Here is a 1146014-nt window from a genome sequence, read left to right on the forward strand (position 1 = left end):
TGCATGGCTGACCACGCCTATGCTATCGTTTGTCACTGACACCGCATGTCACGGACATCATCCCCGTTGCCATTAGTTGGCACACCTGCACCTTTGGTTTTGCACTCTGCCGACACAGGCCTGCTTGCTCGCCTCAGCACCTCAGCGACCTGCCAGTAGCTGCCACCTAGTGGCCTACTGGAGGTACTGCCTGCAGCCTACTGACAGCAGCTGACCCCGCCCGAGCAACAGCCCGAGTGGTCTCAAGCAATGACACAGTCAGCCGCATCCCCCTCCCACTCCACATCACCTCGCCTCCAAGCTTACCCACTATACTGGTACCATGCCAATTATGGGGACACTGCTAACTGCCATGTGTCTTGCGCGTACCCAAACAATTCCGACGGGCATATTTAGGCGCCATGCCCTGACATGATCCTTCACAGTGTCTACCATCCGACATCGCACCACTTGCTCCAATGGCACGTTGCCTCTACATCATGGACTTGTCATCGGGCACTCACTTTCTCCTTGACACCAGTGCTGTCATTAGCATTATCCAGGCCAAGCATGCAGGCAACATGCTTTCTCCTGCTGACCTCACTTCGATCACTGCAAATCACTCTCCTATCATGGTCCTTGACTCCATCAAGATGTCGATTCACCTATCGCCAGTTGCCACCTTCCCTTGGATTTTACACGTAAAGCGCCATATCTTTGGAGTCGATCATCTGTGATTTATCTTTGTCTATGCTTTCTCGGCACGCTACATTTGTACAACGTTATATTCGCTTTCTTCTGTGCTAAATAAATGTAGATTCAACGTCTGCCATACGACACATAATAGCCACATGCTACTATTGCATTCTAAACCTCAGGCACGCAGTCTTCAAAAGATTCAGTGATGTCGGCCTGATCACTAACATTATGTGTATGTTTCCTCTTCCTTTCCCGTCTCCTTTCTGTTCCTGCATCTGTGTAAATACATGCATCTATACCACTACATCTGCAACATATGCAACACATCATCAACAGCTTGCTGTGTATTATGGGTAGTATCTACAAGGAGTGCTGAAAAGTAACACCTCCAATTTTTTATGGGTAAACTATTAAAGTTTTTTAAATAAAACAAACTGTATTAACATTCAAGATATTTTCTCTTGCTGTCTATATATTTATTTCTCAACATAGTCACTGTGGCAATGAACACATTTCTCCCAATGAGAGACCAGTTTGTTGATACTATCACTGGAGAATGTTTGACTTTATGACGGAGCCACAACCTCACCTCTGCTTGCACCGTTTCACTGCTATCAAAGTGGTGTCCTCGAAGGTATTCTTTATGTTCTGGGAACAGATGAAAATTGGACTGAGCCAAGTTGATACTGTATGGAGGATGATCGATGACAGTGAACCCAAGGCACTGGATTGATGAAGATGTTGCAGCACTTGTGTGTGGTCTGGCATTGGCATGTTGAGGAGGGAGTGCTCCACATGTGGACAAACTCTTCAAATTCGTGCTTTTTCTGCAGTTAGAAACTTGATTACACATCACTGTTTTAGATGTGCTGACATAGTTACATTAGCGAAGCCTGACATTGTCAGGAAGGAGACAGCTAACTTGAATTAATTTAGTGAATAAAAAAATGTTTAATATAAAAACTTTTACTGCCTAGACCAATTGTGGTTTTTTATATTCAAAACTTTTTATTCAATAAAATAGTTATGTTACACACCACCATGTTACACACTACAGTTTGGAGCACTCTAGTGGCAACCTGCCTCAGCATAGTGGGTAAGTCACCCAAGTAAATACCTCACCCAACAGGGAGAACAGAATAAAAAATTCAGAGGCATTACAACTCAGCACTACCTCATGCAACAACATCACACTCTGGATGACACAACAGTCAGTTGCACACTGTACTTCTCAGAACACCTGGCAAAGGCTCCAAAGCCTGTAAACAACACCAATTATCATCCAATGGGTTAAAAATGACCGCACTTGAATCTCCAGTGTTGCTATCCACACTCTTATTCACTTTGTTACAGCCCACACTTATTCCATCTGGCACTACAGCTACCTCAGCCTGCACAATTCCACATGATATTGGAGCTGATACTTTTGTGTTAGTCCTTCTAACATCAACAACATTAGTACTCTGGTGCATTGAGCCAACTCTGCACAGTGTTATTGCCCTCTTCACCAATTATCTTAAATTTCCCATTCATAGAGTGTCCCACCAGATGTCAGAGTCTGGTCTACTCTTCACAGGTTTGACAGGCTTAACAACATCAATGGCAGCTGAACATACTGCAGGAATAGCTAAACTTGACAGAAGCTGTTACTCTCCCTTTCGGCTTTCTCTTTCTCTGATAACTCCATTTTCCTTCTTTCAATCCTCTCCAAAATCTTCCTACTTCTCACCTCCCAAAGCCTGTTTCCAGTCCACCAGTCACCCAGTCGTCTCTGTCTCTCCTCCACGTATTCTGCAGGGTTGTGTAAAGCTATTTTCTTCTCTCTAGCATGAAGTATGTCCAGTCTCTTAGACAGCTTTGCATTGTCCACTTGCATCTTACCTACTTTGACTGCTATAATTTTTAATAACTTCTCCGTGGTAGCCCTTTGCATTACCAAAAACCTCGTTCCTAATGGTACTGACCATGGCATGATTCTACTCTGTTGTTGTTGTGGTCTTCAGTCCTGAGACTGGTTTGATGCAGCTCTCCATGCTACTCTATCCTGTGAAAGCTTCATCATCTCCCAGTACCTACTGCAACCTACATCCTTCTGAATCTGCTTAGTGTATTGATCTCTTGGTCTCCCTCTACGATTTTTACCCTCCACGCTGCCCTCCAAAGCTAAATTTGTGATCCCTTGATGCCTCAAAACATGTCCTACCAACCGATCCCTTCTTCTAGTCAAGTTGTGCCACAAACTTGTCTTCTCCCCAATCCTATTCAACACCTCCTCATTAGTTATGTGATCTACCCATCTAATCTTCAGCATTCTTCTGTAGCACAACATTTCGAAAGCTTCTATTCTCTTCTTGTCCAAACTGGTTATCATCCATGTTTCACTTCCATACATGGCTACACTCCATACAAATACTTTCAGAAACGACTTCCTGACACTTAAATCTATACTCGATGTTAACAAATTTCTCTTCTTCAGAAACGATTTCCTTGCCATTGCCAGTCTACATTTTATATCCTCTCTACTTCGACCATCATCAGTTATTTTACTCCCTAAATAGCAACACTCCTTTACTACTTTAAGTGTCTCATTTCCTAATCTTATACCCTCAGCATCACCCAATTTAATTTGACTACATTCCATTATCCTCGTTTTGCTTTTGTTGATGTTCATCTTATATCCTCCTTTCAAGACACTGTCCATTCCGTTCAACTGCTCTTCCAAGTCCTTTGCTGTCTCTGACAGAATTACAATGTCATCGGCGAACCTCAAAGTTTTTACTTCTTCTCCATGAATTTTAATACCTACTCCGAATTTTTCTTTTGTTTCCTTTACTGCTTGCTCAATATACAGATTGAATAACATCGGGGAGAGGCTACAACCCTGTCTCACTCCTTTCCCAACCACTGCTTCCCTTTCATGCCCCTCGACTCTTATAACTGCCATCTGGTTTCTGTACAAATTGTAAATAGCCCTTCGCTCCCTGTATTTTACCCCTGCCACCTTCAGAATTTGAAAGAGAGTATTCCAGTTAACGTTGTCAAAAGCTTTCGCTAAGTCTACAAATGCCAGAAACGTAGGTTTGCCTTTTCTTAATCTTTCTTCTAAGATAAGTCGTAAGGTTAGTATTGCCTCACGTGTTCCAACATTTCTACGGAATCCAAACTGATCTTCACCGAGGTCCGCTTCTACCAGTTTTTCCATTCGTCTGTAAAGAATTCGCGTTAGTATTTTGCAGCTGCGACTTATTAAACTGATAGTTCGGTAATTTTCACATCTGGCAACACCTGCTTTCTTTGGGATTGGAATTATTATATTCTTCTTGAAGTCTGAGGGTATTTCGCCTGTCTCATACATCTTGCTCACCGGATGGTAGAGTTTTGTCATGACTGGCTCTCCCAAGGCCATCAGTAGTTCTAATGGAATGTTGTCTACTCCCGGGGCCTTGTTTCGACTCAGGTCTTTCAGTGCTCTGTCAAACTCTTCACGCAGTATCTTATCTCCCATTTCATCTTCATCTACATTCTCTTCCATTTCCATAATATTGTCCTCAAGTACATCGTCCTTGTATAAACCCTCTATATACTCCTTCCACCTTTCTGCCTTCCCTTCTTTGCTAAGAACTGGGTTGCCATCTGAGCTCTTGATATTCATGAAAGTGGTTCTCTTCTCTCCAAAGGTCTCTTTAATTTTCCTGTAGGCAGTGTCTATCTTACCCCTAGTGAGACAAGCCTCTACATCCTTACATTTGTCCTCTAGCCATCCCTGCTTAGCCATTTTGCACTTCCTGTCGATCTCATTTTTGAGACGTTTGTATTCCTTTTTGCCTGCTTCATTTACTGCATTTTTATATTTTCTCCTTTCATCAATTAAATTCAATATTTCTTCTGTTACCCAAGGATTTCTATTAGCCCTCGTCTTTTTACCTACTTGATCCTCTGCTGCCTTCACTACTTCATCCCTCAGAGCTAACCATTCTTCTTCTACTGTATTTCTTTCCCCCATTCCTGTCAATTGTTCCCTTATGCTCTCCCTGAAACTCTCTACAACCTCTCGTTCTTTCAGTTTATCCAGGTCCCATCTACTTAAATTCCCACCTTTTTGCAGTTTCTTCAGTTTCAATCTGCAGTTCATAACCAATAGATTGTGGTCAGAATCCACATCTGCCCCTGGAAATGTCTTACAACTTAAAACCTGGTTCCTAAATCTCTGTCTTACCATTATATAATCTATCTTATACCTTTTAGTATCTCCAGGATTCTTCCAGGTATACAACCTTCTTTTATGATTCTTGACCAAGTATTGGCTATGATTAAGTTATGCTCTGTGCAAAATTCTACAAGGCGGCTTTCTCTTTCATTTCTTCCCCCGAATCCATATTCACCTACAATGCTTCCTTCTCTCCCTTTTCCTACTGACGAATTCCAGTCACCCATGACTATTAAATTTTCGTCTCCCTTCACTACCTGAATAATTTCTTTTATCTCGTCATACATTTCATCAATTTCTTCATCATCTGCAGAGCTAGTTGGCATATAAACTTGTACTACTGTAGTAGGCATGGGCTTTGTGTCTATCTTGGCCACAATAATTCGTTCACTATGCTGTTTGTAGTAGCTAACCCGCACTCCTATTTTTTTATTCATTATTAAACCTACTCCTGCATTACCCCTATTTGATTTTGTATTTATAACCCTGTTATCACCTGACCTAAAGTCTTGTTCCTCCTGCCACCGAACTTCACTAATTCCCACTATATCTAACTTTAACCTATCCATTTCCCTTTTTAAATTTTCTAACCTACCTGCCCGATTAAGGGATCTGACATTCCACGCTCCGATCCGTAGAATGCCAGTTTTCTTTCTCCTGATGACGACGTCCTCTTGAGTAGTCCCCGCCCGGAGATCCGAATGGGGGACTATTTTACCTCCGGAATATTTTACCCAAGAGGACGCCATCATCATTTAATCATACAGTAAAGCTGCATGTCCTCAGGAAAAATTACGGCTGTAGTTTCCCCTTGCTTTCAGCCGTTCGCAGTACCAGCACAGCAAGGCCGTTTTGGTTAATGTTACAAGGCCAGATCAGTCAATCATCCAGACTGTTGCCACTGCAACTACTGAAAAGGCTGCTGCCCCTCTTCAGGAACCACATGTTTGTCTGGCCTCTCAACAGATACCCCTCCGTTGTGGTTGCACCTACGGTACGGCCATCTGTATCACTAATTCTGTAGCTATTCCCGCCATTGTCAAAACCTATTCTCTGGCGAACTTCACTAACCCTGCCAGAATCACTGGTTCAGTTATCCCACATTTATTCTCTGGATAGGCATTAAATTTAATTTTCTTTGATACAGTGAGAAGATTAATATGTAATCTTTCTTACCTGTTATTCCTGTTCGTTGTTTATTTCCGCTCTGGTAGTCTTAATCTATGGATTTTGCTAATAATTATAAGAATTCTGATCATTTGCACACCAGATTAACCATATAAATAAACAGCAATTGGCATTCACCCATTTGGGTTTGTTCAGCTTGTATGATGTACTTTTTGCATTTATACTTTTATTTTTTCGTTTTCTTCAAAGGCAAAGTGAAAATGTGAAGTGGTAGCCCAGCATACAGCTTGCACCTACCGTCATGTATTTTTTATTTTCAAATGTTAAAAAAAACAGATGATGTTTTTCCTGTAGGTAGACGCGCATTATTTTAGAGTGTAATTGGCTGTAGCTATTTTCGTTGTGAGAATAAGTAAAAAGTCTGCATTTTTGATGTGCATCGAAGGGAGAATATAGTATTATTTTACTGGTGGAATGTTGTGTTAGTCATTATTCCAAGTAGTACTACAATATATAGAAGATCAAGAAACCTACCTGTGTACTTCAGAGTTATCACGAAGATCCAACTACAACAACATGAAGGACATGGTCAAGATTTTGTAGGTGGATACGGTGATCAGACATATTATTATTAACTGGTAAGCATAAATCTACAACAAGAGAAAGACTATTTCGTTTATGTGGAACTAATATGAAAAGATTTTTTACACATTTACAGGGATACCTCAGCTTATTGTGCTTGTCTGACACACCAGAAAATTTCATAAGAGACAGTAATCAAGAGATTCTTCTAGCATTGACATCATCTGCACTATGTACGCATTCAAAAATCAGCTTAGGAGTTGTTCAGAAATCAACTTAGAATATGTTAAAAATGTTCAAGAGGCCAACATAGATGCATTTCAAAATCATATGAATAATCGATAGACCAACGTGCGCTGAATGCTAGGCACTTTGTGAAACAAGATTTTTTTTCTTCAAGAATGTGAATTTGGCACTCCCTGACTGGGGAAGATTCCCCAGTTTGTCACCCCCTAGAACAGGGCCTGACTATTTCTAACATCAAAAAACACGCCAGTGCCAACTTATTTAGTGTGTCCTTTCTGAACGGAGTTAGGTTGAACCTATCTCTGGCTTTAGCCAGGCTTTAGTGCCTATAATGATTTGAGCATCAGTGCTTTCTATCAGCACTTGGACCTCTAGTACTTTCCCAACATAGCTACAACAGTTTACAACTACTAGACCAATGGTTCCTAGATCTGCATTCTTCCTGTGTTTGACCTGCACCCTTTGCGACTGAAGCTCTTTTTGTCCTCCCTGAGACCCTATAATGCAAGAACCACCCAGTCCATGCCACATAGCTCCTGCTATTCTTGTAGCTGTCTCCTACTTATTAAGGGCTCCTGACCTATTTAGCAGGACTCAAAACCCCACCACCCTACAGTGCAAGTCAAGGAATCTGCAGCCTACATGGTTGCAGAACTGTCTGAGCTTCTGATTCAGACCATGCACTCGGCTGTGAACCAGAGGTCTGCAATCAGTCCTCTTCCTGTCAACTATGCTGCAAAGGGTGAGCTCTGATTTCATCTAGCAAGCATGGCATTTCAGATAGCTGCTCAAAACCAGAGAGATTTTCTTCCAGTCCAAAGTGACACATTACATTGTTATCAACTTGAGCCACCAGCTGCATTTGGCTGTGTCCTGTGCTCTTCATGGCATCTGGAAGGACCCTTTCCTCTTCTAGAATGACTCCACTTGGTTTGCTGATGGAGTGTACACTGGCTCCACGGCAGCCATATCCCCAAGGGGTCCCATAACACACCTAACAGTGGAGCTCCCTACCACCAATAATCCCACTGTTTGTGACTTCCCGTATTTTGCAGGCTGAGAGGTTTCCTCTGAAACAGGACAAGCAACTTCATCTGGCTGAGGGACATTGTCAGCCACAGATAGCACGTGGAACTTGTTTGTCAGACTAACCAGGGAGGCCTTACATTTGCCCCATACTAAAGACAGAGAAAAAGTACACTCCACAGACAGACGAAAAACAATCAACACGTGCAGCGGAGCTCTACTGTAGACACTAACAAAAATGCATGGACTGTGTCTAGTAAATTAAATTGACATGCAGAGATTCAAAAACTTGAACTATCAAAGCACACAGGTGAGACTAAATAATTCACTCCTGGTTAACAGCCTGTAAAATGTCACAAAATTGGTTACTTTATGACACAAACGAAAGCACTAGATCTTTGTCTAGTACGAAGGTATTTCGGAAAGTAAAGATACACCGTATGCCAGAGGAACAGAAGTGTTTTGGCGAGCAAGATCGCAACACTGGTGTTAATCTTGAACCGTTAGCTTTCTTCTCGCGGTCGTTTGGCAATTGAATGTTGCCTCTGGTTGGAGTAGGTCATGTTTAAAATGGCTGCGCCGATTCAGAATCCCGCTAAATGCAAAGTCCGCTCTGTCATATGTTTTCTTCATGCAAAAGGTCAGCGACCAGTGGATATTCACAACAAAATTGTTTCTGTTTATGGGAACATTATGAATCGACAAAATGAAACGAAATGGTGTCGTCATTTCTCTGAAGGTAGGACCGATGTTCATGACGAACAAAGAACAGGTCAGCCATCTGCGATCTTTGATGCCCTTCTTCGGAGAATGGAGGAATCAATTAGTGTGAATAGACATCTCACATTGAAAGAATTGCATCAGATCATACTGGACATGTCAATGACAACTCTTTATGACGTTGTGACTGTCAAGTTAGGGTACAGGAAATTGTGTGCGTGCTGGGTTCCAAAACTGTTAACGGAAGAACACAAAAAGAAAAGGATGGGCTTTGCACTCGACTTCCTCACACGCTATGCTGAAGCAGGTGATGAGTTACTTGATCACATTGTGATAGGTGACGAGACGTGGGTTTATCACCGTACACCTGAATCCAAGCAACAATCAATGCTATGGCACCATTCGAATTCACCAAAAGCCAAGAAATGCAAAACGTCGATTTCAGCACAGAAAATCATGGCTTCTGTTCTTTGGGACAGACAAGACATTCTTCTGTTGGAATTTATGCCTCCTGGAATGACAATTAATGCTGCTGCATATTGCCAGACTTTGAAATGTCTTTGAAGGGCAATTCAAAACAAACGCAGGGGAATGCTGACAAGTGAAGTCCGCTTATTTCATGACAATGCTCGGCCTCACAAAGCGCTCGTAACCAAAGCACCACTCAAACAATTCAAATGGGACGTATTGGACCACCTGCCATACAGGCCGGACATTGCACACACCAACTTCCATGTCTTCCATTACCTGCAGTCACATCTTGGTGGAAAATCTTTCCACGATGATGAAGTAGTCAAAGATGAAGTTGAAATGTGGTTCCGACAACAGGCGGCAACCTGCTGTGACTGTGGGATACAAAAGCTTATGCACCGACTTAACAAATGTTTGGATAACGGGGGTGATTATGTCGAAAAATAACAAATAATCCAGTTAATAAGATGTAACTGACATTTTCAAAATAAATGTTCTATTTAAGGACTGCAAGCCATTGTATCTTTACTTTTCGAAATGCCCTCGTAAATATTAAATTACCATGGAAAAATTCAAAATTGAAACTGCCAAAACACACACATGAAACTATATAATTTGATCTTGGATAGGAACTCATAAAATGTCACAAAATTGGTTACTCCCCTGTTGCTCAGTTGGAAGCTGCTGCCTGACTTATCAGTTGTATTTGTGGAACAGGATGGATGGATGAAGGAGTGAATGAATCCCATATACTTCAATCATTCAGCAATCTCTCTTTTCTTTGTTCTGTCACCCCCTTGCAGTCTATCACTCCACATCAATGAGTGCTACTATCAATTTCCCATACCAGTACTGAGCTGAGCTGCCACGTTCATATCCCATCCCGTGTGCTTGCTGCCTGCCCCTTCCAGCCATCAACCACCTTTTTCTCTTCCTCCCCACCTCCTTTCTCCCCCCTCTCAATCTACCTGATTCAGCTTTTCATCCCAGGTGAACTGCAATGCTGGTACAAAGTAGTTGGCTGGGACAATCCAGTCGCAGGGAGATGTATGTGTAATGTGTATGTGTTTTCTGAACAGCTTAGCTCTGAAGAATAGTATTGTTCAAATATTTAGCAACTTGTTCATGTGCCTTTCAACCACTGAATGCCACAACTATATGATGGGTGTTAACCTTTAACTTTTTTTTTGTTCATGCTTTTATCATTTTATAATAAATTATGTGTAAAAGAGACTAGTCCAATAAATAATAAAGAAATATTATCCACTTGTTACGCAGCCAGATGTGATTCTTTTGATCATCTGTGAAGTACATCCAAATGCTACTACATGTGGGACACAGGACAAGGATAAAAAGAAAATACAGTTCACAGTATTGAAGAATGGAGTTGAGTTTACAGTATTCACACATATATTTCATCTTTATGTACACAAACATAGATTTTCTTTTACATAGTAATGTGGTAACTGTGTAAAGGTAATTTAAAAACAATTATTACACATATACTCAAATTTTTTGGGGTGTTATGGCACTAAGTTGCAGTTACATGTGTTCTAAATCTGAACAATCTTGTTTATGGCTTATCCAGATACTGTACGTTTTTGTTCTCTTGTCTTGATATGTTGCTTTATATGCTTTTATGAGCACTAATAATTGCTAACAAACCAAACATGACCACATTATTTGCATTTACTTTTCATGTAAATTTAATGAGTTCTCAGAACAACTTAGTTGTTATAATTACTGTAATACTTCATTAGGAAGGCAGTATGCTACATTTATACTTAGTAGTTCAGTCTTTCAGAGTGTGTTCACTGCCAGTAACATGAAATTTGCATTTCAGGATGTAATAGTATTAGATAACAAAATAAAATGTTTTCCTATTGTAAATATGGAAAATAAAAAAGAAACAAAGCAACAGCATTCTATACAAATTATATGTTATTAACAAAAACTATTACTATTGTCATTATTTATGTTGTCAACAGTATCTTCCATTTTTTTTGTTTAAATTGGTTATCATGTAGAGTACTGATTGATTTGAGCACCTTACTTTTCCTAACTGTTTTTCTAATTTGCAGCATAACATAAACTGGCACATACATGGGTCTAATCATTTATTAGTGGCCAACAGGATATGGAATAAATTATATACTGATATTTATGGATAAATCATATGACCATAAGAATGCAAAATTTCAGTTTAAATAGATGTATGAGTAACTGAATTGTTCTACTCTGAATTCCCCATTTATGTCTTACATTTAACACAACAGCTGTGAAATGGATTTAACATTTAGTAGGATGTGTGACAGTTCTTGTAAGGGAAGTGTGTGTAATATAGAAAAAAAGGACAACAGAACTGGCAATTTATTTTACTAATACTATGTTGTTGAACAATAGGCTAAATATGAGAGAAAGTAACAAAAATTTGTTTCTCTTGCAACTACAGGAAAGAACAGATTCTGACAGATTTATTGATTCTGTGACAGCCTTCATTGTTTGCTTGCATCATTCTTTAATTTTTATGATCTTGAACTTGAAGAAATTCCTCTTATATTCTCATGAGCTAAATAGCAGGGGTTTGATCCTGTAAAATATTCCTTTCGAGAATACTCATGACACAGACTCAAAACACAATGTAATTCCTATTTCTATAGGACAGCATTTTATTTTTAGACAACAAATGTAATCAGTAACTATGTTATATTCTTAATTACAGCTCTGGAGGTCTGCACTAAGTACATATGTTTTCTGTTGTGACTTCTATTGGTGGCAAACAATAAAAAAATGAAAGAAAAAAACATTAATAATAATGGAAGAGCATGCTAGTAAGTTAACTGCAACCTTGTTTATGGCTCTGTAACAGCACACAACAGGATTTTGAGGATAAAAAAAATCAAATTAAAAAAATTGAATAAATTCAAATCTTTCATAAAATTTTGGTTCACTTATGTTTGGCACACTGCTAGATGGTTATAAGCATATATACACTACTGTTGTGACAACCAAATTAAGAGTACTTATTGTAGTGTACAGTGTTAAATAGCGGGAAAGGATGTGAAATTGGTGACTTTGATTGTGTTAAGAGCTGTATGTTGTTATTGTACTTGCACAACTGATCAGATACAGTTTCTGTCCAATTTTGACTTTAACTTGCTGACCACTGACTTACACAACTATACATGTATGGCAAATTATAAATACAAAGCTCTTTGTAAAATAATGATATGCAATTCTTATGATAGCTGTACTGGCACCAAAAGTAAAAAGTCAAAGATTGGTAACCACAGAGCAGTGGTGGTCACTGAACCATTACAGATACGACAGTCTGTTGCATGTATAGGTGTAATGTGAATTGTAGATGAGTTGCAGTTTAACTTCAAGTATTTAAGTAACTCTGAATGGATGAAGCTGTACAAAATATTACAATGAATTATGGAAATGAACAACTAGTGTTCTAGTAATATTGTATCAGGAAAGTTATGAGAATGCAGAAACAGTTCAAAAGAGACAACAGAGCAATGAATCTATTTGCCAAAAAATGCGATGTGTGAAATATTCATCTAAATCTATTGTTATGTTGTGATGGAAATTGTTTCAGAAAAACAAAAAATGCCATTTGTATAATATGCAATAACAGTTTTACCTGAAATTGTGTACACAAAGCATTATGTAATCTGGATGTTTAGATGTTGTGTCATGTTGCATTGTTGTTCAGAGCTATTCGTATGCTTCTCCTGTTATACTGCAAATAACTAAGAGCTTAGGCGCCTATTTGATTTCAGCATATGTTTTGCTTTATAAATTATAGAGTGCAGCAATCATTTGTCCCTTTTTTTGCAGGTTTTATTTGGAAAATCCAGATTTCAGCTAGTGCCTAGCCATTATGAATGCACTATTTTCTAGTACGGATGCATGTCAGTTCCCTGTTGTTTGGGCGTCAATACTGAGTATTCACAGAAATGTGACTGTCGCCTGAACAACAGGGAACTGCCTTGCATCAAGAATAGAAAATAGTGCATTGATAATGGCTAGACACTAGCCAAAATCTTGATTTGCCAAATAAAACCTGGAAAAAAAAGGATGACTCATTGCTGCGTTCTATAATTTATAAATCATATCACTGTCACTGGTTGCGCTCACTTTCCTAATGGTAGGTAATGTGATTTGTTTTGCTGCTTTAGTCTGACCAAAAAGCTCAGAATCAGAGGTTTCTTTACCTAGATGAAGAGGAAAGGTTTGTAGGAAATTAGGGCTAGTACCCAGATGAAGGAACTTTTGGTTTCAAATTCTAGCATTTGAATAATTTTTTGTCTCTGTTAGCTGTACACAGTATGCTAAAAATACCTATACCTTAGTTCATTAAAGTGTCATTTGAGGATCCTTTCCTTCATGAAAACAACTGACGGGTAGAGGCAACATCAAAGAAACTTATTTCTATCATTTACATTTTATTTTTCAAGTTGTTAGACCAATGTGTACACCTTTTACTATGCTGTATTGCTCTATCACATATTAATGATAATTAATTATAGATGCTGTTTCTAATATCTGTTTTAACTATGTTGCTGTGTACCTGATTTGTTCCACATTCTGTAAGGTTCTCCTTCATGATGCAATCTATGGGACATGACAGTTGAATAAATAGCTTGCCCCAGAAGATAATTTGGAGATTTACTCGAAACTAGTTATGGCAGTAGATAGAGATTTTCTCAAGCAGCTGGAAGTAAGTGGCCACAGCTTAATTACATCTTTTGGTTTTCAAAACTTTTTCTGATCAGACATTGGTAATGTACAACTGACAGTCCATTTTTCTTAACTTGCTGGGTAATTCCGTATAAGTCTCTCAAGCCTAATATCCTTGAATATCACAATTGTAAACGCTTCATTTCTCAACAACTAAAGATGTATCTTTTTTTAATGTTGTGTGTGTGTGTGTGTATTATTCTTTTTTATTTTTTATACAGAGATTTGTGATCTGAATGATAATGTATGCTAGGGACATCATCTCAAATAAAATTTTCTAACTAAATATTATTTGCCACAAATAGGTCTGCTTGAAAATTGTACTAACACTGAGTTACTGATTAGCATGCAACTCTGTCAAGAAACAACTCAGTATTCAGTAAAGAAATGCAGTTATTAGATATATTTTCGTTTGTCCTTTATTTATGCTGCCTGCCTGCCAGTCTTCACAATAACTTTTATAACACATAAGACCTCACTAAAGTCATGAATTCTGTCTTCACATTTTTACATACAAGGAAAAAAAATGTTAGTGTGACCTTCAAGCTGAAAATGCATTCATTTATGATGTATACACTTATCTACATTCAAAAATTTTTGATCCTGATAGTGACATTGTCCATTTATTTATTACTGTTACCAATTCACAACATGTAAGCTGGAATAAGAAGCAATAAAGGAAATAAATCTCTTGTAGCATACATATAGTCCATGAGTATAAAAAGGGTAACAACAGCAATAATAACACATTTATCACAGTTAGACAATTGTAGAAGTGCTATGGCTGAAAGAATTTGATGTTGTCATGATATTTGACTTGAAACATAATGGAGGGGAACAGACATTAGGTTTAGTCAGTTCATAAAGAGAGCAGTATTAATATTTTCTTGCTTAGTTCAGTTCTCTAAAAGTTCAACAGATCATAACATTTACAGTACATATAGTTGTCTTAATACTTTCAATACCAGATACAGCTTGTTCTCTCTCAGCATCATCATAGTATTTTGAATTATACAATGGTAAGGATTCAATGGTAAAAATAAATTTATTAACTGGGAGTATGTACAGATCTCATAAAAAGTCAGGTTTCTTCTTATCAAATGATGTACACCTCATTTAAATGGAAAACTATACATTGTCCTTTTAAATGATTATCAGTCACTGAGCTGACATAGTTTGAACATGCTTTACAAAACAGATACAGTATGACATAGTAGTTTATGTGCCATGACTGTTGTGATTTCCAGGTTCACTTTGAGATGACTGGTGATACACTGATTGATACTGTCCATGCCTAGTGACTGGTGCATAGGCAGGATAAGGCACCGCAAAGCTGGACAGACTGTGAGCATTATAATTATTTGTTGCATGTGGCAAGTCTTTAATTATTTGTGACCCTTTGTATGGGTCTGTGTTGGGCACTGAAGTTAATAACAACATTGGCTTCACCCCACACGTTGTGTGTCCTTTCCATGATGGCTGCATCTGGTTGCTATTGTTTGTTTGTTGTGAAGGAGGTGTGATGACATCTGGAGGTGGTTCAGAAAAGCACTGACTTTCCCTTAGACCATTGCTCTGAGCTTGATTCGCATATTCTTGATGCTCAGGTCTTGGAATGGACTTCTAAAATTTAAAGAAATAAATTTACTGAATATATGAATAACTGGCGATACAAAAAACTGAATTTTCCGGAGTATTTGAAGCTATGCTGGTAATATCACAGAATTAAATTTTCATACTCTGTCAAACACATTAGAAGTAGTTATGCATACAAATTTAGAAAAATTGAATATTAATAAGAGAGCAATAGTATGATACATATATACAAAATCATCAGTATCATCATCAGCAATAACAACAACACAAATCATGACCACATAGTACCATATTAAAGACAAACATAGAAATTTTTAAGGGCAAAATAAAACAAGTGCAAAGGGCTTCATAAGACACTGTATGAATTGGAGAGGCATCAAGATACGTGACTGCTCGACTACCAGCCACAACTCACAGAGACTGGTTGGAACTGTGACCAAGCTGCATATATTTCAGTCAGTAGTGTCCATGATGCACTCAATGTCTCACAAAAACAAATGCATAACACTTGGTATTAAAAAGTCCTTCCAAACCCTTAAGTATCTCAGTTTAATGAAAAAGAGTCATAATGAGCCAGAGTTTTTAAATTCATAGCTGCAAAAAGATTTATAGGAAGGTGCTGACTGCTGCAAAAAAGTAATTTAATGACAAAATAATATACAATGTAGAGAATAAAAACAAAACAGTCTGGGTGTCATCAAAAAGGAAATGGTGAGAGAGGCAAACAAAGGCATAATAACATACTGATCAAGGAGGGGATGAAGTAATAAATGATCCACAGAAGCAAACTATATGAATGAGCATTTTTATCAAGTATTGCAGAGAAGTCACCACAAAAATTTCCAAAATATTACATAACCCCTTTAAAGAATTAGGCAGAAAGTACAATGATGTTATTAATGACCACTGGACAGAAAGTCAGTAGAGCTGTACAAACACTAAAACATCAGTAAGCTTAGATGAACTATGAGTATGTGTACTGAAACAATGGACAGAGAACATACAGTACAAGCTACCTTAACAAATATAATAAATGAATCCTCCACATCAGGAAATTTCCAGAGAATTTGTACCTCTGCTGTCACTATCTTCAAAAACAGTAGAATCAATTGCGAAAGACAGCTTAATGAATTATTTGAATAAATACAACCTTTTAAGTGAACTGCAGTTTGGTTTCCAAAGTAGCAGAAATATGGAATCAGTCATAGTAGAAGTCACAAAAGTGGTACTTAATGTTCTTGATAAAGATGAGTGTGTTAGAGGCATATTTCTAGATGTTTCTAATGCCTTTGATACTGTTGACCATAAGATTCTATTAAATAAGCCAGAAGCAGTAGGAACAAGAAGGGTACCTAAGGACCGGTTCCAGTAATACCTAGCAGATAGGGTAGAAAGAGTAGAAATAACACATACCTCAAATAAGTCTAAACTTTTAGTAAACCACTTATCATAACCAAAATACATTAACATAGGAGATTTTCAAGTACCATTTTAGGACCAACCGTGTTAGTGATGAACATAAGTGAATTTCCCAATCTAGTTCGTCATGGGGTAAAATACTTTCTGCTGATGTTAGTCACTGAGAAAATAAGAGAACTCATTGCAGAGAAAACAGGTGAAACTCTCAGTGATGTCTGCATTCAGTCAATAAGCAATAAAGTGTCATTGAACATAAAGAAAACAAATGACATGAATTTGAGTTTGAAGAGGGAAAATGACACTGTTAAATTAAACAATGGAAACTCCAGGTAGGAATCCTCAGCATTTCAAACAGGTCTACATAGTGAGCACAGCTGCTATTTTTGGTTATAATTCTTATGGTCCTTTTCTGCAGTTTGAAAACTGTGTTCACATTTTGTGCATTTGTTCCCCAGAAATAATATCATAGTTAAAAACAGAGTGTACATATGAACAGCACATAGCAAACTGTTAAATTAAATGCATATGTCACCTCAATAGATTGTGAATGTTAAAAATGTATTACTTATTTTGTAATTATATAATATATGTAAAATGATGACCCTACCTAAACCCTACCTAAAACCTCTTTCCTCATCACCTTAGCCAGCTTCATCCTGACCCACAACTTCTTCACTTTTGAGGGCCAGACATACCAACAATTAAAGGGAACAGCCATGGGCACCAGGATGGCCCCCTCGTACGCCAACCTATTCATGGGTCGCTTAGAGGAAGCCTTCTTGGTTACCCAAGTCTGCCAACCCAAAGTTTGGTACAGATTTATTGATGACATCTTCATGATCTGGACTCACAGTGAAGAAGAACTCCAGAATTTCCTCTCCAACCTCAACTCCTTTGGTTCCATCAGTTTCACCTGGTCCTACTCCAAATCCCATGCCACTTTCCTTGACGTTGACCTCCACCTGTCCAATGGCCAACTTCACACGTCCGTCCACATCAAACCCACCAACAAGCAACAGTACCTCCATTATGACAGCTGCCACCCATTCCACATCAAACGGTCCCTTCCCTACAGCCTAGGTCTTCGTGGCAAACGAATCTGCTCCAGTCCGGAATCCCTGAATCATTACACCAACAACCTGAAAACAGCTTTCGCATCCCGCAACTACCCTCCCGACCTGGTACAGAAGCAAATAACCAGAGCCACTTCCTTGTCCCCTCAAACCCAGAATCCCCCACAGAAGAACCACAAAAGTGCCCCACTTGTGACAGGATACTTTCCGGGACTGGACCAGACTCTGAATGTGGCTCTCCAGCAGGGATACGACTTCCTCAAATCCTGCCCTGAAATGAGATCCATCCTTCATGAAATCCTCCCCACTCCGCCAAGAGTGTCTTTCCGCCGTCCACCTAACCTTCGTAACCTGTTAGTTCATCCCTATGAAATCCCCAAACCACCTTCCCTACCCTCTGGCTCCTATCCTTGTAACCGCCCCCGATGCAAAACCTGTCCCATGCACCCTCCCACCACCACCTACTCCAGTCCTGTAACCCGGAAGGTGTACACGATCAGAGGCAGAGCCACGTGTGAAAGCACCCACATGATTTACCAACTGACCTGCCTACACTGTGATGCATTCTATGTGGGAATGACCAGCAACAAACTGTCCATTCGCATGAATGGACACAGGCAGACAGTGTTTGTTGGTAATGAGGATCACCCTGTGGCTAAACATGCCTTGGTGCACAGCCAGCACATCTTGGCACAGTGTTACACCGTCCGGGTTATCTGGATACTTCCCACCAACACCAACCTATCCGAACTCCGGAGATGGGAACTTGCCCTTCAGTATATCCTCTCTTCTCGTCATCTGCCAGGCCTCAATCTCTGCTAATTTCAAGTTGCCGCCACTCATACCTCACCTGTCTTTCAACAACTTCTTTCCCTCTACACTTCTGCCTCGACTGACATCTCTGCCCAAACTCTTTGTCTTTAAATATGTCTGCTTGTGTCTGTATGTGTGGATGGATATGTGCGTGTGTGCGAGTGTATACCTGTCCTTTTTTCCCCCTAAGGTAAGTCTTTCCGCTCCCGGGATTGGAATGACTCCTTACCCTCTCCCTTAAAACCCACTTCCTGTCGTCTTCCCCTCTCCTTCCCTCTTTCCTGATGAGGCAACAGTTCGTTGCGAAAGCTTGAATTTTGTGTGTATGTTTGTGTTTGTTTGTGTGTCTATTGACCTGCCAGCGCTTTTGTTCGGTAAGTCACCTCATCTTTGTTTTTATATATAATTTTTCCCACGTGGAATGTTTCCTTCCATTATAAATGATGACATCAGTTGCATGAAAAATGCTTAAAGATGGATCAATAAATCAATCAATCAATAGATTGTGTAACTAATGCAAAATTTATAGGCATGAATATTGATTTTCATCTGAGTGATGTGAACACACAGAGATATGGTACTTGCAAAGAAAATATCATCAGCATATTATGTCCTTAGAGTCTTACCATCATTTTATAATAGCCAATGTCTCTTAATTACAAACTAGTCATACGTACACTCAATTTTTAACTATGGCATTATTTTTGGGGAACAAATGCACAAAATATGAACACAATTTTCAAACTGCAGAAAAGGGCCATTAGAACAATAACCAAAAATAATGGCCAAGCTCACTATAAAGATCTGTTCAAAACACTGGGGATTCTGATAGCACCATGTAAATACATTTACCAATCAGTTGAACACAAAAAATAACATTGACAATTACTGCACAAAGAACTCTGATCATGACCATGGAACAAGATCTAGAATGAACTTACATTTACTGAGAAAGAATAAACATAAAACTGAAAACAGCACTTTCTACCAAGAAATAAAACAGTACAACACATTATCCAAAGAGATTGAAGAAGCTGTTAAAACAAATTTATTTAAAAAGGCAGTTAAAAAGTAGCTGTTAAACAATACAGTATATATATTGAAGGATTAGATAACACAGAGTAGGGGTTTGGTAAAAAAATGTGACACACATAAATAATAATAATAATGATAACGAAACACTTAACATTCCACATGAAACTTCCACACTATATTTTTTTCTCCTTTTCTCCAACTTTCTCCCAAAACTATGCAATGCCCTCCACATCTTCTTTCTGAGCTCGACATCTCTCTTGGTGTAGAGACATACTGATTCAGTTTTCCAGATTAGCAAATGGTAAGTTGCAGTGCACAAAATGGTCCTGACATGAATTGATAGCGTGTGTAGTTTTAAGAAACAATATATGTGTGTGTATAATCTGTGTAGTGTGTCCAGTGACTGGGAGTGAGAAGTGAATGAAAAATGTAGCATTAGCTGTTTTCATTATTATATAACAGTATCATACACTAGAGGTAAACTGAATGAAGTAGCACTGTTTTAAACAGAATTGCCTTGTATTCAGGAGGGTGGAGGCTCCAGTTTTCCTCTAATTGTCCTGATTTAGGTTTACCGTGGTGTCCCTACATTATTTCAGGTAAATGATGGTATGGTTCTTACTATAAGGCCACGCCCAACTACGTAGCCTTCCCTTGTCATACTAGATCTGTAACTCTGTAAATGTCCATATATGTGAAATACTTTAATTTTGTTGTTCTTAGATTGTAATACCAAGACGTGACTAATATCCTTGTAAAAGAGATTGACAGAGGAATAAAACTGCTGCTGCTGCTGCTACTACTACTACTACTACTACTACTACTACTAAATGCAGGTGATTTGACAGTAGGTTAGATAATGACAGATGTATCATGTACACCATTTCATCCACTGTAAACATCCCCCACATTTTAATACCTCCACCACCTGTGCAAGCAGTGCCTAGCTGGTCAGTGGGACACACTGCCTCGTGAGTTTTTCAGTATACTGTACTTTTACTCTGTCATCAACTAGTAACAATATGTAACATCACTAATAAGTGCAGTTCATTTATTCACATATCATGATGGTCTTTTTTTCAGATTTTGAGCATATGTGGTGAGTGGAAGAACACATTGGGGTTATGCCTTCTGTATCCTGTACAGAGGGAGATGGTTGTAGACTGTAGCACTGTTAAATGGTGACTGCTGCACGACATTGGATTTTTATGTGATTTACAGCATTTTGTGCACATATCTGCTGCTACAACCCATAACAGTCAGTGGTGACCTCAGGCCTCATCGTGTTGTTATCCCTGGTAGCTGACTCTGGAGGTGCCAGTTATACACACTTTGTGAGGTAGCATATGTGGAACCCAGTGTTTGCGTGGCCACAAAGATACAATCTCCCATATGTTGGGCAGCCAAGCTCTGGTAACAATGAAATGCACTTACAAAGTACATCTTTTCCAATCTGTACTTCCAGTCAGTCTGACCGCCAATGTAAGGTCTGGTGATATCACAGTCATGGAGTACACTGAACTGTTCCATTTGTTGTGGCAATACGAGCATTTTCTGTCCACGACAATTCAGCTGCTCATGAGTGTGTTATAGGCATTTGCATATTTTATCCAGTAAAATTTATTTGTTTTGCACTAGGGAGAAGGATGACTGATGCTAAATATGTGAATGAGAGGCAGGGAAGAAATTAATAGATTTTTCATAAAAACCATTCCTGCAGTTGGCTGTGGAAGGGCCACATTAAAATACATTTAATTATTCAGCAAATATAGTCTGTGGTGACCACAATACTGGCTAATCGATTAACTCCAGTGAAATGACTGTGTAAAACTTCTTCAACGTGAGTTGAGTGTATAGGTATCTGTGCTCCTCATAAGTGTTTTGATGCTTAATAAATTATTTGCTGTGCTCTGTGACAGTGTTGAGTTGTTCATTCGTAGTTGAGATAACTCAAAAATTCCTTTCATTATCTCCAATATTGGTGACCCTGACTAGAACATGGATAGACTGATGTCAACTGAGTCAGATCCATCACTGTTGCGTCTTACTTCAGAGCCGTTTTCAGCATCAATCAAGCAGTAACAGACACCAGTTTCTACACCAACGGCTTCTACTTTGGCCACAGCTGAGCAAATAACTCATTATGCCAATCTGGACCCGCATATGTTTCATCTCCACCCAACATTGGTAATGCAAGACTGCCGCCATTTTAGTCAACAAACAGTTGTTGATTGGTTGGTTGATTTGATGGAGGGGACCAAACAGCAAGATCATTGGTCCCATCAGACTAGGGAAGGATGGGTAGGAAGCCAGCTGTGCCCTTTCAAAGGAACTACCCCAGCATTTTCCTGAAGCGATTTAGAGAAATCACAGGAAACCTTAATCAGGATGGCGGGTTTGAACTGTCATCCTCCCAAATGTGAGTCCAGTGTGCTAACCACTGCACCACCTCAACCGATCAACAAGCAGTAAATTATGGTTTATTCAAGTGGAAGAAATATTTTACAAACACGGAGTGCACCATGACTTTGACAAACATGAATTAGTGTTAGCATGACTAGACTCTGATCACATCAAAAATGTGGAACATGTGCTGCATGAACAATCACATGCCAACCTGCCACAGGCTCTAATTGAACATTATTGTCTACCACTCTGTGAAAGTTTTAAAAACTTATGCTCATCCCAAACCTGTGTGCGTTTAAAGCCTTCAGAGCTGCTGTGTAAATTACTTTCATTTGCATACAAAGACCTGTTAATTGAGACTGCTTTACACCTTACATGACTCAACAAGCTTCAGGCAAAGTTACAATCTGTGTTAGCTGCTCACACTAATTTGCCACTCACAAATTTAGCTAATAAGGTGGATATTATGGCTAGTTATTTTGAAGACTGTGTTTGTTGTGATCAATTATCATGTGCATCTGAGAGACATCCTGGACTGCACTTATCCTACAATGTAATGACTAGTGGCCCTATAACATGCATGACTACAACACACAAAGCTAGCTCTGACGCATGCTACATCACAACATGTATACAATAAGCAAATCATATCAGTGCTGAAATTCAATGTCATTTCGCAACCCCCAACAAATCTCTAGATGCAAAAAGCCAAATTTCACCAGTAACACAAGTGACTCTTCCACTTGATGTTGGTTCCAAAGAAGGTTTGGTGCTAATGCGAAAAAAGTTCTACACCCTGTGCATACCCAAATGTGAATGATGAGCATTAGTGGGCATTCCTGCTTGTCATCCAAATGACACACACCCAACCACAACCAGTGCCCTAGACTGCAGCAACATGACAACTGCAGCACTACAAGACTCCAATGGGCTGTTTAACAAGAACAGGAACACTGGTTACAAATTTCCAGCTGACTCTGGCATGGAAATTAATGTTTTGCTATAGCATATGTGCTCTGAACCATCTTCAGCCACACCCCCATACTAAATTTCTGCCCTTCCTTCTGCCCATTGTGGGAGTTCATTATTGCTAAGGTTAGTGGTCTGATCATTGGAACTGATTTCCTATTTTTTCAAAGTGATGTTGGACTTAGTAGGTGTTTAGTGAGAGTGCACACTGATAATCTCCCACCTCTCATATTGCCCACACCAGTTCATGATGAGTGTGCTGAGCTCACTTTCGTTCGCATGAAGATCTCCGCGCCATACTGCACTAAATGCGGATTGCACACATGTGTGGAACATGAGAAGCAACCTGTTCCTTGCTGTACTGTATCGATGACAGGCAATGAACTCTAAGCCACCTCCAGTGAAACTATTGGTGCTCAATTATTGCATGAATTTCCCACTCTGACAGACCCCACAACAACAGGTAAAAAACATTTACACACCACACAGCATCACTTCAAAACAACTCCTGGACAGCCTATCTTCTCCCATGCATGTCACCTACCTCCAGATAAATTCAAAGCAGCACAACAGTTCATGAACAAAATGTTAACAGAGGGCATTTTGTCTGGGTCAGACAGTGACTGGCTGTCACCACTCCAGATGACAAAAAAGAAAGATGGTGCATGGAGGCTACGTGGCTACATTATAATAACTCATACCTTACCAGACCCCCCCCCCCCCGCCCCCCCCATGAACCATGGACCTTGCCGTTGGTGGGGAGGCTTGCGTGCTTCAGCGATACAGATAGCCGTATCGTAGGTGCAACCACAACGGAGGGGTATCTGTTGAGAGGCCAGACAAACGTGTGGTTCCTGAAGAGGGGCAGCAGCCTTTTCAGTAGTTGCAAGGGCAACAGTCTGGATGATTGACTGATCTGGCCTTGTAACAATAACCAAAACGGCCTTGCTGTGCTGGTACTGCGAACGGCTGAAAGCAAGGGGAAACTACAGCCGTAATTTTTCCCGAGGGCATGCAGCTTTACTGTATGATTACATGATGATGGCGTCCTCTTGGGTAAAATATTCCGGAGGTAAAATAGTCCCCCATTCGGATCTCCGGGCGGGGACTACTCAAGAGGATGTTGTTATCAGGAGAAAGAAAACTGGCTTTCTACGGATCGGAGCGTGGAATGTCAGATCCCTTAATCGGGCAGGTAGATTAGAAAATTTAAAAAGGGAAATGGATAGGTTGAAGTTAGATATAGTGGGAATTAGTGAAGTTTGGTGGCAGGAGGAACAAGACTTCTGGTCAGGTGACTACAGGGTTATAAACACAAAATCAAATAGGGGTAATGCAGGAGTAGGTTTAATAATGAATAGGAAAATAGGAATGCGGGTAATCTACTACAAACAGCATAGTGAACGCATTATTGTGGCCAAGATAGATACGAAGCCCACACCTACTACAGTAGTACAAGTTTATATGCCAACTAGCTCTGCAGATGACGAAGAAATTGAAGAAATGTATGATGAAATAAAAGAAATTATTCAGATTGTGAAGGGAGACGAAAATTTAATAGTCATGGGTGACTGGAATTCGAGTGTAGGAAAAGGGAGAGAAGGAAAGATAGTAGGTGAATATGGATTGGGGGACAGAAATGAAAGAGGAAGCCGCCTGGTAGAATTTTGCACAGAGCACAACATAATCATAACTAACACTTGGTTTAAGAATCATGAAAGAAGGTTGTATACATGGAAGAACCCTGGAGATACTAAAAGGTATCAGATAGATTATATAATGGTAAGACAGAGATTTAGGAACCAGGTTTTAAATTGTAAGACATTTCCAGGGGCAGATGTGGACTCTGACCACAATCTATTGGTTATGACCTGTAGATTAAAACTGAAGAAACTGCAAAAAGGTGGGAATTTAAGGAGATGGGACCTGGATAAACTAAAAGAACCAGAGGTTGTACAGAGATTCAGGGAGAGCATAAGGGAGCAATTGACAGGAATGGTGGAAATAAATACAGTAGAAGAAGAATGGGTAGCTTTGAGGGATGAAGTAGTGAAGGCAGCAGAGGATCAAGTAGGTAAAAAGACGAGGGCTAGTAGAAATCCTTGGGTAACAGAAGAAATATTGAATTTAATTGATGAAAGGAAAAAATATAAAAATGCAGTAAGTGAAACAGGCAAAAAGGAATACAAACGTCTCAAAGATGAGATCAACAGGAAGTGCAAAATGGCTAAGCAGGGATGGCTAGAGGACAAATGTAAGGATGTGGAGGCCTATCTCACTAGGGGTAAGATAGATACCGCCTACAGGAAAATTAAAGAGACCTTTGGAGATAAGAGAACGACTTGTATGAATATCAAGAGCTCAGATGGAAACCCAGTTCTAAGCAAAGAAGGGAAAGCAGAAAGGTGGAAGGAGTATATAGAGGGTCTATACAAGGGCGATGTACTTGAGGACAATATTATGGAAATGGAAGAGGATGTAGATGAAGATGAAATGGGAAATACGATACTGCGTGAAGAGTTTGACAGAGCACTGAAAGACCTGAGTCAAAACAAGGCCCCTGGAGTAGACAATATTCCATTGGAACTACTGACGGCCGTGGGAGAGCCAGTCCTGACAAAACTCTACCATCTGGTGAGCAAGATGTATGAAACAGGCGAAATACCCTCAGACTTCAAGAAGAATATAATAATTCCAATCCCAAAGAAAGCAGGTGTTGACAGATGTGAAAATTACCGAACTATCAATTTAATAAGTCGCAGCTGCAAAATACTAACGCGAATTCTTTACAGACGAATGGAAAAACTAGTAGAAGCCAACCTCAGGGAAGATCAGTTTGGATTCCGTAGAAACACTGGAACAAGTGAGGCAATACTTACCTTACGACTTATCTTAGAAGAAAGATTAAGGAAAGGCAAACCTACGTTTCTAGCATTTGTAGACTTAGAGAAAGCTTTTGACAATGTTGACTGGAATACTCTCTTTCAAATTCTAAAGGTGGCAGGGGTAAAATACAGGGAGCGAAAGGCTATTTACAATTTGTACAGAAACCAGATGGCAGTTATAAGAGTCGAGGGGCACGAAAGGGAAGCAGTGGGTGGGAAGGGAGTGAGACAGGGTTGTAGCCTCTCCCCGATGTTGTTCAATCTGTATATTGAGCAAGCAGTAAAGGAAACAAAAGAAAAATTCGGAGTAGGTATTAAAATTCATGGAGAAGAAGTAAAAACTTTGAGGTTCGCCGATGACATTGTAATTCTGTCAGAGACAGCAAAGGACTTGGAAGAGCAGCTGAACGGAATGGACAGTGTCTTGAAAGGAGGATATAAGATGAACATCAACAAAAGCAAAACAAGGATAATGGAATGTAGTCTAATTAAGTCGGGTGATGCTGAGGGAATTAGATTAGGAAATGAGGCACTTAAAGTAATAAAGGAGTTTTGCTATTTGGGGAGCAAAATAACTGATGATGGTCGAAGTAGAGAGGATATAAAATGTAGTGTGGCAATGACAAGGAAAGCGTTTCTGAAGAAGAGAAATTTGTTAACATCCAGTATTGATTTAAGTGTCAGGAGGTCATTTCTGAAAGTATTCGTATGGAGTGTAGCCATGTATGGAAGTGAAACATGGACGATAAATAGTTTTGACAAGAAGAGAATAGAAGCTTTCGAAATGTGGTGCTACAGAAGAATGCTGAAGATTAGATGGGTAGATCACATAACTAATGAGGAAGTATTGAATAGGATTGGGGAGAAGAGAAGTTTGTGGCACAACTTGACCAGAAGAAGGGATCGGTTGGTAGGACATGTTCTGAGGCACCAAGGGATCACCAATTTAGTATGGAGGGCAGCGTGGAGGGTAAAAATCGTAGAGGGAGACCAAGAGATGAATACACTAAGCAGATTCAGAAGGATGTAGGTTGCAGTAGGTACTGGGAGATGAAAAAGCTTGCACAGGATAGAGTAGCATGGAGAGCTGCATCAAACCAGTCTCAGGACTGAAGACCACAACAACAACAACAACCTTACCAGACAGTTACCTGATCCCCAGTACTGCAGACTTCAGCCACACACTTTGTGTATCCAGTGCCATTGATTCTGTTAAGGTATTGTCCCAAATTCCTATGGCCAAAGAGGATATCAAAAAATGGCTCAAATGGCTCTAAGCACCATGGGACTTAAAATCTGAGGTCATCAGCCCCTTAGACTTAGAGCTACTAAAACCTAACTAACCTAAGGACACCACACAAATCCATGCTGAGGCAGGATTCGAACCTGCGACCATAGCAGCAGTGCGGTTCCGGACTGAAGTGCCTAGAACTGCTCGGCCACAGTGGCAGGCTATCAAAAAGTGGCCATCATAACAGTGTTTGGACTATACCAGTACAGCTTTATGCCTTATAGATTATGTAACACCACAAAAACATGCAGTCATTTATACATGGTGTTTTGCATGATCCCTCATTTGTCTTCTGCTATGTTGATGACATTTTGATCTTCTCCAAATCCCTGAAAGATTATTTTCAACATCTTTGTCGGCTCTTTCAGTGTCTTGAGGATTGTGGTATTGTCATCAATCCTGAGAAGTGTGTGTTCACCAAACCTGAAGTTTCCTTTTTGGGCTACGAAGTTTCCCATCCTGGCTTAGCTCCACTGCAGGAAAAGGTTTCTGCCATTCAAGATATGCCACACCATACAACATACAAAGAACTCTGATGATTCATTGGATTGATAAATTATTATCATTGTTATCTACAAAATGTAACAGTGACACAATAGCCTCTTGATTGACTCCTCTTGGGCAAAAATATCTCCAGCAATAGGAAGGTCCCATGAAATGCACAAGTAGCTGTAGCATTCAAAACTCCAAAAACAGCACTATCTGAGGCTACAATGCTTGCACATCCAAAGCCTGAGGCACCAATTGGGCTCTTTCTTGAAACTATTCAGGTAGAGGTGGTGCAGCCTTACAACAACAAGTACATGGTTCGTGGCAACCTGGAGCATTCTTCTCCAGGCATCTGAAAGAAGCACAAACAAAATTGGGTGACATCAAATGAGAACTGCTGGCCATGTACCTTGCCATCAAACATTTCCAGCCTATACTAGAAGATCAAAACTTTCTCAAATGGCTAATGGAACATGCCTCACCACGTCAAGCCAGACATGCAGACTCCAGGGCTCAATTTACAACCAACATTCACCATTCACCATATCAAACGCAAAGACGACACTGTTGCTGATTACCTCTCATGATTGGTTGCAAGTGTTACTATGGTGTGCTGGATAAAGATTGCAGATAGCCAGTGCACAAACACCTTCATTCAAGAGTATGTCCACCGTGCAAACTCTGTTTCAGTTTGCCTGGCGTGTGTACTGGTTGATGGTTCCTCATATGAAATATGGTGTGACAGTGGTGGCAACTGATTAACGTTTGCTCATCCCACAAAAACTCAACACAATCCACAACATGTCACATCCCAGTATTGTCAATGATCAAATTGGTGATGAGCAAGGTCATCTGGTCTGGGGTCAAATAGAACAGTCACACATTGACCCGTTTCTGCCTTGCATGTCAGGTGAAAGAAAATCTCATGGCATGTACATGCCACTACTCAGGACTTTCCTCTACCAGTGGCATGCTTTGTCCACATCCATTTCAATCTGGTTGGCCCACTACCATGCATTGATGGACAACCGTAGCTCCTAACAATTGTTGTTTGTTACACAGGTGGCCTGAGGCCACACCTCTCACTATCATCACCGCTAAATCTGTTGCTACTTTTCTCGCCATGGCATTCCTCTCACCATCACAATTGACTGCAGTCATCAGTTTGATCCATCACTATTGAACTACTCACTCAACTTGTATGGTATCCATCACCTTCATACCATGAGCTATCACCTTGGTAGCGATGGCATTGTTGAATGCATGCATCAGTCACTCAAATCTATCATCATGTGCCACAAAGAGTCATGGACTGATACACTGCTCTGGGCGCTGTTTGGCCCCTAGACAACACTAAAAGAGGACTTGATCTGCTCTCCACCACAACCAGTCTTCAGTGAACAACTGCGGGTACTGGGTGACCTCATCATGCCTTCACCAGCACAGACACCTGGGGACCAGCTGAACTTCCATAAAAAATTGGAACAATGCATCAGTTGTCTACACCCATGCAACCAACAATGCTATGGTCAATGTGATCAGTTAATCTTCAAAGATCTACTCACATCAACACATGTATGGCTGCACGATGATCAGCCACCTCTCACTTCCCTATACTCTCCATACGGAGTGCTCTCGAGGGACCTAACACTCATCATCCACAAGGGAAGAGCCACTGAGACAGTATTAATAGAAAGTCTCAAACCTGCCTTCATTATTCCTCCCCAAAATGAACTACTGTGCAACCAAACTGTGCCACTAACCTCTGTCGCAACACCCCTCTGAACTTTGTCTCAAGCGACACCCTTATTGGGGAACGCAGACACCCCTGTCCCACCACCTGCTACACCACTATTCACTTGCACTGGCAGACAAATAAAATGCAAATATTCAGAAATTCCTGTTGCACCAGGCTATCATATGCACAATAAAGGAGGGGGTGAGATGGCTTCACTCTCTGAAACTTAAAACACACTGCCTCCCAGTGTGCCAACTTATGCCGAGGTGTTCACTATAGCTCCTGCTGTTTCCACCTCTGTCAAGAATTGGCCCGGCCACAGGCATGGGTAGGTCACCTCCCCCAAAGTCCTTGGGGAGGATATAAGTCAGATGAGGCACAATATGCCATCAGTTCAAGCTGTGTAGTCTCTAAAGCTTTTCAAGTGAGGGGAGCCCCTTTGGTCACCACAATATTGACTGATCAATTAACTCCAGTGAAATGACTGAGTATGATCTTTTTTGAGATGTAATGATGGCTTCTTCAATGTGTGTTAAGTGTGGGTTCACATTATACTGAATGTAAAAGGTTTATTATTATTATTATTATTATTATTATTATTATTATTATTATTATTATTTTTTTTTTTTTTTTTTTTTTTTTTTTTTTTTTTTTTTTTTTTTTTTTTTGCGCAGTGGAAGTACAAGGTCTGCCAGAAGAAGATATTCAAACTACTAGGGAGCTATTTGTCATACTGTCTTTACACCTTGAACTATTGCCTTACAATGTGTCAAGTTACAGCTTATTATTTATTTTGAACTAGATCCTTATACAAGCCATGTAAATAATAATGTGTGGGAGCACCTTTTGCTACTATTTTAGTCTTGCTAGAAGGCTTTTAACTAGATTCTGTTACACTAACGGTAAAATTTGGTTGCCTTCTTTCTGAGGCAGTTCAGATACAATCTTTCATCATGCCACTCCAGCAGATCCAATCATTTTTCTTTGAACTGTGATACAATAAAATTTACATTGTGAATGGAGTTAGTAATGAATATTATATGCTGCTACTCTGCATAACAAGCTACAGTTTATGATAATAACAGCTGTAATTTTAACAATAATGACTATGTTAAAGTAACTGATGCAGCATGACAACAAGAAGTATAAGCCAGCATGCTGGCAGTTAGACAATGCTTGATGATGTGTGTAAACATTCTGGCTTCTTATGTGTTGATGACACTGCCATCATCAGTAAAAGTAAGGAAGAATTGTACAGTGCCTGTTGAATGACATGAACAATCTTATGAGCACATAATATGGCTTGATAGTAAACCAAAGGGAGACAAATGTACAGTAATGAGGAGCAGCAGAAATGAGAGTAACAATAAATTTAAAATAAAAATTGGGGACAATGTATCAGTTCAAGTTAAGGAATTCTGCCATATTGGAAGCAAAATAACACATGGGAGATGAAGCACTGATAATATAAGAGGCAGAACAACACAATAAAAGAGGGCATTCTTCACTAAAAGAAGTCTGCTAGTACCCAACATAGGCTGTAAACTGAAGAAGAAATTCCTTATAATGTACGTATGAACACAGCATTGTAAGGAAGAGAATCATGGAATGTGGAAAAATCAGAAAGAAAGAAAACCAAAGTTCTTTTATTTTTATTTCCTTCCCCTGAACCGTGGACCTTACCAAGTTGGGGTGGCTTGTGGTTCTCCGTGATACAGGTAGCTTTACCGTAGGTGCAGCCGCAATGGAGGGGCATCTGTGGTGAGGCCAGACTAATCCATGTTTCATGAAGAGGGGCACAGCAGCCATTTCAGTAGTTCCAGGAGCATGGATGACTGACTAATCTGATCTCATAACATTTGCCAACATGACATTGGTGTGTCTGTGTTATTGCAAACAGCTGAAAGAACAGGAATTCTACAGCCGTTATTTTTTCCCCAAGTGCATGCAGATAGACTGTATGGCTTAATGATGATAGGCTCCTCTTGCGTAAAATATTCCAATGGTAAAATATTCCCCCATTTGGATATCTGGGCAGGGACTAATCAGGAGGATGTGTCTTCAGAAAAAAAAAAAAAAAAAAATCAAGATTGGCATTTTATGGATCAGAATTTGGAATGCTAGATCCCTATTGAAAGAATTTATGGTGAGATGATGGAGAGTATTCAAACAGTTAAAGGAGATGAAAATTTAATTATGATGGGTAACTGGAATTTGGTCGTAGCAAAAGAAAGAAAAGGAAAAATAGTAGGAGAACATGGACTGTGAAAAGGGAATGAAAGAGGATGCTGTCTGGTATAATTTTGCTCAGAGCATAATATAATCATCAATAATACTTGGTTTAAGAATCATGAATGAAAGCTGTATATGTGGACAAGGCTTGAGGACAGTGGACAGTTTCTGGCTGATTACATGATGGTAAGAGAGAGATTTAAAAACCAGATTTTAAACTGTAAGGCATTTCCAGAGGCAGATGTAGATTATGAACTGGAGACTAAAACTGAAGAAATTGCAAAGAGCAGGAAATTATAGTGATGGGGCCCAGGCAAATACAAGGAAATATAGATTGTGGAGGGATTTAGAGGGAACACCAGACTGAAATGGGAGGAAAGGAATACAACAGAAGATGAATTGGTTGCTTTGGGAGATGAAATAGGAAAGGCACCAGATGGTCACATATGTAAAAAGACAAGGATGACTCAGGTGGTACTGACCTATATCTGACAACATCTGAAATTACAAATAAAGATTTGTTTAGATTTTTTTTTAAAAGTTTTGTGTTATCCTGCCTCTCCCCCCCATGGTGAATTTATCATCAAGTTTTAGTCCCAGAATTTTACCAAGTCAATCTTTTCTACCTGCCTATCATCATCTTTTAGAGATATGCTGGGTCAAAACCTCTTCAAACTCTGAACTTCATGAGTCTTTGCAGTGTTTTGTGACAAATAACTGACCAGGAAGTCTATCAACAGCACAAAAGATTTTGCCTTCTCTAAATAAGTAATGGCAAGCAATTCTGCCTCATAATTCCAGTTTCCTCAAATGTTTTTTCTTTCTGATACTATTAAATATTTACATTTATTTTTCTTTCACTGCATATTTTACATACTTGTGGACAGCTTTCTCTGTGTGTGTCAGCAATTTTATCCAACCAGAGGTGACCTCTGATGATGCAGAAAAAGTATGTATCCATGCTTCCAAAATGTGGTAAGCATGGAACAGAATGTGGCAGCACACTCAAGAACTGTGATGGTATTATCTCATAAAAATTTGGCTATTAATGAAATTAACTATTTTCAAACAGATTGGGATCATGTTCTAATGATCCATGCTTACCTGTGATCTCCGATGTATCCTTCGAAGTGTACTTGTTGGCGTAGGTGATGGAGTGGGACCATTACTTGGACCCATTTCTGACATTGCCTTTCTTCCTGTAACGTTGTTGTGTGTGCTTGGCAGTCCTGCATCAATAAAAGAGCACTAATTTGAAAAAAAGATGAAAATTAAAAAAAAAGTAAATGACCTGAAGTTCTTTCTAGTGCAAGAACAGGTACCACATTTTTCAATAAACATTAAATAATAGAATTTTTAAAATAATGATTGAGAGGACAGACCTCTACCCACTTTAAATATGAAATTATGATTGGTGGACAGGTACATAAAAAAGAAATGTGAATTTTACAGTTTCCTTTCTGCTCAGAAGAACAAATGTTTAGTTGCTCAACATTAATTGCTTCTTTTTTATGTACATTTTTCACTCTTCATCAGTCACCACATCATCTTTAATACAAGTTACTGGTTTAATTGATTGTAAGCGATTTTTTTGTCTCTCCCCTCCCCCCCCCCCCCCCCTCCCCCTGCAAATTCGTCATTCAAAAAATTTTTGCAGATTAAACTATTGCTTAGAGATCAATATTTTTACATTGTTTAATTGATTAATGTAGGGGTCACCTTCCATTTACAGATGAAACTTTGGCTATTGTCATCACTTGCAAATTTATTTTGAAGGTGTCAGAAGGGTAGGGATGGGCAAGTAATACTCACATTTGAACAGGCTCAAGATTTCCCAATACACCAAAGCATTCAATACAATATCAACTTTGCGCAATCAATCACATAACATTTGACTTGTGAGGCCCTAGTGCAAGCGATAAGTGAAAAACTGTGAACAAGCCACTACAATAGTCTATTGTTCTGTTCAAAATTTGAAAATTCTATCATATTACAAGCTCTTGTTGTATTTGAACAGGTTTGGAATAAATGTTGTCATAATGTATGGATACCATGTATAAATATTTATGCTACTTTTTAAATAAAGGTAACATTCAAATGTAATAATGTTGTCCTTCAAAAAAGACTTGGTTCTGGGCCCAAGTCAATATTTTATTTGGTTATGAGAGACTATAATGCTTTATCAGGTGGGCTGCAAATAACAAATTTGGTTGCTGTTTCCTAGAGTACCGGGTAATCAGCTTTAGAAAAAGATGGTGACATTCAGATGAAACAAGAAAGAGAATTAATTCAAAGTTAAATGTCTAAAAATGATCTAAAAAATGAAATAAACCATATTTACTGGCTATAATTGGTATCAGGAGATTAAATTACAGCAGGAAGACCCATTGTGGAGATAATACGAACAGGCGTCACTAGATCGTGGAACAAGTGAAAGTACTAGAATAGGACTGAATTGTGATTGCAATCTTTTATTTATGTATTAATTGCTTTTTTTTTTTTACATACAACCTGCACTATAGAAGATATTGCAGTCCGTGTTTCACTTGTATTCGAGCACAGCACCTTGGAACGGTTGGAGGGGGAACAGTGACACCAGCTTGGCTGAAAACTAAGATTAAGGTAGGGAATGGAGTAGTGAGTGGACAGCAAATTTTATCATGCTGCCACCAATGGGAATATACAGAGGATACTTTGAATTTTTATGAACATTTAAACTGCAGTTTGTAGTTGGAATCAAATTGACTTTAAAACTTGGCAAATACTCAGTCGTGCAGGAGATGGTAAATGTCTAGATAGGTGCCAGTAGCGTACTTAGACATTACTTGCAGCAATGTTGTCGATGCTCACTGTGAGGTATGCTGGGAATAAAAAGGGGTGTGTCAGTTGCCAGTTCAATGCGACCAATGAGAGACTGGTGGGCAGATGATATGTTTGACAGCAAGACAGACTGCAACATTCTCCCATCAGTATAGAAGCAAAATCCGCTGTGTATTTGTAAAAAACACCTGTTTTCTCAGTTGCACCATAACAATCACTTTAGAAATTAGAACATATTTGGAAAAGAAAACCAAATATTTGTGACAATGGAAATATACAGTTCACCGCTGTGCTGTTAGAATGATGATGACAATGATGATTATAGTGATAATGATTAAAAATACTGATTACACAGGTGACAGTTGTAGTAGGCCTAAACAAAAATTGTTGTGAAGATAAAAATTAATGCATACGATCAGTAAATAGCATAAGCTCTGGATAGTTATAATGCTAACTTCTTAGGCAGATAATTTATGCCAGTACAACTGTTTGTAATTACGATTAGTCAGAATACATGTAAAACAAATTTTTCTCAAGAAGCCTTTTAAAAGGAGAGCGTAATCTTACATTCAGGATCATCTTGTACTTGAGTAAATATGGTACGTTAGGTCCTCTCGGTTATGTTTGTATTCAGTCAGAATTTTTACTATGAATTTCATATACGTTATCAGACACCATATTTCATAATACAGAGTGAACTAGGTATTATAAACATGACATTAAATCTCATTTCCTGCTATATAATTTGTGTAAGTTTTCATATTACAGCTTTTTCAACATATACCTGCCCATATGCTACTTTTTCTCTCCATCTTCACATCTTCTAACTCTGTGCACTGTTTGAGAACAGCTTATCTTATAAGAATGCACATACACCTATCATTTTGTCTCCTGGCACTGTACTTCATTTCTAAGGACCTCACTGTTGGTGGCTGTTAAACTCTATTGTATAGTTTCTTTGTTACTTCATCTTACAGCTTTTCTTTCTCATTTTCTCAACTCCATTGCATCTCTGGAAGGCTTGAAGTACAACCAGTGTTTGTTCTCTCTTGTATGCCTTAACATTCTGTCATAAATCACAATTCTTTTAAACTGAAATGCTTTTATGTAATTTTGATTGCTGTGGGAAGGTTGTGGCAAATGAATCTATTTCTTTCTAAGTTTTGCTGTCTGCATATCCATGGTTTAGCACTAACATTGGAAATGTAGATTTAGTTTTCTTTTGTCTCTTCTCTCAGTTATTGAATGAATAATTTCTCACTGCAAAATTTTGCAGACATTGTTACTGTTATTTCAGTTGTTTTGCCATTAGCTAGTATGTCTCTAAGGGCACTGTAGACAAAGATAAAAAGTTTTGGTCATTTATACCAAGAAATTGCACTCAGAAGGAGGAATTTCAAAATCCCTGACAGACTGAATTTTTATGGTTGCCCTAAATCAATTATGGCAAGCTCTGGGGTGGTTCTTTTCAAAATTAACTGTGCACTCCTAGAGAAATCTGAGCTTGTGATCTGTTTTTAATTATCTTGACATCAGGAGGAGTAAACTCTAGCATTCCTTTTTCTGGGACAAAATAAGCAGACATCAACCATGTTAGGTTATTTCTAACAAAAGCTTGCATAAATAAGTGCTCTATAATTTCATGATGCACACCCCTTGAAAATTGATTTTTTTTTTTTTTTTTTACAAGTACCAGAACATTTTTTTCACAAGTACCAGAACAATATAGTCAGCTGGCACAACATATAATTAAAGGTAATATGTGTGTGTATTTGCATGCTATAGCTCTGTAATAGGATTTGTCCAGAAGCTTGCAATATCCTCAGTTTAGTTTGTGTGCCTATCAACAATTCAGCATCTCTAATATTCAGTGAGTACTGCTTCCATTATTTACTTTTCTGTGTCATATTTTCTGTTATAGGATCAGCAAGTATTTATTTAGTGTATTAGGAGGAACTAGAATGCTGCAATCTTTCTTTTGACAATTTATTTGAGTTTTGATAACTTCCCTTGCTGCTTTACATTTATTTGAAGAGTTAAGAATGAATCCATCATTGGCCTTGCATTTTGCTGTTTTGATTGCAGTTCTGTAGTGCTTTTTTATAATCTTGGATTTATCCCTATCTGCTTTATTGTGTTGTGATCTGTTGTAATCCAGGAGCATCAAGATTTTAAAGTTATTTAGTTGTGGTGTATACCAGTGTTTTAAACTTCCTGGCTTAGAATGGGTGTTATGGTTATAATCTTTCTTATAAAATCTAGGGCATACTTCTTCAGAGGTATCAGTTACCACTTCTAAATCTTTTGGCTGACTCAGTAACATGCATTTCATGAGTAAGTATTTCATTCCACTGTATTAATGTTAATCTACATTTTAGAGTTCATTAATAGGTCTGATTATTCTTTCCTGGCACCTATCTTTTTCATAATCTAGGGGAATTCTTAGCCACAATCCTTCATTGTCAGATATACCTAATTTGATTGTATTGAATTGACATCCACTTGTGTGAAAATTACAGATAATGTTATCCAAACCTGCATTCAGTATAGTGGGCTTATCATTAATACAGCAAAAATTTAGTGACCTTAGTATGTTGAGTAATTGCTTACAGTTCTACTCCTGATCCTAATGTCTATGTAAATGTCACCAAATATTAAAACTCTGCAAATTTTATTCTTAAGTAACATGATTACAAGTTTCTGAAGACTTCCAATTTTGGCAATAGTACTGCTGCAAGTCCGAAGTTAGATTCTACACAATGTACATTTACATCTATAATTTCATAGTGTAGTTTTAGAGTTTTATTAATATAGATATACACACCACAATGTTTTATATTTATTCTGTAACTAATTCATAGCCATTTGATACACTTAACACTAGTTCTCTACATGAGAACCAATGTTCATTTATCATGAATGTGCTACAGATTAACTTTTCCAACCAGTACTGGAGTTCCAGAAGTTTATTTTATATATGGAAGAACATTAGGCTTCTTTCAGTGCAAGCTGTTAATAAGTCTACTCCAAAATTATCCAGTGCACTTACTATACTTGTCAGTTCTAGTTATTCTATTATTATTTTCTTTTAACACAGACGGATACCTATTTGTAGATGTCACCTTATTTTTTATTGTAGTTTTGTTGCTGAAACACTGCTGTAGTATTTCTCTTCTCTAAAAAAGCATCATGACTGTAATGTAGGGCAGCTGGTTATTTCTTCTTGCAAATCAGGGTACAGAGACTTTTAATTTGTTCACTGATCTTAATTTACCTTTCATGTTCATGTGAAATCCATGCTGTGAGTCTTCATCCCCTTTCAGTTTGCTGACATCTAACAAGTGTGCATAGCTGAAGTTTTTACATAATGTCTGTAACACTGTATTGTGAGCCTCTATTTCCCCATTTACACAAGACCACTCTAGAAGATTGTACTGTACCGGTAGAGTTATCAAAACATTGGAGTGGTGCAGTTGTGGCAATAACTTCCTGTAATTTTGCAGTGTGGATTTGCTTCCATTTTTGTATACGTCGTTGGTGCCCCATTTGATCACAATACAGTCATCTTTGTTCAGTTTCTTTGTTTCAATGGTTAAGTTTTCTACAACAGACTTAAACAGAGCACCACAGAGCAAACACAGAATAATCAAAGTTTATGTTTTCACTAAGTGAAACCAAGAATCCTTTTCCATGGGTATCAGCATAAATTATGAGGTTTTCTGTTTTTCTCAACATTTTCACATTTCAGTTTGGAACTTTATTGGATGCCTCATTATGTACTATTTTGTCTGTTCTGGCAGATTTTTCACCACCTAAATCTTGAAGTGAAGAATTGGGTAACACTGGTAAAGGAGCAAGACTTACTTGTTCTGCTAGCTTGTGCATTTTCTTTGGCAAACTGTATTTATGCTGTGATGACTGAACACCTTTGGCTACACTGTCTTGAGAATAACTGATGAATAAATTTCTTGCACATCTCCTGTTATCCTTCTTGCTGTCTAAAAGTGACCCAGCTCTCTTTGCAGGCAATCTGTGGCACTCATTAGTTGTTTCTCCACTGCTACTAATCAGAGATGGCAAAAATTTAGGTTTGCATTCACAACATTTTCAGTCCAGAGCCAGTTTTTTGCCATCCCTCACTAAAGGATCTACTTTGCTGCATCGAAAATGAAACTTTTTATTGCATTGGTTAAAAGTAACACCAGTTCTCACTGTTTTGATACACTTCTTACACAGTCCATCTTCTACAGTACATTAGTCTTCCATTGATCTATGATCACAATCAGTGTTTCCACTTCTGCTTAGCTGTGTAGTATATAGTTTGACTTATATGTGTCTGCACTTCTTATATTCTTGATTTTAATATTTTATTATGTAATTAATAAAAATATTACACTACACTATAAATTCCGAAGTGAAATAGTCTATTAGCAAGCACATAAAAAAACGGAGGCAAATTTTGACGCTAATGCAGAAAATAAAAAATTAAATTTTATTTTCAAATATTTCATTATCATCTCTTTTTGGTGCATCCATATTTAAATTGAACATTGAGTGTAAGGTAAACAACAAAAACTTTTTATTTTCACTACAGAAAGAAGTAAAGTTGATTTAACATTAATTTTTCACCTGTTTGAAGTGCATATCCATTTGCACACTGTGCACTAAAAAAATATGAATCAGAATATACATTTCTTCCAAAGAAGCCATTGGAATTCTGAGGATAGGCCGTTTCATCTGTATCTACTGGGTGACAAGTTGGATGCCAGCCCTGAAATTACATACAAAAAAAAATTGTGAAGCATAGAAAGGAAACATACTATGTCAAAAGTGTATAAAGATGTGTATAATTTGTTAGTATTCATTACTGTGTTAAAAAATTTGTGTCTTAGGCTTAAGCACCAGACTTGTCAGCTAAAGGTGATTAGTTGCTATTACTCAACACTGTTTATAGTTTCTCTTGTAGCCTTGCTGGGGTTTTTCAAAGGAAGACCTAGAACTACTGACAAATGTCATTACATCTGTACCCAGTGAAAGTACTGCCAGAAAGCAAAACATGGCATCTCTAGCCAACTGATCAAACAAAACCAGCTAGCTGGCCGATTTAAGTCTGAGAGGCCATGAGCTTGGAATAATTTTTTCACTTTTAAATGGGTCTATTGGTAGTTCTGACATTTTCAACTCCAGAATGTACATGCTAGCAGGCCGTTCTGTCTTATGGATCTTTTAACAAATTTTAGTTAGGATTACATCTTTCTTTCGAAATGTCATGACAACTGATATGGGAAACAAAGAAGGCTTACCACATTTCCAATATTGTGCCGTGAGCTGCCAACCAAGGTAGTTGTTGCATAAGGAGCTGGACTTTCATCACCACTTCTGTAACCTTGGAAAGTGCTTAATGTGGTATGTGCAGCATCTACCTCAGCATAAGCTGGCATGTGCTCATTTTCAGCTTGTGTGTCTCCTGCTTCATAAGATGGTGTTGACCGAATCCCAGTTTCTGCATATGCTGGAGTGGGTTCAAGCATTCCATTATCTATACATTCTTTCATTGTTGGTGTTACAGAGCCACCAGTAGTTATGGTGCGTGTTTCTGATGATCTCCAACAGCTAGGGGTTGGGCGATTTTCTATCCAGAGCGAAGAGTCATGGGAACTGGGTGTCAAACCGACTGCTGCTTTTAGATTTAAAGGAGCAGGAAGCACACTGGTATTTGGCCGTGAATCTGAAACATATTGAAATAAGACACATTATGTAATACACTTCAATCCAAAACAAAATTAAGATAGTGGAAACGACCTGCCAGCTTAGATGAAAACTCAGTTTGTACATTAATATAATATTGCAAGATAAGATTATTTTCTAATAATTATATTACTCACTGATTAAACAGGAGATGATATGTGTGGATGACTTTATAATACAAAAGCAACATGTAATAAAGTTCTTATTTACAGTAAGATGAAGCACAAATATTTACCACCTGCCTCAAGCAGAAGGACTGGCACAGTTGCTATAGCTACATTAAATAGTTGACAACAAATAACAGCTCAGACTTTTGTGGCTATGAGTTTCTTTCTCAAGTATAAGATATAGCACTGGAAGTAGGATTTAGAGATGACTTTTAAATCCACGTCAATAGATGCATTTGCTGAGCATCAGGCGAGCATCAAAATTAACAATGGTAAAAATAAATTCTTTGTCAGGAGAAAGAGAGAAAACAAATTTTTGTTTGACTTTCCAGCAGAGCTTCTAATTGATCTACAATCTGCTCTGGTATAAATATATTTATATTTATTACTTTCGTTCTATAGTTGGGACATTTGGTTCCAAAAATCTGCTGAGAAGTTTGTGTTGAGTATTTTAGTTTTGGTACTTGTCAGTCTAGCTGCAGTGTTTGCTTTTTGTCATTGCAAGCTTTTTGTTCTGAAACATTTTTATGTTTTTGGACTGAAATATCCCATCTACAAATAACAGACAGCACAATGAAAGTGATGAAAACAGCACTGCAAAAAAATAATAGGCACTAATTTCATTTGTGGGACTTGGAAAAAAAAAAGGAAAATTTGCAATGACATGATGAAAAGCAGAAGAAGTAAACTCAGGGTGTGGTTACAAGATAATCAGCTTCATTTTTATTTTTGTTTTTATTCCAAAATTATTCCAACCTTCAGATATTTCCTATTCCTTATTGTTCTTGCCTCTCGTTTTCTCTTTACCTCCAATACAGAATGATTTTTTCCACCACATACAAACTCTAGGGATGATCGATGAGAGGATACAGAACAAAGAAGGTCTAATGAACTTGTGTCCAGAAATGTACAGTTTTCGCACTAGAGAACACTTATTCAATCATACATTGTCACAGAGACTGTGATCTAATACATGCTGTAACATACGGTTACAGTATGTGATGAAAATAGTTTCCATGTGCCTCAATGCATGCGTGTATGTGCCATAGCATGTTCTGTCTCATATGTTCACATCGGCCAGGCTGCATCCGAACAGTCTCAAAGACAGCATGAGTATGCTCCTCCAGTGTCTCCACATCTGGAATGGACTCTGTATACATGATAATTTTGCGATGGCCCCATTACCATAAATTTCATGTGTTAGGATCCGGTGAACAAGCAAGCCATGCAACTGGACCCCCTCGTGTGATCCATCAATCAGTAAGTCACGATTGAGATGTGTCCAGATTTTAATGGCAAAGTGGGCTGGATCACCATCATGTAGCAGCTACATAACTCATTGAATCATCAATGGCACTTCTTCCAGCAGGGGAGGCAAAGTCACCTACAAGAAATGCCAATAATTCCATCCTGTTAGTTGATGTGGAAGGAAGATATGCCCCAAAATATGGTCACCAATTATCCTGGCCCACACATTCCAACTGCAATGATGCTGATGATTTGCGGTCACCACACCATAGGACTCTGCTAACTATCCCACAGATGACTGTTATGAAAGTTGAAGATACCACTCCACATAAAGGTGACCTCATTTGTGAATAGGGTGGATGATACAAATTCCAGAATCGTTGTTGCCTGGCAAAGAAACCAGTGACAAAACTGCTCCTGATATGGAAAGTCTGTCTCTAGTAAGCCCTTCACATGATAAGGGAAGTAACAAATGTCATGGAGAATGTTCTACATGGTTGTCTGGCTTAGCCTGTACTGGCAGCCCAACTACTTGGTACTGACACAGCAGTCACCTTCCACAGTGTTAATCACAGTTTCCTGCAAGTCTGGTGTCCGAACATTCCAGGTACGTCCTTCATGATTTCCTGCATCCTGAAATGACCATGTCACATACAAATGGTGAAACACATTCGCAAACATTGAATGTTGTGGTGGTTGTTGTTGGTGGGGATAGGTCTTCCGCTGCCTGTTGCCATTTGTCTTTCCATAGGTAAACACCATCTCGGGAATCTCACGATTTGAATAAGGAGCCATTGTGTATAATGCTGTATCCCATTCACTGCAAGGTAAGTCAGCAAGAGAAGTGAATCGGGCACAACATTACCAGTTACTATGGCAGGAGAGGGCGCTAGGGCATGACGAATGAGGAACAGCACCACCCTCTAGGAGGAAACCATACACACTGTGACTGTGGCTGTGTGGACTGGGCATATTAGACTGCAGTCTCTGTAACAAAGAATGATTGAATAAATGTTCTCTAGCATGGAAACCATGCACTTCTGGGCATAAGTTCATTATACCTTTCTTGTTCCATATCTTCTCATTGATTGATCCCTAGAGTTTGTATATGGTAGAAAAATCACTCTGTATTTGTAGGAGAGCAGGTAATCTAATGGTCAACAAGCACTCAAGATTTATTGCTAAGCTAAAAAAAAAAAAAAAAAATAAAGATGTTGTATGGAAAGTAAGTTGTAATGAAATGTAAAAATATCAAGATTTGTCTCTATTTATGAGACATTTATCACAGTGTGGGACCAGCTTTTGTTTATCCTAATTGTAAAAATGTGCCACCTGTGATGAAAGACAGTTGATGTCTCTGTGAAGACATCCACTGTGATACACATCACTGATATACTACATCTGGAATATCTGTGACTTTATCAAAGACTGCAGTGTGTTCTGAGATATGTTTGGCTTAAGATATGTCTTTGTCTATCATGATTTAATGAAGTATAACACCTCATATATGTTACTGGTGCACCCACTGTTATCAACATAGTGACATTGTCTACAACAGTTTATTTCATTTTTATGACCAACATGTCTGTTCTCTGTAACTGCTGTATCATATATGTCTACAGCAGTTTATTTCATTTTTATTACTAACATGGAAACTTGTCATCATTATGAAATGTTTGTTCTCTGTAACAGCTGTATCAAAAACTTCTACTAATTCTTCCATTTATCATGGTGGTCATTTGCATTGGTATCACATCTACATCTAGGTCTATGTGATTAATCTGCTATTCACAATTAAGTGTCTGGCAGAGGGTTCAATGAACCACCTTCAAGCGGTCTCTACCGTTCCACTCTCAAACAACGAGTGGGAAAAACGAGCACTTAAATTTTTCTGTGCGAGCCCTGATTTCTTTTATTTTATCGTGATGATCATTTCTCCCTGTGTGGGTGGGTGTCAACAGAATGTTTTTGCAATTGGAGGAGAAAACTGTTAATTGAAATATCATGAGAAGATCCCGTCACAATGAAAAACACCTTTGTTTTAATGATTGCCACCCCAATTCACCAATCATGTCTGTGGTGCTATCTCCCCTATTTCACGAAAATACAAAACGAGTCACTCTTCTTCCATCAATCCCACCTGATGCGGATCCCACACCACACAGCAGTACTCCAGAACAGGGCGGACAAGTGTGGTGTAAGCAGTCTCTTTAGTAGATCTGTTGCACCTTCTAAGTGTTCTGCCAATGAATCACAGCCTTTGATTTGCTCTACCCACAACATTACCTATGTGATCATTCCAATTTAGGTTACTTGTAATTGTAATCCCTAAGTATTTTGCTGAATTTACAGCCTTCAGGTTTGTGTGACTTATCACGTAATCGAAATTTAGCGGATTTCTTTTAGTACTCATGTGAATAACTTCACACTTTTCTTCATTCAAGGTCAATTGCCAATTTTTGCACCACACAGATATCTTATCTAAATTATTCTGCATTTCGGTTTGGTCATCTGATGACTTTGCAAGGTAGTAAATGACAGCATCATCTACAAATAATCTAAGAGGGCTACTCAGATTGTCTCCTATGCCGTTAACATCTCTTTGGGTTTTCTGCCAGGTTCTGAGACAGAGTTTTGTTGTGGAAATTATTAAAAGCATCTCACATTGATGTGCGTGCTATATTTCAAACTTCTGAAAAACTTTGCCAATCTTGGGGACTTTGCATTCTTTTAAATTTGGCATGCTTTTTTCGTTGCTTCTGCAACAGCAATCTCACCCATTTTGCGTACCATGGGGGTCAGTACCATCACTTATTAATTTATGTGGTATATATCTCTCAATTGCCATTGATACTATCTCTTTGAAATTATTCCACATCTTTTCTATGCTTACATGATCAGATCAGAAGGAGTGGAGTCTGTCTCTTAAAAAAGGCACTGAGAGCATTTTTATCAGCTCTTTTTAAATAGGTGTACTTTGCGTTTCTTTTTGATGGTCGTGGGTGTTAACGGTATTCAGTGTAGCAGCAACTGCCTTGTGGTCACTAATCCCTGTGTTAATCGTGATACTCCCTATCTGTTCAGGATTATTTGTTGCTGGGAGGTCAATTATGCTTTCGCAACCATTTATGCTTCAAGTGGGCTCATCAGCTAATTGTTCAAAATAATTTTCTGAGAAAGCATTCAGTACAATTTCGGATGATGTTTTATGCCGGCTTTAAGCGTATAATTTTTCCAGCATATCGATGGTAGATTGAAGTTGCCACTGACTATAAATCTATGAGTGGAGTACCTGTTTGAAATGAGACTTAAGTTTTCTTTGAACTGTTCAGCTACTGTATCTTCTGAGTCAGAGGGTTGGTAAAATGATCCAACTAATAGTTTAGTCCGATTGTCAAGTATAACCTCTACCCATACTATTTTGCAGGAACTATCTAATTCAATTTCACTACAAGGTAAAGTACTTCTGACAGCAACAAATACTCCACCACCAACTGTGGATCCTTTCTGAACACTGTTAGGTCGTTTGAAAAATTTTTGGATGAACTTATTCCTGGCTTAAGCCAGCTTTCCATACCTATAACTATTTGAGCTTCAGTGCTTTCTATTAGGGCTTGGAGCTCTGGTTCTTTCCGAACACAATTTACAAGTACAATCCCAATCATTTCTACAACTACCTTACTGTGTTTTACCTGCCCCCTCTTTTAGACGGACACCCTTTATGTGGTTTCCTGAGACCCTCTAACCTAAAAAAAAACATCCAGTCCCTTCCACGCAGCCCCCACTACCCATGTAGCTGCTTCCTGTGTGTAACCCAAGTAGCTGCTTCCTGGTGTGTAACCCAAGTAGCTGCTTCCTGGTGTGTAACCCAAGTAGCTGCTTCCTGGTGTGTAATGGACTCCTGACCTATTATGCGGAACCTGGAAACCCACAACCTGATAGCGCAAGTGAAAGAATCTGCAGCCTACGTGCTCACAGAACTGCCCGAGCCTCTGATTCAGACCCTATTAATTGTGAACATTTTCATTTCCTGAGTTATGCATACACTCTCACTCATCTGATTCACTCATTGCCTTACACATAAAAAAGAATCAAAGATCTGATGGTTAGCATATGCTGTTGTCATCTTGTGCACTCTAAAATGTCAAAAGATCTGCCTTCTACATTTCAGTTTTCATATCCCCTCTGCATTTCTGAGCATCCAAAGATGACAATGGCCATATGTGTGTAAGTTGCATTTATGTGAATGCATGCTAGTTTCCTACATCTGATGAAGGTCTTAGTCAACTAGCTGAATACATCTAATAATATTTTTCATTGTACCAATCTGCGACTCAATGCCTCCTTTATGTGGTGAGTAGCAAACTACCATTTCCATATTGTACATATGCCTAATATGAGTATATTTTGTTATAGAAATAAGGGGCAATGGTTGTAAATAAAAACTGCCAAGAGTTCAACTGAATGTCATATTCAGATAATCATCAGTTTGTTCCAACTGTTGAATTATTGTAAAAAAGGTGAAAAAAACACTACATGAACATTTGCATATTGAAAACTACAAAAATTGACATTTTATTATGAAAAGGAAAGTTGCTACTCACCTTACAGTGGAGATGCTGAGACGCAGATAGGCGCAACAAAAAGGCTGTCACAATTTGAGCTTCTGGCCAGCAAGGTCTTTGTTGAAAAACAGACAAAACACACACACACACACACACACACACACACACACACACACACACACACACACACACACACAAATGCAACTCACACATACATACTATCTTTCTGAAATTGTTCCACATCTTTTCTATGCTTACATGATCAGATCAGAAGGAGTGGAGTCTCTTAAAAAAGGCACTGAGAGCATTTTTATCAGCTCTTTTTAAATAGGCGTGTGTGTGCGTGTGTGTGTGTGTGTGTGTGAGACTCAGCATCTCTGCTATATGGTGAGTAGCTACTTTCCTTTTCTTAATATTGTTACATTCCATCCTGGATTTTCCACTGTTTGAAAACTGACATTTTCATTCAGTGCCTAACAGAAGGTGTATAGTAAGTGCATAGCTTGTTCAAACAATAATTAAGCTGTTTGATATCCTTCACAGTTTACTGTCTGTTACTTTGGCAATGATATTTAAGCACCTGCAGAGATTATACACATAAAGATATGAAATATTTCATTCACAAATGGGTGTTACCGTGCAAAGTGGTTTTCTTTGCCATGAGTTGTCTGCGTCTCACAAGGAACATGGAAGCAAAAAGCAATGCCATTACTGCAACCATGCTTCCCAGCAAAGCAATGAACCAGGTCTCTGTGAGGAAGTCATTTCCACTAATTCCAGGGCTTAGGCTTGGATCATTTCCTACAGGTTGCCTGAAAAATAAAATGATGGTATGTGAATCACAAATGGACGCAAAAGACTTACAATGAGATACAAATAACTGCGTACAGAAATATGGGAATTAGTGCTGGTGTCTTGAGATTTCTATAATTTAGCTAGGGGGTTCTATAATTTAGCTAGGGAAAATGTTTGTGAGTCAGACATATAAATGAAAAGTCACAACAAAAAAAAAGAAATATTACATTCAGTGTTAAATTATTACAGGTATAAAAGGCGAAACCAAGAGGATAGTTTTTTCCTCACTGAGCTTGCACTATATTGATGAATGAAAATAATCAATTTTTAAAAATGTAATGTAATTGCATAGATAAAAAAATCCACTCATTAAGCAGCAGCAGGAGAACACTCTTATGAAGGTGTTTAAAGCTTTTGGAGTCAGTGGCTCCTTTTCCTTCAACCATTCTGCCAGAAAAAGGAGCCATTGCTATATATACTTTCACTAATGAAATATTAAATGCTCTGAGTGACCGGAAGTCACCTGTTGGGATTTTTTTGTGATCTATCAAAGGCTTTTGATTGTGTAAATCATTGAATACTTCTAGATAAGCTCAAGTACTGTGGTATGAATGGGGCAGTGCTCAAATGGTTTAAATCATACCTAACTGGAAGAGTGCAGAAAGTTGAAATAAACAGTTCACATAATATGCAAAAAACTGGTGATTTCTCAAACTGGGAAACAATCAAGAATGGGGTGCTGCAAGGTTCGGTCGTGGGTCCTCTGCTGTTCTTAATATATATTAATGACTTGCCATACTATATTCATGAAGATGCAAAGCTGGTACTTTTTGCCGTGATACAAGTATAGCTATCACACCCAACAGACAAGAACTAACTGGTGAAACTGTAAATGATGTTTTTCAGAAAATCATTAAGTGGTTCTCTGCAAATGGGCTCTCATTAAACTTTGACAAAACACAGTATATACAGTTACACACAGTACATGGAATGACACCATTAATAAATATAGACTTCGATCAGAAATCGGTAGCTAAGGTAGAATATTCGAAATTTCTCGGTGTATGCATTGATGAGGGCTTGAACTGGAAAAAACACACTGAGGATCTGCTGAAACATTTGAGTTCAGCTACTTATGCTATTAGGGTCATTGCAAATTTTGGAGATATACATCTGAGTAAATTAGCTTACCACGCCTATTTTCATTCTCTGCTTTTGTATGGCATCATATTCTGGGGTAACTCATCATTGAGTAAAAGAGTATTCATTGCACAAAAGCATGCAATCAGAATAATTGCTGTAGCCTTACAATATATATATTTACTTATGAAATTTGTTATTAACAATCCGAATGAATTCAAAAGTAATAGCAGTGTACATGGCTACAACACTAGGAGAAAGGATGGTCTTCACTACTCAAGGTTAAATCTAGCTTTGGCGCAGAAGGGGCTAAATTATGCTGCCACAAAAGTCTTTGGGAACTTACCTAATAGCATCAAAAGTCTGGCAGATAGCCATATAGCATTTAAAAGGAAATTAAAAGAATTTCTTAATGGCAACTCCTTCTACTCATTAGATGCATTTTTGGATATAGTAAGTGGGTAATTTCCCCAACACCCACAAAATAAATAAATAAATAAATAAATACTGAGTGTCATGTAATATTTTGTCTAATGTAATATCTTGTATAGACACCTTTTATTAACCTGACACGTTCCACATCATTACGAAGTGTCGTATTCATGATCCATGGAACAAGTACTAATCTAATCATTGGCTCTGAGAGCTTCCAAATGTAAATACCTTTATATACCCCCCCCCCCCCCCCCTCCCCCCATCATCCATGGCTGGCAAAATTAAATAGGCCTTTGAAGAAGAGAGAAGCAGCCGTATGAATAGCAATAGCTCAGATGGGAAACCAGTCCTAAGCAAGCTAAAAGGTGGAAGGAGTATATACAAGCTTTATAATGAGAGAGATAAACTTGATAGCAATATTACAGAAATGGAAGAGGATGTAGATGAAGAAGAGATGGGAAAACATGATACTGCTAGAAGAAATGGACAGAGCACTGAAAGATCTAAGTTGGAACAACACGCCAGGGATAATGCAAGACATATGCGACGGGCAAAATACCCTCATCCTTCAAGAAGGATGTAATTGTTACAATTCCAAAGAAAACATATGCTGACTGGAGTGAATATTATCAAACTATCAGCATAACAAGTTGTGGTTGCAAAATACTAACACAAATTCTGTACAGAAGAATGAAAACAACAGTAGAAGCTGACCTCAGGAAAGATCAGTTTAGATTCTGGAGAAATGTAGGAACACAAAAGGCAGCACTGACCCTATGACTTACCTTACAATATAGGTTAAGGAAAGGTCAACCTACATATGCAGCTTTTGTAGTCTTAGAGGAAGCTTTTGAAAATGTTGACTGGAATATTCTCTTTGAACTTTTAACCCTTTTAGTGCCAAATACGATCTGATCGTGATCCAGATTTTCGGCGAAAAATGCCAGTAACGATCTGTTCGTGATGCCCCTCTCATTCATTTTTTCCGCGCTTGAAGGCAAAGTTGTTAGTATTTCCTAGCCAAGACGCAGAAGGAAGGTCGAAGGCACAGCATATCAATCTTCTTTTCGATTGTCAGTGCGATATTTTGAGTAAAATAAACTTCTCTGGTGGTGTTTATTTACTGACTATTTCGCGGCAGCATGGCGTCATCAAGTAAGAAGTTGCGGTTCGATACAAGTGATTTAGACAATAATATGATAAGTAGTGGAAGTGAAGATGAATTTGCAGGATTTGCAGAAAGTGAATCAGATTATGAGATGTCAGGTGGAGAAGAGGACTCGTCGTTTTCTTCTTCAAGTGACAATTGTGCGTCAGCAAATGACGACGACGACGACCAAACACAACTAAATTGCAGTGCAAATACTTTTGTTGAAGTAATGGATGAGGCATCAGATAATCCACTTCCTCCAAGCTTTGTGTATGCAGAAGTACCAGGCCCTTATACCAGCAAACGCCACACCAATTGATTTTTTCAATTTGTTCTTCTCGCTGCAGTTTTTTACGATTATGGTGACAGAGACTAACAGATACGCTCACCAGGTGATTCAGTCAATGCATTTATCGCCAAATTTGAGAATCAAACAGTGGCAACCAACAACTGTAGCAGAAATGAGGGCTTTTATAGCAGTAATTTTGAATATGGGACTGATAAAAAAACCGACGATTTTTAGTTATTGGTCAACTGATGCAAACCTGTTGACACCGTGGTTTTCGCAAATGTTTTCACGCAACAGGTTTCAGTTGTTGCTGCGGTTTTTCCATTTTGTAGACAATTCGAAACTTCACCCTCCTGGTCACCCATTATATGATCCAACAGCCAAATTTCAAGTGTTGGTGGATATTGCCAACAATGTTTTCTGTCGCTACTACACTCCACACCAGCAACTGAGTGTCGATGAAAGTCTTGTTGGGACAAAGGCGCACTCACAGCTAATCCAGTACCTTCCCAATAAACATCATCACAGATGGGGAGTCAAATTTTGGATGCTGTGTGATTCAGTCGTAAATTCCTGCTTAGGATTTTATGCATACCGTGGTGCAAAAAGTGATGATGACAAAAACGAAATAAAAGAGAATGGCCTGGGATATGTAGTTGTCATGAAACTACTAGCTCTTGGGAGCTACATGCAAAAAGGTTACCACGTGTTTTGCGATAACTTTTTTACATCTATTCCTCTGGCAGAAAAGCTGTATTCAGTTGGCACTTATCTAATGGGAACAATTAGAAGAAACAGAAAATTCCTGCCACGTGGTCTTCTGTCGAATTATGCTGTAGGTCAGCTAAAGTTTTTCAAGAAATCTTTTATACTTCTCTGTGGCTTCAGACAGAAGAAATCACAGAGAAATCCAGTCCTCCTTGTGAGTACATCGTCCTCTGCTACATCATCAGAAAAGACAATTCGCAATAGACAGTCGGTCAAGAAACCAGATGTTATTTTTGAATATAATAAGTATATGGGTGGCATTGACTCATCTGATATGATGGCATACTGCTATTTAGATGAGAGGAGGACTGTCAAGATGTGGAAGAAGGTAGTGTTCAGCATAATTGCCAGGATGTTGCTGAATGCATATGTTTTGTATACGGAAAGCCTAAACCCCAACGACAAACCACTGACACGGCTGAAGTTTAACAGCATAATCATTTGCAAACTTTCTAAACAGTGGTTTCAGGCAAGGACTGCAACCACAAGTGCAATAGATATAAATGTACCTGCTCCAACAGTATATGGTGTAGAGACTCTTCCAGGGAGAAAGGAACGCTACTGTAGTGTTTGTTCTGCGAAGGATAAGAAGCGGCGTTCACGAACAGTATGTGTTTGTTGCAAGAAAGGACTGCATCCTTCATGTGTTGGTCAGCATGTGTGCAAGTAGTTGTCATAACTGCAACCTCACATTTGTCAGTGATTTATGACTGAAGAACTGAGAACACGTTCAGAGCAAAACAATTTTTTTGTAATGTTATGTTCTTTTTGATTTTTTCCTTAGTGAAATAAAAAAAAATTGTATTCCTTTATGGTGTTTTTGTTAAGGAAACTACAGAGATTCTATATATACCTGAAATTTTTGAGTATATCATCATTTGATGGGTCTCAGAGTAAACTGAAATCAAAGTTTTAATTTTTTTTTGATAAACCCCATCATGAAAATAATTTTTTTCTCTGAAAATATGCTCTTTGACAATGTGTATTGCACATATTACTGTAGCCAGCAGCATTCCCTAAAAATAAAAAAAAAATTACATTCCTTTATGTATTAGTTTAGATTTTATTGCAAGTATGGCAGAGGTCTGCATTTTACTGTAAAATCGCATGGCACTTTTAACATGATCTTTTGAGAAACGTCTGGCACTAAAAGGGTTAAGGTAGCAGGAGTACAATACAGGCAGTGAAAGGCGCTTTACAACTTGAACTGAAACTAGGCAGCAGTTATACAAGTAAGAGTCGAGGGGCATTAAAAGGAAGCAGTGGCTGAAAAGGGAAATGTTATTCAATCAGTACACTCAACAAGCAGGAAAGGGAACTGAAGAATGATTTGGAGTAAGAATTAAAGTTCAGGGAGGAGAAATAAACACTTTGAAATTTGCCAATGATACTGTAATTCTGTCAGAGACAGCAGGAACATGGAAGAGTAATTGAATGAAATTGAAAGTGTCTTGAAGGGATGATGTATGATGGAAGATCAACCAAAGCAGAATAAGGCTAATGGAATGTAGCCACATTAAATCAGGTGATGGTGATGGAATTAGATTATGAAACAAGACATGTCAAATAGCAGATGTGATTTAACAATATTACGAAAAGGAAAGTTGTTACTCACCATACAGCAGAGCTGCTGAGTCACTGATAGGCACAACGAAAAGACTGTCACAAATGTAGCTTCAGTAAGGCCGTCATCAAAAATAGTTTGCGTGACTGTGTGTGTGTGTGTGTGTGTGTGTGTGTGTGTGTGTGTGTGTGTGTGTGTGTGTGTGTCTGTCTGTCATCTATTTTTGATGAAGGCCTTACTGGCCAAAAGTTTTATTTGTGACAGTCTTTTTGTTGTGCCTATCTGCAACTCAGCATCTCCGCTATATGGTGAGTAGCAACTTTTCTTTTCATAATATTGTTACATTCCATCCTGGAGTCTCCATTAGTAGATGAGTAGTTAGTCCTTTTCGGTATGGGTACTATACACTTGAGCCGTATTCTAGAACCAGTCTCACAATTGATTTGTAAGCAATCTTGTTTGTAGACTGATTGCACTTCCCCAGTATTCTACCAATAAACTGAAGTCTACCACTTGCTGCACCCACAACTGAGCCTATGTGATCATTACATTTCATATCCCCACAAAGTGTGACTCCTGGATATTTGTATAAGTTGATCAATTCCAACAGTGAGCCATTGATAGTCATAGGATTCTACATTTTTGCGTTTTGTGAAGTGCACAAGTTTACATTTTTGAACATTTAAAATAAATTGCCAATCTTTGCACCACTTTGAAAACTTATCAGGGTCTGAGTGAATATTTATGCAGCTTCTTTCAGATAGTACTTATAGACAACTGCATCACCTGCAAGAAGTCTGAAGTTACTATTAATATTGCCTGCAAGGTCATTAACATACAACATGAATAGCAAAGGTTGTAACACACTTCCCAGGGGCACACCTCAAGTTACTTTTACAACTGGTGATGATTCTCCATCCAAGATAGCATGCTGCATCCTCCCTGACAAAAAGTCCTTAATCCAGTCACAAATTTCACTTGAGACCTGATATGATTGTACTTTTGACTATAAGCATAGGTGTGGTACTGAGTGTAAAAGTCTATCTTGTATCTTGTCAAAAAAGCACAAATTTTGCTGCTAAAAAGAAAGTGTGTGTACAATAGAAACGTGAAATATCGAAACTAAATGACTGTGTCTCTAAATTACAACTCATGATCAGTGAACTGAAAGTGGATATTAGTAAACTTACATTAGAAAAACGTGAGCTGATGTTGAAGCAGGAAATGATGACAGAAAACTCGACTTATTCAGATAAGTTGACAAAAGATATGTGCATAAACAGTTCACAGAGTGTTGGAAATCAAAAAAAGTGTGAAAGCAGTGTAAATTTAGTGCACAACAATGGCTATGATGTGTTATCTACGATAAATTACAAAAACTCCAAAAGTAAACAAAGTGCTCTTGCATCATCAAGAAGTAGTGTGTTTACTAACTCCTGTAAAATAAATAACGACAGCTACAAGAAAGTTTTAAGTACTGGAAAGCATGCAGATACAAGACATAAGATTTTATTTCTATCTGACAGTCATGGACAACACTGCACTACTTTATTTAATCAGACACTTCCACCAAGATACTTGCAACATCCATTCTCAAATCAAATGCACAGTTGAGTTGTTATTAATAACATTGAAGAAAAGGTAAAGGACTTCAATAAATTTGACTGTGTTACTGTTCTGGCTTGACCAAGTGATGTAGTATCAGATATCAAGGATTACCAGTGCACTGTGAACACATTGCTCACAAAATCTACTTTGACAGGGGGGACTGGAATGACAGAATATACAAAATGAACACGTCCTTGATGGAATATGTTGCCCAGTACAGCCACGCTAAGGTACTGGGTATAAATCTGTTTTTAAAGAGGACTGATTATACAAAGTGTGGGCTACATTTGGTGCTGAAAGGAAAGGAAAAACTATGCAGGAACCTCCATTATTCAGTCATGATTCAGTCCACAACACCATCACTGATCTCTGTTAACTGCTTGCAACAGGTAGATCAGTCACTCAACAAAACTTTATGCTTACAATATGGGAAAATAACAGAAGACAAAACCAAAAAAATTAACAGTAAATACGCATACTACGGAATGAACAAGTGACAAGGAAGCAACACAGAAGACAGTATCACCACAGTATATGAAAATAACAGAAGAAGAAACCAAAAAGTTAATAGTAAATGTGCCTTCAGAGGAATGAAAAATGGCAGGGAACCAGCACAGAAGACAATATCACCATGTAAAAAGACTGAGGAGGAAGCTGTACCAGAGTGGACAGAAGTTAAAAACAACAGATCATGACAAAGCCCCAGGCAGAAGTTAGTGTCCAAACAACATACGAACGATTTTTTATGGCCCAATCCACTGCAGAAGAAAACAACCAAGAAGTAGTCCAGGACCCCCAGGAGGTGAAAATCAGGTCAGAAATGAAAAGACTAGAGCCTACTCTTCAAAGAACTAACCAAGCAAGAAACATACCTCTCTTAGAACTGAATAATTCTTTAACTCTCCTATATCATAATGTACAGGGCTTAACCAGTAAGCTACATGAGCTAGAGGTCCTTTCAAATGGTTCATTGAAGGAGATTTCTATCTTGTGTAGAACTGAACACTGGCTACAAGAAATACAAAAATGTGCAGTTGAGATTTCAGACTTCCAGGTGGTCAGTAGCTTTTGCAGGGAAACATGCAGAGGGGGTGGAACATGTGTATATGTAAGAATAGGTATTAAATCAAAGGAAATTAGGTTTAAAATGTCTGCTGTATTGAAAAAGATTTTGAATATTGCTTATGTGAACTAACAGGTAGTAAAATTATAATTGCATGTGTATATAGGTCCCCATGTGGCAATTTTGAATTATTCTCTGAAAATTTGGAAAATCTTCTGAACTATGTAAACAGTCAGTCAAAATACATAATAGTGCTTGGGGATTTCAAAATTAATTTCAAGGACAACTGTAAAAAATGGAAAAAGCATGTTAATCCACTAAAAACATACAATATGGACATGTGTGTAGAAGATACCACCAGATACAGCAGCAAAAGTGAAAGTATTACAGACCAAATATTCATCGACAAATCAAAATGTGGCTCTAAATCTGAGGTATTGGATACAGGTTTCTCTGACCATCAGTCAGTTAAATTGACTTTAGAGAAATCTCATGAGAAAAGTGACAACAGGAGACATATTGAGAGATGATTAGTTAATGATGACAGCATTAGGATCTTTAAGCTAATGTTAAAAAATGTAAACTGGGACATGGAAAGCAATAGTTCTGTAGATATAAAATTCAACAAGTTCTTGCCAAATTATAAATACTACTATGATATTTCGTTCCCTCTGAAGAGAATTAAAATAAACAAAAAATCAAATTCATGGATAACAAGTGAACTCAAAGAGTCATCAGAATGTCTTCAAATGCTATATAAGTGTTCAAAGCAAAATACTATCTTGAAACCATTTGTCAAGTGTTATAGGAAAAAGCACAGGGAAGCTATAGTTGCTGCAAAAAGGAAGCACAATGATTCATATATCAGAAAGGATAACAACAAAATGAAATCTACGTAGAAAGTTATTAATAATCATACAGGCAAACATGAAAGTGCAAGTAATAAAATCACCATATAACACAAAAATGAAATTATCGATGATCCACTTCTAATAGCAAATATATTTAATGATCATTATATTAATGTAGCCCAAAACCTGATCACCGCTAAATATAAAAATAAAGAGGTAACAACTCCAATAAATGAAAGGACAATGTACCTGTATCCCATAACACCCAAAGAAGTACAAATGGCTATTAGCAAACTAAAGACTGGTATCCCTGACAAAACTATTAAATATGGTACCGATAATGTTGTCTCTCAACTTGTGGACATAATGACTCCTTTGAAACTGGTGTGTTTCCAAGTAAACTTAAGGAGTCAACAGTAATACCAGTTTATAAGAATGGTGACAAGTTTGACATTAAAAATTTCAGACCTCTATCATTATTATCTGTATTTCCAAAAATAATTGAAAGAATAATGTATGACAGATTGCTAGACTTCCTAAACAAAAATAAAATTCTTGTAAATGCACAGAATGGTTTAAGAAAAGGCAAATCTACACAAACAGCTCTCTTCAGTTTCCTAAAACTTGTTTAAAAAGCTATTGAGGACAAAGAACTGATCTGTGGGTTGTTTTTGGACCTTTCCAAAGCATTTGATCTTATAAATCATAATCTACTGCTGTTAAAACTGTATAATTATGGTGTCTGTGGTATTTCCTATGATTCGTTCAATTCATATTTAACTGATAGGAAACAAAGAGTACAAATTTCTCAGGATGGAAATGTGTACCATTCTGAATATAAAGAAACTATGGGGTGCCACAAGGCTCAGTATTGGGGCCATTGTTATTCTTGATTTTTATTAGTGACCTACCTCAACAGTTTTCAACAGCTGATACCATATTACTTACTGATGATACCAGCTTTAATATAAAAGGGAAGAATGATTATGAGATGCCGCAAAAAATCAACAAAACAGCAGAAGTGGCATAAAAATGGTTTAAAGGTAACTGTCTAGTGGTCAGTGACAAGAAAACTATATGGATGAACTTCAATCATATAAGGAAATAAATTCACATTATCGAATAGCCAAATTCAGCAAAAGAATCACATAAAATTTTTAGGTTTATGGGTGGATGAGCATCTAAGATGGGAAAAACATGTATAAATGCTTAAAAAAATTAAGCAAGTACTGTTACATATTAAGAGTGCTTAAAGATTGCTGCAATACCGAAACAGTGTTAAGTGCTTATTATGCATACATGCATAGTCTACTGAAGTATGGAATAGTGATCTGGGGAAATAACTCTTTTGCAAAGCAGTCTTTTAAGCTCCAAAAGAAAGCTTTAAGATTAATAAGAGATGATGTGTATAGAACACAATGTAGAAGTATCTTTAAGGAATTAAAAATCATGACTTTACCATCTATATTTATATTTGAAAGCATATGCTTCGTTAAAAACCATCACATTTCAGCTTTGAATAGTGAAATCCACCATTATCAAACAAGGAACAGGGATGATTATCATAGGTATGTGCACAGAAAATCAATATATCAGGGCAGTGCTGTTTACAAACCAAAAATTCTGTACAGTGTATTGCCAGATAGCATCAAAAAAATACCAAACAGTAATACATTTAAAAAAATAACCAAACAATCTACTAATAAACAACAGCTTCTACAGTATTAACGAATACCTGGAATTTTGCTCAAACCTGTAGGTATACTTCATACCTCTGTAAACAAAAATTCATAATTATCAACCATTCCTAGTTAAAACTGAACTTCTTTCATCCATGTATGCACATAATCATGCACCTAGCTTTTGTGCTGTATGTTACTATGCCTAGTTAGGTAAAGTGCTGGTATTTAATAGTTTTAGTAAAATCAACCAAGGGGTTCAAGTTTTCTTCTATCTGTATGTACATAAGCAAAATAATGTTTTTGTCATACAGAAATGTTGATAGCAATGATAAGATTTTTCTATGCTGTAAATATGTAATATTTTATACTGTTCCATACTTTGACAAGTCTAGTATGATCAATGTGATAATATGGACACTAAATAAATAAATAAATAAAAAATAAATAAATAAAAGCTTTTTGGAAATCAGTAAATATTGCATCTGTATGACTGCCCTGTTCCAAAGCTTTGATGTTTTTGGAACCCATCCTGTTTGGCAATGAGGAGGTCATTCTGTTCAAGTTACCAGTACCTCATTATGTTTGAGCCTGGAATATGTTCTAAGATTGTACAACAAATCAGTTTCATGGATATTGGACGGTACTTATTTGGATCACTTCTTCTACCCTTCCTGCAGATGGGTATGACCTGTGTGTTTTTCCTTGAACTAGGTATGGGCTTTTGTTTGGGGAATCTATGATACGTTACAGTTAGAAGAGGGGCTAACTCAGCCGCAACTTGCAGCCTCTTCACCAGCAAGACGACAACAAAATGTACTCTGCTTACCCTAATTGCATTATTATTAAAAAATCAAATTCAAGAACATAAGATTTTGTCATTGCTGTACTGAATACATTAACTATTAATATGGAATGTAAATGTGAGTGAAGTATGACTACCTCCACTTTACTCTATGTTTGAAAAAAGAAATTGTACAAAAGAAAGATATGATGTAGAAAGTAACCTGTTATGGTGGTCTCTGAGCAGTAACCGTGAGGCAGGATCAAGTCTGAGAGTGGCTGGAGCACTGGCAGGCCCTGGACCAGCTCGGGTGACAGCGGATGCCTGGACAATGTACGTCACACCGGCAGTTAGGTTGGTCAGCAGCAGGGTGGGGCTTGTTGCACTCACTGTCACATTGCTGAGTACCCTTGAAGTATTGCTTTCAGCAGTTCCTCCTGTGCGTACCACAACCTGGAAGCAATTTTAAGTGTTTACTAGGAATAGAAAGGAAAATTCATTTGCACCAAATTGTCTTTTTAGTTCTGAAGTAACAACACACATAAATAAAATAAAAAAATACACGAGACTGTCTTCATCATACTAAGAAACACATTTTTTTGCTCATTATCAACTTCCATGAGATAGCCTGAACATGATCAAGAAATGTGTCATCACAAATGCAGTGCAAAAAAGCTGAGGGCTTGAAAAAGAAAGAGATTTATCAATTTCATTATTTTTATCATGGCAGTGACAACAGCAACTGTTACGAAATTGTCTTGACTGAAACACAGCCCACAGTTGCAACTGTGGGCTGTTTTTCATTCGAGACAATTTATCAGTTTATTTGCATGTGAGATCTACATTATTATTTCCAGTGAGTTATGTTTTTAAATGAATTATTTATCTGTAAATTTTAATTTGCATTCAGTTGCCTGAAATACTATCCGTAAAATTCTTTTACATTGTGTTCTGAACTAAGGTAATTTCATTTGATGTGTAAAACCCATCCTTTAACACAATATACGTGATGTACCTGATAGCTTCTCAGAACACCATTGTGTGAGCTTGCAGGTGGTGGTTTCCATTTCAGGTACACTGCAGTGGCATTTAGCAGAGTAGCTTCTATTTGTGTTGGTGGTTCAGATGGAACTGTAAAGAGATTTTTTCATTTAGCATAGTGAATTTGATTAACAGGCCAGCAATAAATAACATCGTATCTGTGCAATAATTACAAGGAAAACTTGTACTACTGGGTTTGCCAGGATACATAGTTAAGCAGCAAGTTGATACTTTACTTGTACTTGTTAGGGATTATACTCCAAATTCTTCCGATATTTATTTTTTTCTACCTGACTTTACACACAACACTGATGACCAATAGAGTTATGTGAGAATGACTCTAATTCCAGCAATTCAAGTTTCCTAAGCATCTCTATTACACCTTTGTTTCTGTTCATACCCTCCCATTATGATCACAGCAGTGAATCTCTGAATTCTTTGATATCCCTTCCAGCTTATTTGATAAGAACCCAAAACACTGCAGCACATTACACCAGGCTCAAGTATGTGGCTCTTGTTATAGGTAAAGATAATCTGATTTTATAGCATTCTTTCTCCTTTCTGTATGTTTATACATGTGTTCCTAGTAGTATAAAAATCAAAGTCATTCTGTCTATTTCTACGATTGTTCAGTTGTGATATTTCCTTTGTAGTTAGAAGCCACAGATGAGGTCTGTTCAAAAAATTCCAGCACATTCGTAATTTTGCGCCAGGACCCATGCCTCCATCTTTGCTACCCTCCCTGTTTACCTTTCCCCTGTTGCTTCATAACCTGGGTTGTGAGTAACTAAATCCACTTTCCCTTCTTCCTCTTTTTTCCCCTCTCTCCTACCTGACGAAGGAATAAAGTACCGAAAGCTAGCATAAAACTTTTCTGTTCTGTTTTGTGTATCTATCGGCTGTACTGAGCTGAGGTAAGTACTGGCCAGCCCCTCTATCTCTTTGTTAGTATTTATATATATTTCTGCCAAACATCTGATTGATAATGGATAAGTTTTATGTGACTGAAAACACAAATTTTACATTTGAATAAGGCTGCTTTTCCTTTATAATGCATGACACTGGTTGAGCAAAATGGAATCTTGGATAAAATATCCTGGAAATTGCTTAACACTAACCAAAATTCATTAGGTTACCTCTTATAACAAAGCAAATGAAAATATTGGAATGTATGTATGCATACATGGTAGTCTAACATACCTAAAACAATTATCTTACCATCTTCCAGAGTGCGTACAGTTCTCGAGTTAGAAGGACGGCCATCAACAGTCTTGTAGAAGGGCACAAGGAAGAACTCATAGCGTGTGTACTTTGCTAGGCCGGACACTTGGAAACCTGATGCTTCTCCAGCATGCAGCACTGTCAGCACATTGTAGGCTCCTGGCATGCGAACTCCATCCAGTGGTCTTGAGTATATGTAGAAGCCCTCAACAAACTCTGCACTCAAGATCTGTGAGTAAAGAATTTCAGCAATACTGATTAAATGCATATAATTGTTTAACTAGACAATAGGATGATTAAAAAGGAAAAACATGGATTAGCGATAAAACTGCACAAATAATCAGAATGAACAATATTATCTGGCTTGGATACTAAAAAATCTGCCTATTGGAAAAAGAATGCTGAAGTGCTTCATTTGTATCATTGTACAGTAGCAACACACTATCTCTATGCTGAAACTGCACATATTCTACCAGGAGTTGTACATTTTCTGATACTGGCATTTCATTCCACTTCTTTTTGTGATTCATTGCCCCTATAAATGGATTACTACACAAAGGAGTCACAAACCAGCAGCTTTAGCCAGTAGGTTTGTATCATAGTAGACACACACACTTTGGCAAACATGAAGGAGCTACATACTAACTGATGATGTAATCTTGTAGAATGAACATGGCACTCAGCTGAAACAGGAAGCTGTTAATTTTCTGGGAATTGCATACTTTACACCTCCTGCCGCCTTGATCCCCCCTCACCCCCTGGTTGCTCCACTCCTCTCCCATTCCCGCCCCCTGCCACGCCTTCACTGTTGTGTCCCCCCTACCATCCACCTCTACACCCTACATCTCATTTCCCAAGGTGGCTTCCATCAACTCCCCCTCCTGGATGAGGCCCTCTCTCCCTCCATTTATCCCTCCTATCGACTCTGATCCTCACCCCCCCTCCTTTCCTCCATCCTTTTCCTGGGCTCCCTCTCTCCCCCCTTCGATCCTCTTTTTTTTCCCCACCTACCCTCTCTCTGCCCCCTTCTCTCCCCTGAGTCCTTTTGTATTTCCCTCCTGTGCCTTTTCCCATTCGCTCTCGTGTCCGCCCTGCCCCCCCCCCCCCCCCCCCCACCCTTATGAGTGCTCTTCCTCCTTTGGTTCCCCCCCTTTCGTTTTTCTTCTCCTCCCTCCTTATTCCCCCCCCCCCCCCCCATCTGTCCAGGTCCCCCCCCCCCCCCCATCGGCCCTTGGCTATGGTCATTTTAGTGCAGTGTTTACAGTGAGTGTTCAGTGTTCTGTGTCTTTTCCGAAGTGTTGGGAACGGACATCGTGCTGTCGCTGGGTGTGATTTTATACCTCTTGCGAACAGAAACCAGACTGTCGCCATGTTTTTTTTTAATTGTCTGTCTACTATGTTACCTGTCTGCTTCCTGTGTATTTTATTAGCTTTGCCAACGCTTTGCTTTATGTTTTAACTTTCCACAATTTTCCGCGGTTTTACAATTTCAGTCACCGTTTTATCGCCTGCTTTTATTGTTTCTTATCTTCTTCTTACGTTTTAAACAGTCTGTAGGCTGCAGAGCAGCGTAATAAGTTGCTGCCAGCCCGCCCCCTTCGGGGGGAATCGAAATTCAATAAAGGAAAAAAAAAAGTCTTCTGGAAGTGTGAGGGGTGTTTGGCAGTGGGAGAAGCGGCGCGCTCACCTCCCACACGAGCTTGACGGCGGTGGAGGCGACGGGCTGCGCGTCGGCCAGCTCCACGATGTGGCCGGCCAGCAGGCTGGCGGTCGCCCGGGCCAGCAGCCGCTCCTCGTCCGCCCTGCCGGCTGTGCCCGCGGCGCCCGCGGGGACCGTCACCGGCTCGGACATGGGGCTGGGCGGCGACAGGCCGTGCGAGTTCTCGGCGCGCACCAGGAAGGTGTAGGTGACGCCGGCCGCCAGGTGGTGCTGCGTGTAGCTGGGGCCCGGCACGCGGCGCGCCGACACCACCCAGCCTCCGCCGCCGCCGCCGCCCGCGGATTCGTCGCGCCCGAACAGCTCCACCTGGCCGCACAAGAGCACGCGCGGCGGTTAGCGCACTGGGCTCGCGTTCGTGACGACGGCGGTTCGAACCCGCGTCCCGCCGTAGCGGGACTTTGAATTTCGCCGCGCTACACTCGTTCCCTCACATGTAAATTACACCGTCGCAGCGGTATGAGCGCTCGACGGCAGAGAAAATACACGAGGGCTATCCACAAAGTACATTACGTTTTGGAATTAAAAATAAATAAAGTATTGGGAAATTTTGTTATTATATACAGATGAAAGCCACACTTAAATACTACTTTTCTACATACACTGCTGGCCACCGTAAATGCAACACCAAGAAAGACAAGAGGTAGCACAACAAAATTTATTTCGTAGATGACATATTGACCAAGTATCAAATGATTACGTTTACAGACGTCTGTGACATGTGGTTCCTGCCAGAATCAGTAGCCAGAGTAGCCGCCATTGTTGGAGATCACCGCTGCCACACGTCTCGGCATTGAGTCAAAGAGACGTTGGATGTGTTCCTGAGGTACAGCAGCCCAAGCAGCTTCCACACGTTGCCAAAGATCATCTGGTGTGGCAGCTGGGGATGTAATCTGGGTCACTCGTTGAGCAAACATGGACCACATGTTTTCTATCGGCGAAAGATCCGGAGAGCGAGCCGGCCAGGGAAGCAAGTCAATCTGGTTATTGACGAAGAACCTTTGGACAATGCGTGCCACGTGTGGTCGCGCATTATCCTGTTCAAATATGGCTGTGGCCGAGCCCTGAAGGTAAGGAAGGACAGCTGGCTCCAGCACCTCGGATATGTAGCGCCCGCTATTTAAAGTACCGGCAATGCATACTAGAGGCGTGCGAGAGTAATATCCAATACCGCCCCATACCATAATACCCGGTGCAAGACCAGTGTGACGGTGCATAATGCAGCTGTCCAGCATCCTCTCTCCACGGTGTCTCCACACTCGAATCCGACCATCGTGGTGCTGCAGACAGAAGCGTGCCTCGTCAGTAAAGACAACGTCATTCCATTCTGCCATCCACATCCCTCTGTCATCACACCATTGGCGACGGAGACGTCTGTGGTTCTGCGTCAATGGTAGACGAAGCAATGGACGTCTTGCGGACAGACCACTCTGCTGTAAACGGCGTCGAATGGTACACGCAGACACTGGATGATGCGTTACAGACGCAATGTGCTGTGCTATGGTTCGGGATGTCACTGAGCGATCCGTCACTGCCATGCGCACAATTTGCCTATCAGCACGTGCAGTGGTGCACCGAGGTGAATGCGATCTACCACGTCGGTCCGTCGTACCCTCCTCCATCCAACGGTCACATATCCGCATTACAGTTGTTTGGTTTCGTCCAACACGACTAGCGATTTCTCTGTATGATAATCCACAATCTCGGTAAGCCACTATCCTTCCTCTGTCGAACTCGGATACTTGATCAAACGATGTTCGCTGTTGTCCACGAGGCATAACTGATCGTCTTGTGAAACAACCACAAGGTAAACACACGTGCCGAACGTACACTCGTCGAAATCGCCAAGCCTTAAATGGCGCTATGAGGTGGCGCCACAGGCGCGCGTGATGTGCGTCTGCGCTGAAATTCTAATCAGTTGCATATCTCATCGCTGCAAACCCATGGTGTAAATTTCACTTGATTCGGATGCTTCCTTCAGGGTGCTGCATTTACGGTGGCCAGCAGTGTAGTTGCCATTTAAATTAAGGCACTTATCGTAGCGATGGGCGAGCTTGGAAATTCCTTCGTCGTAAAATTCGGCCGCCTGCGCCTTCAACCACGTGGTTACCTCTTCTTGAAGCTGTGCGTCGTCATCAAAACGCTGCATAGCCAACCACTTCTTCATAGCTGGGAATAAGTGGAAGTCGCTCGGTGCCAGGTCGGGACTGTACGGCGGATGAGGAAACAACTCCCACTTAAAAGATTCGAGAACTTCACGAGTGGCATTTGCCGTGTGGGCCCGGGCGTTGTCGTGAATCAGCAAGATCTTTGAGCCTAACTTTCCCCTGCGATTGTTTTGTATTGCTCTTCTGAGGTTGTGCAGAGTTTGGCAATACCTTTGAGAGTTTATTGTAGTGCCTCTTCCCAGGAAATCCACAAAAATCACACCTTTTCTGTCCCAAAAGACAGTCGCCATCACCTTCCTTGCCGACATTGTCCGCATGCATTTCTTGGGTTTTGGGGGGGGGGGGGGGGGGAATTTGTGTGCCCCCACTGCATTGACTGCAATTTTGTCTCGCAGTTCACATGCTTAACCCATGTTTCGTCACCAGTAACGATGTGATAGAGTAATGAGTCGCCATCTTTCTCGTAAGCGTCTAAAAACGTTAACGGTGCAGCCATTCGCTGATTTTTGTGAATCTCTGTCAAGATTTTTGGTATCCATCTTGCACAAAACTTGTGGTAACCAAGCTTTTCGGTAATGATTTCGTGCAACAAACTTCGTGAAATTTGTGGAAAACTCATAGAGAGTTCCGTTATTGTGAAATTACGGTTTTCACGGACCGCGACATCGACTTTTTCGACAAGTTCGGCAGTCACTATGCTGGGTCTTCCACTTCGCTCTTCGTCGTGAACGTTAGTTGGGCCATTTTTAAATTTTATGACCCATTGACGCAATCCACCTTCAGTGATTATGTTGTCTCCATACACTTCACAAAGCTGCCGATAGATTTCTATCGGTGTACAGTTTTTTGCAGTCAGAAACCTTATTACAGCACGCACTTCACACTTCGCGGCATTTTCAATTAACGCTGACATTTCAAACTGTCACAGTAACTCAACGCTGTACAGCACAAACCTCTCACTAGCACGGCAGGATGCCGATTGGGCGGGGGAATGCCATGACACCAAGATGGCCGCGCTAGCCCCGCCCCTGATGGACACAAACGAAAACGTAATGTACTTTGTGGATAGCCCTCGTATAAGAAAATGAAGGTACAAAAATTGTAACTCTTTTTGTTTTCTACCCGCTCTTGTCTCTTGAGAGCGGAAGCTTAACTTACTTATTAGCTAGTCTTGGTCGGATTAATACAAAAAAAAACGTATTAATGTGCAGACGTATTGTGGAAGTTCGTATGAAATTTGGAGGATGGAAGCAGCAACGTAAAATACATTGCATTCAGTATCAAGATGCATTTAATTTGTATACATTAGTAATTCCTTGACAATCAAATTTATTGCAAGATTTCGGAGCAGCTACGACTTTTCGTGCGGAAATTAAGCAGGAGATTTTTGAAGAACAAGTCCTGGACGCCGCACAAGAGAAGACATGTTAACGTGGTAAAGGATGAACTCTTATCTACGCCATTTCCCCCTGTTAATCACATTTTATTATCCTCTGTTCTCTTTCAAATAATTTTTTTAATGGAAATTGGTTTGACTTTTGCTCAGAAACGCCACAAGGTCACCCCAACAATAGCTTTTCCGAATCACGAAGTCCGATAGCTTTTCTGTAATACGAAGTCCGATTTCCATTTCATTCTTTCCCTTTTTCACGGTTATTAACGATTTTAAAACCCTCTTTTTATTCACCATTTCTTCCCACATTTTCAACCTTTTCTTTTCTTCTCTTTTTTGTTTTTTTATTAACCACTACAACTGGCGACCGTGACAGGACGCGAACCTGCAACCTTCACCTGGACGCAGAAATACACACAGCAATGTCACTGAGCGAGGTGGCGCAGTGGTTAGCGCTCTGGACCCGCATTCGTGAGGACGGCGGTTCGAACCTGCGTCGGGCCATCCTGCTTTAGGTTTTGCGTGATTTCCCTAGATCGCTACAGGCAAATCCCAGGATGATTTCTTTGAGATTGTAAGCTTATCAGTCCGTCGCTGACATAGAAGACTGCAAACCTTCTTTCCTTCCCGTTTGGGCAAACTGTGCAGTGACTAGAGTACATGTAAGGCTTACTGGGACAGGGTAAATGCTAGCTACAATGAAAATAATTCGATCGTAATATTGGCATTTTAATTTGATATTCCCCACAACTGACAAAATTAAAAAAAAAAAAAAAAATGTGAATCTCTTTGTCGACCCACACACTCCTGAGAATGGCACATTAACAATTTGCAATTACGCGCCCCTATTACCGGCAGCTGCGTTGATAAATACTCGGCACCTCGCAAGGATAACTCCTAGATCGAGAATATTAGGTACGTTGTTGGAAGTGGTTAGGCGTTGGTGAAAATCTCGCTTCTGAGCACACAAAGAGCTGTAGCCGCAGAACTCTGCACGGAACACGCGATGGTGCAATGCTGCGATACAGACCGTATATCTCCCTTCGAAGACGATGGCCAAGACGCCGTCTCCAAGTCCGTACCGCTCGATGGCTGAAGGCGAAGTCCTTCCACAATTCTCTCGTCTCCCACGCGTACGAAAACGCGGCGGAAGAATACTCAGTTTCGGCCGATGTGGAACGCTCTATCATCGCCGAAATCCCTCCACTGAGATCTACCCAATGATCGAGTAGGTCATAACGCCCCTAGGCAAACGAAATTCCCGTCTTCGCCACGTGTTGCCCAGCACAGGTGGCTCCGAATGCCGGGCTACCCACAAAGGCGCCGTATTGTCCCACGTTTACGGTGAGCGCTACCTGCCGCCCACGGCGGCCCGGCGAGCTACGGCCATCTGCAGACTTTACATTGCACAATTCTCAACTTCCGACGCTTTTCACCAACGCTTCAAGTTAGTGGCTCAATCCTGCAGACATGCAGGGAGTACTGCACGAGAGTGCCTCATATTTGTCATAATTCAGTAGAGTCATGATCTGATGCCCTTGCCAGTCCCTTTATTATTAATACTAATGTTGGTAAGCTAACGAGTAAGTGCCCATGTCCTGGCACCTTACAAGATGGCATGGCCGATTTCCTTCCCCATCCTTCCATAAACCGATGGGAGCAATGACTTCGCTGTTTGGTTCAAAATGGTTCAAATGGCTCTGAGCACTATGGGACTTAACTTCTGAGGTCATCAGTCCCCTAGAACTTAGAACTACTTAAACCTAACTGACCTAAGGACATCACATACATCTATGCCCGAGGCAGGATTCGAACCTGCGACCGTAGCTGTCGCGCGGTTCCAGACTGTAGCTGTTTGGTTGGTTGGTTGGTTTGGGGGAAGAGACCAAACGGCGAGGTCATCGGTCTCATCGGGTTAGGGAAGGACGGAGAAGGAAGTCGGCCGTGCCCTTTCAAAGGAACCATCCCGGCATTTGCCTGGAGTGATTTAGGGAAATCACGGAAAACCTAAATCAGGATGGCCGATGGGCGAGCTTGGAAATTCCTTCGTCGTAAAATTCGGCCGCCTGCGCCTTCAACCACGTGGTTACCTCTTCTTGAAGCTGTGCGTCGTCATCAAAACGCTGCATAGCCAACCACTTCTTCATTGCTGGGAATAAGTGGAAGTCGCTCGGTGCCAGGTCGGGACTGTACGGCGGATGAGGAAACAACTCCCACTTAAAAGATTCGAGAACTTCACGAGTGGCATTTGCCGTGTGGGCCCGGGCGTTGTCGTGAATCAGCAAGATCTTTGAGCCTAACTTTCCCCTGCGATTGTTTTGTATTGCTCTTCTGAGGTTGTGCAGAGTTTGGCAATACCTTTGAGAGTTTATTGTAGTGCCTCTTTCTAGGAAATCCACAAAAATCACACCTTTTCTGTCCCCGCTACGGTCGCAGGTTCGAATCCTGCCTCGGGCATGGATGTTTGTGATGTCCTTAGGTTAGTTAGGTTTAACTAGTTCTAAGTTCTAGGGGACTAATGACCTCAGCAGTTGAGTCCCATAGTGCTCAGAGCCATTTGAACCATTTTTTTTCTGTCCCAAAAGACAGTCGCCATCACCTTCCTTGCCGACATTGTCTGCATGCATTTCTTGGGTTTTTGGGGGGAATTTGTGTGCCCCCACTGCATTGACTGCAATTTTGTCTCGCAGTTCACATGCTTAACCCATGTTTCGTCACCAGTAACGATGCGATCGAGTAATCAGTCGCCATCTTTCTCGTAAGCGTCTAAAAACGTTAACGGTGCAGCCATTCGCTGATTTTTGTGAATCTCTGTCAAGATTTTTGGTATCCATCTTGCACAAAACTTGTGGTAACCAAGCTTTTCGGTAATGATTTCGTGCAACAAACTTCGTGAAATTTGTGGAAAACTCATAGAGAGTTCCGTTATTGTGAAATTACGGTTTTCACGGACCGCGGCATCGACTTTTTCGACAAGTTCGGCAGTCACTATGCTGGGTCTTCCACTTCGCTCTTCGTCGTGAACGTTAGTTGGGCCATTTTTAAATTTTATGACCCATTGACGCACTCCACCTTCAGTGATTATGTTGTCTCCATACACTTCACAAAGCTGCCGATAGATTTCTATCGGTGTACAGTTTTTTGCAGTCTTCGCTGTTTGGTTCAAAATGGTTCAAATGGCTCTGAGCACTATGGGACTTAACTTCTGAGGTCATCAGTCCCCTAGAACTTAGAACTACTTAAACCTAACTGACCTAAGGACATCACATACATCTATGCCCGAGGCAGGATTCGAACCTGCGACCGTAGCTGTCGCGCGGTTCCAGACTGTAGCTGTTTGGTTGGTTGGTTGGTTTGGGGGAAGAGACCAAACGGCGAGGTCATCGGTCTCATCGGGTTAGGGAAGGACGGAGAAGGAAGTCGGCCGTGCCCTTTCAAAGGAACCATCCCGGCATTTGCCTGGAGCGATTTAGGGAAATCACGGAAAACCTAAATCAGGATGGCCGGACGCGGGATTGAACCGTCGTCCTCCCGAATGCGAGTCCAGTGTGCTAGCCACTGCGCCACCTCGCTCGGTAGCTGTTTGGTCCCCTCCCTCATATCAACCACTCGACAGCATTGTCAGGGCGAGGTGTGACTTGTGGGCGAAGGCTCCGAGATGGGGCCGCTCCGTAAGGCAGAACAAAACACACCTCTCAGTTATTCAACTAACTGGAGCCCTGTTGCACGTTCGACACTCTTATGTCAACTGACTACTCCAGACAAATGAGTCTATTACAGCCTCCCTGTCGTTTTGTTCCTATACTGGCGAGGAGAACACAGCAAGTGGCGTAACCCGATTTCCCAGAAATTCCACTCAGGGGAAGAGGAGGCAAAAATAAGAGAAAGTCTCTCTGGGCTTACCCGCAGACACTACATCGTTTCTGAGAAAACGACGGACAGTGTTTTCTACATCTACATCTACATGGATACTCTGCAAATATCATTTAAGTGCCTGGCAGAGGGTTCATCGAACCACCTTCACAACTCTCTATTATTCCAATCTCGTATAGCGCGCGGAAAGAATGAACACCTATATCTTTCCGTGCGAGCTCTGATTTCCCTTATTTTATCGTGGTGATCGTTCCGCGCTATGTAGGTCGGTGTCAACAAAATATTTTCGCATTCGGAGGAGAAAGTTGGTGAGTGGGGTTTGGTGAGAAGATTCCGTCGCAACGAAAAACGCCTTTCTTTTAATGATTTCCAGCCCAAATCCTGTGTCATTTCTGTGACACACTCTCCCATATTTCGCGATAATACAAAACGTACTGTCTTTCTTTGAACTTTTTCGATGTACTCCGTCAGTCCTATCTGGTAAGGATCCCACACCGCGCAGCAGTATTCTAAAAGAGGACGGACAAGCGTAGTGTAGGCAGTCTCCTTAGTAGGTCTGTTACATTTTCTAAGTGTCCTGCCAATAAAACGCAGTCTTTGGAAGCCTTCCCCACAACTATTTCTATGTGTTCTTTCCAATTTAAGTTGTTCGTAATTGTAATACCTAGGTATTTAGACCGAGCGAGATGGCGCAGTGGTTAGCACTCTGGACTCGCATTCGGGAGGACGACGGTTCAATCCCGCGTCCGGCCATCCTGATTTAGGTTTTCCGTGATTTCCCTAAATCGCTTCAGGCAAATGCCGGGATGGTTCCTTAGAAAGGGCACGGCCGATTTCCTTCCCCATCCTTCCACAATCCGAGCTTGTGCTCCGTCTCTAATGACCTCGTTGTCGACCGGACGTTAAACAGTAATCCTCCTCCTCCTAGGTATTTAGTTGAATTTACGGCTTTTAGATCAGACTGATCTATCGTGTAACCGAAGTTAACGAGTTCCTTTTAGCACTCTTGTGGATGACCTCACACTTTTCGTTGTTTAAGGTCAACTGCCAATTTTCGCACCATTCAGATATCTTTTCTAAATCGTGTTGCAGTTTGTTCTGATCTTCTGATCACTTTATTAGTCGATAAACGACAGCGTCATCTGCAAACAACCGAAGACGGCTGGTCAGTGTGTCTCCAAAATCGTTTATATAGATAAGGAACAGCAAAGGGCCTATAACACTACCTTTGGGAACGCCAGAAATCACTTCTGTTTTACTCCATGACTTTCCTTCAATTACTACGAACTGTGACCTATCTGACAGGAAATCACAAATCCAGTCGCATAACTGAGACGATATTCCATAAGAACGCAATTTCACTACGAGCCGCTTGTGTGGTACAGTGTCGAAAGCCTTCCGGAAATCCAGAAATACGGAATCAATCTGAAATCCATTGTCAATAGCACTCAACACTTCATGTGAATAAAAAGATAGTTGTGTTTCACAGGAACGATGTTTTCTAAACCCATGTTGACTGTGTGTCAGTAGACCGTTTTCTTCGAGGTAATTCATAATGTTCGAACACAATATATGTTCTAAAATCCTGCGGCATATACAGGGTGTTACAAAAAGGTACGGCCAAACTTTCAGGCAACATTCCTCACACACAAATAAAGAAATGATGTTATGTGGACATGTGTCCGGAAACGCTTAATTTCCATGTTAGAGCTCATTTTAGTTTCGTCATCGATTCACCGCCATGATTTCATACAGGATACTCTACCTGTGCTGCTAGAACATGTGCCTTTACAAGTACGACACAACATGTGGTTCATGCACGATGGAGCTCCTGCACATTTCAGTCGAAGTGTTCGTACGCTTCTCAACAACAGATTCGGTGACCGATGGATTGGTAGAGGCGGACCAATTCCATGGCCTCCACGCTCTCCTGACCTCAACCCTCTTGACTTTCATTTATGGGGGCATTTGATAGCTCTTGTCTACCCAACCCCGGTACCAAATGTAGAGACTCTTCGTGCTCGTATTGTGGACAGCTGTGATACAACACGCCATTCTCCAGGACTGCATCAGCGCATCAGGGATTCCTAGCGACGGAGGGTGGATGCATGTATCCTCGCTAACGGAGGACATTTTGAACATTTCCTGTAACAAAGTGTTTGAAGTCACGCTGGTACGTTCTGTTGCTGTGTGTTTCCATTCCATTATTAATGTGTTTTTGAAGAGAAGTAATAAAATGAGCTCTAACATGGAAAGTAAGCGTTTCCGGTCACATGTCCACATAACATATTTTCTTTCTTTGTGTGTGAGGAATGTTTCCTGAAAGTTTGGCCGTACCTTTTTGTAACACCCTGCAGACGTCAACGATATGGGCCTGTAATTTAGTGGATTGCTCCTACTACCTTTCTTGAATATTGGTGTGACCCGTGCAACTTTCCAGTCTTTGGGTACGGATCTTTCGTCGAGCGAACGGTTGCGTATGACTGTTAAGTATGGAACTAATGCATCAGCATTCTCCGAAAGGAATGTAACCTAATTTATCTTGTATAAAATGGATCAGAGAATTTCTATTGAATTTTGCATTAGGAACGCAATTAAGGGGCTCCGGAAAGGCTCAAAATCATGAAAAGTTCAATTTTTACTTTTTTGCGTTTTCTGAATCTGCAGACTATTACCTTTTAATAGATATATAATTTATTCAATTCCGAAGACTACAAGTATTTTTAAATTTTTTTGAAATGTGTTCTACATGGGCGTGACCCACTGTGGCGCTGTTAAACTGCTGTCAAATGGTGTTATTATTAACGTCGGTGTTCATCAGGTACATTTTAGTCTGCCTCATGCAATAATGGAGGTGATAAAACCTATTTTCAGAGACTTAGCAGCACCTGAACTGTTGAAAAAGTGTATTCACGGAAAAACTCAAAACCCCAATGAAAGTGTAAATAGTGTTATGTGGTCGAGAATCGTCAAGACTGTATTTGTTGGAATAGAAACACTTCACTTTGGTGTGTATGATGCTGTTGCGACTTTCAATGATGGCAACATTGTAAGGTGCAAGGTATTTAGAAATATGGGAATGAAGATAGGTTCTAACATGGTACGAGCGATGCTTGCTTTCGACAAGGAACGCCTTCGGGCTGCAGACAGGGCTGTAAAGAGTCTAGAAATACAAGCAAGAGTAAACAGGAGGAGGAACAAGAGGAAGCTGTAGGAGGAGTTTGCAGAGGATGAAGATAATCCATCCTATGGACCTGGAATGCACTAAAAAGTTAATCCAATCTTTGTCGCTCGATTCCCAAAACTTTTATTTTCTCATACTAATTACATGTTTTCCAAGGATCTTCCAAACATATTTGTTTCAAACTTTCAGTAAATGTTACACAGTACCTTCTGCATAATTTAACACAGCCTTTTCCCAAAAAACTGTATATTTTTGAATATATAAATAAAAAATTGCAAAAAAATGTTGTGAATTTTCATTACAATTGAAAAAAAATCATCTTTAATAACTGAACTAAAATTTTGTAAAATCCCTGTGTTAAGTTGTAGCCCATATTCCAATAAATAATCTGTAAAAAGTTCAACTTCCTACCTCAAATACTTTGTGAGGAAAGATGTAATTTATAAGCGTTATTTTAACATTGCAAGTATAGGGCGTTCCGGAGCCCCTTAAGTGCTACAGTGATGGACGCTGGTAATGATGCAAGTGTAAGACATACCTGGTAGCCGAGCAGGGACGAGGAGCCGATCTTGTTGTTGCGCGTCCACTGGATGGTGACGCTGGAGGCGGTGACGTTGACGACGTGCGGGCGGCTCGGCGGACCGGGGAACGTCGACGGCTCCGGCGCGCGGAAGAAGTGGATGTTGGGGTTGGTGGGAAGCTCGAGGCGCAGGCTGGCGCTCCACGTGGCCTTCCCGCTGCGCGAAGACGCCACGCACGTGTACAGGCCGCTGTCTCGCTTCTCCAGGTCTGCAGGGGAGACAGCCACTCAAGCTGCTTCAGGAGGGATGTACAGGCGGTGGTAAAAAAACGTGGAAACAATCAGTACATTAGCACGCCCAGTACGGTGTAGAAAACCATCTGGCATTCAAAACAGCTTCCCGTCGTCTCAAAATGGTTTAACACAGGTGTGGTGTGGTTTTCAAGGGAAATGCAGGAGGATCTGCAGCGAATTGACGCATGGTGCAGGGAATGGCAATTGAATCTCAATGTAGACAAGTGTAATGTGCTGCGAATACATAGAAAGAAAGATCCCTTATCATTTAGCTACAATATAGCAGGTCAGCAACTGGAAGCAGTTAATTCCATAAAGTATCTCGGAGTACGCATTAGGAATGATCTGAAATGGAATGATCATATAAGGTTGATCGTCGGTAAAGCAGATGCCAGACTGAGATTCATTGGAAGAATCCTAAGGAAATGCAATCCGAAAACAAAGGAAGTAGGTTACAGTACGCTTGTTCGCCCACTGCTTGAATACTGCTCAGCAGTGTGGGGTTCGTACCAGACAGGGTTGATGCAAGAGATAGAGAAGATGCAACGGAGCGCAGCGCGCTTCGTTACAGGATCATTTAGTAATCGCGTAAGCGTTACGGAGATGATAGATAAACTCCAGTGGAAGACTCTGCAGGAGAGACGCTCAGTAGCTCGGTACGGGCTTTTGTTGAAGTTTCGAGAACATACCTTCAACGAGGAGTCAAGCAGTATATTGCTCCCTCCTACGTATATCTCACGAAGAGACCATGAAGATAAAATCAGAGAGATTAGAGCCCACACAGAGGCATACCGACAATCTTTCTTTCCACGAACAATACGAGACTGGAATAGAAGGGAGAACCGATAGAGGTACTCAAGGTACCAACCGCCACACACCGTCAGGTGGCTTGCGGAGTATGGATGTAGATGTAGATGTAGAATCTTATACCGTTCTTCTTGCAAAATATGCCAAGTTCAGGTAACGATGACGGAATTGGATAGTGATCATAGAACCTTCTCCCAAAGTAGACCTTATAGGTTCAACAACATCGATATCTGAAGGTAGGGTATTGAATTGCCGAAACTGGTTGTGAAAACAAAATAAAATCTCAAATCGCACGGTTTGTTTGGTGACTTTCCTTGTTAAATATTTGACCAGCAGCTGTCCCGCGTCAACAGTGGATCAACAGCGACATTAAGATCTGGTCAGGGTAGATGTGAAAGTTCATGCTCCCAAAACCAGTCCAGGACTATGTGATCTGTGGTGGTGGTAAGTGCCTGTGGGACCAACCTGCTGTGGTCATCGGTCCCTAGGCTTACGCACTACTTAATCTAACTTAAACTAACTTACGCTAAGGACAATACACACGCGTCTGACATGGGGGAACCGAGCGAGCCGTGGCAAGGCGCCCCAGAGCGTGTGGCTACCCCGTGTGGCTATGTGACCAGTCTTAACATGGACCCTGACGTCTTGGAACACAGCACTGGTAACAACCACTGTACTATGGGATGGTCCTGATGAGCCAGTAAGGTCACATTGTCCATGGCAGTAATGCGATCTTGCAGAGTAACCAACGAACCCACGGAATATGACGATATGGCTGCCCAAATCATCTCCGAATTCCTGCCACATTTCTCTATATGAACGTAAACTCGATCAGAGGTTGCAAATAGTGTGAAACAAGACTCATCTGACAAAACGATATTCTTCCATAGTCCACGTTTTATGGCAGCACGTTTTCTAGTTACGGGCATTTGCTTCATTGAGGAGTGGTTTTGGGTTCCAGCACGCCCTGCAATTCCATGCTTAAGGAGCTCCCTCTGTTTTTTATGGTCTTGCCAGGGCTCGCGAGTGCGGCATTCAGCTCTGCAGTGACTGTTGCAGACGTCGTCCGTCGGCCGCTGTGGCCGAGCGGTTCTAGGCACTTCAGTCCGGAACCGCGCTGCTGCTACGGTCTTAGGTTCGAATCCTGCCTCGAGCGTGGATATGTGTGATGTCCTTAGGTTAGTTTGTTTTAAGTAGTTCTAAGTCTAGGGGACTGTTGACCTGAGCTGTCAAGTCCCATAGTGCTCAGAGTCAACTGAACCATCAGATGTTGTCCTCTTATTTTTCGTCACAATCTTCTTCAATGACCACATGTCACGGTCACTCAACATACACTGTCGTCCACTCTGTGACTTAGAGGTTGATGTTTTAGTTCACTAAGTAGGGTAGTAAGTACTCTCACGGATGTACGAGGATCACTCCAAAAGTAATGCATAATTTTTTTTAAATCCAACCTTTGTTGCACATATTTGTTATTTACGCGGGTCAAAGAAACATTCTTCCCACGAGTATTCAAATTTAATTCAACCTGTTTCCGCACTTGGCACTGTCGTTGCATTCCGTTGCTGCTGCACTTGACGTTCATGTGAAGCAACGTGCCGTTGTATGGTTCCTGTGTTGTGAGAACGAGACAGTGGCAGACACTGGCAGGAGTCTGAAGAAGGCGTTTGGAGAGGATGCTGTTGATCGGAGCACAGCTAATCGTAGAACAAGCAGGTTGTCTGGTGAAAGTGGACAGGCAAATACTCGGGACCTCCTGCAGAGCGAGCACTGCACAGACTTCTGACAACGTGCATCACATTTGTAATCTGATTTTAACCGACAAACGCGTAACTGTGAACGAACTTTCAGTACGAGTGAGAGTAAGAGGTACGAGTGTGCGCAGAATATTGAGACACTTGAAATCGAAAAATGTTTGCCCAGCTGGATTACGCGAATATTGTGGGATGTCGACGAAGGTACACACAAGACAGTGTGCGAAAAACTTTTTCGAGTAATATGAGAATTCTGGAGATGATTTACTTGCAAGAATTGTGAATGGAGATGAAACCTAGTTCCATCATTTTGAAGACAAGAGGTAATCGATGGAATGGCACCATGTAAACTCGCCAGAGAACGTGAAATTCAAAACTGAGCCTTCTGCAGGAAAAGTGACAGCTATTGTTTTTTGAAAAAAAGTGAGTTATGTATGTAGACAGTTCATCGATTCTGGGACTCTAGAATCTCGACGATTTTTGCTTGTTATTAATAGGCATTTGAGATGGGGCGCTACAGATGAATGTTGAAAGTTAGGTGGACTGATAAGGTAAGGAATGAGGAAGTTCTGCGCAGGATCGGAGAGGAAACGAATATGTGGAAAACACTGACAAGGAGAAGGGAAATGTGACAGGACGTCTATTAAGACGTCAGGAAATGACTTCCGTGTTACTAGAAGCAGCTGTAGAGGGCAAAAACTGTACGACTGTACGGGGAGACAGAGAGAAGAATATATCGAGCAAATAATTGAGGATGCAGGTTGCAAGTGTTACTCTGGGAGGAAGAGGTTAGCACAGGAAAGGAATTCGTGGTGGGTCGCGTCAAACTAGTCAGAAGACTGATGACAAATAAACATAGAGAGAGAGAAAAAAACGGGGACAGGTTAAAATGTGTGTCCCAACCGGGCCTCGAATCTGGGATATCCTGCTTACATGGCAGACACTCTATCTTTTTCTTCTTCTTCTTCTTCTTCATTTTGTTCGATATAGTTCGTTGCGTTTGGTCTGGGCGGACGTCACAAGACATCCGTTTAAGTTGATTCCTTGACTCAGTTTTTTTATTACAAAGAGCACGCAGCCCTCTGACCGAACACGCTTTTTTTTTTTTTGCATTTTGTTCGTTATTGATCGTTGTGTTTGGTCGTTGCGGACGTCGCAAGACATCCTGTTCAAGTTCGGTGGTTGATCCTTCCACTCAGTTTTTTATTACAGAGGCCAACCGGCTCTCTGATCGAACACGCTGAGCTACCGTGCCGGTTCAAAAGGTTCAAATGGCTCTGAGCACTATGGGACTTAACTGCTGAGGTCATCAGTCCCCTAGAACTTAGAACTACTTAAACCTAACTAACCTAAGGACATCACACACATCCATGCCCGAGGCAGGATTCGAACCTGCGACCGTAGCGGTCGCGCAGTTCCAGACTGTAGCGCCTAGAACCGCTCGGCCACTACCGTGCCTGCAATCCATCTGAGCCACCGAGGGCACAGGGGATAGTGCGACTGCAGGAATTATATCGCGCACGCCCCTCGCGAGACCCACATTCTCACCTCGTATGTCCACACACTACATTCGTAGTGTCCCTAGCCAACACACTCATTACTCGTGGAAGACATTCTTATCAAGTGCCATAAGAGTTCGGGTAATATGTGTGCATCCGCACACATATTATATACGAGGGTCACTCCAAAAGAAGTGCACACTATTTTTGTAAAAATACAGATTTCATTCTGCATGTGCGAAAGTTTTACAGTGTGTAGATACATCCTTTCCTGCTTGTTTTCAAACTTAGTTCAACCTGTTCCCGTGAGTGGCGCCGTCACAGCACGTCTTCAAGATGGCTGCTACACTTGACGTTCGTCAGAAGCAACGTGCTGTTATAGAATTCCTGTGCTGTGAAAACGAGACAGTGGGAAACATCCACAAGAGCTTGAAAAAGGTGTATGGAAATGCTGCTGTCGATCGCAGCACAATTAGTCGGTGGGCAAGCAGGTTACGTGATGAAAGCGGGCACGGCAATATTGAGTATTGTCCTCGCAACGGCAGGCCTCGTACTGCACACACTCCAGACAATGTGCAGAGAGTTAACGATTTGGTGACTGCTGACAGACGCATCACAGTGAACGGATTGTCACGCTACGTTGGGATAAGGGAAGGAAGTGTTTGCAGAATACTTAAAGTATTGGCGTTAAAAAATGTTTGTGCCAGGTGGGTTCCCAGGATGTTGACAGTGGCTCACAAAAAAAAAAAACAAGGAAAACGGTATGCAGCGAACTTTTGGAACGGTACGAGAATGGTGGAGATGAATTTCTTGGAAGAATTGTGACAGGTGATGAAACATGGCTCCATCATTTTTCACCAGAGACGAAGAGGCAATCAATGGAGTGGAATAATGCAAATTCACCCAAGAAAAAAAAACATTCAAAACCATACCTCCTGCTGGAAAAGTTATTACTACGGTGTTTTTCGATTCCGAAGGACTCTTACTTGTGGACATCATGCCAAGTGGAACCACCATAAATTCTGATGCATATGTGACGACACTGAAGAAACTTCTACATCTACATTTATACTCCGCAAGCCACCCAACGGTGTGTGGCGGAGGGCACTTTACGTGCCACTGTCGTTACCTCGCTTTCATGTTCCAGTCGCGTATGGTTGGCGGGAAGAACGACTGCCGAAAAGACTTCGTGCGCGCTCGAATCTCTCTAATTTTACATTCGTGATCTCCTCGGGAGGTATAAGTAGGGGGAAGCAATATATGCGATACCTCATCCAGAAACGCACCCTCTCGAAACCTGGACAGCAAGCTACACCGCGATGCAGAGCACCTCTCTTGCAGAGTCTGCCACTTGAGTTTGCTAAATATCTCCGTAACCCTATCACGCTTACCAGATAACCCTGTGACGAAACGTGCCGCTCTTCTTTGGATCTTCTCTATCTCCTCTGTCAACCCGACCTGGTACAGATCCCACACTGATGAGCAATACTCAAGTATAGGTCGAACGAGTGTTTTGTAAGCCACCTACTTTGTTGATGGACTACATTTTCTAAGGACTCTCCCAATAAATCTCAACCTGGCACCCATCTTACCAACAATTAATTTTATATGATCATTCCACTTCAAATCGTTCCGTACGCATACTCCCAGATATTTTACAGAAGTAACTGCTTCCAGTGTTTGTTTCGTTATCATATAGTCATACAATAAAGGATCCTTCTTTCTATGTATTCGCAATACATTACATTTGTCTATGTTAAGGGTCAGTTGCCACTCCCTGCACCAAGCGCCTATCCGCTGCAGATCTTCCTGCATTTTCTAATGCTGCAACGTTTCTGTATTCTACAGCACCATCCGCGAAAAGCCGCATGGAACTTCCGACACTGTCTACTAGGTCGTTTATATATATTGTGAAAAGAAATGGTCCCATAACACTCCCCTGTGGAACGCCAGAGGTTACTTTAACGTCTCTCCATTGAGAACAACATGCTGTGTTCTGTTTGCTAAAAACTCTTCAATCCAGCCACACAGCTGGTCTGATATTCCGCAGGCTCTTACTTTGTGTATCAGGCGACAGTGCGGAACTGTATCGAACGCCTACCGGAAGTCAAGGAAAATGGCATCTACCTGGGAGCCTGTATCTAATATTTTCTGGGTCTCATGAACAAATAAAGCGAGTTGGATCTCACACCATCGCTGTTTCCGGAATCCATGTTGATTCAAGCTCGACTGAGTCGTGTTCGACCACATCGGCAAAAGCGGGATGTCTTGCTGTTGCACGACAATGCACGGCCACATGTCAGTCAAAAAACCATGGAAGCGATTACAAAACTCGGATGGACAACACTGAAACATCCGCCTTACAATCCTGACCTGGCTCCATGTGACGTATCATCTCTTTGGGAAACTGAAAGACTCTCTTCGCGGAACAAGGTTTTAAGATGATGACTCCCTTGTGCACGCTGCCAAACAGTGGTTCCAACAGGTCGGTCCAGAATTTTACCGTGCGGGTATACAGGCGCTGGTTCCAAGATGGCGTAAGGCAGTTGAGAGGGATGGAAATTATGTGGAAAAATGAAAAAACTGTGCCTAAAGGACGTATCTACACACTGAAAAACTTTCAAACATGTAGAATAAAAGATGTATTTAAAAAATAGTGTGCATTTCTTTTGGAGTGACCCTCGTACTTATATGTCCGAAAGAACGGACACCATATCCATATATGTATAAATGGAGGTAACGTTGAAATTAAGCTGAAAACTTGTTGAGAGTCAGATGTATAGATTATTATCCAATGCTAGGCCATCATACTCTGTTTCGCAATGGATAAGATGCCTAATGGAAACGTTAGACAGTAAATTACATAACACACACACAGACACACACACACACACTCAATGGTCATACCTGACTCGAGAGTCCATTACCGCAGCAACGTATTTTCGCCATCTGTCCCTGTCATGGGGTATTTCCTTCCATTCGCCTTCAATACCTAGGCTCCTCAAATCAGCCTTCACATTGTCCTCCCATCTACGCCTCGGTCTCCCCACAGGACGTTTTCCCTCTAAGTGCCCTACCAGTACTCTGCGCGCTGCCCTGCCCTCATCCATTCGAGCCACGTGACCCGCTCATCGCAGCCTACGTGGTTTAATAATACTGATTATGTTAGGGCTCGAATAGAGTTCGTGAACCTCTTCGTTATGCAGTTTTTGCCACTCTCCGCTAATTTCATCCCTTTTTGTTCCTCAAAATTTTGTTTTCAAATACTCGAAACGGCTTTTCATTTTGCACAATAAGAGACCAAGTCTCACACCCATACAGCATAACTGGTAGAATAATAGGTTTGGATGTTTTAGTCTTTAAATTCCTAGACAATATCCGTGATGAAAGTAATCTATTCAGTGAGAAATAGCACGCATTTCCCGACCGTAATCTCTTCTTCAGTTCGGATTAAATCTCATTTCTCGAAGCAATATCCACGCCTAGATACTTAAATGTGTTCACCTTTTCAAACTGCATGTCTCCAACTCTTAACATTTCCTGATCTACTGCTGTTGGCATTCTAGTAGTAACCAGGTATTTAGTTTTGTCTTCACTTATCCTTAGACCTACATCTTCACTAGCCTTGATTAACGCATTCGCATTTGCTGTTACAGATTCTTTCCTATCGCTAATGATGTTTAGATCATCTGCATACCCTAATACCTTAATATTTCCATTTAACTCCACACCCTCTGAATTATCTACTGCCATTCGTACGATATTTTCTAGGACTGAACTAAAAAGTAGTGGAGACAGGGCATCTCCCTGCTTAAGTCCGTTCTTTATTACAAATTCTTCTGACTCTAATTTCCCCACGCGTACTCTACGTTTTGTGTTTTTCAAACTCGCTTCTATAAGTGTAACATACTTCTTTGGTATTCCAAGTTCCAAAAGAATTCTGTACAATTTTGATTGCAATTCTGAATCATATGCTTTTGTAAAATCTATGAAAAGATTATGAACTGGTTTATTGTAGTCCCATTTCTTTTCCAAAATTTGACTCAGGGTGAATATTTGGTCTATAGTTGATCTGTTCCTCCGAAAGCCAGCTTGGTAATCCCCCACAATTTCATCTGCATATGGTGTAAGCCTGCTTAGCAGAATATTCGAGAAAATTTTGGAACATACTGGTAATAGCGATATCCCTCTATAATTACTACAATCCATTTTGTCGCCCTTCTTAAAAATTGGGATCGGAATCGACTGCTGCCACTCTTCAGGTATCATCTCTGAGTTCCGTACTTTAGTTATCACTTTGTGAACTACTTCCACCCATTTCTGTCCTCCATTTTTAACTAATTCTGCAGTTACGCAACCTGATCCTGGTGCTTTATGGTTTTTCAATTTGTTGATTGCATCTCTTACTTCCTTTAACGTTGCCTCACAAGGGAACCTCCCCATCGCACCCCCCTCAGATTTAGTTATAAGTTGGCACAGTGGATAGGCCTTGATAAACTGAACACAGATCAATTGAGAAAACAGGAAGAAGTTGTGTGGAACTGTGAAAAAATAAGCAAAATATACAAACTGAGTAGTCCATGAGTCACATAAGCAATAACATGGACAAAGTGAGCTCAGGAGCGCCGTGGTCTGGTGGTAGCGTGAGCGGCTGCAGAACGAGAGGTCCTTGGTTCAAGTCTTCCCTCGAGTTAAAATTTTACTTTCTTTATTTTTGCATAGTTATTATCTGTCCGTTCGTTCATTGACGTCTCTGTTCACTGTAATAAGTTTAGTGTATGTGTTTTGCGACCGCACTGCAAAACCGTGCGATTAGTAGACGAAAGGACGTGCCTCTCCAATGGGAACCGAAAACATTTGATCGCAAGGTCATAGGTCAACCGATTCCTCCACAGGAAAACAGATCTGATATATTCTATACGACACTGGTGACGGCATGTGCGTCACATGACAGGAATATGTTGTCGACCCACCTAACTCGTACACTTGGCGAATGGGTAAAAAGATTCTTCTACCTTGCCCGATTTAGGTTTTCTTGTGCATGTGATAATCACTCCCAAAAAAGTGATGAAAACATAAGAGGTAGTCACATAAACTGAAAAAAAGTTAAACTTTTCACTCGATGGAGGATTTGAACCAAGGATCTTTCCTTCCGCAGCTGCTCACGTTACCACGAGACCACGGCGCTCCGGCGTTCTCAGCGTCCTTTATGTTGCCCATCTTGCACTGAACTACTCAGTTTGTATATTTTGTTTATTTTTTCACAGTTCCACACAACTTCTTCCTGTTTTCTCAATTGCTCTGTGTTCAGTTTTTCAAGGCCTATCCACTGTGCCAACTTATAACTAAATCCGAGGGGGGTGCGATGGGGAGGTTCCCTTGTCAGATACGTGGGGTTCAGCTGTATGTATTTCGTACGCCTGCTCATTTCCTGCTTCCTGGTGTACATTTAAATGTAAATGTAAATTACACAACAGAAGAACATAAATGAGAGTTGAAGGCAGATCTGGCACGAATGGAAGAAAAAAGAACGCCGAACACCGCCTTACAGTTCAAACGCAAAGGAAAGAGGGACAAAGGACGGCCAGTCAAAAGATGGAACAGGTTGATAGGCCTGATCTGTAGAGGTAGAAGGAGAAGAAGAGGAAGAACTTGCGTGAGTAGGCAAGTGAAAAGTTGACAAGATAGGGAGTGAAGGAAAGTGCAGCGAGGAGGGATACGTTTGCGCAGCGGCGAGGTTGACGCACCGTTGATCTGGAGCGTGCCGGAGGCGGAGACGTTGACGCGCGGGCCGGGCAGCACTGGCGCGCCGTCGCGGTACCACGTGATGACGGGCGGCGGGCTGCCGGCGGCGCGGCAGGGCAGCAGCGCCACCGACTGCACGGGCAGCGTCTGGTTGGCGGGGCCGAGCGCGATCACCGGCGGCGGCAGGTCCTCCGGCGCCACGACGCGCAGCCGCGCGCGCGCCACCGCCGACCCGGCCGCGTTCACCGCCGAGCACGTCACCCAGCTGCGGGAGTCGTTGCGCGTCGCACCCTGCCGGCAGCGCACCACACCACACCACTCAGCGCTGCAGTACAGCTGGCAAACGGTGACTTAGCTGGGACAAATTACCTGCTGCTGGCGAAGGAAACTACCCATCGCGACCCCCTCAGATTTAGTGGTAAAATGGCCCACTGCATAACCCGTCAAAAACTGAACACAGATCAAGCATCAAAATACACTACTGCCCATTAAAACTGCTACACAAAAAAGAAGCGGGTATTCATTGGACAAATATATTACACTGGAACTGACATGTGATTACATTTTTACGCAATTTGGGTGCATAGATCCTGAAAAATCAGTACCCAGAACAACCACCTCTGGCCGTAATAACGGCCTTCATACGCCTGGGAATTGAGTCAAACAGAGTTTGGATGGCGTGTGCAGGTACAACTCCCCATGCACCTTCAACACGATATACCACAGTTCATCAAGAGAGTGACTGGCGTATTGTGACGAGCCAGTTGCTCGGCCGCCATTGGCCAGAAATGTTCAGTTGGTGAGAGATCCGGAGAATATGCTGGCCGGGGCAGCAGTCGAACATTTTCTGTATCCAGAAAGGCCCGTACAGGACCTGCAACATGCGGTCGTGCATTATCCTGCTGAAATGTAGGGTTTCGCTGAGATCGAATGAAGGGTAGAGCCACGGCTCGCAACACATCTGAAATGTAACGTCCTCTGTTCAAAGTGCCGTCAATGCGAACAAGAGGTGACCGAGACGTGTAACCAACAGCACCCCATACCATCGCGCTGGGTGATACGCCAGTATGGCGAAGACGAATACGCGCTTCCAGTGTACGTTCACCGCGATGTCGCCAAACACGGATGCGACCTTCACGATGCTATAAACAGAACCTGGATTCATCCGAAAAAATGACGTTTTGCCATTCGTGCACCCAGGTTTGTCGTTCAGTACACCATCGCAGGCGCTCCTGTATGTGATGCAGCGTCAAGGGTAACCGCAGCCATGGTCTCTGAGCTGCAAACGTCGTCGAACTATTCGTGCAGATGGTTGTTGTCTTGCAAACGTCCCCATCTGTTGACCCAGGGATCGAGATGTGGCTGCGCGATCCGTTACAGCCATGCGGATAAGATGGCTGTCATCTCAACTGCTAGTGATTCGAGGCCGTTGGGATCCAGCACGGCGTTCCGTATTACCCTCCTGAACCCACCGATTCTATATTCTGCCGACAGTCATTGGATCTTGACCAACCCGAGCAGCAATGTCGCGATACGATAAACCGCAATCGCGATAGCCTACAATCCGAGCTTTATCAAAGTCGGAAACGTGATGGTACACATTTCTCCTCCTTACACGAGGCATCACAACAACGTTTCACCAGGCAACGCCGGTCAACTGCTGTTTGTGTATGAGAAATCGGTTGGAAACTTTCCTCATGTCAGCACCTTGTGTGAATGCTCTGAAAAGCTAATCATTTGCATATCACAGCATCTTCTTCGTGTTGGTTAAATTTCGCTTCTGTAGCACGTCATCTTCGTGGTGTAGCAATTTTAATGGCCAGTAGTGTACATACATTGGTTATAGAATATGAGTCATATGGTAAGAAATGTGAGTGTATGGGTTTTAGTTTGTCAAGTTGTGCAATGGATTGATCCAACAAGTACCCTTTCTGCCTGCGTCGCTCGCTGCTGACAAATAACACAACTATCTCTATCTGGATTGATCTTCGCCAATCGAACTCTCCCTACGCCTTGATGAATCAAGGACTCATATCCACCCCTAGGCTAACCAATCCACCGCAATGCCACTCAATATTCGCTTGCAGGCATTTCACTAGTAATCTGTCTGTGTTCGTACTGCACAATAAGTGTGGTGGCCAACACAGTGAACAATGCTAAATCGCGAGCGACTCAGTATAGAGTATCACTCTCATTTGCTAACAAGAGAGGTGCTCTCCAAGTGAAGTACTGAGGAGAGACTTTGTTCCTCGCTCTTTGTGTACAGGTATGAGTGCACTCGCTCTCGTTACTGTTCCTGCTCCAAGAGCGACAACGGAACGGCCCCATTTCTGGAAAAGTTGCAAGGGTATATCATTCGCTGTCTTCCCTCACTCCTCTGGTTCTTTGTGTCAGAAATATTCCGCAAATCAGCGTTGCTCTTTTAAATTGGAGAATGACGTTTCGTTTAATTCGACCAGTGCAGAAAGATGTTGCATCTCCGTTAGGCATATACTGTCCTCCTGTGAGAACTCTGTAACTACGCAGTTGGTCCGTCAAAAAATGCGTCTTTCGGCGCTCCCACACAGTGTAGCGGAATTTACTTTTAAGTCGAACGTGGCTGTTGTTATCCTTTCGCTCTGGCAAAAGCTGTCCTCTGTCTGAGCGGTCATTCCAACCGAAGTAGGTGTGTGCCGACCCACCCCTCTGAAGGGACAGGCTTCTCAGTGGGCCAGCCGCCTCCCTAGAACGAAAATTCCTGTAGCTGTCATGTTGTGTACACCAGCCTCGACTTTTTCCACCTCTGTGCGCACTTGCAATTTACTTATTAGGTTTGCATATTGCTTACATGAATTCATACAAAATTGACTCTACCTTATCGAGTTTGGGTTCGAATGAAGCATCTCGAAGTGCAGAATACGATTGCGAGTACAGAATATGTAAGAAATGAAGGTCAGGAAACCATGCCACCTTACAGAATATATCACCGTTCCAAGTGAATGTGATGAATAGTGAGAGCAGGCGTGATACCGCATAGACCTCTCACAGAAATGAAAACAACAAATGAACTTGTGTAGAAAAAATAGGAGATGCTTATGTCTGGACGTCCTTTCCTTACATCTCGCTGTTGCGAACAGATGATACACCATGACACAGACATAAATTTGAATACAGCTAACAGGCACGCCAATGACCAGATGGACAGTTCATAATTTTATAAAAGAAAGGGCTCGATGCAGACTTGAACCCGGATCTTCCCCTTCATAGTTCAACACCGTGATCACATAACCACGAAGCCGTTGCTGTTCATTTTTGCTCTATGATGTACATCTTGAGCTTGGATCTTTCACTGTTTCTACTTTGCTTCTTTTTTTTACTGTTCAGTACACATTCTTCCTCTTTTAATGCTTGATCCATGTTCAGTTTTTTATGGGCTGTCCACTGGGACATCTTACGACTAAATATGAGAGGAGTGCGATGGCGTGTTCCCCTTGTGAGGATTCACAATTATCAGTAGCAGGCAGTAACTACCTATATCGCACGTCATCTGTTAGCCAACGTGCGTACGTCGCACTTCACTACTGCCCCTTCGGTCTCGCTCTGTCTCACTACTAATTATGAATGCACTGAGCATGTGACGTTCGTACTACCATGGAAATAGCTGATGAGTAACTGCTAATATTACGTGCCTTTTTACCTATAAATTTGCTTCTATAATTCTGTCACGCTCTATCTGGCCACGGATAAATCACAATGACCTTATCAAATTCGTACTTCCAAGGAAATGGAATAACCCATTATTTCCAAAGATATAAAAATACTAGAGATTACTGCTGACTGGAGCATTGGAAAACGGGAGTCCATTTTTGTTTCGTTTGTCGAAGACGGTACGAGGATACTTCCCGTTCGCTTTCGCTACCGATGATGTACCGACATGAAGAAATCCAGGACCTACCGTAGTTTACTGTTTTAGATAGTAGATAAGGAGGTTGTGAAGTGTGATTTGTGATTTGCACCGTATGAAATTATCGTACAAGTTCTGCATGACGAACTAAAAAAATAAAACTTCATAAATACAGACGTAACAATGAATTTATCGGCTCCAAGAACTGTGGGCTCCATATTTAAGGAAGTAATGAAAAATCATAGGCAGTAAGATGGAGTTGCTTCAAGGTACGTGTAATTATTTTTCGTTGCGAGAAAAAAATGAGACGAGAGCATTCTACCCTGGTGTACGATTCGAAAAAGTTGGTTCTCGTATAATTTCATCAGTTTTCTGTCCAAAGACTTTCAGATGTACAATAGTCAAGAGTCTGATTTCCGCCACTGATCATTTACAACAAAATATACTTCGCCACACACACGTAGTTACACATATATAGAGCACACGTTGAATTTTAATATCTTGTTAACATTACATAAATCACAGAATTCTGTTGTATTTTAAAATGTGTCTATTATGTTGAGATTCTGGCATATTTCAGCAGGTATTGTTGCCAGTTACTAATAACAGCAGTAACTGTGACTGCTACACTGATTAATAACTGCATCCGCAGTAATTTACACCAGATGCGTGGGGATACAGTTGGTACATCTGACAGTACGAATAATTACTTTTAGCAGTTGTTTATAAACGTTATAAGTGACCATTACCGAAAAATAACTTATCCGCGAGAATTGATATCGTAAGCTACATGTGTAGCCCACTTCGAGATGACTCGAACTACTTGAACTGTTCACGTCACAAGTCGAGAAATTTCGGGTTCTCCTCGATCTTGCGATCAGACTGCGATCTACCGACTTTTCATGGGACTATCTCCACGACCAGTCTTAACGTTGTTGATTCACTACGGATTTCAATTATGAAAATATCTGTGACATATGGACTATGATATCTACAAGGGTGTAGGTCACATGTAACAACGGCAACTAAAAAATACATAAAACACTGCAATCGTGATTTTGTTAAATGTTCCGAGATTTCGCTCGTCCCGCGATCTAGTGACGTCTGATGGTACTACGTTGTTCTGCAAATCTTAACGGACGAGACAGTTACAGTAACAGTCATATTAACAACTAGGTGGAAACGAAGGGAAGGGCGGGGACTTGTTACTAGATGTCTCCCTGTCGTCCACATAAAGCTGGACGTCGCATGCCATGAGGTCAGCTTAATTATAGCGCCACATGGGGCTGGCTATGCAACACGAGGCCCTTGAAGGAACGGAAAGTGTGTGTGTCAATCAGCCAGCACATAACGGTGCACTGTGTTCGTGTTCTCATGACACTGCCTTCCTTGCCCTCGCCCCCACCCTGCAATGCTCCCAGTACCTTCTCCAATCCCATGTTGATAGATTCACCACCTGGTGTAACCAGTGGCTGCTCAAGGTTAATCCTTCCAAAACCCAGGCAATCATTGTAGGCAAAACCACCCCTTCCTTCCGCCTCCTTGATTTTTATATCACCATCTATGGCCGTCCCATTCACCTCACCCCAACCCTCAAGTACCTTGGTGTCACTCTTGACCGTCGCCTTTCCTGGAACCCCCATCTCCGGATGATCCAAGCCAAGGCACGTTCCCGACTCCACCTCCTCATACTCCTTTCTGGCCGCACATGGGATCTGGACCCCACCACCATCCTCCACGCTTATAAATCCCTCATTCGCCCCGTCCTCTGCTATGCCCATCCCGCCTGGATCTCCGCCCCTCCCGCCTACTATAAGTCCCTCCAAATCATTGAACACCACACGCTCTGCCTTGCCTATCGCATCCATCTCTCATCCCCCACGCGGATCCTATATGACTTGATTCCCTTCCCACACCTTCTCCTTTGCCTCGAATGGATACGGATCTTTTACACCTCCCGCAAGCTCGATCCCCCACACCCGCTTGTCTCTCCCATCCTCGCCCATCCCCACCTGTTGCCACGCCTATATTCTTGAATCCCACCTGCTCTCCATCTCACACCCTCCATACGCTTTCCCAAGGTGGCTCCTGCCAACTCACCCTCCCGGATGATGTCCTTATTCCGTCCATCTACTCCTCCTACCAGCTCTGACTCTCCCCTCCCATTCCCCCTCTTTTTCCCCCAGGGCTCCATCTCTCCCTCCTCACCTTCCTTCCCCCCTCCTCTCTCCCACCCATCTCCTCGGGCTTCCAACCCCCCCCTCTCTCCTCCCCCACTCTCCCTTCTTTCTCCACTGGCTCCACCCCCCCTCCATTCCCGCCCTCCTACCTCTCTCTTTGACCTGGAGGCAGGCCCACCCCTTCGTCAGTGTGAATGCTTCGCCAATGATCGTCGCCAGGGTTTCCCGTGCGTCAGTGTCTCTCCTTTTGTGTACAGTGTCTTCATTAGTTTTTTCTCCAACGTTCGTGTCTCCACCTGGACGTCTTAATCTGTTTTCAACTGGTGCCACCCTTCATTACAGTGTCTTCCGTCAAACGACTTCTGATCTCTTGTGCAGTGTTCATCTCGTGTTTACCATGTTTTTTTTTATGTTTTCTATGCCTTCCGAGTATTTATGTTGTGTCTTTTGGCCGAAGAGCGGCGTATGTAGGCCGCTGCCAGCCCGCTTCTGCTGAAGCATGAAATTACAACAAAGGAAAAAAAATCGTGTTCTCAGTAATATATGGCCAAGAGGCAACGTCTGGATGGCTTCACATCGGGATGAATCATCGGGAAGCTGATAGAAAGCCAAAGTGTGACGGATGTAGCCCAGGAAATTGGCATTGCTCACAGTATTCCCTCACATTCATGGAGAGCGTTCCAAAGCACAGGCACTGCTGCCCGAAAGAGCGGTTGTGGTCGATCAGGGTCAACTACAGCAGCAGTGACAGCTGTATTGTGCAACAGACAAGAAGGGACCTGCGTCAGAATTACAATCGCATTTAACAAGAGTGCAAGACAATCAGACGCTCCACAGTGGGATAGTGACTGCATTGTGGAGGTCTCACTCTGCCCGATGAGCAGTACATAGTGTTCTGTTGACACCGCACGTCGGCGACACTGTTTGCGAAGGTGGCCAGAGCTTAGGGACTGGATCAACGCAGTCGCGGGCTCTTCTCGAGTGAGAGCAGGTTCAGTGCGAGCAGTGATTCTCGATTTATTACCGTGTGGCGAGAGGTTAGAAAACGTCATGCACCGTTGGAACATAGTCGAATGTGATCGATTTGGTGGTCCAGGTGTTCCAACTCTTGGAACCAGATCAACATTATTGTGCTTAGTGCTCTTCCCCATTTGAGTCTTTTCGGGGGACCGAGGGCCCTGATTTAATTCGTATGGATGACAACGCGCGACCGCTTTGAACAGTACAGGTGGAGGAGCTCTTGAATGAGAGGATTTTTGACGAATGGACTGGCCTCTTCTTTCACCCGAAAAAAATCCCCTCGAGTACGTTTGGGAAGCCCTGGGGAGACACATTGTACGAGGGTAATCGCAAAAGTAAGGTCTCCTATTTTTTTGCAAGTACAGAACTCTATTTGTGTGGCAGTTGGTCACAATGTTATGAAGAGTGCTTCACGCGCTGTGCGTAAACATGTGTACGCCGCGCTGAGGCGCTCAGTCTTGGCTTGGCAGCCGTTGAGAATGGAGCTCCTGTTGGATGTTACCGCCAAGTGCGAATTGCGCGCAGTTATTCGGTTTTTGAACGCAAAGGGCACCGCGCCGATTGAAATCCATCGCCAATTGACGGAAGTGTATGGTGAGTCGTGCATGGATGTCAAAAATGTTCATAAGTGGTGTAGAGAGTTTGCAGCTGATCGGACCGAAATTCACGACGAACAAAGCAGCGGGAGACCGTCAATTTCTGAGGAGACAGTGTTGAAGGTTGAGCAAAGCATGCGTGAAGACCGGCGGATCACTCTGGATGATCTCTGCACGTTGGTTCCTGAGGTTTCCCGAAGCACCGCTCACAGAATTTTAACGGAAACATTGAACTACTGGAAGGTGTGCGCAAGATGGGTGCCACGCATGCTGACTGAGGACCACATGCGGCAACGAGTTGATGCTTCCCGCGCATTTCTTCACCGCCTTGCAGCCGAACAGGACAACTTTCTGGACTCAATTGTCACGGGTGACGAAACCTGGCCATACCACGTCACACCTGAGACCAAACAACAATCACGCCAGTGGCGGCATCCTTCTTCGCCAAAGCCGCGGAAATTCAAACAAACACAGTCTGCCGGTAAAGTCATGACAACCGTATTTTGGGATCGGAAAGGGGTATTATTGGTCGACTTTATTCCCACTGGGAGCACAATTAACGCTGACAGGTACTGTGAGACTCTGAAAAAACTCAAACGGGCAATTCAGAAACGGAGAAGAGGAATGATGAGCAAGGGCGTATACATTCTCCATGACAACGCTCGCCCACACATCGCTCGGCAAACCGTTGCTCTTCTGCAAGAGTTTCAGTGGAACATAGTCACCCACCCACTCTATAGTCCTGACTTGGCGGCCAGTGGCTGTCACCTGTTCCCTAAGTTAACAGAACATTTGGCCGGAAAGCGATTCAGTTCCGACGACGAGGTGAAAGAAGAGGTTCATAACTTCTGAACAGCATGGCGGCGAGCTGGTATGACATGGGCATACAAAAACTGCCACAGCATCTACAAAAATGCATCGATATAAATGGTGATAATGTTGAAAAATAGCTAAATGTTCAAGCTGTAAACTGATGTAAACCATTGTAGAAATAAACAGGTCTATGTACTCATTAAAAAATAGGAGACCTTACTTTTGGGATTATCCTCGTAGTATGTCTGCAAGGACCAATTTCCATCCAGCAGTTGTCATCCGTGCTGATGGTGGAGTAGATCGCCCTACCACATGAACCCCTTACCTATCTGGTACCCAGCATGGAAGCGCGTTGGAGTGCAAGCAAGGCCGTTCGTGGTGATCACACACCCTATTAAGAAACATCTTACTCCTTTTGTAATGTCCTGGGGGTCATTTTAAATCGCAGCGGCTTCCGTGTAATTATCAGACCGTCCTTACAGCGAGTTTTCTTCCGTTCACATTTGTTGGCTGCGTTAGCTCACAACCAGACTGTAACACTTCCACCTAACCTAGACTCTGGAAGCGCTGCAGGGCAATCCACCCCACATCTACTTTTGTTGCCGTATATAGATCAATGGTTTCTACCTGACACATCTTTCGAAAGAGGCGCCATTTCTTTAGGTTTGCGGCGGTGTTGTTGTTGTTGTGGTCTTCAGTCCTGAGACTGGTTTGATGCAGCTCTCCATGCTACTCTATCCTGTGCAAGCTTCTTCATCTCCCAGTACCTACTGCAGCCTACATCCTTCTGAATCTGCTTAGTGTATTCATCTCTTGGTCTCACGCTGCCCTCCAATACTAAATTGGTGATCCCTTGATGCCTCAGAAAATGTCCTACCAACCGATCCCTTCTTCTCCACAATTCTGTTCAATACCTCCTCATTAGTTATGTGATCTACCCATCTAATCTTATTATTCTTCTGTAGCACTACATTTCGAAAGCTCCTATTCTCTTCTTGTCTAAACTATTTATCGTCCACGTTTCACTTCCATACATGGCTACACTCCATACAATTGCTTTCAGAACCGACTTCCTGACACTTAAATCAATACTCGATGTTAACAAATTTCTCTTCTTCAGAAACGCTTTCCTTGCCATTGCCAGTTTACATTTTATATCCTCTCTACTTCGACCATCATCAGTTATTTTACTCCCTAAATAGCAAAACTCCTTTACTACTTTAAGTGTTTCATTTCCTAATCTAATTCCCTCAGCATCACCCGATTTAATTTGACTACATTCCATTATCCTCGTTTTGCTTCTGTTGATTTTCATCTTATATCCTCCTTTCAAGACACTGTCCATTCCGTTCAACAGCTCTTCCAAGTCCTTTGCAGTCTCTGACAGAATTACAATGTCATCGGCGAACCTCAAAGTTTTTATTTGTTCTCCATGGATTTTAATACCTACTCCGAATTTTTCTTTTGTTTCCTTTACTGCTTGCTCAATATACAGATTGAACAACATTGGGGAGAGGCTACAACCCTGTCTCACTCCCTTCCCAATCGATGCTTCCCTTTCATGCCCCTCGACTCTTATAACTGCCATCTGGTTTCTGTACACATTGTAAATAGCCTTTCGCTCCCAGTATTTTACCCCTGCCACCTTCGGAATTTGAGAGACACTAGTTCGTATATAATCCGGAAGAGGCGTTAGTAGCTGCCGCCAGTTATCATTGCTGACTTTCCCTCGGTCCAAGCTGCAGCAGGGGGCAGTTGCAAGCGTAGCATGCACAGTAGCTGTGAAGCTTCGTAGTGTAATGGTGGCCTCACCTGCAGGGTGAGGACCGCGCTGCCCTCGGGAGAGGTGGAGGCGGCCCAGCGGCCGTTGGAGGCTCCGGAGAAGAGCAGCGCCTTGCCTCCGGACACGGACCAGAAGACGGACGGCCGGGGATTCCCCGACGCCGAACACTCGAAGACGGCGTCGCGGCGCTGCTCCACCGTCAGCTCAGCTGGCCGCAGCGTCAGAGACGGTGGCGCTGGGGGCACAACGACACACGCTTCCAGTGCTCGGGAAGCCACATCGAAAAAGGAAGTAAAGGCACGCATTGATAGAGAATGGCAAGAAATCTGGGGCAGGGAGGAGAACCGACTGGTTCCTCTTCCTAACACGAAAGAAAGATCGAGAATGGTGTCCTTCTCCACGACCAAGAGAACAGGACGAAGTCCATAACACAAGTAGTTAGGGGATACCGTTGTATCTTTTCACATTTCCGCCACTAGCCAGCCCTGTATTCCATTTTTAAATGTTTACATTGACTTTTTAACTGCTGCAGTCTTCTTCTGAACTTATAAAAATTACTGCGGAGTTTTAAGTCTTTTCCGAATGTGAATAACATCTTCCAAGGTGCAACATGGTCACGCACCTAGGAAGAAATATTCCATTCACGTTTAAAAGCGTTACAATCCGGAAAATTTTGACAGCATTGTATTTTTTTTTTTTTTAAATGGGCCTCCTACCTCCCCTTATAGCCCTACCTTTTCCTCTCCAAAAATGCCGCCATCCACTTGTGTCGACGCAGCACGCTAAATTGGGTGCTTCCAGAGGCAAGACTTATCGCCAAAAAAATGAAAGAAAAAGAATAAGCATACTCTGCTGTGCCTAATGGGGGCGACGACACACACATTGGAAAAACACACCTCCTCTGCAGGTGTGAAGCAAGATAAGAATTTAGGAACTAAACGGAAAGAAGTAAATAAAGACAGAAATGAAAACAAAATAAAACGTATTTCGTAGTCTGTCTGTTGCCTTATGACTCTGCTACACGCCAATAATCAGTCAGTGAAATCAAGTGAAGCATTACGCAAAAGTATTTTATTAATATTAGGATTAACTATTAAATAAATTACAAGTGAAATACATTTTGAAATAGAAGCCACTGGAAACTAACACAATTTTCCATTTTCAAGAAAGGTAAAATCGTTAAGATGCATATATACATATATTGCTTGATTTGTAAAATAAGATGTTCCGCTATTGTGACCTTCTGTGTGTGGGAAGGGGGGAATTTTTTCTGAAATTGAGACTTCTTAAAACGTTATCTTAACGCCTTTCTGTGCATTTAGAAAGTGCGAATACAATATTTGTATTGGTAGAAAATAAAGTTCCATCGTACCAAATTTCAAAATCTGAGGTTCTGATTTTGTTCGCCGCAGGAGCACAAATAAAGCAATATATAACACCGTCATATATATAGTGTTTCAGAAGTGGTTGTCAATAACTCACACATGGAAAGCACAGGCCAAAAGTAGCTCCAATAAACATGGATCCGCAAATCAGCCGTTGCCAAGATATCGCACTAATTCGAGCTGGGAACCAAGTCTAAACGCCCCTGGATACCGCTGTACTTACGTTGGTATCTCAAAGTTTGGGATCGAGTATCTGTTTGTTTACGCACGCGCAACTACTAGCCTTTCTGCCTCCGTGCACTGTGCCGCGCCGTCCTTACGATCAGTCACGAACGTGAAAGCACCTTGGACGGAGTTTACTCCAACGAAGAGCACGCTGACATGCACTTCATGTATGGAAAAACGAATGGCAGTGCCCCTGAGGCGGTACGATTGTGTGAAGAAGCTTTTCCTCTCTGCAGGCAGCCCGACAGGCATATATTCCGCCGGTTACGTTAGCGCCTTAGAGAAACCGGAAGTTTCGTCCACCATGTATGAGAAGGTCGACCCAGACCCGCAACACCCGATGTGGGGGACAGGGTGTTACGCATTGTACACGAACGTCCGAGTATTTCAACAAGAGAATGATACCCAAGAGCGTGTCCTGAGTCATAGCAGTCTGCGACGGATTCTATATCGGCAAGTACTCAATCCATACCATCTTTAGCGAGTGCGAGTCCTCAACAATGCAGACTTCCCTCGAAGAGAGAATTTCTGCCAATGGATGCAACAATAGTGTACCCTGAATCTCCTGTTTGCAACCTGTATCTGTCCACGCATGAGGCTGGATTTACCCGTGACGGTATTTTTAACTGCCATAAATGACACATTTGGGCCGATGTCAATGCTAATGCAAAACATGTAGCACATCAGCAGCGTTATTCGTTGAACGTCTGGGCAGGACTGCTCAGATACCACATAACTTGACCACCTCCCTACCACAGAGATTAACTGGACAGCAATACGTGCGGTTTTGAGGATGTACTTCCAGATGAACATGATGATGTCCCACTGAGCCAAGGCATGAGCATGTTGTTCATACTTGACGGTGCTCCAGTACATTTTCATTTACGAGTGCGCCAGCTTCTAAGTCGGACTGTGGTCAAAATTGGTTAGGTAGGTGATGGACTGTACCATGGCCTTCAAGGTCTCCGGATTTAAATCCCATGGATTTCTGTGTGTGGGGTCATGCCAAAAGCCTGGTCTACGATACCGATGTCAACGCTCTTCAGAAATTACGCTTGCGGATTGAAGCAGCCTTCCAGCATTTACAGAATTCCCTAGGTTTGCCTGAGAGGATTCGCAACTCATTTCAGAGACGAGTTCAGTGTCGCATTCAGACGCGTGGACAACATTTCGAGTACCTGCTTCAACTTTGACACTGATGAACCGCTACAGAAAATGTGTTCGATTTGTGGACCCACGTTTATTGGAATATTTTAGACCCCCCAGGTTAGCAGAGAGCGCTAATGCGCTGCTTCCTGGACTCGGGTAGGTGCTCCGGGCCCGGATCGAATCCGCCCGGCGGATTAACGACGTGGGCCGGTGTGTCGGCCAGCCTGGATGTGGTTTTTAGGCGGTTTTCCACATCCTGTTAGGTGAATACCGGGCTGGTCCCCACATCCCGCCTCACTTACACGACACGCAGGTATTTGTAACACTTCCACACTATTTCACGGTTTACACTAGATGCAGGCAGTTGGGGTACACTGATTCCGTCCTGGGGGGTATGGGGTGGCGGCGGGAAGCGCATCCGGCCACCCCTTTAAATTAACCTTGCCAAATCAGTTGTAACCACAACGACCCTGCGCACATTGCGGGACACAGGCGCAAGTGAAAGCAGAAAGAAGAAGAAGTTTATTGGAACTTTTTAGCTACTTTTGGCCTGCACTTTCCGTGTGTGAATACGAAATGAGATGTAGCACGGGGTGTGCCAGACAGGCAGAGCTGCGGCTACTCACAGTGCACGGTGAGGGTGGCGGAGGCGGTGACGGAGCCGACGGCGTTGTCGGCCTCGCAGCTGTACTCGCCCTCGTCCTCGGGCGTGATGTCCTGCACGCGCAGGCTGCGGTCCTCCAGGATGTGCACGCGGCCCAGCGGCATGGAGCCGCCGCCCGCCGTGCGCCGCCACAGCACCTCCGGGGGCGGGTCTCCGCCCACGCGGCACGTGAACTGCACCGCGCCGCCCGCCAGAGACACCGCGTCCTCCGGGCCGCGCACCAGGAACGGCCGCACTGCGCACGCGCAAACGCGGAACCGTAGTAATGCTACTTTTGTAAGATGGCAAGAACTATGCCCCTTACATGAAGTCATTAAAGATCACCTAACTCACGTTGAGCGAGCATTAGGGCTGAACAAAATGACTGTCAAGGCACAATGCATCTTGTAGAGGGTATCAAATGGATGTATTGGAATAATTAATGTTGGGTGATGGTTTTCAAGTAATTCACACGACATGAAAACTTTGTGGAAACGAGTCGATTTACTGGACGCTAGTTTACCCCAGGGAAGTATTTAGAACTGACCGTGGCCGGATGGGTAACGGCGAAGGGAAGTGATAATAGGCAGCTTAGGGCGGCTCGAGCTCTGAGAAAGCGGTAACGCGGCGTGGCCTCCAGCCGCCTTAAGATGAGTGACAGTGAGTGGGTGGTTGACCCCGACTTCATGCTGGTGTACCAGGAAACAGACAGAGAACTTGTACGCCTGTTGATAAATGTCCGTCGTCCCGTTTTCTGTGAAACATGCGAGAAAGCCGCGCAAAGCTACGGTGGAGCGGTCAACAGAGGTCAAAATATGCATGTTCGTGACTATAGCAACTTCACAGTGAATTCACGGTCCGCAGAGCCTGAAGTAAATCAGGTGATGAGCGACAGCATGAAATACGGCGGCCTCCGACGGGAACGTAGGACCGAGGAATTTGAAGTACTCTCCTGGGAGTCAGAATTCCGGAAAACTTGGTGTTTGTGCAGACACTAACCTTGATGGGTAGCCTGGGAGGAGCTATACAGCAGAAGTTGAGAAGAAGGGAAATTTTGTGGGAATTTGTTCACTTCCCAGAGCAGGCATTGATCGGCGCTGGGAAGCGATGGATAATTAACGCGACTTGTGCTGCAATTGGCGTAAGTGATTTTGCAGGAGGGGAAACCGAGGCGAAGAGCGGACTGGGAGAAGTCTCCGCAGAGGTCTTCCGTTCCGAGCTTGCCTAGAGTGCGGACGTGGCGTTCTTTACTCAACTTGCCTGAGAAAGAGTGAGCGTCTCTGCAGTTTAGGACTTAGCAAATGGAACGATTGAGCTTGGAGATAGAAAGTTTTGGTTCAGCTATGTACTGAGCAAGATAGCTAGGATTGAATAGACGAGCGCAGCCTTGCAGCACCACGAGGTCGGCCGACGTCCACGCAAAGATGCCGGTCCGCCACGCTGTATTCAGTGATATTGCGCCCGCTCCGGCCACTGATTAATTTGTAGGATCACGTCGGCAAAGTTTCCACAAGGCTTTCATGGCCCGTGTACTGTAGAATTCTTCTCGCACTTCGCATTACGCCTGGGTCAGTCGATAGGAATTACTTTTGAGTTATCGAGCTTTACTCCATGCAAACGCAATTTATTACCACTGCCTGGTAGGAGAGTCATGTAATTTGATGATTGAAGGTCGTGAGTTAAAATAAATTTGTGCTAATCGACTGCATCTGTTTTCAATCGAGTAGTTGAAATCCAAAGTCACTTTCTTAATTAATTTTATGTTCAACATTTGCATCTGGTGTTCAATAGCTGCATATAACATCTATATGCACCCCTTTTTAATTAAAAGTGATCAATTCTGAATCAATTAATGTCAACACTGCCACCGCAATTCAATCAGGAGTCACAGGGCCTTGTTACTTTCTTTGCGTTATCCGATACTGCGGCAGTTTTTGCACTCTCTGTTGATCTGTAAGTCAATTAGCTGGGGTGAACACACGCCAAAACGAGGTAAGTGACGGGTGGGGTGTTACACTTTTATCGTGAGAGCTATCTGCCACATCCGCACATCAGTAGCAGACAAATTGCGCTAGAATCGGGAATCTCAAAAACGTCGGTGTTGAGAATGCTACATCGACATCGATTGCACCCGTACCATATTTCTATGCACCAGGAATTGCATGGCGACGACTCTGAACGTCGTGTACATTTCTGCCACTGGGCACAAGAGAAATTACGGAACGATGACAGACTTTTTGCACGCGTTCTATTTAGCGACGAAGCGTCATTCACCGACAGTGGTAACATAAACCGGCATAATATGCACTATTGGGCAACGGAAAATCCACGATGGCTGCGACAAGTGGAACATCAGCGACCTTGGTGGGTTAATGTATGGTGCGGCATTATAGGAGGAAGGATAATTGGCCCCCATTTTATCGATGGCAATCTAAATGGTGCAATGTATGCTGATTTCCTACTTAATGTTCTACCGATGTTTCTACAAGATGTTTCACTACATGACAGAATGGCGATGTACTTCCAACATGATGGATGTCCGGCACATAGCTCGAGTGCGGTTGAAACGGTATTGAATAGCATATTTCATGACAGGTGGATTGGTCGTCGAAGCACCATACCGTGGCCCGCACGTTCACCGGATCTGACGTCCCCGGACTTCTTTCTGTGGGGAAAGTTGAAGGATATTTGCTATCGTGATCCACCGACAACGCCTGACAACATGCGTCAGCGCATTGTCAATGCATGTGCGAACATTGCGGAAGGCGAACTACTCGCTCTTGAGAGGAATGTCGTTACACGCATTGACAAATGTATTGAGGTTGACGGACATCGTTTGGAGCATTTACTGCATTAATGTGGTATTTACAGGTAATCACACTGTAACAGCATGCGTTCTCAGAAATGATACATTCACGAAGGTACATGTATCACATTGGAACAACCGAAATAAAATGTTGAAACATACTTATGTTCTGTATTTTAATTAAAAAAAAAAATAACCAGGGCCGCCCGCGATGGCCGTGCGGTTCTAGGCACTGCAGTCCGGAACCGCACGAGTGCTACGGTCGCAGGTTCGAATTCTGCCTCGGACATGGATGTGTGTGATGTCCTTAGGTTAGTTTAAGTAGTTCTAAGTTCTAGGGGACTGATGACCTAAGATGTTAAGTGCCATAGTGCTCAGAGCCATTTGAACCATTTTTTAAAAAAACCAATCTGTTACCAACTGTTCGTCTAAAACTGGGAGCCATATGTTTGTGACTATTACAGCGCTATCTATCACAAAGCGAAAAAAATCATATTTCTTTACGTACTACACGAATATGTAATAAAAATGGGGGTTCCTATTTAAAAAACGCAGTTGATATCCGTTTGACCTATGGCAGCGCCATCTAGCGGGCCAACCATAGCGCCATGTGGTTTCCCCCTTCAAGCTAGACGAGTTTTGTTCTTTGTAGTTTTTTCGTTTGATGCTTATTTCATGAGATATTTGAGATATTTGGCCCGGTCACTATCAATGGACCACCCTGAATATATACTCCGTTGTACCACTACATAACAGTCGTGACTCTACGTCTGGGCCGGCCGATGTGGCCGAGCGGTTCTAGGCGCTTCAGTCTGGTACCGCGTGACTGCTACGGTAGCAGGTTCGAATCCTGACTCGGGCATGGATGTAGGTGATGTCCTTAGGCTAGTTAGGTTTAAAAAGTTCTAAGTTCTAGGGGACTGATGACCTCAGCAGTTAAGTCCCACAGTGCTCAGAGCCATTTGAACCATTTGATTCTACGTCTGGTTTTAGTTACCCAATACGTTGGCAGCGTGCCAAGCGGGCAGCATGTGACACTTCTGAACAGGAAATCGGATGAATGCTAATTGATTATCACTTGATATGTAACTTAGGTTCTACTCTGGTGAGGGTATAAAGCACCATTAAAATGGACAATAACTAAAAAGTGACAATACATTTGCGAATATTTGGTTTCCTAAGAGCCGTGGGAGGTATGAAACGGGATATTACTGGACAGTTTATTTACGATTCTCACATAACTTACAGGTATTCACTGAAGAATGTCGTCTTCCTTCAATAGGAAAAAATTGGTAATAAATACCAGAATATCCGACCTTTTGCAGAAAGGCGTCTTACATCGACCCAACAACACGAAGTGTTGTTCGTTGCACTTCCAGCGAAAAGAGTCAAAGTGGAGCCTAAGAAACCTAAATGGAATGTAATACCTACGTTATTTCACGAGCCAAATAAGCCACCATGCCTTTAGCTAAAGGGAAAAGCTCGCAGACTTGATAATAAAACGTCAAAAGCAAGAAAACTGTTTCCCAACACAGAAGATATCAGATCCACAACTGCAGCTACAGCAGAGCCACACACTCGATTTTGAAGCAAAAGTACTTACATTTACCAAAATTTTCACTTATTAAGATGTCGATTGAAGTATATGAATGGGCGAAAGATTGCACTCCATTAAAATCTTTTACCTGTCAAGGAAAGTACCTGTCATAATAAGAACTGCTAACAGAAAAGACGCTTCTGATCCATGAAATAAGTGTTAGCATTCTGTTCTATCAGCGAAGTGAGACGCAGATATCCACGTAATCGAAAGTATTTCTTGATAAATAACTTGTGTCTCACGTCACTGAATCAGTGAGACTCGGTTGCTTTTATGCACTGAAGGGCAAAGAAACTGGTACGGGCATGAGTATTCAAATACAGAGATGTACAAAAAGGCAGAATACGGTACTGCGGTCGAAACGCCTATACAAGTGTCTGGCGCAGTTGTTAGAACGATTACTGCTGCTGCAATGGCAGGTTATCAAGATTTAAGTGAGTTTGAACGTGGTGTTATAGTTTTCACACGAGCGACAGGACACAGCATCTCCGAGGCAGCGATGAAGTGAGTTCAAATGGCTCTGAGCACTATGGGACTTAACATCTGAGGTCATCAGTCCCCTAGAACTTAGAACTACTTAAACCTAACTAACCTAAAGACATCACACACATCCATGCCCGAGGCAGGATTCGAACCTGCTACCGTAGCAGCCGCGCGGTTCCGGACTGAAGCGCCTAGAACCGCGTGGCCACTACGGCCGGCGATGAAGTGGGGATTTTCCCGTACGACCATTTCACGAGTGTACTATGATTGTCAGGAATCCTATGAAACATCAGATCTCCGACACGCTGCGGCCGGAAAAAGATCCTGCAAGAACGGGACCAACGACGACTGAAGAGAATCGTTCAGCGTGCAGCCCTTCCACAGACTGCTGCAGATTTCAATGCGGGACCATCAATAAGTGTCGGCGAGCGAACCTCCAATGAAAAATTACCGATATGGGCTTTTGGAGCCGAAGGCCCACTCGTGTACCCTTGATGACTGCACGACACTAAGCTTTACGCCTCGCCTGTGTCCGTGAACATCAACATTGGACTGTTGGTGACTGTAAGCATGTTCCCTGGTCAGACGAGTCTCGTTTCAAACTGCTTAGAACGGATGGACGTGTAGGGGTATGGAGACAACCTCATGAATCCATGGACCCTACATGTCAGCAGCGGACTGTCCAAGCTGGTGGAGGCCCTGTAATGGTGTAGGGCGCGTACAGCTGGAGCGATATGGGTCCCCTGACACGTCTAGATACGACTCTGACAGGTGACGTGTACTTAAGCATCCTGTCTGATCGCCTGCATCTATTCATGTCCATTGTGCATTCCGACGGACTTGGGCAACTCCAGCAGGACAATGCGGCACCCCGCACGTCCAGAATTGCTACAGAGTGGCTTCTGAGTTTCAACACAACCGCTGGCCACCAAACCCCCCTAGACATGAACGTTATTGAGCATATCTGGTTCAAATGGCTCTGAGCACTATGCGACTTAACTGCTGAGGTCATCAGTCGCCTAGTACTTAGAACTAATTAAACCTGACTAACCTAAGGACATCACACACATCCATGCCCGAGGCAGGATTCGAACCTGCGACCGTAGCGGTCGCTCGGTTCCAGATTGTAGCGCCTAGAACCGCACGGCCACCTCGGCCGACTGAGCATATCTGGGATGCCTTGCAACGTGCTGTTCAGAAGAGATTACCATCCCCTCGTACTCGTACGGATTTCTGGACAGCCCTGCAGGATTCATGGTGTCGGTTCCCTGCAGCACTACTTCAGACATTAGTCGAGTCCACGCCACGTCGTGTTGCGACACTTCTGCGCGCTCGCTGGGGCCCTAGACGATATTAGGCAGGTGTACCAATTTCTTTGGCTATTCAGTATACTTATTTCACTATAATTCAGGTCTCGTGTTAATTTCCTAATTTATGGAGCGCAAAAATATAACAATGATTTCGTTAATTGTTAGTTTTGTTTCTTCCCGCCGTAAAATTTGTCAACACAATTTCTCTGCCTCTTGTTGTGAAGATAAAACTTCATTTCAGTATGAGAGATGCCATTAGATTCCAGTTTTACTGATAGAATTTTATAATCTACACAATAAATGGCCTTAAGAGATCACATGATAGATTAATTTAATACTTTTTGTTGTGAAGCTCTGACCCAATTATATTCGTAAGATCCAGACATTGCTTTGTTGTTGTTGTTGTTGTTGTTGTGGTCTTCAGTCCTGAGACTGGTTTGATGCAGCTCTCCATGCTGCTCTATCCTGTGCAAGCTTCTTCATCTCCCAGTACCTACTGCAACCTACATCCTTCTGAATCTGCTTAGTGTATTCATCTCTTCGTCTCCCTCTACGATTTTTATCCTCCACGCTGCCCATCAATACTAAATTGGTGATGCCTTGATGCCTCAGAACATGTCCTACCAACCGATCCCTTCTTCTAGTCAAGTTGTGCCACAAATTTCTCTTCTCCCCAATTCTATTCAGTAACTCCTCATTAGTTATGTGATCTACCCATCTAATCTTGAGCATTCTTATTCGCGTTAGTATTTTGCAACTGTGACTTATTAAACTGATGGTTCATCTACATTTACATCTACATTTGCACTCCGAAAGCCACCCAACGGTGTGTGGCAGAGGGCACTTTACGTGCCACTGTCATTACCTCTCTTTCCTGTTCCAATCGCGTATGGTTCGCGGGAAGAACGACTGCCGGAAAGCCTTCGAATCTCTCTGATTTTACATTCGTGATCTCCTCGGGAGGTATAAGTAGGGGGAAGCAATATATTCGATACCTCATCCAGAAACGCACCCTCTCGAAACCTGGACAGCAAGCTACACCGCGATGCAGAGCGCCTCTCTTGCAGAGTCTGCCACTTGATTTTGCTAAGCATCTCCGTAATGGTATCACGCTTACCAGATAACCCTGTGACGAAACGCGCCGCTTTTCTTTGGATCTTCTCTATCCCCTCTGTCAACCCGACCTGGTACGGATCCCACACTGATGAGCAATACTCAAGTATAGGTCGAACGAGTGTTTTGTAAGCCACCTCCTTTGTTGATGGAGTACATTTTCTAAGGACTCTCCCAATGAATCTAACAATTAATTTTATATGATCATTCCACTTCAAATCGTTCCGTACGCATGCTCCCAGATATTTTACAGAAGTAACTGCTACCAGTGTTTGTTCCGCTATCATATAATCATACAATGGTTCGGTGATTTTCACATCTGTCAACACCTGCTGTCTTTGGGATTGGAGTTAAGTAGATAAAACAAGCATTATCCTTACGAAAGATTTTAATGTTTGCTTTCTCACCGCCAGAGGTGCTGGTGTCGCTCCATCTGTCAAATGGTAGCAGCTTTTGCACCGAAGAGTGTCGCGGCTGTATGTATCAGACTGTGGTGACACAAATACAAACACTCTCACTGTACGATGATGGACGTAGATGTATCTGTTACATCCTCGCAATGCAGTCACTTGTGAGGGACGAAGCGACGTGACGTGCCTTCGGTGCGCACACAGCGGTACCGGCTGCGGCCCTCGTCCCTGCTGATCCGCGCCCTCTGAGGGACAAAGCTTGTCGGCCGGCATAATCGCGTCACGCTGCCGGCTTTTAAAAGCGCGCCACCCCCCTAATTACCTGCAGAGCCGTCATTTACACGCGCGCTCCCCCCCACTCGTGGTCCTCGACGGCCCGGCTGGACAGCCTGTGGTGACGGCGCCACTGGATTTGCGGCTTGCTGGGGCCACGACGTGTGACGGCGGGGCTTTTGCATCGGCACGTCCAGACGCGAACAGTCCCACCCCGCGCGAGGCTTGTTCACCCTCCCTCCTAAATCAGGCTTCTGACGCTACGGGACTACGCTGCAGGCGCGTATTAGCTCTCGCGTTACGTACACTACTGGCCATTAAAATTGCTACACTAAGAAGAAATGCAGATGATAAACTGGTATTCATTGGACAATTATATTATACTAGAACTGATATGTGATTACACTTTCACGCAATTTGTGTGCATAGATCCTGAGAAATCAGTACTCAGAACAACCCCCTCTGGCCGTAATAACGGCCTTGATACGCCTGGGCGTTGAGTCAAACAGAGCTTGGATGGCGTGTACAGGTACAGCTGCCCATGCTGCTTCAACACGATGCCACAGTTCATCCAGAGTAGTGACTGGCGTATTGTGACGAGCCAGTTGCTCGGCCACCATTGACCAGACGTTTTCAATTGGTGAGAGATCTGGAGAATGTGCTGGCCAGGGCAGCAGTCGAATATTTTCTGTACCCAGAAAGGCCCGTACAGGACCTGCAACATGCGGTCGTACATTATCCTACTGAAATGTAGGGTTTCGCAGGGATCGAATGAAGGGTAGGGGTTGCGGTTGGGTTGTTTGGGGAAGGAGACCAGACACCGAGGTCATCGGTCTCATCGGATTAGGGCCGTGCCCTTTGACAGGAACCATCCTGGCATTTGCCTGGAGCGATTTAGGGACATCACGGAAAACCTAAATCAGGATGGCCGGACGTGGAATTGAACCGTCGTCTTCCCGAATGCGAGTCCAGTGTCTAACCACTGCGCCACCTCGCTCGGTGAATGAAGGGTAGAGTCACGGGTCGTAACAAATCTGAAATGTAACGTCCACTGTTCAAAGTGCCATCAGTGCGAACAAGAGGCGACCGAGACGTGTAACCAATTGCACCACATACCATCACGCCGGGTGATCCGCCAGTATGGAGATGGCAAATACACGCTTCCGATGTCCGTTCACTGCGATGTCGCCAAACACGGATGCGACCATCATGATGCTGTAAACAGAACGTCGATTCATCCGAAAAAATGACGTTTTGCGATTCGTGCACCCAGCTTCGTCGTTGAGTACACCATCGCATGCGCTCCTGTCTGTGATGCGCCGTCAAGGGTAACCGCAGCCATGGTCTCCGAGCTGATAGTCCATGCTGCTGCAAATGTCGTCGAACTGTTCGTGCAGATGGTTGTTGTCTTGCAAACGTCCCCATTTGTTGACTCAGTGATCGAGACGTGGCTGCACGATCCGTTACAGCCATGCGGATAAGATGCCTGTCATCTCGACTGCTAGTGATACGAGGCCGTTGGGATCCATATTCTGCTAACAGTCAATGGATCTCGATCAACGCGAGTAGCAATGTTGCGATACGAAAAAACCGCAATCGCGGTAGGCTACAATCCGACCTTTATCAAAGTCGGAAACGTGATGGTATGCATTTCTCCTCCTTACACGAGGCATCACAACAACGTTTCACCAGGCAACGCCGGTCAAGTGCTGTTTGTATATGAGAAATCGGTTGGAAACCTTCCTCATGTTAGCACGTTGTAGGTGTCGCCACCGGCGCCAACCTTGTGTGAATGCTCTGAAAAGCTAATCATTTGCATATCACAGCATCTTCTCCGTCGGTTAAGTTTCGCGTCTGTAGCACGTCATCTTCGTGGTGTAGCAATTTTAATGGCCAGTGGTGTATAATAATTATTACTTGTGGTTCAATGACCGAGTGCAAGTCTTTCAGTTTGACGCCACTTACGAGACTTGCGTGTCCCTAAGCTACCAGTCTACACAAAACCAACGTCATAATCTAACGCTACAACACTCCAGTTCTTGAAAAAAGTAACATACACAAATAAAATAAAATGCAGAATGAAATTTTCACTCTGCAGTGGAGTGTGGGCTGATACGAAACTTTCCGGCGGACCGAGAGTCGAGAGGTAGGAGACGAGGTACTGGCAGAATTACGGTTGTGAGGAGGTCTCGTGAATCATGCTAGGGTAGCTAAGTCGGTAGAGCAATCGCCCGCGAAAGGCAAAGTTCGCGAGTTCGAGTCTCGGCCCGGCACACAGATTTAATCTGTCAGGAAATTCGAAATAAAATGCACTGTAAAGTAATTCCCAAGAGAAGCGACAACGCCAGACATTTCATTAAACAGGTTCAAGATGTCGAAGCAGTGCTCCGAACAAGGAGTAGTTCTCAAAGGACATTTTTTTTTGCTGTATAATGTAAAGTATCAGCTCGAGACAAGCTAAGTAACGTATGCGATACACATATTTAATTTACTACCTCATCCAGCTGTTACTATGTACGAAAATATGCAATATTTAGGCCTTTATTTTCACTGATCTTAGTAACTGTTCATTATATTATTCGCAATCATTAGAGGTGTCACAATTATGTGAAAGTTTTGTTTGTTTGGTACGTAAATAAGAAGGTAATCCCAAAAGTAAGGTCTCCTATTTTTTGTTAAGTACAGAACTCTGTTTGTGTGGCAGTTGGTCACACTGTTATGAAGAGTGCTTCACGCGCTGTGTGTAAACATGAGCAGGCCGCGCTGAGGCGCTCAGTCTTGGTTTGGCAGCCGTTGAGAATGGAGCTCCAGTTGGATGTTAACGCCAAGTGCGAATTGTGCGCAGTAATTCGGTTATTGAACGCAAAGAGCACTGCGCCGATTGAAATCCATCGCCAATTGACGGAAGTGTATAGTGAGTCGTGCATGGATGTCAAAAATGTTCGTAAGTGGTGTAGAGAGTTTGCAGCTGGTCGGACCAAAACTCACGACGAACAAAGGAGCGGGAGACAGTCAGTTTCTGAGGAGACAGTGTTGAAGGTTGTCACGACAGCTGAACATTCCATGATGCACCATTCGAAAAGTGCTGCGAAGAATTGTGAAATGGAATCCCTAGTCCGATTCCAGGTTGTCACACTGAGCAACGTTTGTAACGTGTGACGTGAACATGGTATGCAATTAACAAATCTTACCTACTCATGTGGAAATTAAAATGTGTTTCTTTCAATGCTTCAATCTTTATTTCTTTTCCGCATGTTCTCAGAAATGCCAAAGGTCTTGCCGCAGTGGTAACATCCGTTCGCTTCAGATCACCGAAGTTAAGCGCTGTGGGGGTGGGCTAGCACTTGGATGGGTGACCATCCGGTCTGCCGAGCGCTGTTGTCAAGCGGGTTGCACTCAGCCCTTGTGAGGCAAACCGAGGAGCTGTATCACTGAGAAGTAGCGGCTCCGGTCTCGGAAACTAACATACGGCCGGGAGAGCGGTGTTCTCACCACATTCCCATCCATTTCTTCATCCAGTGACGCCTATGGGCTGAGGATGATACGGCGGCCGGTCGGTACCGTTGGGCCTTCATGGCCTGTTCGGACGAAGTTTAGTTTAGTTTAGTTTAGTTTAGTTTATGTCCATGGAAATGTTTCCACAAAGTTTCATTGTCATTCATTTTCCATTGGGGTCCTCCCAAGCAGCGAAAATTTGTATATAACCAGTCTGTAATTTATTAATAACAACTGACCTGATGGATTTAGTTTACAGTTGTTTGTGTAAAACACGTCTTTTGTTGAAACTTCCTAGCAGATTAAAACGCCGGCCACGCACGCTCACCGTCGGGGAAGATGCGGTCACCGTCGGGAAAGACATGAAGAATGACTGGATGCAAATGGTTGGCAGTGAAGTTCACGCAGTCCACATCTATCAATGCACTTCCACTGTGTAACGTATAAATTCGCGACATCAACTACTGTGAAAATTTATAACGTTTGACAGTCGCATTAACGCCCTTAAAGGCAAGAAAACTATTCATTTGTCGTCATATATGCCATAAAATTAGTGTTTATTTTCAACTCTTTTTCTCTTAATTTACAAAATAGTTGAAACTTCCTGGCAGATTAAAACTGTGTGCCGGACCGAGACTCGAACTCGGGACCTTTGCCTTTCGCGGGCAAGCGCTCTACCGACTGAGCTACCCAAGCACGACTCACGCCACGTCCTCACAGCTTTAATTCCGCCAGTACCTCGTCTCCTACCTTCCAAACTTCACAGCAGCTCTCCTGCGAACCTTGCAGAACTAGCACTCCTGGAAGAAAGGATATTACGGAGACATGGCTTAGCCACAGCCTGGGGGATGTTTCTAGAAATGTCTTTTGTTGCCTAGCATTAGTATTCAAAAGGGTCGTTTAACAGTATTGTGATATTGCACCATAACGCCTCTCCTTCCACTTGACACAATTTTGGGATTAGCCAACGGACTAGGTGGCCCATGAATCTTATCATCTTAATAGGGTCTTTAGTCGTTATAGACACTAAATTCACGGTAGCAAAATATGGGGTGCTGAATTTAAGTGGTAACAACATTCGAAATGTGGACTTCTTACATGAAGTTGATAACACATTTGTGGGATCAGCAGGTGATTAGCAATTTAGTGTTGTTGTTATAAGCATATCTTCTGTATAAAATTATTGAAATTATGCATTATCAATATAGGTTGCGGCCAAAGGTTTTGTTGCTAAGTAATCGATAGTCGGCTATTAAATAGTATTACTTTACTGAGCTATGGAGGAGCACATTTACAGAAAATGACCGGAGTATACTGCGATGGGTGGAACAACAGTGCACAGGAACGAGTGGATGAAGAAAGGAGATGTGGTTTTAACGTATAGTCGACAGAGCACAAGGTGAGATTGGGGCGGAAACCGTACATGCCCTTTCAAAGAAACCATCTGGCCAGTTGCGTTAAATCAGCGGTTGGCAGCCTTTCTTAGACTATTACCTCTCAATACAATTAGATATTAGCTAGTAGCCCGGACCCCCCCCCCACCCTTCCCCCGAGATCGTTAGCATTAGCGCCAAACTAAACCTTAGGAATGGAACAGAATTTTCTCTTTGAAAACTTTTATTTTTAAAATGACGAAAGATAAGTGATATTAGTGTTTCATTAAATAACGACGTAATGAGTCGTTTCTAACAGCATTTTTATAGAATGAAGATGCAATTCTCAGTGCATCGCGAGTACTACCTACAGCTCCTACTCACATTAAGGATAGCCACTTCTTACAAAACAAGCTTCTTCTGCACCATTCCTCTCCCTAGCGACACGTGCTTTATCGGCACTTTTGCAAACCCCGCTTAATATCAACCAAATTAAAACGTATGTATTATAGTTAATGTTCGTAAACCACTTGATTGCTGGGATCTTTATTTCTGAACTGGCAGAAATTGGAATACTTCAGGCTGCCAATGCTTTGTGTATGACCAATACCACCACCACTAATAATAATAATAATAATAATAATGTGTAGGATCTACAGGTTAGTTACTGCTGTGTTCCGCTGCCAATTACTTCGTGTCTCTCTTCCAAAGTTAATAACGGAGCAATTTCTGGTCTACTGCGGGAACTACCAGTAACTCGGAAAAGGCATTTTCATGATTGTTAAATGAACACACCGCCATTTGATTGTATTGTTGTTTATTTAATTACGACCAAGGTTTTGGCCTTTTATGCCATTTTCAAGTGATCGAGTTTATGTCATTAACAAGTATTGCATGACATATGTTAATGACATTAACTCAGTCACTTGAAAATGGCATAAAAGGCCGAACCTGGGTTGTAATTAAATAGACAACAGTACAGTCAAATGGCGGTGTGTTCATTGAAAAATTATTGTATGAGTGTTGCTCAGCAGCATCAAAAGCTTTTCATGAGATGTTTGAACTTACGTGATGCATATCTCAACATTTTAGCGCCATAGATGCATGGTACAAAGTACAAAGAATGTCTAAGTGGGGCACTATGAGAGAAAGACGACGTTCCACTATACTGTGTGTAACGGGTCACCCTCTTCTAGCATCGCCTTTCTTTATACAGGGCGAGTCACTTAACATTACCGCTGGAATTATTTCGTAAACCACATCAAATTCTGACGAATCGATTCCACAGACCGAACGTGAGGAGAGGGGCTAGTGTAACTGGTTACTACAAACAATAAAAAAATGCACGGAAGTATGTTTTTTAACACAAACCTACGTTTTTTTAAATGGAACCCCGTTAGTTTTGTTAGCACATCTGAACATATAAACAAATACGTAATCAGTGCCGTTTGTTGTATTGCAAAATGTTAATTACATCCGGAGATATTGTAACCTAAAGTTGACGCTTGAGTACCACTCCTCCGCTGTTCGATCGTGTGTATCGGAGAGCACCGAATTACGTAGGGATCCAAAGGGAACGGTTATGGTCCTTAGGTACAAAAGAGACTGGAACAGCACATTACGTCCACATGCTAACACCTTTTTATTGGTCTTTTTCACTGACACACATGTACATTACCATGAGGGGTGAGGTACACGTACACACGTGGTTTCCGTTTTCAATTACGGAGTGGAATAGAGTGTGTCCCGACATGTCAGGCCAATAGACGTTCAATGTGGTGGCCATCATTTGTCTGCACACAATTGCAATCTCTGGCGTAATGAATGTCGTACACACCGCAGTACATCTGGTGTAATGTCGCCGCAGGCTGCCACAATACGTTGTTTCATATCCTCTGGGGTTGTAGGCACATCACGGTACACATTCTCCTTTAACGTACCCCACAGAAAGAAGTCCAGAGGTGTAAGATCAGGAGAACGGGCTGGCCAGTTTATGCGTCCTCCACGTCCTATGAAACGCCCGTCGAACATCCTGTCAAGGGTCAGCCTAGTGTTAATTGCGGAATGTGCAGGTGCACCATCATGCTGATACCACATACGTCGACGCGTTTCCAGTGGGACATTTTCGAGCAACGTTGGCAGATCATTCTGTAGAAACGCGATGTATGTTGCAGCTGTTTGGGCCCCTGCAATGAAGTGAGGACAATGTTTCAAGCGTCAATTTTAGGTTACAATATCTCCGGATGTAATTAACATTTTACAATGCAACAAACGGCACTGTTTACGTATTTCTTTATATGTTCAGATGTGCTCACAAAACTAACGTGGTACCATTTAAAACAACGTAGGTTTGTGTTAAAAAACATACTTCCGTTCATTTTTGTATGGTTCGTATTAAACAATTACACTAGCCCCTCTTCTCAGGTTCGGTCTGTGGAATCGGTACGTCAGTATTTGATGTGGTTTACGAAATATATCCAGCGGTAACGTTAGGTGACTCACCCTGTAGAAATAGGCGATACCATAGAAGTATTTCCGAATGTTGTATAGGTTAAATTTATCTCAGCTGTTTCACTAAAAGAATTTCATTTGATTTTGTACACGATGTATTATATTTCAGGTTATATTGTATAAAAAGAAATTAATTTGTTACACTCTGTATGTACGTTTAAAATTATTCTTCTTTTAGAAATATTTACAATTACGAAATATCTGGCATATTTAAAATCATATTATTATTTGCACAATCCAACGCTAATTATTAAATTTATTTCTGGATTCATTTATAAAATAATGTTATAACTTGGCGCTGATTCTTCTTTTGTAAAGAAAGTACGCAAATTCTTTCGCTTTGTTAACTCTCTGGAATATTGTGAGTACCGCGGAATGTAAGTAGTAGTCGCCATGTTTCTGATGGAATCAGACGTGCATTTGACTGTGTCACTAATAATATAATATGCGGAGTGATAGAAGTGTAAAGTGTAAAGACGATGTGATATTGAAAAATGTGACAAAGAATAAAATTCAAGAATAATACAGGCAAATCTTCATCAGTTATTTAGTCATCAGGAATGCACAACTTTATAAATCAAAATTTCAGCCGCAAGAATGTACCCCTAGACGCAGTAACTGCAGCCAACAACACGATCAGAAAAATAAGATAAGTAAAATGGTTTTCTTATGTATATCTTACGCTTCACGAAGACTTCAGAAGTTGTGCAGAGACAGATAATTTTAATAGTGATGTATGCAAGGGTGAGATTGCATGTGTCACAGTTTGTGATTACGAAGGCTTTCCCGGCGTAATAATTGATAATATTCTTCTCGAATCTGCAGCCGGATCATAATGTCATCTTGACACAATATTTCAGCGGTCCAACTGGCCCCCAACTTCAGGTGAGAGTGCTGGTGCACGATCTTGCCGGAACTGATTTTTTTTTCTTTATTGTTATTTTGAAACCTGTAGTACAGGCAGGCCGGAACTGATTTTTTTGTTTCCTTTATTGTAATTTTAAACACCTATACAGGCGGGCTGTCAGCAGCATAGTACGCTGCTCTTCAGCCTTAAGTGGAACAATAAACATGACAGAGAGGTGATATATACAATACAAAAAACGGCGGCCAAAAAATGGAGATACAAAAAAAAACAAGAAACAAGAAGCCGTTCACGTTGGACGAAAAAAACACTAACACTTGGAGACACGGCGCACAAAACACGGAGAACGGCGACGGCACATGTGAACAGCTGAGTTGTAACTGCACGAAACACAAAACGATGCACACACACTAAACACTGATGGCGATGATCTCCGGCGCGCGAATGTTCACTGAGCGTGTACGAGTCCGGGGACCTGCCAAGAGAGGAGGTGGTGGAGGAGGAAGGGGAAATGGGAGAGGGGAGAGCAGAGATGCCATGGGCAAAGGAGGGAGGAAGGGGGAGGGGAAGCCCGGGGGAGAGGGTAGGAGGGAGGGGGGAAAGGAAAGAGAAGGGAAGGGAAAGGGGGGGATGGAGGGTGCCTAAAGGAAAGGACACAGGAGGTGGGGGGGGGTGAGGATCAAAGTTGATGGGAGGGGTAGATGCAGGGGAGGAGGACATCATCAGGGAGGGGGAGCTGGCGGAAGCCACCTTGGGAGAGGGTAAGGAGGGTTGAGAGATGGAGACCGGGTGGGACATGGGGATACAGGCGCGGCAGAGGGCGGGGGTGGGTGAGGATCGGGGAGACGAGGGGGTGAGGAGGGTCGAGTTTACGGGAGGTGTACAGGATCCGTATCCTTTCAAGGAAAAGGAGGAGGTGGGGGAAGGGGATGAGATCACCGGAACTGACTTCTCAGCGGCCCTATATAGGCCGCAGAAGGCCCACAACGCGTGCGCGAGAAGGTGCCGTAACTGCCCTCTAGCGCAAGTAAACATACCGCGCCGCCAGTGGTGGAAACAGGCGAAGTCGAGATATCGCTATCAAAAGGTCATCAGTCCCCTAGAACTTAGAACTACGTAAACCTAACTAAGCTAAGGACATCACACACATCTATGCCCGAGGCAGGATTCGAACCTGCGTCCGTAGCGGTCGCGCGGTTTCAGACTGTAGCGCCTAGAACCGTTTGGCCACTCCGGCCGGCCAGACCGTAGTTTTTTAATGTCTGATAACACCAGGTTCCAAGTCTTACTTAAAAGGTAACCCTTGTCTCTATTAACAAGATTCAGATATACGAATCTCTATGGATTCTTTTAAAACACAGTCCCAATAGCGAGATGCAAGGGCAAACCATTCGTGTCTCGTCATACAGCATTCTATGTCCCTCGGTGAGACAGTGCTCCACCACTGCAGATTTCTCAGGCTAAAGCAATCGTATGTGCCGCTTGGTGCTCAACACATCGGTCCTGAATGTTTCGGATTGTGTGGCCAATATAAGCCTTCCCACAGTGGCAAGGGATCTTGTACACACCGGACTTCCTCAAACCCAACTCAACCTTAAGAGAGCCAACAACCGCTTGGCTGGCGGACGAAAAATACTTTTGATATGATATCTTTTTTAGAATTCTTTCTATATTCGAGGAAATGTCACAGTTTAATGCTGTTTTAATTATTGGTAACTTATGTAATCAGTATTACAGTACAGTTTTGAGACCGAAACACAATGGAACTCTTTTATTTTTACCCCCACAAAAAATTTTAATTTTACCCCTCAGGGGGTAATTAGCCTCAGTTGGACACCGCTGCCTTCAACGATATCGGGGAAAAAGCAGAGGACGAGCAGGAGAGGTGAGCAGAGAACTTACCGTGCACCCGGAGCTGTGCTATGGCGGACTCGCGGACGCCGGCCGAGTTCCTGGCGACGCACTGGTAGCGTCCGTCGTCGCTCTGACGCACGTCCGTGATGGCCAGGTTGCCGCCGTCCACCAGCCGAAGCCTGCAACACGCCACGAGCGCCTCGCTACACCTCACTGGAAAATAATCTCTTCCATTCATCCTCGAGTAATCACTTTGTGGCGACTTAAAAACGCCTGCCAGACCAGAACACCCGCACTAGCGCTCTTCTAGCTGAGCCTTCCACACGTTCCACCAATTGGCATCAAGCTTCAACCTGATTCCTGTCCACCGATCGAGCATCTATTTGATTCCTTCGAAGCGAAAGCTATTGTATGCGCTGTTCTGTTGTTACTGCAGTAAACACAGTAACCACTCACGGCTAATTACTTCACTAAAAATTGGGCTATTATTGGTTTGGAATAAACATATTTGTCTCCAGACGTCTGAATACTTCCATTTTATGTCTTTACAAAGAGCTGAAATGGTATGCCAGCGCTTCCTAGCTGTGCAATAGGTTTCTTAGTGTTCATGCCGTCGAACACCCTAGGCTGTTTCTGAAGAAAGAAGTCCGGTGTCTAAATAATAAGGTATACATATAGTATCTACACCTACATTTATACTCCGCAAGCCACCCAACGGCGTGTGGCGGAGGGCACTTTACGTGTCACTGTCATTACCTCCCTTTCCTGTTCCAGTCGCGTATGGTTCGCGGGATGAACGACTGCCGGAAAGCCTCCGTGCGCGCTCGAATCTCTCCAATTTTACACTCGTGATCTCCTCGGGAGGTATAAGTAGGGGGAAGCAATATATTTGATACCTCATCCAGAAACGCACCCTCTCGAAACCTGGACAGCAAGCTACACCGCGATGCAGAGCGCCTCTCTTGCACAGTCTGCCACTTGAGTTTGTTAAACATCTCCGTAACGCTATCACGCTTACCAAATAACCCTGTGACGAAACACGCCGCTCTTCTTTGGATCTTCTCTATCTCCTCTGTCAACCCGACCTGGTACGGATCCCGCACTGATGAGCAGTACTCAAGTATAGGTCGAACGAGTGTTTTGTAAGCCACCTCCTTTGTTGATGGACTACATTTTCTAAGCACTCTCCCAATGAATCTCAACCTGGTACCCGCCTTACCAACAATTAACTTTATATGATCATTCCACTTCAAATCGTTCCGCACGCATACTCCCAGATATTTTACAGAAGTAACTGCTACCAGTGTTTGTTCCGCTATCATATAATCATACAATAAAGACTCCTTCTTTCTATGTAGTCGCAATACATTACATTTGTCTATGTTAAGAGTCAGTTGCCACTCCCTGCACCAAGTGCCTATCCGCTGCAAATCTTCCTGCATTTCGCTACAATTTTCTAATGCTGCAACTTCTCTGTATACTACAGCATCATTCGCGAAAAGCCGCATGGAACTTCCGACACTATCTACTAGGTCATTTATATATATTGTGTAAAGCAATGATCCCATAACACTCCCCTGAGGCACACCAGACGTTACTTTAACGTCTGTAGATGTCTCTCCATTGAGAACAACATGCTGTGTTCTGTTTGCTAATAAATCTTCAATCCAGCCACACAGCTGATATTCCCTAGGCTCTTACTTTGTTTATCAGGCCAAAGTGCGGAACTGTATCGAACGCCTTCCGGAAGTCAAGGAAAATGGCATCTACCTGGGAGCCTGTATCTAATATTTTCTGGGTCTCATGAACGAATAAAGCGAGTTGGGTCTCACACGATCGCTGTTTCGGGAATCCGTGTTGATTCCTACAGGGTAGATTCTGGGTTTCCAGAAATGACATGATACGCGAGCAAAAACCATGTTCTAAAATTCTACAATAGATCGGTCAGAGATATAGGCCTATAGTTGCGCATCTGCTCGACGACCCTTCTTGAAAACTGGAACTGCCTGTGCTCTTTTCCAATCATTTGGAACCTTCTGTTCCTCTAGAGACCTGCGGTACACGGCTGTTAGAAGGAGGGCAAGTTCTTTCGCGTACTCTGTGTAGAATCGAATTGGTATCCCGTCAGGTCCAGTGGACTTTCCTCTGTTGAGTGATTTCAGTTGCTTTTCTGTTCCTTTTGACACTTATTTAGATGTCAGCCATTTTTTCGTTCGTGCGAGGATTTAGAGAAGGAACTGCAGTGCGGTCTTCCTCTGTGAAACAGCTTTGGTAAAAGGTGTTTAGTATTTCAGCTTTACGCGTGTCATCCTGTGTTTCAATGTCATTATCATCCAAGAGTGTCTGGATATGCTGTTTCGATCCACTTACTGATTTAACGTAAGACCAGAACTTCCTAGGATTTTCTGTCAAGTCGGTACATAGAGTTTTACTTTCGAATTCACTGAACGCTTCACCCATAGCCCTCCTTACGCTAACTTTGACATCGTTTAGCTTTGTTTGTCTGAGAGGTTTTGGCTGCGTTTAAATTTGCAGTGAAGCTCTCTTTGCTTTCGCAGTATTTTCCAAACTTGTTTTTGAACCACGGTGGGTTTTTCCCGTCCCTCACAGTTTTACTCGGCACGTACCTGTCTAAAACGCATTTTACAATTGCCTTGAACTTTTTCCACAAACACTCAACATTGTCAGTGTCGGAACAGAAATTTTCGTTTTGATCTGTTTGGCAGTCTGAAATCTGTCTCATATTACTCTTGCTAAACAGATAAACTTCCTCCCTTTTTTATATTCCTATTTACTTCCATAGTCAGGGATGCTGCAACGGCCTTACGATCACTGATTCCCTGTTCTGCGCTTACAGAGTCGAAAAGTTCGGGTCTGTTTGTTATCAGTAGGTCCAAGATGTTATCTCCACGAGTCGGTTCTTTGTTTATCTCGACGAGTCGGTTCTCTGTTTAATTGCTCGAGGTAATTTTCGGATAGTGCACTCAGTATAATGTCACTCGATGCTCTGTCCATACCTTGTGTGTATTGGTGTAAACCCTGTATTCAGAAGAATGATCCAAAATTTCTGCGTATTAAAACGGGGTTAATTAAGCTTTTAATTCTTTTTTCTTTTTGTATCTTTTCACTCTCGACCCGAGGAAGTGGAGCGGACTTTCCCCACATCCGGCCCATTGTACAGCCCCGGTTCTATTCAGCCAATTATCAGACTAGCTGATAGTGGGGCGAATGGGGATCCTTACCAGTTTCGGCTGACACCATGCAACTATGGACAACTCCTCACAAAAACTTTGGTGGGAACCGGGGTATAGAACTGAGGAAATCCAGCCTTATTTGAGAATGTCCCAATCGAATACGTTTTATTCACTTCACAGAATATTGGGTTTACACAAACAATTCCTCTAGTTACTGACAGTATGAAATGTAACGTCAAAATTTTTTATTGACTGCGAGAGCGCCTGTGACTAGCGCTTCTCATTGGAGACTGGATCTGGGTAAAGCTCGTTTCACAACAGTTTCCGCAAACGTGACATTATTTCGGCGTCACGTGCAATATCGACGCCCGCATGATCGGCTATCGACTTTGTGACGAGAAAGAACATGAATATAATTGTTCTTTGATTTACTCGTAGCAATTGAAGCTGTCTTCTTACAAGGGAACCTCCCCATCGCACCCCCCTCAGATTTAGTTATAAGTTGGCACTTTGGATAGGCCTTGAAAAACTGGACACAGGTCAATCGAGAAAACAGGAAGAAGTTGTGTGGAACTATGAAAAAAATTAGTTAAATATACAAACTGACTAGCCCATGTGTAACATATGCAACATCGAGGAAATTGCGGCAAAGGGAGCGCCGTGGTCCCGTGGTTAGCGTGAGTAGCTGCGCAATGAGAGGTCCTTGGTTCAAGTCTTGCCTCGACTGAAAATTTTACTTTCTTTATTTTCGCAAAGTTATGATCTGTCCGTTCGTTCATTGACGTCTCTGTTCACTGTAATAAGTTTAGTGTCCGTGTTTTGCGACCGCACCGCAAAACCGTGCGATTAATAGACGAAAGGACGTGCCTCTCCAATAAGAACCGAAAACATTTGATCGCAAGGTCATAGTTCAACCGAATCCTCCACAGGAAAACATGTTATATTCTATACGACACTGGTGATGGTATGTGCGTCACATGACAGGAATATGTTGTCGACCCACCTAACTTGTACACTTAGCGAATGGGTAAAAAGATTCTTCTACCTTGCCCGATTTAGGTTTTCTTGTGGATGTGATAACCACTCCGAAAAAAGTGATGAAAACATAAGAGTTTGTCACATAAACTGAAAATAAAAATTTAAACTTTTCAGTCGAGGGAAGACTTGAACCTAGGACCTCTCTTTTGGTAGCTGCTCTCGCTAACCACGGGACCACGGCGCTCCGTGACAGCTATTGTCCTTGATATTGCATATCTTCGCATGGACTACTCAGTTTGTATATTTTACTAATTTTTTTCATAGTTCTACACAACTTCTTCCGGTTTTCTCGATTGATCTGTGTTCAGTTTTTCAAGGCCTGTCCACTGTGCCAACTTATAACTAAATCTGTGGCGGGTGCGACGGGGAGGTTCCCTTGTTAGGTTCCTGTCTAACCACACAGTCGGAATATTTGTGAGAAGAAAAAAATACAAATTTTATTGCAGATCGTCTTAGTTGCAGCATTTAAAGCTGTACTCCTAAGTTCCAAACAATCCACACACATAGGAAATCGCCACGTTTTCGGAAATGAAGAGCGAAGTATTAGTGGAAAGGCAGAATATGAATTTTATTGTTGCTCGGTTTCGACGCAGCAATCAAAGCTGTCACATAGGTTCCTGCCTAACCATATCCTCGGAAAACTCCACACATTCGTAAATAAACGGCGAAATATTTGTGACAAGGGAGAATATGAATGTTAATGCTCCCCGCTTCACTCCCAGCAATTCAAGTTGTCTAAGCACTCCAAAGGCGGCACAAATTCAGAAATAAAAAGCAAATATGTATCAGAAGGAAGAATATGAATTTTATTACTGCTCGCTTCAGCAACAGCAATGTAAGCGATCCTCTTAGGTTTCTGCCTAACCACATACTCGGAAATCGCTATATATTAATTCATCCTTCGTTCTTAGATCAGACTGAGTGTAAGTAACATCCAGTATTGCTGAACACGCTTCTATTACATTCATAAGGAAGTAATAGGACACGTTAACAACGCTAACATGTAAAAAAGAAATTCCCATGTAATGGGAAGCGAACCAACAACTTTCGATTCCAGAAATGACGACGTTATTCATTACGCTAGCACGTACCTATGCGATGTTTAAGTCCGCTCTCGGTTATCATGTTTCATCTTGAAGGCTTTTGTCGTTGATGTGTTATTAAGTGACATTTAATGACAATGGTGATGTGTCTGTAAGTTTTCAGTTCTCTGTTACCTTGAAACGACACAGGCCTACTGCAAATTATAACGCAAGTGTGTTTCATTCTTAATTTGTAAATTACTGACGATAATAACTCACTCCTTAGAGAGCACTCTTACACGAAGGCATTAACTGTCGATTAATCATTACGTGACACTTTATTACAGAAATAATTATAATAAACCGTTCCAACTATGTGTTTTTGTATATCTCCGCCCGCCTGATTAGCTGGGTGGTTAAGTGCTTCCCTCCCATTCAGCGGGCCGAGGTTCGATTCCCGGTTGGGTTGGGAATTTTCTCCACTCGTGGACTGGGTGTTGTGTTGTCCTCATCATCATTTCATCCTCATCACCGACACGCAAGTCACAAAATGTGGCGTCGACTGAAATAAGACTTGCACTCGGCGGCCGAACTTCCCCGGATGGGGCCTGCCGGCCAACAATGTCATAAGCTCATTTCATTTCATTTGTATATCTCCGGTATCCGCGCATAAAATATTGTGAAAGGCCCATATCGAATGCTAACAAAAGTCAATAGCCGATCATGCGGTCGTCGATATTGTGCGTGACCAGGAATTGTAAAACGAGCTTTACCCACCGAATCTCGTTAACAAGGGAGGCTCATTTAGTACGGACGCGTATAGGGATCTGTATCAATTTTGTGAAATACGTATATTATTGTTGGCCGCCATCACGGTTTATAATAATTTAAAGTCATTTGTTCTACAAAAATGAAGTCTGATCAATTTCATTTCGATTTCTTCTTTTTCAAGAGAACAGAATTTCTGAATTTCAAGGTATATAGCATTTTTATTTATCCTGAAGTCACTAGTATGAGTTTGTGCCTACTGAGCATTGCCACAGGCTTTACGAACATTGATTTCTCAATCGGCGAATCTGCTATCACGGTCAGTTCATCGGGAGAATTATTAATCCGTTGTAATGTTTGTGAAAATCTACGCGTCCAGCAAGGACATCCATGGGTCAGCTGAATATTATAGTCGCAGTAGTGCGGTCTCCGAGGCTTCTGTATGTGAAAGTAAACCCAAGATAATGTTTTCAGTCCACCGAATGTTATTTAGCGGAGTTGCAGCGGACCGACTAAATCTTCAGAGACCAGCGCAGGGGACTTCTAAAAGTTCCCTGGAATTTTGTGAACTCTTCAAAAATATTTCGAACTCAGGACATCATTGAATAATTAAATGTCCATAAAAAAATAAAAAAGAGGTCTAATTAATAATACAAAACTAATAATATAAACATTTAAGTAAAAACACAGCTTTCTGAATTTTAAATAAAATCCTACAGTTGTCCGTCAAAATAACAATAACTAATAATTTTCAGCCTTTTGACATTTTACGCATTTTAGAGCCTATGTACATCGGACTTTTTTTCTTGTTTTGGTCCACAGCTGAAAGTGCCTATCCTACAATAGTAGCAACAATAGCACCGGTACTATGTAGATGTAGATGTCAGAGGTATCAGAAAGATGTGCGCTCAGAACTTTCGACTCTGTTGTTTCCGGACAGGGGTTGTAACACCGTAACTTAGACACTACATACCTTTTGTTGATTCATTTAGCTTTCTGTTTTGTTCAACATCCCATCGTTGAACTTCTGTAATTAGTGTATGATTGATTCGATACTGTAATGAAGTGTAATCTCTGTAATATGCACAATATGAGCAAACGATATGTTTTGTCTTTCTCACATAATCTCTTTGGTTACCTTTGAGGTTGAATATTTTTGTTTGAATAATTTTTTTTTAGAAATGTCAATATGTGCAAATGTTCTGTTTTATTTAAAATGTTTGTTTGCTGTTATGTAAACTGCTGACCTTCACTTAGGGTTCTTAGTTATTTTGTACGTAAAAGGTGTTGCGGTTTCCCTCAGGAACTGAACTGGATAGCGCGCGCAAATTGTGGTTGGCCTAGGTAGAAAAGGTGGAACAAAGATTCAGTCGGAGACGAGCTACCAAATTGTCAACTGCCCATGCAAAAGATGTATATTGTTTTAATATAATCCATTATGGAGTCGAGGTAGCAGTTGTCGTTATACTGGTTATCACTGTTAGCGTTCAACCACGGTTCTTATACATATATTTTAACAACGCGTTTCAAGAGACAATGCTCTCATCATCAGGTTGTAAAGCCTATGTCATGAAATTAAACGGACTAAAAAGGCAAAATACCATCACAAATAGTTGGGAAGTCCATAGAGTAAAACAGAATTAAAAGTATATTGGACTGTGGGTCCTCGTCTTACGTTGAAGTTGTTGACACAAGTCGATGGCCGTCCCATAGCTACCAAGTATGCTGTCGCACTGTGCCGGCTCGGGAGCTGTTGTGGACTGACGTGCCTAGGTGTTGTGGCATGGTTACAGCCGAGACGAGGACCCACAGTCCAATATACTTTTAATTCTGTTTTACTCTATGGACTTCCCAACTATTTGTGATGGTATTTTGTCTTTTTAGTCTGTTTAATTTCATGACATAGACTTTACAACCTGATGATGTGAGCACTGTCTCTTGAAACGCGTTGTTAAAATATATGTATAAGAATCGCGGTTGAATGCTAACAGTGACAACCAGTAACTTGTATATTGTGCTGGTGCCGAGAGAGGCTTTCCGTGCCGCTTTCCAATGCCTCGGATGGATGGATAAAGAGCTGGAACTATTCTGGAATTGATGTCTATCATCGCCACCAAGAAATGACAGAGTCCAGCAATTCTACCTGCAAATCCACCTACCAACATGTAGTCGCCACCACATTGTGCAATCACTGAAAAGGAACCAAGGAATAGTAGAAATGTATGGTGAAGGATCAACTCACCGGATGTTTTAGTGTGCGCAAATATAAGATAACTTATACTCGAACTCTTATACCTACCTTGATTTTTTATCCTTCTGTCACATTTCCACTTAGGGTCCTTCCCATCCTAAAGTGATTACCGAGTGTCCTTATTGAAAGAACATTAAATCCCAATGTTTTACTAATTAATGCCTCTTGAACATAGAAAAAAGAAAGTTAAAGTTAATGTGGCAAGAGAGTGAGTTAAAGTAAATGATGCTTGCTGAAAATAATTTTTCTATTAAAACTGCTTATTAATATGTTGTTGCCAACTTCAAAATTAAAAGTTCTTAAAACTGAGGCTTATAAAGCGTGCTTAGTAAATGATCACAGTGCAACCTGTTGAAAATCAATCAAAGGTGAGCTATTATCTTCTAACCACATGAAGTTGTGTTCTGCTGCGGTAAGAGTTGAAAACTGCAATTGTGGAAAGTAATATCTTCACGCTTGCTAAGCACTTGTTTCTCTTATGTATTGAAAGTGCATATTAATAGTGTAATAGGATCCACAGGTTAACCTTTGTGGTCTTGATAAATAACAATTAATAGAAAGACCACTATCTATGGAAACAGTAACTTCTTTTATTCAAAATTCAGTGAGAATATTGTTTTTTAGTGAAATAAATTTAACTTTCACTCTAAATAGAAAAGTATTTAGTTGAGAGAGACTTAACCTACGACCAGTTCATAATTTTGCTTTGAACTATATTTACAATTTTTTGTCAGATAGGAAGATGATTGAAAAGTAATATTGAACCTATGCCTATTATATGAATCTACAGTGAATATTGATAGTAATATTATTGAGACTATTCAGTTTGACCAAGCTTTGAAGGCAAAAGTATATGTCATTTTCTGTTACCATTATGCAAATAGCCATGTTCTCTTATAACTGTTAGCACTTTCTTTAACGTGAACATATGCAGGTGCCAGAGTTCATTGCACTCTCGTGTGACAAAGTATAGGCTGTCATTGCCCACTGAAGTTACTTATTTTCAGTTTCTTGAATAAGAATGTTACTTATTCTTACACCTTATTAGGCTAGCGACCGTTGTTATTATCATTTGGACACTGTGGATAGGCAAATTATTGTTTGTTACTGTTTAAATATTTACGTAATTCTGACTTTCACTTCCGATAAACTACCTCCGTTAGGTATTTCACGGTCAACATAAACAAAATTCCTTTCAGAGGGTAACACTACTCTGTTGCTTTATACCATAATTGCTTTAACAAGATAGTTTTATTTCACAACGTGCCTCCAACTCTAACAAGGGAACCTCCCCATCGCACCCCCTCAGATTTAGTTATAAGTTGGCATAGTGAATAGGCCTTGAGAAACTGAACACAGATCAGTCGAGAAAACAGGAAGAAGTTGTGTGGAACTATGAAAAAACTAAGCAAAATATACAAACCGAGTACTCCATGTGCAAGATATGCAACATCTAGGGGAGTTCGAGTTCAGGAGCGCCGTGGTCCCGTGGTTAGCGTGAGCAACTGCGGAGCGAGAGGTCCTTAGTTCAAATCTTCCCTGGAATGAAAAGTTTACTTTCTTTATTTTTGCAAAGTTATGATCTGTCCGTTCGTTCATTGACGTCTCTGTTCAGTGTAATAAGTTTAGTGTCTGTGTTTTGCGACCACACCGCAAAACCGTGCGATTAGTAGCTGAAAGGACGTGCCTGCCCAATGGAAACCGAAAACATTTGATCGCAAAGTCATAGGTCAACCGATTCCTCCACAGGAAAACACATCTGATATATTCTATACGACACTGGTGACGGCATGTGCGTCACATAACATGAATATGTTGTCAACCCACCTAACTTGTACACTTGGTGAATGGGTAAAAAGATTCTTCTACCTTGCCCAACTTAGGTTTTCTTGTGGATGTGATAATCACTCCCAAAAAAGTGTGAAGACATAAGAGTTTGTCACATAAACTGCAACAAATGAATGCAACAGTTTCACAGACGCACAGTTTTGTCTGTGCTCTGTCAAAATGTGTTTTTAACCTTTTCAAATTTTTCCGTGTGTAGACCGTCAAATCCTGCGTATGTCCAAGCAAATCTGAACATGTCCTGGAATTTGGAGAGCGAAGTTGATTTTATGTGAGTCCCTGAACTTTGATAATTGTCTGAAAATAAAAAATTAAAAATTTCTCCCGAGGGAAGACTTGAACCAAGGACCTATCGTTCCGCTGCTGGACATGCTAACCACAGGACCACGAAGCTCATGGGTTTACGTCCACCTGGATGTTGCCTATCTTGCACATGGACTACTCAGTTTGTATATTTTGCTTATTTTTTCATAGTTCCACACAACTTCTTCCTGTTCGATCTGTGTTCAGTTTTTCAAGGCCTATCCACTGTGCCAACTTATAACTAAATCTGAGGGGGGTGCGATGGGGAGGCTCCCTTGTAAGGTTATGGTATAACAGACGGTAGTATTATAGGGTCCCTTACCTTAAATACACTCCTGGAAATGGAAAAAAGAACACATTGACACCGGTGTGTCAGACCCACCATACTTGCTCCGGACACTGCGAGAGGGCTGTACATGCAATGATCACACGCACGGCACAGCGGACACACCAGGAACCGCGGTGTTGGCCGTCGAATGGCGCTAGCTGCGCAGCATTTGTGCACCGCCGCCGTCAGTGTCAGCCAGTTTGCCGTAGCATACGGAGCTCCATCGCAGTCTTTAACACTGGTAGCATGCCGCGACAGCGTGGACGTGAACCGTATGTGCAGTTGACGGACTTTGAGCGAGGGCGTATAGTGGGCATGCGGGAGGCCGGGTGGACGTACCGCCGAATTGCTCAACACGTGGGGCGTGAGGTCTCCACAGTACATCGATGTTGTCGCCAGTGGTCGGCGGAAGGTGCACGTGCCCGTCGACCTGGGACCGGACCGCAGCGACGCACGGATGCACGCCAAGACCGTAGGATCCTACGGAGTGCCGTAGGGGACCGCACCGCCACTTCCCAGCAAATTAGGGACACTGTTGCTCCTGGGGTATCGGCGAGGACCATTCGCAACCGTCTCCATGAAGCTGGGCTACGGTCCCGCACACCGTTAGGCCGTCTTCCGCTCACGCCCCAACATCGTGCAGCCCGCCTCCAGTGGTGTCGCGACAGGCGTGAATGGAGGGACGAATGGAGACGTGTCGTCTTCAGCGATGAGAGTCGCTTCTGCCTTGGTGCCAATGATGGTCGTATGCGTGTTTGGCGCCGTGCAGGTGAGCGCGACAATCAGGACTGCATACGACCGAGGCACGCAGGGTCAACACCCGGCATCATGGTGTGGGGAGCGATCTCCTACACTGGCCGTACACCACTGGTGATCGTCGAGGGGACACTGAATAGTGCACGGTACATCCAAACCGTCATCGAACCCATCGTTCTACCATTCCTAGACCGGCAAGGGAACTTGCTGTTCCAACAGGACAATGCACGTCCGCATGTATCCCGTGCCACCCAACGTGCCCTAGAAGGTGTAAGTGAACTAACCTGGCCAGCAAGATCTCCGGATCTGTCCCCCATTGAGCATGTTTGGGACTGGATGAAGCGTCGTCTCACGCGGTCTGCACGTCCAGCACGAACGCTGGTCCAACTGAGGCGCCAGGTGGAAATGGCATGGCAAGCCGTTCCACAGGACTACATCCAGCATCTCTACGATCGTCTCCATGGGAGAATAGCAGCCTGCATTGCTGCGAAAGGTGGATATACACTGTACTAGTGCCGACATTGTGCATGCTCTGTTGCCTGTGTCTATGTGCCTGTGGTTCTGTCAGTGTGATCATGTGATATATCTGACCCCAGGAATGTGTCAATAAAGTTTCCCCTTCCTGGAACAATGAATTCACGGTGTTCTTATTTCAATTTCCAGGAGTGTATGTTTACCCTTGCCCATCATACTTGTAAGTTTGTAACATCACCACGGACGCGCAGGTCGCCGAAGTGGCGTCAAATCGAAAGACCTGCACCAGGCGAACGGTCTACCCGACGGGAGGCCCTAGCCACACGACATTTCCATTTTTATCACCACGGAATTGCTGTGTATAAGAGTTTGTGAAAATTTATTTCTTTAGGTCATAAGGGAAGAGTTTTTTTTTTATTAGTAACTAACAGCTCATCAAGAACTTGGTGCCGCTGCTAAAGGAGTGATCACAAGAAGACGCGGATGGGTTTGAGTTCGAACAATTAGCGCCTCGCCAGTGAGTGCGGCTTACCTCTTGTTGGAGTCGAGGTCCAGCGGGTGGCCGTTCTTGCGCCACGTGACTGAGGGCTCGGGATGACCCCGTGGGGGGCCGCACTCCAGCAGAGCCGTGTCCCCCTGCGCGACGCGCGTGTTCTTTGGCTCCGCACGGAATTCGTCGCGCAGCACTGCAACACGCAAATACGTCCTCATCAGCGACGAGAGTCGTGACAAAGTACCATTTATGATGCTAAAATTCTATAGCCTCAAAATGAAAATTAACTTGACATTGCACCTTTGTACACTACACACACACACACACACACTGGTCACATTGCTTCTGTCGGTTCTTATACACCACTAAACTCCGATTCTTTAAAAAATCGAACTCCCATATATAACACAACTCCAAACGTCAATTTCTTTGCAAATGAGTTACATTTTTAAATACACTACTGGTCATTAGAATTGCTACACCAAGAAGACATGCAGATGATGAACGGGTATTCAATGGACAAATATTTATACTAGAACTGACATGTGATTACATTTTCAAGCAATTTGGGTGCATAGATCCTGAGAAATCAGTACCCAGAGCAACCACCTCTGGCCGCAATAACGGCCTTGATACGCCTGGACATTGAGTCAAACAGAGCTTGGATGGCGTCTACAGTACAGCTGCCCATGCAGCTTCAACACGATTCCACAGTTCATTAAGAGTAGTGACTGGCGTATTGTGACGAGCCAGTTGCTCGGCCACCATTTACCAGATGTTTTCAATTGGTGAGAGATCAGCAGATGTGCTGGCCAGGGCAGCAGTAGAACATTTTCTGTATCCAGAAAGGCCCGTACAGGACCTGCAACATGCGGGTCGTGCATTATCCTGCTGAAATGTAGGGTTTCGCAGGGATCGAATGAAGGGTAGAGCCACGGTTCGTAACACATCTGAAATGTAACGTCCACTGTTCAAAGTGCCGTCGATGCGAACAAGAGGTGACCGAGACGTGTAACCAATGGCACCCCATACCATCACGCCGGATGATACGCCAGTATGGCGATGACGAATACACGCTTCCAATGTGCGTTCACAGCGATGTCGCCGAACACGGATACGACCATCATGATGCTGTAAACAGAACCTGGATTCATCCGAGAAAATGACGTTTTGCCATTCGTGCACCCAGATTCGTCGTTGAGTACACCATCGTTTGCATTGTGCGTTCACCGCGATGTCGCCGAACACGGATGCGACCATCATGATGCTGTAAACAGAACCTGGATTCATCCGAAAAAATGACGTTTTGCCATTCGTGCACCCAGGTTCGTCGTTGAGTACACCGTCGCAGCCGCTCCTGTGTGTGATGCAGCGTCAAGGGTAACCGCAGCCACAGTCTCCGAGCTGATTGTCCATGCTGCTGCAAACGTCATCGAACTGTTCGTGCAGATGGTTGTTGTCTTGCAAACGTCCCCATCTGTTGACTCGGGGATCGAGACGTGGCTGCACGATCCGTTACAGCCGTGCGGATAAGATGCCTGTCATCTCGACTGCTAGTGATACGAGGCCGTTGGGATCCAGCACGGCGTCCCGTATTACCCTCCTGAACCCACCGATTCCGTGTTCTGCTAACAGTCATTGGGTCTCGACCAATGCGAGCAGCAATGTCGCGATACGATAAACCGCAATCGCGATAGGCTACAATCCGACCTTTATCACAGTCGGAAACGTGATGGTTTGCATCTCTCTTCCTTACACGAGGCGTCACAACAACGTTTCACCAGGCAACGCCGGTCAGCTGCTGTTTGTGTATGAGAAATCGGTTGCAAACTTTCCTCATTTCAGCACGTTGTATGTGTCGCCACCGGCGCCAACCTCGTGTGAATGCTCTGAAAAGCTAATCATTTGCATATCACAGCATCTTCTCCCTGTCGGTTAAATTTCGCGTCTGTAGCACGTCATCTTCGTGGTGTAGCAATTTTAATGGCCAGTAGTGTAATTGTCTTTATGCAAGTAACCGAGAAAAAGTTTACGAAATTTTTTATGTTTACAGTTTCCTCAAAGTCACCTCTAAAATAATGTATCGTGCAATGATATAATCTGGCAGGAATATTCAGGGGTACACGTGGATGCTGGTTGCAAAATGTGTTGCGAATTCAGTCGGTAGCAAAGAGGTAATAAATTAACACGTCCTACCTCGTGCTAAAGGTTTACTGCATGAAAACCGAAAAAGTAGTAAGCGATAATTTATTTCCTTTATTTAACTGATCCAGTCATTTAATTTTTTAACAATGGTTTTCTCAGATCTATGAATTTTTAAACCATGTATCATTAATACTACGGACGTTGACGCCATACTGAAGCTCCTGGACCCTGGGGGGGGGGGGGGGGGGGTGGCTTCCTGAGAAGCTCAAGTACTGTGGTATGACTGGGACAGCACTCAGATGGTTTAAATCATACCTAACTGGAAGAGTGCAGAAAGTTGAAATAAGCAGTTCACATAAAATGCAAAAAACTGGTGACTTCTCAAACTGGGGAACAATCAAGAATGGGGTGCCGCAAGATTCGGTCTTGGGGTCCTTTGCAGTTCTTAATATATATTAATGACTTGCCATTCTGTTCTCACGAAGATGCAAAGCTGGTACTTTTTGCCGATGATACAAGTATAGCTATCACACCCAACAGACAAGAATTAACTGGTGAAATTATAAACGATGTTTTTCACAAAATAATTAAGTGGTTCTCTGCAAATGGGCTCTCATTAAACTTGGACAAAACATAGTACATACAGTTCCACAATGTAAATGGAATGACACCATTAGTAAATATAGACTTCGATCAGAAATCGGTACCTAAGGTAGAATATTCAAAATTTCTAGGTGTATTCGTTGATGAGGGGTTGAACTGGAAAAAAAACACACTGAAGATCTACTGAAACGTTTGAGTTCAGCTACTTATGCTATTAGGGTTATTGCAAATTTTGGCGACATACATTTCAGTAAGTTAGCCTATTTTCATTCTCTGCTTTCGTATGGCATCATATTCTGGGGTAACTCATCACTGAGTAAAAGAGTGTTCATAGCACAAAAGCGTGTAATCAGAATAATTGCTGGAGCTCATCCTGCAGACACTTATTTAAAGAGCTAGAGATCTTCACTGTAACCTCACAAAATATATATATATATATATATATATATATATATATATATATATATATATATATATATTCACTTATGAAATTTGTTATTAACAATCCGAACAAATTCAAAAGTAATAGCAGTGTACATGGCTGCAACACTAGGAGAAAGGTTAAATCTAACTTTGACTCAGAAGGGGGTAAATTATGCTGCCACAAAAGTCTTTGGTCACTTGCCTAATAGCATCAAAAGTCTGACAGATAGCCATATAGCATTTAAAAGGAAATTAAAAGAATTTCTTAGTAGCAATTCATCTACTTATTAGATGAATTTTTGGATATAGTAAGTGGGTAATTTCCCCAACACCCACGGAAAAAAAAATTAAAAATATGAAGTGTCATGAAATATTTTGTGTAATGTAATATCTTGTATAGACACCTTTTATTAACCTGACACGTTCCACATCACTACGAAGTGTCGTATTCATGATCTGTGGAACAAGTACTAATCTAATCTAATCGAACCAGTAGGCAAGAGGTTTGGGTAACAGACACAGTTAGCAGAGAGTCACGTTTTATTGATGATTTAATTTCTTAATTAGAAACAAACGGTCTGTAGTAGGATATAGACTGCAGATTGTTCTAAGCGTGATGGTATGCAATAGATAGTACCCATCAAAACAAGAAAATGCATGTCGAATAAACGTCAGTCCGCAAAACACCCAGTTTCTAAGACTGAAAACTGGTTGCATTGGGGCTCCCGTCAACATGGTCAACAGAGTATTTTCATGTCTTTCTGCATCCTAGTGCTCTAGGTACACTGAGCATTGGTTAACCTGCACTCAGCTGTGTTATTCTAGTTGTGAGGTACTGTAGTGTTTATTTCCAGAAACTACTTGCAGCCTTGGGTATTTACCGTGGTGTCTTACCTGCTTGCACAATATTTATCTTCACTGTTGTACTATTTGTATGTATAAATAGTTCTTTTCTCATTTCCACTACTACTACTCGATAAGCGATATGGCAATAATTTCTGGTATAGAAGTATCCAGCAAACCCGTGCTCCCAATGTAGAAAATTATCCTGGTTGCTGAGAAACACTCGTTAAGCAGTTCGGCAGGCTTTTCCAGGCTCCTAGTCATAACTGCTAATAAAGTAGACTGGCAGAAGCTCAGTTCCTTGATATTTTAGGCAGTTTCGCCAAAAGTTTCACGCCCTTAAACGTCAGTTCCATAGACAGTTTCAAACTTTGTATGCGTAGATTCATTTACTAACAAGACTTGTCACTGTAATGTTTTGGCAGCATTCTCAAGATTTTATTGTTCCACTTTCCACGGCGAGATAGCTGCAGAATACTCGCTGTGGACTTTAATTTACTTCAGGAAGAGTGCCAGATTTGCTGCGAAGGCCGCAATATGGCGCTGATGCACCGCACTGGCGCCCCGTGACAAATGATGCTTCTCTGGGGAAACAAATGCCTGCGAAGAGCACTGCAGCAATAAAGAAGGCAGAGGCGGCTGCAGGAACGGACTCCCTTGGCGATAAGGGCGGCGGTGGACGGAAACGGGAAGTGCTGCCCGTTTGCCCAGGCACCATCTGAAGCAGCTCTTGGTGCAACGGCTTCATTGCATATTCCGGTATTGATTTCTGATACTACTAATACCTTCAAACAGCTCATGGGATGTACTGTACTCATATTTCAGCATTATACTTAATGTTAAATATCTAGTATGAGCAATACTTACAAAACTAATTCAAAACTACGAACAGCCAGTCTCTTCTTAATCGGTGAGAGTTTTAGATTATGTGATCGAAGCAACTGTATATTTCTTTTGCCGAAAATACCGGAATGTTTATTTTGTTTCTTTTCCCTTACACAGGTAAGCTGTCGAAAACAGACAAACCTTCGCTTTTTCATTGCCGATATTTCCGTATAATTTGTTAAATTTACACGGTTATTTCTCATGTCGTCCGTATTTCACCAAACATTTTTCTTGTATTTATTCAACTACTGTGAAACAATGCACGGGATTTGAATTTAAAGCTTTTTACTAGCATCTGAAACAACTAATTGAAAAATGTATTAACATTTATAAACCTAGAAAAGGTGTATGATACTGTAACATAAATAAGTTGTGACTGTGGTTAGGAATAATGATGTGTAGTAGTACAGCTTGCGTCATATACTGTGAGTGAACCTGTTCAGTGAAAATGGGTAATGTGTAATCACATGAGTTACAGATCAACAGAAGACTTCGAGAGAGTTTTCCACTGGCAAGTCTGTTTAAAATGTATGTGAAAGAAGCGTTAAAGATATCCGGAAGTAAATGTAGTCCTGTGGGAATGTTAGTGGCAGATGATTAGCTATACTCTCTCCTACTTGCTGATGATCATTGCCAAAGACAGTGGAGACTCTAGTTATATACTGGGGAATCTGTTGAACAACATTATGAGTGGAGTTTGAAAATAACACAAATAAAACCGAGAATAAGACAGTAACCAGTAAAACCAGCATGATAAAAAAATGATGGAAATTTTAATATTAAATGTTGTTCTTCTGTTTATATGTCTAGGTATAACTGCGAATGGCAAGAGTGTGGAAGATATTAAAGACAAGATTGGACAAGGCAAAAACGTTACTGGGCAAAATTAAACTCAGTATGCATATGCAGTGTTATCAACGACGTGATCATGTCTACACGACTATAAGCATTGTGACGAATATTCGTGAGCCCACCACGTTAAACAGGTATCTTATAACAAGCGTGCTTTTTAGGAGCACTGTCACAGGAAACAATGAAAGCTTTTTTTATAAATCACTTTGTATTGTCCAGTGGTTATATTTTCGATTCCCCATCCCCCTCTGGTATTCTGAAGAGGATGAAACAGTACACAATCGAAAATAGCTTTGCCTTTGTCCAGTGATTAATTTCAATATTTCGCGTGGTCACTAAATTTTAAATCCATCTTCTTGTGTTTACAGTTGCGGATGTTACAGATGAAATGTTTGCAGATTGACAGAAGGCAATGTACCAGCGATATCGCATTTGCGTAGCAATTCATGTACGTATCAACAACAGAACGTGACGTGAAATCAATATCTGTATGTGATTGTTTTCTGTTTCTGTACGTCGACGTGAAACTAGTAATATAGGAGTATATATATATGGGATCCCAGATATCAACGAGGAGAAGATTACACATGAAAGGATCGTGATTACATTTCGCTGTTTCGTTAATCCTCAGATTAACGAGCTTGTAATTTCCGCGAAATATTTTCGAGTGACGATCTTCGCTCTTCAGTCGTAATCTTGCAACTTTATTAATAACAGGGAAACAGCAAATACTTTGTAGCAGTAGATATCAAACAGCGACAAAAGTTTCGTTAAAAATAATTTCATAAAATTCAGTAGATGGATAAGTAAGCATTTTCTTTAATTAACAAAGAAGCTGTCTTTGTTACGAATGTCAATGTATGGAGACGCTGGCTGATTCAAAGTCCTAAATGGTTTCAGAAATTGATATTAACCACATTCAGTAAACGAATAGATTGAATCAAGCTTTGAACATCTTATTGATCGCGAAATGTGTTAGCACCCTCCATCATCGTGGTATATTAGTCTTTCATAAGAGTTCTTATGAAACGATAACGTTCAAAACGGTATTGAAATTACGACCGTTTGTTGTCTCTGTCCGATTACATTTGTAAACCAACGAGTAATCACTGATGATTCTCAGCGATCAAACTTTTCAGTTCAGCAAAATAAACATGCAGTCCATTTTCGTTACAGTTTGAAGGTAGTGTTAACAAGAGGGGGGATCCAATAGTATAATCACAATTTAAGAGCGCTTTGGAGGACTTAGGATCAAATAAAGCAGAAGGAATGGATAAGATTCCACCGGAATTTCTAAAATCACTAGGGGAAAGGTCTATTCACGTTGGTGTCTAGAATGTATGAGTCTGGCAATATGCCGTCTGACTTTCGGAAAAAAACATGCACATAATTCCGAAGACTGCAGAAACTGATAAATGCGAGAATTATCGCACAATCAGCTTAACACCTCATGCACCCTAGTTGCTGACAAGAATAATATACAGAGGAATGGAAAAGGAAACTGAGGATGTGTTAGATGACGATCAGTTTGGCTTTAGGAAAGGTAAAGGTACCAGAGAGGCAATTCTGACGTGCGGTTAATAATGGAGGCAAGACTAAAGGAAAATCAAGACTCTTCACAGGCTTTGTCGACCTGGAAAAAGCGTCCGATAATATCAAATGGTGCAAGATGTTCGAAATTACGAGAAAAATAGGAGAGAGACGGGTAATATACAATATGTACAAGAGCCAAGAGGGAATGATAAGAGTGGACGACCAAGAACGAAGAGCTCGGATTAAAAAGGGTGTAAAACAAGGATGTAGTCTTTCTTCCCTATTCTTCAATCTGTACAACGAAGAAGCAATGATGGAAATAAAAGAAAGGCTTGCGAGTGGGATTAAAATTCAAAGTGAAAGGATATCAATGATACGATTCGCTGATGACACTGCTGTCTTGAGTGAGAGTTAAGAAGTCTGAACATTCTAAGGAATACAGAATGTGGATTGAGAGTAAATCAAAGAAAGACGAAAGTAATGAGAAGTAGCAAAAATGGGAACAGCGAGAAACTTAACATAATGATTGATGGTCAAGAAGTAGATGAAATTAAGGAATTCTCCTACGTAGGCAGCAAAATAATCAATGGCGGGCGGAGCAAGGAGTACATCAAAAGCAGACTAGTAATGGCAAAAGCGGCATTCCTGGCCAAGAGAAGTCTATTACTATCAAACGTAGGCCTTAATTTGAGGAAGAAATTTCTGAGAATGTACGTTAGGAGCACAGCATTCTATAGTAGTGAAACATAGACAGTGGGAAAACCAGAAAAGAAGAAAATCGACACATTTGTGATGTGGGGCTTCAGACGAATGTTGAAAATTCGGTGGACAGATAAGAATCTGAAAGGAAAGAAATATGTGGAAAACACTGACAAGGAGAATGGACAGGATGATGACTTCCGTGGTACTAGAGCGAGCTGTAGAGGGTAAAAACTGTAGAGGAAGACAGAATTAGAATACATCCAGCAAATAATTGAGGACGTAGGTTGGAAGTGCTACTCTGAGATGAAGAGGTTGGCACAGGATATGAATTCGTGGCGGGCCGCATCACGCCAGTCATAAGATTGATGACTCATAAAAAAAATTAACAACGGTCATCAGAGTGATTGCCCCATGAGCTTTCCGTGAGTGATTTGTTTTTTTTTCCTGTTTGTAACATGTTTCGTTTTTTCCCCATACGTTATTTAGTGTACTTTCAGCTTATTTTTATTTTTATTTTTTAAATCTTGAAAATATGCAGTTCGTAAAAGACCTATGTTGACAGACACATAATTTTCTTAGAAGGTTTGCGTGTTGGTGCCAGTGACTTAAGAATAAGAAAAGAGCTCTCACGTTTGCTTACCTACTAAAATTTGGATAAATTCGAAAGCATAGTAGTTTTCCATCTTTGAATATGGTTCCAAGATAATGTTGACTACCCTTACATTAAATAAGGCGACATGATATAATGATTTTCTGTCTGAAATGGATGAGGAACAGAAAAACGGAAAACATTTTTTTGTTTGCTGGTGACAAGCTGTGAAGTTATAGTAGACAAAGAAACCTGCCTATCCAAATTAACAAGTATCGTCTATGAGATTTCTGAGCAACTTGTTTTCCAAATTGGTATTCTAGGCCTTATTTGTAGCATAGCATAAACGTACAATGTTTCATGGCTCAACTGTGTAACATGTCTCTTTAGTTACATCTGTAAACCAACATCAAGTTTAAGGCCTAATCGTCAATACTGTACTTTGTATATGTAAACAGCTTTAAGCCAAAATTCAAGTAACCTACACGAGATGTTATCAGGTATTATAATTTTTCGATATAATACACATGAACCCAATAAAGATAGCACAGAAAGTGCTGAAACATATCTGCGTAAGGCAAAAAGAAAACAAACTGTATCTTGCATAAGGTGGAATTCCTCTCCAAGATAGATGGTTGGTATGTCTATTTGCTGCTCTGTCGGTACCAAGATAATCTGCTTCACTGCAGTTCTTCCAAAATGGAGATGACTCTCGAATTTCGTAACTTTCGTCTGTTATTTGAGCGGGCGGAAGAAGGGGAAGGAGGGAATGTAGGGGAAAGAGAGGGGTGAGGACAAATAGAGGGAGAAGCAGCAGACGAAGAAGAACTGTTATCTGTTCGAATGCGGAGGCAGGGGAGCGATCAATATAGGAAAACGCAGTCCAATTAAATTTGTTCTCAACTCTCATTAATCACGAACGGTTATTGAACGGGCGACGCTATAAAAACCAACCACCGGATTCGGTGATAAATGGAATTTTAGACAAAGGCATAACGCTTATTCGGGACGAATTCGCTAGGCCCCGCCCGCGGAACTTTGCTGATTGCAGCGGCGGGCCGTTATTTCCGGGACGTTTTTAGCGTTATGTGCGCGCAGCGCCGCCTTGCCAATTTTGTTAGTGACGTCATATTCGCTCCCGGACTGGCACTGAGGCGTTCGTAGCAAGAAAGCGCGAGAACTTGAGCACCTTCAGCGGTGATATCGCGCAAGTGACTATGAGTGGTTCCTTACTAGTGTGATCCATATGCTTCAGAACAGTTCTGCGTGTTTTTTAGTTACGGCATGTATACCACTGTCGATTGCCCCTTTTCCTGTTCCAGTCACGAACGGTGTACGGAGGGAGCAACTGTTTGCACGTCTCTGCGTGAGTGCTAATGTCTCTTCTTTTGCCTTCGTCGTCTTTCTGTGAGGTATTCGTAGGAGGAAGCAATATGTTGGTTTTCGCCTCTGGGAATGTACGCTCTAGGAGTTTTGAAAGTGACCTACACTGTGATGCACAACCCTTCTCTTGTTGAATCTATCGCCGGAACTGGATGGGCGTGGTGCTTTCGCGCATACTCAAAGACCCTGTGGCGAAATGCGCTGCTCTTCTTTGTATCTCAAGTTCCTCTACCAGTCCCACCTGAAAAGGGGCCCACACTGACTAGCAATATTCATGTATTGGTAGGACGACGGTTTTGTAAGAGTGGATTAGATACTTTGTTGGTTTCGTCGATTCATAGCGGGAAATCCTCGAGGATTTGGAAACATGTCAGGAAAACAAAAATACATTACATGTATTCTCAAAACAACTGATATATAAGTATACAGAAATTTTTAACAAAATATTTCAATAGTGAAAATCGGAAGCAAGTAGTATTAAGAAACGACTAGTTTCAGCTGATTATTTAGTCATCTTCAGATATATTATGAAAACCTGTGTACTGAGAGCTCCTAAAATGAGGCTAACCCACAACGTCTGCATTACAATGGGCGCTCATGTAGGAGATGTACCTCAATAAAATAGTGGAATATACTACTGAGATAAAATATTACGTATTTACGAACCGTCTTTGAAGTCCGCATTGATATGCAGTATTTTGCATACAGTATCGTTACACCAGTAACCTGTCAACATAGTCATGATAAGTACAGAAATGGTGGTAGTATGTGGCCCATTAAGAATTGTCATAAGACTCGAGAAGGCCATACACTACTAGCGTTTCTGTACGTATCATGGCTTGGTTGACAAGTTACTGGTGTAACGATACTGTATGCAAAATACTGTATACCAATGCAGACTTGAAAGACGTGTCACGAATAAGTACTATTTTACACCAATAGTGTATGCCATTACTTTGTTGAGATCCGTGTCTTACATGAGCGTCCCCTGTGAAGTAGATGTGTTTTGCACTTATTTTCCGAGCAGACACCAAACGTGTTTCTTATAGTCGATCTGAAATGCTAGGATAACCAGCTGAAAATAGTCATCAATGTTATTTACTTCGGATCTCGACTCTTCAGAGATGTTATTAGATTTTTGTTAACTTTATGTTCTGGGTTCACAGAAGTTCCTTGCTTGTTGTGTGGATGAGATAGGTGGGCAAATGAAAATCATCGGTGGATAAAGGTTCTGTGAAATCATTTTCTGGCTAGGCCTATATGGATAATTATATGGCTACATGCTAACAATAAAAAAAAAAGAATTTTTATTTCTTCCTATTTCTACCGAGTATAATGATTTGTTCATTATTACACTTCACTATATTTTCCAACACAAAGATAAATGATTTTATTTACTCTAATTACTTCATTTTCAAAATGCATCTGCGTACAAAATTCTGATGTTTGTGGTTCTGATGTTTCTGGCTGTATTGTAGCAACAACTGTGGAAGTGGTTTCTTCTTCGTAGGACAACAGTTTTATGGGATTTGAATTATCATTATCACTGCTGTGTGCCAGTTTCCCATCAGTGACAATTTGGTAGCTTGTTCGGTACTTTAACTAACGTAGGTACCCCATTCGTACCAATCTTGCTCGTTTATAAACAGGCGGAACCAGTAAACCACAGGAAGTTAAGAAAGGCAAGGCAGACAGGTAAAGACCGTCCATCCACTAAATGGAAAAAAAAGTCCAGAAAAACTGACTTCCTGAATGTAGGCGGAAACGACTGAAAGAAAAAGTGTTCTCCTCATTTACACTCCCGTACGCCCATAGTTTTGCGGAATTGTATTCACAGTCGCAGTGCTTAGTGAAATACTGATTTTCAATTGTGAGTACACATTTCGATTTTATATAGTGTGAATTATGAGGATATCAAGTTTCTAGAGTTAGTTGATATTATAATTTTTAAATTAATTATGTACTTCTAAAATTGGCAGACGTACGCCTTTCAGAGGCCTTCCTGAATTGTTTCTTGGACGTTAATGGTTCAAATGGCTCTGAGCACTATGGGACTTAACATCTGAGGTCATCAGTCCCCTATAACTTAGAACTACTTAAACCTAACTAACCTAAGGACATCACACACACCCATGTCCGAGGCAGGATTCGAACCTGCGACCGTAGCGGTCGCGCGGTTCCGGACTGAAGCGCCTAGAACCGCATGGCCACACCGGCCGGCCTTGGACGTTAATTGTAGTATTAGGATAAGTCCACAAATTATAGATACTACAAAAATATTTTATACACCGACGGAAGGAAATCGCAACTCCAAAAAAATAACCTGCATTAATGAAATTCCGGCAACACATTTGTCTAGGTAACAAAAAATGGTTGAAATGGCTCTGAGCAGTATGGGACTTAACTTCTGAGGTCATCAGTCCCCTAGAACTTAGAACTACTTAAACCTAACTAACCTAAGGACATCACACACATCCATGCCCGAGGCAGGATTCGAACCTGCGACCGTGGCGGTCGCGCGGTTCCAGACTGTAGCGCCTAGAACCGCTCGGCCACCCCAGCCGGCTGTCTAGGTAACATATTTAAGTGATTAACATTGCGTGGTCACAGGTTAATGTAAACGCAAGACAAGTGATTGCAAATGTGAAATTCTGGTGCAGTGAAATAACCAGCGCAACCGCCAGAATGACGAATGCAAGCATGCAAACGTGCATGCGTTGTGTTGTACAGATGCCGGGTGTCAGTTTGAGTGATGGAATTCCATGCCTGCTGCACTTGGTCGGTCAGTACAGGGGCGGTTAATTCTGTTCGTGGAGTTGTTGCTTGATGATGTCCCATAGGTGCACGATTGGACTCAGACATGGTGGTCGAGGGGGCCAAGGCAACATGTCGATACTCACAGGGGAACCTCCCCATCGCACCCCCCTCAGATTTAGTTATAAGTTGGCACAGTGGATAGGCCTTGAAAAACTGAACACAGATCAATCGAGAAAACAGGAAGAAGTTGTGTGGAACTATGAAAAAAATAAGCAAAATACACAAACTGAGTAGTCCATGCGCAAGATAGGCAACATCAAGGATGGTGTGAGCTTAGGAGCGCCGTGGTCCTGGTCCCGTAGTTAGCGTGAGCAGCTGCGGAACGAGAGGTCCTTAGTTCGAGTAAAAAGTTTACTTTTTTTATTTTCACAAAGTTATGATCTGTCCGTTCGTTGATTGACGTCTCTGTTCACTGTAATACGTTTAGTGTCTGTGTTTTGCGACCGCACCGCAAAACCGTGCGATTAATAGACGAAAGGACGTGCCTCTCCAATGGGAACCGAAAACATTTGATCGCAAGGTCATAGGTCAACCGATTCCTTCTCAGGAAAACATCTGATATATTCTATACGACACTGGTGACGGCATGTGCTTCACATGACAGGAATATGTTGTTGACCCACCTAACTTGTACACTTGGCGAATGGGTGAAAAGATTCTTCTACCTTGCCCGATTTAGGTTTTCTTGTGGATGTAATAATCATTCCCAAACCAGTGATGAAAACATAAGAGTTCGTCAGGTAATAATTGTCTGAAAATAAAAAATTAAACTTTTCACTCAAGGGAAGACTTGAACCAAGGATCTCTCGTTTCGTAGCTGCTCACACTAACCACGGGACCACGGCGCTCCTGAGCTCAGACTATCCTTGATGTTGCATATCTTACGCATGGACTACTCAGTTTGTATATTTTACTCATTTTTTTCATAGTTGCACACAACTTCTTCCTGTTTCCTCGATTAATCTGTGTTCAGTTTTTCAAGGCCTATCCACTGTGCCAACTTATAACTAAATCTGAGGGGGGTGCGATGGGGAGGTTCCCTTGTCAGTAGAGGATGTTAGGTTACAACATTGGTATGGTATGTGGGTGTCTTTCAGGTTCAAATGGTTCAAATGGCTCAGAGCACTATGCGACTTAACTTCTGTGGTCATCAGTCGCCTAGAACTTAGAACTAATTAAACCTAACTAACCTAAGGACACCACACACATCCATGCCTGAAGCAGGATTCGAACCTGCGACCGTAGCGGTCGCTCGGCTCCAGACTGTAGCGCCTAGAATCGCACGGCCACTCCGGCCGGCCGTCTAACAGGAGTAGATGCACGTCTACCAACTTTCGTTTATGCAGCACAAGTCCTTCTCGGTATTCCGATCTTTTTCCGTCAGTGTATATCGTATTATAATTAAGTAGTTTATTATTATCATATTAAAAAATTTTACATATTTTGTTTTGTTGTTATTAAAATCATACACATCTGTGGCGTGTTAAATGTGAGGGTGACGGCAAGTTATATTTCGAAGAAGGGGGTTGGAGGGGAGGGGGGGTGAAGACAAGAGAGATAGTGTCAGTAGCATCGCCACACACCAGAAACGAACCTCGGGTCTGCGCCTGACTCAACTGTAGTGAACAAAACTGCACCTCATCTTGTAGATATGTGAAGTTTTCCGGAAAAAGGTCTTGTCTTTTGCTGTTTACTAGCCATTTTATGCTATTAAAAAGAAACGATGATTTTCGCTGATTATCTACAGCCAACAATAAAGTCTTAACGAAACACTTATGTAAAAAAATATTGGTATAAACAATACCGTTCGCATTCTTCCAATACAGTATTCAACGATGCAGCAAGTGGTCGCTAGACGTCCTGCTGCCACAGTGTCAATAAAAGTTGACCACTATGTAAGATAGAACCGCCTGACAAAAGATTGGAGGCGACGGAAGCTGGCATACACAGTGACGACAGCTTGCGGGGGGATCCACCCGCGGCGCTGAAGGCAGGTGACGGGCAGCCCGCGGTAGCCGGCGGCCTCGGGCATCCCCCGGACGACGGCAGCGCACCTGGCGGCGGGACGCTCAGGTGACGTGCAGCTAATCCCGGCAGCGCGCCGCCGCCGCTAACGACCAACCGCGCCGCCCTGCGCCCTGGTCGGCGCCCACGACTGGGCAGCGCTCGTTACCCGCCCTGCTTGTTAACAGCCCTGTCCTCCTGTGGCGTCCTTGAGGCGCACCTGTGCAGCCGACTCTCCGCCATCTCGCTAGTTTCTGTTACCTTCCTCGTGTAACACCTCTACTATGCAAGCCGTGTTACGGTCACTCGCGAGATGTAGACACGCGTAGTTGAGGCCTGTAAGAGGGGAGAGAGAGGTGGGCAAGGCGTGGGCTTGGGTTGCTGCCCCCTCTGCAATCAGGATTTTTATTCATTACAGAGTTCTCGTAAGCACATTTTCTGTGGTTCTGCAAATGCTCTCATTTAGCTCACTGTAGCTTGTATGAGGGCTGTTCTATAAAGAATGATCATATTTTTTTATGGTACGATTTCTCACGCTAGAATTTAATACACTGCTGGCCATTAAAATTGCTACACCAAGAAGAAATGCAGACGATAAACTGGTATTCATTGGACAAATATATTATAGTAGAACTGACATGTGATTAAATTTTCATGCAATTTGGGTGCATAGATACTGAGAAATCAGTACCCTGAATAACCACCTCTGGCCGTAATAACAGCCTTGATACGCCTGGGCATTGAGTCAGAGCTTGGATGGCGTGTACAGGTACAGCAGCCCACACAGCTTCAGCACGATACCACAGTTCATCAAGAGTAGTGACTGGCGTATTGTGACGAGCCACCATTGACCAGACGTTTTCAGTTGGTGAGAGATCTGGTGAATGTGCTGGCCAGGGCAGCAGTCGAACATTTTCTGTATCCAGAAAGGCCCGTACAGGACCTGCAACATGCACTCGTGAATTTTTTTTTTTGATGCAGCCCGCAACAAATTCCTTTCCTGTGCTAACCTCTTCATCTCAGAGTAGCACTTGCAACCTACGTCCTCAATTATTTGCTTGACGTATTCCAATCTCTGTCTTACTCTACAGTTTTTGCCTTCTACAGCTCCCTCTAGAACCATGGAAGTCCTTCCCTCATGTCTTTGCAGATGTCCTGTCATCCTGTCCCTTCTCCTTATCAGTGTTTTCCACATATCCCTTTCCTCTCCGATTCTGCATAGAACCTCCTCATTCCTTACCTTATCAGTCCACCTAATTTTCAACATTCGTCTATAGCACCACATCTCAAATGCTTCGATTCTCTTCTGTTCCGGTTTTCCCACAGTCCATGTTTCACTGCCATACAATGCTGTACTCCAGGCGTACATCCTCAGAAATTTCTTCCTCAAATTAAGGCCGGTATGTGATATTAGTAGACTTCTCTTGGCCAGAAATGCCTTTTTTGCCATAGCGAGTCTGCTTTTGATGTCCTCCTTGCTCCGTCCGTCATTGATTATTTTACTGCCTAGATAGCAGAATTCCTTAACTTCATTGACTTCGTGACCATCAATCCTGATGTTAAGTTTCTCGCTGTTCTCATTTCTACTACTTCTCATTACCTTCGTCTTTCTCCGATTTACTCTCAAACCGTACTGTGTACTCAGTAGACTGTTCATTCCGTTCAGCAGATCATTTAATTCTTCTTCACTTTCACTCTGGATAGCAATGTCATCAGCGAATCGTATCAATGATATCCTTTCACCTTGTATTTTAATTCAACTCCTGAACCTTTCTTTTATTTCCATCATTGCTTCCTCGATGTACAGATTGAAGAGTAGCGGCGAAAGGCTACAGCCTTGTCTTACACCCTTCTTAATACGAGCACTTCGTTCTTGATCGTCCACTCTTATTATTCCCTCTTGGGTGTTGTACATATTGTATATGACCCGTCTCTCCCTATACCTTACCCCTACTTTTTTCAGAATCTCGAACAGTTTGCACCATTTTATATCGTCGAACGCTTTTTCCAGGTCGACAAATCCTATGAAAGTGTCTTGATTTTTCTTTAGCCTTGCTTCCATTATTAGCCGTAACGTCAGAATTGCCTCTCTCGTCCCTTTACTTTTCCTAAAGCCAAACTGATCGTCACCTAGCGCATTCTGAATTTTCTTTTCCATTCTTCTGTATATTATTCTTGTAAGCAGCTTCGATGCATGAGCTGTTAAGCTGATTATGCGATAATTCTCGCACTTGTCAGCTCTTGCCGTCTTCGGAATTGTGTGGATGATGTTTTTCCGAAAGTCAGATGGTATGTCGCCAGACTCATATATTCTACACACCAACGTGAATAGTCGTTTTGTTGCCACTTCCCCCAATGATTTTAGAAATTCTGATGGAATGTTATCTATCCCTTCTGCCTTATTTGACCGTAAGTCCTCCAAAGCTCTTTTAAATTCCGATTCTAATACTGGATCCCCTATCTCTTCTAAATCGACTCCTGTTTCTTCTTCTATCACATCAGACAAATCTTCACCCTCATAGAGGCTTTCAATCTATTCCTTCCACCTATCTGCTCTCTCCTCTGCATTTAACAGTGGAATTCCCGTTGCACTCTTAATGTTACCACCGTTGCTTTTAATGTCACCAAAGGTTGTTTTGACTTTCCTGTATGCTGAGTCTGTCCTTCCGACAATCATATCTTTTTCGATGTCTTCACATTTTTCCTGCAGGCATTTCGTCTTAGCTTCCCTGCACTTCCTATTTATTTCATTCCTTAGCGACTTGTATTTCTGTATTCCTGATTTTCCCGGAACATGTTTGTACTTCCTCCTTTCATCAATCAACTGAAGTATTTCTTCTGTTACCCGTGGTTTCGTGCATTATCCTGCTGAAATGTAGGGTTTCGCAGGGATTGAATGAAGGACTGAAGGGTAGAGCCACAGGTCGTAACACATCTGAAATGTAACGTCCACTGTTGAAAGTGCGGTCAATGCGAACAAGAGGTGACCGAGACGTGTAACCAATGGCACCCCATACCATCATGCCGGGTGGTACGCCAGTATGGCGATGACGAATACACGCTTCCAATATGCGTTCACCGCGATGTCGCCAAACACGGATGCGACCATCATGATGCTGTAAACAGAACCTGGATTCATCCGAAAAAATGACGTTTTGCCATTCTTGCACCCAGGTTCGTAGTTGAGTACACCATCGCAGGCGCTCCTATCTGTGATGCAGCGTCAAGGGTAACCGCAGCCACGGTCTCCGAGCTGATAGTCCGTGCTGCTGCCAACGTCGTCGAACTGTTCGTGCAGATGGTTGTTGTCTTGCAAACGTCACCGTCTGTTGACTCAGGGATCGAGACGTGGCTGCACGATCCGTTACAGCCATGCGGATAAGATGCCTGTCATCTCGACTGCCAGTAATACGAGGCCGTTGGGATCCACCATGGCTTCCGTATTACCCTCCTCAACCCACCGATTCCATATTCTGCTAACAGTCATTGGATCTCGACCAACGCGAGCAGCAATGTTGCGATACGATAAACCGCAATCGCGATAGGCTACAATCCGATCTTTATCAAAGTTGGAAACGTGATGGTACGCATTACTCCTCCTTACACGAGGTATCACAACAACGTTTTACCAGGCAACGCCGGTCAACTGCTGTTTGTGTACGAGAAATCGGTTGGAAACTCCCCTCGTGTCAGCACGTTGTAGGTGTCTCCACCGGCACCAACCTTGTGTGAATGCTCTTAAAAGCTCATTTGCGTATCACAGCATCTTCTTCCTGTCAGTTAAATTCCGCGTCTGTATCACGTCATCTTCGTGGTGTAGCAATTTTAATGGCCAGTAGTGTATTATGATGTTCTGTTAGTTTAACGTTTAAAAAATTTAATGTGTAAAAATTTCGTGGTACTTGTTTGATTGTAAGCACACGTTCCCTCTTGTGAGTGGCGGGCAAACAGAGACTGGTTCTGCTTCACCTACCACAACAATGGAGGCAATGCGTGGCGAACAATATTTGGCTTTGAAATTCTACTTTCGTTGCAACAAATCTTCAGCGGAGGCCTGTACCATGTTGCAGAGCGTCTAAGGAGAGTCTGTTCTTCCCTACAGGACACCTCGAAGACGGTTTAAATTGTTTAAAGACGAGAGACAATCAGTTTCAAAGAACGGTGGATTTGGCACTTCAGTTACCGCTCTTACGGAAGAAAACAGGAATACCGCTGCTGTAATTGTGAAGAGGGTCGACGAACTTCCTTATGAAAACTTGTTGACGTACTGAAACTTTCCTTGGGTGCTACCTACAAGTTGATAGTAGAAAATTTACACACGAGACGTGTTTGTACAAGCTGGCTTCCAAGTCAGCTGATTCCCGATCAAAAGGACATACGGAATGTTGTTAGAAGGGAGACAGGAAAAGTAACCACTGGGGTAAGTAGTATTACTGTTAAAGAGAATGGGACCATCTTAATCAACAATACACAGTCAGCCAATGTATTTAACAATCACTTGTTAAGTATAGGAGAAAAAAGCCAGGCAGTACATGGAAGAGTCAGTTTTGAAAAATTTTAGTCAGATTAAGTTTCATCGAGCAACCTCTTGTGAAATAAGGGAAAAAAATAAATGTTCTGTTGGAGTAGATGACATCTCTAACAAGTTATTAAAACAATGTGGAGCAATTACAGCTGATCTTTTGAGTCACATATATAATGCATCACTGACACAGGGTATTTTTCCAGACAGGTTGAAATATGCCTTTCTACAAAAAGGGGGAAACCACAGATGTCAATAATTACCGGTAAGTATACTTGCGTACAGCATTTTCAAAAATCTTTGAGAAAGTAATGTACTCAAAAGTGGTTAGCCATCTCAACAGTAATGGGATACTTAGTAAATGACAGTTCGGATTTCAGAACTGCTGTTCCACTGAGACAGTAATATACAATTTCACTGCACACATAACAGAGTCTTTAAATAGTAACATGTCACCGGTAGGAATATTCTGTGACTTGTCCAAAGCATTTGATTGTGTGAAACATGACATTATGTTAGAGAAATTACAATTCTGTGGTATAAATGGAACAGCATATGAGTGGTTTAAGTCATATCTACAGAACAGGAAGCAAAAAGTCTCTTTATATGCTTCAAGTGATTCAAAGGAGTTTGCCACTTCATCTAACTGCGGTGAAATTACTGTAGGTGTTCCACAAGGCTCGATCATGGGTCCCCTCCTGTTTTTGATATATGTGAATGACCTCCCTTCTTATGTGAAACAAGATGCTGAACTGACACTGTTTGCTGAAGATACAAGCATAATTATTAATCCAGTAAAATAAAGTCCGATAGAAAATGATACAAATAAGGTCTTTGGAAAAGTTATTAATTGGTTTTCTGCGAATGGGCTTGCTCTGAACTTTGAAAAAACAGAGTACATCCAATTTTCTGCTGCAAAAAGTATAATTCCTTCAATAAACATAACACATCAAAAGAAGTCAGTAGCCAGGGTAGAGCATACTAAGTTTCTGGTTGTACATATAGGTGAGAAACTTAATTGGAAAATTCATATTTTGGATCTCCTAAAGCGACTAGGTTCAGCAACTTTTGCAATCAGAATAATTGCCAATTCTGAGCCTGTAGAAATTAGTAAGCTAACATACTTTGCATACTTCCACTCTCTGATGTCATATGGAATAATATTCTGGGACAACTCAACACTTAGGCAAAAGATATTCACTGCTCAAAAGAAAGTAGTTAGAATAATGTGTGGGGTTCACAGTAGCCATCTGTTTAAAAGGTTACTTCTTCACAGTACAGTTACTTCTTCACAGTACATTTACTCAGTAATGAATTTTTTTCTCAACAACATGGCCCAGTTTAAAATCAACAGCGACATTCATGATTACAAAACCAGAAAAAAGAAAGACCTACACTGTCCTTTACTTAACCTATCTTTGGCACAGAAAGGGGTAAAATATGCTGCTATAAAACTTTTTGATAAATTACCAGATGAAATAAAATGTCTGACAGACAGAAGTAATAGTTTCAAAAACAAATTGAAATCATACCTCCTTGACAACTCCTTCTATACCATAGATGAATTCTTGAATATGAGTAAATAAATCTGGATATATAATATATGCATTTTGTGCCATTTAAGGGCATGGGATGGATAGTAGAAATATTTAGGTATAACACTATAATGCAAACAAAAAAAGAAAGAAAAAAGAAAAAAAACTTGTTTCCTGTGCGCATTTTTTGTGCATTTCACACGTTACACATCATACCGGATTTCCGTGGTATTGATCAATGGAACACGTAACTAACTAACTAACTAACTTAGCGCACATGTTTGCATGCAGTTGAAGTCGATGTTAGAGCAAGATCCAGAGATTCTTTCAAAGGTAATCTCTAATGATGAAACTTGGCTACATCATTTCGATCCTGAGAGCAAATCCCAGTGTGAGAATCAACTTTATCACCAAGTCGCAAAAAAGCGAAAGTAGTTGTTTCAATCGAGAAAGTTATCATTCTCTCAATTTTTTTTAATCCATGTAAAGTAGTTCCAACACTTTGCTGGAAAAAGACCAGCAACGTAGATTTGCTAATTCTTGATTTAAAATTTCTGCCACAGTTGCATGTATTTTATACTAATGACTGGTTTCGAACGTAGCTGTTTATTTTCACAGACCTGTCTGAAGTGCTTATCGAAGCAAAACCTCAGTGACATACTCCGGCAACATAACATAATTTTACAACAAATACTGTGGTAATCATATTACAGCGTGATACTTTCAACAGATGAAACAGTACTGACTGCATGTACTACAAACAAGTTCACATCAAGTCAATACGTGTCGCTAGTTTTATGTCGTTTATAGCTGAGCACGAGACTTCGGAGGTGCGAAATTTATTTTTAAATTATAAAGCTTCAATGTATGCAACGTCTTAAATAGTATAGGAGCTTGTTTGGTTCACTAACACGAGGGTAGACACATAGAGCTGACCTTGAAAGAAGCAACTGACACCATGGTCCATGCCGACAACACGCAATGTACGACCTTATGCTTTGTTTATCGTCATGGCATAACAAAGCTCACCGGGAATGAAATATGTTTATAGCAAAACGGTAAATTATTAGGAATAAGCATGATTCACGGTACAAAAACTCACTCGCCTGTGCCACTTTCAGTCTAAATTTGCACATCTATGAAGTTTCGTTGAAGATAAGTTACTTTAAGCTTTTGTGAATGAAGAGCTCTGAGGAGCGAGATGACATATGACACTCTCGGTCACTATTATTGCGCAACTCGCTTTTGGAAGGAGTTTCCAAACAGCTGCAGCAAGTCTCATCCTCCATTGGATTCTTGAGACGACATATTCCTCAGTCTTCTAGGTCCTGTGGTGTATTCAGAAAGACTTGACCATTTTCTAGTCATTTTCATTGTTAAACTAAACGAAATCGAAATGTAATGAATAGGCATACAAATCACAAAAGCAAACAATAAGTTTGTTTTTCTAGCGAAGAACATAAACAAAACCTATCGAAAGAAGGAAAACCAAGTCGTTAAGTTTTTATTACACAAAGCAAAATCAGTATATTCGTATATCCTACTCAAGGAAATTCGCTGTTAATTTGTATTCGTATAGATAAGAGTGCGACGCTTAATTGTGTCACTGATGTAAACTTCTGAAAACTCTGATTTAAATAAACTAACAGTGACATATATTGGCTCTTCAGTAAACGACGAAACTAAAAGCGCCATCTCTTGGTTTCTTGGTGTATTACACTGTGAGTAGATGATTTGATACAAAACTTTAAATTACAATTTTTTCCCCATGGTCCAGTTTTGAAGCAATAAAGCTTATTTGTTGCCCCAAGCTACGCTCAAATTACCACTGAAATCCCCATCAAAATTCGTCAAGTAGGTTTTGGAAACTAGTTATTTTCAAGTAGACAGAAGCGGTTTTAAATAAAAATTTAAATTACGATATCTTTTTTCCCGTGAACAGATTTTGATAAAATAAAGCTTAAATGTTGCCCCAAGCCATGCTAAAGTTGCCTGTGAAAATCCCATGAAAATTCGCCCATTAGTGTTCAAAAGGCGAACAGACAAACAAGACAGTTTTACAGATTTCTTATTATTGTAGATGTAAAAGATGTAGATGTAGAAAAATTTTATTTAAGCGAGAATCAGAAATAAAGGATTACTTTATCCGAAGATGAACACGTAATTATTTATATCTGATCCCGAAAAATAAATCGGAAATTGTTAGTATTTTTTTAAAAAGTACAATGGCTAATCGAGTACAGCTTGTTGGGAGTGGCTAATAAGAAATGGAATCTCGCTTTTCCTTTCCTTGCGAAAAAAGGAAAGTTTTCCTTCCGTTACACAGCGAAATACAATGTCAACACAAGGAGGCTAACAAACTGTGGAAGTATGCCACCGACTCTTTAACCCGGTGCTGACGCGACCGCTCAGTCATAAAACCCCTTCTCATTAGCCAGCCGGGCAACACAATTACAGACAGAATCAACGCTCCGTTTGTTTCTACAACTAGAACTATCTAATTAAAAGGGCGTATTTGTCGAGCGGCAATCTAAACGCGGGATCTGCTGAAAGCGGTGTTTCATTCCGCCCATAAAGCAAGACGCGTTATCGCCCGTGGGGTTGGCACGGCTGCACGGCACCTGAGCCCGGGGAAGGGGGATTGCTAGGGGGGCGGGGGGGTAGGAGAGTGGGGAGGAGTTGGGGAAGGTGGCGGGACTGGCATATCGTGTCAGCTCGCTGCACGCAGTCCTGCCACCAAGGCTAGGGCGTTCTGCAGCAGGTGCGCATGCGCAGACGAGGCGGCAGCAACAGTGCTGCCAGCTGTAACCTCGCAAGTGTTTGATTAACCTGTAGCATCGTTCACTTCACTCGTAAACGGGTGACTTGCTTTGTAAGATTAATACCAATTTCTCGTTTTTGAGGCTACAGGCATCACGATGCATTCCGACAGCACGCCAGCTGCCCACGATTATGAAGTATGTGTGACAAGCCTACATTTCTCACAATACAGTAGCTAAATTTGGCAGGAAAAGTTGTAAACTTTGTTAAGGGTCGTGGCTGTTTCTAAGGTTGGTTCAAGTAAAGGGGGTAGTTTAAACTTCGAACAGCTCGAATATGCAAATATTTCCTCACGGCTTACGTGAGAGTAATCGTGAGTTTACTAAAGTGCGCGTCATTTACGACGGCGGCCGAGTTTAGGTTCGTTCTGCGCATCTGACGTCACAAGACTCAGTCAGCCAATGAACAGAGAACGGCGTTGCCAGAGCTCGACTGCAATGCAGAGCACGGACGAGTGTCTTCAGTTTTAGAAACGTTCAGTCATAAATAAAGTAATTGAACCAAAGCAATGTCTTGATAGCAGATGTCTTGATAGCAATGTCTTGGTATAGAAAGTTTGGAGAAAGCATTCTTTATACCAGTTGCTTCATATTCTATTAATTAATTAAACCAAACAAGCAATAAGCCTCCTAATTTATGCGATAGCAAGGAGAGGTGTTTTTTCGCAATAAAGAACAGTGGTAATTGTTTATTTCCTATTGTACTTCGACGAAACGTGAGTAATTCATAGTCATACCAACAATGTTTGTCGGTATTTTGTGTGACATTTTAAAGTCCTTCGGGAGGTTGATTGAATGACAAGCTGCGGTAGTGTAATGGTGAAAGTGTTGGGCTACTAAATGAAAGGTTTTGAGTTCAAACCTTGTTTGGTGCTTAATATTTCCTTTATTTAAAAACAATATCTAAGTGTCATACTTCATGAATTTTATTCTTTTGAATGTAATTTTTTGAAATTTCTAGTGGCAGCTAAAATCGACCATACGGAAAGTATATGCTATGGACTTTTCCCCTGCAAACTCTTCAAAATTTCGTGCAATGGTTTACTACATCTAATACTGCACAATAACTGCGTTGAACATCGAAACAAAATTAAGTCATTTATGTGGGGAAGGTATCAGTCAAGAAGATGCGTAAAAATCAAATTTTTGGTCCAAATAGTTTTTTGAAAATCGAATGATAAAGTGTGTCAAAGCAGTCGAAACACCATGTGTCTGCACAGGCGAGCAGTGCAGTGAAGACAAAATCGCGCACAGCACGGAATGCGTGGAGAACGTCTCTGTAGCATTGAAAGGGTTAATGCGGCCGTGGTGGCTTTACTTGATAAACTACGCGCTCCCCCATAAACGTTAAGTTTGCGAACTATACTATGGCGCTGCTTCTCTTGGCGCGTACAACTGGCAACGCAGCAATCTCCCTCGCCTAGGCCGGCATGCGCGAACCGCCAAGATAAAAGAATTGAACTATAGAAATTAATGAACGCGTCTCCCAGACGGTTTCGCAAGCTCCAGACGCGGAATGAGATCTCTTCTAAACAAATCTATGAATGTAAAATGGGATATGGGAGTGTGAAAGCTACAGCAGGAATTTGGAATGCTTTGAATAATTTTAACCGAACTTGTCACACAAAGAACTGCGCAGTGGGGATGGGAATGGGGAAGGGGAAGTGTTGACATAAATAAGTGTAACTCTGGTGTACGTGGAGGAATTACAACATATTTGACTTACTATCCGAAAGAAAGGGCGGTGATCGGATAGTAGTCTCGAAAGATAAAGAAATATTTTTAGTCTCTCCTTGGTCTTCTTCTGTAGTGGTCAATCCAAGGATTGGTTTGCAACAGTTGCAATGGCAGCTTGTCTCCATTCTGTGCGTTTTTCAGCTTTTCTCTTCATTTCTTTATAGGTGTTGCAGCCCACATCCTTCACGATTTGGTCCATGTACCTCAGCCGTGGTCTTCCTCTTGGTCTTTTTCCCTCGACATATCCCTCTATGATTGTGTTCAGAAGTCCTTTATGTCTTCATAGACGGCCTGTAAATTGCACTCTTCTTTTAACAATGAAACTCCAGAAGCTTCTCTTCTCACCTGCTCTTTCCAGAACCTCTTCGTTTGTGACCTTGTCTCCTAGGTGTTATTATGGAATTCATGTGTTTTCCTGTCTGTGCCTGTAACGTCCCATTCACTTTGCCACAGCTCTTGTATCTTTATCGCGTTGGCCTCAGTTACAAGTACCCTTCAAACGTCCGTTTGGCTGCCTTTTCTTAATCAATTCAGGGCTCTTATTTTTCTGATTTCGAAGTCCAGTGGGCATATTTCTAGATCTAGAACTACATTAATTATCTGTTAAAATGCTCTCATTCTTTTCGAAATATCCGTTACAGTTACTCTGTATCTACATGCATACTCCGCAAACCATCGTATGGTGCTTGGCAGAGGGTACCTTATACCACTACTACTCGTTTCCTTTCCTGATGTATGGTCGGTTCAAATGGCTCTGAGCACTATGGCACTTAACTTCTGAGGTCTTCAGTCCCCTAGAACTTAGAACTACTTAAACCTAACTAATCTAAGGACATCACACACATCCATGCCCGAGACAGGATTCGAACCTGCGACCGCAGCGGTCGCGCGGTTCCAGCCTGTAGCGCCTAGAACCGCTCGGCCACCTGATGTGTGTATGCAGACTCAAGCGACGAATGAATATTTGTACCAAGGACCGAATTCGAACCCAGGTTTCCTGCTCTCTAGGCAGAAACGCCAACCAGTTCGCCACCCTCGCACAGCAGCTTTGCCATAGCATAGCTTCCTCCTCAGTCCAGATTAACATTCACGCCTTAGCGAACAGCATTACAGTCTGCACATATGCATCATAGGTGTTTGAGACTTTAAAAGGCCTCTGAAACCATATAGTGTCATTTGATCTCCTTTCCTGTTCCTCACACAAACGAGCGAGGGAGCCGGCCGGTGTGGCCATGCGGTTCTAGGCGCTACAGTCTGGAACCACGTAACCGCTACTGTCGCAGGTTCGAATCCTGCCTCGGGGATGGATGTGTGTGATGTCCTTAGGTTAGTTAGGTTTAAGTAGTTCTAAGTTCTAGGGGACTGATGACCACAGCAGTTAAGTCCCATAGTGCTCAGAACCATTACATTATTACGAGCGAGGGAAAACGGACTGTCTATGTGGCTCTGTCCGGGCGCTTAAGTCTCATGTCTGTGTGGTTCTTACGCGAAATGAACTTTGGCAACAGTAGAATCGGTCTGCAGCCATCTTCAAATGCCGGTTATCAGAATTTCCTCGATAGTGTTCCAACCGGCAAGTACTCACTCTTCTTGACCGTGATCTTCAGGCCAGCCTTATTGCAAACCTCTTTAAGCTTTCTTATCGTATAACACAACGAATGCCTCTGTGGGTGTGAATACATGTCTGATGACGTGATAGAAGAAGAAACAGGAATCGATACAGTAGATATAGGAGATCGAGTAAGAGAATTTAAAAGAGCTTTGAATGACTTAAGATCGAATAGGCAGTAGGGATAGATAATATTTTACCAGAGTTTCTAAAATCGTTGGGAGAAATAGCAACAACAGACTATTAACGTTGGTGTCTAGATTGTATGACTGTGCCGATATGCCATGCATGCAAGTTGCTGACAAGAATAATTTACAGAAGAAGGGAAAAGAAAATTGAGGATGTTTTAGATGACGATCAGTTTTACATCGGAAAGGAAAAGGCACCAGAGAGGCAAATCTGAGGTTGCGGTTGATAATGGAAGCAAGACTAAAGAAATATAAAGACACGTTCATAGCATTTGTAGACCTGGGTAAAGCGTTCTACAACGTAAAATCGTGCAAGATATTCGAAATTCTGTTAAAAATTGGTAAGCTATAGGAAAATACCGGTAATATAAAATATGTACAAGGACCAGGAGGAAGTGATAAGAGCGTACGACCAAGAACGAAGTACTCGGATTAAAAAGGCTGTAAGACAGGAATGTAATCTTTCGCCCCTGCTGCTCAATCTATACAGCGAAGAAGCAATGATGGGAATGAAAGATTCAAGAGTGGAATTAAAATTCAAGGTGACATTGTTATTCTTAGTGAAAGTGAGGAAGAATTACGGGGTCTGTTGAATGGAATGGGCAGTCTAGTGAGTACAGAATACGGATTGAGAGTAAATCGAAGAAGTACGAAAGTAATTAGAAGCATCAGAAATGAGAACAGCGAGAAACTCGATATCGGTATTGGGCCTCACGAAGTAGACGAAGCTAAAGGAATTCTGCTACTTAGACAGCAAAACAAACTATGACGAACGGAGCTAGGAGGACATGAAAAGTAGACTAGCACTGGCAAAAAGGGCATTCCTAGCCCATAGAAGTCTGCTAGTATCAAATCTAGGCCTTAATTTGAGGAAGAAATTTCTGAGAATGTACGTCTGGAGCACACCGTTGTATGGTAGTGAAACGTAGACCGTGTGAAAACCGGAATAAAAGAGAATCGAAGCATTTGAGATGTGGTGCTACAGAAGAATGTTGAAAATTAGCTGGACTGGTAAGGTAAGGGATGAGGAGGTGCTCCGGAGAATCGACGAGTAAACTGCTATATGGAAAACACTGACGAGAAGAAGAGACAGGATGGAAGGATATTTGTTAAGACATCACAGAATTATTATTTATTTATCGTATGCCTTTACCAGTGCAAGTGCGGTATTGACATCGTAAATTTACATAACATAACATATAAATACAAATATACATATACACACATACATAATAATATAAACAGAACAAACACCAGTCATTATTAAATCTGAGCAAAGTTGAAATATAATCACAGCTACAATTCGTCAAAAAGTTATGTCCAAATGTGACAGCCATTTACTGGCAGCAGGGCTGGCCTCCACGAAGTCTCTCCAGTCACCACAGAATCTTGGCAGTGGGCAACCTTGCACAAGGTGTTGTAATGTTTGTTCATCAGTTTCACAGTCACACATTGGGTTATCATTGGCGCCCCATTTGTACAGCACAGATTTAGTTCTCGCGTGTCCAGTTCTCACACGGTTAAGCTGTCCCAGGTTTTACGAGGAAGCCGCATTACTGGGATTTGTTGGCTGGGGTCCTCTATATTGTGTCGGTTAATGTCACTATTGTTCCACTTGGGTTTCCAGGATTTGTGGCAGTCATAGGTATTTCCTTGAGCACGTGTTCTGTCTTCCCATATTGGCGCTCTTGATTTAAAGCGATATCGACAGCGGTCATCTAATACTTGGTGTATCGGTAGTACTCTTGCCTTATCAGCATGAGTTATTTTTTGCCATTCCTGAATTGTTGCCTGCTGTCTACGGATTTCAGGCGGAGTGATGTTTGAGAGGACATGAAGCCATTCTAGATGTTTTGTCTTTAGTGTCCTTGTTATTGTCCTCGTGGCTTCATTGATCTGGGCGTCAATCTTCTTTACATGGGCACTGCTACTCCACACAGCGACACAGTACTCTGCCACAGAATGGACGTGTGATATTGCTGCAACACGTAGTGTATTTGCATCCGCTCCTCATGTGGTACCTGCTAATCTCTGGATGTTGTTATTTCGGGTTTTCAATTTCTGGCTAGTTAGTTCCAGGTGTTTCTTGAAGTTATGCCTAAATATTTGGTTCAAGTGGCTCTGAGCACTATGCGACTTAACTTCTGAGGTCATCAGTCGCCGGCCGGCCGAAGTGGCCGTGCGGTTAAAGGCGCTGCAGTCTGGAACCGCAAGACCGCTACGGTCGCAGGTTCGAATCCTGCCTCGGGCATGGATGTTTGTGATGTCCTTAGGTTAGTTAGGTTTAACTAGTTCTAAGTTCTAGGGGACTAATGACCTCAGCAGTTGAGTCTCATAGTGCTCAGAGCCATTTGAGCCATCATCAGTCGCCTAGAACTTAGAACTAATTAAACCTAACTAACCTAAGGACATCACACACATCCATGCCCGAGGCAGGATTCGAACCTGCGACCGTAGCGGTCGCTCGGCCCCAGACTGTAGCGCCTAGAACCTCACGGCCACTTCGGCCGGCCTAAATATTTGGGAAATTTGTTATGTTTAATTCGTTTTCCGCAGAAAGTAATATTTAGTTCTCTGTCTGCTAGTCTGTTATTTAAATGGAAGGCGCAGGTCTCTGTTTTATTTGGGTTTGGGCACAGTCTCCATCACAGAATAATTTCCACTGTACTAGAGGGAGCTGTAGGGGGTAAAAAAAACTGTGAAGGAGAACGGAGACTGGAATATGTCCAGCAAATAATTGAGGACGTAGGTTACAAGTGCTTCTCTGAGAAGAAGAGGTTGGCGCAGGAGAGGAATTCGTGGCGGGCCACATCAAACCAATCTAAAAAAAATCGTATATTTCAGATATCTTCATGTACACTCTGGTCACAGCCAGTAATATGCCTGAGATGTTCTGTAGCGAAAAAGGGAGGAGCGTGTGTGTTTCTGCGCCTTCTCTGTAGAAGCCGGCAGGGCGGTGGTACGGCCTTTCTGTTTGCCGCGGACTATTTGCGAATTCGCGCGGGCGCGCTAAGCCCTCCGGCCAGTTACTCACGGGACGGCTGAACGGCGGGTGCTGTAGCCGGCGACGCGCAGGATAATTGATAATCCTCTGATTAATCTGGCCGCTTATTGGGCGCGACACAGCAGCCCTCCGGGGAAGGCCGCGCTCGGCAAGAGTCCGCGTAAAACCCGCTGAATTACCGCCGCGTCCCGCGAGGAATGTCGGGCGCTCTGTCTGCGGGCAGGTGGCCGCGCCGCTGACGCGCCTAATTTGTGGCGGGGCTTTAACGAAACAGATGAGTGCCGCTGCGGGGACACACCTGCGCGGCAGCAAGCCGGCCCCTCTCTACGTGCTGCAAGCGTTGCTGACCGAAATTCTTCCAGACAGTCGTTGGCTACTTGTTTTTACGTTCGGGTATCGAAGTCTTCGACGGTACGAAGAAAGGTCGACTGAGGTTTACTAGAAGAATTTTAGGAAAGTGTAGTTCATCTGTACGGGAGACTGCGATTAAAACACTGATGCAACCCCACCCCCGAGTGTTTGGGATCCGTACCGGATCGGATTAAAGACAACGGAGCAGTTCAGAGTCGGGCTGCTAAATTTGTTACCGGTAGTTTCGATCAACACGCGAGTATTGCAGAGATGTTTCGTGAAATCAAGTTGGAATCCCTGGAGGGATTTTCGTGGCACTATGGGACTTAACATCTACGGTAATCAGTTCCCTAGAACTTAGAACTACTTAAACATAACCTACCTAAGGAGATCACACACATCCATGCCCGAGGCAGGATTCGAACCTGCGACCGTAGCGGTACCAGACTGTAGCGCCTAGAACCGCTCGGCCACCTCGGCCGGCTGCAATTATGGCTTAATAGTTAGAACCGGGTTCGAATCCTGCCTTGGTAGAAATTTTCATTCGCCACTTCAGTCTTCATATATACATCTTTCACTTATTATTTAGGACGTAACAGAGAAAAAGAGCTTATCTGGAACAACCTGTATGTACAACAAACACTACTGATGTATCTATCTTTTATACACTACTGGCCATTAAAATTGCTACATCACGAAGATGATGTGCTACAGACGCAAAATTTAACCGACAGGAAGAAAATGCTGTGATGTGCAAATGATTAGCTATTCAGAGCATTCAAACAAGGTTGGCGCCGGTGGCGGCACCTACAACGTGCTGACATGAGGAAAGCTTCCAACCGATTTCCCATACACAAACAGCAGTTGACTGGCGTTGCCTGGTGAAACGTTGTTGTGATGCCTCGTGTAAGCAGGAGAAATGGTTACCATCACGTTTCCGACTTTGATAAAGGTCGGATTGTAGCCTATCGCGATTGCGGTTTATCGTATCGCAACATTGCTGCTCGCGTTGGTCGAGATCCAATGGCTGTAAGCAGAAGCCGGCCGCGGTGGTCTAGCGGTTCTGGCGCGCAGTCCGGAGCCGCGCGACTGCTATGGTCGCAGGTTCGAATCCTGCCTCGGGCATGGATGTGTGTGATGTCCTTAGGTTAGTTAGGTTTAAGTAGTTCTAAGTTCTAGGGGACTGATGACCACAGATGTTAAGTCCCATAGTGCTCAGAGCCATTTGCACCATTTGTAAGCAGAATATGGAATCAGTGGGTTCAGGAAGGTAATACGGAACGCCGTGCTGGATCCCAACGGCCTCGTATCACTAGCAGTCGAGATGACAGGCATCTTACTCGCATGGCTGTAACGGATCGTGCAGCCACGTCTCGATCCCTGGGTCAACAGATGGCGACGTTTGCAAGACAACAACCATCTGCACGAACAGTTCGACGACGTTTGCAGCAGCATGGACTATCAGCTCGGAGACCAGCCGTGTTTGGCGACATCGCGGTGAACGCATATTGGAAGCGTGTATTCGTCATCGCCATACTGGCGTACCACCCGGCATGATGGTATGGGGTGCCATTGGTTACACGTCTCGGTCACCTCTTGTTCGCATTGACCGCACTTTCAACAGTGGGCGTTACATTTCGGATGTGTTACGACCCGTGGCTCTACCCTTCATTCGATCCCTGCGAAACCCTACATTTCAGCAGGATAATGCACGGCCGCATGTTGCAGGTCCTGTACGGGCTTATCTGAATACAGAAAATGTTCGACTGCTGCCCTGGCCAGCACATTCTCCAGATCTCTCACCAATTAAAAACGTCTGGTCAATGGTGGTCGAGCAACTGGCTCGTCACAATACGCCAGTCACTACTCTTGATGAACTGTAGTATCGTGTTGAAGCCGCATGGGCAGCTGTACCTGTACACGCCATCCGAGCTCTGTTTGACTCAACGCCCAGGCGTATCAAGGCCGTTATTACGGCCAGAGGTGGTTGTTCTGAGTACTGATTTCTCAGGATCTATGCACGCACATTGCGTTAAAATGTAATCACATGTCAGTTCTAGTATAATATATTTGTCCGATGAAAACCCGTTTATCATCTGCATTTCTTCTTGGTGTTGCAATTTTAATGGCGAGTAGTGTATATATGTAGACTGAAGCAAGAATGGAAATTTGGATCACAGTCAGGATTCGAACCCGGGACTCCTGCTCATTAGGCGGATGTGCCACTACGTCACCCTGCCACAGTGGCTCTGCACGGATTACTCTAACTCGCCTCCCTCCACAATCAGAATTTTCATTCACATCTCAGCCCACTTTCACCATTTTAGTACAATTCGAAAGCCTCCCCAGTGCTGTTCAAGTTTAGAGGCAGTACCAAGGAGGGTAAGGCGTGAATGGGAATTCGGATTGAGGAGGGGGGAGTGCTAGGTTAGCTCGTACAGTTCTGGCTTAATAGTTAGAACCGGGTTCGAATCCTGCCTAGGTACAAATTTTCATTCGCCACTTCAGTCTTCATATGCACATCTTTCACTTACTATTTAGGACGTAATGGAGAAAAAGACTTATCTGGAACAACCTGTATGTACAACAAACACTATTGATGTAGCTATCTTTTGTACAATGAGTTTCATTATTTGACAGATGTTTCCGAGCTTCATTAAGCTACACAACTACCTTACGCATCTCTCTTTCCCTTCTATTTTTTATGTATTTGAGATAAATCGATATAGAGGAAAGGTGACTATTATGCGATAGTTCCCTAATATGAGACACGCCAACTGTGCTCATGTTAGGGATTGCACTCTGGTGGAGAGTTTCTTAAACACGTCGTGTGCCAGACGACGACACAGGGAGTAGGAAGCCATAGTTGAGCCGGACACAGTACGTAGAGGTTGATACAAAATTTCTTGTGTTTGGAGTTTTTGCGACATCGGTGTTGAGACAATATTTCAGTTTAGAGGTGAGTGGATATTACTGCAATCTTTTATTGTTGCTATTTGTAACGGTATTACCTATAATTATTGACAATTAGGTTCATTTTCCAACGAACGTTGTTGGCAAGTACGTGATTCTTTGTGTACGATTGCGAAATTCCTAATATGCGATAATATGGGGATCCAAATATGCGACAGTGTCGCATATTACGATACCTATCTCATATTGGGGAAACTCGTTCTCTCACGATTTTTTGTATGTAATTTACGCAATACTATCATGAAATAACAATATTTCATCATTTATTGTAGTAAAATTTTGGCAACTGCGTTTATTTCAATTCGATTAAATTGATGGACGGTGCACCTGCAGGATCAATATCAGCTTGTCATCCAAGTGGCTGGACAGAAACTCACATTTTTACTCAATGGTTTGATCATTTTGTGAGTCATGTAAAGCTATCTTCAAATGACCCTGTCATTTTGATTCTTGATGGGCATTATTCCCACACAAAGAATCTCGATGTGTCAGATAAGGCACGTGAAAACAATGTTCATGTTGTATGTTTCCCACCTCACTCAACGCATAAAATGCAGCCACTAGGGGTCGGATTTATGGGGTCTTTGAAAACCTACTATGCCCAAGAGATAGAAACGTGGTTGGCAAGTAACCCGGGTCGTGTTATCACCCCATTATTAAAAGCCAAGTTATTTGGGCAGTTTACAACCGAACAGCAACAATGGAAGCATCTGTGAATGCCTTCAGAAAAACAGGTCTCATCTCATGCAACAGTAACATCTTTACGGAACATGAATTTTCAATTCATCGCCATGGTAACGCTCTTCAAGAAAGATATGCCAAAAACGAAAATGAAACTACTGATGGTGATGGTGAAGCTGTCAGTCCAGCAGACATCAGACCTCTCCCACACATCGCAAAACCGTCTGGAGTTAGTCAAATAGGTCAAACATCGCGTTCGTGCTCTGCTGCGTTACTAACTTCAACTCCTTATGTGAAGCAATTGCAGGAATGTTAACAGAAGAAATCAGAGGCTGACACTAAGAAAGCAGCGAGAAAGTTATTTGGGGAGAAGAGTGGAAAATCTCCCAGTCGTAGACCTAAAGCAGAAGAATCGTCTAGTGACTCGGCATCCGATGTCCATCTTGATGACAGTGGGGTTCAGACAGCAGAGATGACGGTGATGCAGAGTGTCTGTTCTGTACTGGGCGCTTTTCTGAGGGCAAACACGGGGAGAAATGGGCACAGTGCACGAAATCTTATCGCTTTGCTCACGAAGATTGCGATGTCACAGAAGACAATTTTGTTTGCCCCGGACGCCGTAAATATAAACCTAAGTAGTGTTAAATGAGTGAAGGATAACAGAAATGAATGAACATGTAAAAATTTTCTTTTCATATGTCATTATTATGTATTAAAATAATTACAGCAAAATATTATTACTGTCTCATATTGGGAAACCTTGATCTCATTTCTACGAAATGCCTTGTTTGTGAAGATTTAATAACTACTCTGAAAGGTTGTTTATTATCGCAAATACGATAATTGTATGATAAAATTAAATAATGCAAGATCTTATTACCATCATAAGAAATACAATTGCAGTTACTTTTAGGTCTTTCAAATAGGTTTACAATAGTGTGTCTCATATTAGGCACTTTTCCTCTGCCGGCCGAAGTGGCCGTGCGGTTAAAGGCGCTGCAGTCCGGAAGCGCAAGACCGCTACGGTCGCAGGTTCGAATCCTGCCTGGGGCATGGATGTTTGTGATGTCCTTAGGTTAGTTAGGTTTAACTAGTTCTAGGTTCTAGGGGACTAATGACCTCAGCAGTTGAGTCCCATAGTGCTCAGAGCCATTTGAGCCAGCACTTTTCCTCTACTAAAGAGTTTCAAGCTTTTTTTTTTTTTTCAAACCAATGAGACTCTGCGCGTCTGTACCAGTCGCCGCCCGGCTGGGCCGTGTCTGGAGCTAAAAGCGCGCCCGATGCATCTGCATTAACCGGAATACTGTCATTTCGGGGGACGCTGCTGGGAAATCCGAGCGAAACAATTTCCGCCGGGACAATGCCGTGCGACGTAAAATAAATAGCGCGGAATCGCGAAATTGCTGCGCGAGTGGCGACCGAATGCGATCGAAGTAATCGGATATCAGCGCCGAGCGGCGAAACCGCCGCGCGTGCGGTCTGGCGGTGCGTAACGCAGTCGGTCCGGTCGGGCCCGCGGCGTCCATTGCGGCCCGTCAATACGGGCACGCAGCCGCACGCACTGCACGCACATTTGGGAGCCGGCCGCAGCGCGTCCGCATTCCCAGCCTTCGCTCTCCCCCGAGAACAAAACTTTCGGGCATCAGGTACAACTGCTTAGGTAGACCGGGCGACTCTGCGAACAATGTTTAAGGGTATCGATCAGTTCATTTCGTAATTTTCGCGATGTGTGGTATCAGCTTGTTCATTTTTGTTTTACAGACACCAAACTTTTATAAGACTTACAAATGTGTGTGCTTCTGTCACATCCGAGTCAGATTAAGGACACTCTGTATACAGGCTGTTTCAAAGTCTTCGCATCAAACGTCTAGATCGAGTGATGGGCAACAACTTTTCTTACAGACGCTTACTGACGACGGTAGGCGTCTTTTCATCTACATCTACATGGATACTCTGCAAATCACATTTAAGTGCTTGGCAGAGGGTTCATTGAACCACATTCAAAATTCTCTATTATTCCAATCTTGTATACAGGGTGAAAAGTATTTGTGGTGTGCGTACTGTAAGACCTTCGGTACGCACGCCATCAGATTATTTGACTTGTCGCTCTAACGAAGTAGGCGAGTGTCAGCAATATGTCTCATGGTCTTATCGTGGCGTGTTTATCTTCTGCCATTAGGTCAGACGATAGAAATGCCACTTGCACGCTTAGAGTAGCAGATTCACGGTCACCAACTTTAAACAGAACTTGATTAATTTTCACACACATTTATTAAAATAATAAAAAGCATAGACATTACGTAACTTGATTCTGGATGCTATTTACAATTGACAATCTGAAGTTCCTTTGGTCTTGGTACGTTAATCTTATTCTCACATATCTCTGATACTTGACAAAGTGTCTATTCCTTTATCTTCATGGTTATGTACAGGAATATGGTAATCTTATTAGGTGCAGACTGAAACTTGACTATAGACTGGTACAGACTAATGCAGACTGGTACGGAATGGTGCAGTCAAATGCAGACTGACTGTACACTCGTTATAATACCTCGCGCGTTCGGGTATCACTGCACGAGTGTGATCCGCGAGGAGAAAAGGTACTACATTAGCAGCAGTCTCATTGGCTGCGTTACATATTAATACGCGGATCGGCGGAAGCAGAATTTGGTCCGTCTCTAAGGTGGCGCCATCTCGTAGTGCGGAGACGCACGAGCGCTGCGCCTGCGCTGTTGTGCTTAGCGGGGCGCGCTCTAGTGGGAAAGTTGTGTACGTGCTGACTACGCGGAACTATGTACACAACAGTATTTAGACCGACAAACTCTGGGAGGTTGTAGGAGACATCAAAACAAATATTTTCCCCTAAAGTCATTTTTTCCTTTTTTTTTTTTTTTTTTTTTTTTTTTTGGTCATCAGTCTACTGACTCGTATGATGCGGCCCGCCACGAATTCCTTTCCTGTGCTAACCTCTTCATCTCAGAGTAGCACTTGCAACCTACGTCCTCAATTATTTGCTTGACGTATTCCAATCTCTGTCTTCCTCTACAGTTTTTGCCCTCTACAGCTCCCTCTAGAACCATGGAAGTCCTTCCCTCATGCCTTAGCAGATGTCCTATCATCCTGTCCCTTCTCCTTATCAGTGTTTTCCACATATCCCTTTCCTCTCTGATTCTGCATAGAACCTCCTCATTCCTTACCTTATCAGTCCACCTAATTTTCGACATTCGTCTATAGCACCACATCTCAAATGCTTCGATTCTCTTCTGTTCCGGTTTTCCCACAGTCCATGTTTCACTGCCATACAATGCTGTATTCCAGGCGTACATCCTCAGAAATTTCTTCCTCAAATTAAGGCCGGTATTTGATATTAGTAGACTTCTCTTGGCCAGAAATGCCTCTTTTGCCATAGCGAGTCTGCTTTTGATGTCCTCCTTGCTCCGGCCATCATTGGTTATTTTACTGCCTAGGTAGCAGAATTCTTTAACTTCATTGACTTGGTGACCATCAATCCTGATGGTAAGTTTCTCGCTGTTCTCCTTTCTACTACTTCTCGTTACCTTCGTCTTTTTCCGATTTACTCTCAAACCATACTGTGTACTCATTAGACTGTTCATTCCGTTCAGCAGATCATTTAATTCTTCTTCACTTTCACTCAGGATAGCAATGTCATCAGCGAATCGTATCATTGATATCCTTTCACCTTGTATTTTAATTCCACTCCTGAACCTTTCTTTTATTTCCATCATTGCTTCCTCGATGTACAGATTGAAGAATAGGGGCGAAAGGCTACAGCCTTGTCTTACACCCTTCTTAATACGAGCACTTCGTTCTTGATCGTCCACTCTTATTATTCCCTCTTGGTTGTTATACATATTGTATATGACCCGTCTCTCCCTATAGCTTACCCCTACTTTTTCAGAATCTCGAACAGCTTGCACCATTTTATATTGTCGAACGCTTTTTCCAGGTCGACAAGCCCTATGAAAGTGTCTTGATTTTTCTTTAGCCTTGCTTCCATTATTAGCCGTAACGTCAGAATTGCCTCTCTCGTCCCTTTACTTTTCCTAAAGCCAAACTGATCGTCACCTAGCGCATTCTCAATTTTCTTTTCCATTCCTCTTGTAAGCAGCTACGATGCATGAGCTGTTAAGCTGATTGTGCGATAATTCTCGCACTTGTCAGCTCTTACCGTCTTCGGAATTGTGTGGATGATGCTTTTCCGGATGTCAGATGGTATATCGCCAGACTCATATATTCTACACACCAACGTGAATAGTCGTTTTGTTGCCACTTCCTATGAGGAGTATTTAAATCGGTAGAGGAAGATTTCGCTGGTGGCAAACTAATTAAACTAACAAACACTTTTCCATTTTTTTTATGACCAAGAGACAACAACTAGATAGCAGATATGGCCCAATTAAACAGTCCCCAACAACACCGACCCACACATTAACGAAGAACCGCACTTGATGAGCGCTAGTAACTGCGGCATGTGGGTTATCCTCACTCCAAACATGCGAATTGTGCATGTTGAAGGCTCCATCACGCCCGAACGTTGCTTCATCGGTAAACAACATAGACGATGGAAGTGTAGGATGCATTTCACACTGTTCCAAATACCACTGCTAAAACTGTGCTCTGGGTGGATAATCAACTGGTTCCAGGTTGTGGACACGCTATAAGTGAAATGAACGTAACAGTTGCTCTCGAAGGACTGTTTTTACATTCGTCTGATTCGTCCCCATGTTACGTGCAATTGCACGAGTACTGATTGAAGGATACCGTGGGAAGGCGTCCCTGTCGAGTTAATCTGCAAAATAACGCGGTCTCATGCAGATGTTGGTACACAGTAGCAAAAGTCGTATGATGCAGGATACGGCAATTAGGATATTGTTGTTGATAAACCCGCTGTGCAGCTCGTCCGTTGTGGTGCGCTACGTAGTACGCACCAACCATGTCGGTGTACTCACTCCAGGTGTATCGCTTCATTAGTAAACAGAGACAATGCACTGCTACACTGGTGGACAGCAGTTGCCTACAACTGAAGAGCGTAATACGTACTCTAACAACTGAAGATCGTAATACCGCCTCTAACAACTGAAGAGCGTAATACGGCCTCCACCGGTTTAAATAATCCTCATAGGAAAAAATGACATTAGGGAAAAATATTTGTTTTGATGTCCCCTACAACCTCCCAGAGTTTGTCAGTTTAAATATTTTTCACCCTGTAGAGCGCGGAAGGAATGAAAACCTGTATCTTTCCGTACGAGCTCTGAATTCCCTTATTTTATCGTGGTGATCGTTCCGCCCTATGTAGATCGGTGTCAACAAAATATTTTCGCATTCGGAGGAGAAAGTTGGTGATTCCGTCGCAACGAAAAACGCCTTTCTTTTAATGATTTCCAGCCCAAATCCTGTATAATTTCTGTGACACTCTCTCCCATATTTCGCGATAGTACAAAATGTGCTGCCTTTCTTTGAACTTTTTCGATGTACTCCGTCAGTCCTAGCTGGTAAGGATCCCACAGCGCGCAGCAGTATTCTAAAAGAGGACGGACAAGCGTAGTGTAGGGAGTCTCCTTAGTATGTCTGTTACATTTTCTAAGCGTCCTGCCAATAAAACGGAGCCTTTGGTTAGCCTTCCCCACAACATTTTCTATGTGTTCCTTCCCATTTTAGTTGTTCGTAATTGTAATACATAGGTATTTAGTTGAATTTACGGCTTTTAGATTACACTGATTTATCGTGTAACCGAAGTTTAACGAGTTACTTTTAGCACTCAAGTGGATGACCTACACTTTCCGTTATTTAAGGTCAACTGCCACTTTTCGCACCATTCCGTTATTTCTTCTAAATCGTTTTGCAGTTTGTTTTGATCTTCTGATGACTTTATTAGTCGATAAACGACAGCGTCATCTGTAAACAACCGAAGACGGCTGCTCAGATTCTCTCCCAAATCGTTTATTTAGATAAGGAACTTCAAAGGGGCTGTAACACTACATTGGGGAACGCCTGAAATCACTTTGTTTTACTCGATAACTTTCCGTCAATTACTACGAACTGTGACCTCTCTGACAGGAAATCGCAAATCCAGTCACATAACTGAGACGATATTCCATAAGCGCGCAATTTTACTACGAGCCGCTTGTGTGGTAGTGGTTTTAGTGTTGATTATGCCCTTGAGAGGCGGCAGGGCGTAGGCACTATACAACGTGGGTGTGCCTTTTGTGTTGCCTATAATGCAGTCATCTGCTCATTATGAGAAGGGATAGGGTCAGCAAACTTAAGGTTTCTGCTTCGCTTCTAAAATATCTTTCTCCGGTTACGGACATTCGTAAGATTTTCTTGTTGAATATGAGTGTGAATTTACTGGGCTAGAAGGTACGCAGAATATCTTGTTAGTAGACCTTACTAGTTTCGTGAATAGTAAAGGAGGCCTAGCGTCCTCAGAAAGCATCAGCGAATATTTTGTCTCTAATAGATGTTGTTCTCCATGGCATGATCAATCAGCCATAGACGTTGAACGCGAAGACTTAGAAATACCCTGTATTTTCGTCACATTGTAGACTTTCTATTAATAAAAGAATTGTTTTAAATTTATAATATCAAGTATTTCACGCCAATATTTATAGCAAATGCAATAATTTTTTATGACCGGGTGAATGAGAGCGAGGTTTTCGGAAACGGGTACAGCTGGTCGGCTGCTGGTGTGCCGCTGTCGCGAGCATCTAACGAAAGTGGTTGAAGGATGGTAAAAACGAGTGTTGGACGCCCGCGGCTCATCACTGTACTTGGAAGTCGGAGGCTTGCCTGCTCTGTAAGCAGGATAGGCGGTGAACTGTGGCAGATATGGTAACAGAGCTCAATAGTGGCGTAGGTACATCGCTCAGCCCACATTGTTAGAGATGGGGCTCTGCAGCAGACGACTCCTACTAATTCCCATGTTGACCCAAAGATATCGTCTGTCACAATTCCAAATAGCTAGGGAAAATTGAGACTGGACCGTGGACCAATGGAAACGAGTCGCCAGATCGGATGAAATTCTATGATAATGATGGAAGCTGAAGAAACGAATTAAAATTTGTGCCACGGCCGAGAGTTGAGCCCGGGACTCCTTGCTTACTAGGCAGCAAGATGTGAATTGGGGTTTGTGTTGGAGAGGGCATTGGAGTTCCGTAGACTGCGCAGTAGCGCTTGCTATAGCGCTTCGGTGCTGTACTGGCTACCCTTTTTGTTTAGTAAGGAAGAAGACCTTGGTTCAAGTCACGGCTGTAGCACAAATTTTAATTATTTCTGCTGCTTAAGTCATTATCGTAGATAAAGGCGAGACTCAAATATCTCGAGGAAGAATTTAATTATAAGATCTAAGGACGGAATTCTGTTGTTAAACTTAGTCAATGGTCATGTCCAATACGCCCAATCTAGGTGAATACCGGCTCGAAACATTCATCATGCCAGGGTATGGCGAGCATTATTCTGTGGGGCATTCACCTGACCTGTGATAGTAACCGAAGACACCATGGAAGTTGTGACTATGTGCAGATTATTGCGGACCACGTACATCCTTTCATGCTTGGCATCTTCCCTGACTGCGGTGGCATCTTCCAATAGGATAATTGCCGATATTACAAGATCAGACTCGTACTACAGTGGTTTGAGAAGCGTTGTAGGGAACCCTTGAATATATGTTGGTCACCAAATTCGCCTGCATTGCTTACGATGGAACACACCTAGGGCGCTATTGGGCGTCAGCTCCGCTCCGCCGCGCGGGGTAGCCGTGCGGTCTGGGGCGTCTTGTCACGGTCCGTGCGGCTCCATACCCTCGGAGGTTCGAGTCCTTCCTCGAGCATAGGTGTGTGTGTTGTCATTAGCGTAAGTTAGTTTAAGTTAGATTAGGTAATGCGAAAGCCTAGGGACCGATGACCTAACCATTTTGGTCTCATAAGACCTTACCACAAATTTCGAAAAAGCTCCGCTCCCACAATCCACCGGCCCGTAATTTACGTGTATTGTGTGGCCTGTGCAAAGACACTTAGTGCTACATACTTCTGGAAACCTACCAAGGACATGTCGATGCATGCCATAGGATGCCATTAACAGACCAGTTAAAACCGATTAGGATATTTTAGCTGTAAACAACCGGTAGTTCTAAATAGCCGGTAGTTTTGCGGTATTTGTTTGTTTGGTTATTTTTTTTACCAATAACCGGTTAAAAACCTGTATATTAATTTACCATAGCTGCGGCTCTAAAATTATTAGTTTTTTAAGAAAGCATTTTTCAAATCAGTAATTCCAATTCGTAAAATTTCCATTAGTTTGCAATATCGGGTTATTATACAAAATTGCAATAGCGATCAGTGCTGTTTTAATAACAACCCCAACTGTTATAACGAGCAACACACACGTTGGATGCGAATTGGTAGAGCACTGTTGAGCGGTAATCCTTCTGTTGTCCTTTACTCTCCAGAAGCAGCGATCCTTATGAAGTTCTGTGGCTTCTGAAGGATACGTATAGTCTTTGAATGATATTGCTTCTCATGAAAGGACTCGAGAAATACACTCCTGGAAATTGAAATAAGAACACCGTGAATTCATTGTCCCAGGAAGGGGAAACTTTATTGACACATTCCTGGGGTCAGATACATCACATCATCACACTGACAGAACCACAGGCACATAGACACAGGCAACAGAGCATGCACAATGTCGGCACTAGTACAGTGTATATCCACCTCTCGCAGCAATGCAGGCTGCTATTCTCCCATGGAGACGATCGTAGAGATGCTGGATGTAGTCCTGTGGAACGGCTTGCCATGCCATTTCCACCTGGCGCCTCAGTTGGACCAGCGTTCGTGCTGGACGTGCAGACCGCGTGAGTCGACGCTTCATCCAGTCCCAAACATGCTCAATGGGGGACAGATCCGGAGATCTTGCTGGCCAGGGTAGTTGACTTACACCTTCTAGAGCACGTTAGGTGGCACGGGATACATGCGGACGTGCATTGTCCTGTTGGAACAGCAAGTTCCCTTGCCGGTCTAGGAATGGTAGAACGATGGGTTCGATGACGGTTTGGATGTACCGTGCACTATTCAGTGTCCCCTCGACGATCACCAGTGGTGTACGGCCAGTGTAGGAGATCGCTCCCCACACCATGATGCCGGGTGTTGGCACTGTGTGCCTCGGTCGTATGCAGTCCTGATTGTGGCGCTCACCTGCACGGCGCCAAACACGCATACGACCATCATTGGCACCAAGGCAGAAGCGACTCTCATCGCTGAAGACGACACGTCTCCATTCGTCCCTCCATTCACGCCTGTCGCGACACCACTGGAGGCGGGCTGCACGATGTTGGGGCGTGAGCGGAAGACGGCCTAACGGTGTGCGGGACCGTAGCCCAGCTTCATGGAGACGGTTGCGAATGGTCCTCGCCGATACCCCAGGAGCAACAGTGTCCCTAATTTGCTGGGAAGTGGTGGTGCGGTCCCCTACGGCACTGCGTAGGATCCTACGGTCTTGGTGTGCATCCGTGCGTCGCTGCGGTCCGGTCCCAGGTCGACGGGCACGTGCACCTTCCGCCGACCACTGGCGACAACATCGATGTACTGTGGAGACCTCACGCCCCACGTGTTGAGCAATTCGGCGGTACGTCCACCCGGCCTCCCGCATGCCCACTATACGCCCTCGCTCAAAGTCCGTCAACTGCACATACAGTTCACGTCCACGCTGTCGCGGCATGCTACCAGTGTTAAAGACTGCGATGGAGCTCCGTATGCCACGGCAAACTGGCTGACACTGACGGCGGCGGTGCACAAATGCTGCGCAGCTAGCGCCATTCGACGGCCAACACCGCGGTTCCTGGTGTGTCCGCTGTGCCGTGCGTGTGATCATTGCTTGTACAGCCCTCTCGCAGTGTCCGGAGCAAGTATGGTGGGTCTGACACACCGGTGTCAATGTGTTCTTGTTTCCATTTCCAGGAGTGTATATCAACACGTTACAGAACGAGTATTTATGAATAGATTCGACAAAAAATATCGGCCCTTTTGATTAATTCATTACTGAAATTTTGATGTAGTTATTCCTATTTTGCTTGCTATCTAAATCATTCACATGAATTTTTTGAAAGAGTTTTTTCAGTTTTGTCTGCAAGAAATAGGTTGTATTCGAAATCCTGTTAAAAGAACCTCCTCATTCCTTACCTTATCAGTCCACCTACTTTTCAACGCTCTTCTGTAGCACCACATCTCAAATGCTTCGATTCTCTTCTGTTCCGGTTTCCCCACAGTGCACGCTTCACTACCATACAATAATGTACTCCAGACGTACATTCTAAGAAATTTCTTCCTCAAAATAAGGTCTATGTTTGATACTTCTCCTGGCCAGGAATGCTCTTTTTGCCATTGCTAGTCTGCTTTTGATGTCTTGCTTGTTCCGTCCGTCATTGGTTATTTTACTACCTTGCTAGCAGAATTCCTTAACTTCATCTACTTCGTGACCATTAATTCTGATACTAAGTTTCTCGCTGTTCTCATTTCTGCTACTTCTCATTACTTCGATTTGTTCTGAAACTATATTCTGTACTCATTAGATTGTTCATTCCATTCAGCAGATCATGTAATTCTTCTTCACTTTCACTCAGGATAGCAATCTCATCCCCGAATCGTATCATTGATATCCTTTCACCTTACATTTTAATCCCACTCCTGAACCTTTCTTCTATTTCCTTCATTGCTTCTTCGACGTACAGATTGGACAGTAGACTACATCCCTGTCTTGCATCTTTTTTAATCCGAGCACTTCGTTTTTGGTCGTCCACTCTTTTTATTCCCTCTTATGTCTTATTGTCCGTAAAATACGATATCTACATCTACATACATACTCCGCAATCCACCATACGGTGCATGGCGGAGGGTACCTCGTACCACAACTAGAATCTTCTCTCCCTGTTCCACTCCCAAACAGAACGAGGGAAAAATGACTGCCTATATGCCTCTGTACGAGACCTAACCTCTCTTATCTTATCTTTGTGGTCTTTCCGCGAAATGTAAGTTGGCGGCAGTGAAATTGTACTGCAGTCAGCCTCAAATGCTGGTTCTCTAAATATCCTCAGTAGTGATTCACGAAAAGAACGCCTCCTTTCCTCTAGAGACTCCCACCCGAGTTCCTGAAGCATTTCCGTAACACTCGCGTGACGATCAGACCTACCAGTAACAAATCTAGCAGCCCGCCTCTGAATTGCTTCTATGTCCTCCCTCAATAAGACCTGATAGGGATCCCAAACGCTCGAGCAATACTCAAGAATAGGTCGTATTAGTGTTTCATAAGCGGTCTCCTTTACAGATGAACCATATCTTCCCAAAATTCTACCAATGAACCGAAGACGACTATCCGCCTTCCCCACAACTGCCATTACATGCTTGTCCCACTTCATATCGCTCTGCAATGTGTTGTTGTTGTTGTTGTTGTTGTTGTGGTGGTCTTCAGTCCTGAGACTAGTTTGATGCAGCTCTCCATGCTAATCTATCCTGTGCAAGCTCCTTCATCTCCCAGTACCTACTGCAACCTACATCCTTCTGAATCTGCTTAGTGTATTCATCTCTCGGTCTCCCTCTACGATTTTTACCCTCCACGCTGCCCTCCAATGCTAAATTTGTGATCCCTTGATGGCCCAGGACATGTCCTACCAACCGATCCCTTCTTCTAGTCAAGTTGTGCCACAAATTTCTCTTCTCCCCAATCCTATTCAATACCTCCTCATTAGTTACGTGATCTACCCGCCTAATCTTCAACTCTGCAATGTTTCGTCCAAATATTTAATCGACGTGACTGTGTCAAGCACTACACTGCTAATGGAGTATTCAAACATTACAGGATTCTTTTTCCTATTCATCTGCATTAATTTACAAATATCTATATTTAGAGTTAGCTGCCATTCTTTACACTAATCACAAATCCTGTCCAAGTCATCTTGTATCCTCCTACAGTCACTCAACGACGACATCTTCCCGTACACCACAGCATCATCAGCAAACAGCCGCACATTGCTATCCACGCTATCCAAAAGATCATTGATGTAGATAGAAAACAACAGCGGACCTACGACACTTCCCTGGGGCACTCCAGATGATACCCTCACCTCCGATGAACACTCACCATCGAGGACAACGTACTGGGTTCTATTGCTTAAGAAGTCTTCGAGCCACTCACATACTTGGGGATGAATCCTATAAGCTCGTACCTTAGTTAGGAGTCTGCAGTGGGGCACCGAGTCAAACTCTTTCCGGAAGTCAAGGAATATGGCATCCGTCTGATACCCTTCATCCATGGTTCGCAAGATATCATGTGGAAAGAGGGCGAGTTGCGTTTCGCAGGAGCGATGCTTTCTAAAGCCGTGCTGATGCGTGGACAGCAACTTCTCTGTCTCAAGGAAATTCAATATATTCGAACTGAGACTATGTTCGAGAATCCTGCAACAAACCGATGTTAAGGATATTGGTCTGTAATTTTGAGGATCCGTCCTTCTACCCTTCTTATATACAGGCGTCACCTGCGCTTTTTTCCAGTCGTCGGGACTTTACGCTGGGCAAGAGATTCGCGATAAATGCAAGCTAAGTAAGGAGCCAATGCAGTAGAGTACTCTCTGTAAAACCGAATTGGAATCCCGTCAGGACCTGGCGATTTATTTATTTTCAACCCATTCAGCTGCTTCACAATCCCATGGATGTCTATCACTATGTCCTCCATACGGGAATCTGTACGAGACTAAAACGGCGGTATGTTTGTACGATCGTCTAGTTGAATGGAACACAGGTTCTTTTGTACGTGCCAAAAATGTGAAGCGGCCCGCTGTGAGGTTTACGTAAGGAATTGGACAAATGATGCGCCTGCAGACGTCCACGTGAGCAGCCTTCCACCTTGCCTGGAACGGCGGGAGTTATTTCCGCGAGGACGCGGCACAGGCGAACTCGCTCATCTGGGGAAAGCGCGCACCGTACGCCGCCAGGGTCTGCGACTTCCCCGCCGCAGACGTCAATCCCAGAGAGGGCTCCGAATGCTCTGAAAGCAACAAAGGAGGCGGGCCGCCTCTTTCATCTCGCCTCGCAGACGCCGGAGCAACCCAATGTCAACGCGCGACGGGCGCCACGTGTGTATTCACCAACTGGAGACCGAGCAACAAGCCGAGCGCCAGCCGCCGCCTAGCGGATGAGACCCTCATTTGCGACGAAGCGGACTCTGACCGTCTCAAAGCGCTATAAAGCTCCTACAAAGGATCTCGCAGGCATCTCGGCGGGGCGACCATTCAGCTGGACCAGAAACAACTCCTTGGCACTCAAACAGTAAATGGAGTTACACATACAGTTTGTGTGTTTGTGTCATAATGAAAAGCGAAAACAGTCACAGGCGAAAATATACGCTAACAGAAGCAAGAAAATTCCAGCGATCATGGATCCGAAAAGGAGCCATTTGTGAGGTAACTACGCATTTGGGTTACCAGAAGACGCTGACCTCAGTATGAAGTACTCTCCTAGTTAACTGCTATTGATTATAATGTACCCTGTGTATGAAGGTACGTTTTCTGATATTTTCTTAACACTAATGTACAGGGTGTACCAAAAAGAATCATTCGATTAGAAAAATCATATCAATTATCAGAATGAGATATTCACTCTGCAGCGGAGTGTGCACTGATATGAAACTTCCTGGCAGATTAAAACTGTGTGCCCGACCGAGACTCGAACTCGGGACCTTTGCCTTTCGCGGGCAAGTGCTCTACCAACTGAGCTACCCAAGTACGACTCACGCCCGGTACTCACAGCTTTACTTCTGCCAGTACCTCGTCTCCTACCTTCCAAACTTTACAGAAGCTCTCCTGCGAACCTTGCAGAACTAGCACTCCTGAAAGAAAGGATATTGCGGAGACATGGCTTAGCCACAGAATGGGGGATGTTTCCAGAATGAGATATTCACTCTGCAGCGGAGTGTGCGCTGATGTGAAACTTCCTGGCAGATTAAAACTGTGTGCCCGACCGAGACTCGAACTCGGGACCTTTGCCTTTCGCGGGCAAGTGCTCTACCAACTGAGCTACCGAAGCACGACTCACGCCCGTCCTCACAGCTTTACTTCTGCCAGTATCTCGTCTCCTACCTTCGCGGGCAAGTGCTCTACCAACAGGAGTGCTAGTTCTGCAAGGTTCGCAGGAGAGCTTCTGTAAAGTTTGGAAGGTAGGAGACGAGGTACTGGCAGAAGTAAAGCTGTGAGTACCGGGCGTGAGTCGTGCTTCGGTAGCTCAGTTGGTAGAGCACTTGCCCGCGAAAAGGCAAAGGTCCCGAGTTCGAGTCTCGGTCGGGCACACAGTTTTAATCTGCCAGGAAGTTTCATATCAATTATGTTATTTGAGATATGTGTATGAACAGCATACTGTTGGACAGAGCAAACTCTCGAGATGCCAATATTATTGCTTGGAAGACTTGGAGTATTGCTGAGACTACAGGACTGTTGGCTAAAAAGCCTTATGGTACATTGGTTCCCAGCATGCCACTCATTTTGTCTACGAGGAAGAAGAAGAAATTAAATGCTGATGAGTATTTGTTTATATGGGCCAAAGTCGGAAATGGCAATTGTAAAATAAAGATCAATGGTGACTGTATGTTGTATTATAGACAATAAAGTTCCTTATCTCCTTTCCTTATCTCCTTTTTAAAAAAAAATTACTAACAATCACATATAACTAGTGTGGACTTGGTGCTAGGCAGTGCGTGACCTTGAACTGCACGTAATATCTCTGAGTTGGAGTATTTTATCTGTGGCGTTTAAGCTCTTTTGCCAACATGGCGGCGCCCTGGGCGCACGGGCCTTAGTTTTACTAGGCCCGTGACGCTGAATAATTACGTCCGGTCTGGGCCGCGCCCAAGGTCATGACCGGAAGTTGCACACTGGGATCTGGAAGTGCGGTAATTTTTAAATCAAAGTATTACTGAACGATAGATCAGTCGCACTAGATCAAATGATTCAGCCTTATATTACTTGCTTCCAAGGGCATCGAACCTGAATGGACGTGATTATTTCTTGTGGGGGCTTATAAAAGACTCTGTTTACGTGCCTCCCTTACCAACAACAATGAATGATCTGAGACATCGAATAACAGTAGCTGTGGAAGCTGTAACTCGAGACAAGCTCGCTGCAGTGTGGGAACAATTCGAATACTGCATTGACATATGTCGTGCATCTCAAGGAAGCCATTGGAACAACTATGAAAAGGCATGAAAAAAAAAAGGTTTTGAGCTTCCCGGTCATCAAAAAACAAAATTCACTGTATATGTTTATTTGTTTCAGAAATATACACACGCAAAATCTTTTTGATACACCCTGTATTTCTCCGGCGTAAACAAATTTAAGGTGTAACATATCGTTCCTGGCCTCACTGTAGGATTGTTCTCGTAGCTGTTGGAGATGCACAGTCATTTCCTGGCTTCTGGTGGATTAGGCTTTGTACACCATGAAGAGTGGTTGGTCTCAACAGAATCCACCTAAGGAATTTGTGGTCAAAGCCTACTACGTCAGCTTAAAGATTGGTGCTATTGCTATGACAGCAATTGCTAGCGGAAGTTAATTTGGAATGTGTACTGGGAGGAAGCAACATTTTGCAGAGGAGTGTTATTAGTGGAAACAATGGGTTTCGGAAAACAGTTTCCTGACTGAAGAGCATACTCTGTTATAGCTCACTGAATAATTTAAACTACAACGGGCAGGTTGAATAAACGTCTTTAGGTACACAAAAGTTTTGGGTGGCTAGGGAATGTAGAAAAATCAGCTGTAGTTCTTCAGTCAGGATATCTACATCTACATTTATACTCCGCAAGCCACCAAACGATGTGTAGCGGAGGGCACTTTACGTGCCACTGTCATTACCTCCCTTTTCTGTTCCAGTCGCGTATGGTTCGCGGGAAGAACGACTGTCTGAAAGCCTCCGTGCGCGCTCGAATCTCTCTAATTTTACATTCGTGATCACCTCGGGAGGTATAAGTAGGGGGAAGCAATATATTCGATACCCCATCCAGAAACGCACCCTCTCGAAACCTGGCGAGCAAGCTACACCGCGATGCAGAGCGCCTCTCTTGCAGAGTCTGCCACTTGAGTTTGCTAAACATCTCCGTAACGCTATCACGCTTACCAAATAACCCTGTGACGAAACGCGCCACTCTTCTTTGGATCTTCTCTATCTCCTCCGTCAACCCGAGCTGGTACGGAACCCACACTGATGAGCAAAACTCAAGTATAGGTCGAACGAGTGTTTTGTAAGCCACCTCCTTTGTTGATGGACTACATTTTCTAAGGACTCTCCCAATGAATCTCAACCTGGTACCCGCCTTACCAACAATTAATTTTATATGATCATTCCACTTCTTTGTCACAGTATTTGTACCTTTCTCCTACGGCCCACCCGCCATCGGCAACACTCAGCATAACCAGGACCACCTCTCAAGAGGTCCAATGCAAATCTGGACGAAACGACAGAGACAAAAAAGAAATCCTAAACCCTGATCATACTGCACGGAAGATTCGCCAGGAAATAACAGGCATGGACGTATGCAATGAAAACTTAAGGTCCCACAAATCGGGTAAATTAGGGGCCGGTGATTTGTGGATACGGAGTCGGCGCACAATAACGTCCCAGGGATGCTCCTTTCGGTTCAGATCAGGCGAATCTGGTAATCAATGTCAGTACTGTGTGATGCTCCTCAAACCACTGTACTCGATTCCGGCCTTGTGACGCTGGCCACGCACGCTCACCGTCGGGGAAGATGCGGTCACCGTCGGGGAAGACATGAAGAATGACTGGATGCAAATGGTCGGCAGTAATGTTCACGCAGTCCACATCTATCAATGCGCTTTCGCTGTGTAGCGTGTAAATTCACAACATCAACTACTGTGAAAATCGATAACGTTTGACAGTCGCGTTAATACACTTAGTCCGCAGCTCGTGGTCGTGCGGTAGCGTTCTCGCTTCCCACGCCCGGGTTCCGGGGTTCGATTCCCGGCGGGGTCAGGGATTTTCTCTGCCTCGTGATGACTGGGTGTTGTGTGCTGTCCTTAAGGTTAGTGAGGTTTAAGTAGTTCTAAGTTCTAGGGGACTGATGACCATAGATGTTAAGTCCCATAGTGCTCAGAGCCATTTTAATACCCTTAACGGCAAGAAAACTATTCATTTGTCGTCATATGTGCCATAAAATTAGTGTTTATTTTCAACTCTTTTTCTCTTAATTTACAAAATAGTTGAAACTTCCTGGCAGATTAAAACTGTGTGCCGGACCGAGACTCGAAGTCGGGTTATTTGCCTTTCGCGGGCAAGTGCTCTACCGACTGAGCTACCCAAGCCCGACTCACGCCCCGTCCTCACAGCTTTACTTCTGCCAGTACCTCGTCTCCTACGTTCCAAACTTCACAGAAGCTCTCCTGCGAACCTTGCACAACTAGCACTAGCAATAGCTGTATACAAAATCGTTGTTATATTTTTGTGTCCCAAGTGCAACCAAAATATCAAGAGATCTGAATAATCGTAAAAAAAATGCAAACAGAACCAAAAATCATGAAGAAATGCTCTGGAAATCGAAAAAATTGCAACTTGCTCTAGTGGAAACAGGAAGTTATAAATAGTATTTCTTCCGTAAAATTTGTTGTTACTGATTTTTTTATGACTGACACTTTCTTTATCGATCAACAATTTTGCACGAAGACTAAAGACTTACTCATTCGTGCATTTCATTCCATCTTGTAATTTACGCGTATTGTTTAACATACCTATATTACCTTCAAAAGACGATTGTGCTGACATATTCTGGCGTTCATGGCTCTGGTGTAGCTACAATTGCGTAATTAGTTGCTGTTGAATTTGTCGTTTTATTACCAAGCCTGTGTGGTAATTTTTTCTTCAGCCACAGTAATGGTGGCTCGTCTGGTACGTTAAATAATGGAGGTATTGCATTCCATCCTGGATACCTACTTTAAGCAGTGATAAACTCGTTTGTTTCGAAGTGTAATGAACAAAACTTCACTTTATTGCAGAGATACAGGACATCTCTCTGGAATGCATCATTTCTTCTGCTGTGTACGGTCTACATCTACATCTAGATCTACATGGATACTCTGCAAATCACATTTAAGTGTATGGCAGAGGCTTCACCGAACCACAGTCACAATTCTCTATTATTCCAATCTCGTATAGCGCGCGGAAAGAATGAACATCTATATCTTTCCGTACGAACTCTGATTTCCCTTATTTTATCGTGGTCCTTCTGCCCTATGTAGGTCGGTGTCAACAAAATCTTTTCGCATTCGGAGGAGAAAGTTGGTGACTGGAATTTCGTGAGAAGATTCCGTCGCAACGAAGAATGCCTTTCTTTTAATGATTTCCAGCCCAAATCCTGTATCATTTCTGTGACACTCTCTCCCATATTTCGCGATAATACAAAACGTGCTGCCTTTCTTTGAACCTTTTCGATGTTCTCCGTCAGTCCCATCTGGTAAGGATCCCACACCGCGCAGCAGTATTCTAAAAGAGGACGGACAAGCGTAGTGTAGGCAGTCTCCTTAGTAGGTCTGTTACATTTTCTGTCTCCTGCCAATAAAACGCAGCCTTTGGTTAACCTTCCCCACAACATTTTCTATGTGTAATTTCCAATTTAAGTTGTTCGTAATTGTAATACCTAGGTATTTAGTTGAATTTACAGCTTTTAGATTAGACTGATTTATCGTGTTACCGAAGTTTAACGAGTTCCTTGTAGCACTCATGTGGATGACATCACACTTTTCGTTATTTAGGGTCAACTGCCACTTTTCGCACCATTCAGATATTTTTTCTAAATCGTTTTGCAGTTTGTTTTGATCTTCTGATGACTTTATTAGTCGATAAACGACAGCGTCATCTGCAGAAAACCGAAGACGGCTGGTCAGATTGTCTCCCAAATCGTTTATATAGATAAGGAACAGCAAAGGGCCTGTAACACTACCTTGGGGAACGCCTGAAGCACTTCTGTTTCGACACGCAAGTCGCCGAAGTGGCGTCAAATTGAAAGACTTGCACCAAGCGAACGGTCTACCCGACGGGAGGCCCTCGTCACACGACATTTCATTTCACTTCTGTTTCTTGTTCTTATAAGAAAACATTATTCTTCCGTAAATGTCTATAGGCTACAAGAAAACCGTAACTAAACAGGCCTGTGATGCGCTATTCCATACCTTTTGTGGTCCTTAGGAAACCTTGAGAATGACAAATGCGATGGCATTCTTGTTGCTCCTACTTATTCAGTTAAATACGCTACATTTCGTAAAATCACGCTATAAATCAATCTGAATTATACTGTTCGGGTTCGTCGGATGTTGTGATCCACGGCGTAGCATACGGCCCGCTTGGTGCACTGTTGTCGCAGTGCATTAAAAAAAGGGCAGGACTGTTACGACAGTATGTTCAAAAATGGTTCAAATGGCTCTAAGCACAATGGGACTTAACGTCTGAGGTCATATGAAATGGGAGTCCAAATGCTATCCACAGGATTCGATTAGGACGCAGAGTGGAAACGTGAGTTGCAAGCTATAAGAACCAGAAACCACGAACTTGTAGACAATCCAACAGTTCCAGTTCCAGGGAGGTGTGGGTGCAGTTAAACAGATATCGGACCAATGAGGGTAGGTGCAAATACAACATGCACAAGTGGGGCTTTTCAAGTGACAGTGTGTGTGACTGTGGTGGCACCCAAACAATGAGCCACATTGTGAATGACTGTCCAATGAGACGCTTCCCTGGTGGCATTGAGAAGTTCCATCAAGCATCCCACGAAGCAGTTCGCTGGATCGAATCTATCAACATCCGAGTGTAGTCTGAGCCGTTTTAAAACTTGTGTACTACATATAATTTCACATGTTCATTTTTATATATATTTCTTTGCCTTGCTAAATGTGTATTACTGTAATTGATGCATACGACAATAATAATCAGTCCCCTAGAACTTAGAACTACTTGATCCTAACTAACCTAAGGACATCACAGCGCTTGCGGCGCCATCGACACGGGAGGTCTCCACATTTTGTGGGGGCCGACGTTACCCCTGGGCTACATCTGCGTCCGTCCACCCTAGAGTTTGCAATGGGCGGAAATTTCCAATTAGACCCAAATCGGAGTCGCCACGCCCCTCTAAAACTGCCGCTGGCTGGAGATGGCCAATCGACGCACATTCATCTCCATTTCCTGATTACAATTCGTTAGCTCGCCGCCCGCTCCACGCCCTGACCACGTATCGCTCTTTACAAAACCTGGTGACGTCACATCGATGAGGCTGCACGGTGGCATTCACACGAGGGATGCAGGTATACCTAAAATCTGTCACTGGGGACCTGGCGGACAGCTGTGTTTATGATACCTGTTGGAAATCACAGATAACGGAGGAAAATTTAAGGACAGTTTAGCGTGAGTCTCTTACGAACCAGTTATCACATAAAAAATAACCTTGAAAATTCTGCACAAAGAAACTCCTACTAAGTTGGGGGGTTGTTTTGGGGAAGGAGACCAGACAGCGAGGTCATCGGTCTTATCGGATTAAGGAAGGATAGGGAAGGAAGTCGGCCGTGCCCTTTCAGAGGAACCATCCCGGCATTTGCCTGGAGTGATTGAGGGAAATCACGGAAAACCTAAATCAGGATGACCGGACGCGGGATTGAACCATCGTCCTCCCGAATGCGAGTCCAGTGTCTAACCACTGCGCCACCTCGCTCGGTCCTACTAAGTAAAAAGATCGTTAATGATTACATTTACCAATAAAGAATAAACGCAAATCTCAGAACAACATTTTCTACCGAGGAATAAAATAGTACAATCAGTTGCCTAAGGAGTTTATAGATGTTAGTAAAACATATTTATTCAAAAAGACTGTTAAAAAGTATCTGTTGAACAACGCATGTTGTACGGTGAAAGATAGATAACATCGAGCAGGGCTCTGGTAAATGTGTAGCCCAAGTATATAATAATAAACATCTCTGACATTTGGCAACTTACTTTCACTGCATTATATATACTCGTCTGTGGAAAATCCTACACCGTAGCCCAGTATCTCATCCTCTCCGTGAGATCTGCATTACACCCTTTATAGAGTGATACTGTCTCACTATTTTTAGACAAGGAAATGGGAATTTGCACTACAGAAAAAGGAAACCAAAATCGTCTGCATGGTCCTGATGTCTACTGATGACGTATATGGCGAAGCTGTGTGTACGCTGTGTGTAGTGATAGGTACTGAGAAACGAGTGGACAGTGTGGCACTAGTTTCAAATATTATGAAGCAATTTCTTTGCAAGAACAGAAAAAAAAACATTATTATACACTAGGGACTAACCAAATGAGGTTGCGGTTTGTTAAACAGCCTGCACGCTTCGAGAGGAAGCAGGCTCCAGTGTGCATCTCGACATCCTCTACATCTACATCTACATCTACATTTACATCCATACTCCGCAAGCCATGTGACGGTGTGTGGTGGAGGGTACCTTGAGTACTTCTATCGCTTCTCCCTTCTATTCCAGTCATGTATTGTTCGTGGAAAGAAAGATTGTCGGTATGCCTCCGTGTGGGCCCTAATCTCTCTGATTTTATCCTCATGGTCTCTTCGCGAGATATACGTAGGAGGGAGCAATATACTGCTTGACTCGTCGGTGAAGGTATGTTCTCGAAACTTCAACAAAAGCCCATACCGAGCTACCGATCGTCTCTCTTGCAGAGTCTTCCACTGGAGTCTATCTATCATCTCCGTAACGCTTTCGCGATTATTAAATGATCCTGTAAGGAAGCGCGCTGCTCTCCGTTGGATCTTCTCTATCTCTTCTATCAACCCTATCTGGTACGGATCCAACACCGGTGAGCAGTATTCAAGCAGTGGGCGAACAAGTGTACTGTAACCTACTTCCTTTGTTTTCGGACTGCATTTCCTTAGGATTCTTCCAATGAATCTCAGTCTGGCATCTGCTTTACCGACGATTAATTTTGTATGGTCATTCCATTTTAAACCACTCCTTATGCCTACTCCCAGATAATTTATGGAATTAACCTCTTCCATTTGCTGACCTGCTATATTGTAGTTAAATGATAAAGGATCTTTCTTTCTATGTATTCACAGCACATTACACTTGTCTACATTGAGATTCAATTGCCATTCCCTGCACCATGCGTCAATTCGGCACAGATCCTCCTGCATTTCAGTACAATTTTCCATTGTTACTAGAGCATCATCCGCAGAAAGCCTCAGTGAACTTCTGATGTTATCCACAAGGTCATTTATATATATTGTGAATAGCAACGGTCGTACGACACTCCCCTGCGGCACACCTGAAATCACTCTTACTGCGGAAGACTTCTCTCCATTGAGAATGACATGCTGCGTTCTGTTATCTAGGAACTCTTCAATCCAATGACACAATAGGTCTGATAGTCGATATGCTCTTACTTTGTTCATTAGACGACTGGGGGCAACTGTATCAAATGTCTTGCGGAAGTCAAGAAACACGGCATCTACCTGGGAACCAGTGTCTATGGCCCTCTGAGTCTCGTGGACGAATAGCGCGAGGTGGGTTTCACAAGATTGTCTTTTTCGAAATCCATGCTGATTCCTACAGAGTAGATTTCTAGTCTCCAGAAAAGTCATTATACTCGAACATAATATGTGTTCCAAAATTCTACCACTGATCGACGTTAGAGATATAGGTCTATAGTTCTACACATCTGTTCGACGACCCTTCTTGAAAATGGCTGTGCCCTTTTCCGATCTTTTGGAACACTACGCTCTTCTAGAGACCTACGGTACACCGCTGCAAGAAGGGGGGCAAGTTCCTTCGCGTACTCTACGTAAAAGCGAATTGGTATCCCATCAGGTCCAGCGGCCTTTCCTCTTTTGAGCGATTTCAATTGTTTTTCTATCCCTCTGTCATCTATTTCGATATCTACCATTTTGTCACCTATGAGACAATCTAGAGAAGAAACTACAGTGCAGTTTTCCTCTGTGAAACAGATTTGGAAAAAGACACTTAGTATTTCTGCCTTTAGTCTGTCATCTTCTGTTCCAGCACCATTTTGGTCAGAGATTGTCTGGACATTTTGCGAAGCGAAGTGATTCGGACTTTCAAGTCAGTAGGGAACGAGGGCTGAACGGTACGGTTCGCCTTACAGGGCGTACAATTAATACCTCGGATGCGCGCCACATAATATTGTACTCAAATAACGCGACTCTGCTTGGAAAGCGAGAAAAAACAGACTAACAGCATACGTAAATTTTGTGAACATGTGTTCTACAAGACTTAGTGTGATGGGATTTGGATTGATTCCAAAATGAATTATAAAACACGTGGCCATGTATAAGAATATACGCAAAACGTAGCTTTATCTGCTTCGTGTGTTATGAAAAAAAAGAAAAGCTGTTGGCATCCAGAATGTAGAACTTATCAGTACTCTACGGCAACGGCCCCTTACTTAGTCTGCATTTATCGTGAATCTCACGCCCGGCATAAAGTCCCAAGCGATTGGAAAAAAGCGCAGGTGACTCCAGTGTATAAGAAGGTTAAAAGAACGGACCCACAAAATTACAGACCAATATACCTAACTTCGGTTTGCTGCGAAATCCTTGAGCATATTCTCAGTTCGTGTATAGTAATCTTTCTAGAGGCTGAGAAGCTCACGTCCGCGAACCACCATGCTTTTAGAAAGCATCACTCGTTTGAAACTCAGCTCGTCCTCTTCCCACACGATATACTGCGAACTAAGGATAAAGGCAACAGGCAGACTCCATATTTCTAGATTTTCGGAAATCTTTTGACACAGTGCAAATTGCAGGCTGTTAACGAAGGAGGAGGAGGAGGAGGAGGAGATTAGAGTTTAACGTCCCGTCGACAACGAGGTCATTAGAGACGGAGCACAAGCTCGGATTAGGCAAGGATTGGGAAGGAGATCGGCCGTGCTCTTTCAAAGGAACCATCCCGGCATTTACCTGAAGCGATTTAGGGAAATCATAGAAATCAGGATGGCCGGGGACGGGTCTGAATCGTCGTCCTCCCGAATGCGAGTCCAGTGTGCTAACCACTGCGCCACCTCGCTCGGTGCTATTAACGAACTACGAGCGTACGGAATAAGTTCACAGATATATGAGTACGCAGAAGACTTCTTAATAGAGCCCAGTATGTTGTCCTCGGCGGTGAGTGTTCATCAGAGACAAGGTTATCGTCAGGAGTGCACCAGGAAAGTGTGACAGGACCCCTGTTGCTCTCTACGTACATAAATGATTTGGCGGACAGGTTAGGCAGCAGTGTGCGTTTGTTTACTGATGATGCCCTGCTGTACAGTAAGGTGTCGAAGTTGAGTCATTGTTGTGAGATACAAGACGACTTAGACAAAGTTTCCACTTGGTATGGTGAATGGGAGGCAGCTCTAAATGCGGACGCGTAGGAAGAAGAAACCTGTAACGTTCGGATACAGTGTTAATAGTGTCCTGCTTGACACAGTGAAGTCATTTAAATATCTGGGCGTAAAGTTGAAAAGGAATATGAAATGGAACGAACATGTGAGAACTATGGTAGGGAAGGCGAATGATCCACTTCGGTTCATTGGGAGAATTTTAGGAAAGAGTGGTTCACCTGTAAAGGAGACCGCATATAGGACACAGGTGCGACATACTCTTTAGTACTGATCAAGTGTTTGGCATACGTACCAGGTCGGTCGGAAGGAAGATATCGAAGCAATTCACAGACGGGCCGCTAGATTTGTTACCGGTAGATTCGAACAACACGTAAGTGTTACGGAGATGCTTTGGGAACTTAAATCCCTGGAGGGAAGACGACTGTCCTTTCGAGAAACGCTATTGAGAAAATTTAGAGAACCGGCATTTGAAGCTGACTGCCAAACGGTTTTACTGCCGCCAACATACATTGCATGTAAGGATCACAAAGATAAGATACGAGAAATTAGGGCTCATATGGGGTCATATAGACAGCCGTTCTTCCCTCGCTCTATTTGCAAGTGGAAGAGGAAAGGAAATACAAGGCTTATTCGGAAAGTAAGGAACGATCGGTCGCGAAATGGAAAATACGGTGAAAATCTGATGATGCTTTGCACAGATGCATTGGCCTGTAGATCGCATCATGTCGCTCTTTTCAGTTCTGAGCTCACAGTGAGAATTTTAAGATGGCTAGAAGTTAGCGTCTCCAGCCAAGTATGAGGGCCTGGCGAAAGATTTCGCCTGAAGCTATGCAATCCACATAACGTAGTTGTCATGCAGTTCGTTCTACACGACAACTCTAGGCCGCATTCTGCAGGGGCAACGAAGATGCTCCTGCAGCGTTTTCGATGGGAAGTGTTCGATCACCCTCGATGCAGTTCGTAATTAGCTAACCCTGAGGTTCATCTGTGCTCAAATGAACCGCTGGCTGTGAAGACAATGTTTTGACACAGGCAACGAGCTGCAGTGCAGAGTAGAAAATTGTCGAAAGCACTGGCGGCTGTCTTCTATAACGAGGGAATTGAAAATTTGGCACAACGCTACGACAATTGTCTAAGTCTGAGTGGTGAGTGTGTAGAGAAGTGGCTGGAAGGTGTAGCTAACCGTTGGAAATAAAACAGTTTTGAGTTTCACTGTGATTTCCATTTCGCGACCTATCGTTCCTCACTTTCCGAATAGCCCTCGTAATTAGTAGTGGTACGGAGTACCCTCCGCCACACACTGTACCGTGGTTTGCGTAGTGTCGATGTAGATGTAGAACTGAGAGCTTTACCCACTCACCAGACATACAAGATATTACAAAAAACTAAAGAAAATGAACTGGCGAACGCACACAGTGATATGAATTCGGCGTTCTCGTATGTGTTAAAGTCGCCGTTAAATTAGACGCACCAGGTTAGTTGGAAATGTGTGTGTGGTGGTGGTCAGTTGGTTGAGACGGAGCAGCGAGGAACTCTTCGCAGCGTGTGGTGAGGCCGGAACCGCTGGTGGCGTGCACGCGCTGTTGGATTGTGAGGCGCTACCTACGAGAGCGACGAAGTTCGTTGCCCACTGAGCCTGGACGCTGAAGTTGATTGATCAGTTAACCTGTTATCAAGCCTCAACTACTGTGACATCTCTTCGTTCATTTGGGGGTTGTTGCTCCCTGGGCCATTCGGGCTAGCAGCAACGTATTATGTGTTGGGGTCGGCAAAATCTTGCAGCCATCTTCCTGTATTGTGATTAATTGGTTCAAATGGCTCTAAGCACTAAGGGACTTAATATGTGAGGTCATCAGCCCACTGTGATTAATTATTAAGTTGACTGTTACTTGCCAGTGAAGTGCACCAGCGGTATTTACTGCCCTGTGGCCGTTAACGCCCCAATTACTTGCCCTGGTCGTTAGCGTAGTTTTCCAGCAGTGTGCCTTTCCTCGTCGTGTTGTTGCTGTCCAGTACGGCGTGTAGTTCGACAGCCTTTTAAGTTGTTTGGTTTATATTTGCTTAGAGTGGTTATTGTTTCCTTGGCTGTTTTTAAACGCCAATTTCTGAATCCTCGTCCTCGGCAGATATTTTCCATCGTTGTGCCGTTGGTCGGACGGAAGGGAATTGGTTAAATTGTTGGTCGGTCCTTGGGCAGTCCCTAGTTTGGGTTGCCATCCGATTATTTAACTTCAACTCTTGGCTGCCTGTCTCGCCTCACCTCACCTTACGTTTGAGCTACCTTCTCAGGGCGACCCTTGGAACACTTCTGAGCACCACTTGTTCTGTTTGTTTTAGACTGTGATTTTCTTTTTAGTTTGAAGTATTGAACAAGGCCTTTGGCCGTGTATTAATTCAGTTCTTTTTAAATTTTACATAAAGGCCTCCAGTCGGGTTAAATTAAAATTTTGTTTCCTTAAAATTGGTTCTATCTGAAATTGTTTGTAATCCAGGCCCTAAGCCATTAGTTGTTTGATGTGTTATGTGTGGCCTTCAGCCGAGGATTTATGTGAACCCCTTTTAATAAGGCCTTCAACTGTGTGTATTCTTTAAACGAAAATTTTTTTATAAGAAGGAAGGGGTTTATTTTTCATTGTTAGTCTGACTTGTTGTTCAGGGCTTCAGCTGTTGTTTCAAATTTGTATGTGGCCTTCAGCATTTCATTAATTAGGCTTTCGGCCGTTCCTTTGTAAGTTTAAAAAGAAATTTCTTGGTTTGAAGAATTGTTTATTAACGTGTATTAATTATATTTGTCCTTCAGAAGTGTCATGTAGGCCTTCAGAATTGCATGTCTTTTTTTAAAAGGAAAAAAAATTACTTTCTATTTTTAATTGCTTTTGATTTCTAAGCCAGGCCTTCAGCCGTTCTTGTTTTTGGTGTGGTTTTGGACCTTCCACCCAGAAAGAATCTCAAGTTCTTTAAGTACGCCTTCAGTCGTATTGTTTAACTGTGATCATTTAAAGCAATGTGTAAATGAGTGGTTCTTAGAAAAATAAAGTTGTGTGTTTACGGCCCCATCCACAATCATAACCTCATCCTGTGCGCTCTCTGACTTCTTACGAACCTGGTATCAAACATCTGTACTTCTGATACTTCACCACGCAGCGTGACTGAGATGATTACAGAGTCCGTCTGTTGCCTAACCAAGCTGGAACCCGAGTGACGAAAATTGCAGGTAACCGCCCAACGGTCTCATTGAGTTATCGAGAGGGGGTGGGAAGCAGACCCTACAAAACCTGTGGGCCAACCCAGACTCCACAGCCTCCACTACAGATGCATCTCTGACTTGAATTTCCTCTTTGCCAAACAATCGCCCCCAGATATGAAGCTGGCAGCAGAACTCAAGAACACGCATGAATCTTCGAACCATCACCGCTCTAGTCACAAAATCACACAAGGAAATCATTCACACATTACACAACTCATAGCAACAGGTTAGAAAAAGATAAAAAATGGACATGAATCAGAAAATAAAGGATCGTAGCTGTGTCCATTCCTTCTCCAAAGACTCTCGGTACTTGTACAGAGCCGGCAGGGGTGGCCGAGCGGTTCTAGGAGCTACAATCTGGAACCGCGCGACCGCTACGGTCGCAGGTTCGAATTCTGTCTCGGGCATGGATGTGTGTGATGTCCTTAGGTTAGTTAGGTTTAAGTAGTTCTAAGTTCTAGGGGACTGATGACCTCAGCAGTTAAGTGCCATAGTACTCAGAGCCATTTGAACCAACTTGTACAGATTATAAACACGACCAGTGTGTCATTGACACTAAAAGCACAGTGTACCGCTAGTGAAACGAATGGGACGGAAATAATTACCCGCTCAAGGTACCCTCTGCCACACACCGTAAGCATAGACACAGGTCTCTTATACAGGACTCAAGCGTGCAGACGAAAGACGATGAGATTGTCTGAGTTTCTACATCTACATCCATACTCCGCAAGCCACCTGGCGGTGTGTGGCGGTGTGTGTTTGTGCGAGGACTCGTGCTAATTCCAAGACGGTAGGTTCCTCGCGATGCGCTGCCGCATTCGTTGGCTACATCTCCTTTAGCCAGGCTGCGTGAACGACGTCGGTGTGAAGCGCCTCGTGCCAGACGCCCACCCCCACCGGCGGACACTTGCTGGCAGCTTCTGCTGTCCACAATTCCATTAGGGAGCGATAGAGACCTCTGACGCCAGGGTCGGCTGCTAATCGCGTTAATCCGCACGTTACTCTGGCACACTGCCGCGCCGGCGCAGCATTAAAAAATCCCTCCCGCGTCCCTTTTCTCTCCAGACTGCCGCCGCCACCTCTCCGACTGTCAGCGGCGCGTCGCCCCCGCACCGTGTTGACAAATGGGATGACACGCGGGGCCGCAGACGCCAGCCTCCGCCGGCCCCACTCGCGGGGCGCCTAAGAGGCCCACCACCCTGCCTCCGATCGAGGGTGAAAAAGTTTTACTCCAACTTAGCTGCGAAGGAACAGGTCGTTGGGAGTTCCGGAATTGGATTTGGTTTAGCTGGGGAGGACGTGTGCTCGCGCGGTGGCCCCCACTCACCCCCACCCCCTTTCGTCATACTGCCCCCCCTCATTCTCACCTCCAACCCCCCCCCCCCCCCCTTCCCCTCCACCTGCATCACTCACACTCTTTCACTCGTCAGCCGCAGTGCCTCGAGGGTGCGACCTTGCAGACGGCAGCGGTCGAAGGAGATTTTCCTTTTAGCCGCCCCTGTCCGCCCACAGCTACCCGAGTTCGACACATACATACGGTCGCTCCCTCCTCGGTCCCTTTTCCATCATCATCCGTCTTCATTTCGCCGGGTCTAATCCAGTAATCTCGTAAATAGAAGCGATAAGCCAATGGCTGAAGCTCCTGCGCTGCCCGCCCGTTCTCTCCCGCTGGCCTGGAGGTGTCTCCGCGCGCACCAGCCGTGATAGGATCTGATTTGAATGATGCCGCCTTTCGGATTTCTTCTGCGTTTCTCGTCTATCCAAGTACACTGCTAACCACTGAAAGTGCAACAGCTGGATGGATAGCAAATAACAAAACGTTGAAACTTCCTGGCAGATTAAAACTGTGTGCCGGACCGAGACTCGAACTCGGGACCTTTGCCTTTCGCGGGTAAGTGCTCTACCAATTGAGCTACCCAAGCACGACTCACGGCCCGTCCTCACAGCTTTACTTCTGCCAGTATCTCGTCTCCTACCTTCGCGGGCAAGTGCTCTACCAACAGGAGTGCTAGTTCTGCAAGGTTCGCAGGAGAGCTTCTGTAAAGTTTGGAAGGTAGGAGACGAGGTACTGGCAGAAGTAAAGCTGTGAGGACGGGGCGTGAGTCGTGCTTGGGTAGCTCAGTTGGTAGAGCACTTGCCCGGGAAAGGCAAAGGTCCCGAGTTAGAGTCTCGGTCCGGCACACAGTTTTAATCTGCCAGGAAGTTTCATATCAGCGCACACTCCGCTGCAAGGTGAAAATCTCATTCTGGAAACAAAACGTTGCTTGTCGTCTATATTCAACTCATCTTACATCTTCCCAACTTGAGGAGGATGTTGTACGTTCGGTTGACCATCTTAAGATGCATGAAATATTTTCGAGGCTGGTTTTATTTTTGCCACCGTCTCTGTATCCGATATCGCTAACTCACGCCTCTGCAGTGGTGCTCAACTCGGTTGTAAGCCGGTTCAAATACTCGCATATTTGGATGGTAAGAGAAGGAGAGGTAGTGGCGTCAAGTTCCTGATCACCACTGTTTACGCCAATACTCTGGATTAAATTCTAAAACCACTCCTCAGTGTCTCTGGAAGTGAGGACATGTGATACAAATGGCTCTGAGCAATATGGGACTTAACATCTGAGGTCATCAGTCCCCTAGAACTTAGAACTACTTAAACCTAACTAACCTAAGGACATCACACACATCCATGCTCGAGGCAGGATTCGAACCTGCGACCGTAGCGGTCGCGCGGTTCCAGACTGTAGCGCCTAGAACCGCTCGGCCACCCTGGCCCGCTGTGATACAATTGGTAGTGATCCGTACGTTGGATGTGAACGTTTAGCTCGGCGGCTCCCTTGGAACTATTCGAGAGGAGAGGAGTAGGTTATATGCCAGCACCGCGTTTCTCCCTCTCCCTTCTCGTAGCGCCCTCACACTAACGTAACACTACAACAAGGGCTCCCAGACCCGGCGGCAAGGGAGGGCCCCAGAGCCAATCGCCTCCTAGCTCTCCGGGAAAGGAAGAAATGTAGTATCATCAGGAGCTTTTTCTTTCTACCAGGTATTTTAACAGTATTCGGTATTTTAACAGGGTCGGAACTGAAAATTTCTTATAGCTACTTACAAGTCATCATTCGTCCTCCAAAATATTAAAAGTACTCCATATCCCTACGCCTGGCCCTTCCTCCTAGCCACAAAGTATCGTATGAGCGCCCTTGCACTGCAATATACACGCACAAATTACAGTCACCTAGCCCCGTAATCCAGTATTACCATTGGGCACACCATTGTGGGCGCACCTCTCTGTGTTGCCGCGTGAGTGGCAGCCGTAACATGAGTCAACGTGCTGACAGTCTATGATGTTTCAGACGACGTGGTCTAACTATCCGTGTGAGTATTTGTGCTGCTGCACATAATACCTATCCCTATTCAAGGGACATCACGTGGCAATAGGATCCTGCAAGGCCGAAAGAAAAAAAAAAATTATTTGTTCTCTCGGGCGCTATTCGCGTGTGACAGACGAGATCTTGTAAGAACCCATTGAACCCATCGATTTCATATTCGCGCGACTACCGCAGGATCCGAACCAACGCAAACGACAAAGCGCAGCGTCGGTAAGCACCAATGCTGCCGCTGTAAAATTCCAACAAGCCAGGTAGACATTTTTCTTCTTACACGAGATATAACACAATATTCGTACAAATAAGCAACATTCGAATCCAACTTCCGAATTTTTTCTTATACAAGGTAACTTTGCTATGTGAGTACAAATACCAGAAAGCGATCCCCGTGAGAATAAGGAGCAAAAATAATCCTATGACGCATGATCATATGTGCCGCTTGAAGGTGAAGATAAAAATTCTTTGACAGGATAGTGTTTAATGATTGGGAGCGCACATGAGAAGACGTCAGGCGAGTGACAATGTTTTGTCTGCACTCCAGTTTTAGCTCCACACTCAGGAGAGCAGCGTGCTGGAGCAGCATCATGTGGCAGCCATATACCCTTCGCACCACCAAAAGCACGTCTTACGGCAGGGAAGGCCCGAAAGAAGTGCAGGTATGCCTCACCTATGGTGCGTTGTGGAAGGATAACTGGTTCCACAAATTAGTCGCCAATAATAGCCGCCCACGCAGTGTTGCTGAACCAGTGCCGATGGTACGCTGTCACCACACCATGACGATACGCCATAGCTCGTAGCTGGGTACAATTGTGCATAAAAGCAGTGCGAGACAAAGCGGCCATTGGATGCACTTAAATACTTGGAGATTTCTTATTATTAAAATTTGCCTCGCGCTTTTCGACTTACGTCATTATCAAATGCTAAAAAAATAAAAAGGCAAAACCGATGTCAAGAAAAATGCAAGCTATGTTACGTTTTCACCGTTAAGTGGAATCATGATATGGGACGCAAAATATAAGTCAGCGGGGTGACAATTATTCAACTATATGACATTAAATCGTCATAGGCCGGCCGAGGTGGCGGAGCGGTTCTAGGCGCTACAGTCTGGAACTGCACGACCGCTACGGTCGCAGGTTCGAATCCTGCCTCGGGCATGGATGTGTGTGATGTTCTTAGGTTACTTAAGTTTAAGTAGTTCTAAGTCTAGGGGACTGATGACCTCAGAAGTTAAGTCCCATAGTGCTCAGAGCCATTTCAACCATTTGAAGAGAACGTGATGCCAATCCTGAGCGGTCCATTCGGCGTGTTATTGGGCCCATCTGTACCGCGCTGCATGGTGTCGTGGTTGCAAAGATGAACCTCGCCTTGGACGTCGGGAGTGAAGTTGCGCATCATGCAGCCTACTGCGCACAGTTTGAGTCGTAACACGACTTCCTCCTGTGGCTGCACCAAAGCATTGTTCAACATGGTGACATTGGTGTCAGGGTTCCTCCGAGCCATAATCCGTAGGTAGCGGTCATCCCTGCAGTAGCAGCAGTTGGGGGGGGGGGGGGGGGCTGAGCGAGGCATGTCATCGACAGTTGCTGTCTCTCTGTATCTCCTCCATTTCCGAACAACATCGCTTTGGTTCACTCCGAGACGCCTGGACACTTCCGTTGTTGAGAGTCCTTCCTGGCACAAAGAAATAAGGCGAACCGTGGTATTGACCGTCTAGGCATGGTTGAACTACAGACAAAACGAGCTGTGTACCTCGTTCCTGGTCTTATAGGCGCTGCTCATGCACGGTTGTTTACATCTTTGGGCAGGGTTAGCGACATCTCTGAACAGTCAAAGGGACTGTGTCTGTGATACAATATCCACACTCAAGGTCTATCTTCAGTAGTTCTGGGAACTGGCGTGATGCAAAACTTTTTTTGATGTGTGTATATGAAATAAAATCATAATAACTTCTGAACGGTTTGCATTAGGACGTTGAAACTGCCTGGTTGCCCGCGAAGGTTGATGGGAATTCACATGCGCATGGGCACACGCCTTGTTGTTCACGGCCACTTCCATTTGGATGCGTTCGTCAATATTGGCCCTCTTGGAGGCCTGAGAATCCGGATTTCGCGATCGAGAAGTCTCTTCAGCCTCAACGGGTGATTCTGTGGTGTGCAGTGTCCAGTCACGGAATAATCGGTGCGATATTCCTTGATGGCATAGTGACTACCGAATGGTACGTGGAGTTTTTGTAAGATGATTTCATACCCATTATCTAAAGTCACCCTGTTTCGACAAGATGTGGTTCACGCAAGACGGATCTCGACCCCATCGAAACAGGAGAGTGTTGTCCTGGAAAAGCACTATGGGGACCGCATTCTGGCTGTGGGGTACCCAGAGGCCACTGACATGGCATTGATGGTCGCCATATTCTCCGGATCTGAACACAGGTGACTGCTTTTTGTGAGTCTATATTAAAGACAAGATGTACGGCAATAGCCCCAAAACCATTGATGAGCTGAAAACAGCCATTCTGGAGGTCATCGACAACATCGATGTTCCGACACTTCAGCGGGTCAAACAGAATTACGCTATTCGTCTGAGCCACATCATCGCCAAGGATGGAGGGCATAGCGAACATCTAAATCCGGATATCTGTAGTGACGTTTACTTATTGAATAAAGTATGTGTACGCCGTAGGTTGTGAAACGTCCCCTTAGAAAAATTATTGAATTACTGTACTGATAAACTTCTTACATTATTTGATTTTCAAACAGCTGAGCAGAACTGAACGTACTCAGACATTTCGCTTTTTACCTATTCTGATCAACACTAAACTGACACACAATATTTTCAGCGCAACGCAATCTGACTTTCAATAATCCCTACAAAAGAATGGCCCTGACTAACATTAAACTATACCTTTCACAAATCACTTACCTCACAAAAATCTTCGTTACTCGAACTACCGCAATACAGCGAGCGCCACTACTGCCAACTAAATAAAAGATTCAAACTACTTAATAGTGTTAAAAAGTCATAATATAAGTTCATGACATCCAGTCTTACAAATTTACTGTCTCTGATGGACACACGTTCAGATCATCCGCTCTTAAAACTCCGCCATTTCTCTCCCCACATCCACCACTGCTGGCGGCTCACCTCCAACTGCGCAACGCTACGCGCTGTTAACATCCAACTGCCCAACACTACAATAGCGACTATTTCAACAATGCCACCAAGCCACAGACTGCGCACAGCACAGCCAGTGATTTTCATACAAAGCGCTACATGGCGTTACCAATAAAAACCTAAACAGCCTACATCTGTCGATTTTATTCCGTTAAAAGCGACGTGTTGAGTTCTACCCGGAAGGAAGTCTTCAATTCGGTGGCAAATCTGGTCCGATATTCGGTAAGCTCATGTTTCTTTTCACCAAGCGGCAGTGCGGAACAGTGCGAAATACCTTCCTGAAATCGAGGAACACCAACCTGAGCGCCGATGTCTACAGCGTTATGGATTTCATGGAGGAATAGAGCGAGCTGAGTTTCGTAAGATCTCTGTTTGGGAGATCCGCGCTAATTTTCACGGAGGAGTTTTATTTCTCCAAGAGCATCGTAATACATGAGCATCAAACATGTTCCATAATTCTACAACAGACTAACATCAGCGATACAGGGTTGTAATTATGTGCGTCGTCTTACGACCTTTCTCGAAAAGGGGAATGACCTGAGGTTTTTCCCAGTAGCTAGGTATCTTTCATCGCTCCAGCGACCTACGGTAAACGGAAGTGCGCGGTCTCTTACCGAACTGCCTGTTACTCGTTAATAATACTCGTCGTTGTGCGCAGGGCAGAGTGGGCGGAGTGCATAAAGAATTCACGAGTGCCCGCAGAAGGCAGCCGCGGAGAGACGGAATCCGAGGCAGCGCGGGAACAGCCAGCAGGCGAGGTGGCTGTTTGCCGAGCGCGCGCGCCCTGTTTGATTTGCCTGCCTGCGGTAAACACCGCCGCACTCCACCTCGCGCTGCCCTCCCACACTCCCGCTGACTTCTTGCGACAAAGGCGGAGGCGGCAGCAGACTGCAGGAGGCCCCAAAAATGTGCCCGCTCCAGAGCAGCACTCGATTCGGAAAATTAGCCATTCATCGATAGGCTGCCATGCGGAGAGGTAGTCATCAGAACAGCCTCTTGTGAAATAAGGAAAATCATTAAATCTTTAAAAAATAAATATTCTGTTGGAGTAGATGTTGTCTCTAACAAGATATTAGAACAATGCGGAGTAGTTACAGCTGGTGTTCTGAATCACGTACGTAGTGGTTACTATTAAAATCAGGCTTGATCACAAATTTATTAAATAAATTTGTGATCGAGACTGATTTTAATAGTAACTATTAGTAATAACATTAATCACTGTCTCCTCCCACGATGTATTAAAAAGTAATTAACATACGTAATGCATCACTCAGACAGGTTAAAATACGCCATTGTCAAAAAATGGGACGCCACAGATGTCAATAATTACCGGGCACTAACCGTGCTTACAGTATTTTCAAAAATCGTCGAGAAAGTAATGTACTAAAGAGTGCTTAGCCATCTCAACAATAATAGGATACTTAGTAAATGATAGTTCGGATTTCAAAACTTCAAAAATGCTATTCCACTGAGACAACAACATACAATTTCACCGCCCACATAATGTTGTCGTTGTTGTTGTTGTCTGCAGTCCCAGGACTGTTTTGATGCACCTCTCCATGCTACTCTATCCTGTGCAAGCTTCTTCATCCCCCAGTACTTACTGCAACCTACATCCTTCTGAATCTGCTTAGTGTATTCATCTCTTGGTCTCCCTCTACGATTTTTACCCTCCACGCTGCCCTCCAATGCTAAATTTGTGATCCCTTGACGCCTCAGAACATGTCCTACCAACCGATCCCTTCTTCTAGTCAAGTTGTGCCACAGACTCCTCTTCTCTCCAATCCTATTCAGTACTGCCTCATTAGTTATGTGGTCTACCCATCTAATCTTCAGCATTCTTCTGTAGCAACACATTTCGAAAGCATCTATTCTCTTCTTGCCTAAACTATTTGTCGTCCACGTTTCACTTCCATACACATAATAGAATCTTTAAATAGTAAAATGTCACAAATGGGAATTTTTTGCGACTGACCCAAAGGACATGATTCTGTGAACCATGACATTTTATTACAGAAATTACAATTCTGTGGTATAGACAGAATAGTATATGAATGGTTTAAGTCATAGTTTAGACAAGAAGAGAACTGAAGCTTTCTAAATGTGGTGCTACAGAAGAATGCTGAAGATTAGGTGGGTAGATCACATAACTAATGAGGAGGTATTGAATAGAATTGGGGAGAAGAGGAGTTTGTGACAAGAAGAAGGGACCGGTTGGTAGGACATGCTCTGAGGCATCAAGGGATCACCAATTTAGTACTGGAGGGCATCGTGGAGGGTAAAAATCGGAGAGGGAGACCAAGAGATGAATACGCTAAGCAGATTCAGAAGGATGGAGGCTGCAGTAGGTACTGTGAGATGAAGAAGCTTGCACAGGATAGAGTAGCATGGAGAGCTTCATCAAACCAGTCTCAAGACTGAAGACCACAACAACAACAACATACAGAACAGGAGGCAAAAAGTTTCTTTATATGGGTTAATTGATTTAAGGAAGTTTGGCGCTCCATCTAACTGGGATGAAATTACATTAGATATTCCACAGGGTTCAATCATGGTTCCCCTTCTGCTCTTGATATATGTGAATGATCTCCCTTTTTATCTGAAACAAGAAGCTAAACTGACACTATTTGCTGATGATACAAGCATCATTGTTAATCTACTAAAAGAAACGCAGATACAAAATGATAGAAATAATGTCTTTGGAAAAGTTATTAATTGATTTTCTGGTAATGGGCTTGTTATGAACTTAAAAAAAACACAGTACATGTATTTTTCTGCTGCAAGGAGTACAGTTCCTTCGATAAATATGACACATCAAAAGAAGTTAGTAGCCAGGGTAGAGCAGACTAAGTTTTTGGGTGTACATATAGATGAGAATCTTAATTGCAAATTCGTATTTTGCGTCTCGTGAAGCTACTAGGTGCAGCAACTTTTGCAATCAGAATAATTGCCAATTTCGAGGATATAGAAATTAGTAAGCTAATATACTTTGCATACTTTCACTCTTTTGGGGTACCTCGACGCTTATGCAAAAAGTATTCACTGCTCAAAAGAAAATGGTTAGAATAATGTGCGAGCCTCATAGTCGCACATCTTACAGGTATCTGTTTAAAAGGTTAGGAATTCTTACAACAGCTTCACAGTACATTTATTCAGTAATGAAACGTGTTCTCGACAATATGGACCAGTCTAAAAACAACATCAACACTCATGATTATAATACCAGACGAAAGAAAGACTTACACTATCCTCTATTGAACATATCCTTGGCAAGGAAAGGGGTAAAATATGCTGCTGTAAAACTTTTCAATAAATTAGCACACGAAATAAAATGTCTGACAGACAGCAGTAATAGTTTCAAAAATAAATTGAAATTATATATCCTTGACAACTCCTTCTACACCATAGATCAATTCTTGTATAGGAATAAATAATTCTATAGGTATAATATTTGCATTATGTGCCATTTAGGGGAATGGAGTGGATAATAAAAATTTTAAGCTTTTGTTAAAAAAAGAAAGACAAAAAAGGACCTTGATTCTTGTGTGCATTTCTTATGCACTTGACACGTTCCACGTCATAACGGTTTCGGTGAGATTGATCAATGGAAGACGTAAGTAAGTACAGAGATGCAATAGAGTTTCCAAACGTCATAATTTTTACAGAAAAGAAGAAAGTTTTAAATCAAATAACATACGGATGTCTACTTTGTGGTAATCGAATGAAGATGGATTACTTTTAATCTAGAATAGTGGCATCAGCTAGAGATAATCACGCAGTCGTCATCACATGACGGCGAGTGATGGTGCCCTCTACTAGGACTGTTGATAATGGAAATCCGAGATACAGATGTTTAGAAAATATCATAATTTTTGTTAATGATTTTCAGCAACTTTTTCTGAAAAATACTGATGTGAAGAAAAAGCACACTAGTTGCGTTAAAAATTGTGCGGTATTTCTTCACACAAGAAATTCATTTACATTGCCCCCCCCCCCCCCCTCACAGTGCCATCTATACGTGCTTCACACAAACAAAGAGAAAGATTGGACGTGATGAAAGCTCAAAAAGAGTAAGGGTCCTTCACGCAGTGACAGTAAAATTATATTCTACTGCAGTTTCAAATATTTCCCGAAAACTGCAAAAAATAATATAAAATAATAATATCGGCGCTCGATATCGCTATTTCGCTATCGTTATACTGGGGGATGCAACACTGTCGATATAAATAGATATTTTTGTGAATGTATCGATTTATCGATAATTTCATCGACAGCCCTACCCTCTGCACATCTACATGAATACGGGGATCTTGATGCAGTTGCCATATTACCTCTGAGGTTGTCTCATGTAGCCCGAGGCGAAACGTCACGGAACAGTTTGATACATAGTACAGTCATTGAGTTCTGAGGCTGGACGCATAGCAGCGGTGTGATGCGCTAGAGCGCATATGTGGCTGCGTGGTATGGTATTTTATCAGTTAGCGCCAGCCACAGTGGCCGAGAGGTTCTAGGCGCTTCAGTCTGAAACCGTGTGACCGCTACGTTCGCAGGTTCGAATCCTGCCTCGGGCATGGATGCGTGTGATGTCCTCAGGTTAGTTAGGTTTAAGTAGTTCTTAGTTCTAGGGGACTGATGACCTCAGATGTTAAGCGCCATAGTGCTCACAGCCATTTGAACCATTTCTTATCAGTTAGCCCCCGTCCCAGCAAGAGACAGCTGAATGCATGCACTTTTAGCAGAACTACAGTGATTATTGTGACTGCGGTCTGACTGGCCCGTCAGAACTCGAGTCCGTCGCAGTTGGGACAACGCACAAACATCATATTCTGCCAGAAGTTAGGCAAAGCAACAAAAGATGCGAAATGTTTGTGGTGACGACGGTTTGACTCATAGTATTTTATTTAGATGGCACAGAACTTTTTCGCAATGGAGAGACCGTTTGGAGTACTACGTGCGTATTGGTCGGCCGCAAACTGTTCGAACTGAACTCAAGATTGAACAGGCTACAATGATGGTGCGTGCCAACCGCACCCGAACGGTAGACGATCTCGCAGCAGTAGAGGTCAGTCTTGGTACGTATTACAAAATTCTAACTGCTGGAATGAACGAGTGGCTTGTTACCCAGCGCAGTGTACGCCATAATATGCGGCATCCTGTGGGACACCCAGGTTGTTGCGGGTGTCTGCACTCTAGGCGCCAATCTGTCAACTTGTTGACTCCGGTAGTAAATCGACCACGCCCTCACAGCCCTGAAGTTTAACCTGAAGACTGTAAAGGAAGTTGAGTGTACGGTGGAAAAGATGGAGGACAGTATGAAACCATTTGCCAGATTGGTGGCTTAAAAAAATTCTGTCTTTCATCTCAAGGAGTAATTTTTTACTGACAAATTTCAAGTTACATAATAGTTCGTAGTCCACATTAAACCGTCGGTCTGCTTATAACTGGTTTCTCAGTCATTTCAGACATTGGAAGAAGACTAGGGTATACCACCTGCAGTAGGACTTTGCCCAAGAAAACATTGCATTCTTCGTTACAACCTTCGGGTTGATGTCACCTTTACCTTTAAACGGTCTGAGAGGCGGGGCTTCATGGTTTAGTAGCTTAATGGCTCCAAGTAAAGTATATTTGTTAGAGTTATTCTCGTTGACTTTCCCCTTTTTATTTTCGTGTTTTGTCATCTTTTATTAAATGCCCAGGGACCATAGATATCACTTCGGCAACAACATAAGTTTTGGGAAGATGTTACCACCGTAACGTCTCTTCACAGAAAATGTGAATAGGATAATCTCACGCAAAACGTGGTACAGTTGGGGTATTGAGTTTTTCTGCTCTGGACACAAAAGCCAGCGGCCGGTGAGGTTTTCAGAAACCGCAATTTCATTAGCGTCGCTGCAATAATAACGATAATGGATGTGGCGCGGATTGCGGTCTTTGTAATTATTGCAGTGCGTCGCGGTAGGGCGGAAGAGAGCTTAGCTTGGGATTCGTGGGCTAACTGGCCTCAGAGCGGCAGAGATCAGCTATAGTAAATAGGCTGTAAACCTTGTATGTAGGCCATCATGAGGAAAATATAATGCTACATTACAAAACTGAAAAGCTTTATTCACGAAACTAAACAGTTAATAGAGGATCGCCATCTGTAGTCATAATGTAAGCTTAAAGCTTGCCAGCATTCCCTCCACGAGGTTATTCAAAAGTTCCAGTGGCAGTCAGTTCCATGACTGTGAAAGAATCATGTGGATATAAGGATGCGTCATCAGCTTTATGTTTCTTAAATCATCAACCCAACAAATTTGGTTATTTAATTTTATAACAGTTGTTTCATATACATGATGTTATAGCACAACAATGTCTAATTTCTGACAGGAATCGTTCGTAAAATCGATTTCTACATTTTCTAATTGTGCAATATTATCTCTAAGTAATGCTACAAATATATCGCACTTTATAGCACACATATATATTACACATTTTAATAAGTCAATGACTGCACCATGACATTTTATAGATCTGTTTCAAAAATCTACAAAATATATATGTGTTGTAATTATACTAATAATAATATTGTGAAACGTCGCGTCTGTCTGTTTCAACTCGTTAATCTCCAAAACTAGTTGATGAATTTAGATTTACTATATTCGAACTGAGAAACAGCGACTCACAAAAGTATTCGGCCACCAGTGTTACGTTTTTTTTTTACATCATTATATACAGGCATCACACAGTACAGGAGTAGTCTCGGCACAAACTGGTTTAGGACTAAGTAATGAATAACAGAATAGGATTTTCTTATTTGCAAACTTAAATCAAACAACATAAACAATAATACATAAAGAAACATGCCCACTATCACAGCCACAAAAGTTTTCGGGCGGCAAGTATAACACTCACAACCTTGTACATTTTAATACCTTGTATGCAGTCCTTTTTGCTTAATCACTTGTTCCAAGCGTTTAGGCACGCTGTGAACGAGCTTTCGCGTATAACCAGGACTTATTTGTCGCCATTATCGCAGTATTCGTTCCTTTAAAGCTTGTTTTGATGTCATTGGCTTTTGTCGTACTTTTCGCTTCAATTAACTCCAAAGATTTTCTATTGAGTTCATGTCTGGACTCTGAGGAGGGGTATCCAAAACTTTAGGGCAATTATACAGCGTTCACAGTCTCACAACATCCGCATTATGTTTTGGATCATTGTCTTGATACAATGTGAACGTCCTCGAAAGCCCGAAACTTGTAGCACTTTGCGGTAAGTTCTCTTTTAGGATGTTCAGATACTAATGCTTATCCTTTGTACCTTCAATGAATGCTAATTCGCCTACCCCAGATGACGACATGGAACACTAAATCATGACACCGCCATCACCGTGTATAACTGGGTTGCAGATGCTTCGATTGCAATTCTTGACGTGGTTTTCTCCAAGTCATAGGTCTTCCGTTTGAGGATAAAATCTGCACTTGATATTCATCGACAAAAATTACTTCGTCCCACCAACTGACACTTTTATTTACGTGCTGCTACACGAGCCGGCCACTGTGACCGAGCGGTTCTGGGCGCTTCAGTCCGGAACCGCGCTGCTGCTACGGTCGCAGGTTCGAATCCTGCCTCGGGCATGGATGTGTGTGAAGTCCTTAGGTTAGTTAAGTTTAAGTAGTTCTGATGACCTCAGATGTTAAGTCCCATAGTGCTTAGAGCCATTTTAACCATTTTTTTTACTGCTTCGCGAAGTCCGGTCGTTGCTTTCTTTTTCTCTCATTTATCATAGGCTTCTTTCCGCTTACTCGACCATTATACCCCTCTCGCTTGATATTTCGTCGGACTGTTGCAGGGTGCGCGTCCTTTCCATATTCCTGCTGCACTGCGGCAGCAACTTTCGTTGCCGACAACCTTGGATTTGAATTTTTCTTATTACTCCGGTCTCCTCTCTTCTACACAGCGTCTTTGGTCGCAGTAGTGTTTGTAAAGCGTTGTTTTTTGGGGAAGCCACAGTGCACGTAGTTAAAAATGGACCTTTGGTTAAAATGTGGTTCGTTGAAACGAGAAAGGCCTATAGATGAAGAGGAAGATAATGCATTTGTTATACTAAACACCCAGATTTGAAGACAAGGATTTTGAACAATAACCCAAAATTTAACAATAGCAGTGATGGCTAAATTGAAAAAGTTTTAAGCTCAATATTTTTTCAATAATGAATATGTCAATGGTTTTTCTAAGTACCAAAAATAGAAAACGTATAAAAATACTCTTAATTTGGCTTTTATAGGTACTTGATACTGTGATATGACAAGGCACCAATCATGCTCGATGAGGGGGTACACGAGAAAATTTTGTTGGGGACCCCTGCTCTAGAGAGTGGACCGGCAATTGCTTCTTCTGGGCCTCAAATTTTCGAAGAGCACTTCACATTTCAAGAACAATGAGGGTTGTCAGCGAAAGGCTATTTACAATTTGTACAGAAACCAGATGGCAGTTATAAGAGTCGAGGGACACGAAAGGGAAGCAGTGGTTGGGAAAGGAGTGAGACAGGGTTGTAGCCTCTCCCCAATGTTGTTCAATCTGTATATTGAGCAAGCAGTAAAGGAAACAAAAGAAAAATTCGGAGTAGGTATTAAAATCCATTGGGAAGAAATATAAACTTTGAGGTTCGCCGATGACATTGTAATTCTGTCAGAGACAGCAAAGGACTTGGAAGAGCAGTTGAACGGAATGGGCAGTGTCTTGAAAGGTGGATTTAAGATGAACATCAACAAAAGCAAACCGAGGATAATGGAATGCAGTCGAATTAAGTCGGATGATGCTGAGGGAATTAGATTAGGAAATGAGACACTTAAAGTAGTAAAGGAGTTTTGCTATTTGGGGAGCAAAATAACTGCTGATGGTCGAAGTAGAGAGGATATAAAATGTAGACTGGCAATGGCAAGGAAAGCGTTTCTGAAGAAGAGAAATTTGTTAATATCGAGTATAGATTTAAGTGTCAGGAAGTCGTTTCTGAAAGTAGAGTGTAGCCATGTATGGAAGTGAAACGTGGACGATAACTAGTTTGGACAAGAAGAAAATAGAAGCTTTCGAAATGTGGTGCTACAGAAGAATGCTGAAGATTAGCTGGGCAGATCACATAACTAATGAGGCGGTACTGAATAGGATTGGGGAGAAGAGGAGTTTGTGGCACAACTTGACTAGAAGAAGGGATCGGTTGGTAGGACATGTTCTGAGGCATCAAGGGATCATCAATTTAGTATTGGAGGGCAGCGTGGAGGTTAAAAATCGTAGAGGGAGACCAAGAGATGAATACACTAAGCAGATTCAGAAGGATGTATGCTGCAGTACGTATTGGAAGATGAAGAAGCTTGCACAGGATAGAGTAGCATGGAGAGCTGCATCAAACCAGTCTCAGGACTGAAGACCACAACAACAACAACGAGGGTTGTCGAATACTTTTGTGGAGTGTATGTCCGAGGGCTCTGCAGCAAATCGAAGATAGGGATGTTGACTCTGGACTGGCAAATAATTTTGCTTTGTCAGGAAATTACACACCAGAAGTGGTTTAATGCTCGGTCCCGTTGTAGACTGTTGTGGGCCGTGGCTGCCTACCGCGGCTTCAGTGGCGCATTTGACCTCGGAAACAGGCGTCCGCCGTGCCGGCGGATAGCAATTCATTGGCCGCGCGCGGGCTGCGTTAATAACGCCGGCCATTAGCGGAATAATGCCGGGCGAAGAGGCAGCAACAGCAACAGCGACAGCAACAACAAGAGCGGCGTGCGGTCGGCTGACAGGTGGTCCGGCCTGTGAAAGCGGGCCGCTGCCATTTATCAGCGCAGGGCCAGCGCGCTCTGCGGTGGACAGATAGCCGGCCCGAACACGGCCGCGTTCACTACAGGTTCGCCACTGGCCGCCGACCGCACTCCTGCACCTGGTCGGACGACTCGCAAAACAGAGACGCACCGTGTCCGAGACCACGAACTAGCGGACAGGGTAGCAAAGGGCGTAGTCGATAAGGGTGACCTTGGGCGCAACAAGGTCCCGAACTTTGGCACTGTTTTCGATGACGCCATGCGATATGCGACAGGACGTTCTTGCAATGCAGGTCGTGCGGCGCGACATTCTTTGTGCACCACTCCCCACGGGAGTGATACGATAAGGAATAAGATACACTACTGGCCATCACAATTTCTACACCACGAAGATGATGTGCTACAGACGCGAAATTTAACCGACAGGAAGAAGATGCTGTGACATGCAATTGATTAGCTTTGCAGAGCATTCACACAAAGTTGGCGCCGGTCGCGACGCCTACAACGTGCTGACATGAGGAAAGTTTCGAACCGATCTCTCATACACAAACAGCAGTTGACCGGCGTTGCCTGGTGAAACGTTGTTGTGATGCCTCATGTGAGGAGGAGAAATGCGTACCATCACGTTTCCGACTCTGATAAAGGTCGGATTGTAGACTTTCGCGATTGCGGTTTATCGTATCGCGACATTGCTGCTCTCGTTGGTCGAATCCAATGACTGTTACCAAAATATGGAATCGGTGGGTTCAGGGGGGTAATACGGAAAGCCGTGCTGGATCCCAACGGCCTCGTATCACTAGCAGTCCAGTAAACAGGCATCTTATCCGCATGGCTGTAACGGATCGTGCAGCCAGGCCTCGATCATTGAGTCAGCAGATGGGGACGTTTGCAAGAAAACAACCATCTGAGCGAACAGTTCGACGACGTTTGCAGCAGCATGGACTAGCAGCTCGGAGACCATGGCTACGGTTACCCTTGACGCTGCATCACAGACAGGAGCGCCTGCGATGGTGTACTCAACGACGAACCTGGGTGCACGAATGGCAAAACGTCATTTTTTCGGATGAATCCAGGTTCTGTTTACAGCATCATGATAATCGCATCCGTGTTTGGCGACATCGCGGTGAACGCACATTGGAAGCCTGTATTCGTCGTCGCCATACTGGCGTTATCATCCGGCGTGCTGGTATTGTACCCATTGACGGCACTTCGAACAGTGGACGTTACATTTCAGATGTGCTACGACCCGTGGCTCTACCCTTCATTCGATCCCTGCGAAACCCTACATTTCAGCAAGATAATGCACGACAGCATGTTGCAGCTCCTGTACGGGGGCTTTCTGGATAGAGAAAATGTTCGACTGCTGCCCTGGCCAGCACATTCTCCAGATCTCTCACCAACTGAAGACGTCTGGTCAATGGTGGCCGAGCAACTGGCTCGTCACAATACGCCAGTCTCTACTCTTGATGAACTGTGGTATCGTGTTGAAGCTGCATGAACAGCTAGCTGTACCTGTGCACGCCATCCAAGCTCTGTCTGAGTCAATGCCCAGGCGTATCAAGGCCGTTATTACGGCCAGAGGTGGTAGTTCTGGGTACTGATTTCTCAGGATCTATGCACCCAAATTGCGTGAAAATGTAATCACATGTCAGTTTTAGTATAATATATTTGTCCAATGAATAGCCGTTTATCATCTGCATTTCTTCTTGGTGTAGCAATTTTAATGGCCAGTAGTGTATATAGCAAACGCCAATAGCCTCGTGTGTGGTGATTCGCTGTCAGCCTCGTCACAGACAACTTCCAAATACGATATGTCTTCACTCGACACTGGAAAGACGTGAAAGGGCGCTTTATACATCTGGTCAAGTTGTAAACATGCCCTGCGTTGTGTAAAGAGCGATTACGCCTAAACACTGGAGGATGTGTCCCGTACATTTTATTGGACCACCTGCCATTTCTGGCGATTGCGGGACGTTCCGTACTACTGCCAGTAGTCCTCGAGTGCTTTTACGCGATCTCTGATGATGCTCCCGTGAGAGTGAAACGCGTCACAAATTAAATAAATAAAAAAACCAATACTGCATATTCTTTCTGGAGACACGTATGGACTTCCTTCCAGCGTTAAAAATAATGCAGATATGTCAGCTACGAGGTGTTTACGAAAAGTAAAGAGACTAATACTTGTCGTCCAAAGTTTTTTTTTTTTTTTTTCAAATAACAATATTGTCCCCTGCAACGTGCAAAGTAGTTACCTTCGCTAGCTGTACACCTGCAGAGTCGTTGATGCCACTCTGGTAGTTGCGCTGGAATGTTGCAACTGGTAGGCCCTGTAACACGTCTGTCATATTCCTTTGAATGTTCTCCAGAGTCCCAAACTTCAAACTGACGTCCTTTTAAGATACGAGGGTTGGAACTTACATAGTGGCAACTATTTATGTACAAGCGGTACAAAAGAGTTATATGTTTGGACCTGTTACTGTATTTAAAAGTAGTCACCAGCGTTGTGTAGAACCGGTTGTCGCCGCGCAGGATTAGCCAAGCGGCCTAAGGCGCTGCAGTGATGGACTGTGTGGCTGATCCCGGCGGAGGTTCGAGTCCTCCCTCGGGCATGGGTGTGTGTGTTTGTCCTTAGGATAATTTAGGTTAAGTAGTGTGTAAGCTTAGGGACTGATGACCTTAGCAGTTAAGTCCCATAAGATTTCACACACATTTCACACACAGAACCGGTTGTCAGCGATGTGGAAGGCGTAGTATACCGTTAGCAGAGCCTGTTCTGTTGATGGTGCGAATGCAGCGGTCTACTGCCTGTCGAATCTCTGGAACAGTTCTGAAGCGAATGCCACGAAGTGGTTCCTTCATCTTCGGAATCAAATCAAAGTCACAAGGACTTAAGTTCGGGGAGTAAGGTGGATGGTACAGTACTTCCCACTCCCATCGACCGAACAGAGCAGCCACAGCTTGCGCTGTTTGCGCCCGCGCATTGTCGTGCAAAATGATGGGTGGGTTGCGCAGAAAGTTGCACCGCTTCTTTCGCAAAGCTGGACGCAGGTGATGCTCCAAAAACGAACAGTAATACGACTTAAGTATTATTACAGCGCACACTAAAGTGGCGAGTCCTGTAAGAGTTAGGGCAACCTGTGCGCATTCGCACAGACAAAGGTCAATGATGGCCGGGTAGCCATTTAACTATATATGAAGACAGTAACTGTCCTCGAAAGAACAGATACCATTGATGACCGCGCAGCTTCGTTAGAATAAACGATAATTAACTGACCCTCAGCTGCCGACAGGTGTAGTTGATATACCTCGATGGGGACAGCTGAAAATGTGTGCCCCGATCGGGACTCTAACCCGGTAATGAGTGGATGGGCAACTATCTGTTACGTACATGACGTATGTAGATTGTTGACAGTTGGGAATGTGGGTCTCACGGGAAGCGTGCAAGGGGTAAGTCCCTGCAGTCGCGCTATTCGTCTGTGTCCTCGGTGGCTCAGATGTATAGAGCGTCTGCCATGTAAGCAGGAGGTCCCAGTCGGGGCACACATTTTCAGCTGTCCCTATCGAGGTATATCAACTACACCTGTCGGCAGCTGAAGGTTTCAATTAATTATCATTTATTCTACAGAAACTGCACGGTCATCAATGGTTCAAAAATGCTTCAAATGGCTCTGAGCACTATGGGACTCAACTTCTCAGGTCATTAGTCCCCTAGAACTTAGAACTACTTAAACCTAACTAACCTAAGGACATCACACACATCCATGCCCAAGGCAGGTTTCGAACCTGCGACCGTAGCGGTCACGCGGTTCCAGACTGAAGCGCCTAGAACCGCACGGCCACACTGGCCGGCCCATCAATGGTATCTTGCTCTTTCGAGAACAGCTACTGTCTTCATTCGAGAAGAGGTTGGACAAGTGTAGTGTAAGTAGTCACTGTAGTAGACCTGTTCTATTTTCTTTCTGCCAATAAAGTGCAATGTTTAGTCAATTAAGTTGAATTGACAACCTTATCGTGCAACCGAAACGAAACTGATTCCTTTTAGTACTCATGTGATGACTTCACATTTTCCATTTTTTAGAGTCTGTTGCCACTTTTCGCAGATATCTCGTAAATCATTGTTTTTGATCTTCTGATGGCTTTGCGAGACAGACGAAATTTCTAGTTGGCGTAATGAATGGCAGCTAACTCGAAATGTAGAAAAATGAAAGTTAATGCGGATGAGTGGGAAAAACAAACTCGTAATGTTGGGATGCAATATTAGTAGCGCCCTGCTTGACACCGTCACATCGTTTAAGTATCAGGCCGTAACGCTGGAAATGAATATGAAGTGAGGATTGAAGTAGGGAAAGCGAATGGTGGACTTTAGTTTTTGGGTGAATTTTAGGAAAATTCATTGGTAAAGGAGACAGCATGTGGGACACTATGGCGACCTGTTCGAGGGTTTCTATCTACAACAGGTGGGATTAAAGCAATTCAGAGGCGGCCAGATTTGTTACTAGTAGATTCGAAGAACACGCAAGTGTTACGGAGATGCTTCAGGAACTAAAATGGGAATCCCTGGAGGAAAAGCGACGTTCTTTTCGAGGAACAATACTGAGAAAATTTAGAGAACCGGCATTTGAAGCTGACTGCAGAACGATTCTACTGTCGCCAACATACATGTCGCGTAAGGATCACGAAGATAGAACTTAGGGCTCATACGGAGGAATGTACACAGTTGTTTTCCCTCTCTCCTTTTGCGAGTAGAACAGGAAAAGAAATGACTAGTAATGGTACGTGGTACCCGGCTTGCGGAGTATGTATGCAGATGTAGATGTAGATACTTGGCACGCAATTTCACTGCCGATTGTGAGGGCCGGTGTCGTGGTACAACGGGAAGAACCCTCCGCTATGCATTTCGCAGCGATTCGCAGAATGTTGATGTAGATCTAGAAGTAATGCTTCTCACAATTAGTCCTCTGCATGTCACGTGACGTGTGGCTGGCGGATCGCCTATCAAGCGACCACAGGGAAGCGTGCAGACGGCCTCTGCCCTCGTGCGTGGAGGCGTTTGGCTCATTTCCGCGCCTGCCTAGTCTCCGCTTTGGATCTCGCGTTTCAGGGCACAATTTTTAAGCGAATGGCGTGTGCCGCGTTAGTATATAAAAAAGCGGTGTGAGATGGGGGGGGGGGCGGGGGTGAAGGAGGGAGACCGTGTAATCACCCGACCGGCCGCGCAGCGCCGTGTAGTCTTTGTTTAATAAACATGCCGCGCTAAATATAGGACAGCTCCGGAATCAATAGAACGCGCCGTTATGCAGCGCCGAGGAATTTTAATTTGGACCTCTCCCTGGCAGGCGGTAATGACAGTCCGGACGCGGAATAACACAGTCGTAATTGTTACCTGCGGCGAGATTGTACGAGGAGTGGCAACAGGACAACGTAAGCACGAAAGCCGTGCTGGCGCACGCGAGTTCAGTGCTTCGCTAAGAACCGTAATTGCCGAAGGATACCTGCCTGAAGCTCAGTTCGATCGAGTAATAACTCAGGTCCCTATTGTCTCCGCCTGTACTTCACCCGTTAGTGTTCTGAGCATTACACTGTTATGGTTACACTCATTGCTCTTTAGTCCATCAATGTTGGACCGTCATTTGAAAAGCACAGATGCGCACAATGCAAAACCGTATACAACCACTATTGTGTCGACGCTATTTTATGCTTTGTATTCCAATCTACGTATTAATAGCTTAAATCGGACCAGTCTCATTCGATTTTTTCCTAGTGTACAATAGTTTTGTGTAAGTTAATTTGCAAAAAATTTATTTCAGATTGTAAAAAAAAAAAAGGAACTACTGCTACAGTGTTCATTTACATATTAACGCCAATCACTGCACACACTATATACACACTGTACACAAATTATCAGCTGAATACAGAGTCAACACGATGATTTCGTTGCGTACACCGCAACTCCTCTTTTGCTCGCATGGGAAACTGAGTCAACATCTCTCCTTGAAGACTAAGATGCTGAGCTCAGGAAGAGGGTAAATTGTTAGTGTTATTCATTGCAGAGCTTAGGGCGAAGTTTTAGATAAAAGATAACAAATATTGGGAAGGTATATCGTGAAATGACAGACGTGTTCCACAATTGTTTATTTCTGTTACGATGTATTTTAACAAACCACTTCTCCGTGTTATAGAAGTAATCCTTCAGCGTATTGTTTCACAAGTACTTTTTAACTGCAAATGGTTCAAATGGCTCTGAGCACTATGGGACTTAACTTCTGAGGTCATCAGTCCCCTAGAACTTAGAACCACTTAAACCTAACTAACCTAAGAACATCACACACATCCATGCCCGAGGCGAGATTCGAACCTGCGACCGTAGCGGTCGCACGGTTCCAGAATGTAGCGCCTATAACCACTCGGCCACTCCGGCCGGCATTTAACTGCATTTCAAATAAAGTTTGTTTATTATAAAAGTGCTGCATACACCCACTCACAATTGCCATGGTGTAATAACAGGGAAGTAGCTACCTTTGTTTATATTTTGCGTACGTATGGGACCTCTAACTACAAACTGCCTCTTGTTTAATGAACGTACACTGTCCTGCTACGTTAATGTGACTACATGTCAAAAGCATGAATACGCACCTTTTGCAGCTTGGACTGCTGCGAGACGTCTAGGAAAGAGTCAACGAGACACTGGAAAGTACCCATGGGCTCGTAGACTCCTGCCGTTTCCAGTGCTCTGACAATCTGCGCTGGGTTTCTCGGTTGATGATCCATGACGTGCACAGCCCGATCGAGGTGGTCCCACAGATTCTCAAGTGGATTTAAATCGGGAGAGTCTTGTGGCCAGGCCAATACGGTAAACTCAACCTGGTGCTGTTCGAACCACGCATGTAGTCTGCGAGCTGTGTGACAACGATGTATTGTCCTGAAACTTCGTGGCAGGTTAAAACTGTGTGCCGGTTGCCTTCACAGAAGAGCTTCTGTACAGTATGACGAGGTACTGTCAGAACTGAAGCTGTGAGGACGGGTCGTGAGTCTTGCTTGGGTAACTCAGAGGGTAGAGCACTTGCCCGCGAAAGTCAAAGGTCCCGAGTTCGAGTCTCGGTCTGGCACACAGTTTTAATCTGCCAGGAAGTTTCATATCAGCGTACACTCCACTGCAGAGTGAAAATCTCATTCTGGATGTATTGTCCTGTTGGTAGTTGGCACTGTGGCAGGGAAAAACAAACTGCATGTAACGGTGGACATGGTCCCAACGATAGATGCATACTTGTGCTGATCCATTATTCCGTCCAGAATGGAGAGATCATCCACGGAATGCCATGAAAATTATTCCCAGAACATTGCGTTACCTCGTTCTGTCTGGACGCTTCCGGCGATTTGTTTCCAGACGTTTTCGCGCCGATGGAGCATGAAAAAGTGATTCATCCGAAAAGGGAACTTGTCGCCACACAGCGAATTTTCAGCTGCGGTATTGGCGTGAAAATCCCAGCCTTTGTCGTCGATGAACGGCAGTCAACGTGGGTGCACGAACCAGGTGGCCAGCCGAGGTGGCCGAGCGGTTCTAGACGCTATAGTCTGGAACCGCGCGACCGCTACGGTCGCAGGTTCGAATCCTGCCTCGGGCATGGATGTGTGTGATGTCCTTAGGTTAGTTAGGTTTAAGTAGTTCTAAGTTCTAGGGGACTGATGACCACAGAAGTTAAGTACCATAGTGCTCAGAGCCATTTGAACCATTTTTTTGAACCAGGTGCAGACGTGCTTAAGCAGCAACTTTCGCTGAACGGTCGTTGAGCAGACACTGTCGGTAGCCCCGCGGTTCACACGGGCGGTCAGTTGCTCAACAGTTCCACGTCTGTTCGTCAGTACACATCTCCTCAGCTGTCGTTCACTCGTGTCATCTGTGATCCGTCGTGCACTACGGTGCCATTTTGCAGTGCACGGTATACTTCAAGCACAGTGGCACGCGAACCATTTACATACAAAGCAGTTTCGGAAAATGCTTTCACCCTTGGTCCAAAAGCCAATGAGTGTGCCCTTTTGGAGGTCGGGCAAATTTGTGCGTTTTCGCATTACGACAACGACGGCAGTGTTTTCCGCGTCCCTCCCGATGCCCTTTAAAGACCGCGCACTGTTAGTGCTGCCAACTGTCATTTTTAAGCGGTTATGGGACTTCTAACATAAAGGTCGAACAAAGTCAGTGATCATAATAATGTGGAGTGTATTTTGGCTTTGTTTGGGACGATTAAAAATGGCCTGGGTCTAGGTGGCATCCAGATATCAAGGTCCTCGAGATTTCGAGGGCCCGCAGGACCAGAAGCCAAGGGCGCGCCCTACCAGCCTCCTACATCTACATTTATACTCCGCAAGCCACCCAACGGTGTGTGGCGGACGGCACTTTACGTGCCACTGTCATTACCTACCTTTCCCGTTCCAGTCGCGTATGGTTCGCGGGAAGAACGACTGCCGGAAAGCCTCCGTGCGCGCTCGAATCTCTCTAATTTTAGATTCGTGATCTCTCCGGCAGGTATAAGTAGGGGGAAGCAATATATTCGATACCTCATCCAGAAACGCACCCTCTCGAAATCTGGACAGCAAGCTACACCGCGATGCAGAGCGCCTCTCTTGCAGAGTCTGCAACTTGAGTTTGCTAAACATGTCCGTAACGCTATCACGCTTACCAAATAACCCTGTGACGAAACGCGCCGCTCTTCTTTAGATCTTCTCTATCTCCTCTGTCAACCCGACCTGGTACGGATCCAACACTGATGAGCAATACTCAAGTATTGGTCGACGAGCGTTTTGTAAGCGACCTCCTTTATTGATGGACTACATTTTCTAAGGACTCTCCCAATGAATCTCAATCTGGCACCCGCATTACGAGCAATTAATTTTATATGATAATTCCACTTCAAATCGTTCCGTACGCATACTCTGAGATATTTTACAGAAGTAACTGCTACCAGTGTTTGTTCCACTATCATGTAATCATACAATAAAGGATCCTTCTTTCTATGTACTCGCAATACATTGCATTGTGTATGTTAAGGGTCAGTTGCCACTCCCTGCACCAAGTGCCTATCCGCTGCGGATCTTCCTGCATTTCGCTGCAATTTTCTAATGCTGCAACTTCTCTGTATACTACATCATCATCCGCGAAAAGCCGCATGGAACTTCCGACACTCTCTACTAGGTCATTTATATACAGGGTGAGTCACCTAACGTTACCGCTGGATATATTTCGTAAACCACATCAAATACTGACGAACCGATTCCACAGACCGAAGGTGAGGAGAGGGGCTAGTGTAATTGTTTAATACAAACCATAAAAAAATGCACGGAGGTATGTTTTTTAACACAAACCTACGTTTTTTTTAAATGGAAACACGTTAGTTTTGTTAGCACATCTGAACATATAGACAAATACATAATCAGTGCCGTTTGTTGCATTGTAAAATGTTAATTACATCCGGAGATATTGTAACCTAAAGTTGACGCTTGAGTACCACTCCTCCGCTGTTCGATCGTGTGTATCGGAGAGCACCGAATTACGTAGGGATCCAAAGGGAACGGTGATGGACCTTAGGTACAGAAGAGACTGGAACAGCACATTACGTCCACATGCTAACAGCTTTTTATTGGTCTTTTTCACTGACGCACATGTACATTACCATGACGTGGAGGACGCATAAATTGGCCAGTCCGTTCTCCTGGTCTTACACCTCTGGACTTCTTTCTGTGGGGTACGTTAAAGGAGAATGTGTACCGCGATGTGCCTATAACCCCAGAGGATATGAAACAACGTATTATGGCAGCCTGCGGCGACATTACACCAGATGTACTGCGGCGTGTACGACATTCATTACGCCAGAGAATGCAATTGTGTGCAGCAAATGATGGCCACCACATTGAACATCTATTGACCTGACATGTCGGACACACTCTACTCCACTCCGTAGTTGAAAACGGAAACCACGTGTGTACGTGTACCTCAACCCTCATGGTAATGTACATGTGCGTCATTGAAAAAGACCAATAAAAAGGTGTTAACATGTAGACGTAATGTGCTGTTGCAGTCTCTTCTGTACCTAAGGTCCATCACCGTTCCCTTTGGATCCCTACGTAATTCGGTGCTCTCCGATACACACGATCGAACGGCGGAGGAGTGGTACTCAAGCGTCAACTTTAGGTTACAATATTTCCGGATGTAATTAACATTTTGCAATGCAACAAACGGCTCTAATTACGTATTTGTTTATTTGTTCAGTTGTGCTAACAAAACTAACGGGGTTCCATTTAAAAAAAACGTAGGTTTGTGTTAAAAAACATACTTCCGTGCATTTTTTTATGGTTTGTATTATCCAGTTACACTAGCCCCTCTCCTCACGTTCGGTCTGTGGAATCGATTCGTAAGTATTTGATGTGGTTTACGAAATATATCCAGCGGTGATGTTAGGTGACTCACCCTGTATATTGTGAAAAGCAATGGTCCCATAACAGTCCCCTGTGGCACGCCAGAGGTTACTTTAACGTCTGTAGACGTCTCTCCATTGAGAACAACATGCTGTGTTCTGTTTGCTAAAAACTTTTCAATCCAGCCACACAGCTGGTGTGACATTCCGTAGGCTCCTACTTTGTTTATCAGGCGACAGTGCGGAACTGTATCGAACGCCTTCCGGAAGTCAAGGAAAATGATATCTACCTGGGAGCCTGTATCTAATATTTTCTGGGTCTGATGAACAAGTAAAGCGAGTTGGGTCTCACACGATCGCTGTTTCCGGAACGCATGTTGATTCCTACAGAGTAGATTCTGGGTTTCCAGAAATGACATGATACGCGAGCAAAAACATGTTGTAAAATTCTACAACAGATCGACCTCAGAGATATAGGCCTACTGCGCACCTGCTCGACGACCATTCTTGAAAACTGCGCCATAGCATCGGAGAGGCGTTATGAGTACATTTTCCAAGCAAGATGTAGAGACGGCGAAATCATTGGCTGTCGGCAGTGGTGAGGCCTTGGACGGAGCAGCAGAAGCTGACCTTGAAGCTGGCCGAGGGGAACCCCTTGTTTTCGGGGCTGCAACTCAATCGAGCCGACGATCGGCGGCGTCGGCCGCGCCGTATTGAGTCAGCCAGCGCGGCCCTCCCGGCCCTTTGAGGGCGGCGCATAGCCGGCGTGCCGAGGGCTCGCCACTTGTTCGGGCGGAAGCGACGCCACTGGCGCCGGCATGCGGGCGCCGCCCACCCGCCCCCACACGGCGCCTCCACCCCCGCATCCTGTCACGGAGGCGTCCGATAGTTGCCTCGAGGGCCGCCGCGGCAGTGAAATAGTTTACCTGCGAATTTCTTATTCGATAAACAAAACTGAGGACCCGGAATGAGATTTCCACTCTGCACCGGAGTGTGCGCTGATATGAAACTCCCTGGCAGATTAAAATTGTGTGCCGGATCGTGACTCGAACTCGGGACCTTTGCCTTTCGCGGGTAAGAGAACTAGCCCGCGAAAGGCAAAGGTCCCGAGTTCGAGTCGGTGTCCGGCACACAGTTTTAATCTGGCAGGAAGGTTCAAAATTGAAGACATCCTAGAAGAGGGTCAGTCTGGTTTTACGAAAGGAAAGAATCAATGTTGTTGACCTCCTAACAAGAGGGACTTGTGCCACCGATGGAAATCTCAGCGCAGTTATCTTTAGCCGCCTGAGCAGCACGCGAGTCAAATGGCGTTCCGTGAGTGGCGTACTGTGTGAACGCAAGATTCCAAACAGGCTCAACTCGAAACTATGCCGATCTGTAACCCGTTGAGTTCGACTGTATGATGGTGAGTGCTAGCCTCTAATAAACATGGAAACAAGAACGCTCAGGTGGACCTCTGGACTAACATTTCACGACCACGTCACAAATCGAGTTCGTAAATAGTTTGGAAAACAACCAATAGTAGAGAAGATGAGAGGAAGACGTCTAAGATGGTATGGCTTTGGAGCAAACACAATGACAGTGGCAAAGACTGATTTTAGTTTGAGAGTAAATGGTAAACGGACCCACCAGGTTAGCCGAGCGCGCTAACGCGCTGCTTCCTGGACTCGGGTAGGCGCGACGGCCCCGGATCGAATCCGCCCGGCGGATTAACGACGACGGCCGGTGTGCCGGCTAGCCTGGATGTGGTTTTTCCACATCCCCCTAGGTGAATACCGGGCTGGTCCCCACGTCCCGCCTCAGTTACTCGGCTCGCAGACATCTGAACACTTTCGCACTATTCCATGGATTACACTAGTCGCAGACAGTTGGGGTACACTAGTTCCTTCCCGGGGGGGTACGGGGTGGCGGCAGGAAGGGCATCCGACTACCCCTTCAACTAACATTGCCACATCCGATTAACCAATGCTGACCCTGCGTATCCGCGGGGAAAACGGCACAAGCAAAAGAAAGAAAGAAAGGAAGAAAGTAAATGGTAAACGGGGAGCGGGACGACCTATAGAGCGATGGCTTGGCACGTTGCACGAAATCTCAAGATCTCAGGCCTGTACCCTCATCAGGCACAAGATCGGATAAAATGGCGACAGAGAGCCAAAACAGCAGACACTGCCAGCATGGGGGACAGGGACAAGGGCTAAGGAAGAAGAAGAAGATGATGATGAAGAAGAAAGGCATCAGACACCACTTCTGATGTTGCACTCGATGATGGTAGCGAGACTTAAAGCAAAATCAAGACACGATCACACAATTTCTCGACCTAGAAAAAACGGCGAGAAATTTTTGAGATTCCCAGAGAAATAGTTACAAGATTCTACGAAAAGACGGGTGAAATACAATATGTACAAAAACCAAGAGGAAAAAATTTGGATGGGGGGCCAAGAGACCAGCTCTGTGATGAATGTGGACGAATATGTGTGAATGTATGAGGGACCAAACTGCTGAGTCATCGGTCCCTAGACTTATACACTACTTAAACTAGCTTATGCTAAGAACAACACACACTCTCATGCCCGAGGGAGGACTCGAACGTCCGGCGGAATGAGCAGCACAGTCCTTGACGTGGCGCTTCAAACCGTGCGGCCGGCTGTGGGGTAAGAATGGATGTAGGGTGTAACACCAGAGCTCCATAGCTCTACTTAAATAAATTTTCTGTTTTGTCTGTTCTACCTTCTATCATCAAGATATTGTAAATATTGTTTGATTGCATTAAAAGCACAGGAGTGATCGCTTTTTGCTTTATAAAAACTTTGATGTCTTAGTTTGATTCTATGCAATGTACTGTATCTATCATTTAAATTCTTTGTCTCATTTGGAGGGAGACAAAACTTACTGTATATATTTGGATTTTGAGTGAATATTTTTTTGTAGAAAAATCAATATGTGCAAATGTTCTGTTTTATTTAATATGTTTAGTTGCTGTTATGTAAACTGCTGACCTTCACTTAGGGTTCTTAGTTATTTCATATGTAATAGGTGTTGTGGCTCCCCTCGGGAACGGAACTACGTAGCGCGCTCAAATTGTGGTTGGCATGGATGGAAAGGTGGAACCGAGAGTCAGTCGGGGATGAGCTAATGAACCACCAAAGGTTGTGAATTGTGCTGGTGCCGAGAGGGGCCTTTTGTGCCGTTTTCCAATGTGCCACAGCCTCGGGTGGATGCAGTAACTAGCTGGAATTATGTTGGGATTGATATCTACCATCGCCACCAAGAAATGACAGAGTCCAGCAATTCTACTTGCAAATCCACCCACCGACATGTACTCGGCAACACGTTGCGCAATCAGTGAAAAGGAACCAAGGTATTGTTGTTGTTGCTGTTGTGGTCTTCAGTCCTGAGACTGGTTTGATGCAGCTCTCCATGCTACTCTATCCTGTGCAAGCTTCTTCATCTCCCAGTAACTACTGCAACCTACATCCTTCTGAATCTGCTTAGTGTATTCATCTCTTGGTCTCCCTCTACGATTTTTACCCTCCACGCTGCCCTCCAATACTAAATTGGTGATCCCTTGATGCCTCAGAACATATCCTACCAACCGATCCCTTCTTCTAGTCAAGTTGTGCTACAAATTTCTCTTCTCCCCAATCCTGTTCATTACCTCCTCATTAGTTATGTGATCTACCCATCTAATCTTCAGCATTCTTCTGTAGCACCACATTTCAAAAGCTTCTATTCTCTTCTTGTCTAAACTATTTATCGTCCATGTTCCACTTCCATACATGGCTACACTCCATACAAATACTTTCAGAAACGACTTCCTGACACTTAAATCTATACTCGATGTTAACCAATTTCTCTTCTTCTGAAACGCTTTGCTTGCCATTGCCAGTCTACGTTTTATATCCTCTCTACTTCCACCATCATCAGTTATTTTGCTCCCCAAATAGCAAAACTCCTTTACTACTTTAAGTGTCTCATTTCCTAATCTAATTCCCTCAGCATCACCCGACTTAATTCGACTACATTCCATTATCCTCGTTTTGCTTTTGTTGATGTTCATCTTATATCCTCCTTTCAAGACACTATCCATTCCGTTCAACTGCTCTTCCAAGTCATTTGCTGTCTCTGACAGAATTACAATGTCATCGGCAACCCTCAAAGTTTTTATTTCTTCTCCATTGATTTTAATACCTACTCCGAATTTTTCTTTTGTTTCCTTTACTGCTTGCTCAATATACAGATGTCCGCCCCGGTAGCTGAGTGGTCAGCGTGACAGACTGTCAATGGAAAGAGCCCGGGTTCGATTCCCGGCTGGGTCGGAGATTTTCTCCGCTCAGGAACTGGGTGTTGTGTTGTCCTAATCGTCATCATTTCATCCCCATCGACGCGCAAGTCGCCGAAGTGGCATCAAATCTAAAGACGGGAGGCCCTCGTCACACGACATTTCAATATACAGATTGAATAACATCGGGGAGAGGCTACAACCCTGTCAACCGCTGTAGGTATTTTAGTAAGATGGTTCAAATGGCTCTAAGCACGATGGGCAGTGTAGTTTCAGCTCTCTGAGACTGCAGACGTGTGTGCAAATTGCGCTTGCGTGAGTGTGTGTTTGTGTGTCTACTGCTGACAGAGGCCTTAATGGCCGAAAGCTGTGATTGTGTGAGTCTTTTTATTGTGCCTATCGCGACTCAGCATCTCCGCTGTATGGTGAGTAGCAACTTCCCTTCTCTCGTATTGCTAACCTAAGGACACCACAGATATCCATGCCCGTGGCAGGATTTGAACCTGCGGCCGTAGCAGCTGCGCGGTTCCGGACTGAAGCCCCTTGAACCGCTCGGTCACAGCAGCCGGCTTTTTGATAAGAATTTGATTAATAGACTGATTCACGAGGAAGGTCTTTGTGTATATTTCATAAATATTTCGAGCAAATTGGCTGAATTATGATGAATTCAAGAAGGTTTGTACGTAGGCCTATAATTTAGTATCCCGACGACGTATGTGCCTTCTGGCCTTAGATATTTCGTGCTGCCTGTGCGGCGCCAGGTCGGGTCGTTCACTGAAAATAAATTTAAGTGTCTGGAAGCCTTTCTTGAAAGTATTTGTGTGGAGTATAACGTTATTTGGCAGGGATCATAAACAGTATACAGAAGGAGGTAACGGAGGCTTTTGAAATGTGGTGGTACAGAAGAATCTGACAATTGGATGGATAGAGCAAATGGGTAGTGAGGAAGTATTGAACAGAACTGGAGAAAGACGATATTTCCAACAGAACTTGAATAAAAGAAGTTAGTTTGATAAGCGACATTCTGAGGCCGCCTCGACGAAACTTCAACATCTAGTATTACGGTTCTAATTTGCCGAGTTCATCCAAAATCCATACTTGGTGCTAGCCACAAATTGCATCAGGGACTGTAAGTACTAGAAAGTAATTGTATGAATCCCTTGGTGCTGAAGATTCTTCTCCATGATGTGCTGCTATCTACTGCAAGCAGTTCTCTTCTTGAGCGCTTCTGTAGCATAAACAGAAGCAAACAGAGAATCATGGGCAGCCCTAGGGCGGAAGTAAGCGAGGGGAAAGACAGTTTCTCTACTTCCAGCATCACTCTTCATAGGCCTTCTTCTGAGCTGCCTACTGCACTAACCGGTGACGTCTCCAGTGGAAAGGGCGACCGACAATCAGCTTGTGGCTGGCTGTTGAGGTCTGAAACGAATCGTGCAAACAGTGGCCGGTGGACAAACAGAGGTTATCGGAGTCAGGGCGTAATGAAATTAGTTATCTGTCGTGTCGCGGCTGCCGCCCTATCTGCAGCGAGATAGGGACGGGGGTGCCGGAAGTGGGTAGGGGCGGGTTGAGGCCGCTGATGGACAAACGCTGTCCCGCCGGTGGGGGCGGAAGCAACGGCGCCACCTCGCGCAGATAAGGCGACGTCAGGCGTCCTGAACAGACGCAACGCTGGAGGGTCCGCACCCTCCCGTAGGGCTCTGCGGAGGTGACAGTCCTCAACGTTACCACAAATCAGAACTTATACTGTCACACGAACTTCTGAGGTAGTTTGTTAACTTCGCGTTTGTCAATGTGCGAGGGGTACCCCAAAACAAACAGGAATTATTTTTTAAAAGCTGTGTATTTTCAAGCTGTTTACAAAACAACCGTATCCCCGTCAAAATACTCTCCATTACATCTACACTACTGGCCATTAAAATTGCTACACCAAGAAGTAACGCCGACGATAAACGGGTATTCATTGGACAAATTTATTATACTAGAACTGACATGTGATTACATTTTCACGCAATTTGGGTGCATAGATCCTGAGAAATCAGTATCCAGAACAACCACCTCCGGCCGTAATAACGGCGTTGATACATCTGGGTATTAGGTCAAACAGAGCTTGGATGTCCGAGCGAGGTGGCGCAGTGGTTAGCACACTGAACTCGCATTCGGGAGGACGACGGTTCAATCCCGTCTCCAGCCATCCTGATTTAGGTTTTCCGTGATTTCCCTAAATCGCTTCAGGCAAATGCCGGGATGGTTCCTTTGAAAGGGCACGGCCGATTTCCTTCCCAATCCTTCCCTAACCCGAGCATGAGCTCCGTCTCTAATGACCACGTTGTCGACGGGACGTTAAACTCTAACCACCACCACCACCAGAGCTTGGATAGCGTGTAAAGGTACAGCTGCTCATGGAGCTTCAACACGATGCTACAGTAGTGACTGGCGTATTGCGACGAGCCAGTTGCTTGGCCACCATTGACCAGACGTTTTCAGTTGGTGAGAGATCTGGAGAATGTGCTGGTCAGGGCAGCTGTAGAACATTTACTGTATCCAGAAAGGCCCGTACAGGACCTGCAACATGCGATCGTGCATTATCCTGCTGAAATGTAGGGTTTAGCAGGGATCGAATGAAGGGTAGAGCCACGGGTCGTAACACATCTGAAATGTAACGTCCACTGTTCAAAGAACCGTCAATGCTAACAATAGGTGACCGAGACGTGTAACCAATGGCACCCCATACAATCACGCCCGGTGATACGCCAGTATGGCGATGACGAATACACGCTTCCAATGTGAGGTCACCGCGATGTCGCCAAACACGGATGCGACCATCATGATACTGTAAACAGAACCTGGATTCATCCAAAAAATGACATTTTGCCATTCGTGCACCCAGGTTCGTCATTGAGTACACCATCGCAGGCGCTCCTGTCTGTGATGCAGCGTCAAGGGTAACCGCCGCCATGGTCTCCGAGCTGATAGTCCATGCTGCTGCAAACGTCGTCGAACTGTTCGTGCAGATGGTTGTTGTCTTTCAAACGTCCCCATCTGTTGACTCAGGGATCGGGGCGTGCGGATAAGATGCCTGTCATCTCGACTGCTAGTGATACGAAGACGTTGGGATCCAGCACGGCGTTTCGTATTACCCTTCTGAACCCACCGATTCCATATTCTGCTAACAGTCATTGGATCTCGACCAACGCGAGCAGCAATGTCGCGATACGATAAACCGCAATCGCGATAGGCTACAATCCGACCTTTATCAAAGTCGGAAACGTCATGGTACGCATTTCTCCTCCTTACACGAGGCATCCCAACAACGTTTCACCAGGCAACGCCGGTCAACTGCTGTTTGTGTATGAGAAATCGGTTGGAAGCTCTCCTCATGTCAGCACGTTGTAAGTGTCACCACCGGCGCCAACCTGTGTGAATGCTCTGAAAAGCTAATCATTTGGGTATCACAGCATCTTCTTCCTGTCGGTTACATTTCGTGTCTGTGGCACGTCATGTTTGTGCTGCAGCAATTTTAATGGCCAGTAGTGTAATACATTTGTCCCACCAGTGCTTCCTCTGTTCGAGACATTTTTGTAGTCATTTTCAAAAATAGCTTACAGCTCGTCCCTCGTTTTTCTCTTGACTTCTTCAATGCTGTCGAATTGATATCATTTCATGCCCCTTTTCACACGTGGAAACAAGAAAAAGTAACACGGAGCCAGGTCAGGCGAGTAAGGTGCGTGGGGCAGCGAAACAACGCCATTTTTAGCCAAAATCTGTCTAACAGAGATGGCTCTGTGAGCAGGTGCGTTGTTGTGGTGGAAGAACCAGTCTCCTGTCTGCCGCAAATCGGGTCTTTTTGACGAACAGTGTTGCACAATCTTCTCAAAACTTTCAAATAAAAGTGTCTGATTGACGGTCTGATCTGAGGGAACTGAATTAACTATAACGTTTGTATCAAAAAAGCAAATCAGTGTTGTTTTGATGTTTGATTTGCCTTGACAACAATTTTTTTTCCTGGGTAACGATGACGTCTTCCATCGGCTTGCCTGTTGTTTTGTTTCTGGGTCGTAACCATAGCACCATGACCATCACCTTTGACAGAAAATACGGTCCGCCTCCGGAGCGTAGCAATAGCGTTATTGCCTACTATGCAGGGGGCCCGGGTTCGATTCCCAGCAGGGGACTGGGTGTTGTGTGTCCATTATCATTTTCATCATCATTGACTCGCAAGTCGCCGATGTGACGTCAACTAAAGAGGACTTGCACTACGGCGGCCGAACTCCCCCGCATGGAGCCTTCCGGCCAACAACGAGATACGATCATTTCATTTCACTGAAAATATGGATTAGTTTAGTTTCAAGCTGTTGTTTCAAAGCACGACAAATGGTTCAAATGGCTCTCAGCACTATGGGACTTAACATCTGAGGTCATCAGTCCCATAGAACTTAGAACTACTTAAACCTAACTAACCTAAGGACATCACACACATCCATGCCCGTGGCAGGATTCGAACCTGCGACCGTAGCAGCAGCGCGGTTCCAGACTGAAGCGCCTAGAGCAGCTCGGCCACATCGGCCGGCTAAAAAATGACATGTTTCCGCTCTTTGATCGTGTCAGAATCCGAGGAAAAAACTTGTCAGCAACCCTTTTCGTTCCCAAATCTTCCGCTAAAATTCGCTGAACAGTGTTTCAAGAGAACGCACAAATCTCTGACTGTTGATCAATTGTCTGTCGTCGGTCTGAGAGCACAAGTACTCTACTTATTCCATATTTGCGTCGTTTCGGGCAGTTGATGGACGTCCAGAGAGGGCTTTGTCGTCAATCGACATTCGCCTTTTTAAATAGATCAGTCGTAGACTTGAGTTTTTCCTATAGCGTCATCTTGGTAAGCTGTTTTCAACATTCAAACAGTTTTAACAGCATTTTTACCGAACAGAAAACAAAATTTCACAGCTGCACCCAGCTGCGTGTTGCTCACTTACAGTTGCCGAAACAAGAACGAAACAGCGCTAGCAGAAACAATCATTGGAGATGAACAGAACAAGCCAGGTTAACACAGATAGCACTAAACTGACAGTGAGTCGCGCTAGACACGCCTAGCCGCAGAAATGCGTACTACACAAGTTCCACCCGCGGCAATGTTATTCCGGCTTCTTTTGGATACCCCCTCGTATCGTGTTGTAATTGCACCTCTTCTCGCTTGTCAATTTCGAGTTGGCAGAGTTACAGGAGCAACACGTCTGCATTAAATTTTGCGTGAAACTGAGGGAAACCTTTACAGAGACATACCAAATGATACATAAAGCCTACGGTGATGAATGCTCAAGCCGTACTCTGTGTTACGAATGGCTGACACTGTTTAAAAATGGCTGAACGGAAGTCAGGACGCTCTTTGACATCTACCGACGACGCTCATGTCAGGACCTTCAACGGAATTGTGCGTGCCAAAAAAATGGTTCAAATGGCTCTGAGCACTATGGGACTCAACATCTGAGGTCATCAGTCCCCTAGAACTTAGAACTACTTAAACCTAACTAACCTAAGCACATCACACACATCCATGCCCGAGGAAGGATTATAAACCTGCGACCGTAGCGGTCACGCGGTTCCAAACTGAAGCGCCTAGAACCGCACGGCCACACCGGCCGGCCTGTGCGTGCCAATCGAAGACTGACTGTCCGAGAGGTTGCAGAATTATGTAACATTTCAGTTGGATCATGTCATGAAATCCTGACACAGCATCTTAGAATGCATCGTGTTGTGGCCAAGTTCGCCCCACGGTTCATCAGTAGAGGCCAGAAAGAACTTCTCCTCGCAATCTGTGAAGAGTTTTTAGATCGCAAAAATGATAACGAGATATTCCTTGAAAGTCTGAATCTTCACAGTGGGTCGGGAAAGGTTCTCCAAGATCAATGAAAGCTCGTCAGGTAGGGTCACATGTCAAAGCTATGTTGATAGTTTTTTTTTTTTTTAACTTTGAAGGATTAGTTCGTCATGAATTCGTGCCACAGGGAAAAACTGTTAATCGATGGTACTATCGGGACGCGTTGCGACGCCTGAGAGAAAATGTGAGAAGGGAACAGCCTGAAACGTGGCGAGACAGTTCATGGCCCTTGCATCACGGTAACGCAGCCGTACGTTCATCCCTGTTGGTGAGTGACTACTGCACAAAAAACGAAATCTCTGTGCAGTTTCATCTTCCGTACTCTCCAGACTTGGTTCCTGCTGACTTTTCTTCTAATTTACAAAGCTGAAAGGACGAAGATTATCAACGGTAGACGAGATAAAAAAATTCACAGAAGGCGCTTCGCGCGATCCAGCAAGAGGCGTACGAAGACTGCTTCCGGATGTAGAAATGGCGTTGGGAGTGGTGTATCAGTTGTGGAGGAGAGTATTTCGAAGGAGATCATACCCAATAAGTGAAAGATAAGGGTAGAACAGGGGTTCCCAACAAAATTTTCTCGAGTACCCCCTCATCGAGCATGATTGGTTCCTTGTCATATCACAGTATCAAGTACCTAAAAAAGCCAAATTAAGAGTCTTATTATATGTTTTCTATTTTTGGTACTTTGAAAAAACATTGACGTATTCAGTATTGAAAAAATATTGAGCTTAAAACTTTTTCAATTTAGCCATCATTGTTATTGTTACATTTTTGATTATTGCTCAAAATCTTTGTCTTCAAATCTGGGTTTTTAGTGTAACATACTCCTTAAAAAAAATAAAAATTGAGTATGAATTGAAAATGACAGGAAAAAATTAAAACTGAGTGTATTGGTCTTTCAAGTGTACTACACTTGAAATTGCGTTGAGTAGACATGTGTGAAAAATAAGAAAACACTAATTTCATACAAGGTATATAAGAACTTTCAGCATTGCAGCGCGTCAGCAATCGTAAGTATCGAAATAATTATGAAAAATCCGCCTCGGTTGCACAAACTACCTGGTGTTTACCTAGGTTTCAGCGTGGGTGACCACGCCTTCTTCAGAACAAAGACCCCATAGGGTCTTGCCGCTTGAGGTGTTGATTTTAGCCTTTGACTATGCCTATTTAGACAAGCTGTTTTATATTTATTCTGAAGAAGGCGTGGTTACCCACGCTGAAACCTAGGTAAACAACAAGTAGTTTGTGTAGTCGAGGCGGATTTTTCATAATTATTTCATACAAGGTATTATCTATTTGAAAAAATACAGTTACAACAGAGTACTCCATCAGTACACAGTTAGTTTTAATTTTCAGTTCTTAATGAGATGAGACCAATCTGACCTTTGAGTCCATTATTTCTGAAATATTAGATTCAAAATTTGAAACTTTCACTCTGAAATCCGACCTCATGTCGAATCGATTCCTATATTTGTCTGCGGACCCTTCTAGCAAAGCTCGCGGACCCCTAGGGTAGAAAATTTTATGGACGAAGTTCCAGAAATTTTTGAACAGACCTCGTATGTGGTTCCCAATAGACACTGTACCTTCATGTAATCTGTTCCAACTCTATATAAATCCAATAATGGTTGGTTTATTGCCAGTGATGTGGCGCCCAGTAATCACTGAAACACGTGATACGACAGAAAAAATAATTTGTTGCTTAGCGCAGGCCGTACGAGAGTAACCACGGCACCCAGGAGACCTGTACCCACGCAGGGCGCAAGTCAGCTAGATTCGTGGGTACGACCGCCGTTATCCGCTTCGTGGGAGGTCGGGCCGTCGCCCTGACGGCGGGCACGCGTCCTTTTAATGGCGGGTGCCGTGTCTTTCGGCGGTTGTTAATTAAAGCGCTCCCGTGACGTCACAAAGCCGGGTAGCTAGGCAGCGGTGGGCGGCGCCGCAAGATGGCCGAGATAGCGGAGCCCGGCCGCGTGGCGTGAGCCGCCGCACTTTGCCGGCAATGACAGGTCATCATGCAACTCATCGCCAGCCACTGTTCGCCGGCACACAGCGGCGAACGAGCGCCGTGGGACGACAAGCGCACTCTACCGGGAATGCGTCTTCTCCTGTTTCCCTCTGTTGTATCGTCGGGTGCACCGCACGTACAACTGACAACAGACGGTGGGTATATCACGCCAACAGATATTGAAAGGGTCCAGTAGCCACCTTTCATTAGTCCGGTAGCCCATTTTCACTTGCATTTCTCTTTCTTTTCCTTGTTTCTCTTTTCTCATAACTAGACCACGAATTTTTAGGTCGTAAAAAAGTGTGTTTTAGGCACTTAAAATAGGCTCCTTCAGTAGTTCATTTAGGCTATATAAAACCTAAAATAGGCTCTAATAAAAATGATGCAGAGAAAATAAAAATAAATTAAAATACACAGTGTTGACAGTATGAACATCTTATTAGTCATTAAAACAAGAAGAATGAATATTTACACAGTTACAGAGCACAGCAATCTACAACATTAATGTTGAACATAACTCCAAATATTTTTGAGTTCCTGCAAGATAATGATCTCCGTAAAAAAGGTGTGGCAATGGTTTAATTAATACATTCGTAGTTTCACATATTCTGACCATAGTTGGCTTCACAATAAATAACCAAAATCTCTTCTAGGTTTTCTAGTGAAAAACTGTGGCGCTTGTCAGTCAGAATCAACTTATACGCTGAAAAAGAACGTTCTACATCAACAGATGTGACAGGGGCGTACTTCATTTTCGGCACATGTTGGACAGGAATGCTGCAGTCAGGAGTGCTGGATTTTCGACTAAGTATGTCGGCAGCTGCGCACAACTCCTTCAGGCCAGTGTTCTTCTGCAAAACCGTTTGCATTTTTGCCCGTACTTTTTCCTCTACTTCACCTGGCGCTTCATTAATTTTCATGTTGGCTTCTTCAAGCAAAGAAATACTGTCGTAGATAGGTCTCCCTGAGCCTTCTAATTGTGAAATTATTCTTGCCATAAATGTGTAGTGGGCCCTAATGTAAGATAAGTCCCGTTTTAAAGAAGAATCTTTGAGTAAATGCATTGCTGCAGTTACGGATGCAGCATCCTCTGGTATATTTTCAACCACCTTCTGGACAGCTGAGAGATGCGTACATAGTATTCTGCTGCAATCAGCCACGTGCCCCAGCGGGTGACAACAGGCTCTGGCGGCAATGGGACATTTGGAAACTGTTCTTTGAATGCCTGTATTCTTGATGTTTTCTTCACCACAGATATTACTTTATTTATTTTAGGAAATTGTAGCCTTACTTGCTCTGCTATGTGGTTGATCACATGCACTACACAAGTTACGTGCAGCATCAATGGGTAGAATACTTTTAATAGTTGAAACGCTGCTATCATATATGCAGCAGCATCAGTGACGGCCAGAAGCACCTTATTCTCATTCACTCTGTTTTGGTATAGCACCTTAAGCCCATTGTTCACAAACTGTGCTTTGTTTGTTGGTTAGTTTTTGCAAGCTGTTTTGGGTAAATGAGCTCTGGATGGAGCATCTGGATCTAGCATCCCAATAATCAGGTTTGCAATGTAACGGCCAAGACTGTCAGTAGTTCATCCACAGAAATCCATATACAAGATTATCCCACATCTTCTCGGATTCTGTGCAATGCAGCATTGTAAGCTGAATCCACATAATTCTTACGTAAAGTTGACTCTGCGGGAATAGACTGATGGCAGTGCTTCTAGCCACCTTGCTGCATGCTGGGCAGAAAATATTTTTTCCATCTGTCGTATAGTGTGGAAAACTTGGAGCCACTGTCTTATATGATGAAATAGGCACTTTTTAGGATATTAAAGCCGAAATAGGCCAAAATAGGCACTAACGTCGAAATAGGCTTTTTTAGGTCCTATAGAATTAACGCTATTAAGTGTAAATAATCATGAAACGCATAAGTACAAATTTTTATGCAAATAGGAAATCAGGAACAAAATAGGTTTTTGCCTAAAATCCGCGGTCTACTCATAACTCTCATAGTGGCGTGATTGAATGAATGTGGTTGTGTGCCATGTTGCTAGACGGTGGCGTAGTCTGCTGCAGAAAGTCTGCGATAGTCGTACTGACTCAGCAGCAGTTGTACAGAATTGCCAACTCTCGTAGTGGTCAAGTTGGCAAAGAGGTTTGCGCTACTTGTGAGAAATCCACCTGCGTTACGTTGGTGGCGGAAATGGCATCTTTGGGTTTTCCGGGCCACGCGGAACGTGGAAGAGGCTGGAGAAGAAAAAGGGAGGCAGTCTGCCGGTACGGGAAGCGTCCACAGCTGTGATCCAGTCGAAGAAGGGTGAATTAGACTGACCGCGTGGCGCGTTGTTACTTGGCGAGAGGAGAGCTGTTAGCTTTTGGTCTCGCTTTTCAACTCCGAAAGTTTGCTTTGCCTTGTCGTAGCAAGGAATGCAAAACTTTGGCAGATTTTTCTTGTAGTAAATTTCCATAGAGACTTGGATCCGCCGGAAGAGCGGCACACAAAGGTGTCGATAAGAAGTGAGCACTCGCTTCTGTATGAATGTCTGCTTGCCTTCAGCTGTGGCTATATAAGCTTTTATTTTTCTAAATATTAATAGCTTTGCCTTGTCGTAAATTTTCCCTGTTTTATGTGTCTTTCGTCTGTGGGGAGCCAACCACGTGGTTGAACATTAGGGTTCGTTGGGCTACCGTCATCACTAACTGTCCGATCTCATATTTGTTTTAAAGAATGTTATCTGTTCATGATTGCGTGATGTCATATTGTTGCAATTTGGCCACAATACCTAGAAATTGCGTCTCCACAAACCACGTGGGCACGCGGATGTACTGCGAAACGTGTACATCCAAGGCCAACTCTTTGATCTTAGGAATGATCTTGAAAACAGTAGCTCGTTGACGCGTACGTCGACGACCCCGTAGCGTGGCATAGCTCAGTAGTCGGCAAGTCGAACCGCAAATAAGGCCAACGGCTTCGTTGCCTGCTATTTGCAGCCCGCACGCACTAAGCGAATCTTAGCCAATAAAGCGATTGGCTGTCGTTCGTTAGCCCTCGCTGGCGTAGTGCGTAAGACCCTTAGTGTACTGCCCAACCGCGATATTATTGACTTGACGCTACAGTAAACAAGTAGAATGGTGTGTAAGGAAAGCACACGGCACTGTAAACGCTTCAACGCCAGTTGCGCATTTCCTATCAACCCTGATTATGACTCAGGATAAGCTGACCGAAGCACATTCATTCCCAGACGCAGTAATACTGTGGTCGACTTATAGATGATGTAGACCACGCGTGACGTCATTATACTCCAAGCAACATTTCCATCAGCTGACTGGTGACGGGATCTATTTGGAGGCGACTTCTGGAGTACTGTTCGTTTACCTTAAGATTTTTTTAATTACGATTGAGAAATCTTAAGCAGCGTTTGGTTTCATCGAAAGATATACGAAAATAATATTTCGTTCCACTTCTTACAGCGGAGGTAATTACTGTATGGTCCATGAAAGCAGAGCAGTGCCACTGAACCTAATCAATCTACGGTCGAGTTGGATGCAAAGTGAAGCGAAGTCAATGGTAAACGCGGCAATGCAGGTGACTGGTGGCAGTCATTACGTCACGCGGCTACTGGCTGTCATCAGTATGCAGATTGCAGCGCAGTCAGGGCGGAGCATGTGTCAGCGCGGTATCCGGGGCACACGCGGTGCTGCGCTGGCTGTATCCGGTCTCCCGTGGTGCAGTGTAGACGCTATCTGGCGGTGCAATCGGCCGGCGGCCGCAGTAACTCGTGCTAAGCGCCGGCCGCGCTGATTGGAAGCCGTTAGGGCCGGACTTACGGCCGCCGCTGCCAGATGGCACTGCGCTCGGGCGCGGAGGAAGAGCCTGTGCCGTACAGGACACCAAAACGTTAGCAGTGCAAGTCCCACCAGCGAACGACAGCAGCGCTCCTTGTGGCCTAGTAGTGAGTTTTGAACACGTCGAATTATGGCGCGAAAATCTATATCTTTAAATTGAACTACGCGATTTAGATGACAATATTTTTCGTTTATACACTACTGGCGGGTATTCATTGGACAAATATATTATACTGGAACTGACATTACATTTTCACGCAATTTGGTTGCATAGATCCTGCGAAATCAGTACCCAGAACAACCATCTTTGGCCGTAATAACGGCCTTGATACGCCTGGCCATTGAGTCAAACAGAGCTTGGATGGCGTGTAGAGGTACAGCAGCCCATGCGGCTTCAACGCGATACCACAGCTCATCAAGAGTAGTGATTGGCGTATTGTGACGAGCCAGTTGCTCGTCCACCATTGACCAGACGTTTTCAATTGGTGAGAGATCTGAAGAATATGCTGACCAGGGCAGCAGTCGAACATTTTCTGTATCCAGAAAGGCCCGTACAGGACCTGCAACATGCGGTCGTGCGTTATCCTGCTGAAATGTAGGGTTTCGCAGGGATCGAATGAAGGGTAGAGTCACGGGTCGCAACACATCTGAAACGTAACGTCCACTGTTAAAAGTGCCAAAATGCGAACAAGAGGTGACCGAGACGTGTAACAAATGGCACCCCATACCATCACGCCGGGTGATACGCCAGTATGGCGATGACGAATACACGCTTCCAATGTGGGTTCACCGCGATGTCGCCAAACACGGATGCGACCATCGTGATGCTGTACACAGAATCTGGATTCATCCGAAAAAATGACGTTTTGCCATTCGTGCACCCAGGTTCGTCGTTGAGTACACCATCGCAGGCGCTCCTGTCTGTGATGCAGCGTCAAGGGTAACCGCAGCCATGGTCTCCGAGCTGATAGTCCACGCTGCTGCAAACGTCGTCGAACTGTTCGTGCAGATGGTTGTTGTCTTATGGTTGTTGTCTTACAAACGTCCCCATCTGTTGACTCAGGGATCGAGACGTGGCTGCACGATCCGTTACAGCCATGCGGATAAGATGCCTGTCATCTCGACTGCTAGTGATATGAGACCGTTGGGATCCAGCACGGCATTCCGTATTACCCTCCTGAACCTACCGATCGCATATTCTGCTAACAGTAATTGGATCTCGACCAACGCGAGCAGCAATGTCGCGATACGATAAACCGCAATCGCGATAGGCTACAATCCGACCTTTATCAAAGTCGGAAACGTCATGGTACGCATTTCTCCTCCTTACACGAGGCGTCACAACAACGTTGCACCTGGCAACGCTGGTCAACTGCAGTTTGTGTATGAGAAATCGGTTGGAAACTTTCCTCACGTCAGCACGTTGTAGGTGTCGCCACCGGCGCAGCCTTGTGTGAATGCTCTGAAAAGCTAATCATTTGCATATCACAGCATCTTCTTCGTGTCCGTTAAATTTCGCGTCTGTAGAACGTCATCTTCGTGGTGTAGCAATTTTAATTACCAGTAGTGTATATATAAAAGTTATCTTTATCAGCCGCGATATATAGCGATAAAGGCACCGACGAAATTTTATATATCGACTGAGAAAATATGGACGTAACGGCCTATAAAAATATCTGCTGCACATTGTAAATATACTGCCTGTTTTAGAGCGGTATATTTAATTACCCATCTATTATTAGATATTCTGTACAGCAACAAGCCTAGCAGCCTGGTTATCCCCATTTAGAGCAAGAACTGAAAGGAAAACGATGCACGTTCACGTTTGCCGATAACCACTTTGCTAACTGCATGTAAGCGGCAGAACAAAGGGTGTCCGATGTGTCCGTCGTTCAGTTTCGTCACATATCGCATTTGTCCCGAACGCTTTATATCGACTTCCCTGTCTCTCTCTCTCTCTCTCTCTCTCTCTCTCTCTCTCTGTGTGTGTGTGTGTGTGTGTGTGTGTGTGTGTGTTTTTATTTTCATTCCAGCAAACGCCAGTGAACAATAAGTTGTAGTGTCAATGGTGCGTCGTGAAGTTAGACTGTGGTTTCTGTTGGTAAAGGCGTCCACCGATTACGTCAGCATTTCCCCACGCGTCTCTGCCCCCCCCCCCCCCCCCCAAAGACCAATCTTGTCATTTTGGTTTTTGTTCTTCATTTTTAGCAATTGTTTTTGAAGAATGCAGATATGAAGAAATCGGAAACCTTGTTATTCCAGTCACACCGCAATTGGACTTCTTCTTTGTGCCACCTATACTTGCTTCACATAGCCAAGTAGAAAGACATGACACGATGAAAGCTCGAAAAATAATAAGACTCCTTCACACAGTGAAAGTAAAATTATGTCCTACTACTATTTCAAAAGAACAGTTTCAAATATCAAACTAAACTGCGATAAGTGTATAATGTAAAATAAAAATATCGGTACTCTAAAGATGCCATTTCGATGTCGATAAATCGGTGAAGAAAGTATCGCGGTTATATATTGATATTTTGTGGAAATATCGCATGCCCAGGAAACAGGGGCTGAGGCAGCGTCTGTTAACAGTGGTTCAAATGGCTCTGAGCATTACGGGACTTAACTTCTGAGGTCATCAGTCCCCTAGAACGTAGAACTACTGAAACCTAACTAACCTAAGGACATCACACACATCCATGCCCGAGGCAGGATTCGAACCTGCGACCGCAGCGGTCGCGCGGTTCCACACTGTAACTTCTTTTTTTTTTTTTTTTTTTTTTTTTTTTTTTTTTTTTTTTTTTTTTTTTTTTTTTTTGTAATCTCATTTTGTTCGCTTTCGTTAGTTGCATCTGCTTGGGGCGGACGTCGTAAGACATCCGGTTAAGTTCGTTGTTGATCAATTAACTCAGTTTTTTTTTTATTACAGAGGTCTGCTAAACCTCTGAGCGAACACGCTGAGCTACAGTGCCGGCACGCCTAGAACCGCACGGCCACTCCGGCCGGCCGTCTGCTAACATCAGAAGTTAACCTACTCATGTAAGAATATGACACGCCTACACGCGCCCTCTTACGATCTTATTTATTATGTAGCTACAGGATTCGGCGCTTCAATGCGCCTTCTTGAGGCTTAAGTCGATGCTGAAGAGGTTATCACGACCCATACATACGCTGCATCAGTGGCCAACAAAATTGTTTTACCCCAAGAAACGATGAAACCAGGATGTAAACAATACATTTTGCCAGCTGGTGTTGGCTCGGTAATGGTCTGGTCTGTATTTACACTACTAGCCATTAAAATTTCTACACGACGAAGATGACATGCTACAGAAGGGAAATTTAACCGACAGGAAGAACATGCTGTGATATGCAAATGATTAGCTTTTCAGAGCATTCACACAAGGTTGGTGCCGGTGGCGACGCCTACAACGTGCTGACATGAGGAAAGCTTCTAACCGATTTCTCATACAAAAACAGCAGTTGACGGGCGTTGCGTGGTGAAACGTTGTTGGGATGCCTCGTGTAAGGGGGAGAAATGCATACCATCACGTTTCCGACTTTGATAAAGGTCGGATTGTAGCCTATCGCGATTGCGGTTTATTGCGACTTGTTGCTCGCGTTGGCCGAGATCCAATTACTGTTAGCAGAATATGGAATCGGTGGGCCTGCGATGGTATACTCAACGACGAACCTGGGTGCACGAATGGCAAAACGTCATTTTTTCGGACGAATCCAGGTTCTGTTTACAGCATCATGATGGTCGCATCCGTGTTTGGCGACATCGCGGTGAACTCACATTGGAAGCGGGTATTCGTCATCGCCATACTGGCGTATCACCGGGCGTGATGGTATGGGGTGCCATTGGTTACACGTTTCGGTCACCTCTTGTTAGCATTGACGACACTTTGAAAAATGGACGTTACATATCCGTTGTGTTACGACCCGTGGCTCTACTCTTCATTCGATCCCTGCGAAACCCTACATTTCAGCAGGATAATGCACGACCGCATGTTGCAGGTCTTGTACTGGCCTTTCTGGATACACAAAATGTTTGACTGCTGCCCTGGCCAGCACATTCTCCAGACATCTCTCCAATTGAAAACTTCTGGTCAATGGTGGCCGAGCAACTGGCTCGTCACAATACGCCAGTCACTACTCTTGATGAACTGTGGTATGCATGGGCAGCTGTACATGTACACGCCATCCAAGCTCTGTTTGACTCAATGGCCAGGCGTATCAAGGCCGTTATTACGGCCAGCGGTTGTTGTTCTCGGTACTGATTTCTCAGGATCTATGCACCCAAATTGCGTGAAAACGTAATCACATGTCAGTTCTAGTACAATATATTTGTCCAATGAATACCCGTTTATCATCTGCATTTCTTCTTGGTGTAACAATTTTAATGGCCATTAGCGTAGTTAGCTGATCATTTACCGCAAACAGTTTTTTCCGGCTAAGTGGAGACCATTTACAACCATTCATGGACTTCATGTTCCCAAACAATGTCGTATCACGGGACCACAGATGTTCGCGAATAGTCTGAAAAACATTCTGGGCAATTCGAGCGAATGAATTGTCCACCGAGATCGTCCGACATGGATCTCATTGAACATTTCTGGGACGAAAGTACTTTTTTGGCATACCACGCGCAGGAGGTAATCCTGGAAAAATGTGTGAAATAGCGGAGTGCTTCATTAAGAGAATATGATCTCGGTACTTCGTCTCTCGTACAGAATATAAAGAGCTCCCACCCTATGATACTCCCTTATTTATCGTGAGTTCGAGGATTGGAACCTTACAGTGCGAGTAGAATCGTACCATTTGCCTAAGACACGCGTGTACTCAGGAATAAGAGCGGCCAGTCTGAGATGCTTAAAGCGAATATTGCGGTTGCTGACATTGTTGTCGTGCAGCTGGGACGTCTTACGCCAATCCTGAATACTGCAATATTAATTTCGCCAACGCGCCAAGAATTTCCATTATGACAGAGGAACTTTGCGGGGAAAGTTTCCCTGCAACCGTGACCAACAGCTCTTTCCGGCGGGCACGAAGACACGCAACAAGGCGCATTCCTCCCTGCACAGATGCCGTCTTTAAGATTCTTAGACCCCTCTCTCGCATTTCGCGTGACAGAGCAGCGCGCATTATATGCACAGAAAACGGCGTCACTGGCTGTTTTTGCTGTTTCGTTTCCTCTCATTCAGTAAGAATTTAAGTACTAACAAGTTCCTCTACATCTACATTTATATACCGCAAGCCACCCAACGGTGTGTGGCGGAGGGCACTTTACGTGCCACTGTCATTACCCCCATTTCCTGTTCCAGTCGCGTATGATTCGCGGGAAGAACGACTGCCGGAAAGCCTCCGTGCGTGCTCGAATCTCTCTCATGTTACGTTCGTGATCTCCTCGGAAGGTATAAGCAGGGGGAAGCAATATATTCGATACCTCATCCAGAAACGCACCCTCTCGAAACCTGGACAGCAAGCTACACCGCGATGCAGAGCGCCTCTCTTGCAGAGTCTGCCACTTGAGTTTGTTAAACATCTCCGTAACGCTATCACGCTTACCAAATAACCCTGTGACGAAACGCGCCGCTCTTCTTTGGATCTTCTCCATTTCCTCTGTCAACCCGACCTGGTATGGATCCCACACTGATGAGCAATACTCAAGTATAGGTCGAACGAGTGTTTTGTAAGCCACCTCCTTTGTTGATGGACTACATTTTCTAAGGACTCTCCCAATGAATCTCAACCTGGCACCCACCTTATCAACAATTAATTTTATATGATCATTCCACTTCAAATCGTTCCGTACGCATACTCCCAGACATCTTACTGAAGTAACTGCTACCAGTGTTTGTTCCGCTATCATATAATCATACAATAAAGGATCCTTCTTTCTATGTATTCGCCATAAATTACATTTGTCTGTGTTTAGGATCAGTTGTCACTCCCTGCACCAAGTGCCTGTCCGCTGCCGATCTTCATGCATTACACTGCAATTTTCTAACGCTGCAACATCTCTGAATACTACAGCATCACCCTGAAAAGCCGCATGGAACTTCCGACACTATCTACAAGCTCATTTATATATATTGTGAAAAACAATGGTCCCATAACACTCCCCTGTGGCACGCGAGAGGTTACTTTAATGTCTGTAGATGTCTCTCCATTGAGAACAACATGCTGTGTTCTGTTTGCTAAAAACTCTTCAATCTAACCACACAGCTGGTCTGAGATTCCGTAGGCTCTTACTTTGACTCCTCGTGGAGGTAATATTCTGTAGGAGCTCTGTGTAAACTACAGTACTTTCTCTCTGGTCTCTTACCGCCACTCGAATTCTGCAAAATTTACTCGACGTGTAGTTAGTGATGTCATTGATGAACACATCAGGAAGTTGACTTACTTACCTTACTTCTGTTGATAAATGTCTCACTTTACACACGGACTGTGGTGTATGCGTAATCTCTGTTCCCCGTTCTTGAATCTCATTTACGCAGCTCTCCGTAGTAGGACGTTCCTGTTGCCTAATTCTTTTACTCACCTATAAATTTTGTTGTGAAGAAAATAAAAGAAGTATTAACGAATTCAAGGTGAACCTAAGGCACCGATAAAATTTCAGACGTTGTCGAAAGATCTTGTTTTGCTACAAGTGACCCGCGATATCACGTGGCTTGTTACAAAGTAATAACGTAATTATGATTTATTCAGATTGGTACCCCATTTACCATTGTTTCCCTAAAAATACTTCCGCAACAGTTGAAAAGCGTGTAATAAGTAATCACCATTAGACAGACTGATCCGATTTCTCGTGGGCGTTAATATATACGAGTATATGCAGAAGTACTGTGATGTGATTGGCGTCGCTGCGGGCAGCTCTTCCATTACATTCAGTGAACCCATATACGAGGGGCATATCGACCAACTCTTCAACAGAATACTTATCTACACTGTTGGCTATCGCTGTTAATGTAAAACTGAAACAGCTGGAAGACCCAAACCTGTCACAGAACTGAACTGTATCAAACGCAAGCGCGAGGACGAAGAACAAAGTGGACAGCAGGTGTCATTAGTGAATGAAAGAAGACACACAGTACCACCGTCGACATCTGCTCTATTGTGTAGATATTTTCTACATCTACATCTACATCCATACTCCACAAGCCACCTGAGGGTGTGTGGCGGAGTGTACTTTGAGTACCTCTATCGGTTCTCCCTTCTATTCCAGTCTCGTATTGTTCGTGGAAAGGAAGATTGTCGGTATGCCTCTGTGTGGGCTCTAATCTCTCTGATTTTATCCTCATGGTCTCTTGGCGAGATATACGTAGGAGGGAGCAGTATACTGCTTGACTCCTCGGTGAAGCTATGTTCTCGAAACTTCAACAAAAGCCCGAACCGAGCTACTGAGCGTCTCTCCTGCAGAGTATTCCACTGGAGTTTATCTATCATCTCCGTAACGCTTTCGCGATTACTAAATGATCCTGTAACGAAGCGCGCTGCTCTCCGTTGGATCTTCTCTATCTCTTCTATGAGCCCTATCTGGGACGGATCCCATACTGGTGAGCAATATTCAAGCAGTGGGCGAACAAGTGTACTGTAACCTACTTCCTTTGTTTTCGGACTGCATTTCCTTAGGAGTCTTCCAATGAATCTCAGTCTGGCATCTGCTTTACCGACGATCACTTTTATATGATCATTCCATTTTAAATCACTCCCAATGCCTACTCCCCTGCGGCACACCTGAAATCGCTCTTGCTTCGGAAGACTTCTCTCCATTGAGAATGACATGCTGCGTTCTGTTATCTAGGAACTCTTCAATCCAATCACACAATTGGTCTGATAGTCCATATGCTCTTACTTTGTTCATTGAACGACTGTGGGGAACTGTATCGAACGCCTTGCGGAAGTCAAGAAACACGGCATCTACCTGGGAACCCGTGTCTATGGCCCTCTGAGTCTCGTGGACGAATAGCGCGAGCTGGGTGTCACACGATCGTCTTTTTGGAAACCCACGCTGATTCCTACAAAGTAGATTTCTAGTCTCCAGAAAAGTCATTATACTCGAACATAATACGTGTTCCAAAATTCTACCACTGATCGACGTTAGAGACATTGGTCTTACGGGTACAAAGATAAATGGGAGTAAGAAATCAAAAGAAAAGTTGATATTCTGTAACGAGACACGGGGGGTGAGGGGGTGGGGGGTGTTGGAGAGGAGCATGGGGGTGGGGGGTGTAACATGCCCCTTATGCCGAAATAAGACGGTTGATACTTCTAAAAATATTTGGAATCCGATATATCGACATTTAAAAAATGTCACTATCGCCCCTCGACATACTGAAAAAATGTATCGATATATCGGCAGAGAAAATAACTACGAGCCGGTCCATAAAAATATCGGCTGCATATTGTAAACATTCTGCCAGTTATAGAGCTGCATGTTTAAGTATTGATCTGTTATTAGATACTCTGTGCATCAAAAAGCTAGCAGTCTGCTTATCAAAATGGCTCTGAGCACTATGGGACTTAACATCTATGGTCATCAGTCCCCTAGCACTTAGAACTACTTAAACCTAACTAACCGAAGGACAGCACACAACACCCAGTCATTACGAGGCAGAGAAAATCCCTGACCCCGCCGGGAATCGAACCCGGGAACCCGGGTGTGGGAAGCAAGAACTGTACCGCACGACCACGAGTCTGCTTATCACCTTTAGAGCATGAACTGAAAGGAAAACAATGCACGTTTACGCTTGGCGATAACCACTTTGCTGATAATGGTTGTGTATGTGAGTGGCGCAGTAAAAGGGGGCCGATGGGTCCGTCGTTCGGTGTCGTCACATATCGGGTTTGTCCGGAACACTTCGTGTCGATTGCCCTGCCTTTTCATTGTTATAAACGCCAGCGACCTAGCGAGCTGCAGTGTCAGAATTGTGCTGTGAAGTTACACGTTGCTGTTTCTGTTGGTAGCGCCTGCCCTGATTACGTCAGCATTTCCCCTGACACGTCTCCGCTCGCCGAAAAGACGGGTCTTGTCATTTAGATTTTTGTTCATCATTTCTCAGCAGCAATTTTGGAAGAACGCCGATGTGAACAAATAGCACCATAGTTGAATTAAAAATTGTCTTATAAGACAACCGGTGTGCTATTTCTTCACATCGGAAAACTTGCCATTCCATTCACACCGCTACCCCCGTGCAATCGGACTTCTTCTTTGTGCCACCTATACTGGCTTCACACAGTCAAGTAGATAGAGTAGATTAATACTTGTTCCATAGATCATGAATACGACACTTCGTAATGATGTGGAACGTGTCTGGTTAATAAAAGGTGTCTATACAAGATATTACATTAGACAAAATATTACATGACACTCAGTTTTATTTATTTATTTATTTATTTTTTTGGTTGGGAAATTACCTGCTTACTATACCTTAAAATTCATCTCATGAGTAGAAGGAGTTGTCATTAAGAAATTATTTTAATTTCCTTTTAAATGCTATGCGGCTATCTGTCAGACTTTTGATGTTATTAGGTAAGTGACCGAAGACTTTTGTGGTAGCATAATTTACCCCCTTCTGAGCCAAAGTTAGATTTAACCTTGAGTAGTGAAGATCATCCTTTCTCCTAGTGTTGTAGCCATGTACACTGCTATTACTTTTGAATTCGTTCGGATTGTTAATAACAAATTTCATAAGTGAATATGTATATTGTGAGGCCACAGTGAAGATTTCTAGCTTTTTAAATAAGTGTCTGCAGGATGATCTTGGATGAGCTCCAGCAATTATTCTGATTAAACGCTTTTGTGCAATGAACACTCTTTTACTCGATGACGAGTTACCCCAGAATATGGTGCCCTACGAAAGCAGAGAATGAAAACAGGCGTGGTAAGCTAATTTACTCAGATGTATATCGCCAAAATTTGCAATGACCCTAATATCATAAGTAGCTGAACTCAAACGTTTCAGCAGATCCTCAGCGTGTTTTTGCCAGTTCAACCCCTCATCAATGCATACACCTAGAAATTTGGAATATTCTACCTTAGCTACCGATTTCTGATCGAAGTCTATATTTATTAATGGCGTCATTCCATTTACTGTGTGGAACTGTATATACCGTGTTTTGTTAAAGTTTAATGAGAGCCCATTTGCAGAGAACCACTTAATGATTTTCTAAAAAACATCGTTTACAATTTCACCAGTTAATTTTTGTCTGTCGGGTGTGATAGCTACACTTGTATCATCGGCAAAAAGTATCAGCTTTGCATCTTCGTGAGTATAGAATGGCAAGTCATTAATATATATTAAGAACAGCGGAGGACCCAAGACCGAACCTTGCGGCAAGAATGAGCGTAATGAAAGCTCAAAACGTAGTAAGACTCCTTCACAAAGTGGAAGTAAAATTATGTTCTACTACAGTTTCAAAAGAACAGTTCCAAATATTTGCCGACAACTGCGAAAAAAATACGAAATAAAAATATCTCCACTTGATATTACATTTTCGACGTTGATATATCGACACATGGATGAGAAGAATGTTGCCAACAAAAATCGATATTTTTGGAAAAGCATCGATTTATCTATAATTTATCAACAGACCTGTACCAAAATACTCAGAGTATATCTCTGAAAAACCTCCGACATTTTGCCGTTAATTTCGGGTAACCTTGTATTAAACTAGGAAAAAAATTAATTTTCACTATTCACAACTATCGACCTTGTTCTTCTACTTAAAGAGCAAAGTATGCAACCACAAACATATTTTATCATTTATCTCAAAAATTGCAGGGAGAAAATGAAACTATTTAAGAAGAAAGTACGTTGTAAGTTCGATGTCTCGATTTATCGCTTCCATCAGGGAGCGCTATCTGGCTGTTATCTCTGCTTTTCCACGACTCAGCCTGCAGTGTGAGGGAAGGTAATCTGTTGCTCGATGGAGCGGCCACAGCCGAGGAAGCAGCCGCTACACAGAAAGCATTCTGCTATTGTCAACAAGCAGCCTACGTACTCACATCGGTAGCGCCGTACATCAAGGGGGAGTTCGTATATTGTTTGCCTGCCCGGACTGGTTCATGGTGTTCTGCAATTACCGTTATATGGTGGCTGTACGGTCGCAGTTCGAGTTTTTGTTGTAGGCAAGGGCTCGTGTTGTGGTTAACCCATGGTAGGTGTCCTACTAAAGTGTGTAACTGACTGAGCCTTGTACGAAATTAGATTAAAGCCATGCTTACCGATTTTTGTTGGTGTAGCCACACTAGTTAATTCTGCAGTCCAGAATACACCTCTGTGCGTGTTGTTGTCGGTAGATTGTGAGAACTGTGGTTAACTTAAAAAGGCGTGGGTCTGGACTCTACATCCATTGCCTTTAGGAGAAAGACACTCTTCGCATTCTTGTTTACTAATGCCCAGCCAGTTTTAGTATTGTGCTCAGATTATTCGTAATCTTCTTTATTGTTGTCTAGTTTTGGGGCAAAGTATGTCGCCTTTGGGAGTTGAGAAATTCCTAGGATAGGTCTGTTTCAATAACAATTTTAATATGCCTATGTTAACTGAATATTATTTTCAGATAAATTATTTTCTAGAAAAAAATTGTACAGTATCTTCTAGATTTCTTGTCATTAAGTGTTGAATGTTAAATGTTTGACAGGATTTAATTCCTTGCACACTGCTGATATGTGTTCAGTACTATCGGGAAAAATTAGCGCATATTGTTTGTGTTAATGTTTAATGTCGGAACTTGTGAACAGGGAGACAGAACTAGTCAAAAAATAGAGAGGTGTTTGAAAGATGTTTTATTCTCTCGTGGGCAAATCCACAAGTACGCTCTGCTTCCTATTACCCTGTTTTTTGAAATCCGTTCCATCAAATTTAAGTAATTTCTACATAATAGCTCTTTCTACTCCATGGATGTATTTCTTAATGGGTAATTTCTGTGTGTGTTCGTGTTACATTTGCTACGTGACGCCATCTGTAGTAAAATACTCCACTACTAACAGGGAGCTGATTGATGGTGGTGGATCTTGTCACAACGTAAGAACACTGATCCACGCCTAATAAAAACGTCGCACATGAACACGGCGAGACAAAAATTAATTAGAAATTCGAGCAGTCTCATTTTTTAATTAAGACCGTTGGGTTAATAAGACATGAGAGAATGAGAATATTACAGTAATATGTGGAGAACGGCACTAAACCAGCACTATACTTGTCTCCAATGAGAAACGAAGTGACGACTAACTTTACTCATGAGCAATGATTTAGCATAAGAAATGAAGCCTTTGAAAGGAAAATACGTTGCTGGCCATTAAAACTGCCGACACCAGGAGTGACAGAAAATAACGAAATTTTATTTGGATTTACTCTACGGTAGGAAGAAGTGATGATTAAATTTTGTATGTGATTTGGGTATATACAAACTGAGGCAGCAACAACAGGTCTTTCGCGGCTGTGAATCCAGTTGATCTTAAATGCCAGATAAGGGTGCGTCATTCCATGCTGATTCAGCTCTATGCCGCAATACATCAATCGTAGTAGCTGGCGAGCAGAATTGTGCCAGGAGGAGAATGGAGAGTATAGGCTGGATGGAAAGAGTGAGTAACGAAAGTGCTGGAAAGGGTTGGCGGCAGAATTGCTGCACGTTGTAAGGGAAAGGTAGAAGAACCGGATGGGACATTCGTTGAGATGAGAGTGCTTGCTATCTGTGGAAGGACTAGTTTCTGAGAGGAGATTGAGAGGAAAGAGGAAATGCGCGATGATAGGCGACATAAAGGGTTGCGGAAATCACGCGGACCAGAAGAGGATGGCAGAAAACAGGTGAGCATGGTGGAGAGTTACCATGTGAAAATCTGCCTTTGGGCGGAACACTAATGATGATGATGATGATGATGTGAACATTTCCGTCGTACAGAAACAGGCCTGCTACTCTGAGCGCATCTATACGGGCTAAAGCGAGAAAATTAGAAGTATTCTCTTCAGTCATACGACTGTGGTTTCGAAGCAGGTGGAGGTAACTGCCGAGACTAAAGCGTGCCTCTTGCAGGAGAAGAGAAAACATTCGTTTCTGACAGGAAATTACCCTTCAGGTGGAACTGTATACACATTTCATGAAATAACAGGGTCTGGGAAAAGGAACAGAGCGGCGCCACCAGAGACGAACGCAGGCTGCGGAAAACGAAACGTTTCCGGCGGGACCTTTTGCTCGTAGCGGCCGTCACGCCGTTCGGAGGCGTATTCTTTCCATTAAAGTTCTCCCGACAGGAGACGCGGGGCGGGGTGGGGGGGGGGGGGGGGGGGTGGGGGGGGGGGCAGGAGACCCGCAGATAAGGTGTAGAAAATGAGAAACAGGAATCGGTACAGCGACGCGTCCTCCGCATTTTTGTAAACGCGAAACGCGGCTGGGAAAAGGAAGAAACTGCGAGAAAACAAGCGGAGGGCAAACAAGCAAACAAGCGCCGCGGGCACTCTAATCGCTAGGCGCCGGCTGTTTCGAGATGCCTGTCACAGACCACTGTTTGATTGTTAGCGGCGTTCACGTGCGACCAATAGCGACTCATCGAGTGCCTCCCAAAGCCGAATAGATTTGTTTTGAAGATAATGTTTGCTTCTACTGGTTGTGATGACATGGTTAAAAGTCTCCAAAACTGAGAGGATGAAAATAAAAATGTAAATATTTTCAGACCTGCCTTTTTGAGAAACCTCATCTTTTGTAAAAAGTACTCTACAGCTTTAATATATTTACAGAATGGTATAACAGATAATACACCAACAGCAGCTATGACTGTATTATTCACGGACGAGTTTTATTCGAGCGACCATCTTGAAGTCATCTACATTCGATAAAACTTTTTGAGCATTACGTCAAAATTATTATGGAGAACCACTATGGATTGCAGGAACTCACGGATGAACACTACATCAGATCAAGCAAAGTTGGCACAAAGTTAAAATACATAGTGTACACGGTACACCACACAGACACACACACACACACACAAAACAATATGCTAACTCATGCAAATGTTTTAGATCAAAAAATTTCAGTAGTTCAGGGAAACTGTATTAACAAAAAAGTCTTTATTCAAACAATGGTCAAAAGTTTTCCATCAGACAATTTACATCCAGTGGATTTTCTACACCAGTATAGAGACAGTTTTGTGTCAGGCATGAGTGATGACCAATAGATTAAATTTGTTAAAAGATGTCTTGAAGTCAAAGATCTGTCGTAGAGCAAATCTAAATTTAAGTCAGTGGGAGACATATCAAAGTTCTGAAAGAAGTTTTTTAAATACATTTTGGTCAGAAGGTGAACCAAGGAGTATTAAAATTGAATTTATGAATGGTCCAAATTAAAGGAATATGGAGGGCACACTGAAAGAATTTTATAAGAATCAACTCAAGAAATTAGCCCACCTTGACAGGCCATTTGATGAAATGACTTTGATTGATGCACTCAAAAGGAGATTACCGGAAAGGTTGCAGTGGGATTTAGTACATGGACCTGACGATTGTGTAGAACAATTTTTACCATATATATATATATATATATATATATATATATATATATATATATATATATAAAGTCCATATAAGTACATACTGAAGTGACGGAAAAAAATCGCAACACCAAGCAGGAGTTGTGGGACATAAACAAAGGTTAATAGGCGTGTTTTTACATCTGAAAGATGATGTCTATTCAAATTTCTCGCTAGTCGCATAAGAGTGGTGCAAATGCAACTCAGGTTCTGTTTAAAAACACGCTGTAAAGGTCGTAATTGTTAGTTACGTTTGAGATTGGATGTGGTGAGTTGAAGTTAGTCAAGGATGGTTTTAAGGCGACGGAGACACCATTATCAACATCTCACGGAGTTTGAACGAGGTCGTGCAATAGGGCTAAGAGAAGCTAGATGTTCCTTCTGCGATACTACAGAAAAACCGGGCAGAAATGTAGCCACTGAACATAACTGCTGATAGTGTTGTTCACGAGAAACTACGGTCGCAAGAAGATCGGGCTCCGTACGGCTAAGTGGCAATACCGAGACAGAAGACCATCTTGTACGACGTTCAACATTTATAAATAACAGTATACACTAGAGTGATATTGTCAGCAGCACCACATGTCTGACGAAGCTGGCGCTGATTTTGTGTTTAGCATTCGACGATGTCACTATGGCTGCAGTGTATTAGGACACGTTTTTATAAAACAGATCTGAAGATATTCATTACAGACCGAAACTGGTAGTCTGATGACATAACAAAATTGTGCCCATAGACGTGAAGTAAAGGAAATTTATTCTGTTTTCGGGTCACTGTTCAGTTCGCGACCATGCCGCAGATTGTGAAAGATTTAGGTGATTCATCAGAGATGCCTAACTAATAATGTTTATATATGCGGTTTAGCAGATATATTTTAATGCTTGACGACTCAAGTAACTTCCTTTCTTCTACCACGTTTATTCATTATCCACAGGCAAAGACGTAGACTAACAGACGGATATCAATTTATTACTTACTTGTGGACACATAAACTTTTGCCAATCTTATAAATATCGCACAAGAGGTAGCATATAAAACTCTGTTTGAAGGTGGGCTTTCTGAGTACATATCATTTATAAGAGAGTGTTTTCTCTTAAGAAGTAGCAGAGAAATAACTTGTGTTGCTTTGGTGCAAACGAAGAGCCTTTAGTGGCTTGTTTCGAAGAACAAATGGTTCCAATGGCTCTGAGCACTATGGGGTTTAACAACCGAGGTGATCAGTCCCCTAGACTTAGAATCACTTAAACCCAACTAATCTAAGCACATCACACACACCCATGCCCGAGGCAGGATTCGAACCTGCGATCGTAGCAGCAGCGCAGTTCCTGACTGAAGCGCCTAGAACCGCTCGTCCACAACGGATGGCTGTTTCGAAGAACAATTCTCAATCAGATTTTGTTTTACTCTCAATTACAGTATTTTATTTAACTTATACATAAAACGCTTCCATTATGCAAGACGCCTATTTTCTTAAATTCACACCTTAATTGTGAGGAGAAGGATCTGATGTGTGCGAAGAAGAGAGACACAAGTACAGTTTTGTAGTTTTAATTTAAAGGCCACAAGTTTATGTGTATAAACGTAGCAACCACGACGAAAACGCGTAATTTTAAGTTTTAAGTTTTTATGTAAGTACTACTCAGAAATTTATAAAAGCAATCCTGCACGATCATCATATCTGATTTTATTCGCGAATGAAGGGAATTTATATTTTTCTGGAACATTGTTCTAGGAAACAGCGATTTAATAATGTTATTATTTGTTTAGAAAAAGCAGTCGTGGTCGCTTATAAGTTGTTACTTTTTATTTGTTGACCGGTTGCGATCTATTGCACAGACCATCATCAGATCTAACCATCATGAGATCTACATTCTTTAGTTACATTCTACATGGACATTAATAGACAAGAATGTAGTAAAAAGGCGCAGTGAGTTATACCCTCGGTGGTGCTAGCTCCAAGTCAGGGATTTCTACTACCACCAAAGGTATCTGATGCTGCGCCTTTTCACTAAATTATTGTACATTAGTGTCCATTTCGATTGTAACTAAAGCAATATGTTTTATTGCTCTTCACAGAATGTAGATCAGACGATGATCTCTAGAAGATCGAAACCGGTCATCAGCAAATGAAAAGTAACAACTTATACGCGGCCACGAGTGTGTTTATTAAATACTTAGAAGAGAATTTAGTTTGTTCACCTGAAAAACCGAGAAGCTGATTTTATTTTAGATTCATAGAGGAAAATTTACTGTACTCGAACAGAAGGACTAAGAAGACTCTTTATTTTCATTTTGTTGAAGGAAGAAGAGACTTTTTCATGAAATAAACAGATTATTGCTGTATAAGCTAGCCGAAAAAACACTTTTGGTGAGTGGAAGGACGGGCTTCAAGAGTAGTTTGGAGGCCTCAAATAAAAAGTTAAAAATAAAAATAAATAAATAAAAAAAATTAAATAAATAAATTTGGTGGCTACATTTGCTTCGCTTTTTCTTCGTTTTCGGCAGTGCTACGTGATTCTCATAAACGTTCCTACTCCGCGTTTACATTTTCCCATCGGAACTCTAAAGTGTGGCATGTGCGAGAAAGAGGTCCAGCTCACAGTTTTAGTTTGTCAAGAAGTTTCAACATCAGCGCCAACTCCGCTGCGGAGTGAAAATTCATCCTGGAAGTGTTATTTCTGTTTCAACTGGATCACACAAAGTAAATTCCTGTAGTAGACGTTAAAAATGCTGAAGTGCTTTCCAGATACACTCCTGTATTAGTATAATCCGTTTTGTGTCCCCAGCACTGGCTTTTGCGGTCTGGAAACTAAAGCGTTTAGCATTGCTCGCAAAGGGGTCCAGCTATCGGAGGTCGGGTCCTCTCGTAAATGATGTTTATGGCGAGAACACCGCCGAAGAAGACGAGCCGGCGCGGGGGCGAGCGAATCCAGTTGAGGCGACGAACTCAATTTGTATAAAGCCGGAGGAAAGAAGTCCCTGCGGCACAAAGATTTATATGCAGAGCCGAGGACGCGGAAAGGAGAAGGAGAGGCCGGAATTCCGTCTGTCTGGCAGGCCGCGGCGCTGATCTCATTTCCGCCAGATGCAATAAGGCGCGCTGTCTGCTGTCTGCCGCGAAACAAGCGGCGGAGGTGCGCGACCGGTCTCGGAGATACACGAAGAGTCGCGCAGGTTGCTGCGCGTGCTGTAGCAGGTGACCGCGCAGTTCAGCGGGATGGGACGTGTCTCCAATTTAGGTATTAAAATGTAGTCTTCAGAGGAGGTTTTGAATAAGGTCAAATGATCAAAGTTTATTTTCATAAATTCCCCCTTCGACTTCAACTTCTCCACAACACATCTTCTTAGGTCGTCTTGGCTTTCTTTTCTAGGGGTATCACTAATAATAATGTCCACCCCCGGTAGCTGAGTGGTCAGCGCGACAGACTGTCAATCCAAAGGGCCCGGGTTCGATTCCCGGCTAGGTCGGAGATTTTCTCCGCTCAGGAACTGGATGTTGTGTTGTCCTAATCATCATCATTTCATCCCCATCGACGTGCAAGTCGCTGAAGTGGCGTCAAATTGAAAGACTTGCACCAGGCGAACGGTCTACCCGACGGGAGGCCCTCGTCACACGCCATTATTATTATATACTAATAATAATCTCTTCAGTTCATCTGTTGTGCTTACTTCTTCTTTGTAGACTTCATCTTTGAACCATCCCTGAGGCGAACATCTAAAAGGATCCACAGACCTCGGTGTCCAAGAATTGTAACCATTTGTTTAAGTCCATCTTCCGAGAAATGTCAGGTTTATTCTGTGCAACACAAAGGGACATTTTTTCGAAACCCTGTCATATTCTTCCGTTGCGATACAGAATTTCGAAATTTGACTCGAAGACTCCTGCAACTTTCCTCTGTATTGCGGCAAAAGTGAGGTGTCTTGCCACGATATTCTAGGGTTCGCCGACCACGATGTCTACATACGCGGAAAAAGCGCCAGAACTCAGAATTCCATGTAAGGTGTACGGTGAATTGATTATGACACACAGGGACCAAATTTCACTACAATTTTGACCAACGCCACTGCGGATGTGTCACAGGATGGGAAGGTCGTCACACACCCATTTACCCACATCTCATCTCTGCTCTTGGCGCCTCTGCGATGGATGTCAGAAACGAGCCTCCCAGAGATGATATCACTCTGTTTTCTTATGGATATTCGAAGAAAACATTGCAGACACACCACTGCTCAGAATCGAGACGAAAGGCCTTAAGAGGTGAAAACAGAGCGAGGTGGTGCAGTGGTTAGCACACTGGACTCGCGTTCGGGAGGACGACGGTTCAAACCTGCAACTGGCTATCCTGATTTAGGTTTTCCGTGATTTCCCTAAATCGCTTCGGGCAAATAAGGGGATGGTTCCGTTGTACGGGCACGGAAAACATCCTTCCCCATCCTTCCCTAATCCTAAACAAACGAAAGGATGGCTGACATGGTGTTTAGTGTATCTGAGATTGTAAAACAGTTAAGATCCTTATACGCCAGGAAGGCATCTGGCCCAGACGGTATCCCCGTAAGATTTTATGTTGACTATGCTACAAATATAGCACCATTCTTATCCATCATCTATCAGAGATCACTGGAACAGGGGAAAGTTTCACGGGACTGGATGAAGGCCCAGGTCATAGCAAACTATAAAAATGGTAGAAAATCGGATGCACATAATTCCCGGCCAATTTCACTGACATCGATTTGTTGTAGAATCATGGAACATATTTTGTGTTCAGACATAACGACATTTCTAGAGTCCGAGAAGCTCATCTGCAGAAACCAGCACGGTTTTAGGAAACAGCGGTCATGCGAGACACAGCTGGCCCTCTTTGTGCATGATATACAACAGGCTCTAGATAGCGGCTCCCAGGTTGATGCCATATTTCTCGACTTTCGAAAGGCATTCGACTCAGTTCCGCACTGTCGCTTGCTACAAAAAGTGCGCGCTTACGGTCTATCCAGGGACATATGCGGTTGGATAGAAAGTTTTCTAACAGACAGGAAGTAGTATGTCGTCCTGAACGGGGTGACTTCAACAGAAACAAGCGCAACTTCAGGTGTGCCCCAGGGAAGCGTAATAGGTTCTCTGCTTTTTACGATATACATAAACGTTCTGGTTGATGGTATTGACAGCATTAGACTGTTTGCCGAAGATGCTGTAGTCTACAGGAAAGTAGTATCACACGAAAGTGGTGAACAAATCAATGAGGATTTGCAGAAAATAAGTGCGTGGTGTAGTGACTGGCAGTTATCTCTCAATATTAGTATAAGTGTAACCTACTGCGTATAACAAGGCAAAAATCCCCATTAATGTACGAGTAGAAAATAAATGCCCACTCTTTGGAAGTGGTAACGTCCGTCAAGTATCTGGGTGTGACTATTCGAAATGATCTCAAATGGAATTATCAGATTACATAAGTAACGGGTAAGACAAACTCTAGATTGCGGTTTATTGGTAGAATCCTGAAGCGATGCAGTCCTTCAACAAAGGAAATAGCCTACAATACGTTAGTTCGTCCAGTTTTGGAGTATTATTCGTCTGTATGGGACCCTTACCAGTTGGGTCTGATTCAAGAGATTGAGAAGGTCCAAAGAAGAGCGGCAAGATTCGTGACTGGTACATTTAGCCATCGGGAGAGCGTTACAAATCTTATAGAAAGTTTGAAGTGGGACACACCTGCAGATAGACGGCGCGCTAAACAGAAGGGGCTGCTCACTAAATTGCGGAATCTGATCTTCACCGAGGATGTAGAGCATATGTTATTACCACCAACTTTCAAATCGCGCAATGATCACCATTCAAAGATAAGAGAAATAAGAGCTCGTACTGAGGCGTTCAGACAGTCGTTTTCCCTCGCGCGATCCGCGAGTGTCACAGTGGGGGGGAGGGGAAATATGACTTTGCGCGAATTGTGCCCTCCGCCACACACCGCTTTGTCGCTAGCGGAGTATATATGTAGATGTAGATGGGGCCGATGAGCTCGCTGTTTGGTCCTCTCTCCCAAACCAACCGACCAACCAAGTGGTGGCATAGAGGGCTTCCATGTTCATTTACACACATCTCACGGGCGAAAACGACAGTGCAACAGAACAACGCTCTTGACGACCTCATACACTGCTGACACCTCTAGCCGATCCAATTCAACGAAATAGTGGGTTGCAACCACTCTTTTGGAGTGTAGCGCGACGCAGTTTTCGTTCTGGTCCATAGGGGGGGGGGGGGGGTGCGACTATTGGGGACCTTTTGAAACCATTCGACGAAATCTGAACGTGATGTGAAGCAGCAAAGGGCGTTTATGCTTTTTCCTGCCGCCACGTTTTTTTCGCATTGTCGATAAACTGCTGTTTGAAGCGATGCCATGCCCGAGGGTGATGTTGTAAGGCGTGCTTTTGCACCGACACGAGGACACCTGTAGGCACCTTCGACCCTAATTTCGAACTTCTGTGTCGCAAAAGGAGAAAATTACAGACTGTCAAGAAAACTAACCCTTTAAGTGTGTGCGCAGTGCAGATGATGTTGTGTCACCTGGGGATTAGAAATTGCATGAGCCTCTTGTAGCGAAAGGAAACTTCTTCCAGAAATGCTGGAAACTCGTTTGCAAAAAAGTATAGATAAAGGGGAAGTATAAGACCACGAAGTTCCAACCAACTGAATTTCATTCATCATAATCAACGTCTTTGGAAAGCTTGCAACTGTGTTAGTCACGATTTAAATAATGACACACTGCACCAGTGACGCATTTCTTCATGATTAGCATTTCGAGAATTTATTCTCACGGTTAAGTACAAATATTTACATAAGTATTTTGTGTGATGTTTGCATGTGTGTTGTTCTGCCTCTCTTGCAGTGTAGATGTCACTTCGAGGTTATGCTCCAACCGGAAAACCTACAAAATAAATCTTGGGTTGCTTTTTTACATATAATGTTAGATACAGTATCTTTGTACTATACGATATTGCAGTGCTTATGCTATTCTGATTACGATGCGAAGTTCCTTTGGACATGCATGCATGCCCAAAGGAACATGTACTGCGGCGACCACAGCAATTACGAAACACATCAAATGAATTCGCAATTGCGAATAAGGCTACCATCAGCTGTAGAATGGTTGACGACATATGAAAGTTTGGGTATGGCCGTGAGTCGAGTACGGATAGCCAATTGGTAAGGTGACCGCTCACAATAAGCGGGAAATCCGGTTTCGAGATCCGGTCCGGCCCAAATTTTCATTGTGGTCATTCCATTCTACAGCCGATTGTAGCCCTCATCAGCAATTGCGAATTAACTTGGTGAGTGTCTTTCTATGTCTGCATACATGAAGTGTGCCTCTTCCATTACGCAGAAAACCACACACACGCAAATCATCTCCTGCAACTGAGTCATCAATCTTATGGCTGGTTTGTTGCAGCCCACCACGAATTCCTCTCTTGTGCTTCTTCCATCTCAGAGCAGCAACTGCAACCTACGCCGTCAGTTATTTGCTGGATGTATTCCTATCTCTGTCTTCCTCTACTATTTTTGCCCTCTACAGCTACCTCTAGTATCATGGAAGTTATTCCGTGATAACAGATCTCCTATTGTCCTGTTCCTTCTTCTTGTCAATGTTTTCCATATATTCCTCTCCTCGCCGAGTTTGCGGAGAACTTCCTCATTCTTTACCTATACGTTAGAAAGATGACAGTATGCCATAGAGTACTAGGACATTCTCAAGACATCTCGGAATAACTTTCATGGTATTAGAGGGAGCTGTAGATGGTAAAATTTGTAGAGGAAGACAAAGATAGGAATACACCCTCCACATAATTAAGGATGTAGATTGCAAATGCTACTCTGAGGTGAAGAGGTTGGCACAGAGAAGAAATTCGGGCGGGCTTCATGGTATCAGTCGGAAGACTGATGACACCGAAAACAAAAAAAAGGCTTCATAAAAAGTTAGTATACACTAAGAGAGGTTACATTTTCCGTGGATTACATTATTTACATAAAGCTGTTACTTATAAATTTAGGTTTTCCGTGATTTCCCTAAATCGCTTCAGGCAAATGCCGGGATGGTTCCTTTGACAGGGCACAGCCGATTTTCTTCCCCATCCTTCCCTAATACAATGAGACCGATGACCTCGTTGTTTAGTCTCTTCCCCCAAATCAGTCCAGTTGCTTATAAATTCTATCTTATCATTACTGACTTTTAAGTGATCGATTATGCTTTACATTCTGTCTTGTTGCAGATATTGAGAGGGAAGAATGAACACGCTTACGGAATTTGCTGTTGTTATTACAGACTGGAGAAATATTTGGAAAATTTAATTGATTCATTATCTACTCTGTCCTTGAGAATTTTTTCCCAAAGGTTACGAGTATGTACTTTCTCAGTTACTATTTCTGTTTCACATCCTTCGACTAGTATTACATAAAGATATGAGGCCTTTTAGAAATGAAAAATTCAACTGTATTGCTAATTGTGCAAAATAGGCTGATACAGATTTTGGGATATTCGAGAATGGCCTTGTGAAGGGAACAGTACAGTAACGGGAAATAAAGGGATCTCATATTCTGAAATTTGAGGAACTGTGTTGTCCTTCAAAATATTGTAGCTAGATGGCGAAGCGCGCAAGAATGTCACTGAACTGTTTTCTGCTAACAGAAGTAATTTATAGAGGTAACGTCGTAGCGAATTCTCTTTAATTTCATCCGTGGTTAATTGTTATCTAGTTATGAGTATGGAGGTCCAGTTGAAACGAAAAGCACACCCGGATGACTATCTGACGAATTCTGTTTAATTTCATCCGTGAGTAATTGTTTTCTAGCGGTGAATATGGAGATACAATTGAAACGAAAAGCACACCCGGATAACTATCCGACATATTTCATTCTGTCTTAACAAAGTTAGCACACCGCGATTACGTGGCTGTACAGATATTAGCACGCCTTTGACAAATGGCTGCGTGATCCGGAGATTTCCACATTCGCCTCTGTCATTTGCAGAATTTCGAGCAGCTCCAGTTTGGGGCTCCATCGGCCATCGGGCGGCGAGCGATAAAACGGGCTCGATGGAAACTCTGCAAACGATCGTACGTCACAATTATCTGAAAGTGGACGCATTCCAAATGAGCTTACTCAGCATTTCACATCACGTTTAATTACTTGCTGATATTAGCCCTGGATTAAATCAACAAACTGCGACATTGTCAATATTGTTTCAATTAACTGCAACTAACGGTTTGGGAAATTCCGTTCCTAATGTTGTTAAATGCAATACATATTACAGTGTTTCCGCGGACGTGCGCACTAAACATTTGCTAGAAATGATGCCTAATGCACCAGAAAAAAACCCGAGTGAATTTTAAATTTCTGTTAGGTTTTTAAGTTCGACTGGTAAACGTAATGGCGTTGCAGATGAATTCATTTGTATAGGGTGTTCCAAAAATATTCCGTCGAGTTCACAAGACTATGTCTTCTACATGAATGCAAGTAGAAACTTGGGGTATATTTTAATTGCTTTGACAGGTCCACAAGGCTTTCAGTTTCAGACGAATCATCCGACTTCACAACTAACATCTTTCACGGGCGCGTACATACAGCACTGAGGTACGTTTACAAGGTGTTGCTGCTCTGCATCTGTAATATATGTAATAAAAGATATAATTACATACACCATCAGCTGATGTACAAACATTATCGAGATGTGCTAATGGCTTCAATTTACATGGACCATCTTCTGGCAAGGGACAAAAAGTCGTTTTAGCACCTTGCTTTCTGATGTGTTAAACTATGTTGCCTTCATATTGACTTAAACAGAAAGCATCAGTATTTATATTATATGTTGTTATATGTCAGAAACCCATTTTGATAACTAGACAGATCTACACCGCGCTGAAAATGCGGCACAGATATTTGTTGCAAGACCTGTCCAAGTCGCTGTTATGACGCTCATTTAGGAACTGTTGTGAAAATTTCGTAACTGCAGATGTACTTCACAATCTGTAACGCTATGGTTCATAAACAAGTGGAATATGTTTTTCGTCAATACAGTTACTTAATTTTCGCAGCAGGTGTGATATTGGAGCAATAAGAGTAACTTCAACAGGTTTTCCTACGGCTAAGTTGCTTTTCAGCGGGAGATGTGTCCAGGTATCAAAAGTGTGTTGGTGACAAAGAACAGGGTGTCTCACAAGAGTTTATAATAGGTCTGTGGAGTGACAGCTGTGCAGATATAGAACGCGCTGACATTTCTGCGGAGTCCAAGACATTGCAGATACTATCAAACTGGTGCTTAAGTTCGCAGCGTTTCTGCATAGGTTCAATAAACACAACAGATACACATTACAGATACTTTAGCCATCAATAACATATTCTCCTTTACTATTGACAACAGTCTGCCAACACTGGCGTAGCTTTCCGATTTAGCGACTGCAGAGGCCACGTGGTTTTGAGGCGAAGAACTCGTCATGTTCGGAGCGCATTTTCATCCGGAAAGGAAGTTCCTTGAAGATTGTTCGACATAGAGCGGGAAAGGTGAAAATCTGAGGGGGTAAGATCAAGTGAGGAAGGTGGGTGCGGAGTGACTTCCTAACCCAACTCCTGTGTAGTGTTTTCTATCAGTGTAGCAGTATGCGGGCGGCCCTTATTGTGGAGTAACGTCACTTCACGCAGTCTTTCTGGTCGTTGTTCTCCGACTGCGTCTGCAAGACGTCTCAGTTGTTGACGTAAGTGACAGCAGTGTTGGTTATACCTCGAGAAAGCAACTGGTGGTACACTGCACCATCTCTGTTCCGCCGAATGCATAACATTATCTTTTGTGGTTGCGCGCAGATCTTTGTACGGGCAGTTGCTGCTATGTTTGGGCTCAACCATTCCTTTCATTTCCTTACGTTAGCATAAAAACACTAATTCTCGTCATCAGTGAAGGAAGACACAGAATAGAAATGGTCGGTGTTGTTCACGATCCAGTTGTTCACGAGCAAGCAGAGATGCACATAGGCCAACCGCAGATGTTTTGTGATTTTGACTCAGAGCATGCGGTATCCATACACCCGATTTTGAACCATTCCCAATGCATCCAAATGTCGGACGATGGCAGAGTATGCTGAGGCATTAGCTCCATACTTAACAATCATAATGTTGAGTGGTACTTAAGTAAATAAATTAGTGAAATCAAAGTGAGGTAGAAATTAGAATATAAATGAAAAACGTAGTTTAGTTTAGAAGAATTACACACTGGCAAACAGCGGGCAGAACAGCAGAGCAGAAGAGACAATGACCATGAAGTCAGCAAGTTCCACATAAGCGGACGCTGTCGATTCAGCCGTCAGGGCATCGCCCGACCGGCTCACGTGTTTCTCAGTTGTCACATGTGAGCAAAGGCCCTCGCCTACATTCCAAGAGCCAATGATCGACGTTAAGAAGACTCTTCGAGAAGCTTTTCAACGTGACAGAAGAGGCAATGACCGGCTCACGTGTTTCTCAGTTGTCACATGTGATCAAAGGCCCTCGCCTACATTCCAAGAACCAATGACCGACGTTAAGAAGATTCTTCGAGAAGCTTTTCAACGTGACAGAAGAGGCAATGACCGTGAAGTCGTTCACCTCCACTAAACTGAAGTGAATAAATACGCGAGACGCAGTGGGCCCGAGAGACGAAGGAAGAAGAGAAGAGTAGTTTTCAGTTAGATTCGGTGCTGAAGACCGTCATGCAAGAAGAGACTACATCATGCACAGACGCACCAAGTCCGCCGCTGTAATGGAATAGCAAGCAGCAGCTACGACGGCAGAAGACAGAAGTAAAAAGGTATTTGAAGTCTGATTTTTACGTACCCGGGTGACTCGTGAGGACGGGAAGGAGACGGTCTCACATCAGCAGTCACCTGTGAGCTGGGATAAAGATCTGACAGCCGAGGACTGGCAAGTGGGAGTCCGTTGTTCGAGTCCGGGACACTGGCCTTCCCCCGCCGCGCCGCTCCGCTGGCCGACGCACAACACACGCGGCCGCTTAGAGAAGAGAAACACTGGGACGCCACATCCAAAGTATCACCATCCGATGCACGACTTCGCTCGCAATAATTAAACGGGCCACCTCGCGCTGCGCGTCTCCAGTCAGCTGGGCGAGACGGCGACACGAGATACACACTGCCACGCGTAATCAGACGCCGCCGCTGCCGCAGCAGAAGGCTTCGCAAACGACACAGCTGCCGCTCTCCGAGCCAGAACATCGAGTAAGGAAACAGTTGTACAAATCTTCAATAAAAGTTATCTTATGTAAAAATGATGTTTCATTCGACCTCATACCCGAGCCAAGGAAGAACCCACCCTGCCCACATGTTGTTAAGAGAGAAAAATTAATTAATTTAGTATTTTCACCCTGACATAATGCTTTAGAATCAAATGCCCTTTGCAGAAATGCTCATCCTGACAACTGACTAGCATCAAGAGAGAAAACCCAGTTACAATTAGTGACATATACAACCGTTCGCTCGACGTTAGATCCGTACCTAAAGACTGGAAAGTTCCACAGGTCACACCACTATTCATGAAAGGCAGTAGGAGTAATCCAATAAATTACAGGCCCATATTGTTAACGTCGATATGCAGTAGAATTTTGGAACATATATTGTGTTCGAACATTATGTATTACCTTGAGGAAAATGGTCTATTGGCACACAGCATGGGTTTAGAAAACATCGTTTTTGTGAAATACAACTAGCTCTTTATTCACATGAAGTGTTGGGTGCTATTGACAAGGGATTTCAGATCGATTCCGTATTTCTGGATTTCCGGAAGGCTTTTGACACGGTACCACACAAGCGGCTAGTAGTGCAATTGCGTGCATATGGAATATCGTCTCAGTTATGTGACTGGATTTGTGATTTCCTGTCAGAGAGGTCACAGTTCGTAGTAATTGACGGAAAGTCATCGAGGAAAAAAGAAATGATTCCTGGCGTTCCCGAAGGTAGTATTATAGGTCTTCTGCTGTTCCTTATCTATATAAACGATTTGGGAGACAATCTGAGCAGCCGTCTTCGGTTGTTTGCAGATGACGCTGTCGTTTAACGACTAATAAAGTCATCAGAAGATCAAAACAAACTGCAGAACGATTTAGAAAAGACATCTGAATTGTGCGAAAAGTGGCAGTTGACCCTAAATAACTAAAAGTGTGACGTCATCCACATGAGTGCTACAAGGAATTCGTTAAACTTCGGTTACACGATAAGTCAGTCTAATCTAAAAGCCGTAAATTCAACTAAATACCTAGGTATCACAATTACGAACAACTTAAATTGGAAGGAACATATTGGCAGGACGCTTAGAAAATGTAACAGACCTACTAAGGAGACTGCTTACACTACGCTTGTCCGTCTTTTAGAATACTGCTGCGTGGTGTGGGATCCTTACGAAATAGGACTGACTGCGTACATCGAAAAAGTTCAAAGAACGGCAGCACGTTTTGTATTATCGGGAAATATGGGAGAGAGTGTCGCAGAAATGATACAGGATTTTGGCTGGAAATCATTAAAAGATAGGCGTTTTTCGTTGCGACGGAATCTTCTCACGAAATTCCAATCACCAACTTTTCCTCAGAATGCGAAAACATTTTGTTGACACCGACCTACATACGGAGGAATGATCACCACGATAAAATAAGGGAAATTAGAGCTCGTACATAAAGATACAGGTGTTCATCCTTTCCGGGCGCTATACGAGATTGGAGTAATAGAGAATTGTGAAGGTGGTTCGATGAACCCTCTGCCGGGCACTTAAATGTGATTTGCAGAGTATCCATGTAGATGTAGATGTAAGTGTAGGTGTAGATTGATCACAGTTCACCACATTTGCAAGTACTCTAGTACACTGACGTGGATTACTGTGGATTAATGCACTTAAAAGACCACCATCAAAGCCTAAGGGTTTTCCTGACGTGGAGAGTCACCAATGTCAAAACAATCCTCCTTAAAACGAGAAAACCATTTTTTCTTGCCGTGCTCTGTGCAATGGCACTATCCCCAGACAAGGCGCAGACGTTCCTTGCTCCCTCCGCTACTGTCACCCCTCTTCTGAACTCAAACAGAAGAATATGTCGGAAATGTTCCGATTTATCCACTTGGCACTCCATTTTCTAGCGTCCACAGCTCCGTTCAGTCATCTCCGAATGACAAAATGACAATATGTGAAGTCAAATAGCAAAAGTGAACTACAAATAAAAAATGACTATCGATAAGTAAACCCATATCAATCAGAATACAAACATGCAAATTAAAAACGCTACGAACTTATGCACGAATCTAATATTTTGCCTTCACATACGATGATTTCTCCAAATCACATACGAACTGACATATGTTAGCCTAACCAGGACTTCGGACTAAGCTACAGATCAGTGTGTCATCACAACCAGGCTTTTTGGTTTCGTTAGCTTCGCTAACTCACAATCAGTCACAAGCGATCCTAAACGAAACCTCGTCTGAAAACGGACAAACCAACCTGAACCGGTAAAGGCAAAATGAATGATCCTAACAAGTGACTTCTCCTGGAGTTTCAACTTTTCAACAAATATTAAACTTACACTGAAGTGCCAAAGAAATTGGTATAGGCATGCATATTCAAATACAGAGAGATGTAAACATGCAGAAGACGCTGCGGTCGGCAAAGCCTATATAAGACAACAAGTGTCTTGAGCAGTTAGGAAGATCGGTAGCCGGTCGTTGTGGCCGAGCGGTTCTAGGCGCTTCAGTCTGGAACCGCGCTACAGCTACGGTCGCAGGTTAGAATGCTGCCTCGAGCATGGCTGTGTGTGATGCCTTAGGTTAGTTAGGTTTAAATAGTTCTAAGCTCTAAGGGACTGATGACCTCACATGTTAAGTCCCATAGTGCTCAGAGCCATCTGAACCATTTTGAGATCGGTCGCTGCTGCCACAATGGCAGGTTATCACGATTTAAGTGAGCTTGAACGTGGTGTTACAGTCGGCGCACGAGCGATGGGACACAGCATTTCCGAGGTAGTGATGAAGTGGGGATTTTCCCGTACTTCCATTTCACGAGTGTACCTTGAATATCAGGAATCCGGTAAAACATCAAATCTCCGACATCGCTGCGGCCGGAAAGACATCCTGCAAGAACTGGACAAACAACGACTGAAGAGAATCGTTCAACGTGACAGAAGTGCAGCCCTTACGCAAATTGCAGCAGATTTCAATGCTGAACCATCAACAAGTGTCAGCGTTCGAACCATGGGACGAAACGATATGGGTTTTAGGAGCCGAAGGCCCACTCGTGTACCCTTCATGACTACACGACACAAAGTTTTACGCCTCGCCTGGGCCCGTCAACACCGACGTTTAACTGTCGATGACTGAACATGTTGCCTGGTCGGACGAGTCTCGTTTCAAACTGTATCGAGCGAATGGACGTGTAGGGGTATGGAGACATCCTCATGAATCCATGGACCCTGGATGTCAGCAGAGGACTGCTCAAGCTGGTGGAGGCTCTGTAATGGTGTGGGGCATGTGCTGTTGGTCTGATATGGGACCCTTGAGGCGTCTAGATACGACTCTGACAGGTGACACGTTCGTAAGTATCCTTTCTGATCACATGCATCCATTCATGTTCGTGGCCGAGCGGTTCTAGCCGCTTCAGTTTGGAACCGCGCGACCGCTACGGTCGCAGGTTAGAATCCTGCCTCGGGCATGGATGTGTGTGATGTCCTTAGGTTAGTTAGGTTTAAGTAGTTCTAGGTTGTAGGGGACTGATGACCTCAGATGTTGAGTCCCATAGTGCTCAGAGCCATTTGAACCATTTGAACCATTCATGTCCATTGTGCATTCCGACGGAGTTGGGCAATTCCAGCAGCACAATGCGACACCCCACACGTCCAGAATTGCTGCAGAGTGACTCCAGGAATACTCTTCTGAGTTTAAACACTTCCACTGTCCACCAAACTCCCCAGGCATGAACGCTATTGAGCATATCTGGAATGCCTCGCACTCTTACGGCTTCATGGACAAATGGTTCAAATGGGTCTGAGCACTATGGGACGTAACATCTGAGGTCATCAGTCCCCTAGAACTTAGAAGAACTTAAACCGAACTAATCTATCACACACATCCATGCCCGAGACAGGATTCGAACCTGCGACCGTAGCGGTTGCGCGGTTCAAGACTGAAGCGCCTAGAACAGCTCGGCCACACCGGCCGGTCTTTATGGACAGCCCTGCAGGATTCATGGTGTCAGTTCTCTCCAGCACTACTTCAGACATTAGTCGAGTCCATACCACCTCGTGTTGCGGCACTCCTGCGTGCTCCGTGGCGGTGGGGGGGGGGGGGGGGGCTAGACGATGGCAGGTGTACCAGTTTCTTTGGCTCTTCAGCGTAATGGCTAATAACACGAGTCGTAGATTACAGCACGCTGTGCTACACCGCCACCCGCGGAAAGCCGCTTTCGTATCAAGAGCCCCAGGATCCGCAGAGGTGTCACTTCACGTTTCACAATTCCTGTTATAGCAGTCTAAGGGTTGTAGAGATGGCTTAATACATAAAGCTTTGATGTCGAACCCTCGTCCTGAAAGGTACCGTTTGAATGTAAAATAATTTTGAAGATCGCATCCGTTTCAGATCTCCCGCTTCACGATTCGCACACATCGGAGACGAGGTAGAAAGAAGTTAGAGTTTAATTCCTGTCAACAGCGAGGTCATTAGAGACGGAGCACAAACTCAGAAAACGAAAGGATGGGAAAGAAAATCGACAGTACCCCTTTCAATGGAAGCATCCAGGCATTTGCTTGGAGTGATTTAACGAAATCTCTCCAGCTCTAACCACTGCCAGAAGAAGGACCATAGAGTCCGATACTAGTGTCAAACCTCACAGCAGATGGTGAATCTTTCATTAAAGCCTGAGGTACTTTTTACAATTACGCTTAAGATCAGTGTTTTCCAAGTTCGTTTGTGTACCCATCATCCGCAGTAAGCACAGAAATATTCGTTTTGTAAATAAAAACAGCTTTTTCTTGCTACAATGTACTTTATTTCTTCCAGACGCGCTTCGCCTTTCACTTTAAGGCGTCTTCAGTGGAATCTTGAGTGATACAGGTTTGTTTTGATATGTGGTATTTGTACGTTATAAAACAGTTCACGTCTTGTTGTTTACATAAATAAGTTGTTATTTACAATTCTTCACGTTTTTGGTTGCCATCTGCGTTTCCTCTCATCTAGTCACATGCTGGAGGTCGCACTGTAACTTAACTTACGAAACATAAGCACCTTTTCATGTTACAAACTGCTTGTTTGCGCTAATATCTGTGGAGCACTATTACTCTTCTGTCACTAGTTGTAGATATTTTACTGAAATCTGTTATTTAAAGTCGTAACTACAGTGTATTAACTGTATGACTCTTCCTATTTGGTTTGTTCACAGGATGAGACATATAGTGAATATACAGCAGTTATGACTTTCACTCTAAGTCTCTTCCTATTTGGTTTGTTTATAGGATGAGACATGTAGTGAATACAGAGTAATTCTGACTTGAAATCACATTTTTCAGTCAAATACCTACAAGTAGTGACAGGAGAGTAATACCGTCCCGCAGCAATGAGCGCGAACAATATGAAGATTGTGAAGAAAAAAAGTTCGTGACTCGAAGAGGTACTTATATTTCGTAAGTGAAGTTATAGTGCGACCTCCAGCATGTGACCAGATGACAGGAAACACAGATGCCAACCAAGAACGTGAAGAATTGTAAATAACCACTTGTTTGCGTAGACAACAATACGTGACCTGTGTTATAGTCTGCAAATGTCGCATGTCAAAACAAAACTGTATCTTTCTAGATTTCACTGAAGATGCCTTAAAGTAGAAGGCGAAGCGCTTGTGGGAGAAAGAAAGTACATTGTAGCAATGAAAGGCGGTTTTTATTTACAAAATGAATCAGTGTTTTCTTTTCTCTTTCACAGATATTAACAAAGTAGGAAAACAAAGGCAAATCGTGCGCATTATGTAGATTAAGGACGAAGACTAGTAGAGGATCGTTGGATCCAACTAAGCATCTGTGGTCGAATGTCAGACGAGCTAAAAAGTAAAAAAAAAATTTTAAATCTCCAAAAATATGTGCAATGATAATGCGCGGCAGAAATTTGAGAGTCAATATCGTGGTTGCAGTAATAGGCGGGGCATATTTGCGCTGCTTAGCGCCGGGAATACCACAGAGGGCGGGCGAGGATCATGGCAGGCGGGCCGGAAAATTCATCCCGCCGGCCGGGTAAATATTAAAGCCTGCCAGGCCGAAGTATTCGAGCGATGCGGTCAGCGCCGCCGGGGTCGGTGGCCGCCGCCGCCGCCGCTGGGGGGAATCCCCGCTGATTGATGGCCCGCCGAAGAAATCAGAGCGCGTGGCGTGGCGCGAGGATGGCGGCTGCCACGCCCACCGCCTTTCCATCTGGACCTCACGCTCGCTTCAGCTCCGTTCCAGAGGTTCTTCACCCCCACAGGCTTTCGAGTACGAGTCAGCCTTGATGAAAAGTTACATGAAATCCCCTAGGGTTATCAGCCGAGTCGTGTTGTCCGAACGTTTCGACTTGTTCCCTTTTCGTTATCTTCAGGCGAAGTATTTATGACCTGTTAAGGGGGGTAGGACGACAAACGGGCCGACTTGGAGCAGGAGAGGCATCACAGGACATTTTAATTTCTATTGTCTATACCAGGGGTCTCCAAACTTTTTAGTCCGCGGGCCACATTGACTCTTCCACGAAGACATAAGGGGCAAGATCCACCTAGTGGGATTAAAGCACCCTAGCACTCCATGATCACCGTAATGTAAGACTACAGGAAAGATGAAATCGCAAAAATCTAAGGTTGTGGGAATAGCTAGCACTGCAACGAACTACAATTTCTATTTAGTTACATAATTTTGATTGGTGGACGTACCTGACCGAAATTCTGGCTTATTTTACTCTGGCGAATTTCACCGACAAAAAAGTATGTCACTGCACATTCTTCACGAAAGCGTCCTGCAAAGTTAACGAAATCTCAGAATCATTGTTAGCAATACTATTACTGCAAGACGTAACAGAGGTAGAGTATGTCAACGCATTGTTATTTCAAGCGGCGCAATAATAAGTTTAGTTATGTAGTCTTGTAGCGAGTAGCAGAGACAATGTCGTGGTGTATTGGTCGCGACAGGCCTCGAAACTCAATTGTTGGCAGTATAGGTACCACCTCAAATATTTGGCGGGCCGGATACCGGGGGTGTCCGGCCAGCTAACGCAGGCCGGTTTGCCGGCTCTCGCGGCAAATAAATTCATAAAACTTTGTCAGCATCTTCACAAAGGATTCAGGATTCACACTCATTACAGTGGAAGTTCTAAAATATAAGAAAATAAATTTTTTTACGTGCGAAATTTCATCATTTTTTTCACTTACTAATGGCTGCATTTGTTGCTATAGGTACACTTTTCTTCATAAGTTAGAGAGATTCTTCTATGAATTTTTCACAGCATACACACCATACCCACAGGTGTATGAAACTCTAGAATTTATTTAATTTATGAAGAAGCGAATGAACTGTTATATTTTAAACTTCATGATTAGAAAAAACACAAATTTTATAGTTAATTACCTCAATTTTTACCACAGTTTTTAATAGATTTGGAAAATTCTGGAGTTTCATACACCTTTAAGTATGGTTTGTATGCTGTGTAAAATTCATCGAAGAATCTCACTTACTTACGAAGAAAAGTGTACCTATAGCAACAAATGCAGCCATTAGTAAGTGAAGAAAATGATGAAATTTCACATGTAAAAAACATTATTTCATTATGTTTTCGAACTTTCACTGCTGTGGGGGTTAATTCTGAATCCTTCCTGGCCATTCTGACAAAGTTTTATGAATTTATTTGTAAAAGTATAGACAGTGGAAATTAAAATGTCCTGTGGTACCTCTCCTGCTTCAAGTCGGCCCGTTTGACGTCCTACCTCCCTTAAAAAGTGTGGCAGAGGAATGCCAAATGTAAGAAGAAGGGACGGAAAACATTTGCAGAATAATGGTACGGAATGATCTTGAAATTTGTTTTTGATTGCGTGCACACTAGTCGGTAAAGATGTAGCAGAAAGATCGATAGTAGGACAGGATCAAGCGCATCTATCACTAGAGTGGCCAGACATACGCTGACAAGCAACATGCCGCCAACGCCTTCTCGACGGTCTATAACACTACCGTCTGCTACTGCTGTACCATAACCTTAAAGTTGGAGGCAGGTTGTGAAATAAAACTATCTTATTAAAGCAATTATGGTATAACGCAACACAGCAGTTTTACCGTCTGAGAGGAATTTTGTTATGTTGACCATGATATACCTAACGGAGGTGGCGTATCGGAAGCGAAAGTCAGAAATACGTAAATATTTAAACAGTAATAAATAATATTTAAACTATCTACACTGTTTAAAGGATAAAGAAAACGGTCGCCAGCCTAATTAGGCAAGAGAATGATTAACATTCTTGTTCAAGAAAATAGTTATTAGTAACTTTAACGGATAAACAAAACCTAATCTTTACCACACGCGAGTGCAATGAACTCTGACACCTACATATGTTCACGGTTAAGATTGGAAGCTGACAGAGCAGGACAGACTATTTGCATCAATATAACAGATAATAAAACAGACTATTACTTTCAGGGCTTATTCAAACTTAATGGTCTTTATAACATTACTATTAATATTCACTGCAGAATCATTAATTGGGCATAGGTTCAGTATTATTGTTCAAACATTTTCCTAACTGACATAAAAGTATAAATGTAGTTCACTGCAAAATTATGAACTGGTCACAGGTTAAGTGTCTCTCAACTAAATACTATTCTATTTAGAATGAAAGTTAAATGGAATTCACTAACAGGTTACTTCTCACTGTCTTTTGAATAAAGAAATTGTTTTCATAAATAGTGGTAAAGGATGACCTGTGGATCTTATTACACTATTAATATGCACTTTCAATACCCAAAAGAAACAAGTGCTTAGCAAGTATGAGTATATAATCTTCCACAACTGCAATTCACGACTTTTACTGCAGTTAGACACAATGTTGACAAATTTGCAAGAAACTGACTCACCTTTTAAATTTTACTACAGGCAGCACTATGATCATTAACTAAGCAAAACTTTATAAGCCTCAGTTTGAAGAACTTTTAATCTTTAAAACAAACAGCAAATTGTCTTTATTACCACAGTCTTCTACTTTCAAGTAAATGATTAAATAGGTGACTTTGAAACTCCACAAAACTTTAAATTGGACTGTTTCCATCACTGGGAGGCTTTCACAAAACTACATTTACTACCTCCCACAATTTCACTAAATCCACAGTAAATCTGAATACTCTCTTGTTACCAAAGATCAAACAACATTATTTAATTAACTATTTGGCTTTGAGGCTTTCATTTTTTCCACAAACTAGGACACTCGGTAATCATAGTTCAAATAGAGAGGAACCTGAGATGTGTTGTGATAGGGAAAAAAATCAAGGTAGGTACATGAATTCAATTATAAGTTACCTTATACTTGAGCACACTATCACATCCAATAAGCTGATCCTTCACTATATATTATTATAGTATTCCGTAACAGTGATTGCGCAATGTGGTGGTAACTGCATGTTGGTAGGTGGATTTGCAGGCAGAATTGCTGCACTCTGTCCCTTCTTGGTGGCGATGATAGAGACCAATTCCAGAATAGTTCCAGCTATTTATCCATCTATCCGAGGCATTGATAAGCGGCAGGAAAAGCCTCTCTCGGAACCAACACAATAAACAACTTTTACATGGGCAGTGCACAGTTTGGTAGCTCGTCCCCGACTGACTCTTGTTCCACCTTTTCCACCTAGGCCAACCACAATTTGCGCGCGCTACACAGTTCCGTTCCCGAGGGGAACCGCTGTATCTTTAACACACAAACTAACTAAGAACCCTAAGTGAAGGTCAGCAGTTTACATAACAGCAAACAAACATTTTAAATAAAACAGAACATTTGCACATATTAGAGTATCTACAAAAAATTATTCACCCAAATTCCAAATGTATACAGCAAGTTTTGTCTCCCTCCGATTGACACAAAGAATTTAAATGACAGATGTACTACATTGCATAGAATCAAACCATGACATCAAAGTTTTTACAAAGAAAGGAGTATACAATTTTGTGTTATCTATTCAGTCAAACACATTTACAGATGCTCAACGAAGTAACATTAATTAAACCGAAAGGCAAAATAAATCAGTAGATTATTAAAGCTATGGTGTTACAAGTCCTAAGGGCCCGGGTTCGATACCCGGCTGGGCCGGAGATTTTCTTCGCTCAGTGTCTGGGTGTTGTGTTGTCCTAATCACCACCATTTCATCCCCATCGACGCGCAAGTCGCCGAAGTGGCGTCATATCGAAAGACCTGCACACGGCGAACGGTCTACCCGACGGGAGGCCCTAGTCACACATTTCTAGTTCCACTGTGACCATTCTCCCTACGTATGTGGGAGCCAAGAGAATATTTTCGCACCCTGAGGAGGAAGCTGATGCCTGACATTTCGTGAGAAGGTCCCGCCGCAGCGAGAAACGCCTTCGTTTTAATGACTTCCACCCCCAATTCGTGTATCATATCCGTGCCATCCTCTGCCTTATTTCGCTATAGCACAAAACGAGCTGCCCTTCTAACTTTGTCGATGTCCTCTCACAATCTTATCTGACGCGAATCGCACACCGCCCGGCAGTACTCCAGAAGAGGGCGAACAAGGGTAGTGTAAGCAGTCTCTTTAACAGATGTGTTACATTTTCTAAGTGTTCTGCCCACAGATCGCAGTCTTTGGTTTGCTCTCCTACGTGATCGTTCCAATTTAATTTAATCGTGATTGTTGTGGTGTCACCGCCAGACACCACACTTGCTAGGTGGTAGCCTTTAAATCGGCCGCGGTCCGTTGGTATACGTCGGACCCGCGTGTCGCCACTACCTGTGACTGCAGACCGAGCGCCGCCACACGGCGGGTCTAGTCTAGAGAGACTCCCTAGCACTCGCCCCAGTTGTACAGCCGACTTTTTAGACTTCGCTGTCTACATACACTCTCATTTGCAGAGACGACAGTTTAGCATAGCCTTCAGCTACGTCATTTGCTACGACCTAGCAAGGCGCCGTATTCAGTTACTATAATTACTTCAAGAATGTATTCTGAACAGATAATATTGTGAATCATGTACCGTCAAGAGCGACGTTCATCATTAATGGATTAAAGTTAAGTATCAAACTAATTACGTCCGCTTTCTGAATTCTAATTCCTTGTCATATTCCAGACCTCACGTCGGTATACTTCTTCCCTCCTCACGCTAGCCTGCTTGAGCTAAAACGCGTGCATTTCGGCCTCCATTCGTAACACGGTGTTGGCTCTTCTGCCAACACAAAATATTGTAATCCCTGGTATTTAGTTGAGTTTATGGACTTTAGATTTGTGTGATTTATCATGTAACGGAGATTTAGCCGATTATTTTTAGTATTCATGTGGATGACTTAGCGTCAATAAAAGCGATGATAGCCATCGTTCACTCAATCCAGGTCTAAAGACACATCGGGGCAAATGAACACTGAACTTCACTGCCACGCACAGTGTTCAAGCTCCAGTTAAGTACTGTGAAGACTTCTATTAATAAATCATCGTAAATTGTTGCTAATTTGTATTGCCATCTATTTTTCCCATATCTGTTGCCTAACTCTGTTTAGCTCTCTGACAAAGCTACGTAGTTGCTGCGTGGAAGCAGGTCACCTACTTTCGGTTATAGAGGTTCTCTTCCTGCCTCATTTATACCTTTAACGCCAAGTGCATTTGGTGAATACAACAGAGGGGCTTTTACTCGTTTATTTTAGGTCGCGCGGTCTGCTGCAAGCGTTCACAATCCGCTGTTTCGCATTCTGAGTGCTTTTATGCGAGCTTAAGGGCACAGTGTGCGAGAACGCTATACAATGGTTTCCGTCGTCCGCGGGGAAGTCTGAGGAACTGCGAAGTGGAGGCACGTGTAGCAGTTATATTTAAAACCCCGCCAGGGGTCAGCCTTATCGCCCCTAATAACAGCCATTATTACGCCAGGCGCCATTTGACGGGGCGGGTCACCCGCTGGTCTAACGCGGGCGCACGGGTTTAAAAGGCCACAGCCGCGGACCCAGTAGCTCGAATTAACGCCGTCCCGCCACATTATCGCGGTCTCAGCCGATTCAGATGGACGTGTCCGCTAAAGGGCTGCAACTGTAGTGCCGCTTTTCTGTCGCCAGCACTCACATTCTGAAAAGTAATGAGTCTTGTTCTCAGCATGTCCGAGTTGGGCGCCTCTGACGACGAAGTTTGATCGACTACGAGCGTAAGTCCGAAAAGTGCATTTCCGGTACAAGTGAGTTGAAGATTTGCATGTTTATTTCTCATGGAAAAACAATTATATTTCAATGATGTAATAATTCTGTCTTAGACCATACTTTTAACGTACGGAATCCTCCTTACAACTGAGATATTTCTTCCATTTGTGATATATTATCCAAAATATGATGATTGGTTTACGCTCTTTCTCTATCAAACCATGATGTTGTTGTTGTGGTCTTCAGTCCCGAGACTGGTTTGATGCAGCTCTCCATACTACTCTATCCTGTGCAAGCCTCTTCATCTCCCAGTACCTACTGCAGCCTACATCCTTCGGAATCTGCTTAGTGTATTCATCTCTTGGTCTCCCTCTACGATTTTTACCCTCCACGCTGCCCTCCAGTACCAAATTGGTGATCCCTTGATGCCTCAGAACATGTCCTACCAACCGATCCCTTCTTCTAGTCAAGTTGTGCCACAGACTCCTCTCCTCCCCAATTCTATTCAATACCTCCTCAGCCCGCATCTCGTGGTCGTGCGGTAGCGTTCTCGCTTCCCACGCCCGGGTTCCCGGGTTCGATTCCCGGCGGGGTCAGGGATTTTCTCTGCCTCGTGATGGCTGGGTGTTGTGTGCTGTCCTTAGGTTAGTTAGGTTTAAGTAGTTCTAAGTTCTAGGGGACTGATGACCATAGCTGTTAAGTCCCATAGTGCTCAGAGCCATTTGAACCAATACCTCCTCATTAGTTATGTGATCTACCCATCTAATCTTCAGCATTCTTCTGTAGCACCACATTTCTAAAGCTTCTATTCTCTTCACCATGATACCTCAACAAAATATCGTGAAAATTGAGTTGAAAATTGCCGGCCCGGGTGGCCGAGCGGTTCTAGACGCTACAGTCTGGAACCACGCGACTGCTACGGTCGCAGGTTCGAATCCTGCCTCGGGCATGGATGTGTGTGATGTCCTTAGGTTAGTTATGTTTAAGTAGTTCTAAGTTCTAGGGGACTGATGACCTCAGATGTTAAGTCCCATAGTGCTCAGAGCCATTTGAATTTTGTTCCTGTTCAGGATCAGTAGCTTCTTCACTGTTTACTCTGTCTAGAAGCTCTTCATACCAGCCTTTTTCTGTAGCAGGAAGAAAGCGCAAGAGGTCTTGAATGTCCTTCAACTTTGCTGCTGCTACAGTTGGTTTCTCTGTTAACGACATAATGAAAATATATCTTCAAGGAGCCTTGTTGAATTCTTTTTTGGACAACATCGATGTATAGGCTTAAATTTTTTTGCGCCCACGACCATTCCTTTCTTGTTTCTATAACTTTCCCTACTGCTTCTTTTCTTCTTTTCGTCTGTAAAGTCATTTTCTGATCATTACCACTCACTTCACTCTTTATATCATACAATTTAACACGCAACGCAGCTTAGAGTCGATACAATAACCTATACGCACTAAACAAGGTGACAACTGCTTGTCATCCACTGCCTTCTTAAGATGAGTGCTTAGCCTACACCAAAGATATCGAGCTGAAATTTTCAGAGTGGGTAATTGAAATATGGAGGAAAAAGGGCGTAAATCCAGTTACACTCATAGTCCATCAGACTCCTCATCATTCTCGTACAGGCACAAGTGTTTCGGAGCATTTTCCTCCTTGTTAAATATGTGACTCTCTACGTGTTCCCATTACGAATAACGATTGCAGTGGGGACATGATCATCGAGGCTGGACCGCGGTTCAATGGAAACGTATCGCTAGGTCGAATGACTCACATTTCTTGTCACACGAGATCGATTTTCATCTCAGGTGAACGGCTGCTTGAAACATCCACTGCGCCACTGATGCAGGCCCGTACGGGCAGTATTATGCAATATTATGCTATGGGTGACACTCACGTGGGTCCCATGGGACTTGAGGTAGTAATTTCAGGCACTACGCCAACTGTGGACTTAATTTTTGCCAACCTTTTCGTCTCAGAGTAGCAGTTGCACCATACATTATCAATTATTTGGCGGATGTATTCCAATCTCTGTCTTCCTAAACAGTTTTTACCCTCTAGTACCATGAAAGTTATCCCCTGATGTCTTAAAAGACGTCATATCATCCTGTCCCTTCTTCTTGTCAGTGTTTTCCATATGTTGCTTTCCTCGCCGATTCTGCCTAGACCATCCTCATTTCTTACCTTACCAGTCTACCTAATTTCCAACATTCTTGTGTAGCACCACATCTCAAAAGCTTCGATTCTCTTCTGTTCTGGTTTTCCCTGGTTTTCCCATAGTCCATGTCTCACTAACGCACAATGTTTCTCGGAGATTTCTTAATCAAGTTAAGACCTCTATTAGGTACTAGTACCCTTCTCTTGGCCAAGAATGCCTTTTTCGCCAGTTCTAGTGTGCTTCTTACGTCCTCCTTGCTCCGCCCGTCATAGGTTATTTTGCTGCCTTGGTAGCAGAATTCGTCTGCTTCGTAATCCCCAATTGTATTGTTAAGTTTCTCGCTGTTTGCATATCTGCACTTCTCATTGCCTTGGTCTTCCTTCGATTTTCTCTCAATCCTGTTCATTCCGTTCAACACATCGTGCAAATCCTTCTTCACTTTCACTAAGGATAGCAACGTCATCAGCGAATCTTATTGTTCATATCCTTTCACTCTGAATTTTAGTCCCACTCCTGAGCCTTTCTTCTATTTCCCTTATTGCTTCTTCGATGTATAGACTGAGCAGTAGGGATTAAAGACTACATCCCTGTCCTACACCCTTTTTAATCCGAGCACTTCGTTGTTCGTCTTACAGCTGCGGACTACGTGAACAATATTGCGAACCACCTGCATTCCTTTATGCTAAATGACTTCACCGACGACGATGGCATATTCCAGCAGGATAACAGTAAATGCCACAATGCCAGATTTGTGACACATTGGTCTTAGGAGCATGATAGTGATGTCTTGACCACCTAATTCACCAGATTTGAGCTCAGTGTAACACATCTCAGGCACTATCGGGTGTCAGTTCCGAGCCCAGGACACCGGCCCGTTATTGACAGGAATTAGATGACTGTTGATAGACATCAGGTGCGACGTACTTCCGATAACCTACCAAGGACCTGTCGAATGTACACTATGCAGACTCGCGTCAGTTTTGAGTCACTCCTGTCTGGTTTGGTGCTGCCCATCACGACTTCATCTCGTCTGACAATCTCTTCATCCCAGACTCACATTTCTAAGTCCTCACTTATTTTACAGAACGAGATTTTCATTCTGCAGCGGATTGTGCGCTGAATTGAAACTTCCTGACAGACTAAAGCTGTGTGCCGGACCGAGGCTCGAACTGGGGACCTTTGCCTTTCGCGGGCAAGTTTTCTACATCTGAGCTCTCCAAGCCCGACTCACGACCCGTCCTCACGGCTTCAGTTCTGACAGTACCTCGTCTCCTACCTCCCAAACTTCACAGAAGCCCTTCTGCGGAGCGTGCAAAACTAACACTCCTGGAAGAAATAACATTGCGGAGACATGGCTTAGCCACAGCCTGGAGGATGTTTCCAGAATGAAATTTTCACTCTGCGGCGGAGTGTGCGCTGATATGAAACTTCCTGGCAGATTAAAACTGTTTGCCGCACCGAGACTCGAACTCGGGACCTTTGCCTTTCGCGGGCAAGAGCTCTACCATCCTCACTTATTTATTGGATGTGTCCTGTGTTCCCCTGCAGTTTTTATGCTATACGGAACCCTCTAGCATCATGGGAGTCATTGCATCATGACTTAGTCTTAATAAATGTCCTATCATCTATATCCCCATCTTGTCAATGTTTTCCACATATTTCACCACCCTTATATAGAACCAAATGTCAAACGCCTTGAATCCGCCATCCCATGATTGACTACCATACACTATCGTGCTCCAAACGTACATTCCCAGAAATTTATTCTTGAAATTAAGGCCTCCATTTGGCACCAGTAAACATTTCTGACCGGGAAGTCCCTGTTTGCCTGTGCTATTCTGCCTTTTACGCCCTCCTTGCTTCGTCCGCTATGTGTTATTTTACTTCCGAGGTAGTAGAACGCCTTAAATTTGTCTACTTCGTAATCACGAGTTTTAATGTTAGGTTTATCGTGAATCTCATATCTGCTGCTCTGCGTTACTTTTCTCTTCGTCCGCTTTACTCTTATTCCCCATTCTGTACTCATTAGACTGTTTATTTAATTGAACTGGCACTGCAATTCTTCCTCACTTTCACTGAGAATAGCAATGTTATGAGACAGTCTTGTCGTTGATATCCTTTCACGCGAAATTTTGATCCCGCTTCTTTTTTCCGTCATTACTCCTTCGACGTATACATTGAACAGTATGGGAGAAAGACTGTACCCTTTTTAATACAAGCCCTTCGTACTTAGTCTTCCAGTCTTTTTACTCCCTCTTGATTCTCGTACTTTCTTTTTTTTTTTTAGAATTTCGAACACCACGCACGATTTTACACCGATGAACGAGTTCCAAAGGCGGACCGGCAAGCTAATCTGCAGCTGACCATAGTGTTTCGACTTATCAGTGTGTATTGCCTGCCTTTCGAAATGACTCATTCCACCATGCAAAACCCTTTATAAGCTAATTATATACCTCTAGACATGAGTAAATAAACAACTGGCGTCGTTCTCCAATTAGAATTAATTACCGACTTGTACACTGCTGGCCATTAAAATTGCTATACCCAAAATAAATGCAGATGATAAACGGGTATTCATTGGACAAATGTATTTTACTAAAAGTGACATGTGATTACATTTTCACGCAATTTGGGTGCATAGATCCTGAGAAATAAGTACCCAGAACAAGCACTTCTGGCCGTAATAACGGCCTTGGTACGCCTGGGCATTGAGTCAAACAGAGCTTGCATGGCGTGTACAGATACAGCTGCCCATGCAGCTTCAACACGATACCACAGTTCATAAAGAATATTGTGACGAGCCAGTTGCTCGGCCACCATTGACCACACGTTTCCAATTGGTGAGAGATCTGGAGAATGTGCTGGCCAGGGCAGCAGACGAACATTTTCTGAATACAGAAAGGCCCGTACAGGACCTGCAACATGCGGTCGTGCATTATCCTGCTGAAATGTAGGGTTTCGCAGGGATCGAATGAAGGGTAGAGCCATGGGTCGTAACACATCTTAAATGTAACGTCCACTGTTCAAAGTGCCGTCAATGCGAACAAGAGGTGACCGAGACGCGTAACCACATAGCATCACGCCGGGTGATACATGAGTATGGCGATGACGAATACACGCTTCCAATGTGCGTTCACCGCGATGTCGCCAAACACGGATGCAACCATCATGATGATGTAAACAGAACCTGGATTCATGCGAAAAAATTACGTTTTGCCATTTGTGCACCCAGGTTCGTCGTTGAGTACACCATTGCAGGCGGTCCTGTCTGTGATGCAGCGTCAAGGGTAACCGCAGCCATGGTCTCCGAGCTGATAGTCCATGCTGCTGCAAACGTCGTCGAACTGTTCGTGCAGATGGTTATTGTCTTGCAAACGTCCCCATTTGTTGACTCAGGGATCGAGACGTGGCTGCGCGATCCGTTAGAGCCATGTGGATAAGGTGCCTGTCATCTCGACTGCTAGTGATACGAGGCCGTTGGGATCCAGCACGGCGTTCCGTATTACCCTCATGAACCCACCAATTCCATATTCTGCTAACAGTCGTTGGATCTCGACCAACGCGAGCAGCAATGTCGCGATACGATAAACCACAATTGCGATAGGCCACAATCCGACCTTTATCAAAGTCGGAAACGTGATGGTACGCATTTCTCCTCCTGACACGAGGCATCACAACAACGTTTCACCAGGCAACGCCGATCAACTGCTGTTTGTATATGAGAAATCGGTTGGAAACTTTCCTCATGTCAGCACGTTGTAGGTGTCGCCACCGGCGCCACCCTTATGTGAATGCTCTGAATAGCTAATCATTTGCATATCACAGCATCTTCTTCCTGTCGGTTAAATTTCGCGTCTGTAGCACGCCATCTTCATGGTGTAGCAGTTTTAATGGCCAGTAGTATAATTCCAGGAATCTAAAGCTGTCAGCCTTTCCTGCTGCCTGTACATGGTTTTCGGAATGTACAGAGGCAATTTTTATTTAGGGTCGTTGTTCTACAGTCTGTAATCAGGCGTATTTAAATAACCTACTGATGAAGGCGCTGAGTCAGGAGAAAAGTGCGGGGTGTGCGGGTGATTCAGGGATTAGATGCCGCCTTGGGGTGCTTGGCCACGCCCTAACCCTGTAGCCGCCACCTGACAGCGGGGCGGAATGCCGCGAGCCGAGCGCTGCTCTGCACCCCACACAGCCGCCGCGCGTTTCTCCCGCCCTCTGCAGTTCGCTTACTGGTAGCCACACCACATGCGCGGCGTCAGCAACTCTCTTCCCCTGTTCTTTTCCCCGACGCTGTACCAAAGCAGTTCTCCCCCCTTCGTCCATACTGACAAGTACTCTGTGTGATTCCCAGGCGGTGGCACAAAGGAATAGTCTCTTAACGTCAACACGTACGAGTTAAAGCTGACGCGTACACTGTAGATCCCGAATAAGCGATTCTTGATAAAATACGCACACCAAAAAAAGTTTTGCAACACCCCGGTTCCCAGAACTCCAGAAGATAGACGTCGACTATAGATGTTGTATCACAGACACAGTCCTTTTGACTGTTCAAAGATGTCACTAAACCCGCCCAAAGATGTTAACATTCATGCATGAGCAGCGCCTATTAGACGGAGGGGTCTGACAGCCGATCAGTTCCACGAAGGAGGTACACGGCTCGTGTTGCCTGTAGTTCAACCATGCCTAGACGTGTCGATGAGTTCACACTTTTATTTACGGTCAATTGCAATTTTTACACCCTGTAGATATTTTTTCTAGATCGTTTTGTAAGTTTTTGTGATCTTCTGATGACTTTTCTAGACGATAAGCGACATCATTAACAACCTAAGACGGCTGCTCAGATTGTCTTCTAAATCGTGTATACGTTATGATCATAGCCCACTTCTACGTTTTATGCTTCCTGTTGGCGTACCGTGCACGTAAGCGTAGTCTAGAAGAAGAGCGGAGAGAAACGGAGAATCCTCCTAGCCACTAAACGGGGAAATCGAAGACATAAGCTAAATTTGCAAAGGGCTGATTTTTGTGGCCATCCGCCTGAGAACGAGTATCTCAGAAGTGGCGAAGCTGGTCGGTTGTCCGCGTGCTACTGTCGTGGAATGTGGTTGAAGGACGGTGAAACGTGGAGCAGACGACAATATTTTGGAGATGACTCCACTCCTAGAGCTTGGAGGTCAGGGGCTTACTCACTCTCAAAAGCAAAGCAGGCGGCGTTATTTGACGAGATCTGACAACAGAGTACAGTGTTGAAGGCAAGCAGTGTTTCAGAACACGCGGTTGACCGCGCCTTGTTCAATATGGGGCGCCGTAGCTGATGACCCCTACGTGTTCCCATAGTCATCGACATCATCAGTTAGGATTTCAGTGGGCGCGGGCTCATTCGCATTGGAGCGTGGATCTATGGAACCATCTCGTCTGGTCGTATCACTCACGTTTCCTGTCACACTAGGTCGACGTTGTCTGGCCGCGCCGTCATCCAACAATCAGCGGCTCCAAACATGCACCAAGCCTCGAACGCAGGTCTGTGGGGGCAGTATTATGCTATGGGGGACGTTCACCTGGGCCTCCGTCGGACCTGTGGTACTAAACGCTCTATGACGTCCGTGGTCTACGTGAAGGTATTGCGGACCGCCTGCATCCCGTTATACTTGATCCCTCCCCAGCAGAGAGCGGATGACCAAGAAGGAAGAGTTCGGGTTACAAAACGTGTAAGACAGGAATGTATTGTTTCGGCCTTTCTGTTCAATTTATGCATCGAAGAACCAGAGACGGAGACAAAAGAAGGGTCTACATCCATACGCTGGAAAGTATTGCCAAGTGCATGGTAGAGGGTATTTCCCACTGTATCAGCTGTTAGGCGCTCTTCACGGTTCATTCACGTAAGCAAGGCGGTAAGTATGGTTGTTAAAATGTCTCTGTGCGTGCTGTAATTAGTCTAATGTTGTACTCACTGTTCCTACGGGGGCGACACGAGGCGAATTGTAGTACTTTCCTAGAGGCATCCTTTAACGCCGATTCCTGAAACTTCGTAAGCAAGCTTTTTCGGTATGGGCTGTGTCTGCTTCAAGAGTCTGTCAATTTAATTTCTTTAGCATCTTTGCTGCACTCTTCTGCGGGTCAAACAAACGTGCGAAATTCGCGCTGCCTTTCTCTGTATAGATTCAGCAGCCCTATTTGGTGCGGGTCCTACTCATATTCTAGGATGTGTCACATAAGTGATTTGTTAGATATCTCCTAAGTTCAGGAGTGGGAGGGAAATTCAGGAGTAAAAAAGATAATATTCACCCATGACATTGCTATCGTCTGTGAATGTGAAAAAGAACTAAATTACTTGTTGAATGAGGTGGCCTAATGAGCACACATTAAGGGTTGAGAGTAAATCGAAAAAAGACGAAAGTAATGAGTAGCTGAAATCAGATTAGTGCTAAACTTAACATCAAAGTTGGCACCTGAAGTAGACAAAGCGAACGAATTCCGTTAGCTAGGAAGCAAAATAAAGCGTGACAGACGAAACAAGGCAAACAGGGAGTTCCTGGCCAACAGAAGTGTACTAGTGTCAATCATTAGCTTTAATTTGAGGAAGAAACACAGCATTGTATGGTAACGACTGTGGGAAAACCGGAACAGAAGAGACTCGAAGCATTGGAGATGTGGTGCTACAGAAGAATGTTAATAATTAGTTATAGTGATAAGGTAAGGAATGAGGAGGTTCTGCGCAGAATCGGACGGAGAGGAGAGGAACATGTTGAAAATGATAAGAAGAAAGAATAGTACGACAAGTCGGATTTTATCTTCGTACATCCATATTTAAATTGGATGAAGGTGGGACACAGCTGGTATAATTTTTTTTATTAACAATGAAATTCCCCCAGCTGTACTTAAGATTTTATATTTACTTCGCTACTAATTTCGACGTTGCGTCAACGCCATCTTCAGGCCCGTACACTTTGATGAAATCAGTTGTGTGTGGCTCAGTCTAGCAGTCCGCGGTGAGACCAACACGTGTTCCACATAGACGGCGGGCAGTAACTAGTAAGATGTCAGGGAATAACTTACGTCGCACTGGAGAGAGAGCTGCAAAGGGTTAAAATCTGTTGGGGAAGACAGAGATTTGAATATTTCCAACAAATAACAGAGGACGCACGGTTGCAAGTGCGACTCTGAAATGAGCAGGTTGGCACAGGGGAGAAGTCATGACGAGCCGCATCGAAACCAGCCGGAAGACTAATGATTAGATTAGATCAGATTAATACTTGTTCCATAGATCATGAATACGACACTTCGTAATGATGTGGAACGTGTCAGGTTAATAAAAAAAGTCTGTACAAGATGTTGCATTACACAAAATATTGCATGACACTAATGTCTTTTTTTCCCTTAATTTATATCTAAAAATTCAGCCAATGAGTAGAAGGAGTTGTCATCTAGAAATTCTTTTAATTTATTTTTAAGTGTTAGTTGGCTGTCTGTCAGGCTTTTGATGCTGTTTGGTAGGTGACCAAAGACTTTTGTGGCATCATAATTTACTCCTTTCTGTGCCAGATTTAACCCTGCATAGTGAAGATCATCCTTTCTCCTGGTGTTATAGCTATACACACTGCTAATACTTTTGAACTGGGTTGGATCATTAACAACAAATTTCATAAGTGAATATATATACTGTGAGGTTTCTGTGAGGATCCCTAGATCCTTAAATAGATGTCTGCAGGATGACCGTGGGCGGGCTCCAGCAATTATTCTGATTACACGTTTTTGAGCGATGAATACTTTTCTACTCAACGATGAATTACCCCAGAATATGATGCCATACGAAAGCAGTGAATGAAAGTAGGTATAGTAAGCTAATTTACTGAGGTTTTTATCACCAAAATTTGCAAAACCCTAATAGCATACGTAGCTTAATTCAGACGTTTCAGCAGACCATCAATGCATTGCTTCCAGTTTAACCTCTCATCAATGGACACACCTAAAAATTTTGGAAATTCTACCTTAGCTACAGACTTCTGTTCAAAGTCTATATTTATTACTGGAGTTGTGTCATTTACTGTATGGAACTGTATATACTGTGTTTTATCAAAATTTTAAGAGAGTCCATTTGCTGAGAACCACTTAATAATTTTGTGAAAAACATCAATTACAATTACATCACTTAGTTCTTGGTTTTTGGATGTTATTAATATACTTGTATCATCAACAAAAAGAACTAACTTTGCATCTTCATCAATGTGGAATGGTAAGTCATTAATGTATATCAAGAATAGTAAAGGACCTAAGACCGAACCCTGTGGGACCCTGTACTTGATAGCCCCCCAGTTTGAGGATTCAGCTGTTGTTTTAACATTACATGAACCACTTATTTCAACTTTCTGCATTCTTCCAGTTAGGTATGAATTAAACCATTTGTGCACTGCCCCACTCAAACCATAATGATTTAGCTTATCTAAAAGAATTCCATGATTTACATGGCCGAAAAGAATAAGAAATTAGGAAAGTGGTCGAGTTCAAAGAGATTATAGAGCTACTGAGCAAGGGTGTCAATTCCAGTGCCATAATTTATCACATAGATCTTGTTATCTACAACAAACTAAATAATTACCAGGTCATATGTGTAACTACAGAAAGAACTTCATCTAGGAAAATGAGAAAAAGAAACAAGAGTGAAATTTTGTAAAGTGATGGAACGGAGCCAGTGTTCCTGTGAGCCTTCTGCCTGCGCGGTACGAAAGACTAGTCGTGCAAGGCAGTAGGAAGCATGCGCGAGCTTCCTGCTGCCTCCCCCCGTTTGCAGCTAATTGTTGGTGTGCTGGTAATGACCTTATTACCAATTCCAATCCCCGGCGCGGGCGGCGGGCGGCGCGCAGCTGCTGCCTCCTAGCGGTCGGCCCTCTTATTACTAGACCGCCCCCAGAACCCGGAGCTGCAGTCGTATTCTTTGCCCCCTAGAGGCAGTTCCGACTCTTGCGGCCGCCTCGCGCTTTGAATTCTAATGTCTTTTGTTAAGCACACTAACAGGTGCGACACCGCCGCACAGGCTGTTTGCCACTTCTGCACGTACCACTCGTCTCTCGTCCGCCCCGGCGTTCTCCTCCCTAGAGCTTCTGATGCACAGAGTGCCGTCAAAATTTAGACAATAACTGGGTTTTACGAGTTTGTACTTGATGCCAGGTCTGTCGGTATTACATAGTATCTAGAAACGATCGCAAATGACGTTTCTCATGAAACTTGTGAGGGGTTCAGTTTTCCCCAGCAACGACAAGGTTACGTAGTCCGTTAAAACGGTATGACACATGTGACTCTCACGTTACTGTTTCTTGAGCTAAATAATCTCTGCCTTTTTGGGGACACAGATGTGATGAGGGATTTAGTTAAACTTCCAACCCAAAGTAGTGACGCTAATTAGTGTTAATTATACTTTTCACTTTAAAATCGTTGGTCCTTAGTGCAGCGTTTGGATTTCAAAATCAATGTAAGGATCGGAACCCTATTTGCAGCAAAGTAAATGGATGTAAGCGCCAGAGGGTTGCATGAGTCGGACGAGCGCGTACACGCGCACGAGCTAGCTCTATCTCGGAAAGCTCACGAACTTGTGTCAGTATACGCCTGCCACAGAGTGCCGCCACACACACACACACACACACACACACACACACACACACACACACATTAGCAGTCGAGTCGCTGGATCCTATATGCGGCAGAATAGAGTTATATCCTGTGGTTTGGACGCGGAATGTATCTTTTTTCGGCTCGCAATGGTGTCTCGATAAGACCGTATTTATCCCGTGCTAGGACGACAAACACTAATGTGACTATTATGAAACAAAGTGGTGAAGGCTAATTACTCGGTGTTTTCGTATTTCTGTATTTCACGAACCCATTGCCTACATATCCTGATAAAAAGCACGAAAGGTTCTCAGCAGAGGATTCAAGCCAATACCCCATTACATAGAGTGATTTAGCTACCCCTACCTATGAGTTTTATGTAACCCACAACGCCTTCAAAAACCAAGCGTGAGATTTTCATTTCCTCTCGCTCGCTATGCGCCAACTATTAGTCCAACAGAAAAAAAAAATGAATAGGATATTTTTGGAGTAAATTTAATGTAGTTAAATCTTGTACTTGTATACGTTTTCGCTGGAGGCAACAGTTTCCGAATTCTTCAAGAAAAACGCATTTAAAGGTCACTTTTGTGTATTTTTCTTGAATAATTGCAAAACTACGGCCTCTAAGGAAAACATATACCAGTACAAAATTTAACTACATTAAATTTTCTACGAAAAGGTGCCGATCAATTTTTCAGTTGGACTATTAGTTTGCACATAGCAAGCAAGAGAATATGAAAATCTTGTGTGTGGAACTAGAAGGTGTCGCGGGTTGCACAAAACCTATAGGTACTGGCTGATGAATCAAGCTGTACAGAGTAGAGTTCATAATGGCAGCAAATAGCGATCTTGTGCACCCTCAGCTCGGTCTGTTTGTCCATCCACAAAAACGCAGATAACGACGCCCATGTTGCCATGTTCATACATATCCGACAGGCGTTCGATATAATTTTGCGCTGTCCCCTTTATTATAAATCCGGACAGTGAAATCACAGCAATCGCAGAGAAAGAAGTCATAGAATACGCTGGAAATGCCGGCCTACAAATCTTGTTTGAAAAACCAAAAAACTGAGTTCGTTTCCGCCGAATTTAACGTTCAGAAATTAAAAACGAAGTGCAGACAAATCAAAAGTGTGAGACACTTCACGTATGTCGGTGAGGTGTTGAACCAGTGAGGCTATAGAAAGGACGCACAGGGAGTTCGATTACAGAGACAAGCGAGCGTCAGGGAGAACGCGTGACATCTACAACAACTAGTACATGTCCACAAATAAAAGATTCGGAATTACAACACGATGATCTAACCTGGAGCTCTGTACACTGGCGAACCTTTAATTCTCATCAGAAAAGGCGATCTGGAAAAATCTTCAAGGAAGAACTAAGGGTCCTGAGGAAAACTCCTGGCGCAGAAAAAAGCATAAGATGGGCACAGGCGGAAATCTCTTAAAGCAACAGAGACTCTGCCGAACCTGGCGACAGACATTACAAAACGATGATATAGTCATCTTCAAAGACTCGCAACATTGAGGTTTACAACGTGAAACGTGTATAGGAAAATAATATATCAAGGATCCAAGAACCCAGAAACAATGTTGGAGAAACAACGAAAGAAGCATGCCAAATTTAAACGAACGCGAAACCCCAAGCATGGAAATCTTTTTCAGAAGCTCGAAATTTAGCGCGGACTTTAGTGCAAGATACCAATAATAGTTTCCACAACCAAACTTCGTCTCGAAACCTGGCTGGAAATCCAAAGAAGTTCTGGTCGTATGGAAAGTATGGTAGCGGCAAAACACAATAGATACCTTCTCTGCAGGATAGCAATGGAAATACTATCAATGACAGTGTCGCTAAAGCGGAGTTACTAAACACAGTTTTCGTTTTTGAGATTCTTATTCGCTGCTTAACTGAAGGTAATAACACTACAGTTTGATTTTATGTCTATAGACTGAAGTGGCGAGTGAAAATTTGTGCTAAGGCCGGGAATCAAACTTGGGTCTCCTGCTTTATAGGCATGTGGGTTAACCACGAAGCCATGTTGGCACAGCGATACAAACAATTGCACTGATTATACAGGAACACCCCTCTTCTCGATCCAGATTCTCTGTGCAGCCCCAGCCTACTTTAAAATCCCAGTTACGCAGGAACAGAATTGTTGAGGCTCTCCACGTTCTGGAATACAATCTCAGCAACGTAAATGGGGGATCCAGCCTGAAATCCAGAAGCAAGTACTTATACAAATGAAATGACACTGTTTCTGAGACTTAACTGGGATTCTCGGCCTTGGTACAAATTGTCACTCGCCGCTTCGGTCTACATACATTTAAAAAAATGTGGTTAGTTCCTATGGGACCAAACTGCTGAGGTCATAGGTCCCTAGGCTTACACACTACTTAATGTAACTTATACTAAATTACGCTCCATACACACACCCATGCCCGAGTGAGGACTCGAACCTCCGACGGGGGCAGCCGCGCGAACCGTGGCAAGGCGCCCGAGACCACGCGGGTACCCTGCGCGGCCTACATCCATAAAAATATATCTGTTTGAGACGAGTAAAGTCTATGAAGCTGTGTAAGCACCTACTTCCTGGTTCCAGGCTGGATATCCCACTTACGTTCGTTGCTGAGGTGCTATTTCAGAACGTGAAGAACCTCGGCAATTACATGTAGGCGGGGATTCAAAGTAGACTGCGGCCGCAGTGAATATTTGGATCGAGGAGCAAGACGCGCCAGGACAATCCGTGCATTTGTGCGAATCGCTGTGACAATGTGGCTTAGTGGCTAACACTCATGCCTAGTAAGGAGGAGACCTGGCTTCGATTCCCGGCCTTGGTACAAATTTTTTCTCCGCTGCTTCAGTGTATATACGTAAAATCATACTTGTGTGAGACTAGAAATCTCTGTGTCATTTCATTTGTGTATGTACCTGCACCTGGGTTTCAAGCTGCATCACCCATTTACGTTCGATGTTGAGGTGCTATTCCAGAACATGGAGAGACTCAGTAATTCTGTTCGTGTGTAAGGGGGAATTTGGATCGAGGAGGGAGTAATGGCAGGGTAATCCATGCAATTGTGTGAACCACTGTGCCAACATGGCTTAGTGGCTAACACAATTGCCTAGTAAGCAGGAGATCCGATTCGATTCCCGATCATGGCACAAATTTTTACTCGCCACTTCTGTCTATAGACATAAACTCATAACTGCATAAGAACAGTAAAGTTTCTGAAACTGTCATTTCAGTAAATTTCGAAAATTAAGAAATTAAAAATTACACTACTGGCCATTAAAATTGCTACACCAAGAAGAAATGCAGTTGATAAACGGGTATTCATTGCACAAATATATTATACTAGAACTGACACGTGATTACATCTTTACGCAATTTGGGTGCATAGATCCTGAGAAATCAGTACACAAAACAACCACCTCTGGCCGTAATAACGGCCTTGATACGCCTGGGCATTGAGTCAAACAGAGCTTGGATGGCGTGTACAGGTACAGCTGCCCATGCAGCTTCAACGCGATTCCACAGTTCATCAAGAGTAGGGACTGGCGTATTGTGACGAGCCAGCTGCTCGACCACCATTGACCAGACGTTTTCAATTGGTGAGAGATCTAGAGAATGTGCTGGCCAGGGCAGCAGTCGAACATTTTCTGTATGCAGAAAGGCCCGTACAGGACCTGCAACATGCGTTTGTGCATTATCCTGCTGAAATGTAGGGTTTCGCAGGGATAGAATGAATGGTAGAGCCACGGGTCGTAACACATTTGAAATGTAACGTCCACTGTTCAACGTACCGTCAATGCGAACAAGAGGTGAGCGAGACGTGTAACCAATGGCACCCCATACCATCACATCGGGTGTTACGCCAGTATGGCGATGACGAATATACGCTTCCGATGTGCGTTCACCGCGATGTCGCCAAACACGGATGCGACCATCATAATGCTGTAAACAGAACCTGGATTCATCCGAAAAAACGACGTTTTGCCATTCGTGCACCCAGGTTCGTCGTTGAGTACACCATCGCAGGCGCTCCTGTATGTGATGCAGCGTCAAGGGTAACCGCAGCCATGGTCTTCGAGCTGATAGACCATGCTGCTGCAAACGTCGTCGAACTGTTCGTGCAGATGGTTGTTGTCTTGCAAATGTCCCCATCTGTTGACTCAGGGATCGTGACGTGGCTGCACGATCCGTTACAGCCATGTGGATAAGTTGGCTGTCATCTTTTCTGCTAGTGATACGAGGCCTTTGGGATCCAACACTGCGTTCCGTATTACCTTCCTGAACCCACCGATTCCATATTCTGCTATTTAACAGTCATCGGATCTCGACCAACGCGGGCAGCAATGTGGCGTTACGATAAACCGCAATCGCGATAGGCTACGATCCGACCTTTATCAAAGTCGGAAACGTGATGGTATGCATTTCTTCTCCTTACACGGGGCATCATAACAACGCTTCACCAGGCAACGCCGGTCAACTGCTGTTTGTGTATGAGAAATCGGTTTGAAACTTTCCTCGTGTCAATACGTTGTAGGTGTCGCCACCGGCGCCAACCTTGTGTGAATGCTCTGAAAAGCTAATCATTTGCATATCACAGCATCTTCTTCCTATCGGTTAAATTTCGCGTCTGTAGCACGTCATTTCGGTGGTGTAGCAATTTTAATGGCCAGTAGTGTAAAATACAGTGATGTGCACAAACATTCCTCGTGAATCAATGTGTCAGTGACAACCGTTTAAAAATTTCCTGCAGTAGTTACTGAGATTAGACTTCACATACAGACAGAAAAAGAAACGGTGCATGGAAGCTTAATTTACAACGTGTGTAGATTCTGGTCAAGCTTCGCTGCTCTCTGGATATGTGGCGACTGTTACTTTTTCTGCTTTTCGCACCAGATAACGACTCCTCTCAAGCTGACCAGTTCTAAGCTACCATCACTGCCACGAGATGTCACTCCGAACGTCAACTAAATAAGGAACAGATAACAGTATGCCGTTTAGCATGTAGGAGAGGAAGTACTCGCGGGAGTAAAGCTGAAGGGTGGGTCATGAGCCGTGCTTTGGTATCCAAGCCAACAGAGTACTTGCCCGCTATAGGAAAAGTTCTTGGGTTAGAGTCCCGATCTGGCACACAGTTTGAATCTGCCAGGTAGTTACACGTCGGAGCACATTCCGTTGCAGAGAAATAATTCATTCTGGAATCAATCTCCCAGTCTGTGGCTAAACCATGTCTTCGTAATCTCCTTTCTTGCAGGCGTTCCAGTCCTGCAAGTTTCGCTGGGGAACTTATGTGAAGTTTGGAAGGTATGAGATAAGATAGTGGCAGAAGTAAAGCTGTGAGGAGAGGTGATGAGGCGCCGGCCGCTGTGGCCGAGTGGTTCTAGGCGCTTCAGTCTGGAACCGCACGACCGCTACGGTCGCAGGTTCGAATCCTGCCTCGGGCATGGACGTTTGTGATGTCCTTAGGTTAGCTCGGTTTAAGTAGTTCTAAGTTCTATGGGATTGATGACCTCAGATGTTAAGTTCCATAGTGCTCAGAGCCGTTTGAACCATTTTGTGGCGAGGCATGCTTGAGTATCTCGGTCAGTGGAGCACTTGTCTGCAACATTCAAAAGGTCCCGAGTTCCAGTCCCTGTCTGGTATACAGTTTTAACGTGCCAGGAAGTTTGATATCAGCGCACACTCCTCTGCATAGTGAAAAATTCATTCTGGGTGCAATACACATATTACGCACGTATCACTACTATAAACTATAAGTTATGTAAAGAAATCTTTTCATCATGAATCAATCTATTTGTGAAAATCTTATCAAAATCGCTGCAGCGGTTACTGAGTTTAGCCGTCACATGCAGACAGAAAAACACGGCGGGTGACGTTGCAATATGTACAGATACTGTGTATCAAAGTATTCAAAATTCATGATTCTGAATTGTAACCAACTTTTACTATATGCCAAGTGCTAATTCGTATGCACATGTGTAATGATAATGGAAGTGAAACTTGAATGACAAGCAGTCAAGACAAGAAGAGAATAGAGCTTTTGAAAAGTGGCGGTATAAAGGAATGCTGGAGATTAGACGGGTAGGTCATGAAACTGATGGAGAGGTACTTGGGAAGGAAAGAAATTTTAAAGGAAGGTCTCGGTTGATATGATGACGCGTTCTGGGACATCAAGGGATCACCAATTCAGTATTGGTGGGAAGTGTGGAAGGTAATAATTGTAGAGAGAGAGAGAGCGGAATACAGTGAGCGGGTTGAGAAGAATACGAATATACACTCCTGGAAATTGAAGTAAGAACACCGTGAATTCATTGTCCCAGGAAGGGGAAACTTTATTGACACATTCCTGGGGTCAGATACATCACATGATCACACTGACAGAACCACAGGCACATAGACACAGGCAACAGAGCATGCACAATGTCGGCACTAGTACAGTGTATATCCACCTTTCGCAGCAATGCAGGCTGCTATTCTCCCATGGAGACGATCGTAGAGATGCTGGACGTAGTCCTGTGGAACGGCTTGCCATGCCATTTCCACCTGGCGCCTCAGTTGGACCAGCGTTCGTGCTGGACGTGCAGACCGCGTGAGACGACGCTTCATCCAGTCCCAAACATGCTCAATGGGGGACAGATCCCGAGATCTTGCTGGCCAGGGTAGTTGACTTACACCTTCTAGAGTACGTTGGGTGGCACGGGATACATGCGGACGTGCATTGTCCTGTTGGAACAGCAAGTTCCCTTGCCGGTCTAGGAATGGTAGAACGATGGGTTCGATGACGGTTTGGATGTACCGTGCACTATTCAGTGTCCCCTCGACGATCACCAGTGGTGTACGGCCAGTGTAGGAGATCGCTCCCCACACCATGATGCCGGGTGTTGGCCCTGTGTGCCTCGGTCGTATGCAGTCCTGATTGTGGCGCTCACCTGCACGGCGCCAAACACGCATATGACCATCATTGGCACCAAGGCAGAAGCGACTCTCATCGCTGAAGACGACACGTCTCCATTCGTCGCCTGTCGCGACACCACAGGAGGCGGGCTGCACGATGTTGGGGCGTGAGCGGAAGACGGCCTAACGGTGTGCGGGACCGTAGCCCAGCTTCATGGAGACGGTTGCGAATGGTCCTCGCCGATACCCCAGGAGCAACAGTGTCCCTAATTTGCTGGAAAGTGGCGTGCATCCGTGCGTCGCTGCGGTCCGGTCCCAGGTCGACGGGCACGCGCACCTTCCGCCGACCACTGGGGACAACATCGATGTACTGTGGAGACCTCACGCCCCACGTGTTGAGCAATTCGGCGGTACGTCCACCCGGCCTCCCGCATGCCCACTATACGCCCTCGCTCAAAGTCCGTCAGCTGCACATACGGTTCACGTCCACGCTGTCGCGGCATGCTACCAGTGTTAAAGACTGCGCTGGAGCTCCGTATGCCATGGCAAACTGGCTGACACTGACGGCGGCGGTGCACAAATGCTGCGCAGCTAGCGCCATTCGACGGCCAACACCGCGGTTCCTGGTGTGTCCGCTGTGCCGTGCGTGTGATCATTGCTTGTACAGCCCTCTCGCAGTGTCCGGAGCAAGTATGGTGGGTCTGACACACCGGTGTCAGTGTGTTCTTATTTCCATTTCCAGGAGTGTATGTTGCAGTAGTTATTCGGAGATAAAGAGGCTTGCACAGAATAGAGTAGCGTGGAGAGCGTCAAACCGTTCTTCGAAGTAAAGACCACAAGAAGTACAACAATAATGATCAACGATACTAGCGCAAATATAACTGAATATTACGTGAATCTATCTTGTCTACTTCTAGGACTGACAACCGTCCTCTTTTATAAATTAACCAATATTTCACTTAAATACGAATACTGGTGACTGGATGGACTCTGTCCCGTATCGTTTCGGTTTAAGTAGTATGGAATCGATGCGTTATTACGATCTATTACGTATATCAAATCACGATGTAGTTAATTAAGGCGAAAGTAGGGGGCTGTTACAATATGAACTGACCTGACTCTAGTATCGTGAGGGGTGGGCGTTTGGGTCGTATTTTTACCGAAAACCCAGAGGCCGTCGTGACCGCGGATCAATTATGCAGACAATTGGGGCCTTCGGTTGCTTCCGTGCTGTCGGAAGCGGTGGTCGAGCTGAAATCGGGGCAGGTTCGGCTTCCGCCTGCCGTGCCAGCACACGCGACATAAATTTAGCTCAATTAACGGCCGCTGTTTTTTGCGCCGCTATGTAAATCAAGCGGACGTTCCGAAGCGCTCAGTTCGACAAATTGCTGTTTGTGCAGTCCGCCACTGTCTATCTCTGTCCAGCGGCGATACGGGTGCGCATTCTAAGTTCAACGTCCCTCCGAGGAACAATCGCAGAGCGTTACTGCTACTGTAGAAGAAAAAAGTGGGACGATAGCGGTTTAGTAATAATTATATCCACTACCGACAGCATACCAACTGAATTGTGCCTTTCGTCTCGATCTCAAACTTCCGTGGCTTCGCGCCGTGTCATATTTGCGGACGCGGTCGGAATCCACGTATCTACGTACTCTCAGCTGTCTTCACTCGGGGCGTGAGAGCGAACGAGGACACGGAACTGGTCGAGTTTTGAGACGTAACAAAGTGTAAATTCACGCTCCGGAGCGTTTCCAAACGTGAAAGGTTAAATCAGGTACTTCACGTTTTTGCTTCTTGTAGAGGAACGGAGCCAGTGCGATGCAATATCGCTTTCTACGCCACAAGCAGAACTGAGGTATCGACATGCTTGATTATGCCGGTACCAGATGAAGCCGTAATTTAGTGGTTTTTATATTATAACTTTAGTGCAATAAAAATTTGTTGTACGAAATAGTCTGATGCATCACGACAGTGTGTCGTTATTGATACGATCTGTTATAACAAAATTACGAGAAATGACTTATCAGTGGTTAAAGGAAAAAAAGAAAGATTGGATTTAACATCCCGTCGACATCCAGGTCATTAGGGACGGAACACAAAGTTGAATTGTGTGAAGGATGGGGAAGGAAATCGGCCGCGCCTTTTCAAGGGAATCAGCCCGGTATTTGCCTGAAGCGATTTAGGGAAATTACAGAACACCTAAATCTGGATTGCCGGACACGGGCTTGAACCGTCGTCCTCCCGAATGCGAGTCCAGTGTGCTAAACACGTGGTTAAAGGCTTTTCGTATTATAACTTCCTTGCTGTGAATGTAGTTTCAAGGCTCCAGCACACTGAAGATTTATCAAAAAACCCATCGTTTTTCCGAAACGATTTGTTATAATCAAATTTCAGTTAATGACATATCAATGGTTAAAGCCTTCAGGAAATCGTAAGATCAAAGTCGTACACTCAGTATTACATCTCTTAATTGTACTGTACTGGGTAATGAAGCAGAATGTGTGCGTCTTCATATTTTCGCGCCGTAATGACTGTTCAATAGAACCGCGTGGGATTAGCCGAGCGGTCTAAGGCGCTGCAGTTATGGACTGTGCGGCTGGTCCCGGCGGAGGTTCGAGTCCTCCCTCGGGCATGTGTGTTCGTTAGGATAATTTAGGTTAAGTAGTGTGTAAGCTTAGGGACTGATGACCTTAGCAGTTAAGTCCCATAAGATTTCACACACATTTCCATAAAATTTCGGGAGTGCAGCCTCATAAATTTCATTTCTTTTTTCAAATATTTCGGCTGTGTAGAGTCCAGCCATCTTCACAGTGAGCCGAGGCGAGCTTTCTGATTCCTATGCATAATTTTTATTCACTTTAATGTTTTTTGAAGCAATCTTGGATTTTCTTAGTTACTACAGGGAAGTACATTCCGAAGCAGTGTGATGTACATTTGTATGCAAGAATGCTCTCCGTTCAGGAGTGGGTAGAGTTTTCCTGCAGCGAGACGATTGTGTCGCACGGCAGCTCTCTTGCGGCTATATACTAACTACCTGAAGAGGACCCCTACGAAGACGGTCGAAACGTCGGTATTTTAGTTGTTTTAGTGTTTCATAATGACATGGTCTAATACTCAAAATCATTTTATTCAAAGTGACATTGGCTGTAAAGTATACAAACGTATATTGTGTATGAATGCATGCACGAAACACGCACGTGTCCGCATGTATGCATGTATGTACACACACACACACACACACACACACACACACACACACACACACACACACACACACACACACGTCTCTGTATTTCATATGTTTTAAAATTTCACTTAGCGAACAGAAGCAGTCATCTCGTAAGAATGCTCTTAGATTTTTACCAAAAAAGGTAATAAATAAGTAATTTGTATCCTACGTGGAAGGCTATAGTAAATTTGCATCGCACCATTTGTAATAACATTTTTAAAGTATGATACCCCTTTCTTTTTGGCTTGTGATGTTTTCATGAATATTGAACTACACGGCTAGCTTATGGGAAAGAACACATATATGCGTTTTAACTGAGCTCGCAGTTTCATGTGGGTCCATTTTTGCAAAAGAACTATGTAGTTTGCGCGACTGATACAGCTGCCGTTGAAGAGCTCTGCTGTGAACAACCAGCTCGTTTCTGAGTGCGTACCAACCGCGATGGAGACCACGTATGGTGTGCTTCAGAGAGAGGATCTTCTGCATTTCCTCTATCGCTCTTATCTGATACGAATCCCAGACTGACGAGCAATATTCAAGTATCGGTCGAACGAGTGTTTTCTATGCTTCTTCATTTATTGATGGACTCCATTTCATGAGGATCGAGCGGGGTGGCGCAGTGGTTAGACACTGGACTCGCATTCGGGAGGACGACGGTTCAATCCCGCGTCCGGCCATCCTATTTCGGTTTTCCGTGATTTCCCTAAATCACTCCAGGCAAATGCCGGGATGATTCCTCTGAAAGGGCACGGCCGACTTCCTTCCCGATCCTTCCCTAATCCGATGAGACCGATGACCACGCTGTCTGGTCTCCTTCCCCAAACCAACCAACCAACCAACCATGAGGATCTCAGTCTGGCCTCTGCCTTGCTCGCGATTAAGTCCATGCGCTCGCTAAACTTCAAATCGCTCCTTACGCATACTTTTAGAATTTTTGCGGAAGCAATGCTTCCAGCGATTGCTCTGCAGTTGTCAAATCATACATTAAAGGGTGTTCCTGGCAATGTATTCGCAGTACTTGACATTTGTTTACTACGTCACTAGAAGTAGTGGTAGAACTGAGTTGGGCTGTGAGTGGTTGTTGCTCCTTGCTAAAATAATTTTTATTTAATTTAAATAAGTACTGAATATTTATTTTCTCATAAAAATAGCACAAGTTAGAAATTTAAAAGATAGTTACTTTTTCCAGATGAAAAGTGTTACGGCACGGGCAAACAAACTTGTAGCTAGTCAACAAGAAGAATTTACTCAACACAAAAATGCTCACGTAACAGTATGAAATTCCACTACAGTGAAAAGACATGATGTATTACGAGTAGTGCTCCTTCGTAATAAAAAAATGATTTAAAATACATACATATTCAATGTTACACACAAAGCCATTACGCAAGGAGCAAATTATACTTCAAATCTTTAACAGAATTTTTATAGTAAAAGTACAGTCCAAATAAGCATCACCTGCAACGTGAAAGTTAAATAAGGAGGGTACTGATTGCATAGAACACAAAGAAAAATCAAATGAGATCAACTCCAGTGACCGAACGAGTACGCATCTGAAAAACTTAGGGAATCCAGAATTGACAGAGATGAATCACAGTTAAAAGGTAAGTAGTGGTTTTATAAAGCTTGCTTCGCAGACCGAATTCACTCAGTTCACAGAGCAGCGAACGCCACTTAATATCTGCAGACCTCCAGCACAAGAGAACAGCCCAGTCTAGTGATACATTCACACAAGCAATTCAGCTGTTACCGAGGCAGAACCTGGAGACGGTCAGCTAGACAGTCCTGAAGCAAACTGCTCGCACTCTCGCCACATCCCAAGTTGCCGTCGACCACGGCGGACGGCGTGCAGTTAAATCGAACGGCCGCTTCCACTACTGATCTCTCGCCCAGGTAGATACTCGCTCGCTGTCCAAAACCCGACTCCTCGTGCTGCTAGCTGTTCTGAGAAGTTTCGCTCGCTGGCGCCTGTGTCGGGATGCACGCCACCGAGCTTCTCAACCATGTAGGCCGCCCAGTCTACACCTACGTCTACATTTATACTCCCACTCAACGGTGTATGGCGGAGGGCAATTTACGTGCCATTGCATTACCTCCCTTTCCTGCTCCAGTCGCGTATGGTTCGAGAGAAGGACGACTGCCGGAAAGCCTCCGTGCGCGCTCGAATCTGTCTAATTTTACATTCGTGATCTCCTCGTGAGGCATAAGTAGGGGGAAGCAATATATTCGATACCTCATCCAGAAACACACCCTCTCGAAACTTGGACAGCAAGCTACACCGCAATGCAGAGCGCCTCTCTTGCAGAGTCTGCCACTTGAGTTTGCTAAACATCTCCGTAACGCTATCACGCTTACCAAATAACCCTGTGAGGAAACGCGCCGCTCTTCTTTGGATCTTCTCTATCTCCTCCGTCAACCCGACCTGGTACGGATTCCACAATGATGAGCAATATTCAAGTATAGGTCGAACGAGTGTTTTGTAAGCCACCTCCTTTGTTGTGGACTACATTTTCCAAGGACTCTCCTAATGAATCTCAACCTGGCACCAGCCTTACCAACAATTAATTAATTAATTAATTTTACATGATCATTCCACTTCAAACCGTTCCGTACACATACTCCCTGATATTTTACAAAAGTAACTACTACCAGTATTTGTTCCGCTATCATATAATCATACAATAAAGGATCCTTCTTTCTATGTATTCGCAGTACATTACATTTGTCTATGTAATCTTCCTGTATTTCGCTGCAATTTTCTAATGCTGCAACTTCTCTGTATACTACAGCATCATTCGCGAAAAGCCGCATGGAACTTCCGACACTATCTACTAGCTCATTTATATATATTGTGAAAAGCAATGGTCCCATAACACTCCCCTGTGGCACGCAGAGGTTACTTTAACGTCTGTAGACGTCTCTCCATTGAGAACAATATGCTGTGTTCTGTTTGCTAAAAACTCTTCAATCCAGCCACACAGCTGGTCTGATATTCCGTAGGCTCTTACTTTGTTTATTAGGCGACAGTGCGGAACTGAATCGAACGCCTTCCGGAAGTCAAGGAAAATGTCATCTACCTGGCAGCCTGTATCTAATATTTTCTGGGTCTCATGAACAAATAAAGCGAGTTGGGTCTCACACGATCGCTGTTTCCGGAATACATGTTGATTCCTACGGAGTAGATTCTGGGTTTCCAGAAATGAGCAAAAAACATGTTCTAAAATTCTACAACAGATTGACGTCAGAGATACAGGCCTTTAGCTTTGCGCATCATCTCGACGACCCTTCTTGAAGACTGGGGCTACCTGTGCTCTTTTCCAATCATTTGGAACCTTCCGTTCCTCTAGAGACTTGCGATACACAACTGTTAGAAGCGGGGCAAGTTCCTTCGCATACTCTGTGTAGAATCGAATTGGTATCCCGTCAGGTCCAGTGGACTTTCCTCTGTTGAGTGATTTCAGTTGCTTTTCTATTCCTTGGACACTTATTTCGATGTAAGCCATTTTTTCGTTCGTGCGAGGATTTAGAGAAGGAACTGTATTGCGGTCTTCCTCTGTGAAACAGCTTTGGAAAAGGTGTTTAGTATTTCAGCTTTACGCGTGTCATCCTCTGTTTCAACGCCATTATCATCCCAGAGTGTCTGGATATGCTGTTTCGATCCACTTACTGATTTAATGATTTAAAGTAAGACCAGAATTTCCTAGAATTTTCTGTCCAGTCGGTACATAGAATTTTACTTTCGAATTCACTAAACGCTTCACTCATACAACCCCCCCCCCCCCCCCCCCCACCAACGCTAACTTTGACGTCGTTTAGCTTCTGTTTGTCTCAGAGGTTTTGGCTGCGTTTAGATTTGCAGTGAAGCTCTCTTTGCTTTCGCAGTAGTTCCCTAACTTTGTTGTTGAACCACGGTGGGTTTTTCCCGTCCCTCACAGTTTTACTCGGCACGTACCTGTCTAAAACGCATTTTACGATTGCCTTGTCATGGGTCTTAATGTGTGGCGGCTGCGTGACGTCTTGTGACTGCACATTTACGTTGAGGATCAGTTGCCACTCCCTGCACCAAGTTGCGATCCTCTGCAGATAATGCCGTTGCTTATCGATTCTAAAACAACCCGAACTACAAAACGAATTACAAAATAATTTAGAAAATATAGGCATGTGCATGCTGCGAAAAGTTACAATTGACTGTAAGCAATAAAAAGTGTGAGGCCCTTCACGCGAGTAGTAATAAAATGCTGTTAAATTTCGGCTACACGATAAACCACGAGAATTTAAATGGAGTCGATCCAGCTACAATTGCGAACAAGTTAAATCGGAAATATCACTCTTGTCAGTCCTCTTCTGGAGTACTGCTGAAGATTTTTGTCTGCAGCACGACATTGTGTGAGAGTCAATCATGCATTATGAAAAAAAAGAAGAGAATCGAAGCGTTTGAGATGGGGTGCTATAGAAGGATATCGAAAATTAGGTGGACTGATGATGTAAGAAATGTTGAGGTTCTCCGCAGAATCGGAGCCAAATACTGTGAACAGGGGGGGGAGTGCGACAGGGTATGTGTTAAGACCTCGTGAAATATCTTCCGTGGTACTTTAGAGAGCTGCAGAGGATAAAAGCTGCAGGGAAAGACAGGGACTGGATTACATCCAATAAACAATTGAAGACGTTCGGTGTGAGGAATTCGTGGCGAGCTGCATCAGGCCAGTTAGAATAGAAGAATGTTGGTTCTCCGATCTCCCCTTAGCAGTAAGGCACAAAAACTGTTCATCCCACACACGGTTCATGAGTTGCCCTGAAGGTATTATCTCCGCACGCTGCGAAGTATAGATGTAAACTTAACAAATCGGTCCAAGACCGTAGCTAGAGAGAGAGAGAGAGAGAGAGAGAGAGAGAGAGAGATAGAGAGAGATAGAGAGAGAGAGTGAGAGAGGGGGGGGGGGAGGGAGACAAGGAAGCTAAAAAGTTTAACGGGACTATCACTGGTACGTGGTGGGAAAATTCGTGCATCTGTGAATCATTTCCACGGCGCGGCCCAAGACTCTCCGTCTGTCCAGAGCAGGAGCGTACGCGGCTGGCAGAGACCAACCACCCGCCCGGGGGCCGGGAAACTGTCTGAATTAGGTTTTAATTAAAAGGAACTTACGTTATCCCCTGGAGCGCTTAATTCCGCGCCGGCGAGCTCGTAATTGCCGCTGTAACTCCATTATCGTTATTCATAAACCCAATTTACATTAATACACTTCTCAAGATCAGATGTTACTCTTAATTACATTCTTTGAGCCTTTCGAAGTCCACTTTAGCTCACAGACTTGGCGGGTGCCTTAGCCGGGAACTCCATTGTCACCGGAAGAACGCCGCATCTCTGGCGATTACTCGAATTTTTCTATCTTGGGTCACAATTACGGCAATAGTGTAAAATGCAAATGGTAGATATCACCTCTCTTTCATTTACATTTTTGCCAAGTGGTTGATCAGTATTTATGAACAAAGGCAGTTCTTCAGATAATATCTTTATAACTTTTTAATGAAGTTCACACTGAGTACGCAACTTATCTTTCTCAGGTACGCTTCGAAACCTGGGGTAAGGATTTTTCATTCTTAAGGGGATCAGTTGACAGTACACCAGAAATATGCTATGTACATACTTCTGTTGATCCGGGGGCGTCTATAGTTTTTCCTTGTAAAATGAATTATTTGTATTTTTAAAAAAGTCCTGTAGAGATTCCCTCACGGAATTGTGAATACTAACTACTCCTTCACGATGTATTTATTTCTTAACAAAAAGCTCCATAAATAATAACATCTCTGTTTAAACCAGTAGTTCAGTTCATGGAACGAATACTAGAAACAAGAGTAATGTTCATAAAGATATAAAGTCATATACTTTGTTCCATAAAGGTGTCCAGTATTCAAGACTCTGTACTTTCAATAACTTTTCAACAACCTTAAAAGCAATAAAATGTTTAACTATTACGAAAGTTCAGTTTAAGAGGAGCCTAAAGGTTTTATTGATTACCAACTACTTCGTTGACGAATTTCTTCGTAGTACTGACTGCTATATACACGAGTTTATTAATAGTACCAAATAACATTAATGTTATGTACAAATTACTTCCGCACATCCGCACCGCAGTAATGTAATCAATGTAAAGAGCTGTTGTAAACTGGTTTTCTGTTTCACGATGCGTGGCTAGAGCCACCTAAGAATAATCATATGCCCCTCAGTGTATTGCGGACTTATGCCGCTCAGTGTATTACGCACTTCCTTGTTTTGTGGGAAATTTGTTATTATCTCTTAAATGAAAATGTGTTTATTTTGACTTATCCCACATCCACGACGACCATCTCACTTAGGAACTGTAAAAGGACCATTAGTTTCTTTTTTTTAAGGTCTATGTTACGTACTCTTGTTTTACGACATGTTGCATACTCTCGAGAATGTCCCGAGCATGGAAAAAAATGTATACCTAATCTAACGTAACCTAATGTAATCGTTGACTTTCCTTATGGCTTATTCAAAAATTATCTACAGTATTCGAGATCTTGTCTTAGTCATAATACCCATATTGCATCCGTGAGTTAGCAAGTATGTGAGCTATTTACAACTAGAACTAACGAAATGCGCCATACACCAAGTTCTATGACTGTGGTTTTATCACGGCAGTACTTTCGTATGCATATTTAATATGATCTTGTATTCCTTAAACCTCTCAAATAATTTACATAGTAAATTATTTAGTGACCTACACTTCTATTCCTAACCATAGAGCAGTTTAGCAAACTGAATTTGCACGATAGCTATATATCATTTTATGAAAACTACTAGTACGAGTCAAATAGCGGGCGAACCTCAGTTATGAAAAAAGACATTAATTATAGGACATAATATGACATAGATCAATGTCACACATCATCTGCATAAAACTTGTAGAATGTAGGACACTAATTTATTCATATGACAATATGCCAGTAGGGCTCAAGTCTGTCCTTGCGCTTCTGTCTGTGAACATGTCGCTTGACGTGTAAATTGAATGCCATCCTGCATTCTATAAGTTTGGTGCAATTGATGTGTAACGTAGATCTAGGTGGAAATGATCATGACGGGACACATGTCCAGAGTTTGATGTCGATGGTTTGTACGGGGTGTTCAAAAAGTCTCAAATGGCTCTGAGCACTATGGGACTTAACATCTGTGGTCATCAGTCCCCTAGAACTTAGAACTACTTAAACCTAACTAACCTAAGGACATCACACACATCCATGCCCGAGGCAGGATTCGAACCTGCGACCGTAGCGGTCGCGCGGTTCCAGACTGTAGCGCCTAGAACCGCTCGGCCACCTCGGCCGGCTCAAAAAGTCTCTCCGTAGTGCCGTATGATTGGTAGCCGCTCGTGCCGTATAATTGTTCACCTGCCTGGGTTACTTCCTTCAAGTGGACTCCCCCAACATTCCACTGTTTCTTTTATCTCAGCCAGCGTCAGCAGTATCGTTGGTGTGCGTCGTTACGTGTTGACGTGAACGTTTACATTTAGTTCCTTTGTTCGTCTGTTTTGTTTTTATCACTGTTAAAATGCTAACCATTGAAAAATGTGTGTTTTTAGTCGAACAAGTGTTCAAAGCTGTCGGTAAATACACAGTTTCAGTTCGTCAAACATTTAATTCGGTTTTCCCGGAGACAACACTCCCACATCGCGATACTGTGCGAGATCGGACAACAAATTTCAAAGTATGGGTAGAGTGACAGATGCACCGAGAAGTGGTCGTCCTAGCGTTTTGTCTAAGGATAAACTATTCGATATTTCCGATAAAATGTCCACGAGTCCGAAAAAGTCGTAAGAAAACTCGCCCAGGAAATCGATGTTAGTGTCGGAACGGCCCACACAGCTGTAAGTAAAAAATGAGATCTTTTCCCACACAAAGTGACAGTCGTGCAAAAAACTGAAAAATACTCATCATGGCAAGAGACTGATTACTGTCAATGGTTCAAAAATTCCGTTCAACAAAATGGAAGGGATATTCTTAATGAAACGTTTTTCACTAATGAGCCCTCTTTCCATTTATACGGGTACATGAACTCGCAAAATTCTCGTATGTGGAGTACTGCAAATCCATTGTGTATTCATGAGGAACCACTTCATTCTGTGAAAATAGGAGTCTGGATTGCAATTTCTAGACGTCGGATTGCGGGTCCCATATTTTTCAACGAAACAATAAACGGCAACGATACTGCAGTGATATTCTGCACCCATTCATAGGAGAACTTGTGTTGTGTGAAATACTGAACGGTTATTTTCAACAAAGTGGTGCAACCGCTCATACAGCTCGCGTTTCAATGTCACTGCTTGTTGATGTTTTTGGTGATCTGCTCCTGGCGGAGGTTCGAGTCCTCCCTCGGGCATGGGTGTGTGTATGTTTGTCCTTAGGCTAATTTAGGTTTAGTATTGTGTAAGCTTAGGGACTGATGATCTTAGCAGTTAAGTCCCATAAGATTTCACCCACATTTGAACATTTTTTTGGTGATCGCATAATTTCACAGGGACTTTGGCCCCCACAATCGCCTGACGTAACACCACCTGACTTTTTCTTCTGGGGTGCAGCGAAAGCAACTGTCTATAAAATCCATCGATGAATTGAAAACTGCAATATCCACTTTCACTGCTTCTCTTACGTAAGAAATATTACAGCTTGTGTTTAGAAACATGATTAGGCGAATTGAATTGCGTATTCAACAACAGGGGGAACGCTTTCAACATTTAATGTGAAAATTTTAAAGTAAAAATGAATATTCAATAAACTAATAACTTGTATTTCACTGAGTTTCATTCCGGTATATTCAATGCGGCATACGGCACGCACGGCTAACAATCACACGGTACTGCGGAGAGACTTTTTGAATACCCCGTTCATAGAAACGACGAACTGTGTTTGACCGAATAAGTAATTTCAGTAAAGTGAAATTTAACTATTGCGCCCAAATCATGGCTTTTGAAATGTATTTAAAAGCTGTAAATCAACGTCACCTTTAAGAGGGTAAAAAACAAATGACTGTCGTTGTGAGAGTAAAAAACAAATGACTGTCGTTGTGAAAGAAGCTGTAAATCTATGATTGACTGTGTATCGAATTCTCAATCTTTGGGTTTTAGATGATTCTTATTCACAGAGCCATACATATGGCGTACCCCGACCTCAATATGGGATATGATCACCGTGCACACGTACACAGGCCGCACAACGGGTTGGCATACTCTGGATCAGGTGGTCGAGCAGCTGCTGGGGTATAGCCTCCCATTCTTGCACCAGTGCCTGTCGGAGCTCCTGAAGTGTCGTAGGGGGTTTGAAGACATGCAGCGATACGTCGGCCGGGAGCATCGATGGTGTTTAGGTTTGGAAAACAGGCAGGCCACTCCATTCGCCGGATATCTTCTGTTTCAAGACACTCCTCCGCGATGGCAGCCCAGTGGGGCCGTGCGTTATCATTCATGAGGAGGAAGATGGGATTAACTGCACACCTGAAAAGGCGGAAATACTGGTGCAAAATGACGTCCCGATACGCATCAGCTGTTACAGTTCCTCTGTCAAAGACATGCAGGGGTGTACGTGCACCAATCATAATCCCACCCCACACCATCAAACCATGACCTCCAAACAAGTGCCTTTCAAGGACATTAAGGGGTTGGTATATGGTTCCTGGTTCACGCCAGATGAAAACCCGGCGAGAATCGCTGTTCAGACTATACCTGCAATCGTCCGTAAACATAACCTGGGACCACTGTTCTAATGATCATGTACGTATTCTTGACACCAGGCTTCAGGATTTACGGTCTCTCCTGTGACCAGGGGTCAGTGGAATGCACCTTGCAGGTCTCCGGGCGAATAAACCCTGTCTGTTCAGTCGTCTGTAGACTGTGTGTCTGGAGACAACTGTTCCAGTGGCTGCGGTAAGGTCGCGAGCAAGGCTACCTGCAGTACTCTGTGGTCTTCTGCGGGCACTGATGGTGAGATATCGGTCTTCTTGTGGTATTGTACACTGCGGACGTCCCGTACTGTAGCGCCTGGACACGTTTCCTTTCTGCTGGAATCGGTGCCATAATCTTGAGATCACACTTTGTGACACCCCGAGGGCCCGTGCTACGACCTGCTGTGTTTGACCAGCCTCCAGTCGCCCAAGTATTCTACCCCTCATAACGTCATCAATATATGTTCTTTGAGCCATTTTCAACACATGGTCACCATTAGCACGTCTGAAAACGTCTGCACACTTACTTGCTGCACCGTACTCTGACATGCACCAACATACCTCTGCGTATGTGGACTGCTGCCAGCACCACTGTGCGACGACCACAGGTCAAATACACCGCATGGTCATACCCCGAGGTGATTTAAAGCCCCAAACCGCCCACCACAGCGTTGTTTCACCATCTATCAGCATTATCCATAATTTATGAGCATGAGTGTATGTTGTTGTTGTTGTTGTTGTTGTTGTTGTCGTGGTCTTCAGCCCTGAGACTGGTTTGATGCAGCTCTTCATGCTACTCTATCCTGTGCAAACTCCTTCATCTCCCAGTACTTACTGCAACCTACATCCTTCTGAATCTGCTTAGCGTATTCATCTCTTGGTCTCCCTCTACGATTTTTACCCTCCACGCTGCCCTCCAATGCTAAATTTGTGATCCCTTGATGCCTCAGAGCACGTCCTACCAACCGGTCCCTTCTCCTTGTCAAGTTGTGCCACAAACTCCTCTTCTCTTCTTCATGAGTGTATATAAATGCTTATTATGACAACATGTAAACTTAACCCTTATTTGGCTCTGAGCACTATGCGACTTAACTTCTGAGGTCATCAGTCGCCTAGAACTTAGAACTAATTAAACGTAACCAACCTAAGGACATCACACACATCCATGCCCGAGGCAGGATTCGAACCTGCGACCGTAGCGGTCCCGCGGTTCCAGACTGAAGCGGCTTTAACCGCACGGCCACACCGGCCGGCTTAACCCTTATTTCTCCAGAATGATCCAACTGCGTAAAAATGTAGCGTTAGATACTTCGTATTGTGACCTCCCCACTATATTTTTGTTTCTGTCTGAAATTTAGCCAACTTTACCTCCCACTCTTTAAAAGTCTAAGTATTACCAAAACTATGTAGTCGCAAACTGTTATCCAACTTCAACTCGTATGCTAACCTTTGGCTTAACAGAACCTAATTTTAATCGAACTGTAACTGATTTTAATACAACGTCTCCCTGTATTAAATGTGCAACTAAAGTAAAACAATTATCTGGCCCTAATCAAAATTCCCAATTACCTCGCCTCTTGGCGACATTGTTGCAGATTTCTCGAAAGCACAGCTAGATTTCTGTTTCTAAATAAATATTCAGTATTACATAATGCATGGTGAAATGTGGTAAAGCGTAATGCTAGACAATGGGATGGGAATAGTAACTATTCCTATGAAATGATATTTTAAGACAACGGTTTTAGAATGAAGTATGCGTTCAAAAGACAGAGTAAATACTTCGCGTGATCTTCACACGTAACATTAGTCTGAAGAATACTACGCTTAACAAAGTGAGCAATGGTTTAAAAGCCGGCCGGAGTGGCCGTGCGGTTCTAGGCGCTACAGTCTGGAGCCGAGCGACCGCTACGGTCGCAGGTTCGAATCTTGCCTCGAGCATGGATGTGTGTGATGTCCTTAGGTTAGTTAGGTTTAATTAGTTCTAAATTCTAGGCGACTGATGACCTCTGAAGTTAAGTCGCATAGTGCTCAGAGCCATTTGGACCAATGGTTTAAAAAGGATACAATGTTAACAGAGAATTTCTATAAAAATCGAGCAGCTTAATTAGTTAATATGTTAATGCATAACTCAGATGACTCAGGGAAGTTGGGTGGTGTGTCTCTCATCTCTGAGCAAGTGCACAAAGTTAACTAACTGCCAATAACCATTTCTACAAAATAGGTGCGCAGTGCTGTAGCGTTACCTCAGAACATTTCTCTAAATGTATCTTCCTTTCGCCTTTCAGTATATACATCATACTCATCCTTGCAGTCTTTTATTATAAATCTTTCTTCATCTAACATATATCACAAATCAACACAGCACCTCTGAATAGTCCATCGCCTACCACACTTCAACTAAGAACGTATCAGCCGGCGCAGAGGCAAAGACTGAGCCACGAGAAGACCAAAGATTGTTTAACAGTAAAGTAACTTGCTCTCTCCCTGACGCGCTCGTCGATAACATACAGAAATTAAAATGACATGTCTACCTTACAATATAACCCGCACGACGAAATCAGCTCAACATCTAAGTCAAATTTTGTGCGTAAATAGAGGAAAAAGTCCAGAAAAATTAATGAAAAGTACTAATTCCCATAGACAGCCGATCCGGATGGCACACAATGTGGGTAAAAAAAATCCCTGCATGTATCACCTGTGTTAGGCTAAACCTGTAAACGAGAGCGTTATTAATACCGTCATAAAGCGATCAGCCAGGGTAATGAAAATGCGAATTTCCTGATTGATTAACTCTGTTAATTATCGACATAAGGCAAATATTTTGATACTGCGGGTCCGGCTCGCCGTGCGCCAGTGGCGTGTGTTATTCGGCTGAATGCATATTAGCACTGGCATTGTTGACGTTGGTCTGGTAGTGACGTCCGAGCCGATGCAGTGATAGCTGCGTGCAGCAGGTCCATACAGCGCAGAGCAAATTTGCGGATCAAGCTGTGTCACAAACCGCTTCTCTCCAATCACCCGAAGTGTGGTCCCTGGCTCCGTGTAATCACCAGTGACACGACTGCCAATCAGACACAGAGAGAGTGGCCACTTTAGGGCTGGCATCTGAGCTAACTAGTCATGCCCTTGTGAGTGTAATCTGAATTAAATTCAGAACGTTATCTACTGAAATCAAAAAGAAGTTCTGCGTCACCCCGGTTCCAAGAGTTCCGGAACCTGAACAGAAAACTGAAATAGAGATCAACATAAACATCATTTTCGCCCTTTTCATTGCTCATGAAAAACAAAAAACAAAATAGGTTCAAATGGCTCTGAGCACTATGGGACTTAACTTCTGAGGTCATCAGTCCCCTAGAAATTAGAACTACTTAAACCTAACTAACCTAAGGACATCACACACACATCCATGCCCGAGGCAGGATTCGAACCTGCGACCGTAGCGGTCGCGCGGTTCCAGACTGTAGCACCTAGAACCGCTCGGCCACCCCGGCCGGCCATGAAGAACACAAATTGCATATTGTACCACCATACAGCGAGACCTTCAGAGGTGGTGGTCCAGAATCCTGTACACACCGGTCCCTCTGATACACAGTAACACGTCCTCTTGCATTGATGTATGCCTGTATTCGTCGTGGAATAGTATCCACAGTTTCATCAAGGCACTGTTGGTCCAGATTCTCCCACTGCCCAACGGTGATTCGGCGTAGATCCCTCAGAGTGGTTGGTGGGTCACGTCGTCCATAAACAGCCCTTTTCAATCCATCCCAGGAGTGTTCGACAGGGTTCATGTCTGGAGAACATGGTGGCCACTCGAGTCGAACGATGTCGTTATCCCGAAGGAAGTCATTCAAACGTTATCCTGAAGGAAGTCATTCACAAGATTTGCACGATGGGGGCGCAAATTGTCGTCCATGAAGACCAATGCCTCGCCAATGCTGTTCATTTCACCAAACAGAAATTCTGTGTAAACCATCCTGTATCCTTCTACAGTCGTTCAACGACGGTTCTTCCCCGTACTCTACGGCGTCATCCGCAAACAGTAGAAAATCCGTCAGATGATTTACTTATATCGACGACAAGAGCGGTCCTATCACACCTCTCTGGGGCAGTCATGACGGTACCCTCCTCTCGGAGAACTTACTGGGTCTATTGCTGGCGAGGTCTTCGAACCACTCGCATATCTGGGAAACCAATACCTGTGCTCAGTCCTTCGGTAACAGTCTGCAGTGGAGTACCGTGTCAAACACTCTCCGGAAATCTAAGAATATGGAATGGTTCAAATGGCGCTGAGCACTATGGGACTTAACATCTATGGTCATCAGTCCCCTAGAACTTAGAACTACTTAAACCTAACTAACCTAAGGACAGCACACAAGACCCAGTGAATATGGAATCTACCTGTTGCCCTTCGCTTGTCGCTCGCAGGCTATCGTGCGAGAAAAGTACAATCTGAGTTTCGTACAAACGACACTTTCTAAATCCTTATTCATTTGTGGACAGAAGCTTTCCTGTATGGAGGAAATTTATTGCATTCGAACTGAGAATATGTTCAAGAATTCGGCAGCAAACCGATGTTAAGGATATTGGTCTGTAATTTTGCGGGTCAATTGTTTTACCCTTCTCATACAAAGGTCCCAGTCTCTTGGGACTTTGCATTGGGTGACAGATTCGAGATAAATGGTTCAAATGGCTCTGAGCACTATGAGACTTATCATCTGAGGTCATCAGTTCCCTAGAACTTCGAACTACTAACTACTTCGAACTACTAACCTAAGGACATCACACACATCCATGCCCGAGGCAGGAATCGAACCTGCGACCGTAGCAGTCGCGCGGTTCCGGACTGAAGCGCCTAGACCCACTCGGCCACAGCGGCCGACTTGAAATAAATGCTAGCTATTTAAGTGGCCAATGCCGTAGTTTACTGTCTGTAAAACCGATTTGCGTTTCCAGCAGGACCTGGCAACTTATTTGTTTCCAACTCTTTCAGTTACTTTCAAACTCCAGGGATGCCTATTTCTATGTCATCTATGTCTATGTCTTTTTGGATGGAACTGTTTTCTTTATATTTTAGAGGTCAAGTTTTGACTTAACTGATGCTATTCCAATTCACTTCTTATAATGGACTAATTTTTTCAACTGTGTATACTTGCTGTACCGAAGGTATGTCGTAAGTTTAAGTTGCACAGGCCATACCAAAAAGTTATCGCCAGTCTGCAAGGAAATTTTCCACACTCAGAGAGTAACAATATACACTCCTGGAAATTGAAATAAGAACACCGTGAATTCATTGTCCCAGGAAGGGGAAACTTTATTGACACATTCCTGGGGTCAGATACATCACATGATCACACTGACAGAATCACAGGCACATAGACACAGGCAACAGAGCATGCACAATGTCGGCACTAGTACAGTGTATATCCACCTTTCGCAGCAATGCAGGCTGCTATTCTCCCATGGAGACGAGCGTAGAGATGCTGGATGTAGTCCTGTGGAACGGCTTGCCATGCCATTTCCACCTGGCGCCTCAGTTGGACTAGCGTTCGTGCTGGACGTGCAGACCGCGTGAGACGACGCTTCATCCAGTCCCAAACATGCTCAATGGGGGACAGATCCGGAGATCTTGCTGGCTAGGGTAGTTGACTTACACCTTCTAGAGCACGTTGGGTGGCACGGGATACATGCGGACGTGCATTGTCCTGTTGGAACAGCAAGTTCCCTTGCCGGTCTAGGAATGGTAGAACGATGGGTTCGATGACGGTTTGGATGTACCGTGCACTATTCAGTGTCCCCTCGACGATCACCAGTGGTGTACGGCCAGTGTAGGAGATCGCTCCCCACACCATGATGCCGGGTGTTGGCCCTGTGTGCCTCGGTCGTATGCAGTCCTGATTGTGGCGCTTACCTGCACGGCGCCAAACACGCATACGACCATCATTGGCACCAAGGCAGAAGCGACTCTCATCGCTGAAGACGACACGTCTCCATTCGTCCCTCCATTCACGCCTGTCGCGACACCACTGGAGGCGGGCTGCACGATGTTGGGGCGTGAGCGGAAGACGGCCTAACGGTGTGCGGGACCGTAGCCCAGCTTCATGGAGACGGTTGCGAATGGTCCTCGCCGATACCCCAGGAGCAACAGTGTCCCTAATTTGCTGGGAAGTGGCGGTGCGGTCCCCTACGGCACTGCGTAGGATCCTACGGTCTTGGCGTGCATCCGTGCGTCGCTGCGGTCCGGTCCCAGGTCGACGGGCACGCGCACCTTCCGCCGACCACTGGGGACAACGTCGATGTACTGTGGAGACCTCACGCCCCACGTGTTGAGCAATTCGGCGGTACGTCCACCCGGCCTCCCGCATGCCCACTATACGCCCTCGCTCAAAGTCCGTCAACTGCACATACGGTTCACGTCCACGCTCTCGCGGCATGCTACCAGTGTTAAAGACTGCGATGGAGCTCCGTATGCCACGGCAAACTGGCTGACACTGACGGCGGCGGTGCACAAATGCTGCGCAGCTAGCGCCATTCGACGGCCAACACCGCGGTTCCTGGTGTGTCCGCTGTGCCGTGCGTGTGATCATTGCTTGTACAGCCCTCTCGCAGTGTCCGGAGCAAGTATGGTGGGTCTGACACACCGGTGTCAATGTGTCCTTTTTTCCATTTCCAGGAGTGTATGTTATATGTAGATGGTACCGGAAACGTTTTATCTCCGTGTTAGAACTCATCTTTTACATGTTTAATACCACATCAATCACGGGAAGCATTATTTAGGGAAAAAATGTACCACCATACTAAATGAAACTCTTCTTTTTTGCGTGAAATGTTCAAAACGTCCACTTGAATGTACATTAAATGAACGTACGTAGTCTGCAAACTACTGTGAAGTGCGTGGGAGAACGTATATAACGTACCTACACACTTCGGCATGTTAAAATTTAATGATACTTATTATGTAACGTTCCACATTTCACGTAAAACGCATCGATTCCGAAGAAAAATTATAACCTCAAGTTATATCTTAATCACAACTGTACAGATAACTATCGCATGTGACAACCATTGGAACAAAATCGTCACGAATTCAATAATACACTCTAGCTAGCTATAAATTTGAATATCTAACTGAAACTATATGAAATTTTGATTACAGTTAATAATCTGACGTCGTCAGATCATAAATGAGCACAAGGTAAATATTTGTTTACTACTGAATTTGAACTGAAATCAGGTGATAATTGCTGTTGGTAGCTGCTTGAAACTGAAATTGGGTGATAATTACAGGTGGTAGATGGTAAGTACAAAAATTCACACTGATAGCATAAATGGAAAAGCCACGTAGAACAAAATGTATTTAATTAGTAACTTATCAGAATTCATTGTAATTAATAGATCTAATCAGTGATTGTATGAAACGTGAGCTGTACCGAGCAGTATAGCTCACTGCAATGGTGTCTGTCGTCAGGTTCGTGCTCGGATTGAAAAGGGTGTAACAGAGTGATGCGGTATTTCGCCCTTATTGTTCGATCTACATATCGAACAAGAAATAACGGAAATAAAAGAAACGTTCAAGCGCGTGATTAAAATTCAAGGTGAAAGAGTACTTATGATAAGATTCGCTGATGACATTGCTATCCTCAGTGAAAGTAAAGAAGGATTACAGGCGCCACTGAACAGAATGAACAGACTAGTGAACACAGAATATGGTTTAAGAGTAAATCGAATAACTAAGAAAATAATGAGAAGTAGCAGGAAAGGCAACAGCGAGAAACTGATAACAATTGGGGATCACGAAGTAGACGAAGTTAAAGAATTCTGTGACATGGGCAGCAAAACGAACCCATGATGGATGGAACGAGGTGGATATGCAAAGGTGACCAACACTGGCAGAAAGAGTACTCCTGGCAAAGAGAAGTCTGCGTAGGCCTTAATTTGAGGAAGTCTTTTCTCAGAATGTAGGCAAAGAGCATAACACTGTATGGTAGTGAAACAGGGGCAGTGGGAAAACCGGAACAGAAAAGAATCATTTGAGGTACGGTGCTACAGGAGAACCTTGAAAATTAGGTGGACTGATACGTTAATGAACGAGGAGGTTCTCAGCAGACTCGATGAGGAAAGGAATATGTGGAAAACACTGACAAGGAGAAGGGTAGGAAATCTGTTAAGACATGACAGAATCACTTCCATGGTATTAGAGGGAGCTGTAGAGGGTAAAAACTCAAGAGGAAGACGGATTGGAATACATCTAGCAGGTAATTTGGGACGAAGGTTGAGATGAAGAGTTTGGCACGGGAGAGAAATTCGTGGCGGGCAACACCAAACCAGTCAGAAGACCGATGATTAAAAAGAAAAAAAAGAAAGTTTGCTCTTGCAGTTATTATTAATCATTCGCCTACCGCTGTAAGTTGTGCCCCTTTCCGCTACAGATTTGTAACTTCATGTTCTGATTTACGCCCGCCTCTGTAGCAGAGTGGTCTGCGCGGCTGACTGCCATGCGTGGAACCCAGGTTCGATTACCGGTACTGCGATGGGTTTTTCGTTGATGACTTGAACGGGGTGCTCTCAGCCTCGTCAGTTCATCTGTGGAGCTGCCTGACCAAGCAGTAGCGAAATATGACAACAGCGTTGAGGCATTGAGAGCGGTGTGCTGATCCCACACCGCTCCATACAGCATGCAATGATACTTTTCGAGCCGGCCGAAGTGGCCGTGCGGTTAAAGGCGCTGCAGTCTGGAACCGCAAGACCGCTACGGTCGCAGGTTCGAATCCTGCCTCGGGCATGGATGTTTGTGATGTCCTTAGGTTAGTTAGGTTTAACTAGTTCTAAGTTCTAGGGGACTAATGACCCCAGCAGTTGAGTCCCATAGTGCTCAGAGCCATTTTGATACTTTTCGAAGAGGATGACACGGCGGTCGGTCGGTACCGATGCACCCGCTATGGGCTGTGGACGGATTTTTACGAGTTTACGTTCTAACTTAACGCTGAGAAGTATATTCTAGTTTCGTTTGTGCCGTGAAGGCATCCCATTTTCTTTTTCCTCCCCCTCCTTTTATTTCTAAGGTTTTCTGAAATCAAACTACTCTTCGTCCTGGGCCTCTTCATTCTTTTATTTTTTCTTTTTTTTCTTTCCATATTTCATCTGATCGCGTCGTCTTCAGCAAGTGAGGATAATTTTATTCTGGATATCTATTGGTGTAACTCTTGTTTGGTGGTGTGTACAGTACATAGCGTTCAGACCTCTGATGAAAATTGGCTGGGCTACTAAATCACTTCATCCACCTCACTCTCCTCGTCTTCTACCCTAACAGCGGCAGCTGTTTTTTTATTGAACAATCTTTCGATTATTGCAACCATACGCTTTCTCAATTTGTAAATAATAGGGATTTCCTGCCTGCATTTCGTAGGCTGGCGTCTCTGGCCCGCTGTTTTGTTTTCCCCTTTTGCTTTCATAATGACCACGTACATAAGCAACTTACACTGCTGTCTTACCATCGCAGTCCTTCATCTTATTATATTTCATTCTGTGTAACTTGCACTATGTATTTTAAGAGAAGGCACAACTGCATATAACTTGGAGGACAGAAAGACAAAAATAAACTAACGAACAACAATGGCATAGGACTTTTATCTCTTCTATAGCAATGAAAATCGTTAATCAAGTGAGAAGACTGCACTCAAGAAATAACGCAAATCTCCATATTCCCTTTTCTCGCAGCGCGTCTGTTTTTCCGTAATCTTCGGTAACACCATATGAGCGTGTAAAATCCATAAACGTTCTCAGAAGGAACATTTAAGCTGTCTGTAGTACATTCTCTTTCATAATACAGCGAGAATTCCCCCTGAATTTATTATTTTGTAAGAGCTCCCTTAACGTGGCTTTGTCCAGCGCCGTTGGCAAAATTCTGGAAAGTGAAAATGTACTCCTCCTCTTCCAAAAACGATTTGAAATTGTGTGGAGAAAATATCGGGATTACGATTAAAATTAGCCTTTCCCATTTCTGTTTGTTTCGTGTTTGAAGAGGTTTTACCGGGAAGGGAATTTAGCTCTCCTTTGCACAGTGGGATGCAAGGGGAATGCCTAATTAAGTTGAGAATAATCAAGTGCCCTGCGAATTGTTTCGGCGAACTCAAAGCGCTGCGGTTCTTGTTTATTAGGACGAGGAATGTTTGATAAGGCACCAGGCATTAGCTCTACCAACTCTTAGCCATTCTTTTATTATGGCTTGCATTTGCGTGAGTATCTGAGTACTGCGTTTGAATAATCAAAGCGGTTTTATTTTCACGTCGTGGATGATTATCTTGGATTCAGTTGCGATTGCGAGGCTATGTCCTTTGCACAGTATCTGTTATTGTCTGCATTAAGGTTTATTACTGTTGACGTGGCTTGATTATGTATCAAAATGAAAAGGGGACGGATACAACGAATGCCCAACTGTCGTAGATGTAAAAGTCGAGCTTGATAGTAAAAACGTTGAAAATTTATCTCTTAGCACATTCTTAATTAAAGTTTTTTTAAGAGTAGCGGATTAATTATATGAATAACGGAGGTGAGCTGGTTGGTCCTCGTCCTGCACCTGGATTACTATTCAAGGTGTGAATAGTAAACTGAACGCCAGCACCTAGCGATGGCCGAACGCCTCTGTGCCTCCCGGCCTGGCCAGATACGCAAGAAGAAGTCTGCGTAGGCAAATTTACGTGAGTGCAGATCAGGCAAATCTGCTATATAGATGTTGAAGAGCCAGGGAGCTAAGACTGATCCTTGCGGAAGACCATTTTTTAGTATATGGCACTTGCTGGTTTCACCAGCAGATGATTTAGCTATTACAGCGCAAAGTAACTCGTTTGAAAACCTGGAATCAACACTAAATGATGATCTAGCTACACTGAAAAAACAGTATACATCTAAAAATCAATGTGACAAAAACAGTAAGCACAGTCATGCATCTAAACAACAAGGAAGCGAGAAGGGAACTGCGCCTGGTTATAAATGGAAAAGCTGTCAGCCACGAGAATTTCCCAAAATATCTCGGTATTAAGCTAGATCGCAGTATGACCTTCAGACAACACCTAACAGATACTGCCCAAACGCTAAAGACGAGAAATTAACCTGCTCAACAGACTGGCAGGTACCACTTGGGGTTGTGATGCTGCCACTCTACGAACTGCTGCACTGGCACTGGTGTACAGCGCTGCAGAATACTCTGCCCCAGTCTGGAGCAGAAGCCCACACGCCAAAAAAGTGGATGTACAACTAAATGCCACTCTGACAACCGTCACCGGCACTCTCAGGCCAACCCCGTTGAGTGGCTTCCGATGCTGGGAAACCTCGCTCCTGCTTCCGTACGTAGAGAGAAAGCAACCCAGGACATAGCAGAAATAATTGAAGTAAACCCAAGGCTACCCATACATGCCGACATGGGAGGACCCATGAGACTCGAGTCCAGGAAACCTATCGTCTGGAGCAGAACATTGGGCACAGAGGGTCTCGATGCTGAATGGAAGAATGCATGGCAGGGTCTGAGAAGAGGCGTCGCGGAAAACCATCACCTAATCCACGACCCAACCAAAAAGGTTGAAGGCTTCAATCTCAACAGGAAACACTGGTCGGCTCTAAACAGGAGTTGGGCGATGCAGACAGCAAACAACCAAATGGGGCTATACAGAAGATTCGTGTTGTGACTGTGGCGAGGTACAAACAATGGACCATCTTCTGGTTTGTAACATTCATGGTTGCAGAGACGGCTCTCTGATGTCGCTCCACAAGTTAACGGACAATGCCAGGAAATGGCTCCATAATCTTAATGTTACTGTGTAATTAATTGTCTTCAATCTATGTGATTTTTGCTCCATTTAATGTAATAATGTAGTTTCCCTGACATTACTGTAATGTAATAACCGATATAATTTGTTTCCACATTGTAAGTTCCAAACGTTTATTGTGATTTATATTAATCTGATCTGTTCTTTGTAAAATGTATCTGGCAGAACGAACGAGAAATAAATAATAATACGTGAATAACAAATTCCCAACGTTGGTCTTACGCTAAGAAAAGAAACGAAATCGAGAGGGAAAAAATGAAAAACTGTTCTGCACTGGATTTGCGCTGTTTTCATTACATTTAGGTTTCCCACTGTTACATAACAGTTAGTTTACTGAGGTTCGCAGGAGAGCTTCTGTAAAGTTTGGAAGGTAGGAGACGAGATACTGGCAGAAGTGAGGCTGTGAGTACCGGGCGTGAGTCGTGCTTCGGTAGCTCAGATGGTAGAGCACTTGCCCGCGAAAGGCAAAGGTCCCGAGTTCGAGTCTCGGTCGGGCACACAGTTTTAATCTGCCAGGAAGTTTCAGTTAGTTTACTGCTCAATATATTGATTAGCTCACTCATTTAGTTCTTACCATGAATTTTACCTGCTTCTAACATTCTTCTTTAGGTACGCACACCTCGAATTGCTCACACGAACTTTTACTTGTTTGTTACAAATTGGATTGGAACTGCTGTCTTTAATTTACGCCGGTACGTTAAAAGCTTTGGTCCACTGTGAACTGCACGAAGCAATCGATGACAGCACCGTCGCTCCAACGCACCCTTGCTTTCTTAACAAGAGTGAAATCTTGATACGTTATAGTCAGCTACTGTGAACGACCATGAACTGTAGGTCGTCAAGATACCTGTGGGAGCCGAGAAAGAGTCATACTAGTGTCTGGCAAGAGTCAAACAAATCGGTAGTCAAACAAATTGAGAGTCAACCAAGAGTCAGTGAAATCAAGAGTCATGCAAGCATCAAGCAAGTGGTCCACAAAACTACCGTCCAATATCCTTGACATCGATTTTGTTGTAGAATCTTACAATGTAATCTGAGCTGAGACACAATGTGGTATCTCGAGCAGAGTAATCTCCTCCGTGCCAGTCTGCATGGATTCCGAAAACATCGATCATGTGAAACCCAACTCACTTTTCTCACATGACATGCTGAAAGCTTTAGATCAAGGGAGTCAGGTAGATGCACTATTTCTTGATTTCCGAAAAGCTTTTGACTCAGTATCACACCTACCCTTATTGTTAAAAGTACGATCATGTGGGCTATCAAGTGAATTTTATGACTGGATTGAGGATTTTGGTAGGGAGGACGCAACATGTTATCTTAGACAGATGTAGAAGTAACTCCAGGTGTCACTGTCAGATGTATAAGTAACTTCAGGTGTGTCCCACAGATGTGTTTTGGGACCCTTGCTCTTCATGTTGTAAATCAATAACCTTGCAGGCAATATTAATAGCAATCTCAGACACTTTACAGGTGCTGCAGTTATGTGTAATGAAGTACTGTCTGAAAGAAGCTTCATAAATATTCTGTCAGATCTTGATAAGATTTCAGAGTGATACAAAGACTAGCAACCTGCGAAGGAAAATCAGCATTGGCCGTATTTTGTTGTTTTATTGTCAGCAAAATCGATTTTCGGTCACTTAGTGACCATCCTCAGTGCTGCAATATACAGGGTTATTACAAATGATTGAAGCTATTTCACAGCTATACAATAACTTTATTATTTGAGATATTTTCACAATGCTTTGCACACACGTACAAAAACTCAAAAAGTTTTTTTAGGCATTCACAAATGTTCGATATGTGCCCCTTTAGTGATTCGGCAGACATCAAGCCGATAATCAAGTTCCTCCCACACTCGGCGCAGCATGTCCCCATCAGTGAGTTCGAAAGCATCGTTGATGCGAGCTCGCAGTTCTGGCACGTTTCTTGGTAGAGGAGGTTTAAACACTGAATCTTTCACATAACCCCACAGAAAGAAATCGCATGGGGTTAAGTCGGGAGAGCATGGAGGCCATGACATGAATTGCTGATCATTATCTCCACCACGACCGATCCATCGGTTTTCCAATCTCCTGTTTAAGAAATGCCGAACATCATGATGGAAGTGCGGTGGAGCACCATCCTGTTGAAAGATGAAGTCGGCGCTGTCGGTCTCCAGTTGTGGCATGAGCCAATTTTCCAGCATGTCCAGATACACATGTCCTGTAACGTTTTTTTCGCAGAAAAAAAGGGTCCGTAAACTTTAAACCGTGAGATTGCACAAAACACGTTAACTTTTGGTGAATTGCGAATTTGCTGCACGAATGCGTGAGGATTCTCTACCGCCCAGATTCGCACATTGTGTCTGTTCACTTCACCATTAAGAAAAAATGTTGCTTCATCACTGAAAACAAGTTTCGCACTGAACGCATCGTCTTCCATGAGCTGTTGCAACCGCGCCGAAAATTCAAAGCGTTTGACATTGTCATCGGGTGTCAGGGCTTGTAGCAATTGTAAACGCTAAGGCTTCTGCTTTAGCCTTTTCCGTAAGATTTTCCAAACCGTCGGCTGTGGTACGTTTAGCTCCCTGCTTGCTTTATTCGTCGACTTCCGCGGGCTACGCCTGAAACTTGCCCGCACGCGTTCAACCGTTTCTTCGCTCACTGCAGGCCGACCCGTTGATTTCCCCTTACAGAGGCATCCAGAAGCTTTAAACTGCGCATACCATCGCCGTATGGAGTTAGCAGTTGGTGGATCTTTGTTGAAGTTCGTCCTGAAGTGTCGTTGCACTGTTATGACTGACTGATGTGAGTGCATTTCAAGCGCGACATACGCTTTCTCGGCTCCTGTCGCCATTTTGTCTCACTGCGCTCTCGAGCGCTCTGGCGGCAGAAACCTGAAGAGCCGCTTCAGCCGAACAAAACCTTATGAGTTTTTCTACGTATCTGTAGTGTGTCGTGACCATATGTCAATGAATGGAGCTACAGTGAATTTATGAAATCGCTTCAATCATTTGTAATAGCCCTGTACAATTGGTAGGCACTGGTATCAAGCTATAACCATAAGCTTAGACCGATCACATAAACATAAAAGTTTATACGATCGCTGTAAGCGTTTGGTTATAGCTTGGTTATATCTTGATACACCCAGCAAATTATTGATGCGCAAATGCTGCTTCACAGGAGAGGAATTCCTGGCAAAAAAAAAGAAAAAGTACCATTCGACAAACTACCAGTTAGAAAGTTGAGGAATTCAATAGTCTCTCAAACGGACTGTACCATTTCGATAGTCCACGTTTTCCTGTTTTCCGCGCGACGTAGCACCGAATTACACAGCATCACTGTGTCGGGAGGTGTTCCGGCACGCAGGAGACGACGTCCCTCGGCGCTGTGGTATTTTGACACGCGGTCTCCTCTGCGCGCAGAGCGAGGTTGCCGGAGGCACCTGTGGGGACTCGGGGCTCCTCTCCCTGGCTCCTCTCCACGCAGAGAGGCTCTCGCAGCGCCAGCCAGCGCCTGAGACGCTGCAGCCCGCGGCGCCGCGCGCTCGTTACGCACGACGCGACACGCGCCGAACACGCGCGCCTTGCCCACACTGCCGCCGCAACAGCAGGCTGCAAACACCGCGCCCCGCGCCACTGCTCGTTTCACGACACGACACGAACCTCAACATTTCTGTCTCTGTTATGTGAAACGTGGCAACGTTGAAATCGTCAGCTACTCAAGCTGTATTTACACTACTGGCCATTAAAATTGCTACACCAAGAACGAATGCAGATGATAAACGGGTATTCATTGGACAAATATATTATACTAGAACTGACATGTGATTTCATTTTCACCCAATTTGGGTGCATTGATCCTGAGAAATCAGTACCCAGAACAACCACCTCTGGCCGTAATAACGGCTTTGATACGCCTGGGCATTGAGTCAAACATAGCTTGGATGGCGTGTACAGATACAGCTGCCCATGCAGCTTCAACACGATACCACACTTCATCAAGAGTGGTGACTGGCGTATTGTGACGAGTCAGTTGCTCGGCCACCATTCACCAGATGTTTTCAGTTGGTGAGAGATCTGGAGAATGTGCTGGCCAGGGCAGCAGTCGAACATTTTCTGTATCCAGAAAGGCCCGCACAGGGCCTGCAACATGCGGTCGTGCATTATCCTGCTGTAGGGTTTCGCAGGGATCGAATAAAGGGTAGAGCCACGGGCCGTAACACATCCGAAATGTAACGTCTACTGTTCAAAGTGCCGTCAATGCGAACAAGAGGTGACCGAGACGTGTAAACTACGGCACCCCATACCATCACGCCGGGTGAGACGCCAGTATGTCGATGACGAATACACGCTTCCAATGTGCGTTCACCACGATGTCGCCAAACACGGATGCGACCATCATGATGCTGTAAACGGAACCTGGATTCATCCGAAAAAATGACGTATTGCAATTCGTGCGCCCAGGTTTGTCGTTGAGTACAACATCGCAGGCGCTCCTGTCTGTGGTGCAGCGTCGAGGGTAAACGCAGCCATGGTCTCCGAGCTGATAGTCCATGCTGCTGCAAACGTCGTCCAACTGTTGGTTGTAGACTCGCAAACGTCCTCATTCTGTTGACTCAGGGATCGAGACGTGGCTGCACGATCCGTTACAGCCATGCGGATAAGATGCCTGTCATCTCGACTGCTAGTGATACGAGGCCGTTGGGATCCAGCACGGCGTTCCGTATTACCCTCCTGAACCCACCGATTCCATATTCTGCAAACAGTCATTGGATCTCGACCGTCGCGACCAGCAATGTCGCGTTACGATAAACCGCAATCGCGATAGGCAACAATCCGACCTTTATCAAAGTCGGAAACGTGATGGTACGCATTGCTCCTCCTCACATGAGGCATCACAACAACGTTTGACCAGGCAACTCCGGTCAACTGCTGTTTGTGTATGAGAAATCGGTTGGAAACTTTCCTCATTCCAGGACGTTGTGGGTGTCGCGACCGGCGCCAGCCTACTGTGAATGCTCTGAAAAGCTAATCATTTGCATATCACAGCATCTTCTTCCTGTCGGTTAAATTTCGCGTCTGTAGCACGTCATCATCGTGCTGTACCAATTTTAATGGCCAGTAGTGTACATTTTATATCCTGTTTACTTCTACCATCGTCAGTTATGTTGCTCCCCAAATAGCAAAACTCATATACTACTTTAAGTGTCCCATTTCCTAATCTATTTCCCTCAGCATCAAAAAATGGCCCCGAGCACTATGGGACTCAACTTCTGAGGTCATCAGTCCCCTAGAACTTAGAACTACTTAAACCTAACTAACCTGCGGACATCACACACATCCATGCCCGAGACAGGATTCGAACCTGCGACAGTAGCGATCGCGCGGTTCCAGTCTGTAGCGCCTAGAACGGCTCGGCCAACCCGGCCGGCCGCTCAACATCGCCCGATTTAATTGGGCTACGTTCCGTTACCCTCCTTTTGCTGATCTTAATGCAACTAATGTACGTAGAAAAGAACACAGTGGTGTCATTTTATTCCTATTATCTCCTTAAGCTGGCTTCTGCTACCCCAGGGTCCCTCCTCAAACGGTTTGGTAGTGCATCCTCTATGTCCTGTTCAGCTTTTGCACGCTCTTACGGAGACAACCTATGTGGTCCTCTGCTTTGGGCCACTTTGTATGTACAGCACTGTGGTTGTTCCACGGAGAGCTGCTCCGTGGTGGCGGGTGCGCATCGCGGGGCAGCTGCCCCTGCAGACGGCGACGCTCAGAGGCCAGTCATTAGCACCGCCAGACACTTGGCGCCCCTGCGCGACCTGCGGAACGTGACTCTGGCCGCGCGGGGACGACGTCTTCGCCATTAGCGACAAGTCGCCTCGCCTTCCCTTCCCTTTCCTTGCGCCGCTGTTAATTGCTGTCATTACAGGCGTTCGTTCCGGACTCCACGTGGCGCGCACGCGTTCCTCCGCCAGACGACCTCGCACAGCGCGGAGCGCCCGTTCTGCGTTAATGCGATTAAGGGATCCTGCGCTCCGCCCCGAAACCGTTTTTCCCTGATAAAAAAATGCCAATTATCCGTGGACTGCTGTTCGTTATTTGCCGACCAGCTGGCCGGGGAAAGAGCGAAAGAGAGAGTAAAAAATCTATATATATCTATATAGCCGTATCAGAAAATAATGCTAATCCTGAAATAATGATTCGCCAATAGCAGCTCTGCGACTCAACCTTTTTTTTTTGCGTGCGGAATTGGCAGTTTCGTCTAATAAATAAAACACCGAAATGGCCTGGCGGGGGTGCTTATCCTCTTTGACAACTCTACGGACAAAGAGGACAAAAAGCGAGAAAAAACGGCAAATATACATACAGAACTCTCCGACAGACAGCATTTGCGGCCATTAAAAGTATTACATCGAGTGTCTTATTACGTTCAACTCTTTTATTCCTGAAAGCGGCTTGTGCCGGCCTGGAAGAGGAGCGGGGACAAGACGGAATCCTCTCAGAAGCGCCGCTGGAAGCGGATCCTCTGGAAACAATCGGAAGCTCTTCCGGACGGTCCTGGCTCCGTTCAGCGGACAGCGACGTACGAGAGGATATTTCCGGCCCGAATCGTCAGAAGCAGAAGTCTTTGGGAGGCCGCTTTCGTCCAACTCTGCTCTCGGCGCAGCGAACTGCGCATTAAAGTGATGACGGCCGTCATATCGTCTACCAGTTACGTTAACTACTGCGCACTTTCCGTAGTACACCCAGAAACAGTAATTAGGAACAAAACCTCTCAAAATCTCTCTCTCTTGAGAAAAAGGGGGGACATCTGCATTGTCGAGCACAGCCGTTCTATTACTCTCGTTCCTGATTAACGAGGAGAAGATAATTAGCAGTACGAGGGTCTTTGGATCACGTCTTGTGTTGTGCAGTTCGCCATGAGTAGATGAGAGAAAGAGAAATTTCAGTGACGGCATATTTGCTGGACTGCTAAAGTCACAAGTAGAGAACAACTTCTCTTTCGTGCTTCCAAAGCAAAATAAATAACTAACATATGTTTGTTTGCAAGGCCATCTTCCGCAGTAGCTATTGGTTTTTCCGTCATAAGCTAACTGCAGTTAAAGAGAATTTTTAACCAGACACGTTTCGCTTTTATTTATAAAACGTCTTCTGCGGTCATTCTGGAAACAATGATATACGTTCTATGCCTCTACATTTTGGTATTTATATGTATAAACAGTATTTCTTTTTAACACTGGCCTACAATTTGCCTCTTGTTTAAATATTCTCGATTTCGCTGCCATCTTCTTCGTTGCTAGTCGAGGTTAAGATCGAAAACTTTGTCGCACAACCGCTTATCGCAATTTTTCGTGTTTTTTAATGACTTTTCTTACGCTGTATTTGTTTTTTTCTGCTTCACGTCATTTTTGTATACTTTGCAATAGGGTTAGTTACTATTCCGAGACCGTAATCTTGTAGTCGGAGTGTTAGATCTTCGTTTTCATCACGGGCATAATTACTGATACCACTCTACTTTTTTCTTGACTCAGCCTATATTTGACGCACAGCTCGTTACATTTGTTTATTTTGTGGGTCAACAACCAATACGAGCAGCAGATGTATGTCCTCTGAAGGTCTACTTGCATTTTGCCTCAGTTTTGTAGCTCACAGTATCATCCGAGAAAAGCCTCATGAACTTTCGAACGTTATCAAGTTGGGTGGTGAATCATTTAAACTTGCACCGCAAATATTTCGATAATGGAAGGCGCCATTAACATTCGGATTTCACCGATTGGAATGGTATGTAGGGGCTCACTTTTGCAGCCCATACACAAAGTATTATGAGTTTCAAACGTGTATTTATTTTTAAAAAGGTACAAATAGTCAATGGAACAATACCTATTGACAGTACCACAATCAAAGTAGATGGACTTAGAACGCCAATGGTGTTTGCTGCAGGAGTCTAGTGCAAGCAATTCAAGAGATATCGTGATTTTTATATTGTAAACACCGACACATGTTTGTTGCATACTGTAGAACAAACGACTATTAAGATCAGAGTGTACAATGTATGAGACTGGAGACATACCGGCAGACTTTCGAGAAAGCATTATTCACACAATTCCGAAGATAGCAAGAGCCGATAAGAGCAAAAATTTCCGCACAATCATCTTGACAGCTCATACATCGAAGCTGCTGACAAGAACAATGAACAGAATAATGGAAAAGAAAATTGAGACTCTGTTAGATGAGGATCAGGTAAAGGCACCAGAGAGTTCAGACGCTGCGGTTGATAATGGAAGCAAGGTTGAAGAAAAATCAAGGCACGTTCATGGTATTCGTCGACCTGGGAAAAGCGTTCTACAAAGTAAATTGGTGATGTTCGAAATTCTGAGAAAATTCCGGGTAAGCTACAGGGAAAGACGGATAATATACAATATGTACAAGAAGCATGAGGGAACAATAAGAATGAAAGACCAAGAACGAAGTTCTCGGAATTGGCTGGTTCAAATGGCTCCTAGAACTTAGAACTACTTAAACCTAACTCACCTAAGAACATCACACACATCCATGCCCGAGGCAAGATTCGAACCTGCGACCGTAGCGGTCGTACGGTTCCAGACTGTAGCGCCTAGAACCGCTCGGCCACTCCGGCCGGCTTCTCGGATTGAAGAGGGTTTTAGGCAGCAGTGTAGTATTTCGCCCCTACTGATTAATGTATACATCGAAGAAGCAATAAAGGATATAAAAGAAAGGTTCAAGAGTGCGATTAAAATTCAGAGTGAAAGGTTATCAATGATAAGATTCTTTGACGACATTCCTATGCTCAGCGAAAGTGAAGAAGTATTACAAGATGTTTTGAAAGGAACGAACAGTCTAATGAGTAAAGAATAGAGATTGAGAGTAAATCGAAGAAAGACGAAAGTAATTAGTGAAGAATTAGAAACAACACAAATGAAAACAGAGAGAATTTTAACATCGGCATTGGGGATAGACGAAATGAAGGACTTCTGCTATCTGGGCGGCAAAATAGCCCATGACGGACGGAACAAGGAGGACATAAAAAGCAGACTAGTATCTGCAAGAAACGGAATTCCTGAACAAGAGAAGATTGTTGGTATCAAACATAAGTGTTAATTTGAGGAAGCTATTTCTGAGAATGTTCGTTGCGTGATAGCGAGATATGGACCTCGGGAAAACCGTAACAGAAGAGAATCGAAGCCTTTGAGATGTTGTGGTACAGAAGAGTGTTAGGACTGGTAAGGTAAGGAATGAGAAGGTTCTCCAGAACCGGTGTGGAAAGCAACATACGAAAACCACTGACTAGAACAAGGATCAGGAAGATAGGACACGTGTTAAGACATCACGGAATAACTGCAGAGGAAGAGAGAGATTGGAATATATCCAACAAATAATTGAGGACCTAGGCTGCAAGTGCCACAGCAAACCAGCCACAAAAATGATAACAAGAAAAGGAAAGTAGAAACGAATCTGAATTTTACATGGTTGCGTATGCGCAGCCCAACACAGATATTAATACGTCTCCGGAGATATCCTGTTGTTAAATGGGACATTGCCTAGGACAAAGGTGTACGCAATAGTTCTGTGAGATGTGTCACGTAAAGAACCAATTTACCCTAAATCCTCTGCTCAAAACGATTATCGCCAACATCAACACAGGCTTGCTGTCTGCCACGCAACAACTGCTGTACACGTTCTAGCATTTCAGCGGAAAATGCAGCACAGGCAGCAGTAATACGCCGTTTCATATCATCTGTAATTGTTTTAAGAGGTTGGCATCTATTGGGCTACACTTCAGCCCACGCGGTACACGAACGAAAGGCATACTTCCTACAATCATCATAAAGCGTTAGCATGTCTGCTTTTTTCGCACTGGGAAATACCATGATCCAAGTACGTTCTATTGCGTACACTATAACACAATGAGTGACTGAACCGCCGCAATGCAATCGCAGTATACACACAACGCTTAGTAAACAAACATAACATCGTCGCCTGGCATGTAAACAATAGGATGGAACAAGCAGCTGTCGGTGTTTACAATGCTCGCAATACGATAAATCGTAAACGACTTGCTTAAACTTCATTAGACAAACACCACTGACATTATCATTTACGCTATTTTGAATAATTTGCTGACAGTAGACATTGTCCCACTTCAAATGCAAAAAAACTGTACTTTCGTCAACGTCTCAAATTCTGTGTATTGGGCCGGCCGCGGTGGTCTAGCGGTTCTAGGCGCGCAGTCCGGAACCGCGCGACTGCTACGGTCGCAGGTTCGAATCCTGCCTCGGGCATGGATAAGTGTGATGTCCTTAGGTTAGTTAGGTTTAAGTAGTTCTAAGTTCTAGGGGACTGATGACCACAGATGTTAAGTCCCATAGTGCTCAGAACCATTTGAACCATTTTATTCTGTGTATTGGCCGCAAATAGGCACCCTCGCCTACGATTCCGTGAAAACTGAAAATCCATAGTGCCTTCCATGCCTGAAATCCGAAATACACTCCTGGAAATGGAAAAAAGAACACATTGACACCGGTGTGTCAGACCCACCATACTTGCTCCGGACACTGCGAGAGGGCTGTACAAGCAATGATCACACGCACGGCACAGCGGACACACCAGGAACCGCGGTGTTGGCCGTCGAATGGCGCTAGCTGCGCAGCATTTGTGCACCGCCGCCGTCAGTATCAGCCAGTTTGCCGTGGCATACGGAGCTCCATCGCAGTCTTTAACACTGGTAGCATGCCGCGACAGCGTGGACGTGAACCGTATGTGCAGTTGACGGACTTTGAGCGAGGGCGTATAGTGGGCATGCGGGAGGCCGGGTGGACGTACCGCCGAATTGCTCAACACGTGGGGCGTGAGGTCTCCACAGTACATCGATGTTGTCGCCAGTGGTCGGCGGAAGGTGCACGTGCCCGTCGACCTGGGACCGGACCGCAGCGACGCACGGATGCACGCCAAGACCGTAGGATCCTACGCAGTGCCGTAGGGGACCGCACCGCCACTTCCCAGCAAATTAGGGACACTGTTGCTCCTGGGGTATCGGCGAGGACCATTCGCAACCGTCTCCATGAAGTTGGGCTACGGTCCCGCGCACCGTTAGGCCGTCTTCCGCTCACGCCCCAACATCGTGCAGCCCGCCTCCAGTGGTGTCGCGACAGGCGTGAATGGAGGGACGAATGGAGACGTGTCGTCTTCAGCGATGAGAGTCGCTTCTGCCTTGGTGCCAATGATGGTCGTATGCGTGTTTGGCGCCGTGCAGGTGAGCGCCACAATCAGGACTGCATACGACCGAGGCACACAGGGCCAACACCCGGCATCATGGTGTGGGGAGCGATCTCCTACACTGGCCGTACACCACTGGTGATCGTCGAGGGGACACTGAATAGTGCACGGTACATCCAAACCGTCATCGAACCCATCGTTCTACCATTCCTAGACCGGCAAGGGAACTTGCTGTTCCAACAGGACAATGCACGTCCGCATGTATCCCGTGCCACCCAACGTGCTCTAGAAGGTGTAAGTCAACTACCCTGGCAAGCAAGATCTCCGGATCTGTCCCCCATTGAGCATGTTTGGGACTGGATGAAGCGTCGTCTCACGCGGTCTGCACGTCCAGCACGAACGCTGGTCCAACTGAGGCGCCAGGTGGAAATGGCATGGCAAGCCGTTCCACAGGACTACATCCAGCATCTCTACGATCGTCTCCATGGGAGAATAGCAGCCTGCATTGCAGCGAAAGGTGGATATACACTGTACTAGTGCCGACATTGTGCATGCTCTGTTGCCTGTGTCTATGTGCCTGTGGTTCTGTCAGTGTGATCATGTGATGTATCTGACCCCAGGAATGTGTCAATAAAGTTACCCCTTCCTGGGACAATGAATTCACGGTGTTCTTATTTCAATTTCCAGGAGTGTATATGGGTGCAAGTGTTAGTTGATTGGTTCAAATGGCTCTGAGCACTATGGGACTTAACATGTATGATCATCAGTCCCCTAGAACTTAGAACTACTTAAACCTAACTAACCTAAGGACATCACACAACACCCAGTCATCACGAGGCAGAGAATGTTAGTTGATTCACCCTCTCTATATATATATATATGGTGTGAACAACAGTGGTCGTATGACACTGGCCTGGGATACACACGACGTTACTTTTAAGTCTGATAATTTCTCTCGGTTAAGTGGGGACGTTGATGAAATTGACCAGAAGTGTCAATTTTCGATTTATTCTTTATTTGTTAGTACAATTCATAGACAATAAGTTCCCAAAGTTTCAATGTTGAAATCGCATCTGAAGTGCCTGAAAATTAGTTAAAGTGTGACGCGGCCTCCCTGCCACGCCCACGTTATGAAGCAGCACTTCAATACCAGTTCAGTGAACAACGATTCTGTGTATTACTTTCAACCAAACGTGTGCGGGATACATCTAGAAGGCCATGATATATACTCTTTGGTTTTATAGATCATCTTCGGCCGATCCTGCACTTCTCAAAAAGTGTGTTCATGACAAAACGCAAAATCCAAATGAGTCTCTAAATTCACTCATATGGAAACGATGCCCTAAAAACACATTTACATCTGCTACAGCTGTCAGAATTGCAACTTATGATGCAGTTATTGTATTTAATATGGGAACGTCGGGAGGATGAAGGTATTAGAAGAATGGGCTTCAAGATAGGAAATTTCACTCAAGGCATCCTGAGAAAAGTAGATTTACAACGCATCTCTGCAGCTGAAAAGTCTTTTGAAGACCTGGTAAAGAAAAGAAGACAGACAACAAGAAACCAGAAGAGAAGCCTTGAAGGGAAAGACGACCCAGAGTACAAATGTGGTGCCTTCTGAAGAAGTGGACATAAGGAAAAAAGTTAGGTTGAACTTTAAATTGCATTTCCTGAAAAGGTTTTTTTTTAAACTTTATGTACCCTTTCCTCAGATTCTATGTATGCCAGAAATATGAAATTTTGTACACATATTTCTATAAACCTAATAAACGTTGTCACAAGAGAAAATTTTGAAATTCTGATTGCAAGCTGAGATATGGGGCAAAGTGCTTGGAATTTTGCATGAATTTAATATTATACTTGTGGAATTATAATTTAAAAATTATGAACAATCTCCTATTTAACCTATTAACATATTACAGAAACCTCAAGAGGGAAGCATACAACGTATAAAGGGATGAAACAGGGAAATTTTTGTGGAAATCTCTTGAATACTTTCTGAGAAAAAGGAACATACATTATTTTTTGAAAATATAACTTCAAATTTCATTCCAAAACAAGTTGAATATATATAATCAAAGGATTTAATATGTAAATGTGTTTCATGTAAAGCGTGGTACAAAATTTCATTGCTATATCTCCAAAACTTTGGATTTAGTGGATTTTTGAAATCATGTGTGGTTTTCATCAACGTCTCCCCTTAAAGAATGGCATGCTGTATTGTACACTACTGGCCATTAAAATTGCTGCACCACGAAGATGACATGCTACAGACGCGAAATTTAACCGACAGGTAGAAGATGCTGTGATATGCAAATGATTAGCTTTTCAGAACATTCACACAAAGTTGGCGCCGGTGGCGACACCTACAACGTGCTGACACGAGGAAAGTTTCCAACCAATTTCTCATACACAAACAGCAGTTGACTGGCGTTGCCTAGTGAAACATTGTTGTGATGCCTCGTGTAAGGAGGAGAAATGCGTATCATCACGTTTACGACTTTGATAAAGGTCGGATTGTAGCCTATCGCGATTGCGGTTTATCGTATCGCGACATTGTTGCTCGCGTTGGTCGAGATCCAATGACTGTTAGCAGAATATGGAATTGATGGATTCAGGAGGGTAATACGGAACGCCGTACTGGATCCCAACAGCGTCGTATCTCTAGCAGTCGAGATGACAGGCATCTTATCCACAAGGCTGTAACAAATCGTGCAGCCATGTCTCGATCCCTGTGTCAACAGATGGGGACATTTGCAAGACAACAACCATGTGCTCGAACATTTCGACGACGGTTGCAGCAGCATGGACTATCAGCTCGGAGACCATGGCTGCGGTTACACCTGACGGTGGATCACAGACAGGAGCGCCTGCGATGGTGTACTCAACGATGAACCTCGGTGCACGAATTGCAAAACGTCATTTTTTCGGATGGTTGGTTGTTTGGGGAAGGAGACCAGACAGCGTGGTCATCGGTCTCATCGGATTAGGGAAGGATGGGGAAGGAAGTCGGCCGTTCCCTTTCAGAGGAACCATCCCGGCATTTGCATGGAGCGATTTAGGGAAATCACGGAAAACCTAAATCAGGATGGCCGGACGCGGGATTGAACCGTCGTCCTCCCGAATGCGAGTCCAGTGTCTAACCACTGCGCCACCTCGCTCGGTTTTTTCGGATGAATCCAGGTTCTGTTTACAGAATCGTGATGGTCGCATCCGTGTTTGGCGACATCGTGGTGAACGCACATTGGAAGCGTGTATTCGTCATCGTCATACTGGCGTATCAATCGACGTGACGGTATGGTGTGCCATTGGTTGCACGCCGCAGTCACCTATTGTTCGCACTGACGGCACTTTGAACAGTAGACATTACATTTCAGATGTGTTACGACCCGTGTCTCTACCCTTCATTCTATCCCTGCGAAACCGTACATTTCAGCAGGATAATGCACGACCGCATGTTGCAGGTCCTGTACGGGCCTTTCTGGATACAGAGAATGTTCGACTGCTGCCCTGGCCAGCACATTCTCCACATCTCTCACCAATTGAAAACTTCTGGTCAATGTTGGCCGAGCAACTGGATCGTCACAATACGCCAGTCACTACTCTTGACGAACTGTGGTATTGTGTTGAAGCTGCATGGGCATCTGTGCCTGTATACGCCATTGACTCAATACCCAGGCGTATCTAGGCCGTTATGACGGCCAGAGGCGGTTGTTCTGGGTACTGGTTTCTCAGGAACTATGCACCCAAATTGCGTGGAAATGTAATCACGTCAGTACTATTATATTTGTCCAATGAATACTCATTTATCATCTGCATTTCTTCTTGGTGTAGTAATTTTAATGACCAGTAGTGTATCTGTTAGGAACTCCTCGCTAAAATCACAAATCTCGTCTGATAGTTCGTACGCTCGCATTTTGTTCACAAGGCAACGTCACGGACCTGTACCGAACGCCTTCCGAAAGTGTAAAGCGGGACAACAATCCCTCTCCCTGCGCTCTTGCGGAAACGCAGTGCGTGCCTTTCGTCACCGCAACGACATAATCCCGCCGAAATCTGCTGCTGAATTTTTTTCCCTTGCCGGCCACGTTCCAGCAGTGAGGTCCGGCTCTCAAGTACCGCGGGGCCGATTACTTGGGAAGAAGAAAAATTCGGGAGCCTAATGGCCACTTCCCCCCTGACCGGCCAATCGGGATAGTCACAACACGCGGGCCTCCGATATCTCGGCTTAAAACGCGACGCACGGAGAAACCGCAGAAGGAAAACACTGCTGTTTGGCATGGCGGTCACGGAAGCGCGGCCGCACTCCGCCCCTGTCTGCCTCACCCCCCCCCCCCCCCCCCCTATCCGCACGCGGAGTCTGACTTGCTTCCCACCCCGCCGCTCCCGTACCTCTCCACCATCGTCTGACCCTCGCGGCCACTTGTTTTTACAGCCGCCGCCGCTGTTGTAAAAACGAAATCATGTCCAGAATAATTATTCCAGCATCCCCGGTCCCCTGGCCGTCGCCGCCGTGTTCCTCCCCCCCTCCCCCGCAGCGCGCTTTCGGCGGCTAATTAATGCAATGAAAACACGCGCCGGCCAGAAGGTGCCGGCGTAACGCTGCCGACACGATGTACGCTTGTGTGGAGACTCGCGCGTGGGCGACTTTTACCTCCGCGTCGCTGTGCGGGCGACATTTTAATAAAGTCGATGGTCTCTCCCTTTCTACGTCTCTCTCTGGTAACTCGGCGCTTTGTGGGCGGTAGACACGCCCGGAAGGAAGGGTATAAAGGGCGCGATTCTATATACGTCGTCTCTCTGGGCTCCATTCCTTCCGTTTTTGATGTAACTAGCAGAGCCCCACGTCAGAGGCACAGGCCCACCTGTTCATCGCTGAAAAGGGTCTCGTCAGGAGTATTCCAGGTAAATGTGATAGGCCCGCTCTTGTACACATGGCTACTATACAGGGTGTTACAAAAAGGTACGGCCAAACTTTCAGGAAACATTCCTCACACACAAAGAAAGAACATATGTTATGTGGACATGTGTCCGGAAACGCTTACTTTCCATGTTAGAGCTCATTTTATTACTTCTCTTCAAATCACATTAATCATGGAATGGAAACACACAACAACAGAACGTACCAGCGTGACTTCAAACACTTTGATACAGGAAATGTTCAAAATGTCTTAGCGAGGATACATGCATCCATCCTCCGTCGCATGGAATCCCTGATGCGCTGATGCAGCCCTGGAGAATGGCGTATTGTATCACAGCCGTCCACAATACGAGCACAAAGAGTCTCTACATTTGCTACCGGGGTTGCGTAGACAAGAGCTTTCAAATGCCCCCATAAATGAAAGTCAAGAGGTTTGAGGTCAGGAGAGCGTGCAGGCCATGGAATTGGTCCACCTCTACCAATCCATCGGTCACCGAATCTGTTGTTGAGAAATGTGCAGGAGCTCCATCGTGCATGAACCACATGTTGTGTCGTACTTGTAAAGGCACATGTTCTATCAGCACAGGTAGAGTATCCCTCATGAAATCATGGCGATGAATCGAGGAAGTACAGTACATATTGACGAAACTAAAATGAGCTCTAATATGGGAATTAAGCGTTTCCGGACACATGTGCACTTAACATCTTTTCTTTATTTGTGTGTATAGGAATGTTTCCTGAAAGTTTGGTCGTACCTTTTTGTAACACCCTGTATATATGTGCGAGCGTGTGTGTGTGTGTGTGTGTGTGTGTGTGTGTGTGTGTGTGTGTGTGTATGTGTATGTGTATGTGTGACACAGAGGGGGAGGACTGTGTCTTTTATTTACTAAAACTTTACCCACTATAATTTACAGCAGGTCTAGGGTGTCTTGTCACGATTCGCGCGGCTACCCCCGTCGGAGATTCGAGTCCTCCCTCGGACATGGGTGTGTGTGTGTTGTCCTTAGCGGAAGTTAGTTTAAGTTAGATTAAGTAGTATGTAAGCTTAGGGACCGATGACCTCAGCAGGTTGGTCCCATAGAACTTACCAGAATATTAAAAAAAAATATTGCAGCATGCCGTGTGTGGCTGAGTAGATAAACGTCCGAAGCCAAAGAAAAAAGAACATGTTTCCATTACTAACGTTTCATCTACAACAACGGGGGACATCTTCAATGGCTGTAAAAAGGCAAATACTTGATTTTAAAACATGAACTGCCAAACTGTTCATTGTTCACCATGCAACACTCGAGTTCTGCATGGAGTCGTCGATGTATTCCTTTCTCTATCTGGATGAAGCTCATTCACGTCTCTAGTGGCAATTCCACAGGAAAAAAGGCTTATCATTACAGTGACATATGAGCGTGACGTTTTTCTGTTTAAATATCACACATAAAGCACATCTGTAGCGAGGTGCATCTGGCAGCTTCTAGCCCAGTGTTCGCTGGGGCACTCGCTCGCGAGATACGGAAGCCAGAGGTCTGCCGGTGAAAGGCGGCGTTCTGCGAAGAAAGCGAAGCCGTTGCGCGGTTTGGCAAAGCGGATCTCGCAGCGCAGCGTCTGAGGGAAGCCCGCATCGGCCGCCGCCCGGATATCCCGCCCACATCTACTCTGTTTTATCTGCCCGCCCGCGCCCGCCGTCCCGTGTGGTAACACCGCCTGCCACTGTCCTCTTACCCCCACCCCCACCCCCTCACCCCTACCGTGTTTCCTCTCATTTTTTTCCTCCTTCCGAAGACAGCGAGGCGAGCGCGTGTTGGCATCGACATGGCAGAAGAGGATGCGAGGTTTCCGGCTGAGTGGAGCCGACCCAGAGATAGGCAACAACGAGCCCTCCGATACCGCAGCGAGAGTTCGTGCTGCGGTGATAGAATAAAGAAAAATATTTCGACGAAATATCTTTTTTTTTCCTCTCGCCACCGGGTAAAGACTCGCCTCGGTTACGTACTCAAATACGCTGGTGTTATATTCGCAGCAACCATGGCTTGTTTACGCAGTGAGCGATATGACTTACTCGAGTCCGCCAACGCAAGTACGCTTCGATAAATCGGCAACAGGTAAATCCAACAATGTAGTCGAGATAAAATGTCACGCCCTTGTGTGTGTTCGTGTGTGTTTGTGTGTATGTGTGTATGTCGTTGACTCCGTATAAGTTGAATGTCACTGACATGTAAGAAATATAAAATTAAAAACGAGGCTGTGACCTGTAATCTAAATCTTTCATGCCGTACAGTTATTTGAATGGAACAGAAATGTGGAAAACTTTATAAGGACAAAATAAGAGCGACAAAGATTTTTTTTTTTAGCTTTAACGAATTTCACATTTGCCGCGCTGGATTAGCCGAGCGACTGAGGCGCTGCAGTCATGGACTATGCGGCTGATCCTGGCGGAGGTTCGAGTCCTCCCTCGGGCATGGGTGTGTGTATGTTTGTCCTTAGGCTAATTTAGGTTAAGTAGTGTGTAAGCTTAGGGACTGATGAACTTAGCAGTCCTTATATTTCACACACATTTGAATTTCACATTTGAAATAGATTTGTACGACGTAAGAGAATATTGATACAACTAGTAGCTCGTATACAAAAATTTGCAATTGCACTTACGAATCGAAACATTAGCCCCCCCCCCCCCCCCCAGTAAAGCACTTGACTGCGAAAAGTAAAGGTCCCAGAGGCTAGTCCCGGTCTATCACACAGTTTTAATCTGCCAGGATATTTCATGTCAGTGTACACTTCGCTGCAGACTGACAATTGTGTGTGGAAATACGTGAGCATTGAATTTTCTCATTATGGGACTGCTGAAGGGCGATCTCCTACTGAATAGAATGGATAAAGTTATGGGGGAAGAATATAATATGAGAATTAATAAAGCAAAAACAAAAGTAATGACATGCGACAAAAAAGATCAAGTGAAAGTCCAAGTTCATGTAGGCAATGAACTGCTTGAACAAGTTGATAAATTTACTTATATGGGCAGTAATATTACCAGGGATGGAAGGAGCATGGTAGAAGTGAGAAGTAGAATTGCTCAAGCAAAGGCTGCTTTTAACAAGAAGAAAAACATCTTAACACATAAGAGCATCAGCCTTGAAATCAGGAAAAGATTTTTGGAATCATATATGTGGAGTGTGGCATGCTATGGGTGTGAAACATGGACTCTCGGGACAGAGGAAGACCAGAAGATAAATTCTTTTGAAATGTGGTGCTATAGACGCATGTTCAAAATAAAATGTATCGACAAGGTCACAAACGAAGTGGTTCTGGAAAGAGCAGGTGAGAAGAGAAGCTTCTGGAGTTTCATTGTTAAAAGAAGAGTGCAATTTACAGGCCATGTATTAAGACATAAAGGACTCCTGAACACAATCATAGAGGGATATGTCGAGGGAAAAAGACCAAGAGGAAGACCACGACTGAGGTACATGGATCAAATCGTGAAAGATGTGGGATGTAACACCTATAAAGAAATGAAGAGAAAAGCTGAAAGACGCACAGAATGGAGACAAGCTGCCATTGTAGCTGTTGCAAACCAATCGTTGGATTGACCAGAAGAAGAAGAAGAAGGGTGATCTGTTTTAATTGTTAAAAACCGTTCAAAAGCCAAGATCACACAAAACATTTTTTAAAGACAGCCGGTTTCAACAGTCTTTGCTGTCATCTTGTCTTAACCATCTCTTCGTAGGAAAACACGTTCATTTTACGCTGAATCAAGTGCGATCTTGGCTTTAAGTGGTTTTTTAACAACAAGTGAACATTGTTGCGGACGACCTGCATCCCTTCAAGCCTGGTGTCTTTTCCGATGTCGATGGCATCTTACACCAGGACAAGTGTCCTTGTCACACAGACGGAATCTTGCAACAGCACTGTGAGAGACATGACAGTGAAGTCATGTCAATAACTTGGCCACCAATTTCTCCTGATCTGAACCCAATGCAAAACATCTGGATTCGTATCAGGCACCTACTCCGTGGCCACCGGTAATTTACGGGAATCGCGTCTCCTGCGCGTGGACGTTTGGTGTCACGTACCTCTGAAACCCTAACAAGGATTTGTCTAATCCATTCCACGCGTGCTCTTGCACGGCGCTCCAAAGGTGGACCAACTCGATGCTGCGCACCCCCCTCAGATTTAGTGGTAAGATGGTTCAGCGGATAGACCTTCAAAAACTGAACACAGGTCAAGCATAAAAACAATAAGAAGGTGTACTGAAATGTGAAAAAAGAAGCAAAATCGAAACAGCGAACGGCCAAATCTCAAGAAGTGCAACAGTGAATATGTTCGAACGGCCATGGCGTAGCGGTTATGTGGTCAGGGTCTTTGACTACGAAGGTGGAGATTCTTCTTTAAATCTCCCTTGTGCCCTACATTTTTTCATAAAATTGTGAAATGCCCGTCCGGTCATTGACGTGTCTGTTCGCTGTATTCAAATTTGTGTCTGTGTCGTGGTGTAATGAAGGGATCTCCAGACGTACGTACCTACTATTTTTTCTACTATAAGTACCATACGTTATGGCTTCTGCGTTCGGTTTTGGAAGTTTTGACTCTTGAATTCCTTTGTTGTAACATACTTCACACGCGTTTATTTGTTGTTTTCATTCCTGTGAGAGGTCTATGCAGCATGTGACCTGCTCTTACTATTCGTCACGTTTACCTAAGTCGGCAAATATATTTTTACCACATGACTCATATTCTGTAACCAATGTATAGTATGACAATCGGCAAAACTAGAGAAGGAGAACAGACACGTCAATGACAGGACGGAGAGTTCATAATTTTGTGGGGGAAAAAATGGGACACGAGAGACATTTGAACACACATCTCCCGCTTCGCAGTGCAACATCGTGGTCAAACATTAACAAATTCATATAACAGAGTTTGCATCACTATTTGAAGCATCATAGCCCCGTTTTTGAATGATGCTTGTTATATGAATTTGTTGATGTTTGACCACTTTAATGATCGTATGCAACAACATTTTAACTGTTGGACAGTGATATTAATAAGTATATGGTCCTTCAGTTGCACTTGTAGACTTGTTATTAATATTTTATCGCAGATATCAACTAGTTTCCTGATAAACGGTGCGTTGTAGCTCAATGTGGGAAGAGCCACCTACGGCGTGCAGGATGTAGCACATTTGACGACCGTGCGCTTAGTATAACAGATGTAGTGGCGAAGGACATACGGTGCCATATGTAGTTTTACTTATGATCGAAACAGGCTTATGTCTGTTGAAGTTATTTTATTGTATTGATCTTGACGGAACCGCTGGTGTAAGACGTTTTTCATTTTTAAAAGCTTATGTAAGTAATATGTTATCACATACGTAATTTTAGAAGTTTCTATATAGATTGTATTACTGGTCTAGATGTTATTTTGATCACGTTTTAGGACTTCTGAAGAAGGCTATATTATTATAGCAGAAACCATGGCCAAGGTTTAGAATTAACATAATTAGTGCAACTGTGGACTGTTTTTCATTCGAGACCAAACTTTATTCTTCTACATCTATGCTCGATAAGCCATCAATTCGCGATACGTGTTCGGGAGGAAGTAATATGTTACACACTCTTCTTGGACCGATGATCTACGAATTGTAACAGCACAGCCTAGTATGATACACAACGCTTGTCTTGTAACGTTTGAAAGAGGAGTTTGATTGGCATATCAGCAACGCTCTTGCCTTACTAAACGATCCCATGATGTAACGTCTAGCTCTCCGCTGCACCTTCTACATCGGTTCTATTAATACAACTTGGAAATTGTTTCAGGCTCCTGAGCAATATTCAAGAAGTGTTATGACAAGTACTCTTCAACCCAGTTCTTACACTGACGAGTAACATTAAGATTCTTGCAGTTTAACTCAACTATTGTCTTCTTTTCCTACGATTAATTTTATGTGGTCATTCCAATTTCGGTGGCTTCGGACATTTAAATGCACGTGTAATGCTGGGATGGGTCGTCTGAAGAGGACACGGCCGTTTCCTTCCTCTCGTTCCCGTATTCTAGCCTGTGCTCTGCCTCTTATGACGTCGTTCTTAGACAAATGCTGTAGTGCAGAACTATTTACGGGATTTGATGTTATAAATCCATACATAAGTGCGTTTTAAACCGATGTGTAAGTTCTTAGCGCTTTCGTTAGGTACTTCAACACTGTGGTGCCATTGTTTCCATCGGAAATGTTCCTCTAACTGTTCGCCTCCAAGGGCGCATCGTGAAACACTTCGTATGTGACTGCGGTAGCGGATACTGTTTTACGTCTCTCCTCTGACAGGAGGCTAACCACAGCGGCGACGCAGCGGAAACGACTGTACCGGTTTCTCCTTGCAACCCCTGTCGTACGCATCATTTGTTTAATTAATTTAATCATCGAGTATCATGTCGGTCCCGTGTCCGCAGGGCTGCGTAGATTGACATCTGGAGGGTCGCGATCCAGCCAGTCCGTGGGGACCGGGGAGGGGAAGCAGCGGCTAACGCGACGACGCATGTAGCGAGCTGCCGGCCACATGTTAGGGGAGCCGCGGACTGCTGCGCCCCTCGCACGTAGGCAACCCCGCGGTACAGCTCCACGCCGCCGCAGGATTTCAGCCTCACGTGTCCGACTGGCTTTCCGCCCAGACACCCTAAAATCCACCAAACACAGCCTACTAAATTGTAAAATGTAGAACTCAGATATCTTATAATTCGTATCGTCATGAAACAGAAATGAAATAGCTACCTTTAAACTTGTGGTGTCACCGCCAGACATCACACTTGCTAGGTGGTAGCTTAAATCGGCCGCGGTCCATTTAGTACATGTCGGACCCGCGTGTCGGCACTGTGTGATCGCAGACCGAGCGCCACCACAAGGCAGGTCTCGAGATACGGACCAGCACTCGCCCCAGTTGTACGACGACTTTGCTAGCGACTACACTGACGAAGCCTTTCTCTCATTTGCCGAGAGACAGTTAGAATAGCCTTCAGCTAAGTCCATGGCTACGACCTAGCAAGGCGCCATTAGCCTTACATAGTTTGATAGTTATCGTATGAAATGTCTCATCAAGAATGCTGTATTCACATCAAAGAATAAAAGATAAGTATTCGAGGAGCTGCATACTTTTCTTATGAGAATTCACTACTTATCCTGTTCCAGAATTCACGCCCGTCTGCGTTAGATAGCGTGCATTTAGGCCTCCTCTATCTACAAGGTGTTGGCACATTTGCCAACACATCAAAACTTTTAACAATGACAACTGTCGTATTTTTTAATATGTCGTTTTATTGTTTTCCACAGTACCCACATTTAAAATGTGTAGGTTGCAAAAGCTAATTGGCCTACTGTAAGTAAAACAATCTTTTTAATGAGAGCGAAAAAACTATGTGGCGGTAAAAATTCAAGCCATTTGAACCATTTGAACCTCCGCCAAAAAATGGCTCTGAGCACTATGGGACTTAACATCTGAGGTCATCAGTCCCCTAGAACTTAGAACTACTTAAACCTAACTAACCTAAGGACATCACACACATCGATGCCCGAGGAACGATTCGAACCTGCGACCGTAGCGGTCGCGCGGTGCCAGACTGAAGCGCCTAGAACCGCTCGGCCACACCGGCCGGCTCGCCATGTTTCAATCTTGGGGCGTAAACTCGGTCAGAAACTGGAAACACCGTGAAACAAGGCTCATCCCACAAAATGACTTTCTTTCATCGCTCCACTGTCTAGGTTTTATGGCTTCAGCGCCACGATTACGTTTACGAGAATTGCCTCACTGTTGTGTAGTTTTGGAATTTCAGCTCGCTCTGCAATTCTCTGCTTACGAAGATGTTTTGGTACTGACAGGGTTCGCGATTACGACACTTTCGCAATTGCCGCCTTTTTAGTTTTCGTCACAGTTCTGTCCGTCAGGATCACGGAACGTACTTTTTCGTCCGCCTTGGGACTAAGCGTGTGATGTTTTCCCGCTTTCCCTGTATGCGGTAGAAATCTTCCATACGGTGTCTCTTCAAACACGAAACATCTCAGGTGCCTCGGTTAAGAAAGCACCAACCATACGAGCACCGACAGTTTGCCCACGTTCGAATTCACTTAGCACCCGCATAGTGCACTCATTACTGCACAGAATACTATACTAACACCTGCGACGTTGTGCATTATTCAGACTACTTCTGTCTCTATCGTTTTGTGAACAGTGCCGGCGTTTTCTCTGAATGGCAACCGTTTTTGGTCGATATTTACCAAATTCATTGCCTATTAAAGCACGATATCGACAGTTCTGCAAACCAACTGTAAACAGTGTTTTACGAAGGTGATTGATTACCAAAAGTTGAATGAAGCAGTCTGAAGATTTGTTGTTATACCTTTACGAAAACCACAAAAAGCTAACTAACGAAAATCTTCATGCTAAGATTCCATTTTTCACAAAACTGTTTGTTTAAAGGCTCACTGTAGACAAACTACTCGGCCTGTTTATGAACTGGCTTGTGTTAACAATCATAACACAAATTTTACAACAATGTTATCGTCATATCCCAAAATCTTAAAAGGTGCCTCTCTTAGGTAGACCAAATTTTAGAGAATCTTATGATTTCCCATTGTAGCTACGTTTACAATATTGTTCAAGTATTTTATTTTCTTCTTTTAATTTTAGATGATGTGTTCACATCACCTATATTATTTACTACTGTAAAACGCCACGCCTAGTTTGTCTTACCGCACGTCACTGATTACTCACATCAGCAGGGTTAACTTCGGCGTTTGCTTGTCATGTTTCCACCAAAGGAATTCTGTCTCCTTCCCTTCCGCTTCTCCCCCCTCCCCCCTGTCTCCACAACACACCCATACACGACAGAATGTCACGAGATCTGTCTTAGTCTCTCCATTAAATACAAAACGAAGGACACGGTGGAAGTGATTGATTGTTTGAACTTGACAATACAAAGTTTTGTCAAAACTTCAGAAACCACTGCACATTTACAACTAAATAACCAGTGGCAGCGCACTGTTGAATACTAGCAGTAGTACTATGAACGTATATATATAGACATATATCACAAAATCGAGTTTACAACAAATTACTGTAGTGGTTCTAAGAATTTTATTATTAATTTGTGAGCGCGGGTGTGGGGTGGGATGGTCGGTGGGAGATTGGGGAGAAGGAAATAAGTTGTGCTTAAAACTAAAAAAAGGCTTTACCAAGCTGTCGTTATTTGATCGGGTGACACTGAATCGATGTACGTAGCGAGAGTTCAACCAAATTATGTCCAAGTTTATCACCTGATACGCAAATATCATATTATTTATAAGCAAAAATTACCTACAGCAGAAGTTTCCATAGGAAGATACAATAGTCGGCGCCTAACTAGAGGCAAATGTGTGATCAATATACATGTTCAATAATCTTCCACAATACTTTTATTAAAAAGTCAGGACCAGTTTCGCATAAGTGGAGATTCGTCTTCAGGTGATCTGTACAACAAATTGGAGCATTCAAGAACTACAATGGTTTTAAAAATAGATATGTCATACCATAATGGGTCATAATGAGAGCAGAGTCCTCACAAGCTTCTTTATAAAGAAAAAAAAACTGTCTTTGAGTGATGACGCGGCAAGGTTAATGCTACGAGCCAAGTCCCATCGATCATCGTCAAGCCAGTGCGGAAGATTATTCACTATGTATAGCTTTGGCTGCGGTTTCCCGACCACTAAAATAATATGATCGACATACGCTTGAGAGCAGACTATTCAATGTCGCTGGCATGCGGCAGGTGCCACGTCCGCCTTTACAGAGACCTATAAAGTCTGTAAGATTATGTACCCTTGCATAAAACAATAGCGCCATTTTCAGTTGGGTGACCTCGGAGACGGTGAAATAATTCCTGCTGGATGACCTCGGAGAACTTGGAATAGTTTCTGCTGTTTATTCGTATCTAAATCCGTACCTTGAACCTTCTTCGCAAAATACGAGAGTTAGATAGGAAAATATTACGTAACTCATTCCCTGCTCCGTTTCTGGGACGTTTATTCGAGATCAGCGTTGTAAGTTTTAACCACTGAATACGTGACAGGATTGAGAATTATCACAGCGTCCATCAAACAACAACGAAACATTGCAGCGTAGTGAAGGTATTCTTTGACATGTGAAGAGCAAAGTAATATCCTGCGCCAGGAATAGCAGAGAGCCGATCACGACTAAGCGATGAAAATCGCGAAAGAGTTTCTTTGCGATCGGTCGGAACGCAATGAAGCTCTCCTACAGCAATAAAAGATGTCGGTAGCTCAGCCGTGGAGAAACCGTGACAGGTCATGTTAAGGTCTGCCGTTCACCAGCTGCAAGAATATTTTAGCATACTTCCTGTTGGAACAATATATTGCTTCTACACATAAGGAACACGTATTTCAAAAACGTAGTTCTTCCAAGAGGGACACCGACCTCGTAAAAAAGAGCAGTCTGACAGAAGCTTTGATGCAAATAGGTCATCTGTTATAAGTCATGCGGGAAGACAAGCTGTAACTGTTCGGTCTGTATATTTGCTGCTGCTGCCTTAAGTTTATCGTTTTTGTCAATGATGCTCTGCAAAGAAGTGCTGTAGCTATAGATAGGAACTGGAAACATATGGGGGACAGTTGTGAGTGATGCAGCTGTACGAGTGCTATTCTGAAAGTAAGGTCCGATCGGGAGCGAAATGGAAACCACGGTGAAAATCCGTCGAAGCTTTGGGCAGTCTCTCTAGTACGCCTGTCGATCGCATCACGTCGTTCTTTTCAGTTCTGAACGCATAGTGAGCACGTAAAGATGCCTAGAGCAATGGAGTCTCCCGCGAAGTAAGATGCCTGACGAGAGATTTCGCCTGATGTTATCCAGACCACATAACATAACTGTCATGTGTCATGCGTTTTTTCTTCATAATAATTCTCGGCCGCATTCTGCAGGTGCAATAAAGATGCTCCTACAATGTTTTCGATGGGAAGTGTGTGATCACATCCCGTAACTGACTCGTCCTGAGTTTCATATATGCTTACATAAACCGCCGGCTATGAAGATAAACAACACTTTGGCACGGACAACGAGCTTTAATCAGCGTAGAAAATTAGCGGAAACCCCAGATTGCTGCCTTCTGTGACGACAGTATTTGATGGTGGGTACAATGCTACGACAAACGTCTTAAGTCGAAGCGACTACTATGTAGAGAAGCAGCTGGAAAGTGTAGCTAACTGTTACAAATAAAGTATTTCTGATTTTCGCAATGGTTTCCATTTCGCCCCTGATCGGATCTCACTTTCCGAATGTTGTTGTTGTGGTCTTCAGTCCACAGACTGGTTTCATACAGCTCTCTATTCTACTCTATCCAGTGCAAGTTTCTTCATTTCCAAGTAACTACTGCACCCTACGTCCTTCTGAATCTGCTTGGTGTATTCATCTCTTGGTCTCCCTCTACGATTTTTATCCTCCACACTGCCCTCCAATACTAAATTGGTGACTCCTTGATGCCTCAGAACATGTCCTACCAACCGATCCCTTCTTCTAGACAAGTTGTGCCACAAATTCCTCTTCAGAAACGCTTTTCTTGCCACTGCCAGTCTACATTTTGTATCCTCCTTACTTCGACAATCGTCAGTTATTTTGCTCCCCAAATAGCAAAACTCATCTACTACTTTAACTGTCTCATTTCCTAATCAAATTGCCTCAGTATCACCTGTTTTAGTTAGACTACATTCCATTATCCTCGTTTTGCTTTTGTCGATGTTAATCTCCGTAGCCTCCTTTCAAGACACTTTCCGTATATCAGAGAGTTGCAGCTGTAACGAAATGTAGGAAAACCTCCAGAATATCATAGTTTGGTACAGGAACTGGCGGCTGACCTCAGTGCGAATAAGACGAATATATTGCTGTTTAGTATACTACTAGCAATAAATCACTGTACACAACAAAAATCCAGAAACATCAGAAATTTCCACACACTGCGACGTTAAGAGGAACTACCACATGAAACAGTTGTAAGGAAAGCAGATGACAAATTCCTTGGAACAGTTCTTAAGGCAATGTGATTCATTCACGAAAGAAGTGACTTGGTAACTTAAGAGCGTACGCCTAAGGACTAGTCGATGAAGGCGGCCTCTGTGGCCGTGCGGTTCTAGGCGCTTCAGTCTGGAACCGCGTGACCGCTACGGTCGCAGGTTCGAATCCTGCCTGGGGCATGGATGTGTGTGATGTCCTTAGGTTAGTTAGGTTTAAGTAGTTCTAAGTTCTAGGGGACTGATGACCTAAGATGCTGAGTCCCATAGTGCTCAGAGCCATTTGAACCATAGTCGATAAATATGTTATTTCCTCCCACATATGTTGCCTGACAAAGGAAGTGAAGCAGCCAGAAGAGGAGGAGGAAACTGATATGAAACTTCAGGGGTTGGAAGGGTGTGTGATTACAAACTAGAGTCAGATTTACAAAGAATTTGGCAGTATAAGCCCACTTGTCAGTGTGACGTTGCACACAGTTCAGTTTCAATGCATGCACTGATTCAGTTGGTTACGGTGTCTTTAAAGCCGTTTCATCATTTCCCGAGGCAAGTTGGTCCAAAACTGTTGTAACTGCTGCATGATATCCTGGATGCCGGCAAAGAAACGAAGTTGACATCCGAGCCGGTCCCACAATTCTAAGGATCTTACTGACACGTGAGTGCCTTAACATCACGTAACTTCATAGGGACATGTGCCATACGTGGACGAGCTCTGTCCTGTTGAAAAATGGCACCACGATACAGTCACATGGGAGGTAACACATGACGACGCAGGATGTCCGTGATGTACCGTTGTCCCACCAGAGTTCCTTCAGTCACTAGCAACCGTCATCTGAGGTAAGAACAGAAGATTCCCTACACTATGACGCAAGGAGTAACGCCGCTGTGTCTCTCCAAAACATTGGAAGAATGGAACCTCTCCCTAGCTCGCCGCTATATTCGCCGACGATGGTCAACCAACACCCTAGCATAGCTCCTGATAGTCTCCGATCAGTGGTGTCCACTACTTGTCAGGTGCAGATGTGAAGGGGTCACGATGTGCTCGGTGCACAATATGGCGATCCCCCCTCGTGACGACCAGACCTGATCGACCAGGACCTACAGGAGGAGTTGCCTGGCATCACGCTCCCATGTAGTCCAACATCTGGCCTACGTCGCATCCGAATGCCCCACAAATCTGGATACTGCACTCATCGACCAGTTGATCAAATGGACACTCACACCTCCGGGTCAGGCGGTGTACATCTCACTAAGCGAACGCGAGGTGTACTCATTCAGAGGAGCACTCATACGGACTCGTGTTTCTCACATTCCAAACATGACTGGAACAGGAAATGGGACAAATAATTTTGGCATCAGAAGAACTCTGTCTAACAAATCTTAAGGTGACTTGCCGACTAGCGATGTAAAAGTAGACTACAGGCAGAAAAAAATTACTAACGTTATACACTCCTGGAAACAGAAATAAGAACACCGTGAATTCATTGTCCCAGGAAGGGGAATAGGGAATTGACACATTCCTGGGGTCAGATACATCACATGATCACACTGACAGAACCACAGGCACATAGACACAGGCAACAGAGCATGCACAATGTCGGCACTAGTACAGTGTATATCCACCTTTCGCAGCAATGCAGGCTGCTATTCTCCCATGGAGACGATCGTAGTTCTGTGGAACGGCTTGCCATGCCATTTCCACCTGGCGCCTCAGTTGGACCAGCGTTCGTGCTGGACGTGCAGACCGCGTGAGACGACGCTTCATCCAGTCCCAAACATGCTCAATGGGGGACAGATCCGAAGATCTTGCTGGCCAGGGTAGTTGACTTACACCTTCTAGAGCACGTTGGGTGGCACGGGATACATGCGGACGTGCATTGTCCTGTTGGAACAGCAAGTTCCCTTGCCGGTCTAGGAATGGTAGAACGATGGGTTCGATGACGGTTTGGATGTACCGTGCACTATTCAATGTCCCCTCGACGATCACCAGTGGTGTACGGCCAGTGTAGGAGATCGCTCCCCACACCATGATGCCGGGTGTTGGCCCTGTGTGCCTCGGTTGCATGCAGTCCTGATTGTGGCGCTCACCTGCACGGCGCCAAACACGCGTACGACCATCATTGGCACCAAGGCAGAAGCGACTCTCATCGCTGAAGACGACACGTCTCCATTCGTCCCTCCATTCACGCCTGTCGCGACACCACTGGAGGCGGGCTGCACGATGTTGGGGCGTGAGCGGAGGACGGCCTAACGGTGTGCGGGACCGTAGCCCAGCTTCATGGAGACGGTTGCGAATGGTCCTCGCCGATACCCCAGGAGCAACAGTGTCCCTAATTTGCTGGGAAGTGGCGGTGCGGTCCCCTACGGCACTGCGTAGGATCCTACGGTCTTGGCGTGCATCCGTGCGTCGCTGCGGTCCGGTCCCAGGTCGACGGGCACGTGCACCTTCCGCCGACCACTGGCGACGACATCGATGTACTGTGGAGACCTCACGCCCCACGTGTTGAGCAATTCGGCGGTACGTCCACCCGGCCTCCCGCATGCCCACTATACGCCCTCGCTCAAAGTCCGTCAACTGCACATACGGTTCACGTCCACGCTGTCGCGGCATGCTACCAGTGTTAAGACTGCGATGGAGCTCCGTATGCCAAGGCAAACTGGCTGACACTGACGGCGGCGGTGCACAAATGCTGCGCAGCTAGCGCCATTCGACGGCCAACACCGCGGTTCCTGGTGTGTCCGCTGTGCCGTGCGTGTGATCATTGCTTGTACAGCCCTCTCGCAGTGTACGGAGCAAGTATGGTGGGTCTGACACACCGGTGTCAATGTGTTCTTTTTTCCATTTCCAGGAGTGTATTTCACATCCAGACTTATAAAACCCCATTACTATAGACGAATGCTAGTCGATAAATTGGACTCCTATTTCTGCCCAGAAAGGATTGTTACATGGATTCAGTTTCCTCCCCTTTTCTTCCCATATCACCATTTCCTGCAACTTCCCCCCCCCCCCCCCCCCCTTAATGGTGATACGCTATTCCTGCCTCTCTAAGTCGCTCCGACATCGATTTAACTCTTTTCCCGTCCCCGGGAATCGTTCGATGTTAGGCTAAGCCGTGGTCCTTCGGCGACCTTCTAAATTAATTCCGGCACGGGCGAACAAGAAATTAACGAGAGAAGTCGGTACTCCCGCAAAACTAGCAAACAACACTGCCTGTTCATCATTTATTTGTTGCCAACGGAATTCGATCACGCGGCACTCTTTTTTTTTCCAATAACTGGAAGCATGAGAACGAGATTGCAGACTTTTTTGCCGGCATAAAAATGCGATGAACGATTTACTCGCTTTAAACTGGGGCCTGTTCGTACGGCGGACTGTGTAAAACACTTGCATGGCAACGACAGTGAATATAGAGAGAGACGAGAATAATGTATCGAAATAACTTCCCGTCCCAGTTATTAAAATTTTAATATCTGGAGAAATCTCTTTCTGTCGGCCGACCGCCGACTCTGTTATTTATCACTCACATCATGTCGCCTTTCTCTCTCCCTCTTACACACACACACACACACACACACACACACACACACACACACACATACATCCTCACCTCTCTATGCCTCTTTAAATGCTGTCACTGTCAGTAGCGTAACATGCTGGATCGTTCGACTGTCTCCAGAAAAAAAGGAAAGTCAATTATTGTGTTTGAGGAATTGGAAGGTCTGAAGGATTTGCATTTAAACTGCGATGTACCGTAAACATCCGTTTCTGAAAACGAGGTAACAACGCCGTGCAGTATGTCAACATACATCTTGCGTCGCAGTTGCCACACATTACACACGTATTTCCACTGCCGAGGGAACTGCGGATCGCCTGCTGGTGGCATTTAGATATTTTCTCAGTCATCGGATGATATTCAAGATTCGTTATGCCACTCTAACACTCGGCGCGTGGGGCAGTGGCCTTGGCCTTACCAACGTCCGCCTTAAAGCTTCGGTCCCATTCATGAGCGCGATGCTCAGAATATGGCACCGTGGGACGCACTGACTGGCGGAGTAATGTCACACTCCTAACGCGTCGCCTGTTCGAGTCGGCAACATTTCGCCGATACTTACTGACATTGCAACGTTTCTTGTAGACTACAGCTACGTTCTCCAAGAGCTGCTAGAGAACCGACGGTGTGAGATATTTACCGTATCTTAGTGCGGTATCATTACAGGAACGTGATGGAATGGCGATACCCGATGAGGGCCTAGGCCACCCTCTGGCTTTCTGTGCAACCCCCATACTTGAACTGGCCGCAGACCGCGGTCGCGTTCTCGGTTCCCGAGCGCGGGGTCCCGGGTTCAATTTCCGGCGGGGTCAGGGATTTTCACCTGCCTCGAGATGACTGGGTGTTTGTGTTGTCCTCATCATTTCATCGTCTTTCATGAAAGTGGCGAGATTGGACTGAGCAAAGGTTGGGAATTTGTACGGGTGCCGATAACCGCGCAGTTGAACGCCCCACAACACCAAACATCATCATCATCATCATCATACTTGAACTCGGCGGCTCTATCCTCGTGGAACTTTCTAGTTAATCATAAGACCAACTTTCTCTTCCGAATGCGAAAATATTTTGTTGAGCCCAACCTACATAGGTAGGAAAGATCATCAAAATAAAATAACAGAAATTAGAGCTCGAACAGAAAGGTTTAGGTGTTCGTTTTTCCCGCGCGCTGTTCGGGAGTGGAATGGTAGAGAGATAGTATGATTGTGGTTCCATGAACCCTCTGCCAAGCACTTAAATGTGAATTGCAGAGTAATCATGTAGATGTAGATGTAGATGTAGAAGACATGGGACAGAACGCACGCAATAAACGTGGTGTGATTTGGTCCTTTGAACATGTGGCGGGCTAATAGAAAAGGAAGAACACTGTTTAGTGTGTGGAAAGGTAGGCGATGGAAGCGTGGGCTCTGACGTGTTGCATCGTACCCTTTCTTAGCCGTACCACTTACAGAGAGATAAGACTCGCGGTAATTATCTACCCAGCTGTGACATACTTCCCCCGAGGATAAATCCAATGCGACTGACAAGGGATTTCAGATCGATTCCGTATTCCTCGATTTCCGGAAGGCTTTTGACACTGTGCCACACAAGCTGCTCGTAGTGAAATTGCATGCTTATGGAATATCGTCTCAGTTATGCGACTGGATTTGCGATTTCCTGTCAGAAAGGTCACAGTTCGTAGTAATTGACGGAAAGTCATCGAGTAAAACAGAAGTGATTTCAGGCGTTCCCCAAGGTAGTGTTATAGGCCCTTTGCTGTTCCTTATCTATATAAACGATATGGGAGACAATCTGAGGAGCTGTCTTCTGTTTTTTGCAGATGACGCTGTCGTTTATCAACTAATAAAGTCATCAGAAGATCAAAACAACCTGCAAAACGATTTAGAAAAAAATATCTGAATGGTGCGATAAGTAGCAGTTGACCCTAAATAACGAAAAGTGTGAGGTATCCACATGAGTGCTAAAAGGAACTCGTTAAACTTCGGTTACACGATAAATCAGTCTAATCTAAAAGCCGTAAATTCAACTAAATACCTAGGTATTACAATTACGAACAACTTAAACTGGAGAGAACACATAGAAAATGTTGTGGGGAAGGCTAACCAAAGACTGCGTTTTATTGGCAGGACACTTAGAAAATGTAACAGACCTACGAAGGAGACTGCCTACACTTTGCTCGTTCGTCCTCTTTTAGAATACTGCTGCGCGGTGTTTGATACATCGAAAAAGTTCAAAGAAAGGCGGCACGTTTTGTATTATCGCGAAATAAGGGAGAGGGTGTCACAGAAATGATACAGGATTTGGGCTGTAAATCATTAAAAGAAAGTCGTTTTTCATTGCGACAGATTCTTCTCACGAAATTCCAATCATCAACTTTCTCCTCGAATGCGAAAATATTTTGTTGACACCGACTTACATAGGGTGGAACGATCACCACGATAAAATAAGGGAAATCAGAGGTCGTACGGAAAGATATAGGTATTCATTCTTTCCGTGGGCTATACGGGATTGGAACAATAGAGAATTGTGAAGGTGGTTCATGAACCCTCTGCCAGGCACTTGAATGTGATTTGCAGAGTATCCGTGTAGATGTAGATGTAGAACTGGCCTGCAGGGATGGCGCGCATATATAACAGTGGAATAGACGTGCTGTAATTCTGGATGTACATACACGGACAACACAAGAAGATGCAGCGCCGAACGAAATATTGAATACTTTATGCCAGTTTCTTAAAAAGAGTATTCACGGATCCTCTCATCAATTGCGATGCCCTAGTTCTGGAAAGTTTTACTGTGAAGTTAGTTACGAATGGATACACCAACGAACCATTATGGACTGTAAATTCTGAGAAGCCGATTGGCCCTCCTCTGTTCGAGAGTTGGAGACTAGGATGTTCTTTTTATTTCGCATCATACTGCAAGTCAGTTATTTTTATTTATTGCTGGAGTGCGTAAGTGATTACTTTGTTACAGTTTTCTGCCTTTAATTGCATTTTGTATTCTTTAAAAATCTGAATCCTTATGAAAAATGTGTAATATACTTCAAACCTGTTCTGTTTGTTTATTAACTCTAAAGGTCACTAAAGCACACCTGTGCGGTGGCGCTCGAATCGAAGGTAAGCCGGTTCGAATCCCGGTGGTGTATGAAATTTTCACAGTATGAAATTTTCAGTGTCAGTATTTTTCCGGTAATGGGAGGAAAGTGATGGTGTAAAGTTCCCGATCGTCAGTACCCTTGATTAAATTTCGATCCTCTCAGCAGTTTCTCTTGGAGTGGGGGAATGTGACACTATTGATGATAATCCGTCCATCGAATGGTGACGTTAAGGGGAGAGGTCCCCTTGGTGCTATTCGAATGGAAAGATTCTGTCCGACACCGAGTTTAGTCATCTCCCTTCTCTTATCGTCGTCATACAGCACAAAGACAACATCAGACTATCATCACAGCCATTACACTCATTTACAGTGAGCAAATATACGTATGGTACAACCCCGCATGAAAAGAAGCCATTGTGCACAAAGGAAGGAAACCCTTTCCAGCTAGGCACCTCAGCCCACTCCTTGGGGTCACCCAGCCAACAATACCAAGTGACTTCACCTTTACGAGGGGCAGTTAATACGTTATGCAACACTTATTTTTCTTGGCCAATTTCGGCTGGAAAAATGTGGAATTTGTTGTACGACATCGTGGAATATTCCGGCTTCATCCCCTATAGCTTCCATAACTGTCGCTATAGGTAGCCTCCAAAATGGCTTCTGTAATGGAGGAGCGTTCCAATCAGTGATTTCTCATTGAATTTATTTTGGCAGAAAACTAAAGAATCGCAGATATTCATAGGCGCTTACATAATGTCTACGGAGACATGGCAGTGAACAAAGGCACGGTGAGCCGTTGGGCGAGGTATTTGTTATCATTGACACAAGGTCGCCTGTATCTAACACCTTCCGACATCCATCTTCTTGGCTCAATGAAAAATGTACTGCGCAGGAAGCGGTACATGGATGATGGAGAAGCTATTGACGCAGCAAGACGTACCTGTAGAGTGGTACCTAGCCGGTACACAGGCCGGAAAAAAATTACTCTCCGTTTGGTTTTCCAACTCGCGGACGAGAGGGAAATACAGTTATTTGTAAGTTCCTCTGGGATTTCAGAGCGCCACTGCACAAAAACTACATCACATACACAACACAGACACACATCAGCTGATAGAGCACCCTTCCTTGTTTGTGACTCAGATCTCAGATGCTCAATACGGCCACCGTTTGTGACTTGGCAAACGTCGGTACGCATGAGTAAGAGAATTATATGCGAAAAAGGTGTAATTTCGCTAATGACAGGGCAAAGATATGTAAAACAATGAAACGATTATTTGAGAAACTTCCTGGGAGATTAAAATTGTGTGCCGGACCGAGACTCGAACTCGGGACCTTTGCCTTTCGCGGGCAAGTGCTCTACCAGCATTTGCCCTCGAAAGGCAAAGGTCCCGAGTTCGAGTCTCGGTCCGGCACACAGTTTTAATCTGCCAGGAAGTTTCATATCAGCGCACACTCCGCCGCAGAGTGGAAATCTCATTCTGGAAACATCCCCCGGGCTGTGGCTAAGCCATGTCTCCGCAATATCCTTTCTTTCAGGAGTGCTGGTTCTGCAAGGTTCGCAGGAGAGCTTCTGTAAAGTTTGGAAGGTTGGAGACGAGATACTGGCAGAAGTCAAGCTGTGAGGACGGGGCGTGAGTCGTACTTGGGTAGCTCAGATGGTAGAGCTCTTGCCCGCGAATGGCAAAGGTCCCGAGTTCGAGTCTCGGTCCGGCACACAGTTATAATCTGCCAGGAAGTTTCATATCAGTGTACACTCCGCTGCAGAGTAAAAATCTCATTCTGGAAACGATTAATTGTTGAGCGTAAAATCTTGAGAAGGATATTTCGCTCCAGCGAGGTAATGATGACTAGAGAAGATGGATTTGTGGAGAATATGGCAGACGGTTTATGTTTCATTATTTGCAGTAACACAGTCTTCCATGGTCGATGGCCTACAGCTGTTAATTTGGACGGGAAAACCGTTTTCCGTTCAACGCTGAGGAATCGCGCGAAAGAGAAGCACCCGACGACCCCTCTTCGAATTAGACTAAAAAACGTTCAACGGTAACCACAGTATTAATTATTCAGCGAACATGACTCTTTATTTTACGCCATTGCCTAATTGTTTGGGGAATAAGATCCGTCTGTAATCGTAACTGGCGCTATCGCCTTTACGAGGGAAACCATTAACCTAAACTGCATTCGAACAAGCTCTATTTCATGCGCAATTAATTGCGACGCTATAACGTTTGCGACCGGACGAAGTAAATCATAAAAAAACACTGTTCTGTGGTTTCTAATGTTTTCATTCGCAATTTACAAACGTTATATTTCCTACAGTTCCACGCCGACTTGCAGAAGAGCTTTTTTCCATTTTAAAATTCACCGCGCCGATAACAGGTGCAGTTTCGCATTTTAAAAAATTGCGCCTGAGGATAGGAATGCAAATGCGTTGTGGTTATAAATGAGCAATTCAGAAAGAGCTAAATGTGAACTGTTTTATGCGCTGGACTCGAATGGAAATTTAACCGCTAAAGCTCTCCCAGCGCTGTTATCGTAAACTTCGTGACTCGACATATTTTATTAATGGAATAACAGTAAACTCACGAAGTCTTGGTGCACGTTGTTGGTATGGTCGCAATGCGACCACTAGACGCCTTGTAGCTTCGTGTTTTTCATACACAGTAATTCACGTCACACGAACAACGCCAGTATCTCACAAGACACGATATTCCCAGCAAGTCAGCATAAAGGGTGAGAATTTCTCTGATAAATGCAATAACTCCCGCACGGTGAGCTTAACAGCTAGTGCATCTAAGTTACTAATAAGAATAAAACACCGAACATAAGAAAGGAAAACTGAGGATCTATTGGGTGGTAAACAGTTTGGTTATAGGAAAGGAAAATGGACCAGAGAGGCAGTTCTGACGTTGTGCTTCATAATAGAAGAAACCTTAAGAAGAACCGATACACGCTGATAAGTTTTGTTGACTTCGAAAAAGCGTTCGACAACGTAAGTTGTGCGAGATGTTTGAAATTCTCAGGAAATATAGGTATAAACTTTAATGATAATCAGGTAGGGGAGAGTGTTGTATCTACAGGATAGTTTACTTAGGAAAATATGATGTTTCTTGGTCGGTACTTCAGTTTAGTGACTGATTTTAGAGCCACATAAAGGGATGCGCACTAGAGACCGCCATTAGCAGTTTCCCATTTTGTTTTCTTTGTTAGAAGTGAGGTTGTGTTTTGTGCAACCTATGCAGACATTTCATTTAAGTGCTGTACAATATACGACAGCTATTTGGAATATTTTGTTAATTCTTCCGTTGCAGAGTTTTATGGCGAACTAAAGGCTACACATGATTACAAATATTTATGCAACATGTGGACAGTTTAGCCAAACTTTGTCTGTCATTCACCATCTTGCACCTCGGAACAGAAGAAGGGCTTTCACCATAGAACATGTGGTCCGTGCAAATGAACTGAGTTTCTTTCATAACCTAACAATTTTACCTGTTTTGAAAATGGAAGCTCGTTTCATTTTCCAGTAGCTTCTATTTCAGAATGTTTTGATATTGTAACTGGTTTTTGATAATACTTCCGCTTAATTTGATTGCACTTACTGGTGTGCAGTAGATTAATAATATGACACCTACACGATTAAATATAATATTGACAAAATTTTCTCGATTGCAACACTTTTAAGTTTATTATATTTCGTAAAAGGTACATGATTACGCCGTATCTTGGAACATGTTTTCACAGTTGAAGGAGCCTTAATTTTCCCTAGTAATTTTTGTAATTTCGAATAAAGAGAGCATGGCATTAAAAGTGAATGCAGTCATTTAGAGATGGAATAAGAAATACAAAGTCACCTTTATTATTTTTTAAAAACCCCGTAGTGACGTAGGTGACGCTGAGCCAAGAAATTTAAGAAACATGTGGCCGCAAATATCGGGAAATACCCCAAAAGTGGATGGCAAATGATGAATATGTGGCGTCACGTCCATAATACGGAGGATATTTTCGATCGAATGCATGAAGGGATGATTGAGCAATGCTTTACTTGCATTCAAGCAAACGGTCTATATTTCGAACATCTTTTGTACATGTGACCCGTTGTAAATGTAAAAGTTACAGACTTATTGTCCTCGCTGTAACCAAGTAAAAGTAGTTCTAATGTTGGCTTTCTTTCCTTTTCTCCTACTTTCTTGATTTATAAACATTATGTAATAAAGAAAAAAGTAGTCCATTTACTAGTAATGGTGCAGTTCGGAAACTTATAGTCATTTACTTGTGACGGTATGTGGTAGGTTTCCGTTGTACTGTACTTCGCGATAAACCAATAGAGATCGTGAGACAGTTAACTCAATAAATGAATACTTCAATATAAACATGTAATGGTCTCGCGCAAAGAAAAAAATGCTGCCTTCTAGACGCATGATTCGTACCCTGACGCCCACATGCTAATGTCGCATACATAAGTCGGGGAGCCAAGTTCATACTTGGACTTGGGTTGGGATGAACAGGTCAACAGACCGATAGCCTCAACCGCTGCACATGGAGCGAGGTACGTCATACAGTGACGTCACATGTTCAACATTTGTCACTCATTTTGTGGGGTATTTCTCGACATTTTCGGCCTCAAATGTCTTACATTACATTACTTGTCTCAGGACGTCTAAGTCGCTTCAGAGGTTTTTAAACTTAAAGGGGAATAACCCTGTATATGAAACGTCTATTACTGGTATGGCTAGGGACGATGATCTGAAAAGTGTACTGAAGTACAACACTCTAGCCTGATATACAATACGCATAAGAACCAAGAGAAAACAATAAGAATGGAAGACCAATGGAGAAATCGGTGTGAGGCAGGCATACAGAATTTCTCCTCTACTGTTTAGTCTCTAAACAGAAAAAGCAATGACGGAAATAAAAGAAAGGTTCGCAGGTGTGATTCAAATAGTAGCGGTTTACCTATGTCGAGCATTCATACGCCAGTTTGAGTCCTCTAACAAACAACACAGTTAGGAGAGGAGAAGAAACATTGCTGGGCGACCAAATTAAGAGTCACTAGCGCGGAGTAAACCTTGTATTAATTTGTTCCAAAAAATGTTCTAAAAAGAATTGTTACGGAGCCACGCAGTACCCTGAAGTGCTTGGGGAAGAAGTTTCAGGCCAGGTATGCGTATGCCTTGACAGCTGGGTTACAACACACCGGCAGCCAAGGAGTGTCGGGACGTGACTGTTGCTAACGTAGATATATTGACAAAGGCCTAAGTGTAATGAGGCAATATTTTCGTGAATGGAGACTTCAACCGAATCCTAGCAAAACTCAATCCACTTGCTTTCATCTGAGTAACATCCTGGCCATCCAAGAACTGGACATTATTTTTCGAGGGTAACAGCCTAGCTCATAAGAAAGAGCCATAATACCTTGGAGTTATGTTTGACACCGTCATTTTAACAGCAGCTAACACAGAGATAAACTGAGGTCTGCATAAGTTATATGATACAACATGGGGTCCTGCGGCTTCGACATTACGGCCATCTGCCCTTGGGCTTCTCTGCTCAGCGGCAGAGTATTACAGCAGTGTCTGGATAATTAGCAGCCATACGTAACTGTTACATAAGCAACTAAATCAAACAATGCGGTTTGTTATTGGTACAGTCAAATCCACTGCAGCATTCTGGCTACCTGCCCTGAACCGCATTCCACCTCCTTACCTTAGAAGAAAGAATATCCTTCTGAGGTATTATAATAACATCTACAACAACTATCAGCTGCGAATTCATGAGGACATACCGGCTGTCCAAACCAACAGATTCCGCTCCAGACATCACCCAGTCAGAACAGCTATCAACCTGGCAGAGCGTAACTTCTATCTCCACGAAGCTTGGACAAAAGAACGGCACAACAGTGCTCCACTAGAGCTCCGTAGTTTTCTGCAAGCCAACAACAAACAGTGAGAACTTGATTTGCCCCGGGGGACATGAAGTACACTCAGCAGGACATGGTCTAACAATGGGAGATACGGTGAATTACTCTGTAGATGGGGAAAGACTACCACTGCGGATTGCACCTGTGGCTTCCCAAGGAAGACTGTTTCATTTCTGAAGAGTGGCCTCAAAGCTCGTATCAAGAAAACTACAGCAGGTATGGTAAACTGTAGAAATAATATATAAATTTTTAAATTATGTACATATTTTATTTTTATTTCTAAATTGATGTGTAGTTGCCAACGATTAATTATAGTAAGAAGAATTAATAAAACTGTTAAAATTCTTCAATCGTTTTCCTGACTGATGTTGCGCAAGGCCACATGATTTACTGAAAATAATGTTTAAATCTGATCGAATATTTGAAAGGATATAGGGAAAATACAAAGCGCAATGCATGTATGATTTATTGGATAATATATTTGTCTGTTCTAGCGGGTATATTGAAATTAGTTGTGTGGTAGAAATGAAATATGGTTATTGGCTTGCAGAACGAATTACAGTGGAACTTTCTATTTTATTTGAAAGTTAGTTACGAGAATTGAAAGCTATATTTATTCTCTGTGAGCTTGAATTTTAGATTTAATATGGGGAAGAAGTTAATCAACTACGCAGTCAGATACACAGCCACGATCAAATAATTGACAATTTCAATTTAATCTGTTGCAACTATTTGAAATTTAGGTCACTATTGCGGGTAGTTTTACCTAAGTCGAAGTAGAATAAATCTGACAGATTAGCTCAAAACTATTTCTACGCTGCCCCACCACCCTCACCCACTCTCAAAAAAAAAAAAAAAAAAAAAAAAAAAAAAAAAAAAAAAAAAGTGAAACGGCACAAAATTTAGGGTGGAATGACACTAGTAATAAGATTCGCTGATAGCACCGTAACCCTCACTGGTAGCGAGGAAGAATAAAAGGGCCTTTTACAGTAAATCATTTAATGGTCACAGAATAAGGATTGAGGGTAAATCAAAGAAAGTAATGAGATGTGTCAGAAGTAAAGCTGGCGATGAATTGAACATCAAAGTAATAGCTTAAATAAAGATAGCGGAATAGCTCACGACAGATGGAGCAAGGAGGACGTTAAAGGCAAATTGGTACAGGCACTTCTCACTTAAAGAAGTCCACTACTATCAAATGCAGACCTCGATTAGAAGAAGAAGCTTCTGAGACTTTATGCCTTCAGCCCATATAAGTCAATCATGGACTGTGGAAAAACTGGAAAAAATTCGAAGCGTTTGAGACTCGGTGTTGCAGAATGATACTGTGGTTTAAGTGAACCGGTAAGAAATGAGTTCTTCCGCAGAATCCCCTAGGAAGAGAAAATATACAAATCACTGGTTAGAAGAAGGGACACTTTTAAGGCCTCAAAGAATAGCTTCCACAGTAGCAGAGGTAATCAAAGAAAACAAATATCTTAGGGGAAGGTAGAGATTGGAGTGTACCCAAAAAATAACTGTCGTCATTGTGTGTGTTACTCTAAGAGGCACAGAAAAGGACATCCATCGTTACCGTCTGCAGCAAATCAGTCAGAAAAATGATGGCCCAAAAGAAACAAGGGGAAGGAGGGGGAAGTGTGAGATGTAAGATAGATGGAGCGTGGTCACAGGAGACTGGCCATAGTCCAGGGTGTTCAAGGATGAGGGTTCATTGAACAGTTGGAAGCCGATCTCCCGCGAGACAGGACTGCGGACGTACCTACTGCAGGTGTCTGATGTGGGGAAAGTTAATCAGTTGGAACTGGATACAGCTGGAGTAGGTTATGCGGATACGGTAAGGCACGCGGAGTGTATATCGTTCAATATATGGAGGAACTGATAAATTTGTCATGAAGACAGTCCAATCGGTATGTTTTGTCCCCATGTCCCACTGGTTAATACAATCAATTGTGGCCTTTCTTACGCATATCTGGTCCTATTTGATCAAGTGTTAGTTCAAGGTATTTAGTGTTTTAGTCAAATGAATCAGTGAAATGCAGGAGTGAGGACTGCGAGTTAGAGGACTCTTTTTTCTATAATTATTGCCTCGGTTTTTGTAGAATTGATGGAGAGGTAGGGCCTACCAATTGCTATAGCAGGAGATGAAATTATTGAGATGGAATTGGGGCAAATGGGGGATGGGACGGATAGCAAGGATAGAAGTGCCATCAGCATTTTGACGTAACTTCCGGGGACGTGGATGGGTTACAAGCATCAGCTGAGTGGGAGATAAAACAACGTTAACAGGACACATCCATAGGGCATACCTGTATTTTGATGGAAAATGCGGGAGTCGGTGTTCTTTTTTCATACTTAGGAAGGATGCTGTAGCTGGTTGCAATTGAATGGTTGTATGTAGCAATGCTGTACGAACTAGAATGTTACTTCAGGTTATAGTCGTTTTCGATTTCTAGAGATAAGAAGTTTCTAAGTGAAATTTGTCTCTAGTAAAATGTTCCACTAGGAGGCTTCTCGACTTTTAGCAAGAAGAGAATGTTTTGGGTCTTCCGTGGCTCAGGGTAGAAACCGTTACAGAGAATGCTGTCACACAGGCATGAGGGTTTCTAGGAAGAGCAGCAACTTCAAGGTGGCGGTACCTGATGGAATCATGGCAGAGGGCGGTGTTGTTCGCAGCTTTATATCCTCGTTCGTTTAATAAAGAAATGCATTGCACTTGGCAGTTTGAAAGAAACTCAGTTTGTAGCACTTTAATAGACTGACGACTGTGACCGATACCAATGATAACCGATCGTCAAACGATAGCAGGTCCTTCCTTCTATTCGCAAGCATTGCAGAGCATTTATTTATGTTATGAGTGAGTCTTTGCATTAACCGCTTATCATAAACATGTCTTCGCTCACCTGACAGCAATTTTCTAACGACGTGGTCTCCCTGTATACAACTGCATTGTCTACGGAATTCGAAACACGTTATGCGACAGGTCACGAAGAATAACGATTCTATCGCGTGTTCTTGAGGCACTCTCTTTACTTCGAATACTGTCATAGAGCATGACTAACATCTGTAGGAAAGTAGCAACACCGGAAGAATGTAGCGAAATGCAGCAAGACCAGCAGAAGACAAATGATTAGCGCTGGCACTGCCAGGTGAACCTCACCACAAGCAAATGGCGTAGAGTTGCACTACTGCTCGTTTGCACTACTGGCGACAATCACTGGAAAGAGAAAGTACTGTAAAATATATAGGAGTAACCAACCCCAAAAATCTAAAGTGAAATCATCCATAAAACAAATGGTACGAGTAGGAGATACGAGAGAGAGATTCCCTGGATGGATCGTAAAGAAATGGAAGTCCCCCACTGAAGAAGTGGCTTATTAAACTCTTGTTCGAGCGATCCTGTTCACCAGTCTTGGAACCTTACCAGGCAGAATTAATAGAAGAGGTGGAGAAGATCCAAAGAGGAGCTGCTCGTTTCGTCACGGGATCGTTTACTCGGCGACAGAGAATTACGAAGATGCTCAACAAACTCCAGTGGCAGACCTTACAAAAGAGGCGTTGTGCATCACAGAGAGATTTATTTTTGTAATTTACAGGGCTTACGTTCCGCCCGCATCTCGTGGTCGTGCGGTAGCGTTCTCGCTTCCCATGCCCGGGTTCCCGGGTTCGATTCCCGGCGGGGTCAGGGATTTTCTCTGCCTCGTGATGGCTGGGTGTTGTGTAATGTCCTTAGGTTAGTTAGGTTTAAGTAGTTCTAAGTTCTAGGGGATTGATGACCATAGATGTTAAGTCCCATAGTGCTCAGAGCCTTTTGAACCATTTGAGCTTACGTTCCAAGAAGAGTCGGACAAAATATTATTTCCTCCCACATACGTCTCGTGAAATGATCAAGACGAGAAAATTAGACAAACTGCATGACACCCAGAGCTTTATAGACAGTTACTTTTTATGTGCGTCATTCGTGAATGGAACAGGGAAACAGAGTTGCGAATTACACGTGTAGATGCCAAAAGCACAAAGTGCTTTGGCGACAAGCGGAACAGGCGCCAAAAGCAACCCGCACAACATGCACCAAGGCGGCAGTACTCCAGTCCGCTCGAGGCGAAAATTCATTCTGGCCAGCTTACTGGCAGATCAACAGAGGGTGCCACCAGTGGCCAGGTCAGTAGCAGCTCCATGGGGCACGCAGAGCCCCGATCGGTGCGCGTAGCCCGAACTACACTGGTGTCCAAAATTAAAGCAATAAAACGCTATTTCTCCATTTTGCGTCTAATTCATTTCTACACGGAAGATGCCATTCCAGTTAACGGAAAACCACGTCAACGATCACGTCAGGGCACCTATTAAACAACGTAGCCTTTGCCGGGTAGTCCCACATTCACAATCGTTGTGTATACAGTCACAGATGATTCAGTATGGCATGAAGAAGACGTCTACCAGACTCTCTGTGGTGCAGGGTCGTAAGAAGAATGGTAGCAGAACAGTTGCAAACTGATGTTGCCTGAACACTTAATGTGAATAGTTTTGCTGTTCCTCGAATGTGGTGCCAATTTATAGAGACCAAAACCGTATCCTCAAGACCAGGGCAGGGTCGACCACGTTTGATATGAAAAAGAGAGGACTGTTATTTGGCCATAAGGACACGACGGTACCGCCTTAGTACTGCTAGGCAATTGGCGTCTGACCTCGCGACGTGCACTGGACATGTTGTATCGGGGCAAACGGTCTACAGGAAGCTTTGGCAGAGTGGCTTTTACTGTCAAAGACCTTCTGTATGTATACCTCTGATGCATCTTCACAGAAGGGGACGTCTTGAGAGGAGTTGTCAAAATGCCACCTGGACAGTCGAACAGTGGGCAAATGTTCTTTTCGCAAATGACTCCCGATTTTGTCTGGAGAGTAATTCACGATACGTGACAGCAGTTAAACCTTGCCGATTTACCCACACAATTTCATGAAGAGCTGTTCGAGTGGTCAACGTAATCCTTGCCCACACCGTTAGGGATCCTCCTCGACACCGGACTTTTTCCACAGTGTTTTGGTTCCGAAATAGTGTCCCAAGTTCCTTCCAGGTGCGAATACGCCGAGAATCACTCTCCAGACCAAACTGGGACTCATTATCCTCCACTTGTTCATTTGCGTTATTGTTTACTTGCCTCTTATTCTGCAGTTCACTGCATTGTTTGTCTCTGGGAGTATAAGCGGGTGAAGGTATCAACACTGCATAAGCAGCCGAGGGGTGACCACAGGCGTGCCAACCTCCAGGGCCCGACGACACCCCAGCTGTCGCAGCACCGGACGCACAAGTTTGCGCAGACGCAAGTTGGCGGCTCTGGCGGCCAGTTAGCCAGCCCGGCCCCGCCCGGAAGCCGTAAGATACAGCCAGCGACTTAGCCGGCCCGTGTTTGTCTGCGCCCTCTGCCGGCCAGGGCAAACACTCTGCGGCCCACACAAGGGCCGGGCTTCGCCGCAGCGCCCGAGCAGCGTCGCTCAGCCGCGCCCAAGACGCAGCATCGCCTTTCACTTGTACTCACACGGCTTCACAACCGGTCTGTTCAGTTTACACTGTTATCAAAAGTAAAAACAGCTTTCGTGGCCTTTGTCGACCTAGAAAAAGCGCTCGACAATGTAAAATAGTATGAAAATGGTATCTGTTCTTTCGGACATGTCCGAGCTCTTAAGAGACTCGGTAAGATTGTCTGCCGCGAGTATTGAGTGTTATGGGTAGGGTCACTACGAATGTAGTGTGTGGACATTAAGATGGGAATGTGGGTCTCACGGGGAGCGTGCAAGGGATAAATCCCTGCAGTCGCACTATCCTCTGTGTCCTCGGTGGCTAAGATGGATAGAGCGTCTGCCATGTAAGCAGGAGGTCCCGGGTTCCAGTCCCGGTCGGGGCACACATTTTCAACTGTCCCCGTTGATGTATATCAACGCCTGTCGACAGCTTAGGGTCTTGATTTAATTATCATTTCAATGTAAAATAGTGCAGGATTTTCGAAATTCTTAAAGAAAATAGGTATTAGCTATAGTGTAATATACAGCTTAGTTATAATTAAACTTTCGCTTCTTGGGCGAGTGTAGATGCAAAATCATTTGTCGTACGGGTATCCAACTTCATACGAATGATGACAGACTGTGTGCGGCAGAATTTGCGATGTTGGTAGTGCCAGTGCAATGACTTCTCGTTAGACGTCGGTAGTAGTACGGCGACGTAGGTAGGAATTCGGACCCCAAGTAGCAAGAACAGGCAGCGAGAACGGCACATGTTACTGTGATCTGCTTCGCTAACATGTCATCCCTGCTCCGTGGGAGAGAGGTACTTTGGATTCATCTGGTTTCATGCACGATATAAATGGAAATGTCGTGTGGCTAGGGCCTCCCGTCGGGTAGACCGTTCGCCTAGTGCAGGTCTTTCGATTTGACGCCACTTCGGCGACCTGCGCGTCGATGGGGATGAAATGATGATGATTAGGACAACACAACACCCAGTCCCTGAGCGGAGAAAATTTCCGACCCAGCCGGGAATCGAACCCGGGCCCTTAGGATTGACAGCCTGTCACGCTGACCACTCAGCTACGATGCAGCTCCATCTCACGTTGCTCATAATGTCATTTGGTTACTTCGTAACGCACTTGGAGAAAACCGAATCATTGGCCGATCGTTCCAAATTTCGATCACGAAATTTGAGCCCCTGTGATTTCTGGCTGTGGGATAACCTGAATGAGACGGTTTGTAAACAGAACGTTAGTCTACCATTGAAGGTGGAGTGCCGGCCTTTGTGGCCGATTGGTTCTAGGCGCTTCATTCCGGAACCGCGCTGCTGCTACTTTCGCAGGCTCGAATCCTGCCTCGGGGATGGATGTGTGTGATGTCCTTAGGTTAGTTAAGTTTACGTAGTTCTAAATCTAGGGGACTAATGACCTCAGATGTTAAGTCTGATAGTGCTTAGAGCCATTTGAACCATTTGAAGAGGAAATATTATATAGTTTCACAGTAACTGGTGTGACATCTGCGCCAGGACTTGCACTGATGGTTGAGGTGGAGCATAGGAAGCGAGGTAGCCAACATACCGCCTGAGATGCCTCGCGCAGCAATAGAGCAGTCTATTCAGCGGTTCCAGCCTGTCTTGGCTGCAGATGATCGTCACATTGAGCAAAGTTTGTAACTTGAAACGTCAACATGGAAAGCATTTAGCTAATTTGGAAAGTGAACTGTGTTTCTTTCAATGGTTATTTCTCTTCTCCATGCCCTTACAAATATTTCCATTAAGTTTCATTGTTCTACGATCACTTGTTTTCATTGCGGCCAGCCGGCCGTTGTGGCCGAGCGGTTGTAGGCGCTTCAGTCCGTAACCGCGCTGCTGCTACGGTCGTAGGCTCGAATCCTACCTCGGGCATGGATGTGTGTGGTGTCCTTCGGTTAGTTAGGTTTAAGTAGTTCTAAGTCTAGGGGACTGATGACCTCAGATTTTAAGTCCCATAGTGCTCAGAGCCATTTGAACCATTTTTAAGTGGGGCCCTCTCAGAGAAAGTTTAATTACACTGAGGTGACAAAAGTCATGGGATAGGTCATGGGATAGCGATATGCACATATACAGATGGCGGTAGCATCGCGTAGACAAGGTGTAAAAAGGCAGCGCACTGGCAGGTGATTCATGGGAGAAGGTTTCCAACGTGGTTATGGTCGCACGACGGAATTAACAGACTTTGAACGCGGAGTGGTAGTTGTAGCTAGACGCATGGGACATTGCATTTCGGAAACCATTAGAGAATTCAATGTTCCGACATACAGTGTGTCAAGAGTGTGCCAAGAACACCAGATTTCAGGCTTTACCTCTCACCACGGACAATGCAGTGGCCGACGGCCTTCACTTAACGAGCCTTCACTTAACGACCGAAAGCAGCGGCATTTCCGAAGAGTGGTCAGTGCTAATAAACAAGCAACACTGCGTGAAATAACAGCAGAAATCAACGTGGGACGTATGACGAATGTATTCATTAGGGTAGTGGGACGAAACTTGATGTTAATGGGCTATAACAACAGAGGACCGATGCGAATGCATTTTCTAACAGCACGACATCGCCTGCAGCGTCTTTACTGTGCTCGTGACCATATCGCATGGACCCTAGACGACATCCTGATCAGATGAGTTACGATTTCGGTTGCTAAGAGCTGTTGGTATGATCCTAGTGTGGGGCAGACCCCACGAAGCCATGGACCTAAGCTGTCAACAAGGCACTGCGCAAGCTGGTTGGGGCTCCATTATGACGTGGGCTGTGTTTACAAGGAATGTACTGGGTCGTCCGGTCCAACTGAACTGATCGCTGACTGGCAATGGTTATGTTTGGCTACTTCGACCCCATTTGCAGCCATACATGGACTTCACATTTACGGATGATAATGCGCCACGTGACCGGGCAACAATTGTCCGCGATTCGTTTGAGGAATATTCTGAACATGTAAGTCTGCAAGCTTTCGTGGCCGCTGTCACTGAAGTTGAAATCATCTCGGTTATTAGGCAGCGTCATATTTTTTTTAAATGATTGACGTTTCGAGCCCTCTGCTGGGATCTTCCTCAGGATCTTCCGGTGTCCACTACAGCTAGAAGTCGATTATTTTAGAAGAAAAATGACGCGGCCTAATAACCAAGAAGATATGAACTTCAACCTCAACATTCTGAACAACTCGAACGAATGATTTGAGCACCCAGATGGCCTGACATGAGAGGAATCGCCAGGTCAGTTCGTGCACAAAATTCTGTAAAGCAACACTTTCCTTATTATGTACGGCTATAGGGGCAGAATGGCTCAATATTTCTGCAGGGGACTTCCAATGGCGTCTAGAATCCAAGCCACGTCTAGATGTGCACTACGTCAGGCAAAAGGAGGTCCGATACAATATTAGAAGGTATCCCATGACTTTTGTCACCTCAGTGCAGGAGTACGGTAGAGGGCGATATATAAAATGTACAAGGCTCGAGAGGGAAAATAATGAATGAAATGCTTAAACTACAGTGCGTGAATTACAAAGGATAGGGGACATGGACGTAGTACTTCGCCTCTACTATTCAGTCTATCCGTCGAAGAAACAAGGACGGAAATAAAAGAATGATTCAAGAGAGGGATTAAAATATTGGGTAAAAGGATATCCACGATAAAATTCACTGATGTTATTGCTCCCCTTACATAAAGTGAAGAAGAATGACAGGTTGTGTTCAACGGAATGAACAGAATATGGATCAAAAGTAAACCGCAGAAATACAAAAGGAATGAGGTGTTCCAAAAATGATACCGTTTATTTGGACAACGTTACTGGGAGCATTACCTTCCCACTTCCCTCCACTTCATTTTTGGAACACAACGTACGACCAGCTTAGAGGCAGAAGTGATGACACTTTCTGCAGGACCTGACCATCATTTTGCAGGACAATGCTCAAGCACGTACAGTGCAAGCTGTTACTGATTTGCTTGACTGACGGGGCTGATAAGTGCTATACCACCTACTGCATTCCCCTAACTTAAGCCCTCGTAAGTTCAACTCGATTTCTAAACTGAAGGAAACACTTCACGGCATTCGCTTCAGAAGTGATACAAATTCGTCGGGCAATAGACAGTGCTGCTCGAACTGTGAACGCAACTTGGACTGCTAAGAGTATCCTATGACTTCCACATCGCTGGCAACGCGTTATACACAATGCTGGTGACTACTCTGTAGGTCAGTAAAACTTTGAAACACGTATCTATTTTGTACGAACTGTAAATAAATAGTTTCCAATATTAAAGTTCCCACCCTCGTGTTAGTTGCTTGTTTGGACATTGTATATAGAGGAAGGCATTGATCATTTGCATGTTGCCAATTGCTTGCGATCCAAAGTTAAGTATTGTCAAACTACTTCATTGTAATAAAAACCATTAAAGTGATTTGCTTCAATTGTTGTACAGCTATCCGAGAAAGAAGTATCGTTTAGGGACCCAACACATACCGGAATGCTGGAGACAGAAAAGCATAGCGAATTGCCGTCAGTCATTCTGGTGGTTGAAGAGCTAAGAAGAAATGAAACGAGCAGAGTACCCTTTAGGAACGAATTAGCACTGTGTACGCTGCAGTGAAACGTCTGGAGGGTTACAACAACATAATGCCGAGTGCCAGGCTGGAAATGAACCCTGAAAAAAAATCACTGTTAGTGTATCTTCCAGTAACAGCACGTCCTATGTGGCGCTTGCAATGACAGCCACCTATATTCAATGGCATTTTTTCCGGTCCTATATAGCGCAGCTTGCGTGGAAGGTTGTTTTATTTTCGCTCGGAGCAAGTCGAACTCTAAATACGACGGAATTTTCCAATAGCGGAACTGCTGCACAGTGCTATCCATATCGCTGCTCTGTTGGGGCAGAATGAGAACGGGCGCAGACGGAAGAAAAGAAAGAGGACAGAGAAAGACTGTCCAGAGCCGGGATAGGAGGAGGAGAAGGAGAGAAATATCTTCATTAACATGTCCGATCGATATCCAATAAAAAGGGCGCACCGGGGGATTGCTCTCTGCAGCGATTACCAATAATATGGAAAGAAGCCCCGAGCGGCTAATGGCGGCCGGATCGGGTCGGATGGGATCGGAGCGGCTCGCTAGGACGTCGGGCCAAGGCGAGCACTGTCGCCAGCACAGGAATTTTTAATAAAGCGCGCCAGAGGGCGGCGGTCGCTGACAGCCGTGGCCGGTAATCAATTGCAACCTGTAGCTGGCGCGCCGACTGGCGCCAGCTGCGATTTACTGGCGTCGCGGCGCCCGCCTACACTGCACTGCACTGCACGTTCCCCTCTTTCGGGGTCACGTCGGTTCTTTCGCGGTGACAAGTAATGCATCTCTGCGCCCACCTTGCGCTATTTATTTAGATCCGTGGCCAATCGCCAGTCTATGCAGCAGTCGTCGAACCACTGCAGGTTTTCTCCGCACTCTGCTGGCGTTGCATCCTACGTATGCACCACAGCTTTATCCGCGAACAACTTCCGATGCTATACGATAGATCATTTAAACATATACTGTAGAGTGAAGCACTCGCTTGAGGTTTTCCGGAAGTCCTATAATTGGACCTATGATAACTACTGATGAATATGAACCGTTCAGAACAACATGTCAGTTAGGATATACTGAATCTAAGCCAGTCCAGTCATCATGGTACCTGGGCACACTAAGCTGAATAAGAAAAAATGTAGTTCCTAAAGAGCTTGAAGTTGATAGATCAGCGGTTCCCAGCCTTCTTGACAAGGAGACCATGCTGCGATAGGATTTTTGTAATTTTTTTTAATGCAGAGTGCTCGGAAATTCCTCTTACAAACTTCTAGGACTCGTAGAGGGGAGTGAGTACACAATGTTCTAAACAGGATCCCATATCCGGAAACGTCTTCCAACGACGAAAAAAAGCGTTGAAGGTATACTGGTGCCTGTAAATGTATGTACGTACATGGTGATTCCGTGATGATGTTACAGACTTTCAAGGATGATGGAGACGGATAAATGTATCAATTTCAGGGAAGGGTCCCTGGTTCAGAAAACAACGACTCGAAAATTATTAGCAAAAATCGTTCTGATACATCTGACAGTGAAAGTATGTACTGGTACTGTTGTTGCTAAGAATGTTGGGTGTGCAACATTCAGAGTTGATAGTTTGGACCAAGACAAGAAAAATAATGTCTACTAAACTTGGGCTCTAAAATGCATACCGGAGGAGCTGTCAGCACTTGTTCATCTTAGATAGAGTGAAACATATCTACTCTATTGAACAAGTGGTCACAGCTTTTAAGGTATGAATTTTGGAGTCCATATTTACTTGACAATTTTTCTTGTTTTGGTCGATACTACCTCCATCTGAAAGTTGCCATCCCTATAGGCTTAGCAACAACAGTAGCGTTACATGTATACCACTGTCAGAGGTATCAAAACTGTCTTCGCTTATAATTTGCGAGCCGTTCGGTTCCTGTACAGGGACATTCATTTACAGGCGCCGGCACCAATAGCTTTGACGTTCTGTAGCGTCGTCCAGTGAAGAATAATGTACATAAAAACGAAAAAAAGACGTGGACAATGTAAGTTTGCACCTGTAGACGAACAATATGATGCACTGAGGGGAAACTATCGCTCCCGCTAGTATATGCCCAGAAAATCGGCAAAGTGTGGCATCAATTTTTCGGGCACTTTGTGACAATGTAACAAGTTATGTATGTAATATTCAGCCATATACTGAGAAACGAGCAGGTAGTGCCCCTGACAAGAACCAAGGTCTAAGGGCTTTAACCGACTTGCCTTACGGCTTGAAAGGGCGTAGCATTACCTGCGACATTTTTTTCACCTCCTATGAATTAAGACAAATGCTGATGAAGAGAAATATCACGTGATTAAAACTGTGCGAAAAAACAAGCCTTCCATCACACGAAACCAATGCAGATAATGGGGATCCCTAATTATAGATCACCAACATTTGCTTTCACAAAGGACGCAACGCTTGTGATATACATCCTAAAGAGAACAAATGTATTATTGTGAAAAACACTCTGCATCGCGGTGCAAAAACCAGTGATGGCACCAAGAGAGAATCTAAAATTAATTCAGACTACAAAGCTACGGAAGAAGCTGTGGACACATTGGACAAAATGTTGGTGGATTATACAGTAAAAAGAAAGTCAAACAATTAAAAAGAAAGTCAAACAGATGACTTAGCCTTAGTGTTATTTTCTCAAACATCATTCACATATCTGCATATAACTCTTTTGTGCAATACAAGCCAATTAACCCACAACGGAAAGCAAACAACCTAAGCGAAGAAGACTATTTCTAGAAAATCTTGGCGACAAGCTAATTGATGGGCATTTGAAGTGATCACAACATTTTCCAAGAGGAAATGCTGTAAGAGAAGATGTAGATAAGAGAACGTCGTATGAATGTGCACCGTCCACATCAGAAGAAAATGATCCTAGGGGCCGGCCTGGGTTTCTGAGCGGTTCTACATCTACATTTACACTCCGCAAGCCACCCAACGGTGTGTGGCGGAGAGCACTTTACGTGCCACTGTCATTACCTCCCTTTCCTGTTCCAGTCGCGTATGGTTCGCGGGAAGAACGACTGTCTGAAAGCCTCCGTGCGCGCTCTAATCTCTCTAATTCTACATTCGTGATCTCCTCGGGAGGTATAAGTAGGGGGAAGCAATATATTCGATACCTCATCCAGAAACGCACCCTCTCGAAACCTGGCGAGCAAGCTACACCGCGATGCAGAGCGCCTCTCTAGGCGCTACAGCCTCGAACCGCACGACCACTACGGTCGCAGGTTCGAATCCTGCCTCGGGCAAGGATGTGTGTGATGTCCTTACGTTAGTTAGGTTTAATTAGTTCAAAGTTCCATGGGACTGATGACCTTAGAAGTTACGTCCCATAGTGCTCAGAGCCATTTGAACAATTTTTTGATCCTAGGGCTAAGAAGATTGGCAGTTATCATATATGTGGAAATAAACTGGTAACAAAAGTCCAGCGAAATGTGTTAAGTGTAAAAGAATCACTTGCAAGAAACATCTTACATGCGCGTGTAATAATGTTAGTAAAAGTCAGGCATAGTGTAGTAAAAATCAACACACACATCTACATCTACATCTACATCCATACTCCTCAAGCCACCTGACGGTGTGTGGCGGAGGGTACTTGGAGTACCTCTATCGGTTCTCCCTTCTATTCCAGTCTCGTATTGTTCGTGGAAAGAAAGATTGTCGGTATGCCTCTGTGTGGGCTCTAATCTCTCTGATTTTATCCTCATGGTCTCTTCGCGAGATATACGTAGGAGGGAGCAATATACTGCTTGACTCCTCGGTGAAGGTATGTTCTCGAGCTACTGAGCGTCTCTCCTACAGAGTCTTCCACTGGAGTTTATCTATCATCTCCGTAACGCGTTCGTGATTACTAAATGATCATGAACCGAAGCGCGCTGCTCTCCGTTGGATCTTCTCTATCTCTTCTATCAACCCTATCTGGTACGGATCCCACACCAGTGAGTAGTATTCAAGCAGTGGGTGAACAAGTATAGTGTAACCTACTTCCTTTGTTTTCGGATTGCATTTCCTTAGGATTCTTGCAATGAATCAGTCTGGCATCCGCTTTACCGGCGATCAACTGTATATGACCATTCTATTTTATATTACTCATAATGCCTACTTCCAGATAATTCACGGAATTAACTGCTTCCAGTTGCTGACCTGCTATATTGTAGCTAAATGATAAAGGATCTTTCTTTCTATGTATTCGCAGCACATTACACTTGTCTACATTGAGACACATAATTATGTATTCGATTATTATATTACTGTAGTATTCTATTATGCACTTTCAATAATTAAGACATTAAACTAGTTAAACTATAACTTCATTTTTTATTTCAACTCACAAATGCTTATAAGTATACCTATAGGAAACAGAAAAGAACTGAGTATTTTTTGACCTGCACACCTTAAGTTATGCGAAAAATAAACCCCATAATAGGGTTAAAATGACAGATTTGTGTTAATTAGCATATATTTGATAAATTTAATACATACATGACACTCAAAAGGAACGGGAAAAATAAGTACCAAAACGGGACTCGAACCAGAGATTACCAGAATCAAGCGCTACCGCTATCTTTTCCATTTTTACGTATTTTAGACTTCACGGAAATGCTCGTAGAACAAGTAGCTATATTTAGGGGTACATTAGCCGAGGATCGGACCCAGGCCGTCCACATGTAGCCGAGCCTTCTGTGTTTCGAGGCAGACGAGATTCCTCATCAGTTCGGCATTCGTCTGCTACGTGTTAAAGTTCATGGTGAAACATTCAGCTGTCGTTTATTTAGCACAATTCGCTACTAGTTTCGGTCAGTGACCATTATCAAGCTTAGCTGTCACAAACGACGGGAAAATTATACCACAATTTGAACAAAACTATTTTGCTCTTTTAAGACCACCATAATACGAAAAAAATCTCTGAGTATAACAACTGTGAGTGCATTTTCGTCAGGAAGCAAGTCCATATCGACAGTTATTGTCGTAAAAAATATTTTACGTGCTATGGTGGAGTCAAAAGAGCAAATTACTTCTGTTCAAATTAGGGTATAACTTTCTTGCCGTTTATTCCATCTAAGCTTGATAAGGGTCACTGACCGAAACTACACTACTGGCCATTAAAATTGCTACACCACGAAGATGACGTGCTGCAGACGCGAAATTTATCCAACAGGAAGAAGATGCTGTGATATGCAAATGATTAGTTTTTCAGAGCATTCACACAAGGTTGGCGCCGGTGGCGACACCTACAACGTACTGACATGAGGAAAGCTTCCAACAGATTTCTCATACACACAGCAGTTGACCGGCGTTGCCTGGTGAAACGTCGTTGTGATACCTCGTGTAAGGAGGAGAAATACGTACCATCACGTTTCCGGATTGTAACCTATCGCGATTGCGGTTTATCGTATGGCGACATTGCTGCTTGGGTTGGTCGAGATCCAATGACCGTTAGCAGAATATGGTATCGGTGGGTTCAGGAGGGTAATACGGAACGCCGTGCATGGATCCCAACGGCCTCGTATCAATAGCAGTCGAGATGCCAGGCATCTTATCCGCATGGCTGTAACAGATCGTGCAGCCACGTCTCGATCTCTGAGTCAACAGATGGTGACGTTTGAAAGACAACAACCATCTGCACGAACAGTTCGACGACGTTTGCAAAAAAATGGTTCAAATGGCTCTGAGCACTATGGGACTTAACATCAGAGGTCATCAGTCTCCTAGACTTAGAACTACTTAAACCTGACTAACATAAGGACGTCACACACATCCATGCCCGAGGCAGAATTGTAATCTGCGACCGTAACGGTCGCGCTGTTCCAGACTGAACGACGTTTGCAGCAGCATGGACTGTCAGCTCGGAGACCATGGCTGCGGTTACCCTTGACGCCGCATCACAGACAGGAGCGCCTGCGATGGTGTACTCAGCGACGAACCTGGGTGCACGAATCGCAAAACGTCATTTTTTCGGATGAATCCAGGTTCTGCTTACAGCATCATGATGGTCGCATCCGTGTTTAGCGACATCGCGATGAACGCACATTGGAAGCGTGTATTCGTCATCGCCATACTGGCGTATCACCCGGCGTGATGGTATGGAGTGCCATTCGTTACACGTCTCGGTCACCTCTTGTTCACATTCACGGCGCTTTGAACAGTGGACGTTACATTTCAGATGTGTTACGACCCGTGGCTCTACCCTTCATACGATCCCTGTGAAACCCTACTTCTCAGCAGGATAATGCACGACCGCATGTTGCAGGTCCTGTACGGGCCTTTCTTGATACAGGAAATGTTCGATTGCTGCCCTGGCCACCACATTCTCCAGATCTCTCACCAACTGAAAACGTCTGGTCAATGGTGGCCGAGCAACTGGCTCGTCACAATACGCCGGCCACTACTCTTGATGAACTGTGGTATCGTGTTGAAGCTGCATGGGCAGCTGTACCTGTACACGCCATCCAAGCTCTGTTTGACTCAATGCCCAGGCGTATCAAGGCGGTTATTACGGCCAGAGGTGGTTGTTCTGGGTACTGATTTCTCAGGATCTATGCACCCAAATTGCGTGAAAATGTAACCACATGTCAGTTCTAGTATAATATATTTGTCCAATGAATACCCGTTTATCATCTGCATTTCTTATTGGCGTAGCAATTTTAATTGTCAAGAGTGTAGTAGCGAATTGTGCAAAACAAATGACAGCTGAAGGTTTCACCAAGAATTTTATCAATTATTTGGCGGCCCAATATCCCCACCTGCAAACATCCGTCTTCTACGTATCGCCGCCGAATTCTGCAGCATCACCAAGACGCCGGGGCCAAAGCGAACCGCTGGATGACGGAGCATCGCCAACCGCAGGGGCGAATTCGTATCCGGGCTGCATCTGCCTCCTTCAGCGCTAAGTTCCTGGTGGTACTTAGCGACCCAGCGCCGCCAGTGTGCTACCATCGCCTGCTGCCGCCAGCACTAAGTTCCAAATTGCACACGGTGACACAGCGTCAGCTACCGTCTGAGTCCTGCCCGGAGGACGGCGAGTCGAATCCCGAGAAGAGCAGTCTCTACGCCCCACCGCGGTGAACGGCCGTTGGCTAGAGACGGACCTTTAGAGGGGCTGTCGCCATCGTTGGAGAAGCAGTGCGCCGCTGACGTCATGGTCGCCGTCCAGAAGACTGACAGCTGTAAATTTTTTTTTTGTTTATTTATAGACGCAGTCACATTCTTATGACACAGTCATAACCGGTTTCGGCCATACAATGATCATCTTCAGATTCTAAAACAGTACAAAAGAAAATTTATATTAAAACCTAAAAATAAGTGCAATATTGAACCAGGCTTATTAATAATCTAACTGAATTTATGCAAAGTACATATAGTTCATACCTTAAGGCGGCATACACTGAACACAGGTTCATGCGTTGCCAAAGTCGCTATAAAATGTAAAACACCGGTCTTATATAGATATAAAATTTTTTTTTTATTTTGTTATACATTTTATAGCTAGTTTGACAACGTATGAACCTGTGTTCAGTGTATTCCGCCTTAAGATATGAACTATATGTACTTCGTATAAATTCAGTTAGATTATTAATAAACCTGGTTAAATATTGCACTTATTTTTAGGTTCTAATATAAATTTTCTTTTGTACTGTTTTAGAATCTGAAGATGGTCATTGTATGGCCGAAACCGGTTACGACTGTGTCATAAGAATGTCATTGCGTCTATAACTAAAAAAAAAAATTTTTTTTACGAAATAATCACTCACTTACTCCATTGACAAAATGTTTTTTCCAGTGCCAGTTGTCCCTGGCCAGGGTCAACGAAGACATGTGTGTTTGTCTCACTGAGCCAGAAAGCAATATGTACCGAAACTAATAACGACGTTGCTTGTTGTCAACAGCGTTTGACTGGACCATCTCAGCACTCACCACCGCGCCCTCCAGAGTGGTACCGGACTCTTTGACGGTGTGGTCACGTGGATGTTCAAACACGACAGCTGCTGGAACTTCCAGGTGGATGAAAACTGTGCGACAGACTGGGTCTCGAGTGTCGACTAGGTCCCTGGTTGGAGTTCTGCTGTGGCAAACAGTTTCCATCCATTTGGAAGTTTCAAACCAGCGAGGACTTGGCTACAGAGTGAAATTTCATTACGAAATGTGGCTAAACCGTGCCTTCCGGTAGTACTAGTCCGGAAAGTTATACGGTAGAACTTGTGTGAAGTTTGGAAGGAAGCTGGGATTCTGGTGGAAGTAAAGCAGTCAACGCCAGTTGCGAGTCGTTCTTGGATAGCTCAGCTGGCAGAGCTTTTGGTCTAAACAAGCAAACAGCGTAGAATCCCGGCCTAATACCCAGTTTCCATCCACCAGAAACTTTCAAATCAGAGTACATTCCGCAGCACAGTGAAAATTCATTCTGGAGGCGACTGCTCCTTTCTGCCATTCTGTCACGTATCCACGTCGCCCCATCTCAACTGCGCTGATTCCACACGAGCTGCTGGCACGTACAGGTGTACACCACTTCATTACAATGACGTCAGCGCTGGATGAAGACAGCCTGGTAGCAGGTCTGCATAATACACAGCGCTCCAAAATGACCGGGGTGCTCTTTGCAGGCAGCAGGTAATATTTCGTCCGGACAGCCAACGCATTAGAAGTCAATGTACAGTGCTGATTCGCTTCTCAGCTCCGATTACGTCAGTGATGACTGTGAGGCGTAGGAGCAGGCAGTGAAGAACACGGGAATCCTGCGCGCCGCGGTGCGTAATGAGCAGCGTCCCATGCGTGCACGAGTGACAGGCTGGCTCTCCGCGCTCCGGTACAGTGAAACATTTAGCGGCGGCCGGGATCAATACGACTGCCTGTTTGCGAACGTGCGCGTGTGCTCGCGGCGCGAACACCTGTAGACTACACGTGCGTGGCCCCTATCCTTCCTCCCACATACACACACACGCACACGGCCCCACGAGTTTGATCGGGCTACCGCACTCGTACACGAGGCACAAGTTAACCGTCCCTCTGAGACCTACGTTCATCTCCGCCGTACACAGCCGTTCTCTTTCTGGACCTGTAAGTAGGCTGTTTATGTTTTTATGTTGGTAACGCCACGTAGCGCTCTGTATGAAAATCGCTGACTGTGCTGTGTGCAGTCTGTGGCTGGTTGGCATTGTTGGAATATTCGCTATTGTAGTGTTGGTCAGTTGGATGTGAACAGTGCGTAGCGTTGCGCAGTTGGAGGTGAACCGCTAGCTGTGGTGGATGTGGAGAGAGAGATGCCAGAGTTTTGAGAGGTTGCTATAAGCGGACGACCTGGACGTGTGTCCGCCAGAAAAAGGACATTTGTTAAGATGGAAGTCATGAATTGATATTAATTATATATAACAAAGATGCTGTGACTTACCAAACGAGAAAGCGCTGGTAGATAGACACAATAAAAAACACACAAACACACAAATATCAAGCTTTCGCAACCCAAGGTTGCTTCATCAGGAAAGGGGGAAGGAGAGGGAAAGACGAAAGGATGTGGGTTTTAAGGGAGAGGGTAAGGAGTCATTCCAGTCCCGGGAGCGGAAAGACTTACCTTAGGGGATATACATATGTGTGTGTCTGCGAGTGTATACCTGTCCTTTTTTCCCCCTAAGGTAAGTCTCTCCGCTCCCGGGACTGGAATGACTCCTTACCCTCTCCCTCAAAACCCACATCTTTTCGTCTTCCCCTCTCCTTCCCTCTTTCCTGATGAAGCAACCTTCGGTTGCGAAAGCTTGATATTGTGTGTTTTTTATTGTGTCTATCTACCAGCGCTTTCTTGTTTGGTAAGTCACAGCATCTTTGTTTTTTATATTTTTTTTCCCATGTGGAATGTTTCCCTCTAATTATATCTATATGACTTTTAAACATTATTAAGGTAAATGCATTGTTTGTTCTCTATCAAAATCTTTCATTTACTAAGTATGCCTATCAATAGTTAGTGCCTTCAGTAGGTAGAATCTTTTATGCAGCTGGAAGTTTTGGCGCTCGCTGTATTGCAGTAGTCCGAGTAACGAAGATTTTTGTGAGTAAAGTCATTCATGAAAGGTATAGGTTATTGTTAGTCAGGGCCATTCTTTTGTGGGGATCATTGAAAGTCAGATTGCGTTGCACTAAAAATATTGTGTGTCACTTTAGTGATAATCAGAATAAGTGAAGAGAGAAATGTCTGAGTACGTTCAGTTTTGCTCAGCTGTTTGAAAATCAAATAACGTAAGAGGTTTACTAGCGCAGTCATTCATAAATTTTCAAAGGGGACGTTTCAGACCGTATGTAACATAGCCAAGAGGAGACGTTCAAGGAAAGACTTTTTTTATTACTCATAAATTTAGACAACATTGTCTGTGGAGCGCAGCGATCTGTTGCTAACTTTGAATAAAACAACAGTCGAAACAGCAGTAACATTTGTTGATTATTGCCGGTTCGGGCTTCGGCTTTTGTCAAAGCGCCGGCCGAGGTGGCCGAGCGGTTCTAGTCGCTACAGTATGGAACCGCGCGACCACTACGGTCGCAGGTTCGAATCCTGTCTCGGGCATGGATGTGTGTGATGTCCTTAGGTTAGTTAGGTTTAATTTGTTCTAAATTCTAGGGGACTGATGACCTCAGAAGTTAAGTCCTATAGTGTTCAGAGCCATTTGAACCATTTTTTTGTCAAAGTCATCCTCAGAAATTTTGGGCCCTGGAAGGGTAAGAACAACAAAGCTACAAACAGTACTACTGCTTATGGCGTTAAAAGAAAATAGAGAAATGCTGTAGCGTTTACTCCTGTGGCTATTGCTGGCGACTCCTCGTTCTTCACGGAATACCACGATCCTACACTTTGACTGATAGCTGTGAAGCCGCGGGTTGACTAGTGTGCAGTTCCCGCGCCGTCTATGAAATGTGTCAGAAACAGTCAATAGCAAACGCTTCACAAGAACTGAAATGTCGTGCTGTATGAAATTTACAGTGTAAGTTCTCGTAGACCAAGTACGAGTAGAAACCTTATAAAGAATCAGGCAAGTAGTCATTTATCTTCAACTAAATGGATGCCTGATGTTTGTACCGTTTCAACTTCTTATGTACGCGTACTCGGTCTTCAGGAACTTACTTTGCAAATTTCATACAAGAATGACATTTCAATTCTTGTGAAGCGTTCGCCATCGGCTGTTGCCGACAAAATTCATAGTCGGCGCGGGAAATGCGCACTATTCAACCCATGACTCGTCAGCCATCAGTCACAGTGTACGATTGTGGTATCACGTGAAGAACCGAGGAGCCACCAGCACCAGCCACAGGGGTAAACGCTGCAGCATTTCTTCATTTTCTTTTTACGTCATACGTAGTAGTACTGTTCGTAAGTTTTCTGTTCCTACCCTTGCAGGACCCAAAACACCTGAGGACTGCTTTAAGAGAAGCCGAAACTGGTAATAATAAACAAATGTCATTGCCATCTCAACTATTGTTTTAATCAAGCTTTTTATTCCTCTTTTCACTCTCCACTTGCAGGCATGGAGCGGGCTGTTAGAGATCTGGCCCATTAAAGGGTTGCGCTCGCTTAAACTCAGACAGTTATCTGACAGCGTGACTATGATGTATGAAGGAGCGTAAATACCTGCGAGTATTGTAAAACTACCCTAGTCTACCATAAACTATTATATTCAGGCGTAGTTTTCCTAGTGTCTTTAGTCTGTTATGGTCGTATCCGCGTTACTTGTACGTTACGAGTGTTGCATACCTATTGGGTGTTACCTCATAACGATCATTTTCCTCATGTAGGTGACTGCATCCACCTAAAAACCAAAAGCGGTAAAACGTCTAGAAAAGGAGTGAGCATATATAAAAGAGTCCAGGTAAGCTACGGAACATTTTCGTTCTACGTAGTTATCCTCCTGTTACTTATAAAGAAACAGCATTTATAGCAAAACAAGAACCTGACCATGTTTAATTCAGGTTTTATTCGAAAACTGTTGATTTGTAACGTGAAACAGAGGTAAGTTGTAGTAGGAGTAAAGAAAACAATAAAGATATATCATGTAGCGCTAGGAAACGCAATTTCCTAACAAAAATGTAAAATAAAAAAATGCTCAAAACAAAAACAAAGCCCGCATCTCGTGGTCGTGCGGTAGCGTTCTCGCTTCCCACGCCCGGGTTCCCGGGTTCTATTCCCGGCGGGGTCAGGGATTTTCTCTGCCTCGTGATGGCTGGGTGTTGTGTGATGTCCTTAGGTTAGTTAGGTTTCAGTAGTTCTAAGTTCTAGGGGACTGATGACCATAGATGTTAAGTCCCATAGTGCTCAGAGCCATTTGAACCATTTGAACAAAAACAAAAATCAAACATAACTTTAATACAACTTACATAAAACACGTTTTTGTTATTCATTAACAACTTTCACACTTATCGATGATAACAGGTAACTCTTGCCTTTGACCATGATGATTAAGTACAAAACGACAACAGTAATTCTACATATTTTTTTATGTTGGTGCATGTATATTTTACATGCATCAAAAGTAATTGCTGTAGTTGGACAAAGGCGCAGAAGTTAAGCAGTCAACTAATTTTTACTACTTACAAATTGGATATTTTATTTTGTAAAGGTACAAAATACGCAATGCACTAGCACTGAATGATAAGCGGTTTACATTGTGCGCAAAACAACCAACCAACCAAACAAACAAAAAACCAAGAGAAATCCTCGGCTCCCAATTTGTCTCCTACATATTCATTTACGTTTCTTTCCCTGCCATTGCTACCGACATTACCGGTAATCCTAGTAGTTACTATGCCATTTATGGAGTGTACCGAAATTATCGAAACATAGCTATGGTACAGCGCAACTCTACCTGCGAGTAATATGCGTGGTATATGGAGAGCCTCGCCGAAGCGTTCTGTGAGTTATATTTGCCACAAGCGCTTAGATGAGACACTTGAGCACGCATCAGTGGTTTCCCCGGAGAACGGAAAGCTGATGGCTCGCGTCCTGAGGCACACCAACCGATACACTCGGGAACAACGGGTTCTAAAGTGGTGCGTGAACCGCTCGGTTCGCAAGTGTATACGCATCACTATGTAAGAATGACAACAGCACTGTGATCCTGGTACAATAGGAAGAAGCGTCCCTGAATTTATTTTTTATTCCTGTGTCAGAGAATGGCTTTAAATGGTGAACAATCTACCCTTGAAGGCTAAAATCCATTTTCTTACCGGATACAAGCCTTACATCTAGATCTGAATCAACATGACTATTCATCACTTCACGCTCAACCTTTTGACTACCAATTTAATTTCAAAAACATTAATGTATTGCTACTTTTGTGATATTCGTGGCTGTGACCGGCTGTATTTTATTTTGCTAGAAGTTCACCTTGATGCAATAGCATATGGTACAAAAGTGGAGTGACGTACAAGCGACAGATGGTACATTATGTACCAGTGCCGCGGGAGAGTCCGCCAATTGGACCGAACTTGCTTCTGATTGGTCGGCACGTTCGGAGGCTAGGCGCCAAAACGCCCAACTTGTTAATTATTTATATGCTTTTCATTATATTTAACCCAGTTTTTAGTATGACCTCTCATGGTTACCCTACGAGTCTATTGTTTTTCTTTACTAAATTTCACCTGTTTTGAGAAACATAAGAGTAACTATATTGCAACCGAAGTGCTTCGGACACCTTCGGGTCGCTTTGGCGCGCCTGGGAGACGAAGCACTTTGGCCGCGCTAGTCACTCTGTTTCGGGCATTCTGGAGGGCCGGACACGTATTTCAGTAGCGTGCGTTACTTAGATGTGAAATTGTAATGGTCACTCTGTTTCGGGTGTTCTTCAGAGCCAGACTGTTATACTCTATATCGGGCGTAACTTAGTTGTGAATATGTAATACTCACTCTGTCTAGTGCATACCGGAGAGCCGGCCAGCCGGCCGCTGTGGCCGATCGGTTCTAGGCGCTTCAGTTCGGAACCACGCGGCTGCTACGGTCGCAGGTTCGAATCCTGCCTCGGGCATGGATGTGTGTGATGTCCTTAAATTAGTTAGGTTTAAGTAGTTCTAAGTCTAGGGGACTGATGACCTCAGATGTGAAGTGCCATAGTGTTTACAGCCAAGAGCCGGACATGTGTATAATATTTCGGAAGTTGTATGGAAAAGTTACCATTCAGTTAAGAAAGCTATGTCGAGTGTTGTAGAAGACAGTGTAAATGTGTGAATATTTGAATAATAACCAAACAGGTTACATTAATGAGAAGTGTCGCCTACTATCATTGTCAGTACTACAGATCTTACCCTCCGTAGATACAGAGACTAACCTTGGAAAGTAGAATGCAGCAAAAAGCACAATGACAAGTTCGGTTTGACAGCGTAGCAGCCAACGCCGAAGAAGATCCCACGACCGACGAACTGTCTTCTGTTCTGGGAACACAACTCTAGAAGACGACAGATTGGTGGAAAGAACGGTCAGAAACTCTTATTCAATCCCTCCAGATCTCTCTAGCTTCCAGATCTGACTTAGAAAAGGACACATAATTTATAGGTAGGTTAATATATTAGTCAGAAGTAAAAATATGAAAAGAATGTTTCCTACCATTCCGTTTTCCATGGGGATGCGACGTGGGATGGGGGCGGCACATACAGGATTATTGATAAGTACTGCTAGCGTTTCAGAAGACGACTGAGCAAAATCTACAAAACATGTTGGAAACAGAAACACGTCAATGGACAGAGCTTCTCTCTACGTTTGTAGCTCACACTACAGGTGCTCGATGTGGGCTTGGTTTGTGACATCGTAATCGTCGTTGACACGGTGTGTCCGGGAAGGAGCAAAAGCAGCCCGCATTGTGAAATTGGTAATTGGGATGCCTATCTGCAGACCGAGCGAGGTAGTGCAGTGGTTAGCACACTGGACCCGTATTCTGGAGGACGACGGTTCAAACCCGCGTCCGCCCATCCTGATTTAGGTTTTCTGTGATTTCTCGAAATCACTTCAGGTTCTGTGAAAGGGCATGGCCGGAATGTATAAATGTAGGTCCTGTACAGTTTTAACGGGTATCTTATACCATTCTTCCAGCAGAATAGTGGCAAGTTTAGGAAACGATAACGTAGGTAGACAGCGATTACGCACCCTTCTTTTCAAGGTAGACCACAAACACTGTATAATATTGAGATCTGGTGGATGTAATGGTCAAGAGAGAAGCGACAATTCATCCTGGTGATCACAAAACCAGTCCTGGATGAGGCGAGGTGTTTAAACAGATGTCCTGTCGTCTTGGAGCATGCCGTATGCTTTTTGGGACAAAAAGTGTACCATGGGATGGACCTGGTCAACCAAAATGGTCACGTGATCCTTGGCATTAATGCGACCTTCCAAAGTAAGCAATGGACCTATGGAATACCACAATTTTTCTCGTTTGGGACGTAAACACGACCAGAAGTTGGAAACAGTGTGAAACAAGACATCCGACCAAATAACTTTCTTTCATTACTCCACAGCGTAGGTTTTATAACTTCGACAGAACGTTTTCCTTCACGGGCATTTGCATCACTGATGTGCGGTCTTGAAATTCCAGCTCGCGCCGTTATTCCGAGGTTATGGAGTTCCCTTCTCGTTGGTTTGATGCTGACAGGGTTCACGAGTGAGACATTCAGTTCTGCAGTGACTTTCGCAGCCGTCGTCCTCTTATTTTTCCCCACAACCTTCTTCAACCCCCGTCTGTCACGACCACCCCACATACACACACTATCGTCGGCGTTGTGAATTAGCGGATGATGTTTTCCGGTTTTACCTGTATGTGATATAAATCTTCAGTACGGTGGCTCTTGAGACGCCAAACACTTCTGCTACCCGGATGATGTTTTCCCATTTTCCCTGTATGCGATATAAATCTTCAACACGGTGGGTGTTGAAATACCAAACACTTTGGTTACCCTGTTCACGGAACACGAAAAATTTTCTCACCTTGAAGTTCACGTGGATCCGGCATAATGCACTCACAGCTACAAAGAGCACTGTGCAGTGGAACTTACTCCCCTGCAAAATACAATAACGAGTTTCCCTGTGCACAATCCTCGTCCACAGATGCTTTCTGCGCTCCCGTTCTACCTCGCCTTACAGGCAACAGCACCTCCTTCTGTTGCTTCCAGTTTACTGCCTCACCCTCACCTCCCCCCCCCCCCCCCCACCCCTCCCCTCTCCCCTCTTAAGGACGATCAATCCCACGGCCGTAAGACGTAGCAAACTGCCCGCGCCGCCATCATCATTAACGGGGGTAGGGGAACTCGGCACTGTGGTTTGACGGGAGGCTAGGGGAAGGATACACGGCTATCGTCTCGCAAATGACAACCAGCTGTCTGCTTTCTGCCGCTCCCGCCACCCCAAAGACATAAGAAACGGCTGCGTCGCATCACCGCTGCGGGCGACGACAATCGGCTTATAGCAAGCGGCCACCCGAGGGCGCAGCCGCAAAACAAAAGACTACACAAATGGTACACGTGCACGCTGCCGCGTCTCTTTTTTTATTTACTGTTACGAGAAACTGAATTAGAGACATCTGCTGTGTTGCCAGAGAGCTATTCGCTATTCTGTCGACATGACGAATGGAATAATTGCACGCGACACAAGGCCGTGATGTTGTGAGACTGGACGTCGTTAACAAACGACTTCTTTAGCTTTCACTTTAGGATGCGTAATGAATATTTTTTATTCGACTGACTTTCCAGACTATCCCTTCGTCAGGAATATGAAAGAGGGTGCTACAAGTTAAATGTTTTTAATCACAGTCACATAAAAGCGAAAAATAAAAGGAAACACCTTTGGGTACCCTGTTCTTCCAGGGTCTCTTGTACGGCTAAGATTTGGATTCCTTGTCCAAGAGTTTTTCAAGTTGTTTCTCTTTTCTAACATAGAGGGGGGGTGTCCTTTGCCGGCCGAAGTGGCCGTGCGGTTAAGGCGCTGTAGTCTGGAACCGCAAGACCGCTACGGTCGCAGGTTCGAATCCTGCTTCGGGCATGGATGTTTGTGATGTCCTTAGGTTAGTTAGGTTTAACTAGTTCTAAGTTCTAGGGGACTAATGACCTCAGCAGTTGAGTCCCATAGTGCTCAGAGCCATTTGAACCATTTTTTGGGGTGTCCATTATAGTCTCTACGAAATATTTCTTTTTGAATACAAGTTTGGAAGGAATTTCAAGATCACCTAAAATGGTCGCCAGAAGAAAGGGGCTGACGATCTCGATAGAAATGACCAAATCAGTGATGAACGACCAATATAATAGACCGAAATTTCTTGGAAAAATAAAAGGGATAGAACAGATTACGGGTACTTCCGTGAGGCCTACAAGAAAATGGACTAGACAAAGATGCGACAGACGGTTGGATCTCAAAAATGGAGAGAAAATATGGGCCGATTAAAAGATTTTACAACAAAAAGTGCATCTCCTGGAATGCTAAACTAATACTGCGGTCAAAACAAAATGCCTGTACGCCACTGAATGCCTCGCGGTGAACTACAAACGAGAGAAGTTGGAGATGGTGGAGAGAAGAGGGAGATTGTGGAGAGAAGGATCCAATAAAAGATCATGGATGCAATCCAGACTGGAGCCGGCTGGAAACTTCGAAGCAACAAAGAAGTCTACCAAAATCTGGAGAGCTCGGAGCTCATGAGGAAAAGCCGGTTGATATTTCTTGTGGACTCTTGCGCAGAATGGACAAAAATAGACTATCGAAACAAATCTTTGATTACTTCTCGAAGAAGAAGACCGCCCGATTGTGGATTAAAGAAGCTTGGAGAGACCTTGAGAGATCCAAAACGCCGGAAGCACTTATGTTGGAACGGGACATGTTTCGAAACAAAATACAATGTCTGGAAGAGTTTCAGCCGGCCGGTGTGGCCGAGCGGTTCTAGGCGCTTCAGTCTGGGACCGCACGACCGCTACGGTTGCAAGTTCGAACCCTGCCACGGGCATGGATGTGTGTGATGTGCTTATGTTAGTTAGGTTTAAGTAGTTCTAAGTTCTAGGGGACTGATGACCTCAGATACTGGTCGATTACAGTGCCATCTACGGCGAATCGGAAACAATAGTTTCAGTAAACCGTATATATTTTGGAGTAGAATGCGAATATGCAATAACAGTGGAGGGTTTCCTATGTAAAAATACGAAGTTGGTGCCGCCCACGCAGGAGGGGCGGTTAGCAGGTGGCCCCAACTAATAGTAACTTTTCACCTAGAGCATTGTTTTCGTGCGATGCATCGTTTTCCGAAGTATTTAGTTGTCTCAAGTTAAAACAAACTCACTCTTTCTAGAACCACCTCCTAACACGACATTAATCACTAACAAATGTCAGCATTTCTTTTACTGAAATACTTTAGAAGATATAACCACGTATATGAGCACACCAGATAAAGCGTTAATCACTCTCTGGACACACAGGTCGATATCGTGAAATAGCGCTTCTGCTCCCAATAACGATTACATGTCGGATAGAGTCCAGGGATGTTACCTGCTGTGACATGTCCTATGAGATTAAGACAATGTGATTTATTCTGACTGTCAAGGTACTGATGGATTCCTGGGTGCTGGTTAGACTTGGGACGTATGATGCCACCCTGTGAAAATAGCATTCTTTCTCGTTGGAAGACAGTTACGTTCACAGCAAACTCCTCATGAAGATGGAGAAGAAAGGGAATCGCTTGGTCACCGATAATGTTGAAATTCACCCAGTTGTTCATTCAGGGCAGTCTAAATAAATGAGCCGAAGTTTTGGCACAAAGAAAACACCCCCAAAACATCACAGAATCACATCTGGTCTATACTACATCTTACATATTCTGCGGTTTGGGGCAATCGGGCCCTGTGCGCGTTGCGTCAATTGGAAAGAGGCAACATCAAGATTAGTCAGATACCGTCCACTTTCTGAGTTGTTTGGCGCATTGAATACCTCCAGCTTTTGTGCCACTGTAAGCAACGATCTCTCATGATGTATCCGACTACAAATTTTCGCTCAGAAAATAGTTCAGCTGGACCTGCAATCACTGAGAGCAACAGTTCATATGGGCTCCGAAACCGATTGTCATTGGCAAGGCTTGAAACACTTCTCCGGTCTCTGTCGGTCAGGTTTCGTACAGAAGCAGACGTAAGTAGGTTTTCCTCTCGCTCCATTTTCAGGTAGAACAGAAGACGCAATGACCAGCAGTGGTATAAAGTATCCTCCGCCATGTACAGTATGGCGGCTTGCGTAACATGTGGGTAAAATGAACTGTCAGCAAAAGTCACGTCCACAAAAAAACGGAGTCACCACTGTAATGTTGTATTTGTCGAATGTTCACAAGTTATGCACAATGGTAAAAAGGCCACAGGTTCTCTTGCGCAACATACTTGGTTGTTCCCCTTCATTTTTCTTCTGTTTGACGTTCGTCATCTCCAATCCTTCCTCCATGAATAGTGAAGTGTAGCATGGTACTTACCTGAAACAGAGGAAAAAATGCATTGTTAAAAATTGCTCAAGGCTGCAATGTAATAATAATAGTAAGGAACTAAATACAAGGGTTGTTCAATAAGTAATGCAACACATCTTCTTCTCGGCCAGTTTCGGTTGAAGAAAATGCGGAATTTTTTGTGGGGCATCGAGGAATATTCCCTCTTCAGCTCCTATAGTTTCATGGAGATATTCATGGGCACTTTCAGAATGTCTTCGGAGATGTGGGAGTGAACAAAAGCACAGCAAGTCGTTGGGCGAGGCGACTGTCATCATCGTAACAAGGTCTCGCAAACCTGTCCGACAAGCCGGACGCAGCTGTGACTCCTGCAGTGTTGGAACGGACACTCTCATTCGACGTTATCGACGAATCCCAATCAGACACTTTCGCTACACGACTGGATGTCTTTGTTGGTAGTGCTCAAACACTCGTCCACCAGATGCGCCCCACTGGGTTCCTCGCCGCCTAATAGAAGATCGTAAAGAGCAGTGAAAGACCGACTGTGCGGAACTGCTTGCGCATTACGAGGCTGATCGTGTGAATTTTTTGTGGAACATCATCACAGGCAATGAAAGATGAATTCATCACTGCGAGTCGGTGAACTGGCGACAACCCACCTCTCCTCCGAAGAAAAAGTTCAGAGCCGCACACTCAGCCGGTAAGGTCTTGGCGACGGGCTTCTGCGACTCGTAGGGGTTGTTATGCTTCATGTCCTCCGTAATCATACGATGAAGGCTTTCACGACCAGATGTTTCAGCTGCCGAGAATTCTTCCGGGTTGTATGGCCATGGTCCACGGAACTCTTCAATCCCTGACGTTTCGTTCAAAGCTACCTTGGACATCTTCGGAGGTGCTCCTGGTTGTGCCGAGTCTTGCCGACTGACGAGTCGGACGTTGAAGATCGGCCTAAATACCTTGGAAAGTGGGTGTGGTCTGGATTTCACGTGATAGCAGAGATAAAGCTTGTCAAGGATAAAATATAACTATCGATCACAGTACGTCAAAGATAAAAAAACTTCTCATCGATTCTGTAGCGCCACGCTCCATATATCGCTTTCATGGCTTCTTTTTTCTGTTAAAATTATCACTATGTTTATATATTTCGATGGCTTCCCTGTATAGCCGTCGATAATAGTTCGTCATAGTACATAAAACTTCAGTTTCCGAAAATTTCACTACGTGATCACCCGACTGAAGAGCATGTTCCGCCACGGCTGAATTGTCTGTTTTCCCTAGTCGGCAAAGACTTTTATGTTCCTTCAACCGTCTATTCACACTTCTCTTTGTAGTTGCAATGTAGACTGTACCACATGTACAAGGAATCTTGTCTACACCACTTGCAGACAGAGGGTGACGTTTATCCTTGACGGAACGAAGTGTTTGGCCTATTTTCTTAGTTCGTCTGGAAATCGGTCGAACGTTAAGTTTCCTTAAAGTCTTGCCTATTTGATCCGTTACTTTTTTGATGAAGTGTAGAGAAACCGTGTTCTTCCATCGCTGTGTCCTATCGCTTTCCTTAGGCCTCCTGTTATTCGGTCGCAAAACTCTATTTCCTTATTAGAGTACCCATTCTTCTCAAAATCCTGCTTTAGATGTCTTAACTCGGCGTCCAGGTATTACGGCGCACAAATCCTTTTGGCTCCGTCCACTAGACTTTTAATTACACATCTTTTCTGTTCTGGATGATTATTGGAATCCTTATGCAAGTGTCTGTCGGTATGTTTAACCTTCCGAAAGACTTTTTGTTTCAAGCTGCCATCAGTCTGTCTCATAACGAAGACATCCAAGAAAGATATTGCATCACCATGGTAAACTGGATTTTAGGATTTATACTATTTAAATAATAGAAGAATTCCTTTAAAGCTTTTTTGCCATGTGACCAAACCACAAATGTATCATCCACGTATCGATACTATCGACACGGTTTCTTATTCGCTTTTCCAGAGCTAATTGTTCGAATTTTTCCATGTAAAAATTGGCGATTGTAGGACTCAATGGGTTACCCATGGCCACACCATCAACCTGCGCATAAAACTCATCCTCCCACTGGAACTGACTAGAGGTGAGACATTGTCTGAAAAGAGCAGTCAAATCGGGAAAGACTCATTTCATTTCATTGAGAAACTGAAGGGACTAACTTTGGCTCCTGAGGACATTCTTGTCAGTTTTGACATAGTGTCTTTATTTACGATGATTCCGCTTAACGAAGTTACGGTTTACATAGCGGATGTTTTCCCAGTAGATTTGACTGTCATATTTTATCCTTGACAAGGTTTATCTCTGCTATCACGTGAAACCCAGACCACGCACAGTTTCCACTGTATTTAGGCCGTTCTTCGACGTCCGACTCGTCAGTCGGCAAGACTCACCACAACCAGGAGCACCTCCGAAGATGTCCAAGGTTGCTTTGGACGAAACGTCAGGGATAGGAGAGTTCCATGGACTACGTCCATATAACCCGGACGAATTCTCGGTCCTCCGTAATGCTCCAACGATCAACTCAGAAGCGTACTGTGCTACCCTCACGAAACTGAAGAAACGACTTAAGAGAGGTCGTCGCCACAAAAATACAAACGAAGTTCTTCTCCATGACAACGCAAGTCTGCGCACCCGAGAGGAGCTCACGTGTCTGTTCTTTCCCATCCACGAAAAAGCCCAGATCTCGCACCTTCCGACCTCAATCTGGCCCAATGAAGGATTCACTCCGTAGGAAGCGGTACGTGGATGACAGGGAAGTTAATGATGCAGTACGACGCTGGCTCCGACGTCGACCAGCTGTGTGGTACCACATGGGCATGCACGCCCTCCCAGTAAATGGCTCAATGCGGTCGCATTGAACGGAGAGTATGTTGAAAACCAGAGTTTTGTAGCCAAAAGAGTGGGGAATAATACGGTGTATTGGCATCCAGAATAAAACCAAATGGAAAAAAAAGTGTTGCATTACTTATTGAACGCTCCTCGTAGAACGCTGCCAAGTAGTTACAATATTCAGCGATACAGATGAGGAAAATGTTTCCTTGAAGTTTGTAGCACTGCATGAGGTGGCAAAACGGGATATTTGTACCTAGCAACTTATTGCTTGTGCAACAGTATTTGTGAGTATTTCTTCTCGGCAATTTACTTTTGGCTAGAGTTCGCAGCAATGATAGTAAATAATGACGAATTAATAGGTATTGTAAGCCGGCCGCTGTGGCCGAGCGGTTCTAGGCGCTTCAGTCCGGAACCATGCGGCTGCTACGGTTGCAGGTTCGAATCCTGCCTCGGGCATGGATGTGTGTGATGTCCTTAGTTAGGTTTAAGCAGTTCTAAGTCTAGGGGACTGATGATCTCAGATGTTAAGTCCCATAGTGCTTGGAGCCATTTGAACAGACATTGTAAACAATGTAGCTCTTTCTGTGCAGGAAAGTGGTCTCTTCTGACCAAAACAGATTGCATATTAAACAATACCTTTTACAGTAGCTTACGGTATTACACGGTTTCTTTTCTAAAGCTTGTCACCACTACAACTAACACAGCAAACACAGCGAAAAAAAGTATCACTTTATTAAAGCTCCGTAATTGTCTCCCATTGTGGCGCACAAGTTTAAAATTTGGCTCATAGATGCCTACAACCACGATGTGTAACGGTGCAAAGTCGTGACTCCCTGCGACGTCATTCAAACAGGAATGTGGCGGCACATGCGACAAAAAAGGCCATGAATTCATGTCACGTGTACGGTGGATTAATGACTGGCACCAAATCTCACCACAATTCTGCCCAAGGTCATCGTGGACGTGTCGTACGATGGTAAGGTCGTCGTACCCACATTTCACCCCTTCTTTTGACGAATCTGCGATGGAGGCCAAAACTGCAACAGCCGGAGCTGTTTTTCTTACGGGTGGCCGAGGAAAGCATTTTAGACACACCACCGCTCACAATCGACACGAGAAGCGTTCAGTGGGCGGCATAAAGGGTGTCAATGAAATAACACCTTTCCTTGGTGCGCTGGTTCCCACATATTTCGCAGCCTACAACGGCAATTTACACAGCCATGTTGTCGACAACATTCGACGCTACGTTATTTGAATGCTGGGTGTCGAAGTTCTGACCTCTGCCGCAGAGGCGACAAAACAATGGGTGAAATGTGGGTAAAGGACGATATGACGACATTCTCATCGTCCGACACGTCCACGATGACACTGGGCAGAACTGTGACGAAATTTGGTGCCAATGTGACATCATTAACTAACCTTATATCTCACATGAACTTCTGAACTGTGCCCTTCTTTACTGTTACAAGCGTCGCCGAGCTCGAGGGTGACGTCACAGAGCACGACACTCTTGACCATTACAGAGGAAGGCTGGAGGCATCTTTGACCCAAATATCAAACATACGTGTCGCAATGGGAGGCATTTACGTCGTTTCGAAAAAAGTGATACCTTTTCTGTGCAGTGTAACACTGACGAGCCAAAACATTACGACTACCTGCTTAATAGCTTGCTGCTCCATCTTTGTAACTCAATATGTCGCGGATTCTGCGTGTCATCAGTTCTACACTTCCGTGGTAGATTTGTAAAGCAACGTGGTATCAGGTACGTACACACAAGCCACGTAATTCCCGTAAACGACTGGCTGCTGATTTGTGTACGCGTTGGTGGTAAGCGTCGGATTCACATCCGGCGAATTTGGTGACCAAGACAATAAAGTTATTTCACTATCACGCTCCTCTAACCACTATAGCACGATTCAGGTTACTGGGCGTGGACACTTATACTGCTGGAAGATGACATCGTCTTCAGGGAAGACATCAAGCTAACCTGGTGTCTTCAGTTATTACCGCAGGTCCCATGCAAACGCAGGAGAATGTCTGCTGTAACACCCCAGATATATAGCCCTTAATGATCACCCTTTTGTTGCAAAAGAAATAGCAAAATTAGTCATCCTGACAGTGACGGCAGCAAAATTTACACTCTTGTCAGTTTAACAGGGATGTTATATAAATACTAATGATTATCATGAACATAGAACTGAATGAAAGAATACCATGTGATACAAAACAGAAACTTTAAAGAAAGAATTCAAAAATTATTAATAATTACTATTATCACTGCTGTTCCCATAATGCATTCAAAAGTAATTCAAAAATTATTATTTACGAAGGTTAAAGCCCAGACCATAAATCGAGCAAAGATAACATTTATACTAGAAGAGAGTTGTAGCCGCATCGAGCTGTAAGTTCGCTGTGACTACAATATAACTCGGCGATGGAGATGTTCACTTCTATGTCGTGCGCGGGCAACGGTAGTACGCATGTTAAGCACTGCTAGATTGTTTTAAAACTGACTTGAAGTTTAAAGTTTTACTATATAACCTGGGAACATTAGTCAGAAGTGGGACTAAAGTAGGATCATCTTTACCGTTGGACACATAACGGGATTTTGATGTATGTGACCGAAAAGTGAATCGTGTGATTACTGATTTGTGATGGGACGTAGCCTTCGTGATACTTAATAGTCACGAACATCAAAGGACACAGAAAGAGACTGATCGCCTACATAAACTCGATTATTAGACTTGAGAAGACCACAACTAAACGCAATCACGAAGAGATTACAATTTCGCGATATTGTCAGAACTTATTGTCAAAGTCAGGATTACTGATGTTGACGGACATAATTCTGTAAATGACATATCGGTGTGTGTGCTCAACGTGGGGACAGGCAATAATTTCGAAGAACAATAAACCTTAATTCAACTTTAATTCTCCGTGTCGCCTACATCATTTCATGGACATTTAAAGTGTATTCGTAAAATTAACTGATTATTCTGATAACATAAAAGTGCTAGGTGAATTAGTGATAGTTTAAATGTGAACAGTAATAACTGTACACGAAAATTACGACGCATTCCGAACGTTGCTCAAGGGTATGTTATCTCTGGAGTTACGTCGTGCAGTGTTTCTATACGCGACGGAATAGTAATCAACAACTTAATATCCTCGCAATATTCATAATGTGGCCTCGGCTTGGGTGATGCAATGATGATTCAATACACTATTTGTTAACGTTTGAATAACCATTCTCAAACCGGGCATAAGAACTATAGACAGCAAGTTCGCGTAAACTGAAGGGTCTGTCGCGAAAACGCAAGGGACTTTTGCTCATTTCAGGTCAATGGAAGCATCACGTTATCGAATGGTGCAGTCGCTACATTTATAAGTGAATAAGATCGACAGACAACGAACACAATTGCTTTCATTACAAGCAAGGTTGGCACACACACTCCGGCGTGCTGCTCCATCGAGACAGTGATACCATTTTCGAGATACAGTATCTGAAAGTAACCAGACCAAGCAAGGAGTCTTTTTTTTCCTAATAGTTACAGATGGTGTTGTCGCGATCGACGACCGTTCCACGTCATCTCGACTGGGACACCCATCACCATCGAGCCGATAGAGGACAGCGCCACACTGCCATAGCGTAATACTGTTCCCACCAGACTGTGGCCGTGGCGCGCTGCTGACTCCGAGCCGCCGTCCACCTCGATGATGGCGTTTGTGGAGACGACCATCGATTTCATGTAGCAAAAACGTGATTCATCCGTTGAGCCGACACGTTTCCAGTGACGCACGGTCCTATCTGGATGACACAGAGCCTACTACATTCGTGACTGACGATGTCGTTGGGAAACGATTGGGTAGTCTGCTGCAGAGCCCTTGTCAGAATATGCGCTGAATAGTGAGCTCCGAAACATGTGCGTCCGCCGGCACTGTACTCTTTCGCCAGAGGTGCCTCAGATCGTCATCTGTCCTGCTCTACAGAGCAGATAAGCCTCCAAACCCGACGTTCTGTGAAGAGTCGTGGATGTCCAATCACTCTGCGCCTTATGGTAATTCCACTGCCCTTCTGCCACTTTCTGTACATGCTCACGCCAGTAGCACGTGACAAACGACTAGCTTCGCCTTTTTCGAGTACTTGTTCATAGGTTCTGCGTAATAATAATCCGCCCTTTGGTAAAATGATTATCTCAGTGGATCTCTCCGGTTGTACCACATATCGTCCCTCTCTGCTCGGCTTACATACTCTTCTTACTGCGTCACGTACCCCCAACGCCACCAGGATGCATCCAACCTTAAAGTGTGCAGTGGTCATAATGTTTTGGCTTATCAGTTTATGTCCGCAGCCCGTGGTCTAGTGGCTAGCGTTGCTACCTCTGGATCACGGGGTCCCGGCTTCGATAGCCGGCCGGATTGGGGATTTTCTCTGCCCGTGGACTGGGTGTTTGTGTTGTCGTCATCATTTCATGATGATCATTTGTGATGAGTAATTTGGACCGTGTTCTAAGCGCTTCAGTCAAGAACCGCGTGACTGCTACGGCCGCAGGTTCGAATCCTGCCTCGGGCATGGATGTGTGTGATGTCCTTAGGTTAGTTAGGCTTCTTTGGGGTAGGACGTCAAACGGGCCGACTTGGAGCAGGAGAGGCACCACAGGACATTTTATTTTCTACTGTCTATACTTTTACAAATAAATTCATAAAACTTTGTCAGCATGACCAGGAAGGATTCAGGATTCACACTCATAGCGGTGGAAGTGCAAAAACGTAACAAAATAATTTTTTTAGATAGGAAATTTCATCATTTTCACTTACTGTTGGCTGCATTTGTTGCTATAGGTACCTTTTTCTTCACAAGTAAGAGAGATTCTTTGATGAATTTTGCACAGCATACAAACCATACTTACAGGTGTATGAAACTCTAGAATTTTCCAAATCTATTAAAAACTGGGTAAAAATTGAGGTAATTAACTACAAAATTTGATTTTTTTCTAAACATAAAGTTTAAAACGTAACAGCTCATTCATTTTTTCATAAATTAAATAGATTCTAGAGTTTCAGACACCTGTAAGTATGGTTTGTACGCTGTGCAAAATTCATCGAACAGTCTCTATTACTTATGAAGAGAAGTGTACCTATAGCAACAAATGCAGCCAATAGTAAGTGAAAATATGATGAAATTTCACATATAAAAAAATTATTGTTATGTTTTTGAACTTCCGCTGCTACGAGTGTGAATCCTGAATCCTTCCTGGTGATGTTGACAAAGTTTCACGAATTTACTTGTACAAGTATAGAAAGTGGAAATTAAAATGTCCTGTGGTGCCTCTCCTGCTCCAAGTCGGCCCGTTTGACGTCCTACCCCCCTTAAGTAGTTCTAAGTTCTAGGGGACAGATGATTCCAGATGTTAATTCCCCTAGTGCTCAGAGCCATTTGAACCATTCTTTTCGTAAAAATTGGGACTTTGTATTGGCGATGATGACCACGCAGTTGAGCGCTCCCCAAATCAAACATTATTATCAGTGTATTTTGTACACGTAGTAGGCAACAGTTAGTTGTAAAGGTTTCTTTAATACGTAGCAGGACGACGGTCTAAGGATGCGGCGAGAAGAGATATAGAAAGAGTAAGTACAGTAGGAGGAGAAAGGAAAATTTTTGAGTAAAAGTTCCTTCACATGTCACAAAAGCCTAAGCAAGTAAAGAAGATGAGATGTAACGAAAAGATGGGAATATGGTGGCGTGGGAGAAGACACCGCTTAAATCGACTCGCATATTCTCCGAGAAAAGTTAGCTACGAATAATGTTTCCCTCTGGCAGAGCAAGGGTGTAACAGAGAACTTCGCGGAGCGTGCTGGGAAAGCTAACAGCGCCAGGAACGTAGGCGGAGCGCCGTTCTCACATCATCTCGCGCCGAAACCCGCACCGGAAACAATACGCAGAAGCCCCGGGACGCGGTATTGCCTGCTGTGTCGTCTGCCAACAGTCTCCGCCGGCGCCCAATAAACTTGAGTTGTGACTATTATAACATCGCCATTTGTGCGCCTGCCAAATGCTGCTTCCAGGCCTCCCCCACCACCACCAGTACCACCACAAGGAAAAAAGATTGCTGTTATTCCCCGTTCGCCGGTTACACGAGCGTCGGCATGAGCCGCGCGCAACGCACTGACGACGCCAGAATATGTTCCGGTCCGGGCAAAGTTCAATTCCATCGCTGTGCCCGCTCGAGACGTGATTCATGGCACTTGCGGTCCGTGCCAATGGAATAAATGAATCCCAGTCCTTCCCCCTTTTTGTCTGTAGCTCAGTTCCAATACCCCCCCACCACTACCCTACCCCCTCGCAACAGCGGTCGTCTCTCGGCACTTTCTCATTGTCATTCTGAATCGCTTTCAAGCTTCGAGGAGGCGCGAATATTTGCTGGCGGCGTGAAACAAAAGTTTTTGGCTACTGCGTTCGCAAAATCGAAAACACGAACGGCCGTTTCCTCCGTACTACGTCGGAGGCAGAATCGCTGCTAAATTATTGACGCTGTTAGTCGGAACGAGAAATTGAGTTTGCGATAAGAATACTAACTGTATACGTCGACCAGTCCGCACACGATTTCTTTAGTAAGCGAGCGGCAGTCGACGAATTTTTTTGTCGTATTACACGTTTCCACGAGAAATCTTGGCAGTGAATTTGTACGTACTTTCGAGTTATTTGTCATTATTTAAGAATGTTTGTTTAGTATTAAATCGGAAAAACTTCCCTGGAAAAATATTTATTTAACGATGACTTGGCTTTCCGATTCTTAGTTTACCACTAACCCTTACCCCCGATTCTTTAAAGAAAGTAACTTCCACGTATGAAATAGCTATGTTTCCGAAAACCTAGTTTTCCTTGCATCTAAGTGTTTACGACGTCATATTTCTTGGATCTGAAACACACAACGAAAGAATTTCGGAGGTACATTGAGTGATATGTACAAATATTGTCTCCAAACTGTGTTAGGAATAGAGTTAGTAGAAAAGAAGTAATTAATTAAAACGTCGTATTTAATGCTGAAATTTCACTACATGAAGAGTAAAAATGTAGTAGCAAATAATATTAAAACTAGGCCAGCCACAGCTAAAGCAGTTATACGTAACTGATCGACTAATTCATACAGTGTATCAGATGTTTACATACAGGTGCTAAATCAATTAAAATATGAAAGTGAATGCTGTTGCTTTATTTCACATACAGCTGTGCCTAGCTATATACCGCTGCAGAGGACTATTGGACTTTTCTTTCAGTTTTATATTTTAATTGTTTTAACAGTTGTGTGTAAACAGCTGTTTTGCTGTATGAATTGGTCAACCAGTTATGTATAAAAATGTCGTAAGCGGTAAACATTTATCCCTTCATCATTTTGAGAGGGTGTCAGCGAGAAAAAGTTTCGCAAAGATTTGAAATTGTGTGTAAGGTTTTATTGAAGCCGCTTAGGTATCTTGTTCTCAAATACTGGACGAATATGATCATGGTAATCTGCCTGCCTTGGGTTCCTCTGTCTCAAACCGTACAGACAGTGTCCAACTTTAATACTTGGCTAAATGTGATAAAATTTTAATATAATGTTATACTTCTTGATGAGTAGATTAAGGCAGCATTTCAGTTTTATAAATTCTGTCAATAATTATACGAAATACAGAAAATCAAATTTTTGTATCCCTTCGAAAACGTTCGATACGCGACCTGCACTGGATTTGTGCGTCCGGGTGACCATTTTAGTTGTTCAGTAACACAGATCGTCAGATGATAACTGAATGTTGCAACCACAAATGGTTCAAATGGCTCTGAGCACTATGGGACTCAACTGCTGAGGTCATTAGTCCCCTAGAACTTAGAACTAGTTAAACCTAACTAACCTAAGGACATCACAAACATCCATGCCCGAGGCAGGATTCGAACCTGCGACCGTAGCGGTCTTGCGGTTCCAGACTGCAGCGCCTTTAACCGCACGGCCACTTCGGCCGGCTTTGCAACCACAGATAAAACACAGCATTTTACGATATAGATACGTAAAATGATCAAATACTATTTTGAAAGGAATTTGTTATTTTTTATGTTCCGCATTAATTGTTCCATTTAATGAAAATAAAAATCAAGTTCAACTTGCAATTGCTGTCTGACATTTGCGTAGCTGAAAGTTAATTTAACTGAGGGGAAAAGGGAAATTTTGTCTGAGCATTTGAAAGCAAGCTGGCATTCTGCGTCAAATGTTCGTTGATTACGAGTATTTTCTGCAGTGTCAGCTTCCTTTTTTAAAAAAAAACAGTATGTAAAATGTCACAATCTATATTGCGTTGACTGATTTCTGATATGAAATGTTCCGCAAAGGATGAATGAATCTGTCCTTCGTAGTGTCCAATTTCTTTCGCGTTCCAACAACTCAGAAGTCTTCCCGACTAGCCAACATATACTTTTCCCCAATGCGTTTACATTATTTTTATGACACTTGCCGAAAGTTTAATTATGTCTTTACTACTGAATAATAATTTCGCTGTGCTGTTGTTATAGTAAGACATAGACGTCAACATTTTTGGAAAGCTATCCTGTTTCTGGTTTACGACTTCGTGTCCTTAACATTACCCGTTTCAGTTATCATCACTGCTGAAATTTCCTGATGATCCTGTCCATAATGAACAGATAGAAGGAATTTGGAGTCGTGCTCTGTCATTTTTTTAGCGGCTAGGTCAGTCAGTTTGAAAGTTTGAAAGCGCTCGAGGACTTAGAGCCAGACTTTCGCCAGCATGGAACCAACCACGTCTTCTGGATTTGACACTGACAACGCGGAATGACGTATTGACTCCTCCAGGGCACTAACGAAAGTTAGGCTGAGTGCCCTGCTATCCTAATTAAAAAATGGGGCCCAGCGAGGACTCAGTGGATTGTCAGGGTAGACACTATTTTCCGTAGCAACTCTGAATGGCCCTTCCTACAAAAAAAAAAAAAGCTATGTTCCTCTTACATGCCAGTTGTGAGAGAACCTCTCCAGGTCCGTTAGCCTGCCTTACCTTACTGTTTCCAACCGCCAACCACCTCCCAGCATATATCCCTGCACTCCTGGCGTCCTTCTTGAAATCAAGAAGCCTCTCTAATTGTCACCACCGTTTTAGTGGTCACCAATAATTACAGTCACAAAAGCATTGCATTAAAATTAACTTGACCCAAAATTACTCCAGTACAATGGGCACGATGATACGTAATTTCCGTCTAATTTTCTGGGACACCCAGAAAATTGGGAGATAAGTTTCTTCTTTAATTTTGTCTTGAGACTGTGACTAAAAGAAATACTGTTTTATACCCAGAACTTTAACAAACGAAATTATATAATGACAACACTTTTCACTGATGACCAACTTCTTATAAATTAAATATTATTGTAATTAAATATTATTGACCAGAAGTATAAAGTAACAATGTCGAGCGAAAAAACAAAAGTCATGGCTTTTAAAGTTCAAGTCTCGGTGCCAAGCAAAACTGTTATTAATAGCTGGAAAAAAGAGAGGGGAATACCAACTCCTTCACAAATGAAAAATACATACCTAAAAAAATAATTGAAAGACTCACTTATATTAATTGGATCAAATGCAGAACACTGAATAAAATGTGACGACAGAAAACAAAAACAGTACTATATAACAGTGGCTATACCACTTGTATTTTATGGTACTGAGTTCTTGGTCAGTACAGCTGCAAATACAAGCTATGGAAATGAAGTTTTTAAGAAACGCACTTGGCTATAAACTATGTCATATATTAAGGAGTACAACAATCAGAGAAGAACTAAGACTGAAATGCATTAATGAAAAATGTTTTTTGAAAGAATAAACGGCCATTTGACTCTATATTACTATATTTTTCTTCTGTGATATCTTTATCTTTATCTTTTATGCATTATCAAGTACAATACAAGAAGTTCTTAGACCATTAACACGTCAAATATGGTGAACTCAGCCCAAAGCAGGTAAACAGGTTTTGCGATGACTTTACTGGATATGACGCACTAGATAATGGCGTACAAGGCGACATATAGATAACACAGAATAAAAATACAGTAATATATAGACAAATGGCGGTTTAGTCTTTCAAAAAATACTTCATGGCAGTGGCTTAGCAGGATCGAAATATGAATTGGTTAAGAAGTATGAAACTCAATAGATAGATGACATAACAAAAATGAGTGAAAATAGAATACATAATACAGCAATGAGTTACTGACCAACAGAGTAAAGATCAATAGGTAGACCAAGACGAGATGGAGAGCTACTTTCTTTGGTATACAATCGATCGATCGTAATTCAAATACCTAACGTTCGGGTAAGGCATCAGTTCCGAGGAATATGAACTGAAAGAATGCAGACAAGTTTACAACTGATGATTGCAACGGCAGAAAAATATTCTGCGCTAGTAACGACTGGAAACCAAAACTGTGTAATTATGTTGATTAATTTTGCATAGTATGCAGAATTATTATTAATTATGAAACGGAAATGTACTGAAACTGTGTCCTATTAAGGACAAATGTTATGAAACTACAAATTTGTTCAGTTAAAACTGAAATTACGTAATTATTACTGAAACGAGCATAAGTGAGAACAGTCAAAACAAGCGCGAGAGCTCAGCCGAAAATAGAAGGGATTATAAAATGTTTGAAGGTTAATTAAAATTGCACTGTACACTTCAGAATCATAGAAAGCCAGAACTACTAAACTAATTGCAGCACTTATGCAATAATGATTGAGGAACGCTACGTCCCCATAAAATTCGGCCATTAGGTTATACGAATCACTTCTTTCCACTGATCAAAGGTCACTACCAAAAAATATTGTAATTGAATTCGAATGACATCACCATTATGAACTACTAAGTAAGGAAACGACGAAAACACGAAGCCAAAATAAACACGAAATATTAACAAACCCATAAAATTAAAAAAATACTTTAGAATCATAATATTAACTTTTAGTTTGCCGGAAGAAGTGCTATTGTTATTTACGGAGTTTTCTTCTGAAAATATAATGAATGTAGTTAAATTAGACAAATGAACTTATACTTTCAGTTAACTAGTAAAACTGGTCTTTTCATTGGAATAGCAAAATTTAAGATATACTTTCTGCCACCTTCTAGATCTTTATATTAGAGTTTATTTTGATTTGAATACCGTGACACTCAGTTATTACAGTGATAGAAAAAGGACCCTACTGTTGGTAATAATGATACGGAAAAAACATTAGCACAGGATAAGGATTTAAGTTTACAGAATTGCTGTATCGTTCGATAAACTGACATGTCTTCTACATTTACATATAAACGCCTGAAATGTCACAGTATTCCTCAGAGGTGGAGCTGCAGTTGCGCGATGTAATGTTTTGGCGCAACAATTATCTAGCAAAAGGCTCTTCTACCAATTAAAATATTTTCTCCAATGGCAGTCTTCTTGCAGCAATCCTCTTGAAGCTTATCACTGAATAAACTTCGTAATGTGGCCTATTCAACTGCCTGTTCGTTACATCCACTACGCCTTGCCATACATTTTGTCACCATACCGTTACACACTTATTTGTTCGCGCTCTCGCAATTCCTTCGCTTGTGACCTTTTAATCCAGTTTTACACGATCGACTTTCTTGTCTCAACTGACTACTCGCGACAAGCGAGTCTCCCGCAGTGCCGCTGGTTGACTGCTGTAGTCAGCCCTTTTTGTGCCGAGTGGTCATTTCGCTTACACAACAGCAAAATTGCTTGTGTTGTGAAAAATACCTGATGCATAGTTTGGCACCTGAACAGTGAATGTGAGTTAATGAGGGACTATCCTTTTTACGAAAAAATCGAAACGTAGTAACAAAACTGAGGAACAAGCAATGATAATACAGTTTATCAATGACCAAAGCAAAATTCATAGTGGACGTTCTCGTCAAAGTCGTGTGGTTTGTATGTCTACATTCCTGAGAACTGAAAGGATAGGTAAAGCGTCGTCCAAACATTTCAAAACATCAACATTTATTCAACCGTAAATATTTTGTAGCTATTTGAAATGCACATTCACACTAAGCATCATCCCCATGAGTAAGCAAACACAGTTAAACAAAAATTATTGAAATTTTATATATGGATGACGGATAACAGAAACACCAGAGATTACGAACACATCAATTAAAGTTCCGCAGGTACATGACTCAGAACGACACAAATATCTTTGATTAAAGAACTAACTGTCGAACTTGAATTTCTACACTGTCAAAATAGTGAAGAAACGTATTGTAATATACCGCAACGTCAAATCATTGATCAACTTTAGAACGTTAGTGAAATAACATTAGGTCCAACACCCACGCACAGCTCTACCATTTTCTCGCTGTTGACATATGTCCATTTACAACGTCAGGACGTGACCACAACATCCAAAAACCTTTATGAACAGTATGTTATGTAAAACATAAATAAATTCGATTGTTTGCAGATATACTGATGAAGGCAATAAAACCGAAAACGCTTATGTACAAAAATAAAAGATAGCCAGCAAGCCGTCTGCTGATTCTCTGCACAACGTCCTGTTGCAGCATACATATTTTTTTTCTTGCAACAGTTACCACACCACGGATATAACATCATGTAAGCTTACAATCAGTAATCAGTAAATAATTGTTTTATTTCGTTTGCAACAGTAAAGAAATAAACAGAAAACAGCACATGTACGCGATAAATTACACGTATCACTTGTTTAATCAGTAATTAGTTGTTGTTGTGGTTCGAATCTATGCTCCAGAGAATGAAATCCTGGTCCACTGAAATGTTTACTGGCCGATTTTCGGAATAATATCGTGCGTTCTGCCTGATTTCTGCTCGTGTTTTGCAAGGCAGGCAACTCAGCCGCAATACATGCGAGTCCCACATCGTCGAGGGCTGATATGTTCTCTACGAAGGCAGAGTTCTAACTCATGCGCCCGGGCATAAATACCGCACAATTATATCGTGCAATACAGGGTGTTTCAAAAAGAATATACGTATTTCGAATGCATATATTTATTAAACTTTAAGACATTCGAATATGAAACTTGATGCACATATTTACGAACCTCTCAAGTTCAGATTACAGATGATCAATATGCCCTCCGTCAGCGACACGAACAATATCACATCGATACTCAAATTCCTCCCATACTCGGGAAAGCATGTCCTTCGTCGCTGATGTTATGGCAGTACGGATCGGTTTCATCATCTCTTCCAGGTTCTGTGGGAGTGGTGGTACATAAACGCTGTCTTTAACGAAACTCCACAGGAAGAAGTCAGAGAGTGTCAAATCCGGTGACCTTGGAGCCCAGCTGAGACATGCTAAGTCGTCAGCTCCTTCACGACCAATCCAACGGTTCGGTAGAGTTTCATTCAGATATTCATGCCCTTGGCGACTCAAGTGAGGGGCTGCCCCGTCTTGTTGAAAAATGAAGTGTTCTTCGTGCAGCCTCGGAAACAACCAGTTTCGTAACAGCGAGCTACTGCTGACCGTTAACCGTGTTTCCATCAAAGACGAATGGGCCGCAAACAGATGATCGGGATATCGATCAAAACACATTGACTTTGGGCGAATCTCGTAAATGTTCAATGGCTGCATGTGAGTTCTGTAGGCCCCAAATTCCAACATTGTGTTTGTTTACCTGACCACTAACTTGGAAAGTCGCTTCATTACTGAACACGATGCTTTGTGTGAAAGTGTTATCATTGTCGATAGCATCAAGGCTAGAGGGCAAATGTAGGGATGTAGAGGCTTGTCTCACTACGGGTAAGATAGATACTGCCTACAGGAAAATTAAAGAGACCTTTGGAGAGAAGAGAACCACTTGTATGAATATCAAGAGCTCAGATGGCAACCCAGTTCTAAGCAAAGAAGGGAAGGCAGAAAGGTGGAAGGAGTATATAGAGGGTTTATACAAGGGCGATGTACTTGAGGACAATATTATGGAAATGGAAGAGGATGTAGATGAAGATGAAATGGGAGATAAGATACTGCGTGAAGAGTTTGACAGAGCACTGAAAGACCTGAGTCGAAACAAGGCCCCGGGAGTAGACAACATTCCATTAGAACTACTGATGGCCTTGGGAGAACCAGTCATGACAAAACTCTACCATCTGGTGAGCAAGATGTATGAGACAGGCTAAATACCCACAGACTTCAAGAAGAATATAATAATTCCAATCCCAAAGAAAGCAGGTGTTGACAGATGTGAAAATTACAGAACTATCAGTTTAATAAGTCACAGCTGCAAAATACTAACGCGAATTCCTTACAGACGAATGGAAAAACTGGTAGAAGCGGACCTCGGGGAAGATCAGTTTGGATTCCGTAGAAATGTTGGAACACGTGAGGCAATACTAACCTTACGACTTATCTTAGAAGAAAGATTAAGAAAAGGCAAACCTACGTTTCTAGCATTTGTAGACTTAGAGAAAGCTTTTGACAACGTTAACTGGAATACTCTCTTTCAAATTCTGAAGGTGGCAGGGGTAAAATACAGGGAGCGAAAGGCTATTTACAATTTGTACAGAAACCAGATGGCAGTTATAAGAGTCGAGGGGCATGAAAGGGAAGCAGTGGTTGGGAAAGGAGTGAGACAGGGTTGCAGCCTCTCCCCGATGTTGTTCAATCTGTATATTGAGCAAGCAGTAAAGGAAACAAAAGAAAAATTCGGAGTAGGTATTAAAATTCATGGAGAAGAAGTAAAAACTTTGAGGTTCGCCGATGACATTGTAATTCTGTCAGCAAAGGACTTGGAAGAGCAGTTGAACGGAATGGACAGTGTCTTGAAAGGAGGATATAAGATGAACATCAACAGAAGCAAAACGAGGATAATGGAATGTAGTCAAATTAAATCGGGTGATGCTGAGGGTATTAGATTAGGAAATGAGACACTTAAAGTAGTAAAGGAGTTTTGCTATTTAGGGAGCAAAATAACTGATGATGGTCGAAGTAGAGAGGATATAAAATGTAGACTGGCAATGGCAAAGAAATCGTTTATGAAGAAGAGTAATTTGTTAACATCGAGCATAGATTTAAGTGTCAGGAAGTCGTTTCTGAAAGTATTTGTATGGAGTGTAGCCATGTATGGAAGTGAAACATGGACGATAACCAGTTTGGACAAGAAGAGAATAGAAGCTTTCGAAATGTGATACTACAGAAGAATGCTCAAGATAAGGTGGGTAGATCACGTAACTAATGAGGAGGTATTGAATAGGATTGGGGAGAAGAGAAGTTTGTGGCACAACTTGACTAGAAGAAGGGATCGGTTGGTAGCACATATTTTGAGGCATCAAGGGATCATAAATTTAGCATTGGAGGGCAGCGTGGAGGGTAAAAATCGTAGAGGGAGACCAAGAGATCAATACACTAAGCAGATTCAGAAGGATGTAGGTTGCAGTAAGTACTGGGAGATGAAGAAGCTTGCACAGGATAGAGTAGCATGGAGAGCTGCATCAAACCAGTCTCAGGACTGAAGACCACAACAACAACAACAGCATCAAGAATCTCGTTACAAAATGCCACACGTTTGCGTTTGTCATCAGGACGCAGAGCTTGTAACAGCTGTAACCTGTACGGCTTCATAACCAACCGACGACTCAAAACACTTCAAATTGTTGCTGAAGGCAGTTGTAACTCCCGACTGGCACGACGAGTTGAGTTTCAAGGACTATGTTGGAAATCAGTTTGAATTCGTGCAATATTGTCTTCAGGAACACGAGGGCGGCCAGGTTTTACATACACATCCCGTATCTAGAAACTGTCGATACCATCTGCAAATGTTCCATCAATTCGGAAGATCAGTTTCGTACCTCAACCTGAAACGTCTTTGCACTGCAATCACGGAATTGCACTTCGCAAACTCGAGAACACAAAATGATTTCTGCTGCGGAGTAGCCATTTTAAACATATGACGGTTACCAAGCAAAACAGAAGACAACTGACATCTACCGGCTGTTAATATAAACAAGACTACGTATTCGTTTCTCCATTAGCCGAGCCGAGTCGCAGCGATCGATAGTTTCGACGAAATAATACTTTGTAATACGTATATTCTTTTTGAAACACCCTGTCTTTCGACAAAATATCATTGTGCAATGAATATTTACCCTGAATGTGATTTTCACTCTGCAGCGGAGTATGCGCTGATATGAAACTTCCTGGCAGATTAAAACTGTGTTCCAGACCGAGACTCGAGCTCGGGACCTTTGCCTTTCGCGGGCAAGTGCTCTACCGATTGAGCTACCCAAGCACGACTCACGCCCCGTCCTCACTGCTTTACTTCTGCCAGTATCTCGTCTCTTTTAATATTGCCCCTGTGTCCGAAAGAACAGAGACAATTTCCATCCCGCAGCCACTATGAATTAGTCAAGGAATTAATGACGTTATCTGTCAGTGGACACTGACTTAAATCAATGGAGAAAATTGAAAATTTGTGCCAGACCGGAATTCGAACCCGAGTCCCCCCCCAACTAGGCAGATGCGCCGACCAGTGAACCAACCCTTTTTTGTTTTCTTACTTCTCTTCATTGTGTTCGGTATAGTTCGTTGCGTTCGATCTGGACGGACGTCACATGACATCCGTTCAAGTTGATCGTTGATTTCTTTATTCATTTTTTGTTATTAGAGAGGGCAACCACCCCTCTGAGCGAACACGCTGAGCTACCGTGCCGGCATGCCATCCGGACACAGTCGTGGTCGTACTCCCACGGTCTACCATAGCACGCCTCCCGTCAGACCCAAATTCTCAACTTAAGCCCGTCTCACGCGGAGCAAGGTTCACCGCAAGTTTGCGAGATGGCGTGCATGCCTGCCGGCTTGCAGGGAAAGGAGCCGGCTATCTTCCATGCCGAAGCTCTCCCACGGTGCAATATCGGCAGCTAGTTGTGTTGTGTCGTGATCGGCTGCATGTTGTGTCGAACAAAGATGGCTGCTTCTGGTACATATGTTCAGAGCAAACTGGCGTTATTAGCTGTTCTGGTGCTGAACGATGCAGAAATGCATGCTAATGGGAGAAGAAGAAAGTAAGAATGGACGAAAAACTGGATTAAGAGGAGAAACGCTGGAAAAGGTGTGCTCTCCATGCTTCATAAAGAGTTGAGGTTAGTTCGCATAACACCTACTTTTGTTTGAAAAGTATCACCATTTCATTACTGTTTGACTTTATAAATATACCAATAATGACTGTTATATGCGACTTTATTTTATAGGATAGGAGATCGTACATCCTTTGCAAATTTTATACGAATGGATGTATTGGTATTTCGCGTACTCCACTTTAAATTGAGTACGTAAATTGTGCATTTTGCTATAGCACTCCTTGCTCGTCGTATATGGTCGAACAAGACACGACACTTGCAACTCTTTCGAGTGCTTTTGCACGCAAGTGTTTGTTATAATAGTTTGAGCTTTTCACGACGTATGGACACTGTTCTTCCCTATAAGTACAAATCAATGCTTCAGTCGCTTCCTTGGACCACTGCGGTGCCATTATTTAATAATTATAAGAACTTCCTACCGCACCTCACAACAGCAGAAAAGCGACTATCAACAAAGGCTTCCCGCCCAAGCTTTCCGCGTCTGACGTCACAAACGAAACGTCTCGTGATTGGCCAACGCAGGTAGCACGCAGGGAACCTTACAAGAAAAATAGCACCGGACCTATCCTGAAAATCGTACAAGGTTCCCAGAAAGGTAGCCCGCTAGCAGACGACGGAGCCCGCAAGGTAGCCGTCGCGCGAGCCAGCAAGGAAACTTACAGCGAATCTTGCTCCGTGTGAGACGGGCTTTACCAACACACCACAAATATAGTGACCCTCGCACATTTTCCTCATTACCGGCTCATATTTTCAACTTTAGCCATTGACTTATATCAGTGCCCATTGGCAGCTGATGCCATTAATTCGTTTGTCTCTAGAAAAATTTACAACATAATTCCTCGACAAAATAAATGTTGTGTCACGAGGTGTTCAGCGCCACGTTCATGTTTTTGTCGGCCCCAATGTCTGATTTTTTCTGTGCGGACTTGTCGACGGAAATTCGGCAGAAGCGAGCACAGCGAAAAGAAAGCATCCGGCCCATATTGGACGCAGAAGTTGAGTAGGGGAAGCGGAACGGCAGCGGAGCGCAGTGCAGCGCACTTTCAGCAGATTTGGACGGCGGCGGCGGCGCCGGACAGCCAAGTGGATGGAGCCCGGCTGGCGTCCCGCCAGCGGCGCTGCGTAAATCACGGCCGCCGGAAGGACGCGTGCGTAATTGCTGCTCACGCCGTGACGCAGTTAGCGGACTCGGCACTCTGTTCAAATGGGGCATTGTCAGCCGCGCGCAAATGACTGCGAGCCGTTGGCGTCGCCGTTCGACGCGACGCCACGTAATATTATTCGTCCAGTTTCGACGGCTCGTTGTACCAGAATGCATTACGGTGGCGCTACCTATCTCAGTAATAGAGTATCCACTGCACTTGCAACGGTCTGCGGCTGATTGCGCGGTGAGGGGTAAAGCAACTCTTAACCGTGTTGGCTTGAACATCACTGCTCCAATGTGAATTGTCAAACTGGAGTGCCGTTACTACCAGATATCCAGAAAAAAGTAGCGTTAGTAAAGGACGAACGTGCGGATAATTACGAATGTTGTGTGCCACAAACAGAGGATCAAAATAATATACAAAAGAATCCAAATACACTACTGGCCATTAAAATTGCTACACCACGAAGATGACGTGCTACAGATGCGAAATTTAACCGACAGGAAGAAGATGCTGTGATATGCAAATGATTAGTTTTTCAGAGCATTCACACAAGGTGGCGCCGGTGGCGACACCTACAACGTGCTGACATGAGGAAAGCTTCCAACCGATTTCTTATACACAAACAGCAGTTGACCGGCGTTGCCTAGTGAAACGTTGTTGTGATGCTTCGTGTAAGGAGAAGAAATGCGTACCATCACGTTTCCGAATTTGATAAAGATCGGATTGTAGCCTATCGCGATTGCGGTTTATCGTATCGCGACATTGCTGCTCGCGTTGGTCGAGATCCAATGACTGTTAGCAGAATATGAAATCGGTGGGTTCAGGAGGGCAATACGGAACGCCGTGCTGGATCCCAACGATCTCATATCACTAGCAGTCGAGATGACAGGAATCTTATCCGCATGGCTGTAAAGGATCGTGCAACCCCGTCTCGATCTCTCAGTCAATAGATGGGGACGGTTGCAAGACAACAACCATCTTCACGAACAGATCGAGGACGTTTGCCGTAGCATAGAATATCAGCTCGGAGACCATGGCAGCGGTTACCATTGACGCTGCATCACAGACAGGAGCGCCTGTGATGGTGTACTCAACGACGAACCTGGGTGCACGAAAGGAAAAACGTCATTTTTTCTGATGAATCCAGGTTCTGTTTACGGCATCATGATGGTCGCATCCGTGTTTGGCGACATCGCGGTGAACGCACATTGGAAGCGTGTATTCGTCATCGCCATACTGGCGTATCACCTTGCGTGATGGTATGGGGTGCCATTGGTTACACGTCTCGGTCACCTCTTGTTCGCACTGACGGCACTTTGAACAGTGGACGTTACATTTCAGATGTGTTACGACCCGTGACTCTACCCTTCATTCTATCCCTGCGAAACCCTACATTTCAGCAGGATAATGCACGACCGCATGCTGCAGGTCCTGTACGGGGCTTTCTGGATACAGAAAATGTTCGACTGCTGCCCTGGCCAGTACATTCTCCAGGACTCTCACCAATTGCAAACGTCTGGTCAATGGTGGCCGAGCAACTGGTTCGTCACAATACGCCAGTCGCTACTCTTTATGAACTGTGGTGTCATGTTGAAGCTGCATGGGCAGCTGTACCTGTACACGCCATCCAAGCTCTATTTGACTCAATGCCCAGGCGTATCAAGGCGGTTATTACGGCCAGAGGGGGTTGTTCTGGGTACTTATTTTTGAGGATGTATGCACCCAAATTGCGTGAAAATGTAATCACATGTCAGTTATAGTATAATATATTTGTCCAATGAATACCCGTTTATCATCTGTATTTCGTCTTGGTGTAGCAATTTTAATGGCCAGTAGTGTAGAACATAAAATCGTGCTGGACGGAGATCACTTTGCTTTCTAGAAGAGACAAGGAATCAGAGGAGGAGTTGTTATACAGCACGCAAAAGTGAAAGATAAGTTTAGCTTCACGGAAAGCAAAAAGGCACCAGTGAGGCAATTCCCACACTATCCTTGGTAACAGAGACAAGAATCAGGAAAAATCGAGACATCTTCGTGGGATTAACTGTCGTAGTAAGAGCATTAGGCTATGTGTAATGGCGGAAGATGTTTGAAATTTTTCTCCCCAAGGACTACCACCCTAACGTGGCGAGGAGGCTCGTGAGTCTCAGTGATCTATGAGACTATGAGCTATGCCGACGGGAGCTACGCTCCTAGTACGTTACCCGTGCCATACAAGAAGGATACAAGGTCGCACTGAATACAAAAGCCAAATAGCATTAGTTAAAAGAGAAACGAGAAGAATGAAAACGCAGATTTGGGAGACATGCCTTGGAAATTCAGCATATGATGTCAACGGAAAACAAATATGAGCTTTTAAAATAATGATGCACTCTATAAAAAGGAGAAGGATACTCTTCAAGGGAATAATATCTCCGATAAAACATGGCTAGATTGTATTGTATTGTATTGTATGTTAACCGGGGGCCTAGAAACGACGGAGAGGCTCCGTCCCCGCCGCAGCCGCAGTGATCCACAACCCCACGACACTATCGCAGTCCACTTCACCCCTCCGCCGCCCCACACCGAACAATTCTTTCAGGGTTATTGTGCGGTTCGGCCCCCGGTGGACCCCCCAGGGAACGTCTCACACCAGACGAGTGTAACCCCTATCTTTGTGTGGTAGAGTAATGGTGGTATACGCGTACGTAGAGAACTTGTTTGCGCAGTAATCGCCGACATAGTGTAACTGAGGCGGAATAACGGGAACCAGCCCGCATTCACCGAGGCAGATGGAAAACCGCCTAAAAATCATCCACAGACTGGCCGGTTCACCGGACCTCGACGGAAATCCGCCGGGCGGATTCGTGCCGGGGGCCAGGCGCTCCTTCCTAATCCGGAAAGCCGTGCGTTAGATTGCACGGCTAACCGGGCTGGCATGGCTAGATTACTTCAAACACCTATGCATAGGGAAATTAGAAAGTGTTGCACCAGCTCAATCTGACATTGGAAAATGAATGTAAGATGTGAATGTGGACCAGGACTGCGTGGAAGGACTGGGAGATGCTATAGAGTCCATGAAAAGTAGAGGGAGTCCAGGAAAAGACAAAATAAATTAGGAGCTTATTCGATATGCCTAAGAAAAATCTTTAGATTTTTATAAATCGATGCTGGAAGAATGGCCTTGTTCCGGAAGGTTTGCGGAACTCAGTAGTCTTACCTACTGTATATTTAAAGAAGGAGACTGGAATGACAACAATAACTGCAGAGGCGTACGCTTACTAAACTGTTCGTGTAAGACATTTGCCGTAAGATTAAATGCCTTAACAAAGACTTCTCTGACAGGAGAAAAAAATGTTTTGTTCTGGGAAGATCTTGTATGGATTACAATTTTCTGTAAACCAGATAATACCAAGACATAAGGAATTTAACCTTCCATCGTATATAGCTTTTAGAACTGGTGGTGAGAACTCAGTTACGGGGAATCTTAGCTTACGACAATATGATGTTCTTCAGTGTTTAATAACGTCAGTTCAGAGTTCATATGCTGATAACAGTATCAAGATATACATCGGCTCAACCGTTAATACAGGAATGAGATGAACACATGGAGTCAGACAAGAAAGCCCTTTATCGCCTATACTATTTAACATACACAATAATAACTTATTGCAGACCAGCAGGTTGTACTAGCATATGCAGAAGACGACCTACAACGAGCTGTATGTTGTCCATTATAATTATCCGGGCTGTTATGCCGTGGTCGGTTGATGAACTCTGTGTCGATTCCCAACGTCAGTAGCGAGCCAGTGGGCGTATTGGACCTTCTACATCTACATCTACATCTACATTTATACTCCGCAAGCCTCCCAACGGTGTGTGGCGGAGGGCACTTTACGTGCCACTGTCATTACCTCCCTTTCCTGTTCCAGTCGCGTCTGGTTCGCGGGAAGAACGACTGTCTGAAAGCCTCCGCGCGCGCTCGAATCTCTCTAATTTTACATTCGTGATCTCCTCGGGAGGTATAAGTAGGGGGAAGCAATATATTCGATACCTCATCCAGAAACGCACCCTCTCGAAACCTGGACAGCAAGCTACACCGCGATGCAGAGCGCCTCTCTTGCAGAGTCTGCCACTCGAGTTTGCTAAACATCTCCGTAACGCTATCACGGTTACCAAATAGCCCTTTGACGAAACGCGCCGCTCTTCTTTGGATCTTTTCTATCTCCTCCGTCAACCCGATCTGGTACGGATCCCACACTGATGAGCAATACTCAAGTATAGGTCGAACGAGTGTTTTGTAAGCCACCTCCTTTGTTGATGGACTACATTTTCTAAGGACTCTCCCAATGAATCTCAACCTGGTACCCGCTTTACCAACAATTAATTTTATATGATCGTTCCACTTCAAATCGTTCCGCACGCATACTCCCAGATATTTTACAGAAGTAACTGCTACCAGTGTTTGTTCCGCTATCATATAATCATACAATAAAGGATCCTTCTTTCTATGTAATCGCAATATATTACATTTGTCTATGTTAAGGGCCAGTTGCCACTCCCTGCACTAAGTGCCTATCCGCTGCAGATCTTCCTGCATTTCGCTACAATTTTCTAATGCTGCAACTTCTCTGTATACTACAGCATCATCCGCGAAAAGCCGCATGGGACTTCCGACACTATCTACTAGGTCAGCTACGGACCCCCTTGAAGATGTCTCCCGCAGTCGGAGACGAAACGTTGGGAATCGACACAGAATTCGTCAACCGACCACGGCATAACAGCCCGGATAATTATAATGGACATGATACTTCCGCCCGTGAAAGTCTACATCTGAGCTGTATGTTCCCCACATTTAATGGCAAAACAATATAATTTAACTGTATCCACGAAAAAAACTACATTTATGTCCTTTCTTGGAAACGAAATCTTAGGGCTAAAATCAAAATCGAGAATAACACATTGGAACAAGTCCGTATGTTCAGCTACCTGGGCTGTGATATCTCTTATGCTTATGATAATGGTCCTGAAAATAAACTGCAAAGATACACATGTTAGGTACGGTTAACAGAACAACCCTGAGCAAAACCAGGAAAGAGACAATACTTAAACTCTAGAATACTACAACTGTAACTTCACTGCTGTACGGATCCGAATTACGGACTTTAATGAATGAACAACTGCCGACAACTGAAGCAAAAGAAATGATACGTCTAAGAACTCTGGCAGGATTGAAATCACAGGGTCAGGAGTTAAGAAGGGAGTTCCACATTCCAGGAACAGTAAAAAAGATTCAGTAGAAAGGAATGGTCTGACTATCTACTACGTAAGGATATCAAAGTAAACATCTAACTACAGACCAAAGGATGGAAGAATGGTAGGACTACCAGCTTTAAATTGCTTGGTTTCGGAACACGATAAGATGTCTCAAAATGGTTCAAATGGCTCTGAGCACTATGGGACTTAACATCTGAGGTCATCGGTCCCCTAGAACTTAGAACCACTTAAACCTAACTAACCTAAGGACATCACACACATCCATGCCCGAGGCAGGATTCGAACCTGCGACCGTAGCGGTCGCGCGCTTCCAGACTCAAGCGCCTAGAACCGCTTGGCCACACCGGCCGACATAAGATGTCTAACTGAAAACATACATGACGATGATGATGTTCGAAATTTTAAGGAAAACGTATGTAAGTTGTAAGGAAACACGGGTAATATACGTACAATCCCTACTTGAACCAAAACAGAAAATTAAGAGCAAAAGAGCAACGTCGCACTTGGCGACGCATTGTCGCTGTCTGAAGGGTCTTTGACCCGGGCGGTAGCGCCACACGTAAATGGGGAGTCGCCGGGCAATCTGTTGTGAGCCTACGGTTAGGGAGATCCCGTCTGTGCTTCGGAGCCACTGGAAGTGTGCCGTGGTCGTGGTGTGACTCTTGGTCACGCTTCCTGCTGCACGTTGTTGAATTGCATTTATACCTGAATTTGTATAGGCTGCCAGCACTGTATGAATCGTAGTTATCTACGATACCTTGGAGTATTATACACTGAAGGACCAAAGAAACTGGTGTAGGCACGCGTATTCAAATACAGCGAGGGGTATGTAAACAGGGAGAATACGGCGCTGCGGTCGGCAACGCCTGTATAAGAAAAATTTCTCGCGCAGTTGTTAGATCGGTTACTGCTGCTACAATGGCAGGTTATCAAGATTCAAGTGGCGTTATAGACGGCGCACGAGCGATGGGACACAGAATCTCCGAGGTAGCAATGAAGTGGTGATTCTCCGGTACGACCATTTCACGAGCGTACCGTGAATACCAGGAATCCGGTAAAACATCAAATCTCCGACATCGCTGCGGCCGGAAAAAGACACTGCAAGAACGGGGCTAATGACTACTGAAGAGAATCGTTCAACGTGACGCAAGTGCAAGCCGTTCGCAGTTTGTTGCAGATTTCAGTGCTGGGCCATCAACATGTGTCAGCGTGCGAACCATTCAACGAAACAACATCGAAATGGGCTTTCGGAGCCGAAGGCTTACTCGTGTACCCTTGATGACTGTACGACAAAAAGCTTTATGCCTCGCCCGGTCCCGTCAACACCGACATTGGACTGTTGGCGACGGGAAATATGTTAGCTGGTTGGACGAGTCTCGTTTCAAATTGTGTCGAGCGGATGGACGTGTACCGGTATGGAGACAACCTCATGAATCGACTGTTCAAGCTGGTGGAGGCTCTGTAATGGTGTGGGGCGTGTGTACTTGGAGAGATATGGGACACCTGAGACGTGTTGATACGGCTCTGGCAGGTGACACGTACGTAAGCATCCTGTCTGATCAGCTTCATCCATTCATGTCCATTGTTCATTCGAACGGACTTGGGCAATTCCATCAGGACAAAGTTGCGACAGAGTGGCTGCAGGAACACGCTTCCGAGTTTAAACATTTCCGCTGGCCACCAAACTCCCCAGACATGAACATTATTGAGCATATCTGGGATGCCTTGCAACGTGCTGTTCATAAGAGATCCTTGTTCCCTCGTACTCTTACGGAGCGCTGCAGGATTCATAGTGTCGATTCCCTCCAGCAGTACTCCAGACATTAGCCGAGTCCATGCTACGTCGTAATGCGGCACTTCTGCTCGCCGGGGCCTTACACGACATTAGGCAGGTGTACCTGTTTCTTTGACTCTTCAGTTTATGAGTACAGCAGAACTTTCAGGATGGGAATATCATCTGTGAATGGATACACGACAATCCGAGGAACATGAAACACAAGCGGTACGGTTCTTCAGTTGCGTAAAGTGGCTTGTTTAATTTAGGCTGTGTCCGAACGTATTCTCTCTCCGAGACTGTAGATTCCATACTGGCTGCTTTGAGGTTTCACTTCCAAACTGGTGTGATTCAGCTTAAATGTAAGGGGTAGCCAAATGAAAAACGAGACAAATGGGGAAAAAGTAAATAAACTGTTTATTATTTCAAAAGTAATCACCATAACTGTTAATACATTTACTCCACTGTGTGACAAGACGGTCAATTCTTTCATGGATAAATGTTAACCGTTGCCTAGGCGTGCTCTTCTTCACGCAAAGCACACTCACGGCCACGAGTGTCTTTCTTCAGGTCTCAAAAAATATTTGAACTGCGTAAGTGACTGTGTGGAAGTGTTTAAAGGATTCCCAACGAAACTTCTGTAGTGTATTCGAAACAACCTTGACAACTTGTGGGTAGGCTCGTACCTGGATAACTGCCGATTACTTTTGAAATAATAAACCCTTTACTTACTTTTTATCCATCTGCCTTGTTTTCATTTGACAGTCCCTTATAGGTAAATTTGCTCAGAGCTCACAGGCGGTTCCTTCAGTTTGACAGTGGCTTTTAGTGACATAACTAGCTAGGCGTTGGGCTTGTGTTTATGAACTTGTTAACACTGTGTGCGTTTGGCGTTAATGTTGTATTGCACAATTGTAGGAAGTGGTATGTTGACGTAAGTTTCGTCCTAGTGTTTGCTGTACTTAACTGGTTCAATATTATGGGCCACAGTCGTGGCCAGCGAATAAGACGTACAAATTTTATGTATAGTATTTTAAAAAATATCTTGTAAAGTTTAGTAGTTTAATATTATAAGTTATTTTATACCTATCAGTTTGTCTTCGAGGTTTTAAAATGTAAGTACGGCTCAACATGTAGTACCCTAATGGCGTGTAATTGTAAGTTATTTTATTGATAAGCTTGTTAAATGCTGAGACTTGAAGTGAGTTTTGTTTTAAGGCATATTTTCCTTATATTATAATTATTTTATGGAGCATGGTTGGTAGATCTGTTAATGTATTCTGAAGAGCTAACTTGGTGCTAGGTTATAATATCTATATCTGGGACGTGGCTGTAAGGTAGTTAATAGCCTCAGGTGCAAGTTAGTCCATGAATAATTGTAGCCTTCTGTTTTTGCCAGTACTAATATTGCTTGTTTTTCAGATGGACAGAGTAATTGTAGTCTTCTATCTTGGCCACTGCTAATATTGAAATGATAATCAAATCGAGACCCTAAGCTGTTGACAGGCGTTGATGTACATCAACGGGGACAGTGCTTACATGGCAGACGCTCTATCCATCTGAGCCTCCGAGGGCACAGACGATATTGCGACTGGAGGGATTTATCCCTTGCACGCTCCATGTGAGACCCGCATTCCCAATTTAATGTCCACACACTACATTCGTAGTGCCCCTGCCCATTACACCCATTACTCGCGGCAGACAATCTTACCAAGACCCGAAAGAGTTCGGGCAATGCGTGTGCATCCAGCTCAGCAGGTCAATGGGCTGTTAGCCTTAACTATATGAAGATGGCATCTGTTCTTTCGGACACGTGCGCAAAAACAGATACCATGTTCATATAGTGTTAATGATGTTTGTTTTTAAGATGACCAGAGTAATTTTCTTATGTAACCTGTAATTCAGTGGTAAGTATGGAACAAAATATTGACATCATGCATCCTCTGTCTAAGTAGCCGTATTAATGTGAATTGGTCTGGTCTATTCCATGATACATGAGCTTTGTTTCTTAAACATTTTTACTAACATATTGTATGTGTTAAACTAATAAACGTTTTCATTCTGCACTTCAATAATCCAGACCCCGCTCCACTACACCCCGTGGAACAAATCTGATAGCAGTGTGCTTTAATAACAGCTGTCTGCTACCACGAAATCCAAATTTATTGTCCTGTAATGTTGTTGTTCTGGTCTTCAGTCCTGAGACAGGTTTGATGCAGCTCTCCATGTTACTCTATCCTGTGCAAGCTTCTTCATCTCCCAGTAACTACTGCAACCTACATCTTTCTGAATCTGCTTAGTGTATTCATCTCTTGGTCTCCCTCTACGATTTTTACAAAAATGGCTCTGAGCACTATGGGACTCAACTGCTGTGGTCATAAGTCCCCTAGAACTTAGAACTACTTAAACCTAACTAACCTAAGGACATCAAACACATCCATGCCCGAGGCAGGATTCGAACCTGCGACCGTAGCGGTCGTGCGGTTCCAGACTGAAGCGCCTTTAACCGCGCGGCCACTCCGGCCGGCGATTTTTACATCCCACGCTGCCCTCCAATACTAAATTGGTGATCCCTTAATGCCTCAGAACATGTCCTACCAACCGATCCCTTCTTTTAGTCAAGTTGTGCCACAAACTTCTCCCCAATCCTATTCAATAACTCCTCTTTAGTTATGTGATCTACTCATCTAATCTTCAGCATTCTTCTGTAGCACCACATTTCAAAAGCTTCTATTCTCTTCTTGCCCAAACTATTTATCGTCCATGTTTCACTTCCATACAAATACTTTCAGAAACGACTCCCTGACATTTAAATCTACACTCGATGTCAACAAATTTCTCTTCCTCAGAAATTCTTTCCTTACCATTGCCAGTCTACATTTTATATCCTCTCTACTTCGACGATCATCAGTTTTTTGCTCCCCAAACAGCAAAACTCCTTTACTACTTTAAGAGTCTCATTTCCTAATCTAATTCCCTCAGCATCTTCTGTAATATATCCTAAATTTTAAGGCTACTTAGACTAAACGATACAGTTAGGAAAGCACGAATTTAGAGTCATGGGCCAGGGGACACGAGAGGTGCGTGAACTCACGTACTTGTACCGGTTAATTCTCAAACTGTCTTTGTTTCTTTTTTTTTTATTTCTTGTCAACTTCTGCGCCCTGTGCGCCTGCAACCCAACCTTGTCATACCCTTGGTACAGTCTTCCTCAGGAAGTACTCCATCTCGTGACTAGAAGAAGAATCTAAAGAACCCTAAGAAAGAGATAGGACCGTTTACGGTAGGCAGCGAAGCTCGAGACTCAGTGCAGTAGTGGCGTCAGAGGGGAGGGCGCCTCAAGACGACGCCTGACGCCGTCCCCGCCTGTACGGTGCGTCGCGGCGCCGCCTGAGTTATACGGCCCGACGTTTTTATGGCCGGCAATCTTTTTCAAATAAGCGCTTCCCGTAAGGCGGCGCCAGCCCTGGGGGGGGGGGGGGGGGAAGTTGTCCGTGTTATTGCAGCGGCGATGGCAGGTGTGCGCGCGCGCCCTGCGGCAGTTAAAGCGCGAATGAGGAAGTTTCTCAGCCGCGTCTGTTATTCCGACGCGGGCCTTGTGCGCGTGGCGACAGCGCGCCAGATTGGACACTCGCGGGAGAGATTTAAGCGAGCTGTTCACCGCGTGACTGGCTGAAGCGTCTGTTTCGAGTTATTATTAAGTCATCGCCGCATAAGGTAAAAGTTACTAATTTGCAGTCACATTACAGCACACTAGCTTTGCACTGATTTTGATGTTTCCCTTCACACTACAGCATAAAATCGCCTGCATTTCGGCTTATGTGAACTGTGAATCGTTTACCTGCTTCAGCACTACACTACTTCTCCTAACTGTCCTTTGACCCATTACTCCAACTCCGAAGCTAACAGCATTCCTGTGCGGCTGGTCCCGGCGGAGGTTCGAGTCCTCCCTCGGGAACGGGTGTGTGTGTGTTTGTCCTTAGGATAATTTAAGTTAAGTAGTGTGTAAGCTTAGGGACTAATGACCTCAGCAGTTAAGTCCCATAAGATTTCACACACATTTGAACATTTTTTTAACAGCATTTGGGAGGACGACGGCTCAAACCCGCGTCCTGTTATCCTCGTTTAGGATTTCTGTGATTTCCCTAAATCACTCCAGGTAAATGCTGGGATGGTTCCTTTGAGAGGTGCCGGCCGCTGTGGCCGAGCCGTTCTAGGCGCTTCAGTCCGGAACCGCCCTGCTACGGTCGCAGGTTCGAATCCTGCCTCGGGCATGGGTGTGTGTGATGTGCTTAGATTAGTTACTTTTAAGTAGTTCTAAGTCTATGGGACTGATGACCTCAGATGTTAAGTCCCATAGTGCACAGAGCCTTTGAAGGGTCACGGTCGATTTCGTTCCCCCATCTTCCCCTAATACTAGTAAGAGTGTAACAATGTTAAGCTAAAGAGTATTATCACTTTTTTATTAATGCGTTTTACACTTCAAAAAATGCACGAGACAGAGCTATACAGCGTGTTAAGGGCATGAGTGCAGATACTGCGACCATTGGCACCTTAGTATGTACCCACTTCAGTGTGTTAGTTGCTTGTTACCTATGTCTAACAGCCTTCTCGCGAACACGTCACATAATGAATTACCTGATGTGTTCTGGACGGTCGTAACGGCACCGAAAATTGGACTGTTCCATTCAGTATAGATTAGCCAACGGCCTTGCCGCAGTGATAACATCAGTTCCCGTCAGATCACCGAAGTTGAGAGCTGTCGGGCTGGGTCAGCACTTGGATGGGTGGCCATCCGGTCTGCCGAGTGCTGTTGGCAAGCGGGATGCACTCAGCACTCAGCCCTTGTGAGACAAAACGAGGAGCTACTTGATTGAGAGGTAGCGGCTCCGGTCTCGGAAAATGACATGCGGCCGGGAGAGCGATGTGCTTGGAATGACATGGGGTTTTATTATAACAAAAACAAAAAAAAAAAGTATTGCTAGGCGTGTGAAAGATCTCTTGCGCGCGTCGTTTGGTGATGATCGTGTGCTCAGCCGCCACTTTCGTCATGCTTGGCCTCCCAGGTCCCCAGACCTCAAAATGGTTCAGATGGCTCTGAGCGCTATGGCACTCAACTTCTGAGGTCATCAGTCCCCTAGAACTTAGAACCACTTAAACCTAACTAACCTAGGGACATCACACACATCCATGCCCGAGGCAGGATTCGAACCTGCGACCCTAGCGGTCTCGCGGCTCCAGACTGTAGCGCCTAGAACCGCACGGCCACTCCGGCCGGCCCCCAGACCTCAGTCCGTGCGATTATTGGCTTTGGGGTTACCTGAAGTCGCAAGTTTATCGTGATCGACCGACATCTCTAGGGATGCTAAAAGACAACATCCGACGCCAATGCCTCACCATAACTCCGGACATGCTTTACAGTGCTGTTCACAACATTATTCCTCGACTACACCTATTGTTGAGGAATGATGGTGGACATATTGAGCATTTCCTGTAAAGAACATCATCTTTGCTTTCTCTTACGTTGTTATGCTAATTATTGCTATTCTGATCAGATGAAGCGCCATCTGTCGGACATTTTTTTAACTTTTGTATTTTTTGGTTCTAATAAAACCCCATGTCATTCCAAGCATGTGTGCCAATTTATGCCTCTCTATCTACATTATTCCTTAATTTATTCTGGTTTATAATTTATATTGACTTTTTGATCACCCGGTGTATCTCTTCCATATACCATGAGGTATAAATGGACCTGCCACTCTGAACAGTGTCGGAATCCAGTAGAATACGTGGTGAATATTAAGTAAGGAGACAATTCAGGAAGTAGTTTCTGTCAGGAAGAGGAACGAAAAAAGTTCGTATCAAGTAGGTCTGGAAATGGAAGCTGGGTCTACAATAATTACTACTAGCACATTACATTACACATTTCATGGTATTAAATTATTATTTGACTAACGCTCATTCGCCAGAGTAGATGCCACTGATAAACAACATTATTCTCTGTTTTGCAGGTTGTGTGATGGTCGTCCATGGTCAACTATTCCCTTAGGATTTTCTGTTCCACGGATGATGATTCTGTATGTTTATGATGCCATCTTTACCAGAGATTGCTTTGTCGGTGAGTATACTGACGACAGAAATGCCATAATGATGGTGGTTTGTTCCAGCTACCAGCGACGAAATCTTTCTCGTGGAAAAACGTCCGCTACCGATAATGCTTGCACTCGTTACAAGTGATGGAGACAGTATCGGTTTTCATGAATGACCCATAACACTGTGCTGTGGCTTAATTTAAACTGGAGGATATCTTGCGTCGACCGCGTATTCAGGCTGGCCACATTGCTGTATGGAGACAGTTGTTCTGTAGCTGGTGTACGAATATTATCTCTCTGAAAGGAACCCGCATCACACATGCGTGCAAAAATGGATACAAAGATTTTGTGAGTTATGTGGTGCCATCTGTCAGGGGAAATAGACTGGTGCATCCGTGCGTGCTCTCGACCATTTCTACAAGCTTGAGCGTAGATGAACTCTATGCACCCGCCAAGAATATCGTTTGCGTCAGAAAAGGCATTCAGACATCTGACGTGTCCGTTCGCGATCTTCGTGTAGGCAATTGTTCAGGTGTCTAGCTCTGTCATCGCCGTACATGTATTCCACCGTGGGATTTGTTTGACAATACTGATTCGTTCTGAAGGAACTGCAACATTCATTCAGTGAACAATAGACTGAAAAACGACACGCAGTTGGATAAAACTTCCTTAAGTACTGTACAGAAAGGTGTGCACTACTTTGCAGCTTTCATTTTCAATAGTATTCCTATAGAACTGAAAAAACTGAGTGATAAACCCCAAGTAATTAAGTCCAAGTCGAAAAGTTTCCTTGTGTCACACTTCTTCTATTTTGTAGGGAAAGTCCTCGCAGTAGTTGAGAACTCAACTCTGCAATGTCTTACTTATTAGCATGCTCTCTGACCAATTTTCCGTGTTATGGCGATATTTCGATTATAAAATTTGCAGTCGCCATTCTGTCAGCTATTTACTGTCCCGTTCCATCAGCAAGTACGAGGGTTAAATGAAGCGTAATTCCTCCACCTTCGTTAATTGGGTTTGGTTAGGAATATTTTAATAAATCAAACGCAGAAATAATCCGTAGAATGTGATCTTTAATTACCAATATTCACTTTTTCATATAATCACCAGCCAACTGGATACATTTCTGCCAACGATGAACAAGTTTTCTGAAGCCGTCACGGAAGAAGTCGACACTCTGTTTCCGCAAGCACAATCTCGCAGTTCTCTCAACGTCTTCATCAGAAGCCTAATGATGTCCCTGCAGATCGTCTTTCATTATCGGAACAGATGGAAATCACACGGTGCTAAATCTGGACTGTATGGAGGATGCCGAGATTCAGTTTGCTGTGGTGGCACGTGAATTGTGTGTTTTGGCATTCTCATGCTGCAGGAAAACAATTCCCTGTTCCTTTTGGACCCTTGTTAGCCGTCGTTTCAGAGTTTCCAGCATAGTGATGTAATGCTCTGAATTTATTGTTGTTCCACGATCAATCTGTTAACATGTTGCTTGTGAAACTCGGTGGTTGCTGTCACAGGACGTCCAACTCTTTGTTTGTCACGCAGGTCGGATGTTGCGGCCTCAGCATCTTTAAACTTACTCGCCCAACGACGCACAGTACTCACATCAACACAATCACCATAAACTGCTTTCATTCTCTGATGAATTTCTTTTGGAGTGACACCTTCTGCTGTCAAGAATTCAATGACTACACGTTGCTTAAATCGCATTGACCGACCGTCATCGCAGGGTTCCATACTTCACACTGTAACAACACAACCGTTCAATGCTAAGGCTTCCCGACAGCTGGAGCTGCAGAGAAGAGGCTACGGAACAAGCCAGTACCTGCCGCATACCAATTCTGCCAACTGTTGAAGAGTTACGAAGGTGCAGTTCGTAATTCTGGCTCGGATGGCCCCACGAAGCCTGGTAAATAAAAAAAAAATTAACATATGCACTTGCTCCTGAAATACACTGACCGATTAAAAAACGTAAAACCCGAGAAGGGGAGGAAGAAATGATATGAAACTTCACGAGTTGAGGGGATGTGTGATGTTATTTCAATGATTACAAAATCTATTCAAATTTACAAATAACTTGGCAGTGGCAGTATGACGTTGCACCCCCTGCGTCCTCGATGTATGTGCTGATTCAGTTGGAAAATAAGTCATAAAGGCGTTCTATCTTCTCCTAAGGGAAGCTGGCCTACAACAGTTGTAAACCAGTCCTGAATATCCCGGATAATCACAGTGGGACGGAGCTGACGTCCGAACTGACCCTACACACTTGTCTGGGACAGACCTGCGGAATATGAACCATTCGTAAACAGATGTGCTATTGTGTACCTATTTATATCGTGTAACAAGCATCTGTGAGCTGCACGTATTTGGACATGGCCTTTTGGACATGATGCTGTGTGTTTGAAAAAAAAATGGTTCAAATGGCTCTGAGCACTATGGGACTTAACTGCTGAGGTCATCAGTCCCATAGGACTTAGAACTACTTGAACATCACTCACATCCATGCCAGAGGCAGGATTCGAACCTGCGACCGCAGCGGTCGCGCGGTTCCAGACTGTAACGCCTAGAACCGTTCCGCCAGTTGTTTTAAATATTTTTTGCGCTGACACACGTTTATAATATGCTAAGTTTTATCCGCTTGACATCTTGTGCATGATGTCAGCATAAAAATGAAAATTTTCTACTTAAAAAATTGTTTAAAGCTCAGACTGTTGAAAACGGTTGCCTTGAATAAAAAATATATTGTGCGATCTTGGCTTTTGAATGGTTTTTAACAACTAAAACAGATCCCCCTTCAGAATTCTCATAATGAGAAAATTCAATGACATGACTTTCTTGGTTCTCTTTCCTATCATGAAGCCACATGAAGTTTGTTCTCGTGGGTGATATTCACACTATATAATGAAATCCAGCCGCGGTAATCATTAGTCCTGCGTGATTATCTGTCCTTTTCATTCAGTGTTATAGCCCTTTGGTGAGACGATGAGACGAACATACACTGAGGAATATATATATTTTTAAAACGAGTGACGTAGAGTGTAGGAATACCGGTGTACAAGCTGTTGTATGCAGCCGCGCAGCACGTACCGTAGTTCAAGCGAGGCGTGTGTCTTGCGCATTAAACGCCGTAATGCGAGAAACTATACCTCGCTGTTGGTTGCGCGCTCTGCTTTTGCGTCGACGGCTCTGAATAATTCACGATACTCTTTGGTTTAAAGTGTAACAACGGGCTAATATACGCGCATCTATTACAGGATAACGCGTTGTTTTCCCCTACCTCTACGCTCTCTCTCTCTCTCTCTCTCTCTCTCTCTCTCTCTATACACATACGCACGCACGCACGCACACACACACACACACACACACACACACACACACACACACATAAGCGGGTGGAAACCGAGCTAAAATTGCACATGATAAGCTCCCAGGGAAACGGCACCATTAGCATTCCCCGTTGGCGTATTTGTAGAGCAACAGTAATTAGTACGTGAGGGGATATTACAAGTTAGCCACTCTTTGCTCCAACCGAGCCTGTTATGTTTCGCGGCGTATGTACTGTTGTACCACCATGTATATCTGTTCTACGACGTAACCTGACTGCGACGGAATGTTTCCCTCTCAGTCTCAGCGTACAAATACATCCGCTTAGATATATCCATGAATCGTCTGTGAGGCACATCGATGTAGTGGAATTGGTGTGATTATGGGGATGGACCCTAAAGAACTAAGAGCAAATGGTGTTCGCTTGTAAGTGGCAGACAGCAGGGATGGGAAAATGTGACCGGTTATAAACGATACCGTTTTTAGTTCTAAACAACCGGTATTTTGGTCCCGGTTATAACAGGTTTTTGGTTTTTACTAATAACCGGATAAAAATACCGGCATACCAATTTGCTACAGCAGCAGTGCTAAAATTTTTGGTTTTTAAACAAGACATTTTTGAAAAACGAGTAATGTTTATTTGCAAGATTCCCGGTGCTTTTAAGTGCTGGATTATTATAGAAATTGGGAAAAGCGATCAGCACTATTTTAATAACGTCTACAGTTATAAACTTGCGACACACATGACGTATGAATTGGTACAGCATTGTAGAGAAATAATGTACCTATCTAAGTTTGGCGTGGCCGTAAGTTCTATTGCAGAATGGTACTATTCATAGTTTGGGAGTATTTCACAAAGTTTGGTAGGAATGATGTACAGTGCTCGATTTGTCTTAAAAGATTAAAAACGGGAGAAGGCGTAACAAACTTGCAACATCGTATAAGCAGAAAACATCCACAATAAATTTCCTTTACTTCACGTTTATGGTCACAATTTTTTTTTTCATCAGACTGACGGTTTCGGACTATAATGACCATCTTCAGGTCTGTTTTATAAAAATATGTCCTAAATACTAGAGCCGTAGTGGCATCGTCAAATGCTAAACACAAAATCAGCACCAGCATCATCAAACATAAATAAATAATAATATATACAAGAGTCATCTTGTGAGCAGCAGTACTGTTCAAAACTGTTGGTTTTTATTATTTATTCGGGTCACTGTTCAATTCGCGACCATGTCGCAGCTTGTGAAACATCCACAATGTTCCTTGGAAGACAAGATAAATTTGATTGATACGCATACAATTTCACTGATTTCATCACTTATTGAACTGGATTAAACTGCATTACACAAATTGCCGTGAATGTTAGTTACAGTCGTAGCTATGTGGGAGTATGTACGACCTGCATTATGTCCAGTTGATAGGTGCCGAAATTGTGAGCAATAATAAATGAATAAATGTTCTGTCAAGAACGGACGCATATATATATATATATATATATATATATATATATATATATATATATATATTGCTGAGAAACCTTTCCGTAGGGCAGCAGGTGAGAATTCCCGTCCTACTAAGAGAAAATGATGGAAAATGGATTCTTTTGCGGTGTCTAAAAGGGCGCGTTGTGAGCGCACTCACAGGTACTCCAGCTCAGTGCGAACAGATGAAGGGCGCCACAAGAAGAATGCTTTTTCTTTGCACTAGTGAGAGCGAGGGGACTCGTGAGAAATGCATGTCCTCTCTGGGGATGATAAACTGACAGGCACGTGAATTTGATGCTGGGGAGGGAGACATCTAGGGGAGCCAGAGAGAGAAAGCATAGCAATGTCCACACTCCTTCGGAATTTCTAGAATCACTGGGAGAAGTGTCAGCCAAACGATCATGCATGTTAGAACGTAGGATCTATGAGAATGGGTATATATCGTTGGACTTTCGGAGAACACCATCAACAGAATCCAGGCATACAGCAAAGGCAGAAAAATTATGAAACTGGATCGAATAAGTGCTGACGGAAAAGTCCATTAACATGATAGCTGAGAGAACTATTGCACAATCAGCTTAACAGCTCAAGCATCCAAATAGCTGACAAGAACAACAAACATAGGAATGAAAAAGAAAATAGAGTATTTATTTGACGACGGAGAGTTTAGCTTTATGAAAGGTATGGCGCCAGAGAGGCTGTTCTAACGCTTAGCTCGATAACGGAGGCAAGATTTCGTAAAAATCAAAACACTTTCACAGGATTTGTTAATGTGTAAAAATCGTTCGAAAACGTAAAATGATGCAAGATGTTTAAAATTGTCGGAAAAACTGATTTACATTGCGATGTGCAATAAGCACAAGAACCAAGAGGGAACAACAAGAACAGAAGATCAAGAACAAATGGCAAGGTTGTGGTCTTCCTTCCCTGTTCAGTCCATACATCGAAGAAGCAGAGACGTGAAAGAAGTTCAGCAATGGAATTAAAATTCAGGTGAAAGGGTATTATAGGCTGCGTTAAATGGAATGAACAATCTAATGTGCACAGAATATAGACCGAGAGTACAGTAAAAAAAGAAAAAAGTAATGAGGAATGGCAGAAATGACATCAGCGATAAACATCTAAAATGAGGAGCCCATTGATGACGTAGTTTAGAATTTTTTTTAACCCGGAAGCCAAATGTGAAATGACGGATGAATAAAGTAGGATGACATGTGGAGAGAGAATATTCCTTGCTAAACGAAGTCTTCTAGTGTCAAACACAAGCCGTAATTCAAGGAAGACATTTCTAAGAATGCGCGTCTGGAACATAGCATTGTATGGAAACGAATCAGTGACTGTGGGAAAACAGGAAAAAAATTGAAGAAACATCGGTCAAATATTTTGTGAAATGATGTCTTAAAAGTAAGAAACTACATAGATTACAGAAACATCTGACGCAGCTCATTTGCTGCACATGATTTCGAGCATCATTTAAAGGCACATCAAATGTTTCTCTAATCTATTTTGATTCTTACTTGCAGACAAATCATCCCACAAAACATTTGACTGTATTTATCATTTTTTTCTATTTTCAGTGATCTTAGTGACCCTCCATTTGCTTTCTTAGTGTCTTCAGTTCTCAGAACGTCCTGTATTTAGTGGACGAGTACTTGATTCGAAGGAAACCATGTTGACAGTTAAGTATCAAATCAGTGTAGCATCTTATTCGCAAAATAGCTAGCCCTTGAAGAGCTGCCAACATGAGTAACGTAGAAGTAAATATCCTCGGAGTAGTGAAGCAACTTAAATCACTTAATAAAAGCAAGTCTTCTGGTCCAGACTGTATACCAATTAGATTCCTTTCGAAGTATGCTGATGCATTAGCTCCATACTTAACAATCATATACAACCGTTTGCTCAACGAAAGATCCGTACCCAAAGATTGGATAGTTGCACAGGTCACATCAACATTCAAGCAAGTTAGTAGGAGTAATCCACTAAATTACAAACCTATATTGTGTTCGAACATAATGAATTACCTCGAAGAAAACGGTCTATTGATACACAGTCAACGTGGGTTTAGAAAACATCGTTCTTGTGAAACACAACTAGCTCTTTATTCACATGAAGTGTTGAGTGCTATTGACAAGGGATTTCACATCGATTCCGTATTTTTGGATTTCCGGAAGGCTTTTGACACTGTACCACACAAGCGGCTCGTAGTGAAATTGCGTGCTTATGGAATATCGTCTCAGTTATGTGACTGGATGTGTGATTTCCTGTCATAGAGGTCACAGTTCGTAGTAATTGACGGAAAGTCATAGAGTAAAACAGAAGTGATTTCTGGCGTTCCTCAAGGTAGTGTTATAGGCCCTTTGCTGTTCCTTATGTATATAAACGATTTGGGAGACAATCCGAGCAGCCGTCTTCGGTTGTTTGCAGATGACGCTGTCGGTTATCGACTAAGTCATCAGAAGATAAAAAAAAAACTGTACAACGATTTAGAAGGAATATCGGAATGGTGCGAAAAGTGGCAGTTGACCTTAAGCAACGAAAAGTGTGAGGTCATCCACATGAGTGCTAAAAGGAACTCGTTAAACTTCGTTTGCACGATAAATCAGTCTAATCTAAAAGCCGTAAATCCAACTAAATACCTAGGTATTGCAACTACGAACAACTTAAATTGGAAGGAACACATAGAAAATGTTGTGGAGAAGGCTAGCCAAATGCTGCGTTTTATTGGCAGGACACTTAGAAAATGTAACAGACCTACTAAGGAGACTGCCTACACTACACTTGTCCGTCCTCTTTAAGAATACTGCTGCACTTAGAAAATGTAACAGACCTACTAAGGAGACTGCCTACACTACACTTGTCCGTCATCTTTTAGAATACTGCTGCGCGGTGTGGGCTCCCTACCAGATAGGACTGACGGAGTACATCGAAAAAGTTCAAAGAAAGGCAGCACGTTTTGTATTTTCGCGAAGTATGAGAGATAGTGTCACAGGTATGATACAGGATTTGGAATGGGCATCATTAAAAGAAAGGCGTGTTTCGTTGCGACGGAATCTTCTCACTAAATTCCAATCACCAACATTCTCCTCCGAATGCGAAAATATTTTGTTGACACCGACTTACATAGGGAGGAACGATAACCAAGATAAAACAAGGGAAATCAGAGCTCGTACGGAAAGATATAAGTGTTCATTCTTTCCGCTCGAGATTTATGAAGGTGGTTCGATGAACCCTCTGACAGGCACTTAAATGTGATTTGCAGAGTATCCATGTAGATGTAGATGAACTTTATGAGGCTTCATTTACATAGCTAGGAACCTATGTTTGTGAAATATTTCAATGATCTCTCAAATTATTCACTGCGGTTTTCTTAATCACCCTGATTACATTCAGAAGGTTCGGTACAAGACGCCGGCCGATGGGAAGCTAGCCTCATCCATTACGGTCAAATGGGAGACACTCCGGCACCCGCCCTGTAGACCTGCTCTCCCTACGCGATTACCACGCCTTCCGTCCGTTAGACCGGTATTACACTATCAAATTTCTTTGTCAAATATCTTTGTCAAAAATCTTTGTCAAAGATATTTGATGGTGTTATATTGAACTTTGCCAATTGTCGTCCAATATTTGATCAAATCTACAGCGAGGCCCTAGATTTGATCAAATAGTCGCTTGTCTTCTGTTCACTGCAATGTGACATGTTACCACGTGGAGCGCTAGCATCGCTGCAGCGTTCTGTCGTCTGTAGTATTTTTATATACTTTGCCGGTAAATACAATTGGTATGTGACGACAACTACAAAATTAATAGAGATGTATGAAGTTGATGAGGCGCTTTACAACGTGAGGCATCCTGAATACAAAAATAGATTAAGGAAATTGGAGACCTGACCTGGCCTGACCTGAACTAACCTAACCTAACTCTCTCCTGCAGCAAGTAATCGGAGTGTTACAGTGTCTTCTGCAGATGTAGCAGTTCTTAAGTGAATATTGTGCTTTGTGGTATGGGGATACACTTCACTGAGCACATATAGAAATGTATGCTCATCCATTCTTAAGTATTTGATGTACGACTTGACGTCCGCCACTATAAGCTCACGTAACAAGTTATGTTGGATGCTTTTATCGTGTCGTCGTAAAACCCACGGCTTCACCCAGGTATGTTTCCTTTTTTCTCCCGCTTCTCTTCCGCATGTGCACACAGTGCAATTGTGGTACATGCAACTGCTGCGGTTAATAACAAGTTGTTGTTGTCAGCCATCTTGAACTTTGACGAAAAATATGACGACAGTGTAATACCCCTTCTAGCGCTACGTCAAAGATCTTTGTCAAATATATTTGACGGAATATTTGATCACATCTTTGATCAAATCTTTGACAAAGAAATTTGATAGTGTAATACCGGCCTTTAATAGGGCCTTGAAGGGTCGACGTTTCCAGTCGGACGAAGATATGCAGAAGGATACGGGGATCTTCAATCTGGCGCCTAGGTGGGATGATTGCCTCAATGGTCACGGCGATTTTTTTCTGGTTGCTGGACTTTAAGGCCTTCTAATGGAAATTTTTTGACCCTCTCTTATGTGTCTCATAATGTTTTCTGATTTCATTTGGAAATGATGGACGTTTCTTGTGGATATTCTATGTTTCATGAAAAGGAAGAAAGGAATATTAACGGTTGATACGTCGACGGCGACGAGACTGAAGCTGTAGCAAGATTGTGGATTGTATATACAAACGTAAATGAGTAAATTGGTGGAGGGAGGGGGAGGAGGAGGAGGAGGAGGAGGAGGAGATTAGTCTTTAACGTCTCCTCGACAAAGAGCAGAGACGGAGCACAAGCTCGGATTAGGGAAGGATGGGGAAGAAAAAGTCTGCCGTTCCCTTTCAAAGGAACCATTCCGGCATTTGCCTGAAGCGATTTAGGGAAATAGCGAAAAACCTAAATAGGATGGCCGGACGCGGGTTTGAACCATTGTCCTTCCGAATGCCAGTCCAGTGCGCCACTTCGCTCGGTCGGAAATCGGTAGCAAACTTGTCTAAAAATCAGCCCCTGTACTTAGGGGCAAATGCAGAAGAACGAAATGAAAGTTGGAGATCCCAAACTCGTTGTCTGTCGATGCTAGTCCACTCGGCCATCTCGCATGGATTGTTTATAGATTAGTAAACACTTGCTCTGAGCAATTAGAAACATTCTGTCGCACAGTAAAGGCCAGTGTAACTTGCAAAATATTGACGCCCAAAGTAGCTCAAGAATACAAACAATGAACAGGGAACAAGCGCGTTTATAGACAGCACTGAGTTCCAGGACAAAGGAATTACGCTCTGACCAAATGGGGTGAGCTACGAGCGTACGGCGAATTGCCGAATGAAACCGACCACTAATTGCGCGTAAATTTGTAAATGGGTTCGTAATTAAAGCCGAGAGCGCGCGGCTGCGCAGTTGGATGGTCGCGGACAACGGCTGTACGTAAGTAGAAAACAGTAGTTAGCGACCTGCAGGCACTGCGGTTGTTTTATTTTATTAGGCGATCTAACGAAAACAAATTATCCCCTTGCTCATTGTAATTTATTAATTAAACATCATCATCGGTTTTTCGTAATAGGACTACGTGGACACAAACAAACACACACACACACACACACACACACACACAAAGGAGATAAGACATCAGCCAATACCTCCAGTAAAATACAGCACTTAACTCACTTTACTGGGCGAGGATATTAACGTGACGTACCACATTCGAAAATCTACTTCCACACCTGTCATGCTGTGCTAAATGGAATTAGTATTCCTATTGCTTTTTCCGATAATGACAGTTCCACGAGAAACAAAATCACTATCCAAAAATATCCCTTCGTACATTGAACATGGCCTTACAATCCAGACTTTAACGTGTAGATTTTCCAAAGCATAAAAGCTGTTGCTAACGGCATTTGTTGCTAGTGACGAATGCTGCTTGCTGAGGCTGGATGAGCCGAAAAAAATACGAATGGCCTGGAGGGTTTTAGATAAAGCAAAACTTCCAGTGTGTATGGAAATGGAAGTTTATTATTACCGAGTATTATCCCTTTTACCTTACAGCAATGAGATGTACTTCACACACGTAACGCAAAATAACGGGAATAGCGTTGTTTGATGCTTTGTATTTGCTGGTCCTCACTTAGGGTTCTTAGTTCTTTACATGTATAAAAGGTGGTGTAGTTCCCCTCAGGAACGAAAAGTTCCAGTGATCGCAAAATGTGGTTGGCAGGGATAGGACGGTGGAACCAAGAGTTAGTCGGACACGAGCTACTGAACCGCCAACAGCTCACGTAACAACAGTGGATTGTGCTGGTGCCGCGAGAGGCTTTTTGTGCCGTTTATCAATGTGCCAAAGCCTCGGATGGATGGATTAATAAGCTACCTCTGTTTTGGAAATGGTATCTATCGTCGTCACCAAGGAATGACAGAGCGTTATCATTATCAACTGCTGATCCACCGGCCAGGACGTTCTCGCCACCACATTGCGCAATCACTACAACGGAAATAAGGAGTTGTAGAAATGTAAAGTGAAGGATCAGTTTATGTGGATGTTTTATTTGTTTCCAGTAATAAGGTAAACCAAAAACTATACTTTGAAATCTTACCTTGATTTATCCCCAGTCACATAACTACTCAGGACCCTTTCCATGCTAAATATGCTTACCGTGTGTACATGTTGTGAAAATATTGAAGCCCAGTTGTTAACTGAATAATGCCACTTGTGCGTTTGGAACTGCTTATTTCAAAGTTTGTGGGCTTTCAAAAAGCATAAAGTGAATAATTGATTTTAAAGTAATGAAATAGTAAAAACAGGTATTAAAACAATTTGCTGTCAGTTTCAAAAGTAAGTGTTTTCAAAACTGTGGCTCATAGTGTTTTGCAAGTAAAGAATCATAGGGCAGCCTGCTGAAAAATGCAAAAAGGTGATTGTCTTATAATTATGTCAGTTTGTGTCCCAGTGCAGTAAAACTTAAAAACTATCACTGTTGAAAGTTATATATTCAAATTTGCTAAATTCTTGGTCCCTATGTGTGTTAAGGAATATATTGCCAGTTTAACAGGATCCATTTTCTGTCTTTTGTGATCACTGATAGAAAATTATTAACAGAAAGAGCTTTACCTATAAAAATAGTAAGTTATTTTCTTCAAAGAACTGTGAGAAACTGTTTGCTAGTGAACTCTATTTAATTTTCATGTCAGGTAGAAAAGTATTTGGTAAAGAGAGACTAAATTCATGCCCAATTTTATAATTCTAGGGTAAACTTTGGTAGTAATGTTATTGAAACTATTTGGTTTGACTAAGCCCTGAATGCAAAAGTGTGTGTCATTATATGTTGTGCTCATGCAAATAGGTTTGTTCTGCCATAACTGTCAGCACTCTCTTTAAAATATGCTTGTGACTGGGTTCATTGCGCTCTCGTGTGAGAGAGTATAGGCTGTGTCTATCCTTTGAAGTTATTTAAATCTATTTTTTGAACAGGAATCTTACACATTCTTTTGGCTAATTAGACTGTCGACCGTTATCTTTATTATTTGGACAGCTTGAACAGGCAAATTTTATCTGTTACTTGTTGAAAAATTACGTAATTCTGACTTTCACGTCCGATAAGCCACCTCCTTTAGGTACATCACGACCAATACAACAAAATTCTTTTCAGAGGGTAATACTGCACTGCTTCTTTACACCATAATTGGTTTAACGAAAGTAATTTCATTATACGAACAGTCTCCAGCTTTGAGGTTATGGAGTAACAGTAGTAGGCAGGAAGTGTTATAATATGATAGACGATGTGGCTTAACCGTCGACGGGCGTAGGCATAAAACGACTTAGATTCGGACCAATAAATAATGGACTCAATGGATTTCCTATTCGGAACAAAAAACCGCTGGTCACCTATCACGTTACAGCATTTACCTGAGATCAACCCTATTGATTCCTTTTATGGCATTTCAGTTAGACGATTATTAGTCTGAAAAGATAAGGGAAAATCCTGTTGTTACCGTTTTCTTTATTCCTTAGGCTGATTTTATGCAGTTCTCGCCGTGTAAGTCTCTTCATGTCACTGCTACAGCCTATGTCCAGTTGAACCTACCCACAGTAGTTAAGTCTCGGTGTTCGTGTATAGTGTTTATCTCTCACACATAACCCCTCCCCCTCCCCCACTACCAAACTGACTGTTCCTTGACATTCCAGGATGTGTCCAATCAAGTGGTCCTATTCATCGCTTCAGTCATGGTGAGTCAGAAACCTTTCTCGGTAACTCGATTCAGAATCACTTCATTTATTATTCGATTTATCCTTGTAATCTTCAGCGCTCCTGGCCTATTAGTAACTGTCACTCTGATATCCATCGAATGAACCCTATCGAGGCGAAGATGGCTCCCCACGACTCAGATGTAAAATGGGGAAACCGTCTCACAGTGGAAATGTTACAATATCAATGCCGGCCGCGGTGGTCTCGCGGTTCTAGGCGCTCAGTCCGGAGCCGCGCGACTGCTACGGTCGCAGGTTCGAATCCTGCCTCGGGCATGGATGTGTGTGATGTCCTTAGGTTAGTTAGGTTTAAGTAGTTCTAAGTTCTAGGGGACTGATGACCACAGATGTTAAGTCCCATAGTGCTCAGAGCCATTTGAACCATTTGAACCACAATATCAATGGCAATAACAAATAAGTCCAGGATGTGATTCTCACAAAAACAGTAGTAAACTGAGGTTATGCGGTTCATCTAGCTATATAATTAAAGGGTGGTCGGCAATGATATAAATTTATTATACTGTATGCACAATTACAAGCAAGAAAAAACAGTATTTTATAATAGCATAGTACTAATTTCGCACAATCTGAGAAAAAAAATTGAAACATAATATCTTTAAAGAGATTCAGTTATATGCGAGTATAGTAACGACAAAACCAGAAGGTCTGGGTAAAGAATAGTATCAGATCAATAATTCGTAATTAATCAAAAAAATGAGCAAATGAATGGTTCCACCGAGGACGCGACGATTGACTGATTCATTAGTATGCCATCAGTTTCGATTCCGAAACAAGACGCCTGTAGGTTATAGAAACATGCCTACATTCTGCTAACCATTCTTATCACCCCCACCCTTTCGTCTTGGCAGCAAGACCTTACCATATTTCCTTTCTGCTGCAATGTGGGCTGCATTGGACGTCTTGCCACGCACTGCTCCTGTCAGATTCAGGATGTGATCCCCGTCTTGAGATTACAGTATCAGAATGCGTCTCTGTTACTTGTCTGTATACCTCCTAGTCTCAAGTTGAAGTACCAAGTGCAGTGTCCGCAAAATGCTCTCTGCTCGCGGAACCGTCGCCAAGACACACTAATCTTCCAAGAAAAAGAAAGTTTGTCAATCGTTCTCCCAATGGGAAACTTCTTAGCAAAGTTGCGCTCTTTCCTCTTGCGCTCTTTTCTCCTTAACACGTTAGCCAATTGGTAATTTTTCAAATTGGCAAAGTCTCGACGATCTAGCAACAGTCTCCCAATCTTGGAAAACATTATTGGGCTGAAGAATGTGCTTGATCTCCACGAGAAACGGCAGCCGATCCCTCGCTAATGCTCCTCTTTTTACTCACTGTCCAATCGTCGTTCTTCCCTCTGCTTACTGGAGTACTCTGGCCAACAAACTTTCTAGCCTGGCGACAGAGTTAGGGCACCGGCTCTTTACAGAGCACGGCCGACATTCCATTCCCGAACAGGAGTTTTACGCTTCCACGAGCCAAATCACATCTTATCTACTTTTCCGGCCACCCTCACGCCATCTATAGACCAGCGTCTGGTTTGCGGCCAGCAAGCACCATGTGAGACGCCACGTGAAGAAATGCACAGGACTCACACTGTCGCAGCTTTCTCTTTAGTGCCTATCGCTAAGGTCCATTCAGTGACACACGTCTGAAAGATGGCAGCCCAGTTTCTCCAAAAAGCCTCGGACCGCGCCTTTGCAGCGCCGATGACGCAACAGCTTTCGCCTGGCGACGCCTGGCCTACGTAAGCAGTCACTCCCCGGGCCATCGCACAGCACCACGTGACAGAGGGTCTTCGTGTCTCAGGTTAAGTTGTCCCTGGGGGCAACTCCCTGACCAGTCACTAGCAAATTGTTTCTACACGTATGAGTCCCAAGATTCACCCAAATTCTTCAGTCTAGTACTACATGTAAACTACAAATGCTCAGAGTTAAAAAATGGTTCAAATGGCTCTAAGCACTGTGGGACTCAACATCTGAGGTCATCAGTCCCCTAGACTTAGAACTACTTAAACCTAACTAAGGACATCACACATAACCATGTCCGAGGCAGGATTCGAACCTGCGACCGTAGCAGCAGCGCGGTTCCGGACTGAAGCGCCTAGAACCGCTCGGACACAGCGGCCGGCACTCAGAGTTAATCAGATTTACTTTGTAGAGGGATGCCTTGATCCCTGCAAAGCCTGAATTAATTAAAAAAGGCAAAATTCTGTCAGGTGATTGACAAAGAAATCACACTCTCGCACCAGCCTGATGTGTGTAAAAGTCTGATGGTATTCCGCCTGTTTCAGATGGTTTGCACACTAGGTGGAACAGACGTGTCGAGATATATTCCCCAAGGAGATGAGTAATTCTGCTGCTCGTACCTTGTTTCGACTTAGGCCGCTGAGGCGTTTATTCCACATATCTGCCAACGTTTACTATATTTTTTCCCGTTCTATTGACACGGGATTTCAGATCGATTTCGTATTTCCGGAAGACTTTTGACACTGTACCACACAAGCGGCTTGTAGTGAAATTACGTGCTTATGGAATATCGTCTCAGTTGTGTGACTCGATTTGTGATTTCCTGTCAGGGAGTTTACCGTTCGTAGTAACTGACGCAAAAGTCATCGAGTAAAACGGAAGTGATTTCTCGCGTTCCGCAAGGTAGTGTTATAGGCCCTTTGCTGTTCCTTATATATATAAACGATTTGGGATATAATCTGAGCAGCCGTCGTAGGTTGTTTTCAGATGGCGCTGTCGTTTATCGACTAATATAGTCTTCAGAAGATCAAAACAAACTGCAAAACGATTTAGAAAAGATATCAGAATGGTGCGAAAATTGGCAGTTGAAAAAAATGGTTCTGAGCACTATGGGACTTAACATCTGTGGTCATCAGTCCCCTAGAACTTAGAACTACTTAAACCTAACTAACCTAAGGACATCATACACATCCATGCCCGAGGCAGGATTCGAACCTGCGATCGTAGCAGTCGCGCGGTTTCGGACTGAGCGCCTAGAACCGCTAGACCACCGCGGCCGGCTGGCAGTTGACCCTTAATAACGAAAAGCGTGAGGTCATCCACATGAGTGGTAAAAGGAATTGGTTAAACTTCGGTTACACGATAAATCGGTCTAATCTAAAAGCTGAAAATTCGACTAAATACCTATGTATTACAATTACGAACAACTTAAATTGGAAGGAACACATGGAAAACGTTGTGGGGAAGGCTAACCAAAGGCTGCGTTTTATTGGCAGGACACGTGGAAAATGTAACAGATCTACTAAGGAGACTGCCTACACTATGCTTGTCCGTCCTGTTTTAGAATACTGCTGCACGTTGTGGGGTTCTTACCAGATAGGCCTGACGGAGTACATCGAAAAAGTTCAAGGAAGTGCAGCTAGTTTTGTGTTATCGCGAAATATGAGAGAGTGTGTCACAGGTATGATACAGGATTTGGGCTGGACATCATTAAAAGAAAGGCGTTTTTCATTGCGACGAAATCTTCTCACGAAATTCCGATCACCAACTTTCTCCTCCGAATGCGAAAATATTTTGTTGACTCCGACCAGGGAGGAACGATCATCTCGATAAAATAAGTGAAATCAGAGCTCGTACGGAAAGATATAGGTGTTCGTTCTTTCCGCGCCCTGTACGAGTTTGGAATAATAGAGAATTGTGAAGGTGGTTCGATGAACCCCCTGCCAGGCACTTGAATGTGATTTGCAGAGTATCCATGTAGATGTAGATGTGTTTTAATACACGGCGTAGTAAGATTTTGTTACGAGATGTTGGCGAGGAGGTAGTTAAGATCCAGTGGTGCGCCAGATGGCCACACAGCTTAAGAACGGCGGGACGAGCAAGAGTCGTATCGTACTGGAGCAGTGAGGATTCACCAATAACGCTCGGCGCCAAGAATCGAATCTTTTATTATATTTACTCTTTGCATGTTAGTATACAACTCCACCCGTGCTGATGATGTTACTTGCACTAAGAATTGTTAATAATAATTTCAATTATTCAATTATTAGTGAAATGATAATTACAAATTTTAATTACTCACAGTGCTTATTGATGGAAACGATGGACCAATCACAAGTGCGCCGTCAGAGGGCAGACGCCAAACAGCTAAGATAGTTCACTAATAGTCTATGATAAGTTTCCGAGGAGGTAATAGACGAATCCGTGCACGAAATCTTATGTAAAGACACGCCAATTTGTTGAGAAACTGCCTCGGATGACGTACTTACGCGACGTTGTTTTTAATTCAAGGTAGTCTACGATCGGTTTGCGAGGTGGCAACGCGCGGACCACTGTGTCAAGTGCAACTCCGCTTAAAGACGGAATTAATTGTTAAAGGTGTCTCGGCAAACATGTTTGTGCGATCTCGAAAATCGTGTGAAGCATTTTTTTCTACTCTTACGGTACTCGGGAATTAATGATTAATCTCCGGGAATCTTGTTATGAATATTAACGATAGATTGACTAGTAATTGTTTTGCTAATTTTGCGATTAATGAAGAAAAACAAAATTAGTCGGCATCCCAAAAATGGTTCAAATGGCTCTGAGCATTATGGGACTTAACTGCTGTGGTCATTGGTCCCCTAGAACTTGGAAACTACTTAAACCTAACTAACCTAAGGACATCACACACATCCATGCCCGAGGCAGGATTCGAACCTGCGAGCGTAGCGGTCGCGTGGTTCCAGACTGTAGCTCCTAGAAACGCTCGGCCACCCCTGCCGGCCCGGCATCCTAACATTTTACGAGTTTTACTATGCTTAGTATTTAAACCTACCCACTTGGACACATTATTGTGCACTGACACAAGCGTTAAAGCTCAAGACTGACGGAGAACAATCCATGTGGGACAACGGCTACGGGACATCTGTAGAGGATGCGAGGTTGCCTCCAGTTGTGCGTTTACTGTGAGATTACATTTTACCACCGACCCTATTATTTGTTACATCTTTCACTACTTTGTGAGGTTCTTTATGCAGTATTGCACCGCCATCGCGTCTTTATCCGTTTCCTCTTCCCTTTCCACAAATCTGTCTTCATGTTGCTATCTCGCTTCCTTTTTTTCTTTCTTTTTTTGGCTCGTCTTCTTACTGAGGCCCGTCTGGAATTCGTCTTCAGCGCCAGCAGTTCAGGGTAACACCCTGCGTTCTCAGTTATTTGCTGGATGTATTCCAATCTCTGCCTTCCCCTATAGTTTTCCTTCTAGGTCTGGAAGTTATTCCCTGATATATTAACACATGTCCTAGTAACCTGTCCGTTCTTCATGGCAGAATTTTCCATGTGTCCCTTTCTTCGCCAGTTCTGTGGAAACTCCTCATTCCTTATATTACCAGTCCACATGATTTTCAACATTCTTCTTTCCTGTGTATGCAGAGGGGTCCAAAAATATGTATCCACTGTTTAAAAGTCCATACTGGCAAACTAATTGATGGAGTTGTCTCGTCTTTGGTAGTGTAATAGTTTGTAGTTCCGGCAATCGCCACACAAGCGTTGTATTGCGTTGTTTTGTTTTGTCAGATGACAGTCGCCAGATAGTCAGTGTTTTGTTCTTAGTTGCGCCTAGTTACTCGAGTAAACATGGCTGGCGCAAGGCTTACATTTGATGAAAGGAAGTCAGTTTTGAAGTGGTATTTTAAGTACGAAAACATTAATGAGGACCGAGCGAGGTAGCGCAGTGGTTAGCACACTGGACTCGCATTCGGGAGGACGACGGTTCAATCCCGCGTCCGGCCATCCAGATTTAGGTTTTCCGTGATTTCCCTAAATCGCTCCAGGCAAATGCTGGGATGGTTCCTCTGAAAGGGCACGGCCGACTTCCTTCCCCGTCCTTCCCTAATCTGATGAGACCGATGACCTCGCTGTTTGGTCTCTTCCCCAAAACAATCCAATCCATTAATGAGGTTCAACGGCAATGGCGAAAATGAGCATCAAACAGAGCCACCGACACGTTTAACGATTCGTCGCATTCGAGACAAATTTGAAGCCGAAGGCTGTGTTAAAGATGTACACAAACAACGCTGTGGATGACCTGTAACAGTAACAAGTCCAGCTAACTCCCGTCGTGTTTTACAACAATTCACTCGCTCACCACAGAAGTCTGTGAGACAGTGTGCCCGTGAAACTGGAGTGAGTCGCTCAAGTGTTCGGCGAATTTTGAAGACAGCAAAGTGGAAGTGCTACATCCCACGATTGCTACATGTAATGAACGAGGCCGCCCCAGAGTGGTTTACTAACATGGTGCGCAACGATGAAGAGTTTGCAGAGATGATTGTGTGGTCTGATGAGGCACAGTTCAAATTCAACGGTACAGTAAATCGCCACAATTGCATCTACCGGGCCGCCGAAAATCCGAACGTCCATGTAGACAAAGCCGTGAATTTGCCAGGAGTAAATGTGTGGTGTGGGTTGTCTTACCGGGGCTTGATTGGGCCATTCTTCTTTGACGGCACAGTTACCGGTGAGGTGTACCTTCAGAAGCTTCAGACATCCATTTTACCTGCCATCCGAGACTTTTATGGAGACGGAAGAGTTTACTTTCAACAAGATGGTGCCCCAGCCCACTACAAAAATCGTGTTAGGGCGTGTCTCGACGAAAATTTACCAGGAAGATGGATAGGCCGTAGAGGTGCTGTGGAGTATCCACCACGTTCCCCAGACCTAACTTCTCTGGACTTTTACCTGTGGGGAACACTAAAGGACGTCGTTTATCGACAAAAGCCACGCCCATTGGATAAACTTCGAGAATCCATCGTACATTCATGTGCAAATATCCAACTGAACACGTTGCAGTCAGTAGTTCGTGCTGCAGTTCGGCGGCATCGTTTGTGTGTGGATGTTAATGGTGACCATTTCGAACACCTGCAGTGATACCTTTAAGTTGGACTTTAAGCTACACTTTCACCAAAAATGAGACAACTCCGTCAACTAGTTTGCAAGTTATGTACTTTTAAACAGTGGATACATGTATTCCTTCCGTACATTATTTCCTGTTTCAGTCTTCCCTTCTTTGCTTGGTAGTGGCTTCCCATTTGGGTCTTATATTCATATACGTTTCAATTCGCAGATACTTCTATCGGCTGAATAGCAGACGGATACATTTTTCTTCATTTTACTTGTGACTCAGGACTTACACACGGGGATACATCGCATCACAGATCGCAGTTTGATGCTTAAAGATTTTGAATATTGTGCCGGTACGAGTATTTTAGGCAACGGCGTCCATTAACTCGTTAGCACAGACTTTGTGCAAAGTTATAGCACGTCGGCAGTGTAACTGGCGGTGTCTGCCGGGCAAGAGAACCGTGTTGCGGGCGGAGCCGGCGCAAAGCAAACAAATCCGGCGCGATTGGCGAGAAACCCGTCGCGCTGCGAACGTGGAGGCGGCGGCGGCGGCAGTGGCGGCGGCGACGCCCGGCGCCGGGGGCGGGCGTCTAGCGCCGCGCCGCCTCTCTAAATATTGTTGTATCATTCGCCCGGCGCCCGCGCACCCGCTGTTTGTCTATGGCGCCGTCCGAATTTGCGGCAATAATGAGAGGGGGCTGAAGCGCGGGGAATCACCGGCCCCACTGTGCACTACAGCGCCAACAGTTGGCAGGCCTGCGGAGCTCTCGTGCTAGGAGCGAGCGGCGATAGACGGCTGCTATGGGGGCAGTATCGGCGAGTCACGGACGTGCTGGGGGATGGAGAGTAGGAGAGAGACAGAGAGAGAGAGAGAGAGAGAGAGAGAGAGAGAAAAGAATGGAGGTAGGGAGAGGGGAAAGGGCGAAACTAGGGCGGAAAAAAAATCGCGAGGAAAGGCCTGACGGAGGAGGTGCAGTGCCAGGCTGGAAACATTTGCGCTAAAATAGTCTGCGAAGTTCTTTATTTATATTCCGCACAATGGAGTCGCTCGCAGATAAAAGAGCTATCTGCTACGCTTTTCCGGAGCCGCAGTGTAGAGCGGCGCCCTCCCGACGATTTCCATTTAAATTACTACATTCGAAATAAACGCTCCTTTCTGGCGACAACGCCGCCTGCGCTAGCTGTGGGATCAGACACTGCTGCTGACACTCACACACACGCAGCACGGGGTGTTCGTGTTGCCGGTTTCTTTTTTATGTTTTGTTTTAATAGAGTTCCGGACAGAGAGGGAGGAGGGCCATGGGTCAGCCGTAGTTTCACTTGGACTACCGAAGTGGTATCCCTAAACCCTTCAAAGCGAATGCCGAGTGTCCTTCTTTCTCTCACCTGACCTTGTCCTCTATTTCTAATAACATCGTTAACTCTGATCTTCCTTGTTTCTTGGGTTGTTATCTTGTACACTAACCGATCAAAAGTACATACGAGGGTAATCCCAAAAGTAAGGTCTATTTTTTTTGTAACTACAGAACTCTTTTTGTGTTGCAGTTGTTCACACTGTTATGAAGAGTGCTGTGTGTAAACATGCACACGCTGCGCTGAGTCGCTCAGTCTTGGCTTGGCAACCGTTGAGAATGGAGTTCCCGTTGGATGTTACCGGCTAGTGCGAATTCCGCGCAGTTACTCGATTTTTGAACGAAAAGGGCAGTACGCCGTTTGAAATCCATCGCCAACTGACGGAAGTGTATGGGGAGTCGAGCATGGAAGTCAAAAATGTTCATAAGTGGTGTAGAGAGTTTGCAGCTTGTCGGACCGAAATTCACGACGAACAATGGAGTGGGAGACCGTCAATTTCTGAGGAGACAGTGTTGAAGGTTGAGCAAAGCATGCGTGAAGATCGGCGGATCACGCTGGATGATCTCTGCACGTTGGTTCCTCAGGTTTCCCGGAGCACCGCTCACGGAATTTTAACGGAAACATTGAACTACTGGAAGGTGTGCGCATACCACTTTACACCTGAGACCAAGCAACAAACACGCCAGTTCATAATTTTCTGAACAGTATGGCGGCGAGCTGGTACGACGTGGGCATACAAAAACTACCACAGCGTCTACAAAAATGCATCGACAGAAATGGTGGTTATGTCGAAAGATAGCTAAATGTTCAAGCTGTAAACTGATTAGAACGATTGTAGAAATAAACAGGTCTATGTACTCATAAAAAATAGGAGGCCTTACTTTTGGTATTAACCTCGTAGATAACTATTAGTGGATATTAATAAAGAGAGTGTCCGCACTTCACCTTTAAGACGACTTCATCTCCGCTGGAGACACTTTCAATAAGGCGTCTGGATGTCTATGGAGGAAAAGCAGCACATTGCTACTCATGATTCGAAACCAGAGAAGATAGTGTTGTTTGACGCTGTGGTCTGGTTCGTTGTCGACAATCTAGCTCATTCCAAATGCGTTCCATTGGGTTCAGGTCGGGGCTCTTAGCAGGAACTGTCAACAAAGCACTGTCTGACATTTATCACACGGGTCACTGTCATACTGACAGAACCACTGTCTCTGAACTATTCCTGTAGTATAACAATGCTATAAAAGTTGTTCACATCCTTTCCCAATTAGCATTTTCTTTAGAGCAATAAGGGGACCACACCTCAGCCACGAGAAACACCCTCTTACTGTAACATCATTTTCTCCGTACTTCAGTGTTGGCGCTACACATGCTGGCAGGTGACTGACGTTCGCCAGGCATTCATCAAATCCCAATCATTCCATCGGACTGCCACAGGATATAACGTGATTCATAACTACACGTCCCTCGTTTCCAGTCATCCACTGTCCAATGGCGTTCCTCTTTACACCACCTCAAGCGCTGTATAGCACCGACTGCAGAAATGTATCCTCTTGTTGTGGTCTGCAGTCCTGAGACTGGTTTGATGCAGCTCTCCATGCTACTCTATCCTGTGCAAGCTTCTTCATCCCCCAGTACCTACTGCAGCCTACATCCTTGTGAATCTGTTTGGTGTATTCATCTCTTAGTCTCTCTCTATGATTTTTACCCCCCACGCTGCCCTCCAATAATAAATTGGTGATCCCTTGATGCCACAGAACATGTCCTACCAACGGATCCCTCTTCTAGTCAAGTTGTGCCACAAACTCCTCTTATCCCCAATTCTATTCAGTACCTCCTCATTAGTTATGTGATGTACCCATCTAATCTTCAGCATTCTTCTGTAGCACCGCATTTCGAAAGCTTCTATTCTCTTCTTGTCCAAACTATTTATCGTCCATGTTTCACTTCACTTATAGAAACGACTTCCTGACATTTAAATCTATACTCGATGTTAACGAATTTTTCTTCTTCAGAAACGCTTTCCTTGCCATTGCCAGTCTACATTTTATATCGTCTCTACTTCGACTATCATCATTTATTTTGCTCCCCAAATAGCAAAACTCCTTTACTACTTTAAGTGTCTTATTTCCTAATCTAATTCCCTCAGCATCACCCGACTTAATTTGGCTACATTCCATCATCCTCGTATTGCTTTTGTTGATGTTCATCTTATACCCTCCTTTCAAGACACTGTCCATTCCATTCAACTGCTCTTCCAAATCCTTTGCTGTCTCTGACAGAATTACAATGTCATCGGCGAACCTCAAAGTTTATATTTCTTCTCCATGGATATTAATACCTACTCCGAAGTTTTCTTTTGTTTCCTTTACTGCTTGCTCAATATACAGATGGAATAGCATCGGGGAGAGGCTAAAACCCTGACTCACTCCATTCCCAACCACTGCTTCCCTTTCATGTCCCTCGACTCTTATAACTGCCATCTGGTTTCTGCACAAATTGTAAATAGCCTTTCCCTCCCTGTATTTTACTCCTGCCACCTTCAGCATTTGAAAGAGCGTATTCCAGTCAACATTGTCAAAAGCTTTCTCTAAGTCTAAAAATGCTAGTAACGTAAGTTTGCCTTTTCTTAATCTAGCTTCTAAGATAAGCCGTAGGGTCAGTATTGCCTCACGTGTTCTAATATTTCTACGGAATCCAAACTGATCTTCCCCGAGGTCGGCTTCAACCAGTTTTTCCTTTCATCTGTAAAGAATTCGCGTTAGTATTTTGCAGCTGTGACTTATTAAACTGATAGTTCGGTAATTTTCACATCTGTCAACATCTGCTTTCTTTGGGATTGGAATTATTATATTCTTCTTGAAGTCTGAGGGTATTTCGCCTGTTTCATAGATCTTGCTCACCAGATGGTAGAGCTTTGTCATGACTGGCTCTCCCAAGGCCGTCAGTTGTTCTAATGGAATGTTGTCCACTCCCGGGGCCTTTATTCGACTCAGGTCTTTCAGTGCTCTGTCAAACTCTTCACGCAGTATCATATCTCCCATTTCATCTTCATCTACATCCTCTTCCATTTCCATAATATTGTCCTCAAGTACATCGCCCTTGTATACAACCTCTATATACTCCTTCCACCTTTCTGCTTTCCCTTCTTTGCTTATAACTGGGTTTCCATCAAAGCTCTTGATATTCATACAAGTGGTTCTTTTTTCTCCAAAGGTCTCTTTAATTCTCCTGTAGGCGGTATCTATCTTACCCTTAGAGAGATAAGCCTGTACATCCTTACATTTGTCCTCTAGCCATCCCTGCTTAGCCATTTTGCACTTCATATCGATCTCATTTTTGAGACGTTTGTATTCCTTTTTGCCTGCTTCATTTACTGCATTTTTGTATTTTCTCCTTTCATCAATTAAATTCATTATCTCTTCTGTTAGCCAAGGATTTCTACTAGCCCTCGTCTTTTTGCATACTTAATCCTCTGCTGCCTTCACTATTTCATCCCTCAAAGCTACCCATTCTTCTTCTACTGTATTTCTTTCCCCCATTCCTGTCAATTGTTCCCTTATGCTCTCCATGAAACTCTGTACAACCTCTGGTTTAGTCAGCTTATCCAGGTCCCATCTCCTCAAATTCCCACCTTTTTGCAGTTTGTATCCTAATCTTTTTAATTTACTACGTGCTAGCATTGTACTAGCTGGTCTGTTGCTAGCACATTGAAATTCGCGAGCGGTTTCTTCTGCGGATTTCATGCGATTTTTACAATCATCCTCCGCTCTGCTCGACGTTCTCTTTCTGTCTGTACATGAAGTCGCCTGGTCGCGGTTTAGCTCTAGTTGTTCCTTTGGGTTCCCACTTCACAGCCACGGTACCAACAGTCGACCTGCACAGCTTTAGCAGTGTTTAAATGTCACTGACAGATTTGTTACTCAGCTGACATTTAATGACTGGTCGCTCGGAGTCAATGAGCTGCCCTGAGAACCCATTCGCTCCTCTTCTGACAACACAATACTTCACGCCTCCTTTAATATTGTCAGTGCTCCTCTCTTGGCATCTAGTGGTTAATTCCACATTATACTCGGTGAAAAGTATTTAAACCGACAAACTGTGGGAGGTTGTAGGTGACATCAAAATAAATATTTTTCCCTAATGTCATTTTTTCCTATGAGGATTATTTAAACCAGTGGAGGCCGTATTACGCTCTTCAATTGTCAGAGGCCGCATTACGATCTTCAGTTGTTAGAGGGCATATTACGCTCTTCAGTTGTAGGCATCTGCTGTCCACCAGTATAGTAGTGCACTGTCTCTGTTTACTAATGGATCGATACACCTGGAGTGAGTACACTGATACGGTTGGTGCGTACTACGTAGCTCACCATCAACGGACGAGCTGCACAGCGGGTTTATCAACAACAATATCCTAATCGCTGTATCCCGCATCATACGACCTTTGCTGCTGTGTACCAACGTCTGCGTGAGACCGGGTCATTTAGCAGATTACCTAGGCAAGGACGCCCTCGCACGGTAAGAACCCTGCAATTTGAGGAAGCTGGCTTGCAGCATGTGGAGCGGGATCCTTCAATCAGCGCTCCTGCAATTGCACGTAACATGGGGACGAATCAGACGAATGTAAGAACAGTCCAGAGCAATTGTTACGTCCATTTCGCTTATAGCGTGTCCACAACCTGGAACCAGTTGATTATCCACCCAGAGCACAGTTTTCGCAGTGTTACCTGGAACAGTGTGAAATGCATCCTACATTTCCATTCTCTGTATTGTTTACCGATGAAGCAACTTTCGGGAGTGATGGAGTCTTCAATATGGTTCAAATGGTTCAAATGGCTCTGAGCACTATGGGGCTTAACATCTATGGTCATCAGTCCCCTAGAACTTAGAACTACTTAAACCTAACTAACCTAAGGACATCTCACAACACCCAGTCATGTCTTCAACATGCACAATTCGCATGTTTGGAGTGAGGATAACCCACATGCCACAGTTACTAGCGCTCATCACGTGCGGTTCTTCGTTAATGTGTGTGTCAGTGTTGTTGGGGACTGTTTAACTGGGCCGTATCTGCTACCTAAGCCATTACATGGCAAGCAATATTACAATTTTCTCGCCAGAGCATTGCCAGAATTGCTGGAAGACGTCCCGCTCCCTACAAGGCAACACATGTGGTTCCAACTTGACGGGGCGCCGGCACATTTCAGTCGTCGTGTGCGTCGATTCCTGGACCGATGGTTCCCAGAAACGTGGATTGGCAGAGGTGGTCCTGTACCATGGCCTGCTCGATCACCAGATATGTCCCCTCTGGACTTTTTTGTGTGGGGGGAGGTGAGAAACCTTGTTTGCGCAACCCCTGTTGCATGAGAAGAGGATCTGGTTGCCCGGATAGTAGCAGCAGCAGGAACAGTTCAGGATACTTCTGGGGTTTTTGCCCGTGTCAGACAGAACATGATCCGACGGTGTAACCTTTGTTTACGTGTCAATAGAGGCATTTTTGAAGATCTACTGTACTTAAAATTGGGTTGTGTTACAGTGTTGTCTCTTGGTCATAAAAAAATGGAAAAGTGTCTGTTGGTTTAATTAATTTGCCGCCAGATAAATCTTCCTCTACCGGTTTAAATACTCCTCATAGGAAAAACTGACATTGGGGAGAAATATTTGTTTTGATGTCCGCTACAGCCTCCCAGAGTTTGTCGGTTTAAATACTTTTCACCCTGTATGCCGATGTCCGGACACTTCCGATTAGGTAATATACACTGAAGCGCCAAATAAACAGGTATAGGCATGCGTATTCAAATACAGAGATATGTAAACCGGCGGAATACGGTGCTGCGGTCGGAAACGCTCACATAAGACAACAAGTGCCTGACGCAGTTGTTAGATCGGTTACTGCTGCTACAATGGCAGGTTATCTACATTTAAGTGAGTTTGAACGTGGTGTTACAGTCGGCGCGCGAGCGATGGGACACAGCATCTCCGAGGTAGCGATGAAGTCGGGATTTTCCCGTACGACCATTTCACGAGTGTACCGTGAATATAAAGAAACCGGTAGAACATCAACTTTTCGACATCACTGCTGCCGGAAAAAGATCCTGCAAGGACGGCACTAACGACGACTCAAAAGAATCGTTCAACGTGATAGAAGTGCAATCCTTCCGCATATTGCTTCAGATTTCAAACCTGGGCCATCAACAAGTTCAAATGGTTCAAATGGCTCTGAGCACTATGGGACTTAACTTCTGAGGTCATCAGTCCCCTAGAACTTAGAACTACTTAAACCTAACTAATCTAAGAATATCACACACATCCATGCCCTTGGCAGGATTCGAACCTGCGGCCGTAGCGGTGGCGCGGTTCCAGACTGTAGCCCCTAGAACCGCTCGGCCACATCGGCCGGCCATCAACAAGTGTCAGCGTACTAGTGTACCCTTGATGACTGCACGACACAAAGCTTTACGCCTCGCCTGGGCCCGTCAACACCGACATTGGACTGTTGATGACTGGAAACATGTTGTCCTGCGGACGAGTCTCGTTTCAAACTGTACCGAGCGGGTGGACGTGTATGAGCATGGAGACAACATCATGAATCCATGGATCCTGCGTGTCAGCAGTGGACTGCTCAAGCTGGTGGAGGCTCTGTGATGGTATGGGGCGTGTGCAACTGGAGTCGTATAGGACCCCTGATACGTCTAAATACGAGTCTGACAGGTGACACGCGCGAAAGCATCCTGTCTGATCACCTGGATCCATTCATGTCCATTGTGCATTCCGAAAAAAATTTGGAAATTTGTGGTAAGGTCTTATGGGACCAAACTACTTAGGTCATCAGTCCCTAAGCCTACACACTACTTTATCTAACTTACACTAAGGACTACACACACATCCATGCCCGAGGTACGACTCGAGCCTCTGAAGGGGGAAGCCGCACAGACCGCGCGGCTACCCAGCGTTCACCAGGCTGCAGACCAAGCGACACCGCACAGGTCCAGAATTTCTACAGAGTGGCTCCACGAACACTCTTCTGAGGTTAAACACTTCTGCTGGCCACCAAACTCCCGAGACACGAACATTACTGAGCATGTACGGGACGCCTTGCAAAGTGCTGTTCAGAAGAGATCACCACCCCCTCGCACTCTTACGAATTTATGGACATCCCGGCAGGATTCATGGTGTCAATTTCGTCCAGCACTACTTCAGACACTAGTGGAGTACATGCCACGTCGTGTTGCGTGCTCGCGGGGGCCCAGCATTAGATTAGGCAGGTGCACCAATTTCTTTGACTCTTCAGTGTACGTTTGTCAGAATACTGACAAACTTCGCCACATCGCATCTGATGTACAGGGCTATTACAAATGATTGAAGCGATTTCGTAAATTCACTGTAGCTCCATTCATTGACATATGGTCACGACACACTACAGATACGTAGAAAAACTCATGAAGTTTTGTTCGGCTGAAGCCGCACTTCAGGTTTCTGCCGCCAGAGCGCTCGAGAGCGACAAAATGACGACAGGAGCCGAGAAAGCGTATGTCGTGCTTGAAATGCACTCACATCAGTCAGTCATAACAGTGCAACGACACTTCAGGACGAAGTTCAACAAAGATGCACCAACTGCTAACTCGATTCGGCGATGGTATGCGCAGTTTAAAGCTTCTGGAAGCCTATATAAGGGGAAATCAACGGGTCGGCCTGCAGTGAGCGAAGAAACGGTTGAACGCGTGCAGGCAAGTTTCACGCGTAGCCCGCGGAAGTCGACGAATAAAGCAAGCAGGGAGCTAAACGTACCACAGCCGACGGTTTGGAAAATCTTACGGAAAAGGCTAAAGCAGAAGCCTTACCCTTTACAATTGCTACAAGCCCTGACACCCGATGACAAAGTCAAACCCTTCGAATTTTCGGCGCGGTTGCAACAGCTCATGGAAGAGGATGCGTTCAGTGCGAAACTTGTTTTCAGTGATGAAGCAACATTTTTTCTTAATGGTGAAGTGAACAGACACAATGTGCCAATCTGGGTGGTAGAGAATCCTCACGCATTCATGCAGCAAATTCGCAATTCACCAAAAGTCAACGTGTTTTGTGCAATCTCACGGTTTAAAGTTTACGGCCCCTTTTTCTTCTGCGAAAAAAACGTTACAGGACACTTGTATCTGGACATGCTGGAAAATTGGCTCATGCCACAACTGGAGACCGACAGCGCCGACTTCATCTTTCAACAGGATGGTGCTCCACTGCACTTCCATCATGATGTTCGTCATTTCTTAAACAGGAGATAGGAAAACCGATGGATCGGTCGTGGTGGAGATCATGATCACCAATTCATGTCATGGCCTCCACGCTCTCCCGACTTAACCCCATGCGATTTCTTTCTGTGGGGTTATGTGAAAGATTCAGTGTTTAAACCTCCTCTACCAAGAAATGTGCCAGAACTGCGAGCTCGCATCAACGATGCTTTCGAACTCATTGATGGGGACATGCTGCGCCGAGTGTCGGAGGAACTTGATTATCGGCTTGATGTCTGCCGAATCACTAAAGGGGCACATATCGAACATTTGTGAATGCCTAAAAAAACTTTTTGAGTTTTTGTATGTGTGTGCAAAGCATTGTGAAAATATCTCAAATAATAAAGTTATTGTAGAGCTGTGAAATCGCTTCAATCATTTGTAATAACCCTGTACATTGCGTTCGTCTGTACCGAATGATCACAACTGACTAATTCGGGGAGAGTGAGATTTGCTGAATTCATCCGATGTGCTCTACGTAACTCTAAAGGTCCATTACTTTTATAGTTCCAGCAGCGAATGCTCGCAACTAACATGGCGACAATCAGAAATGGAGGTATTGGCTGGCCTCATACGTGTTCCCTGTATAATGGAAAGGCGGCAAGTCTATTTGGGATGTTAGAAAGAAGTACTGAAATTAGACAGGTGTGGAAAAACTGAGAAATGGCCAAATACTGTGGTGATATTCAAGTTTATGACGACAGTATTTATGGTAACTGTGTCTGACAGATTACTGTGATACCTGTTCCGAAATATTTAAGAAGGCGTAGCTCTTTAGCTTTCATTAGAAACAATCACACATTGAGATCTTTTAGCACACGTATAAATGGAGAACGTGATATCTTCTATTGTAGCCCTGACTTAACAGCGATACAGTGTTCGCAAGGTTGCAGGCAATTTTTACATCAGTTTAGCGGAAATAATTGCAGTGTGTCTTGGTGAGGGTTCCGCGAGCAGAGAGCATTTTGCGGACATTGCACTTGGTACATCAATTTGAGGCTAGGAGGTATTCAGACGACTAACCGAGACGCATTCTGAGACTGTAATCTTAAGACGGGGATCACATCCTGAATCTGACAGGAGCAGTGCGTGGCAAGACGTCCAATGCAGCCCACACTGCAGCAGAAAGGAAATATGGTAAGATCTTGCTGCCAGGACGAAAGGGCGGGGATGATAAGAATGGTTAGCAGAATGTAGATATGTTTCTATAGCGTACAAGCGTCTTGTTTCAGAATCGAAACTGGTGGCACACTAATGAATCAGTCAATCGTCACGTCCTCACTGGAACCATTCATTTGCTCATTTTTTTGATTAATTACGAATTACTGATCTGATACTAGATTTTATGTTTTAATTTTTTTTTTCGTCTCAGATTGCGTGAAATTAGTCCTATGCTATTATCAAATACTGTTTGTTCTTGCTTGCACTTGTAAATAAAAATAAAAGTCATGGAGGTAATCTTATCTCCCACAAGACTACATGTCATGATTTACCCATTGAAAAAGAAATCGAACTCAGTTTTTCGGCCGGCCGGAGTGGCCGAGCGGTTATAGACGCTACAGTCTGGAACCGCGCGACCGCTACGGTCGTAGGTTCGAATCCTGCCTCGGGCATGGGTGTGTGTGACGTCCTTAGGTTTGTTAGGTTTAAGTAGTTCTAAGTTCTAGGGGACTGATGACCTCAGATGTTTAGTCCCACAGTGCTCAGAGCCATTTTAACCATTTTTTTCAGTTTTTCATTTGGGCTATGTATCCGTAGCGCTAATGATAGTTACTGTCTCAAGTAATGTTGCTACTGTATTTCTTTTGGCCCCAACACACATTTATTAAGCAATCTCACAATCCGCAGTCGGAGAGTACCGCGCATGTATAATTTTGTGCTGTCGGAGAAAAAAATATATAGTACTGAAGTTTCAATAAACATGCAACAATATAACAAAGTGTAGAAAAATTACTGAGAAATTATTGATATAGATGGCACCTCTAAGTGGAAATCGGGAGAAGGATACGTTGTAAACAAAATGATTCATGCTAGTCATCAAAGAAATGAATAGGTTTCGGTCCTACATTCAATAAAAACAGAATAACTGCGTTATTTTCATTAACGTAAAACCGCAAGAGTGAAGTGAACTTTAGGATCTTCATAGACAATATCCGCGTTAAACAAATAAGTAAAAGTAAAGTTTGGGACGTTAACACGCAGAACTGTGAAACATCAAGATGTCAATTGGAGGTATTGCAGATTAATTCGTTCAACCTCTGAAGATAGTTAATTTCAGCTAAGTCGTTTTTCGTTGCGGTTCCATTCCCAGCTCCGTCTCTTTTTCGTTGTTTCTATCACTTTCTACGGTTAGCATAGGTACGGTTATCAAGCAAGACCACTGCTGTTGAGTTTTCTTTCGTGGGCCGCGGTACGCAAAAAAAGTGCCGGAGAGTCGAGGCACAGGAAAATTCATCCGCCGTCCATTCGCTCGACAGCGTAATTCTTTCCTGCTTCAGATTAGGGAAGAAAATCCTTCAAGGCGCTTTGGATGAAAATCGCGAGGAATTAATGTAATGGACTAAGCAGAACGTAAGAACAGCAGAATATACCCCTCGTCTGCGGTGATATATAATTTACGAATACTGCTTGCAGCTTTTCGTGGGAACGGATAAGCAGGTAAGTGGGCTACATGAGATATTTAAGCTCGGCTTTCCCTTTGACGTCTACTCGTGCTGGTGTCTACCAGCTTATAAAACGGCTGATGAGGACGCAATGCAGAATGCAGGAAAGGAAAGATATTCGAGCAGCTAACGCTGTTAAGCTTCTTACGGATAAGCTAAAATTTTCGTGATGTTGCTGAAGGTGTAATTTCTTTAGAAAGCCACCATCCAGCATATATACATTGCTCGATTTTACCCATTTTAACACGTTTTTATTAAGTCGCTTTCTTGTCCGTCTGTGCCGTATAAATTCTGCAACTGATATTAACGTGACTTAGTTTGAGACTTAAAATTTTAAGCATAGTTCGGAACAGGATGACAAGGCAATAGAGTGGGAGCTAGAACCATCTACCTGCAATAGGAGATGTGGGGTGGGCGGCTGAAAACAAGGTGACGAAGAGGTGTAACTAGGAGCACACAATTAAAGGTCTTTACATAGATAGTCAGGCAGCAGTTACAGTTGACGGTAAATTGAGTTCATGGTTCAGAATAGTTTCAGGGATAAGACAAGGCTGCAACCTGTCTCCACTGTTGCTCATATTATTTATGGATCATATGTTGAAAACAATAGACAAAATAAGCAATCTCGCATATGCGGATGACTTAGTTGTGATGGCAGAGTCGATTGAAAGTTTGAAAAGTAATATTTCAGACCTAGATCAGAAATGTAAGGACTATGGTATGGAGATTAGCATCTCCTAAACGAAAGTAATGTCAGTGGGAAAGGGATATAAACGGATTGAGTGCCAAATAGGAGGAACAAAGTTAGAACAGGTGGACGGTTTCAAGTACTTAGGATGCATATTCTCACAGGATGGCAACATAGTGAAAGAACTGGAAGCGAGGTGTAGCAAAGCTAATGCAGTGAGCGCTCAGTTACGATCTACTCTCTTCTGCAAGAAGGAAGTCAGTACCCAGAGTAAGTTATCTGTGCGCCGTTCAATCTTTCGACCAATTTTGTTGTATGGGATCGAAAGCTAGGTGGATTCAGGTTACCTTATCAATAAGGTTGAGGTTACGGATATGAAAGTAGCTAGGATGATTGCAGGTACTAGTAGACGGGAACAATGGCAGGAGGATGTCCACAATGAGGAAATCAAAGAAAAACTGGAAACCAACTCTATAGATGTAGCAGACAGGGTGAACAGGCTTAGATGGTGGGGGTCATGTTACACGCATAGGAGAAGCAAGGTTACCCAAGAGACTCATGGGTTCAGCAGTAGAGGGTAGGAGGAGTCGGGGTAGACCAAGGAGAAGGTACCTGGATTCGGTTAAGAATGATTTTGAAGTAATAGGCTTAACATCAGAAGAGGCACCAATGTTAGCACTGAATAGGGGATCATGGAGGAATTTTATAAGGGGGACTATGTTCCAGACTGAACGCTGAAAGGCATAATCAGTCTTAAATGATGATGATGATGATTTAGTAGCAGCCGATTGCAATCATCGGATCTCTTACTAAGTTCCGATGAAATGTCTTTATTTACAAAGGTGCCTTGCAGGACTCATTCGAGCAACAAGTTTGAGGAGGACGTAGTAGCATTTATTAACACGTGCTTGTTTCAACACACTTTTCATTTCATGACCAATATTTTGAACAAGTTGACGGTGTCGCCATGGGAAACCCTAAGCCGGCCGGTGTTTCCGAGCGGTACTAGGCGCTTCGGCCTGGAACCACGCGACAGCTATAGTCGCAGGTTCGAATCCTACCTCGGGCATGGATTGTGTGATGTCTTTAGGTTAGTTAGGTTTAAGTAGTTCTAAGTTCTAGGGGACTGATGACCTGAGATGTTAAGTTCCATAGTCTCAGAGCCATTTGAACCATTTGAATTTGGAAGCCCTCAGTCTCCTGTGGTGGCCAGTTATTTAATGGAGGACTTTGAAGAAAAAGCACTACAGTCAGCCATATCGAAACTTTCTTATTTTTTGCGGTTTGTGGATGATACATTTGTGTTGTGGCCACATGGACTTGATACCCCACCCACGTTTCTTCAGCATCTGAATTCGCTCCATCCGAATATGAACTTCACAATGGAAGTGGAAAAAGATTGTACTTTAACTTTTCTTCATGTTTTGATACGAAGGAAAGCAGATACAACCTTGGGACACAGCGTCTTTCGCAAGCCAATGCATACAGAGCTTATCTCCAGGCCAAAAGCTGCCATCATCCTGCACATCCTGAAAGCCTATCGAGTGAAATAAAACATTTGAAGATAGTGTCCGACAAGACTGTTATTCTGAGAGACAGATACGTAATGCACTCAGGCCCAAGCGAGTTCAGTCTATGGAGCAGAATGAAGATACGAAGACACCCACCACTTTGGCCTTTTTTCCGAATTTTGGTGCCATGTCGTCAAGAATCGGAAAAGACCTTGGAAGATGTGGCATTAAGTGGTTTTTTTTTTCAGCCATCTGCAAAACTGAGGAATGTGTTGAGTTCGGTTAAGGATGATCTTGGCCTCAGGAAATGTGATGTGTCCAAGATCCCATGTCAATGTGGGGCAGCATAATAGGCCAGTCATGTCACGCTGTGCAAGAACGCTGCGATGAACATCGGCGTCATACGCACCTTCGTCAACCGGAAAAGTCGGCAATTGCAGATCACTGTCTGAATACAAGACATCGCATGATTTATGACAAGGCGGAAGTTTTATCCCCGGCGTCATCTTTCTGGAATCGCGTCATTAAGGAATCAATACATATCGGTACAGCCGATAATCTCATCAACAGGTATGAGGCATTTCATCTGAGCCCAGCCTGGAACCCTGCATCGGCTGCTATTGTATCACGACTCGAAAATCGAGATTTTTCGATAACAGATCCGTCATAACATTGGTCTAGTACGGTCTTTGGCGAGTAATGTCTGGCCGCACTGTTAGTACAGGCAGAGGGCGTTTGAGTACGGCTCCATATATCTGCAAATCTTTGCGCATGCGTGATTTCTGCACCTTGGCGTCTTGTCACGGTCCGCGAGGAATCCCCCGTCAGAGGTTCAGAGTCCTCCCTCGGGCATGGGTGTGTGTGTGTTGTCCACAGCACACTTTAGTTTAAGTTAGATTAAGTAGTGTGTAAGCTTAGGGACCGATGACCTAAGCAGTTTGGTCCTGTTGTTGTTGTGGTCTTCAGTCCTGAGACTGGTTTGATGCAGCTCTCCATGCTACTCTATCCTGTGCAAGCTTCTTCATCTCCCAGTACCTACTGCAACCTACATCCTTTTGAATCTGCTTAGTGTATTCATCTATTGGTCTACCTCTACGGTTTTTACCCTCCACGCTGCCCTCCAATACTAAATTGGTGATCCCTTGATGCCTTAGAACATGTCCTACCAACCGATCCCTCCTTCTAGTCAAGTTGTGCCACAAACTTCTCTTCTCCCCAATTCTGTTCAATACCTCCTCATTAGTTACATGATCTACCCATCTAATCCTCAGCATTCTTCTGTAGCACCACATTTAGAAAGCTTCTATTCTCTTCTTGTCCAAACTATTTATCGCCCGTGTTTCACTTCCATACATGGCTACACTCCATACGAACACTTTCAGAAACGACTTGCTGACGCTTAAATCTATACTCGATGGTAACAAATTTCTCTTCTTCACAAACGCTTTCCTTGCCATTGCCAGTCTACATTTTATATCCTCTTTACTTCGACCAGCATCAGTTATTGTGGTCCCCGAATAGCAAGACTCCTTTACTACTAAGTGTCTCATTTCCTAATTTAATTCCCTCAGCATCAGCCGACTTAATTCGACTACATTCCATTATCCTCGTTTTGCTTTTGTTGATGTTCATCTTATACCTCCTTTCAAGACACGATCCATTCCGTTTGGTCCTATAACACCACAAATTTACAAAATTAGAAACGGGGCGTCGGCGTGCTGATACCGTCAGTCGCACCTAGCCGCCAGCAAGTTTGAACCGCTTGAAGATGTCAGACAGTTGCTGCGAGGAAATACTGTGGAATTTGCACGACGTGATCCGTCGGCAAACCCGTGAAGACAAATTACATGTCAGTTGTTTATGATACCATGGGTAGTATCTTTGGGGCTTGTTATGGGTTTTGGATTTTCGTCGCGATTGAGAGAATATTAATCAATTACTGAATATCTGTTATTATTCAGCCACTGTTCTTCTGGATTTTAATTCATTGCTCTTACAGGTTTTTTTAAAGTGTTGCTGTGATATAAAAACTGTGCCTCGTTGTTAAATAAAAGTTTCTAAATTATGATCACTCACAGCTACACTCAGAACTACACTTCCTTTTACGTCACAAACTGTATGTGGCATACTTGAAGAATCTTATAGACTCTATGTAAATCTGCAGGCTTGTCACTGAAGTTAAAATCTTCTGAGTTATTAGGCCGCGTCATGTTTTTTCTAAAATTTTCGGCGTTTCGACGCCTCTGCTGGGATCTCCCTCAGGAGTGTTCTAGCAGTAATGGAACCAAAAGATCCTACGGAAGATCGCAGCAGAGGGGTCGAAACGTCGAACATTTTAGAAGAAACATGACTCGGCGTAATAACCCAGAAGATTGTAACTTCACTTATAGACTCTCTTTCTCGGCGAATTGGTGCCATTATCAAGCCTAGAGGTTTAGCATCATGTCTCCTGGGGCTGAAAAACTTATTGTCCGCTGTGCTTAGTGATCATTAAGAGACGAATGACTCTAAGCACTATGGGTCTTAACATCTGAAGTCATCAGTCCCCTAGACTTAAACTTAACTAACCTATGGACATCACACACATCCATGCCCGAGGCAGGATTCGAACCTGCGACCGTAGCAGTAGCGCCGTTCCGGACTGAAACGCCTAGAACCGCTCGGCCACAGCGGCCGGCTTCATAAAGAGACGTTTTCCGCGGAGGGTTGTAGTGTTCTCGAAATGACACCCTTTAAATTTCCGTGGTGTGTAGATGACTGTTTATATAGGACAAATAAACCCACTGCGTATCACCATCCGAAAGGTATTGAACCACAGTGTCTGGATAAGATATGCAAACATAGGTGCGGTATCGCGCCTGTGCTGTAAAATATTCAGGTCGTTACTGGAAGTGGCATATTTCCAGCGCTTTAGGGATGTATTAAAAACGTACGCTCGCCATTTGTCACGGGGAATCCAGCATGTGGGATGCGGGATGGGGGGATCCGCACGTATGCACGCAGGACTCGGGACGCGGGGAGGCGGCGTTTATTTCCTGGTTGCCGACTGCTCATCTAAATGTAAATGGCGCAGGTGGTGTGGAGCGGGCGGCGGGGGCGGCGGAGGCGGCGGTGGCCGGCAACTACGCGGCCGTAGCCGCGGGTGCTTAATAATTAGCGCGGGACACAGGAAGCTGCCCTGTGGAACACCGGCCCGCCGGCCGCCGCGGCTGTTTGCCGGGTAGCGTCGCTACTGTGGGCAGGCATCTGAAGCAGACGTTTATGAAAATTGCAACAACCGGGAACAATGTTCGAAGCGAATAGTACCACCAATAAATGATTAACACTCTACATCTACATTTATACTCCGCAAGCCACCCAACGGAGTGTGGCGAAGGGCACTTTACGTGCCACTGTCATTACTTCCCTTTTCTGTTTCACTCGCGTATGGTTCGCGGGAAAAACGACTGCCGGAAAGCTCACTCCAGCCACACAGCTGGTCTGATATTCCGTAGGCTCTTACTTTGTTTATCAGGCGACAGTGCGGAACTGTATCGAACGCCTTCCGGAAGTCAAGGAAAATGGTATATACCTGGGAGCCTGTATCTAATATTTTCTGGGTCTCATGAACAAATAAAGCGAGTTGGGTCTCACTTGATCGCTGTTTCCGGAATCCATGTTGATTCCTACAGAGTAGGTTCTGGGTTTCCAGTAATGAAATGATACGCGAGCAAAAGACATGTTCTAAAATTCTACATCAGATCGATGTCAGAGATATAGGCCTATAGGTTTGCGCATCTGCTCGACGACCCTTCTTGAAAACTGGAACTACCTGTGCTCTTTTCCAATCATTTGGAACCTTCCGTTCCTCTAGAGACTTGTGGTACACGGCTGTTAGAAGGGGGGCAAGTTCTTTCGCGTACTCTGTGTAGAATCAAATTGGTATCCCGTCAGGTCCAGTGGACTGTTGAGTGATTTCAGTTGCGTTTCTATTCCTTGGACACTTATTTCGATGTCAGCCATTTTCTCGTTCGTGCGAGGATTTAGAGAAGGAACTGCAGTGCGGTCTTCCTCTGTGAAACAGATTTGGAAAAAGGTGTTTAGTATTTCAGCTTTACGCGTGTCATCCTCTGATTGAATGCCATCATCATCCCAGAGTGGCTGGATATGCTGTTTTGATCCACTTACAGATTTAACGTAAGACCAGAAGTTCCTAGGATTTTCTGTCAAGTCGGTACATAGAATTTTACTTTCGAATTCACTGAACGCTTCACGCATAGCCCTCCTTACGCTAACTTTGACATCGTTTAGCTTCTGTTTGTCTGAGAGGTTTTGGCTGCGTTTAAACTTGAAACTTTGTTGTTGAATCACGGTGGGTTTTTCCCGTCCCTCACAGTTTTACTCGGCACGTACCTGTCTAAAACGCATTTTACGATTGCCTTGAACTTTTTCCATAAACACTCAACATTGCCAGTGTCGGACCAGAAATTTTCGTTTTGATCTGTTAGGCAGTCTGAAATCTGCCTCCTATTACTCTTGCTAAACAGATAAACCTTCCTTCCTTTTTTTATATTCCTATTTACTTCCATATTCAGGGATGCTGCAAAGGCCTTGTGATCACTGATAGGCTGTTCTACGCTTACAGAGTCGAAAAGTTCTTTCACAAAGTCGAGTTGTGCCCTAATCTTGGAAGGTGGACGGAACACACTCTTAATGCTAAAACTCCTTAAAGTTCTTCCAATCTTGAACGATACGCCTCAGCATATGGAATAAAGGCCACCGATCTACGATCCTCTTTATGCACCTCCGGTGATGGAACAACCTCCAAAGCCCGACGAGTCTGCTTCTCAGAGTATCCATTTTCCTTAAAAAACCATCAAAAGCACAAGTACCAGAGTCCTTAGGACGCCGCTGCGTTGGTATAGTGGATGACAACTTTTAGCATGCAGATACCGATCTGTGTGCGTTGGATTTCGGTGAACACTATGTCCCAGAGTACCATATGGCTTTCTGTAGGCCATAACGTCCAAGAATTGAAGCATCCCAGGATATGGCACTGAGGACTTCGGCCTTGTAATCAACGTGCATCTTGAGATATATGGATGATGCCTTCTTTTTATGGCCACATGGACGTTCTGGTGCCGCACGCTGCGGAATTTGAATCCCCACCAGACGTCATGGACGTCGAAGACCCCTAGAGGTCTGTGCACTATCGCGCCGTAAGCTGTGGCGGCGCGCGCCTCCTGGCCCGCATTTAGTGTGAGGGCGCCACAGTGGAACACGTGGTTCCAGCGGCCAATAGCGGCGCCCCGCGATAGAGTATTTAAGCGCCACCCTCTCGCTCAGCCAGTCGCGTCCCCCACGTGGATCCTCTATGACCTCATTCCTTTCCCCCATCTGCTCCTATTCCTTGAACATATCCGCATACTCTACGCCTCCCGCCACCTTGATCTCCCTCACCCCACGCTTGCTCCTTTCCTCATCCATCCCCACCCCGCTGCCACGTCTTCACTGTTGTGTCCCCCCTACCCTCCATCTCTACACCCTTCATCCCCTTTCCCAAGGTGGCTTCTATGAACTCCCCCTCCCGGATGACGCCCTCTCTCCCTCCATTTATCCCTCCTATCAACTCTGATCCTCACTCCCCCTCCTTTCCTCTGTCCTTTTCCCGAGCTCCCTCTCCCCCCCTTCCATCCTCTCTTTTCCCCACCTCCCCTCTCTCTGCCCCCTTCTCTCCCCCGGGTTCTTTTGCATTTCCCTCCTCTGCCACTTCTCACTCCCTCTCGCGTCTACCCTGCCCCTCTCCCCCTTTATGAGTCCTCTCCCTCCTTGGTCCCCCCCCCTTTTCGTTTTTTCCTTCCTCCCTCCTTGTTCTTCCCCTCCTCCAGGCCCCCCCCCCATCTGCCTTTCGCTCGGGAGTGTCGTCTTTGTGCCGCAATTTTCGTGCGTTGTTTTACAGTGAGTGTTTTACGATGAGTGTTCCGTGTTGTGTTTTTTGGGAAGTGTTGCGAACAGCCATCATACTGTCGCTCGGTGTGCTTTTTATCTCTTGCGAACAGAAACCAGACGGTTGCTGTGTTTTTTAATTGTGTGTGTACTATGTTACTTGTCTGATTCCTGTGTCTTTTATTGACATTGTCAACCCCTTTTGCTTTCTGTTTTAACTTTCCGCATTTTTCCGACATTTTACACTGTGAGTCACCGTTTTATCGCCTGTTTTTCTTGTTTCTTTTCTTCTTCCGTTTTTTTTTTTTAAAAAGTCTGTAGGCTGTAGAGCAGCGGACTAAGCTGCTGCCAGCCCCCCCCCCCCCTTCGGGGGAATTGAAAATCAATAATAATAATAAAAAGCTTAGCCAGTCGCGTCCCCCACGAGGATCCTCTACGACCTCATTCCTTTCCCCCATCTGCCTCTATTCCTCGAACATATCCGCATCCTCTACACCTCCCGCCGCCTTGATCCCCCCTCACCCCCTGGTTGCTCCTCTCCTCTCCCATCCCCGCCCCCTGCTACGTCTTCACTGTTGTGTCCCCCCTACCCTCCATCTCTACACCCTTCATCTCCTTTCCCAAGGAGGCTTCTATCAACTCCCCCTCCCAGATGATGCTCTCTCTCCCTCCATCTATCCCTCCCCTCCTTTCCTCCGTTCTTTTCCTGGGCTCCCTCTTCCTCCCCCCACCCCCGCCTTCCATCCTGTTTTCTCTTTGCCAGACCTCTCCCTACCTTCTTTCTTCCCCCCCGCCCCTCGAGTACTTTCGTATTCCGCTCCTGTGCCTTCCCCACTCCCTGTCGCGTCTGCCCAGCACCCCCCAACCCTTTTATGGGCCCTCATCCTCCATCAGCTCCTTTCCCCCCTCCCCCCTTCGCTTTTCCTCTCCTTCCCCTCCTTTTTTACTTTCCCATCATGTGTCCAGTTTCCCCCCAACTGCTCTCGGCTGTGGTATGTCACATTTGCCAACTTTTTAGGGCAGTGTTCCACTGAACGTTCAGTGTTGTTCGTCTTTCTGGTGTTGCAAACAGAAACCATGCTGTCGCTGGGTGTGACTTTTATGTCTTCTGCGAACAGAAACCAGACTGTCGCAGAGTTTTTTAATTGTCTGTCTATTATTTTACCTGTCTGCTTCGTATGTATTTTATTAGCATCATCACCCCTTTGTTCTATGTTTTAAGATCCACAATTTTTTTATCCCTGTTACTATTTAAGTCTCCCATTTTATCGCCTGTTTTTATTATTTATTCTCTTCATCTTTTTAACAACATCTGTAGGCTGAAGAGCGGCATACTAAGCTGCTGCCAGCCCGCCCCCTTCGGGGGGGGGATCGAAATTCAATAAAGGAAAAAAAAGCTCAGCCAGCGAGTCCAATTGTTGCGTGAGTCTCGACACATCTCCTCGACAACAGACAGCGTGTTTACCATTATTTGTTTTCATTTCTAGTGGACGTCTTGGAGTCGTTTGGTTGTCTCTGTCACTCCGTTGCTTCTTGCGTGTTGTCGTCGTAAGGTCTCTCTCGATCGTGCGTCGTTGTTTCGTGTCCGTCTTTTCCGTTCGTTTGTTTGTTCGCTGGCCGCTCTCCGTTTGGTCCCGTCGCGCTTTCTCGGCCACCCCGCGACCGTTCCGGTCTCGGTCACTACAAGTTACAAGAGACGTGATGCTTTCAACAGATTTTTGGACAAAATTCCCATTGAGGTTGAAGGTGATGGGCTGCATAAAAATTCGCTATCCAGAGACAGAAACCACACTTGCAAGACTCAAGACGCAAGGTACGATGTCAATCCGGAAGGCCTGATCGATATAGTGCTGCGTATGGCACACCTGGTGTTGGTCGGTTGAGTGATTTGGGAGAGGGGACCAAACAGCGAGGTCATCGGTCCCATTGGGTTACGGAAGGGTGGGGAAGGAAGTCGACCGTGCCCTTTCTAAGGAACCATTTGCCTGAAGCGATTTAGGGAAGCCACGGAAAACCTGAATCAGTATGGCCAGAGGCGGGTTTGAATCGTCGTCCTCCAGAATGCGAATCACTTGTGCCACTGCACCACCTCGCTTGATACACCTGGTGTTGGAATTTCAATGGCTCGTTCTGTAGACTTAGAAGTGGACGTTTCTTTATTTTTGCGAGTTTTCCTTTATTTGCGGAATCAAGTGTAGTAGAAAGACTCTGGAAGTTAGAGAAACGACCATAAAGTTTTAGGTGAAGCTTTAAGTGGAAAGGCAGGGAGAGTAAGCAGGTCAGCCCGTGAGAGAGCGCCTTGCCTGACGCAAACACTGGCAGCGTTGGGTTTGCGACCATCCGTCACGGCCCCCGGCGTTTGACAACTGCGTGGCAGCCGGCGGCTGAATGTCGCCTAATTTGGCTAATTGCTGCCGCCCTCACAGGCCGGGGGGTCTGCGCAGACGTCCTGAAAGCTCGAGTCGCCTGCCGCGCGCTCTGGCGTTCGTTTGTGCCGCTGAAAGCCCGCCGGCAGGCGGCGTGAAAGTCCCTCCGGATCGTTTTATCAGATGTATACAGGCACCTCTCTGGAACCAGCGGGGTTGCGTCGACGTAGAGATTCACTGCCAGTGATATGTGGCGCGTTTCGGTCTCAGCTCTCCACCTCGCGGCTATTCAGACCGAGGCGTCTTTTGTTTTTGTTAGCTGTACCTTCGTGTTCTGCCAAGAGAAAGGCAATTTTGAAGTGCTGCGATTGAAAACACCAACACGGACGTAGAACAGAAGGGTGCTCATTTGGCTGAGAAGGGAGTGAGACACGGTTGTAGCCTATCCCCTATGTTATTCAATCTGTACATTGAACAAGCAGTAAACGAAACCAAAGAAAAATTTGGAGTAGGAATCAAAATTCAGGGAAAAGAAATAAAAACTTTGAGGTTTGTCGATGACATTCTAGTTCTGTCAGAGGCAGAAAAGGACTTGAAAGAACAGTTGAATGGAATGAACATAATCTTGAAAGGAGGTTATAAGATTAACATCAACAAAAACAAGACAACGATAAAGAAAAGTAGTCGAATTAAATCACTTGATGCTGAAAGAATTACGTTAGCAAACGAAACACTTAAAGTAATGGTTGACTTTTGCTATTTGGGCAGCAAAATAATTGATGATGGCCGAAATAGAGAGGCTATAACATGTAGACCGGCAATGGCAAGAAAAGCGTTTCTGAAGAAGGGAAATTTGTCAACATTGAATATAGAATTAAGTATTAGGAAGTATTTTTCTGAAAGCATTCCAAATGGTTCAAATGGCTCTTAGCACTATGGGACTTAACATCTGAGGTCATCAATCCCCTAGAACTTAGAACTACTTAAACCGAACTAACCTAAGGACATCACAGACATCCATGCCCTTGGCAGGATTCGAATCTGGGACCGCAGCAGTCGCGCGTTTCAGGACTGAAGTGCCTAGAACCGCTCGGCCACCGCGGCTGGCTGAAAGCATTTGTCTGGAGTGAAGCCCGGATTGGAAGTGAAACATGGACAATAAACAGTTTGTACAAAAAGAGAATAGAAGGTTTCGAAATGCAGTGCTACAGATGAACGCTGAAGATTAGATGGGTAGATCACTTAACTAATGAGAAGGTGCTGAATAGAATTGGAGAGACAAGAAGTTTTTGGCACAACTTGACTAAAAGAAGGGGTCGTTTGACAGGACACAATCTGAGACATCTAGGGATAACCAATTTAGTATTTGGAGGAAGTGTCAGTGTGAGGGGTCGGAGGGGGGGGTTGAGTAAAAATCGTAGAGTGAGACCAAGAAATAGTGTAAAAGAACTAACAATTTCGCTCGCCGGGGTCGCCGAGCGGTACTGGGCGCTACAGTCTGGAACCGCGCGACTGCTACGGTCGCAGGTTCGAATCCTGCCTCGGGTGTGGATGTGTGTGATGTCCTTAGGTTAGTTAGGTTTAAGTAGTCGTAAGTTGTAGGGGACTGATGACCACAGCAGTTAAGTCCCATAGTGCTCAGAGCTATTTGAACCATATTTGAACTAACAATTTACACAAACAATATAAACATGAGAGAATATGTCAGCGTCAAGATGTTCAACCCATTCTACCGCCGATACAGATTCCTCCAGGAAGTCAGTCCAGTTTTCCGTATACGAGCGCCAAGGACACACTTTGTGAGTATGCTGGATGGACTTTCCCGTTGCGACACACGCGCAATCTGAAAGTATTATTTTGCTTGTGTCGTGAATCTGTGCACTTACATGCTCAGTACACACACGGTTTAACGCTGTCAAGTGTCTTCTGTTGAATTTTGTTTCCAGAATATTGAGACTGTAGCTCTGCAACCGTTTCTATAGCGGTTCGTTTGTGTTTTGGTCCCACTCTCTCGTTGTACGAGTTGTAGGCCTGGATTTTCAAAGTAAACCAGCTTTCCTACTTAAGACCACAACAACAACAACCGGTCGGGGTCGCGAGCTTTTGACACCGGAGTTTCGTGGACAGCGTCTTTCCAGCTGAGCCATTCGAAGACGATTCACAAACAGCTTGAAAGCTTCTACTTACTTCTAAGTTCTTCCCATAACATCCAATATCCAGAAGCGATATACCGCTATGCTAAAGCATTAAAAAAACGTTGAGGAGTGGAAAGGGAGTGGTAAGTGTAACTACTCCTCGTCTCCACACTGTGACGTAGTATGCAGAATCAAGTACTACTCGTAGTTACGAGAGCAGAGTCGCCAACGAGAACTAGCGCTTCTGACGTTCACATCAGTTTTCCTGATGCTGGGGACAGGTCATAGGTTCTTTGGCAGCGATCAATATGAAGTGCTTGATCACGCTGATTAGCAAAGGAAATTTTCCCGCTTTTTCCACCTTGCGCTATCGCTCCGCAACGCATTAATTTGCCATAACCTCTCTTCTCTTTCAATGTAGTACTATGGTGAACAGAAAACAGCTGATTTACGAGGTGACAATTATTGAACTATATGAAATAAAATCGTCATAAATTTGAACGGTTCGAATTAAGACATTCAATCCGCACGGTTGGCCGCGGGGAATACTGGTAATTTTTTTGCGCAAGTGCACGCGCCTTGTTGTTGCCTACACTTGAAAATGTCACAGTACAGCTTGCCTGAGGGTGTAGCGCTTGTGAAGGCCTACTGTGCTAACAATAACAGCCCAACTGCGGCTTAAAGGAAGTTTGCAACCGAGTTCATGCGGGAGATAACCCGTCCAAGTGTGCTAACTATCAAGAATTTGATTCGCATGTTTTAGAGAACGGGTAGTGATCGGGATCACATTTTTGGCGATGTCGGTCGTCCAAAAAGGTTGAAAACGCCCGAAAAGACCATGAAAACATTCGCTATGTTTCAAACCAGGCCCAGGAAATCGATCAGACGACAGGTGGGAATCAACCGATACACACTGTTGTTGAAGACCTGCGTCTCTTCCCATACAAAATTCAAATCCATCAGTCATTAAGACCCAGGACTACGGAACAGCGGTTGTGTTTCGCCAACACTATTGTCCACAGAATTTACGAACAGGACTTTGATGTGAATATGGTTTGGTTTAGCGATGGAGGCCACTTTCATTTGGATGTGTTCGTCAGTAAGAGAAACTAGCGCATTTGGGGGACTGAGAAACAGTATTTCAGGACCGAGAAGTCTGTTCATCCTCAACGAGTGACAGATAGGTATGCAATGTCCACTCACGGAATAATCGGTGTGATATTCCTGGATGGCACGGTGACTACCGAAGGGCACGTGAAAGTTTTCGAAGATGATTTCATCCCCATTATCCAATGTGACGCTGATTGCGACAAGATGTGCTTTATGCAAGACGGTCCTCGACCCCACCGAAGCAGGAGTGTGTCTGATGTCCTGGAAGAGCAATTTGGGGAAGCATTCTGGCTGCAGGGTCCCCAGAGGACACTGCCATGGGTCTCGACTGTCCACCATATTCTCCGGATCTGAACACATGTGACTTCTTTTTGTTGGTCTATATTAAAGACAAGGTGTACAGAAATAACCGCAAAACCATTGCTGAGCTGAAAGCAGCCCTTCAGGAGCTCATCGGCAGCATCGATGTTCCGAAACTTCGGCGGGTTATGCAGAATTTCGCTATTCGTCTGCGCCACATCATAGCCAATAAACGCAGCCATATCGCACATGACATAACTTCGAATATCTGTAGTGACGTTTACATGTTGAATAAAGTGTGTGCACGCCGTAGTTTGTAATTAATTTACGTTTTTTCATATAGTTCCATAATTGTCACCCTATACCTAGACCGTTACAAGATATCAAATAATAATGACTTGCTCTCGTGACGTATTTTCTTATTCCGCGAAGTACTAACTTAAAAAGCTTTTCTACATACACTATTGGCCATTAAAATTGCTCCACCAAGAAGAAATGCAGATGATAAGCGGGTATTCGTTGCACAAATATATTATACTAGAAATGACATGTGATTACATTTTCACGCAATTTGGCTGCATAGATCCTGAGAAATCAGTACTCAGAACAACCACCTCTGGCCATAATAACGGCTTGATACGCCTGGGCACTGAGTCAAACAGTGCTTGGATGGCGTGCACAGATACAGCTGCCCATGCAGCTTCTACACGATACCACAGTTCGTCAAGAGTAGTGACTGGCGTATTGTGACGAGCCAGTTGCTCGGTCACCATTGCCAAGACGATTTCAATTGGTGAGAGATCTGGAGAATGTGCTGGCCAGGTCAGCAGTCGAACATTTTCTGTATCCCCTACAGGACGTGCAACATGCGGTCGTGCATTATCATGCTGAAATGTATGGTTTCGCAGGGATCGAATGAAGGGTAGAGCCACAGGTCGTAACACATCTGAAATGTAACGTCCACTGTTCAAAGTGCCTTCAATGTGAACAAGAGGGAGGTGATCGAGACGTGTAACCAATGGCACCCCATACCATCACGCCGGGTGATGCGCCAGTATGGCGAGGACGAACACACGCTTCCAATGTGCGTTCACCGCGATGCCGCCAAACACGGATGCGACCATCATGATGGAACCTGGATTTATCCGAAAAAATGACGTTTTGCCATTCCTGCACCCAGGTTAGTCGTTGAGTACACCATCGCAGGCGCTCCTGTCAGTGATGCAGCGTCAAGGGTAAGCGCAGCCATGGTCTTCGAGCTGCTAGTCCATGCTGCTGCAAACGTCATCGAACTGTTCGTGCAGATGGTTGTTGTCTTGCAAACGTCCCCATCTGTTGACTCAGGGATCGAGACGTGGCTGCACGATCCGTTACAGCCATGCGGATAAGATGCCTGTCATCTCGACTGCTAGTGATACGAGGCCGTTGGGATCCAGCTCGGCGGTCCGTATTACCCTCCTGAACCCACCGATTCCATATTCTGCTAACAGTTATTGGATCTCGCTCGTCAACGCGAGCAGCAATGTCGCGATACGATAAAGCGCAATCGCGATAGGCTACAATCCGACCTTTATCAAAGTCGGAAACGTGACGGTACGCATTTCTCCTCCTTACACGAGGCATCACAACGTTTCACCAGGCAACGCCGGTGAACTGCTGTTTGCGTATGAGAAATCGGTTGGAAACTTTCCTCATGTCAGCACGTTGTAGGTGTCTCCACCGGCGCCAAAGTTGTGTGAATGCTCTGAAAAGCTAATCATTTGCATATCACAGCATCTTATACCTGTCGGTTAAATTTCGCGTCTGTAGTGCGTCATCTTCGTGGTGTAGCAATTTTAATGGCCAGTAGTGCATTTGGTAGTCATCGATAATGCTACGTCGCTGGTGAATTTCACTAGTTGTGTTCGAATGCCCACCCTGCCGGCTTCACAGGTGTCTGTTGCTGGAGACGGGTACCTTTAAGTGTCTTTACGTGAAGGTCGGCAGACGCGGAGCGCTTAGGCTTGTGGCAGTCTCCGACTCGCGAATCGATAGTCGCGGCTGGGTCGAGGGATCGATTGGCGGCGCGGCGCGGCGGCCTGCCGGGTAATTAGCGCTCGCTATTTATTACCTGCCGCCCCCGCCCTCGCGCTGTCTGTGTGTCTGTCGGCACGCACAGATTAATGGCCGGCGCCGCCTCCGCTGCGCGGGTTGCCGAGCCTCCAGGGGAACCCGTCGTTCTCTGTGGCTCTCGGGCTGCTCTGCGCTAACCGGAGGACAGCTCCAGTGAGGCTGTACACGTTCTCTTCTCGTCTGTCCTGGATCCACGAAAATTGTTTGCAACAGCAGAACTAAAAGAAAAAGCAGTCTTGAAAGGACCTAGGAGATGAAAGCTATGCCAGAACGCGACTCGAACCTGGAACTTTTCTTTGTGCGGCCAATGGTCTTATCGTGCTATACAGGCACGAATCATAACCCGCCCTTGAGCCTTTACTATCGCTAATCCTTGGATTCCGTAGAAATGTTGGAACACGTGAGGCAATACTGACCCTACGACTTATCTTAGAAGATAGATTAAGGAAAGGCAAATCTACGTTTCTAGCATTTGTAGACTTAGAGAAAGCTTTTGACAATGTTGACTGGAATACTCTGTTTCAAATTCTGAAGATGGCAGGGGTAAAATACAGGGAGCGAAAGGCTATTTACAACTTGTACAGAAACCAGATGGCAGTTAGTCGAGGGGCATGAAAGGGAAGCAGTGGTTGGGAAGGGAGTGAGACAGGGTTGTAGCCTCTCCCCGATATTATTCAATCTGTATATTGAGCAAGCAGTAAAGGAAACAAAAGAAAAATTCGGAGGAGGTATTAAAACCCATGAAGAAGAAATAACAACTTTGAGGTTTGCCAATGACATTGTAATTCCGTCAGAGACAGCAAAAGACTTGGAAGAGCAGTTGAACGGAATGGACAGTATCTTGAAAGGAGGATATGAGATGAACAACAACAAAAGCAAAACGAGGATAATGGAATGTAGTCGAATGAAGTCGGGTGATGCTGAGGGAATTAAGATTAGGAAATGAGTCACTTAAAGTAGTAAAGGAGTTTCGCTATTTGGGGAGCAAAATAACTGATGATGGTCGAAGTACCTGATATTAACCTATCATAAAACTCTTGTGCATATACAGCTTCATTTGTATTTAGTGATACCACGTAAATGGTTAATGTCCAGAGTCATGGCATTTTAACGGAACTGACCAAAAATATAATTAGTTCATTACAATTACCAATTATGTAATATGGTTATAATAGAATTGTTTTGGATAATAACTCATAAATTACTGTTGTTGCATTGGTTGTTTATGTATGGATGTTGTATTCAGGTCCCGGAGATGATGTTGCAACATTTTTTAAAACATATTATACTAGCTGACGTCCCAAATCGTCCATCTCAATTATGGATATACGAAGAATAAATCACATTTGGTGCGTCCCCAGGCCACTGTGACAAGTGTGACCTATATGTATGACATCGTGCGACTTGCAGCCTTACCGTTTTCTGTACGCCACCCCAGACGCATTTTTCAGCAAGACAATGCACGACCACGTGTTGCTACACGAACACGTGCCTTCTTGGTGACACAGGATGTCAGCCTTTTGCGCTGGCCCGCCAGATCACCAGAATTGGTGCCATATGGTGGAAAGGCGGGTGCAATGCTGAAGCTGAGCTGCACTAAATATGACATTTCCAATTCGCTTTTGTGGGGTTGGGGAGTGGTGACTAGGGGAATGCAAAGTTACAATAAATATTCCTAATCCACTTAATTAACTTCTGCACACTTGTTTAATGAAATAAACTTAAAAGCGTCTGTCGCTTCCTAAGATGCAATATATCTCACAGATGTTGCTGTAGATAAATGATCCAGATTGGGGAAGGCATGAAAAGAACGTCAGGCGATGTGACGACTTTGAGTGAGTAATGGGAAAACGCTCAGAAGTTTTAATTAGGATTTTCCGTAATGAGCTTTTCAAACACTGCCCCTCTTGTCAATCATTTGTGAGCGCTTATGAGGACGAGGAACAGCTTTAAGACGGGCAGAAATGTGTCTACGACGGAATATAACTCTGACGAGATGAGTAATTACAAGGGTAGAAGTAAGTTACTTCTCTGAAAAGGGGAGGAATATCAGCCACACTAAAAGTAAGGCAATTTTAGGGAGAACGTTCTTCAGAGTAAACTGTGGTACAGGAGCACGAAATTTGGATATTCAAAATAGGTTTTAAACCAGCTGTTCTTGTTTAAAGCGCTTTTCACTTCACAAATGGTTCAAATGGCTCTGAGCACTATGGGACTTAACAGCTGAGGTCATCAGTCCCCTAGAACTTAGAACTACTTAAACCTAACTATCCTAAGGACAGCACACACTTCCATGCCCGTGGCAGAATTCGAACCTGCGACCGTAGCGGTCACGCGGTTCCAGACTGAAGCGACTTGAACCGCACGGCCACACCGGCCGGCGCTTTTCACTTCGATGCATCAAACTTAATCTGATACGTATAGCTATTTCCTCGGTTGCAAAATAAATGTTGTTTTATCCTTTTTGTAAATGAATATTTGCAATTTATGACAATAAGCGATATGAGGAAAACGAGTGTAGGCGCAACGTATTCCACAAACTATGAAACCAAACAGAAATTTGGTGTTGGAAAAGACGGCTCCATATTAAGGTTTATCCAGGCAAAGTTTCAACTTTTTCATCCACTGCTGTCACTATTTTTCTGACAGCGCTTTTATACATCTCTCGCACAAAGTGTGCATGTCTTTGCTTGTTATGGCGTACACAAAAGCTTTAAAATACGTAAGATACGACATCGGCTACAACCTTACCTCACTCCCTTGAAAACCACAGCGTCCCTTTCATGTCCTTCGAGTCTTGTAAGTGTAGAGCAATTTTTGTTTAAGTTGCAGTTAACGTTTTGCATCTTGTATTTCTTCCCTGACTCTTCTGAATTTCAAAGTGTATCCAGCCTGGGTTCACGTGTGTCATTATATGTCTTCGTAAACTCCCAACTAATCTTGTTCTTCCAATGGTCTTCTGCCTACTGATATGAGGTGTTCATTCCATTTCATATCGATTTGTAATACTGTCCCTAGGTACTTACACGATGCGATAGTAGGCTTCAAAAACGCATCAGAGAGACGCAAGTTGCATCGTATTTGGAAAGATAGCGGTTGAACTTAGGTTGTTAGAAATCCCGCCCTAGTCCAAACGCACAAATTTGGTACGCAACAAAATAATTGCCATACCCAAACGGGGAACCGGCTACATTAGGTGACAGAATACGATCAATATGGAAACAAATGGTAGCGTAAAATTTTTTAGCATATTGTTACAGTGTCTGGATAGCTTATCAAGTAACCATGACGACAAACTTCGAACAAACTCAGAGAGGCAGTGCTAGGAGGTCGGTATAGCTCATTCGCAATGTGTAACAGAAAGGTTAGGAGAACCTAAATGGGAATCCTTGGAAGAAGACGTAGTTGCCGCGGAACCCTGTTGTGTATATTAACAGAACGTTTATTCGAAGTACACTTTGTAGCCATTATGCTGTCAGCATCGCATATCTCGCATATGGAACATCAGAAAAAGGTTAGAGACAGTGTTCAGTGGACCGTAGACTCGTTTTTTCCCTCGCACAGTACACGAATGCAAGTGGAAAGAAAATTCGAAGATATTGGTACTACGTACACTACCGCAATTATGTAATAAAATGGAATAGCTGTCCTTACGATGTTATTTATTATATGGCTACCACTTTCGGTGCTTCAGTATACCATCTTCAGATCTTAGCTGACACTGAGGGGTTTAACTCCGATCATATACCCGATTCCATCAACTTTTTAGTTGCTGATTGGAGATACAACATCGTTGTTACAGACAGTCTCCGAAAACCAGTTTATACACGTTGGCCACTGATGGAATCGTGTATACGATTGGAGTTAACCCCCTCAGTCAACACCTGAAGATCGGGTACTGAAGCAGCGAAACTGGTAACCAGATAATAAATAACATTGTCAGGATGACTGTAGGTATTGTATTTTATTGCATAAGTGAAAAACCGAAGTCCCTCAAACCTCCAGTCAGAAAGATGGACTTGCAGAGACTCCTGCAAGTGGCTTTCGGAGTATATATGTAAATGCAAATGTAAATCCCTGTAGAAGTTTCAGAGGGTGCAGTAGACAGCTTGCGATAACATCACAGTGAAGCACGATATCCTCTTTGTTTCTAGTCTCGCAGTCTCGTCTCGAGTCTTCTGGTTATGTAGAAGGGTGAGAGAAGAGGCAACACAACGCTGTTGCCAAAAAGGAAACGAATGTGCGTGACAGAATGATGAACAGGGAGTCCGGGATACTCGGAGGACGTTCAGTAGTCCTTGAAATTAAGCCATAACTCACGCAAACAAAGAGGAATCTGTGTCGACGGAGCGTGGCAAACAGACGGGAGAAGGGAGCGGTTGCTACAAAGGAGGTAATACGGGATACAGGAGGAGGGAAAAGCTGCTTTCCTACAGAAGTCAGCTCTATACCCGAGGAGTGAACATAACCGTGCTATCTGAGAAGTTTCTTTGCGTCGTGAATAGTTGGCACCTGCGTTTACTGCAGCACTGGTTACCAGCAGTTACGCACGCAGGGGTTACCAGATGTTTTATACACCAGCTTTCCCTTGATTTCTCATTCAGTTACATTTAATGAATTTTGTAGAAGGTAACTGCTTAAGTTTTTTAGCTTGTTCTGTCGAGAGTGTACCAGGCAATAGTACTAAAATACTATGCCGAAAAAATGCAACATCCTCAAGGACAGTGGTATCAGGTTATGAAAAGTGGATACTGAGCGGTTGTAGTGTTCGTGATTCATTTGTCATGGTCATTGGAGATCAGACAGAGCTTAGGCCTGAGCCCGCGCTCTGTGGTTTTACTCTGCAGGCAGCAACTCGAGGCGTAGCGCCTTCGCATCGCTCCTGTCACTTGTTAGGACGATATCGTTATAGGCATGAGTCATCGACAGATGTCGCCAGCTGACATGGACCTGAGTTACAGAGCTGCACGTAGTTGTACTAGTAGGCGGCAGAGGTCAGCAGTTGACGGACAGTGCTAGCAGTCGTAGTCAAAACAATGTTGTAAAGTTATGTTTGATTAATATTTAATGTATTTGCATAGTTATAATTATTTTATATGTGTACTAATTAGCAGTGTGAGTGTTGTATGAATGAAGAAGAACAGAAGTAAATGAAAATTATTTTATTTATTCATGAAGTACCAGTTATACAGGGGATTTACTATAATTAATGTGCAGTCAGTTTATGGTACTAATAAATCGTGAGTAGAACACAAATTAATCGGTAATTTCGGAAGGAGTAATTTTATGTTTGATACTTTTCTAAATTTATTTATTTAGCAATTGCCATAGAAAGAAATGTTTTACTATGATTGGTCATTGAAGTAAATCGCGAGTTAGCGCGGGATAATACTGCAACCTGATTTGCTGTTTGTAATATCAGCCAATCACAAAAATGCAGGCTCGCGCCAATCTATGCTGGGAACAAAGCCTTTGGCGTGATCTAACAAGGGAACCTCCGCATCGCACCCCCCCTCAGATTTAGTTATAAGTTGGCACAGTGGATAGGCCTTGAAAAACTGAACACAGATCAATCGAGGAAACAGGAAGAAGTTGTGTGGAACCGTGAAAAAGATTAGTAAAATATACAAACTGAGTAGTCCATGCCAAGATATGCAACATCAAGAAGACTAGCAGCTAAGGAGCGCCGTGGTTCCGTGGTTAGCGAGAGCCGCTACGGAATGAGAGGTCCTAGGTTCAATTCTTCCCTCGAGTGAAAAGTTTAATTTTTTATTTTCAGTTTACGTGACAAACTCTTATGTTTTCATCACTTTTTTGGGAGTGATTATCACATCGACAAGAAAACCTAAATCGGGCAAGGTAGAAGAATCTTTTTACCCATTCACCAAGTGTACAAGTTAGGTGGGTCAACAACATATTCCTGCCATGTGACGCACATGCCGTCAGCAGTGTCGTATAGAATATATCAGACGTGTTTTCCTGTGGAGGAATCGGTTGACCTATGACCTTGCGATCAAATGTTTTCGGTTCCCATTAGAGAGGCACGTCCTTTCGTCTACTTATCGCACGGTTTTGCGGTGCGGTAGCAAAACACAGACACTAAACTTATTGCAGTGAACAGAGACGTCAGTGAACGAACGGACATATCATAACTTTGCGAAAATAAAGAAAGTAAAATTTTGAGTCGAGGGAAAACTTGAACCTAGGACCTGTAGTTCTGCAGCTACTCACGCTAACCACGGGACCACGGCGCTCCTGAACTCAGATTTTCCTTGATGTTGCCTATCTTGCACATGGACTACTCAGTTTGTATATCTTACTAATTTTTATCACGGTTCCACACAACTTCTTCCCGTTTTCTCGATTGAGCTGTGTTCAGTTTTTCAAGGCCTATCCACTGTGACAACTTATAACAAAATCTGAGGGGGGTGCGATGGGGAGGTTCCCTTGTAAGTAAGTCGGGGCTGAGGGTTCGAACTAGTAACATCTCATTGAAAGCAGCTCCGACGAAAGTACTGTAAAATCACGGAAAAATGCTAATTACGAGTTCGCGAAATAGTGCAAAGTGTATTTAAGTAAACGGTATAGTGGAATCGTGTGGAATTTCGGACGGAATATCAAAATTACTGCTATTGACTGTTAGTTAAAACCGCGTAGCGTGTTGTACGATCTAAGACTGGAACAGGTATTACGTGTAGAGCAGAGTGCACAACATTTGAGCGAGCATTTTCATAACTAAACGATTTAGTGAACTCTATTAACTTCGGTAACGGGTGTGAATACCATAAACTGGCTACGTGTGTGATTGTGGATTGCGTGTGAACTTTACATTGTGTTTCACTTAGTACGGACTTGGCAGTATTAACTGTGATCTTTATCGTAAAAATACACCTGAAAATTTACATTGCCAAGTTAAAACTTTTATTTCAGTACTAGCCACATCCCGTTTACCAGACAATTCTATGTATGTTGCGACCTGCAGTAGACAGTAGTGGTCTAGTATTTTCTACTGCAGCTTTTAGCTAGACAAATGAACACTGCTGGACACTGGCAGGGCGGTAAAAAGAAACGTGCCGCGCCGCAAACTGTGCTCAATGTAGCTGTAAACAGTGTTCGCAACATTGGCTCAAGTGGCTCTGAGCAGTATGGGACTTAGCTTCTGAGGTCATCAGTTCCCTAGAACTTAGAATTACTTAAACCTAACTAACCTAAGGACATCACACACATCCATGCCCGAAGCAGGATTCGAACATGCGACCGTAGCGGTCGTGCAGTTCCAGACTGTAGCGCCTAGAACCACTCGGCCACTCCGGCCGGCGTTCGCAACATTCATTCTAAGGTACACCAACAAGTACTTATTCCAGTTGAACAACTTCAGTATTTTGAACAGAGTCGCATTCAAATGGAGAGTGGAATGGCACACTGTTTTCTTCAGTAAAGGGATGTGTTCGGTCTGTATGCGAGTGATTAACGTAAACTTGTACAGAATATACCTGGTTAGTGGCCTATTTGGCCTATTCCAGAGTGCATCCATGCTTTATGGTGTGTGTGGTGGTGGGGACATAAGTTACAATTCGCCATCACATTTGGTGTTTCTGCAGTGTGAAGTAACCAGTACTCGCTACGTTGCACAAATTGTTACCCCTCTCTTGCTGCCATTTCTTAGACAGGAGGTGTGTGCTTTTTCGGCAGGACAATGCATATCCACAAACTGCTGTGTGCAAGGCAAAGAGCGAGGAGTCAAACAACTGCCCTGGCCGGCAACATAACCAGATCTCTCGCCAATTGAACATTTATGTATGGTCATGATGAAGCGGGAAGTTACTCGCTCCAAATAGCCTTCAAGAACCATTGCCGAATTGCTACAAAAGGCGCAAGATGCCTGGGACAGTCTGTCGCAGGATGCCATGCGGCACATTTATGATTTTTTGTAGCCAGAATACACGCCTGCGTTGCCGACAGACTGATGCGACTCTTTGGGCACCCTTTGCTGTGACATGTGTGTTTCATTTGGTCTGAATTTGTTATCATATACTCCTACAATGATAAACTACATGTTACCCCAGTCCTCACTAAAATGGTCTTCTTGAGGGTGTTACATTTTTATTTTTCGGCAGTGCGGTAACCAATTGTAGGGTGGAACATGACTTTTGTGTTGAGTAATAAAACAAAAATAAGGGTATTTCAGTATGTAGTTTCTCAGATTGTACGAAACAAATACTCCTATATTTTTGGAAGAAGAAATCGACAATAGCATGGATTACAGAAGTAAGAAAAGATCTCGAAAGAAACAACATCAAAGAATCAGAAATAGCAGAAAGAAACCGTTTTAAAAACAAAATACTAAATTTGGAAGGCTTTCAAAGCAAAAGAAAAAAAAAAATCGGGAACAACATGGACAGAAGAAAGGAAGAGACTTCATGGGGAGAAAATGAGGGAATACTGGAAAAATAGGAAACAACAACAAAGGAAAAACAATAATTTCATTGAGTAAGCATGTTTTTAGAGCTTTCGCCTATTTCAGATCTGGTGTCATAGTCTTTACCGGCCAAGAAAGTGGCGTAGTATCTTTCTTTACATCCGCTAGAAATCACACGAACGAGAGAACCGATCCCTGCTACCAGTTAATGCCGACATTTGTTTCTTCAGCGTCATTCAAGTCGATAATAACTGGGCAGGAAATCTGGTTATTAGCTTCAATGCTCTCATACAAAGCTCGTCATTATTCATTATGTTGAACGAAAATGAAAGCTATTCTTGAATCAGTGAATCATTAAGATATTAAAATTTATGTGAACTCTTAGTTATTCCAGACTTACACTGTTGGAATAGTTCACGGGAGTACCGGAGAAAGTCTGGCGAGGTAACGATGAAGATTTCTGCAGTTGTCGAGGATTTTACCCGGCCCTATAAACTATTCGGACATTATGATCTATATTTTCTTTTGAAGAGAGGCCAAATTTCATAATATACAGGGTGAGTCACCTAACGTTACCGCTGGATATATTTCGTAAACCACATCAAATACTGACGAACGGATTCCACAGACCGAACGTGAGGAGAGGGGCTAGTGTAATTGTTTAATACAAACCATACAAAAATGCACGGAAGTATGTTTTTTAACACAAACCTACGTTTTTTGAAATGGAACCACGTCAGTTTTGTTAGCACATCTGAACATATAAACAAATACGTAATCAGTGCAGTTTGTTGCATTGTAAAATGTTAATTACATCCGGAGATATTGTAACCTAAAGTTGGCGCTTGAAACCTCCGACATTCAGTTGCGTGTTGTAACAAACACTTCATTGCAGGGGCCCATACAGCTGCAACATACATCACGTTTCTACAGAATGATCTGCCAACGTTGCTCGAAAATGTCCCACTGGAAACGCGTCGACGTATGTGGTATCAGCATGATGGTGCACCTGCACATTCCGAAATTAACACTAGGCTGACCCTTGACAGGATGTTCGACGGGCGTTTCATAGAACGTGGAGGACGCGTAAATTGGCCAGCCCGTTCTCCTGATCTTACACCTCTGGACTTCTTTCTGTGGGGTACGTTAAAGGAGAATGTGTACCGTGATGTGCCTACAACCCCAGAGGATGTGAAACAACGTATTGTGGCAGCCTGTGGCGACATTACACCAGATGTACTGCGGCGTGTACGACATTCATTACGCCAGAGATCGCAATTGTGTGCAGCAAATGATGGCCACCACATTGAACATCTATTGGCATGACATGTCGGGACACGCTCTATTCCACTCCGTAATTGAAAACGGAAACCACGTGCGTACGTGTACCTCACCCCTCATGGTAATGTACATGTGCGTCAGTGAAAAAGACCAATAAAAAGGTGTCAGCATGTGGACGTAATGTGCTGTTGCAGTCTCTTCTGTACCTAAGGTCCATCACCGCTCCCTTTGGATCCCTACGTAATTCGGTGCTCTCCGATACACACGATCGAACAGCGGAGGAGTGGTACTCAAGCGTCAGCTTTAGGTTACAATATCTCCGGATGTAATTAACATTTTACAATGCAACAAACGGCACTGATTACGTATTTGTTTATATGTTCAGATGTGCTAACAAAACTAACGGGGTTCCATTTAGAAAAACGTAAGTTTGTGTTAAAAAACGTACTTCCGTGCATTTTTTTATGGATTGTATTAACCAATTACACTAGCCCCTCTCCTCACGTTCGGTCTGTGGAATCGATTCGTCAGTATTTGATGTGGTTTGCGAAATATATTCAGCGGTAATGTTGGTGACTCACCCTATATTGTACTGCTCAATGTTTCCGTATTTCTTAGAAGGAATCAGTTCAATGAACGGAAGTATTCTGTAAGCTGGTGAGGCAGGAAATACACAGGCGAGAGCTGAAGGAAGAAACACGTGAGGATCAAAGGGGCACCAGGCCTTTTAAAGAAGGAACAGTTTTTTTTCTTATGAAAGAAAGCAGTTACAGGAGTTCTGAAGATATCGTATGAATTTAATTAGAAATCACAGTTGGCACATTCTTCTGAGATGCGCCTTCCTACTCATTATTTGTTTCATTTTGTCAATGAGTCTTTTTGTACCACACGTTACACGGCCATTGGTGGACCTCATTCCACCAGGGAAAATCCCTTGCATTACGAGGAATTGAACCCAGGTCCTCAGAATGGCTGCTGGGAAAGCTGACCACCTGGTTACAGAGCCGGACAGTTACGATAATGGTGGAGCTAATGTTGTTGAGGAGTTTGGTAACGGCGATGGTAAAGACGATAACGGAGGAGTTGGTTGAAATAGGATTCGTTGTTGTGAAGATGGGGTGCAACCAGAGAACTGTAGGAATGCTTAGCAAAGGCAAATATAGTCAGCTTCTGAGTGGACATCCGAAATATCATGATGGTGGCGCTGATGGTAATGGTTGCGCTGATATTGACGCTGGTGCTGGTGCTGATGCTGTAACAGTAGCAGTTGTTATTGTTGTAGGAGCTGTTGTTGTTGTTATTGTTGTTGATAATGACAACAATGATGTTTAGCTGACCAGTCAAAATATTCATCATGCCACTGTGAGAGCGCATCGGTCGTTTTCGAGTGCTGTAGACAGTAGTGAACTAGTATTAAGACTGACATGTGACCCTTCACTCCACACAGTGTCATTCTAGACGGCTGTAGGTATCATGATTTGAGCCCACTCCCTCTGTTCACCGAGAACATGAACCAGGATTCTGGTTTCAAGATCCTCAGTGAGCAAATGTTGACGTTTCTACTACGTCTTCATGATTACGCAAGGCATTCCCAACCTCCAGGACGAGAACAGCCGTGTTCACAGGGCTGTACAGGTCCGTTAGTCTGACGAACACTCAGGTACTCTGTTGCATTCGACTGGTTGCCCGAATCACCCGACCCTTAATCCTACATAAAATGTCTGGGACTGTTTGGAACTGTGGGTGAAACGTTGCAATCAATACCCCCGCAATCTGATTGATCTACGGGATCTGTTCGTCAATGAGTAGATTCATCATTCATGAATAAACTTGCGGACTTTCTTCCTCGGAGAACTGAGCCCATTATCATGACTAGAGGCGACGTTTCATGAGCGGGGTGACGTATGCTGTGGGTGATTAATTTATAGCCCAGTATGCGTATGAGTTATGAGTCATTATGGGATTAATTGACGCTATGTTTATTAACCTTGACCCCTTTTGTTACAATACATAAACAAACACACTCTGGTTCCCAACTTTTATAATACCAACTACCGATTTCACTCGGCACTACAGATCATATTCAGGTCTAGCTAGCACCGCAAACTTCAGTTTGTCAACAATAATGATAAAACTAACCAGGAAATAAAAAGCTGTGATCCAGATGGTGTTTATTAATTACGATTGTAGGGATCCTAATTACCCTGCCTCAGAAAACAAGTGAAGCACCCAGAAAGCATGGACTGATGTCAATGCATATCTGAACACTTAGACACCATCGGCGGGTATGTAAATATTTAGAGTTGCAATTCTCTGTAATGCCTGACTGCATTAGTATTGTAGCGTATATAAAGGGCGTGAACAGAATCAGATACTGAGTGATCACGGAGATGCCGCATACTCTTGTGAGACAGTGTTATCCATACGTGATGTATTGTGAAACGGGCCTAATTGTTAATCTCTAGCCGGCCGAAGTGGCCGTGCGGTTAAAGGCGCTGCAGTCTGGAACCGCAAGTCCGCTACGGTCGCAGGTTCGAATCCTGCCTCGGGCATGGATGTTTGTGATGTCCTTAGGTTAGTTGGGTTTAACTAGTTCTAAGTTCTAGGGGACTAATGACCTCAGCAGTTGAGTCCCATAGTGCTCAGAGCCATTTGAACCATTTTTGTTAATCTCTATTTGCCGAACTGGCCGAATCAAGCAGTATCTAGATCTGTGGGGCATTCAGATATGACAATGGCCCGATGTTGGACTGCATGGGAACGTGACGGCAGGCTTACTCTTTGTCAAGGTTCTACTTGCCCACTTGTGACCACCAGAATGGAGGACCACCGTATTGTGTACCAAGTACAAAAAAATGGTTCAATTGGCTCTAAGCACTATGGGACTTAACATCTATGGTCATCAGTCCCCTAGAACTTAGAACTACTTAAACCTAACTAACCTAAGGACATCACACACATCCATGCCCGAGGCAGGATTCGAACCTGCGACCGTAGCAGTCGCGGTACCAAGTACATCGTCTGGTCTACGCCTGCCGTCGTAGAGCAGGTAGTGGACTTCTTGCAACATTTTGTGTCATCCTATACGACTTGTTGGAGACTAGCGGCGGCTTACCTATAGAATTACCCTAGCACAGAATGTACTTGCGTAGGCTGGTGTTAATCCCACAACACAAACGGCTACGTCTTGAGCAGTTCCGGACCAGGAAGCGGGTCTGCTGGTGAATGGTATCACACTGTTCAGCGATGAAGCAACTTTCTGCACTCCCCAGATAACCATCGTGGACAAGTATGTTGGTGAACTGGAGAGAGGTCCCATTCTTCTAATGTTTTGGAGAGGTACAGCGGTGTTACTCCTGGAGTCATGCTGTGGGAGTCATTGTCTCTAGGAGTCATCACGTACACAATGGGATCAAAAATATCCGGAAACCTGGCTGAAAATGACTTATAAGTTCGCGGTGTTCTCCATCGGTAATGCTGGAATTCAGTATGGTATTGGCCCACCCTTAACCTCGATGATAGCTTTCACTCTCGCAGGCATACGTTCAATCAGGTGCTGGAAGGTTTCTGGGGGATTGCCAGCCCATTCTTCACGGAGTGCTGCAACAAGAAGAGGTATCGACGTCAGTCGGTGAGGCCTGGCACGAATTCAGTGTTCCAAAAGATCCCAACGGATTTCTGTAGGATTCAGGTGAGGATTCTGTGCAGGACAGTCCATTACAGGGATGTTATTGTCGTATAACCACTGCGCCATAGGCCGTGCATTATGAACAGGTGCTCGATCGTGTTTAAAGATGCAATCCCTATCCCCGAATTGCTCTTCAACAGTGGGAAGCAAGAAGGTGCTTGAAACGTCAATGTAGGCTCTTGTTGTGCTAGTGCCACGCTAAACAACAAGGGATGCAACGGCCCTACGTGAAAAACACGACCATACCATAACACCGCCACCACCGAATTGTACTGTTGGCACTACACACGCTGGCACATGATGTTTACCGGGAATTCGCCATACTCACACCCTTCCAGCTGATCGCCACATTGTGTATCGTGATTCGTCACTCCACACAACGTTTTTCCACTGTTCAATCGTTCAGTGTTTACGCCCCTTACGCATAGCGAGGCGTTATTCGTCATCTACCAGCGTGATGTGTGGCTTATGAACAGCCGCTCGACCATGAATTCCAACTTTTCGCACGTCCCGCCTAACTGACATAGTACTCGCAGTGGATCCTGATGCAGTTTGGAATTCCTGTAGGATAGTCTGGATAGATGACTGCCTATTACACATTACGACTCTCTTCAACTGTCGGCGCTTTGTCGGTGAACAGACGAGGTCAGCCCGTACGCTTTTGTGCTGTACGTGTCCCCTCACGGTTCCACTTCACTATCACAACGGGATCAGTGGAACTAGGGATATTTAGGAGTGTGTAAATCTCGCGTACAGACGTATGACACAAGTAACATCCAATCACCTGACCACGTTCGAAGTCCGTGAGTCCCACGGAGCGCCTCATTCTGCTCTCTCACGATGTCTAATGACTACTGAGGTCGCTGATATGGAGTATCTGGCAGTAGGTGGCAGCCCTATGCACTTCATACGAAAAATGTATTTTTTGGGGGTGTCCGGATACTTTTGATCACATAGTGTATGACTTCAGACTACGAATGGTAGTGACTGAGGGAAATCAGACGACACAACAGTAAGTCGCGGGGATCCTTCTTCCTCATGTGTTACCTCTCAAGCAACAGGATTGTTGTGCCATTTTCCAATTGGACAATGCTCTTCCACACACGGCAGGTGTCTCTTTGAAACGTCTGGGTAATGCTGAGATATTTCAGTGGCTACCGAGATCTCCAAATCTGTCCCCAATAGAACATATGTGAGAGGAGAAGCTCGGTCGTCAATTGCGTCCCAGTGCCAGCATCCAGGATAACGAAGTCCAGTTGCAACAGGTAAGGACCAGTTGCAACAGGTAATATACAGAGGGTTTATGGCATACTTCGCAGCCGAATTAGTGCATGAATTTAGGCCATACTGATAACTGGGCTCATACTGCCAAGTTACTTCTAAAATTTGACTCGATTTTCTAATAAACGTAATAACATAACATAACCGTCTCAACTAGTTCATTTTGTTTCCTCCTCTCCTCCCGGGAGCTTCACATTTTTTGTCAGGCAGTGTAGACCGGTAACTGGTAATGACAAAGATGAAAACAATAGTGGTTGTATTTACATTGGTGACGAATGATAGCTGTTCGAAATTAGATCGAAACAAATTCGGTGCATGTGACTAACTTGTCGTCACCTGTATTAGGTACAGATGATCTACCTGTTGGTTCCATATGTAATTTTGTGCCGGACCGATACACGAACCCGGATTTCCCCCTTATCGCGAGCGGTCACCTTACCATTAGGCTATATGTGCACGCTCCTTGGACCAACGCAATCTCCTATATGTCACACAGTCTGCGTCCCTATTGCATAATCTCTTACTTCCATCTACGCGGTTTGTTTTTTAAGTAAGTACTGTTATGAAATTAAAAAAGACGTGCTAAGATATCTCAATAATTTTATATTTACATGAAAGCCTGTACCTTAATCTACACACTAACACCATTACAGTCTGATTCTTCCTTGTTTACGTTGTGTACTGAGTGTTTAAGATGCCTCCGATAACCGTGAGTCCCGCCGACTGTGAAGTACGGGCTGTTAAAAGATTTCTTAGTGCTAAAGGCCCAAAAGCAATCGATATTCATCGTGAGATCTTTGCAGTTTACGGAGAAAACATTATGAGTGATGGAATGGTAAGAAAGTGGGTGAGAGCATTTAAAGATGGCCGCACAAATGTGCATGATGAGAAACGGAGTGGGGATCCTTCGGTCGTTAATGAAAGTTTGGAGCAGGAAGTGGACAATAAGGTGAGAGAAAACAGACGCTTTACGATTTCCTCCTTGCGGGATGACTTTCTTAATGTCTCCTGTAGTGTTTTGTATGGCATTGTGACCGAGCACGTTGGGTACCGAAAATGTTGACGGATGTGCACGAAACCAAACGTTTAGACAGTGCATTGACTTTCCTTGAGCGGTACCACAACGACGGTGATGATTTCGTAAGCCAAATTGTTACGCGCCAGAATCAAAGCAACAGTCCATGGAAGTTGAACAAGGGCATCGTTTTGCTGCAAGACAATATCCGTCCGCATGTGGCGAATCAGACCAAAGATGTCATGACATTTTTTCGATGGGAAACTCTAGATCATCCTCCGTACAGCCCCGATCTTGCGCCCAGTGACTACCATCCGTTCCTGCACTTGAAGAAACACCTGGGCGGTCAGCGTCTTCAAGACGATGACGAAGTCAAAACAGTGATGATGCAGTGGTTAACAAGCCAGGCGGCAGACTTCTATGAGGAGGGTATTCAAAAACTGGTACAACGTTATGACAAGTGCCTCAGAATTGACGGAAATTATGTAGAAAAGTAGATTAAGGTACAGGCTTTCAGGTAAAAATAAAATTATTGAGATATCTTAGCACGGCTTTTTTTAATTTCAAAACGGTACTTACTTAAAAAACACGCGTCGTAATTTCGAAAGGCTGTCAGTCACCATCAATGTAAATATTACAATCTGAGGCGGTCACTAGATGATAGCCGGCCACGGTGGCCGAGCGGTTCTAGGCGCTTCGATCCGGAACCGCGTGACTGCTACGGTCGCAGGTTCGAATCCTGCCTCGGGCATGGGTGTGTGTGATGTCCTTAGGTTAGTTAGGTTTAAGTAGTTCTAAGTTCTAGGGGACTGATGACCTTAGATGCTAAGTCCCATAGTGCTCAGAGCCATTTGAACCATTTTTTGAACTAGATGATAATTCATTCCTCATAGTTTCCTTCATGGGTCTAGATCATTGATAGTTTTATTTTCACTGATTAAGGAATACAGATGGAAGTAACAGACTATGGCGTAGGGTTGTAGACAGCGTGGTATTCGAAATTTGGGCCGGGAAGCGTGCACGGTTAGCCTAATGGTCAGGCAACCGCTGACGGTAAGCGGGAAATCAGGGTTCGAGTCGCGATCAGGTACAAATTTTCATTAGTCAACAACAGCTAACGCCAAGTTACTCGCATTCTGAGAATTTATTTCGATGTACTAGTGGTTGCGCCGATGTCTGTAATCGTGGTGGTGGTGGTGATGGTGCAAATGATGGTGTAAGGGTGGTAGGCAGAGTCACGATAGTAGTGACGACTGGAATGCTCGTGAAGGGCGCAATAATGTCAGCAGCTGATTGAGAGAGCGGCGAGAGCTCTGCGCTGAACAAGTGTCCCGTGGGGACGGCGCGGCAGGCAATTCATTACGGAGAGCGCCGCCCTCCCACACAAAGGCTCGCCATTGAGGCGGCGCGCTTTGACGGCGGGACGCCGATCGAGCCCCGCGCGGGGCGGAGCGGCGTTCCAGCGCCGCCTGCCGCGGCCGTCAGTGTCAAAGCCGGCGGCCAGACGTCGGCGGCGATCACAAGGCGAACAATGCGCTGCAAATTAATACCGCCACTGTGCGCCGGAAATGGGATTGCCCGACACCGGTTAATTTTACATGCCCGCTAAATACAGTCTTGTTTCATTATACACGTGGGGTTTAGCCGCTCGCGGAGTCTCGATGCCGGTCTAGTTATTATGTCTCATGAATCGTTAATACGTCGGTGATTATTACATTCGATGAATAAACTTTGGACTGGAAACGGGGAAATGCGCAACAGGGTGCGTGCGTATTCAGTGGATAATGGATTGCTGACTTATTCATTTGTCGATGCGGGTTCAAATGCACTCTTCCGTAAACAGCAAACCGAAAATGTGAATATCGAAGCGTAAAAACGCTCAAAGTTCAGGAATGTATTTTCAAAGCTTATAATTTTGGGATTAAAACGTGAAAAGTTCAGACTGGACTCCAACTTTGAAACAACCTCTGAATAGCCTACGCTGCATGGTAGTTATGGTTCAGATTTCCTCTCATCAGAACTTTCGCTCATCCTATAATATTTCTGGCTTACAAGGGGAGGCCGCCAATTGTGAAATTCAGATTCGATTCATACTGTGCATAATAAAAGCTCATGGCCAGAGGTGTAATGTGGCAAAGCACCAAGATGCACTTCTCAGCCGTTGTCGAGAAAATCGACAGTTAAAAGAAACCGTTCCGGTGAAATACTCTCTACGCTTATTAGTTTTCTACAGCGTCGTGGCGCAGTGGTAAGCGCTCGGATTCGTAATCCGAAGGTCGCCGGATCGAACCTCGCGCCGTGCAACTTTTTTTTATTATTTGTTTTTTTGTAATTCAAATGTATATACACACACACACGAAATAAATTAAATCCATCGTCCACCACCAATTGTCTTCTCCGATTTTTGCCGATATGATACGATACGCGTGGTATGCAACAAACCTGACGAACGATAGAACAATTTTTCAGAATGTCAATCAGGTGTGTTTCCAAACAGATAATTTAAAAAACAATTGTTCTTGTAAAAATGCATCGTTTATCAGATGTGCTCGATGTGGTGCTGTTTTCTGCTCTCCATGTTTCTATGATAACTATCACTCTGGTTCGTGCGATACTCCAGCTACTTCTGGTGACTAATTTTTAATTATGTGCGAGTGTATACCGAACTTATCAATAAATTGTATCCACTTGAATATTATTTGTGATATTGTGTTTTATTTCAAGTTCTATTTTTCCACGACTAACGACTTTCAACAACTTGTTATATGCATAATTGCTGCAACTGATTGCCGGGAATTATATATATATATATATATATATATATATATTTGAATTACAAAAAAAAACAAATAATAAAAAAAAGTTGCATGGCGCGAGATTCGATCCGGCGTCCTTCGGAATACGAACTCGAGCGCTTACCGCCTTGCCACGACGCTGTAGAAAACTATTAATCGTAGAGAGTATTTCACCGCAATGGTTTCTTTTAATTGTCGATTTTTCTCGACAACGGCTGAGAAGTGCATCTTGGTGCTTTGCCACATTACACCTCTGGCCATGAGATTTTATTATGCGCAGTTTGAATCGAATCTGAATTTCACAATTGGCGGCCTCCCCTTGTTAGTCAGCCATCATATTAGGCTCCAAGAAGCTGTTCCCAGAGCAGTGGAGATGCAAGAAGTACCGGGTGATCAAAAACTTAGAATAAATTTGAAAACTGAATAAATCACGGAATAATGTAGATAGAGAGGTACAAATTGAAACACATGCTTGGAATTACACGGGATTTTAATAGAACCAAAACAAACAAAAAAAAAATACAAAAGTTAAAAAAATGTTCGACAGATGGCGCTTCATCTGATCAGAATAGCAATACTTAGCATAACAAAGTAAGACAAATATGTCCACCATCATTCGTCAACAATAGCTGTAGTCGAGGAATAATGTTGTGAACAGCACTGTAAAGCATGTCCGGAGTTATGGTAAGGCATTGGCGTCGGATGTTGTCTTTCAGCATCCCTAGAGATGCCGGTCGATCACGATACACTTGCGACTTCAGGTAACGCCAAAGCCAATAATCGCACGGACTGAGGTCTGGGGACCTGGGAGGCCAAGCATGACGAAAGTGGCGGCTTAGCACACGATCATCACCAAACGACGAGCGCAGGAGCTCTTTCACGCGTCTAGCAATACTTTGTTGTTGTTTTTTTGTTATAATAAAACCCAACGTCATTCCAAGCACTTGTGTCAATTTTTACCTCTCTATCTACTTTATTCCGTGTTTTATAAAGTTTTCAAATTTATACTGACTTTTTGATCACCCGGTATATAGATGACGAAATGTGGTGTGAGGTACGTGTGACAGATGTTAGATTCGGTACCATTCCCGTGAGAAAGACCGCCTGCATAATACTACTGCTCTGTGATTTGCTACCGTGTTCGGAGCAAGGGCGCCAAAACGTTAAAGTATAGTTATTATTATTGGTTAAACTACTAATTGGAATGGCTTCACTTTTTAATATAAATGTCGCTCAACAGCTATCAATCAGTCATTTTAGAATTATTAATAGCAATTTAAATAAAAAACAAAAGACTGACGAAATTGCAGACGAAGCACTTCGGAAGCGTTCGGGTCACGCCTTTTCTGTTATGGCGCGCGAAGTGTTTCGGGATATTCGTCACTCTGAATTAGGCAGTCGAGAAGAACAGACATGTTGTCTGTCGTAGGACGTGTTTCCAATTTTTATTTAAGTTCCTGTTCGTCACTCTGGATTAGGCACTCGAGATATACAGCCATGTTGTCTGTGGCAGGATGTGTTTGCTAGTATTCAGTATTAAAAGATTCACTCCGGTAGTCATGAGGCACAGACACGTGCCACAAATAGTGTAAAGACACATTTTCGTAAACATTGTGTTTGATCATGTACTTTGCTGTATCAGAAGGTGCTGTATTAAGATCATGTAGTCTTCTCGTGTGGCTATATTAAAATACGCGAGTGGCATCCCAAAGATGTGATACATTATTTCAGAACAGGACCTCGCTAAAAGTCAGTTTCAGCCTCAAGATACAGAACCTACGACCTGTGTGCTGTTTTCTGCGCTGGGGACATCAACTTGAAGGCAGCAGGTTAGTGAACTGTAACAGAACCTTCGTATTCCACACAGTGCAGTGGAAACAACTAGGTGCCTCACGTGTACTGCATGCACAGAACAAATGTGTTCAGTGACACGTCATCTGCAGTAATGCAGAGGAGGTAAAGGAGGATGATCGTTATTAAAACCAACAGTCAATTCATTCTTCCTTTCTTGCCATAATCCTCCTTTATTTCAGCTTGAAAGGGTTGTTTAAACTACAGGGTTAAGAAACTGACGAACATACTATTGTCGCTCTGCTCATCCTTGTGTGACTCAAAAAGCGCAGTACATCGACTACCGTCCACATCATTGGAGACATTACATTCCAAGAACCGGTGTGCAAAACAACTGAATGGTAATAACCACGGGTAACGGTCATGTTTCAAAGTTCTGAAATATTTTGATTGTTCTTGATATAATGATTAAGCTACAACGTCCAGTCTGTTGTGCGCAATTTTTAAATCTCATGACATGTTAAAACTGAACGCAGGAACTGGAGAAGTACTGTATTATCAGACACTGTACAGAGGCTGAATAAAGACTTCAGTAGTACACTACTGGCCATTAAAATTGCTACACCATGAAGATGACGTGCGACAGACGCGACATTTAATCGACCGGAAGAAAATGCTGTAATATGCAAATGATTAGCTTTTCAGAGCATTCACACAAGGTTGGCGCCGGTGGCGACGTCTGCAACGTGCTGACATGAGAAAGTTTCCAACTGATTTCTCATACACAAACAGCAGTTGACTGGCGTTGCCTGGTGAAACGTTGTTGTGATGCCCCGTGTAAGGAGGGGAAATGCGTACCATCACGTTTCCGACTTTGATAAAGGTCGCGATTGCGATCTATCGTATCGCGACATTGCTGCTCGCTTTGGTTGAGATCCAATGACTGTTAGCAGAATATGGAATCGGTGGGTTCAGGAGGGTAATACGGAACGCCGTGCTGGATCCCAACGGCCACGTATCACTAGCAGTCGAGGTGGCAGGCATCTTATCCGCATGACTGTAACTGATCGTGCACCCACGTCTCTATCCCTGAGTCAACAGACGGGGACGTTTGCAAGACAACAACCATCTGCACGAACAGTTCGACGACGTTTGCAGCAGCATGGACTATAAGCTCGGAGACCATGTCTGCGGTTACGTTTGACACTGCATCATAGACTAGAGTGCCTCCGATGGTGTATTCAACGACGAACCTGGGTGCACGAATGACAAAACGTCATTTTTTCGGATGAATCCAGGTTCTGTTTACAGTATCATGATGGTCGCATCCGTGTTTGGCGACATCGCGGTGAACGCACATTGGAAGCGTGTATTCGTCATCGCCATACTGGCGTATCACCTGGCGTGATGGTATGGGGTGCCATTGGTTACACGTCTCGGTCACCTCTTGTTCGCATTGACGGCACTTCGAACAGTGGACGTTACATTTCAGATGTGTTACGACCCGTGGCTCTACCCTTCATTCGATCCCTACGAAACCCTACATTTCATCAGGATAATGCGCGACCGCATGTTGCAGGTTCTGTACGGGCCTTTCTGGATACAGAAAATGTTCGACTGCTGCCCTGGCGAGCATATTCTCCAGATCTCTCACCAATTGAAAACGTCTGGTCAATGGTGGTCGAGCAACTGGCTCGTCATAATATGTCACCGTCACTACTCTTGATGAACTGTGGTATCGTGTTGAAGCTGCATGGGCTGCTGTACTTGTACACGCCATCGAAGCTCTGTTTGACTCAATGTCCAGGCGTATCATGGCCGTTATTACGGCCAGAGGTGGTTGTTCTGGGTACTGATTTCTTAGGATCTATGCACTAAAATTGCGTGAAAATGTAATCACATGTCAGTTCTAGTATAATATATTTGTCCAATGAATAGCCGTTTATAAACTGCATTTCATCTTAGTGTAGCAATTTTAATGGCCAGTAGGGTATTTATGAGGTTAAATGGACAGAATGTTACGTATTTACAGCCAATATCAATGATAGAACAACGTATATCTGTTAAGCTAATTACGGAAATGCATAGCTCAGGTTGGTTTTGAATTCGATGATGGTCCGATCCTTGATCGAAATCGATCGTTTCTAACAATATAATGTTACAGCTGTGTATTATTTGACGCAGTTCTGAACATAGGAAGTAGAAGGTTGGGTCTGTTCTTCGAAGCGATATCTTAGCAAACACGTTGCACCAAAATGTATGTATAATGTTAATGATCGATGTGGTATTGTTTATGAGGACAGAATTGATTAAATGAAGGTAGCTACTGTATGGACAAGGGCTGAGCAGTGCATAAAAATGTGGAATTAACGAAGAGAACTTTGACAGAGATGAAATTAAAATATGATTTAAGTAGTAGTGAGAAAAAGAGGAGAGAAAGTTAGTCAAAGATTATAGAAGGGAGAGACTAAAGTCGTGAAGAGACGTAAGTAAATACGAAATGGAAGAGTTAAGAAGAAGGGAATGTGTAAGAGCAACAAAGAAGATAAATGTTTGTAATGGGGAGGATGCATGGAAAAAGAAGTAAGAAGGGAAAGGAAGATATTAAGACAAGACGGGAGGAGACAGGGAGAATGGAAACTAGGTGAGAGAAAATGAGGAGTGAGAGGAAGGAGTGCAACGAGAAGATGGCACTGGCTAGTGGATGGGCGATCGGAGATAGAGAGGAAGGGTTGAAGCATACTAGAAGAGATGTGGAGGAAGGAGAAGACTGAAAAGAGACGGTTCAGGTTTACTACGATGAGAAAATGTCAGAATGAGTTTCTGATCGTGTTGAGATGCAATGTGAGGACTGTGTAGATTGTTCGGTTGTGACGACACATTAGTAAACGAATCTTGCAGGCGTTCCAGAAATAATAGAAAACGATGGTTTTGAAATGTGATGATACCATCACCATATAGAACTTCCTGCAGCTGGTCTGCGAGTGTTGTGCTCTCTTGGCATGGTGTTTTTGTTTTGCTGGCTGCTTTTTCCGCCAGCAGTTGCCATGTACAATTAGCAAAGCAAAACTAAAGCTAAGAGGTGGTTGAGGTTTCGTTATGCGGCACTGCGCAGCCCGGGGGCATTTTGGCGGCGCGAGACAGGTCTAACAAGGGCGCTGCCGCCAGCCCCTCACCACCCCCACCACGCCCACAGCGCAGGGGCACGCGGGGGTGAGTTATGGCGCCCTGTCCTCGCGGCTTAATTACGTTAAAATACGATGCTAATGAAACAGAAACAAGCGCGCCCGCCCACCAAACACACACACACACACACACACACACACACAGAGTGCCTCATAGACCAGAGGGCACCACCTACGTACCTACCTACCTGCTGTCGCGTGAGGGTGCAGATAAAAAGCCCTGCCCGTGTTAAGACGACGAGTTCAATCTGGCGAAATAAGTTAAACTTTAAAAGTGCGAGCGTTCCTGGCAAATTAAAGCTATTACGCCTGGCGAGTCTCTCAGAACGGCCAGAGAAGTCTAGTGGAGAGGAGAAAGAGGGACGCGCTTGGAAAGAAAGTTTCTTCTGTGAGCAGCTGTTTTTTTTCCGGAAAATTAAAAGGGCCTTAATGTAGCAGCTGTGACATTAGGTACCTCACCGGGAAGCTAAGAAATCTAACCAACTTTCTAACGCCCTCACAAGCAATTTGCAACGGTAGGGATTCGGTTACGCGCACCTGTAAACGACGTGCTATTTATTCACCCTCCGCAAACAGACTTAGAGCAATATTCCCGAACACCACTTGCAATTGAACTCGAAGTGTGCTGATATCGTTGTGAGTAATACGAATCTTTCAGGTTGTTTATCACAGTTCAGTGCCTTGGCTCTACATTTCTCACGAAAGATGTAAAAATTTACTGAAGAGTAGTGCGTGGGTAGGTACGCTATGTATATTAAGGAAGTCGCGGATATTTCTCCTGTACACGAGGAACAGGGCAGTTCAAAATGAACCATGTTCGAGAACATGAATCTAGGACGTATTGTCGTAGAAATAAATTAAATACAGCTCATTAAGGAGGTAGGTCTTGTTTGTAATGTAAACGATACAACTGGAAATCAGTTACCAAATATTCTCAATTAGTGTCTTACAAGCTCGTGTGGAATTTGGCCGGAAAGAACTGGGCTACACAATCAGTTGGACCTCCCACAGCCCGCTGACTTTTGAAATAGGGAGTGATTTTTTTTTTGAAAAGTATGTATTTAGGTACATTGACTCATTACAGGCCATTACGCTCTCCATGTGTCCGCTTTAAATAAAAAAAAAAATGAAAACCTGCACACGTTGAGAAAGTTATCGGATTTAGTCTCTTACTCGCACAAACGCGGATATACAAATTACAAACACACACCATTTCCTACCAAAATGGGACAGGGGCTCCTTTTTTTGTATGGAAAATACTAGAAGTGGAAATGCGCTCTCTATTATTCCTGCCTAGGAACAACAGTCCCACTTCGAGCTCTCTGGAATTTAGCCTAGAAAGAGTGCGCTCTACATTGAACCAGCTCTCTAACATCCCACTCTAAAACAGCGTAAATGAAAAAGATTCGTCCGATTTCATTCACTGTGCGCCAGGTGGACGACACACTATTGTGAAAAGGAATTGAAAAGTTTTAATCTGCACACAGTTTTAAAATTGCGTGTGCATGCAAATGAAACAGGATGACTCTTTTGAAAATAAAATGTATGAAAATTTTGTATTCGTGTAGAAGATAGTCATGTGAAATACGACGAATCCTTTCAAAAACCCTGTAAGTTTATTAAAAAGCGTAGTACGTCACCATTGCAATGAATGTAAAACAGAAAGTTCAATACACGGAGACACACAAACTAGTCGCACGAGCACTACACTAACGTATCATCCCAGATAGGTGCCGACGAAGATTTCCGGGTTGTGGTCCTTGATTGTAAAGCAAACGCGGGGACTAGGTAGCCACTACCAAAACTTCTGAAGTGGGAAACCCCTCTTGCCTTATCACAATTGGTTGGGAAGTCGCCGAATGTTTTCTCAACAGTTTATTTTGACGAATATTTCATTTTAAATTTTTTCCAACTGTGAGGCACAGTATACACAAAATATTGTATACTTGTTGTTGAGTTTGTAAACAGTTCCGTAAATGGTAGGCTGGACCATCTACACGGACTCTGGAGTTCCGGTCGTGACAACTTCTGACTGTGATAAAAGAAATAAGCACTTAAAATAATTTTCTAATGTATTGTTCATCATCAGCCATTTCACGCCCGTTGTTGGATAAATGTCTCTCGTAGGCTTTTTCGTGTACTACTATCTTCAAACGTACGAAACATTTTTGATCTTTCAAATTTTTAAATGTCGGCTATCCGTTTACCTATCATCTCGGTGCTTTCTTATCTCTTGGAATCTTCTCACCGGGCTACATGTTACGCTCATCACTTCTGTCTCTAAGCTGGTCGTAGGTTGTGTTCCAAACATGAACAGCATAGAGACAGAAGTGATCACACTTTCTGCAGGACCTGACCATCATTTTGCAGGACAATGCTCAAGCACGTACAGTGCAAGCTGTTACTGATTCGTTTGACTGATTGGGATGCTAAGTGCTATACCACCTAAGGCACTGCCCTGACTTAAGCCCTCGAGGAGTTCAACTCGATTTCTAAACTGAAGGAAACACTTCATGGCATTCGCTTCAGAACTGCTACACATTCGTCGGGCAATAGACCGCGCCGCTCGAACTGTCAACACAATTGGCACTGCTAATAGTATTTTACGACTTCCAAATCGCGGGCAACGGGTTATACACAATGCTGGTGACTACTTTGAAGGTCAGTAACATCTTTGAAACTCGTATCTATTTTTTAGGAGCTGTAAATAAATAGTTGCAGCTACTAAAGTTCCAAACCTCGTATTTGCGATACATTACATTTGTATATGTTGGGGGTCAGTTGCAACACTCTACACAAAACGTCGACCCTCTGCAGGTCTTCCTGCATTGCACTACCGTTTTCTAGCGTCGCACTACTCTGTATACAACAGGATCATCCACGGAAAGCATCGTGGAAGTTCCAACATTTTGTTTTAACTCTGTGTTCTGCCTTACGGCAGGTCTTGTCATGGGGAAGCCTCGTCAGAGGGAAGTGATTCCAGTGGTGGTTTCCCGTTGCCTTCCACTGATGGTGATGAAATGATAATGAGGACAACACAACACCCAGTCCCTGAGCGGAGAAAATTTCCGACGCAGCCCCGGGAATCGAACCCGGGCCCCTTGGCGTGACAGACCGCTGGCCGACCACTCAGCTAGCGGGGCGCACCATACATATATATATATATATATATATATATATATAGCTGCGTACCGTTTGCTACAAACTCAATCACACAGTTACTCTGATATTCCGTGCGCTCGTATTTTGAAACTTCCTGGCAGATTAAAACTGTGTGCCCGACCGAGACTCGAAATCGGGACCTATGCAAGGTTCGCAGGAGAGCTTCTGTAAAGTTTGGAAGGTGGGAGTAGAGATACTGGCAGAAGTGAAGCTGTGAGACCGGGCGTGAGTCGTGCTTGGGTAGCTCAGTTGGTAGAGCACTTGCCCGCGAAAGGCATAGGTCCCGAGTTCGAACTCGGTCGGGCACACAGTTTTAATCTGCCAGGAAGTTTCATATCAGCGCACACTCCGCTGCAGAGTGAAAATCTCATTCTCGCTCGTATTTTGATCAATAAGCGGCAGTCCGGAATTATGTAGAATGCCCCGCGGAAGTCGAGGAACACGGCATTGTCCTGGACACCACTATTTACTTTCTGGGTCTCGTGGACGAACAGAGCGTGGTGGGTTTCACAAGATCGTTTTTATCGGAACCAGCGTTGATTCCTACAGAGGAGAGATTTAGTCTCGAAGGACGTCGTAATACGCGAGAGAAAATGTTCCAAAATTCTTCAACAGGCTGACTTCGGAGGTAAGATTTTATAGTTTTGAGCGTCTCTTCGACGGCTGTTCTTGAAGGCAGGAATGACCTGTGATTTTTTTTAAAATCACCTGGAACACATCGCTCCTGCTGCTAGAAGAGGGACAAGTTCGTTGTCATATTCTGTATCTGGTGACCCGTCACGTCCAGTGGCCTTTCTTCTCTCGAGCGGGGTTTCAGTTGCAAAGTTAATCACGTGTTCTCGCTACCACTGAGTATACACATTATAAGTAAAATTTCGTTGTTTGCTATCATTTATCGGGGTATATTGATAATGGCCACCAGTATACTTGTGTGTTTGTAGCGACAGCAACAGGGGGCGGGCTCCCCCGGCTGGGTAGCAGCAGCTGGCGGAGGGAACGGAAGCTCGCCACCCGGCTAACGCCAATCACGGCCGGCCGTAACGAAGGCCGTTCATCGTGCCGCGTCGTTCCTCGTTCCTCTGCCCTGATGAGAAAGTTACTCCACCGGCCGAAACGGGTCCCCAGGCACAACCTCTGCCACGCTGCGGCCCTCGCAGAACAGAGGAGATGCTGGAGGTGGGCACTGCTGGCTTCTTAACTGCTACTACTGGCCAAGCCCTCACCATCAAACTGAGTTTTCCGGGAGCTCGTGGCAAGATTTTGATTTGTGCAACACAGCCGACCGTCGCAAAAAGATTTCACTTTAACCTGGTTTCGTCACCGGCTACGGGTGCCTTCGTCAGAAAATCTAAACTATTACCTAAAAAGAGCACAAAACGATAAACAGACACTGACGTAACAAAAACCATGACGCAGCAATATGCAATAGTATCACGCGCACAACTTATAAAAGGGCAGTGCATTGGCGGAGCCGTCATTTGCTCTCACGTGACTCATGTGAAACGGTTTCCGACGTGATTACGGCCGCACGGTGTGAACTGATAGACTCTGAACGCAGAATGGAAGTTGGAGCTAGACACATTGGACATTCCATTTGGGAAATCGTTGTTGTCGTGGTCTTCAGTCCTGAGACTGGTTCGATGCAGCTTTCCAGTCTACTCTATCCTGTGCAAGCTTCTTCATCAACCAGTACCTACTGCAACCTACATCCTTCTGAATCTGCTTAGTGTATTCATCTCTTGGTCTCCCTCTACGATTTTTACCCTCCACGCTGCCTTCCAATACTAAATTGGTGATTATTTGATGCCTCAAAACATGTCCTACCAACCGATCCATTCTTATAGTAAAGTTGTGCCTCAAACTCCTCTTCTCCCCAATTCTATACAATATCTCCTCATTACTTATGTGATCTACCCACCTAATCTTCAGCATTCTTCTGTAGCAGCACATTTCGAAAACTTCTATTCTCTTCTTGTCCAAACTATTTATCGTCCATGTTTCACTTCCATACATGGTTACACTCCATACAAATACTTTCAGAAACGACATCCTGAGACTTAAATCTATACTCGATGTTAACAAATTTCTCTTCCTCAGAAATGCTTTCCTTGCCATTGCCAATCTACATTTTATATCCTGTCTGCTTCGATCATCATCAGTTATTTTACTCCCCAAACAGCAAAACGTCTTTCCTCCTTTAAGTGTCTCATTTCCTTATCTAATTCCCTCAGTATCACCCAACTTAATTCCACTACATTCCGTTATTCTCGTTTTGCTTTTGTTGATGTTCATCTTATATCCTCCTTTCAAGACACTGTCCATTCCGTTCAACTGCTCTTCCAAGTCCTTTGCTGTCTCTGATAAAATTACAATGTCATCGGCGAACCTCAAAGTTTTTATTTCTTCTCCATGGATTTTAATACCTACTCCGAATTTTTCTTTTGTTTCCTTCACTGCTTGCTCAATATACAGATTGAATAACATCGGGGAGAGGCTACAACCCTGTCTCACTCCCTTCCCAACCACTGCTTCCCTTTCATGCCCCTCGACTAACTGCCATCTGGTTTCTGTTCAAGTTGTAAATAGCCTCTCGCTCCCTGTATTTTACCCCTGCCATCTTCAGAATTTGAAAGAGAGTATTCCAGTCAACATTGTCAAAGGCTTTCTCTAAGTCTATAAATGCTAGAAACGTATGTTTGGCTTTCCTTAATCTATCTTCTAAGGAAAGTTGTAGGGTCATTATTGCCTCATGTGTTCCAATATTTCTACGGAATCCAAACTGATCTTCCCCGAGGTCGGCTTCTATCAGTTTTTCCATTCGTCTGTAAAGAATTAGCGTAAGTGTTTTGCAGCCGTGACTTATTAAACTGACAGGCAATCTTCACATCTATCAACATCTGCTTTCTTTGGGATTGGAATTATTATATTCTTCTTGAAGTCTGAGAGTCTTTCGCCTGTCTCCATATATCTTGTTCACCAGATGATAGAGTTCTGTCAGGACTGGCTCTCCCAAAGCTGTCAGTAGTTCTAATGGAATGTTGTCTACTCCCGGGCCCTTGTTTCGACTTAGTCTTTCAGTGCTCTGTCAAACTCTTCACGCAGTATCATATCTCCCATTTGATCTTCATCTACATCCTCTTCCATTCCCATAATATTGTCCTCAAGTACATCGCTCTTGTATAGACCCTCTATATACTCCTTCCACCTTTCTGCTTTCCCTCCTTTGCGAAAATCGTTAGGTAATTCAATAGTGCGAGACCCACAGTGGCCGGCCGGTGTGGCCGAACGGTTCTAGGCGCTTCAGTCTGGAAACGCGCGACTGCTACGATCGCAGGGTCGAATTCTGCCTCGGGCATGGATGCGTGTGATGTCTTTAGGTTAATTATGTTTAAGTACGTCTGAGTTCTAGGGAGCTGATGACCTCAGATATTAAGTCCCATAGTGCTCAGAGCCATCTGAACCATTTTGAAGAGTAGCGCTTTCAACCTACGTCCAAAATTATTTGTTGGATGTTTTCCAATCTCTGTCTCCCTCCACAGCTTTTACCCTTTTCAGCTCCATGATGTTCTGTCACCAGTTCCCTCTCCTTGTCAGTGTTCCTTTCCTCTCCGATTCTGCGCAGAACATCCTCACTGCTTACCTTATCAGCCCATCTAATTTTCAACATTCGTCTGTGATGTTTTTGATGTTTGGGTTGTGGCGCGCTCAACTGCGCGGTCATCAGTGCCCATACAAAGTCCCAATGTTTACACAGTCCAATCTGGACAATGATGAAGTCAAAATAACACAAAGACCCAGCCCCCGGGCAGAGAAAATCCTCAACGCGGCCGGCAATCGAACCCGGGACTCCATGATCGAGAGGCAGCAACGCTAGTCCCCCCTCTTTTTGTTTTTTTTCCCCTTTGGTTCGACATAGTTAGTTGCGTTTGGTCCGGGTGGACGTCACAAGACATCCGTTCAAGTTGATCATTGATTTCTGGACTGAGGTTGTGAGGGTTTTTTTTTTTTTTTTTTTTTTTTTTTACAGGGGGCACGCAGCCCAGCCCTCTGACCGAACACGCTGAGCTAGGTTAGCCCCTAGACCACGAACTGCTGTAACACCACATCTCAAGTCATTCGATTCTCTTGTGTTCCTTTTTCCTACAGTCCATGTTTGACTACCATACAATGCTGTGCCTACAACGTACATTCTCAGAAATTTCTTCCTCAAATTAAGTCCTGCTTCTTTACTGACAACACAACACTCACCGTCCTTTTTATACTGGCGGGGAAGCCTCTCGTGACATCTAGTGGTCAGTTCGAGTGTCCGGATACTTTTGATCAAATAATGTATGTAGATGTCCAATTACCAAGTTTCACGCCCACGGCTGGATTTTTTTGAGGTGATAAAGTTTTACCGTCACCTCTGATACCTGCACGACCACGTCCAGTAACAGGCAATAGATCCGAATGATTATTTTTGATGGCTGGCCTGCACTGTAGATCGTTAAGATATTCAGTGACAGGAGGTGACGCTTGGATTCCAGCTGATGTCAAAAGCACCTTGAGGAGTCCACGTATGGCGAATTTACGCCAGAGATCGCAGGTGGCTTCCGAGGTATTTGATGCAAATGCAGCGCCCGCCATAAATATGAATAACAAGCGCGGAGAAGCTTTTATACGGGCAATTCGGTTGCTAATTCGCTGGCGCAGACCGTAAATGGCTGATGTATTTATGTCGAAAGTGGTTTAATTATATTAATCAAGTGCTTTCAGCAGCCGGGAATCGATGCGTAGGCGCTAAAGTACGGGTCCTGTCCCCTGTGTGTTTACGCCATAATGTATACAGCCCGTGCATTGAGCGGACGAAGCAAATCGCGTCGTGCAGCCGTAGATATGCTAGCGGAAAAATGCAATTAACAGGCTATAAATTTTGAGGGACTGTTCACTCGCAATTAATTTCAGCGAATTATGCGCTCGCAATGTTCCGAAATAACTTGAGATACCAGGGACAAATAATTTACATGTACTTCACCGATGAATGCTACATTTGCAGAGGTAACAAACAAGAGAGGATGCAATATCAGCTGCAAAAAAGTGAGCAATAAAACAGCTCAAAACTGTTAGCAACTGCCGAGCAGATTACAGAAATGACTGAGTTATAAATGTGACAGAAATGCTTCGTGTTTTAGGGGTTTCAACTACTACAGTACGACGATTCCACTCGACTGCCTGCTGTGCTTTGCATATCACAGTATCCAAATATAAACTGATGTATAAAAATAAAAATAAAAAAGAGGAAATTTGTCTTTAGTGTTGATGATTTTGGAGAGAATTCCACTAGTATGGTTGGAAGTTGTTGTGGTAAAATTGCCACATTTGGCAGTCATGTTTCAGTAATGGAACTTGGTGGCTGCGTTTACAGTGGTCTTGTGATAGTCACATTTGACTATCGTATTTTGTTACTCGCGTGAGACTGTCGTCTTCGCTGGTCACATCTGGTAGTCTTACGAGGTACTTGCAGAGGTGAAATTCGGAGGGCGAGGCCTGAGTCGTCATTGGGTAGCTCAGATGGTACAGCACTTGTCTGCGGAAGGCAAAGGTCCCGAGTTCGAGTCTCGGTCTCGCACACAGTTTCAATCTGCCAGGAAGTTTCACGATAATTCCCTCAAGGTGATGAAATAGTCAACGTGTTCCTCTCGGGTCAGTCGCGTTTTGGAAATTTTTGGAAATTTGTGGTAAGTTCCTATGGGACCAAACTGCTGACGTCATCGGTCCCTACTTAATCTAACTTAAACTAACTTACGCTAAGGACAACACACACAGACGATGTCCATTATAATTATCCGGGCTGTTATGCCGTGGTCGGTTGACGAATTCTGTGTCGATTCCCAACGTTTCGTCTCCGACTGCGGGAGACATCTTCAAGAGGGTCCGTAGCTCAATGGAAGGTCCAACACACCCACTGGCTAGCTACTGACTGCCGCTAAATTCCGTGTCCGCACGCTCCCACGCCGCGGCGTGACGTCACGAGTTTTGAAAACGTCAGTGCAATTGGCCGCTGTCCGTCGCCGTCGATCAAATGGTTCAAATGGCTCTGAGCACTATGGGACTTAACATCGATGGTCATCAGTCCCCTAGAACTTAGAACTACTTAAACCTAACTAACCTAAGGACATCACACAACACCCAGTCATCACGAGGCAGAGAAAATCCCTGACCCCGCCGGGAATCGAACCCGGGAACCCGGGCGCGGGAAGCGAGAACGCTACCGCCGTTGATCGCCGTTGCCATCACCCAGTAGTGGACGAGTGGTACACATCTTCTTTAACACCGGCATCCATATGCCCCTTAATTTCACACCCTCCTCCTTACGGTTGCAATTATTAGGGAGTTTAGCGATTTCTATTGCCTCCCTGTAGAGCATTTCGTAATATCCGCTTGTGGCCGCTAGTACTTGCGTCTCCTCGAAACGAATATTGTGGTTCCCTGGCTGGAAAGCATGCTCCGCAACAGCTGATCGTTCCGTTTCTCCTCTTCTGCAATTTCCCTTATGCTCTTCCAAACGTTTAGAAACAGTTCTTTTAGTGGTACCCACATAAACATCACCACAGCTGCATGGGATCCTATACACCCCAGCTTTTTCCAGTGGTTTGCGAGCGTCCTTGGCAGGCTTAAGGTATTCCTGTATCTTCCTGGTGGGCTTGTAAATTAGGGTAATATTCCGCTTCGTCAAGATCCTCTCTATTCTTTCCGTTACATTTTTAACAAACGGCAGGAAAACCTTAGATTTTGCAGTAGCCTGTACGTCAGTATGATTTCTGCGTGGGTGCCTCAACGCACGTTTTATTTCAGCGGACGAATATCCGTTCTTCATTAGTGCGTTGTGGAGATGTTCCATCTCAGCGTCGAGCAACTCAGGTTCACAAATATTTCTAGCTCTGTCCGCTAACGTCTTGATAACACCCCGCTTCTATTGTGGGTGGTGGTTGAATCCCTGTGCAAATAACGATCCGTGTGTGTGGGTTTGCGGTATACAGAGTGGCCCAAACTACCATTTTCGTTTCTAAAAACAAGCACATCGAGGAAATGTAACTTGCCGTCTATCTCCTCCTCCATTGTAAACTGAATTCTCGAGTTTATGCTGTTCAGATGATCGTGGAACCGGCTTAGTTCCTCCCTACCATGTCTCCACAGCACAAACGTGTCATCCACGTATCGGAACCATACATTTGGTTTCTTGCTGGCAGTACCTAAGGCCTGTTCTTCGAATTTCTCCATAAAGAAGTTTGCAATTACGGGACTTAGGGGGCTTCCCATAGCCACGCCATCCGTTTGCTCATAAAACTGTTCATTCCACTTGAAGTATGTGGTCGTCAAACAACACTTAAACAGTTCTGAAATATCGACAGGAAAAATTCGATCCAGCCGTTCCAATACATCATTAAGTGGAACCATAGTCAACAGCGATACCACATCGAAGCTGACCAATATGTCCTCCGGCTGGACCACTATGCCATTCAATCTGCTGATGGAATGTGTCGAATTCTTTATATAAGAGTCCGAACGGCCCACATGTGGTTTTAACAGCGTAGTCAAAAACTTGGCTAACGAGTAGGTGGGCGAACCAATGGCACTTAGTATCGGTCTTAACGGCACATTTTCTTTACGAATTTTGGGCAATCCATAAAACCTCGGTGGTAGCGCAACCGAACTGCAGAGACCTTTCTGTACACTCTCTTCAATGGAGGACTTTTTTATTAACCGCGACACAGTTCTGAGAACGCTGTCAGTTGGGTCCTTATTCAGCTTCCTATACGCTTGCGGATCCAGCAGATCAGTAATTTTACTCCGATAGTCGGCCACATCCATAACCACCGTTGCACTTCCTTTGTCAGCTGGGAGAAGCAAAATATTATCGTCGTCATTCAGGAGTTTTAAAGCTCTTCTCTCACCCACAGTTATATTACTTTTCGGCGGTTTTGCATTGGCTAATATTCTTACTGTTTCTATACGGAGTTCTTCAGCTGTTACAGAATCCGGCATATGGATGCCGGTGTTAAAGAAGTTGTGTACCACCCGCCCACTACTGGGTGATGGCAACATCGATCGACGGCGACGGACAGCGGCCAATTGCACTGACGTTTTCAAAACACGTGACGTCACGCCGCGGCGTGGGAGCGCGCGGACACGGAATTTAGTGGCAGCCAGTAGCGAGCCAGTGGGTGTGTTGGACCGTCCATTGAGCTACGGACCCCCTTGAAGATGTCTCCCGCAGTCGGAGACGAAACGTTGGGAATCGACACAGAATTAGTCAACCGACCACGGCATAACAGCCCGGATAATTACACTCCTGGAAATTGAAATAAGAACACCGTGAATTCACTGTCCCAGGAAGGGGAACTTTATTGACACATTCCTGGGGTCAGATACATCACATGATCACACTGACAGAACCACAGGCACATAGACACAGGCAACAGAGCATGCACAATGTCGGCACTAGTACAGTGTATATCCACCTTTCGCAGCAATGCAGGCTGCTATTCTCCCATGGAGACGATCGTAGAGATGCTGGATGTAGTCCTGTGGAACGGCTTGCCATGCCATTTCCACCTGGCGCCTCAGTTGGACCAGCGTTCGTGCTGGACGTGCAGACCGCGTGAGACGACGCTTCATCCAGTCCCAAACATGCTCAATGGGGGACAGATCCGGAGATCTTGCTGGCCAGGGTAGTTGACTTACACCTTCTAGAGCACGTTGGGTGGCACGGGATACATGCGGACGTGCATTGTCCTGTTGGAACAGCAAGTTCCCTTGCCGGTCTAGGAATGGTAGAACGATGGGTTCGATAACGGTTTGGATGTACCGTGCACTATTCGGTGTCCCCTCGACGATCACCAGTGGTGTACGGCCAGTGTAGGAGATCGCTCCCCACACCATGATGCCGGGTGTTGGCCCTGTGTGCCTCTTTCGTATGCAGTACTGATTGTGGCGCTCACCTGCACGGCGCCAAACACATATACGACCATCATTGGCACCAAGGCAGAAGCGACTCTCATCGCTGAAGACGACACGTCTCCATTCGTCCCTCCATTCACGCCTGTCGCGACACCACTGGAGGCGGGCTGCACGATGTTGGGGCGTGAGCGGAAGACGGCCTAACGGTGTGCGGGACCGTAGCCCAGCTTCATGGAGACGGTTGCGAATGGTCCTCGCCGATACCCCAGGAGCAACAGTGTCCCTAATTTGCTGGGAAGTGGCGGTGCGGTCCCCTACGGCACTGCGTAGGATCCTACGGTCTTGGCGTGCATCCGTGCGTCGCTGTGGTCCGGTCCCAGGTCGACGGGCACGTGCACCTTCCGCCGACCACTGGCGACAACATCGATGTACTGTGGAGACCTCACGCCCCACGTGTTGAGCAATTCGGCGGTACGTCCACCCGGCCTCCCGCATGCCCACTATACGCCCTCGCTCAAAGTCCGTCAACTGCACATACGGTTCACGTCCACGCTGTCGCGGCATGCTACCAGTGTTAAAGACTGCAATGGAGCTCCGTATGCCACGGCAAACTGACTGACACTGACGGCGGCGGTGCACAAATGCTGCGCAGCTAGCGCCATTCGACGGCCAACACCGCGGTTCCTGGTGTGTCCGCTGTGCCGTGCGTGTGATCACTGCTTGTACAGCCCTCTCGCAGTGTCCGGAGCAAGTATGGTGGGTCTGACACACCGGTGTCAATGTGTTCTTTTTTCCATTTCCAGGAGTGTATAATGGACATGATATTTCCGGCCGTGAAAGTCTACATTTTAGTAACACACACAGACACCCATGCCACAGGGAGGACTCGAACTTCCGACGGGGGCAGCCGCGCTAACCGTGGATAGGCGCCTGAGACAGGTACTGCATATTCGCTATGGTACAACATTGAAATTTACCATGCAGGAAGAATATGTAGATTTAGTTGACAATGAAATAGAAAAAATTATAACAATCAACTGACGCGATTCAATGTTCTGCACGTCAATAAGCACATTTGGCTAATTTTACAGGCCTGGAGGTGGTGAAAAAATTAATGGCACGATTAGTAAAATTTTTGACGTCACACGCATTATTCCATTGCTAGCTGCAACACTTTTCAATGAAACTGAACGAAGGGTATGGAGACTTCATATATTACTGAAAAGTACAGAGGTCAAGTTAAAGGGCATTCCTGGAACGATTTTTCGATTTAAATCTCGCAACTGTAGAATCTGTTATGGAAAAAGTACTGCAAGAATGAAAATTAGAACATCCGGAATGGAGTCCAGACTTCGCATTTTAAGTGGACTGGACAGCACACTGCCCGCAGTAAGACATTACAAAGTAACTTCTTTCTTATCTGATGGGGATGCATTTAAAAAGTAAATCGCGTTGTAGTAGGGACACATTCTGACAAAGAAAGTCCGGCCGGTGTGGCCGAGCGGTTCTAGGCGCTTCAGTCTGGACCGTGCGACCGCTACGATCGCAGGTTCGAATCCTGCCTCGGGGATGGATGCGTGTGATGTCCTCAGGTTAGTTAGGTTTAAGTAGTTGTAAGTTCCAGGGGACTGATGACCTCACATGTTAAGTCCCATAGTGCTCAGAGCCATTTGAATCATTTGACAAAGAACGTTCAGTTCCCTACACTCACCCGCCATCAAAGAACACGCGAAGTTTCAGGTATTAATTGTGGTCTTGAAAGAATTACAAAGTTAGTTTCCTAAAAGTTTTGATGACATTGTCAATCTTAACGCCTCTTTATAGCTTTTATTTCACAAAGAAATTCGACAAACAGCCGTGCATATCGAGGAGTTATTCTATTTTCGCTACCAGTATCGGCTATTCGGTAAGCCATCTTCACGCCCCGTATGCACCTCTTAGTAATTGTAGATATTGGCGTACTGGGGCCATCAGTTTTTGGATGTCGTGAATTCTCAAGCGCTTCCTTCGAACACTCGACTTCATCCGTTCTACGTGTTTTCGAGACCATCTGCTGTTTCAGTTAAAACCGCACCTGGACAAGTGCAGATATAATTGATTCACCTACAACGTAATTCCGATTTAATGACAAATGCTTACACGCTAAAAGTGTCCAGAACGTCTAAATTCCTTTCCGCAGGCAGACTGCAAAAGTGCCACAATATTTTGAACAACATATTTCTGTGAAAGACATTTTTTCGATTCTCTGTGAATTGTCTCTAACCGTCCATGTTTCAGCAGTTTGCATCGGGTAAGAAATATATTACGCATTTAGCGTACCAAAAACAATTAAATAGTAATGAAAATTTGTTTTGTTTGTGACCTATGTTGTTTAAAAATGAGAAATATACGATACTGGCAATTAAAATTGCTACACCAAGAAGAAATGCAGATGATAAACGGGTATTAAATTGGACGAATATATTAAACTAGAACTGATATGTGATTACATTTTCACGCATGGATCCTGAAGAAATGAGTACCCAGAACAACCACCTCTGGCCGTAATAACGGCCTTGATACGCCTTGGCATTGAGTCAAATAGAGCTTGGATGGCGTGTACAGGTACAGCTGCAAATGAAGCATCAACGGGATACCACAGTTCGTCAAGAGTAGTGACTGGCGTATTGTGACGAGCCAGTTGCTCGGCCACCATTGACCAGACGTTTGCAATTGGTGAGAGACCTGGAGAATGCGCTGGCCAGGGCAGTACAATTTCTGTATCTAGAAAGGCCCGTACAGGACCTGCAACATGCGGTCATGCATTATCCTGCTGAAATGTAGTGTTTCGCAGGGATCGAATGACGGGTAGAGCCACGGGTCGTATCACATCTGAAATGTAACGTACACTGTTCAACGTGCCGTCGATGCGAACAAGAGGTGACCGAGACGTGTAACCATTTGCACCCCATACCATGACATCGGGTGATACGCCAGTATGGCGATGACGAATACACGCTTCCAACGTGCGTTCACCGCGATGTCGCCAAACACGGATGCGAGCATCATGATGTTGTAAACAGAACCTGGATTCATCCGAAAAAATGACGTTTTGTCATTCGTGCACCCAGGTTCGTCGTTGAGTGGACCATTGGAGGCGCTCTAGTCTATGACGCAGTGTCAAACGCAACCGCAGCCATGGTCTCCGAGCTGATAGTCCATGCTACTGCAAACGTCGTCGAACTGTTCGTGCAGTTGATTGTTGTCTTGCAAACGTCCCCATCTGTTGACTCGGGGATGGAGACGTAGCCGCACGATCCGTTACAGCCATGCGGATAAGATGCCTGTCATCTCGACTGCTAGTGATACGAGGCCGTTGGGATCCAGTACGGCGTTCCGTATTACCTTCTTGAACCCGCCGACTCCATATTTTGCTAACAGTCATTGGATTTCGACCAACGCGAGCAGGAATGTCACGATACGATAAATCGAAATCGCAAAGGCTACAATCCGACCTTTATGAAAGTCGGAAACGTGATGGTACGCATTTCTCCTCCTTACACCAGGCTCTCTGGCTCTGAGCACTATGGGACTCAACTGCTGAGGTCATTAGTCCCCTAGAAGTTAGAACTAGTTAAACCTAACTAACCTAAGGACATCACAAACATCCATGCCCGAGGCAGGATTCGAACCCGCGACCGTAGCAGTCTTGCGGTTCCAGACTGCAGCGCCTTTAACCACACGGCCACTTCGGCCGGCCCTTACACCAGGCATCACAACATCGTTTCACCAGGCAACGCCGGTCAACTGCTGTTTGTGTATGAGAAATCGGTTGGAAACTTTCCTCATGTCAGCACGTTTTAGGTGTCGCCACCGGCGCCAACCTTGTGTGAATGCTCTGAAAATCTGATCATTTGCATATCGCAGCATCTTCTTCCTGTCGGTTACATTTCGCGTCTGTAGCACGTCATCTTCGTGGTGTAGCAATTTTAATGGCCAGTAGTGTAAGTCACAACTGTTTGGGAACTTGAGTGCGAAACTGTGAAATTGTCTGCGTCTGTCCATGTGACAGCAGTTTGCACCAGGTAAGAATTATATTACGCCTTTAGCGCGCCAAAACGAATTAAATAATAATGAAAATTTCTTTTGTTTGTGACCTATGTTGTTTTTAAATGTGAAATATGAAACCAAGTAGTATGAAGGGCGACTGCACTGCCGTTGATAAGCGGCGCGTTCGCAGTTTTCCCCCTTTTACCCCTCTTCGCGCTCAGACAGCGTAGGTTGGTGGTGGGGGAAGCGTGCGGTGACAACAGGAAGAAGAACTGTGATATGCAAAAGATTAGCTTTTCAGAGCATTCAGACAAGGTTGGCGCCGGTGGCGACGCCTACAACGTGCTCACATGAGGAAAGTTTCCAACCGATTTCTCATACACAACGTTGTTGTGTTGCCTCGTGTAAGGGGGAGAGATGCGTAACGTCACGTTTCCGACTTTGATAGAGGTAGGATTGTAGCCTATCGCGATTGTGGCTTATGGTATGGCGACATTGCTGCTCGCGTCGTAGAGATCCAGTGACTGTTAGCAGAATATGGAGTCGGCGGGTTCAAGAGGGTAATACGGAACGCCGTGCTGGAACCCAACGGCCTCGAATCACTAGCAGTCGAGATGACAGGCATCTTATCCGCATGGCTGTAACGCATCGTGCAGCCACGTCTCGATCCCTGAGTCATCAGATGGGGACGTTTGCAAGACGACAACCATCCGCACGAACAGTTCGACGACGTTTGCAGCAGCATGGACTATCAGCTTGGTGACCATGGCTGCGGTTACCCTTGACGCTGCATCACAGACAGGAGCGCCTGCGATGTTGTACTCAACAACGAATATGGGTACACGAATGACAAAACGTCATTTTTTCGGATGAATCCAGGTTCTGTTTACAGCATCATGATGGTCGCATCCGTGTTTGGCGACATCGCGGTGAACGCACATTCGAAGCGTGTATTCGTCGTCGCCATACTGGCGTGTCACCCGGCGTGATGGTATGGAGTGCCATTGGTTACACGTCTCGGTTACCTCTTGTTCGCACTGCCGACACTTTGAACAGTGGACGTTACATTTCAGATATAGTACGACCCGTGGCTCTACCCTTCTTTCGATCCCTGCGAAACCCTATATTTCAGCAGGATAATGCACGGCCGCATGTTGCAGGTCCTGTACGGGCCTTTCTGGATACAGAAAATGACCGACTGCTGCCCTGGCCAGGACATTCTCCAGATCTCTCACCAACTGAAAACGTCTGGTCAATGGTGGGAGAGCAACTGGCTCGTCACAATATGCCAGTCACTACTCTTAATGAACTGTGGTATCGTGTTGAAGCTGCATGGGCAGCTGTATCTGTACTCGCCATCCAAGCTCTGTTTGACTCAGTGCCCAGGCGTATCAAGGCCGTTATTACGGCCAGAGGTGGTTGTTCTGGGTACTGATTTCTCAGGGTCTATGCACCCAAACTGCGTGAAAACGTAATCACATGTCAGTCCTAGTATAATATATTTGTCCAATGAATACACGTTTATCATCTGCATTTCTTCTTGGTGTAGCAATTTTAATGGCCAGTAGTGTATAAAAGCCTACTTTTTCCCCTGTATCCATTATTTGTAGTATATCGTGAACGAATGAAGCTGTGATTCACACGAATGTCTTTTTTCCGATGAATCGGTGTTCATTCCTTAGGAGAAGCTCGCTTCCTTCGAAGTACGTCATAATGCCGGCCAGGTGTGTCTGCCCGGACGCACTCTAAACCCCGCCCCGTCCACCAAGGGACCGGAAGGAAGGAAGGCGGCTTTACGAGGCGCCTACCTCCGGCGTGCTCTGCGTTCTTCGGCGCCGGCGGCTGTCGCAGTAAAAACACTGCGCCCGCCCTCGACTGCGACTCCTCTGTGGAGCGCTGCTCAGGCCGACACGCCCCGCTCTCTGCGGCCGGGCAGCCGAGTCGAGCCCGCCTGCGCGCGCGTTAATTTATTTAATGGCCGAATTAGCGCTCATGAATATTAATTTCGCCTGAAACCGTTTCAGTGTAGTTAGCCCGCTTTTAAGGTTCGTCGTCCGTGTTCGGCGAACACACGTGAGTAAAAGTGCGTCGCGTTGGCGTGTCCGCCTCGCCTCAGCTAGCGCGCGCGTCGCAGCATTAGACAGCGGGAGTAAGTGCTCGTTAATCCGGGAGCACAACGCGCCAGACGAGGACAGCTTTTTTTTTTTTTAGTTCTTTCTGAATTTTCTATGCAGCTCTTAAAATGGTGGGAGAAAGGTTTTCAGCTCTCGCCAAGTTGTTGGTAGAGTAGCACTCCTTTCAGAAATTGTAGTCATAACGGGGACGGAACAAAGTAAAAATGTACTTTTCATAAACTATCTATTAAGAGAGATAGTCTCTGGAAAAGAAAATTGAGTATGTATTAATGATAGTCAGTTTGGCTTTAGGAAAGGCAAAGGCACCAACCAGAGAGGCAGTTCCGACGTCGCGATTCATAATGGAAGCAAGACTGAAGAAAAATCAAGATTTATCGACCTGGAAAAAGAGTGCGAAAATGTCAACTAATACTCTGAAAAATACGGGTAAGCTACAGGGAAAGACAGATAATATACACTACTGGCCATTAAAATTGCTACACCAAGAAGAAATGCAGATGATAAACGGCTATTCATCGGACAAATATATTATACTAGAACTGACATGTGATTACATTTTCACGCAATTTGGGTGGATAGATCCTGAGAAATCAGTACCCAGAACAACCACCTCTGGCTGTAATAACGGCCTTGATACGCCTGGGCACTGAGTCAAACAGAGCTTGGATGGCGAGTACAGATACAGCTGCCCATGCAGCTTCGACACGATACCACAGTTCATGAAGAGTAGTGACTGGCGTATTGTGACGAGACAGTTGCTCGGCCACCATTGAACAGACGTTTTCAATTGGTGAGAGATCTGGAGAATGTGGTGGCCAGGGCAGCAGTCGAAAATTTTCTGTATGCTGAAGGGCCCGTACAGGACCTGCAACATGCGGTCGTGCATTTTCCTGCTGAAATATAGGGTTTCGCAGGGATCAAATGAAGGGTAGAGCTACGGGTCTTAACACTTCTGAAATGTAACGTCCACTGTTCAAACTGCCGTCAATGCCTACAAGAGGTGACCGAGACGTGTAACCAGTGGCACCCCATACCATCACGCCGGGTGATACGCCAGTATGGCGATGACGAATACAGGCTTCCTATGGGCGTTCACAGCGATGTCGCCAAACACTGATGCGAGCATCATGATGTTGTAAACAGAACCTGGATTCATCCAAAAAAAATGACGTCTTGCCATTCGTGCACCCGGGTTCGTCGTTGAGTACACCATCGCAGGCGCTCCTGTCTGTGATGCAGCGTCAAGGGTAACCGCAGCCACAGCCTCCGAGCTGATAGTCCATGCTGCTGCAAACGTCATCGAACTGTTCGTGCGGGTGGTTGTTGTCTTGCAAACGTTCCCATCTGTTGACTCAGGGATAGAGACGTGGCTGCACGATCCGTTACAGCCATGCGGATAAGATGCCTGTCATCTCGACTGCTAGTGATACGAGGCCGTTGGGATCCAGCACGGCGTTCCGTATTACCCTCATGAACCCACCTATTCCATATTCTGCTAACAGTCATTGGATCTCGACAATCGCGAGCAACAATGTCGCGATACGATAAACCGCAATCGCGATAGGCTACCATCCGACCTTTATCAAAGTGGGAAACGTGATGGTACGCATTTCTCCTCCTTACACGAGGCATAAGAACAACGTTTCAGCAGGCAACGCCGGTCAACTGCTGTTTGTGGATGAGAAATCGGTTGGAAACTTTCCTCATGTCAGCACGTTGTAGCTGTCACCACCGGCGCCAACCTTGTGTGAATGCTCTGAAAAGTTAATCATTTGCATATCACAGCATCTTCTTCCTGTCGGTTAAATTTGGCGTCTGTAGCACGTCATCTTCGTGGTGTAGCAATTTTAATGGCCAGTAGTGTACAATATGTACTAGGACCAAGAGGGAATAATAAGACTGGAAGACCAAGAACGAATTGCTCGGATAGACACTGATGTAGTCTTTCGCCCCTACTGTTCAGGGTATACAGCGAAGAACCAATGACGGAAATTAATGAAACCTCCAAGAATGGAATCATAATTCAAGGAGAAAGGGTATCACTGATAAGACTCGCTAATGACATTTCTGTCTTCAGTGGAAGTGAAGAAGAATTACATGACCTGTTGAATGGAATAAACAGTATAATCGGTAGAGAATATGGACTGAGAGTAAATCGAAGAAAGACGAAAGTAATGAGAAGTAGCAGAAACAAATTCAGCGAGAAACTTATCAGGATTGATGGTCACGAAGTAGATGAAGGTAAAGGATTCCGCTACCTAGGCAGGAAAACAACCCAAAATATATTTACATCCATACTCCGCAAGCCACCTGACGGTGTGTGGCGGAGGGTACTTGGAGTACTTCTATCGGTTCTCCCTTCTATTCCAGTCTCGTATTGTTCGTGGAAAGAAGGATTGTCGGTATGCCTCTGATTTTATCCTCATGGTCTCTTCGCGAGATATGCGTAGGAGGGAGCAATATACTGCTTGACTCCTCGGTGAAGGTATGTTATCGAAACTTCAACAAAAGCCCGTACCGAGCTACTTAGCGTCTCTCCTGCAGAGTCTTCCACTGGAGTTTATCTATAATCTCCATTATGCTTTCGCGATTACTAAATGGTCCTGTAACGAAGCGCGCTGCTCTCCATTGGATCTTCTCTATCTCTTCTATCAACCCTATCTGGTACGGATCCCACACTGGTGAGCAATATTCAAGCAGTGGGTGAACAAGTGTACTGTAACCTACTTCCTTTGTTTTCGGATTGCATTTCCTTAGGATTCTTCCAATGAATCTTCATATTCACAAAATATTCCTGACCAACCTCACAAATTATGTCTCAGGAGTTCGGGTTGGCCCTGTATATGGATGTCGCTTTGAAAAACTCAGAACCCTAATCATTTTTAAACTGTCGTGTGTTTAACACATGACCTAATGTTTATTACGGTCGCCTGTGTTCTTCATGGAGTTGCGGTTTACGGATTCCTTAGTCCTCTGGATGGACGCCGTGCCTGTGACATCTGCTTGAAGCACACGTGTCCCTCAGCGAGCGGAGAATGTAGCCCAACGTGCGTGCCGGGCAGGACGATGAAATATCAATGGAAAACACTGCATCGTCCCTGTGGAAACTGAAACACAGCATTCTGCCGGAATAATACATCCAAATATCGACCCAGTGACATAGTATAACCACACGTGCGTATCGCTTTTCAGTGAATCTGGTCTACGTACCAAACACACGGAGGACGAAAGCTAGCTGATTGTATTCATGTAGAGATATGTCCCGTTTTTCGAAGTGCGATAATCATTTTTTTAAGTCACCACTCTTTCAAATGACTTGGTGAAGTATTCCATCGTTCTCAATAATGTGCTTATCTTTTCAACCTGACGTAGTTTCTACCTAATAACACGTTTCGAATATTCTAGTCTTTATTTGTCTCTGCTACTTCTCTCCAATACTACTCCCTCCAGCGCCTAGTTATATATGGACTTATCACTAAACTCCCCCTTCTCCTGGAGGAGTACGGTTCGCAGCCTTCTCTCCGCACTTATCCATTTTAGTACTTCTAAAAGGGTTTCGTATGGAGAGTGTTGTAGCTACAGTTTAGTGTACGTAGGAACACAAGATACTGTTTGGTCGTTCCTTCAGTTACTTTAGAATCACACTAGCTATAGACGGTGAACTTCATTACGCCTCCGAAAATCTTTACATGTATAACTGATCCGGCAAACGTTGTTTTGCCATAGAAATTATCTCTAGTCTCTAAGAATAATGTATACGTGTAACAAACACAATGTATTCGTGTAACACTATAGCCGTTGTTGAGGGGAGCTCGTGACACAAATAACAGTAATGGCCGAAAACTGTGTAGGGAGTGAGAAAAGGCTGAGGGTGAAGTCCGGCAATATCGGCCGCTATTAGTTCTAGCGTTTCTACGGTAGATCGCGCGGATTTAACAATTGCAGCCGATACACGGCTCGTCCATGAGCATACAAACATAGCGGCAATTTCGTGTCGAAACGTGTTCGCCAGCATTATGAATAACAGCAAGCGCGCACGCATCGATTTTTATCGTAAGTAAAAATATTGTACGATTAAATTCTTTCAGAGGAACAAAGGAGAGCATAGGAACTTCTTTGTTCCACTAAAAGAATTTGATTGCGCATCACACACATCCATGCCCGAGGCAGGATTCGAACCTGCGACCGAAGCGGTCGCGTGGTTCCAGATTGTAGCGCCTAGAACCGCTCGGCCGGAAGTAACCAATTTTGTGACTTTTACGAGTTCATAACCAGGAGCGAATTTTATAATGTCATCTGAGTGCTTTAATAGTTTAGTTTCTTGAGGTTCTACGTGTTAATTTAAAATCTAACAGCCACAGTTCTCGCCTTTTCGTTTGCCTCGGAATGTAATACGATTTTGTGACACATTACAAGTTCCTAAGCAGGGGCGAATTATTTAGTTTCACCAGAGAGCTTCGGTACTTAGGTTTTTGAATCTCTGTGTGTTAATCTACTTTATTAGATACAGTTCATGCGTTTTCATCACCGTCTGTAGTAGAGTTCTGCAGCACGTGCCGATAGTCCGTTTATCTGGGTAGTTTAGTTTTCCGCGGTCCTTAGTATGGATAAAGACTGTGACTGTTGAGTGCAGATGCGAGCAGAGTCCTTACTGGTGTCCAGCCCAGTTAATGCTCGCACTGAGGCTGACCCTCACCTGTGGTCGAATGGGAGGTCGCGTAGCAGGCGGCGAAAGACTTCCCAGGGGGCCGCACGTAACGCCTCCACAGGTAGTCTGACAACAGGTTCCAGCTGCTGTCTGTAGCTGACACTGTCGCTGAGCCAGATGCCGACCCCTGTACTGTTTCAGAGGAAACTTCTCAGACTGCAAGATCCGGGCAATCCCAGATGGCTGGATTATTGGTAATTGAGAGCTCCAACGTTAGGCTTGTTATGGGGCCCCTTAGGGGCAGCCGGCCAGAGTGGGCGAGCGGTTCTAGGCGCTACGGTCTGGAACCGCGCGACCGCTACGGTCATAGGTTCGAATCCTGCCTTGGGCATGGATGTGTGTGATGTCCTTAGGTTAGTTAGGTTTAAGTAGTTCACTCGTTCGACCTATAGAACACTCGTTCGACCTATACTTGAGTATTGCTCATCAGTGTGGGATCCGTACCAGATCGGGTTGACGGAGGAGATAGAGAAGATCCACAGAAGAGCGGCGCGTTTCGTCACAGGGTTATTTGGTAACCGTGATAGCGTTACGGAGATGTTTAACAAACTCAAGTGGCAGACTCTGCAAGAGAGGCGCTCTGCATCGCGGTGTAGCTTGCTTGCCAGGTTTCGAGAGGGTGCGTTTCTGGATGAGGTATTGAATATATTGCTTCCCCCTACTTATACCTCCCGAGGAGATCACGAATGTAAAATTAGAGAGACTAGAGCGCGCACGGAGGCTTTCAGACAGTCGTTCTTCCCGCGAACCATACGCGACTGGAACAGGAAAGGGAGGTATTGACAGTGGCACGTAAAGTGCCCTCCGCCACACACCGTTGGGTGGCTTGCGGAGTATTAATGTAGATGTAGTTCTGAGTTCTAGGGGACTGATGACCTCAGAAGTTAAGTGCGATAGTGCTCAGAGCCATTTTTGAATCCTTAGGGACACGGCTGCCAAGAAGGGCAAGAAAGCCCATGTACACTCCGCGAACATACCGGATGGAGTCATTTCAGACGTGGAACGGGTCCTTCCGGATACCATGAAGAGCACGCGGTACCAATGATGTGTATCACTTTGGATCAGAAGGGATTCTCTCTGGTTTCGAGCGGCTACAGAAGTGGTAAAGGCTGCCAACGTTGCTTGAGAGATGAAAGCAGAGCCGACCATTTGCAGCATAGTCGACAGGACCGATTGCGGACCTCTGGTACAGAGCCGAGTGGAGGGTCTGAATAAGAGGCTCAGACAAATTGGTTGCAGATTCTTCGACTTGCGCCATGGGGTGGTTGGGTTTCGAGTTCCACTGAATGGGTGAGGAGTACACTACACGCAGGAGGCTGCTACACGGGTAGCCGGGGCTGTGCGCCGTGGACTGGGCGGTTTTTTAGGTTAGAGGGTCTCGAGAAAACACAAAAAAGGTTTCAGTCACAAAAGGTGCAGGCCGAACACAGGAATAATGTAGATACACGAACCATCGGTATAACAGTTGTAAATTGTTGTAGCTGTGTTGGGAAAGTACCAGAGCTACGAGCGCTAATAGAAAGCACTGATGCTCAAATCGTTATAGGCACTGAAAGTTGGCTAAAGCCGGAAATAATTTCAGCCGAAATTTTTGCGAAGAACCTAACTGTGTTCCGAAATAATATGCTAAACACGGTTGGCGGTGGCGTGTTTATTGATGTTAGGTTTATCTTGTCGCGACATTGAAGTACATACACTATGTGATCAAAAGTATTCGGACACCCAAAAAACATACGTTTTTCATATTAGGTGCATTGTGCTGCCACCTACTGCTAGGTACTGCATATCAGCGACCTCAGTAGTCACTGAAAGCGTCTTCCTCAAGGCTTTATGCTGAGCCCAATACGAAGCGCTGAGGAAGGTCACTAGCTATAGCGGTCGACCGAGGACAATTTTATGTATTGACAATACGGTCAACAGCTCAGAAAATATTTTACTGGGAGTGCAACAGTGTGTTATTTATGTAGCAATGTCTAAATTGTATAACGTAAGTGACTGATAACGGACTTAGAATAATTCCAGCGGAAACGTCAGATTTAACATCCGCGGATGCATAATTCCGGATGTTTGAGGGTGATCGAGCACCGCGCGCTGAGAAGCAGCTAAGTCCTTATCAACAGCCAAGGTTAACAGGCCGAGCAGCACGTTACATTAGCTTATCCTATCAAAAGAGATACTCAGACGACAAGATGCTGAGTGAGGGGGCCAGGGTGACTGCAGAAGATGAGAAGATATCTTCTGTCGGCTTTCCACAAGATCAGTGACCATTTATTTAAAAGATTGTTATATCTTCTATAACTTCCCAATGTTGATGTTCATGTTATTGTGGACTTCAGTTCAGAGACTGGTTTGATGCACTCTCCATGCTACTCTATCCTGTGCAAGCTTTTCCGTCTGTCCGTACCTACTGCAACCTACATCCTTCTGAATCTTCTTAGTGTATTCACCTCTTGGTCTCCCTCTACGATTTTTACCCTCCACGCTACCATCCAATACTAAATTGGTGGTTCCTTGATGCCTCAGAACTTGCCACAAATTTCTCTTCTCCCCAATTCTATTCAATACCTTCTCACTAGTTATGCGGTCTACCCACCTAATCTTCAGCATTCTTCTGTAGCACCACATTTCGAAAGCTTCTATTCTCTTCTTGTCTAAACTATTTATTGTCCATGTTTCACTTCCATACATGGCTACACTCCACACAAATACTTTCAGAAAAGACTTCCTGACATTTATATCTATGCTCGATGTTAACAAATTTCTCTTCTTCTGAAACGCTTTCCTTGCCATTGCCAGTCTACATTTTATATCCTCTCTACTTCGACCACCATTAGTTATTTTGCTCCCCAAATGGCAAAACTCATTTACTACTTCAAGTGTCTCATTTCTTAATCTAATTCCCTCAACATCACCCGATTTAATTCGAATACATTCCATTATCCTCGTTTTGCTTTTGTTGATGTTCATCTTATATATTCCTTTCAAGACACTAAAAAAATGGCTCTGAGCACTATGGGACTCAACTGCTGAGGTCATTAGTCCCCTAGAACTTAGAACTAGTTAAACCTAAGGACAACACAAACATCCATGCCCGAGGCAGGATTCGAACCTGCGACCGTAGCGGTCTTGCGGTTCTAGACTGCAGCGCCTTTAACCGCACGGCCACTTCGGCCGGCTTCAAGACACTGTCCATTCCGTTTAACTCCTCTTCCAGGTCCTTTGCTGTCTCTGAAAGTATTACAACGTCGTCGACGAACCTCAAAGTTGTTATTTCTTCTCCATGGACTTTAATTCCTACTCCGAAGTTTTCTTTTGTTTCCTTTACTGCTTGCTCAATATACAGACTGAATAACATCGGGGAGAGGCTACAACCCTGTCTATCTCCCTTCCAGGCCACTGCTTCCCTTTGATGCCCCTCGACTCTTAGAACTGCCATCTGGTTTCTGTATGAATTTAAGTAGCCTTTCGCTTCCTGTATTTTACTCCTGCAACCTTCAGAATTTGAAAGAGAGTAGCCGCGCGGGATTAGCCGAGCGGTCGATGGTGCAACAGTCATGGACTGTGCGGCTGGTCCCGGCGGAGGTTCGAGTCCTCCCTCGGGCATGGGTGTGTATGTTTGTCCTTATGATAATTTAAGTTAAGTAGTGTGTAAGCTTAGGGACTGATGACCTTAGCATCCCATAGGATTTCACACACATTTGAACATTTTTTGAAATAGAGTATTCCAGTCAACAATGTCAAAAGCTTTCTCTAAGTCTACAAATGCTAGAAACGTAGGTTTACCTTTCCTTAATCTATCTTCTAAGATAAGTCGTGTTCCAACATTTCTACGGAATCCTGATCTTCCCCGATGTCGGCTTCTATCAGTTTTTCCATTCGTCTGTAAAGAATTCGTGTTAGTATTTTGCAGCCGTGGCTTATTAATCTGATAGTTCGGTAATTTTCACATCTCTCAGCACCTGCTTTCTTTGGGATTGGAATTATTATATTCTTCTTGAAGTCTGAGGGTATTTCGCATGTCTCATACATCTTGCTCACCAGATGGTAGAGTTTTGTCAGGGCTGGCTCTCCCAGAACTATCAGTAGTTCTAATGGAATGTCGTCTACTCGCGGGGCCTTGTTTCGACTTAGATCTTTCAGTGCTCTGTCAGACTCTTCACGCAGCATCATATCTCCCATTTCATATTCATCTACATGCTCTTCCATTTCCATAATATTGTTCTCAATTACGTCGCTCTTGTATAGACCCTCTATGTACTCCTTCCACCTTTCTGCTTTCCCTTCTTTGCTTAGAACAGGCTTTCCATCTGAGCTCTTGATATTCATACAAGTGGTCCTCTTTTCTCCGAAGGTCTCTTTAATTTTCCTGTAGGCAGTATGTATCTTACGCCTAGTGATATATGCCTCTACATCCTTAGATTTGTCCTGTAGCCATCCCTGCTTAGCCACTTTGCACTTCCTGTCGGCCTCATTTTTGATACGTTTCTATTCCTTTTTGCTTGCTTCATTTACTGCATTTTTATATTTTCTCATTTCATCAATTAAATTTAATATTTCTTCTGTTACCCAAGGATTTCTAGTAGCCCTCGTCTTTCCCAATGGACCATAGTTAAATGCGAGGGGCGTTCTATAAGAAATGCAACTTTTTTTCTGAAAGTAGTTTGGTTTTATAAAAATAGTACTCTTTTGGCTACAAAACCCTATTTTTCAACATCATCTTCGTTCAATGCGACGGCTTTCGCGTCTTACTGAGCCTCAGACTGGGCAACAAACTGTGTACATAGTAAAATAACAAAATTTAATAATTAAGTTGAAAGTAACTGTTTAATCAGCTACTTGTTAGTAATACAGGGAGGTCCTGTAAGCCCCCATAGTACCGCTCTACTGGTCCATGTCGGAGCCGACATCTTGCTGCATCAGTAACACCTCCATCATCCAAGTACTGCTCCCTGCGGGGCGTATCCTTCATAGCGCCAAAAAGATGGATGTCGGAAGATGCGAGAATCCAGCGAGCACACAACTTTGAGTACTGCGACTGGGGGACGACTGTGCCAGCAACAACGATGTCAAACTGTGCAGCGAGGTGTTTGTTTGTGATCCGTCGAACACATCCAGTAAAATTTCCGCACGTTCCAACATTACATTAGTCACAGCTGTACGCGGCTGGCTAGCGCCCGTGACGTCGATCCTGTTTGCGCGACCTTGCTGCGACGGCGACAGACACCTCGCCCAACGACTCATCGTGCTTTTGTTCACTGCTAGGTCACTGTAAGCAATCTGCAAGCGCCTATGAATATCTGCCGATGCTCTGGTTTTCCGCCAAAAGAAACTGAATGAGAGGCCTCTGCTTGGAACTTACCTCTGACACAGACTCCATTTTGAAGGCTACGTATAGTGCCACAATCTATCGGAACATCATGAAACTACAGGGCTATTACAAATGATTGAAGCGATTTCATAAATTCACTGTAGCTCCATTCATTGACATATGGTCACGACACACTACAGATACGTAGAAAAACTCATAAAGTTTTTTTCGGCTGAAGCCGCACTTCAGGTTTCTGCCGCCAGAGCGCTCGAGAGCGCAGTGAGACAAAATGGCGACAGGAGCCGAGAAAGCGTATGTCGTGCCTGAAATGCACTCACATCAGTCAGTCATAACAGTGCAACGACACTTCAGGACGAAGTCCAACGAAGATCCACCAACTGCTAACTCCATTCGGCGATGGTATGCGCAGTTTAAAGCTTCTGGATGCCTCTGTAAGGGGAAATCAACGGGTCGGCCTGCAGTGAGCGAAGAAACGGTTGAACGCGTGCGGGCAAGTTTCACGCGTAGCCGCGGAAGTCGACGAAGAAAGGAAGCAGGAAGCTAAACGTACCACAGCCGACGGTTTGGAAAATCTTACGGAAAAGGCTAAAGCAGAAGCATTTCTTAAACAGGAGATTGGAAAACCAATGGATCGGTCGTGGTGGAGATCATGATCAACAATTCATGTCATGGCCTCCACGCTCTCCCGACTTGACCCCATGCGATTTCTTTCTGTGGGGTTATGTGAAAGATTCAGTGTTTAAACCTCCTCTACCAAGAAACGTGCCAGAACTGCGAGCTCGCATCAACGATGCTTTCGAACTCATTGATGGGGACATGCTGCGCCGAGTGTGGGCGGAACTTGATTATCGGCTTGATGTCTGCCGAATCACTAAAGGGGCACATATCGAACATTTGTGAATCCCTAAAAAAACTGTGAGTTTTTGTATGTGAGTGCAAAGCATTGTGAAAATATCTCAAATAATAAAGTTATTGTAGAGCTGTGAAATCGCTTCAAACATTTGTAATAACCCTGTACACGGACTGAAGTAGGAATCGACATAAAAGTTAGACCCAGAAGAAGGCTGCTGCAATGGTGGCCGATACATTGGTTTTCCTCCAGCAGCAGTAGTTTTTACATTATGACGCGGTACCAAACCCAGAAAACTTTTATGTCGTCTGACTCTGGCCGCGGAAGCCTACGCAATTATGAAGTAGGAATATTCCACGACGTGCCACAACAAATACCGCACTATCGAAATTGGCTGATAAAATAAGTGTGTTGCGTTACTAACTGAACGCCGTATCAGCAACAAATTGAAATTCCCAGAATGAAATTTTCACTCTGCAGCGGAGTGTGCAGTGATGTGATACGTAGCTCAGGCTTCGAGCCCCGATCCAGCATATAGTTTTAATTTGCCAGCAAGTTTCAGTTAAAACTTCGTAGGAATTTCTCGACCGCTAATAGAAACGGATACAATGTCATCTGTCGATAATTTACACTTACAATGACTCTGTACATATATAGGTTTGTCAATAAAAGAATTCCCTGAAGTATCAGTTCAGACATGTATGTTATTTACTGACAGTCATTCAGACACGGTTTTATAGTTACGTACTGACTTTTTTGACCACTGCGCTCGAAAATGGCTCTACAGCCTAAATCGCGATAGTGAAACAAATCAATAATAAAAACTTCCTGTTAAATGGTGGCAGTGATTTCATTCAAGAAGTATAGCCTGTCGCCTACTGCATTCACCTGAATGAATTTCCGAGAAAATCTGATGTTTGTTGGCTGTGGAGAGACCGGACGATGTTATTGTTTCCCGACTGAAATAATTGTAATCGTCACGCTAGGGTCGGAAGGGGAAACACCATGTCTTATTATCTCGCGGCGTGGAAATTGACTCCAAGAAGTCGTCTGCAGCTAGAATCCGTTGTCGTCTGATGAATTAGTTGGAGGGTGGTATCGAACGCTTCCGCATTACTGAGCTATCGTTAACGCGCCGTCCACTCGTGAATTGGGTTGTTACGTAATGGTCCCGACATAGCTTTACTGACATCGTTTATAAACATCTGTGTCGTACTCAACCTGAAATTACCTCATCATCTGTTTAAAATGTCTGCGACATTGCGACCCTTCGTCACAACTTGACAAGACATCTGGCATTTTCCTTCCGCTATTTCCCTCGTTTGCTTTTATAGATCGACTGCCATCCAATGTTTCTGTCTTAAACACGCACCTGCGAACGGCAGTGACGCCATTCAACTGGCCGCTACACCGTAATATTCTCAAATAACTTCAAGGAGGGACCAATTTTATCCCTAAAGTAATACGTTTGATTTAGCCAGCTTATTGGCTGTTGGTCTCTATGATTGTAGATTATATTACTTTAGGAAATAGAACAACCAGACACGCTAAACATATTTTTATTTATGCCAGTCCATGCCATTAACTAAAAATAAAAATATGTACAAAATGGTTAGCTCTGTATTTCTTGAAGTAATAAAAGAAATTCGTTGTCTGTAGGCTAAGTCCAGTAGGAATGGAGAAGTTATTTTTTGTATGTGACTGGTTCGAAGAACCTCTGTCAGACATTTAAGCGTGAACTGCGGAGCATTTGAAAAGTTTATTTCCAAAGTGTCTTTAATCCATTAAACGCTGAAACCCGAGAAAATTTTTTTTAATTTTAAAAGAAATCAAAAAACGAAGTATAATGCATTTTAAAAATATCGTCAAGTTTGACGCTAATTGGGAAACCGCTGAAAATAAGTAAATGCTTAAGAAACGTAGTCAAATGTGCAGGAGTTTACACTAAGGAATAAGTTTAAAGTATTAACACGCTATGCAAGCTAATTTGCTGCTGGATTAGAAACAAGTTGCCAAGCTAGCCAGTCTTATAATGGTCACTGCAAACAGTGAATTTCAGAAAACTTAGACGTTTTCCAAGTTATTTGAAATCTCATCTCTCAATCGCCTGAGACTTTTGCCTTCTGGAAATTCTTCTAATATAACCTTGATGAATCTATATGACCTGTATTTTGTGATCCCATCCACTGACTCCTTTTAACATTAATTCTCTCTATAATGTCAGGTTCTTTAAATAGATCTGATAAATTTCACAAGAAAGAATACGGATTTATAAAAAGAAACTTGATTTCCTCGTCTTATTGACTTTACAAACTGTATATATAATAAAAGTTAATACAACAGATTTAATAATTAAGTTGAAAGTAACTGTTTAATTAGCTACTCCAGTGTAATACTTCGTGACGCAGGATTTGGGTGGGATTGGAGGCTGGCTGCGAGTTGTTCAATGTTGGTCTGTCAATCAGTTATTGTTTTATTAAAAAACGGTCTGCAGAACCAAAGCACAAATGAATACAGCAAACCGTTGTGCTGAACCTCCTATAATACAGAAGCTTAGATAATAACGAAATAAAACAGTTATTCGCCCCACAATAACAAAACGTCAGATTAAAAAAGAAATAAAACGATTTTTAGCTCCACAGTAATAAAAGAACCTAATCTCCAAACTGGACAGCAATGATATACAGTTTAAACTTATCTGAAGATACAGGCACACACTACGTAAATAAGACCATATTGCTTTTGTCTGCAAATGACTTTACAAGAGGGCACCAAAATAAAATCGAGAAAGGTTACTGTAATGATGTACAACGCACTAATAGCAACACGCCCACCACATTTCAGACAGACAACGGATAAGACAACACTATCTACGCTCATCTACAGCCCACTACGGAATCTACACGGAAAATGCATAAACAATCCAAAAGTACAATGACTTACAGCTGATACACAATGATCTCACTTCGGTCTTGCTGTGTTTTCAGCTAAAAAGCTATAATGGTACACTCAGCTAGGACCAGGGGCACACGATGCAAACACACATAAATACAGTTACAGCACAACCTGAATCCTCAAGGCCTTGCCGTTCTTCGCAACATGCGACTACATGAGGCTGACTTGCTGATCCCAGCCCACACGGCCGCACTGTATTTTAGTCGGTCGAAACTCTCACAACTACCAATGCCCGCCAGCTAAGATTATGGCACACCGAAGCACACGTCACATAATTTTATTCTGTGCTCTGTGCTGCCGAAAACGGAACTCTCCACCGTCCGTCTCACTGTCTATAAGCTGCCATCTTCTTCTGGACACCGGAATCTGCTAGCAAAGGTCGACGATGTCCGCATTACTGTTTGAGACCACTGCCCCTGCTTCCACACCACTCTCGGCCCCGCAGCACACTCCTTTCTCAAGGTCTTGTTTTCTTCTTTTCTTCGTGGCTGTCAATGAAATACTTTTCCACCGGAATCAAAATGGCTCTGAGCACTATGGGACTTAACATCTGACGTCATCAGTCCCCTAGAACTTAGAACTACTTAGACCTAACTAACCTAAGGACATCACACAAATCCATGCCCGAGGCAGGATTCGAACCTGCGACCGTAGCGGTCGTGCGGTTCCAGACTGAAGCGCATAGAACCGCTCGGCGCCCAGAATCCGTCCTGCAACAACTACTGGGGCCAGTTACACCGAAGCAAAACAAGCCCGGCCGACACGCTATACAAGGACCACAACTTGCACACTGCTGCCCACAGCAGCCTCCAGTGCTGGCTCAAGTTGATCTGGCCGCCTCCTTTCAGTACTGAAGGCTCTTGAGCCGGCACATCCTGGGACAGACCACAGACTGCAGACATACTCGGCCGTCGCTCCAAGGAATGGCCTCCGGCGACGTGCAGCAGAATCGTCAGCTGATTCCCCAGCTCTGGCTTTCAGATCATGTGTGTGCTTCAACTCAATAATTTCAGCTACGAAACACTGTTTGGTGCCACCGCAGAAAGGCTCAGCATGGCACTGGCTCTCCAGCTCGGCGCCACACGTGCCATATGGCACAACTAGAGCACGTAACCTACACTGGCAACACCAGCTAGATGGGTGCGAAGTCAAATGTGCCACAGTTTTTTTTTTTTTTTTTTTTTTTTTTTTTTTTTTTTTTTTTTTTTTTACAGTGGAGTCAAGCTAGGTGGTAGGACAAAGGAATAAATCTAATTTGAAATAATGTTGTTGAATGAGACTAAAATGTGTAAAACAATTTTTTTCTAGCAACAAACAGATCAGTTCTGAAAATTCGTGTTTCTAAAACTGATGACAAAACATGTGGTTAATGCAATGCATGATTGATGCATTCCACTTCGGAATTATTATCTACTGCATTCACTCCACATTTTTCGTTAGAAATCTTACAAGTATTTTCGTACATATTAAAAACTTACAAAGTTTCATAAGTACCTGTAAGACATTAAACATCAGTATGGGGTTAGAAAGCACTCCGTCTTCAGGCCACGAGTGGCCCATCGGGACCATCCGACCGCCGTATCATCCTCAGTTGAGGATGCGGATATGAGGGGCGTGTGGTCAGCACACCGCTCTCCCGGTCGTTATGGTGGTTTTCTTTGACCAGAGCCGTTACTATTCTGTCGAGTACTCCTCAATTGGCATCACGAGGCTGAGTGCACCCTGAAAAACTGCAACAGCGCATGGCGGCTGGATGGTCACCCATCCAAGTGCCGGCCAAGCCCGACAGCGCTTGCCTTCGGTGATTTCACGGGAACCGGTGTATCTACTGTGGCAAGGCCTTTACCTAGTATGGGGTTACAAGAAATTGTTTCATTCCTTTTAGTACGTGGTCACAAAGTAGGGGAAGTTAAGGATTTCCGCTACCTAGGCAGTAAAATACCCAGTGACGAACGGAGTAAGGAGGACATCAAAAGCAGACTGGCGCTGGCAGAAAGTGCATTTCTGACCTAGAGAAGGCTACTAGTATGAAACACAGGCCTTAATTTGAGGAAGAAATTTCTGAGAATGTATGTTTGGAGCACCGAATCGTGTGGTAGGAAACATGGACTGTGGGAAAACCGGAACAGAAGAGAATCGAAACATTTGATAAATGGTGCCATAGACGAGTGTTGAAAATTAGATGAAATGATAAGATAAGGAATGAGGAGGTTCTGCGCAGAATCGGACAGGAAAGGAATAATTCAAATGACTCTGAGCACTATGGGACTTAACATCTGAAGTCATCAGTCTCCTAGACTTAGAACTACTTAAACCTAACTAACCTAAGGACATCACACACATCCATGCCCCAGGCAGGATTCGAATCTGCGACCGTAGCAGCAGCGCAGTTCCGGACTGAAGCGCCTACGACCGGTCGGTCACAGCGGCCGGCGGAAAGGAACGCGTGGAAAACATTGACAAGGAAAAGGGACAGGGTGATAGGACATCTGTTAAGACATCAGAGAATGACTTCCATAGTACTTGAGGGAGCTGTAGAGGGGAGGAAGACAGAGATTGGCATACGTTCAGAAAATAAATGAGGACGTAGGTTGCAAGTGGTACTCTGAGATGAAGAGGTTGGCACGGGAGACGAATTCGTGGAGGGCCGGATCAAACCAGTCAGAAGCCTGATGACTCAAAAAAAGAAGAAAAGTACATAAAATAAAGAAAAGGGAACTATTCTCATTGTCTCGCGGTGGCCGTGTGTGTGTGTGTGTGTGTGTGTGTGTGTGTGTGTGTGTGTGTGTGTGTATGTGTGTGTGTGTGTGGTTGTCTATGCTTTTGTGTGTACTTCAACTACAGAAAGTGCAAGAGATTGAAAGTTAGTGTAAATGCTTTTTTCTGTTGCGACTTTCTATGTGCTACACATCAGTCGGCTATAGCTGAGTCATTTCCTTTCCTTTATTTTATATATTATTCCACCCAGGGATTTCCATTGATGTTATACTTTTTAATATAATTAAAAAATGTATTATATTAGAAATTTATTTTTGCTTAAATAATTATTTTCTGGTTTCTGGTATTGGGCGTGTGAATTGTCTCTTTGTATTTTAAACATTTTGATGAGATTATATATTTTATTTAAATAATTATTTATGTATATATTTGCTTTTTACATGAAGCTTCACATGTATATACATATCCGACATACATCACACACGTCTCATACACTACCCCTCTCTGTCCATCTTCTCTTTCCCCCTCTCCCCACTCAGCTGTGTTCATCCACTCGCATACTAACTGAACTCATGTCAATACTATCCACACAGCACGCAGGTTCTGCAGGGAAGTCGAGATGTCAGCGCTTACCAAACATTTTTTAGTCCCACACCGACTCCTACTGAACAGACCAATAAGAAACCGAGTTAATATTGCACTGTCTTCCAGATCTAAGCAATGTTTAAAATTTCAAATCTCTAATTCGTTGGTACGCCAGTTTAAAATAAAATGCAAAATAATGCACCAAACTGACAGACAAGAAAGGAAAAACGTTAAAATAAGAGCTATCCTACTGTCAAAAGCAAGTGCGCGTAAGTACTGATACATTAACACGAGGGTCATTCCAAAAGAAATGCACACTATTTTTTTAAAATCCATCTTTTATTCTACATGTTTGAAAGTTTTACAGTGTGTAGATACATCCTTTAGGAACAGTTTTTTCATTTTTCCACATAATTTTCATCCCTCTCAACTGCCTTACGCCATCTTGGAACCAGCGCCTGTATACCCGCACGGTAAAATTCTGGACCAACCTGTTGGGGCCACTGTTTGGCAGCGTGCACAAGGGAGTCACCATCTTCAAACCTTGTTCCACGAAGAGAGTCTTTCAGTTTCCCAAAGAGATGATAGTCACATGGAGCCAGGTAAGGACTGTAAGGCGGGTGTTTCAGTGTTGTCAGTCCGAGTTTTGTAATCGCTTCCATGGTTTTTCGACTGACGTGTCTTTCAGTTTCCCAAAGAGATGATAGTCACATGGAGCCAGGTAAGGACTGTAAGGCGGGTGTTTCAGTGTTGTCAGTCCGAGTTTTGTAATCGCTTCCATGGTTTTTCGACTGACGTGTCTTTCAGTTTCCCAAAGAGATGATAGTCACATGGAGCCAGGTAAGGACTGTAAGGCGGGTGTTTCAGTGTTGTCAGTCCGAGTTTTGTAATCGCTTCCATGGTTTTTCGACTGACGTGTGTCCGTTAAATGTCGTGTAACAGCAAAACATCCTGATTTTCCCGATGTGGTGGAACACGACTCAGTCGAGCCTGAAGTTTCTTCAGTGTTGTCACATATGCATTGGAATTTATGGTGGTTCCACTTGGCATGATGTTCACAAGCAAGAGTCCTTCGGAATCGGAAAACACCGTAGCCATAACTTTTCCAGCAGAAGATGTGGTTTTGAATTTTTTTTCTTTGGTGAATTTGCATGATGCCACTCCATAGATTGCCGTCCGCAGCTCGTGGTCGTGCGGTAGCGTTCTCGCTTCCCGCGCCCGGGTTCCTGGGTTCGATTCCCGGCGGGGTCAGGGGTTTTCTTTGCCTCGCGATGACTGGGTGTTGTGTGATGTCCTTAGATTAGTTAGGTTTAAGTAGTTGTAAGTTCTAGGGGACTGATGACCATAGATGTTAAGTCCCATAGTGCTCAGAGCCATTTGAACCATTGATTGCCTCTTCGTCTCTGGTGGAAAATGATGGAGCCATGTTTCATCACCTGTCACAATTTTTCCAAGGAATTCATCTCCACCATTTCGTACTGTTCCAAAAGTTCGCTGCATACCGTTTTTGTTGTTTCCTTGTGAGCCACTGTCAACATCCTAGGAACCCACCTGGCACAAACCTTTTTTAACCCAAACACTTTCAGTATTCTGCAAACACTTCCTTCCCCTATCCCAACGTAGCGTGACAATTCGTTCATTGTGATGCGTCTGTCAGCAGTCACCAATTCGTTAACTCTCTGCACATTGTCAGGAGTGTGTGCAGTAGGAGGCCTGCCGCTGCGAGAACAATCCTCAATTTTGCCGTGCCCACTTTCATCGCCTAACTTGCTTGCCCACTGACTAACTATGCTGCAATCGACAGCAGCATCTCCAGACACCTTTTTCAACCACTTGTGGATGTTTCTCACTGTGTCGTTTTCACAGCACAGGAATTCTATGACATCACGTTGCTTCTGACGAACGTCAAGTGTAGCAGCCATCTTGAAGACGTGCTGTGACGGCGCCACTCACGGGAACAGGTTGAACTAAGTTTGAAAACAAGCGGGAAGGATGTATCTACCACAGTCTAACATAACAGTCGCGACACTCACTGCTGTAAAAGTTGTTGCCGTTTGACAGATGAAGCGACATTAGCGCTCCAAGCGGCAGGTAAGGTGAACGTCAGACGCGTTGTAAGCATAATGTTTGTTTACATCCATTTCCTACGTAATTTCCGAATTATTCGAGTTATTTTCTTGCCTCCAAGGGTTTGTTTAGTATCGTAAGGCATATATGTTTCTATTAATGATTCTAAAATAAGCGCAAGTATGGACAAAAACCATGAATAGAGTGGCAAGCTACAACACATTCGTGAAGAAACACTTGTGACATTGGACAGAATTGCAGCTTACCACATTGATATCAAGAGAATATAAACACACAGATTCACATGTAAGAAGCACAGACATGTACCTCTACATGCAAAAGCGATCGACAGCTCGTTTATCGTTCTGTAGGCCTACTGTGTGTGTCACTGTTGCCTGTTGCCACAAGTACGACCTAAATCTTTATATTATTCAAAGTGGATAAATCAACTGCCAAATAGTGGCAGAAATATGCTGAAAACATTATAATGAGCCGATTACATTACATTTCACGAAAAACCAAATATTTGAATAATTTTCAAACAATCTGTCTGTTGGCACTTTCCTTGTCCCGTAATAGTTTCGCTCGATCTCCACATTCTGACACTTCACACGCTTTTGTAAGACATGAACAGCTGCACTTAATCTAACCACTTTATCGTCAAAGCACGTCTGTGGTGACGATTCGCTCGAATCTGGCACTGATAAATGGAGAGCTGAACTGGCTGCTTCTGTGTCATACGACTGTTTTACAGCTTTAGATTGACTGTCGAATCTTTGTGGCAGTTTCCTCTTCATCGTCAGTTGAGGTGGCTTATTTAGGATGTCAAACAGTGTGGGTACTGCATTCCACACGAGTTTGTTATTGTCTGCGTTCATGAACTTGTTTTCTTCGAAATGTAGCGGACAAAACCTAATATTATTATGCGGGTAAAGTGGGTCTTTCTTCATAAGGTCTTCTCGTCTGCTATTAACAAGCCATTTTCTGCTCCTAAAACGATACATTCATCATTTATACACATATAGTTTGCAAGTGAATCCTGACGATACAGTTTAGTAACATGATGGTATATACGTCTCAGGATCCTTAGGAAACCTAAAAAGAGACAGCTGTGGTGTCTTCTTCCTGTTGTTGCTGCAATTTATTGCGCTACAAACGCTCCCGATGGTATAAACCATTGTATAAATCAAAATAATCAATCACTATTCGCTTTCACGATCGCGCCGAACTCACAGTTCAACCTACCAGCCGCTTGGGGCGCTGCTGGCGCTGTAGGCAACAAAATCGAGGCGAAGTGTCGCGACTGTTATGTTAGACTGTGGTATCTACACACTGTAAAACTTTCACACATGCAGGATGAAAACTGTATTTTTACAAAAATAGTGTGCATTTCTTTTGGAGTGAACCTCGTATATGTGAACAAGTGCACATATGAACACGAGCACGTACGAACACACTCTCGCGCGCACCCACACACAGACACTCGCACATACGCGCACGCACGCATGCACGTCAGCGAACAAGCACACGCACGCACGCACACTCGTGCACGCACACGCACACAGTGTTCAGGGCGTCGCTCGTAAAACTTGGTCTCGGCTACGGTGGCTGGAGCTGCGCCCAGTTTCTGGGCTCGTCCGAGCGGAGGCAGTTTGCGGCGGCGGCTCGGTAGACCGCTGGCCAGCGGCTGCCTCCTAAACTCGATTGTCGGCCGCCTGGGAGTGTGGCGCTAGCGTCGCGCCCGCCCCTACTTGCGACGCTGCGCTTCCGCTGCTGCTGGACCGCGACCGCTTCTATCACGCCTGGCTCCGCACTTAATCTCTCTTCACTGTCTACTCACACCAACGCGTGCACACGCCCACACGCTCACCCAGCCACCAATCCACCCACTCACTCACCCCCCCCCCCCCACACACACACGCACATACAGCGAGAAAAGTATTTAAACCGACAAACTCTGGGAGACTGTAGGGGACATGAAAACAAATATTTTTCCGTAATGTCATTTTTTCCTATGAGGAGTATTTAAACCGATAGAGGAAGATTTCTCTGGCGGCAAATTAATTAAACCAACAAACACTTTTCCATTTTTGTATGACCAAGAGACAACACATTAACACAACCCAATTTCAGTTACAGTTGATTTTCAAAAATGCCTCCACTGACACGTAAAAAAAGGTTACACCGTCGGATCGTGTTCTGTCTGACACGGACAAAACCCCAGGAGTATCCTGCATTGTTCCTGCTGCTGCTACTATCCGGGCAACCAGATCCTCTTCTGATGCAACAGCAGTTGCGCAAACAAGGTTGCGCATCTCTCCCCTCACAAAAAAGTTCAGAGGCGACATATCTCGGGATCGACCAGCCCATGGTACAGCACCACCTCTGACAATCCACGTTTCTGGGGACCGTCGGTCCAGGAATCGACGCACACGACGACTGAAATGCACCGGCGTCCCGTCATGTTGGGACCACATGCGTTGTCTTGTAGGGAGCGGGACGTCTTCCAGCAATTCTGGCATTTCTCTGGCGAGAAAATTGTAATAGTGCCTGCCATTTAATGGCCTAGGTAGCAGATACGGCCCAATTAAACAGTCCCCAACAACACCGACCCACACATTAACGAAGAACGGCACTTGATGAGCGCTAGTAACTGTCGTATGTGGGTTATCCTCACTCCAAACATACGAATTGTGCATGTTGAAGAATCCATCACCCCCGAACGTTGCTTGGTTCAAATGGTCGCGCAGTTCCAGAATGAAGCGCCTAGAACCGCTCAGCCACATTGGCCGGCGGTTACGTAAAAATCGTTTCAATTATCAAGACATGAAAATGTATTATTGCACTCCAAAATTTGCGTAACTGAAACTAAATTTAACAGATGTGATTTTTCTCCCGTGTACGCAACAAACAGCCTACTTTGGAATAGGAATTATTGCATTTGATCGCCCATAGCCCATTAATACTTATTGGCCGATGGCTGCGCCAAAGCACGCTGTCAGAAATTCCTCTAGGGTCCTGTTAGAGATATGGGCTAACGGTTGTAGCCATTGAACAATTTATTTGAGCACTGACTGAAACTAAACTTACATTTAAAATTATTGTGCTGACTATTGCTCTCTGCCTATAATAGATCAAATATATTTTGATGCTCGCTCCATCTTTTTTTGTTTTGTGGTAATTCTTTCATCTCTACGTAACTACTACAGTCTACATCTACATGAATACTCCGCAAATCACAGGTAAGTGCCTGGCAGAGGGATCATCGAACCACCTTCATAGGAATTCTCTATTATTCCAATCTCGAACAGCCCGCGGAAAAAACGAACACATATATATCTTACCGTGAGTGCTGTGATTTCCCTTATTTTATTTGATAGTCGTTTCTCCTTATGTTGGTCGGCGTCAACAACATATTTTCTCATTCGGAGGAGAAAGTTGGTGATCGAAATTTCGTGAGAAGATCCCGCAGCAATGAAAAACGCCTTTGTTTTAATGATGTCCATCGCAAATCCTGTATCATGCTCGTGACATTAAAAAATGTGTGTGAAATCCTATGGGACTTAACTGCTAAGGTCATCAGTTCCTAAGCTTACACACTACTTAACCTAAATTATCCTAAGGACAAACACACACACCCATGCCCGAGGGAGGACTCGATCCTCCGCCGGCGCCAGCCGCACAGTCCATGACTGCAGCGCCGTAGAACGCTCGTTCGTGACATTCTCTGCCCTATTTCGCTATAACATAAAACGTTCTGCTCTTCTTTGAACTTTCTCGATGTACTCCGTTAATCCGGATACCATACCGCGCAGCAGTACAACGAAAGAGGACGGACGAGCGTAGTGTAGACAGTCTCTTTAGTACATCTGTTGCATCATCTTAAGATTGCTGCCAGTGAGACGCAATCTTTGGTTCGCCTTCCGCACACTATTTTATATGTGTTTTTTTTTCAATTTAAATTGTTAGTAATTGTAATTCCTAGTTATTTAATTGAATTTGACTGATTTATCGTGTAAGCGAAGTTTAACACATTCCTTTAAGCACTCACGTATATGACGTCATACTTTTCGTTATTTAGGGTCAACTGCCAATTTTCGCGCCATTCAGATATATTTTCTATATCGTTTCGCCATTCGTTTTGATCTTCTGATGAGTTTACTAGACGATAAACGATAGCACCATCTGCAAACAACCTAAGACGGCTGCTCAGATTGTCTCCTACATCGTTTGTACAGATAAGGAACTGCACGGGGCCTATAACACTACCTGGAGAGCGCCAGAAATCATTTCTGTTTTCTGCGGTGACTTTCCGTCAGTTGCTACGAACTGTGACCTCTCTGACAGGAAATCACGAATACATTTATATAACTGAGGCGATATTCCACAATCACGCAATTTCACTACACGCCACTTGTGTGCTACAATGTCAAAAGCCTTCTGTAAATCTAGAAATACAGAATCAACTTAAAATCCCTTGTTAACAGCACTCAACACTTCGTATGTGCAAAGAGCTAGTTGTATTTCACAAGAACGATGTTTACTAAATAATTTATTTTTCATTTTCCAGTCTTTGTCCTCCTGTACAACGCCAACTACCCTACTCCGTCCCGCTTCGTTAGAGATATTAGTGCAAACTGACGCTGTGTTTCATGAATTGTGATACTGTACTGTAGTCGTAACGTAATAAAGCAAGGTCGTTAAACGATGTAGAGAGTATAATTCACAGCGATCTTGCTACGGTTGGGTGGTGACTAGAAGGCAGTAATATGAACCAATTAGGGACCCTTCACCAAGTGCCTGCTACAGGGCAGCTTTATCCACAGTGCACGCTGTAGAAGCACAGGGAATTCCTGTAGGAGCGATTTGTTTCAGCTATATGAATCCAGAAATTAAGCTGCGTCCAGACAGCATAAGAGCTTTAAAGTATTAGAGACTTTCCGGCCGTATAAAATTTAGCAATCCCCGAGATCGGGCAAATTCCGTGCGGAATCACTAACGAGCGGAGCCGAATCGGTCTGGCTGTGTAACAATCTCCGGAAACCGAAGCACGGGACATTTCAGCTACCATCATTAGCGCTTTATCTCTGAAAAAAACCCGCCGGCCTGCAACCAGGTGGATGAATAATTAAACAGTGCCCCTTGTTAAATTCAAACCGAAAGCCGCCGGGAGAATTTCGTATTAAAAAAAAAGAGAGAGAGAGGGACAGGGAGAGAGATCGGCGGATAGTATTTCCCATTAATTTTTTGCCGTTCGGCGATAATTTAGTCGGAGTGCCCGGACGGCGATTAGCCAATCTGTGCGACGTATCTTTTAATCCTGCCAGCCGCGCTCATTGTTAGAGAGCAGGTGGTGGAATCTCTGCGAACCGCCGCCGCGGCCTACAGCACCATCTGCATACCGAGTCTTGTCCTGTTATCTGCGCCGTAGCAGTAGCCAGACCGCTTAGCACAGATTATACAGCTCAAGTTCGAGGTTCTTGAGAGAAACGACGAGATCTCTCAGGAGAGTATCCAGGTGTTCGGTCTGGGAAGGGGAGGGGAGGGGTGTTACAGATTCTGTCCCCCATCCTCTTTTTAGCACAAGTGTAGCTCGCCGTTACCACCACCACTTTTAAAGTGCCAGAAATGAGTGGGATTTTTAATAACTGTAACAATAAAATATGTAGTTGTGGCAGATGCAGAAATAAAAGGCAGTCGCTTGGAACAGATAGCAATCGGAGATAAAAGAATTTATCACTAACAAAAAATAACCAAAAATTTTTCAGAGATTGTTCAAAAAGGAAGTATAAAAAAATCCAAGTCTCAAGGAGAAATAAGTCTAGAAAATAGGCCTAAGAGCTCTGCAATAATAGACAGGAATGCGTAGAAATTATTGGATATAGGTTCCGAATTTTTTGGAAAATCCTTGTTTTTCCTTCTTACCCAAACATGTTTCGGCACCTCTACGCCATCATCAGTCGCTTTTGTTGTTGGAAACTGTAAAAGGTGAACATATTTTAGGTCTTAGCTCATCTAACGAAGTGAAGCCTAAAGGCAGTTTTTATACGTTTCTGTTTTTACCGTGATTTTCCGTTACATGGTTTTGTAGAGCCGTCTATATGGTGTCCTGCACCGATAGCTTGACATCTGCAAATCAAACGACGTAAATGTGAGCTGGCCGCTGAGGCCGAGCGGTTCTAGGTGCTTCAGTCCGGAACCGCACTGCTGCTACGGTCGCTGGTTCGAATCCTGCCTCGGGCATGGATGTGTGTGATGTCCTTAGGTTAGTTAGGTTTAAGTAATTCTAAATCTAGGGGACTGATGACCTCAGATGTTAAGTCCCTTAGTGCTTAGAGCCATATGAACCATTTGTAAATGTGAATTTTATCAACGAGTTAAAACATCCCTTCCTTTTTTTTTGAAAAAAGGCTAATAAAATTCACATTTACGTCGTTTGGTTTGTAGAGGGCAAGCTATCAATGTAGGACACCATGCAGATGGTCCTGTAAAACCATAAAATGTGAAATCACGGTGAGAACAAAAACGAACAAAAACTGTCTTTTCCTGTAGGCCTCTCTTTGTTAGATCAGCTAGAACCTAAAATACATTCACTTTTTAAGGTTTTCAATAAGCAAAACCCACTGATGATGGTACAGACGTGCCGAAACATGTCTGGGTAAGAAGGAAAATTCAGTGTTTTTTGCATAAAAGGCGGAACCGATATCCAATAATTTTTACAGCAAACATGGAAAAAATACAAGGACTACAAATCCAATATGTGAACAGAAATATGTAACATGGAATATCTAATATGGAAATAACTAATATGGAATAACAGAAATACTTATAACTTAAAGTGCATATCAAGAAATGCGAAAATAATATATTGTAACGAGGCAGTGTAACCAGAATACCTCTACGTAGGGAATGCCTACCGCTCAATCATAAATTATAAGAACTAGAAATGTTAGAGAAAAGAATCAAAAGGAAAATGCGCGGGATTCCAAAAATTATAACAATAAAATATAAAGAAGTAGCACTTACAGGAACACATGTGAATCTCTTGGAATAGATGGTAAGCAGAGATTGCGGAAGTTATCTAAGAAAATAATGTACCAAAATTTTTACAGGTGGGCATTAGTCACATAACAAAGTTAAAGAAGTTTAATGTCGAGGGCAAATACTTCAAGTAAATAGGTTAAAAACCCTCTGCTATCAAGGACACGATACACAAAATGGAAAGAACTTAAAGAGTAACAGTAATATGTACAATAAAAAGTGCATATGAATAAAAGCGAAAGTAATGCACTGTGGCACAGCAGTGTAACCAGAATGCTCCAGTGGACACCTAGGTCTGAATTATAAATTTTAGAAACTGGTACTATTAGAGAGAAGAATAAGGAAGGAAATTTTGAGGTCCAATAAAAAGGAAAGTTTCCTGGAAATTAAGAAACAACGATGAAACATATCAACATATGGGAAAAATAGTGGAAAATCTAAGGAAGCGAAGAGTGATATTTTTTTTAGACAGTTATACAGGATTCATGACAATGGCATAAAGAACAGATCTGCAAATCTGTCTTAAGCAAACCAGTTATTTAAGATGCTGGATCCTAAAGTTAAAAAAATTGGAAATACAACATTAAAGCTGAAAAAGGAAAGCGTTATGTTTAGAAGGATTGTGAGGCAGAAGCAATAAAAGACCAGGTGTGAAGAAGTCTGGAAAAAGAAAAAGGAGACATAGTGAAAAGATTAAGAATATTTGAGAAGAATATAGTTGGCGAGGAAGAATTTAAATTGTTGTCCGTAGTAGGTCAAAAGAAAGGAAAAAAAGTGTTTCACTGGAAAAATAATTTCTTTACACCAGCGCTTAGTACATAACTTGGGCGTATATACAAAGGAACTACAATTCACATAGCTATATCATTTGAAAAGTATTTGCCCAAAAATTTTCGAAGTGCATGTGTAATGCAATTGGTTCAAGAACTATGCTAGCGAATTTGCACCTAAATATTTCATTTAGTGACTATATCAAGCAGCACAAAACTACACTGGAGTGACAAAGTCATGGGACAGCGATAGGCACATATATAGATGGCGGTAGTAACGCGTACACGAAGTATAAAATGTCAGTACATTGGCGGAGCTGTCATTTGTATCTAAGTGATTCATGTGAAAATGTTTCCGAAGTCATTATGGCTGCACGATGTGAATTAACAGACTTCGGACGCAGAATGGTAGTCGGAGCTAGAAGCATGGAACATTCCATTTCGGAAATCATTAGGGAATTCAATATTCGGGGACCCATAGTGTCAAGAGCGTGCCGAGAATCCCACATTCAGGCATTAAGCTGTCGGCACACGGACCGTGCATCCGAACGTTGAGAGCTGAGCGTGCAGAGTTTCTGACGTCATAGCGTGGAACAGCACGTCCGGGAGTCTTTCCGAACGTGCAGAGCAATATCTGGCATGTCAGATATTCTGAGCGTGCGTCTGAGCGTTGACCAATGAGATGGCACAACGCCACTTACGTCACACGCACGCTGTCTGCCTGCAGTACAGAGTTGTGAGGCGCCATATTGGCGTTCATTTCAAGCCTGTATGTATATATTCCGTTTGTGAGCACCAGCAAATTGAGAATCACTGGAAAACCCGTTGTTAATTGTGTGATTCGTTCCAATAAAATAACGAGAAATATCATATTCGTGGCAAAAGAATTATTGTAACTTGCGTATTATGAGAGTAGGCTATTTGAAGGCAGCGACACACTGAAGATCCACCGAAAATGCATGGTTCTTCGTACAATCTGTTATAATTAAATTTCAATTAATAACAATTATCTACGATTAACGTTTTTAGCAAGAGGGAAAACAATATTTTAAAAATACAATAAGCAATTGTTAGTTTAGGGTAATGAGTAGTGTCTCTGTCGGGTAACAAGCCTTTGTAGAGGCAGTGGTTCGCGACCCAATACTTACAAATTCTTTTTCCTAACATTCGCGTTTTTAATTAGTTCTGATACTTTATTATTAGTTTAATGTAAGTATATGCTATAATATTTGATGTTATGTAAATATAAGTTCACCTTTTTTTGAGGAGTGACTTGGTTCGATTACCTTAATTACAGGACAGCTTGCGCTATTTGTATAAAGATATTTTGCTCCTTTTTCTTTTACGCTTCGTAATTCACATGTTGCAAAGATTCTGCTACTGGGTAGGAACGGTGATCAAGTAAGACTGATCGTGGGATTTTACTAAAATGTGGGAATCATGAAATAACGTTTATCTTATGCGGAGAAGTATTCAAAATTTGTACCGCACTGTTTGTAATGGAACTTTTATAAGCCTGTGTCCTCATTGATTGGACATGGTACTTTCCTTTTCGTGGACGATGGAGGAAATGTGCGTTTTAATAGAGCTAACGCGGGAATTTTAAGCGCGCTCGTTGAGTGAACAGTGTGATTACGAACTAGAAACATCCCTCAACTAATGCGTTGCGATGGCGTATACCACGTTGGGGCCCACGTACCGTATGCACAAGTCGCATCGTTCCTGAGCGTTCAGCGGCACGTTGAACTCGGCACGTTCAACGTTAACGTTCGACAGCACGGTCCGTGTGCCGACGGCTTTACCTCTCACCACGGACAACGCAGTAGCCGACGGTCTTCTCTTAACGGTCGAGAGAAGTGGCATTTGCATAGAGTTGTCAGTGTTAGCAGACTAGCAACACTGCGTGAAATAACCGCAGAAATCAATGTGCGACCCGCGACAATCATATACTTTAGGACAGTGTGGCTAAATGGGCTATAACAGCAGGCGAGCGACACGAGTGCCTTTGCTAACATTACGACGTTGCTGGCAGAGCCTCTGCTGGGCTCTTGACCATGTCGGTTGGATCCTAGACGACTGGAAATCCGTAGCGTGCTCAGATGAGTCCCGATTTTGGTTCAAGTGAGGCGCAGACCCAACGAAGCAATTGACCCAAATTGTCAACAAGGCACTGTGCAAGCTGGTGGTGTCTCCATAATGGTGTGGGTTGTATTTACGTGGAATGGATGTTCGGCTACTTGGAGACCATTTACAGCCATTTATGGACTTCATTTTCCCAAACAACGATGGAATTATTATGGATGACAATGCGCCATGTCACCGGACCATAATCGTTCGCGTCTGGTTCGGAAAATAGTCTGCACAGTTCGAGCGAATGATCTGGCCACCCAGATCGCCCGACATGAGTCTCATCGAACATTTATAGGACATGATCAAAAGGTCAATTCGTGCACAAAATCCTGCACAGAGATACTTTAGCAATTATGGACAGCTGTAGAGGTAGCATGGCTCAATGTTTCTACAGGGGACTTCCAACCATTTGTTGAGTGCATGCCACGTCAAGGCGCTGCACTACGCTGGTAAAAGGAGTGTAATACTGCAATCGAACATTTCAGGATTGTTTTTCCTGCTCATCTCCATCACCAACAAGTGGCTTCAATTGCAGACAGCGTACCTGTAATGCTTGCTCCACGAACGTACACCATTATCAAGCCTATGGGCCGCGTTACACGGTACTAGCGCGATATCTCCTGATGTTTCCAGAATGAAATTTTCACTCTACAGCGGAGTGTGCGCTGATATGAAACTTCCTGGCAGATTAAAACTGTGGGCCGGACCGAGACTCGAACTCGGGACATTTTGCCTTTCGCGGGCAAGTGCTCTACCATCTGAGCTACCCAAGCACGACTCACGCCCCGTCCTCACAGCTTTACCTCTGCCAGTACCTCGTCTCCTACCTTCCAAACTTCACAGAAGCTTTCCTGCGAGACGAGGTACTGGTGGAATTAAAGCTGTGAGGACGGAGCGTGAGTCGTGCTTGGGTAGCTCAGATGGTAGAGCACTTGCCCGAGAAAGGCAAAGGTCCCAGTTTTATTCTGCCAGGAAGTTTCATCTCCTGAAGTGTTTATTCAAAGCTTTCTTCGGAGACAAACACCGGTCGTTAGTGTTAGCCATAATTACTTTATCGCAGCGATAACTGACTTCCTGGATGCAGGGGTAGCTGGAGGCAGACATGGAGGTGGGCGTGGGTAAGCTACGCCCACACAGACAGCACAGCGCGCTGCGGTCGCTTAGCATAACGCGCCGTATGCGGCGAGCAGCCGGCGTTCAGAGCCCGGGAATCTAATAAGGCGCCAAATCGAGTTCTACTTAACTGGATTCCTTGCGGCGTCGCGTGGCACTCTTAACAGCCGTCCGTGCCGCGACTCGCAAGTCCTATGTGCGCCCGCTAAATCAGCGCTGCCTACGCAACACGTCAAGGGCAAGTATCCAACTACAGCATGTATTATCGCCTCGGCTCAGGCCTAGTAAGTTGACTGAAGGTTTCACTACTCTTGAAACAACAGCCACGGGAGAGAAGAGCGATGAAGTTTCTAGAGGGATTACAGCCGCGTGTATCGAACCAGCAGTCGAACCTGGGCCACCCCTGTCGGCCACACCTGGTCGCTATTGTGATCGCCAGTGATAGATGTCTGGTTTGTGGAAGGAAACGGGCAATGGAGGCTGATTGGGCAAAAGGCCGGTATGTTAAAATAATTTCGTGGATAGGAGGTGACGCCTATGTGCTGAGGATGACACGGAGACCGGTCGGTACCTACAAGGCCTGTTTGGACGGTGTTCGTCGTTTTTTTTTTTTTTCTTTTTTAGTAGTTCACGAAATGAGGAGTCAGCCGGCCGCCATCGCGAGGATAGGTCGGGGGAGACGTTAAGAATGTAAAGTCGGAAGTGAGCTACCCTCCTAATCAGAGGCCTCTGATGTCGTATAAGATGTTAACTTTTACTGGGTACCATGTATCTATAACATCTGTCTGGTGATGCTGTTAAATCGAAATAATTTAGCCTCAAGGCGGGAGTATATTATTGAGTGATTGACGATTTCGTTGGGTCCACACGGGGACACGTATTTGGGATACGTTGTTCAACAATACGCCCTAAACGGGGTGCTCCGAAACACTTGTGTCTGCATCAGCGTCGCACTCTGTCAGATCTTCAACCAGCGCGTATCCTGTTTTGCAGAGCGGACAAGCCACCTAGCTCCACGTTCTGCCATGAGGCGTGGAGAGCAAACAGCTTGCGCCTATTCGTACTTTCAAAGTCCTTCCCACAAATAACTAAATTTCCTTTATAGACGTTGGGGATTTGTAGTGGGGACCAAGATTCGGTTTAGTATGGGAACTCATGTCCGGAAAGTACCGCCTTCTCGCTACACAAAACACCACAACACACGTTGCTCTCTGACTCCTACTGCTTGTCGTCTGGGCTCACTTACAAGGAGGGTTCGATGTGACGAACGCCGCCATCAGTACAGATGTGGCACCTCCCTAACCTTGTTCCGATACACGTGATCACCAATTTCTGCTCCTCTAGCATCCCCCACAGCTTTAACACCATAGGAGACCCAAAATCAAGGATTTCATGTGAGCCCAAAGGTAGTAGGCTAACGGGTTAAAGTCGGGAGAACGTGAATGCCAAGCAAGGGGGTCACCACGATCTACCCACTGTTACCCAAATCGTTGGTAGAGATGATGTCGGACAGCACGAGCAAAATGAGGTGGTGCGGCATCATGCTGATACCATATGTTCTGACGCACAAGCAGTGGCATATCTTTCAAGAAGCACGCAGTACACCGTCAAGGAACCGCAAGTACGCGGAATCCGTGAGATCTGATGGAAGAAGGTATCACCCATGTCCATCCAGGAACTGCCCAAATGTTTCTGAAACCCATATGGGCGCTCAGCACTTGGGTTTGAGAACACGTTCCGTGGTGAGCTTGGCTTCATTCGTGAAAAGGATCCTCCGTATGATGTTCGGCTCGTCCACACGATGGTACAAAAGCCACCTGCAGAAGTGGACTCGTGGGGCAAAATTCTGTGGCTGCCTTGTTTGAACCTTCTGGGAGTGGTACAGTTATAGCTGCTGCTCGTGCAGAACGTGCTAGACAGTTTAGTGATCCACGTTCAGTCTGTTTGCTACATTTAAGTTACTCTTCAAAAATGGTTCAAATGGCTCCGAGTACTATGGGACTTAACATCTGAGGTCATCAGTCCCCTAGCACTTAGAACTACTTAAACCTAACTAACCTAAGGACATCACACACATCCATGCCCGAGGCAGGATTCGAACCTGCGACCGTAACGGTCGCGCGGTTCCAGACTGAAGCGCCTAGAACCACTCGGCCACAACGGCCGGCAGTTAGTCTTCGTCGCGTCGTCTTTCATTATAGGAAGTACAACCTCTACGAACTCGGATGTGCGGAGCCATCTTGGAGCGTAACAACCTGCTGGTGATGAATGCACCTGTCTCCGAGACCGGCTGGTACACAGTAGCAAAGAAGGAGTGCGAAGGTGTCTGTCGGTGTGGAAAACGCTCCGCCTGCAATGGACGAGTTCTTCCAATGCACCGACATTTCGCCGTAAAAAAGCATCACGTCGACGTAGTCCCCAAACGTGCAGCCCACAATGGTCAACAGCAACACACCAAGAATGAAATGTACGTACAGCTTGCATACTGTAATGTAGTGTATGAATGCTATTGTACAGTGGGGCAGAATGAACGAAGACCACAAGCAAAACAGCAGGTACAGGTCACAATCTCAGCTGAGTGGCATGTAGTAGGCATGAGACATCAGGCGATCGGCAACGACGTACCCTAGTCAGTGGAGCTGAAAATGGGGGAGATTTGAACGTTTGTTGTAGTATTTTGGTTGTATCGGGAAAGCGGTACGTTTCCGCACGCGAGTTCCTATGCTAAACTTACCGGTATTGGTTCTCATTACAAGTTCTCAACGTCTGTAAGGGAAATTTAGTCACACGCTGTATAATCTGCTTGCACCGTTGCATGTCCGGTAAGGCCACCAGGAATCATTCAGTGTCACGGTGAGCAGTGGTCGTAATGGTTTGGCTCATCAGTGCATAAAGAACAAGAAATTTCAAGATAATGAATTTGATATTAGCATGTTACTAATCACGTCACTCATTACAACTAATGTCTTTCGCTGTGTGGCACCGCTGATAATGGCGAGTTATTGCTGAAACTTTAGAGTAACACACAAAGGGTTTGTATCAAGACGGTTCCTCAACTGTCATATTGCCGTAAACTGTTACCTGACAATGCAACAACTGTCCAAAACTTGTACAATGCAAGGCCATGGCTTAATTGCATGGAGTTTTACACTACAAATTCTCGTAGCACCCTTTGAGACACGTGATAAATGACCCGAACGCGTTTCGATACGAAATCTGATGAATGAAATAACTCTTTGCCTGTGTAGCTAAGCAACTGCCACCTTCGCGTCCCACCATAAGGTATGCGCTCTCTCAGAGTCTTCTTACCTAACGGCGATGCGCTTAGTGTAAATATGAAGACGTTTATATAAGCCTCTGAAAATGCTGTATAATCGGAACGAGTCAGAAAGTTCCTGTCAGACAGTATGGCTCAGTCGTTTACCAACTGTGATTGCAGAGTCGCTATCCGAGGACATGTGTTGTCAGTTCAAGTTGCTCGAATTTGGTGGAAATGGCCTGGGAGGTTTGTCTACTGTTTCATGTCTACAGAATTCAAGGGAAAAGTTGATTACAGAGTCGTAGTCATCGGCGCTTGTTTGGTGAGCGCCTTAGAGTGTAGACAGTACGAACAGTTATTCGGAGCTATCCGCTGTACCGTCGAGTTCTTTATATTATACGTTTATGTTTGAATTAACGCCCACTTTATTTAAAGAGTTTATCGGTTCCCATTTTCTTAACTAACTTTGCCTGAATTGTTTATAGGTTGGTAATTTATTATTGTTATTTTTCTGGTTTTATGTAATTTAGTTTGTACTCATGGTTAATGTAAGTTCAGTTTTACTACCTGTTGTTTTTGTCGAAGGCATGTGGGCGTTCTTGTCTATATTTTTCGATACGTATACAGAACTAGCCTGTTGTTTGCATTCTACTTAAAGTGTTGAAATAACATTTCTCTGATTTCCTTGAAGCGCATATTTTAAGTTGTTTTATAACTCTCTACAGATTAAATGATAATTAATTGAAGCCCTCAGCTGCCGACAGGTGTTGCTGATATACCTCAATGAGGACAGCTGAAAATATGTGCCCCGACTGGAACTCGAACCCGGAATCTCCTGCTTACACGGCAGACGCTCTATCCATCTGAACCACGGAGGACACAGATAAATAGCGCGCCTGCAGGGAATTATCCCTTGCACGCTTCTCGTGAGACCCACATTCCCAACTGTCCACGATGTACAAACGTAATGTTCCTAATAGATATTTGCCCATCCACTCATTACTCGGGCACACTAAGGTGACGATTCCCGTAAGAATTCGGGCAACCTGTGCACATTCGCACAGACGAAGGTCAATGGCCAGGTAGCCATTTAACTATATATGAAGGTAGTAACTGTTCTCGAAAGAACAGATACCATTGTTGACAGTGCAGCTTCTCTAGAATAAATGATAATCATCTCCCGTGATGAAACGCGTGTCTTTTCGTTGGATCTTCTCTATCTATTCCATCAGTCATACCTGGTAAGGATCTCAGACTAATGAATAATACTCAGTAATAGAAAGAGCGTCATTTAAGCCACTTCCTCAGTGCATTAATTAATTCCTTAAGATTCTTCCTACGGATCTCAGTCTGGCATCTGCTTTTCCTACGATTTCATTCCACTTACGGTTATTTATTTCAAGTTTCTGCTACCAGTCACTTTTTATTTTATGCTTAATCTAACGTAGTGCAATGCGTTTCGAACATGTTTTGTTCATCTTCAGGCGTTTATACATAGATACATACGTAGAGAAATGTTCCTTACGCTTGCTCCCACATCCATTTGCGATTATTAAATTTCACAATTTCTTAAATAAATAGTTCCTTTGTGGGTGAAGCGCTGTGTTTTTTGTGGCCTGGAACCTTACTACTCCTCGCTCGCTAACGTACTCCAATAAAAGCGGCTCAAAGCGCGCCTCCTGCCCTGAAGGGTCGCCTCATTCAGCCAGCACATTGGCCTCTACGGGCTGTCTCCAGTCTGGCCACAGTGGACAGGAGAGGACAAGACATTTATTGGTTTTTGTTAACTCGGGACAGAACGCCAGCTGCCGCTCGCCGTGGAAACGAATTAATCTCCTCTCGCTTGATGAATGGCGAGGCCACACTTATAATTCGCGGAGTTTCGGTTTCTGCAGTCCCCTCGCCGGCAGGCATCAATCACGGCGCAGTAATTACTGGCGCAATCAGAGCGTGTCTCCGTGTCAGCGGCTCGTCAATCACTGCGGGTCCAGGCGGTAGCCCAAGGGGCCGGACGGCCCTCCTTCACACTGTGCGAGCCGAACCCTCCTACTCAGAGAGGGCTGTGAGCGTCTTCGCAGACGTCTGCTCTCCCTAGTTTCCTTCGTTAATACTTACGAATAATGTAACGCCGGAAATGCATATCCTCCTATTTCCATCTACTGTACTATAAATTTTTTCCTTATTTTGTTACCTGAAGAAATGACATTTCTGTTTGGGTTGGGTTGGGTTGTTTGGGGAACGAGACCAGACAGCGAGGTCATCGGTCTCATCGGATTAGGGAAGGATGGGGAAGGAAGTCGGCCGTGCCCTTTCAAAGGAACCATCCCGGCATTTGCCTGGAGCGATTTAGGGAAATCACGGAAAACCTAAATCAGGATGGCCGGACGCGGGATTGAACCGTCGTCCTCCCGAATGCGAGTCCAGTGTCTAACCACTGCGCCACCTCGCTCGGTCGACATTTCTGTGTCTTTATATACTGTAATTGTTTTACAATTTGTGTATATATATTTATGCATTTATGTCGATGTATAATTGGTTTGTTTTGTAAATATTATTTGTACTTTTACGCTGGGTCTTGCCTAGGGAAAACTATGCTATCGAACGATTACATCGATCGGTCGTGTGGAGAACCAAAGTGCTTAGGATCTTTGGTAGTGTTGGCTCTGCCGCGTGGAGCGCGGGCAGAGCGGAGTCTGGCTGGAGTAGGGCGGTGGAGCTGGTGTGTTGAGTGACGCTCCCACTAGTTGCCGCGCTTCTGGGGTTTATCAGCATGTAATTGCGCTCGACTTGCTATGTTAGTTTCTGGCACGGTGTCGCGGACGGGAAGCATTAGCTGGCGCACATCAAGAGCCCGTTTCGCCTGGTGACCGTGACGAGAAGAAGGCGCGCCAACATCCAGCTTCTGCAACAGCGACGGCCGACAATGAGTGACTGTCACCACCTCCTCGATCGACGACTTCAAACCTTCAATCAACCAACAACAAAGACTGAAGGCACGTAAAGCCTTCGAACTGTATGGCAGACCTCAGATTTTCAAACTGTTCCATTTGCATCACTAAAAATACAGCAACTTAACATGAACCTTTGTTGCTCATTGTCCCAATTGCATTACCAAGCAGGGTCCCTTCCTTTTCCGAAATGTACCCGTGTGTCGTTGATATTCAAACGCCAGCATTAAAGTAATATCATTTCATTTCACTGCTTTAATTTCAAAGTTCAGTTAAAGTATTCATAGATCGCTACAATATTTAGATTACACAAGCACAAATTAAGCGTGCGCGTTTTGTTACCATATTTTAGCTTACCTGTGACTGCAGCTCAGCTTGGTACGTACTAAATTTTACTGTTGTTAATTGTTCAAAATCATTTAATGCAAGTTCAAAGTTAAATCTCTTATTTCTAAATTGCGTAGATTCAAGTTGCTTTTGAAATGATTGTTGAGGTCTACTAACCTTATTTTATTTTATTTCGTCGTGCTTCAGAAACAAAGTTCACCATTAATTTGAGTCACTAAATTAACTTTTAGTTTTCTGGTTTTATTAATTCTTTTGCTAAATTAAGTCAGAGTGTAGCGAAATTTATTACTTCTAACAAACATTCAGTTTTCATACAACACGCGTCAACCTTCAGTTGCCACGCTTTTAGTGCTAATTATATGTGCATTAATCTTTCTTTTTCAGTTATTATTGTAGTTGTCCATAGGACTGGCGCCCGTAATTTTCCCCAAATCTCAAATATCTAATTAACGCCAGTTAATTGTTAACGTAACGACCGCACATTTAATTTCTTCACTAACTTTGCCATTTTTCAAAAATTAATTTCCACCAATTTCATTTACATGTTTTCCTTTCATTTAGATGTAACCCTTTCCTCCCTCTTTACCGACAGATTAACTTCGATGACGATTACTTTTCCCAAATTTCCATTAGGTACACTCGGTTTAATCTTTCACTGTATTAAGGTCGATAAGTGATGGGGAGGTTACAATAGGATATACAACAGTTTGACATTCATTTGTGAAGTTCATAAAACACAGATTTCATCTTTCGCGTCCTCTTATAAGAGGATCATTCTACTTGTAAGGGACATTTTTATCCGACGAGTCACGCTATTCTCTACCCATTTCTGCCACCGTGTCACAGACCTTCTGGCGACAGTACAGCGTTAACAGAGAGCAAGAACGGTCGTTTACGCCTGTTTGAGTGATTTTATAACTTTTGACAAAATGAACGATCCCGACAAGTGTTAGATATATGGTATAACATGGTTTCGTAACCTAACAAAAAAGGCCTGCCTTATAGAAATTTACATACAGATAATCGAAGTTTCTTGAAATGTGAGGAAAGAATCTTCAGTTCGAAAATGGTGCATCATCTTTAATGGCGTACGCATGATGATGACCTGGCCGATCCTCAGTTGTGACTGACGAATCAGGGAATGACGAAAAAATTGAATAATATATAGGTTTTACTACTGATGGGTCGAGTTTCGTGGCCTTCCTGAAATTTCACTATTAGTTCTTTATCAAAGTGTTTTAACGTCCTGGACTGTCTAAGATTGGGTAACAGGTGTCTTGCTCGACTTTTATCAGATGAGTACAAAACACAACGGATGGCAGCTGCACTGGCTTTTCTCATTCAGTACGACAAGGGTGGCGAGGAGTTTTTGGACCGCATTGTTACTGATATACAGGACATAAAATCCCGTTGAGGCCTGCGATCATTTTTATGTTAATAATTGGCAGCCAATGCTGTACAGTCGCAATAAAGTCATGAGATGTTCAATTGACTCTTTTATTAGAACATGTTACGCGTTTCGGGATTACATCCATGTTCAGACATCACAAACTTCAACTCTTTCCTAAACAACCAGGCGTAGAGCCTTGACAACTGTAAGTAGGCTGTTTAGGTTTTTTTATCGGTAACGCCACCTCTGTATGAAAATCACTGGCTGTGCTGTGTGCAGTCTGTGGCTCTATGTAAGTAGGCTGTTTAGGTTTTTTTATCGGTAACGCCACCTCTGTATGAAAATCACTGGCTGTGCTGTGTGCAGTCTGTGGCTAGTTTGCATTGTTGTCCGCCATTGTAGTGTTGGGCAGCGGCAGCTGGATGTGAACAGCGCGTAGCGTTGCGCAGTTGAAGGTGAGCCGCCAGCAGTGGTGGATGTGGGGAGAGAGATGGCGGAGGTTTGTAATTTGTCATGAACTGCTATATTTATATATGATGATATCAAGGTAAATACATTGTTCGTTCTCTATTAATATCTTTCATTTGCTAACTATCCCTATCAGTAGTTAGTGCCTTCCATAGTTTGAATCTTTTATTTAGCTGGCAGTAGTGGCGCTCGCTGTATTGCAGTAGCTTGAGCAGCGAAGATTTTTGTGAGGTAAGTGATTTGTGAAAGGTATAGTTTAATGTTAGTCAGGGCCATTCTTTTGTAGGGAATTTTGAAAGTCAGATTGCGTTGCGCTAACAAAATATTGTGTGTCAGTTTAAGGACAGTCGTGTATAATTGTTCAAAGGGGACGTTTCATACAACTCAAAGCAAGTGTCGAATAACATATGACTGCTTATAAATATTTAAGATAGCCGCTTTGCCTGCTAACTTCTCTGCGTACTATAGAGCTGGAAGTTTTGTACTGTCGTTAGTCGCTGGTTAAAGGTCAGATTGATCGTACGGTGACAGTTCTGTTTGGATCGACACAGCCGTCGCAGTAGCCTCCAAGAACGCAGTTCACTTCTGGTGCCTTGTCGTACGGGCGCCTGACGCTCCATCGTTCTGGAAACAGACGAGACAGTCGCTTCCGATCGATGCCTAGTCGTCCACCAACTAATGACGTCACTTGGATGCGGCATGAAGAGGAGTGTGACCAGCAGGCGGCTCTCCCATCAGGTTGGCAGACCGGAAGCCGCTACTATTCGGTCAAGCAGCTTCTCAGTTGCGAACATGAGGCCGAGTGGGCGTGGTTCTAGTCCTCCCACAAGGCAAAAAGCTAGAGTGTGCCAGACAACGAACCTAGGTCCTCCGCATGGCAGCCATCTACACTAACCACTCGGCTACAGAGGCAGAGACTCAGGGTGCCTGCGAGGAAACGTAGATCAGCTGGTGTTGTTGATTGCGAGCGACCACTTCTGCATAGATCTTCAATATTTAGTGTCCCACGGCAGCTGTTGAATGTTCGAATGACATCGCTGTGTTCGACTACAATTTGGCGAGCAACGTCTACTTCTACGTCTACATAGACGGTGCGTGGCGGAGGGTACCGTGTACCACTATTAGTCTACATCTACATCTACATTTATACTCCGCAAGCCAACCAACGGTGTGTGGCGGAGGTCACTTTACGTGCCACTGCATTACCTCCCTTTCCTGTTCCAGTCGCGTATGTTTCGCGGGAAGAACGACTGCTGGAAAGCCTACGTGCGCGGTTGTGATCTCCTCGGGAGGTGTAAGTAGGGGGAAGCAATATATTCGATACCTCATCCAGAAACGCACCCTCTCGAAACCTGGACAGCAAGCTACACCACGATGCAGAGCGCCTCTCTTGCAGAGTCTGCCATTTGAGTTTGCTAAACGTCTCCGTAACGCTATCACGCTTACCAAATAACCCTGTGACGAAACGCTCCGCTTTTCTTTGGATCTTCTCTATCTCCTCTGTCAACCCGACCTGGTACGGATCCCACACTGATGACCAATACTCAAGTATAGGTCGAACGAGTGTTTTGTAAGCCACCTCCCTTGTTGATGGACTACATTTTCTAAGGACTCCTCCAATGAATCTCAACGTGGCACCCGCCTTACCAACAATTAATTTTATATGATCATTCCACTTCAAATCGTTCCGTACGCATACTCCCAGATATTTTACAGAAATAACTGCTACCAGTGTTTGTTCAGCTATCATATAATCATACAATAAATGGTCCTATTTTCTATGTATTCGTAATACATTACATTTGTCTATGTTAAGGGTCAGTTGCCACTCCCTGCACCAAGTGCCTATCCTCTGCATATCTTCCTGCACTTCGCTGCAATTTTCTAATGCTGCAACTTCTCTGTGTACTACAGCATCATCCGCGAAAAGCCGCATGGAACTTGTCAGGTTGGCAGACCTGAAGCCGCTTCTGGTGCATTCCTTCCCCGCTCAATCTCGCAAATAGAGCGGAGGAAAAACGAATATCTATATGCCTCCCTATAAACGTCATTTTCTCGTAACTTATCTTCGTGGTCCTTACGCGCAATGCATGTTGGTGGCAGTAGAATCGTTTGGCAGTCAGCTTCAAGTGCCGTTTCTATAAATTTTCTCAATAGTGTTTCTCCAAAAGAACCTCGCCTTCCCTCCATGAATTCCCATTCGAGTTACCGAAGCATCTCCGTATCACGTGTTGTTGGAACCTATTGGTAACAAATCAAGCAGCCCGCCTCTGAATTGCTTCAATATCTTCCTTCCATCTGAACTGGCAGGCATTCGAAACACTCGAGCAGTATTCAAGAACAGGTCGCACGAGCGTCCTATATGCGGGTTCCTTTACAGGTGAACCACTCTTTCCAAAACGTCTCCCAATGAACGGAAGTTGACCATTCGCCTTCGTTACCTCAGTTCTCACGTGCTCGTTCCATTTTATATCGTTTTTATCGGAACTCCCATTGTGGACAGCCCTCCTTGCAGTTAGGTGACGACCGGCGCACGGTCTGAGCTTGAAAGTGAACACAAGGCATTTATGTTGTGCCGTTCACAGATGTAGAGACAGCATTCTCTACTGAACTACACTGGCATTTCAGGTTTGTATGTAATAACCTTACGACAGAGATTTCGCCAGAAAATTGACAAACGTCGAAGGACGTGGGTGTTCTGCAAAACCTTTTTTTGATAAGTTCATATTTCGTAATATTTTAAACCGTGACTAGTGTTGAACAAGTATCACTTTTCAAAGGAGAAGAACAGGGGAGAATTTACTGTGAGAAGCAAAATTTTCAAGACATCGCACATACTTGAATGTGCGTACCACTTGAACAAAGACGCATGTTTCGATGCCAGTCGTTGCTTACAAACAGTATTTTGAGTCCAGCCGTGGTGAAATCTTTACCCGTATTCAAGTTAAAGCTAAATTCTAAATTTACGTAACTTACATGTGTAGCAGCAAGATCCAGAAAATTGTCACTCACCTGAAACAAAGGAAAGGAATAACATTAATATAAATAATCATTAATTTTGCATTAAATATAATTTTTCAACTTTCTTACGTGTCTAAGTCAACAATGATAGTGATAAAGACATTGCTATTAAAATAGAAAATTAACATAGTCAAGGATACAATCCGCTTCAGTTGTAAAACTTATTTATTTCTAAAAAGGAAAGCAGTACAGGTTTTCGGGACATGTCCCATCTTCAGGTGCGTATTGATATATGAGTACAAAAGAAAAAGGAAAAACTAGGGTTAAAATATGTTAAAAAGTGCATACTTATTTTGCGTCCTCTGTAGACTCATAAATCCTGAATCAGGATAGTGCTTTCCTTTTTAGAAATAAATAATCTTTAGAACTGTAGCGGATTTAATCATTGACACTGATTAACAGTTGTGGATGTCCCGTCAAGAGAAACGTGTAGTTAATTACGAGTACAATGCTGGTGATTAAAATTGAAACACCATGAATCAGCATGACAAACGTCAAACTGGCATCAATTGTACATGCTACTTACTTCAATATGCAAATGATTAGCATTACAGCACAACAGCACCAAAAATGCAGTGATAATACCATCTGTACTCTGTACAAAGGATGGTCCGAAAAAGTCTGAAGAGCTTGTGAGGTTGTTGCAGAGTAAGTTGTGCTGAGAAACAACAGTTAAGAATAAAATTTGAGGTGTTGCGCCGTGTTCGGATTATTCAGTACTGTAGTTAGCCAATCAACGCGCGAAAATTTGAACGGCCAACGTTAGTGTCATTTTCATACCGCAGATGACACCGCACCGGACTGCTCAGACTTTGGTTTGCATTCGACCCTTACTATCGTCCCATGCCCAAATTTTGTATGGTTCTCTGGTTCGGTTTTTGGAAACCAAACGAGAACATTTTTGGCGACATCGTCTCTGGCGGGCCGCTTGTCTCTGAGCGCTCAGCGACCTGACTGGCGCAACGTATAGATTTGTTTCTTAACAATTATTCCTGAGCACAACCTCCTCTGTAATACCCTTAGAGGCTTTTCAGACTGTTTCTGGCCACCACGTATAAAGTAAGTTTACGCAGTTAGTTGCTCATTCAGCAATTGCATTTTATTTTGGTTGTTATTGAAACGATTGTGTTATGCCTCATATAAGAAAATTTTTATTATTTAGCGTATGGCTAATACAGACATATCATGAAATTACATATACATATGTACATATCGACACACAAGAAACTTAAGTTTGTCTTTACAACTGAATATCCAGTCCTTCAATCCAGCGCACTGCATATGGAATTGCTAGCAGGAAGTCCTTTTCAGCACCGTGATAGGCTCGAATCCTGCATTCACTGACAATGTGGTGAACAGTCTGGTATGGAGCCCCGCAATCACAAGCTGGATCAGGCAGCTTGTTCCACTTAAAGAGAGCATCCCTGCATCGCCCATGGCTGGTACGGATTCTGTTGAGAGTAGACCACGTCTTGCGTGGTAAGTCGAATCCACTTGGAAGTTTGGCACCTGAGAAGATGTTATGCAGGTGCACATCTGTCACTGCTTCCCACCGACCTTTCCATTCTTCAAGAGGTTTGAAATTCTTAGCAACCATGTCAGCAGCATCGCACAGAGTTGGATGACGTGATTTCAGTCTCTTGCCATTTAAAAGTGGCAGGTCGCTATGCACTGGTAGGTTAGAATTCCTGGAGATCTTGTGGAATTCTCTCATAAGGGCAGTACATCTGCGTAGATCAGGAGGCATTATACCGGTTAACAGTGGAAGCCAATAAACTGGAGTAGATCTGATTGTGATGGGAGGAAGTGCACCAGCATGCAGAAAAAATTCCGAAGTAACACCAGACCAAATTGCTTCCCACATCATTACCACCTCAAGAGTACCTCCTGACAAGAAACATATAAGAAAAAGAAATCCCAAACACAACGTGCCAGAATTCGACAGATCGCGATCGATCCAGGCTACATTTTAACGTCTTGTGATACTGCTGTACGGCTCAGTCGAGAAATATCGACTAAAATGTGAATGTCGAGCCGACGGCATACTCAATGCCATGCAGAATCTGAACAGCCCTACGCAACTAGCGCTGAAGAGGACAGACATATTATTCACTCGACCGCTCAGGATCATAATCAGCCAATCACTAACAGAATTGACTAGCCTCACGAAACGGGTTTCTTTGCAGCATGACAAATATCCATAAGGATAGAGAGACGACGTTGGAGCACGACAGACAATCTGCACGGATACCATTCTTGTGGCTTCCCTTGACACTTCGTTCGAGAGAGAAGCGTGCAGACAAAGGTGTGTCCTACGATAACACCGGACACAGTAGCGGCACTACGTCATCATAATGCCTCGGCTCCGTGCAGAGCGCGACGTTGGCGTGCCAAACAGCATTCGTCACTTACGTACAAGGCCAGCTATAAAATGACTTTTTTTATAATATATTTATATATGTGTTTGGAGAGAGAGAGAGAGAGATTGATTTTTGATTGAGATTGTTACTGTAAGTCGTAACTGTTACCTGAATTTTGGTTGCTGCCTCCTTGAATGATCAGCTTCTGCACCAGTTGGTGACGTATTACAATTTGGAGGAAGTCATTGTTCTTTAAGGTTTAAAATACGACTCTTGGCCGTATTGCGGATAGCTTTGAGCCCAAGTTTTCGTAGCTTTTCATACCTAATGGACCACTGTTGTAAGTAAATAAGATCAAACAGCAATCTGCTTTTCGTGAGAAAAGGAGATTGCTTAGCACACAAACTTCCTTCAAACTACACGTCCTGCTACATCAAAATTGGTCAGTGGAGTTCAGCACCATACTATTGTACGAGAAGATAATCCAATTAAATTCTGTCGATTGATAGACGGCGACGACAATGAAGTTTACCTCATTTTCCAAAAACGAGGTATTCCTAATCTTCACTTCCAGAAAATTTGTATACATAAACGTTTGGAAACTCTTACACATACTTTACTCGGTTTTATCACTAAAATATCAATTTTCATTAAATGTAACAATACGTTCTGAGCGACGGCCTAGCAACACGTCCTCTTTCCACAAGATACAGATTAACAGTCCTCTTTTTAGAATGAGATTTTCACTCTGCAGCGGAGTGTGCGCTGATATGAAACTTCCTGGCAGATTAAAACTGTGTGCCCGACTGAGACTCGAACTCGGTACCTTTGCCTTTCGCGGGCAAGTGCTCTACCAACTGAGCTCCCGAAGCACGACTCACGCCCGGTACTCACAGCTTTACTGCTGCCAGTATCTCGTCTCCTACCTTCTAAACTTTACAGAAGCTCTCCTGCGAACCTTGCAGAACTAGCACTCCTGAAAGAAAGGATATTGCGGAGACATGGCTTAGCCACAGCCTGTATGTGAAATCGGATGGGACTTAACTTCTAAGGTCATCAGTCCCTAAGCTAACACACTACTTAACCTAAATTATCCTAAGGGCAAACACACCCACCTATGCCCGAGGGAGGACTCGAACCTCCGCCGGGACCAGCCGCACAGCCCATGACTGTAGCGCCCCAGACCGCTCGGCTAATCCTGCGCGGCGACTGCCCCTTTTATGTTTCAGTTGGTGCCGTGGGTCATTTTCAGGGATAACAATAAATTTCCTTCAATTTACCTTTGTGGTCACAAACGTTTTGTTGACAGATTACCGGTTTCGGTCTATAATGACCATCATTAGATCTGTTTTATAAAAACAAAGTCCTAATATACTGCAGACATGCATTTAACATCTGACGATGCCACTATGGCTGCAGTACATTAGGACTTTGTTTTTATAATGCAGATCTGATGATGGACATTATATACCGAAACCGTAATCTGTTAACAAAACGTTTGTGACCATAGACGTAAAATAAAGGAAACTTATTGTATATACAGGTCACTGTTTCATTTGTGACAATGTCACTGCTTGTGAAATTCAGAGATAACTTCCCAGCATGGGGGTTGAAGTGACAGGGGAGGTGAGCAGAGGGCCAAAACATTTTGTGAAAATCTGCGAAATGGGCAGAGGCGCGTTGTTCTAAGCCTGGTAGCCAGGCGGGATTCCAAAGTGTGAAAGGATATCGCAGAGTTGGCTTCAAAGTTTATGTCAATGTCTGGATTGGAGAAGGTTTTCTAGTTATGGGAACATTATCAGTACGCACATCATAAGAGTGCTTGTAATTGAAGGACTTAAAAAGCTGAATATTAGTTGTGTATAATGTGAGACCACCAACATATGTCTAAGTAGCAGTGATGCGAATGATGGAGTAACATGTGATGATGGTGGACGTGAGTTTCATCCAACGTTCGGCCAATTGTTTAAGCTGATTATGGAATTTCTGTCAGATTATTATTGGTGGGGGTTCCGCACTAGGATTTATCAAAGTTTAGCACTAAACACTTTAATGTTGTCGGTTCTTCAGAATCTCGACAAGTTTGCATGAAGTCGCAAAGCCCTAAGTGTCATAAATCAAGTTGTAAGTACGCTGTATAAGTTTTTATGTTGGTCAAGCCACGTAGTGCTCTGTATAAAAATCACTGACTGCGTAGTGTGCAGTCTGTCTGGTTGGACTCATTGTTCGAATTTTCGCTAGTGTAGTGTTGGGCAGTTGGATGTGAACAGCGCGTAGCTTTGGGCAGTTGGAGGTGAGCCGCGAGCAGTGGTGGATGTGGTGAGAGAGATGCCAGAGTTTTGAGAGGTTACTGTGAGCGGACGATCTGGACGTGTGTCCGTCAGAAAAAGGAAATTTGTAAGACTGAATGTCATGAACTGATATACCGGGTGATCAAAAAGTCAGTATAAATTCGAAAACTGAATAAATCACGGAATAATGTAGATAGAGAGGTACAAATTGACGCACATGGTTGGAATGACATGGGGTTTTATCAGAACCAAAAAAATACAAACGTTCAAAAAATATGAGACAGATGGCACTTCATCTGATCAGAATAGCAATAATTAGCATTACAAAGTAAGACAAAGCAAAGATGATGTTCTTTACAGGAAATGCTCAATATGTCCACCATCATTTCTCGACAATAGCTGTAGTCGAGGAATAATGTTGTGAACAGCACTGTAAAGCATGTCCGGAGTTATGGTGAGGCACTCGCGTCGGATGTTGTCTTTCAGCAATCCTAGAGATGTCGGTCGCAATCCTAGAGATGTCGGTCGATCACGATGCACTTGCGACTTCAGGTAACGCCAAAGCCAATAATCGCACGGACTGAGGTCTGGGGACCTGGGAGGCCAAGCATGACGAAAGTGGCGGCTCAGCACACGATCATTACCAAACGGCGCGCGCAAGAGGTCTTTCACGCGTCTAGCAATATGGGGTGTTTTTTTTTTTTGCTTCTAATAAAACCCCATGTCATTCCAAGCATGTGTGTCAATTTTTACCTCTCTATCTACATTATTCCGTGGTTTATTAAGTTTTCAAATTTATACTGACTTTTTGATCATCCGGTATATATTATGACTTTTGAACACTATTAAGGTAAATACATGGTTTGTTCTCTATCAAAATCTTTCATTTGCTAACTATGCCTATCAGTAGTTTATGCCTTCACTAGTTAGAATCTTTTACTTAGCTGGCAGTATCGGCGCTCGCTGCATTGCAGTAGTTCGAGTAACGAAGATTTTTGTGAGTTAAGTGATTCATAAAGGGTATAGGTTATTGTTAGTCAGGGCTATTCTTTTGTAGGGATTACTGAAAGTCAGATTGCGTTGCGCAAAAATTTTGGGTGTCAGTTTAGTGATGGTCGGAATAAGTTAAGAGAAAACTGTCTGAGTACGTTCAGTTTCACTCTGGAGTTTGAAAATCAAGTAACGTAGAAGTTTTACCAGGTCAGTCATTCTATACATTCAAAGGGGAAGTTTCAAAACGTAACGCATTCTGAAAATATGTGGTGAAAATCTTACTTGTTCACATCCTGTTCCCTTTAGGATCCGGCTATAATGTACGTTCGGACGTTGCTTATCGTTAGTTCCAGGTCTCGGCGGGGAAGTGGTGATTTTTCCTTAGGACTCTAACAGCTAACCGCTTAAGCGGCTCCTCAGATCTGCATAACTTGCGTACGAGTACATTGTTGCTGAGTTCGTCTCACTTAGACTTATTTGCGGGGGAGACGGCGCAGTTGGACGGAGGACGCGGTGGCCGGTCACAAAGGCAGGGCTCGATTTGCATTAATAACGGCGGCAGGACAGGCGCGGTGCGGTTTGTAGCGGCCAGCTGCGCCGCTTAATTGGAGGCACCGGCGGAGGCGCTGTGTCGCAATTTCGCGGTCCGTATTGTTTGTGCCGCGGTCAGCCACTAATTCGGGCGCTCGGGCAACTTGCGCCGGCCGGCCGCTGTGCGTGGGAAGGAGGCAGGACACGCGGCCGGCTGCTGCTGGCCTCTGCCCGTGACGTCACTCACCCCCGCACTGCCGCAGTAAACACGGTACCACCGCGGTTTCAGGAGGACAATGCGTGGAAACTGCAATACAGACACACGTCAGTGGACACAGCATCAAAATTTTTGACTGAAATTACAGGTGCCCAAAACGAGCATCGGTTTTGACGCAGAAAATACCAATACGTGTGCGCAGTTCATTCGGTTGGCTACCTGGCTCTGAGCACTATGTGACTTAACTTCTGAGGTCATCAGTCGCCTAGAACTTAGAGCTACTTAAACCTAACTAACCTAAGGACATCACACACATCCATTCCCGAGGCAGGATTCGAACCTGCGACCGTAGCGGTCGCACTTCGCTTTCCAAGTGATGGAGCGGTGCAAGCAAAATGAGATTGTTGCTCCGTCAACAAAGTGAAGCATTCCATAACGACGGTATCAACACACTGGTATCTAGTTGGGAGAAATGTGTTTGTTGCCAGGGTGACTATGTTGAGAAAGAAATATGTAGACATAAAGTATACTGAAGCACCAAACAAACTGACATATACATGCCTATTCAAATACAGAGATATGTAAACAGGCAGAATACAGGTCGGCAACACCTTTATAAGACAAGTGTCTGGCGCAGTTCTTAGATCGGTTAATTCTGTTGCAAAGGCAGGTTATCAGGATTTAAGTGTGTTTGGAAGTGGTGCTACCGACGACGCACGAGTGATGGGACCCAGCATCTCCGAGGTAGCGATGACGTGTGGATTTTCCACTACGACCATCTCACGAGTGTACCGTGAGTATCAGGAATCCGACAAAACATCAAATCTCCGACATCGCTGCGGCCGTAAAATGATACTGCAAGAGCGGGACCAACGACGACTGAAGAGAGTCGTTCAACAGGACAGACGTCCAACTCTTCTGCAAATTGCTCCAGATTTCAATGCTGGGCCATCAACAAGTGCGAACCATTCAACGAAATATCATCGATATGGACTTTCGGAGCCGAAGGCCCACTCGTGTCCCCTTGGCGACTGAACGACACAAATTTTTAAGCCTCGCCTGGGCCCGTCAACACTGACATTGGACTGTTGATGACTGGAAACATGTTTCCTGGTCGGAAGAGTCTCGTTTTAGATTGTATCGCGTTGATGCACGAACACGAATCCATGGACCCTGCATGTCAGCAGGGTGCTGTTCAAGCTGGTGGAGGCTCTGGGGCGTGTGCAATTGGAGTGATACGAAGCCCCTGATACGTCTGGATACGACTCTGACACGTCACACGTGCGTAAGTATCCTGTCTGATCACCTGCATTCATTCGTATCCATTGTGCATTCCGATGCACTTGGGCAGCTTCAGCAGGACATTACGACACCCAACGCCTCCAAATTTGCTACAGAGTGGCTCCAGGAACACTCTTCTGAGTTAAACACTTCCGCTGGCCACCAATCTCCCCAGACGTGAACACTGAGCATATCTGTGATGTCTTGCAACGTGCTGTTCAGAAGAGATTTCCACCCCTCGTATTCTTATGGATTTATGGACAGCCCTGCAGGATTCATGGTGTCAATTCCCTTCAGCACTAGTTGAGGCATTGGTCGAGTCCATGCCACGTTGTGCTGGGGCACTTCTGTGTGCTCGCGGGGGCCCTACACGATATTAGGGAGTTGCACCAGTTTCTTTGGCTCTTCAGTGTATATAGACATGAAATATACAGACATAGCATGTTAATATCGTTTACTAAAAAAAACTTTAAGTTTTCACATAAAAACTTCGGAGGCATTGCTTTTCAGCACGCCCTTTTGATGAAACGTTTGGCGCGTCTTTCAATGTTACTCGAAATCATTTGCAGAAAATGAAGCACCGATTGAGACCTTAAAGTTCAGTGCTTAACTCAGGAAGTATAAAATCTGGTGGGAATTCAGCGAGTGGTCTCCGTACCGTACTAACGTATGAACATCTCAGCTGCTGGATAATATTTGAAGCATCATTTAAAGGCACACCAAATCATTCTCAAATGTTTAAATGTGTGTGAAATCTTATGGGGCTTAACTGCTAAAGTCATCAGTCCCTAAGCTTACACACTACTCAACTTAAATTATCCTAAGGACAAACACACACACCCATGCCCGAGGGAGGACTCGAACCTCCGCCGGGACCAGCCGCACAGTCCATGACTGCAGCGCCTTAATCCACTCGGCTAGCCCCGCGCGGCCCAAATGTTTCTCTTATGCATATTATTTCTTATTGCTACAATGATAATTTACAAAAAGTTAACTTATTTTTAAAATCTTAACAGTTAAGCGCCGCACACATTAAGCGATGGAAATGTACCAAATAAAGATGTGACGCTGTAAACGCGTTAAATCCCACGCGACTCAGAGCCACTGATTTCACCGAGGATATGACTGTTTGTAAGAAGGTTCTTATTGATGGGACCAAGAAATTTGCACGTTTTTCAATGTTGACTTGACTAAAATTCGAAGGAACTGAAATTCAGTTGCAAAGTGTTAAAAAGAAAGTGTAGGCGCAGATGACAGACAGTTCTGGACAGTTTGGCAGCAAATGGAGACCCGCCTACGTGTCACAGATAACTTCCGAAGCAGCGTCTGGTGGCGAAATTGACATTGAGAAGGACACGGTGGGGGAGTGGACCGAAAGAGGGAGCCAGACGGCGGCGTGGCGGCTGCTCCCAGAGGCAAATGACACGCGTCACTCAGATTAGGAGAGCGCTGGGTGGGGGGAGGGAAGGCGATACATGACAGATAAAAGGCGGACGTCAGTCGCGCTGTCTACCGGACCACCCCGGAGTCTCATCTGGTTACACTCCCCACCCCAGACCTCACCTCAACTCACAAAAAGAGCCAGAGCCAGGCGTCAAATGGGGCTGCTTCCATCGGCTTTTTTTTTTTTTTTTTTTTTTTTTTTTTATAGCGTTGCGTGACGTGAGGAGGTGAAAGAACCCAGTGAATACTGGGAGACGTACTCCAGTACTACAAATGCTCTCAATATTAGGGACTCGCATTCGAGAGGACGACGGTTCAATCCCACGTCCGGCCGTCCTGATTTAGGTTTTCCGTGATTTCCCTACATCACTTCAGGCAAATGCCGGGATGGCTCCTTTGCAAGAACACGGCCGATTTCCTTCCCCATCCTTCCCTAATCCGAGCTTGTGCTCCGTCTCTAATGACCTCGTTGTCGACGGGACGTTAAACACTAATTTCCTCCTCCTCCCCTCCCTCAATATTAGGCTTGTTGCAGATTAGAAGACGTTATTGTCTGTTAAGGAGTAATGAAAACCGTCTCAGCTGTATTTTTACAATTTATTGAGTTACTACCGGTTTCGTTTTTTTATCTCCTTCCATTTGCTGAGTTTTGCTGAAGTCAAAATGTGGATGGTCTGGCTGCCGCATCTAGTATTAAAGACATCATCCAAGAACACTGGTCGTAAACATTCTGCCGACAGCTGGCGATCATCCAAAGAGCCAAGGAAAAAGTGGCAGTATTTCCTAATACACAAAGAATCTGTTTCTAATTGCTTGTGGCATAAAAAATGTAGACATACTGAAGAAGAACGGTCTGTGGAGCTACGACCATAAAGCAGCAGAAGATCACAGATTAGCGGTCAAAAGGTTGTGGGGCGACGGAAGAGGGCCTTTCCCGTACGTAAGCCTACCTCATCTCGATTGTATTACTGTTTCTTGTAGTGTACCTTATTACTACGACAAACTGAAAAGTGAAGCTGATTTGAAAATCAAATTTTGGTAATAAACTACGTCCAAATTTGACTGTCGAGCTTAATCAGTCACGCTATTAATGTACTAGCTAATGATGATGCAGAGTGAAGGATGTGCAAATTTTCACGTGGCAATGGAGTTCTAAGAGTCGGGTGTCGGGAAGGTGAACTCTGGAAAATCCCTGTGTTCTGCTATAAGGTTCCTCCATACAGGTTATCCAGTCACTCGTGCTGCAATACTGTTGTTTCGGGACCTGTGTGGGCGCATTGGTTCTTGTAATAGGCAAGTGTGTTACTTCTTGTTAAATTTTGGCTCACATTTGGTGACGGTCGCAACATCAGCATACGTGCAGTAGGCTGACGTGTGGACATTATCCGTATATAATCTATGTTACTTCTGTATACATTCTGCATAAAACTGCGCGAAACCAGTTAAACAGAAGTAATGTTCACGTTTATTATTACGTGGCATAAGACTTGTTCTGTGCAGTTTTGGCGTTAACCTGTGTTTATATTTTGTTTCTTGTTGCCTCACACCCTGGTGGCCGTTTGGTGTACTCTTTATTTTTTGTTTTGTTGTCTGAAGACTAATTATTTGATTTGCTTTGTGTATTTCAAATTCAAGTTTAATTTCGCGCGGATGTCGAAGTAGTATTTCAAATCTTAAAAACATTTCGTGTGTTTCAGGCATCTTTTTACTGTTTATGAGACTTGACATTGTAGGAAATCTGAAATCTTCAATTACAGCCCAGTGAAGGGCGTTGTACCCTAAAGGTTTCTGTTCAAGAGGTGCTTTCTATGTTTTGGTAACTGACTTGAAAATCTTTTGGCCAACTGAGACGTACTGTTAAATTTCGATGTTCTTTGTTTTGGTAATTTAGTCTGAATGCTATCACGGCTACTTGCCAAAGGCCTTTTAAAACTTTTTGGGACAGAAATGACAGTTTTGCACATTAAAGTTTGGTGTCCAATACAACCCTTCAATAATTTATACTATCAAAAGCTAAAGGATGGGAAAAGAATTAAAAAATCAACGAACATATATGCTTATGACAACGAGTTTTATAATTCTTCAATAACCTATCACAGTACTGTTTAGCGTGAAGAATATTCCAATACAACATTAAAAAAATATTACAATTTCGAAAGAAGTTACGTGTCTGGCATTACCCGACCTTCCTCTACCGACGGAAATGAAGTGTTTAGTTTTGCTGAGCATCAGTGCTCTCAAAAAGGGATATCTACAGTTTTGTTATTAAATCGACTGTGTTATGGTCTTTAATAACCTGTAACCGACCAGCACGTAGCCTGTAAATTCACCGGTTCCACATTATTAGGACAAAAGTCGTCTGAATTATTTTTGTATAGTGGATTACCTGTGAAATAAAAAAAGGAAGATTTACTTGTATCAGATGAGTGATACAAAACTTATATGGTTTCTTTCGACACTATAAGATTGCATGTAGCTAGTTCGTTGCATCGTCTTTCTTTACAATACCTCTTATTTATTTCGGCTCTTCTGTGATTATAAATTTGATTCTGGTACCAGTCCGCCTCTGATCATCCACTATTGTTCTGCATAGCTGTTTATGGACACAATCCCACTTTATACCATTATCTTCCCAGTTCTCAAAAATGGTTCAAATGGCTCTGAGCACTATGGGACTCAACTGCTGAGGTCATTAGTCCCCTAGAACTTAGAACTAGTTAAACCTAACTAACCTAAGGACATCACACACATCCATGCCCGAGGAAGGATTCGAACCTGCGACCGTAGCGGTCTCGCGGTTCCAGACGGCAGCGCCAGAACCGCGCGGCCACTTCGGCCGGCCTTCCCAGTTCTGTTTCACGTCTTTCACACAATTGTTCCCGTTGAAGAATGTTATGTTCGGTATTTTCTCGGTCAATATGCCGCCATCCATTCTCATTGCGTGCCTTGCGAATCTCAATTCTCGAGGCTGTTTCTGTATTCACATACAGCTCCCGTCTTAATTTGTCTGTTGAGACTTCTTTCCTTTATGGTATCCTGGAAGATACCAAAGTACACTGAAGAGCCCCCCCCCCCCAAAAAAAGTCTGGTACGCTTGCCTTATATTTGTACGGTCTCTCCGGCAACGCAAAAGTGTCGCAACACTACGTGACATGGACTCGACTAATGTCTGAAGTAGTGCTAGAGGGAACTGACACCATGAATCCTGCAGGGCTGTCCATAAATTCGTAAGAGTGCGAGATGGTGGATATCTCTTCTGAACAACACGTTGCAACGCATCCCACATATGCTCAATAATGTTTATGTCAGGGAGTTTGGTGCCCAGCGGAAGTGTTTAAACTCAGAAGAGTATTCCTGGAGCCATTCTGTTGCAATTCTGGGTGTGTGGGGTGTCGCAATGTCCTGCTGAAATTGCCGAAGTCCGCCAGAATGCACAATGGACATGAATGGATGCAGGTGAACAGAAAAGATGCTTATGTACTGGTACGTGTCAGCTGTCAGAGTCGTATCTAGACGTATCAGAGGTCCCACATCACTCCATCTGCACATGCCCCACACCACTACAGAGCCTCCGCCATCTTGAACAGTCCCCTGCTGACATGCAGGGTCTATGGATTAATGAGATAGTCTCCATACCGGTACACGTCCATCTGCTCGATAGAATTTGAAACGAGACTCCTCCGACTAGGAAACATGTTTCCAATCATCAGCAGTTCAATGTCGCTACTGACGGTCCCAGGCGAGGCGAAAAGCTTCGTATCGTGCAGTCAAAATGGCTCTGAGCACTATGCGACTTAACTTCTGAGGTCATCAGTCGCCTAGAACTTAGAACTAATTAAACCTAACTAACCTAAGTACATCACAGACATCCATGCCCGAGGCAGGATTCGAACCTGGGACCGTAGCGGTCGCTCGGCTGCAGACTGTAGCGCCTAGAACTGCACGGCCACTCCGGCCGGTGTCGTGCAGTCATCAAGGGTACAAGAGTGGGCCTTCGGCTCCGAAAGCCCATATCGATGATGTTTCGTAGAATGGTTCGCACCCTGACACTTGTTGATGGCCCAACTTTGAAATCTACAGTAATTTGCGGAAGTCTTGCACTTCTGTCACGTTGAACGATTCTCTTCAGTCGTCGTTAGTCCCGTTCTTGCAGGATCTTTTACCGGCCGCAGCGATGTCGAAGATTTGATATTTTACCGGACTCTCGTTAAAAGATTGTACGGGAAAATCCCCACTTCATCGCAGATGCTGTGTCCCATTGCTCGTGCGTCGTCTGTAACACCACGTGCTAATTAACTTAAGTCTTGATAATCTGCCATTGTAGCAGCAGTAACGGATCTAGCAATTGCACCAAACACTTGTCCTATATGGGTGTTGCCGACCGCACCGCCGTACTCTGCCTGTTTACATATTTCTGTGTTTGAATACGGATGCTTATACGAGTTTCTTTGACGCTTCAGTGTATATTCCCTTCTGCAACAAGGAATTCGTGAGTAAGAAGGTATATAAAAATCTGAAATTTACATCAAACAGGTGAAGTAGGGAATGGCATTACGAGATTATTTATACGCTCTTTTCCAGGAAGCCATATTAAAACATAAGGATGATGCTCTGGACGATAGAGATATCTCGATTCTGTAGCAGGAATGCGACCGCAACAGTCGTAAGCGGAGCAGCGTAATAAATCAGGACGATCCACGGGGGAGGGGGCGGTTAGCGAACCAGTGGGCCAGAAAGCAACGCGGTTCTCGGCCTGCACCACTGCAGGAGGCGGTGGGGGCGGCGGAGGCGGGTCTGTCCGCCCCTTCAGGCATCCCTAGGCGCGTCACGCGACGTCACAAGGGCCGGCCGTCTCGTAAACGTCCCCATAAAACCGGCATCCACCAAATTGTATTTCAGTGATCCGTATGTGCGCCGGCGCTCGGCCCTCCTTGTGTGTATGTGTGTTCTCTGGGGGGCTGAGCCAGTCTGCAAGGAGTACAGTGAAATCTTCCAGGCAACGGCCCTAGGGGGAGTAGCTGCAGTTTTCTCGAGATGGTTTTCCAGAGGAAAAACTGGAGTCGCTTTGCCGGTATTTTAAAAAGCCCTGAGTCCAAATATTCTTTCATCCGCACATTTCCAGAATACGAATGCTAAGGCATGTACTGCACCGGTTCCAATTCCCTTACTCCATTCGCGGTTGCACTGCTGGAACTTGAAAGTGCAACACCAAGAAGGATAGCAAATAACGAGAGTGTGTGAATACGTCTCAGACCACCAACAACAACTACCATCGGCATCCAAAATTCTAGCCTGTCCCAAACAAGTTGTACTGGCAGAAGACCTACTAGCAGTATCTGATATAATAGTCCACATTAAAGTAATTGAAGATAAAGTATTAATTCGTGTATCTTTTAATAACTGACATTGCGTCAGATGCGGAATTTTGATTACTGTTATGTGCTTATGTCAGCAACAGTGCTATTTAGAGACGGCAATTGAAGCGAAGAATTATTTGAAAGCTCTGGCTATTCTTTCAGTGGTGGACTTCGGCCTCAGGCTTTCAGAAGCAGAGGTGAAAGTATCACGTACACAACTACCACGATACCTGTTTTGCTCATATACACTCCTGGAAATTGAAATAAGAACACCGTGAATTCATTGTCCCAGGAAGGGGAAACTTTATTGACACATTCCTGGGGTCAGATACATCACATGATCACACTGACAGAACCACAGGCACATAGATACAGGCAACAGAGCATGCACAATGTCGGCACTAGTACAGTGTATATCCACCTTTCGCAGCAATGCAGCCTGCTATTCTCCCATGGAGACGATCGTGGAGATGCTGGATGTAGTCCTGTGGAACGGCTTGCCATGCCATTTCCACCTGGCGCCTCAGTTGGACCAGCGTTCGTGCTGAACGTGCAGACCGCGTGAGACGACGCTTCATCCAGTCCCAAACATGCTCAATGGGGGACAGATCCGGAGATCTTGCTGGCCAGGGTAGTTGACTTACACCTTCTAGAGCACGTTGGGTGGCACGGGATACATGCGGACGTGCATTGTCCTGTTGGAACAGCAAGTTACCTTGCCGGTCTAGGAATGGTAGAACGATGGGTTCGATGACGGTTTGGATGTACCGTGCACTATTCAGTGTCCCCTCGACGATCACCAGTGGTGTACGGCCAGTGTAGGAGATCGCTCCCCACACCATGATGCCGGGTGTTGGCCCTGTGTGCCTCGATCGTATACAGTCCTGATTGTGGCGCTCACCTGCACGGCGCCAAACACGCATACGACCATCATTGGCACCAAGGCAGAAGCGACTCTCATCGCTGAAGACGACACGTCTCCATTCGTCCCTCCATTCACGCCTGTCGCGACACCACTGGAGGCGGGCTGCACGATGTTGGGGCGTGAGCGGAAGACGGCCTAACGGTGCGCGGGACCGTAGCCCAGCTTCATGGAGACGGTTGCGAATGGTCCTCGCCGATACCCCAGGAGCAACAGTGTCCCTAATTTGCTGGGAAGTGGCGGTGCGGTCCCCTACGGCACTGCGTAGGATCCTACGGTCTTGGCGTGCATCCGTGCGTCGCTGCGGTCCGGTCCCAGGTCGACGGGCACGTGCACCTTCCGCCGACCACTGGCGACAACATCGATGTACTGTGGAGACCTCACGCCCCACGTGTTGAGCAATTCGTCGGTACGTCCACCCGGCCTCCCGCATGTCCACTATACGCCCTCGCTCAAAGTCCGTGAACTGCACATACGGTTCACGTCCACGCTGTCGAGGCATGCTACCAGTGTTAAAGACTGCGATGGAGCTCCGTATGCCACGGCAAACTGGCTGACACTGACGGCGGCGGTGCACAAATGCTGCGCAGCTAGCGCCATTCGACGGCCAACACCGCGGTTCCTGGTGTGTCCGCTGTGCCGTGCGTGTGATCATTGCTTGTACAGCCCTCTCGCAGTGTCCGGAGCAAGTATGGTGGGTCTGACACACCGGTGTCAATGTGTTCTTTTTTCCATTTCCAGGAGTGTACGAGGGTAATACCAAAAGTAAGGTCTCCTATTTTTTAGAAGTACATAGACCTGTTTATTTCTACATGGTTTACATCAGTTTACAGCTTGAACGTTTAGCTACTTTTCGACATGATCACCATTTCTGTCGATGCATTTTTGTAGACGCTGTGGCAGGTTTTGTATGCCCATGTCATACAAGTTCGCCGCCATACTGTTCAGAAAGTTATGAACCTCTCCTTTCACCTCGTCGTCTGAGCTGAATCGCTTTCCGGCCAAATGTTCTTTTCACTTAGGGAACAGGTGACAGTCACTGGGCTCCAAGTCAGGACTATAGGGTGGGTGGGTGATTATGTTCCACTGAAACTTGCAGGAGAGCAACGGTTTGCCGAGCGATGTGTGGGCGAGCGTTGTCATGGAGAATGTGTACGCCCTTGCTCAACATTCCTCTTCTCCCGTTCTTAATTGCCCGTTTGAGTTTTTTCAGAGTCTCACAGTACCTGTCAGCGTTAATTGTGGTCCCAGTGGGCATGAAGTCGACCAACAATACCCCACCCGATCCCAAAAAACGGTTGTCATGATTCTACCGGCAGACTGTTTGACTTTCCGCGGCTTTGGCGCAGAAGGAAGCTGCCACTGGCGTGATTGTTGCTTGATCTCAGGTACAAAGTGCTATGCCCAGGTTTCGTCATCCAAGACAGTTGAGTCCAGAATGTTCTCCTGTTCGGCTGCAAGGAGGTGACGAAATGCGCTTGAAGCATGAACTCGTTACCGCATGTGGTCCTCGGTCAGCACGTGTGGCACCCATCGTGCGCACAACTACCGGTAGTTCGATGTTTCCGTTAAAATTCTGTGAGTGGTGCTTCGGGAAACCTCAGGAACCAACGTGCAGAGATCATCCAGGGTGATCCGCCGGTCTTCACGCATGCTCTGCTCAACCTTCAACACTGTCTCCTCAGAAATTGACGGTCTCCCGCTGCTTTGTTCGTCTTGAATTTCGGTCCGACCAGCTGCAAACTCTGTGCACCACTTACGAACATTTTTGACATCCATGCACGACTCACCGCACACTTCCGTCAATTGGCGATGGATTTCAATCGGCGCAGTGCCCTTTGCGTTCAAAAACCGAATAACTGCGCGCAACTCGCACTTGGCGGTAACATCCAACGGGAGCTCCATTCTCAACGGCTGCCAAGCCAAGACTGAGCGCCTCAGCGCGGCGTGCGCATGTTTACACAGCGCGTGAAGCACTCTTCATAACCGTGTGACCAACTGTCACACAAACAGAGTTCTGTAGTTATAAAAAAATAGGAGACCATGCTTTTGGGATTACCCTAGTAAGTAAACGCTTGAGAGTGATACCAGACGCATATTCGCCAGAAGTGCAAAGTGTGTTTAGGAAAGGAGTCTCGTGCAGCGATAATATTTTTAGCGTCGAGGCATTTTTAGAAAAACGACGAGAATTCAATGTAGGAACACATATTGCTTTCATAGAGTTCGAGAAAGCGTTTGACTCGTTCATCAGACTGTGGACAATAATGGACAAGAGAGGATACCCTACTCTTCTTATGCCCGTAATCATTAGCATTTATGAAGAGACCAACATAATCGTAATCAATGGCACTTCAAAAACAGGTAGGATACCGATAAAGGATGGTATCAGACAGGCACCTAGCATGTCACTGGTTTTTTTAACCTCTACAGGGGACAGGCAAAATGGTGTGAACAGTGGGATGGTTACGTTTTACGATCAAGAACGCAGGTAAGGAACGTGTCGCACTGGATTGTGCGTGTTCAGTACGGACTAGGCATCAGTGCAGGTTGTTTATGAGTAGTGCACACTTCGTATTTGCTTTCAGAGGGCAAGGTGGACGTGTAATGAAAGACCTAACAGAATTCCAAAGAGGGCAGATTGTGGGGGCACGATTAGCTGGAGCGTCAGTAACCAAGACAGCCAACTTATTGAATGTTCCAAGGGCAACTGTTTCAACAGTTATGACAGCTTACAAAAACATGGGAAGACAACGTGTAAACGTAATAGTGGGTGCAAATCAAAACTAAATGACAGGGATCGTTGTACGCTAACACGAAATGTGCCAAACAACACAAAACTACTGCGGCTAAAGTGATGCATAGCTCAACAGCCATCTTAGAGACCCCGTATCTATCGACACTGTCCACCGAGAACTCCATAAAGCGAATATTCATGGACGAAGTGCTGTACCCTTAGTGACGACAACCAACGCAAACAAGCGTAAAACATGGTGTCAGAAGCATAAATCCTGGACGGCTGACCAGAGGAAACACGTCATATGGTCCGACGAGTCAACGTTTTCGGAATTTCCAACATCGGGCCGGGTTCACGTCTAGAGAACGCCAAAGGAAGACTAGAATCTTGATTACTTGATTCCAGCGATTAAGCACGGAGGTGGAAATGTTGCAAGCAGCCATCTCTTGGTATTCTGCTGGTCCCATCATTACTCTCGACGGTCGTGTTACAGCCAACGATTATGTGAACATTTTAGGTGATCAGATGCACCTCATGCTTCAAATGTTGTTCCCCGACAATGGTGCCATACTTCAGGACGATAATACATCCATTTGCACAGCCAAGGCAGTACCTTCATAGTATGAGGAGCACGAAACTGAATGCAGCGTCCTCTCTGGTCAGCACGGTCTCCGGACTTGAACATTATCGAATCCTCGTGGGTGGTATTGGAGCGCAGACTTCGGAGCAGATTCCACCTCCCTCGTCGCTACAGGAGTTAGACGAGGTTCTGATAGAAGAGTGGCATAACATTCCACTAGAGACTGTTCAATCATACTAAACCAGTATGCCAAGAAGAATCGCAGCTGTATTACAGCAAATAGGGGTCCAACACCTTATTAATAAACCATTCCCAAGTGAAGTACAGGTGTTCACATTATTTTACCTATCCCCTTTATTTTGAAGACCTCATTACAAAATGGAAGGAGTCCATGAAGATACGCAGCTAAAAAGGAAGTAGCATCTACTTGTGAATGACACGCTGTATACAGATGGTCTTCTGTATTTTTAAATAGAGACAGATTTGCAAAATTCTGGGTATATAAGTTAGGAAGAGTCATTACAATCTAAAAAAATATACAAATAAAAAAGAAGTTATTGCCTAGTACGGAAAATTCTCGGTTCAGTCTAAGATTGTTATCGAAATCAAGGTACGAGAGCAAGTTTCTGGTTTCAGTTGTTTAGGGAGTGACGTAAGTATGAACGTAGACAAAGACACAGAAATGAAAACCATGAAATTTCAACATATAGACCTATGTGGAAGTGTAAGAAAAACTCTAAACAATAAAGATATAAAAGCCATAAAATACATTCTATATAAAACAATGGCGGTCCGTGTGCTACTTTATGGCACCGAATCCTGGATTGTTATAAAAAGAGATGACATACAGTCAGCAGAAATGAGACTTTTAAGGACTGTCAAAGGTGAACTTCAAGCGGATGGATGAAAGAATTCCAGTCACTGTATAGAAATACATGTCCTCAGGATTAAGGGTAGTAGGAACTCAAAAGAAAGAGATGGAGTTAATTATGTGAAGCCGGAACAGTCATATTGCCTAAGCCTTAAAGAGCAGAAGAAGGAGTTGTGTCCATGCTCTGCATAGCGATTCTGTGAGAATCCCAAAGAGCCTTCCCGTTAGACACGGCTCACAAAGGCATTACCTGCTACGTGAGCTCAAGACCAAACAAACGCCGCTCGCAACTAATAACTGTGCAACGGTGCTGTGCCGTACATTACTGGAGTCCCAGATAAACCATTCAGAAGCCAAGTGGATGCTTCGTTAGAACTAATTTGAGAACTAAAGGAAGGAACAGAGCGGAACAATGATTCAGCCTCAGGTATTCGCCCCGCATTGTCTACACTCCGGACTTATTTATACATTAATTGTCTTAACCGCCGCATGCCCGTCTCGGCACAATGTTAATGTTGTTATGAATAGACCATTGTGTGGGAAGGCGCGCGACAAAATGCCGCTTTCCGTCACCCTGGAGAAACAAAGAGCTTTCTTTCCACCATTCAGGAGTCACGGTGTCCAATTAAGCGACAAGAATCTGTTTGTGTTATATTTCAAACTCGAAACGGTGATACGCACTTGCGCGTAGCGAAATTTTTTGTGTGCAGATCTGGAAACAGAACGAAAAAAGTAGATCTACCTGGTGCTGCAAATACAGTACACGGCTTTATCGTAAAGCAGGCTGCATGCGGCTTTCTTAATTTGTTTCCGACAGCTAATTTGTATGTCAAGCTGATAAAACGGCAGTATTTCATTCTTGGAGGTAGCTTTATTATACAAAACCGTGCCGGTGTATTGTTTGAATCGCAAACAGTGCAATGCCTTTTCTACACTCCCCCCCCCCCCCCCCCCACCGCCACCACCCCCGCAGTGCAGAATAACGCAAGTTGATTGTACTTCCATATCAGTGGACCAGAAGAAAGAGACAAGTTTTCAGGCCTAGTAAGGTCAAAGATAATTTAAATGTTAAGAATTATGAAGCACAGTTCGCGCAGGCAGAAAAAAGACATGGAATGTTACGTAAGTGGTAAGGTCTTATGGGACCAAGCTGCTGAGGTCATCGATCCGTTACGTAAATCAGCTAGGCAATAGAGTACTAGATAAGCTCGGCAATTACAGGAAACAGTGCATAGGATTGCTGAAATAACTCTTTTGTTGAAGCAAAATTTGTCACAATGTTATCAAAAAGGTCTTTTGAATGGAGGTATATGAAAAGCTCTCTAGAAAGTACCGCATTCATGATCTCGTGCAGAAACTAACTGCTGCTATCTCTAATACATAAATAATCTCCATTGTGACAGTAGACGTCTATGCTTCTTTACTGTGGATACTTCGATTTTACGCTGAAGCGTGAAAGAAACTGGTATAGGAATGCATATTCAAATACAGAGGTATGTAAACACGCAGAATACAGTGCTGCGAATGCCAACGCCTACATAAGACAACAAGTGTCTGGCGCAGTTGTTAGATCGGTTACTGCTGCTACAATGGCAGATTATCGAGATTTAAGTGAATTTGAACGTGGTGTTATAGTCGGCGCACGAACGATCGGACACAGCATCTGCGAGATAGCGACGAAATGAGGATTTTCTCCTACGGCCATTTCACGAGTCGTGAATATCAGGAACCCACTAAAACATCAAATCTCCGACAGCGCTGAGACCGGAAAAAGATCCTGCAAGAAACAGACCAACGACGACTGAAGAGAATCGCTCAGCATGACAGAAGTGCAGGCTATCAACAAGCGTCATTCAACGGAACGTAATCGATATGGGCTTCGGGAGCCGAAGGCCTACTCGTGTACCCTTGATGACTGCACGACGCAAAGCTTTATGCCTCGCCTGGGTCCATCAACATCGACATTGGACTGTTGATGACTAGAAACTCGTTGTCTGGTCGAATGTTAAATTGTCCGCAGCTCGTGGTCGTGCGGTAGCGTTCTCGCTTCCCACGCCCGAGTTCCCGGGTTCGATTCCCGGCGGGGTCAGGGATTTTCCCTGCCTCGTGACGACTGGGTGTTGTATGATGTCCTTAGGTTAGTTAGGTTTAAGCACTTCTAAGTTCTAGGGGACTGACGACCATAGATGTTAAGTCCCATAGTGCTCAGAGCCATTTGAACCATTTTTCTGGTCGGATGAGTCTCGTATCAAATTGTATCGAGCGGATGGACGTTACGGGAATGAGTACAGTCTCATGAATTTATGGACCCTGTATGTCAGCAGGGAACTGTTGAAGATGGTGGAGGCTGTGTAAAGGTATGGGGTGTGTGCAGTTGGAGTGATATGGGGCCTCTGATACGTCTAGATACGACTCTGACAGCTGACACGTACATAATCATCCTGTTTGACCACCCATTCATGTCTATTGTGCATTCTGACTGACGTGAGCAATTCTAGCGGGACATCCCACACGTCCAGAGTTGCTACAGAGTGGCTCCAGGAACAATGACGCCATGAATCAAGCAGAGCTGTCCATAAATCCGGAAGAGTACGAGGGGGTGGAGACCTCTTCTGAACAGCACGTTGCAAGGCATCCCAGATTTGGTGAATAGCGTTCACGTCTGGGGAGTTTGGTTGCCATTGGAAGTGTTTAAACTCAGAAGAGTATTGATGGAGCCACTCTGTAGCAACTCTGGACGTGTGGGATGTCCCGATAGAATTGCCCAAGTCAGTATGAATGCATAGTAGACATGAATGGGTGGTCAAACAGGATGCTTACGTACATGGCACCTGTCAGAGTCGTATCTAGACGTATCAGAGGCCCCATATCGCTCCAACTGCACACGCCCCACACAATTACACAGCCTCCACCATCTGCACCAGTTCCCTGCTGACATGCAGGGTCCATGAATTCATGAGACTGTCTCCATTCCCGTAACGTCCATCCGCTAGATACAATGTGAAACGAGACTCACCCGACCAGACAACATGTTTCCAGTCATCAACAGTCCAATGTTGATGTTGACGGACTCAGGCGAGTCGTAAGACTTTGTGACGTACAGTCATCAACAGGACACTAGTACGCTGACACTTGTTGATGGCCCAGGATTGAAATCCGCACCAATTTGTGGAAGAGTTGCACTTCTGTAAAGCTGAACGATTCTCTTCTTTCGTCGTTGGTCCCATTCTTGCAGGATCTTTTTCCAGCCGCAGCGATACGCGGATCTGATGTTTTGCCGGGTTCACGGCACACTCGTGAAATGGTCGAACGGGAAAATGACCACTTCATCGCTACTTCGGAGGTGCTGTGTCCCATCGCTCGTGCGCCTATACGACACCGCGTTCAAACTCACTTAAATCTTGATAACCTGCGATTGTAGCAGCAGTAACCGATTTAACAAGTGCGCCAGACACGTGTTGTCGTATACAGGTGTTGGCGACCGCAGTGCCGTATCCTGCCTGTTTACATATCCCTGTACGTGAATGCGCATGTCTATACCAGTTTCTTTGGCGCTTCAGTATATTTTATGACAGCGAAGAAGAGAGAGATAGTGACAGCGAGAAGAGACATCAGCAGCAGATGAGACTGTATCAGTAAGAGAGAACAAGAGGTGGGGGGGGGGGGGGGGAGACGGTTGGGGTTGTTTGGGGGAAGAGATCAAACAGCGAGATCATCAGTCTCATCGGATTAGGGAAGGATTGGGAAGGAAGTCGGGCGTGCCCTTTCAAAGGAACCATCCCGGCATTTGACTGGAGCGATTTTGGGAAATCATTGAAAACGTAAATCAGGATCGCCGGACGCGGGATTGAACCTTCGTCCTCCCGAATGCGAGTCCAGTGTTCTAGCCACTGCCCCATCTCCCTCGGTGGGGACAATGGGAGACAGTGACACTCCGAGGAGAGTGTAGTAGTAGGACAGAACGAGGGAGGCAGGCTGCGATACAGGACGTGACAGAGAGACACAGATAATGACAATGTGTTGGGCTGAATGACAGAGCAAGAATGAGAAAGTGGGAGTGTATGGGCATGAGTGACTCACAGCGATGGCATAGTGGGTGTGAGCGAGACACATTTAGCTGCATATTAAAAAGCGCGCGAATAAGCTCCCACTCTAAAATTTGTGGGAAATTTTTTTAAAGATGACCAGGAAGGTGGAACGAGCAGCTAGTACTTAATTTTCCAGTCAGAGACTTTTAAACAGGAACATCTTCGCCTTTTTGTGCTCCGATATCTTCTGGTCTTTGTATACGTCCAATTTGCTCTGTTATTCCTGTATGGTATTGTTCCCACACACTTGAGGAACAATGCAAGATGGGATGCACAAGTGATTTCTGAGTAGTCTGCTTTGTAGACTGGCTGTATTTTCCCACTGTCCTGCTAAAGAACCGAAGTCTCCCATTCACCCTCCCTACAATGAGCCTTTGGCACCATCCCATTACGGATCGACAAATTGTTACACTCTGGTACTGTGTAAGTTGTCTGATTCTAATTGTGAGCTACTGATACTGCAGTCAAAGGACAGTGAGTTCTTTTCCCTTTGTGCTCAGTTTCACATTTCTGAATATTTAGAACAAAAAAATGGTTCAAATGAATGGCTCTGAGCACTATGAGACTTAACTTCTGAGATCATCAGTCCCCTAGAACTTAGAACTAATCAAACCCAACCAACCCAAGGACATCATACACATCCACACTCGAGGCAGGATTCGAACCCGCGACCGCAGTGGTCGCGCGGCTCCAGACTGCAGCGCCTAGAACCGCTCGGCCACTCCGGCCGGCAATATTTAGAACAGGTTGCCGGTCTTTGCAATACTTTGTAATCTTATTTATATCTGATTAAATATTTCTTCAGCTCTGTTCAGACAGTCCATTTCAGAGAAACTACATCGGTATTTGCCTTAATTTGTTTTTTGGAAACAACAAAACGTTACTAGCCTGTGTCACTATAAGGGGATTTTAGTCCAAGTTCTCCCAAGCCCTGCGTTTTGAGCGTTGTGCTCTCTCTCTCCGTTTCTAGGAATTATCAGAATAATTTGCTATCCGGATCGAAAGCCGCTATAATATTGTAATAATTTGTGCAATTTGCACTGAACACTGATTACATTTCTTACAGAGCATTTACTTGTTAAGAAATGGGTTATTTTTTGTTTTGAGGATTTTTTTTTTTTTTTTCGTCAGCCCTAACTCGTCTGATGATGTATGGAGCAGTCGTGAAGGCCATTAATTTCAATGTGTACGAATGAACTTTCACGCCTTACGGGAGGTAAACGCTATCATGGACGGATCTCACATCAAGACATCAGCTTTATTAAAGTGGGAACATCGATCATCGTTTAGCAAATGCGCGGTGTCAGATGCGGCGTTTGCGGTTTTCAGCTTTACGCGTCTACTGTTTGTATACGGGTAAAGAGATCTTAGAGTCCAGTGAAAGAAGCTTGAAAAAGTAGGTAGGTAGGTGTTTATTTTACTGAATGGGGGATGTACACGTTGCAAAAACAGAACAGTTTCCCATTAATGCTGCGAAAAGTCGTTGTGGGATTTGATCAGAAAGTCACAATATAGTCGAAATACTATAACTTAATATACCCTGTGGCTTTCTCATGAAGGACCCAGCAATAAAAAAATAAAATGTAAGAGCGGGCAGTAGACGTGCCGTACAAGCATTTTGAATCATTCTTTCAACCACGAAAAGCTTACAACTTTGCTTTGGTTCAGCCTACGCACAATATGGAAAAATCTGGAATTCTTCAAAATCCAGAAGTCCTTCATCGTTTATTGATCGATTCTATAAATCAATGTCTTAAAAAATTCCGTTTAGCGCTATAATTATTTTCAATGTAAAATTAGTCTCCACTGTTGCATTACAATAATATTTATTTTCGACTAACTTGTGTCGGTGTACATGACACAAATGTAAACTGCATTCACCTACTAAACAGCAGTTGAAATTGTCAGCTACTGTCAGAGTAAAAGCTCCAAAACGCTTCGATAAAGTTAATTCTATGTGTAAATAACGAGGAAGAAGTTCGGTGGTAAGTCGAAGATCAAAGTAGTTAGAAAATTTGTAACGACGGAAAGGAACATGTTTTAAGGCATGCAGAACTGGTACAGGAGAAAAAATGCTTGAGGAATCAAAAAATGACGCACATAACACAACAGGATTGAGAAAATTGTGTGCAGTTTGTGCTCAAACATTTACGGGGCGGCGTACAACAGAAATAATTGGTCTGCATCAAAACATTAAATAGACTGCTATAAATCAGTTGTTAAGCAAATTTCCATTATTATCATCTCATAAGCAGCCAACTATTATAGCAGATAGTGAGTGAAGTTGCTTGTCACTCTTAACGTATTTCTTGACTTCTTACACAAATAGGAAATTCTGCTTCTGGGATCCATGAAACTGGATAAATAAAGAAGGAATTTCTGATAAGAACTTCGGCATAACACTGGAAAGGCTCCCTCAGTGGCGCCGTTGACGGTACATCTCCTTCTTCTTCTCTTTCTTCTTCTTATTTCTCACTTTGGCTTGAGAGACCATATGAGTCCTCTATATTCCTCTACCAGTCACTTCTGCTCCTGGCTATCGCGGTCGATTCTGCTTTCCTCAAGCCATCGCCCCTCATCCCTGTTGATATCATCCTTCCAACTTGTCTGTGGCCTTCCTCGGTCCCTTTTACCTTCCAAGGATCCTGAGAATGCAACTCGTGATAGTCTTCCTTCTTCCATCATAATTAGGTGTCCAGTCCATATTATAAAATTTTTTCTCATCCTTCGGACAATATCAGCTTGCGGGTATAGGTACGCCGATTCGAATTTTTTTTAGTATCTACCAGAAGTATTTTTCATTGGTGTTTTTTATCCAATACAGCACAATCTCCACTACTTGACGTAAGAGAACTAGAGAAAACGTATTCTTTGTTCCAAGGATTCTCATCTAATCTCAAGCAGCACTTCCGTAACACTGTCATACTAATTGGATCGACTGGTACCAATAACTGTCAAGAATTGTCAAGTGTATTTTACATGGTCTGTCAGAAATGTTCATAGAGCCCATAGTTATACAACATGTACTGAAGAGAATCCAAAACGAGGTGTTATTGGATTCGTTACTTAAGCATCAATAGCCACTATGCAAGTTGTTTACAACAAGAATGAGATTTTTCACTCTGCAGCGGAGTGTGCGCTGATATGAAACTTCCTGGCAGATTAAAACTGTGTGCCGGACCGAGACTCGAACTCGGGACATTTGCCTTTCGCGGGCAAATGTTCTACCAACTGAGCTACCCAAGCACGACTCACGCTCAGTTCTCACAGCTTTACTTCCGCCAGTACCTCGTCTCCTACTTTCCAAACTTTACAGAAGGTCTCCTGCGAACCTTGCAGAAGTAGCACTCCTGAAAGAAAGGATATTGCGGGGACATGGCTTAGCCACAGCCTGTGAGATGTTTCCAGAATGAGATTTTCACTCTGCAGCGGAGTGTGCGCTGATATGAAACTTCCTGGCAGATTAAAACTGTGTGCAGCACCGAGACTCGAACTCGGGACCTTTGCAAGTGCTCTACCAACTGAGCTATCCAAGCACGACTCACGCTCAATTTTCGCAGCTTTACTTCCGACTGTACCTCGTCTCCTACCTTCCAAACTTTAAATGTTTACAACAACTTGTAAATAGAATTCAGCTGTTATGTTCTTCACGGTGCGGAGCGCACTCCAAATAACGGAAAGGAATCTGAATCAGTGTAATAAGTACACTGATGATCAAAACATTGTGACCACTCTGCAGAGACTGAGGTTGAATGATGCCTGGTTGTGTTGCGGACACGTGATGCGGTTAGGAAATATGTAAGCAGAGCAGAGATGAATGGAGAATCATTCGAGCGACGGTAAGGGCCTAAAATGGCGAAATCCACGGATTAGGGCTTCCGACAAAGGGGAGATTGTAATGACCCGGCGCCTAGGAATGGGCATTTCGAGAACGGTGACGCTGAGCGACTGTTCGCATGCCGCTATCATGTGCATCTGTGAAACCACCAGTAGGCGACCAGGTGTTGGACCTCCACGCCTTATCAACGCCAAGGGCGGAGGTTTCCTCACTGTGGCAGATCAGATGGCAGAGTACAATGCTGGTTCAGGCACAACCGTTTCGAATCATACAGTTCAGCGCATACTGTTGAACATAGGACACCACAGCAGACGGCTGCTATGTATTCCCATGGTGACCCAACGACATTGCAGTCACGACTGCAGTGAGCACGGGATCATCGAAATTGTACCGTGTACCATTGGATGTTTGTCTCTTGGTCGGATGATTCATGATCCTTGTTACATCAGCCATCGACGCTCATGACAGGTGAATGCCTGCTCGGAATTTGGACTGCACCATGAACGCATGATGGTGAGGGCAATATTATGCTGTGGTGGAATTCACTTAGGCTTCCGTTGGACCGGTGGTAGCCATGGCACCTGTGGACGTGATTCCACACCACTTGCATCTCCTCACGCTTGTTGTTGTTGCCCACGATGGTGGTATCTTCCAGCAGGATAACTCTTCATGTCACACGACAGAATGGTGGTATAGTGATTCGATGAGCATGTTACAGGTAGCATAGACATCTTAGCCACCAAAATGGCAGTGCAGCAACGTTGACGTCCTGACCAACAAGTTCGCCTCTTTGTATCCGGTGGAACATATCTGAGATGGTATTGCGTGCCAGTTCAGCACACCAAACCTCAGCCCATAATTTACGTGGATTGCATGGACTTTGTATAGACATCCAGTGCCCTGTCACAAACCCTCGGAAACCTACTAAGGACTTGAAACTTCCTGGCATATTAAAACTGTGTGCCGGACCGAGACTCGAACACAGTTTTAATCTGCCAGGAAGTTTCAAGTCAGCGCACACTCCGCTGCAGAGTGAAAATTTCATTCTACTAAGGTCTTGTTGAATCTATGCCAGGCAGAATCTCTGCTGTTTTGCATAGGTAGTCGTAATGTTTTGATCCATCAGCGTAATTTAATTACTTTTGACGATAGGTAACTCTGTAGTAACGCATTATATTCAGCTGCTTCGTGTGTATGTTTGAAAACTGGCAGTTCCATTAGATTCTCAGTGATGCAGGTTTCTTTTAATCAGTCTGCGAAGGGGTGCTGAAATACAATGCCTCCGCATTTTCTATGTGAAAGTTCTAAAAGCTTTTAAAATAAATCAGTCAAATCACCCTGGCGACGAACGCATTTCTGCCAACTAGAGTCCAATTTGTTGATACCGTCACTCTAGAATGTTCGACCTTGATGACAGAGTCGCAGCCTCTCTTCTTCTTGCACCTCTTTATCAATATCAAAGTGAAGTCCTCGATGGTGTGGGTTTTTTTTTTTTTTTTTTTTTTTTTTTTTAAGTTTAGGAAACAAACGAAGATTGGATGGTGTCTAGTCGGGATTGTATGGGGGATGATATATGACAGTCAACCCAAGGCATATGTCGCAGCGATCATGTGTGGTCCGGCATTGCCATGCTGCAGGAGGTAATGTTCCATCTGTAGATGAATGAAGACCAAACTCTGTTACAGCCCGCTGTTCCTCACTCACCGACATAGTTATGTTACACACCGAAATTTGACACACAAAATTTACAAGCTGCAACATTGTCGCGAATAAAACAGCGACCTGAATATAGAATAAATTTCCTTTACTTCACATCTATGGCCACAAAATTTTTGTCATCAGACTCCCGGTTTCGGTCTATAATGACCATCTTCAGACCTTTTTTGTAAAACAGATCTGAAGGTGGTCATTCTAGACCGAAACCGGTAGTCTGATGACAAAAATTTTGTGACCGTAGACGTAAGGTAAAGGAAATTTGACACACAAGAATTCGGTGCCCTCTAGAGGCAGGGCGCTGGAAATATCTAGAAATGAAGGAGAAGGATCTCGCGGTTCCTTCCGTCCTTTACCTGCACCTACCTGTGTACTCGTTGCAGCAGATCGCCGGTAGGAAAGCCGAGCAGAAACCTACCGCACTGCGACTCGCACCAGGCTGCATACAAGGTAACTATTCCAAGAATCGGGAAAAGGTCTTAATTTTCAGTGAAAGGTGGAAATACTGGCAAAACTTCGGTATATTCTGGACCTTGATAATGTACACGTTCACTCCAAGCCCGTGATAATCCTAACAAAGTCATGCACAAACCCTTTCATTCACGTTATCCCGTTTTTGGTGACGCATTTCCCGAAATCTGAGCAGCTACTAAGCACGGATTGTTCTTAAATGAAAATGCTCGCCGTACTGTTTTAAGTTTATCGGTGTCTAATGCGCTCAAGTTTATAGTCACCAATCTGCTCAATATGACACGTAGAATTACTGTCTTTTCTCATACACAATATTACTTAAAAAATTCATACTTTCTAAAAAACACACAGGAATAAAAATGTCTTCACTTTAAAACATGTAGCAAAACTAAAACCGGCGAATTATAACTTCCTTCGGAGCTCATATTACACACGATCGTACCATTGAAAGGCTGGGCTCCGACTCCTTTATGTGGTGTAAGCATTCTATATCTCCAATAGAACAGACGCGCGAAGAATACTCCGTCCTGATTGACATTTGTCTTTAAGGCCAATAGAAAAAACATATTCTCCCGCGTTAGTCCGCGCTTTTCATGACTTACCAATCAACAAATAACAGACTTTCGAACTGTACTTTTTCCCGAAGTAAATATTTAACATTTTGATATTTTCTTTATACTATACGTTATTAAATATTTTCATTTGCAGTCGAATTAGCTTTTCTTTTACCATAAACTTATTTAACATATTATGATACAAAATTCCCCGTCGTCTGCATTCAGCTGTCTTAAAAATTATCACGCTAGTTGGTACAGCATTTATTAATAGAACAATGACCTACATGTTTGCTTTAGACCACATTCACGCACCATTCACATTACTAAACGAATATACACAACTGTAAAAACATAAATAAACAAAAAACCTTCAGGATATAAACAGAACAATTCACAAAAACATTCTCCTGACCTGTTTCTCGAATGTCTCTGTGCACTACTGTCCTCTATCTGATGAACATTGGAGCTACATACTCGACTGAACCCGCTTCAGACCGCCTGTCACTGTGCACGCATGAGTCATTCTCCCGATACACAGGCTCTAGACAGGAGCGATATAAGCTTCAGTTTGTTTTATTTAAAGGTTTACAGATAAAAAATTCGGGACATTACTTTTTAGTACGGTCTCGTACCTTTATTGACAGGAAGAGTGATACCATTGATCGTCAACATAATTAACTGCAACAAATTGCGCATAAATAGGCAGACAGAGCCATCACTGCATGATTCCACGATTGCATGACAATCGCAGGACCTCTATAAAATATCTAGGAGTATTAGTACGGAGCTATTTCAAGTGGAGCGATCACATAAACGAAATTGCAGGTAAGGGTGATGCCAGGCTGTTAATCATTAGTGGAATTCGTAGGAGGTGTAGTCTACACACAAACGAAGTAGCTTACAGAATTCACATTCGAGTAATTCTTCAACATTTCTCGTCAGTCTGGGATCAATAGCATAAAGGCTTGGTAGAGGAAACATAAGATTCAAAGAAGAGCAGCGCGTTTCTTTACAGCTTCACTTAGTAAGACCGAAAGCTTCACGTTAATGCTCAGCCAACTCGAGTGGCAGACGCTGCAAGAGAGGCATTCTGCATCACGGTGTGATCCATTGTTAAAATCCGAGCGAATACGTTCCTAGAACAGTCAACCAATTTACTACTTAGCCCGCCCGGTTAGCCGTGCGATCTAACGCACGGCTTTTCGTGCTTGGAAGGAGCGCCTGGTCCCCGGCATCAATCCGCCCGGAGGACTTGTGTCGAGGTCCGTTGAGGCTGCCAGTCTGTTGATGGTTTTTAGGGGGTTTTCCATCTGCCTCGGCGAATTCGGGCTGGTTCTCCTTATTCCGCCTCAGCTACAGTATGCCGGCGGTTGCTGAAACAAGTTCTCCACGTACGCGTACGCCACCATTACTCAACCACGCAAACATTGGGGTTACACTCGGCGGAGGGGTGGACTGCGGCAGTCGTCGTGGGGTTGTGGACCACTGCGGCTGCGGCGGGGACGGAGCCTCTCCGTTCTAGGTCCCCGGTTAACGTACAACACAATACAGTACAATTTACTACTTCCTCCTACGTACACGTCACGAAACGATCATGAAGGTAAAATTCGATTTGTGCTCCACGGGGGTTTGCCAATAACTGTTAGCGCGAACCGTTCGTTACTCGAACGGAAATGAAGTACCCCCCACCACACACCGTAATGTTACTTGCGAAGCACAAATATAGATGTACAAGCAGATATTGGTTGCTGTAATAATATTTTGCGAGGATTTAGGAATAGTGGTATGACAGGTACGTGAGCGTTTCCACTACGTCTCGTTGCACTCTTAGGTGTGCCTCACGGGACCTCTCCGTTGACTTCAAGTGTGCTTTTGACGATAGTTTCGATAGCAAATAAAAGCATGTTTCACCAGTTCTTGGTGTTAATGGTGTTTTCCACATAAGCGTTGTATAGATGATGGTGTGGCGTACTCCACGTACTTCCACAGAATAAGCAATATATGTATCATATTTTAAAATAAAGGACATTGGGTGTGCAACATTTTAAACTCTAAAGTCTGCTGAATAACGACATAGAACTGGCAAAACAAGTCGCAGCACGATAAATATTTCAAGAGAGTTGTGGTTTCATATATACAGGGTGTTTGGAAGTTCCCGTTACAGACTTCTAGGACTCGTAGATAGGAGAGAGTACATAATATTTTGAATAGGAAATAATGTATGGAAAAGTTCCGCTTCCGTCCTACGACGGTTTGAATTCAGATGTGCAATCCATCCACGTTCGCTGAGAGAAAGAGAAAAGTCTCGAGTTAGTTGTCCTGGTATGCAATCGGGTTGACAGGATGACGTGTGCTACGTCATACAGTCACTTGATGTTACTTGACGTATGCAAAGTTTAATTTACAAAACTTCAAACTGAAGAGGCAAGAGGTGGGATGGAGAGTGTGCACCAGAACATGCTTCGTATGTACAATGTGTGTGATAACGGTGGTGTTCGCCGCATTGAGTCGCTGTTGGAATGCATCTGTACTGTTCTCTACGTACAGCATTCTGGATTCTTTTTTGTTTTGGAATAATGTACAGGGTGACAATTATTGAACTATATGAAAAAAATGTAAATTAGTTACAAACTACTAAGTGCACATGTAAATGTCACTACAGATATTCGGATTTAGGTTATGAGATGTTCGATATGCCTGCCATCATTGTAGATGATGTGGCGCAAACGAATAGTCAAATTCTGCATGACCCGCTGAAGTGTCATCGATGCTGACAATGAGTTCGTGAATGGCTGTTTTCAGCTCAGCAATGGTTTTGGTGCTATTGCTGTATACCTTGTCTTTATTATAGCCCCCAGAAAGGAGTCGCATGTGTCCAGATCCGGTGAATATGGCGGCCAATCGAGGTCCGTGCCAGTGGCATCTGGGTACCCCAGAGTGATCCTCCAGGACATTAAACACTCTTCTGCTTTGGTGGGGTCTAGCTCCGTATTGCATGAACCAAATCTTGTCGAAGTCAGGGTCACTTTGGATAATGGGGATGAAACCATTTTTCAAAACCTTCACGTATTGTTTGGTAGTCACCGTCCCATCAAGGAACAACACACCGATTTTTCCTTGACTGAACATTGCACAACACACCGTCACCAGTTAAGGGTGAATAGATTTTTCGATCGCGAAGTGCATATTCTCAGTCCGCCAAATGTGCAAACTTTCCTTATTGACGAACCTATCCGAATGAAAGTGGGCTTCGTTGCTAAACCAAACCATACACCGCATACTAATTCCCATCATGCCCCGCGGCCAACCGTGCGGTTTGAACGTCCTGAAACAAACCGTTCAGAAGTTATGACGGGGTGAGGTTAGTGGTGTTTAACGTCCCGTCGACAACGAGGTCATTAGAGACGGAGCGCAAGCTCGGGTTAGGGAAGGATGGGGAAGGAAATCGGCCGTGCCCTTTCAAAGGAACCATCCCGCCATTTGCCTGAAACGATTTAGGGAAATCACGGAAAACCTAAATCAGGATGGCCGGAGACGGGATTGAACCGTCGTCCTCCCGAATGCGAGTCCATTGTGCTAATCACTGCGCCACCTCGCTCGGTAGTTATGACGATTTTATTTCATATAGTTAAATAAATGTCACCGTGCAAACAGGTAATGTTTATTGTTAATACAAACAAATGTGCTTAAGTGATAAATGGATGTTTCGTTATTTTTCCTTTCGAATTGCTGCCTAGTATCTGAACTGCGTCTCGCTTAATTCAGTTCCCCAAGCAGAAGTGGACGAGTTAAACATCTGAACTGAAACAGTCGTACTGCACTCATGGACTTTACGGCTGATCCCGGCGGAGGTTCGAGTCCTCCCTTGGGCATGGGTGTGTGTGTTTGTCCTTAGAATAATTTAGGTTAAGTAGCGTGTAAGCTTAGCGACTGATGACCTTAGCAATTAAGTCCCATAAGATTTCACATACATTTTTGAAACAGTCGTAGAATGGAAACGTTATGTTTCCGGATGTCGGTTCCCATTCACAATATTATGTACTCACTCTTCTCTACAAGTCCTAGAAGTATGTAACGGGAATTTCCGAACACCCTGTGCAATTATTTAATGTGACAAACTTTCGGTAACAAATCTAATAGTACGGCTGTGAATTGTTTCGATGCCGTCCTTTATCAAGGCTTGATGTGACTCCCAAACTGTCGAACAATACTCAAGACTTGGTCGCATAAGGGTTCCCAGAACACTCTCAATAAACCTTAGAAACGGATTCGCCTTCCCTGCAACTGCCAGTGTGAGGATCGAGTGCATCTGACAGAGAATTCGCACGTGGCGTCCGCGCATTTACAGGTAAGAGAGAGTAATGCGCTGGACGTTGAGAAAGGCCGCTCTGTGATTGAGCCCGCCAGCGAGCTGGCGCCAGTGCAGGCAGCAAAGCGCGCACTTCATCAGCAAGTGCTGCCTGCCCAGTCCTCCGGGCCACCGCAAAAAGCTTCCGGCGTTTAGGGGCCCGGCCGACGGCGAATTACATTCCTTGAGGATGTAATTAATGTACGTGTCGGGGGCTCCACAAAGGGCGCGACACTCGTGCGCTCCGGAGCGCTGGGGCGACCCCACCTGCTGGCCGAGCTTCTCGTGGCAGCTACCATTCGCACAAACCTGTTTCGTTGGTCTTATGTAAATACGATACATTTCGAACTCTGGTCGTTAACCTTCCGACATGGCACGCAAATTAAGTAGAAACATTACGGTATATTGATAATTTTTACTTATGGACCGTCTGACAGCAACTGAATACAACAAAAAAAACTCTTCCCCCTTCACCATCTGGACACACACACACACACACACACACACACACACACACACACACACACACAGACCACAAAAAAAATTATACCACACCAAAATACACACACACACAGCCTACAAAAAAATTATACCACTGCAACACCAAAAAATTCACACACACACACACACGCACACACACACACACACATAAGCAGAGCCCACAAAAAAATTATATATATACCACACCAACACCAAAGAATACACACACACACACACACACAAACACACACACACACACACACACACACTCACACACACATAAGCAGAGCCCACAAAAAAATTATATATATACCACACCATAAAACACACACACACACACACACACACACAGAGCACAAAAAAATTATATCACACCAAAACACACATACACCCACACACACATAGACAAATGCAACACAAATGCATGTACGAACAGGTCACAGATACTTCAATAGTTACACTCGAAAGTTTGGCAATAACATTCGATCTTTGGCAAAAACATTTGACAGTCGGCAACAGAAAACCGAAACATTGCATTGAAACAAGCGTTCAGTTCATAGTGCTGTGGAATGTGGAAAAAAACCGCAAATTGGCATTCATGAGAAGAAGAACAACACCAAAAATGCAACAGGAGCATAATATGTAAGAAACTGTTCACGCAACCTGTAAGTACAGTTCAAAACATTACTACTTAATAGGAAATACCAACCACCAGAACTGTTTGTAACCTATAGGCACAGTGACAAAAATGTAAATTAAATAGCAAACATATGTACGTATTCCAGGCCACTGAATTTTAGTGCCATATGCGTTTCGCCTTTATTTTCTGCAAGGCATCATCAGCGGCCTGAAATATGTACATATACTTGCTATTGTGTATGTATGTGTGTGTGTGTGTGTGTGTGTGTGTGTGTGTTATGGTGTGGTATATATATATAATTTTTTGTGGGCTCTGCTTATGTGTGTGTGTGTGTGTGTGTGTGTGTGTATTTTTTGGTGTTCAAAAAATGGTTCAAATTGCTCCGAGCACTATGGGACTTAACATCTGAGGTCATCAGTCCCTATAACTTCGAACTACTTAAACCTAACTAACCTAAGGACATTACACACATCCATACCCGAGGCAGGATTCGTACCTGCGACCGTAGCGGTCGCGCGGTTCCAGGCTGAAGCGCCTAGAACCGCACGGCCACCAGCCGCCGGCTTTTGGTGTTGGTGTGGTATAATTTTTTTTTGTGGGCTGTGTGTGTGTGTCCAGATGCTGAGGGGGGAAGAGTTTTTTTTTGTTTTATGTTATCATTTCCTTTATTAAGTGTAGTAGGGAGCCTGTGCTGATGTGTGTTTGTTCATTTATCACATGTTTGTTTTCTGCTATGGCTTTCTGGATGTCGCAGCTTTCTTGCGTTTGTAAAAGATGTTTGTCATGGTTGCTTATTCTCATTACTTTCATTTCTTGTTCCATGTTTGTAGGATGATGGTTATGGTGTTTTAAATGCTCTGCAAATGTGGAATGGTTTGTTTCATATTTCCAACATCTGATATGTTCTTTGTATCGTGTTTCAACATTCCTGCATGTCATGCCTATGTGTGTTTATAACCTAAAGGCACAGTGACAAAAATGTAAATTAAATAGCAAACATATGTACATATTTCAAGACACTGATGATGCCTTGCAGAAAATAAAGGCGAAACGCGTATGGCATTAAAATTGTGCTTCATTCAGTTGCTGTCAGACGGTCCATAAGTAAAAATTATCAACATACCGTAATATTACACGCAACTGAGGAAGACAGGACTACAAAAGTTGAAGATGTTAAGTATAAACAGTTTATGTTGAACGAGTAATTTGTTTGCGTGGGCAGTGCCCTTAGACCTGCTTCTGGTATGACGTCGCTTAAAAATGTTATACTACCAGGTCGTCAGCCAGGCGGTGAGGAAACAACAAACTTACAATCCTGTGGGAAATCGTCACAGCTCTCCCTAATCAGTAAACAGACTTCTAACCAAAATAGACGAGCGAATGCAAAGATCGTTATCTTCTCTGAATAATAAGACAATTACCACTGAGTGTGGCCAATGTGCACAACGGCAACATCGCCACAGCGAGAACAACAGTCTTAGGTGTACAAGAGATTATGTGTATTATCAGTGGGTCGCCTAATCAAGGGAAAAGTGGCAGCAAATTTAAAAGATCTTGTAATTTACACTGAAGAGGCAAAGAACACCTGCCTAATAGCGTGTAGAGCCCCCGCGAGCAAGCAGAAGTGCCGCAACACGACGTGGCATGGACTCGACTAGTGTCTGAAGTCGTGCTGGAGGAAACTGACACCGCGAATTCTGCAGGGCTGTCCATCAACCAGTGAGAGTACGAGGGGGCTGAGATCTCTTCTGAACAGCACGTTGCAAGGCTTCCCAGATATGCTCAATAATGTTCATGTCTTGTGAGTTTGTTTGCTAGCGAAAGTGTTTAAACTCAGAATGTCATGCCTAACGGCCCGGGTTCGATTCCCGGCTGGGTCGGAGATTTCCTCCGCCCAGGGACTGGGTGTCGTGTTGTCCTTATCATCATCATTTCATCCCCATCGACATGCAAGTAGCGAAGTGGCGTCAACTCGAAAGACTTGCACCAGGCGAACGGTCCACCCGACGGGAGGCCCTAGCCACACGGGATTTTCATCAGGTGATTAGGTGAGTCATACGTCTGTACGCGAGATTTCCACACTCCTAAACATCCCTAGGTCCACTGTTTCTGATGTTAGAGTGAAGTGTAAACGTGAAGGGACACGTACAGCCCAAAAGCGTACAGGCCGACCTTGTCTGTTGGGTGACAAGAGACCGCAAACAGTTGTAGAGGGCAGACATCTATCCAGACCAGCACACAGGAATTCCAAACTGCATCAGGATCCACTGCAAGTACTATAACAGTTAGGCGGGAGGTGAGAATACTTGGGTTTCATGGTCGAGCAGCTGCCCATAAGCCACACATCACACAGAAAGACGCCTCGGTTGCTGTAAGCAGCGCAAACATTGGACAATTAAACAGTGGAAAAACGTTGTATGGAGTGGCGCATCACGTTACACAATATGACGATCCGATGGCAGGATGTGCGTATGGAGAATGCCCAGTGAACGTCATCTGCCAGCGTGTGTAGGGCCAACAGAAAAATTCAGAGGCGGTGCTGTTATGGTGTGGTCGTGTTTTTCGTGTTTTTCATGGAGGGGCTTGCACTCCTTGTTGTTTTGCGTGGCACTGTCACAGCACAGGCCTACATTGATGTTTTAAGCACCTTCTTGCTTCCCACTGTTGAAGAGCAATTCGGGGATGGCGATTGCGTCTTCCAACACGATCGAGTACCTGTTCGTAATGCACGGCCTGTGGCAGATTGGTTACACGACAATACCATCCCTGTAGTGGACTGACCTGCACAGAGCCCTGAGCTGAATCGTATAGAACACCTTCGGGTTGTTTTGGAATGCCGACTTCGTGTCAGGCCTCACCGACCGACATCGATACCTCTCCTCAGTGCAGCTCTCAATGAAGAATGGGCTGCCATTCCCCAAGAAACCCTCCAGCACCGATTGAACGTATGCTTACGAGAGTGGAAGCTGTCATCAGGACTAAGGGAGGGTCAACACCATATTGAATTCCAGCATTACCGATGGAGGGCGCCACGAACTTGTCAGTCATTTTCAACTAGATGTCCGGATACTTTTGATCACATAGTGTATTTGTTGGATATATTCCAGTTTTTATCTTCCACTAGTTTTTACCCTCTAGAGCTCCGTTTTGTACCATGGAAGTTATTCGCCGATGTCTTAAAGCTTTTCGTATAATTCTGTCTCTTCATCTCGTCAGTGTTTTCCATACATTTCTTTCTTCGCCGATTCCGTACTCACCAACCTAATTTTCAACATCCTTCTGTAGCATCACGTCTCAAACTTTTAGATTTTCTTCCTTCCCAGTCTTCCCACAGTCTCAAATACCATAGAATGTTCTGCTCCAAACGCACCTTCAGGCCTTTCTTTGATACTACCAGACTTCTCTTGGCCTGGAATAACCTCTTTGACTGTGTTAATCTACTTTTTATGTCCTTCCGGCTTCGTCTGTCATGTGTTATTTCGCAGTTTTCCTTAAGTTCGTCTACTTTGTGATCCACAGTTTTGATGTTAAATTTCTTACTAATCCCATTTCTGCCACTTCTCTACTTTTCTCTTTGTTTGGTTAACTCTCAGTCCATATCCTGTACTCATTAGGCTGTTCATTCCATTTCTATGTGTTCAGCAATTATTATTTACTTCTGCTGAGGACAGCATTGTCTTCAGAGAACCTTATCACTTCGATACTGTAATTTGATCAGATATTGTATTCGACAGTGTGGCTCAGTGGCCGCTTAGCACGCTGCTGTCGCGGCATGTAACAAAAATCAACTGGAGAGAGGCGACTGTGTTTGTTAGACAGTGGCCTCATTGCTAACAAGGGATGAGTGAGCGTCGACCTGCACAGTGTGGGGAAATTCCATGAGAGCTGCGGCGTCGGCTTGTGTAGCGTTCATGACATATGACGGCCGAAGGCGTGAGTAACGGAGGGAGGGGGGAGGGGGCGGCGTGGTGTTTCCGAAGTGCTGGCGGTATTTCGAGCGCACCGCTCGTGTCATTTCTCACGCATCAACAGACCGGCGTGTCATGCCCGGCTCTCTGCGGTTGGACGGCGCAATCAAGCCGCGCGACAATTCCAGCCGCGGCGACGGCGGCGCCGCCACGCGGACCATCGGCGAACTGTCAAAACGCGGCTTGACTTATGCCTCTCGCAGGTACCTGTCCGCCGACACAATGCCGGAAAGGGAAACGACGTCACAGAAACGGGCGACGCCACTGTGCGTCACAATTTCTGCTCGAAACAGCGCTTCTTCGCCGATTATATCGCTGGTAGTCTCGACTGCATTGGGAATGGCATGTACACAATGCGTGTATCAAAACAGTAAATTCTGGTAATGGAAATTACTTTGAGTGTTAATACTTCTCCTTATTACTCTTTACAAAAACAACTAGCCGTTTTATGTGTCTTCGTCAGAATGAATGTGCAACCAAAGCAAGAGTCGCATTCAGTTGATCAGGAACTTTATGGTTTATAATTACATAGTTGTGATACACGATTCCTTAGCTGTGCTTCAAATATTACTGAAACAGTCAAGTTCATCATTAAGAGAACCATGTAGAGGTAATCTGCATTAATAAGGTAGGGAAACACCATAAAAATGGATACTATATGCCTACAGTTTTTCTAGTTGTAGATGTACGAGTGTTGGAATATTAACAGCACCAACAAGTAGTGCTAAACGGGAACATGTTTCAAACTGTTCTTCAAAGTAGTCACTGGCACTGTATATAACGCGTTGCCAGTAATGAGGAACCGTAGGACACGCTTAACAATACCAGTTACGTTGACAGATCGAATAGAGCAGTTTGTATTCTGACGAACCTTTGTAACATTTCTAAAAAATGAAGGAAGGAAGACTGGATGTAGCGTCTCGTCGGCATCAAGGTAATTAGAGGCGGAACACAAGCTCAGATCCTGTCAAGGGTGTGGAAGGAAATCGGCTGTGCCCTTTCAAAGGAACCAGCCCGCCATTTGCCTGGAGCAGTTTAGGGAAATCACGGGAAACCTCAATCTGGATAGCCGGGCGCGTGTTTGAACCGTTATCCTCCCGAATGTTAGTCCAGTGTGTTAACCACTGCGCCATCTCGCTCGATGGAACAGCTCTGGAGCAAGTGCCATGAACTGTTTCATCTTAACATAAAGTTGAAGTCACAGGGGCTGAAGTCCGTGGAGAGTGCTGGGTGGTGCAGCACTTCACAGCCCCCTCCTTAGAACAAATCACGATTTCGCCATTTACCCATCAGCATTGTCCCGCAAAACGAATTTTCCTGTATAGAGTGTCACGGATTTTTCCCTCAGTCGGTCGCAGGCTGTGTTCAAAAAATTAGCAGTACACGACCATAATTTTGTAGATAATACTCGGGCGCGTAATGGGCCAGTTGCGACTGATTTGTTCGATCGACGAGGCTGGGAAGTGGTGTATCACCCAACACACTCCCCAGCCCCAGATTTAAGCCTTTGTAACTCCAGCTTCATTTCTAAATTGAAGCACGTCGTGGCATTCACTTCAGAACTACGAGAGAGATTCCTGGGGCAATAAAACGTTCCACTCGAACTATCAACAGAACTGGCACTGATGCCTACAACTTCCTTGATGCTGGAAACGGACGACTTCTTTGAAGGTCAGTAAAACCTTGAGACTTGTATCTATTTTACATTAGTTGTAAATAAATAGCTGCCACTATTAAAATTCCAACCCTCGTATGTAGCCGTAACATAGCAAAACGACGTGAAATGAAACGAGCCCATAAGCTCAGTTGTAGGCAAGACGAAAGGTCAACTTCAGCTTGCTGTTCTTGTGGTCTTCAGTCCAAAGACTGGTTTGATGTAGCTCTTCATGCTACTCTATCCTGTGCAAGCCTCTCCATCTCCGAGTAATTACTGCAACCTACATTCTTCTGAATCTGCTTAGTGTATTCATCTCTTGTCCTCCCTCTACGATTTTTACCCAGGAGATCCCCTGATGTCTGAGAACCTTTCATACCAACCGGTACTTTCTTCTAGTCAAGTTGTGTCACAAACTCCTCCCCATTTCTACTCAGTTACCGGATTCACCCATCTAATCTTCAGCATTCGTCTGTAGCACCACATTTGAAAAGCTTCTATTCTCTTCTTGACTACAGTGTTTATCGTCCATTTTTCACTTCTATGAATGGCTACACTCCATACAAATTCTTTGAGAAAAGATTTCCCGACACTTAAATCTATACTCGATGATAACAAATTTGCTTCTTCAGAAACGCTTTCCTTGCCATAGCTAGTTTACGTTTTATATCCTCTCTACTTCGATCAACATCAGTTATTTTGCTGCCCAAACAGCAAAACTCATCTACTACTTTAACTGTCTCATTCCCTAATCTAATTCCTTCAGCGTCACCCGATTTAATTCGACTAATTCCTTTGTCCTCGTTTTGGTTTTGTTGGTGTTCATCTTATATCCTCCTTTGAAGACACTGCCCATTCCTTTGAACTGTTCTTCCAAAGTCTTTGCTGTCTCTGACAGAATTACAATGTCATCCGCAAACCTCAAGGTTTTTATTTTTTTCTCCTTGGATTTTAAATTTTACTCAAAATTTTTCTTTTGTTTCTTTTACTTCTTGCTCAATATAGAGATTGAATAACATCGGGCATAGGCTATAGTCCTGTCCCACACACTTCTCAACCATTGTTTCCCTTTAGTACAGCTCGACTCTTATAACTGCCATAAGGTTTCCGTATATATTGTAAATAGCCTTTCGCCCCCTGTATTTGATTCCTGCCACCTTCAGAATTTGAAACAGCGTGTTCCAGTGAACTGTCCACTTAACTGTCAAAAGCTTTTTCTAAGTATACAAATGATATTCTGCTTACTGGGAGAATTTTACGAATGTATTTCTCATGTATAAAGGCGAACGTGTACAGAATTCACGTGCAACCTGTTCTTGAGTTCTGGCCTTTCATCCAATGTTCGCAGGGTATCGTGCTGCAAGACGACAAGCTGAGTTTCGCACGAGCGATAGTTTCCAAGCTCGTGCCGATTTGTGGACAGAAGCTTTCCAGTCTGCAGAAAATATATTATTTTGGAACTTAGAAATAGCTGTATAATTATGCCGCAAACCGACGTTAATGATATTGGAATGTAATTTTACGCGACCGTTCTTTTGACCTTCTTACACACAAAGACCCACCAGTGCTTTTTTTCCAGCTGCTTGGGATCGAAGAATTCTGCGTAAACTTGAAACGCATGAGTGTAAATGTGCGAATGAGCGTCGTGTGATGTCGAGGGTAGTAGTTTGGCAACGGTAAACGCTAAGGTGGTGGTGAAACTGATTTTGTCCACCAGTTGTGCAGCCGCCGGAGAGTAGGGGGAGAGCAGCTGCGGAGGACGCCGCGAGGGCCGGTGGCTACTTGTGTGGCGTCGGGAGGGGGTGGGGGCGTCGAGGGGGAGCGCCCTCCAGCGCTGGAGCTGGACCCTGGACAGAGAGAGGGCGAGAGCCGTTTGCCGCCACATTGGCTCGTCACGGCGGGCGCCGGCCGTAGCTCAGCATGGCGTCCCCAGGGGAAGCCCCGGCCGACCGCACTGCCCCCTACCGGCGACGCTGCAACTAAGCAGCGCATGGCCACCAATCGCAGCCCTAGCCAAACTCCAGGCGTATTTCCGGACATTCAGAAAGACGTCGACGGCGTAAGGTGGAATAAGATGCAGGGGATAATGAACGTAAATGCAGTGGCAGGCGATAACATTAGTTGACAATGATACTTTGAACATGGCTGCACTACAGTAACGATTTCAGAACAGCAGGAATACAGAACAGCCAACAAGATGCAAAGAATGGTGGTTTTCAAATAACCTTGACCACAGTTACAACGGATCGAAACCCGTCTTCTTTAGAAGGGCAGACCTCGCCAATTCGCTCCGAAGTTAATCCTTTTTATATTGATTGTTTGTTAATGAATGACGCTCAGGCTCCGGCTAGCTCACAGTAGAATGTTTGCGAGGAAAGTCACAAAAAAGAATTGTCTTGCTGCACTGTATTTACGCCGAGTGTGTGTTAGTTGTACCGGCTTACTCAGATGAATATTTGCTCATCGACGTGTACGCGTGTACACGTAAATGCATACAAACTGAGATTATTGCCCTGATCATGTTTATAGCTTATTTACTTCCAGAGTTTGTCTACGAACGTTTGCAATTCGCATGAGGTAAATAGTCTGAATCAGTACGACAACTCTCTAGAGCGCCAAAGAATGTTGGGCTCTGTTGATTATGTTGTTGCACAGATAAATGTTTCATGAGCACGTAAAATTAAATAGGTTGAAAGAAATGTCAAACACTGTAAATTCACTTCGTGTTGGTTTATTCTAGTCGTCGGCCGAAATGGCCGTGCGGTTCTAGGAGCTACAGTCTGAATCCGAACGACCACTACGGTCGGAGGTTCGAATCCTGCCTCGGGCATGGATGTGTGTGATGTCCTTATTAGTTAGGTTTAATTAGTTCTAATTTCTAGGCAACTGATGACCTCAGACGTTAAGTCGTATAGTGCTCAGAGCAATTTGCACCATTTATTCTAGTCTATGCACATCCTATTATTGTCTTAAAGTAGTAACCTTTCTTTCAGATGGGAGAAATTAATCACGTAAATTCAGCCAAAGCGTTTACCGCAAGATCCAGATTACGCTATTTACTTTAACGCAGTTTAGGTATATTCCTGACAGTTTACACTATTCATCACTTCCTATCAGTTGAACTATTATTTGTCTATCGAATTGGGCCTAAGTTCAGTCTTTCGTTGATAATAATCAAATTAAGACAATATATTCGGTTATTTTCCTAGCTTGAATTACTTCAAAGATTTTTCAGAGTTGCTGATTTACCTCTTTCAGTTTTTAATCATTTCTATCAGATCGTATATCATCAAAATGTAACAAATCATCTCGTACCGCCTACCAATATTACGAACGAGTGCACAAGTTCAGTTACGACACGACAAGGCAAGCGCCAGAAGCACATTAACAATGTACAAATTTAGCTCTGTATATCGCAGTGTCCTCAAAGAGTACTCACAAGGAATATTGTTTGAGGTCACTTGTTATACTCCGTGATCTACAAGTTTACTACTTTGCGATCTACTATTATTTTATCTTGAAACTAATGGATTCTATTTCTTTTTTACTGTTTTTCAAAACATTAAGTTACTTTGATACCAAGATTCTTTTCTATTTCTTTTTATATTACTTTATTTTCAGTCTACTTGCTATTAGTTATGCAATGTCATTACAGAGGGACTTTGTTTTTTTTAATGAAATTTGGATCTTGGGCTTGGGGCTTGTATTGGGGGTGTGAGGACTAGGTTTATATTTTTCATTTTTGTGTCCAAATAGTAGCGGCGTTACAACTGGAACAGTCTATCCAAAACAATGAGTAACCGCGCGGTAACCTCCGCCACAGTACCATCAGTTGGCTGTCTGTATCTGCAGTAAATTAACTATTCTTTTTTAAAATAATTCAATCACAGGCTCTTGAATGAGACGGATCTCAGCGTCTGCACCTTGATATATAGTACCTCTGAATTCACTCGAACCAAACAAACCTGTAGAGTTATTAGAGTCGGAATCATTCCTAACTGATATATTGCTGATGAATGGACCTTCTTGAGCAAGTCCACTTTACCCCACAACATTTTGCAAAGATTTGCACGACTGTGAATAAAGTTCAGCTTATTAAGCCTAGCAATACCAACTCATTTTCCACAATGCGCAGCAACATATCGGTTAGGAATGATTCCTGCACTAATAATTCTGCAGGATTATTTGGCTGGAGTGAATTCAGAGCTACTGTATACGAAGGTGCAGACGCTAGGATTGGTCTCATGTAAGTGCATGGATGCTCTGGTTGAATTCTTAAAAAAAAAAGATAGTTTATTTATCAACTGCAGATACGAGCACAGCCAACTGGTGATACTGCGGAGGAGGTTACCGCGCGGATACACTGTTCCAGTTCACTTCGGATCGAATTGGCAAGGTCTATTCTTCTGAAAAATACGGCGTTAGATCCGTCGAAACCGTGGTCAAGGTTATTTGAAAACCACCGTTTTTTACGACTGGTTTTCTGTCCTTAATTCCTGCGGTTTACAATAAGATGTTTGTTTCCAATGTGTTTTTGATTGTGGATTTACATCTCTACTCACATGCCCTTTCCGTAGAAACTTCGAATTTCTATTAGGTACTCAACTTCCAACAACTCAAAAAATTATAATAATAATCATTATGATAGTGGCAGATATAAGCGATTGTATAGGTGTACAAAATAGATACTTTCTGACACAGCGAGTTCTAGGGAAAGAAAATTTAAGGAGACTGCTCCAGCTAAGAACAATGAGAAATGAGGAAAATGTGGCAGGAAAGAAAGATGTAAAAGGATAACGAGTGCGTATAGGAACAATAACAGTAAGTATTGTTGCTTCGCACTTTAATTGTTATAATACGATGTTTTGGAATACCATCGGCTGCCAAAGGTCTAGTCTGTAATACAGATACCGTAAACCTGCGCTACTAGAGCCCTAAAAGAAAAAAAAAATGTTTCGATCTACTACAGGGGCAACAGTCACCCATGAGAGTGTTAGTACTCTACATCATCCTTGGTTAATAGCGTTGCTGTACCAAGTGCTCCAGTTTCGGCTGTGCATAATTTTGTCACTGTATTTCATAATCGATTGAGTGGACATTCACCTGTAAGTCTCAGCATGGAATTATATGGCTGTGATGTCGATATCATGTTGTACGTACTAAAAACAACTAGCAGTTTAGAACTCTTGAAATGTATATTATAAATGACTTATTTTATATTCGCGTAACTACTAATGCCATCAGTGAACGGATGCATGAACTGACTAGCGTGGTATTTCGACTACCATTAGTTCTAAATTTAACAGTGCTGACACCTATATCGCTCGTTGCAAATGATACTTTTCATTGTGTTTTGAACTTGGGTCGTGAAAGGAGCAATGGAGTAACGTGCGAACATTAACTTTTGTTTTAAACTGGATAAAAGTGCCACAGACACGTTTGAAATCAGACAAACTGTTTCTGGCAGTGAAGCGATGAGTCGAAAAAAAGGGTTTTAAGTGTTTGCGAGATTACGTGATGCTAAAGAGAGCACTGAAGATGATTCACGTCCTGGAGCACCATGACAGTGTACAAGAAATGTCTGAATTCTTCGAAACCACTGTTTTGCTTCTACCAGGTGCATTGAAGGGCTGAGTGGAATTCGTAAAACAAATCTGCATCGCATTTTAACTAAACATTTAGTTAAGAAGATCTGAGATCTGTTATCGCTTTGTGCCCCACTCATTCACTGACGATCAGTTAGATTGCAGAGTGGAACACTGAAGTGATACGAAAAGATAGGCCGCCAGGGGCATCGTAACAGGTGATAAACGCCGTGTTTTCAATACGACCACTTACAAACCGCCCAAGCTCCTATTGGAAAGGTCCAGTATTTCCGATGCGTATGGAATCATGGTCTCTGCGATGTTGACTATCCACTCTAGACCGGTTAAAACGGAAATTCAGATCGTTGTATAGTTTTCGAGATGCTATGATATTAATTTTTAATTAAAACTTCGAGAAAATAATTACGTAATTAATATTGTCTCTTCTACAGTCGCAGTTAGACAAGTAATACGGGAATTAGTCCATGTTTTGAGACCATTTTCGTGCTAGGTGGGAATGCACGCTTTCTCGGCGAATCTCACTGATGAAATCTTCTCGGGTTAGTAATCGAATCGTCATAAAGTTTCGAGAGGTTTCCTACTCACCGTCTTTAGGTGAAGTGCCTAAAGATGCGAAACGTTGCGACAAAACGTCATTTTCACCATATTCAGTACGTATAGAAACGAAACCTCCGAAGACGGCAATACCATGCTGAAACCGGTAATGTGAATATTTGCGACACTCAGGCTATCTTGATATAATAAATTATTGCATGAACACAGTCTTTTAATAGTAACTTCGAAAAGAATTCTTACGTAATTACCTGTTTTCATTTTGTTTTTGAGGTCTCTCTTCTGCAGTCTCGGTTTGACAAGTAATATGGAAGTTATTCAGTCTTTTGCGACTGTAATATACTTCTTATTGGGACCACCGTTTATTTCCGTACGTTCTTCAGGCGTTTGATATTTAGTACACTGTACTGCAGTAATGCACAATAATTTTTACGTTTCCATGTTTTTATAAAACGCCATTCTTTTTTCATAAAAAAATAAAAGGATGCGAACGAAAAAATGTTGTGTATCAGTGCAGTGTACTAAAAATCAAACTTCTGTGTCTAGAACAACGTATGAAGTTAATGTCTGGTTTAAGTCAGTCAGTTTACTACAGTCGCAAAAGACGGACTGAACTGCCATATTATTTACAGCCATTGCGAATACAAAATAAATAAATAAATAACAAAATAAATAAATAAATGGTGAAAGCTTGTGTTCATACGATTATTTATTACGTCAAGATTGCCTAATTACCACAAATGTACAGATTATGCATTTCAGCATATTATTCTCATCTTCATATGTGGTAATAAACCCACAAACAGTTTCGTTTGTATGTGTACGAACGTCATGAAAATGGCATAGTTTTGTCACTGCGTTTCGACGAGTTTCCAACTCGTCATATTCAGGCACATTACCTGAAGTCCGCTCCGATAGCGAAGTGGTGAGTGTGACGGATTGCCGTCCTACGGGCTCGGGTTCGGTTCCCGGCTGGGTCGGGGATTTTCTCCCCTCAGGAACTGGGTATTGTGTTGTCCTCGTCATCATTTTCACCCCCATACAGGGCGCAGGTCGCCCAATGTGGCGTCGAATGTAATAAGACCTGCACCAAGACGGCCGGATCTGCCCCGTAAGGGGTCTCCAGGCCAATGACGCCAAACGCCCATTTCCACTTTACCTGAAGATGTGGAATAGGAAACTTGCGCAACAGTTACGACAAAAAGACGCCACAGTTCGGCTGATAACTGAAGAAGATTTTATCAATGAAGTTCGCCGAGAAAGACTACATTCTCGTATATCATGAAAATTCTATAAAATTTGTCACGTGTACATCATGTCGTCACATAGTGAAAGAGACCGAAGCTTATGACTACGTCTCTTACAGATGCGCTATGAAACGTCCCCTTAGAAAAATTAATGGATTAGTGTGCTGATAAACCCCTTACGTTATTTGATTTTTAAACAGCTGAACAAAACTGAACGTGCATAGACATTTCGCCCTTTACTTATTCTGATTTTACTGACACACAATATTTTTAGCGCAGCGTCATGTGACTTTCAATAATACCTACAAAAGAATGGCCCTGACTAACAATAATCTATACCTTTCATGAATCACTTACCTCACAAAAATTTTCGTTACTCGAACCACTGCAAGCGCCAATACTGCCAGGTAAATTAAAGATTCCAACTACTGAAGTTACTAACTACTGATATGCATAGTTTGCAAATGAAAGATTTTGATAGAGAAAAAACAATGTATTTACCTTAATAATGTTCAAAAGTCATCATATATATATATCAGTTGATGATATCCAATATTACAAATTTACTCTTTCTGATGGACACACGTCCAGATCATCCGCTCTCAAAACCCCGCCATCTCTCTCTCCCCACATCTACCACTGCTGGCGGCTCACCTCCAACTGCGCAACGCTACGCGCTGTTCACATCCAAATGCCCAACACTACAATAGCGAATATTACAACAATGCCAACCAGCCACAGACTGCACGCCGCACAGCCAGTGATTTTCATACAGAGCGCTACATGGCGTTACCAATATAAAAAATGGCTCTGAGCACTATGGCACTTAACTTCTGAGGTCATCAGTCACCTAGAACTTAGAACTACTTAAACCTAACTAACCTAAGGACAGCACACACATCCATGCCCGAGGCAGGATTGGAGCCTGCGACCGTAGCGGTCACGCGGTTCCCGACTGTAGCGCCTAGAACCGCTCGGCCAGTTGCCAATAGAAAAACCTAAACAGTCTACTTACAGCGCCATACGAAACATCTAGCCACAACATTCGGACATCATCGAGGGCACATTCCTTAGATACCACAATGCTTCCGCTTGACTTTTAAAGCCCCGTTTTTCTAAGAAGAACTGAAGCTGCAGACGCTTTGATGCCTGACCGGTCGGTGATTCCCCACCATAGCTTCAGCGACGGGCGGGAGGCCGGCAGTATATGGCCGTGTTCTCTTCACGCCGCCGCGCGGCCACGCACGTTCGGCCGGATTCCGGGTTTATGGAGCTCGGCGGGGGAGCGGCGGCCTAAACACGGGCCGCTTTGATAAAACCCGAATTAAAACAACGCCGGCGATTTAGGAGGCCGACGCCGGCTGTTCCGGCGCGGCGCGGGGCGGCCAAGATTTACGGCTATATGGCTTTACGGCCGCGTGATTGTTTTCTGTCAGAGGGCGAGCGCGTATGTCAGGTGTGCCGCGGGCTGCCGCCCCACAGTAAACCCCGCCCCCAGTAATTATTCAGAGCCACCTCCACCTCGGCAGAGCGCGCGTGTCATAGCGGCCGCGATCGCCCCACGATGCGGGCACTGGGATGCCGCTTCTACTATCCCCGCCTAATGAGAGTCCTTCCGCGTGTATTGACGCGAGCAGGGCGCCCTTCCACTGCTCGTAAAACACTCCCTTCCTGGCAACACTTGCTGGCTCCAACTCCCAAACCTGAAATATGTCACAATTTTCCGTATCCAATTAATGCTGCGCTCCGAAATGTTCAACCGAGTGGGTTTTTCCGTTTTACGCAAAACTTCAGGTACGCCCCATGGAGCTATATTGGGACCTCGTACTGTTCACCTTTTATCTAAATGTCCTTGCAGAGGATATTAATACACTACTGGTCATTGCAACTGCTACACCACGAAGATGACCGACAGGAAGAAGATGCTGTGATATGCATATGATTAGCTTTTCAGAGCATTCACACAAGGCTGGCGCCGGTGGCGACACCTACAACGTGAAGAAAGTTTCCAACCATTTCTCATACAAAAACAGCAGCTGACAAGCGTTGCCTCGTGAAACGTTGTTGTGATGCCTCGTGTAAGGAGGAGAAATGCGTACCATCACGTTTCCGACTTCGATAACGGTCGGATTGTCGCCTATAGCGATTGCGCATTATCGTATCGCGACACTGCTGCTCGCGTTGGTCGAGATCCAATGACCGTTAGCAGAATATGGAATCCGTGGGTTCAGGAGGGTAATACGGAACGCCGTGCTGGATCCCAACGGCCTCGTATCACTAGCAGTCGAGATGACACACATCTTATTCGCATGGCTGTAACGGATCGTGCAGCCACGTCTCGATCCCTGAGTAACAGATGGGGACGTTTGCAAGACAACAACCATCTGCACGAACAGTCCGACGACGTTTGCAGCAGCATGGACTATCAGCTCGGAGACCATGGCTGCGGTTACCCTTGACGCTGCATCACAGACAGGAGCACCTGCGATGGTGTACTTAACGAAGGCACAGGTTGCACGAATGGCAAAACGTCATTTTTTCGGATGAATCTAGGTTCTGTTTACAGCATCATGATGGTCGCATTCGTGTTTGGCGACATCGCGGTGAACGCACATTGGAAGCGTGTATTCGTCATCGCCATACTGGCGTATCACCCGGCGTGATGGTATGGGGTGCCATTGGTTACACGTCTCGTTCACCTCTTTGTTCTCACTGACGGCACTATGAACAGTGGACGTTACGTTTCATATGTGTTACGACCCGTGGCTCTACCCTTCATTCGATCCCTGCGAAACCCTACATATCAGCAGGATAGTGCACGGCCCCATGTTGCACGTCCTGTACGGGCCTTTCTGGATACAGGAAATGTTCGACTGCTGCCCTCGCCAGCACATTCTCCAGATCTCTCACCAACTGAAAACGTCTGGTCAATGGTGGGAGAGCAACTGGCTCGTTACAATATGCCAGTCACTACTCTTGATGAACTGTATTATCGTGTGGAAGCTGCATGGGAAGCTGTACCTTTAAACGCCATCCGAGCTCTGTTTGACTCAATGCCCAGGCGGATCAAGGCCGTTATTACGGCCAGACGTGGTTGTTCTGGGTACTGATGTCTCAGGATCTATGCACCCAAATTGCGTGAAAATGTAATCACGTGTCAGTTCTAGTATAATACACTCCTGGAAATGGAAAAAAGAACACATTGACACCGGTGTGTCAGACCCACCATACTTGCTCCGGACACTGCGAGAGGGCTGTACAAGCAATGATCACACGCACGGCACAGCGGACACACCAGGAACCGCGGTGTTGGCCGTCGAATGGCGCTAGCTGCGCAGCATTTGTGCACCGCCGCCGTCAGTGTCAGCCAGTTTGCCGTGGCATACGGAGCTCCATCGCAGTCTTTAACACTGGTAGCATGCCGCGACAGCGTGGACGTGAACCGTATGTGCAGTTGACGGACTTTGAGCGAGGGCGTATAGTGGGCATGCGGGAGGCCGGGTGGACGTACCGCCGAATTGCTCAACACGTGGGGCGTGAGGTCTCCACAGTACATCGATGTTGTCTCCAGTGGTCGGCGGAAGGTGCACGTGCCCGTCGACCTGGGACCGGACCGCAGCGACGCACGGATGCACGCCAAGACCGTAGGATCCTACGCAGTGCCGTAGGGGACCGCACCGCCACTTCCCAGCAAATTAGGGACACTGTTGCTCCTGGGGTATCGGCGAGGACCATTCGCAACCGTCTCCATGAAGCTGGGCTACGGTCCCGCACACCGTTAGGCCGTCTTCCGCTCACGCCCCAACATCGTGCAGCCCGCCTCCAGTGGTGTCGCGACAGGCGTGAATGGAGGGACGAATGGAGACGTGTCGTCTTCAGCGATGAGAGTCGCTTCTGCCTTAGTGCCAATGATGGTCGTGTGCGTGTTTGGCGTCGTGCAGGTGAGCGCCACAATCAGGACTGCATACGACCGAGGCACACAGGGCCAACACCCGGCATCATGGTGTGGAGCGATCTCCTACACTGGCCGTACACCACTGGTGATCGTCGAGGGGACACTGAATTGTGCACGGTACATCCAAACCGTCATCGAACCCATCGTTCTACCATTCCTAGACCGGCAAGGGAACTTGCTGTTCCAACAGGACAATGCACGTCCGCATGTATCCCGTGGCACCCAACGTGCTCTAGAAGGTGTAAGTCAACTACCCTGGCCAGCAAGATCTCCGGATCTGTCCCCCATTGAGCATGTTTGGGACTGGATGGAGCGTCGTCTCACGCGGTCTGCACGTCCAGCACGAACGCTGGTCCAACTGAGGCGCCAGGTGGAAATGGCATGGCAAGCCGTTCCACAGGACTACATCCAGTATCTCTACGATCGTCTCCATGGGAGAATAGCAGCCTGCATTGCTGCGAAAGGTGGATATACACTGTACTAGTGCCGACATTGTGCATGCTCTGTTGCCTGTGTCTATGTGCCTGTGGTTCTGTCAGTGTGATCATGTGATGTATCTGACCCCAGGAATGTGTCAATAAAGTTTCCCCTTCCTGGGACAATGAATTCACGGTGTTCTTATTTCAATTTCCAGGAGTGTATATTCTTCCAATGAATACCCGTTTATCATCTGCATGTTTTCTTGGTGTACCAATTTTAATGGCCAGTAGTGTATTAACATGAGTGTAATACGGCGTTCCGTATTACCCTCCTGAACCCACAGATTCCATATTCTGCTAACAGTCATTGGATCTCGACCAACGCGAGCAGCAATGTCGCGATACGATAAACCGCAATCGCGATAGGCTACATTCCGACCTTTATCAAAGTCGGAAACGTGATGGTACGCATTTCTCCTCCTTAGACGAGGCATCACAACAACGTTTCACCAGGCAACGCCGGTCAACTGCTGTTTGTGTATGAGAAATCGGTTGTAAACTTTCCTCGTGTCAGCACGTTGTAGGTGTCGCTACCGGCACCAACCTTGTGTGAATGCTCTGCAAAGCTAATCATTTGCATATCACAGCATCTTCTTCCTGTCGGTTAAATTTCGCGTCTGTAGCACGTCATCTTCATGGTGTAGCATTTTTAATGGGATTAGTGTATACTGTTGTCAAACCACAATGTGTCATATTTCAAGATTACGACGGTTACTGAGAATGATTTACCCTTTAATAACCGCATTCTTATTAACAGCTAACCACTTTGCCAGAAGTTAATAATGTATGAAGCGAAAATTTTAAATTTCTAGCATGTCTATCCTACTGACCAGAATGCAAGTTTTATCCATCAGAATGATTAATATTTACATCCTTAGTATTAAAATTGATATAGTATAAACTCTGACGCACTTTGTAACAGGAAAGCAGATGCAGTCCTGTTATTATTTTTGTACTCATTCAGCTAAGATCGTAAACTTATAAATATAGTGTGTGTGAAATCTTATGGGACTTAACTGCTAAGGTCATCAGTCCCTAACTTTACACACTACTTAACCTAAATTATCCTAAGGACAATCACACACCCATGCCCGAGGGAGGTCTCGAACCTCCGCCGGGATCAGTCGCACGGTCCATGACTGTAGCGCCCCCTAGACCGCTCGGCTAATCCCGCGCGGCAGATCGTAAACCACTCAAAAGTTTTATCCTGTTGCCTAACATCAGCAGAGTATGCAGGTAAATGATTTACTTGCACTCTGAACCAGGGCGAGCTCCCTCGACATAGAGACGTTAAAGTGGTTTTCGTTCCGCAGTACTTGGGGACGTTGACGAACGCTCAGACCGCAGCCGGCGTTTGGGGACTCTCAAGCGACGACGTGGCACGCTCATATTGAATCAAAACCGCTCCTCTTGCCGCGGCGGAAAGTGAGAGCAACTTGCGAATTAACTCGATCTGTTTCTGCCGGCTTAAGTAGACACATTAACAAACTTGGCCAGACAGCCGCCTATTAATTATCCACGACTTGGCCCGAGTGCCATTACAGAGCCCGCACCGCGCCGCGGGCCTGTTGTACGGGTTGTCTGCGCGCAGGGGATCGCGTCACCGACATCCAGCAAGGCAGCTCGTAGTGCAAACACTCGAGACTCCTGTTGTGACTACGTTTTATAAAAACAATTCCCAAAGATATCCAAGTTAGGTTTGTTTGAAATTCGCAATTTCCATCAACCAATTTTTCATGTAAATTAGCGGATATTACTTTGCTAGTATTCGTGGCCGCAAATTGTATTTTTTGAGATGTCTCGTCGCTTGTTCAGTGATTATTACAAGTTCAGCTGTGATTTAGAGCCGTAACAACGATTCTGTTGTTACAAGCTCTTGCCGTCTCTGGAAATTACTTCATTAACGACGCCGAACACCATTTCGTGCCACATCGTGTCGTTGTGCGATGTAGAAGTTCTACAGAGCATAATACGAATGTCTTGTCATTATCACGAGCTCAACATACCACTCATTATGAGAGAGAGAGGGGGGGGGGGGGGGGGTTAGGCGGATGTTGATTGTTTTCCAGATGGCCTGAAGGAGGAGGATATGGAGATGTTCAAGGGAAATAGTCACATGTTTATGGCCCTAGAGTCCGTTCTCCAGACAGGCTGAAGGAAGTGCAAGTGGCGCAGCAGTTTGTTCGTTGTGCTGGAGACACCAGCAGGTTTCTCCAGTGTGTGCAGTTATACTTTGGAGAGATTCGAATAAACAGCGGAAAAGTATTTTTTATGTGATAAGTCATTTTGTTGTACTTGAACAAAAGAATATTATAAAATATGGGTTAACCGAATGGGAGAGTTGTTGAAATACTGCTCTCATATTCGGGGGAGTGGACTTTTCTGTGTCCGGCCACCTGATTTTAGCTTTTCGTGGTGTCCCTACATCACATCAGGCGAATGCTGGTATGGTTTTTTCAGTAAGGGCAAGGCCGACCACCTGTAAAAGCGTTCTTAAATGCGTCAGGACATTTGAGCTGTTTGTTTTCAGTGTACTATGACGACAGATTCTATATCATTATCAGACAATCTCTATACGAATAACTAAATAAAATAATAAATAAAAATCCGTTAGGTGCGTAAGAAATCATGGCAGGGACGCTTTCACATTATTTCCACTGGACTGTAATATCACACATTGATACCAGTGACGCAGCATGTTTTAAACTGGACTGACTTGCAGCACGACGCTGCGGGTGAGATAGCAAACACTTGTTTTGTTCTGAAATTTTAAATAAGAAAGAGTTTTTAATATACCATGTTTTTCAATCAGACTAAAAATGTAAGACAATTTCTCATAGCCCCTTACAGATTCCTAACTTGTAAAATAGTTTGAAAATTTTCGATTGTGAATTTCTAAAAGCTAAGAAAATACTTATAAAAATTAAAACGAAAAACGTGAGGCGCTTGCAGTAGGTCATACACTGTTGTTGTTGTTGTGGTCTTCAGTCCTGAGACTGGTTTGATGCAGCTCTCCATGCTACTCTATCCTGTGCAAGCTTCTTCATCTCCCAGTACCTACTGCAACCTACATCCTTCTGAATCTGCTTAGTGTATTGATCTCATGGTCTCCCTCTACGATTTTTACCCTCCATGCTGCCCTCCAATGCTAAATTTGTGATCCCTTGATGCCTCAAAACATGTCCTACTAACCGATCCCTTCTTCTAGTCAAGTTGTGCCACAAACTTCTCTTCTCCCCAATCCTATTCAATACCTCCTCATTAGTTACGTGATCTACCCACCTTATCTTCAAGATTCTTCTGTAGCACCACATTTCGAAAGCTTCTATTCTCTTCTTGTCCAAACTCGTTATCGTCCATACACTGAAGCGACGAGGCTCATGGGGTACCTCCTAATATTATGTCGAACCTCCTTTAACTTGGGATAGCGCAATAACTTGGCGTGGCATGGACTCAAAAAGTCGTCAAGTTGTTGGAAGTCCCCTGCAGAAATACTGACCCTTGCTGCCCGTATAGTCGTCATCAACTGCAAAGGTATTGCAGGTACACGATTTTGTGCACGAAGTGACCTCTCTATTATGTCCCGTAAATGAACGATGTCGGGTGATGTAGGTGGCCAAATCATTCGCTCAAATTGTCCAGAATGTTCTTTAGATGAATCGCAAACAACTATGACGAGTGGCATGGCGCATTGCCATCCATAAAAATTCCGTCGTTGTTTGGGAACATGAAGTCCATGAACAGATGCAATGGTCTCTCAGTAGGTGAACGTAACAAGGAACCAGTTCATTCATGTAAACTCAGCGCACACCATTATGAAGCCACCACCAGCTTGCACACTGGCTTGTTGACAACTTGGATCCATGGCCTTTGTTGTGTCTGCCCCACACTCGAACCCTACCTTCAGCTCTTACCAACTGAAGCCGGGATTTATCTGACCATGCCACGGTTTTCCATTCATCCAAGGTCCTACCTATATGGTCACGAGCGCAGGAAAGGCGCTGCAGGTGATGTCGGGCCGTTAGCAGAGGCACTCGCGTTGGTCGTGTGCTGCCATTGCCCATGAACGCCAAATTTCGTCGCACTATCCTAACGAATACGTTCCCTCATTGATTTCTGCGGTTACTTCACGCAGTGTTGCTTGTCTGTTTGCACTGGCAATTCTTCACAAGCGCCGCTGCTATCTGTCGTTAAGTGAACGCCGTGCGTGCTGAGAGCTAATGCCTGGACTCTGGTATTCTCGGCACACTCTTTGCACTGTGGGCCTCGGAATATTGAAGTCCCTAACGGTTACCGAAATGGAATGTCCCACAGAGAGACGTCTACAGATGTTAAAGTAACCTCTGGCGTGCCAAAGGGGACTGTTATGGGACCATTGCTTTTCACAATATATATAAATGACCTAGTAGATAGTGTCGGAAGTTCCATGTGGCTTTTCGCGGATGATGCTGTAGTATACAGAGAAGTTGCAGCATTAGAAAATTGCAGCGAAATGCAGGAAGATGATAGGCACTTGGTGCAGGAAGTGGCAACTGACCCTTAACATAGACAAATATAATGTATTGCGAATACACAGAAAGATTATATGTATTTATTGTATGATTATATGATAGCAGAACAAACACTGGTAGGAGTTACTTCTGTAAAATATCTGGGTGTATGCGATCGGAACGATTTGAAGTGGAATGATCATATAAAATTAATTGTTGGTAAGGCGGATGCCAGGTTGAGATTCATTGGGAGAGTCCTTAGAAAATGTAGTCCATCAACAAAGGAGGTGGCTTAAAAAACACTCGTTCGACCTATACTTGAGTATTTCTCATCAGTGTGGGATCCGTACCAGGTCGGGTTGACAGAGGAGATAGAGAAGGTCCAAAGAAGAGCGGCGCGTTTCGTCACACGGTTATTTGATAAGCGTGATAGCGTTACGGAGATGTTTAACAAACTCAAGTGGCAGACTCTGCAAGAGAGGCGGTCTGCATCGCGGTGTAGCTTGCTGTCCAGGTTTCGAGAGGGTGCGTTTCCGGATGAGGTATCGAATATATTGCTTCCCCCTACTTATACCGCCCGAGGAGATCACGAATGTAAAATTAGAGAGATTCGAGCGCGCACGGAAGCTTTCCGGGTGGCCTGCGGAGTATAAATGTAGATGTAGTAGATGCAGATGCGTCTAGCTCCAACTGCCATTTCACGTTCAAAGTCACTTAATTCCCGTAGTGCGACCATAATCAAGTCCGAATTTGTTTACATGAATCACTTGAGTACAAATGAGTTTCGTCACCTCACTGTGGTAAGGGCGTGAAATATTCATGCATCAGTTTGCAAGTAGTGCTAAGTAAGGATCTAAACCATTTATGTATTAATTACGCATTGCGTGTGCACCGTTTTGCATTTTACATGTTGCAAGTATTTTTATAGCTACTAAAAATTTACTATCTCAGTTTTCGGGACTATCTATATCGGGCTAGGAATTTGTATGGGGCTGAAGAAATAATTTTACACTTTGTAGTTTGATTTAAAAACGTGGTGCATCAAAAATTCATTTTTATTTCAATAATTACTTCCTGCTTTCTAGTTTTGTGTGTGTGACATTTTTCAGTCGATTTATCTGCACATTTCCCCACCGGTGTATTGCTTCGTCCTACGTACATATCACGAAAAGACCATGGACCTTTAAAAATGAGAGAGATTCGTGCTCACACGGAGGTTTACTAGCATTCGTTCTTCCCGCTATCCACTCGCGAGTGGAAAAGAAAAAGAGAGAAACAGCTTTATTTAAATTTGTGGTAAGATCCTATGGCACCGAACTGCTTAGGTCTTCGGTCCCTAGGCTTACACACTACTTAATCTAATTTTAAATAACTTACGCTATGCACAACACATACACCCATGTACGAGGGCGGATTCAAACCTCCGCCTTGGGAAGCCGCGAGGACCGTGACAACACAGAAACGGCTTAGGTTTACAAAGTACCCACCACCACACACCAGACCAGAAGGCGAGTTAACATAACATTGTCATCCAGTTTTGAGCTATGTTTGAAATCTGGCGTTTAACATTAATTTCAAAATTTGTGAACAGATAGACAAGAAGGCGACCAATAAAACCGTGGTAAAAAAACGAAGCGTGACTATTTCTGATCTACAAATAAAGTGTGTTCAAACATTGATCAGTATATGTATTGTATAAAATTGAAAATGGAGAAAGACCTGAAGCCCGAGAACGCACGGACATCGACGGAGATTCCAGAGGTCAGCTAGTACGCCGGAGGCAGCCACGATCGAGCAACAGACGTTACATACAGTCCAATGCCTTTCTTCGCCTTCTCTGACACGACTCGATAACGATTGTTTCCAATGCAGAATCTCAGAGCGATTTGCAGTTTCTCAGAAGTTCCTGCGTCCTTCAGAATTCCCAGAGGTTTCACTGACTTTTTCAGTACGCTCAATTTCCCCCACAGTCCCAGTCCCAGATTTTTCAGGTTTTCCAGACAAGTAGGCACCCTAGAGAGTGAAAACAAACAGGCTTCCCATCATACTCGAAGTGTCATCTACCGAGTAAGAAAAAAAAACTGTTGTTTCTGGTGGAAGAAAAGGTAGATGTAATGAAACATGTGCAAATTATAGAACAGAGAATAATTAGCACATGGCTCAGTTCCGAAGACATCACATCTAAACTGTTTCTTGACGTAACGATGTCATTATGAGTAAGAAAACTGGCAACTTTACTGACTAATAGCTGGGCGCGAGCGACAACGTGAGTCCTCTGTAATCACATTTTGCCAACACTGCGTTCTACGAGACACTACAGCCCTTTGCAAAGTGGTGTCCGGTAACTTTGAAAGTCTCTAGTGTCTTTAGAGGAGCAAGTTCCTGAAGTCGCGTGTCCAATTAGGAACCAAAAGCCTGTAAAAGCGCAGTAAACTCTTCCTCTGTACGCCGTGATGAAATAGTTTGTTCCTGGGTGGGGCTAATTCCTTCATCGTCACCTGGACCTTGCTCTGCAATAATTACAGGACGAAAACATTTAATTAGCTTACAATTTAAACGTAGAACATGTTCTGGTTCACTACGAATCTCATTTTACAATGATGCCTGAAGATATTTTGAGGTAAATATATGGAAACGGTCCGGCTCTTCGTTAATACGCGCGTGAATAAACATTTCGTTAAAAAAACAGTTACTGGTGAAATTACTTTTACAGGAAAGCATTTAGCAACTACTCTCCTAGACAACAATTAGACACACAGGCCAACATGATAACGTTTTTCATAACTACACTTAACATCCGTTATGTGACTACCTCGGCCATATGAAGTTACAGCGCTGCTTTAACACCTATGGTGTATTGCAAAGCTTACATCCCTTCGCTTTCGACGGCATTGCCGTTTTGCGGTAGCCATTAGAAAGTCACAATCTACGAATTGCATTAGTTTAGGTTAGGACCTTCTGTATGCAACTGAATAAAGACAATATTATTTTACCACAAGCTTGTCACCTCAGTTTATTAAGACTTCATCAGTGGCTTGAAATAATATAAACATTAATTTTTTGGAGCAGATTCAACTTACATATTCTATTGTTGTAAGTTAAAAACAGCCCTCACTTATATTAAACTTTCAAAACGCTGTGGAAATAACAACACTGTCAGAATGACGTCAAATTGCAATGGAATATTATCGGACAAGGGGGAAATCGTATGGCAGAATAAAAAACATAGTGTGAAAATTGATCAATAGATGGCGCTATATGTATCAGAATACGTAAATGAAAACACTTGTCATGTGCAAGACCCACTGAAGTCGGTATAAACACGCTGGGTACACGGCTTTTCCTCCTTCCGCGTCTGCGACGTTCGCCATGACTGTCTCAATGCAGGATCGCGCTCTGCTTGTAAAGCTGTATTACAAGAATGATGACTGCGCACACGTCGCCCTGCAGAAGTTCCGGACACTGAAGTGTTTGGAAAAAGGCGTGGGTCCGATGACTGCTGTGGTTCTTGAGAAAATGATTCGGAAATCCGAAAAGAAGGGTTGTTTTGCTGTGCAACCTGGCAGAGGGAGGAAAAGAATTGATTCGATGTCAGTGGAAGCAGTGGCCACAGAGCAATGCAGGAGGAGACGCGTGGTGATGTGCAAACGTGTAGTGCACGGAGAATTGCCCTAACATTGGACATACCCGTGAGCACGGTGCGTAAAATCCTACGAAACATCCTTCTTTCCTATCCATCCATTTAAAATTACGAATGTGCACGAGTTGGCTCCTGTTGACTTGCCAGCAAGAGAGACCTTTGCTTTAGAAGTTCTTGCTCGTATGGACAATGATTGCCCGTGGATGATTTTGTGGACTGATGAAGCCCACTTCCATCTGACAGAATATGTCAATACATAGAATTGTCGAATACGGCTAACGAAAATCCACACGCAAATCAACCAGTACCAATTTATCATGAAAAGATCACTGTGTGGTGCGTGTTTACGGCATCACTTATCATAGGGCCATATTTTTTCGAAGTGGTTCTGGAAAGAGCAGGTGCGAAGAGAAGCTTCTGGAGTTTCATTGTTAAAAGAAGAGTGCAATTTACAGGCCATCTATTAAGACATAAAGGACTCCTGAACACAATGATAGAGGGATATGTCGAGGGAAAAAGCCCAAGAGGAAGACCACGACTGAGGTACATGGATCAAATCGTGAAAGATGTGGGATGTAACACCTATAAAGAAATGAAGAGAAAAGCTGAAAGACGCACAGAATTGAGACAAGCTGCCATTGTAGCTGTTGCAAACCAATCCTTGGATTGACCATTACAGTAGAAGAAGAAGACAGATTAAGCGCTATGAGTTCTTTTACGCAACCACGTCATTTAAGCTCTCCAACAGCGCGGATGTGTGGATGGGATCATTTTTATGCAAGATGGAACACCTCCGCGCATTGTAAATCCAGTTAGGCAGCTGCTGAAGCGCCATTTCGGAGAAGCTATAATTATCAGCCGCCATTTCCCTGCAGCCTGGCCGTCCCGATCACCTGATCTCAATCCTTGTGACTTCTGGCTGAGGGGCTATCAGAAAGATGTTGCGTTCAGTGTTCCGATTCCAAACTCATGTGCGTTGAAGGCACGCATTGCGCAAAACATTCTGAACATGACCCCGGAAACACTCGATCAGTTGTGTAACATGCTATTTCTCGATTTCAGCTTGTTGCAGAAAACGGTGAACAGCATACTGAATACGTTTTGCGCCAGTCACGCGGAAATTAATAATCCGATTTGATTTTGATTGATGCTTTTTATGCGGTTTTTGGCCTCAGAACAATTAAAAATCGATTTTCCCTATCTTATGTGATATGACAGTGCCATGGTGGATGCATTTACAGGCCGGCCGCGGTGGTCTCGCGGTTCTAGGCGCGCAGTCCGGAACCGTGCGACTGCTACGGTTGCAGGTTCGAATCCTGCCTCGGGCATGGATGTGTGTGATGTCCTTAGGTTAGTTAGGTTTACGTAGTTCTAAGTTCTAGGGGACTGATAACCACAGCAGTTGAGTCCCATAGTGCTCAGAGCCATTTGAACCATTTTTGATGGATTTACGAAACTAACAGTGTCACATCTGTACACTAATGCGCGCTGAGTAGTACGGTTTGTTTAACGCCAAACGTACACCTTAGGCATTGTTTAATGATTCATTTGTCATTTGTAGTCGATCACTATTAAAGTATGATGCTTACAGTGCCATCTATTGTTATATTTTGTAGCTATTTATTTTTCTTCTTCCGTACGTTTGCTCCCTTATTCCGTTGCAATTTGACGTCATTCCGACCAGTGGTGTTATTTCTCCAGCGGTTTGAATGTACAATTATAATTACCCTGTACATATACGTACACTTACGTGGGATTGGTGCATAAGTTTAATAAATACAACAGGTACACATAACAGAGACTTTAGTGATCACTAATATATTCTTCTTCACTTTTTACAATTGTCTGCTAGCGCTGGGATAATTTTTCGAAAACGCGACTGTAGAAATCACGTGGTTTTGAGGCGAAGAACTCGTCGAGGCATGTTCGGAGCGCATTTCCATCTGGAAACAAAGTTCTTCGAAGGTTGTTCGCTGTTGTTGTTGTTGTGGTCTTCAGTCCTGAGACTGGTTTGATGCAGCTCTCCATGCTACTCTATCCTGTGCAAGCTTCTTCATCTCCCAGTACCTACTGCAACCTACATCCTTCTGAATCTGCTTAGTGTATTCATCTCTTTGTCTCCCCCTACGATTTTTACCCTCCACACTGCCCTCCAATACTAAATTGGTGATCCCTTGATGCCTCAGAACATGTCCTACCAACCGATCCCTTCTACTGGTCAAGTTGTGCCACAAGCTTCTCTTCTCCCCAATCCTATTCGATACTTCCTCATTAGTTATGTGATCTACCCATCTAATCTTCAGCACTCTTCTGTAGCACCACATTTCGAAAGCTTCTATTCTCTTCTTGTCCAAACTATTTAACGTCCATGTTTCACTTCCATACATGGCTACACTCCATACAAATACTTTCAGAAATGACTTCCTGACACTTAAATCTATACTCGAAGTTAACAAATTTCTCTTCTTCAGAAACGCTTTCCTTGCCATTGCCAGTCTACGTTTTATATCCTCTCTACTTCGACCATCATCAGTTATTTTGCTCCCCAAATAGCAAAACTCCTTTACTATTTTAAGTGTCTCATTTCCTAATCTAATACCCTCAACATCACCTGACTTAATTCGACTACATTCGATTATCCTTGTTTTGCTTTTGTTGTTCGCTAGAGAGCGGAAAAGTTGAAAATCTGAGGCCGCAAGATCAGGTGAAAAAAGTGTTTTCTAGCAGTCTAGCAGAATGCGAGCGGACATTATTTTGAAGTAGCATCACTTCACGCAATCTTCCTGGTCGTTCTTCTTGGATTGTATCTGCAAGTCGTCTCAGTTGTTGACATTAAATGTTAGCAGTGATAGTTACACCTTCACATTTTTGTGATTTGGATTGGGGCATGCGGTGCCCATACAGCCGATTTCTTAACCTTCCCCATTACATGCAAATGTCGCACGATGGTGAAATGATTACAGTTCATCACATTTCCCAGTTGTCGAGTGCACTGACATTCAGTATTAATGCGTTTAAACGATCTTCATCAACGGTCTTCAGTTGGGACGAGCACACCACAGAACTGCAGAAACGCCTTAACAAATCTGTATTTGCAATTCGAGTGTTAGCAGACATAGGCGACATAAAAATGAAAAAGCTTGCATACTTTGCCTACTTTCATTTTATAATATCATATGGTACAATATTTTGGGGTACCTCTTCAAGTCAAACAAAAGTTTTCAGAGTCCAAAAGCGTGTAATACGTATTATTTGTGGAGTAAATTCACTGACGTCCTGTAGAAACCTCTTCAAAGAACTGGGTATACTAACTACTGCCTCTCAGTATGTTTACTCCTTAATGAAATTTGTCCTAAATAATATATATCTCTTTTTCCAATAAACAGCTCAGTTCATACATACAATACCAGGAACAACAATGATCTGCACAAGGACTTAAAAGCACTTAATTTAGTTCAAAAAGGGGTCCACTACTCAGGAACACTCATCTTCAATAATTTGCCAGCAAACATAAAAAATTTTGTTACAAATAAAGATCAGTTTAAAAGGAGCCTGGAAGACTTACTAGTGGCCAATTCCTTCTACTCCACTGACGAATTTTTTAATAGAAACAAATGATGTATTGTATATATTCATACTATCAGTATTGTTATTTCAGCTTAAAAAAAATGTTGACATGTTCTACATCCACGAGAATCTCCTCAGCACGCATCTATGAGGCGAAAAACTAATTTAATCTAATGTAATCTAATCTACCTCGAAAGTCTTACTAAACTTGAAGAGTCACTAATGTCAAAACGTTTCTGCTTAAAACGAGAAAACCATTTTCCTTCCGTGGTGTGTCCACTGGGATTATTCTCATACACGGCGCCAATGTTTCTGGGTGATACTGTTGCTGTAACCTCTGTAATAAACTCAAACAAAAAAAAAAAAATGCGGAAATATTTCGATTTCTCTACTTGACCCTCCATTTTATTGCGTCCACAGCTCCTCTTGCTATCTCCAAATGACAAAATGACGATATGTAAACTCAAACAGCAGCAGTGAAGCACAAATATAAAATGACAGTCGATAAATAAACCTATAGCAGCCGGAATACCAACACGCAAAACAAAAACACTGCAAAGGTATCCACCAGCCTAATACAAGATACAGAGTTTGGTAGGTTCCACTACAGTACTAAACGAGGCAAGTGTACACAAGATGTAATGAACGTGTGGTGCTGTTTACACTGGAGTTTCCGGAAGGTCTGTTAACACTTGAATATTAGGGTATGAGTGCTATGTTCGGTTCTGAGCTGTGCAACACATCGGTGCAAGCAGAGCACCGTTACGATTGTGTTAGGCTCTTAACCCTCCGTTTGAAAGGCAGATCCTATACCAGCAATACAAAGGTGGGGTGCAGTACACCCCAATGCCTACAACTATCGCGCCTCATTGATTTTCCGTGTAAGACCTCTACTAATCTTTTGTTTTACGTTTCATGTCTTTTTCAAACTTCGTTATAGCTTTAGAACATTTTACAATGAACAAATTACACGTCTTAATAACAATTTACAGTGTACAACTTATTTATCTTTATAACATTTGACAATGAACACATTAGTGCTTACATAATAAACTTCCAAGTTCTATATCTGTGCCTGAGTTTGACTCGCAGAGTGGCCTTGGAGTCAGTTGGCAGGGGCTTCAACTTCAGCGACGCAGACGGGACAAAGAAATGTCGCATGTTCGGCGAGAGATATGTAAAGACCGCAGGCTTTGCGTACGTAATTCGTCTTTCTGTCCTTCTTGCGACCGCATGGCCCACACCTTCAGTTCTTCTTCACCTTTTTTGGTGGAGGAGGTGTCACGGCTTGGCTGCTGGAACTAGGAACGCAGACAATGAGGCGCTGCAGCAACGGTTTAGGAAGGTGAATGGATGCCCCCTGGCACATGTGAAGCTGAAGAAGGGCGAGGGCGAGGGTTTTGAGGAGTTGTGGACATGTAAGGTTTGCTCGAGGTGAGTTGCAGAAGTGGATCACTTCCCCATTGATTCCAGCGACATTGAGTAGCGGGAAGAAGATCTTGAGTAGTCATCTTCTGCGCGTTCGGCGTTCGGCTCCGCGCAACTGATTGACGATGCCGTTACCGCCTTTGGTCTTATTGTAGTAGGTTATCACCTCAGGCTGCTTTTTGGCCCCATTCGTCTATATGGTCATGAGGGTGAAAGGTGAAGAGAATAATCACAACCTTCATTCCAGAATTAAATTCTCATTCTGCAACGGAGTGTGCGCTGATATGAAACTTCCTGGCAGATTAAAGCTGAATTGTTTTTAGTGGTGTTTTAACTCATGGGCCTTCAGCTGCTTTAAAATTATGGTTCCTTGCTTGTCAAGTGTTAGATTGCTTGGGCCTTCAGCCTGATTAATATATTGTTTAAAGATAGAGCCTTGGTCCTTCTGCCGACTAAAAATTATTTTAGTTGTGTTTTTAAGTCATGGGCCTTCAGCCGTTTTAAAATTAAAGTTCCTTGCTTGTCAAGTATTCGATTGCTTGGGGCCTTCAGCCTAATTTAAGATAAGGCTTTGATGTTTAAATTTATTTTACCTTGACTTTTAAGTTATGGGGCCTTCAGCCGTTTTTAAATTGAGGACCTTTGTCTTTCGAGCATCAGACTGTTAGTGTTTTTTTTTTATTTAATTTTACCTTGAGTCTTAAATCATAGGCCTTCACCCGTCTTTAAATTAAGCTTGTTGGTTTTCAAGTGTAAGATTTTGGGCCTTCAGCCAAATTGTAGAACTTACTTAACGTGAGGCCTTCTGCCCTCTAAATATTCTCTTTGGCGTCTGAATTTTGAGTTAATGGCTTTTTAAAAAAATTAAAGCGGTTGTACCCTTAAGGCATAAGATAGTGTGGCGTATTCAGCCGATAACTAAGTTCAAGAATTTGTACTGTAATGTTTGGTCAAATAAATAAAGTTATATGTGTTCGAGTGTAGCTGACGGCCGCTCATTTTGGCCCCTTTCCACAATTCCAACTACATGTCCTGTCCTGCGGGTTTAGCAGGGCGTTTCAATCGTTATGTAATGTTTTAGCATTTTAAGTATTTTACAAGATGACGCGCCAGTACACCAGGAAGGAGTTTAATGGGATTGACACTGGCCACAGTAGCCCAGAAATTTCGATCACAAATCAGTTTTTTTGAGTGCTCAGCGTGCGAGGAGGAGAAGGCGTGGAGTTGGTGTGTAGTGTAGCGGCTGGGAAGGCCCCGCCCCCAGTAACAGGTCTGTCTGTCTGGCCGGGGCGCGGCGTAACAGAGTCAGGGCGAAGCGCCGGCCGAGCGACTGTTTTACGGCGGCCATGCAATATTAATGCTCGCCGGCGCCTTTCCTCGCCCGCCTCCTTTATTCTTTTTATACCCTCTTTTTTAAACAGAGCCGTAATAAAACACGGTTCGAGGCGCCGGGCCGTTATTGCAGGCGAGTGTAGCGGAGTAAAACGGCGATTGCAGCGCCACGGCAATCTAGAACAGGTGCTGGATGCGCTCGGAGCTGCGTCTTTTCCTGGAGAATAAGTACCCCTGGCTTCTGGAAACGTTCTCCGTCCTATGACCGCCTTTTAACGGTTTGGATCTAAAGGGGGTTGATGAGGAAGGTCCGATTAAGTTTACAGAGTGCATACAATGAAAGCTGTCACGACAGATTGACTTCGTTGCTGGAGAATCTTTCGGGTAGTATGGTGGTAGTCTTTGTAGCTTCTGACGTTTCGCCCAGAGCAGCGTTGGACGCCTTTAGAGGTGCTCCTGGTTTTGTCCAGTTCTGCCGATTGACGGGTCGGGCGTTGGAGAGCGACATAAGTACCCCTAAAGTAGGACGAGTTACAAGCTGTGACACGACTGTCACACATCGCTCTCCGCTATTGTTTCATTTCTCTGCCATTACTGTGTGGTTATTTTGATGAGATTACTGGGAATTCACCTTAAAGGGAGGCAACTTCTCAGCCAAGATTGCATTTGTAAAACCTCTGTTTACGATGATAGGTTTCGGTAAACAGAGGTTCAAAATGGTTCAAATGGCTCTGAGTACTATGGGACTTGACATCTGAGGTCATCAGTCCGCTAGAACTTAGAACTACTTAAACCTAACTAACCTAACGACATCACAAGCATCCGTGCCCGAGGCAGGATTCGAACCTGCGACCGTAGCAGTCGCGCGGTTCCGGACTGAAGCGCCTAGAACCGCTCGGCTACCGTGGCCGGCGGTAAACAGAAGTATCATCGTCTGATCCATGAATAGCGAACATAAAGTGCAAAGCATACGTCATACATATAAAACACAGAGTGTTATTCCTACACCTCGAAAAGGTTAATTCAAGTGCTCAATTAGAACTAAATGTACTCCATATCTCTAATTGGGCACTTGTGTTAAGCATTATCGATTTTTTTTTATTTACACGTCTAATTCCGCAGGACCAAATTGAGGAGCAAATTTCCAAGGTTATGGAACGTGTTAGTACATGAAACTATAACATAAAGGTAATAACAGATAAAATAAAATGTTTATGAACCCAAAAAAAGTCAAGCCATAAGTTTAAGTAAACGCAATCAATAATATAACATAGGAATCACATTAATTTTCCAAGGAACTCCTCAACAGAATAGTAGGAGTGACTCATGAGGGAACTGTTCGGCTTCGATTTAAAAGCGCTTGGATTATTGCTAAGATTTTTGAATTCTTGGGGTAGCGTATTGAAAATGGATGCCGCAGTATACTGCACGCCTTTCTGCACAAGAATTAAGGAAGTGCGATCCAAATGCAGATTGGATTTCTGCCTAGTATTAACTGAATGAAAGCTGCTAACTCTTGGGAATAAGGTGATATTGTTCACAAGAAACGACAGTAAAGAACAAATTTAGTGAGAGGCCAATGTCAGAATACCCACACTAGTGAGCAGGGGTCGACAAGAGGTTCGCGAACTTATACCGCTTATTGCCTGAACTGCCCGTTTATGAGCAAAAATATTCTTTGAAAACAGGAAGAGTTACCCCAAAATATAAAACCATGCGACATTTGCGAATGAAAATGATCAAAGTAGACTACTTTTCGAGTCGAAGGACCTCTTACTTCAGATACCGTTAGAATAGTAAAAATGCCAGCGTTAAGTCTTCGAACAAGATCCTGAACGTGGGCTTTCCACGACAGTATGTGTAATAATAATTCACACTATGTATTACGTTTAGCACATTGTATACAATTTTTTACAATATGCTTTACACTTCATGTACGCCATTCACGGATCGGATAATGGTAACTTTGTTTACCGAAAATAATCATCATAAGCGAAGGTTTTGAAAATGAAATCTTGGCTGAGGTGTTCTCTTCCTTCAAGTTGAATATTTGCAGATCGCCTGTTGTCACTAGCATGAGCGAGTAATGGGCATGTTTGCCTGGGAGGAAATATTTCACCTTCTTTTCACAGGGAAGGTGCACTGCCAGCAGTGTTACCAATTTGGGGGAAAAGTATTTAAATATGGGGTATTTGAAAACCATAACAGCGGCTAAAATTCATGTTTGAGATTGGTGACTTTTTTATGGTTCTTCTTGGATATATTATGGAACATTTGAAGAGTTTTCGCTACCATAACTCCCAAATTATACTCTATATTCGGTACTTCTATAATACATTTGCAATAATGTAGACAGGCGTACGGTGAAAATAAGCACTTAAAATATCTCTCTTGCGATTGTGGGTTCTTCAGTTCGTGAAGAAAAAGAAAGAATTTCCCATTGTAAGAGGTGAGTAAGCCTTATTTCAGCTTATTCCTGACCCTCCTCAATTTACATACTAAAATTAATCAGTAAGATATTTGCTGAGTAAATGAACGCGAATCGTTCCTGTATTGCACCACCTAAGAAGCTAGAGCAACTTGCACTGTGCAATCCTTCTAAACTGAAGTGCATAGGAAAGCGTTGTTATTCATACGAACCACCTGACTCCGTGCTGAAGTTGATAGGCACAATGTCAAGTAACACGAGACAATCTGCTCCTGACAATGGAGCCGCCGGATCTAAACAGTCATCTTCAAGATCGGAGGAATATGGAAGTGAGGATGAGAACTTCACGTAAATGTTAAGTTTAAAAAAAAAAACGGTCTAGTTTGTATCTGATTATCATTATCAATTTCGTTTAAATATTATAACACATTTTAAGCGAAACTTGATATTTTATTTTTATTTATAAATTTTTTGCGGAATTTTGATTAAAAATGACGACACTTTAAATCGCTTTTGGAACATCAAGTATCACCGAGTTGGCAACACTGACTGCCGGTGTGGTCTCTAGCTCCTGTTTGTTGGCAGAAGGGGACTGGGAGTCTCATTACAAGAGGCGAGCATCCCCAGGAAGTTGAGCAGTTTTGCGCAAGTGCGGCCGCAGCCCACTCCGTGCTTTTGCTGGCTGGGGGCGGCGCGTATTCTCGCTGAGTGCAGAGACTGCCGTGTCGCTACTGCCGTCCCCAGAGAATAATTGAGCCTGATAATCTTGCCTTTTCTTTACAGACATCAAAGGACATGGCGACGCCCAAGCAGCATACGAAGATAGGAAGCTTTCAATTTTTGTGGTATCCAGTCGAATGAGTCACTCCCACCACCTTGGTTGACCAACTGGTGAGACACAGACCAGAACCAACCTCATGTTTTTTAATGTGTTTTTTTTTCGTACACTAAGAGAGATGTTTCTGCTATACTCCCCTGGTTTTTCGTTAAGTAAGCTATTATCTTGTTGGTCACATATGCAGCAGCAGTGAGTCATCCTCTCTATGTGGAGATTTTTCTGAAAGTTGGGAGTTGACAGTGGAGAAGGGATTTTGTGGGATTCTTCTCCCAGCTCCTGTCTGGCACATCCTAGGTAATTTTTGGGGAAATGTGTCGCAATCGCGGTAGCACGACCCTTATCCTAAGCAACTCGCAACTCTCTTGTTCTACCACGCAACTTGTGTTTCCTGTTTGATTAAAATTTTTGGTCACGTTCGTCTTGTCAACTTTGAATTCGTGAGCCGTCCAGATAAGAAAATTTTGCTGCGTTGTCTCCACATATCTTTTGCTTACCCTCACTCCTCACAGTATTAGTGTCATTTTATGTAGCTTCTGGCGTTTTAGAGAACATTTCTCCCTGCCAATTTTATGTGTATTGCGTTCATCATAAAGAGCAAACAAAAATTTCTATATTCTGACATAATTGTCTTCAGGCGTGTGACCGAAATATAGCTTACATGTTTATTTGACAGGAAGATTATTAATAAAAAGTATTTCACCCACGAAACGAGTGGCTTACAGAAGAATTGTGAGACCGGTTCTTGATTATTGCTCAACCCTGTGGGACCCTTACAAGACTGAATTAACAGAAGCGACAGAGAAGATCCGACGAACAGCGGCTCAGCAAGTTTCGTCACGTGATCGTTCAGTAATGGCGTCAGAGCTACAAAAAGTTCAACATACTCCTATGGTAGACGTTACGAGAGACGTGTTGTGTGTCACGGAGAGGTTTACTGTTGAAACTCCGAGTGCGTACGTTGCAAGAGAAGTAGGACAACATATGTCTTCTTCCACGTAGATTTCGCAAAATTAACACTACGGGAAAGTGATAAAAATAAAACGGCACTATTTTCCATATACAGTAGAACCCCTCTAATCCGACCTTGGATGGTCCGTCACTCCGGTTGGTCCGACCATGCTCAGGCTCGTGCCGACTTGTCACTGACTGGACGCCTGTCGGGCCATTGTTGCGGTGTCTATCGCTGTGCGTATTGTTATACTGTACGTTATTGTGCAGTTTTATCCTTTGCTGGGATTAAAAAACGTGGTTGTTTGCTTTATTCCGTGTTCTCTACAGTACTTATTACTGTAGATTCATTGTGTGTACAGTTGTCTGTTTTTCAACATGTCTGGATTCAAACGTCAACACGTAACTCTTTCACTAAATGAAAAATTAGCAATGCTACAAAGACTGGACGAAGGAGAATCGCTCCAAAAAATTGCAAAAGTACTGAATGTGGGTGTTACGACAATTAAGGATAGGAGGAAGAATCGGAAAGACATCGAATCCTATACAGTTACGACTGATGGTGAAAACACTCAGAAGAATCGCAAAACATTAAAAAAGCCTAAACTTGAACTGCTTGATAACGCATTGTGAATGTGGTTTTATCAATAAAGAAGGAAAGGAACTCCAATATACGGGCAAATTCTCAAATAAAAAGCGATAGTTTTGCACAAAAAACTGGAAAGCGAAAGTAAATTTGCTGCCAGTGAAGGCTGGATTGATCGATGGAAAACTCGTCATGGTGTCTGGTTTGTTTCTATTTCCGGTGAAAAACTATCTGCCGATGCCGCAACTGCTAAGGAGTTTTCTGTTGTTTCAAGAAATTGTAGAAGAAAATGAACTGTTACCCTGCCAAGTGTATAACATCGACGAGATAGGGCAAAACTTTAAAATGTTGCCAACAAAAACGCTCGGAGCTTCAAATGAATCCGTGGTAGGAACGAAACTTATAAAAGATAGAATAACAGTCATTGCTTGTAGCAACACAGATGGTACCCGCAAGCTCCCCTTGTTTGTCATTGGCAAATCACAATCAAAAATCTACTTGGATGGACTGCAACCTTTTTAAATCCTGGGTTTTCGACGAGTGCCGGCCTGCGTGGCCGTGCGGTTCTAGGCGCTTCAGTCTGGAACCGCGTGACCGCTATGGTCGCAGGTTCGAATCCTGCCTCGGCCATGGATGTGTGTGATGTCCTTAGGTTAGTTAGGTTTAAGTAATTCTAAGATCTAGGGGACTGATGATCACAGATGTTAAGTCCCATAGTGCTCAGAGCCATTTGAACCATTTTTTTCGACGAGTTTGTGCCATCGGTCGAAAAAGACTTGAAGCAAAAAAAAAATCTGCCTGTTCGTGCTCTACTGTTGTTCGATAACGCACCATCACATCCATTTGAGGAAGATTTGGTGAAAGGGGACATAAAAGCTCTCTTTCTGCCTCCTAATGTGATCTCACTCATTCAACCAATGGATCAGGGCGTTATCGAATGGTTAAAACGGCAATATCGCATAAAGTGTATCAGCTCAATCTTGCAAAAATCTGAAGGAAGTCATAACTTATTTGAGGCAGTGAAATCCCTGAATATCAAAGATGCTATCTACACAATCGCTGCAGCATGGGATGAACTGAAACCTGAGACACTGCGTAAATCGTGGCGTAAGCTTTGGCCACAAGTTACGACTGAAAATGAGCATACCGAAGATGAGCGAAACAACGATGCACTGGAAGTCGTTAAAGATCTACAGACTCTGGAGCCGAACGTCCCTGCCAATGAAGTTGAAGAGTGGATCAACGAATGTGTCAAAGACTGTGACACGTTTGAAGAGCTCAATGACGACCAGATTGTTGCCGCTGTTAGCCAGGAAACTGTGAATGAGGACTTGGATTTCACACAACGATGCAAAAAACGCTTTTGACGTCGCCCTTCAATACATCGAGTAGAATCCAACTTCAACTCCAATGCACGTTTTGTGGATAAAAAATTGGAGGGACACTGCAGCTAAATCTAGAATAACATCTGCTAAACAAAAATGTATCACTAACTTTTTTTCCATGTAATTTGTTTTCGTTTTTACTGTAAAAACAATGCATACAGTATAATCATTTCTTAGTTTATACGTTAAGTAGTTTATTTCTTTGTAAAAAATTTCTTTTTTGTATAAAGTGCTATACACATTTTTTAGTTTACAGTATATATCGTTTATACGTTATTAAGTACAGTATAGTACTGTAATTTGTTTGTCGTTTTTCCTTTTGAAACCAATACATATTATAGTGTGTGTAGACGTTTTTTGTTAATATATTGTTTAACACTGTGTGAAAAACATCTTTTTACATTACTGTAGACGTCTTATAGTTCTTAAATTGTTTAACGTTTTGTACTAAATGTCTTTTTATATTTTTTGCAATAAGTATTAGATTTTTCGGATAATCCTACCTTTTTTTCATTCCGACCATGGTCCCGGTCCCGAAGCTGACGGATTAGAGGGGTTCTACTGTAGGCTGTTACTAAATGTATCAACACACTATCACGACTTCGGTTTCCTGCAACTGACATGTCAATATAATGTGCGTGAATACATAAGCGTTCCTTTCTTGTTGTCAACCATCTTTGCATATATATGGATAGTAGGACACAAGTATTCGACACTGATATAAAAAACATGGCACTTACTAGTAATAACCATTGTCGATTCATGTAACCTGCGCACATAAGGGTTGCCAAATGTCTCTATTGGTAGACGTGCAGTGAAAGTAACTGGCATAGATGACGTGAATTAAATTGTAGTTACCACAAGGAGTACTATATTCCAGGTTGAAAATATTGTCATTTTTCAAATAGTGGAAAAATAAGAGAATTTAGAGTTCTTATGGTGATTTATCGACAGTCGCCTTTCTCACTCACCATTCGCGTGTGGAATAATGAAAGAGCGAACAAATACAGTCCTGGAAATGGAAAAAAGAACACCGTGAATTCATTGTCCCAGGAAGGGGAAACTTTATTGACACATTCCTGGGGTCAGATACATCACATGATCACACTGACAGAACCACAGGCATATAGACACAGGCAACAGAGCATGCACAATGTCGGCACTAGTACAGTGTATATCCACCTTTCGCAGCAATGCAGGCTGCTATTCTCCCATGGAGACGATCGTAGAGATGCTGGATGTAGTCCTGTGGAACGGCTTGCCATGCCATTTCCACCTGGCGCCTCAGTTGGACCAGCGTTCGTGCTGGACGTGCAGACCGCGTGAGACGACGCTTCATCCAGTCCCAAACATGCTCAATGGGGGACAGATCCGGAGATCTTGCTGGCCAGGGTAGTTGACTTACACCTTCTAGAGCACGTTGGGTGGCACGGGATACATGTGGACGTGCATTGTCCTGTTGGAACAGCAAGTTCCCTTGCCGGTCTAGGAATGGTAGAACGATGGGTTCGATGACGGTTTGGATGTACCGTGCACTATTCAGTGTCCCCTCGACGATCAACAGTGGTGTACGGCCAGTGTAGGAGATCGCTCCCCACACCATGATGCCGGGTGTTGGCCCTGTGTGCCTCGGTCGTATGCAGTCCTGATTGTGGCGCTCACCTGCACGGCGCCAAACACGCTACGACCATCATTGGCACCAAGGCAGAAGCGACTCTCATCGCTGAAGACGACACGTCTCCATTCGTCCCTCCATTCACGCCTGTCGCGACACCACTGGAGGCGGGCTGCACGATGTTGGGGCGTGAGCGGAAGACGGCCTAACGGTGTGCGGGACCGTAGCCCAGCTTCATGGAGACGGTTGCGAATGGTCCTCGCCGATACCCCAGGAGCAACAGTGTCCCTAATTTGCTGGGAAGTGGCGGTGCGGCCCCCTACGGCACTGCGTAGGATCCTACGGTCTTGGCGTGCATCCGTGCGTCGCTGCGGTCCGGTCCCAGGTCGACGGGCACGTGCACCTTCCGCCGACCACTGGCGACAACATCGATGTACTGTGGAGACCTCACGCCCCACGTGTTGAGCAATTCGGCGGTACGTCCACCCGGCCTCCCGCATGCCCACTATACGCCCTCGCTCAAAGTCCGTCAACTGCACATACGGTTCACGTCCACGCTGTCGCGGCATGCTACCAGTGTTAAAGACTGCGATGGAGCTCCGTATGCCACGGCAAACTGGCTGACACTGACGGCGGCTGTGCACAAATGCTGCGCAGCTAGCGCCATTCGACGGCCAACACCGCGGTTCCTGGTGTGTCCGCTGTGCCGTGCGTGTGATCATTGCTTGTACAGCCCTCTCGCAGTGTCCGGAGCAAGTATGGTGGGTCTGACACACCGGTGTCAATGTGTTCTTTTTTCCATTTCCAGGAGTGTAATAGTGGTAGTAAAAGTAACCTCTGCCACCCCTTTAAGGGGGCTCACGGGGTACAGCTGTAGATTGAAATAATTTGAGAAGACTAGGTCCTTACAGTCACCAGCGTGCAACATGATAGATAAACAATACAGATCCCTGGAGTAGATAAAAGTAAAGAAAGTGTAAGTAGGCTGTTGAGATTCTTATGTTGGTAACGCCATGTAGTGCTGTGTATGAAAATCATTGGCTGTGCTGTGTGCAGTCTGTGGCTGGTGGGCATTGTTGAAATAGTCGCTATTGTAGTGTTGGGCAGTTGGCTGTTAACAGCGCGTAGCGTTGCGCAGTTGGAGGTGAGCCGCCAGCAGTGGTGGATGTGGGGAGAGAGATGGAGTTTTGAGAGCGGACGATCTGGACGTGTGTCCGTCAGAAAGGGGAAATTTGTAATACTGGATATCATGAACTGATATATATATGATGACTTTTGAACATTATTAGGGTAAATACATTGTTTGTTCTCTATCAAAATCTTTCATTTGCTAACTATGCCTGTCAGTAGTTAGTGTTTACCGTAGTTAGATTCTTTTATTTAGCTGGCAGTATTGGCGCTCGCTGTATTGCAGTAGTTCGAGTAACAAAGATTTTTGTGAGGTAAGTGATTCATGAAAGGTATAGCTTATTGGGCCATTCTTTTGTAGTGATTATTGAAAGTCAGATTGCGTTGCGCTAAAAATATTGTGTGTCAGTTTATTGGTGATCAGAATAAGTAAAGAGAGAAATGTCTGAGTACGTTCAGTTTTACTCAGCTGTCCCTGGATCAAATAACGTAGAAGTTTACCAGCACAGTAATTCATAAATTTTTTCTAGGGGGACGTTTCAAAAGAAAGAAAAGTCGCTAGGATCAGTTGTACCTGGCGTCCGTTACAGGAAAGGATGTGAACAAATACACCACTGTCGGACGGCAGTGGCTGTGTACAACAACGGCAAACATCTTCAAGATTTATTATTTAATGTACAACTGTGTTCTCGTTCAGCACCTAGCGATATCACATTTTATACGAAAGCCTGTGAAAACTACGCCACTGATGAGACTTTCTGCCTTCTTGGAGATGAGCCGAAGCTCCAGCAAGAGACGTGGATTTGCGCCTGACAGTTTCCTCTGGAGAGGTATGCCAGTCGGAGTAACGGGCAGGATGTACCTGCCGCTGGCGTGGAGGGAACTTTTTAATCTCATCTGACGAGAATGCAGTTTTCATTCTTACACTGCAAACAAAAATGTTTTCCACAAACTTGTGCGCCGCTCGCCGTCCAAAGGCAGAGCCGTTTTTGTGGGCGTTCACTTCTCCTTCCCTCCCCCGCCCAGACTCCCCGCCCTTCCACCATCTCCTACCCTCAATCCTTCCTCCTCCTCTAATATTTTTTTTCCTTTCCTTTCTCTAATGGAATTGTAGGAGTGAGTATAAAATCGTAAGTTATTTACGAGGAGTAACTAACAGGGCGATAGCCGGAAAGCTGCTTTCAACTTTTGCTCTTCTCTCTGTTCACTTTAAATGTTCCAGTCTTTACTCCAACTCCCGATTCCCTTCCCTGTTTTCTGTCCTTATCCTCTCGTCTCTTGGTTGGTTCTCAAACTTGCGCCTCTTCTATACATAATAGAAATTAAAGTCTTCTGTCGTGTTTTCCTGTCTGTCTGTTATGGCGAATCTCAGAAACTATTGCGGGGATTGCTTTCGTTAATAGACATCATGATTCAGGAGGAATCGCTAAAAATTACGAAAAAGTAGTCTGGCCGTAGATATTTAGTGCCTCCCATGCGAAACTGTATCGGTAGCTGGTTTCATATATTTCTGAAAAAATATTAGCTTCAATAAAACTATAATCGGCATTTAAGTGCACCGAAAAAACCATAAATAGGCAGAATGATAACAAACCAAACCCAATCGTTATCTGTCACATAACCCACAATTAGAAAAAACCATATTAATTATAGGACTTATGTCCAGTCATGATCATTTGTATCCAGGTAACCGTTACGTATTAACAGCATCAATTTTTCTTCATTTATTCTTTTTTTAAATAACTTTATGATTTATGTCAATGTCTCTCTAACTACAAATTTTGATATACTACATGCTAATGTGTAACTCTTTTTCTACCTTTCGGTAATTTTCATTGACAGCATAGATACGCCTTGCATGGTAATTGATTTACCCATAGTGTACACCTTTGGGATGACTTCTACAATATGTGACACAGTTTTTTTTCAATGTAAATGAATACGCTACTTTTGTGCTTAACTCTGTTAACACAGTGCGTAATGCATAAATCGGATGCTTTCCTGCACAATATAATTATGATGCAGTTAACATATGACGCTGAACTACATACAAATTATTATGATTGTTCGCATGCCCTGCAACTAAGGTTTTGTAAAAATATAGGTTTTATGACGAATGTTACGTGACCAGATTCAGAAACGCCGTAAGTAAACTGTACACTAACTTTTAAGTCAATAAAATTTTTAATCTGTTGTTGTGGTCTTCAGTCCTGAGACTGGTTTGATGCAGCTCTCCATGCTACTCTATCCTGTGCAAGCTTCTTCATCTCCCAGTACCTACTGCAATCTACATCCTTCTGAATCTGCTTAGTGTATTCATCTCTTGGTCTCCCTCTACGATTTTTACCCTCCACGCTGCCCTTCAATACTAAATTGGTGATCCCTTGATGCCTCAGAACATGTCCTACCAACCGATCCCGTCTTCTGGTCAAGTTGTGCCACAAAGTTCTCTTCTCCCCAATCCTGTTTAATACTTCCTCATTAGTTACGTGATCTACCCATTTAATCTTCAGCATTCTTCTGTAGCACCACATCTCGAATGCTTCTATTCTCTTCTTGTCCAAACTATTTATCGTCCATGTTTCACTTCCATACATGGCTACACTCCATACAAATACTTTCAGAAATAACTTCCTGACACTGAAACACGTATGTTGTGTGGTGGCGATGGCGAGGCATTGCAGAGTCTCTGACCATAGAGCCATTTATCGTGGCTAGTCTGCGCTTGACCGCGCGAGAGTTGCGAGCGGTAGTCAGTCAGTAGTAGTCGTGCAGTACAGTTGCGAGCAGTAGTCAGTGGGCAGTCTGTCAGTAGCAGTAGGGCAGAGCAGTCTGTCGGTAGTAGCAGCCCAGTGCAGTTGTGTGTGAGGAGTCGGCGGGCGTCGACATGGCACTCTGGTCAAGATTCAGGATGAGGTATGTTATTTTTAAATGCGCTCAGCTAATAATGTAAATTAACTGTAACTAATTTGTGCAACAATCGCCCCAATAATAATTTTGGTTTTCAAAGCAATTTTTAACAAAGAATCCTTTAATGAAAAAAAATATTCCCTTGATATTCCTTAAAGAAAAGTTTCCCTTAAATTCAAAATTTTTGCAATCAATTTCCTCCAAGCTATGGCAAAAATAAATAAGAGCAGATGCAGCTTTACTAAGGTAAGAATTTCAGTCTAATTAATGAACAGGGCCTAAGATCGACATTTCGATCTGTTTGTGTTTTCATTGTCACTGAGATTTTATTATCACTGAATTGACTTTCATTTTTTGTGAGGAACTTATACTTGGGTCAGATTGCTAATTTTTGTTAAATTGTCATTGTCATTGAATTTATTTGCAGGGAGGTTACGTTAGGTTGTATTCTTGTTAACATTCAACTATTGTGTTTCAAAATTTCTCTTCGGAGCTTACACTTAGCTCAATGTGCATTAGCATTCTTAAATAATATCCTTTTAAAATTTCGGTGGGGAGGTTACAACACTTAAATCTATACTCGATGTTAACAAATTTCTCTTCTTCAGAAAACCTTTCCTTGCCATTGCCAGTCTACATTTTATATCCCCTCTACTTCGACTATCATCGGTTATTTTGCTCCCCAAATAGCAAAACTCCTTTACTACTTTAAGTGTCTCATTTCCTAATCTAATTCCCTCAGCATCACCCGACTTAATTCGACTACATTCCATTATCCTCGTTTTGCTTTTGTTGATGTTCATCTTATATCCTCCTTTCAAGACACTGTCCATTCCATTCAACTGCTCTTCCAAGTCCTTTGCTGTCTCTGACAGAATTACAATGTCATCGGCGAACCTCAAAGTTTTTATTTCCTTTACTGCTTGCTCAACATACAGATTGAATAACATCGGGGAGAGGCTACAACCCTGTGTAACTCCCTTCCCAACCACTGCTTCCCTTTCATGTCCCTCGACTCTTATAACTGCCATCTGGTTTCTGTACAAATTGTAAATATCCTTTCGCTCCCTGTATTTTACCCCTGCCACCTTTAGAATTTGAAAGAGAGTATTCCAGTCAACATTGTCAAAAGCTTTCTCTAAGTCTACAAATGCTAGAAACGTAGGTTTGCCTTTCCTTAATCTTTCTTCTAAGATAAGGCGTAAGGTCAGTATTGCCTCACGTGTTCCAGTGTTTCTACGGAATCAAAACTGATCTTCCCCGAGATTGGCTTCTACTAGTTTTTCCATTCGTCTGTAAAGAATTCGTGTTAGTATTTTGCAGCTGTGACTTATTAAACTGATAGTTCGGTAATTTTCACATCTGTCAACATCTGCTTTCTTTGGGATTGGAATTATTATACTCTTCTTGAAGTCTGAGGGTATTTCGCCTGTTTCATAGATCTTGCTCACCAGATGGTAGAGTTTTGTCAGGACTGGCTCTCCCAAGGCCGTCAGTAGTTCCAATGGAATGTTGTCTACTCCAGGGGCCTTGTTTCGACTCAGGTCTTTCAGAGCTCTGTCAAACTCTTCACACAGTATCATATCTCCCATTTCATCTCCATCTACATCCTCTTCCATTTCCATAATATTGTCCTCAAGCACATCGCCCTTGTATAGACCCTCTATATACTCCTTCCACCTTTCTGCTTTCCCTTCTTTAACATGAAAAAACCAATAGTAATTGATAACTGAAAGCAATTTTTGAACGTCTGCAAGAAAATGAGTTTCCTAAGAAATCCCCAGAAAGCATTCACACGTTTACGGATTAGATCGAATCAGAGCACAGTACAAGTGACAGAAGTTTGCATGAATAAATAGTATCCATTGAACATCAATTTTTTAAAATTTTTCATCCGTTACAAACAACGTTTCTGGTCAGCTCGTAACTACGTCAATAATAATTTAAGTAAGAGAGTATCACACCCGTTATGTTTTTTCCATGGATAACACGTCAAATTTCAGAAATTTATTTCCATTTTAGAGTGTAGTGGGTGTGTACATTGGATGTGATGTCTGCGTATGTGCTGTTCTGTTTCTCTTTCACTGCAGACACCTTTTTATATTCTCAAAGTACCGTCCCAATTTCACCACGCAGAAATTCACACACACGCAACATCATTCACGGTGTCAGTTTACGTTAAATCATAATATAGCAAGGAATGTGTCATTGAAAATCTAGTATTTGTCACCTATTGTAGCAAACAAATGAAACAAGGTGAGTTTGCTGTGACAGACCAGAAGAATTCTACAGGGAGGTAAGAAATTGTGTCTCTATTGAGCATGTAATAAATGGATTTACGGGTACAGTAAAACCAAATTAGATGGGAGATAGGAAAGAAGAAGAGAAGAGCGGATGAAGTAGAGAACGTACTGGGGTGGGGCACATAGAGCTCGGAGAAGAATGGCCAAGCCAGCGCCAAAGGCGGCATTGTGCGCTCGCGAGATTTATTAGCGAGTTTTAAACTTGAGACTCGGAACTGATTACTTTTCGTCAGTTCCATTTCAAATGAACATCTCCTCTGGTGCGCAGGTAGGGCACTGAATCAGAGAATCGGAATAAAGACGGCATTATTTGCAAGCTGCACAGAATCTCGCGGCCAAGAACCTGAGCATTACAGCCACTCTAGTAAACGTTAGATGGATTTCCGCGTGACGCTTTACCTCCACGAAATCGCAATGAAATCCATCATTCCACCAGCGCTAAAAAGTCTGATTTATCCTAAAAGATTGTTTCAACCAACATGTTTTAACGCGGCAGAAGGTTCCGTTTTGAAATCGTTATGAATTATACATCCACGTGGTAACGTTATGATGACTGATGATTTCTATGACTGATCTGGTGGAACGATCCTTACTAGATGTCGATGTGTTTTCCAATATGATTTTCATAAAATTTTGCACCTGTGGAGAACAGCTGGTCGAAAATATTTCATAATACTACACCTGTTTCAGATGCAGACAACTCACAATTTATGATTTGTTTTACAAGAGATTCAGATACTTTACAAACATCCCTAAATTAATAATAGTTCAGTAGAAGTTCTATAGCTAACTGCTCAATCTTTCCTTCTGGTCTCCTTTTGTCACGTGCGTGTCAGAATTATTTACGTCCGAATTTCGTACTTCAGATGTACACTGATGTGACAAAAGCCTGGGATAGCGATACGCACATATACAGATGGCAGTAGTACCTCGTACACAACGTATAAAACGGCAGTGCATTGTCGGAGCTGTTATACGTACTCAGGCGATTCATACGAGAAAAGGTTTCCGACATGATTATGGCTGCACGACGGAAATAAACAAATCTTGGATGCAGAATAGTAGCTGAAGTTAGACGCATGGCACATTACATTTCGGAAGTCTTTAGGTAATTCAACATTCTGGGATCCTAAGTTTGAAGTGTCTGCCGAGAATACCAAATTTTAGGCATCACCTCTCACCGTAACAACATAGTGGCCGACGGCCTTCCATTACCGGCCGAGAGCGGAGACGTTTGTGTAGAGTTTTCAGTAGTTACAGGCAAGCAACACTGCGTGAAATAACCGCGGAAATCAATGTGAGACTCACGACGAGCGTATCTGTTAGGATAGCGCGGCGAAACTGAGCATTAATTTTCTATGGCAGCAGACGACCGACTCAAGTGCCTTTGATAACAACCCGACATCACCTGCTGCGCCTCTCTTGGGCTCGAGACCAAATGCGTTGCACCACAGACGACTGGAAAACGGTGGCCTGGTCAGATGCCTCCCGATTTCAGTGGTAAGAGCGGATGGTAGGGTTCGAGTGTGGCGCAGACGCACCAAACCATGACCAAGGTTGTCAAAAGGGCACTGTGCAAGCTGGTGATGGCTCCATAAGGGCGTGGGCTGTGTTTACATGGAATGGACTGGGTCATCTGGTCCAGCTGAACCAATCATTAACTACAAATGAATATGTTCGGCTACTTGGAGACCATTTGCAGTCATTCATGAACTTCGTGTTCCCAAACATTCCACCGAGCCACAATTGTTCGCGACTGGTTTGAAGACCATTCCGGGCAGTTCGAATGAACGATTTGGCTACCCTGATTACCCGACATAAATCTCATCGAACATTTCTGGGACATAATAGAGAGGTGAATTTGAGCACAAAATTCTGCACCAGCAATACTTTCGCCGTTTCTGACGACTACGGAGGCAGCATGGGTGAATATTTCTGGAGAGGACTTCCAACGACATTTTGACTCCATGTCACGTCGAGTTGCTGCACTGCGGCGGAAAAAAAGATGTCTGATACGATATTAGGAGATATCCCCTGACTTTTGTCACCTCAGTCTACAGCTGTTACACACGATGGTTGCTTAAGTTCTTCAAACGGTAACTTACTTCTTCAATTGGCCCTTCTCCTTCCCTTTCCTTCTCTTCCCCCTCCTACTCCTGTCTGTATCCTTATTCTACTACTGTCTTTCCCTCATCCACTTCTTCCTTCTTCTTCTCTTTCTACTGTCTTCTCCACATCCTCCTCCTCTTCTTCCTTCTCCTCCTCCTCATCCTCCTGGTTCTACTACCATCTATTTTTTTTTCACTTCAACAGCGTCTTCTCTCTACCTACACCTATTCTTCATATATTCTCTACCTTCTTGTCCACCTTCTCCTCCTCTCCTTTCTTCTTGTATTTTCTACCTTTCCATCCTCCTCCTCTCCTTTCTTCTCCTTCTTCTACTACCTTGCCCTCTTCTAACTTCTCCTCTATCCTCTTCCTTCTTCTCTTGCACATCCTTTCTGCTTTCTCCTCATGCACCACCTCATCATCATTCTTCTGTCTTCTCTTCTTCCAACACTTCATTCACCTATCCTCTTCTCCTGCTTCTACCTTCTCCTCCTTCGCCTGTTACTATCTTCTCTTCCTCCTTCTGTCTCCTCTTCCATCTCCTCCTCCGTCACTCCTTATTTCCTATTTCTTCTTTGTCCCATCTCTTGCACCGATTCACCACGTAGGTCTTCATATCTGGAAATGGGACTAGAGAACTGAAGGAACAGAATCATATTCACTCGGAGTGTCCTCCATTTAGAGCTAATGTCTTAGGGGAGTGTGTTTCTACAGTAAGCCGGGGACGACGCGACGATTGCCGCCTTCCCTCCCCCTGAGCGCCCCTGAAAGGCGAGCGCCGGCTGCCCGCCGTACAGCGCCGCTTGGCGGGCTGCCTGCGCCGGCTGTGCACAGAAGCGGCTAAGTAGCGTAATTAGGCTGTGAATGGCCGCCGGCGCTCTATTCATTACGTTGTATGGCGGCCAGGACGCCTGCCAGCTAATCAGCGCAGCCTGCAGATGACGCGGGCCCGGCTGCCGCCTCAAAACTCTGTGACCGGCCGGCACAAAGCACTGCCATCCTATTAGGGATCCGGTGACTGCTGGTGTTACCGTAATTTCACACTGACCCACTTCTAAAAAAACGACAAAAATACACTGCTCTGCAATACTGCAAAACCTAAGGACGAAATAGATAAATTAACATAACACATTAGCTGCTAAGTGGAAATAAATTAAACGGCCAAGGCTTTCTCTCTGTGCGTAATGCGTTTTTAAAATAGTTTTATGCGATAACGAATAGTGGCAGGGTTGAGAGATATAGTGAGTTCGTTCGTAGCTTTGGTGACAGTGGAAGAGTTAGTAAGTGACTAGAAACGCTTTGATATGGTTTCGTAGTCGGCCCTTCAGCAGAGCGATGAGTTTGTAATATAAACACTTTTATAATGTGCGGATCACAGAGCCGGCCGCGGTGGACGAGCGGTTCTAGGCGCTTCAGTCCGGAACCACGCGACTGCTACTGTCACAAGTTCGAATCCTGCCTCGGGCATGGATGTGTGTGATGTCCTTAGGTTAGTTAGGTTTAAGTAGCTCTAAGTTCTAGGGGACTGATGACCTCAGATGTTAAGTCCCATAGGGCTCAGAGCCATTTGAAACTTTTTTTTTTTTTGTGGATCACTTATGAAATCTAAAAAAAAGATTCCACACATCGTGTCAAAATAATTGAAAAATATTGCAAGTTCGCGCAGAGTACTGGACATTCTTTGTAGGCTTAGAATAGATGTTTCCTATTCGGACAGAGAGATCCGGTATTTCATGAAATACGTTGATAAGATGGTAAACGTTTGTTTCAAGTTCAGTAATCCCTGCAGTCTCGAAACTGATTTGTTCGTGATCCACCTCTTCGAGCAAGACGTGATTATTCATGAGTACCTCCAGGGTCTCAGGAGACGACTGCACAACTACAAGACAATAGACAATACACACATATCGGTGGACACAGAATCTCACATTACAGCTGCTTACTACAGGCACTAATTGTGACGCATCAGACGTCAACAAGTGTGTGCGACATGTGCGCGTGTGCAACGACAGCAGTCCGTTGTGGAAATCTCTTTGCGAATAAATGCGACAATACGGAGTGAAGGATTTGTCCACATGCTCTGAAACGTCTGCCCTCTGGTGGTGGGTTCCGTAACCAGGCCACAACGCGTGTTATTAATCGAAATTTGGAAAGATGCTGTGTTCACTGATCTTAAGTAATAGAACCCAGTATGTTGTCCTCGACGGCGAGTGTTCATCATATACAAGGGTACCGTCAGGAGTGCCCCAGGGAACTGTGACAGGACCACTGTTGTTCTCTATGTACATAAATGATTTCGCGGACACGGCGGGCAGCAGTCCGCAGTTGTTTGTTGATGATGCCGTAGTGTGCTGTAAGTTGAGTGACTGTAGGAAGATACAAGACGACTTAGACAAAATTCCCAGTTGGTGTGATGAATGACAGATAGCCCTAAATGTGGAAAAGTGTAAGTTAATGCGAATGAATTTGAAGAACAAACCTGTACTGTGCGGATGTAGTGTTACTGGTGTCCTAGTCGTTTAAATTTCTGGGCGTGACATTGCAAAGCGATATGAGGTGGAACGAGCATGTGAAAACTGTGGTAGGGAAGGCAAATGATTCACTTCGGTTTATTGTTTGAATTTTAGGAAAGAGTGGTTTATCTGTAAAGGAGACCATGTTTAGGACGCTGGTGCGAACTGTTCTCTAGTATTGCTCGAGTGTTTGGGATCCGTACAAGGTTGGATTGAAGGAAGACATGGAAGCAATTCTACATCTACATCTATACTACGCAAGCCACCCAACGGTGTGTGGCGGAGGGCAGTTTACGTGCCACTGTCATTACCTCCCTTTCCTTTTCCAGTCGCGTATGGTTCGCGGGAAGAACGACTGCCGGAAAACCTGCGTGCGCGCTCGAATCTAATTTTACATTCGTGATCTCCTCGGGAGGTATAAGTAGGGGGAAGCAATATGTTTGATACCTCATCCAGAAACGCACTCTCTCGAAACCTGGACAGCAAGCTACACCGCGATGCAGAGCGCCTCTCTTGCAGATTCTGCCACTTGACTTTGCTAAACATGTCCGTAACGCTATCACGCTTACCAAATAACCCTGTGACGAAACGCGCCGCTCTTCTTTGGATCCTCTCTATCTCCTCTGTCAACCCGACCTGGTACGGATCCCATACTGATGAGCAATACTCAAGTATGGGTCGAACGAGGGTTTTATAAGTCACCTCCTTTCTTGATGGACTACATTTTCTAAGGACACTCCCAATGAATCTCAACCTGGCAGCCTCCTTACCAACAATTAATTTTATATGATCATTTTATATGATCATTCAGAGGAGGGCTGCCAGATTTGTTACCGGTAGCTCCTAACAAAACTTAGGTGTTACGGAGATGCTTCGAGAACTCAAATGGGAATTCCTGGATGGAAGGCGGCGTTCTTTAAGGGAAACACTATTGAGAAAATTTAGACAACAGGCATTTGAAGCTGACTGCGGAACGATTCTGCTCTCGCCAACATTCACCGCGCGTAAGGACCACGAAGATAAGATGAGAGAATTTAGGGCTCATTCGGAGGCGTACAGACAGTAGTTTCTTCCTCGTTCGGTTTGCGAGTGGAACAGGTGGGAAAATGATAAGTACAGGGTACCCTCCGGCACGCACCTTACAGATGTAGATATAGATGTAGATGTAGATGTGGCAGGTTTCTCTGTCTCCTGACGTTTTCGTGCAGTCGTCTTGTGGAACTCGGAGGCTGTTATGAATGTACAACTCTTTCTCTGCGGCAGTAGATCAGCCTTTATGACTAACATAACAAATTATTTCCTCCGACGGCTGACTGACTTTACTCTGAGATCCATCACTCCATATAAGTAGTAGAGCTGTTGGAAATTAAACTTGGAAGGAAGGATGAAGCAAGACTTCGACGACGATCTCACTAGAGGCGGGGGAAGAATTCGGGTGCGGGAAGAATGGAGAAAGAAATCGGCAGTGTCCTTCTCAAACGAACCACTTCATTATTTGCCTTATACAGTTTAGGAAAACTACGAAAAACCTGAATATGGATGGCCATTATGCTAACCATGCGCTGCCTCGATGTGTAAATTAATCGGGTTCATTGGTAGTCGTCATCGAGCATAGCTGCTGATAGAGATAGTACAGCAAATACCACTTTGATCCTTGATCAATTTTCAATAGTTTTTATCAAGTTTGACGCTGTCCACGATTTATTACACTGCCAGCGTCGTATCCTGAATTTATCCATTGTATTCAAAAAAATGGTTCAAATGGCTCTGAGCACTATGGGACTCAACTGCTGAGGTCATTAGTCCCCTAGAACTTAGAACCAGTTAAACCTAACTATCCTAAGGACATCACAAACATCCATGCCCGAGGCAGGATTCGAACCTGCGACCGTAGCGGTCTTGCGGTTCCAGACTGCAGCGCCTTTAACCGCACGGCCACTTCGGCCGGCCATTGTATTCAATGTCGCCAAGAATCTGTATAGCTTTTACACGCGTCATACACTGTTGAACCGCATCATTATGAACAGCTGGTTGATTCACGTTTGGAACACAGTACGGTAGAAATTCTGCGTTGGCTATATTCGACAAGTTTACAGAGGTGGGTGGCCCCATACGTCTACGAATTCTTGTAAATTATGGGCCGGCGATTAGTGGGTGTAGATCGCGTCCAAGACATGTTCTATCAGGTACATATCAGATGAATCTGACGCCCAAGTGCTCTATAACAATCCTCAAATCGCCGTAGCACGATTCTGGCTTGGAGACACTGACGGATATCCTGCTGGAAAATGGCACCTCCGCCGGAAAGACATCGAGGTTGAAAGGACGTACGTGGTGCACAATAACGCACAGCTAGTATAGTGCCTTCGAATCCTACCGTAGGTCCTATGGAAACAGAGGTGAACTTCGCCCATAGCATAAACGTGCTCCGACTGGGCTGCGGTATACCCTGCATGTTACGAACAGCTGTTCGCCTGTATTAAGGCGTATCTGCACACGAACGTCGGCATGGTGTGAAAAGGATAGAGGTTCATCCGGCCAGTCGACACGTTTCCAATCTCCACGATCCACTGCTGACTGCAATCGTGTCTGATGATGTCGTTGAGTCAACGCGAAAACACTAAGGGATCGTCCGTGTGGAACGGCGTGCTCCGATACAGTTTTGCCTGTACCAGAATTGTACTCTGTCGTTCTATCTGCCACAGATCGCAATCAGTGCTGCTTCACATAGTGGTCAAGCCTTCGATCTCCACGACACCTTATCGCGTACTTGCCGTTTCACTGCCTTCAATCACTTGTCATAGATGCTCACGACAGAAGCACAACAGCAGACCAGCTTCACCGCTTCCGAGATGGTTGTTCCCAGGCGTTGTGCAAGAACGAGGTGCCCTCTGTCAAAGTCGCTTTTGTCACTGGATTTCCCCGTTTGTGTCCAGCACTGTCGCTAGAATGAATTGGTGCTCGTCTCTGCTCCACTACTTGCGAGTGAAACCATACGGTTCAGGGACCTTTTCAAGTCTCAAACATCTATGATGCAACCAAGTGGGCTAAGACGTGAATGGGAATTCGGACTGAGGAAGGAGGCGTAGTATCATTTCCTATTCTGTATCTTTATTGATATGGATTTTACTTAAAAGGTGTGAGGAAGTAATTTGCGGCGTCTGAGTATGAGCCATGGCGGCATCCTTACACCGCGCGCTGGCCAATAACGGCCACTCGCAACGGAAAAACCACTCGCACAACCACTGCGCTTACTACATGGTGCGTTTGAGGTTGAAAGGGACCAAACTGCATGGTCATCGGTCCCTTGTTCCATTGCACCAAGTCCATGGGTTAAAATGGAAAACATACAAGAGACACCACAGGAGGGCGAGAGGGACAAAAAAATAAAAAATAAAGAACAAAGCGGAACACACCAGGGGCAATAGAAGACAAGAAAAGCGCAGACATACAAGAAATAGGCAGAAGAGCTTAAAACAGTAGAGCAGATGACCCGGGCTGGCTGATAAAAAAGGATGAGCCAGCCACTCTGCAACACATTAAAATCTCTAACCTAAAAGGACTAGGATAGAAAGCACGGGGAGACAAAAAACAGGAAGTAAAACTTAAACTGAAGAATAAAAACCAGCGTCACGTATAAAATGTAAAACCAAGTTAGCCATGGAGGCATCGTCTCCTAAAATAGAAGGAAGGGAGTCAGGGAGATTAAAATTCCTTCTTAGAGCGGAGAGATGTGGACAGTACACCAAAAGGTGGACCACTGTCAAATGTGAACCGAAGCGAGAACATGGTGGCGCCTCACGCCTGAGAAGACAGCCATGCGTCAGCCAAGTGTGGCCGATGCGAAGGCGACAGAGGACCACAGAGTCCCTGCGAGAAGCCCGCAGAGAAGACTTCCTCTCATTTGTGCGCCCCTTGATGGAACAGAGTTTATTGGGCGTAACTAAGCTGCGCCATTCAGCACCCCAAATCCTGAGAACTTTGCGGCGTAACACCGAACGGAGGTCAGGTTCGGGTATTCCAATCTCCAGAAGCGGCTTACCAGTGGCCTGTTTGGCCAAATTGTCAACAAGCTCATTTCCCGGGATTCCGATATGCCCCGGGATCCATACAAAGACTGCTGACCGACCAGATCGTTCGAGGGCATAAACCGACCCCTGGATGGAAACTACCATAGGATGGCGTGGGTAGTACTCATCAATGGCCTGTAAACCACTCAGCGAATCACTGTATACCATGTAGGGCACATCGGGGCAGGAACGAAGATGATCAAGGGCACGAGAGATGGCCACCAGCTTGGCAGTCAAGACACTGCAGCCATCCGGTAAGGAGCGCTGTTCAACATGGGCCGAGTGAGCATAGGCAAAGCCTACGCGACCATCAACCAGGGAGCCGTCAGTATAGATGACTTCAGATCCCTGGGATTCGTCAAGAATGGATAAGAAGTGACTGCGGAGTGTCTCAGGAGGAACAGAGTCCTTACGAAAGCGCGATGGGTCCAGCCGTAGTTTCGCCCGAGGTATACACCATGGTGGCAGTTGTGAATGGACCCGCACGAGACGCTGGAAAGGTAATGACTCGAGTTCCAGCAGTATGGAACGAACACGTACAGCGATCGTCATCCCTGGCTGGGGCCGCCGTTCCGGTAGTGGAATCATACTGCTCGGGAACAGAAGACGGTAGTTCGGGTGCTGAGGAGAGCTATGGACGTGCGCTGCTTAGTGGGCGAGCACTTGGCGGCGCCTGATGTGCAATGGAGGGACTCCAGCCTTCACGAGGAGACCGGCCACTGGACTCGTTCGAAAAGCGCCCGTCGCTAGACGGACACCGCAGTGGTGCACAGGATCAAGCAGCTTTAATGCCGAGGACGCTGACGAACCATATACGACACTCCCATAGTCGAGTCGCGACTGAACTAAGGCTTTGTAGAGCAGCAGCAATGTAGAGCGATCTGCCCCCAAGTGGTGTAGCTCAGGCTGCGGAGGGCGTTAGGTTGCCGCCAGCACTTTCGCTTAAGCTGAAGAATGTGGGGGAGCCATGTTGTCGGGCGCCGAAAACCAGTCCTAAAAAGCGATACGTTTCGACTACCCGTCGTAGATGGCCATCAAGGAAAAGGGCAGGGTCAGGGTGGACTGTCCGTCGCCAACAGAAGTGCAAAACGCAGGTCTTGTCGGCAGAGAAGTGAAACCCATGGTCGAGAGCCCATCACTGCGCTTACTACATGCTCCCCTATATTCCGCCAATGGCAGGGTTTGAAGTGTCGTCTGTTGGTCAGACGGCTCCGTACGCTACCCCGGCGGGAGTTCGCTCAGCTGTGGATGGGACTCGGACCGCACCGCGCTGCATCACTTGTGCAAACCAATGTGCCTCTAGCTGGTGCCCCTCCAGCTGCGGCTGTCATCTCTCGCTATCCGAAGTACGCGTTTCCACGGTTCATTCCCTACACGAGGTTTGTGACGTGTAACCCTCATTATCGTGGAGGATATCGCAACATCTTTTACTTGTGTATTATGTTACACATTATTTTCGTGAGGCAGGTTTCAAGCGAGGCATGCCGCAGAGCTGGCTCGTAGTTTCCGCCACGCGGAGCCATTACGAGCCACTTAGAGGAACAACAAAGACGCCGCGCACGAGGAACGCTAGAGCCACCATCCTTCACGTCTGGCCGCTATTTCCGGTACAAGTGAGCCGAGGCGGCGGTCGGCCTCCTTTATGAAGCCTCGAGTCACCGTTTCTTTTTTTTCTTTTACGAATAGTTGGTTGCACTGACAGGCGTCAGGACGCGGGGGCGGATCGGTTTGACTAATGAGGCGAAGCGAGAGGCAGGCGTCTCCTCTCGCGAGACGGCGGCCGTAAATCAAAGCACAGCAGCAGCTGTGGCCGCGGCGGCGGCTCCGGAGGTGTCGGCCAGCCGTCTGGGCGCTCGCTTCCCCGGCACGCCTGCGAGACACCTGCCGAGCGACCCGGCTTCAGGCAGCGAGCAGCTTTTTGGTTGCGGTCGCTGTGGAGCGGCGCCGGAATCGGTCAAAGACGGCCGGTTTCTTCCAGTCACCAACCAAATCTCCAAACAGCTTTTGACAAATAAATGGCTCTAAGCACTATGGGACTTAACATCTGAGGTCATCAGTCCCTTAGACGTAGAACTACTTAAACCTAACTAATCTAAGGACATCACACACATCCATGCCCGAGGCAGGATTCGAACCTGCGACCGCAGCAGCAGCAGCAGCGCCTAGAATCGCTCGGCCACAGCGGCCGGCCAAGCTTTTGACATCGTCGACCACACTGCACTCTTTGAAATACTGTAGATAGCAACGATAAAACACAGGTAGCGAAAGGTTCTTTTTTAATCGGGTACATCGCCAATCACGGCTTCGATCTCAAAAGGGTCATTCTACCGAGTCAGCTATTTATACATTTACTGAGCACACAATGAAAATTTTAAATGATTAAATACACAAGTGGCCATTAAAATTGCTACACCACGAAGATGATGTGCTACAGACGCGAAATTTAACCGACAGGAACAAGATGCTGTGATATGCAAATGATTAGCTTTTCAGAGCTTCCACACAAGGTTGGCGCTGGTGGCGACACCTACAACGTGCTGACATGAGGTAAGTTTCCAACCGATTTCTCATACACAAACAGCAGTTGACCGTGTAAAGAGGAGAAATGCGTACCATCACGTTTCCGACTTTGATAAAGGTCGGATTGTACCCTATCGCGATTGCGGTTTATCGTATCGTGACATTGCTGCTCGCGTTGGTCCAGATTCAATGACTGTTAGCAGAATATGGAATCGGTGAGTTCAGGAGGGTAATACGGAGCGCCGTGCTGGATCCCAACGGCCTCGTATCGAGATCACAGGCATCTTATTCGCATTGCTGTAACGGATCGTGCAGCCACGTCTCGATCCCTGAGCCAACAGATGGGGACGTTTGCAAGATAACAACCATATGCAAGAACAGTTCGCCGACGTTTGCAGCAGCATGGACTATCAGCTCGGAGACCATGTCCCTGGTTACCCTCGACGCTGCATCATAGACAGGAGCGCCTGCATGGTGTACTCAACAACGAACCTGGATGCACAAATGGCGAAACGTCATTTTTTCGGATGAATCCAGGTTCAGGTTACCGCATCATGATGGTCATATCCGTGTTTGGCGACATCGCGGTGAACGCACATTGGAAGCGTGTATTCGTCGTCACCATATTGGCATATCACCCGGCGTGATGGTATGAGGTGCCATTGGTTACACGTCTCGGTCACCTCTTGTTCGCATTGACGGCACTTTGAACAGTGGACGTTACATTTCAGATGTGTTACGACCCGTGGCTCTACCCTTCATTCGATCCCTGCGAAACCCCACATTTCAGCAGGATAATGCACGGCCGCATGTTGCAGGTCCTGTACGGGCCTTTCTGGATACAGAAAACGTTCGACTCCTGCCATAGCCAGCACATTCTCCAGATCTCTTACCAATTGATAACGTCTGGTCAATGGTGGCCGAGCACCTGGCTCGTCACACTACGCCAGTCACTACTCTTGATGAACTGTGTTATCGTGTTGAAGCTGCATGGGCAGCTGTACCTGTACACGCCATCCAAGCTCTGTTTCACTCAATGCCCAGGCGTATCAAGGCCGTTATTACGGCCAGACGTGGTTGTTCTGGGTACTGATTTCTCAGGATCTATGCACCCAAACTGCGTGAAAATGTAATCACATGTCAGTTCTAGTATAATATATTTGTCCAATGAATGCCCGTTTATGATCTGCATTTCTTCTTGGTCTAGCAATTTTAATGGCCAGTAGTGTATCACTGTGCCGTGACTTCCTCCGATGCTCTTGCTTTTGCGGTGTTTTCTCTGTCCAAACCATACAGGAGATAGGCAAAATAATGTGAACAGTGTAGTAATGGGATGGTTGTGTTTGACGGTTAACACTGCAGGTAAGGCATGTGCTGCGCTGGACTGTCGGTGTTCAGTACGGACTAGACATCACTGCAAGTTGTTTACGAGTATAGCGCACTTCGTATTTGCTCTCAGAGGCCGAGGTCGACGTGCAATGGAAGATCGAACAGAGTTCCAAAGAGGGAAGGTTATGTGGGCCCGATTAGCTGGAGCATCAGTAACCAAGACAGCCAACTTATTCAATATTTTAGGAGGAACTGTTTCAACAATGATGACAGGCTACACAAAACATGGAAAGACATCATCGTGTAAACGTAATAATGGGTACAAATCAAAATACAAATCAAAACTACATGTCAGAGATCGTCGTACGCTAACACGAAATGTATCAAAACAACAAAAAACTTCGACGGCTAAAGTAACGCATAGCTCAGCAGCCATCTTCGAGACCCCGTATTTAATTGACACTGTCCGCCGAGAACTTCATAAAGCGAATATTCACGGACTAGCTGCTACGCCAAAACCATTAGTGACGACAACCAACGCAAAGAAGCGTAAAACACGGTGTCAGGAGCATAAATCCTGAATGGCTGATCAGTGGAAACACGTCATATGGTACGACGGGTCAACGTTCTCGTTATTTCCAACATGGGCCGGGTTTACGTCTGAAGAAAGTCAAAAGAAGCCTCCGATTCTGATTGCTTGATTCCAGTGACTAAGGATCGAGCTGGAAGTGTGACGGTGAGGGCAGCCATATCATTACTCTCAAAGGTTGTGTTACACCCAACGATAATGTGAACATTTTAGGTGATCAGCTGCATCACTCGTTTCAAATGTTGTTCCGCAACAATGATGCAACAATAACGCAGCCATTCACACAGCTAGGACAGTACAATCGTTATATGAGGAGTATGCGTCTGAACTGCAGCGTCTTGCCTTATCAGCACAGTCCCTTATGGGCGGTATTGGAGTGCAGACTCTGGAGCAGATTTCCGCCTCCTTCGTCACTACGGGAGTTAGAAGAGGTTCTGATCGAAAAGTAGCATAACATTCCACTGGAGACTATACAATCATATGCCATATTCCAAGAAGGTGGTTCCAAATGATTGGAAAAGAGCACAGGTAGTTCCAGTTCTCAAGAAGGGTCGTCGAGCAGATGCGCAAAACTATAGGCCTATATCTCTCACATCGATCTGTTGTAGAATTTTAGAACATGTTTATTGCTCGCGTATCATGTCATTTCTTGAAACCCAGAATCTACTCTGTAGAAATCAGCATGGATTCCGGAAACAGCGAACGTGTGAGACCCAACTCGCATTATTTGTTCATGAGACCCAGAAAATATTAAATACGGACTCCCAGGTAGATGCCATTTTCCTTGACTTCCGGAAGGCGTTCGATACAGTTCCGCACTGTCGCCTGATAAACAAAGTAAGAGCCTACGGAATTTCGGACCAGCTGTGTGGCTGGATTGAAGAGTTTTAGCAAACAGAACACAGCATGTTGTTCTCAATGGAGAGACGTCTACAGACGTTAAAGTAACCTCCGGCGTGCCACAGGGGAGTGTTATGGGACCATTGCTTTTCATAATATATATATATATATATATATATATATATATATATATATGACCTAGTAGATAGTGTCGGAAGTTCCATGCGGCTTTTCGCGGATGATACTGTAGTATACAGAGAAGTTACAGCATTAGAAAATTCCATCGAAATGCAGTAAGATCTGTAGCGGATAGGCACTTGGTGCAGGGATTGGCAACTGACCCTTAACATAGACAAATGTAATGTATTGCGAATACATAGAAAGAAGGATCCTTTATTGTATGATTATATGATAGCTGAACAAACACTGGTAGCAGTTACGTCTGTAAAATATCTGGGAGTATGCGTGCGGAACGATTTGAAGTGGAATGATCATATAAAATTAATTGTTGGTAAGGCGGGTACCAGGTTGAGATTCATTGGGAGAGTGCTTAGAAAATGTAGTCCATCAACAAAGGAGGTGGCTTACAAAACACTCGTTCGACCTATACTTGAGTATTGCTCATCAGTGTTGGATCCGTAGAGAAGATCCAAAGAAGAGCGGCGCGTTTCGTCACGGGGTTATTTGATAAGCGTCTTAGCGTTACGGAGATGTTTAGCAAACTCAAGTGGCAGACTCTGCAAGAGAGGCGCTCTGCATCGCGGTGTAGCTTGCTGTCCAGGTTTCGAGAGGGTGCGTTTCTGGATGAGGTATCAAACATATTGCTTCCCCCTACTTATACCTCCCGAGGAGATCACGAATGTAAAATTAGAGAGATTCGAGCGCGCACGCAGGCTTTCCGGCAGTCGTTCTTCCCGCGAACCATACGCGACTGGAAAAGGAAAGGGAGGTAATGACTGGCACGTAAGGTGCCCTCCGCCACACACCGTTGGGTGGCTTGCGGAGTATAAATGAAGATGCTGATGTATATATGCGGTGTCCACCGGTCTGCAGGAGGGCGGAGTACGGACTAGTCTGCACGAGGCATCGCAGGGGTCAGCTGGCGCGTGGTGTATGGCTGTGCCGCAGTGGTGTCGTCATTGCGGCGGCGGTGACTGTTGGCGAGCGGAAGTGGACTGTGGCTGTAATGACCAGTAGACATAGTCTCTGTTCAAGGGTCGTTCCACCTCCGCGCTACGACGAGACCCCCGGAATGTGGTCTAGCTTGTGGACCTATGGCAGCTTTTCAAATGGTGAGCTATTTGTCTGGTGGATTGTTCTCAAGCTGTGATCGATCTGTCAGGGCACTCTGTCTGTGCGAGGGATGTTCTACTAAATCACTTGAGTACTGAGTTTGCATCATTGGTAATCGCGAGTGGAATTAAGTGACCTGTGATCTGGGTGACATCGCTGTCAATTCTTGTTTTCTGCCAGTTGTGGTCGATACAGGGCATATTTGTATCTTATCTGAGTGGACTGCTACTTTCATGATTTGTCAATGAATTCCTCGCCAGCGTGCTAAAGGGTTACTTTCAACCAGAGTTGGATTTGGCTGTGCCACTTTCTGTCTGTGGCCAGTTGTAGCTGGTAAAACCTTGTGCCTTCAAAGGGTGGTATTCTTAGCAGTTAAAAGTGTGTGCAAGTTTTCGTTATTTACTAAGTAAAAGTCCTGACTGCCTCTGCAGATGACCTTTTGTGAATGTTGATTTGATTCAAGCTGTCTTAACAGGGTAATTAAGATCATCTGTAACTGCAGTTTACTGCGCAATACTGAATTAAAGAGGAAAATCAAACTGACATTATAACTTTTTTCGATCTGGTGTGTACTTTTCGCTGTATGTCAGTGTCTTCAGTAAAAAGGAACACCCTGTACTACGATGTCTACCAGTTATTCGTCGCCGGCCGCGGTGGTCTCAGGGTTCTAGGCGCTCAGTTCGGAGCCGCGCGACTGCTACGGTCGCAGGTTCGAATCCTGCTTCGGGCATGGATGTGTGTGGTGTCCTTAGATTAGTTAGGTTTAATTAGTTCTAAGTTCTAGGGGACTGATGACCACAGATGTTCAGTCCCATAGTGCTCAGAGCCATTTGAACCATTTTTTTAGTTATTCGTCACTATCATTCTATGAGTATTTCCCCAATATATTTTCAGGAGTTCGTGCCCCACCGCTCGTAAATATGTGATAAATGACATGTTACCGCCTTGAGCTGCTGATAAAATTCTGGTTTTACACAACCAGTTTCGATCGACTGACCATCATCAGATTCATAAAAGTATTCAAAGCATCACTTAAGGTGAAACACGTCAGATGATAAAACTGTCAGCCAGACACTGTTGTTGTTGTTGTGGTCTTTAGTCCTGAGACTGGTTTGATGCAGCTCTCCATGCTACTCGATCCTGTGCAAGCTGCTTCATCTCCCAGTATCTACTACAACCTACATCCTTCTGAATCTGCTTAGTGTATTCATCTCTTGGTCTACCTCTACGATTTTTACCCTCCACACTGACATACAATACTAAATTCGTGATCCCTTGATGCCTCAGAACATGTCCTACCAACCGATCCCTTCTTCTAGTCAAGTTGTGCCACAAACTCCTCTTCTCCTCAACTCTGTTCAATACCTCCTCATTAGTTATGTGATCTACCCATCTAATCTTCAGCATTCTTCTGTAGCACCACATTTCGAAAGCTTCTATTTTCTTCTTCTATTTTTCGTCCATGTTTCACTTCCATACATGGCTACACTCAATACAAATACTTTCAGAAACGACTTCCTGACACTTAAATTTATACTCGATGTTAAGAAACTTCTCTTCTTCAGAAACGCTTTCCTTGCCATTGCCAGTCTACATTTGATATCCTCTCTACTTCGACCATCATCAGTTATTTTGCTCCCCAAATAGCAAAACTCATTTACTACTTTAAGCGTCTCATTTCCTAATCTAATTCCCTCAGCATCATCCAATTTAATTTGACTGCATTCCATTATCCTTGTTTTGCTTTTGTTGATGTACATCTTATATCCCCCTTTCAAGACACAGATATCATATCGTATTATAAGTAAAATCGTCATATAATAACATTGCAGGACTCTTTATCTGGTAGTGGGGGAAGCAGGACAACCGTCGTGGGAAGAAACCACGTACGTTGGTTTTAGACGCGCGGCCGTAGAATATTTGACACTTAGCGTGCGGCTGACGTAATATTAGGGCGCTTGCGGGAAATGAAAAGGTGTGGCGGACGTAATATAACGTCGCGCCAGTTGCGAAGATTTTACACGGTGTCAAACGTATATTAACGGCTCCCGCAAACGTATGGCAGGTCTTGAGGCTTTGCATGTTTTTTTTTTCTGTGGTAGTAGCGGTACCACTGGAAAAATTCGTCGTTTTTGAAACCTTTGTTATCGTCTCTTGCTTCCCAAGCATTACCTAATATCAAATTCTATTTGTTTCGTGCGTTGTGTGTGCTTTCGTGTTGATGTCGTGTTCAAAATGTACAGTGAAGAGGAGAAACCTCTGGAGCAAATAATTTACAAAGTCCATGGCGAGTCGACAGACGATGAGAAATAATAAATTTTTGGTGACGTTTCAGATAACACGTTCATCGTGTTACTTTCACAGAGTGTGTTTTTACGAAGGATTTTCCTGAAATTCACTCAAAAACTCAATCCCAGCACGAGATTTCGGGAGCGTACCCGTGAACTATGTATCTATCCATGTTTCACTTTCACACTGTATTTCAATACGAACGCTAAATTTAGCTTTGTTCTTGTATTTACTTAGATTTACATGGGCTGTAAAAGAAATTTCAGCAGAAAGATCACTTGTTTGCTTACCAGGGTATGTATTTGAATACTAGAACTCCTTTTCAGTTTTTCTGTGATATTTAGTGTTATCACATTCAGCCCCAGCAATACCAAAAACGTATATTGAAAGTTCAACAACATATTTGTAAAAACGAGTTATAACTTCCAAAATACCACGTATTTTAGCCAGTACTGGCAGCTACATACAAAACCAGCACTGTAAGTAATAATCCACGTGCCTGTGTTTTACGTAACTTCCTGCAGCTTTCACAAGTGACGGAGAATAAGAATTTCAGGTACATATTTTAAGCCCTGGGTGTGTTACGATCTGAGTGGATATACGTGTCGCTTTTTTCCTATGTTACTTCATAATAGATAAATGTGAACAGTGGAGCCAAATTATCGTTTTGTGGTACAATAGACCACGAAAATAAAATTGAGCATGTGTTAAAAGATGATCAGTTTGGCTTTATGAAAGGTAAAGGCATAAGAGAGGCAATACTGACATTGTGGTTGATAATGGAAGCAAGATTAAAGTCGAATGGAAAAAGTGTTGAACAATTTGAAGTGGTGCAAGATGTTCGAAATTTTGATGGCGTTGGTGTAGGTTGGAAGAGCTACTCTGAGATAAAAGAAATGTCGTGTGACTAGGACCTCCCGTCTAGTAGACCTTTCGCCACTTTGACGACTTGCGCGTCGATGGGGATGAAATGATGATGATTAGGACAACACAACACCCAGTCCCTGAGCAGACAAAATCTCCGACCCAGCCGGGAGTCGAACCCGGGCCCTTAAGATTGAGATTCTGTCGTGTGACTAGGGCCTCCCGTCTAGTAGACCTTTCGCCACTTTGACGACTTGCGTGTCGATGGGGATGAAATGATGATGATTAGGACAACACAACACCCAGTCCCTGGGCAGACAAAATCTCCGACCCAGCCGGGAGTCGAACCCGGGCCCTTAAGATTGAGATTCTGTCACGCTGACCACTCAGCTACTGGGGGGGACTACTCCGACATGAAGAGATTGTACAGGAGAGGAATACGTAGCGGGCTTCATCAAACCAATCAGAAGACTGATGACTCCAAAAAAAAGATACGTGATCACTTTCGTAGCTGGGTTGTCAGCTTAGATAGGTGCCATGCAGAAGACCCCGGTTCGACTCACGGTACTACCAAGGATTTTTGCTTGGTGGGAGGACCGTTACGGGGGGAAGGGAAGTGGGCACTCAACCTCGTGACTCCAATTGAGGACCTACTTGACTGCGTAACAGCGGCTCCACGGCCTGGAAAGTCCACAAAACGGCCAGGAGAGCGGTGTGCTGATCGTATGACCCTCCGTACCGGATCCACAAGATGTTTCAAGACGGAGGACGACACGGCGGCCAGCAGACATCCCTTGGGCCTTCACAGCCTGGCGAGGAGTTTATATGCTACAATAACTACCGGTGCATGTTTCCCAAGTCTGGGACAACTAATATCATTGCAGAAGTCTGTCTTCAAGCCGGCCGGAGTGGCCGAGTGGTTCTAGGCGCTTTGGTCTGAAAACGCGCGACCGCTACGGTCGCAGGTTCGAATCCTGCCTCGGGTATGGATGTGTGTGATGTCCTTAGGTTAGTTACGTTTAAGTAGTTCTAACTTCTAGGGGACTGATGACCTAAGATGTTAAGTCCCATAGTGCTCAGAGCCATTTTAGTCTGTCTTCAGCTGGCAGTAGGAGAAACAAGAGGACAACCGCTGTGGGGAAGAAACCAGGTAAGCTGGATTTAGGCACAGGGTCGTAAAACATTTAATCCGCATTCCTGCGTTTTACGTAACTTTTTGTAGCATACACGAGTGAGCGAGAACTACAATTTTAGATAGAATGAAATTTTCAAGCAGCGGGTGTGCGCTGATGTGAAACTTCCTGGTATATTAAAACTGTTCGCTGGAGATGATAGGAAGGTAGAAGACGGGTTACGTGGAAGTAATGCGTTGGGAAGGGATCTGAGTTGTGCTTGGGTAGCTCAGTTAGTAGAGCGCTTTCCCGTGAAAGGCAAAGGTCTCGTGTTCGAATCTCGGTCCGGCACTCATCTGCCAGGAAGTTTCAACAGATTTACTTATTTTAAGCCCCGGCCGTGTTACAGTCTGAGAGCATATTTGCACAGATTTTTTTCAGCTAGTACTTTATAAAAGATAAATGAATCGTTCGAACTGTGAGAGGTAGCAGAACCTGGGTTCGGGAGGACGACGGTTCGAACCCGTGTCCGGCCATCCAGATTTAGATTTGCCAGGATTGTTCCTTTGAAAAGGTCACGGCCGATTTCCTCTCCCATCCTTCCCTGTTCCGAGCTTGTGCTCCCTCTTTAATCTACATCTACATCTACATCCATACTCCGCAAGCCACCTGACGATGTGTGGCGGAGGGTACCTTGAGTACCTCTATCGGTTCTCCTTTCTATTCCAGTCTCGTATTGTTCGTGGAAAGAAAGATTGCATGCCTCTGTGTGGGCTATAATCTCTCTGATTTTATCCTCATGGTCTCTTCGCGAGATATACGGATTGGATTGTTGGATTGGGATTGTTTGGGCGAAGAGACCAAACAGCGAGGTCATCTGTCTCATCGGATTAGGGAAGGACGGGGAAGGAAGTCGGCCCTGCCCTTTCAAAGGAACCATCCCGGCATTTACCTGGAGCGATGTAGGGAAATCACAGAAAACCTAAGTCAGGATGGCCGAACGCGGGATTGAACCGTCGTCCTCCCGAATGCGAGTCCAGTGCGAGAGATATACGTAGGAGGGAGCAATTTACTGCTTGACTCCTCGGTGAAGGTATGTTCTCGAAACTTCAACAAAATTCCGTACCGAGCTACTGAGCGTCTCTCCTGCAGAGTGTTCCAATAGAGTTTATCTATCATCTCCGTAACGCTTTCGCAATTACTAAATGATCCTGTAACGAAGCGCGCTGTTCTCCGTTGGATCTTCTCTATCTCTTCGATCAACCCTCTCTGGTACGGATCCCACACCGGTGAGCAATATTCAAGCAGTGGGCGAACAAGTGTACTGTAACCTACTTCTTTTGTTTTCGGATTGCATTTCCTTAGGATTCTTCCAATGAATCTCAGTCTGGCATCTCATTTACCGACGATCAACTTTATATGATCATTCCATTTTAAATCACTCCTAATGCCCACTCCCAGATAATTTATGGAATTAACTGTTTCCAGATGCTGACCTGCTATATTGTAGCTAAATAATAAAGGATCTTTATTTCTGTGTATTCGCAGCACATTGCACTTGTCTACATTGAGATTCAGTTGCCATTCCCTCCACCATGCGTCAAATCGTTGCAGATCCTCCTGCATTTCAGTACAATTTTTGATTGTTACAACCTCTCGATATACCACAGAATCATCCGCAAAAAGCCTCAGTGAACTTCCGATGTCATCCACAAGGTCATTTATGTGTATTGTGAATAGCAACGGTCCTACGACACTCCCCTGCGGCACACCTGAAATCACTCTTACTTCGGAAGACTTCTCTCCATTGAGAATGACATGCTGCGTTCTGTTATCTAGGAACTCTTCAATCCAATCACACAATTGGTCTGATAGTCCATATGCTCTTACTTTGTTCATTAAACGACTGTGGGGAACTGTATCGAACGCCTTGCGGAAGTCAAGAAACACGGCATCTACTTGGGAACCCGTGTCTATGGCCCTCTGAGTCTCGTGGACGAATAGCGCGAGCTGGGTTTTACACGATCGTCTTTTTCGAAACCCATGCTGATTCCTACAGAGTAGATTTATAGTCTCCAGAAAAGTCATTAGACTCTAACATAATACGTGTTCCAATCTACAACTGATCGACGTTAGAGATATAGGTCTATAGTTCTGCACATCTTTCGACGTCCCTTCTTGAAAACGGGGATTACCTGTGCCCTTTTCCAATCCTTTGGAACGCTACGCTCTTCTAGAGACCTACGGTACACCGCTGCAAGAAGGGGGGCAAGTTCCTTAGCGTACTCTGTGTAAAATCGAACTGGTATCCCATCAGGTAAAGCGGCCTTTCCTCTTTTGAGCGATTTTAATTTTTTCTCTATCCTTCTGTCGTCTCCTCCTCCTCTAAACCATTCGACCCTTCTGCGGAGATATTGTAAGTTACAGACACCTTAATGTACATTTCCGACTTACAGAAGTTGGTGACCGTTTCGTGAACGCAGCTGAATCAGACGACTGTCTGAGCGCGCACGGTACCGCACGGCGCACGCTGTCCGCAAATATTGTCCAATCTGAGCGGGCGATACCATCTAATGTCCCAACCGCCACCTGTCGCCGCGGACCCGGCGGGCCTATCGCCGCTTTAAATAATGCACTTAGCGCGCCCAACAGTAGCCACAATTAGCGTGCCGGCGCGGCATATCGAATGGAGCTAATCTGGTGGCGAGCCGGCGAGCGCGGCCAGGTGAGCGGCCGGCCGCCCCTAATTGGCCGCGGGCCTGCGGTGGGGCGCGCCGTGATTGGTCGCCGGCCGCGCGTCACCCCTCAGCCGGACGTGACGCTAATTATAGCAGCCGTGGTGCGCGACGTGGCCTCTGCGCCGCGGCCGGTCAAAGCCGTCGCCCCCGACGACGTCTTTTCCTTACCCTGCCAACCCCTCCGCCGTCGACTGCCTAATTTGACAGCGATAATTTAATGACGTCGCTAATTAACGCCTTTATGCGACGCCGCCTCCGCCGGCGATTCGGACGCAGCGGAGAAGCGGCTCGGACTGGTGGGGGGGTTCCCCTTCCCTGCAGCTCTGCAACCCGCGCACCTCGTTTAGCAGCTTCTGCCAGCTTTCCGCCGTGAACGCTCTCTCTTCTGCCTCCCTTTTCCGTCTCTCCTTTAATTTTTTAGCCTCTCGGGCGTCGCCAAATATGCGAAGAGGCAATCACGGGTCTTGCTATAATCCGGGTTAAGAGCCTTTTAACAATTAGCCGCTAGCATAAAACTTCGCTGAAAGATCTAGCACGGAGGACGTTATAAATTAAATTTTCGCCTTTAAGAACCGCTGTAATTTCCCTGTTTTTCAGCAGAGCGCACCACATTAAGAGAGAACAGGTGAGTTTGTTTTGCTCGAACCAAAACAGTGACAATAAAACAGAATATAATCTGCTCCAGATACTTACGAAGTGGACGCTTTTTTGTTATCTCCATTTAGATGTTGCTTTTCATTCGTTATCGATTACGTGGTTATAACAGTGAGCTTTCTTTCTTTCAGAGCCCCACCTGTAAGGTAACTTTGAATATAAAGGATCATTGCGAAACTGTAGTGAAGAACAAAATGGCCTTAATCATGTATAGTACATGTGCCAAGCAAACAGGCAAAAAAATTAAACAACAACAGCCACAAAAAACAATTGGACACAAGGAAAGGGGAAGAATCAAGTGCGCAACGATATCTGAAAATCGGCTGTAGCTTGTTGTAAGGAAATATTCCGTGATATTATCTAGAAATATTTGGAATGGAAGTCTGAATGATTGGTTGGAGAACTGATCCACTCTGCCCTGCCGGTAGGAAAAATAAGACGGTATTAAAATGGGTGCAAGCTAAGAGACGACTGGAAAATTGCCACTTCATACCATTTATCCCGCATTTTGAAGCCACAGTCTGTCCAAAATTACTTTAGGACTGACATTTCGGCAGGAGGACGTGAAGGCACGGAACGAAGTTGCCAAGTCCTGCACGGAACACACACGTAATCTTACATTTCATTCAGCTCTCTCTAACAGCAAACAATTCATTTTGTAAATGTGGAGATTGCCTCGGTGTTTTACATAACATTTTGATTATTAAGATGATATAAGGACAGCTTACGAAAATGCATTTTCTCACGAAGTTACCGAATTTTCGTCATGTGGGAAACTTTTCTGCTATTGAAGTTAGGTGAAAACATTGTGGGAATGAAACTTTAAGAATGCATTGTCTTTTAGTATTTTCGAAACCAGAACTCTGAGATCTCTAGAGCGAGATAATTTGAGTGAAATATGACGCACAATGGTCCATTCGCCCCTCAACTACTAAAAAGGCGCCCTTAGGGTTTCGACACGAGAAACACATCACTGTAAGTTCGTAATGAAACTGTTTATTACTTTTTCTGATCCACCTACTTATTTCTAACACAACAAAAGATTAAATGTGTTTATCACGATGGGAAAGCGTATTTTAAATAGGCCAACTTCTACTGTTCAGAAATAACAAAAACGATACAAATAAAGGGTCTGTATTACAGCAGTTAGACTGTAAACAGTAATACTCGTGTTTATTTCTGAATTTCTGAGATGAACTTCTTTTGGAATTAGTTGCTATTAAGGCCCTATTACTGAAATTTCGAAACTTACGACGATATAATTTTGTTATGCGGGCACTGATGTAAAATACGTACGCCAAACATTTAGCCTGTACTCCATTTCCGTGAGGATAATGGAAAACTCCATTATGACGGATTATTGAAGTGTCATTACCGTTGTAACCGTCACTGTCGCCATTTAATAAAATTATCATCTCCTTTACTGAATTTCCTAAAAGAGCTTCGTTCTGCCATGCTCTGCGTATGTTTGACGGCTTTCTTCCCATCATCAGAGGAGACGTTCCTGACAGTTTCTCTTGTGAATGCTTCTACTGCACAAAGGTACATTTATTATTACTCCTGGCAACTTAATCATATATTGGAACCATATTAACGCACTGGGCTGAAATGGCAGTGGTAAATTGGTAGCTTAACGACTGTATGCCCATGGTATTCTTTTCTTTTTTTGACCGGCCTGTCGATTTCGTATAGGGGGAACTGTGGCATATGGAGAGATATTTTTTACATAAGGTCCATCTTGTCACGTCATCACTTACATCGTCATTATAACGCTGATGCCAACCAGTCATTACCTCCTTTCGGTTGCCATGGTACGTACCTTCTCAACAACAACTAAGGGGCGAGGAGCATTACACAGAACAATGGTACGATTTTTCAAGATTTGATATTAGTGAGTCTTCGAAACACTTAGTAAATGTGCCAAGCAGGTATAACCTCCCTTTCTATCAATACCTTACGGCCACGGGAACGTCAGCAGCGAAAGCCTATGTTGTATAAAACTGTGGACAAGGATGTGTGACTGCCTTGGAGAAGTGTGGCCAGTTAGTTTCTGAGTATCGGATGTTCCTTTCTGCGATAATAATCATAAACATGATGACGAATCGCATGCTCTGGAAACGAAGCGATATTTGTAATCCGCTTGTCAGTACGACTTTTTTCCCAGGGGCGTTAAGTTTCGATGGTTCTTCAGCTTCCTTTTCATTGTCGAACATTTCCTTCCCAATCGTCACAACAGCGTTTTTATCTATACTGAAAGCTGCAGCACTTTTGTCAATTACTTTGTTAACGGAGTGCAGCAGTTGTAACGAATATTTAAATTTAAAAAAAAATAAAAAAAGAGGATCAACTGTAGAACTGTTATTTTCAGAAAAAAAAAATTTATCAGCTACGGACCTGCAAGTAAAATTCGCATTCTGATATAACGGAGAGAATCATGATTCACTACGGATGTTATAAAATTAATTTAATGATTGTTCGAAATTACTACCCCACCAGAGGTCTGTATGCCACAAAAAAGCTAAAGAATCAGTTAAAGGAGGACATCTATATTTCTAAGCAACTATCCCGGAAACCAGAAACTGATATCGGCCACAGGTTGCCTATCTAACGGTTTTCAGGGGTAACAATGAGAGGCACCCACATGCCTTGCTCATACTGTGGCATCAAGCAGTCAGGCCTGCAAGATGAGTGGTCTGCCAAGCGAGTGGATTCACACTTATTTATCGAGTAACATGAACTTTCGTACTCACAATTAAGTTACAAATTATCCTCCTATATGAATAATACGCAACGGAAACGCACATCTGACTATCAGTAATTTACAGAACTCTGACTGTTCACTACGCACTGGTAATACCACATTTTCTTTTTTTTTTTTATTTAACAGCTTTTATCAACACGTGGCCATCGCACTGAATATGAGTTGCGCACACATTATAAATTCTGGATATCATGACAACATACAATTCGAAGGAAAAGGCCACCAATCTTTTTCTTTTCATTATCTTATTTATTCCGATAAATTCTATAACCTAAACACACAAATTCTATAACCTACAACAATAACACATGAGAAATTCCGCCCAGTGGGCATGGCTTTACATTGGTGATTCTCTACCTTATGGTCTCGTAATTATTTAACGCTACAGTGCACTTTCTGGATAGGATGGTGGATCTTTTGCTATATCTCACACTTCGACTCTCACAACCATCATCACAAAACTTTCCTCCAGACCGAGCGGCACAAAAGGAACACGCATAACCCACTACCTCTGAAACTACCTTGCTACTCTCCCATGAAAACCACACATACTCAAATTACATGACATACACCACACTACAACATGAAATACAACACAGGGAACAGTCACAACATTATCACTTTCAGCTTTCCCACTTCAATTAATATTTATCCCAGTTTCACACGGCACTGCCCCACTTCGTAATTCTACTTTCCTACTATGAACTCTGGAGATACATGCACGTCTTCCTGTGCAATGCAAGCCAAGTGGCGTTGCTGGATAGACGGCTGACTCACCTTGCTTCTCTCTCGGAGTATGAATCTAGCGTCACACGGAAACATATCACGTAAAGTAATAGTAAGATCATATTCGTCACACGCGCGAGTCCTCAACTGATACCATGGACGAGTACTTCTCTTTACCCTTTGTCTCACACACAGATTGAGACTCACACAGTACTCACCACGTGGAAGTACTCGTCTCTAATTTCAAGTCCTGCACACGCCATTTCTTAAATATTTCAACTTATAGTACACACGCTAGTAATTCAGCTTAACTTAAGCACACAGAAGTATTTCAACTTATTGCTACACGTGGTTTCATTGTGACCGTTGGTCACTTCCGAAGATTACTACGATCCCATTAATATTACCTGCCTGACATTTCATTCTCCCCACAAAAGTTCCTGAAATAGAGAAATTATTATTTCAAACTACTCTTAAGTATTCCACATGCATACCATGTCTCCACTCTTTTGTCTTTACGGAGCACACCTAAGACAGGTCTTAACAGCACAAGATCCAGCGGCAGAGTGCTGAAACATGGCCGTTCTTCAGGTCATCTCGCACCTCTGTCGAGGTGGGGGAAGACCATGCTACCGTATTGGTCAGCCACATTTCAGGTAAGTTTCATCTCTTTGGTTCCACCAAAGGTGGCCAAAGGATCTTCTCAAAGATGATCATATATTCACATTCACTATCTGCGGTTAGCAGACGACCATACATTCATTCATTTAACAGATCTCACCAAACTGGATGTAGGATTTATTTTGTGGGAGTGCACATGTGATCAATTAAATAAATAAATTGTCATTCTTTCCCACACTGGTATCCGGCTTCGCTGTATTAATTGAAATAGAGTTATTATTAAAAAAAATATGTTGTTCAGACAAGAATAATGAAGTATGTTGTACCTATTTTCAATGTCGGGCGGTACTGTACCCTTTCAACAAAAATGTGAGTTTCAAAATTTTTCTTAATTAATGGCCGAATTTAAGAATCTAAAATGCTGTCATAATCTACACATTAAGCGGTATTATCTTTTGTTAAACGTTTAACACAATGAAACAAGTATACAAACACATTTTTTTTTCTTTTTTAAGGCAGCGTGACAGGCGCCTCGCAAGTATCCAGACAATAGCAATGCAGTATTTGAGAATAAGAAAACTTAGCAACTTCCGACAAATTTGAAACGTAATGTGAAACTTTTTACGAAACACTTTTTCGTTGACACCCCTCCGCATAATGGTGCAAGGAAAATAAGTGCCGTAAACGTACACTATCAGACATCACATTTTAATTTATTACTGTTTTACTACGGGCTCTATTCGCAACACAGTTTGTGGGCAGTATCCGCATACACCACTGGATGTCTCTGCAAAATAATATCATTGTGTGACACATAGTTTAGGAAGTATGACACCACAGACATTGAGGTGTATGAAAAATTAGTTTCCGCTTAAAACGGAGCGAAAATTACCCAGACTGTATTCATCCAGTGTATGATAATGAGGGCGATTGCCGACTTCCAAAAGCTTCAAACGGAGTTTCTAAACTTTGCAAAACTTTTTCTCGCTTAGAAGCGTAACGTAAGCATTTAACACGTTAACTCATTTGTAAACTAATCAGTCGTTTGAACCTGCTTTGTTAAGATAGTTGGATTATTCAAAGAATGGACATGATGGGTTTACTGGTCAGAAACTAATTCGCATATTTGTGTTTACGCAGTGATTTCTAAGAAGACGATGGTTCTGTTTGTAGCTAAATGTATCCCAAAGGATTTATGTTTCACTCACGAAAACATGGCCTTTGAAACTGTCACCCATCTTCGAAGCACCATCCATCGTCTGTTCAGACTAGAAATACCTCTGGAATGTCGCACTATCAATCACGTTACAGTGGGGCGGAGATTACACGCTCTTCTCTCTCGCCTATTCTCCACATCAGTCACAGTTCCTATTTCCGCACCTGCTGACTATGAACTCCAGCCTTGGTCCCGACGTTCGTTGCCACTCCTCTCTTCGCTCGTACACCTCACTGTATACACCGGGTAAAACTTCACCTGCTGATGTGGCAAAAAGCACTTGTCTACCAACAAGGAGTAATGGACCCCGTTTCTTACTTGTATGTGTAAATTACTAAGAAACGTTAACAACCCTGGGACAATAGGAAAGTTACATGTGTAGAAGATGTGTAAATTACTAGCAAGGGAACCTCCCCATCGCACCCCCCTCAGATTTAGTTATAAGTTGGCACAGTGGATAGATCTTGAAAAACTGAACACAGATCAATCGAGAAAACAGGAAGAAGTTGTGTGGAACTATGAAAAAATAAGCAAAAAATACAAACTGAGTAGTCCATGCGCATCATAGGCAACACAAGGATAACATGGGCTCCGGAGAGCCCTGGTCCTGTGGTTAGCGTGAGCAGCTGCGACGCGAGAGGTCCTTAGATCAAATCTTCCCTCGCGCGAAAATTTTAATTTATTATTTTCAGTTTATGTGACAAACTCTTATGTTTTCATCACTTTTTTGGGAGTGATTATCACATACACAAGAAAACCTAAATCGGGCAGAGTAGAAGAAACTTTTTACCCATTCGCCAAGTGTACAAGTTAGGTGGGTGGACAGCATATTCCGGTCATGTGACGCACATGCCGTCACCAGCGTCGTATAGAATATATCAGACGTGTTTTCCTGTGGAGGAAACGGTTGACCTATGACCTTGCGATCAAATGTTTTCGGTTCCCATTGGAGGGGCACGTCCTTTCGTCTACTAATCGCACGGTTTTGCGGTGCGATCGCAAAACACAGACACTAAACTTATTCCAGTGAACAGAGACGTCAATGCATGAACGAACAGATCATAACTTTGCGAAAATAAAGAAAGTAAACTTTTCGCTCCAAGGGGGACTCGAACCAAGGACCTCCCGTTCCGGAGCTGCTTACGCTAACCACGGGACCACGGCGCTCCTGAGCTAACATTAGCCTTGGTGTTGCCTATTTTGCACATTGGACTACCCAGTTTGTATATTTTGCTTATTTTTTCATAGTTCCACACAATTTCATCCTGTTTTCTCGATTGATCTGTGTTCAGTTATTCAAGGCATATCCACTGTGCCAACTTATAACTAAATCTGAGGGGGGTGCGATGGGGAGGTTCCCTTGTAAGAAACGTTAACAACCTTGGGACAATAGGAAAGTTACATGTGTAGAAGATAATTGTTTTAGGATTATAGGAATCAATAAAGCTTGGAAAATAATTAAACGGCTCCGGAATAAGTATGAAAAATCCGCCTCGATTGCAAAAACTACCTGGTGTTTACCTAGGTTTCAGCGTGGGTAACCACGCCTTCTTCAGAACAAATATAAAACAGCTTGCCTAAACAGGCATAGTCAAAGGCTAAAACTGATTGAAGAAGGCGTGGTTACCCACGCTGAAACCTAGGTAAACACCAGGTAGTTTTTGCAATCGAGGCGGATTTTCATAATTATTTCGATACTTACGATTGCTGACGCGCTGCAATGCAGAAAGTTCAGGAATAAGTCTAATTGGTGTCCAGGATGGCACAATGGGATTGTCAGCGGCGTATGTTATTGGCTGATGACCAGGTGATATTTGCCGAAGGTAGTGACGACTGTAGCTTTCTGTTAAGGGAGCTGTTTAACTAATGTGATACGTGGAGTTTGAAACTAAACAGAAAACTGAATATACGATAGTGGGTAATGAAAAAGAGCATGATTTACATGTTAGAAAATTTATTATTACATTTTTGTTTTTATTTAAAATATGTAGGTGTAACTATACATGTGAATGGAATGAATATTGGTGATATTGGGTTGTGTTGTTTGAGGGAAGAGACCAAACTGCGAGGTCATCGGTCTCATTGGATTAGGAAAGAATGGGGAAGGAAGTCGGCCGTGCCCTTACAAAGGAACCATCCCGGCATTTGCCTGGAGGAGCGATTTAGAGAAATCACGGAAAAACTAAATCAGGGTGGCCAGACGCGGGATTGAACCGTTGTCCTCCCGAATGCAAGTCCAGTGTGCTAACCACTGCGCCACCTCGAATGGTTTAAATGGCTCTGAGCACTATGGCACTCAACATCTGACGTCATCAGTCCCCTAGAACTTAGAACAACTTAAACCTAACTAACCTAAACCTAAATCACACATCCATGCCCGAGGCAGGATTCGAACCTGCGACTGTAGCGGTCGCGCGGTTTCAGACTGAAGCGCCTAGAACCACTCGGTCACTGCGGCCGGCGGTTATTTAGTATATAGGCCTAACCAGCATGAAAATGATGACATAAATGCCACAGAAACCAATCGATGTTAAAGTAAAACACAGATCTCTGCAAACACATCTCTCGAAACAAATGCATGTAATCGCTTTTTCCGAAGGGGGAGAGCTATATTTAGCTTGTAGGATCGAATAGAAAACATCAACAATCTCGGGGATAAAATAGGTAGGTAGGAAGAAGCGAGAGTGAGCCGTAAATTGAACCAAACCTGAACTGACCGAGGCAAGCCACACGATGACGAGATTACCATTTTTGGGAGCTCGATGGAAGGGAAGGCTGTAGGGCACTTCTTCATCTCGCCTTTTCTCGGTTGCGCAGAAAGTCTCGAAATGCTAACGAGATCTCCGTGAACAGAAAGGGGCAAATTTGCAGTCTTCGTTAACTTAATCATGAAACATAACATCGCAACGGAAAAACTAAGACAAAATTCATCACAAACATCGGAGATGCACGCGAGACGATGCCAATGGGTAACACAATATTTAACCTAAATATGCCTGGAAAACGGATAACCCGTAACATGTATGAGGATCTATACATGAACAATAGATGCAGCAAACTGCAAAGACCCTACTACTCCTATCGAAATTTTTACATATCTAAATTCCTTTTACTCGACCTAAGACTGGGACATTGCGTCATAGTGAGCCTTCCATTACTGTATATCTCAGAAGGCGTAAACAATTCAGGAAACTAGTACGAAAGAATAGAAGGAATATGATAAAAATGTTGGGCCCCATCAAAGAAGACAGTGTACACCGTATCATGTACAACAAGAACGCTGCCAACATCTAGGGGCATTGTAACAGAAATGAGAAAGATGAAGCCAATTTTCTCCTATCGTTATGTCAGAGTGGTCAATTCGTGACTCATGGGTCTTCAGCGCCTTCTTTAGAAGGGAAAGGACTCACATTGAGTGGAAACGACTTAAGCAAGTGAAAGTTTACTGCAAACGTCATGGACGAAAAGATCAGTACAGAATACTTATAGCAGATTCTCTGCAGACATCAAACGGCAGTCCAAGTGCTTCTGGAATAGGAGTGAAATGGGGTCAGGAAAAGAAAAGAAACCGAATGAGATGTGTGATCGACACGGAAAAATAAGTGCGATTTATTCTTTTTTTCACAAAACAACGCCCTTAGTTATCTTCAGCTCTTTGTATCTTTAACGCACTGGGAACGCAAGAACGAATAACGCTTGCGAAGTTATTAAAGACCTCACAACTTAGAATAGCAGGATTAAGTAAAATTAATGACAAGGAGTAGACAAATATCAATCAGAATATTGTGACAGAATAGAGCTGTATTCCAGAAAGAAAATCTACGAAAAGAAACAGAAGAATGCAAGGGAGAAGCATGAAACAGTATAAGTAAGGCAAAGTGTTAACAGACTGAAAAATAGCACTCCTGTTGGTCCATGGAATGTTACCTGTGAACTACTGGAAGCAGCATCGGACATCTTAGTGGAAGTCCTTGAAATAATTTTTACTGAATTCTTGAATAGTTTCTTTTAATAGATGAAAGCAATTATATTCGCTGTGTTTAAGAAAGGAACTAGAAAGGGTTGTAGAACCTACAGAAATGTAAGTGTATTATGTTCGCTGGCTGAGCACTCCGGAGAAGTATTAAAAAAACAGAATTTAGAAACATTTTAATAACTTAGAAGACCGAAATGGGTTCGGGGCCGGTCGTTCATTTGGGGATGGTATTTACACATTCAAACAATTAACAGCCTTAACTTCCTATTACGTTCACACAAATTGTTTCTAGTTATTTCTGTTTTTTCGTGGTTATATTCACTTCCTAGTGAAGGGAACAAAACAGTTTTTATTGACTGCATCCGCTGTATTATTGCAGGATTGGTTCGATGATCTGCGATGTCGAGATCTGTATCTAGGAAATCGGGAGTAAGGTAATTATGTCACTACCTTAGTATAAGGGATAGGAACGTATTTTCGTGATATAGATAATTTCGTGATTTTTTTAAATTAACTTACCTCGTCCACATCTGTTGAAGGGGCGACGCGCGATTTGGGTTGTAATTGTTTGGGACGTCATTGTTGGTAGATACTGTTGACCCTGCTGCACTCTTTTCATCACACAACTATTAACAAGTTACTTTACATGCATAGTGTAATGACCTACCCGCAGCACGAAATTACGTGCCGATGTCTGTGGTACATTTAAAATTCCACTTTTACTTGTAACATAAAAAATATTACATTTTTCTTTGGTACTTAACACTATTTATATCATTGGTTCAAAAAGGAAACAGACAAACAGGTGATCTTGTAAACAGAAACCGCCAGAAATTCTTTTGCATCTCATCTGTTCGGAATACAGACTGTAACAGAGCGGATGACGTCGACTCATCTGAGCGACGTGGACCAGAGTAAATGAGTCGCAGAACAACAGATAAACAAGCACAATGAAAATAAATTTTCTGCGCAACAAAAGGGACGCCGGGAGCTCAGCTGCGTGCTGGGATGTAAGCGCGTGCAGAAATCCGCAGCAAGAAAGGAAAAGGGGCGGGGGAGGGGGGCGAAAAGCAGGAAAGAAGAGTGTGCAGGAAGACATAATAGACCCGGGATGCGGCAGGGGAAAAGGGAAATCCGTGTTAAGGCCGAGATAAAGAGGGCGGAATTGATGTTGAGAGCAGTGAATGAGCGCGCAAGGGGGGAAGGGGGAGGGGAATGGAAGGGGTGGGGAGAAAAATGGTCCGCACTGGTGGCGACAGAATGGTGGCCTTAGGTATACCCGACGCAGGTAAAGATCGCACTTCGGTGTCGTTCATGACTACCCACCATTCTATTCGTGTCATGTACATTTACGGGAAAAAAAATCACAGCGCCCAGAAGCAGCTGTGAGATATAAACGAAAATTTGTAGGCGTGTTTTTACATCTGAAACATGTCAAGTTACGCGCCAGTCGCGTAAGAGTATGAGGATGTAAATAAGGTTTGCTTTAACGCTGCCACTGTAACGGTCGCGAACGTTAGTTACCTTCCAGATTGCCCCTGGTGAGTTGATATGAAGGGCAGGGTGGAGGGAAGAGTAAAAGGCAGAATGGAGGCGTGTTGTGTTTTCCACGAAAGCTGGTTCTGCCACGGTGCCGGTGATGGCCGTGTGTTGTTAGAAGGACCTCAGCTGAGAGCATGGAATGGGTTGATCTGGTGGAAGAGACCAAACGGCGAGGTCATCGGTCTCATTGGATTAGGGATGGATGTGGAAGGAAGTCGGCCGTGCCCTTTCAGAGGAACCATCCCGCATATGCCTGAAACGATTTAGGGAAATCACGGAAAACCTAAATCAGGATGACCGGACGCGGGACTGAACCATCGTCCTCCCAAATGCGAGCCCAATGTGCTAACCACTGCGCCACCTCGCTCTGTATGCGAGCATGCAACCGGACAGTCTATGTGCTAGACACACAGGACCTGTGTCTGGATTTATGATCTGAGGTACGATATTTCCATACATACATACATACATACATACATACATACATTAATCCTTGTTCCATAGATCATGAATACGATATTTCGTAAGTGACTGCTACGGTCGCAGATTCGAATCCTGCCTCGGGCTTGGATGTGTGTGATGTTCTTAGGTTAGGTTTAAGTAATTCTAAGTTCTAGGGGACTGATGACCTCAGCTGTAAAGTCCCATAGTGCTCAGAGCCATTTGAACCATTTGAAGTAATGCAAAACATTTTTTCTCTGGCAGTTCCGGTTGAAAAAAGCGATATCTGTTGTGGAACGTCGTGGACTATATCCACTCCAGTGCCTATAGTTTCAAGAAGTTCCGACAGACGGCGGCGCTATATGCAGCTTTCACGATGGGATCTGTAACGTAGGTCCGTTCTGAAGAGAGAGCTGTCATATTGAGTTTCTTTTCTTTTCGCAGAAAACCATAGCATCGCAGGCGCTTGCAGACTGTCTACGGAGAAGTGGCAGCCAATAAAAGTACGACGAGTCGGTGGGCGAGGCGTCTGCCATCATCGCATCAAGGCCGCGAAAACCTTTCCGATCACCCGCGTTCCGGCCGGCCGCACGCGACTGTGATTGCTGCAATTTTAGAAAGCAAGGACACTCTCATTAATGGTGATCGACAGATCGCAATTCAACACTTTGCGGCCCATTTCTGAGCACCAGAGAGGAGCTCACAAAACTTTGTTGGACTGTCCTTCCTCATCCGTCCGACAGTCCAGATCTCTTACCTTCCGACTTCCGTCTGTGTGGCCCAATGAAAGATGCACTTAATGGGAAGCAATAGGTGGATGACGGGGTGGTTATTGATGCAGCACGACGTTGGTTTCGGCGTGAACCGGTAGACTGGTACATGTGGGCGTACTGGCCCTTGCAGTAAGGTGGCGTAAGGATGTCGAATTTAATGAATATCACGCTGAAAAAATAGGAAATACACTACTGGCCATTAAAATTGCTACACCAAGAAGAAATCCAGATGAAAAACGGGTATTCATTCGATAAATATATTATACTAGAACTGACATGTGATTACATTTTCACCATTGACCAGACGTTTTCAATTGGTGAGAGATCTTGAGAATGTGCCGGCCAGGGCAGCAGTCGAACATTTTCTGTATCCAGGAAGGCCCGTACAGGACCTGCAATATGCGGTCGTGCATTATACTGCTGAAATGTAGGGTTTCGCAGGGATCGAATGAAGGGTAGAGCCACGGGTCGTAACACATCTGAAATGTAACATCCACCGTTCAAAGTGCCGTCAATGCGAACAAGAGGTGACCGAGACGTGTAACCAATGGCACCCCATACCATCACGCCAGTTGATACGCCAGTATGGCGATGACGAATACACGCTTCCAGTGTGCGTTCACCGCAGTGTCGCCATACACGGATGCGACCATCATGAGGCTGTAAACAGAACCTGGAGTCATCCGAAAAAATGACGTTTTGCCATTCGTGCACCTAGGTTCGTCATTGAGTACACCATCGCAGGCGCTCCTGTCTGTGATGCAGCGTCAAGGGTAACCGCAGCCACGGTCTCCGAGCTGATAGTCCATGCTGCTGCAAACGTCGTCGAACTGTTCGTGCAGATGGTCGTTGTCTTGTAAACGTCCCCATCTGTTGACTCAGGGATCGAGACGTCGGTGCACGATCCGTTACAGCCATGCGGATAAGATACCTGTCATCTCGACTCCTAGTGATACGAGGCCGTTGGGATCCAGCAGGGCGTTCCGTACTACCCTCCTGAACCCACCGATTCCATATGCTGCTAACAGTCACTGGATCTCCACCAATGCGATCAGCAATGTCGCGATACGACAAACCGCAATCTCGATAGGCTACAATCCGACCTTTCTAAAAGTCGGAAACGCGATGTTACGCATTTCTCCCCCTTACTCGAGGCATGACAACAACGTTTCACCAGGCAACGCCGGTCAACTGCTGTTTGTGTATGAGAAATCGGTTGGAAACTTTTATCATGATAGCACGTTTTAGGTGTCGCCACCGGCGCCAACCTTGTGTGAATGCTACTCATTTGCACATCACACCATCTTCTTCCTGTCGGTTAATTTTCGCGTCTGTAGCACGTCATTCTCGTGGTGTAGAATTTTAATGGCCAGTAGCGTAATATTGCGTATTGAAATCTTGAATAAAACCATCGTGTTTTCAGAAGAAAAAATGTTGCATTACCTACTGAGCGGCCCTCGTAACTTTTTCAGCAAGAAGAGATAACAGAATAATTCTTAGACACTTGAGTACCTCGTAGGAGGAGAAAATAACAGAAATCGTCTAGGAAGACGCCATTTTCATAATCTCGACAAACTGTTTACGAAGACATCTGGACTACAGCGACCACCAAATTCGTACCCTTCACGAGGAGATGAAGGCGGAGGCAAGGCAGCTCACACAAAATAGGGAATTGCGGCAGTTTTTAAACAGCGTTACAGCAGACACTGGGGTTGAATCTGTGCGAAACCCCCCGCCGGTCAAATATCCAGCTTCGAGCGAAGAGAGGTCCCAGTAATAAACGGAGCAATTAGAGATATTTTTGTGTGCCGACGCGGGTTGACAGCACATAAAGCGAGACACCGTGATTAATTTAATTGAGCGTCAGTTGATACTAATTGTAATTGCTCGTGATTACGTAAACCACTTCCTCTACCAATTTCTTTTTTTGTTTATTATGTGCTTCGAGCAAATCAAACACGGGGGTGAACTGCGCGCTGAAATTTCTCTCGGTGCGTTCTGGTCACTGCAGGAACAACCCACCTATCCTTCCGTGGCATGCTTTATTCATCAATTATATCGCTAGCAGACTGAAGGCCGAAAGAGGCGTGTCCGCGGCTATGAATTATTGCCCTCCCCCTGTTTAGATAACTCTGTGCTTGCACACGCAACGCCGGCTCCACGAAATTGCCCGCTTATATTAAATTTTCTGTTCGGGACACAAAGAACAGGGAGCAATCGATCTAGATACTTAATACAAAATAGCTGTTACAGTTTTCATTACCTGTATCAGAGATTGCTTTCACAGATTTTTTATGCGTGTGGAGTTTCCCAGAGTTATGTTGATACTACGTAACTAATCGGATTTCCAGGACAGAAGCCGGTTTACCTGATCTACAACTGTGTGTAACGTATCTCTTGGGGACATGTTACCTAATCGTCGGTCATTCGGTTTGTGTAATACAGTAGTAATTTGTCTAAAGACGTTAATTAAGAATTTGCCAGAGATTTTTTCAGTGGCAATAGCAGTTCAGGATTCGTTTACATTATCCTGTTCCTAGGTACAAATTTTATTTATTTCATTTATTTTGTACACAATGGTTTTCAGGAAACTCTCAATCGCGATGTCTTATGTAATTATATAAGGGTTCCCTCAGCCCCATGTTCGACAAAATAAAAGGAATAGAAGAAATAGGTAGCTACCCCATATCAGAAGACAAAAGGATATGCTAATCTTCTTCCTTCGGTGGACAAAGGTAAATGGACGTCATCTGCTTAATATTGATAAAAGACATTTTTTTCCCTTCAACTGAATTCGCTGGTGTGGGTTCTGAACGCTATAGGTTTCGAAACTCGAGAATCGACACACACATACTCGTCATACCCAGGGTATACATTTCCGATCTATAAATACCAACTTTACTTGAAGCCTGATGCAACCATAAAACTGCTGGAAATATGCATCGGAATGTACACACCGGGTCTGAATGAAACGGCTCAAGTTTGCTGATCGCAAATGATTCATGAATGCTTTCAAGGCCCCTGAAGATGATTCTATCGAGTTTTGAAATAGGTAGCACTTATAATTAATATCAATAAAGGCAGCTGGAGGAAAAGAAGAAGAGTTAATTTTCGTCATTGTTAAGAAACGTTTCATGGAGTGTAAAACTTTCCTAACACGTGGCACAACTGCAGGAAATCGTAGTTCACAATTTGATCTGTAATCCTTATTTTCTGATTTACTGATTTGATCTGTAATCCTGATTTTCAAGCCAGTAAAATAACTTTACTGACACTGGTCTTGTTCACAGAACACAGAAGTGCTCAAAAGAGGTACAACGTGGCCGAGAACTATGCATATGAATTATTATACACAAGCCACAGCACTCATTGGGGGAAATGGGACAATGTTTTGAAGAAATATACAGACTGAATAAAATGTATTAGTTTCTCTACAGCCACATTGGCAATATGCCATAGTGTTGTGACTGGTGATGTTTATTTATCCCATTTATAAAGGGTAAGTAACTCTCCAAGGCGAATTAAAAGATTCCTTCGTAATATTCGAGAGCGTACAGAAATAAAATAGAGATAAACCGATGGTTATTTCTTACTAAAATGTTTTTGCCTCCAGGCTGTGTTGACAATGGAAACGTCTCCCTTACGTGCCTTTATATTAATTTTCGTTGAAAGGACAAGTATGGTTAACAGAAAGAACACGTATCGATGTAAGAAAAAATTGACTGTATTGCCTAACACGAAAACACGTCTCTATATGAATATTTAAGTTCCTCAAAATTTTGGGCAGGAAATTTTGATTTGGAATGATAACAATACAGATCATTTTAATTCACCTATTAACTTTTTGCAAGTAACACACTTCTTAACAATGTTTAAACCAAGCCATTCTATAATTAGAAGTTTCATGTATTCCAGTTTCACACTGCACTTTTCCATTACTATGTTGCTATTCCGAATCAACATTTCACGTTATACCTATCCGGTATAGCCCCTTAATAACTTTTTAAATAATAACAAGTACTGCCAATGGAAGCTACTAACTAAAACGATGATATTGCTTCGATCGCTGATTTTACGCCCACTTTCCGCTAGTATACCGAATCATTGCTCATTGTCATCCTACGAATCGACGTAATACTTCCAAATTCATAAGTCACTACTTTAACAAACTGCTAAAAGAATTTTGCTGCGACGCAACTACATGCGAAACTTCGCACGAAATCTTAACAACTGCCTGTTCGCATTCAAGCAAGTGGTCGCTAGCGCTTGGACGTTATCGAATGTAACAGAAAGACCCCTGCCGAAAAGGCCGCTCGGTTCCGAAAGTTCCAGACACCCGATGATGCGTAAGGGGTACGATGTACTACGTCATACTACTATCGATTGTAGTACACCTTACACCAACCGTAATGTCACAGCTTTGTTGCTGTTTTCGTCGTGTGCAAATGAACGGAAGGAATGTGCGTGATTGGTGATAAGCATGTGACAATATCTCAGTAAGACTGCACTTCAAATTACGTAAGGACAATATACTTTCATATTCTCACTAAATGAATCGCGCAAGAAACAATAATAACGATTAATTTATTCGCAATTAAATTAGTGTGAGATTACTAGAACAATGCAGAAGCTCACACTAACGTAAAAATCGTATTCAAGTTGTAAAATAACAAAAAAATCTGTTGCGAAAGGAAATTACCATACGAAATTCCTCGTGTGCCAGATAAAAATCGAGACTACCAGATATGAACGCTTTTTATTCTATGTTGAAGACGAGATTATTTAGAGTCGCAGCACTTCAACTACAATTCGTAATGTATAAAATCAATGTAATTCAGAAAACGAAAAGGATTCGCTATGCTGGTAGGTCAGCAGTCTGAACATACTAGAAAATAACGATCGTAGTGTTCATTTCATAACAACCTTCTCGACTTAATCAATCATAAATAACTGAGGCGTATTGACTTTCCGCTGCGATTGTGACCTGCTCCAATGGCATTTCCTTCTCGTTCCACGTAGTGGTGACGTCACCACTAGCCCCGGCCTATTTTAGACTTCTTGGAAAGATGTTCACTGCTTACGTATTGATACGGCTTGCACAAGCAGCAGCTAATCCGATGATAGTGCATTTAATCATTCTTCTTAAAATTAATTTAAGTTCCGAATGATGATAAAAGAGGTAAACGTATCTTTCAAGTACCAAGAAATTATTATGGTAAGTTGTTGGCTTTATTTATGCTATTAGATAATACTGTTTTAGGCGGTAATTATGAACAGATGGGAGAAATATCTACGGCAACTGATAATCTGAGTCTTTTAGACTGGCTCTATGAAATGTACCTCTGGTTATTGGTGCCCATACGGAAATATACTAAGAGTCTTTTCTTGAATTTCGCTCCAGTATTGAGGGGTGTACTGCAAATCTTTTCTTACATAGCTTACCCACATTTATATGAGACAGCACATAATTTCACTGATCTCGATTTTGAATAATGTTTTCTACCAAAGCGGCACAAAATAAAATTATCTTCCTTCGAAATCACTAGCTTACAAAGCTAAAAAATAGTAAATCTGAAGAAAACGGAAGAAATCATCCCCTACACAGTAGAAGCAATTTCAAATGTATTTGCTGAACAGTCATTTTAGAATGAACAAGAAACGTTACAGGATTCTGAAAAAATGGGCAATAAAGCGATTGTGTTAAGTTTGGCGAACACAGGATAACCAAAAGTATTTTCGTCTTTTCATGGCAACGTACCCTATCCAGCAAAGATTTCATTAGATATCGGGCCAGACACAGCTTCAACCAATTATTCTTTAAATAGCAGTTGTCCTGTTAATAAACTAGGGCAACTTATTTCCAGTTAGTTGTAAGGTGTCAGGCAAATCCCACACCTTTCATGAAAACACTGACATGATAAGCAAATCCAGTAGTATGTCACATAGCTCCGAATAAATCGTGACATTAAATTAACCAAAGTAATACGAGTAACGAGTGAGCAAATGGAATACCACAGACTAAAACAAGAATGCCTAAATGCATGTCATACCTTCCCACCGTGAGACAGACGCAGTTCCGAGGGGAGAAACGAGAACAGAAGCCGAGAGCAGAACCGTGTTAAAATAGAAAGCCCTACGATAAGGGAGGGACGCCCACGTCGCCATCTAACCGCCAGGACCACCCCCCAGCCCATGTTAAAAGCTAAAGCCCTCCAGAAGAACAGTATAGATCTTACGATAACACTAAGAGGGCCACACCAGCCGCAAGTTTTAGCGTGAGAGTTTTTCGCGTCTCTGTTACGTTGCAAACGTTAAAAACATTTCCCCCACCACGAAAAGTAACCGCCAGGACCACCCCCCAGCCCATGTTAAAAGATAGAGCCCTCCAGAAGAACAGTATAGATCTTACGATAATACTAAAAGGGCCACACCAGCTGCAAGTTTTAGCGTGAGACTTTTTCGCGTCTCTGCTACGTTGCAAACTTTAAAAACACAGCCAGATAGGTTTTTTTTAAACCAACTTCGGTAAATTGTAGTAAGGAGAAGTTAGGAGAGAGTTGCTTCCGAGTCGGCGAGGTGCGTGGAGCTGTGCCGACCGACGACCCCTGACACTGCCTAACCAACGACAAGGTAATGAACGCACGAGGTGCGGCATAACAGCGCATAAAGCTTCACTCAGAACTGCAGAAGTCTCATCTGTTACACCCCCTTTTTGCGTAATACTAGTGTCGATCGTCAATTAAAGGTCATGGTATTCACATTTGGTACGTAAGTTAAAATCTGAAACGCTATGATTTTTCTGTTATATAATTATTGAGAAGCCACGTCAGCCACTGTAATTTACGACAAGTTAGATAAGTAATTAAAGATAATTGAGGGTCACTGTAGACCATTTTGATAGTTTTCTCTTTTGTGAAACTTAATTTAAACCTAGATTATAGATGTGGTATGGCATAGGTCATCCTTCGAAACAACTGTAGAACTTGGAAACCCATTCAGGGAATATTCGTTCACATTTTTGTTGAACGCAGTTGTTTTTTATCATCCTGTATTATAACATTTCGTTTTGTCAATAGTGCAATTTATAAACAATGTTTTGTGAGTAGAATAAAATTTCCAATGGCAAACTTAACTGCTTTTTCGGCGCTATTTTACCAGCTAACTAAAAATAGGAAAGCCTTGAACCCCTTTTACTATATTTAGTTAGTATTAAAATTCTTTTACAGGGAGTGCAGTGGAGCTGACGCTGAAATCATTAAGTATTTGGTTATATCATCGCTAGTCTCACTGAAATCTTCTGAACTCTACATGTCATGTGTGGTCTGGCGTCTCCTTACCAGCAACAGGTCCCAGGTTCAAACTAGTCAATTCCCTAAAAAACACGCTCAGAGCGTCGTTGCGCGAAAGTGGTAGGGAGACACGACATAGAACAACAGACACCACGCAGAATGTTAGATAGTGTTACTTGGTTCAAATGCTTTCGAAACGCTTTTGTTACTTGTTTCAGAAGTGTTCGATATTTTCAAGTCCTTAAGTACGTTGTGCGAACAACACATTTTAGAGTATTAACGTGGTTTTGACTAGTTAGAGCACGGCGCTGTTGCAGTTCTGTATGTGTCAGATTGACAGCATTCACCTTACAACTGGAGGCTAACAGATTCTTATTGTTTTTGTTTCAGCATCAGAGATTGCTGTGGTTCAGATTTTTCCTCCTGTAACTTTCTCGCGGTGGAATCTCATTTTGCATTTCTTATGAATGATGCAACAGATTCACCCGAGGGCTTTCCATACAATTTCTCATCTCCATACGCCTTCGCTCCATTGTTCCTTCGATGCGTGAGCTTCTGTTTGGAAATGTTCACACTTTTTTTTCCATTTTCCATCTCGTTTTAGTCAGCTTGTTTGCCTTGGTCTGTACGTTAGCAGTCAAACAGAATAAGCAGCAGTGCTATAGGCTTTCTGACATTTGTCATTCACAGAGAACTGGAAAATCAGCAAAATTGAAGTGCAACTTGCATCTAATGTCTAACGTGAACAGTGGAGAAAATCTGAAACTGGAAGACCGAGGAAGCGAAAATTTGAACGGACTAGTTTTCACTGGCAGCTCAGAACGCTGTAATGCACTTGCATGATTGGCTCAAATGGGTCAAATGGCTCTGAGCACTATGCGACTTAATTTCTGAAGTCATCAGACGCCTAGAACTTAGAACTAATTAAACCTAAGTAACCTAAGGACATCACACACATCCATGCCCGAGGCAGGATTCGAACCTGCGACCGTAGCGGTCGCTCGGCTCCAGACCGTAGCGCCTAGAACCGCACGTCCACTCCGGCCGGCGCATGATTGTTTCCCTCGATCATTATCTGCATAGATAGCTGACAGTAAGAGATGAACTAATGATTATGGTCACGTAGTTCTTCGAGACTACCAATATGTGCATCTAAAATCGAAGCATGCGGCCATCTATCCCATCGGGCGTAACTCTGACCATCCATCTCAAATTTGCTAAACAGTCTCATACACAGAGCCAGGATTATTTCGGACATACATCACCTCGGCTCCGATACTAATCGTCTTACGACGACGTTCCGAAGGAATTGGGATTCAGTCCCTGATATCAGATCAAGTCTACCGCGGAAATCAAGACGTGATGCCGTTCGATCGAGCCCAGGGGACCAACACACAGAGCGGCTTCCATTCAACGTTGCAGCAACGAATAATATGGGCGCATGCACCTCCATGTCCGTTTACAGCGACGCCTGTGGGGTCAGGATGACACGGCGGCCGGTCGGTACCATTGGGCTTTGATGGCCTGTTCGGGCGGAGTTTCGATTTTAGTTTTTGTCTTCCACACTCACTAAATCAGACGGCCCTCAAGCCACTGAGGAAAATGAAGGATATTTTGCGACCTATTAAAGATAATCTCGGTCTGAGAACAGCAAGGATTAGTAATATTCGTTGTGAGTGTGGTAGTTACGCGGGGCCAGTCTAAACAGACTATTGGGGATCTCTGTTTTGACATGAAAATGAAGTTAAGATATTTGAAAAAATCTGTGCTTGCCGAGCACAGTCTTAAGAATAAACACATGGTTAAGTTTGGATAGATAAGGATTTGGAATCCAGCTTCAAATTATTCAGACTCTGTGATTACGGAAGCGGTGTGAATTACACTATGCGATAAATTCAGTAGACTCCGCTGATTACGCACATAGCAACACATGGAACCGTGTGCTTGCAAAGAAATAATATACAGCTAATCTTCATGCAGTTCACTACCTGTTCTGAGTGGTCACGCTGCAAGAAAAGCGGGTGCAGCCGTAATCTAGGAACGCAGGGTGCGACATTTCAGCATGGGCCGTCACCATGAAATGATTATGACGTAATAAAACCAAACACATACGGTCCTCTGGGCATAAAAGTGGGAGCCTTGTCAGTTGCACGACAGTCGGATCAAAACCAGACGACAGTGAGCGAGACAGTCATTGGAAGCTTGGTATTTTAACCAAATTTGAAGCTGAAACGACAACTTTTTATCTAAACTGAGGTGTTATGGGAGCTGGCCGGAGTGGCCGTGCGGTTCTAGGCGCTACAGTTTGGAACCGAGCGACCACTACGGTTTCAGGTTCGAACCCTGCCTCGGGCATGGATGTGTGTGATGTCCTTAGGTTAGTTAGATTTAATTAGTTCTAAGTTCTAGGCGACTGATGACCTCAGAAGTTAAGTCGCATAGTGCTCAGAACCATTTGAACCATTAGTTATGGAAGTAATTACAAGGTAGACACGTGTCAACAATCAAAGCGTGACGTATCACAACTGAATATCTTTGATAACACTAATTGGCAGTACCGCATGTGTATGTTACCACTCCTGATATGTTTTATTAATATTATTATTGTTATTGTTATACACATACAGGCTGCCAGAGGACCACGCGAAGGGTCTACAGCCGGCCGGTGTGGCCGAGCGGTTCTAGGCGCTTCAGTCCGGAACCGCGCGACTGGGCAGAGTGACCGATATTGTGTATACCGACTGTTGAGTCATTGAAGCTTCCACCGGATGGCAGTTTAGTAAACATACGACACTTTTACAAAATAATGTAAAAGATATGCCGTAGTTTAACAAATAGTAGAAGTAGAGTACATTACAATGTTTTATACATAGGAATTCGAAAGTTGCAGAGATAGGGCCAATGAAGGTGTAGGTGGTAGAGATTGACAAATCAGATAGTGCAATACATTGGACTTGCTTCAGTAGCCGTTGCAGACACTGTTTTCTGTGATATCGTATGTACTCTTACAACTATTACGAAATGATCAATTTCCTTATATAATGAATACAGGTCTGTAGACAGCTTTCAGATCTGAAGATGACCATTTCATTGGTCGAAACTAATAATCGATACATCGATCCTTCCGATATTGGCAAATAAAAGGTTTTCCTAGAGAATCCTTCAACCCTATTATTATCATTACAGCAATACTTTTTTTAAACTACCAAAGAATACACTGTGGAAAGTTACTTCATTCGCAGTAGAGAGAATAACAATTCAATTCCTCGTTCGGCCATTCCGAATCATTTAGTCCGCAGTTTTCCTAAATCGTTTGAGGCAAACGTCGGGACGGTTCCTTCGAAAATGACACGGCCGATTGCCTTCCTTGTGCTCCGCCTCTAATGACCATGTCGTCGACGGCACGTCGCGCTCTAATCCTCCTTCGTTCGAAAGCCTCAGCTCTCCGCAGGGTGTCCACACGGCGGCGTAAATCTACCCGTGCGTGCAACGCCGGAGACAGCGACGAGCGACCTCGATATTCGCGAGTGCGCGCTCTCGACTGGCTCTCTCCTGGCGATCGATCGATAGCGGCTCCGTTGATGGATGACAGCTGGCCGGCAGCCGAGCATCAGCAGCGTCCGAGGACTGCCCCCTACTCCCACTGCTCACGACACGTACGCTTCACACGTATGACGTGTCTCTCTTACCTCCTACTCATCGAACTCAAGAGGCTCCCTCTGCAAGAATATGAGTTGAAGGTTAGTCAGTCCTGATCTAATGGACGGCTATTGGGTATTATCTTTCATTGCTCCACATTTAACAGTCACGTGATACATCAGGTCGGAAATTTCTGCCTCGGTTATCCTCCACGGAAAATTTTGTGAATAGTCTGGACTTTGGGCTCCTGCCTAGAGTCGTATATTGGTGTTAGTGTGTAGGAGAGATGATGGCTCATCCATTTTTAATTCAGCTGTCAGCCAGGACAGGCGAAATACCCTCAGACTTCAAGAAGAATATAATAATTCCAATCCCAAAGAAAGCAGGTGTTGACAGATGTGAAAATTACCGAACTATCAGTTTAATAAGTCACAGCTGCAAAATACTAACGCGAATTCTTTACAGACGAATTGAAAAACTGGTAGAAGCGGACCTCGCGGAAGATCAGTTTGGATTCCGTAGAAATGTTGGAACACGTGAGGCAATACTAACCTTACGACTTATCTTAGAAGAAAGATTAAGAAAAGGCAAACCTACGTTTCTAGCATTTGTAGACTTAGAGAAAGCTTTTGACAATGTTGACTGGAATACTCTCTTTCAAATTCTGAAGGTGGCTATTTACAATTTGTACAGAAACCAGATGGCAGTTGTAAGAGTCGAGGGGCATGAAATGGAAGCAGTGGTTGGGAAAGGAGTGAGACAGGGTTGTAGCCTCTCCCCGATGTTATTCAATCTGTATATTGAGCAAGCAATAAAGGAAACAGAAGAAAAATTCGGAGTAGGCATTAAAATTCATGGAGAAGAAGTAAAAACATTGAGGTTCGCCGATGACATTGTAATTCTGCCAGAGACAGCAAAAGACTTGGAAGAGCAGTTGAACGAAATGGACAGTGTCTTGAAAGGAGGATATAAGATGAACATCAACAAAAGCAAAACGAGGATAATGGAATGTAGTCAAATTAAATCGGGTGATGCTGAGGGAATTAGATTAGGAAATGAGACACTTAAAGTAGTAAAGGAGTTTTGCTACTTAGGGAGTAAAATAACTGATGATGGTCGAAGTAGAGAGGATATAAAATGTAGACTGGCAATGGCAAGGAAATCGTTTCTGAAGAAGAAAAGTTTGTTAACATCGAGTATAGATTTAAGCGTCAGGAAGTCGTTTCTGAAAGTATTTGTATGGAGTGTAGCCATGTATGGAAGTGAAACATGGACGATAACTAGTGTGGACAAGAAGAGAATAGAAGCTTTCGAAATGTGGTGCTACAGAAGAATGCTAAAGATAAGGTGGGTAGATCACGTAACTAATGAGGAGGTATTGAATAGGATTGGGGAGAAGAGAAGTTTGTGGCACAATTTGACTAGAAGAAGGGATCGGTTGGTAGGACATGTTCTAAGGCATCAAGGGATCACAAATTTAGCATTGGAGGGCAGCGTGGAGGGTAAAAATCGTAGAGGGAGACCAAGAGATGAATACACTAAGCAGATTCAAAAGGATGTAGGTTGCAGTAGGTACTGGGAGATGAAGAAGCTTGCACAGGATAGAGTAGCATGGAGAGCTGCATCAAACCAGTCTCAGGACTGAAGACCACAACAACAACAACATCAGCCAGCAGCATATATCTGCCCTAGTATTTTAATAATTACTTCACTGAGCTCTAATTTAAACGTAAATTTTAAGACATAACATACGATTAATGTGTATTATCTGAGTGTGTACATAAGAACTTTTAGGAAAATATTCTTTTTTATTACAGTTTTTAATTTTTTAGTTATTTTAACCAACCACATTTCATCCTATTTTAAACAGGAAGCTTACAGCCTCGACGTCGTGCACCCAACAGTCCTGTCATATTATCAGGATGATGATGATGATCATCATCATAATCATCATCATCACCACTAACACCAAGGCCATCACCGTCACAGTCATCATCATCATCATCATCATCACCATCACCATCATCACCACCGTCATTATTGTCGGCGTCATCGTCGTCACCATCATTATTATCTTTATGGCAAGAAGTCCCCATTCATACGGAATAATAACCTTTCTGTCTTATACTTCCGTTTAAATCTCGCATTTCAAATATCGTTTGCTACTTTACAGAAATTAATAATCTGGAACGACTTTAAATGCTAACATTTTAGGTTAGGCTTTAGCGTGACTGTTATTGACATTAAATGAGACAACAAGTTTATTGTTACCAGTCACCGTTCTACTTATTTCCACGACGCGTTTCAAAGGTTTAAACCTCCATCATCGGGTGGATTTAGATTAGTTAGTATGACATTTGTGTGTGTATTGTGCCACAAGTTCCTCCAGAAAATCGTAACACAACACACACACACACACACACACACACACACACACACACACACAAATGTCATACTAACTAATCTAAATCCACCCGATGATGGAGGTTTAAACGTTTGAAACGCGTCGTGGAAATAAATAGAACGGTGATTGGTAACAGTAAACTTGTTGTTTCATTTAACGTGGAACGAAATTTTCACTCTGCAGCGGAGTATAAGCTGATATGAAACTTCCTGGCAGATTAAAACTGTGTACCGGACCGAGACTCGAACTCGGGAAGGTAGGAGACGAGATACTGGCGGAATTAAAGCTGTGCGGACGGGAAGTGAGTGGTGCTTGGGTAGCTCAGATGGTAGAGGATTTGCCCGCGGATGTCAAAGGTGCCGAGTTCGAGTTTCGGTCCGGCACATAGTTTTAATCTGCCAGGAAATTTCAATTAGTAATCTCGTTTCAATTTGTAATCCCTTTTTGACACGACGAATAGTCACAATGGGCTGATAAAACACCGAGATGAAAACATCCTTTGGTTTAAAATACAGCTACCTTTGTTTCTGCTTCCACAAAAATAGTTACCGATTAGACAAATCCATACACATTTCTAGTACCTTTTCAAATATATAACAGAGTAAAAATGACAAACTTTTTGCATTTTTTGATACGAGGAGATGAATTGGGGGCCGTCGAAGCACCAGATATTGATATTAACCCTGGTAGTAGTACTGAGGTCAATATGACTCTATAAGCACACTGGAAATATACCGGGCGATCAAAAAGTCAGTATAAATTTGAAAACTTAATAAACCACGGAATAATGTAGATAGAGAGGTACAAATTGACACACATGTTTGGAATGACATGGGGTTTCGATGGAACCAGGCGCTCCACCCAATATTGCTAGACATGTGAAACATCTCTTGCGCGCGTCGTTTGGTGATTATCGTGTACTCAGCCGCCACTTTCGTCATGCTTGGCCTCCCAGGTCCCGAGACCTCAGTCCGTGGGATTATTGGCTTTGGGGTTGCCTGCAGTCGCAAGTGTATCGTGATCGACCGACACCTGTAGGGATGCTGAAAGACAACAACCGACGCCAATGCCTCACCATAGCTCCGGGCATGCTTTACAGTGCTCTTCACAACATTATTCCTCGACTACAGCTATTGTTGAGGAATAATGGTGGACATATTGAACATTTCCTGTAAAGAACATCATCTTTGCTTTGTCTTACTTTGTTATGCTAATTATTGCTATTCTGATCAGATGAAGCGCCATCTGCCGGACATTTTTTAACTTCTGTATTTTTTTGGTTTTAATAAAACCCCATGTCATTCCAAGCATGTGTGTCAATTTGTACCTCTCTATGTACATTATTCCGTGATTTATTCAGTTTTCAAATTTATACTGACTTTTTGATCACTACTATTTTCGAAACATATGACATTGTCCTTCTGAGTCAGTTTTTATCCTATGATGTTTTGTTCAGTTTCATATTTCCAATACTTTAAAAGTGACTCATGGTATTTTACACTGACAATCAGTACCACTAGGGTCAATATGACTCCAGTATAAATTTCATTTTGCTTATCAGCGTAATATTTGTGAACATATAATGACGATTGTTACTCTAAACAGCAGAAATGTGTTTTCATGTTAGTTCATTAAAATACTGCCAATATATCGAGTGTCAATTACTACAGCGGTACTCAGTGAAGCAAGAAAATCCTGGTAGTATGAGGGCTGAGGTTTATCACGGGCCTTTTCTTTGATTTATCAGCAAATATTAGTCTACGCATTTGGGGTTCGTAGCGGAAGTGATCACAGACGAAGTGTTTACCCACCAGTTGTTTTCTGTGACGTTCTTTCTCATCAACACGTCTATGTACCGTAAGTCATCATCAACAACTTGTTCGTGACAGCGTCGTTGCACTTGTGGAGGAAGGAAATTTGATGGCGGTGGATGTTAGGATTGCTGGGAACACTGCGCAACGACGGATCGAACAGTTTTGGAAGAGTGGGATACAGAGCAAACCTGCAGCCGCAGACGCGAAAATCATTGATGATAATCGAACCTACCAATTATCCTTCGTTGATGAAAATATATACAGTAACTGGCGCAATTTCATATTTTTGAACGAATCGGTATTTTCCACAGCAAATGGTGGTCTTGTACAAGTATATAGATCTCATTGTGTCCGTTTCGATGTCAGATATATTCGTAACCCAGCTCGCTGTGCCTGTGTCTCTGTGGCAGTTTTGGGCCGGATGTCTTCCCGTGGACTTGGGGTGCTTCGCCTTAGATGTCTGAGATTATGGTGCCAAGTGCACTCATACTGTGTACAGTTTTCATCCAATTAGTGTGACAACGGTACCCTGAGGGATGTCCAGCAGGACCAGCCTCCTATAAAGAAGTCACCTACAATGAAAAAGTGGTTTGCGGAATAGAAAGAGACTTTTCCCCTGGCATCTTTCTGTACCAGCCTCAGCCTCATTACAAACGTATGGTACACGCAAGATAAATGGCCTGAGACCACGCCAAGAATCTTGTAATATTTCTGGCTTATTCAGCCATCATATTAGGCTCCAGGAAGCTATTCCCAGGGCTGTGGAGATGCAAGAAGCATAGAGATGACGTAATGTGGGAGGAGGTACCGGTGTCAGATGTTAGATTCGGTACCATTCCCGTGTGAAAGACCGCCTGCATGATGCTGCTGCTCTGTGATTGGCTGCTGTGTTCGGCGGTATGGCGCCAAAACGTTAAACTTTAGTTGCTATTATTAATTAAACCTGTCATCGAAATTACTTCATTTTTTAAATAAAAGTCTCTCAACAGCCAGCTATCAATCAGTCATTTCAAAATTATTAAAATCAAAGTATTACTAAAACGAAAGACTAACGATATTACTGCCGATGCACTTCGGTGGCGTTCGGGTCACGCTCTCCAGTTCTGAACGTTTCAGTAGACAGACATGTTGTCTGTTACAGAAATATTTGTTTCATACAATTTTATTTACTACAGTTTCGACCGTCGCTGGGTACAGACATGTTGTCTGTAATAGTAGTATTTGATTCATGTAATTTTATTCTCCAGTTCTGACGGTTCCAGTAGACAGACATGTTGTCTGTGGCAGGATGTATTTCATGTTATTTTAACCAGATATAATGACTGTGGAAAGATATGTTCAATACGTTATGATCAAGAAAAGTTTCTCGTGTCTATATCAATAAAAACGCGAGTGGCATCCCAAATGAGTTATGGTTTACTCGTAGCAGCAGTTCCTTGCGAAGTTAATTTCAGCCTCAAGAAAAAGAATCCACGACCTCCGTGCTGGGGACACCATCATCATGAAGACAGCAGGTTAGTGAAGTGTACAAGAACTTATGTATTCCACACAGGGCAGTGGAAGCAACTAGGTACCTCACGTGTACTGCATGCACAGTACAAATGTGCTCAGTGACACGTCATCTGCAGTAATGCAGAGGAAGTAAAGAAGGAAGAAAGTATTAACACCATCTCACTTTTATTCCTTTTTCTTGCCGTAACCTGCGATGAGCTTTCGAGTGTATTGCTGGGACGAGCTGGCAGAAAATGCAAATTTGTTACTCACCTCACTGGCTCCCTTCTTAGCATGATACAAATATTTACTAAAATGGGAGTCCTTGGGATGGGATCTTAATTCGTACAAAAACCACATGCTGTTTTGAGGACCGAAAACAATCTTAAGAATTATTGATTCTATTATTCTGGTGTTTTCTATAGAACATCTGGCACAGTGAAACAAGGAAGTCCGAAGGGGGACTATCCGAATGTTTCCGTTTTTTAAATTAAAATCTGTTGTTATTCTGAAAGGAATTGCAACGTTGTACAATATTGATGCAGAACGTAATTACTACCAATACATCCTTTAAGCAACTATATTAAACAAGGAAATAACTTAAAAAAAATGTTATTTGAAGAAGGAGGCATTACCAGTGTACAAATTTGTATTCACACGAACATATTTTTTTAACACATATACTAATTTTACATTTTGTTCTAGAACATATTCTCTGTGCCATGTTGATGTACCAGTTGAACTGCTGTTAGATGTAAATTAGTGAAACTATCTGCAGAACTGTAAGAATTTCCACAGAATAGTTATTTTCCTAAAATAAAATTTTCACTTGTATTACAAGAAAGAGACCATGTGATATTCTTGTTAATGATATAAATTATTTGTTAATACTGGTTTTAGATGAAAATTATTTGTTGAAATTTTTGTTAATTAAACTGTTCACAGCACGAAGTTAGACGTGTAATGTAAAGCATAAAATTCTTTCACTTTCGATGACAAAAGAATCCACCGAAACACTAAATAATACTTTGTTTCTGTGTATGTATTAGTACAAACACAGTATTTTGTTTGTAATTTTGCATGATTTCCTAACAATTTTCTTCCATCATCTGAACGTGTTGCTGGCTTGAATGTGATATCTTCATCGTCATATTCAGCTCTTAACCTATCTGCAGATTCACACGCAGAAAAAAACAGTGCATTGCTGCCTACGTTGCCCGACTACGCCAATTACTACGATATTAACGTACTTGTTACTTCAATTTCTGCCGTTGACTACAGGTACTTTTTCCACGTCCAAAATCGTATGAATAACACACGGTAAATTTCCTTATGAGTATTTGAGAAGCTGCATGCTAACACGTAACTCACTCAACTGCACACACCATTACAAGTGTCGTTTATTTTCGATAAGGATAGAAGGCCGGAATTTTTTTTCTCTAATGCCTTGATCGCATTTTTTCTTCATTTGTTCGACATTGTTTTCGTAATTTGGTCTGCGGACGCCACAATACATCCCTTCGAACTGATTGTTGAATATTGCAGCTTTTATTTATTTTTAATTAAGGAGATGTGCCAACCACTACACTGTCTTGGATTTTTGGGTACCATAGCTGCACAGACTAAGCTAGTCCTACGGCCCCCCCAACACAAACTTCAATTCATACCTTCAGCATGAACATTGCACTATTGTAGACATGTGCAGGTATGGTAACAACAATGCCGCGGTGGTGTGGTGGTTAGTTCATCTGCCTAGTAAACAGATGACCTAGGTTCAACTCCTGGCCTTCACAGAAATTTTGATATACTGCTTCAACTTCAATCCTTGCTGAAGGTGAAGTCGAGACTCGTATCTCCAGGAAAAAGTAATTCCATCAGATCAAGTGTCATTTACTTTGATAAGCAAGCTGTACTTTTTGCAACGACATTGACTCTTGCGTAACATGAAATACAGTTGAAGCCACCGCGAATTTCTGTGATGTCAAGTGTACAGTCACCACCGACGAAATCCATGTTCATGGTCTACTTGTGGATTACCCTTTGGTAGCTGGTGGCTTTGTAGTCAGTGTTTGTGTTGGGACTTTGTAAGCCAGTAAAAGTTTTCTCGATTGTGCGACTGTATCATTTTCACGTTAAATTAGTGGACCGACAATGCAGCGATTGTAATAATAAAGACTAAGCTTTTACATTGGCGAAATGTAATTCATGTGACATCACCTTCAGGCGATGACCTATAGATGGGCGAGAGCCTAATAACTTCACGGATGGAACTAGACCTAGACCACTGGCTGTCTACAATGCTGTGGCACTCTCTCCACAAGACAGTGTATGCGTTCCTCAGACCACGAACGGCATTAATCGCTCATTGTCCTGCCAAGCCCTCCACCCTTTCTAACGCGTGGACCGGCGTGAGAGGCCGTTTGAAGGCAGAACTGCCGCCTGCTTGGCTTCGGAATCTTTGAAACAAAGGGTAGCCGTGAGCAATCCGCTTAGCGGTGCGGGGCGGGGGTGGAGCAGTCGGCCTGGATTACGCCCCCCTCAGACCTGTGCGCCTTATCTGCCGCGCGCGGATCATCCGCCCCCACTGTGCCCGCTCAGCTATCGGCGCTCCAGCGCACTCAGCCCCCGTTCTACAAATGGAGTAATTAATGGCTTGCTGCCACTCAAACAATTCAAATCGTGCACAGTACTTTTCCCTCGCAGCAGTAATAATCCACATTCGGCGTTCCTGGTCCAGTAAGTCTTCCATGCTTTCGGAGTACGAAGCAACTTGATCTAACAATATACCATCATACAATATTAAATATACTATCTGATCAAAAGTAGGAGTTCCACATAAAAGCGGCACACTCACGTACCGGTTAATTATCTCTAGTCGCTGTCTCGAAAGTTGGCTACACTGTATTTTCTCGCAAAGTTGAGTGCAGCTGAGTTCGTGCGTCAGTTGTTGTGAGAAGCTCGAGTTGATGAGATGTTACAGAAGTCTGCCAGTCTGCATTAAAACAGCGAATTAATATTTTGGAATGTTACTTCAAGACAGTATCCACCAAGGAATGCAAAAAAAAAAAAAAAATGTTTCAAGCCAAGTATCATGGTAGGAAACTCTCCGCGATCACACTATGTACAAGAAACGGTGGGCTGTAGGGTCCGATCAGAATGTATAGAGGGATAGATGACCGATAGTAAGGGCCCCTGAAACTACGGACCAGCATGCCACACATTTCTTTCCTCCGCAATTCTATTCAGTACCTCCACATTAATTATGTGATCTCCTTATCTAATCTTCAGAATTCTTCTGTAGCACCACATTTCCAGAGCTTCTGTTGCTTCTAAACTGTCTATCGTCCGTGTTTCAATTCCATGTATGGCTACATCACCTATAAATATTTTTAGAAAAGACTTCCTGACACTTAAATTTATATTCAGTGTTAACAAATCTCTCTTCTTCAGAAACGCTTTTCTTCCCATTGCCAGCGTACTTTGTCTGGAACCGAGCGACCGCTACGGTCGCAGGTTCGAATCCTGCCTCGGGCATGGATGTGTGTGATGTCCTTAGGTTAGTTAGGTTTAATTAGTTCTAAGTTCTAGGCGACTGATGACCTCAGAAGTTAAATCGCATAGTACTCAGAGCCATTTGAACCATTTTGAACCAGTGTACGTTGTATATCTTCTCTACTTCGTCCATCATCATTTATTCTGCTGCTCAAACGGCAAAACTAATAAACTACTTTAAGTGTCTCGTTTCCTAATTTAACTCCTTCACGCCGCCTGATTTAATTCGACTACATTTCATTACCCTTGTTTTGCTTCTGTTAACGTTCATCTTATAGCCACCTTTCAAGAGACTGCCCATTCCTTTCAGCTGCCATTCTAAGTCCTTTGCTGCATCTGCCAGAATTACAATGTCCTCAGCAAACATCAGAGTTTTTATTTATTCTCTCTGAAATTTAATTCCTGCTCGAAATTTTTGTTCCATTACCTTTACTGCTTGTTCAGTGCATAGACTGAATAACGTCGGCGATATGCTAGAGCCCTGTTTCACTCCGTTCTCAACCATTGTTTCCCTTTTATGTCCCTCGACTTTTATGACTACCGTCTGATTTGTGTACAAGTTGTATTTTACCCTGCTGCCTTCAGAATTTCAAAGAGAGTACTCCAGCCAACACTGTCAAAAGCTTCCTCTAAATCTATAAATGCTATAAATGTAGGTTTGCATTCCCTTAAACTGTTTCCAAAGATAAGTCGTAGGGTCAATATTGCCTCGCGTGTTCCTCGATCTGCTTCGGAATTCAAGCTGATCTTCCACGAGGTCAGCTTCAACCAGTTTTTCCTTTCTTTTGTAAATAATTCGTCTTATTATTTTGTAACCATGACTTATTAAAGTGATAATTCGGTAATATTCACGCTTGTCAGTACCTGTTTTCTTCTAATTTGAATTATTATATTGTTGTTGAAGTCTGAGGGTATGTCATCTTTCTCATATATCTTGCACACCAGGTGGAAGAGTTTTGTCATTGCTACCTCTCCCAAGGCTGTTAGTAATTTTGATGGAATGTCATCTACTCCTGGGACCTTGTTTCGACTTAGGTCTTTCACTGTTCTATCAAATCCTTCTCGCAGTATCGTATCTTCTATTTCACGTTCTTCCTCATCCTCTTTCAGTTCAATAACACTGCCTTCTAGTTCCTAGAATGAAATTTTCACGCTGCAGCGGAATGTGCGCTGATATGAAACTTCCTGGCAGATTAAAACGGTGTGCCGGACCGAGACTCGAACTCGGGACCTTCGCCTTTCGCGGGCAAGTGCTCTACCAACTGAGCGACCCAAGCACGACTCACGCCCCGTCCTCACAGCTTTAATTCCGCCAGTACCTCGTCTCCTACCTTCCAAACTCCTTTCTTCCAGGAGTGCTAGTTCTGCAAGGTTCGCAGGAGAGCTTCTGTGGAGTTTGTAAGGTAGGACACGAGGTACTGACGGAATTAAAGCTGTGAGGACGGGGCGTGAGTCGTGCTTGGGTCGCTCAGTTGGTAGAGCACTTGCCCGCGAAAGGCAAAGGTCCCGAGTTCGAGTCTCGGTTCGGCACACCGTTTTAATCTGCCAGGAAGTTTCGTTGCCTTCTAGTTGATTTCCCTTGTATACATCCTCTATACACTCCTTCCACCTTTCTGCTTTACTTTCTTTACTTAGGACTGGTTTTCCGCCTGAGCTCTTGATATTCACAGAACTGCTTCGCTTTGCTCCAAAGCTCTCAGGGGAAACGTTCTCAAAATAAAAGAAAACTCTTGACCGATTTACGTCAGGTTTTTACAAGATGCTCTATCTGAGCAGACACTGGCTATATATTCCTAATATACTGTACGTACTGTATTAAATATATATAGTAGAGAAAACTTGTTAGCATAAAACTCTAAAAGTTCTGTACGGACTTACTTCAAATTTTTACGGGTTACGGACATAGGATACATATATTTTTAAATAACACTGTATAGGTTTTCTGTTGAAATCGATCGCGAAAAACGAAAATGCTGTGCTGCGAAAATGTGTAGTTTAGTTTTCTTTCTCTAAGTCACCACTGCTCAGAATAACGTTAAATTTGAACAGCGTATAATTGACGTAGATGGAAAAGCCACGAAAAAAATGAACTAACAAAAATTTGACCAATAGACGGTGCTGTAAGAGACAGAATATGCACACCAACAGAATCGCTGCACTCATGTGTTCCTCAGCTTGCGTCCATGATTCCTGGCATGACTATGTCCATGAAGGATCGCCCGCCGCTGGCAAAGCTCTTTCACAACAAAGGTGACTGTGTACCAATAGCCTTGCGGAAGCTCCGGATTATGTCATGAAAAAAAGAAGTTGGTTCGATGTCTACTAAGGGTCTGGAGAAAATGAATACAAAATGCGAAAAGACAGGTTCTGTTTAACTGCAGTGTAGCAGAGGGAGGAAAGCAGCTGATCCGACCTTTGTTGAAGATGTGGCCACGAACACTGCAGGAAGGTTCGAGCGTTGGTGTGCAAATTTGCAGTGTACGAGAATTGCCCGAACTTTCGACATGCGTGCGAGCAGGGTGCATAAAATACTACATCTGCACTGCCATCCAAGCAAAGTCACCCACGTTCAAGTCACCTCAAGGACTGCCAGCAAGACAAACGTCCGCTATGGAATTTCTTGCCGGCGTGGAAGTGGACAACGAATGGCCATGGAACATTCTGTGGACAGATGAAGCTCATTTCCAAGGACATATCAATGCGCAGAATTGCAGAATGTGGGCAATGGAGAAATCCATACGTACATCAGCCGGTATCAATAATGACCGTGTGGTATGGATTGACGGCATTCTTTATCGTGGGGGCGTATTTTTGCGAGGAGATCAATCCTGCGGGTCCTGTTACCTTTGACGTCACTGCTAAACGCTGTGAGACTCTTTCGCGCACTAACGTCATTCCAAGCCTTCACATTGTGGAAGTGCTGGTTGGATCATCTTTATGCAAGATGGCGGTCCTCCGCTCACTGCACAACCAATGACGCGACACCTGCAGAGGCATTTCTCTAATGCTAGAATTATCAGTCGCCATTTCCCTACAGCCTGGCCGTCCAGACCACCTGGTTTCAATCCGTGCGGCTTCTTGCTGTGGGTAATACGACCGCTGTTGTGTTCAGTGCTCTAGTTACGAACAAAGCTGAAAGCACGCATTGTGCAATGTACACTGAACGTGACCCAGAGGCACTCCGATCTGTTGTGGAAAATGCTGTTTCCCCATTTCAACATGCGGCATAAATCGGTGGACTGAATCAAATCAAATCGCTCTCATCACTATGGGACTTAACATCTGAGGTCATCAGTCCCATAGACTTAGAACTACTTAAACCTAACTAACCTAAGGACATCACACATCCATGCCCGAGGAAGGATTCGAACCTGCGACCGGAGCAGCCACGTGGATCCGTAATGAAGCGTCTACAACCGCTCGACCACAGGTGCACAGAATAAGAAACATGTTTTTCGCCGTTTTCTCGACAGTTAGACACTAATGTCATTTTGGTTTGTATTCGATTTTTGGCCCCAGGAAAATTAACAACGGATGTTTTTGGATATTTGTGGTAAGGTCTTACGGGACCAAACTGATGATGTCATCGGTCCCTGAGTTTACGCACTACTTAATCTAACTTAAGCTAAGGACAACACACACACACACCTATGGCCGTGAGAGGACTCGAACCTTCGACGCGGGTAGGCGCGCGGACCGTGGCAAGGCCCCTTTGATCGCTCGGGTACCCCGCGCGGCCAACAGATGTTGGTTTGCTTTTCACGCGGTGTTGGCCCCAGGACAAGCAAAAAAGCAATGTCATTTTGCTTTTTATGCGGTTTTTGGCCTCAGGACAACTAAAAACCGATATTTCTCCTCCCATGTGGTACGACCTTGCCGCGTTGGATGGGCTTACCTAACCAATACTGCCACAACTGTCGATTGCCGAAATTGTGCAGTCACGCACAATAAACAATACGGATGGTGTACTATGCAACACAAAACATAGCTATCGTATTGCAATTCATCTGTTATTTGTGGCGTTTCCCTGCGTCAATAATATACTGTTAAAATCTGACGTCATTGTGAGCAATGGATGTCTCTCTACACCGTTTTGAAACTGGAACTTTAATTAAAGAAACCCTCTACACAAAAGTGTACTATTTCGTTTTTTTGCTCACAGTTGATTTTAACAGAAAACAGGAAAGTTGTATTTATGGCTAATCAGCTTATGATTACAATACCGCCGGCCGGAGTGGCCGAGCGGTTCTAGGTGCTACAGTGTGGAACCGCGAGACCGCTACGGTCGCAGGTTCGAATCCTGCCTCGGGCATGGATGTGTGTGATGTCCTTAGGTTAGTTAGGTTTAGGTAGTTCTAAGTTCTAGGGGACTGATGACGTTTGACGTTAAGTCCCATAGTCATCATTTGATTAGAATACTACTAGGGAATCTGAATCGTACCAAACCTTACAATCCTACCCGCTCACAAATTAAAACTTTGCGAAATAACGTCATGAAGCTACTATCCTCAAAGATCCAGCAGCAAGAGAGGTCTGTTGTACCTCGTATACGAATTAATCCAGCCGTTGTACCGAGTCATTTTAAGCGAACTCAATCTGAGTTATCGTTTCGATGTGAGTAACAATAAAAAATGTCAGAGGGAAGGCGGGGTGTTGGGACGTAGGAAACAGGGGTGTAGGAAACAGAGAGGTGAAGGAGAAGGTAGACAGAGAAAGAGTGGAGGCGGTGGTGGAGAGAGATGGGGGAAGAAGCGCATGGACAGAGGGAGGGGAAGGAGGAGATGGACTAAGAGAACGGGGAGGAGCAGATGGACAGCTAGAGGAGAGAGGAGGAGGTTATCGCGTATTTACCGTTCCCACACATATTTAGGAATTGTGAAACATTTCCGGGTCGTTAGTATCTTAAATTTTACCCAATTTTCGCACTCGAAACTGAATACCGTTTAATTAAATTCCTATCTCATTTCATTCCTTACGAAATGGAGACGCCACAGGGCATAAAAGAGATGTAAAACTCTGGGACACACCATGAAATCGAAAAATAAAAGTTAGCCTTCCGGGGTATCTGCGTGTTTATATTGAAACATCCAGAGGCCCGCGAAAGGCCGTTGGAGCCCCATAATTTACACTGCCGAACGGAATCAATTGGTGCAAGTAGTTCGAGGGTCTTGAAGAATGCAGGACACGCCACGCGGCAGAACTGATGGAAATGTTTCCTGCAGCGTTCGATTTCGCAGTCGGTGCGTGGCAAACGGAGCACTGCACTCGCCGAGGGCCGGAGGAGATGCCATTCGTTCTGCCTGCAGCGCCCCTGGGAACGGCCCAGAGAGAAGAGAGCACCAACAACAAGTGGAATAAAGAGCCATCCGGCGCGGAGGAGGCAGCCAGGCAGCTCCTGGCAGCGAGAAGGAGCGGAAGGGGAGAGGCGGGGAAGACGGATGGTCCTCAATACGGGGCCGTAATCAGCTATCAGAATTCACGGTCGCCATCTGCATGCCAAGCAGTCGACAGGCACGGCGCGCGGCTCAACGAGCGCGTGGTGGCAGCCCTGGCGGCGGGGAAGTCCCGAGCAAGTGCAGGCAGACTCGTCTCGCGTTTTGTACTCCACCGTCGCCCCAGGGTACCCCTCTGTTGAGTACATCTACCTACGATAGCCATAGCGCTCTAGTGGTAGAGGGTACTTCGTACCATTATTTGTGATTTTTGTTCTGTTCCATTCACGTTCGAAGTGAGGGGAGAATGATTATCTACACTACTGGCCATTAAAATTGCTAGACCACGAAGATGACGTGCTACAGACGCGAAATTTAACCGACAGGAAGAAGATGCTGTGATATGCAAATGCTTAGCTTTTCAGAGCATTCACACAAGGTTGGCGCGAGTGGCGACACCTACAACGTGCTGACATGAGGAAAGTTTCCAACCGATTTCTCATACACAAACAGCAGTTGACCGGCGTTGCCTGGTGAAACGTTGTTGTGATGCCTCGTGTAAGGAGGAAAAATGTGTACCATCACGTTTCCGACTTTGATAAAGGTCGGATTCTAGTCTATCGCGATTGCGGTTTATCGTATCGCGACATTGGCGCTCGCGTTGGTCGAGATCCAATGACTGTTAGCAGAATATGGAATCGGTGGGTTCAGGAGGGTAATACCGAACGCCGTGCTGCATCCCATCGGCCTCGTATCACTAGCAGTCGAGATGACAGGCATCTTATCCACATGGCTGTAACGCATCGTGAGCCACGTCTCGATCCCTGAGTCAACAGTTGGGGAAGTTTGCAAGACAACAACCATCTGTACCAACAGTTCGACGACGTTTGCAGCAGCATGGACTATCAACTCGGAGACCATGGCTGCGGTTACCCTTGACGCTGCATCACAGACAGGAGCGCCTGAGATGGTGTACTCAAGGTCGGACCTGGGTGCACGAATTACAAAACGTCATTTATTCGGATGAATCCAGGTTCCGTTTACAGCATCGTGATGGTCGCATCCGTGTTTGGCGACATCGCGGTGAACGCACGTTGGAAGCGTGTGTTCGTCATCGCCATACTGGCGTATCGCGCGGCGTGATGGTATGCGATGCCACTGGTTACACGTCTCGGTCACCTCTTGTTAACATTGACGGAACTTTGAACAGTGGACGTTACATTTCAGATGTGTAACGATCCATGAATGTGCCCTTCATTCGATCCCTGTGAAACCCTACATTTCAGCAGGATAATGCACGACCGCATGTTGCAGGTCCTGTACGGGCCATTCTGGATACAGAAAATGTTCGACTGCTGCCCTGGCCAGCACATTCTCCAGATCTCTCACCAATTGAAAACGTCTGGTCAATGGTGGCCGAGCAACTGGCTCGTCACCACTCTTGATGAACTGTGGTATCGTGTTCAAGCTGCATCGGCAGCTGTACCTGTACACGCCATCCAAGCTCTGTTTGACTCAATGCCCAGGCGTATCAAGGACGTTATTACGGCCAGAGGTGGTTGTTCTGGGTACTGATTTCTCAGGATGTATGCACCCAAATTGCGTGAAAATGTAATCAGATGTCAGTTCTAGTATAATATATTTGTCCAATGAAAACCCGCTTATCATCTGCATTTCTTCTTGGTGTAGGAATTTTAATGGCCAGTAATGTATTATGCATCGCTATCTTCCCGAATCTGTAGTTTTTCTAATTCCTATGTGACGCATAGGGCGAACATAGTACTCTGGTTGTCAAAAGTTTTCGAATTTCACTTCTGTAAAATTAGGATGCAATACTATTTAAGCTGATAAATGCAAAGAGCAGATAATACATTAGAGGGCTGTATGAGGGGGAAGTACCTGGTGAAAAGTTGTAAGAAGCAGTGGCAGTCGGTTAAGAGTTAGAATTTGACAGAGCTTCGTATGACTTGTTACCAAATAAGACGGGAGGCATACATCACATTCCTTCGGAATTACTAAATTCGTCAGGGTAACCAAACGACGTGTTGCATATATGGGACTGGAGAAATACCAAACGACTCTTGCAAAAATCCCAAATACAACCAGGACAGTTACACGGCGACAATTATTGAGCAATATGAAGTAAAATCGTCATAACTTCTGAACGGTTTGCGTTAGGAATTTCAGCTGTACAGCTGGCCGCGAGGACTGATGGGAATCAGTATGTGCATGTATGGTTCGGCTTAGCGACGAAACCCAGTTTCATTTGGATTCGTTCGTCAATAATCAAAATTGGCGCATTCCGGAGACTGAAACTCCGCATTTCGTGATAGATAAATCTCTTCACCCTCGACTGGTGACTGTGTGGTCTGCAGTGTCCAGTCACGGAATATTCGGTGCGATATGCCATGATGGCACGGTGACTACCTAACGGTACATGAAGGCTTTGGGAGATGGTTTCGTCCCCATTATCCAAAATGATTTCGACAAGATGAGGTTCATGCAGGGCGGAGTTCGACCCCATCGAAGCAAGATAGTGTTTGATGTTCTGGAGAAGGTCTTATGGGAACCGCATTCTGCCTTAGGGGTACCCTGAGGCCATTGGCGAGGGCCTCGATTGGCCGCTATATTCTCTGGATTTGAACACATGCGACTCCTTTTTGTGGGGTTATATTAAAGAGATGGTGTACAGCAGTAACCCCAAAACCATTGCTGAGCTGAAAACAGCCATTCAGGAGGTCCACGACAACATCGAAATTCCGACCTTCAGTGGGTCATGCAGAATTTCGCTATTCGTCTGCGCCACAACATCGCCAATGATGGCAAGCGTATCAGACATGCTGTAACCTACATCCGAATATTTGTAGAGACGTTTACGTGTTGAATAAATTATGTAGACGCCGTATTTTGTAATTAATTTACGTTTTTTCATATAGTTCAGTAAATGTCAACCTGTAAGTGTGAGAACCATCGCACAACCAGCGTAACAGATCATTCATCCAAGTTGCTGGCAAAAATAAGATACAGAAGCGTGGAAAAGAAGACTGGGAATCTTTTAGACGACGATCAATTTGCCTTTACGGTGACAGTTCTAATTTAGCGCTTACTGATGGAAGCAGGACACATCAATAGTGATTCTTGACATATAAAAGGCTCTAGACAATGTAAAATGTATAAACAAACATAATTCGCAGAACACTGTTATATGCTATGGGGAAAGACTGGTAATATAGAAGAACAATCTGGAGGAAACGCTGAGAACGGAACACCAAAGAACGAATTAAACGATTTAAAATGTTGTAAGACTGGGATGCAGTCTTTCGATTCTGCTGTTTCATTTACACAACGACGAAGCGCTGACAGAAATTAAACAAAGGTTCAAGAGTGGTATCAGACTTAACGGAAAGGATGTCTATGGTAAGATTCACTTATGATTTTGCTATCCACAGTGAAAGTCGAGCTGAATTACAGGTCTTGCTGAATGTAATGAACAATTTTATGAGAACAGAAAACTGAGATTAAATAGAAGGAAGGCGAACGCAACGAGGAGTAGCAGAAAAGATAAAAGTAAAGTCGAAACTGGGGACCACGAAGTAGAGAAATTGAAGGGGTTTAGCTACCCTCGAACCAAAATAATACGTGACAGACGATACAAGGAGGATATGGAAAAAGCAGACTAGCAAACGCAAAGAGTGCAATTTAGGGCAAAATGAGTTTACTTTATCAAATGATGTCCTTAATTTGAGGAAAATATTTATGAGAATGTTCATTGAGTACAGCATTAAATGGTACCGAATGATGGGATGTGGGAAAACAGGAAATTCAGGCGTTTGGTGTAAGTGCTACTCTAAGAGGAAAAGATCGGCACAGGCCCAACCTGATTTCGTGGCATAACCCATTTAAGCTTCTTGAGAACTGAAACGTCTCTATTAGATTCGTTTCATACTATTTAAATTGTATTTCGTGCTGTCACACTCAATTATTTGTAATTCAGTTTTGTACTCTGTGTTTCCCCCTATTCAGCGGTACACAGTTACATTAAAGTATCAATTTTTCTAATAAGGACCTAATCCTACGTACATTATCTACATTTTGTGTTCGTAAATTTCAAAAATGGCTCTGAGCACTATGCGAATTAACTTCTGAGGTCATCAGTCGCCTACAACTTAGAACCAATTAAACATAACTAACGTAAGGACATCACACACATCCATACCCGAGGCAGGATTCAACCTGCGACCGTAGCGGTCGCTCGGTTCCAGACTGTAGCGCCTAGAAACGCACGGCCACTCCAGCCGGCTCCTTTCTCTCTTTATCGTCTGTATGAACACTTTAATTATGCTTACAAATTCAGTGATTAATTGTTCTTATATTAAATCTTTCCAATTTTAATTAAATTGTGTGGTGACTCAGCAAAATTTTATGGCACACGAAACTTGTAGTTGACTGCAGAGTTCCACAGTGAGTAACTTTTCGCAGTTTCTATTTGCAAATCACTTCCCACATAACGGTTCATCCACTAATAACCATTTAGCATCTCTGTTACACTTTCATGCGGGCTATCCCGAGCTGTCTATCTCCTCTGACGCCTACTTTATAAAGAAACCAAACGCTGGCACATTAGGACTCCAGAGAGTTTATCGCAGAGCGCCGTAAAAGTTCTATGTTTTACAGAGCGTACAAGAACTGAAATCGATTGTGAAGGATTGCACCATAATGGTAAGTTTCAGAGGATATCTGTGCAATATTTTATAAATAACAGTGAAGTATTTCTGTGTCAAATGTCAGAATTACAATCATCAGATACGACAATTTTACACAAGACTTCGGTGACGCTAATTTTTGATATCATAGCTGTAGGGGTACATATATTTCGGGTCTTCTGATTATTTGTAATCAGTGAATCTAATTGCGAAATAAGGGTACTTGTTCTAGCTGCCGTTGTTGGCTTAATGTGACTCTAAATAAAAATTTGTTAACTGCAAGACAAAACCATCTGAAAATATTTCAGAGGTGTGGACGTTATTCTTGCTTAGGTTTTGGCCGTATTCAACGCGTTGTGATTTGTGTGCAACAGCAAAATTTAATGGAGATGAGGTAATGACTCCTAGGTGTTAATGCAGATCACATATTTTTTGTCATATAATCTCATAAAAATAATTTAAGGTTGCAGGGTGCCTGTGACAGCGTGGTAAAGTTGTGTTAAACAACTGGTTTAAAGGTCGGTGGTTCGATTCTAGTAGGCACGATGTTTTTCAGAAAAAAATTCTTCTCTTTAGTGAGTCAGAGAGATTCGTAGCGATTTCCAGTGCTCGAAACTATATCTGAAGGAAGAAGAATCAGAAACTATCTACGACAGGGGAATAAAAATTGCAAGGAAAATAACTGAGATACGTGCCGGAAAACCTCTTTTTTTTTTTAATGCCGCGATGGCCTCTTATTATGCTAATCAACGACGTAATCAATTCCACATTTTCTGTTTCCGTAGCATCTGACAGAGATAAACTTTTACCACTCATGTAATTACGAAAAGTAATGACAGTCATGTGTTACATGTAGCATAGACGTAACTCTACGTTCTATTCATGAGACTATTTCCAGCTACGATGATTTATACTAGTGAAGCAGTTTATCAGCGATCTAAATTGAGAACTATTTAAGTGTTTCAATAATTCATTAGCTTCAGGCAACACGCAAACTTCTGATGTAACGACCCAACGTAAATCTCTCCCCCACGATTCAAATCACAAAGTAACAATTAAGTGGGTAACGAATTGAGTTCTGTCGAAGGCCAGGCCTACACAGCGTTATTTGCATACCAAAACTAAATGATAGACATTAAATTCTTCATCCGTTGAATACGTTCTCATTTTTCCACGAGAGCTGTCATTGTTAAGATCATTACGCGTTCATGTGGAGTCTTTATTGTTATGTACAAAAATAAAGGCCAGTAGCCTCACTCTTAAATAGACGCAAAATTACCGACAACTGTCCAGAATTTACACAAATAAAAAAATTAAAAACCAACAATTTTGTTTATTCAAATGGCACGGCTGTATCGAGTTATTCACCCCAGCTACCTCTGCATACATACAATTTGGTTTATGCTACAACCATATAGGGAACATGCAGCAGAATGCATCTAGATGTGTACTGAACTGAGCTTCTCAATTATATTTTCAATTAAATTACCCTATGGTTCTGGAAAGATCTATGTTTACGACAGCAATTTGTGTCCATTCTACATGTCTGTATTGTTTTATTTTTTAAATATCGTTTTTCCTTTAGTAGGATGAGGCGTATTGTTCTGAGCCTATAAACTTAAAAAGCTATAATATTATATACATTATTATTTACCTGTGAGTCAAGTCTTGCTATCTACGAGTGAATTTAATTTTAGTACTATTTCAATTTAAAAAATGTATTTTCGTACAAGTATCCGAATGCAAATCAGTTTTTTATAAGCTCTCTCTCAGTGATATCATTAATTGCTATTCAGCTGTGCCATCCTTGATTTCGCTCACCTTCTTGGAGGGTTTTGATGAAACACTATTTTTAATCGATACTGAGAATCTGGGTAAAAACTTTTGTATAGGTTAAAAGCTTTTGTGTCGTTGATAAATGCTGAAGAGCCAATAGTTCATTGCATTTCTCCTGCTCCTTTTGTTCTGAATTGTAACTACAGCGGTTACTGAAACCTGTGATCTATGACAGAAATGTCATTGTGACTAACATCATGAGTTGCGGAATGAAATATCTTTATTCACTTTCGGTCTCAGTCTAAGTAACTATTTTCAGGTACCTGAATGTATCTACGAATGACATGTTCAACAGCAGACATAATTACTGTAAAAAAAACCTATAAAAGGACACTTAGAAGTTTCATGGTAACATATTCACAAAAGTTGACAAATATCATTGTAAGAGACTTGATAGAATCAATTTGTAAGACAGCATTTATTCAACACTAATATGCGGATGGTACAATATTCATCGATGAAGACGTGAGTTATTTCAACAACATTGCAGAATAAAGTATAGCAGTCATCTTTACTCCCTACATGTGAGAAACAAACTTCTTGGAACCAGATGAAACTACTGGCTAGAGTTTGTAGTATAATGACAAATATCATGGGTAGCATACAGGTCTAACATTGCTTCATCATGTACTTGTACTATTCTGACTGCAACTGATTATTTACGTTCGCTTGTCACATAAATTTGAGTAAATTCGATAGCTATCACTGGAAGCTATGAACACATCTGTATATAGATTGGTGATAACCTGTACGTTAAAATATGAAAATACATCGTACCTATTATTTACTTGAAGTCATTATTCTCAGAAAATTTTAAAGTTTTTACTTGAAACAGTATTGCTCGCAAGTTCGTTGCTATACAAAACAATCATATCAATCGCCAAGATATCGTAATGTATTAGTCTTCCATTTTGTGATCGCTGCCAGCTGTATGCATTTCAAAACTAAACAAAGATGCTTCATTACATCGGTATAGAAAGATTCTAAATTCCATCATTCTGCAAATAATTCTATTAGTTTCTTTTTATGGCGGTTCGGTACTTCCTCTGTCACTCGAAGATCTTTTCTACGCTGTTGCTTGAAGTTTTTCATTTACTTACTTTGGTAATATTTCAGAAACATATTCATTTTATCTGTTTATTATCCGCTTATCCAATACATCAAGGCAACTGTGGACAATTTTTAATGCTTAAATGATCACTAGGCATATTTTAATACTTTTTCCAAGTTTCCTAAATGCTTGGCCGTGAGAAGGACTTTTGATGTGATTATGAGTCATTTCCTCTCGGTTATAGGAGAACTAGAAAGATTGTCTGGCTGCCAGTTTTGTTGCCTTCTTAGCACCACCCAGGGGTCACGTGTGGGGAAAATTTCAGGTTTACACTCACGGACGTGAAGCAACATTGATCCTAACATATGGCTACCTGTCCTGAGTCATATACCAGCCCGAAAAATACGACGAGTAGCAGCCTTGGTCAGGGAATACAACAAGATCGAAGCAAACCGTGAAATACTCTTACACATCTATATACCTGATCTGAGTATCAAGAGGCTTCGTTCAAGACATCCTCCTCTTGCTCTCGACAGCCTCACTGGGGCTGAAATAAACTCTTGGAGAAGAGAATGGCTCCAAACTGACCCAAAAACTTGCCACCTAATGCCTTGTATTACTGAGGCAGTTCCTGGGTTTGATCAGTCCCGCAAGATCTGGTCAACTCTGAACCGACTAAGAACGGGGCATGGAAGATGTGCTGACTCACTCTTCAAATGGGGACTGCTGCCTTCGACAGCATGTGACTGCGGCGCGTCTAAGCAGACTATTGAACACATCAGAGAAGAATGCAGTGCCAGAGCGTTGAGTGGGGGCTTTGAAGAATTCCTCATGGCATCCAAAAAATCCAATGAGTATATACAAGAGTTTGTCTGTGAGTATATGTAATGTTATGTAATGTAGAATAAAGTGATCCAATACTGAAATGTACTTAAATGCCATAAGCTAAATAAAGTAATAAAATGCTTAAATAAGCATAGATCTAAGCTCTACGGAAATATATTGTCACGTCCATATCGGACGACGGAAGGGCGAAATAGTAATACTCCATTGACGAGTCGTGTTGACTTAAATTTGGAGGAAGGAAAATGCCTTTGAACAGCATTTTAAAGGACTTCTGCTTGAGAACGCATTATTCGGCCTCTGAATTTCACACTACTGTGAATAAACAAGCAACGCTCATCATATGGCACACTTAGGGCGATATGTTGTGGAACAGTTAAAGAGTATGAGCGCTGGCCGGAGGGTGGGGAACCTCCGGCGTATGCGCAGGCCGTGGTACGGTGGAGTATACGCGTTGGTCAGTCGGTGGGAAACCAACTGCGCATGCGCGCGGCGCAGCTCGGCAGGGCTCCGAAAGGAGTCGAGCGGAGTCCGTCCCGCGAGGAGCTATTGCGTGTAATTTTAATGCAATCTCCCAAATGGCCGGCGATTACTTGAGCTCGTGCCAAGGGCCCATTCAACGGCCCCGGCGCAGGTGTGCTGTGGAGGCCAGGCCACAGTCCCTACGCTCGCGAGTCTGGCCTATCACAAGGTGCGCGGCGGGCGAAAGATTTACCTCCGTTCTCAGCTCCTGCGCACACCACCACCATTATTTTATGCAGCCATCGGAAATCCAGAAGCTTTTGTAGTGCTCACTGATTTGTTATTTCCATTTTGTTTTACAGCGTCACTTTTAATATCTCATCAGGCACTGTTTTCAATAATTTTCTACACCAGTCGAGCGATACTTGTTATATGCGGACAAAAAAAGCTTCGTATCTGTAAAAAGACAGCTGTTAACTGACATGGTGGCAAATAGTAGACTGGTCATTGGTCAGACCGCGCACACTGTTCATTATAGGTGCCTGGAGCTGCCGCATTCGCCTTTCGCATCTCATTACGTCAGCCACAGCCGAACGTTGTCTCTACGCAGGACATTCTAAAAGTTCTTCTACCGCGAAACTCTTGGCTGCGACGTCATCCTTCTGGTATTCAGTTATTAAAGAATCTGTGGAACAGGTTTGTGGTATCTCTTATTAGACGCGATGGTGGCTTTCAACACAACCACGTTTGTCAACATTTGTTGATCACAAAATGTTCAAACGTGTGTGAAATCTTATGGGACTTACCTGCTAAGGTCATCAGTCCCTAAGCTTACACACTAATTAACCTAAATTATGCTAAGGGCAAATACACACACCCATGCCCGAGGGAGGACTCGAACCTCCGCCGGGATCATCCGCACAGTCCATGACTGCAGCGCCTAGACCGCTCGGCTAATCCCGCGCGGCGATCACAAAATGGGAAGTGCAAGTGATATATGCGATATGACAAATGTAGGTGAAAGAATGCCAGAAATCTGCCAGCTAGAGCATGTAAACTAACGAATACATATCGAGAACCACATGCATGAGTTACGAGCGCTGGAAATCGCCACAGAAGATTCTTCCCAAATAAAAGAAGCGAAACGCGTATGGCTATAAACAAACCGACTTCAATTTGTTGCACAGACGGAACATACCTCCATGTATTTAAAGCGACTAAAGAAAGACGGAAGACGGAAAAAATGACGAATTGCACTTCACTTGTTCCATGCGAAATACAGTACATAGAAGAAACACTGGAGACTGGAACAATATTTGAAACGGGGAACATGGACTTCCTTCAGTAGTCTCCTGAAAAAAAAAGGTACACAGTACAACAGTTCCACGTTTAATATTTACATACCCATTCCTGTATCCACTACACGTGCCTACGTATTCACACCAAGAACAGTTCACACTGGCTTCAGACTCAGCACTATTTTCAGCAAAACTTTTTTGATGTGTGCTTGCAGTGTAAGGAATATACTTGAAGAAATGGTGCTGAATGGGAGGAATAAAAGGCAGCAGATCCAACATACCCTTCTTCTTCTTTGCATCCGTAATTGCACGTCGCCGCTCGTAGAGGCTATCCGGTCCTGGTAGCTGTCTTAACCTCTCTTTGCCAAATTAATTTCATGAATTGTATGTCAAGGGCCGAGACTGTTTTTGTGTTTTAGTGAATATGCACATCCCTTTTCGTACCTCAACCACTGTATCTCCAGCCAATTAGTTTTGTGACCATCAACCGTTTTGTTCCGGTTTACAAAGGCTGCTTCCATTTTATTCGTGGATAAAATGTCTGTATGCATCATATGAACTGTTTTTAACGGATTTTTCTTCTTAGATTCTTTCCAAATGGTTATCTAGTCATCGGGCGAATAAATATTGGTTGCATTTCTACTCTTTGCTTCTATCAAGTCAAAATCGGCTTCACTTGCTAGATGCGAATTTCCTGACACAAGAAATTTATGGTCTATGATTTGTTTCCATAAAAAGTTCTTGTAATACTGTCGTCAAAGCAAGAGCCATTTTAATGTTCCAATTTTGTCCTGTGCAGCTGTCTGAATATGCAATCGCTTGCTTGCAATATTTCAAAACAGGTTATGTTGTTGTCAGATAATGTATACCTAGAGTATATTGTTGTTGTGGTCTTCAGTCCAGAGACTGGTTTGGTGCAGCACTCCATGCTACCCTATCCTGTGCAAGCCGCTTCATCTCCCCGTACCTACTGCAACCTACATCCTTCTGAATCTGCTTAGTGTATTCATCTCTTGGTCTCCCTCTACGATTTTTTCCTCCACACTGCCCTCCAATACTAAATTGCTGATCCCTTGATGCCTCAAAACATGTCCTACCAACCGATCCGTTCTTCTAGTCAAGTTGTGCCACAAACATTTCTCCTCCCCAGTCCTATTCAATACCTCCTCATAAGTTATATGATCTACCTATCTAATCTTCAGCATTCTTCTGTAGCACCACATTTCGAAAGCTTCTATTCTCTTCTTGTCCCACTAGTTATTGTCCATGTTTCACATCCATACATGGCTACACTCCATACAAATACTTTCAGAAACGACTTCCTGACACTTAAATCTATAATCGATGTTAACAAATTTTTCTTCTTCAGAAACGATTTCCTTGCCATTGCCAGTCTACATTTTATATCCTCTCTACTTCGACCATCATCAGTTATTTTGCTCTCTAAACAGCAAAACTCCATTACTACTTTAAGTGCCTCATTTCCTAATCTAATTCCCTCAGCATCACCCGATTTAATTCCACTACATTCCATGATCCTCGTTTTGCTTTTGTTGATGTTCATCTTATATCCTCCTTTCAAGACACTGTCCATTCCGTTCAACTACTCTTCCAGGTCCTTTGCTGTCTCTGACAGAATTACAATGTCATCGGCGAACCTCAAAGTTTTTATTTCTTCTCCATGGATTTTAATACCTACTCCGAACCTTTCTTTTGTTTCCTTTATTGCTTGCTCAATATACAGATTGAATAACATCGGCTACAACCCTGTCTCACTCCCTTCCCAACCACTGCTTCCCTTTCATGTCCCTCGACTCTTAAAACTGCCATCTGGTTTCTGTACAAATTGTAAATAGCCTTTCGCTTCCTGTATTTTACCCCTGCCACCTTCAGAATTTGAAAGAGAGTATTCCAGTCAACATTGTCAAAAGCTTTCTCTAAGTCTACAAATGCTAGAAACGTAGGTTTGCCTTTCCTTAATCTATTTTCTAAGATAAGTCGTAGGGTCAGTATTGCCTCACGTCTTCCAACATTTCTACGGAATCAAAACTGATCTTCCCCAAGGTCGGCTTCTACCAGTTTTTCCATTCGTCTGTAAAGAATTCACTAGTCTGCGAGAAAGATTCCGTAATGGTGAGTGTGCTACGCCTCTGTTCTCAAAATACAAATTTCGTGGCATTATACAAATTGTACTCTGTCCCTCTGATAAGTTAGAGATGGTTTGTAGTGCTAGTGGGCAAGGACTCGCGCTGTGGCTTTCGAGTGGCGCTAGCTTTGGTTCACCGTGTGTACAGGGTGAAAAGTATTTAAACCGACAAACTCTGGGAGGTTGTAGGGGACAGCAAAACAAATATTTTTCCCTAATGTCATTTTTTCCTATGAGGATTATTTAAACCGGTGGACGCCATAAAAAAATGGTTCAAATGGCTCTGAGCACTATGGGACTCAACTGCTGTGGTCATAAGTCCCCTAGAACTTAGAACTACTTAATCCTAACTAACCTAAGGACATCACACACATCCATGCCCGAGGCAGGATACGAACCTGCTACCGTAGCGGTCGTGCGGTTCCAGACTGAAGCGCCTTTAAACGCGCGGCCACTCCGGCCGGCGGACGCCATATTACACTCTTCAGTTGTTAAAGGCCGGATTATGATCTTCAGTTGTTAGAGGGCGTATTACGCTCTTCAGTTGTAGGCAACTGCTGTCCACCAGTGTAGCAGTGCACTGTCTCTGTTTACTAATGGAGCGATACACCTAGAGTGAGTACACTGATATGTTTGGTGCGTACTACGTACTACAACGGACGAGCTGCACAGCGGGTTTATCGACAACAATATCCTAATCGCCGTATCCCGCATCATACGACCTTTGCTGCTGTGTACCAACGTCTGCGCGAGACCGGGTCATTTAGCAGATTACCTGGACAGGGACGCCGTCGCACGGTAAGAACGCTGCAATTTGAGGAAGCTGTCTTGCAGCATGTGGAGCGGGATCCTTCAATCAGTACTGCTGCAATTGCACGTAACATGGGGACGAATCAGAAGAATGTAAGAACAGTCCTTCGAGAGCAGTTGTTACGTGCATTTCATTTACAGCGTGTCCGAAACCTGGAACCAGTTGATTATCCACCCAGAGCACAGTTTTCACAGTGGTACCTGGAACAGTGTGAAATGGATCCTACATTTCCATCCTCTGTGTTGTTTACCGATGAAGCAACGTTCGGGCATGATGGAGTCTTCAACAAGCACAATTCGCATGTCTGGAGTGAGGATAACGCACATGCCGCAGTTACTAGCGTTCATCAAGTGCAGTTCTTCGTTAATGTGTGGGTCGGTGTTGTTGAGGACTGTTTAATTGGGGCGTATCTGCTACCTAGGCCATTAAATGGCAGGGACTATTACAATTTTCTCGCCAGAGCATTGCCAAAATTGCTGGAAGACGTCCCGCTCTCTACAACACAACGCACCTGGTTCCAACATGACGGGGCGCCGGCACATTTCAGCCGTAGTGTGCGTCGATTCCTTGACCGACGGTTCCCAGAAACGTGGATTGGCAGAGGTGGTCCTGTACCGTGGCCTGCTAGATCCCCACATATGTCCCTTCTTGAGCCTTTTTGTGTGGGGAGAGGTGCTCAACCTTCTTTACGCAACTTCTGTTGCATCAGAAGAGGATCTGGTTGCCCGGATAGTAGCAGCAGCAGGAACAATTCGGGATACTCCTGCGGTTTTTGGCCGTGTCAGACAGAACATGATCCGACGGTGCAACTTTTGTTTACGTGTCAATGGAGGCATTTTTGAAAATCTACTGTAATTTGTAACGGAACTGAAATGATGGTGGGCTGACAGTAATTTGGAGCCCGCGCGTCGGAAACGGGCGCGCTGGTGTGAGACTGCCAGGGAGTGCACCCTGATGCCATCTATTGGCGAAACTGGGAATTAGCGCTGCCTGTCAGACAATGCACTAAGCTCTCGGAGTCAAATGTATTCTTTTTCTTGGTAATTATAAGCTATTACTGTATGATTTAATGTTATAAAGCGCTAGTAGTAAATTATTATGACTGGTATGAACTCCAGGGTAATAAATATAAATATTCTTAAATACTAAATGATTTCGGTGAAAAGGTGGTAGGGGAACGCCCCAACTCTTGGTGATACGAGCGTAGTTAGAGGTAGCTGGAGACACAGGGACGGAACAATGGAATGGCCTGGGGAGGGTTGACGTGACCGGACGTGCGTAACTGTGCTCACGCAAAAGTGATTATGCAACAGCGAAGAGGCGAATATCGTCGCCGTTTGTGGAGTGGAATGCGACGAATGGTTGTCGAAGTCGTCTCTATGCCACTGGTGCTGATTGCAAGAGTTCCTGCGCCCAGATTTTATGGCGGACGTGCAGTAGCTTATACGAGTGCTATAGCTCGTAGTTCCAGCCGCCATTGAGGGCATGAGGCGTGAAGAGCTGCGTTAGCCACATGCATCTCACCACCAGCACCGACACGTCTACCCAAGGCAAGACTGCTTGCAATTGTTAAGTCGAACTTTGTATACATGTAAAAGGAGAATACCAGTTTTCTTTTATGCAAGTGCAGAGGACAGAATATTGTAATGAGTAAAATTACGACGCATGTTGTTCATTGTAAAGTGTAGTAACCTCAAATATAGTGTAGTGAAATCAGACTGAGGCCACCATCGCCTCTTTCATTTACAATTCTTTTGGTTGTAGAATACTTTAGCGTATAAGAATGTTGAAAAGAGCAATGGTCACACCAGAATGAGTCGCCTATTTATAGTTACTTAAATTTTTCTGAGTAACCTTTCAAGTAAAGTCACTTAACTAATTCTATAGCAATTGTCCAAAGAGTAATATCCAAAATCATTAAATAAGTTGAAGGATAGAATTTTGTTAACCTAAGTTGCATAAGTTGTCTTGGTGGTAATTACCAAGCCAACTCACAGAAATTGAGAGAGTATTTGCTTTGTAGAATCACCTAGAATGATCAGAAATAGTAATATTCAGAATTAAGTTTAAATTCAACTCAAGCCGTTTCACTTTGAAACGAGCCAAAAAACTGATTTATTCTTTTGCTCCTTCAGAGCTGGCGACCGTAGTTATAAGTATTTTCAGGAGGATTCGATGGTAAGTCTGCTGCTCTCGTCGTGCTGATAGGATTATCCACAGCTGCTAGCAGTGGTGATTGGATACATAAGCTCACTACCAAGTTAAGTGGGTCAGGTAGGCAGTGTTACCGTGTGAATTGTAGGGCACTGTAGGCCGTGGATCGAACCCGTTCAATCATCACAGCTCTTTGGGAAATAGTCCGGTTAGGAGTGTACTAATCATTAGGTAAATACTGGCGAGTAACGGTCAAAAATGTATACGCAAGTGAATTTAGCAAGGTCCATGTAGCACCTAGTTAATGTGGTGTAATGGCGAGGGTAGGAGTGGAGTAAAAGTGAGCCGAGCTTGTGGCAGCTGTGCTGTCTTCAAAGATTAATAACGTGAATTCACTACTACCTCTTACCATTAGGGCTGAGCTATTTACAGTTAAAATACGTAGCAGTAAGCGCAAAGGCGTGACGGCTACAAGTCCGTATTGGCTTTATACATACGGAAGTAGGAAGCGGGTCATTCTGTCAGGGGAGGGGGTTAAAACAACCGAGTCAGTTGAGAACATACCCCATTTACTGATGGAAAGATTCGGCGGTTCGGTCGCAAACTGAAATTGGGTTGTGTTAATGTGTTGTCTCTTGGTCATAAAAAATGGAAAAGTGTTTGTTGGTTTAATTGATCTGCCTCCAGAGAAATCTTCCTCTACCGGTTTAAATACTCCTCATAGGAAAAAATGACATTAGGGAAAAATATTTGTTTTGATGTCCCCTACAACCTCCCAGAGTTTGTCGGTTTAAATACTTTTCACCCTGTTGAGAACAAGAGAGGTCCTATGACAGCTACCTGAAGCACTACTGGGAGGGAGAGGAAGAGAAAGCCATGCGGCATCATACGACGGAGAATGCTCTCTACACAGTCGAAAGACTGATGACTTAAAAATAAAAACATACCGGCGCGACTGGTGTGAGGTTTAAGCTGCGAGGGACAGATCCCGTGGCACAGTGCTGCACCTCCGGCTGGATGCATTAGAAGGCGCCCGGGGCGCAGCAGTCGCCTCACCGTTAATGGTCGAAACCACTTATCGCCTGCAATTACGTTAATTAACTTCTCAGCCTCTCTCGGGCGCCCGGAAAGGGAAAGAGAGAAAAATAAATGGGATCTGAGGATCGGAGCCATTTCTTTCCTCCGCGGATCACAAAGGGCGTGAGAAGGCGGCAGCTGAGGCGGAGCCGCTGCAAGCCGACAGCCCGGATGGATCGCTCCGCAGGAGCGGAGGCTGCAAGAAAGCGCGACGCTCCGGCACCCGAAATCTGGCAGGAAGAGGCTAACTCGGCGAAAGCCGCCAAGACGAGAACAACTCGTAACTTACAGACACGGGCAGCAAAATCTGCATTATGAGTATTGTAGATCAATTCTTTACGCACGCGAAGTGTTGTGTGCTATTGACAAGAGATTTCAAGTTGATACCGTATTTCTTGATTTCCAGATCTCTTTTGATACTGTGTTACATAAGCGGCTTGTAGTGATTTTGCGTGCCTATGGAATATCGTCACAGTCGTTCAAATGGTTCAAATGGCTCTGAGCACTATTAGGACTTAACATCTGAGGTCATCAGTCCCCTAGAACTTAGAACTACTTAAACCTAAGGACATCACACACATCCATGCCCGAGGCAGGATTCGAACCCACGGTATAACCACTCACTACTACTACAATACAACTTTACTATTATTGCTAATCAAATACCCATGCAAAGAACACTTTCGCATACACTTACTGTACCTATTATACATGCTATGCATACTATATATACTATAAAGTCTGGCAGGCCACGCCCCACAGAAAGATATTTTCGGCAACTTTTCCCCAAATATCTTAAATCTATTTATTTCTTTAAACTATTATTTGTGATCAGTGTTTGCAACTCGATACGATCATGAAAGTCGACAGACATCCCAAACGGTTGAAACTGGTAATGTCCACGTCATACGAGTAGTGACGTCACAGAGACGTGTCACCACGGTGAGCCTAACGTTTCCCACAGAAGGAAAGGTGCATCGACTGATTTGAAGACAGAGTGAAAACCACGTTTATGTTGCTTGAACTAAAAATACCCGAGACGCCGTTAGTAGTAAGGCTATCCAGATAAAATACTTCCCAAATTTTCCGAGTACCGAAATTTTGTTTCCCAAAAATTTCCCCAAGGTTTCAGTTTCCGCAAAAGTTCTCCCCAAAAAATATTTTTCCTCAAAATTGCGAAGAAAACAACCTGAAGCCACTGAGTGTTCACGCTAGACGTTATCATGGGCTGCATTTAGACCTAAGAAGATCCCCAGATTTATCTTCTGCTACTGAAAGCACTGTACTCTGACATGCAGCAACACACCTCGGCGTATATGGACTGCTGCCAGCGCTACCGTGCGACGACCGCAGGTCAAATGCACCGCATGGTCATAACCCGAGGTGATTTAAAAGCACAAACCGCTCACCAGAGCGTTGTTTCACCATGTATGAGCATTATCCTTAATTTATGAGCATGAGTGTAATTCAGTCTTTGCGCCATCTCGCTTGCTCTCACTATTCATTACACCAATTTGTGACGGTAGTACGTTCTTAAATGGTTCAAATGGCTCTGAGCACTATGGGACCTAACAGCTGTGGTCATCAGTCCCCAAGAACTTAGAACTACTTAAACCTAACTAACCTAAGGACATCACAGACATCCATGCCCGAGGCAGGATTCGAACCTGCGACCGTAGCAATCGCGCGGTTCCGGACTGCGCGCCTAGAACCGCGAGACCACTGAGGCCGGCAGTACATTCTTACCAAATGACTCATATTCTTTAACCAATGTATAGAAAGACAGTTGCCAAGACTATAGAAGGAGATCATTTGCGTCGATGGCAGGACGGGAAATTCATAATTTTGTGAAAAAAAAAGGACTCGAGGGAGGTTTGAACAAGGATCTCCTACTTCGCAGTTCTACGTCGTAACTACGCAACCACTACGCCACGGTTATTCTTAATTCGCTCGATGTTGGCCACCTTGAGCTTGGACCGTCACTGTTTCTGTTTTGCTTCTTTTTTTTCACAGTTCAATACAGCTCCTTCTTTTTTCGTGATAGACCAGTGTTCAGATTTTGACGGGCTATCCAATATTCAAGAAAGGTAGTAGAAGTAATCCACTAAATTACAGGCCCATATCGTTAACGGCGATACGCAGCAGGATTTTGGAACATATATTGTGTTCGAACATAATGAATTACTTCGAAGAACACGGTCTGTTGACACACAGTCAACATGGGTTTAGAAAACAACATTCTTGTGAAACATAACCAGCTCTTTATTCACATGGAGTGCTGAGTGCTATTGACAAGGGATTTCAGATCGATTCCGTATTTCTGGATTTCCGGAAGGTTTTTGACACTGTACCACACAAGCGGCTCGTAGTGAAATTGCGTGCTTATGGAATATCGTCTCAGTTATGTGACTGGATTTGTGATTTCCTGTCAGAGAGGTCACAGTTCGTAGTAACTGACGGAAAGTCATCGAGTAAAACAGAAGTGATTTCTGGCGCTCCCCAAGGTAGTGTTATAGGCCCCTTGCTGTTCCTCATCTATATAAACGATTTGGGAGACAATGTGAGCAGCCGTGTCTGCACATGACGCTGTCGTTTATCGACTGATAAAGTCATCAAAGATCAAAACAAATTGCAAATCGATTTAGAAAAAATATTTGAATGGTGCGAGAATTAACAGTTGACCCTAAATAACGAAAAGTGTGAGGTCATCCAGATGAGTGGTAAAAGAAATTTGTTAAACTTCGGTTACACGAAAAATCAGTCTACGCTAAAAGCCGTAAATTCAACTAAATAGCTAGGTATTACAGCTACGAACAACTTAAATTGGAAGGAACACATAGAAAATTTTGTGGGGAAGGCTAAACAAAGACCGCGTTTTATTGGCAGGACACTTAGAAAATGTAACAGACCTACTAAGGAGACTACGCTTCTCCGTCCTCTTTTAGAATACTGCTGCGCGGTGTTTGATCCTTACCAGATAGGACTGACGGAGTACATCGAAAAAGTTCCAAGGAAGGCCGCACGTTTTATACTATCGCGAAATATGGGAGAGAGTGTCACAGAAATGATACAGGATTTGGGCTGGAAATCATTAAAAGAAAGGCGTTTTTCGTAGCGATGAAATCTTATCACAAAATTCCAGTTGCCAACTTTCTCCTCCGAATGCGGAAATATTTTGTTGACACCGACCTACATAGGAAGGAACGATCACCACGATAAAATAAGGGAAATCAGAGCTCGTACGGAAAGATATAGGTGTTCATTCTTTCCGCGAGCTGTACGAGATTGGAATTATAGAGGATTGTGAAGGTGGTTTGATGAACCCTCTGTCAGGCACTTAAATGTGATTTGCAGAGTATTCATGTAGATTGCTATGGGGCGGTTAAAACAATAAAGAAGGAGTAGTTGCAGAGTTCCCACGAATGTGCATATACAAATGTTGGTTAAAAATGTTATTGCAAATTTTGGCTTTCACGTAAGTCTCAGGGGACGATTTCCACACTTGGTGCAATGGTAAACTTCCATACCCGCGCATTTTTTAAATAGTTTTTGGATTAATTATTCACTCAGACTTAAGTACAGTTTATGCTAGGGAACAAAATTGGGCGACTATTGTTAGCAAAATCAGTTTTTTTTTTCACGACACAGGTCAATCACTATTTATTGGCGTTGTCCTTTTCTTTCACACAAAGAAATTAGCACTGGTGAGACGGTTTACAGTTTTACTTTAATAATAATTTGACTCCGAGCCCCCAATAGCAGTAATTTAGGCTGCTATAATCTAAAGTTATTCAGTCTATTCGAACAGTTCCACAAGTCCCACTGTCCTCTTTGTTCTAACAGTTTTGGCGCGAAATCACAGACCGCCACATGTTCACTTACGACGATGTATACCTCGTAAATCGTACTCACACAAATAATCGTAGCACTTCCACTTCACCGAATATATGCTTGCACACTTGCACTATTAAACAATACTCTTTGTCGAAATAAATCGGCGCGAAAAAGAATTCTCAAACGAGCACATGGGCCACCCTTAAGTGGGGCTTGCTCACCACCCACCCTCCAAAACGACTGACCAACGACTCACAACTAGCCAAGATGGCCTCTCGTGTATATAGGCTCGGACACCAACCCCCTCGTTATGCAAGTACCAGTCTCACCAGTTAAGGTTAGAAATTTTGATACATACATCCCTCGACAGAAATAAGTACACCATTGGAACCGCGCTAAAAAGTACATCTTATGTATTATATTTGATTTATTTCTAGGATTATTCTGTCGCCCGTAAATCCAGTTTTAGTTTTTGCAAAACTGCGCCACTTAGCGCAAATTTGTTTGTTGACATCTATGCTGCGAAGTTTTAACATAGAACTGTGAAACGTCCCTTTAGAAAAATTCTACATGACTGTGCTTAAACTGACACACAATATTTTTTAGCGCAACACAATCTGACTTTCAATAATCCCTACAAAAGAATGGCGCTGACTAACATTAACCTATACGTTTCACAAATCACTTACCTCACAAAAATCTTCGTTACTTGAACTACTGCAATGCAGCGAGCGCCACTACTGCCAGCTAAATAAAAGATTCAAACTACTGAAGGCACTAACTACTGATAGGCATAGTTAGCAAATGAAAGATTTTGATAGAGAACAAACAATGTATTTACCTTAATAGTGTTCAAAAGTCATAATATATCAGTCCATGATATCCAATATTACAAATTTACTCTTTCTGATGTACACACGTCCAGATCGTCCGCTCTCAAAATTCCGCTATCTCTCTCCCCACATCCACCACTGCTGGCGGCTCACCTCCAACTGCGCAACGCTAAGCGCTGTTAACAGCCAACAGCCGAACATTACAATAGCAAATTCCAACAATGCCACTCAGCCACAGACTGCACACAGCACAGCCAGTGATTTTCATACAGAGCGCTACGTGGCGGTGGCGTTACCAATATAAGAACCTAAACAGCCTACTTACAACTGCATATAGCACCGTTTTTAGACGTAATCTATAGCGATCTACACATTGCGCTGCTCAAAAATCTTCATATCTATAATAATTAATTAATTGTGGGCGATAAATATCAATAATAATTTGCAAACAATGAAAACCATTGCAAGTCAAATGTATAGTATAACTTAACTAGTTTAAGTTACGTGTGATGCCACCGAAAATATTATATAGTGCCGTTCTTTGCGTCACGAATTTTCCATTAAATTTTATAAACAATTTTCCCTCAAACTTTGTTTATTGCTCTTTACGGGCTTAATTATTTATGAATCTTAACATATGACTACGGCACTCGATCCGCTATAACGAAACGTTTGTAATGAGTGCTCGCTCATCGCTGCAAGTCGGCGTTTACTATTTTTATTAATCTTTGAGTATTCGTGATATTAACCGATTTTGAGGTTACTATAACTTTTGCGTCTCGTGACTCCAAATAAAGATGGATCTTTCAGAAGGTGCATATTGCTGACCACAATCCACTGCCGCATTCGCTCTTCACCGTAAGTTATATAGTTTTCGCGTAATGCGCGCAAAACCAAACAATGCCCCAAGTTGCAGGACACGTGGTCGCCCGGCCGCGACCGACCGTTGCAAAAATGGCGCTGAGCACTTTGCGACTTAACTTCTGAGGTCATCAGTCGCCTAGAACTTAGAACTAATTAAACCTAACTAACCTAAGGAGATCACACACATCCATGCCCGAGGCAGGATTGGAACCTGCGACCGGAGCGGTCACGCGGTTCCAGACTGAAGCGCCTTTAACCGCACGGCCACACCGGCCGCCGTTGCAAAACTCGTGCGGGCGCGGCACACGCTTCCGCGAATCGCGCGCCGTGTAGCGCGCTCGGTCTCCACAAAGCAATCCTCGCATAATACGAGGGCTGTCCAGAAAGTAAGTCACGATTGATCGCGAAATGAAAATCTCAGTGAAAATCAGAAATGTTTCATTGGCAACAGTTAGCTACACCTTTCAGCTACTTCTCTACGTAGTCGCGGTTCTGACGCAGACATTCGTCGTAGCGTTGTACCAACTTTCCAATACGGTCATCACAGAAGGCAGCCTCCAGTGCTTTCCGCCAATTCTCTACGCTGGCCTAAAGCTCGTTGTCTGTGCCAAAATGTCTTCATAACCAGCGGTTCGTTTGAGCAGAGGTGAAACTCAGTGGGAGACAATTACGGGCTGTATTGTGCATAACCAAACATTTCCAATTGAAACGATGAAGGAACATCTTCATTGCCCCTGCAGAATGAGGCTGAGAATCGTCTTGAAGAAGAAACCGCACGACAGTTATGTAATGTTGGTTGCATAGCTTCAGGGGAAAAAAAATCTCAGCAGGCCCTCGTACTTGGAGGGAGACACTATTTTCTATAATATCTTTACGCGCTCACTAAGAGCTCAGGAATGAAAAGAGCGACATAATTCTACCTAGAATCATACTAGAGACACTGCCCAACACATCTTTGTAAAGCTTTATCGGATTTTCATAGTCGTTTCCATTTCGCGACCAATCGTAACTTACTTTCTGGACAGCCCTCGTAGAAACATCCATCTAGTAACGGGGGTTTGTACCGTCACAAGATGTAGATGTATCCACGGGGCATTTTCGACTAAATCTGAGAGAGGTGCGATGTGGAGTTTCCCTTGTAAGGAACCGCTCCTGGTACTTCCTGGGGGGGGGGGGGGGGGGGGGGGGGCGTTTGCTGCCGCAGCCGCAGCCGCCAGCCGCGCGGTAGCAACCGCACCTCGCACCGAGCAGCGTCAGTTGCGGGTACTCACCGGCGACCTCGAGCGTGGCGTTGCGCGACTTGGCGACGCCGGCGGCGTTGCGCGCCTCGCACCAGTAGACGCCGGCGTCGGAGTCCTTGCGGCCGTGCACGACGCGCAGGAAGAAGAGCGAGCCGGTGGGCAGCAGGACGCGGCTGGAGCGCGCGTCTGCCGCCGACGTCCGCACCGGCTCGCCGTCCTTGAACCAGGCGATGGTCGGCTCGGGCTCGCCGTCCGCCTTGCAGTTGAGCGTGGCCGGGTCGTGGCGCGGCACCGTCGCGTCCGTGGGGTGCTCCGTGATGCGCGGCGGCCGCAGCGGCGTGCCCAGCTGCAGCCCTGACAACACACACACACACGCACCTTACCTCCTGTGCCGAGCCCACAGTATCTACACTAGTGCCCATTAAAGTTGCTACACCAAGAAGAAATTCAGATGGTAAACGGGTATTCATTGGACGAATATATTATACTACAACTGACATGTCATTACATTTCCACGCAATTTGGGTGCACAGATCCTGGCAAATCAGTACCCAGAACAACCACCTCTGGCCGTAATAACGGCCTTGATACGTCTGGGCATTGAGTCAAACAGAGCTTGGATGGCGTGTACAGGTACAGCTGCCCATGCAGCTTCAACACGATACCGCAGTCCATCAAGAGTAGTGAGTGGCGTATTGTGACGAGCCAGTTGCTCGGCCACCATTGACTAGACCTTTTCAATTGGTGAGAGATCTGGAGAATGTGCTGGCCAGCGCAGCAGTCGAACATTTTCTGTATCCAGAGAGGCCCGCACAGGACCTGCAATATGCTGTCGTGCGTTATCCTGCTGAAATGTAGGGTATCGCAGGGATCGAATGACGGGTAGAGTCACGGGTCGTAACATATCTGAAATTTAACTTCCACTGCTCAAACTGCCGTCAATGCGAACAAGAGGTGACCGAGACGTATAACCAATGGCACCACTTACCATCACGCCGGGTGATACGCCAATATGGCGATGACGAATACACGCTTCCAATGTGCGTTCACGGCGATGTCGCCAAACATGGATGCGACCATCATGATGCTGTAAACAGAACCTGGATTTATCAAAAAAAAAAAGGCGTTTTGCCTTTCATGCACCCACGTTCGTTGTCGAGTACACCATCGCAGGCGCTCCTGTCTGTGATGCAGCGCCAAGGATAACCGCAGCCATGGTCTCCGAGCTGATAATCCAAGCTGCTGCAAACGTCGTCGAACTGTTCGTGCAGATAGTTGTTGTCTTGCAAACGTCCCCATTTGTTGACTCAGGGATCGAGACGTGGATGCACGATCCGTTACAGCCATGCAGGTAAGATGCCTGTCATATCGACTGCTAGTGATACGAGGCCGTTGGGATCCAGCACGGCGTTCCGTATTACCCTCCTGAACCCACCGGTTCCATATTCTGCTAACACTCATTGGATGTCGGCCAACGCGAGCAGCAATGTCGCGATACGATAAACCGCAATCGCGATAGGCTACAATCCGACCTTTATCAAAGTCGGAAACGTGATGGTACGCATTTCTCCTCCTTACACGAGGCATCACAACAACGTTTCACCAGGCAACGCCGGTCAACTGCTGTTTGTGTATGAGAAATCGATTGGTAACTTTCCTCAGGTCAGCACGTTGTTGGTGTCGCCACCGGTGCCAACCTTGTGTGAATCCTCTGAAAAGCTAATCATTTGCATATCACAGCATCTTCGACCTGTCGGTTAAATTTCGCCTCTGTAGTACGTCATCTTCATGGTGTAGCAATTTTAATGGTCAGTAGTGTACTTGTCATCATGTCCCATCACTCGTCTTAATGAATCAGCAGGCATGCGAAACACTCTGTTCAATAAAGGTTTTCAGGAAAGTATGTTATCAATTACCTGTTTTGGTGGCAGAAATGGTTTCTTTTGTCATTACCGGTTGCAAATCATCTAACGACTGAAACGCTTTAGAATGTGTATCGGATACTACAATAAAGAAATAGGGATGTGCGACACTTTGATGAATAAAGGTTTTCAGGAAAGGGTCCTACCAATCGCCTTTGTGATGATAGAATTTTTTTCCTTTTCGCTTACCGCTTTCAAGTCGCCTAGCGACTAAAATGTCTTAGATTGTGTATCGGATACTACAGTAACGCATTGGGCCATGTATCGGATACTACAATACCGTTTGCCATGTATCGTATACTACAATACATTTCAACGCTCAAATGTCGACAAACAATGCCCATAGTCGAAGAAAAAACACTTTAGAATGCTACCAGGGCTACGTACGAAACTTCCACACATTTTTAGCTTTAACTGACAGTGTTTGGAATAAGGCAAGTGTAGTCGTTGGGGTAAGGGTAATTGTGCGAATGAGGAAAAAACAAATTTAAAAATAAGCCGAACGATGTGAAATAATGAAACTTCCCGGAAGATGAAAACTGTGTACCGGACCCAGACTCGAACTCGGTTCGCAGGAGAGCTACTGTAAAGTTTGGAAGGTAGGAGACGAGGTACTGGCAGAAGTACAGCTGTGAGGACGGGGCGTGAGTCGTGCTTAGCTCAGTAACCGGCACGGTAGCTCAGCGTGTTCGCTCAAAAAGCCGGTTGGCCTCTGCAAAAAAAAAAAAAAAAAAAAAAAAAAAAAAAAAAAAAAAAAAAAAAAAAAAAACCTGGGTGAAATGATCAACAACGTACTTAAACGGATGTCATGTGATGTCCACAACGACCAAATACAACGTTCAGCCACGAGAGGAAAAAAAAAAGTTGGTAAATCACTTGCCCACGAAAGGCAAAGGTCCCGAGTTCGAGTCTCGGTCCGTCACGTAGTTTTAATCGGACAGGAAGTTTCATATCAGCGCACACTCCGCTGCAGAGTAAAAATCCCATTCTTGTCTATTTATTTTCTCAATACATCTATTTTCCTCCATGCATCGAAGAAATATTCCATAAATATTGCAATATTCAATTTAGTCTCGCCGTTTGACAAAGATAATAAGATTTCTGACAAACAGTAGTTTCAATCATGTTGGCGACATATATATTTCTAAGGAAGTTTGACTGTGGCTAATGCTTGATCTACTTCGACAACGACACAGCATCTGTAAAAAACCGAAAGTCTAAGCAAACTATTAAAAAAAACAGAAACTGATACGTAATCTGGCGAAAGAGCTTCAAAAGCTTTACAAAAGAGTTGTTGCATTTGGACAATTTGTATTTCACTGAAGAGCTTTAAGGACGGAGTAGACACAGTACATTTTAAATTAAGTTAGAACTGTCGACTTGGGATAAAATTCAGGTACAAACAAGTAAATCCAAATTCCAAAACCCACTTAATTCTCACTACTATTGATACCACCATCATATTTGGATTTTTATAAACACTGAAACAGTATATAAAACCTGAAAAGTCATGTTCATTGGAAAGATAATACTGAAATGTAATTTTAGTTTTACAAGTATCAACAACCATAGATACCAAGATCCTTGAGCTGTTAAGAACAGGAACGCTAAATTGTATTTCTGCAGAATACGGTCATTATGAAGTGGAAGTACTACATAAAGTTACTACCATACGTTTACTATTTAAATGAAATTTGAACAGTTATTAATAAGTTGCATAAAGAAGTTGATACGTAAGACCTGTGTTGACTTTGGACAAGTCTGACAAGTTTGTCACAGAAAACAGGAGGAGGGAGTCGCTGGTGAGTTGCGTTAGAAGACTGATATTTTGTATACATTGCCCTTGCGTTATAGTGTTGCACAATGCTAGCGCTTATGTTGCAACTTTGATGGTTCTGAAATACATTCCGAGCAAGTTGTATAAATAAATTATGGAGATTATGGAAACTAATAGCAGTTTTTTTTAATTTCTGACAAATCCGTTATGCATACTTCTGCAAACCTGGAGAACTACGCAGTTTCGACTTCGACGACCTCATCGAGAAGTTAGCTAAGTATTTTGTCCTTGCTCGTTTTCTTGTGTACCCGAGCTGACGTCTGGCGTGACGGAACACGCTAAATCCTTGAGAGAATTCGGCTAATGGTTATACGCCTAAATCATCAGATGATATGCAGTTCTTAGTGATTGCTTATAGGATTGTGCAGGTCGTCGTGCAGTTGTGGCAAGACACAATAAAATCGAAACAAATAAGCACTGATTGTATCAGGAATTATTCACATCACAAGGTTTAGCTGATGGAGTTACTTACAGTTATTTGAATCCATAGCATTAATCTTGACGCTTTAACCACTTTATCAGTATACGTTTTCCAGTGATGTGAATTACACAGCATTACATAAACCTTGCCACAGTTAAAGGCTCTCACTTGCCATACGGGATGTAGGCATATAAAGAAATCAAAGGATGTGACTGAAGCTAATGTTAGATGGTATTGCGTCGAAAGAGAGATCTTCCTTCGTCAACAATCATATTTTGGAAATTGCGCTTTGAATGTGAACGGCACTAAACTGAAACGCCTCTGCTTTCACTTCGACTCTTTTCATCGCTCTACCACGCTTTATACTAGGAGGCACTCATGTTGACACGCTGGTAGCAATGTGTGGGGCGGCGGGTGGAATTATTGTTATTAATAATGTTTGAATGTTGAAACATTTCCCGGCCGATTAACCATATGTGGGGCTGCGGGTGGAATTAATTGTTGTATAAGTGTTCCTATTATTTATGCTGTTGTTTGCCGTTCTCAACACTGGCTCTCTAACTAGAATATTGGCAACCAGAAAGTGATTAGCAAACGTGAAGCCTGTAATTAGAATTCCTAGTGCCCACTTCATCTGAGAATACGCTTATAGTTACAGCTTATAGCTCTGATGAATTAGGAGATTGTCTGGGATTTATAATCAAAAACGGTTGTGAAAAAACGCTCTGTATTCTGAAAGTCACAGATGAAAACAAAAGAATCCACACAATCTAACTAACAGAGCAGTTCAGAGTCTAATGCGCTGATGCAACTATAAATGTCCAAATTAAATGTTTAAATGAATGCTCGCCATAATTTGATGATTAGGTTCATCAAACGCCACGCTAAATAATGGTAGAATATCTGTCCCGCGACGGTACATGAAAATACGACAATACGCAAACTGAAGATCGATAATTAAAGTCATCACAGAATTAACACTTCACTCGAAAATGATTTCATGGTTACGCATATCTCGAGTAACTTAATACGGCATCCGAGGCTGTTTGTAGCAATGATACCGACGCGACGCGACTCCCGACACAGATGGCGAGCTATTCAGCGTCTGGAGAGAACTGGGGCCTTGCTTCCTCGCGCAGCGTTCTTATATATAAAGCTGCGGTGCGGACAGCTAAGGGAACGCCTGATCAAATCGGCTCTCCCGACTAGCCGCTGGGCTAGTAATGCACCACATTAAGTTACCGAATAAATCATAGCTTCTTTTGCTGATGGCCGATGAAGCTCTTAATTTAAATGTGCATTCAGCACACAGGTAAGTAATCATAATAAAAGTTTGACGTGGCTGAGTTAAATATTTTGGGCGAGAGAATTAATTTAATTACACTGCACGCAGTAGACTAGCTCTGAACTGGCCCTTTGGAGATACGCTATCGCTATAGTTTTATAGTTATTCAAATGAAACTTCTCACATCTTTATGGTTATAGCGAATCTCCATTATACTTAAATATAAACATCCTAGCCTTATTTATTAGCCTACTTAATCTATCTTGCTTCCTTAACTTTTAAGACAAAAACCAGAAAATCATGAATTTCCACTAAAATTTCAATTTGTGAAATCCAAAGTACTGTTTTTATTAAATTATTATGAAAGAGGAATCTAAATATAAATTTTTAACTCTCTAGCTCTTTTCTGTTGCGCCAATGATTTTTACAGAAAAACGTCCAAATTTCGAAAATGGTTAAAGTTATCGAACTGATATTCAACACATATTAATTTAGTATTATTCCTGACATGCTAGAAACATTCTTGGTTATTTATTTGATTTTTAAAGTATTGCGCAACCTTTATGACGTCAGAGCTAGTTACAGCGGACTGGCTGGCACACAATGGAAAGACTGATGTGCATTTATTACGGCGTGAGTAGGCTGCTTCCCTACAAATGGGGTACTGGCTATACTAACTCTTTGGCCTGGGTGACATTTCTCGCGTGAAGCTCTTTCGTTTGAGGGGGTCAATCGGACGATTTGCTTCCAGAATTCGTAGTGGCGTGACATGGGCTAAGTTTGCAGCTGCGGGGCTGCACTCTTATTCTCTGGTTTTACTTCTTTTCGGTTACACGGTCGCCAAGTTGCTGTTTCACATCATGGTGGCACAAATCAATAGGCGTGATCACGACATGCTACTTTCTTAAGAAATGCATTGCAGACGTAACCAGCTGCAGTCATGTAGTACGAGCTAAGGCAAGGTAAGTCGCGGTTAAGCAAGGTAAACCTCTTCCAAATATTTGGATTTTTAGTTGGAAAAAGAAATACTTACTTTATTTGTGCATGCATTTGAGTCGCTTGCCCACATCGAGCAGAATACCCGTACATACTATTATTGTCACCTTTGATGATGTTAGATTCTAAAATGCCCTCTCGCTCAGCAGCCAGTGAGTTTGATTATTTGATCTCACAATTTTTTGTAAATTGTAAAGTAATTTATCTCTGTTGTACTCAGTTTGAATTTCTATGTTGACTGAGGAGGTTCGACGTACGTTTGCATATTGTGTATATGGAGTGGGTTTCCAATCTGAAAAGGCCACACAGTGATTGCATCCACTGTTTAATTGCACCAGCCCTCAAATATCTGAGACGTTTCACCACACGCCAATAATTTGTACTGCTACCGTTGGTCGCAGGCAAGACAACTGATGCACTGACATAACGGGATAACACGATCAGATTTTGTGGACCGATCTTAACTACTGTGTTGACAGAATGTCTAAAACGTTGCATAAAGAGTACTTGCAACGATAAGAGTACAGGCAACAAAGGGCACAGGGAACAAGAGATTTCACAGACAATACTGTCGAGACAGGTGATGGCAGACAGGCAACTGTGGCAGAAGCGAAGACACAGACACATAGAACCAGGACTAAATTTCGTCACGGAGGTTTCACGAAAATAAATGCTCATAACACATTAATATTAGACTGTAACAGAAAAGTTGAAATAGTGGACAACACCAAACGTAGATGTAGGATCACACTATCTGAGGGCACTCGTCCTCGGATGGAGAGTAGGGTCCATGCAGAATAAGGTGGCCAGTGCAAAGTGACCAATTTTAGTCTGAAGCGCCGGGAGAGTTCATTCGTTTTTCTGGAAAGGGAGGTCAACATTATTTACACACATTTGGCCAATTAGCGACGAGCTGCTCTGTCAGAATCGAGGCACACATCCTGCAATATTTCTCACACTATTTTACAGAAACCATGCAGTTAAAAAGAATCCATTTTTGCGTTACTTATGACTTTCTATGTCAGCCTCATGGTGACGTGCCAATCATTTCATTAATAGTCATAACTGATACAATATTTGCATTTAAGTAAGACACTGCGCGAAATTGATAAAAATTAGCAGTGAAAAACACAAATCACTATGGTGTTTTGTTTGGTGCATGTTACATGATGTTGGTGAGCATGAAATTTAGCTAACACACTGAATTTTTCTTTAGATGTCTGTTACCAATCTCCAGAAAACTGATCTTACATAGTGCACTCATTTGCAGTCGCGGGCGCCAGCATAAAGCCAGAAGGAAATGTACATACCATTTGTCATATCCCATAAACAGCTTGAGATATAGAAATGAGGTTCTAGCAAATAATAGCAAGCAAAGAGGAGAATATTTTTCCATATGGTTGTTATGAAGAACTGCATTATCTATCACATTATTTCACTAACAACAGCATTCTTCGATAAAAGGATAATATTTTTAAGGCCACCAATATCTGGCGAAAAGAGAAATGCTGTGGGTTTTGGAATAACGTAATTTTTTGGCTGAGGATGTGCTTCTTCATAAGCTACTGACCTCACTTGTTCTCAGTTCATCACTTAATAAACCACTGTTTCAGAATTCCCTCGCAACTGCGTCTGCACAAAGTTTTATTAAGTGCACATTGTGTAAACTAAGCTGTGTTTTGGCAAAAGAAGCAAATTTTAACACTGGAACAAGAAAAATGTAGGTTTTACTCAAAATCTGCCAGTCACAACGCTTCTCTGAGAGTTACAAATGTCAGTTGAAAATATCTGCTTTTATTGCATTTTCAGAGGAATTCTTTTTAGATTCGAACCAAAGCAGAGGTGTCAGTAAATCTTTGTGGACGGTCACCATGCAAGTGTGGGCCCAGAACCCTCCACTACCGGTCTCCTCTGAGCTGCTGACTGCATATTTACCGGTCACGTTGTTCCACACGCACTCTAGTAGTAGATAGGGATGATGCTGGCCAGCAATGAGATACTCAGTGTCTTTCTGAGGCATTTCCTCCCGGACAACATTGGTGGTGCCATTCTAAATTCTTTCCTATCTTCCTAGTAGTTTTCATCTTCTTAATACATAAATTGTCAATTTTAAGTATTTCCTTTTCCTAATTAGTTTTAAACTTACAAGTATTTAAAGCTGCAAAATTGTTCAACTTTGCTAAAATAAGATGAGATCAAATATGCTTTATACCCTGTGTATTTAGAGTTTAACGTTGTGAAAACACGGCCTGTCTTAGTAACTATGTAGCAGGTCATTTGTAAATAGCAGCAAACAAAAAAATAATAGTATAAGTATATTCTTAAATTACGCAGTTCTTAAACATTTCTGAGTAAGCATTTGCACAGCAGACCAACACAGAAGTGCCGTCAGTGCATGTAAGTGATAAACTTTCAACCAAAAGCTCAGAGAAAAGCTCTTTTGTGTGTTCAGAGTCAGGATTTTTGCGGTTAAGTAATTTTCAGAGTTGTTTGACTACAAAAACTTCATAAAATATGTGAATTGCACGGAAAATCGTCTAGAAGGTGGATTCTATCACACTCACTTCCATACTCTTTACATCCCCTTAGCTCCACTCATATCCCTCCCAGTACTGAATAATTATTTCTTTACGAGACAAATGAATATGTTTTTCGTTGCAATTCAAAGTTAACTGTTGGCGACACATATAGTCAGATGCGTTTTTCATTAGGACTTGCTAGGTAAACGACTGTATTCAATTACACGTAACTCAGAACCTTGTTTGGTCGAATAGTTAATGTAAAAAGACAACAGTTTGGTTTACAACTATATGTAAGGATTTAAGTTATACTCATTATTTAAAAATATAAAATAAACTACGTAGTTGCCATGTCAAATAATCCAAAACCATAATCAATGCCGTTTTCGTAGTCTGCAGAGTTTAGACTAATTAGTTACTATTCTAGTGATAATGTAATTTCAAGTTTAGTGGAAAAGAATTATTAGAAATCCTTACAGCTTTTTACAGGGAATCGAAACAGTGAAAAACAATTTTTTCATGACATAATGGTCTGAAATTATGTAATAAACAATTAACCGACCGACTCCTAGTTATCAACTGTTAACAGGATAAATAAATTGGCCAGGTGCAAGTAAGACCCCCACACTAGGAGTTTCTTACAAACTTAATTGTGTATACAGACAGTTCATCCATTCGGGAAATCGAGGGTAAACAGGATATTTGCCCGTTATCGATATTGGTACTGGCAGGATATTACGCCCAGGGAGTCCAAGACTTTTGAGAATCTCTTAATTTCAAGTCTGAAGTTGTGTAACAAGTGACAAACATATTTTTTTCGCGTGAACTGACAACAAATTAACAATTTCGGATTTTTCCCTGTACTTGTTCTGCGAAAATTTACTTCTTGCCAAATTTCATAATTCTAGGTCAACGGGACCTATAGTATAGGTTTTGATGTGTGAGTCTTCGATTATCAAAATATGCGATATAAATGGCTGTATCTTGTGATTTCATTGACTCAGAAGCTTAAAATTTTTACGCAGCCAAGCCTTAGTACGTGACATACATTTGAACTTGGTACGCCAAACTGTTCCAGAGAAAAAGGGTCTTAACAGACAGATAGACAGACGGATAAAATTATAAAAATTTAATATAATTTTTTCCGTATTTTCAATTTCAAACGTGACTATATACAATACACTGGAATTTTAGCATCATCATGCTTTCTTCTCTCCATAACGATGCTACAAAAGTTAAAAATGCTTTCCTTGGATTACGTGATAAGTTTACACTGCTCATTTTTACCACTATTTCGCACATATTTTCCGCGACTGAGTTACGAAATTCATGACCTAACATCAAACGTTCTCGTGACTGGAATATGCATTTCACTTCATTGAACAGAAAAAATGAAGCATGTATTAAGAAAATTACACCTGATGATGGACCACAGGGTCCGAAATGCATTGTGAATTTAATAAAACATTAAAAGTTGTGACTGAAGGCGTTTTTTAATTCGGACTTCAAGTGGACAAAAATATATATTTTTCGTGTATATAATTACAAAAAAAAATGGTTCAAATGGCTCTGAGCACTATGGGACTTAATATCTGTGGTCATCAGTCCCCTAGAACTTAGAACTACTTAAACCTAACTAACCTAAGGACATCACACACATGCATGCCCGAGGCAGGATTCGAACCTGCGACCGTAGCTATATAATTACAATTTAACAATTAGCGGCCTTTTTCCTTGTCTTGTACTGTTAAACCTTGCTTATTGCCAAATTTCATGATTCTAGGTCAACAGGAAGTGCACTAGAGTTTCTCATGAGCGAATTTTCAAAAATGGTTCAAATGGCTCTGAGCACTATGGGACTTAACATCTGAGGTCCCCTAGACCGTAGAATTACTGAAACCTAACTAACCTAAGGACAGCACACACATCCATGCCCGAGGCAGAATTCGAACCTGCGACCGTAGCAGCAGCGCGGTTCCGGACTGAAGCGCATAGAACCGCTCGACCACAACGGCCGGCAGCAAATTTTCGACTATGAAAATGTGTGACATAAATGACATCTTTTGATGGAATTTATTTAGAAGCTTAAAATTCGTACAGCAGCAAGAGACCACACATCTTAATGGGAGGCATAAATTTATACGTGTTATGTAAACTCGTTCCTGAGAAAAAGGTTCTTAAAAATCGGACAGACAGACAAACAGCCGGACAACAGTGCGATGTTATAAGGGTTCCATTCGTACAGATTCAGGCGCGAAACCCTGAAAAAGATCAAAAATGCGAAATTCAGGAGCTGCAAACGTGGCGGTGGATGCGAGCGTCGTCCGTATGCAGAGAAGTCGCCTCCGTACCCGCCTGTGATAAACATTACAACGGCAGGAGAATCACGTATACCCTTGACATGAATGACATCTTTTGATGGAATTTATTTAGAAGCTTAAAATTCGTACAGCAGCAAGGGACCACACATCTTAATGGCAGGCATAAATTTATACGTGTTACGTCAACTCGTTCCTGAGAAAAAGGTTCTTAAAAATCGGACAGACAGCCGGACAAAAGTGCGATGTTATAAGGGTTCCATTTGTACAGATTCAGGCGCGAAACCCTGAAAAAGATCAAAAATGCGAAATTCAGGAGCTGCAAACGTGGCGGTGGATGCGAGCATCGTCCGCGTGCAGAGAAGTCGCCTCCGTACCCGCCTGTGATAAACATTACAACGGCAGGAGAATCACGTAGCCCGTGGCCCGGATGCGCAGTTCCGCTGCTCCTCGCACGGCGAGAGCATATTTTACTACCGGCGAGGATTTTTATTTATACGGGCGACCCGGGGCGCACGCCCGCCGTAAAAGACCACTTGCCGCGATAGGCGGCGCGCACGTAACGCATAAACAATACGCCACGCCGGCCCCGGCTCCGGCGGAGGCCCGGCCGACGTTCGGCCCACGGAGGGCTATACAGGAGGCGACGGCGGCGTCCCAGGGAAAACCCGGCGGAGTAGCGAGTAGCGAGTAGCGGCGGCGATTACGGGGCCGCGCTGGGGGCGGAATTAGGCCACAACTCGCCGTCTCTCTCTCCCCTTTGCTCCATCCGGCTCTTTCTCTCCCTCCCCCCCCCCCCTCTCTCTCTCTCTCTCTCTCTTTCCCGTCACTCTGTCTGTCCCTTTCTCCTCTCTGTTCCGGCAGTGCCTGATGATGAATCGCTGACGCTGCAGAGTCGCCAAAACTGCGTTATGCGCTCTGCAATTGTGTCCTGATGGGGTACAGTTTTGCGCTAACAGGAGTTGCTTGCGGCAGAAGACCCGAATCGAATTACCAGTCTGCTGCGCCGCTGATAACAACGCCGCCTCCCCCCCCCCCCCCTCCCAAACCGGCAAGTTTACACGTGCTGATTGAGTTATAACGTCCTCGAGGCGAGGTTCCAATTGCTAGATCCTGGTGAGCCTCACCTACTCGGCTAGTAGCCAGGGGTGGTGGAGCACAGAGTTCGCTAGAACGCATTCTCCGTTGGCGCATTATCAAATATATCTAAGAACTTCGCAAAGCAATATGACACTTTATTACGTTCAATGCCGCTTTAAAATTACACTGTTCGCATTGCCGGTTTCGGCACCTGGTTGCCATTTTCAGATGTAATCAATCCACTAACAACATACGAAATAGGTCATTCAGTACCGAAGAGCCTTGTAACTAAAGAATGGTGTGCCTAGGAATAAGCAATGGTTTTTGGTCGATGCTTCAGTCTAGCGACCGATTTTAGAATCGGATGAAGGAACTAGCACTAGAGATTACCAAAAGCAGTTTCTGGCGTTTTATACATTTTTTCGATGCTGTTAGACATGAGGTTACGTTTTATACAACATTTGAAAATACGAGGGGCGTTTGAAAAGTCCGTGCAAAGTCCGAGAGATGGCACCACCGGTTCGTATCGAGGTCATGTTTAGTAAGTATTATCTTTTGAAAGAATGCACACAAAGTTTCAACCACATTGGTCTATTTCTTTGTGTTTGGCATTCGTGTGATTCAAGGAAGTCGAGTGACTGTCAAAAAATGGACGAAAAAGAATTTCGTGTGGTGATTAAAAATTACTTTATGACAGGCAAAACGCCTCAGGAGATTAAAGAGAAGGTTGATAAACATTACGGTGACTCTGTACCTTCGTTTAGAACACTTTGTAAATGGTTTCAAAATTTTCGGACTGACCATATGGATACAAGTGATGCAGAACGTTCTGGACGCCCAGTGGAGGTTACGACTCCAGAAATCATTGATAAAATCCATGATATGGTGATGGAAAGACAGAAGAGTTAAGGTGGGTGAGATTGCTAATGCTGTGGGCATCTCCAATGAATGGCTACATAACATTTTGCATAAACATTTTTACATGAGAAAGCTATCCGCAAAATGGGTTCCGCGATTGCTCACACTTGACCAAAAACGGAATCGTGTGAAGTGTTGCAAGGATGGTTTGCAGCTGTCAGGAAGAATCAGCAGGACTTTAAGCGTCGTTTCGTCACTATGGATGAAACATGGATACATTACTATACTCCAACAAACAACAATCTAAACAATGGGTTACCGAGGGAGAATCTGCACCAAAAAAGGGGAAAACCATTCCTTTGGCCGGGAACATTATGGCGACTGTCTTTTGGGATTCGCAAGAGATAATCCTCATCGACTATCTGGAAAAGGGTAAAACTATTACAGTTGCATATTATTCATCGTTGTTGGGCCGTTTGAAAACCGAGATGCGAGAAAAACGTCGGCGATTGGACAGCAAAAAAGTCCTTTTCCATCACGACAATGCACCAGCATACACCTCAGCAGTTGTGGTCGCAAAATTAATGGAAATAGGATTCCAACTCGTTTCACATCCTCCTCCTTCTGACTACTATTTGTTCCCCAATTTGAAGAAATCGCTGGCGGGACAAGGTGAGGAGGTGATTGCAGCAACTAATAGCTATTTTGCAGACTTGGAAAATTCCTATTATTTGGAAGGGATCAACAAATTAGAACAGCGTTGGTCGAAGTGTATAGGTCTAAAAGGAGACTAAGTCGAAAAATAAAAAAAGTTTACCCCAAACAAGTAAGTAGTTCTTATTTTTGCACGGACTTTTCAAACGGCCCTCGTATTTCGTGTTCTACACATTGAAGTTCTGTATACTAATTTATACTAAGGGGACCTGATGCTGAAAAAGACCACAAATTTGGAAAAAAACGTTTCTCTTCTATAGGAAAGAGCACTTCATACCGATTACAAAAGTGTATATTTATGAATATTTTCGTAATACATATTTAGAACTGAAACTACTTATTACGTATGTATGGACTTGACGCCAATAGATGCTCCAAATCAGTTAATAACATATTTTCCTCTTTGGTTTTCTTTGGAATTCACAGAAGGTGACAACGGTGCGCTTGTAGCACTCCTATACACAAAAATTCTGACATCTAAACAAAAGAACACTATACATCGAAATAAGGAAAATAATAAAACCCCTTAAAAACCGAAAATATTTACATGCTAGAACATCTTGGAAGGTATATTCGGATTCTACACACGAAAATAGGTACCAACTGATGCATCACATCCCAGATAAAAAGTGGTTTTTGAATAGTGATAATTAGTTCAAATGGTTCAAATGGCTCTGAGCACTATGGGACTTAACTGCTGAGGTCATCAGTCCCCTAGAACTTAGAAATACTTAAACCTAACTAACTTAAGGACATCACACACATCCATGCCCGAGGCAGGATTCGAACCTGCGACCGTAGCGTTCGCGCGGTTCCCGACTGTAGTGCCTAGAACCGCTCGGCCACCGTGGACGTGGAATAATATTGCCTTCGTTCGTTCTCCCAAGGAGCTTAATAATTCTGGGGGAATTTCGTCTATTCCACGCGCCTTGTTTTGACTTACGTCCATCGGTCCCCTGTTAAATTCTTCTCGTGGTATCATATTTTCTGTCTCACCTTAATCCACTTTCTCTTCCATTCCGTATCGTCCTCATGTTCGTTTCCTTCTATATATTCCTTCCACACTTGACTCCTCCTTCCTTCTGATTAATGCTGCTATTCTTTTCTTCCAATATCCTACAGGTAGCATCTATCTCCCCATAATCATGCATGATTTTTCAGATTTTTAGCTTTAACAAAGTCTTTAGTCATGATAGATTCTATAGCAATAATTGTGCCCCTCGACCGTGACGTAATCCAAGACAGAAAGAAGGTCAGCATCGATCGTAACGTCATCTGCATTTTTTGTTACACTGCAGATGGGTTTCAACCGACAGCTCCCCTACCTTCAATTATAAGTACTCACGCAGACTGAACGAAATTATGACGACACATGTATATTAGACTAGAATATGTGTCGTTATAATAACGTTCAGTCTACGTCACTACTTATAGCGCACTGATAATAGGTGCACCGTCAGTTGAAATCTAGATCGGCAATGCAGCAAAAAGGCACATGGCATTACGACCGATGTTGACCTTCTCCTTGTAGTAAAATCTTTACTCGTGGCCCTGCAGAAACAAGACTGTGACTCGAACAACGTTTCAGATGTTGTTGTCTTCAGTCCAGAGACTGGTTTGATGCAGTTCTCCATGCTACTGCATCCTGTGCAAGCCTCTTCAAGTACCACCTGCAACCTATATCCTTCTGAATCTGCTTAGTGTATTCATCTCTTGGTCTCCCTCTACGATTTTTACCGTCCTCGCTGTCCTCCAATACTAAATTGGTGACCCCTTGATGCCTCAGAACATGTCCTACCAACCGATCCCTTCTGGTCAAGTTGTGGCACAAGCTCCTCTTCTCCCCAGTTCTGTTCAGTACCTCCTCATTAGTTATGTGATCTACCCAACTAATCTTCAGCATTCTTCTGTAGCCCCACATTTCGAAATCTTCTATCCTCTTCTTGTCCAAACTATTTATCGTCCATGTTTCACTTCCATACATGGCTACACTCCATACAAATACTTTCAGAAACGACTTCCTGACACTTAAATCTATACTCGATGTTAACAAATTCCTCTTCTGCAGAAACGCTTTCCAAGCCATTGCCAGTCTACATTTTATATCCTCTCTACTTCGACCATCATCAGTTATTTTGCTCCCCATATAGCAAAACTCATCTATTACTTTAAGCGTCTCATTTGCTAATCTAATTCCCTCAGCATCGTCTGATTTAATTCGGCTACATTCCATTATCCTCTTTTTGCTTTTGTCGATGTTCGTCTTATGTCCTCCTTTCAAGACACTGTCGATTCCATGCAACTGTTCTTCCAGGTCCTTTGCTACCTCTGACATAATTACAATGTCATCGGCAAACCTCAAAGCTTTTATTTACGTTTCTGACTTAGAAAAAAAAAATGCCGTTTAAATCACAACAAATGGTTGTATCAAAGGTGTGTGTGTGTGTGTGTGTGTGTGTGTGTGTGTGTGGGTGTGTGTCAGTTCTACAGTTTTATACTAACTATATTGGTTTACCAAGTGTCTAATTAAAAGAAAATAATGAAGTAGTGCAATTTGGAAAAATTTGCATCTCCGGAAGTGAAGAATTACGATTAATAAGAAATAGAAATTCTGAAATGTTATCATTCATATGTAAAGCCTCAAGCCGAAACTAATGGATGCCTTTCATGTGAGCCACACTCCTGATGACAAATTTGACAACAGCACCCTTTGCATATCCTCCAAGGAGGAGCCTACGTGTGTGACAAATTTCGTGCAGACAAATTGACATGCAGGCCGCGACATCTCTAACAGCTGACAGGATAATAACTTTTTAAAATTCCGGAGCAATACGGCAAGAAATTTCTGACGAACGCCTCGGCGCCGCGTTAAACGCATTACCGTCGGAATATATTCCGGCCCATCAGTCAAGTCGGCATGCGCAGGGCCCTGGGACGAATTGTGCGCGCGAGTTGTTAAACATTTCCGGCGTCGCCTGCCGGGTATGGGGGCGATTCCTCGGAAATGTAAATCGGAATCGATTTCCCATTACTTTGTCTTCCTGAAATATTGAAGAGCCGAGGTCGGGGCTCAATCATTCACGGGCCACCTGACGTATCGGGTTAACGTCTTCGGCGGTTTGCCTGCCTTCCTTCGACCAGCCGAACACCATTTCGGTCGACGGCTGTCGAAAATACATCCTAAATCATTTTGACTACCTGTTTATGTGCTCCGAGAAAGCAGGAAGTGTACCGATTCCTATTCAAGTTTTCTGTTCCCTTAGCGAATCTTGTTACATTTCTTACGTACCCATGGTAACTTACTAACAGTAACCACACCCATTATGAGTCCCTGGACTGGTTCTAGGCGGTTCTCCACGTCAGACTACCCCATGCAGGCGTCTTCATCGCGGCATAACTGCTGTAACCGAGATCCGCTTGAACTCGCACTTACTCACACCATTACTTGATGGGGGAACATATCCATGGTAGATGCTGGCATCCATTCAGATTTGGCACAACTTTGAAATATGGTAAGTTCTTGATAGTACAGTTCCATACTAAGAGTTTGTAAAGGGACATCATCGTCTAGCATTACTTTTCCTCAACAGTAGTATTCGATACCAGTAATATTTTCAAATTTTGGACAGGTCAGTATTGTCTCAGCTGTTTTTCTGAATAATTTCATGCAGTTTTATATACAATATGTTATATTTCAAGCTAAAGTTTATGAAAAGGAATTACTTTATTTTCGTTGTTACTGTCGATATGTACTAGCTCCGAATGTACTGTCAAAATTATTTTTTTTAGAAACATAGTTGCCCAGATCGTCACCGAATTACCGCCATGTTTCACTCTACACAGCGAGTAGTCTGCATAGTAGCATTTGGACGTCCTACGCCACATGCAAACTTCACCAGAACTTGGAAACAGTGTGAAACAAGACTCATCCCACTAATTTACTTTCTTCCATTGTTTCACATTTCAGGTTTTAGGGGTTCGGCAGCAAGTTTTCCTGTTGCTGTCATTTTTATCACTGATGGGTGGTTTGGAATTCTACTCGCTCAACAATTCCAAGCTTACGGAGCTCCCTTCCTGTTATTTTACAGCTGAAAAGCTTCGCGAGTGCGCCATTCAGTTCTGCAGTGACTTTTGTAGCTGTCGATCTCGTATTTTCCGTCACGAACCTCTACAATGACAATTTCGTCCGCGTTGTGACTTAGAGGATGATGTTTTCTGGCTTTCCCTTTATGTGGTATTACTTTTCGACGCGGTGCCTCTCGGAACACCAAACACTTCGGTTCTCTTCGTTAGGACAGTTTGCTCCATACGAGCACCAACAATTCGTACAAGTTCGAATTCACTTAGTTCCAATGTAATGCACTCACAACTACAAAGGACACTTTTCTAATCACGGCTGACACTTGCAATATATAGAGGAAATTACACAGGTGCCGTTCGTGGTAAAATGAAGCAACACAACCTGCGGCCTTCGGTAGCGCCTGCATGTGTGTCCAAGCATCAGTTTCTCGCGATGATATTCATGTTGGCTCTCCAGACGGAATACAACGTCATCTCGACACAATATTGCGGCGGTCCACCTGGCCGCCATCATCAGGTGAGTAACCTCCGGCGAGACAGTGCGACGGTTTACTCACCTGAAGATATCGGCCAGGTGGACCGCCGAACTATTGTGTCAACGTGACGTTACGTTTCGGCTGGAGACCCAGGATGAATATCATCAGTTACTACGCCGCGAAAGTTTACGGTGCGACAGTTCCTCGCGACGTTTGCATATTTTTGTGTAACCCCTGTTATTATTAACCGAATATGTCCGGACCCGGTAGCTGAGTGGTCAGCGTGACGGAATGTCAATCCTAAGGTCCCGGGTTCGATTCCCGGCTGGGTCAGAGATTTTCTCCGCTCAGGGACTGGGTGTTGTGTTGTCCTGATCATTATCATTTCATCCCCATCGACTCGCAGGTCGCCGAAGTGGCGTCAACTTGAAAGACCTGCACCAGGCGAACGGTCTACCCGACGGGAGGCCCTAGCCACACGACATTTCATTTCATTTCATTAACCGAATATAAAAATTTCGAATATTGCGATGATCTGCTCTTACGTTAAAGGTTTAACACACAATAAGTCCAAGTTTTAAGTGAGATACTGTTTATACGAATGTCTTGAGACAGCGCAGCTCCAGGGGGAAAAATTACTCAGACTATATTGAGAGGTGGCCATTGTCTTCGGCAATGGCAACTCTCACTTATATTTCTAATAATGTAACAATATCTAATGCAATTGATCGTCGTGTTCTTCTAAGAACACGAGTCTGATCGTAATAATATCTTTTTTTGATCGTAATAATATAATTTAATTTCCTTAGCACAGATTTACTGTTGGTGTCTGCAAACCAACACGAAGTTATAAAAGAATGACCAGAGGAATCGAACTGTTTTTATTGATTGAATAAGTTAAGAACGCCCACTGTTTCCTATATTTCCTTATTCTATTGAGTCCACAGCAGGAAATGAATGTATGAAAATAACTGCAGGAAGAATGTTTGGGGAGAGAATAAGGATCGAACGACATTTAGCGATTGTGGTTGTACGATAGGGAACAACTAATCGATAGGCAGCGATTATGGAAGCTCTGAGACTTCAGCCTTTGGCTGTAGCGAGGTGTAGGAAGGTTGGATAGTCTGCAAAACGTACGTTTCAGTCTTTGGGAGGCAAAGCGCGGTATCTTTCCCATTGTGTAGGAGGGAGGTTTGACCGGCAACTTTAAACCGGGAAAATTCTGAGCTGATGACTGGTTGGGAGCCGCCCCCACCATGAGCGGTCGCCGGCCGCGATGGTCTAGCGGTTCAGGCGCTCAGTCCGGAACCGCGCGACTGCTACGGTCGCAGGTTCGAATCCTGCCTCGGGCATGGATGTGTGTGATGTCCTTAGGTTAGTTAGGTTTAAGTAGTTCTAAGTTCTAGGGGACTGATGACCACAGATGTTAAGTTCCATAGTGCTGAGAACCATTTGAACCATGAGCGGTCAGGCGATCAGAACAGTAGCGTCGGTCCGAGTCGGGGACTGCTGCTGAAGACTTGGACGAGAGAGGACGCTTTTCTGAGATGGGTCGACCGATGCTCGATCTGAGTGTGGGAAATGTGCCATATTTATGGTAAATGGTTTCACATTAGGTGATAACCCTCTTTCAGCAGATAGACGTAAAGTAATATTAATATTTTGGGGGAACGAAATTTGTTTAGGTAGGTAATGTGCAATAGCAGGTGATGTAGAAATGTTGCTTTGCTTTGTGACAGTAATTAGCAATTTTGGGGTTTTATAACAATTTCGCGGTGAATAATTTAATCAGGAACGGAAGATACGACTTACTATACAACAGAGTAAAGACTATGACATGGGAACAAAACAGAGCAGGAAGTGGTACTATGGAAATTTTGAGTAAAGACGAAGAGGTAGTGTACAAAGATCGTGACGATGTCCTACAGAGATGGGAAGAATATATAAAAGAGCTATATGACACAAATAGCAAACCAGAAACTCTGGAACTTGAATCACCCAACAGTGTAAGTGATGAAGAGAAAGGACCGACCATCATAATGGAAGAAGTAAAGTCTGCCATTGCTGCAATGAAAAATGGCAAAGCAGTAGGTACAGATACAATACCGGGATAAATACTAAAATGCTTGAACCACAATGGAATAAGAGAAATATTGAGGTTATTTAATAAAATATATGACAGTGGTGAATGGCCTGAGGACTTTTTGACAACAGTAATGATTCCATTACCGAAAAAACAAGGAACCATGAAATGCAGCGAGCACAGGACAATCAGCCGCATTTCACATGCAGCCAAAGTGATGTTAAGAATAATTAATAAAAGACTTGAGAAAGTAATAGAGGAGAATCTCGGCGAGGAGCAGTTTGGCTTTAGACGGAATACGGGCACCAGAGATGCAATAGGGCTCTTACGAATATTGGGAGAAAGGTTTATTGAAAAAGGAAGAGACCTATATATGTGCTTCATCGATTTAGAAAAGGCATTTGACAATGTGGTTTGGGACAAGCTGGCGACTATTATGAGGGAAAAGAGAGTGGACTGGAAAACCAGAAGATTTATAAACTCATTGTACCTTAATCAAAAAGTTTCAGTTAAAGTGAAAGGAGAAAGTACAAACTGGATCAGGCTAGGGAAAGGAGTAAGACAAGGATGCTGTTTATCACCTACTCTTTTCAACCTGTACTTGGAAAATATGATTGACCAATGCTCATTAGATGACAAAGGAGTAGAAATTGGAGGAAGAAGAGTAGGATGCTTGAGATTTGCTGATGACATGGTCCTTCTAGCCACAGGGGAAAAAGAATTACAGGATTTGGTGGACACCATTGCAACTAACGGAAAAAAAATGGAATGAAAATTAACACAAATAAAACAAAAGTATTGGCAATAGGAGGAAATAAGGAAATAAAAATTGTGCTGAATGGAGAAACACTAGAACAGGTGCAAAATTTTAAGTATCTTGGAAGCAGGATAGACATCGACTGGAAGTGCACCACAGAAATTAAAACAAGGATAGCAATGGCAAAAGAGGCGTTTTATAAGAAAAGGAGAATCTTCTGCAGCGGTCTGGACAGAGAACTCAGAAAGAGACTCATAAAATGTCTTGTATGGAGTGTTCTTCTATATGGCGCTGAAACATGGACTATGAGGAAAAAAACAGAGAAAGGCTGGAGGCTTTTGAGATCTGGACATGGCGGAAGATGGAAAGAATAAGTTGGATGGACAGAGTAAAAAATGAAGAAGTACTGAGAAGAGTGGGAGAGAAAAGGCAGTTACTAGATGTAATAAAGAGAAGAAGAAGAAATTGGATTGGGCATATATTAAGAAAGAATGACGGACTGATAAAAACAGTTTTAGAAGGTTATGTAGAAGGGAAAAGGAAGCGAGGAAGGAAGAGATTCCAGATACTGGATGACATGATGGACGGTACAACATACAGCAGCCTTAAGAAGGAAGCAATGGATCGCAGAAAATGGAGAGGCAAAGGACCTGCTAATATAGCAGATAACTGATGATGATGATGATGAATTTAATCTTAATTTATTGAGCAAGCAAATTCATTAGAAAAAATGAAATATTTAAGTGCGTGTGGCAATTTACTTAGTTTTACTCCTGGCTCTCACCACGTGGGACTGATCGAGAATCTTATAACTAGTGGAGGCACGAGTGCTACGGACCTGTAGCATGTAAGTAGGAAGTGTGCTGTTACTTGAAATATGCGCGTGGAATTAAGTACTGTTATAATTTTTCAATTTTGTTACGTATCTGCAATCTTGAAGGATTTAGTAACGTGGATCCTTTGCTAAGAAAATGTGGTGTCTCGTGACAAAGTGTGTGTCGAATTTTAGCAAACCAAGTGAAGGTAATGCTTGCTTACTCATGTTTATTGGAATGTAGAATCACGAGGGGAAATTTTCTGAATAATTAATATTGCAAAGCAGGGAAGGAGACTAGTAAACTGATAACGTAGCCACGAACGTTGGCTGCAACAAAGTAAGTAGTTCAACTTGAGTGTGTGTATGTTGTATCTGAAATTCTGGAAGGGTTTTCATGTGTCAATGTGTGAAGTTGTGTCGGGAGTAAGCAGCAGTACTATATTGGCTATTAAAGTGAATGATCACATAGGCGCGGAATTTATATGTGATAATTTTGGTTTTCGGTGGGATAATTTTGAGTAGAGATAGTTACTGAATAGTGAATATCGGAACTGCTAACGGCTCGATCCTTACTTTTCTCCTGTGCATAAGTTGGTGCAGTAATTGTGTGTGCATGTTGATTAATGGATACAGTTGTGGAATATCCTTTTCTTTCGATCCAAAAGTGGGCATTTGTGCTAATAAGAGATACCATTCTGTAGAAGAGCATAGTTTTAGTAAAAAAGTCAGATGCGTTAACGAAAAATTTAAATACAAAGTCAGATGCGTTAAATTTTACAGTGTTAATAAGAAAGTCAGGTGAGTTTCATTTACATTGTGGAATCTGATGCAAATTTCATGCTGTGTAAAGATCAGATGCATTAAGATTTGTTTAAAGAAGTGAATTTTTTGTTCTTATAATTATCTGAAATGTTTAATGAGTAAACCATTTGTTATATAAAATTCAAATTTGAGTTAGAACATGGCTTCTGTAAGAGTAGACAAATCTTTAATTATTTTATTTTATTACTTGATAAAAAAGAAATTTATTTAATGATTTTACTATATGTTTGATTGCCAATCACTGGGCCAAGCAGAATTAACATAGCTTTCAAGTTAGGGCATTGATGCAATGGTCCTGCAATTAAATCCGTTGCGCGTAGTGTTAAACTGAAGTAGTAGAGGGAACCTTTCAATATTCCCCCCACAATGAGAATGAGAGCATTTAGCGATTTACAACAGACTCTGAAAATAATTTTAAGCCTTTAGAAACTTTTTCTGACTGACATCTCCCACAAAATAATGAAGGGAAAAAGTTTATCACTTTCTTTATTTTCGATGTTCGTGCAGAAAAGCTCCAATATCAAGCATGAGGTTTTAATTTATCTCTTCTTTAGAACTAACCCTATTAATAACACTTTTAGCAGACAGTATCCACGTACACCACTGAATATACCCGAAAAATTATGTCATTGTTAAGACACAGAGTTCAGAGGATTTGATGTCATACACACCGAGATGCGTGAAAAGCTAACTTTTTTTAGTAAGAACCTGTTTTATGCATTGGAGTCAGATTCGTTAAAGAATCGTTGGGCGGGGGGGGGGGGGAGGGGGGGGGGGGGTGGTGAGTTCCAGATGACCTAGCCTCTTCTTTGTAACAAGGAGCGTCAAACGGATTCAGTTATAATAACATCTGATGAGCGATCATTCACCGGGCGCCGTCATTAGTAATTCCTTTTCTTTCAAAGATCAAAATTAGGACAAAAGTTAATAATAAACATCGATAGTAATTAATTATGGAACAAACGAGTTTAACAAATAACAATATCGTGAGGTACCTAGGTGCAAGCCTTTAGGTTTGACGGTTCATCTCCCGCTTGCGTGACCATTTACTGATTAGTTATTCAAGAAGCAGCGCCTTTGGCGTCATCAGACTGTGGCGACACAGTTCGTCACCTTTCCGTCACAGAAAAATCTGACGTGGTCGCTGAAAATAGAGCACGCGACTTTGACGTCAATCGTCAGCAAGGATAACTACTGGGTCACGAAGGTAAGTAATAGTAGGTTTGGCAAAATAGTCACCGCTTTCAGAACAACGCCAGAGTGGGCGATATTTACTTCTCACTTGCCAAAACTTCATATACAGCACTCGAAACAGTTCTTATTTGTTTATCAACTCTGCAGTTCCTCTACACCAGTTAATATTTTAACTTATTTAATAGCTTAATACGCCTTTTGAGTTAGATGTAGTCTTTTATGAGCTAAATCTTAATCTAAACACACAGTATTTGTTTGTTGAATACCTTTACTTCTATAATTATCATTCTTTCATTTTGTCTACTAGTAGTTTTCTACATCATTATTTTCTATTCCCAGTAGTACGACAATTTTTGCACAGGAAAACAGCTCTGGACGTTCTAGTCTACCTTTACGTATTTTACAAATAGTTTCCTCTTACTGTCCGATTTTACTATAGTAGCTACTGTTGCTACTTACTCTATAAGTACTACAATATTAATAGAAAACCCACCAACATCAACTTAAATTTCTTTAAAGTCAGTACTGCCATTAGACTGTTTTTTTTTTTATTTGCAGTGTTACATTTACACGTTCATGATTTCGGCCTAAAATGCCATTATCAAGTGTTTTAATGTTATACAGTGCCTAAGATGGCATACTGTCGTATTTAAAATACATTATTAGACACATTGTCTAAGGGTCAATTTCTGCTATGTTTCATCACTGAGTATACCACATTAAAACACTTGACAATGGCATTTTAAGCCGAAATCATGATCGTGTAAATGTAACACTGCAAAAAAAAAAAAAAAAACAGTCTAATGGCGGTAATGACTTTAAAGACATGTATTATGACTGTGGTCCCACATTATGAAAAAATTGTCAACTTAAATGTATCATGTCAACAACGAATCCCACTACTTACGCTGCTAACATTATGCCCCTACTTTCACTGTTGAGTCTTACTTGCTTTTATTTGCTTTTGATATTGGTTTGATAATTGACCTGAAAGTACAGCTCAGTAGTGCCTCATTACCTCTGAAGTAATAGAACCAAGTACGTTGTTCTGGACGGCGAACGTTCATCAGAGACAAGGGTATTGTCAGGAGTGTCCCAGGAATGTGTGACACGGCCGCTGTTATTCGCTATATACCTATCCGATCTGACGGACTGGGTGAGCAGCCATATGCCGCTGTTTGCTGGCGACACTGTGGTGTACGGAAACGTGTCTTTGTTGCGCGACTGCAATAGGATACAAGATGACTTACGCAGAATTTCTAGTTGGTGTGATGTTCGAATGAACCTTTAGTAGTGTGCTCATTGACACAGCCACTCCGATTAAGTATCTAGGCGCAACGTTGCAAAGCGATTTGAAATGGAAGAAGCACCGATGGATGCCAGAAGGGAAGGCAAATGATCGAGCTCGGTTTACTGGAAGAATTTTAGCGAGTGTGGTTTGTGTTTAAGGGGACCACACCCTGCCTATCTAACCCATGTTAATTTAGGCAAGTATTTGACCCATTTCTGAAAAAACTATTTGATGGAGGACCTTAACATTTTTACTGTATGTTACACGATGCTAATAGAGTGAAGTGTATTAAAATGTACTTTATCCATATTATAGTTTTTAAGAAATACTTTTTAAAATCTATTAACAAAAATATGAAGTTTTTTCTGTAGAAAATATTTTTTTGTGAACTTCCTAATGGGGGAATATTAATGAAAGTAGCACCAGAGGTGGATTTTTATGTTATGCAGAGTCTCTGAAAATTTCATTCGTTTATCTATGATAGTTTCTGATATAATGGGGCATATGTACTGAAAATTTTAGTTTGCGGGAAATTGACTTTAAAGAAAAAACTTTTGAAATTTGTTACTTACATTTAATTAAAACTGTCCTGCTGCATATGATGGCCCTTCTTTGGCCTCTAGCAGGTCTTCCAGCTTCCTTTTTACCTTCCGGGATGTTTTTCTTACTTTCTTGGCCATATTAGATTCAGACTTGTCTGCATCGGCTATCCTCATTTTATCGCAATGTTGCGGCCCAGTGATCATATTTTCATCAGGAATAATTCCCAGCTTTTTCAGTACCTGACGGTTTCCAATATTACCACAATTTGATGTAATAACAGCATCGTGAACTCCTAGTTTCATTGTATGCATGCCTACAAATATAGTTTTAAGAAGGCGGTTCCAAATTTATGTTGTTGAAACATTCATTTGGGTTCTGTGTCTGCCCATGCAGACATTTCCTTAGAAGGTCAGGATGAGGCAGGTCTCTGAAAATAGGTGTAATTACTGTAATAAAAGCCGCAGGAAGAGAATGATGGTGAGAATAAGATTCTCCAGTTGCCTGAGCACTATTGTATTTGCACCAAGAATTTTCTCCTGATGGACACAATCCATGACATGGCTTATCATCAGTAGAGGACTTATGGAAGAATATGGCCCATACATCTCTCTTCATTGCCTCCAGATTTTCTTTATGTCTCCTAACTGCCTGCCCATAGTACGCCTGCAAGTTTTCTATTTCAGTTTTAGTTATCCAATCCTGTCCAGTCAACAATTTAACATTTTATAATTTTTTTCCTCTCGTATCAACAGTTAGTTTTCTCAGCCTTGTTCCCAAACGTTTTTGAACATGGCCTACACATTCTATTTTGCTAAAAATGGCATTTCCATATGGCTTAGAGTCCACAGTGAGTGGGTTGACAGTGGGTGACAGAAAAGTGGGCGTGGCACATAAACACACGGAGGTAGGAAAATGCTCTTTAAATGCTCGAAAAAAAAAAGTACTTAAATAAAACCGTAATCTATCGAAATATGATCAAAAGCGAAAATCGATTGATTTCGACCTGAACCACGGTGTGGTCCCCTTAAAGGAGACTGCCAGTAAAACACCAGTGCGACCCATTCTTGAATACTGCTAGTGCGTCTTGGATCCCCACTAGGTCAGATTAAAGGATGACGTAACTGCAATTTAGATGCGAGCAGCTAAATTTGTTGTCGCAGGATCGATCAGTATCTGAGTATGATGTAGATGCTTCGTCAATTAAATGGAAATCCCTGGAGGGAAGATGACTTCCTTTTCGTAAAACACTACTGAGGAAATTTAGAGAACTGGCATTTGACACTCACTGCAAAACGATTCTACTGCCGCCAACGTACACTTCCGCGCGCTATACGAAGTTGGAATATTAGAGATATGTGAAGGTGGTTCGATGAACCCTCTGCCATGCACTTAAATGTGATTTGCAGAGTATCGATGTAGATGTAGAGTAATTAGGGCCCGTACGGAGGCATACAGACAGTCGTGTTTTTTGCTAGTGGAACAGGGAATTACTTCAGTAGGAGTAGTACACGGTACCATCTGTCATTCACCCTACGGTGGCTTGCAGAGTACGTATATAGGTGTAGATGTAGACTCAAAAATGTAGACTCAAACCTTGCACTTGGGTCGTCTCTGGCTCCCCTCTCAGCTTGGCACCCAAGCGGAGCCTTGTGTCGCTTGGGCCTTACATCTACATCTACATTTATACTCCGCAAGCCAACAACGGTGTGTGGCGGAGGGCACTTTACGTGCAACTGTCATTACCTCCTGTTCCAGTCGCGTATGGTTCGCGGGAAGAACGACTGCCGGAAAGCCTCCGTGCGCGCTCGAATCTCTCCAATTTTACATTCGTGATCTCCTCGGGAGGTGTAAGTAGGGGGAAGCAATATATTCGATACCTGATCCAGAAACGCACTCTCTCGAAACCTGGACAGCAAGCTACACTGCGATGCAGAGCGCCTCTCTTGCAGAGTCTGCCACTTGAGCTTGCTGAACATCTCCGTAACGCTATCACGCTTACCAAATAACCCTGTGACGAAACGCGCCGCTCTTCTTTGGATCTTCTCTTTCTCCTCTGTCAACCCGACCCGGTACGGGTCCCACACTGATGAGCAATACTCAAGTATAGGTCGAACTAGTGTTTTGTAAGCCACCTCCTTTGTTGATGGACTACATTTTCTAAGCACTCCCCCAATGGATCTCAACCTGCCACTTGCCTTACCAACAATTAATTTTATATGATCATTCCACTTCAAATCGTTCCGTACGCATACTCCCATACATTTTACAGAAGTAACTGCTACCAGTGTTTGTTCCGCTATCATATGATCATACAATAAAGGATCCTTCTTTCTATGTATTCGCAATACATTACATTGTCTATGTTAAGGGTCAGTTGCCACTCCCTGCACCAAGTGCCTATCCGTTGCAGATCTTCCTGCATTTCGCTGCAATTTTCTAATGCTGTAACTTCTCTGTATACTACAGCATCATCTGCGAATAGCCGCATGGAACTTCCGACACTATCTACTAGGTCATTTATATATATTGTGGAAAGCAATGGTCCCACAACATTTCCTTGTGGCACGCCAGAGGTTACTTTAACTTCTGTAGACGTCTCTCCATTGAGAACAACATGCTGTGTTCTGTTTGCTAAAAACTCTTCAATCCAGCCACACAGCTGGTCTGATATTCCGTAGGCTCTTACTTTGTTTATCAGGCGACAGTGCGGAACTGTATCGAACGCCTTCCGGAAGTCAAGGAAAATTACATCTACCTGGGAGCCTGTATCTAATATTTTCCGGGTCTCTTGAACAAATAAAGCGAGCTGGGTCTCGCACGATCGCTGTTTCCGGAATCCATGTTGAGTCCTACAAAGTAGATTCTGGGTTTCCAGAAATGACATGATACGCGAGCAAAAAACATGTTCTAATATTCCACCTGGCCCGCGCTCACCTCAGGGGCAGAAGTGTAAGTAGGGCGGCCACTGCAGTCTTTTTAGAGGTTATGAGAGGGTTAATGTTCGATTGTTTGTCTTCTAGCAGTGCCAACACTCGGGCTGAGGGCGACTCGTTCGATCAGCTGCTGTGGCATTAATTTCAAACTGGACGAACATGGATTCGTGAACGCGCGTTGTAGAGACAGTCATCTTCAAAGGGGTCCGTATTTGTAGCAAGGAATATTATATTAATTAAGGGTGCTGTAATAGGGTATTGTAATACATCGCAATGAGCAGAAGAAAAAAAAATGACACTCGAAACATTTGGCAAGAATCTATGATCATGTCTCCTATTTTTTAAAATATAACTATAAATATTGTTATTAATCAGTTAATTGAATTTTCTCATTATGAGAGTATTGAGGAGCGATCTGTTTCAATTGTTAAAAACCATTCAGAAGCACTAAATATTTTTTATTCAAGACAACCCGTTTCAACAGTTTTTGCTGTCATCTACAGGTTTTAAATATCTTTTCATAGTAAAACATGTTCATTTTACTGCTATTTTGTGTGAAACTGACATGGTGAGACCGTGGCCGTGTACAATTAATGTAGGTTGATTCTTACAAAGAAGGAAACAACAACCAGCCACTATTAAACCGCTATTTATTTAAGTAAATAGCGCCGTAACCGGTTTCGAACTGACGGGTTCATCATCAGACAGCTGTTCACAAGATTTACAAGATGCTCTTTACATAATCGTCGGTTTTCGATTTTTATTCTTCCACTGCAGCGAAATATTCTTGGTGTTTTGGTGCCCCTCGGTAGAAACCAGTGTTAGAAGCGCCCTATGTGAACATAACTAATCTCCAGACGATGAAATACAATGTAAACAAATATGTGAAGTTAAGTGGTTATATAGTATTTACACCGAAAATTCTGCGCAATTTTGTTGCGAAATTGCAGGACTGTATTTTTCAAACATTGCAAAATATATGCAGCACACCACCATATTGCGCAAAGCACCACACACACACACACACACACACACACACACACACACACACACACACAAACATACACACACCAAAAAGTATTTGCCACATGTGAAGTTCACACAAAGACTGCAGTTTTACAAACACAACAGTGCCAGAGATGCTCTTTCTCAGAGATGGTGTGTGTGTGTGTGTGTTTGTGTGTGTGTGTGTATGTGTGTGTGTGTGTGTGTGTGTGTGTGTGTGTGTGCGTGTGTGTAGTGCTTTGCTTTGCACAATATGATGATGTGCAAATCATAGAAGTGCTGCATACATTTTGTAATATTTGAAAAATAAAATCCTGCAACTTTGCAACAAAATTGGGCGGAATTTTCGATGTAAGTACTTCAAATGGTTCAAATGGCTCTGAGCACTATGGGACTTAACATCTATGGTCATCAGTCCCCTAGAACTTAGAACTACTTAAACCTAACTAATCTAAGGACAGCACACAACACCCAGTCATCACGAGGCAGAGAAAATCCCTGACCCCGCCGGGAATCGAACGCGGGAACCCGGGCGCGGGAAGCGAGAACGCTACCGGACGACCACGAGCTGCGGACGATGTAAGTACTATAACCACTTATCCTCACATATTTGTTTACTCCGTATTTCATCGTTTGGAGGTTAGTTATGTTCACATAGGGCGCTTCTAACACTGTTTTCTACAGTAGGGCACCAACACTCCAAGAATATTTCGCTACAGTGGAACTGACGATTATGTAAAGAGCATCTTGTAAATCTTGTGAACAGCCGTCTGATGATGAACCCGTCAGTTCGAAACCGGTTATGGCGCTATTTACTTAAATAAATAGCAGTTTAATAGTAGCTGGTTGCTGTCTTCTTCTTTGTAAGAATTAGCCTACATTAAATGTTCTTTTTATGCTTGTGTATGAGGTTCAGCGTAAAATGAACATGTCTTACAGCAAAAAGATGTTTAAGGCATGAAGATGACAGCAAAGACTGTTGAAACCTGTTATCTTGAATATAAGATATTTAGCGCGCTTTTGGCTTTTGAATGGTTTTTAATTATCATTCACTCATTCTTTCACACAGAAAAAGAAATAACACTTCGTCATTCAGTTACAGTGCCATTGCTTTGGTGACGCTGAGGGTGGCAGCAATCTGAAACAGAGAACAGTAGACACGAAGTGTTCTGAATAATGACGACTTTTAAAGTCAGAACTTGTGGACTGGTGGCCGACTTATCAGGCCCTTACTACATCTAGCCCATTAGAAGCTCATAATACACTAGTTTATTTACTTTACGAATATGTTGCTCAATTTCTGATGTCTGTAGCCAGTCTATTGGAGGCGCATAACATACTAATTTCTGCACTGTACGAATACGTTATTCGGTTGCGGATGTCCACCACATCAAATCCTTTGTCATTTATGTAGGTTATTTGTCATTTACTTAGGCTCTTTTGTAGCTGGCCAACACTCGAGAACAGGACAGATGACGGTCCGGTAGATCTTTGACTTTAGCATATAATCCTTAAACTGAGAACCGCAGGTGACGTCCTTTGTTCCCCACTTCATACAGACTGCTTGAGTCCTTGCATTGACCTCGTCCGTAAGTTGGCCAGCGCTAGAGATCGTAATTTATGTAGGTTAATGTGTCAGTACTGGCTGTTTGACGAACACCGTTCCAATCTACACATTTTTATTTATTTTACAAATAGTTTTTTCATATTATTATTATTATTTTTTTATTTTTTTTACTGTCCGTGATGTTACGACCCCGCTTCTACTTTACACTATGACTACAATATTCGTAGGAAATCCACCATCACCATCTTAAATTTATGACATCAGCTACGAATACTAGTACTGAATCTAGTAATATATACCGTTACTACAGCTATTACGAGGGTTGGAACTTTAATAGTGGCAACTATTTATTTACAGCTCGTACAAAACAGATACGTGTTTCAAAGTTTTACTGACCTTCAAAATAGTCACCAGCATTGTGTATAACCAGTTGCCAGCGATGTGGAAGTCCTAGGACACTCTTAGCAGTGCCAGTTGTGTTGACAGTTCGAGCGACGCGGTCTATTGCCCGACGAATTTGTAGCAGTTCTGAAGCGAATGCCGTGAAGTCTCTCCTTCAGTTTAGAAATCGAGTTGAACTTACGAGGGCTTAAGTCAGGGGAGTGCAGTAGGTGGTATAGCACTTAGCAGCCCCATCAATCCAACAAATCAGTAATAGCTTGTACTGTACGTGCTAGAGTGTTTTCCTGCAAAATGATGGTCACGTCCCGCAGAAAGTGTCATCACTTCTGTCTCTGTGCTGTTTATTTTTGGAACACAACGTACGACCAGCTTAGAGGCAGAAGTGATGACACTTTCTGCAGGACCTGACCATCATTCTGCAGGGCAATGCTCAAGCACGTACAGTGCAAGGTGTTACTGATTTGTTTGACTGATGGGACTGCTAAGTGCTGTACCACCTATTGCACTCCCCTGACTTAAGTTCAATTTATTATTATCGTTATTACTATTCAAAAGCCCAGGTGCGCTGGTTATGTAAACGCCGATGAACCAGAAGTGTCTCGTTAATCTTCAGAGATTGTTTAGTTAAATCACTTAGTAGAAGACTTTTTAATGTTTATTAATTATGCAGATATTGGGTAACACTGATGAAGTAACTGATGTTTTGTGGGTCAGTATGTACATACAGTTTCTCAGGAAACTGTATGTTTGTTATCTTGGCAGGAAGACTAAGATAATAAAACCTCGTGCTGATACGTTGGTCACAATTATCCTATCATCATGACCTGTTACGCTGATTATGCGATGGTGTTCGCACTAATCTGCCTAATCATTGCATTACGTCCGTTTTCATGAGAGCACTTTTCTTTTTTTTCTTCAATTCTTTGTATTCCAACTTGCTACTTCCGTACAAGGTAGCTTTCCATTCTTTTCCTGCAGCAGATATTGCCTGCAAGCGCGCATAGATTGAAATCAACTACTAATGTAGTACTCCTTACCCATTACCCTCATTACGCCCAGGATTTTATATATATATATATATATATATATATATATATATATATATATATAGGGTGTTTCAAAAATGACCGGTATATTTGAAACGGCAATAAAAACTAAACGAGCAGCGATAGAAATACACCGTTTGTTGCAATATGCTTGGGACAACAGTACATTTTCAGGCGGACAAACTTTCAAAATTACAGTAGTTACAATTTTCAACAATAGATGGCGCTGCAAGTGATGTGAAAGATATAGAAGACAACGCAGTCTGTGGGTGCGCCATTCTGTACGTCGTCTTTCTGCTGTAAGCGTGTGCTGTTCACAACGTGCAAGTGTGCTGTAGACTACATGGTTTATTCCTTAGAACAGAGGATTTTTCTGGTGTTGGAATTCCACCGCCTAGAACACAGTGTTGTTGCAACAAGACGAAGTTTTCAACGGAGGTTTAATGTAACCAAAGGACCGAAAAGCGATACAATAAAGGATCTGTTTGAAAAATTTCAACGGACTGGGAACGTGACGGATGAACGTGCTGGAGAGGTAGGGCGACCGCGTACGGCAACCACAGAGGGCAACGCGCAGCTAGTGCAGCAGGTGATCCAACAGCGACCTCGGGTTTCAGTTCGCCGTGTTGCAGCTGCGGTCCAAATGACGCCAACGTCCACGTATCGTCTCATGCGCCAGAGTTTACACCTCTATCCATACAAAATTCAAACGCGGCAACCCCTCAGCGCCGCTACCATTGCTGCACGAGAGACATTCGCTAACGATATAGTGCACAGGATTGATGACGGCGATATGCATTTGGTTTACTGACGAAGCTTATATTTACCTGGACGGCTTCGTCAATAAACAGAACTGGCGCATATGGGGAACCGAAAAGCCCCATGTTGCAGTCCCATCGTCCCTGCATCCTCAAAAAGTACTGGTCTGGGCCGCCATTTCTTCCAAAGGAATCATTGGCCCATTTTTCAGATCCGAAACGATTACTGCATCACGCTATCTGGACATTCTTCGTGAATTTGTGGCGGTACAAACTGCCTTAGACGACACTGCGAACACCTCGTGGTTTATGCAAGATGGTGCCCGGCTACATCGCACGGCCGACCTCTTTAATTTCCTGAATGAATATTTCGATGATCGTGTGATTGCTTTGGGCTATCCGAAATATACAGGAGGCGGCGTGGATTGGCCTCCCTATTCGCCAGACATGAACCCCTGTGACTTCTTTCTGTGGTGACACTTGAAAGACCAGGTGTACCGCCAGAATCCAGAAACAATTGAACAGCTGAAGCAGTACATCTCATCCGCATGTGAAGCCATTCCGCCAGACACGTTGTCAAAGGTTTCGGGTAATTTCATTCAGAGACTACGCCATATTATTGCTACGCATGGTGGATATGTGGAAAATATCGTACTATAGAGTTTCCCAGACCGCAGCGCCATCTGTTGTTGAAAATTGTAACTACTGTAATTTCGAAAGTTTGTCTGCCTGAAAATGTACTGTTGTCCCAAGCATATTGCAACAAACGGTGTATTCCTATCGCTGCTCGTTTAGTTTTTATTGCCGTTTCAAATATACCGGTCATTTTTGAAACACCCTGTATATATATATATATATATAAGCCAGTGCGAATGCACACCAGCCTCGAACTTTTACGTAAGTAGGCGAAATGCCGCAAATAACGAAAAGGGGCACTACATTAGTAGTGTGTGGGCAATTTGAGAATTTTGGTCTGACGGAAGGCGTACTAGCATAGCTCCTGCAGTTGCGATGACCACTGTGTACGGATGACGCTGCGGTCGGCGAGTCTCCCAAGAAAGCATGAGCTCCCCAGTTCGAATCCTGATCTGGCACAAATTTCCAACTTTCCCCAGTGATTTCAATCAAAGTCCGCTCGCAGCCAGTGTCTGTATTTCCTTTGTATTTTAATATGTAAACGTGTCAGTGTTATTTAAATATCTCAGTTTATTGTTTTTAATCGTTTGAAACGATCTGTCTGCCAACGCAGCGTGTGATCAGGTAGCGCCCTCTTTGCGGACGCAGTTCCAGCGTGTCAACGCGGCCCTCTGGAGACCAGCTGGACTGGAGTCGCTCTACACCTCGCGTGACGCCCGTTCTCTACGCCCCCGAAGTGGAACATCGATTTCTCTATTGCTCGTCCCACAGGAAGCTACTGCCCACTCTTTTCTACAGCCCTATCGTCCGACCTGTCTGAACGTTGTTTCATTATCTCTCCTGCCGTGGGTGACCTCCAGTCACACCGGAGAAAAAAATTCGTCAGCTGCAGAACATATGCCCCTAAAACCATGTAACACCGCTCCCAGCCTTCATAACGGTCTCAGTGCGATGAGGAAGGGTCCATAACGTTCTTCAGGAATGCATATCCACCTGAAATGACTCACTGGTGATTAAAACTCTTAAGAGCATGGAAAAGAGAACTTGAGGATCTGTTATATGAGAATGCAAAATATGATCTGTTAGATGACGATCAGTTTGGCTTTATGAAAAGTAGTGGCACCAGAGGACGTTCTGACGTTTCGGTTGTAAATGGAAGTAAGACTGAATTAAAATCGAGACACATTCATAGGATTTGTCGACCTGGGAAACAGCGTTCGACAATGTGAAATGGGGCAAGATGTTCGAAGTTCTGAGATAATACGGATAAGCTATAGGGAAAGACGGGTAATATACTGTACAATATATACAAGAACCAAGAGGAAACAATAAAAGTGGAAGGTCAATAACGAAATGCACAGTTTAAAAAGGGTCTAAGACGGGGATGTAGTCTTTCGCCCTTGCTGTTCAATCTAGATGTCGAAGAAGCAATGAAGGAAATAAAAGAAAGGTTCAAAAGTTCCAGTAAAATTCGATCTACTGAATGAAATGAACACTCTAATAGGTTCAGAATATGATGTGACTTCTGAAATTTTCCCGGCGTATTTCTTCTTCTAATAATTTCCGGGTATGCAGCCGGATCCCGTCGACATTCTGCCACGATGATGCGCGAGATTCGGCACAAATACCGCGACTGCACCTGGGCTCTTCAGTAGTTGTGTACTCACCTGATGATGGCCGGACGTCTCTGGGCCGAAATATCGTGGCAGAATGTCGACGGGATCCGGCTGCATACCCGGAAATTATTAGAAGTTCAGAATATGGTTTGAGTGTAAGCCATGGAAAGAGGAAAGTAATGAGAAGCAGCAGAAATCAGAACAGCGAGAAACTTGACATCATAACTGGTGATCACTAAAGGGATTAAGTTAAGGGATTCTGCTACCTAGATCGCAGAATAACCAAGGATGGACGGGGCAAGGAGGACATCAAAGGCAGACTAGCACTGGCAAAATGAGCCTTCCTGGCCAGAAGTAGTCTACTGATTTCAAACATAGGTCTCATTTGAGGAAGAATTTTCTGAGAATGTACATTTGGAGCACAACTTTGTATGACAGTGAGACTTGAAATGTGGCAAACCGGAAAGAGTAGAATAGAAGCATTGAGATGCAGTGTTATAGAAGAATATTGTAAATAAGGTGGACTGATAAGTTAAAAATGATGCCCGGAGAATTGGCAAGGAAAGAAATACATCGAAAATTCTGACAAGAAGAAGGGACAGGATGATAAGACATCTGTTAAGATATGAGGATATAACTTTCGCGGTAGTGGTGGGAGCTGTAGAGGGCAGAAGCTGTAGAGGAAGACAAGGATTGGGTTTAATCGGGCAAATAATAGACGATGTAGGTTGCAATTTGGTACAGGAGAGGAATTGATGGCACCAACATCAAACCAGTCAGAAGACTCGTGACTCAAGAAAGAGCTACCAGACTGCGAAAATGTTAATTAAAATGTCTCACCTACAGAACTTACAGTGAAATACATATTCTATGGAACTGAGTGATTATCGGACAGCAAAAAGTCATGGAGGGAGATCAGCAACCATGAAATACGAGGGGCATTTGAAAAGTCCGTGCAAAGTCCGGGAGATGGCACCACCGGTGTGTATCGAGGTCATGTTTAGTTAGTAGCACCTTTGGAAAGAAGAACGCACACCAAGTTTCAGCCATATTGATCTATTTCTTTGTGTTTTGCATTCGTGTGAATCAAGGAAGTCGAGTGACTGTCAAAAACTGGACGAACAAGAATTTCTTGTGGTGATTAAACATTACTTTATGAAAGGCAAAACGCCTCAGGAGACTAAAGACAAGCTTGATAAATATTACAGTGACTCTGCACCTTCGATTAGAACAGTCTATAAGTGGTTTCAAAATTTTCGGAGTGGCCATATGGGCACAAGTGATAACGTTCTCGACGCCCAGTGGAGGTTACGACTCCAGAAATCATTGACAAAATCCGTGATATGGTGATGGATGACAGAAGAGTTAAGGTGCGTGAGATTGCTAGTGTTGTGGGCATTTCAAATGAATGGGAAGACAACATTTTGCATAAACATTTGGACATGAGAAAGCTATCCGCAAGATGGGTTCCGCGATTGCTCACGCTTGACCAAAAACGGAATCGTGTGAAGTGTCGGAAGGATGGTTTGCAGCTGATCAGGAAGAATCCGCAGGACTTAAAGCGTCGTTTCGTCACTGTGGATGAAATATGGATACATTACTATACACCTGAGACCATATAACAATCTAAACAATGGGTTACCAAGGGAGAATCTGCACCAAAAAAGACGAAGACGATTAATTCGGCCGACTGTCTTTCGGGATTCGCAAGGGATAATCCCCATCGATTATCTGGAAAAGAGTAAAGCTGCTACAGATGCGCATTATTCATCATTATTGGCCTGTTTGGAAACCGAGCTGCAAGAAAAACGCCTGGGCTTGGACCACAAAAAAGTACTCTTCCATCACGACAATGCACCAGCACACACCTCAGCGGTTGTGGTCACAAAATTATTGGAAATAGGATTCCAACTCGTTTCACATACCCCTATTCTCCAGACTTGGCTCCCTCGAACTACTATTTGTTCCCCAATTTGAAGAAATAGCTGGCGGGATAAAGATTTTATTCAAACAAGTAGGTGATTGCAGTAACTAACAGCTATTTTGCAGACTCGGACAATTCCTATTATTCAGAATGGATCAACAAATTAGAACAGCATTGGACGAAGTGCATAAGTCTAAAAGGAGACTGTTGTTCTACATCTACATTTATACTCCGCAAGCCACCCAACGGTGTGTGGCGGAGGGCGTTGTTGTTGTTGTTGTTGTGGTCTCCAGTCCTGAGACTGGTTTGATGCAGCTTTCCATGCTACTCTGTCCTGTGCAAGCTTCTTCATCTCCCAATACTTACTGCATCCTACATCCTTCTGAATCTGCTTATCGTATTCATCTCTTGGCCTCTCTCTACGATTTTTACCCTCCACTCTGCCCTCCAGTACGAAATTGGTCATCCCTTGATGCCTCAGAACATGTCCTACCAACCTATCCCTTCTTCAAGTCAAGTTGTGCCACAAACTTCTCTTCTCCCCAATTCTATTCAATACCTCCTCATTAGTTATGTGATCTACCCATGTAACCTTCAGCATTCTTCTGTAGCACCACATTTCGAAAGTTTCTATTCTCTTCCTGTCCAAACTACTCATTGTCCACGTTTCACATCCATACATGGCTACACTCCATAGAAATACTTTCAGAAAAGACTTCCTGACACTTAAATCTATACTCGATGTTAACAAATTTCTCTTCTTCAGAAATGCTTTCCTTGCCATTACCAGTCTACATTTTACATCTTCTCTACTTCGACCATCATCAGTTATTTTGCTCCCCAAATAGCAAAACTCCTTTACTACTTTAAGTGTCTCATATCCTAATCTAATTCCCTCAGCATCACCCGACCTAATTCGACTACATTCCATTATCCTCGTTTTGCTTTTGTTGATATTCATCTTATACCAATACCCTCCTTTCAAGACACTGTCCATTCCGTTCAGCTGCTCTTCCAAATCCTTTGCTGTCTCTGACAGAATTACAATGTCATCGGCGAACCTCAAAGTTTTTATTTCTTCTCCATGGATTTTAATACCTACTCCGAACTTTTCTTTTGCTTCCTTTATTGCTTGCTCAATATACAGATTGAATAACATCGGGGAGAGGCTACAACCCTGTCTCACTCCCTTCCCAACCACTGCTTCCCTTTCATGTCCCTCGACTCTTATAACTGCCATCTGCTTTCTGTACAAATTGTAAATAACCTTTCGCTCCCTGTATTTTACCCCTGACAGCTTCAGATTTTGAGAGAGAGTATTCCAATCAACATTGTCATAAGCTCTCTCTAAGTCTACAAATGCTAGAAACGTAGGTTTGCCTTTCCTTAATCTTTCTTATAAGTCTAAAAAGGAGATAATGACAAAAAATAAAGAAAGATTTACCCCTAACACGTAAGTAGCTTTTATTTTTGCACGGACTTTTCACACGTCCCTCGTATGACCGCGACGTGTAGGTTGCCTAGCGGCATCATTAATGTCGAATCGGAGACTGTGAATGAAGGAGACGAGGGCTAGCTGTTCCCTGATAAAACTGAAGAGCTCTTCTTCTTCCTCACCGGATCCACCTTGCGTGATCCCTGCGGAGCGCTAAGATATGGTACGTCTGGGTATCCACTTTTCAATATCGGTAGCCCAAAAGCTCCCGCCATTATCCCTGTAAGAACGAATTGAGAAAAATGTGAGAGTCGCCTCCACTTTTCTCCCCGCGGAAACCACTTAAGGTAACTCGGCGTCACGGGCCAGCTTGTGGCCGGTTTCTTGCAGCCTCAGCGTCGCTCGTCTGGGGACGCGCCGTGCCTCGCCGCCCGGCTCTCGGCCGGTAATGTCCTCATCCCCCGCTGAGGCGTCGAGAGCGCCAGCGCCGGCGTTCCCGATTCCAGAGTAACCGACTGGAAGCGCCTCCGCCGAGGGCCCGTAAATAGCGCCCGCCGAGCAGAGAAAAAGAGGACGGTGGTCGCCGGAGAAGGCAGTCGCGTGCGGCGCGCGTCCTCCGACACACCGGCCGCCCACGGCGCGGCGCTCCGCTTCTATTGATTCATATTCCATCAGACCGCCTATCAATATTTATATCTCGTCAATCAGCCGACACGCCGCCATTAAATATTGAGCCGTTCCGGACGCGGCGGCGTCGCGACACACCCGGCACTGCCGGAAAGCCGAAAATTTCCCTTCCTCTCGAGCGGTTGTCCTGCGATTACCAAAGAAGGCGAGACTGCTAAACGCCCCAGCCGCCGCGCCGATCGGAAGGGAATAAATTATCGGCGGAATTTTATTAATCTAATTTGAAAAATGTCTGCTCCGAACCGAACAAAAAAAAAAAAAAAGATCGTACCGGAAAGAAATGTTACTCAGGACGGCAAAAAAAAAAAAAAGGAATTATTTTTTTTTCCAATACTGTAGTGTTTGCAGTCTCGGAAGAAACGAATTAGGCAATCCATTACGTAGCCAGAATGAAAAGTCGAGGAATGACAATTATTTCACCAATTAGTTGGAGAGGTCTGAAGAAGTGGCGCCATGGTGTTCGAACGAAGCGGAACGGAATCCCCGCTTTCTTTTCCCCTCCTTTCCTTTTCGTCGCTGCTCTCCGACGAATACGAGATGAGACCCGCCCTTGTTGCTTTGTTAGCATTTTACGCGACCGCTGGAGAATCAATACGGAGAGAGCAAGAGAAGAAACTCTTTCTTTTTCTCTTTTAAAGAAAAAAAAAAGCACAGCAGATCGCTCCATCTGTCAGCATTCTTGAATAGCGAATGAGCTTTATTTTCATCACTGAAAGTTTACCGTAAATAGATCCACGAAAATCGAAGAACGCCTTTCAGACGAATTCCAAATCAGTTACGAGACAAGCGCAAGCTGTTACAACTTCATTCGGCATTTTGTCTCTGGAATACGATTATCTGAACTGAATGGAATATGTACAGAGCAATTCGAAAAACGTTAATTACTTACCAGCGTACATTACGTCCAGTGACAGCTACGAACGTAAAACACACCTCGAGAAATGTTCTTCCTCTAGGTTATGCCATCCTCTACTGCTATCCAGTAAAGAAGAGAAGCATAGACAACATTTTTTCGAAACTTCCAAAGTCATTAGGGAAATTGGCACACAACGATTATTCCCGGTTGCAAGATCTATGAGTCTGCAGATGTACCACCAGAATCTCGAAAAAAAAAAAATCCACACAATCACTAAGATAGCGAGGGCAGCTAAGTACGAAAATTATCACACATTCAGCTTAAAAGTTCATTTATGCAAGATCCTGACAAGAATATAATATGGGAGAGCGAAAAAGAAAAGTGAGGATGTGTTACATGACAATCACTTTGGGTTGACGAACGGTAAGGCCACCAGAGAGGCATGCTCGACGTTGCGCTTGGTGATGGAGCCGGGGTTTGAGAAAAATCAAGACACTTCCAAAGGATTTGTCTATTTACCAAAAAAAACATTCGAGAACGCAAAATTGTGCAAGATGTTGAAAATTATGAGAAAATAGAAGTAAGCAATAGAAAAAAACGGATAATACACTATTTGATCATCAACCAAAAAGACGAAGGAGCAAAACGACGAATAGAACGAGATGGAAGTGCTAGAATTAAAAAGGGTGGAAGACAGGGATATGGTTTTTCTCCACAGTCGTTGAATCTCTATATCGAAAAACGGCCGAAGCAAAAGAAAGAGGCCTAGGAGTGGGATTAGAATCCGGGTTGTAAGGATATCAATGATGAGTTGCGGTGATGACACTGCTACTCTCAGTAAAAGCGAGGAAGAATTACAGAACATACAGAATGGAATGAAGAGTCCGTTGAACACAGAATACTGATTGAGCGTAAACCGAAGAAAGGCGGAAGTTATGAGAAGTAGCAGAACTGAGATCGGTGAGAAATTTGTCTTCGCAATTTGTGACCTAGAAGTAGACGACGTTAAATTACTCTGCTACCCTGGAAGCAAAATAGCCCATGATAGACGCAGCGAAGACTTGTACGGGCAAAGAAGGCATTCCTTGGCTAAAGAAGGGTAATAGTATAAAACATCGGCCTGGATCAGAAGAAGAAATTTCTAAGAATGAACGTGTCGCGCACAGCATTGTGTACTAGTGAAACATGGACGGTGGGAAGCCGGAAAAGAAGATGAAACTTTCTAGCAGATTAAAACTGTGTGCCGGACCGAGACTCGAACTCGGGACCTTTGCCTTTCGCGGGCAAGTGCTCTACCACGGGGCGTGAATCGTGCTTGGGTAGCTCAGTTGGTAGAGCCCTTGCCCGCGAAAGGCGAAGGTCCTGAGTTCGAGTCTCGGTCGGGCACACAGTTTTAATCTGCCAGGAAGTTTCATATCAGCGCAAACTCCGCTGCAGAGTGAAAATCTCATTCTGGAAACATCCCCCAGGCTGTGGCTAAGCCATGTCTTCGCAATATCCTTTCTTTCAAGAGTGCTAGTTCTGCAAGGTTCGCAGGAGAGCTTCTGTAAAGTTTGGAAGGTAGGAGACGAGGTACTGGAAGAAGTACAGCTGTGAGGACGGGGCGTGAGTCGTGCTTGGGTAGTTCAGTTGGTAGAGCACTTGCCCGCGAAAGGCAAAGGCCCCGAGTTCGAGTCTCGGTCCGGCACACAGTTTTAATCTGCCAGGAAGTTTCATATCAGCGCACACTCCGCTGCAGAGTGAAAATCTCATTCCGGAAAAGAAGATAATCAAAGTATCTGAGATGCGATGATGGAGAATGATGTTAAAAATTAAGTGTACAGATCAGGCATAAGGTTTTCAGGAGAATCGGCGAGTAAACACACGGAAAACATTGCAAGATGAAAGGACAGGATGAAAGGATATGTGTTAAAACAATGGGGAATAACATCCACGATACTAGAGGGAGTTGTAGATGGTAAAAACAGTAAGAGGAAGATAGAGATTGGATTAAATCCGATAAATAATTGAGGACTTTCGGTGTAAGTTCTACTCGGAGGTGAAGAGGTTTAGACAGGCCCGATATGATTTCGTGACACAACGTCGCCTTTCTTACTAGGATCCCCGTTTAAGTTCCGTGAGCGTCTTTAGCTTAAATGCAGTAATAAATGGAGAGCGACATCAAATCAGACGGCTAATTGAACGCCCTAAAGGTAGTTTGGAGTTTATAGTTCTTAAGCAATTCGTCTTCGCAGTTGCTTGAACGTCACGTCGGCGCACAGTCAACAGAGAGTCAGGTACACAGAAAGATTATTTAAAAAGCAATTTACGCGGCAGTAAATATGACGGTCGAGCTGCGCTACCGGACATGCGGTGAATCGTAATGAAGCAAACAGCCTCAAGTGTTTGCGCGGCTTCCGCCTTTACTCGCCGCTCGAATTACAAACACTGGCTGTCTGTGTGCCATGGGATCGGTGGCTCCGACAAATGACTCCAAAGCACCGAGCCAAAGCAGCGATATTCACAGCGAGATCAGGTATCTCCAAAGCGATGCTACGAACTTCCGTTCGCACACAAAATGTTACTCAGGTGTCTATTAAATTAGGCTACAGGTAAGCACCAGTAAGTTATGTTCCCTCAATTTAGCGCAAAGAGAACGTAACAACGTGTAACGTCAGTAGTAAAGATTTGAGTGGAGCAACCTCCAGATGCGAAACCAATAGTTTTTAACGATGCTTAAAAACTTCTCGTTTAGCTCCTTTTTTGAATAAATGAAATGATCTTATGTCATTATCGATCAGGAGATACCCGTCCGGACAGGGAACGAACCTGGGTCCCTACGAAATAGAGGGAGCACTGGGTAACCATTAGACCACGAGCTGTGGACTAAACAAATGAAGATTCTTATAGGCTTTCTGTCATTCTGGTTGTTGTAATAGAAGGACGCATTTGTGTATTTTAGCGCTAGGTGACTCATTATTACTATGAAAAAGCATTTATGATCTATAAAATAAACATGGTGATTATACAGAAGTTTTATTTATCAATCACAAATATGAGTGACCACGACCTCAATGAAATTTTGCAGCCCACAAATTTTAGAACCAGTATAATAGAACACAGGCTGACCCGATGTTACCTGGGCATTTGCCCCGAAATTTGTCCAAAACAGATTTAAATGCCCATAATACGGGAGTTTATTAAAAAAAGCTCTTTTTAAAGTTTTTTACTGCTAGAATGTATAATTTACCAATAGAAATAAGGGATGAGTTGCAATGCACTATTTATTTTTACCACCTCTACTCTTTACTCTCACTCTCTCTGTCTCTGTCACACACACACACAGCGTTGAACAGCTCTGTGATGATAAGCAGGTATAAAAAAATACTGTCCTTAGGTCATCGCTTTGCAATGTAACAGACTATATGATGTGTGTCAGATGCGTGTGAAAACTCTGAATATTACTGAGCCGGCCGAAGTGGCCGTGCGGTTAAAGGCGCTGCAGTCTGGAATCGCAAGACCGCTACGGTCGCAGGTTCGAATCCTGCCTCGGGCATGGATGTTTGTGATGTCCTTAGGTTAGTTAGGTTTAACTAGTTCTAAGTTCTAGGGGACTAATGACCTCGGCAGTTGAGTCCCATAGTGCTCAGAGCCATTTGAACCAATATTACTGAGGAATGATTATTGATAAAAAAATTATTACTGAATGTAGTAAATAGCTGACGTGTGTTTCTTGATAATATATATATTCTTAAACGTAAAAGTGTTTTCAGCGAAGACACAAACAAAAAAAAGAGCTTTATTGTCAGATATAGCGACATATGAAACAGAAAATAGTTTGCTATTATTCTCTTTTTTTTATATCTAATTCGTATGACTGCTCTGCGGTGATGATAAAATGAGAACACTAACATAAAATGCTTTAATAACCAAGAATCGCTACCCAAGACACTGAAATCTTTCGATTTTCGTACTAGTCGATTCCTAGAGAATCGGCGAATCGGAATCGGCACATGACTCATCTCTAATTAAAAATCATTATGGATAAAGCCGGCCGAAGTGGCCGAGCGGTTCTAAGCGTTACAATATGCAGAATCAGATTTTCACTCTGCAGCGGAGTGTGCGCTGATACGAAACTTCCTGGCAGATTAAAACTGTGTGCCGGGACCCGAGTTCGAGTATCGGTCCGGCACACAGTTTTAATCTGCCAGGAAGTTTCATATCAGCGCACACTCCGCTGCAGAGTGAAAATCTCATTCTGGAAACATCCCCCAGGTTGTGGCTAAGCCTTGTCTCCGCAATATCCTTTCTTTCAGGAGTGCTAGTTCTGCAAGGTTCGCAGGAGAGCTTCTGTTAAGTTTGGAAGGTAGGAGACGAGGTACTGGCAGAAGTAAAGCTGTGAGGACGGGGCGTGAGTCGTGCTTGGGTAGCTCAGTCGGTAGAGCACTTGCCCGCAAAAGGCAAAGGTCCCGAGTTCGAGTCTCGGTCCGGCACACAGTTTTAATCTGCCAGGAAGTTTCATATCAGTGCACACTCCGCTGCAGAGTGAAAATCTCATTCTGGATGTACAGTTATATTTACAGTCCAGTTTATTTCCCCTTAGTATATGGCTCTGAGCACTATGGGACTCAACTTCTGAGGTCATTAGTCCCCTAGAACTTAGAACTAGTTAAACCTAACTAACCTAAGGACATCACACACATCCATGCCCGAGGCAGTATTCGAACCTGCGACCGTAGCGGTCTCGCGGTTCTAAACTGCAGCGCCTAGAACCGCACGGCCACTTCGGCCGGCCCCCTTAGTATCTCTTCCCTAACACTCAGGCAGCTTTTTCAACACGGTTACCCAACCACTACAGAAGCAATGTTGCAAAACACCTCTTACAATACGAATATATCAGTTTAAATTTTTTTGGGCGCCGCCTAACAGTTAATATTTAATATGCATAAATGCCCGGACATTTATGAGTTTTGGGCATTTGCCCAGTCATTTATCATGTGCGTTTGCCCCAACTTATAAATGCCTAGGCATTTTACATCAATACTTCTAACATGTTGTCTATGCTTTCAAAAAAATGGTTCAAATGGCTCTGAGCACTATGGGACTCAACTGCTGAGGTCATTAGTCCCCTAGAACTTAGAACTACTTAAACCTAACTAACCTAAGGACATCACAAACATCCATGCCCGAAGCAGGATTCGAACCTGCGACCGTAGCGGTCTTGCGGTTCCAGACTGCAGCGCCTTTAACCGCACGGCCACTTCGGCCGGCTGTGTCTATGCTTTGATGAATGTCATAATTACTACGTAACTTCCGATCTTCCATAGTTTTTCGTGGACCTAATGTTTTCCTAGCGATTCTCGTTTCTAGTATTTATCAAAATTATAGTTTAATGTTAGAGATTTACTTGCATATAGACATTCTGTGTACACTACTATACTTCGCTGTCTTATTTTTGCATTTTTAGACAGGCATCTTTTGTTGTAAAACTCTTTAGTTATACTATCTGTCCTTCGCATTTTACGCATCCTTCCCTCTATAGCAGCTTTTTCCAATCCATTTTTCTGTATTATCCCCGCAGGATACCCAGGTTTAGTCATTAACATAGTACGGACCTAAAAATGTCTCGAGGCGTAGCGCCATATAAAGATCCTGCCTTGGAGGCGGTCAAGTGGGAGATGTGTCTCAGAGCTGGAGAGTGACAGATGGTAACTCGAAACTGGACGCGCACGTAGGTTATGTATCAGCCGATAGAGGACAGTATTGGATAGGGGGACTGTGATTTTAGTTTTGATTGTAATAGAATGTTTTCCATAAACTGTTCTAGTATTTTCATGAAGTGTTATTATTTCTTTTTGTGTATGCAAAACGTTATAAATGTGATTTAGCAGTATGAATGATGCGTGACTGTGGTTTAAGATTAATATGAAGATAATTCTTTATCGAGTTATGTAGTAGGATTTAGTGTGGGAATATTTCAAAGGAGTATTGATATGGACAAAGGGGATTTTTGCAGACTATATTTGTAAAGTAAGTTTATAGTAAAGGGAAAGTTAATTCAGGTATGAATAACAATAGTAAATAACTTTACGCATAAGCAAAACCTCAGCATATTAGATAATTACGTCGGTAAAAGGTGCAGTCATTAGGTTTACTATTTTGCGATTGATTATGGATGAAAAGCGCGGACTGACGCGGGAGAGTGTTGTTTTGCTATTGGCTGTTGAGTAAACTGACCAATGGTAAAGCAATATTCTTCGCGCGCCTTTCTCTGCTGGTAGAAAAGACTTAGAGTATTCTAGAGAGTAGTGATGGGCTAAACTGCGATTTTCCGATATCAGTGATTTCTGTGAATGCTACTTTTCAGTATCTGTTATTCTTAACTGTGATTTGTCGCAGTTAAGAGTCGCAGTTAAGGAATATAGGTCGTGTATCCCTCCGCCACTGCTATTTCTGCGATTTCTGCTACTTCTGCGATTTCTGTGACTTCTGCTACTTCTGCGATTTCTGTGATTCCTGCGATTTCTGCGACTTACCACCGTATGAAAAAGTTACATCTGTCAACACAGAAAATTGCATCTCAACAAACCTGTCATTGGCAAGTATGTTTTACGTTTTTTCTTCCGTTGGCTTTAATTTTGTATTAAAGAAACAACTGTGAAAATATTAATAGTGTAATTAATATGTAAGTAGCCGTACAGTACCGTAATAGTTCGTATTTAGAAAATGAATTCTAACATATTGTTATGTTCACAGGTACCTGAACTACATTTCAGTCAGTAAAGTGATAACTCAAAATATCATTGTCAACAGATCTGAAGAAATTGCCACTGCGTCTTTAGACCGTTTTCGTCAGACGAGAGGTTAGTTTCTAAGCGTTTCGATGGACTTAATTACTTCAGTGAGATCGTTCTTGCAAATGTGATATTCATTATAGCAAATATTAGCAATCTACTCTGTCAATTATATTGCAAGTAATTAATGACAGCAAAAATTGTTTAATATCCTTGTGTTTTTGCAGACACAGTTCTGACTCTGATTACTGGTTGCTGTACGTATGTATCCACATCAAGGCTGTTGAGAGAGACTCGTGAAGATTCAAGACAGCTCTTAGAGGATTTGCAGTTTAAAAGTGAAATAATTGTGAAATAAGTCTGTGAATGATTAAACTGTGTTTTATTGAAGGTGTTGTGCGATTTTCAAGGAATAATAAATGTCAAATACAGTGAGTGAATAATAAAAATCTCATTTTCCACATGTTTAAGCCGTCCTATACCCATAATTTTCCGCCACTTACTTATTGGTAAACACTCGTTGGAGAGTGACATGCCGCCCCCCCCCCCCCATTTCTCCACAATCTTGGTGTGACACTGACCTGTAACATAACCCGAAGTCTACAATATGCATTTTGAGGCTGTTGATATGAAAGTGGGAAGTAGAGATCTTCCAGGAATAGCTTAAGTGCATTACTTGAAAGTAACACAGGAAAAGCTTACTTATGTAGGTGGTAGTAGTGTCGGCAAAAAGTTCTTGTGTGTGAAGTTGCCATGTAGAACACCAGGTGTAAAACTTTTCTCCCGAGTCTTGAACTGTGTCGGAACAAAAGTGAGTTATTCATATGACTGTTTTCATATCTCTACACTTATACAGATGTCTGAGTTCTGCTGTGTTAACATTGCAAAGTCCTGTAGGCATGTGGAGTATTAACCAAAGCTGTCATATTGGAAGCAGAATCAAACACATTTGTTACGTTACTTGATATTTTCAGGAGAAAAAGGCAATGATGCTTCTTATTAATATAATACATTCAGTCACAGCAGTATTTGACCAACCATAACTGATGCTGAATGTGCATGTCGTCATATAATATGAACGGCTTATTTCAATAGTGGTACAAGTCCATTACCTCCACTTTTCTGTCTATAATGCTTCTGAAATTAGTGATCTAAACAAACATAAAGGTTCATCTCTAGCAAGAAGCCATATTCTCGAATATTTCTGGTATCTCAACTGCAGATTTTTCAGCGCTCATTTAACTTTACGACTCTGTATCTCAAAATGAACAAAAATGGACTTGTACCACTATTGAAATAAGCCCTTCATATGCACACACAGCACATCGATCTCGTGAGGCACAAGGCTCTCATAACGAAGTACGTACGTCGGTCAACAGATGACACTAGGAAAAGTATGTTAACTGCGCTTTTTAGTTGCTACTTGCGACTCTTAGTTGCGATTTGTCACAGAAATCGCAGTTTGACTCGGTAGCGAATAGCGTAGTATGAACTTTGCTCAACAGATGGCAGTGCTAACTGCGCTTTTTAGTTGCTACTTGCGACTCTTAGTTGCGACTTGTCACGGAAATCGCAGTTAGACTCGATACCGTATCGCAGAGATGGACGTAGTACGAACTTTGGCCAACAGATGGCACTGTTAACCGCGCTTTTTAGTTGCTACTTGCGATTCTTAGTTGCGACTTGTCACTTAAATCGCAGAAAGCAGTGCTAAATTCGACCAATAGATGGCTCACGTCTTTGAATGTGAAATACTACTTGCGACTGCTAACTGTGACTGAAATCGCAGTTAGATTCTGTAAAGTTGCTACTGTGATATCTGTGACTTCTCAGTCACTGTGATTTCTAACAGATACGCGATTTCCTACCCACCACTACTAGAGAGGAGTCGAAGCCTAGCCATGAAAGAGATCTGACGTGTGCAGTAGCAGTTCCGATGGAAATGATAAGTTGCCGGATCTAGCAGTGTTTCATACATCAAAAGTGTGGTAAAGTGACAGCATAATTATTCCGATGGGCGTGTAGAAATTTCGGAATTTTTTAAGTGAATTTTGTGACGAGATAAGACATATATTCCGCGTGGCGTATTGAGTAGGTCGGTGGCTAAAAACTGTGACTGCATTTGGTACCGACAGACTTAATATCTGGCTAGCATTATCGATCTAAAACAATCAGTATTTTTGTAGCTATTACGTTTTCGGGAAATGCAACACCACAAACTTGCTAACGTGAGTGAAAGGGATTATTAGTGACTGTGTTAAGACTAGCACGGGCTTGGCAGTGATATTTGTTCACCTAAGTTTCAGAATATACTAATTGAGGACAAAATTTCCAGCTTTTCATTTCGTGTTTCTCCCGAAACGTAGATTAGTGATTTTAATTGCAGCCTGGTTCACGTCGAAGTACAGTAGGTTTTACTCGGCTTTCCTACTGATGATCTACTGAGACAATGTTCACAGGTAGGTGCAGGTCCGTCGGAAAGGGACGGAAAGAACCGCGCCGCCGCAGTCTGCGTGGTTATTTCTTTTTTTCTGTTCCACAGAAGCAGGAAGTGGAAAAACATGACACTTCTAAGGCATCTCTGGTAACTCGGCTAATCTTCAATCAGTCGCATTGGAGACAGGGTCGTGCAGATACCTGCTACGTCAGAGGCAGGAATGTTGATCAGCCTGTCGGTGTTGATCGAGGGGCAGACTCGCCAGTAACTTGGCTGAGGAGGGTCCTTTTTGCCATCTGACCTCGCCTTTCGTGGGGTACAGTTTTTCAGAAGAAGAGGGGACGGGACAGATGTGGGAGGGGCAGAGCAGGGGGTCCGGGGAGGGGGTGGGTGACGCAGGAGCTGCTGCACACACAGCGCGGGCCGGGCCTCTTCCATTACCCTGATTACTACAGCCAGGATTCGCGCTTCCGTGTGAGGAGTCCGCCTTCAGGAAGTGGACGAACGGCGGCGCGAACTACACGTCTTGGTGACCTTTGTCTGGTCTCCCTGTGAATGCTACCCACACAAAAAGATTAGCATGTGACAAGTAATGTTTCTATTTTAATCTGTCTTCTAACCGAATACCTGTATAACACGTACATCTACATCTACATCTACATGATTACTCTGCAATTCACATTTAAGTGCTTGGCAGAGGGTTCATCGAACCACAATCGTACTATCTCCCTACCATTCCACTCCCGAACAGCGCGCGGGAAAAACGAACACCTAAACCTTTCTGTTCGAGCTCTGATTTCTTTTATTTTATTTCGATGGTCATTCCTACCTATGTAGGTTGGGCTCAACAAAATATTTTCGCATTCGGAAGAGAAAGTTGGGGACTGAAATTTCGTAAATAGATCTCGCCGCGACGAAAAACGTCTTTGCTTTAATGACGTCCATCCCAACTCGCGTATCATATCTGCCAGACTCCCCTATTACGTGATAATACAAAACGAACTGCCCTTTTTTGCACCGTTTCGATGTCCTCCGTCAATCCCACCTGGTAAGGATCCCACACCGCGCTGCAATATTCTAACAGAGGACGAACGAGTGTAGTGTAAGCTGTCTCTTTAGTGGACTTGTTGCATCTTCTAAGTGTCCTGGCAGTGAAACGCAACCTTTGGCTTGCCTTCCCCACAATATTATCTATGTGGTCTTTCCAACTGAAGTTGTTCGTAATTTTTGCACCCAGGTACTTAGTTGAATTGACAGCCTTGAGAATTGTACTATTTATCGAGTAATCGAATTCCAACGGATTTCTTTTGGAACTCATGTGGATCACCTCACACTTTTCGTTATTTAGCGCCAACTGCCACCTGCCACACCATACAGCAATCTTTTCTAAATCGCTTTGCAACTGATACTGGTCTTCGGATGACCTTACTAGACGGTAAATTACAGCATCGTCTGCGAACAACCTAAGAGAACTGCTCAGATTGTCACCCAGGTCATTTATATAGATCAGGAACAGCAGAGGTCCCAGGACGCTTCCCTGGGGAACACCTGATATCACTTCAGTTTTACTCGATGATTTACCGTCTATTACTACGAACTGCGACCTTCCTGACAGGAAATCACGAATGCAGTCGCACAACTGAGACGATACCCCATAGGCCCGCAGCTTGATTAGAAGTCACTTGTGAGGAACAGTGTCAAAAGCTTTCCGGAAATCTAGAAATACTTATTTATTTATTTATTTATTTATTTATTTAACCTGGCAAGATTAGGGCCATCAGGCCCTCTCTTACATCTAACCAGGCATTCTACTTATTTTACATTCATTTGTTTTAGTAGGCATGTTAAACTACATCTAGTACAAAAAGTGAAATAAACAATTTGAAAGGTACACCTGGAAAAATACATACATATAGAGTTTATATTCTTAGGTCACAAGTACTGTTATAATTAGACATTATTGAAGAGACAGATTTTAGATAGGAGTGCCAGCAGCAGGGAGTATGAGGGAGACTCATGGTGAAGGGAGGAGAAGAATAGAGACATGATGAAACATAATTAAGGAAATATAAAGGAAAAGAAGATTGCGTGGCTAATAGAGAAAGATGAAGAGGAAGGCATCTCAGGAGCAAGATAGGAGACGCTAGCTTTGCTATTTGACAGATGAGGGGATTGTCCTTGTACATTAATTTTGTGGAGAACTTTGTGAGGATGATAGTAGGAAATACTTCAACTTCTTCTTAAAAGCAGCAGGAGATCGAATTTTGCGCAAGGTAAGGGGCAGTTTGTTCCAGAGGCGGACAGCGGCAACTGAGAAGGAGTTTGCAAAAGTTTTTGTTTTGTGAGTGGGCACAGTTAGGATACCAAATAAGAGTGACCTCGTGTTTCGATTATGATGACATGACAGGTTTTTAATCTCTGAAGCAAGGTACTGGGGTGCTTGCGCGATGCGGAGTCGGTGGAGTAGACACAGAGTGTGGCAGTCACGCAATTTGTCCGGCCGCAGCCACCCTAGCTCGGAGTATGAAGCACTAACATGATCATATCGGCGAATGTTGCAGGTGTAACGCACACAGGCATTCATGGTTAGCTCTAGCCGTCTTTTGTTTTCACTACTCATGCCTTGTTGAATCACATCACAATAGTGGAGGTTCGGTAGAACGAGTGCTTGCACGAGCTGGCGTTTCAAGTCCTGTGGAAATATGTTCCGAAACTTTTTGAGAGCATAGAGACAAGCAGACGTCTTTCGGCACACTGCGACTGTATTCTCCGCCCAGTTGAGATGCTCATCCAAAGTTACACCCAAGTTCTTCACTGTTTTCTGATATGGTATTGGAGTACCGTCGAGCAGAATAGGAGGTAGCCGTTCGCGGAAATCTGAACTTATTAATTTCTGATGGGCTATTAAGATTACTTGCGTCTTTTTTGCATTTAGTTTAAGCCCCAGGTTTTTCGCCCATCTCACTACTGAAGACAGATCATCATTCATCTGAGCGATTGCAGTGTTTACATCTTCAGGTCTGACGCTTAGGTAGAGCTGGAGGTCGTCGGCATAGAAATGATATTTACAGGAGGACAGAACCGACGAAATATCGTTGACATATAAAGAAAACAAAAGTGGTCCTAAGACTGATCCTTGTGGCACTCCCGACGAAACATGTTTCCAGGAAGATTTTTCATTTACGCAGACAACACATTGCTGTCTGTCTTTTAAGTAGCTTTCAAACCATCTCATTGCACTGTCAGAGAAATTAAGCTGTTGCATTTTTCTGAGCAATATGTCAAAGTTAACAGTGTCAAAAGCTTTGCTGAAGTCCAGTAGCGTCAATATTGTTGCCTTTCGATTGTCGATGGCATATTTCAGGTCATCAGTTACTTTAATTAGAGCAGTGTTTGTGCTGTGATGTTTACGGAAACCGGATTGAAATATGTCATATAGGCTGAATTCATGCAAGTGTTCAGTGATTTGGTCATGAACAATATATTCAAGTGCTTTGGAAACAGCAGGCAGTATGCTAATTGGTCGGCAATCACTAGGCAGTTGCGGGTTTTCGATCTTAGGGATGGGTCGAATTAGGCTTCTTTTCCATGCAGTGGGATATATTCCGTTCACGAGGGAAAAATTAAATATGTCAGTTAAGACAGGTACTAAGATATCGGCAACATTCTTAATCATGGTTATACCGATACTGTCGTTGCCTATTGCATCAGAAGAGATTCTCATTATTGCTTTTCTTGCCGTATTTGTTGTTACATGTTTTAGATGGAAGGTATCGTTGTTAGTTATCCTGTTTGGGGATTCTTGTGGACGGTAATTATCAGCTGTGCTGGTATTCAGAGGTGCAGAGAAGAATTCATTTAATTCGTTAGCTGACACATGAAAAGTAGTTTCCGATTTTGCCTTTCCGACCCCCAAGCTACGGAGATTCTTCCATAGAGTCGTGGGCGTCAGATCGCTGCATACAAGGGAGTGAGCGTGCCTGATTTTAGCATTGCGAATGCATTGTTTCACTCTGTTCCGTAGCTTTCTATATTCTTCGAAACGCTCGGGTTTCGGATCTGCCTTGAAACGCCTGTGGGCAGCATCCCTATTAGTCATCATTTGACGTAATTCAGCTGTCAGCCAGGGAGCAGGAGATTTTCTTACACGGATTGTGCGCACAGGTGCATGTTTGTCATAGAGGGCAGTGAGTTTATCACCAAGTTCATTAATTTTGCCGTCGATTGTGGGTTTTCTGATTATTTGATGCCATGAGATTTCTGAGCAATCGGCTGTTAGAGCGTCAAGGTCAATACGTTTCATGTTCCTACAAGTTATGTAACGCGATTTGATCCTTGGGGGCTGCACAGAGTAGGCCAGGAATATTACATCATGTGCTGAGAGGCCAGGGGCCGATGTTTGACCAACATCTCTTACTTTGTCAGTCTGTTTCGTTGCGATTACGTCTATAAGAGTATGACTGTGCGCCGTATGGTGTGTAGGTTGTAATGGAAGAATGTTCATGCTATTGCAACTAAACAGTCTTCTTAGGTTTATTGCGGAGGGAGTGCCTCTTAGCAGGTCTATGTTCAAGTCACCCATTACGATGACATGTTCGTATTGACACTGAAGTGAATGTAATTCCGACTGGAAGGAACTCATTGAGCTTATTTTTGGCGGCTTGTAAACGACGCCAGTCAAGAATTTCCGACTTTGTATATTTATTTCAATGAACATGAATTCAGCCTCTTTTTCTTCAGCAGGATTTGACGTACATAAGACTTTCGCTTTGAGATCTGTTCGTATATACGCGCCGACCCCGCCACCTCGCTTTTTTGATCTGTCTGCCCTAAGAAATGTGTACCCTGGGAGATGAAAAGATGCAGAGGATATGTATGGTTTCAACCACGTTTCGCATAAGAGGATTACGTGGTAGTTTAGTTGGTTGAAGAGGAGGCTAAGTTCTTCGTAATGCGCAGGTAAAGACTGGATGTTACAGTGAGCTGTTAAAAGCTCTGACGCGTTCCGCCGAGCAACCTGGAGTAGGGTGGCAGACTGGTTTGTCCCTTTGTTAGGCACTACCTGCCGCGAGGGGCACTGGCCGCTGCTTCCGCCAAGTGACATAACACAGGGGTGTCCGAGATTTTGCACGCCCTGTTTGTGACACCGCGAGTGCCGAAAGAAAGGCGCCTGCTAAAGATTTTCTGAGGTTGCGGGAGTATAGAAAATGGATTAGTGGTATTCTGTGCAAGGAGAATATGACCAAAATAGTGACGGCTGTGTGTCACTGTGTATCCTCTGTCGTAAGAGGAGAAATGTAATTAGCGTATTTGAAACAACTTAGAGTGGAAATAAGGGAGAAGGGAGTGATTTAAGAGGCCGATGCTGCCAGCAGAGAGAAGTAAGCTTAGTAATTAATAGATTATCGTAGGAAGCTAGAATTAAATTGAAATTTACTGAAGTGATACTGGTAGTGATTATCGTAGGAAACTACAATTTGATTGAAATTTGCTAAAATGATACCGATAGTGATTTTTGTTATGAACAATTTAAACCGAAGAGATGGGTGATTAATGAACTAAAGGAGAGACTAATAATTGCAATAGAACTATTTCAGAACGGAAGAGAATAAACTGAGAAAATGAAAAAAAGAATTAGCAGTAACTAAAATTAAGTAATGGTTAGAGCTACAGACACAAAAAAATAGTGAAAAGTTAATACAGTTACAAAAACAATTAGTTGAAGGTACAAATATGGGTATAATTAAAAAATTAATAAAATTACAAGACTATATCTGAGTATTGGGGCTGTTACAATTGCAAATGGTGTTAAGTTTGCACTTTTGGCTCGAGTAACTTCACTTAATACTATTCAGTTCTGTCATGTTTGTGACTGTCTTCTTTCCAGCTGCTGTCTTAATGATTACTCTGCCATCCTGAGTCCACACATTCTGAAGACCGAAATGGGATATGGCACTGTTTAAAATCTTTAGCCGTTCGTGTGTCAGATCTTCCCTTATTGTAAGCCCTGTCCTTGCTAACTTCTTCTTCTGGGTAAAGATCTCTGCCCTTTTTCGGTATGAGACAAATTTAATTATTATTGGACGAGGTTTGGTGGCACCTGGTAATTTTCGTCCCACCCGATGGCTCCTGTCAATGTCTGCCTTGGTCACTTCAACGCCTAATTTTTCACGCGCAACCTGTATAAGCAGGTTGTCCGTGTCTTCTTCCTTATTTTCTACTACTCCAAACAGTCGTAGACTATTTCGCCTTTGGTACTGTTCTAGTTCGTCAGTTGCGGCAGATAGTTTGACTTCCAACTCTCGTGCCTTTTTCTCGTATTCAGACACAGACTTTTTTAGTGCTGCAATTTCGGCAGTATTGGCCTCAACAGTTTCACGCATTTTGGCCAATACTGCTGCCGTTACAGTATCTGATATAGTGCCTGCTATCAGATCGAGATAGTTTTTATCGCGGAGCGCAGCGTTTACCTCAGAGCGGACCAGCTCCGCTATACCGGGAGCCGCGGCCGCACCTTCCGCCAAGAGCGGGCCCGCCGCACCTGCTGCTTCCCCGCTGCTGGACGCGCTGCTGTTCACTCTTCTGTTTACCATTTTCTCGAAGATATTGGCGGAGCACAGAAAAAAAAATAGCACTACTGCACAGAACACTGTTGTTTTCACGATTTCCACTTGTACTAGACAACACCACCTGCGAGAACACCTTCGAATTCAACTAAATTTCGCGAGCCGAACTTAACACGTGTTACACTGCAGCCGCCATATGAACAATCAAATGAAATACGGAATCAACTTGAGATCCCCTGTCGATAGCGGCCATTACTTCGTGCGAATGAAGAGCTAGCTGCGTTGCACAAGAACGACGTTTTCTGAAATCATGCTGATTACGTATCAATAGATCGTTCCCTTCGAGGTGATTCATAATGTTTGAAATAGGGAGCTATTGTATCCGCATAGTCTGAAAGGAACCTAATCGGTATACAACGTACATTGCCAATGAAATTCCTCAGGGAATGTGACGGCATTGTCAAGATCTAAATGCGAGGCTGAGTCAAATGAAAACCTTAAATATTTTTTTAAATATTATTTATTGTGCAGAAGTGATAAAAAGCTGTATCAATTTTCAACATAATCTCCCCCACGCTCAATGCAAGTTCTCCAGTGCTTACAAAGGGGCATAAATTCCTTTAGAAAAAAATTCTTTTGGTAATCCGTACAACCACTCATGCACTGTGTGGCGTACCTCTTCATCATAATGGAACTTCTTTCCTCCCATTGCGTCTTTGAGTGGTCCAAACATATGGAAATCACTTGGGGCAAGGTCTGGTGAGTATGGTGTATGAGGAAGACTCAAAATGCGGGTCTGTGATTGTTGCAACTGTTGCACGGGCAGTGTGGGGCCTTGCATTGTCATGTTGCAAAAGGACACCTGCTGACTGCAATCCACGTCGCTTTGATTTAATTGCAGGCCGCAGATGATTTTTTAGGAGAACTGTGTATGATGCACTGGTGACAGTGGTCCCTCTAGGCATGTAATGCTCCAAAATGGCGCCTTTTTGTCCCAAAATAGAGTCAGCATAACCTTTCCTACTGATGGTTCTGTTCGAAACTTCTTTGGATTTGGTGAAGAGGAATAGAGCCATTGCTTGCTCGGTCTCTTCGTTTCCGGTTGGTGGAAGTGAACCCAGGTTTCGTCCCCAGTAACGATTCTTGCAAGGAAGCCATCACCTTCTCGTTCAAAGCGCCGAAGAAGTTCTTCACAAGCATCAACACGTCGTTCTCTTATTTCAGGAGCCAGCTGCTGTGGCACCCATCTTGCAGACACTTTGTGAAACTGGAGCACATCATGCACAATGAGCCGGCCAGTGTGGCCGAGCGGTTCTAGGCGCTGCAGTCGGGAACCGCGCGACCGCTACGGTCGCAGGTTCGAATCCTGCCTCGGGCATGGATGTGTGTGATGTCCTTAGGTTAGTTAGGTTTAAGTAGTTCTACGTTCTAGGGGACTGATGACCTCAGAAGCTAAGTCCCATAGTGCTCAGAGCCATTTGAACCATGCACAATGTGGTGTTAATCCGTAAACATGCTGCAATTGCAATGTCATTCAGTGTCACTCGGTGGTTTTCCTTCACTATGGCTTCAACTGCTGCAATGTTCTGTGGAGTCACAACTCGTTGTCCCTGACCTGGACGAGGAGCATCTTCCGCTTAAGTCACACCATTTGCGAACTTCCTAGTCCATTCGTAGACTTGCTGCTGTGACAAACATGCATCACCGTACTGAACCTTCATTCGTCTATGAATTCCAATAGGTTCACACCTTCACTACGCAAAAACCGAATAACAGAACGCTGTTCTTCCCTTGTGCAAGTCGAAAGTCGGGCGGCCGTCTTTATACTGATACTGCGACGGTATGTGTGCATCTACACTATGCTGCCACCTACAGGCCATTCTGCACGCTGTTTGTAGCACGCTTACCAACTTACAGGATAACAGCGAGAAATTTCGATTTTTTATTACAAATTTAAGGTTTTAATTTGACTTACCCTCGTATCTTCGACGTTTCGGCAACTGTTGCAAGCGGCCTTTCTCGGAGTGTTTTGCAGCAAAATAAACTGAGGAAGTTAAAATTCTAAAATTCAGTAAAAGAGTCTCGATCATAACAGAAGTTTATTTCGGTTGGCAATCGGTTTCGGTCTATAATGTAGACCATCTTCAGGTCGTAAGCTCTGCAAAACAACAGAAGCACATATTCGGACGGATTTCTGTACAAAGAGAATGTAATATGACTAAAAATATCTAAAATAAAATCTGCAGTAATATCTAAGTACGACTTTAAACTCATGACGGCAGCTGTTGGCGGTGGGCGGAGCAATACCTGTAACAGCACAGACGTCAAATGCTGAATATGGCTGCATTCCTCGAGAATATGTACTGTAAGCTCAATCCATAGCGTACAGTATTACATCATTGACAACTGATGAGTACTTAAATGTTAAAACCTTCTGGGTTGTTAGTCCTCGCCATATTTCCTCGAAAATAATCAACGTTTAGACCCCTCTGCTGCTGTGTTCTAAAAATAATGGACACCGAAACATCCTGAAGAAGATCCCAGCAGAGGGGTCAAAACGTCGATCATTTTAGAGGAAATATGGCGCCGCGTAACAACCCATAACATTTTAACTTTAGTGATAACGGCCACGAAAGCCCGCAGACTTACATAATCAAGTACGTGTTATGTGAATTGTGCTACATTGACTGGTGTAGTCGAATTTGCAAGAAAAACAAATATAGAAAAATATATACAAAAATTACATACCTAAAGTCTCACAACAAATCCTTCATAATTTGTCTAAAGTAAAGAAACGAAATAACAGACATGAGTTGATCGTTTTTATGTGTAGACTGTCCTCTGTGGGTATTTATTTGAACTCATTGACAGTAGTCGTAGCAGAGATGGCCGTATTTGGTTACCATGGCAATGACTTGCCGGTATTGATAGTTAGCTCCAGAGAGGCGCGCCGCAGACACGATGTCAGAGGATGAAGTACTGAGGAAGCACTCACGATAGCTGCTCACAGTATGAGAATTTTTTCCATACAGTTTGTCTGTAGACATTTCTTTTGCTAACTTGCTCCTCGTTGTATTCTTTATGTGTTACTATATTTTTCATAATATGCATTTGTTACAACAGAAAGTTGATATTAACAACACGAAAAGCACACTATATCAATACATCTAGGGTCCACCAGCTGGGAGCAAATATTTTTGAAACTGATTGTCCGTAATATAAATGTTTGTTCACCGAAATAATAAAAAGGCTCGCATCTCCAATTTTCTTCACTCACATGTAAGTTGTTTATGGTGGTGGTAAGTTCCTAGGGGACCAAACTGTCGAGGTCATCAGTCCCAAGGCTTACACAGTGCTTAATCAAACTTAAACTAAGGAGAACACACACAACCATACCCGAGGGATGACTCGAACCGCGGACGGGGGGTAGGAGGGGTGGGGGTGGGGAGCCCCGCGAACCGCGGTAAGGCGCCCCAGACTGCACAGCTACCCCGCGCCGCAACTTGTTTATAAAATGACAAGGAATAGATTAACTTGGATTTCACACGCCAGAGGGATGGTCGTATAATGTTGTTTTACCTTTCAGTTCCAGGTGGACAACATCTTTTAATATGAAATATAAGTATTGTAAATGTCTGCCGCATTTTTATTAACGATATCATGGTTTTATTAACACAAATTTCTCGAAAAGACAGCTCTACTGATACAAAAGCAATTCGAAATTGCTTTAATTCTATGCAACAAACTAGTTAGTGCTAGCAGCGATCATATTTTTTTGCAATATGTTTTTAAGGCAATATGTTTCAGCAGTGTAATTATATTTTTTTTTCATATAAAACTCTGTAGAACATATTGTCTTCTACAGCACAAACGAATTCTCTGTATCGTAAATACATTCAATAAAGAGAGAGCAGATAGCATCCGACACAAGTATGCAACTTCACTGCATACAATGTTGTGAGCAGCTGGCTCAATTTGGATCTTATCTGCTAGTTGACATGTTCTCCACTATGAACACCTATGTCTGAAGTTACATTTTATGCATGATTAGTGACTCCACTGCCCTTAGGCATGGTATTATTTTACCTTGTAAAGCTCAATGTTCTCAAATACAGATCGACATATATTTGTGCATTGATCATTTATGTTTGACTTCTTGTGCTTGTATTTTATTTTAGCACTGAAGCTGATCACTGTGATTGAAATCCGTAAGCAGTTGTAAAAAACGGTTTCCAATTTATAAGATCACTGCTCGAGTTTCCCTTTTTTTCTTTTATGTTAGATGGTTTTAGCCATATTACCATCTCTTAGAACAGTCCGCAGCTCGTGGTCTAGTGGCTACCGTTGCTGCCTCTGGATCATGGGGTCCTTGGTTCGATTCCCAGCCGGGTTGGGGATTTTCTCTGCCCGGGGACTGGGTGTTTCTGTTGTCCTCAACATTTCATCATCATTCACGTAACGGGGTGGTGACAGGAAGGCATCCGACCAGCCTTTAAATTAACCCTGCCAAATCTGACCGTAACGATGCCGATCCTGCGACACTGTTGGACAAAGTTACCACTAAAAGAAGAAGAAGAAGAAGAAGAAGAAGACCATCTCTTTGTGCGGAGATCCCTCTGAATATGTATTTCTGTTATACTGTTGGGACTACGGCCTGAAGATGGTCTACATTATTGACGGAAAACGATTCCCAACCTTAATAAACTTCAGTCTCTGTTGATTCATTGTGGACGTGGGGCAGTAGAGGTGGTCAAATATTTAACAAAGAAATTCGCCAAATAGCTGTGCAACTTGAGAAGTTATTTAATTTTATTTTTTCTGCCGGTTTCCGCAATTCAGTATGCCTTCTCCAGGCCCCACATGCACGTCTCAAAACAAAACAAAAATGTTTGTCACAGTCTATTTTGCAGAGTTGCATAGGAATGTAAGAGTGACAGTTGTTCCTGGATGAGGCAAAGCACAGTCCATCGTTTCGGCAGGGGGGCTCATATTGTTTCCTACTTCCCTAAGATCGTTATGAGCTTTACCAGCGAAAACATTTCGAGGAAGCATTGTTAGTGGGTAGACACTGGATAACCGAGAATGCTGTGGCGTTTTCTCCAGGTGATGTAGACGCTCCGGATTGCGCGGTTGCCCGCGATGGCAAAACAACAGTGTGTTGGTCTGACTGCAGTCCGTGATGTCAGAAATCGTCACAATGGATGTCTGTCGATGTATTGGGGTTGGAGGAATAGTTTACTTTCCGTCTCATGGAGAGAAGCTGTACAGTATACGAAGTAATGCCCAACTGGCGCAGGGGTGTTTTCCGACTTCTCGGCTGGTGGTTTTAGTTTTCTTGGTGAAACCTCCAAGCGGAGTTTTCCGTGGCCTGGCAGACACTGTGAAGGGCAGAGAACTCGGTGGCGAATCGCGGACACTTTCGGGCGAGATTTGGCCGTGTCCTCCAGATGGGATTTGGTTTCTAGGACCAGCCAGAGGAGGCGACGGAGGTCCACCGTTTGACTCGACGCCGAGATGTGCTGGTCTTTGCATCTCGAGTCTGGTACATGCGCACGGTGAGTGGCAGCACCGGCACTAGGAATCATTAGAGTGAATTTCTCACTCTACTCTGCACCCATAGCAGCAGCAGCAGTTGTCCGATTCAACGGCTCTGTAAGAGTCTGCTTCTAGTTTCAGTTCAAAACCACTGTCATTTCTGTCAGTCACAGCCAGATCGCGTTATCGATTTAATTAAAGTCGAGTCATCACCCTTGTTTCACAAGCTGTGTCAGGGTCGCGAATGGAACAGTGACTCGAAAACGTAGAATAAAAGTCTTTAATTTCACAACTATGGTCACAAATTTGTAGGTCCTGCTTCCAGTATATTAGGACATGTTTTTTTGTAAAGCAAATTTGAAGATGGTCATCACTGAACGAAACTGGTGTCTGAGAACCTACAGGTTTGTGACCATAGACGTGAAATAAAAGGAAGTCATTCATCACCCTTGGTTCAACTTTGTCAACTGCCAGTCGGACCGTTTTACTTTACGAATACTAGATAATCAATGTATTATGTTGTGATTCTTGAGTTTCTCCCGGCGTATTTGATAATCAAAATATCCACGGGTGTGCTGCCGGTCTATAGTGTCTATAGTAGGACATTATAGACCGGCAGCACACCCGTGGACATTTTGATTAATGTATTATGTTGACCCATATTCTATTTAACTCATGTTGTTATTGTGGTCTTCGGTCCAGAGACTTGTTTGATGCAGTTCTCCATGCTACTCTATCCTGTGCAAACTTCTTCATCTCCCCGTACCTACTGCAACCTACATCCTTCTGAGTCTGTTTAATGTATTCATCTCTTGGTCTCCCTCTACGATTTTTACCCTTCGCGCTGCCCTCCAATACTAAATTGGTGGTCCCTTGATGCCTCAGAACATGCATTACCAATCTATCCCTTCTTCTAGTCAAGCTGTGCCACAAATTTCTCTTCTCTCCAGTTCTGTTCAATACCTCCTCATTAGTTATGTGATCTACCCATCTAATCTAATACCCTCAGCATCACGCGATTTAATTCGACTACATTCAATTCAACTCATATTATTATGAATAAATCTGTCGTGGTATGCAACCCCACCTATCATTCAAGTTCACAAGATCCCGTTAACACATTTGATTATTTTAGTTATTTATGTGGGAGATGGTAGGAGTAGTCTTACAGTATGAAATACAATGTGTCGTCTTCAGTTTCACTACACAGGGACACATTTTATAACCATTTGCGTTAAAAACCGTTGTGTTTACTTTTCATAATAGTGTCTCTGAAGTGATGGCTCTGTATCCCAAAGTTGTTGACAGACAGAGGCTCGTTAGAACAACCCACTTGCCTGTTCACCAGGGAGACACGTTGCAATAGTCATACGGACCACCTGAAGACGGCAACAAGTTGGTTGGATGGTTGGTTTATTTGGGGGTGGGGACCAAACAGCGACGTCAGCGATCACATCGGACTAAAGCCGTCGGCACACGGACCGTGCCGTCGAACGTTAACGTTGAGCGTGCCAAGTTCAACGTGCTGCTGAAAGCTCAGAAACGATGCGACTTGTGCATACGGTACGTGGGCCCCAACGTGCCATACGCGATCGCAACGCAGTCCAGCGGCAGTTGTGGAATGTTTCTACTACGTAAATCACACTGTTTACTCAACGGGCTGCGTAAAATTCCTACGTTAGCTCTATTAAAACGCACATTTCCTCCATCGTCCACGAAAGGAAAGTACCATGTCCAATCAATAAGGACACAGGCTTATAATACAAGTTCCATTACAAAGAGTGGGACACAAATTTGCAATAGTTCTCCACATAAGATAAACAATATTTTATCTTCCCCACATTTTAGTACAATAATAAAGTCATTCTTAATTGATAACTGCTCCTATCCAGTAGCAGAAACTTTGCAACATGTAAATCACAAAGCTCAAAAGAAAAAGGAACAAAATATCTTCACACAAGTAGCGCAAGCTGTCCTGTAGATTACGCCAATCGAACAAACTCACTCCTCAAAAAAAAAAAGAAAAAAAAAAAAAGGCCGGCCGAAGTGGCCGCGCGGTTCTAGGCGCTACAGTCTGGAACCGCACGACCGCTACGGTCGCAGGTTCGAATCCTGCCTCGGGCATGGATGAGTGTGATGTCCTTAGGTTACTTAGGTTTGACTAGTTCTGAGTTCTAGGGGACTAATGACCTAGGGGACTAATGACCTCAGCAAAAAAAATGGTTCAAATGGTTCTGAGCACTATGGGACTCAACTGCTGTGGTCATAAGTCCCCTAGAACGTAGAACTACTTAAACCTAACTAACCTAAGGACATCACACACATCCATGCCCGAGGCAGAATTCGAACCTGCGACCGTAGCGGTCGTGCGGTGCCAGACTGTAGCGCCTTTAACCGCTCGGCCACTCCGGTCGGCTGACCTCAGCAGTTGAGTCCCATAGTGCTCAGAGCCATTTGAACCATCCCAAAAAAAAAAAAAAAAAAAAAAAAAAAAAAAAAAAAAAAAAAAAAAAAAAAAATATATATTTACATAACATCAAATATTGTAGTATATACTTGCATTAAACTAACAATAAAGCATCAGAACCTGTCATATACGCGAATATTATGAAAAAATATTTATACCTCGCGGGATGCGAACCATCATCAGGTCATGTATGTGGTTTTGATTCAAAACGCTACTCACTACACTTTTTTTTTAATTTAATTTTGTTCGCTGTTGTTTGTTGCATCTGATCGGGGCCGACGTCGTAAGACATCCGTTTTTGTTCGTTGTTGATCCATTAACTCGGTTTTTTTATTACAGAGGGCAGCTAACCCTCTGCCCGAACACGCTGAGCTACCGTGCCGGCTGGCACTAACGTGGCAACTGTTTACTTGGGGCCCTCTTACAGGATCTTGCCACTTGCTAAAAGCTTTAATCGTATCTATGCTACTAACTGAAATTTAATTACAACAAATTGTACCAAGAACAATTTGTTTTTGGTGGATCCTCAGTGTGTCGCTACTTTTAAATGATATACTCTCATAATACGAAAATTACAATAATTCTTTTGCCACGAATATTATGTCTCTCATTATTTTATTGCAACGAACCACGCAGATAACAACAGGTTTTCGAATGATTCTCAGTTTGCCGGTGCTCAGAAGCGACGTATATAGGTGTAGGCTTGAACTGAATGCCTATATGCCGCCTCACAGCTCAATGCTGAAGGGAGGTGGCGTGCATGTGACTTAGGTGGCGTTGTGCCATCTGATTGGTCAACGCTCAGACGCACGCTCATGATACCTGACATGCTAGATATTGCTCTGCACGTTCGGAAAGACTGTGCCGACGGCTTAAGGAAGGATGGGGAAGGAAATTCGGCCGAGCGCTTTCAAAGGAACCATCCCGGCATTTGCCTGCAGCGATTTGGGGAAATCACGGAAAACCTAAATCAGAATAGCCGGACTCGGGCTTGAACCGTCGTCCTCACGAGTGGGAGTCCAGTCAGTTTGCTGAAATATCACAGCATTTACGCGACGCCACCAGGCAGAATACTCGAGAACATTTTTTAAAAAATCACCTTACGCCGAGAAAGCCAATAATAATGGTGTTTAAGGGTCCGTTACCGATGATTTCCTCCTCACCAAACGTAACGAAACAGTGGCTAATGCTGGTTCGAAGTACCCTCCGCTATGCGCCCGCGGCAGAAGACGCCCGCAGGCTGCGGGCCGGCGTCTCGGGCCCTCCATTACGCTGATTACTGGCGCCCTCTGCCGGCTGCTGCTGGGGGATGATTTACGGGCGAGGAAACGCACGTCGCGTCCCGTGCCGCATTCTCGCCGCCGAGGCTAGCTGCTCGCGCCCCCTCGTTCCCAGAGGGCCAGCCCGCTGAAGGCTGACCTTTTCTTCAGCGCCCGTCTCTGTATGAAAAGTGTCGCCGCATTCGTCGAAACAAAGATTCGCCGGATTTCAGAACTACGGCTATTGTCAGAATGTATGTCAGAGTTGACGGCGTGCACGCGAACCTGCTCGTGTGTTTCTGTCTCTCAGGAAGGAAAAGACTGAATGGCACTCGAGCTTCATTTTTCATTTCATTAGGGACATATGAAATATGTCTTTACAACTAATAAGACATGAATATTTATTTTGTTAATTTAAAACATCAGTGATAGAATTCTTGTCTGATTTCCGCTTGCATCTGAAAGTGTGGTTCCACATTTCCCTGGTTTTGCCACTGACTTTTCTAGCCGAAATACTAAATGTCTTTTTCCAAAGCTGTTTCACAGAGGATGACTGTAGTTCCTTCTTCAGATTGTCGCACAGGTGACAAAATGGTAGATATCGAAATAGATGACACAGCGATAGAAAAACAATTAAAATCGCTCAAAAGAGGAAAGGCCGCTGGACCTGATGGGATACCAGATCGATTTTGCACAGAGTACGCGAAGTAACTTGCCCCCCTTCTTGCAGCGGTGTACCGTAGGTCTCTAGAAGAGAGTAGCGTTCCAAAGGATTGGAAAAGGGCACAGGTCATCCCCGTTTTCAAGAATGGACGTCGCACAGATGTGCAGAACTATAGACCTACATCTCCAACGTCAATCAGTTGTAGAATTTTGGAACACGTATTATGTTCGAGTATAATGACTTTTCTGGAGACTAGAAATCTATTCTGTAGGAATCAGCATGGGTTTCGAAAAAGAAGGTCGTGTGAAACCCAGCTCGCGCTATTCGTCCACGAGACTCAAAGAGCCATAGGCACGGGTTCCCAGGTAAATGCCGTGTTTCTTGACTTCCGGAAGGCGTTCCATACAGTTCTCCTCAGTCGTTTAATGAACAAAGTAAGGGCGTATGGACTGTCAGACCAATTGTGTGATTGGATTGAAGAGTTCCTAGATAACAGAACGCAGCACGTCATTCTCAATGGTGAGAAGTCTTCCAAAGTAAGAATGATTTCAGGTGTGTCGCAGGGGAGTGTCATAGGACCGTTGCTATTCACAATATATATAAATGATCTTGTGGATAACATCGGAACTTCACTGAGGCTTTTTACGGATGATGCTGTAGTATATCGAGAGGTTATAACACTGGAATATTGTTCTGAAATGCAGGAGGATCTGCAACGAATTGACGCATGGTGCAGGGAATGGCAATTAAATCTCAATGTAGACAAGTGTACTGTGCTGCGAATACACAGAAAGATCCTTTACCGTTTAGCTACAATATAGCAGGTCAGAAACTGGAATCAGTTAATTTCATAAATTATCTGGGAGTAGGCATTAGGAGTGATCTTAAATGGAATGACCATATAAAATTAATCGTCGGTAAAACAGATGCCAGACTGAGATTCACTGAAAGAATCCTAAGGAAATGCAGTCCGAAAACAAAGGAAGTAGGTTACAGTACACTTGTTCGCTCACTGCTTGAATGCTGCTCACCGGTATGGGATCCGTACCAGATAGGGTCGATAGAAGAGATAGAGGAGATCCAACGGAGAGCAGCGCGCTTCGTTACAGGATCATTTAGTAATCGCGAAAGCGTTACGGAGCTGATAGATAAACTCCAGTGGAAGACTGTGCAAGAGAGACGCTCAGTAGCTCGGTACGGGCTTTTGTTGAAGTTTCGAGAACATACCTTCACCGAGGAGTCAAACAGTATATTGCTTCCTCCTACGTACATCTCGCGAAGAGACCATGAGGATAAACTCAGAGAGATTAGAGCCCACACAGAGGAATACCGACAATCTTTATTCCCACGAACAGTACGAGACTGGAACAGAAGGGAGAACCGATAGAGGTACTCAAGGTACCCTCCGCCACACACCGTCAGGTAGCTTGCGGAGTATGGATGTAGATGTAGCCACATTTCATCTGCAGGTACGCTTGCAGCATTACACATTTTCTTGACGTAAAACACGACAAAAGTATTCGGTTACAGGTGTTTATTTACTTCTCTCGTATAAACATGCGAACATACCTTAAGCCAAGAGAAAGTAGATAAACAGAAAGTGCTTTTTCTTAGCTGAGGTTTGGCATTTGCTAACTCTAGTGCGAAAGCACTGCCGGATTTTTGTTTCTGCTGTATGCATGTACCGTCATGGTGAAAACTCACGAATTAACCACGAGAAAGGATAAATGTTTCGATGTTAAACACAATGAATGTCTAAGCAACACTGAAACTGCGAAGAGATTAAACTGGTCGAGGTCAGTTTTGAGTAATGTGTAGATGCTGATGACCATAGGAAACACGCCCACACGTTTCTTCGTCCCAGGAGAAAAGAATAGTTGATTGACTACGGCGGAAAAAAAGGAGTGCTACTTCAGCTGAGTTGACAAGATAATGGCGTGAGACAACGAGAGTTGATTCCAGCTCATCAGTTGTTATGGGAATGAAAGCTAGAGTTGCCAAGAAAAGGCCATTTTTAACTGCTGCAGTGAGGAAAAAGAGGCTGGCATGGGCCTTGATCGACTCCTCGCCTGACGAAGTGAAGACTGTTATAAAGGCCAAAGGGGTCCAACAAAATACCAAAAAGGGGAGTCCACGACGTTGGGATCACGGATTTACTTCAAACTTTTTACACATCTAGTAGTAAGCTCCACTACTCTGGAAGTTCCGAGACAATCACAGGAGAAATATTACGCGTCCATTACGGAACTGATGCATCTGTGCGAAGAGCTCCATATAAGAAGTCATTGTAGTGAAGTGGTTAGCATTTGCACTCACTAAGAGGACCGTGAGCGTGACGACAGTTGTAATCTTGCTAATTCTTATTTTCTAATGTATATTTTTTTCATTACTGATCACATTATTTAATTTATATGACATTTGAGAGGTAATATAATGAAAAAACCCACGTTATTTTTCATGAAGTTGTAGTGAATTTCATAAATTATTTCACTTTTTACTATTTTAATCAAATTTTCATGAACGAGCGATACGCTTGGAAAGCATAAGCCAAACATCGATAAATAACGATGCGAACCAGGTCATTCAGTGGTATACCAAGTCACAATGTGACTGACCACAAGAGTAATGTACAATTACTCGTCGGATATGCTCTCGTCATCACACGTTGCAGCATGGTATTTGTCATACAGACATGGAGAGCATAAATTGAAGCGGCGTCTACTCCACCGAACGATTGCAGTTTTCCCGCATTTGCAGGGAATGTTCAGGGTTTCTAAGGAAAAATAAACTTCGTTGTCATTTAGAGAAAATTCTCTTTCTTCCGATATTGTAGATTAAAAATTAAGTTTTAGTGGGAGCCGAACCATCGCCTCGTATACGTTAGTCTTACGAAACTCGAACGCTAACCGCTTTTTTCTAAAAAAAATCTTGTTCGTTATTTTTTACCATAGCGGACGTCACATGAATCCGCTGAAGCCGGCCGTTGTGGCCGAGCGGTTCTAGGCGCTTTAGTCCGTAACCGCGCCGCTGCTGCGGTCGCAGGTTCGAATCCTGCCTCGGGCATGGTTGTGTGTGATGTCCTTAAGTAGTTCTAAGTCTAGGGGACTGAGGACCTCAGGTGTTAAGTCCCATAGTGCTCAGAGCCATTTGAACCATTTGAATCCGATGAGGTTCGTTGTTGATCCTTTCACTCAGCTTTTTACTACAGAGACCATCCAGCTCTGACCGAACACGCTGAGCTACCGTGCCGGCATCCACTTGACCACGATGAACTCTGACGTCCCACCCGTACTCACAGATACATCAGTTGCATAATAGACTCGTAAACCTTCTCTTGCGGTTAATCGGAATTGCCAGAGTAGTGTACCTTTCTACTTGCACACTACTCTGTTTTAATGGGCTATAGAAGGTGTAGTAAGTTCGAAGAAAATCTGTTATCCCAACGTCGTGGTCTTCCCTTGTAAGTGTAACTACTCAATACTGCTCTTGTGATAAGCAATATTTTACACTATGACCAAATTAAATGGAAATTTCTTCAAGATATTTAATATTTAAGTTCGACACCATCAGTGACATGGCATGTTGTTGTGACTATATGCAAGTACTGTTCACATACTTCCTTGAATTAAAATATTAGAAACACTCTTGTGCTTCATTATTATGTTCCTTTTCACTTGTAGATTAGTCTTTTTTAATAAATATTTGAAATTTCAGGGAAGAAACGGGTTTAGAACGTCTGCGCAAGAATTCTACAGGGACGTACAATACATATGTTTTTAGGTGGGGTCCGCCTTTAGCAAAACACAATTTTGTATTTTGTCCGAGACATATTTCGCTGCAGTTGTAGCATCATTAGTGTTTTTTTTTTATTTTATGGCTTCATACCACGTGGTATGGTTTTCTTGCTGTTTTACGTTTTTACAGTGTCTGTTTTTCTTAACAGTTTGTCATATTCTCTTTTTTCTCATCTTCTTCACTCTCAAGTCCCGTGCATTGATTAGTCACTGTCACTCTTCACCAGTACAATACTTTAGAACAGTAGTGTGAATAAACACTAGTATTGACAACACATCACAACGGTTTCAGAAAGCATCGCTCTTGCGAAACTCAGCTTACCAGTTTCTCACATGATATCTATGGATGAAGGGCAACAGGCAGACTCCGTATTCCTAGGCTGAGATGAACAGGTTGGCACAGGAGAGGAGCCGGCCGCTGTGGCCGAGCGGCCCTCTGTTCTTCAATCTGGAACCGCGCGACCGCTACGGTCGCAGGTTCGAATCCTGCCTCGGTCATTGATGTGTGTGATGTCCTTAGGTTAGTTAGGGTTAAGTAGTTCTAAGTCTATGGGACTGATGACCTCAGATGTTACATCCCATAGCGCTCAGAGCCATTTGATTTCTGAACAGGAGAGGAACTCATGGCGGGCCGCATATAAAAATAGAAAAAAATAATAATATTGACAATAATAACAACAAATTAAAAATCTTTTTCCGATGGGCACTAACGAGCACCTGATGGAGGATTGCCTGCGCACCATGCTGCGATTCATGCACTGGGTGGCGATGATCGACTTCCATCAAACTTGTCCACTCCAGATCTAACGCAATGTCTCTTCGCACTTGAGTAATTCTATATTGGAGCTGTCAAACGGGCAGTCGCCTCTAGTGCTGATTACATAGATCCAAAAGTGTCACTAAAAAAAAAGAAGTGAAAATTGCGATCAAAGGCTGATATTGTACTTCTGATTTCCTCCACACTACTACCATTTGCTGTCAACAAACAACCAACATTTACCACGTTGTCGCCAAATTTCATCTACAGATTTGAAATATTGCTTTCACTCCATGAAATTATTTTAATATTGAGGCCTTCCAGTCAATCAGCCTCAGGTAGAGAACTGTGACATTTACATTTTCCACTTGCCGCTCCCATTAGTAGCACTCAGCAAATTTTGCTCCACACAAGCGTATTTTTATGTGCGCTTCCAACGGATATTAAAAACTCAGGACGTCTTTGGAAAAATCATTCGTTCTTGAAAAAAGCATATTTGGCCCAGACCATCAACTGTTTATCAGAATTACAGGGAGCAGGTCCATTCTCTCTAAGCAGAACAAAGGCTTCCTTCCCCAAAATATGCTGGAAAGTGGCGAACACAATAGTCACTGGCCGAGGACACAGACGCGGTTACGAAATGATATGTTGCAGATTGTTGCTAATCTCATTTCTCCTGCTCCTCGGTGGAATACATTACTGTTTGGAACTGACGTGCATTTTGGGACACCTTGTCAGGAGACAAACACCGTCTCTCACGGAGAAGGACTCCACATAATTTTGATAGGTACAGCTCTTGACTGTCGGCTAACAAAGACTGGAATGACTAACTTGCATGCCAAAGTTGTCTCACAGTGCAAAGGCGTGTGTGCGCTAGCAAGAAACTTCGTCCACGTAACTACTGCAAGCACTTGCTGTGCTGTTTACGTTAAAACAAAGACTTGCGCCAGTTAGCTTCTACAAGTCGCTTCGTCAAGTTAATTTCAGGTAGCTGCTGCAAGTACTGGCAGTAGTGTTTCCACCAGAGTTGCGTCGTGATATCGTCGTGATTAAAGAGAGGCCCGCCGCCACCGTTGTTGCATTATCATCATTCAGGCAAAATTGTGACATAAAACAAAGTTAAGAAAAGAAAAGAAATATTTGGGCGAAGAAATGGATTCAGGGGCTTACATATTTAACGTTTCGAATAACGCTTTTTTACTGTAAAATCGAATATTGGAAAACAAGCACAAAAATGCTGCAAGATATTTCACGAAGAGATGGATTTTTAATTGATTCTTGGATTTTAACAAATAGGGTTTATTACTTTTGTTGCAAATGTAATGCATTGTGTTTCTACTAACGTTAAAAAATCAGGTAAAATTTAAAGACCTCTACACTGTCATTCTACTTTTTCCTCTGGCAAAAAATCTATAAACTGATTTGGCACATCGTTGCCTGCGGTGGCTAATTATATTTTCTTAGGTGTTCCAGTGGCACATTTTCTTCGGCCCATGTGTCTGCGCCTTTCTCCTTTTCGTCACTGGCAATTTTGTACCGGTATTCAAAACACAAAACTTCCGTAAGTGTGAGAAAGACTGCAAGTACTTGCAGCAAGATACAACTTTTGGAAATCGACTTGCTGCGGGGGTTTCCAAGTGAAAGAACTTGCAGAAGCAGCTTTTGCAAGCGCCTTGCGGAAGTTTGCTTGCCAGTGGACGCTAGCCTCTCCTCTGAGGTCCGTTGAAAGCATTTTCTTTCATTATTGGATTTCGGGAGGTGTCCACTCACCCAGCGCAAGAGTGGAATGTCAATTTGACGATACGAACGTAAGAACAACACGCCCAATTTTCGAAAATTTGGGGGTAAGTTCCTATGGGACCAAACTGCGAGGTCATAGTTCCCTAGGATTACACACCACTTAATCTAACTTAAAGTAACTTATGCTAAGGACAACACACACACTCATGTCCGAGGGAGGACTCAAACCTCCGACAAGGGATGTCGGGCGAACCGTGGCATAGTTTTCAAGACCGCGCGGCTACCCCAAGCGGCCCAATTCCCGAGAGGAGGAAATTTCCGACCCGGCCTGGAACCGAACAAAGGGCCTCTTTGTCTAGCAATCTGCCGCGCTGGCCGCGCAGCCACCAAGGCGAACATTTTTGCAAGTTGTGTCAAAGCGAAAAGTCCACTTCAAGTACAGATACTTCGTCACAAATCTCCATCTCATCGAGTATTCTTACTATAGCCGAGCCAGGAGCCGGCCACTGGACAGGATATGCATTGAAAGCGATTATAGCCTGCGCCGGCTAGGCAAAGAGCTTCAGGGACGGCCTGCACAAGCGGCAGGAAGAACTGCTGTGGCCGTAGCAGGGGGAAAAATACTGAGGATGTGCGTCGCCCACCTCTTGTGTCACAGAAAGTTCTCCTCGTGATGAGCTTTAGGGTCCACCAGTTCTCAGGTCAGGGTGGGACCAGCAGTGTACATTTGACACAATCTCTGTGTCGCTCGTCGCCTCACATCTGAATTAGGTCTATACTTTAGCGTCGGCACCTCCGTCGCTATGGTGATAGAGCCTGAGCGAGGAGACGGGTGACTGATGGGAAGTAGGGTTAGGGAAGGGTGCCAGAAGAACCTTCAATTTTCAGTAGTCAAGGGACTTCGAATTATTTCCTTGCTTTCTTAAGAAATCCTCGCAGCGTTCCGTACTGTGCACCACATTTTTTAATTGTCTCCTACAGCTGTTGGAGTCTGCAACCAGCCCACTCATACTTCTGCTCATCTAGAAGATCGACTGAGGTAAGCCCGCTGTGTCCATCTCACTCCCTCTTGAAATACGACAACTTGTCAGAACAACTGAGAGTTTTTTTCCAGCAGGTAAGAACATCTCTTCCCTATCAATCAATTAAAACAATAACGCTTTCTTTGCTCGACTCTGGAGGGATCTACGATAGCTAAAGGAGCCTCTAAGGCTATGTTCCAGGCATCTACATCTACATCTACATCCATACTCCGCAAGCCACCTGACGGTGTGTGGCGGAGGGTACCTTGAGTACCTCTATCGGTTCTCCCTTCTATTCCAGTCTCTTACTGTTCGTGAAAGGAAAAATTGTCGTTATTCCTCTGTGTGGGTTCTATCTCTCTGATTTTATCCTCATGGTCTCTTCGCGAGATATAAGTAGGAGGGAGCAATATACTGCTTGACTCCTCGGTGAAGGTATGTTCTCGAAACTTCTTGCAGAATCTTCCGCTGGAGTATATCTATCATCTCCGTAACGCTTTCGCAATTACTAAATGATTCTGTAACGAAGCGCGCTGCTCTCCGTTGGATCTTCTCTGTCTCTTCTATCAACCCTATCTGGTACGGATCCCACACCGGTGAGCAGTATTCAAGCAGTGGGCGAACAAGTGTACTGTAAGTTGCTTCCTTTGTATTCGGATTGCATTTCCTTAGGATTCTTCCAATGAATCTCAGTATGGCATCTACTTTACCGACGATTAATTTTATATGGACATTCCATTTTAAATCACTCCTAATGCCTACTCCCAGATAATTTATGAAATTAACTGATTCCAGTTGCTGACCTGCTGTATTGTAGCTAAATGGTAAAGGATCTTTCTTTCTGTGTATTCGCAGCACAGTACACTTGTCTACATTGAGATTCAATTGCCATTCCCTGCACCATGCGTCAATTCGCTGCAGATCCTCCTGCATTTCAGTACAATTTTCCATTGTTACAACCACTCGATACACAACAGCATCATCCGCAAAAAGCGTCAGTGAACTTCCGATGTCATCCTCAAGGTCATTTATGTATATTGTGAATAGCAACGGTCCTATGACACTCCCCTGCGGCACACCTGAAATCACTCTTACTTCGGAAGACTTCTCTCCATTGAGAATGACATGCTGCGTCCTGTTATCTAGGAACTCCTCAATCCAATCACACAATTGGTCTGATAGTCCATATGCTCTTACTTTGTTCATTAAACGACTGTGGGGAACTGTATCGAACGCCTTGCGGAAGTCAAGAAACACGGCATCTACCTGTGAACCCGTGTCTATGGCCACGCTTCCGATAAGACCCCGCCTTCAAGCTGTGATGTTAGACCCCGACAGGCCGCTGTGAGGGCATTTCCCACGCCGGACATCTGCCGCGATTTTACCTGATCCGAAATCTTTGGTCCCTTGTCTCCCCCTCCTCCTCATCGCTGTCGCGCAGTAAAGGTACTTACTGAGCCTTTCCGCTGGTTTACTTAACGTAGTACCTGCATCTCTTTGGATTTTCCGCCTCATTTCTAGAGAGACTTTCGTTGTGGTAGCTATTAAATGTATCTCGCATTGAAATCCGCACCAAATTTCGAGCCTCAATAAAATTCGCCAATCTTGGAGATTTTGCGTACGCCTAAACTATACGTGTCTCTTTCAGTGCTCCTGCAGCAGCTTTCTGTCGTGTTTTGTGTACCATGGGGGATCATTTCGGTCTCTTATTAATTTATTTGGTATGAATCTCTCGAGTGCTGTTGATACTACTTCTCTGAACTGAAGCCACATATGGTCTTCACTTACATAGTTTGGAAGTCAGCCACATATAGTCTTCACTTTGTAAGAGGTCCGAGCAGATGTAATACAGATGTAATTTTATGTAAGAGGTCCGAGCAGATGTAATTTCGATGTATTGCTCATGCGCTGCCAGCGATATGCAAGGTATAAGAGACTCGCTGACCAGAGAGCAGTGTTGACTGTACGAACTGTGTAGCAGTAGCAGTAAGTTGTTGCCAGTGTGTGTGTCTGCTCTGTCTGGTCTGGTGTATCATGTTGGCCGGGCCGGTCGCGGTGCAGCGATGCCGGAGCCTGAGTATTATTGTATAAGGTAAAAAAAAAGCAGCCTCGCGCATATCTAGTAATATTATGTAAACTCTCATGTATATCTTTTAAAAATGTCCTAATAATAACAACCATTCATTTCAATTTAAAGAATTTAATATTTTTTTTCAATGCATGATCATTCCGATTGTTGCAAAAGAAAAATCATTTGCTTCCTTTCATAAATAACAAATGTATAGGCCAGAATTGCACAGAGCTGTGCCGGAAATGGGCTATTGTAAGAGCAGATAGTTGCCGACTTTATCGGGTGAGAATTTTTGTTTTTTATTCAGAATGATCTTACAGGGCCATGACGCAGCACTGCTGTCGTCCAAATTTTACCAGGTTACTGAATTTATTTTTTATTACGAGGTTTAGGAATTTTTCTGTTTCGAGCTTATCTTAAATGAGAAAAGAATTTTGTGGGTACATTAAATGGGAACCAGTTTTGTTCTGAGGTTACACTGAAATTAGAATCATTAACCAAATAATATTTAATAATATTTTTTGTGGGGAGGTTACAACTTACATAGTTTGGAAGTATTGGAGACTCTTAGAAAGACGTCAAGCGAATTTTTAACTGCTTTTATTAATAGATATATTTCGCGTTTAGTTTTGGTGAATTTCTTTGTTACGGAATTGAGCCTCGCTCGACTGTGTGTTCACTAATCCCTGTATGCCTCGTGATGTCAGGATTATTTGTGGCTAGGAGGTTAAGTGTGTTTTCGTAACCATTTACAATTTGAATGGCCTCGTGAACTAATTGATCAAAATAATTTTAAAAAAGCATTTAGAACAATTACGGAAGTTGTTTTCTATCTACAGTAGGGTCTGAAAATGTATTTTTGTCAACATACGGAAGGTAGATTGGAGTCACTGCCAATTATAATTGTACCGTAGCGTACCTATTTGTGATGAGACTTAAGTTTTCTTTGAACTGTTCAGCAACTGTTTCAGCTGAAACCAGGGGTTGGTAAAAGGAGTCAGTTATTAATTTATTCCTGTTGTCGAATATAACGTCTGCCCATACTAAGTCACAGGAACTATCTGCTTCAATGTCACTTGTGAGCTGAAACACACATTACATTATTTTTCCTTAAGTTGTTCTCGTTTCTTTTGTAGTGCAGTTCATTACAATTACGGCTTTTCCCTCCAAAACCTAGGATGCTTTCTCTGTGACCCTGTAAATACCAGAGCTAAACAATGTAGAATAACAACGTACGTTACAAGCATAGCATTCTGCATTACTCCATTTCCTTATTTCTAACATTTTAAAATTGTACGTCGACTTTAGATGACATGTCAATCATAGATGTTCTTATCTCTATTTAGTGAAGGTATTTTCAGTCATGTTTTGAACATTGTCCCGCTACACTTTATTAACTACTGTTTCGCCGCAAGGGATATCGGATTTTAGAGAGTAAATTAATATGTAGTATGTAGTTCTTCTTTTCAAACATTCAGATTCCCACTTCTTCTTTCCTTATTGTGTTTTTGGCATGCAGTTGTAGTAATTAAAGTAGGCACAGCCGGCCGGAGTGGCCGTGAGGTTCTAGGCGCTACAGTCTGGAGCCGAGCGACCACTACGGTCGCGGGTTCGAATCCTGCCTCGGGCATGGATGTGTGTGATGTCCTTAGGTTCAAATGGTTCAAATGGCTCTGAGCACTATGGGACTCAACTGCTGTGGTCATAAGTTCCCATAGAACTTAGAACTACTTAAACCTAACTAACGTAAGGAGATCACACACATCCATGCCCGAGGCAGGATTCGAACCTGCGATCGTAGCGTAGGTTAATTAGTTCTAAGTTCTAGGCGACTCATGACCTCAGAAGTTCAGTCGCATTGTGCTCAGAGCCATTTGAACCATTTTGAACCAAAGTAGGCACAAATGCAGTGATGAAAAAGAGATGATTAGCGTACATTCGCATTCTCTTTACAACGTTCCTTTCTTGTTGCTCCCCTGCTGATGGACTGTTTCTGTCGCGATCAGTAAGCGTGAAAGGAAGCCACCGCACAGACAAGGAATCTGTTTTTATACTTGGGAGAACTAATTACATACTGACATAATCGTCGGTATTGCTTTCGTTTCCCAAAAGTTATAAATATTTCGATTTCGGAAAAGAAGCTCTGTATTTCGCCAAGATGTCGAAGAAGAAGGTCCCTTACGTACTGGATGTATCGAGTAAGATGTGGAGACGGTGGTTTGAAAGCGGACAGAAGAAGTACGAGGAAGGGCGTCCCTTACCTGAGGGATCGCTACTAAAGGTATCTGGCGAAGGGGAAGTGTGGCAAACGTTCGGCGTGGCAAATGTCCGGCATTCGACAGGGCTCCCGATTCGCCAGCGCAGGTGACATTCGGAGAAGGCTGCGAGGGAAACAGCATTGGAACTACCAGGCGAACACATGCGTCGGTGGCTGCAGGGAAGCAGCCCAGCAGCCGACAGAGCCAGGCAGTGAGCTCGGAGCGGATCTCACTCCACCTCGTGGGAGCTGTGCAGGGGGCTGGCGCCAGTGGGGGTGCCCCGCCGAGGAGCCACCATTAGGCGTCGGGACGGCCGCCGGCCGCAGCTGCGGGCGCTATTGATCGCGCCAAGACGGCAGCAGTCGTGAAGCGGCCACTGCCGCGGACACAACAGCCGCAGCCGCAGCCGCGCCGCTACAAAGGGCCAATTGATGCCGCCGGCCGGACTTCTCCTGACCGCGCCGCTCGCCGCTGTCACTGGCGGAATTTACTCCGCACTCGCCCGGCGGCTCCGCTCCCTACTTACGTACAGCCCGTTTGGAAATGACCAACTCACAAAGGGCCCGATGGTGTGGGGCAGTAGGCACCTCGTGTACTCCCCTCTCCTATCCTACAGCTACGTTTACACTTACTGTCTCCATCTGCATCTATGCTTACAATCCACATGTGCATCTACACTTAAAGTCTACATCTACACTTACAGTAAACATCCACACTTCCAGGTTGGATCTGCATCTACTCGTTGGGTCCACATCTGCATCAGTATCTACGCTTACAATTTACACATTCATCTACACTTACAGTCTACAGGGTGAAAAGTATTTAAACCGGCAAACTCTGGGAGGTTCTCGGGAACATCAAAACAAATATTTTTCCCTAATGTCATTTTTTCCTATGAGGATTTTTTAAACCGTTGGAGGCCGTATTGCGCTCTTCAGTTGTTAGAGGCCGTATTACGATCTTCAGTTGTAGGCAACTGCTGTCCACCAGGTAGTAGTGCATTGTCTCTGTTTACTAATGGAGCGATACACTTCGAGTGAGTAAAAAAGGCTCTGATCACTATGGGACTTCTGACGTAGCTACAATAGCGACTACTCCAACAATGCAAACCAGCCACAGATTGCACACAGCACAGTCAGTGACTTTCATACAGATCGCTACGTGGCGTTACCAATATAAAAACCTAAACAGCCTACTTACAATCTGAGTTCATCAGTCTTCTAGAACTTAGAACTACTTAAACCTAACTAACCTAAGGCCATCACACACATCCATGCCCGAGGCAGGATTCGAACCTGTGACCGTAGCGGTCGCGCGATTCCCGACTGAAAGCCTAGAACCGCTCGGCCACACCGGCCGGGGAGTGAGTACACTGATATGGTTGGTGCGTGCTACGCAGGGCATCCCAACGGACAAGCTGCACAGCAGGTTTATAAACAACAATAACCTAATCGCCGTATCCCGCATCATACGATCTTTGTTGCTGTGTACCAAAGTCTGCGTGAGACCGGGTCATTGAGCAGATTACCTGGACAGGGACGCCGTCGCACGGTAAGAGCGCTGCAATTTGAGGAAGCTGTCTTGCAGCATGTGGAGCGCGATCCTTCAATCAGCACGGGAAGAATCAGACGAGTGTAAGAACAGTCCTTCGAGAGCAACTGTTACGTCCATTTCACTTACAGAGAGTCAACAACCTGGAACCAGTTGATTATCCACCCAGAGCACAGTTTTCGCAGTGGTACCTGGAAAAGTGTGAAATGCATCCTACATTTCCATCCTCTGTGTTGTTTACCGATGAAGCAACGTTCGGGCGTGACGGAGTCTTCAACATGCACAATTCGCATATCTGGAGTGAGGATAACCCACATGCCACAGTTACTAGTGCTCATCAAGTGCGGTTCTTCGTTAATGTGTGGATCGATGTTGTTGGGGACTGTTTAATTGGGCCTTATCTGCTACCTAGGCCATTAAATGGCAGGCACTATTACAATTTTCTCGCCAGAGCATTGCCAGAATTGCTGGAAGACGTCCCGCTCCCTACAAGACAACGCATGTGGTTCCAACATGACGGGGCGCCGGCACATTTCAGTCCTCGTGTGCATCGATTCCAGGACCGACGGTTCCCAGAAACGTGGACTGGCAGAGATGGCCCTGTACCACGGCCTGCTCGATCCCCCGATATGTCCCCTCTGGACTTTTTTGTGTCGGGAGAGATGCGCAAGCTTGTTTACGCAAATCCTGTTGTATCAGAAGAGGATCTAGTTTCCCGAATAGTAGCAGCAGCAAGAACAATACAGGATACTCCTGGGATTTTTGCCCGTGTCAGACAGAACATAATCCGACGGTGTAACCTTTATTTACGTGTCAATGGAGGCATTTTTGAAAATCTACTGTAATTGAAATTGGGTTGTGTTAATGTGTTGTCTCTTGGTCATAAAAAATGGAAAAGTGTTTTTTGGTTTAATTAATTTGCCGCCAGAGAAATCTTCCTCTACCGGTTTAAACACTCCTCATAGGAAAAAATGCCATTAGGGAAAAATATTTGTTTTGATGTCCCCTACAACCTCCCAGAGTTTGTAGGTTTAAATACTTTTCACCCTGTATATCTACATGTATAGTGAGTCGCGGAGGGTACATCCGATATCACTGTCTTTCCCCGCTTTTGCTGTTCCATTCATGGGAATAACAACTACTTGTGAAGCTACATTTGCAATCTAATTTCTCTGCTTTTCTAGTCACGATCAGTTCTCGAAACAAACGGGGAGGAAGCAATAGGTTGGTGAACTACTCTTGCAACGTAAGCTCTCAAAATTTCAAAAATTAACCTTTTCGTCATGTACAAAGTCTCTATTGCAGGTTCTCCCACTGAAATTTATGGAGCATCCCCGCAAGGCTCGTGAGCCGAGTAAACAGTTACTCTACGAAATTTGCTGTTCTTCATTGAATCTTCTTTATTTCTTCATTTAATACTATTTGGTAAGAGTCCCAGATTGCTGAACAATACTCAAGACTCGGAGTCCCACCTGATGCGGATTCCACACCGCATAGCAATACTCCGGAATAGGGCGGACAAGCGTGGTGTAAGCAGTCTCTTTAGTAGACCTCGTTGCACCTTCTAAGTGTTCTGCCAAATTTTTAATTGTAATCCCTAAGTATTTAGTTGAATTTAGAGCCTTCAGATTTGTGTCACTTATCGCGTAATCGAAATTTAGCGGATTTCTTTTCGTACTCATGTGAATAACTTCATACTTTTCTTTATTCGGGGTAAGTGCGAGAATTATCACACAATCAGCTTAACAGCCCATGCATCCATGTTCCTGGCAAGAATAATATACAGAAGAATGGAAAAGAAAATTGAAGATGTGTTAGATGATTATCAGTTTGGCTTTAGGAAAGGTAGAGGCACAAGAGAGGTAATTCTAACGTTGCGGTTGATAATGGGAACAAAAAATCAAGACACGTTCATAGGATTTGTCGACCTGAAAAATGGTCCAAGATGTTTGAAATTCTGAGAGAAATAGGGATAAGGTATAGGACGAGACGGGTAATACGCAGTGATAAGAGCGGACGACCAAGAAAGACGTCCTCGGATTAAAAGGAGTGCAAGACAGGCGTGTGGTCTTTCACCCCTACGGTTCAATTTGTATATCGAAGAGGCAGTGATGGAAATAAAAGTAAGGTTCAGGAATGGAATTATTCTTCAAGCTGAAAGGATATCAATGATACGATTCGCTGATGACTTTGCTATCCTGAATGGAAGTGAAGAAAAATTACTTGATCTGCTAAATGGAATGAACAGTCTGACGAGTGTAGGATATAGATTGAGGGTAATTCGAAGAAAGACGAAAGAAATGAGGATTAGTAGAGATGAGAACAGCGAGAAATTTAACATCAGGGTTCACGGTCACGGCGTAGATGAAGTTAGGGAATTCTGCTACCTAGGCAGCAAAATAACCAATGACGGAAGAGGCAAGTAAGACATCAAAAGCAGACTAACACTGGCAAAAAGGGCATTCCTGGCCAAGAGAAATCTACTACTCGTATATCAGACTTAGGTCTTAGGTGGACTGTTAAGGTGAGGTTTGAGGATGTTCTACGCAGAATCGGAGAGTAAAGGAATATGTTGAAAAAACTGACAAGGAGAAGGGACAAGGATGATAGGACATCTGTTAAGATATCAGGGAATGACTTTGATGGTGCTAGAGGCAGCTGTAGAGGGTAAAAACTGTAGAGGAAGACGGAGATTGGAGTACATACAGCAAATAATTGAGGACGTAGGCTGCAAGTGATACTCTGAGATGGAACTGTTGGCACAGGAGAGGAATTCATGGTGGACCACATCAAGCCAATCAGAAGACGGACGGCTCAAAAAAAAAAAAAAAAAAAAAAAAAATCACGAAAGCTAATACAAGCAATGGCGAAGGCATGAGAGAGTAGGCTAGCAGAAGAGGAGGAAGACGTGAGGCAATTCATTAAAGGCAAGTGACGAACAACTAGCAATAATTCAGGGGTTAAATACTGTTGATTTTTGTCACAGTTACTGATATACACATTAAGTTTATCTTCTCTGGCCACCTGCATAGATGATCACTGATATTAAATAGCATTTATAATACAAAATACAAACAACTTTAAGGCTCATTTAACATACATAGGAAGAGAAATCAACGTATCGTAAGAATTTTCGAACACATTACGCAAGAGCCAAAGACGGTCCAGATATCTTTTTCACTAAAATTCATTGTATTCTCCAATTCATGATCCGTTTATCAATTTTTGAATTTGAGAGCTAACAAAAATTCTAGCTTTCAAGATTTTTTGACCTATAAGGGGAAATTTCGTAGAATGGTACTAAAAGCACAATCCATCTCGTGGAAGAGCCTTTATCGTTTGCATCACCAAGCCCAATTGGAGATTTTAGTGGGTGAAGCAACATTTTTTTGTGTTCTACAACCAGTTTATGCAAGGTGTTTATAGTCTTCGATTTGGCCAAACCATTAAACCACAAATGCCTTCGCTTTGCCCACTTATCGCACTGACATAACAAGCAGGGCATTATCGTGTTCCATTTTGCTGGCATAAAAACTTCCGGTGCCTAAAAGTAAAATACACTTTATTCTACACTACTGGCTATTAAAATTGCTAGACCAAGAAGAAATGCAGCTGATAAACGAGTATTCATTGGACAAATATATTATACTAGAACTGACATGTGATTACATTTTCAAGCATTTTGGGTGCATAGATCCTGAGAAATCAGTACCCAGAACAACCACCTCTGGCCGTAATAACGGCCTTGACACGCCCGGGCATTGAGTCAAACAGAGCTTGGATGGGGTGTACAGGTACAGCTGCCCATGCAGCTTCAACACGATACCACAGTTCATCAAGAGTAGTGACTGGCGTATTGTGACGAGCCAGTTGCACGGCCACCATTGACCAGACGTCTTAAATTGATGAGAGATCTGGAGAATGTACTGGAGAGTGCAGCAGTTGAACATTTTCTGTATCCAGAAAGGTCCGTACAAGAGGTGACCGAGACGTGTAACCAATGGCACCCCATGCCATCATGCCGGGTGATACGCCAGCATGGCGATGACGAATACACGCTTCCAATGTGCGTTCACCGCGATGTCGACAAAAACGGATGCGATCATCATGATGCTGTAAACAGAATCTGGATTCATCCGAAAAAATTACGTTTTGCCATTCGTGCACCCAGGTTCGTTGTTGAGTGCACCATCGCAGGCGCTCCTGTCTGTGATGCAGCGTCAAGGGTAACCGCAGCCACGGTCTCCGAGCTGATAGTCCATGCTGCTGCAAACGTCGCCGAACTGCTCGTGCAGATGGTTGTTCTCTTGCAAACGTCCCCATCTGTTGACTCAGGTATCGAGACTGCTGGCGATACGAGACCGTTGGGATCCAGCACGGCGTTCCGTATTACCCTCCTGAACCCACCGATTCCATATTCTGCTAACAGTCATTGGATCTCGACCAACGCGAGCATCAGTGTTGCGATACGATAAACCGCAATCGCGATAGGCTACAATCCGACCTTTATCAAAGTCGGAAACGTGATGGTACGCATTTCTCCTCCTTACAGGAGGCATCACAACAACGTTTCACAAGGCAACGCCGGTCAACTGCTGTTTGTATATGAGAAATCGGTTGGAAACTTTCCTCATGTCGTCACGTTGTAGAAGTCGCCACCGGCGCAAACCTTGTGTGAATGCTCTGAAAAGCTAATAATTTTCATATCACAGCATCTTCTTCCTGTCGGTTAAATTTCGCGTCTGTGGTGTAGCATTTTTAATGGCCAGTGGAGTGTTTTTCGCTAAAATTCATTGTATTCTCCAATTCGTGATCCTTTACGAATTGCCGGCTGTAGTGGCCAAGCGGTTCTAGGCGCTACAGTCCGGAACCGCGCGACCGCTACGGTCGCAGGTTCGAATCCTACCTCGGGCATGGATGTGTGTGATGTCCTTAGGTTAGTTAGGTTTAAGTAGTTCTATGTTCTAGGGGACTGATTATCTAAGCAGTTAAGTCCCATAGTGCTCAGAGCCATTTGAACCATTTTGAACCTTTATGAATTTGTGAATTTGAGAACTAACAAAAATTCTTACTTCACGAAGCCCAACTGGAGATTTTAGTCGGCGAAGAAACATTTTTATGTGTTCTACAACGAGTTTATGCAAAGTGTTTATAGGCTTCGATTTGGCCAAACCATTAAACACAACTGCTTTCGCTTTGTTCACTTACCGCACTAACAGAACAAGCAGGGCATTTTCGTGTTTCCAGTTTGCTGTCTTAAAAACTTCTGGCGCCTAAAATTAAAATAACCTTTATTCCATCATGAAAAAGCAGTGCGTGATAGAAGAAAAAAGAACAGTTTTGAGATGAGTATAAAAAAGTTAAGAATACGTTGTTATTTTCAGTCATGTGATATCGTGCAGAATGGCGTTACTTAGCAGGTCTATCCTGAGAGATAATACCCACGACAGCAGAGGACTTACAACGTTAGGGACACGTCCGCTGTGGCAGTGCTGGCGGCCAGACGCGAGAACGGCCATTGTCCCGCTGATTGCCACTAGAGGCGCTGGCGGCAGCCAGCAGGCCGCAACGAAATTCAGAAGCTCGTTGCCGGCTCATCTCGGACGCACTCTTGTTTAATGGTCCCCCTAACGACGTTAATGACAGGCGAGCAGGGCCGCGAATCTGGCACCTAATTGCAGAAAAAGCCCGGCGAGCAGTAATGAGTTCATCTTGAGCCGGCGTGATAATGAAACACTGGAGCACGCGAAAACAAGCGCTGCGACCTCTTTCTGCTCGGTTTTTTCTGCCGCTGCCGCCGCCTCCTCAGAGGAGTAGCGCTGTTTTCTGCTGCCTGCTGCCGTCAGGCGATGTTTTTGCGCTTACTGCTGACACAAGTGCGCAGCCCCGCCGAGTGGAAGACATAACGATGGGCCTTGTGAGCGAGGCTGAGCTAATATTTTGCCCTCTATACACTTTGTTTCTACTGCGCTCTCATGATGACGCAGTATGATAATCGTAGCTCGAAGGAAAGGAGCTTATGGTACTAACGTATTCTATGTTTAATTCCTCATTAACATTGATTTCGTCTGAACCAAATCCCCTGAAATGAACGGAATCAGTGGGAAGGAAATTAGATTAGATTAGATTAGTACTTGTTCAATAGATCACGAATACGACACTACGTAATGATGTGGAATGTGTCAGGTTAATAAAAGGTGTCTATAAAAGATATTAAATTACACAAAATATTACATGACACTTAATATTTTTAATTTTTTTTGTGGGGGTGGGGAAATTACCCGCTTACTATATCCAAAAATGCATCTAATGAGTAGAAGAACTTGCCATTAAGAAATTCTTTTAATTTCCTTTTAAATGCAATATGGCTATCTGTCAGACTTTTGATGCTATTAGGTAAGTGACCAGACTTTTGTGGCAGCATAATTTACCCCCTTCTGAGCCAAAGTTAGATTTAACCTTGAGTAGTGAAGATCATCCTTTCTCCTAGTGTTGTAGCCATGTACGCTGCTACTAATTTTGAATTCGTTCGGATTGTTAATAACAAATTTCATAAGTGAATATATATATTGTGAGGCTACAGTGGAGATCTCTAGCTCTTTAAATAAGTGCCTGCAGGATGATCTTGGATGAGCTCCACCAATTTTTCTGATTACACGCTTTTGTGCAATGAACACTCTTTTACTCAATGATGAGTTACCCCAGAATATGATGCCATACGAAAGCAGAGAACGAAAATAGGCGTGGTAAGTTAATATAGATGTATATCGCCAAAATTTGCAATGAGCCTAACAGCGTAAGTAGCTGAACTCAAACGTTTCAGCAGATCCTCAGTGTGTTTTTTTCCAGTTCAACCCCTCATCAATGCATACACCTAGAAATTTTGAATATTCTACCTTTGCTACCGATTTCTGATCGAAGTCTATATTTATTAATGCTGTCATTCCATTTACATTGTGGAACTGTATGTACTGTGTTTTGTCAAAGTTTAATGAGAGCCCATTTGCAGAGAACCACTTAATAACTTTCTGAAAAACATCGTTTATAATTTCACCAGTTAATTCTCGTCTGTTGGGTGTGATAGCTATACCTGTATCATCGGCAAAAAGTACTAGCTTTGCATCTTCGTGAATGTAGAATGGCAAGTCATTAACATATAATAAGAAGAGCAGAGGACCCAAGACCGAACCCTGCGGCACACCATTCTTGATTGTTCCCCAGTTTGAGAAATCACCAGTTTTTTTTGCATATTATGCGAACACAATAAATCAATCAAGTCAAGTGGCACTAAGCCGTCATCTAACAAATCCTGATTCTTTTCTTCTGTATATTATTATTATTAGGAACTTGGGTCCATGAGCCGTTATTCAGTCCTCGCACTTATCTGCCCTTGCTATCTTCGGGACTATGAGGATGGTATTTTTCTGAAAGTCTGATGGTACATCACCGTCTCAAAGAGTCTATACACCAACCTCAGTAGTTGCTTAGTTGACACTTCCCCCAGTGATGTCACTAACTGCGAAGAAATGTTATCTGTTCCCTTCTACTTATTCGATAGAAAGACTTCCAAAGCTCTATTAAACGCTTGTTTTTTAGAAAATAATGTCCTTGGTGATGTATGTAATGCACCCTGGCACAGGGAATTTTTCCAGTCAGATTGTAATATGCCATTGTTTAACCTCCTTGTAAGAAAGGCGAAAACAAAGATTTAAATAATTACCCTCGAATTTTTTAAAGGGGAGTACATATATCCTATACCTATAGTGTTAAATTTGCAATATTGATGACCCATTATCTCAGAACCTTTGACAAGTATGCACCTGAAATTCTTGGAAAATATAGTTTCACCCCTTTTCTGATTACTGAACAAGAATCATAATATACAAACAATTAGTTAGTAATGATTTTTAAAAAATATGTTCAATTTTTCAATTCAACTTTCCTTCTGTAAGTAAAAAACCATTATATGTAGAAATTTTTGGTGGTTCAGCAGCAGCAGTATACTAATAGGTAACATAGTGCAAAGTTATATATATGTATCTGTACTAATTCCTGAGGTAATTGGTCAATATTTAAAAAAAAAAGTCATTTTGAGGAAATCAGGTCTAAACGTTACATTTGCTATTAACTCACATATGGAGGCATGTCAGCTCCTAGAAAGAGCCAGGCCCATAATCAGCACTATCTGGATCCTGTTCTTGGTCATCCTGCAAACCTAAAAGTTTATTTCTTTTCCCGCCTCATGCTTCTTTAGTCATTTCCTTTGCTGTACGCTGGGATTTCATGACCCTAAGTTGATCCATTCGCTGGAAGGCTTGCAGTGTGTTGTTTCCTGGAATGCCAAGTTTCTCTAGTACCCTGATTCTTCCCATAGCACCACCATTAAACGTTATCACAGTGTCACAAACACCAAAGCATAGAGTTTTCATTCCTACAAAGACAACTTTTGGTATGCAGGTCCAAATGATAGTGTTGAAATACTTCTTCAGGTTTCGCGTTCGACGATGGAGACATTCGGAAAGATCAGCGTGAGCTAACACTCTATGTATTGGTTTAATAGCTTCCATCACTGCAGATGGTATACTGTTTTTGCGCCTAAATTGTTCCTCTGTACCCGATGCCTGAGATGTGCGGTACTTGCACCATGAATCAGCACCTGATGGTCAAAGACCATGTACATCAGTGGATAATATATGGAAGAATGTAGCCCACACTGTTTTCATCTCATGTAGGTCCAGTGTATTGTTTCTTATTGCTATTCCATAATATTGCTGGAGTTCGTCAATGTTTTCGTCTGCAAGTCTTCCTTTACCATTTAGAGTCTCCACAAAATGCATGTGCAATACCGCCATTTCTGTTTACACACTGCATCCAATCTCTTCACTGGATTTTTCCTACACTTTCTCTATTAACATTGAAATTATAGAAACTATACATCCAATTGGAATTAATCGACAAATAATGGATCAAATTATTCAGGAGAGATCAAATATTATTAAAATGTCAGTTTTTGACCAATTTCACCTAACGTATGCCCCTTAATACGTGAGAGTAGTCTCACATTGACGTATAAACCACTTTCATAGCACATCACAGTTTGGATTCCAGAATTGTTGCTTGGAATACTATTTATACATTCATTCACTAAATGTTACAACCCTTAATTAATAAAACATCGCCAATTTGTGTTTCTTATGATCTATCCAATGATGGAAATGAGCGTTTGGCGTCATTGGCCGGGAGGCCCCTTACGGGGCAGGTCCGGCCGCCTTGGTGCTGGTCTTATTACAGTCGACGCCACATTGGGCGACCTGCGCGCCGGATGGGGATGAAATGATGATGAAGACAACACAACACCCAGTCCCTGTGTATCCGTGGTACTAGAGGGAGCTGTTGAGGATAAACACTGTAGAGCAAAATATGGACTGGAGTACATTCAGCAAATGATTTCTGACGTAGGTTGCAAGTGCTGGGGTCTGAGATAAAGAGGCTGCAAACGGGAGAATGAGAAGAAAAAGAAGTTGGCGCAGGAGTGAAATTTGTGGCGAGCTGCATGGCACCAGTTAGAAGATTGATGACTAAAAAAAAATAAAAAAAAAAAATAAAAAAAAAATCAAGGAATTTGGTAGAGTAGATCACGCTACACTCTTACAAAAAAAGTTTTATTGCATTTACGGCTTAACAAATAGCTGGTTTGAACCATATCCAACAGAATACAAAAAGTTAAGCTGAATAACTGAATTGGAACAGTATTGGAAGGAGAGAAAATTTTACTGACTGGGGTTTTCAGCCTCTAGAAAAATTCTGTCAGTCCTGACTGCTCTAGGCCGCTTCGCACAACGAACATAACCATCAAGAATTCCCGCAGTGACAAGGCAGGCATTGTTTTCCCATCTGTCGCTCTCACATTGGCTTCGAGAGACCTGCAGTAAATCACTATAAATGAGGCAGCCACCGGGGTGGCGAAAGGAGAAACGAGGAGAGCCACTGTAGACAGTCGCTTGTTCCCGGCCGGCCTCCACGTCAGAGACAGACGAAGGCGCCAATAACTCTGGCGGCGACGCAAAGGGAGTCGGTGGCTGCCTATCGAGATGGAGCGGGCCGATAAGAGAGGAGGGTGCGTCCCGGCGGGCGCCGACCAGGATCTGCCATTAGGGCGCGGTGTCGCGGCCGACCCGCAGTCTGCGCCACCTGTTATTTATGGCGGGTCGCAGCCGACAAGGCCGTGGCGGACGCTGGCGCCACGGCGTGCTGGCGTCAGCCACGTCTGTCTTTCCAACTGCACTGGTGAGAAAAACTCATGAACGGAAGTCACTTTCGCATGAAGTGTTTCCACCGAGTAACGTAACTCGATGAAACTTCTACATCTTATGAATTATGTGTCCCTCTGGATGGCGGGAATTTAAGGAGATGGGACCTTGATAAACTGACAAAACCAGAGGTTGTAGAGAGTTTCAGGGAGAGCTTAAGGGAACAGTTGACAGGAATGGGGGAAAGAAATACTATAGAGGAAGAATGGGTAGCTCTGAGGGGCGAAGTAATGAAGGCAGCATACGAACAAGTAGGTAAAAATACGAGGGCTGGTAGAAATCCTTGGGTAACAGAAGAAATACTGAATATAATTTATCAAAGGAGAAAATATAAAAATGCAGTAAATGAAACAGGCAAAAAGGAATACAAACGTCTCAAAAATGAGATCGACAGGAAGCGCAAAACTGCTAAGGAGGGATGGCTAGAGGACAAATGTAAGGATGTAGAGGCTTATCTCACTGGGGGTAAGATACAGTAGATACTGCCTACAGGAAAATTAGAGAGACCTTTGGAGAAAAGAGAACCACTTGTATGAATATCAAGAGCTCAGATGGAAACCCGGTTCTAAGCAAAGAAGGGAAAGCAGGAAGGTGGAAGGAGTATATAGAGGGTCTATACAAAGGCGATGTACTTGAGGACAATATTATGGAAATGGAAGAGGATGTAGATGAATGTGAAATGGGAGATACGATACTGCGTGAAGAGTTTGACAGAGCGCTGAAAGACCTCAGTCGAAACAAGGCCCCGGGAGTAGACAACATTCCATTAGAACTACTGACGGCCTTGGGAGAGCCAGGCATGACATAACTCTACCATCTGGTGAGCAAGATTTATGAGACAGGCGAAATACCCTCAGACGTCAAGAAGAATATAGTAATTCCAATCCCAAATAAAGCAGGTGCTGACAGATGTGAAAATTACCAAACTATTCGATATTGTAATTCTGTCAGAGACAGCAAAGGACTTGGAAAGACAGTTGACCAGAATGGAGAGTGTCTTGAAAGGAGGATATAAGATGAACATCAACAAAAGCAAAACGAGGATCATGGAATGTAGTCGAATTAAGTCGGGTGATGCTGACTGACTTAGATTAGGAAATGAGACGCTTAAAGTAGTAAATGAATTTTGCTATTTGGGGAGCAAGATAACTGATGATGGTCGAAGTAGAGAGTATATAAAATGTAGACTGGCAATGGCTTGGAAAGCGTTTCTGCAGAAGAGGAATTTGTTAACATCGAGTATAGATTTAAGTGTCAGGAAGTCGTTTCTGAAAGTATTTGTATGGAGTGTAGCCATGTATGGAAGTGAAACATGGACGATAAATAGTTTGGACAGGAAGAGAATAGAAGCCTTCGAAATGTGGTGCTACAGAAGAATGCTGAAGATTAGATAGGTAGATCACGTTACTAATGAGGAGGTATTGAATAGAATAGGGGAGAAGAGGAGTTTGTGGCACAACTTGACAAGAAGTAGGGACCGGTTGATAGGGCATGTTCCGAGGCATCAAGGGATCACAAATTTAGCATTGGAGGGCAGCGTGGGGGGTAAAAATCGTAGAGGGAGACCAAGAGACGAATACATTAAGCAGATTCAGAAGAATGTAGGTTGCAGCAAGTACTGGGAGATGAAGAAGCTTGCACAGGATAGAGTAGCATGGAGAGCTGCATCAAACCAGTCTCAGGACTGGAGACCACAACAACAACAACTGGAAGTCAGATCTGGAAGCTGGAGAGATCTGGAGAGATTGAATAAGAGTCTCTGGCTGTTCTTCCCACCAACCTGTCATCTTCTAAAGTTGTGTCCCAGCGCAGAAGACAGCTCGTCGGTCGTGGGATCTTCTTTGGCGGAGGCTGCTACGCTGTCATTTCGAACCTGTGATTGTGCTTTTTGTGGGATGCCACTTGCCCAGGTTAGTCTCTGTATCTACAGAGGGAAAGATCTACAATACTGACAATGATGGTAGGCGTCACTTCTCATTAATGTATCCTGTTTGGTTGTCATTCAAGTATTCACACATTTACACTGTCTTTTACAACACTCGACATAGCTTTCTTAATTGTATGGTAATATTTCCATCGAACTTCCGAAATATGAATCACATTTCCGACTCTCCGGTACGCACTAGACAGAGTGAGTATTACATATTGAAATTCAAATGGCTCTAAGCACTATGGGACTTAACATCTGAGGTAATCAGTCCCCTAGACTTAGAACTACTTAAACCTAACTAACCTAAGGACATCACAAACATCCATGCCCGAGGCAGGATTCGAACCTGCGACCGTAACAGCAGCGCGGTTCCGGACTGCAGCGCCTAGAACCGCTCGGCCATTAGATATTCAGAAGTAAGCTACGCCCGATATAGTGTAGAACATGTCCGGCTCTGAAGAACCCCGAAACCGAGTGGCATATTCACATCTAAGTAACGCACGATACTGAGATACACGTCCAGCCCTCCAGACTGCCCAAAACAGAGTGACTAGCGCGGCCAAAGTCCTTCGTCTCCCAGGCGCGCCAAAGCGACCCGAAGATGTCCGAAGCACTTCGGCTACAATATCGTTACTCTTATGTTTCTCAAAACTAGTGAAATTTAATAAACAAAAATGATAGACTCGTAGGGTAACCATGAGAGATTGGTTAAATACAATGAAAATTACGTAAATAATTAATAAGGGAAGTTAGTCTTTTGGCGCCTAGCACCCGAACGTGATTAACAATAGCCACTCTTCCCAAGCCCCATTCGCGAGTGGAAATTGTAATATCAGTGGTACATTTCACTCACACAGTACGAAGTACAGGTGGAGATTTATATGAGGCTGGAGTAACAATATTGCAGTTTTGGAGAAGTGTGAGTGGAGAAGTAGGAGCAGGCTGGGTAGTATCGGCAACGCAAACTTTTCGAAATTATGATTTTTTTTAAGGTTGTACTGGAACATCGTTCACACTAATGAGTGCGATGACACGTTACGTAATACAATTATTAATCAGTATCATAAAAATGTACGATCATTGATTTTTTATATTTTTTTCTACCATTTACATTTTGGTGATTTAAAGTTTTGGTGGGATGTATCAGATGTGAAACTGTAGTGTGTAAGAAGTCATTTTTGTTACAAAAAAGTTTAAATTGAATGGTAAATAGTTATAAACTTGAACTTGTCCATCAACTCACCTAGTTTGTAACGACTATGCCAACTTCTTCCTTGCTGAATCCTGTAGCTCTCTGCAAACTCGTGAGTTCAGCTATCCTCAACCTTAAGTCTTGATATCTATCCGTAAAATCACAGTGAAGGTTTCTGCTTTCAATTTTGATGTTATTGAAATGATGCTTTTGTCAGTTACGCTGCATATTTGTACGCTAGCTTATAGAGCTCATTGATACTCAAAGGCGTAGGCTATCTAAATTTTTAACTTGTTCGAACAGTACTGTTTCCTGTTCATCACTGTATGCTCTACGTACAACTTACTCTTGCTTTTTTGGCTTCCTCTTTATTTTCCCGTAAATTTGTAATTCCTTCACCTAACGTACCTGGTGGTTACACTCGTAATTAAACTGCAGCTACCGAGTGAAGTGGCGCTGTGGTTCGCACAGTGAACTCGCGTTCGGGAGGACGACGGTTCAAACCCTCGTAAGGCCATCTTGATTCAGATTTTTCGTAATTCTCCTAAATTGCTTCAGGCAAATTCTGGGATGGTTCCTTTGAAAGGGGACGGCCAATTTCCTTGCTCATCCGATGGGACCGATAATCTCACTTTTGGTCCCCTCCCCCAAATCAACCAATCAACCAAACTCTAGCTGGGCACAGAGGTCCAGTGGGGGCTGTTCAAATGGTTCAAATGGCTCTGAGGTTATCAGTCCCCTGTGGGGGCTGTAGTTATCGTATGGCAGCGAAATTTGGTATATATTCCAGAATGAGATTTTCACCTTGCAGCAGAGTGTGCGCTGATGTGAAACTTCCTGGCAGATTAAAACTGTGTGCCGGACCGAGACTCGAACTCGGGACCTTTGGTATATATTCTAAAACGTTAACGCAGTACCGATTTACGCTGGAAAAAAATAGTTCTTACGTCAGCCATCAGGTGGAAATCTGACGATGTGAATGCAAGAAAGATGTATAGAAATGCTTCCATATGTAATAGATTAGGAACATGACTCGTGCAGAAACAGTCAAACAAGTGAGAAAGGCATAATGTTGATTTTATTATTAACCGCCACTAACATAATCCGTTCAATCTGAGCATTGGAGAAGGGGACGAGATGCTGTATAGCGCCAGATCTTCACCTGCTGGCCAAAATTGGAACTAATTCTTTTTCATTGTAAATCGGTTCTGCATATTTCCAAAGTTTCACTGCCATACGGTAATTACAGCACACAATGGACCTAAGTGAAAACCTGCACTTTAACGATAACCACCTGGCACTTCGATGGAACGAATATTTCTTACCCACACCTCCATGTGTTATTTCTAGAAGTCGACGAGATGCTGCACAGCGCCAGATAGGCACCTGCTGGCCAAAAATGGAACTAACTATTTTTCAGTGTAAATCGGTTCTGCATTAACGCGTTAGCATATTTTCAAAGTTTCTCTGACGTACGATAATTACTGCACACACTGGACCTCTGTGAATACCTGCTCTTTAACTATACCCACCTGGTACTTCGAGGGAACGAATATTTCTTACTCACTGCTCCACGTCTTATTTCAAGAATTTTTAATTTTTTTCCGCAACTTCTTTGGCATTCTTTTCGTTCCGGTTGCGTCCTGAATTCTCCATTTTCCTCAATTTAAAAAATATCATAAAAATTTAATTTTTTTTTTTTGCTCTCTATTTTTATCCTGAACGTCCCGGAATTTTACTGTCCGATTAAACTCGGACGTACCGCTGTGGTCGTTCAACATTCCCACTGTTATTACTTAGGCCAGACGTTGTCACAGCTGGCAATACAGAAAATAATATCACTTGTATCTGAAACGTCCCCTTAGAAAAATTTATGAATTACTGTGCTGGTAAACTTCTGCGTTATTTGATACAGAGACAGCTGAGTAAAACTGAACGTACTCAGACATTTCTCTCTTTACTTATTCTGATCACCAATAAACTGACACACGATATTTTTAGCGCAACCCAATCTGACTTTCAATAATCACTACAAAAGAATAGCCCTGACCAACATTAACCTATACCTTTCACAAATCACTTACCTCACAAAAATCTTCGTTACTCTAACTACTGCAATACAGCGAGCGCCAATACTGCCAGTTAAATAAAAGATTCTAACTACTGAAGGCACTAACTACTGACAGGCATAGTTAGATTTTGAAAGATTTTGATAGAGAACAAACAATGTATTTACCTTAATAGTGTTCAAAAGTCATAATATATCATGACATCCAGTCTTACAAATTTACTGTCTCTGATGGACACACGTCCAGATCATCCGCTCTCAAAACTCCGCCATCTCTCTCCCCACATCCACCAATGCTGGCGGCTCAACCTCCAACTGCGCAACGCTACGCGCTGTTCACATCCAGCTGCCCAACACGACAATAGCAAGCAACAATGCAAACCAGCCACAGACTGCACACAAAATGGCTCTGAGCACTATGGGACTTAACATCTATGGTCATCAGTCCCCTAGAACTTAGAACTACTTAAACCTAACTAACCTAAGGACATCACACAACACCCAGCCATCACGAGGCAGAGAAAATCCCTGACCCCGCCGGGAATCGAACCCGGGAACCCGGGCGCGGGATGCGAGAACGCTACCGCACGACCACGAGCTGCGGGCGGCTGCACACAGCACAGCCAGTAATTATCATACAGAGCGCTACGTGTCGTTACCAATAAAAAAAACTAAACAGCCTACTTACATATCTAAAGATACAACAAAAATGTACAGCCCTATGGATAGTTGTTCCACATAGGAAAACACAAGTTGCTGCAGTAACTTCCAGAAATGTACGTTCTGGGCGAAGCAGTGCGTGCGTGCAACCATTCCCGTGACTCACAAATGCCGTCCTCCCTCTTTCGACAGCCGAAATGAGAAAAGAAAAAATAAAATGGAGCAACTCCCTCCCCAGATTAGAGCTATGATCTGTACGAGGGAAACCTTTGTTCGTTTGACCCCAGGCGCGTCGGAACCAGTGCAGCGAAAGCCTGAGGGCCGCTGCAGACACGTGACTGCTGGAGAAAAAAGGAGAGGGTGGGGGGTAGAGGGGACAGGAAGGAGGAGGAGGAGGAGGAGGAGGAGGAGGGTGGATGCCGGAGGAGGGAACGAGAAAGAAAATAAACGAACCCGTTATTACCGTTGGAGGGCTGCCGCGGCCTGTCTTTTTCTCGGCGTGTGTGATAGAAATGTTTTAATCAAGCGGTGACGTCTGGAGAGCGCGCAGGCTGCCCGAGGGTTCTCGGGATGACGTGTGTCGCGAGGGGAGCAGGTGGGGGGGGGGGGGGGGAGGCGGAGCACAAACGCAACCACAGACGGCCTTAAACAGCTTCTGCTCGCCAGCCACCAGATGGGTTTTGCAAGTATTCGCCGCAATTACCGGTCCCTGCAACTCGCTCGTGTGGCCGAGTTACGATTGCGCTACTTCTGTTTCCTCCGGTAGCTGCCGTTGTCGAAGCCATAAGGCTGCGATTCCGCTACACACAAGGGGTGAGGCGTTCTATTAACTGCTGCGATCGCCGATTTCGGTTGCAGATCAGAGGCATTCTTTTTACATTTAAACATCGTTGATCTATATTTTTCTTACATTTCATTTGTGGCCGTCCTTGTAAAACGCACTGTTAACCTAGTGGCATTTAAAACATTAACGGCTGTCAGTGTGACAGGCGCCAGTTTGGAAGGCAGGTGTAGTCAGCTTCTTGCTGCACTTCCTTAACTTCCCAGTACCAGCGATTAACGGTGCGCGCACATCCCATTGCGAGATCCATCCCCTCTCATGTTTCCACTAGAGAAAGAGAAAGATGGATGTGCGACTGTTAAAGTCAGCTGATAATCGTGTACCGCCTACGATTCCCCAGCTCTTCTAAATATGCGTGTGCTATTCTTTCGCGCGCTACAGTGCTGCAAGTATTCAGATATAAATCAGGGTACATATTTTACTGTTTTATAGTGTTTTAGTACATATTATTATTATTGATTATAATTTTAGAGCACTGAAAGACCTGAGTCGAAGCAAGGCCCCGGGAGTAGACAACATTCCATTAGAACTACTGACGGCCTTGGGAGAGCCAGTTCTGACAAAACTCTACCATCTGCTGAGCAAGATGTATGAGACAGGTGAAATACCCCCACACTTCTAGAAGAATATAATACTGCCAATCCCAAAGAAAGCAGGTGTTGACAGATGTGACCGAACTATCAGTTTAATAAGTCACGGGTGCAAAATACTAACGCGAATTCATTACAGACAAATGGAAAAACTGGTAGAAGCCGACCTCGGGGAACATCGCTTTGGATTCCGTAGAAATGTTGGAATACGTGAGGCAATACTGACCTTACGACTTATCTTAGAAGAAAGATTAAGGAAAGGCAAACCTACGTTTCTAGCATTTGTAGACTTAGAGAAAGCGTTTGACAATGTTGGCTGGAATACTCTCTTTCAAATTCTGAAGGTGGCAGGGGTAAAATACAGGGAGCGAAAGGCTATTTACAATTTGTACAGAAAACAGATGGCAGTTATAAGAGTCGAGGGGCATGAAAGGGAAGCAGTGGTTGCGAAGGGAGTGAGACAGGGTTGTAGCCTCTCCCCAATGTTATTCAGCCTGTATATTGAGCAAGCTGTAAAGGAAACAAAAGAAAAATTCGGAGTAGGTATTAAAATCCATGGAGAAGAAATAAAAACTTTGAGGTTCGCCGATGACATTGTAATTCTGTCAGAGACGGCAAAGGACGTGGAAGAGCAGTTGAACGGGATGGACAGTGTCTTGAAAGGAGGATATAAGATGAACACCAACAAAAGTAAAACGAGGATAATGGAATGAATTAGAATTAAGTCGGGTGATGCTGAGGGAATTAGATTAGGAAATGACAGGTTTAAAGGAGTAAACGAGTTTTGCTATTTGGGGAGCAAAATAACTGATGATGGGCGAAGTAGAGTGGATATAAAATGTAGACTGGCAATGGCAAGGAAAGCGCTTCTGAAGAAGAGAAATTTGTTAACATCGAGTATAGATTTAAGTGTCAGGAAGTCATTTCTGAAAGTATTTGTATGGAGTGTAGCCATGTATGGAAGTGAAACATGGACGATAACTAGTTTGGACAAGAAGAAAATAGAAGCTTTCGAAATGTGGCGCTACACAAGAATTTCGAAGATTAGATGGGTAGATCACATAGCTAATGAGGAGGTACTGAACAGAATTGGGGAGAAGAGGAGTTTGTGGCACAACTTGACTAGAAGAAGGGATCGGTTGGTAGGACATGTTTTGAGGCATCAAGGGATCACAAATTTAGCATTGGAGGGCAGCGTGGAGGGTAAAAATCGTAGAGGGAGACCAAGAGATCAATACACTAAGCAGATTCAGAAGGATGTAGGTTGCAGTAGGTACTGGGAGATGAAGAAGCTTGCAGAGGATAGAGTAGCATGGAGAGCTGCATCAAACCAGTCTCAGGACTGAAGACCACAACAACAACATGACATTATTCAGTGAAATAGTAGGGCGTTTTGCGATGCAATAACGGATAATAACAAACTATAATATTTTAGTGTGTTGACCGTATTCGGTCAAATAATACGACAGAACGGATGTGAGTTCAAACAGAACCAGCCGCAAGCGGGTGAGTGTGTTACGCGTTGCAAAGCAAAACACGGTCGACGGGATCTGTGAAGTGGAGCCAGCTTGTCGCGGTATAGCAGCAGCGGACGCTGCAATACGCTAGCAGAAGGATGGAAGCCTTTCCTCACATACCACCAGGGAAGTGTTCAGAGTACATGCCTTAAGCCCTTATCGAATAAAGTCAGGAGCGTATCAATCTCGGTCATTCGTGTACTACTCATTGTAGTCTCAGTATCGCAGCCTACACCACGAGCGTGTGACACCCGGAGCGACATTCTGGAATGTAATACGGGGTCCGCTGTTCGACCACGAGACAGGGCAGCCTTATAACAATGACAATAATAATAATACAAAAAAGACGGCAACAAGCCGACCGTAGTGGCCGAGCGGTTCTAGGCGCTATAGTCTGGAACCGCGCGACCGCTACGGTTGCAGGTTCGAATCCTGCCTCGGGCATGGATGTGTGTGATGTCCTTAGGTTAGTTAGGTTTAAGTAGTTCTAAGTTCTAGGGGACTGATGACCTCAGATGTTAAGTCCCATAGTGCTCAGAGCCATTTGAACCAACCACGGCAAAAACACTGTCACTTGTATAATCGTAAACAATAATATAATAATAACAATGACAGTAATAATAGAAACAACAATAATACTGTTACTTTTAAGTATTTCTTAAAAAGCGATTACAGCTACAAATATCTCGGCCCTCGCCACTGGCTACTCATCCTAATTACCGTTCACAAAGAAAATTTCTTCCCTGACCAGGGTTCACCTCAACAAGTGACACGTAACACGTTCATATTCAATAACACACTGATTCTACAAACAACAACATTCTCTGCACGAGACCCTTTGAGTCTTAATTCTGCCTTTGATGACTTTATACAGCTGGCTAATGCTTCAACATTTCTTCCGTCGCATGCAGTAAGCCAGTGTAGTTATCATGTACTTATACTTGTCATTTGTACTTCATGGCTGACACTTCCAAACCTAACCAATGTATACGCACAAAAATTAGTGTAGGTGAAGTTGACGATACTTCATAACTCCCTCCCACCGCGCCAGTCACTGGTTTTTGAGTGTGGTCAACTTGGTTGCCCCGTTGTGTTATTCATTATAGTGATTATTCGGTGTTAGTAGTTGTGTTTGTGAAGATGTGTTTCAAGTGATCGCCACCACATGTGGTGACTAGGACTCTTTTGCATCAACGTATTTTTCCAGGGAAACGAAACGAGACTGTTCCATAATGTTCTAAAGCTTTTACGAATTTTCTCGAATGCTAACGAATATTTTCATATAGTCTACAATATTGGAGAATGTTCTAGAATACGACTTAGAAATGGCACATATCGCGTCCACGCGTAACCCGCTAAAACTTTCTCAACCGACTTAACCTACGAACGAACAACTCATAGAGAAAGTATATTCTTTTATAGAAACAAACTACGTGAAGATGGATTCGTTGGGTCAGCGAACAATTATAGCACCAAAACTGACGTAGTTCATCAAACAGATCAGATCAGTGATACCAGGGAAAGGAAATAACATTTAAATTCACTGATACAATGACGAACGAAGTTGAAAACGTAAATATCCCAACGAAATCCCTATTTCAATGTTCTCGATACTCACTCGCTACAATGCTTCTAAACATAACAGAAGAGTAAACATTAAAGTGAAGACAACGGTAAGTCAGTATTTACACCATGAATTCTACTCATCTCTTTTAACCATTTAGCTTTTGAAGGCTCCAATTTCCGTTAAGATCAGAGTATAGTAGGACTCTCAATGAAGCACAAGGGCAACAATTCCAATGTTGCGTCGTGAATGTAAAAGATCCATGCTTCTCGCACTGACAGCCATACTTAGTGTGTCATACTTAGTGTGTCATACTTAGTGTGTTCGTCACAGAATTTTTTATCTTAGCACTTCGAATACGTTAGATGCTATGCAAATAAGATGATTCATTGCACATGTTTACCAACTCAGAAAACAAATGGAGAAAAAAGTCCAACGAAGTGAGTCAGCTGGTGTCGAACTATTCATTAACCCACGTCATTCCGTATTGTACCTCAAATTGAAAGATACTTATAAATAACCGAATTGTCCATTTTTCTTCCAGCTCACTATGGCCACATGGTTTTCCAGGAGTATGATTTTGTAGGCTAGAAATTCGAAAGGAACGAAATTTCAGTATGAAGGTCCACTGCAAAACGTCCACTTACTTCGCTTGTTTATTAACGTAATACTCTTTCTCTCACGTGTTACAACACTACCAACATCACACAATTTCAAAACTTCCTAAAAACTGATAAACACGTCTGTCTACAGAGCGGAGGGAGCGCGCCGCGGGCGGAGGGTATTTAAATCGGCCGCCGCGGCGACCGAACCCAGTTCCCTCTGAGCAGCCATAGCGTACGGATCTCCGTGCCGGCACGTTCACAGGAGCTCAGTCCGTCAGTTCACCTGATGATGGCGACATGTATGATCGCCGAAATGATGTGCCCGTTGGACACTGTAGACCGGCAGTACACCCGTGGATATTTTGATTATCAGATACGCCGGGAGAAACTCAAGAATCACAAACAAATAATTGTCAGACTATTAAGAGGTAAAATAATGGAGTAGACCGATTATATCATAGTCTCTTCACTACTATGCTCATGAAATTGTTTTCATAAGAGTTACCAGAGATATAGTTGTCGTTACTATTTCACTATTGGTTTGGGCTCTGTTGCTGCCTGTACTCACAATACTCCCAGATCCCACCATTCGCGGGAAAGCATATGCCTCTTGCTTTCTCGTCTTCGTCACCTAATTGTACCACTGAAAATTCTCTAGAATGTCTGTGGAGCAAACTCTCAGAGTAACAATTGTGGTGGCGAGAACTACTTGTCATTAGACAACTGTTGTATGAATAGCTCCCGCTAGGATCAACCCATGTGAACCAGGCATTACCGCCTCTCACTATGTTAGCACTTTTGCTTCCAGATTTCAGTGGGCTGTTCCAGCGTGTTATTCGTGTAACGTTTAGTTTCGCTTGTTTACTTAGTGCAGATAACGTAGTCTAGAGAGGGCTTAGCGGAGACACTACAGGGAGCTGTACGATACGTGAATTTCAAAAATTTTACGGTACCTTTCTAGGAGATAGAGACCTTAAACTTAATACCTGTTACGAGTTAAATATAGACAAAATTTAAAAAAAAAGAGGGTCCCCTTCCGAAGTTTAAACATATCAAACACAACACCACAGACAGATTGGGAAGATCCTTTGTCAACCTAGGTATTTTGGTTTAAAAAAGGCTAATTCAGTAATTTCAGTACTTTTCGCGACACGAGAGGTAAATTTGAATCTTTCTGATGTACAGTAAAAGTTCACATCCTTTATAAAATAATTAGCATACCAGCATTTAGCTTCCAGAAAGAATTGTGAGGACAAGAAAGAAAAAATTTTCGACGTTAACATGTGTAACTTTTCGTAAATGAAGCTTAACTGTGCCCTGAAAAAAAGATCCACTGAAGATGCCATTAATACAAACGGCGAAATGCGTCAAAGTATACATTAAATTACTGCAAGAAAACGGCGTCTGAAACTCATAAGATGTATAGTGTTTGAAATCTTCGATTTTCTGGAAAAAGTAAATTGACGCATTTGATCTAATGCCTAATGCTAGGGATGTAATCGTGATGAATCCACTTTTCTGTCCAGTCTGTTGGCTGTCTTTGTATACGCCTTTGTCAGACATTTTATAAGGTTTGATGTTCTGTGGATGCTAGAGCACTTGCTTTGCAGATAGGCGTGATCACTTCACTTTTGTGTTCAATCTGTTGGTTGCTATTTATTGTAATACACTATGCTTTACTAAATTTTTCTTTAACAGACTTTTATACATTTTTTGATGCTCAACTATTGTACAGTTCTTTTAGCAACCCTCTTACGTTTTTTACTTCATCTTTTTACGACATCTTTGTCATCCGATCCTTATTCGAGGTCGACTTTCCGATTACACAACTTCTGAAGGTAATAGATTAATCTGTTGAAACTGGTGAAGGGAAATTCAAAAACAAAATTATACAGCTGACAACTGATTTAGATTTTTGTAAAAGAATAAATACCGATGTTATCAGATGTTTCGAAAATTTTGCTGCTCCTTCAGTTCTTAGCAATGTGGAGAAATTACCATATGACCTTTGACAACAACATCGAGTACAGTTTTGGTCATCAATAAACTCTACTCTCATAGACAGTTCCTTTATGCTGTTATTATTTTCTAACTTTCTGCAAGAGCTACTGTCCTTTATAACCTCGTTTTCATAGCAGACAGCTCTGCAATAGACTCTCTTGCCGCTAGTGGTCGATTGAGACAAGAAGGTCGCTCGTATAAAAGGGGCTTTACGGTGACAGTGGCACAGCTTGCCTTGCCTTTCCTTGATGACGTCAGCTGCAGCCTGGGGCTTCCTCGGGGACCCTCCTCTTGCAGTACCCCGGGGGCAAGGCCGGTGGAGACACGGGCGGCTGGAAGGGTTCGATAGTTCATCATACGCCAGGAGTCGCTCCCCAGTTGTCATTAGCGGCGAAGGAGTGAAAACACAATTGTTCCTCCACTCCCCACCTCTCAGCGACAGCACAAAGCGGCTGTTCAAGAGAGCGTAAACCAGACGGCTGCATGCTGTCGCCGTTTCAGCGAGTAATAATAAACCTGCAGTTTCGGTATTCCCAGACCACCAGAACACAGCAACAATTTCATATTGATCCTTTTATGATCTTACAAGGGGAGGCCGCCAATTGTGAAATTCAGATTCGATTCATACTGCGCATAATAAAAGCTCATGGCCAGAGGTGTAATGTGGCAAAGCACCAAGATGCACTTCTCAGCCGTTGTCGAGAAAATCGACAGTTAAAAGAAACCGTTGCGGTGAAATACTCTCGACAATTAGTAATTTTCTATAGCGTCGTGGCGCAGCGGTAAGCGCTCGGGTTCCTAATCCGACGGTCCCCGGACCGAATCTCGCGCCATGCAGTTTTTTTTTATTATTAGTTTTTTTGTAATTCAAATATATATATATATATATATATATATATATATATATATATATATATAAAGTATTAATGAATTGCTTATGCATGTTGGTGAAGGCGGATCGCTCTCCAATTGTACCGACTCCATTTTTCCGTTTTTTTTTTTTAACAGGATGTACCAAAGCTCTCCCGTCCGCACTGATTTTCGACAATGTTATAAGTTGCTCTAGGGACCGCATCAACCTTCTTTCGAAGTTAGCAGGCAACTACGCTGTTATGCGGCGGCTCGTTTCGGCCCATTCAACATCTGTCATTCAAGAGTAACGAGCGAGTAACGGCGTTTACATTTCATACCTGCCACAGCAAATTTGTGTTCGTGGGGGCTCTATTCTAATTCGAACGTTTGACTTACGCTATACGTATTCGTTTCGGAATATCGTTTCTACGTCTTCCGTTAACTATGCGTGGTTAACATTATGAAGACAATTAATAACATTTGTGAAACACAACTTTGTTTGCGGAAAACATAATGATGTTCGAAGTCGCCAGTTTTTCCACGACAAACGACTTTCAACAACTTATTATATGCATAATTGTTGCAACTGATTGCCGGGAATTATATATATATATATATATATATATATATATATATATATTTGAATTATAAAAAACAAATACTAAAAAAAAAAAAGGTTGCACAATGCGAGATTCGATCCGGCGACCTTTGGATTACGAACCATAGCGCTTACCGCTGCGCCACGGCGCTATGGTGAATTACTAGTCGTAGAGAGTATTTCACTGCAACGGTTTCTTTTAACTGTCGATTTTCTCGACAACGGCTGAGAAGTGTATCTTGGTGCTTTGCCACATTACACCTCTGGCCATGAGCTTTTATTATGCGCAGTATGAATCGAATCTGAATTTCGCAATTGGCGGCCTCCCCTTGTTAGTAAAGCCGTCAGTCTTACTAATGGTTTGAAGTCAACCTACACTACACGTGTTGGTCAAAAATATGGAAACACCAAAAACACGACACATTTCCACGCCTAATACAGCTTCAAGCCGTCTCAGAGAGGGTAAATAAAGATCGTGTATGGTTTTCAATGGAATATTACGTCATTATTCCAGCAAAATAGTGGCAAATTGGTCTCCTTTCCAAAGTAGACTACGAAGGCTCGGTAATATTGAGGTCTGGTGACTGGTGGGCAGAGGAGATGTAACATTTCACCCTCGAGCTCACAAAACCAGTCCCGGACGATGCGAGCTGTGTGAACAGGGTCATGTCGTTTTGTAACACAGCATTATCATGGGATGAAACTAATCGACCAAAAGATTACTTGGCAGTAATGCCACCTTGCAAAGTGGATATGGAAAACAAGGACTGGCACGATATGTTTGCCGAAACCGTCATCGGACCCCCCGCCGTGTTTCACCCCTGGGACGTATACTCGGCCAGAAGTTGGGAACTATGTGAAACAACTCAAAATAATTTTTTTCTGGGCTTGTGACCGCATTGTCAATACATAAAACCACGTACGTTTCGGTCCCTGTTGCAAGTAACCTTCTTCTGGGTGCTTTTGTTTGCAGTAAACAAAAACACCCTGAAAATGGTCGCTTGCAACAGGGACCGAAACGTCGGTAGTTTTATTTATTGACAATGCGGTCACAAGCCCAGAAAAAATTATTGAATGTGACAATGGCCACGGAAGCCTACGATTATAATGTGAAACAACACTCATCCGACCGAAAGACTTTCATCCATTGCTCCACAGTCCAAGTTTTATGGATGATAAGTGGTTTTCGGTGACTTTTGCAGCCGTCGTCCTCATATTTCTCGTCACAATTCTCTTCAATGAGGTCTGAAACGATCACTCAGCATATAATTTCGCTCAAGTTATGGCTTAGAGGGTGACGTTTTTCCGCTTTTCTATATGCGGTAAAGTTTTCGATATGGTGCTCACCAAACACTTCGGCTCCATTGGTTACGGAAGCATTCACAGTTTTGTCCATGTTTCAATATTCTTAGCTCCGGCATAATTCACTTAAAACTACACACAACACTATTCTGACCACGATTGACAGTTGCGATGTATTGAGGACATTGCACGGATGCCATTCGTGCACAAATACACAAAGGGTGTTCACTAAAAATTTCTTTCTCCTCCTGCAAAACTTTTTGAACATACTTGGAACATTTAGTTATAAGTTGTTGAATAAAAGTATTTTCTTTTATTTACAGGTGAGCCCTAATGGACCGTGATGTAGATGTCAGGTTGCTACAACGGTCGGTGATGGAGTTCCTCTTCAAGACCGACGCTGACTCTGTCACATCGATTCACAGGAAGTTGCTCTCTGTTTATGGGGAGGACACAGTGGATCGCAGCAACATCCATGGATAGTTGCAGATGTTTAAAGAAGGTGATTTCTCTCTACTGGACAATCCACGATGGGGTAGACCATCGACAGCAGTGAGTGATGTGAATAAGGAGACCATTGATCAAATCATCCCAAATGACAGATGTGTGGCGACACGACAGCTTGCTGAAATGACTCTTTTGTCATTCGGTAGTGTGGTATCACTGGTACAGTCATTAGGGTACAGAAAAATCTTTGCATGTTGGGTGCCTAGATTATTGACAAGAGAAATGAAAACGACGAGGAAGATTGTGTGCGAGGGTCTCATGAAGACCATTACTAGAGATTGGAAACAGTGTTTTGAAGGCGTCATTGCCCAAGATGAAACATAGTTGTTTCTGACCGAACCTGAGAGCAAAACCAAATCCATGCAGTGACGTCATCTGGGTTCCCCTCGGAAGAAGAAACCAAGACTTTCACGAACAGCAGGCTGAAAGGTGATGGCCTTCTTCTTCTGGGATCAGTGTGGTGTCATTTTCATTGACCTTTTGGAACCTGACTCCACAATTAACCAGGACCGTAACTATTGTCATTGGACAAACTGTGACATGCCATCAAGACCCACAGACCACAGCTTCAGGGTCAGCTCATCAGACTACACCACGACAATGTCAAACCCCATACAGCCCCTATGACGCAGGAGAAAATGAGGAAATGGGTTGTAAAATTGTTCCTCGTCCTCCCTACAGTCCGAACTTGGCCACGTCTGATTTTTACCTCCTTGGTCGTCTGAAGGCCCACCTGCGCGGTAAAACATTTGATGGTGAGAAAGACCTTATTTTCTGTGTCAAGCGATGGTTTAAAAGTCAATCCCCAGTATTTTACCAAAGTACATTTGCATCATGGAAAGAAAGTTGGGCCAGATGCGTCGCAGCTGATTGAGGCTACATTGAGTAGGCTCAATGTACAGCTCCTCCTGCAAAAAATAAAAGAAATAGAAACGACTGTGCAAAACTTTTTGATCGGCCTTTGTAATATCTGCATTTATGTTGATGCATGCATGTTCGCGGTGTTTCCACATTTTTTGCCCTACCCCTTTATATCCATACTCCGTACGCCATCTTAATGTGTGTGACGGAGGGTACGTATGGTATCCATATTTATTTACCCTCTCCGTTCTATTCGCAAATGGTGTATGGGAGGAATGATTGACGGTAAATCTCCTTGTGGGTTCAAATTTTTTCATTTTTTCGCTGTGTCATTTTGCGAGACGTATGTGGCAGATAATAAAATGTCAACCGACTCTTCAAATACTAAATACTTTTTAAAAAAAGGCACCTGCAAACATCACGTTGAATATTTTTGTAAGTTTATTTCAGGACAGTTCGGCGTCTTTAGAATAAAGCAGTTTTTCAGCTAAAACTTCGATCTGTCATACGCTGTTACTTGTTTCATTCATTTTCTATACGTTCCAGTCTTAATTTGTTCAGCGTCAGGAGACACAGTTCTGCCATGCTGCACATACATAACTGGCATCCTAATGACGTAATTAACGAAAAAAATGAGGTGAATCCGGCGGTCCAATGTCAGCGGTTCGGAGCAGTAATTACTGAAGCAATTATCTATACGCAGCAGCGCAAAAGCTGTACCGCCTGGTGACGAACAAATTATCCTCGGAACATGTAGGACACAAGTACAGCAAATGATATGTGACAACTCGCTATTTTAAAACATGTCAGCATTATATATCGTTTGTTTCAAAATGAATATTGCGGTTTTAAGGCTTTGTAGCATTTGCTACAATCGACTTAAAATTGTAAATAACACATCACATGAAAGAGTAACTCAGTTTTTCTGACAAGTGTTCAACGTGAGTGCCATTCGTTACACGGCACACTTGGAGTCCATAGGCGATTTCTTCCCAAACCTTAATTAGTGTGGAGTAACTATTGGAACAACTGCTTCAGTCTCATTTCTTAAGTCGGGTAGATCAGCTGATAGCGGAAGCACATTGCGGGGTGGCGGGTTAATAATAATTAATCATAAGTAAAAGGAAATATGATAATATCGTTCACCGTCTTTTACGAGAGCGTGGAATCTACAGGGTGATTCAAAAAGAATACCACAACTTTAAAAATGTGTATTTAATGAAAGAAACATAATATAACCTTCTGTTATACATCATTACAAAGAGTATTTAAAAGGGTTTTTTTTCACTCAAAAACAAGTTCAGAGATGTTCAATATGGCCCCCTCCAGACACACGAGCAATATCAACCCGATACTCCAACTCGTTCCACACTCACTGTAGCATATCAGGCGTAACAGTTTGGATAGCTGTTGTTATTTCTCGTTTCAAATCATCAATGGTGGCTGGGAGAGGTGGCCGAAACACCATATCCTTAACATACCCCCCATAAGAAAAAATCGCAGGGGGTAAGATCAGGGCTTCTTGGAGGCCAGTGATGAAATGCTCTGTCACGGGCTGCCTGGCGGTGGATCCATCGCCTCGGGTAGTTGACGTTCAGGTAGTTTGCGGACAGATAAGTGCCAATGTGGTGGCGCTCCATCCTGCTGAAATATGAATTGTTGTGCTTCTTGTTCGAGCTGAGGGAACAGCCAATTCTCTAACATCTCCAGATACTGTAGTCCAGTTACAGTAGCACATTCGAAGAAAAAGGGACCAAAAACTTTATTGGCTGAAATGGCACAGAAAACGTTCACCTTAGGCGAGTCACGTTCATACTGAGTTGTTTCCCGCGGATTCTCAGTGCCCCATATACAGACATTGTGACGGTTGACTTTCCCGTTAGTGTGGAAAGTTGCTTCATCACTAAACACAATCTTTGAAACGAAAGATTCATCTGTTTCCATTTGAGCAAGGATAAAATCACAGAAATCGATTCTTTTAATCTTATCAGCTGCAGACAGTGCTTGAACAAATTTCAGACGATAAGGTTTCATAACTAACCTTTTTCGTAGGACTTCCCATACAGTTGATTGTGGAATTTGCAGCTCTCTGCTAGCTCTGCGAGTCGATTTTCCTGGGCTGCGAACAAATGCTTGCTGGATGCGTGCTACATTTTCATCACTCGTTCTCGGCCGTCCAGAACTTTTCCCTTTGCACAAACACCCATTCTCTGTAAACTGTTTATACCAACGTTTAATACACCACCTATCAGGAGGTTTGAAACCATACTTCGTTCGAAATGCACGCTGAACAACTGTCGTCGATTCACTTCTGCCGTACTCAATAACACAAAAAGCTTTCTGTTGAGCGGTCGCCATCTTAGCATCAACTGACGCTGACGCCTAGTCAACAGCGCCTCAAGCGAACAAATGTACAACTAAATGAAACTTTATAGCTCCCTTAATTCGCCGACAGATAGTGCTTAGCTCTGCCTTTTGTCGTTGCAGAGTTTTAAATTCCTAAAGTTGTGGTATTCTTTTTGAATCACCCTGTATTTCTGTGGTCAGCCAGAAAGCGATGGAGAGCATACCCACCATAGTTTCCGGTCTGAAAGTCGACATTCTTGTGCAGTACACTGAAAGAAATGTTTCTTCTTACTCAGCGGGGCCAGGAACTGTGATTATAACTGAAGATTTTGAGTTCTAATTGCTCATAGATATATTTGATAAATTTTCACACGCACTACATCGTAATATTCATGATGTTAAAGTAATTTTAACTTTTAACTTCATTCTTAAATTACGGTGCAATACGTGTGCAAAGGACAGACGCGTTATGGAGACGTGGCGCTAGTGGCAGTGAACTGGGGTACGTCCCGGCACACTTGCTTGCCGCTGTATCTCTCAGTTGCAGCGCTTGTGTCGTCACAGCGTGATCTTTTCTGAACCCGAAAAGGTAAAAATTTCGTGGATTCAGATCGGGTGGACGTGGAGGCCAGGAGAGACAAGCTCTTGCGGCCAATTCAGCCGTCTGGTGGAACGTTGTTTAACCAGGCGCGTACTGAGTTATGCCAGTGAGGTGTCGCACCATCTTCGTGCCAAATGAAGGTGTGTGGCTAAACTTTTTCCAGTTGAGGAAAGAGCTACAGTTCTAGCGCATCAAGATAAGAAACACCAGTTACAGTTTCTTCAACGAAAAAGAAAGCCTCATAAACGTACCACCAGGACATGGAAAAAAAAAAAAAAAAAAAAAAAAAAGATCCGGTTCAGTGGAGTCTCGTTGTAACTGTACCGTCTGTTGGGTATTTGCGGACCGCCAGATGCTCACATTGTTCACTTAGGAGAAACGTCGATTCATAACTGAAGACGAAAAGATACAGAAAATTTGCATCGTCATGCAGCAAAACTTTTTTTCATTTTTTTTAACGAAGTTGGCACTTAAACTGTAGTTTGTAGGCTTTAGAGGTTGTAACAATTTAAAACGACAAGGATTTAGTTATATGCGTCTCCTTTAAAGTCTCCACACATATCTCACTGGAATTACTAATTCACGACTAGTCTTCAGAAGTGATTTCTTGGGGTTACGTGTGAAAGACTCTCTCACTCGTTCAACACATTCTTCAGCCAGTCTTGGTCGTCTCATACTCTTCCTTTTGAAAAAAGATGGCCGCTTTCTTCAGACTAATGATACCATCTATTGATTTTATTATCACTCGATTACAGTAGAAATTAATACTGAACAATGAAACTTAATAAAAAACGCACGTTGCTCTGTAACAACAGATTCAGTCGTTTGCAAACTGTGGATCACAGAAAACTTACGGCTTACTAGTCCCCATCTTTGCTAGTATCGCTTTATTACGGAAGACAAAGGAAACATTGCATACGCATGCGCACAGCTATCTAAACAACAATTTCTGAGTTCTTCTTCCATTTGATGTATTATGTATAACTGTAAGCTGAATGTAATAAATGCTACAAGCTGCGCAGATTGGCCGTGTGGTTAGAGGCGCCATGTCACAAATCGCGTGGCCACTCCTGCTGGAGGTTCGAGTCCTCCCTCGGGCATTGATGCTTAGCGTAAGTTACTTTAAGTTAGTTTAAGTAGTGTGTAAGTCTAGGGACCGATGCCTCACCACTGACGTCACCTCACCTGGATCCCTCATCTCCGCCCTATCCAATCCAAAGCCCACAACCTCTGACTCCTCAAGCTCCTCTCTGGCCAGACATGGGGGTTGAACCCATCTACCATCCTCCACACATACAATTCCTTAATCCGTCCCATACTCTGCTATGCCAGTCCCGTCTGCATACCTGCTGCCCCCCCCCCCCTCCCCCCAGATTCTATAAGCCCATCCAGACCCTCGAACGCCATGCACTCCACATCAGTTTCCATATAAGCCTTCCTTCCCCCACTCAAATCCTCTACAACCTGATTCCTTTCCCCCATCTGCTCCTGTTGTTCGAACGTATCCGTGTCCTCTACACCTCCTGCAGCATTGATCCCCTTCATCCCATGGTTGCTCCTCTCCTCTCCAATCCCCACCCTCTGCTGCGCCTTCACTGTTATGTTCCCCCTACCCTCGACCTATACACCCTTCATCTCCTTTCCCAAGGTGGCTTCCATAGACTCCCCCTCCCGGATAATGCCCTCTCTATCTCCATTTATCCCTCCTACCAACTCTGATCCTCACTAGCCCCACCCTTCCTCTGTCCTTTTCCCAGGCTCCTTCAACCTCACCCTTCCATCCTGTTTTATCCCCACCTACCCTCTCTCTGCCTCCCTTCTCTCCCCTGAGTCCTTTTGCTCTCCCCTCCACTGCCTTTTCCACTCCTTCTCGTGTCTGTCAAGCCCCCCCTTTTTTTCTATGTTCCCTCCCTCCATCTTCTCCGCCCTTTTTTCCCTATCCTCTCCTTCCCTCTTCATCGGTCCAGATCCTCTTCTCCCCCCCCCCCCCCTCATCTGCCACCATGTCGCCTCTACAGTGCTGTTTTAAGTGAGTGTTCAGTGTTGTGCGTCCCCTGTCAGTGTTGCGAACAGCCACCATATTGTCGCTAGTTGTGTTTTTATCTCCTGCGAACAGAAACCAGACTTTCGCTGTGTTTTTAATTGTACATGTCTACTTCCTTTGTGTCTTCATCCGCATCGTCAACGCCGTGTTTTTGCATTTTAAGTTCCGCAACTTTCCGCCATTTTACTGTTATTAACAAAGTCACCGTTTTATCGCCTTTTTATGTTGTTTGTTCTCTCACCACCGTTTGTTTAACTATTCTCTCGGCTGTAGAGCAGCGTATTAGGCTGTTGTCACCCCGCCCCTCCCCGGGTGGGGGGGGAATCGAAAATCTATATAGGAAAAAAAGGGACCGATGACCTCAGCAGTTTGGTCCCTTAGGGATTCACATACACACAAATGCTACAAAGCCTAAAAGCCCCGATATTCACTTTTAAACACCCGACATTTCACTGAGCAACACCGTGAAGTTAAAACAAAACGGATTTTCTTCAACTCTGTGACTGTAGTTGTTATTTCTCGTTTAATACTCCCTTTCCAAACGTGGTGCTGTCTTGCTTCACAAGTTAGATATAATGTGTGTGTATGTGTGTGTGTGTGTGAGGAGGAATGGTCAATATTCAGCGATATGACAGGAACGATCTTTCGACGCAAGAAGTTCTGGTAAACATCTACATCTACATCTACATCCACACTCCGCAAGCCACGTGACGGTGTGTTGCGGAGGGTACCTTGAGTACCTCTATCGGTTCTCCCTTCTATTCCAGTCTCGTATTGTTCGTGGAAAGAAGGATTGTCGGTATGCCTCTGTGTGGGCTCTAATCTCTCTGATTTTATCCTCATGGTCTCTTCGCGAGATATACGTAGTAAGGAGCAATATACTGCTTGACTCCTCGGTGAACGTACCGAGCTACTGAGCGTCTCTCCTGCAGAGTCTTCCACTAGAGTTTATCTATCATCTCCGTAACGCTTTCGCGATTACTAAATGATCCTGTAACGAAGCGCTGCTCTCGGTTGGATCTTCTCTATCTCTTCTATCAACCCTATCTGGTACAGATCCCACACTGCTGAGCAATATTCAAGCAGTGGGCGAACAAGTGTACTGTAACCTACTTCGTTTGTTTTCGGATTGCATTTCCTTAGGATTCTTCCAATGAATCTCAGCCTGGCATCTGCTTTACCGACGATCAACTTTATACGATCATTCCATTTTAAATCACTCCTAATGCGTACTCCCAGATAATTTATGGAATTAACTGCTTCCAGTTGCTGACGTGCCATATTGTAGCTAAATTATAAGGGATCTTTCTTTCTATGTATTCGCAGCACATTACACTTGTCTACATTGCCATTCCCTGCACCATGCGTCAATTCGCTGCAGATCCTCCTGCATTTCAGTACAATGTTTCATTGTTACAACCTCTCGATATACCACAGCACCGTCCGCAAAAAGCATCAGTGAACTTCCGATGTCATCCTCAAGGTCATTTATGTACATTGTGAATAGCAACGGTCCTACGACACTCCCCTGCGGCACACCTGAAATCACTCTTACTTCGAAAGACTTCTCTCCGTTGAGAATGACATGCTGCGTTCTGTTGTGTAGGAACTCTTCAATCCAATCACACAATTGGTCTGATAGTCCATATGCTCTTACTTTGTTCATTAAACGACTGTGGGGAACTGTACCGAACGCCTTGCGGAAGTCAAGAAACACGGCATCTACCTGGAAACCCGTGTCTATGGCCCTCTGAGTCTCGTAGACGAATAGTGCGAGCTGGGTTTCATACGATCGTCTTTTTCGAAATCCATGCTGATTCCTACAGAGTAGATTTCTAGTCTCCAGAAAAGTCACTATACTCGAACATAATACTTGTTCCAAAGTTCTACAATTGATTGACGTTAGAGATATAGGACTATAGTTCTGCACACCTGTTCAACGTCCCTTCTTGAAAACGGGGATGACCTGTGCCCTTTTCCAATCCTTTGGAACGCTACGCTCTTGTAGAGACCTACGGTACACCGCTGCAAGAAGGGGGGCAAGTTCCTTCGCGTACTCTGTGTAAAATCGAACTGGTATCCCATCAGGTCCAGCGGCCTTTCCACTTCTGAGCGATTTTAATTGTTTCTCTATCCCTCTCTCGTCTATTTCGATATCTACCATTTTGTCATCTGTGCGACAATATAGAGAAGGAACTACAGTGTAGTGTTCGTCTGTGAAACAGCTTTGGAAAAAGACATTTAGTATATGGGCTTTAAAACACGGTGAAGCGGCAATAGGAATGTGCAACTCTAGCATGACTGACGACTTGCAGCAAGCATTTTCTGAGGAATGCCTTTGCAACAGCTGCAGAAATGTCGAATAAATATGCTTATTGACAATGTGGTCGTATACGCAGAATATTTTTCCTGACCGTGTGAGAGCGGCCGCGAAAGCCTAGCTTACACACACACACACACACACACACACACACACACACACACACGTACAGATAAAAGGAGGAAAAAAGAAGAAGCCTGATGATTGAGAACCAGTGCGTTTGTCCAGCAGGGCTAGATCTGAGGAAGTGTAGCGATAGAGAGAAATGGCACCAGCTGGCGGCCGAGCATACGGCGCTGGAGGAAATGAAGAGAAGCGAGCAGAAATGAAAGAGCCGGTCCGTCGTTTGAAGAGGCCTGCTGCGGCGGCGGCGGCAGCGGCGGTCGACGAGTCCCTTGGGAGGCGCCGGAGACACGAATCACTGCGCACAGCGGCTGGGCGGAGTCGCCTATCCGTATCTGTCCAGTTAGCCGACGTCCGCGGGCCCCGCTGTCTGAGAAACCGATACTCGGGAGGTCCAGCCGGCCGATTTTAAGGCACCGCTGGCTCCCACTGCACTGCTCTCGTCCAATAGCGTTTCTGACAGAGATGGCATGTAATCAACTACTTGGCCACTGAACAACTGTGTCCAGAATTTACAGAATTCTAATTAAAAATTTAGAAATATAAGAAACTAAAAAAGATAGTTCATTATTTCATTTGAACAATTTGTACCGAAATAATGTGGGTCGCGTCAATCTGCACGATATGTATGTATGACTAGTTTTAATGAACATACACTACTGGCCGCTAAAATTCCTACAACAAGAAGAAATGCATTGGGCAAATATATTAGGCCTATACTAGAAATGACATGTGATTACATTTTCACAAAATTTGGGTGCATGTATCCCGAGAAATCAGTACCCAGAACAACCACCTCTGGCCGTAATAACGGCCTTGAGACGCCTGGGCATTGAGTCAAACAGAGCTTGGATGGCGTGTACAGGTACAGCTGCCCATGCAGCTTCAACACGATAACACAGTCCATCAAGAGTAGGGACTGCCGTATTGTGCCGAGCCAGTTGTTCAGCCACCATTGACCAGACGTTTTCAGTTGGTGAGAGATCTGGAGAATGTGCTGGCCACGGCAGCAGTCGAACATTTTCTGTATCCGGAAAGGCCCGTACAGGACCTGCAACATGCGGTCGTGTATTATCTTGCTGAAATGTAGGGTTTCGCAGGGATCGAATGAAGGGTAGAGCCACGGGTCGTAACACATCTGAAATGTAACGTCCACTGTTCAAAGTGCCGTCAATGCGAACAAGAGGTGACCGAGACGTGTAACCAATGGCACCCAATACCACCACGCCGGGTGATATGCCAGTATGGCGATGACGAATACACGCTTCCAATGTGTGTTCACCGCGATGTCGCCAAACACGGATGCGACCATCATGATGCTGTAACCAGAACTTGGATTCATCCGAAAAAAAAGACGATTTACCATTCGTGCACCCAAGTTCGTCGTTGAGTACACCATCGCAGGCGCTCCTGTCGGTAATGCAGCGTCAACGGTAACCGCAGCCATTGTCTCCGAGCTGATAGTCCATACTGCTGCAAACGTCGTCGAACTGTTCGTGCAGAACCGAGCGAGGTGGCGCAGTGGTTAGCACACTGGACTCGCATTCGGGAGGACGACGGTTCAATCCCGTCTCCGGCCGTTTTCTGTGACTTCCCTAAATCGCTTCAGGCAAATGCCGGGATGGTTCCTTTGAAAGGTCACAGCCGATTTCCTTCCCCATCCTTCCCTCACCCGCGCTTGCGCTCCGTCTCTAATGACCTCGTTGTCGACGGGACGTTAAACACTAATATGCTCCTCCTCCTGTTCGTTCAGATGGTTGTTGTCTTGCAAACGTCCCCATCTGTTGACTCACGGATCGAGACGTGGCTGCACGATCCGTTACAGTCGTGCGGATAAGATGCTTGTCATCTCGACAGCTAGTGATTCGAGGCCGTGGGATCCAGCACGGCGTTCCGTATTACCCTCCTGAACCCACCGATTCCATATTATGCTGACAGTCATTGGATCTCGACCAACGCGAGCAGCAATGTCGCGATACGATAAACGGGAATCGCGCTAGGCTACAATCCGACCTTTATCAAAGTCGGAAACGTGATGGTACGCATTTCTCCTCCTTACAGGAGGCATCACAACAACGTTTCACCAGGCAACGCCGGTCAACTGCTGTTTGTGTATGAGAAATCGGTTGGAAACTTTCCTCATGTCAGCACGTTGTAGGTGTCGCCACCGGCGCCACCCTCGTGTGAATGCTCTGAAAAGCTAATAATTTTCATATCACAGCATCTTCTTCCTGTCGGTTAAATTTTGTGCCTTTAGCACGTCATCTTCGTGGTGCAGCAATTTTAATGACCAGTAGTGTATTTTCCAGTCCAACTCCTGCCACTACGCTTAAAAATTATGTCCTTTTTTTTTTTAAAGACTACCATTTTTAAATAAAAATTAACGTCCCTTTCGGGTCACAAGTCTTCTGCTTTAATGTGGCCTTCCACGAATTCCTCTTCTCTGCCAACCTTTTCATCTCACAGTAGCACTTACAACCTATGTCCTCAATTATCTGCTGAATGAATTCCAATCCCCGTCTTCTTATACAGTTCCTACCCTCTACACCTCCCTAATGTACTACGGAAGTTATACCCTGATGTCTTAATCGATGTCCTGTCATCCCATCCCTTCTTCTTGTCCTCCACGCCAATTCTGAGCAGAACCTCCCCATTCCTTACCTTAGCAGTCCACCTCATTTTCAACATTCTTCTATCGCATCGCATCTGAAATGCTTTGATTCTTTTTTGCTCCCGCAGTCCATGTTTCACTACCATAAAACGCTGTGCTCCAAACGTACATTCTCAGAAATTTCTTCGGCGAATTACGACCCATTTTTGGTACCAGTAAACTTCTCTGGGCCAGAATTGCTTTCTCTGCCTCTGCTAGTCTGTTTCTGTGTGCCCCTTGTTCCGTCTGTCACAGGTTACTTTTGTTGCCTAGGTAGCAGAATTCTTTAACTTCATCTACTTCATGATCAGAAATCCTAAAGTTAAGTTTCTCGCTGCTCTCATTTGTGGTACTTCTCATTACTCTCGTCTTTCTTCGATTTACTCTCAATACATATTCTGTACTCAATAAATTGTTCATTCCACTCAGAAAATCGTGCAGTTCTCCTTCTCTTTCACTGAGGGTAGGAATGTCATCAATGAATCTTTAAACTGACATCCCTTCATTTTGAATTTTAATCCGACTCTTGAATGTTTCTTGTATTTCCTTCATTGCTTCTTCCATGTATATATTCAGCAGTAGTTGCGAAAGACTACATCGATGGGCTACACCCTTTTCAATCAGAGCACTTCGTTCTTGGTCTTCCACTCTAATTGCTCCCTCTCGGTTGTTATTGTATATTACCTGTCTTTTCCTATAGCTTACATTTATTTTTCATAGAATTTCAAACACTCTTGACTCTGCGGATCTCGGACTATTTAGGTCCAAGACGATTTCCAAAACAGAGAGTCCCAGACGTTTAGCTCCAACTACCTTTCCGCGTTCAAAGTCTGTTAATTCTCGCCGTGAGGTCAATTCATGTCGGAAACGTGTCCTCGTGAATCACCTGAGTAGAAATGACAGCTCCGCCAATGCACTGTCCTTTTATCCTTGTGTACGCGATATTACCGCTGTCTGTATATGTGCATATCGCTACCCGAAGACTGTTGTCATCTTACTGTTGTTTACACATTAAGATGCTCACCAAAGAAGCCCAGGTGGCTCAGTCAGGCCACGCTGGCTGTAATTTCTATAGATACAACACAGCAGATGGTTCAAATGGCTATGAGCACTAAGGGACTTAACTTCTGAGGTCATGAGTCCCCTAGAACTGAGAACTACTTAAACCTAACAAACCTAGGGACATCACACACATCCATGCCCGAGGCAGGATTCGAACCTGCGGCCGTAGCGGTCGCGCGGTTCCAGACTGTATCGCCTAGAACCGCTCGGCCACTCCGGCCGGCCAACACAGAAGACACAGGGCTGTCTTCCACCAAATTCTAACGTCGTATTCGTCAGACATGTAGCGTGAGCTGCTTGTATTGCCCATGACCGAAACAATCGGCAGGAGCTGCTGTTGGATGTCCATCCCTCTGTGGTGTGCAACATCGGAGACCGAGTTCTTCTGGGGCTGCGTTAAGTCGACGCTGCAAACCGAGTGCATGACTCTCTGGCGGCATGCTAAGCTGGCCGCTGAATCGCGCTTTCGCGCACGTTTGCCTCGATACATATCGAAGCGCCGCACGGCTCTGAAGCAAAAAACATAGCTGAGTGGAAGTAGTAGGTGAACGACGATTTCTATTTCCAGCGCTATAGAAGCTCCCCAGTACATGAAATACGAGGAAGTGTCAGCGATTGTCCGGATTTGGCACCGGCAGCCTGACTGGGAGCCTGCAGGAAATTGCCTGTGGCGCTGAGAAAGAGTCGACGTGAAGCTAAGAGCTGTTCGCGAGAGATGAAAGCGCGCCCGGAAGGAGTCGGATGGTCCGGCAGCCGCGCTCGCTGGCCGCGCCACGGTGAATGGCCGGCGAAAGAGGCGCGTGTCTTAATATCCGCCTCGCTGTCAGGCGGGGCGGACTCCGGACCTGAAAGGCGGCCGCGGAAGGACGGCCGCGCAGGTCGCGCCCAATATCCCGCCAGATATAGATGTCGGCCGGCGCGCGCTCCCACTGGGCTCCTTGTCTGCGGACTCAAAGGACATTCTTAATACCTCGGGCCGCGACGCGCCGGGCCGCGCTCATTCAGTCGCAGTAGCCGCCGCCGCCTCGCCTTTGATCATTCGCCGCAGAGCTGCCCGCGCAGTGCTTTCTAGAGCTTCCACTTTGTTAATCTGGGCGAAAAGCTGTCGCCGCCCAGGAGTAGGATCGCGCGATTAATATCCTAGAGACATTTCGCGGCTGCGCTGACAACTCTGCCACGTCTGCACCTCCTAGCCTTCCTAAATCAGCGAGTGGTGGCTGGTGCTCTTCGAGAATGGCGACGTAAGTGTTCTCCTGAGAGGTTACAAGCGTCTTGTGCCGAGTCCCCTCTCATTCTTCTAATTTTTTTTTGTTTTTTTTTTTTTTTGATTTGGTATCATTTTAGCTATATTTCTCGCTGGGGTCAGGAAGAGAAAGGTCATTGCTGTAAATGATACAGGTAGTGAGTGCTCTGATTTTTATTGGTGATATTTCTACTAGTGTCGGGACATTGCTTGCTCTTCATTCCTTATGTGGGTGATCTGTGACTGGACGAGGGACGCCTGCATTGACCGTGACAGAAACACGTGAGGCCGGGTCGGGCCGGCTTTTCTGTGAGTACGAGGGGGTGTTAAGGCTTCCCAGGGCAGCCGACCTGATACGTCTTTTGGCCACTGTATTACGCATCAAGTGACGGCGAACGTGAATTTCTGGAGCCAGCAACAGAATGGTTCGATACTCATATCGGGAAAAATCAAATGGTTCAAATGGCTCTGAGCACTATGGGACTTAACATCTGTGGTCATCAGTCCCATAGAACTTAGAACTACTTAAACCTAACTAACCTAAGGACATCACACACATCCATGCCCGGGGCAGGATTCGAACCTGCGACCGTAGCAGTCGCGCGGTTCCGGACTGCGCACCTAGAACCGCTAGACCACCGCGGCCGGCCGGGAAAAATCGAGATGGTGTATGTGAGTGCAGACTTTCTCGGCGAATTTAATATATGAAGTCTTCAAGGGTTGCCAACCGAGTAGCGTCGTCGTCTCGTAGCAACGTTTCGATGGAATGCGTCTTCATCGTCTTCAGGTGAAGTGTCCGGATATCGCTGCTCACATCTTTAACTTTCCCCTCTTTTGGGAAGTGTGAGGGGGAGATTGTAGCCTTTCGGCTTTTACTCCCCTGTGAACGTGTGTGAGTGATTTTTCTATAGTTTTTTGGTGTCTATGATATGTGATGGTTGTTCTGTCTGTGTCTGGTACTTGCCTGAGGTAGGCGAGATGATTGGTGTCATATAGGAAGGAACAGGATTAGGGATTGGGTGTTGGGATTTTCTCTTCGACTTAATCGTTGAAGATCGTCACAGGGCGCTTGTGCTTGTCGCGGGACCTGTCGTACCGACATAGGGAGTGGATGAGGGCGTTTCCCGATCTGGAAGAACCTTCATAGAAGGCCCCTGCCAGATCTTGGAAATGCTCTCTCAGGAGTGGGATTTCAGCTGCGGCGTGCAGATCATCTATGGGGAATCCAAGGGGTAAATGCAATGCCCTCCTGAGGGCGCGGTTCTGCAGCCTCTGGAGTTTGTCCAGGTGCTGCTTTGCCGCGTATCCCCAGACGGGGCACGCATATTCCATTACTGGCCGGATCAGAGCCTGGTACACATTTACTCCTACTGGGCATGGAAGGGAGCTAGTTGAGTTCAGGACTGGGTATAGGATGGACATTCTGGCGCAGACCTTCCTGTGGACCTCGTCTACGTGGGGTTTTCACGTAAGACGAGGGTCCAAGTTTAAGCCAAGGTATTTGGCGGTTCTGCGCCAGGGGAGTTGGGTTCCGTTTAGGTGAATATGGGGGGGGGGGGGGGGGGGACGTTGAGGAGGTTCGCGCCTTCCGAGCCTGAGGGTAATAATCATAGCCTGCGTCTTTTCAGAGTTGATGGTGATACGCCAGCGACGGGCCCAAGTTTCTGTGTCATCTAAAATCCTTTGTAGCCTACGGATGACCAGGTCCTTGTTCCCATTTCTCGTGTAGCAGGCTGTGCCGTCCGCGTCCTGCGCAGTGTGCACTAGGGGGGCCGTTGGAGTGTCCGCAGTGTACAAACTGTACAATACGGGCCCCAGGACCGATCCCTGTGGCACCCCAGCACGAATACGCCTCCTGGTGGAGGTGGCAGTTTCTACTTTGACGGAGAAATTCCTATTTGTGAGCTAGCTCTTGATCAGCTGAACTATGCTCCCGGGAAACCCTTGTGTGTACAACTTGTAGAGTAGCCCTCTATGCCATACTGAATCAAAGGCTTTGGCTGCGTCTAGTAGCACTATCCGCAGTAACCTCTGTGGTTGAAGCCCTCTGTGGCTGCCTCAACCACCCTCATGACCTGTTGTGGGGCAGAGCGGTTCTGCCGGAACCCGAATTGGAAATCCGGCAGAAGTTGCTCTCTGGTAATATGTTCCTGTATGGGTCTCAGCAGGAAGCGCTTATAGATCTTGCTGGCCGGAGTGGCCGAGCGGTTCTAGGCGCTACAGTCTGGAACCGAGCGACCGCTAAGGTCGCAGGTTCGAGTCCTGCCTCGGGCATGGATGTGTGTGATGTCCTTAGGTTAGTTAGGTTTAAGTAGTTCTAAGTTCTAGGGGACTGATGACCTCAGAAGTTAAGTCCCATAGTGCTCAGAGCCATTTGAACAATTTTTTTCATAGATCTTGCTGAGAGTTGGCATGAGGCTAATCGGCCTGTAGTGCTGCGGGAATAGAGGGTCTTTCCCTGGTTTGTGTATCGCGACCACTTCCGCGTGTTTCCAGCAAGCTGGGAACTCGCGGGATCGAGTAATCTCGTTGACGACATTCGCGATGTGCGAGATCGCCGTGGATGGGAGATTTTTGACTAGCTGATTGGTGACACCGTCGTGTCCTGGTGCCTTTTTTGTAGGGAGATACCTAATTAGTTTTGCCATGCCCTCGGCGGCGAAAAGTATGGGTTCGTCTTCTGGGTCCTCCTCAGCATTGAGGAAGACGGCCAGTTGACGACGGACTATCTCTTCATGCTCTTCATCCTGGGATTCTGCCGCTTGAAACTGCTTCTCGAAGGAATCGGTCACGGGCTGATATCTCTGCTGTACCGCTCTCCGCTTCCCGCCGCCGGAAAATCACGCGTGCGCGGAATCGCCCGATGCGCCTGGAGTGGCCGGTGATGGTGGTGGTGGTGGGGGGGGGGGGGGGGGACGTGTGTGCGGGGTTCGTGTCCCGGGGTCCGTCTCTGTCTGCTCCGTCCGTAGCCCTTGGTGGAACGGAACGTTCTTCTCTGATTTTCCTGATTGCAGGCTCCCAGGCTGTGCTGAGATGGTAGCCACTGTCGCGGTTGATTGGGTTTTTCGTGTAACTGTATTTCTATGGGCTCTTTGATCACTGAGTCCCAAAATCCGTTTGTACTGCATATTTTCTCTGTGTCCTCGAAAGCGACTTCTCGTCAATACTATGTTTCGCCACAGCAGATTTGTTGGTCTGACCCAAGCGTACATGCCTGATGTGTTCATTGCGGCGCTGTGAGACGCAAAGCTGCGTCTGTCCTATATATTGCTTCCCACATTCGCATCCCATCTTGTACACACCTGGTGCCATCACACACAGAGACATTAATAATGAACAGAAGTCGTCGTAATTCGCGCTACAGTTTTTCATAGCCTTTCTCGCCACCTGCGAGACACCTCTCGCGACACACGCGAACAGCAAGATGGCGTAATATTCTGGATCGGAAACAAAGTGCAAAGTTTTGTTTTTCTGTGTAAAAAGCAGCCACACACCATCCAACGAACATGAGTACACGAATAGCTAAGCAACAGCTAAATACACACCAAAATAACTGGTTTCCACAACACTATAACAACCCAAAGTATATACTGCTGACATACGAAGTTCACCTTTGAGTATTTGTTTACTAACAGCCACTCTCATGGTTGCAGATGACATTATGTTCGCCAACTAAAAAGACGGCAACAGAAAAAAAAGAGCACAGAAAAATATGTCACAAACAGTGCCAATAATTGCTTAAAACATGCTGTAGCATACAATATATAAGGTAGTGTGAAAATATCTATATAAAACTATATTTCAAAAGACGATTTGTAAAAATGTAATAATGTTTTACTGTGTTTGTACAACCATACCATTTCTGCATGTTTTAGATTAAAAAACCCACTGATGATAATGATATTTGTCGCCGAAACTAGTTTGGGATAATAAAGAAATAACCGAATAACAAGGTGTTTTGCATCAAGGCGGATTCAATTTGTGATATTACTGTTTGACATGGTATGGTGATCTTACTGCATATCAGAAACTTATTTTCGCCACTTGGATTTCTGACTGCTGAGAGGAATAATCTACCACATCTGTTCAACAAAGAGAAAAAGCTGGCAGGCAACGATTGTGTGACACAGTTTAGGGAGAAACATACGAAGATAAGCCGTAGAAAACGAGATTCCACTTCTCCTGAGCCTAACCCTTTCTTTTCTGTGCCTCCCGTCAGTTTACCGTACCTAACGGATGAAATAGAATGAATTCTAAACGTTCGCTTTTCTATTAAAGAAGGAAGATATGAATAGTAATGTAATTGTATTATAGTTATAACGAGTACAGTTTATATAGATGTATTGAAGAAAACAGTATTTTCATTAGGCTGGCTACTTAAGCCAGCTTTCCCTATCGGACTAGAGGAGCATCCATTTCGTATCATAATTCAGAAAGACGCAATCACTTCAACGTGCTTTCACTAAAAGCACAGATAATTGCAATACTGAATAAAATGTTTGCCATCGTAACCAGTGCAGTAACTGAAAAAAATCTAGTGCTGATGACGTAGTAAACTATTTAAAAATTTGATTCAGTTCTTAATCTTCAGAAATCCCTGCCCCTTCTTAGTCCCCCTCCGATTTCGTCAGTATTTATTTAAACTTTTTAAAATATTGTACGTGGCTGGAGCAGCAACTTAGGATGAACTCTTCTTATACAAACAGTAAACAGCCAATCACCTGCAAAATGGAAGTTTTATTAAAACCTCTTAACCATGGTTTTAGTATTTATATAGACGGTTTTTTTCAGAAGGAAACGTTGACAACGGCTTACATGTTGTGGAAGAGGTACGTTAAAATATAGCCGTAGCTCTGTAATTCAGTTGCCATTATTTCATTCTGAAGAAGACGTTTTTATAAAGGTTGAAAACATGGTAAATTGGTTTTAGTGAACTTTCTATTTTGCAACTGATTAGCTGCTTACTATTTCTACATGAAGACTTATTTCAACAGTATTTTTTGTGCTTACATTCAAATTTTCAGACATACCTCAAGGTGTAAAGGGTAGATTAGGCACATTGTCAGATCTCTATCCTCCGAACTGCCCCACTGTTTATCACGGTTAACTTTACTGAACACTTCGTTCCAATCTGTAAACGAATTTTTAGAGAAGTTACCTAAATTAAAATCCAGCTTCGATATCACGCGTACGTTGCGTAGTTAAAAAACTGTACGTTACGGATTCGGGAGTTTACGCAAAGTATAGCCGACAAATACCCACAGCTTTAAATCACTGCTTTCACAAAAGCTTGCTGTCTGCCTTTCACGTTATTCCGAGCACATAACACAACTCAGCTACACAGTTTCGTGCATATGCTGCTGTCGCGGTTGACCACAAACGCAACCCCCCCGTCCACCTTCTGCTCTCTCGGCCACACACTAGAAACAAAACACACACACAAAAAAAAATCCGGGTACGCGTTTGCATTGCGGAACGCGGGCATGGCACTATTGGAAGTCCGTGGCGCGCAATTCCTGTCTGCCATTAATTAGACCTGGCCTGCGCAGGTGAACAAAGCTGATGGATAGTAAGTTTCATTTAGCGCGACAAACGCGCCGGCCTGCGGTGATGGATGGCATTGAGAGCCAGACAGAGCCTGCGCGCTCGTAAAATGTAATGACGACTGCCTGCCAACTTGATTGGCGTGTGTTCCGCCCATCCCTCCCCCCCCCCCCCCCACCCCCCAACCACTTCCCTGTACAGAGGTCCCGGCTGGCACTCGTTCGCAGCGGTCCCCGGATCGACGCCGGACGGCCACAGGCGGGGCTTGACTCCCCGTGCAATCGATACGGTACACCCGAAATTACGCGGTTGAAATTACCGCACCGTCGGAGGGGTCCGAGCGAACCCCTGCCGTACGCGCCATTATTGTTATTGTTGGTGCTATTGTTAACTTCTCGTATTACTAATCAGGATCGATATGGACACGCATTAATTACGCCGTGACGGGCGTGCAGAACGTGATATTTGCGACCCCCTTCGCCAGTGCGCGGCAGCGCAATTCGGCTGAAATACTATCTCCACCGTGGCCGCAAAAACTTCTGCCGGCCACATTCGGAAGCGTCGTATTACTAACATGTCTATTCGAAACACACAGTGTACTAACATAATAGAGGCGAGCCGTAGCCTAAGCTATATAGAGCCTCCGACAACTGACAGGTAGCCCGCGTGACGTCACGAAGTGGGATCCCGGCTGTGGGGTTCGCGAGTTCAGTAAGCTTTTAGCGACAGTGTGAGGACCACGGCCTGCATTTGAGCTTTTCTTGAGTTGAATTTGTTTCAAGATCTGCATGCCTTCATATTAGGAAGCAGTCCACAAACCGACGGAGATACAAGTACGTCTTCGCTTAATCGCGAGTAGAATGTCTTTACTTGCTGTTGAAAAGGATGCACCGTACTGGTACTTGTTTTAGGTGTTCGAAATGGGGCGTCCCTTCCGTGTACCAGGTTATATTGTAAATTACAAGACGAACGAGGGAAGAAATATTTCAACATTTTCATTTCCAAAACTCGCACACATGTGAGTTATTCATTGCGCAAATTTCAACTCTGGAAAGAATTCTGTGCGATGCGCTAAGCTCTTCGCCGAGAAACATTTAGTTACTCAGGAGAAAATGAGAACGGCAGATGCTTCTGCGCTAACAATTCGTGGGACAGCTCCCAAATCGACATATGATGCTATTCCTTCTTTCTTTCCTGGACAAACACCCTGCATGACAGTTCATCTTTCTGCTGGAAGAAAATCGCCAGACGAAAGAGCAAAAAACAATGCTGTGTCGAAAGGAACGAAATTTTAGAGAACGTGTGAGGGGGATGAGATTACGAGCTACGATGATTTCACGAACAGAGCGAAACAACTACGTTTTTGTCACTTTTCCTATAAGATTATCGCGGATTTCGTGTTATTTTAAAGATTCTGCCTCAAAGATATCCTATTTCTTTCGTGCTCTACGTAACAGTTAAGAGATCTCAGTGCAGAAATATATCTGAAAAACTGTAAAGCGTCTTCCAGCAACTGCAGGAGGGTATTAAGTGATGCCCCTCTACGTCATATACCATACTTTGTCATACGAGTAGTTTCAAAGTAGTGACTGTGTGGATATTTAGGTCAAATTGGACAATATCTGCTCCACAATGGCTCAATGCATTAGCGACTTAAAAATGATAGTAATTACTTAAGTTTTACTAGCAAGCTACAGTTTGTGAAGGAGCAAATGTATGACAGAAAAAGTAACTGGTTGTTGTTGTGCGAAGAAACCACCGTATCTCAGTACGCTGGTGACCTGTTAACAGTTTCAACGTATCTTCCACAGCCATTTTGGTAAACAATCGCTTTCAGGCTTTGACTTGTTTGATGAACTCATCGAAAATCAAAGAGATTTTGATGTGATGTTCGTTATCACGTAATATAATGGTCATTAATTTGGTGAGATATTTGCTGGGCTATAGATGGGAAACCAGTATCAGCGATAGGTGTCAGCAGAACACTTCAGGGCTTTCCTGCAAATCGTACACCTTGGAAGTCTGAGACCGTAGGCTTTGAAATTCTTTGTGGCATCATTTGATAGGCTTACATACGAAAACGCGACTTTTCATTCCAATTTGACGTGGCAAGGAAACTGAGAATACGACACTAGATACTCCGTTTTCTTCTTCTTGCCTGAATATGGTAAAATCAACAAAGTGATTCATCACAGCAGCATTGGAGGTTAAACATGACTTGCAACAAATACAATTTATTTGCCACCATCTACTAAAAATATTCTACCATCAAAAAATAAGCGTTCATCATGTTAATGAAGTTCACTCTCGCACTGTGCGATAGCCAGGGGGAATCAGTTTGGACATGAGGGCTCAGCCACAACCTCAATTATGACCCTTCCGCGGCAACCCGAGAACTTATACAATGCCCCAGGTCCGCTTCTCTCCGCCTGCATCATTACCGCATTGCTGCGGCCCTATCAGTTTCCATCGTTCATTCTGTCAGTCACTGAAACCGGTGTGGCTCATACGAAATATATGATACGTCTCTATTCCGGATGGTAGAATTTAACGTTTTCTACCTTACCATCACTAATTGATGGAGCTTCCGTAACTAGCACTCATTTAGAGTTAAAATGGATCATTTTTTATTGATATCTCCATTCCAGAATTCGAATACTGCATTAAGTATAATAACATGATACTGTACTGTAATTACATGATAATATTTTATATATAATTTATATTTTATAAATCTACACTGAAGAGCCAAAGAAACTGGTACAGACATGCGTATCCAAATACGGCACTGAATTCCGCAACGCCTTTGTAAGACAACAAGTGTCTGGCGCTGTTGTTAGATCGGTTACTACTGCTACAATGGCAGGTTATCAAGATGTGAGTTTCAACGTGGTGTTATAGTCGGCGCACGAGCGATGTGTGACAGCATCTCCAAGGTAGCGATGAAATGGGGATTATCCTGTACAAACATTTCACGAGTGTAACGTGAATATGAGGAATCGAGTAAAACCACAAATTTCCGACATCGCAGCGGCCGGAAAAAGTTCTTGTAAGAACGAGCCCAATCACGGCTGAAGAGAATCTTTCAAAGTGGCAGAATTGCAACCGTTCCGCAAATTGCTGCAGATTTCAATGCTAGGCCATCAATAAGTATCAGCTGTGCGAACCACTCAACGATACATCAACGATAGGGGCTTTCGGAGCCGAAGGCCCACTGGTGTACCCTTGATTACTGCACGGCACAAAACTTTACGCCTTGCCTGGGCCAGTCAACACCGAAATTGGACTGTTGATGTCGGGAAACATGTTTTCTGGTCAGACGAGTCTTGTTTCCAACTGTATCGAGCGGATGGACGCGTACGGGTATGAAGACCTCAGCAATCCAAGGACCCGGCATGTCAACAGGAGTCTGGTCAAGCTGGTGGAGGCTCTGTAACGGTGTGAAGCGTTTGCAGTTGGAGTGAGATGGGACCCCTAATACGTGTAGATGCGAATCTGACAGGTGACACGCATGTAAGCATCCTGACTGATCACCTGCATCCATTAATGTCCATTGTGCACTCCGACGGACTTGGGCAACTCCAGCATGACAATGCGACACCACAGCACATCCAGAATTGCTACAGAGTGGGTCCAGGAACACTTCCACTGACCACCAAACGCCCCAGACTTGAACATTATTGAGCATATCCGGGATGCCTTGAAACGTGCTGTTCAGACGATATCTCCACCCCGTCGTACTCTTTCGGATTCGTGGACAACCCTAGAGGATTCATGGTGTTAGGTCCCTCGAGCTGTACTTCAGACATTAGTAGAGTCCATGCCAAGTGACGTTGCAGCACATCTGCGTACTCGCGAGGGCACCTATACGATATTAGGCAGTTGTACGAGTTTCTTTGGCTCTTCAGCGTAATTAACACGGCTTCAGATAGTTCCAAACTGCATTGGAAAACTTCAAACGAAACATAATATTTGTTTACTTTTTTGTGAAAGGGCTTACAGATGGTTCAAATGGCCCTGAGCACTATGGGACTTAACATCTGAGGTCATCAGTCCCCAGAACTTAGAACTACTTAAACCTAACTAACCTAAAGACATCACACACATCCATGCCCAAGGCAGGATTCGAACCTGCCACCGTAGCAGCACCGCGGTTCCGGACTGAAGCGCCTAGAACCGCTCGGCCACAGCGGCCGGCAAAGGGCTTACAAAGGAGGAGTTTAAATAGCTATGCGAGGTGACTCTGCAGTATGTGCAAGCGTTCCCACGTCAATAATAAGCACATGCAGTGAGAAAAAAATATAGTTTGTTTAATCGAAAAATACTTTCACAATTACAACCGACAAAAAAGATCAAAATCACTTTAGTTAACACTGATTTTTTTTCAATACTCTCGCAAACATTTTCCTTTTACTGCGAACTATGGATGAGGGCAAGAAACAGATTTCATATTTCTAGAAAGCACTTGACACGGTCCCTCACCGCTGACTGTTGGCGAAGATACGAGTACATGGAATAAGTTTACAGATACGAGACTGGTTCGAAGACTTCTTAAGTAATAGAACCCAGTAAGTTGTCCTCGACAGCGGGAGTTCATCAAAAACAAGGGTATCTTCAGGAGTGTTTCAGGGAAGTGCGATAAGATCACTGTTTTTCTCTATACACATAAATTATTTGGCTGACAGGGTGGGCAGCAATCTGCAGTTGTTTGCTGATGATGTCGTGGTATACAGTAAGGTGACGAAGTTGAGTGACTGTAGGAAGATACAAGATGACGTTACATCATCTTTGTTTTTAGATATTTTTTTCCCACGTGGAATGTTTCCCTCTATTATATTCATATCATTAATTTGAACCTATCAATTACGTTTGTTATTGTCACTGTTGTATTATTGGTGTCCTGTTTGACACAGTCAAGTTGTTAAAGTATCTGGGCATAAAGATACAAAGCGATATGAGCTGGTACGACCATATGAGAACTGTGCATGGTCGGTTTATTGGGAGAATTTTAGGAAAGAGTGTTTCGTCTATCAAGGAGACCACATATAGGACGCTGGTGCCTGTGTACTGCCTGTGTGTTTGGGATCCATACCAGATAGGATTGAAGGAAGACATAGAAGCAGTTCATAAGAGGGTTGCTAGATTTGTTGCCGGTAGGTTTGAACTACACGTAGGTGTTACAGAGACGCTTCGGGAACTCAAATGAGAATCTCTGAGGGAAGGCGACGTTCTTTTCGGGAAACTCTGTTGATAAACTTTAGAGAACCGACATTTGAAGCTGACTGCCAAACGATTCTACTGCCGCCAACATATACTGCGCGTAAGAACCACGAAGATAAGATACGAGAAATTAGGGCTCAAACGAAGGCATGTAGACAGTCGTTTTTCCCTCGCTCTATTTGTGAGTGGAACTGGAAAGGAAATGACTAGTAGTGGTACAGTGTACCCTCCACCATGCACCGTACGTTGCCTTACCGAGTACCTACGTACATTTAGATGTAGAATAACTAACCCACGTTGAAAGTCATTGATCGCTCCCCACCAACCAATTCTGCTGTTAATGTTTTTCTCCTAAGCACACAATGCTCCCAATCTTGTTTTATACCAGCGGGGAACATCTAATGGTCAGTTCCGCATTACATAGGGGGTCCGGATGCTTTCGATCACATAGTGCAGAAAACAGTTAATTCCTCACTATACCCCCAATTTAATACAGTTGCCAAAAATGGTTCAAATGGCTCTGAGCACTATGGGACTTAGAAGTTAAGGTCATCAGTCCCCTAGAAATTAGAACTACTTAAATCTAACTAACCTTAGGACATCACACACATCCATCCCGAGGCAGGATTCGAACCTGCGACCGTAGCGGTCGCACGGTTCCAGACTGTAGCGCCTTTAACCGCTTGGCCACCCCAGCCGGCAATATACACTCCTGGAAATGGAAAAAAGAACACATTGACACCGGTGTGTCAGACCCACCATACTTGCTCCGGACACTGCCAGAGGGCTGTACAAGCAATGATCACACGCACGGCACAGCGGACACACCAGGAACCGCGCTGTTGGCCGTCGAATGGCGCTAGCTGCGCAGCATTTGTGCACCGCCGCCGTCAGTGTCAGCCAGTTTGCCGTGGCATACACTGGTAGCATGCCGCGACAGCGTGGACGTGAACCGTATGTGCAGTTGACGGACTTTGAGCGAGGGCGTATAGTGGGCATGCGGGAGGCCGGGTGGACGTACCGCCGAATTGCTCAACACGTGGGGCGTCAGGTCTCTACAGTACATCGATGTTGTCGCCAGTGGTCGGCGGAAGGTGCACGTGCCCGTCGACCTGGGACCGGACCGCAGCGACGCACGGATGCACGCCAAGACCGTAGGATCCTACGCAGTGCCGTAGGGGACCGCACCGCCACTTCCCAGCAAATTAGGGACACTGTTGCTCCTGGGGTATCGGCGAGGACCATTCGCAACCGTCTCCATGAAGCTGGGCTACGGTCCCGCACACCGTTAGGCCGTCTTCCGCTCACGCCCCAACATCGTGCAGCCCGCCTCCAGTGGTGTCGCGACAGGCGTGAATGGAGGGACGAATGGAGACGTGTCGTCTTCAGCGATGAGAGTCGCTTCTGCCTTGGTGCCAATGATGGTCGTATGCGTGTTTGGCGCCGTGCAGGTGAGCGCCACAATCAGGACTGCATACGACCGAGGCACACAGGGCCAACACCCGGCATCATGGTGTGGGGAGCGATCTCCTACACTGCCCGTACACCACTGGTGATCGTCGAGGGGACACTGAATAGTGCACGGTACATCCAAACCGTCATCGAACCCATCGTTCTACCATTCCTAGACCGGCAAGGGAACTTGCTGTTCCAACAGGACAATGCACGTCCGCATGTATCCCGTGCCACCCAACGTGCTCTAGAAGGTGTAAGTCAACTACCCTGGCCAGCAAGATCTCCGGATCTGTCCCCCATTGAGCATGTTTGGGACTGGATGAAGCGTCGTCTCACGCGGTCTGCACGTCCAGCACGAACGCTGGTCCAACTGAGGCGCCAGGTGGAAATGGCATGGCAAGCCGTTCCACAGGACTACATCCAGCATCTCTACGATCGTCTCCATGGGAGAATAGCAGCCTGCATTGCTGCGAAAGGTGGATATACACTGTACTAGTGCCGACATTGTGCATGCTCTGTTGCCTGTGTCTATGTGCCTGTGGTTCTGTCAGTGTGATCATGTGATGTATCTGACCCCAGGAATGTGTCAATAAAGTTTCCCCTTCCTGGGACAATGAATTCACGGTGTTCTTATTTCAATTTCCAGGAGTGTAGTTGCCTTCACACAATAAATATTTGCGTTTGTTGTATCTCATCGCAATTCAGTTGTCATTATATACTCACTGCAAGACTCTTGAGAAGGAGCGACTCATAAAACAAGGATAACCATTTTAAGAATTCCGTCCTGCGCGTTACCCAGTGTAATTCCATTGAGACATACGAAAAAGGAGAGGAGAAAGACCAAGTTAAAGCACTCCGCATTCCTCACTAAATGATGTAGTCCAACGCGAAGGAGCAGCATAAATTTGTAACAAACTCTAGCTTGAAACGGTTTGGAAAGTGCTTTGTGCATCACGGAAAGCTTACACGTAATACCCTGACAAACTACTTTTCGACAAGAAAATTACTGCCCCAAGTTACAAAGGAGTCATAAAACAACGGCCAACTTGTTTACGTGTCATTAGCATCGAAAGAAAAGCCAGCATGTTTTCGTAAAGTAGCTAATAGCAGAGAAAAGGAAATGAACACTGTACTTTCAAACTGATCTATGCTGTGTGCTCCTCCAGAAAGACAGTTCTCGGTTTTCCGTTTTCACAGAAAATTAAGCTGTCAGCAAAAAGTAAATTTGAAGCAATATTGGAACACTGCGAGAGATGTGCCACAACGCTATACCTGGTAGCTGAAGAGAACAATTAGAGCAGCCTTATACTACTTAAGAATCTACGGGCCATATAAAAATAGACTGCTCACAACGGCAACGAAATATTTGCTGGTTTGTATTTTCGCGTGGCTATTTTAAGATTTTACACTGCGTCCTTACAATGGGAAAAGTTTAATTAAAATCAGTCAACTAAGTATCAGACGCTGACCGTTTTATTTGAGATTTATTCTTCCAGTCCAGTTTTAAATTCATTACTGTTTACTTATTTCGAGTCAGACCTGCGAAACGAATGTGTCACTGATTTTACATAACCGAGAACTGTCTTTCTGGAGGAGCACACAGCATAGATCAGTTTGAAAGTACAGTGTTCATTTCCTTTTCTCTGCTATTAGCTACTTTACGAAAACATGCTGGCTTTTCTTTCGATGCTAATGACACGTAAACAAGTTGGCCGTTGTTTTATGACTCCTTTGTAACTTGGGGCAGTAATTTTCTTGTCGAAAAGTAGTTTGTCAGGGTATTACGTGTAAGCTTTCCGTGATGCACAAAGCACTTTCCAAACCGTTTCAAGCTAGAGTTTGTTACAAATTTATGCTGCTCCTTCGCGTTGGACTACATCATTTAGTGAGGAATGCGGAGTGCTTTAACTTGGTCTTTCTCCTCTCCTTTTTCGTATGTCTCAATGGAATTACACTGGGTAACGCGCAGGACGGAATTCTTAAAATGGTTATCCTTGTTTTATGAGTCGCTCCTTCTCAAGAGTCTTGCAGTGAGTATATAATGACAACTGAATTGCGATGAGATACAACAAACGCAAATATTTATTGTGTGAAGGCAACTACACTCCTGGAAATTGAAATAAGAACACCGTGAATTCATTGTCCCAGGAAGGGGAAACTTTATTGACACATTCCTGGGGTCAGATACATCACATGATCACACTGACAGAACCACAGGCACATAGACACAGGCAACAGAGCATGCACAATGTCGGCACTAGTACAGTGTATATCCACCTTTCGCAGCAATGCAGGCTGCTATTCTCCCATGGAGACGATCGTAGAGATGCTGGATGTAGTCCTGTGGAACGGCTTGCCATGCCATTTCCACCTGGCGCCTCAGTTGGACCAGCGTTCGTGCTGGACGTGCAGACCGCGTGAGACGACGCTTCATCCAGTCCCAAACATGCTCAATGGGGGACAGATCCGGAGATCTTGCTGGCCAGGGTAGTTGACTTACACCTTCTAGAGCACGTTGGGTGGCACGGGATACATGCGGACGTGCATTGTCCTGTTGGAACAGCAAGTTCCCTTGCCGGTCTAGGAATGGTAGAACGATGGGTTCGATGACGGTTTGGATGTACCGTGCACTATTCAGTGTCCCCTCGACGATCACCAGTGGTGTACGGGCAGTGTAGGAGATCGCTCCCCACACCATGATGCCGGGTGTTGGCCCTGTGTGCCTCGGTCGTATGCAGTCCTGATTGTGGCGCTCACCTGCACGGCGCCAAACACGCATACGACCATCATTGGCACCAAGGCAGAAGCGACTCTCATCGCTGAAGACGACACGTCTCCATTCGTCCCTCCATTCACGCCTGTCGCGACACCACTGGAGGCGGGCTGCACGATGTTGGGGCGTGAGCGGAAGACGGCCTAACGGTGTGCGGGACCGTAGCCCAGCTTCATGGAGACGGTTGCGAATGGTCCTCGCCGATACCCCAGGAGCAACAGTGTCCCTAATTTGCTGGGAAGTGGCGGTGCGGTCCCCTACGGCACTGCGTAGGATCCTACGGTCTTGGCGTGCATCCGTGCGTCGCTGCGGTCCGGTCCCAGGTCGACGGGCACGTGCACCTTCCGCCGACCACTGGCGACAACATCGATGTACTGTGGAGACCTGACGCCCCACGTGTTGAGCAATTCGGCGGTACGTCCACCCGGCCTCCCGCATGCCCACTATACGCCCTCGCTCAAAGTCCGTCAACTGCACATACGGTTCACGTCCACGCTGTCGCGGCATGCTACCAGTGTATGCCACGGCAAACTGGCTGACACTGACGGCGGCGGTGCACAAATGCTGCGCAGCTAGCGCCATTCGACGGCCAACAGCGCGGTTCCTGGTGTGTCCGCTGTGCCGTGCGTGTGATCATTGCTTGTACAGCCCTCTGGCAGTGTCCGGAGCAAGTATGGTGGGTCTGACACACCGGTGTCAATGTGTTCTTTTTTCCATTTCCAGGAGTGTATATTGCCGGCTGGGGTGGCCAAGCGGTTAAAGGCGCTACAGTCTGGAACCGTGCGACCGCTACGGTCGCAGGTTCGAATCCTGCCTCGGGATGGATGTGTGTGATGTCCTAAGGTTAGTTAGATTTAAGTAGTTCTAATTTCTAGGGGACTGATGACCTTAACTTCTAAGTCCCATAGTGCTCAGAGCCATTTGAACCATTTTTGGCAACTGTATTAAATTGGGGGTATAGTGAGGAATTAACTGTTTTCTGCACTATGTGATCGAAAGCATCCGGACCCCCTATGTAATGCGGAACTGACCATTAGATGTTCCCCGCTGGTATAAAACAAGATTGGGAGCATTGTGTGCTTAGGAGAAAAACATTAACAGCAGAATTGGTTGGTGGGGAGCGATCAATGACTTTCAACGTGGGTTAGTTATTCTACATCTAAATGTACGTAGGTACTCGGTAAGGCAACGTACGGTGCATGGTGGAGGGTACACTGTACCACTACTAGTCATTTCCTTTCCAGTTCCACTCACAAATAGAGCGAGGGAAAAACGACTGTCTACATGCCTTCGTTTGAGCCCTAATTTCTCGTATCTTATCTTCGTGGTTCTTACGCGCAGTATATGTTGGCGGCAGTAGAATCGTTTGGCAGTCAGCTTCAAATGTCGGTTCTCTAAAGTTTATCAACAGAGTTTCCCGAAAAGAACGTCGCCTTCCCTCAGAGATTCTCATTTGAGTTCCCGAAGCGTCTCTGTAACACCTACGTGTAGTTCAAACCTACCGGCAACAAATCTAGCAACCCTCTTATGAACTGCTTCTATGTCTTCCTTCAATCCTATCTGGTATGGATCCCAAACACACAGGCAGTACACAGGCACCAGCGTCCTATATGTGGTCTCCTTGATAGACGAAACACTCTTTCCTAAAATTCTCCCAATAAACCGACCATGCACAGTTCTCATATGGTCGTACCAGCTCATATCGCTTTGTATCTTTATGCCCAGATACTTTAACAACTTGACTGTGTCAAACAGGACACCAATAATACAATATCCAAACACTACAGGGTTGTTTTTCCTACTCATCCGCATTAACTCACATTTTATCCACATTTAGGGCTTGCTGACATTCACCACACCAACCGGGAATTTTGCCAACGTCATCTTGTATCTTCCTACAGTCACTCAACTTCGTCACCTTACTGTATACCACGACATCATCAGCAAACAACTGCAGATTGCTGCCCACCCTGTCAGCCAAATAATTTATGTGTATAGAGAAAAACAGTGATCTTATCGCACTTCCCTGAAACACTCCTGAAGATACCCTTGTTTTTGATGAACTCCCGCTGTCGAGGACAACTTACTGGGTTCTATTACTTAAGAAGTCTTCGAACCAGTCTCGTATCTGTAAACTTATTCCATGTACTCGTATCTTCGCCAACAGTCAGCGGTGAGGGACCGTGTCAAGTGCTTTCTAGAAATATGAAATCTGTTTCTTGCCCTCATCCATAGTTCGCAGTAAAAGGAAAATGTTTGCGAGAGTATTGAAAAAAAATCAGTGTTAACTAAAGTGATTTTGATCTTTTTTGTCGGTTGTAATTGTGAAAGTATTTTTCGATTAAACAAACTATATTTTTTTCTCACTGCATGTGCTTATTATTGACGTGGGAACGCTTGCACATACTGCAGAGTCACCTCACATAGCTATTTAAACTCCTCCTTTGTAAGCCCTTTGCCGGCCGCTGTGGCCGAGCGGTTCTAGGCGCTTCAGTCCGGAACCGCGGTGCTGCTACGGTGGCAGGTTCGAATCCTGCCTTGGGCATGGATGTGTGTGATGTCTTTAGGTTAGTTAGGTTTAAGTAGTTCTAAGTTCTGGGGACTGATGACCTCAGATGTTAAGTCCCATAGTGCTCAGGGCCATTTGAACCATCTGTAAGCCCTTTCACAAAAAAGTAAACAAATATTATGTTTCGTTTGAAGTTTTCCAATGCAGTTTGGAACTATCTGAAGCCGTGTTAATTACGCTGAAGAGCCAAAGAAACTCGTACAACTGCCTAATATCGTATAGGTGCCCTCGCGAGTACGCAGATGTGCTGCAACGTCACTTGGCATGGACTCTACTAATGTCTGAAGTACAGCTCGAGGGACCTAACACCATGAATCCTCTAGGGTTGTCCACGAATCCGAAAGAGTACGACGGGGTGGAGATATCGTCTGAACAGCACGTTTCAAGGCATCCCGGATATGCTCAATAATGTTCAAGTCTGGGGCGTTTGGTGGTCAGTGGAAGTGTTCCTGGACCCACTCTGTAGCAATTCTGGATGTGCTGTGGTGTCGCATTGTCATGCTGGAGTTGCCCAAGTCCGTCGGAGTGCACAATGGACATTAATGGATGCAGGTGATCAGTCAGGATGCTTACATGCGTGTCACCTGTCAGATTCGCATCTACACGTATTAGGGGTCCCATCTCACTCCAACTGCAAACGCTTCACACCGTTACAGAGCCTCCACCAGCTTGACCAGACTCCTGTTGACATGCCGGGTCCTTGGATTGCTGAGGTCTTCATACCCGTACGCGTCCATCCGCTCGATACAGTTGGAAACAAGACTCGTCTGACCAGAAAACATGTTTCCCGACATCAACAGTCCAATTTCGGTGTTGACTGGCCCAGGCAAGGCGTAAAGTTTTGTGCCGTGCAGTAATCAAGGGTACACCAGTGGGCCTTCGGCTCCGAAAGCCCCTATCGTTGATGTATCGTTGAGTGGTTCGCACAGCTGATACTTATTGATGGCCTAGCATTGAAATCTGCAGCAATTTGCGGAACGGTTGCAATTCTGCCACTTTGAAAGATTCTCTTCAGCCGTGATTGGGCTCGTTCTTACAAGAACTTTTTCCGGCCGCTGCGATGTCGGAAATTTGTGGTTTTACTCGATTCCTCATATTCACGTTACACTCGTGAAATGTTTGTACAGGATAATCCCCATTTCATCGCTACCTTGGAGATGCTGTCACACATCGCTCGTGCGCCGACTATAACACCACGTTGAAACTCACATCTTGATAACCTGCCATTGTAGCAGTAGTAACCGATCTAACAACAGCGCCAGACACTTGTTGTCTTACAAAGGCGTTGCGGAATTCAGTGCCGTATTTGGATACGCATGTCTGTACCAGTTTCTTTGGCTCTTCAGTGTAGATTTATAAAATATAAATTATATATAAAATATTATCATGTAATTACAGTACAGTATCATGTTATTATACTTAATGCAGTATTCGAATTCTGGAATGGAGATATCAATAAAAAATGATCCATTTTAACTCTAAATGAGTGCTAGTTACGGAAGCTCCATCAATTAGTGATGGTAAGGTAGAAAACGTTAAATTCTACCATCCGGAATAGAGACGTATCATATATTTCGTATGAGCCACACCGGTTTCAGTGACTGACAGAATGAACGATGGAAACTGATAGGGCCGCAGCAATGCGGTAATGATGCAGGCGGAGAGAAGCGGACCTGGGGCATTGTATAAGTTCTCGGGTTACCGCGGAAGGGTCATAATTGAGGTTGTGGCTGAGCCCTCATGTCCAAACTGATTCCCCCTGGCTATCGCACAGTGCGAGAGTGAACTTCATTAACATGATGAACGCTTATTTTTTGATGGTAGAATATTTTTAGTAGATGGTGGCAAATAAATTGTATTTGTTGCAAGTCATGTTTAACCTCCAATGCTGCTGTGATGAATCACTTTGTTGATTTTACCATATTCAGGCAAGAACTTATTTATGAATTCAATATCTGGGAATGATTAGGAAAAAATGGTTCAAATGGCTCTGAGCACTATGCGACTTAACTTCTGAGGTCATCAGTCGCCTAGAACTTAGAACTAATTAAACTTAACTAACCTAAGGACATCACACACATCCATGCCCGAGGCAGGATTCGAACCTGCGACCGTAGCGGTCACTCGGCTCCAGACTGTAGCGCCTAGAACCGCAAGGGAATGATTAGAGATATAATGACCAAAACTACAGTAAGTATCGATCACAGACATCTGGCTATCTTGAGATTGAACACAGACATCTACATAATTATTCTGCAATTCACAATTGAGTGTATGGCATTGCGTTCATAAAACCACATTGTAATGGTACTTGAATTACGTAACCATTACGGCACCTCACCTCAACCTCTCGATACCAGCAATATTCTACTGTGTTTATGTAAAATAGTTAACATATTTCTGTGACGACATTCAGGTTTCATTTAATTAATGTAGAGGTACTTCGATACGTTGATATGTATTTATTGCAATGATATTGTTCTTATGTGTATTCTTTTTTTTTTTTTGTCACTATGGTCTTTGACGTACTTGTAACTCTGAGTTTTGGGCGCGTAAGCGGTTATTAGAGAGTCAAGCTTTGGTCGTCATGTTAAAAAGACGGAAATTGTAGTCAGTTAATGAAATGTGAACTTTTACAGCGAGGAAGATATTTTCAAGTATGTTTTATATTGTGAAGTGATGTTTTGGAACAAGTTACGTGATATTGTAACAAAAGTAATAAAAAAGAAGTGTAACTTAAATTCGGAGTGCTGATTACTTTTTTTGCATCACCATTGTCCTAACTTGCAATAGTTTAATCTTCAAGAATGGTTTATGAAACACATCTATAAAAATGTTGAACATCGCAGAATAACACCTAGGCCTCTTTGCATCCGAGCTTGGAATCATCAATACCTAGATTTTCGACGATTGAGCCATGAGTTCACAACGAGACCAACGTGGGAAACACGAAAAGATGAGTGCCTAGTTTATCCACTATTTCAAGAAATGACTTTATCAACTGTGCTCTAATGACACCTGCCACATAATATAACTTTGTTGTTGCCCGAAAATGCAATATTTAGCAGCGTGAGCAACACTACAATTATAATTAATTTTTGACCTTTGTTGCGGTAGGGTTGTTAGAACATGCAGGCTACTTTTCTACCTTTCCACTCTAGAACAGCACGTGGGAAAAATGAACATCTCAACCCGTGCGATCTATGATTTCTCTTATTTTATCCGATGGTCGTTTCTCCCTACGTCAACAAAATATTTTCTCATTCGGAGGAGAAAGTTAGTTATGGTGATTTCGTGTCGTGGAAACAACACGCCGAAACAAAAATGCCTTTTTTAATCACTACCACTTCAATTCCCTTACACGTTCGTGACATTCTTCCCCTATTTGGTGATAATACAAAATGAACTGCCCTTCTTTGAATGTTCTCGATGTCCTCCGTCAGTGCTGTCCCGTAATGATTCCATACCACGCAGCAGTACTTTAGAAGAGGATAGGCACTCTCTTTAGTATATTTGATACATCGTCTTCCTTTCTGCCAGTAAAATACAGTATTTGGGGCGCCGTCCTCATAACATTTCCTGTACTGATGGTTCCACTTTAAGTTTTTGTACTGTAATTCCTTAGAAATTAGGTGAATCGAAAACATTTAAGTTTATGTCATTATTGATTAGGTATATCATGAATATCCTCTGAAATTCTCCAAAGCAAGTTAACATAGTTCACACTAGAGTTGTGCTCGACCGTTTCGTATCTATTCAAATCCAGCAAACAATGTTATTTATCGAAGCTCCACTTTCTACCCACCTGTATTTCATTTTAACTGCACCCATAATTACATATTTCAGTCTTGTTTTCTCGTTGATCAATTTGCATAGTTTTATATCTGTCGCGGTATTGTCAACATATGTCTCCCCACGATCACTTAATCAAACTCAGTTTTTGAGTAGTTTCCACAATGAAACTTTATTGCTCATCGCCATAAATCAAACCATCAACACATACTTAACGTAAACCTCAAGTTTCAGACACAACAGAAAATTAGTTTATAAAAAAAATCCGGGTCATATTCTACACTTGTGTTTATTTCTTTCTCTATTCACTCATCCATCAATTCCCTACGTGATAAAATTAATCAGAGGAGACTATAACTTAATTCCTGATTTGTATAATCTGTTTCACGCTTTGTTCATTTTATTATTATGGGCTATGTTGTTATTAGTTCCAAGCCTACTCACAAACGTCTCCTATTTATCTCTTTCATTAGTTGTACGTTATCTGCGCCATGGAAAACTACACAGTGTCATCACAAAAACGAATGTTGTCAAGATTTGTTCCATTCCGCCTCCGTTACCGTAGTTTTTGAGATCTGAAGACTTCCACTGGAGCTATGCTTGTTATTCTGGTACAAAATCCGTACCAGAATTACACCGTGAAATTAATCTTTCACTAGAGACGTTCTTTGGTAGCTATACACGAACGAGTGGAAGAATTATGCGGTCGTGGCTATTTAGAGACACCTCGTCGTTGGATATTCCGTTAGAAGTCGCTCACCGGAAATCAAAGGAAGGCAATCGCTGTCTCCAATAGGGGCTAAACTCATTTGCGATTCATGGAGCCATTAGTGGTACTCGGTACTGACTTGGCGTATGACATGCAATCGATGTTTCACTACATAAATATCTGTCAGTAGACTGAAAATGAAGGACCAAAATGTGGGCGTGACATGACCCAGACAACTATGAACGATGGCTTCAGTACTAAATCTCATCTAACGTTCTATTAACTTACAATAATTAGAATATGAAATGGAAGGAAAGTGACAAAGAACATTACCCAAAATATCGTTACAGAGTATAGCACGTCAAATGTTGTTGATTCAAGTTCTGAGCTATAAAACTACTGCCTGTATCGTAAAGCTGGTGTTTAAGCTACAAAGAGGCGTGCATTTGCTAGAGGGCCCATAAAAACTATATTTATGAACCTTGGAAAGTTAAATTATCACAGCAAAACAGCAGAACAGTTTATCTACTGAGCTTTAGAACCTGAAGGAAACCTTTCAGAAGAATGCACGGGTCACATCAATATTCAAGAGAGGTAGTAAGAGAAATCCACTATATTACAGGCCCATATCGTTAACGTCGATATGCAGCAGGATTTTTGAATATATATTGTGTTCGAACATTATGAATTACCTCGAAGGAAACGATCTATTGACACACGGTAAACATGGGTTTAGAAAACATCGCTCCTGTGAAACACAACTAGCTCTTTATTCGCATGAAGTGTTGATTCCTATTGACAAGGGATTTCAGATCGATTACACATTCCTGGATTTCCGAAAGGCTTTTGACACTGTATCACACAAGCGGCTCGTAGTGAAATTGCATGCATATCGTCTCAGTTATGTGACTGGATTTGTGATTTCCTGTCCGATAGGTCACAGTTCGTAGTAACTGACGGAAAGTCATCGAGTAAAACAGGAGTGATTTCTGGCGTTCCCCTAGGTAGTGTTATAGGCCCTTTGCTGTTCCTTATCTATATAAACGATTTAGGAGACAATCTAAGCAGCCGTCTTCGGTTGTTTGCAGATGACGCTGTCATTTATCGACTAATAAAGTCATTGGAAGATCAAAACAAACTGCAAAACGGTGTATAAAAAATATCTGAATGGTGCGAAAAGGGAAAGTTGACACTAAATAACGAAACGTGTGAGGTCTTCCACATTAGTGCTAAAAGAAACTCGTTACACTTCGGTTACACGATAAATCAGTCTAATCTAAAAGCCGTAAATTCAACTAATTACCTAGGTATTACAATTACGAACAACTTAAATTGGAAAGAACAGATAGAAAATGTTGTGGGCAAGGCTAAACAAAGGCAGCGTTTTATTGGCAGGACACTTAGAAAATGTAACAGATTTACTAAGGGGACTACCTACACTACGCTTGTCCGTCCTCTTTTAGAATACTGCTGGGCGGTGTTGCATCCTTACCAGATAGGACTGACGGAGCACATCGTAAAAGTTCAAAGAAAGGCAGCAAGTTTTGTGTTATTGCGAAATATGGAACAGAATGTCACAGAAATGATACAGAATTTGGGCTGGAAATCATTAAAAGAAAGGCGTTTTTCGTTGCGACACAATCTTCTCATGAAATTCCAATCATCAGCTTTCTCCTCCGAATGCGAAAATATTTTGTTGACACCGACCTACATAGGGAGGAACGATCACCGCGATAAAATAAGGGAAATCAGAGCTCGTACGGAAAGATACAGGTGTTTATTCTTTCCCCGCGCTATAAGGTATTGGAATAATAGAGAATTGTGAAGGTGGTTCGATAAACCCTCTGCCAGGCACTTAAATGCGATTTTCAGAGTATCCATGTAGATGCAGATGTAGAATAGCTACACCGAAACGCAGATTAGACGCACTCTCAAGATGACCGAGAAGAAGAAGGCGGACCTTCAGGAAGAAGAGAACAAGAAAGGTCTGGCGTTCCTCCCGTACACGGGCCGCCCGCGACAGAGATTGCCAGGATACTGGAGAAGAACAAGATAAAAAGCATCTTCCGTCCTCCAGCAAAAATCAGGAATATGATGGGCTCAGTGAAGGACCACTTGGGTCTAAGAGCACCGAGTGTTCACAGCATTTCTTGTGAATGTGGAAAACAATATATCGGACAGACGCAGCATTCCATCACACAACGCATCTCTGAATATGGGAGAAACTTTCGCCTCGGAAAAAAGGAAAAATCCGCAGTAGCGGAGCACAACCTCGGTGAAGAACACACTTTTCGTTTTGAACAAACCAAGAGACTGTGTAGAGCGAAATGTTTCTGGGACTCTGTTATTAAAGAGGCAGTGGAGATACGGGTCAGTGATAACCTGGTCAACCGGGATAGCGGGTTCCAACTCAGCACCGCGTGGAACACAACATTAGCGAGAATAAGACGAGAGCGCACCGATGAAGGCAGGTCGGTGGTGGCGGCGGATGGAAACAGGCCGTGGCCGGCCGAAGTGGCCGTGCGGTTAAAGGCGCTGCAGTCTGGAACCGCAAGACCGCTACGGTCGCAGGTTCGAATCCTGTCTCGGGCATGGATGTTTGTGATCTCCTTAGGTTAGTTAGGTTTAACTAGTTCTAAGTTCTAGGGGACTAATGACCTCAGCAGTTGAGTCCCATAGTGCTCAGAGCCATTTGAACCATTTGAAACAGGCCGCAGTGAAACGAGACACCAGGACTCTATATCTCACCTTTTACTTCCCCCTCCTTGGGGAAATGTATGGAGGAGTTTATAACCTGTTGGGTTTTACTCCACAATGTGTGTTGTGAGTGTGTGATTATCTTTGATTGTTTTGGCTGTCTGTGTATTCTGGTGGTGTTCTGGTGGTGTCTAGTACTTCCTGAGGTTGGGTATTTTAAGGATTAAGGATTGGTATTTGGATTTGGTGATTTTTGGGGTATTTCTCTTCGACTTAGTCGTCGAAGATCGTCATGGGGCGTTTGTACTCATCACGGGACATGTTATACCGACGTAAGGAGTAGTTGAGGTTATTTCCAGATTTGGAAGAGCTCTCGTAGAAAGCCCTTACCAGATCCTGAAATCTTTCTTTGAGGAGTGAGATTTCGGCACTGGCGTGCAGATCGTCGGTGGGGAATCCCATGGGCAAGTGCAGTGCTCTCCTGAGGGCGCGGTTCTGCAGCCTGTGGAGTTTGTCCAGATGCTGCTTCGCCGCGTATCCCCTGACAGGGCACACATACTCGAGTACTGGTCGTATGAGGGTCTGATAGACGTTTAGTCCTACAGAGCAGCGAAGGGAGCTGGTTGTGTTGAGGACTGGGTATAGGATGGGCATCCTAGCGCAAACCTTCCTGTGAATCTCGTGTACATGGGGTTTCCACGTTAGTCTCGAGTCCAAGGTGACGCCGAGATGCTGGGCGGATCTGCGCTAGCGCCAGAACCCGGCACCCGCGCCCCCCCCCCCCTCCCCCCCCCTCCCTCCCCAACCACGAGCCGCCGCTCAGATTCCGCTCACGCGTGATTGGTACGACCAGCGCCGAGGACGCAGAGAAGCCCGTGGTCTGGCGGCTATAAAGATCCGGACGAGACTTGAACCCGACACTTCGCCTGAAGATGGCTAGTAAGAAACTTACTGAAACGTTGCCGGAGAACGAAACATTGAGTTGGCTGTCAACCCGAGAAGATTTTACCATCGAGATTCGCCGAGAAAGCCTGCATTCTCATATTTCTCGCATTTAATTTAGGTCCTAAGTTTGGCGCCCATGTTACAACTGAAGACAGATCATCATTCATCTGGACAATCACGGTATTGATACCGCCAGGTGTGCCATTTAGGTAGAGCTGTAGGTTCTAACAATACCACCACTTGCAAAGTAGGTTAGAAATGAGATTAATAATGTTGCTAACGCAACATATGTTGGCTTTATCGGGCAACAACAAAGTTATTGACTGTGGATGGTATCGTCAGAATGGAAATAATGAAGTCACTGTAAAAAACTCATTAATTTTGGCACTTATCTTGAATGGATTCCAACGTAGATTTTGTCGAAGTTGTTATGGCTCATCTCGTTGATTCTAGGGTGATTCCACTTTGACTGCTAGAAGGTCCAGATCTGTATTTTAGCAATATTTGAAGACCTAACAAATGCGTTTTTCAGGAAATTCTCAATGGTTAAGCAATCCCAGATCAGAACAATGGTATGACAGAAATAATTTTTGACTTGGTGTTCACGATCCACATTTTTATGAAACTTGTTGTAAATTCACATATACTTCTTAATTTTCACATCATCAAGAAAATAGTTCTGTATCAATCTTCATATATTTAATTTCCACTTTAACAAAACACAAGACTCGACTGTTCTTTTATAAAGCGAAATAACAACTTCTGCAAAGTGAAACAAAGACTGCTCTGTGCGCATTCGCGCCAAAACGGTTACAAGCAAGTCAAAGATTATGACAGTCTCACAGAAATGAATAAACACAAGTACCATATCACTGTAATATATCGATACATCGTAGTACCTATACATTAATAAAACCAAATGTGAATATTGTCACAAAAATATATCTGTTACTTCGCAGAAAAGTAGTACGATATTACTGGTATCGAGAACTGCGGTTGGAGTGCCGTAATGGTCACGTAAATAAAGAACCATCAGAAGGTCGACAGCATAGAAATAATATTTACAGAAAAACAGAACCGGCGGATGTCATTGGCATACAAGGAAAACAAAAGTAGGCCTAGGACTGACTCCTGTGGCATTTCCAAGAGAACACGTTTCAAGGACGGTTTTTCATTTTCACAGACAACATATCGCAAACTGTTTATCAGGTAGCTTTGAACGATTTCAGCACACTCTGAAAAACTTAGCTGTCGTGTTTTTCTGAGCAGTAACTCAAAGATGACAAAAAAATGTGTGTGACATCTTACGGGACTTTACTGCTAAGGTCATCAGTCCCTAAGCTTACACACTACTTTACCTAAATTATCCTAAGGACAAACACACACATCCATGCCCGACAGAGGACTCGAACCTCCGCCGGGACCAGCCGCACAGTCCATGACTTCAAAGATATCACTATAAAAAGCTTTGCAGAAGTCAAGTAGTAGTGTAAGTAGGCTGTTTAGGTTTTTATGTTGGTAGCGCCACGTAGCGCTCTGTATGAAAATCAGTGACTGTGCTGTGTGCAGTCTATGGCTGGTTGGACTCATTGTTGGAATATTTGCTACTGTAGTGTTGGGCAGTTGGACTGAACAGCGCGTAGCGTTACGCAGTTGGAGGTGAGCCGCCAGCAGTGGTGGATATGGGGAGAAAGATGGCAGAGTTTTGAGAGCAGACGATCTGGACGTGTGTCCGTCAAAAAAAGGAAATTTGTAAGACTGGATGTCATGAACTGATATATATATTATGACTTTTGAACACTATTAAGGTAAATACATTGTTTGTTCTACATCAAAATCTTTAATTTGCGGACTATGCCTATCAGTAGTTAGTGCCTTCAATAGTTAGAATCTTTTATTTAGCTGGCAGTATTGGCGCCGTAGTTTGAGTAACGAAGATTTTTGTGAGGTAAGTGATTCATAAAAGGTATAGGGCCATTCTTTTGTAGGGATTATTGAAAGTCAGATTGGTTACGCTAATATACAGGGTGTTACAAAAAGGTACGGCCAACCTTTCGGGAAACATTCCTCACACATAAAGAAAAGATGTTATGTGGACATGTGTCCGGAAACCCTTAATTTCGATGTTAGAGCTCATTTTAGTTCCGTCCACCTACGCGCAATGGAGCAGGTTATCATGATTTCATACGGGATACTCTACCTGTGCTGCTAGAACATGTGCCTTTACAAGTACGACACAATATGTGGTTCATGAGCGATGGAGCTCCTGCACATTTCAGTCGAAGTGTTCGTACACTTCTCAACAACAGATTCGGTGACCGATGGATTGGTAGAGGCGGACCAATTCCATGGCCTCCACGCTCTCCTGACCTCAACCCTCTTGACTTTCATTTATGGGGACATTTGAAAGCTCTTGTCTACGCAACCCCGGTACCAAATGTAGAGACTTTTCGTGCTCGTATTGTGGACGGCTGTGATACAATACGCCATTCTCCAGGGCTGCATCAGCGCATCAGGGATTCCATGCGACGGAGGGTGGATGCATGTATCCTCGCTAACGGAGGACATTTGAACATTTCCTGTAACAAAGTGAAGTCACGCTGGTACGTTTTGTTGCTGTGTGTTTCCATTCCATGATTAATGTGATATATATATATATATATATATATATATATATATATATATATATATATATATATATATATATAGTGTCAGTTTAGTGATGATCAGAATACGTAAAGAGAGAAATGTCTAGCCGGCCGAAGTGGCCGAGCGGTTCTAGGCGCAACAGTCTGGAACAGCGCGATTGCTGCGGTCGCAGGTTCGCATCCTACCTCGGGCGTGGATGTGTGTGATGTCCTTAGGTTAGTTAGGTTTAAGTAGTTCTGAGTTCTAGGGGAGTGATGACCTTAGAAGTTAAGTCCCATAGTGCTCAGAGCCATTTGAACCATTTTTAGAGAAATGTGTGAGCACGTTCAGTTTTGTTCAGCTGTTTGAAAATCAAATAACGTAAGAAGTTTACCAGCACAGTAATTCATAATTTTCCTAAGGGGACGTTTCAGTGGCAGGCATCAAACACCATCCCGATGCTAGCACAATATCACGTGCCACCGTTTCCGCCGGGGGGAGCGGTCGTGGTGGCAGCACTGCGCCCGCCGCTCGGGACCGGCGTCGCGACGTCCGCCGTCGGAATGCAAATGGCAGGCTCCCTCTCTAATGACCGGGGGATTTGCGACGCGGTCGCGGCGCCGCCTCTAGGGTTGTCGTCGGGTCGGGCGGGGCGCCGTTGTGTTTTCATTGCTCATGCAGGATGGAATTTGCGCGTATTACGGCCGTAAAGTTGGCCCCCCTGGTGGAGCGGGCCCGTAAACTGCCCGCCGCAGCGCCGCCGGTTTCCTTCCCGATCCCACGGGCCACGCAGGGCGGCGTTCTCGTCCGTCCAGAGCGTCTACCAGCTACCGCCGCATGCGTCACGGGGCAACACCAGCAGCGAGAAGCGGTCTCGTTAGCAGGGCTATTCACCGGGGGCGCTCGCCCGAGCCCGGACGCAGCTTGCGGCTTTTGTAATAGAATTTGCGGCCATCTGCACACAAGTGGAGCGCACAAAATGGCGGCAACACAGCACGGTCGGCGGCGCTCGGCCCAGATAGCGTTTCCGTCGCACAGTGGCTGCACACAGCGCGCGTCGCGGAACGAGGACGTCCGTACGATTTCGGAGACTGAATGGCCGGCGCACCACTTCAGTCATTGTAGGGTAGTTGATGTTTGTAATGTTGCAGCGGGGCGGTTGATGTGCCCGACATACAAACCAGGCCGTCCGGAACAGTCGCCACAGTAACACAGTGTGATCACTGTGCTTCGAGCTGCAACAGGGGACTTTACGCCGATTCTCGTTCGCTACGGTGCTGTTGTTGTCAGTCCGACAACTTGTTCGATGCAGCTCTCCGTTCTGACGTGAAAGCGGCTGCACGACTACATAATCACTGCAACCTAAATAGCCGACAGGCATCGGACAAAAATACGGAGACACCGCCAGAAATGCATGCTTAAACATAACAGTCAAGTCTGCAGGTTGCACTGTCGTATTTGACCACGAACAGTACCTGTGCAATGTCCTCAATGCTTTACAAATGTCAGTCGTAGTCTCGAAGATTTTCTGTGTAGTTGAGAGTGCATCATTTCGGAAATAAAGAAATTCTAACGGAGGGGGGTGGGGGTGGGGTGGGGGAATTGTTGGTATGTAAATTGAAGGTGGATGGGGGAAGAAAGGAGAGGAAACGTTGTTGTTGTTGTAGTAGACTTCAGTCTTGAGACTGGTTTGATGCAGCTCTCCATGCTACTCTATCCTGGCCAAGCTTCTCCATCTCCCAGCACCTACTGCAGCCTACATCCTTCTGAATCTGCTTAGTGTATTCATCTCTTGGTCTCCCTCTACGATTTTTACCCTCCACGCTGCTCTCCAGTACTAAATTGGTGATCCCTCGATGTCTCAGAACATGTCCTACCAACCGATCCCTTCTTCTAGTCAAGTTGTGCCACAAACTCCTCTTTTCCCAAATTCAGTTCAATACCTCCTCAGTAGTTATGTGATCTACCCATCTAGTCTTCAGCATTCTTCTGTAACACCACATTTCGAAAGCTTCTATTCTCTTCTTGTCCATACCATTTATCGTCCACGTTTCACTTCCATACATGGCTACACTCCATACAAATACTTTCAGAAACGACTTCCTGACATTTAAATCAATACTCGATGTTAACAAATTTTTCTTCTTCAGAAACGCTTTTCTTGCCATCGCCATTCTACATTTTATATCCTCTCTACTTCGACCATCATCAGTTATTTTGCTCCCCAAATAGCAAAACTCCTTTACTACTTTAAGTGCCCCATTTCCTAATCTAATTCCCTCAGCATCACCCGAGTTAATTCGACTACATTCCATTATCCTCGTTTTGCTTTTGTTGTTGTTCATCTTATACCCTCCTTTCAAGACACTGTCCATTCCGTTCAGCTGCTCTTCGAAGTCTTTTGCTGTCTATGACAGAATTACAATGTCATCGGTGGAACACAGAGTTTTTATTTCTTCTCCATGGATTTTAATACCAACTCCGAACTTTTCTTTTGTTTCCTTTATTGCTTGCTCAATATACAGATTGAATAACATCGGGGATAGGTTACAACCCTGTCTCACTCGCTCCCCAACCACTGCTTCCCTTTCATACCCCTCGACACTTATAACTGCCATCTGTTTTCTGTACAAATTGTAAATAGCCTTTTGCTCCCTGTATTTTACCCCTGACACCTTCAGAATTTGAAAGAGAGTATTCCACTCAACATTGTCAAAAGCTTTCTCTAAGTCTACAAATACTAGAAATGTAGGTTTGCGTTTCCTTCATCTTTCTTCTAAGATAAGTCGTAACGTCAGTATTGCCTCACGTGTTCCAATATTTCTACGGAATCCAAACTGATCTTCCCCGAGGTCGGCTTCTATCAGTTTTTCCATTCGCCTGTAAAGAATTCGCGTTAGTATTTTGCAGCTGTGACTTATTAAACTGATAGTTCGATAATTTTCACATCTGTCAACAGCTGCTTTCTTTGGGATTGGAATTATATTCTTCTTGAAGTCTGAGAGTATTTCGCCTGTCTCATACATCTTGCTCAGCAGATGGTAGAGTTTTGCCAGGACTGGCTCTCCCAAGTCTGTCAGTAGTTCTAATGGAATGTTGTTTACTCCGGGGGCCTTGTTTCGACTCAGGTTAGGGACTAGTAATGTCAGCTGTATCGGAACGTTAGGCAGAATCAGTGGCAACTAGTGAAAATGTGTGCAGGACAGGGAATCGAAGCCGAGATCACCTGCTTACTTCGCAGGTGCTTTAACCCACTGCACCAGTGCTTATCGCTCCTGCACGGACTATCTCTGCACGCCTCTAGGTCGACCCACACTCCCCTTCCACCCAGCGCCACATATCCGCAGCCCCTGTACATTTCCTACATGCTCGCTACTCTGAAACAGCCGCGGGAGGTCGGACATTGCCCATCCAGGCAAATCAGTTACCTGAATGCGTGGTGCCTGTTTTTTCGGGCATGTGCAGCAGTTCGACGTGGTATGGACTCAATAAGTCGTTGGACGTCCACAGCAGAAAAATTGAGCCATGTAGCCTCTATAGCCATCCATAATTGTGGAAGTGTTACCGGTGCGTGATTTTGTGCACTAACTGACCTCACGATTATGTCTCATAAAAGTTTGATGGGATTCATAGCGCGCGATCTACAAAAATTCCATCCTTCTATGGGAACATGAAGTCCACGAATGGCTTCAAATGGTCTCCAAGTAGGTGAACATTACCAATTGCAGTCAATGAGTGGTTCAGTTGGACCAGAGCACCCAGGCCAATCTATGTCATCAAAGGCCACACCATCATGGAGCCACCATCATCTGACGCAGTTCATTGTTGACAATTTGCGTCCATGGCTCGTGGGGTCTGCGTCACAGTCGAACCATAACATCAGCTCCTGCCAATTGAACTTGGAAACTCAGCTGACAAAGCCACGATTTTCCAGTCGTCTAGGGTCCAACCGATATTGTCACGAGCCCAGGAGAGGAGCTGCAGGCGATGTCGTGCTGTTAGCAAAGACACTCTGCCATAACCCATTAATGTCAAATTTCGCCCCACTGACCCAGCGGATACATTCGTCGTACACAGTGTTGCTTGTCTGTTACCACTGACAGCTCAACACAACTGCCGCTGCTCTCGGTCGTTAAGTGAAAGCCGTCGGTCTCAGCGTTGCCTATGGTGAGAGGTAAGGCATGAAATTTGGTTATCTCGGAACACGCTTGGCACTCTAGGTCTCGGAAAACTGAATTCTCTAAAGCTTTCCGAACTGGAATGTCCCAAGCGTCTAGCTCCAACTACCAGTCCGCGTTCAGAGTCTGTTAATTCCCATTGTACAGATGTACAGACTGACGAACATGAGAGATATCATACAACCTTGTCTCACTCTTTTCTCACGTAGTTTCCTTTCGAATTTATTCCCCTCTACCATCAGTGTTTCAACGAAGGCTTTGCAGCTATCATTGTCAAGAGCTTTCTCTGAATCTACAAATGGTATAGACACAGTTTTGCTTTTCTTCAGCCTCTCTTCTTCTACATTTCTCTGGATCTCAAACTGATCGTCGATGCTTCCTTCGACTAGTTTCTGCATTCTTCTGTAAATAATTACGACTGTGGCTCATGAAATTGATGGCCTGGTAATAAACACACAGGTCAGCATTTGCCTCTTTTTGAAATGGAATTATTGCATTTTTCTTAAAGTCTGTATCACATCTCTCGAGTACCAGGTGATTTTCGTCATGAAATATTGTCCCAAGAACCTCTATAGCTCTGCGTGAATGCAGCCTATTGTATGTGCCTTGTTTTAACTTAGTTTCTTCAGTGCTCATCAATTCTTCTCGCAGTATCATTCTCTCATCTCATCTTCATCTACTTCCTCTTCTTCTTATATGAAATGTGTTGAATTTCACTTCCTTTGTAGTTTTCTTACAAGAAATCCCGCCAATATTACATTTGCTTAACAATACGCGATTTAGGGAAAAATCTCGCAGTTATTGACACACATCGCGAAATTTGTGCTGCATCCGAACCAAATATAACGATTAAAGGCTTTTTGTGTTGTAGGTGCATAGGCTTCCGCGGCCACAATTAGTTTTCGACTAAAAAACTGTGCTGGAGAAATCTACGTGTCGACAACGGTTACAGCGGCCAGAAGAAGGCCACTATAACCCTGGTCGAAACGTTGGCTTCTCCAGTATAGTTTTCACAGACAGTATCTGTGGTGTCACCGCCAGACACCACACTTGCTAGGTGGTAGCCTTTAAATCGGCCGCGGTCCGTTAGTACACGTCGGACCCGCGTGTCGCCACTATCAGTGATTGCAGACCGAGCGCCGCCACACGGCAGGTCTAGTCTAGAGGGACTCCCTAGCACTCGCCCCAGTTGTACAGCCGACTTTGCTAGCGATGGTTCACTGTCTGGATACGCTCTCATTTGCAGAGACGACAGTTTAGCATAGCCTTCAGCTACGTCATTTGCTACGATCTAGCAAGGCGCCATATTCAGTTACTATAATTCATATCTTCAAGAATGTATTCTGAACAGATAATATTGTGAATCATGTACCGTCAAGAGCGACGTTCATCATTAAAGGATTAAAGTTAAGTATCAAACTAATTACGTCCGCTTTCTGAATTCCCATTCCTTGTCATGTTCCAGACCTCATGTCAGTATAGTTCTTCCCTCCTCACGCTAGCCTGCTTGAGCTAAAACGTGTGCATTTCGGCCTCCACTCGTAGTACAAAAGTATCCACACATGTCCCTGAATATACCTACAAAAATGGAAAACCTCGTAGTGCAGGAGATGTGACGTCGAGTACTGAAATGCGTGAAAAACAGTCGCATCATGCAAAAATTTTTAATTTATTACTTCTACAATGCTAACTACTCACAACACACATCTCAGACAGAAGTCACATATACCACTGGATGTACCTGCAAAATTATGCCATTTTACGACAGATAGTTTAGCAGATACAGCGTCATAAGCCTTGATCTGCGCGAAAATGTATCCGAAGGGCGAACTTCTATAGAGATACATGTGATATATGTGTACAAATACATGTGAAATAATGTTAAATACCTATGAAATAGATTTGATGTGTGCGGACGCGTGCAAAGCCACGCGTAAAAAGGTCGTCCTAAGCCCCTGGCACGATTTCAACCAAATTTGATACAGATATTAGTTACGACCTGGAACTAAATACTGTAGGCGTAAGAATCACTAGTCTCTTACGGGGGTGGAGGTAATAACATGGAGAGAGAGAAGGGGGGAGGAAGGGACAGACACAGTAGTGGGGGCGAGGAGGGGTGGTGGGGATGAGGATGTGGACAGAGAGAGGGCAGAGGAGGAGATGACAGAGAGTGGTGAGGAAGAAATGGACAGAGAAAGCGAGGAAATCGACTGGGAGAAGAGATGGACAGAGAGAGAAACGAAGGGGATGGCCAGAAAAGAGGGAGGAGAAAATGAACAGCTAGAGGGCAGATAGAGACGATGAGGAGGGGGAGTTGGAGGGAGAGGAGGTGGAGCAGATGGATACAGAGAGAGGGGGAGGAGGAAATGGACAGAGAAAGGGAGGAGCAGGAAATCGACAGGGGGACGACATGGACAGAGAAAGGAAAGAAGGGGAAAGACAGAGGAAGGAGGAGGAGATGAACAGCTAGAGGAGTGAGGAGTAGGTGGACAGGGAGAGAGGGGAGAAAAGGATGGACAGAGCTGGGAGGGATGGGAGCGGAAGAAGAGTTGGAGTGAGAGTGGGTGGAGAAGATGGGCAGAGAATGGGGGAAGGAGGAAATGGACAGACAAAGGGGAAAGAGGTGATGAACTAATAGAAGGTGGGAATAAATATATATCCAGGCATTTTTATAAATAACTATTTAACTGCAGGGCATAACTGGTGTAAGTAGGCTGTTTAGGTTTTTATGTTTGTAACGCCCCGTAGCGCTCTGTATGGAAATCACTGGCTGTGCTGTGTGAAGTCTGTGGGTCGTTTGCATTGTTGGAATTTGCTATTGTAGTGTTGGGCAGTTGGCTGTTAACAGCACGTAGCATTGCGCAGTTTGAGGTGAGCCGCCAGCAGTGTTGGATGTGGGGAGAGAGATGGCGGAGTTTTGAGAGCGTATGATCTGGACGTGTGTCCATCAGAGGCAGTAAATTTGTAAGACTGGATATATATATATATATATATATAACACTACTAAGGTAAATACATTGTTTTTTTCTATCGAAGTCTTTCATTTGCTAACTATGCCTATCAGTAGTTAGTGCCTTCAGTAGTTTGAATCTTTTATTTAGCTGGCAGTATTGGCGCTCGCTGTATTACAGTAGTTTGAGTAACGAAGATTTTTGTGAGGTAAGTGATTCATGAAAGGTATAGGTTATTGTTAGTCAGGGCAATTCTTTCGTAGAGATTATTGCGTTGCGCTAAAAATATTGTGTTTCAGTTTAGTGCTGATGAGAATAAGTAAAGAGAGAAATGCCTGAGTACGTTCAGTTCTGCTCAGCTGTTTGAAGATCAAATAATGTAAGAGGTTTAACAGGGCAGTAATTAATAAATTTATCTAAGGGGACGTTTCACTAGTTGTTTACAAATACAATATTGTGTTTTTTAACTATGTGTGTAGATGTTAACGAAAGTTTGTGCTGGATGGTAGTCTCTGACCGTACTGGACGGACAATAAAGAAAAAATTTGTCTGTAGGTTAAAATGTTACATATCATTTCTACAATTTATAAAAGCTTTGGAACACAATCAACAAAAAATGTTTTCTAATCCAATAACTTTTCTTCTCCATGGCCCCTCTACACACGGATATGTTCATCATTATACTGAATGCAGAACCATAACTCATATGAAAAAGAAAAAAAACGTGGTGCCACCGTGGAGGTACTCCTGGTACAGTGAAGCCGAGTCGAAGGCAGTCGCAATGGTGGTTACTGTGCATACAGTCCGAGGTGTTGCAGCCGTCGTCACACTATCGCTCTGGCTGCTTACCTTAGTGCAAAAACACCCATTTCCTGACTCAAGATTCGTGACGTTGGAGTATTGCCCCGCACGGCCGTGCAAAATAATAATAATAATAATAATAATAATAATACTATCCTCTCAGGCGCTAGTTGCGTGGGACCGTAGATATCCTGCGTGGCGTTGAATATCGCCCTTCAGAACCAGCCCTCCTGAACCCAATGAATCCATATTCGTTTGACAGTGCGACCCACAATGTCGGCGAACTATGAAAAGCAGTCTCATTAGGATACGATTCTGGCTGACACCGTCAAATTCTGATAGATTCAAAATTATTCAAATGGCTCTGAGCACTATGCGACTTAACTTCTGAGGTCATCAGTCGCCTAGAACTTGGAACTAATTAAACCTAACTAACCTAAGGGCATCACACACATCCATGCCCGAGGCAGGATTCGAACCTGCTACCGTCGCGGTCGCTCGGCTCCAGACTTTAGCGCCTAGAACCGCACGACCACTCCGGCCGGCTTCTGATAGATGCTGCCAGGTGTTTCCTTCTCTTGTTCGAGCCTGATACGATTTTCCCACAGACAAAATTAAAATGCGATTCCTGAGAAACTCGGAGCGTAATCTTTCAATATGCCGTACGTTGTCGCTGTAGTTCGCATTGGTAATGGTTTATACAACCCAACATGCAGTACATTTCCTGCCAATTTGTCGAATGTTGTATGTGGCTCTCTCGGTGTGAATTTAAGGGGCGGTAATGCGTGTGCACCTACAGGACGACCATTCTTGTAGACGTGGTTCGGAAGTGCTTCCCCTTCTCCAGCGGTGTCCAGTATGTTGGCGTAAAAACGAGCTGCGGCGGCCTCCAGCAGGAGCTAAGCACTTGCGGAGCGCAGCGCCGGTATTCGGAATGCTCGGCCTCCGGCCCGAGACCAGTAGCTTCCCTGCTAGTCGGCCGGGGACACACTTTATTGGCTTTCTTGCCACGAGGTACCACGTGACCGGCGCCGGCTCCCCTTGTGGGGACGACCCTCCCGAAACTTCGTGTCGCTCCACCCCTGTTCTTTCATCTTTGTTCTTCGGAAGCCCAAGAGGCACAGGTGTAGTTTTGAATGAATGTGTGAGAACTTTCCGCCCGGTGAAATCTACAGGGTAGGTTGGGGCAAACTAAAGTGGCTTGGACGAGTGGATACGGCTGGACGTGAATGCATGCACATAACCACACGTCATGACGCGCACACCGCGTGATCGCCCGTCACGTGTTCCACACGTTTCAGAGCGTAGCCGGTACTCACAGTGGAGCAGCACGTGTTCGTTGTGGAAAGCTACGAGACAGCAAAGTCGTGGAAATGGTGTGGTCACTTGTTTGCTGATAAGTTTGTGCCAGAGTGCCAGCAAAGAGTGACATGCAATGCTTGGTCCGAAAATGGCATTAGGCAGGACCTGTTTTGAACAAGTCAAAAAACATCATATCGATCATTCGCACGAATACTTCACCTGGACCTGAACATGCATCCCTATCGAGTGTCTGTTGTTCATCTATTAAAAAAGGACGCTACAAATGCTCCTCAGCGCCTCCAGTTTGAGTGGCTGTTCACTAACAATGAATGCCTTGGACATGAATCTCTTGGCTGAAAAATGGCTATGCGCACAATGGGACTTAACTTCTGAGGTGATCAGTCCCCTAGAACTTAGAACTACTTAAAACTAACTAACCTAAGGACATCACACACATCCCTGCCCGAGGCAGCACTCGAACCTGCGACATTAGCGGTCGCGCGGTTCGAGACTGTAGCGCCTAGAACCGCTCGGCCACTCCAGCCGGCATGAATCTCTTCTTTATGTCTGATGAAGCCTGGTTTCACCTTAGTGATTGTGTCAACTCACAGAGTCATAGGTTCTGGGCAGCGGAGAATCCGCATAACTTTCACGAAACACCACTGCATGATCAGAAAGTTGGGGTTTGGTACGCAGTGTTGCCAGCATTCTCGCACTGGTTCTAATTTTTTGAAACTGGTCAAAAATAATGTAGTGATCAGCGACCACATCCTGTTTGGATACTACGAACACATGGTGCTAAAAGGTGAAACCTTAGTTTGAAGAACTCTGTTTTTCTTATTGATATGTCCGTTTAAAGGGGCTGCAAGAAGATAAAGGCATATTATGCACACAGGGAGCAGCTCAGCTAATTTCATTTATTTATATTGTCGGAGAAGAATCCAAGTACCGCAGCCGCCGTAGTCTAATGGGGCCGGTACGGTACCTTAGCGTGTTCGGTAAGAGAGCTGGTTGGCCTCTGTAATACGAAACTGAGTCAAAGTATCAACAACGAACTTGAACGGATGTCATGTGACGTCCGCAACGACCAAACACGACGATCAACAACGCACAAAACTCAAAAAAAGGCGGTTATGATACTAGATTGTTCATGGAGGGACATGAGTTCAAAACTCCCCTGAACTGACAAATTTTAATTTCTATATTCGGTTCGAGTACGTTCTTGAAGTATCCGCAAATGGCAAGAAGCATTGTACTGGAATGTTCTGTAACTGTATATATACCGTATGTGTTCTGGCCGGAGGCAGTTCGCTCCTCGCTCTTGTATGTGCAAGTGCTGAATAAACCTGCGTTAAGCGAAGTTAGCGTTCGTCATTCATCTACTTACACCTTCCTATACGTGACAATATAATCAACAATGAATTAACTGTTAAGTTCTTTACTTATTAATTGTTGTCTTAATTTCCTCTTTTAGTATTTCATAGAAATGACACACAAATAATACGCCCTTTTGGATAAAATTTGTAGCGTCCTTTTTCTTAAATTATTTCAAGTGAAAAAGCCTTTCTGTAGTCGAATATATTTATTTAACTTATAACAGGAATGTGAATGAGTTGACTTTTCCTGATAACAAAACTAAAAATGCTTTTTCAGAAAATTCAATGAAAAATTAAGACAGTATAAAAAAGAACATTTACTAGGAACAGTTACTTGGCAACAATTAAAATTTCAGACATGTATTAATCCATTGGCCAATATTTATTGCCAATGTGTTCATAAATACTCATTCTATTACGTATTGATCTGTAACAATCCTAGTGCACACCTCCTTCTCTGTTCCCAAAAACGAAAGGATCACTCTTTTTCAGCAATAGAGGACAACAGGTACACTGCTGTCTCAGAAAGGCTGCACCGATTCGTCTGTCATGTGTTTGTTACTAATTTTTATCGGCGTTGTTATTAAAATAACTCTGATACCTTTTCACACTTTCTATAATAACACAACATTGCAAAGCAGTGGAAATTTTACGAATAAAAATTAATCATTTTTAAAAAAGTTTTATTTGAAAGTACAAAAATTTTAGCGTCACAGGTATGAACAAAAGTGATGTAACTGAGACCAGACAAATACCAAAAAATACTTGTTATTCAGAACTAAAATAACGGTATCGATTTTTAATCGGTCGGTTTTTCCCCAGCCCTACCCCACCGTAAGACGGCGTATATTACCACTAGAAAAAAAAAGTAATACAATAAGTATTGCAATGTGCAGAGGGAAGTGAAATGTTACATTTGGATGTGTAATAGTCTAAGTAGCTTGTTGATTGATAGTAGCCTATTTCTATCTACTTCAGGTGAGAAGGTCTCGGTAGAACCTCGAGCTATTCTCATCTGAAATGGTGTGTGTTTGTGCAGGTTTGCTATGTTTGTGTGTACTGATATATTACTTGGAGTGTGACATGTCAGGACACTACACGATATTCAGTTGCTGTTTCTTTGTCTAATTTTTGGTACTTGTGGTACATTCTGTGTGATATCTTTGATATATACACATCTGGTGTTACGGAGTTTATATACTTACCGAGCACTTTATGCACGGAATACATGAATTTTCGTTTACATGAAGAATAAACTTACGGTTCTAAATTTGTTAGTAGAACCGAATGTAGTTGGTTGCTACATGGGTCCAGTAGTCCTTAAATAACTTAATGTACTACATTTTTACTTTTTATACATGATTTATTCACAAAATACATTTGATATATAAAATACACTGATTCTAGATGTACGTAAAGAAGAGAATATATGTCTGCCTTTACATAATAAGACATAATACATTACTGCTTTGTGTACAGTATACTATGCAGAACACACAATATGTTGTTGCGGTGGAGGCGCCTCCCAAGCTACATTAATTCACTACTGTCCATTAAAATTGCTACACCACGAACATGACGTGCTATAGACGCGAAATTTAACCGACAGGAAGAAGATGCTGTGATATGCAAATGATTAGCTTTTCAGAGCATTCACACAAGGTTGGCGCCGGTGGCGACACCTACAACGTGCTGACATGAGGAAAGTTTCCAACCGATTTCTCATACACAAACAGCAGTTGACCGGCGTTGCCTTGTGAAACGTTGTTGTGATGCCTCGTGTAAGGAGGAAAAATGTGTACCATCACGTTTCCGACTTTAATAAAGGTCGGATTGTAGTCTATCGCGATTGCGGTTTATCGTATCACGACATTGGTGCTCGCGTTGGTCGAGATCCAATGACTGTTAGCAGAATATGGAATCGGTGGGTTCAGGAGGGTAATACGGAACGCCGTGCTGCATCCCAACGGCCTCGTATCACTTGCAGTCGAGATGACAGGCATCTTATCCACATGGCTGTAACGGATCGTGCAGTCACGTCTCGATCCCTGAGTTAACAGATGGGGACGTTTGCAAGACAACAACCATCTGCACGAACAGTTCGACGTCGTTTGCACCAGCATGGACTATCAGCTCGGAGACCATGGCTGCGGTTACCCTTGACGCTGCATCACAGACAGAAGCGCCTGCGATGGTGCACTCAACGACGAACCTGAATGAACGAATGGAAAAATGTCATTTTTTCGGATGAATCCAGGTTATGTTTACAGCATCGTGATGGTCGCATCCGTGTTTGGCAACATCACGGTGAACGCACATTGGAAGCGTGTATTCGTCATCGCCATACTGGCGTATCACCCGACGTAATGGTATGGGGTGCCATTGGTTACACGTCTCGGTCACCTCTTGTTCGCGGTCACGTCACTTTCAACAGTGGACGTTACATTTCAGATGTGTTACGACCCGTGGCTCTACCCTTCATTCGATCCCTGCGAAACCCTACTTTTCAGCAGGATAATGCATCACCGCATGTTGCAGGACCTTTCTGGATACAGAAAATGTTCGACTGCTGCCCTGGCCAGCACATTCTCCAGATCGCTCACCAATTGAAAACGTCTGGTGAATGGTGGCCGAGCAACTGTCTCGTCACAATACGCCAGTCACTACTCTTGATGAATTGTGGTATCGTGTTGAAGCTGCACGGGCAGCTGTACCTGTACACGCCATCCAAGCTATGTTTGACTCAATGCCCAGGCGTATCAGGGCGTTATTAGGGCCAGAGGTGGTTGTTCTGGGTACAGATTTCTCAGGATGTATGCACCCAAATTGCGTGAAAATGTAATCACATGTCAGTTCTAGTATAATATATTTGTGCAATGAATACCCGTTTATCATCTGCATTTCTTCTTGTTGTAGCAATTTTAATGGACAGTAGCGTAGATCTTAGTATGTAGTGCCACTGCTTCTGTCGGTTCTTTGTTTTATGATTGTTACTGCCTGTTGGGTTTTTTGTGGCGGTGTTATTGCATGCAGTGTCGTGTTGTTGATTTAGGTCTCTTACGTGTTGATACCTTCTGAGTCAAAGCTAGCAGTACTCGTTACAGTGTGTGTGTGTGTGTGTGTGTGTGTAGAGAAGCTACCGGGATGCCCCGGCTCTGCACTTCCCTCCTTCCGCAGGGACGCCCCGTAGTCGCTGGATGCGCCCGGCCACCTGGCTATCGACCTGTTGGCGGGCACACCGGGCCTCGCTGGGCAGACGAAGCGACGCCTGGCTGACCTGAGGTGAGCTGCGCTGAGGTGAAGCGAGGCGCCACTTTGTCGCGCCACGCGCCTGTACCCCGGCCCGGCAAGTGGGGGCGATCCGCAGTAATAGCCGGGATAAACTAACGCCATTATTTCAACAATATGCTGTTTGGCGCCGTGTCCCCGCGGCGCTGCGTGCATCGCAATTTAGGAGGGCCAGCCCTCAGCCCTCGGCCCTTCGCCCGACGCGGCCCTCGCGCCCTCCGTCCCTTCGCGTCCCTCCAACCTGGACCGCCACCCCCGCAGTATAAATCTCCCGGACCTGCCCCCTCGCTGCTTACAATGCTGGATGCGCGCGCACGCCGGGATCAACTTACAATGATATTAAACCCATTACGGCCGGCAATCTCTCCCAACTTGGCGCCCCCCGAACCGGTTGCCACCGTTGCTCCAGCCGTTCGATCTGCAGAGAGGACGCGCGACAGAGGCGTGGTTGTTTGAGAAGAGCAACATTTCACAAGACGTTCTGCAAACGTGACATAATCAGAAAAACTGAAAACTAGTGGAAGCTGAGCCCGGGGAAAAACAGTTTGTGCTCTACATCTACATCTACTTGATTACTCTGCTATTCACAATGAAGTGCCTGGCAGAGGGTTCAATGAACCATCTTCATGCTGGCTCTCTACTCTCGAACGGCAGGCGGGAAAAACGAGCACTTAAATTTTTCTGTGCTAGCCCTGATTTCTCATGTTTTATCGTTATGATTTTATCGTGATGATCGGGGAAATGTAGGAACATGCGAAGTAATACAGTGCCTATGTCTTACCTTAGATCAAAGAATCTCTGAATACTGACTATTCATCCTGTGATAATGCATGTTAAAAGAAAAATAGCAGCTGATTGATATTCCAGAGAATAACAAATCCAAAACTACGTCAAACCTACATTTATAGCATTTTTACCTTTAGAGAGACCTTTTGAATGTTGACCGGAAAACACTGTTTCGAATTCTGGAAGTCGCAGGGACGAAATACAAGGAGTAAAAAGTGTCATAACACCTATTAATATTTTCTCCTCTGCACCGCCGGCCGGAGTGGCTGAGCGGTTCTAGGCGCTACAGTCTGGAACCGCTCGACCGCTACGGTCGCAGGTTCGAATCCTGCCTCGGGCATGGATGTGTGTGATGTCCTTAGGTTAGTTAGGTTTAAGTAGTTCTAAGTTCTAGGGGACTGATGACCTCAGAAGTTAAGTCCCATAGTGCTCAGAGCCATTTGAACAACTTCTACTTTGATAAGAAAGGTAACTGTGGTGTCACCGCCAGACACCACACTTGCTAGGTGGTAGTTTAAATCGGCCGCGGTCCATGTAGTACATGTCGGACCCGCGTGTCGCCACTGTGATCGCAGACCTAGCGCCACCACCAAGGCAGGTCTCGTGATACGAGAGTGGACTCGACCCCAGTTGTACGAGAACCAAGCTACCGCCCAGTTGTACGCGAACCTAGCTATCGCCCAGTTGTACGAGAACCAAGCTACCGCCCAGTTGTACGCGAACCTAGCTATCGCCCAGTTGTACGAGAACCTAGCTACCGCCCAGTTGTACGAAGCCTTTCTCTCTCATTAGCCGAGAGACAGAATAGCCATCAGAAGTTAATGGCTACGAACTAACAAGGAGCCATTTGTATCAGTGCCTATAGCTTACGAGTATTAAAGAGAGATGTATTCCAAGAACTAAATAAAAGATAAGTACTAAGCATCTACATACTTTCTTCTTATTCATTTATAAGTTCTCATGTTCCAGACTTCACGCCCGTCTGCATTAGTCTAGCGTGCCTTTCTTTTGGCTACTACCGTGTGGCGTAACAGTCTTGTTACGTCACTACAGATTGGCGACGAGTAAAAACTTCTTTCTGATTGCTTACATTTAATTGTGTCATGGCTTCGCCACATTCTCCAGATGTACTGTCCGAATTTTATCGCTTGCAGAATCAGCAGACGCAGGCGTTACTGGATGCCCTTGGACAGCTCGTCCAGGGTCAACGTGCGCTGCACACCGATGCGGCCGCAGCCGCTTCACCGCTACCGCAGCCACAACCTGCCGTTGCACCGCCTTTTAGGCACTACGACCCGAACCACGAGTCCTGGCAAGAGTGGTCTCGTCAGTTCGCCTTTCACATGGCTGCCTACAGAATTCAAGGTAATGAGCGGCAGCCGTTTTTGCTTTCTTGTGTCGGTGTGTCCACATACCGTGTGATAGTGAAATTGTTTCCCCGCCGCGACGTAGCAACTTTGTCATACGAGGAAATTTTGTCTGCATTAGATGCCTATTTCAAAGAAACAGTTAATGTGGTTGCAAAACGGTATACGTTTTTTCGTACAAAACGTACGGCCGGTCAAACTAATAGGGAGTGGGTAGCAACATTGCAAGGCCTTACTAGGGACTGTGCCTTTGAATGTGACTGTGGTCTTTCTTATTCAGATACAATGGTGCGTGATGCAATTGCACAGAACGTTTCTGATGTTCGCATACGGGAGCAAATTTTGAAACTAGTTAATCCCTCCCTTCAACAAGTGATAGACATATTGGATAGACAGGACACACTGGACTGTGCTCAGGAATCTTTTGAAACTTCGCCAGCCGTGTGTAACATTAACCGGCCCGCTGGACGCGCTCCGCGGCCCGGTAACCGGGCCTCGCGCACGGACACACAGCGACCGCCGCGTGCTAAGCCAGGTGTGCCGCGCCAGCACACAAATGCAGTGAAATCATGCCCGCGGTGTGCTACTCGACATTCGCGTGAACATTGCCCGTCACGCCAAGCTATTTGCTTTTTCTGCAATAAGAAAGGACATGTTCAAAGTGTTTGCCAGAAAAAGCTCAGATTAGACAATCCCAATCATTCCAGGCCCTTTGCTTTGCGCCGGAATCGAACCAAGGACACTCAGGCTCGTGGACCTTCGCCTATGGACATTCATGTCGTTAATTCCACTTCGTCCAGTGACACTTTCTCTAACAGTGACTGTGATCGTCCCACAAAAACTGTGCGTCGACGTCGCCGGAAATCACGTCAATTAGCAAGTGATTCTGTACAAGTGTCTGTTCCAATTGCACAAAACAGTCGCTCTTGTTGTCAGCAGGACAATAAACTTTTTGTGGACTTAGACTTTGAAGGCAAAGTGATACCATTCCAGCTCGATACCGGAGCTGCAGTTTCATTGCTCAATCACGACACATACAAACAACTGGGCGCACCTCCGTTGCGTGCCGCAAATGTTAAGCTAACTACATATTCCGGACAGAACATTCCTGTGTTAGGACAGTGCAGCCTTCTTGCAACATACAAGGGACAAACAAAACTTGTGTCATTTTACGTTCTTCGTTCTTCTTCTGCCGTGAACTTGTTTGGTCTAGATTTATTTAAGTTGTTTAACATGTCTATTGTAAATCAGGTCCTATCAGTGAATCAGACTGTGCCTACAGACAGTGTTTCTCGGCTGTGTGACGACTTTGCAGACGTTTTTGCACCGGGCTTAGGTTGCGCTAAAAACTATGAAGCACATTTAGAACTGAAGGTAAACGCGCAACCGAAATTTTTCAGGGCGCGCAATGTTCCCCACGCATTGCGTGATGAGGTCGCAAGAACGTTACACGATCTCGAATCACAGGGTGTAATTGAACGTGTGCAAGCTTCGCTCTGGGCCTCACCCTTAGTCATTTTGCCAAAACCTTCCGGCAAATTGAGACTTTGCGTGGACTTCAAGGCCACAGTGAATCCACAGCTAGTGACTGCTACTTTTCCTTTGCCCCGCCCGGAAGATCTTTTTGCTAAACTGTGCCCGGGAAAATATTTTTCAAAGTTGGACCTAGCCGATGCGTACTTGCAAATACCGGTGGACGACGAATCCCAGCGCGTATTGGTGGTTAACACGCATCTTGGATTGTACCGCTTCAAAAGACTGCCTTTCGGGTGTGCATCCGCCCCTGCCTTGTTTCAGCAATATTTACAAACTATTTGTGCGTCGGTCCCTACTGCAGCAAACTATCTGGACGATATAGTGATCTCCGGACAGACAGAAGAAGATCATCTTGCGAATTTACGAACATTATTTCAGGTCTTGCGGCAAAATGGTCTTCGCTTGAGGAAGGACAAATGTGTGTTTTTTGCTCGTGACTTACCATACCTGGGACATGTCATTAATGCCCAAGGCATACATCCAAGTCCAGAGCACCTCCGTGCCATACACGATTTGCCTTCCCCTCAAAATCTGAAACAGCTACAGAGTGTGTTGGGTAAAATTAATTATTACCATAAATATGTGCGCAATGCCTCTTCCATTTCAGCTCCGCTTCATCGCTTACGCCGTAAAGGTGTTCCGTTCGTCTGGACGACGGAATGTGAACGCGCCTTTCGCCAGTTGAAATCGGCGTTGCTTTCTAATACTTGCCTTACGCCTTTCGATCCCCAGAAACCCCTTTTGTTGATGGTAGATGCATCGGATTTCGGGATCGGTGCTGTACTTGCGCACAAAGTTGGCTCCCATGATCGCCCTATTGCCTTTGCGTCCAAATTGCTCTCGTCTGCGCAAAGAAATTATTCACAGATAGAGAAAGAAGCTTTGGCTCTCGTGTTTGGTGTTACTAAGTTCCATGATTTCTTGTATGGTCGTCACTTTACCATCATCACAGACCACAAACCTTTGACATCGCTTTTTCATCCGACCAAGCCTGTACCTCCACGTACAGCGCAGAAATTCATTCGCTGGTCTATTTTCCTCTCGCAGTACCGCTACGATATCTTGTATCGGTCCACTGCTAAGCACGGAAACGCCGATGCGTTGTCCCGTTTGCCTGTTGCTGAGGATAAAGCATTCGATTCTTCCGAACTTGCTTGCATGTTCATTGATTCGGAAACCGATGAAGTGGTCGAATCGTTTCCGATTGATTTTCGTCGTATCGCTACAGTCACAGCTGCTGACCCTGTCCTTGCTACTGTTTTACGTTTTGTTGCTACGCAATGGCCTTTGTCAAAGTCTCGGATCGAGGATCCGTTGGTTCGCCGATTTTTTGCTCACAAGGAGAGACTTTTTGTTCGACGTGGTGTTTTGTTGTTGCGTTCTGATAATGATCAGTCCAGAGTCGTGGTCCCACGTTCGTTACAGTCCTCTGTTTTACGGCTTCTTCATCAAGGACATTGGGGTATAGTGCGAACGAAACAACTTGCTCGTCAGCACTGTACTTGGTTCGGAATCGATGCTGCGATTACGAATATGTGTTCTTCGTGCCCGGCGTGTGCCGAACAACAGTCCGCACCGCCGCGGAAAGTCTTTGCGTGGCCAAAAGCCACTTCCCCTTGGCAACGCTTGCACATTGATTTTGCTGGTCCATTCTGGAATGCTCGATGGTTGGTTCTGGTCGACGCCTTCAGTAATTTTCCTTTTGTTGTCCGGATGTCTTCCACGACGTCCTCCGCCACCATCCAAGCGTTGTCTGCTATCTTTTGCATTGAAGGTCTTCCGCAGACTATTGTTTCCGACAATGGCCCACAATTCATGTCCGCAGAATTCCAGTCTTTCTGCCAGGCCAATGGTATTCAACATCTGACATCCGCGCCGTTTTCGCCTCAGTCCAACGGTGCCGCTGAACGGTTGGTCCGGACTTTCAAGTCACAGATGTTGAAATTGAAAGAGTCGCATTCTCGGGAGGACGCCTTGTTGCTCTTTTTGTCTTCGTATCGCTCTCAGCCCCGAGATGGTCGCTCGCCGGCTGAGTTGCTCCACGGTCGTCCTCATCGCACCTTGATGTCTTTGCTCCATCCGCCGCATCAGGTTCCTGTGCAGCGGCAGACTCCTGCTTTTGCTCCAGGCGACGTTGTATTTTATCGCAACTATCGAGGTTCACGGCGTTGGCTCGCAGGGCGCATTCTTCGCTGCCTCGGCCGCGCGATGTATTTGGTTTTGGGGGCCTCTGGTGAGGTGCGTCGGCATCTCAATCAGCTGCGCCTCTGTCGTCGCTCGGGTTCTGCCGCTCCCCGTCTGCTTTCAGCGACGGTGCCGTCCGGTCAGCGCCCTGGGGACCCATCTACTGGCTCGCCTCATCCCCAGGTGTTACCGACGATGCCTTCCATTTTGCCCCATGGCGACGCGCCGCCGCCGCCGCAGCAGCAGCAGCAGCAGCAGCAGCCGCCGCCGCCGCCGCCGACCGCATTCGACGCTTCGTTGCAGCCGCCAAGCGCCTCCCAGGGTCACGCGCCGCCGATCGCTTCCCGTGACCAGCTGTCCTCCGCCATGGACCGCCCGCCCGCTCCGGACCACGTGACGTCATCGCGCGTCGGCTCCCCCGACGCAATGGAGGTCGACACTTCGGCCCCTCATGTTTCTTTACGGGCGCATACACCGCATGTTGACGTGCATCCTGGACTAGTTTTGCAGGCGTTTCCTAGCTCCCCTCGGACCGGATGGCCGGGTGCGGGTGGCACAGCCTCGCCTGTTGTTAGGCTCCCCACCTCATCGCATACGTCAACATGTGGTCCTCCCCACGGCGGGCGGAAGCCTTATCTCACGACCGTTCGCCGATTTGCGGGGGAGGAATGTGGTGTCACCGCCAGACACCACACTTGCTAGGTGGTAGTTTAAATCGGCCGCGGTCCATGTAGTACATGTCGGACCCGCGTGTCGCCACTGTGATCGCAGACCTAGCGCCACCACCAAGGCAGGTCTCGTGATACGAGAGTGGACTCGACCCCAGTTGTACGAGAACCAAGCTACCGCCCAGTTGTACGCGAACCTAGCTATCGCCCAGTTGTACGAGAACCAAGCTACCGCCCAGTTGTACGCGAACCTAGCTATCGCCCAGTTGTACGAGAACCTAGCTACCGCCCAGTTGTACGAAGCCTTTCTCTCTCATTAGCCGAGAGACAGAATAGCCATCAGAAGTTAATGGCTACGAACTAACAAGGAGCCATTTGTATCAGTGCCTATAGCTTACGAGTATTAAAGAGAGATGTATTCCAAGAACTAAATAAAAGATAAGTACTAAGCATCTACATACTTTCTTCTTATTCATTTATAAGTTCTCATGTTCCAGACTTCACGCCCGTCTGCATTAGTCTAGCGTGCCTTTCTTTTGGCTACTACCGTGTGGCGTAACAGTCTTGTTACGTCACTACAGTAACTGTTCACTGTGACGATAGACACTTAGTGCAAAACATGCTTCCCTTGCCCTACTCCTCTCCCTAGCGACATCTGCTTCATCTGCTCCCTGCATTCTTCCATTTGGCTGACAGAGCCATCCATTTGTGAAGCCCTATTTAAACCGGGCTGTTCTCTTTCGGCGTCCACTCTTATTGTTCCCACCTGGCTGTTGTATATATTCTGTATTACCCGTCTCTCCACAAAGCTTATATCCGTTTTTCTGAAAGTTTAGCACATGCACAATTTTAGGTTCGCGAACTCTATTTTGTAAGTTGACATGTCCTATGAGAGCGTTTTGATTTTAAACCTTGTCTGGCGAAATTACAATGAAATGAATACACTTAGCTGCATACAGGCGTTGATATAAATCAAAGGGGACAGTTGAAAATGTGTGCTCCGATCGAGACTCGAAACCGACATCTCCTGCCTACATGGCAGGCGTTCTATCCATCTGAGCCGCCGAGGACACAGAGGACGTGCGACTGCAGGGACTATCCTCTGGCACGCCTCTCGTGAGACCCACATTCGCAACTTACTGTCCCGCACTATATTCATAGTACCCCTGCCTTTCATACTCAACACTCGCGGCTTTACTGCCGATTCTCGTTAGAGTTCGGGACTGTTAGTGCATCCGCACAGAAGAAGGAGGTCAAATGGCCGGTGAGCCATTTATATGATTTTCTGGTGCTTTTACCTTCGCTGCAGGCAAACAGACTGCCTTCTAACAGCTGCTCAGTATTATTGTCCATTCATTTGTGTATTATTCTTGTCAGCAACTCGTATGCGTCAGTTGTTAAACTTATTATGCCACAATTCTTGCACTTGTTTCTTTTTGCTATCTTCAGCACTGTGTGAGAGATGTTACACACACACGAACAGTGGGTAGACAGGTTCTAGTTCTGTAAATTTTAAATTGTTAACTAACATAAGAACACTGTGGGCGTCGGCGCCGCTAAGGAGAAAAAAGCACTGGATCTGTGGATAAAAGCGGAGCTTCTAATGCGCCCCGCTGGTTAATGTGGGTCGCATATTTTAGGATTTTCTGGAACATTAGGGGCAGCTTACGGCAGACAGCCGGGGTCATGGTGGCGCAGGGGAGAGGGTAGGGGCTGCTGCGATGGGGGAGGGGGCAGCTGCGAACGGGGGGGGGGGGGGGGGGGACAGCTGTGAAGGACAGCTGACGCTCGCGGGATTTACAAGACGCTGTCTCTGGCTGCACTGGACGCCGACCCTAGGGGAGCGGGCCGAGATAAGGGAAGGAGACACACAGCGGGGGCGCTTGCCGGTGGCTCACAAGAGCACTTCCGCAAGCTGTCCGCGCAAGTGGTGAAAACTTGTTCTTGACATTCAGATACGTTTTTCAGGCACATTTCTCGGTCAGAATATATGACGAAAAATGTTTTTAATATATTCCTTTTGAGCATTAGGTTCGACAAGCTCCCAGTTCATTTAATTTATGTACTGACGACCTGTTTATGAAGTGGAAAGATGCCTCAAATTCCGACTGTAGGACATTTCTGAACCGTATAGTACTTCTGGTAGTACAACTGTATTTCTAGTTCCTGAGTTTGGCCTGTCTTGATGTTGTTGCTGTTGTTGTGATCTTCAGTCCTGAGACTGGTTTGATGCACCTCTCCATGCTACTCTATCCTGTGCAAGCTTCTTCATCTCCCAGTACCTACTGCAACATACATCCTTCTGAATCTGTTTAGTGTATTCATCCCTTGGTCTCCCTCTACGATTTTTACCCTCCACGCTGCCCTCCAATACTAAATTGGTGATCCCTTGATGCCTCAGAACATGTACTACCAACCGATCCCTTCTTCTAGTCAAGTTGTGCCACAAACTTTTCTCCTCCCCAGTCCTATTCAATACCCCCTCATTAGTTATATGATCTACCTATCTAATGTTCAGCATTCTTCTGTAGCACCACATTTCGAAAATTTCTATTCGCTGATTGTCCAAACTAGTTATCGTCCATGTTTCACTTCCACACATGGCTACGCTCCATAGAAATACTTTCAGAAACGTATTCCTGACACTTCAAGCTATACTCGATGTTAACGCTTTCCTTGCCATTGCCAGTCTACATTTTATATCCTCTCTACTTCGACCATCGTCAGTTATTTTGCTCCCCAAATAGCAAAACTCCTTTACCACTGTAAGTGTCTCATTTCCTAATCTAATTCCCTCAGCATCACCCGACTTAATTCTACTACATTCCATTATCCTCGTTTTGCTTTTGTTGATGTTCATCTTATATCCTCCTTTCAAGACACTGTCCATTCTGTTCAACTGCTCTTCCAGGTCCTTTGCTACCTCTGACAGAATTACAATGTCATCGGCGAACCTCAAAGTTTTTATTTCTTCTCCATGGATTTTAATACCTACTCCGAATTTTTCTTTTGTTTCCTTCACTGTTTGCTCAATATACAGATTGAATAACACCGAGGAGAGGCTACAACCCTGTCTCACTCCCTTCCCTCGACTCTTATAACTGCCCTCTGGTTTCTGTCTTGATATGTTCCTTTTATTGTAGTACATCCATGCGAGTTTGTACGCTTCCTAAAAATTTTCTGTCCTTTCACTGTCGGATGCCTTGTTTGATCTGTTGCGTATTTTCCCCTTGATGAGAGTTTGCCAAACTGTGCGCCACTGAACACTGGTGTTCCGCTTGAAGTCAATAAGTAGTCCGCGAAAAACTGTAGGTAACGTAGCGGTCTTTTGACATCTTTTCTTATATAAAAATATTTTGTTACAGTTTCTGCATTATTATTTATGATTTAAAATTGAAATAACCTCTAAATAACACAAGTGTTTCTCAGTTTTTTGAGTTGTATTGATGCACAAAATAAGGAAGATGTTACACCGAAACACCAGGAATTCGTCATAGCCGGCCGCTGTGGCCGAGTGGTTCTAGGCTATTGACAAGAGATTTCAGATCGATTCCCTATTCCTGGATTTCCGGAAGGCTTTTGACGCTGTACCACACAAGCGACTCGTAGTGAAATTGCGTGCTTTTGGAATATCGTCTCAGTTATGTGACTGGATTTGCGATTTCCTGTCAGAGGTGTCACAGTTCGTAGTAATCGACGGAAAGTCATCAAGTAGACCAGAAATGATTTCAGGCGTTCACCAAGGTAGTGTTATAGGTCCTTTGCTGTTCCTTATCCATACAAACGATTTGGGAGACAATCTGAGCAGCCGTCTTCGGTTGTTTGCAGATGTAGCTGTCGTTTATCGACTAATAAGGTCATCAGATGATCAAAACAAACTGAAAAAGGATTTAGAAAAAATATATGAATGGTGCGAAATGTGGCAGTTGACCCTAAATAACGAAAAGTGGGAGGTCATCCACATGAGTACTAAAAGGAACTCGTTAAACTTCGATTACACGATAAATCAGTCTAATCCAAAAGCCGTAAATTCACCTAAATACCTAGGTATTAAAATTACGAACAACTTAAACTGGAAGGAACACATAGAAAATGTTGTGCGGAAGGCTAACCAAAGACTGCGTTTTATTGGCAGGACAATAAGAAAATATAACAGACCTACTAAGGAGACTGCCTACACTACGCTTGTCGGTCCTCTTTTAGTATACTGCTGTGCGGTGTGGGATCCTTACCAGATAGGACTGACGGAGTAAATCGAAAAAGTTCAAAGAAAGGCAGCACGTTTTGTATTATCGAGAAATATTGGAGAGAGTGTCACAGAAATGATATAGGATTTGGGCTGGAAATCATTATAATAAAGGCGTTCTTCGTTGCGACGGAATCTTCTCACGAAATTCCAATCACCAACTTTCTCCTCCGAATGCGAAAATATTTTGTTGACGCCGACCTGCACAGGGAGGAACGATCACCACTATAAAATAAGCGAAATCAGAGCTCGTACGGAAAGATACAGGTGTTCATTCTTTCTGCGTGGTATACGACATTGGAATAATAGAGAATTGTTAAGGTGGTTCGATGAACCCTCTGCCAGGCCCTTAAATGTGATTTGCAGAGTATCCATGTAGATGTAGATGTAGGCGCTTCAGTCCGGAGCTGCGCGACTGCTACGGTCGCAGGTTCGAATCCTGCCTCGGGCATGGATGTGTGTGATGTCCTTAGGTTAGTTAGGTTTAAGTAGTTCTAAGCTCTAGAAGACCGATGACCTGAGATGTTAAGTCCCATAGTGCTCAGATCCATTTGAACCATTTTTTTGAATCCGTCAGAGGAAATGTTTGGGAACCCCTGTCCTACACACTTGAATTTTTCCATTGTGTTTACCTTTCCGTATCCTGTGGGCGTGACTTGTGTGTTGTTGTTCTTTCTTTATATGTACTTCGTTTTCTTATATGGTATCTGAAGATCTGTTTTCGCAAAGACTTCATTTAAGTATTTCAGTTTCGTTTTGCCCAGACATGTTTCAGCACTTTTTGTGCTATCTTGACTCGGTTATTTTATTTTCTCACTTACATGAATCTATTGGGTATTTATGTTGGCCGGCCGACGTGGACGAGCGGATCTCAGAGCTACTTAAACCATTTATGCTTGTAGATAGTTTGCTACACAATCTACAACTTCTCATGGCTTTGATGTTGTGGTGTTTTCTCGTATGTTTTGAGTAGGTAAATACATTGATTTCTGTGACTTGGGGTCTTTTGGCAACGCACTTCGTACGAATTTTCAAAGATAGGCGGAGTTTACGCCACCATGTTTGAAAATTCGTATAAATTGCGTTGCCAAACGACCGCAAGTCACAGAAATCAGCGTATTCACCTCCGTATATCATTCTGAAATGATTTAAAAAGCCCTTGCTTCTTTCTCAGTACGTGTCCAGTGGCGCTCCTGTTTCGACTTACAGTTACATCCAGTAAGGCTGCTCTTCTCTCAATATCCCCAGCATTTCATTCTACCATTCTATTTCTTCCATTCTCCGGCTTGTTCGCAAGTCAAAGGCCTTCAATGTCTTCCCTTCGCATGGTCGAATTTTCAGCATCATGTATCCAGACAAAAATCCAGTTTCCATAGTCGTGCCAAGTATCCCATCGCAGTTCTCGATAAATTTATATCTTTCTATTCTATTTCATATGTAATTCAGAATAACTGTGGGTGACACCACTGTTATTTTCGTAGCAACGAATATGAGCCAAATTACATGAAGGTCTGCTGCAGTAAAATGACATCTCTATCTCCTGAAATATGTGCAGTTTCAGATATTCCGTTAGAGCGTCTGCATGAGATTTCTGTTATCGAATGCAAGTCCGTGCATTAGTCAATTACACGCGCCCTTGTTTACCGAAGTATTCCGTTTGCGTTACCTAACTTTCGCCTGTCATAGTGCACTAATTAACAGCGAACGTCGTAATCGGAATACTTCGCTACTCCATGTGTTCGCTGCGTTAACACGTCATACACACACACACACACACACACACACACACACACACCACACCTTTTGACATTTTGCAAAACGTCGATTGCGTCAGCAAGTTACGAGGAAAACATTTTATATGGCATCGGGAAAATGGAATACGCATCGCAAGCAGTAGCTCCACATTCACCCACGTCAACGCGAACAATATGTAGTGCGTCTGTATGCGTACTTTAATGCTACACCTGGCAGGGCGTCCTATTGGTCGATACGGACTCACGGCAGCCCCACAGCAGGTATACCAATGTTACTGTTACGTAGTCGCAACTGTTTCGCAACCCAAGACACAGTTTTTTAAATGTGGGCTACATTCTGTGCGCCTATGAAACTGTGACTCATCAGATTGTAGAAGGATGCTAAAAGAGAAGAACTTCCATAATCCTACGGGTCAAGGCCAATAGGGGAAGACAATGATTAGAATATATCTATCCATCCATTTCACATAAAGCGCTATGGTCTATATCCGTTCTTTGTACGTAGCTATAAATCTTGTGACATGGCGTACTTCTCAAAGTACAGCCTCATCAGTTCCATTTCTATTCACGCATGATACATGAGAAAATAGATTACTCATAAGCCCATACGCAAGTTGTTTTTAACATACATTTTTTCTTCGCAATTTCTGTGGGAAATATTTATCGGCTGATATGTTAAATTCTGTCTTCCGAACTTTCTTTACATAGATCAACACATGGTTCCTACATTCAGTCCTCATACGGATGCGGAAATGGCAGATATATACTCGTAAATAACTGAGAAGATGAGAGAAATACTGGAAGAAAGGAATCGAAGAGGTCCAGATATGGTGTTGTAGAAGGATGCTAAAAGGGAACAACTTGCATAGTCCTACGGAGCAAGGGCAATAGGGGAAGACAGTGATTAGAATAAATCCATCAAGTACAGTACTTGATAACGGTGGGTGTCGCAGAAGTAATATTCTCATATGTAGAGGTTAACACAAACGATAAAGTTGTGCGGGTTGCATCAAAGATGTCAAAATACTAGTGACATATATCTACAACAAAAAAAGTTTTGTGTCACCCCGGTTCAAGGAGCTCCTGAGGATAGGTGTTGACTATGGATATTTTATCACAGGCACAGCCCCTTTGACTGTTCAGAGATGTCACGAAACCCGCCCAAAGATGTAAACTACCAAGCATGAGCAGCGCCTATTAGACGGAGGGGGTCCGAGAGCCGATCAGTTCCAGTCATTCCACCAGGAAGGAGGTACACGGCTCGTGTTGTCTGTAGTTCAACCAAGCCTAGACTGTCAATACCGTGGTTCGATCGCGTCCGCATTGTTACTTTGTGCCAGGAAGGGCTTTCAACAAGGGAAGTTCAAAAAATGGTTCAAATGGCTCTGAGCACTATGGGACTCAACTGCTGAGGTCATTAGTCCCCTAGAACTTAGAACTAGTTAAACCTAACTAACCTAAGGACATTACAAACATCCATGCCCGAGGCAGGATTCGAACCTGCGACCGTAGCGGTCCTGCGGTTCCAGACTGCAGCGCCTTTAACCGCACGGCCACTTCGGCCGGCAACAAGGGAAGTGTCCAGCCGTTTCGGACTGAACCAAAACGATGGTGTTCGGACATGTAGAAGATAGAGAGGGACAGGAACTGTCGATGACGTGCCTCGTTCAGGCCGCCGAAGGACTACTACTGCAGTGGATGACCGCTTTCCATGAATTATGGTTTGTCCAGAAGGGGCCGTAAGGGCTGTACGATATGTGAATGTCATCCTCCGACCGATAATGCAACCATATCGGCAGCATATTGGAGAGGCATTCGTTTCATGGACGACAGTTCGCGCCCCATCGTGAACATCTTGTAAATGACTTCCTTCAGGACAACGACATCGCTCGACTGGAGTGGCCAGCATGTTCTCCAGACATGAACCGTATCGAGCATACCTAGGATGGATTAAAAAGGGCTGTTTATGGATGACTTCACCCACCAGCTACTCTGACGGATCTAAGCCGAATCGCCGTTGAGGAGTGGGACACTCTGGACCAACAGTGCCTTGATAATTTTGTAGATAGTATGCTATGACGAATACAGGCATGCATGAATGTGAGACTACGTGCTACTTGGTATTAGAGGTACCTTTGAGTACAGCAATCTGGACCGCCACCTCTGACGGTCTCGTTGTATGGTGGTACAACATGTAATGTATGGTTTTCATGAGCAATAAAAAGGGCAGAAATGATGTTTATGTTGATATCTATTCCAATTTTTTGTACAGGTTCCTGAACGCTCGGAACCGAGGTGATGCAATTTTTTTTTTGATGTGTGTATTACACAGTCACTGGTTCCCAATGTGGTCTGGGTAAAAATTTATGTTTTTTTAGTAAGTTTGCTATGTAGTTAAGACTCAGTATTGTTAATAGTATATCATACGCTACTAAAATCTACATCCAAAGAAACTGGTACAGACATGCGTATTCAAATACAGAGATATGTCAACATGCAGAATACGGCACTGCTGTCATCAACGCCTATATAAGACAACAAATGTCAGGCGCCCTTGTGAGATCTGTTACTGCTGCTACAATGGCATGTTATCAAGATTTAAGTGAGGTTGAAAGTGGTGGTGTAGTCGGTGCACGAGCCATGGGACACAGCATCGCCGAGGCAGCGATGGAATGGGGATTTTCCCGTACGACCATTTCACGAGCGTGTCCCGTGAATATCAGGAATCCGGCGAAACATCAAACCTCCGACGTCTCTGCACCATAAAAGATCCTGCAAGAACGGGACCTGCGTGACAGTAATGCAGCCCTTCCGCAAATTGCTGAAATTTCAATTCTGGGCCGTCAGCAAGTGTCAGCGTGTGAACTATTCTACCAAACATCATCGATATAGGCTTTCGGAGCCGAAGGCCCACTCGTGTACCTTGATGACTGCACGACACAAAACTTTACGCCTTACCTGTGCACTTCAACACCGACATTGGACTGTTGATGACTGGAAACGTTGCGTGGTCGGGCGAGTCTCGTTTCAAATTGTAACGAGCGGATGGATGTGTACGTATACGGAGACAACCTCATGTCTGCAGGGGATTGTTTAAGCTGGTGGAGGCTCTGTAATGGAGTGAGGCGTGTGCAGTTGGAGTGATATGGGACCCCTGATACATCTAGACACGACTCTGGCAGGCGACACATACGTAAGCATCCTGTCTGGTCACCTGCATCCATTCATGTCCGTTGTGCATTCCGACGGACCTGGATAATTCCGGAAGGACAATGCGACACCCCACACGTCCAGAATTAAGGCTGCGTTCACACTGCCGGCCGGGCGGAGCCGAGCCTGGCCGGGCCGCCGCCAGCTTCGATATCAAACACATGGTTTTGAATTGCGGTGTTCACACTGGCGGCCGGGCCGCGCCGACACGGCGTAAGCCTCCCGGAGCCGAGCCGGCGACATCTCGAATGTTTAATATTGCCGGCGCGAGCCGACCGCAGGCGCGAGCCTGTGGAGCAGCACTACTGCTTCTGCAGTATACGCATCACACGTCTCCCTTCTGCTTTCTTCACAAGTGTGACTGCACACGTCTTTTATTTTAAGATGTTACCTCACATTTCACAATCAGTGAGGAAAAATTACGTTTATTATAATGATACATGATAAATTACTTTTATTTCATTTATTTAATCTACCGTATTTACATTTAAATTTGTGTTCTGTTTCGAAATTTTGTCTTGAATGTTCTGCAGCACATACTAAAATGTATTATGATTCATTCTGTAATATGAATAAAATTTTTCAGGATAGTTTTTAAGTTCTTCATGCAAAGAAAAAAACTCTCCTAAATGTCTGTCGCTATTTATGGGATGAATCCATAACCTCCTAGTTCTTCTGTACTTCAAAACTCGACGAGTTACAGCAGATTCAAAACAATACGAATAAAAGAGTGAAGTCATTGTTATACACGACAGCACAGACTAGCTAAAGGCGAGCGGCTGTTGGCTGCAGCTGCGTTTTCTACTGACTTGCTTGTCAGCTGTCGAAGGATGGGGATTTTTTTAAATTTATTTATTTGGCCTCCGGCAGCTGACACCCATTTAGCCAAAGAGTGGGGATTACCTTGACAGTGCAGCGCAGCCCGCCAAGGAAGAAAAAAAAAAACAATGAAGAACAATGAAACGCACATCTGTGTCGATGTACAGTAGTTTCATTAACTCTCCATTATTTTTTCTGTCAAAGTAGACAACGAGACTACAGAATTGAGCTTCAGTTTCTGCAGTAAACGTATCATAAATCTCCAGTTTGTTTTTGTGATTAGTTTTACACCACTGATCACTAGTAATTAGTTTTTTCTGTCCTGCATTATATGACTACATTAAACCAAGCTGTAACCGCTCGAACTCCGTGGCTTGCGGACGCGGCACTGACGCCACTGAATATCTCGCATTACTTGTGACCAGAGACAGATATCAGTGTCATTATCATTTCAAAAACTTTTTGGTACTTTTAGCTACATTTCATTCGCAACAATGTATGGTCTAAAACGAATCTAACAGTAAGCTACCCGCTACATAACTTTTTCACTACAAGATTTGTAAATCAAGTGCACAACGTTGACAAATAGCATCATTTCACAATGACTGTTAAGAAATATGAAAAGATAAATGATTCAATACGAAGCTAAGATGTTACACTAGCACGTGTACAAAAATCAGATTTTTTAGCCGCATACGTTCTTCAAAATCGGTTGGGAAGCGTTACGAAACTAAGAAATCACGCGAAACGAAAAGTAGACTTTTTCTTCTTTCACGACGTAAGTAACGCTTTTAAGGAAAAAATGAGTTCATAAAACGATGTGGCGCAGTCTTATATACCGCTAAGAATTTTTAGAACATGAAAATCGGAGAAGTGGATTTTCCCCCATTTCGCCGTCCCGGCTCGGCGCGGCGCGCAGTGTGAATGCACTACTCGTCGGCCTGAGCTGGCTAGGCACGAGCCGAGCCAGTACGCGTCAGCCCGGCCCGGCCCGGCCGGCAGTGTGAACGCAGCCTAATACAGAGTGGCTCCATGAACGCTCTTCTGAGTTTAAAACACTTCCTCTAGCCACCGAAGTTCTCAGACATGAGCATTATTGAGCGTATCTGGGATGGCTTGCAACGCACCGTTCAGAAGAGATCTCCACCCCCTCGCACTCTTACGGATGTATGGACAGCCCTGAGGACTTCTGGTGTTAATTCCCTGCAGCACTGCTTCAGATATTAGTCGAGTCCATGCCACATCGTGCTGCGATACCTATGCATGCTCGCGTGGGTCCTATACGTTATTAGGCAGGTATACCAGTTTCTTTGGGTCTTCAGTGTGTTTTCGTATAATGTACTTCAGCATTTTGGTCTGGTGCAGATACCACCTTTGAAAAGCTTTTCCTCATCACCAATTTATAACCAGCCTGGTTTCTTTGATTGCACCGAGAAGGTTTGACGGAAGAGTATGTCTAGTCCCCCCTCTCAAAACTCCAGATTCAGTAATTCATAATTTAAATCATTCTCAGGATATTCTTTTTAAGGGTTCTACTGTAAATTTTATATCTTTAATTTCAGTTTGTTTTAATGTTTCTAGATGGTCTTTTGTGGCCGTTTCTCAGGGCAGATTCATAATTCAAATCATTCTCAAGATATTATTTTTAAGGGTTCTATTGTAAATTTTATATCTTTAGTTTCAGTTTGTTTTAATGCTTCTAGATGGTCTTTTGTGGCCATTTCTCAGGGCAGATCCTTCCAATTTCAGTGAATTTATAGATCTTTTTACGATCTTGCCCCTGTTTTCAACGAGTTTTTCTAGTTAAATGTATAGAGAAAGTCAACTATGATTTTTTAAATATTTTCGTTAAAGTCCTAATTTTAATATCTCTAAAGTCACTTGGAAGTACTTCACCCTCTGAATCATACTGAATACATGAATTTTTAAAACCATATGGCTGAAAAACGAAATGTTTATACTGTTGACAGTTCATCCCCCACCCCTACGGTCATGAAGGGGACGATCAAGGTATTGGTATCAGACAATGCAGGACAGAATCGCTAGCAGTCGCATTTGCTCCTTATGGCTTAACCGATGTCAGAGTGAGGAATCATTACCCGTTAACGGAGTTAAAGAACATTAAAGGATAAATCGTAAATTTTAAAACCAGTCGCTGAGGTTTGATCAGTCGAGTCCTTTTTTGTGGAACGTAGAGACGCAAGTCGATTGAAGTCACTATAAAATTGTATACAAACATTCTCGATCTCGTTTTCAGATTTTTTATTTTTAGCAAGGGTTTCAGTCCTTACCTCAGACTATCTTCAGGCTTTTTCCGTAGAAATACAGTTGCCAGTGACAAACGTACTTCTGCGGACCTCGCTCAGTCTGCCGCCACTAACAGTCATAATGGTGGTGAAAAGCCTCAAGATGGTCTGAGGAAAGGGCTGAAACTGGTTGCTAACAAATAAAAATCTGAAAACGCCATCGCGACTGTGTTTGTTTGATTTAAAGTCATTATGTTTAATACATTATAAGTTTACAAGAAAGACCAATTCCATTATGTAAACACCACCTCCATTTCCTTAAGGAAACTGGGTCAGTATTCTTTTTTTTACTTTGAAACTGAAGAACCACATACAACTACTACATTGTGTCTCCCACATCTACTATAGGTTCTGCCAAAGTCTTAAAACTGGTAATGATGGCAATAAAACTAACGATTGTGTAGAGAAAGAGGACTTATTTTTCTCATTACGCAGTAATTGCAAATGGTAAAATACAAACTGCTTATTGTCTCAATTTCTCATGCTTAACATCCCAAAATAGAACAAGTATAAAATTAATCTATCGCAAATATTGATATAGCAAATCATAAAATATGTGATGCAAACAGAATTTTTTAGGTTTCAGGCATACGTTCCATTGCTCAGCAACAACGATAAAATGGATAGTCTAATCAAAGGGGGTGATTGGAAGGCTTGAGGCTCATGTAAAGTAAACATTATCGTCACCAAAGACAGCGATTCATTGGCAGAACACTTAGAAGGTGCAACAGGTCTACTAAAGAGACTGCTACGGTCGCAGGTTCGAATCCTGCCTCGGGCATGGATGTGTGTGATGTCCTTAGGTTAGTTAGGTTTAAGCGGTTCTAAGTTTAGGGGACTGATGACTGATGACCTCAGCTGTTAAGTCCCATAGTGCTTAGAGCCTTTTTTTGCATCAAATGGGACTGACGGATGACATCGAAAAAGTACAAGGAAGGGCAGCCCGTTTTTTATTATCGTGAAGTAGGGGAGATAATGTCACAGACATGATACGCGAATTAGAGTGGCAATCATTAAGGCGTTTTAAGTTGCGACGGGATCTTCTCATGAAATTTCGATCACCAGTTTTCTCCTCCGATTGCGAAAACATTCTGTTGGCACCCATCTACATAGGGAGACATGATCATCACGATAAAATAAGAGAAATCAAGGCTCGCACAGAAAAATTTAAGTGCTCGTTTTTCCCGCGTGCCGTTCGAGGGTGGAACGGTAGAGACACAGCTTGAAGATGGCTCTTTGAACCCTCTGCCAGGCACTTTATTTCGAATAGCACAGTAGGTACGTAGATGTAGATCGTCAAGGCGCCTTAACCCACCAAATTGTCTGCGACCAGAATGAAGGTTTCGTATAAAGGTTTAGAAACATACGTGCAATCGATTTTTCCGTCACTCAGTCGGTTTTCCGAGTTATTACTGTTTTCTTTGAGTCCAATCCTTAATTTAGGAAACCAGTGTAATTACTGCGTTTTCAGCCGCTGCCTACGTTACGCCAGCGACTCGATACGCTCGCTGTCAGTTTAGCTGCCGACGACAAGCGTGGAAGTAATATTCAGGAGCTCGAGTGTTTACCGTGCTTTGAAACGGCTTAGCTAGCGAGAACGTTTTATTAATGAACGTCGCCGCCGCCACCGCCGCGAAAGCTCTCTGGCCGTAAAGCTGAGATATTTCCCGCTGGCTGTGTGCTCCCCACGGAGAAGTGCGCGGGAAGAGTGGAAGTCGGGGAGCAAGTTGGCCGGGAAGCCATTGTCCTCGCTGCCTTCTGCCGGCTGCTGCCTGCTGGTAACTACCAATTAACAATGAAGCTGCACGAGCGGCGAAGTACTCACCTGATACGGCGGCCCGGAGCGCCTAGTTCCCAAATTAGATAATAATACCTGGGCCGGCAGCGTTTATAAGCGGTCCCCGGGCGCAGTTTCGTGTCGGAACGATCCCGGCGTGTAAGAGGAGCAAGCAAGCTGCAGCGCGATGACGTAAGCGCCAGCGGGAAGGTCGTACCTGGAAAAAGAGAAAGTGTTTCAGGAATTTCTTTTTTTTTGTAATTAGTTCAAATATAGATGTGATACAAATTACTCACGATGCACAGCAGCAACCAGCCGCAGTTAGATTGTGGTTAACTTCACTGAAAAAGTACCGCTACCGGTTTCGGACCCCCATGAAACATGGACCTTGCCGTTGGTGGGGAGGCTTGCGTGCCTCAGCGATACAGAGAGCCGTACCATAGGTGCAACCACAACGGAGGAGTATCTGTTGAGAGGCCAGACAAACGTGTGGTTCCTGAAGAGGGGCGGCAGCCTTTTCAGTTGCAGGGGCAACATTCTGGATGATTGACTAATCTGGCCTTGTAACACTAACCAAAACGGCCTTGCTGTGCCGGTACTGCGAACGGCTGAAAGCAAGGGGAAACTACAGCCGTAATTTTTCCTGAGGGCATGCACCTTTACTGTATGGTTAGATGTAGGCTGCAGTAGGTACTGGGAGATGTAAAAGCTTGCACAGGATAGAGTAGCATGGAGAGCTGTATCAAACCAGTCTCAGGACTGAAGACCATAACAACAACAACCGGTTTCGAACTGACTAAGTCATCGTCAGACTGTTTGCTTACTTTCGTCAAAACACTTGTTGCATTGATTTATGGGTGAGGTGCCCTAGAACAGTAGTTCCCAATCATTCTTAGTCCATTAGCCCCAATTGCAATCATGTGTTAGCTAGTACCCCCACCCTACTCGTAACACCCCCCCTCGCCCCCCTCCCCCCCCCCCCCCCCCCCCCACTGCCCGTGCCCACTACAACTTCACTCCACCCCCTTCACTTTCCCCCGGCGTTCTCTTCGCCATCATGAACTGTAACGCGTAGCTAAATTTTAGAATGAAAAAGAATTTTCTTTAACACTTTTAGTTCTAAAATGATAAAAGATACTTAGTTTTTGTGTGTGTTTTATGAAGCCACAATCTAATGAGTGAACGAGACAACTAGTACTGCTTACGTCTAACAACCGTTTCATATCTGAGTTCTTCTCACAGTGCACATTATAAATCACGGTCATAACACAATCAGTACCTTGTTTTTATGCCGAGCGGGGTAGCCGCGCGGTCTCGGGCGCCTTGCCAGAGTTCGAGCGGCTACCCCTGTCGAAGGTTCGAGTACTTCTTCGGACAAGGGTGTGTGTGTTGTCTTTAGCGCAAGATAGTTTAAGTTAGATTAAATAGTGTGTAAGCTTAGGGACCAATGAACTCAGCAGTGTGGTCTCATATGAATTTACCACAAATTTCCAAATTTTTCTTGTTTTTATTTTTATTGCTATCGTAGCCCAAAATATCTCCTTTCGCTTCTACTAATCTTGAAAAACACATTTCCTTTCCATGAGTTATGTTCGGAATCTGTGTGTGTGTGTGTGTGTGTGTGTGTGTGAGAGAGAGAGAGAGAGAGAGAGAGAGAGAGAGAGAGATGAAGTAGTTCCCAGTGCATTGTGAACGCAACTTACAACTTTGATAAGAAAGGTAACTGTCCACTGTGACGTTAGACACTTAGTGCAAAACATGCTTCCCTTGCCCTACTCCTCTCCCTAGCGACATTTGCTACATCTGAGAAATCAAAGAATTTAAAACGTGTGCACTGCACTCGCTTCGACAAATCACGTGATTGTTGGACTCTACTAGTGAACTGGCAGAAATTCGAAGACTTCAGGCTGCGAATGCTTTGTATCTGAACCCTGCCACTAATAATAATCGTAGTAATAGTGATATAACTGTGTACAGTACTATAGCAGCCCTTACGTATTACTGCTTTGTCGTGCTGTCAATTAGTTCATATTCCAAGCAAGTAACGAAGCAATTTCTGGTCTGTTGCGGGCACTATCTACTGTTTGGGGAAGAATTTTCATGAGATGTTTACCTTCTCTTACATGTATGTCTCACTTTTACTGTCCTCGATGCGTGGCACAAAACAGACAGTATATGTGTAGACTATGTGAGGAAGAAGATGTTCAAACAATCGTTTCGTAAGCTGCAACCGAGACTGCACAATGTCACTTATTGAATAATTGACAAAAAAGAAATTATTGATAACATTCATAATCAATATCGGAGTCTTAGAAAATTATGTAATAGTAGAGCTGATAATCTTTAAAATTAATTTAGTTTCATGACTGAAACACAGTCAAAACCTTTTTGCTTTTTACCCCTCAGAAAATTCTATTTTGTCCCTCCAGGGGAACATACCCCCAGGTTGGGAACCACTGCCCTAGGATAAACAATAATTCACAGTTATAATGTGTAACGCAATCATCTTTATTACTAGTTCGTGTGAGACTTTTCGCAAGTGCGTTGCCACGTCCTCCGAAACACCTTCATCCTGGGCAAATCAATCCTCCTTTAGCCGTTCTCGTAGGCATCCGATACAGCCACCCGTTTAGGAGGATTTGGGAAATACGAATCCATCATATCAGGGATGCGCGCCCCCCCTCCCCCCTACTGGAAAGCGAAACCAGCCTTAGGGTACACAATATCTACTGGAAAACATCGGCAGGCGCAGCCAGGAAATGGTATAGTTGGGCGAAACTGTTTACACTTACAAAGTACATCACTTATATACCGTGCCTCACAAAGGAAAGCGAAGCCACCAGAACACACGGTTGCATGTCAATTTAACTTCATCTACATCTATATGGAAACTCTGCAAATAACACTTAAGTGCCTGGCAGAGGGTTCATCGAACCGCCTTCACAATAATCCTGTATTATTCAGTCTCGAGCAGAATTTTATTTATTTGGTTAGTTTCGACCGTTTAAGGTCATGGGTGATTTGAACAATACTTCTTGCTTCATATCCTGCATCCTCTCGCACCTCCTATTTCTCACTTCGTCTGTAATCTTAATTTTCATTCTGATGTCGGTCCACCTCTGACTTCCGTGTATTTCTGCACTGCAGAATATTGGACTTTTTTTCATTTATTGAAACTGTTTGAGAACCCACCCTGATTTCTTACATCCAGTTGTCGCTGAGGAATGAAATAAATAGGATGTGCAGGGAAGCTGCAACCAGAATTTAAGAGAGCTTTGGAGGACTTAAGATCAAGTAAGCCATCAGGAATAGATAACATTTCATCAGAATTTCTAAAATCATTGAGGGAAGTGGAAACAAAACGACTATTCACGTTGGCGTGCAGAATGTATGAGTCTGGCGACATATCATCTGAGATTCGGAAAAATATCATCCACACAGTTCCGAAGACTGCATGAGCTGACAAGTGCAAGGATTTCCATCTTAACAGTTCATGCATCCAAGTAGCTGAAAAGAATACTATCAAGAAGAAGCGAACAGAAAACTGACGATGTGTCACATGACTATCAGTTTCGGTTTAGGAAAGGTAAAGGAACGAGAGAGGCAATTCTGACGTTCCGGTTGATAGTGGAAGCAAGACTAAAGAAAAATCAAGACACCTTCACAGGAATTGTCGATCTGAAAAAGCATTCGACAATGTAAAATGGTGCAAGATGTTCAGAATTCTGAGAAAAATAGGGGTAAGCTGTATAGAGGGACGGGTAATACAGGGAGAGTCAAAAGTCCTTGACACTTCGTAAGTTTGAAGATTAAAGGGAAAATTGAAATGTGATGATGGGAACATACGTTTGACGTGGGGTCGCAACTTTCGGAGTGAATGTCAGTCATGGCCGCCATCTTGAAATCCGCCATTTTCGATTCAAATCTATTTTTTTTAAATGGGAATGGGGGTATATGTCACATCAAATAATGCTCGCTTGAGCTCTTGAATTGAGTGGTGTAATTTGGTTTTATCTATTTTTTACAGTTTAGAAGTTATTAATGTTCAAAGTTACCTTGATACCGTAAATTACACCACTAAATTCCACAGCTCAAGCGAGTGTTATCTGATGTTTCATACATCCCCTTCCCATTTAAAAAAAAATGGATTTGAATCCAAAATGGCGGATTTAAAGATGGTGGCCATGAATGACATTCAGTCCAAAAGTTGCGGCTCCACGTCAAACCTATGTTCCCATTTTCACATTTCAATTTTCCCTTTAATCTTCCAACTTATGAAGGTGTCCAAGGACTTCTGACACACCCTGTATACACGTACAAGAACCAAGAGGGAATAATAAGAGTGGACGCCAAACAACGAATTGCTCGGAATTAAAAAAATCTAAGACACGGATGTAGTCTTCCAACCCAACTGTTCAATCTGTACATCGAAGAAGCAATGATGTAAATAAAAGCTAGATTCAGGAGTGGCATTAAAATGCAAGGTGAAAGGATATCAATGGTACGATTCGCTGGTGACATTGCTGTCCTGAGTGAAAATGAAGAAGAGTTACATGATCTGCTGAATGAAATAAACAGTCTATTGAGTATAGAATATGGATTGAGAGTACATCGAAGAAAGACGAAAGTAATGAGAAGTAGTAGAAATGAGAAGAGCGAGAAACTTAACATCAGAATTGATGGTCACGAAGTAGATGAATTTAATTCTACAACCTAGGCAGCAAAATAACCAACGACGGGCGCAGCAAGGAGGACATCAAAAGCAGACTAACATTGACAAAAATGGTATTCCTGACCAAGAGAAGTCAGCTAGTATCAAACACAGGCCTTAATTTGAGGGAGAAATTTGAGAATATACGTTTGGAGCACAACATTGTGTGTTAGCGAAATATGGGCTGTGATAAAACCGGAACAGAAGAGCATCGAAGCATTTGAGATGTGATGTACAGACGAATGTTGAAAATTAGGTGCAGTGATAAGGTAAGCAGTGCGGAGATTCTTCACAAAGAATCGGAGAGGAAAGGAACATGTGGAAAATACTGATAAAGAGAAAAGACAGGATGATAGGACATCTGTTAAGATATCAGGGAGTGACATCCGTTGTAATAGAGGGAGCTATATAGGGCAAAAACTGCAGAGAAAGACGGAGACTGGAACACATCCAGCAAATAATTGAGGACACAGGTAGCAAGTGCTACTCTGAGATGCAGAGGTTGGCACATCAGGGGTATTCGTGGAAGATCGCATCAAACCAGGCAGAAGACTGATGACTCTAAAACAAAACAAAAAAAAAATCCTCATGGCTGCCTGGTAAATCTCAGCATTTCCTTCTGTATCACACTTGAAATCGGTTCACCACTGTCATACAGTCTTTCCTTGATCTACGTATCGAGCTTCTTCTCTGGTGCCCCACATGTTCTCAAGATCTTCCTTTTCTCTCCCTCCAGCCGGGATGCATACTCTCTTCTCAAGGTGGTCATCTGCATTGTGTGTAGTGCAGTATTTCTGATGTTTGACATATATTGTTTTAGTCTGGTATTCCTGGACAGTGTTTTGTTTCCTTAGATCCTCTTTGCACCATATCATAGTTTCTGCAGCGATTGGAACCTGTCTATCCTCCACTTGTTGCCTGTTATGTTTTCCCCCAGGTGTAAGGAAGCTCTTTACATTCTTCACAACTTTCAGGTCTTACTGTACGCTACCATGAGAGCAGCTTTTGCTGCAGCAGTAGCAAGATTTTCCAAGGCCATTTTTGCCTCTTCTTTGTTCTGATTTAGCAATGACATATCATCGGAAAGGGCTGAGCCATCTACAGTGATGTTACGTTTTATTTTGTACCCAGTTTGTGTATCTTCAGTAGACCTGGCTTTGTTTACCGATGTCCACTGTTAGACCAGTTGATCCGAACATTTAATGGATATAGAATGAGATTTTCACTCTGCTGCGGAGTGTGCGCTCATATCTAACCGCCTGGCAGTTTAAAACTGTGTGCCGGACTGAGACTCGAACTTCGGATCTTTGCCTTTCGCGAGCAAGTGCTCTACCAACTGAACTACCCAAGCACGACTTGTTGTTGTTGTTGTTGTGGTCTTCAGTCCTGAGACTGGTTTGATGCAGCTCTCCATGCTACTCTATCTTGTGCAAGCTTCATCTCCCAGTACGTACTGCAGCCTACATCCTTCTGAATCTGCTTAGTGTATTTATCTCTTGGTCTCCCTCTACGATTTTTACCCTCCACGCTGCCCTCCAATACTAAATTGGTGATCCCTTGATGCCTCAGAACATGTCCTACCAACCGATCCCTTCTTCTAGTCAAGTTGTGCCACAAACTCCTCTTGTCCCCAATCCTATTCAGTATCTCCTCATTAGCTATGTGATCTACCCATCTAATCTTCAGCACTCTTCTGTAGCACCACATTTCGAAAGCTTCTATTCTCTTCTTGTCCAAACTCGTTATCGTCCATGTTTCACTTCCATACATGGCTAAACTCCATACAAATACTTTCAGAACCGATTTCCTGACACTTAAATCTATACTCGATGTTAACAAATTTCTATTTTTCAAAGACGCTTTCCTTGCCATTGCCAGTCTACATTTTATATCCTCTCTACTTCGACCATCATCAGTTATTTTGCTCCCCAAATAGCAAACCTCCTTTACCACTTTAAGTGTCTCATATCCTCATCTAATTCCCTCAGCATCAACCGAATTCATTCCACTATATTCCATTATCCACGTTTTGCTTTTGTTGTTGTTCATCTGATATCCTCCTTTCAAGACACTGACTATTCCGTTCAACTGCTCTTCCAAGTCCTTTGCTGTCTCTGAGAATTACAATGTTGTCGGCGAACCTTAAAGTTGTAATTTCTTCTCCATGGATTTTAATACCTATCCCAATTTTTCTTTTGTTTCGTTTACTGCTTGCTTAATATACAGACGGAATAACATCGGGGAGAGGCTACAACCCTGTCTCACTCCCTTCCCAACCACTGCTTCCCTTTCATGTCTCTCGACTCGTATAACTGCCATCTGGTTTCTGTACAAATTGTAAATAGCCTTTCGATCTCTGTATTTTAACCCTGTCTCTTTCAGAATTTGGAAGAGAGTATTCCACTCAACATTGTCAAAAGCTTTCTCTAAGACTACAAATGCTAGAAACGTAGGTTTGCCTTTTCTTAATCTAGCTTCCAAAATAAGTCGTAGGGTCAGTATTGCCTCACGTGTTGATTTCTACGGAATCAAAACTGATCTTCCCCGAGGTCGGCTTCTACCATCCCATTCGTCTGTAAGGAATTCGCGTTAGTATTTTGCAGCCGTGACTTATTAAACTGATAGTTCGGTAATTTTCACATGACTTACGACCTGCGAAAGGCAAAGGTTCCGAGTTCGAGTCGCGGGCCGGCACGCAGTATTAAACTGCCAGGAACTTTCATTTAATGGATTTGTGTATGGATACCGGTCAAGCGCAAAATTCTAAGTTTGACACATTCATCACGTCATAACCCTCGCTGTAATGTGCAGAAGGATGGGACAGTGGGTGTAGAGCCCATTTCGATATGGATACAGCATAAGAAATCCAGTGACTGCACAAAGACTGTTAACTGCGATACCCGACCGTGCCAGGCGTCAACGAGCAGCTGCTCGCTCCCCAGGCTGGGAGCTGCCTCTTGCCTTCGCCACGGCTCTACTACGACCCCTCCCCCCGCCCCTCCCCCCTGCCAGACCGCCAGCAGCCGCTGCCTGTGTTTGCAGACTGCCACCCACACACACACAGCCATACGCCTGCTTCCACTTCCCACGCCAGGGGCTTGAGCCGTCACCAGCATCTGATGGTCGGACCAAACATTTAGATCTCCTGGGACTTAACTATTCCGCCATTCTCTAAATTTACGAGTGCAAGTTGGAATGTAATGCCTCCGATTTTTTAAAGGTGAAAAAGCTCAACGCTTTTTAAATAAAACGAACGTTATCAATATACTACAACTTTATTCTTCATGTCTAGATATTTATTTTTCAAAGTAGTTACCCGGGCGATGAACATGTCTGTCCCAGCGAGAGAGCAGTTTAGTGATACCGTAACTGTAGGACGTTTGACGTTATTGGGGGAAACACAACCTAACCTCTGCCTACATCGCTTCGTCACTATCAGAGTGAAGTCCTCAAAGGTGTTCTTCGACTTTTGGAATCAGACGAAAATCGGACGAGCCTAAGTTGGGAGTGCATGGAACGTGATCGATGACAGTCAACCCAAAGCGTCGAATTGCTGCGGATGTCGCAGCGCTTGTGTGAGCTCTGGCACTGTAATGCTGCAACAGAAGGTGCTCCATATGTGGACGATCTCTTCGAATTCGAAACTCGATTACAGCACGCTGTTTCTCACACATCGGCATACTTAGTCACATATTGTTGCGTTACACGCTACTATTCGGAGCCCTCTAGCGGCAGAGGATTGCAAATACGTAGACGTGTGGAATGAAGATGTATAATGTTAATAACGTTGTTTCATTCTGAGAACTTTATGAGTTTTCATTAGTTTAACCATCTTCTGTGTTAAGGAGCGCTCTGTAATAATTACTATGGTTGGAACTTAAATAGTGCCAACTGTTATACACAACCGATACAAAAGAGTTACATGTTTTCACCTGTTACTGTCCTTCAAAGTAGTCATCAGCGTTGTGCAGAACCCGTTGACAGCAATGGCTTAGTGTACCGTTAGCAGAGCCTGTTCTGTTGATGATGCGAATGGAGCGGTCTACGGCCTGTCGAATCTCTGGAGCAGTTCTGAAACGAATGCCACGAAGTGGTTCCTTCATCTTCGGAAGGTTAAGGACTGGACATGGTTGTTGTAGGTACTTCAGGTACAAATGGGGCTGGATCAGTTCACCAATGTGTGAATGTAATCAAGAAGAGCGGACAATTGAACATTTAGTCCAACGCTGTCCACTTCATTCATACCCTGAAATTCCCGATGATTTGTTCACTCTCACAACCAGCTTAATTAACTGGACTTTAAGGTTTAATCTTGTCTAATATCATATGCATATTGTATAAAATCATTTGCCTTATATCAACTGTATATTATATAAAATCACCATACGATTAAATAAATAAATAAACCTGAAAAGATGTATGTACTACATACCACGTAATTTTTACGTAATTTACTTAATTATAAAATACATTTTAGTTACCGGTCGTGGACGCTAAATAGAATACGAAAAGAACCAGAGGCTCAGAGTTCAAAAAAGGTTTGAAACAGATCTAGAATGGACGTGCGCAGCGAATGAAACGAACAACAACTCGATACTGAACTATGAGCAGTTGGCAGTGGAACTGCGACGAGTGACCACGCGAAGAAGGATGAGTCGGGCCGAGCGAGACCGGGCTGGAACGAGACCGGCCGACGGGCCGTTGCAAGAACGAGAACGACCGTTCCCCGTTCCCGGGAACTGTAAGTAGAAAGCCGCGACCGAGACAGACGGGAACGGGACCGAGGCTGGAACGTTCTCGGCAACTGTAAGTAGGAAGCCGCGACCGAAGTGAACTATGAAAGACCGTTCCCTAGAATTCGTTCTATAACGCCTCTTCTTCTTGATGGTTTGGTTTGATTTGTACTTGGCCTTGGCTAAAACTCGGCGACAGTCGGTAGAGTGTTGAGGTCGTTATCAAGTTACGAAGACGACGTTACACAAAATAACAGTGCTGAACCGAAATGTCGACGTGCGTGAGATATTTAATCGTAATTAATCGTTCGTAATCGATGTTTAACTGATTAATGATGAAATATTAATGATAAAACCAATACAGTCACATCCACAACAAATTCCCTACAAAGCTGGTCGTAATTTCAAGTATCTAAGAAATCGTAACAGTGGGCTTGTTATTTGAGTCAAAGATTCCACACAAGCGCCGAGCGCTACAGTCAAATATTATCGCTGCGCGTAATTATTACTCGGGAGTTTCATGTCAATAATGATAGAATTTTAAATCACAAATGCACGACTTGGCACGAGAGGGTGTTTTATTGCACAATATCAGTCACTTCCTAATCGAACCTTGAGAAGAAAACTTTCCCAGGTGTTGGGGGGATTTAAATTATATGCTCCGGAACTATCACTGAAGTTCCATAAACCACTGGCTATTATGAATGAAAATTGTCTATCAGTATTCGTTGCCTAAATCACTGTCTAAGTAATGTTTAGTTCAATTATTAGTTAAAAGTTCACTTTATTCTAGTAGGTAAATGTCCTCCGCTCGAATTGTAATGCCGTGATATTTGAAGTTAGATGATCGTATTACTGCGTCATAATAGATCGCAATTATTCAATCTCAAAAACAATCTAAGCGCTCCTACATGTGCGAGCATTCAAATATATGACCTGCTTCGGCTAATTCTCGTAACTTAGTGACAATGCATTGAATTATACTTAGTCATTACTCAAGATTCCCAAAGAGTACTCAAACGGAGTATTCTTTGGGATCGTTGGTTCTACTTTGCGAATGTTAATTTATGCTAATTTTGCGATTTATTATGATTTTGATTTTAATTTTACTGAAATTTAATCTTTCTTTCGTACATTGCTAAATTGTCAAGTCTTAGATTCCTGATTTAATTACTTGTTATTGTCCTAATAATAGTGATAAATGGAACTTCATTCGCTTATTCCCTTTTCTGGGAATTTGGGACTTGGGGGGAAATTTTTGGGCTACTGGGAGCTAATTTTTGCTTTTTATTTCTCGTCCGAGGAAGTGGCATTACAGTTCCTCGCTCGTTCCGTTCATCTGGATGAACCGTTCCTTTGGACAGGTTAGTTCGCGAACGACTCATCTCTCGTATCATACGAACATACAGTAAGGGGACATAATGTTGAAAAGTAGGGTTTTGTAGCGAAAACTGCCGACTCTGTCCGAAGAGGCCTCGGAAGGCCCGACAGCACCGACCGACCGCCTTCTCGTCCTCAGTCGATAGAATGCAAAGGCATGTGGTCAGCGCACCATTCCCCCCGCCGTTGTAGCTTTCATGACCGGAGACGCTACCGCTCAATCAAGTAGCTCAGCAATTAGCGTCACAGGGGTTGAGTGCATCTCGCTTGCTAACTGCGCTCGGTAGACCCGGGCTGTCACCCATTTGTAGCGAAAAGAGCGGAGAATGAGTGGAGTCGTGAATGAGACCAATCTGGTTTGAGGAAAAAAAAAGTGTTGTGTTAGTTACTGACTGGCCTTCGTAAATAAAATGGCAGTGCGGTGTGTGCGACATGCGAGCCCGTTGGCTGCAGCTATAAATGCATGGCGCAGTCGGCGTCTCTGGCAGTGGGGCGACTTCCGCCGAAACTCGCAGCACAGCGAAAATAGGCGAGCGCGGCGCTGAGTCAGCGGGCGCCAAATGCCACGGCCAGATGTTCTGGGCTGAGCCCTGCCCTGCGTGGCCCGCGGGGGACGCCTGGCTGCGTTCGCGGCCGCTCGATAGCACCGGAAACGGGGCGCCGCGCCGGTAGGCCGGGTCTTAAAAGTGCGCCAGGAGTGTGCGCGAGACGGGTGAATCGCTGTCCAAAGAAGTGCGGCCAGGTCCGGAGAACGGCAGCGAAGCAGTCATCACCCCCACGGTAGACCCGGACACCGCAGTGCGTTACGAAGTTCTGCACGGTCTTCGCTATCGTATGATCAGGGGAATTTTTTACGTGTGGATCTAAAGCTGATAAAGTACTTTTCTTGGCAGTAACAGTTTCACAACTACACTATCTTCTTTCCTCACTAGCTGACAAACCTGGCTTTCCCCTGTTAATCATTTTGCCATTTGCCTAGCCCACCAGGGTGGCCGAGCGGTTCTAGGCGTTACAGTCTGGAACCGCGCGACCGCTACGTTCGCTGGTTCGAATCCTGCTCGAGCACGGATGTGTGTGATGTCCTTAGGTTAGTTAGGTTTAAGTAGTTCTAAGTTCTAGGGGACTGATGACCTCTGAAGTTAAGTCCCGTAGTGCTCAGAGCCATTTGGACCATTTGTCTATTGAAAACAGAAGCACAAAATTAAATATGTTTGCAGTTTGATAACGGAAAAAAATCTCATTTGCATGTATTCGTAAAAACATCTTTGAAAAGTACAGCTGCTTCACCGTTCTGCAAAATCAACGCCTCTATGGCAACACCTCTTCACAGTTCTATAGATGGTTATTCAAAAAATGGCTCTGAGCACTATGGGACTTAACATCTATGATCATCAGTCCCCCTAGAACTTAGGACTACTTAAACCTAACTAACCTAAGGACATCACACAACACCGAGTATAGATGGTTATTGTTTCCGCTCACTGCTGTTTGCACTTCGTAGTTGAAAGCCATCATAAACACTTCCAGATGTCACGGATTTCCTTAAGGTCACTCGACTGTAGCCGGCTGCTGGGGCCGAACGGTTGTAGGCGCATCAGTCCGGAACCGCACTGCTGCTACGGTCGCAGGTTCGAATCCTCCCTCGGACATGGATGTGTGTGATGTCCATAGGTTAGTTAGGTTTAGGTAGTTCTAACTCTACGGGTCTGATGACCTCAGATATTAAGTCCCATAGTGCTTAGAGCCATTTTGGACCACTCGACTGTAGGAGTGTCTAGTAGTAAATAAACATCTATGAAAACGTCATGTGATATTTTTTCACGCATCTCCGTGTTAATGATGTCATATATCCTACCGGATGCTGTGGCCGTGTGGTTCTAGGCGCTTCGGTCTGGAACCGCGCGACCGCTACGGTCGCAGGTTCGAATCCTGCCTCGGGCATGGATGTGTGTGGTGCCCTTAGGTTGGTTAGGTTTAAGTAGTTCTAAGTTCTAGGGGACTGATGACCTCAGATGATAAGTCCCATAGTGCTCAGAGCCATTTGAACCATTTTGTCATATATCCTGATATGCTTCACAGAATGATACAGTTTTGTGGGTACATTCAGCGTCATATGTATATAATGTCTACAAAACCAACCTAACAGATTTAGTAACAAGGAAATAATGATCATAACGTGAAGGCTTTCACGTCCAGCGTCTTCATTAATTAAAACTTCCTGGCTAATAGTAGAAATTATTCCTCCTGACGTTTCGTTCCCAACTGCTCCGTGTGAATACATTTACCAGTCAGTTATACACATCAAAAATAACGTTGGTAATTATTGCGCAACCATATTGTTCCATAACCATGGACAAGACCTAGACTCACCTTATATTTACCAAAAAAAACTAAACATAAAACTCAAAGCAGCATTCTCTACCAAGGAGTAAAAGTGTACAATAAATTGCCGAAAGAGATTAAAGAAATAGCAAAAATACACTTATTTAAAAAGGCAGCTAAAAAGTACCTGTTATGCATTGAAAGATTACTTAGACAAAACAGAGTAGGTGTTTGGGAAGAAAAGTTATGCAAATAAATAATAATAATAATAATAATGATTTTAAAACATCCAATATTCCACATAACACATTCTTTTTTCCTTTTCTAGAAAAACTTACCCCCAAGTTATGCATAGAATAATACGAACACCTCTTCCTCTTTCTGAGCTGAACATATCACTCATTATAGGGGAATGCTGACTCAGTTTTTCAGGATGGCAAATGGGAAGTTGCAGTACAAAAGATGACCTAGAGATCACCAAGGTGTGTGTAGTGAGTGAAGTGTTATGAAAAAATGTGTGTATAGTGTGTGCAGTGACTGACAGAGAGACATGAGTGAACAGTGTGGCATTACATTATTTAATAGGTTATTTGTAAAAAGGTGTTGATACCAGGAGTAAATCTAATTATTGTCCCTAACTTGAACTTTGTAAATGTATGTGTATACGAATTAGTTTATTTTAAATTGCGTCCGCGTTGTTACTTTGTGCCAGGACCGACGCTCAACAAGGGAAGTGTCCAGGCGTCTCGGAGTTAACCGAAGCGGACATCGAGAAAATACATAGACAGGAACTGTCGATGACATGCCTCGCTCAGGCCGCCCAAGGACTACTACTGCAGTGGATGACCGCTACCTGTGGATTATGGCTCGGAGCAACCCTGAGAGCTACGCCACCATGTTGAATAACGCTTTTCATGCGGCCACAGGACGTCGTGTTACGACTGAAACTGTGCGCAATAGGCTGCATGATGCGCAACTTCACTCGCGACGTCCATGGCGAGGTCCATTTTTGCAACCACGATACCATGCAGCGCTGTACAGATGGGCCCAACAACATGCCGACTGGATCGCTCAGGATTGTCATCACGTTCTCTCCACCGATGAGGGTCGCATGTACCTTCAACCAGACAATCGTCGGAGACGTGTTTAGGAGGCAACCCAGTCAGGCTGAAGTTCTTAGATACACTGTCCAGAAAGTGCAGCCACGTGGAGGTTCCCTACTGTTTTGGGGTGACACTGTGTGGAGCCGACGTACGCCGCTGGTCGTTATGGAAAGTACCGTAACGGCTGTACGATACGCGAATGCCGTCCTCCGACCGATGGTGCAATCATATCGGCAGCATATGGGCGAGGCATTCGCCTTCATGGACGACAGTTCGCGCCCCCATCGTGCTCATCTTGTGACTGACTTCATTCAGAACAACGACATTGCTTCACTAGAGTGGCCAGCATGTTCTCCTGACATGAACGCTATCGAACGAGCCTGGGATATATTGAAAAGGGCTGTTTATGGACGACGTGACCCACCAACCATTCTGAGGGATCTACGCGGAATAGCCGTTAAGGAATGGGACAGTCTGGACCAACAGTGCCTTTATGAACTTCTGGATAGTATGCCACGATGAATACAGGCATGCATAAATGCAAGAGGACGTGCTAATGCGTATTACAGGTACCGGTGTGTACAGCAATCTGGACCACCACCTCTGAAGGTCTCGCTGTATGGTGGTACACCATGCAATGTGTGATTTTCCTGAGCAATAAAAAGCGGCGGAAATGATTTTTATGTTGATCTCTATTTCAGTTTTCTGTAAAGGTTCCGGAACGCTTGGAGCCGAGGCGGTGCAAAATTTTTTTTGATGTGTGCATATGTTTGCAGCATTCCGTTTTCACGTGAAGATGGTCAAAGAAGGCGAAACCCGGTTGCGCCAAAAAATTTAATTTTGCAGAACATTTTTTATGAACCCTTAAGTTAAATAGGGAAGGGAATTAAAGTTTTGGAAGAAGAAATAAAAACTACGTTTCCGATGACTTGTGTTCACTTCAGACGGAAAAGTACAACGGTGTTCGGTTGAACAAGTGGATAGTGTCTTAGAAAGCGGCCGTAAGGTTAACATCAATAAAGGTAAAACAGTGATAATGGAATGTATCTAACTAAGTCACGTGATTCTGGGGGAATCAGGCCACTGTACAAAAGTAAAGAGGATGTGAAATGTAATGCAAGAAAATCATTACTGTAAAAGATAATTTGTTAAAACTGATAAAATATTTACGTTTTAGAAACTTCCTTCTGAAAGTATTTCTCTGGAAGTCAAACAAAGTTGTCCCAGTTCTTTTAGGACTGTAGCTATGAAAAATAAAAGTCATAAATTATATTTTCAAAATTATCGTATTTATTCAAAACAGTCTCCCCCTGAATCAAATCGCAACTTAAATGATTTTTAAAAGTGTATTGAAACAGTGTCTGTAGTCCTCTTTTGTAAATGCATTTAGCATTGCAGCACAGTTTACTTGAATATCCTTAATTGCATCGTAATGGTGTTCCATTGCCAAATTCAAGTTTGGGGAACAACCAGAAATCGGTTGGCGCCAGATCAGGCGAAAACGGTGGCTGATGTGCTTACGGTGGGTGGTTCAGGACTATGATCCATTTGCTGGCCAATAAACTCCTGCACATTTTTCGTTTCGTGGGCTGGGATGTCGTCATGGGAGAGCAACCGGGAACATGCCTCTCGGTATTCGGGTAGAATTAGACGAATTCTCTCCCACAAACGCAGGAAAACTCAAAAAGCATGGTGTTGTCTCACTGCACCAGTGCCATTTTCCGATGCGTGTCAGGCGTTACTGTTACATTCACGGACAGGATGCTTGCTGCAGCAACTCTAGCGCTTTGACTTTCTACACACTTGTTTTTAAAACTTCAAGGATTTAAAGCCGCAACTTGTCACGATATAGCAATGCAGTTGGGAATTTCACACAGGCAGTCCTAAAGGAAATGGAACACACTGTGTATAGGTGAAACGTTGGTGATAAATAATAGAGAAAAGGAGAAAATAGGATTTTAGGAACGTGGTGGTACACAAAAATGCTGAAATTTAGTTGAGTAGAATTTACACTGAAGAGCCAAAGAAACTGGTACACCTGACTAATATCAAATGGTTCAAATGGCTATGAGCACTATGGGACTTAACATCTATGGTCATCAGTCCCCTAGAACTTAGAACTACTTAAACCTAACTAACCTAAGGACATCACACAAAACCCAGTCATCACGAGGCAGAGAAAATCCCTGACACCGCCGGAAATCGAACCCGGGAACCCCGGCGTGGGAAGCGAAAACGCTACCGCACGACCACGAGCTGCGGACTGACTTATATCGTGTAGAGCCCCCGCGAGCACGCAGAAGTGCCGCAATACAACGTGGCATGTATTCGACGAATGTCTGAAGTAGTGCTGGAGAAAATCAAAACCATGAATCATGCAGAGCTGTCCATAAATCTGTAAGAGTACGAGGGGCTGGAGATCGCTTCTGAACAGCATCCCAGATATGTTCAATAATGTCTGGGGAGCTTCGTGGCCAGCGGAAGTGTTTAAACTCAGTAGAGTGTTCCTGCAACCACTCTGTAGCGATTCTGGACGTGTAGGGTGTTGCATCGTCCTCTCGGAGTTTCCCAAATCCGCCGTAATGCTCAATGGACATGAACGGATGCAGATCACCAGACAGAATGCTTACGTATGTATCACTTGTCGGAGTCGTACCTAGACGTATCAGGTGTCCCATATCACTCCAACTGCACACGCCCCACGCCGTTACAGAGCCTCCTCCACGTTGAAGTCCCCTGCTGACTTGCAGGGACCATGGATTCATGAGGTTGTCTCCATACCCGTACACGTCGATCCGCTCGATACAATTTGAAACGAGACTCGTCCGCAGGACAACATGTTTCCAGTCATCAACAGTCCAACGTCGGTGTTGACGGGCTCAGGCGAGGCGTAAAGCTCTTTGTGGTACAATCATCAAGGATACACGAGTGGGCCTTCGGCTCCGAAAGCCTATATAGATGATGTTTCGTTGAATGGTTCGCACGTTAACACTTACAGATGGCCCAGCATTGAAATCTGCAGCAGTTCGCGGAAGGGCTGCACTTCTGTCACGTTGCACGATTCTCTTCAGTCGTCGTTGGTCCCGTTCTTGCAGGATATTTTTCCGGCGGCAGCGATATCGGAGATCTGATGTTTTACCTGATTCCCGATATTCACGGTACACTCGTGACATGGTCATACGGGAAAATCCCCAGTTCATCACTACACCGGAGATGCTGTGTCCCATCGACTATAACACCACGCTCAAATTCACTTAGATCTTTATGACCTGATATTGTAGCAGCAGTAACCGATCTAACAATTGCCCCAGACACTTGTTGTCTTATATAGACGTTGCCGACTGCAGCGCCGTATTCTGCCTGTTTACATATCTCCGAATTTGAATACGCATGCCTATACCAGTTTCTTTGACGCTTCAGTGTAGCTAATGAAGAGGTACTGAATTGGAAAGGCGAGGAAAATTAAGTACGAAAATAGTAAGTTAAAACTTTCGGGCAGATTAAAACTTGTGTACTGGACCAGAACTCAAATATGTGACATTGCCTTTCGTAGGCAAATGATCTTCCGACTTGGCTATACAAGCACGAAATCAAGACACGCCCTTTCAGCTTTACTTCCACCCGTGCCGTGGTTCAACAGCTCTGTCGGTAGAGCACTTGCAAAAGGTCCCAGGCTTGTGTCCCGGTTCTGCAAACAGTTCTAATTCGCATGGAAGTTTCCAGCCAGCGCACACCAAAGTTTACTGTTCATAGATCGTGTTCTCAGTAGTAGTTAATTTTGTAATGGATGGAGAGAGAGAGAGAGAGAGAGAGAGATTGTGATTGTTGTTTGTGTGTATGTGTGTGTGTGTGTGTGTGTGTGTGTGTGTGTGTAGCAAAGGTATTCAAATGCTTGCTTACAATATGAGGGTTCAACCGTATGTAGTTGCCAGTAGTAGTGCAAAGATGAAAAAGGGTCCATAAGATACACTAGCTTGGAGGGCTTCATCATGCCATTCGTTCAGCTGCAAAATACGGTAACCACATTTAAAGAAAGTTAACTGTAATTATGTATATATAGAAATAATTTACTTTGAAAATTATATCAAAAAAGTTAGGGAATATGTCCATTGCGTGACAGGTCGTCAGCGGCATGAAACAGTCAAGGGTATTAAAGCTTATTAAGTCTATTACATATCCATTTCAAACAATGGAAAATCCAGGATGGAATTTAACAATACGAGAGAAGGAAAGCTGTTACTCACCATATAGCGGAGATGCTGAATCGCGATAGGCACAATAAAAAGATTCACACAATCATAGCTTTCGGCCATTAAGTCCTTTGTCAACAGTAGACACATATACTCACACACACACATACACACTCACGCAAGTGCAACTTCCACACACGTCTGCAGTCTCAGAGAGCTGAAACTGCAATGCGAGCAGCAGCACCAGTGCATGATGCGGATGGGGACTGGTTGGGGGTAAGGAGGAGGCTGGGGCAGGGAGGGGGGGGGGGATAGTATGGTGGGAGTAGCGGACAGTAAAGTGAGGCAGTTTAGATGTAGGGTAGGAGAGAATGTGCGGAGGGGGGAGGGGGTAAGTAGCGGAAAGGAGAGAAATAAATATAAAAGACGGTGTGGTGGTGAAATGACGGTTGTGTAGTGCTGGAATGGGAACAAGGACGGCGCTGGATGGTTGAGGTCAGTCACTAACGAAGGTTGGAGCCAGGAGGGTTATGGGATCGTAGGATGCATTGCAGGGAAAGTTCCCACCTGCGCAATTTAGAAAAGCTGGTGTTGGTGGGAAGGATCCATATGGCACAGGCTGCGAAGCAGTCATTGAAATGAGGGGTATCATGTTTGGCAAAGTGTTCAGCTGCACAGTTTGTCGGTAGCCATTCATGCGCACAGACAGCTTGTTGGTTGTCATGCCTACATAGAATGCAGCACAGGGGTTGCAGCTTAGCTTGTAAATCACATGACTGGTTTCACAGGTAGCCCAGTCTTTGATGGGATAGGAGATGTTAGCGACCGGACTGGAGTAGGTGGTGGTAGGAGGCTGTATGGGACAGCTCTTGCATCTAGATCTACTACAGGGGTATGAGCCATGAGGTAAGGGATTGGGAGTAGGGGGTGTGTAAGGATGGACGAGTATATTGTGTAGGGTCGGTGGACGGCGGAATACCACGGTAGGAGGGTTGGGAAGGATCTCCGCTATGTGGTGTGTAGCAACTCTCCTTCTGTCGTATTATTACATATCCATTTCAGATAGAATTTCTTCTAACTTATTTCCAGTTAGCAGAATATGCGTAGCATATTCCTGAAGGACAGCCAAAAATCAATTTCTTTGCATCGCCTCTCATTAGTATTGAATGACCGACGTCCATATTAGGCAATAATAATTAAATGACACTCGGCCTGGAAGAGCGGCGTATAACTCGCGCAGAACGGCCCTCGTCGTGTGTGTAGAAACTCGGCGTCAGCAGTTTACGAGGTAGATTTGCATGACAACGAGGCCATCATAATGATTCATGCTGCAGTTGTTAACGCGATGTAATACTGCAGTTATCTCTCACAGCACGTTTTGTACGCCACTGACGGCTGCGGTGTGCGCGGGAGGCGAGGGAACGCCCAGATGTTCAGCGGTTCGTTCCCAGCCAGCGAATGCGGATCGTGTTCAGTGATGCAGCACCAAGAGGAGTTTTTCTGGCGGAACCCAGGGGCAAGTGAAAGAGTTATTCTCCGAATTTCCCACTATATATCGCTTTTCCAGCGTCCCAACCATTGACTGTTTTTTCAGCTTCTTGCATGAACATATTTACTAATAATCTTTCATTACTAGAAACCAGAGCATTATAATGAACAGTCAGTGTTCAACAGCAACAAAAGTGGGTGTCTTTCAAGAATGAACAGTAGCGCCATAATGTTTTAACTACTCATCAACGAATTATCAAATGCTATCACCACTTGCAGATAGTTTATGGGGATACGAAATCTATTTGGTCATTAGTAGGAAGTATCCATCCACCGCAGATGAGCAATTGTTAGGGGAGAATGTTGTACGTAGACAACAGTGTACCTAGGAGCGATGGACGTATTTTGGCCGGTACATCAGCCTGTTGTTGTTGTTGTGGTCTTCAGTCCTGAGACTGGTTTGATGCAGCTCTCCATGCTACTCTATCCCGTGCAAGCTTCTTCATCTCCCAGTACCTACTGCAACCTACATCCTTCTGAATCTGCTTAGTGTATTCATCTCTTGGTCTCCCTCTACGATTTTTACCCTCCACGCTGCCCTCCAATGCTAAATTTGTGATCCCTTGATGCCTCAAAACATGTCCTACCAACCGATCCCTTCTTCTAGTCCAGTTGTGCCACAAACTTCTCCCCAATCGTATTCAATACCTCCTCATTAGTTACGTGATCTACCCACCTTATCTTCAGCATTCCTCTGTAGCACCACATTTTGAAAGCTTCTATTCTCTTCTTGTCCAAACTGGTTATCGTCCATGTTTCACTTCCATACATGGCTACACTCCATACAAACACTTTCAGAAACGACTTCCTGACACTTAAATCTATACTCGATGTTAACAAATTGCCGTTGCCAGTCTACATTTTATATCCTCTCTACTTCGACCATCATCAGTTATTTTACTCCCCAAATATCAAAAATCCTTTACTACTTTAAGTGTCTCATTTCCTAATCTAATCCCCTCAGCATCATCCGATTTAATTTGACTACATTCCATTATCCTCGTTTTGCTTTTGTTGATGTTCATCTTATATCCTCCTTTCAGGACACTGTCCATTCCGTTCAACTGCTCTTCCAAGTCCTTTGCTGTCTCTGACAGAATTACAATGTAATCGGCGAACCTCAAAGTTTTTACTTCTTCTCCATGAATTTTAATACCTACTCCGAATTTTTCTTTTGTTTCCTTTACTGCTTGCTCAATATACAGATTGATTAACATCGGGGAGAGGCTACAACCCTGTCTCACTCCTTTCCCAACCACTGCTTCGCTTTCATGCCCCTCGACTCTTATAACTACCATCTGGTTTCTGTACAAATTGTAAATAGCCTTTCGCTCCCTGTATTTTGCCCCTGCCACCTTCAGAATTTGAAAGAGAGTATTCCAGTTAACGTTGTCAAAAGCTTTCTCTAAGTCTACAAATGCTAGAAACGAAGGTTTGCCTTTTCTTAATCTTTCTTCTAAGATAAGTCGTAAGGTTAGTATTTCCTCACGTGTTCCAAGATTTCTACGGAATCCAAACTGATCTTCCCCGAGGTCCGCTTCTACCAGTTTTTCCATTCGTCTGTAAAGAATTCGCGTTAGTATTTTGCAGCTGTGACTTATTAAACTGATAGTTCGGTAATTTTCACATCTGTCAACACCTCTAGGGACAGATTTTCAAATCACATGAAGGAGTACGCAACTAGAGACCGCCATAAGAAGTTGCCGCTATTTTCTTGTTTTTAGACATGAGATGGTGTTTCGAACAGCGTTTGTATATATTTCAGGCTCTACACATTTCTGTGCTGTATAATGTATTAAATGCTGAAACTTTCTGGCAGATTAAAACTGTGTGCCGGACCAAGACTGGAAAGCAAAGGTCCTGAGTTAGAGTCTCGGTCCGGCACACAGCCTTAATATGCCAGGAAGTTTCGTATCAGCGCATACTCGTCAGCAGAGTGAAAATTTCATTCTGAGTACATCCAGCAGACTGTGGCTAAGCCATGGCTCCGCATAATCCTTTCTTTCAGAAGTTCTAGTTTTGCAAGTTTCGCAAGAGAGCATCCGTTAAGTTTAGAAGGTGGTGGTGGTGGTTGTTGGTATGTTTAAGGGGGACTAAACAGCGAAGTAAGTTTAGAAGGTAGGATACAAGTAATGGGTGGGAGCGATTTATATTCTTCCACTCACGCTGGTGGTTCTAAAAATCCCTGGGTTTCTGCACAGGGTCAATAATGTGCCACACATCAGATGGTGAATTCTTAGTCCAGGTCTCACACCATCTGCTTTTAATGCTGAAGTGGCTATCGGTGAACTGTTGGGCAACCCACAGAGTGCTAAGCTGGCACTCTGTGTCGTTTGTTTATCGATTTCCAGTATTTCCAGTACGTTCATCTTTCTGTTTTTCGTAATAGAATGTAAAACTTCACATTCTACAGAATATGAACGGTTTTCTGTTAAAAGATGATCGACAAAGATTCAATCTTTATTCCTCAGTCTCTAGCATCTCTCATGTTGAGATAACAAAACTGCAATAGCTCTGGCTAACTGACCTGTACACATTTTTCCACACTGCTTGCATGTGATTTTATACACAGAATTTCATGACAACTGTTGCAATTTGTCTTTACTACGGAATAAAATTTTTGATGTACTGTTGGTATTACAAAATGCAAGAACGTAATTATTTTTTGTGAGCTTACCTGAAATGCTGCTAATACGGGATTTTGGATTAGTTCTCGTAACTGTTGACTGATTGCTGTTAGTGAGGCTACAGAAGTGGTGCAATTTTACAGATTTTCTTTTTCTCGTTTTATATTATCAGTCAGGGCAGAACTTATGCACCGCGAGGAGTGGCCGCGTGGTTTGAAATGCGATGTCACGGATTGCGCAGCCCCTCCCGCCGGAGGTTCGAGTCCTCTCTCGGGAATGGGTGTGTGTGTGTGTGTGTGTGTGCTGTTCTTAGGATAAGTTAGTTTAAGTAGTGTGTAAGTTATGGACGGATGACGTCAGCACTGTGGTCCCTTAGGAATTCGCAAACATTTGAACATTTTTTTGAGAGCTTTAGCCGTTGCTGGAAGCGATATGTCTGGTGGTCTGTAGTTCTGTTTGAAAGGCTGATTCAGATAATGGAACAGATGTAAGGCGATATACCGTAGAATGGAAACCTGCATGTTTGTGGCTGTTTGAGTACTCGGTACTTGCAGGGATTATCGTATTTATAGCTATGATTTTTATGTAAATGCTGAATCCTAAATAAGTGTGTACTCATCTAATGTCTATATTTAAGGCTCAGAAATGACAGGAGGAACTCCCAGATCCATTCTAAGCTTAGTTCTCTTATGTTGCGAGTTTAAGTGTTGACGTTTATCTTTGCTTGGTTGCCACCTTTGGAATCAACTGTTTGCTGGAAATGGTGCTTACTACCCGAAAGCTAGGTTGTAAAAATAGTAATAACAATAATAATCATAATAATAACAACAAAGTAAAATAAAATAAAAATTGTGAAACTAGCCAAACAAGTTTCTCGTTTCACTTATACCACTCAGAAGAAGAGGTATTCAGTGTCACTTCGTGGGAAAAGCTCGATCTATGGCATTCCTCGGCGACGATTGTTTTACGAGGAGCTTTCAATAAGTAATGCAACACATGCATGGGTGAGTGTCTGTGAGTGTCTGTGAGTGTCTGTGAGTGTCTGTGAGTGTCTGGCCGGCACGCTGGAGATCCGACAAGTTTGCGAGACCTTGTTGCGATGATGAGAGACGTATCGCTCAACGGCTCACCGTGCTTTTGTTCACTGCTAGGTGGAATATCCCACAATGTCTCACAACGAGTACCACATCTTTTCAAAGGAAACTGGCTGAGAAAAAAATGTGTTGCGTTACTTGTTGAACACCCCTCGTACACCAAATCGTGATGGTGCCCTTGACTCCTAGGCTTCTGTGGAAGCCAGTTCGAATCGCCAGTGAGCTAGAAGCCCGTGAGCAGCCATCTCCCCTGCCACTCGAACAGGAGACTGGGGGTGACGGTGTGACGTCACTGGGCGGCTTTGACCTCCCTTGGCCTTGCCTTCCCTCAGAGGCAGAGGCGCAGATATTGGCCGTAACTCAGCTCAGGTTAATTACCGCTGCTGCCCGCTAATCTCAGGCCGCGCGCGCAGCATTGTCTTGGCCGGTCGCGGCCCGATGCTCGCGTTCATGCATATGGAAGCCCAGCTAGGTAGCCTCTCGCTGCCGGCTGCGTCCTTCCGGCCGGGGTAACTGCCGCTCTGTCCCTGGGCAGACAGTAACTTAGCTGTCCCTTTCTGCAACGCACCGACGGGCTGCTCGTCACACGAAATTCTTGTCTCTTCTGAAGTAGCCCTCACGTTCATTGTTATGACGGATAGTATGTTGTGTGATGCCGCAAACAACATGTTCATGTGTCTAGGAAGAAATGTTCTACTGGATTTCCAAAGGGTTGCAATTGAGAACATTTTGCCAATAGTTTATTGAGTCATCTACCTGTTACATTATTACTAAACACCAATAATCTGTAAGTGGAATCAAATTAAACAGAATTGTTATCAAAAACCAGTTACAAATTGAGTACATTCTGAATTTCAAGCTGCTGTAAACAAAACAAAAAGTTCTGTTTTCGAGACCGTTGAAACTGTTACGACATTTAAAAAAAATCAGGTAATTTGCAGATGTTTCACGTTCCATGGCAAACGCCCTTCTGCTGTTTGAAGGTACAAGATGGTGCACGACCAACGAAGTTTGGCTTTACCGTCCATACGTTATACGTACAGCTAGTGCTAAAAATATATAGAATTACACTTGTCATTCAATTCTGTAACTGAATTATTAACAACTTGTTCCAAAAAGCATTAATATAGAAAGAAATTTTCACTCTGCAGTGGAGTGTGCACTGGTATGAAACATCCTGGCAGATCAAAACAGTGTACTAGGCCGAGTCTCGAACTCGGGTCCTAAGCCTTTCGCAGACAAGTGCACTACCAACCGAGCTACCTAAGTACGACTGAGTACCACCCATTACTTGTTTCCTACCTTCTAAACTTCACGGATGCTCTCTTGCGAAACTTGCAAAACTAACACTTCTGAAAGAAAGGATTATGCGGAGCCATGGCTTAGCCACAATCTGCTGGATGTACCCAGTATGAAATTTTCACTGTGCTGACGAGTGTGCGCTGATACGAAACTTCCTGGCATATTAAGGCTGTGTGCCCGACCGAGACTCTAACTCAGGACCTTTGCCTTTCCAGTCTTGGTCCGGCACACAGTTTTAATCCGCCAGAAAGTTTCAGCATTTAATACATTATACAGCACAGAAATGTGTAGAGCCTGAAATATATACAAACGCTGTTCGAAACACCATCTCATGTCTAGCCACACAAACAAACGGGGTCCGCAGCTCGTGGTCGTGCGGTAGCGTTCTCGCTTCCCACGCCCGGGTTCCCGGGTTCGATTCCCGGCGGGGTCAGGGATTTTCTCTGCCTCGTGATGACTGGGTGTTGTGTGATGTCCTTAGATTAGTTAGGTTTAAGTAGTTCTAAGTTCTAGGGGACTGATGACCATAGATGTTAAGTCCCATAGTGCTCAGAGCCATTTGAACCATTTGAACAAACAAACGGGGCTCAATATACCACAGTTACTGTCATCGGATGAAGATGGAATACACGAACAACGAGTCCGTTGACATGTTGCCGATGCTCGGCGAGTGCCGACACGATGCCACTGAAGTAGCCATGGCGTACGCCGTGAGATATCCTAGGCGAAGAGCTCCCGCAGCCATTACGTTCTTACGTGCCAAACAACGACTTCGGGAAACAGGCAGCTTGGTAATGCGCCGCAGTAACAGACGAAGAACTGCAAGAAGTGAGGAGACGGAGGTGTTTGTCTTAGCTGCAGTAACCCACGATCCTCATGTCAGCTTACGAGCCTTTGCTGAAGCCGCTGGTGTCAGTCTCACATTTGTGCCGCGTATAGTAACGGCCACAGGTTTCACCCGTACCGCGTGTCACTGACCCAGGAGCTGCATGGGAACGATTTCCGTGCGAGAGTTACAGTCTGTGAATGGGCCATGCGTTATACCATGCTGGAGTCTTTAGAAGGTGTTATTTTCTCTGATGAGTCCACGTTCACAAATTATGGTGCAGTGAATCGCCATAACGTACTCTACTGGGACGCAGACAATCCTTGGTGGATACGACCTGTCGACCGTCATCGTAAGTGGTCTATTAATGTATGGTGTGGAATCCTTGGGGATGAAATCATCGGTCCACACTACTTCCCAGGTGACAGGTGAGTTATATCGCGCGTTTATAGTCGACAGATTGGGTGGTCTCCTTGAAGATGTGTGTCTACACACGAGAGTCCATATTTGGATGCAGCACGATGGTCACCCAGCCCATTCTGCGCGTGCTGTTGTGGAAGAACTAAATAACAGGTTTGCAGGAAGGTGGTTTGGGCGCCATGGTCCTCATTCATGGCTCACAAGGTCGCCCGATTTAACACCATTAGATTTCTTTTTGTGGGGATATCTAAAGGATCGTGTTTACGTCACTGAGCCCACGTCCCCAGATGATCCAAAACGGTGCCTCGAGGACGCATGTTGCTCCGTAACACCGACGATGTTACATCTCGTCCGCACTGCGTTGTGCATTCGGGAACACGGACACACATTTGAACATCTCATTTAAATCAAGTTCCCACCGCCAGAACACCCATCACCCACGACACAGCCATGTATTATGTACAGCGTGTGGTATCTGCCCCTGAAACTTTGAAGGTTTGTAGCTCTCAAACTAAAAGTAAAAGGAATATAATTTAAATTGATGTATACACAGCTGGTGTTATTGATTCCAGTGCATGACAGAAACAACTATTATTCCATTTAAAAAATTGTATCTTTTTGCTGTAACTCTTTGGATAATAACAAAATAAACGATGTTCATAGCTTCGCAGACAGTGTAACGTTTCTTATGGTGACCTACCGCAATAATTATTTCCGTCGCTTATTACGTCGTAACTTACACAGGCAAACACATTTAGTGAAACACCCTGTATATTAAGACAGCAGGGAATAATTTCCATTGTAGTTATTGCTTGTGTTTTTCTGCAACAAGTAACATTTACTTGTTTCATGTTTAATTCAACATATTGCAATGCGTTCCAAGCGTACTTTGCTCCTCATCAGACGTTTATGCATTGAGGGAAATGTTAGTTAAAGTAAATTGCTTCAATCTAAACATAGAAGCCTTTTGTACATTTTTTTTTTTTAGCAAGAGCAGATATTGCCTGCAGGGGGACCGACTGTTAAAACTTAGTTCTTGAAAAAAGCCACAAGTCGCACTTTGTATTTTTTATTTACCGGTTTCGCTCTTCAAATGAACAAGAACGTCATCAGAATATACAGCTGCAAGTTGATTGACAGCATCAAAGATTGCGTTTAAAGTTGGCTGACAGCTCTAAAGATTAAACCGTCCGTACTATAGTACTTAAACTTACGTTTAAAGTGCAGTAGTAGATGATGAATCTGACTGCGCTGACAATTGTAATCTTTTACTACTGTAAATTAAATGTAAGTTTAAGTACTATTGTACAGCCAGTTTAGTCTTTAGAGCTGTCAGGCAACTTAATACGTAATTTTTAAAGCTGTCAACTAACTTTCAACTGTATACTCTGATGTTGCTCTTGTTCATTTGAAGAACGAAACCGGTAAATAAAACATAGAAGGTGCCGGTAGTTAAAATCTTCTGGGTTGTTAGGCCGCGTCATAGGCGAAACGGGAAGAACTGTTAAAGAACGCATTAAGGAACACGAACGGCACATGCGGCTAAAACAAAGTGCAAAATCGGCAGTAGCGGAACATCATGAGAACTGTGGCTCTGACATCGATTTTAATAACGTACGTGTACTGACTAAAGAAACAAACATTTATAGAAGAAATGTCCGAGAAGCGGTTGAAATTTCTAAGAATGCATCTAATTTCAATTAGGCTATAGGCTTCCGGCATCGTGGCTCCCCGCCATCAAGGAAGTAAATACGCGGCTGCGATGTGTGAGCGGCATAAACAACGCGCTGCAAGTCACCTCGGCGGACGACAATATTTTGGGTAAAGATTCCCCCCTCTTTTGCCCTGTCCGTTTCGAATCTAGCCACTGACGACGACCAACCAATAGCGGTAGCAAGTATTTCAACTAATAACCCTTCTCCAGCATAAGTGTGGAATAGCGCCTTTCTATCCAATGACGATGGACCGCCAATGGTATTCACAGGAGACGAGCTACCAAGACCCCTTCTTCTGCATCAGAGCGGGAATATTAGCTAATGACTATGGTCCACCAATGGTAGCCATTTGAATTTTAACCAATACTATCACTTCTCCAGCACGAACGCCAGAAAACTCTCCCTTTATAAGTGGACGCGACACTCGTCTCTGACAGTGTTCTAGCAGTAGTGGACACCAAAAGTTCCTGAAGAAGATCCCAGCAGAGGGGTCGAAACGTCTAACAAAGAAACATGACGAGGCCTAACAACCCAGAAGATTTTAACTTCAGTGACAACGGCCACGAAAGCCTGCAGACTTACATAGAAAGTGTGACTTGTGACTGCCGGCCGCAGTGGCCGTGCGGTTAAAGGCGCTGAAGTCTGGAACCGCAAGACCGCTACGGTCGCAGGTTTGAATCCTGCCTCGGGCATGGATGTTTGTGATGTCCTTAGGTTAGTTAGGTTTAACTAGTTCTAAGTTCTAGGGGACTAATGACCTCAGCAGTTGAGTCCCATAGTGCTCAGAGCCATTTGAACCATTTTTTTGTGACTTGTGACTGTTTTCAAAAATTGACTTTTGTACACTGTGGTGCTGTTAGCCGTTAGGGGGTGGGATTTGGGCGGGGAGGAGCAGTGGGTGGCCCGAAATCGATGTCTAGTGTTGTCTGCTGGCATGGAGCTGTTCCTCATTATTTGTTGTAGTTGACACCACAGCCTTTGTAGGATGCAGTTAGTTTTGCACCAGTCGTTCTGGGGCGATAATCGTGTGATACACGTTTTGTATCTCAGTTGTTCCCCTCAAAGCTTCAACCGAATCGTTTACACACTGGCGGAGCTGTTGTGTAACCTTACACTATGGCACTGCTTCTTTTGACACTGTTTTGGAGGTGAAAATATTTTCCTACCTATCATAGCACTCCTCACAACACCGTAGTTACTGATGGAATCGCAGACTCTACATTAACTCCTGTACGAGCCGGTCCTGTAATAAATATGGCCTAATAAAGTAAAACTTACGCGACTTACAAATTTTGTGCATGTTGTGGGCCCCAGTTTCAAGAAATAAAAAAAAGCGTTGGAGAAGATCATGAACGTAATTATCTCCTTTTTGCGTAAAACATCATACAGGGAGTTACAAAAAGGTACGGCCAAACTTTTAGGAAACATTCCTCACACACAAAGAAAGAAAACATATTATGTGGACATGTGTCCGGAATCGCTTACTTTCCATGTTAGAGCTCATTTTATTACTTCTTTTCAAATCACATTAATCATAGAATGGAAACACACAGCAACAGAACATACCAGCGTGACTTCAAACACTTTGTTACAGGAAATGTTCAAAATGTCCTCCGTTAGCGAGGATACATGCATCCACCCTCCCTCGCATGGAATCCCTGATGCGCTGATGCAGCCCTGGAGAATGGCGTACTGTATCACAGCCGTCCACAATACGAGCACGAAGAGTCTCTACATTTGGTACCGGGGTTGCGTAGACAAGAGCTTTCAAATGCCCCCATAAATGAAAGTCAAGAGGGCTGAGGTCAGGAGAGCGTGGAGGCCATGGAATTGGTCCGCCTCTACCAATCCACCGGTCACCGAATCTGTTGTTGAAAAGCGTACGAAGACTTCGACTGAAATGTGCAGGAGCTCCATCGTGCATGAACCACATGTTGTGTCGTACTTGTAAAGGCACATGTTCTAGCAGCACAGGTAGAGTATCCCGTATGAAATCATGATAATGTGCTCCATTGAGCGTATGTGGAAGAACATGGGGCCCAATCAAGACAACACCAACAATGCCTGCCCAAACGTTCACAGAAAATGTATGTTGATGACGTGATTGCACAATTGCGTGCGGATTCTCGTCAGCCCACACATGTTGATTGTGAAAATTTACAATTTGATCACATTGGAATGAAGCCTCATCCGTAAAGAGAACATCTGCTCTGATATGAGGATTGACACATTGTTGGATGGACCATTCGCAGAAGTGTACCCGTGGAGGCCAATCAGCTGCTGATAGTGCCTGCACACGCTGTACATGGTACGGAAACAACTGGTTCTCCCGTAGCACTCTCCATACAGTGACGTGGTCAACGTTACCTTGTACAGCAGCAACTTCTCTGACTCTGACATTAGGGTTATCGTCAACTGCACGAAGAGTTGCCTCGTCCATTGCAGGTGTCCTCGTCGTTCTAGGTCTTTCCCAGTCGCGAGTCATAGGCTGGAATGTTCCGTGCTCCCTAAGACGCCGATCAATTGCTTCGAACGTCTTCCTGTCGGGACACCTTCGTTTGGAAATCTGTCTCGATACAAACGTACCGCGGCACGGCTATTGCCCCGTGCTAATCCATACATCAAATGGGCATCTGCCAACTCCGCATTTGTAAACATTGCACTGACTGCAAAACCACGTTCGTGATGAACACTAATCTGATGATGCTACGTACTGATGTGCTTGATGCTAGTACTGTAGAGCAATGAGTCACATGTAAACACAAGCACCGAAGTCAACATTACCTTCCTTCAATTGGGCCAACTGGCGGTGAATCGAGAAAGTACAGTACATACTGACGAAACTAAAATGAGCTCTAACATGGAAATTAAGCGTTTCCGGACACATGTCCACATAACATCTTTTCCTTATTTGTGTGTGAGGAATGTTTCCTGAAAGTTTGGCCGTACCTTTTTGTAACACCCTGTATATTTCCAAAAGGCGGTGTAGCGCACGTCTCACAATTTTTTTCTTCAGAATACTCGCCCGATTTGGTACATGTTAAGAGAGCGATGACGTATTAGAGCGTGCAGCCTTCGTAGCACAGGGAAAATATTTCTGTGGGACAGATTCGTTACAAATTCTTTCCGTGTAAGAAAAATAATTGTAATCTGTTGTCCCGGGAGAAAAGAAACACCGTATTTGAGACAGCGCACAGTGGCTCTGTCTGTAATATTTCGGCTGGAGGGCAAATTTAAAGGAAGGAAGAGAGATCGTTGAGAGCATTACGTCGGAAACAAAGCGGCTTACCGTCATTCCCCGTGACAGAAAGAGGAGCGCCGGCTCGCGAGCTGAACCTGGGTGGGACGCGGATCCCTGTTACGGCCAACAGGCGGCTAATGATCTTCGCCTGGACGTGCAGACACCGTCGTTAATTAGCCGCGTCTCGTCGCGTGCTACAGCTACGGGGCTTCCCGCAGCCGCCTACCTGCTACTACCGGCCGGCCGAGCAGTGCTGCCAACCCAGCCAGAATTAGGTACATGTACCAGAGCCACGATGCTCGCAAGTCAAGTGCTAGTGACAGATGCCCAAATAGATCCGATTTCTGCAGTATTCATACTTAAGAAACTGAAACGAACTACAAAACGATTTAGAAGAAACATCTCAATGGTGCGAAAAGTGTGAGGTCATCCACATGAGTGCTAAAAGGAACTCGTTAAACTTCGGTTACACGATAAATCAGTCTAATCTAAAAGCCGTAAATTCAAGTAAATACCTAGGTATTACAATTATGAACAAGTTAAATTGGAAGGAACTCATAGAAAATGTTGTTGGGAAGGCTATCCAAAGACTGCGTTTCATTGGCAGGACACATAGTAAATGTAACAGACCTACTAAGGAGACTGACTACACTACGCTTGTTCGTCCTCTTTTAGAATACTATTAAGCTGTGTGGGATCGTTACCAGATAGGACTGATGGAGTACATCGAAAAACTTCAAAGAAAGGCAGCTCGTTTTGTATTAACGCGAAATATGGGAGAGAGTGTCACAGAAATTATACAGGATTTGGGGTGGACATCATTAAAAGAAATGTGTTTTTCGTTGCGACGGAATCTTCTCACGAAATTCCAATCACCAACTTTCTCCTCCGAATGCGAAAATATTTTGTTGACACCGACTTACATAGGGAGGAACGATCACAAAGATAAAATAAGGGAAACTAGAGCTCGTACGGAAAGATATAGGTGTTCATTCTTTCCGCGCGCTATACGAGATTGGAATAATAGAGAATTGCGAAGGTGGTTCTATGAACTTTCTGCCATGCACTTAAATGTGATTTGCAGTGTATCCATGTAGATGTAGATGTAGAAACAAATTAGAAGAAGTAGGCGTTAAATTTTACTTATCACGATCAAGCGACCATGAAATTCGGTGGCGGTGTTGGTCGTTCTCTACGTGTCCACCGCAACGTTAGAATTTCTTCCCTGGTGCCTTTACCATCCCTAGAGCCAAACGGATCGTCATCTAACACTTCCTCAATTTTCTTTTTCATTCTTCTTTATATTATTCTTGTCACCATCCAAGTTGCTGACAAGAATGGAAAAGAAGAATGGATAATTAAAGTAGCATTATCAGCCTTATCCTTAATTTTTGAGCATGAGTGTAATTTGTTTCATAAATGTAAGTTTGTAAAATTTATTCCAATTGATTGTAGCGCGGTGGTACAGCAACCTTATATTGTAACTGATATTAGGAGGCAGTCCTAGGTTGCACAATGCCCTCTACTGGTTAAAATTTTTTTGAGCCAATAAACAGCATTACGTAGCACAGGAGTGCCCTTTAATATAAGATGACGGCTTGCTATATCGTAGAAAAATGCGTAGGAGAAACAGTGCCGTAATGTTCGAGTACAGCATTAGCGAGGTGCTGCTTGACAAAATCTTGGCGATTAAATTTCGAGCCGTAACGTTGCAAAGCAATATGAAACTGAACGAGTATGCAAATATTGTACAAGGTGCGACAATAAAGTATTGAGACTGATGTGAAAGAAAATGTTGCTTACCGTTTTAGTCGAGTTTAGTGTTGTCTCCTTCAAAGTAGTTCTCTTCTGATTGCACACACTTTTTCCAGCGCTTCTGCCATTGATGGTAACATTTCTGGAACACATCTTCTGTAATATCCTCCAACATCCTCGTCACAGCTTTTTGGACATCTTGTGTTGTTTGAAAATGGTGTCTCTTGACCGCCGTTTTGACTCTTGGAAATAGAAAAAACTCGCACGGAGCGATATCTGGTGAATAAGGTGGCTGTGGTAGTACCAAAATTTGTTTTGAGTTTAAAAATTTCTGTCTGACAGAATAGTATTGGATGGCGCATTATCGTGATGCAGAATCCAATTATTAGCAATGTTGGCACGGACACGAAAAACTCTTTTACGAAGTCTTTCTAAAATTGCTTTGTAGTATATTGGTTAACTGTTTGTTCAGGAGGCACCCACTCTTTATGAACAATTACGTTGGAATCAAAGAAGCACACAAGCATGCATTTCACTTTTGACTTTGTCACGCGAGCTTTTTATGGTCTGGGTGATCCTTATGAGCACCATTGCGAACTTTCGCGTTTGCCTCTGGATCGTACTGAAAAACCCAACTTTCATCACCAGCTCAACAGTTCTGGATTGATGTCCATTTGCTCTAACAGATCGGCTGCCACATTTCTCCGTGTTCCTCGCTGTTGTGGTGTGAGATTTTTGGGACCATTTTTGCACAAATCTTTCTCATACCAAGATCTCCAGTTATTATTAGACGAACCGTTTCTCGATTGATGTTCAGTTCTTCTCCAATCATTTTGACGGATAATCTTCGATGAGGTCGTACGAGTTCACGCACCCTGGCCAAGTTGACATCCGTCCGTGAAGTTGATGGTCGTCCACTGCGGTCTTCAACATTCGTTCTGCCTTCACCAAACGTTTTAAGCCAACGAAAAACTTGAGCTCTTGACATAACTTCCTCTCCAAAAGCTTTCTGAAGCTTACCGTAAGTTGACGTCTCGTTTTCACCCAATTTAACGCAAAAAGAAATGGTATACCGTTGGCAATATTATGTGGTTCCATTTCCGTGGCGAGAGACACAAACACTTGTTAACTTATTGCAGCACAACTCACGACTGAGCAGGTGCATCGATGTGCCGCTTGGACTAGAAGCAGCTTCCGAGGTCAAAGATATTGTGCCTACACAAGCCTGCAGGGTAGCCACATCTTGCAAAGAAAATCAGTCTCATTACTTTATTGCCACACCTCATAGTAGGGAAGGCGGATGGTCGAATTCGGTTTATTGGGAGAATTTTAGGAAAATGTGATTCATCTGTACAAAATATCGCGTATAGAAGTCTAGTGAGATCCATTCTTAAGTATTGGTCGAGTGTTTGTGAGCTCGGATTAAAGGGCTCGGATTAAAGGAAGACTTTGAAGCAGTTCGGAGGAGGGTTGCTAGATTTGTTGCCAGCAGGGTTCGATCAACGCGCAAGCATTACGGAGATGCTTCGGGAACTCAAATATGAATCTCTGGAAGGAAGGTGACGCTCTTTTGGAGGAAGACTACTGAGAAGCCGGCCGAAGTGGCCGAGCGGTTCTGGGCGCTGCAGTCTGGAACCGCGAGACCGCTATGGTCGCAGGTACGAATCCTGCCTCGGGCATGGATGTGTGCGATGTCCTTAGTTAGGTTTAATTAGTTCTAAGTTCTAGGGGACTAATGACCTCAGAAGTTGCGTCCCATAGTGCTCAGAGCCATTTTTGAGCACTACTGAGAAAGTTTAGAGAACCGGCAGTTAAAGCTAACTGCAGAGTGATTCTACTGCGGCAAACATACACTCATCTGAGGACCACAAAGGTAAGATAAATCAAGGCTCGTACTGAGGCATACTCAGCCAATTTTCCCTCTCTCTGTTTGCGAGAGGACCAGGAAAGTGAATGAATAGTAGTGCTAAAAAGTGCCCTCCAACACGCACCATACGCTGGCTTGCGGAGTATGTAGGTGTAGATGTACATAAGTTCCCAGTGTATTCTTTCAATCTCTCCTAACAGTACTGAATAAAGTGCTAGCTGGAAACAACTGATAGCAAATAAAGCAAAATGTTTGTAGCTGCTTTCGAGATACTTTAATTTACCAGGTGAAGTTACTTAAAATAGCGTAGATACTTGTAAAGCAGCTGTGAAAGGCTGTGTCAAACGACAGCATTGCGATTCATACCAGGTAGCCATCTTCCGAGCTTTTTTCCAGGCCTGGGGAGGAACCTCTAAATGGGACTTGTGTGTTTCGAATAAATGTCCCAATACTCTTAGATTGCCCTGGGTCTGCTCCCTCCAGCCACGTTCTTATCGCATTCTTCGAACTTTTTAATGGCTCAACTTCCCTGCGCAACACTTTGGCCCGGAAAAAAATAACTGCTTTTGTTGGAGAAGTTGTTACGCGATTCCTCCCATTCAGCTGCTAATGAATGGATCGTCCCCTTCAGGGGTGGCAATAAAAGTAACCGTGGCGGCAGATAATACCATTTTTCTCTCTGGCAGGTATTACGCAATTTGTTATGAAAACTGCGGTAGCCGCCTTAGAGGAGGGAAGGGCTAGATTTAGCCGCTGTGAAAACAATTCTCTCCCAGCGTTTAATGATCTTAGAAGTCACTGATTTATAACCGGCAAATATACATGTTTCCGTGATTTATGAGTCGCAGTGATAACGTCAAACCGCCTTTATATACGTGAGAGCGCGGAGGGACTCTCGCCTCAACAAACGGCAAAAACTTTCACTCTTTGGAAATATCTGTTTTAATAAACTTCCCTTACACTTTTATGAAGGCGGTGTTCATTACTTTTTAAATATTTAAAGAACTCCATTTGCACCAAAATAAGCTGCTGGATGAGCAAAAATTGTATCTACTATCTGTTTTAATCGTATCGTCTAACAATATTCCGTATGACAAAAAAGGTCAACTAGGACGGACTACTTCATTTTTCATCCAATAAAAAGAAGCTCTACATACTAAATAACATGTATATCACCTAATGTCCTTTTTGTTTGAGGCCTGATCGTGGAACATATGTCAGTGGAAGCGTTATATACGGCACTTAATACCTTCGTGGGTACTATGTCTATCAGCGCTCCATGCAAAATCATGCTATCATTGTGGCGACAAGTAAAGTAATCCAGCATTTCATCTGTTTTCAAATGTTCAAAAATGGTTCAAATGGCTCTAAGCACAATGGGATTTAACAGCTGAGGTCATCAGTCCCCTAGACTTACAACTACTTAAGCCTAACTAACCTAACGACATCACACGCATCCATGCCCGAGGCAGGATTCAAACCTGCGACCGTAGCAGCAGCGCGGTTCCGGACAGAAGCGCCTAGAACCGCTCGGCCACAGCTTTTCGAATGTGCTTATAACAGATCTGCTTAGAGTTTAAACAACTTGTGATGGGGCACTAAAATCCTATTGTATCACTCGTACGTATTTTTGAACGAATGAAAGGACCATGAATATTTCTAGATACGTGTATTTTTGAGGACAGCAGGAAAAGCTTCTTTACTGACAATTTTTCACTTTTTATGTTATGTTACTATAGTTGACATGAGTGTAATATCTCACGACATTTCTTACATTTATGTACTGATGTATATGTCCTGGTAACATTAGGGCCACAAATTCCTTACTCATAACTACTCACTGTCAGACATTCTTCGTGTTTACGTTACATCTAAGCAGTCTTATATCTAATAAGGCATCCAACACAATACTGTACAGTCTATTTTTTTTGTCTATGTCTTCTGATTGGTCTGACCGCCCCCCCTCCCCCTCACCCCTATGAATTATTCTTCTGTGCCAACCCTTTCATCTGAGAGCAGCATTTGCCAACTTACTTCCTCAGTTACTTGCTGAATGTATTCGAATCTCTGTCTCTCCCTACAGTTTTCACCCTCAATAGCTCTAGGCTACAGTCTGTAATGTATAACAAAATCTATCTATTTTATTATCTATGTTAACTACTCTGGCTTGATAATTTGTGTACCCTTGACAATTATCCACGAATTTTTTCGCATAAAACACATTTATTTTCATGATAATACTGTCAAATATTGGCTTGCTTTTCCGTTGTTACGAGAGGCGTTCAGTAAGTAATGCAACACATGTTTAGGCAGGTTGGCTTTATTTAGGTTTCCAATACACCGTATTATTCCTTACTCTTTTGGCTACAAAATGTAACGGCATTACGCCACCCTACTGGGAGCACCTGTGTGCACGCATGGTACCACGCTACTTGCCGACGACGGAGCCAGCGTCTTGCTGCAGCAATAACGTCTGCATCATAAACGTACTGCTTCCCGTGAAGTGAGTCCTTCATTGGGCCAAACAGATGCAAGTCAGAAGGCGCGAGATCCAAGCAGTAGTGTTGATAAGGAAGAGCAGCCCAATGACGACAGATGCCTCGCCCAACGACTCACCGTGCTTTTGTTCACTGCCTGGCCTCCGTTGACATCCTGCAAGCGCATACGAATATCTGCGATGCTCTTGTTTTCCACCAAAAGAAATAGCTCTCTGCGTTAACGCAGCTTCCTTTATAGACGCCACTTATCGGAAGTTCATGAAACTATAGGGGCTGAAGCGGGAATATTCCAGGATGTCCCACAACAGATTCCTCATGTTTTCAATCGAAATCGGCGGAGAAACAATATTCGAGGTTAGGCGAGGAACATGAACACTACGGTAGTCAGAAATGGCATGATAAGAAACCTTTAAAATATGGTTCTCACAAGGGAACCTCCCCATCGCACCGCCCTCAGATTTAGTTATAAGTTGGCACAGTGGATAGGCCTTGAAAAACTGAACACAGATCAATTGAGAAAACAGGAAGAAGTTGTGTGGAACTGTGAAAAAATAAGCGAAATATACAAACTGAGTAGTTCATGGGAAGATAGGCAACATCAAGGACACTAGGAAGACAAGAGCGATGTGGTCTCGTGGTAACGTGAGCAGCTGCGGAACGAGAGGTCCTTGGTTCAAATCTTCCATCGAATGAAAAGTTTAATTTTTTTATTTTCAGTTTATGTGACAAACTCTTATGTTTTCATCACTTTTTTGGGAGTGATTATCACACCCACAAGAAAACCTAAATCGGGCAAGGTAGAAGAATCTTTTTACCCATTCGCCAAGTGTACAAGTTAGGTGGGTCGACAACATATTCCTGTCATGTGACGCACATGCCGTTACCAGTGTCGTATAGAATATATCAGATGTGTTTTCCTGTGGAGGAATCGGTTGACCTATGACCTTGCTATCAAATGTTTTCGGTTCCCATTGGAGAGGCACGTCCTTTCGTCTACTAATCGCACAGTTTTGCGATGCTGTCGCAAAACACAGACACTAAACTTATTACAGTAAACAGAGACGTCAATAAACGAACGGACAGATAATAACTATGCAAAAATAAAGAAAGTAAAATTCTCACCAGAGGGAAGACTTGAATCTAGGACCTCTCGTTCTGCAGCTGCTCACGCTACCACAAGACCACGGCGCTCCTGAGCTCAGATTGTCCATGATGTTGCCTATGAGGCCCATGGACTACTCAGTTTGTATATTTTGCTTATTTTTTCACAGTTCCACATAACTTCTTCCTGTTTTCTCAATTGATCTGTGTTCAGTTTATCAAGGCCTATCCACTGTGCCAACTTATTACTAAATCTGAGGGGGGTGCGATGGGGAGGTTCCCTTGTCAGGATACTGCTGATGATCAATACACTCATCAAGTAATGAACGAAGACATCCTCCAAATACTGAACGAAGAAACCCTAATAAATAGTAATATCATTATAAAACCGTTATCCATTCTGGATTTGGAACACTGCGACTGTCTTGTTTTAAGGTGTCAGGAATTACTGCAACCAATCCTCGTTTTTTCTTCAATTTTTATTTATTCATGACCGGTTTGGAATCGCCTGGCGGTTCATTTGGTTTTTATATATTTTCTAAAGTATGTGGGACTCACCATCGGTGAAAACTGCTTGTTTCACTTGACATTTAACGATACTGATGCACGACCCCCACAATACTCCAAACTAAGTTGTATCATCTGATGATGAATCGCCAGGCGATTCTAAACTGGTCATGAATAATAAAAATTGAAGAAAAAACGGTGATTGGTTGCAGTAATTCCTGAAACCTTCAATAATATCGTTGTCTGCAAAAGGAGATGCGAGCAACAGCCAGATTTATAGAGGGATTAGTTTATTGGTAGCAGCATACAAGGCTTACACGACAATTTTGAACAACAAATTAAAATATCAGTGTGTTTATTAAGGGGCTCCGGAAAGGCTCAAAATCATGAAAAGTTCAATTTTTACTTTTTTGCGTTTTCTGAATCTGCAGACTATTACCTTTTAATAGATATATAATTTATTCAATTCAGAAGACTACAACTATTTTAAAATTTTTTTTGAAGTGTGTTCTACATGGGCGTGACCCACTGTGGCTGTTAAACTGTTGTCAAATGGTGTTATTATTAACGTCCGTGTTCTTCAGGTACATTTTAGTGATGTGAGATAAAGTATGTGCTGTGGCTAACCTGTGATGGTTCAATATATATCGCTGGTGTGATTGTCGATTGTTTCATGTTTATTTACTCTGTCGTTATCTCGAAAATATTCGTAATTAATTCTGTTTCTTGAGTCTCTGTTTTGTTGAAGTATAATAATGAGTAAAAGTAAAGTTATTAGAAATCCTCTGAAGGCTTTTAAGAAAAGGAGAAATGTTGGAAAGCCAAAGGTATGTGTTATTACTGTAAACAATAAAGACGATAACCAAGTGAGTGAACCTAACCTCTCAAGTACACCTGCCCATAGCAGTCAAAGTGGGAAAGAAAATACTTCACAGAAGAAGCTTGGTTCAATGAGTGAAAACTATGAATGTTTTATGGGCGAATCGGATGTGAATGAAATATTTGATATGTCGGTTCTCAAAGGAATTTTTTCAAACTGTGTAAGATGTATTCATTGTAGTGAAGTTGGTCTGGAACTCTCCATAATAAAGCACTTAGGACTTGCTAGTGAAATACAACTGAAATTTGACAAGTGTTCATACATGACCACCTTTTGGAACAGTGTTGCAGTAACTGCAACTGAAGAAAATGGTAGCAAAATCTACGAACACAACAATGAGCGATGCTTGCTTTAGACAAGGAACGTCTTCGAGCTGCAGACAGGGCTGTAAAGAGTCTAGAAATACAAGCAAGAGTAAACAGGGGGAGGAACAAGAGGAAGCTGGAGGAGGAGTTTGCAGAGGATGAAGATAATCCATCCTATGGACCTGGAATGCACTAAGACGTTAATCCAATCTTTGTCTCTCGATTCCCAAAACTTTTATTTTCTCATACTAATTACATGTCTTCTAAGGATCTTCCAAACATATTTGTTTCAAACTTTCAGTAAATGTTACACAGTACCTTCTGCATAATTTAACACAGCCTTTTTCCAAAAAACTGTATATTTTTGAATATATAAATAAAAAATTGCAAAAAAATGTTGTGAATTTTCATTACAATTGAAAAAAAAATCATCTTTAATAACTGAACTAAAATTTTGTAAAATCCCTGTGTTAAGTTGTAGCCCATATTCCAATAAATAATCTGTAAAAAGTTCAACTTCCTACCTCAAATACTTTGTGAGGAAAGATGTAATTTATAAGCGTTATTTTAACAATGCAAGTATAGGGCGTTCCGGAGCCCCTTAAGTGAAGAACAAATTGGTTTCCCTAGAGAGAGATCGAGAACAGACGCAGTATTTGTGATCAAAGAGGTCAGTGAAAAGCAGTGTGGGGCGGTGGGTGAAATAATAGAATAAATGTTTTCTATTTATGCTGTTTGCTGTTCTCAACACTGGCTTTCTAACTACAATATTGGCAACCAGAAAGTGATTAGCAAAACATGAAGCCTGCAATTAGAATTCCTAGTGCCCACTTCATCTGAGAAATACATTTATAGCTACAGCTTATAGCACTGAGGAATTAGGAGATTGTCTGGGATTCATAATCAAAAACAATTTTCTCTAAAATGTTCACTATTTTCTGAAAGTCACAGACCAAAAAGAATCCACACAATCCAACTACCAGAGAAGTTCAGAGTCTAATGCGCTGATGCCACTGTAACTGTCCAAATTAAATGTTTAAGTGAATGCTCGCCATAATTTGATGATAATGTTCATCAAACGCCACACTAATAATGGTAGAATGTCTGTCCTGCGGCAGCACGTGAAAATACGACATACGCAAAGATAGTTCATTAACGTCATCCCAAAATTAACACTTCACTCGAAAACGATTTCATGGTTACGCGTATCCCGAGTAACTTATTACTGCATCCGAGGCTGTTTATATCAACGATACCGAAGCGACGCGACTCCTGGCACAGGTGGTGCGCTAATCAGCGTCTGGAGAGAACTGGGGCCTTCTTTTCTCGCGCAGCGTTCTTACATATAAGCCGCGGTGCGGACGGCTAAGGGAACGCCTGATCAAATCTGCTCTCCCGACTAGCAGCTGGGCTAGTAATGCACCACTTTAAGTTATCGAATAAATCATTGCTTCCTTTGCTGATGGCTGATGAAGCTCTCAATTTAAATGTGCAATCAGCACACAGGTAAGTAATCATAATAAAAGTCTCGTGTGGCTAAGACAAATATTTTGGGGAGAGAGAATTAATTTAATTACACTACAAGCAGTAGACGAGCTCTGAACTTGCCCTTTGGAGATACGCTATCGCTATAGTTTTATAGTTATTCAGTTGAAACTTCTCACATCTTTATGATTATAGCGGATCTCCCTTCTACTTAAATTTAAACATCCTAGCTATATTTATTCGCCTACTTAATCTATCTTGCTTCCTTAATTTCTAAGACAAAAACCAGAAATCATGAATTTCAACTAAAATTTTAACTTGTGAGATCCAGAATACTGTTTCTACTAAATTATTATGCAAATGGAATCTAAATATAAATTTTTAAGTTTCTAGGTCTTTTCTGTTGCGCCAATGATTTTTACAGAAAAACGTCCAAATTTCTAAAATGGTTAAAGTTATTGAACTGATATTCAACACATATTGATTTAGTATTGCTCCTGACATGCTAGAAACGTTTCAGGTTATTTACTTCATTTTAAAGTATTGCGCAATATTTATGACGTCAGAGCTAATTACAGCAGACTGGCTGGCACACAATGGAAAGACGGATGTGAATTTTATAAGGCGTGAGTATGTGGCTTCCCTACAGCAGGTCACTGAAAAACATACAGAAATTAATCGCGGGGCAGAGGGTCACGCTTGGAATTTGTTGTTTTCGATGAAGTTAGTAGAGAAAAACTGTAGAGCATAACGAAGAAAGAGGGTAACACGGAAATAGGAGTTGCAGAAAGGAATTTACCAGCTGAGAAAAATAGCGGAAGGCAGAAATATGACTATACTGATATGGAAAAGTAAATGGTAATTACAGAATAAGGTACCCAATAAGAACAAAAAGTGATGAACAGTACATTAGTAGAACAGATCAGTTACTTTAATTACCTGGGATGTGATACCACCTACGACTAAGAAAAAGACACAGACAAGAACGTAACAAGTTTTGGAAATATAAGTGGAAGAATAAACAGATACTTTAGAATGGAGACATAAATAACATGAATGAAGGTTTATTAAGTAAACAGACGCCCCATCAGTGCTCCACGGATGTGAGTGTTGGCCATTTACAAACGACAAAAAAGTAAGATTTTTGGTAACTGAAGTGAGACTTCTTAGGGCTGCAAAAGGGTGTACCAAATAAGACAAATTTAGAAATAGCGACATCAGGAACTGACTATATTCGACGTAAGAAACGAAACTGAAAACAACAGAAAAAAGTGAAGTGAACATCGCGACAGAATGAATTGCTGCCTTACAGAGTCATAAATCGTAACCCGATAGGCCGAAGATGTCAGGGAAGGCCCAAAAATAGGTGAGCACCGCAACAGGTACATGTGTAATACTTGAAGTACATAAAGAGAGGGACAACATAAAGAAACAGAGAGAGAGAATGCGTGGGCACATACTTTGACGTGAATAGTTGCTAGAAACAGTTACTGTAGAATGGCACAGGCAAAGAACCGTACGAGCAGTCCAAGATGTGGACCCATACGGCAGCTCGTCGATGATGTGGGGTTCACCAGCTATGTTGCAATGAAGAAAACAATTGGCAAACGTCAAGAACCGAGGAGACCATCATCGGGGACAAGAGTATCGTCAGGAGTGGCCCGCGGAAATGTGACAGAACCGATACTATTTATATATGTGTAAAAAGTCTGGCGGACAAGGTGGGCAGCAATCTGCGGTTTTTTGGTGATGCTTTAATTCTGGGCGAAATGCGGAAGCAATCTGGACGCTCGGCAAGAAAAGAACTGCGAGTTTGTCGGGAAGTTTTCTGGGTGGAAGACATCCCGAGGAAGTGGAAATAGTCCATTGAAATAGCCTCTGGATTAAAATGTGTATCAACATCGTAGATTTAGAATTAAGAAACGCTTAAACACCGGCGTACACAGAATTCGTGAATTGAAACCGTATTTCATTCTGTTAGATCTCTTCTGGGCTATTAACAACGTTTACTGAACGTACATATGTTGTCCTTATTGTGCTGCCGCTTCTTCGACTTGGCATCTTCCCACTTCAGCGAGATCCACTACTTTTCTGCTTTTTGGATCTACTCGTACACCCTAGATTACTTAAGTCAATGACTTAATTCAACGTATTTCAGAGTAATATACTGTGTGTGCTAGTACTGACTAGACCCGAATATGGGTTGTGGTTTTGAATGAATATTTCGTTCATAAATGACGGCCCAGCCATGTAAATAAACAATTTTCCACCGGAAGATGATGGTGCGGACCACGCAAACGAGTAGTGACAATATAAGCACAAGTGACTGACGCAGAAACTGTTTTATTTGTTTCCTTTAATTTACGTCTATGCTCACAAAATTTTTGTTAACAGGTTACCGATTTCAGTCCATAATGACCATCATGAGATCTTTTTAAAAACAGACCGAAACCGATAATTTGTTAACAAAAAGTTCGCGAGCATAGACGTAAATTAAAGGAAACTTATTGTATATACGGGTCACTGTTTTATTAGCAACAATGACGCAGCTTGTGTTTTATTTGTAGTGGTTGTGGTTTTGAGTTCTCGTCGTAGTTATTGATCTATCTTAGTTTGCAAATTCGCCGATTTGATGCTAATGCGCGACGTAGTAACATGTTAATATATTCCAGGGTGCTGCGTCGAACATTGAACCCTCATATAATTACAGAACACACCCTAGATAGCGTCCTGAATATTCCTCCTCTCCTAGGACAATTACCAGGTAGAATTAACAGACGAGAAAGAGAAGAGCGCAACGGTTCGTTAGAAGTTCGTTAAGAAAGCGCGATAGCGTTACTGGGTTTCTCATCACAGACAAGTGGCAGACGCTACAAAAGAAGCTTTGCGCATCACGAAGTACTTTACTATTAGCATTCCGAGTGCACCCGTTCCAGTAAGTCACACTTGCTCCAACATGCATCCCTGGAAATAAACACGATAGGAAAATCGGAGACATTAAGCCTCATACGACATTCTTCCCACGTACCACGGAACAGGGATAGGGGAAGTGATGATGGTACCAGATTAACCCTCCGTCACAGACTATCTGGTGGCTTGCTGCATAAGAAGCAGGTGTACAAAAATACTCCTTCAGGTACACTTTTAGCTACGTTGGCTCTTGATTGTTCAAGACTGGTGTGAGCATCACACAGACTTCACTACACAGAGTTGGCGTATTGTAAGGTGCCAGGACTTACACGTTAGCTTACCAACATTAGTATTAATAATAAAGGGACTGGCAAGGGCATCAGATCATGACTCTATTGAATTATGATAAATATGAGGCACTCACGAGCAGTACTCCCTGCATGTCTGCAGGACTGAGCCACTAACTTAAGTTGAGAGAATTGTGGAATATAAAGTCTGCAGCTGGCCGTAGCTCGCCGGACCGCCGTGGGCGGCAGGTAGCGGTCACCGGAAACGCGGGAAAATACGTCGCTTTTGGGGATAGCCCGGCATTCGGAGCCACCTGTGATAGGCAACACGTGGCCAAGACGGGAATTTCGTTTGCCTAGGGGCGTTATGACCGACTCGATCATTAGGTAGATCTCAGTGGAGGGATTTCGGCGATGATAGAGCGTTCCACATTGGCCGAAACTGAGTATTCTTCCGCCGCGTTTTCTTGCGCGTGGGAGACGGGAGAATTGTGGAGAGAGGACTTCGCATTCAGCCATCGAGCCGTACGGACTTGGAGACGGCGTCTCGGCCATCATCTTCGAAGGGAGATATACGGTCTGTATCGCAGCACTGCACCAACGCGTGTTCCGTGCAGAGTTCTGCGGTTTGAGCTCTTTGTGTGGTCTGAAGCGAGATTTTCACCAACGTTTAACCACTTCCAACAACTTACCTAATATTCTTGATCTGGTAGTTATCCCAGCGAGGTGCCCAGTATTTATCAACGTAGCTACCGGTAATAGGGGCGCGTAATTGCAAATTGTTAATGTGCCATTCTCAGGGGTGTGAGGGTGGACAAAGAAATTCACATTTTTTGTTGTTGTAAATTTTGTCAGTTGTGGGGAATATCAAATTGAAATGCCAAATTACAATAGAATTATCGACTTTATTGTGGCTAACTTTTATCCTATCCCAGTAAACTTTACATGTACACTAGTCACTGCACAGCTTGCCCTATCTCAGCGACGGCCAAATAAGCTTACAGTATTTGTGTGCCCAATGTGTCGATATTGTTGTTGTCTAATCGATGAAGCCAGTTAAAAGTTAAAAGCAGCATAGGTTCAGGCGGTGGAGGGGGTTGAGGGGTGATAGTAAACGTACTGTCCAAAAATGGTTCAAATGGCTGTGAGCACTATGGGACTTAACATCTGAGGTCATCAGTCCCCTAGAACTTAGAACTATTTAAACCTAACTAACCTAAGGACATCACACACACCCATGCCCGAGGCAGGATTCGAACCTGCGACCGTAGTGGTCGCGCGGTTCCAGACTGAAGCGCCTAGAACCGCTCGGCAACACCGGCGGGCAACGTACAGTCCATCGCACAGTATATGATATATGATGGCTGGCGAAGCATAGACTTCTTAATTAAAACAAAAAGGGCTGAAATTATCTAACTAGTGCATGGAGTACACACCAAAAATGACTTCGTGCAAGAAATTTAATATTGCTTTGAACCCGTGCAAAAAACAGACAGTTGCAACTTAATTTTGACTCGTTGTCTGTATCACGTACGTCTGCAAAGGGTCAATGGCGTTATTTACCGTAAGTAGGTAAAGGAAAATGAGGGATCTACGTCCCCTCTTCGCTGACGTCATTAGTGACTGGTGTTGTGTAGAGCTGCACCGTCACTGACTGCTGGGTGTGATGGCGGCTGCTTGATCCTGCTGGATTACTGTACGACAGATTAGCGCTGTCTGGGGCCAGTGCGTAGCCATAGGGGAAGTCACGCGACGAGGTAGTGCGTCTTGGCGAGTCCTCGCTATCAGGCGGGCAGCATTAAACATTCAGAGCTCCGTCGGCTAATCTGCCTGCTAACTTCCGCCCTCGACATATTTTCCCCCCTCCTTCTTACTATTTCTCTACAAAATTAAATTCTCACCGGCAATGGAGTTGCGCGTCGGCAAACAGCAAAGTGTAAAAAATGGCCGAACTTCGGTCCTTAAATTCTTAATCTGGTGAATATTTAAAAACTTGCGCGAGACCTCTAAAGTGCCGGGGCGCGGGCGCCGTGTCTCGAGGTTAAGTGAATAGCATAGCGGATGCCGCCCTCGTGTTCACAGGGCCACGTCTCGCTGTTCCAGGCGTCCGTCGACGGGTCAGGAAACTATACATCAGCAAGTGTGTCTAGGACAATGATTCGGCCTTTTAAATGAAAGCATTTGTTTACTTCCGTTCGACAATGTAAAATGGTATAAGAAGTTCGAAAATCTGAACAGAAAAGGGGTAAACTATAGTTAAAACGGGTAATATACAGTAAGTACAAGACCCACGAGGCAACAATAAGAGTGGAAGACCAAGAACGAAGTGCTACGATTAAAAAAGGGTATAAGACAAGGATGTACACTACTGGCCATTAAAACTGCTACACCAAGAAGAAATGCAGATGATAAACGGGTATCACTGGACAAATATACTAGAACTGACATGTGATTACATTTTCACGCAATTTAGGTGCATAGATCCTGAGAAATCAGTACCCAGAACAACCACCTCTGGCCGTAATGACGGCCTTGATACGCCTGGGCATTGAGTCAAACAGGGCTTGGATGGCGTGTACAGGTACAGCAGGCCATGCAGCTTCAACACGATACCACAGTTCATCATGAGTAGTGACTGGCGTATTGTGACAAGCCAGTTGCTCAGCCACCATTGACCATCGTTTTGAATTGGTGAGACATCTGGAGAATGTGCTGGCCAGGGCAGCAATCGAACATTTTCTGTATCCAGAAAGACCCGTACAGGACCTCCAAAATGCAGTCGTGCATTATCCTGCTGAAATGTAGCGTTTCGCAGGGATCGAATGAAGGGTAGAGCCACGGGTCGTAACAAATCTGAAATGTATCGTCCGCTGTTCAAAGTGCAGTCAATGCGAACAAGAGGTGACGTGTAACCAATGGCACCCCATACCATCACGCCGGGTGATACGCCAGTATGGCGATGACGAATACAAGCTTCTACTGTGCGTTCACCGCGATGTCGCCAATCACGAATGCGAATGTCATGATACTGTAAACAGAACCTGGATTCATCCGAAAAAATGACGTTTTGCCATTCGTGCACCCAGGTTCGTCGTTGAGTACACCATCGCAGACGCTCCTGTCTGTGATGCAGCGTCAAGGGTAACCAAAGCCACTGTCTCCTAGCTGATAGTCCATGCTGCTGCAAACGTCGTCGAACTGTTCGTGCAGATGGTTGTTGTTTTGCAGACGTCCCCATCTGTTGATTCAGGGATTGAGACGTGGCTGCATGATCCATTACAGCCATGCGGATAAGATGCCTGTCATCTCGATTGCTAGTGATACGAGGCCGTTGGGATCCAGCACGGCGTTCCATATTACCCTCCTGAACCCACCGATTCCATATTCAGCTAACAGTCATTGGTTCTCGACCAACGAGAGCAGCAATGTCGCGATACGATAAACTGCAATCGCGATAGGCTACAATCCGACCTTTATTAATTTCGGAAACGCGATGGTACGCATTTCTCCTCCTTACAAGAGGCATCACAACAAAGTTTCATTAGGCAACGCCGGTCAACTGCTGTTTGTGTAAGAGAAATCGGTTGGAATCTTTCCTCATGTCAGCACGTTGTAGGTGTCGCCACCGGCGCCAACCTTGTATGAATGCTCTGAAAAGCTAATCTTTTGCATATCACAGCATCTTCTTCCTGTCGGTTAAATTTCACGTCTGTAGCACGTCATCTTCGTGGTGTAGCAATTTTAATCGCCAGTAGTGTAGTTCAACGCGCTACTGTCTTTCTTGTACGTCGAAGAAGCAATGATGGGAGTAAAAGAAAGGTTCAGGAGTGGAATTAAAATTCAGTGTGAAAGGCAAGATTCACTGATGACATTGCTATCCTCAGTGAAAGTGAAGAAGAACTGCAGGGTCAGCTGAATGGACTGAACAGTCTGAGGACTGCAGAGTATGAATTGATAGTAAATCGAAGAAGGACGAAAGTAATGAGAATTAGTGAAAGTGAGAACAGCTAAAAACTTAAAATCAGGTGATAACGAAGTAGATGAAGTTAAGAAATTCTGGTGCCTAGGCAACAAAATGAGTCATCACGGACGGAGGAAGGAGGACATAAAAAGCAGACTAGCACTCTCAAAAAGGGCATTACCGGCCTACTATTATCAAATATGGGCCTTAAGTTGAAGACAAAATTTCTTGGAATGTACGTTTGGAGCACGGCACTGTATGGTAGTGAAGCGTGAACCGGGGGAAAACCGGAACAGAAGGGACTCTAAGCATTTGAGATGTGGTGCTACAGAACAATTTGAGAATCAGGCAAACTGATAAGGAATGTGTGAAAAATATTGACAAGGAGAAGTGGTTGATGGTAGGACATCAAGACAACAAGGAATAACTTCCATGGTACTAGAGGGAGCTGTAGACGGCAAAAAGAGGTAGAAATACATCTAGCGAACAATTGAGGGTCTAGGTTGCAAGTGCCACTCTGAGATGAAAAGAGTTGGCCCAGGAGAGGAATTCGTGACAGGCCGCATTAGACCAGTCAGAAGGCTGAAGACCGATAACTCAAAAAAAAAAAAAAATAAAAATAAAAATGTAAATAAAATATTGTAATAATTCTAACCCAATTAGTACGCAACAATGTTTGACATCAAACTAACAACGGGCATGCATCTACCCGTCATCAATGATTTCGTTCAGATGTATTGTACACACGAGAGTTGGCCAGTAATTTATGTGACTGAAGTTCAACCTCACTGTGACCAAGCGTTTCGAAGAAATAGCTTTTGTGGCGCGGGTCGGAGTAAGAGTGTGCCAGGAACATAACATAATCGGGGAAACATTTTTTGGTTTTTGTTCTCAATTTTTACGTTGCTTACACTTCAAATAAACAGAAATAATGCTCAATTTATTGTGTTTATTAGTATTTTCATTAAAGTCATGAAAAGGAGAGGCAAAAGGAAGATTAGGTGCCTCGTGACCAATGTTTACAGGAGAAGACTATATTGGTGTACAGCCCTGATCTCTTCTGTGGTACTAAAAGGATCATCAAGGTTCGTAAACCCATAGTCTTCACGGGTTTGCCGCCGGATCGCGTTGTGCAAATTCCACAATATTTCCTTGGAGCAATAGTCCGATATCTTCAGGTGGTTCAATCTTGATGGCGGCTAGGTTGTGTTGTCCTTAGCGTAAGTTAGTTTAAGTGAGATTAAGTAGGGTGTAAGCCTATGGACCGATGACTTCAGCAGTTTGGTCCCATAGGAACTTACCACAAATTTCCAAAAATTTTGCATTTCTGGATAGGCACTTTTTATTGCAGAGGTCATTGGTGATTCAAATGTTCTCCCCATTTTACGCAACCTTTCTTGTATTGCAGATTTTTCCAAAACAATGTCTTGAATTATTTCCCCTAGATATTTGAATTTTTGTACCCTCTCTACTTGGCGAATATCTGTTTTCGGGAAGTTTGGAGCATGCCCATTCGTAACGTTTGTTACAAATTTTGTGCTTTCCGCTGGAATTCCTGAGCCAGATCTACTGGCTATTTCTTCCAGGAAACGTATATGTGTTATAGCAGATGTCACATTTTCTGAAAGTATAGGTAAATCATCTGCAAATGCAAGACACAAATGAAAGAAACACAGCCCTCGGTCAGTATATTTATACCAATTAACCGCGTTTCAACACTGCTAGGAGTGTCTTCCTCAGAATTTAAATCAAAGAATGGTCTATATTCTATAGCATGGTCCCAGAATTATGACTAAAAACTTATGATAGAGTATAAGTACGGAATTATCGTACTTATATGTCATTTATAAAATAATAAGCTTTGATGCAGACAAAATGTTATGTTGTATGCTGCTATCAAACAAACATTGCTTTCCATTATGTACCAAATACTACTCATTTATAATCATTTCTGTCTATATTTCAATGTGAAGTAGCCTAATTGTATCTACGGCTACTAGATGGCGCGCTCGTTCAGTGCCATGTTCACCTGGCTGCATTTCTTAACGCGGGCACCTCAGTCAGTTTTGCAACCTGCACCACGCAAGTAACGAGCAGCCCTTACTGGCTCGTCATCACAGTTTTCTTTATCTTAAATATCTTTGTGACTAATGCCCTTTTGGCACATTTATTATTTTATAAATGACATATAAGTACGATAATTCCGTACTTATACTCTATCATAAGTTTTTAGTCATAATTCTGTGACCGCGTTATAGACCAGGGGTCTCCACACTACGGCCCACGGGCCGAAACCGGCCCGCGAGAGCCGGGAAACAGGCCCGCGTTAGCTGACCGGACATCCCCGGTATCCGGCCCGCCAAATACTTGAGGTGGTACCTATACTGCCAACAATTGAGTTTCGAGGCCAATACACCGCGGTCAGCTACGTCCACCAATCAAAATTATGTAATTAAGGGGGGCAGGACGTGAAACGGGCCGACTTGGAGCAAGAGAGGCACCACAGGACATTTTAATTTACACTGTCTATACTTTTACAAATAAATTCATAAAACTTTGTTAGCATGACCAGGAAGGGTTCAGGATTTCATACACCTGTAAGTATGGTTTGTAAGCTGTGCAAAATTCATCGAAGAATCTCTCTTACTTATGAAGAAAAGTGTACCTATAGCAACAAATGTAGCCAACAATAAATGAAAAAAATCATGAAATTTCACAAATTAAAAAAATATTATTTTTTCGTCTTTTTGAACTTCCACTGCTATGAGTGTGAATCCTGAATCCTTCCTGGTCATGCTGACAAAGTTTTATGAACTTATTTGTAAAAGTATAGACAGTGGATATTAAAATGTCCTGTTGTGCCTCTCCTTCTCGAAGTCGGCCCGTTTGACGTCCTACCCCCCCTTAAATAAAAATCGTAGTTCGTTTCAGTGCTAGCTATTCCCACAACCTTAGATTTTTGCGATTTCATCTTTCCTTTAGCCTTACATTATGGTGATCGTGGAGTGCTAGGGTTCTTTAATCCCACTAGGTAGATCTTGGTCCTTATGACAATGTGGCCCACGGACTAAAAAGTTTGGAGACCCCTGTTATAGAATATAGACCAATCTTTGATTTAAATTCTGAGGAAGACACTCCTAGCAGTGTTGAAACCCGGTTAATTCGTTTCAATATAGTGACCGAGGGCTGTTTTTCTTTCAATTGTAACTATTCACGGCCTCTGAACGTGCAGCCATGTACAACGTTTTTGAAATGCAAGACAGTCGATTTCGATTTTTTTGCGTCCTAATTATTCTAATTAACATTCTAACTCTTCTAACAACTACTGCGAATTGTATACCTTACGAAGAAATTCTGGCTCAGACGTATGCGTCCTCGATCGGGGAATGTATTCCGCCTGACAGGAACTTCTGCTTTAGGAACGACTCCTTATTCTGAGAACGTATTCGAGCTGATAGAATCGCCTGCTTTGTTATTGTCATTAGTTCATACTTGCCGTATAATTTTATTGATTTAGAGCACGCAGCGAAGCGGACAAGTTCACAGTAGTTCTCGAAGTTTATGGACGAATGCTCGAGGAGCATCAGGTATTGACCGCCGAATGCCCAGAAGCGAGTCGAACGCTCGCCCCGGCCGTCTTAATCGCTCCCATTACGCAGCGCAACTGCTCGTAACAGCGCTCGGCTGCTGTTTGTCGAGACGGGCCGAACGCTTTACGAGTAACCCGCGTTAAGGAGGCCACGTAATGGACTCTTTCCGACATTACCGCCGCAATCATCCCGTCAGAGCGGGTCCACGCGGGAAGTCACCTGCATAAAATACCGAAATTAGCAGACAAGGTCTTGGCGACAGGACAGCTTTCGTCCGCTCATTTGAATTTGACATTGAATTTTATGTAAGTGGCTCTCGTTGCTAGCCAGTGGCACTATGACGGAATTCCAAACCGATAAGATATCGCCGTGCAATTTGGTCTTACGAACGACGCAACTTTCTGATGGAGTAATACGCATCATGCAAACAACAGAAACAGACAAAAAAATGTAAATGAAAACAATTCACCATTGTTGAGGATGTCTGTATGGCCGGCCGGTGTGGCCGAGCGGTTCTAAGCGCTTCAAATGGCTCTGAGCACTATGGGACTTAACATCTGAGGTCATCAGTCCCCTAGAACTTAGAACTACTTAAACCTAACTAACCTAAGGACATCACACACATCCATGCCCGAGGCAGGTTTCGAACCTGCGACCGTAGCGGACACGCGGTTCCAGACTGAAGCGCCTAGAACCTCTCGGCCACAAGGCCGGCTCTAAGCGCTTCAGTCTGGAACTGCGCGACTTCTACGGTCGCAGGTTCGAATCCTGTCTCGGGCATGGATGTGTGTGATGTCCTTAGGTTAGTTAGGTTTCATTAGTTCTAAGTTGTATGGGACTGATGACCTCCGATGTTACGTCCCATAACGCTCAGAGCCATTTGAACCATTTTAGAATACCTGGAGGAAAGCTCAGTAGTCAGGGATATGACAGGAACCATCATTCGAATCAAAAATGTCCAGTGAACACACACACACACACACACACACACACACACACACACACAGACACACAGACGACCGTACTCTGTGCCAGCTGAAGATGAAGTTTCGAATCTTACATATGATATGTTATACGTGCTGGATCTTGCTGAACTCCAGGGCAACAAGGATTATTGGTCGTTCAACAACAACATATGTCTGAGGGGAATACCTGGAGCCGGCCGGAGTGGCCGAGCGGTTCTAGGCGCCTCAGTCTGGAACCGCACGACCGCTACGGTCGCAGGTTCAAATCCTGCCTCGGGCATGGATGTGTGTGATGTGCTTAGATTAGTTAGGTTTCAGTAGTTCTAAGTTCTAGGGCACTGATGACCTCCGAATTTAAGTCCCATAGTGCTCAGAGCCATTTGAACCATGTCTGTATGAATCGCCCAAAAATTGTGAAGCGAATTGAGAAGCTACTTGACTGAGAAGTAGCGGCATCGGTGACGACAACTGACAACGGCCATGAGAGCGGTGCGCTGACCACATTCGGTGACGCCTAAGTTCTGAGGATGACACGGCGGCCGGTCGGTACCGTTGGCATGGCCAATTCAAACTGTGTTTGTTTTTTCTTTAAGATGATGTACGACACGAGAAATAAAGACATATTTACGATCCTCAATGTAAGTCCAGGCTTTGGACTGGTACTAGTGAAGTTATAAATACACAGTTCTTTCCGCTGTTATCTTTAAACCTGTAAATTATCGTTGCAGCGCAGACGACATTCGAACATCTGTCTAACTGTAGCTATATTGCAGTATATTAAGGAGGGCAGGACGTCAAACGGGCCGACTTGGAGCAGGAGAGTCACCACAGGACATTTTAATTTCTACTGTCCATAATTTTACAAATAAATTCATAAAACTTTGTCACCAAGACCAGGAAGGATTGAGGACTCACACTCATCGAAGTGGAAGTTCAAAAACGTAGCAAAATACTTTTTTTTTTACATGTGAAATTTCATCATTTTTTCACTTATTACTGGCTGCATTTGTTGCTATAGGTACACTTTTCTTTCTAAGTAAGAGAGATTCTTCGATGAATTTTTCATAGCATACAAACAGTAGTTACAGGTGTATGAAAGTCTAGAATTTTCCAAATCCATTAAAAAACTGTGGAAAAAATGGAGATAATTAACTACAAAACTTGAATTTTTCTGAACATGAAGTTTAAAATATAGCAGTTCATTCATTTTTTCATAAATTAAATAACTTCTAGAGTTTCATTCACCTGTAACTATGGCTCGTATGCTGTGCAAAAGTCATCGAATAACCTCTCTTACTTAGGAAGAAAAGTGTACCTATATCAACAAATGCAGCCAGTGGTAAGGGAAAAAAATGATGAAATTTCACATGCAAAAAAAAGTGTTTTGTTACGTTTTTGAGCTTCCACTGCTGTGAGTATGAATCCTGAATCCTTCTTGGTCATTCTGTTCAAGTTTTATGAATTTATTTGTAAAAGTATAGACAGTGGAAATTAAAATGTCCTGTGGTGCTTATTCTGCTCCAAGTCAGCCCGTTTGACGTCCTACCCCCCCTTAAGCAAGGTTCGAGCGACGAACCGGAGCTGGCGCCCAGGCAAATTGTGCGAATCGATTAATTCCTTTTGCAAAAGATTTTAATAGACCTGAAATTAATGTTCAACTAATGACACCTGTTGTGTGCACCGTTCGGATTTGAAGTGCAAAGACAGTGACCCTTACATAACTCCGGACTGGAGCGAGACCAATGGTTCAAATTTGGTCCATCGGTGTACCAGACTTTAGTCTAAGGTAAGTTTTAACCGTCTGAAAAAATCTTGCTTCGTGTGTATTTTACGTGCAAGAAACACGTCTTTCTTGGAGGTTTTTGAAGCGCGCCACTTCTACACTTTAAACTTCTACGAATCGGTTCAAACTTTGATAACCACTCCGTCTACAGGTCACAAGTGGCCCATCGGGACCATCCGACCGCCGTGTCATCCGCAGAGGGGGATGCGGATAGGAGGGGCGTGTGGTCAGCACACCGCTCTCCCGGTCATAATGATGGTATTCTTGACCGAAGCCGCTACTATTCGGTCGAGTAGCTCCTTAATTGGCATCACGAGGCTGAGTGCACTCCGAAAAATGGCAACAGCACATGGCGGCCTGGATGGTCACCCATCCAAGTGCCGACCACACCCGAGAGCGCTTAACTTCGATAATCTCGCGGGAACCGGTGTATCCACTGTGGCAAGGCCGTTGTCAAACTTTGATAAAGTCAAAAAGATTTTTTTTCCAATAATCTTTATCCATTGTCGAGATACGATGGTTTAAAGTCGACCTAAGTTTAGCACGTAAAATTCATTCAGTTAGATGCACAGAAACGGTTTAAAGTGAAACAAATAAGAAAAACGCATTCTTAAAACAAAATTCAAAAACCGTTTTAAAATGTTTAGCTCACACGAATTTGACGCGCAGAAAACACGTTTTTCGTGAGTTTTTTTTTATGAGCGCCACTTCCATGTTTGATACTTGTACGAATCGGTTCAGATTTTGTAAGAAGGTAGAGAAATACATGTAATTAATCGCCATCCAGTTATTTTGTGAAAGCGTTATCCGTTTCCACCATATAAGCAACATGGTTCGAAAGACAATAAAAAAACTTAAACCGAATTAGTCGTCTCCTTAGTCAACAAAAATCTAGATCGGTTGCCAAGCCGTGGCGGTGTACTCTCTAAATTATGGCAGAGTAAAACTTGGGAACCAGAATGAAAAATGCTCCTATCACAGCGCAGAAAAGTGCGATAATGTTCTAGGCAGAGCTAGGGACATAAAAGAAGAGAAGTGGCTTCTCAACTTATCTGGCAACTTCAAAGTAATTTCTTAAGATATTCGCTCCTTTTTACGAGTTAACCCTCCTTCCCCAGTGCAGTGAGATCCCTTGGCCGCAAGGTTTCGGCGCACTTGCATCTTGCAGTTTATAGGCTAAAGTCCTGTGCCGAAAATCCTGAAGTTCGCCATCTGTAGTAAACAATATGTAGTATCATCTACAACTTTAGTGACACGTTGTGACATATAGCACTGCATGTTGGATGATATGATGGTATTTGTCATGTTATACGGCATGACATCATGTAAAATGTTACTGTACTTGACACGTTGCATTATATTAAATCACATTGGTACTAATTTCAATAAGCAAAAATCGCAAATATGTCAAGATGTTTTGATTTAAGTATCTTAGAAGCTGCCAGAGAAGTCGAAAAACAAGTTTTCTTCCATTAGATCCCTAGTTTTGCCGAACATACATTCGCCTTTACTGCTCAGTAAAGGCATTCTTCGTTCTGGTCCATGTATCCTGAACACCTTGTGGCACATCTCGACTTCCCACCACTTGTTTAAGTGTAACCGCTGGAAGCATCTAAACTGATCCTACATTCAGACGTGGATCAAGCAGTTAATTCAAACATCGATCAGTCGAATCATATCATGGGGATTCAAATACCTTACATTGACATTATACAAGGCATTCACGAAACTACGTAATTTCCTTCGCTATGAGCACATGTTGTGCTTATGTACTCGTCTTCGTTTTCAGCAACGTACTTCCCATTTTCTTCATTAACTCCACCATTTGATGTTCGAGTCATATGGAAAGAATGGTACTGCGTAAGGAGAGTATTATTGACGTTCCTTAGCTTTGCTGAGATCATCTTGCTTCGACTTTAGTGTGCACAACTTATGAGGATTTTTAAGTGTTTTTTTCGTGCTATTTGCATTGAAATTGTACACCGTGGGCACTGTCCGTCTTTTTTTCAAAATCCCAGCTGCTCCACAGTAAGAGTCAGAACTTTTTTTTCTGGAGAAATCACTAGAATACAAATTTCCTCGTAACCATAATTTTCTATTGTTAATGATATTCTAATAACTACAGTAAAGTGAGTTTTTCACGTATGCTATTAGTATGACAAGCAATATACAAAGAAAAGTACGTAATTGTGAAAGTTAGAATGACACCATAGCACATTTCACTCAGGCGTCGATTGGAGTTTCAAATGAATCGTTTGTGGACCAGGAGTTCCTTTCCTACGTTCCTGTCTCGAACTAATAAACTTAATCTTCTTCATCATCACACACGAGAGTTTTGTTCAAATGGCTCTGAGCACTATGGGACTTAACATCTCAGGTCATCAGTCCCCTAGAACTTAGAACTACTTAAACCTAACTAACCTAAGGACATCACACACATCCATGCCCGAGGCAGGATTCGAACCTGCGACCGTAGCAGTCCCGCAGGTCCGGACTGCAGCGCCTAGAACCGCACGGCCACCACGGCCGGCGAGAGTTTTGTTACCACCACTGCGACGCCATGTATAGCAACCTTATTATTAGAATGATATTTTCACTCTGCAGCGGAGTGTGCGCTGATATGAAACTTCCTAGCAGATTAAAACTGTGTGCCGGACCGAGACTCTAACTCGGGACCTTTGCTTTCTGCGGGCAAGTGCTCTACCGAAGCACAACTCACGGTCCCTCCTCACAGCTTTACTTCTACCAGTATCTAGCCCCCTACCTTCCAAACTTCACAGAAGCTCTTCTGCGAACCTTGCAGAACTAACACTCCTGGAAGAAAGGATATTGCGGAGACATGGCTTAGCCACATCCTAGGGGATGTTTCCAGAATGATATTTTCACTCTTCAGCGGAGTGTGCGCTGATAAGTCCCGAATTCGAGTCTCGGTCCGGCACACAGTTTTAATCTGCCAAAAAGTTTCAACCTTATTATTGCTGATATCTTGTTTCCACTAATCACTGCCATATGTACGTTTTTAATTTTTAACAGTCTTTCTTAAACAACCTCCTTCGTGTCGAGACCTCTTACATCTCTTGCGGCAATGTGCAGTGTATCTACGCTGCCGAATCGTTTTTTCCTTGCCTTGGTTGTATTCCATTAGATGCGTCCAGTTTTTGCCTATGAAAATTAAGAGTATTTTAATAATCTACAGAGATAAGGTACCAGACCATCTCACAAACCACCAACCTGTATACCAGGGATTTTTACGTTAGAGTCTCTTTCCCACTGACAGGCTGCTTTCACCGTGGCTTATGATGTCTGTCCACCCATGCAGTGTCTGCAGCTGTGTTCAACTCAATATAAATTAAATCTCTCCATAAACAAAACAAAGGTGGTGGCTCTCTTAGGAAGAAACTTCCAAAGAGCTAAGATAATGAACAATGCCCAGCTGATTGATGAAGTCTCTATCTACCTTGTATACAGGGTGGTCCATTGATCGTGACCGGGACAAATATCTCACAAAATAAGCGTCAAATGAAGAAACTACAAAGAACGAAACTCGTATATCTTGAAGGGGGAAACCACAGGGCGCTATCGTTGGCCCGCTAGATGACACTGCCATAGGCCAAACGGATATCAACTGCGTTTTTGAAAATAGGAACCCCCTATTTTTATTACATATTCGTATAGTACGTAAAGAAATATGAATGTTTTAGTTTGACTTCTTTCGCTTTGTGATAGATGGCGCTGTAATAGTCACAAACATATGGCTCACAATTTTAGACGAACTGTTGGTAACATGTAGGTTTTTTAAATTAAAATACAGAACGTAGGTACGTTTGAACATTTTATTTCCGTTCCAATGTGATACATGTACGTTTGCGAACTTATCTTTTCTGAGAACGCATGCTGTTACAGTGTGATTACCTGTAAATACCACGTTAATGCAATAAATGCTCCTACGGTCGCAGGTTCGAATCCTGCCTCGGGCATGGATGTTTGTGATGTCCTTAGGTTTAACTAGTTCTAAGTTCTAGGGGACTAATGACCTCAGAAGTTGAGTCCCATAGTGCTCAGAGCCATTTGAACCAATAAATGCTCATAATGGTGTCCGTCAGCCTCAATGCATTTAGCGATACGTGTAACGACATTCCTCTCAACAGCGAGTAGTTCGCCTTCCGTAATGTTTGCACATGCATTGACAATGCGCTGACGCATGTTGTCAGGCATTGTCGGTGGATTACGATAGCAAATATCCTTCAACTTTTCCCACAGAAAGAAATCCGGGGACGTCAGGTCCGGTGAACGAGCGCGACATGGTATGGTGCTTCAACTACCAATCCACCTGTCATGAAATATGCTATTGCATACCGCTTCAACCGCACGCGAGCTATGTGCCGGACATCCATCATGTTGGAAGTACATCGCCATTCTGTCATGCAGTGAAACATCTTGTAGTAACATCGGTAGAACATTACGTAGGAAATCAGCATACACTGCACCATTTAGATTGCCATCGATAAAATGGGAGCCAATTATTCTTCCTCCCATAATGCCGCACCATACATTAACCCGCCAAGGACGCTGATGTTCCACTTGTCGCAGCCATCGTGGATTTTCCATTGCCGAATAGTGCATATTATGCCGGTTTACGTTACCGCTGTTTGTGAATGACCCTTCGTCGCTGAATAGAACGCGTGCAAAAACGCTGTCATCGTCCCGTAATTTCTCTTGTGCCCAGTGACAGAACTGTACACGAAGTTCAAAGACGTCGCCATGCAATTCCTGGTGCATAGAAATATGGTACGGGTGCAATCGACGTTGTTGTAGCGTTCTCAACACGACGTTTTTGAGATTCCCGATTCTCGCGCAGTTTGTCTGCTACTGATGTGCGGATTAGCCGCGACAGCTGATAAAACACCTACTTGGGCATCCTCATTTGTTGCAGGTCGTGGATGACGTTTCACATGTGGCTGAACACTTCCTGCTTCCTTAAATAACGAAACTATCCGGCGAACAGTCCGGACACTTGGATGATGTCGTCCAGGATACCGAGGAGCATACATAGCACACGCCCGTTGGGCATTTTGATCACAATAGCCATACATCAACACGATATCAACCTTTTCCGCAATTGGTAAACGGTCCATTTTAACACAGGTGATGTATCACGAAGCAAATACCGTCCGCACTGGCGGAATGTTACGTGATACCACGTACTTATACGTTAGTGACTATTAGAGCGTCATCTATCACAAAGCGAGAAAAGTGGTCCAACTAAAACAGTCATATTTCTTTACGTACTACACGAATATGTAATAACTGGGGGGTTCCTATTTCAAAAAACGTTTGACCTATGGCAGCGCCGGCCGGAGTGGCCGTGCGGTTCTAGACGCTGCAGTCTGGAGCCGGGCGACCGCTACGGTCGCAGGTTCGAATCCTGCCTCGGGCATGGATGTGTGTGATGTCCTTAGGTTAGTTAGGTGTAATTAGTTCTAAGTTCTAGGCGACTGATGACCTCAGAAGTTAAGTCGCATAGTGCTCAGATCCATTTGAACCATTTGAACCTATGGCAGCGCCATCTAGCGGGCCAACCATAACGCCATCTAGTTTCCCCCTTCAAGATAGGGGAGTTTGGTTTTTTTAAGTTTTTCGTTTGATGCTTATTTCGTGAGATATTTGGCCCGGTCACTATCAGTGGACTTCCCTGTGTATTTTCACAGGTACACAAATGTGCAGCCGACATAGGTACATCTCTGAAGATGACGCTAATAGCCTTGATAGGTTAGAATAAAATTGAAGATCATTTAATCGTAGTCAGAGGCAAATCCATGTTTTCCTCAAAGTACGATCTTCTTTAAAACATAGCCGAACTGTGGGAACCCATATGCACTCTTCTGTCTGTCTCATTGTTCGAGCTGACGTCAAGAAACTCATTACTGCAGCTGTATTAAAGACGCGTCTCCCTTCCAGTTTAGATATCTAGATTTCGGAACAACGTAGTTTTTTCTCGGTAATGAACCGTAACGAATCTGTGCGTAACAACAGACGTGGGGAGTTTGTAAAAGGGGCAGCCAAGTGGCGCAGTTTTTTTGCTTGAGCTCAAAGGCGTTAAAGCAGCCCATTTTGAACAAATATGGCTTCCGTGATGGGGTCCCCGCGTGCAGCGCGTGTAATAACACAGCTATTTGGCAGCCGCCGCGGGGCGTAATGTAGTCGCCGGCCAGTGTCAATATTTTACTGAGAAAAGGCTGTTAGCGAGCTTCGTCGCACACGCGGGAAAAAAAAGCTCACTGGGCGGGGGAATTCATTACGCCGTAAATTCAGTTGGGCTGACGAGCGTGTGCAGTATTGCAATTTTCAGCGTGGCGGGGCAGGGAGCGCAGAACCCCTTTGAAGGAGATTATAACATAATTTCTGGAGCCGCTGGCCGTTCTGCTTTCCGCCCGCTCCTCGCCCTGGCGGTTCCAGCAACCCTCCAGTAGCGTCGGCGTCGTGTGTTCTGTCCGTAGTAAGTGCCATCTACCTGCTGCCGTAGAAGGCGACGCAACGCCCTCCCATCAACTCGAAATGTCTGCCCGTTAACGGATCTTTGCCCGTCCCTTTCATCTATTTCGATAGCTGTTTCCGTCATTCTGGTGAGCAGTCTGTTCGGAGCAACCGACAGATGAAATTCGTGGTCGCCTTTCGCCCGCTCTATGAGGCAGGCGCAGCAGGAGGTGAAATGCGGTAAATGAAAATACGACAGTGACACACTATCCATTAGTAAGTGTCACATTTCTGTGTATTGGCGCCACAGGTTTTATTCCCGCGTTTCACATCTAAGATGAGCGAAGGCACAGTAGCTGACGGAGCTAACGAGATATACGTGCCCAGTAACGAACTTGTGACGTCACAGTAGTAGGCTTGTTTTTGGGAACGTTGGGCTCCGTGCAGGGCACACGGGAAATCAACATTCAATTGAAAGGGTACCTATTAGAGGTTTCAATTTTGTGGTCTGCTATCGAGTACTTGCAGTTAAGAATTATGAATCATTTATTTCAAGTTTCTGCTACCAGTCACTTTTTATTTTATGCTTAATCTAACATAATGCAACGCGTTTCGAACATGTTCTGTTCATCTTCAGTCGTTTATACATACATACATATATACATATAGAGAAATGTTACTTAAAATAAACATTCTTAAACTTGATTAATCTACGATTCTCTGTCCATTGTTTTTTACTGATTTCGATTTCTAGCCATACACTGCCCCCCTCCTTCCCCCAAAAGCCAAACCAGCAGCTACAGTAAAAAATGCAAATCGATCTGCATCTTATACAGGCTGTGATATACATAGTCAACCAAAAGGAAGAAAACATCACTGATTTCGATTTCTAACCATACACTGGCCCCCTCCTTCCCCACAAATGCCAACAATGGACAAAGAGTTCTAGATTAATCTAGTTCAAGACTGTTTATTTAAAGTAACATTTCTCTGTATGTATGGATGTATGTATAAACGCCTGAAGATGAACAGAACATGTTCGAAACGCGTTGCATTATGTTACATTAAGCATAAAATAAAAAGTGACTGTTAGCAGAAACTTGAAATAAATAATTATCCCACACAGTCACGGTGCACAAACATAGTTATTATGGCTGAAAATAATTGAGAATTATGAAACTCATCTAAAATAGTCGCTTCCCGCTATAGGCGACTCCTGGCACTCATGTGTCACGTGCTGTGGCGTACGCTGCACGGCCTGTCTTTTTCGTGGGCCTCGGTAGCTGAGGCATGTCATCGTAGTGTGGAGTGAGCTAGGATTGAAAGACCCTACTGCAGTTACAAGTATCTTGAGAAAAGGCGCTATCTGAAACGAACTGTGATGTGATTGGCTGTAGGATTACCATCGCACCAGTACGTCAAAACTCATATTTTTGCTCATTAATTTTCGCTAAGTTAGGGGTGAACGTACACGAAAAACACACACTACGTAAAGATGCTCCTTATCCACAATTTTTAAGGCGCGCCAATTAACATTTGTACCTTGCTTTACATGAAATTAAAAAAGTTATTGTTAAGTTCTTTGCATTATACACCTACAACTTTTTTATGGAATCTAAAAATTTTAGTTTCAGAATATAATAAATGCACGCTTTCCTCAGAAACTATTCAAGAGATTTCTACAAAATTTTCTCCATTTAATCTTTTTGCATTGATAAGCTTCCCTCGTTAGGTTATTTGAACATATCTAATGGGAGGATTTTAATATTTTTCTTATAATTCTGTGAGTATAATATAAAATTCATGCAAAATTCCGAACACAAACATTAATTGGGTTTATAGAAATAAGTGTACAGAATTTCATTATCCTAACATTCATAGACAATGCGAAAAAGATACATAAACTTAAATAATGTTAATAATAACGATAATAATTTACAGGAAATGAAATTTAGGGTTCCACTAACGTTTTTTTCTCATGTCATCACCCTAGACGGCCCCATATTTGTACTCAGGACCCTTTTCAATTCTCTCTTCTAATTTCTTGTTTTCTGCCTCCTTTCCTCTACTGGGTCTTCAACTGATTTTCCAGCTGTAGAGAGGAGTTGTAAATCTATTTTTCTCTACCTTAAAGCCCTTTCTCTCTAACAGCTTCATCCTCCCTGCGTCTCCATCATTAAATACAAGAAGTAAGTCATAAATTGCAGTTCTGACAACTTTAGCCGATGAAAATGTGGCAAAACAAGAATTTACTTCTTCATAAACGATACAACTGGTTTGTTGTCGTCTGTAACATTCGGAGCAGAGTCGCAGATAATTTATATGCCCAAAGAGTATATATATAAGTGTGTGTGTCTGTGTGTGTGTGTGTGTGTGTGTGTGTGTGTGTGTCACAGCACTCTAGGTGTATCCCGTGCAAGTATGCGTTTTAGGACATGTGTTTGCTGGACATTTTTTCTTATTTTGGTCCATACTACCAGTTCCCAAAAAATGGAAAGCAAAAAACTTGCAGTAGAAGAAATTTGTTTCACAGTATCGAAGATGAAAAATTGCTCGTAGCTCTTAAGGTATGCATTTTCGACCCTATGTATACTGAGACTTTTTTTGCTTCTAGTATCGTGTACGTTCAGCTGTATGCGTTTACGCCATTAATTATGATACACCTGTATATGTAATGCTTGGTTTCATCATCTGTCCGCAGTGATGGTGTAGTTCGCCTAACATGAAGCTGTGGATACACCCGGAAAAAAAAGTTTGGCATTAACTCGGTTCCGAGAGTTCCGGAACCTGTACAGAAATTTGGAACAGAGATCAACATAAGCATTAAAAATGGTTCAAATCGCTCTAAGCACCATGGGACTTAACATCTGAGGTCATCAGTCCCCTAGACTTAGAACTACTTAAACCTAACTAACCTAAGAACATCACACACATCCATGCCCGAGGCAGGATTCGAACCTGCGACCGTAGCAGCAGCGCGGTTCCGAACTGAAGCGCCTAGAACTGCTCGGCCACAAAGGCCGGCCGCAGAGAAGGAAACTGCAAATACACTGGATTTGATCTCTGACGTACATCGTATTTAGCCACGGTCGTAATTTTTATGTTTGCGAGGGACGCCGTATAACGATGCTACCATATTCGAAGATTAGTCCGCCATCTTCAGACATTTTAACATGTGTATTCGCTTGCAACATCGTTATATGTGATCGGTGCTTGCTTGAGCACTACTGCGTTGCTTGATGTGATCAAGCTTTGCCACGTGGCAGTAATAAGTAGCTCATTCTAAACGTCAGGATTTCGCCACTAATTGACAGCAATGTAAATGCGGATGGAATTAATGAGGTGGAATTTTAATTACTGTGTTTAAAACCCAGGTGGAGCACGTAACATTCTTGTGGATGAAATTTACGTCGTTTTATATATTTGTTCTCTTATTACCTTAATATCAGCAGTACTGATTTGTAAAATTCATTTAATTCCATCAACACGTAACTGTGAATTATTATTTATTATTTTTTATTTTATTCGTCGCAAATTTACATATCTAGTACCTGATATTTAGAAACAGGTCTTGCGTATTGCAATATTTTTTGTACTTTTTTGTTTTTTATTTGCAAAATTTGATACGGAAGAAATACTTTTTTAAAAATAACAAATAATTTAAGTTTGAAATACGTTAGAAATACTTTTTTTGTTTTTAGGAGGAATGTAAAAAGAAAATGGGATAGAGGAGACATTTGCTTCTTCGAGCTGTTGATCGCCAGTCGTAACAAAATAGTTTACTAGTTCACAGAAAGATCCGTACCTAAAGACTGGAAAACTGCTCAAGTCACATCAATACCCAAAAAGGAAAGTAGGAGTAATCTGCTGAATTACAGGCCTATATCACTAACGTCAATTTGCAGTAGGGTTTTGGAACATATACTGTATTCGGACATTATGACGTACCTCCAAGAAAACGATTTATTGACACATAGTCAGCACGGTTTCAGAAAATATCGTTCTTGTGAAACACAACTAGGTCTTTATACTCGTGAAGTAATAAATGCTATCGACAGGGGATGTGAAATTAATTCTATATTTTTAGATTTCCAGGAGGTTTTCGACACCGTTCCTCACAAGAGTCTTCTAACCAAACTGCGTGCCTACGCAGTATCGCCTCAGTTGTGCGACTGGATTCGTGATTTCCTGTCAGAATGGCTCTGAGCACTATGGGACTCAACTGCTGTGGTCATCAGTCCCCTAGAACTTAGAACTACTTAAACCTAACTAACCTAAGGACATCACACACATCCATGCCCGAGGCAGGATTCGAACCTGCGACCGTAGCAGTCGCACGGTTCCGGACTGCGCGCCTAGAACCGCGAGACCACCGCGGCCGGCTCCTGTCAGAAAGGTCACAGTTCGTAGTAGTAGACGGAAAGTCATCGAGTAAAACAGAAGTAATATCCGGTGTTCCCCAAGGAAGTGTTATAGGCCCTCTATTGTTCCTGATATATATTAACGACAAGGAGACAATCTGAGTAGCCGTCTTACATTGTTTGCAGATGATGCTGTCACTTACCGTCTTGTAAGTCATCAGATGACCAAAACGAATTGCAAAATGATTTGAATAAGATATCTGTATGGTGCGAAAAGTGGCAATTTACCCTTAATAAAGAAAAGTGTGAAGTACTAAAAGAAATCCTCTAAATTTCGATTACGCGGTAAGTCACACAAATCTGAAGGTTGTAAATTCAACTACATACTTAGGGATTACAATTGTTCAAAATGTTCGAATGTGTATGAAATCTTATGGGACTTAACTGCTAAGGTCATCAGTCCCTAAGCTTAGTACACACTACTTAACCTAAATTATCCTAAGGATAAACACACACACCCATGCCCGAGGGAGGACCCGAACCTCCGCCGGGATCAGCCGCACAGGCCATGACTGCAGTGCCTAAGAGCGCTCGGCTAATCCCGCGCGGCAATTACAATTACAAATACCCTAAATTGGAACGGTCGCATAGATAATGTTGTGGGTAGAGCAAACCAAAGACTGCGATTCATTGGCAGAACACTTAGAAGGTGTAACAGATATACTAAAGTGACTGCTTACACCACGCTCGTCCGCCCTATTCTGGAATATTGCTGTGCGGTGTGAGATTCGCATCAGATGGGACTGACGGATGGCATCGAAAAAGTACAAGAAAGGGCAGCTCGTTTTGTATTATCACGATGTAGGGGACATAGTGTCACAGACATGATACGTGAATTGGAGTGGCAATCATTAAAACAAACGCGTTTTTCGTTGCGGCGGGATATTCTAATGAAATTTCAGTCACCAGTTTTATCCTCCGGTTGCGAAAACATTCTGTTGGCACCCACCTACATAGGGATAAATGATCAGCACGACAAAATAAGGGAAAACTTTGCTCGCACAGAATAATTTAAGAGCTCGTTTTTCCCGCGCGCCGTTCGAGAGTGGAATGGTAGAGAGACAGCTTGAAGGTGGTTCATTTAAGCCTCTGCCAGACACTTAATCGTGAATAGCAGAGTAATCACGTAGATGTAGATGTACTGTTAGTAGTAGAAAAATGGTATTGTTAATCCTACGCATTAAAATTAGGTATTCACCCATGTACAACATGAAATGCTTTCATGGCTAGATTGCCAGTATCTTACAGTACACCTACTTTATTATTCGCTATCCTTAACATTTATTTGCCTGATAGGTACAATTTCTCAGTGGAATTTGGCTTGTTATGTCTGATTCGTAATTCTAGGTGTCTTATCTCCTATTACATCTCATCTTCCTCATCCCCCTCCTTCTCCTCCTCTTCAGTGTCACTGTTTGTCGCTGTCACTGTGGGGGTAGCAGTCAACCCTCTGGAGATTGTTGTTATGTTGTATATCAAAATGTTTGTTATGTCGTGTCCACAGATACTCTTTATTTTTCAAATACTGTCTGTTGATGCATTTAATTGTGGCCAGTTTTCTTGATATCTTATTGTTGTGTATACACGGGTTTCTGCATCTGTGCAGTGAAAAAAGATTAACATCCGCTACTTCTAAAAAAATTATTTACTGACTGTCTTCGTACGAATAATCTGTGTGCAAAACATGTATTGTTTACGGAGAATGCTTTCAACAAATATCGTTTGTCAAATAAGACCACGTTCGATTTATCTACGCAAACTGAGCTGATCTGCACTTTCTTGATAACTCCAATGCCATTATAAAAAAGTAGTAAAAATTTCGTAGCGAGGAACTTGTGATTTATTGATATGACGGAATCGCATTTTCCTGGTGATAAATGAGTCTCAACAGTATCTTCAAACAGGATAGAAGCAGAAACAATGTATTAAAATCTGCGCCAACGCCGGGACTTGAACCCATTTCTCCTGCTTACTATATATATATATATATATATATATATATATATATATATATATATATATATATATATATATATATATATATTTGTGTGTGTGTGTGTGTGTGTTCAAGAAAGAAGTAAAGACATAAAGGGAGATAGTATCAACCGCAGAAACAATTAAAGTTACTACCGAGTACAATTTTTTACGTTGGCATTCTTTTAATAGCGAATTTTCTACTTGAAAGAAATCAGTGCGCACGAATTTAATTTTGCGTCTTTAACAATCTACGGAATCGAAAACAGCTTTTATCGGTAGCCATAAAAGCAAAAAGTACATCCAAACAGCCAAGAACCAACAGAAACATACATTCGATATTATCGATCTAAAAGCGAAGCGGCGTAAAGATAACGTTGCAATTAGAGAACAGGAACTGAGAATAAACGGCAATCGAGACACAATAATGCAGCTGTTGGTCGCGATTCAATCAGGCAGTGGTAATTATTGTACGCTGTAGAAACGATTATTCACTAGCGTGTCGCTGAATTATTTACGATGACAAATGCTGCATTCCGTCGTGACCTTCGCAGTTCAGGTGGCGTAAGTCTATGACGTAGTACAGCCGACGTTTGCATACATAAAGGCAACACATCGAACTTCCTAGTCTTTTTTGGAAATTGAACGTATCTGGTCTCTTCCACATTTCAGGCAAACTTTCTTTGTTCCGTATCTTACGCACTAGACGCCATAACTCACGACGCAGTGGGTTTCTCCTCGTTTCAGACTTTACCGAGGTGACGCAGAGACAAGACACGGTATTAGCATTTGGGAGTATGGCGCTTGCGAACCGTGACCGGCCATCCACTATTACGTTTTCCATAGCTCCCCATGTCGCTTATTGCAGATGCCAGGAGGATAAGTTTGAAAATCATACGGTCAGTGCCATTAATCTCCAATACGGGCTTGCATTCAGTCTTCAATGGCTTCGTTGTCAACGGGACGTTGAATCCATCCTTCCTTCCTTTCTTCTTTCAGTAGTTTGGCCACAATTCCGTACGCTTTTAGTGCTTTGTTTTCTTCAGCCTTCTTATGATCTCGTCCACTTTTTCTACAGTAAATGTTGATAAACAAAAACAGAAGAGAGATAGAGACAGATGGTGAAAAATTTGTGAGCCCTATATTACATCAATCTAAATTATCCAATTGGAGCGTTATATGCTCATTACGGCTGGAGACGAACGTAATGACAATAAAATCTACGTCTCTCAAAATCAAATAGTGCAGACTGAGCAGGTAGCACACTTGAAAGTAATTTTTTGTGGTAGCTAGTAATGGAAGGTACACACCTGTATATCTGTGAACGTGTGTGGGCTCAGATTCAAAGGGAAAAGAAACAGAAAGCGTAATCCTTATCACACTAAAAAAAGGCTGATAAGTAAAAGCGAAACAATACCAAAATAGATGTACTCCGCTAGAAAGAGTACATCTTTGAGCACCTCTGAAATCTTAAAATGCTGCCAGGTATTGCATGAGTCTGTGCACTGCACTGCGTTTGGATCTCCATGTCACGCTTTTTACAAGGAGGTCTAAACGCATTCTGTCTTACTCTTCAGAGGCAGCCCTATTGTAAGTAGGGTACAATAATTATCGCACAGTCAGCTTAACATTTCACTCGTCCAAGCTACTGACAGAAATAATATACAGAAGAATGAAAAAGAAAACTGAAAATCTGTTAGATGACGATCAGTTTTGCTTTAGGAAACGTAAAAGCAATAGAGAAGCGGTTCCGAGCGGAGACAGAAGAAAAATCAAGACATGTTCACAGGAAAAAAAAAAAAAAAAAAAAAAAAAAAAAAAAAAAAAAAAATATATATATATATGCACTCGACGATGTAAAATGGTGCAAGATGTTCGAAATTCTGCGAAAAGTAGTGATAAACTACAGGGAAAGACGGATAGATTACAATATGTACAAGGAGAAGGAGGAGGAGAAGATTAATGTTTAACGTCCTGTCGACAATGCGATCATTACAGATGGGGCACAAACTTAGATTAGGGAAGAATGGAGAAGGAAATCGGCTGTGTCCTTTCGAAAGAACCACCTCAGCATTGCCTTATGTGATTTGGGTAAATCGTGGAAAAGCTAATTTAGGATGGCTGCACACGGGTTTGATTGGTGGTTCTCCTGAATGTGATTTAGCGAAATCGTGGAAAACCTAACTCAGGATGGCCGGTTGCGGGTTTGATTGGTGGTTCTCCCGAATGTCAGTCCATGAACCCTATTCTGCATCGTTCTTACCGATCGGTGCAGTAGGTCAGCCTCATTAGTGACTTCATTTTCGGTTCTATACCCGAAGTTACCATTCTGTAAGCTTCTGAGACCTGTTATCTAACGATCGGTCATCCTGCCGATTTTTCGACAAGTGTACCGAGAGGTTTTGGATTTCAGTATGGGCCTCTCATTCAGTTTGGTGTGATTTATTTACTCCTAGAATTTGTGATTTTAAACATATTGAGTGGTTTTAGCGTCGGATTTAGTGATTGTGTTACTGAAGAATCATCAGGATGCATCTGGGTGGAAAGTGAGCTCGTAATAGACTGTTATCCTTTGTTAGAAATATTGTTTGTATTGTTACTGTGAATGATTATAACATGAGGAAAAAAACAGTTTGGCCCAATATCATCACAAAATAAATGCTATTTTTACGTAATTAAGAGTTTAAAAAATCATTAAATTTCAGAAGGTCGGCTGTGCTTACGTATATCACATGAGTGTCAGCTGAAATTACTAGTGACTTCGCGTACTTTTTTCCGCAAATGGTTTACTTATTAATTATGGAAACGTATTTAAAACATTTAAGTAACAATGCAAAGGAATTGAAAGCAGTTTGTTTATTGCCATACGTGTTTCGCTTCTTTTATTTGCGAAGCAACTTCACGAATAAAAGAAGTGAAACGCTTATGGCAATAAACAAACTGCCTTCAGTTAGTTGCATAGACGGCATGTACCTCCATGAATTTTGAAGCAACTAATGAACGACAGAAAACAGAAAAAAGGACGTGTTATTCGGGTGTTTATATACATGTTTTTGTACAATGTGGTACTATACTGCAGTCCTAACTCATATTCCGAAACGTAAAGTCCAAAACCAGACGTCGATGTGAATGAGAATAAAATGACGTAATTTGAATTTTATGACAGTTTCCATAATGCAGTCAATATTCTATGGTTATCATGCATTAATGGAAGCACGTGGTCATCGAAATTTGAACAGTATTACGTACTCTAACCACACTTTTCGGTACTGCGAAAAATAGCGTGCCTGTGTCGGCTGCTAGCCGCTTTGGGTTCGTGCCGCTGTGGCGCTGCAGTGTGCATGCGCGAATCTGAGGCAGATTGCTGTTGATTGGTTGACGTGAGGAGAAGTGACAACAGCGTTTCGGTTCACTACGACCATTCGGCATCGCTTCCGAAATGCTTACAGAATAATGTTGGGGCCCTCCCTCGGAAACAAGACCGTTCGGTGCCCTCGTGTTGGAAAGATAGAGAATAGGGCTCCAGTGCATGAACCACAGTGCTGCCCCACTCGGTAAGTACGTATAAGAACCAAGAGGGAACACAGAGACTGGAAGACCAAGTACGAAGTGATCACATTAAAAATGGAGTAGTCTTTTGGCCCTACTGTTTAATCTGTACATCGAAGAAGCAATGACAGAAATAAAAAAGTGGGATTGAAATTCAGGATGAAAGGATATCAATGATAAGATTCGCTGATGACATTGCTATCCTCAGTGAATGTGAAGAAGAATTATAACATGTACTGATTCGAATGAACAGTCGAATGAGTATAAAATAGGGACTGAGAGTAAATCGAAGAAACATGAAAGTAATGACAGGCAGTAGACATGAGAATAACGAGAAACTTAATATCAGAACTGTGGAGCACGAAGTAGGCACAGGTAAGCAACCTGCTACATAGGCAGCCAACTCATCCATGATGGATGGAGAAAGGAGCTCATAAAAAGCAAACTAGCTCTAACAAAAAGGCCATTCGTGGCCAAGAGATTACTACTAGTATCATAGGCCTTAGATCAGATTAGGTTGGATATACTTTTCTTGCAATTGATTCATACTGAGGAGCTCGCCTATGATGTAGAACATGTCAGAAGAACAAGAATACACAATAAATTTTAACAACAAACACATATACAAGTACATTAATGTCCCTTCCACAGATCTGAAGTGGAATGATAGTCATGGATGTGGTATGAGTCAAAAACATTTTACAAAATATTTTCATTTATGAGATAATAAACACTGAATGGAAGATTCATTTTACAATGCTTATTTGAAGTTATCGTGTGACTGCACTGAGTTTGTACGGATGTCAGATTGTACCAATATTCACATGATTTTATATTATTAGTAAAACACACACACACACACACACACACACACACACACACACACAGACAGAGAGAGAGAGAGAGAGAGAGAGAGAGAGAGAGAGAGAGAGAGAGAGAGAGAGAATCAGCTATTTCTGCTAAGAAATTCAGCAATGCAGTAGAACGGCTCTTCTTAAACTGAGCTTCATTGGTAGTTGAACTGTTTATGGCTGCCGACAAGTTATTGAAAATGTGTCTTCCTGAATAATGGAGACCTTTTGTGGACCAAAGTAAGTGACATAAGATTTTTTTTTTAGGCTTATTGTTATTTCTAGTATTGGTTCCATCAACTGAACAGTTTGTTTGGATAAGAGATATTTTTAATGACAAATTTCATTAAGGAATAAATATATTGGGAAGCAGAAGTTAACATCCCTAGTTCCCCAAACAAGCCTTTGCAGGATGTTCTTATGTTCACATCACAAAACTTTAGTTATGCTTGATGATTCAGAAATAGACCTTTGTCATTATGGAATGCAAGTAGCATAGCATGTCAGCTTTTTCAAGTTTATATCCCTATGCCTGACAACGTGCGCATTGCACGTAGATGGAGATGTATCAAGAGGTAGCGGTACAACAGCGCACAGTCCTGGGCGGTCGGGAAGTGTCCTGGTCAGTGATGAAATGTGAAATCGAACACAGTAATCCCATTGGTGAGTTTATTGTTATAATAACAATAATAATTAACTATTCAAATATGTAGAGTTAATATTGTTTAAAATACTTGATAGGATAAACAGAGAAATGGTTCATCTGAGCAGAATAACAATTCGGAAAAGAAAAAAAAAAAAAACAAAAAAGAGAGAGAGAGAGAAAAAGGAGATATTAATCTGCTTGTAACGACGTCTCGGTAGACGCTAATGTACCTGCGAGGATACACTGTTGAATAAACAGCAGCGAGCAGTTTACCGGAGGCACTTTTCCGGCGCGAGCACGCGGTCCTCGGAAACATTAGCTCTTTTTTCCGGTCGGCGTGACGCGGGCGGCGGGCGCCTTCCATTCCGTCGCAGTGGGCGTCGTGGGGCGGCCCGCGCCCGGCTGAATATTCATGGCTGGCGCGGACCCCGCGCTATCGATGTAAATACACAAACACGTGCTACACGTGGCCCGCTCGTCTTCCCCCGTAACGACAGGGGCGCGCGGTACTGCGGCACCGCCCGCCAAGTAGTCCGGTCGATAGGCCGTCCTAATTACCGCGCCCGTAGTGCTGCTACAGATTTGTTCGTCCGGCCGCCCACCTCACGGTGGCCGCTGGCGTAGAACTGGGTAGATACGCACGGCGAGCCTAAACTTTACTTATCCTAATTAAAGGGCTATGCTGCACTGTGGCTCGCTGCGCATCGAAACCTTTTATGTCAGTTGGGAGACTGCGAATGGTGTAGTTTTAACACTACCCACAAGAAGATATCTCTTTACAACGCAGTGCGCCAAAAGCTCTTACAAAGAAGTTTAATTGGGGGGGGGGGGGGTGGGGTGGAAGTGAGTGAATTGGAAAACTTTTTTATTTCGTCCGTCTCAGTTGCACTGACATACATTTTTTGCTACAGTGGTTATTGGTTTTGGGTTGACATGCACATTTTCAAACCACACACACCTCGTTATTAACCATCTACATCTACATCCATACTCCGCAAGCCACCTGACGGTGTGTGGCGAAGGGTACCCTGAGTACCTCTATCGGTTCTCCCTTCTATTCCAGTCTCGTATTGTTCGTGGAAAGAAGGATTGTCGGTATGCTTCTGTGTGGGCTCTAATCTGTCTGATTTTATCCTCATGGTCTCTTCGCGAGATATACGTAGGAGGGAGCAATATACTGCCTGACTCTTCGGCGAGGGTATGTTCTCGAAACTTTAACAAAAGCCCGTACCGAGCTACTGAGCGTCTCTCCTGCAGAGTCTTCCACTGGAGTTTATCTATCATCTCCGTACCGCTTTCGCGATTACTAAATGATCCTGTAACGAAGCGCGCTGCTCTCCGTTGTATCTTCTCTATCTCTTCTATCAACCCTATCTGGTACGGATCCCACACTGGTGAGCAGTATTCAAGCAGTGAGCGAACAAGCGTACTGTAACCTACTTCCTTTATTTTCGGATTGCATTTCCTTAGGATTCTTCCAATGAATCTCAGTCTGGCATCTGCTTTACCGACGATCAACTTTATATGATCATTCAGTTCTAAATCACTCCTAATGCGTATTCCCAGATAATTTATGGAATTAACTGCTTCCAGTTGCTGGCCTGCTATTATGTAGCTAAATGATAAGGGACCTATCTTTCTATGTATTCGCAGCACATTACACTTGTCTACATTGAGATTCAATTGCCATTTCCTGCACCATGCGTCAATTCGCTGCAGATCCTCCTGCATTTCAGTACAATTGCCCATTGTTACAACCTCTCGATACACCACAGCATCATCTGCAAAAAGCCTCAGTGAATTTCCGATGTCATCCACCAGGTCATTTATGTATATTGTGAATAGAAACGGTCCTATGACACTGCACTGCGGCACACCTGAAATCACTCTTACTTCGGAAGACTTCTCTCCATTGAGTGTGACATGCTACGTTCTGTTACCTACGAACTTCTCAGTCCAATCACACAATTGGTCTGATAGTCCATATGCTCTTACTTTGTTCATTAAACGACTGTGGGGAACTGTATCGAACGCCTTTCGGGAGTCAAGAAACACGGCATCTACCTGTGAACCCGTGTCTATGGCCCTCTGAGTCTCGTGGACGAATAGCGCGAGCTGGGTTTCACACGACCGTCTTTTTCGAAACCCATGCTGATTCCTACAGAGTAGATTTCTAGTCTCCAGAAAAATCATTATACTCGAACATAATACGTGTTCCAAAATTCTACAACTGATCGACGTTAGAGATATAGGTCTATAGTTCTGCACATCTGCTCGACGTCCCTTCTTGAAAACGGGGATGACCTGTGCCCTTTTCCAATCCTTTGGAACGCTACGCTCTTCTAGAGACCTACGGTACACCGCTGCAAGAAGGGGGGCAAGTTCCTTAGCGTCCTCTGTGTAAAATCGAACTGGTATCCCATCAGGTCCAGCGGCCTTTCCTGTTTTGAGCGATTTTAATTGTTTCTCTATCCGTCTGTCGTCTATTTCGATATCTACCATTTTGTCATCTGTGCGACAATCTAGAGAAGGAACTACAGTGCAGTCTTCCTCTGTGAAACAGCTTTGGAAAAAGACATTTTGTATTTCGGCCTTTAGTCTGTCATCCTCTGTTTCAGAACCATTTTGGTCACAGAGTGTCTGGACATTTTGTTTTGATCCACCAACCGCTTTGACATAAGACCAAAATTTCTTATGATTTTCTGCCAAGTCAGTACACAGAACTTTACTTTCGAATTCATTGAACGCCTCTCGCATAGCCCTCGTCCCACTACATTTCGCTTCGCGTAATTTTTGTTTGTCTGCAAGGCTTTGGCTATGTTTATGTTTGCTGTGAAGTTCCCTTTGCTTCCGCAGCAGTTTTCTAACTCGGTTGTTGTACCACGGTGGCTCTTTTCCATCTCTTACGATCTTGCTTGGCACATACTCATCTAACGCATATTGTACGATGGTTTTTGAACTTTGTCCACTGATCCTCAGCACTATCTGTACTTGAGACAAAACTTTTGTGTTGAGCCGTCAGGTACTCTGTAATCCGCTTTTTGTCACTTTTGCTAAACAGAAGCCCGCCGGAGTGGCCGTGCGGTTCTAGGCGCTACAGTCTGGAGCCGGGCGACCGCTACGGTCGCAGGTGCGAATCCTGCCTCGGGCATGGATGTGCGTGATGTCCTTAGGTTAGTTAGGTTTAATTAGTTCTACGTTCTAGGCGACTGATGACCTCGGAAGTTAAGTCGCATAGTGCTCAGAGCCATTTGAACCATTTTTGCTAAACAGAAAAATCTTCCTACCTTTTTTAATATTTCTATTTACGGCTGAAATCATCGATGCCGTAACCGCTTTATGACCACTGATTCCCTGTTCTGCGTTAACTGTTTCAAATAGTTCGGGTCTGTTTGTCACCAGAAGGTCTAATATGTTATCGCCACGAGTCGGTTCTCTGTTTAACTGCTCAAGGTAGTTTTCAGATAAAGCACTTAAAAAAATTTCACTGGATTCTTTGTCCCTGCCACCCGTTATGAACGTTTGAGTCTCCCAGTCTACATCCGGCAAATTAAAACCGCCACCCAGAACTATAACATGGTGGGGAAATCTACTCGAAATATTTTCCAAATCATCCCTCAGGTGCTCAGCCACAACAGCTGCTGAGCCAGGGGGCCTATAGAGACATCCAATTACCATATCTGAGCCTGCTTTAACCGTGACCTTCACCCAAATCATTTCACATTTCGGATTTCCGTCAATTTCCTTCGATACTATCGCACTTCTTATCGCTATAAACACGCCTCCCCCTTCACTGTCCAGCCTGTCTCTGCGGTATACATTCCAATCTGAGTTTAGGATTTCATTACTGTTTACGTCTGGTTTTAGCCAACTTTCTGTCCCTAGTACTATATGGGCGTTGTGACCGTTTATTAATGAGAGCAGTTCTGGGACCTTTCTATAGACGCTCCTGCAGTTTACTATTAGCACATTAATAATGTTATTCCCTGTTGCATTTTGCCTACTCCTACCTTGCCGCGTCTCAGGAGGCGTCTTGTCGGGCCTTGGGAGGGAATTCTCTAACCTAAAAAACCCCCATGTGCACTCCACACGTACTCCGCCACCCATGTAGCCGCTCCCGGCGTGTAGTGCACGCCTGACCTATTCAGGGGGACCCTACATTTCTCCACCCGATAGCGGAGGTCGAGAAATTTGCACCCCAGATCTCCGCAGAATCGTCTGAGCCTCTGGTTTAAGCCTTCCACTCAGCACCAAACCAGAGGACCGCGATCGGTTCTGGGAACGATACTACAAATAGTTAGCTCTGATTCCACCCCGCGAGCGAGGCTTTCCGCCTTCACCAATTCCGCCAACCGCCTGTAGTGAACTGAGGATGATCTCTGAACCCAGACGGCAGTAGTCATTGGTGCCGACATGAGCAACAATTTGCAGTCGGGTGCACCCAGTGCTCTCTATCGCCGCCGGTAGGGCCTCCTCCACATCTCGGATGAGACCCCCCCGGCAAGCAGACAGAGTGAACACTGGCCTTCTTCCCCGACCTCTACGCTATTTCCCTAAGGGGCTCCATCACCTGCCTAACGTTGGAGCTCCCAATAACTAATAAACCCCTCCCCCCGTGTGCCTGCTCGGACCTTGCTGAAGGAGCAGCCACATGTCCACTCACAAGCAGAGCGGACGATGCCACACGGCCAGCCTCCATATTTAACCTCAGCCTCGTGCGCCGCGAACGCCGCTGAACCCGCCACTCCCCTTGGGAAGAGGGTTTCCCAACCGCGCCCGGTACCCGCGAAGATGTCTCGACAGGAGGGACAGTGGGTGAAGCATGTAACACCTGGGGTGTACCATGCGACGCACCAGACCCCCCACTGCCGCTACACTCCGAGGCAGCAGCCTGAAGACGGCTGAACCGCGGCCATCAACACGTTCAGCTGTTCGCGAACAGTGGCCAGCTCCTCCTGCGTCCGTACACACCAGTCACACATCCTATCCATCCTAAGGAATCAATTTACTAAAGAGAGTTAATCAACTTTTAACTAGACTGCTAGTTCACTAAAGGCGGCTGGTTATTGACTAAACTGCGATTGCTAGCCACTTCTTGTAGAAAACAATGAAAATAGCACTACCTGTCTCTGGAATGTATTGAAAACAAACACTAGCACTACTGGCACTATGGTTGACTAAAGGGACTCTCTCTGACTGTATTCAAAACAAACACGAAATCTGTGGAACACTATTAATAGCACTTGACAATTAAAGCTTCCTAAAAGCAAAAACACACGGAAGAAAAAGTGACAAGTAAGAAAAATACAGTTAATACTTAAATTAAGGTAGCTCGCTGCACAGCAGACGTGAAGCAGACGGCAGTTAGGACGACATAACTATGTAAGATGGCGTGGTCTCCTGACCTACATTTCTTACATATTCCGTCCTCACAATCGTATTCTGCACACCAAGACGCTTCATTCGAACCCAAACTCGATAAGGTAGAGTCAATTTTGTATGAATTCATGTAAGCGATATGCAAATCTAATGCCGGCCGAAGTGGCCGTGCGGTTAAAGGCGCTGCAGTCTGGAACCGCAAGACCGCTACGGTCGCAGGTTCGAATCCTGCCTCGGGCATGGATGTTTGTGATGTCCTTAGGTTAGTTAGGTTTAAGTAGTTCTAAGTTCTAGGGGACTAATGACCTCAGCAGTTGAGTCCCATAGTGCTCAGAGCCATTTGAACCATTTTTTGCAAATCTAATAAGTAAATGGCAAGTGCGCACCAAGGTTGAAAAAGACGAGACTGGCGTACACAACATGACGGGCACAGGAATTTTCGTTCTAAAGAGGAAACCAGCCCACTGGGAAGACCGTCCCTTCAGAGGGCTGGGTCAACGACATACCTACTTCGGCCGAAGCGACCGCTCAGAGAGAAGACAGCTTTTGCCAGAGCAAAGGGATAACGAACCCCGTGTTCGATTTAAAAGCAAATTCTGCTACATTGTGTGGGAGCGCTTTTTTTCACGGATCGACTGCGTAGTTAGTTACGGAGTTCTCACAGGAGGACAGTATATGCCTAACGGAGATGCTACAGATTTCCGAATTGGTCGACTTAAACGAAACGTCATCCTCCCGTTTAAAAGAGCAACGCGGATTGGCGGAATATTTCTGATGCAAAGAGACAGAGGAGTGAGGGAAGACAGCGAATGATATACCCTTGCAACTTTTCCAGAAAAAGGGGCCGTTCCGTTGTCGCTCTTCAAGCGGGAACACATAACGAGAGCGAGTGCGCTCGTGCGTGTACGCAAAGAGCGAGGAACAAAGTCCATTGGGAGAGCACCTCTGTCGTTAGCAAATCGGAGTGACACTCTATATTGACTCACTCGCGATTAAGCATTGTTGACTGTGTTGGCTGCCACACTAATTGTTCAGTGTGAACAAGGACAACTAGTTAAACGCCTGCGAGCGAGTATTGAGTGCCATCGCGGTGGACTGGTTATCTGACCGGTGTATCATGCCAATAGACTAGGGGCGGATAGAAGGCCTTGACTTCATCAAGGCATAGGGATAGTTTGATTGGTGAAGGTCAATCCAGATAGAAAGAGAGAGTTGTGTTATTTGTCAGCAGCGAGCGACGCAGGCAGCAGTCGTCACCGCTCACGGTATTGTGCGCTACAGCGTATGCGAGCCCCATCTGTCCTCCACAAAAGTACACTCCATTCTATTTCTCTTGCGACAGCCTTGACCGTACCTAGAAAAGTTATTCAAGTTGTGTAGGCGCGGCTCTCAGCCATTCTGCCAAGTAAATAACAGTCTTAAAGAAAGGGGAGAAAAGAACCTTTCCATACTTTGTAAAATAATAGCATTCCTATCCATAAGAGGCACTCAACTGTTCCAAAAAGAGCCCAGAAGTTTATTAATTTTTTATAACAAAAAGTTTCACTTGATTTCTCAGAATTTTTTGCAATAAATAATATTAAAAAAAATGTTCAAATGTGTGTGGAATCTTATGGGATTGAACTGCTAAGGTCATCAGTCCCTAAGCTTACACACTACATAACCTAAATTATCCTAAGGACAAACACACACACCCATGCCAGAGGGAGAACTCGAACCTCGGCCGGGACCATAAATAATATTCTTTCGTTCGTTTAATGTTTTTCTTACAGTAACAAGCAATACTCCAGTAACCAAGTATTCCACTAGTTACGTAAGAATACAGAATAGTTTTGTGTCTTTTCCTTACAGCGGACGACTCCAGAAGATATTTGTTGCTGTATGTTTTTCAAGCAGTTCTTGTTGGTACCTTAGGAGCGTCTGTCTGACGTCTGTAGTAGTGTGAGGTGGAAATTGTTTCTTGCAGGAGCCAAAGGGTACTTGTTGGATCAATCCATTGCGCAACTTGACAAAATAAAACCCACACACTCACAGAACTACTCATACAATCTGGTGCCAAAAGGCACGAATAGTTTCGGTACAGAAAGTTAAATTGTGGCCATTGAGTACTCTCATTGTTATTAGCCTACGTGTCCACGGTTGTACCTGAATGGTGCAGCCTCATTCGAGGCATGTTCCCACGGGACATTCAGGCGTGACAGCAAACACATAGGATAATATCAATGAAAGAACTTGTTGCCAAAAGTTTAACTTCCTGTACTGAAGACATTCGACTCTTTTGGCAATATATTGTATGACTAGTTACGGCTAACAACAATGTGACTGGTCTGGGATTTTCTCTGCCTCGTGATGGCTGGGTGTTGTGTGCTGTCCTTAGGTTAGTTAGGTTTAAGTAGTTCTAAGCTCTAGGGGACTGATGACCATAGATGTTAAGTCCCATAGTGCTCAGAGCCATTTGAACCATTTGACTGGTCTGGAAATGGGCGTGTCACCCCGAAACCGGTAACCACTAGAGCAAAATTTGTATATCAGTGCTACTGAGACGTGCGAAATATAAAAATAATTATCCAGTTTCCTCAGTACTGACCAGTTACGGATCTCTCTGTTGGTCCATTACGGCCAGGGGACATCAGCTGGTATGTACTTTTCAATTCAGTAAACTTTACCAACAGTCGTATACTTTAAGATGTTGTTGTTGTGGTCTTCAGTCCTGAGACTGGTTTGATGCAGCTCTCCATGCTACTCTATCCTGTGCAAGCTTTTTCATCTCCCAGTACCTACTGCAACCTACATCCTTCTGCATCTGCTTAGTGTATTCATCTCTTGGTCTCCCTCTACGATTTTTATCCTCCACGCTGCCCTCCAATACTAAATTGGTGATCCCTTGATGCCTCAGAACATGTCCTACCAACCGATCCCTTCTTCTGGTCAAGTTGTGCCACAAACTTCTCTTCTCCCCAATCCTATTCAATACTTCCTCATTAGTAATGTGATCTACCCATCTAATCTTCAGCATTCTTCTGTAGCACCACATTTCGAAAGCTTCTATTCTCTTCTTGTCCAAACTATTTATCGTCCATTAAGATATTTTATTTTATTCTGGAAGGAACCAGTTTCGGAAATTGATTTTGCCATCTTCAGGTCCCATCCGCATTTTTCAGATCAACAAACTTATCGTACAGCGCCATAAAATATCGTGAATTCCGATCTTTATGCAGCTGCTTCATACGAAAGAGTGGCAGCAGCTGAGCCCACCTACCTAGCGCCAGTTTTATGGCGCTATACGATAAGTTCGTTGGGGCCTGAAGATGGCAAAATGAATTGCCGAAACTTGTTTCTTCCACAACAAAATGAAATATCTTAAAGTGCACGGCTGTTGGTAAAGTTCATTGAATTGAAAAGTTACGTATCTATCTCGTGGCTTAGTGCCTCGAATCAGCACGGAAAGTGAGTACTTGCTCAGCAGACACACAGAGAGAATATAACGTTTGAGGAAATAACTATGAGGACGGCTGTTGACGTTGCCGCCACCAGTGAAATGGAGGAAGAACATCAGGACATGCCGAATGGAACGAATAGTCAAGTGTGCACACTAAAGATTGAGAGTTAACCGGAGAAAGACTGAAGTAATGAGGAGCAGCAGCAACGAGATCAGAGATAAGTTTATTAAAATTGGTAACCACGAAGTGAAGGAATGTTGCACGTAGGGAGCAAGGAGGGCATAAAAAGCATATTAGCACAGGCAAATACGGCATTCCTGGCCTAGAGAAGCCTCCTATGTGCCAAATGTAGCCCTTAATTTGAGAAACAAATTTCTGACAGTGGTATGTGGTAGCGAGTCATGGACTGCGGGAAAACCGAAACACAACAGATTCGAAGCGTTTGAGGTATTGTGTTATAGAAGGGTGCTGAAAATTAGGACGTATAAGAAATGTGTGTGTGTGTGTATATATGTGTGCGGGGGAGGGAGGGGGGGGGTTGAAGGGTGGAGGCCTTCTCCGCAGAATCGGCGAAGAAGGGCACGTATAGAGAATCTGCAAACCACGTAGCCACGTAGAAGACTGATGACAACAAGGAGAAAAAAAAGCAGCAACAACATACATAGGTTTTTTGAATTCACTCTGGACATGGAGATGGAGGATAACAATTCCTTTTGATGTGCAGCTCCAAGACTCTTCTTAGGAACGGAATAGCTTGTGCTTTCTTTCCACAGAAAATATACCACATCCTCCGCTATAATTTTGCGAAAATGGAATGCACACACACACACACACACACACACACACACACACACACACACACACACACACGCACGCACAAACACACACACACACACACACACACACAGATACTGTCATGTGATTTGTCGAAGATGGTAACTCAGCTTATACAGTTTTTGTGGATACTCTTCCACATACCTGTGCCGTTTTTTACAAATAGAAGCTGAAATCACGAAATTATTGCGGTTTCCCTTCTGCAAATGCTCTGACAGCATCTGATTTCTTTCCTCTGTCTTTTTTTGTTGTAGGTATCGTAATGTACGACTGCTACAGTCACAGCGGCGTCCATGCAGGAGAAAGTCCAATTTCTCTTGTGGTTTCAGGAAACACGGTCGCCTATTACAGCTCAGCGATAGTTGCGGTGCGAAATTTGAATAGATATCGTCTTTGAGATTTTTATTTATGTCGCCTGACTCTTTCTTGCTGCTGTGATTTTTTTTCCGTGAGAGTAGTGTTTTTCTAATCTGGGAAAGACTTCAAGCTCATCCTGCAACATGATGTTTAAATACAGTATCGTACACCGTACGTGATGTATACAATAGGTCGGGTGTATCAGGGTAGAGATATAACTGGCAATAACAGCTCCTTTGCGTAACCCAAGTGACGTCAGAGCAGAGTGCCGGAGCGGGCTTACAGGCAGCGAGCGCGCCGTGAGGCGAACGCCGCGCGACACAAGGCAAATGGAGTTAGGCCGCGGCGCTAAGAGCCGGAGGGGGCGGCGCGGTGCTAATGAAACGGGCTGTTGTCGCGGCTCACTTTACGGCCGCGATAACCAGGGCGAGGAATGCGGCCGGCAGCTGCCAGCCGCCGGCGTGCGCGCCACGTGTAGACAGCGCCGAGGCTCCTCTGTAACACGCCGCCTCCACAGCACGCAAGCAGCGCCCGGCCGTGGGGCTCACCGGGGCAGGCTCACTAGGCGGGATAACTTGCTAACACGCGATACACTTCCCAGGACGATTACTGGAATCATCGAGTTGTTGGTAATAGAGCTAAAGCGATAGAGTACCACCTGCAACCTGCTTCCTCAGTTATTTGTTGGATGTAATCCAACAGAGGTTGTACAGAGTTTCAGGGAGAGCATTAGGGAAAAATTGACAGGAATGGGTGAAAGAAATACAGTAGAAGAAGAAGGGGTAGCCCTGAGGGATGAAGTAGATAAAAAGACGAGGGCTAGTAGAAATTCTTGGGTAACAGAAGAAATATGGAATTTAACTGATGAGATGAGAAAATATAAAAATGCAGAAAAGGAAGCAGGCAAAAAGGAATACAAACGTCTCAAAAATGAGATCGACAGGAAGTGAAAAATGGCTAAGCAGGGACGGCTACAGGACAAATGTAAGGATGTAGAGGCTTATCTCACTAGGGGTAAGATAGATACTGCCTACAGGACAATTAAAGAGACCTTTGGAGAAAAGAGAGCCACTTGTATGAATATCAAGAGCTTAGCTCGAAACCCAGTTCTAAGCAAAGAAGGGAAAGCAGAAAGGTGGAAGGAGTATAAAGAGGGTCTATACAATGGCGATGTACTAGAGGACAGTATTATGGAAATGGAAGAGAATGTAGATGAAGATGAAATGGGAGATATGATACTGCGTGAACAGTTTGACAGAGCACTGAAAGACCTGAGTCGAAACAAGGCTCCGGGAGTAGACAACATTCCATTAGAACTACTGACGGCCTTGGGAGAGCTAGTCGTGATGACAAAACTCAACCATCTGGTGAGGAAGATGTATGTGACAAGACAAATACCCTCAGATTTCAAGAAGAATATAGTAATTCCAATCCCAAAGAAAGCAGGTGTTGACAGATGTGAAAATTACCGAACTATCAGTTTAATAAGCCACGGGTGCAAAGTACTAACTCGAATTCTTTACAGACGAATGGAAAAGTGGTAGAAGCCGACCTCGGGGAAGATCAGTTCGGATTCCGTACAAATATTGGAACACGTGAGGCAATACTGACCTAACGACTTAACTTAGAAGAAAGATTAAGGAAAGGCAAACCTACGTTTCTAACATTTGCAGACTTAGAGAAAGCTTTTGAAAATGTTGACTGGAATACTCTCTTTCAAATTTCTATTTGGGGAGCAAAATAACTGATGATAGTCGAAGTAGAGAAGATATAAAATGTAGACTGGCAATGGCAAGGAATGCGTTTGTGAAGAAGAGAAATTTGCTAACATCGAGTATAGATTTAAGTGTCAGGAAGTCGTTTCTGAAAGTATTTGTATGGAGTGTAGTCATGTATGGAAGTGAAACATGGACGATAAATGGTTTGGACAAGAAGAGAATAGAAGCTTTCGAAATGTGGCGCTACAGAAGAATGCTGAAAATTAGATGGGTAGATCACATAACTACCGAGGAGGTATTGAACTGAATTTGGGAAAAGAGGAGTTTGTGGCACAACTTGACAAGAAGAAGGGACCGCTTGGTAGGATATGTTCTGAGGCATCAAAGGATCACAAATTTAGCATTGGAGGGCAGCGTGGAGGGTGAAAATAGTAGAGGGAGACCAAGAGATGAATACACTAAGCAGATTCAGAAGGATGTAGGTTGCAGCAAGTACTGGGAGATGAAGAAGCTTGCACAGGACAGGGGAGCTTGGAGAGCTGCATCAAACCAGTCTCAGGACTGAAGACCACAACAACAACAACAACAACAACAATTTAATCTCTGTCTTCCTCTACAGCTCTCTCGAGTGCCGTGGAACCTATTTCCCCATACCTTAATAGATGGCCTATCCCTTTTCCTTTCGCCTTATCAGAGTTTTCCACATATTCCTTTACCCTAAAATTTCGCGCAGGACCTCCTCTGTCCTTACATTATCAGTCGACCCAATTTTTATCACTCGTCCGTAGCACCACATCTCAAACGCTTCGATTCTTTTCTGTTCCGGTCTTTCCACAGTCCGTGTTTAACTACCATGCAATACTATGCTCCAAACTTACATTCTCAGGATTTTTTTTCCTGTGAGTATGGCCTATGTTTCAATCTAGTAGACTTCTCTTGGCCAGTGCTAGTCTGATTTTGATGTCCTGCTTGCTCCGTCCGTCATGGGTTATTTTGTTGCATAGGTAGCAGAATCCCTTAAGTTCATCTACTACGCGATTATCAGTTCTGATGTTTAGCTTCTCACTGTTCTCGTTTCTGCTACTTTTCGTGACTCTGGTCTTTCTTCGATTTACTCTCAATCCACGTTTTGTATTCAGTAGACTGTTCATTCTGTAATTCTTCATTTTCACAGAGGATAGCAATGTCATCAGCGAATCTAATCATTAATATGCTTTTACCTTGAATTTCAATTACACTCTCTAACCTTTCTTTCATTTCTATCATTGCTTTCTCAATGTAAAAGTTGAAAAATGGGGCGAAAGACTACATCCCTGTGGTACAGCCTTTATAATCGTAGCGCTTCTCTCTTGGTCTTCCATTTTTATTATTCCGTCTTGTTCATTCTGCATATTACCCGTCTCTCCCTACGGCTTACCCCAAATTACCTCACAATTTTCAACATATTGCGTAGTTTGACATCGTCAGAAGCTTTTTCCAGGTCGACGAATCCAATGATCGTGTCTTGACTTTTTTTAGTCTTGCTTCCATTATCAGCTGCAACGTCAGAATTGCCATTGTGGCGCCAACTTTTCCTAAAGCCAAACTGATTGTCGTCTAACATATCTTCAATTTTCTTTTCCATTCTTCTGTATATTACTCTTGTCAACATGAGCTGTTAAGCTGATTGTGGGGTAATTCTCTCAGCTGTCAGCTCAAGCTGTCTTCGGAATTGTGTGGATCATATTTTTCCGAAGTTAAAAGTTGCAATAAATAAAAAGTAAATTAGCAATAAATAAAAAATAAATTAAATAATTAATAATAAATAATAATTAACAATGTGCAAAGAAACAAATTTTATTATATACGTTTTAAAGGTATACTCTTAAGCCCTAGACTCTTAAGGAATATTTCTTTCTACATAATCACCGTTACTTGTGGATTGAAACTGTTGTTCTGAACTACCTGTCGCAAAATTATCAATTCTTTATCAATCTAGTGTCTAACGGAAAGCTAAATACCCGACGCAACATGGAGTGAAAATACGCCTTTTTGTGCGCGATTGGGTAACACGAATTATTAAGACTGGTTGCAACTATTAGGCTAAAGAACAGACAATACACCAGCATCAGATGGATCTAAAAAGCTGTGTACGACTGCAGAAACCTCACCCGACAGTAACTGCAGCCTCAACTTACTTTCCGCGAAGCAGCTTCTCCTTCGTGGAAACCGTTTATTCTCGTAGCGCTAAAGTCCAGGAAAGGCGCCCAAAAGAGCAGTTGTTTCTCACGGCTGGGACAGGTGTCAAACACAGGAGGGAATTCTCCGGACGGAAATGAAGACACAAAGGACCTAGCCTCGCAGCCGCGCCCGCCCAGTAAACAGGCGGACGATCACATTACATCCGAGAACAATGCTCCTTACACGGCGCACACAAATTTCCGTATGTAACCACCGTGTTTACCGGCCTGTCGTGTACACAATAGTCACCCAACGCGGCAATTCTTCTTCTTTTTTCTCCTCCTCCTTTCGTTCTGGGTAACTCGACCCAAAAATTCCCAGCAGCGCAGCGGCCTGCGAGGCAAACATCTGTATAAGGGACCGAAAGGTAAATATTAACGACGCGTAAACAGGCGCGGTTAGGTGCGTTTAACTTTTCAAACTGTGCCCGCGTGTGGCGCCCACTGCACACGCGTGTTCGACCGCCTGCGGCGCCGCTCTGGTTATCGCTCGCTAAACAGACCACTGCGGCGGATAGCGACACTCTGCTTCTAGCGGGAGGTCGACGCTTTGCTTACAGGTATGCGACTAGAAGCTTCTTCTGAACCCAGTGGTGGGGCTCGAGCCAGACAGCCACCTACACAGACACCCTCCGATAACAGCCACAGTGCTTTTTTCGAAACACCGAAAGACAGGGATGGTCGACGGGACTGATTTCTTGTCGTACAGAACTTATTTTCTTTCTCCGTATGAGTTGCTGATGGATTCTGGGTGACAGCTGCATGTCACAAGGATACAACATTTTTTGTGGTAGTAGGACTGTTCCGGCTTGTAAGGTAGTAGTCGAGCAATTTTTTTTATTCCTGACGTTTCGTCCATAACAGCTTTGGAGTTTTCAGAGGTGCTCCTGATTCCGAAGAGTCTTGACGATTGACGAGTTAGACGTCGCAAAGCGACATAAAATTGGTTCAAATGGCTCTCAGCACTAAGGGACTTAACATCTATGGTCATCAGTGCCCTAGAACTTAGAACTACTTAAATCTAACTAACCCAAGGACAGCACACAACACCCAGTTATCACGAGGCAGAGAAAAACCCTGACCCCGCCGGGAATCGAACCCGGGAGCCCGGGCGTGGGAAGCGAGAACGCTACCGCACGACCACGAGCTGCGGACAAAGCGACATCAATTCCGTGAAAATGGTACGTGGTAGTTTACACGGGATCGTCAGAGACGATCCTTGCCAGAGACAAAATTTAACTGTCGTCTCTCAGGGATGAAATTTATTCATTCTTTAGAGCTAATGCCAATATATATTATTATGTTTCATGGTTTCTTCTTTCCTGTTAAAAATGTCCCTAGCGAAGAATACGAGGTGCGACAATAAAGTAATGAGACTGATTTTCTTTGCAAGATGTGGCAACCCTGCAGGCTTGTGTTGGTACAATTTCTTTGACCTTGGTTTATAAGCTGATTCTAGTCCAAGCAGCACGTCGATGCAACTGTTCAGTCATGAATTGTGCTGTAATACGTTAACACGTGTTTGTGTCTCTTGTCACGGAAATGGAACCGCATAATATTGCGCAACGTTATGCCATTTCTTTTTGCGTTAAATTGGGTGAAAACGCGACGGTAACTTACGGTAAGCTTCAGAAGGAGGTTATGGCAAGAGCTCAAGTTTTTCGTTGGCATAAAATGTTTAGTAAAGGTAGAACGAATGTTGAAGATGAAGACCGCATGGACGACCATCAACCTCATGGACAGATGTCAACTTGGCCAGGGTGCATGAACTCGTACGGTCTGATCGAAGATTATCTGGGAAAATGATTGCAGAAGAACCGAACATCCATCGAGAAACGGTTCGTCTAACAATAACTGAAGATCTTGGTATGAGAAAGATTTGTGCAAAAATGGTCGCTAAAAATCTTACACCACAACAGCGAGAAACATGGAAAAATGTGGCAGCCGATCTGTTGGAGCAAACGGAAATCAATCCAGAATTGTTGAGCCGTGTTATCACTGGTGATGAAAGTTGATTTTCTCAGTACGATCCAGAGACAAAACGCCAAAGTTAGCAATGGTGCTCAAAAGGATCACTCAGACGAAAAAAGCTCGCAAGTCAATATCAAAAGTTAAATGCATGCTTGTGTGCTTCTTTGATTCCAAGGGAATTGTTCATAAAGATAGGGGGCCTCCTGGTCAAAGAGTTAACCAATATTACTACAAAGAAATTTCAGAAAGACTTCATAAAAGAGTTAAAAAAATGGCTCTGAGCACTATGGGACTTAACTTCTGAGGTCATCAGTCCCGTAGAACTAATGTTACTTAAACCTATCTAACCTAAGAACATCACACACATCCATGCCCGAGGCAGAATTCGAACCTGCGACCGTAGCGTCGCGCGGTTCCCGACTGTAGCGCCTAGAACCGCTCAGCCTCTCCGGCCGGCTTAAAAGAGTTCTTTGTGTCCATGCCAACATTGCTGATAATTGGATTCTGCATCACAATAATGCGCCATCCCATACTGTTCTGTCAGTACAGCAATTTTTAACCTCAAAGCAAATTTCAGTCCTACCACAGCCACCTTATTCACCAGATACCGCTCCGTGCGACTTTTCCAAAAAGCTGTGACGAGGGTCTTGGAGGATATTACAGAAGATGAGTTCCAGAAATGTTACCATCAATGGCAGAAGCGTTGGAAAAAGTGTGTGCAATCGGAAGGGAACTACTTTGAAGGAGACAACAGAAGACTTGACTAAAACGGTAAGCAACATTTTTTTCACATCAGTCTCATTGCTTTATTGTCGCACCTCGTAGGTATCAAGCGCTTGGACCTGCAAAGAATAAACGCCCTCCTCTGTCGGCAAACGGAATATATAGAATACCATGTAGGCGTGGTTCGTGTTACTACAAAGAGAAGTCTGAATACACGTTTGAAAGATCTATGCCTACTACCGAAAGTAGAAACGCCAGATGCGCAGCACAGTATGCTCCTCAGTGAGGAAATCATGAAATAAAATTTTCCGAAACCAAAATTCTATCTACAATGACGAAGTATTATCCACGGCTATATACAGAAACCATCGAAATATGTAAACATGGGGATAGTTGTAACTGAAAAGAAGAAATGACGAACCTTGGTGATACAGGACTGTAGCTAACAGAATATGTACTTCTATCTTTGACATACGATGATTTTATAGTTAAGTCGAGAAGGATTATCTCAGCCTATCGCATGAAAAGGTGCGCACTTATACGACGTCCTCCTTTCACGTTACTTACGTTGCTCTCTGACATCCAGCCTGTCCGCCGGTAAGATTCAACGAACCCAGAAGTTCCGGTGCAGTTCTGGACGAACAGGTTTCGCGGACCACGATCATACAATCCGTAAGATTCACCAGCGATTGATATAACCAGTCTCGAAAGACTTCGCTGTATTATTTTTGTTGTTGATCTTCTGTCTCCTGCTATGGCACACGTCAGCTACCATCCGAAGATGAGATTGATATAATGTTGGCTATTAAACTTGCAACGTCAGGAAGTATAATAACGATGTAATTATTATCATGTATGATATGTGAAGTTTTCACAATGTTTTTTCCAGTATGAAGACGATCATTGATCGAAATCGGTTGTTAATAAATACATTGTAAGACAGTAAATTGTTTACCATGCATTTTTCCAAGTATTATGGCTCCATTAATCAAGAAATTTGCCATGAATACATCCTCTTGCTTAATATATTATTCTCCGTTGAATAATATTATCCTCCTTGACGTTTCCTTGGTCACAGGTTGGTCGGACGTAGCCTTTATTGTGTAGATCCAGTTTCGCTCGTGCGCGATTACAACATTGCATAAAGACTCCTTTTTGTTTCTAAAATCCCATACACAGTGTTTAATTCACTTCGACGTACTGACAACGAAATTACAGCCCGTAAGCTTTTAGCAATCACGATCGCGGATTCATCTCTGTGGCGAAAACATTGCCACACCTCACAATTAGTTTGCAAGTCTCCACTATGACAGTTAATGTTTTACTTTAACAATTATAACAAAACAAGCGGCTGTATTTGAATTCAACGTCGTTTATTCTTTTTAAAACATGCTACCAGTTTCGACAGCAAATGGCGTCATCTTCAGGCCCCAAGCGTAACCTGCCATCCACAACCGTTTTTATGTGCAATGTCGTCTGATCACGCTGGGCCTCTTATTGCCACGGAAGGCACGGAAGCCAGCTGATTTTGGCCCGCTGCATATGAAAACGATTGTCGATGGCAGGTTACGCTTGGTGTCTGAAGATGGCACCATTTAGTGTCGAAATTAGTAGTATATTTTAAAAAGAATAAACGACGTTGTATTGAAATACTGCAGAAGGTTTTGTTATCATAATACTTCGTATCTGGGTGCAGTCTCACTTTCCTTGGTGGTTTACAGAGAAGTTAGTGTTTTAGCGCGCGGGGCAGCTCATTAAGTTCCACACGAGATAATAAATTCAGAATATATTACTTCGTACAACTCTCTTAAAAGAGAAAAAAAAAATGCATCGTAATGAGCAGTATCTTCACAAACTCGATGCCACATTTCATTTCCCTCAGTGGCTGACGAGTGGGTGGTGCCAAAATATCGAGAACCCGTCGCCAGATGTTTTCAGTGGATGATAAAAATTGAGAATGTACTGGTTACGAAGCATCTGTATCGAGGTTGGTTAGGAATAGCACGAACAACACGCATTCTTGAATTATCTTGTCGAAATAGATTTTATTACTTTTGTCTTTCTTTTCTGTACTTTCAGTCCGTATACCGTGCTCATTACACTGTTCATTCCCTTCTACAGGTCGTGGAATTCTTCCTAACTTTCACGAAGGAATGTCGTCGGTAGAGCTTATCATTGATGTCCTTTCACCCTGAATTGCAATCGGAGTGCTGAACTTTTATTTCCGTCACTGCTTCCACGATTCACTTCTCTCTCGGTCGTCGATTATTATTCCTGGAGATGTCCGCTCCCGATAGCTGAGTGGTCAGCACGACAGAATTTCAATCCTAACGGCCCGGGTTCGATTCCCGGCTGGGTCGGAGATTTTCTTCCCTCAGGGACTGAGTGTTGTGTTGTCCTCAACATCATCGTTTCATCCCCATCGACGCGCAAGTCGCCGAAGAGGCGTCAAATCGAAAGACATGGACTCGGCGAACGGTGTACCCTGTTGTGACCGAAGAAAATTTTAACTTTTATTCTTGATTTTGTGAGCATAATAAGATTCCAGGCTCCATAGGCAAACAGCCAGCCGACATTAAGAAATGGTCCACCAGGACGTAGGGACAAGATAAGCGGCGGAGGGTGCCAAGTATGGCTTGTTGATCAAATAACTTTGTTGCCAGAGGACGCAGCATGAATCAAACTTGCGCAATGGAAGACGCAAACACCAGGGCGATAATACAGCAAGAGAGAGTGTCAGTCACGTGCGGAAAAGACTCGTGTGGAACCAAATTAAGTTGTGTGCAGCTAGAAACGAACGTTCAAAAATGGTTCAAAGGGCTCTGAGCACTGTGGGACTTAACATCTATGGTCATCAGTCCCCTAGAACTTGGAACTACTTAAACCTAACTAACCTAAGGACATCACACAACACCCAGGAAACGAAAGTGTCGTGTGGAACCGAAGGCATTCTTGCGCAAGCCGACCAATTAGAAACGGGAGTGTCGTGTGAAACCATACGCATTCTTGTGCAATCCGATCATTTAGAAATGAAAGGGTCGTGTGAAACAAATTAACTCTTGTGCATCCCAAATAAAGCGCCAGGCAGCGGAATAGCTAGAGGCAGAGATTCAGATGCAGATTCAGAGCCATTGCCGGCAGTTTGGAGATTCCGCAGTGAGATGCCAGCGGGGCCGGGTAGGCCCATAGCAGCCGATACAGCTGACAAAGACTTCAGCTACGAGAAGACGGTGATAGACTCTGGTGGACACTCAGGAGCTGCAGGTCAAGTAGGATTTTTAGTTTCATTGGACTAGTGTTGAACAGAGGCTGTCAGTCTTTGTCTCAATTACTTAGAGAGATTTTAGTGCTAACCAAGAACAAGTGATTCCTTTGTACTTGTTTCTTATATGTACCAGCAATTAGCTTTGAAGTAGCAAGTCCGAATAAATAGACTGACTCTTACTAAGGGGTTTATGGTGCAACACCTCATATAAGTATATGTGAGAATAAACTCGATAGAAACTAACCAATCTTTTCTGCCTATTTTAATTCTGTAACCTATTTTCAGGAAGCTTATGTAAGTAGGCTGTTTACGTTTTTTTATTGGTAACGCCACGTAGCGCTCTGTATGAAAATCACTGGCTGTGCTGTGCGCAGTCTGTGGCTGGTTTGCATTGCTGTTTGCTATTGTAGTGTTGGGCAGTTAAATGTGAACAGCACGTAGCGCTGCGCAGTTGGAGGTGAGCCACCAGCAGTGGTGGATGTGGGGAGAGAGATGGCGGAGTTTTGAGAGCGAATCATCTGGACGTGTGTCCATCAGAGAGAGTAAATTTGTAATACTAGATATCATGGACTGATATATGTATTATGACTTTTGAACGCTATTGAGGTAAATACATTGTTTGTTCTCTATCAAAATCTTTCATTTGCTAACTATGCCTATCAGTAGTTAGAATCTTTTATTTAGCTGGCAGTACTGGCGCTCGCTGTATTGCAGTAGTTCGAGTAATGAAGATTTTTGTGAGGTAAGTGATTCATGAAAGGTATAGGTTATTGTTAGTCAGGGCCATTATTTTGTAGGGATTATTAAAAGTCAGATTGCGTTGCGCTAAAAATATTGTGTGTCAGTTTAAGCACAGTCATTTATAATTTTTCTAAGGGTACGTTTCAAGTTGCTTCAAACCAAGGAGATTCTCTCCCTCTCATCTCCAATATAAAGGCTGACAGCAATTTATAACCAACCCATTGTCGTTAACGTCCCGATTGCGCTACGCAGTTCGCACTTATTTCATTCTGGTATAGTGAGGCTGTGCCGGGACGCGACAACCCTACGGGAGGCCCCAGTCACGCGACATTTCATTCCTGGAGATGTACATTCGGGTTAATATATGGTCGGATTCCTTCAGCGGCTTGTCAGTAACGAGACAGTGTCGTGTTGCAGCAACATGCGATACATACGTTTCCTCGCGCCTCCCGTGTTCTGAGTTCCTGTGCGCCCCCCTGAACTGGGAGTGGTTGCCGGGGCGCCTGGGCCGGCCGGGTGTTTTTGCCGCAGCCGCAGCCGCGGCTGTCATCGCCCTCGGAGAAAGCTCAGAGACGCCCTTTTTGCCTCAGCGCCCCCTCCAGTGTCCTGGACGCCGCGCGCCTCAGGCAGGTGGTCTCATGTACAGCTGCGTGCTCTGCCTGGATCCCCATCTCCACAGCCTCTATCTTCACGGTATTATGTGCTCCTAAGGAAGTTAGATTTTTTTTTTATTTCGTCACTCTCAGCTGTATTGATAAACAATTTACGCTGCAGTGGTTACCGGTTTCGGGTTGCCACGCCCTTTTCCGAACGACACACCTCGTTATTAACCGTAACTAGTCATACAATGTGGTGCCCAACGGTACGAATAGCTTTTGTTCAGGAAGTTATACATTTACTCTCTCTAGTCTACGTGTCTACTGCCGTACCCGATTGTGCATCTGGTTGTGTCAGTCAGATGCAACAGTAGACACAGAGACTAATGTCAATGAGAGTCCTTGTTTCCCACAGTTCAATTGACGCCTTTACCATCAACTGCAAAATGCGTTAATAGAGACAGCTAACTTTAGTACTGTGTTTATAACAAGTTTTCTTTCTTCTGTCTTAAGTACCGTCTGCATAGCTTCTCTAAACTTAAACAAGCTTAGCCGACACACATAACCATTTGGACATCCTGAACATGTTTAAGTGTGCAACTAGTATCTGAGTCTTTATGGTCCCTGGTGATGTCTCCAGCATTAGAAGGTGAAATTTTAGATACAGAAACATGATACACCTTGAAACTTCCTGGCAGATTAAAACTGTGTGCCGGACCGAGACTCGAACTCCGGACCTTTGCCTTTCGCGGGCAAGTGCTCTACCAACTGAGCTACCCAAGCACGACTCACGCCCAGTCCTCACAGCTTTACTTCTGCAAGAGACGAGGTACTGGCAGAAGTAAAGCTGTGAGGAGGGGGAGTGAGTCGTGCTTGGGTAGCTCAGTTAGTAGAGCACTTGCCCGCGAAAGGCAAAGGTCCCGAGTTCGAGTCTCGGTGCGGCACACAGTTTTAATCTGCCAGGAAGTTTCGCATCAGCGCACACTCCGCTGCAGAGTGAAAATCTCATTCATGATAGACCTTGTCATCAATAGTATCCGGACACCTGGCTGAAAATGACTTACAAGTTCGTGGCGCCCTCCAGAGATAGTGCTGGATTTCAATATGTTGGCCCTCCATTAGACTTAATGTAAGCTTCCAGTCCCACAGGCATGCGTTCAATCAGGTGCTGTAACGTTTCTTGGGGAATGGCAGCCCATTCTCCACGTTGTGCTGCGCTGAGGAGAGGTATCGATGTCGGTCGGTGAGGCCTGGCACGAAGTCGGCGTTCCCAAACATACCGAAGGTGTTCTATAGGATTCAGATCAGGCCTCTGTGCAGCCCGTCTATTACAGGGATGTTATTGTCGTGTACTTGTACTGCTTCTAGCCATATTTAGATTGATGTTTTGCCCTTAGGGCGTCAGATGGTTTGGGCCTTCAGCCTAATTTAAAAACTGTTTTACGTAAAGCATTCGGCATTTTTAAAACTAATTTTATTGAGTCTTGAGTATTGGGCCTTCAGCCGATTTTGAATTAGTTGTTTGTTCTTAAAGTGTCAGATTCCTTGGACCTTCAGGCTAATTAAGGAACTGTTTTAAGATAAGGCTTTTCCTTTTAAATTTCTGATTTTGGTTGACCTTTACGTTATTGGCTTTCAGCCGTTTTTAAATTAAAGTGGTCTCTCCCTTAAGGAATGAGTTTGTACCACGCATTCAGCCGCTAATTAAGTTCCAAAACTAAAGCTGCATTTTTTTTAAAAAAATTTTCTTAGCTCTTGTAATGTTTGATCAAATAAAAGGTTGTATTTTCGAGTGTAACTGACAGCCGCTTATTTTGGCCTCTTTCCACAGTTTAAACTACTTGTCCCGTCCTGCGGGTTTAGGAGCGTGTCTCTTTATGGTATACTGATAATTTTTACTTTTGGACCTCCTAATTACAACTGAATGAAACACAATTTTCGTGCCATATACGTCTCGCCTTTATTCTTTGCAAGGCATCTTCATCTTCAGTGAGCTGGAATATGCACATACTTTTGTTATTGTTTAGTTTACATTTTGGGACAATGTATGCATAGGTCATAAACAGTTGGCTATTCTATGGTGTAGTAATGATTTAAAATTGTGCTTACAGTTCCGTGAATGTTGTTCTACATGTTGTCTTTTTGTTCCATTTTCGGCGCTGTCCTTCTTCTTACAATTGTCTTTTCAAATTTTGTTTCTCAGACTTTACAGCACTAGGAACGGAACAGTTGTTTTGACACTGTGTGTATGTAACAGGTATGTGCTTTGGTGTCATTAGATGATCTAATCTTACCAAAGCAAATACCAGTCCACACACACACACACACACACACACACACACACACACACACACACACACACACTATGTCGCGCGCAAACCGACCACAAAAATGACGCTCAATAGCAGACAATCATACTCGATCTTTAGCAATAACATTCGATCTTCGGCAACAAAATTCTACAGCCGGCGACATCAACCAAAACATATCATCAGAACAAGTATTCCGTCCCCAGTACTGTAAAGTCTGAAAAACAAAAAAATTCGAATGACAATTACAAGAAGAAGACCAGCACCAAAAATGGAACAAAAACAGAATATATAGAACAACATCCATGGAACCTGTAAGTAGAATTTTAAATTATTAATACGTGTTAGAAAAGACAACATCGTCTCAAAATATAAAGTAAGTAATATAAGTCCCCGGCACGAATCCGCCCGGAGGATTTGCGTCGAGGTCCGGTGAACCGGCCAGTCTGTGGATGGTTTTTAAGGCGGTTTTCCATCTGCCTCGGCGAATGCGGGCTGGTTCCCCTTATTCCGCCTCAGTTACACTATGTCGGCGATTGCTGCGCAAACAAGTTCTCCACGTACGCGTATACCACCATTACTCTACCACGCAAGCGTAGGGGTTACACCCGTCTGGTGTGAGACGTTCCCTGGGGGGTCCACCGGGGGCCGAACCGCACAATAACCCTGAAAAGTGATTTGGTGTGGGACGGCGGAGGGTTGAAGCGGACTGCGGCAGTCGTCGTGGGGTTGTGGACCACCGCGGCTGCGGCGGGGACGGAGCCTCTCCGTCGTTTCTAGGTCCCCGGTTAACATACGATACAATACAATACAATACAAGTAATATGAACAAAAATATGTACATATTCCAGACCACTGAAGACGCCTTGCAAAGAATAAGGGTGAAAGGCATATGGCACGAAAATAGTGTTTTAATCAGTTGTAATTAGACGGTCCAAAAGTAAACATCATCGACGTACCCCTAGTAAGATGTTCAATGCTGCAGATCCTAACTGTAGGGTAATACTGCTGCTAGCTTTTGTTCTTACGTCTTCAAAGCTCTTCTTCGCATTTACTTCCCTGCAAATGACCTAGGCTAGCGAAGAGTGATCGTTCAGAATGTCACGAGGAATCAATTGCGTCCTTTCGCCGCTGGAGCGCGGCCGGTGATGTAGTGCTACCCTCGCGGGCTCTGCGACGCATTTGCGGAGCTCTCTCTCCCTGAACGCTGGCGGAGCCCGGCGCTCGGCGCCAGGTGTGCCCCACAAATCAGGTGGGGGCGTAAGTCCGGGGGCGGAAGAGCGCCGCGGCTATTTGTAAAGTGTCCGGAAACACCGCCCCCCGCCGCCGCCACCGCTATCTGCGACCTCCCTCACCGGCCAGCGCAGCTCTGCCGAGGCTGCACGGATACCGCGTGTGCGAATCTGGTGCCTGCTGCTGGACTCCAGTGTAAGCGGCAAATCATGTGTGAATGTTTAATGCTGTACGTTAATTTAATGCCCTACATAAATAAACATCACTGACGCATTTTGCCTTTCTTTGCTCTAAATACTAGCCTCCCTAGTTGAGATCGGTAAGGCACGCCTGTGTGCTTGTGCTCGACTCAGAGGGATCCGGTTCGTATCCCGGTGGAGGAAGAAAGTTTCGCTAACGTCTGGTCAACAACGGGAGGAAGGGTTGAGGCGTGAAGTTCCTGGTCAACAGACTGTACCGCTGTTCTACATTAAATGCCATACCAATCGGTAGTGTCTCACTGGAATGAGAGCGCATGATGCTATTGATGGTGGTCCGTCGTTCGGACGAAGAAAAATATCCAGATAATAATAAAGGAACAAGTTTATCTGTCAAAGATTAACAGCGCATCTATTCCGTTGCGGTTGATACAAAAAGCAAGATGAATCACTTCTTGAAACAGAAGAATAATACTTGTGGTGGCTGAAAACCGGTTAGATCATCAATAAGTTCTTTAAACACAATCTGTATAGAGGTCGAAGCCCCTTAGGGAGCAATATACACTACTGGCCATTAAAATTGCTACACCACGAAGATGACGTGCTACAGACGCGAAATTTAACCGACAGGAAGAAGATGCTGTGATATCCAAATGATTAGCTTTTCAGAGCATTCACACAAGGTTGGCGCCAGTGGCGACACCTACAACGTGCTGACATGAGGAAAATTTCCCACCGATTTCTCATACACAAATCGCACTTGACCGGCGTTGCCTGGTGAAACGTTGTTGTGATGCCTCGTGTAAGGAGGAGAAATGCGTACCATCACGTATCCGACTTAGATAAAGGTCGGATTGTAGCCTATCGCGATTGCGGTTTATCGTATCGCGACATTGCTGCTCGCATTGGTCGAGATCCAATGACTGTTAAAGAATATGGAATCGGTGGGTTCAGGAGGGTAATACCGAACGCTGTGCTGGATCCCAACGGCCTCGTATCACTAGCAGCCGAGATGACAGGCATCTTAACCGCATGGCTGTAACGGATCGTGCAGCCACGTCTCGATCCCTGAGTCAACAGATGGGGACGTTTGCAAGACAACAACCATCTGCAAGAACAGTTCTACAACGTTTGCAGCAGAATGGACCATCAGCTCGGAGACCGTGGCTGAGGTTACCCTTGACGCTGCATCGCAGACAAGAGCGCCTGCGATTGTCTTCCCAACGACGAACCTGGGTGCATGAATGGCAAAACGTCATTTTTTCCGACGAATCCAGGTTCTGTTTACAGCATCATGATGGTCGCATCCGCGTTTGGCGACATCGCGGTGAACGCACGTTGGAAGCGTGTATTCGTCATCGCCATACTGGCGTATCACCCGGCGTGATGGTGTGGGGTGCCATTGGTTACACGTCTCGGGCACCTCTGGTTTGCATTGACGGCACTTTGAACTGTGGACGTTACATTTCAGATGTGTTACGACCCGTGGATCTACCCTTCATTCGATCCCTACGAAACCTTACATTTCAGCAGGATAATGCACGACCGCACGTTGCAGCTCCTGTACAGGCCTTTCTGGATACAGAAAATGTTCGACTGCTACCCTGGCCAGGACATTCTCCAGATCTCTCACCAATTGAAAACGTCTGGTAAATGGTGGCCGAGCAACTGGCTCGTCACAATACGCCCGTCACTACTCTTGATGAACTGTGGTATTGTGTTGAAGCTGCTTGGGCAGCTGTACCTGTACACGCCATCGAAGTTCTGTTTGAGTCCATGCCCAGGCGTATGAAGACCGTTATTACGGCCAGAAGTGGTTGTTGTGGGTACTGATTTCTCAGGATCTATGCACCCAAATTGCGTGAAAATGTAATCACATATCAGTTCTAGTATAATATATTTGTCCAATACCCGTTTATCATCTGCTTTTGTTCTTGGTGTAGCAATTTTAATGGCCGGTAGTGTATTTTCCCCAACCTCCCTAGTTCTCGTCATTAAATCCGCAGACCCTCATGTCGACGTCAGTAAAGTGAGAATCTTGATGACGACGACACATCGTCACTGTCGTCCCTAGAGTGTGCTACCTGCTGAAAGTGACGTCATAGTGCGGAAGCTGCGAGCAGAAAGGAGCCCGCTAACCGCGCCGGAATGAGCCGCTGCATTATACGTAATGGCATTACCGGCCGTAATATCTCAGCGGAGACACAAGCGCGCCGCAGCGTAGGCACGTTTACTGCATCCTCAAGAAGGCGAAAGGCGGCCTCGGAGCGAGCAGCCAGAATCCCGCCCGTGTAAGACTTCCTTCTGCCGGCAAACCCGCTGCAGCGAGTCAGAAATTCGCCGCGCGGTTTCCCATAAAGTAGCGGCGCAAAGCCCGCCCCGCCAACGCCTCGAAACTCTTCCGCGAACACCGGCTTAAAGTGGAGCGAACGGAGTGCCTTTAAAAGGTAATTCGCGTGTAATTCTCAAAGTCCTTTGTAAGTGTACGAAGAGGCTCTCAGCGTTCTCGAACGTTCTAGAATTTCTATTAAGGTTCCTTAAAGGATTACAGTTTCCTATTTCTGTGCTAATATTGGCATTTCAGTACTTGACGATGTAGTAAGTAAAATGTCCTCAACTCTGATCTTGTTTTGAAGACCACGGTGCTTCAAAAGGCACGTTCTTATTTAGGGCTGTATACACTTGCCCTCCCCCTGCCCGTGAGTTGCTTTTGAAACATATCCTTCCAGCCTACACCGTTGTCTTGGTTTCTGCGGATGTCAGAGCTGGTTTCCAGTATCTGGAGTGGTGGCTTTATACCTTCTCAGTGGATTAAGGTCGGGATCTACTCACTGTGCTCCATGGGCGCAACATACACTACTGGCCATTAAAATTGCTGCACCAAGAAGAAATGCAGTTGATAAACGGGTATTCATTTGACATATATATTATACTAGAACTGACATGTGATTACATTTTCACGCAATTTGGGTGCATAGATCCTGAGAAATCAGTACCCAGAAAAACCACCTATGGCCGTAATAACGTCCTCGATACATCTGGGCATTGAATCAAACAGAACTTGGATGGCGTGTACAGGTATAGCTGCCCATGCGGCTTCAACACGATACCACAGGTCATCAAGAAGAGGCTGAAATGTACATACATGTGCTGAAATGTAGGGTTTCGTAGAGATCGAATGAAGGGTGGAGCCACGGGTCGTAACATATCTGAAATGTAACGCCCACTCTTCATAGTGCCGTCAATGCGAACAAGAGGTGACCGAGACGTGTAACCAATGGCACCCCATACCATCACGCCGGGAGATACGCCAGTATGGCGATGACGAATAGATGCTTCCAATGTGCGTTCACCACGATGTCGCCAAACACGGATGCAACCATCATGATGCTGTAAACAGAACCTGGATTCATTCGAAAAAATGACGTATTGTGACAAGCCAGTTGCTCGCCCACCATTGACCAGACGTTTTCAATTGGTGAGAGATCTGCGGAATGTGCTGGCCAGGGCAGCAGTCGAACATTTTCTGTATCCAGAAAGGCCCGTACAGTACCTGCAACATGCGGTTGTGCATTATCGTGCTGAAATGTAGGGTTTCGTAGAGATCGAATGAAGGGTGGAGCCACGGGTCGTAACATATCTGAAATGTAACGCCCACTCTTCATAGTGCCGTCAATGCGAACAAGAGGTGACCGAGACGTGTAACCAATGGCACCCCATACCATCATGCCGGGAGATACGCCAGTATGGCGATGACGAATAGATGCTTCCAATGTGCGTTCACCACGATGTCGCCAAACACGGATGCAACCATCATGATGCTGTAAACAGAACCTGGATTCATTCGAAAAAATGAAGTTTTGGCATTCGTGCACCCAGGTTCGTCGTTGAGTACACGATCGCAGGCGCTCCTGTCTGTGATGCAACGTCAATGGTAACCGCAGCCATGGTCTCCGAGTTGATAGTCCATGCTGCTGCAAACGTCGTCGAAGTGTTCGTGTGGATGATTGTTGTCTTGCAAACGTCCCCATCTGTTGACTCAGGGATCGAGACGTGGCTGCACGATCCGTTACAGCCATGCGGATAAGATGCCTGTCATCTCGACTGCTAGTGATGTGAGGCCGTTGGGATCCAGCACGGCGTTTCGTATTACCCTCCTGAACCCACCGATTCCATATTCTGCTAACAGTCATTGGATCTTGACCAACGCGAGCTGCAATGTCGCGATATCATATACTGCAATCGCGATAGGCTACGATCTGACCTTTACCAAATTCGGAAATGTGATGGTACGCATTTCTCCTACTTACACAAGGCATCACAACAAGGTTTCACCAGGCAACGCTTGTGAACTGCTGTTTGTACATGAGAAATCGGTTGGAAACTTTCCTCATGTCGGCACGTTGTAGGTGTCGCCACCGGCGCGAACCTTTTGTGATTGCTCTGAAAAGCTAATCATTTGCATATCACAGCATCTTCGTCCTGTCGGTCAAATTTCGCGTGTGTAGCACGTCATCTTCGTGGTGTAGCAATTTTAATGGCCAGTAGTGTATGTTAGACTAAAGAGAGAATGCGCACACGACTAAGACTAATGGATCCACTTACATGACACAGTTCCAAGTGGATATCTATCCGCCAAACGTGGACCTAAGCAGACACAGGGCTCTTCTCAAGCAGTTTGTACCTCAGGACAACAATCAGACAGCCATCAGACGGTATCAGGATAGTGTCTCAGCGAGTGTCTCTGGACTCATCTACAGTCGCCGTCAGAAACATGTTAATGGTTCGCTAAATTTAGGAATATACCAATGTTTAAAGGGAGACCAGTTTCTTGTATACGAGTGTGCCCCATGCTGTCTTCCAACCAGTGCGTACGCTTTCGTGGGATCTATGATAGATTATAGTTAAGAGAGGGGCTAACTCAACTGCAAATTAGGCATAGAATATCATGGGGTTTCTACCGGGCACTGTGACTTTATTCAGTTTTAAAGATTTCAGTTATTTCTCATCGCAATATGGTTTCAGTTCTTTCTCAAAGCCATCTGTTGGACTTATCTTTTCAGTGGTACGAAAATAAAGTTAAGGCAATACGTCACGTAATGTCTGAAGTGTGGCAGAGCCATAGTGCGATGTACAACTGAAGTCCTATATAAAGTTGCACTGTACGTAGATGAGCCTGATTAACAATAACTGTGTCTTAACAGAAACAGGCAACGACTTGCTGCAGGAAAACCAAGTGACAATTTCTTAACGGAGTGAGAGATTCAAGCAGCCGGTGGCTCGTATTGATGCTGTTTGTAGGTTTCCGCCCTCTGCTCGAGGCCACACGGTATCGTTTAGTTGGCATGGTTGCTGTTGTTTGTCATCGTCTCGTGCTGACTGCCTCCACTTGGTTTCCCAAGCGTTACCTGTCCGCTAGTGGCACCGGCGGCGATCATCGATATGTAATAACTGTTGCCCTATCTTTGGGGCGACGTCGTTGTTTTCCGGGTCGTGTGAGTGCGTGAGTTCGGTTGGGGACTACGGAGGAGCCAGGTCCGCGCAGTGCGAACACGCCAGGACCGCTGGCGGCACGCATGGACTGTCATATGGAAGGGCTGTGGTGACCAGGGTGCACGACTTCGTCGTAAACAGGATCCAGCTAATTTTAAGATGAGGGAATTTCAATCCAAGTAGAGAAACCTCCACCATTGTGGTATCTTGCGATTCTCCAGTGACTTGGGTTCGTGTTGCTGTTCGTAGTGTCGCCGAGGCAAAGAGCAGCGGCTGGAATGCTTGGGGAAGGCGGATCTGCTTAGCTTTCCTCGACTTGTTATTACTGTTTACTGCGTTCAACTTGTTACAGTTTCTTAAATTCAAATGGCTCTGACCACTATGGGACCTAACATCTGAGGTTATCAGTCCCTTAGAAATTAGAACTACTTAAACATAACTAACCTAAGGACATCACACACATCCATGCCCGAGGCAGGATTCGAACCTGCGACTGTAATGGTCGCAGGGTTCCAGATTGAAGCGCCTAGAACCGCTCGACCACACCGGCCGGCTCGTAAGTTCAATCATCGGTAATTTTTCTTGCCTGGTGGCCGCTAACGCCCCAGTTCAAAAATGGTTCAAATGACTCTGAGCACTATGGGACTTAACCTCTGAGGTCATCAGTCCCCTAGAACTTAGAACTACTTAAACCTAAATACCCTAAGGACATCACACACGTCCATGCCCGAGGCAGAATTCGAACCTGCGACCGTAGCGAACGCCCCAGTTACCTGCCCAGGGGGTTAGTGTATGTAACGGCAGTGTACATTTCCTCGCCTCGCCGCTGTTGTCCGGTAAGGCGTGTAGTTTTGAGAGCTTTCTTGATTGTAGTCCGCTTGATGATTCCTCTACTCTGGTGGTAGTGATTCCTTTCTCGCTCTGGGGGCTCTAAACATAGTATTCTGTACGTAGTGAGGAACGCCGGTTCCCGCTTTGGCGTATTCTTCCATCATTGCATTTGGTTTATCGGACGTCACGTAGCTTCAGCAAGGTTATCATTAGTCATTCGTTAGACTGCCATTACTCTGACTTACCATCTTGTGAAGTGAATGCAACACTTGGATGCCTATCTCATCGCTCGCGAAATTGTTTGTTGCCGGACCTTCTCAGAGGTCGATTGCTGGAGCACCGTCTGGATCAGTTGCTTCTTTTCTTATTAACTTTTGCTATTGTATTTGCTGTTTTACAGCAGGTTTCAAATTTTTTTTATATTATTGCCGTTCCTGGCGTGTAAGACCTTCAGCCGTGATTGTGGTCATTTGCTTTAAAATTCTAACTGGTATTCGTATTTTAGCAGTAAGCATTAAAACCTTATTTACTGCCATTCCTGGCGTCTGATGCCTTCTGGTGTGTTTGTGGCGACTTGCCTTTAATATTTGAATACCTGTAATTTGTAAGTTGCAGCGAGTTTTAAACAATTCTTAGTTTATTTTCATTCCTGGCGTGTATGGCCTTCTGCCCAGATCACAGTGGCTTGCTTTTAAAACATTATCTGTTGTATCTGTATTTAATGGTGATTTGCTGAATTGTAACTCACTAGAAACACTATTATTTACACTGTTGTTTATTCCTCCATTAATAACGTGTGGTATTTTTTATTTATTGTTGAATCTGGAATTACTGATTTTAAATAAATTGTGTGTAACTGTAAAAGGCAACCACTAATAACTGATTACGGCGGGTTCACAATCGTAACCGAATCCTGCCTTCCCTTGAGTACCACCACGTTTCAGGCAGTACCTCACGTAAAGTCTGAAGTGTAGCAGAGCCATAGTGCGATGGACAACTGAATTCCTGTATGAAGTTTGAAACGTCTCTGTGAAGTCGATTCATAAGACGCTTGTCGAATTCGGTACAACGTATTCACTTTACTACCTGAATTTAGCTCAATTCATGAACTCTTCCAGAAAGACTGAGCATCCAAATAAGGCCTATTGTTTATTATATGTGTGTTTTAATGTGGGTTTCGGTTTTGTTTTGTGGGAAACGCTGAGTTGGTCATCGTCTGCTGGGGAGCAGACGATGTTGCTTCTCGTTCTAAGGAGAGCACAGGACGACCAACTTAGGTTTCCAATACCTGAACAGAGAGGTTTACCCATCTTAGTCGAAGGCTGTGTCGAAGGCTGTTTTTGTGTGTGAGGTTGGTGACGGAGGGCTACCCCTCTGGTAGCTTCCGCTGCAAGGGGAGCTAGGTAATCTCGATAGAGAAAGCGGCACTCTTCGGTGAACGCTTGGTGAGTACGGGGTTTCAGGTGATAGGAAGCGGGTTGACTTAGGACTTCGTAATGTTTAACTGGTGAAATACTTAAGAACTTCAGCTTAACTGAAGCGAGTTATTTTTTTTAATTACTTTTAATCTTATATTTTGTGGAGATTGCTTTTGTCTTTGTGTGTCGATTTTGTGCCACGTGTTTGGTAATCAATGACCCTTCTGGTCTACCACGGCACCGCAATAGGCTTTATTTTAACAGTTTGCTTGTTTAATGAGCTGTAATTTCTGCAAGAATATCTGTTCTTTTGTGGGCTTTCTACAAAGCGGAACAACAGTTTGAGTCAGAATGCAGCACGTGCTCTAGTTCGGCCGTTTGCAAGCAGCAGACGCAGTTAGTATGTTAAATAATTATCACACAGCCTCGTGTATTGGTTAAACCTCTGTCCAGAATAGTGGAATCGTAAGAAGAATAGTAGAATCGTAATGCAAATCTCACTGAGATATTTTTATAGTATTAATGCAAAGGAGATGATAGTATAATTGTCTCCCACCCCCGTCTTCTAGGTTTCTCCTTGCTGTAGTTAAATTGTGCTCTGTTTCATTCTCACTTAAATATTTCGAGTCAGGCACCAGTTACGTGTAGTTAGGATGTGCAACCAAATATTTAGTTACAATAAATAATCTAGGTGAAAGATGAATTCTTTGGTGTCGATCTTAACCCGTTACTCCGATTTCCAATCCTGAATTGATGAAGTTGCTTCATGCACGACATGGAGTGCTATTTATCTGGCTGCTTAAAGAAATTTGCGTACTGTAATTAAATTATTGAAGTAAGTAAACTAATATTTTTCCAACTCCGTTCTTTTCTAAATGGTTAGGAAGGGCTTGGGCTGGTGGAGACCCTGAATTTTTGAATTTTTATCATTATTTGTGTGGGAGAAGCAGCTAGAAATGCGAGATAATGTATATGGCTTGATGAGAAACGTCGTAAACATAGTCACCATCATCATCATCATTAGTGATCTGCCTAAAGGCAGGTTTTCACATGGTAGTTCTCCAGGCTGTCCGGTCTTCTGCCATCCTCTTCAGGTCTGCATAATTTCCTCTTCCCTTTAAGTCGTCTATCACCTTGTATCTCCTTCTTCCTCTCAGTCTTCTCCCACAAACCAATCCTTCCAAAGCATCTACTAGCAAGCACTCCCTTCTCAATGAATGTCCCAACCAGTTCTTTTTCCTTCCTCTTACAACCTTCAGCAGACATCTTCTCTCACCAACCCTTTCCAATACTCTTTCATTACTCACTCTTTCCATCCAGGTTATTCTCTCCATTCTCCTCCACATCCACATCTCAAATGCTTCTAACCTTTTTTCATCCTCTCGTCTCAGCGTCCACGTTTCTGCCCCATATAGTGCCACACTCCAGACAAAACATTTGCCAAGCCTTTTCCTTAGTCCCTTATCTAATTTGCCACATAAGAGTCTCCTCTTTCTGTTGAATGCCTCCTTCACTATGGCAATTCGAGTTTTCACCTCCTGGTGACATCTCAAGTCTTCAGTTATTGTTCTTCCGAGTTATTTAAATTCACTTACTTGGCTAATGGTAGATTGTCCTGCGTCTTGTACTGATGACCATACTCTTTGTTTTTGCTGTGTTTATTTGAATCTCATATTCCACACAAGCTTCATTCAGATCTTTGAGCATGTTATTCACTGTCGGCTCACTTTCTGCCACTAATACCATGTCATCAGCAAATCTTATACATTCTATTCTCTTTCCACCAATACATATTCCTCTTTTCCCATCTAAACTTTTCGCAATAATCTCTTCAAGGTATAAGTTAAACAACAGTGGGGAAAGGCAACAACCTTGTCTAACACCTCGTCCAATGCTGCTTCCTTCTGACATTTCATTTCCAATCCTTTTCATTTCCAATCCTTATCCTTACTTTCTCGTGTAAATATAGATTCTGTATCAGTCGTCTCTCTTTCCAATCTACTCCTTTCCATGAGCTTGTTCCACTGAACTCTGTCAAAAGCCTTTTCTAAATCTATAAAAACAGCAAAGATTTCTCTACCCTTTTCCATATACCTTTCCCTACAGTTCTTAGCAGGCCAATAGCATCTCTTGTTCCGTTTCCTCTTCTAAATCCGAACTGCTCCTCTGCAATCCCTCTATCCAGCTTGCCATATAACCTTCTATTCAAGTAAACATAGTAATACGTTACAAGTTGCACTGTACGTAGATGCACGTGACTAAAAATAACTACGTCTTAACAGGCAACGGCTTGCAGCAGGAAACTTTTCATTTCCCTAGTAACAATTTCTTAACGAAGTGAGAGTTTCAGGCAGACGGCGGGTTATCGTCTCGAGGAGAGACTATAAGCAGCCGTTTTAATTTACGACTGTACTGGACTGGAGCTCCGACGCGGAAGGCAATTTGGTGGAAATCCTCGGGCGGCGTCTCCTCCCCGTCTGCAGTCGCAGCCGCGGCGCCAGCCACGCAGACGCCGACACCGACGGCGCCGTCTTCCGAGATGGCGGTCGCAGATACTGCACGGCGCCGGGCGGCTGCATCCATCACCGGCCTTTATTTCCGAGACTTCACCGAGCCGTTATTATCGTGCGCCGCATTCTCCAAAGCTGTTAATCTCCCCGGCCGAGGGCGGCAGGGGGGCGGGGGGGTGGCTAATTTTAATAACGGCCCGTAATTTAATTGTGGACAGATTGGATTTCGTCTCTCGCCGGATAGGACGCAATTCCAATCCTCTCCTCTCCCTTTCTCTCCGGCGACACGGTCGCCACTTCCGAGCTGTCGCAGGCGTCTGCGGGCTGGCAGTCACGGCATCGGCGAGGGAGCGCTCGGTGCTGAAAAGGGCGGCGCTGAAGGGGGCGGCGGAGAGAAAGCAGTTCGCCCCCTTATTGGAGGCGAGGCTGAAGGAATTACGTCACGCCAAGCGGGCCTGACTTGATCGCTGTCGGCTTTCCTCCTGAGAGATCGCGTCTAATGCGGCAGCACCTGGCGCGGATACTTAAAATTACGGGCGTGATCCTCTTTGCGACCGGGTGGCTGATGAGAGCGACACAAATTCACGGTGGTGGCAAAGCCGTGAATCATTTGTCACCGCGCCGGAACCGGCAAACTGCTCCCCCCGACTAACTGATAGCGCGGTAAACTTAATGGCGTCTTATGTGACGCGGCCCGCTCTGTTCCTCCGTGAGATCCAGAAACAACGTGAGCAGGTTGATGCACTGGCGTCCTCAATTAAAGCAACAAACTGAAATTTTGCAAACCCGCCAGGGTAGCCGAGAGCGTTAATGTGCTGCTTCCTGGACTCGGGTAGGCGTGCCGGCGGATTAACGATGGCGGCCGGAGTGCCGGCCAGCCTGGATGTGGTTTTTAGGCGGTTTTCCACATCCTACTAGGTGAATATCGGGCTGGTCCCCACGTCACAGCCTGCCGGGGTGGCCGAGCGGTTCTAGGCGCTACAGTCTGGAACCGCGCGACCGCTACGGTCGCTTCGGGAATGGATGTCTGTGATGTCCTTAGGTTAGTTAGGTTTAAGTAGTTCTAGGTTCTAGGGGACTGATGACCTCAGACGTTAATTCCCATAGTGCTCAGAGCCATTTGAACCATTTGAAACCACGTCCCGCCTCAGTTACAGGACTCGCAGACATTTGAAACACATTGACACTATTTCACGATTTACGCTAGATGCAGACAGCTGGGGTACACTGATTCTGTCCCAGGGGGTATGGGGTGGCAGCAGGAAGGGCATCCGGCCACCCCTTAAAATTAACCATGCCAATTCCGTACTTAACTCTGCCGATCCTGCGCACAATGCGGGATAAAGGCGGTAGCAACAGAAAGAAAAAAAACTGAAATTTTGCAAGGTTGCGTTTATTTTTCTACAAAACAGTACAATCACGTGATACTAAAGTAGAAACAGTATAAAGAATACCGAACATAAACGACTGCGACATGCATAACGGTAGGCAAAAGTATTCTCGGTTTTTTTCCAAATTTTACGTGCACATTCCGACAGTTGGTTAATGCCCTCAGTATGGCACCAATACAGGGCTGACAAACGACGGGGCATGCTGTGAATGATGTCATCAATCTTATGTTGACGAAATAAGGCCCATTCTTCCTGCAGCGCTGCTCACATGTCTTGTAGAGTGGTTGGTGGATGCCAAATGTAAATGTCGTGTGACTTGGGCATCCCGTTTGGTAGACCGTTCGCCGGATGCAAGTCTTCCGATTTGACGCCGCTTCGGCGACTTGCGCTTCGATGAGGATATAATGGTGATGATTCGGACAACACAACACCCAGTCCCTGAGCGGAGAAAATCTCCGACCCAGCCGTGAATCGAGCCCGGGCCCTTAGGATTGACATTCTGTCGCGCTGACCACTCAGCTACCGGTGACGGACAGTGGATGCTGACCTGATGCAACTCGTGTCCCTGCTGCCTCCCAGACGTGCTCTATGAGATTCAAATTGGGAGAGTGAGCAGGTCACGCCATGAGTGCAGTATCTTTCGTTTCCAAGAAAACATCAACCACGCGTGCTCTATGAGCTCGAGCATTCTCGTCCAGCAGTACCAAGTCTAGGCCCACAGTACGTCGCAACAACCGCACATGTGGTCACAAGATTCCTTCACGATACTTGACGGCAGTTAAACCTTACCGATTTACCATAGAATTTCATGAAGAGGTGATCGAGTTGTTAACATAACCGCTTCGCACATCATGAGGAATCATCCTCGATATCAGTCTCTTTCCACAATGGTTGGGTTCCTAAATCGTATTCCGCATTCCTTGTAGATGCGGATCCGTTGAGAACCACTCTCCAAACCAAATCGGGACTCACCTGTGGAAAGAACACTGGCCCACTATTCCACCGACTAGGTGGCATGTTGGAGGTTCCACTCTAGACGTTCCCTTTCATGAAAAAGCGTCAGAGGTACGTGTAGAGCAGGTCTCCGATAATAAAGACCACTCTGCCGAAGCCTTCTGTGCTACAGTCGCAGGTTCGAATCCTACCTCGGGCATGTATGTGTGTGCTGTCCTTAGGTTAGTTAGGTTTAAGTGGTTCTAAGTCTAGGGTACTGATGACCTCAGATGTTAAGTCCCGTAGTGCTTGGAGTCATTTGATTTTGAAGCCTTCTGTATATCATCTGCCTCTCTACAACACGTCCAATGGCGGCTGCGAGTTCAGATGCCAATTACCGTGCAGTACAGAGGCGGTACCGTTGCGCCCTTATAGTCAAACAACGGTTCGCTCTTTCTGATGTTACACGTGGTCGGTCAAGCCCTGGTCTTAAGGATACAGTTTAGATCTCCAAAAATTGTCGTCATATCCGAAAACGAACAGAACGATTTAAATTAAGCCATCGGGCCACATCAGTTTGCGATTGTGGTGCTTCCATTCTTCCCATGGCTCTCCACCGCAGAGAGCCTGGTATGCGTCTTCTCTGTGCCATACTGCACCGTACACAGCGGTTGAGGATTTGGGACTACCCGGCAAACGCTGTCCCGTTTGATAGGTATCCTGACGTCATGGTTGTTCGTTTACCAGAATGCCTTCTTCCGTGCAGGACACGATCGTAAGGACACCTGTTGACAGTTTGTGTGATTGTATCGTGAATTAGGCAAAGGACGGGGAAATACTGTTTTGTTGCTTTAATTTTGACCCCAGTGTAATACTGGACCAGCTGTGTGAATGAATGAGTGGAATGTGGAAGAACTAACGACATGCTTCTTAACTGGCTGTATACAATACCTCAAGGTATTAAAGGACTGGTACCGTATACCGTATCTATGGAGTGTACCATAATTCGTACAAAAAGCTGACACGGCTTTAAATATAAGATAACAGAAACGAAAACGTCCAGAAAATACGGGTTCTCAGTAGATCTCTTTGCGGGATCACAGCGATATTTTGTTACGAGTCGCCGTCTCCCCAGGTTTTTAACTATATCACAAGGCTCTGTCGATCCATCGGAAATACGGGACGGCAGCCGTTCAAATGTATAGCAAGAAAAATCTCCCGTCAGCCGTATTTTTGGAGAAGTTATTTAGACGACCAGTTTCGACATCTCACTAATGCCATCTTCAGGTTTCTATGCGCTTTAAGTATAGACAATCAGATATATCAATAGCTGCGCAACTGGAGCCATCAGTATCTAGATTCCGTGGATCCAGAGGGTGGTTAATTTTAATAACGACCCCTAATTTGTGGAGAAAATTGGATTTTGTCTCTCACTGCAATTACAATCTGCTTGTCGACAACTTGGCGTAAGGTACTAACTCACAAAGGAACATGTTTTTTAATAAAATTATTGTGAAGAACAGAAGATGGTAGTTTCAATTGTCGAAACCGATTGTCAACAGTAAAGTCTAATTTATGCGATTTGACTATTGAAAGTTTTTTCCCAAGTAAAACATAGATTACTCCTAAGTTCTCAAAATGAGAAAATTCAGTGATTTCCGGTGCGAAATCGTTGCTAAGCCGTCGCAGCTGACTCACCTTTAACGAACTCTAGAACAGAAAACGAACGCGTCACTCAGTTATACGCCATTTTCTGCCAAGTCTGCGACCAAGTGATGCGCTCTGCAACTACGCCTCGGCGCGGAACTTGGCGAAATGCTCTGTCCACTTGTAACACGCCCGGGAGTACAAATGGGGTGGGGACCCTTAAACTGGTTGTCGTCCCTGTTTTTCTTGACCGGGTGCCCTGTCCACACCACGTATCTGGTAATCCCGCGGCGGTCGTACTGTTCTGCTCCACACTGCTGCTGGCTTGACTGAAATTATTTGTCGAAATACGCAAACGAATAAGGGGAGCCACTCAACGTTAAGCACAACACTGTTCTACGTCTGGCATGAACATCTATATTCTGAGACGATATGTAAATCACAGGTTGCACTGCTTACACTACGAGTCGTAAATATGGTGGTGGTGGTGGTGGTGGTGGTGGTGGTTAGTGTTTAACGTCTCGTCGACAACGAGGTCATTAGAGACGGAGCGCAAGCTCGGGTTAGGGAAGGATTGGGAAGGAAATCGGCCGTGCCCTTTCAAAGGAACCATCCCGGCATTTGCCTGAAACGATTTAGGGAAATCACGGAAAACCTAAATCAGGATGGCTGGAGACGGGATTGAACCGTCGTCCTCCCGAATGCGAGTCCAGTGTGCTAACCACTGCGCCACCTCGCTCGGTACGAGTCGTAAATATTTATCCCAACTGACAGTCTTGATGTTTATCTGTTCACAGTATCATTCAGACGAGCGTACGCGTAACCGACACGACGCGGGTGATTGTTGATGATGCAGAAGCCGAATGATCGAACGAAAGTTCTTACGCTCGTCACACATACAGATATCTGGTGATAGTCATCCTTGACACTAGTAATGATATAACACTGTTCGTAAAGTTAATTTTTCAGTTCTTAGTTCACCCTTGTACGAGCGTGCGCGTAACCGTCGCGCCGCTGCTGATTGTTGATAAATGTGGAACGCCATGACCGAACGCACGTCCTCACGCTCGCTACATGACACTGGGACTTGACTGCACTCTTTTCTGGTAACTAATTTTTACTGATTCACGTTGGTTCATTCTGGGAGACCGAACACGGCGCGGATCATTGATGATCATTGATACAGTACGTTACGACACGCATCGAGAGGATACACAAATACGTTATTAGCAGCACTGCTCATTTTTTTAAATTACTTCTTGACGCACTTTCCTTTGAACCATTTCCATATTTCATCACTTAACTATAATAGCCCTTGTAGCAACACTTTAACTTCCATACTAACAATGCCCCTCACATGCAGAGCTACACGCTACACAACATAACAGTACCGTGTCCCGCGCTCGGCTCACTACAGACGGAGCTGCCCGCAAAGATACTCCACAACTAAGCCAGCGATATGACAACACGCTTATACACTGACAGGTCTCGTTTTCTTTTAGTGTCTCGTAGTTCTCGCGCAGTCATCTTCCGAGCCTTCGGAAGTGATCATGACTAACCATGTAAGAAGGTTTACGACTTATTCCTGGCGAATGAACACTACGCAGCTGGCACTGTGTCTTGGTAGGACCTCCAAAGGACGATGCTATCTCACTCGTTTCAGCGAGGAAGAGGGCTGAGGGCGGAGTGGAGGACCTCGCGCAGGCGGCACGCCCCGGTGGCGAGGTAAGGCTGCTCCCCTGTAGAGGGGCATGTCCTGTTTGCCGGCCGCTCCACCTAATCTCCTGGGCCGCTGGCCAGGGCACGCGCCCGCCGTCCGAGAAGAGGCGACGCCCCGTAAATACAGCCAGGTGGCTCGCCGGGTTGCCGCGTCCCAGGGGCCAGCACACTTGTCCACACGGTATGCGCTCAGGGACGTTTGTGCCCACCAGGCGTAGGTGTCTCCCGAAACGTAAAGCTACGCCAAGTCGGCCAACCATACTTCACAATCTGATCAAAAGTATCCGGGCATCTAGTAGGTTGTGCAGACATTTGCCACGCCGGACATTTGCCACGATTTTACCTACTCCGAAGGGTTGGGTCCCTTGTCTCCCCCTCCTCATCCTCCTCATCGCTTACTGGGCCTTTCCGCTGGTTTACTTAACACACAACCAGAATCTCTTTGAATTTTCCGCCACATTTCTAGAGAGAGTTTCGTTGTGGAAACTATTAAATGCATCTCGAATTGAAATCCGCACCAAATTTCGAGCCTCAGTAAAACTTCACCAATCTTGGAGATTTTGCGTTCGTCTAAATTATACTTGCCTTTTTCAGTGCTCCTGCAGCAGCTTTTTGTCGTGTTTCGTGTACCATGGGGGATCAGTTCCGTTAATTTATTTGGTGTGAATCTCTCGAGTGCTGTTGCCTATTTCTTTTAACTTAAGCCACATATGGTCTTCATTTACATAGTTTGGAAGGATTGGAGACTGTCTCTTAGAAAGACGTCAACCGCATGTTTAGTTGCTTTTATAAATAGATAGCGATATTTCGCGTTTAGTTTTGCTGAATTTCTTTGTTATAGAATTGAGCCTCGCTACGACTGTGTGTTCACTAATCTCTGTATCCGTCGTGATGCTCAGGATTATTTGTGGCTAAGAGGTCAAGTGTGTTTTCGTAACCATTTACAGTTTGAATGGCATAATTTTTATAAAAAGCATTTAGAACAATTACGGAAGTTTTCTGTCTACACTAGGGTCTGAAAACGTATTTTTGTCAACATACGGAAGGTAGATTGAAGTCACTGCCAACTGTAATTGTATGAGTAGGGTACCTACTTGTGAAGAGACTCAAGTTTTCATTGAACTGTTCAGCAACTGTTTCATCTGAGACCCGGGGTAGGTAAAAGGAGCCAGTTATTAATTTATCCGGGTTGTCGAATATAACCTCTGCCCATACTAAGTCACAGGAACTATCTGCTTCAATGTCGCTTGTGAGCTGCAACACACATTACTTTATTTTTCCTTACGTTGTGCTTCTTGTTTCTGTTGTAGTGCAGATCATTATAATTACGGCTTTTCCCTCCAAAACCTAGGATGCTTTTTCTGTGACCCTGTAAATACCAGAGTTAAACAATGTAGAACAACAACGTACGTTACAAGCAAAGCTGTCTGTATTACTTCATTTCCTTATTTCTAACATTTTAAAATTATACGTAGACTTTAGATGACATGTCAATCATAGATGTTCTTACCTCCATTTAGTGAACGTATTTTCAGTCATGTTTTGAACATTTTCCCGCTACACTATATTAACTAATATTTCGCCGCAAGGGATATCGCATTTCAGAGAGTAAATTAATATGGAGTATGTCGTTCTTCTTTTCACACATTCACATACCCATTTCTTCTTTCCTTATTGTCTTTTGGGCATGCAGTTGTAGTAATTAAAGTAGGCACAAATGCAGTGATCAAAAAGAAATGATTAGTTTACATTCGCATTCTCTTTACATCGTTCCTTTCTTGTTGCTCCCATGACAATGGACTGTTTCTATCGCAATCAGTAAGCGTGAAAGGAAGCTACCGTACAGACAGAGGGATATATATTTATACTTGGCAAAACTAATTACATACTGACATAATCGTCGGTGTTGCTTTCGTTTCCCAAAAGTTACAAATATTTCGATTTCGGAAAAGAAGCTCTGTATTTGGCCAAGTTGTCGAAGAAGAAGGTCCCTTACGTACTAGTTATATCGAGTAAGATATGGAGACGGCGGTTTGAAAGCGGACAGAAGTAGTACGAGGAAGGGCGTCCCTTACCTGAGGGATCGCCACCTGGCGAAGGGGCAAGTGTGGCAAATGTCCGACGTGGCAAATGTCCGGCGTAGCAAATGTCCGGCATTCCGCTCAGGGACGTTTCTGTCCGACAGGCGTAGACGTCTCCCAAAACGTAACAGCCACGCCTAGTCGGCCAACCATACTACACAATCTGATCAAAAGTATCCGGACACCTAGTAGTGGACACTGGTACGAAGCGAGTCGGCACCCGTTATATTCCGAGAAGTCAAATGGTATGTCCCTGTTGCTAATGATAAATGGATGGAAGGTGGCCAAGGTAATCTATCGCCGTAGGAATCTGGTCAGGCAAGCAAAAGATTGCTTGACACAACTGCGCTTTCAGTTGTCGGCTTGCAGATTGGCCTGAACACCACAGTGCCTCACTGGGCTTGGTCTTACTGGAGGTGGAGTACGATGTTTCTCCCAGCCAGTCACAAGAGACCTAAGTTTAACATGCATCCTGAACCAAGGTGCAATTCCGTATATTTAAAATTAACAACCATTGACATAGTTCAAAGAAGTGAAATGTGGCAGGAAGCAATCCTTCGATTGACTGGGGATCAAAACCGAGACCTTTGCTTATGTAGTGCAGCATTTTTCCCACTGAGCCACACTTTTCCTACTTTTGTTAAAATTCAATGTCCTGACGTCCTCGTAAGAATTGCAACGAAGTGTAGCACTGAGTTCGGCTGATGAGCATCGTATACTGTGACTATGCAAATAGTATCAGTTTGACATTCAGTAATGGAAAGTTTTCTAATGCTACGTTTATTCTCATACAATGAGTCCCGCCACAAACTGTGCACTTGACAGGCAGATGCACACGAAGCAGTTTTCCGCGAGCCTTCTCGACGTCAGTCAGCTACCGCAGATCTGAAGGGCAGGCTGCTCCTCCCGGAGAGACGTGGAGGAGGAAATTCCTCGTAACTCGTTTATTGGAAAATGAAAATAAATCAATCCGATACAAGACAATTCCGGGGGAAATTTGGAGGAAGAAATTGGAAGGTGGCAGCATGTGGGAGCGACAAGACGTGTCGGTGGGGGCCGAGACAGCAGGGGAGGAACCGGCTGCTGCTGACGTGGAGCGCGTCACCGACTGGCAGGGGGGGGGGGGGGGGGGGAGGGGGCGTCACGTAAGGAGGAGGGTGGGGGACCTGCCAGGAACCTCATTTGTCCTCAGCTGGCAGTCTGTCACCCGGCGCTCCACGTTCATGCACCACTCACTCAATGTCTAGTTCGTGCATGGAGATCAAAGAAATAACACGCAATTCCTCTCCACAGGTTCTCCTAAGGAATGGGACAAAACCGACTGAAGCCACCGTTAACGTGCCCACGTCGCAAGCTGATGAGGAAATTATGAGGAAATGAAGATACTGATTGAGTCCGTTAAAGAGGGTAATATAGTCTGATAGTCTTGCGTGAATGGATGGTTATAGGGGCAAAAGATACGACAGAGAATTACTAGACAGTTTCGACTGCATAAAAACGAGAGACATCTACAATTCTGTAACAGTTATCCACGAATTGTATGTCCACTATACGTAATGATTATCAGCTTTAAATGTGGATGAAAACAAAGTGTTTGCGAATACGCAAGGCGCCACTGATAGATAACATTCCTTCGGAATATCTAAAATCGTTGTGGGAAGTGCGAAACATTATTCAGGTTGGTTTGTATCTGTGAGTCCGGATACGAACTGTCATTTCGGTAAAATATCATGCACACAATCCCTTATACAGCAAGGGCAGAAAAATGTAGGAACTATCGCACAATCAGCTTAACAGCTCATTAACCCGAGTAGCAGACACGAATAATAAATAGGAGAACTGAAGGAAATTGAGCCGCGCGGGATTAGCCGAGCGGTCTTAGGCGAAGCAATCATGGACTGTGCGGCTGATCCCGGCTGAGGTTCAAGTCCTCCCTCGGGCATGGGTGTGTGTGTTCGTCGTTAGGATAGTTTAGGTTAAGTAGTGTGTAAGCTTAGGGACTGATGACCTTAGCAGTTAAGTCCCATAAGATTTCACAACTGTATCGTGAATATCCGGAATCCGGTAAAACATCAAATCTCCGGCATAGCTGCGGCCGAAAAACGATCCTGCAAGAACGGGACCAACGACAGTTAAAGAGAGTCGATCAACGTAACACAAGAGCAACCCTTGCGCAAATTACTATAGAGTTCTATGCTGGACCATCAACAAGGGTCATCGTGCGAACCATTCAACGAAACATCATCGATATGGGCTTTTGGAGCCGAAGACCCACTCGTGTACCCTTGATGACTGCACGACATGCTTTACGCCCCGCTTGGGTCCGTCAACACCGACATTGTTCTGTTGATGACTGGAAACGTGTTGCCTGGTCGGAAGAGTCTCGTTTCAAATTGTATCGAGCGGATGGACTTGTCCGGGTACTGAGACAACCTCATGAATCCATGGACCCTGTATGTCAGCAGGGGACTGTTCAGGATGGTGGAGGTTCTGTAATGGTGTGGGGCATGAGTAGTTGGAGTGATATGGGACCGCTGATACGTCTAGATACAACTCCGACGGGTGACACACACTTAAGCATCCTGTCTGATCACCTGCATCTTTTCGTGTCTATCGTGCTTTCCGACGGACTTGCGCAATTCCAGCAGGACAATCCGACACCCGACACGCCGACGCTACAGAGTGGCTCCAGGAACACTCTCCTGAGTTTAGAGATCTCCACCCCATCGCATTATTACGGATTTATGGACAGCTCTGGCGGATTCATGGTGTCATTTCCCTCCAGGACTACTTCAGACAGCAGTCGAGTCCATGCCACGTCATGCTGCGGCACTTCCGCGTGTTCGCGGGGGCCCTACACGATATTAGGCAGGTGTAGCTGTTTCTCTGGCTCATCAGCATATAACGTAAAACAAGTTAAGGCGTTGAGCTCTAATTTACTATAGTACTTTTACTGTTAGTTACGGTCCTTCTCCTACTGTTAACTGAAATGTTTCTCAAATATCTTTCGGAAACGTTTTGTTAAATTAAGAATGAATTAATTAAAACAATATGTTAATTGCCCACCGAATGAGCGAGTGGCTACACAGTGCAGTGCAACCTGGTCGCTGACTAACACACACACACACACACACACACACACACACACACACACACACACACACACACAGATTTGCGCTGTAGTCACGCTGATCGCACGCCATGTGATGCCCAGCTCACTGAGCACGACTAGAAGTCATCTGGCAAAATACACCGTGCTTTTATTCATTTCCACAGAGTTATTAATATGTTCCATTAGTTACCTATTTCGTTCTTAAGAAGAGCAGTGTAGCCCCTATAACACGCGCATGCGATGCTGCCAAACTTAAATTTGACGATTTTGCTCTGTTAAGACCAAGATGAGCTCTGACTGCAAGAAAATCACGTATCCAATCAGAACTCAGGGCAGATATTCGGTAAGCTTGAATTTGGTTTACTAAAAGACCGTGAGGAACTGTATCGAATGCTTGCATCGTCTCGAATGTAAGGAAATAGCTTATATAGGGTGGTACATTGATAGTGACCGGGCCAAATATCTCACGAAATAAGCATCAAACGAAAAAACTACAAAGAACGAAACTCGTCTAGCTTGAAGGGAGAAACCAGATGGCGCTATGGCTGGCCCGCTAGATGGCGCTGCCATTGGTCAAACGGATATCAACTGCGTTTTTTAAATAAGAACCCCCATTTTCATTAGATATTCGTGTAGTACGTAAAGAAATATGAATGTTTTAGTTGGACCACTTTCTTCGCTTTGTGACAGATGGCGCTGTAATAGTCACATACGTGGTATCACGTAACATTCCGCCAGTGCGTAAGGTATTTGCTTCGTGATACATTACCCGTGTTAAAATGAACCGTTTACCAATTGCGGAAAAGGTTGATATGGTGTTGATGTATGGCTATTGCGATCGAAACGCCCAACGGACGCGTGCTATGTATACTACTCGGTATCCTGGACGACATCATCCAAGTATCCGGACCGTTCGCCGGATAGTTACGTTATTTAAGGAAACAAGAAGTGTTCAGCCACCTGTGAAACGTCAACCACAACCTGCAACAAATGATGATGCCCAAGTAGGTGTTTTAGCTGCTGTCGCGGCTAATCCGCACATCAGTAGCAGGCAAACTGCGCGAGAATCGGGAATCTCAAAAACGTCGGTGTTGAGATTGCTACATCAACATCGATTGCACCCGTACCATATTTCTATGCACCAGGAATTGCATGGCGACGACTTTGAACGACGTGTACAGTGCTGCCACTGGGCACAAGAGAAATTACAGGACGATGACAAACTTTTTGCACGCGTTCTATTTAGCGACGAAGCGTCATTCACCAACAGTGGTAACGTAAACCGGCATAATATGCACTATTGGGTAACGGAAAATCCACGATGGCTGCGACAAGTGAAACAGCAGCGACCTTGGCGGGTTAATGTATGGTGCCGCATTATGGGAGGAAGGATAATTGGCCCCATTTTATCGATGGCAATCTAAATGGTGCAGTTTATGCTGGTTTCCTACATAATGTTCTACCGATGTTACTACATGATGTTTCACTGCATGACAGAAAGGCGACGTACTTCCAACATGATGGATGCCCGGTACATAGCTCGCGTGCGGTTGAAGCGGTGTTGAATGGCATGTTTCATGACAGGTGGATTGGTCGTCGAAGCACCATACCATGGCCCGCACGTTCACCGGATCTGACGTCCCCGGATTTCTTTTGTGGGAATGGCTGAAGGATATTTGCTATCGTGATCCACCGACAACGCCTGACAACATGCGACAGTGCATTGTCAATGTATGTGCGAACATTAAGGAAGGCGAACTACTCGCTGTTGAGAGGAATGTCGTTACACGTATTGCCAAATGCATTGAGGTTGATGGACATCATTTTGAGCATTTATTACATTAATGTGGTATTCACAGGTAATCACGCTGTAACAGCATGCGTTCACAGAAATGATAAGTTCACAAAGGTACATGTATCTCATTGGAACAACCGAAATAAAATGTTCAAACGTACCTACGTTCTGTATTTTAATTTAAAAAACCTACCTGTTACCAACTGCTCGTCTAAAATTGTGAGCCATATGTTTGTGACTATTACAGAGCCATCTATCACAAAGCGAAAAAAGTGGTCCAACTAAAACATTCATATTTCTTTACGTACTACACGAATATGTAATAAAAAATGGGGGTTACTATTTTTTAAAAAAACGCAGTTGATATCCGTTTGAACTATGGCAATGCCATCTAGAGGGGCAACCATAGCGCCATCTGGTTTCCCCCTTCAAGCCAGACAAGGTTCGCTCTTTGTAGTTTTTTAGTTTGATGCTTATTTCGTGAGATATTTGGCCCGGTCACGATTAATGGACTACCCTGTAGAATGAGCCAATACGGTACGGTGAAAAAAAAAATTTAAAAATATAAAGAAGAGGGTCATTTAATAAAGTTCCATCGTGCTTCACAGTAAGAAGCTGCAGAGAGACGTATAATTTTCCCCCTGGCTGAGCGAAGAAGAGCAGCGCATTGTATACCTTTTATTCAAAAATACATAACGGGAATCTAGAATTGAATTCACAATTCACTTTTCTCCGGAGAAAGAGCGCCGGCCTGGTTCCTTTGCGCGGGGCGCTCGCCGTCGCAGTAACGAATCTAATTTGGCCGCCTCTTGTGACTGCGTTAGGCAGGCCGAATTATGGGCCTTTTGTCGCCGCTGGCCAGGAGATAAGGGCTAATTGAGCCATTGTGAAAGGCAGGAGGGCCGAGGCGGCGATATTGAATCCTGCTGTCGGCTCCGCAGTTAAGTACTCAGAGTGTTTACCGCCACAAACAAGACCGGAGCGACCGCGGCGCGCAGCTACCGAGCCCGACAACAAAGGCTATTTACGGGTCTTGTCGGAGATCTCCCGCCGTACGAGGGGCACGTGTGAGCTATGTGCTAAGGTGGAGTCGCGCGAGGCAGAAAGGAATAATAAGAAAATGAAGGGCGGGGCGCGAGGACGGCCGGCGAACAATGACAGGGGAATGGAAATGCCAGCAACGAGGGAAAAAAAAGTGGACCGTGCATCGATGCTTGAGGGTAGTACTGGGTGGCAGCGGCTGTGTGGTACAGTGGTGAGAAAGGTCCGGAGGGGGGAAAGGGGAGAGGGGTGGGAGAGTGAGAGATGGAGAAGGAAGCAATCTAGATAGGGAAACTAAGCGGACAATGCAGCGGCGCAGTGAAAAGAACGCTATGAATCTATGGATTAGAAAAGGCGACGGCGGTGGCGGCGGGGGCGGCTGCGGCGGCTTCTGGGGTTGGCCGACAGCGGCGCGGGCGGGCGGAAGATTGGGTGCCTGATAAGGGGAAGGAAACAGGAAGCGACCGTTGGCGGCGTCGTCGAGGACGAGAGGAAGGAAGGATTGCCGGCAATCTCGGGGCACAGCTCGCTCTGAATGAAGAGGGCGGGAGAGGGCCCCGCGGCTGTTTCGCATTCGCGGCTCGTCCTGTGGCGGCCGCATTGCCTCGCGGAGGGGCTCGTGTTCCCAGCCGGTGACGACACGCCCCTGTTGTGTTTGGCACAGGGAAGTACATGCTGTTCGTCCTCGACACGCCCATATTTCAAACGGTTGTTGTTGTTGTTGTTGTTGTTATCTTCAGTCCGAAGACTGCTTTGATGCACCTCTTCATGCCACTCTACCCTGTGCAAGCATCTCCGTAAAACTACTGCAACCCATTAAGTTGTTGCATAAGTTCGAAGAGTACCGAGCGAGGTAGCGCAGTGGTTAGCACACTGGACTCGCATTCGGGAGGACGACGGTTCAATCCCGTCTCCGGCCATCCTGATTTAGGTTTTCCGTGATTTCCCTAAATCGTTTCAGGCAAATGCCGGGATGGTTCCTTTGAAAGGGCACGGCCGATTTCCTTCCCAATCCATGTCTAACCCGCGCTTGCGCTCCGTCTCTAATGACCTCGTTGTCGACGGGACGTTAAAAACTAACCACCACCATAAGTTCGAAGCGTTTTTCCATAAGTTTAATAAACAAAACAGATACAGATAACGAAGACTTATTCATCAATAATACACTGCTCAACAGAAGTTTGGAATATTGTCGTAACATGCAGTCTACCAAACTAGAGGTCTCACTGGCGTAGGAACTTAATGCATTATCCAGCTAGAGCCCATTCAACCGTAAAATTACTACTGATCACCAAATGTTATTAATCTCAATCAACACACAAAATGTAAAGTGGAAGTAGGTGCCAAGGAATAACTGGTGAAATTACACACAATTTTCAGTAACACTCTTTATTCAAATTTGGTGCAAGACTTCAAGATATCTTTTTAAAAAAACCAACAATCATTTAACAAATAAGTCACAATTTACGAAAGAACTTTTAAATTATTATAAAAAATTTCACGCCAGTGAAAGGCAAGTACAGGAAAGCAATTTAACGTACACAACGCGACGCTGTATAATATTTCAAGCTCAGCTAAATTACAGGTGAATTTCACTCCATTCATTAAACGGCGCAGAATTTAACTTGTCTGCAACATATAAAGACAATCCTGTTTACAAAAGTTCTCAAAATAGAAAAACCAAAAGGCATGAGTCATGCACAAGGCGGGGGGAGGGGGGGGGGGGGGCACTCACAGTTAATAATATTAACATTTCCAAAATATATAAAAAAACAAATTTTACAAATTACTGCCAACTTACGCCAAATACACACACTCGCCAAGTAGGACTTGCGAACTTTTACAACATTCTCCTTTTAAGGCAACAATTTCTACCCATAATGAAATGGGAAACTTTTGCATGGCAAGAAAACACACTAGAAACAAACTACCTGTATAAAACACATAAGCACTTGAGTAAAAGCTTTGAAAGGCACTGAATTGGAAAAACATCCAACAGTTTTTGCTGACTAGAAACTATATATAAAAAATCCAATACGGCGTGCATTAAGAACCTTGCTTGATTATAGCCAAATATACATAAACACAAATTTACGTAAGTTACAGATTCCAGATGAGCGCGAATTCGTTATGCAGTTGACTAGTTCTTACCACGAGGCAAAAGGAATTTTCCTTCTTTCTTAGAGCACCTTTTACACGTGAGTCTAGTAATACTAGTTATGGCAGGCGAGAGAATGGATCAGGTCTTAGTGCCTCGCATTTTATACAGTACAGCCATTGGTGCCTTAGACTTTCACAGACATGGCATAGGCTAAGAGTCTAATAAACCCGTAGGTAAGCTGGGAGGGAAAGAAGCAATCCGAGCCACAGATTTACTCTGACTCCCCCCCCCCCCCCCTTCGTCCTCAAAAGAGGACAAACGGACCACCCTTTCTAATATTACCACCTTCCCGCGGGTGGGCAAACGAGAACGAATGGCGGGAAACCCCCCAAAAAATACGGCTGGTATAATTAACAAGAATAAGTAAATTGAACTCAATTAAACTTCATAAAATCTGTTAACAATCAATACTCAACTTCTGGTGCGTTACGACTCCCAGGACTGAACCAACGCAGCACCTTCAAATGCTCTGCCGAGCCGCCCGCTGCCAGCCGTTTCAACGAACGCAGGAAGGTGCGCCGATCTTCAGAATCTCCTCGCCGGTCGACAGCATACGGCCGAACTGCATATTAGGCCCCTTGCGGACCCACACTCAGGAAGATTCCTTTCGCGACGAGCAGTTGACGCCCCATACCACGGAGCCGCTGCTCGCGTCGCTTACGCTGATGCCGCGGTCTGCGTGCTGTCCCTCTAGCACCGGCAGAGAAGTCGCTTCTTGATGCCCCGACTGCCAACTCTCCACGAGACCCCATACAGCCACTTCTTAAACCCACGCGAACAGCCCACTTTTCCCCCTTCCCGCTAGAGGGAGACACCGAAGCCTTCAATTGCGACAAAGGCGCCACCGCCAGGAAACGGAGGGCGACTGCTTCAGGCTACGCGCTGCGGCGCGCTTTTCAAAGCTAACTTTACTACGGTTCACCCATAGGCTGGACGGTGTTTACTAATGGTGTAACGGCTCCATATAAGCCGCTACATGGCTTGACCTCACAACTAAAGACACCCGAGTGGCCTTCCGACACTCAGGGAAGAGCCTGATGATAATTAGTAAGATAGGGTTATTTAAATATAGACGATCATTTTAATATTAGATATGGTAATTGCCTGCAAAGTGTGAATGCGAACGTATGATGAGGTATGCGTGAGATGTCGGCTGTGGGTGTGCTATAGGCATAGTGGAAGTGTAGCCAACCTCGAATCTAGTAGAGCGCGACTGCACTGGACCAGAGAGGCATAAGCTCCACGCGCGTCATCAGCGCTCGTTAGGTTGGCAAATAACCGTGTGCCGTATCTCTGAGTCCCTGCGGCCACGATGTGTGGACCCGGACGAGGGAGACCGTATCGGGGTGAAACGTCCCTTTTGAACAATTATACATGACTGTGCTTAAACTGACACACAATATTTTTAGCGCAACGCAATCTGACTTTCAAAAATCCCTACAAAAGAATGGCCCTGACTAACATTAACCTATACTTTTCACAAATCACTTACCTCACAAAAATCTTCGTTACTCAAGCTACTGCAATACAGCGAGCGTCACTACTGCCAGCTAAATAAACGATTCAAACTACTGAAGGCACTAACTACTGATAGGCATAGTTATCAAAAGAAAGATTTTGATAGAGAACAAACCATGTATTTACCTTAATATTGTTCACAAGTCATATTATATATAACAGTTCATGACATCCAGTCTTACAAATGTACTGTCTCTGATGGACACACGTCCAGATCATCCGCTCTCAAAAATCTGCCATCTCACTTCCCCACATCCACCACTGCTGGCGGCTCACCTCCAACTGTGCAACGCTACGCACTGTTAACATCCAGCTGCCGCTGCCCAACACTACAATGGCAGACAACAATGCAAGCTAGACACAGACTGCACACAGCACAGCCAGTGATTTTTATACAGAGGTGGCGTTACCAATAAAAAAACCTAAACAGCTTACGTACATAGCCCCCATGCTCCCCACAAAAAATTTTACAAATTGTCCACGAAGATAGTCCTGATCATTCATCATAATAGTAATTACAGTTTTTTTCACAAAGTCTCATTAGTAAAAGAAATTGCACACAGAAGTAGTGGATTTCCATGCAGTCTTGAAGAAGTAGTGTTGTCCTTCCCACGGAAAGACAGTGCTGACTCTTGACATGCAGACAAGTAATGGGCCACAACAGAGCAAACCCACAGCAGAGTCAGTCGAAGTTCTGAAGAATATTGGTAGGTAGGTCATCACAGAGCAGACCCACTGTATTCCTGGTAGAGATTGTGGTATTGGTGGGCCACCAGAGGTGCAGACCCACTGCAGTCCTTGTAGAAATAATGGTACTGGAGGGCCATCAAAGATGCATACCCACTGTAGTCCTTGTAGAAATAATGGTATTGGTGGGCCATCGAAGGTGCAGACCCACTGTAGTCCATGTAGAGACGGCCAGCAGCCATCTGTTGCGACTGTGCAGGTGCACAATCACCATCGAAGAGTCTTGCGGAGAATATAGCAAGTCCATAAACCACCACTTGTCCACTCACAAAAAAATTTTTTTTGAAATGTCCTTAGAACCAGCAATGCTGTTATCCAGTCCCTTGCTGCATTTTTTAACACACGTGCAAACATTAACAGTCCCAACTTCTCACATACTGTGCATATATTATGGCCAACAGAAACGTGTGCAGTGAAATGGAACTTAATTTGAAGAACTGGTGTCTATACAATTATAAATTTACAACATGAAAATACAATTACAAAGGTACAAAATACATCATTAAAGAACATAACAATACAGATAACATTTGTAGTAACACAGGCTTTACAAAAGAATAGAAATAAACATATACATCAGTTTTACAAAAATAATGACATAAGTACATACATAAAGATCAGAATAACTTTTGAAACATCACCTTCACATATGAGCAACAAAACAGAATAAATAATGTCTCAACATCTTTACAAAGTAAATAACATAGTATTAGAAAAATTCTACAACAGAACAACATCAGCTAAACACATAAAGACAGGAAAAACACAAATACACAAAGGAACACAAACATATAGTGGGATAACACAAGGAAAGGACAGGATTTCTTTTACTGCAGTATTTTGCAAACAAAACTTTCTTTACTTCTCGGAGATCTCCCTTCGTTCTTCATTATTTCAAAAAGTGCTATCTATACCTGCTTTCTGTATTCTATTCATATTTCTTTCAAAATAATTATTTCTCAGTGCACAATACTCATTTTTACCAAATCTGTTTCTTATATCTTCTCAATGCGTTTCTTCCAATTCATCGCAACTCATTCTCTTATATAGTCTACCCCCTCTTAAGCTAACTTAAATCTACTGAGCTCAGATGCTAAACTAAGGGACGAGGCAATGCAGCAGCACAAAACAAGTAACACAAACATCAATGACAAAAAATTCAAACTGGCAAAGCAATTGCAATATTACAACTAATATAAGGCAACGTGCAGCAAACAAGAAAAATAAATCTGGCTTAGCAGAGTAACATAAATTAAAATTCAGTAGCACTATGCCTGACAAACAGCAGCTTATATCTAAACATGACAAAGCTCAAGCAGAAAAAATATTACACTGAAAATGACCATGTCTAATACCTATGTCACATCTTAACACTAGAGTGATGCATCACAATTTATTCTAGAAAAGAAATTACCAAGTCATTAAAAATAGTATTTATGCAATTCCTGTGAAGGGAAATGTCTATTTGTGCTCTCTTTTCCAAGAAAGTTTATCAGAAACGTATTCTTTACTGGGTCTGTAGACAGAAAATAGTGATATTAGTACATCTATAAAACTTTATTTTAACCAATGCTGCAGTGCAGCTAGAAACTAGATATCAAATGAAATAAGCAACTATGTACAAAGTAAAGCATAAGAACATCATTCAGTAGTCATTAGGCATTTCATAAATTAGTAGAAAAATCTCTCAACTAGAGAGACAGTAGTCATAATCAGGTGTATAGACATAAAAATATTTCTCGTCATTTCATTAGGCATTTCAGTAAATCATAAATTAAGAGCTCCACAGTGTAATCATGTTTTCAAGTTTGAGGGTGTCGTATTTACGATGCTTTCTACAAAGGAATGTCGATAGCGTCCCTTTTGAACAATTATACATGACTGTGCTTAAACTGACACACAATATTTTTAGCGCAACGCAATCTGACTTTCAAAAATCCCTACAAAAGAATGGCCCTGACTAACATTAACCTATACCTTTCACAAATCACTTACCTCACAAAAATCTTCGTTACTCAAGCTACTGCAATACAGCGTCACTACTGCCAGCTAAATAAAAGATTCAAACTACTGAAGGCACTAACTACTGATAGGCATAGTTATCAAAAGAAAGATTTTGATAGAGAACAAACTATGTATTTACCTTAATATTGTTCACAAGTCATATTATATATAACAGTTCATGACATCCAGTCTTACAAATGGACTGTCTCTGATGAACACACGTCCAGATCATCCGCTCTCAAAAATCTGCCATCTCACTTCCCCACATCCACCACTGCTGGCGGCTCACCTCCAACTGTGCAACGCTACGCACTGTTAACATCCAGCTGCCGCTGCCCAACACTACAATGGCAGACAACAATGCAAACTAGACACAGACTGCACACAGCACAGCCAGTGATTTTTATACAGAGGTGGCGTTACCAATAAAAAAACCTAAACAGCCTACTTACAGGGGTTGTTGCTGGGAAGACCTGGGTGAGTAAGCACGCTCTGCTCTGTTACTCCGTTAGTTAGCGAAGATTTAGAATTCTATGTTCACTTTGAACTTGGAAGCAGCTTCCCTGCTGAGGAAAGCCACTACGGTATTTCCTAGAATCATCTCGGTTAGGAGAGATAGGGAGATGATTTCTTTTGCCAAGTAATTTCATAGGAATTGTGTTCACTGCACTCGGGAGTGAACAGGCGCTCATTGCCGAGTAATACTCAGAATTGCTCAATTTGCATTTCAGTGTGAGTGTGAAGTATATATGCAAAGTGTATTTTATTTAAATGTGTTTATTGACTACTGATTGTGGAGAGATTGGTAACACGTGGTCCGCAGACCCCGTGCATTTCTTGGTGAGAAGCTTCAGCTCGACGTAATCACATTTCGTGATCGAGCTGGATCTTCTACGTAAATCCACGCGTGTAATTTAATTGTTCCTTCATAATATCCAGTAATACCCGCGGAGATAGTTAAACGTGAAGACGGGACTTGCCCGAATTAAAGTTACGGTTGGAACCATGTGCTCTCTCCCAGTGTTGTCCCACTTGGTGTATGGGAACCTTCCTCTTTTATCTGTTAGATAACATGAATAGAGTGAATGGTAGTGTGTGTTTGTGTGGCTAAATGATGATAGAAATGTGCAGGCGGTAGTCATTGTCGATTCACGGCACATGTTAGTCGGATGTTTAACTAAGTTTACTTAGATATTATACTATTTGTATCACGCCAGCATTCCGTGATAAGTGAGAGGAAATATTTGAGATGGTAATGTTTATTGAATAAATGTGATTGTGTTATTATATAAATATGTTACAGTGACTTCTCCCAGCCACACCATATTCCCTTATCATTTCACAGAATATTTTGTATGCGTATTTCAGTTAATCACCTGTCTATGTCCCACTCATGGGCATATTTCATATAATAAACTCTGTAAGGTGGTATTAAAACTTCATTATAATAATATTCTAATTCTAACTTGATCAAAACCACCGAATAAAACTTTAGTTTGAGTATTGATGCTTGTTGCTGCAAATGGCCGCCGGCGTCTTCTATAGTACAGGTGCCATTTATAAAATTGAGGAGGCCTGCCGAGGGTGCGGAAAGCAAGTATCGTGCAATGGTATCCTTTGTGGGGGTCTCTCAGTCATGTAAACATACCGCTGTCGCAGCGGTATACAGCGAGCAGTCCATTATCATCAACAGCTTCACTCAGTTTGTGTTAAGCACTGCAGTAACATCCCCCGTAGAGGCATACAACATTTTGAACGAGTCCAGATAGTGGCTTTACTTTGTGCAGGCCATACAAAGCAAGATGTTGCCGCTTGGTTACATGTCACTCAAAGTGGTGTGTCTAAGGTGTGGAGGAAGTACCGAGAGACGGGCAATGTGAACGATGGATCTCGCAGTGATCGTTCTCGTATGACAACAGCAATGAAGGATCGTTTCCTCAAAATGTCGGCTCGCAGGCGTCCAACATCAGCTGCCAGTAATATTGGAAATGACTTCTCCCGGGCAACAGGAACTCGCATCTCAGACCAAACGGCACCTAGAATATAACATCAGAATGGCCTTAACTCCAGAAGACCAATGAAAAGTTCTGCACTGAACCAACGGAAGTGAAGCAAACGAAGGACCTGGGCTCTTGCACATTTGACCACTGCAGAGCGGAGTAATGTCTTGTTTACTGACGAGACCATGATTAGTTTGCGACCGGACACTAGACGAGTTCAGGTATGGAGAAGCGTTAGATGACACCAGGAACGCCAATATGTTCAGGAAGTTTTGCGGCGGGCAGGTTGTTCATTCTCTCACTATCCTCTAAAAAAAAAAAAAAACAGTCCACCTACCTAGATACGTTTCAGGTAGCCTACCCCTTTACTGTGCGATGCTAGGTACTAGTTGACCCGACAAAAGCAGCGCTGAAGAAAAGTCATTTAGTTATCTACCACGTAAAGGCCGCATAACTCCAGTCCCTAGGCAGCATCTGAAAGTTAGTTAAACCATTGGGCGTTCGGGATTCTTGCCGGATTCTTTTGAAAAATGTCTAAAATTTCCTGTAAGCTGGTTTATTGTCTTTAAACACAGAAAATGGCTATGAAGTCCTTCTCCTCTGGTTAATATAGAATATCGCATACGTGTTATTCATTGGTAAGTTGTCGACGTATATTACAAGCCTTAGCTCCACACACTACAGGCTTAGAGAAATCTGACATCGCTAACGACAGCCGTAATGAGGGTAACTCTTTGTCGAACAGGTTCAGTGCTCGACTAGTGAAGGCGTCCTGTCCCAAATTTGCGAACAGTTCCACTCAGGTTTTTTTCGTACAAAAAGAAGGATTCAGCAATATAGAAGAAGAAAATAAAAGTTACTAAAGTTACATTTAGATGCTTCAAAAGGCACCTCTTAGGTGCTGATTTTTCAAGAATATATTTGACATTATAAGAGCTTATAACCACAAAATACATATGAAAAGTATTACTCTTCATCTCCAGTACACCTCCACTGCTGTTATTTTGGCATGAATGGTTTCCGTCGTAAGCTCTCCCACATGAATGGACCTATGTGGATGAATCTAACTGAAAAGTTGGCGACAAGATCGCTCGATAATTCTGCTAAACAACGGTATACATTACAAGAAGCGTACACATCATAAATAATCACTAATATTAGGACAAGGTTTCTTGCAACGTAAGTCTGTCACAGTTTTAGGCTTTAAAACTCTACGAACTGTAACGAACCCCTCATTGTGCAGAATGCACGTTATAATGAAATTTCTGTTATCAAAATTCCTGTTCTTATGTTATTGTGGAGAAAAGAAATTGTCTGTTCTCTTATTTTCTCTCCAGCCATATGCATTTATTGTTTGTTTGTTCTTCATTTTATCGTATTTTATGTGCGACTCTAAGGCTCGATTTTAAGGCACATTGCTGTGGTAAGGATATCGTTCGTAACCGGAAGTAATTTAGGTAATTGTAAGCTGCCATGATTTGATATGGTTACAGTGTGACTATCTCTGGGTAGTAATAATAAGAGAATACATATGAATTTTTTTTCCTTTGTAAGATATTTAGCATGTGACATCCCCAGTTCTTCCAGCACTATATAAGCAACAAGAATACTGCTCTACGAAACCTCCACCCTTGCCTTTTACGAACTATGTTCTTCCCTACTGAACTCTGAATTTTTACGTCTACAAATTATTGCCGTCCGATAACACAATATGGATCTAGAAATATACTTATAGAAATTATGTTTATCTTAATCTTTGCGTTTCGCTCACAGAAAGAAGTACGAAAAATCCTACTTTGCTTAAAGGCTGACAGTCGGAATGTGCGTACTGAGCTCAAAATACTCTGTAATCCATCCGCCAAAGCGCAGCCAAATTGATCGGCCAGGTGTAATTGTATTGGCGGCACTCCATCACGCCTGCGTGCTTTGTCCCTTCGTCGGAGAGGGACCCATAACTCACTTTTTATCTTGATAGGTCGCTTGCCCGCGTAATTACTTTCACTACGGCAGCACTGCGCATGCAAAAATAGAACCAAGGACTTTAGTCACGCCTGATCTACCGTCGCTTTTACATTTGTTTGAGACGGTCAGAGTGTATTTTTAATAAAGAATCATGGCTAGTTTTATTGGTAAGTAGTCGCAACAGAGCATTTCTAATGTCATTGAGGCACTGTTTTAATTGACTTTTCACATAAATTTCTGTCGTTATCATTATTTTCCGTTGTTTCTCGGATGATGTTACTTCAGTCAAAAGTTATTTTAATGGAATAATATCGTTGAGGTTGATGCCATCACCCACCACGTCTTATATCATGTTAATCTTATCGTACCTGCTGCGCTTAAAGTGTTCCCTTTGTCAGTGCGAAGTTACCCGTTTCTATTGTATCACCTTTCTTTAACGTAATAGTTTTATGTGGAGACAAAGCCTCTGTTTGAGGTCAATTTTCTCTTTCTAAATATGTTAGCGTCTGTATTACCTTGTACCACTGTCTGTCCCATACTTATTTATTTGCTGTTAACACAACTAGTTGTCGCCCAAATGTGGCCAGAGAAGCCATTAGACGCTTCTTAAAAAAATTTATATGATAACTTCATTTCGGTTGACTCTATTTCACTTGGACAAATATTAGTGTAGAGTTTCAAATCTGATACAGCAATAATAATAAAGCAATTATGTTTTAAACATGTTAAGAATATTTTGTGTCGTTTTATTCCTATTTGGGGCCCAGTGTTCGTTGTACTGTTCCCACGATGTGCCTAAGCTTCGTATGTTTCATGTACGGATCCTGCGATCCTGTAATAATGAATATACACAGAAAAAAGTTTATAGGGATGAAAGACAGATGCGATCCATAACAATCCATTCTTATGAAAACTGATGAGGGTTACGACATGAAAAGTGCACAGACACAGATTTAAAATTAAGAGTAGTTTATAAATAATGGATGGGTGGCTATCGACCATCATCAGATCTTACTAAATGCGTAAAAATATTGTTGAGGAAAGTTACTACTTCGCCAAGTAGTTCGTAATGATGCTGAGTAATTTGATCAGTAATGGTGCCTGATATTGACGTAGACGTCTGAATTATGGTGTTGTGGCACGTGGCGTGGCATCGTAAACGTGCAACTCAGAGGGATCTCAATACTGACTACAATTCGTTAATAACATCAGTTTGCTGGGAATTAGGATCTAGTCTGTGCCGTATTTTTGATTCTCACATTTGTCTCATACTATGGCAGACATGCTCAGAGGCAACTGGGGTGCTGATAGTTGCTCCTCCACCGTAAACTGCAATAAATAAAAAGTATGTCCACTGTATTTATTCAGTTAATCGAAACCACCGACTTGTTACGGATTAACGTTACGGTATTTTCGTCCATTACATTAACCACAAGAGAATTGCTACCACGTTAAATAGCCCAGCAGTCTTAAGGTCTTCGATTCCTTATATCTCAAAGATTAACGCTTGGTGCTACTTTCAAGAAGACTATCGTCCATTTCCTTCAGGAACTGAGCAAGCGCTCAGTTTCTAATGATAGCAAGTTGCTGCGCTTTGACGGATTAATATGAGGGTCGGTCAATTAGTAACGCAACACTTTTTTTTCTCTCTCTCAGGTTCAGTTGAAACTTGCGGAAATTTTGCCCCTGTAGTTTCAAAAAGTTCCGATTGCTGGAGCTACACGTAGTCTTCAAAATGGCGTCTGCAACGGAGATGCATTCCAACTAGTGTGCTCTCACTGAATTTCTTCTGGTTTAAAACCAAAGGATCGAAGATATTCATAGGCACTTGCAGAATGTCTATCGAGACCTGGCAGCCAACAGAAGCACCGTGAGTCGGTGGGCGGGGTCTGTGTTATCATCCTAACAAGGTCGCGCAAAACTGGCCCATCTTCCACGTCCCGGCCAGACGCAGGCAGGTGTCACTCCTGCAATGCTGGAATCTACACACACTCTCATTTGAGGTGATCGACAGACCACGCTCAAATACCTCGCTGCACAAGTAGACGACTCTGTCTGCTTGCTGACACACTCGTCCATCTACCAGGTTACTCAGTACGTGCCCGCTGGTTTCCTCTCTGGCTCGAGAGGACCATAAAGAGCAACAAAGGCCATCTGTACGGAAATGCATGAGCAGTACGAGGCTGATCGCCACAATTCATTGTCGATCACTGTCACAGCTGACGAAACATGGGTTCATCACTTAGAAACAGAAACAAACCAGCAATCCATGGAATGGTGCCGCACCACGTTCAAAGCCGCAATATCAATCGGTAAAGTAATGGTGACGGTCTTCTGGGACTCTGAAGCAATTCTTCTGGTTGAAGTTCTCCGCGCCGGCCGGAGTGGCCGTGCGGTTCTAGGCGCTACAGTCTGGAACCGAGCGACCGCTCCGGTCGCAGATTCGAATCCTGCCTCGTGCATGGATGTGTGCGATGTCCTTACTTTTTTTTTCTTTTGGTCATCAGTCTACTGACTGGTTTGATGCGGCCCGCCACAAATTCTTTTCCTGTGCTAACCTCTTAACCTCTTCATCTCAGAGTAGCACTTGCAACCTACGTCCTCAATTATGTGCTTGACGTATTCCAATCTCTGTCTTCCTCTACAGTTTTTGCCCTCTACAGCTCCCTCTAGTACCATGGAAGTCATTCCCTCATGTCTTAGCAGATGTCCTATCATCCTGTCCCTTCTCCTTATCAGTGTTTTCCACATATTCCTCTCCTCTCCGATTCTGCGTAGAACCTCCTCATTCCTTACCTTATCAGTCCACCTAATTTTCAACATTCGTCTATAGCACCACATCTCAAATGCTTCGATTCTCTTCTGTTCCGGTTTTCCCACAGTTCATGTTTCACTACCATACAATGCTGTACTCCAGACGTACATCCTCAGGAATTTCTTCCTAAAATTAAGGCCGGTATTTGATATTAGTAGACTTCTCTTGGCCAGAAATGCCTTTTTTGCCACAGCGAGTCTGGTTTTGATGTCCTCCTTGCTCCGCCCGTCATTGGTTATTTTACTGCCTAGGTAGCAGAATTCCTTAACTTCATTGACTTCGTGACCATCAATCCTGATGTTAAGTTTCTCGCTGTTCTCATTTCTACTACTTCTCATTACCTTCGTCTTTCTCCGATTTACTCTCAAACCATTCTGTGTACCCATTAGACTGTTCATTCCGTTCAGCAGATCATTTAATTCTTCCTCAGTTTCACTCAGGATAGCAAAGTCATCAGCGAATCGTATCATTGATATCCTTTCACCTTGTATTTTAATTCCACTCCTGAACCTTTCTTTTATTTCCATCATTGCTTCCTCGATGTACAGATTGAAGAGTAGGGGCGAAAGGCTACAGCCTTGTCTTACACCCTTCTTAATACGAGCACTTCGTTCTTGATCGTCCACTCTTATTATTCCCTCTTGGTTGTTGTACATATTGTATATGACCCGTCTCTCCCTATAGCTTACCCCTACTTTTTTCAGAATCTCGAACAGCTTGCACCATTTTATATTGTCGAACGCTTTTTCCAGGTCGATAAATCCTATGAAACTGTCTTGATTTTTCTTTAGCCTTGCTTCCATTATTAGCCGTAACGTCAGAATTGCCTCTCTGGTCCCTTTACTTTTCCTAAAGCCAAACTGATCGTCACCTAGCGCATTCTCATTTTTTTTCCATTCTTCTGTATATTATTCTTGTAAGCAGCTTCGATGCATGAGCTGTTAAGCTGATTGTGCGATAATTCTCGCATTTGTCAGCTCTTGCCGTCTTCGGAATTGTGTGGATGATGCTTTTCCGGAAGTCAGATGGTATATCGCCAGACTCATATATTCTACACACCAACGTGAATAGTCGTTTTGTTGCCACTTCCCCCAATGATTTTAGAAATTCTGATGGAATGTTATCTATCCCTTCTGCCTTATTTGACCGTAAGTCCTCCAAAGCTCTTTTAAATTCCTATCTCTTCTAAATCGACTCCCGTTTCTTCTTCTATCACATCAGACAAATCTTCACCCTCATAGAGGCTTTCAATGTATTCTTTCCACCAATCTGCTCTCTCCTCTGCATATAACAGTGGAATTCCCGTTGCACTCTTAATTTTACCACCGTTGCTTTTAATGTCACCAAAGGTTGTTCTGATTTTCCTGTATGCTGAGTCTGTCTTTCCGACAATCATATCTTTTTCGATGTCTTCACATTTTTCCTGTAGCCATTTCGTCTTAGCTTCCCTGCACTTCCTATTTATTTCATTCCTCAGCGACTTGTATTTCTGTATTCCTGATTTTCCCGGAACATGTTTGTACTTCCTCCTTTCATCAATCAACTGAAGTGTTTCTTCTGTTACCCGTGGTTTCTTCGCAACTACCTTCTTTGTATCTATGTTTTCCTTCCCAACTTCTGTGATGGCCCTTTTTAGAGATGTCCATTCCTCTTCAACTGTACTGCCTACTGCGCTATTCGTTATTGCTGTATCTATAGCGTTAGAGAACTTCAAACGTATCTCGTCATTCCTTAGTACTTCCGTATCCCACTTCTTTGCGTATTGATTCTTCCTGACTAATGTCTTGAACTTCAGCCTACTCTTCATCACTACTATATTGTGATCTGAGTCTATATCTGCTCCTGGGTACGCCTTACAATCCAGTATTTGATTTCGGAATCTCTGTCTGACCATGATGTAATCTAATTAAAATCTTCCCGTATCTCCCGGCCTTTTCCAAGTATACCTCCTCCTCTTGTGATTCTTGAACAGGGTATTCGCTATTACTAGCTGAAACTTGTTACAGAACTCAATTAGTCTTTCTCCTCTTCCATTCCTTGTCCCAAGCCCATATTCTTCTGTAACCTTTTCTTCTACTCCTTCCCCTACAACTGCATTCCAGTCGCCCATGACTATTAGATTTTCGTCTCCCTTTACCTACTGCATTACCCTTTCAATATCCTCATATACTTTCTCTATCTGTTCATCTTCAGCTTGCGACGTCGGCATGTATACCTGAACTTTCGTTGTCGGTGTTGGTCTGCTGTCGATTCTGATTAGAACAACCCGGTCACTGAACTGTTCACAGTAACACACCCTCTGCTCTACCTTCCCCTATTCATAACGAATCCTACACCTGTTATACCATTTTCTGCTGCTGTTGATATTACCCGATACTCATCTGACCAGAAATCCTTGTCTTCCTTCCACTTCACTTCACTGACCCCTACTATATCTAGATTGAGCCTTTGCATTTCCTTTTTCAGATTTTCTAGTTTCCCTACCACGTTCAAGCTTCTGACATTCCACGCCCCGACTCGTAGAACGTTATCCTTTCGTTGATTATTCAATCTTTTTCTCATGGTAACCTCCCCTTTGGCAGTCCCCTCCCGGAGATCCGAACGGGGGACTATTCCGGAATCTTTTGCCAATGGAGAGATCATCATGACACTTCTTCAATTACAGGCCACATGTCCTGTGGATACACGTTACGTGTCTTTAATGCAGTGGTTTCCGTTGCCTTCTGCATCCTCATGTCGTTGATCATTGCTGATTCTTCCGCCTTTAGGGGCAATTTCCCACCCCTAGGACAAGAGAGTGCCCTGAACCTCTATCCGCTCCTCCGCCCTCTTTGACAAGACCGTTGGCAGAATGAGGCTGACTTCTTATGCCGGAAGTCTTCGGCCGCCAACGCTGATTATTTATCAAAATTTAGGCACTGGCGGAGAACGAACCCGGGACCGAAGACGTTTTGATTATGAATCAAAGACGCTACCGCTAGACCACGGGTCTATGTCCTTACGTTAGTTAGGTTTAATTAGTCCTAAGTTCTAGGCGACTGATGACCTCTGAAGTTAAGTCTCATAGTGCTCAGAGCCATTTGAACCATTTTTGAAGTTCTCCGCGATGGTGAACGAGCAGATCCGAAGCGTCCTGTGCAACCCTCTGGAGACTTCAGTGTCTTCGACGCCACAAAAATGCAAACCAACTTCTCCTTCTCCATGAAGGTCCTCACAAAATTTCACTGGGCTGCTGTTCGTCACCCACCCTACAGCCCAGATTTAACTGCTTCCGACTTCTATCTGTTCGGCCCAATGAATGAAGAACTACGCTGGAAACAGTACGTGGATGATGGGAAGGTTATTGGTACAGCAAGGGGCTGCTTCCGACAAAGATCACTGGAGAGGTACTATGCGGTTATACGGGTCCTCCCACTAAGGTGGCATAAGGCGGTCGCATTGAACGGAGATTATGTTAAAAAGTAGGGTTTTGTAGCGAAAAGAGTGGGGAATAATACGGCCTGGAATCCTGAATAAAACCAACATTCTTTCAGAAAAAAAAAATTGTTGCATTACTTGCTGAACTCATCTAGTACTACCTGAAATATACTTAACTTTAGATAACAAATTTAAAACAGTAATTTATTTTCTCTGCTCATTGCTTTGCGTCATAGCTTCGTAGATTGCTTGTGAATTTGCGATTCCAATGCGGATGCTGTGGCGACAACACACACCGCCCAACAGTATGTTTGCTCACGTCCAGTGCCAGTCATTTACTGTAACTGAATGCAACACTTCCCAACGGTGCGCCAGTAGTAGCGCAACTACAACACGATGCGCTACGTGACTTCTGATCTCTGATGCAAAATCGAAGGCATCATCCATAATCTTCTTGTTCTAATTGTTGCACGGTCTGCACAGATCGCCGCGATATTCCAAGTTCGTAGCTTGCGCTGACCCTTGATTCTACTGGACTGAGTGTGAAACATTCCCTCATCTTATCGACAGTTGCTGCTGGCACGTTTAGTAACTGGTAACCCTCTGTTTGAAGAGACCGGGGTTTGGTATTATCTCACATAAAGTACGTCAAGAAAGACGGAAAATCAAATCATTCCTAACATACCCATTGTCCCTTAATTGTCATGCATCAGTCGTATCTGTACATGTAATACTTTGGAAAATACAAAAATTTGAAATCAGGAAAAATCTCCCAAAAGTTGGTATATATATATATATATATATATATATATATATATATATATATATATATATATATGAGAGTAAATCGGAGAAAGACGAAGGTAATGAGAAGTAGTAGAAATGAGAACAGCGAGAAACTTAACATCAGGATTGAGGGTCACGAAGTCAATGAAGTTAAGGAATTCTGCTACCTAGGCAGTAAAATAACCAATGACGGACGGAGCAAGGAGGACATCAAAAGCAGACTCGCTATGGCAAAAAAGGCATTTCTGGCCAAGAGAAGTGTACTAATGTCAAATACCGGCCTTAATTTGAGGAAGAAATTTGTGAGGATGTGCGTCTGGAGTACAGCATTGTATGGTAGTGAAACATGGACTGTGGGAAAACCGGAACAGAAGGGAATCGAAGCATTTGAGATGTGGTGCTATAGACGAATGTTGAAAATTAGGTGGACTGATAAGGTAAGGAATGAGGAGGTTCTACGCAGAATCGGAGAGGAAAGGAATATGTGGAAAACACTGATAAGGAGAAGGGACAGGATGATAGGACATCTGCGAAGATGTGAGGGAATGACTTCCATGGTACTAGAGGGAGCTGTAGAGGGCTAAAACTGTAGAGGAAGACAGAGATTGGAATACGTCAAGCAAATAATTGAGGACGTAGGTTGCAAGTGGTACTCTGAGATGAAGAGGTTAGCACAGGAAAGGAATTCGTGACGGGCCGCATCAAACCAGTCAGTAGACTGATGACCAAAAAAAAAAATCGCCACGAATTCGTTTCCTGAGCCAACCTCTTCATCTCAGAGTAGCAACTGGAACCTACCTCCTCGATTATTTGTGAATGTATTCCAATCTATGTCTATCTTTACAATTTTTACCCTCTACAGCTCCCTCTAGTACTATGGACGTCGTTCCCTGATGTATTAACAGATATGCTATCGTCCTGTTCCTTCTCCTTGTCAGTGCTTTCTAATAAATGATTTTGGTCCTAATAATGTTTTAAATTCCTTATGTAAGGTTAAGTTTAATTTATTTCAGTTTCCTCTCCGGTTCTGCGCAAAACCTCCTCTTTCCTTACCTTATCAGTTCATCTAATTTTCATCATTCGTCCGTAGCACCGCATCTCAAATACTTCGATTCTCTTCTGTTCCGGTTTTCCGACAGTCCATGCCTCACTACCATACAGGGGGGAGACATTATTTTAGGCATCTTTACGTGCTTACTGTGCGCTCAGAACTGAAAAGACTGACGTCATATGACCGACGGGCATATTAGAGATGCTGACCAACTACGCGAAGCTTCAGCCGATTTTAGCTGTGGTTTCCATTTCGCACTTCATCGGACCTCACTTTTCGGATAGCTCTCGTAGTACAAGATAAAACTGAAACGATGCCCCAGTTGTGTAGCGTGGTTCTGAAAGTACGAACTTAGTGTGTGGGATTCCTTACAGTAGACCTTCGGCAGTCCCCGGCTGTGTCGACGTCAACGCCTGCGAGAAAAAGCCGGCCCCGAGCATCGGAACGACAAACTGTTGTCTCTGGCCCCAAAACGTCAACCCGTGTAGCGTGCCGCGCGCGGTCTGCTTTCAGCGCCTGTTTCCGCCCGTCGCCCGTATATTTAGAGCTACTCGCTCGGCATCCCCGGGGCATCTGGTGTGGAGATGACGGCCGCCCATAAACCACCGCCAGTCAGCAGAATAAGCGGCGAGGCGAGATGCGACGAGCCACCGCAGAGTCCATCACCGGAGTGCGGCGCAGTGCTAACAAGAAAATATTTAACGGGCGACGTTATAGTGCGGCGCGGGCTAAAGGCGTCAAACAAAATATCCCGCGATGGTATGCGGGAGATAAACGTCACACGACAGCTAAAAGGTTCGTCTGGTCACCACACTGGTTTAGTTGCCATAGTCCTGTTGGAAGCGCAGAGCTCTTGCCAGCCTACGACCAGAAACCGGTTCACACTCCCACTGCTAACAATCATGACTGCCAAAGTAAATAACAATGAAGAAGAATGCGGCAGATGACGGAAAAGAGAAAAGCTCTGGTACAGATAACTGCATATTTACACTGAAGAGCCAAAGAATTTGGTACACCTGCCTAATATCGTGTAGGACCCCCGAGAGCATGTAGAAGTCCCGCAACACGACGTGGCAAGGACTCGACTGATGTGTGAGGCAGTGCTGGAAGGAATTGACATCATGAACTCTGCTGTCCATAAATCCAAAAGATACGATGGGGTGGGAGGTCTCTTCTAAACAGCACGTTGCGAGGTAGCCTAGATATGCTCAATGATGTTTATATTTGGGGAGTCTGGTGGTCAGCAGAAGTATTTAAACTAAGAAAAGTTTTTCTGCAGCCACTCCATAGCAATTCTCGACGTGTGGGGCGACGCATTATCCTGCTGGAATTGCCCAGGTCCGTCAGAATGCACAATGGACATGAATGGATGCAAGTGATCAGATAATATTGTGGGGAAGGGGAAACAAAGACTGCGCTTTGTTGGCAGAACACTTAGAAGATGCGACAAACCCACTAAAGAGACAGCCTACATTACACTTGTCCGTCTTCTGCTGGAATTGCTGCACGGTGTGGGATCCTTACCAGGTAGTATTGACGGAGGACATCGAAAAAGTGCATAGAAGGGCAGCTCGTTCCGCGTTATCAAATGGTTCAAATGGCTCTGAGCACTATGGGACTTAACATCTATGGTCATCAGTCCCCTAGAACTTAGAACTACTTAAACCTAACTAACCTAAGGACATCACACACATCCATGCCCGAGGCAGGATTCGAACCTGCGACCATAGCAGCCGCGCGGTTCCGGACTGAGCGCCTAGAACCGCGATTGAAATCACTACACCAAAATCCGGTTTTAAAGAATTACTTACAGTTGTGTGAGGTAAATAGTGTAACAATATAACTACGCCATTTTCCAAAATTGCGTAATAGAGCTAATTCTCAACACCAGTGTCTTAGCCCGTAGTCATACACGGTGTTTAAAAGTCTTGGCATTATACGTCTAGCGATGATACACTCCTGGAAATGGAAAAAAGAACACATTGACACCGGTGTGTCAGACCCACCATACTTGCTCCGGACACTGCGAGAGGGCTGTACAAGCAATGATCACACGCACGGCACAGCGGACACACCAGGAACCGCGGTGTTGGCCGTCGAATGGCGCTAGCTGCGCAGCATTTGTGCACCGCCGCCGTCAGTGTCAGCCAGTTTGCCGTGGCATACGGAGCTCCATCGCAGTCTTTAACACTGGTAGCATGCCGCGACAGCGTGGACGTGAACTGTATGTGCAGTTGACGGACTTTGAGCGAGGGCGTATAGTGGGCATGCGGGAGGCCGGGTGGACGTACCGCCGAATTGCTCAACACGTGGGGCGTGAGGTCTCCACAGTACATCGATGTTGTCGCCAGTGGTCGGCGGAAGGTGCACGTGCCCGTCGACCTGGGACCGGACCGCAGCGACGCACGGATGCACGCCAAGATCGTAGGATCCTACGCAGTGCCGTAGGGGACCGCACCGCCACTTCCCAGCAAATTAGGGACACTGTTGCTCCTGGGATATCGGCGAGGACCATTCGCAACCGTCTCCATGAAGCTGGGCTACGGTCCCGCACACCGTTAGGCCGTCTTCCGCTCACGCCTCAACATCGTGCAGCCCGCCTCCAGTGGTGTCGTGACAGGCGTGAATGGAGGGACGAATGGAGACGTGTGGTCTTCAGCGATGAGAGTCGCTTCTGCCTTGGTGCCAATGATGGTCGTATGCGTGTTTGGCGCCGTGCAGGTGAGAGCCACAATCAGGACTGCATACGACCGAGGCACACAGGGCCAACACCCGGCATCATGGTGTGGGGAGCGATCTCCTACACTGGATGTACACCACTGGTGATCGTCGAGGGGACACTGAATAGTGCACGGTACATCCAAACCGTCATCGAACCCATCGTTCTACCATTCCTAGACCGGCAAGAGAACTTGCTGTTCCAACAGGACAATGCACGTCCGCATGTATCCCGTGCCACCCAACATGCTCTAGAAGGTGTAAGTCACCTACCCTGGCCAGCAAGATCTCCGGATCTGTCCCCCATTGAGCATGTTTGGGACTGGATGAAGCGTCGTCTCACGCGGTCTGCACGTCCAGCACGAACGCTGGTCCAACTGAGGCGCCAGGTGGAAATGGCATGGCAAGCCGTTCCACAGGACTACATCCAGCATCTCTACGATCGTCTCCATGGGAGAATAGCAGCCTGCATTGCTGCGAAAGGTGGATATACACTGTACTAGTGCCGACATTGTGCATGCTCTGTTGCCTGTGTCTATGTGCCTGTGGTTCTGTCAGTGTGATCATGTGATGTATCTGACCCCAGGAATGTGTCAATAAAGTTTCCCCTTCCTGGGACAATGAATTCACGGTGTTCTTATTTCAATTTCCAGGAGTGTATATCATGTCATGGGGAACGATGTTTTTATAGGCAAAATGTTCGCCGACGCTTACTGGCGACGGCAGGTGTGTTTTTTTTTGTGTTGATTATGCCCCTCAGAAGCGGCAGGGGGGAGGCACTTCGCGTGCGTGTGCCTTGTACGTCGCCTATAATACCGTCATCTGCTCTGTGTGAAGAGGAGTTGGCCCAGCAAAATTATATTTGTTGATACGCTTCTAAAACATATTTTTCACTTAGAAACGCTCATTGGTAAGGTTTTCTGGTTGAAAATCGCTGCCGGCCGGTGCGGCCGTGCTGTTCTAGGCGCTTCAGTCTGGAACCGCGCGACCGCTACGGTCGCAGGTTCGAATCCTGCCTCGGGGTTGGGTGTGTGTGATGTCCTTAGGTTAGTTAGGTTTAAGTAGTTCTAAGTTCTAGGGGACTGATGACCTCAGCAGTTAAGTCCCATAGCGCTCAGAGCCATTTGAGCGATTTGAAAATAGCTCTATCTATTTACCAGAACAGGTAATATATTGCACACCTGATTAGTACGTCCCGCTAATTCGGTTATAACTTGTCGCCCCAACGCCGGCGTAAAGTAACGGACAACTAACATCCCTGTGAATCGTCAGTACGTATTTTCTCTCCAACAAAAGTTCTCCCCATGATGTTAAGTATCAGCCTTAGACGTTTTATGCAAATGCTTTGAAGCACCCTGTAACATGCATGCTATTGTAATTAAGGTCCATTTATGACTCCTTTTTATGTAGAAATAGCTTTAAGCCGGATTCATACGAATCTGCACAGGTTGTAATCACACAGAGACTAATAAAAATCCCACTAAAGGTAGAACGTAAAGTGCAGAAATATTTGTGGGTGACTATATTCAAAAGATGATACTAAGGTCTTTGATACCGTTGAAGACAAGAGCTGATTATCTGAGGATGAAAAGTGACGAACACAGAAGCTTCACAAACTTCAGTCACGACCTGCACTTCACCACTGAGTGCATTAACAGGCTCGACGGTTTTCACTCCAAAATGGAACTGTCACATCATATGACACACCTGCATAAGACAAATTCAACAGAAACATGGATGACGTATTCTGGCGATTTCAAATCTAAATAACAGACAAAGTAATGGCGAAACGAAGTTGAACATTTTACGCAAGGTACAACATTTATTTAGGTTTACTTGTGAAATACTACACCGGACAAATGACGAACATTCACGGCTACACAATACTCGAGGCGTTTCACCCAGTTTTCGAGCACATCTTCCGAAAATTCTGGAAATTTTATCGTGAACTCTACCGTTTAACCGTTGCAAGCGTCTAGGCCGGTCGGGGCACACTCTCGGCCGCAAATAATCACATGGGTAAAAGTCTGGAACAGTTAAATCGGGCGAGGGAGGCAGCCATTCGACACGGGTTTGTTAACTGCCAAACGCTTCACGGAGAATTTCGAAGGTCTTATTGGCTGTGTGGCATGTCGCGCTGTGTTATCGGAAACAAATTTGAGTAACGATCGACGAGGGCTTGCTCGAATACTGCTACGCACACGTTCGATGTTCTCGGAAGTTCGCACTGTTTTCCGACGGCCGGTTGACTTTCGATTCGATGCAGTGGCAGTTGAGGGAAGTTTGTTACCCTGTTAAATATTGTTCTATGAGCGGGGAACTGGACATGGTGCCTGAATCTTGAAACGCTTACGAAAGGCATGTTGTACGCACGCGACAGATTCACACCAGCAAAAATAGCACTCCACTGCGAGAGCACGATGTTGCTTCAACCAGTACGACATGATTACTGACATGTGTATAGAAAGAAGCTTGACACTCCAAACTACCAATAGACGGCGCCACTGTCCCTGTATCTCATTTTTAACAAGCGTCATTCATATCTGAAATCGTCAAAACTCTGTACATATTGAGGAACGCTGAAGACGGCATTCTCGACTTCTTCTTCTAAAATATTCACTTTCATCTGACTTAAAAGTGCCTCAGATTCTTGAAATAGCAAGGACTGGAGAGATCACTGCCTCGGCGCCTGAAATTTCACGCCTGAGAAGTCTGCGTGAAACCAGAGAAGCTTCGCATTATTCACCTCTTCGTGATCTTCCGCCGTAACATTCGGCGAATTCCAGAGGAAATTCAGAAATACGGAGCCTCCAGTAATAACAACATGCTCTGTGGGTAATCTGCCCCTTTGATGGGAGAAGTAAAGGAAACTTTCCTCCTTCATAACCCAAACACGCTACGCTACGCGTTCATCGTAAAAAAAAGAAAAGTTTTATTGATCGAAGTTCACAGTCGTGAACTTGGGTAGACATCAACAAGCGTGCGAGGTGCTGCCGAAGCAGCTATAAAAGAACACTGCGAAGAAATTTACGGCGGACGGCAGCCTATAATTTTCTAACGGAAAATAACTTTTACCCTTGAGGCATCACCTTTCCCTTTTTCGGATAATCACTAATTTCTGGGTCGCAAAATTATCACAACACAGAGCGCTAGCACGTCAAGAAACACCTTGTTTCAAAAGTTTCTTCCTTCACTGCAAGTGAGATCTCATTAATTAGGTATGGATCATACGATGGAAGACAACTCACTATGCTGTCCGCGATAATTTGAATGTTTTGGGAGTTAGTCTGCGTTTAAGATTGTTAAAACTTCTTCCAGACGTTATATGCTGCTCTGGTGACTGCGGTTGCAATCGATCCTACAGTAGCCGCTTGGAATCTTACTGCTGAAAAAAAGTTGACCATTCTGGCTGAAAAAATCTTCTGCAATCTGATATGGAATATTGATTGACTGGACGGTCCGGCTATAACGACTGAGTAAAGTAGGAACAGGATTCATACTAGGAGGCACAGAAAATATTTCAGATTTACTGAACTACGTCTTCCGCTCCTCTGCCAGACGGATTAATTTTGTGGTCTAGCGAGCACTGTGAACGAAACAACCAAAATTTCGCTCAAGACTGCGAGAGTTACATTGATGAGTCAAAAGATTGTGATTACTGTCCATCGCCCGGGTGTTGCAAGCGCGTGACACAGAAAGGCAAATATACAGGTTGTTAGGGATACGTGTGGACTGATAAGATAAGGAATGAGAAGGTTCTTCGGAGAATCGGCGAGGAAGGGAATATATGGGAAACACTGACAAGAAGGAGGGACAGGATGGTTGGGCATCTGTTAAAACATCACGGAATAACTTCCATGGTATTAGAGGGAGCTCTAGAGGGTAAAAATTGGAGAGGAAGACAGAGACTGGAATACATGGAGCAGATAACTGAGGACGTAGGTTACAAGTGATACTCTGAGATGGAGAGATTGGTACAGGAGAGAAATTCGTGAATTCGTGGAGGGCCGCATCAAACCAGCCAGAAGACTGATAAACGTTAATGGCTTGCTTGTGCCATATACTAACCATAAAAACATATACTCGTAACAGCCATCATTATTAGTCAGCGAATAAAATAAATACTGATCTAATGCTGTCCAGCTTACCTCAGTCATCACTAGAAATATCTGCGCTTATTCCCTTAAAATGCTGTACAAACGGAGCAGAGACAGTTGTAAGCAACGAAGCGGGAATTTGGTTTTTCGGTCGTTCAGATTTCCACATCTCCATCTACAAACATTCCATCCCTCTGACTAACACGGAAAAGTACTTAAGAGTAACCATTTTTGGAAAACTGACACAGAATGCTCAGTTCTTTATTACATGTCATAAAGCCCGAAACCGACTAAAACTACTAACACACCGCACCTGGGGATCTACATCCTTCTACCATTATTCTCATCCATAAATCGCTCATTATAATATATGCCAAGACTGCCTCGATTTACGACTCCCGCATTCCTACAAGTCCCTTGAAATCCTGCAAGAATCTTTCGCAGCATTCTTTTCTATCCCTCACATTTAACTCTTTCACGACAGATATCCTCTTTCTGGGAGCAACTGCTAAATCTAGAATGAGATTTTCACTCTGCAGCGGAGTGTCTCGGTCTGGCACACAATCTGCCAGGAAGTTTCACCTGCTAAAAGTTTCTGTTTCAGGAGTGTCTCATGGAAGAGATTTATAGAAAAGATGATCTGGAATCTAAATTTATGAAAAAGAAGAAGAGAAACATATATCACAAAAGGATCTCAAGTGGACTGCTTTCCAGAAGAGTTAGTCTGAAAATATGAGTTATTTGATCGTAAATATGTCTTTAATCACCACTACCGAGCTACCAATATCAGCGATATATCATTGACATTCTTGCTTCTTTTACACTCTATTATGATAGAATATCGTAGTGTCCACTGACCACCAGAATAACCTTCCAGTTGAGTACTTTCCTCTCAGTCCACCTTTACAGTTGACATGTCGACGCAGGTGACTGCCATACGAAGGAGCCGGAATCAATTCCCGATACTACCAGGAAATTTTTCTTTGTGGGAGGGCTAGAAAGGGGTCCATTGAGACTCGTGTTGCCAAATCAGGAGGTACTTGACTGAGAAGTGGTGGCTCCAAGGTGTACACAGCCTACAACGACCGGCCGGCCGGTGTGGCCCAGCGGTTCTAGGCTCTTCAGTCTGGAACCGCGTGACCGCTACGGTCGCAGGTTCGAATCCTACCTCGGGTATGGATGTGTGTGTTGTCCTTAGGTTAGTTAGGTTTAAGTAGTTCTAAATTCTAGGGGCTGATGACCTCAGCAGTTAAGTCCCATAGTGCTCAGAGCCATTTGACCCATTGGAAACCCGGGCCGTTGGGCATGATATTCCGTCGCTCTGATCACATTGCTACCAGGGGCGGACATAGTTTGAAATGAAACATCAGCAGTGATCGATGCGTTAACTGCAAAGCCCCTTCTTATTTTCCTCTGTCGATCTTTAGAAATGTAGTTTCACTTCACAGCAGCTTAGCATTAAAGACCAACATCATTCATTATGAACTTTGCTTTGGCCGTAAATAAATGTCATCATCGCTAGCACCTTAATTCTTGATTATAATACCATAATCTCACATTTTACGTCAAGGATTGTATCTCATAGCCTCACATTCAACGTTCGGTTCAGGGGTAAGCGAACTGACGTCGTGGGAACACCATCATTTAACGGTAACGTCGTCTTACGTTCCGGTCCGTTCTATTCCGTTAGCGTCTAATATGAATCAGCCTTAAGCAGCCGAATTCAATAAAGTTCAATGGAGTGTTGCACTACTATTTTCAATGCCTGAGTGAATGTTTTCGGGTGGTTTCTGATATAACAACTTATACATTGCCTGACAGGAGGAACTGAAGCACCCTGAAGACATGGTCGTATGTCAAAGTAACTTCGAATAAGTAGACACGGCGCTTGCATGTAAGTCGTTAAACGAGTTACCATTCTCTATAACAGGCAGAACGGCCACCAGAGAATCATGGTAGAGTATATAAGTGGCGTGAACAGTATCAGAAGTAAGATGCAGAACGGCCACCAGAGAATCATGATAGTGTATTAAGTGGCGTGAACAGTATCAGATGTTGCGTGAACACTGCGAAGGACACGAAGGTGCCGGTATTCGTGTCAGTCAGCGTCATCAGCACCTGAATTTATTTAGAATGGGCCTCAGTGTGGGTCTCCTTTCGTCCTGCTGGTCGAATCGTGCAATATCCAGATTTCTCGGATATTCGGATGGGACAGTGACCCGTGTGAGTCAGCGTTATCAGCACCTGAATTTATTTAGAATGGGCCTCAGTGTGGGTCTCCTTTTGTCCTGCTGGTCGAATCGTGCAATATCCAGATTTCTCGGATATTCGGATGGGACAGTGACCCGTGTGAGTCAGCGTTATCAGCACCTGAATTTATTTAGAATGGGCCTCAGTGTGGGTCTCCTTTTGTCCTGCTGGTCGAATCGTGCAATATCCAGATTTCTCGGATATTCGGATGGGACAGTGTCCCATGTGAGTCAGCGTTATCAGCACCTGAATTTATTTAGAATGGGCCTCAGTGTGGGTCTCCTTTTGTCCTGCTGGTCGAATCGTGCAATATCCAGATTTCTCGGATATTCGGATGGGACAGTGACCCGTGTGAGTCAGCGTTATCAGCACCTGAATTTATTTAGAATGGGCCTCAGTGTGGGTCTCCTTTTGTTCTGCTGGTCGAATCGTGCAATATCCAGATTTCTCGGGTATTCGGATGGGACAGTGACCCGTGTGAGTCCGCGTTATCAGCACCTGACTTTATTTAGAATGGGCCTCGGTGTTGGTCTCCTTTTGTCCTGCTGGTCGAATCGTGCAATATCCAGATTTCTCGGATATTCGGATGGGACAGTGACCCGTGTGAGTCAGTGTTATCAGCACCTGAATTTATTTAGAATGGGCTCAGTGTGGGTCTCCTTTTGTCCTGCTGGTCGAATCGTGCAATATCCAGATTTCTCGGATATTCGGATGGGACAGTGACCCGTGTGAGTCAGCGTTATCAGCACCTGAATTTATTTAGAATGGGCCTCAGTGTGGGTCTCCTTTTGTCCTGCTGGTCGAATTGTGCAATATCCAGATTTCTCGGATATTCGGATGGGACAGTGACCCGTGTGAGTCAGCGTTATCAGCACCTGAATTTATTTAGAATGGGCCTCAGTGTGGGTCTCCTTTTGTCCTGCTGGTCGAATCGTGCAATATCCAGATTTCTCGGATATTCGGATGGGACAGTGTCCCATGTGAGTCAGCGTTATCAGCACCTGAATTTATTTAGAATGGGCCTCAGTGTGGGTCTCCTTTTGTCCTGCTGGTCGAATCGTGCAATATCCAGATTTCTCGGATATTCGGATGGGACAGTGACCCGTGTGAGTCAGCGTTATCAGCACCTGAATTTATTTAGAATGGGCCTCAGTGTGGGTCTCCTTTTGTTCTGCTGGTCGAATCGTGCAATATCCAGATTTCTCGGGTATTCGGATGGGACAGTGACCCGTGTGAGTCCGCGTTATCAGCACCTGACTTTATTTAGAATGGGCCTCGGTGTGGGTCTCCTTTTGTCCTGCTGGTCGAATCGTGCAATATCCAGATTTCTCGGATATTCGGATGGGACAGTGTCCCATGTGAGTCAGCGTTATCAGCACCTGAATTTATTTAGAATGGGCCTCAGTGTGGGTCTCCTTTTGTCCTGCTGGTCGAATCGTGCAATATCCAGATTTCTCGGATATTCGGATGGGACAGTGACCCGTGTGAGTCAGCGTTATCAGCACTTGAATTTATTTAGAGTGGGCTTCAGTGTGGGTCTCTTTTTGTCCTGCTGGTCGAATCGTGCAGTATCCAGATTTCTCGGATATTCGATGGGACAGTGACCCGTGTGAGTCAGCGTTATCAGCACCTGAATTTATTTAGAATGGGCTCAGTGTGGGTCTCCTTTTGTCCTGCTGGTCGAATCGTGCAATATCCAGATTTCTCGGATATTCGGATGGGACAGTGACCCGTGTGAGTCAGCGTTATCAGCACCTGAATTTATTTAGAATGGGCCTCAGTGTGGGTCTCCTTTCGTCCTGCTGGTCGAATCGTGCAATATCCAGATTTCTCGGATATTCGGATGGGACAGTGACCCGTGTGAGTCAGCGTTATCAGCACCTGAATTTATTTAGAATGGGCCTCAGTGTGGGTCTCCTTTTGTCCTGCTGGTCGAATCGTGCAATATCCAGATTTCTCGGATATTCGGATGGGACAGTGACCCGTGTGAGTCAGCGTTATCAGCACCTGAATTTATTTAGAATGGGCCTCAGTGTGGGTCTCCTTTTGTCCTGCTGGTCGAATCGTGCAATATCCAGATTTCTCGGATATTCGGATGGGACAGTGTCCCATGTGAGTCAGCGTTATCAGCACCTGAATTTATTTAGAATGGGCCTCAGTGTGGGTCTCCTTTTGTCCTGCTGGTCGAATCGTGCAATATCCAGATTTCTCGGATATTCGGATGGGACAGTGACCCGTGTGAGTCAGCGTTATCAGCACCTGAATTTATTTAGAATGGGCCTCAGTGTGGGTCTCCTTTTGTTCTGCTGGTCGAATCGTGCAATATCCAGATTTCTCGGGTATTCGGATGGGACAGTGACCCGTGTGAGTCCGCGTTATCAGCACCTGACTTTATTTAGAATGGGCCTCGGTGTGGGTCTCCTTTTGTCCTGCTGGTCGAATCGTGCAATATCCAGATTTCTCGGATATTCGGATGGGACAGTGTCCCATGTGAGTCAGCGTTATCAGCACCTGAATTTATTTAGAATGGGCCTCAGTGTGGGTCTCCTTTTGTCCTGCTGGTCGAATCGTGCAATATCCAGATTTCTCGGATATTCGGATGGGACAGTGACCCGTGTGAGTCAGCGTTATCAGCACTTGAATTTATTTAGAGTGGGCTTCAGTGTGGGTCTCTTTTTGTCCTGCTGGTCGAATCGTGCAGTATCCAGATTTCTCGGATATTCGATGGGACAGTGACCCGTGTGAGTCAGCGTTATCAGCACCTGAATTTATTTAGAATGGGCTCAGTGTGGGTCTCCTTTTGTCCTGCTGGTCGAATCGTGCAATATCCAGATTTCTCAGATATTCGGATTGGACAGTGACCTGTGTGAGTCAGCGTTATCAGCACCTGAATTTATTTAGAGTGGGCTTCAGTGTGGGTCTCTTTTTGTCCTGTTGGTCGAATCGTGCAATATCCAGATTTCTCGGATATTCGGATGGGACAGTGACCCATGTGACTCAGCGTTATCAGCACCTGAATTTATTTAGAATGGGCCTCAGTGTGGGTCTCCTTTTGTCCTGCTGGTTGAATCGTGCAATATCCAGATTTCTCAGATATTCGCATTGGACAGTGACCCGTGTGAGTCAGCGTTATCAGCACCTGAATTTATTTAGAGTGGGCTTCAGTGTGGGTCTCTTTTTGTCCTGCTGGTCGAATCGTGCAATATCCAGATTTCTCAGATATTCGGATGGGACAGTGACCCGTGTGAGTCAGCGTTATCAGCACCTGAATTTATTTAGAATGGGCCTCAGTGTGGGTCTCCTTTTGTCCTGTTGGTCGAATCGTGCAATATCCAGGTTTCTCAGATATTCGGATTGGACAGTGACCCGTGTGAGTCAGCGTTATCAGCACCTGAATTTATTTAGAGTGGGCTTCAGTGTGGGTCTCTTTTTGTCCTGCTGGTCGAATCGTGCAATATCCAGATTTCTCGGATATTCGGATGGGACAGTGACCCATGTGAGTCAGCGTTATCAGCACCTGAATTTATTTAGAATGGGCCTCAGTGTGGGTCTCCTTTTGTCCTGCTGGTCGAATCGTGCAATATCCAGATTTCTCAGATATTCGGATTGGACAGTGACCCGTGTGAGTCAGCATTATCAACACCTGAATTTATTTAGAGTGGGCTTCAGTGTGGGTCTCTTTTTGTCCTGCTGGTCGAATCGTGCAATATCCATATTTCTCGGATATTCGGATGGGACAGTGACCCGTGTGAGTCAGCGTTATCAGCACCTGAATTTATTTAGAGTGGGCTTCAGTGTGGGTCTCTTTTTGTCCTGCTGGTCGAATCGTGCAATATCCAGATTTCTCAGATATTCGGATGGGACAGTGACTCATGTGAGTCAGCGTTATCACCACCTGAATTTATTTAGAATGGGCCTCAGTGTGGGTCTCCTTTTGCCCTGCTGGTCGAATCGTGCAATATCTAGATTTCTCAGATATTCGGATTGGACAGTGACCCGTGTGAGTCAGCGTTATCAGCACCTGAATTTATTTAGAGTGATTTAGAATGGGAATCAGTGTGGGTCTCCTTTTGTCCTGCTGGTCGAATCGTGCAATATCCAGATTTCTCAGATATTCGGATGGGACAGTGACCCGTGTGAGTCAGCGTTATCAGCACCTGAATTTATTTAGAGTGGGCTTCAGTGTGGGTCTCTTTTTGTGCTGCTGGTCGAATCGTGCAATATCCAGATTTCTCGGATATTCGGATGGGACAGTGACCCGTGTGAGTCAGAGTTATCAGCACCTGAATTTATTTAGAATGGGAATCAGTGTGGGTCTCCTTTTGTCCTGCTGGTCGAATCGTGCAATATCCAGATTTCTCAGATATTCGGATTGGACAGTGACCCGTGTGAGTCAGCGTTATCAGCACCTGAATTTATTTAGAGTGGGCTTCAGTGTGGGTCTCTTTTTGTCCTGCTGGTCGAATCGTGCAATATCCAGATTTCTCGGATACTCAGATGTGACAGTGACCCGTGTGAGTCAGCGTCATCAGCACCTGAATTTATTTCGAATGGGCCTCAGTGTGGGTCTCCTTTTGTCCTGCTGGTCGAATCGTGCAATATCCAGATTTCTCAGATATTCGGATGGGACAGTGACCCGTGTGAGTCAGCGTTATCAGCACCTGAATTTATTTAGAGTGGGCTTCAGTGTGGGTCTCTTTTTGTCCTGCTGGTCGAATCGTGCAATATCCAGATTTCTCGGATATTCGGATGGGACAGTGACCTATGTGAGTCAGCGTTATCAGCACCCGAATTTATTTCGAATGGGCCTCAGTGTGGGTCTCCTTTTGTCCTGCTGGTCGAATCGTGCAATATCCAGATCTCTCAGATATTCGGATTGGACAGTGACCCGTGTGAGTCAGCATTATCATCACCTGAATTTATTTAGAGTGGGCTTCAGTGTGGGTCTCCTTTTGTCCTGCTGGTCGAATCGTGCAATATCCAGATTTCTCGGATATTCGGATGGGACAGTGACCCGTGTGAGTCAGCGTTATCAGCACCTGAATTTATTTAGAATGGGCCTCAGTGTGGGTCTCCTTTTGTCCTGCTGGTCGAATCGTGCAATATCCAGATTTCTCAGATATTCGGATTGGACACTGACCCGTGTGAGTCAGCGTTATCAGCACCTGAATTTATTTAGAGTGGGCTTCAGTGTGGGTCTCTTTTTGTCCTGCTGGTCGAATCGTGCAATATCCAGATTTCTCGGATATTCAGATAGGACAGTGACCCGTGTGAGTCAGCGTTATCAGCACCTGAATTTATTTCGAATGGGCCTCAGTGTGGGTCTCCTTTTGTCCTGCTGGTCGAAATGTGCAATATCCAGATTTCTCAGATATTCGGATTGGACAGTGACCCGTGTGAGTCAGCGTTATCAGCACTTGAATTTATTTAGAGTGGGCTTCAGTGTGGGTCTCTTTTTGTCCTGCTGGTCGAATCGTGCAATATCCAGATTTCTCGGATATTTGGATGGGACAGTGATCCAATGTCGGAGTGCAGGGGAACGTGAGGACAGCTATACTCATCTTCAAGATTGCGGTCGACTGCGTCTGATCCTCGCAAGTGAGGATCGCCGCATTGCATACGAAGCACATCGTAATCCCTCCGCATCTGTGCCAGCCAACCGAGAACAAGTAACGGACTCCCTGCAACATTCTATATCACCACGGAACGTTAGTCTGAGCTTAGCAGCAAACAGTTGCAACGCTACCCGTTACGGGCATCCTGCACCCTCATGTGTTACCTCTCGTGCAACTGTATCATGGGGCTACTGTTCAACAGGACAACGCTTGTCCACACAACCACATGTTCCTGCGTAATACTGAGGTACTTCCGTGGCCAGCAATCACACCTATCGCCGATACAATACGTGTGGTACCAGTTCGGACGCTACCTCCGTCCCAGTGGCAGTATCCAGGACACACAGGAAGTTCCAACATTAATGGCTCGGCTTGCCTCGGGAGGAGGTACATCGGCTTTATGACACCCTTCCTAACCGAATCACTGCATCCGTGCAGGCCACAGGTACGACTGCTTATATTGTGAAAAAAATCGAGAATCCGGTATATCTATATTCAAAAATATATAGTTACCGACTCTCCATGCATTGAAAAAAAATTTCGATAAATCGCCTGAAGAAATATAGATGCACTGGCCTATAAAAATATCGGCTGCACATTGTAAATATACTGTCGGCTTTAGAGCTGTATATTTAAGAACTGATTTATTATTAGATCCAGAATGAGATTTGCACTCTGCAGCGGAGTGTGCGCTGATATGAAACTTCCTGGCAGATTAAAACTGTGTGCCCGACCGAGACTCGAACTCGGGACATTTGCCTTTCGCGGGCAAGTGCTCTACCATCTGAGCTACCGAAGCACGACTCACGCCCGGCCCTCACAGCTGTACTTCTGCCAGTATCTCGTCTCCTACCTTCCACACTTTACATCAGCTCTCCTGCGAACCTTGCAGAACTAGCACTCCTGAAAGAAAGGATATTTTTTACTTCAACAAGGTGGGAACCTTCCTATCCCCCTTCGAGCAAGTATTGAAAGGAAAACGACGCACGTTCACGCTACTACTTCGCTACCAATGGTAAAAGCATGCAAGTGGCACAATAAAAACGGTCCAAGGGGTCTGTCGCTCGGTTTCGTCACATATCGGATTTATCCACTATAGTTCATGTCGGCTGCCCTGTTTCTTTCCACAAGCTGTGACATGGTCGCGAACTGAATTGTGGCCCGAAAACAGAATAAATTTCCTTTATGTCACGTCTGCGGTCACAAATTTTTTGTCGTCAGACTACCGGTTTCGGCCTGTAATGACCATCTCCAGATATACTGGAGCCACTATGGCTATGGCTGTTTTTATAAAACAGACCTGAAGATGGTCATTATAGAGCGAAACTGGCAGTCTGATAACAAAAAATTTGTGATCATAGACGTGACATAAAGGAAATTTATCCCTGTTTTTTTCAATTCTGACAACGCCAGCGACCTAGTACCTGTAGGGCCAAAATTGCATGGTGAAGCTAAACGTTGTAGTTCCCGTTGATAGCGCCGAGCGTCAACTACGTCTGCATTTCCCATCGCGCCCGCCGCAAAGACCAATCTTGTCATTTAGATTCTTGTTCATAGTTTTCAGCCTATGTCAAGAAATAGCACACTAGTTGGGTTACAATTGTTTTTTAACGCAACTGGTGTCCTGTTTCTTCACATCGGATTGGGTTGGGTTGTTTGGGGAAAGAGACCAGACAGCAAGGTCATCGGTCTCATCGGATTACGGAAGGACGGGGAAGGAAGTCGGCCGTGCCCTTTCAAAGGAACCATCCCAGCATTTGCCTGGAGCGATTTAGGGAAATCACGGAAAACCTAAATCAGGATGGCCGGACGCGGGATTGAACCGTCGTCCTCCCGAATGCGAGTCCAGTGTCTAACCACTGCGCCACCTCGCTCGGTTTCACATCGGAAATCTTGTTATTCCACTCACACCGCCACTCCCCAGCACAGTCGGATATCTTTTGTGCCACATATACTTGCTTCACGCGATCGAAGAGAAAGATTGTACTTGACGAAAGCTCAAAAAGTAGTAGGACTCATTCACACAGTGAAAGTAAAATTATGTTCTACAAGAATTTCAAAAGGACATCATCAAATATTTACCTAAAATTGTGAAAAAATACAATATAAAATCAAAATAACGGCACTCGATATAATCATTTTGATATCGATATATGCATGGAAGAGACGACGCCGACATATACATATATCGATATTTTTCGGAATATAACTGTCGATATTTTATCAACAGTCCTGGCCAGAGAGGTGCGACGTCATACTGATAAGTGGACTCGTACTGCCAAGATCTTTGTAAATTTGTAAATTTGTGTTCATCAAAATAGCATCACATACTGAGAGAATGAAGTTTGTTTCCGTTTCCTCCTTCCCTTCCTGCGGCTTCACTTATTTGGTCGGTCAGTACGCATGAATTCCACAATAAATTTTCGCTTGATAGCTGCAGAGCCTTGCGGCTGTTTCTTCACATTTTTTGCACCTTAAGAAAACTAGGTGTTATCATAAACAGCGCCACTCCACGGCAGATGTCACGAAGAGCAGCGGGAACCTGGCTATCGAGGGCTGAAGTTCTACCAAAGCAGCTGCAAGGGCAGGCAGGCGTTCCGCCTCCGTGACCCCCAAAGAGCAGCCCCCGCTGGGTGTGAGTGGTTCAGAAAAGAAAGGAAGGTTCTTTTAGGGCTAAGCCGGAATCGAGAACGGCGTCACGGTCAATATTTCACTGCGGGCCACGTGGCGGTCTAACGATAAAACCCACCGACCAGGGCACTGTGGTCGGGTTCTAAACGCGACGGATTCTGTGAGTCAGCCGCCATAGGGACTCCGGGTCAAAGTTATGAAATCGGTTCTCTCGCCGGACCGACGAAGGAAGGCAGTACAAAAAATAATCAGGGAAATTCGGGAAAACAGAAATACAGGACACTTAGGAACGAAATGAGCAGGAAGTGCAGGGAACGTAAGTCTAAATGGCTCTATGAAAAATATGAAGAAATCGAAAAGAAAGTGCTCGTCAGATGGACAGACTCAGCATATAGAAAAGTTGAAACAAAATCGGTGAAAATAAAAGCAAGGACGGTAACATTAAAAGTTAACTGCAGAGGACAGAATGGATAGGTGAAAAGAGTACATTGAAGGATTCTATGAGGGGGGAAGACTTGTCTAATGACGTGAAAGAGAAAGAAACAGCAGTTGACATAGAAGATATAGAGGATCCTGTGTTAGAATTAGAATTTAAAAGAATTTCGGAAGACTTGTGATCGAATACGCCAGAAGAGATAGGTAACGTTCCATCATAATTTCTAAAACCCTTAGAGGAATTGGTAACAAAACGACTATTCACGCTGGTGGGTAGAGCGTATGAGTCTGGCGATAAACCATCCGACTTTCGGAAAAAAATCATCCAAGCAATCCTGAAGGTTACAAAAACTCACAAGTGTGAAAATTATCCAAATTGATGACAAGAATATTATACAAAAGAATGGATTAGAGGACGATCAGTTTGGCTTTAGGATAGGTAAACGCACCAGAGATGCAGTTCTGAAGTTGCTGTTGATAACAGAAGCAATTTCGAAGAAAATCAGGACATGTTAGCATGGTTTGTCGACCTAAAAAAAGCGTTTGACAATGTAAAATGGTACAAGATGTTCGAAAGCTACAGGCAAAGACGAGTAATATACAATATCCACAAGAACCCAGAGGGAAAATAAGAGGGGAAGACCAAGAAAGAAGGGATCGGATTAAAAATTATATCAAGACAGAGATGTAGTTCTTCAACCCTACTGTTTAATCGAAGTGGCAATGAAGGAAATGAAACCGGGCTTCAAGATTCAGTTAAAAATTCAAGGTGGAAGGATATCAATAATAAGATTCGGTGATAACATTGCCATCCTCAGTGCAAGTGAAGAAGAATTATAGGATCTATATTTTGACTAAAGTTCAGTCTTGATCACACCGAACTCTAGTCAAAATATAATAATTAATTGATCACTGTTTTCCAAAAATGTTAACCAAAATTGTAATTATAGGATCTGTTGAATGAAATATGGATTGAGAGTAAATTGAAGAAGAAAGTAATGAGATGTAGCAAAAATGAGAAGAACAAGAAATTTAAATTCTGCATTGGTGGTCAGGAAGTAGATGAAGTTAAGAAATTCTGCCACCTCGGTATCTAAATAACTCATGACAGACGGAGCAAGGAGGACATCAAAAGCAGACTGGCACCGGCAAAATGTACACTCCTGGGCAAGAGAAGTCTACTAGTATCAAGCATAGGGCGTAATGTGAGGAAGAAATTTCTAAGAATGTACGTTTGAAGGACAGCATTGTGTGGTAGTGAAACATGGATTGTATGGGAAACCAGAACAGAAGGGAATTGGAGCAACTGAGATGTAGTGCTACAGGAGAACGCTGAAAATTTCGTGCACTTATAAGGTAAGGACTGAAGCTCGACACGTTATTAGGTGATATACCATGACTTTTGTCACGTCAGTGCATGCTGATACACAAATAAAAAATTTAGTGCCCATGAACATGTTATAAGACAACAAGGAATGTCCCACATCCAATCATTGAGAACATCAACTTAGTGAAAGATCACAAAATCGAATAAAGTCCTTCCTGACAGAGACCGAACTTGCGTTTACCTGACATCAAATATTAAAGAAATCACTTTAATTAATTTAGTAAAATTGTCTCTGATACTCCAGGGCGCTAACCCACTACTCGCTGTTCCGTAACGTCGTGCCCGTACTAACTACGCTACGCTGGGTTCTGCCGCAAGCGACGTTTTATTTTGTCTCATACTCTCCCACAGGCGTTAATCGGGCATAAATATTAACTGACAGTTAATTAATGCAAATCCTACCAAAAACGACATGTTTTTGATGACTCTTGAATGTGCCGTTGCTTCGGTGTAATTTCATAACAAATGAGTTAAACAAATAAGTAAGTAAACCAGAATGAAACATGCTCTTATCATAACAAAAAACGGTGATTATGTTGTGGACAGAGTTAGGGACGTAAAAGAAGGGAATAAGCCCTTGAGTTATATGTCAGCTTCGAAGACATTTAAATCAAAACATCTCGACATATTGCGCCTTTTTACTTGTTGGTATTAGTACTCATGTCGTGTTGTATAATGAACCTTATCAAGCACAGTAACATGTTATATGATGTAATGTAGTATTAACACGACACATGCCATCATGTCATTAACATGACACTTGTCAGGTCGCGCAATGCGACACAACGTGTCACTGAAGTTGCTTATGATATTATACATCATTTACTATGACTGATGAATGTTAGGGACACGATCAGGGACTTCAGTCAACAAATTGCAAGATGCAGGTGTGTCAACACCTTTCAGCTAAGAGAGCTCATTGCGATAGGGATGTAGGGGTTAACTCGTAAAAAAGCGCGAATATGTCAAGAAGTCTTGATTTAAATGTCTTTGAAAAAGATACATCGAGAAGCTAGCAACCTTCTTTATATCCCTAAATCTGCCCAGCATATATTCCCCTTTTTTATGCTATGAAAGGATCATTTTTCACTCTGGTTCCCAGTTTCAACCCTACCATAATTCTGACAGTAGTTGCCACAGCCAGGTAACCGATGTAGATTTTTGCTAATTCGGACAAAGACTGATCCGGTATACTTTTTTTAAACACGTTGCTTATATCGGGTAAAGCTTCATCAATTTTCCTGGGCGCTAGCTCCGGTTCGTCGTTCAAAAATTGCTTAATACACTGTAATATAGCTACACTAAGACAGATGTTCGAACTGCTATACAAATAGCCTCTGGTATGGGCTAAACCAAAAACGTTTTACCCAGTGTTCCTAGCTCAAATAGGAACTGGGTACCATGACACCCCCCCTCCCCCTCCCCCACCCAAAAAAACGACAAACAATGCAATACTGCGCGCAACGATTCGAAAATTATTTAGCCACCTAGATGATGTTTTCCGCCATTTTATTACAACAAATCGCACCAATAACGATGTGTTCTAGAGAGATTCAACATGCTGGTGCCCAGAAACAGCGTATGTTCATAGGGTGTAAGTTAACTTAAAACCCACCAAATATGGGCTTCAGCTGAACGCCAAAAATACTAATCGTCTCGCAATTTCTGCTTGTTGGTGAAGCTAATCGTCTGCAAAGATTCTTACGTTCATAGGCTTTTAGATGTATTGTAGACCCTATTCTGCAAAATAATTTTTCCGTATGTCTTAGCTTCCACGTTTCTCGTCCTTCATGTATTGGGTGTATTAATCCAGTTCTCGAATCCTATGGGGTGATTTTATAACCCGAAGTGTCATGAATGCATGTACTGTTAGGCATTATTTCATACAGATGCTCAGATATTTTTCGAATTATATTCGATTGGCTCCATCGATGGCACTATTTTTTTCTGCGTATCTTCCCTATTCTGTTTGATGTAAGTATCCTCTTTTTGTCGTAGATACCCTAAAATCTTAAGCCCGTCTATATCTACCTAAAAAATGAAAGTTTGGATGGACGACATCAGAGATACAACTACGATGTCGCCGAAAGTACGAAGCAACAGCACAGAATCCATGAATGTTTGGAGAGTGTGGGGCGGCGGATGTTTAAGTTTGTAAAAAAAAAATCTAATTTAATTAATTGCTGGATATATGCTTGCGTGTTGACTCAGTTTCTAGCTTTTAGAATGTTGTTATTGCTGTCTTTTGCCGTTCTCAACACTGGCTCTCTATTTACTCCGTGACCCCCAGAAAGTGATTTAATAAAACTTGGAGCCAGTAAATAGATATCCTAGTGCCCACTTTACCTGAGAATGTTCTTATAGCTGCAGCTTATAGCTCTGAGGAATTAGGAGATTGTCCGGGATTTCTAATCAAAAACGGTTTTCCAAAATAGTTGAGTATATTCTGAAATTCACTAATAAAAACCACAAGTATCCCTACAACCTAACTAACAGAACAGTTCAGAGTCTAATGCGCTGATGCAACTATAAATGTCCGAATCAAATGTTAAAAAGAATGCTCGCCATAATTTGATGAAAATACTTCATCAAACGCCACGCTAAATTTTTGGTAGAATGTCTGTCCCGCGACGGCACGTGAAAATACGACAATACGCAAACTGAAGCTAGTTAATGAAAATCATTCCAGAATTAACACTTCACATAAAATGTCTTCATGGTTCCGCGTATCTCTAGCAACTTAATACGGCACCCGAGGCTGTTTGTAGCAGATACACTGATGCGACGCGACTACCGACACAGACGGCGTGTCATTCAGCGTCTGGAGAGAACTGGGGCCTTGCTTCCTCGCGCAGTGTTCTTATATATAAAGCCGCGGTGCGGACGGCTGAGGGATCGCCTGATCAAATCCGCTCTCCCGACTAGCCGCTGGGCTAGTAACGCACCACTTCAAGATACATAATAATTTATAGCTTCTTTGGCTGATGGCCGAAGAAGCTCTTAATTTAAACGTGCATTCAGCACGCAGGTAAGTATTGATAATAAAATTTTGACGTGGCTAAGTTAAATACTTTGAGCGAGAGAATTAATTAAATTACACTGCACGCAGTAGATGAGCTCTGAACTGTCCCTTTTGAGATCCGCTATCGCTATAATTTTATAGGTATTAAAAAGAAACTTTACACATCTTCATAATCATAGCGGACCTCCAACCTATTTAAATCTAAACATCCTAGCCTTATTTACTAGCCTACTTAATCTATCTTGCTTCCTTCAGTTTTGAGACGAAAACCAGAAAATCATGAATTTCCACTAAAATCTTAATATGTGAAATCCAAAGTACTGTTTTTATTAAATCATTATGAAAAATGAATCTAAATATAAATTTTGAAGTCTCTAGCTCTTTTCTGTTGCGCCAATGATTTTTCCAGAAAAACGTGCAAATCTCGGAAATGGCTGAAGTTATCGAACTGATATTTAACACACATTAATTTAGTATTATTTCTGACATGCTAGAAAAGTTTTAGTTCATTTGCTTGATTTTTAAGGTATTGCGCAACATTTATGACGTCAGAGCTAGTTACAGCAGACTGACTTGCATATAATGGAAACTGATGTGAATTTACTATAGTGTGAGTAGGCTGCTTCCCTACATCACCCTCTACTTAAATTTTTTGTTTATGAATGTTAATGAATGAAAAAAAAATTTAATTACAAAAAGGGAAGCAAGAGTACAGTTTAACTCCCTATGAAAAATCAAAATTGAAATATAAATCGTAGAAACATTAAGGAAACTGATTACCTACATTAATTATGTAAATTGTAGGCATGTTCACTGCCTTGTAAACAATGTCATTACTCAAAATTTTAAGCAAAGTCAACGAAATATTTTGGCATACATATTGCCTTAGACAAACAAACAGATACAAATTGAAAAATTATGAAAATCTTAACTACATTAAATACATTTTTACATACACATATTCAAAGAAAATAAACTGATACATAAACAGATGATTATCTCTTAGCAGTCTTTTCTAAACCTGAAAGAAAAAGTTCACAAATAATTTTTACACACGTGGTTGTAGCCGCTTTGGCTGGCGTCCTACACTTCCATTCACAAGGGTAGAGGAGGGGAAGTTGCTATGGTGTGCGTCCTTCACGTTCTCTCTAAATTACATGGGGGAAAGGGGAGGGGTCACTGTGAGTTGTGTCCAAGTCACTCCACGCTTTCACGCAGCTACCAGGCTGCCATTATCTGGTTTGTCCTGTAGAACAAACAAAAAGAGTGCCTCAGACTCTGTTCACTTAATATCTAAGGGTGGGTCACAATGAAATGGGGATATATACATTTTATCTTCCAATATGTTACTGGAACAAAGTTAACAGAACTTTTTCAGTATTACTCTCGCGGTTACTTAACTGTCATAAAATCGGTAAACAAATGGCTCAAAACGCCGTTAGTCACGTACTGGAGAAAATTTATGCTCCTAAGGCATACAATCATAAATCATATTTAATCTGAATTTATTATTTCTGGGCCGGAACACTGAACCAATGCTCGGTACATTCCTGACAAATATGCATCTTATTTACTTAACTGACTCATCTTTGATTACTTTATTCTTAGAGATAGTATGAGTATGATTAGTGGTTGTTTTCTCAGCTTCCATTTACATGTGAGTAACTTTTGGTAATAGTACAGTTTTGAGTGTTCAAAACACACTACGTTTAGTTGACTACAAAATCCACTTATTGGTCCTCTGCTGTTGTCAGTTCCACATCTGCAATTACGTACTTACTTACTTTGAAGTGTATTTATGCGGAGCTAAAATAATGTATTACGTCTGTCAGTATGTTATTTATTTATTTTGCTAGTGTATGTACTTATTTAACACTCACTCCATTTAAATTTAAAGCATAGGAAAGCACATTAATTTCATATTCATAGTGTATTGCAGCTGATTAGTTTGCTCACGTGGCAATCCATTTCCAATCGATCGGACGCTGAAACCTCAGGTAGTCTCTCTCAGACCTACCACTAAACTGCATCAAATAATTATGGACGAGCGTAATGCTAAATTCCTTAAACCTATAGGACACCATGAGCTGCTTTGTCTCATCTAACATAAGGGTACCTATGGTCGCATTCATGCCTCCAACTCATAACCTCAATACGTGTAGGTGTATCCTGTCACACACTACACTAAAATAATGGCCAGCTCCAACCTTATAAATACTTCAGGGACGTGTCCTTCACGTCTCAACCACAAACACTGCCCAATTCTATTACACTGCCTTTCCTTGCTACACCAGGTGAGTTTAATCTACAACTTATCTGCATATTTTTCCTAACACTAAGCAATCTCTTTTACTATTTCTTAGTTAGCTCTAATGCATACACTAGGTTTCACTGCCACTTCAGATCCTGCTTGTACATGAATTCATATATCTTTTTAAATTACTGTTGGTGGACCATTTCCAATAAAACAACACTTTGTACTTACTATATTACCAGGGTACTATACATAATTGTTACTCAAATACATTTGTATCTTAATTACGTCATACTTCTCTATTGTTTGTCACTATTAGGTTTGTCACATTAGGTATTTTTCCTTCACTAATCGGTAGATAGAATGGTTACATAACTCAAGGCTTGATAGCCATGACAGAAAATTTTCATGTCTGGAAAGAAGAGGTCGAAATTTTTGTGGACAGGAAAGAGGAAGAATGAGTGAGACCTGAAAGGGAAAGAAGATCTCACACAGCTGGGACTGCACAGCTGCCACACTGTGTAGAGGTTAAAGAACAACCTCCTCCCTACAGCATTCATTAGTTTAATGCTGTAAAGATAACCATAACGGAAAATTTTAGTATGAAAGAAGGAGTCGAAATTTTTGGGGATAGGAAAGATGAAGAATGAGTGAGACCTGAAAGGGAAAGAAGATCTCACACAGCTGGGACTGCACAGCTGCCACACTGTGTAGAGGTTACAGAACAACCTCCTCCCTACAGCATTCATTGGTTTAATGCTGTAAAGAAGAGTTATAACGGAAAATTTTTAGTATTTGGAGAGAAAAGGTCGAAATTTTTGAGGACAGGAAAGAGGAAGAATGAGTGAGACCTGAAATGGAAAGAAGATCTCACACAGCTGGGACTGCACAGCTGCCACACTGTGTAGAGGTTAAAGAACAACCTCCTCCCTACAGCATTCATTAGCTTAATGCTGTATTGATAATTATACCGGAAAATTTAGTATTTGGAAAGAAAATGTCGAAATTTTTGAGGATAGGAAAGATGAAGAATGAGTGAGACCTGAAAGGGAAAGAAAATCTCACACAGCTGGGACTGCACAGCTGCCACACTGTGTAGAGGTTACAGAACAACCTCCTCCCTACAGTATTCATTGGTTTATTATTGACTTGATAGTCATAACAGAAAATTTTGTGTTGGAAAGTAGAGGTCGAAATTTTTGGGGATAGGAAAGATGAAGAATGAGTGAGACCTGAAATGGGAAAGAAGATCTCACACAGCTGGGACTGCACAGCTGCCACACTGTGTAGAGGTTAAAGAACAACCTCCTCCCTACAGCATTCATTAGCTTAATGCTGGCTTGATAGTCATAACGGAAAATTTTAGTATTTGGAAAGAAAAAGTCGAAATTTTTGAGGACAGGAAAGAGGAAGAATGAGTGAGACCTGAAATGGAAAGAAGATCTCACACAGCTGGGACTGCACAGCTGCCACACTGTGTAGAGGCTACAGAACAACCTCCTCCCTACAGCATTCATTCACTACCTATGAATCTGCCACGTCGATCTGAAAATACTTTATGATGCCTTTTTAGAACCTGTCTCAGTTCTTCCTTTGTATTGTCTGAAATCCTATCGATTTCCTGCAATTTAGTTTCTATTTTGTCTAAAATAATTGCTTCTTCTTCTTCTTCTGTATTCAGCTTATTGTTATTAAGATTAACACCTTCGTCCCAATACCTCCTATTTTTCAGAACTCGTATAGGCAGCTCCCAAGTTTCATGATCAGTTACTACATGTTTATCACTAAAAGGTACTATAATTACTCCTGTTATTGGCAAGACCACTTTTAACTGGCTTCTTTCAAAGTCAACAACACTCTGATATTTTGACAAGAAATCTATGCCAATTAAAACCTCAATACTGAGATTGTTTACAATTAAACATGGATGATCAATTAAATTACCATTAATGTTAAAGGGTAGTAAAGCTTCTTGCTTTACCGTTTTTGACACCTTGCCAGTAGCACCAATTATTCTTAGTCCTGATACCCTCATTACAGTCTTTACCGGGTAATGCATCAAAGAAGGACTGAGATATTGCACTCACCTCACTTCCAATGTCTAAGAGACAACGTACATTGATACCCAACGTATTCACTATTATTATAGGGTGGCTTATTCTAGGTTGTACAGGTGGTTCCTCACATTCATCTAGTAGTTCCTTTTGGATATGTCTCCAACTAAAGTGATCGACATCTGTCTTCATTACATTTAGGTTACAGTGTGTAGGGGTTTCCTGAATTACATTTTCAGCTGCCTTTTCCAGTCGGTCTATTAATTTTAAATCGAAACACCGCACGACTTCATTACATTTAGTTTGCTGAACATGACCCAAATTACTGTAGTCTGAGCGATTCTGCGCCTCCAGACCGGGCATAACATTAGTTACAGCTAAACCACTTTCACCATTATCGTCGGTTTCCTTCTCAAGTGACAACTGGTCACAGCTACTGGGTTCATCGATCCCCAACAGGCTACCCTCTACATTCTCACTTATCTCCTGTCCTAAATCTATTAGTACATTATCAACATCCTGCACAGGCACTTTAGATAGGAGCACATCATCCTCATCGTAAATATAAGCATGAATTTCTTCTGCTTCTTCACCTGTCAATTCAGTATGTTGTAGCTCTTCCCTACTGTTACACTGCTGCGCCTTCTCTTTCTCTCCCCACTTAGAAAGCGTCTCTAACACGGTATCTATCAAATACTGTGAGTGATCTAATATTTCTGTTGTATCCTTAGGTGCTACCGACTCTTCATCCACATGTTCAGTTTGAGTATTCTGATCTGTCTTACCAATTCCCTTAACTACTGGCTTAGGAAAAGTAACCGCCTGGTGAGCGCCAGTGTCCTCATAGACGGGAACTAGTTTTCCTGCCTCGGCATACTACTGTTTCCTTTAGTTTCATTATAGTTAGCTGGCATAGCATTACTTTGCGTACTGTTGTTTACATGCATATTTCTGTTTGGAACAACATTATTATCCCTTGGACGCCATTGTAGGTTCTGATAACTATTTCCCCAATTCCTACCTCTCTTAGGATGGCGAACACCTACTGTTCTGATGTTTACATTGCCATTTTGCTCGTTCCTAAAATTACTATTATTATTATTGGCATTACGGTTATTACGTGCTTGCTCCTCATTGGCAGCAACACGTTCTACACGTTCCAAATATTCAATGAAACGATCCAGATTGTCTCTAGGGGCTGATATAATTCTAGTTTGCCAGTACCATGGCAGTTTGGCTTCCAGACCTAGTATAATCATTTCTGGTTTTAGCTTTTCCGCCAAATGTGACAAACGTGAAATCCATGACCTAGCAAACTCTTTAATAGATTCCTTGCCTGCATTGAAGCGTTTTCCACTCCAAAATTCTCTCAACACTTCATTTTGCTTATTGCTAGACCAATATTCATTAATAAAAGCTGTTTTAAATTCCGCTAATGTTTTACATTTCAACATAACATCAGCTGACCAACGCATGGCGTCACCTGCTAAATGGCTTCTAATAAATGAGATTTTCTCTCGCTCAGACCAAGTTGGTGGAATCACATCTTCAAAATCGTTCCAGAAATCTAGCGGGTGGATATTTTTATCTGGATCGAACCGCAAGAACTGCCGACACCCGATAAAAGCGGCGTTTGCAGCTACAACTTGTTGTATATTACCATTACCAGAAGTTACTGAAGCTACTTTACTCTCAATGTTAGCAATGTTAGTACTTATATTTTCTACTTTCATTTCAACATTATCTACTCTTTGCACAATATGAGTAGTGTCAGTTTTAATTGCATCTACATCTGCTTGACATATGTTTACTTTAATGTTAACATCTTTAAATCTATCTGAGCACAGTTCAGATTCCGCCTCGATCTTTTCTGTTAACTTGTGCTCCAGCTTCGCATCTTCCATTTGGAAGTCTTTGCGAACCTCAGCAACTTCGGATTTAACTGTTTTATACATTACAGAAAACTGTAGAGCAACCTTTTTCTTAATATCCTCATGATTGCAATCAATTTTATAATTCAAACTGTCCAGATCCTCTTTCAACTTATTGCAATTAGCCTTGAAAGAATTTTCTAATTCAGCTTTATTGGATTCTAATTTATTGTCCATTGCCTCAAACCGTTTATTAAAATTTGTTTGACTGGCCACCATTTCAGACTTTAATTCAGCTGTCATTTGTGCATTACTGGCTGACATTTTTGCATTACTGGCAGCTATTGCTTGTAATATAACATTTAGATCAACAGCCCCAGCATCTTTGGGTTGCTCACGAGCTGGCTTTTTATCACACTCAGGTGACGAAAAACTAGCTCCAGTACCAGAATCATCAAAACTAAATGAAACTTCTGATTGATTAGTCATCTCTAACTTCTCCTTCTTAAACTCTACCATCTCTGATGACTGTTTCATTTTTAATTCATCAGAGAAACTATCATCCAATAAATTTACAATTTCTACTTTCCGCTTTACTACAGGGGTCTCTATTATTGAATCATTGCCCCTTCGCACTCTACTGTCAGGAGACAATACTTCATTTTTCACTTTAACATTACTATTTTCATGCATGTTTACACTTGAACCGTTGTCTGAATTTACAGTTCCCTCAACAGACATAGGTTCTGATATAAGTTTAAACTCAGTTTCTTTTGGCGGTTCCATCGCCGACAGTCTTTTAGTGCAGGTTAATAAAATTTTTAACAGCTTTTCACTTAACTTAGTTCCTTCTGCACGACGTATGGCGTTGCCGGCGCGTCGTACCAGGATTCCTGATGCGACGTGGCACGTTGAACTGCAGACGGCTCTCCGACGGCTGTTGTGTGTTTGCGTGGCCCGCAATTGCAGGCTCTGCGTCGGCTGCTCCAGCGGACGACTGCGGTACGGCGAAACTGGCTTCTCGCGATGCTGGCAGCACCGCTAGACTCAGTGCCAGCTCCGTCAATCCAGATGCGTTGTTAATCCAATTGCGTCGTTCACATGCACACGTAACACATTCACTGTTTTATACTCAGCTGCGTGTCGCATTCCACTCGCGAATCCGAATAGTTAAAATCACTTTCACTTAGTTGATTTCCCGGCCGATGCACCATATGTGGGGCGGCGGATGTTTAAGTTTGTAAAAAAAAAAATCTAATTTAATTAATTGCTGGATATATGCTTGCGTGTTGAATCAGTTTCTAGCTTTTAGAATGTTGTTATTGCTGTCTTTTGCCGTTCTCAACACTGGCTCTCTATTTACTCCGTGACCCCCAGAAAGTGATTTAATAAAACTTGGAGCCAGTAAATAGATATCCTAGTGCCCACTTTACCTGAGAATGTTCTTATAGCTGCAGCTTATAGCTCTGAGGAATTAGGAGATTGTCCGGGATTTCTAATCAAAAACGGTTTTCCAAAATAGTTGAGTATATTCTGAAATTCACTAATAAAAACCACAAGTATCCCTACAACCTAACTAACAGAACAGTTCAGAGGCTAATGCGCTGATGCAACTATAAATGTCCGAATCAAATGTTAAAAAGAATGCTCGCCATAATTTGATGAAAATACTTCATCAAACGCCACGCTAAATTTTTGGTAGAATGTCTGTCCCGCGACGGCACGTGAAAATACGACAATACGCAAACTGAAGCTAGTTAATGAAAATCATTCCAGAATTAACACTTCACATAAAATGTCTTCATGGTTCCGCGTATCTCTAGCAACTTAATACGGCACCCGAGGCTGTTTGTAGCAGATACACTGATGCGACGCGACTACCGACACAGACGGCGTGTCATTCAGCGTCTGGAGAGAACTGGGGCCTTGCTTCCTCGCGCAGTGTTCTTATATATAAAGCCGCGGTGCGGACGGCTGAGGGATCGCCTGATCAAATCCGCTCTCCCGACTAGCCGCTGGGCTAGTAACGCACCACTTCAAGATACATAATAATTTATAGCTTCTTTGGCTGATGGCCGAAGAAGCTCTTAATTTAAACGTGCATTCAGCACGCAGGTAAGTATTGATAATAAAATTTTGACGTGGCTAAGTTAAATACTTTGAGCGAGAGAATTAATTAAATTACACTGCACGCAGTAGATGAGCTCTGAACTGTCCCTTTTGAGATCCGCTATCGCTATAATTTTATAGGTATTAAAAAGAAACTTTACACATCTTCATAATCATAGCGGACCTCCAACCTATTTAAATCTAAACATCCTAGCCTTATTTACTAGCCTACTTAATCTATCTTGCTTCCTTCAGTTTTGAGACGAAAACCAGAAAATCATGAATTTCCACTAAAATCTTAATATGTGAAATCCAAAGTACTGTTTTTATTAAATCATTATGAAAAATGAATCTAAATATAAATTTTGAAGTCTCTAGCTCTTTTCTGTTGCGCCAATGATTTTTCCAGAAAAACGTCCAAATCTCGGAAATGGCTGAAGTTATCGAACTGATATTTAACACACATTAATTTAGTATTATTTCTGACATGCTAGAAAAGTTTTAGTTCATTTGCTTGATTTTTAAGGTATTGCGCAACATTTATGACGTCAGAGCTAGTTACAGCAGACTGACTTGCATATAATGGAAACTGATGTGAATTTACTATAGCGTGAGTAGGCTGCTTCCCTACAAGAGGGATCGTAAATCATATCACGTGAAGTCAGAACCGGTTCGATGCTTCACAGCACAAGCTTCCGCTTCCACTAAAACATTCAGCCACCTCTACTATTTCTGTTCTTACCTGCCCTATTTCTTCTTATTCTTAAATAATCTAAGAGCACTTCACCTTAATTATTTGTATACCGGCAGTTTTCTTGTCTTTTCCTCCGTAGTATTTTCGATCTTGTTGTACATCTATTGTCTACTGCTACTCTTCATTCTTCGCTCGATAATTTACACATATAATTTATTGTAATTTTCCTGCCTCTTTCATCGTTTTATGTATCTTGTTCCATCTACCTTGGTCTCCTTTCATGTCTCCATCTTCTCTCATACCAGCACTTACGTAATTATTTGTTTTATTTACTGTTTCAGATTCATTTATTTTTTCCACCCTCCAATTTACCACTTGAAATCCTAGCATAAAATATTTCTGTTCTCTGTCTCTCTCTTCTTACATCTTTTACACTGGAGTGACCTAAATCACGATTCGAAAGCCAACAACTCTTTTCATCTACAAGGGGCTTTCAATAAGTAATGCAATGTATTTTTTTTTGCCCATTTTGGGTGAAAAAATGCGGGATTTGTTGTGAAACATCGTGGAATATTTCCATTTTAGCCCCTGTAGGTCTATGAAGTACCGATAGATGGCGACACTATACGCAGCCTTCAAAATGGTGACTATAATGGAGGTGTGTCCCACAACAGAGAACCGAGTTTTTTTAGTTTCTTTTAGCCGAAAATCAAAGCTTCGCAATATTCGTAGGCGCTTACAAAATTTCTACAGACTGGCAGTGAAAAAAAGCACGGTGTGTCCTTGTGCGAGGCATCGGCCAACATCGCAACAAACCTGTTGGATCAGCCGCATGCTGTGACTCCTGCAATGCATTCGTCGCTACAGAAAAATGCAAACGAACTAAGCTATGACAACACAGGCTGTGCACCCGGGAGGAGCTCACAAAACTCCACTGAACTGTTCTTCCTCATCCACCTACAGCCCGGATGTCGCACTTTCCGGACTGTTTGGCCCAATGAAGGATGTGCTCGATGGGGGAGCAGTACGTGGAAGATGAGGAGGTTACTGATGCAGGAAGACGTTGGCTCTGACTTCATCCTATGTCGTGGTACTGAGGACGTACAGGCCTTCCCAGTAAGGTGGCGTAAGAGTTTTCTGTAGCCAAAAGTGTGGGGAGTAATGTACTGAATTGGAATCCTGAATAAAACTAACCTGCTTCCAGGCAAAAAAAGGGTGCTGCAGTAATTATTGAACAGCCCTCGTATAACTGACGATGCCTGAGTTGACTTCACTGACACGTAATCTTCGTAACGCTTGAATTACCACGTAGTACTGTAATAGTTTGAAATGGAAATGACGTGTGGCTAGGGCCTCCTGTCGGGTAGACCGTTCGCCTGTTTCAAGTCTTTAGAGTTGACGCCACTTCGGCGACTTGCGTGTCGATGGGGGTGAAATGATGATGATAAGGACATTTATTTTTATTTATTTATTTATTTATTGGCAAATTATAGACCTGTTACCTAATGTTTAAAACAGGTCGTGCATCTTACAATTTTCGTTTTTCATCTTTTACAGTTTTCTTTCCTTTTGTTTTATCTACAACATTTACAAAGAATAATAATTTAAGGTTGAAATATAAATAAAATTTTGTTGTTTTTTAAGAAGAATATAAAAAGAAGATAGGATAGATGAGAGATTTGTTAGTACCATCACCGAATGTGACTGACAGTGAATACCTCGGAATGGTTTCTTCGAGCCGTTGACCGCCAGTCAACACAACACCCAGTCCCTGAGTGGAGAAAATCTCCGACCAAGCCGGGAATCAAACCCGGGCCGTTAGGCATGATATTCCGTCGCGCTGATCACTCAGCTACCAGGGGCGGACATAATGTGAAATGAAACATCAGTAGTAATCGATGAGTTAACTGCAAAGCCCCTTCTTATTTTCCTCTCGTTGGTATGCAGTGGCACGATCTGACATTTCAGCTTTTGTCTCTGTCACTGCAGGTTTTCTTTTTAATTTTTTCCCCCTGCGTTTCGTCTTAGGAGATGAAGAGAAAGTGTAGGGGAAACTCGTACGTCAAAGGACAAGCGTGACGCTCATCTATGTAATGTCGGTGCAGTGGAGGTAAAGTGGGGGGCGGGGGGAGCTCAGGAGAAAGATTTAATTTATTTTTCACATCTGGCGGAATATTAAAGAACACAGAGCGCGGGGAATGGAATCCGTGCGGCGGTCGCGGAATTTCATCGCTCCGGGAGTCGCATATCGGCGGCGGCGCAGTTTTCCGATACGCAAACTTGGCCCCTCCCCCACCCCCTGCAGCCAGCGCGTTCATTCGCGTGCTCCGCGGGGGTGCACAATGGAGAGGGCGTCTCGAGAAGCGGCACCCTGCGGCTATGAATATTTCACAGGTGTCCCAGAGAGAGTCTCTGATTAAATCCACCGCGCGCCCGCTTGTCTCCCCTTGTTTATAAGACGTCGCCGCCGGGGGCAGTAATATCGACAAGGAGCCGCTGTTATTGGAATTCCCATCAATACGCGACACATTCTTGGCTGTCACTTGGGAGACAAGTTCATGACGCAGGAGAGAGGGCAGAAATGCGAACAGCTAGTGCATCTGCCGTATCACAGATTGTGTGACAGAAACACTGAACACGAAATGTTGAATCAGATATAGAAATACTACCCATTACTTGCCACTGTACAGTGGCTTATAAATCCCTTGTGTTCTTTAAGTTCTTATTCATAGTTCAGATCTTGTCGTAGTTGTTTTTAACCGTCAGTATTATAATCCATTTTTTGGTGATTATCGACTTTTTCTGTCTTTCTTTTACAATCCACCGCCAGATCTAGTCATACATCTACATCTGTGTTATAAAAATCAGAATAATGCGTATGGTACTTTTTGTTGACCAAAAATCTCATCATCTGAGAGTAGCACTTGCAACCAATTATTTGCTGAATATATATATATATAGCTTCTCCTTCAGGTTTTATCCTTGCAGCTTCCTCTAGGTCCACAGAAGTTATTTTCCCTTATGCCTTAACACAATGCCCAATCATTCTTTCCCTTCTTCTAGGCAATTATCTCCATGTCTTCCTTTCCTCGTCGACTCTGTGGATAACCTCTTTACTCCTCACCTTATCAGTCCACCTAATTTTAAAACCTCCTTATTCCTAAGCTTGTCAGACCACCAAACTTCATTACCTCCACCTAACTTTATAGAACCGCCTGACTCCTCACCTGAAAAAGTCCATGTATAACCGCCTCAACTTATCAGGTCACATAACTTTGTAATCGCTCCACTTCTCACATTACCAGCCCATCTAACTTTCAGCACACTTGTATAGTATCACATCTCGTACTCTTCGACTCTAATCTTTTCTGTTTTTTTTTTCTTTTTTTCCCCATGGCCGATTCGAGTTGTTCCACACCAGTGACGTATCATTAGACGCTCTCTCACCTCCCTTCCATCCCTGGCCCATTCATTAGCTGCAATTCCTTGGGCTCTTGGTAAGACATATCATATTACACTGAAGCCCCAAAGAAACTGGTATAGGCATGCGTACTCAAACGCAGAGATACGTAAGTAGGCAAAATTCGGTGCTGCTGTCGGCAACACCCATATGATAAGAGAAGTATCTGGCGCAGCTGTTAGACTGGTTACCTACAGTGGCAGGTTATCAGAATTTAAGTGAGCTTGAACGTGGTGTTATAGTCGGTGCACGAGCGATGGGACACAGCATCTCCGAGGTAGCGAAAAAGGGGGGATTTTCCCGTACGACCATTTCACGAGCGTACTGTGAATATCAGGAATCCGGTAAAACATCAAATCTGCGACACCGCTTTGGCCGGGAAAAGATCCTGCAAGAAAGGGACCAACGATGACTGAAGAAATCGTTCAACGTGACAGAAGTGCAACTCTTCCACAAACTGCTGCAGATTTCAGTACTGGGCAATCAACAAGTATCAGCTTGGGAACCATTCAACGTAATTTCATTTATATGGGCTTTCGGAGCTCATTCGTGTACCCTTGATGACTGCACGACACAAACCTGGCCTCGAATGGGCCATTCAACACCAACATGTATTGTTGATGACTAGAAACATGTTGCCTGAGGTCGGACGAGTCTCGTTCCAAATATTATCGAGCGGATGGACGCGTACGGGTATGGAGACAACCTCACCTGAATCCATGGATCCTACATATCAGCAGGGGACTGTTCAATGGAGACTGTGTAATGGTGTGGGGCGTGTAGTTGGAGTGATATGGGACCCCTGATACGTCTAGATACGACTCTGACAGCTGACACGTACGTAAGTATCCTGTCTGATCACCTGCATCCTTTCGTGTCCTTTGTGCATTCCGACGGACGTGGGCAATTCCAGCAGGACATTGCGACACCCCACACGTTCAGAAAGAGCTCCAGGAACCTTATTCTGAGTTTAAACACTTCCGCTGGCCACCAAACTCCCCAGACATGAACATTATTGAGCATCTCTGGGATGCCTTGCTACGTGCTATTCAGAGGAGATCTCTACCCCATTGAATTTAGGGACAGCCCTGCAGGATTCATGGTGTCAGTTGCCTCCAGCACTACTTCAGACATCAGTCGAATCCATGCCACGTTGTGTTGCTGCTCTTCTGCGTGCTTTAGGGGGGGGGGGGGGCTGCACGATATTAGGCAGGTGTACTAGTTTATTCGGCTCTCCATTTTAAATCTATTTCTAGTGAGCGTGGGTATGAATTACTTTGCTACTAATTTTGATACACGTTATGCACAAATTTTACAACTGACCGACTCTGGTGCCCCTCTCAGCTTGGTGCCTCATGGAGCCGCTTCGTCCTTGAATCGGCTCTGGCTTTCATGGAGTCTATGATTCACTTCCATACAATTCTCCCATTCTTCCAAACAAACTTTTCCACAAATGTTTTCCTCGTATTAAAACCGATGTTTAACAGACATCATTTGGCCAAGAAAGGTCTCTTTCCTGTGTTAGTATACTTTTTACGTCGTTCCAAGATAATGTACCTCGTGGTGACCAATTCTGAAGTTACTTTTAACACTAATCTCATTTTTGGTAAGCCCGGTTACTGTCGTCTCTTTAGTGATCCGTGCCTCAATTTGTAAAAACTGAACCCCTGTTTGGCTGTATGGCTATCTGTCCGACTATTAAGAAACATTATTCTCTGGAACGTGTAGACCTATGAAGTAGAAATTTGTGTCAAATATTGTTCTGTGACACAGGTGTAAGGTTTTGAATATAAATTATATACGAAACTGTACTTTAAGAGGAACTTATTTCTTCAGTTTGTACTACATTAGACGACAATTTTGTGATATGAGCGAGGAATTTGAGGGGCGAACCCATGAAAATAGTCTTAAGTTCAAAAAATGGCTCTGAGCACCATGGGACTTAACTTCTAAGGTCATCAGTCCCCTAGAACTTAGAACTACTTAACCTAACTAACCTACAGACATCACACACATCCATGCCCGAGGCAGGATTAGAACCTGCGACCGTAGCGGTCGCGCGGTTCCAGACTGTAGCGCCTTTAACCACTTGGGCACCCCGGCCGGCTAGTCTTAAGTGATCCCCTTAAAAAATAAAAAATTGTGTAACACTGGAAGATGTGACACTGTAGGCACATAAAATTTTTATACGTCACAGTCTGCAACAGACTTTGAATATATGGTTTCTGTGAAAAACTGACGAGCGAAACAATGTGAATTCATGTACTGAATATGTTGTCAAGGCCCTAGACCGCATTTGCGAGAAATGTGGTCCCGAAACAGATGATTATGTTGAAAAACAATAGGACGTAATCGAGGTGATGTCAAAACAGTCGCTCCGTAAACAGAAGTTACTGCGTAAGAATCGATTGCCGCGGAGAAACGAATTCACGGCGCAGGCCACTGCTCTACGCAAATACCCCATCGGGGCGGCTTCCTATGGACCAGACTTGCTGACTCGGCTTCGGTGACAAACGAGACATCCGAAAAATGGATCGCCGGAGCTGAAAACGGCGTTTGATTGCACAATCAGTTTCATTCCATTACAGCTGCAGCGCGCCCTCAGTGCGGACTGACTGACAAGCTCTCGCCGATGGCGGTGGGGCGTACGCACAAAGGTCGCCCCGTGCGGGCAAGTAATTGTCGGGTGGATTTGGCACCGGGCGGGGCGACCTGGCGGCGCACGTGAAAAGCACGCCCGCGCCGGGCACGCCGTATCATAACCGGCGCACGCGCCGCCCTGTAATTGTACCGACGCCAACAAACACGCCCTGCAAAAATGCCGCCCGTGTTTTGTGACGCGCGAATTACTGTTGACATTGACATCCAAAGGGTTTATCGTAAAGTCCAATCGCAAGCAATACCACGCACGATTGATTACGCGCTCGTATTTTCGCCGTCAATGGGCGTTGTCCCGCTGTTTCCCTGTTTCGCGTAATTCCTCTTTATCCATATTTATGATGCCGGTGGCTTACTGCGCAGGCGCGCTCGCGTTTAAGCTCCCGACAGAACCAGTATTTGCTGTCGGTCTCTCTCTCTCTCTGTCTGTGACTCTTTCACTGTCCCGCCTTTCGGTCCGTGTTTGCATAACTTCGTTGTACTGCGACAGAGGCACATATAGGTACCTAAAGGATACAGGGAGGTACAGAGGTGTACTTCCATTAGTACGAGGGCAGTTCAATAAGATGTGCAACACATTTTTTTTTTCTGAAACAGGGATTGTTTTATTCAGCATTGAAATACACCAGGATATTCCCCAATCTTTTAGCTACACAACACTATTTTTCAACGTAATCTCCATTCAATGCTACAGCCTTACGCCACCTTGAAATGAGGGCCTGTATGCCTGCACGGTACCATTCCACTGGTCGATGTCGGAGCCAACGTCGTACTGCATCAATAACTTCTTCATCATCCGCGTAGTGCCTCCCACGGATTGCGTCCTTCATTGGGCCAAACATATGGAAATCCGACGGTGCGAGATCGGGGCTGTATGGTGCATGAGGAAGAACAGTCCTCTGAAGTTTTGTGAGCTCCTCTCGGGTGCGAAGACTTGTGTGAGGTCTTGCGTTGTCATGAAGAAGGAGAAGTTCGTTCAGATTTTTGTGCCTACCAACACGCTGAAGTCGTTTCTTCAATTTATGAAGAGTAGCACAATACACTTCAGAGTTGATCGATTGACCATGGGGAAGGACATCGAACAGAATAACCCCTTCAGCGTCCCAGAAGACTGTAACCATGACTTTACCGGCTGATGGTATGGCTTTAAACTTTTTCTTGGTAGGGGAGTGGGTGTGGCGCCACTCCATTGATTGCCGTTTTGTTTCAGGTTCGAAGTGATGAACCCATGTTTCATCGCCTGTAACAATCTTTGACAAGAAATTGTCACCCTCAGCCACATGACGAGCAAGCAATTCCGCACAGATGGTTCTCCTTTGCTCTTTATGGTGTTCGGTTAGACAACGAGGGACCCAGCGGGAACAAACCTTTGAATATCCCAACTGGTGAACAATTGTGACAGCACTACCAACAGAGATGTCAAGTTGAGCACTGAGTTGTTTGATGGTGATCCGTCGATCATCTCGAACGAGTGTGTTCGCACGCTCCGCCATTGCAGGAGTCACAGCTGTGCACGGCCGGCCCGCACGCGGGAGATCAGACAGTCTTGCTTGACCTTGCGGCGATGATGACACACGCTTTGCCCAACGACTCACCGTGCTTTTGTGCACTGCCAGATCACCGTAGACATTCTGCAAGCGCCTATGAATATCTGAGATGCCCTGGTTTTCCGCCAAAAGGAACTCGATCACTGCCCGTTGTTTGCAACGCACATCCGTTACAGACGCCATTTTAACAGCTCCGTACAGCGCTGCCACCTGTCGGAAGTCAATGAAACTATACGAGACGAAGCGGGAATGTTTGAAAATATTCCACAAGAAATTTCCGGTTTTTTCAACCAAAATTGGCCGAGAAAAAAAATGTGTTGCATTACTTATTGAACTGCCCTCGTAGACTGACAGGGAGGTAACTGATAAAGACAAAAAATTTCCGTGAAAAAGCGGGAAGTACCCGTGCAGTGTAAACTACGTCATGTTGTCAAGATGCCCCCACGCGCTCTGTATTATTGAAACGATAATAAAGTGTCAATATGTTGCGTTGAAGTTCAAGGCCAAGAACGGCACAATAATACAGCATGTCCATAAAGAGTCAGTTATAACTCCGACTTCATAACGAACCTGTCGGCCGTCAGCGATGTGGAACTCGTACATATTGCGACTGACCTGCTTCTTTGCAAAACAAACGCCTTGGGCCCCCGTCGGGCAGACCGATCGCCAGGTGCCGGTCTTTCAATCTGACGCCACTTCGGCGACCTGCAGTCTATGAGGATGATAGGATGATGGTGAGGACAGCACAACACCCAATCCCTGGGCGGAGAAAATTCCCCGACCAAGCCGGGAATAGAACCCGGGCCCAGAAAACTGAAAATCCGTCACGCTGACCATTCAGCTACCGGAGGCGGACAAAAATGTTTCAGAGGGGGAGGGGCTCATTCGGCAGGATACATTCGTAAATAAAAATAATTACAAATTAAACAAATGAACGTTGTATTTCTTTTCTGTGTACTTGATTACTGTAACAACTGTTGCAAAATCAAAAAATAATGTATCAGTCTGATGCATAACTGTTTGGTGTGTCCCATATCTGACCCGAAGAATTCGACTGCATACACAATATAAAACAAATCTTTGATCATACAAGACGAGCGAGTACAATTCTCATTCTTTTCTTTAAATTATTAATGTAAATAATCCTAGAGTTTGGCCACTGCACTCAACGAAAACACCATCACAGTGAGTACGACGAATTGGTTGTACAACAGGTTATATTTGTTATTTGTGCGTCGTCTAACCATAGAAAAGTCGTAGGACAGTGAGAGATTTCGACATGTGAAGATTATCATCTATTTATTTTCTCTAATGATTGACATAAATCGCAGTAAAATAAGCAGAGTACGAAGCTCTCTAAAACTTAAATCAAATTACAGAATGACCCTAACACTGCGGTGAAGGACCATAAAGTATGAAAGACTGCATGGTTAAAACGAAAAAAATCTGTTCATCTGGGGAGCTCATAAAGCTATAGTTAACGATACAACAAGGAACCACAAGTTATAACTAAATTAAGCAACAAAGTTTGCGTGAAGAAGTAAGCAAGTAAGGAGCTACTCAGAATTTAGATCGCGCTGCCTCATTTCACACACTTACGGTACTCCAAATCAGCTAGCAAGTGCCAAGCAGCAACAGACAGTAGCCCAAGACAACTACTCCTCAACAAAGGCCCGGAAATAAATTCCCAGACCCCAAAACTGAGTCTACAGTCCCTCCACACACTACCTTTTTCTTATAAAAATGTACAAAAAAATTTAATAAAAGGCTATACATGTAGGGAACGACTCATTGCTGTTACCAGTACGACAGAGGAGAATATCGCCTATTTCACGAAGAAAACAAACGGGGGAACATGACAGAAACTTTGAAATCTTCACGGGTTATCAGCCGAGTGGCGTCGTCTTCTAGTCGCGACGTTTCAATGGATTTCGTATGCATTATCTTCAGGCGAAGATGATGGATAAGAAATCCATTGAAACATTGCGACTAAAAACGACGCCACTCGGCTGATAACCCGTGAAGATTTCATAGCTGAAATACGCCGAGAAAGCCTGCTGTCGCATATGACAGAAACTTCCCGTTCTTGGTGTACAAAATGCACATTATAAAGACCAGCTGGAGCAGTGTTTCCTCGATTCGATGGACCTCTCGTATCAAACACAATTGGGGGGGGGGGGGGGGCTAGGGAGGGGCGACTCAGTTCGATTGGATAACAGAAATTTTGGAGCTAAACCGACTACTGGTCTCACGTTGGCTTGATGGTGCCGTACCATGTCGGCTTTTGATGTCCCTGGAGGAAAGACAAAAATCCTCCCAACAGCCAGGCCATGGCGCTTGCTCTGTCCGCAGAATCACGAAGCAGGTAGCAGCCTCGCTTCTGTGAAAACTGCTGTCTCTCTGGTGAAGTGCAACTCTACTAATGAGATTCACTGACTGCCTTCGGCCAACAACAGGACGCTGAGACCAGACGTGTAGTGCACCATCCTAGTGTGAAAGACGCAAAACTTCTCTCGCAACAACACAGGTCCAGTATTCACAGAATAATAACGATGGAATAGTGGCAGAGGATGAAACAGTATAGCACAGTGATATGTGAGGGTCATGTCACGCCACATTGAGTCCTGAACTTCTGCATACACATTATCATTCCTATTTTATGATCTGACCCTATATCTGGTTTGCTTGCCATCAACAGTCTGTTTTCGGTATCTCTGTCTCACCACAATGCAATATAGCGGAAACCTTTTCGTGTATCCAGGCTTTTTTAAGTACACAAGAGCTGACAAGCGCGAGAAGTATCGCACACTCTGCTTAACAGCTCTTGCATCCAAGTTGGTGACAAGAATAACATACACAAGAATGGAAAAGAAAATTGAGGATGTGCTAGATGACGGCCAGTTTGGCTTTAGAAAAGGTAAAGGCACGAGAGAGGCAATTCTGACGTTGCGGTTGATAATGGTAGCAAGATTAAAGGAAAATTTATGAAGATGGCATCTATTCTTTCGGACATGTCCGAAAGAACAGATGCCATCTTCATATCGTTTAAGGCTAACCTTCTTCATTGCGGATGCACGCGATTTGCCTAAACTCTTACGGGACTCTGTGGATTGTCTGCCGCGAGTAATGGGTATAATGGCAGGGGCACTACGAATGTAGTGTGCGGAGTATAAGTTGAGAGTGTGGGTCTCACGGGGAGCGTGCCGGCGATAAATCCCTGCAGTAGCACTATCCTCTGTGCCCTCGGTGGCTCAGATGGATAGAGCGTCTGCCACGTAAGCAGAAGATCCCAGGTTATAGTCCCGGTCGCGGCACACATTTTCAGCTGTCCCCGTTGATGTATATCAACGTCCGTCAGCAGCTAATGGTATTGATTTAGTTGTAAAGAAAAATTTTTCGACCTGTAAAACGCCTTCGACAACGTAAAATCGTGCATAATGTTCGAAATTCTGAGACAATTACAGGTAATACACAAAATGTACAAGAGCCAACATAAGAGTGGAAGACCAAGAACGAAGGGCTCGGATTAAAAAGGGTGTAAGACAGGGATGTAGTCTTTCCCGCTACTGTTCAATCTGTACATCGAAGAAGGAATGATGGAAATAAAAGGAGTGGAGTAAAAATTCAAGGTGAAAGGATATCAATGATACGATTCGCTGATGATATTGCAATACTGAGTGAAAGTGAAGAAGAATTACATGATCTGCTGAACGGAATGAACAATCTGATGAGTACAGAATATGGATTAAAAGTAAATCGGAGAAAGACGAAAGAAATGAGAAGTAGCTGAAAAGGGAACAGCGAGAAATTAACCTCAGAATTGATGGTCACGAAGTAGACAAAGAGAAGGAACTCTGCTACCTGGGCAGTAAAATAACCAATGATGGATGGAGCAAGGAGGACATCAAAAGCAGACTAGCAATTGCAAAACATGGCATTCCTGGCCGAGAGAAGTCTACCAGTATCAAACATAGGCCTTAATTTGAGGAAGAAATTTCTAAGAATGTACGTCTGGAGTACAGCATTGTTTGGCAGTGAAACACGGACTGCGGGAAAACCGCAACGTAAGAAAATCGAAGCATATAAGATGTAGTGCTACTGACGAATGTTGAAAATTAGGTGGACAGATAAGGTTAGGAATGAGGAGGTTCTGCGCAGAATCGGAGAGGAAAGGAATATATGGAAAACAGTGATAAGGAGAAGAGACAGGATGGTAGGACGTCTGTTAAGACAAGAGGGAATGACATCCGTAGTACTAGAGGGAACTGTAGAGGGCAAAAACTGTAGAGAAAGACAGAGATGGGAACACATCCAGCAAATAAATGAGGACGTTGGTTGCAAGTGCTACTCTGAGATGAAGAGGTTGACTCAGGAGAGGAATTCATGGAGGGCCGCATCAAAGCAGTCAGAAGAAAATGGTTGAAATGGCTCTGAGCACTAAGGGACTTAACATCTGAGGTCATCAGTCCCCTAGAACTTAGAACTACTTAAACCTAACTAACCTAAGGACATCACAGACATCCATGCCCGAGGCGGGATTCAAACCTGCAACCGTAGCGGTAGCGCGGTTCCAGACTGAAGCGTCAAGAACCGCTCGGCCACACCGGCCGGCTCTGGAGTGTATGGAGACAAGTGCACGCAATAGGTAGCCAACGACCTATGTCAGATTCAGTGTCTTCCCATGATATATGGCCTCTCACTATACCCTGTTATACTAATAATAATAATTCCGTGTGGGTCCATGACCCCGACCAAGCCTTTTAACTGAAAGGCACCTCAGCGGTTTGTGTGCAGCTAGTTTAATTCGGTAACCCAATGGGACATAGTAGTAATAGACGGCAAATCATCGAGTAAAACTGAAGTGATATCAGGTGTTCCCCAGGGAAGCGTCCTGGGACCTCTGCTGTTCCTGATCTATATAAATGACCTGGGTGACAATCTAAGCAGTTCTCTTAGGTTGTTCGCAGATGATGCTGTAATTTACCGTCTAGTATGGTCATCCGAAGACCAGTATCAGTTGCAAAGCGATTTAGAAAAGATTGCTGTATGGTGTGGCAGGTGGCAGTTGACGCTAAATAACGAAAAGTGTGAGGTGATCCACATGAATCCCAAAAGAAATCCGTTGGAATTCGATTACTCGAAAAATAGTACAATTCTCAAGGCTGTCAATTCAACTAAGTACCTGGGTGTTAAAATTACGAACAACTTCAGTTGGAAAGACCACATAGATAATATTGTGGGGAAGGTGAGCCAAAGGTTGCGTTTCATTGGCAGGACACTTAGAAGATGCAACAAGTCCACTAAAGAAACAGCTTGCACTACACTCGTTAGAATACTCCTCTGTTAGAATATTGCTGCACGGTGTGGGATCCTTACCAGGTGGGATTGACGGAGGACATCGAAAGGGTGCAAAAAAGGGCAGCTCGTTTTGTATTATCACGGAATAGGGGAGAGAGTGTGGCAGATATGACACGCGAGTTGGAATGGAAGTCATTAAAGCAAAGACGTTTTTCGTCGCGGCGAGATCTGTTTACGAAATTTCAGTCACCAACTTTCTCTTCCGAATGCGAAAATATTTTGTTGAGCCGAACCTACATAAGTAGGAATGATCATCAAAATAAAATAAGAGAAATCAGAGCTCGAACAGAAAGGTTTAGGTGTTCGTTTTTCCCGCGCGCTGTTCGGGAATGGAATGGTAGAGAGATAGTATGATTGTGGTTCGATGAACCCTCTGCCAGGCACTTAAATGTGAATTGCAGAGTAATCGTGTAGATGTAGATGAATGGGAAAAGGTGACCTACAGTTTAACGTGGAATCAGAACACTGTGTCGTTTCTGGCGGCGTGACAAAGGCAAGATTGGAGACGAACTGAAAGATTCTGTGCTCTTGCCGGGATTCGATCCTGCAATCTCTCAATGTTTAAGCACGCTCTTTATTACACCATGCTCGACTTATATTCACACGACTTGGTATAAAGTAGACCATGGTTTTTCTGTCAAAGATGGCTCGACAAATTCGTCCGAGAATTTTAGACATTTTCCACAATTTGGTCTTTCGTTAATACTAAGGGTCCTACCAAACTTCTCTAAGATGGAACTTCTCATTTAACAAATATGGCATCCATCTGCTTGATCTATTCATGTTTACGACGTGCAGTGATGCGTGCAGTTTAAGACAGCGAAGTCTAAACAGCTACATTTTTTTCTCTCTCCGTACCGTGCAGTGCCCCGCATTTAATGTGGACTTACGTGTAGTTCTTTCCACACACAGCCTATTAAATACTTCTGCTTTCGCGTCACGCATCACAGTTGTATTGGGGCAAGTAGTCAGAGTTCGTGTTCTGCAGCGATTCGGGCTGAAACGATTTCGCATGTGTATGATAGAGGCACGCGGCCGCTGGCGGATTTATGTTATGGCCACCTATATTTAGAATACCATACCGGCAAATGTGATTCCGAATTCCGACCATTTATTCACATAAATCTGAGTCAGAATGAGTCTACAGATATTTCCAGGGCAGCTGTGCCAAAATGGAACACATCTAGTGAAATTATAGCTAACCGTTTGAGCAGTTTTTTAGCATTGCGAGTTCAGTGGAGAGGAAATTTACTGTAATATACCTTGACACGATAGGCAGAGTAGTTTCAAAATCCACGCCGAGATTTGAACTCCTCTCCTCTCACATCCAATGCCTTAGTTACTGCGCTATCTCTCTCTTGATCGGAAGCAGCAATGCCCTACAAGGGGACTAATATTTTAAGGATTTCAAGGTAAGTGCCCAGACATAAATTTCCCAAACAGCAAAATTTTTAACAAAAACTAAAAAAAAAAAATCTCTGAAGATTAGAAGATTTCGGAGCCCTTATAAGTACAAAAGATTTCCAACACATTCAAAGAATCACTGGTGAACCGAATGCATTGCATCCAAGATCCGTTTTCACTAAGTGAAAAAATTGGTATAAACAAATAGAATAGCTTATTGTTAAAAGAAAAAATTATGTACATCAATAAGGAGCTCTTTGCGGTGTGGGGGAGTAGCCATGTATGTGAAAAACGGTATCCCATTTGAGTCAATTGATGTTTCAAAGTATTGCACTGAAAAGGTGTTTGAATGTTGTGAATTTAGTGGAGCTAAACTTCTTACTGTTGTTATTTATAGATCCCCAGACTCCGATTTCACAACATTTTTGCTAAAGCTAGAGGAGGTTCTTGGTTCACTTTATAGGAAATACAAAAAGTTAGTTATATGTGGTGACTTCAATATAAATTGTATAAGTGATTGTGCAAGGAAAAGGATGCTGGTAGACCTCCTTAATTTATATAATCTTATGCAAACCGTATTCTTTCCAACGAGAGTGCAAGGGAACAGTAGAACAACCATAGACAATATTTTTGTTCATTCGTCATTACTAGAAGGGCATTCTGTTAGCAAAATTTTTGTTCATTCGTCATTACTAGAAGGGCATTCTGTTAGCAAAATGGTGAATGGCCTTTCAGATCATGATGCACAAATTTTAAGTCTAGAAGATTTTTGTGCTGCAACACATGTTAAATATTGTTACCAACTTTTTAGGAAAGCTGATCCAGTTGCTGTAGAGACTTTTGTAAACCTTATCAAGGAACAAGAGTGGCAAGATGTTTATAGTGCTGATACAGTAGACGATAAATATAATGCTTTCCTCAAGACTTTTCTCGTGCTCTTTGAAAGTTGCTTTCCGTTAGAACGTTCAAAACAGGGTACTAGCACAAACAGGCAGCCTGGGTGGCTGACTAAAGGTATAAGAATATCTTGTAGAACAAAGTGGCAATTATATCAAAACGTTAGAAACAGTCACAATCTAAATACAGTAGCCCATTACAAACAGTATTGTAAGGTGTTTAAAAAAGTTATTAGGAAGGCAAAAAGTATGTGGTATGCAGATAGAATAGCTAAGTCTCAGGATAAAATTAAAACCATATGGTCAGTCGTAAAGGAAGTGGCTGGTCTGCAGAGACAGGTCGAGGATATAGAATCAGTGCGTAGTGGGAATGTCCGTGTTACTGATAAGTCGCATATATGTACAGTATTTAATAATCACTTTCTGAATATAGCAGGTGAACTAAATAGAAACCTAGTCCCAACAGGGAATCATATAGCGCTCGTAGAAAAAAGTGTTCCGACTGTTACCTGAAATGCTCCTCCATGATACTGACAAGAGGGAGATTGAGTTAATAATTAAATCACTAAAGACCAAGAACTCTCATGGATATGACGGGGTATCTAGCAGAATACTGAAGTATTGTTCCATGTATACTGTTTGTATAAAGCGTTTATTTTGCATTTTGTTTACGACCTTCCACTAAGGAAGGGATTCTATTTGTGTTTATCTGCTCTGCATAGTAACTAACAGTTCTTGATAAAACTTTACGTAGTTTTCGTGTTAGATTTCTTAGTGTTTTCTTGATCGTTTGGAACAGAAAGCGCCCTAAAACCGTCTTTTGTTTGTTTCGCGGCCGTTAGCCACTAGTCACTTGAATCAGCAGTTGTCTTGTGACAGCCAGAGCGAGAGCACCAGCAGCAGCGAGTACTGTTTGTATAAAGCGTTTATTTTGCATTTTGTTTACGACCTTCCACTAAGGAAGGGATTCTATTTGTGTTTATCTGCTCTGCATAGTAACTAACAGTTCTTGATAAAACTTTACGTAGTTTTCGTGTTAGATTTCTTAGTGTTTTCTTGATCGTTTAGAACAGAAAGCGCCCTAAAACCGTCTTTTGTTTGTTTCGCGGCCGTTAGCCACTAGTCACCTGAATCAGCAGTTGTCTTGTGACAGCCAGAGCGAGAGCACCAGCAGCAGCGAGTACTGTTTGTATAAAGCGTTTTTGTACTTATTTGCTGCGCTTAGCTTTTAAATAGTTTTTCTGGGAAAACCTAGCGTAGTTTTCGCGTCTCGTATTTCAGTGAGTGTTTCTTGATTATCAGAGTAGCTCATCAGAAGATTATCTTGGGAATTTGTCACCGTATAGAGTAGGGTAAACATAGTCATGTGTAGGAACTGTGGTTGTTGTGAGCGGACGCAAGGAGAATTGGCCACTCTTCGGGGGCAGGTGGAGGCTTTGTCTGTTAGGCTCATCGAGCTCGAGGCGCAGGCGTCGGCTCGTAGTGGCGTTGGGGCAACTGTGGTGAGACCTATGCCTACTTCGGTGGCCTTGGAATCACATGGAACCCCTGATGTCGCTGCGTCTTCCGGCAGTGAGCATCTTACCGGTCAGCCATCACTCCAGGGTGAATGGCGGACAGTGGTGGGCTCGCGCGTGCCTGGCCGAAAGGCGAAGGTGGGATCTGGCCGCGTGGCAGCTGCCTTACCCCTTTCCAACAGGTACGGGGTGCTTCCTAGTGGTGATGACATCGTTTCCGAGCCACCACAGGATGCCTCGCCTGTTGGGCCAGTGGCCGATTCTCCGGCAAGGTCCCGACAGTCACAGAGGGCGGGCCTATTAGTTATAGGGAGCTCCAACGTTAGGCGGGTTATGGAGCCCCTCAGGAAAATAGCGGGTAGGTCGGGGAAGAATGCCAGTGTGCACTCGGTGTGCTTGCCGGGGGGTCTCGTCCGTAATGTGGAGGAGGCCCTTCCGGCAGCTATTGAACGCACTGGGTGTGACCGGCTGCAGATAGTAGCACATGTCGGAACGAATGACGCCTGCCGCTTGGGTTCTGAGGCCATCCTTGGTTCCTTCCGGCGGCTGGCTGATTTGGTGAAGACAACCAGCATCGCACGCGGAGTGCAAGCTGAGCTTAATATCTGCAGCATAGTGCCCAGAGTCGATCGCGGTCCTCTGGTTTGGAGCCGTGTGGAGGGTCTAAACCAGAGGCTCAGACGACTCTGCGACTATAGTGGTTGCAAATTCATCGACCTCCGTTATTGGGTGGAGAACTGTAGGGCCCCCCTAGACAGGTCAGGCGTGCACTACACACCGGAAGCAGCTACTAGGGTAGCAGAGTACGTGTGGCGTGCACACGGCGGTTTTTTAGGTTAGAGGGACCCCCCTTGGGCGAAACGATAAAATACCTGACGGCTTACCAGAGAGGACATTATCATCGTTGATAAAGAACGTCCGTCCTCAGAGACCAAAAACAGAAAAAGTTAACGTAATATTGGTAAACTGCAGGAGTATCCAGGGCAAGGTTCCTGAATTAGTATCTCTTATTGAAGGAAATAGTGCGCATATAGTATTAGGAACGGAAAGTTGGTTAAAACCGGAAGTGAACAGTAACGAAATCCTAGACACAGAATGGAATATATACCGCAAGGATAGGATAAACGCCAATGGTGGAGGAGTATTTATAGCAGTAAAGAATTCAATAATATCCAGTGAAGTTATTAGCGAATGCGAATGTGAAATAATCTGGGTTAAGTTAAGTATCAAAGGTGGGTCAGATATGATAGTCGGATGCTTCTATAGACCACCTGCATCAGCAACCGTAGTAGTTGAGCGCCTCAGAGAGAACCTGCAGAACGTCGTGAAGAAGTTTCGTGATCATACTATTGTAATAGGGGGAGACTTCAATCTACCAGGTATAGAATGGGATAGTCACACAATCAGAACTGGAGCCAGGGACAGAGACTCTTGTGACATTATCCTGACTGCCTTGTCCGAGAATTACTTCGAGCAGATAGTTAGAGAACCAACTCGTGAAGCTAACGTTTTAGACCTCATAGCAACAAATAGACCGGAACTTTTCGACTCCGTGAATGTAGAAGAGGGTATCAGTGATCATAAGTCAGTGGCTGCATCAATGACTACAAGTGTAATAAGAAATGCCAAGAAAGGAAGGAAAATATATTTGCTTAACAAGAGTGATAGGGCACAAATCGCAGAATATCTGAGTGACCACCATCAAACGTTCATTTCTGAGGAAGAGGATGTGGAACAAAAATGGAAAAAATTCAGAAACATCGTCCAGTACGCCTTAGATAAGTTCGTACCGACTAAGGTCCAAAGCGAGGGGAAAGATCCACCGTGGTATAACAATCGTGTACGAAAGGTACTACGGAAACAAAGAAAGCTTCATCATAGGTTTAAGAGTAGTCGAATCATAGCTGATAAGGAAAAGCTGAACGAAGCGAAAAAGAGCGTAAAGAGGGCAATGAGAGAAGCATTCAACGAATTCGAACATAAAACATTGGCAAACAATCTAAACAAGAACCCTAAAAAGTTTTGGTCATATGTAAAATCGGTAAGCGGATCTAAATCCCCTATTCAGTCACTCGTTGACCACGATGGCACCGAAACAGAGGACGACCGAAGAAAGGCAGAAATACTGAATTCAGTGTTCCGAAACTGTTTCACTGCGGAAAATCGTAACACGGTCCCTGACTTCAGCCGTCGCACGGACGCCAAAATGGAAAATATTGAAATAAACGATATCGGAATTGAAAAACAGCTGCTATCATTTAGTAGCGGAAAAGCATCCGGACCAGACGAGATACCCTTAAGATTCTACAGTGATTATGCTAAAGAACTTGCTCCCTTTCTATCAGCAATTTATCGTAGATCGCTGGAAGAACGTAAAGTACCTAGCGACTGGAAGAAAGCGCAGGTCGTTCCCATTTTCAAGAAGGGTCATAAATCAGATGCGAATAATTATAGGCCTGTTTCGCTTACGTCAATCTGTTGTAGAATAATGGAACATGTTTTGTGTTCTCGTATTATGACGTTCTTAGATAATACAAATCTCCTTCATCATAACCAACATGGATTCCGCAAACAGAGATCATGTGAAACTCAGCTCGCCCTATTTGCCCAAGAAATTCACAGTGCCGTAGACACTGGCGAGCAGATTGATGCCGTATTCCTGGACTTCAGGAAGGCATTTGATACGGTTCCGCACTTACGTTTAGTGAAAAAAATACGAGCTTACGGAATATCGGACCAGGTTTGTGATTGGATTCAGGATTTCCTAGAAGAAAGAACACAACATGTCATTCTTAACGGTTCAAAATCTGCAGATGTAGAGGTAATTTCGGGAGTACCGCAGGGAAGCGTGATAGGACCTTTATTGTTTACAATATACATAAATGACTTAGTTGACAACATCGGTAGCTCCGTGAGGCTATTTGCAGATGACACGGTTGTCTACAAGAAAGTAGCAACATCAGAAGACTCGTACGTACTCCAGGAGGACCTGCAGAGGATTAATGCATGGTGCGACAGCTGGCAGCTTTCCCTAAACGTAGATAAATGTAATATAATGCGCATACATAGGGGCAGAAATCCATTCCAGTACGATTATGCCATAGGTGGTAAATCATTGGAAGCGGCAACGACCGTAAAATACTTAGGAGTTACTATCCGGAGCGATCTGAAGTGGAATGATCACATAAAACAAATAGTGGGAAAAGCAGGCGCCAGGTTGAGATTCATAGGAAGAATTCTAAGAAAATGTGACTCATCGACGAAAGAAGTAGCTTACAAAACGCTTGTTCGTCCGATTCTTGAGTATTGCTCATCAGTATGGGACCCTTACCAGGTTGGATTAATAGAAGAGATAGACATGATCCAGCGAAAAGCAGCGCGATTCGTCATGGGGACATTTAGTCAGCGCGAGAGCGTTACGGAGATGCTGAACAAGCTCCAGTGGCGGACACTTCAAGAAAGGCGTTACGCAATACGGAGAGGTTTATTATCGAAATTACGAGAGAGCACATTCCGGGAAGAGATGGGCAACATATTACTACCGCCCACATATATCTCGCGTAATGATCACAACCAAAAGATCCGAGAAATTAGAGCAAATACGGAGACTTACAAGCAGTCGTTCTTCCCACGCACAATTCGTGAATGGAACAGGGAAGGGGGGATCAGATAGTGGTACAATAAGTACCCTCCGCCACACACCGTAAGGTGGCTCGCGGAGTATAGATGTAGATGTAGATGTATGTTAGCCCAGTACTTAGCCATATCTGTAACTTTTCCTTTAGGAGAGGTCGGTTTCCTGACCGATTAAAGTACTCGGTAGTGAAGCCACTTTATAAAAAGGGAGACAGGGATAATGTTGATAATTATAGACCTATTTCTATACCATCGGTGTTTGCTAAAGTTATCGAGAGGGTTGTACATACAAGGTTACTGCAGCATTTAAATTCACATAATTTGCTGTCAAATGTACAGTTTGGTTTTAGAAATGGCTTAACAACTGAAAATGTTATAGTCTCTTTTCTCTGTGAGGTTTTGGGCGGATTAAATAAAACGTTGCGAACGTTAGGTGTTTTCTTTGATTTAACGAAGGCTTTTGACTGTGTTGACCGCAAAATATTACTGCAGAAGTTGGAACATTATGGAGTAAGGGGAGTAGCTTACAACTGGTTCGCCTCTTACTTTAAGAACAGAAAGCAGAAGGTAATTCTCCGCAATATTGAGAGTGGTAATGATGTTCAGTCCCAATGGGGCACTGTTAAATGGGGCGTTCCCCAAGGATCGGTGCTGGGGCCACTGCTGTTTCTTATTTATATAAATGATATGCCTTCTAGTATTACAGGTGATTCAAAAATATTTCTGTTTGCTGATGACACCAGCTTGGTAGTGAAGGATCTTGTGTGTAATATTGAAACATTATCAAATAATGTAGTTCATGAAATAAGTTCGTGGCTTGTGGAAAATAATTTGATGCTAAATCACAGTAAGACACAGTTTTTACAGTTTCTAACTCACAATTCAACAAGAACTGATATTTTAATCAGACAGAATGGGCATGTTATAAGCGAGACGGAACACTTCAAGTTCCTAGGCGTACGGATAGATAGTAAACTGTTGTGGAAAGCCCATTTTCAGGATCTTGTTCAGAAACTAAATGCCGCTTTATTTACCATTAGAACAGTATGTGAAATAAGTGACAGTTCAACACGAAAAGTAGTCTACTTCGCATATTTTCATACGCTTATGTCATATGGTATTATTTTTTGGGGTAATTTTTCTGATTCAAAAAGGGTATTTTTGGCTCAAAAACGGGCTGTTCGAGCTATGTGTGGTGTAAGTTCGAAAACCTCTTGTCGACCCCTATTCAAGAGTCTGGGAATTTTGACATTGCCCTCACAGTATATATTTTCTTTAATGTCGTTTGTTGTTAGCAATATTAGCTTATTCCCAAGAGTTAGCAGCTTTCACTCAGTTAATACTAGGCAGAAATCAAATCTGCATGTGGAATGCACTTCCTTGACTCTTGCGCAGAAAGGAGTGCAGTATTCTGCTGCATCCATTTTCAATAAGCTACCACAAGAACTCAAAAATCTTATCAGTAGCCCAAACGCTTTTAAGTCTAAACTGGAGAGTTTCCTCATGGCTCACTCCTTCTATTCTGTCGAGGAGCTCCTGGAAGAGCTAGATAATTAAGCGAATTCCAGTGTTACATTCTTGATTTTCTTTATTTAAACTAACGACGTGTCGCCTGAATATGTTTCTTATATTTCATTTTATCTGTTTCTACAATCGTGTTATAATTTCATGTATTGACTCGTTCCATGACCATGGAGACTTCTCCTTAATGTGGTCCCACGGAACAATAAATAAATAAAATAAATAAATAAAGACTATTCAGTCTTTGGAAATAAAAAGTATCTGATTTTGATTAGCTGGAATCGATAACTCCGATATAATGCATTCACAAATACACAGGACACTGTTCTGACAAAGTAATGTATGGAGGGGACTGCACTGGTGGAGTTCAAATGTGTGTGAAATCTTATGGGACTGCTAAGGTCATCAGTCTCTAAGCTTACACACTACGTAACCTAAATTATTCTAGGGACAAACACACACATCCATGCCCGAGGGAGGACTCGAACCTCCGCCGGGACCAGTCGCACAGTCCAGGACTGCAGCGCCTCAGACCGATATCGGTATTGAAATATAACATATTGTGTATAAAATTATATGAAATTTTTCAGAAAAGCAGCTAATACTGATCTGTCAAATATTCGAAAAATATTTCTGGTATCGACTACTACTGTTGAGAAAAAGTAATGCTAGAGGAAAATGTCCCTTTATACATGTTACCTGTGTTTATCCAAAACCACTGCTCATCAAGGAGGAGCTGCGAAGCCTAATCTGTCGTCGTAGGCGTAGTTTCCCTCTCGTCATAACGCAACTGTTTTCCTACTGTCCAGTGGGGACTCAGTATTTTCGTCACAATGAGTGGTCCATGCATTTCTCATTCCTATCGATTTGTTTTATTTCTGCCCTCTGTTCTGCTGATCTAATATATTTTTTGCTCTTCCTCTGGAAAGTCTAGAAAAATGTATACACATTTACAAAACAAGGATTTTTTTAAAAATGTACACTTACGTGACAGCTGTAACGCGAAAGGTGTTACAACCGCATACACCTCCCTGCTTCTGTTGTTTGAAATCATCTACAACAACTACTTTTTCTGCATTTCTGCCACTAATGTTAGATATTATTACTTACATTCGACAAAAATGTGTTGAGGAAACTGGTTAATGCCACGTTAATAAGACTGACAACTCAAAATTTATATATTATTATTATTATTATTATTATTATTATCGTTATATAATACTCATATGCTATGCATATTTTAATGTTGACTCACTAAGAATGTCTAGTTAGATGTCAGAGATGGCCTGAATGTCAGGTGAAATAAATACATAAGTGAGCAAATAGGCTAACTATAAAGCAGTTCCTACACCCATATCTAACCTTCCACGCACCTCTGTGTCATTTCCATTATGGAGTATGCAAATTGAACCTTCTCCCATTTTCCAGCCATCAAATCCAGCCCGTTCATATCAGCTGTAGTTATCTCAGCGCATCTGTTCATACCTTCCGCTACTCCTCCATTGCTGTAACCACATCTTAAGATTCCTTCATGAGCCCATTGCAGCAGTCATGTTTTCATCCCATCGTAAACATCATATCGTAGCGGCATCAACATCGTCCTTATGCACGTTTAGCTAATGTGTAAACAGTCTACTATCGCTTTTTTTAATAACACATGAAATTCTCTTATTTTACATTATAAATAATACGCGTTACGTAAATCTGCAGGATTCTGTGGCCGCGTCGTTGATAGTATAATCTTAGTTGACGGTAAAGTCCTACTTCGGCCACGCAATGTTCCAACTTCTAGGACGAGCGACGTTTCGACCCCTCTGCTGAGATTTTCTTCAGGATTCTTCTGGTGCTTCCGCATGGTGCAGAGGAATCGAATATTCTCATGCGAATGTGTACGAGTTTCTTGTATAGCTTTAAATGCACTACTATCATCTTATTTTCAGTTTCTTTAGGTTTCATCATTGCTAGATTGTGAACATTTTGGATTAACGGCAGTCATTGTCTACTGCCAGCCCGATCACATCTTAGTATGGAACGTCGGTTATAGTTTACAGTGGAACTCTTCGCAAAAGGGACGGAAAATATGGTGAATAATACCAGATCGCAGTTCCGCTTCTCTATCACGTAATCACCTGGTTATTGGTTGCGCAATATGTTATAACGCTCTGTACGGCGTCTCCCGTTTTTCATCCTGAAACATGTCGTACAGAAGACTTTTTTCTTTTCTCCATCAGCCTTCTGCGTGATATCATGTGACATGTCACGAATTCTGCTCCGGCTTCACCCGTCGTCATCAGTTATTTATTGGATACACATCCCAATACTTGTCTACCTCAACAGTTTTTATCCTCTACAGGTCCTTCAAGTTCTGTGGAAGTTATTCCTTCATTCTTTAACGCATGTTCCCCTTCTGTGGGGGGCCTCTTCATTTCTTATCAGTCCTCCTACAGCAGCGCATCTCAAACGCTTCCATTATCTTCCCCAATTTAGTCGAATTAATCTAATTACATACCACCCGTCTCCAGAGTTCCGCTCATCGAGTTGTGCTAATCCATCTCTGTGAGACGCTCCCCGCTTTTAATGTCGAATGACGAATTGTTTTAGTGTTAGGTACGGGGCATTTAATTTGAATTCTTGGTGATATATTTCGCATTACGGTTTTAAATGGTTTTGTGCGCCGCGGGGAATGGCGGAACATTCCGAACACAACGGCGCGAGCGCGCGGGTGCGCGTTCCCGAAACGGGCTGGAATGCATCGGTGCTCTATTGAAATTTATCGATTCATCAGCGTGTCGCTGGGCGGCAATTGAATATGCATATCCCGTGGCATCGCGTCGGCCCGTTGGCTGGTCGACGGCGCTAGCACAATTTCCAACAGCGGCAGTCGCGGACCGCGAGCTGCCACGAACAAAAGGAGCCGCGACGTCCCGTCGAAGCGCCGGCTTGATTGGCAGGGGGCAGGTGTAATTAAAACGCATCTCCCTTTACCCGCGGTAACGCCCCAAACTGACACACGCCGGCAGCCGGAGTCACACGCTGCGGCCACAAGAACGTCTCTCCCGTCCCACGCGCCGCTAAAACGCGTCAACGTTTCGGACGTTGTCTCTGCTGTCATCCTCAGGCACTGAAAAAAAGTGCCGTTCGGATCGCGGCTGATTGTCTCGTGTCACGAAGTTCCTCGTACGAGAGAAGTGCTATTGGTTTTTACAGTTTCTCGAAACCAAAGTTTGTAAGGATACAGATATCGATATACACTGCACAGGGTTGGACAAAAATATGTGAACGGCGCCGGAATGCATGCTTGAACACAAATGTAAATGCTAGTCAAGCTTGCAGGTTGCACTCTTGTATATGAGGGCTACGGCGGGACGAAGCCTCTCCGTCGTTTCTCGGTCCCCGGTTCAATACTTAGAACCCGTAAACCAATTTACGAACTTTTACGTGATTTCTGCAGAAGGTAGAGCCTTTGAACTTCCTACCTGTTACTATTTAAATACTGAGTGAATTGAAAAAAAGGAAGCAAACGCTGTTTTCGTTAAATATAAGTACATAACAAATTCAAAGCAATTTTGTAAGCATTTGTTATCGAGTACACTATTTTGGTAATGACAGAGAAAGAAAGTATTTCATTGAGTTCAATAATTTTCAAGATACGTTGTGGTAAGTTTGAAGCTGTTTTCCAGACGACAAAATTTCATCAGATTCAAAACTACTTAAGTAATTCTGACTCCAGTTGAAATTAAGAAAGTATTTTCGACATTTTTAACGTTAAGGTTTTATGCTATAAACGAATTTCAGATTTTCTATGTGTTTTTTGTAGGAGAGAGAGAGAGAGAGAGAGAGAGAGAGAGAGACACTAAATTGAGTTTCTATCGCCATGGAGGACGGAGCGCTGAGGCGGCTGCTTGCGGATTGTAGGGTATGCCGTTGTACCTGGAGGATAGCATACTTAGATGCACATGAAAACGAATTGCTTTGTTTTCGTTGTTACCAACGATATGTACTAGCTCGGAATAGCTTTTTTAGAAACATTTGAAATTACGAAATATTTGGCACTCTTAAAATTTCTATTATTAATTACGCTATCTAGTACTGTTTGTTATGTTTATTTCTGGATTCATTTATAAAATAGTAATCTAAACTAATAGAAATAAAGTTGTCAAGAAAAACTGTAAACTCTTTGGAATACTGTTATTACCGCAGAGTGAAGTGTAGTAAGCATGCCTCTGATGTGATCAGACGTATTTTTGTATTTTGGACTAACAGTGTAATTTCGGCTTTGTTAATGTGAAAACTCAAGAGACAGTGTGATGTAGTACAATGTGAAACAATAAATTATCGTAAAAACAAAAATTCTGCAAAGACTTTCTTCAAAATTATTTAGATCAATTGAACCATGAGAACCTAAAATGTGAGAATTTCAGCTTCAAGAATCAGACCCCTAGACATGAAGAACTGGAGCGAACTGTGCGAGAAAAGATAAGTAAAAAGTTTATTGTAAATCTTACTCCTTTCGAATCCTCTGTAAAGACTTCACCATGGTGAACAGTAGCAACAACGAGAAATGAAGGGGTTGATTACACGTGGTAGTTTATTTAAAGTAGTGTGCTTAAAATGGAGAAATAGATGGGAGAAAGTTTATGGTTAGACAAAGGTACAGCGGAAACGTTGGACGTATCCCATCTGCATTGCAGGTTATTAAATGACAATAATTACTTTATATGTGAAGAGAGGTAGTGAGGGCAGCAGTTACTAGGAAACTAATGAGGAAAACAGGGTGTGAAAATCATGTCGCCCTGAGAATACGTAGAACGGACGTCATCATTGAATATTACGCACTTTTTTTCTTTTTTGCTTTATTGTTCTTTCCTTTGCTCGTCCATTGCCAGCGAGGAACTGCTGCAATCGGTACAGCATGCCGCTCTGTAGCCACGAACATGTATACTGAAATACTTTGAATATATTACAAAGATAAAACACTTACAAGGTTATTAAAATTATTAAAATGTTTATAAAACTTTGATATTTCAAAATAAACGCTGAGAAATGCAGCGATGGAGACTTCACAGCAATACAACGGAAAGGAGGTGTTCTAGGATTGGATAGTTTTGGAGGAATGATCTAGAAGGGATGATCTGGAAATGACAAGTTGGGCGTGGAGAAACTGTTTATGGTTGTGAAGTGTGAGGTACAAATTGAATAGAGTGGTAACTGCTGCGGTGGCGGTCGTTTATGTCGAATAGTGGGAGTGGGACTGTGACTGGTTGAAATACGACACCGCGAAGCGCTGATGGCAGAGTTCGTGTCGACAACTGCGATGGAAGGACGCTGGCACTTGGACCACTCTCTCTGGAACGTAAATAATTCAATGAACTGAGATTAGGAATAAATTTCTCCTTTGGCTGCAAAAATGATATTCAGTTTATCTTTATTGTGTATCTTCATGTTCTTTAATTACTTAGGCGTTTGAAATAGAATGTCTATTCGACAAAAATTTCCATCCATCGTGGATATTCCTAATGATCTGTAGCTTACAGGGGACGTCAGTCTTATTTGGGAGTTAGCCAACAGAGGGAATCTCTTGTTGTCCTGAGTGCATAATTAGGGCATCTTGCTTCGATAAACTAGCTCACGGGCGTTGATGCATATCAGCGGGAACAGGTGAAAATGTGTGCCCCGATCGGGACTCGAACCCGGGATCTCCTGCTTACATGGCAGACGCTCTGCCCACCTGAGCCACTGGGGACACAGAGGACGGTGCGACTGCAGCGACTATCTCGCGCACACCTCCCGCGAGACTCACATTCTCACCTTATACGTCCACACACTACATTCGTAATGTCCCACCCCAACTCACTCATGTGTACAGTGTGTTAACTATAAGATGGCAGAGTTGTGAGGGGAGTGCGGGGAGAGGAGGAAGCAAGCATTGGCCGGCGAGGGGAGAGAAGCCGTTTTGGGGGGGGGGGGACAAGGCACGCCCACCAGTTGCAGTGCTGGCACTACAAATTGCGCGTCATGCTTACACGAAAGCAGACGAAAGGTTTGGAAGTAAAACTCGCTTTAAATGTTGTTCGTAAACGAAACTGAAATCGTCATGTACTTTAAAATATATATATATATATATATGTATGTATGTATGTATGTTTGTCTACTATGCGCTCACAGACCATTCATCCGATTGTAATGAAACTTTGGTGAGTTGTTCTCCGAACGCCCAAACGAGTAATGGACAATGATTCAACAGTTACGCACTGTAACATGCGTAGTGCAATCGATTAGGTAAAGGCTTGTCATGCAGTGGACCCGGGTTCGTTTCCCACTGCTAGCAATTTTTTTTCATTTTATTTCAGTCCCCGCAATGTTAAACTATCAATTATAAAATTTAAATATACTTAAACAGGTCATATAGTATAACATAACTGTCAGTCACTATATATAAAAATGAATGTATGTATGTCTGCCCTCTGTGCGATCCCAAGCCATTCATCTGATTGCGATGAAATTTTGGTGATTTGTTCTCCGTATGCCCACGAAGGCTCCTAGCCAAAAAAAAAAAAAGAAAAAGAGAGAACTAAGATACATTCTTGAGGAGATATGACGTCATAAACAATGAGATGCCACCGTGGGAAAATACCCAGATTTATGCATCCACTATTTGAGAATGAGAGCACTTAGCGACTAGCAACAAACGTCTCATACAATTTCAAACCTTTACGAAAATTTTTCTCCCTGACACCCCCCACAAAATAATGAAAGGAAAAAAGGTTGTCGCCTACTACATTTTCTCAGTACATACCGTAAATCTGCCGCAGTAGGCATGGCGTTTTAATGTACTATATCGTTACTATTAACTCTAATCGCAACATATTTCACATACAGTATCCACATGTATCAGTAAATGCACCGGCAAATTTATGTCTTTTTACGACGTATAATTCAGGAGATATGACGTGGTAAACACCGAGATGCGTGAAAAAGTGCCGCGTCAGGCATGACGTTTTGTTCTATTATTTCTTCACTACTAACACTATTCGCAACACGTTTCGTAAACGTGTTAAAAAAAGTATGTAAAACCACGGGCGTATTCCCAAGAAACGGTTGTGCCAAAATTTTAAATCAATCGGTCAACAACTTTCCGAGATTTCTTCCGTTGCGAAGCACGGGCGTACAGCTAGTGTTTAATAAATATCTGGACTGCAGCAATGAAGTACGCTTATCGCATGGAAAGGAAACAGTCTGAAATAGAAATAAAATTTACGACTATGAATGGCAGGTTGTTTTTCGTATTTATTCAATCACACGCAATATAATTTTGCGAGCATCGCTACGTAATACTGGTTTCCTTCTAACCGTAGGCCTACCGGTAGGGGTTGTTGGCGACTCCCGAGATGGGCCAGCAACTGCCTCTTCACTCATTTTGATAATGTTTAGCACAACTGCACAATAAAAACACGCCGAACAGTGCAGCGCAAAACAATAATGAATCAGACGACAATGGCTACCTTGTACAACACAGTCAGCTACGTAATGTTGGCAGCAGTCGAAACTGAGTGCCGACCGAAGCCTCCCGACATTTACCGACTTCTACCGATTCAGGATTAGGGAGAGGTCTGCCATCTAAAAGTTTACACACTGTAACACGTCCGAAAGAACAGACACCATATCCATATAAGTATATCGTTCTGGCAATACCGGCCATGACCTTCCTCTTCTGTGCGGATGCACACATATTTCCGAACTCTTACGGGACTTGGTAAGAATGTCTTCCGCGAGTAATCAGTGTGCTGGGGTGGGACACTACCAATGTAGTGTGTGGACATACAAGGTGAGAATGTGGGTCTCACGAGGAGCGTGCAAGGGACAAATCCCTACAGTCGTACCTCCCTCTGTGCCCTCGGTGGCTCAGCTGGATAGAGGAGATCCCGGGTTCGAGTCCCGGTCGGGGCACACATTTTCACCTGTCCCCGTTGATACATATCAACGCCCGTGAGCAGCTGACGGTATTAATATAATTCTAATTTCGTTAAATTAAGATTACAGCCGCTGTTCCAGTTGAATTATTACAGTGTGTTCTGGTCCATACGCCCTCTTTCATTAATACAGTTTTAAGCTTATCCGTGAGGATGCGTCACGTATTTTTCTTCTAACAGCGTACCAAAACGGTAATACTATGACAAGTCTGACGCAACACCAGCGGTTTCGAAGATGAAAAACGCATTCTGCGCCATCAACAGCAAACTATCGGAGCTACAGCCCACGGAAAACCTCGAGCGCCTCATGACCGCAACAGATTGTTCTAGTGAGTTGAATTCGGGCGGGAGCGAAATAAAAAAAAAAAGGCCGGCCGGCATGAATTGTAGGTGGGAAGAGTCAGCTGCGGGCGACCGCACTGGACGGACGCTTCGCCGCTCCGGCTTGGGAAGATTTGTGCGGTTCGGCGGTGGCCGCTGCTGGTATTCACGAGGCATCGCGCGGTGGCGCGCGGTATCGATCACTTGTCGATGTAGAAAGCGAGAGCTCGCCGCGGCCGCTGCGACCGCCGGAATTTATTAACAGATAAAACAGCCACGCCGCCGGCCTCCCAGCGGTCGACCCAAAAATACGGTGATTGTGCCCTCAAATTCACTGCGACCCCGAGTTATTTTTTTGGTGCTACCCAGTTCGATTCTTTTTTTTTTCGGTGGACCTCTCGGTTCTTTTTTTTCTCTTTTTTTTTAGCCTGCCCTGACACGACCGTTCTCTGCGTCTCTCTCTCTGGCGAATGTCCTAAATAATGACCCGGGAGTAGATAAATTTCGAGCGACGGCACGTCCGGCTACGAATAGCCGCGGCAGCTGGGAGAGGGAGGGACACGGCTTCGATAAAGCGTTGTAAATGGCGGCCACGCAACAGGGCAGGGAGCCCGGGGATTCCCCGGTGTCACCCATGGCGGCCCTGCTCGCTGTTTCCTATATTTATTTATGGGGCGTCTATATTTCTGTGTCCACTAACTAATGCACTGTCGAGACGTTTGCAACTCCACCCTGACACTGAACCCAGTAGGCGCCAGCCTCACTCGACTGTGCCGTTATAAGGCAGGAACACTGCAACGATAATTATGCAGCCAGTCTCGCATACCATCGACACCTCTGACATCCAATAAAATGGTTAACATAGAGACCGAAATATGAATATATTATTCTGTGGTTAATATTCGTGGCTAGCGCTATTTTTTTTAATTAACTTGGCCCTCTACAAGGGAATATCAGCATTTTGTAAAGGAAGTAATTAGATTTTCCACAGAAATAATCCATTAGCTGCTGTGGTATCACACTTTAACCCGCCTAGTAATGCCGTCTGTACGCCTATATGAGAAATGTAGAACGTTAACTGCTTCCACCTAGCGTAATAACGTTCGTTTTTTGGGCACTAAAGTGACCCTTATTTTTCGACTTTCTAAAAGTTTAGCTCCCATGCCCAATGTTCTTCCAATCTATAAAGAAACGATATGTGCAAAATTTTAGCTCAGTCAGACAACTACAAGACGACTCTCATCGACCATCAAGTTACGAATTTCGCAGTGTTAATTTATTCATGCAATTTCTCATTGTTATTATTATTGAGTGAAGTCTTATTAATAGACACACTTCTTGTTACTAATACTGTTTTAGGACTTTAATACTAATATTGCAGTATATAATAAACACCATGACTTTATTACACAAAACATTAATAACGTAAGTACAGTTGGTTATAGTAGCTGTAAACGTGGCCTCTTTCTTTTATTGATTTGGAGAGTGCAGCAATCCAGAGGTCAACGCTTAAAACGTAAAAGACTGCTTTGGTAGTGTCAACGAGTTTCATGGCGATAGCTGCATCCGATCTTCTGCTGTGTTATTGTTTGTCTTCCCTGTATGTGTAGTGTAAAGTAAGTGAATAATATTTCCTGCTAAAATAAACACTGTGACAGTTAACTGCTAGAGTATTAGCGCAATGTTGTATTCCAACCTTCGGAAGTATTCTTCTGTGAACTGTTTCTCCTACGTTATATCGTATCGAGACAACGGTAGGGGGGGGGGGGGGGGGGGGGAAAGCGAGGGAGAAGCAAAATTCGAACTTCCAGAAAATGGTATTGGTAAATAAAAGATGAGATTTACCAACGTAAGCCTGTTTTTACTACATTTACTGATCTGTTACGAGATGGTGATTTTAAATCGGGACTTTCGTGGGGAACCAATATTTTACTTAATTGATGGTCGACTTTGAGCTTGCAACATGTAAGCGTTTTGCAATATATGTTAAAGACATAAAATGTAAGTACATGTTTCGTAATTAAACACCGATTCACATTCATTGCTTAAGACAATTTACATATTTTGAAATTTTACGTGGTCTTACTGTATGAATTTTTTTTTCTTTTAGCAAATACTCTAAAATGGCGTGAAAGGCTGAAAGCTGGGTTGTACTTGAATAAACAATAAAACAGTCGAACGGCGGAGTGTTCCTTTAAAAAAAAACTTGTGGTGAAGTTTATGATCCGTGAAGGTGATTTGTAAATCAAAGCGAAATGCGTCTGGTGAAAAACACTCTTCTGCTTGTAATGACACATTCCGACGCAGAGACATACACTACCTTAAAAGCTGCGCCAAAGATTAAATTGAGAGGCATGTAGATAATAATCTTTGTAATGTTCACATTGGATTCTCTTTTGTTTCATACTCCAAGGAGCTAAGGGACACTTTCGATTGTTGCCTCGTGGAGGATGGACGTAATTTTTGGTGTGTGCGGAAAGGCAGCCATATTGTTAGTAATTATGGTTTGTGCGACGAGCAGAGCAAGTTTTATTGTCTTGTGAATAAAAAATAGTGAGAAGTATCGAAGTGTTACGAAAATTATTTAAAGCAACGTTGCATTGTATTCCTTGGTTTCCACCGTCTTCGTGAAGTGAACCGATGCCGACTTAAGAAGATACACACGGTCAACAAAGAGAAGAACATCGATGGCGACTAATGAATTAATATTGTGGCAGAAGGACTAATTCTACGTCTAAGGTGAGAACTCTGATTAAATCAACAATGACGTAGAATTCAGAATGTAATTAATCGGAATGGTAAATTATGTTACAGGCATATTTCACGCAGCACTGTATTTGTCCGCATTCAAGCCGGTCAATACAATCCGTAAAAAAGCCTTTCAAATATTCTAAAGTTACAGTTCCATATCCATAATTTTTCCTCATTTCAAAAAAAAACGCAATAAATTCAAATGTTTTTTATTTATTTCGCCACGATTTGCAGTAAACTTAAGAAGGAAAAAGCAATGTCATTATTATTGTTATTATTATTACCATTATATTTTGCTAATGTGGTATGCAAATTGTAATCATTTCATCACGATTACTTGGTATACCTAGATTATACTTCATCACGATGTACCAGCACGATTATCATTATTATTTTGTTCCTTTCGGAAGGTCCAGGACTTTTTGTAGCGATAAAAGTGTTTAGTGGATACTTAATTTTAAAAAAATTCTGGCGCTAGTACGTACGGGCAGACTAGCCTACTTACGCAGTTGCTCTAACGCCGTTGCTGAGCGAGTGGCTCTCGTATGGTGTTCAGTAGCCCCTTGAAACTTCGAAATTTGATTTCTACAAATCCCCTAACAAGCGCATCGTAGGCCAGCATATTTTTCTTTTTTTTTGCATTTTTCAAAATTTTAATCATGGCTGCGAAGAGGTTGAAAAAATCAGCCAACCAGTTGCAAACCAAAGCGTTATTTAGCCCCTGACATAGGTTTCGATATTTCTAAAAATGTCTTCTTCAGAAGGAGTGGGCCATAAAAATGTGTACAATCGGCTACAAAAATTATTTTACATACATAACAAAATATTAATCATAGAAAAAAACACGTAATTTTATATTTAATGTACACCTCTAAATTTATTGTATTTATTACTGTAATTTTCCTTTGACGTAAAATTACGTTAACACTAGCAAGAAGAAGTGCTTACGCACGTGTATACAGCTCTGCCGGCCGGAGTGGCCGTGCGGTTCTGGACGCTACAGTCTGGAACCGAGCGACCGCTACGGTCGCAGCTTCGAATCCTGCCTCGGGAATGGATGTGTGTGATGTCCTTAGGTTAGTTAGGTTTACTTAGTTCTAAGTTCTAGGCGACTGATGACCTCAGAAGTTAAGTCGCATAGTGCTCAGAGCCATTATACAGCTCTCACTGCTTTCGAAATTTTCCTTATCGCTTAAGCTTCCGTGGTGTTAAGCCAAAGTTTTTCTTTCTAGTGATATTGTTTTAGCTCATATTTCCTATTCTTTCCCCACGCGTTAGTGTTTGAATTACAGGCCGACCCTCGAACATCTGGGGGCCATTGTGTGTACTGCCTTATTATTTTAATTTTTTCTTGTTGTTGGTACTTGTATGGCTTCTAGCCGGTTTTGTGTTTTAAATTAGAGTTGTTTTACTCGTAAGGCCTTCAGCCAAGTTTAAAGTACTGTTTCACTTAAGCCATTTGGCATTTTAATTTTTTAAAAAAAATTTTTAAGTCTTCGGCCTTCAGCCGATTTGAATTTAACTTGTTTACTTCAGCCTAACTAAGGAACTGTTTTAAGATAAGGCTTGCCTTTTAAATTTCTGATTATGCTGAAACCTCCGCTTGGAAAAATTTATGAATTACTGTGCTGGTAAATCCCTTACGTTATTTGATTTTCAAACAGCTGAGCAAAACTGAACGTACTCAGACATTTCTCTCTTTACTTATTCTGATCCTCAGTAAACTGACACACAATATTTTTTTAGCGCAACGCAATCTGACTTTCAATAATCCCTACAAATGAATGGCCCTGACTAACAATAACCTATACCGTTGATGAATCACTTACCTCACAAAAATCTTCGTTACTCAAACTACTGCAATACAGCGTGCGCCAATGCTGCCAGCTGAATAAAAGATTCTAACTACTGAAGGCACTAACTACTGATAGGCACAGGTCGCAAATGAAAGATTTTGATAGAGAAGAAACAATGTATTTACCTTAATAATGTTCATATATATATATCAGTTCATGATAGCCAATATTACAAATTTACTCTTTCTGATGGACACACATCCAGATTGTCCGCTCTCAAAATTCTGTCATCTCTCTCCCCACATCCAGCACTGCTGGCGGCTCACCTCCAACTGCACAACGCTACGTGCTGTTTACATCCAACTGCCTAACAGTACAATAGCAAATATTCCAACAATGCAAACCAGCCACAGACTGCACACAGCACAGTCAGTGATTTTCATACAGAGCGCTACGTGGCGTTACCAACATAAAAACGTAAACAGCCTACTTAAAATGCTTCCGTTTTAAGTTATTGGCATTCAGCCATTTTTAAATTAAAGTGGCTTTCAGCCGATAACTAAGACTCAAAGGTTAAAGCTGTGTGTTTAAAAAAAATTTTTTTGGGCTCTTGTAACGTCCAATATTAAAATAGGACAATCTACCATGAGCCAAGTAAGTGAATTTAAATATCTCGGAAGCACAATAACTGAAGACTTGAGATGCCACCAGGAGGTGAAAACTCGAATTGCCATAGCGAAGGAGGCATTCAACAGAAAGAGGAGACTCTTATGTGGCAAATTAGATAAAGGACTAAGGAAAACAGGCTTGGCAAATGTTTTCTCTGGAGTGTGGCACTATATGGGGCAGAAACGTGGACGCTGAGACGAGAGGATGAAAAAGGGTTAGAAGCATTTGAGATGTGGATGTGGAGGAAAATGGAGAGAATAAGCTGGATGGAAAGAGTGAGTAATGAAAGAGTATTGGAAAGGGTTGGTGAGAGAAGATGTCTGCTCAAGGTTGTAAGAGAAAAGAAAAGGCTTGGCAAATGTTTTGTCTAGAGTGTGGCACTATATGGGGCAGAAAAGTGGACGCTGAGACGAGAGGATGAAAAAAGGTTTGAAGCATTTGAGATGTGGATGTGGAGGAGAATGGAGAGAATAAGCTGGATGGAAAGAGCGAGTAATGAAAGAGTATTGGAAAGGGTTTGTGAGAGAAGATGTCCGCTGAAGGTTGTAAGAGAAAGGAAAATGAACTGGTTGGGACACTCATTGAGAAGGCAGTGGTTGCTAGTAGATGCTTTGGAACGATTGGTTTGTGGGAGAAGACTGATGAGGGGAAGAAGGAGATACAAGGTGATAGACGACATAAAGGGAAGAGGAAATTGTGCTGGCCTGAAGAGGATGGCAGAAGGCCGGACAGTCTGGAGAACTACCATGTGAAAACCTGCCTTTATGTAGAACACTGATGATGATGTAATGTTTGATCAAATAATAAAGTTGTATGTTCGAGTGCCCCTTTCCTCAATTTATTCTGTCTGCCCTGTCCTGCGGGTTAAGCAGGGCACTTCAGTATGCTTTCGTCGTAAGACAAGCAAGGTTTGCGTGGAAAGATAAGAAATGTACCAGAGTCGCAGCGAAAAGCCAGAAGCACGAGTTCCCTCTTGAGCGCCACTGGACACCCATCAGCCTCTCCTCCTGGCAGCCAGTGTTCGCCGCCAGCAAGTCGCAGGAGTCGGCGCCGAAATCCGGATATCGCACACGGCTTACGGCAGATCCGTATGGAATGGAATTCTGCCGGTCTTAGCGCATGCAAATGAAGATCCGCGGAATCTCCGCGTGCGAGCGAGTAATCCCGCGTTGTGAATGTGGCGGCACTGGAATGACCGCAGCGGGGCCAGCTTTAGACCGGCGAAGCCCCGGGCTTCATTCCGCGCCGAGGCGCGCCGGAAATCGCCGCCGCGGCGCCGCCCTAACCCCGCAGCTGCAAAGCTCGGGGCGCTGGAGTGCTCTCCGGGCAACAAACGCCGCTACACGCCGGGTTAATGCTCTTCATTGACTCTACTCGCGGACCAAAGCCAATTGGTACGTTCCAGCGCTCGGTAATCGCTTGCTGTAGAACGCAAAGCGAAACTTCGCTGTAGAGGGCTTTCCACGTAGCGCTGTACAACTCTGATAGAAATGAAATGAACGCTCCGGCAGGTCGTTACGCGATCTTTGTTCTCTCTGCAAGAGACGGCTATTGGGAGGGTTCAAGTAGAGTTGGTTCTGGGTCAGAAGGCACTTCCCTTGCCAGTTCTCCTCGGATCGCTGGTACTGACCTGTGGGACCTAAAGTCGCTGGTGGCCGCAGTGAAAGAGGATGCAGAATTAGTTATTTCCATAAAAATACAGTTAGCGTCTTGACTCGTGGTTGTCATCGTCTGTATACGCCCTTTGAAGAATCGCGTCTTTAGCAGCCTTTAGCCAACACTGTCCACCTCATTTCAACTGGCTGCTGCGCTGGCAGTTCGCGACTTGCGATGGTCCCGGGCACCGGTTGTACCGCGGCACCACGGCGGTTTCCAGAAAAGTACAGGTAGTGTGTTGATTCGTGGTTGGCATCGTCTGTCAATCCCCGCTAAGGAATCGTGTTTTAAGCGGCCTTCAGCCAGCTCTATATCTACATCTACATTTGTACTCCGCAGACCACCCAAAGGTGTGTGGCGGAGGGCACTTTACGTACCACTGTCATTACCTCCCTTTCCTATTCCAATCGCTATGGTTCGCGAGAAGAACGTCTGCCGGATAGCCTCCGTGCGCGTTCGAATCTCTCTAATTTTACATTCGTGATCTCCTCGGGAGCTATAAGTACGGGGAAGCAATATATTCGATACCTCATCCAGAAACGCACCCTCTCGAATCCTGGACAGCAGGCTACACCGCGATGCAGAGCGCCTCTCGTGCAGCGTCTGCCACTTGAGTTTGCTAAACATCTCCGTAACGCTATTACGCTTGCCAAATAACCCTGTGACGAAACGCGCTGCTCTTCTTTGGATCTCTTCTATCTCCTATGCACCGAGCGAGGTGGCGCAGTGGTTAGCACGCTGGACTCGCATTCGGGAGGACGTCGGTTCAATCCCGTCTCCGGCCATCCTGATTTAGGTTTTCCGTGATTTCCCTAAATCGTTTCAGGCAAATGCCGGGATGGTTCCTTTGAAACGGCACGGCCGATTTCCTTCCCAATCCTTCCCTAACCCGAGCTTGCGCTCCGTCTCTAATGACCCCGTTGTCGACGGGACGTTAAACACTAACCACCACCACCTATCTCCTATGTCAACCCGACCTGCTACGGATCGTTCACTGATGAGCAATACTCAAGTATAGGTCGAACGAGTGTCTTGTAAGCCACCTCCTTTGTTGATGGACTACATTTTCTAAGGACTCTCCCACCCGCCTTACCAACAACTAATTTTATATGCTCGTTCCACTTCAAATCGTCCCGTACGCATACTCCCAGATATTTTACAGAAGTAACTGCTACCATTGTTTGTTCCGCTATCATACAATAACGGATCCTTCTTTCTATGTATTCGCAATACACTACATTTGTCTACGTTAAGTGTCAGTTGCCACTTCCTGCACCAAGTGCCTATCCGCTGCCAATCTTCCTGCATTTCGCTACAATTTTCTAATGCTGCAATCTCTGTATACTACAGCATCATCCGCGAAAAGTCGCATGGAACTTCCGACACTATCTACTAGGTCATTTATACATATTGTGAAAAGCAATAGTCCCATAACGCTCCCCTGTGGCACGCCAGAGTTTACTTTATCGTCTGTAGACGTCTCTCCATTGAGAACAACATGGTGTGTTCTGTTTGCTAAAAACTCTTCAACGCAGCCACACAGCTGATCTGATATTCCATAGGCTCTTACTTTGTTTATCAGGCGACAGTGCGGAACTGTACCGAACGCCTTCCGCAAGTCAAGAAAAATGGCCTCTACCTGAGAGCCTGTATCTAATATTTTCTAGGTCTCATGAACAAATAAAGCGAGTTGGGTCTCACACTATCGCTGTTTCCGGAATCCATGTTGATTCCTACAGAGTAGATTCTGGGTTTCCAGAAATGACATGATACGCGAGCAAAAAACATGTTCTAAAATTCTACAACAGATCGATGTCAGAGATATTGGTCTATAGTTTTGCGAATATGCTCGACGACCTGCCGGCCTTAGTGGCCGAGCGGTTCTAGGCGCTACAGTCTGGAACTGCGCGACCGCTACTGTCGCAGGTTCAAATCCTGCCTCGGGCATGGATGTGTGTGATGTCCTTAGGTTAGTCAGGTTTAAGTAGTTCTAAGTTCTAGGGGACTTATGACCTCAGCAGTTGAGTCCCATAGTGCTCAGAGCCATTTGAACCATGCTCGACGACCCTTCGTGAAGACTGGGACTACCTGTGATCTTTTCCAATCGTTTGGAACCTTCCGTTCCTCTAGAGACTTGCGGCACACGGCTGTTAGAAGGGTGGCAAGTTCTTTCGCGTACTCTGTGTAGAATCGAATTGGTATCCCGTCTGGTCCAGTGGACTTTCCTCTGTTGAGTGCTTCCAGTTGCTTTTCTATTCCTTGGACACTTATTTCGATGTCAGCCGTTTTTTCGTTTGTGCGAGGATTTAGAGAAGGAACTGCAGCCGACACTGCACGCTTCGATCCAGCCGGCTGCTCCATCGGCGGCTGGCCGCTTGCGGTGGTCCCGGCAGTGAGTGACGGTAGCGCGTACATTGAACTTACACACGTCGACTTGGGAGGTGTTCTACCTCCTCCCGCTCACCGGTCCTTTTCGTCATTCGTAGTACCGCGATAACAGTTGCCGTGTAGCTGTGAAGTACGACGATATTGGCGTGCCGTCCACGTAGGGCCCAATCCAGTGCGCTGGAATGTCAGAAACGCTAGTCTGGGCTCACAGGCTCACGAGGGTGGTGCCTGCTGTGACGGTGAGGAGAGTACAAAGAAATATGATATTAAGGCCCGTGGGAGCTTACAGAACATCCCCTGGAGGAGCCCTGTTAATCATAATGGGACTCTGTCCCCTAGATATAAAGATTAGGGGACAGGCAGCTTGGTACTGGGTAAAAAAGGGGGTTATCACCAAGGTAGAAGAAATTATAGGAGCACCAGTCAGGGACAAAGGTGAGATTAGGGAAAGAGGGGTAAACCTATGGCAGGAAATATGGGAATTGGATGAAACTGGTAGAAGAACCTTTCAGTTCCTACCAGATGTAAGGGACAGATTGAAAATGAAGTACTTTAAGCCAACTCGGGGATTGTTCCGCTTTCTCACCGGTCATGGCCCCTATCCGACATATCTTTGTCGGTTTGGGAAAAAGGCTACGCCTGCGTGTGACTGTGGCGCACTGGAGGGTACTCCTGACCATGTGATTTATGAGTGCCCCCTTTTCGATGATGTAGCCGGGACATTGAGACGACAACTACCTAGCACAAACACCTATGACCTTTTAAGACAGGAGGAGACATTTCACAGACTAAATACATTGGCAAACGAGGTATCGCAGAAAGTTCTGACAACTTTTTTGAGAGACCTTCATGATTAAGTAAATAGACAACACTGAATGCGACCACCGCCCCAATCCCATACCACCGGTTCGTGGACAGGTCGACTTATAGTTGGAATCCGCCACGACCAGGACCAGGGGGACTGGGGCAAATCCTGATCAAGACAACGCACCGATAATGACATAGATTAGAAAGTAGACGTAGTTAATTAGAATAGGATAGTAAGTTAGGAACCTGCAGCGATAATTTAACCCTTGCCTGCCCTGTGCCAGGGGCTCGCTCATAGGGATTAGCTCTATGAGCAGGGCATCAAGTAGGTTTATATCATTAACTGGCACAATTGTAACGCTGCAGGCAGTTAGTATTAGTCAGTAGTAGTAACTAGAAATTATACTAGCTAGTAAACTAAGAAGTAGTCTGCCTAGTTGAAATCGTAGAACTGTCTGTAGTTAAGAAAAATGTATAGCTGCTATTGTAAACTTAGAAATGTAGGACCCACTAATCATTAAGGTGGTGGGTTATTATTGTATAACTATTATGAAAAGAAATAAAGATTTTAAAAAAAAAAAAAGCGCTAGACTCGCTATCTCGGTATCATCATTGATGAAAGGTGGTCCTTCGGTAGGCACATCGAAACCGTAACTCAAAGAGCCCTGCACGTACTCAACAACCTCATCTCCATTGGACACAAACGATTTCATCTCCCACCACATCTCATCGAACTTTACCACAATAGCATACTCACCTCAATAGTGGGTTACGGCTCGGGAGTCTGGGCACACGGGCTCACGAGGGTGGTGCCCGCCATGACAGTGAGAAGAGTCCAGAGAAATATGGTTATGAGATCAGTGGGGGCATATAGGACTACACCGGGAGGAGCCCTGTTTGTCATAATGGGGCTCTGCCCCTTGGATATCAAAATTCGGGAACAGGCCGCTTGGTACTGGGCAAAGAAGGGGAATTTGGAGAAAACAGAGGAAATTCTAGGCAGCAGGACTGTGAACAAAGTCGAGATCAGGCTAAGAGGGGAACAGCTATGGCAACATTCGTGGGAAGGCGAAGAAACAGGGCGCAGAACGTTTGATCTTCTACCAGGTGTTAGGGAAAGGATGGGAATGACATATTTCGAACCAACCCGGGGACTAATTCACTTTCTCACTGGACATGGACCCTACTCGACATACTTATGTCGATTCGGGAAAAAGGCGACACCTGCGTGTGACTGCGGTGTTCCGGAGGGTACTCCTGACCATGTAGTCTACGCGTGCCCGCTTTTCAATGATGTGGCCTCAGTGTTACGCGACCAACTACCGCACAATGACACATATAGACTGCTCAGACAACACGACACATTTCAGACCATTAACGAACTAGCTAACGCGGTATCACAGAAAGTCATAAAGGACTATCTGAGAGAATTAAACTAGCACCTATAAGAGACTTACCTAAACACCGATAGAGTCCGGTACCCTATTCCCAAACCGCCTGGGCGCGGAAAGGCCGACTTCCTCAGTCTTCAATCCGCCGCGCCTCGGGACTTAGGGGGAGTGGGGTGCAACCTTACCGATATGGACAACGCACCTGATTCTACCTTAGGATAAGTTTAGTTCCAGGACTTAGTTCTTAGACACTATCCTTAGGAACCTGCAGCGATCAACATCTTGGCCTGCCCAATGTCAGGGGCACGCTCATTGGGGTTAGCTCAATGAGCAAGGCTCTATAGTAGGTTTATATTTCAACTGGCACATTTGTAACGCTGTAGGCCTTAGTGACTAGTCTATAGTTAAGTTGCCTGCTTAGTAGTAAATTAACACACTAATTTGCCCGTTGCATTTTCCTCATAGCTTATCTACTAACTATTTACTAAAATATAACTTAGAATAGCTGCAACTTACACCATTGTATCACTATTTCGGCCCACTAATCACATAAGGCAGTGGGCTAAATTGTACAATTAATAAGTTTTTCTGGAAATAAAGAATTTTTCGTTTTTTTTTTAAAAAAAAAACGCTAGCATCCTGATCCTGGTGGGAAGGAAGGACTGCCACGTCCTTCCATCTGCGACAGAAGCAGACAGTAGTCTTGAACTCTGTGACTGGTGATTATAGCGAGGTAGGCATCTCTCTCAGTAGCGGATGTTATTGTCCGTAGCATGCAGATCAGACGTCACTTTGCTACAATAAGGGAGAGAATCGAGTGCGAATATCACGTACGCCATCAGTTAGCTCTCTTACGGGCTAATCTGTTGGGGTATTTATGGAGCGAAGTGGAGGTTAATCTTTACCCGACGTCATCCTTCACGATCGTATAGGTTTTGCTATTACGAAGGTATCAGCGGTTTTCCTTCTGTCGTGATTGATTAGCGAGTTTTTTTGTTGTATATAACTGGGAACGCAGTTTGGTTGGAAGACGCTTGTAAGGAACGGTGTCGAAAGCCTTCTGGAAATCTAAAAATATGGAGTCAATTTGATATCCCCTGTCGATAGCACTAGTTACCTCATGTGTATAAAGAGCTAGTTGTGTTCCGCAAGAACGATATTTTCTCAATCCGTGCTGACTATGTGTCAATAAAAAATAATAGTAGCAAACTAACAGTAGCAAGAAAATCATTTCTGTAAAAGAGAAATTTGTTAACACTATGTATAAAATCAAGAGTTACGAAGATTTTTCTGAAGAGATTTTTCTGGAGTGTAAAGTTAAGCGGAAGTGAAAGGTGGGCGGTAAACAGTTCAGATAAGATGAAAATTTAAGCTATTGTAATGTGGTTCAACGGAAGAATGTTGAATTGAGTAGCTAATGAAGAGGTTCCGAATCGAATTGGGCAACAAAGAAATTTATGGCACAAACTGATTGAAAGAAGGTATCGGTTGACAGGATTCATCCTGAGGGAAGAGCAAATCATCAATTTCCTAATGGAAAAAGTAGTACGCAGGTTCAGATGCATGCAGGGAAGACTCCTGCACAGGATTGGGGGGACAGCTGCATCTAACTTGTATTTTTAAGATAACTATTAATCTTTTTTATTGTAGTGTAAGAAAGGTTACATAAAAATAGTGATTTTCGTATGTCTTCCAAAAATAAAACGTAACACTTTGGGAAGCTCTTGTATTTTGAGTTTGGTTATTTCCTTATCAGTTGCTCATGATTTCAGCTCGGCAGGAAAACGAAAAGGGGTGCCTCACCATTTGAAAAAATCGTAAAATGGTGTAAAAACGTGTTAAGTTTTTATTTCAAAAAATGAAAATTAAGCAAAAAAATTTTATTGCTTTCAACTTAATTAACAATACTTTATTGATGCACTGACTTTAATAATACAGCTTACAGACCAAGTATTTACTAAGCGTGTGAGGCAAATTTGACGAGAAAAGAACATTTTCGTTGAAACACTACTCATTCTTCTACAAAGTTACTTCTTTTCTTCCTCTTACGGGTCGCAGGTCATCGTTGTCAGTTCGATGCGGGACTTAGAACTGAGTACAATTTGACTTCAGTCACTGAGGTTTCAGGCCGAAGACGTGTCTGGAGTTGCGGATAATGTTACATTTTAAAAATGACTGGTATCCGATACATCGATATTTAAAAAATATCAATATCGGCTCTCTATACATAGCAAAAACGTATTGATGCATCGACGGAAGAGATATCGACGTACTTGCATATAAAAATATCGGCTGCACGTTGTAAAATTACTGCTGGTTTTAGAGCTATATACGTTGGTACTACCCCTCCTTACAGCACGAATTGAAAAGAAATAGATTCACGTTCACGCTTGGCGATGTGCTGTTTGGTTTATAGGGCGCTCAACTGCACAGCCATCAGCGCCCAATTTTTGCACAGGTCAATATTTATTTCACAGTCCGATCTATCCAATGCCACGAATGACGGCCGGGCGTGATGGCCGAGCGGTTGTAGGCGCTGCAGTCTGGAACCGCGCGACCGCTACGGTCGCAGGTTCGAATCCTGCCTCGGGCATGGATGTGTGTGATGACCTTAGGTTAGTTAGGTTTAAGTAGTTCTGAGTTCTAGAGGACTGAATACCTCAGAAATTAAGTCCCATAGTGCTCAGAGACATTTGAACAATTTTTGAACGAATGACGAAGATGATGCAATGATGAGGTCAACACAACCATCACTCTCCGGGCAGAGAAAATCCCCAACCCGGCAGGGAATCGAACCTGGGACCCCGTGATCCACAGGCAGCAAGTTCCAGAGGTGGACCAAGCCGTTACTGACCTGCTGAATTTTTGAAGCTCTTTCGAATAAAACATCCAGTTTTTTCTGAAATTGTTATTTGTTTGTGTGTACATGTACATCATAACTATCCATTTTGGTCCCACTCAGATAATTTCTTCGTTGTTTTCTTTATATTAGAGTGTATCACATCCCCCACATACGTCTATCAAAATGAGCGCAACGAGAAAATATGCCAAATTAGTACACATACGAGGATTACCGACAATATTCTTCCCATTTCAGAATGGAACAGGGTTCAAAGACAGAAGTGTTATATGTACCAGTTCGCCAAGCATCGTAAGCGAACTAAATGAGAAGTAACCCTAACACGTAACACAAAAGTACCCTCTGCCATGAACTTTGCTCGTCTAAAAACTTTTTTATCCCGTTTCTGTTGTTCATGACGCCTGATGAAATATTCAACTACTTTCCCGCTTATTCTGTCCTGCTCTGAAAATAATGATAATATTTGCGGAAATATGCGTCCCGAACAACAACGTCAAAATTTTGGCGTGGAGATAACTTCGTGGCGGGCTTCCACCCTGTGAGCGCGTGCTGGGACGGAAAGACAGACGAGCGGGGGCAAACTCGGCGGAACGGCCGCGTTTTGATATATCACGCCGCCCGGAACACAAAGCAGGCGAGACGGCGGGCTCTGCGGAATTTTGTCTGCGAATGCGCGTTCCTGCATACGTGTTTGTGCGTGCGCGTATATGTTGTGCGTAGCGGGTCGGCTGGGCAGCGGCCACTGCGCCTGCGCGCTCGGCATCAAAAATGTTCCGTGTGTTTCCAGGGAGAGATAAATTACGCACGACCATCCGACAGGCCGGACGTTGATTAATATTGGGCAAGACGCTGCGCGGTTGGCCGCCCTGCGGCTGGTGGCAGCCCTGCGCGCAGCGGGGTTTCCCCTCTCTCCGCCTGTCGCCGCTCGCCTGTTATTAAGGCCCTCTTAGGAGTACAAGCAAACACCGCGCGCCTCCTTCCCTAGCTCTAGAAATATTTCTTCGGCGCTCCTTAATACAATAAACGTCGCGCGTGATGGACCTCCCATAGTGCGTGTGTAATGACCCATTTCTGTCCACGCTTGCAGAAGCTGCAGCTCCAAAGTAACTCTAAGTACTTTTTCCATACAGCTGGCCGCTCGAGATCTCTCTTATGCGATTGTTCCACATTTCAGTTTTATCGGCGATATGTTTGATAAACACATTCCTTCCTCTTTTACCTTTAGTGACTCCATAATGTATTTAATTTCTCTGTCGTTGATGGAGCTAAGGAGTATGCAATTGTAGGTACAAGTGGGATAAAGAAAATACGTCAGACAGCAGTTAAATGGTTTTCATTACGCTGTGCTCGAGTTTGAGCCTCCTTGCCTCATCAGTAGGCGCACTTGATAAATAAACACCGAATCCACGCGCAGTTTATTTACCAGTCTGTCAATAATGTACACTGTAAAACCAGGGAACCACAGCACCACTCTCCCCCCCCCCCCCATCTCGTTGCAGAATTAAGTCAAACATCATATAATAAGACAATTTAATTCCAACCTAAGGCCATTTTCCACCTACGGAGCCACAAAGGTTTAATGTTGTACACAGAAACAAATGGTTCAAGTGGCTCTGAGCACTATGGGACTTAACATCTACGGTCATCAGTCCCCTAGAACTCAGAACTACTTAAACCTAACTAACCTAAGTACATCACACAACACCCCGTCGTCACGAGGCAGAGAAAATCCCTGACCCCCGCCGGGAATCGAACCCGGAAACCCGGGCGCGGGAATCGAAAACGCTACCACACGACCACGAGCTGCGGACTATACAGAAACAGTGGAAGACATATTTTATGAATGAAAGTCCATCGACTGCATTTCTCCTTTTTACGTTTCTCTTCCTGGTACGTGTTTTGGAGTGAAAGCTCCATCGTCAGGGTGTACAGAATTCACCTGAGGCTTGCCGTCATGACCTGGTGAAATACTCGCACCTCATTATTCCAAGCATGTGCTCCGCTGGTGGCTCAGTACCTCTATTTTGTTAGGTTTTCATTGAATATATACTCTGGTGACAAAAGACATGGAATAGCGATACGCATATACATAGATAAAGGTAGCATAGCGTACAAAAGGGCACTGCGTGGGAGGAGTTGTCATTCGTACTCAGGTGATTCTTGAGAAAAGGTTTCCGACGTGATCATGGCCGCACGACGGGAGTTAAAGACTTTGAACGTGGAATCTTGCTTGGAGCTAGACACATGGGACATATTATCTTATGGTCGACATTTTTTAATATATATGTTGATGATATTGTTAGGAAGTGGATAGCTAAGGCTGACCGAGGCATTAAAATAAGGCAGATCATTGGACAAACACAATTACGCTCTCTGAAAAACGCGGAATTCTTTAAGACGGCGTGGACGATATGCGAAGGGTGAATATATGGGCTAGGACAGATATTCAAGGACTACTACACTAATATTTCTTACAAAGAAACTAAGATTAATGCTTTTAAAGGAAAGGACTCTGTAAATTCCAAAACAGTACTGAACAGTCACGTTTTGGAAAAAAGTTTAGCGTTTTAGACTCGTAGTTTGTGACATAAACTACCATACCAGACTGAAAATGACAAAGTGATGAAAGATACAATTGTTTTTTTAATGTACGTAGCGCCTACACCTTGTTTCAGATTCAGATCTGAGTCGAGAATATTAAGAAAACGAAGTCAGCGTAATAAAACGAAATGTATGCGACACACAGTAGGATGGAGCCTGAGGGATTAGATAAGGAATGAAGAAGAGATGAGTTTAGAGTATATTCAATTAACAAATTAGTAAAAGTAGAGTAAAATGACTAGACCGTATATATAGGATGAATATTTAAAAAACCGACAAACAAGCGACGGATTCCTGAATACAAATAGAGGTTCAAATGGCTCTGAGCACTTTGGGACTTAACTTCTGAGGTCACCAGCCCCATAGAACTTCGAACTACTTAAACCTAACTAACCTAAGGCCATCAGACACATCCATACTCGAGGCAGGATTTGAACCTGCGACCGTAGCGGTCGCGCGGTTCCGGACTGAAGCGCCTAGAACCGGTCGGTTACAGCGGCCGGCTCCCCATAAAGTTCAACGGCATTCAAGTACAGGCTTCAGAAGTGTTTTATATGCATTCTCTTTTCTAGACAGTCTGGAGTATCTCAGTATCCCATTAACACAGCGTACCGAGCGGCGTGACGCAGTGGTTAGCACACTGGATTTGCATTCGGGAGGGCGACGGTTCAAACACGCGTCTAGCTATCCTGATTTAGGTTTCCCGTTTGTCCCTAAATCGCTTCAGGCAAATGCCGGAACGGTTCCTCTGAAAGGGCACAGTCGATTTCCTTCCTCAATCTTCCCTAATCCGACGGGACCTATGACCTCGCTGTTTGGTCTCCTACCCCAAACCAACCAACCAACCAACTGGCCTGTTACTTGCTTTACCTTCCGGCTTCTTGTAATTAAACTGACGGTATTCTCAGTGCTGCAGTGCGGGCTGTATACATCACTGGACGCTGAAACATCGTAGGTATGTTCTTCAACCGGTGTGCTCGTGGAATATGCTGAGAAAAATAGCAGTTCCACTTTCTGCCACCAGGTGCTGTAAGCAGTCTGAATGTGGTGTGGGTGCAAAAGAAAAGGTGGGGGGGGGGGGGGGAGGGGGAACGATGAAACACATGATAATGTGTCCTAAGCGTCTCATATTAGTTGTTATAGTCCCACTCTTCTCTCCGTGTTTGTGATGATTTTCGATATTAATAAGTCATATTGTGATCCTAAAATACCAGTGCTGCATAAAATATGTTGGCTGACCCTTTAGAAAACTTTGTTATAGTCTGTAAGACCAATATGCGTTTTCTTATTAATTTCCCTCCTTGCCTCTATGTCTTGTCTTACAATAGTAATATTGTCACCGAGACCTTCCCTTCCTCATCCCACTCTGCTGTCGCCGGCCAGTGTGGCCGAGTGGTTCTAGGCGCTTCAGCCTGGAACCCGCGCGACCGCTACTGCCGCAGGTTCGAATCCTGCCTCGGGCATGGATGTGTGTGATGTCCTTAGGCTAGTTAGGTTTAAATAGTTCTAAGTTCTAGGGGACTGATGACCTCAGATGTTAAGTCCCATACATAGTGCTCAGAGCCTTAACTACCCCCCCCCCCCCCTCTCCACTCTGCTGTGGTAATTTCTGTCTTTATCCATTGATTTAGTAGAGCCAAAAAATTGTCTTTTATTTTCGTATAGATGGCAAACAAATAGTGTTTTGGACTGGAGAGCTAGACAAGCACACAAATACGCATGCTTCGATAACTACTCTTTTAGTTGACGACCTAGTGGGTTTTAGCTGCTTTAGCTTTCGTATGTTGCCTTTGGTCGATCGTTACATTTCTGGTGAAAGGAGCAGACTCGCTATATTTCCATCAGAGGCATTTTTTTATACTCTGTCCCCGCTTGTTCCCGGCGACGTCAGAAGAAACATTACGAGTGCACTCAGCTGGCTCTCCGGGATTTATTTGGCGGGAAGCGGACCCGCCAGTAATGTCCATCCGAAATGTGCGCCGGTCTCCTCCCACCCCTTTACCCCCACCACAGACCGAGGTCCGAGCAAAAAGCCGGCGGCCGCATTCTCTGTCAAAACCCTTTTTGCGCCACTCGTCCGCGGCCGGTCCCCTTACTTGCGAACTGCGATAGCGCCATCATAACCTCGTCACAATTCATAAGCGTCACGCGAAGGCACGGCAAAATGTAATCCTCTTGGCCCTCGCTCCGTAAATTATTACTGAGTGGATTTATTCCGACAAGAGCTACCAGCACCGTTGAAAGCTATCACCGGACTTGGCGTGTGCATTTCATGAAGTTACCTAAACTCGTTTCTGCTGTTGTACTCTTCAGTGCGACGTGTGGTTTGATGGAGTTCTCTACGCTACTCTACTCAGTGCAAGCTTCTTCATCTTTGCCCAGATATTTCAACATCCGTCCATCTGGACGTTTATACTGCACTGAAACGTTAGCATTCTTCTACATTTACTCGCAACCATTTCTATCCCTTGGTGTTTCAGGACGTGTCATGTGAACCGATCCCTTCTAGTGAAGTTGTGCAATAAACTTATTTTCTCCCAAATTAAATTCAATACCTCCACTTACCCACCCAACTACTTTTCAACACCTTCTGTTCTCCTCCTGTCTGAATCGTTCATCGTTCATGCTTCAGTTCCGCACAAGGCTTTAATTCAGACCAATACCTACAGCAAACATTTCCTAATACTTAAGTATGTTTTCACAGAAACGCTTTTCCTTGATATTGCCATCCTGCTTCTTATATCCTCTCTACTTCATTAATCGTCACTTCCTTGCTTTTCAAATAACAGAACTCATCTACTACTTTCAGTGTCTTGTTTCTTTACATAGTTCCATCAGTATCAACGTATTTAATTCAACTGCGTTCCGCTAGCTTTGTTTTCCTTTTGTTCACCTTATAATATCTTTTCAAAACACTTAATTCCCGGCTGGACTCGGCGGAGGTTCGAGTCCTCCCTCGGGCATGGGTGTGCATGTTTGTCCTTAGGATAATTTAGGTTACGTAGTGTGTAAGCTTGGGACTGATGACCTTGGCAGTTAAGTCCCATAAGATTTCACACAGATTTGAACTATTAATTCCATGTAATTGCTTTCTCAAATCCTTGCAGTCCCTTACAGATTTACAGTGTCATCAGCGAACCTCAAAGTTTTAATGTCTTCTCCCAAAACATTACTTACTGTATAACCTATCGAAAGTTCTCCCTTATTTTCTGTATAGCGTGCTAAATGTAAGGGAAACATACTACAAGTAACCCCGACAAGTCTTGATTGGAATGAACAGCGCGTCTGCAGTAAACTGTTTTGAGTAAATTTACAACATAAACATACAAGAAATAAAACTCCTGCGGCTGTTCCTAGAACCGCGCATTGTATGAATACAAAACGACCTCTGTCACGGCTTTCTCTTCAGGAGTCTTCTGGTATCCTGTGGCGGCTGAAAGCTCCACTGCGTTCATCTGCCCAGGGACACAAGAAAGACTATGAAAACAATCTCAGAAGATGGGACCGAAACACCCAGTTTCAGAGAAATTTGGGAAGGAATATATTGCACTGTCTCGTCAGTCAGATAAGCCTCTGATCATCTGCACCACCCTTGTTAGTTTATGCACAATGTCATCTTCCAGTCCGACCAGATACGGTCTTCATAAAATTGAACAGAATTCAAGTACAGGCTTTACAAGTGTTTTATATGCATTCTCTTTTGTAGACAGTCTGGAGTATCTCAGTATCCCATTAATATATCCGGCCTCTGTGGCCGAGCAGTAGGCGCTTCAGTCCGCAACAGCGCGACCGCTGTGGTCGCAGGTTCGAATCGTGCCTCAGGCATAGATATGTGTGATGTCCTTAGGTTAGTTAGGTTTAAGTAGTTCTAAGTCTAGGGGTCTGATGACCTCAGATGTTAAGTCCCATAGTGCTTAGAGCCATTTGAACCATTAATATAGCATACCGAGCGGGATGGCGCAGTGATTAGCACACTGAATTCGCATTCGGGAAGGCGACGGTTCAAACACGCGTCTAGCTATCCTGATTTAGGTTTCCCGTGATTTCCCTAAATCGCTTCAGGCAAATGCCGGAACAGTTCCTTTGAAAGGGCACAGTTGATTTCCTTCCTCAATCTTCCCTAATCCGACGGGACCGATGACGTCGCTGTTAGGCCCCCTACCCCAAACCAACCAATCAACCGACCAATATAGCCTGCTACTTGTTTTACCTTCCGAGTTGTTATAATTTAACTGACGGTGTTCTCAGTGCTGCAGTGCGGGCTGCATACATCACAGGACGCTGAAACATCGTAGGTATGCTCTTCAACCGGTGTGCTCGTGGAATATGCTGAGAAGAATAATAATTCCATTTTCTGCCACCAGGTGAATATATGGCGCTTTAATCAGTCTGAATGTGGTGTAGGAGCAAAAAAATAAAATAAAAAAAAATAAATAAAATAAAAAAATGAAAATAAAAATAAAATAAAAAATAAAAATAAAAAATAGAAGGTGGGGGGGGGGGGGGGGGGAGGGCGGACACGACGAAACACAATTGTGGTTCTGGAACGTTTATTAGGATAAAGTCACAAATTGCAACATCTGTTCAGTATAGTCTCCCAACTCAACAACAACCTGCATCCTTAGCAGGACACAGTCAACATCGCTTGCAGCATATCCGGTGCAGTCCGAGCCATTTGTCGTCATATGCTATCATATGCTATCATTCAGATCACGGACAGAATTCACTTAAAGTTATGTCTGGGGATATGGAAGGTCACACATCTTGATATTGCCTAGAGATGACGTGGTCGTTACCGAAGGTTTCTCGAAGCAAATCTGCCATCTGGCAAGCAACATATGGTGACGCCCCATATTGGGAAAAAACAAATTCACCCGGAATCTATTTCGCGCACCTTAAAATAGGATACCGTGCCCAAATCTTCTACACTGACGGCAAATATCACTTGTGTTGACTATCTTAAGGGTCACGAAATATTTTCTGACCAGTTTTCTTTTGCCCACCTTGTATGCATGATACGACTGACTCTAGCGTTGCCGGCCGCTGGTGGCCGAGCGGTTCTGGCGCTACAGTCTGGAACCGCGCGACCGCTACGGTCGCAGGTTCGAATCCTGCCTCGGGCATGGATGTGTGTGTTGTCCTTAGGTTAGTTAGGTTTAAGTAGTTCTAAGTTCTAGGGGACTTATGACCTCAGCAGTTGAGTCCCATAGTGCTCAGAGCCACTCTAGCGTGAATCATTTATCAACTGATGTTGTGCACTAACATTTCGTGCAGTGCGCAACTTTGTAATTTCTCCTCATTGTCAATAGTAACTCCATGCTGACGAGTTGTTGATATCTAAATGAGTAATACTGCAGTTTTTATTGTATAGCATTTCCTCGTAACGGAATTATCTCTAAAGTCTGAGAACCAGTTGTGTTATTAATGCTTAACATGAACAGCAACGATTCTATCACTTCACTCTCTGTAGATGACTCTACATCAACGGTCAAGTGTTGTATCTTACCTGCCACGAGATTTTAGATCATGTCACGGAATTGAGTAGGAACATAGCTTGTTTAGAATTTAGATGAATAAAATAAGGGAAATCAGAGCTCGTACGGAAAGATATAGGTGTTCATTCTTTCCGCGCGCTATACGATATTGGAATAATAGAGAATTGTGAAGGTGGTTCGATGAACCCTCTGCCAGGCACTTGAATGTGATTTGCAGAGTATCCATGTAGATGTAGATGCAGAATGCGATGATGTGGTGCTAATTCAAAAGTTTTTCCAAACAGTGAATCAATCTTTCTTCTTCTACTGATATTTTCCCCCATTTTGCGCTTGCTATTCCATTAGCTACACTACGTAGCCAAACTTCCGCCTGCAAAAATTCTGTTCGATCCAGAGACGCGAGGTATGAAAGTATGAGTATAACTAACACCGTGTTTCTAGTTTTACCCTGTTTAGGTGCCAGCATTCAACTTACCACCAAAACACTGAAAGCAAAGTTTGTTTCCCTTGTTTCTGAAACATGGCGGGCAGCTGTTATCAAGTTTATGGACGAATTGTTCCTTAATTATGTATGAAAATGTATGTATGTAAATGTATGTATGTATGTAAATCACAGTTCTTCCGAAAGTTTTTCGATAGCGTTCTGATCAAGGCTTTGCGTAGGTAAGTACTTATGAATTTTTTCGAGACAGTAAAGACAGAAGTATTATCATGGTGACACAGACTGCCAAAGATACTGTGAGGGACGTGTAATTGGAACACTTTGTTCCTTAAAAATGGTTCAAATGGCTCTGAGCACTATGGGACTTAACTTCTGTGGCCATCAGTCCCCTAGAACTTAGAACTACTTAAACCTAACTAACCTAAGGACATCACACACATCCATGCCCGAGGCAGGATTCGAACCTGCGACCGTAGCAGTCCCGCGGTTCCGGACTGCGCGCCTAGAACCACTAGACCACCGCGGCCGGCACTTTGTTCCTTAACATCACGATGTCTATTCATGTGTTACCATCTCTGTAAGAATAGTCGTTCTATTGTGTTGTTACAGCTGGTGGGTTATTGTGTATTATGACAGAATTCGTTGGTCCAGATCATAAAAGCGGTCGTTAATAGATATATTATTCATTGCACTGCTGTTATGCATAACGATCTGACGTGTAATTTAGGATGTTTGGCTTCTTGACTGAAACAGTAAAAAGGAACAAAGAGATGTCACATATCCAGCCAGTTATGAACGATACTGCGGAAAGCTTGAGTTTGTGTATGTAGTTAGTTGAGTTACTTACATCGTTGTGTTGTACCTAATTTGCTTCATATATATAAAACAAGAATATACAAAAAGAAATATTATCTTATGGATAGCTGGATGTTCTGTCAGTATAGCAAATAAGTAAATATTCAGTGACCATTTATTATGCATACATGGCAAATATTATATCGTGTCTGCCAGGGGGCCACAAGTCTGCAACAAAAATAAATTAAATAATAAAAGCTCAAGATAATGAAATGGGACTATCGGCACATGAGTATTTAAAGGAAATTTGCATAAATGCCTTTTTTGTAGGAAAGGGTAACTGAGCTGAACCCAATCTTTGGACCACAAGTCCTGACCACTAGTTCCACTAGTAAGACGACGTAATAAATGAAATACTAACTTTTCTTGTACATTTATAGGTAAATATAAGCAGCGGGAATTTTAGGGCCAAGATGCCGTAATGGAAACTCTCTCTCTTACACAATGGAGAGTTACTATTTTACTCCACGTAATACTCCTGCTCCTTCGATCCAATAAGTATTGAGAATCAACACTTGTCGTTGGAAACAACGGAACAGAGTAGTCTGCTAATGGGACAGGAAACCGAGGAAATAGTAATGCTGTTTGAAACACGCTCCACTACACACCATAAAATTTGCGAAGTGTAAACGTAGATGCAGAAGTTTGAGGTATGGCAGATGCTCATCATCCGTCGATTGTTAGATGCGAGGATATATGCAAACGTTAGATGAACATCAGCACTTACCCCGTGTACAGACGACTCCACATCCACAGTCATAAAATTGGTATGTGTTGACGCTCTGTGACTCACCTGAAATAAAAGAAACAGAAGTGGAGTAAGTTGTATGTCCACAATATGTAAATCTCGTTTACAGAATGATGAAAACCATGAATGAACACATTCAGACATTCATTCCACTTATTAACGTTGCGTTTCCAATGCTTTCACCGTATAACTGCCTTGAAAATAAGAGCTTAGTGAGTTTAGGAAAAGATAAACAACTTACAGAATTTGTTTCATGTCGCAGTTACTGCTCTTTATGAAAGCTTAATTATAAAAACTCACGCACTTTTAAGATGTCGTGCTAAACAAACAGGTCTCTGCTGTTGATTTTTATAAAAGCTGAATGAGTTGTTCTCAAATATTTGCGGAAATGCTTGACAGCCGAGATTCTGGTTATGACCTAATGCTTTGGCACACATAGATCACAGTATTTCCTAGCCTGATTTGTGTTATATTAGAAATCCTGGTGTTCAGAAGATAAATTGCAATGTTGACTCACAATTGAAAAACTTAATGCGTATCATGAAATTAATTCACCCGGTTTTTGTAAAACAGAAGTTTATAAGCATAACTGGAAAACATTTCAGCAGACGTCCTGTTTTGTTTAACACACAAAAATGACCTACTTAAAAAATGGAAATGAAGGAAAACAGCTAAGCGGCTCATGTCAAAACCAAAATGATACAGCACCTTCGAGAGGCAACATCGTGACGACAGAAACGTAGAAGAAGCCTTTACCGTGTTTTATGTTGTCGAAATGAATGGGCGTGGTATAGGTTGTTTGTAGATAATGTGTCAAGCACCTACAATATAAAATCCAATTGTCAAATTTTAGCAGATAGAGCCAGAAACGAAATTACCCCTAATTATGACAAACGAGCACTTGTTACACAGGTTGACCAAGGAGGCATGGTCAATAACGATCATTCGACGCAAAAAAAGTATAATAAACGTGGGCTCTAAAATGCACACCTTAAGAGCTATGGACACTTACTCATCTACGCTACTGCGAAACAAACCTCTGCTACTGCAAGCTCTCTGCTTTCCACATTTTTTGGTGAGGCTGTATGGACCACGACAAGAACAAATTGTCTGGTACACATGAGCTCTACAATGTATACATTAAGGGCTATGAACACTTGTTCAACAGATGTGTTTCACAGTAGCGAGGACGAACCAGTGCTCATAGCTCTTAACATATGCACTTTAGAGGCCATGTTTACCGAACTTTTTTACTTGTTTTGGTCCGTACTACCACCTCTCAAAATGTGGAAAGCAAAACACTTGCTGTCGAAGAGATTTTTTTCACAATATAAGAGATTTTTTCACAGTATCGAAGAAGCGCTTATAGCTCTTAAGGTATGCATTTTAGAGCCTATATTTACTGGACTTTCTTTTTTTGAATGATCGTTTCTGCCATACCCATGAATATTGGCCATTCCTCTTGGAACACCCTGTATGTTACCTTTCAGCAGTGAATCTAACACAAACATAAGAATACTCTAGTCCCAGACGACCTGCTGTTTATCGTTCAGAAGGAGAAGGCGCGGTCTGAAAGATCCAGTTTAAGGGCCCCTTTACTATACATATGATACATCTAGTACAGAAAAATTACAAAATTTGTTGTAGATACGTGTAGCCCTTCAGTTTCGGAGAGACGAGTTAAGAGAGGAATGTCCTAGAAAAAGTTTGCTTTAATGCAAACTGTATGTAGCATATGGTAAAATTTGTATTTAAGTTTAAAATAAGTTAAATAAACTGTGTGTTATATGGGTCAAATATGGAAACGTCAAGATATGGATCTGTTCCTATTACCGCTACTAGTACCATTTACCCCACCCTTCTTCTTCTTCCATTTCAGATACTGGGTGTTGGCTGTTCCGAAAAAAGTAATTTCACAAAACCGTTGCGCCCAACTCTTCATTGGCTGCCAGAATCCCGTTTTCCAGTATGGTTGAAATGCAATGCTTCCCATGTCAGGCACTCAGGTGGCATTCTTTTTATGTGGTCATACCATTTTTTTGGTAGTGCCTAATCTCCTCTGTCACTGTTGTTATTACGTCTAGTTGTCGTCATATATAATTACAGCGCACTATGACTCTTCGCGTTAGTCCAAGAGGTGACCTGAGAAACCTCATCTCAATTGTTTCAATTCGTCGTTCATCTCTTTTTCTTAGGTTCGAGTTTGCGATAATATACATACCCAGCCAGTCGAATGCGCAGCGAAGTTGTTGGACGATCGTAAGTTTCAGCTAAACTTCCTACTGGGTTGGTACGTAATCTGCTCATTACATAGACTCGAACTTTGCAGAGTAGCTAACCGTGAATAAAAAGATACCAAATCCGTTTCATTGAGAAACTTGTACTTTTTACTTCGCACACAAATCGCTCCTACTATAATTTCATGTTGCAATACAACACATGTAACTATCTCCTAAGAGGAAATTATTAGCCTCTTTGTCCGTAATTCATATCATCAGAAACAATTATTGAAGTAATACCTATTTCAGTTGTCGAGAACTGAATCATTTACAACACTCATGCAGAAAAAGACGTAATTCACTATACCTTCTAACAACAGTCTAAGTTTTCAGTTTCAACAAAAACTTATGATATTATGCTTCTGACATTTCGGAAAAGTTACAAACTATGATTCAAGTGTTTGTCAAGACTCACCAGAATCACAAAATTCTTGGTCTACCGTATGGCTTAAGGGATATGGCAAGGAGTATTTGCGTGAGATACACTTTATTGCACTCGTAAACAAACACACCAATGTACACAAAATACGGCACAGTTACAAAACACGTTTAAAAATACCTACCTCAATCTTTTTCCCAGATATGTGCTGCATTTACACCTTGAGCACACAATAGGCACGATTCCGAAAAGGAATTCAGCGATTGTGTAGCTTACAAACCCGTGCACTATGGCTGCGTTCCCACTGGCGCTGACAACGGTCGCCAGACGGCGGAGGTCACCCGATGTCATCGACCGACAGCTTGGGCACAGTGCCTACTATCTCTCTCTGGTCAGTTTTTGGCAGGATGAATTAGGCTTGGAGACGAGTGTTGCATTCCGACTCTTGCTACTAAAAAGACGTCACGCGCACGAGAATGAGCTATATCTGTATCGAAAAGACCGCGGCGAGTACTGTCACTCATTCCTCAGTTATTCGAAGAACCGGTATCTATAAGATGAAAAGAGAAACTTCCTATTGAACACGTGATGTGGTTCGTGGGGACGTTGAAAAACAGGTTTACAAACACTCTGCACAACTTCAGGTAAATTCCGTGAATTAGACATGTGTCACTTACCCTTCAATAATTGCCGTTCAGCACAGGTGTGAAAGACAAACACGAGTTGTAGAAAAAGATACTCTGAATACCTAAGAAACTGAAAAATTGAAGCACACAGACGTACACCACATTTGCAAATCATCATGTAACAGAATCACCACTCTGCTGGCATAAAACACCCAGTAAGCAGACAGCTAACCCCCACCTGTATCACAATGCAAAAAGTGATCCACTACCGTAGCTTTAAGCAAAAAGACACGTCACCCTTTTCGCTTGAACAAATTAGTTTTTGAGGTTATAATTTAGGCCTAAAATTTCCGATAAAGATTTTGCAGTTCACAACTTCCGAAATATATCCCAATTATGATTTTCTTTTATCCTCAGGACGCCACAATTACTTCTTTCTTGGACTAGACGAATCAACTTCTGATAGTCCATATTTCGCGTATGAGAACATACGCCGATTCGACCGAAGAAAACAAACTGATATGGATTTCAACGATCTTCGTCCGAAGTATATACACTATTGGCCATTAAAATTGCTACACCAAAAAGAAATGCAGATGATAAACGAGTATTCAAAAAATGGTTCAAATGGCTCTGAGCACTATGGGACTCAACTGCTGTGGTCATTAGTCCCCCTAGAACTTAGAACTACTTAAACCTAACTAACCTAAGGACATCACATACAGCCATGCCCGAGGCACGATTCGAACCTGCGACCGTAGCAGTCGCACGGTTCCGGACTGCGCGCCTAGAACCGCGAGACCACCCCGGCCGGACAGGAGTATTCATTGGACAAATATATTATACTACAACTGACATGTGATTACACTTTCACGCATTTTGGCTGCATAGATCCTGGGAAATCAGTACCCAGAACAACCACCTCTGGCCGAAATAACGACCTTGATACGCCTGGGCATTGAGTCCAACAGAGCTTGGATGGCGTGTACAAATACAGCTGCCCATGCAGCTTCAACAGGATACTACAGTTCACCAAGAGTAGTCACTGGCGTATTCTGACGAGCCGGTTCCTCGGCCACCATTGACAAGATGTTTTCAATGCGTGTTAGATCTGGAAAACGTGCTGGCCAGGGCAGCAGTCGAACATCTTCTGTATCCAGAAAGGCCCATACAGGACCTGCAACATGCGGTCGTGCATTATCCTGATGAAATGTAGGGTTTCCCAGGGATCGAATGAAGGGTAGAGCCACGGGTCGTAATACATCTGAAATGTAACGTCCACTGTTCAAAGTGCCGTCAATAAGAATAAGAGGTGAGCGAGACGTGTAACCAATGGCACCCTATACCATCACGCTGGGTGATACGCCAGTATGGCGATGACGAATACACGCTTCCAATGTGGGTTCACCGCGATGTCGCCAAACACGGATGCGACCATCATGATGCTGTAAACAGAACCTGGATTCATCCGAAAAAATGACTTTTTGCCATTCCCTGCACCCAGGTTCGTCGTTGAGTACACCATCGCAGGCGCTCCTGTCTGTGATGCAGCGTCAAGGGTAACCGCAGCCGTGGTCTCCGAGCTGATAGTCCACGCTGCTGCAAACGTCGTCGAACTGTTCTTGCATATGGTTGTTGTCTTGCAAACGTCCCCATCTGTTGACTCAGGGATTGAGACGTGGCTGCACGATCCGTTACAGCCATGAGGATAAGATGCCTGTCATCTCGACTGCTAGTGATACGAGGCCGTTGTAATTCAGCACGGCGTTCCGTTTTACCCTCCTGAACCCACCGATTCCATGTTCTGCTAACAGTCATTGGATCTCGACCAACGCGAGCAGCAATGTCGCGATACGATAAACCGAAATCGCGATAGGCTACACTCCGACCTTTATCAAAGTCGTAAACGTGATGGTACGCATTTCTCCTCCTTACACGAGGCATCACAACAACGTTTCACCAGGCAACGCCGGTCAACTGCTGTTTGTGTATGAGAAATCGGTATGAAACTTTCCTCGTGTCAGCACGTTGTAGGTGTCGCCACCGGCGCCAACCTTGTGTGAATGCTCTGAAAAGCTGATCATTGGCACATCACAGCATCTTCTTCCTGTCGGTTAAATTTCGCGTCTGAAACACGTCATCTTCGTGGTGTAGCAATTTTAATGGCCATAGTGTATGTGTTCGGGCATCTCGGGGCTCGGCTGCAATGTGACGGCTCAGTTACTGGCTTACTCATTTGGAAAAATCGGCCGAAGTCAGTCATCGACAGAATGCACCGGTGACGCCGCCACTGTGACCGCAGATTATGCTTCTCGCTTTCAGAACAACTGCAGAATGACCATAAAAAGTGTGACGGCTAATAGTACCGCGCAGCACCGCAGGGAGGGTTGAATAACGAGTCACAGCCTCTATGTATTCTCTCTCTCTCTGTGACGAGACCAAACTGTACAATGGTTCTTAAAGCTGCCGCCAGGGGCGGGACTGCAGCGTAACCTGTCGTTGCAGCCAAGTGCGCGCTATTGTCGATTTCCGGTTACTAAAAAGTCAGCGCTGCGAAGTGCGTACTGTCGGGTGGCACTCGCGGGAGCCAAGTACCGTTGACGGCGGGCTCACAGCGTCGCCGACCGGACGGAAAGAAGTTGGTAGCAGCGTCGGCGGCGGCCGCGGCGTGTTATTCCGTTCACGTATCTTTCCGCGCCAACGAGCGGGCCGTACCCTCCCCTCCGCCCGTAACCCTCACCGCACACCCTCGAGCGGGATCCCCTTATTTAATCCCCGGAATTGCCGGCAACTTTCTGCGGCAGTGGTAAGCCGCCGGATTTGGCCGCTCGGCTCGCAGCGGTGGTGTCTCGCCGGCAAACAGTCGCTGCTAGTTGCAGACCGTGATGGCGACTCCGCGAGCGAAGAACAACACCGACACAAAAAAAGTTAAGTGTCGCGCTTTTACTGCTTTCCAGACCTTTTTTTAAAAAAAACAGAGCTCTCTGCTTCGTGGAAAGGTATTATACGAGTTCAAAGCTGTCGTCTCCGCTGCAACTAACATTCCTGCAGCAAAAAAGGCTGGTTATTCTTGCAGACTGTTTTATGAGCAGGACGAAAAAAACGGGCTGACAAAGTCCGTGTTCGGTTCTCAGCAATTTACCAGCGAACTAAAATCTAAGTTAGTTGCGGTACTGTCGCGAAAAACGCTCTTCAGCTGCCACAGCTCCCCTCTCCTCAGATCATCGCTTTGAATTCTCCATCTCCTACGACAGTCAAGTAAAAAAATCTGGAATTCACTTGCGGTGTAAATCACTATATTGTGTTATAATAGCACTTATATCTTGACCTCAGTTTCTGCTGAATTTTACACCCTATGCGTTGCAGCGGATGAAAATTAATACTTATCAGATACATAACACACAGTATCTTACAGATAAAAAAATAGTAAGTATGAATCTGTCCAACATATGTACACTGAGAGTATATTCTCAGTCTTAATGTCGTGAAATATAAGTGCAAACCGATTAGAATGTACTCACGAAAGCCTTAGGAAAGAAGGTCTGCAAGATGGCACATACGGAGACCCGGTCGTGAGCTTATTTCCTATTATTTGTTATACTAATACTGGTACACATTACTTGAAAACTATTTACTCAACTAAGCCGGCCGCGGTGGTCTAGCGGTTCTAGGCGCTCAGTACGGAACCGCGCGACTGCTACGGTCGCAGGTTCGAATCCTGCCTCGGGCATGGATGTGTGTGATGTCCTTAGGTTAGTTAGGTTTAAGTAGTTCTAAGTTCTAGGGGACTGATGACCACAGATGTTAAGTCCCATAGTGCTCAGAGCCATTTAAACCATTTTTTTTACTCAATTAAGACCAACTTTGAAACGTAACATCTTCAAAATGTATTACTTGTATGACAATAGCACTGTCAGCAGAAGTAGAATGGGAATCATGTGACCTACAGAATTCGCCTGTATGTGTGTGTTCGTGTGTGTGTGTGTGTGTGTGTGTGTGTGTGTGTGTGTGCGCGCGCGCGTGTGTGTGTATGTGAGTGGCAATAAAGAAACGGAGCTGGCTGTTGTGCGCATTTCCGGCTTCGTCGATGACAAAGAGATGAGCAGGAATAATCTTGGGACTCTCCCTCAGACTCGTAAAAAATTTTACGCCCCTTTGTTGGTTAATCTGGTTGTGAGCCTCCTTAGAAACTAGTCGTGTGTCTGACCTCTATCGGAATTGTGCTACGCCCTAAAGTGGAACAACGTGTTAACATCAAATTCTTCACAATATATGGAAAATCCGCCACAGAAACTTACGATTTGTTGAAACAAGTTTATGGGGCGCAGAGTCTATCTCGTACGGAAGTTTTCGAGTAGGTTAAGAGGTTCGAAGACGGTAGGGAAGACGTCGAAGACAATCCGAAATCGGGCCATCCTTCCGCTTCGAAAGCTGAAGAGAATGTAGGGAAGGTCAGTAGAAGTGTTCGAGAAGACCGCCGCCTGAGCATTCGAGCAATTTGAGAAGTTGCCTGCATCAATTAGGAACCCGTTAGACAGACTTTACACCATGATCTGGGCAGGACAAAGGTTTGTGACAAAGTGGTGCCAACAATCCTCTCATACGAGCAAAACTGACATCGAGTGGACTGCTGTGCTGAGCACTCTTGAAAACAATGAAAATGACTCTGACTACCTGAGCAAAGGAGTTACGTGTGATGAAACTTGGATATTCCAAGACGATCCAGAGACTAAGCAATAATCCATGCATTGGAAGGGTCCTCAGTCCCCTAAGAAGAAGAAAGCGAGCAGAATTCAAAGCAATAATGATTATATTCTTCGACATCCGAGGTGTTACCTACATTGAAGGTCAGACTGTCAATCAAGCTTGTTATGTGACTGCTGCCGAGAATTCTTCCGGGTTGTATGGCCATCGTCCATGGAACTCTTCTATCCCTGACGTTTCGTCCAAAGCTACGTTGGACATCTTCGGAGGTGCTCCTGGTTGTGCTGAGTCTTGCCGACTGATGAGTCGGACGTCGAAGAACGGCCAAAATACCGTGGAAAGCGGGCGTGGTCTGGATTTCACGTGACAGCAGAGATAAATCTTTTCAAGGATAAAATATAACTATCAATCATAGTACGTCAAAGATAAAAACTTCTCATCGATTCTGTAGCGCCACTGTCCATATATCGCTGAGTTCCATAGCTACTTCTTTTATGTTAAAACTATTCCCATGTTTACATATTTCGATGGTTTCTCTATGTAACCGTGGATAATAATTCGTCATAGTACATAAAACTTCAGTTTCCGAAAACTTTACTACGTCATCACCCGACTGAAAGACATGTTCCGCCACAGCTGACTGGTCTGTTTTCCCTAGTCGGCAAAGACTTTTACGTTCCTTCAGCCGTGTATTCACACTTCTCTTTGTAGTTCCAATGTAGACCCCACCGCATGTACACACCACTTGCAGACAGAGGGGGACGTTTATCCTTAACAGAACGACGTGCTTGGCCTATTTTCGGAAACTGAAGTTTTATGTACTATGACGAACTATTATCTACGGCTATATAGAGAAGCCATCGAAAAATATAAACATGGGGATAATTTTAACAGAAAAGAAGAAGCTATGAAACACAGTCATATATGGACAGTGACGCTATAGAATCGATGATAAGTTTTAATCTTTGACGTACTTAGATCGATAGTTATATTATATCGTTGACAATGTTTATCTCTGCTATCACGTGAAATCCAGACCACACCCACTTTCCACGTATTTAGGCCGTTCTTCGACGTCCGACTCGTCAATCGACAAGACTCAGCACAACCAGGAGCACCTCCGAAGATGTCCAACATAGCTTTGGACGAAACGTCAGGGATGGAAGAGTTCCATGGACGATGGCCATTCAACCCTGAAGAATTCTCGGCAGCTGAAACTTCCGGTCGTGAAAGCCTTCATTGTATGATGTTATGTAATTGTTCTGAAGACCCTCCGTGAACGCGTGCGATGAAGGAGACCAAATCTGTGGAAGAATAGTTCGCTGACTTCTCATCAGGACAATCGCTCCGGCCATAACGTAATGCTTGTGAAGAGCTTTTTGCCAAAAACAACATTCCAGTGATGGAACACACACTGTATTCGCCTGACCTAGCATCATACAATTACTTCCTCTTCCCAAAACTGAACGTTGCGCTCAAAGGAACCAGGTTCTAGTCCGTGTATGCAGTGATGGACTTGCAGCACTGCTTCCAACAGTAGAAAATTCTCATGGAGAGGTGCAAGGTTGGGGAGGGGACCCCACTGAACGTGATAACATTTGCATCATGTAAGTTTTTTAAATAAAGAATTACAGCATGAGTTCAGTTTCTTTATTGCCATACCTCATATATACAGGGTGGTCCATTGATAGTGACAAGGCCAAATATCTCACGAAATAAGCATCAAACGAAAAAACTTCAAAGAGCGAAACTCCCATTTTTATTACATATTCGTGTAGTACGTAAAGAAATATGAATGTTTTAGTTGGATCACTTTTTTCGCTTTGTGATAGATGGCGCTGTAATAGTCACAAACGTATAAGTATTTGGTATCACGTAACTTTCCGCCAGTGCGGACGGTATTTGCTTCGTGATACTTTACCCGTGTTAAAATGGACCGTTTACCAATTGCGGAAAAGGTCGATATCGTGTTGGCGTACGGATATTGTGATCAAAATGCCAAACGGGCGTGTGCTATGTATGCTGCTCGGTATCCTCGACGACATCATCCAAGTGTCCGGACCGTTCGCCGGATAGTTACGTTATTTAAGGAAACAGGAAGTAGGTGTTTTAGCTGCTGTCGCGGCTAATCCGCACATCAGTAGCAGACAAATTGCGCGAGAATCGTGAATCTCAAAAACGTCAGTGATGAGAATGCTACATCAACATCGATTGTACCCGTACCATATTTCTATGCACCAGGAATTGCATGGCGACGACTTTGAACGTCGTGTACAGTTCTGCCACTGGGCACAAGACAAATTACGGGACGATGACAATTTTTTTGCACGCGTTCTATTTAGCGACGAAGCGTCATTCACCAACAGCGGTAACGTAAACCGGCATAAAATGAATGCACTATTCGGCAATAGAAAATCCACGATGGCTGCGACAAGTGGAACATCAGCGACCTTGGTGGTTTAATGTATGGTGCGGCATTATGGGAGGAAGGACAAATGGCCACCATTTTATCGATGGCAATCTAAATGGTGCAATGTATGCTGATTTCTTACGTAATGTTTCTACCAATGTTACTACAAGATGTTTCACTGCATGACAGAATGGCGATGTACTTCCAACATGACGGATGTCCGGCACATAGCTCGCGTGTGGTTGAAGCGGTATTGAATAGCATATTTCATGACAGGTGGATTGGTCGTTGAAGCACCGTACCATGGCCCGCACATTCACCGGATCTGACGTCCCCGGATTTCTTTCTGTGGGAAAAGTTGAAAGATATTTGCTATCGTGATCCCCCGACAACGCCTGACAACATGCGTCAGTGCATTGTCAATGCATGTGCGAACATTACGGAAGGCGAACTACTCGCTGTTGAGAAGAATGTCATTACACGTATTGCCAAATGCATTGAGGTTGACGGACATCATTTTGAGCATTTATTGCATTGATGTGGTATTTACAGGTATTCACGCTGTAACAGCATGCCTTCTCAGAAATGATAAGTTCACAAAGGTACATGTATCACATTGGAACAACAGAAATAAAATGTTCAAAGCTACCTACGTTCTGTATTTTAATTTGAAAAACCTACCTGTTACCAACTGTTCGTCTAAAATTGTGAGCCATATGTTTGTGATTATTACAACATCTATCGCAAAGCGAAAAAAGTGGTCCAACTAAAATATTCATATTTCTTTACGTACTACATGAATATGTAATAAAATGGGGGTTCCTATTTAAAAAACGCATTTGTCATCCGTTTGACGTATGGCAGTGCCATCTAGCGGGCCAACCATAGCGCCATCTGGTTTCCCCCTTCAAGCTTGACGAGTTTCGTTCTATCTGGTTTTTTCGTTTGATGCTTATTGCGTGAGATATTTGGCCCGGTCACGATCAATAGACCATCCTTTTTATCTTAAACTAAAATTTTTATGCTTTCGGAAAAAAATGCATTCAATGTTTTTGATACTATCTATTAAGTTAAAACGCATCAGGTCTGTAGCTGCCATCGTTTCGGGTTCCTGTATCCTGCAGCTTACGTTTGGAGGCCCAATTTTGAACGCTGGCCCCGTATGTCATCAATAGCGTGCTGCAGCCTCCCCTATCTTCAGCTGGTCAGTTGACAGAAACCCATTATTCATGTTGATCACAACTTCCAGGCCCGGGAAACTTTCAGTCTGCTGAATGACACATCCTTGAAACACAAGATAGCATCCATAACACCTGTTTTATCTCTTTGATCCCCACAAATACTGATTCAGGGAAGATTTATCACACACAGTTATTAAAACTGTTGATGAGATTTTGAGTTCTCCCATGGATGCATTTGACATGGAACTTCTCGCTAGCTAAGTCTCGGCAGATAGGTTTTGTGATACTGTCAGGGGAAGGACTGGGTTATAACTTAAGACAGTCAGAACGAGAAAAAATTGTTATTTCGATGGATTTTTATTTCCGGGTTCCCTTGACGCATGGCGTTAGGATATAGAATATTTTAGCATCTCTTGACAAAATTTTCAGAATATCCAAATGAAAAATGCTGTCAGTCCTCTTCATCAGCTCTTTCATCTGGAGCCTGAAAGCAACTATTTTGTTAACTAGCTCCACCGTATAACATCTCGGATATCTTTGGCACCAAAATGAGCTGTACATTTTTCTGGGTTGACATACCCAGAGCGAGTTAACACGTCACTTTCCGGATACGCGGAGGAGAGTCTACCCCGGGTTCAATGCACTTCGCAGGTTAATGACGAGGTCTGCAGCAGTCAGCAAGCTTGGATGTGGTTTTCCCCATACGACTAGGTGAATACCAAGCTGGTACTGTTGTCCCGTCTGATAAGAATATTTAGGAAACTTTCTCACATTTTAACATAGATTTAATCTGGATGTTAACAAATGGGGTAGACAGGATTCAGTCCTAAGATGAGTTGTGGCTTCAAGAATGGCACCGCTTACCAAGTACAACTAACATTGTCTCAACCCGTCTAGCAGTTGTAAAATGGTTCAAATGGCTCGGAGCACTATGCGACTTAACTTCTGAGGTCATCAGTCGCCTAGAACTTAGAACTACTTAAACCTAACTAAGTTAAGGACATCACACACACCCATGCCCGAGGTAGGATTCGAACCTGCAACCGTAGCGGTCGCCCGGCTCCAGACTGTAGCGCCCAGAACCGCACGGTCACTCCGGCCGGCTATCTGTTTTTTATTTCAGTCATTATTCTAGCAAGTGACTTCAAGCAGTGTACCTCAGACAGCCTCGCTCCATTCCACAGTCGGCAGAAATCTGAAGCAAGGAGGGAAGGAAGGTTTAACGTCCCGTCGTCATCGAGGTCATGAGAGACAGAGCACAAGCTCGGATGGTGTCAAGTATGGGAAAGTAAATACGCCGTGCCCTTTCAAAGGAATCATCCGAGCATTTTCCTTTAACGATTCAGGGAAATTAAGGGAAACCTAAATCTGGACGGCCGGACGAATGCGAATGCGAGTCCAGTGTGCTAACCACTGCGTCACCTCGCACGGTAGAATCGGAAGCCTTCGATTAAGTAGCAGATCTGTTTGGCATCCGCTTGTCGATAGTTATGATCATACAGTATTGTGAAGAAGTAGCAGCAAGAACTCCGTTCTGAAGGCGGCAGCTGTGCGAATTAAGCGCACTGTAGCCACAGGAAAACATTTTAGTAATAGACGTCTGTTCGTGCTATGGGCACGTTTAATGAGGTGCCTGAGAGAGAAGGTAGTGATGCTGATTGCTTGGATCTTTATTTATTTATTGCCAAATTATAGACCTGTTACCTGATGTTTAAAACAGGTCGTACATCTTACAATTTTCGTTTTTCATCTTTTTACAGTTTTCTTTCCTTTTGTTTTATCTACAACATTTACAAAGAATGATTCAAAATAACAATAATTTGAGGTTGAAATATAAATAAAATGTTGTTGTTTTTAAGAAGAATATAAAAAGAAGATAGGATAGATGAGAGATATGTTAGTACCATCACCGAGTGTGATTGACGGTGAATACCTCGGAATGGTTTCATCGAGCCGTTGACCGCCAGTCACACACACACACAAATGGTTACTAGTAGAGAAATAATGTTTTTTATCCTATTTGTTACTAATCCTATGTATTAACTGCATTAGGTGCGCATCCTTGTACAGCATTTGGTGTTTTCTTGGCTAGATTGCCAGCAATTTGCTTATTTACTGTCACATCTCAGCTTCCTCCTCCTGTTCCTTCTCATTTTCACTATTTTCGCTGTCACTGTGGGTATCGCTGTCCATCCTCTGGAGATTTCTATTACGCTGCACATAGGTATGTCTGTGATGTCGTGTCAGCATATACTCTTCATGTGTTGTTTTTGAAATACTGTTTGTCAGTGCGTTTAATTGTGCCCATTGTTCTTCGTCTCTTAATGCTGTGTATATATCTATGTCTGTATCTGTGTAATCTAAGTGTAGTGTATGTCTATTGTTCGTGTATTGCCCGCAGAAAAAGACAGAGACGCTTGGATTTGGAGCGAAGACGACGTTCTAACTCATCCTAAGGGAGTTCCACTGGTTTCAAGTAGGGACTCTGGTCAGGCGAGTACATTTCAGGAGTGCTGTTGTTCACATACCATTTCCTCACAGATGCTGCCTTATGAAGTGTGCATTGTCATGCTGGAAGACTCATCACCTTTGAATTGTTCCTCTACTGTACAAAGTGCACAGTGCTGTAAACTGTGTTAATATCATTCCGCTCTTAGCGTTTTCTTAAGCACAATAAAAGACTACAACCTAACCTCAAACAACAAACCCATATCTTAACAAACGGGTTGGAACACTTGGACAGAATGACATTTGCACGGAGTGACACTTGCACGGGGCCTGGTGCTCTTGTCAGACTCACCGGCTTTTCACAGATACAGGCACATTGTGAAGTCTGGCAGTTCAGCGCAGATGCTCGTGAGGGCTGCCTCGTGCTCACACTACGGCAGTGAGCAACGGTATCGCTTCAGGGTGGCTCGTTAATGAGTTTCTCGGCAAATTTATTTCTTAATGATAAAACAATGAAATTCAACGCAAGGAGCACTGACAACGAAATTCAACATCTCTTTTAATATTTTGATCGTCCAAAGAAGGTGGTCAGCCATTTTAGGACGAAATTTAAACTGACAAATTTATATTTCGGTACGATTTTATTTGAACGTAAATGTTAAACATAAAAATACAGAATGTCAGTGAATATTACATGTTTTGCCTTCCACTAAAGGATCAATGTCTGGTATCACTTTTCAAGTAATGCTAATGTCATCGCTCTTTATACCAACTCAAGCTCGCATATCATTGACTATTGAAATGTGTGGCTTAGGAGAAGCTGCTCGACCACTCTACCCTACGCAGCCACTGTACTAGCCGGCCTTCTGGTAGCACTTTAGAACTCATCAGGTCTTTTCTTCCTCTGATTTCACGTGATTTTTTTTTTCACAACCACTGTCTGTAATGCTCGAAACTCCTAGTCCGTCAGTGCGTGAGGTCTGTCTGGTCTTAGTTCTGGGATGGTTGTTTCTTTGCATTTCCATTCCACAGTCACATCACCAACGATCGAATTGGCAACCTGAAATGTCCCCGATGGATTTGTTGTTCGGGGGACATCGAATGACTCCTCCACGTTCAAAGTCACTGATTCAAGCTGCTTCTCTACTGTGAACACAGTACTCCTCCCTCCGCAGCCTCCTGTACGGATGGGTCTGCCTGTAGTGACATCTGGTGGTGAATACCAGGTTAGATGGTTGCGTCCGGATACCTTTTATCTGTTCCTGTGGTTTGTTTCAGATGTTAGTTGCACGAAGTGACTCTGTAGAAATGGCACTGTGCCAAAAACTTACGTTTACAGCTGCGAGCGGACGGAAATGCTTCTATCGACTTAGAAGGTAGGAAGATGAGAGATAGAAGAACTCAGCAAACCCTCCGGATTAATCTTTAAGCCTTATTTCTTAAATTAAGAAAAGGCAAACCTACGTTTCTAGCATTTGTAGACTTAGAGAAAGCTTTTGACAATGTTGACTGGAACACTCTCTTTCAAATTCTAAAGGTGGCAGGGGTAAAATACAGGGAGCAAAGGCTGTTAACAATTTGTACAGAAACCAGATGGCAGTTATAAGAGTCGAGGGGCATGAAAGGGAAGCAGTGGTTGGGAAGGGGGTGAGACAGGGTTGTAGCCTATCCCCGACGTTATTCAATCTGTATATTGAGCAAGCAGTAAAGGAAATAAAAGAAAAATTCGGAGTAGGAATTAAAATCCATGAAGAAGAAATAAAAACTTTAAGGTTCGCCGATGACATTGTAACTCTGTCAGTGACAGCAAAGAATCTGGAAGAGCAGCTGAACGGAATGGACAGTGTCAATGTAGTCGAATTAAATCGGGTGATGGTGCGGGAATTACATTAGGAAACGACCCGTTTAAATTAGTAAATGAGTTTTGCTATTTGGGAAACAAAATAACTGATGATGGTCGAAGTAGAGAGGATATAAAATGTAGAGTGACAATGGCAAGGAAAGCGTTTCTGAAGAAGAGAGATTTGTTAACATCGAGTATAGATTTAAGTGTCAGGAAGTCGTTTCTGAAAGTATTTGTATGGGGTGTAGCCATTTATGGAAGTGAAACGTGAACGATAAACAGTTTAGACAAGAAGAGAACAGAAATTTTCGAAATGTGGTGCTATAGAAGATTGCTGAAGATTAGATGGGTAGATCACATAACTAATGAGGAGGTATTGAATAGAATTGGAGAGAAGAGGAGTTTATGGCACAACTTGACTAGGGATTGGTTGGTAGGGAATATTCTGCGGCATGAAGGGATCACCAATTCAGTATTCGACGGCAGCTCGGAGGGTAAAAATCGTAGAGGGAGACCAAGAGATGAATACAGAAAACAGATTCAGAAGGATGTAGGTTGCAGTAGGTACTGGGAGATGAAGAAGCTTGCACAGGAGGAGGAGGAGATTACTGTTTAACGTCCCGTCGACAACGAGGTCATTAGAGACGGAGCACAAGCTCGGATTAGGGAAGGATGGGGAAGGAAATCGGCCGTGCCATTTCTAAGGAACGATCCCGGCATTTGCCTGAAGCGGTTTAGGGAAATCACGGAAAACTTAAATCAGGATGGCCGGACGCGGGATTGAACCGTCGTCCTCCCGAATGCGAGTCCAGTGTGCTAACCACTGCGCCACCTCGCTCTGTATTTGCACATGATAGAGTAGCGTGGACAGCTGCATCAAACCAGTCTCTAGACTGAGGACCACAAGAACAATATTCTTTCTCGGACAGCTTTTGCTCCACGTCCTTGCCGGTGTTCCTCGCAGGGCCTTACGTATGCCGCCACCCCTGCGGTACGGCTGACCTGTGTACTTGTTTGGGTCCACGTGATGTAGTGTTTTGAGTATGCAGAGCGAGACGCGCGCTGCTGCAGCTGCTCTGCCGAAGTCACGCGCACTGTTGAGGAGTCGGGGGTTCCCCGGCGCAGCATAGTGGAGAGGAGTGGAGAGCAGAAGTGGCGGAGGAACTGCGTTGCGCTGTCACGCGCCGGCCTCCGGGGCGCGGCTGAGGCACTCAGCCCGGCCGCGGGGACGCGAAGGGGCGCGGCGAACACAACAAAGCACACCACACCTGCCTACTGCCGTTAGACGAGTGATTTTCGGTCTTGCGTCACACGAAACTAACGTTGTCCTGTAGCACAAGCTGCAACTGCTTCTGCACTGTGTACGAGAATATACTGATAAGTTTAATGAGACACGCACACGAGGTACTGGCAGAATGCAAATTGTGAGGACGGGTCGTGAGTCGTGCTTGGGTAGCTCAGATGGTAGAGCACTTGTCTGCGAAAGGCAAAGGTCCCGAGTTCGAGTCTCGGTCCGGCACACAGTTTTAACCTGCCAGGAAGTTTCATATCAGCGCACACTCCGCTGCAGAGTGAAAATCTCATTCTAGTAAATTACTGTTAATTTATGAATGTTCATATTACTGCATGGGCGATAGACTACAGCTGATGATACACACTGAAGCGCCAAAGAAACTGTTAAAGGCATGAGTATTCAAACATAAAGATATGTAGATAGGCAGAATTCTGCGCTGGGGTCGGCAACACCTATATGAGACAAGAAGTGTCTGGTGCAGTTGTTAGATCAGTTACTGCTTCTACAATGGTAGGTTTTCAAGATTTAAGTGAGTTATAGTCCGCGCACGAGCGATGGAAGGCAGCACCTCCGAAGTAGCGATGAAGTGGGGATTTTCCCGTACGACCATTTCACGACCGTGCAGGAATCCGGTAAAACATCAAATCTCAGATATCGCTGTGGGCGGAAAAAAGATCCTGCAAGAACGGGACCAACGACGCCTGAGGAGAATCTTTCAACGTGACGGAAGTGCAACCCATCCGCAAATTCATGCAGATTTCAATGCTGGGCCATCAACAAGTGTCAGCGTGCAAACCATTCAACGAAATATCATAGATTTGGGCTTTCGGAGCCAGAGGCCCACTCGTGTACCTCCGGCGGCTGCACGGCACAAAGCTTTATTCTGGGCCCGTCAACGCTGACATCGGACTCTTGATGACTCGAAACGTGTTGCCTGGTCGGACGAGTCTCGTTTTAAATTGTATCGAGCGGATGGTCGTATACGGGTATGCAGACGACTTCATGAAACCATGGACTCTGGATGTCAGCAGGAGACTGCTCAAGCTGGAAGAGGCCCTGTATTGGTGTGAGACGTGTGCAATTGGAGTGATATGGGACCCTTGATACGTCTAGATACAACTCTGAAAGGTGAAACGTACTTAAGCAGCCTGTATGATCATCTCATCCATTCATGTCCATTGTGCATTCCGACGGACTTCAGCAATTCCAGCAGGACAATGTGACACGCCACACGTCTAGAACTGCTACAGAATGGGTCCAGGAATACTGAGTTTAAAACATTTCCGCTGGTTTCAAACTCCCCAGACATGAACATTACTGAGCATATCTGGGATGCATTGCAACGTGCTGTTTAGAAAAGATCTCCACTCTGTCGTAGTCTTTCGGACTTATTGACAACTCTGCAGGATTCATGGTGTCAGCTCCCTCCAGCACAACTTCAGACATTAGTCGAGTCCATGCCACGTCGTGTTGCGCCACTTTAGCGTGTTCGCAGGGGCCCTACACGATATTAGGTAGGTGTACCAGCTTCTTTGGCCCTTCAGTGTATGTTGTAATATTTCTGGCTTTGCAGCGATCATATTCAGCTACTAGAAGCTCTTCTTACAGCAGTTGTGAAGGCGGCTGTGGGAAGACGATGTCATGTGGTGTGAGGTAGCGATGACAGATGGTTTGTTCGGTACGGGTATCGTGAGAAAGACTACCTAAATTGTGGTCTTCTCCGTGACCGGCTGCTGCGTTCGGTAGTTGCGCGCCAGAATGATAGTTTTCTGTTATTAATATCAGAAAAACTAAACAGTGTATTTACTTGCATTTCTCAGTAGCGTGTTATCATTATTTCACAAGTATTTATAAGCAGCAGACGAAGCATTTCAGAGATCTTCGTAACTTAGATGTCGGGCGAAGTGGTTCGGCTGTTAGATCAGTGCTGGTTCGGCAGTTTCGGAGGACAGACATGTTGTTCTTCCGCAGTCGGTGTCAAGAGTTTATTAGCAAACTCTGGTTATTTGGCAATATTGTTTAGAACAGTGTCACAGCAATTGCCGAAATATGCTGCGCATTATTTTGTTGAAGAATGGAAGTTATTTCCGACCCTGAAGTGGAATCAAATTGTGCAGTTTCTCGTGTTCTGCTAATAAAAAGCGAGTAGCATCCCATATAAACAAAATAATTTAAAATTTAAGTATTCATGTTATGTCAATTCCTCGCTAAGAGTTTCTTACAGCCTCAAGGTAACGGATTCACGACCTACATACTGTTTTCTGCGCAGGAAACAACAACTGTGGTAGACTGCAGATTGGTGAACATTAATTAAGACTTATGCATTCCACTCAGGACGGTGGAAGCAAATAGGCATCTCACGTGTACTGCAGTCTTAGTATAAATGAGATCAGTGACGCGTCATCTGTGTTAACACAGAGGAGGCATGAAGGAGAGAAATTTTGAAGGGAAAAGGTTTATCACACATGCACGTATTATCCCTCTCTCTCTCTTTCTCTCTCTCTCTCTAAAACACACACACACACACACACACACACACACACACACACAGACACTCTTTTTCAACTTGCCGTAATATGATAAAAAGTAGCACCACGACTGTATCTTGAGAACGTCTTTATTCTATCAAATGACAAGTTTCGGCGGCACATTACCACCATCCTCAGGTCCTACCACTGCCAGATGTGAATTTGATTTTCCTGGCGCATTTCCTGTGGTGATGATGTTTGGTTTGTGGGGCGCTCAACTTCGCGGTCATCAGCGCCCGCACAAAGTCCCAATTTTGACACAATCCAATTTTTACACAATCCAGTCTAGCCACTGTCAATGATGATAATGATGAAATGATGAGGACAGCACAAACACCCACTCCCCCGGCAGGGAAAATCCCCAACCCGACCGGGAATCGAACCTGGGACCCCGTGATCCAGAGACAGCAACGCTAGCCATTTTTTTTTTTTTTCATTTTGTTCGGGATTGTTCGTTGCGTTCGATCTAGGCGGACGTCACAATACATCCGTTCACGTTGATCGTTGAATCCTTTACTCAGTTTTTTTTTTATTACAGAGGGCGAGCAGCTCTCTGACCGAACACGCTGAGCTACCGTGCCGGCCTGCGGACGCATTTACTGTGGATCCTTGTTAGTAGCAGATATGGGCTGGCTTTCATCAGGAGTTTATACTGGACACCATGTTGTCTCCAATGCCAAATGATGCTGGTGCGATGACGTTTCCTTGAGACACGCCATATTTACGACTGTTTCATCGATGGCAAACTCTTGTGTTCACACGCGACAGAGGTAGCATAAACTGCTACCGTTCTGTATAGCTGTTAATGGAGCGGCAAGTAGTAAGTGTCATCCTTTGCGTCACTTGTTTTCCAGTATATAGTTTAATG

General features: G+C 43.8%; 1 protein-coding gene across 1 annotated transcript; it reads right to left on the minus strand.

The window, feature by feature from the left end:
- Nucleotides 1–14014: 14014 nt before the first annotated feature.
- Nucleotides 14015–717117, minus strand: LOC124778935 (roundabout homolog 2-like). The gene is made up of 17 exons (XM_047253676.1): nt 717114–717117; nt 716726–717049; nt 127922–128075; nt 115459–115589; nt 97304–97576; nt 93948–94153; nt 83646–83934; nt 73563–73813; nt 62377–62715; nt 60687–60918; nt 59443–59558; nt 58651–58880; nt 46938–47113; nt 39877–40301; nt 39203–39344; nt 32858–32982; nt 14015–15430 (listed from the first exon to the last, which is right to left on the minus strand). Exons 1-17 carry the CDS (start codon nt 717115–717117, stop codon nt 15026–15028), a joined length of 3822 nt encoding a protein of 1273 aa, XP_047109632.1. The 3' UTR covers nt 14015–15025.
- Between the last annotated feature and the right edge of the window lie 428897 nt (nt 717118–1146014).

The sequence above is a fragment of the Schistocerca piceifrons genome, chromosome 1 (assembly GCF_021461385.2).
Source record: "Schistocerca piceifrons isolate TAMUIC-IGC-003096 chromosome 1, iqSchPice1.1, whole genome shotgun sequence".
In the NCBI taxonomy this organism is placed as follows: domain Eukaryota; kingdom Metazoa; phylum Arthropoda; class Insecta; order Orthoptera; family Acrididae; genus Schistocerca; species Schistocerca piceifrons.

What these genes read in the sequence shown, in the direction of transcription:
- LOC124778935 (XM_047253676.1), bottom strand. An exon ending in CGTCCCTGCTCGGCTACCAG is followed by an intron (nt 62,716 to 73,562) that starts GTATGTCTTACA and finishes TTGTGCGGCCAG; the next exon opens with GTGGAGCTGTTCGGGCGCGA. An exon ending in GGCACAATATTGGAAATGTG is followed by an intron (nt 39,345 to 39,876) that starts GTAAGCCTTCTT and finishes ATGTAATTTCAG; the next exon opens with GGCTGGCATCCAACTTGTCA.